This window comes from Bombus terrestris, chromosome 6 (genome assembly GCF_910591885.1).
Source record: "Bombus terrestris chromosome 6, iyBomTerr1.2, whole genome shotgun sequence".
Lineage (NCBI taxonomy): Eukaryota > Metazoa > Arthropoda > Insecta > Hymenoptera > Apidae > Bombus > Bombus terrestris.
The window spans coordinates 14,115,212-15,080,800 of record NC_063274.1 but is presented as its reverse complement, the minus strand read 5'-3'; the positions used below and the strand labels follow the sequence as shown (position 1 = coordinate 15,080,800).

Sequence of the window (965,589 nt, the reverse complement as noted above, 5' to 3'; positions counted from 1 at the left end):
TTATACGGTATAGCGTTATATGGTATAATGGAATAACCTATTTTGTCATATGGTATACCTTTAAAGCGTATGACGTGATATGGTGAAACATCAAAACGTATGTCTTTATATCGTGTAACGTTAAAACGTATTACTTTATAATGCATAATGTTATATCCTATTATGTTATATAGTATGATATAACGTATATTATATAGTATAGCGTTATGACGTGAGAAGTGAGTGTTTTCAGTGTTGTCAAATAGTCTTATCAGCTTTTTCAAGGAGTGTTGTCAGCGTTGTCAAGGAGTGTTGTCAGCGTTGTCAAGGAAGATTGTCAGCGTTGTCAAGTGGTGTTGTCAGGTTTGTCAAGGAATGTGGTTAGCCGGAAAAATAGCGTTGGAAACGTTATAGCGAAAGTAGTGTGTAACGTATGGTGAATGCGTTCTTATAGACTGACCGGGAATCATATTATATTTTGTGTTGACATGAACAATATAGAAACAAACCATACCTTTACCAAACCTACTAGCAGGATACCTACTACAAGTAATACGTTGTATAGTATTACGTTATCATGTATTACGTTATATTAAATAACGTAATAGTATATCAGAACATGTTGTATTGCATGACGTTATAATGTATTACGTTATATTATGTTAGGTCATAATCTATTACGTTATATGGTATTACAATATATATATATATATATATATATATATATACGCTATATAACGTAACACGTTATAACGTATTACGTTATATAGTATTACATTACAACCTATTACGTTATATAACCTTACGCTATATAGTATTGCGTCATATAGTATTACGCTATGTAGTATAACGTTATAACGTATTACACTTATGATGCAATACTATATATAGTACCACGTTTTATGATATGTCGTCTTACGTCATAACATATATAGTATTACCGTATAACGTATTTTAGTATTATATTATATTATATTTAGTATTAGATAATAGTATTATATATACATTGGTTGTGTTACCGTATAACGTATTACGGCATGTAGTATTAGGTTATATAGTATTACATTGTAACGTATTACGGTATATATTATTATGTTATATGGTAATACGTTATATAGCATAACGATGTAATGCATTACGGTATATAGTATAATGTTATAACATATTACGTTATACAGTATAAGACTATAAAGAATTACGTTATATAGTATAACGCTGTAACGAATTACGTTACATAGTATTACGTTATATAGTATTACGATATAACATAACACGTTATCTTGTGTATCGTTATATAGTATTGCCTCATAACGAATTTCCGTATATAGTTTACCGTTAAATAGTATTACATTATGCAGTACTACGTTATATACTACAACGATGTAACGTATTACCATATGTAGTATAACATTATAACGAATTATGTTAAATAGCATTACGATATATAGTATTACGTTATAACCTCTTACGTTATATAGCATTACGCTATATAGTATTACGTTATATAGTATTACGCTATATAGTATAACGTTATAATGTATTACACTTATAACGCAATACGGTATATAGTACCATGTTATTCAGTTTTATGTTATGCCGTATTACGTTATAACATATTACGTTATATAGTATTACCGTATAACTTATTACGGTATGTGGTATTAGGTTATATATTATTACAGTATTTCCTATTGCGTTATGTAGTATTACTTTATATATTATTACATTATATAGTATTACGTTAAATGGTAATACGTTATATTTTATTATATATACTATATTACGTTGTATTACATTTCGTAATAAAGTATGACGTTATATTATATTTTGTTATTCTGTATGATATTATTATATGACATTATATCATATCGCGTTATACTAGGTGACGTTATACTGTATAGCGTTACATTATATAACGTTATACTATGTAACGTTATACTATATGACGTTGTACTGTACGATGTTATATTATGTTACTTTATCTTACATTACGTTATACTGTATGACGTTTTATTTTATTATGTTGTATTATGTTACGTTGTGCCATATTACATTATACTATACAACCTTATCCTATGTGACGTTATACTATGTGACGTTATACTATGTGACGTTGTACTATGTGAAATTGTACTATATGACCTTATGCTATATGACGTTGTATTATATCACGTTATACTATATTACGTTATATTACATTACGTAATAAAGTATAACGTTATATTGTATCACGATATAACGTTATACTATAATATTTGACGTTATGTTTCAGTGCGTTATGCCATATCACTTTGGATTATATTATGCTATTCCGTATGACGTTATTATATGACGTTATATTATATCGCGTTATACTAGGTAACGATATACTGTATAACGTTACACTATATACCGTTGTACTATGTGATGTACTATGTGACGTTGTCATGTATGACGTTATATTATGTTACGTGATGGTATATCACGTCATACTGTATTAACGTTCTATTTTATTACGTCGTATTATGTTACGTTGTACCATATCACGTTATACTATACAACGTTATCCTATGTGACATTATACTATATGACGTTATACTATATGACGTTATACTGTATAACGTTACGCTATATATCGTTATATTATGTGACGTTATACGGTATTACTTTATATTATATCACGTTATACTCTATAACATTATATCATTTGACGTTATACTTTATAACGTTATACTATGGAACGTTATACTATACGAGGTTATATTATATGACGTTCTACTATATGATATGCTAAGTGACATCATACTGTATAGCGTTATATTGTATCTGCTTATACTATATAACGTTGTACTATATGACGTTATGTTTTATCGCGTTATGCTATATAACATTATATTATATCACTTTATAATATATGACGTTGTATTGTATCACGTTATATTTTATAATGTTATACTATAGTACGTTATATCATAACATGGTTTATAATATTACGTTATACTATGTTACGTTTAATTATATCACGGTATATTCTATTACGTTAAACTATTTAACGTTTTACTATAGTACCTCATATTATATCACGTGTTTCGTATCACGTTGTACTGTATTACGTTATGCTATATTATGTTTCATTATGTTACATCATACTATATAACGTTATAATATATCATGTTATATTATATTACGTTATATTATTTTTGTTTGATTATATCATAATTTATAATGAACTCCGAATTATTATTCCGATTATAAATCATTCGATTGAATTATCATTATTTAGGCCGCTATCTTTTGTAAATATTTATTCCATGCCATTTGAGATATCTTTCAGCTTCTAAACCGGGTTGATCGGTATTCCTTCTGCAATATTATCGATAGGCGGATTAGTAACTTTATTAGTCCAGCGCAATAATTCTTGAGAGGGAGAAGTAGTAATATTGTTAGTGCAAGATATAATATTTCTTACTCAATGGATGTTGTAGAAAAAGCATATAGTATATAAGATAATCCAGGTAGATAAAAGACTATCTTAATGTCTAAATTCATATTAATATTAATATCACAATTCCTAGCAGTAAATATGGCCGTAATTTACATCATTATTATTTTCGTGTTCATAATCTCGTAACTGTAAGTAATATCTGCGTATATAGGTATCTTCTTTATAAAGTATTATTTTTTTATATTATATATGAGAAATAATTATTCATATAAACCGAATCAAAGGAATAAGCAAGCTGCAGATGTTGAGACATTGTTGAGGAATTCAGAGATACGAAAATACACAGGCTATATACAATACCCAGATTTGCATGAAATACGCAAAGTATAGACTTCATTCTAATGTTCAGTGAATAAAAAATATACTTCGCCTCGATCATATTTCTTGAAATCTGTTAATATCATGAGAGACATACAAATAAAAATCTTTATACAAAAAAATAAATATGATTAAACGAAATACCTACTCCGAAATATTGTTAATAATCAAAGAAGAGCAAGTGAAATCAATATACTGTTTTACGCAAACAATGCTAAAAATAAGAGCACTTTGCTAAAATGAATAGGCTTGCGGATGACTAGAATATAGGAGTAGAAAATAAGAAAAATCTTTGTATCCAACGGGGTTGCAATAGACGAAAATCGATAGGCGATTATTATTACTATTGTTATTGTTATTATTATTATCCCTATATTAACTAATTACGGATGTTATATACATGGGCAAACAGGCATGATGCCAAGACTGCTCATAATTTATCTATTAAGTGTTATAAACGAGCGTGTTATATTTATAGCTTTTAGAAATGACTCTTGCATGCATGTATGGATGTTTATGTGCAGATCTAATTCCTGTATATTTTTGTGAAAAGATTTGAGTGCTATTCCGAATACTGATACGATTATTGGTAAAATTTTTGCAGTTGTTTGATGTCATATCTTTATTATTTCTCGCGCTAATGGTACACGTTTTTCTATCTTTTCTTGCTACTTCTTTATTACGTTGTCGTCGTTCAGGGTGCTGATTTGTATTAAGTGTGTTGTTTCGTTCATTTTATCTATTAGTGTTATGTCTGGTCTATTGTCCGTTATTGTATGATCCGTTTGTGTCGTTTTATCCCAGTATAGTTTTACGTCATCATTGTACCTATGTATGTATCATTTTCCATTGTGAACTTGTAATTCTGTACTATGACTGTGAATTCCTTCCTGCCACTCGGTTATGCCTGTTTATTATTATTATTACTATTGTTGTTATATCGATATAAATATAATTTTAGAAATTCGCGATAGAGCAATATAAATAAGTAGAACTTGATGCTCATTAAATAACGAAGTACATGGTCGAATTAAACGATTAAATATTCAGATAAGAGGCACCAGGGGCGAGCATACAGAGAGCGAAGGAGGCATCTACGATATCAGCAACAAACGTCGGCTGGGCTTGACCGAGCGGGAAGTGGTTTTTGAAATGAGAAACGGGGTACTTGAATTGATCAAACAGGAGAAACAACTACAAGAAGACCAGACGTGATATCGTCTGTCCGATGGAAATCAACGAGCGGCAAACTGTTTTGTCGATTCCAGGTCGATTCAGCCGTTTTTATGACTCTTATAAATCGAAATATCTAAACTGTATCGATTAATGTTCCTTCCTTCGGTGATTCTTCATTAATTTCTGATAACATTGTTGTACGGTTGGTAATACCGATTATTTTTATACAAAAATATATACACAATGGCTATATACATATAAATTATATGTGCACTATTTCGTGTTTCAATTTACTTGCAAATTAATTTAATTCAATTGTATTATTCGATGATCAAGATTATATATTTATTAATTTTAAATTAGTAGATGTTACTTTGACGAGAAAGTAATGTCACTTTTGATCGCGGAGGAAATCAAGGCAATGGTTCTATGTTTCTGAAATATTTTCTCCTTGTTCGAACCTAGAAGTCAACTTAAAAATAGAGTAGTTTTAACGTTTAAACTCGGAGCGTGGCAAAGTTTGTTTTTGGTCAATTATTTTACCTTCGAGATTTCTTTTTACATTCCACATTTCCTAGAAACCCCATATTCTTCTTCTACAGTAAAATTATTTGAAATTGAAAGAAATACATACACATTCGTTGAAATCGAACGAAAGAATGAGAATTGACTTCTTTTGTATGAAGGTAGTGTGGAAAGGCCATAGAAAACAATGATCAATAAAATATAATTAATTAAACAAAACAAGACCATTCACTTTTATACCTATAAAACCGGCACTACTTTCCCATTGGCTTGATATCTATTCGAATGGTTGCACGAATTCTTTAATACTCACTGTGCCGCAATAAGCTACGCGAAAGCCATTTCAAGCAGCTGGAACCAAAAGAACTAGCACAGTGTTTTCCGTAGCTGTTAGAAAATATGTACGATCACTTGCGGTAACCCCGTGGGATCTTATATCGACAACATCGGCTTTACGATACTCAATATTCACTTCTTCAACTTACCACACATTCAATATTACATCTTCGGACACGGAGGACGCAACACATGACAAATCTGGCCATACAGAATTTCATATTGATAAGATCGAAGTTGCAGAACTTACGAGATTCGGTGTAGAGTACAGACGAACGATGGAGAACGATCTTAAAACAAGTAGATCTTAGATATGCGCCAGAGGCGACTTTCACGTTGCCAGATAATCGTGAATTTGGAAATTTATGTAAGATTCTAAAACTTTAAGAACGTAGTAAATAAATTTGACAAATCTTTGTAGGATACGAACATCAAGTTCGTAAGATAGAATTTCCGCGAATTTTACATCTTACATTAATTCTCCAATTGATATCTTTGATTAAAGTATCAATATCATTTAAATTTGCATTTATTCTTCCATTTTAGTTATTCCCAAAATTTCAAAGGAAAGATTATCTATGTTCTTGACTTATTTTCCATTTAAAAAATGCTTCTTAAACTAGGGTCTTTATACCATCTTTGAATAACTATTATTCCCATTAACTTTTCAAACTTTCAGAACTCAAATTCTTAAAGATAAATTCGCAAACGAAGCTTTATTAATTTTAAGTACATAGAATCGAGAAATTGAAATGACTTTCACCCCTACAATTCGATAGATAGCTCATTAGAGAAAACAATCGAATTAATAAAAATCGATAGAGACAATGTCGGAATCATTAGACTCGATTAGTTAGCTCTTGAAGCGGTAAGACATAAGAGACTAAACGATGATATACGCGAAATGTAGATATCTAGGTTATGGGAATAGTGGAAAGACTTTCGAGGCTTAAGAACACAAATATTTCGCTGGTCTGAAGAGAAATAAGAATTCTAAGAATGTCAAAGATACATGGGAACTTTAGCGGTACCATAGGTATGCAAACTATCCGAAATTGTAATATGTTATACAAGCGCTGCTGATATGTATGAGCGCTAAAAAATTCCAAAGATACCGCAGATATCTGAAGATCGCAGAGATTCCATTGATGTTTGAAGCATCCATGATCCTCCAGAGTTTCAAACTTATCGACAGAATTCGAGGTCATCGGAGGTTTTAAGAGTACCTATTCCGGGACCACGGAAGTCGAACAGGTATTGAGGGTATCCTGGGACCCAGAAAGTTACGTGAATATTGATAATACACGTCTGCCTGGAAAATCACGCTTTAGTCTGGTAACGTAATTAAATGTAAAAAATCGTTCTTCAAGGTATATACTTTATTCAAGGTATATCATCTGTCTAACTTTATTTGTTTTTCTCAAAAATCAATGTTATCTACACTCTCAATTTATTCTTTCATGAAAAATCTTCCTCAGTTAGAATATTTAGACTATTTTAAAGGTATAGAAACAAAACCGAGAATTGTTTCCTGATCTTCCATTCGATAACACATTTTATTCATGAAAATTGGAACTACAAAGCTATTAAGTCGCAACGATTATAATGTTTCGAATGTCTTCACCAAGTAGCATTAGAAATATGGTATACCGGTTAAAATCAGGAAATGTCCGCTCTGTACAGGGAGAAGACGCGGATAAGGATGGCGAATATTCTACTAATCATTATTTTTCACGATGGTTAAGTAAAGTATAAACTTCATTTTATGTACAATTCAGTCGAATTTATCAAATGTTGTTTCTTTTCTAGTGGACTAAATTATCGATATAATTAAGTCATTTGGTCATATCCCTTCTTTTTCCGCCTTACCTTCTCTTTATGAGTAGCAAAATTCTTTTTACTAGGATACTTTTTACTACGATATAGAAAAATTACTAAACACAATAGTAAAAGTGGAGCCACCTAGACATAAAAAAGATATCCCACAATGCATAAGGTGTCAGCAATACGGCCACACAAAAAACTATTGCAATAGAAACCCGGCATGCGTTAAATGCCCAAAAAATCATCTTACGATACAATGCCCATCCACGGGAACAATAGAGGAGGTTAGATGCTATAACTGCAACGGAAAACACCCAGCCAGTTATAAAGGTTGCGAAGCTAGGAAACAATTACAACGCAAACTGTTCCCGCCCCTACGAAGCAAGACAATCACTAACATACAAGCCCAACAGGACAGCACAAAACTCGAGATAATACCAAATACAGAGCATGCAACAAACACCAAACCCATCAGCACCAACAGCATTGGTAGTCTAAGCTACGCTCAAGTAACCAGCCAATCGACACACATAGACAACCAATACCACAACAATAGTAACAACGACACTACAGAAATCAAAGAACTGCTCAAACAATACATAAAGAACACCGAAATGCTAACCAGAATGATAAGCGAACAAAACTCAGTACTCAGACAGCAAACCCAACAAATCACGGTCATGCTATAACTACTTACAAACGTGCTAAACAAAAAAAAAACGGACACGCTAAAAATAGCAGCCTGGAACTCAAACGGCCTACAACAACGGGTCCTTGAAATTAAAACATTCAGATACAATAACAATATAGACATACTACTTGTCTCAGAAACACACTTCACTACAAAAAGCTACATGAAAATACCATACTACACCATATATGATACCAAACACCCCTCAGGAAAAGCTCACGGAGGGACAACAGTGATAGTCAGAAACGATATCAAACATTATCTACACAGCCAAGTTAATAAGGAATATGTACAAGCAACCACCGTTACAGTTCAAACTAGCAGCAACTACTTCCAGTTGTCAGCATTATATGTGCCTCCGCGACACAAAATAACATCACAAATGTGGGAAGAATACTTCCAGCACTTAGGGCACAAGTACATCGCAGCGGGAGACTACAACTCAAAGCACACGCTATGGGGATCAAGAAACACTACACCTCGAGGCAGAACACTGGAAAAATACATTAGAAATAATAACCTCAATATATTATCCACAGGAACACCGACATATTGGCCGACTGACCTGAACAAAAAACCAGATCTCCTGGACTTTGCAGTTACAAGGGGACTAAACACAAACAAACTAAAAATAACACCCAACCTCGAGCTCAGCTCCGATCATACACCCATAATAATTGAATACAGAAACAAACCAATACTTTATAGCAAACCAGTAACACTATGCAATAAATCCACCAAATGGCAAACTTTCAAAGAAATAATAGAAAGCAAAATAAACTGCAACATCTCGTTGAAAACTCCTGAACACATAGAACAGGCAGTAGCAACATTGACAGTAACTATTCAAGAAGCAGCAAGGACAACCACTACACCCGAATCAACCAGCAGACAAACTATAACAATTTCGCAAGAAATACTCAACAAAATTAGAGAAAAAAGAAAAGCGAAAGCAAAATGGCAAAAACACAGAACTCGAGAAAACAAAAAACACCTAAACAAACTTGCAAAGGAAATAAAAAACAAAATAAAGGAGCACAACAATAACGAATTCGCAAAGTTCATAGGGACACTCTCTACACACGAGAACACCAACTACTCACTATGGAAAGCCACGAAAAAAATAAAGAAGCCAATAATACCCGTCCCAGCAATCAGAAAAGCAGATAACACATGGGCAAGAAGCAACGAAGAACAAGCTAAAGAATTCTCCAACCACCTCTGCAACACATTCACACCACACACTATCAACAACAGCAACCTCAAAAGTCATACGGAGGAGGATGCACAAACCACTATTACCACAACCGACAAGGAATACACCGTACCTAAAACAACAGCACAAGAAATTAGAAACATAATTGATAAAACAAAAAACAACAAAGCACCAGGAATCGACCTAATCAATGGCAAAATCTTGAAAAACCTTCCGCCAAAAGCAATAAGACTAATGACAATAATATTTAATGCAATTCTAAAAATTCAATACTTCCCCAAACCATGGAAATTAGCACAGATCAAAATGTTACATAAACCAGGCAAAGACCCACATCAAACTGCATCTTACAGACCAATATCACTGCTTCCAGTATTTTCCAAAATACTGGAAGAAATAATATATTGCCGGATAAAAACAATAATAGAGACAAAAAAACTAATACCGGATCACCAATTTGGTTTCAGAAACAAACACTCCACGATAGAGCAATTGCACAGGCTTATAAACGAAATAATAATAACACTAGAAAACAAGGAATACTGCACAGCCCTCTTTATGGACATAGAGAAAGCATTCGATAAAATTAACCATGAAAGTCTACTACAAACAATTAGGAAACAATTCCCGGAACCAAATACACCAATTAATAAAATCCTACCTAAGCAGCAGAACCTTCGTAATAAAAATCAAGGACACACATTCTGAAGTTAAAAACATCAAGGCAGGGGTACCACAAGGAAGCGTCCTAGGCCCGATACTATACACATTATACACGGCGAACATACCAACAACTACCAACAGCACAGTATTGACATTCGCGGACGACACAATTATACTAGTCAGGCATACGAACCCAGAAACGGCAGTCAAATTACTACAAGAACATATCACAAAAATAGAAAAGTGGCTACAAGAAAAACAAATAAAAGCAAACCCCAATAAATGCAACCATATTACATTCACGCTACGAAAAAAGATACCACCAAACATCCTTCTGAACGGCACGCATATAACACAAACAAAGCATGTCAAATACCTAGGACTCCACTTAGATACACAACTCACATGGAAACTACATACCAAATCAATAATAGAAAAAATACAGAAAACAAGGAGACAAATACATTGGCTAACAAGCCGAAAATCCAAATTAACCATAGAAAATAAATTAAAAATATATAAAACGATCATAAAACCAATCTGGACGTACGGAATACCACTATGGGGGACAGCAGCAATGAGCCATATAAACAAAATAGAGATAATACAAGCTAAAATCCTTAGAACAATAGTAAACGCACCATGGTACGTTAGAAATGATGACATTCGGAGGGATCTGGGAATCCCAACGGTCAAGGAAGAAATTAGCAGATACTCAGAAAAATACAAATCAAGAATAGCAACACACCCAAACCGGCTAGCTGCAGAAACGTTCAAAACCATAAACATGGACAGAAGGCTAAAAAGGAAGCACCCAGCAGACCTCACAAAGGATATAACTTCGCAAACGCGAGGATGGTACCCCGCTGGGGGTAGCCACCAACATGTTAATATTACTGTTAAAAAATTCTACCAAATGTCCAAATTGGACAAATTGTGAATTTCAATAAATAAAATAAAAAAAAAATGTGTTACTGTTGTGATCTCGTGTAACTATTTCTACGGTTGCAATGTTTTCTTTGCGAGTGTGTTATTGGAATTTTGAGTTTCCGGAGTAGAAAGTGGTTACAGAGTGCCAAATCAGATAAATACAGTGGATAAGGAAGCATTGCTACTTTTTTTGGCAAAGATTCACGTACAATGTGCTGATATAAGCAGGTAATGTTGAATGTCAAGTAGAATATATCAATGTTATGTCTGACGAATGAATGTCATAGCAAGTAGTGGCGTATCGAAGCATAGTAATGCGATATCCACTGGTTCCTACATCTGCGAATCTTAAAGTTGTCATTAACAGATTCCACGATATCTTGAATCCTGAGTAAATGTCCTCCTATCGTAAATGTCTCCCGCAATTCTGTATTTCAGAATAGTTCCGAAGGTATATAAATGCAATATTTCTATTATTTCCAGCAAAATTTACAAAAATGACTTAAATAATCCACATTCTATCATAGATATTATCGAATAATTAAAAAAGTACCGAGTGGAGTAATAATAGCAATGTCGAATTTGAAAAGCAATTGTTGACCTCATTTCCCTTTTGCTTTCTTTAGTCTAAAAACTGCGTTCTCTTAAGTTGAACGCTCTGACAGCTTTAATATTATTTAACGCCGAGAACCTACTATTTCTCACACCATAAAAATATACTATATGTGAATGTGTCTAGAAATAACAATAACGCGCAGCACAGCAGTACCGGTATCCTGAGCCTGACAACGGAATGGTTATGAGAGTTTGCAGGATGTCATTTTTCGCGTATATAAACTATCATATATTACATCGCACGACGTTTGATATTGCAAACTTCGAACTTCTTTCATGCTGTAAAAGACTTGTGTAATATGAGTCTGAGTAAGTGCCTGGTAGTAAATAAATATATAAATTTCCTAAATTCTATTAAATTATAATTTAATGTGCCACCAACTTATGGTAATTAAACTTTAATCACGTGCATAGTTAGATGCTCGATAAATTCATTATTCCACACTGTTACTTAAACACTCGAAGTATTCAAATAATGCTATACATTTTCTCGTATAAATTCAAATTGTTTTTAACTTTTCTTCGCTGAATTTCTTCCCCCTCAACCGTTTGCGCACAATAAAATCTGTTCATAGATACATGATTCTCCCGACAAAATTTTTTTGAAAAAGTTTGCGTTCCTATAAGCGTATATATATATATGTCGGCTTGACGTTAAGATTAGAGTTAGGGTTAAGGGCGTGAAACGAATCCCCATTGACATTAGACGTGATCATTATGCAATAGAGGAGATATTTACTATATATATATAAACAAAATTGATAACAAATTTTTAAACAATAGATCTAACAGAAAATTTCTATAATAGATCTACAATGGCTTTGGAGTATCATTTTTCGAATGATTTTTTAATTTATTAATTGTATATTCTCACATCTGTGTCAAACTAAATAAATTCATATCTTACACGAGTTCACATCGTTAGCCAAGCGAGATTCTCTTCACATCGTTTGTTTCATCCCATCCTTGAAATTCTCTAATCAGGGTTCACGAGGTGACCATGTGAAATCTAGTGCGATTTGACGTGAAATGGCTAGTCGTTACGTGATCTGAAGAGCTCGGCTCTCCCCTGCTCACTCGATGTGTTTCCGCTCTTTGACTGTGAGAAAAAACACAGAGGAAGAGAACTAATTCACTTGGTAAACAATAATCCCGTAGAGATGCGCAAATACTTGACACTTCCAATTAATGCAACGTGATTGTACGTAGTTATGGCTATTTTATATCCAGTTGACGTATAACATACAGTCTATTTATCATTTGGGAAAGATAAGAAATTTTATTGTACATCGTTATTCTATACGACATTTAATCATTTCTTCTATTCAGGCGAATTTTTAAAATAAAATAAAATATTTTCAAAGAAAAGAAAATATTATTTATTGTTTATCGTCACATTTCTTGTTAAAATACTAGTGACTACAATTTCCTATTTTTTATAAACATATAAATATTTAAATACTATTTACATGCTTAATTTGGTACAGTTATCTTAATGCTGTTAAGTAGTAAATAATTAGTTAGTTATTAGTAGTTAATTACCAAACTAGTACAGTTTTACATACATGTTTCTACAGGCGGCGCAAAAGATTTAGTATTTCTTATAGAAAACTACAGTTTTTTTTTTTTTTTAACATTGTGTTCTAGCAGTTAGAAGAGTTTGGATATTGTTGGGTATTTTTAAGTTTCGCCTTTTACGTACATATTAATATTTTTCAGCATGCTGCATAATCACATTGTTCTGCACTGTATTATATTTGTTCACTGTTTTTCTCAAGTACAATTCTATTTTGTAAAATCATACTTATTTTTTGTGCCGCTTGTATCTAAACTTTCTTTCGTTCGCTACCTTATCTTAGAGTAAAATAAGAATAAAAAGGGGTGTCTAAGGAAGTTGTGGAACGTTCATAGGTTTCGAAGGTCGCGAAACATCGAACCGAGAAGATTGTTTAATGTCACGAGAAAGGAACATCGAGCTAATATTACTTGTATTATTACTACTCGCTAGAAACGTTGCGGAATAATTTAATGAGAACTGCCCGGTCCTTCTTTCACGAAATGATTCTCCGCCCCCTAGTTCGCGATGTTCATTTTAAATTGGAAGTCGAGAGCGAGGGTGAAGCCGATTGTCCGACATATTAAATCATCTTGATGTCGACTCGTGATACCAACTTCCTTCGGCCCTTCGGTTAGATTACCGTTTCCACCAGAACTTCACCGTTAAAAACTCTCCGGTTAAATTAAAAAACAAGACAATGATGGAACGAAAGATAGAGGCAATTTCGCTGTCGCGTGGAATGTTCATTGCGAAAACACCTTGACGCTCTTTCATTGGCGATGCTATTTCTATTGGAACACAATATAATAGTGTCTCCCACTAAGCTCGAAGCATATTACGATTTCCTTCGAACGTCATACTTAGCAAGAAGACATCTTGTAATATTTTTTCGTTTACGATTACGACAATAGGAGTTTGCTGGTGAGTGCCGAAGCGTGCAGACGTGTGTCCAGTGCCCTGTGAAATTCACAAAACAACACGTGACGCCCATGTATCGAAAGCGAATCCAACAAACCTAACCAAGTGTTCACACAGCCCCTCGACTAGCTTCTTCATATTCAATTAACTAGATCGACGATGGCCCAATCATTCCAAACGGGCTCTACGGAGCTTAGTTACAACAACGCCACTCTTCCTCCCCCATGGCAAAGGGGCAATACACCCCTCTTTGCAAACGACCCTCATACGAAAAAACGCAAACTCGAAGCTAGCAGGACTAATGTGAGCAAAAGGCAAACCAACCTGCCAGCCAGCCAAGTGACCACCCAAAACAGGTTCGCGATACTGGAGGCTGATGTCGCTATGGATACTACCACAGAGGTAAATACACAACATACACAAAAAAACCCCTCCCCCGCCAATCTTCATCGATGATGTTATTGACATTCAATCAATGACAAAGACAATTCAAAAAGAAATCGGTAAGGAGGAATATAAATTGAAAATCAGCAACAACAGTGTAAAAGTCCTGCCAACCACCCCAGACGCATACAGAAAATTAACGAAGTTGTTAAAAACCCTGAATGCCAACTTCCACACATACCAGCTCAAGCAAGAAAGAACATTTCGTGTGGTGCTACGCAATATCCACCACTCAGTCGATCTAGACGAAGTAAAGTTCGAACTTCTAAAGCTTGGTCACGACGTAACTAACATCAGCAACATAAGACATAGAATCACAAAAAATCCACTATCGCTATTTTTCATAGATATAAAACAAAAAGAAAATAATAAAGAAATCTACAACGTCAACCGGCTGATGAACTCCATAGTTAAGTTCGAACCACCTCTTGTAAAGAAAGAGATAGTACAATGCAAAAGGTGCCAAAGGTACGGCCACACGCAGAAATACTGCAATCATAATTTCTGGTGCGTAAAATGTGCTGGTAGTCATCCCACTGACCAATGCACTAAATCCTCAGAAACCCCCGCGAAGTGCATCCACTGTCAAGGAGAGCATCTTGCGAACTACAAAGGATGCTTAGCCTATGAAACGCTACATAATAATAAGTACCCTAAACTCAGACCCAAGGAGATAACCAAACAAGAACCTAGACCCAAAAAATTCTCTACACCATCAATCTCCTATGCCCAAGCAGCACAAGGAAACATAGACAATTCGAAAACCCACAGTGGACACTCAGAAAATAGTGTTCCCACCTCACAAAACACAGACAACTTCACCAGACTCGAAAAACTAATCGAGAAGCAAACTGAGCAAATTAACAACTTGCTGTCACTACTTACACTCTTCATGGATAAATTAATACGCACAGAAGCAAAATAAAACCAATGCGTCTAGCTCTGTGGAACGCCAACGGTCTAGCTCAGCACAAATTTGAAATAGAACTCTTCTTAAAACAGCAGCAAATCGACGTAATGCTCATATCTGAAACCCACTTCACCGACAAAAACTACCTCAAAATACACGGCTACAACATCTACCACACACAACACCCCAGTGCGAAGGCACACGGTGGCACCGGAATCATCGTCAAATCCAGCATTAAGCACTACGAGCTTCCATCATTCCAGAAAGGCTACCTTCAAGCCACAAGCGTAGCAATAGAAGACCGCCATGGTACAATGAGCACCTCAGCAGTATACTACCCTCCCAGACACTCGATTGCTAAAGAGAACTTCGATAGCCTCTTTGACGTCCTAGGCAATAGATTCATAGCTGGAGGAGACTATAACGCCAAACATACCCAATGGGGCAGCAGACTTGTCACAGCAAGAGGCAAAAACCTCCTGAAAAGCATAATCACCAACAATCTCAACTAACTTACCACATATGAACCCACATACTGGCCCACTGACACTAACAAAATCCCCGATTATAATCATAATCCCCGACTTCTTCATAACCAAAAATATCTCGCCCAGATATGTCCAAATCAACTCCTCGGCTGAACTCTCTTCTGACCGCTCCCCCGTAATAGCAACAGTTCAGCAATAATCGAGAACCCACCTAATGGCCTTATTCACAACCAACTCACCAATTGGCAGCTCTTTAGAGAAGTCTTTAACCGCTCAACCTCTGCCTCAATCTCACTAAAAACAAAGGAAGATATCGAAACTGCCACAGAATACTTAAACACGAGCATAATAAACGCTATCCGCTCCTCAACACCTACTAAGACTTCTATCAGTAAACACGAATATCCCCATTACATATTAAACAAAATCACAGAAAAACAAAGACTAAGAAGAGTATGGCAAACCCATAGAACACCGGACGACAAACGCAAACTAAACAACGCAACCAGGAAGTTAACCAAAATCATTAAAAATTACAAAAATGACTGTTTCCAAAAGTACCTCGTCAATTTGTCCCCCTCTGCAGACTCTAACTACTCACTATGGAAGGCTTCCAGGAAACTCACGCGTCCCTTGCAAATAATCCCACCAATTCGCTGTCCGCAAGGCGGATGGGCACGAAGCCCTATAGAAAAAGCCAACCTGTTCGCCAAATACATATCCAACGTTTTTAAACCTCATTCCTCCAATACCGGTCCGGAAATAACAGAATACCTGCATTCTCCCTTCCAAATGTCTCTCCCCATTAAACTTTTCACTTCTCTAGAGGTTACTGAATTAATCCATCGTCTGAACCCCAGGAAAGCACCGGGACATGATCAAATAAATAACAAAGCAATTAAGGAACTACCTGTAAAAGGGATTGCACTCATTTCTTCAATTTTCAATGCAATTCTTCGCCTTGAATACTATCCCAAAACCTGGAAAACGTCACAAATTACGCTCATCCCTAAACCCGGAAAACCAATACACGAAACTAGCTCCTATCGCCCAAATAATCTTCTACCCACTTTGTCAAAATTATTCGAAAAGTTGCTAACGAATCGACTCCTTTCACTCCTAGAGGATCTGAAAACCCTGCCAGATCATCAATTCGGTTTTTGGAAGCAGCATTCCACAATAGAGCAAATCCACCGAATAACACACAATATCAGCCAAACACTCGAAAAAAAAAAATATTGCTCAGCGGTATTCCTTGATATTCAACAGACATTCGACAAAGTATGGCATGAAGGGCTTCTTTACAAACATAAAAAAGTCCTACCACACACTTCCTACTCCATCCTAAAGTCCTACCTAACCAATAGGCAATTCGTGGTTAAATGCGCAGACGCCATTACCACAACTTTCCCAGAAAAGAAGCGGGCATACCCCAAGGCAGTGTCCTCGGACCCCTTCTGTTCTTCATCTATACTGCCGATTTACCAATATCGATAGAATTAACCATAGCAACATTTGCTGACGACACAGCGCTATTAGCGTCCCACGCCAACCCGATAATAGCCTCATCCACTCTCCAGCGAGGTCTCGACTCAATGGAGAAGTGGTTCCATAAATGGGGCTTCGAAATTAATGAAAAAAATCCACACATGTAACCTTCACGCTGCGAAAACAAACCTGCCCGCAGGTCTCCATTAACAATATAACAGTTCCTAACAAGGACACAGTCAGATACCTGGGCATGACTCTGGACAGGAGATTAACCTGGAAACAACATATCGTAGACAAATCTAAACAACTCAGGGACAAACTCAAAAAATTTTATTGGCTCATTAGCCATCGCTCCAACCTAAGCACGCAGAATAAGATTACGCTCTATAAGATCGTAGTAAAACCTGTCTGGACCTACGGAATCCAACTATGGGGAACAGCAAGTAATTCCAACATTGAAATACTCCAACGCTTCCAATCGAAAACACTAAGATCCCTAATAAATGCACCCTGGTATGTTACCAACGAAACAATCCACCGTGACCTCAAGATACCTACAGTCAAATATGAAATACACAAGTCCAGAAGCAGATATAACACAAGAGTCAACAACCACCACAACCCATTAGTCACCGAACTACTAGACACGGCGGACCAGATCCGCAGACTAAAAAGAAAATACCCTTTAGATTAAATCCTTAGATCCTACTAGAACCAACAATATAAAACTATTATAAGCCATGTCATTGTATCACGCCAAATTAAGTTACTGAAAAGTCTCAACGAGAATTGATTGTAAATATTCTAATAAATAAAAAGAAAAGATTATGACAATGCCACAATAATTACGTTGATCGAATCGGCCAATGTAATGTTTCGTAATGTATAAATGTAATGTTTGAAAAATAAAATTTTCAATGGATCTTCGATCGGTTCTTATCTTACCTTCTTTTTTTGGAATTCAATTAATATCATTATTGAAATTTTACAAGTCAGAAATTACAAGTATCAATTACTTCGTTCTCTGCATGAGTACTGAGCTCGTAATGGACGAAAACCTAACACGGTAGAACTATGAAATTGTAAGAGAAAAATCTATATCCTACAGCCTTTAACTTCTCGATTTATAACTTTCGTTAGAATATTAATTTATTTATTTGTCGTATTTTTATTTAGAGAAACATTTCAGACAAATGAAGTTCTATCATATTCGATATATTGTACCTACATACATGTTATATATAGAACGAGAAATTTATATTACATTGTAGAATTCTTCAGGTGATGCCATTTTGTTATTTAGATGAATTGGGCAATTTCATTAAATTTTATTCATAGAAGTTACATCTCCTATTATTACAATTATTAATTGGATTACGGATTCCCATTAATTTATAATATGATACTGGACCTAAAAAAATCGGAAATTAAATATACACAAATTGTTGAAATGAGTGTAATAGTATTTCTTATACAACATGTTTGACATATCGATTGTTGCTTCCGAAAATTTTATAATAAAATGCTCGAAACAAAATAATTCCGACCGACGAATAAATTGGTGTAACAACTGGGAAAATATTCTTTGTCATAAGATTATAGGTCCTCTTGTATTTGTACATTTATTAGAAATGTAAGTGTAAAAAAATGTATAAAATATTTAAATAAAGTATTCATCATATTTGGTAAATGGAACAAATTTTTATTTAGGTTCTATTTCTTTATTCATAATCATTCATATTCATTCATATTCATAATCATAATACATACAAAGATGAATTTATCGATTTATAGTAATGAACATCATTCGTATATGATATTACTTTAAGATCAAATGATCTTAAAATAATCAATAAGATCGAAAAAAAGTGATGCGTATAGTATTTTTGCATTTACAGTATTCTGTACTTATGATCAAGTTACGGAGTCCATATGCATATCAAATACTATTTGTATCTATAACGATTGCTCTATAAACATCATCATGCAAACAGAATTTTCACCAATGGAATTGTTTGAAACGCTCGAAAAAAATATCCCGTTTTAAACTCACGTTCTCTTAGCGCGCAAAAATGATTTTTGCAAAATAAGAATGGAATCGAAATTTCATTCGCGCGAGCGCTCCCATTCCCAAAGAAAAAAAAAAGGAAAGGGCAACCGAACCGATGGAACAAACCACTCAACGACGCGTCAAGCAACAGACATGCCACGAAACATTCCGACGTTGCGGCCAAACAAGAAAATAACGCAAAACGGGCAAGGACATCGTTCCACTTACAGAACATCGATTTTTTCGTTTCTTCTTTCGCGAAACCTTCGATGACGGCCAGCTGTTACCACCGTGAAGCTTCCTTTTTTCGCCTCGTAATTCTCGACCTGATCCCCGCTGAAATATTCATCAATCGTCTCGCTCGATTCTCCTTTCGGCCTGTCTCTTTCAATTATCGCCTGGACAAGTTAGATCCGTTTCTTTTTGCACCCAACGGCCATGTTGCTTCGTCACGGTCGTTTAATCGTCCGATCAAATTCTTCGAGCTGGCAAAAAGTAACGGACCTCGGCAAATTGATCGAGTAAAAGTCCACGTTAAACACACGTCTAATCGCTCTACGATCCACGTTCCTCGTTATCGCGGCTAATGAGCCGACCCAGTGACTATGGCATAAACAGTGGTTAAACTGTAATGAAAAGGCGAATGGAGATTAATGTCGTTGTCGTGACACCGGTGATCGTTGGGCAGTGATGTTTTAGGGGTAATCAAATGAATCTGCCTCGTAAATGGGTTTCTGAAATTTCAATTAGATCCAATCGAATTTACTTACTGCATAATGTCGTTCTCGTTTCGATCGAGAAAATGATTTCTTATGTTTTAAAGAAAGCTTCCAGCGTAAAATTGGAAGAAGAAGTTATGCATATAACAGTGATTATTTTATAGTTTTCTCGATCCTTTTGACAGATTTTCTGATGATAGAGAAATACGGTTTAATCGGAAATAAACCGATGAAGGCGAGAGGGTTCAGACTTCTTGGGGTTAGCGTAAGATTTTTATAAAATCAATATGAGAGATTAATCACGAGAAATATTAACTATCCGTGTTGAGAATGAAAATAGATAAAAAGTATATGAGAAGAAACTTCTGACGTGGAAATCATGGGATTTTAAATGAAATGAAGTGTACTTACATGTACTGTGAGTAGGTTTTACAGATCTGGGTTAGGTGCAGCGGCGTGATTGGCATGCAATTTGTAGAAACATTTTAGTGCGTTATATTGTAATTAAGTAACATTTGCAAGACACGTTCAGAAATTTAGAGAAGAATATAATCACGTTTTTAGCAGTTCTTGAGACGATTAAGTTCTGAAATTTTTGCTTTCAACTACAACGCATGTTTGGCTTGTCCCATTTTCTAGTATTTGCAGACGTATGCAAAGACAAAACTCCCATGAATTTGAAATTCCTCAAAAGCGCTATACAGTTGTAACTAGCTTTCCTTTCCGTTACTATAATTTACTTTCGAGTATTATGAAACATTCAGAGATTGGACATCAAACATTATTACGTTATAAGATAAAAATTGTTTTATTACCTTGTAAAGATCTCTTGTAACAATACATATTTGTTGTACAACAATTGGAACATATCAGTTGTGAGAAAAAACTGAGAGAAAATTGAAACATTATTCGAGTGAACATTTGTGTAAGAATTGCTAAAAATAAATTGCTAATAAGTAAATAGAATAAATAAAGGGTAATAAATCAATAACAAATGAATAAATGAATAATTGCCGATGATAATGGAAAATAAAGTTCAAGAAAAATAAGAAATTCGAACAAGGAAAAGAAACTATTTAAGAATATCAACGTTAAGCGATTAATATAATAACAGTAAGAAGATTAATTAACGAAAAGTTACTCAAATATACAATGCGATAATATAATATTAATTTTCTACAAACTACAATAACGGAGGAAAAACCTTCGACCGGATAGATTTTCCCCTGTAACTCTTTGAATACGTTAAATCGCTCGTTCTTTGCGGAAATACACAAACATCAATAATCAGGAGTCGTTCATTGGTGCAATATCAGTTAAGATTCTTTCAATTTTTTTGTAAAGAACAAGCCTAAAAAATTCCATCTGTTCGAAGACTTTCTGTACGCTATTGTGCACCGAATCAACGGGAAGGAAGAGAAAGAAAAAACGATTTACCTGGTGAATATGGTTTATTGGTAGTGCTAGAGCAGGGAACGACGATAAGTGGTCGACAACAATAATAATACCAGTTGAATAAGATAAATTGTCGATTTGATTAAGAATGCCCCGTTGTTCATCGGTCGATCGTTCCTTTTATCTTGCTTCTGTTGAATCTTGTGCTGCACCTTTTGCGACTGCCGCTTCTGAAACTTTTCTAATAGAGGCAATCATTTTTCTTTTCTTTTTTTCTTATCTTTGTCTCTCTCTCTCTCTCTCTCTCTCTCCCTTTCTTTCTCCATTCAATGGCAGTGCTCATGGAAAACTTTAACGAGCATCCACCTTATCCTTATTGAGATCTCGCAAGCGAGTTCGTCGGTATAAATTGGAAAGATAACTGAAATCCATGCACAATATCGCGACCAACGCGGCAACGTTGTTCTATGTATGTAACGTGTATGTACGCGTTCTTTGAAGGAATTTTCGATCGGTATAGTAGATCGTTGTTTTCGTATACGGAACGAGTCACGCGATATATCGGTTTCCTTGTTTGCCTTTCGATGACATGAAAGAGGGAAAATGTCGACTCGCGAGGAAACAGCCAAGCTGGGTGAGATTTATTTGCTTACGACGTAATGTTGCCACGAAGATTGATGTTTGATACTTACGGCGGCTGCACAAAATATTTGCATGTGCTTCTTTTTACTTTGCGTTTCGACGTGTTTGTTCCGACTGGTCTTTTAGGTAACATTACAATTACTGAACTCGTCGAAATACGAAATCTTTCGTTCCATATGCAATTGGAAGGGTTGCAGTTATGAGACAATTACACAATATTTGGTAATTTAAGTAAATAGCACAACTTTTCAAGCACGTTATAAATTTATGGTTAACTAATATCGATAGCAATAAAATTCTCTTCTCAAGCGTCAAAAATATATTTCTTTATTCAATGTTACATCTATATTTTGTTTCATTAGGAATAAATATCTTTTATTGTGTTTCTTGGCTTCGAGTCTCGAGTGTTCGAATAGAAAACGAATAATCATAGGGAACTTGTCATTCGCAGCACGAGATGACAGAAATGACAGTTACAGTTTAATTAATATCGGGATACATTGATACCTTAACGCGGAAACGCGGATGGATGTCATCAAATGGCTATTTGCGCAGTTAACATAATTCTTTCGCTGTCGTAAGACGCGTACTGTTTGAGACCTGGTAAGAAACCAAACTAGATGACGAATGGATTAATTTTGTCCGCCAAAGTTCTTGGCGACGTTTCCATCAGGAGCGGATTAAGAAGGAGGACTAAAAAGAGTTACAGCCCCGAAGCCTTCTACATTTTTGTTGACACCGCTGTTCAAGAAAAATTTCATTTTACGCCAATAACAAGAAATTCAAATTTAAACATTTTTAAAAATTAAAAGAAAGCAGCTGTTTTTTGATAATGCATAATAAAAAGATTTGAATATGACTTATTATACAATAAATCTCATTCCATATTTACGTAAATTTATTTAATTTTGTTATAGATTAGCAAAGAATACTTGTTATAATATCTAATCGATATATATGTATATACATTTTAATTCCCGCCCCCGAATTTTCTATAAAGGGAACCTCGGTTAGATCAATAATCCCAGGCCTCAAAAACTTTCATCCGGTCTTGGTTTCCATCGACGGATTTTAGATTTTCTTTCCCTTGGAATACGTAATCGACTGAGAAACGATCGAGTAATTTTCGTAACGAGAATCATACGACTAACCCGAAATCACGAACGCTATGTCACGATCGTTCCATTGTAACGTATTAATTTTTATCTTCGTTATGTGTATTATTTGGTTGACGGTGGTCGAATCGCGATAAAAGGTGAGGAAAAGATTTCGCGAGGAATAAAAAAGGTTGTGCACAGAACGAGTCACGCAATTTCAGCGAGGAAAAAGTCGAACAGTGTAACGAGGTTTGTCTTGCTATGATTATTGCTTTTTCCAATTGTAACAACACTCCAGGGAAGGATGCTATTATAGTTTTTTTATCGCGTAACTTTACATTTTGTGCTCCTCTTCGGTCTCGCTCTTTTTCAGAATGTTCCACGCACGAAGGAAAAAGTTGGAAACGAAAGATAAGGTAATTATAAATAATACGTTATGTAGTTAACGTAAATACTTGTGTATAATTTTGTTCGACTCAAAAGGAAACGTATCTCTTGTTAAATTATTGAAAAATAATTTTAGGCGATAAGAAGAAAGATCTTCGCGTGCAATATTTCACGCTAGTATAAGCTTATAGCAAATGAAATTTTGTTTTCGGAGATACGTTTTGTGATTCATTACTCTTCTGCTGATATTCTTCCTGTCATAGTGTGTTTTCATATTATTGTTAGTGATATATCATGTAAAATTTCAACACTTTATGATTCATATTTTTAGTAAGGAATTATTTGAATGATATTTAAACGAATAATGGCGAAAATAAGAAGATATCGATTTAAGTAACTCGATTGGCAATGGTAACAGCGTCACGGTTTTATTGCTGTTCATTCGTTCTAAGTTCAGTTTCAAACAGAAGCGAAAATTTTCGAGGGAACTAGGTACATTTTCGGGAAACTGGAGGATTCAGCAATACCGGAGCAGAGTGCTGAATAAGATTGTAGAGACGCTCCCTTAATGTTCAGCCTGCCCCTTCTATATCTACTTATAGAAATGTTCTGCAACTTGAAGTACCTATATCTCGCAATCAGAGGTAATAGTTTCGCGGCTCTTACAGTCGCTCGAACGACGGATTTTACGAATCGTTCAGACATCGCCGAAATTGCAAAGAAATAACATACTTTTGCGAAGAATAAAATAGGCAACGGAGGAAAATAGAGGAAGTAAGGATATTCTTTAAAAGCTGAAAAATGTATTTTATCAGTCGCGACGCCAAATATTTGCTTTTTTATAGATAAATTTCCTAAAAGTAGCTTTTACTACAAATAAACAAACTAAATCATTTTTTAAATAAAATCCGACAAACTTTTTTCAAACAAAGCAATACTATGCAAAACATTCTTTTGTCCATCATATTTCAGCGTGTGAAAAATCGATGTTTTGTACGCAATAAAAGAAGAAACAAATAACATACAAACTGGTGGCTGCATTTCATTTTTTGACAGAGTAGTATTTCAATATTTACAATGTATATTTCACTATGACCGTTTTCTACTGAATTGAACGTAGAAAATCAGTCTTTCTTTTGCAGATTGACGGTTTATACTTTTATTTTGTTATTTCAACGAAACTTTCATCGCAGTTACCTGCTACCTTGTGAAGTATTTTAAGAGCAGACCGTAATTGCAATTTCCCGCGTTATATTAAGATTTCGACAAAAACAACATCGTTCTCGTTTTCTCGCAGTCATTGAAAAATAACGTAGCAAATAAAGATACACCTAATCAATGAAGCAAAGTAAAACATTATTTCAATACAACTTCAATCTTGTCCTGTCAACATGCGAATGCTTCGATCTTATTTTTAAATTAACCTTACTATTTTTGCGTGTGATCTGCTAAAAATCAATTCGTGTTATTCTATGAAACTTGATGAGCGTAAATTTGATAGGCATGGTTGCTACATTTTTAAACAATTGAAGTGTCAATAGTATTACATTCCGTTCTGTATATCTTACATAGTATCGATATGTAAACACTGTAAAACTGTCCATAAATAGCGTTAAAATATATATAGTATAAATGAATATTGGAAACTAATGGCAAGTTAATCAAAATAATTAAGAGTCACACTTGTGATCTCGTGCAATCGGCAGACTAATTTGATTCACTAAAATGTTTATGAAATCCATACATAATAAATCGAAATTATTTATTAAATCGTAGTTGCATACTGAGTTCGGATACAGTGTCGGAAGAAAGTATCTTTTATATATCTACTAATTAATTATGTTCAAGTATATTAAATTTCGCATGATTTAGAAGTGCCTTCATTTGGTTATCTAATTCCACGAAAGTGAAATATAAAATCTCATAAAAAACTTCTTCATTGGGAAATAACTGTCGGTATTACAAAAATGCTTTGCATAGCCTTTGTAGCTTGACGCAACAATTTTCTGCAATTTGCCTGGAAAGATCTACTTGCCCCGTTTTACCATTAAATCCCTTATTTAATCTTACTCTACGACATCCTTTCTCATCCTCGACCATTTCGATATCGCAGAGACTATGCGCACACTAATGACAATTTGTCGCGCGATATTTTCGTTATTTATGAAAAGGACATTCGTTAAAGGACATTGCAAGACTAGCATTTAACTGCTTATAGGAGAAAGAAACAATTGAACTTGCGGTTGATGCGAACGGGAGCGTGACAAATTGTCACCAACGCGCACGCAGCCTAAATATTCCGTTATTTATGATAACGAAAACATTTCACATTGTTCTTGTTGTAACAAATTGTTGCATAGACTTTTAACGATGATTGTACGTATCGTGTCTTATGTTTCCCATTAGCTTCTGGCAACAGAACTAACCCACTCCGTATATATCGAATAACCTGAAGCTAATCTCCCGTGAGAACAGCGATCCGAATACTCCATGAAAACGATTCTAATGTCGCGTCGTCGCGTCATCGCAAGAATCGTCATCCAAGGAAATAGTTAACAAGCGCTGTATGCAGACTCAGCGAGGGAGAGAACAGAGAGAAGAGAAAGGAGGCGACAACGATCGCGCGAGTTCCCCGGCGGGAACATCTCTACGAGGAAACACTTACGACAGAGGGCTTGGTATCGTGAGCTGCGGATCGTCCCCGGTGGACAAAGAGCCGGCACACCATCTTCGTACAGTTCTCTTGCTGTGTTCCGATCGAGTGGGCCGTAATTGCACACGAGGGCCTCTACGCGATCCCCGAATCCAACTGCCATTGTACGGCCGGCTATTGGCGTGTCTGTGCTACTGCTTGTCGATTGCCCGGACCTGCCCGTGTAAATTGCACGACCGCAACCGATCTGCCTAATTGTCGACGACGCGAACGGAATGTAAGACAGGTTGCTCCGCGCTGCGAAATTCACCAATCTGAAATCGAGGGATTGTGAATGAGAAGGTTTCGCAGCGAAGCATAGAAACTGCAATGTAAGATGAGGTGATTGCGGTGCCCTGAAACAATCGATACTATTGTCAATATTTCATGGTTCTCAACGAAAATGCGATTTATCAGTAAATATTGACAATATCGTATTGACAATACTTATTGAGCCCTTCGGTTGAGAATCTTGAAATGGTGACAATATATATATGTCGAGTTGGCGTTAAGATTAGAGTTAGGGTTAAGGACGTGAAACGAATCCCTATTGGCATTAGACGTGATCATTATGCAATAGAGGAGATATTTACAAGTATAAATATGACTATGATGGAATTTGAAAAGTAATCGCGATAATTAGATACACGAGAAGCTAATGACAATGATCCTAGGCTCAATAACGAATTCGCGGTCAACGGGATGACGAATTCTACTCATCTTTAGCGTCTAAGTTGTACTCAATGTTTTTTCTTTTTTTTTTTTTTTTTTTACTTATTAGAATATTTACAATCAATTCTCGTTGAGACTTTTCAGTAACTTAATTTGGCGTGATACAATGACATGGCTTATAATAGTTTTATATTGTTGGTTCTAGTAGGATCTAAGGATTTAATCTAAAGGGTATTTTCTTTTTAGTCTGCGGATCTGGTCCGCCGTGTCTAGTAGTTCGGTGACTAATGGGTTGTGGTGGTTGTTGACTCTTGTGTTATATCTGCTTCTGGACTTGTGTATTTCATATTTGACTGTAGGTATCTTGAGGTCACGGTGGATTGTTTCGTTGGTAACATACCAGGGTGCATTTATTAGGGATCTTAGTGTTTTCGATTGGAAGCGTTGAAGTATTTCAATGTTGGAATTACTTGCTGTTCCCCATAGTTGGATTCCGTAGGTCCAGACAGGTTTTACTACGATCTTATAGAGCGTAATCTTATTCTGCGTGCTTAGGTTGGAGCGATGGCTAATGAGCCAATAAAATTTTTTGAGTTTGTCCCTGAGTTGTTTAGATTTGTCTACGATATGTTGTTTCCAGGTTAATCTCCTGTCCAGAGTCATGCCCAGGTATCTGACGGTGTCCTTGTTAGGAACTGTTATATTGTTAATGGAGACCTGCGGGCAGGTTTGTTTTCGCAGCGTGAAGGTTACATGTGTGGATTTTTTTTCATTAATTTCGAAGCCCCATTTATGGAACCACTTCTCCATTGAGTCGAGACCTCGCTGGAGAGTGGATGAGGCTATTATCGGGTTGGCGTGGGACGCTAATAGCGCTGTGTCGTCAGCAAATGTTGCTATGGTTAATTCTATCGATATTGGTAAATCGGCAGTATAGATGAAGAACAGAAGGGGTCCGAGGACACTGCCTTGGGGTATGCCCGCTTCTTTTCTGGGAAAGTTGTGGTAATGGCGTCTGCGCATTTAACCACGAATTGCCTATTGGTTAGGTAGGACTTTAGGATGGAGTAGGAAGTGTGTGGTAGGACTTTTTTATGTTTGTAAAGAAGCCCTTCATGCCATACTTTGTCGAATGTCTGTTGAATATCAAGGAATACCGCTGAGCAATATTTTTTTTTTCGAGTGTTTGGCTGATATTGTGTGTTATTCGGTGGATTTGCTCTATTGTGGAATGCTGCTTCCAAAAACCGAATTGATGATCTGGCAGGGTTTTCAGATCCTCTAGGAGTGAAAGGAGTCGATTCGTTAGCAACTTTTCGAATAATTTTGACAAAGTGGGTAGAAGATTATTTGGGCGATAGGAGCTAGTTTCGTGTATTGGTTTTCCGGGTTTAGGGATGAGCGTAATTTGTGACGTTTTCCAGGTTTTGGGATAGTATTCAAGGCGAAGAATTGCATTGAAAATTGAAGAAATGAGTGCAATCCCTTTTACAGGTAGTTCCTTAATTGCTTTGTTATTTATTTGATCATGTCCCGGTGCTTTCCTGGGGTTCAGACGATGGATTAATTCAGTAACCTCTAGAGAAGTGAAAAGTTTAATGGGGAGAGACATTTGGAAGGGAGAATGCAGGTATTCTGTTATTTCCGGACCGGTATTGGAGGAATGAGGTTTAAAAACGTTGGATATGTATTTGGCGAACAGGTTGGCTTTTTCTATAGGGCTTCGTGCCCATCCGCCTTGCGGACAGCGAATTGGTGGGATTATTTGCAAGGGACGCGTGAGTTTCCTGGAAGCCTTCCATAGTGAGTAGTTAGAGTCTGCAGAGGGGGACAAATTGACGAGGTACTTTTGGAAACAGTCATTTTTGTAATTTTTAATGATTTTGGTTAACTTCCTGGTTGCGTTGTTTAGTTTGCGTTTGTCGTCCGGTGTTCTATGGGTTTGCCATACTCTTCTTAGTCTTTGTTTTTCTGTGATTTTGTTTAATATGTAATGGGGATATTCGTGTTTACTGATAGAAGTCTTAGTAGGTGTTGAGGAGCGGATAGCGTTTATTATGCTCGTGTTTAAGTATTCTGTGGCAGTTTCGATATCTTCCTTTGTTTTTAGTGAGATTGAGGCAGAGGTTGAGCGGTTAAAGACTTCTCTAAAGAGCTGCCAATTGGTGAGTTGGTTGTGAATAAGGCCATTAGGTGGGTTCTCGATTATTGCTGAACTGTTGCTATTACGGGGGAGCGGTCAGAAGAGAGTTCAGCCGAGGAGTTGATTTGGACATATCTGGGCGAGATATTTTTGGTTATGAAGAAGTCGGGGATTATGATTATAATCGGGGATTTTGTTAGTGTCAGTGGGCCAGTATGTGGGTTCATATGTGGTAAGTTAGTTGAGATTGTTGGTGATTATGCTTTTCAGGAGGTTTTTGCCTCTTGCTGTGACAAGTCTGCTGCCCCATTGGGTATGTTTGGCGTTATAGTCTCCTCCAGCTATGAATCTATTGCCTAGGACGTCAAAGAGGCTATCGAAGTTCTCTTTAGCAATCGAGTGTCTGGGAGGGTAGTATACTGCTGAGGTGCTCATTGTACCATGGCGGTCTTCTATTGCTACGCTTGTGGCTTGAAGGTAGCCTTTCTGGAATGATGGAAGCTCGTAGTGCTTAATGCTGGATTTGACGATGATTCCGGTGCCACCGTGTGCCTTCGCACTGGGGTGTTGTGTGTGGTAGATGTTGTAGCCGTGTATTTTGAGGTAGTTTTTGTCGGTGAAGTGGGTTTCAGATATGAGCATTACGTCGATTTGCTGCTGTTTTAAGAAGAGTTCTATTTCAAATTTGTGCTGAGCTAGACCGTTGGCGTTCCACAGAGCTAGACGCATTGGTTTTATTTTGCTTCTGTGCGTATTAATTTATCCATGAAGAGTGTAAGTAGTGACAGCAAGTTGTTAATTTGCTCAGTTTGCTTCTCGATTAGTTTTTCGAGTCTGGTGAAGTTGTCTGTGTTTTGTGAGGTGGGAACACTATTTTCTGAGTGTCCACTGTGGGTTTTCGAATTGTCTATGTTTCCTTGTGCTGCTTGGGCATAGGAGATTGATGGTGTAGAGAATTTTTTGGGTCTAGGTTCTTGTTTGGTTATCTCCTTGGGTCTGAGTTTAGGGTACTTATTATTATGTAGCGTTTCATAGGCTAAGCATCCTTTGTAGTTCGCAAGATGCTCTCCTTGACAGTGGATGCACTTCGCGGGGGTTTCTGAGGATTTAGTGCATTGGTCAGTGGGATGACTACCAGCACATTTTACGCACCAGAAATTATGATTGCAGTATTTCTGCGTGTGGCCGTACCTTTGGCACCTTTTGCATTGTACTATCTCTTTCTTTACAAGAGGTGGTTCGAACTTAACTATGGAGTTCATCAGCCGGTTGACGTTGTAGATTTCTTTATTATTTTCTTTTTGTTTTATATCTATGAAAAATAGCGATAGTGGATTTTTTGTGATTCTATGTCTTATGTTGCTGATGTTAGTTACGTCGTGACCAAGCTTTAGAAGTTCGAACTTTACTTCGTCTAGATCGACTGAGTGGTGGATATTGCGTAGCACCACACGAAATGTTCTTTCTTGCTTGAGCTGGTATGTGTGGAAGTTGGCATTCAGGGTTTTTAACAACTTCGTTAATTTTCTGTATGCGTCTGGGGTGGTTGGCAGGACTTTTACACTGTTGTTGCTGATTTTCAATTTATATTCCTCCTTACCGATTTCTTTTTGAATTGTCTTTGTCATTGATTGAATGTCAATAACATCATCGATGAAGATTGGCGGGGGAGGGGTTTTTTTGTGTAAGTTGTGTATTTACCAGTATCTGGTAAATCTGGTATCTGGACACTGGGCTTGGTATTTAATGAGCCATCCCAATAAATAAAATTTGACCAGTTATGGAAAAAATGTAATACTTTGTCCAACATCATGCGATACGTACAATAAAACTGATGGTGATAGCTACGTATTGTCCTAGATTTTTAATAGCCTATATGTAATAAATATACGACACATGGAACTGCCACTAAAATTCGCTTGTGGAGACACCTAATTTTGAAAATTGTTTATCATTATTCCTAACATTGCACAAATTTGCCACCGACAAATTTATTTCATACCATTTATCGTTTAGTTTGATCAATCGAATTTGACTAAAGTTGATTCATTACTGTACCAACATATATGATTAAATGAAGCAATTAAGACCGATACACGCATATGCATTAGTTTTGACACTTGGAATTAAACAGAATCTATCAATAATCTAATAATAATTATCGAGAGTCTACGATAATTATGTCCTTCACTGAAGCATATTAGAATTAAGAAAATAATTTAATCAATCAGAAATTAAGCAAATTCAGCAAAACGATATTAACGATACGATTTGAAAATTTCAATCTACTACCACTGTAATACAGATTATTATACAAACTATAATATAGAGGATTTTCATTAAGATCGACGGTGAAAGCTCGATGTTTCGGTGTTTCCTAGGCAACGTCGATTCGATGTAAGCGAAATGCGTCTGTCGTACATATACAGTTGGGATAAAACACGCAGAGACAGAGTGGAAAGTTAAGGTAAGGGGTAGAGAAAGAGGCAATGTAAACCTTCTGCTATATTCAAAGGCGAGTTAACAGTGTCTACACACGCTGCACCGACCAGTTCCATTTACAAAGTGAAAGCCTTGGCAGATAAAAGTCGTTTCGATCAATTCAACTTAGGCTATTGAATGCTGTGCAGAATGACAATACGTGTGGATTTTCACGCGACTTGGGTACACATTCACACATACACAGGCTCGCGTATACACGAAGTATTATCACACGACAAACGTACGGTGAAAGGCCTTGTGTCTTTTGACTCCCTTTGTATCTGCGCTATTTATTGTTGATCCCTGAAGATGGAAGAGAAGTGATTGAATTACATTGAATTTTACGAGTCATACTCGTTGATCGTTTTCCCTTAAAGTCGTTTAAAAGCTTATGTCATGCATTTCGTAAGATGATTCCTGTCTTTTTCTACGCCATTTACTACTTTCTGTAATTCGAAGATATGAAGAAATATACTGACATATTTGTATTTTGTAATTTTTATTTTGATTTTCAAGCTTGATTACGAAATGGAAGAGCACTGAATAATGAAAAAGTTATAAAAAAATAAAATAATGAAAGAAGTATTTATTTATTGTATCGTTATGTGTACGTTCCAAAAAATATATTTTGCCATTCTATTCTAATATACTTATAATTATAAAATTAAATAAAATGACGCTACATATGTAATTTCTGTCTTCGATCCTTTTAAAGATTTTGAAAATTTACGTTGGCTAGAAAAAAACGTTTTATAAATGCTTAGGTACTCCGAATAGCCACAAAACTGCGCGACGCTTCCTAAAAATATCGAAGTATAAAATATCATACTCCGTAATGAAGTAATAATACCATCGAAATATCGTAGTAGATACCAATAAATACAAAATTAACAAAATATTCTTCTCTCCGTGCAATTTCGTTAACGGAAAATATCCTTCGTTTCCCAGTATTCAGCAAATTAGTTTCATTAACAATATAAAAATAAACATTATGTCACAAACGACAACGAAATCATAAAGCTACGTTCATTTCGTCCTTTTTATTTTTTGCGTGTCGAACCGCCGTTAATGCAAATAACGAGTTTACGTCGTGATAAAGTCGCGCCGATATGATTAATGCATATCCATTTTTTCGTTTGCTTTTCTGGCCGTATTTCTCGCTTTTTTACGTTTTTAATCAAATCCTATCTATCTTGTTAAATTACATATGATTCGTACTTATCCGTCAATCGTCCGCCTGTGGTAATTCACCGTGAATATGTTTGTGAAAGCCGCTTAATGTTACAAAACCGAACAAAGATATCTATTCGCACACCACTTTTGATATAATTTCACAATTAAATAACATCTCTGCATATATATCGGATTGATATCGGAAAGCTTTTGTTACAATTTAAAATACGAGATGTTTTTGTACAAAATTGTGTACCTAAAATCTTGAGTGTACGCGTATTTGTAAGTATTTTGTACAAGTACCTTTACCTCGTTCTATCCTAGTCTATCCAATTGGATATATGGATTTTCAATTTGTTAATCTTCTATTTAGGTTCATGGCTATTTGATCTGAAGGCTTTGTTTCAAGCATTTCCTGTAATCCTAAACCATGGCATGACTTATTATCGTCGAGATCATATTACTCCTATATCAATTTTTCATATCAGAATATTTCCAGACTTTCAGGATTTTAGTCATTCCTCAGGGGCTAATAAAATCCGCATCAATATTTCTGAACGACAAATTATTTCGATACTTCAACGCCGTGCAGAGGGAATGAAAAGGGAAACAAGATCTTTGGCAATCTTTGGCGCCGTTCCAATTATTCCGTCAAATTCTCTTCCATCGTTCAAATCATTCCTTTCTATAAAAGAAATAGTGACTGAAGGAAGTAACTCATCAAAATTTTATATCTCATGAATGAAATTTTATAACTGATTTAAATTGTGTGTAAAAATGAGGTATTTATTCATTCAGAATAAAAGAACCCTTAAAACATTTAAAAGAAGAAAACGTCTATTAGGATCCAATTTATTTGATTCATAAAAGTATGAATTTGTATAAAAACCCATAGCCTGCAAATTATAATAAATAGTAACAGAAACGAATAGGAAAATATTGGCGATTATTTTTAAATATTCTCACAGAATCAAAGATTCATTGATGTACCATTAAGAAAGAAGGCGAGGTGGAATTCAAATCTTATTCGTTATATTGTTATGTAAAAAAACATTTTAAGTATTGTATTAAGTAAACATTTAAGTATTGTAGTATTCCTAGTATTAAGGTACCGTTGGGGAAGGCATATTTTTGTTTCCATACAATAGACAGATTAAACTGTATGTATATGGAAAAGAATTAGTTTCAGAGCCTTCCTAAAGAATAAATCGATTTCGAATTAACTACATTGCCACGTTCCAAATCTTCGCTTTCCCCCTTATGTTCCCCGCAATTGAATTAAAAACAATATAAGTCACTTTGTAGAAACAAATATAACTTATAACGTTTCTTACAAATCACTTTTCCTATTTTATCATATACGCATCTACTAATTTTTGGCTTGTCTGCGCTCATTTAACGTATTAATGACGTATAATTCTGTACTAATTTACAAGCGAAAGATATGATTCACCGAATAATTCGATCCTCTCTCCCCCCCCCCCTCCAAAAAACTTGTTTGTTTCCGATCTCACCGATTCAATTACAGTGTCTTGTTAAACCAGCCACAATAGAACAATTAAACTCAGCAACCTGAACTATACAACAATCCTCCCAATCTCAAAAAACTGAAAGACTACCATACAAATGAAATTCAATTTAACACGATACACAGAATCGGTGCGGAGTACGGCCATGCGCTCACTTTTATTCTTTTCGAATAACGCCTTTCACACCGGATCTCTCTGCTGAAGTTCATCCTCGCACGCTCGTGTAAAAGGGTAGATTGAAAAAGAGAACTTGAAAAACAAAAAAAAAAAAAAAGAAAAGAAAAGAAAGAAGAGGAAAAAATAATCACGGCGAAAAATGACGCTGCCTCAAAATCCGTACAAAAGCGCACGCAAAGAGCTCACCCGAATTCCGCAGAATCGAAGTCTTCTACTTCGTCGTACCATGATTGAATATGAAAGCGAATCCTCGCGGTGGACGTTGTGTTTCCTACGCTGTACATATCGAGTACGTGCACGTTCTGCCATACTCCGAATCGTTCTACAAAAGATAGACACCCGGATTGTTAGCACCTGTAATTTTAGGTTCCAAATGATTGAATGATACGAAGTGGCTCACGAAAGTATTCTGACATTCCTAGAAATATTTTATGTATATGCAGTTATACGAAACATTTCGAAATATCACTAACACTGTACCGAGACACGGATCGTTAACATCAAATTGTTCAAATCGATGAAATGACATAATGAAATTCTTTTTCTTCGGATGTTCCTTTATTCAAATTTTATATACACGTGTAAGTATTAAACGTATGCATACTTTGATCGGTGTAAATTTTATTTTCCTGAATTCAAGTTAATTTAAAATTGAACGCGACGATCGTGGAATCCGCAATGGAATATTTAATAATACCAGTATACCATCGCTAACTTCGATGTTATTCGATGTTTACCATCTGCTGGAAGTATTGTTACGCTAAAACAATTCATTTGTTACCAGAAAATGTAAATACTTCATATTTATGCATCAAAATGCCAAAATAATAATCGAATAACGTTTGTTAAAAGAAGCTGTGTTGAAATTTGTTGTTAGCAACAGACCTGCAATCATAGGAATTTGTGGAACTACATAAATAGCTTCATAAATTGATGCGACGAACATACTTAAATATCGGATTATGTATTAGCGTGTTAAATATTATATAAACTAAATTACGGGTACTATGACTCGAATAATCAATTAATAATAATATTCATGCTGGTAAATATTAATTTTGTTATTAATAAATAGTATTAACATAATATCAATAATCGATATTATAAACAGTGATTAAAAATATATGCGTCGTAAATGTATTATAGAATACATAATTGCTATATATTTTTTGCGGGGAGAATCGCTGTCACAAATAAACTATCTTACTTTAGAAATTCGTTAGATCTGGTTCACGTATGACTGACCTCCGGTTTTCAGTCTCATACCCGAGACTGTTTTAATAAAAGGTATTCTGGTCATTGAATTGATAAAAGAGAGCCAACTGCATGACCCACATGCTCCGGATGCCACATGCTAACGAATTTCAATCTTTCGGATTTTTTCATCCGGAGACAACTCTACCGGCTTATTCGTTGGAATCCTGTTGATGGTTCGCAAGATCTCAATTATAAACTCGCGTTACGCAATCCAGAACGCACCAGGGGGTTTGAATGTCACGTGCCGTGATATATCGAGGGTCACACTTGAATATTTTTCTATTATACGAAAAAATCAGAGAAAAATGATAAAATCTTTAATTTGGAAAAATTGTGCGCGATGTTTAAATTTTCGCTATCGAACGTTATTCTTTCACTCTCAAACGTTATTACAGATACAGTAGAAGCTCGATTATCCGAACTAACTTCGTTCAGGATGATCGGATAATCGAATTTTTCGTATAATCGAATTTTTCGTATAATCGAACGACTCGTATTTAACTACATTCTACGTGAAAAATTGTAATTTGTTACATATTACAAGTATTATATACGTAAGTTTTATTCATCATTGTTTTCCCAATCCTTGTGAGCTGCAAAATCTCATATCTTTTTTAAAGTTAATAGTTTCGCAGAAGTATCATTTGTGGAAATGTTGTCTTCTTCAAGATTGTTAATTTCAAAATTTTTAATTTACTAATTCCGCAAATCACTGCTATTTCAGTTACTGTTTCACCACTGCCTAATCGAGTCACTGTTTCACGTCTCCCCTGAATTGAAAACGGTACGCTTATATTTTGATATATTAGCGTGCAATATAAAAATCAACTGACAATATATCGACAATACAGACAACATACTAGCTTGTCTCTCATCGACAAAAATATATATACAATGTACCGATGCAATGGTCGGATAATCGGACGTTCGAATAATCGATGTTCAAATAATGGAGGTTCTACTGTACTTACAAAGGCTCAAACATACAAAACAACTGCATATTCAGTATAAAAAGAAATGGAACATTACCATTTAACTGGGCTCTTCATATGTATATTTTTCTTGTTGCATTATTATTTTACTGTTGTATTACGTAGTACAATATTTTCTTAATTATTTTATTACTCTAATACATATTTACTTAATATCTTGTTGTTTTATTAATGTTTTATTAATATCTTGTATATATTGATATCTTTTCCTTTTTTTTTTTTTTTTTTTGTTTAATGAAACGATCCGCTTAATTTCTTATGTTTAGTATTCTTTTCGTACCATAATTGTTTATTTATACATGCAATATTCGCTTTCATATTTCACTTTACTTTGTTTTATTTCAAGTTGATGTTACTCTGATATTATTGTGTTTATTTTACGTTTTGCATACTTTGCTTTAAATTGATTGAATCAACGAGTCTGGTTTGATAATGAAAAGCCGATGTTTTAAATTAGCTATACTTTTATTGTTTTAACTGCTGAAATATTTACGCGGAACAGAACGAAATAAACTTTTCAAGTGGGCTTCCCCTTTCCTCTTTTTAATTTCATTAATGTATTAGAAACATTTTCGGACAAAAGGAATTCTACGAACTCATGCTTTTTCTAACAGGATATATCTACGCACAATTAGTTTTTTACATATTTCAATTGGTTTTCTTTTCTAGGTAACTTTATATTTTCCGCGATGAGCGTAAATAAGAGAATCTATTTCAATTATGTACCGAACGATATAAAACCATACATAAAACAAAGAAATTGTTTCCATGCATTACCAGTTAAACGCTTGAAAATTCTGTATACTGAAAAAAGTATAAGAATTATAACTAAAGTTAATAATTTTAAGCCACTATAAAATACATTTTTTGTCCTTAAAAATATACCAAAGGAAAATAAGATGCTTTGTCGAATTAAGTTAGCCTATGTAATATTATTCTTTTAAATTATATAACTGTTTCTGAAATGAATAAAAAAATTTTCAAATTTATGTTACAGCAATCGAACAAATGATTCCAAGCTTTTAATCGATGATGTATATGTAGAGGAATTGTAGAGGATTGATAAGTAGGTAACGAGAACTTGATGTTGCAACTCGTCAAATATATTTGAAATAAATGAAATAAATTATAAATAAATATAGACAATGTCCAAAGTCGCTCGTGCAAACGTATTAGCAAAGACAGTGTATAATCGCTCGCAGATAACTCGTAGATATTAATCGATAACTCGTATAACTCGTATAACTGCCTCGCTCGCGATCGCGTCCGTTTATTTATACTGATCGGGGGAGAGTCGAAAAATTCGAATTCGTCTTTGTTCAACATTTGCACGTAGCGGCGACATTGTTTTGCCCGGAGTTTATTTATTCTTACATTACGTGTATCCTAACGATCTTGATATTCCGAGGCAAAACAACAACATAAGTTGCATTATCCTCTGACTCATGTGCCGCTACATATATTATCAAAGCTCAGACAAATATTTCGAAGGCATCTAAAGCACGTCAATTGTTTCTTGACAAAATCAAACGAACAATCAAGTGCACCCATCGAAGACAGGCAATAAACGAAATGGAATTTTTCTTTTATAAGAACCACTATCGCTTTTTACGTCTTGCTGTTGCAAATTGAAGTGAAGTCGAAACAAACTACACGGGATGAAAAAAAACAGTATGGTAGGGGAAATTCGCAAGTAAGAAAAAGAAAAATTGAGGTAAAAAGAAGAAACGCACTGACATCGATCCGGTTGCAGGCGGAACAATTTCGCGTTCGAACGTATACCGGTGGATATTGAAAAATGATAGGGACGACTAAAGCGAATGAAAAATGGAATATATCTGTAGGAGTTACTTGCCAACGTCTCTACACTGATCTTTCTCGAGAAGGTTGCACTGTACTACCCATCGTCTCGCGATATGAGCAAGTTCGTCATCCCAGATCTGTCAAAATAAATATCGACATCAGATTCTTTATTCGAAATGATCGAAAAAATCCACGATAGCTATGTAATTAGAGAGATATTACTGATATTATACGCTGCATTATACTGCGATTTTGTTTGTTATTAATATATACAGAATAAATGTAGCTTCAACCGTTAATTGTTATGATCAGACGACGGACTTTTGTACATTTATAGGGAATGTAATATTGTAAAAATGCTTATAATATACGAAAATATTCGAAATATTCCATACACATATAACACAGATAAAATATCCATAACTGAACTCATAATTATGAAGCTCAAATTAATTTAAAGAGAAGACAGAAATATGAGATACCATTTTTGACTTTTGTATAGCACTTGTATATTTAAAAACCGATCGAAAATCAAGCATTAGAGGGACTAAAATTCTCCCACGACAGCTATTCACTTTCCTTCAATTGACAGTTTTTATTTGGGTCGTAATATAAAGTTTTTATAACTCGAGTTTACAAGTTACATTGGGTTTACGCGTATCGAAGTGGCATATACTTTGATTTATGAACAGATTTATGAAATAAAACAGTCGAAAGGGACTGGTTGGGAATTTTTCTACTATAGAGAGGGTTGAAATTTCTTCACAGTTGCCATTCAACACCTGAATGTTGTTCATGCCAGTCGTCAGCATGTTCCAACCTTATCCCTTCTTTTTTATAGCCACATATATTATGCCTTGGTGGACCAAACTAAATCGTACCAGCTCCATCATGAACTTTGCTGGACGTTGAGGTCCCGGATTTCCTCGCTCCTCGTCCCCGTTCGCCACAGTGTTGCGATAAACGTTGTGCCAATCGAGTATGGTCTCGATATCCTTCTCGTTCAGATCAGTATGCTGAAGGTTCACGCACCTGGTGCCATCCGTGTCGTGCTGTGAAAATGATATATCGAAATTTCGATTTACGATAGGACATTAGATGCTTTACTATTAACTTAATATTAAGAAAGTAGAATGTTATGTTTAATAAAGGAAAAGGAATAGTTATCCTCTTTGATCATTTCTTTCCTTATTTCTTATAATAATATTTCTTTCAATATCTTTGTTTCTTGCTGCTTTGTCTTTAACGATTTTACGTCATTCGAACGTCTTTTAAGTTTGACAAACAAACGAGATATTGTTAATTGAATCGCTGCTTTAATCTTCCTGTTCGTTTCAAATTTCTTTTATACATTCTAATTGAAATTGTCATTTAAAAGCTCGATTAGTTATACATTTTGGAAGTTTGTATTAATAAATGCAAATTATGAACTGAAATTTCTATAACTGATATAGCAATAGTACAGGAATGGTGCAGATATCATACATATTGTATGAAGACTCTATCATATTACTATATTTTAAGTACATCGATGATTTATTATACCTATGGTTACTCTCACGAAGATTACGGTTTTAAAATACGATTTCCATTATTTGATATAATGTTAGAAGATCTATTTCCATTTTCCATATTAAAATTTCTGAAACGTACATAAAAATGTATCAATTGGTACGATCAATTATTATCAAGAATACACAAATGTATTTGGTTTGGGTCGAATAGTTTGAATAAAATTAAAATGTCAATAACCTTCTTTTTATATGGATTCATAGTTCCTTCGAACTAGCGCTATCGACTTGCGAATTTCGTACTCAATAAAAATAGCCTCTTTAAGCTTTTCATACGAAGTGCTATCGAATTTAGTGGAAGGGTACTCGAAGCAGATACTTTCTTTAGGTAGAGCTTTGACGTGATGCTTCATCGAATTCGCTTTGATGTATAACAGAGGAAGAAGCATTTTTTTATGTCTATCACAAGCCCACTGGCGTATTCTATTTTTTTAGAAGTAGGCTATGAAATTCACTTTGTCAGTCTTGATTTTCGTTCTACGTGTTTTTTGTTCGGTTGTTCTATGCGCGTAAAATACATACATGTGTGGTATCCTAAAGCTAAATTAATTCATCAAGTATATACGTATATATTCTTTCATATTTTTGTACGGACAATGTATAAAATTCTATAGTCTATACATTCTATATTCTACAATACATTTCTACTTTAAGTAATAAAGACACTTATTTAAGAAAAAAAAAAGAAAACAGAATATAATATGAAAAAAAATATTAACCGTCGATTCAGAAAAAGTGAGTAATTCAAAAAATTTCAAGATCGACGTAAAAAATCGTTCTAAGAATTTTCTACATAATTATTTTCAGGAAATATAAACATTTTAAATATAGCGGCGATTTTTTGCCATGTCGAAAAGTTTGATCTAATACTGCTTCTAAAATATTTTTCCAATAAAGCATTCTATTTTATGCAATTATGTGATATCGTAAAAGTATCGTTATCAAAGGAAACGGTATGACGACGTTGCTTTAATTCTCTATCTTACGTAATTCCATCGATTGCAAATGAGTTCTGAAACAGTTGCTCGAACGAACATTTGCATGTTGCAACGAACGAAAAACATAAGTTTTCATTGGAAACTGAAGAGCAATAAAATCTTAATTCGACTGCAATTTGAAGTTACTCAAATAGTACCTTCAGCTAGACAGCTAACGATGACATGCTATAGATCATAGATAAATAATTTTCAGAAATTATTCAATTATACCTGCTTGCGTTTATACGTGCATTCGTACCTGTAACAGTTCTCATATGTTTAAATGCAGGTAGATTTAATAAATAGGAGGCAATTCTGTACGCTGTAATAAGTACTAAATTTATTTTCAATAAATAATAAATTTAATTCGATTCTGAACGATTACTATTCCGCATCTCGATGTGTGAAATGATAAATAGAACGGCTATTTAATACTCTAATGCTCTAAAGAATCTAAAGTAATGGCCGTATTGCAACTAATCGAAATAAGATGGATTAATGATAACGCGTTGGTTGTTGCGGCATCGGGGAATTTAGAAAATAATTGGACGGAAAATATCACAGAGAATTTTAAAACTGTCACGAAAGCTTGGATTAAAGGAAAATTAGCGGTAACGACAGAAAGCGATCGACCTAATGGCATTTAATCGAAAGGTTTCTTCTCACCTGCCTCCTGTATTAACGTTGATCGAGCGAATAGAGAAAAAGCCTCTATCACGCTATCAATTTTCACCATTTTAAATGTCCAACTTGTAATCTTTCATTCTGACGAATGTGTAAATAAATTTCGTACTTCAATTTTCTGTTAATAATACGATCTACTATATTTTTGGACTGTCTGTGCCGGCCGAAAGTTGACGTAAAAACGTTATTATACATAACATATTGTTCATTCATATAGATGATGTTTTACGCAACTAACTCAGGCTATGGATTTAAAACGATGAAACGTAGAAAGAAAGCTCATTAAGTAAAATTAAGAAGGTTCCGAACGGCTCATGTGACGCAAGTGTTTTCTTTTAAAGCGCAGGTGTTTTAAAGAGTTCGAGTTAATCTATATTTTTTTTAACTGTATATCTTTTAAATAAAAATAGAAATTGACGAGCTTTTCTTCTCCCACCAAAAATGTTAAAGTCTTTGGAAAGGATTAATTCGAATGATATATACACTTTAATTTCAATTTTTGCAAAACGAGGAGAACGCAAAGTCGTACTTTATACTTATATTACTTTTTCTACACTACAAATTTCCGGATATGAGTGCATTTCTGATATATTTTCTTGCTTAAAAGTTGCTATTCAATGAAATTTGTCACCCACTTCAATTACAACAATGTCTCTAATTACATAATATATTGCATGCCATCTAGCAAACGCATTCATAACCGGAAACAGTCAGAAAGTATTGATGAGCACGTAAACTGAAATCTGTATCCGATATATCAATATTTCGAAAGCTCGATTTCAACGATACGAGCATAAGCGTAATTTATGTACGAGATGTACCTAAATCACTCTAACTAAAATATTAAACATGACAGCGAAATATAGCATTCGAATGCACATTGGTATTAAGAGCCTTTATAGATATGTATCATAATAGTACTTCGAACGATAAATATTAAATATTAATCGCTTTTATATTTTTACAAATACAAATACGTGATACGTAATTGTAATTGCATATGGCCAATAGTAGGTTGAATTTTGGGGAGAAAAGTCCAACAAACGCTAAAATAGAGAGTTAACGTGATTGGTACAAATAACGTTAAGGAACAGCGGCATCGTTATTCGAAATTCCATGGCCCGCAATTTCACACGCACACACTGATAGCCATCGTTAATGCAGTATCCACCCTTTGCCACCAGCTTATTTTCGATATATCGCGTTCTCGACATCGTTATTTCCTCGTTTCATAAATTTAAACCGGTAGAAATTTCGCACTGGCCGAGCAACGTCGACACTCCTTGTCGGGCTTTACTCTGAACGTGCATATGAAATAATTGAATATGCGTATGAAATGGTAATTCGTTTTTCGAGAAGCGAATTTCACGATCGATGTAACGATCGTTTAATCTCGTTCTCTGCTGAAATAAATTAGCTACCAGATTTTAAGAAAAGTGAGAAATCGATTTGGAAACAAATAAGTACGTCAAAGAACTGAAAATTATCAAGTACGAAAGTAAATTATTTTTTTATTACGTGTAAATTATTATTTATTCCGTGACATTTTCCGTATACAATAATGGGCGAAACTGAAGGTGCACTTTTTAAAATAAAGTAACTTTTTTAAAATAGGATCAAACGACTTGAGTTTGCTTCTTGACAATTAGGAGGATTAGTTTAATATTTGACGTGCAAAAAGTTCTTGTAAAAATTGCAATTGAGCGGAATCGCAAAGAAAATAGTAAAGTTCGCATTTCATAACGTCTTTATCTGAGCCTGTCGTGAAATTTTAAACAATACGTTTAATTATGAGTATATTACGAATATTTCGTTTAAACACAATTCGATCCAAAACAAAATTTTCATCACTTTCATCCTAAAATCTATAGATTCTTTCATCTTTATATCTTTACTGCAGACTCAGATAAAAAAGTTGTAAAAGCGATTTTTACTTTCTTCTATCGGTTCCGGCCAGTTTGCGATTTATATAAAACTTTTTTACACGTCATCTAGTAAACTGATTCTTCTTACTTCTCAAAAAAGAAAAAGAAATCAATTCGTTTGGTCGAATTTTAAAAAAGTTACACTGTTTTAGAGGCCGTGTATTTAATTTTGCTCATTACTGTAATTGTCTATCATATTTTCATGTAAGAAATCCTTTGTTATTAATTAAAATTACAATTCTAAGACGAGTAAACGAGAGGTCAGGAAACTAGGGCAAATGAAGACCTATTGATCTACAAGGATCGACTTTAAGGGAACACGAAATAGAAATTTTATAATACAGTTGCGTTAAAATTGAATTGTCTTTATATAAAATTACTAGATGGAAATTGAATCTTTTGTGTAACATAAGTTCGTTTTTTGAAGAAGCTGAAGCATAAAAAAAATATTGTACTTTATCTAACTTGTGCTTTTTAACTCGTTGCCTACGAGAAAGACCCACTTGATGTCTCCTTTAATATCATTTAAAGTAATTCGTAATTTAAAGTTAAATTCGGATTTAAAGTAAACTAATGTGAAATAAGCATTTTGCTTTGGTATACTTTGCTTTAAGTGTAACACGTCGATTATTTATAATAATAATGTAATTGATTTTGAAATTAACGTACCTATCTACTGTTCTAAATACTATTTGTAAATTGCAAAATAATATACAAGTTACTTTATTTACAATTTTCAATAACATCGTATTTATGAAACGTTTAAACATTGTTTCACTACTTAATCGTTAATCGTTAACAATTCCCTTGTTGCGGGTTAATACCTAAACACTTCTGTATTACATGTTTATAATCTTCCCTTAAATAAAATAAAATTTTCTTGCAAAACTTTGATTGTTTTATTATCAAAGCTCATGCGAATCATCATGCAAAAATATTCGTTAACACTGATAATTTGTTGCTTGCATCTTGTACAGTTTCTCTAATAATATTGTTCCAGTTCTACAAAACAGCCCCGGTAGTATTTTAATTTAACCATAAGACAATATAATATTAATTTGCTAATTAGTACACTTCGAAATTTTTTCACAAAGGGGCGTTAAAAAATACTACAAAAATGTAAAGTTATACAAAGCTACATTGTCATAGAAAATCAACGATCTATAGTATTTTTCAGTATTTTCCAAGCTCATCAACGAGAAGCAGGCGGCATCGGCGTGCATCCGGCGCGGAATGATGATACCACGTATATGACATCGCGAATTAACGCCCGTCTCAAGAATTTACGTTTTCTATAAAACCTTAGTCTGAATGCGTTCGCGCTATTCTTCGTTGGTGACGGCGTGATCCTCCAGCCTGGAAATGTGCGCCGAGAATAGACTCATTGTATGCGTGACATCGGGTCGACAATAACGAGCGGTGTCGTCGTCCCGAATTTCCTGTTGCGCAAATTCGCACTTGCGATGGATTTTTATGTTCTCGATTCGCTAACCTCGACCGCGTTCGTATTTATTATCGACGTCGCGGTGACATTTTCCGCGCGTATCGTTCGCTCATCGCGAATGCGGCATCTCAATGAAGCAAGAATTTCGTTGGATATTTACAGGAAACAAGCGGAAATCGATATTGGAAAAGGGTGTGATTACGTTTCGTGAAATAATGACAAAGCGTAAATGAAGAAGATTTAAACGATAAATTGACATGTTGCCCTATTTGAAGCGAAGTATCCTAAAACATAGAGTTTACTTTACAATATTTTAGTTTAAAAGATTGTCGTAAAGAAGATTGCATTAGGACGATACGTACGATACGTTCGTTTCTTCGAATCAAATTTTAACCGCACACAGTTTCTTCAAAATGTCATGTAACCTTTAAATGGTTTTCCAAATTTTTAATACGGTAGTCGTATTTCTGGGCTGCCGCGGATCTGCACGCAACGTATTTCATATGATTTCGGCGATAATAACGTCTGTGATAGATTATGTACTCTGTTTTATAGTTTAATATTGATCATTCTTTATGCACTTGCATGCGTTTAAACAATTTTTATAGTTTACCGATACATCGCACTTGATAAATTGCGGATTTAATGAAGATTCAATAGGGAGTAAACAATGGATGATTAATGACCAATAATCTTACTCAGCGTTTTCTGACTCGCTGTATCGGTTAATTAAATGAATAAAATCATGTTGTATCACGTTTGCTCGGACTGATTAATATTTGCTGCATTAATTAAAAATTTCATCGATAGAACAAACAGCATAGACATTGGCGTAAATGTGAAAGTATCGCAATAAAGATGATTTAACGGCTCCAATAATTACATTCCACTTTATTCTTATCTCAAATTTATGATGGATCGATTAAAATTCATGTCTTTATATCATTAACCTGATATAATTTACACCATTTGTATCGTTGTACCGTTATTTGCATCATTCCTGCCATCGGAACTAGAACTGCCGACGATTAAAACATGAAATTTGCAAGTACCAGAGAAATACAAATGTAAGATAAAATATAAATAATGCCATGTTGTTTGGTCCTCTTAATATAGTGATACAAGGCAAAAGGGTATCTTTCATCCACATATTTTACGCAGAATCATCTAACATTGCAAAAATGAACTGTTTTAATTCTATATAATTCTTATAAAAATTCGCCAATTGGTTATGTAGTATCGTGGACAAAAGGCCTAAGATATCGGCCGAACCGTGAACAAAGTCGCGAGAGCCGCGGCATCGTCGGGTACATCAATGCGTCGTCGGTCCTTTTAAGTGGGTAGTTTCGTGGAAAGGGCCTGCGTGACCCTGGCCACGGGCGTTTCGGGACACGTGTTCGATAGGACGGGAAAAAACGAAGAGACGCTAAAGGCAGTGTTAGTTGAGAAGTCGGAGAGAACGGATGCAAACGGTGTACAGTGTGAGTTGAGAAGCGAGAGCGAGCGAGTGTAGAAACCGGAGAGTGTGAATCGGGAAGTCGAAAGCCGCGTATGAAAATAAGACGTATGACAGCATTGTAATCACTTCGTTGCTTCGAATATTATTTATTAAATCAAAACATCATTGCTTGTCCTTTCCTCTAAAGACCCATTTAGATACTACAGTTATTTGCGCCATTCTTGTAGTATCAACGTTGAGATTCGACATAAAATTGGTACAATAAATCTTCTAACGTAATAACATAAAATAACATTGAAATTGAAGAAACCTCAGCTTAACAGTTGGAGATGTTCATTATTTTTATGATCGATTATGATTAAAGGCCATGTTATTATATTACTAACTTACCATCGTTCATACCATTAAGATGCAATGTAACATCGAGATAATAAACCTCGTAATAAAACATGATATCGAAATTTACTAATCTTCGCCTCGATAATTAGGTTAACATCTCACAACAACCGTACAAATCAACAATCATAATAAGATGATAGAAATTACGATTCTCCCGAAACGAGTCGGATATGGCATAGAGGATTAATATCTCCAAATGCAACAAATACCTAAGCAGCAAATCACTTTAATAAATAAGTTCATCGATTCATGGAAATACGTACCGGAAATTGGCACATGGTGTGATTGGCGCAAATGCTGCAGTAAGGATTGTCTTCGTGGCCCACTGAGAACGATGATACTTTTCTCGGTAGTATGCAATCATAGCAGCCCGTTAAGAACAATAAGAAGCAGAACGAGATATGACCTGTCATTCCGCCGGTTCTCGTTGTGGCTTTCAACGGCCAAAAATTCGCCGCGACGTTTTATCTTTTGCGTTTCACTGCTGTCTGGGTAATCTCGCCGCTACCTTCACCCCATGGCGATGTTTTCCGAATCGATTTTCCAATGAAACAGTGACAAGCCGGCTCACGGCGGAGGATAATATTTTTCCTGCCGGAAATGATGTTCGTTAAAAAGCAAGCGGGTAGAACGAACTAAAAGAGGATAACAAACCTACGTATCAGTTCCTTGATGGCAACCAACGCTCGCTCGCGACTGAGATTTCACGATGGTGACGGTTAATCGTTTAACGTTTAGTTACGAGCCTGCTATTCTATAAATTAAAACGATCATTTCATTGATCAATACAGATAAGTATGTGATAATACGTTAATGGTATTTTTACATTAGCTTCGGATATAAATATTTTCAGATTAAAACTGTTGAATACGATCCATTGAATTATCAACGATATAGGTACTAGTATTTATTTTAAGCGATGTAGAAACAGCATCTAGCACATGTATATTCACTCTGCTGGAATAGGAACGTTTCGTGTAAAATATGCAACGATCTACGTATATATCTAAGCAGTCGTCCAGTCCAAAATCAACCGTCATAGTAAAAACATGGGAAAGCTGGTCGTCTGCAAATTAATGAAAAGTAATAATTAGCAACTTATAATTACAATTATTTTTTTCCTCCTCGTAACAAATCTTCTAATCAAATATGTAATTATCGCTTAACACACAGTGTCTGCACACGTTACCGGAATTGAATTTTTTTATAGAAGATTGAAATCTTATAACATTAAATTTTTCCACTCGGTTCACGTGTTTACCTATATATCTCCTACCTATAAAAGACGGTTTGTGAATTTCCTTCAAAATGTTCATGTACTTTTATTGTATATATGCATATCACACGCGAAATTTATGTTTATCAGTGGAGCCGCAATAGATTGAAATATACTACGTCGTAACATTTATTTTTCGCAAATATTATATCATATAATAATACAATATTATATTGCGCAGTTTTTCTCAATTTTCACATTGCCGACAATTTTTCGATCCACGGAAATTTATCTTAATTCAATCATTCTAAATTTAATAAAACGTTTGTCATTCATGTATACCGTGGCAGTCAATGTGTCAACCATGTACAAAAAGTCCAGTAACGAAATTGCGTATTTGCGACTATTTACACAGCTAATTATCCCTTGGTTGATTTTTATTTCGACCATATGGTAAAAGTTCCGGCACACAGCGTCTATATCGTTCCCCAGGCAGAAGCGCTATAACGCGTAAACGGCACCAACGCAACTTACCGACAAGTTGGACGATTTTCGGATGTTCAGCACGTGTTTTCATTTCGTTATCCCACCGACTTCTTCCCATATCATTACTGTTTCAATACGCGCGGGAGACGGAAAGTTCTCCGAGTCAGCGAGCCTTCGTATATCGCTGGCCTTTTTCTTTCCTCTCGTTCATGGTCTTGTTGGAATGGCAATGGCCCAAGCCACAAAAGAACGCTTGGAGGAGAAACGACCAACCAAAATTTTATATCGGTAGTTCTTAGATCTGCGAGAAAATCGGGGAGAAAAGGAATAAAGAAGAAGCAGTATGTTAAGTTTGTCGAATGTTATACCGTGGTACCTATTTTTATCTTCAAGCTGTTGAAGTTTGATTCGTTATAGCTATCAAATGTACATACATCTTTATGGACATAGCTAAAGCCACATTTAAAATTCAAATAGAGATTCCAATTTAATCTAATAGAAATCGTAACTGAAAGTACTCTATTTTGGACAATTTGTATATTTTTGTGTGTTGTACGGATTTATACATTTTGAAATTTCTCGCATAAAATAAAAATTTACCGTCTAGTTATCGGTGTACCTTTCAAGCGGCATTGAAATTAATTCCATCTTTATTTTTAAGAAATAAAAATTCGAATTTCGTGCTTCTTAGTAAGAATCGAAATAATATTAAAAAGACTATTATACTTATATATTAAGTTGACGAAGACCATATATTGTTAAATATTTTAAAAGAGAGTACAAATCACGAATACGCATTTCTGAAAATAATGTGACTGATAAGAAAGCTGATAATATAGATAATAACGATCCCAACATTACACGAACAGTGCACAAAATTTTTTCCCTCGTCGCATATTAAAATTATAACAAACATACATTTATTATTTATTATCTGGGCTACTTTGATTAAATAAAAAGAACTATACACACATTAAATAATGAATAATTCAAGAAAGAATAATTAATAATAAAATAAGAACAGATTGGAAATAATTTACTTTTTCACCTCTACTAGTACATTTCTCGCGTATACGTCGTTTTTACACGAAAAATATGTATAAGATCCTCGAGATTCTGTCCTCTCTTTTCTTTTTACGTATGTATCAAACCTACGATAATTCCACGCGTCGCTTCGGGATACACAACTGCGTTGATCTCTAGACACGTTAAAAATAGGGCAGTGACGTAATTTATTAATGAAATTGCACCGATAAGAGAATTAATTGCTCTTGCATGCTATTGCGATCAGGCACCTAAGAGGCCTCCATTTCTCTTACCTAAGCCTTCTTAACTAAGCTCTTAATTCACGGACTTTCTTTAAAGTGTTGAATGTTTCAACTTGAAACATCGACCGCGTGTATACGCAGTTGCGTTAAGCCCAGCGCATGCGGTTACATGTGCGTTCTAATAACATCCGTATGCACACTTTCAAATGCAAACAAGATTACTTTCCGTCGGAAATGACGTGTGAACTTCTTTGTATACGCTAACATATATATAATTATTCGAACGACTTCAAAAGTAAAACGATTGTTATTTCGATAAAAAAAGAACTTCAGCTCTAGATTTAAGAATAGCTTTGGAATAATATTGAACGAGATCGTAGAAAACGATAGAATAACTACGGACCTAACATACGAGCGATTAAATTACAACAATATAGTTAATCATTATAGTTGAAATAGTTGATTAGTTTAATGAACATTTATGCTAGCGATAATAAAACTACGCATATTTATTTAATGCTTATTCATGATAAATTTAAGTGTGCAAACGTATTTAGAATGTAAGTGATACCCAAAATCAACGAAAGACATTTGATTTTGGTTAATGGAAAAAATACACTGTATTATTTTTTCCATTAATTAGTTAAATTGGTTCTCGAAGTTATCCTACGAATGTCACTCGTGCGCATCAGATTTTTAACTAAAGCGTACTGGATACCTTGAGGTCGATGATAAACCGAATTAACCTCTTGATGCCAGGCTCCATATCCTGCACGCATCAACGCGTTTATGCGTAATAATATGCATTGCCTATTAAAGTTTATTTAAGTTTATTTTAGTTTATTTAGGAATTTACCCATTCTCCCCACTACAATCAGCGAAAATTCAGTTAATCTGGGCACAAACTAAAATATCGTGTCGATAAATGGAGTACTGTAGAAGTAGGTAAATCCTGTCACCTAAAAATATTGGAAATATTTCCAAAATTATCAAGCATACGCGAAACATATTTAAACGAGCTTCTCAATATACCACAAACTGAGGCTTTATACAATGTAAGTACGATACATTTCCCAATTCTACATATTACTCAATTATAAAAAGTAAATAAAATATGGAGGAAAAATAATACATCGGATACGTAATGTAATATTTTATTTTAAATATGTACGTAAAAAAGATAATTGTTCCACGCTCCGCGTTATTGCTACAGCAATAGTTCTAGTATTGTTAAAGACACATTTATAACAGTTTGCTGTTGCTGTTAATATTGGAAACCGTGTGCTTCGATTTCGCTTTCCTCCGTCGTATCTCTAGACGTCAGATTTCTGAAAAATATGTTCCCATTTCCCTATTTTTACGTATCAAACGTATATGCAGTATATCTTGTATACTATAGTAGCTTATACGTATAACTTCTACTCTCTTGCATTGTCAACTTTGTCATGATAATTTCTGTTACAATAATTTAAATTCTTTCCTGCATTTTCCGATAATTGTAACTTTCTTTCCTACGCTTCTTTCTTCCGTACAAATATACCGTTTTGTGTGCTACTTCAAAATTCCAAAGAAAAACATTTGCGATTGTACGATTTCGTATTTCTTTTTTCATTGTTATAAGAGCTCGACTACATTTGGATCGTTAAACGAAGAAGTCGATGTAACTTTGTACGTGGTTTTCGAAGACCGTAACTCTGAAGAGGAAAAGTTTGCACAATACATCTTTCATTCCTATAAATAGTAGGAAACTTTTTTTAAGTATTTTTCTTAAGTATGAGTGCAGCGTTATGTGCATGATAAACTTTCAAAATCGAACGTGAGAAAAATGGGAGCAAAATTAATAATCTAGATCCATATCAGTAACAATAGGAAATTATAAATTAAAATAGAATTTTTGAACGTGAAATTAGAATTTCTATCGAATTCTGACTTGAGAGTAAACACAAAAGAAATTTCTTAATGGATCAAAATTCACATTACTTTTCGTATGTATAAACCTTAATCTTCTCTTCCTAATTCCCAAGCTAGGAAATGACCATACGAATAATCTTAGAATGAGTTTTTATTTAAAATTGATCTACTGTAAAATTCATCTAATGCAAAAATCGTTTATACATAATGCTATTTGAATCTTATTCTACAAAATGTCCTAAAATATTTACAACTGTATAGCCCCGTGTAAGTATTTTAGTCATTTTTTAAAATAGGGCGTACTATTATAAGATTTATATTTCTTTTTCTTTTTTGGCACGTGTAATATTTTTTGTTAAATTCCTTCATATTTTTTATAATTTAAAAATTACTTAGATATTACTTAAATACCAAATTACTTAATATCATGATACATTTGTTTCTTAAACTTCAATAATCGATATACTAGAGCAATATCTTTAAGCCTTAAAGCTGATCTATCAAAAACTCAACGTTTATTCATAGATACCCAAACTATGCTTCAAATTACTATATATATTTTATTATTCAATATTTCTGTAAAAGCTTTTAATTAAGTAACTTTCAAAACTTTGTTTCAAAATATCTAGAGTTTTATTTTTCGTTGCTGTTGTTTCTTTATCGAGATGTATATGCTTTCATATCAAAGAACAGTTTAATGAGCAACATCTGATCAAACGAGTGGCGTTCGTCAGCAAGACTTTGATTTCTTTGATTTTTTTCTGTGATCATAAATGCGAAGAATTAATCCTTTTGCAGAAAGAAATTGCTATTTGTTGATTTTATCATTACGTCATTGTCCTTTATGATATTAGTCAATGTTGGTAGGCTAAAAAGGAATAAACGCTTTTCGTCTAGCATCTTCGTATTTTCGTACTCCTTGTAATCGGATTAAAGTGTTCTTGGATGAACATTTGATACGTTTGTTATTCATTTATAGAGATTTAACTAACGAACTAAATGGATAGCAAAAACGCTCTTTGTATCATCCACGTACAAGGACGACAATCTTATTAAATTTTTAATCCTATTGTTCCTTAAATACATAAATGAACTAGATCTGATAACGTTACAATTTTAACGTTTGAATTAATTTGTTCGAATAAAAAACTATATTTTTTCATCCCCATTAATTGCCACAATTTTATTCCAGTATCACTCTAAAATTTCGTACTAAACTCAGTCACAATTTTTTTGTACGAGATGAAGTAAAAGAAACTTTCAAAAGTTCTTAGAGTTTACTTCAGACAATATTGGAATCAAAACAGAATAAAAACTTGCAGTTTCTTCGGATTCGTTAATTACTGCAATTTTGTTTCTGAATCTCTCTAACATCTCTAACGAAACTCAATCACAATTTACTTTTGCGATATGAAGTTAAAACAACTTTCAAAAGTTCTATAAAATTCATTACGAACAATTGAAATTAAAAAGATTCTTGCCAACTTTCACTTTGTCCTTTTCAAAGAAAATATGTTACACACAATACACGATGTAAGACAAATTGCGTTTCGCTGAAACAAGATGTAAAATGCCTAATAACGACAGACATAATACGAACTAGCATCACTTCGCGTTGTATCCAGACAGTTTAAGGGAGAAACTTATACATATTTATATACATTATATGTATATATACTTCGAACTGGCAATATACAGTGGCTACAAAAAAGCATTTGTACATCGTTGTATTTATTTGGACATTTACATGCCTATTAATTAGGTCTAAGTGTTTCAAATTTCATCTGATTTGGTAATACTTTCATATAACCAGCCATAAATATTGGGACACCTACTGGTTACATTTATTCAAAAAATCTAACAAATTTCATTTCCTACTTAATATTTTACATTACAAAAAATACAGCATATACGTTGCGGACGAAATGACTGCTTAGCAATAAAATGGCTAAAAGATAAAAGCAGTAAATAGCATTCTACACCAAATATCAATACGTATTCCAATACCTATAGTCGGCAACTACAAACAACACAATACTGCAAATAACATTGATACTGTGAAAGTGAAATGTGATAAGCTATTTAAAAAATAGAAACTATATTTTGCGATAAGAGTTTGTTTGATGTACATACAAATACCGTTTGTAGCGACTGTGTTTTCCCTTTTTCTCTCGATATTTCCTCAACGTTACCATCGAATCCTTCAAGAATTCTCTATATCGGTTGAATCTCGATTTGGCTTTCGAGCGACCTCGAGCTTCCAAGTACTTGACGCGTCGCAGCTTGCTACCAGGTTAAAAACTATTGATGCCATTTTGTCGATCGAACGGTCAGCCGGAGGTACACGGCGCATAATATAGTAAAGTTTCGTTAAGGACTGTCCGGCGTATTCTCCTCCCAAGCCAATATCGTGTTCATGTCCTTAATGCCGCGTGTGCTCCATGGTTCGAGCGGATCAGTAGGCGACGTCGCCGGTGAAACCGCCTTATTCCGCTCGATCGATTCTCTTCTCCTCGGACCAGCCTCCTCTATTTCCTTCGGTGATACCCTGTGCATGCATCGTGCCGAACAGAAACCATTAAACGAACGGTCAATCGTTTCCTGTGCTCACGGACACTAACGCCGCGAACATTGCTTCCAATCGGGATTGGAGGAATGGGTTCTTTCGAACTTGCGATTCGAAAGGTCTTGGTAAGATAGGATTTTCTTATTCTTTTCGTCTTCGTCTCTTTTTTCTTTCCGTTTTCTCTTATTTCTTTCTTTACTTATTTTCTTTCTACGGGTTAGGAAGTTGAATTTTATATAAAGGACGTTGGAACTGAATGATGGAAGTAGAAGCAAGACCGTATGTATACTTCTAGAGGCCCTAGGAACAACGCCGTTACAAGGTCTAATTAGGTTGCCGAGTTAAGTTTTAAGATGTGGCCACGTAGAGAGCGAGGCCCCACCTTGCTCCTAATGCGCCTTATGGCAAATGCAGCTCTGAGTAGAAGCGTAATAATTTGGAGTTAAGTACGTGGCAGCTAACGGTGTTGGAAATTTATTTTCGTCGATAGAACCATGGATAAGCGCGTATATTTAAATATTTCGAAAAATGATTTACATCGAAGCGCGACAAAATTGGAATTCGAGAATGACTACGCATTCCAACAGCATAACAGCCCTGAATGTCGTTCATATCTGGTGAAAGAATGGCTGTTATAAAAATGAATGATTCTTTGGACATTGCGTTGTGTACGTGTAATGCTTTTGTTCGAATTTATTCAATTCTACTTCCAAATCGATATTGCAGCTTTAGCTGATTCGAGAAATAATAGAAACAACGACGTTGCCTGTGATCAATATTTCGCTCCTTGCGCATTTGTTCCGATGTTTCTCTGATTTTGAAGTGATCGCAATAAGAGCTCATCGTATAAAATGAAATCAAACATTCATACTTTTTGTCGAAAATAATATTCTCCCACTTTTTATTACTACGTCCCTGCATACACCAATATGGAAGAAATCAATTAAACAATATAATTCGATCGGATAAATAAGCAATTCATTATGACAATATTTACAAATTCGCTTCCGTTGTCACCTTTTTATCGCATAATCTCAATTTGCTGTGGAAACGACTCGCACTCCGCGTTTATCCCGCCTAATAAAGCTATACTTTCAATTTGCCTTTGGTAATCGCCGATATCACCGATCGTTCCGCGTTTAAATCCCTTCTTTCACGAGCAATATCGCGCTCGCGTGATTCCCAATACTGTTTATCGAACGGCTGCATACGTCGTGATCCGATTTTGTTGTCCCGTGGCGTTCGTTTGAAGAAGAATTATTAACGAGTGATTAATAATTTATCGCAGCATCGAGTTCCGTGGAATAATTACAAAGGACGTTGACGTTTCACCGAAACTAACTGTATCGGTAACAGACGGCTCCTGTATTACATATCGGTGCGGAAAATTTTGAAATTCGCGCATGGTAATTTACATTACTTGTTTCAGATAGCTATTCATCATTTCGTTATCCACGTCCCATTGGTTGCTTTAGGATCTCGGATAAAAATCGTGTGACAAGTCGATGATGGAACGAGTGATGCGACTCATGCGAATCAACGTCGATCAGAATGAAAAGTTGTAAGAAATTTTTGAACTAAGAAACGAAATATGTAAACTATATAACGTGACGAAACAGTGGTAAAATTAGTAGTCGTAGAGAGCGACAAATGCATCGTGTAACGTGCTAGATAAATTTAATATTTCTGGAATCCAGAACCAGGGCGTATTAAGTCACGTTTTTCAAACTTTAAAGCAAAGCAAATCAAAGTTGCAAAAACTTTGTATTGAGATACGGACTGAATGTTATTTTTACGCTATTATACAAAAAGCTTACAATGAGAAAATTTTTAATATCGGAAAGAGCGAAGAATTTGACGCGGAAAACATATAAAATGTTATTTAAAAAAAAAATAGACTTAATACATTCTAGCTTTGGAGTCTAGTTTTTGGACTGTAATGCTCTTTTCGACTTTTTGTTTAGAAAAATATTTTCACGCGTATGGTATAACGCGGAAAAAGTATCTGTCGCGTTTCGTGGGATTATTTCTACGAAAGGACTATAATTTATAAACAAATTCATATAAAGTTATAATTAGTAATAATAGATTATTTCAAAACGTTAGAGTATTAAATTCGTTATTTTTTTTTTTTTTTTTTTTTTTAAGGAAAATATCAACTACGATTTAATCATCTTCGGAGAAAGATGTTACAAAGCAATTTTGTTATTTCAAGATTTCATTATCCTCAATAATGTTCACTCGTCAAGGGATAGATATAAGACAAAGAAAATTCTTCCAAATTGATATTAATTATAGCAACAATTATATTTAATTATATCCAAACTGCAATGATATATTTAAAGCGCTCACAAGCTGAATCGATGGATTCTCTACTTCCCATAAATTTTCTTCAGTTCAACGACACTTTCGTATTACACTAGTATGGTTAACTTTTAAATTTCCAAAAACAAAATGATTACTGTCTTTCGTGTCTAATTCATTCAGTCCATAAAGAAAAATACGATAGGTTAAAAATAATAATCGTTGAAATTTATTTTCTATCCTGCCACGCCCATAAAATTCCAGCGGTTACCTCGCAGATAATCCGCAAAGAAGAATGTTTCGATGAATAGGTACCTCGCGTGGCAAACTTCTGCTGCAGATGCGTAAGATTTATTCTAACGTTGGAACAAAACGTCTTGTATTATTCTATTCACGAGGTAACAACGAGCACTGTGCAATCTGAGTAACACACAATGATTTCATTGTGACGATTAATCACAGCTTTGAGTCTATAGTTTCGAGTGACTCGTTCGCTGTGCTCTCTTTGTTCTGAAACACGATTACTTGGAAATTGAACAATGAAAAATTGTACACCTTAAAGGAATGTTCGTTTAAACTCTCAATAAAATTAACAGAAGACCGATTCTTTATGATAAAAGAATAATTTCGTGTTTCGACGAGGAGTAACAACGAAATACATGTTTTCTCGAAAGGAAAGGACAAATTTGCAGATGTCGATCTTTCGCAGATTATGTAGAAACAAATTTTATCGTGTCGTAACATGCTACGAGATACAGCTATAATAATAAGTAAAGGGAATAATAGTACAATATCGCTTAAAAGTATGTAAACGCTTCTTTACTTTTGATAGAATCAAATAATTTCATTACAAAATTACGCGGAAAAGGATCCAAACCGATTTTATTCTTTATCACTAGAATGCGGATTTCTATGTATTTATGGGAAATTTGATGGTGTATATAACACGCAAAAATATATAAAATACACAAAATAAAGTATTTGTTATAATACTCGAGAGATGAAACAAATTCCTATTTAAATATCATTTCTTTAGTTCTATTCGTAAAAGTATAAAAGTGCATAAAAATCTGCAATCTAATAATAAAGAATAAAATTAATCTGGATCTTTTTTTGTGTAATTCTATAACGAAATTATTCAATTGCGTTAAAAGTAAGTAAGCATCTACATACCTTTGAGCGATACTGCGGTATTATTCCTTTCTCAGTTATATCATCTACGATCTACGCAATTACAACGAACCATGTATAATTTCACCGATGCAAAACAATCGAAAACCCATCCTTAATTTTATCCACGAGTATGTGTTTTATACGCAAAAGCGAACCTGTCTGTTTTCCAACTTCGTACGGAAAATGGTGGAAGGAAACATTCCACAAATCTAAATAGAAAATCTATGTTCCAATATTGCGTGTTCCTCGTGTCCCAGTATGTCGACACACGATCGATTGTTGATAGTGTTGCCCAGTGCTTCTAGTATTTTCAGCCTGATTCTATATACCTTTGTCCGGCATACGTATGCGTGGCTGTACATACATCCGAGCCGTGACTTAACACGAATGCCACGAAACGTTGTAACTCGGCCATTATGTTGTAATTACTTTTCGAGGCCGGGCCAGGAAATTGTGTATTTTCTATACTTTCGTTTCTCTGGCGGGCGTTCACGCGGCGGCTCGATCAAATTTCATTAAAGTCCAAAGAAGTCAGTTCGGCCGTACCACGGATTTCCATTTAACTGTTCTTTAAGTGATAATTGTTTTGTTACGTGTGTATGGCTTTGTTAGATGCCCGATGACGCTCGCGTTACGGGAGATTCAAATTGGATACAGGTAATGGGATTGACGATCGAGGAAAATGATGACGGCGTTGAAATATCAAACGTTAATATTGCTTTTTGATAAGTATAGATTTTCCGTAATGAACCACCTTAATTGAGGAAGTAGGGCAAGCTCTGCGAAATTGAAGCTCTTAATAGTTTTTTGATACGACTCTCAGGTTTTTATCAATTACGTCAATAATTAGATTAACCTTTAGCTGCGATAATATAATATTACTCTAGTATCGATATTTTGATCTATAACTATATATATATATTCATTGATATAGATTTTTTACGGTTAAAAGTACTCAAATGTTGAATTTTTTAAGCTCCCTCGCTAGATTGTGGTAATGAAACGAAAATACAGACTCTTCTAACAGTTAAGTGGTCCGTAGTTAAAGGCTAAAGTAGACTTTTTCTAACAAATAGAAGATAGGACAGGTAAATATAGGGAAATAATAATTATAATCGGATAATCTTAACAATACTAATTAAAACCAAATAACAGTACTTTAATTTTACTGATATGTCGTCCCTAGAAAAATATCCCCTTTCGTCCCTCTTCTTATCTATTTAACTTTTTTATACTCTACAGAAATACAGTCTTTGATTTGGGGATGTAAATTATTCAAAAATATTTTCACCTTTCTACGTTGCATAGCTTAAAGTACGTTAATCCTGAATTCCGCAATTAAAGTTTAATTCTATCAATTATTTAAAAGAGAAAGAGAGATTTAAAAGAGTTTCATTATGAATTAGCTACCTATTTTTCGCCGTTTTCGGTCGACGCTTCTGAACCTTGATCTTCACTGAATCGCATGATCCGTTCTGCTTTACTTGCGGCTTAATTGCTTCGATAGAGCTCTCCCGACTTTCGATTTGACGGCTCACCAAGTTCTCAGGGCCGTTGAGCAATGGCTGATATTGAGGATTTCTATCGGCGGATGTGGACGACGTGGATGACAGGTCGTCGTCGGTGTGCCGCGACCGTCTCCGTGTCGTGATAAATCTGTTGTTCGCTGATCTTATTCTACGTAGACGGGCCTCGGTTCCGAGTAGGTTGTCGCCTGCGATAAGACAATCAATTTTCATGAAATTCGCGTGACGCTTAACGCTCTCCGGCAAAACTTACGGCTACACAGCCATTGCTGGTTTTATTCTTTGATATTTTCATTGTAAAATTATCGTTGAGAGATCGTTTTGCTTTTTAATACTTTAATTATACGCGTATAAATCCATGTTAAATATTAAACATAAATTTAAAATTTTGATGGTTTGTAATAATTCTCTGGTATTATTCGTTTTGTTGTTCAGAATAAAGCAAAAATAAAATTCGATTTGATGAGGTGCTTGCAGATTAAATTAGGTAAGACGCAAATGTACAGAGATGATTCATTCAAATTCACCTAGTAACAATTACGCTTAATGCAATCGGTGGCGCGTTTAGTAATAGGCAATTAGTGTGCGACCATGCCATTGATTAATTCTTAGAATATTAAAGAAATATTTTGCGGAAAGTAGTTCGTTATTACCACCAAAATCGTTGTCACTCGATTCAACAAAGTACTGCTTCTTTGTAGCGGCAACTTTCTCCTCCATAGGTAGCTTAGTCATCGTGAATTGCTCCAAAATTTGCAGATTTATTTTCGAACTGCTCTCCACTTCGAAATTCGCCGCGGCCCGCTCCGCTATTTTCAACAGCGTTTCAGGATCGTCCGTATTTTCGGAAGCAATCACAAGCTCCAAAAGCGGATCCTGAAAATCCTCGGCCATGCTCGAATCTAGGATAAATATATATATTTGGTGTTTTTTTTTTTAATATTCATCGTTTTGCGAAGTCTATTATATCTATAAATAATATTAATAACATTGATATATTCTTCGTTAGACACTGCTCGTTTGCGATTATTATAAAAAGAACTCATTTTTGTTCAACTCCATTTTCAACAACTCCATTTTTGCTGAACTCGATTTTATACTGTAGCAATTTTTATTTCTTTTGGACATAGCTCCATTTTTGCTGAAGTAAAGTTAAATGCATTGAAAATATGCATAAAATTGTTACTTTCTTATACGTATTATACGTTATATCGCATGATTATCGATATTTGTTTATTGTTACTAGGCTATTATCTTCCTTGAAACTTTATCGAGTTAATGTATTAAACGAACAAACGTAAAATAAGAACCTGATTCCAGACAGTTTAAAAAACGATTAAAAGAAGTATCGATACTAATTAGCTACTTTATCAAGTAACTACAAAATTAATTTTAAACAAATGCAAACGGGTTTCCATAATGTAGAAACATTTCTGAAGACCGTAATTTGTTAATTGTTTTGAACAAAATGTTTCGATCCAGCACTGTTTAGTTCAAAGAAATTGCAGTTTCTCAGAAATATAGAAAATTATTTCATTCAAATCCAAACAATTCTAAACGATGTATAAACATCGTTCACCAAAATGCGTATGAGCAGAAATAACAACGAAGATACAAATTTCAAATCCACGAAAAGAAACTTTTTAATAAACTTAATTTTTTACATTTTGCGACCTATATCCGACAAAAAGAAACCGTATACATATACGAATGAAGGCAACATATCAATTGTTGCTGATCTTCCTGTTGAAAAAGAGAAAAGAGGAAAAGGAATCTTTCTCTTGAAAAAAGAAATTTGTTGCCTGTATCGTTATCTTTATTTTTAAATTTACTTGTTTAAAAATTGAAGTTGTTAAAAATTGCCATTTCTCCGTCCGTGCAGACTTTTGTTTGCCGCAAATAGACCAGTTTTCATTATTTTAATGCGCAAGCTCATTTTCAAGTTTTATTAACGTTCTGCGCACAGCAAGCTGCATAATGAAAGTTGGCCAAGCTGCGTTAAATCCTAACGAATGTGAATTATTTTCAGGCCAAAAATGGGAAATGCTTGTTGTGCAGCGATGCCTGAAACAGCGGCATTTTGTTTTGTTGCTCATGAGCGGAAACGAGATCAAGGACGCCGGAAACAAGAAAGGCGGAAACATAGGAGGCCGCTGAAAAATATTTGAAATATTTCTGTTCGAAACGTTGATCAAGTCTACATTTATGGTTTCGTTGATATTTATCTAATTAGCAAACTCGTAAGAAAATAATACGAGTAACGAGATCTGCAATTTGAGAGAATTGTGGATTAAAGTAAACTTGAACAGAAAAGTCTGTATTGTTATAAATATCAAAGTAGCTACGTTGTTATATGTAAAAATAATTCTTTAAATAAATAGAAATATTATTTTTTCGTATTGCTTCTATCTTTTTGGGGGAAATGGCATAAAATACACACGTATATTAAATTTGTTACACTACACATTACACATATTACATAACATATAATGGTTACAATCTAGTTTAATCTTGTAAAGTTGGCACAGTTTGATTATATCGAGTAAAAAGCAATAAAAATGTACGTAGAGTTGTATAAAAACTTGGAGGAACCGAAGGTGATAATTAATGAATTGATAATATTCTTTGTTAATGGAAACCTCGAAACAGAAGTAATAATTAAAGGAAGAAGGTATAATATTGTAGTAATTGCTGAAGAATACTGAAGGATTACAATATTTGATTAACGAAGGAAATTAGGTTACAACTTTGCTAATTTATGATAATCATATGCTTAACGGATGAAAGGCCATAAATTATCCAATGCTTGTTGCACTACTTTTAGGTTAATCAATAAAGTCTCTCGTTTCATTTACGCTTTAATAACCAAATTATCGTGATTAAGATCTGCAAGCTTTTGAATTTAAGTTGAATGACAAGTGTTCGGTTTTAAAATACATGGATAATTATGCAGACAAAATGAGAGCATCTAGCGAAGAATCCGCAAGATTTAATCGACTTCTGCTTAACAAACTCGTGAGATTTCCTAATAACGCGAAAAGCTGTAACATTTATATTTCTACTTTGATCTGTTCAGTTATATATGTACGTTCTGAAATTCGAAATTTAATTCAATATCAAATAATTTGTACTTAATAATTACCAATTATTTCACGCCTCGATATTACTTTCTAACGGATAACATCGAAGTTGGAACTTGGTTTTGTTATCGAATTTTATCCGACAAATAAAGACCTATATGCAGCAGTAAAAATTCATACACATTCATAAGCTTGATTCGATTACCATTACTATAGCGCTTCGAAATAACTCACAAAATTTGGATTATATGTAGAGGATATATCAGATTTTAATAAACAAATTGGAGAACACGTAAAGACAGTCAAAGAAAGAAGAATAATTCGTCTTGCATTCCTTTTTAAACTATAAAGAAACGAAATTGTTTATAATTGACGGAATGCATCGTTTGAAAGAAAAATCAAAATAAACAATTTTATTATCGCACATTTTCAAAAGAAAAGAAAATATTTTAATTTTCATTGAATTACAGATTAGGATTGGTTCAACAAATTGCCGAGATAGGAATCGCTCTATTGTGTCCATTGTGAATAATGTCCTTTTTTTTATCGAAACATTTGCAACTTTTAATATCTCTATACCTTTTTTAAAAAAAAAACCTTTTTCATTTATAAACGAAATATCTTGCGCGATGTCTGTAAAAATCGGTTCACAAAACATCTCGCCCGTGGATGCTATAGGATTAACGATATTGAATTTTTTTTTTATTTGTTAGAATATTTACAGTCAATTCTCGTTGAGAATTTTCAGTAACTTCATTTGGCGTGATACAATGACATGGTTTATAATAGTTTTATATTGTTGGTTCTAGTAGGATCTAAGGATTTAATCTAAAGGGTACTTTCTTTTTAGTCTGCGGATCTGGTCCGTCGTGTTCAGTAGTTGGGTGACTAATGGGTTATGGTGGTTGTTGACTCTTGTGTTATATCTGCTTCTAGACTTGTGTATTTCATCTTTGACTGTAGGTATCTTGAGGTCACGGTGGATTGTTTCGTTGGTAACATACTAGGGTGCATTTAATAGGGATCTTAGCGTTTTCGATTGGAAGCATTGGAGTATTTCAATGTTGGAATTACTTGCTGTTCCCCATAGTTGGATTCCGTAGGTCCAGACAGGTTTTACTACGATCTTATAGAGCGTAATCTTATTCTGCGTGCTTAGGTTGGAGCGATGGCTAATGAGCCAATAAAATTTTTTGAGTTTGTCCCTGAGTTGTTTAGATTTGTCTACGATATGTTGTTTCCAGGTTAATCTCCTGTCCAGAGTCATACCAAGGTATCTGACTGTGTCCTTGTTGGGAACTGTTATATTGTTAATGGAGACCTGTGGGCAGGTTTGTTTTCGCAACGTGAAGGTTACATGTGTGGATTTTTTTTCATTAATTTTGAAGCCCCATTTATGGAATCACTTTTCCATTGAGTCGAGACCTCGCTGGAGAGTGGATGAGGCTATTATCGGGTTGGTGTGGGACGCTAATAGTGCTGTGTCGTCGGCAAATGTTGCTATGGTTATATCTGTTGATATTGGTAAATCGACAGTGTAGATGGAGAATAGAAGTGGTCCGACGACACTGCCTTGGGGTATGCCCGCTTCTATTGGGAAAGTTGTGGTAATGGCGTCTGCGTATTTAATCATGAATTGCCTATTGGTTAGGTAGGACTTTAGGATGGAGTAGTAAGTGTGTGGTAGGACTTTTTTAAGTTCGTAAAGAAGCCCTTCGTGCCATACTTTGTCGAATGTCTGTTGGATATCAAGGAATACCGCTGAGCAGTATTTTTTCTTTTCGAGGGTTTGGCTGATATTGTGTGTTATTCGGTGGATTTGCTCTATTGTGGAATGCTGCTTCCGAAAGCCGAATTGATGATCTGGCAGGGTTTTCAGATCCTCTAGAAGTGGAAGGAGTCGATTCGTTAGCAACTTTTCGAATAGTTTTCACAAAGTAGGTATTAGATCATCCTATAAGTTCGTTCCGTTTTTCGAGCGGTTAGATATGTTAAGATTGTTTACATACCTTTCAGTTTCATGAAAAAAATGTAATCCTCCTCTCGTTGTACAACTTCTTCCCATTTTTCAAGTGCATTGGTCCCTTATCGCCGTATGTTTATAAATGGACACATGAAATGTATACACAAAAGTCGGCACGAACTTATGGGATGACCTAATAGAAGACTAATTGGGCGATAGGAGCTAGTTTCGTGTATTGGTTTTCCGGGTTTAGGGATGAGCGTAATCAGTAATCCGGTGTGATTACCAATTGTGTAAAAATTCATATATTATTCTTCTTATTACTATTCTATCTTAAAATATTAAAAATATAAAAATTAAAATAGAAATATCAAAATATTCGCACATCATTATTATTATTCTATGTTATCACTTTATATTAAAATATTAAGAACATGAAATACCTAGCGTACAGTATTAAACATTATTTAAAATATATTCGTTGTTGCAATCCACTGTTTTTCATAGTTTTTCATAAAATTCCTTTTTAATTAATGCAATAACTTTACTTACGACTCGCGTTCTTCGAATTCATCTCGCGAACGGCCACAAATTCGCTGGATATTTTGTCAATATCATTACGACTGCTCGCCAGATTATCCAAATTTTCAGTGGTTAGTTTCCGTTGTTGCTGAACGTTCGTCGACACTTTCTCCTTATTATTCGTCGCCGATTTTACTTGATCCTTGCAGGCGGTCTTCGATTTCGATTGCTTCGCGTCGTTGTTGGTCGGAATTCCTTCCGTAGCAGTAGACAAGTCGAGATCGTGGGCGAACGCCACCACATCCAGCGCTGCGGTCAATGCGTCTCCAAAACCGGCCGTAACCGCTGAAACTTGAGGCTCGGCAGTGTTTGGACTGCGCAGAAATTGATTATCTCTCCTTCGGTATTATCCAAATAACATCTTTTACTGGGGACTTTATAATTTATTAGGTTGTCCGAAAAGTTTCTTTCGTTTTATGAGGAAATAATAGACGCACAACGTTTTTTGTTTTATATTTGTGACGGCACTCGACAGCAAAATACCACTGCTCGACACTAACCAGAACCGGACAACGGCAGCGCAGTGGTTAGCGCCTTAGATTACGAACGTTCGGGACCCGGCTTCAAATTCCGGAATTCGAATTTTCTTCCACGATTTTTAAATTAGAAGAAAAACAGCAGTACCCCAGCAGCTATATCTACAACCAGCAGCTACAATTACCACGGACAACACTTACACCTCATATTATTTTTGTACGATCATTTATTATTGTACGATCCATTTTGTTCTGTTGAGATAAACACCGCGACATTTCACAGACTTGGTTTCACGTTTGTATGAAGATGCACTGTCGTAAAAAACACGTTTACGAAAGAGGGACACTATTCGGACAACCTAATGATTTAAATATAATTTACAGTCTACTTTAATAATTTGCCTATTTCGAGACTCGTTTTTCCTTGCTTTTCTTTTTTCTTCGCATCTCATTTGCATCAGCGATAAAAGCACATAAAAAACAAGATGTTATATGTGTCTGAACATTCTTCATACCTAAAAAATTTGATTACATTATTTAGTTTGTCGTCTGCTACGCAGAAAGTTCATATGGATTTAGTAAATAAACTAATGAATGTTTTTTAACGCGGTATAAGACAATCGGTTCGTTAACTCTATCGTAAACAAACATGTTCAACAATCTCTCGAACACTATGATAGCCGAGTATCAATGCGATTCACTGTATAAAAGTGAAATTCGAACGAGACCGAATACGATATTTTGGAAATTCATGAACTGCGTTTCAAATTTCGCCAAATATTTAAGTTAGAAATAGCGATGAAAAATTGGAATTGAATAAAATATGCATGAATTCTGTATATGTAAATATTTTACGAAATACGTTAATATTTATTGTAAAAAAAGAATTTTAATATCCACCTTATTTTAATGTTACAACTCGTAATATTTACTGTGTAAAATATATGCGTGAAGTTTCGAGCGTTCAAGCCTTAACGTTTAAAGCCTTTCGAACATTAAAATCATCTGAAGTCGTTCCGTCTGATCATTTACGAGTCTCGTCGTTTTAAAAGTTCGAGCATCGAGTACAAATGCCGACCTAAATAAAATATCTTGATAAGTAAAATTTGGTGGAAAGCTCTGCTACTCTCAAGCTAATTTCTACTCTTTGACATTTATGAAAATCAATCGCAATGAGGTGCCATTAAAATTGGAGTCCGATGCAGACGTTCTTAATATCAGTTGTCTGATATCGAATGCTATTAAACTCGCGTAAATTTTTATCGGTAATACCCGAACTATAGAACCATTGAAAAAATATCCCATACTTATGCAATATGAGCATATTAATATTTATTAGCCAATCAACATATACAATACCGTACCATTATGATTAGATCACGAAATTCTGTGCGAATTTAAACATTTCTAAAATTTTCCAGAATGAATTTATGTTAAATTTAAGGGGAGGCTAAGGTTAATTCGTACAAAAATAAGGCATGTTTTTGTGAATCATTTGTGACGGCACAGTTAAAGTTTTGCGAAAATTTGCGGCTAATTTTCCCTTCAAAGTATTCCATAAAAGTGAAAAATTGAAATTTCGAAAACCCCTCCCAGCGTTACCTGGGGAAAATTGTTACCTAACGAATGAACTTTGATTTTTTGATTTCAGATGATCCAGCACCAAGTTATGAGCAATTCTACTTTTTTCCGAGACACGTCCGAATAATTGCTGCCATTGCCGTATTTTTTAATATTTCTCCGTGAAAATTTTATACAATATTCTTCGAATGTCATACTTTAATGTATTATTGGTTTTAATAAAGAGATTTTAACTGTGTCGTCACAAATAATTCACAAAAACATGCCTTATTTTTGTACGAATTAACCTTAGCCTTCCCTTAAAGGTGCAAAAATGCAGAGTACGAGTAATAAGGAAATATGTATGAAATATCCAAAGTAATAGAACAAACAATTTTCTATCTAGGTTCCATTCCTTTTTAATTATCTTTGTAGAATTATGAAGCTGCATAATAAATATCCGTAGTCTACTCAATGCTTTCAAAACAAGTCACGTGTATAAGGTTGTTCAATTAACTCTATTACTTGAAATGTTGTTTTTAATAATATTAAAATATGTTCCAGGTACAACTCGAATGGTTTAGAGAGCAACGTAATTTCACATAATTAGCATTTTTCATATGTGAACACGTACAGGAATATCATCGATGTTTCCTAAATCGGAATCATATATATTTTAATACATTAGCATGTATTACTTCCTTATGTCATCCTTATGTCTCTACAAAAGAGTATTAATCTGTTTACTATCTATTCGTATATACTTTTAGTTTAGTAGATATTTTAACTATAATTTGTCAAATTTGACGTATGAGAGGCAAAGGGAAAAACGCGAAATGGTATTCCAGTGTTTTCGTTATCTTTGCCTTTCATACCTTAAGTTTGACAAATTAAAGCTAAAATATCTACTAAACTAATAGTTTTCCGACTACAGGTTATAGAAATACGTTAACACTTTTTGTTACATATAGACATACTACTTGTCTCAGAAACACACTTCACTACAAAAAGCTACATGAAAATACCATACTACACCATAAATGATACCAAACACCCCTCAGGAAAAGCGCACGGAGGAACACCAGTGATAGTCAGAAACGATATCAAACATTATCTACACAGCCAAGTTTTTTTTATATTTATTTATTGAAATTCACAATTTGTCCAATTTGGACATTTGGTAGAATTTTTTAACAGTAATATTAACATGTTGGTGGCTATCCCCAGCGGGGTACCATCCTCGCGTTTGCGAGGTTATATCCTTTGTGAGGTCTGCTGGGTGCTTCCTTTTTAGCCTTCTGTCCATGTTTATGGTTTTGAACGTTTCCGCAGCTAGCCGGTTTGAGTGTGTTGCTATTCTTGATTTGTATTTTTCTGAGTATCTGCTAATTTCTTCCTTGACCGTTGGGATTCCCAGGTCCCGCCGTATGTCATCATTTCTAACGTATCATGGTGCATTTACTATTGTTCTAAGGATTTTAGCTTGTATTATCTCTATTTTGTTTATATGACTCATTGCTGCTGTCCCCCATAGTGGTATTCCGTACGTCCAGATTGGTTTTATGATCGTTTTATATATTTTTAATTTATTTTCTATGGTTAATTTGGATTTTCGGCTTGTTAGCCAATGTATTTGTCTCCTTGTTTTCTGTATTTTTTCTATTATTGATTTGGTATGTAGTTTCCATGTGAGTTGTGTATCTAAGTGGAGTCCTAGGTATTTGACATGCTTTGTTTGTGTTATATGCGTGCCGTTCAGAAGGATGTTTGGTGGTATCTTTCTTCGTAGCGTGAATGTAATATGGTTGCATTTATTGGGGTTTGCTTTTATTTGTTTTTCTTGTAGCCACTTTTCTATTTTTGTGATATGTTCTTGTAGTAATTTGACTGCCGTTTCTGGGTTCGTATGCCTGACTAGTATAATTGTGTCGTCCGCGAATGTCAGTACTGTACTATTGGTAGTTGTTGGTATGTTCGCCGTGTATAATGTGTATAGTATTGGGCCTAGGACGCTTCCTTGTGGTACCCCTGCCTTGATGTCTTTAACTTCAGAATGTGTGTCCTTGATTTTTGTTACGAAGGTTCTGGTGCTTAGGTAGGATTTTATTAATTGGTGTATTTGGCTCCGGGAATTGTTTCCTAATTGTTTGTAGTAGGCTTTCATAGTTAATTTTGTCAAATGCTTTCTCTATGTCCATAAAGAGGGCTGTGCAGTATTCCTTGTTTTCTAGTGTTATTATTATTTCGTTTATAAGCCTGTGCAATTGCTCTATCGTGGAGTGTTTGTTTCTGAAACCAAATTGGTGTTCCGGTATTAGTTTTTTTTATCTCTATTATTGTTTTATTTATGTCTATTTGTAATATATTATTTTTTCCACTATTTTGGAAAATACTGGAAGCAGTGATATTGGTCTGTAAGATGCAGTTTGGTGTGGATCTTTGCCTGGTTTAGGTAACATTTTGATCTGTGCTAATTTCCATGGTTTGGGGAAGTATTGAATTCTTAGAATTGCATTGAACATTATTGTTATTAGTCTTATCGCTTTTGGCGAAAGGTTTTTCAAGATTTTGCCATTGATTAGGTCGATTTCTGGTGCTTTGTTGTTTTTTGTTTTATCGATTATGTTTCTAATTTCTTGTGCTGTTGTTGATAATGTGTGGTGTGAATGTGTTGCAGAGGTGGTTGAAGAATTCTTCAGCTTGTTCTTCGTTGCTTCTTGCCCATGTGTTATCTGCTTTTCTGATTGCTTGGACGGGTATTATTGGCTTCTTTATTTTTTTCGTGGCTTTCCATAGGGAGTAGTTGAAGTTCTTGTGTGTAGAGAGTGTCCCTATGAACTTTGCGAATTCGTTATTGTTGTGCTCTTTTCTTTTGTTTTTTATTTCCTTTGCAAGTTTGTTTAGGTGTTTTTTGTTTTCTCGAGTTTTGTGTTTTTGCCATTTTGCTTTCGCTTTTCTTTTTTCTCTAATTTTGTCGAGTATTTCTTGCGGAATTGTTATTGTTTGTCTGCTGGTTGATTCGGGTGTAGTGGTTGTCCTTGCTGCTTCTTGCTGTAATGTTACTACTGCCTGTTCTATGTGTTCAGGAGTTTTCAACGGGATGTTGCAGTTTATTTTGCTATCTATTATTTCTTTGAAAGTTTGCCATTTGGTGATTTTATTGCATAGTGTTTCTGGTTTGCTATAAAGTATTGGTTTGTTTCTGTATTCAATTATTATGGGTGTATGATCCGAGCTAAGCACGAGGTTGGGTGTTATTTTCAGTTCGTTTGTGTTTAGTCCCCTTGTAACTGCAAAGTCCAGAAGATCTGGTTTTTTGTTCAGGTCAGTCGGCCAGTATTTCGGTGTTCCGGTGGATAATATGTTGAGGTTATTATTTCTAATGTATTTTTCCAGTATTCTGCCTCGAGGTGTAGTGTTTCTCGATCCCCATAGCGTGTGCTTTGAGTTGTAGTCTCCCGCTACGATGTACTTGTGCCCTAAGTGCTAGAAGTATTCTTCCCACATTTCTGATGTTATTTTGTATCGCGGTGGCACAAATACTGCTGACAACTGGAAGTAGTTGCTGCTAGTTTGAACTGTAACGGTGGTTGCTTGTAAATATTCCTTATTAACGTGGCTGTATCAAAAAAGCAGATAACACATGGGCAAGAAGCGACGAAGAACAAGCTGAAGAATTCTCCAATCATCTTTCACACCACACATTATCAACAACAGCGACCTCAAAAGTCATACGGAGGAGGATGCACAAACCACTATTATCACAACTGACAAGGAATACATCATATCTAAAACAACAGCACAAGAAATTAGAAACATAATCGATAAAACAAAAAACAACAAAGCACCAGGAATCGACCTAATCAACGGTAAAATCTTGAAAAACCTTCCGCCAGAAGCGATAAGACTAATGACAATAATATTCAATGCAATTCTAAGAATTCAATACTTCCCCAAACCATGGAAATTAGCACAGATCAAAATGTTACCTAAACCAGGCAAAGAACCACACCAAACTGCATCTTACAGGCCAATATCACTGCTTCCAGTTCCGCCTGTGCAGGCGACCTAAACGGACGTGCGAAACAGTGCTCCAATGAAAGTGCGGCAAGAGGGAAGAGAAAGCGGCAAAGTAAACGCCCATCAACAAAACATGGAATCATGCAGATTCCACCAATAAAAATAACTAACACAGGAGAAACATACTTTATAAATAGAGCTACAGACTCTACATATGCAGAAAAAAAAGACGACAACATGGAAATATCACAAGCCTATGACGGCAATGCCCGAGAAGACTTTCTAATTCTAGAAGTGTTTTCGGTTGGTTTTTAGAAAGGTCCTTGGGTTTATTACGCGCTCTTAAGAATTACGGAGAAAGCGGGTAGTGGCCTAACGCAAGAGGCGGAGATCTACCTAACGGAAAGTCCGGATTTTTTCCCATGAACAATGTTGCCCATGAACCACGTTGGTAGGGGGCTTCTTCCTCCAATCTTCCTTCCCAACATTGGTCATAATCAATCGGCATCGCGGATCATTGCCCTCACTTTCCTAACTAAAAATGTAAGCAACGAATCCACGTTCTTCGTTCAAAGAGCACACCCATACCGAGCTTTCCCTCCGTAATCACATGAGAACGAACTTCAGAGTCCCTATACCTCTCACAGTGCCTACAGGTCCGAGAGCTCCTACAGCTCTCACAGTACCTACAGGTCCGAGAGTTCCTACAGCTCTCACAATACCTACAGATCCGAGAGCTCTCAAAGTGTCTCGCTAGTCAATCAAAGTCAACATATACACGAATTCTCTCATCTACGAATAATCCTTTTCTTCGTTACCTGTATCTTAATCAACGGCGTTACTAACTTGTGTGATTGTACAAAATGTTGGAAATATATATTTTTATAACCCTGTGAATCACAGTGTTATACTACAACAACCACCTTTATTATCCTAAACGAAATGAGGGGATCGAGCTATTCGTGGTGTCGATTATTACAATCGTAACGGGAATTTACGATTCCCGTTGACGCGTATTCTCGTGACCGCGTCTCCCCGCGATAGCTCGAAAATACACTTTTTTATCAAGAATATCGCAATGGATCGATTAATTTATTAAATTATATGATTTCACTTAAAGAAACAACGCTAACCTTCATATATCATTTACGCGTTCATCCACTGAAAAAACTAATCATGCCAAATGGTGCTCTCCTCGAAACTATTCGACTTGTATCTGAAATATTCCTTGATATTATCAAAAACAAGCAAAATATTCTAGGTGATAAAGTTAAGTGGATCGCCTTGTATAGCTGATCACCTAGAATCCTCAAAATTTAGTCTTTTAGTCCTTGAACGCCAAATATTATCTCGTATGATATTATACCAGATTCGATAACACAAATTGGTAGAAATTCCAGTGCCTTCAGCATGTGATAGCATGACAGGAGTATTCAGAATGATGACACTGTCAAGCATTATGGTCGACCAATATCGTGTCCTTGGAGATAATAGTTTGTCGAATCACGTGTCATGCCCCTCATGTTATCAATATCGAATGCACCGCATTTACCGACGTTAATATCGGATTTCGTAACCTTGATGCCTTGCATATTAACTGTCACAGGTGCAAGGTCAATTGTATCGCGTTCCATTAAGCCGAGACAATTTACATGGTTTCAGACACCACGTGGGCCCCCGTTAACGAATCAATTAACGATTTCGATGTTACATTTATCACTTCCTTTGTCCTATAATGAACGCAACTTGATATTACCTTGTTCTGACAGGAGTGGAGAAAGATGCTCGACCCCACATGACTCGTCGCAACGCCTCTCCTGTTATGCCACGTTTCTTCAATTCGTTTATCGTCACTTTGCCTACGCGCTGTAAGCAGAAGCATTAAACATAAAGAGTTAAATTAAGAGTAACGAGATTAAAAAATTTCAGTGTAGAAATTCTACGAGAAAAGTGGAAGATAAGGCAAACTGCATTTTGCAACTGCATTCTATTTTAATTTCATTAAAAAATCCTGTAATATTGAAGTTAAATTAAAAATAATAAGGTGTAAAAGGAATTAGTTTTTAAGAGAAGAGAGAAAAAGAATGCAAATTAAATTAATACGTTTATTATAATTTCTTGGAAATACTGTAATATCGAGATAAAAAAAAGATAATTACAAGAAATACAGCTGATGAAAATTCATAACGCTACTTCGGTTATTTTTGTTATTCTAGTCGCTTAAAACAAAGATTTCGAAAAGTTTGAAATGTATCCGGACCCTTTAAATCGATTCGTTACTGTACAAAAATCCATTAAAAATACTTGTTAAAGCACAAAGCTGATAACTATAAAACGAGGAGAAACATAGGTTTGAACATAGGTTTGAACATGGATATCAACTCAGCGAGTTTCTTTCTATTTAAAAAGCACTATGTTATATGTGTAACAAAATCTAATATCCATAATATTTTCAGTACTCGTTATCGTCGTTGATAATCACATATGTGTAGTTGATGCGACGCTAAAACCTATTTAAAAAAAAAAAAAGAAAAAAAGAAGAGAGAAAATGAAACAACAGAGGAAAACACGTCACCTTCCAATTAGCCACCGCGCCTTTGCGTTGCTTCGCCTTGGTTTTCGATTTACTTTTAATAACCAGGACTCCGCGCTGTTCCGAGGCGGGGTTGTTCGGGTCATCTCCAGGCCCCAGTTTAATACTGTATTCTTGCAAATAATTCTGCGCATCTTTTTGCGCGACTGCACGCTCCAGAGAAACCACGATTTTCGCCCACTGCAACCAGTTAAACGCTCTATAATTGACTGCTTCTAAAATTTTCTGACATTTTAGCTCAATTTCTTAATTAATTCTTAAATAAAAAATAAGCAGAATATATATTAAAAGTGATAGTCATTCAAAATAAGACCTTTACCAAATTTTTTGTTACACATGTATCATACTACGATTATAATATGACTACTTCATCGATATATCAATTTTATCACATATATATACACATTTTTTTAATATTTACATAACTCAACAATTTAATCATACTTCATCGGCATTCAAATACACGTGTATGACACTTAATTCTATCTGTAGACTTGCAGATCGACGCAATCGTATGATATACAAAACCCAAGGGATAGCAAACAATAGGATACGTTAATCCATGAAATCATCAATTAATTATGTCATTGTACAAATATTTACTTGCTTCACCCATTCCTTCTCGCTCTGCTCGATCACATGCGCGTAAGTGTTGCCCATCATCGCAATCAGCATATTCAAAAGCAGTATGGGCACCAGGACCATAAATATGGCGAACACCATCTTCGATAAATTAGGGTAGGTCGTGTAACCAAGGTCCGTATACTGAAACGGATAATCGTTTCGCCTCGTTATCAGTATCGTCTCCAACACGCTCGAACGATCCGGAATCACGGGCAGCGGATCGATAAAAATAATCGTGTCGCAAGCAAACGTGCACTGCCATGGATTTACCAGCGGGAATCCAGCCGATTCTTCTGCTGCTTCGCATGTTTAATTCGACGTGTTTCGACGAATCGCTAGACGAACCGTAAAACCGAGCAACAATTTTTAGCGAACATTCTACGCTTTATAAAGCTATTTATGCGGTGTTGGCGCTGGCGTGGTGCAAATTTTTATTCGTTTGTCTTTTTAAGGCAAAAAATAAAAAGAAAGAATATACAACATAGGGAAACTGATGAAATAGACCGAAAAATGTAACGTTATTCGCGCAGACAATTCCTAATTGAAATTCAAAATTAATGCGTACCGTAGCGTTCTATGAGGTGAAAAAAAGGCCGGTTTTGCAGTAAATTTACACTTACCATTAGAGAAATTTCATTCGCGGATTATAAAGTAAACGCTGTAACGAAGATCGAAGTTTAACTATATTTCGTTTGCATCGCAAGTGTTGTGTTTAAGTGGCGCAAATTCGATAACCTTTCTCTGTATGAGTCGGTCGGAAGCTATGCTGACTAAGTCGGTAAATTAAAATGCATAGAAAAATGACTATTACAAACTTTATCTCTGGAAATTTTCCTTCGAATTGACAATTATTTCTGCAATCTTCTTGCGACAAATACGTTTACGAAAATGAGATTCTTGTTTGAAACATCGAATACTAGTTTTGTATGTGGATAATGTGAAATTGGTATATTTCTAAAAAGTGGAATTGATCAGTTTGAGGCTCGTATGACAATATCTCTCTAGTCGTTAAAGCTATGAAAATGTTGATGCGGATATAATAACACGCTTTACGATAAACAACATAAAACGAGTAGACGGTGAATACGGGCTTTAAATGTTTTCAAATTTCTTGCATAAAAGCTGAAGTAAGAAATTAAATTCCGATTTAAATTCGTATTAAATTGCCCTAAAATACGTAAATACAATATAGGGAATCTTCCCTCTACAAAACGTACATTGAATTCGAATCTTCACGGGAAAGTTTTTTTTCACTCGGAAAGTTTACCAATTTTTATCCAGGCATCAGTTTTTCAAATTCGATAATCTGCCGATAGATCGTTTCTCGTAGACCAACGATTCTAAGCAAATGTTTCACAGGGAATAAATTCCCTCCCCTTCGTCGCTCGACAGCATAATCGATTCGTTAATTACGCGGAAGATATACGAGATCTCGGGGAAACACGGTGTGGCGCGTTATTTTCTAGCAGGTCCGGGGGCCGGGTCGTTGAATGTAATTCAATTAGCCACGGATACAGTGAGTGCGCGTTGCGAATTGTCTTGATATTTCATCGGTGAAATTCGATTAATTGAAACGCAGGAAACCACGCCACGAGGCGAGCCAATTTTTCCCTACGCGCGTGCCGGCTTGCAACTCGCGATCTATCGATTGCCGAACGAGCGAGTGTTTCTCTTCGCCCCTTCTTTTTTCCCTTTTACGCGTGCCCGGGAATTGCACGTAGCGCGAATGTTACATTAAAAATGAGTTTTCTGCGTTGAATATTCTCAACTGCGAAATGACGACTTTTTTTCCTATTCTTGTTTATGGTACAGTGACTTACGAAAGTATTTGAGCGCTCCTGAAAACTTTTTATGACCGTGACATAGGTCGTGTCGCTTTTTGACGTTAACTTTAAGCCTGTAATAATAATACTTACATTTATCGTTAATCATTGTGTACTTTATCATCATTTTTAGCGAACCTCTACGATCTCTCGATTAACTTTTTTATTGCATTTTCCAAACATTTGCGAGGCTTTGAATTAAAAAATACCTAATCTATTATCAACTTGATATGTCCGCTATCGTTGGCCTTTCTTTAATAAATATATCATGCACGTTATATAAAACATTTTGAAATCTCATTGGCACTGTAACAAGACACAACTATCGCGATTATATTTGTAAAATATGAAACAGATTTGGAAATGTATGTGGCAGTTACAAGATACTCATTGGAAGCGTAACTTCGCAAACATCACATATCAAAGTAATTGAACAATCAATTACTCACTATATTGTATCTTTAAAGTTACTATTCATGCTGTATAATAATCACTCACTAAAAGTAAAATACATTTTCAAACCGGTTCCAGTGGTTTCAGTACTTTCACTGGTTTCAAGATAGTTGCGTTTCGTTGCAGTGCTATCAAAATCTCAACAAGTTTCGTATAATGCAAATAATTTACTCGTAGAAAAATTCGGTGATAAGCGTTCAAATACTTTCGTAAACCATTGTACATCGATTCAAGTCGATACCGTTCATACTGAGAACCCCTGTTACTTGGAAATTGAATTTTCCTGAAACCGGAAGAATAGTTCTTTCATAGTATTGTTGTACCGCTGGTATCAAAGAATTATTCTTTCATTTTATTTATCTTTTTTCCAAATCTCCCCATTCTCTTTTTGTCTTCAACGAATAACATGGAAACAAGAATTCTTTGATAATTCATTTTGTTGCAGCAATCCAGTTTAATGGATTGGAATACATTTACAGGATGATCGCGAAAAAAGAAATTAAGTTATTTGTTATCTTAAATAAAAAGTAGTGAAACTTTGCAATCCGAATTGAAGATACTTCCTTTTTTATATTCATTAGCGACGAAATTTCAATGGTTCTATATAATTTTCTTTCATATCGTAGAAAATTAGATTTTAGTGATTGGTAAATTTTAAGTAAATCTTAACTGTAGCTTTGTAAAACTTTGTAAGATATTTTTTACTAGATTCTCGTGAATTATTAGTATTTTATTATTATTTTATATAGAAGCATCATTGCTAATAATACGAAACAATGATATACTAAAATAAATATAATTACAAATTAATAACACGATATAACAATAAGGTAATCATTAACTAACCATTATGTCCTAATCGCCTTTCACCTATTATACTTCTTAATAATGAAGCATTAAATCATTAACAAGAACCAATCATTTATTTTATTAGTATTTTATATAAAAACAGCAACATTAATAATACGAGGTAATAATACACTAAGATAAATATAACTATAAAGAATAATAACGCGAAACAATGATAACGTAATAGTTAAGTGATTATTATGTTCTGTTAACCTTTCGCTTATTATAAGCCTTTAATAACCAAGCGTCGAATCATTGTCAAAAATCAATCAATAAATTGAACGTTTATAACAACCAATAATATTTTTACACCGACTTAATGTATTCCTATAAATTATACTAGACGTTATTAAACTCGTACGAACGATTCAGGCAACAAATCAAACGAATTACTTTGAAAAAATAAGAAGAACAGAAGATTCTGTCGCTCTAACAACGTCACAGTTTCTTGTAATCCGAAACGGACCAACGTTTAACCAGAAAAACAGGAATGGCAAGTATCTCTGATTGAAACTGATTTACGAGCAACATTTAAATTCTTAAACCTTCCACGGTAACCGGTACAAAAAAAGCTGTGCTGGAAACGCCGCTGGGAGTTATGCTCTCCATTGACATGCAGGCACGATTTACCAAATTGCCCGATCCTTCTCAACATTTAACTTTTTCCTCCTATCGAAAATGCCGCGACTGAAGTTATGTACATATGTACATAGAGCACGTAACAATCCGCACAACCTTAAAAAAGAAAGGTTGCGAACGTTTCAAAATTTCCTTTCACTCTTTTCAAACGTCAGTTTCCTTTACGCGTATTGGAGGAAATATTATAAAGAAATAAACATGATCTCGATCGAACTATAATTCGTATGATGACGGAAAAGAATGTAAGACTTTTTCGATTCTGGAATCATTGGTTATTTTAACTTCCACTTATTTTTTCCGAAATACCATTTCGGTAAAGGAAATATTTAAAAGTTATCTACTAAAGGTCAGAGAATGTTCGATGAAATAAGAAGAAAGGTATTGAATCATTATTGAAGATACAATAAAATCGAACATGTAAACGGGACAAAACAATAACGTGTATTTCGTTTTCGTCGCTAAAGTGATTATTAAATAGCAATTCAATTTAAGAACCGTGACGATCATATTACATCAATATAACGTACAATGTATATTTTAATTCCTTTCAACTCTGCATAAATACTTGTGCTATTACTCGTACTAATTGCGAATCTATTTAGTTAGTAGAAAGTAGTAGTCGATGTAAGTTCAGTAAATATGTCCTTACAACGTAACTGGTAACGTAATAGTGTGTGGTTACTAGTAGCTAATAAGCCGCTGCGACACTAAACAAATAAATTAATAGTAATAACGTATAATAACGTATTAATAATAATAATATAACGTATATGTATTACGTATGAAAAAATAGCGAAACTTCGTCTACTTCTATTTTCCTCATAAATTTATCATTTATAAGAATATCGCAATGCCGCGATAATAAAATAAAATGATTAAAATAAAATTTAATATTTAACAAGCACAATCTCGTTATCGCATATAACACTCTCAATCCTGATTTGTAGAATAAGCAACGTACATAAACGATGTTTTATCAGGTCCTCTCAAAATCTAAAAACTGTCAGTTAAATTATAAAAGAACGAAGTTTGTTCACCGCCAAATGATTAAGTAATTAATAATTCCCCTCTTCAAACTTTCTACTTCCTGATTTGATTTCATAAAACCTTCTTTGCTTCGTTCTGGCATAAATGAACGATACACGAGAATCATGTAAATACAGTGCTCTGTTACGTGCTGTGTTGTTAAGCGGGTGATGGCCTTAGTCCGCAACGAGCATTTCACTCAAAACCTTGTTCGAAATGCGGTATGTTCATAGTTATGAAAGGGCGGGGCGTTTCAAAGTTATGAAAGTAGAAAACGGGGATAAAGAACAGGCGTGCATCCATGCAAACATGTGTGCACGTGAATACATACGATGATAGTCAAAATAACCGCGACAATAAAACGCTGATTTATAGGGAACGGGGGAGGCTTACGTTATAATCGCCGAGGGTTATCTGAAACAGTGCCATCCAGGTCGAATGATAGGAACTGTAGAGGGATGATTTCACTCCCGGGAAGCCTTTGTACAAAAAGTAGAACGACTGGCAAAATCCGAACAGCACCACCATGTAGATTATCCCAAAGGTCAACATGTCACCGGTTATCATACTGTAGACCATGGTAACGAATGGACCGGTCAACCGGATAGCGCTGTTAAAACAATCGAAAGATATATAAAAAGTATATATGTGTATATCAATGGCCGTACGATAATGACGCGTTAAAACGCATCGACGATCAGATATCGCGGTTGTATCGTTTGTCTGCGCACAGATTTCGTCATGCGTCCTTCTGTACGAATGCAAACAGCCAGAAAGGGTGGAAAGAACGATAGAGAGCTGGTATGTATTACTGCACTGCGGTTTTCGGTTCACTTTTGGCTTAATAGTATCCTGCTGTTGCTAAAAAATTCTCCTTCCTTAATTTTTGCTTTATTAACTCCACTTTTGTATTTACAATCTGTCAAGAAGAGACGATAAATAGATATATGTAGTTATTTTGTTACAGTAACATGCGGTTTTTCACGAAAGAATCTTTCCTAATACGCGTGAATTTAGATTTCGCTTGTCACAAAGTTGATTTTTTCTTTTATTTTTTAATACTACAATAGTCTTTTTGATTAGTAAAACAAGAGTGAGACTAAACTATAAAAATTGCAGATCCGTAGCAGTAAACCGTTAATTGTATTCGAATAAGGAACGCTGCACACAGGGTACAATTTATGCAACAATGAATTTAGCGCTAGTTAGTGTGTAAGTATAACGATAAGTATTGCTATCCAATCTAAGTAGTTAAGCATGTATCTGTGAGAGCTCACCCCAGAGCAATTAGATTAGCCCCAGCGTCATTACGGTTCAGCTGTTACGTTTACAGTATTATCAACGTTATGGCGTAATTTTTGTAAAAAGAAGTTTTAGGCAATGAGCGTTTTTTTTGAGAAAGAAGACCTTGTACGTGTGTGCTATTGTAGTCTTATCGCGGGAGATAACAGCCGACATGATCGATGGAACTGGATGCCGTCGTGAAAAAGCAGCGTTAAATGTTAAAGTGTCCAGGTTTAACGCACCATAAAAGAGAGTAGTAGAAAGAACAGAAAGAGAGAATACTGGATTATACAACCACAATTTGGGTCTTATGGTTTTGATTCCAGGGAAAGGTTGATTATACTGGTCTGATAAAATATTCGTCTATGCATACATTTTTCTATCAACTTTTTATTATTGACAATGCTTTGTAATAGTGTGACACGTTCACGACTTATTATTTCATGCATGAGTCCATACAGCGATCTATTCCTGCATCAGTCATGCTCGGGGTCAGAAATCATATTCTTCTTTTTACACATTACAAATGTTTCTCTTTTATTCGCTCATTTATTTTTTTCCAATAAGTTGTAGAGAGAACATATACAATAATCGCGTTGTTTGTGAACAATAAGTATCAGTGAATATTTCCGTATTGTTTCTATACAAGTTGTGCGGAGCGTTTTGTTTTGAATAATGGCGGAACAGATTGTCTAACCATGGAGTGCTTCGGTTCAGTTAGCGTAGTTTGCTTCCCAAAAGAGAAGATACGTAAACCTTCTAAGTAAACATGTTCTTTTATGAAGCTTATCTCGATAGCTTGATACCATACATCAGATGTAGTATTGATTTTGGATAAATTTTACCTTTGCACTACTTGCTCTTGCATATCTTATACTTCTTTATACAAAATTACAGCTCGAGCAGATTATTTCATCTGAGATGAGTTTCTTATTCTATTGTACGTACCAACACTAATTAAACTAATTAAACTACATGGCCCCACGCTTACATACGAAGAAGATAGTTTCTGCTTACAACAAGCACTTTCTATTCTAAAAAGTTATTAGTTATCTTGCATCTTTCACCATAGCTACACAGTTAAAATAAAATAATAACATTCTCAATGATAATACATGTTGCGTTCTTTACGAATTAACTTCTGGCACGAGACGTAAAATTAGCATTTTCGTAGCTGATCATTTTTTCATGTGTTCTAAAATTAAATGTTGCTTGTGAAAGGGTAAATCTAAAATTGGCTATCCTAGAATTATCAGAAATATATAAATTACCAGATCTCTTTTAAAATAAGGATTTTTGTCCTTTTCACATTTAATTACGCTATGGAAAAGTTTATGGTTTATACCATAGTCCACACCAATCATTACACGTGTTTCGTGCATTTAGTTGATAAATGTACGATCCTAAAATGTTCAAGGCTGTATTAATATTATGTTGTCCGAAAAGTGTTTTTCTTTTACAGACACATCTTTGACAACAACGCATCTTTATACAAACATGAAACCTAATCTGTCGAACATTATGATCTTTACTTTGATAGAACAAAATGGATCATACATAATTCAATACAATAATATAAAACGGAAAATGTTGTGTATCCATTATTTCCTTATAAAATGAAAGAAACTTTTCGGACGACCTAATAATTTTGAAATAGAAATTAAACTAAACTATCTGTAAGAAGAAAAAAGGCAGAGATTCTGCATTAAATATTCGTGGAAAAATATGTATAGGTGAAAAATATAAATTTGCGATCTTCAAGAAGCGCCACATCGTTCTAGTAATTTCCTCTCTATTTTCCTTTCACTTTATCTCGTATCTCAAAGAGATTCTCGCTTTTCAGCGAGACGCAGCTTTAACAACGATGAAGCGTCACTGTCATTGCGATATCGATGAAGTCTCGTGTTCCTTTCAAAGGTGCCCGTGCATCGTGCAACAGATATCGATCCTTTCTGTGTTTACTGTCAACGGATGCAGTCGTATATAACGTGAACGTGTTTAACGTCAGTTTGTAGACAGGAAGGCAATGACTGGCGTTTGATTCCTGAATACAATGCGATTACGAAGACACTGATCTTCTAACTATCGTTACCAGTGGTTCATTAAAGTTACCCGAAAAAAGAGACATTTAAAAACATTAAAGATTAATATCGAATGACACTAATGATAATTTATCAATTTATTATTGGCGAGAGAAAATTTGAAGTACAGAAATAAAACGATGGAACAAGCTAAATACGTAACCATTTTATTCTATATGTATATCATGATATTAAAATCGTAGAGATATGACAAGGAGTGAAATTTAAGCCATTCGTTTGAATTCCTAATAACTTTTATATCTGTATTAAACACAAGCATTATTTTCAGTGTAATTCATCGCAATTGCTTATTATTAATTGCTCATTATAAACTTTTCCAGGTATTCGATTATTTCTTTAGAAATAAATATTCTGGGAATTTTACACAGAACTTATCATAATGAAAATGTAATAAATATAGCAAAATCAATTCAACATATTTATCCGGTAGCTGAATTTTATTAATTATTGCCTGTAATACCGTGTGTTTTACTTAAAATAATTAAGATCGTGTCCACTATACCGTTAAAACATAATTCATATGAAAGATCCTTGTCAACCCGTCGATGTTTTACATTCAAAACAACGAGATAATTAGCTTATGTTTCCTTTTCTATCGTTTATTATATTAAATTTTCATAAAAATCAATGCAGTAGAGTCATTATCCAGACGCTTATTATCCGAATACCTTAACATCCGGAACATTGGAACAAAGATAACTATTAAAAGCACGATCGAAATCCATAGAACCACAAATGCATATTTCATCTAATAAACATGGTAAAAGTTACAAATTTTAATAACTATTAAATTAATAAAAATCAAATAATTACCAGCTCATAGCTTGTCCATCCCTTCAACAACCGCCCCACTACAATACCCATACCTCTACCAGGCTGCGTAATTTATTCGCGAGCCACGCAATAGCTCCAGACAGTGAACATAATTGCGAATGACGTGGATTTGAACCTTGTAGCGAAAACCTAGTGGCATAGTGCGTAATATAAGAGATCACATTGTACCTTTCGAGTTTGTCATCGGTTTACAGGTCATTCCGAATGGACCGTGGACAAGTTCGAAACAAAATGCCGTGAAGAGAGATAAAGTTACTCCTATTACCAGTGCTATCGTGTTGTCGATCGCTCGTTACGTTACCTGTTTCGTCGGCCGTTGATTATCCGATTTACCAACGCGATCGGCGTTCAATGAAATTGAAGCAGCGCGTAATTCAAGCCGAAATCGCGCACGGGACAGGACAATGGTCGCGTTTCCTGGATCGAGCGCCAGCCGAAATCGATTTTCGCGACACCGCCAGACAAACGACAGAATGGAACATTTTTAATCTTTCGTTAACACGGATAGACTCTTTCGTTACGTTTTCTCTTTCTTTCTCTTTTCCCTTCTTGTTGATAAGGATTTAGAATCGTGTCGACTTCCGATCTAAAAATCTACAGACGTGCAACATGACATATAATGCAATTAAATTTTATGGGAAGCTTATTAAAAGGAGAGTCGATGCATATGGAAGTCATGTATAGCTTATCCGCGGAACAAAATTCATCAGAAGTAAGCTAATTTACTGGATTAAAACGATCTAAAGGATCAATTCTTATTATTCGGACATTCAGTGGATTTAGGGAAATAAAAAATTAGATTTAGAGCAATGTTCTAATGTTATTAATTTAATTGACTTTTCATAATATAATAATTCAATTTTGAACTTAGTTCTGTTCAAAAAATAATTATAAAAAGTTCTTTTAAGAATAATAAGTGTGTGATATGAATCGTAGATCTATCTCAAACTTTAATAGATAATTATAAAATCAGTCGTAAATATTTGTCAAAGAAGCGAATCTTCCTCGTTGCTTAATCCAGATTTTATCAGTTTTACACGTCGTTAGTATTTAATTTGTTCCTTTTTTTCACTTATTTTGATTTGATATAGCGTACGGGTAAATTGGCGGAATTAGATTATATAAAGAATAGGGAATTATATAAAGTCAATAGAGAAATGACAAAGTGGAGGAGGCATCGATCCAGGTACCATTAGCCAGACCGACAGCTCGCTTCCGTTAATCGATCGGTGACCTTATCTTGTCAAGAGTTACCGGTAGTCATAAATCTTCGGTTTTTCCTAACGCGCGAAGTTCAAGGGAGGGTACAGTCGCTGTGGAAATTAATAAAATAGAGATGCACGGGAGAGTTACGAAGATGGTGATAGTCGGAGATGTTGGATAGTTGTAATCTATGGAAACTGGTAATCTTTTATATGTTTAGAACATGTATAATGACAGTTTGTGAAACTTTTTTATATATATTGTATAAATTTGTTGCTTCTCCTTTCTGTTTATAGGTATCATGTTCTAACCTGATTGTATATTGTTTAAGAAGAAGCTATTTTTTGTGATAGGAATGAAGATATATAATAGTAACATAAAATCATAATCTTATATGTTTTAAAATTAGAAGCTGATTTGTATCGCATAAAGAAGTATCGTTACTTTGAGCGTGGAATATTTTTCACCATTTTCTTGTATCTTGTACTTTATCGCTGAGTAAAGGTATATCTAAATCTGACTATGATTCAAAGTAGTGAAAAGAAATGAAAGTACAGTAAGTCCGACATCAATGAATTAATGAAGTGGCAAGATAATAAGTACATATAAAATATTTCTGATTTAAAAAGAAACGAGGAAGATATATATATGCATAATTATTGTTTCATAGATAACAACATTTTCATTTTATATATATAAATCAAAAGAACGATTTATCAAAATATTTTCTGATACCAATAAATAATAATAAAACCATCTCATCTAAATAAGCAATAACTAATGGAACCACAGATGCACTTTTGTTCAAAACGCAACAAAAATGAAGTCGGACGTACAAATCCCTCTGGATGAAAAGCTTATAACAGCAAGAGATATTAAAAAGCCAATAAGAAGAAAAGTATTTTAACTTACAGCCTGTTTTGAAACGAATAACACAAGAACATTAAACAACTACGAATTTAAGCTACAAAGAAATAAATAAATTCATCTAAACCAAAAGATCGCTTGCGATTCAAATTTCTTAAAAAGATCATTAAAAGATATTGAGTTTCTATAAAATCCTCTATAATTTCATGCTACTCGCGTTTATATATTACAGATTCGTTTATATTTGAATAGATCTATTTCAAACTAATATTTTATTTGCGTATGAGTGTCATATTACGCTACTTTATCACTTAATTAGTACATCCTTCTATTAGTACTCTACTCATAGAACTAACTAATTTACGATATTCAGACAAAAGTGGGAAATTGCAACCAATCATTTTCCTCGCAAGGGAACGAGATTCGAGTTAGAGATAGATTTAAACGATTTTCGACATTTCCTATCGTTAGTATATGTACGTATGAAGAAAAAAAGAAAGATAAGAAAAAAGTAGGCTGATTATAAGCGAGAATAGAAGAACGAGGAAGAAACGAGCACAGATTCGTTTCTAGAGGGAAGCGAAACGCTGGCCTCGCAAACCCGAAGCTGGTAGCATGGCTCGACGTAAAAACAGGTTTTATTTCATCGTGTTTCCTTCTCTTTTTTTTCTTGCATTTTCCACCATTTTTTCCTTCCTTCTTTTTTCCAACTATATAACCTGAATCTCAAGCAACATTTCTCGTCCCTTGCTCTCTTCTGCGGGTAATCGAGCTTCAACAAACGGAGAATGATTCCGTAAAATTCACGGGTGTACGAACGATGACAATTATTCGACGGTTTACCGTAGCCGCGACATTTTGAAGGACGATGTTTCGCGGAAATTTACATCGACAGGCTGACTCGTCGTCTCTGTTTTATGTTGTACGCTCGCTACCACCGATTTATACCCGTTCCTACGCCACTGTCTCGTTATTTCACGCGCCATTTGTATTATTTAGAAGTTATTCGACGCGTCCGATTTATGTTCGACTCCTCCCCTGATTTGATTGGTCGCGCCGTTTTTATCATACTGCGCTGTACGAAAGTCGATGGGAACGGTGTGTAATGTCGTTTTAAAATATTATCATTTTATAAACTGATTACAACGAGTATATAACGAATCGTATGGGACGTCTATAAACTCCACGTCTATAAGTATCTAGTCATATCGTATAGATAATAGATATATGATAAGAATTAACAACCATCAAAACCCACTAGTTACTCCATTTCTTGACACGTCGGATCAGATCCGCAGGCTAAAAAGACATTACCCTTTAGATTTAAGCATTAGATTCAACTAGAATCAAATACATGATAAACACTTATTAAACACGACCACGCCAGAAAAATTTACTTATAATTCTCAATGAGAATTGGTTGTAAAATTCATCCAAATAAAAAAAAAATCGTATAGATCGTAAAATATAAATTGTATACATGAACGAAAAATTAATGACTAAAAACAATATTTATTATTAGACTACGGATTTTTTATGCATTTGTAGGGAATTTGAAGATGTAAAATTTCAGAAAAAGATCATCCAACGTATAGTGCTTTCTACGTATAATACTTGAAAGGTAATGCAAATTTTTTACCAAGATTATTATTATTTTTAATCATATTCTCAGAAATATGAATGTGCACGAAAATCCGCAGTCTATTTATTACCTTCTTGTAAAATCACATTATAAATAATCAAATTATTTGCTCTTTAAAAAAAGGTTAAATACGCAAAGTGTTTCAGTTGTTCGCGGTCAAACTTTGTCAGACACTATGGGTATAAAATTTTAAAGATGTTATACATTACAAATGTAGGTCATTTGAAGATTTATTGAAATGACAAACAGTCGAAAAGATTAGTCTCCAATATCACCAGATTTCATACCACTTTTATGTGTACCTTTATGCATGGGTTACGTTGGAAACAAGGGATATCAAACAAATACGCAATACGTGTAGCGAACTGATAGCAAGATTTCATCGACCGATTCAGTGATATGAAACGAAATCAAAATGAACTTCTGGTATACACATCTGTACTGATCCTATAGAATTAAAATCATTGCAGACCCTTTCATGAAGTATTTTTTTATATCGCATCCTGTTCACATTTTGTAACAATAATATATATCTACATCATTCAATATTAATTTTGAATATTAATCAATATAATTCTGAAAATTAAACATACGTCTGTGGTACGATTTTGCCAAGTCTCATTTATTGCCAAAACACGGTTTTGTGTTATATCTGTATATTTTATATTGTATGTAAAACAATGACGTGACTTATTTGTATTAAAGCGAATACCAAACAATGACGAGATTCTTATATAAAACTCTTGTTCATTCCTCTAGCTTCTTCTCTCCTTATTCCTATATCTGGTATAGTTGGATAATTCCTGAGGCTTTCTAAGCGCTTGATACGTTTAGTGTTCCTGGTACGTGATGCAGATTCTGACGGAACCATTTTGTTCTCCTTTGGAATTGCAAATAGAATTTCAGAGATGCTTAGCGTTTACGTTGTTTCATTGGCATATGTATTAGATAATATTTTTTCAACGAAAGTTGTTACGTAACTATACAGTATAATTTTTTCGACGTGTTATTTTGTTTCCTTTTCAGAACTTATCAACATTTTATCGCTCATCTTTTTAATTTTCCAATTAATGTGAATATACGTATGTAGGGAATATTACCAGCGACATATATTTTATTCCTCGTAATCAAATAAAGTAACTTGAAAATGCTATTATTTTTGTCATATCCATTAAAAAATATACATTATGAAAATTACTTTCCCCAATTTAAAGAATCGTGCACACGATTTATTACGCCAGACTTCTGCGAGTATACCGATCGGCTACTAACGAATTAATTGCCGATTTGATGATCTGTTGGGTCTCTAAAGACTTAACTTCTCGTTAACACTGATACAAACATTTAAACGCCGTCCCCATTTGTCAAATATTTCATAGAAATAACCAACGTTTAATTCCTACTAATTACGTAAATTCAATGAAACCCACTCTGAAATTAAAATCTAATCAACCGAATTTTCATAGGCTCCGGTCTCTCATTAGTATAGACACGTTAGTCACTAATTACGTTAAAAATACATTGTAATTCTTAAAGAAAGAGAAAGAAGGAAAACCGATGACAGGAAACGAAATATCCCTTAACATCAACGTCGTCAGTCGGAAATACGAAGCTCCATTACGATTATCGATTTTGCGTAGTATAGGACCAAGCAAGAGAAACTCTACCGAGAGAATCGGTTTAGCCCCGCCAATAGCTGGACAGAGCTTATGTCAGGTTAACTATAGCCTACAAATCTGAATTAGGTTCTTGGATGGTAGACATTCGATTCATACTTGGCTCAACTCTCTCCTCCTCTCTCTCTCTCTCTCTCTCTCTCTCTGTCTGTCTCTCTCTTTCGATCGCAGAAGATTATACCTCGTTAGGCTTGTGAATCTAAACTATGCGGGTTAGCATCTCGAAGCTAGATGAGGCCGCAATTATGTTCGCTTCGTGTACCTATAATTAGAAGTCTCGGCACGGTGCTTTCGTGCCGACGAATCTGAAATATTCGGTCGTTAGGTAACAGAAAATTTTAGCTAATCGTTGTCCATTTCGAATAATCGTCTCGCGATGATGTATGCACAGTACGATATGAGCCGTGTGAAATCATATGATTGGGCGGTTGAAATAGGCTGGAATTGCAAATCAAAACGTTGAAATTTTCTATCGAATACTAATGCTTACGCAGACAGACAGTGTTCCGTGAAAGTAGGACAAAATTATTTCTGTAGGATGGTTAAATATTAGCAAATTCTATACAGGACAAGTGATTAATTTTTGAACGGCTGATTTCCATAAGTGTGCTATGATATTAGCACATGCTGGAATGTATCATGCATTTTGAAACTTTATTTTAGTATGAAGAAAAGGAGTAATTAAGAACACGAAATGCGATTTAATGTAGAAAGATCATTCAAAAAGTATTTCGATCGTGGAGTTCGGAAAATTAATGATGAGTGTTGAGTAAATGAAATACGGAAATCATTGTACATAAGTACCAACCTACTATGATAGGATAAGTATAACACGAAGTAACATTTTTTTAAACCGACGTTACTCTTTTATTAAACATGCTTGTTATTGCTAATCTTCGGTATTTTATATCTACTCGAGATTCTTTTGTTCAGACTGAGATAAAACTTCCACTTTGAAAAGAGGAGTGAATAACAACATCGTTAAAAAGTTTCAGTTCTCCATACTTCTTTCCATCATTACCGTACAAACCGTTATTTACTCTAGAAAAAATATTTTCGTAGTTTAATGGTACTTCTGTAATTAATAACCCTAAATTCATCCATGATTTGAGAAATATTCAATGATTTCGAAGTTCGATGAGAAAACTACATTTGTATCTTTCCGTTATATTTCAGAATACAGAACAACCTATAATTATTTTGTGCATAGATAAAATAAATATGAATACAGGAATACAAATTTGATTTTATATAAAAGAGATTGTTTTTAAATTAAATTAATTCGTTTCCTATAAGAATTCATTAACTCTTTAAAAAGGATGAAAGAAAGGATTTTCAAGTTTCTGACCACAAGCTCAAGAAATAGCGTACTGAATATATCGCAAGCGAGGACATTGAAAAAGTGATTGCTGTGGCGAAGAAAGTAAGCCAAGCAAGCCCTGTTGCTAAGCAGCGAGTACAGATTTGTATACCGAAAGATGTAGCGGGATATTTGGGAAAACAAATCGTGAGAAGACTTTCACCAAAAAGGGCGTACCGCACTCTGCAGGTTAAAAGATAGTGCTTCCAAACTTCTCGTCGGTGTCGGATGTGCAATCATGCAGTTGCAAAGTGCAATTACGCTTTTTTCCCAAGTGGAGTTCCATACTTTTTGCTGAAACGATCTACTTATACGGTTTCTCATTCTTTTCGAAAAACCATTATTAGGTTTCTGTGGCGATAGATATGTCTACATAAAAAAAACTGATTACCAAAAAAGAAATGAAAATCTTCTCTTGTCTTAGTTTAATAAGAATATTCCCTTGTTAGTCCTTATGCATTAACCTCTCATTAATTCTGTTTACATTCCTACAGAATTTATCATAGATATAACTGGGAGAAACGGGAAAATATTCTGCATCGTATTATTTCAAATCATTATGTCATATAATCATTAACAAAAGATGTCATCATTCATATACTCGTAGCTTTTTAAGACCTAATCAGTATTCATTTGCAATTTAGTTTAATCATGCTAATATTTACTAGCCCAGTATAGATTTGAAATTTCAGATCCGAAATTTACAAAATATTTATTTCTAACTTTTGAACGTTCCAATGTTACAAGCATTCTTTCGCAGTTATAGTTTTTAATGCACTGTTAAGAGACAATATTTAATCAACAACATAAATAAAGACAAAATACTAAAGAAAAAATCTTTCTTTGCTTTCTATAAGTTCGGAAATTTTTAAAAGGCCTAGCAGACTTTTGCAGGAAAAGAAACAAATTTTTTCTTTCTTTAATAAATAACGACACGCGTCGTGTAATCACCAGGACTATAAAATTAATCTAAAAAAGAAGAAGGGTAACGATGAATGAGAGCGCGAAGGAAAACAATGATAAGTAATGGAAACAGAGAGAATCGTAAGCGGAAGTGGAATAGAATAAAGCGTTTAGGGGCGAGAGAAACTGCATCGATCTGCAGTTAAATTTCGTGCGAAATTAATCTCAGGCGCAACGGTGGCTTATTGCCAAGTCAACGGCAGCAGTTATAGAGGACAAGAAATCTGGTAGCGGGCGTTCGAAAGCCTTTGAGGAATTAGGCTCCCTATACATGTACTTAAACGGAAAGCTAGGGACAAAAGGGCGTCCTGATGGACAGTAATTACACGCCGGAACGCAGACGCTTTTACGTAATATTGCTCCAATAAAGAAAATACGTTTTCGACGCGGCATGCGGACGTTAATGCTGTGACGCTCGTTTTATCTCTCATTATGTCAAATTAAATTAACTCTGCCGATACGTTTTTCCATCGTACACGATAAAATGGTTATTCCATCGACTTATATTTACTTGTTTTTCAATAAACAATGACGTGTCATTTGAAAAAATTATCATGAGTTTCACGATTCTCGAATTTTCTGAAATTGTTGACAGTATAGTATGACTAAGTTAGTACAGTTAAAACTAATTCGATGTTATTTTAAATAACATCGATAAAAGATTAAGATGATCTGAAGATTTCATATGGAAAGGGTTATACAAATTTAACAATCTTTCCCTTATCAAATACCCGAAATGGAAAATGTCACAACGTAAGAATTAATGGTTTAAATGATTTTGCTTACACTTTGAAAGATCCAATTACGGAAATGAAACCTAAATATCGTAATAATTTGTTTCAGCTAAATAGTAATTATTACGAATACTCCATATATTTTCGTATAGTATATTATTTACATTCTGCACATTTTCAAACGTTTAAGTCTCTTATAGGTGCAGAAACATCCGGGATTTAATAATTCTTGACAGAAATCTACAATTTTCTACAATTTATTTTGCGCTAATATAATCACCGAACGTATTAACATCAGACACGTAAACAAACTACTTCATACAACAATTTTCTCTGAACTTATCCTCTGTAAAATCAGGAATTTGAATAAAACGAAATGAAAATAAATTCAACGCAACAGTTCGTGTAACTAACAATCCTAACATTTTCCACATTCGGAAGCCTCGTTTCAGCCCACCGAGCAAATTCCACTCCTGCCGAATCCGAAAAACTCACGCTTCGCGTAGAATTGATATTTATTTACAATTACCGACGTCACGGCTCAAAGTATGAGGACAGAAAACAAGATGCACTATCGCGGTCCAATAGGGGTCTTACATCCTTTTTCGTCGTTTCGACGCAATGGTTGCAAAGGCTCGTCAAAGTGACAGTGGAAACTGCGCGAGTCAAAGAGCGTTCTTCGACGAATTGCCTCGGAGCTTTGTAGCAGAAGATAGAAAAGAAGTCGTCGTCGACGTCATTGGGCCACACCAAAGAAAAGGCAGCAGATGGGGGAGGAAGAGAGAGAGATGGAGGGGCAGAAAGTTCTGCAGTAATATCTGCAGGAAAGTGGCCACGAAAAGGACGCGGCGGTGGAGAAAAACGATTGCCAAGAGAGGCGTGTGTATGGTAATGCGAAATAGCCGGCATTATCTCGTCGTAAATCACGTGAAAAGAGGTTTGAAATCTGGAGGCGCTATCATCCAACCGATTATAAATGCCTTTCTTCTGGTTGCCCCATTCATTCCTGGGGAGAAAAATCGCGCGTACACGACTGCTGGTGGATTTTATTTCAGCCTAATATAGGGTCCTTCCTTTATACATATTGGATGCGTTAATTCTCCTTCGCCTTCTTATACGTATAATATTAGATCAGAACGTACGAAAATTCTGGTTTCATCAATTAAGAAGAACACGTTTTACGTTTCATCGGGCTAAATTTATTAATCTGTGTTACTATGTCGTTGAAATTAACGTGCTTATTATTATTAATTAACGTGCTTATATTATTAACGAAAAACATGTACCGAGTTGTCTTTGCAAGCCTCTGTTAATCACTTTCATTTAATTTAATTTATTAACCATTTAATGATATTGCTAAAAGAAAACTTAGAGAACCACTGACGGATCGTACATTCATTACTGACTCTTTAAAATACATATCAACCTTATGTATGTAAATCGGCAAAACAACTTTTAAGGGAAAATGTCTCAAAGTTCACGTATATTTGTTCTACTCTTGTAAACAGAATATCGAAGAACTTGTAGCGATAGTTCTAAGAAAGAAAGAAACATAAATTAGCATTTAAATTTATATATGTTATCAAAGGAATGCAGGAAAATAATATGTTACTTAATACAACTTAGATAAAGAATTTGAAACGTTCGACTTTACATGTTACAATCTATTACGTACAATATATTCGGTTACTTGGGAGTTTATATATCTAGCAATAGAAAGTATGATGTACTTTTTGTACCTAAGATATACAGACACACTACTTCTACAAATTTTATGATTTAATATTTATAGTATTCTGCATACGATGTGCATTATAATATATTCTATTGCTATAATAGTAGAGAAGCGATATTACGCTAGGACGCGATAAAAAGCAATATCAATCGGATATGAACTGAATAGAAATATAGTAAGGACACAGAAAATAAGAGAATGAAAATGAGAGATTTTAGCGAAAGATTAAGACAGAATTACAAGCCAAGGATTTTGTAAAGCAAGCTCATTTCTTAGCCGTGAGGCTAAAAATAAAGAATATTATCAATGATACTAATATTTTCTGCTGCCTGTAATTTTTTAGCTAATAATAAAAACTAAAGTATAGTTTTTGTACGTAAGATGGTGTTATGTATGCGTGTGAGTGACTGACAGCCCGCTAAATAATAAAAGTCATCTAAATAATCATTTAATCACGCGAGATAATAATCATCTATCTTGTAAGACAGCAAATAACGAATATTTATGTAGCCATTAATATCACTGTTTCCACTTAAGAGATTTAAGACACATTACGTTTTAACATTTTGTATTATTTTTAAATCGTATCACATAATTTTGTATGTTTCTATTAAATAATCAAGTTAGTATACCTTTTATCATTGATATATAATTTCATTTAATTTATAATATAAATGTAGTAAATTTGTGCTATTGATCTAACGTATGCGCGCCATTACCAGCGATATTAATAATCCTGAGTATATTAATCAAATTTATGCTGTGATCACTACATATCACTCCAGGAACGGATATAACTCATAGTTATTTCACGTCAAAATCTAACCAGTTGGATTATATGTCAATTACTTAGTTCCGAATTAAATGTTTGTTTTCGAATGATAGTCAAATCCTGGATATTCGAAACCTTAAATTTGTTAAATCCTCCGCATAACAAAAAGATAGTAAACTAGCAAAAATAACTACAACTAAGTGTTGCATGTATTACAAACAAAATTAACATGTTTATTTACTATTACGTTGCAACAATTTATATATTTGCTTGACATCCATTATATTTTCAGAAATATTTCAGAAGTGAAAGTAATTCATTCGTTTAAAAAAAACGAAGCAACTTTCGACGTAATTATAGCTATAGTAAATAAGGAGATACGTCGAAGTTATAAAATATCGTCGCAGCTATTTTAAATAGCACGTGTAGCAAACGTTGCATGACCAGGCGACATAATACTTAATCGAGCATTCTTTTATCATTCTTCATGAATATTTCTTTCGTAAGTTAACTAGTCACCAACGGAATTTCAACGGGGAAACATCCATTCGACATCGTAGTTACCTGCTATATTATTAACAAACACCGATGCCGTTAATAATTCACATTCTATTAACGAAGGGTAAAGTCGCGCTACAATATATATTAATATATTCGAGTTTATAAAACATTTTTCCGTACTTCTTTTCAGAATTTAATTTCAATGTCAAATGGTAAATTATTCGTGTTCTTTATTGGAGAAGTATAATTATTGATAAACATCGAGGGTCACCGCTGACTCATGCATAGTTCTTTCAATGCATTAGACATTAATTCAGCAATTTCTAAGTCCACTGTCTTACGATGCAATCATGCTTAACTAACATGCAAATAAAAAGTTGATAAACATACAGCGTAAAGTACACAGACTGTGAGCTTATAGTATGGTGAGTTATCTTTTAGATTATTAATGACGCAAAAATACAGATTTTAAGGTAGCTATTTCAATAAAAAAAGGAATAAAACATGAAATTAATCGATTTTATTCAACATAATATAAATGAAACTAGAGAATTTGTTAAATATATTACGAGTAATATTTACCGAATATGGAATCAAATTTTGTATAAATTAATACCTTTTAACTTCTATTTTTCAAGTAATTTTAACTGATTGCGAAGCAAAGACATAGAAGATAAAATAAAAATTTCCTTTCGAAGCTCCATTTTCATTTCAGTCATGAAAATCTATAGACATTCGTTCCATTTCAATGGCAGAAATTAGTTCATGGTCTGGAGGCTGTTGCGATCATTCTATTACTTGTTGCTGGCTTAATTAGCATTTAAATGTGTGCAAGAAGTTTTGGAACAAGTAATACATCAGTAATACATCAAACAGCTCATCAGTTAAGTAAAGTAAGCTTCTTATATAATTTCCTATCATATCTTCTACTCTTAAGAATATACATATATTTAATACATAGTTCCCGTGAGAAGATAACGCTTTAACTATGCGAAGTTTGTAATGTATTCAAGAAGTCGCTACTTTAGATCTAACGTAACTACACGTAAAATAAAAACAGTTTTTCAAAGCCGTCGATATTGTGACATTAACATTATAATAATAAAATAACTTTTTATCTTCGTTAATTAATACCCTTCGGAAATTGCTAATCGCTAATTATCTCTAATTACTAAAATGATAAACTTACATGTAATACAATTAAAACTTATGTCGTTATTAATAAAATAAAATTAGTTTTATTAAACAAAAAGAAATAATACTTAAAAGAAAACAATTACAATTGATTAAAAATCGGCAAGAGAAACGGATTTTTTTTTCATTCTTTCCGGTTGCAGGTCCTTTTAAGCATACGTACAAAATTGCGGATATATAAAAATAGTTATATAGAAAATAGTTAGGCATATATAAAAATTACAGCAATTGAGCACGCTTAATATGGAATTGGCAATTATTAATGGAAAGAGATTTCCTTTTGAATTCTTATTCAGTTGTTCCTTCTTTTAAGCATGTAGCGTAAACACTAGAAATTCAGTAGCAATTAAGAACACAAAACGTCACTCACCCAGCAAAGAACATGAGGAGGAACCAAGAGCCGGGAACAGCAACCACGAGTATCGCGTCTTCAGCATGCCTATTACCAGCAAGACGACATGGTATGCACGCGAGTATGAGCAGATTGCTGATCAAGAATATGAGCTTGGCAGGCTCGTGACTCTGTAAGGTAAATGCACAGGTGAAACGTCAAAGGTAGCACGTATTCTTGCACGCTTCACGGCCTTCCGCAGAGGAATCAATATACGCCATGGAATTTCGGTACGTGGCAACGCGTTGCGTCGCCAAGCAAACGATCTGCATAATTGTGCCGTGAAATCGGAGTTGCTTCCTAGAGAATCATTTTCAGTGATTCGAAAAGGATTCCACGGCAACGTTGATACGTGATCACGATTAATAACTCGCGATATATCACATAATACTGCCGCATACATCAAGTTGTTCTAATTATATTGTACACTTGATGTCTACGTTATCGAGCGAGCCAGGCTAATTACGAATTACGTATTCCCCCGTACGAGAATGCTCAATGAGCGCGATTTACGAGTAATTCGGCCGTTAGTGAGAAATTAATTCGCGAACAATGTCCCTTTTTAGATAAACGATGCAAATTTCTTGTGTTTGGTTTGGCACGTGAACAACGATTTGTTTCCATTCTCGTTTCCAAGCTTTAATCGTGAGTTTTCGAGGCAGAACAGTGTTTTAGCAATTTGTAAGTTTTGAATAATCATTAATACAATATTTTTTAGAATGTATTTTATAACATACGAAAATCGGGAGATACACATGGCACTGAATCGAATCGTTCGTCGAATCCATGTTCATCTAATTTAAATACGTTTTGCCTAAAAAACAACCGCAATCATGAGATCTCTAAAATAATTCAATTCAATACGATCCTCTGACAGACTTGCAAACAAAACCCATCAAAATTATAGAACATACCGATTTCGTGAAAAAAATTGAAATGTATGCAATGAACATTGAATATAAAACCTTTCTTTCTCCCTCCATAAAAAGATAAATGTTGACAGGTGCCTTTTTCTGTGAAAGTTTTAGTAACAGCAACTGATGAATTATTCGATATAATACCCCAGAAATTGTTACACAATGATTTTTACATTCTCCTCCAGCTTCTACCAGTGAAAAATAAAAAAAAAACTTCATGCGGTATACGTTTACTTTCAAATTGCGATCAGAACCCCATGCACGCTCTATCCAGCCAAACCAACAAAAAAAAAAGGAATCTCTCGTATCTAGAAGCGCACTGCATTCACGACGAAATACTTTCTTTCCTCCATTATACTCCTGACCCGCTACAGTTCACTGGCGGTTTGCTCAACCTTCGATACCCGCGGCGCGATTCGAGAGATTCGAAATTGCCTCCATCCATCCATTCAAGTGAGATATCTCGATGTATGGAACAACGGAGTGTTTCGTGAGAGTATAACTTTCACGGCTGAACCGTCGATGTATAATAGAGAACTGAAAAGACTATTAGGCAAAAGAATGTAGGTTCGATTGGCTATTTCTGATTTAGCAAGTAGAATCATAAAAATAAGCACGCCTATTGGTCGAACGTGTCAGATGTACAAATAAGATCATACGAGTGAGATGAGCAACAGAAATACGGTAGAATTTCGTTTGCTCGAACTCCATTTATCCGAACTAATTTCATCGCTAGACTACGAAGAAATATGCACGTTCGTATGTTTACAAATCCAATTTAAAAAAGTGTAATCCAGATAGACATCTGTTTTACTCGCTAAATATCGTACCGAGCCCTATACTTCGAATGCTTTATATTTATATATATTTTAGTAAATCGTGTACACACACATTCTACGTCTGTTTATACTTCCCAATTCCCCATAAATGCTTAATAATTCCGTAATCTAGTCGCCACAGTACTCGGTATATCGAATTTGTTCCTAAATTCCCATTATTCGACTTCAGACTTATCGGCTTAGACTTAACCCTGCTTCACCTTGTAGTCTAACGAATGAACAAAATCTAGTCATATGAAAATCAGCTCCGATTGTACGAACGGGTAAGTATCGGATAAGTGGAGCTTTTGCTGTACTTCGCTTGTCCCTGTGCCATTCGCAGCGCAGGATGAATTCATCCAAGAAGCAAGATTTAAGATTAAACGTACCAATTGTTTCATGAACGATAGAAGACCAATGTTGACGACCTCGCCGCCTAGTTGCACCAAAATGTAGCTCAGCACACCTATCACCGTGGTGCACTCCGCAATCATGCGTCCAACCTCCGTGATTTCTTCTGGCCATTCCAGGAGAGTGGCATCGATGTTCGACGGTCTCATATACACGGCTAGCGAGAGTGATGTCAGATGGAACACCAGGATGATCAACCGTTTCAAGAACTGCAACTTTCATAAGGGAATACTAATTATTAGAGTGGTATGCTAATTATTGAATAATTCTTTGTCTTCTTTGATCTTTCCATAGCTTGTCCCATAAGTGAAGATATTCAAAATGTTTTCGATAGTTAATACGTTGGATCGTATATACGTTGTTTCTAAATGTTTAATATATTTCGCTATAAACTTTCCAAATAACTTAATAATTTTGAATCTCTGTACCGGTGATTCTTAACATTTTCAAAATATATTTTGAGCTACCTGTTAAATTTTAAGGACTGTTTTCAACCTGTTTTGAGACGTAGAGGACGGCTAATAAACGACAGCGATCAAATATATTTGTTCAAAAACTTTCTCGAAAAATTTCAAAATTGATGATCAACAGTCGAAATACTTCCATTTGAAAAACATACAAATGCGTTTATAAAAAATATAACACTGAAAAAATGACTGAATATCTGCAACGCATATATACATAACATGTATCTATCGCTATGAAAAACATGTAAAGCCAACATAGATAGCAAAAGATGAAACGTCCAAGCGATAATTCTAAGTGCCGCAAACAGAATTGCGATTCATGGCTTACGATAATAAACGTAATTCTCCATTAAGTTATTGTGTTGTTTAAATTGACAGATAACACGAATAGATATTTGCGAATGTTCAAGTAACGTATATTCTCGTCTATCCGTGGAGTTGTTCTAATGACGTGTTACCATCAAATGTGCTTCGTGATTAATTACACTACAACCATGGTAATCTCTATATACAGTATCATGGCATAATTGGTCATTTGACGCTTGTATGCGGTTTAAACGTGGTTGTGATTAGTGCTATAAGTGGAATATATCATGGATGCTGTGCCATTATGATGTTCCTCCGTAGTTGTACACGATGTTCCATTAACTCCATTACAAGTTTCTTAAATGTCCGTAACGAACAATCAATTCACTCTCGATATTATGTATGTATACATATCGATAGGAAAAAGAAAAAGAAAATTTATGTAAATACTTCTTTTTTTTTAACCTCGTGTTAACTCGGCCGACTTTTTTACATTTTTATCGGAAACAATTTTCGAAATAATACACGGATCGATGGTTACCGCATAACCTCTTTTAATTTTCGATATGGAAAATACAGTCAGCGATTTAAATATGAAATTTTTCATAAATTCTACGTGTTCATGCTTTTTTAACGTTTCGTGCTCGCATTTTACGAAACTATTTCAAATAACAGCGAAATTAATCAGAATAATTCGTAAAAGCGACGAAAATACGTGTAATTACGCTGCACGATTAATAAATGATAGCTTTATATGGAACGTTACGTCTTTGATTTCGCGAGAGTAATTCCAAAGTTTTTTTCTCCTTGCAACATAAAATATTTTTTTTGTGTCGAGAAACAGAGAACATGATATCGATTCCACGAATATAAACATTAAAAAGCTTTGTGCTGTAAAGTTAGAAAATCCTGTTATGTGTAAGTGCCTGCCTATACATAAGTACATAATTTAACATTATAAGTTGAATATTTTTTGTATGATTGATGATATTCATATATTCGCACTACTTCGTTCTTGTTATTTGTGCAACACATGTATATAACATATAAATATTGCGATACTTTATACAGACAATTTATATGCAAAATATAGTAAATTGATAAAATGAATATGTATGAAATTTTAAATGAAAGGATGCAAAAGTGATATTTCGCAAAATTAAAAATATGCATCAAATTAATCACATTTTTTTAGTTAGATTTTTCGATCTCTTCTTCAAAAAACATTCGAACGTCGTATGAAGTTCAATTAATATCTTGATCCTCCGGAACTCCGATCATGTTACTATCAACTTCATACACCGGGGCAAGAAACGATTCTAACATGTTCTTTCGTTTCTATTTTTCTTTTTAAGTAATCTTAATATTACTTATCAGAAGTTCAGAAAACTGTATACTGTATGCTTTTCCATGACTGGAATAATTTTTATATGATCGTAATACAGACTCAATCCTAAACTAAAATACACTTAACGAAACGTTTCTACGTACTCAATGCCCATCATCAATGAAACTCCCACATCGTTGAAAATACCAAACCAGGTAGACATCAAACGTATGCCAAAACCATCCATTCTCACCCCTTTAACATTTTTATCGTGTATCCCGTACGTCAACCCTAATAATAATCCTATAATTGGATGTACATGTCAGCTGTCCTAATTGACGAAGCTCGTACGAGGAGCACCAGGTACATACACCAGAAATTTTCGTTGCTCAGACAAGTACTTACACGTGCACGAGCGTATTTCAAATTATTCCGGTGATTACCAAGCGACGTCGAGTAGACGTTGGACGAACGTTGACTCGGAAACGATTGTCACTCGCGTGCTCGACGGCCGGACGATGGAGTGGCATCGACAGGATTTTCCAGAGGTTTTCTAGGTTGGAATGGTGAACGCGCCGCACGATTTATTTCGATTGACCGGATCAGCCTGGCATTCACGATGCTATCGGCAATCTCCGAATAATCACGTGGAACAACGATAGTCGTCGACGTCCGACTGATTGCGGTCATAATCGCGCCCGCCCAATGGCACTTGATGCCTCGAAAGGGTTAATGAGCGGACGTTTTTTAAATTGCACGTACATTTATTTCATATTCGAAACGACGATGGTTCTCGCGTTCGAGATTTGTTTTGATAACGAGCTCTCAGCGACCACTGTAACCATAACCGTGCGCTTGATGATGAATGTAAGTGGTAACGGAAGTACTTACCGCCTGTAACTGTCCGACCGCGTTTTTTCGTCGATTTGCGGCAACAATACTTACGTACAGAGTCTTCCAGGTTTTTGCTATAAAATGGTGCCAGCTGTGAGTAAAGATAAGAGAATAATGCTACATAAATGTAGGCTCATAAATGTTATATTAAAAAATTATAACGGAGATAGGCAAGATAGAATCAAAGTAGATTTTCATTTGATAATTGAATTTTAATTTATGATGAACGAGACATTAATACCAACGATGGATAAGTCGAGGAGAAGAAATTGTTTGGTTTCTATGAGCATCGGATATGATTTTCTTGTAGGGGATAAAGAATATGCAATGCATTCGATGGAATTAAAGGAAGAAATCAACAAAGAATTCGTAGTGTAGCAAATCGATCAATATTTTAAAGTGAAGCTATCGCAAATACTGTTCATTTATCTGTACTTTTTATTCAACAAAAATCCAGCCTGTTATCATTTGATATTTTTGTTATAACTTTTTAATGAAATACTTGTGAGCTTCTAATTATACAATATTTTTCTCTTATTTTTACCTACAGAATATGCCAATATCGTTTTGTGAAAAAAAACTTGAGGAACACGATATACAATGGTAAATAAAATGCACGAAAATTTTATACATTTCCAAAATCGAATCTCTCTTAAACAAAGGCTCATTTACAAAGATGAAGGCTTTCACTTTATCCCTTCGTATAGAATTATACTTTGTAAAGCTTTTTAATTATACAAGCGAAAAATAATTCCTCGTTTACGAAATTTTTATTCTACAATTTCATTGTATTTGCTTGTAAAAAATTGCACATGTTGCTCAATAATACTATATTTAGCAAAGCGTCGTATATATGAGGCATGCGAGCAGCAAAATATCAATTAAATTCTTTGAACGTACAAGCAAAGGGTGGAAATTCCTAACGGAGCGGTCTAATGGATACCATTGCTTTCCCCGAGCAGGAGGAAGCTGGTCTAGCTAGAATCCGTGAAAAATGTCCGGAAAGGAGGTGGTAGCGAGAATATTGTCACGTGGACGCACTTACCCGCGCAAAGGTCTTCCATTTTTCCTCGAGTAATCGCTGAATAATACCACCGTCCAGCATGTCCAAGTGCTCCTCCTTCGTACCGTTCAGAATGATAAATAGCGCGGAGTTCCAGTCTGAAATAGAAATTCGGAGAGGACCATTTGCGGTTAATGGAACATCACTTTAGGGTTCTCTCTACGCCGCGATAATTATGGGTTTTGCATTAGCGGCTATATATATTAGATGCGCGAGGTTCCTCGGGGCGACGGTGGGCGGCGGCGAAGGAAGGATGGTGGCTTTTTCTGTAACCGCGCCACGTGCGCTGGCTAAACTTTCTTGCATGTAAAGATAAAAGTTTACGCCGGCCCACCTCGATTCTGCAGACCACGAAAGAATTCCATCGAATCGTTAATCTGCTGGTCGAACTTGCTAAAAGTCAGGTAATGTTAGTTCGATGTACTGCACTAGTCGGATTGTTGCACCGAACACATATAAATGACAACTGTCGCACACTGTTAGAAGTAGCCAGTTGCCTCATTTGTGCAAACACGAGATCGTATCTCGCTCTAGATCTTTGTTCGTTGCCATCTCACTGTATTATTTATAGATTACACTGTATTTGGTACATATATAATTTCCTTTCTCTTTTCTTTTTATAAACGAGTGTCTGCCGTCAATAAATAGGGAAATGGGTAAACTATAACAGCGAATATACTTCGAAATTGGAAGTAATCGTTTGAAATTAATAAATTCAGACTTACTATTATAATCACTTTAAACTCACATTGCACAATCTCCGTCTTTCTTGATCTATACCAATTGTGGCAAAGTAAGGTTAAAATAAAATAATAAAGAAGACTTTTGATTGAAATTTCGATTTGTAACAGCACGTTAGAGTATTATGATATCTTGACGCACATAAAGTACCACTCTCCTTGTATTTTTAGTATTCAAAGTCTTAAAACATTCACCAAAGGCAAACAGTTGGAGTGCTTACGGGATACGTACTTACACTTTCACTAGTGAACGTGGACAGATAAATCTATACTACACATTTGCTAGTAACAAAACGTTATGCCGATTTATTTGTCTCCGCTTTAGTATATACACCGTGAGTTTAAAATCTTGGTACAAACGAATTTGAAGATATTTGATGGCTAAAAGATAAAACCAGAGTCGAGAATAATGAAACTGCGTCGAAGGTTTCATCCCCTTGAAAAAGGACCACCGACGGTGTCGCCTGTATTTTATAGTATTTTTGTCAAATACTATATAAATATTTTAAAAATTTAATCCATATCATATGTACATGAAATTAACGATATATAGCACCTCATAAATCTGTTACGTTTTAGCTAAATCAAAGTTGGCTTGTACACGATCGATTAATCCTTTCATTCAAATCACAAAATCCACGAACATTGTTCGGTCAACACTGTTACAAGCAATCCACCATTGTTACACTAATTTGATCGCGAAACAAAAGCAGTCTACAGAGTACGGTGAAGCGTGAAAGATTTGAAAGAACCGACAAATATCGAACAACGGCCAACGAACTTTTAACCGTGTCATCCGTATTGATTATCGAGTTTTGTTCAGCCGACTTCGCCGTGAAATATTAAGCGTTTATCGTCGGTAAGTTTGGTAAAGTTTAGCGCGTTCATCGATCGGATTCGTTTTCGTTTTCGCGTGTCGTCTCGACTAGTCGCGCCGTGTCACGTCAAATTCTTCGTACGATGGTGATAGCAACGTCTCACCTCGATCGTCTTGCCTTCAGACTCTTTAATCAGTCGTCGACCCAAACAAAGCTGCTTTCACGGTAGCTTAAAGCGTCAGAAAAGTTCGCAGTTCCATTGGATATTTTCAAGGAAACGTTTTAACGTTCGCTCGCGTCTGTTGTCAATCTCCATTCTTCTCTCTTTCACACTCCACCGCGACGGCGCCAGCAGAGCCGCCATTGATGGGAACTTCCCCGACAGCTTTTGGCTGGGAAATTGAATTTCAGATGTGCAAGCAAAATGGCAACGAATATCCGCGTCCCCGTTCTATCCGGTCCGAAACTTTCCATTCCAGCTCTGTCTTCTACGTCGATTGAATCGATGCTCGAGCTTTCGGACGACCGAATCTATCTCGTTCCTTTTCTCTCGCATCTCCGAATTATATGGAGCCCCCATTGTGAGATTCAATTAACTAAACATTTAACGGTTCGTAGGTAGTGCGCGAATATTAATTTGACTGGTCACTTTGATGTTTCGCCGAAGCTTAAACGCTGTTACGAGACCGATCAATTCGATCTGCAACCAAATATCTATGCAACGCTGTACTTCTCCGGTACATCCCCTTGATAATCACGCGGATTAAAATGTTTTAAGTCGAATAATGGAGTTTAAGAGGTACCAAATATGTAGTTAGATTTGAAACTGTTAATACTATTGAACAAAACTTTGTAAAAGAAGGAAATATTCGTGAAATTTACAGAAGCTTATTAAACGAGTACTGTTTGGTATTGGTAATAGTAATGATGTGAAATGAAATATTTAATGTTAATGTTTAAAGCAAAGAGTTGTGTTTTTATAATTTTTAGATACAGAGCTGTCCAATTTTACGAAAGAAAATAGGACATAAACTAGTTTCTCACTATCGATGACAGCAAGCTTCAGTAACGGGAAACCTATTTCAATAATTTAAGACAAGCAAACCCGAATTAAATCAATAAGTAAACTTCCTAGTAAATCCGTGTCTTATGGTGACATTCTATTGCAGGATTCGTTTTTTAAAACTTTCTTGGCACATTTTTTACCAAGAATTTATACAGCATTTTCCATCGCTATCTTGCACGCACATTTATCCTGTTTCAGCAACATCCATAAAACTTTTGTAGTGCAAACTCTCCAGCACGCTTAATTAAGACAAAAGAAGTCTTCTCGAGGTATTCCTGATTTTACAGATACATTCATCAAGTTCTATCAATTCCCTTTTGCAAATTTTCATCAACCACAATTTATTCACACGATATGTTACGCGTATCGGAAAATACATCGTACACGATACCATCCAAGTGTCTTACGTCTGACAGTTGCTGTCGTCCAATCTTGAATTTTCGGCAATACATCGCCACTGTGTCGAACGGGGTGTTCAAAGTTCGCGCACACGACGAACTTCTCTATAGTAGGCGGTCGTTACCGCAACTCGTAATTATATCCAACTCCGGCACAAACCTCACGAGAAGTTTTCCCTGACGGTTCTCTGTTCTCTCTTCACCTATGGTCATCCCGTAGATCAACGGGTAGATCGAGGTGGTCGACCAGTCCCGCAAAAACGGACGTTGAGCTAAAGTTGAATAACGATTCGCTATCGCTGATAATCATCCCTAAGTGCTGCGCCCGAATAATTATTAACGTTTCAGCAGAGGCGGCCATTCGTGTTCCCAGTAATCGATTTAAGCTATCTTTCCGAGGTTAATTTCATCAGGGAACATCAAAAGTCGATCGCTGGTGATGTAATAGCGCGACAGATTATATCAGGAAACCTCTGTCCCTGTGAACGCATACGCCCGATGAACTTTCGTGTCAAGCCGCTCGATAGAGAACAAAGAGGCGTTAGGAATATCATCGATCAACTTTATCGCTTTTAGTTGTTCCTCCCCATTTCGTTCTCCTTCTTTTTCCCCCCTCTCTCTCTCACTCACTCACTCTCTCTCTCTCTCTCTGTCTTTCCCTCTACATGATCGATAATGACGACACGTGGACGAAACATTGTCTCCCCGATGGTCTGTATGCTTTTTCTGTCTCCCCTTTCGACCCCTGTAGTTTCTCTTGTATTCCCTTGGAGATCTTAGTCCCCTTCGTTCGTCAAGAGAAGAGGAAGATTCTTCGAAAGAGGAAAGGAAATACAACGGCGAGTGAAAGAAGATCTCGACGATTTCGTGTCATTGAGGATCCACGAGGAATTCTCACGATGCTAACAAAGGACGGTCGAAAGGCTTTAACAAAGGAATTAACGCGACTCCTCAAAACTGCGACCTCTCTATAAAGTCTCTTTTCGAAGGCTTCCCCTCTTTCACGAGGACACGGCGCGCGTGACAAATACAAACGCGAAAAGCTCGAACAGGGAAGAAAGAGCGAAGAAACGGCAAAGAAAATAAGGAGGAAATTCTGGACCTTGGTTAGCAGACTGGTTTACCTAGCGGAACTGGTCCGACTAACCAACTGACGGACCCTGGCTGGCTGCCTGGCTGGCTAGCTGGCTGGCTAGCTGGCTAGCTGGCCTTGGCTCGGAATAATTAAGCGTTCCCACTGGAAGGAGAGCAAACCCAAAGTTCACCCTCTCTTATACATATATACCAACGGCATGGTTACCCTCTCTCCGCCCCGTGTCATCCCCATCCTTTAGTCGGTAGGTTCGTCTCGACTCAGCTATCGGCGAATCCATCGGATGACATTCACGCCGCGGTGACAAAGACGGACACGGCTAGGAAACGAAGGAGCGTGGAGAGACGATGGTAGGTACGAAGTGGCAGTGAGGTTAGGTTGGAGGAAGAGCTGGGTGAAAGGATAATGGATTCCGAAACTAAATGAAACGCGAGCACCCAACTCCGCGTCCGCGGCTAATCTCGAAACTTCGTTAAATGGCCGTAATTGCATCCTGCAACGACCCGCTTTCCCTTGTCTTCCTTCTTACACAGTTCCCGCGCCCCTCTTCGAGGGTGGCATTCCCAACGTTGCACAATCTTCACGCTGGCATCTTTGCTTTTTCTCTATCTCTCTATCTTGCTGTTTCTGTCTTTCCCTTCCGTTTCTTTCTTTGCTTCCCATGAATCACCGAAACGTCTAGAAAACTCGCCAATCGTGGATGGATACATCCACTTTGCACAAGTTCGAAGGTGAATGAGAGAGAGGGAAGGAAAGCAGGCAGGCTTAAGAGACTGCTGGAAACTTCGATACAATTTGGCAGAAGTCCGATTGCCGGGCTCTTTAAATGCAGATCGTGGCATGGTAACGGGGCTTAGCTTCGTGCATGATGCGTCTCTCTATCGAAGAGGAATTTCATGAAAATTAAACGACGATCGCGAGTAATGTGATTGCTCATGGATATCGAGGTGTCACAATCGAATTTTATGATTACTCGTTTCTTGATTCAGTATTTGGTAATAATCAAACGATAATAATTAACGAGTGTTATAACGAGTCTTTCTCAAATGCGTACAAAGTCTGAGTAAATTCTTGACAAAGTCGGTAAAGTTCGTCAATGTGAACGCTTAAAATCCGCAAAATTCTTAAAAATGTTCTTAAAAATCTACAAAGTCCATACGAAAGATCTTAAAAGATTCGCATGTTCCTAAGAAAGTTCCTAACGTATCTAATCATATGTCTTTCGTCAACCACTTTTATAAACGTTCGTGAACTGTTTAATTAGAAATCCTGTTTTGCAAAAAAGAAAAATTCTATTCAAATAAGGAGAATGTTTCGTTCGATCCACAATTCGCGTAGCATCCAGTTTTTAATTCTAAAAATAAGATTGCGATACATCTATCGCTAGTAGAAAATATCAAAAGCTTGAGCATCGATTAAATTTCCAATGTTTTCGTTGACAAGAAAGTCTAATAATAAATATAAATTAAACATTTGAATCCTCAAGGATACTAAATATTTTCGTCTGTCGAAACTTCAAACTGCCCTATTCTAAATATTCTATTGCATTGCTGTTCCTAGGTATACTTAATAGAAGCACGGTGTCAATTCTAACTTAAATGATGAAGTAGCGGAAAGTTGTTACAGTAGTGGAACTCAAAATTACAAACGTGCGCTGCGCTCAAGTTAACTGAAAATATATCAGAATTAAACTATTTTATACTATTACGAATAGAGTTGTCAACAGTTGCTTCTATTTCTATCAATCCGTACCGATGTTTGAAATATGTTTACGTCAAATTTTACTATTGTATTATTTACATATAAATAAGTTCAAAAAATAAAATACGATGGTGCTTCGAAAGATGTTTACAATTCAAAATCCATGACGAATGTTGTTCGTCATTTATTAAAATTATTCGATCTGCACTCGATATGTAGTAAAGTACGTATCTGTTATTAGAAATGAACAAACGTAACTATTTAAAAATAAGATAATTATTTTTTAATCTTAAATACTTTTTCGTACAAAAATTCTCTTCAAGGTTTTAGTGATTTCCTCCTCATATCAAACAATAATATCATACGCGCAACCACATACGCATAAAATCACATATCGAATCGAGCTCGAATTATGCATAGTGTTCTTAAACCCATATTTTATCTCCACGAATGCTGGTATCATCGAAAAATCGTTAGTACCTTAAATATCAAACCAAAACCTGGAATATATTTTATCTTCTATTACCAACGATATTCGCATGATCTGGCAATTCCATAAATTAAAGGTCCCAAAGCAGCTACAAATTTCCGATTCTCCCAGAACACTGATTTCAAAGCACCGGTATTTCCCTCAGAAAATCAATCAAGAGGTGTCGATCGGGATTCGAAAAAGGCGAGCCAATTACATGGTATTACCGGAGAATCGGCGTCCTCTTTTTTCCACCGAAATAGAGGAAACGATCTAAAGACGATTCGGCCTTGAGTGTTGACAGTTATACGAAGGCACGTCACAAAGTGAGTGGCCACTTGAACGTTGCTCGTGGACGACGAAACCCGGACGACGATTCTCGAAAGCGTGTAATTCGATTAGCATTACGACGTACTTGTTCTGCCGTCAGGTAACAGCGTGTCGAGTGCATTCAGCGGATATGCCGAGCAGGTGATATTACTGTAACGCCAGAATTCTCGTGCAGACAGTTCCAACATCTCCCGAAAGACCTCTGCGCGACCCAGCTGGCAGGCGAGCGTCAATGGGGTCAGTCCGGCGGCATTCACGATCCCATTGCGAGCAGGAAGCTTCGGATGACGGAGGGCATACCCGAACATGTCCTGCGTTATACAGCCGTGCTATTGTACTCGATTTAGCGGAAATCTTTCTCGATGGTCCAAGAAAAACAGACCAGTACGCTGTGTGGTCTCTTGTTTAAGATGGTATTCGTCTGCGTTGGGTCAGTGATATCGATTTTTCTCTCTTTTTTTATATATTCGTTGCAAGTAAATAGCGGATAGAATGTTCGTGCACGATATTGTAATATTAGATACGTAACATAACAATGAAATAAGCGATGAAGATAAAAAAATGAAAATGAATATTATGAAAAAACTTGCGATATTGATTGTGTTACGGGGGTTGAAAAAAATTTGTCTAAAATGTACACATATAAAAGCGTAATTCCTCTACTGTCTTGTTTTTCACTACCTTTTTGGTATTACATGTGTACGTATGTATAAGTAAACAAATCAAATGGTAGTTAATCGAGTTTTCGAATACTCGATGTTCCATTTTTATACACCGTCGCTTTGTTATATTTAATTGTTTATCAATGCAGCACTCTCCCGAAATACCTTTCGACTTGGTTGGATCATGATTTCCACGAAAACCGATATAACCTTGTGAAAAAATGCAGATAGTTACGAATAAAAAATAAAAAGGTCTGGCAAAAATATTGGTAAATTGCAGCTTGAAATTTTTTCCGATTTCTTTGAAAAAAATCAACATAGCGATCAATTTTTGACCAGTTTGCCAACAACTAACCTTTATTAAAGCGTTGTTACACCGGATAACCGAGTAAACTATTTTTAATTGCGTTATATGGAAATTACCAATACGCAAAATAATATTTATGGTGAGTCGATTAATTTGCCTGTTCGTTCGATATATTCTGTCTGATGTCGTGAATGCTAATTCGATTTTATCGTTTAAACCCGTATGAGGCTTATTAATCCTTTATCTCATAAAGCTTTTATGGCTAGACTAGTTAATTAAGTTTTTAAACACTGCGATTACGTCTACATTTGATAGATCGCGAAACCTTCTTTTAAATTGTCGTCGATATGCTTCCTGTTTATCATGTATGAATTATAGTTAGATATACTCATGCTATAGGACAAGGAATTCAAGTGCTCAGTGTTGTTTTAAAAATTTCTGTAGAAAACAATCGTAAGTTATTGTTCGAGGTTCTCTAGACATACAATTTTAAATAATAATAGATATTTCTTCTTCGAGAATTATGATGTGATGTTTATGCAGAATAGATGCATATACATATACGTAAGAAGTAGTTCTGTCAATAATTTGTTAAGGAAAATATCGTAAAAATGTTTTCATAGAGATCTTATACGACTGAATGTGGTATAAAAGATGTGGTGAAAATGAATCAGAAAAAATAAAAAAAGCATCACATATTAACTATTACCACGAATTGAACCTTGAATAACGATATATGCTTGTACAAGATATCGTTCGATTAACCAACTTACATAATATAGAAAAATAATATAGAAATAATATAGAAAATAATATAAAAAAATACTCCCGAAACAGTGAAATAGAAATATTCAAAGAATATTTTAGAAACAAAACTAATTCAAATTAACATTTGCTTAGAATAACGTACGATATAAACAAATTTAACAAGTACATACCAATTTATCACAAACGACTACCATATGTAGTATCATGTTCCCAAAAGAGTCCTGCTCGTCGGGATCAGCGCCAGAGTCGAGTAATAAGTTGTAAACACTCTCGTTTGCACAGCAAGCAGCCCAGGCGAGGGGATACTCTCCCAGGTATGCTAATCCCTCGTAATCCGTATTCTTAGCTGGATTCGTTCGTTGTTGGTCCCTAGGCAGGAAAAAGCTGCCTATCGCCCTCTGAGAAATAATCGCGCCCGCCTCCACGAGATCTTGAACCAGTTCATTATTGTTGTACGCGATAGCGAGATGCAGAGCGCTAGCGCCGAGGTACTCCTCGCCCTCGACTACGTCAATAGCCAATCGTGGAAAGCACTTAAGCAGAATACGCGCTAGTCGTGTGTGTATCCTGGTATCGCATATAATCAGGACATGCAGGAGAGTCTCTCCGAGTGATCCTCTATATTGCATCTGCCAACATGCTTCATGATCGTTCCATTGAGCTAGAGGATCGAACTGTGACAAAGAAGCCTCTATTGGCAGCACAACCTGCTCGAGGTCACGGAATTTCCAACGTAGATATTCCGCCCGATTGATCGCCTGACCCTTCCCATCTGCGTACATCAGTACACCGAACTGTTCCCTGATCAATTTTTCCACTTCCGCTTGGCCACCTTGATTGTACGACTCGATCAGCTCGCCACCCTTCTTGTAATTGGCCAGACGATACAATAGACATTGATCCTCGTCGCTTGCATGACTGATCACTCGATCAAGGATCGAGCCAGCATTCACCTGGCTACCGCGACCTCGACACGAGCAGACACCACCCATTCAGACATCCCTCTTTACGCTCTTTCACGTCCTCCAAACGTCTTTTTCTTGACGTTTGTCCACTCTAGATCACGCTTTTTCTTCCTTCCTTTTTACTTCTTACCTGCCACTCTCGATAGGCCTACGATCTTTCCACGATGCTTTCCTTCGGTTTATCAACTGCCAGCCGAATGGGATTCTCGTCGAGTGTTTTCAGGTATCCTCCAAGATAAGGGTTCTTCCATTTTTCAACAGTTCTATCCTGATGGACGGGGTTACTTCGCTGTGTGGCTAACCGTGATCGACTCCCCCACGCTGGATACAACCCTTGAGAGATTCCTTCGTGCCGACGAAAGGTGGCACACAGGTGGAAAACCGTTTTCAAGCTATAGCAACCAACAGTGTACGCCCGGTGGTAATCTATAAACAGTGCCTGGCTCCGCTTGACACGGGAGAGTCACTGGGTAATGTCTAAACTTTCGGTTCTGTGTCAAAGCCTATTTTTCTCGTCAATACAGCCTTGAATAATATTTCCCTAAGATATTGTTGTTCTACTTTTATTGTTTAATCTATTTTTTCAAAAGGCTATCGTAAGTTTATGCTTTTTCGCTTTTTCATTCCTTTTTCCTTGGAACATCGGCTTGTCGATAAAGTTTTCGCGTGAAATGCAGTTCGAGAGTGACGAGCGAATATTCGCTCCACTTTTCCTTCGCTCGACCTTAACACAGATTGTGACGTCTGAATATTATGTTCCCGCAGATAATTTTAGAAACCGATTAAGAGAGTGCGCAAAGCATGGAAGACAGTGGACGTGACTTGCAAAATATGAAAGCAAAGCTGCACGAAATTGACAGAAATATTCGCTTTTTGTGATTCCAGATTCATTTCATTATGTGAGATCAGAGAAAGCCGTGAGATTTTTCTTTTTATCGAATACAAGGAATTGTTACTGTCCGAAAACAATTTTTCATAATAAAAATTCAATTTTTCAAAATCATTGTCAATATGTATTTATATATATTTATAGATATCCATACATATAATATCAATTTTCTTCTTATTTCTTTTTTTATAATTTCAGCTTTTATATCAATTTTTGATCAGTTTTTTTTTCAATAACTGTTCATAATGAAAGAATATGTATCAAAGTACATAAATTTATTTTTTAACAAAATATAAAGGATCCGTTGTTAGTATGCATGTCTTCTCGCTCCTATGTCAGTTACATTTTCTCTTTACAACATTGAAAGTCTTTCTGTTTATTATCACGAAAGCAAGATTGGAATCTAAAAATTCCAAGAACATAGTGAGAGTAATAGAAATATTATGTTTCCCTCTGTGAAGACTTTCAACTTCGATAGAACTTTTAACCGCGATAGCAGTCTACGATGAATCTTTTACGGAAAGAAACGAACAATGTTATTCGACAGTGTGCTATGATTGCGTGATTGTGTCGCGACATATTGTCGTCGATTGAATGAATGGAACCACGGAAACGCTTTTCTGAATGGATATCTACGAGAAGAATAAGAGCAGATCACGTGCAAATCGTAAAAAAAGATCAATGAAAGAAAAATGTACATTTAGCGTAGTTTAACAACTTTTGTTTCGCTTATCTTTTTTTCGAAGAAAATAATGTTTCGTCTGTAGGAATACGTAACGAATTGACGTGTTCAGGTTATATCGTGAACGTGAAGAATGAATCACACGTTAACATGTACTTTTTTTTTTTTTTTTTTTTTTTTTTTTTTTTTTTTTTTTTTTTTTTTTTTTTTGTAAGGAAGTCAATGATTATAATTTTATATAATAGAGAAGAAATTAATAAAGTTGTATTTAAAATTTTCGAACAATTTCATATTAAATTTTATTTAGTTCATAACCAAGTGGCAAATTATTCAATCAATATCACTTGAACCAGTCGGAAGTTAGTCAACTGATTATGAAATATTTCTTGGGAATAAAAATAGAAACTATGGTAAGATGTCTTGGAGGAATATGCATTTGGAAACGTCCAGCCATTTTGAAGATCGGAAAGGAATCTTACAGTCTTAATGTAACTTAGCAATTACTTAAAGCAAACTTTACTATTCGCTGTCCATGAACTGTAATTCTTTTGTATAATTGTTTAATCGATAATGAAACATTGTTGAGTAAATTTACGTCTCACAACTTAATATATTTGTAATTGCGGAATTTGATAATAAAGTTTGGTTAAGAAGTAAAAAGCCTTTGAGCAATAGGAAAATTAGTTTTACCAAAATTTGTCCCAATCTTGTCAAAACTTAGAAACAGAACATACTAAATCAGTTATTATCAATGCGAAGATCATACAATACGAGGTAGTTCACGGTATTTCATTAACGAGTGAGGTCTCGTGGAACAATGAGTGACACTTTGTCACAATAAGATTTATTTTACATGATTACTAAGTAAATTACATCCAGAACGTAATCTGTCCTCGAGATGTTCAAAGTGACTTCCTGACAGTCATCGTATACAATAAAGCTTCTGAGTGTTTAAACGAATAATCAAAAACGAATAATCAAAATATTGAAATAATTGGAAGCCTCTTCGGAGAAATCATACCTTTCCTTCGTTTGAATAATTAATCAAAATTTTTTTATTTTAACGAAAGTTAATTCGCAATATTACGTTACCGAATCAAAGCATATTATTACTATGCAATGATTCAGCATCTAAGTACTTATAATTCCGTTATCCGTAAAATTAGAAAATTAAAGGAAGAAGGATTATTCGTATTACTTCGTAAAACTTTAATTAAACGCCGAAGAAATGGAAATACCTCATTCTGTCCGAATAACGTTCTTTTATTAAAATTTCGAACTACGACTTTCAAATATAACTCCGATAAAAATGGAAATAATCACAATTTAAAGGAAGCGAGTTGAAATGGTCGCGAATGCATTACTTTATTCTTTCCGCGAGCAAATCATGCAGTTCAAGCTCGAATGTTCTGGACACGTCACGATTTGCAGGTACACTGCATACAGTCAAGGAGAAAATATACATGTGTAAACGGTCGGTGTAATTACGATATTTTCAGTCGTGATGACTCAACATTTGCGTCGCACAATGGTGCTGGTACCAGTCTCAGAGAAGCACACTTACTATCATTGCACTATTAACCGATAATGAGGAGCAGCCTGACGACACATTATCTAAGAAATATTCAGTCGAACACTCTTCACATAAAGCTTTTGTCGTTGTCCATAGATACCAACCAATATCCTAATTTCTAATAAGGGAACAAATATTACCTTAAGATTACATTCCAGATAGTTGCGTAATCGTACAATCACTTTTTCTTGATACACAATTTCATGTTAAAGTAATTGTATATTATATACTACAATATAGCAGACTTAAAACTAGGAGAACTACTAAAGCGTCTAATGATATTATCAAATTGTTGGATTCTAGCCAAAATCTGCTGAACCTTCTTCAATTCCTGATATCTACAAAATTGTATTTAAAATTATAGACTGTTAACTGTGCTGCTTTGCTAATGACCTCCGCTGTTAAATATATATAATAAAATCAAATTATCAACACCGTTCGAAATAGCTGACTTGCAGTTTGATAAAAATATTCGACATATACGTATTGTTCACTAACAAAGTTACGTAGGTATACAGGGCATTTCGTTTAGTTGGAAACGATGGAATATTTCACAACAAGTTAAAGTTACCAAAAAATTGTTCTTACAGAATAGTTTTACAAATTCTCCAACCAAGTTTCCAGCAAAGATGTTTTTCTAAACACGTACAGGCTATTTCAGTACCTTCCCGCAAAACTTTACCGGTGTAGTCTATAACCAAAAATAAGAAAAAAATATTTTATAAACTCCTGCTCCTAAATGCTTCGTTAGAAGGTTACAATAAAAATATGAAACAACAATGGAATACTTTCTTCTTCAATATCACATGGGAGTTGATTATCGGTTCGCATTATAATACCATTTCAAATCGTAGCCTGTTATTAAGAATGCAAAATTGGCATCTATGGGAAATATAGTCTATTGTATTACCAATTTCTTGTTGGGAAATGGAAAGAAAACTGTCCTTAATTGCGTAAATATACGAATATAATAAATATATATAATAAATATAATAAATAGTAATTCTTTGCATTAACTCTTGATACGTATTAATTTGTGTTTCACAAACTTTTTCTATCACAGTTTCTCACAAATGAAAATCCATTGGTGAGATATCTGATGATTTTAGTGGCCAAGAAACAAAATGAGAATCAGATCACAGTATAATTGTCAGAAGGTTACTAAGAATTTAGAATTGATTAAATTAATTGTTTAAATGATTAGTTAAGGTTTATATAGCGATAAGTAAAGAGTAAGATTAGAATAAGTATAATGTAAGGAAGGCAATTATATAGAATTTGTAAGGAGTCATGCATAAAATCGGGAGCTTGTCGAAGCCGAAAGCCAAGAGGTAATAAATATAAATACAAATACAATGTAGCATTCTTCTCTTCACCTTGCTTATAAAATATACTGGAAAAGTTTTGCGGAAAAAACTGGGACTTGTATACAATTCTTTTTTTCTGAGTCAAGCTTCATTTCCAAGAAATATTCCTATATCATTAATTTTTTATCCATAAAATGAATCGCGGTTGTACCTACAGCAAGTTAAAATCCGATTGCGTCATATTAACATTATTCACCTCGGGCACAATACAGTTACTGCGATCACGTAGACTAATATAGACTATTTTGTGAAACTGGGTAAACAAAGAGACCTCAGTGGAAATCTTGAGTCAAGCAAATAAATTCAACGTTGTGACGAGAATCCTGCGAAAACGTATGTATACCATATTTAACAGCGAAATTCGTTCCTCCTTCGTTTCATCAAGCACTACGATTGTAATAACGTTAAACATTTATCTCTTATTTGTGCATATATACATTTCCACTCGCAAATTATTACTCGCTAACGACAGAGAAATCCAAGTTTACTGCAACTACATGTACAGATGTTCTCTGAGTTAACAGCTCTGCTCGTGAATGAGAAGTAGATCTTATACGTCTATAAAATGGAGGAAGTTTATTCGAACTTTGCTCGTAGATCATGATATCTAATCTCTAATTTCGTTTACACGCAAGAAATTAAAATTATAGATTACATATATCGTTGTTCACTATTGGAAATTGCGATTATCGAAATGAAAATTATTAACAAAAAACTATCCTTACTTGGAACTAATATTTATAAGACTAGTACTTTTTGAATTTCACTTCCTGTAAGTGATGTAGCGATAATAACGAGTACAAAAGTATAGCTAGAAAAAGAAAGAAACTAAAAGCAGAAGACGGAAATAACAGTGACACAGGTGAGGTAAACAAAGATAACAGTTATCGTTTGAAATAGCAGTTAAAATAGAGTGCTTTAAAAAATAAATGGTATTAAGAGAATATTTATATTAATAACATCATTAATAGATTAATATTATGGCAATGAGCACAAAGATGATTTTCTACAAAATAATTTAATTTGAACCTACTACATAATATCATACATTATACACGAAACATGTAATTACAGAAACGCAATCTGTTCCGTTTTGTTATTCTTTAAACTAATCGAACGAAGTACAAAAATCGTATCTCGCAACCAACGGTGTATCACTTCGTTTCTGCGAGTGGTGCAACTGATAAAACGGGAAGATAAAAAAAGAACAAAAAAGAATAGAGAAAAAATAAAGAGGAACTGTCGTCGTTGCAAAAGAGATCATACTAGAAAGGCATTCGCGACGAAGATCAGGATATCGACGGGCACAATCGTAACACACGGCTTTATGGTCTCCGATAAAACACCGGAAATCCTCGTCCATTTAGAACGCAAGCCACGTTGTTTACGACTTTACGAGACACCAAATTAACGCCGACGCCTGATCTTCTCTTCGAAATAAATTTACGTCAACTGATGATCGTTCGATTCATTGTACGCTTGAATTTCACGATTTCAACGAGTCATTACGGAGAAACGCCGCGAAATGGAGGAAGTAAATCGTTCAAACATTATTACAGGATATCGGAAAATTGGTAACACTGCTTTGTTGCCTGGCCTATCGCAAATCGATTTTATTTTATTTTTCAAATCATTGTCCGATGTGCCTTTGTTGCTATTAATATAACACATCAATTATCGATGATCGCCACGTTTCGAACATTATATCGAATTCTGGCGAAAATATTACGTAACCGTCGAACACGTCACGTGCGTAAATTTTATTCAATCGCATTATGCAAAATCGCAACGAAAATGTAATACATATTTCTCGAACGATTTCGCTTTGTTAACTCGATGCACGATCAAACCGATCGCTCATGGTTGCTCGAACACCATTCCAGATTTTCTACGTTATAAATCGTAATCGTACACTCGACCGGAAAGATCGGAGAAAATGGACACGAAAAGAAAAACAACAATAAAATACGAGATCACGGTCGATCCACGGGGCGCATTTTCGCGAAATCGGTGCTGGTTTCCAAGCAAGTGTAGCATCTCGAAAATTCGACGGAACATACGTGCAATGTCGTTAATGAAACTTCCCATTTATATTCCACGACCGTATGATCGTTTAACGTGCGTAGTAACAGCTCGCATAAGTACTCACGATTCACACTGTAGGCCATTTACTTGCACGATCGTTTGAGACATTCGCGTATTCAATGACCTGTTGAAATTGCATCATTAGCTAAGAGGAACTACGTGGTTTCGTCGACAAATTCTCCATTCGTCGACGATTACACGGTCTTGTTTGTATCTGGTTGCAAAAAAAATTGCCACGTTGTTGAATGGCTGAACTCGTTAATAATGACTTTTGAAATTCATGAAGTGTCACACTTGCACATGTTCGATGAAAACAAGGTTAAAAGTGTACACTCTTCTTATTCTACGATTACAACCAGTTATTGCTATCGCATGTACAGTTAACCTTTCCTTGTGGTGATATGAAATGATCAATTATATTTGCATATCTGCAAAGGTATCCTTGACGTGAATTTTTTACGTAATGTTTGTAAAGATGAATTGAGGTAAACTGTAAATCGTAGAACGTGCAAATCAATCTGGCATGAATGATTGACATTTAAATGAACAAGAATTTTTTAATGAAATTGTATTCATTCGCAATGTTATTGAAATTTTGCGAACGTTTACTAAATGAAAACTTCCATTTTGAATATCACGACGACATTAATTATTAAATCGTGTTTCTAATGTCTTATTCTACTTTATATAGCGATATATTTTGCATATTAATGTGGTTACGAACGCTAAATATGTAGTGCGACCACCAACCACATTTAGGTTATGTTACTTTATCCTTATATTATTATATTAAATAATATAAAAAAAGGAACAGCGTATTCAAATTTATGGAAAACTTACAAAAATGATAGACACCAATCTTAATAAATTTATTTTATTATAGTGGAAAAGTGGTTATAGTGGAAAAGAATGTTTGTTTCACTACTAACCTTCATTACTATTCCCTGCATCATTGACTTCTAAAACATCTTGTACATCATCTTGTGTTAGGGGAACACGGAGAAATCTAATTCACCTTTGAACCAAAATGGACTGATTACCGCACATAACAATTCAAGGTAGACCAACGCATATACAGACATCATTAGTATGTATGTAGTTAATGTAGCTATACATACCTACAAGTACCGGAGTACCGAGTGAGATTAATTATCTTCGAAACATTACCAAGGTTATTTGTAATATCGGAAATACCAAATCATTCGATAATAAATAATATGATTGATGTCATTGTTTCCTATATCTGAATTTATTTCCATGATATATAACATTACCTCGATATTTCAAGAAAACGAACAATACGTATTTTCGAACGATTGTAAGCAGGGCCGTTTACACAGAAGATGTAACAAGGTTATACAGGAGCCCCGGAAAAAGGACAAAATAATTAAAAAGTAGAAAATTAGAACGAAAAGTTTTTAATTGGTTAAAATTAATTTCATTTTGTGAACTCGACCAGAATGTGTGCAGAATGATTAAACGCACATGTAATATTAACTATTGATAAAAATATAAAAAATTGAAATTTTTTCAATATTATTGATGATATAACAATAAAGGGTTACATATTTAAATATGTTAATGTTTATTTTCTTATTTTTTGATGTTATTTTCTTTATTATATCTATTTTTCTTCATTTTTTCAAGAAAATATGCTTTTTTTGCAGATAAGGAATTATTTGGGACTAATATTTCTTGCAAATAATATTTCTTGCAAATATTTCTTACAAATATTTCTTCCAAAATATTTCTTGCATCTGGCCCTCTTATTAAATGAGCCAATCCTGATTAAAAGTAAGTGAAACGATGAAACTGATTTATGTATGTACATAATTTCATACCACTATAATTAACGGCACACTGTGATTATATACTGATTGGTTAGAAAAATTAAACTCATGAATAAACCGATGCTACCCATCGATGAATTCGCAACATCAAGGATCTGTAGGAAATTTACCTTCCGTTCAATTATAAATATTTCCTTTGGCAAGAATGCAATATGATATTATAAGATCAATTATTTCAATAAATTGTTTTATATAATAGAAGAAAATGATTGAATATTATTATGTACTTATAATATTTACAATATTTTATTCTACCACGATAATATCTTGGATGAATTACATTTGATTTTTACAAATAGCTCCTCCATTGCAATGAAATCTAAAAATAGAGATTTAAAGAATTATTAACAGATTTCGTACATATACGTGTAGTATAATCTCTTACCTGACGATACAAACACGGTCAAGCGGAATCAGTAATCCTGTATTTGAAACAGTAGTTATTGAATTTCATTGCTATAAAATTTTCCTCGATATTCCAGTTCAGATGCGCATGCATAATAAAGGTTGCAAATATAATGCGTTAAGTCCATTTCATAGAACAAATAACATAGCTGTGGCTGACTTTTACGTCTTATAGTATCATTAATTCTCCAACGTATTTATTGCAAATAATCGTAGCTAGTAGTTAACGTAAAATCATACGTTAAAAATTCGCAGAATGGAAAAAGAACTTGTAACTGTAAAAAAACACAGTATCATCCATAGTGTTCTCTATCATTATCACATCAACAACATCAGTTTGCAATTCTCTATAAAATTAATCATAAAGAATAGTCGCGATCATTCTGTTTACACAGTTGTTGAAGACGATAGCGACATAGCAGAATGTATTATAGTAGAATGTAAATTAGTAATACCGGGAAAAAACGTTGTGCTATGAGTCAAGCAGCGCGCCGTACAGTCACGTGACCAATGGTTCACGTGATTACGGCGAGGTACACGATGATTGGTCGAGCAGCAGGCAAACGATCACATATAGAGTGGCGCGAGACAAAAGTCGTAGTGCAAAGCGTCAGCGAGTTTCAGTGAGCTGGTTCTGTGAGTGACCTTGATCCCCTCGCGAGTTGTGTGACAATCTCGTTCGCAAGAAGCCGAACCCGTCAGTACTAATCGAATCATCGTTGCAGAAACTTACCGCTAGCGGCTTTTCTAAATCAGCGCGACAGGAAAACAAAAATGAAAACCTTTGCTGAAGTTCTACTCGTCGCGGCGTGTTTCGTCGCATATACGCACAGCTTCCCCGGTGAGTACACAGTTTTGTGGTTACTGCAAATAAACGAAAAAGCCCCGACTTTTTCGTCTGCAGCATAAAAATTCGACACGAGTGACGTACGAAGGGACAATTTGCCCGAGACTAATTATGCCGACAGATGGATCCGGTCACGTTCGACGCTCTGTCGTTATCGTTGTTTGTCTTTCGGGATTACCTTCGAAATTAGTTTCTGTCGACCCTACAACGAATCGAGTTTTTCAATTCGTTGTTCTCGAACAACTGAATAATTTTCCGAGGGGAACGGACAAGTGAATAAAGAGTCGCGCTCGATAGAATTCCTTGGCAATTGCTAAGGTCATATTCGTGATCTTGTAGCGTAACAGCTGAATAAATGCTGTTACGAGCGAAAGGAGCATGCGTGCACCGAGTATTACGTGCGGGGGCGCAACGTATAGACAAAGGTATAGAGTGTTCGAAAAGTTAGTGCTCATTCGTTAATCGCAGCTTGTTTGTTGTACATGATGAAACGTTCAATTTTTAGATTATATTTCCTTTTTTCAATCGTTAATACTACAATTATCGGATTTGGGGATTGGGAAAGTTTGTTTTTCTTTTTGTATTATATGTATATTTTTTATAATACTTCCATTTAGATTTGCTTAGTATAGGCTCTATATTTTTTTAGTTATTAATAGCTTTAATGTTAAAATATTAGAAGCTTTAAATTAAACGTTATTAAAATAATGGATGCCGACTTTATATTCTATAATGTAAATACATATGTATCTACATACATACCTACATATATTCGTGACGAATAGACGACTTGAAATATTTACTAAAAATAGTTCAGGGAATAAACCGATTCGGTATCGTGTGTGACTCATCATAACAATCGCGCCGACTCGAGACATCCAAAACAAATGCTTGATCAACATAGATCGGTTTCGTCAAACAATATCAAACAAGCTGATCGAATCAAAACATTGTTCTTCTTATTATCAATGACACACACGATATTCGATATTTATCTGATACAAGACTTTCGAAACTTCTCGGAACGTTTGACTAATACATAGTACGATGTAGAGTTATATAATAGTAATAGAGATTGATCTTTCCGGGGGGTTAAAGAGTACTATGCATAGATAATAATAATATAAATCGAGTGCAACATTAAGGAAAGATAGATTCATTCGTAAAATCTCGTGAATATTTTTCGTTTTAGTTTATATCTATAAATCTTTAGTTCTCAGAAAACTTGTCATACTTACTCATTATATTTCGCTTTATTTAGTATTGTATTATCAGATGCATATAATGCAAATGGAATAACAGATTTATAATAAATTATACAGAAATTAGAGACAGTGAAAAGCATTCAATTCCTGCTAGATATTAATAGATATCCTAGTACTTACGATCGGCAGTACATATGTATATGTATAAATAGTAGTAATATACATTGAATATATCAATAGACTATATGTATACATTAACGAAAGATAGACTTATTAGTAAAGAAAATCTCGTGAATTTTCTCGCTTTAAGTCTACAAATCTCTCGTTGCCGGAATACGTAGGCGCGTACATATTTGTAAATGGACTTAACTTTTCTCATAGTGGGCATTTTCCTGCCGGAATAGTGCCATCTTGCTATAAAACTTCGCAAATCAAGAACTGCGTCGGCCTGCCGTTGTTTTACACAGTTTTATGCGAAAAGTTGTATGCAGTATGGCCGTACACCCAAATAATCATTTTCTCCTTCTTCTTGTTGGTAGAAAGTGAGCCAGGAATATTGCCAATTGGCATATATGTTTATTTTATTTCTTTTGTAGTATAATTCGTGCCTTAATGTGGCGTATAAATTTAAACTTGTACGTTTTAAATCTTGCCTAGTGTTGCGTTATTCTCTTAAATACGTTGCAATTCAAATTGCTTCAACGAAGTTTCCCACGATATTAGTCACATAATTTTATTGCTTTTTTTAGCGTGAAATCATTTTTTGAATATTAGAAAATAAAGAGAATATGGTAGTTAAAATATTATGGACGATTACCTACTTAAATATCGATATCTTGTTATCAACTTATATTTGTTTACGTATAATATTTTGGATTATTTTGTAATACAGGTTATTGTCTTATGTTACAATATAAGTAATGTAGTTTTTGTGAGAGATGAAATTAAAATAATGGATTTTAGCACAATAAATACTTTATGAAAAATGGATATGAAATAAAACAGGAAGTTGGTAAACAATTGTAGGAGATGAGGTAAATTATACTAATAATTAATAAACAGATAATTGTTTATTTAAATGCATTGCTTACAACATTAGCTTGAAAAATATTTCGTGAAACCATTTAAAAGAACAATGTAATGAGAATTTGTTTATGGTAGATACTAATGAAAGTTTAAGCTCTAGAATAAAAATGTATAAGTTTTAATGATTAGGCTCCGAGTAAACTTTTCAAATTCAAAGCTTGAAGAATTCGAAGTGTGTAATATTGATTTTAAAGTTCATCTAACATTCCTGACTGTTCCCATCTTTTCAATGTTCTGAGAGATTCGATGGTTTCAAATACATATTATGATTTTTCCAACTAATTCAAAAGACCTTGCAGCCTCGAAAACGTTCTTCCAAGAATATCTTCCAAAATTGTCATTAAAAGTGACATGATTGAAAAGAGCTGTTTTCACTTTCATATCCACGTTTGCATTTCAGCCAAATTAAAGTGTTTCAAAAAATGTACAATCCTTAAAATCCTTTAAGTAATTTCTCAAATATAGCATTGTTCTTTCACAATATCATTACTGATCTTTAACATATAGTACACATAATCTAGTATAATAATTTACTTTTCTCTTTAAAATACGAGTAATGTTCTCACCTTGTCAATTTAGAAATAATAAACAAATCAAACTCAAAAATCAAATTATTTGACTGATTACTTAATATGCATACCTACAACAATCATCGGGTCAATTTAATAATTAATTTAATTTAATATGACATTATAATTAATGTCACAATTTACAAAACAAGCAGAGGCAATGTGTTTTACAGAAGATCGCAAGAAACCTAAAGTTCAACACTTTTAATGTAAATTTTGAGTTTATTCACATAGGTGGTGAATAAATAGGAGCTCCAAACAGATAAACAAAGAACAAAAATAACTACTTTGTAGTTAAAATTAAAATAGTCTGAAAGCTTGATTAAAACGAATGATTAACATAAACAATCTCCGTTTTCGCACGTGAACCGTCAGTCCTCGTTTCTTTTTAAGCCGATTACATCGTAATACGTATTCAAAGCGTTGATTAAGTTCTCGCGTTCGTCTCGACAGTTTATTCATTACTTCGTTCTTCTTTCCCACATGCATAAGGCTAAGTATAATTATATAGGTGTTATAACAGTAACTATCGTTATTAATTTAATAATGCAAATAATTCATTAAAACTGACTGTTAATCGATAGTTTATTTTATAAATGTCATTAAGTTTTACCATATATCTAATTAGACTGAAAGGGAATTATTTACTATATGCCAACAGGCAATCGATAATTCTGAAAAATTGAAAAATGTTAATTGCAGCATTGAGAAAGAAACAAGAACGATAAGTAAAAAATAGCGTGAGATAAAATAATTGATAAGATAGTAGTTAAAATTGAATTGATAATTGAACTTTATAGTTTGTAATAGTGTAAAGTAAAAAGTAAAAAGTAAAATTTTCCTTGCTTTATTTCCAAAATAGTGGTACGCGATAAAATTAGCTTTGACCAAAAATCTGGATGCGTGTCCAGTGTCCAAGAGGGAAAAAAAGTATTCTGTCGCAGGAAGAAATTGCCGAGTGGTATTGTTGAAAGTACTTTGGATCGTTTATGAGGTAGAAGACAGCCCAGAATAGTTGGCGGAGTATCCGAGACTTGTAGATCCTGGTATGAAATTCACTTGGAGCGTGGACTTTGCTAATTAGTACCGACGTCGTTTTTGCAAGCTCGGAAGAACGGGGGAAACTGGTTTAATTGGTGCCATTTCATTCCGAAGATAATTGTTCGGATGAATTTCCGTCGAACCGGAGTTTACTCCAGTTGTGTTTTGATCCAAGTTTCCTGTCAGTCAAGATTTTGTCGCGCCGTGTGCCGGGTTGCTTCATTATTCCGCAAATATGCCTCGCATTGTTGTCTGTCCTGATGAAAAACTAGGGGAAAAAATGAGAATTGCCGGGCTATATAGGTTGCAGGTCGAAAAGAAACAAGCATCGTTATTGTATGCTTTCGTTGACCTGTTTCTATTTCTTTCTCTACCATTAAAATTTATGAATTAATTGCACGTTTCTGTAGTGCATACTTATCATAGTAAACATAATTTCAAGAATGACAAGGGACGATAACAGGTATAATACTATGTGATAATAAGCTATTGAAATTATGATTAATGCTTAAAAATTTATGCTTTAAACAATTATATGCAAACTGAGAGTTTACGATGAACATTTTTGTCAGAAAATATTATTTTGCACCATTTTTAAGGTCAATTTACATTTAAGAAACGAGTAAATGGTAATTTTAGTTGATTAGAGATTTTGTACGATATTATTTATATGTAAAATGGGAGTCGTTACATTCTAGCAAAAGATATTACTTTTTAACTGTCGTATTTTTATTTTATAAATTAAATCTATTTTTGTGATAAAATCATGTGATTGTCTTTTTAATTAATTTTTTCTAAACGCATAAGACGCAAATCCGCAAGCCATAAGTAAGAAACTATTATCTCCATAAGAATTTTAATAGTTTTAATTTTATCCGAACATTCCAATGCTTTCAATATGGCTTTGATAAACTCCAATTTGCTCAACACATACAGATAAAAATCTCTGTGAAGCATATATTCACCAACTAAAGTGTATTCAAAGTAATTTATAGACCGTGTCGTATTGTAGTTAACTGGATCTTTGGGAATGCATATGTATTACACCTGATTGTTAGCATACTTATCATCGGTATAATTTTTTGATGATTCATCGGAAGTGACTGAAGAAATTCATACACTATGTATTAATAAAGCACAGTTTACATTTAAACATTTATAATTTCTTTTTATATCATCATAAACATTCGTAAATTTACATATATTTCATGGTTATAACATAGTATATTGATATACTTTACCAATTTCAAAAATATTATATTCTGCTTTAATTTCATTATACCGTGAGATAATTGAAGCCTGCGTTGTTTGTCAAAGGCTATCCATTTCGAAAACTCTTGTACTATATTCTATTTATACTGTATTTAATTTTGTTCAGTACCACTTACAATATTTTAAACAGAAGTTTTATTTTCATAATTTTTCTAAACCTCCAAATAAAGAGTCTTCAACGCGATGGTTTAAAAACAGATCTGCGAAATACAAAATCATACAGCACTTGCAAAAGTACGTAAGAAACGTCCAGTTAGCACAAGTCCCAGAATCAACACAGACGAAGACTAAATTAGATAAAGGTGTGTACTCAACCAATCACATTTTTATTCTTACTTCCATAAAGGCTATTCTTTGTGTCAACGATACGTTTGAAAATAACATGACAAATATTTTACCATAAAATTACTTGTGCCGTGAAACAAAATTAATGATAAGGAAGTTAGATTTAGTATATCGAAGATTTTTTTCGATTTACTTTTTACGATTTATTTTTTTTTCGACTTTTCGCATTGTAAGTCAAATTATATTCTATTATGTGAAATCATAGTTTAGTCAAGATTTGCGAATCTGCGTTAATTGAAAAGTCATGTGTCTATATTTGCATGTAATGTGCTTCTAAATTTTTCAGACATCTTTCATAATTAGTAATGATCGTTCTGTTTATAAAACGGAGTAATACTTATGTAAAGCCAGTTGCAAAATTATTTTAGATGTAAAAATGCTTGGTCATTGCCTTTCAATAAAGGTTATATTGTACGAATCTTATTACAATATAAAACGTTGATGCTTTGAAGTGCACAAAATTTAATGACACAATCATTTTTCTCTGTTCAAAGAAATTTTCGGTGATTGACCTTGCAGTTCCCTCAAAATTCGAGGCAACGCCCAAAATTGCACATCTGTCACGTTCAGGTGTAACACGAGGTCTCTCACATTTTCAGTTTTTCCATAAGCTTTAGGACTTCTCAACATGACATTCTATATAGCATGACAATTTCTACTTAATAATTTCACAATTTTTGCCAACTTTTCTGGATTTTTAAACCACTTTGATTTAGATTAAATTTAACTTCATATTTTTTGTCTTTTTTTTTTACCACCGAATATTGATATTCATACTTTCGTTCATCTGGGATTAATTCCGCTCGGACGAAGTTTATTTGTCGTGAATCGCGCAGATATACAAATTAATTCGTAACAAATGGGGTGAAGGCCTCGCTAACCAGCATTTAATTATATCGCGAATAGGATACGCGACTAATTACTTCCGACATCGTTCAATCGTTAATTAATTTATCCAGCATGAGCCGACTGGTTAGGTATTGTCTTTCTTTTTATATGCCAACGAACGTAGCCAGGAACGTTCAACGTCCACTTATTCCTCTATCTCTGCACACGTATTTACGCATCCGTTACGAACGTAAATGGATGTTTGCGCTTCCTCGCGCCGTTTCGTGTCACGCTCACTTGCTCAGTTTATTGTATACGTACCTATGCTCGCTATCTACCTGCTTAATAACCTTCCACGTTGAAACGCGGTACAACAGCAAGAATATGGGATCGAGCAAGCTTCGCGTTGCGTTGAATTTTAATTTGACCATTGTAATCAGCGTGCGCTGAACTATTTCATTCAATCTACTTCATACTCAACTAAATAGTTTCTGAAAATTGGCTGTGAAAAATCTCAAGGTTTTATTACGATTTTGACATTTGTTTAACGCGACTGCCACGATAGTCATTGGTAATTTATTACGCTGTTGAGGGCTAACAGAAAATAAATATCAAAGTATAAGAACTGTGTTGCTTGTATTGGTACACAATGACTGTATATATACTTATTAATGAATAAACAGTTTATAACTGTTCGTCATCTGCAGACCAGAATGTTAAAACGCCGTATCTCTAGAACCAGCACGAATCAGATTTCCGTTACGATTTATTCCGCTTTGTCTAATTAGTTTCGAGAGCTATTAACGGATTATATAATTACAACAGATATTCCTTCGCAAAGATTTCTTCAGGGTATTCTACTACTCATAAATTTCAAAATCCATTCAATAACTTAAAGCAACATAATAGTTATATATCATTTCAACGTTTTCTATTAAACGTACGCCATTCTTCATTCATTCGAACAAGTTTTATCTTTCTACTATCACATCAGAACAAAACTTCAGCTTAATACAAGCCTAACAGCACGAATATATCCTTCAAATAACTCGAATAAAACTTCACCTTGAAAGCTTACTTTGACAACTAGTAAAAGCCACTAGAATGATCCATTGTCTATCCAAATCAGCCATTCAATCAACTTAAACTCTTCACCTATTCTACTCAACTCTCAGTCAAGTCCAGCTCTTGCGATGTCCTCGACCAACTGCACTCGACGACGTAGACTAGAATATACGCTGCCATTTGGATAAACGATTACGTGATCTTCTCGTGATAATGTAACGTGTACCTCGTACACAGCCAGAGCATGCATACACCTGTACCTATATATCCGTAGACGAAAAGCAGCCACGAATTATGAGGAACTCGGTATTATTTTTCTGTCGCGAACAGCCGTTGACGCAGTAGTGTGTTCTCGGTTTGCCTTGAGTGGCAGTGGCAGCGCACAATATGCGGCCATTAGGTATGCCGGCCGCGTCGCACCACTACCGCCTTCGAGTAATTTAAATGAAAAAAGGGGGTACACCCCCAGTCACTTTGCCTGGCCGGCGTGCTTTTTCTCCGCTGATGATCGCCGCATCCGTTCACCGGGTCCGCTGTCCCTTGGCTTGGCTCTAACACGTTCGCCCTGCCACCGAGACTCTCCAGGAGGGTCAATTTAGCACACGATCATCAGCGACGTTATCAGCGATTGAGTTTATGATCATGGGAACTCCCGGGACGCACGATAGTTGTAGCAGCTCGATGAGAGCGATAAGATACAGTCGTATCTTTCAGATATCTTAGCCTGTCACCTATGTAGGTGTATCCCTTTGAATTTCCATAACCCGTATAATGGATCAAGTATAATCTATATATCCGTAAGATATTATACGGAGCGAATGTGACATTACGGTCAAGAATAAAACGAACTGAACGAGAATGGACAAAATTGGATTGCGTAGAGTGTTTCATTGAAGAATAAAGTCATTAGGTGTCTCAATCGTTCTGCAGACCTATCTTTGTAGCTTAGATTACTGTTCAATTATGGAAAGGGCAATAATTGCAAGAAGTGTAAAACCAGTCTCTTTGAATCCTCGATTCAATGCTACAAGGAAACAGTACGTTTGTTACATTTATACAAAATATAGCGAATGTAAGAAACGACAAAAGTTTCTGTCGGTTTCCCACAAATTGGTTGTTTAACGGATACTGCCTTTCATAATTGGATTTATCTTTTTATTTTCTAAGTTCCAGCTGCCTTCCCTGCAATTGCTTTAGTTCAATCTTTTATTATTTCATAGTTTAACCTTTCTATCTTGATTTTTATTTTCAAGATCTTTCTATTTTAATCGAAAAAAGTAGATTGTAGGAATGTTTTAGGGAAATCCACAGATTGTTTAAAGTCTAATTGAAGAACCCAAAAGGAGCTACTTTGTTGCAACGTTTTACTACGTGTTGTTATATCTTACCAAGACAGAAATCGGTGAATGACCTCGAGGATCGTTGCAATATGCATCCGAGGTCAAAAGTCGAAGTTGACTCGATACGCGGTATCGTTGCAGCAAATTAGTCGAAGTCGATAGGCTGAAGTGTTTCTGACACTTCGAAAGGTTCAGAGGAAACGAGGTTCCTGTTTGCTATCGTGCAATCCGAGAAGTTGTCGTTGCAATCCTCGACCGAAATCGTTCGAAACTATATCCTAAGTAGTTGGCCTATGTATTCCATCGTATGAACATTTTCTTTGATCAAATACGTTAATACTAGAAAGAGTAGTAGGTTATTAGAACGTTTCAATAGTACAATATTCCAATTAATTGAATATTAAATATTTCAATAACTATTCTACCGTTCTTCGAATTTTTTACAAACGTTTGATTTTATCTGCGAAGGATAGATTAACTATTATTATATCTCTATGCACGTATCATATTACGAAGTTCATTTTATTTTATGGAAAAATAAGGATGCAAGTAGGAAGCAAAGGAAATAAAGGAACGATAGGTTGAACACATCGCCGAGGATTTATAATTCCGGAAACTGCGCGAGGACAATACTCTGTACTTAACAGGACATGAGATACTTACATCTGCGAGCTGCTCCGTGTTCAGTGTCCCAGATAACTTGCGATGTATTGCTAGAAAAGACGTGTTAGGATTGAACTTTTGTTCCATCTCCGAGCTACGTACTTACGTGCAACTTACATTTAAGCCGAGGCAATCGCATCGGCGTTGCCGCTTTTCAAAAATCGATAAATACGTACATCAGCGGTAAAATGATACGGTTGTAGGAAACTTTTAGCGTGTATGATTCGTTCAGAACTCATGGTTATCAAATTCATAAATCGAATAGTTGAAAAGAGCGATGATATAAATATTATTTTTTTAAATTCTTCAAATTCATTGAAATAAATCGATATAACAGAAATGGATACTTATTGTAAAAACAAATCCTTTTTTTTGGTTTTTTAGAGAAATTTATAAAAGACGTCCATGGTATAGTTTCTCATTGGTTAACTGATAAAAGAATGTAGTTCTATTATTACTCGAAGATTGGAGGACTAGAATATTCTAGTTTAATTTTTAGTTTAAAGTAAAAATAAATATATGAGTGCATATTTATAAGAATTAAAAAAATTTATACGGTTTTTTTAAATGCATTATATCGAAATTTTCTATATTTGTAATTCAATGAATTATTTTTCAAAGTATTTAAAATATCGATACGTATACAATTGAATAATAAAATACATCAGCTGAAATTACAGGATTTCACGCGTTGCAATGTAATGTATTAATATATCGCTAATGGATTTTAATATCCCAACTGTGCCAGTTCGGGCTGTATGCCGGTTTGACGCCACGAAAACGCGTTTGATAAATTCAACGTAGCATTACATTACATAAAAACGCGATGCCGCTATCGGTCACAACATTTTTTAAAATATGTATAATGTATATTATTACTCGAAGTACACGGGGCGCATTTTTGTGATTACGTGGTTTCATAACGTGCCTTTCAAAGCATTGCGGCTGATTTATGGAAATAAGAAGTAAATTAACGTTCTCCGTGGTGGATGAGTTGAAGAACACAAAACGCCATACGACGTAATAATTCAATACCCTGATGGCGCGCATAGGAAACGTATAAATTTTTAAATAGCTAAAAATTAAATTTTAATCTATGAAGTTCGCGATCAACGGAACCCGAGCACTTCCTTTTACGTATAATTAAACGGAAATCATATTACCAATTTTCGTCGGCTGACGCGAACCAACATTTTTACTGTAATTAAAATTTTGCCGTTTATGTGAAAATTTTTTTAAAGCGAAACAGAACTTTTTAATTGCTGTAACAACAATTGCAGTAACGTGAACTGTCCATTTTCATTCTGCACAATGATTTTAAACAGTATTAAAGGGAGTTATTACTACAACGTATTAAACGAAACTCGTACGTTCATATTGCTCTCTAAAATCGATTCTCCAATTTGTAATATACTCAATTGCCAGGTAACCGTGAAACACATTCTTGTTCAACCTTTATACGTTTATTATTTTTTGATACAAGCGAAGAGCAATTTCAACACGTTTTTACAAGAGAAGCTTTACGTGGAATATTTATGAATTTATTTATACAAGATTATTTGTACGCCCTTTTTCATTTTCCGTCGGTGGAAACAAAACGAAATAATAATTTGCACATTATATTAAAGCGGCGCTAGTGAATTACATAAAGTTAAATTATTCGAAGTACATCGAATCTCGTTTTCAAATCGAAGTTAGACAAATGTTGAATGAAAATATCAATGATCATAAGCAAACGTAAAAAGAATTTTTCTTTTCAACAGAATCATTGCTAGGTATAATAAAATTTAATTTCTCGTAGTTAAACCATCCTATATTATCGATGTAACGTTAATATTATTTAGACTTCATTGAACAAAAATAACATTTCATTATATGATTATCATGTTAGTTTCGATAAATGACACGGGCCTTTTAATCAAAAGGGGAGTAATGTTTTCGCTCTGTTAGTTGACGAATGAGAAAAAAGATGGAAAAAGGATTTAACATAAACTCGAAGGGTACAAGTGGACAATTACGCGTTTCATATTAAAATCATTAACTACCTGTTAATTATAACAAATCGGCGAAAATAATCTTATAGTTGCAGTTATGATTTCATTACGAATGAAGTTCCACTGTATGAAACAACGTAACATAATTGCATCTCGGATATTCGTTGATGAAAAACTTGATTGTGCCCACGTATGATGTAACTCTTTTTTTTCAGCTTCGAAGTGCATAACTGACCCATATATATACAGGTATTATTTAGGAAAAAATAAAAAAGTTGGAACGCACAACGCTTGCAATTAGAAGAAAATTAAATTTTGTTGAGAGAAGTAAGTTTCGCGAGATGTTACACGATAACAAACAAAGTAAATGTATATTATTTTTATTGAAAACAGAAAACGTAGTAAATATCACCAAACATTATTGAACATAAATATTACAAAATTAATAACAATACGAGGACTTTCTGCGTACATTGCTCAGTTTTTCGTCAAAATCGAATAAATAGAAGACAAAACTAATTGTCTTGAACTTCTAAATTCATATGGAATAAAATTTATAGAGGCAAATAATATAATAGAGACACTTGATAATAAGCTTCGCATTACTTTGAGTCAATATTATTCAATGATAATGAATAACCATAAATTTTGTTTCTTAACATATTGCACTCGAGACTTCTAATGTATTTTGACAATGTCTTCGAAGCGCATCGAAATTAACGTTATAAAACCGTACTAAACATTCGCAAAAACGAGAATATCGCTTGTTTTATAGTGAGTTTGGAGGTGGCGAGAAAAAAAGCTACGAGAGAAAGGACGAGAGTATCTTTAAAATGTTCTGCTTCCTCTAACAAGATCTTAATAAGGCGTGAAAACTTTTCAGCGTAATATAATTTCGTGAAACTTTTTACACGAAACTTCTCATATTAACGCTTCGATTCGCGCCAGGCGAGATAGGATAACACGTTCGCGAAAACGATTGGTTAAACAGACTTCTAAGAAAGACCTTGCTGACGGAAATAGCTCAGCTAATTTCTATCTGCCATTACTTGGTATTTATGATACATAATGAGTGTTCTAATTAACTTCAGAACTTGCAAAGTATATTGCGACACTGTCGAAATTGTCACAAAATTGTCTTCCATAATACTCAAAATCCAATATAATAATATTTATCAAACATTATTATGAAAACAATTCGCACATGTCACATTCGAATATAATCATGAACGAACAGATTAATGCATATTGAAGTATTCGAATATTCTGTTGCCTTCTGACACGTAACATTAAAGGAATAATTAACAAAAACTGTAACATAAACTACAAAATATGTAAAAAGCTTGCAACGAATAATGGAATATTCAATTGCGTCATTAGTTTGGTAAAAGCAGCTCTATTAAGGAAAGTAAATTTATCAAAATATCAGCTCGAAATAGAAATCTTCATTAAAAGCATTATTTATATCAACAATCTGTGTTATATAAATCAAACATCAACTCGTCGTCGTCATTATCTTCTCTTAGCTCTTTCATAACTTACAATTTGAAAAGCATGTAATTTACCAGACATGCTCAAAAGTTTAAAATAGAAATTAAAAATATACCCACGTTTTGTAAATTTCAAATTTCGAGATTACAATATAATATCAACATTATCGTTCTGAACTGCAAACAAGTACTGATTAAAACACGAAAACTGAAACACATAGCGGAGCCTGTCAACTTTCAAGGATTAGTTATTAAAAATAACAAAGAAAGAATATTATTATTATTCGAATCGGATAATAAAATACGCTAACAGCCTTTGATTTTCGAAAAGTATACATATGAATATTCCTAATGCTAATACTAATATCAAAAAACCAAAACCAAGGCCTTCAAAACATATAAGGGATACTTTCTAGTGTCTTGGAAAAAGAAATTTACAAAGAGAAGTCACAGTCCCCATAAATCACAGACATAGAGTCGATCATTATAACTTTGCAGCCTCATTGGCAGGCTTAAGCATTATTAATAGTACGAAACGCTACTACTTTAATTTTCAATTACAGAACTTGAACCGTATCCTTTGAAATTGTCCATTACACGATGAGCAGAGACTTGTATTAATCGATAGGTTGCGAAAATGCAAAATTTTTCTTCCATTCGATAAAACCTACTTTCGCTGAATATAAGAATCTTATAGAGACGTACGTACATTTTTAAACAAACGTAATATCCAAGTTTAAACGAACGTACTTGCACGAACCTTGTAACGTATTCATTTAATTTTGCGTAGCCACATAAACCTCCTAGACAGGTTCGAGCAAGGTTAATGAAAGAAAAAAGAAGCGCCTCGTTACCAAGAGGAAACGCAAAAAATTTTACAGAAGATATTATTTACGGAGAATTTTAGTTACAGAAAAAACGTGGCTCAACACGCAGAGCGCGCAATCACCATTTCGATTTTACGCTACGTACAAAGAATTATGGAAGCGTTCGTTCGACCAGTCGACAGACAATCCGATTAGCGGCGAGTTGCGAAGCCATAAACTTCGGCCCCTGTGGCCGCTAACTATCCAGTAATTATGAATAGTCGAGTGCATATCGCACGTGGAAATCGGAATTGAATTGGTTAGTTGGAAATTCATTTGGAAGCAATCATAAGTCCGGATCCCTTTATTATCTATCTCTTTTCTGCTCCATCGTTTCTTCTTTTGGATGCACCGATTCGATTCGTCCCGATTTCCGATCCTATGTATCCCGTATCGCGGCGTCGCTTCGATAACCATCAATACGATTCTGCGTACGCGGAAGTGCTCTCCACGTGAAATGGAAGAAGAGGGGCCTCAATTTGAATCAATTTAAAATGATACGTCATTATTCGAGTTCGAAGGAATATTCCTCGACGAGAGAGCGTACTCCGTTTCGAGAGGCAACTAGACGATCACGTTTCACGTGAACGTTGTTTGGAGTAGTAACGTGGAGCAGTATACAATTAGCAGTTGTCTGTGTGTATCGTGCAGTTAATAATCCACGAAGACGCGAATGAAGTCAGAGGAAGCGTTCTGATTGACGTTGACTCATCGTCGTCGAGCCACTTTGTCGAATGATGCATACCTATGTAATTTCTTCTATCCTCTCTACTTTGCTTTTCTTTCTCGTTTTGTAAACGTTAAACCGTTAGGTAGAAAATTGAGCTATGATTACGGGATGTTTGTAATTTCTATGTGCTATCAATTTCGATTCAATAGAGATTGCGATTTGAGTCTCGGACGATGTGTGGTATCGGAAAAAAGAATACACACCCGGCTACAGCATGACGAGCCTCCACTACATTTTTCAATTAATGTGACACAACATCTAAATCGAATCTCTAATGGGAAATAGATAGGGCGAGAAAGTCCAAGAGAATGGCCTCTTCAATCACCTGGCTTGGATGCGACTGCTTTTTGTAGGGACAGTTAAAGACTCTACTCTGCTGATCACTAACGAATATATATATATATATATATATATATATATATATATATATATTTCTATTTCCTATGTTTTAAATCTACTACATTACTTCGTTAGTATATATATAACATATATTACATATATTACAATACATATATTACAATATGTATATATATAACATCGAGAGGAAATATTTGAAAAAATACATAGATTTTTTGTCAAATATCAGTCTTGCAAGAATGCACAAAACGCGCATAAAATACAAAAATATACAAAATATCTAAAATAAAATACTCGTTGTAACATTTAATACATTAAATAACCTTCTAATAACGTCTATAAATAACCGCAGTCTACTTATATCTATCAAAGTGAAAAAAGACACGTTCCACATCTTTTACAAATATGAAAACAAGTTGTATTTTTTATTGGAAACTTACATGGCTTTGCCTTAGATCAACTTCTGTAATATTCTGTATAAAAATCGAACTAGAAACTATATATGTAATAGGAAGTCAACTATTAGTCACGTTTTCTTAATCATGTATTTCTAATACGTTCTCGTGGGCGGAAAATCACGATTGAACGCGTCGATTAAACGTGGATCGCGCATCGGATTAAATCGACGTGCCGATCGTTTAACAGGTTATGCGGATCGGTTTAGCTTACAGAAGCGCGTAATCGCGTATCAGATTCACGGTGAATTTTTAAAATTCAATTCACGCGCGGTTCGATCAGGATGGAATACGATACGCAACGGGGTCTCTATCGCGCAGCTAGCTAATATTAATACTTACCGATTATCGAATCGATACGCTCGAATTGAATTGATTCTATTTCATTCTACCGTTCTTTCTTTTTTTCGTTTCCTTATTTTTCTTTTTCCTTTTCCTTCCTGTTCTTCGTTTGTTCTATTGGTTTCCTTTTACAGTATTTTCCTACGGTTGTAATTTAACGATTTTATAGATACGACGATTCGTAAAATTCTCAAAATGGAATTTTTCAAGCCAGGTATAGTTAGCTTTTTTTTTAGTATCGTTCCCCGTTTCCTTACTTTCTTTCTCTTTTCTCCTTTCGGTATTATATTTATATATTCTTTTATTTTTGGATTTGGACCCTCGAATCGAATCGATATCGGCTTGCCTGATATTTTTACTGTATCTTTCCGATATTTGTTATTTTCTTTTCATTTCTACGTAACTGCTTTATAATTACGACAGCAAATCGAATATCCTGAATCAGCTTACGTCTTTCCTTTTAATAACATTTCGAAAATTTTATAAATACACCGATATCGATAAATCCCAGGTGTGACCCAACTTCTCGAATTAAACATTCCACCGTAAACTCGAACTAATCATGGCAGAGTGTACCTTATTTCCACAAAACGGCTTTATAAATTATGGTAACGAAATGAATCTCGCTCTCAACTCGCCTATCCTTTTAATAACATTTCGAAAATTTTATAAATACACCGATACTGATAAATCCTTGGGGATTGAACTTCTCAAATCAAACCTTGGAAACCGCAACTAATCATAGCAAAGTGTACCAACACCCATAAATCCTCCACCTTTTCCCTCATCCGCTCTGATCCCTTAGCCTGCAGTAACGCCACTCGTAAATTCTCCCATCGATTTATTCGTATTTTTGTCGTTGTTACCCCGTCTTATCCTTTCCAACGTCGTTCCTTTAATTACGAGTCAGCGATCTCCGAAGAACCGTAGCGTAGGCACACTTCTTAGCAACGTATCTCTATTCGAGCATGAAGAAGTTCATTGTACCGTTTCTTCGTGTGTTACGACACGGTTGGCCGTGCAGGCCTCGCGGAACGTGTCGACGTATACCAGAGCCGGTCGCATTCCAAGATGAGAGTTGGCAGAGGCAAAGAAGTGGAACGACTTCCAATTATCGACAGGCGTCTGGCGGAAGTGTACACGTTGAAGGACTTCGTCGCGGATCGGAGCGAATCATCGGCGATGAACTCGTTTCTTTTCCGATGCATGCCACGCGTTTTCCGCCGCTCTGATGGATATCTCTGTATAGGGTGGGGCACCTGGAACAGGCTATTCGAACAACTCGTTTGCTTTTCATGGTAGAAAAAGACGCATCGAATTAAACTTGCTTGCTTTGAAGGAAGATATAATCTGACGCTAACAGTTTTTTCCTAGGTGGAGGGTTAGAGGAGATATCAAGCTGAACTTCCTCTTTTTTTTTTTTTTAACAGAACAATATATTTGTTTATCTACCTTCTAAGAGAGAGAGAGAGAGAGAGCTTTAAGATGAATGCAATGATCTATACTTATAGCTCGTTCAAGGTCAATACGTTAATTATTATTAGTTTGAGATAAAACATGGATCTCGTACAATATCTCAAACTAATAATGATGTAGTTAGTATTCATGGATATAGATAAACACAGATACGACATGACTCAGTGTTTCGAATGTTAAACGGAATTTCAATATTATTGCTGGAACTAATTAAATTTCTCTATCGTCTTTGAAGCATCTATTTATAGTTTAAAAACAAGGCAAACTGTAGGTAATGAACTCCTTACATATCAAAACTACTTCATAATGTTTTGTACGTAGATGTTAATTCTGATATCGCGTATAAATATTTACAAATAGATTATAGTAAATTTTAATTGTTAAATCTATGCTTATATAGACTTCGTCGAATTGTACCAATATTCTGCAACAGTTCTGACAAAGGATATACTGGTCTTGAGACTTCCTATTTATAAATTCGTAACTAAATTACATTCTGCTAAAAATAATCTTATAACTGCGTACATATATCTTCGCGCTCCTTTTACGTATGCATGCTTATGTGTGGCTTAATATGTATCTTACTGCCTTTATATGCCTCTGCCTCCTATATGCGTTTGTATCTTTAATCTTTATGCGTCTCTCCAGTGCGCACGCATGCGTCTCAGTACGTATATACATAATATATATGCGAAGCTTCTTGCGTTTCCTTGCGACTTGGCATTGGTAACGAGCGTAACGAGCCCGAGAGATGTCCTCTCACGGTCAATCGTATATCCTTTCGAGCGAGATAGAAGCATCTATACGACTTCCTACCGTGCGTCACGTTAATAACACGCATAACTGAAAATGAATTTCATTATGATAATCTTTCTTTATTATACGCGTCACCGTGATAAAATGCAGTATGTATGAAGGCCTTGCATGCGCGATACATAACAGTGCACGCGTTTAACGACCATCGTGACGATCGCACGAAAGTAACGCATACTCTCTGCAGTTTCCATTATTTAGGGATAATTGTTTTCTACGGTCCGTGTAGGATTTTTCTTCAATTGCCTGGTTTCGTAATAAGATTTTATTTAGAAATTGCAAAAGAAATGGATGTTTGTCGATAAATATTGTAGGTGACAATAATCGAGTGGCTAATATCGAATGGTATACTATATGTATGCGAAATTGTAATTATTGCAAGTTCAGTCTAAACGTTGAAGGTTGTTATACACGAATCTCAAAGTATTAAAAATACAAGAAAGATGAAGCAAACTCGATAGAAAATGATTTTGTTTAGGTTGTTATTTATAGAAACTTCAGTTTCAGTGTATCTGCGTTTTACATACTTATTACTTATTATTATATTATTGTAATCATTCGAAAACTCATTATAGACTTCCAAGATAAAAGCTGTTGAATTAATTGGTAGATTGAATATTGGTAATCCACAATATGCAGATAATCTGTCTAGATCGGATTAGCTGTATCCTTGAAAAATGAATGTAACGCGTTGATTCAAAATAGGTGAAAATAAATCAGTAAAAAATATTCTTATTCTGTACTAATTTCTCAAGTCAGATATATGTACTTACAGGTTATATACTCAGAATAACTCGGTATGTAATTACATATATGTAATCGTATTTCCACTTCTATAGAAGTCAGTATTAATTTTGCTAAATGCACTTGCATGCTTTTAGTAATTGTAAAAATAGGAACCGGTTTTTATCACAGATATATAGTATATCTGAAATTATATATATTTGATCATTTTATTTATCAAATGGTTGTATCGTAAGAACCATAAAAAGTTTAACAACCAATTTAATAACGTAGACACGCGGAAATCCCTTACAATTAAGACACTCAAACGCTCGCCTCTAAAATTCTCTACTGAATTCTACTAACGAAATAAAAATTCACGCTTCTCTCCGAGACGAGTTGCGTATGGTTAAAGTCCAACGTGGTCCACTTCATGTTTAGCATACCGAACTAAAGTGCAAATATCGTTTATACCTGGTCGCAATAGTTTCTAGCCATGGCATAACTTTCAATTTCCCCAATTTCCCTAAGAACCTTACACCATCATCGTCGTGCCACCTGTTCCGCTTCCTGAAACGCATAAACGCGAGGTAATTTCGCGTACGGTCGCGTCTTTTCGTCTAATTAACGAGCCTTCGAGCATAAAGAGTCGCAACCCCACCGCGCCTAAACGTTACGTTACACGCGACTACTTGCGAGTTATTACGTCTTTGGCATTAAGCCCGTACTCGTTGTACGTGTATTCCCTCGCGTTATTTCGATTTCAAGTTTCATAATGCCGGAACGTATTGTGGGCACCGTTTTTACTTCGCCTTTACCTCTTCACCTTTCTCTCTTTCTCCTCCTCTTTTTTCTCCTTCTCCCGCCAGCTTGTCAACCCGTATCGTTCGCCTATCGTGGTAGAAAATAGAACTTTGCTGTAGAACGGGCGCAACGTCGGAATGAAAATGATTCAACCACTTAACTCGTCAAGATTTCACATTTCTTTCTCGTTAAACCCACCCTAGGTTCGTTTCTGGCAACGATATAATCTCTTTCCGGTTATCTGTTCACGACGGATGGTGGTTTTCTGTGTGTTGATTGTTAATTTAAGGAGTTAATTTATGAGAATGATTGAGACTGATCGAATTAGACAAGTTGAATGGTGCATCATTGCAGACTTATTGGCGTCTATGGTGATTGCGAATATTCCAAGTAATCTGATTAAGAATCAGAAATTTTATTACTGACCAATTTATTTCTTGCATTTAATTTTCAATTAATGTTTCTTTTCAAATATGTTCAAGTTATTTAGGATTTGACAGAAGTTTATTGTGAAAAATTAATGTCACGCTAAATATTTCATTTCAAGTTTTATTTTTGTATTATACGTAATATCAGGGAACTGCTTCGGCGGTAGGTTCTGCACATAAAAACAATAAAAAAGGTTTATATAACACTATAAAGATATGACCTATTTAACTTTGTTTTCAAGTTACAGCGAGTTTCATCTAAACAAGCGGTATCTGTGTAGCTCCACAAGAGGCGTTCAAAATAATCTTGCATCACGCTTGAACACAAGATTGGAGACGTCTTAATGACTATTCTCCACTTCTCCGAGAATTGTTCGTTAGATATTCTATTAGAAATTCTGTTTGTAAATAGGTTGATGAGATTAGTTCAACTACTTCCATTTTTCAATAGAATTATTCCAATATAAAGCTCGCTATAACTCGTAAACAAAGTCAAAGAGGGCATATCTTTATATAAACTTTTTCTTATCGTTTTCATGCGCAGAATCCATCGTCATTTTTCATTTAATTTTTTACATTTCCTCCACGTTGTATTCGACTTGCATCGACCTATGGAAAATAACACGATAAAAGAAGAAGTTTATTAAAATTATTACTTACGTTGGTTTCGAATGATACTTGTTACCGTCTAATTTGAAAGAAAAAGATTTATTACGCCTAAAAACTGGTTAAGTTAATTCTAAATGTAATCTTGAAATTCGTGTTATTTAAACAAGCTTGTGTCCATAATCGAATTACTCCATTGAGAGTTATTTTCAAAGACGAGATAAGAAAATGAAATCTCGTAGCCAGTGAAATCGTGAACGCAAATAACGTTTCCACTTTTGAGAGCAAAGTTTATTTGTATGTCTAAGGTATCACGCAGAGTTTATGAATTCTTAGAGAAGCTCATGAATATTTAAAAATCGGGTCACTTAAGCACCTACATCATTACAGCCATAATACAGAATTGCAAATTCATTCATTTGTAACTGTTTTGTACCTTTCAATTTAAGATCAACAGACAGTTTCATTTTTCTTCTTATAAAATGTAAACTAACACGCGAACATGATATTTGTTACTTCGTAAAAAGAAAGAGGCTAATTTAAGCCTTCTTCCTCTAGTAAAAAACATACCTTTTCAACGTAATTATACGGAAGTCAAGCCAACCCTATCGAGACTAGTCATTTCTAAAGAATTCAATGTTGCTCATGTAACTTCTGCTTCTGATGTTAAAATGCAGAAATTTTCCAGAACTGCTGTTGATCAACCAGCTTTCGAATGATTCAATTATAACGAAATTAATACTCAACAATTTTTAAATTTCTCAAACAGAAATTCTACGTAATGCTTTCAAATATAAATTAATGTAATCCTTGTTTCGGGGGCAAAAATATAATTGTATTGTCACGTTGCAAAAATACGGTTAATATCTCATTATGATTCTAGTAACGTTCTAGTTGCAATTTTACATTTTGCATGTAACAAACTTTTTATCAAATAGTTAGAAAGATAAGAAGATACGCTCTAATTTGAGAAATGTGTAAATAATCGAAGTAAGAAATCTAGAACGAATATATTGTTTTATTTTTATTTATTTCATTTGCTTCTAATTTTCTTACTTCCAATTACATTCATGTTTTATTTTTCTAACCACCAAGCTTAACGTCTCTCGTGCTTAACATTTAGACTTAAAACCTACAATTTATATTCCTTATTCTCTGTGTCTTTACCACTTACATGTATAACTCTTCTTAAACTTTAATAGCTTAACTTAAATTTCAGTAGCATACAAAACAGAAACATAAAATATGAAACTCAAATAATATAAAATATAAAAATACCATATATACATAGAATAGTTATAGATGATCATGGCACGTATTTGAAAAAGTGTTCGTGGAACGAGCAGAATGCAATATGGTCAGGAAGCCAACCAAGGTTCTAGGTGGTTGGTAAATGTCACTGAACGAGATTTACACACGTAGGTCATGTGTGCTATGAATCACACACGATTACGGAAAACTTGTTTCTTCCAGCATGCCAAGAAAGCTATTCTGTTGTCTTTGATCTCAAATACTCGTTCATTGCGTATTCATTCGTCGGTCAGTCGCATATCTTCGCATAATCTTTCTTAAAGGCTTTGGTGTTATGTATATCAATTAAAGTCCAATGTCTATTGCCTTCTTTTGTACTTCTGTTTTGCCATTTTGTAATCTTTTAAACCCGTTAAAAGCAAAAGTTCTCATCGACTCCATCGTAAAAATAATTTATAACACGTAATTTGTTTGTCGAGTTAAATTAGAATAAAGTACGAACTATTATCTGCGACCCATAGATCCTTAAGAACTGTAAATATTTTAATTAGTAAATTTCATTAAATTCTTTGTCAGTACTTTTTGCTACCTTCTAAGTGTTTAATAAATATTAAATTCTCAATTAAAAGTTAGAATAAGAAAGAAGTTAGCCAATCCAATTTTTTATAGAAAAATGCCGGTTTTTATTAAAGAAATGCTTCTGACTTTCAATGAACGAACCTATGTTTTTTCCCATTTAAGTAATTTCGTAAAAATTGAAAAATATGTTATAATCTGAAATTATTATGAATACGTGTAAATTATTTATTTTATAAATTTATTAAATTAAAATTATTAACATGTAAACTAACGTAATAACGTGCAAATTATTTGAAATTGTTTATCCTAACATGATAAAATTAACATTACTTTACCACGAATTCCATATTTCGGCAAGAAATTAATTCTATCCTTTACAATTTGCTTGTAGTTTGGCGATAGAGGATTCTAACGAAGCAAAATTATTTTATTATTTATTGTCGTAGTTTGTCGTTTCATTGCGTGAGAAACAATTACGCTTATAGACTTTTAGTAGGGAACGATGCGCTCGAATCCTGCGACATTACACACAGCTTCGAAACACGAGGTGTCTAAATACTCCTTTTGGGGACACCGCAACAGCACATCGCACTTTAAATGTTGAGTTTCATTCAGATTAACTCGCTTCCGAGTTAAGTTTCCCTTTCCGAGTACGAAAGTCAATGAGATAATTGAAATCTTGTGTTTCGCTGGTAGCCGCGTTGCCTCGAACTCTCAACGAATTTTTTAAAAGAATTAAACACGTATTTAAATCGTACACCATCTGTTGGTTTTAACTTATTTGAATAATAGCCTGGAACTTTGTTCACGAAAATTGTAAATTATACAACGGTCTGAAAATTTAAACATTTCACAGATATGAAAGTTCGAAGGTTTGGAACATTTGAATCGTTGGAAAATATTTTGTTTCGGAATCAGATTTACATTTCTTTGCGCGTCAAATTTGAATAAATACGAAGTATGTATTTCATGTAATTATTAAAATCATATTGTTAACGATGAATGTTGCAATTAATTACAAAGAACAAATTTCTGCTAGTTATCGAAATATTCTTAATAAAAAATTATAGATACAGGGCGACGTTGCATTCTTGAATTTTTACTTACGCCTCGTTGAAAGCAATTTACGAGTTTACGCTGATTCAATTCAAAAGTATATTTGAGACAAGTTATTTACGCTATGCATATACTAAATCAGCATATGTAAAACAAATTTTAAAAAATCGTTTCTTCTAAATAAAAGCCTCATAGCTGAAACTGCAACAAATAAAATTCACTTAAGAAGAATATTTCCTTTCGATTCTTCAATAAGTGTACAATTTTACTAGAGAAACATCTCAACATCGACGCTATCCCATCACAACATAATTACGAATAAGCCTTGCTACATTTTCATTCTCCTAAATATTCGGTCTATCTGATTACCGCCTCTCGCCGCTAAACGCGTGCAAACTTTATTCAAGCCAACTGCAGGCTATTTTCAAGCCACAATATATAAGTATTCTAAGAAATGTTAAAACATTTATCCACACCCATTGCGTTCAAAACATATTAATTTAATTAAATTACTGTAACGTAGAAAGTATGTATGTAGAAAGCAGATGTGCCGAAAAAATGTTATAAATGGTGATTCGTAGAAGTGGCCGATAAATCTTGAACTTTTCAATCGCCAAGCGAACGTCACGGCTTGAATACGTCTTGGCCCGATAAAACTCGCGATAAAGTGATAGAAGAGAGAGCACAAGGTACTTAAAATAACGCAAGGTCCACTCGTAATCATTATATATTCGCATCGATTTCCATAAAACCTTCTCTGCACCGTTCGTTGCACTCTATGATTTCCTGCAGTTGGCAATTGCGACGACTTGATACACTGCAGTATAAATTTAATGGGAATATCGGTGCGCGCACGTGTACGTTTCCTGCATGTACACCCATATCGATAATAATAAATCAGGTAAGACGGTGGTAATTTGACGATTTTTCTACTAATTCCTAAACATTCACGTTTACTTATGTTTTAAAAGCGAGCAGGGATATAATATCATTGGAATGGTGAACAATAGATTGTGACATAATTTAGCTTGATATATCTGGCAAGAAAGATATTTCATATGTTATGAATTTAATTATATTATAAGAATAAAAATACTTTCTGAAAATATGATTCCATAATTAATAATATATGATATAACAGAGGCAAAGGATGAAAGCGAATGATATGTGGGTCGTTGGAAAGATGAAATACATATTAGGGAGGGAATGAGAAGAAACTATGCGATTTTTGTAATAACGAAATTGGAGATTTGAAGTACATGTTAATAGCGTACGGAAAACTGACGGAGATAAATGAATATACAAGAGATAGTTAACGAGAAAGGAAAAGAAGAGACTTTGGACTGATTAAGAAAACTGGGAAGGAAAAGGCAGGAAAGATTAAGAAGGTATTTTAGAAGTTAGATAAAGAATCATAATTGGTTAAATAGTTAGCTCTAATAGCTATTACTAAATAATCAGATAAGAGCTAAGCAATAAGAGTTTAAATAGTACAGTTAGGTTGATAGACACTAGATGGATTAATAGCTATGTTAATAGTTATACAGTTTAATAAGAGGAGTGTTTAAAATATATGTATCAGAAGGATGCTTGGTGAAGACTGTAAGGCAAATAAGAATAAGAAGAAAGAATGAAAACATAAGCTATTATTATTAATAGTATATAACAAATATAAAACAAATAAATAAAGTTATAATCGAATATCTAATATACGCATAAGGAAACATCTTCGATATTAATTTTTAACTTTTTCCAAACAATTCAACAAGAAATGCAGGCTTAAACTCAAAACAAAAATAGTTTAACGACAATATTCTCTCGCTTCATGCTAATAAATTAAGAAATTTAAACTAATTTACTTTCTACAATCTAAGCTAGAAATCAATCATTGTCTACTAGCTTTCTTCGACTAAATTAGATCTGACTATTTCGTGTTTGAAATTAATGAAAAAGTATCACGGAATGTCATCAAGTATTATGAAGTATCAGCCAGTATCACTAAATCGAATTTGTCCTAATGACCAGCTCTCTTATATATCACATAAATTTTTTTTCTTTACGTGCTGGATCAATGTTTTTCTTTCATCAAAAATCCACGAAACGGGCTTTTCTAAGTTAAGACAATCCATAAATCCACTCGACGAGGAATCGGCGAAGGAAATAAGTATCAGACTTATCTTTCTATCGACACTATCGAGAGTCGTGCATAGGTGGTAGGTTCGTATATACGGGAAGGCAAGCATTATCATCCGCTTAATTGCCGGCTATTAATTCAAGTGGTTGTGTCAATGGTTATAGCTATTCAGCTAGTATATACACTAAGAGATTCATCCTAATGTTAGCCTAGGACGCTGTCATTGAGAAGCTGTGTCGTTGCCGTATACACATATGTGTATCGGTTATATATTGCAAGCTACACGTCGATCCTTTGCCTATAATTACTATAATTACTCAGGATGCAAGGATAGTCAGTCCACGTTCATATTGATAAGCCAATTCCTAATTAAGCTTATGTTCAATCTTTGGTTGAAGTAAATTATTCTAATTGTGAAACTCATAATAAAATCGAACTTTGTTAATTTTTTAACTGTTTTAGATAATAGTACGTTATAGTGGTTAGGATATACATAGTGAACCATAAATAATATGACGAAACATAGTGAAATATAGCGAATAATAACGAATCTCGATAAATACCATAAAAATTATCTATATTCTGCCGTGTAGTCGAATCGAAATTGACTACTTGTACTGAAACAACCTTTATCGAAGATGTTTCTCAACGGAATAGCTCTTATTTCTGTTTCTTTTTTCTTTTAGCCAAGCACTATTGTTCAGTACTTTATGTAATTAGAAAACTTTTACAATATTACAAACCAAAAGCAATTGGCAATTAAATATCGTATGCATCATTTCTCCGCATCGTATCGTAAGAACTTATTTAGTAAACAGAAGTATATGCGTGTGTATATATCTGCGGTTATATTCCGTCCATTGCGAGATAGAGGAGCAGTTCTAGCCAAGGTAAGACTGTAAGGCACGCTTTGTACCACAATCCTGAATACACGAACCACTGTGAACCACCTCAAAGACTCGGGACCGCGAACTCCAAGATACCAGATTCGTGGAACACATCCAAGTCCAGTTCTAAAGTGTTAGAAGCGGTATAGACCAATCTAAGATCGTAGAACTCAAAACTGCTTGCTCAGGGGATCTAAAACTGACCGTGATATCATAAATTCAATGATTCAAATGTATAGGATCCATAGGCACAGTCTAGTAGACCATAAACTACCAGTATTCGATACAAAGCGCCCGAAATGAGTCAGAATACTACGATTGTGAAATCATCGAACTCGCTTTGGATACACACGAAAGACTGACACGGTATATCTCGAAGCCTTGAAACTTCAAACTTTGTACAAGTGAAGTCATAGAACGTGATATAAATACACACAACGTCAAAACGTCGTAGAATATGGGATTCTAAGATCGTGGATATGTGTCACCATTTGCTGACACTTCTTTTCTAGCCAACGAACGTGAAGTAAGATATGAAAAATTTTGTTATTTACGAATAACGCTACACATATGTACAGTTGTCAGAGTTTCAAACATCTATTTATCCTCTAAACATATATTCTCAGTCTACGTGCGCGATTTTCAACCGGTTTGCCACAAGAATTTTTGAAACGTGCGATGTTTGACTATTTATTCGAATAAAAACAATAATAGTCGTCTCGAAACATAAACGTAATATACTTTTTGACGCGCCACATGATTGCTGAAAACAAAGATTCCATCCGAATGTAAATACACGTCACGTAAAAAAGCTTACGAAGATTATGCGATCCATTAAATACAACATACCAAACGAAAATTATACATCTTTTTATCTCTTCCTTCATCTCGATTCGAAGGACAGTTCGGAACGATATATCGGTGCTCGGAGATATATCGATGCCCTTCTTGGCAAGGAGGGAAAGGGAATGAAAAGGCAGAAAAATAACTGAAGAAATTGAACAAAAAGAAAAATGAAAACGGAAAAGAACAAAGAGAGGGGAAATATCAGTTCTTGCTCAGGGCGCGTACCTCGTGGAAAAGAAATGGAATTTTGCCAAGGCTGAGCCACGCTGGAAATACCACCATCTATTTTATTCTGCAGTCAATGGCACTCGGCACCTACTCGCTGTACCTCTACACCCTGTTTCCCTTTTTGCAGGCATCGCATTAAACCTGCCTAATGTCACTTGAGAAAGAGCGTAGGAAAGGAAGGCGAAGGAGGGCAGAGGAGAAGAAGAAAAAAGAGAGAAAACGGAGGAAAAAAGGGTGGCAGGAGCCGCGTCCGATAAATCGATCAGGTTCAAATTTCTCAAGGGAGGCCAGAGACCCGTGTACAGAGAAAGGCGCGAGGAAAAATGTGACACGACGCGACGCGGGAAAGCGTCGAAGTATCACGAGGGTCCATGAACCACGGTACATATATAGTTTACCATATTTGCGGATAGACGAGCAGATTTACCGGCTAAGCGTTCCGCTGTACGAACGGTCGACGATAAACTGCTCAGGAGTGGAAGTTCGCTGGAAGTTACCGAACTTTGCTCGCTTTAACGCGTCTCCGTGAACGCTATACTCGTAGAAATTAATTTTAATGCCCGGAGATAATTTCGTGACTCTCGTTGTAGTCGCTTGGCGAGAGAGAGTTCTGAATTAACGATGGCCAAACAGCATGTCTGTTAACGATGAATTTCTTTCGGGCAGTTTTCTGCTTTATGAGAATCACGGACATGGGAATCGACGATACGAGAGTTCGATAAAAATTAATGAAAAGTTTTGTTCGTTGTTGAGATTGATAGCGTTATTATAATGAATCGCATAAGGCTGAAGTAGATAAGCTTGTAGAGGCTGTAGCATTTATTTCATGAAAGTATATTGAGAAATATCGGTTGTATGTATAGAGTAGATGGAATTTTTGGTTTATTATGTCACTGTCTGTTTTACTTTTTGTAACATTTTTTTAATTGTGTAACGCCTTATTTTCTTTACCATCGTGCATATTTCATTCGACTCTCTTCAAGATCTAATCGAGAGTTTGCAGGAATTAAAATAAAGAAACATAAGTTGAAAGAAATGTCTGACATTTTTGACGATGAAAGACTTTCTTAAGTTTAGATCGTAATTAGACACGGTATGGCCTACGTAATGGCTAAAGCCACTAACTCAGTAACTTCGTCAAGCCCCTCACAGTAGAGTGCGAGAGAGGCTCGAGCAAGTTATCAAGAATAATGCTATGAACTTTACGTCTTAAATATTATTACACGCGACATGATTATTAGGAATTGTCGAGTACGATAAGCTGAAAGTACATGTTTTCTACATCTAACGTCAAAAGTGCAACGTAACTTCGCTATAAAGAAATGAAGTATATTTAAGTATATTAAGTATATTTATGATACATTTAATCTCAACTTCCCATCATTTTTTCACATTGGAGGGATTCAAAAACGATTAAAAAGGACGAAGTATGTACTACTATGCGTTGCCGAAAAGAAGACTAGCGCGATGGAACGAGGACAAGGTAGCGATCAATACGCGTGCTTATCGTTATGATTGTGTTGAGTCTATACGAAACAGCTAATCGGATTCGCGTTCCTCACGCCAGTCTTCTTTTCAGCAACGTTCTATAAAATGACAATAAGTTGACGATTCCTACGCATTTGTATAACACAGGCTTGTCTACTCCTCTCGATTTCCTCTTTCCTAGGTTTTGACATTTCATCATGCACCTAACACAATACCGATACAAAACACTGTTTTTATTTCGGTATGCAGGATTGCGTGTACTTTATTGCAATAACTTTATTACAATTTAATAAAGACAGTGGCATGCTCGGTGTCTAGCTGCTTGGAAAATGTTGTATGGAATAATTCTGAATTCGTTTCTCGTATACTATAGAAGCCTTGGAGGAGGGAATTCAATAAGGGAGTAGTATCTTGTCGTTGTCGTCTGTCAAAACATTTCATTCCGTGGCAGCAATCTCGACGATTTTTCATCATTGAAAGCTGTGGTCGCGAATTTCCTCGAGCTATGATAGACCGTGCGTCGTTTTTCGCACGGGGAGGGGCTTCCAAACAGGAATTAGATTGACTCAAACTGACTCCTACGTTTCTACGTGCGTTAATATGAATTGGCTACCAGTAAATTGAATAATCGCCAGAAGCATTCGAGAAAAGTCTACTTCGCAGAGTCCGATGAATATGCTCCTATCTCTATCTTTCTCTCTTTCTATTTTTCGACGCCCCTTACATATTAGATGCTCGTGTCAACGATAGTGATTTCTTTGGGGGAGATTGCTTTTACTGTTTTTAAGATTTCATAAGATTATTTGTTTTCAGAGTTATTGGTATATCGTAAGTTTCTCCTGTAAAGCTAACTTGAAAAGTTAACGAAGTACAATTAAAAATTTACCAGTTGGATAATTCAAAGATTATATAACGCGAAATTTTTCAAGTTCAATGATTCTGAACACCTCTTTCGCTTGCGAAGACAGTCTTTTGTTTTCCTGAAAGGGTTAAGTAAGTGAATGAGGAAACTTAACGAGATATTACAAAAACTTACAAGTTTAAAAGTAAGAAAATTGAAGGGTTTAGTAACTCGAAAGATAGAATACTTAAAAGTTTGCGGACTTGAAAATTTGTAAATTTACAGATACGATGATTAAGAAACTCGTATATAACGATTGTATGCATATATTACGATTATAAATTATATACGTTATACAAGGTACAACGACTATGTATAAAGCATTAAAAATGGTTTAAGTCTTTTTAGCATAAGAATACTTGTCTGTTTAACAGATTATTCTACGAAATAACTTTGTAATAGTTCGAAAATTGTATTATCATATATCTTAAATCTTGAATAATTTCATTTAACAGCTTATTTTGAAAGCACCGCAGGGGGTTGTATAGAATATAATATCCCGTGTACAGAAACAAAGACGATCTTAGAAACGTCCGTAACGCCTCTCGCGGTTTCCCTCTGAGAAATTTTCACGAACATCCCGTCGACGTCTTTCAAACGTTGCGCGCCCAATTTCTTCACCTCGCCGTACTTATATACCCAGCTACCGTGCCTCTACAAATTGAAATTAAATTATGCTCGAACATTCTGTACACGAAACGAGGATTACACTTTGCAAGGGTAGCACAGAATATAGAGGTATTACGTTATCTTTCGCCGATAGTCATGATCGATCGTAACTTTACATTCGCGTTTTTCTTTATCAAAAAACATCCCTGTTTTACATTTTATCCCGTATAAACGGTGTAGCGTCTATGAAAAAAATTCGAGGTTCTTTGAGAGGAAGGAATACTGTGTGACGGACCGTTTGATATACAAACGAGAGGAGGGGCTGTTTAAAAGAAGACACGATCGATCATTCCGGAACGATAGCCGTGCACCACGCCGTCGAGACTTTAGTTACACGCAGCGCTTTGACACTTTGCAAATGAGACGTCACGTGGTCGCTGTTTTTATTGTTTTCTCCTCTTTTCCTTTCTTTTTCTTTTTCTTCTTCGTTTCTTCTCTTTTCTCTTGCTTTTTAATCCTTACCAGACATACTCTGCTTATCGATTACCGATTAAGTTTGTTCATGCGTGTCAAACTCCTAGCACAGAAGTACAGAATCCTGCATTTCCTGGCTGACAGTGAGGTCGGTAGCGGATCCAGTGGCGTGGCACTAAAAGGGCTCGACGATAAATCACTACGGCAAATTCGCTGTAAAGCACTAAGTGCCACGAGCCGTTTGAAAGGATCGCGCGGGCAAAACGCCACGCCGAGAGCAAGAATAATTATTATAAGGTCGCATTCTGGTCCTCCTCGTTTTTAAACGACCTTCTTCGATCGACGCGTGTATTTGAAGTTTCGCGATTGAAAGCTTCGCAGCTGCACTGGCTTCTCTTCTTTATCCGTGCTAATTCATATTTGAAAGAAGCACGTGTAATTGAACTCGTGTTTAAGAAATTCTACAATTTCTGAAAATTATATTTCATCGAATACGCGATTGATATTCTATTTTTATTCGTACAACAAATTTTACGAGCAACAAGAGACGAATTAAAGTTAATAAGCTGAAAAACGGACTGGCGTTACGAAATTCAATTTTCCTTGTGACATCTGACACGCAATATATACGGAAAAGTCATGAAGTATATCAGTATTGATTCAATTTAGTTGCTTTTTTTAAGCTTGTCTAGTAGATGACACGATCGAAATTAACCGTTTGAGTTCCAAATAGCGCGATCGCTTTGTTTAGATTTTGTATCGAAAAGTCCCAGTACATTTGAACGCTACGGACGACTGAGGGTATTTTGTATTTTGTTATCTTCTCAATAATTTTTATTCAACAAAACTTGAAATACGTATAAACTAATAGTACATATAATAAGATAGATGTGTTTCATAAAATAACAAATTATTTCTCTTCGTAATCAATTAAGACAAGCGCTATCGCGCTGTTCGGGATTTTTCGATCCTGTTTTTTCAAAGACCCCTGGGACTCAAACGGTTAAAAGGTGGAATTTTCAAAATCGAAACGAGAGAATTCGTTTAAAAGGGGCAATAGGTTAAACGTGAATCACATGATTCGAAAATTGTCCATTTTCGAGCAAGTGTCGACCATTGAAATAGCAGATATAGATCACGGCTGGGAAATAAAGAGCATGTTAAAACGAGATAGACATATTTTGATATCACTTTCCCTTCGTAGCTGATATTTGCTCCGCCTATAGAAAGGGAAAGAAAAACTTGTTATTTATTTCTATTTCTCTTTATGAAGTCGATTTTATCAACACAACATCTGTGATCTATACTTCTTATATCTACGGTCTTGACGTATTCTTACAAATCTTGAAACTAGGCGGTGCTTATATTTAGCTCACCTGAATTTTTATATATATATATTCTATCTATATGGCTCTTTAAAATACCAGAATGATTTACCTAGATATTATCTTTAGAAAAATGGGTTAAACAGAGGTTATACGGTTTCAAGAGGGAGTCATAAGCTGGATAAAACAAATTCTTTCATGGAAAATGTATTTTTCACAATCACAGAGAATGGAAGGTTAAACTTAAAATTGTTTGACGAATAATAAAAATACATATTTTTTAATACTAACAAAATTCACTTCTTTTTATAAAGAAAAAAATATAGCTCATGTTTTTAGATTTGCTTATTGTTAGTATGGCAATTTGGTTTACAATCCATACTCCTTCTTACTTCGTCACGTATAATGTACTCGGTAATTTTGAAACTTTTCCTCTCATATCAATTTAACTTTACAAATACAGTGCATACGATGACGTAATATATACTCTCGCCATATGTTTTTCATTAAAACTTTCTATAACGACCGTTCTTTTCGGTACTAGCATATAAATCGGCAACGAAAGATACACGCATATTTACGTAACGTTACGAGATATGCAATCATCGAAATACTTGAATATTCCGGAATTTAATAACAAACAACCTATCCCGAGTCATCGTTCAATGTTACATATGTATAATATGTACCGAACGTGGTAGTCAACTTGAGTATTAATGTTAAAAATTATTCGAATAAACTGAATATCATCATATCACGTAACTGTATAATTTAAAAAATAGGATATTGTTAGTCGACGTAGGCCCTCATATATATGTCATCAGAAATTTCATTTTAGAGCGAGGAAAAATTTATGTTACTTATTACAATATTTATTAAAATATATACACAATTTATATACAATTACAACGTTCAAAGCTAATACTTAATCCTCGGTTAGATCTTAAATGTGATTTAGTTATTTAAAATTGAAAAATCTTATCAAAGATCCATCTCAACAGCTATAATTAGTAAGCATTAGTATTTAATTAGTATTTAATATCTAACGTGTTTTTCAAATAATTTTGTTATTTTTTACAGGTGCACGTAACGCAGATACTAGCGACAAAAATAATGTAGACACCGTCGTTGTTTTGCCATCCGATGTTGGAAGTCAAATGATGTCAGCAGCCTTCGATTTCCCTGATGTGAGCTTTGACAGCGACAGTGACAGTCTTGAAAGTTCAACCTGGAATTGGAACAGGTTGTTCAGGTCAAACTTCTTGGACGGGTGGTATTCCAGCCTGCAAGGTACGTGAATAGAAATATTTACTATATGCGCGCTATATGCAATTTCAATATGTTTATTAAGCATTTTGTCGGCGAGGTGCTTTCAAACGATAGCTTGTTATCTGGTCTATTTTTAAAAAATGCAGGAAGAAATTGAACGTTCTCAGAAAATATAATTTACCTATTCAGACACCGTAAATTTGTTCAATTTACTATTAAAATATTCTTCCGATATCTCCACAATTTAATTTCTATAGATAATATCGAATATCTTTTCTGTCAACAAAGATCAGCTATTCGTTGCCGTTAGTTTTTGAACGAAATTTGTTAAATCGGCACAGTACCTTACGTGTAATAGTAAATTCTCAATAGTAAATAATTTTTCCAGTAATGTTACACAAGCCATCGAAAATAGCCGTAAGAAAATTTCTTTTCCTCTATTCGAAGCTATTTAGATTATATCTAAAATATTTCCTTCGTCGTTAAGTACAAAGGAGACATTTTAGTTTATGAAATTAGTTTTTATTAGTTATTAATTAGTTTTTGAATAACAGGATACGATGCATAACGTTCGAAAGAAATACACTCAGCTATATCAAAGAGCTCCTTTCGAACAACCGCTTTTCAATCTGGAACGACGTTTTTGACAGCCGTCGTTGTCACTGCCTCTCGAAAAAGAATCTCTCGTTAACACCGCGAAACAACTCTAAATCGAATTCTACTTTAACTCGAGGGATTATCAGAACACCTGTTTCCACTGTCGACTCTTTCGAATCACCCTCTTTTCAATCTCGAACGACACAATTTCCACAACCGTAATTGCCGCCCAGCTCTCCGACGAAACGTCTCGTTAATATCCTAAAACAACTGGCTATCGAATTATGCTTTAGATCGGTAGATAATCAGGGAATGGGGGATTATGATCGCGGATCAGTTGGACGTAACACAGAATCGGCCAAATAGAGTGATAGTTCGCTGGAATCGGGAATGACCGCACGCGTGCCGCTTAGGCTGCCGCAGAAACGCGATCACGGTTCAGCAAACACAAACATAAAATTACACGGAATCGCGAACGGCCATGTCCGTGTTCCGCTTACATGCGGTTTGTCAAACGTAACTTCCGGCGACCCGTTGCGCTCGTAATACCCGCGCGCAATCGGCCTCTGTATAGCCAACCGATTGTCGTTTCCCGCGGTGATATACGGGTTACGTTTGTGTACGTTCGTGAAAGTATTCGGTCGCCGTCGAAATTTCTCGCATTTCCGACTCGCTTTATTGCGACTCGCGTGCACACATAGAACAGTGTCATCGGTGCTTTACGATAACGTACAGCGTAGAAATGCGGCAAAGGAAAAATCATTCGGTCGCAGGATAAGAAACGGATAACGGCGGTCAATGATGATTAACGACGAGTTGGAAGGCGAAAAAAAATTGTAGATGCGACTCGTGATTACGGGGGGATATAATACGTTATAATAATCGATCATAGAACATTTTCAAGATCTTTCATTTCATTTTAGTAACATGAGAGGCACGAACCAATTGTACGATAGTAAGTTTATCGACGATAGATGTCAATAAATTGATGTTTCGTACAGAATATGATAATCGAGCTAAATTATCAGGCTATTAATCGTTATTGATTTTGACAATATATGGCAAACGCGTTTAAGAACAATTTGCAAGAATTATCCAATATATATATACACAGTATATTACACACGGTATATTACACACAGTATATTCAAAAAGCTGGACTAGAAAATATCTGAATTTGAATCGAGGCATCGTTTAAAGTGCAGAATCAAATAATGATAAATTATTAAATAAAAGTAAATTAGTAAATAAAATAATGATAAACGCAAACTGATTGAACGATCATATTCAGCAATTGAGAGAGGCGATTTAATTTTATTATACAAAGAACGTAATTTAATTCCGTGATTTAGGTATACGTATGATCATTGAGAAATTTTATAATATTAAACATAGACATGCATATGGACCTTTTAAATTATGAAACGTCAAGGAGGCAAAGATACTTGAAAGTTTCTGAAAACTTTCAAGATTTACCTCGTATTTCGCAAGTATCTTATTAAATCTTATTACATGCATGTACATATGAACGGTAATATAAACTATCGTAACTTGAATTTTCAGGCGTAGCTATATCTGTAGACTCTGACACGCTTGATAACTTATCGGGGTCTAAATAAATTAGCCGACGTAAACTGAGAACCTTTATCGTAGAATAACGCAGGAGTTTCGAAGTCATTTCCGCGCTAAGTGTTGAAGCTATTCTTGAACGTGAAATAATATAGGAGTTCCGAAGTTACTTTCCTCGTGAAATATTGCAAAAGTTTCGAAGTTACTTTTCGACATAATGTAATCGTTTTGCAGTTACTCTTACATTAGGTATCAAAGTTACTCTGGAACATATATACGAATGTGCTAATCAAAATTTCACGTAATATCGTGGCTAACTGTTTCGGCTTCTGTAATTCATTTTCTTTCTTTTTTATTTTCAAAATTACGCAAGTAATAATGTAAGCCACTGTACATTTCCTGCATAGAGCGTTAATATCACTTTTTAAAAGAACTAAACAAGAGAATAAGCTTATTTTTGACGTAATTAAAAGTAAATGTTAGCAAATTAATTATATAAAGCAATTAAATTGCAAACAAACGTTAATTATAACGCTTTTAAAATTTCGTTAAACGTTCTTAACGTATAACACGCATCTATATAGCACTTATTATTAAGTCGCTTTTCCATAATTATAATTACGGAAAACTATTTCGGATTATTAATTCTTCGAATCTAAATACCGAGAAACAATTCTTACGAAGTTACTAAGAAGAACAGAGTAAAAGTGAAGCTGCTGTTTAATAAATAAAACAGATTCACGTGACACCACAATAAAATGCTATGGACATTGTGCTTCGTAGACTCCAACCACGACTCAAAGTTGGCCAATTGACACAGGAAGTACAGTTATAAAACATGGTACCGTGAAATCGACGTAATTATAGAATTATATCGGCGATAAAGAAGACGGTAGTTCGGTCTGTACTAATGAAAGCAATTAGCAGAAATTACCGCCCTAATTAGCTGGTCGTGATTACTGCCGCATCGCGGAAACTGCGGATCCTTTCGTTCCTTTCCTTCCGCCGTCCCTTTTTTTCTTTTTTTTTCTTTTTTTTCTTTTTTGTTTTCTTTTCCAACTTTCTTTGTCTCCTCTCGCCTGTCTCCTTTTCTTTCTTTCTACCTTTCCCTTCTGTTCCTGCGTTCTCTTCTACGTAACGGAGTATTGATTCTATAGCCTTCAAGACGAGCATCTACAATTTGTTGCCAGTTCCATGCGCTTCTGCTCACGTTCACCGAGCAATTTCATGAATATATCTGCATACCGTTAGGAACGAGTTTCGAAAAGAAAAAGGGAAATCAGAAAACGAAGCGGAGACAGTAGAGAATAAGTGGATGAAGGGGGATGAAGATAAAACGAGGACCAAGATGACGAAGAACGGAAGAAAAGAAACAACGTGAAAGGATCGGAGAGAGGCCGGCCGCGATGCGAGGAGATTGATGACATTATCGCGTGGAATTCGCAATGAAGCGGTCTTTAAAGTCACCCGACATTCCCAAAACCACACGTGCCTTCACATGCATAATCGAACGAGAAGAAAACGAAAATCCGCGGCTCTAAGTGCAGTTTCACGATTCCTTCTTTTAATACAATGGGTAAAGGTCTGGAATATCGGCTACTTAAAAACATTGCTTCGTATTATACATTTTCAATAAATGATGCGACGAGTGTCGAGCAAGGAATGTTGTGAATGTTGAAATAAAGGTTCAGCGTATCAATGCAACGACGTTCCTTGTAAACGAATTAACACTAGAATTACCGATAGCTAACATGAAGCTATTTCTACCAAAACCAGTCAAAATGATTGGTCTTTAAAAAATACGTAATAATGAAATATTTTTATATTTATTGATTTATTACTTTCTTACAGAAGGAATTCAATGTTATGTAGTACATTTTTCGTATTATTAATCCATCTGGGACTATGATCCCTAAACGAGAATTGATACATTTATAAAATTGTAGAACCAGTCATTTTGACTGTTGTGGAATTTCTAGTGTTAATATTTAGTGTTCTGGCGATCGATCTGGAATTTTCTTGATAACTGATATCATCATATTGAATGATACGCAATAAAAATTTAAAAAACGTATAAGAAGTTGTACAAAACGAGGAAACTGGTTAATTAAGCTTCAATAAACAGATTGCAGGACCCTTTTATACTTTGACAAGTACCAGTCATTTTGACTGGTATTGGTATAAGTAACTTCATATAAAATTATTTTGTGTTTGAATACATAAAAAACAAAATAAAATTCATTATATTATTCTTTTAGTTATCGTTGCGAAAGTCATTACATCATTGCGGAAAGAAAATATAACGTGAAGTAAAATAAAATTGTAAAACCAGTCAATTTGACTGGTGTGGTAATTTTAATGTTAAATATCGACTTAGCTCAAAATGCTACGATAGGAGACAGCAAGGTCCTGCGATCACAACAAGCACAACGATCGAGCAATTGGAATAATAAGCGATATAAATGCTGAGAATGTAAAAGAAAGTGCGAGAGAGCGTAAATTATACGTGAAGTAAGGTGAAGAAAGTTGTAAGTGTTGGAATAATTTATTTTATTCTAGAACTTAAAATGATACAGCTACGATTCTGTGAGCTAATTACATTGTGATAAAACATGAATAATAATTAATAGTAATAAATGTTAAAAGCCCCGAATGATGTAAATTACAAAATTAACAGACACGCTTTCTTTTTTTCTGTGTCTACTAAAATTTTCAACTCTGACATTTAATCATTTTAAATATCGTTCTTTATATCGCTTGTTATTACTTGAGATTGAAACAAACAACTAAAAATTCTCCGTTTTTTCAGTGCCACTGACGATTAATGTAACGTGTGGTAGTTTAGAAACGATAAAAACTTGTTGCCACGTCAGCAACTATTAACTTGTTAACGTTATCAATAGACGCGAACGAAGTAAACAGCACGGAAGACAAGCGTGGGACTGAAGTATTTAGACGAATTGCAGTAGGTCGGAGAAATGAAATTCCTCCCGTCTCTCTAAATATTTCGCTTAGCATTAGCGGCGACAGAATCAAAAACGCGATTCTAATTGCGTTTGCTTACTTTGAAAGAGGAATTCTCAGTTATGCCGAGGAGGATGAACGGAGGCACCAATTTCTGCGATTATATTCGCGGCAGATGTTTGCAGCGGAACGCCGAAGAAAGTAGCAGTCGCGAAATTAAAATGGCCCCAACGTTGCCTGGGCGCAATCTGTTTAATTGTAAAGCGTTCCCTACCGAATGAAGCGGCAAGAGAGAAAAGCCTGTTTCACGGAAGTTCTCCACGCTCTTGACCAACGTTTTGCGCTTGTGAAAATGAAGGGAAATTAAGGTTACGAAATTAAAGAATCTTTGATAGCTTGGTCACTGACGATAGCCAGGAAGGATATTGGTTAATGCTGTGAAACTTGTAAGAGGAGTATCGCAAGCATCTGGATCTTGTCAAACGATTAATCATTCTCGTTGAATGTTCGCTCGTGGTGAAACACGATAGTTGCTCAATAACTTTGCTCCAGTTGTTTTGGAATCCTACTGGACTTCATTTATCAATCGTTTAATAATTATACAATCGAAACAATTGGTCTCTTTTAAATAAATATCCATCCTCCGTTAAACTTGATTCGAGTATGAACATCTAAGTACTTTGAAATAATTCTCAACTTGTTTTTAATATTTCTATACGCTTATATTAGATCGTTAGTGGTAAATATTTCTTTTCGAGGTCCTCTTTCGTCCATCTCAAGATCACAAAACATTCAAACAGACATTGTTTCCATTTGTGTATCATTTTCCACATAAGGCTCGATCTATTATTTTTTTCGTACATGGTACGTTATATACTATTACAGAGTATTTAATATATAGTATATTATATGCTTAAAACAAGTATACGGTCTGCTTCTTTCAAAGTGAATTGCAGTTTCCGGGTCATTCTTCTTTTCCTTCATGAGTACAAGTCTAGCCAAACTGCTTCGAAACAGCGAGAATACCAAGTTCTTACAAATCCGAAATTAACAAACTTATATTTAATCACAAAAGAGGAAACATATACAAACCAGTCGGCACCGATCATAAACTTAATAATGCTGATACGATTGACTTAATCTTTAAATTAAGTAATACATCCGATTTTAAACAACTTCATAATCATTACTTCGGATATACACTAAACGTGTCGATAAAAACAATTTCATTCTACACCTGTACTCGCTTGAAAAATTATACTCGTCCAACTACGATAACGATACCACTCCTTTGAAAAAAATCTCTGCTTCGTCGTTACTTCCTGGTAATCTCCGTTATAAGAAATATTCCACAAATTACTTCCGAAGAAAACAGAAGGGTCCAATTTAGAAGACCACGGGGAAATAAATCGATAACAACGAGAGCAACGAGCAAAAAGCCGACGATTATCCGTATGCTGCTAGTTGCATAACCCTTGCAATTGCAAAACGCGGACGAGCGAGTTTTACTTTCAAAGGTCGGGTTCTGTGGTGCCAAGGTCGGCCATCGTAATATGCGGTTTATTTCTATTGACGATCGCTTTCACCAGCGAAAGTTCTTTTCCACGCGCTTATTTGATCTCGAGACAAAGAAACACAGAAGGACGCGCCGGGAACGACGGGAAAAGGGAGCAAGAAGAAAAAGAGGAATAGAAGGGAAGAATAATTGCACGGGTCGATCGTGTAATTCATTAGGCGAAAGACGAGCCGGTGAATGGACAGCAATTTTCGGTAATCGCCGATTGCACGACTCGATGAGTCGTTATTCAGATCCACGTTACGTGTATCGTTGCTGCTAGCTAGAGTGGAAGAAAGGGTCTTCAGGATTAAAAGTTGCAGAGCTGTCGAGTGGCGGAGCCAGAGACAGGAGCCAGGAAAGCGGAGCCGTTGTTAAAAAGGGGAGAAAATTTACGCCTGAAAAGAGATGCTTCGCGGAGAAAGAAGGGAACGAGAGGGATCCAGATGTACAGGGTGTTTCTGCAGAGAAAGAATGTTACGTTGATATAGTGAAGTAGGACCGGAGAAAATGTTTCTGGTAAATATTGTCTTATTTCGAAGGTTGAGAGGTAAAGAATGAAGCAGGAAATTAAAGTATATATTGACAGTGTGCCTGATAATATAATTAAAAACATAGCAAAAGGCAACGGCTATTTTTACAGTTCTGCGAATTATGAAGAAAGTAGAAAAATTTCTTTTTTTTTTAATACACAGGCAAATGGAAATAACATCGTCATAGAAAATAATTTAGTCGGATCTAAAGTCTAAGGTTCACTCCAAAGTATTTAAGTAAAAGTAATAGTATCGTTGAGGCAGTTCGCTCGTTATGAAATTATCTGCAAGATAATTTCCTTACTTAATACAAATGTATCTCTTCGTATTATCGATTAAAAAACCGAAACTAAAATAGCCTTTTATCGTTCTAACAGATGAGAACTAACAAACTATACAGTTGTATATACATTTTGAAATACAGAAAGATTTGAAAATAAAAATTGTAAAATTACCTGAAACAGCTAATTTATAATAGAAAGAGAATAAACGAAAATAATAGCAAAACTAGCAAACAGGAAAGATGGAAATGAAAGGTATAAAAAATTAATAAGTGAATAATAGATGGAAATAACAAATGAAGAACTAGTGTTTATATCAATTTCTTGCACGTTCGTGAAACAATATTCCAACTATGGGAAAAGTCTGGAATTCAACACAGAGTTGATCTCGCTTATGATCTCGCTGTACACGTAATATTTGACGAACGAATTCAAGCGTATAATGTCGAACTGGCTGGGCATGGTTACATGGAAATGTCAGGGGTTTTATTCGCGGCAATGAAGCGTTTTCATCGGCGATGAACAGGGGCCACGAAATTCAACCGATCGAACAAGAAAAGCCAACCAAATCGGAGCTGTCGTCGCCAGCCGAATAATTCGTTGCCTTCGAAACGCCATTTTCAACGCGTTCACAGGTACAGCCCATTCGTTTCGATTAATGAAACTGCTTTGAACTGATCCAAATTGATCCTACTGTAGAAACCATTTCACCTGAAACCGTGCAAGATTTGTTACCGTGACGGTGCTTAAATTTGTAACTCTCATTGATAACTAATTCATCGAAATTAAAACTTCATTGAATTTTCAACACCTAATTTATGAAGATTAGTGGGTGCGAGTTATCGAAACCTCGGAGATTTGTTTGATAATCGCGGCATGCTTCCGTGAGAAAGCTTTTCAGAAATTAGAATTAGATTTCACAGAGAAACAAATTATAGATATCCGTAAAATACCGTTACTAAATAGTAACCTTTCATTCTCTCCAATTTTTTAGCAAATAAAAATTTGCCTATTGCGAAATTAAGGGTTAAACATGGAAGATCGAAATAATTAAAAAATATTGTAAAAATACGATTAACCCCTCAAGCCAAGTAAATTAAGGTATTATAACGCAAATTCATATTTTTCTGAATATAATTTAGAAGATAGAACCTGGGCAATAATCTTTGTTATCTGCTAAATATTACAACGAATACTACATTTTGGATATTTTATACAACTTTGCAGTTATACATTTTTAGGTCTTCGAATCCTCCATGAATACATAAAAATCAGCAGTCCATTAAATATAGTCGTTTCTAGAAAATAAAAAAAATATACTCGTTCGAATATTGGACGAAAGAAGATCTCTACAAAAAATCTATTATGTATCTATTGTTGCGTGGCATAACGTTGCAAATTAAACATTCATTATCTCACGTCTTAATAGATTTGAAAAATATACAAAAAGCAGGCAGAAAAATATTCAGATAGAAGCCCATGATTCATACTATCCTGAACTAGAGCGTAAATGCGAAGACAAAACAATATACTATTTCGAACGAAAACGTAATTAACGAAACGCTATTATTATTCTCTGTATTTTTTAGTCTTCGCCTTTAACGCCCCCAAAAAATTGTTCGATTGAATAACTAAAATCTTGTGCGTAAAATGATCACTTTCCTTATAAAATATTTCATTCCACGATGTGTCATCTTGCACGTGCTGCAATTTTATAGCGTTGTATTAAGCGGGGATACCGAAAGCGGTGTCAGGGTCTCGTTTTACCGGTTTTTGAATACGGTTCGCTTGTTCTTACATAATTTAATGTAATTCTCGTGGCAATCAAGGTGAAGTTATTAAACTGTTAACGGGATCGTTACTGGAAAGCAGAACGTAGAAATAATTAGCTGATCGAATAATGGATCTGTTACCATTTTTGTTACGTGGACTCGATTTGTTGCGTTAGTTAGCCTAAGGCGTGTAACTTATCAAACTAACTAGATTTGATATGGTGAACGTAACTGTTAATATTATTTATATTGCCATTTTCTTGAGGCAAGCAGATACTATTTTTTAATGAATAGCGGTGTTTTACTTGATTGAAAATGTAGTTATACGCTGATAAGAAAGGAAAGACAGGAATGACGGTCTATTTGAATTGGCCCTAATACAGCTACCAGCGCTTTAATTCTGCCACGTTCATTTTCCACCTAAGTATATTTGTATAATATTAAAAAATATCTTCGGCGTTTTGAAAAAATATGAAAAAGTCTTGTTAGTATACATAATTTTTTCATTCGATTTTATATTAAACATCTTCTCGCTGCTTTACAAATCCTTCTTTCTTATTGAGATGAGAGCAAGATTGAAATATAAAAAATTCGACGAGGATCATGGGTTAAATACAAACAGGATTAAATACATGCTGGAATTATATGAATCTTTAGAGAAAAAGATATATCTTGCTTAATTAAAGAAAATGCTGATCGTACCAGAGAGGAAAATAATCTAACGTCTCCTTCTTATTTCGTTCTTTATTTTTTAATTGAATTTAGAATTATTTAATAGAATTTACCACTAACGATGAGTCGCATTAGGCTTCCATTCGTTAGTATATACAATCAAATAATATTTCAGCTCATAAAATCTGAATGTAGGACGAGTAAATGATGCAACGTTTCTTCCTTACTCTTTCCTTTTGTTCTTTTTTTTTTTAATTAGGTTAAACACTGACCGGTTGCTTTTACGCGTAATCAGTCGGTGTTGGTGCAGCGATACGGTCTTATCGGTAAGTTTCAACGTTTTTTCTACGATATGTTAGCACTTGAATCGCTCACTGACTTCCCGCACAATTATGACAGCGCGCGCGAGTCCGCGTAACCGCGATAAAACGTTATTGCCCTCGCGGCTATCCAGAGGAACGGAAAAGTGAAATCGCGGTCACAGGTAGGGTCGTGGAGCAACGCGAAATCGATTATCGAGGAAATTACCATAATATCGTTGGCATTTGAATCGCCGATCATTAGAACAAAGGTAAATTCGCATTTAAGGAAAGTCATCATAATGCCCGAAACTCTCGGTGGTCGCAGTTTCTAAAATTTGCCACGACCACCTCGATGTTCTAACGTTTAAAATGGATATAAATGACGAACGTTAGTCTCGTAATATTGGCACATGAACATATCTTTAAGGAATGCTTTCGCATAATGTATGCGTAATGCATAATGTATGGTCGCGCCAAGCATTTTTTTTTTTTTTTTGGTCATTAGCGATTAACCAAAAACGTAACAATAATATAGAGGAAACGAAGTGTACAATAAGGCAAATTACAAACTTGTATAATTGTATCTATATGTTTTGAACATATGCCATATATAGTATACTATATCAGTACAGTAGAATTAACCTAAGCTTAAATGACTATGATACAGCGTATATTAGAGCTAAGTCGGTAAGTTACAATATCGTAATTGGTGGTACAAATTAATATCTTTGAGGAAATAATGATTTTCGCAATGTTTTTTATGATTCGTGTGAACTTTATTTGGAAGACCAAATTTAATTTTGTATTTTGGGACACGTTACTACAATTAAAAAGGGTTACTTGTAATATTGGAGTTACAATAGAATTCTGTTTACAGTTACGTTAATATTTGGGTACAGTACTGTCTTCGTATTCGTTACTTTGTAAAAATGAGTTTTTAAAAATATTGTGTTACTTATACTAAGAAAATACAAGCCATTTATTATAGCTTGAAGATTAACAAGCTAAGCTCTGAAGTGAACGATTCCTTCTTAGCAATAACATTTTATCGTACGATAAATTTTTAACATTAATATGAGAAAATGCATCTACCTAAATCCATTGGCAGCCAAGTCGTTCATATTATAATTCATTCACGTACAAATAAATAGATTTAGTCGACAGGAGGATTATTTAATTGGGCATTAATATTTCGTTTCAATAAATGGAGTTCTGTTGTACATGAAAATCAACCTTTAGATATTCTCATAATGGTGTTGCTCATTTATAATTTCCTTTATTCTGGCAATGAAAGCTTTTGAAAATACTAAAATAATGCTAGAATGATTAGAGTTCTGATTTGAATGGAAACATGCATGGAATTATTTTGAATGAACCAAGAGGGCGAAAATTGAAAACGGAGTTCCTGAAATACTGAAAATAAAGGGATAGGAAACAGAGAATAGGAAAAACGATAAGTATAGATGGTATTCCTACATTCCTTTAAAACGGAATAACCTTTTGAAAGTGAAATAAATAAATAGGACCAAACGAATTGAGTTTTTTTTTTTTTAGAGGATAGGAGAATTAGCTTGTTAGATGAGGTAATAAAAAAATATTGACAAGATTACAATCGGAAGTAGCAAAAATTGCTTTTTACATTTTGTAGATTTATATCATTATACTATATACGTGCTAAAGATTCCATCGAATTGCAGTTTTTTCAAAATGCTTTTTACACATTATCTAGTAAATTGGTCCTTCCAACTTTCCAAGAAAGACTCAAGTCCAGTTCGATCGATTTTTAAAATGTTATTCTGTCTTAAAGAATATCTTCTACAATCATTGTAAATATATTAGAAAAATACTCGGCGCCATAAAAAGCATTTCATTTCATAAGAAGAAATTCGATTTTACCGTGTTATATTAGATTTCACAATATATGAAAAGAAATACATATTGTGTATCTCTGCCTTTGATATTCTTAATGAAATTAACTCGTGCACGGGCCATTAGTAAATGGGGCAACAGATAATTGTATCCAATCTCTGGCTGGAAAATAATTACGAACAATTGTGAAGCGTCTTTGTATCTTTTGGCAATGAACGATCACGATATATGTATATATATTTACAACGCATTGTTAGCTGATACTATTTCTGTTTCGATAACTAATGGAGCAAAGACAAAGATTTCATAATTTTATCGCGTATTTGTAGATGTTTTGTTTCCTTTTTCTTTAATTTTTCATGGATACGAGATTAAATAATGGTGTAGCGTGGCATATATCCTGATTAAGATTCCGCGTAACAATAATAAACCGATACAGTAGTCTATTCTGTTCCGCATTGTAAACGTAATAAAATATACGGAATTTATCGACGCGATTATCACCTATCTCCGTGCATTCATGGTCTCAATTCGTGCATAAATTATTATTACATTGTCAGGACAAAAACGGTTATCTCGAATGTCGTTCTGCTTACGATGCACAGGACTTATCTATCACTGAAAATGAAACGAACAAAATACGTATATTTCTCGAGTAATCAATCGTCTATTAAATATTCAAATATCAAAATAGAATAAATTTTATATACAAAATGCGTAATATATAACTGACTGATTTTCATCGTCAATAACTCTTAAACAGGATAGAAGACCACAGTTTTTTTAATACCAGTCACTTATTATGGAAGCTAATTGGAAGTTATATATGGAATATAATATCAGAAAGATTTCCGCCTTCGAACGTTATACAAGGTCGAGCCCTCTCGATCGCATTTTTCGTTATATTTTCACGCGCTTCGCATGATATGTTCGCTATCGCTTCTCGAATAGCATCTTTTAGCTGCTCAATTGCGTTTGGTTCGCCGATGTACACTATACGTTTTTAAAAAACGCTGTGAGAAGTCCGGTGCGGTTAACCCTTCATCCGCATACTGGACCGTTATCGACCGCTAATTTTAGGTATTTTTCACATTCTTTATATTTTTGTACAAATTTCGCTTTGCTTGAAAAGAACGAAAACCACATGTGATAAAAATGAAACTATCAACCAAATAAGAACTATCGGATGATATTCTGGGAACTTACAACGTAAAACGTAAAACAAAACGTAAAATAAAACAAAAACGTAAAAAGACTTGAACGACCCAGTATGCAGACGACGTCAGATAAAATAAGATTACAGATCGAGGATTAAGTCAAACGATCTAGATTACCAGATGATAACTTGCGTAAAGTCACCGTCATTGACGAATTACTTTGGCAAAGTGTTTCTACTCCGTCATTGTTTTGCCGTGCATCCGTAAAACAATTGCTAAAGCGGAACAAAATATGATGCATCGTTGCAGAATGGCGGAACTTTGAAATTAATCAGTTATATATCGTCCACCCTATATATGAGCATTGCACGTAGATTATTCGAATAAATTCAGTCGAATTAGTAAATCATTACGATTACGTAGGAAAGAGTTGTTTCCAAGTTCATTTAATTTTACGCGTATTTATATATTCACTTGCTCAAATTCTACATGTATTTATCAAGTTATCTCGTGTATCCTAAACCAATGTTTCGAACCTGAGCACGCTTCGGTTCAATCTGTTTAACCTTTATGAGCCCCGAGCTATTCAACCTGTTCGATATCTACGAGTCCCAAACCAATCTATTCGATTTCTATGTGTCCCAGGGTAACCTATTCTGCTTTTACAAGTCTCGAACCAATCCATTTGGCTTCTGTGCATTACAAGACAATCTATTCGATCTTTACAGTCCCGATCGATTTTTAGTAAAATTTAACGTCCTTTTATCGAACTCTACCGTCTTTTCTATGCTTCTCGGATTCTGTAAAAGGCTCGCGTATCTTACATTAAAACTGGAAATTTGAATTAATACACATAATATTCGAAGGTATACACAGTTATTTATTATATGTATAAAAAATTTATATTACGTGTTAAATAGGTGAAGCAGATAAAAAGAGTTCATATAAACTTACGTTCGAAAATACTTTCTTAATGAGTTAGAAACGTTTAAAGAATTCCGGCAAAGAGTTCTTAAGGCTCGTTGTACAAACTCAGACAGACAGGCACAAGTGCGTTTACTACTATTTTTACAACAGCAGGTGTGTTCGAAAGAGTTCGACGAATGAAAGGAAGCCTGCGTTCTTGTAGCACACACTTATTGTAACTGCCAAAACGATCAATAGAAATTTTCGAACGCTTGTAACTCTTCGATAAAGCGTTTTCGAACGTAAATTTATATGAATTTTTCTTATCTACTTGACCTCATTACTACCTTCTTTTCGGACACTCTATATATCAAACATTTTCGCTCTTATACTTCGCCATACAACATACGACATATAAATAACTTCGATATTCAACAACAATAACTTCGATATTCTGCAGCTCGTACTTATTTTTTTATAGCGTAGAATTTTAGTTTCATTATACTCGCTGTACGTTAAATGCGGTTAATCCATAGTAAATATAGATCGTTCCTTGCGCATTTCTAATAATTCATATCGATTTTCACCTGTACGAAGGGTCTTGTTTCTCATTATACCGCTGCAATATGACGTATAACATCATGCTTTACGATTTAGTAGTAGTCTTTGCCGAATTTCAACGACCCAGGGTTAATCTTTATTGCATTCTGTGAGTGCTTAATAATCTCTATCGGTTACACCAGTACCTGATGATTTATAACAGCTGGTTGCTCCACCTGTCACGTGCTCTACATCATAGTTTACGAACTCGACGTCGTCTTTATTGTACCCTGCACATTCTGCCTGCATTGCGTATCTCAAGTTTACGATTGTCGAGCTATGCAAGTCTTCTATCATTTGCGAGCCCATAGTCATGTTTTACAAATTACAGTAGGCAAGCATACATGATATTAATAGCTTCCACAGAAACTGCGATAGTTCATGTACTCGATACATTTTTTATTATGTTAAATTATGTTAATTACGTTGGCGTGTTAATTATTTGAGAAATATTTCTCTTTAAAAATAAATCTTCCAGTGCGCATGCACAAGCACCACTTTATAGTCTGGTCGTATCTTCAATTAGGCTACACTCTCGCTCGATTCTCCTCATTGACCTAATTTATCTGCGATACCAAAAGTATCAGTCTATAATTAATCGGTTTATTTATTACTATGTTTAATTGAAAATATCTCTCTGCAATTTACTGCTTTACCTTGACTTTTCCGAGGAAATTTATACGGTAGACTTGTAGAATATTTCCAGCAAATAAGAACTGAAACTGTAGCTGCGAGAAAGCATAAAAGAAGAAATTTCTTGGTATTTGTAATAATCAACGTTTCGTGTCTCGATTCGACTCAACGAGGGAAAACAATAAAATATAACGCTGTAGCAATGCGTCGAGAATTAATCTTTAAGCCAAACTCCAGTTTATAACCGTCAAGCATATACTATATAATACTTTCTTTCAAAAGTCATTAATATATTTTCTATTTATCAAACTGTGAAAGTTTACGTCAATTTGCTAGAAATTGTGCGTTTAACAGAATACTATCTGTCTCTATGATTGCAGTCTCGTTCTACTACAATAGCTAATCTATAATCTTCGACACTACTATAATGATCGATCCATCATCTTCAATATTAGATACTGTAATAATCCATACAATGCTCCAATTCTCTGTCCTATACATATATCCATATGCATGAATAAATCATAAACTACACATATAAATTATAACTTCACCAAACAAACTGACATCCACATAACCATTTAGAGTGACAATATCGCTCGAGCTGAACATCCTTAGGTCTGACATGGAAAAATCGTGTAATTCGCGACGTTTTACCATGTCATTCTCCTCGACTGATAAAGCAGTTAGGCGAGCAATTTTGAACGATGGTTTATGAGAGTCTATAGAAATAATTATAGTTTCCTGAATAATTCTCGACGTTCTTAATCCAACGTCATGCACGACTAGCCGTGAGGTTTTTTCAACTCGTTTAGTTAGACGCTCTAACAGGATTTGTATGAATAATGCAAGTTCGATTACGATACTTTCTAAATCACTCTGGTGATTCGAACAATTGAAACGAGATGTTTGTATGCATTGTTAATGTTGGCGGACATTACATTTCTGCATAACCAGTCGCGTGTTTCTTTTGTTAATTTCACGGAAAGTAACCCCAACATGTAATCGAGAATAAAGGAAGTTGTTTCTATATATTTTTATTATTTTGTTCATACATTTGTTTTTTTCGAATTCATTAAAACTGCAAATATTATTGTTCGAGTACTGTAAGAACCAACTTTTATTTGTGACTATCTGTAAAGATAAATATCAGAATTGGAATGTGTAAGTGCAATGATATTACCAGATGACGAAACAAATCATTTTATTACCAATTCCAGATTTCTCTAAAAACAATGATACGAACTAAATATTCAGTTTCTTCTAGATCTTCTATTTGTTATCGACTGTTTCATATAACGTGTTTTATATTCGTTTTCTATGCTTATCTCCCTTTTTCTGTTTATTCATTAAACATTGTTTATTCGTACCGACATAGAGGTTGAAATATTCCGGCAGCAGGAAACGGATTGATAAATTTATTCTTGGTTTTATATTCCTACCGGGTCAATATATATAACCGGGTCAAGCTCAACGTGTGCTTATTGATCTGAAAGAGAAACACGTTGATGCAAGGTTGCGAAATGCTTATGTCCCAATTTTGGTATCGATATCTTTTAAATAGCTGCGTAGAAACCTACGTGTCAAAAATTTCTAATTTAATAAACGCCAAATATCGTGAATACTATACTCGAATATTATTTATAATTCTAATTTATATCGTTTACACTGTTTATCGAACCTTAGCAGAAATTTGTTTTATCTATTAAACGTTATAACGAGTACTCTGTTTTAAATATTTTCGATATTTTTCCATCCTGTTCATTTGTGCACCTTTAAATTTCCTCGTAAATGCATAAAAATTCACAGTCTAATAATCACAAGTAATAAGCAACTATCTCTTCAAATTTCAAGTACAATTAGAAACTTTTATTCTAGAAACATCTAGAGCAAAAAATACTGCTATAAGATATCAAATCGAACTTCTTAGCCTCCGAACTATTGAAAACTCACGTACCTATCATAAACTCGATTCAGCTAGCAAATCATAAAACTTTTCAAACTATTTCTCAAGGAAGTATACTCTATGGAACAAAAATTTATACCCACTATACTGTACTAACGTAGAATCTCTTATTAAATCTTGTTCCTTTTCACCTGAACGTTACAAGGATTATCCTCTGCGCGTGTATAGGAAATATTTTACAACTATATAAATATAACATTAATGTCTAAACCCTGATACGCTAATAATACAAGAATAAAATTGACAATCGTAATTGCTAAATCTCGTAGAGTAGTTTTGTCATTTGAGATGCTCTTTATCAAGTCGTTTAACCCTCTATCTGCAACATTACCTTTACTGCTATGCTGCTTTACGTACATACTGGGTCGTTTAAGTGCATGCAGTCTTCTTCAGACTTCTGTGTATTAAAAAATCCCCAAAAAGTCCCGAATATAGTCTCCCAAGTTTCTAAAACATCAATAGTTTTTATCCAATAGTTTTTATTACTACCTACATGTTGCCTTATCTTTTTTTAAGCAAAGCAAAACCTAAACAAAGATACTAATAGAATGAGAAATAACTTTAAATTACTGGTTACAAACGACGCGATATACAGCTGGAAGGTTAATCTCTGAATTACGACTTGGTTAGATAAACTTTCTTCGAAATTTCATCAATCGAAGCAGTGATATTTAAAATTAATAATCGCGTCGACAAATTGCATATTGTACCATGATATACTACTAACAGATTCTCTTATGTAGTAGATAATCTAAAAATCCATAACCTACTGACTTCATAAGCAAGTGCACCTTCTCATCATTAATTTACAATTAATTCCAGCATAGTAGAATTCGGATACTATTGCTGGCATATATATTTATATGTATATATATATATATTTTTTTATGGATGATTTATTTACTCCCTGTCAATTTAATAATCAATTTCAAATATGTTTTCAGCCCACATGAAGAGGATAAGAGATCAGATGGCTGGCATTTTGTCACGCATTCCCGGAGATGGGGTTGTGAATTGGAGCAAGATTCCTGAAGGAGCGAACACCACCTCCACCACCAAGGTCAGTCACGCGTAAATATTACGCTCATTTCCGATTTGCCTTTTTCAGCTAATTGATTCACGCGGCTGACAAAATTCCTTCGGTTAGAACCCTTTGTTACTTTTGTATATCATGGTCTTTGTACAGTGAAAAGATACATTCCCGTTGAATGTATTCCAGAGAAATACGTATGTAATTCGGTTCATTAAAAACGGAAACCTTATTAACATCAAATTGTACCGTCTTTGTGTCTATCGACGAGAACAATAACGACAAGTATATTATAGTGATTTTTGTTGCATGTTGATGAGATAACGTATGTTATATAAATTGTCCGTAAAATCCAAGGTGAAATAGCAAATATCATCGAATGAGAAACTACGATTAATAGTAATTTCATTTTCTCTTATTTTACCTAGCTTTATCATCGCTCTCCGCTTTTCAACGATTCGTTTCTGATTTATTTAGAAAATTAATTATTCATTTATATATATATATTATATATATATATATATATATATATATTACAATATATACAATACAATTATACAATATATATATATATATTATTTATATATATATATATATTGGATATTCTACCAAAATAAAAGACAAGTTTAATTACGTTTGTTATAAGATTTAAGTTTTAAAAATTGTTAACTACTCTCATAAGATACTTTGCTACTAGCCGTGTTTAATGATCCAACAGCAGAGACGAAAGAGTTAATGGAACATTAATCGAAATATCAAGAGTAATATCATTGCAGAAACTTAAGACGATCCCGTAATTGCCTTTAAATATTTCCACGAAACGATCCTCTTCTATAACATTCAATTTAAAGTAAATACGTTAGAACAGCACGGTAATCCCGCCTCCTGTCTCTTGTGAAAGATGAAATAATGAAACAAGAGTGTTCAACTTTAGCATTACTCAAATATAATTAATAGCGCTGCGTAAGAGTACGGCTTATGTACTTGCATATAACGTGTACGATTTGTCTGAATACGCGCAATACATTGTTCCAAGTTACGTAATAAATTGCGCAACGTAATCTGCACATCAATGCTGATCAGGTTGCTACATTTCCTGGGATGAAATAACCGCTGTGCCACTTAGATCGATGCGCAGCCTTTAATTTTTATTGCGACGCATTCGCGGAAAGTGTAAACGTTTAAAATTAAAGTGGCTGCGTGCTGTGAAAATTGTTGATACAGATTGTAAAAAGATTGAAAGTTTGATATATAGACGAGTGTTCATAGAATATTGAATGTTAATATTTTAGACGTAGCTTTCTTAAAGATTTTCCTAATTTGCTTAAAAAGGATAATCATACGATAGAAGAAAAAAATGTGAGTAACAATTCGAGGAACGTTCATTTGTATTTTAAATCTATTTTTCAGCAAAAGCACCTTCGTCAAATAATGATTGGTAACTTATAAAATGATCTTTTTTAATTTTGCGGAAATTCATTTAATACACAATGGACTAATAATCATCCTCTAAAAAAAAGTAAAACGTATTCATTGCATTGTTAACGTAGATATACGTATTACATTTCATCGCAAATCTTTAATTTTGTATATCCATATAAGTGTTTGAAATTAAATTGAAATTAAGTTTATTGTAAAATACAGAACACTATCATTTGCTTGTAGATCATCAATGGACACGTGTTGACCATCAACGAAACAACCTACACCGATGGTGACGACGAATACAGCACGCTGATCCGCGTCCGTGTTATTGACGTGAGGCCTCAGAACGAAACTCTCTTGCAGACCGAAAACGAGGCTGATGCCGAAGTAACCACCCTTCCTACAGTTACGGGTACCGGAGGGACCACTAGTACCGACACCAGCAAAGTAGACCGCACCACACCCTCACGAAGCGTGGAAACCGTGGAAGAATTCGACAACGAAATACCGAAGAATCAAGTGGACACTCTAACTGCTTGAGACAATCGAGAAACAATCTAAAAGAATAGCGTCGGATTTATTGAATCCGAAAGATCGTTCCATTATTTTTTATCAATTTTTACAAAAATTTAATAATTGGTTTATATATCGTATTATATATCTTATATATACATATACCATCATTGAATGATTTGAGATTATTTTTCGCAATGTTTAAAACATATATTTATATAACGTCTTCCTGAATGCAGTGTATAATCAAAAATTTATGCAAGAAAATAATTTTATTAAATTAAATTTAAAGTATAATTTTATAGTAAGTAACCGGAATGATGCGTGATCTCAAACTTTTAGATGGTGTCTGTATATTGCCGTAATTATATTTTTACACAGTATAGCTATGTACTTAGGTACACTATACGTATATAACTTAATCAGTAAAATAGCAATAATAACATAAATACATAGTAAAAGAACATAAGATTTCCGTCCGCGACACTCTTTCGGATTCAACGACGACATTCGTGTATAAGAAATTGTAAACCATCGCGATGCAATAAAATGTTGACTATCGTAGAGTTCTATAGATGATATACATATATGTTATATGTTCTATAGCTATGTACATTATATATTTAAGAGAGTCACCTGTAACGAAGCCGATTGTTATAACGTTTAGAGATATGCTTTCTCGGAGATGAACGCATAAACTAAACTATACTATAGTTACGTATAGCAGTCCTATGAAATAGCAGCATTAGTGAGACTATATTACAGGTTGTACACCATCCATAATATTCGACAGTAAGACATTTTGAAAGAGAACGAAAACATCTTTTCTTCGAATTTTTGCTTAAATGAAAACATACGAGTCAACAATACCCTTCTGGAATTTTTCTTCTGGATTCTCTTCCTTATCCTTGAAGTCAGGAAAATCTCTTAGTAAGAATACATGCATGTAACAGAAATTTTATACGTGTATTCGTTTGTAATGATCAACCGTATTTTACTTATGCTAATAAATCCTTGAAAGAATGTTTAAATATATTTACGTGTAAGTATACCGAGCGATTTAAAAAGTACAGAATAGCTGTTTTCTTATCCAGTCTTTGACTGGAGAGGGATCAAGATAAATGGGAACTATTTTTTTATGAGATCAGAAATGGTACAGTTTAAAATGTAACGAGTTGTTTCGCGCGAAGATAATTTTTTAATGAAAGTAAATGTTAGCATAAAAAATAAATATTGTTGGCATAAGACTAGTATCTTTATTTCAATTGCCCTATGAAATTTTAGCAGACTTATATACTGCGATAAATAATTCTTTTTGATATCATGCGTGAAATAAAAATTGATATAAAAAGATATATAAAAAATGTAAAAAAGCCTCGCATCAAAATTATTATCCCATTATCATTTTGAAGATTATCTATACGTAACTGCAATACTAAATTAGTAGGAAGGGTTTCTTCTTATTTATCACACAATAATGAATAAAATATCATCATTAGAATAAATAAATGCAAATAAATAGTAATATATAACAAATAAATACATAGTAAAAATATGCAGTTCGAAATAAATAACGAATACTTACTTTCCTTTTTTGAAAATTTTCAAATCGTATTAACTCAAATAAAGATAGATTTTCTGTAATGAACCATATAATTTAAATTATTTTGGAGATAGGAATAAAAATTGCAGTTTTCTTTTCTTTAAAAAAGAAATTCTCGTAATTTTGTAAAAATTGAACTAATTGAATTATTTAAAAAATCATACGTGTTAAATAGTTCGATAATGAATATGGTGTAAAAATTTGAAATTGGTGGGCTAACTAAATCAAACAACATGGTTTAAACAAACGAGGTTAAAATTTTAAAATAACCATCTATCTTGTTAATGTACCTATATTTATTAATTCATAGTTGCTTCATATTTTTATTGCATTCAACAAATTTCATTGCATAAACAATAATAAACTAACTAAAACGTATTACCAAGCATTTAGTTAATAATAATATAAAATAATACAGCATCACACTTAAAAAATATTCAACAATTTTTAGATTTGACAAATATTAAGAGCAATTCAAAGAATATTTCTATGATGCTTAAAGTTAATAGAATTTAGGTTTAAATCTCATCTCTAAAGTCAAAATTAGTGACATTTATCCTAGTATCCTAGTATTTCATTCTTGACATCTGACGTTGTCAAGAATAAAAGAGGAAAAATCCCCATAGGAAACATAACTCTGTAGTGTTACGATTAGGGGGGTTCACGTTAGGCCGTATAGCGTATAAAACTATTTTATTTAATACATGAACGTACAAAAATGGTTACGATACACATTGCTAGTTCAGCCATTCTCTTTTAACTACCTTCTCTATCCCTCTACAGATGGTGCTACAATCGTGCTGCCAACTCTTTAGACCAAATGCTACACTCCTAAAGCGTCGCTGCACTGTCATGTGGACGTGTCGAAAACGGAGGAAAGTAAACGGATATTGCAGTCGCGACAATGTCGTCGCGCGACAGGACTAATGAATTTGTTAAAGCTGTTCGAACGATGGAAGTCAGAACCGTGGCAAAATCCTCGGTTCTGCAAAATCCTCGTCGGGCACGCCAATTACACAGTTACTCGAATTTCATGATGAACGCTAAGAGCATTGGAAAAAATATAGCGAGCACATATGCTAAGTTAGAAAAACTTGCTCTAGGTAAGATTACAAAGCCTATCTAATGCTAAATTCTTGTTAAATTTAATATAAGATATCTATAACATACTGTGACATAAAAATATAAGGTAAGGAACTGTACCATATAATTAACATACTACATACATTTTTATAATGTAGATGAAGTTTGATCTTTATTAATTAATTATTTCAATTGATTATTTGATTGAAATAATGTTTTTACATTTGATTCACAAACATCTTTTACATTGAATTCCTCTACATTCTTATTCCTTGAGCTAAATCTTAGTCTTTGATAAAAAGATAATGATGTGTGTTATATACATGTAAATAACATTCTATATATATATCAAATTTAAGTATATCGAGCATATTGTTGAGTATAGACATGTTGATAGAAGTGACACTTATTAAATCAATTGTTTCAGTGGCAAAAAGGAAGTCTATATTCAATGACAGACAAATGGAAATTGAAGAATTAACAAACATGATAAAAACAGATTTAAAAAGTTTGAATCATCAAATAGGAAAACTACAAGAACTTAGTAAAAAGCAACGGGAAAAATATGGTGCATCTCAAAGTCATCACATGGCTTCACATTCATCTTCAATTGTTATGGCCTTACAATCAAAACTAGCAAACATGTCAAATCATTTTAAAAGTGTACTTGAAGTGAGATCAGAGGTATGTAAGAGAAGGAAAACAAAGAAATGTAGAATTAAATAATAATTCTGTTAATATATACAGAATATGAGAGAAGAACAAAGTAGAAGGCAACAATTTACTCAAGGAACTGTATCCACCATGTTACCTCCAAGTGTAACTGGAAAACAAGGTTCATTGTTGTTACAAGAAGAAAATTCTCCTTCTTCTGTGGCTATCGATCTAGAGCCAGCAATGGGACAACTAGTAATGCAACGTGCGATACAAGATGACACTGTAAGCTACATATGACAAAATGATAAAAAACTAATATATCTGAAAAAAATTAATCAATGTTTGATTATAAGGACGCTTACCTTCAATCAAGAGCAGAAACAATGCAAAACATAGAATCAACTATAGTTGAACTTGGAGGAATTTTCCAACAATTAGCACACATGGTTAAAGAACAAGAAGAAATGGTAGAAAGGTAACAATATTTTAGATATATGTGTTAATATGTTTCATATCCTATTCTATTAATAATTAACAAATTAAGTGCTAAGAGTCCAGCACAAATGTTGCATTCCTTTTCTATTTGAAAAGGCATTTGAATTTTTAATCTGATTGTAACTATTAGTTCTTTTTGGATATGGAATATGTTAATAAATTTTTTGAATATGTTAATAAATTATTTATTAGAGTTACCGTAAATTTTTAATAAACTTTCAGGATAGATAGCAATATAGAAGATACAGAATTAAATGTAGAAGCTGCACATGCAGAAATTTTAAGATATTTCCAATCCGTAACTAATAACAGATGGTTAATGATAAAGATCTTCGCGGTTCTTATATTTTTCTTTATATTTTTTGTAGTATTTTTGGCATAAAATAATTGTTACATTATTATTGTGCATATTTATTTATGCAACTGTGTATTTGACCATCCATATCCATTACATGTGATATAAGGTGATCGAAGAACAAGCCGAATTTTTATAAAATTACGACTCATTAGCTATAGAGTTATAGTATAATCATTGCATTCCTCGACCTCTTTGTTGAATTGTGAATACTGTAAGTATTAATTATTAAATGATCCAGCAATGTAGACAAACGGCTACATTGTTGTTCATAAAATGTAAAAAGAAAACTGTGGATAATAAATGTATAATTTTCAATGCTTGGCAATTTCATGAGAAATATACATATGTATATACAAGAATAGTAAATGGAAATCATAAAAATTATAAGATGTAACGTAATAATAAATTACAATTTATTTCAATTTTTTAAAACCTTATATAACAATTCTATTTAATCTAAATTCATATTACAATTTATTTCCTGGTTGAGAAATTTATGAAGATAGTAAATTTTTTAGACTTGAACAAAGATTTATACATAACTATATAAAGAAATATTTTTACAATTCGTTCTATACTTCAATACATCCCTAAAGAATAATTAAATATATATATACAATTTACTTCTTTCCCCTTTTTGATATAACAGTGATGGCTAATAAATGTATTTCTCATAGCAAACTAATGTGTTTATTACATTTGACAAATATCATATCAAAATGCATAATTTACTATTTCACAAAGTAGTAAATGCTGGTTGGTTTATTAGCGTTAATATATCCTGCATCACTGTTATTTGTTTATTGAAATATTTTTATATTTAAATGTCTCACAATATAATGACAAGTTTAACGCATATACGAAGATATTTTATAACAAAATAAAAGACTCAAACTTTGCTGTTATGATGTGATTTATCTAGTGATTCTCCCGAAGAATGTAAGGAACCTGAAAACAATAATAAACTGTAAATAACATGTTATATCTGCTACTAGTTCGTTCTAATTGTTGATATAGAAAGAAGAATATGAGAAGTACAAGTCATGAATAAAAATATAGAAACAAAAAGATATTGCTACTTGAAAGTAAGTGTAATTATTAAGATATCAAAATCAAATCACAAATCCATGTCCAACAAAGTAAATTATATTTTAACAATATCATAATACAATGTCATCAAAAAAAATAATGAAACTACTACGTAAAGAATCCATTTAACACATAATAATGAAAGGAAAGAAATTTGTGATTTAATTTTTACATTTATTTCGATATTTGACGCGTATTTTGCATTGGCGGAGCAAAATAAAATCAATCTCGTTCAACTTGACATACTGCATTTATTTGCAATTATTTCCCTCCATAGTACTCCAAAATTGTCTCACTTTAGAGAATCGCTTGCGTCCTTGCATGCACAACAAAAAAGAAGAGAAAGAAATAATAATGAGAAAAAATGAAAAAACTCATTTCAATGAAAGTGAAATCGACCATTAATGAGGGTGCCGGGTTCTTGCGGTTGCTTGTCATCTTATACACAAACCTTTGTGATTTCGAACTCGTTCTCGTTGTGCTGGATGAAAACCAGAACTGCGTGGAGGCGGCAGTGATTCTTCCCCCCACGAATGCGGCGTTCCAAGGGGTGGTGGTAATATCGAACCAGGAGGAGGTGGAGGAGGTGGATGAATATCACTAGCAAACGGAGGAGGTGGGGGTGATCTATGATTAAAAGGTGGAAGTAAGTGTGGAGACATTGGTGGTGGAGAACCTGCGTTGTCGTACCTATTAGGAGCAGGTGGATGCAGAGGCATAGGCGGAGGTGAAGATAACCGACCACCAAGTGGTGGTGGTCGTTGACTAACTTCGTATGGTGGTACTCCGGATGTATTTGGTAATGGAGGTGGTAAGTACGGAGGAAACAATGAATGTAAATAGGAAGGTGGTGGTGGTGGTGGAACACCCGAAGAACCAGAAAACATTATGGGGGAGCTGGATGATTCTGCTCCTATGAATAATGGAGGCGACGTTGTCGTCTCGCCGTTTGCTTCTAGTCCTGTTTGAAAATTTCGTTAAAAAAATACAATTTTCTACATTAGAGCACTGTGTAGTACAATATCACCAATGGTAAATGGGCCAAAGTACTTATGGTAAGTCTCATTATAACTTCATATATTTTGATGATTAAATATATTCAATAATTAAGGCAACAAATGTCTATGTCTATAACTTCTACTAATGCTAAATAGAAAATTTATGCCAATTTATCGTATTAGATTAGCAACAATAATCTATCAAGTATACATTTTAAAATACTGTTGCTTCTCAAAATTAAAATAATATTTACTACTTAAAGCAATTACAATATTAAAACGAAATTGGTAAACATAAAATAGAAAAGGAACTTCTTTTGATTATACTTACGATGTAATTTCGCTTCGGAATCTACATCGTTAATATTTTTTTCTATTAGTGTAAGGCGATTACGCAATTGACCTGCTTCAACCTTGGATTCCTCTAAACGACGTTCAACTTGACGAGCTATGACCTTAATATAAAATTTAATCAAAATATTAGAACAAATTTCACAACATAGTAAGTTAAGATAATCAAGTCAAAATAAAACATTCATACCCATTGCTCATGTGCTTTTGTTTCAAGAACAGAAATTTGATTCTTGTATTCTCTTTCTTGGTCTAATATTTCACGTTTTAACACTTCTATTTGTTGTCTAAATGCAGTTTAAAAATTCAATATTATAATAACCATAGAACGAGTTTTCAAACTTAATTTAAACAATAAACACTCACTTATAGTTTTGTATTTCATTTTGCATCGTTTGTATTCGTTCTACAGTGGATACAACCTCACCTTGCTGTTGTAACCAAATAGCTTCTTCCCTAATGATAGTAATTGATATTATTAAGAATAATAGAATAATTGATATTATTTTTAATATAAATATTAATTAAAGAGAAAAATAATTTTATATTAATTTAGATAAATATGTAATACTTTTGACGATGTGCCTCTTTCTCCTCGAAAAAGTTTGTCAACACCTCAAGTCGTGTTTCTGCATCTTTCTTTTCTTTTTCCGCTACTTTGCATTGTTCGCCTAAAGTAGCTACCTCCTCTTTAACGAACTTCACATGTTCTATAATTCAAAAATTTATATATAGTATATTCCACCAAGTATGTGATTTTAAATAATATTTCAAGATATACCTTCTAATAAATTGTGAGCTCCTTCAATTTCAGCCAATCGTATTTTTAATTCGTTTCTTTCTTCAAGCAATGCTGTTGCTTCAACTTTAATATGAGATACATCATACAACTTGTCCAAATCCAAGTTGTTAGAACTTAATCGATTAATAACATCTACAAGGTCGTTTGCTTCTACTTCTTTAGCTTTCAACTCCTTCTGTAAGGTTGCCTTTTCAGTAGAAATCTACAAAAATAAATATACATAAAACACCTTATATGTACCTTTGATCTCATATTTGTTTAACACTTACTTCCTTGATTTCCATTTCTAATTGTTGCACCTTATCACTCAATGTTTGTTCGATATTATTCTTGCTGTTTATTTCTTGTTTTAAATTTTCCGTAAGCCTGGCTAGTTCAACCTCAAGCTCTTCATATTTCTTCTTAACAAATACAAGTTCTGCTAATATAGATTCGTTCTGTAAAATATTTAGTATTGAAGATTACATATATGCATAGAATAAAATATATTATACGAGGTATATATTCCAATAAATTATAATGGTATCCTTGATAATATACGAACATTACGGAATGCCTATGATTACGAACCTCAAGTTTATGAAATTCAAACTGCAATAGATATGTAGAACATGCAATTAAATACATACTTCTGTTTATAAAAATATCTATCACCTAATTTAAATATACACACCTCTTGAGTTTTAAGATTCACAGCATTTGTTAAAGATTCGTTTGCGGCTTGTTGAGCATTCAACCTAGTTTGCAGATCCTCTACTGACTGCGCTAACGGATTAACTTCATTATTTGCCGAGAGAACTTCTCGCAACATTTTTTCTAATTCTAACCCTGCTTCAGTAGCACTTTCTAGGTCTTTTTCCAACATGGCTACTTGATCTTCTAGCTCTGTTTTCGCATTCTATTAGAAATATTACATTATTATTATCATTATATCTATATCGTATTTAAATGCAAATATTACAAAATATTACCTGTGAGACTTCTAAATCAGCCCTTAAAGAAAGCACCATTTCGTCAGAACCGAATGATTCATCTTCCATGCGACTCAGCTGCAATATATTTTGATAGTATAAATTCACTAAAAAAAGAATATGAATATACAATTGTGGTACCTTTTCCTTCGTTGCTTTTAAATTTTCGTTTGCCATTGTACATTCTGCTTCTGAAATAAGTAAATCTTTTTCAAGTTTGTTGATTCTAACTATCAGTTGTCTATCACTCCTCATATTCTATAAACATAAAATTATTAAAATTACATATGCATGTTTCTCTTATTCATATACATTTTTGCTCATACAATTTTAAATAATTTTTTAATATTAATACTAGGATAGTGAAATATTTCTACATATAGCATATGCTTCAAAAGTATTTACTTAATACCTCAATGCAGTAGTACCCTAAAGAAAATATAAGCGTTGCAGCGGCAGTGACACTTAGATACATTAATGCCAACCAATAATTGCTTTCGATTTGTATCCCACTCATTAGAGCATTTTCACTGCCCTGAGAAGGTTGTTCCTATAACAATTAACTAAATAATAAATAACACACAGAAGACTTACAATTTATAATTGTAATATTTCTAAGATAATTATAACTTACGTGATGTGGAAAATTTTTTTGATTGTCTGTTAAAGGACATCCAATATTATCGGCTGTACAAACATCTGGAACTGAAGCTAAACAGTATTAACACATTAATTAGAATTATATATGAATGCTAATAATATTACATAATAATATACACAAGAATAAAATAATTTTTATACTGTACCTTGTACTTCATGGAAAATATTCTCAGATGTTTCTTCTATTATAGGCAAAGCATCCTCATTAACTGTATTATATTGGATATCTGTTATTTCTTTTACAAAAACAGTATCTTCAATATTTGAATTAGATTTAGTATCTAATGTAGCTCCTTCCTCTGTTTCAACATCTAAATCAAACTGAATATCTTTAGTTTCAATATTATGAGTAGGTAACGTTACTAGTACTTCATTGTTTACATTTGATTCAATAAATGAAAATGGTTTATATTCACTAGTATCATGTTCATTTAAATCTTCAATACTTTTGCTTTCTTCTTTTTTTGCATCATCTGGCTCTGTTTGTATTTGCATAACACTTCCTAAATATTGGGTATCTTTTATACGAGGTATGATGTTTTCTAATAAAGGAGTACTTTTTATATCAACTTTATCAGAATTTTCTGCATTTTGTGCATCTGATCTAACGTCACTAGTTGTAACTATTGTAACATTTTGTGAAGGCTGGGTATCTTTAGCTTCAATTTGATCAGAATTTTCTGCATTTTGTACATCTGATTTAGCGTCACCAGTTGTAACTATTGTAACATTTTGTGAAGCCTGGATATCTTTAGTTTCAATTTGATCAGAATTTTCTGCATTTTGTATATCTGATTTAATGTTAATAAGTGAAAATAATTCAATGTTTGCTGAGGAGTTGACATCTTCTTTTTCAACTTTACCAGAATTTTCTGTATCTTGTATACCCGTTTCAGTCTCATTAACTACAATCATCTCAACACTTGAAGTGTGGATATTTTCTGTTTCAACTTTATCAAAATTTTCTGCATTTTGTGCATCTGATCTAACGTCACTAGTTGTAACTATTGTAATATTCTGTGAAGATTGAATATCTTTTGTTTGTATTTGATCAACACTTTCTGCATTTTGTATATGTAATTGAGTTTTATTGGTTGTATCTATCATAACATTTTGTAAAGGTTGAATATCTACTTTTTCAATTTGATCAATAGTTCTTACATTTTGTACATCTGGTGTAGTGTTATTATTTACATCTGCTTCACTGGGACTGACATTACCTTCTTTATTTAATTCAACTGCTTCTTCTCCTTCAATATTTAATATCTCTTTAAGATCATCAGATGTAGATGTTTGTGGACTATTGATATCAATAACTTTATCTAAAAATTGATCATCCTCCACATTCGTGACTGACTCATTTCCTACATTCTCTATTGTATATTCTACTTTATCAGAGGTTATACTTATATTCAATGGTGAACTCTGTACACCAGATATTTCTGGTAAATCTAATATTTTTTCTGAACTTGCCACAAAATCTTTAAAATCAACTTCGGCAGAAATAGTGTGCTCCTTGCTCTCTAGATTACTATTTAGGATTTCATCAACTGTATCTTGTTCATTTGGCACTACTGTTGTTTGAATAACTTCTTTTATAAAAGTTGGTTCAGAAGGCTTATTGATATCTAAGTGAACTGTAGTTCCATCTATAATCTCATAAGATGGATTTATACCATTTGCACTCTGTGGCAGTTCTTCCAAGGATTTTAAATCCAAATTATCAATTTGTTCATTTGAAGTTTTAATATCCTTCTTGTCAAACATTGATTTATTTTTATTTTTTTTTGATTGAAGTTTCTCATCGGATGAAACATTACTAAATAATGGATCAATCGATACTTCATGTTCTAAATTTTTATGTAGAATTTTATATTCCTTTAAAAATGTTTTTGGTATATATCCATGTCTACCATTTATCTAAAATTAATAAAATTTTTCAAATTATTTGTATAAATATAATAATTACTACAGGAAAAGTAAAATAAAAGATTATACAATCAGAAAAAGCATAATATAATCTTTAGATTTTTATATTGTTCTTAGTATTTAATTTGGCCAGATTTCAGATTATACTATTTTAATTTTTTTAATTCCAACATTTGTTTTTATACCAGATAATTTTACATACAAGTACGAACAATGAAAACCGGAAAACCTAAAATTAGATGGAAAAATAGAAATTAATAAAATTTACCTCTACACCCCACAAGTCATTTCTTTTCCCTGCTTCTTTACTATAAACTGTGACTTTTTCATTAATGTTACACGACAATAATCCCGCCTCATTTGGGGTATATCTGATAGTCGTTCTAGCTAATGAAACAGGCTCTATAGAAAATACATTATTAAATAATTTACACGAAATAAAAAAAAAAGAATTTAAATTAGACACGTATTGAGGATAAAGTATGGCTTCAATTACCGGAACAGTCGGGATCATAACACAGTCGTTTGTCTGATAAAACTGAGGAACACTGTGGTATTGCACTAAATATTATTGCAATAACTAAAAATAATACGTTAATAAACAAATTCCTTTCCGTCATATTTGTACTACTGCAGTTCCACATCACTACTAACATATAATGATACAGCCTTGGACGCACATTTTATCCGTGAAGTAGTCTGTAATAAGATGGTTCGTTGAAAGGAATATTTAATATTGGTTCGAGACGAACATTGACTATACTTCACAGGATTGGTAATTGAATCTACACAAAATACAGAAAGTACGGGTCCATTTTCATATATATTTATGAATTTTCAAATCTTAAATATATTATTCAAATCTTATATATATATACACATATATATGTGGATTAAGAAAATATTATATTTAATAAGCATGTAAATAATAAATGGATACTATTAGATACGTATGTATTAAGAACAAATAGTGCCAACTGAAACAAAATCATAAAGGTTTCTAACGCACGTATTACTATACCCGCATTGAATTCAGAAATTCAAAATGCACATGCGCAATATAAAAAGTCGAAGATAATATTCAACGTGCATTTATTACATTTGACATTTCAATTTTGGATATGATATATTTATCAGTATATCTAATTTCTCTTTTTGAGATTCAAATTTTATTAATCGTATAAAAACAACATAAATATTGTTAACTCCAAACCACTAGTTTCAAACAATACTACTCTTTAATATTAGATATATTAGAAGAAACAAAATTGATTTAAAATGTAAATATTATACCAGATTATACTAGAAGATTATACTATACAATGAAATAGTAACTCATAGGTATAGGTTGTAGCTATTTAAAACTGTTTCTTTCTGTAAACATTCATGTCAAAGAATTTTTATTGTGAAATCATAGTATATAATAATAATTTAACTATTACGATACATAATTATTAAGATAATTGACTTTGTTTAAACAGCAGAGACGAAATTAGAGGCGCTCATGCTCACGCCCGGATCGAGAGTTATCCCCCAGATCTTTATAAGTGCTACATCAGGCGACCAAATGCTACAAAAGAAAGGGATTTACTCTGGTTCCACTATCGACGAAATACCTCATCTGCGGTTCCACTCTAGCATAAGAAGCGTGTACGCGCCAAGTACTAAATCAAATGGTAACCATTTAATTACCAAAGTTAGATCATGTAGTAATCTTACTTTATACCTAGCCGGTAATATCGCATGTGGTATGAAAATGATAAGAAATTCAAAACAAAAAAACCAAGTCGAGTAAGGAAAAGCATCACATCTCGGATCTATTCTATGTTTCGTCTATGGTTATAGTATCTATTTGTATGAAAATTTGTTGGGTCAAGGTCAGATTATACTAGGTTAGTATCTTTCACCGTGTGCATATTCGTTATCAATGCTAATTATGCTAATACATCAAACTTAATGTGCAAGCTAATATAAAATTTATTACTTGTATTCGTTAAAGCGAAACAATAAATCAAGTTCGCTTTTGATCTAATCGTCGTAAAGCACAATTTACAATGTGTATCGAGGCCAAGGTGATCAAGTCTTGACAAACAAAATATCGACATAAGATCAGTAAGTACATAACACGCCCACGTGTGAAAAGGATAATATCGAAATAAGCTGGAATGTTTCATTTGGACATGTTATTTCATAGTTTTTGTTTGAAGTTAGTATTAGCAAATTAGTTTGAAAAATTTCGGCGGCAAAAGTGTGGTGACGAACATGTTCATTGTAGTTACACGAACTCACTTTCGTCAAATACAATCGACATTTGAATTTAAAAAATCGTTGGTATGTATCGCGTTAAATATACAAAACAATTGTTCGATTTTATACTTTCCATATGTTTGTCATATAAAAGATATTTAAAATATATATCACGAAATATTTTGAATATTAATTATCATTCATAATGATAATCTCAAATGTCTTGTATATTACAAATATGTTTTTAACCACTTTCTAAGTTATTACAATGGAATTTTATTTAATAAATCAATATATTCTTATTTAAAAAGAATATTATCGGATATCACTCATAATTGCTACATACAATGTACATATTTAACTATCTATGGTTCATAATTATGGGATTTCTATGGTTAAAACTAAAACTAAAAGTGAAAGTGAGGTTATGATCTTATCGAACGTGTTTATTTACCATGATCGAGAACATCATACAGTTCGACGGACGTGTAAATTGCATGTTTGACTAAATGAATAAATTTGTCTGAAAAAATATTTAAATATTTAGTGGAATCGATATTGCATATGTCTTTTTTTATTCAATCGTATGATACATATATTTTTAATTTAAAGAAAACGGGTGAGAATCAGTGAAGCATCTACCATTATGGTGGAATTATCGAAACTTGCTTTGGACATTGCAGTTCCTCCGAAAGTTCTCGCACGTCGTGGCGGAGTTACTATTTCAGAAGATATCGTGACGTTCCTTCGTGTAAGTCAATTTTTTTTCCGACTTTTTATCCTGTTTTTATATCTTTAATGGAAGAATAAACATGTCATTCATAACATAACTGTTAGACGTACCACCAGACGTACAAAAATCTACTTTCAAATCAGTGATTTATTGAGATAAAATCATGAGTAGGTTTATATTTACATTTTATGATGTAAATATAAATTATATTATATTATAAATCTTTATTATAGAAAACGAAATATGACAAATACTACTATTAATTATAGAATTTATGTTCCAAAAATTAATTTCAACACGTTGTTTGATTTCGTAGCGAAATTCCACTGATATGATAGCTTTATTAAAAGATGTAAAAATTAAAGTACGTAAAGATAATGAATAAAATTGTCGGTACTATAAAAGACAAAATACATGGTAAGAACACGTAAGGTTTCTTATGTGATCGATTCATAAAGTTCGTATGCAACTAAATGTTTATATAGAATGTAATGTCAAATATAATTTATGATAAAAGAAGTCTCGTTTCATAGTCTTTGTATTATGCACACTGAATAATGTTCGCGATATGTCTGGCTCCAAAGGAACGTTTCTATTGAACGTATACGATCTATCATGTGCATAAACATTAGGTAATCCTCGTGTTAAAATTAACTCGGCTCATTTGTCGATGGATAACTAGAATAGCAACAACAATTTAAAACAATCTCAAGATTTAAAAGTTATATCTTTCGTTAAATATGAAGACAGAAATTAAATCTAATTTCAAGTTTCCTTTTTCCTCTTATAATAATTGGATCGCAGATATTTAATGCAAATTCATATTTTTATGACCATGTAATTAGAAGACTACAGAATTTGTTCAAACATTACAAAACAGAGATTTATTTAAATATTACGCTGAATATTAGGTCAATATTATAAACGCGATCTTAGAATCATAATCGTTGAAAAGATTTTGATGTAATATATAATATAACGGGCATTAAATGAATATTATTTCCTTCGAATTTTGTAAATTAAATTCTCGGCAATTCTGTCATTAATATTCTCCATATTCTTGCAGATAGTAAGATTCCGATTATTTCGATTCCCAAGTAATAATAATATTACTACTAATATTATCTAATATTATTAATGTTATATTTTATAATATATTATAATATTATTACTAATATTAAAATCAACCGCGGTTCAACACAAATAGACTTAATGCTGATTGAATCTAGTAAAATTAAAAGTGCTTTTTTCTTCCAAATTTATTCTCTATGCCCGATGAATATTTCGAACCCAAACTCCGAAAAATTCATAAGAACTATTGCGAGAACGCCATGTAATCTTCTGGGACATTATTTCTGGCGTGCGAAATTTTTCAATAAGAATGCCGCGAACTTAAATTCAGAATGCCTCTTAAATTTATTGGAAGAGTACTTAGCAAATGGGAGAAACTAAAACCAACGATACTTGAGACGATGCAGTCTAATATATATAGAATACCAGATGTTCAAATCTGAGAATAATTTCATACAATAATCGCTTGTTTACTATTTATTGTCAAATGTCTGTTGCATAAGATGTAGACAACGTACGATATTTATTAGGATAAAAGGTGTTAAAGGATAAAAAAAAGAATGTGATGATCAGAATGATCGAAGGGATAAGCTGTAATAACGGGAACGGCAACAAGCTTCCTTTCATATGGGAGAGGAGGTGCGCTTCAGGTGCGTGAAGTTAGGATCGATATTGCAAGCGACTCCCTGGGCCATGACATGCCCCTGCGGCAGCCATCGGCTGCACGCGATCGTGCTAAAATTAAATGATGAAATTCATTCCTCCCCCCCCCCCCGATTCCTTCCTATTCACTCATTTTATTTTTCGTCTCATTAACCCTCATCTTTTTCTTGTTTTTCTCTCTTGTTCTCTTTATATTTATTTCCCCCATTCACTCCTGTCTGCTATTCTTTTTACTTACCATCTCTTTTCACACACTATATTTATGGCTTTGTTTCTCTTTCGCTTTGCCATCTCCTTTATTTCCGTTCACTTTGGTCTTTCAGCATCCCTACGTTTCTTTCTTCTTCCTTTCACTCTATTGTCTCACTTCATATACTTGCTGTTTACTGATTTTTCCATTATCTTTATCTTTCATTTTGTCATTGCTTTTATGCTTCTTTTATTTTAGTTTCTACCTTCGTTGATCTCTTTCGCATTCATTTTTTTAACGTTTCATATTTTTTTCGTCATATCCTCCACCGCTATCCCGTCTATTCTTTTATTTTCCATTGTTTTTTGTCTTTCTAAATTTTTCTGTTTATTATATTTTATATATTTATTAGATTTTTATTTATTTTGTGTATTATATAGATCTTATTTATTTCCTCTTTGCTTTTTTTTATCGGAAAGACATTTTTTTCATCCTCCTTCTTTGAGTTTTACGTCATCTAGCTTTCCTTCTCGCCATCATTTGAATTACTCCCTTTTACAGTGTTTCGTCATCTGTGTCACGAAGCACACGTGACGTCTTATCAATGACGTAACACGGACCGTATTATTCAGGAAGTAGTGTGCGTCATCGTCCTTGAGGTGATCTGTAATGCAAACAGCCAGGGAATTACGTTTACAAGTGGTGCACGCATCCCTTAACCTCGCTTGTTCATACATAATCAGCTTTTATCGTATAGATTTTAGTTAAAAATAACGCATAGCTATTCAATTAAATGACAAATCTTTGGTAGTGACTGACTTTTTTGAGTATTTAAACAAAATGGAAATATATGAAAGGAATCAGTTACATTTAGTAGATAAGAATAAAAATAATTAATCTACTAAATAGATTAAAAAATGGAATTTAACTTTTTCAGAAGTATTATAATATTCATAGTACAAAACATTATGTGTAATATTCATAAACGCGCGTGCGTTTGATATTTTACTGACAACACTGACGATTCCTTCAGGTCAAATCAATTAACCCTGCGAAAATGCATCAGTTGCACGCGATATTGCTAAATTTAAACCAGGCAGCTTCTTGCCACCTGCACGTACATTTCTGCGTGACGTACGCTAAAGTCAACTTCATAAATGCAATCATTACGGAAAACGCAATTCAGTTCTACGAAGGATGTAACGATATATAACGTATCCTAAAGTGTATAGGCACAAACATAAACGTATTTTATTGTTGTTTACTTCCCGGAATAAGGACTATATCTATTATTATTCCTTCCATCGAATTGCGACTACTTTTGCAACTATAAAAATGGATTTTTGCTCGCTAAACATCGGTTGATTAATCCTATCATAATCCTCGAATTTTTATACTTTAATCTAGCACTCATTTTAGAAGACAAAAAGAATTTACAATGTTTTAAGAAGATGTTTAACATACAATGAAAACGAAAAATCAATAAGACGTTTTTCATATTTCTTCCAAACTGTGAAGAAATATTTTAACATTAGAAAAATATAATTTGGTTGAAAATAACTGAATGAGCGTAGCAGGGTTGAACGTTCATCGACCACCGAATTAAATGTTACAATCGTTAAACAGAAAATGACATAATCGACGAGTAATCACAGTCATACCAATCTCAGCACCATTAGTAGCAATGAACACTGAAAAATATGTGCAGCACATATGCCCATTATATTATATATACGGTGTGCGTTAGAGAGTAGAAAATGTCAGGCGATTTATCTCTCGAAGAGAAGCTATCGAGGAAGAAAATTGTCAATTGTCAAACGTAAAACGTCGCTCCGTATCGACTATATGCGGCACCGCGACCCGATTCTTAGGCAGCCCTGTCTTCGGTGAACCTCGCACGCGCTCGTGAGTGTTCGGGTACTTCTAGGTGAGTGTCTTCTTCGGCTCGAGTCTCATTGATCTCTCGGATGCGGTTGCGCGCAATGGTCGGCAGACGGCGGTGGTACTCCCGTCGACCAATCAGCTGTCGTGATTCCCTAGCTACGCTCGAGTCTCGTGGTCCTTCGGGCTAGCCGGTCGCCTCTTGTTTTCCATCGTGGGCTTCTCTAACCCGTTCGGTTGTTCGGTGGTGCGGCGCGAGGCGCGTTCTACCAACGCCGCTAAACGTCAAACGTGCTCGGCCGAAAAGACGTGATAATAAAAAAAAAAAAAAAATACAACGTGTCGACAACGGCGGTCACGACGCGGACGACAATTAGTAGCGACGTCCTCGGTGACAAGCTTCGAGCGGATCGTACGCCCCCTTCTTGTCGCCGCCGTCACCATGATACCGTACTCCACGTGCTTGTCTTTTGGGGGCCGACACGACGCTCGTCGCTGGGTGGTCCTACACGACGAGTTCTCTCCCTACCCGGTGAGTCGCAGTACGAATACGCACGAGCACGCACGACGTATCACGTTCCTCAACCGAAAAGACGCGCGACCACCGCCACTCCAAATCTCCTTTTCTCTATCCTCTAGCTAGTGTGATTACAGACAAAGCAGAGGCAAGTTGTGTTTCAGCACATCGTGTTGATGCATACTCACATAACATGTAGTATCAGTACTATATACACGTACACATACTTGTGCACACGTATACACCTTAGTTACCGTCTATATACATAATACTGGTTCGATTCGCGTGCGCGACAATGCCTCCGGGTTCGATGAACGTCTTCGATTGCCTCGATTGCCTAGCTTCATTGTGTATAGACTGCATTTGCGGGATAGATCCGAGCGACTTCTCTCTCTCATCGTCTGCCATATTTGTTGACATTCGATTCGTTCGCGATACATCGTCGTGCGATATACATATCTATATATATGTTTTTTGGAAAGTTATAACTTTTTCGTGAGCGGAAATTAAAAATCAGAAAGCTTGAGACAAAGCAAGTGCTTAATAGATGCACATATGCTTATTTTATTAAAATTAGTTTACTTTTTTTGTGTACAACCGTTTACCTCTTTAAAGGGGTTAATGTTATGGTTCTTATCGTCGAATATATTCAATATATTTTATTAAATTGACATTGAATGGAATGGAATTGTTGGTTTTCTAAGGTTGTTTATGCACATATGTATATAGCAGTACATATATATAACTCTGCAGAAATGGAAACATATTTTTATATTCTCTATACCCATGACTTCAATTGATGTGGAAAATAATTCACTTCATCTATGACAGAGTTAAAAGGTTGATAGATAGTATTCGAATGTTTGACGTTCGTTAATTTTTTTACGCGTTGACTACTGGATTTGTTGTATTTTACGACATATGCGGAATATCGATTCAGTTTGTGCGTATTACGTATTATGTATTATGTATTATAGAATTATGTTTTTACGCTCGACGTACAGTTCACGATAGACAATCTATGAGCAAAGCATACGAAGAATTACTTCATAATCTGTACCGATCGCGTGTTTTATGTTTCTTATAATGTTCTTAACTCGCTTAATATTAAACATGATTTTGTTTTTTGTTACAAGTTATAGGCGAGGTATAGGTGGTTTATCGGAATATGCGTATGATTATTCATCTGTTCCTTAGAAATCAGATTTTTGAATTGAAGCAATAGGAAAATAATTATCAATAAATAAGGAATATAAGAAAGTCACTTCGTTCAAATGGTAAAGTGAATTAACATATTATTTGCCTTCTAATCTTAATTATACAAGGTATAATGTGTTACATTGTTTACCAGTACACGTGTATTTAACGTTAATTTAAAGTTACATATATTTAAAGAACAATTTATCATTACTTATTTTTTAATTATAATTACGTTAAACGAGGAATAATATTTTAAAGAAGTAACTTTTATTACCATTAGTGTACCTAATCTTCTAAATAACGTTAATAAAGGAGAATTTGTTAGTTGTTGAAAAATTCTACAAATATTTTGTACCAATATATACCAAGGATTTGTTGAACAAATATTAAAAGATCTCTTTACAATTTTTTTATGAATTGAAGATAAAGTGTATACATTTTATTGGATGGTATCATTATGCTTGTAATTTAAAGTATGATTTGTCTTCTCTTATCGGTTCAACTGGACGAAACCATGACAATGGACGGATGATAGAAATAGAGAGGGTCGGAAGTTTCATCAAATGACACGGTAATCAGATAACTTCAGCCGTGAATATAACAATGAAATGAGCATGGTCATTGCACGTTATTATAAAATGAAATCGATGCCACTTGCAGATGAGCCGCATCTCTCTTATAGCTTCTCTCGTTTTCATCAATATCGTATTTAGACGTTCCGAGCATTTCAATTTTCAATTATTAAAATGACAAGATCGTTCGAGGCAATTAAATTACAACTCGTCAATGAGCAAGGTAGTTACAACGAAAATATCCAATTTTTATTTCAGCATTTTAAATTTATCGTATTTCCCTGAGTTCAATACTTGAACGTGCTATAATTATTATTAATTAAAAATTTACTCTATTCTGTGATTTCTTTCATTTATAATTAATAAAAACACTAGAATTTTGTTTTACAATTTAGTTTACTTTAACGCGTAATATACTATTTATTTCTACAAAATAATGAGAAGTATAAAATTAGCCAGAAGTTTCTACTTCCCTTCCATTTTTCTATCAATGGTAACAATTCTTTTAACCTTGGAATTCTATACTGGATATCACATTCCCCACCTGTTCCCCTCTATTTTAACTTCATCTAACAGTTGATAACTCTTTGTTATTAATTTTTCCTTGATAATTTTCCAATGCGGAAGAACGAAGATTATTCAGTAGCATGCCCGAATTCATTTGAAGTATTATATTAATATTATAAATATAATATTATATTAATAACATTGTTTTTCAATCATGTAAATCCTATACTTACTTATATTCATAGTTAGATTATTCAGTTCGTTAGTTACAGTGTTACCATTTTTTTGTACGTATAACATTGCAAAACTGACAAGTCAAAGAATGATGTATTAATTCTATTTTAAACTAAAACATTACGTCACTCAATAGTTCGTATTCAATATACAATACAAATAAATATACAATACGATATAGCCGTTTTATGTTGAAATATCGTAGTACGAATAGCGAGTATACTTCGAGTTAGTTTATAATGAAAGAAGATTTGAATCTCTTTGTAAAAATGAAAACTACTGTCGTTTTGTCGTAAGAGCCGAAAAATAATTTGGAACGAGCAACAATTTATGCACAGAAGTGCATGCAAAATGCATCGTAAGCGTAAATGCGTTTTTAGGAGTTTGCAAAAAAGTTGATTACGCACTGTTGAGCAGAATACGTGTCCGTCCTTTGAACACTCGGTCAGATAGCTCGAAGGGTTGCTATAAACGAATTATTTTAAGGTGATTGTTGTTCACGGTTGACATTTTGTTGCGCTATTACTATAGTCGATTGAACTTTCATTAAATTATATACATACTTGGATTCTTCGTATTCTGCGGATTAAATCAGTTTTTCAAGAGGAATAATTACATCGTAGTTAATAATTAAACTTGTATCACGAATTTACGAGTTTAATATATTCCTTAATATGGAAATTACTTTGTGTACGCTTTTGTTCGTTTTAATGGAATAAAATAGGAAACCACCTCTATTGTAACTCTTAATTTAATTTCAAAAGCTAAATTTTTAATTAATTTTGTCTCAATGGAAATAAATCGAAAAAATGGGACTTTTTGTTCTTTTACATTAATCTTTTAAATTAAAATCAGGTAAGCTGGAAGATCCTTTGTTTAAATAAACTAAACTACATAATAAGGGCGCCTTTATGGTTCGTTCACACACATTCTTCTGCCCCCTTTATTTTTCATTATATCGATCAATAAATACTTCCTTGTATCTTTCTATTTATATAATAACCTATGCACGTTGTCCCATTAACGGAACGTTTGTCAGAAGAATCTAATTATGTAACAGTTTGTTCAAATTATCTTCTTTTTTCTTTTTTAATAAAACTTCATTTTCTCTCTTCATAGCCCCAAAAAGAATAAGAGAAAGGATCAATCAAATATTATTGATACGAGTATACTTATCGTTGGAGGTATACGTACTATTAAATAATAGAAAGATTTTGCAATAATATTCAATATTGTTACAAATTAGAGATAGATTATCTATTTTTCACGCATTTTCAAAGTATTTTTTAAATGTCAATAAAAATTGATTTCAGACTTTATTACATCTATTCCACAAAAACTTCATGGCCTCGGTTAAAACGAAGATAAAACTGTTTCGATATTTTACGATAGAAAAACTAACTTGCAAGCATTTAACAGTTTATTATCCGATTAAAAATCAGCAAACACTGGCTTATTCTCGTATAGCTTTTGTGAGAAAAGAATCATCCTACGTGAAAAATCATTCTGTTCGATACGATGTGCATATTTCTCGTATAGGCAATTTCTTTGTTAATCTTCTGACAATCTTTTATTCGCTTTTGTTAATCTATTGATATTTTTAATAGACTTTTGAAAACTTTATTTTTTAATTCAAATTCAAATTTTTTAATTAACTTTTAATATCCATTTTCAATGTCTAAATAATAAGTTTTATTATCTTTGTCGTAATGAAAATTAAACTCAAGAAAAATTACATACTAAATTGTAAAATAAAATCATGATTATTAAACGATTACGTTAAATGTAGTATTTAAAACTTTCCTGAAACACGTTGGAAACATAGGTATTTAGAACACGAAGTAAATTCACGAATAAACTAAATTAACATAAATTTACTGGGTTGTTTTGCCAGACAATGATTCAGCGAATTGACCTGAAAATCCTGAAATCACGGAACATCTCTTCCTTTTCATTTGTATCAACGTGACGCACGAATATAATTTCTACAAAAAACGATCCGTTTCTCATCTAATTTTGTAAGCAGTTTGTTTTCGTAGATTCGTTATCTGCCACCTGATCGTAAATTAAAATATGCTCGAAAATATTTTGTAACCTTGTTCCCTTTACACTATCTGGGACACTAATACATGCTATTTCACAGTTATGTATAAAAATGTGCACAATTGTAACATTTAAAGGAAAAAGAAAAAGCAACAATTTTAGGTACTTACAACTTAATCGAGTTTTCTGATTAGTCAGATTTCTTTTATTTTAAATTTTATTGAAATACCTAAAATGCATCTTCTTTTTTATTGTAACTATTACTAGTTACTAGAATAAAGTTACTGTATTACTATAATTCACATGGAAATATACAAATGGATTTTTATGTTCTTTTATTTCACTTATATATTACTTAGTACAGAAACTTTCGCTGTTAATTTAACGAGTTCCAAAGGATTTCTCCTTCTGATCGGACTTCCTTACTCAAATTGACTATTTTTATTCTTTCTAATAACGTTTCTTTAGAATTTGTAACAATTAGTTTGCAATTTCTCTCAAAAGAAATTATATATACTAACAATCAGCATTTTGTGACATTTCTTCAACACATTCAATGCGACAGGATTTCTAACGATTCCTGTTCTATCTTCTGTGACGAAAAGAATCAAAGAAAATTGTCGTTTACTTGGTTTTAGTTAGAAGTGTAACTCGGACGCGCGACGTTAGATTGTTGAAAAATATTAAAACTAAAACGATGTTATAGATTTTATCGATATCGTCATTGAACGTATTAAGTATCCATTACTTGAAATCAGATTAGATAAATTTCCAGCTAAATTGCTTGAATTCAAGTTTTATTTGAACAAAGTTTAAGATTCAATCTTGGAAAGTTACCCCCCGGATAAGAAGCAGAAACGAAATCGAAAGATCTGTAACACCTGTTTCAATGTTGCTACAACGCTGCTTTTGTTTCGCTCTATTCTAGCTGCGTTGTTAAAGAAATCTCTATTCCGGAGCTGTTCCATTTTCCTTGTCGTGGATTTAAAAATCCTGTGCCTATGTCCGTGCCCGACGAAACAGTGTCGCGTTGTTCTATTCCCCTTTTTATCGATTTGCAGCTCACAGGAAGTTCCATCCGAAAGGGTGAGCGAATAAAGCCTCGCGGTACTTGTCGTTGGCTTTATCTAAATAGAATTTTCGGTACATGTCTCAATAAAGCGCGATGCTACCGAAGAATATGATTCTCTAACGAGCACGTGCATTACATAGCGAATTTTCATAGCCAATCTCCTTTTCTTATTGATTGCCTTTTTATTTTTAACTTGAAATTGCATCCCTTTGTACTGCCTAAAGGAAATCTGGCCGAGGTTGATTGAAACTTTCAAATCGGTACTAAATGCTTCTTCTTCTACAATTTTTCAAATATGTAATTAATGATAATACTAATATGTCTTGCTTTTATATAAACTAATAAACCGGGAGAATAATATCTGATCCTATTTTGTTTAATTGTGCCAGAAGTAGAAGTTGTCTGAAACGAGGAGAATTTTGAAAGCGTATGCTATTACGTTGTAGAATCTGGATCTATTGTTCATAACTGAAACACAGTGTTTAACGCTATAGATTATTTGTTATTTCGATAAAAATCGTTAACTACAACGAAAAATTATTGCAAAATAATTTATTTGACCTTAACATAAAATTGGGTTGCTTTCAAAACAAAAATAGCAAATTGGCCGAAATGACTTATTTATTTATTTTTCATTTTATTTATATTTATTTATATTTATTTTCATCTCAATTACAATTTGCCTATGTCTCGTAGAAAATATATTTCGTATTCAATATTTTTCAATCGCAAAAATAATTAGTAGCAAGATCCTCTGTACATAAACAGAGTTAAATTTGTATTCTGCTCTTTTTTCATTTTTTTGTTAAAATTTCAATAAAAATTTATCCAAACTGTAAGTTTCAAGAACTTCCTCAAGCTTTATAACTTGATGAGATTTTTTTACAGTAACATTTTTTACAGTAACAAGCAGTAGTAATTAACGCTTTTTAACAACTCTTGTGTGTATCATTTCATTGCAGGCTTCTTTCTTCTTTTATAATCTTAAATCTTTCGCCAGAACTGTCACCATCGTGAAAGATAAAAATTGCATTAGTTAGCCGGTGTCGAGGAAGGACTAACGCAGTCTCATCACGGATGGGGTAATGAGTAAAGTTCATTTCTGAAATTGAGACTGAGAAAGGTATCAGTACGCAGGAAAATAGTTTCATCCTGTTGTAAATGTAACTCTCGAATTGCTTTTGCTACCTTTTCGTTTCACCGTTTGACAATTCACCGATTCGCCGTTTCCAACAAATCTTTTTCCTTTAAAGAGATATATACATATATGTGTATATATATATACACACATACACATATTGGATTGACTAGAGGGTAATGTCAGACTTTTTGGTATGAAACTATACCAAGAGTTAATGCAAATGATCTTCAACGTTGAATTTCTATATTCCTAATATTTCAGCCAACTCTTGTGCGTTAATGTTGATTATTTCCTACTACTATTAGACTGTAAATTTGATAGTTATCGATCTCGACAGTCGTTTATCATCGACAAGATCAAAATCTCCATTAGGAAACTTTGTGAACTATCTTTGCAGCATTTTTTCATTCCTACACCACGTACATCTTTTGTGCTGTTTATACAGTATTTTTACCTTTGAAATTATGTGACCTATGAAATTATAAGTCATAATTGCGAAATACGAAAACACGTCTTCTTGCTGTTCATCTTCGAGTCAAAGTAAACATTAAAAAAATGTAAACAAATGTAATGAATTATTTTTTAAATTGCATAAGATTCGAGATGTCAGCTTATAGATCGTACGAACATTATATAGCTTATCGATAGACTGTTGATTTCGCAAGTAGAACGGCAGAAACGAATGTTTCGGAAAGAATTCGACATTACTTATACGTATTGGCCAATTTAATATGTACATGTTCATGTTAAAAAAAGAAAAAAAGATGAACGACCGAATAATAATGAACATGTGAACAGACATAATTAAGTAATTAATAATACGTAATTGATTTGACGTATCTCAGTGGCGAGGAAATATTAATTAAGAAACTAATTTTCACTTCGATTTCTATTTTGATATACAACAATGACAAATGAAAATCGTAAATGAAATTATTTGACAATCAGGTAGAAAAAATTTCTTTAGGAACGGAAAGACAAGCCGATTGACCACAGTCGTGTCCCGTTTGCACTAAATTAATTTTCCAGACTTAACTAGTTATCTCTGAGCTTGGTATAGCTGAATTATAGCTCGTTTATTGTTCATGGTGCTCGATGCTCGCACGATGAAATCTGGGGAATGTTTGTTGGCAAGGCAAGTTCGTTTATCAATGCCAAGATCAAAGGGATTCAGTGCGTTTCTGTGATCGTTGACTAAACTTATTGGTGAAACGCAATTGCTTTAGCTTACCTTGTCACGAAACAACCTCATATAGACCTCTTCCCGAGAGATGGAGAGCGAGAGAGAGAGAGAGAGATTGAATCGAGCGTGTAGATAACTTGATTACTCTATATATCGCGAAAGAAAATGCGTTTCAATAACTCCTATAATCACTTTTGTTTCACAGGGAATTTGAAATTTCAAATTCCTCGTGCGGTTTTAATAAAATTGTAATTTCATACGAGAGGATCTTTGCATTGGAGAAAAAAGATTATCTCGTCGTTGACTAATACTTCGTCGAAATTTTTCAAGCGAACATAGCTTTCGATAATCGCGTTTTATAACCCATTGCTTTGTTGTACTATACCGTTATAGGATTTCTGTACATTTATCGGAAGTAGAACATTTTTAAAGAAAATTGTGTGATTTAAAAGATGTTTGAATTTCCCTCTATATCGAAATATCGTGCAAGTTAATGATGGTTTCCGTACATCTCTAAACAGATGATTCAAGAAGAAAGTTTCCCATTATATGGCAGTATACTACCTCTTTGAAGCGAACTGTTTTATAAAAAAAAGTCGTTCATAATAATAAGAAGTCATTGTTATTCAATGTTAGAACCACGTGCGAAAACAAAAACTTTTAAGATATTGAAACGATCGCATAATGAAGATCTTCATCTACTTCAGAGACCTGGATTCTTGAGACTATTCTCAACTATTGCTTTCAAAAGTATCTCTATTATTTGAATTCTTCTCGAACATCATATTATTAAATTCTACTATTTAAACACCCTTATAATTTCATATTGATCCATTGTAAATGAGATCGTGAAATATAAGAAATGATTTTTTCTCCCTGCCAAGTTAACGTTTTAATCAACTTTCATACCTGAGCAGCAAACATTTATTTTAAACACGTGGATGAAATATTTAACTACGAATTCATTTCATTCGAATGAATATAGTAGAAAAATTAATAATAATTTTGTTGTGTAATACGTAATACATCAAAGTATAACTAAAGTAAATAATACAAAGTATATATATATAAAGAACTAATGAAGGAATCTTCATAATGACTAGACACGGTTTTTCATGTACCCATAGGAAATCTGAAAGCACAACATCGCCAAGATTGCATATAGTATGAAAAAGTGCAGGAAATATCCAAAATACAGTGGTGTCTACAGTATTTGGCAGATAAAACAATTTCCTACCGAGATTCTACTTTCTTAATTATATTCTGGAAAATATGGGTCTGCATAAAAATTCGCACTATTCTGATAACGATCCAGAACACGGATCAATGTTTTCCTTCGCTTAAAAATTCGTTCATTGCCGAAGAAACACAGGACACCGTGCGTGCTATAGGAATAACGGAAATAGTTGGAATATAATCTTGGTGGGTAATTTCGAAACGACAAGCCCCTCGGTATGCCGTAGGATTGTTTAATCAAGATGCAAGAGAAAAGAGGCGAAGGACACCATCTTTGAAGGAGAAATATTTTCACGATCGAAGGGCTTGTCTTGCAATTTCTTTCGGTCCCTCTCTTCGCGATGTCGTTCCTTCTCTGTCCTGGACTGTCCGAACGCTCCGGTCGGGTGATTAAAAACGAAGCTAATAAATTGATTTAAAGCGCTTTCAAGATGGCGTCTTTGATAGCAAATCATGAGACGAGGAGGAAATGGGAAAGTAGCATCCTTCCATCCTGAATCGTCTCGAAGACGTTTTAACGAGACTTCCAGCATGACTACCACTTTCCTCTCTTGTCTTCTTCTCTTTCTCCTCTTTGACAACTGGTCTCCCGTCGTTTTCGTTAAAACGTACCACGATCGAAGAAATCTATCATTTATTGGTTTCTCGTCGGAGTTGTTTATCACGGATTTCTTGCTAATGGTCCTCGTTATACTCGTTACTGTTACGGAATCTTTATGTGCGAGTAATAATACAAGGGTCTTATAACAAGAAACGACCCTTGTCAAATTCTTCCGTCTCCGCTAGCTTCTCCTATGAAGCTTTAACCGCGTGTATTTTTATTTGTCGGAACATTGTACATTTAATCATAATAATTCGCGAAATGATGTAACGTACTTTTTCAACGACTAGTTTTACTATTGCGGATTTATTGGTTTGTTTTGAAATAATACGGAAAACTATTGGTTCGTTGGAAATAATATCTGCGTGGTAAAATTATGCGATTGAAACAAATACGACAACCACACAACGTATTTTAGACTTTTACGAATTAATAAATAATTAAGAATTCGGGACGTACAAAAAATGTTAAATTTAATCTAAACCAGCGCTTTTTGAACTTTTTCTATTCGCGATCGCATTTTGTTTGGGAAAATTGTACACAATTATATACATGAGAAGGTACATAAAATAAATATACAAACAAAACGTTAATCGATAATAAATCAAAGAAGTTTAGTTCTTAACAATTCTTCGCTATATTTATAATTTTATTACTTATTACTATTTATTAAGGTAAAAGCAAAGGATATCGGCGAGACAAACGAGCTAATTTATTTTTTCATAAAGAATTAAATATTGGCTGAATATTTGATATGACAGAGTATCTTCAACGTTTTTCGAAATTGATGGATATTTTGATTTTACAATCGTCAATGACGAAAACCTCGTTTTGCTATAGATACGTAGTATAAAAGGTTATAAGGCTATTGTAGAAATTGCTGGAAATTCTGTCCTAATTCCAGTAAAGTAAAAACCCATTTACATGATTTTTTAAAAAGCAGGTGTTTTATATCTATGTCGATTAATGGCTCAGTGAATTTTTCATGATCCTTTGATGACAGATGAGCGACATTTTTCATTTCACTGGTGTATGGTAGTCGCAAAAATTGTCCAGATCTTGTAATTTTTGTACGCGATCCATAGCTTAAAAAGCTTCTGATTTAAACTATAACAAAATAAATATGCTCGTGAGTTTTATATGGATTTAGGTTCGGTGTCGCAATGTATTCTCGGTGTCTAGAGTTGCAGAATTTTATCAGATACCCATGTACGCCTCACGGTTATCACCTATTTAAGGTATACTTACCTGCTCATATCACGGATCACTGACGTCCACCACAGGTTTTTAATTGACCAGCTGATCAACCGTGCCAAATGACCCATGATATGAGCACGAGTATCTACCTTAAATAGGTGGCAAGCGTAAGGCGCAAATTACCATCAGTGGGTCCTTAGAACGGTGACAAAGCTAGATGTGATACTGATATAAAAAAAGAAATATTTTTTTCAACGATACATATTGAATATTTAACAATCTAAACTGAATCTAGTAGGAAATTGGAAAGTTAGGAATAAAGTAATCCCGGAATCGGAGAAACTCACTTGAGATGATTTATGAATTAAAATAAAGTTTGACACTTCAAGAAAAAAAAAAGATCGTTTCTATTAAACTTAGTTTTTTTTTTGTTTAATTCGTCGTAACCTACTTGTGCTATACTTACGTTACTTTCACTGTGCATATCGTCTAGGTGTTAATATAACATTGGAAGTATCTTGTCATTATGTATAATGTGTAAAAAAAACAACTTTCAAAAATGTACAATTTTTGTTTAGAAAAGTTGTTTCTTGGCTATTAATTCTATTTCTATATCTTACGTCTTTAATACTGAAGATGCAAAATACAAGATAGGAAATAAAACAAAGCAAGTGTTTTTATAACTATGGAAATGTATGTAAATTATATATATATATATATATATATATATATTAGTATATTATATATTCATTAATACAAAAAATGTATTAAAACGATTGATTAGCTGCATTCGTGTCTTCTTAAAGGCTTCAAGAAATTGACAGAACGTTTTCACTGGCTGAAGCCACTTACGAACGTATTGTGAACGCAAGTTTGTTCGTATTCAGCGTAGACCGTAGGTGTTCCGAAACGAGTTTACGTGACGATACCATTTGCTGCTAATGCATGTTTAGGCTTTGTGGTACGTTACCCTGTAAGGAAGCTGCAGGGATGCCGTACAACGAGGATATCGGAATTCATACAGTTACGGACCGGACAAGGTTGAAAATGCGGACAAAGAGAAGACAATAGGAGCGAGGGAGATAATCAATGGCATAGTCCATAGGGTGGAGCGGAGTGATGGGTGAGAATCATGAGGGTGCCACTTATGTCGTCGATCGACATCGCCGTCATGTTACTATATCAAATGCCTACATTGGTTCCGCTTCAAGCGTATACAACGAGATCCAAAAATGAGAATACATCTTGATGGCACGTAATTTGTTGTGAAATCTCTTACGCGTATATCGTGTAAATTAAAAATTAATTGTAAGCGTTAAAACGTTAGCATTTTTTTTTATTAAAGTTCAATTTTTTACATATATTGTATTTACCTTTAAATCTATAGTCCAACGTATTTGCTATTATTTTATGGCATATATGTTTCATCTTTTCAATTATAAAACGGCTAATAGAAACATATCGCTGGAAGCTTCACGGGCAACGGAATATCCGTTCCTCGAACTAGACGAAGCGTAACGAGATCCGTAGAAAAGAATAGAGCACAGATAAATATACGTCGTTCCTTCGCACCATAAACTTTATGGTCGACCTTCTACTTCATACGTCGATATGCTCTCGTGAAATCGATGCGTAACGCGATTTAATACGGAAAAGAGAGGAATTACGATGTCCTGACAAGGTAGTCGACGATGCAATAGAATCTCATTTTCGATGAGATCTACGCGAATCCATATCTAACGTTGCATTATACGAGCAATATTCGTTCAACATTCGTTCGCTATCAACAAAATGAAATCTTCACAGCACCGTTTTGCTTAGTTGTCTAATCATTTCAGATTTTTCGAACCATATAAATATTTTCAGATTAGATTAGATTATTATTTTTTTTTTTTTTTAGAAACACGTTGCAATAGGAAGTGGTATTAACGTAGGTTAAGGATGACAACGTGAGTCATCGGTGTTTGTAGATATTTACGAAAATTTTTGTAGACTGCTTGTAATCTTTGCACTTTACATCTAAGAAATATACTTTAATCTCTCAAGCAATTGTGTCGTATAATGTACATCAAGACGAAAATAAATTCACAATGGAAATGACGGATATAATCAAATTATGAAAATTGTTGTGCATATCAATCTGTATATCGGATATGTTAACTTATGACACTTAGATCTTGAACTGTCGCACGAAACTAACCGATTTGTTCAAACTTATCTTCTTCTATTCAATAATAAATTCAGTCATCAAGATACTACATCGGTTATCACGTATGTATATATACGGTACACTTTCCGTAATGAGGCATATATATAAACAAAACAGCGCTTTACTGTCGACATTTGAGCATATTCAACAAGTCACCGATTACAATTCATTTTACGATACATATTTTCTAATGAGGATTACTCGCGCTTCTGTTCAACGGTTTACTTTGGACTTTTTAAAAATTGAAGAAGACTAAGATATGAATCAGAAACCACAGTGATAATCCGGATTTTGGAATACAGTTTCACAAAAACATCACGAGAACGCCATGAGGAAGATGCTTCTCGACTGAGACTCTGACGAGAACACGAATTAATAAACACGTATTCACGTATACACGAAAGAAAGTGCCAGCTTGAGAAGCACAGATTCTCACGAATACGACACATTGCAGGACAAGCTGAACACAAAATCGAGCAGCAGATCGATATAAATTCGCTGGAATGCGGCAGTTGAAGGGACGGTTCAGGAACGCTATTGTGCGGATGCCAAAATTCTCAACCGGCAGTGTTCTGCGTGGGAAACGAGAGAGAAAGAAAGAAAGTGAGGTCGTGTTCTCGCGAGTAATTTAGTTGATGGTGGCTGCGCCCTCGACGAGAGTGAGTGAGCGAGAGAGAATGGGCGAGAGCACCCTTAGGAACGATTCGTGGCCTCTTCAGAGACCCCGAGGTCGGTCCTGCCTGTTAGTAAATATTACTTAACATTATTGCCTGTCAGGCTGATGTCATTGTGGACGTGGACTAACGAACGAGGACACTCGCGTTCACTTCATTGCGTGTCGCAGTTTTTCTCTATGGAATTTGGTTTTTTGGAATGCCAAGCAGAAGCTTGCGTCAGATTATTCCGCAGCAGGGCTGGGCAACTAGCAGCTCGCGAGCCGCATGTGACTTCTTTTCTGCTTGTATTCCTCTTCAGCGATCCTTATCATATGCATTTGACTTCTACGTACGTACCTTAAGTATCTTAATTCAGAAAGTTTTATTCTTTCAATGCAAATAAAGAATATTTTATGAACACAAATAAGCGGAGCGTTAATTAAACTGTAATAGGCCCATAATCATAATCATTGTATATATACATACATATACTCGCAGTCGCACGAGATAAAACAAGATAGGAACATATGACGTGGTGGGGACATCGGCAGATTAAGGGTGAAAAACTCGATGATGGTACGGAAAAATTTATTAAATGAAATTAAGAACTTAATTGACAAATAAGGAGTTAGAATGACTGTTACATTAGTGCTTACTCATCACTTACTGACATCATTGATGTGATATCGCCATATAGTTCTTGTAACGTATTGCTACTGAACTTAAAATTTCTTCGCACGACGATACGTGTATCACAATACGCGAAAATACAGCTAATTTTTTCTGAATAACCATACGAATTCCTCCTCCCGAGTCTTTCAGTTCAAGAGAAACATCGTCGCAGCTAACTCATCAATCGTTAATCTGTTAATCTTGTCCGTGTCCTTTGTGTGTATTCATCTCTGGAATGTTAATTTGGAATAAAGGGATAAAGCAAGATCATTTTCAAGCGAACAGTAATTGATTTTTCGGTATGTATTACGTGAGTACCAAAAGTGAAAACATCTCCGATAGAAACCTTGGTGAGAAGCACATTCTGACTTCTGATGAGTATCTAGTTGTGATCTGATCATGTAACTAGTTTTAGAAGGCAGGTGTCCGTCGATTCCAAGGATTTACGTAAGATTCCACACAGTATACGCATTAATTATGAGGATACTATGTATGAGATTTGTCTTTTTACTGAATTACTCGACTGTCCGCATTGCAAAGGTAATCATATAAACAAAGATTGTCAATCCATAAGAAATTTATCAAAACCATGTCATTTAAAAGTAGATTGACATAGGAGATCTTTGGATTATGAAAATGGGTTGCTACATTTTATGGAAAGTCAAATACTTGAACTTCTCTTTTCCTCTTGCATGTTATCAGTAATTCTGATAATAGTTGTTATCAAATCGTTTTACAACATCTTGCTTCTGTAAGTCGATTGAATTAATTATTAAAAACAAATTGCAATGTTGAATCGAGATTCGAAACATTTAATCTAAAAATCACAGTGATTATACGTTGTCTTTAACGTTATACCTATTATACAAAAGGCTCTTCACGAGATAAAAAAAACAGTTTTATCCTATATTTGCGTCTATATAAATATCCGTAAGCTGTTTCTATTTATTTACATTATTTGATAATCCTTTACATTGCTTTGATTAATCTTTTATGTTGCGCTAATTAATATTTTATTACGTTCTATGCTTAAAAAATAAGGAAAAAAAATACCTGCATGCATTTATAAATATTCTACTGGTTGTTTGCTATTAGCTAATTCATTATCAACGTATTATAAAAAAGATATTATAATTATGATTATATAAGTACCTCTTAACTATCTAACCCTAACGCTATCTCTTATTCTTAGAAATACCTTAGTTGAAAAAAATTTTACTTTTTAACATATCGTGGTAGGTTTAATGCTTTAATGCTAGGTAGGTAACCTAGCATTAATTTACGATGAGATAAAAATTCCATACTTAAAATATGTAACTATGTTTCAGCAAAGCTACATATTCGTAAAAATCCGGATTCGAAAGGGCGAAGAAATCTGGTTAATCAGTGTAAACATTGGTTTTTAATTGACCGGTTAATCGGATTCGTAAACCTGGTTAAGCAAAACCCCGTAAATCTGATTTTTCGAGGCTTTTTTCTGGCGCGTCACGCACACTCGTGCTCACGCGGACCCTCTTAACTCGTTTGTTCAGAAAACAATCTAAGTTTAGCGCGACCGTCTAAATGCGTCCGCGGTGGCGGATCGCGAACAACTATTTTCGACTTGTATGTCTCACCTACACCGCGGTAATACTACTGTTTTGACGTTTACTCTTCGATCATGGCTAGTGATATTATTTTTATTAATAGTGGCGCCATACGCTCGCACTGATAAATAACTTTGGCTCGCTCTTCGAAATGGAATTTAACGCTTCTAATTGAAATGCGTTATTTTTGTCGCCGGTAGCGGTTTAACTAGTCCCTTTTTTCTTTTGACATAAATTTTTCTTTTGTGTACATGTTGGTTTCGCCAAATTATAAGAGCGCATTTACGAATGTCACCAGAGCAATTTAAGTTTCGATTTAACTTTTTAATAAATTGTCAAACTGTTGCATAATGAATGTCGCTTCGCTTATACTTTTACAAATGCGGTTTTGTAAATCGTTGACAGATTAAACTCTGTTCGCCAAGATACAGAATTCCTCAGATTCCTCATTGACTGAAACTACTGATTAATTCTCCGTGAATAAACGCATGATAAATAGAATTGCACATTTTCTGCGTATTACGCATAATAAAACGTTTATCATTTCACTTTCCAAAGATATTTTATTCCAGATTGTTAAATGTGAGAGACAAAGGGAAAAGATCTACTCTTTCTACTTCCACTACTTTTGATTAGTATATGTTTGTATTACATTAGGAGTAATACAATCTCATGCATAACAAACGAGCAAAGGAGCAAGGTATCTGAACTGTAATACAGTATGAGGATATTTCTTGTTTTGATAATAATAGCAGAGCACAGTTTCTATTTTGTTCTAATATATTTTGCAATGTTTGATTGTAACACAAAATTAGAGAACATGATGCATAATACATTCTACTAACCAGAAATTCTACTAGTCATTCCTTCATGAAATCTAACACTAACGAATCACACCACGTCGCGATTGGTATTGTGAAAAATAATCTGTATTCTAAGTTATAATCGGTTAACAAATTTATTTTTAAGGTGAATCGAAGTATCTAATTGATGTATGTATTGTAGTATTGCTATTATACTTACTTGTATATTGGTATAATTCTTTATTCTACTTATTTATTATTTATTAATACAGGTATTATTTTGTAGAAATTCTGATCCTAATTTATTTTTTGTTCTTTTTTTTTTGTTTTCGGTATTTAGATAAAACAAATATCGTTTCGTGGAAACAATTTATTTTAATTATTAATTAAGTTTAAGAAGTTGAAAATTAAGTTTTTCTATAGCGATATATGTAATATTAATGTAATATTTAACAATGTAGAATCAATACAATATTTTACTAAATTGAAATGAAAAAGGAATAGAACATTCGAGACTTTTATTCGATGTTTTACATAATACACAGTCAAAGTTTTCAAAATAACGACACAACTCGACACTTACAATATCCTAAATCCGATACTTTGTCTACTTGCATGCCAAAATAATCTACGTGGAATTAATTTATCCTCCGTGCAAGTTTCTAGCTCGAGTTGAAGAACGTCCAATTATCCCAAACAAAATGTCACAACTCGACGTTCGTCTAAACTAAAATATGCTACACAGCAACCATTACAATAATATGATATTTTGTTTTGTTCGCGAAGCACGTCGCTTATATCTATTTTACTAGCAGTCATTCGTCTAGATTGTACCATTTTTAATTTATTATATAATAACAACACGCTGTCTTCTGACATAGATAGCCGTCTATTTGGATCGACATCAAAAACTCGTGCGACTCGGTCAAGAAATAAATTGAACACCGGTATCACGATGCAACGAAGACGATGCAAAGTCACCCTCGTATTCACTGCTTTTCTCGCTAATTGAATCAAAACCTAGAATAACAATTTCACAAACATTTAGCATATTTATTGAAAAATGCGGTTTTTAACTTACACTGTTCCGTAAGATTCAATCTAACGCGCTTGCTGTGTTCAACATTATACTGAGAATCTTGAGGTTTTCATGGGTCGAGTTCTAATCGCAATCAACCCTGCTGCTTCGTCTTGAGTTTATATAATGTGGATATTATATTGCAGTAAATATTATTAAAATATAGTAGATTTTTAATTTTTGAATGTTGATTTTAGTATATAATAATAATAATAATAATAATAATTTAATTTCAGTCTCCTCGGCCATAAGATGGACTTATTTTACATAAAATCTTAATCTGGACATTCATCCGGACAAACCACCTATATCATTCTGTACCATCTTTTTTTTCCAGTATCTTTTCCCGCTTCTTTTTCTTTTCCGCATACGCCAGCCATCTTACTACTTCCACATTGAGAAACTTTTCCACTATATCTTCTAACCTGCATTCGCACCTTTTCAGTTCCCTACGTGTCTCAATTAGGTGCTTCAGCGTTTCTCAACCTTCCTCGTGTAACATACAATGCTACAGCACACATATGCTACTTTCCTCATCTATCCAATATTTATCCCATTACTCAAGGTTTCCGCTCCTGATCTTTTCTATTAGCTTTTGACCGTCCCCTATACCTACCCTGTATTTGATTTTAATATTTGATATAATAAATATATTACTTTTCGCGTGTTCTACGCATTTTATGGATAAAATATTCAAAGAGAAAGAGATATCTAAAGAGATACAAATCCGAAGAGGAAGTGGGAACAACAGCAGGATTAATTTATTATGGATAACATTGCTAATATGCTGTTCGTTTATGCCTGACGCTTCTAGATACAATATAAACCGCGTTTAAAAAGAAAAGATCCCAACATTTCGTTAATATCAGTACAACCAGTTTCATCAGGTTTCCAAGAACTGCGTGTTATCAGTGCAATTTTCGACCCCTAACGAAGATAATTACCAGACCGCGAATTTTTATGCAAATTCATATTTTTGGGAATATCCCCTGCATTTTTTCACTTTCAAATTTCTTATAAATGCATAAAAATCCTCAGATCACTGATTGCAACGTTAACGACAGTTTGGCAATCTTTTCCTCTTATCGTTTATTACGACTCACATCCGAAAGCCTCAAACGGTATTGAATATACCCCTATCTACAACATTGCGTAAAAGTATCCATTTTTGCGAATACATCGCTTCCCTACAAAATATCTGCAATTTGTGGGTAGTAAAACGATCGATAGCAACGTGTAGAGACACATTTTACTGCTAATTGAACACTGACCAAAATACGCTATAGATCCTTATTCGAGGTTTCCGTACAATTATATTGTCACCTTACGAGTCCTTTCGAGGACAGCGAACGTTTACTCTTGGTCGATGGTATGTCGAGAATGCTGATCTAGAGACGAAACAGAGTCTGGGATCGAATTTCTACTTTCTAAAGATAACGCGCACAAATTAAGAGGACCGTGGAAACTGCTTCCTCAAAGCGACGTATCGTCGCTGAAAGGAAATGCTAAAGCCAACAAGGAGATTGCCTCGCTCGCCATAGGGGGAGAGAGAAGCTGCACACGGGACACATTTTGCACAAAAAGAAAAGATAAACATCAATAAAGACAGCGAGGAAGGGTAGAGACACCACGCTCTTGATCCTTCTTTTCGTCTTGGCTTCCTCACCTCATACCCTCGTTGGTTTGTTCCACTTTCTCGACTCAGCGTTTCGACAGACGAATTTCACAGTTGCGTGTATCAGTGTCATGCTATTCCGTGAAAAAAGGTGTCTCGTCGATAGAAACGAACTGAAAGGCTAAAGACACTGTTAGGATGAAATGAAACAGTAATATACAGGGTGTCGCGTAGCAGCCGGGAACCGCTTCGGCGGTAGATTCTGTCTATGACCTTTCTTTCGAATTATAGCGAGTTTCTTCTCCAATAAGCCGTATTTGCATATCTATACAGGAGATACTCAAAATGACTCTCTTTGTATCCGAATACGAGCCTGGAGACGTTTACTACCATTAGCCAATAATTGTTCTACCCTTTCCATTTCTCCAGGTATTGTTCTGATTTTCTGGACGCCTTGTACAATTCTTTCGCGATTTCGACCCTGTTGACGAACAACTTATTCCAACGTGAAACCTATATTATTGGATTATCGTTCTGTTTGATACATTATGACAGATTTCTGTCATTTCTTTCTTAATTCAGGCCTTTGACGCGTGAATATGAACGTTATATCATTGCTCGAAGAATAATATTTTGTTGATAGACGGGGGAGAAAAGATCACAGTCTCGAGAGACGAAGCAGTTGAATCGATGAAATCGTGGAAGGAAGTGCAAGTTGCGCAACTTATTATAAGAACTTTTTACTTAATAATTGCAAAGTTTAAATAATAAAAAACGCAAGTAGTACGAACGTAAAAATTTTCTTTTTTTTTTCTTTTAGTGAAGAGAAATGTAAATTGGACGCTAAATACAATACAATAAAACAATTTTTTAATAAGGTAGGTACGTTGAATTATTTATTGGGGTAAAACTTGTTTCGTAGGAAGTCTCTATTTGCAGACACTTCAATACGGCGGATAGTAATTGCCAATTAACCTATTATGAAAATAAATATATCCTACGAATGTACATTTTTTATGATTTTTGAAATTCGAAAGAATACATATATGGTTTAAATATATGAAAATAAATAATATGAATTTTCATAACTATGCGATATAAATTTACAAACATAAATGGTATAAATTTGACATAAATTCGGAGTTTTACGTTTATGCGCAATACAGCATTGAAATGGAAAAAAGGCAATTTATACTTTACAAAGCGCTATTGTTTTCCTGATTGGCTATAAATCAAGTCCCAATTTAATATCGTGCCTGTTAGCACGGTTCGCTGATATTCCACGGAAATCGTAGACATCTTTAAACTGTATAATCGATTTCCATCTAATATATCGTCTACCATTTCTATCTTCTTTTCCTCTCACCCTCTTCCGGGTATTCGAGTAAGCCCTTGTAAAATCGGCAAGATATTACCAGAGAAAAAGGTGGACGGAGTTAAAGGTGACAGACATTGCTATTGGAGGTTCCAACGAAAAATATTCGCCACGAGCGCACTGTATCTACTGGGAAAATGGAATTTCATTGTAACCAGCAGCTCTGATTTAGCATCGGGGATAAAGGCACAGAACGATTCAACGATAAAGAGATTTAGGGAACTTGACAGTGTTCAATTACTGTGTCAAAGAGAGGCTAAGGTTTGCTCTTTGAATAGGTAACGTAATTATAGCGCGATCACGGATACCAGAATTTAGAATAGGTGTACCGTTGCTTCAACGTGTTAGCAATACTTTTAATGCGGCTAATTTTGTAGATGCGAAACGTCATTGAATACCAACTAATTCTTGGATTATTTTAGTTACAGAGAACCATTTATAAATTTAAATGTCGCGTAAATGTTTTTAATGAATTTTTTATTCATAGATATAGTCAAAAGAATCGTCCTGTTCGATAGGTTGTTCTAAACTCGTCGTAGTTCTCTTGTTTTAAAAGCGTTTCACAAGGTTCCGTTATTTTCAACTTCGTTCATTTTCTTGGAACTTAAACAAACGGTTATAAGGTTGATAATATAAAAGTTTATGAAAGGCTATAAAGGTTGGCGGCGATTCTTTCTACAGCTATACAACGAATTTTATCATTTCATATACGAGGTGTGCTAAAAGGTAACAAGATAGATTTCGGTTCTTGGGAGTCTGCGACATTGTATCACGATGCTGCGGCGTTATTTGAGACGTATATCTCTGCACTACCTTCCGTATTAATTTCAACTCGATTCAGCTAACACGATCAATTTCGCAGCGAGTTTTATAAAAGCATGTTTTAGCGACGCGTTACGGAAATGGAACAGCAACGTATCGAGTAGCGTCTTATACTGCATCAAGAACGAGTTTCGATCAATTTTGAACGAGTTCGTAAATGAGTTTTGTGTCCAACAAACGTATTAATGTGCTTCCACAGCCTCCGCACTACCCAGATATGAATTCACGTGACTCTCTCATTTTCTCAAAATTCAAAAGTCATATTAAGGGATATCATTTTGGAATTGTGAACAGCATCCAACAGGTTGTAACCGATCAATAGAAAGTAGTTTCGGTAGAAGAATTTCAGCACTGTTTCCGGGAATGGAAACGGTGTATAACTTCTCAAAGGAATCATTCTGAAATGGACAATATAGATTTTTCATTAAATGACACATAAACGTTTTTACAGAATCAATTTCATTACTTCTTAGACACATGTCGTAGTACTAACATTTGTAAGGGTGCATATTAACAAGTTTGCTACCTCCGTTTAAAAACAAAGAGACTTCCCACTGTCCAAGTAACGAATTTTCATGTTATTACGTAGTGTTACTTATGTTTTTACATATATACTATAGAAACGTACTAAATCAACGATTGGAGCGGTTTTCATAGTACGTCAAACATGTGCAACGCTGGGCTGTAAATAAATCGTATCTTACTATGTACATATATGTGACGCGTTGGAATAATGATGAAGAAAAAGACATATTTGAAGCTAGATTATTTTTATTTATTAACGTGATACTTTTTGAAAGATCCACATATGACTTTAATAAACCTAGTGGTTCATTATCATCATCATAAACTAAAAGGTATTGAAAATATTTCTACGAATACCCGAGAAGCTAAAGTTGAGCGGCGATATGCACAAATGAAATTATTCAGAATGCTGACACTGGCAGCGCATTTGAGGGACGTTGAAGTCGCTGAGTTGTGCTCTTTCAATATATAATTATCAAACACTTCCAACAATAGAGATGCACTGTTCGAGCGGAGGGCAAGTCGCGTATCCATGAAATATTGTGTAGTTAAAATAATAAAAGATAAACGTATTGTATCACCAGATCAAGCGTAGTCATTGTGGATACTGTACAGAAGCATCTCCGATGAAAATAAACGAGGCTTCATCTATTTTTCTTGTCGAAAATTGGAACGCAATTCCCTGTACAGCTCTTAGTGCGTCACGCACGTGTGGCGTCCAGCAGCGAGCGTGTTAGGAAACGTGACCTGTAGCGTACAGTAATTGTTTTCGTAAAAATTCTTAATGGCATTTCACATTTCACATTATAGCCATAAGACTATACTATTAGATCAGTGTACAATGTGTTGCCGCAAATGCTGTACGCGTGTAGAAGCACTCTAGAAATTGGAAAATCCTGTACTCTATCGCTAGAGCAGACGTGTATCACAGAAGAAGAGAGTACGTAGAAAATCAGTCAGGTGTACGCGTGTCGAGTATATGAGGGCGTATAATGGGCTCGTAAGGCTCGATGGATCCGGGCGGATGGAGCTGGAGCTGGCTAGCAGAGAGGGTGCGCACGCATTCTCACCCAGGAACACCTTTTGCGCGTCCATCCGCGTGGCCCAGCCATGACTAACCACCCCCGTAGCGTGACCAGTTCTATCGTTACCAAAGTCAGCCTGGATAGCCCACGCTTCCAGAGTCTATAATACTTTTTCGACCCCCGAGGCGAAGTTCCATCCCAACGGAAACTGTTAATAGCGTAAACAGTGTCTGGTATTTGCCACCAAAGGACAGCTTAATTAACCGTTATACAGATTCGTTGTAACAGGTTGTAGCCTTTGTTATTTTTGGAAAATGTCGAGTGATTTCAATCTTGATCAAAGGGACACTTTGACTTCTCTCTTGTTACAGGAAGATTTGGCGAGGTTCAAAGATTTGGGTTTATGTTGCTTCGTTACACCCGGTTCTCACTGATTTCGATGAAAGTTGACAGAGTAGTAACTAGATACATAGTAATTGTAGTTTCGGCACGTATAGAACCGACATAAATCTACGGAAACGTATCGTTTAAATTTTCATTAAAAGACCAATCGCAGTTTTTTCCAGAATTTTCTCTTATATGTCGTCTAGTAAACGAATCTTTTTAACTTTTCAGGGAAACTCAAGTCGTTTGATCCAGTTTGAAAAGAGTTATTCTGTTTTAAATAGTGTGCCAATATTAATGTAACTGGCCGTATGAGAGAAACACGGTTTAAAGTTTGGAGAAATCGCATTCCGTGGTATATTCAACTCGTGGAGTATTTTATTGAACGATATAATCATAGAATATGGAAACCAGATCGATCAACTTCATTTCTTATTACCAATTTCACATTATTAATATTCAAGAAAGTACATAATCAGTATTCAACATCTCAAAGAAGAAATCTTAAATTTATGAAAATAAGATTCATCACAAGGAGATAGCATAAATAATTGTAAATTACAAACAAAATTGTGGTAACAAAAATTTGTAAAATATTCGCAATTGTCGATCTTACCACATCTGAATCAACGCTTGCTAGAACGATAAGATAGTAGGTTATATCGCGTAGGGTAGACCTGGTCGAAAATAACAATTTCGCTTTCGAATATTATCTCGAAAAGATAGAGCTACAAAAAGTTCCTTTATACCCGAAGTATATGTACCCATCTAATATTACTGAAAGTATAACAGTTGGACTTTGTGATAAGTAATATCAAAATTGCCAATCAAAAATAATAATAAGAGAAAATATTACAACTACCCTCTGCTCCAGGGAGGTTTCGCGAAGATAATTATAACTTGAAGAGACCAAAATATTTATTCGGCCAAATAAATAAAAGGAAACTAAAATATCTGTCTACGCAAAGAGAAACTGCAAACCAGTTAAATTATTTGACAATTCGAGTAAGATTTTTAACCATTTACAAATTACTATAAATTGTTTGCGATGTTATAAACGTGTGAACGATATGTCGACTCTTAACGAAAGATATTTATATTTTTATCTAAATGGCGCGTGAAATTATAACGAAAAATACATGGATAAACGATATAAATGTTTGACATGAGAATATAAGATTTTGTTTATTGTTTTAATATAATAAAAAATTAAGAAAATTTACTCTATTAAAATTCCAATATCAATTGATTGACATTAATATCGTATACGTATTTGTACATACGTATAAATATTTTCTTTCCTCTTGACACAGGTAAATGTTAAAATATTCATATATGAAAATGTATTCTAAAACCAATTGAATTTTTATTATATTTACGTACTGTGATTATTTTACTTTTGGTATAAATATTCCATATTTTATTGGTGAAATTTAAAATACTGCCATCACTCGTTTAGAGTGGATTATTGATTATTGATTATTATTGATTAATCGTTGCAATCATCAGCCTCTGATATTCGTCCGATAGCTGTTATTGGAGGGAACGCTATGAAATTTGAAAAATGTAGTTTTTTGAATCTATAAATCGAAATAGCTAATGAAGATATTTCTTCAATGTGAAATATGCATATCACGTTGTTTGACAACCTTATATTTGTCTGTTTATACAAATACACGTGAAATATGGTCGTCAGTATATCTTCGATAATTTCATTTCCTTGATTTGAAACAAACGTCGATAAATGACGATGGTTATATATCTTCTCTTTCGAACGACAATTTTCAGGCAAGTTGAACATTTTTCGGTCAGGTTATTTTTTGTTTTAATTTCGCGCTTGGAGATTGCTTGGCAACGGAGTTGGAAACGACGTACTCAATGCTCCAAATTACACAGATCGGTTGTCCATTTTGCTATTTGCGCGATGGTTCCTCTGGGAGGAATAATCGCGGGTGGTTCCGCCACGTTGAATTCGACTGTCACACAATCCTTCTCGAAACAAATTGCACGTCATCCTATCTGAATTATGGTTACAGACATAAGGAAAAGGGAAAACGGGAGTTGGATAAGATGATCTGTTCGATAATAATGCATGTCCCGAGACTTCCCTGGTATTATGGTCATAATTATACCATGGATGTTTGTGTATTCATGGAAATTTAACTGTACACGCACATTTAATGTACAAAAATATTATATGTATATAGTACATGTAATAAAAAATATCATATATATATATAATCATATTTAATTGTTATGAAATAAAAAGCGTGTATTGGAATTATAAATACCTCCGAGGTGGAATTATTTTTACTTCACCATAGTTCAGGATAACTGATAAAAGAAGAATGATTAATGGATTGGAACCACGCGGGAAGAATTAATTTAATCACCAAGTAATATACAATTTTATTCGTATTATTAACTACAAGGTAAAACTGAGAAACATTTTTGGCATTGAATGTGAAATAAAGCTATATGATACAAGGTATCATTGATATACGTTTAGAAAAAATTCACGAATTAGAAAATTATTTGCGAATTTATTCTATCGTATCTTATTTCAAAAAATTATATTCATATTCAACATAAATAGTTGTATTTAATGATAAATTTGGAAATGAAAAGCTATGATTGCAGATACGGGGACAATTTGCATGTTATGGTTTGAAACGCAGTGATCTAAGAGAGTACCATCTATATCGATAAAGAAAATTACCGATACTATCTCTCGTTTCCTGTGACAACCACTCCGTCTTGCATTCTTTTCGCGTGGAAAAGAAATTAATCCGATGGGTAGCGGGAGAAAAAAGACGCGCAAAAGCTCGAAGAAGCGGAAAGAGTCGTAATGAGTAACCAGACAGGAAGAGCGATAGATACGGAGGAGAGGCAGATAGAATAGTTTCATGGCACCTAGAAGAGAGAGACTGAGATGGGGTGGTGGTTGCAGTTGCGAGGTCAATGGCCGACAAGCAGTCGCCCCCCGTTCCAGCCATCCTACCAAACGAACAGAGGTTCTCAGTTATCTGTTTTTCTCGTCTCTTTTCATCTCGTTTGGTTTTGCTCCTTTCTTTCTCCAAGTACCTATCGAACAAAAGTGACATACAAAATGAATATAAAAACAGGCTAATTGTAAGTCTGGAGGATTGACTGGAGACAGTGAACTTACTGTTTGTTTTATTAATCGTTAACAAATTTATGTTGTAGCAAGCTGGAAGAGTGACTATTTATTTTTAGAAAGTTGGTTGCTAAATTATTTAGCGGCACAGACAAACAAACATTGGAATTTAAGTCTCTAAAGAAAGAAAATATTCAAAGAAAAATTGGATATTTAAAAAAAGTAATTGTGGAGAAAGGTGTACAAGCTTTACTAGATGTATAGATAAGTTTATAACATGTTAGCCTAAAACCTAAAATTTTGAGTCAAAATCCACGTCTTTAAGCTCTCACAATAAGCCTGTATTTAACGAACCTGGTGTAGATTTACTGTGATGTACATGTTTGTCAGTAAAAGTATAGATAAAATTAAATCGTATAAACACTCGGTATAAAAATCGAATATCGTTACGTTTTATTTCGATAATTTAGTGATAAACAACTCGATATCGCAAGCAATCTTATTAGAATGCAAGAACAAGTAGTAAACCGTAGCATAATCGCGGTCAAACAGTGGACGTCAGTATCCAAAAGAACGTTTGTACTTTTATGCATCAAAAATTAAGAGAGTTGCCACTTCTTCGCGTAGTAATATGCTGCATACGTTGTAAGCATACTTAAACTTCGATATAGAACACGAAATAGGATTAGATATCGATATACGTAGAATACATCCGATATAGAGTATAAAAGATAAATTGAATATCAAATAACTGGAACGAATTTGATTAAGCATATCGTATTCCTTTAAAAGTGAGTATGTATTACAAGCTCGAAGATTCATTACTATTTATAATCTTATCAATCGAAGCAGTTCGAATTTCATGAAAACTTTCGTTTCATAAAAAAGAAATTCTGCCAAAGCTGTGATAGCAGATACTGGAAATTATTATCGAAGTCACTTGTCCATCAATCTATTCGATCGAAGTATTATCAGAATTAAAATTTTTAAGGAAAACGAAACTTTGAAAGCTTTTCGCCAGTTTCACTGACAGCCGTGAGTTTCAGTTTGAAAGAAGTTGAAGAAGTATGTAACTCGATTACCTATACTACTTGCATTGCGAGCTATATGCATGCAGTATGTACATATATCGCGAGCACCTTGACAGAGGCAAGGGAAAATAGTACGTGTATTTCTATCGCGGTAATAGATACGTACTTGTGCCCGTTTACGCTGATTCTATATTTGGAATCGCTTAGATGAATTCCTAAATACGCGAACATTCCGTTTGAAAGTTTCGTGAAGTCGTTGCGTGAAACCGTCGCACACGTCTATGATATTACGTTGTTGCTTTAAAAGTCGAACTAAGTAAATTGATCGCGATTTGTACCAAGCAACATTTTTATTGCGCTTAACTTCGGTTAGATTACGTTGTTCAAACTACATAACAAGACAACAGCATAATTTTTCTAAACAAAAACGTATTTTAAATTTTCTTCTGTTACAGGTGAAATTCTTTACCGCTTTTGAACCGAAGTAATTGAATTTTTAGTAAGTCGTATATAGTCGTAGATTAATGTAATACAGTACTGGATAAAACTATAGTAATTTTGGAATAATTAATGTTCGCTGATCCCTTTTACATCTTTAACGCGATATTGACAAGCTTTTTTAAAAAGTAATTTAAGTTGGCTCTAGTATCTAGCCCATGAAATACTCGGTTAAAATGACATTTTTTAGGAGTTTTTGAGGTCGCCGAAGCCAAAAATATTGGTCGCTTTTCACGGAAATAAGACGTCAAAAATTTCGATCAACTTGTTGATGTATGACATCCTCGTGAATTTTAACGGGACCTTTTCTAAAATTTGATGCTCTTAATCTACTGTATGGCTTACTCTGTGTGCATTTGAATCGTGAGTATTGAACTAGGTTTGTTTGGGTTATTTTTTATTTTTACAGAAAGCGGTAAGCTGTAAAGAGGAAAATTGGCATTTGGAGCATTGGCATTAGCTGTGCCATCACTTTACTCGGTAAGTTATCCCTTGCCGCTCTGTATGGTCTTAAGCGGATTTCTACAGTTAGAACCTTTGTCGGCTAAATGTTCACAAAGACGAATCTTTAAAGGCGTTCGTTTCCGTGAAATATGATGTCCGATTTCGGCTTTGCCGGCCCAAAGCACCCTCGGAAAGACACATTTAGATTAAAAATTTTACAGTCCATACCATAACTTCTATACTTAATCCTTCAAATTTATAATCTATCGATTTCATAAAAAGAGAATAAATATGACTTTTAATTCTCAATTGTAAATTTCAATTGATATAAACTTATTTGTCTTAGTAAGATTTACGTAACGACAAATCGATCAAGCGTCTATAACTGTAGTTTCTAACTAGCAAGCACTAATAACACGATTGAAACTTTAAAAAAGAGTCACGAATACGTCATCCAATCGTCGTGAAAGTATAAAACAGTGTACGCGAATATTCTGAAATATTCTCTTGGTCTCTTGGCAGAGTCTCCGTGTTGAGACACCATCGATTCGCCGTTAAAATCCATTGTGGCAACCATTAGACGCTAGGATCTCGTTTAAACGCAGATGTCCCACGACGAGAACTCTGGTTATTACCTAAATTCGGTCCGTGGGTCGATCGACCGGTACTTTCTGGCGTTCGTTAACAAACGTATTCAAGGGATCGTCGACGACGAACCCCCGTCGCGAGTTAGAGTGTCCTTTCCGCGAAACGAGCCGCGAAAGAAAAGTCTGAAGGGAGGGGGGGAATAAAAGAAAAGAAGAAAAGAAAAGAGAAGAAAAATGAGGTTTCTATGGCGGTGGCCAAGTTGGACGTAAAAGAGAATACGGGTCAAGCTTTTTTTTTATAGCGGCAATGGCAATCCGGCGATAATGCAGCCCGATTCTCCCTCTCTTCGGGATTGTCGTCGTGCACAAGAGAAGAGAGGATTCACTGAAAACACATCGTTATTTTCTCTATCCGCAATTGCCCCAGCGGGGATCTCACCTTGGTTCGGGCACGCTCTCCTCTGCGTGCGTTTTCAGGGTCACGCTCTCGTAGAAAATCACGAGTTGCTATAAACTGGGGGAACACGGATAGATTTTTCTAATATTGCAATATTGTGTAATATATAAATTAAAATAATATATCGAAATGCATTTGAGGCGGTCATTGGAAGAGTGGTGTAAATGCAAAGTACCAGTTGTTATTGGTGCATAATTGCTAATTATAACTTATAGTAACTAGGAAATAAGAGTAGTATAAAAGAAAATATGATAGCTAGAATCCTTCTTTTTCTACGTGTGTTTCCATGATCACGCTTTTACGAAATCGTGAATTGCTGTAAACAGGAACTTAGGTAGATTTTTCAAATATTTTGACGTGTAACATATAAATTAAAATAATAAATTAAAATGTATTTAAAGCGCTCATTGAAGGAACGGTGTAGGTGTAGTGTGCCAGTTATTATTGGTCGTATAATACGAGTTATAGTTACAGTAATCAGAAGATAAAAGTAATTACGATAAAAACATCCGAGGAAGTTAACGTTATTATAAAAGAAAATATAATAACTAGAATTCTTCTTCTTCTACGTGTGTTTCCATGATCACGTTCTTACGAGTTATTGTAAACCGGAATTTAGGTAGATCTTTCAAATATTTTAACATGTAACGTATAAACTAAAATAATAAATTAAAATGTATTTAAGGCGCTTGTTGGAAGATTGGTATACGTGTAGTTATTATTGGTCGAATAATACAAGTTATAATTATGATGATCAGAACATAGAAGTAGTTACAATAGAAACATTCGCGAATGTTGATGTTATTATAGAATAAAATTCTTCTTCTACGTATGTTTTTTATTGTTACGCTCGTAAGAACTGATGAATTGCTATAAACGATCGTATTTGGTGGAACACTTTTGTCTTTTTTGAAAAGTGTAATAGAAAGTGCAAAAATTTCATAAAGTAAAATGGATTGTATCTCTCGATGTTCTCTCAGTTTACAAAACCTCTTCGTCTTGATAAAATAAAAGCTTCTCGACGCTTAGAATTGTATTATTTTCTTTCTTCTGATCTTTGTAAGATATGGTGATCATTTTGATTTCTCATGCGTCGAAACAAAGATCTCTTTGTTGGAGTTGGATGGGAATATGGGGATGCGGAAATATGAAAAATTTAAAGTCATGAATGATAGTCATGTTATTGTAGAGGCACGAGCTTTAGAAAATTTAGTATTTCAAGAATGGCAACGTTTATTTGATCGTATTTTTCGTCCTTTCGTTTTACGATATTCCAACATTTTATCTCTCATTTTTGCAGCTTATCCAGAAATTGTCAATGATTTTTAACTTTAACTTGTATACAGGATGTATCGTTGCTTTTATTAAAAATTCGTAATAATATAGAAATATGAGAAATTAGTAAATAATTGATTATTGACAAAGAAATTATTTTTCAGTCTATAATTAAATTGCAAATATTTATGCAAGTATATAATTTCTATGATCATAACTAAAATAATGAAATCTAAATAGAGATCCCATGTCGCTTGCTAAATATTATAACGAATAATTTTCTTTGGCTATTTTATGTATTTTTGCATATTACCGTTCTATATATTTTTATATCCTTCGATTCCTCATAAGTGTCTAAACATCCGCCGTCTAATTATAATCAACTATGTTTATTTTTTCTTCATAAGCAAACGAAATTCTGGTTATAGAGAGGTTAACGTGTTTTCACCGCTATTTCCTCGAATAAAGCACTCGGCCGTGCTGTTTCGTCGAACAGAGACGAGTGCATTCGCGTTTTCGATAGTGTGAATACGTTATCTGACGAATCGCATATGTAGAACCGGAAACGTTTATCGATTTTTCATCTAGCCATTTCTGATATCGGTGTAAAATGCAGAGATAGGCCGGCACATCGCTCTAAATTCATCGGACATAGTTGTCACGATACTTTGTAATATTTCCTGTTTTTTTCGTTTCATTTCGAGAAAAATCGAATTTATTCACGCGACAAATAAAAATAATCTTTTCCGCGTATTCGTTCCTCGAGCAAAAATTTTATCACGTTGCTCATGGTATTTAAGGCATTAAACATCGCGTTTCCATCATTTTCATGTTTCAAGAGGGAAACAAATCGTCGAAAGGAATTTCTAACGCGTTCCCTCAGGTTTTCGCTCGTTTTACGCTCTAACGCGATATAATTTGCTTAATGCTTGTCGCAATGACGCAGAAACAACGTAATATACAATTCCATTTAGATATTAATTCTCCTAGAAGTCACGGTGAGCGAGTAATGAAAGAATATCGCAATATACTGCAGTGTTAAAGAGTCAAAAATTTATTACATGTAAATGGTACTTGTATAAATGTATCTGCTATATATCTTTCAATTTACTCCGCAACGGCCTTTATACCGTATTTCATCTTCAAATTCTGTTTTCGAAAATTTCAAAAAGTGGAAAGTATTTAGGAAATTTTATTTGAAATTTTCATTAATCCATCGAAGCCTGTTTGAAATTTGAAATTATTGTGACGGTACATATCAGGTGTACTTCTTTGAATACAGCGAGCGTCAATGAGTTAAGAAATTTGTTTTAAGAAATTAGCGATTAATTCGAAAAACGATGAAGGTCGTCGTACCCTGTAAAGAGAGATTGCGCTAGACTTTAACTACATGTAATATTCATTAACCCTTGACTGCAGTTTAAAGCTTGACTTTACTTTTAAACACTCTATGCATTCGTAATTAACTATAAACCCAATTCGTTGTACGGCAAAACTTGCGAAAGCAAGTAAAAAATTTTGCAAATTGTACAATTGGTGAAATTTCTGGCAGTTTGTGAAAGTAGCTTGGTGAACCCTAGATACGCTATCCCACAATTTTTCTCTTACGACCAACAACGCAAATCGACATCGGGCTTTGCTTATCGGCACTCTAAGCTATAAAGTTTCAAGGCACCGGACATTGGCTATTGCAAACTCGTGAATCGAAAAAATCGTTCCAACATTCGACATAAACGAACATTTACTCGATCGAACTTTCACGAATCTGCGAATATACGACTCGAAAACGCCCTGTCTATATCTCTATGAATCAACCGTTCAATTTGTGCCCGCAGCTTCCGATCCATACTTCCGAACGGTAAACACGATCAGCTTCCGTTGTTAGCGTTGTTCAGCAACGACGAATCAGCAGAGCACACCTCCACGTTGCATGCAATACTCGTAGCGAAATCTGTAGGGGATCGATAAAACGGGGTATATCCTTTGCACGCGTCTTGCGACCGCGAAATTCTTGACCGCGGACGTTCGCGATGTTCCGCGGGGGGTGGTATAAGACTGGCATGACGTGCGTGTGTAAATACGTGGCGGCTACGTCGCCGCGGCTGGCGCGTACACGAGACGGAAAGAGGGAGGGATCCGTTATTGATCTTCTCTCGTCGCGTACAAGCGATTCCTCTCTTTCTCTCTCTCTCTCTCTTTCTATTTCCCAGAGAGAGAAACGCATCGAAGCAAGCGCCGACCGAACGGTCGCGATGGCCTACCTAGAACGAGTCACTCGCGACGAGAGCTCGACGCATAATGAGAAAGGCACTCTCGCGTCGCCTGTTCGGAGCAAGCGTTGCGCGGTTCGGGCAGCCTGACCGGGAAGCGTGGCCAGGCAACGGAAGCGGCCGAGTGGCGGCGAAGACGAACGAGCGCCGCCGAGCTCGTACATCGTCCGAGCGTTCGTCGCTCGAAGCCAGTGGCTCAGTGCATGCACAGCGGCCGGCCGGCGTGCATAGTCGGTGATAGCAGCAGTACGCTCCCGGCCTCGAATTCTTCTATCCTCGGGGGGGATATTCCTCTTTCTCTCACTCTTTTTATTTATTGCCACAGTTGCCTCGTACGGAAACGTGTACGACGGAGGAACCATCAAGGGAAGCGCCCTCGTGCTCGAGCCGACGTCGGCACCGGGCCTCGGGGCCCGGGGGCCAACCCGTAACACGCGGTTATGGAGCTCCTAGGCTCGTCCCGGTGCGGAAGCAGCTACGATATCTGTGCGCGGGCGTTACCCCGTCGTTCTTCTCTCGCGTACTAGTTAGGACGGCACAACGACAGTCAAGCCCCGTATGCTCCGCTAAAGGTATCGCATCCAGGGTATCGTTCTTACTCTCGGATATTCTATTCGATTCTACTGCGATCTCGATGGACGCTTCTCTCGTGTCTCTATATGATAAGGATATTCCGAGGCTGTATACAGAAGTCGAGTTGCAGTTGTTGAAAGAGGATATCATCGTCTATTGACCATAGTTCGATTGTCCCTTCGCTGTCGGGTGATACGGCTTTTAAGTGATACGAGCGTATGTTTACGCGGTGCGTCCGTACGACGAGGAAACGATAGTGCTTGTTGAATTTCCGTACATGTCGATGTTGATCGAGATGTATGAATCTAATCGACTGAGATGTAAATAAAGCTAAATCGCTTAATTTCTCACGTCGATGAAAATGAATTGGTGAATGGTGTCCCAGAAGCTTCTCAACGAATCTTCTTTCTTTCCGTCTCTCTTTAAATGGCAAGAATTAATCGTACGAGTAAAAGACATTGGAGCGATAGGAAGCGCGGATACGAGTACACGCAACCGTTGTTCCCACCTTTTCCCAAACCTCTTTTCCTCTCGTTTTTCACCATTTTTTTTTTTTTTTTTTTTTTCTCGTGGCCGTACACTCTTTGAGAGCGCACTCTCTCCACACGGTTATAATTGCTGCTCCGTAAGCTGAAAAAAAGTCTCGCGGAAAAATCGAGGTCGAAGGGAACAAAGAGGAGGACCTTTGTTCTTGCCCATTTTTATTTCTTTTCTCTTCCCTGGCCTGCACACAGCGAAGAGACAGATTCTTACTACAGATTCCTGGTATCTTATCGAGAAAGAGGGTAGCGGGAGGATCTCGTTGTTTACCTGATGTATTAGACGTGCCATTAACAACAACGGCGACGACGACGACGATGACGACGACGACGTGACGCGATGGAAATCGACAATGTGGTTCACGGATAGGGAGTCGCGATCATCGAGATTTCCAGGTTCAGCGAGTGAACCACGTGCTCATCATCGTCTCGATGCTTTTTTCGAAATTCGTCGACGTCCGATCGAAGGAAATACGAAGGAAACGACGATTTACACGTTTCTCTGTACTTGTCCGTGTTCTTCTTACACGACGTATGTCATTTTTCCGGTATATTAACTTTTCGTACTCCGCATGAATCGATTGACAATGTGACAATTGTTATTTTGCTTTCATCGATAATGCGATGGAAAAGAAAAGAAGTTCACAATGCACAGGTAAATTCGTATCATAGATACTTATTAGGTACTTTCTTTCTTCCAAATATATGAGGTTTGGCTTTAAAATACTCCACCGTAGAAAAGTACTGGGATCGTTAACTGATCATATTGAAAGATTTTGCAAAGGGTGGAAAGCTGGCAGATGTATTTAGGGAGCAGCGTCGTTAGCACGTTCCGTGCCCACTAAAAAGCAAAAGTTCTGCTATATCAGAATTACGTAATGTTCAATATATTAACATTTTAAGTAAGATTTTGCTAGCTTCACATAATCGTGAACAAAAGTCTTCACAAGTTCCTCGACTTTGAAAGAACGCGAATGATGTTTCTTTATCGTTCAAAAATTATAACAGAAATGTCGTTTACTCGTAGAGAAGAGAAACTGCAATCAGGCACAGTTTTTAGTTCGATCTAAAAACTAAGGACCAGTAACGAATAGACTGCAGGTATATTTCTTGGTATATCAGTAGAATGATATAGTAATTAAATATAATATTGTAGTAATTAATAAAACACGAGTAGAAGGATATACCTACATAGATATACAAATTGCGTAATCTCTAATCATAAATAAACAGATGTCTGTTGGTTAAAACAAGGTCGAAATCGTTACACAAAATATTGCAACAAAAATAAACAAAATCAAAGGGAAACTCTCGAATATACCTACTTTCGGTCCAAAATTCAAACAGGAAGCGCATATCGGAACATTTGTTTCAAGAGTGACGCTTCGATCTTGCTAGAGCCAACTTTTTAACCTTCCCCATACTACGAGTCCTTCTCTTCAGCCGACGAAGTGTTTGCTTTCGTGTGTATACGATCTTGGACCACGGGGAACCCGAGGGGCACGGGGCGCGTTAAAATTCCAAAAGCTACGTTCCCACGTGACCCGGACACAACGGCGCCACGAGACATCCGTTCAGAATCGAGATTAACGTCTGTCCACGAGGAAAATCGTTCGATCGACAATTTTACATCGTACGGACCATGTGTATACCCAAATAATCGATTTCAAATGCAGCTTCTGTGTGTGATACGCCCAACGTTTTCCTATTCTTTCTCTCTCGTTATCCTAGTCATGGTGCTCCATTGTAGGACCACTATGTGTCGTTAGATGCTATCGTGCTCGTAACTTGACGGCAATCGATAGTTTCCTCCGAGGAAAGGAAGGAGAGAGCTGCAGCTCCTCCCTCTCGACCTTCTCGAGTTCCGTGGAGACTCGTTTCCGACGTACTTTCCTGGTGGTGCAGGTGATATGCGGTACCGGTGGATCGTCGTTGGAAGGGACGGTCGTCTGAACGGCGTGCGACACGGGATCGATCGAATGTACGCGACCACGCGACCACTAGCCGATCTCCGGATCTGGACAAAGCTGAACCGTGTCCGGGATGAGGCGTTCGAACGTGAAAGATAATCGGTCAATCGTGTCGAGAGATATACCTGAACCAGCTAGCTAGATGTACATCGTAGTAACGCGAATGTATAGTAGTACGATCGAGTAGTTAAAACGGTGAAGTTCGAAGTCGCGGTTGGGTAACGATAGGAGATACCTGCATGCGAAGACAACGATCTGGGAGATCGGAGGAAATAGTGTGAAACAGTAGTGAGGAGCTGAAGTGCGACAGATACGTGAAATTTAGAGGAAGAATAATCAGAGAAATTTTAGCACAAGTGATGAAAGTGCTCGAATAATTAAAAAAAGAAGGCGCGATAAAATCAAACACGAGAAATTACGCGAGAGATTAAAAGCGCAAGCTTTGAAAACGCTCGCTAGGAGAATGTTCAGCAATTGAAAGAAAAAAAAAAAGAACGAAAGAAATTAATTACATTTCGAAGAGGCGAATAAATTATCGACGATCCATCGAGGATAAAAATCCGAGATAAAATTGGAAGAGTGTAGTGGAATTGTATAGTAGAGAAAAGAAATAGAGAAACAAGATTGAACGAAACGTTTGAAGGGATAATAAGATTACAGCGTGAAAAAGATAAAAAGGGGCGGAAAACGAAAAAGGCAGAAAAGCTGGCGTCCAAAGCACGTGAGGGTGGCTCTCGCGGGACTCGGACCCGTCGACGAACAAATGGCGGCTCGTTGTCCAGCCGAGGAAGCGCGACGGGCATGCAGTGTGGCCTGTGCGCTGTCGTTGCGGGACTTTTCCGCCGAGCCATGTGTATCGCCGGCAGCAGACGAGGTTCCGGCGAATCCTGCTATCAGGAGCTTACCGATGCCGAAGGGCGACGACATTCGCAGATCGCACCCATCGAGACCGGTCTGACTGCGGCGGAGATCGCGGAACACGTTATAGAGGCCGTTGAGGCTGTAGAGGAGGTGAGACTACCTTTACCACCCACATATCTAACTACTCTTACTTCTCACTTCCCATTGTTTTTCCTTTTGCCGGTCGTTTCGTGATTCTTATGTAATGTTTCGACCGAACGAATGTGGATACACATCTAAAGCGTTATCCGGACTCTGAAAGAGCAAACATTTGTTTTTGATAGTCCTAGTGTACCAGTGAAGTACGTGTTTTAAAAAAAGATTAGAGTTTTATTGATTTAGTACAGGGAAGGGATATTGAATAGTATTGGATAATTTTTACTTTTTAGTTTTCAGGATGTAAGTGTTTCTTATTTTTCCAACGGATTCGGAAAAATAGGATACTGAATTAGAAGTAATCGATATTAACGCTGCGACTACCATTCCTTAATACGTACCTAAACATATCGTACGCAGTTAATTGGGATTACGGTAATGTGGTAATAATAAATAGCTATATGTAGCTAAATTTTTGATACGATAAAAGCAAACATTTTAAATATCGAAGATAGTTATACGTGTTTTTAGTAATTGTAAAAATAAAAAACTGATAGCAGTCATTTTGACAGGCTCGGTAGTTGCGGTGTTATTGGATTGTTGAAATGAATTGAACGAATAGCGTGTGTGGCACGTACGATACTTCTTGCTAAACAGTTACTTTGTCGCTTTTTCTCATGGAAGATAATTAAAAGTGTATCAAGCAGAAGTCTTGATATTATAGGGCAATTTTGTACGTTACGGTTGTTTTAAACATAAATAATTAATTGCTAGCTCTATCTTTTTTTTGTTTGCAACTGTCTCTAAATTTAAATGTTGATTCAATGATTGGTTGAATCAGACTTGTATCTCGTAAAGTTTTCTTACCATTTATTCTTGTGAATCTAAATATTGATTGAAGAAAAGATTGATTAATTATTCCAAATACAATATATATGTATGCAATTAAACGTAATTTTCAAAATAACGTGACATAACGGTATAACAATTTAGCAATTTTTATAAAAGTTACCGTATCGGATAACTGTACAGCTAACGTGGGACAGCTGATTTTAAAGACGAAATAAACAAAAAGAGGAATAAAGAGGCTTTATTTTCAATGAAACTAACGTTAAAACGCGACAATATTGATAAATGTTCGCGTGCTAATAGTTAATTATGTAAAAGTTTAAGTGGCGTAAAGTCATGATGAAAGGTATTAAAAAAGTCAAATCCGGCGAGTTAAGAAAATAATACTTAAGAAATTTGTAAAGAAATCTCAAAAAACTTTATTTTTACCATGAAAACTGAATATCTATTTAAGTAAAAAAGACAAATAAAGAAATATTTTCCGTTTATTTCAACTTATATTATATTACATTATATTATATTATATCATATTATATTATATTATATTATATTATATTATATTATATTATATTATATTATATTATATTATATTATATTATATTATATTATATTATATTATATTATATTATATTATATTATTATATTATATTATATTATATTATTATATTATATTATATTATATTATATTATATTATATTATATTATATTATTATATATTAACGTTCTTTATCTTCTACACGTTGAACACGCGAATGACGCACCTGAAACACATTAATCGTGATCCCAGTGAAAACAGCGAATACATTGGACACATTTTTCACTATTATTGTCTCTTTTGTAGTTGCCAACACAAGACAGATACAATTCTGTATCATAGTCATCGGTAACAATATCATTCACATGTTCCGTATTACGTGAATACTAAATATATGCCAATACATACTAAGAAGAAAATTAATTTCACGGTAAATTTCTTTTGGATACTCAAAAACAAACGTGTTTCATGATAAATCATGCAAAAATAATATTTTCTAAATTGTCTCCATTAAGAAATTTTGCTGTTTAACTTGCTTCTCAAGAATTTTGTTACGCTTTCAAACACAACGACCAACTGCATTCAACGACAGATTTCCAAAGGAAGCTGAGATGCCAATATGTTTGCCTCTTGCTTTTAACGAAATATTTTACACTGTTGTCGATTGATTTTGTTAGTTACTCGCCAAGATATTGCGCTGTTCCATATTGAGTATAGTTGCCCTATCGTCTCGTCAGTTTTGAAAAGGTTAAAGCAGATATAAGAGAAAGCTTACTGTAACGAGAATTCATATTCGGTTAAATCTAGCATAGATTCGTCAGGACTTGCGGCTCTTCTGAAAAACGATCTAAATATCTAAGAACCGACGAGTATTTATACTGTCGCGTACAATTTTAACGATAACCACTTGAATAAACGCCGATGACTGAGAAAATGTCAAGGATCTGGAAATACTTCAAAATCATCAATATTCAATGTGCCGAATAATGTTTCGAGTCCGTTCGCTATTTCGAATCTCGAACATCCCTTCCCCATACCATACTGAACGCGCCTCTAAATCCAAATTGCGACGACATAACAGCCACTTTATTTTGTAAATGCAGCCCCTTGCCAATTCGATCCTGGCTCGCGTTTCGATGTCAGGACTTCGTGTTTCGTTTAGGAAATGCCCTAGATGCAACCATTGCCATGATTAATCTAGTCTCCTCCCTATTTTTATCGTTCATTATTTTGATATCCTCGATTTTACGATCGTCACATGAAATTACCAGTCTATCTCCAAATTTCGCACTGTTCCCGCGTTTAAATCGCGTAAAGGGATTGCAGGTTAAATCAAACTCGCAAGCGTGTTTTCAAAGTGAAGTAGCCGAGAACGAATAATATTATTCGAGTTGATCACCTAGTCGAATTCCAATTACGAAACGTTCGATGGAAGGGAGCCAGTGTTCGTAAAAATACTCGCCAGACCGATACAACGAAGTAAACATAGAGAGCAAAGTGTACTGGTTGGAACAAAGGGGTGCAATTTTCGTGGCTACAATTTTATGTCCAGTATAGTTAGAGGGGAGAAAAATCTCAGCACCTTGTTCTTAGAAAGCAATCGCGATGAATTAATTTCGAATAAAAATGCAACTGCAGCTCATTCGTTACATCTTGATACAATTGTACATTTCTTGACTTGTTCTTTGATTCGTACGTAAAAACGTACTTTAGGCTCCTTTCCGTCCAAGTATATTCTAACTTTGATTCAGTCCCTATCGTAAAGTATAGAGAAGCATACGCAACATTATTATTATTATTATTATTATTATTATTATTATTATTATTATTATTATTATTATTATTATTATTATTATTATTATTATTATTATTATTATTATTATTATTATTATTATTATTATTATTATTATTATTATTATTATTATTATTATTATTATTATTATTATTATTATTATTATTATTATTATTATTATTATTATTATTATTATTATTATTATTATTATTATTATTATTATTATTATTATTATTATTATTATTATTATTATTATTATTATTATTATTATTATTATTATTATTATTATTATTATTATTATTATTATTATTATTATTATTATTATTATTATTATTATTATTATTATTATTATTATTATTATTATTATTATTATTATTATTATTATTATTATTATTATTATTATTATTATTATTATTATTATTATTATTATTATTATTATTATTATTATTATTATTATTATTATTATTATTATTATTATTATTATTATTATTATTATTATTATTATTATTATTATTATTATTATTATTATTATTATTATTATTATTATTATTATTATTATTATTATTATTATTATTATTATTATTATTATTATTATTATTATTATTATTATTATTATTATTATTATTATTATTATTATTATTATTATTATTATTATTATTATTATTATTATTATTATTATTATTATTATTATTATTATTATTATTATTATTATTATTATTATTATTATTATTATTATTATTATTATTATTATTATTATTATTATTATTATTATTATTATTATTATTATTATTATTATTATTATTATTATTATTATTATTATTATTATTATTATTATTATTATTATTATTATTATTATTATTATTATTATTATTATTATTATTATTATTATTATTATTATTATTATTATTATTATTATTATTATTATTATTATTATTATTATTATTATTATTATTATTATTATTATTATTATTATTATTATTATTATTATTATTATTATTATTATTATTATTATTATTATTATTATTATTATTATTATTATTATTATTATTATTATTATTATTATTATTATTATTATTATTATTATTATTATTATTATTATTATTATTATTATTATTATTATTATTATTATTATTATTATTATTATTATTATTATTATTATTATTATTATTATTATTATTATTATTATTATTATTATTATTATTATTATTATTATTATTATTATTATTATTATTATTATTATTATTATTATTATTATTATTATTATTATTATTATTATTATTATTATTATTATTATTATTATTATTATTATTATTATTATTATTATTATTATTATTATTATTATTATTATTATTATTATTATTATTATTATTATTATTATTATTATTATTATTATTATTATTATTATTATTATTATTATTATTATTATTATTATTATTATTATTATTATTATTATTATTATTATTATTATTATTATTATTATTATTATTATTATTATTATTATTATTATTATTATTATTATTATTATTATTATTATTATTATTATTATTATTATTATTATTATTATTATTATTATTATTATTATTATTATTATTATTATTATTATTATTATTATTATTATTATTATTATTATTATTATTATTATTATTATTATTATTATTATTATTATTATTATTATTATTATTATTATTATTAGTATTAGTATTATTATTATTATTATTATTAGTATTAGTATTAGTATTGATGCATCAATGGTGGTTTCTATCCGATATTTCACTTCTTTGCATGGTCAGATTATCCGGAAAATTACTTTTCTTCTTGCTCATATATTTCATCCTGAAGAAAATGAAATGATATAATGCTAGACAAGGAACAACTTTTTACTGTAATAGAAAAAATGAAAAGAAAACAAGCTTATGAATTATCTTAACAACATTCGATCGCAACATGTTTAAAAATTGAATTATCTACGATACACACGTATTCATAATTAAAGAACATATAATCCACCATCGCAATTTCGCCGCGATTGGATCTCGCTCTCCCACGTAAGCAATTGTCACAGGCTGGTCAATGTGCGTGCGTCATGTCAACTCATGAGAGTCACGAGCTGCCCGTATCGGGGATTAATTTAAGATCTCCCCATATTACGAAGGCTACTGCACTTTATACAACGCGAACCTAACCGTAGCCGAGTTTTCGAGCCTTTATCATCCAACGTTTCTGTCAACTCGCTCATCGAAACGTTCCAACACGTGAAACTACGAGCACGTGAACCCTGGATGACGTCGATCCGACCAATTCTACGATCTCGTTGATATTTCTTCCCCGCGCTATGTAGTAAATACATAACGACTACATATCTATCGTGTCCGCGTTCGAAATCACGATAATCGACTTTTAATATAACCGTTCACGTGCCACGGTGGTTCTGCCTCTCTTACGTCATGACCGGTCGAGTACGCCTCTCTAACACGGACGAGTTTACGTCGAGCGTGTAAATCGAGCCTTTCCTTTCTTTTCCCATTCGCACCTTATCCGTACCTCTGCGTGGCGAAGTTTACACCCCAGCGAGTCTAGGTCAGGACGATGACGACAGCACCAACGTTTGACCTTAAAGTCTAATTTTAAAAATTCCCACCAGCAGGAGAGAGCGAGGAAGGAATAGAGAGAAGTACACGAGAGATGCAACGAACGAGATATATACGATCTCCACTCGATGAAACAACAAGCATTATCACATTTATCAACGCGACCGATATCAGTAGCCGGCGTTGTTCGGCAACCAAGATTTTTTCACTCGATAAAGAGAATCGAGGCGGTGGAGCGTATCCACCGACCTGTTTTCGCGGATCCCTGAAAAAATTTCGTTCTTAACACAGTCGAGGCTGACAACAATTCGTATTCGTACAATAGCCAGCGTAAATAAGCATTCTAACGCTTACCATAGAATCGTTCTACGAATATATCGTGTGTGTATTATACGAAATTTTGTGGAATTTCGTCAGCACTGCAGTAAAGAACAACTATGGTGATTATACTACGCTAATAAAATTTGGAACGAATTTGAAGATATATAAAAATTACAAGATCTTTTTTCCAAACTTGATAAAAAGTTAATATATAACGCGAATAGTAATCTTAAATGTACAATTAATGCTAAATATGGTACATATTTTTGTTCCATAATCGTACCTGTTTGTATAAATAAAAAGAAATCTATCGTCACTTACTAATATAGCGAATAATTGACTGTTCAAATACCTTGGTGATTTTTGCGAAGAGTATATTTCCAATAAGTATCTTGTAACTTTTATATACATTTCCAAGTTGCTTCCAAATCTTACCAATGTAACAACGATAGTTACAATGTTAAGGAAATTCCTAAGTGTTCTCCATATAATATGTACGTGTATGTACAAAAAATTTTCCATCTGTGTTGGAATACTTTTTTGAGTCATTATATTTGACCAAAGGGATTAACAAGAGCTCCAAAAAAGCATTAAGGAGCGAAAAAGTTGATTTTGTTTTTTTCGTGTTTCCTTTTATCGGTAAAAGCATTTTCTTTGCAAATGGAGCCGAATCCATTTTCCTCGAATAAAATTATTGACTTGGCAATTCACCATTGGAATCGTGTATTAATAGCGAAAGTAAACAATCTATCTTTAAACGCATTTATCTCAAAAAGTCGTTTTCGCACGTTGGTCTTTTTTTATCAGAGCCCGTCGCATAATATTGAGCGAAAAATATTCGCGAAGTTCCACGCTTGGAACCGAATTAATATCGACGCTGTGTGCACGATATAGCGAAATAGCCCGTAGCAACCACAACCTCGCTATCCGCTGCCTCGTCAAAGTAACGCGCGTGTCACATGGTAAATCAACCCCCTAACCACTCGACTAGCCTGTTAGCGCATTATCACAATCGAAGGGATTTTGCAACTATAAGGAGTCTGCTCGGAGCAGCTAACTTTTCGGCGATTTGGACGAGTCGAAAAAGAACTTACTTAGTAGTTTCATTCGGAAGTGTTGTTATTTAGATAGAAGTCCTTCAATTCCAACTACGACAGCTGATGGTGGCAGTGTATTTTTTCACTGTATTACTGACAATTTATATCACTCTTCTGTTTTCGATAAATATGATTTAAATATCGGAGCTGCGCCATTCCTACGCCACATGAAAAACAAATTCAAAGTAGTAGAATTGAAAGTATTCAATGAAGCAATGAATAGAAAATGAATGGAGATAAATTTGGAGATTGCGTATGGGATTTTATTCATGAAACAGTAAACGTTGATATTTGTGATCCACGCGAAATCATGTTTGCAATCGAGGAACTATTAGAAATACATTCTCGTGAAATCATACGTGAATGCTCTGAATCTTAAACGTTATTTTATCGTGGCTTTGTTATTACTAGACCGTGGATTTTTATGCATTTATAAGAAATTTGTAAGTGCAAAAATCGAACGAAATGCGTATAATACGAAAAAGTATATCAAAGATATGGCGCTTATATATATATAATATAGCTTGAATATAGTATATTCAAGGTATAGCGCTTTCTGTAATACTTTGTAGGCCAAACACTTCTCTACCGACGTTTTACTTTTTTAATTATATTCTCAAGAATATGAATTCGCATGAAAACGCGCAGTTTTATCATCACGATATCCATGGTTTCATGAAGCATTCTACTTTTTTTTCGAAAGAACTGAATCGTAGCAGTCTCTACGATACAGCAAGCTCTTAAAATCGGTCAGGCGTCAAACTTTAACTATATCTAGTAGACGTATGAAATTGTCAGAAGTGCGAGAAGATAAGGTCCCGAAAGTTCAGTGAACGTTGCATGAAGCGCACATGTAATAACCTGCACATGTAACAAGCAAATCAAATTGATTAAAGTGTCGAAGTTTGACTACCAGAACGTTTCTTCTATGTACAAACGAATTGACAGAAATTTTACGAACTTTTCTTTCTGTTGATCTTTTTTATCGTAAGAACGATTGCATTCATGATACACGTAAAATGGGGCTTTCACGCAACAGTCGATTATTGTAGATCAGTTTTTTAGGGATCCAAAATTACACACCGATTTTTTACTATACACAATGTGTCGTCGTTAACTCTTGCGTTGCTCGAGGATCGATCGTATTTGTATTTGATAATATCTGGCTCATTTTTCTCTTCGAATATCGGTAACTATCGACTTTTGAATCAATTCTAAAAAAATCTATATGCAGCACGATATACATGTAATCGAATTAAATTTTATGACAAACATTTGCATCGATTACGAGCTTAATGGTATTCTTGTAAGGGTCTTGTAGAGCAAGAGCGGTATTTGAATAGATGCTTCCGCATTTACGAGTCGAGCGTTTTGCGTTTGAATACAGATAATGGATTGTTACAGGATCGTAACAGAAATTACAACGGCGATTCGTTTTCTCGCTTCAAAAGTAATCTTAGAGTGGATCGTTATTGTTTCTTTCTTCCACGTGGCTGTGCAGAGTTGCTTGATCAAAATTCTTGGCCGTATTCCGAATATCAATCATTCTTTTCACGTTTTTAAACTCGAATGAAACGCAACAAAGTTACATGGAACAAAGGAGCGATACGAGAAACAAGTTTTGCTAAAATCTGAGTGATTTTGCTAACGTAACGATCAACACTGCGAGGATGTCGACACGTCAAACGCCTGTCCCGCTTCGAAATAAAAACCAAAGTACAAAACTCGCGAAAGATGTATACAACATTCAAAGGTTTTTCGTTTTCCAACTTTTATTCGTCGTCGTAATGATTATCGGGGCCATCAATCTCAATTTAAATGTTAAAATAGATGCGTACAATGTATAGCAAGTAGATCGAGATCCTTCGTTTCTGTAGTCGTGCTTTTTTGTTGTTTCGTTCCAAGAGCTTGTAACCGAAGTGAGTTGCAAGTTTTTGCTCGGCAATTTTTTTGTCGTTTAATGACACCGCTACTATGAAAACAGTAATTTATGACTAAATTAATGGATATTTATAGATTGACGGAGAACCTAAGCGCGCGGAATTTTTGCAATATTTGAAGTATCTTATAACATTTAAAAAGTGTAATAAATGTCTAATCAGATCTTACTTTTATAGTTACGTATAATTAGTTTATGTTCATAGATATATTTTATATAATTTTGCATAAATCTCTCCGGTACTTATCGATATTTATCATCTCTATTGTATCTGTTAGTCATGGTTGAGCATTTTACGTTAGTACATTATATCTGTACGTTTGTAGCAACAGGAAATAAAGCTAATCGAATAGATCGATTCGAAATAAGCAATTGCGCGACTGGGCCAAAACATTTTCAATTCAAAAATCCATGTACATATATGTTTAAAAAAAAATTTTAACAAATACACGTACGTTATTGAGCAACATATCTATATTAGGTAATTTGTATATACAGCGATTGTGTATGCACGTGTGTATCAAAGATACGTTCGATGCTCGGTCGAAAGAGTTAGACAGTTTTCACGAGAAAAATTCGATTCGATTCCGAAACGGATGATATACCCGACCCATATTGACGAGTATCATGCGCCGACAATGTGATTTCTCTCGTAAATCACAATAATTAGCGATATAGTAGTTCGGCGAAATAGTCTGATCATTATTTCGCGGAGCACTTGGTACACGGCAGTTAAGACTCGCGTGCTCGTAAACTACGCGAAACAAGTTTATGAGACGGGACGATAATACGGTTATCGCAACCGCTGTGCCTGACCTACCCTCGAAAATAATGTAATCTTCCCTCCACCTCGAACTTTCAACAATCGGACAAGAATTAACAGTAGAACAGAGATAGACGGACATGACGAAAAAGAGGAACTTTAACGAGCATTCACGGAACTACGTACATGTACAGGTGCTGCTGCTCAAAGGTATCTCCAGTTATTTTAGCAGCTCACGATCAGTGTAGATACGTTAACATGCTATGAATATTGTATATAAATTACGTGACCGTCACAGGTTACTTTTTATAAGGCTAAGGTTTAAAGTAGCAAAGTTAAAACGAACAGTTCGATGAATTTCATTAAATTTTATGGATTTTATTTATATTATATTTGATAGATTTCATGAAATATTTCATCCGCAGCATGAAATAACAATTATAGTTTTTCGTGTATATCTTCGGTCTGTATTTTTATTTCTACGTTTATAGTATTAAGTGTTCTGTATATTTGTTTACCGTATTGAGTATAAGAATTGTCCACCCTTTTTATAAAATTTGTTATAATCCTTTCCTGTGTGAGATACGTTCATTGAATTTGCAGATCCATGCGAGGACCATGCAATTTCAAATCTTTTCTCAGTGCAATTAAAAAAAATGTCGAACGGAGAAAGTGAACGGTACAAATAGTACTATATTTGTAGTACTATATTTTCATCTTTGTAAGAGATCTAATAATTAGACTTCGGATGCTTACGCAAAAGCATAGTTTCATATGTAACTACTATTTTCCATATTGCATATGCTTCGCATATTGTCCTAATTAAAGAGAATATGCGTACATATGTTAAATATTTCTTCCACGTCTATCTCGTGGTTGTATTTAATTCCGATCATGGTTGGCTATGTATATAATTACAAGTCGGAATATGTACGACGCAAATATTCATAGATTGTATTACACATTTGATATATGTACTCGGTAATTGCAACGAATAAGTTCACATGAAGGTAGATGCAATGTTAAAAAGAATACTGGTTTGCGCGACATGTATAAAATTGCGAGTATATTCGCGTATCGTAAATTATGGAACAGCCAAATTATGCATCGCAATGATATTATAAATTGTAAATTGCAGCGAACGTAGATATGCATTCGTTTCATTTTGCGTATTCGATTTATTAAAGTTCGCTAATTCCATTGTTTTTTTTTAAACGAGAATGCGTTTTCTACTTTACATAGATCAAAGTCTCTCATCATTCCACGTAGAGTCGAGTTTAAAATAAATTGCAGAAAAAGTGAAACGAACGTCGAGGATCTTGTTTATTAACGCAAATCGAGATAACGAAACGCGAAGCTTTTTCATCGTAAGATCTGTATCGTTATTGAGCGATAAAATTTTTTCCATCTATGTAGTTTCTTTCTTCCTTTTATGTAGTTTTGAGTTTCAATTTGGTATACTGGAGGTTTTCATTTGGCAATATCTTTCGCTTCTTTTTTGCTAGCAAAACTGCAGCGCAAAAATCCTGTGGTCAAGTGTAACGGCAAATACTGGAAATGTTTTTCGATTGAAGCAAACTTGTCGAAACCTTTGAGGAGCATGAAACTCGAAGCATACCGATAAAAAGCTTTTTGCCTCTGTGATTGGACAAACGGAGATTTATCGTTGTTGGTAAAGAATAAATAAAATATACATAAGTGTACATAAGTATATACTTAGGAATGTTTTTTCGACGATGAGAGTCGTTAGAATTTTATTCCGGATTTATGCTCTTACTTCTACCGTGAATTTCAGTTTATTTTGTATATTTCATGCTTCTGTATTTCTTTTCAAAACCGAAATTGCATCAAATATGTGCACATATAATTATATTGCATTTACCGTTTATGAAGTAAAATGAGAAAATAATAAATGGAAGAAACTTTTCAATAAAAATTATACTAATATAATTTTTCGAAGTTTTTGGTGTTTTATAAATCACTTTTGTAATCATTTGGAATTATACAAGAACCTTGAAACTCAATTAGAGGATAGAATAATATTTTTAGATGCTAATTTTCTTACTATCAATATTCTCGATCTTGGTATTTTTTGATATAACAGCAGCATGAATTCTGCTAAATAATGCATTTCTTATGTATTGACATATCAATATAGTATAATTTTAATAATACAATTAAACCACGGAGAGAGATGTTTCTCGAAAAATTCCCATTTCTTTTCTAACATTTTTTTAACAGATTATAAGTACGACATATTGACAAATTATCATAACATTATTGGGTCCTCTAGTATAGTACCTATGCTGATTGTAAAATATTCGGTTAGAACGACATTTTTTAGGAGTTTTTGAGGTCACTGGAGCCGAAAATGAGGGTCGTTTTTCACGAAAATAAGACGTCAAAAATTTCGATCAACCTGTTGATGTGTGACGTCCTCGTGAATTTTAACGAGACCTTTTCTAAAACTTGGTGCTCTTAACCTATTGCGTGGCACGCTCTGTATGCATTTGAATCGTGAGCATTGCACTAAGTTTGAGTTATTTTTTAGTTACTTAGCGTTCATACAATGAGCGCCAAGCTATAAGCGGCAAAATTAGCTTACCGCTTACTAATTTTGAAAATGTAACATTGTACAGAATGCACAGAATGCACACAATATGAGAAGACGCATCTAAAGCATCTAAACTATAATCCTTTCTATGATACTCGATAGGTAAAACAATTTTCTACCAAAGTTCTACATTCTCGAATATATTCTGAAAAATATGAATTTGCATAAAAATCCGCAGCCTGACGATCACGATCTTACGCGGATTTCTAAAGTTAAAACTTATGTCGGCCAAATGTTCGCAAGGACGAATTGTTAAAACCGTTCATTTCCATGAAAAATGATCCTTATTTTCGGCTTTGGCGGCCCGAAATATCTTCTAAACAAATATAATTAAATGTGCAAACTCTGAAAATCTGGAAACTGGAAAATAAACATGGCACATGTTTCAAGAAACATCCGTATTCTCAATTGTCCCGCTTCATTTAATTTCTTTCTTCTGAAAAGAAAAAAGAGGAAGAGAAAACGAGAAGACTTTTCGATAAAGCTGTTACCCATTCCAGCATCAAAGTCTGTCGATGGGAGTGCGGTGCATTTATATCTCTAAGAAACAGGTTAAATCTTTTGTCTGGCGAATCGAGATGATTTACCATTGGCGGCGGAAAGTTGCGCGCTACCACGGTTCGAAAGCGACTGTGACCGAACAGTAAAAATCGGGTCAATCTCTTATTGGATCTATGAAACGTGCCTTGACTATAAAATAAACGAGCGTTGTGCGTGTACCGTACTCGAATTCCATCTCAATCAACGGCGTCGCGTAGGCAAATACGTTCCTCTCCGATCGAGGTCAAAATAACGAAACTCAATTCGCGCATCAGTCGTTGTTAAGCAACGCCATCAATTTGCATCGAATTAGCCACGCTCCTTGTTCATTGTGATTTCGATCATTTCTTCCTTTCTTCTTTTTTCTCTTATTTATCGTTTCTCGTTACTTAAGCTGGTAAGATACTAGTGGCCACAACTACATGTATTCTATAAATACAACCTTATTGTTAGATCTTTCATGATGTCAAAACAAAAATTAACAAAATCGTTTATGTAATTTCATATTATAATATAAAAGAACACTGAAGATAATTTTCTTCTCTCGAAGCTTGGAAGAAATGAAAATTTCTTTTTAAAATTATGTTTTTGACTGTGGAGGAATATAAACTCGATGTTAACTTTGTTACCTTTTCGCTCAATATTTAGTGGATTTCCCTTTATTTATGGCTATTCCTGTTAATCTGTTAGATACGCTATCCACTAACTTATTTAAAGTTTCGTTCCCTTTTTTAAATTCAACGATATTTTCTATAGATGACTTCTGTTGGTCGCAAACTTTTCTTGCCAAAATTCCCCACAGATTCTTGATCGGGTTCAGATCAGGACTCGATGCTGACCATGGCAACAGTTCTATTCCAAAATCATGAAACAACCTTTTCGTAGCGGACTGTATGAATAGTTGAATAATTTTCTATCTTCTATTCTGACCATGAAAGGCAATAGTTCGTCATGTAATATCATGATATCCTGATATCCTATCAGTTTACCCTTTGCAAAAATAATTTCGCTTAACATATCAAGCCACGATCAGTGGTTTCTTGGAAATATTAAAGATATAATGCAGAAATTGTATTTGAGTCTATAATTATTCACAGCACTATACAGGTATATAAATACTATATACAGGTATCTAAATACTATTTCCATGCTTAATAGTTAATGCTATTAATGATTAGTCAGTACAGTAAATAATTAGTTAGTTATTAGTTAGCGAATTAGTACAGTTTTGTATACTTTTATAGACGTCGTGAAAGATCTATTTCTTCTAGCAAACTTGCAATTTTTTACACTGTGTTCTATTAATTAGAAGCGATCATGCAGGCTGAATGACTAATTTCAAAATTGCCATTCTGACACGATGTATCACTTTTCCACTTTAGCAATTGTTTTATGATTACGTGGCAAAATAATCATGAAGCTTTGCGCAGTTTAAGAAAAAAAAAAATTATCGAAACATTTTGTCAAAGTAATTCGAGTATTCTTATCAAAATAATTTCGATGACGGTGATGTCGCGCAAGTTACATTCGCTTTCTTATCATCTGGTATCGTCCTATCATCTAATCTAATTGATTTAACTGCACTACACTTCTTCCTCTTATGGGGTTTTCTTAAAAGTAAAGTGTATGTCAATAAACCAAACGTAATCGAGCAACTAAAGGATGCTATCGGGGAATCGATAACGAACATAACTTGCGAGACGTGCGAGAATGTAACGAAGAGCATTCTTCGATTAAGGGCTCGACTTTCTAAGCTTTTTGCCAATGTCATTCTGATATTATATTTCATACATAATGTTTCAGTATTAATGAATCTCTTGTATCGAAAACTGATGATTGCCGGCTGTTGTGTTCTATCTTATCTAAAAGTTATTGACAATGAAAATCAGCCATCTGTATATCGTATCTTTGTGTCGCGTCTTGTTTCGCCGAATTTGATTCTGTAGCAAAGTAAATATTCCATGGTGTTGTTGACGTTGCAATACTTACAGGCTTTAGGATTCTGTTCTTCGATAAAGTGCGAAGGTGTAATGTTAAGACTGACCTTATCCCCAGTCTAGTTATTTGTGTCTGTTCTTTTCTCGTGAAAGTCATAGCCGGGCTTACTTCGTGTACGTTTCTACTGGATTTATGTACGAAGATGTTGCGCTTCTGTCAGAAGTTATACCATTCTTTTCTTATCATTGTTCTTACGAGGCGTTTATCTTTCAAGTCTTTATTAGTAGTTGGCTGTTGGAGCGTAGTGTTGCTTTTATTTAGGTATTTCTCAACTCTTACGCGATATGATTTAGCTGTTGGTGGCTTTTTGCTCTAATGGAAACCGCTAGAAGGTTTCATTAAATATTTTATGCACCTGTTTATTGGATGCTGCCTTATTCTACCGATAACAAAGTTTTTTTAGAATGTTCGATAATATCAGTATCTATATTCTTATTTATTAATATCTTCTAATAACCTTCTAATAATCCTTAGGGGTCGCAGAATAGAGCTTGGTTTACGGAATATACTAAATCGCACAACCTTCCATTCCATATTGTACCTTCTTGATCTTACACTCCTACTTCGACGTTACTTTGATATCACTCGATGTTGCTTGGTACTTTTATTGCCAACATTCTTTTATGCTTATTTGTAGACTTATCAGTCCAAACCTACTTCTTACATCCCGATAGTCTAAGCTGCTATCTATAAACTGCACATTGGATACTTTTCTTGTCCTATTCTTGCTCTTTATCGTTCTATCCACTTTGCTCGACCAGTTCACAACTTAACACTTTGACCGCCACGCCGAAATCACATGTTTCGCTCAGGATGCCACGGGAGTATTTTTATTATTCAAAGCATATAATGGCCAAGTAATAATAAATTGATGATGTAAGACAATATTCTTCCCCAATGGACTGTGTATCTTATTGGTGGTCACGGATGACCACCGTGGCGCCTTGGTAACATTTCATAGCGACATATTATAACAAGGCTTCGTTATTTCGTCGTAAGCAAAACGTGCAGAATATATTGTTGACACGTGTAGGAGATATTAGTAAACAGTATTTGCTCATTCTATATATAATAGAAAGGTATGCGCACACTTCTAATTTCAATTATATATATGATTATAAAGCAGCATTTACGATTATTTTCTAAGCTATATTTATAATAATATTCGTAGATTACCCCTCAAAGATATGGATGTAAACACAGTGCATCGTTAGATGCAAGATTTTTTCTCTTTTATTTTTTTGTTCTATTTTTTTTATGTTCTAATAAAAATGTTTAATTGTTCAATAGGGGATTTTTTGTTTCAAAGTATCTTCTATTTATCGGTTATATTCAAAATGCTCTAACTGTCAGTTTTCATACAATTTTTACAATTGTAAAAAGTTCAAGTGCTCCGGTCAGCAATGACCACCGTGGCGTCATAGGAGAAACCGTGACCGATCATATATGACCAACGTGGCAGTCAGTCAGAGTGTTAAGCAAAGCTTTCGCTTAATATTTCTTCTATATCGCACACGCCTAATCATCGTGTCTCTACACGGACTTGTAACCAGATATTCATTGCATAATTAAATATTTTCCTGATGTTCTATGCAGAGGATCGAAGTCACAAGGAGAACACGTGGTATGATATTTACAGCCGGTTATGAAAATCTATATAGCACTTGCTGAATTTCGTGTGTACGATTTAACAAAGAAATTAAAAACGCACTTTGTCACAAAATTATTTATATTCATATATACTATAGCTATTGCTTACGCATCGATACAATTATTATTAATGTATTTACGAACGGAATGTGAAAGGTTGAAACATTTGATGGATTAAGATTTCGGGATAAAATTATTACAATCACGTCACGGTGGCAAATGTGTTAATAAATTATCCATTAATCATTATTTCTGCCAAATAAATATTCAGAAATATAAGATTCTCGGTTACACATGTGGAATATTAGTCAATGTTATTGACAGTTTGGAAAATCGATAGACGTAATTTTAATAGAAGACAGATTGCCAGAAATCCCTGTCGCGATACATAGAAGCACGAGGTTAATGAGGATATTGACACAAGAAACAGATGTTCCTGTTTTCGCAGCTCATAAAGCCATACACAAAGGCTATAAATCTCTCAGTCATAAAATGATAACCATTCATGAATTACCAGAAATCGATTATCAGCGGGAAACAATTTACTACGATTGATTTCATGATCAATCATCGGCGATGTAATCGTAGTTGTAAAGCAACGCCGTAAATAAAGATTAATCTAAATTAATCATCAAATTTCTCTGGTCAACGATTCTGGTGCTTTCTAGTGCTATACACTTCTAGTGTTGGTATTTGAAAGCGCACTTGTTAAAAGTGTCAATTAATTCTTGGACATCGGTTAACGGCACAAAATATCTATAATCTTTCGTTACAAATAATTTTGTAACGTTATATAATTCTCTCAGGAAATATAATAATTCATCGATGTCATTCATTGTTCTTCATTACGAACTATTAATTTTACTTTTCGTAATAAATTAAGTTTGCGTCAAATATGTTTTTGTACTCTCGTGTTTGATACTTAATATCGCAATTCGTATCGTACGCGTAATATGTTGATTAGAAATTAAAGTGGGTTGGAAAGCAAAGATTCGACGTTATTTTCCGATCGTTTCAATAATTGTTGGCTGTCAAACATTAATTAACAAGGCCGAGTAATTAGACTGTTTGACCGTGGAATGACCGATGAACGCAGGTAGCTTTGAATGCAGTGGCACAAAGGCGCGCCACGGTATCAATTGATCCATGTATATCATATCGTATCGTAGCAGCAAACGAGTTTTCGAATATTTATCTCGGGGTAACGTGACTCACTTGTCAATACGGTTTTGCTAGCACCTTCGTTAAATTCATGCTACGACCAACCAGGGACAACGGGTATATATTAATCGCGCGTCCGCTTTCGAAATGCTCGAGAAACTTGGAACGCGCCGCCGTGGAATTTCAATCGGCCCACGTTCGTCCTATTCGAATCGACACGATGCGACGCGACGCGATTGACAAAACACCAATCGATTTTCGCTTCAAACGGGCCGCATTGCCAGAAGCAAAACTAGATTTTTCCGTTCGTTCTCGGTTCTCAGTAATTCCATTAAAAAATTCAATTTTCATGAAATCGTTCAAAAGGTCTCCGAGATTAAAAACGTACTGGTATTTAAGGATTTATCGTTTCTATTTGTTTAAAATTGGAATATCGTAGTACGGTATACTGTATTTTTTATTTGTTTCAAAATATTTTTAAGAAACAGTAACTTTCTATTTGAAGATCAAGATTGTTCTATAATAGATTTGAAGTTACTTGAAATGATATGGTAATGAAATGATGTTTTTCAATCGATTAAGGAACGTTCAGGCTTGTAGTTTTAATTGCAATGGACCAAGTAGATACGTTTCTATTTTTAACAATAAATATCCTTCGAGGAAATATCGGCCAACGATCTAAACAATTCGATCAACGTTTTAGCCAATGATCAATCGATTGAATATCAAATAAGTGATCGAAAATTCAAGGTCTCATGCAATAAATTCTTCTGTCGATGGAATGTTCCGAAGATTGATTCCCCGTTGAAAACAACATTCCATCTCTGGTTGACTAAACATTGTAATTATCTGATATAATCAGTTGAAAGTCAGCGATCCGAAGCAACATTCAATGTAGTACGTACCTCCGCCTTGGATTGGCTTTAGATCGTTTCACGCGTTAAACTCGATTACGAGCGAACTGTCCTTTTCTTAAAAAATCCGCAACAGAAATTTAAATTACCCATGTATTTTTTTCCTCGATATTCCAAATACTTTGCGCATTCTCATATTTCATTTTCGAATCATTTTAAATCGCGAATCACACGCAAGAGCCAACAGCAGTCGCATTTATAAAACTGTCGGAAGTCCAATAAAGGTAGCCATTTTTCAGCTATCGAATTTGAAAAGAAACTTTCAGTTTGCCGTCCAAATGGTTCAATAGATCGGAAGGTTGAAGTCACACGATCGATAAAAATTATTCTAATAGCCGACGGTTCTTTCTGCTCCGGGGCAAACCTCTACGAACAGAATCGGCGAGTATAAAGGACATAGAGAGCGCGTAAAAGTCGTTGGTTTTATATAGAGCGCGAATGCCGGCAAACCGGTGGAAAGCAGAAGAAGCGACTGCGAGTTACTCGGCTCGATGCGCTCGTCGTTCCACTTATTCTTTAAATAGTGCGAGTCAACAAATCTCGGTTCCATAAAGTTCAGAATTTGTCGCGGGAGAAACCACTTCGAAGTTTCTTCGTTTCTGACCCGATTCACGGAAACACCTATATCCCCTCCAGTCATCCTTTTTTGTCAGAATTCAAACAACCGACGAAAATATCCGGGCTACGAATTTCGCAATCGTCGTTGCACGACGCGCACCGTGATTCTTCGATTTATCGCAGAAAAGTTTCGTCACCGTTCAGATTTCCTCCTTACTTTGTTACGTTTCCTTCGTTCGTTCGTTCCACTCTCATAGGTGAATGGAATTATGATGACGTTAAACGTCTGTCGAATGTCGAATTTGACGTGCATACGGTAACTTAGGAATGTGTACGGACACTTATCATGGAATTTCTTTTATAAATTTATCGTGTGCGTGATACTAAACTTTGCGAAACTTCGTTAGCACCGTAACGAGATACTATTAGCATGATTATAATAGCTAAATTTGAAAGCAATCCAACGAAGGATGTATATAGGAGTTACGAGATATTTATTGATATTAAGGTACACTCACTGAGAAATTAGTATACAGCGTGAATTATTCGTTCGATTCGTTGTTATAGTAGTCTTAAATATACTATTATACCTATAAACATACTCTTCAATTCTTGAAATTCTTCACCTTTGCTTGAAGAAAATATTGCGATAAATGAAATAAAATCGTTCCACGAATGGATGATTTCGGCGACATTTTGTCAAATGCAATTTTGAATGCAAGAGAATAAACAATTAAATACAAATAAACCGTGGGTAAAATTTGTTAAAACTCTGCAATGCATGTGCTTAATTAATTACCGAAAACCGAATTGATACACCGAGTTAATGAAAATGACGCAATATTTCTTCAGCATACCTGCTCACACTGCCAATGTCGGAAGAATCTTCTCTTTAATTAAAAGACAATGAACGATAGAACGAAATTCCTTAGGACTATGTACAATTTCATCGCTAATAAAGATAAATTACAATTTCAAAGTCTTTGAAATTGTACTTGCACTGACTTTCACAAATTTCTCATTACCAAGGAAGATGTTTTAATGGCCATTAGCAAGTACAAGAAGACTGAAACTACATAAACGATATTCATAGTTTGATCTCGCGTTGACAAAGATTCGCATCTTAATTAAATTATCCCGTTGTCAAATAGATTTCAATTATGTTTACGTTTATATATTTTAGTTGCGTTACTGTATGCCCCAAATTCGTTTGTAAGGAGACTTGCGTCTTGATTTTACAAAATAATCAAAATGACTGATTTAAATATTCTTTATCGAGTTTATTTCAATTTTAAGTTAAATTAAAGTTTAATTTGGGAAACATTTTAACGATTGACAACATAGTAAACGATCAGTTTCATTGTTTTCTTTGTCGAATAGTTAATACTTTACTATTCTATTTTTTTATTTACGGTGGATAAAAGATCGTAAATAAACTTCTTATTTTGTACAACTATATATATATATTTTGTTTTGTTTATTTCTTGATTGCGATTACAGTCTCTGTAGTTGTTGTCAGAATCTAAAAAATAGTTAAAGGTGCCCGACTTTTAGGTGGAAAAACTCGCGATTCTAGATCAGTGATTTTCTAAATGAAAATTCCGCAGTCTCACTACCTATTGTGGCTTATTAATATTATAGCGAATAATCGGACGTACAATAAATACTTCGATGATTTTTGCGAAGTCAATACTTTACAAAAAATATATTGTAACTTCCATATACGTATTTTTGATTACAAATTACTTTACTACACCATTATTTTGTCACACATTTCAAAATGTTTCGTATAATATATAGATAAAAGTTTCCAAGATTGTTCGAATACTTTCGCGAACCATTGTAGATTCGTTCGAAGAAGAAGATTATTTAACCATCTCTAAACAACGATACGTCAGGCGACTGAACCTTAAAAGAAACAGTCACGGTCTTACTCCTATTGACCCGTATTTCTTATTACGTTTTCTCCTTTTATTGTCTCGTACGACTCAGAGCCAACGAAGCGCCCCTTCTTGGTCAATGTTTTCATTTAACCGACTTCTTCGCTAGAGAATCTCCTTATCTATCCTTCCTTTCTCCCATGCCGACATTCCTCGTCGTTCCACCATCGTAAATGTTCTTTCACCGTGATCCTGTCCCTGTTACGTTCACGTTCGTATCGCATCTACATTCTGGATGCTACAGTCTACTTAGCAATCGATTCATGGGCGCCAGCTTCGAACAATTGGAAGCTAGGTGAAAGGGCGCATATACATACACCGCGGGCCTACATTTCTAGCGCTAAAGTATTCTATCAGTAGTGGTAAGAGTACTATTTCTAGTGTAGTAGAGTAAGAAAATCACGTTGAAGGATTCGTTTTTTAGAAAATCTAGTTTGAAAACTCTTCGAGTTTACGTGTACTCGACTAATTCTCGATCAGATAAGAGCGAACAATCTGTATCACGTTGCTCTTCGGCAATACAAAACAAAATTTTCTTTAAAATCATGTTTAGACAAGTTAGGAACCAGCCCGATACAACGTGTTGCACAGATTTTCCAACTCAATTTCCCCGAAAACGGCGCTTCAAGCGAAAACATCGTGTTCCTCGCGTTCGACTTATTCTCACGCGTACGATAACCGCCAGCTGATAGTCCAATGTTATTTAACGGAGAATTGGCTGAAATACGCGTGTACTCGTCAAGTTTTCAACGCAATTTTTCTCGAAAACGAAACTTCTAACGATGTACCCATTAATTTAGGTTCACGGTGTACACGACCGGGCTTGCGGCTTCCCTATTTACATGAAATTCGTTTAAGCGCCGAATGATCGACGGTAATATAACTGACCGTCAACGTGCAACATCATCCGGAATGCTCGACCAATTAAATCACTCACGAGCAGCATGACGACAATGACAGCTCTGTCGCGATGGAATTTACGTTTCGTCGACCTGTCATTATGCCGTGGCCGTTATGCAATTAGGCGTTCGAATAACCGTGAAACGTCTACACCGTCGTAAGCCGCACAGCTGCGTCTACGAGCCCTGTCCACCGAATATTTCTACGGCGAATAAATGTCGCGATGAACGTTTCGCGTCACTTGTCCGTCAACGCGTCGAGACGTTGTGTTAATTTTTCGATGGATCGACGCCAATGCATCGAGATCCGTGACTACTGTGTACTTCTCTGTTTTAAACCAGCACAAACGACAGCTGGCAAGGCACCCGAGAGAACACAGTGCAACTGTAAATCGAGGTGACAGACCCGTTCTGTGTTCTAGCCGACCATAGTAACGACGCGAGAACGCACAGCTTTACTCACAGCTGTCTTTTATTTTTCCATATTTATATCTTGCAGAGTGTTTAATCCAATCCCGTGTAGCGAGCCGCGTCTCTGTTCCTACTATCGAGCCAAAATTTGTCTTCTTCGTTCGAAGAATCGAACTAAGCGGCATCTGTACCGAAAAGCGAGAAAAATATTGTTTGTGTATACGCGTCACATAGAATCGAGATAGTTTGTTACTTTGAATGCGGAATAAGTAAACGGTGCAAGTACTTAATAGGGAAATATACAGGATGTGACAGTAAAAATAGTCAGCTGAAATAATTCGTTATCTATTGACGACATAAAGAAAGGAAATGTTTGAAGTTGAATTTATTGCATTTAAGGTGATTGGGCGGATAAGTACGTTTTGATTTCTTAAAATAGCTTATATTCTTTCAGATAACAAAGTGGCTTTAAGTTCTTTAACGGTCATCGTATATCTTTTATAACATTAGTCGAACAACTTGGACATTCTCTGCGAGAAAATATTATGCTATTTATATTGAAAAATCATTTTTTCGACAGGTACTTTCTTTATCTATCATTCAGTTACTTTGACAAATTAAAGTTAAAATACCTGCTAAACTAAGTTGATACTTGTTTGTAGAGAATTCCCAGTTGAATTGACTGATGTTATAGAAAACATATGGCGATTATAAAAAAAATCAAAGTCACCTTAATATCTAAAAAGATGTGAGGTATTATGAAACTGAAATATACTCATCCAACCAGGCTGCTTAAGTACAATAAATTCCATCTGGAACATTTGTTTGATAACGTCAATTGATAACGAGTTATTTCAGGTGATAGTTTCTACCGGTTCACCCTGTATATTTTAAGAAAATTTCTCAAGTAACGATTTGTTAATTAATTTTCATCGCAAGATCATTTTCGCCATTCTATGAAACCAAGTTTCATTTTGAAAATGTTCTCTTTGTAGTTCAACCATCCCTGTTCCAAGTATGATTTTATGTAAAATACTGTGCGCTTGAAAGTTTGACATAATAATAATTCTCTTAGTCCAGTTACGTTCTTGTATTGTGCTGCATAATTGTTTCTGTGTCATCAGTTTACTCCCAGTTTTAACGAGAAACGATCAAAAGAAGAAGTAGGAATTTGATACGAGCTTCACAAGCTGAGGTATCTACAAAGCTCAACTGAGAAGATTTCAGAGTCAATTTTTTTTCTTTTTTACGCAAACACAACTGTAATGTCAACTAGTTTATTTATAGAATTTCTTCGAAACATGGAAAGATCGTTAATAAGCGAACGATGTTCCGGACAGTAGTTGAAATAAGAAATTACTGCGTTGTTGCTCGTATGTTTAACCAACCCGAAAGATACTTCGACGGCAAAGATTCGACAGCTTAAAAAAATATTGTACACCAACAAATTTTGAGATCGATTTTTTCCTAACTTTTTGGCGAAAACATCCGAGCATGCATCGTGGCGCGTGCACGACGAAAACAATCTCGTGGAATGTGTTTCTCACGAGGCTCGCCCGAACTCCGTCACCAACTATGCTTGGCAAAAACAAGAAAATAAACAAGTCTCGTGCACTTTCAAACATTTGTCGCATGCTCCGAGTCTAAGTAACTAGCAGACATTCCACAAACTAAATACAGACTTTCTTTGACGAGTGTTGGAAAGTTCTTCGCGGTTTTCCGAGAGAAACGTATGAGCAACATTTACGTAATTTGCCGCGTAAACGGATTACATAGTTTGATATCGAATATGCTTTCGACAAATCGTTCGTTGTTAAAGCAAAATATTTTATCTGCGTGCATCGATCGCTAAATGTACCTCGAAACTTCCTCGATGCTCCTACCGATTACTTATTTGATTAGTACTCCAATCTGTCTTACTAACCGTCCTATTGACTCGAAAGGGGGACTGTAGAAAGTAAATTAAATGTCAAGGGTACTGGAAATATTTTGTATTTAATTCGATAAAATTATTTCTATCGAACATCTGACGTATATAATAATCTATATAGATTACGAAAAAGATAATATTTTCCGAATAATAAAGATACGATATTATTAGTAAGCGATTCAGGTAGCCCATTGTACGAAGATAGCACGTTAATTATCGTCAAATATTTATGTATTAATATTACGTATTAATAGAATACAAATATCAAATTACTTAATATGTAAATTGGTAAAATATCGAGTGTTTCGAATTTATTAAATTTTGGAAATATTCTACGTTAGAGGTATCTGTATAATACGATACACCGTACTTCATTATCAGGCCTAGAATCATTTTTCAATGGAAAACATGTTTCAAACTTCGACGGTTATCGTCACGATTGTTACCAAATATATTCATAGTCCATCGAGGTATTTGCATAACTACTTCGTTCACCTTCGCGTCTTTATTCGCGAAACTTTTTTACGCTATAGATATTTCTTCAGCTGTGGATGTTCTAAGAAGCAACTGATAAACAACGGTGTTGGCTTTGAAGCAATACCGAAAACTTAAAACAACCATTTAAGATAATTGTCAAAAATGGCGCGTGATCGTTCTTTAATAATTTAGTTTTTTAAATTAACTTCTTAGAAATAAACGATCTAACCTTTTCTCTTATCGTTTGGTTAATTTTTGCATTTTTCACCTCATTATTTGTATATTGCTTCTAATAAATGAAATAAAAATTCAATTATATAGAGGAAAGTAGCCAAACATGGAAATCCAGTTTGTTGTTCGAATGTCATTCTTAGAAAATCGATTACATCAAAAAAAGACTTTTATGGATATTCAATGATACATTTACACTGAGTTTAAGACCACTTTTATGCTTCTCACGTAATAAAAAATTTTCGATATTTAACTAACACTGAGAAGACAGAAGTTGTAGCTAACATGAAATACCGACGTTAGATATTTTCATACGTAATAAGCAAAAAGAATCGTATTCTTTTTATTTTATTCTTCTTTGAGAATACAATCACATCTCGGAAGAACTACGTTAAAAAATAGGTCTCTTTTTTCACAAAGCCGAAATAAGGTAGTTCTCGGGTCCTGAAAACGATTTGTTATCTTCAGGTAGCCCTTTTTTCTTTTCTCGTACCATTTCCTTTTCGTTCCACGGTTTTCTTTCTTGTCAATCTTTCCTCACGTTGAAATAGGATATCCCGCTATCTTATAAATAAAACAACCTATAAAAAAAAAGTAATCCAAATATGGAATATTCTATAATTGGACCACTACTGGGTGTCCGCATTTGGAATTTTACAAAGTTAAAAACATGATAATCAGCACGTAAACACTTGTAAATATCACGGGTAAGTATGTCGGCAACAACGAAAAGCGCAAATAAGTATGGTGAAATGATAACAAAAACACGTCAAATTTGCACACCGTGGAAAATTTTCGAACAGCGGTAAAGTAAAACGATCCTGCCACGACATTAACGTTCGTTCGACTGATGAACCACAATGTGTGCGGTACCAAAGTGACTGAGTGAGATTATAACAGTTCGAGAGATATTAATTTGTCAGATTTTTAAAAATAGCACTGTTCCATATTACGTACTAGGTAATTAGTTTGGCTATTCCATGTTTTCCATGTTTGGTTACTTTCCTCGTAATATTACGAAGAAGAACAACGATACTAGAAACGCATCGACTGATCGACAAGTGTTACCTTCATTAACAAGCATAACTGTTAGCAAGTTTCTAATTTTTCTTTTTAACGAGGACAAATTACGTACGTTCTCTCAAGAAAGCATGGCAAAGAGAAAAAACTTTGGTGTTTTTCCTATCAATGGATTAAAATAGCCTGGCGTTTTATCACAGCGCGGATCGACGAAATCAGGAATTCGAGAAATTCGAATTCTTCAGGCCTCGAAGTTGCAATTACTATTGCACTAATCAACGCCTTATTTGACACATTGTTTGAAGGTAAACGGAAGAACGTCGGTAGGGAGAAATCGCGGCTTATCGTCGCGTTTCTCACATATTTCACCCGAAGTCCCGCATGCGTGCGTATTCTATCTGGCGAAAGAATTTTCAACGAGACGTGTCAGCGCGCGCGAATTCCCCTGTTGACGAAAATACACCGCTGAAAAGTTTATGTCCCATCGACTACGTGTCTGGTCTGGCGCTGTGTCGCCTGCGTGTTTCTCTTGTAAACACGCTATAGTTAGGAACGATGAGTAACATTCTCAATAGATTCGTGTTCAGCAAAAATTCTCTGTCGAAACAAAGTGGTAATCGCTATTCGAAAGACGACAAAAATTCCCAAGTTGCGAAGTAAAGTTTGAAGATATATTTAGCGAACGTTTGGACAAGTTTGAGTATTTTACGATGGTATCAAATATATTGACTGGTAATATGGTGGTTACTTCATCACGCGGACATTGTAGCGAATTTCACAGTACTCTAAAAAATATTTGGAAGTTTATGGATAATTAGGAAAACAAGCGTGAGAAGGGTTTTAGTGTTGCAGTTCACCTTCAATGAACGTCGAACATTATGGGCATAAAAAGAATCGAAACATTTTAATTTATTAAATTCCGTATTAATACATAATATATTTATTCAGATAATTCTTTATTAAAATTTCTAAAAAGACACTTTGATTTATTTTATCGATTAATACGATGCTCAAAGTGCTGCTTCGTGATAGCTAAAGAATATATCTGATGAAATTATTGTGTAAAAGGAATCTTTCGTTAAGATTGTACGATTTCTCTCATTGACAAAAAGATAGTGAAACGCTTTATTTTAACAATTTCACTTTTTAATAAACGGGTTACGAACCATGCATTAAATCGAGAAACGAGTTTTCTAAATTTTCCAGTTTCGCTATTATATCTCTTCAAAATTAAATCCGTTAGATTTAACGACGATGTCAAAGAGCTATCCGTTGTTGCAATGAAAGCTTATTTCTCAAAGCAAAAGCTACTTGCTCTGTCTGGAAATTGAGAAAGGTGCGGAAGAAAGTCCATAAAGCATAATCGAAAAATATATACGCACGTAATTCCTCGTAGGAAGTTGTCGAGAATGTTACGTACTTACGTTTTCATCGTTAAAAATTCGCATTTGAACACACGTTGTGTTCCATAAATAAATCTGTCACGCCAAGTATGCGGAGAAAATTCACAGACACGCGATCAATTGTGAAAATATAATCTGAAACGCGACGCTTTGACAGCGTATACTTGATGCACATGCCGGTCGTGATATGATAATTGCGCATAGTGGATTCGTTTACACGACACACAGGGTATATCAAATTCAAAAGACGAGCGCAAGCGTAATGTTTCCTTCTCGTAATACAATGAATTAATGCGGTATTATAATTATCGCGATAAAGATAAGAGTCCAATTTCTTTCAAGCAGCTTTTTTAACGCTTTTAACAGTGCTTTTTAGACTGGCCGAGTATACTCGTCTTACAATTGGTATTACCTGCGATTAGCTAAAGAGAACAGGTCAATAGTTAAATTTCTTTCAAGCAATTTCCTTTCACGCATATCTTTTTATCTTCTTATCTCCTCTGCGAAATATTCCTAATTGTCAAGTACAATTAATTACAAGTTTATTCTAAGGGTTAAAAAGAATTGCGTGGATTCCGATGCGATTATATCGGTAATCACCGGAATGTTTTATGGCTGTTGTATGGGTGTACGTGTAATGTAATACGTGTTAGTGCGCGAGTACGAGTAAACCGGAGAGTTGTTTTCTCGTGAATCTTCTTGGTAAGTTTGTGTAGCAATTTTTAGCGTTTAGTATGTTCGTGTGGTTGTTCGTCCTATTTAGATGAGCTTCGGTGTGTCTTGTAATTTCTTCTTCGACTATGCCAATTGTTAACGTTTTCTTTATATCTTCGTTTCCGACGAATTACAACGCTTTAACACACGTAGTAAGTTTTTTTGCAGACTGATGAATATTCGTCTTAGGAATGGTATTAGTTACGATTAGTTGTTGCCATAAACAGAAGAGTCCAATTTCTTTCAAGCAATTTTTTTCGACACATTTTTAGTAGGTCTTTTATAGTCTGATGAATATGACAATCTCATAATTAGCGCAGAAGATACAACAAAGTACCAAAATTAATTAGGAGCTAAAGTTGATATGTTTCGAGGTTCAAAATAAATCTTTGATATTTTTTTTAGAATGTAGAGAGACGTAAAGTTTCGTTCAGGGCTGTAGAATGTAAACTCGAAACCGCCTTTTTCTTTTTTTACTTTTTCCAGAACTACGAAGCTAAACCTTGAACAGCTGGAAATTAGTAATTTTTGCTGGTAGCTGAATTATTATCAACCATAACCGGCAAGAGCAAACATAACCGGCAAGACTAATAGAAATGCCCGGGAATATAAGAAACTTGAGAAATATAACTGTAGAACGGAATGCCTTGAATTAATTAGCATCGTTAGTTTGAATTAGATTTCAGTTAGGTTACTTAATGGTGATTAATTTTAAATGAATTCATCACGTAAAGTGAGGTGCTCCAAAACCAAGTAATTTAATCCAAACTCTTCATGTACAATTCAACGATATGAATCGAGGATTACATCGCTGAATTAGGAATTAATTACAAGGATATCTGAATTTATATGTTTCCAAATTTCTGCTAATTTTCTGTAAGGAAATTTCATGTGAAAGCTTTTTCGTTCTTCAAATCGTAATTTAAGAAACGATATTATATTATCGTATATTTTATACAACATATATTTTTCTATCTTCAAGTTTAATAGAAAATACTCGCTATGGAACGATTAATTTCATTCTTTTTCCTCTCATACGATTATATTTTATTCAACGTGGATCTATAGCAATCTTACATAAGATAAAGGCACGAGAAAGATAAAAAATATGTTAGAACAATCCATGTGAGTCGAGTCAAATAATATCAATCATCTATTAAAGATATTATATTTATACATAACGTGTATATTTCACGGCGCGTTAATCTCGTAGAGAGTAAAAATGAAACATATTCACGCAGGAAAATTGTGAGAAATGAACGTATGAAAAATATCATAAACTATCGATACACAGAATTAATCCTCTTTTTCTCTCTCCCCTTTTATCTTTTTTTTTTTTTTTTTTTTACCGAAGAGGTCTAACAGCTCCGATATAAAAACTCATACAGCAATTTTACAGGCTAATGTAATACTAGCGATTAAAACAGCGCTTAAAAACAACTTAGCCATTCATCGTTCGCTATTATATCACGTATTGTATGACATTATTGAACTCGAATACCATAGACAGGAAAACCATGGTAAAAAAAAAAAAAAAAAAAAAAAAAAAAATAGAATTTGCGAATTCAACGTATAAAAAATTGTTTCGCAACGTTCGATGCGTTTCATATTCAATATACGAATTGCACGGATGTGGGGGATGATCTTAATTTTAATGGAAAAAAAAACACAGATTGTATTTTCATGCGATTTGACGGGATATAAACGTGTCCTGGTGAAATATACTGTCCAATATGACGCACATAGCGCTTTTGATCTTTTCGCATTTAAACGATCGCAAAATAGATGCCCGCATTTGATAATATCGACATTTCAAAGCTATTGCGTACAACGTTAAATCTGATAACATGCTCAAAAAATTGTCGATGCTATTTTACGCCTCTCATTACGTTCCATTATCGACGGAAGCGGATTGTATTTTGATATATTTGATATATTTCAGGTATTTGGAAACGTCTAGCTAAAATTTTGATTGATTACGCTTAGAATATCGTTAACGAACCTTTGAACTTGTTCGAAACGGTATGTTGATTTTATCTCTTGTGGGATATCTCTTACAGTGCTTGTTTTCCATTTATTCCTATTTTATATTCTATCGTAATTTCGACTCTGTAATTGCCGCTGTCGTAACAACGGTAATTTACTATAATTCCCAGTGGTATTTAAACGTGTATTATCTAAAATTACACCTTCTTTTAGAAAAATGTTACCGCGACTACTGTCATATTATCATTTTTTGTCTTTTTTTTTCTGAAATTGAACCAAACGACTCGATATTTTTTGAGAAGCTAGAAGAATTGGTTTTACCGGATGCTGTGCAAAAAGAATTTCGAAAGAAGTGCAATCTGGGTGTGTAATGAAAATTTAAGCAACACATTTTATACATTTATCGGTAAGGCACAAATAGTTAAAGTTGAAAAATCGTAGTTTCCCGAATTTCGGCCTACAGATCCTTATAACTTTCGATGCCTATCGCTTGTATTCGTTTCAGCCGATTTCATTATTGTATACAGATTTATCATTTTCCTACGAGAGAGAACATATTTTCTAATCTTCTCTTTGCTCTTAATTTTCTTCTTGTTCCCTTCCGACAAACATTTATCGTTACCTTCCTTGGATTTCTCAACTACTAAATCTTTTCGTTAATTCCATATCGTAATTCGTATAATTTTAATCACTTGACAGATTCACGAAGAAACTAATAACATTTTATAAACAGGTTTTACACACTCTTTTTTTATTCAATTTCATTCTATCGCTTCTATCAGTCAATTTTTAATATTTTTTCGTTTAACACCTCGTATTGTTATATTGAATCGAATCCATATCGAATCGAGTCGAATGGCGCACAGATTGCAAAATAGGTTGAATTCGTAAAATAGTTTGTCCTCGAATCTTCGAGAGTTCTTCGATCGTTTAACTCTGCGGAGTAGAGCATTCTACGTGTTGACTCTTCTGTTCGCTTAAACGACCAAACACATTCTACATGCTTGTTTTGCATGTCCATTTGCTTGCCTTTGTTCACTTTATACGACTCGTGTCCACTTGGAAGATTTTCATCAGCATCGGCCACCACTTGAGCCATGCGAGACGCGACGTTTATCCTTTAGCATGTTGATCACGCATTAGCGCAAAAAGTTAAAGGGATAATGGCCCTTTAATGGAAGTGTCTTTGAATTCGGACGACATCGCACTAATAGTTGAAATTACGTTCGAACAATGCGCTGCGTTCGACCTGCGTCCACAGGAACGTTTCTATAGACTGAAATTGCGCGCAATAACTATAATGAAAACCAGTCAGGCTACGGCTTATCGTCATTGTCCTCTCGCACGATAATTTCTTAATTAGTCGCGTAAGAAGAAGTTAAGTTAGTTTGAAAAAGACCAGCTCGTTTTACGATCATCGGACAAACTGTATTTGTAATGAAGATCAAAACATATCTTAGTTGATGTGTGCCATAAATTAATTCGGAGATCGTGACGCTATATTATATGACGGTTATTACCTAAGCTGTTATTGTAGAAGTCATCAGTATGCGTTTTAACTGTTAACGATTTTATAATATGTGACGCGCTTTGGTGGAACAACGTTAGTGCGCGAAAATTACTTTTCGAGATAAACGTATAATGTTACGCATTCCATAAAGGGGGTAGCTTTTGTTTCCAGCTGTTTTAGGTTGTGAAAAAAATAATCGATTTTCTCACACCTTAATGATACGTTCTGTAATTTTTATTAATGCAGTAAATAATTGTCTACTTTCGTTATTGATACGTAATTTCGATCGTGAACTGTGAAGTCAATAATTTTTCTAGGAAATTAGAGATGATCTCATTACAAAGAATGTTCTTTCCCCTATAAAAAAAAAAAGAAGAAAATGTGAAATAATAGGAATCAGCTTTTTGGCATATTACTCCCTTTATATCAGAACACGTCACATACGAGGTTAGATGAAAAAGTTCGCAGAATTTTTATTTATTTCAAGAAATATTTATTTATTCATCCGCATTGATGTTGTCCACTTCAAAGCAATCCCCATCGGATATAATACATTTGTGCCAGCGTTGTTCCCGATCATAAAAATATTTTTAAAACACACGTTTTGAAATAGCTTTCAGTTCCTCCATCGATTTTGTCTTTATTTGCAGCATCGCAAAGCGCTGTCCTTTCGTATTTCGTTCCGATTTTCCAGTTTATTCTTTTCCCCTGGAGACTGTTCACATGTAAATACAAATAACCAGCCATACGGTATTCCTTCGGCTCCAAGAATTTTTTAGATTTTTAAATTCGACATCTTTTAAGAATTGATGACTCTTATTCTGCCTTGTTAAGTGAAAAGGGTACATCCGCATCTTTTGCTTAAATCAAATCGTATTAAATAAGAACACTTATCTTATATGTAACACTTTCGTATTTTGAACGTACGTGAAATCGATGCCTGCTCGTAAAATGCATCTAAAAGTCGTTCTTCCTCTGACCTTTTGGCCAGACACAATTATCCTGTTTGAATTAACGCGGCAGAATTTTCGTTGCTCAACGAAATCTTTCCCATGCTTATGCCATTTCTAGCTTACATATCTTTCGCTATTCTCATCCTTTCTCATCTCTGTCCAATTGATTAAAATATTTACTTAGTTTCGCGCTCTTGCATCTCTACGTTGAACATCTTTTTCTTTCCTAAAAATATATAAATATTTGGACCGTTCATTTTGGAAGCGGTGTAAGCGCATTTTCCTTTGTTTCGCGACATCGAAGTGATCGCATTTCCATCGATCGAAAAATCCTAACGAGGTCTACTTCGTTTGTACACGCCTCTATGCGTTTACGTAGCTGTAAATTCATTATACAAATAGTTTTGTTGAGAATTAACTAGACCAATATGTTTTTGAAGGATTTACACAGCACTTTGGAAATCAGCGAATCGTGCGATTCATTAAATTTTGATCATTTCTCTATATTTCATGCTTTGATCCACTTTTATTCGTAAATAAAAGCAGAAAAAGCAAAATATTGTTGTTTAATTTCAATATTATTTGTTTGTGATTATTGGTGTCCCGACTGTTTGAACAGGCTCCAGATTACAGGAAATGAACTTACGCACCAGTTTCAAAATAAACGATTATGCAATTCCATTTATTATCGAAATTTCGACGCGACTAAAACAAACCAATATTCTACGATTTAAATTGTGATTTGTCTATAAATAAAAAGTTTCTTGTTTTTTTAATTTTTCCAAAAAATATACTTTCAAAATAAACGGTTCATTTACAGGGGCGAACAAACATAACGGTACAAGATGAAGCTTTAACACGTTGACTTATTTATATTACAATCTTATCTTAAGGTCTATTTATGGATATCTTAGATATTAACTGCCTCTTATCCTCCATTTCGTTGACCTCTTCATCTTTGGAAACAGGAAGAAGTCGCTGGGGACTGTGTCCGACGAATACGGCGGCTGAGACATCTCACTGTCGTCTAGTTTTCTGACAAAAATACACGAACAAGTAGCAAAGCGCGAGTCGTGTTTCGTCATCTCCAGAATTAAAAGATCGGCGAACTCATCGAAACGTGTCTATTTATTTATTTGCCTGTAGCAAAAGCAAAGGACGAATGCGAGGCAGCTGAAAATCAGTACATACGGGGTATCCCCGAGCTTTCTCTCGGCCAAACATTATCAGTATGTCCAACAGGTGTCAAGATAACGAACAGACGTCATATAAATGTATGTCATTAGAAACATCATTAAGAAGTTATAACAAAAAAAAACAAAAGGACGATTCATTAAACGAGCATTAAGGAACGTGCGTTACCGCGGTACACGATATGAATAGATCAGGAATGTTTACATCCAGTAGTAGGCAGAAGATATCGCAATACTTCTACGACTTCAACTACAACTCCGTTTCGAAATGTTCATCATTCTTGTCGATACAAGATTACCAGCGATAAAAAATTGAATTTATTACTCTTTGAAGTTCTTGTTTACTGTTCGTCGAAGTTGGAGTCGTTGAAGTGTATTACAATATCTTCTACCTATCGCTATGTGTAAATACTCCTGATCTATTCATACTTTGCGCCGTAATAAAGCGCACGTTTGTTGCCGCTTATTTCATGTATCGTCTTTTTTTCTTTTTTTTCTTTCTTTTTTTCATTAATAACTCTTTAACAATGATTCCAATGACATATGTGTATATGGCTTCTTTTGCTATCTTGACATATGGAGTATACTTGCAACGTTTGATCGAAAAAAGCTGGGACATCCCGTGTATCACGGACATGCGCACCATAACACGAGACGAAAAGGTAAATTCAATCGGATACGTAGGGAAGCGAATCTCTGTAAATTCTATTTCTTTAGCTGCGTCCGTGAGAAATTGATTGCTGAAACGTTTCAATCGTTTTTGGGCGATTTAGTCGATATTAAAAATAACTCTGGCCATTTCACCCGTCTCGTAAGTGGTGGTTTTTAAAAATTTATGTCGATCCCTGTCAATTGCACGACGTTGTTGAACTCTGCCGCACGATGCAACTCCGCCGCTTGGGTCGCGTCGACTTTATGGTAGAGCATGCAAAATTAAAAAGTTGCGGCAACTTTTTCATCCAACCATTTATATTATCAATTACTTAATAACGATATATCTAATCAGAAAGTTTTGATCGTCGTTACTCGTATTCGTGTTATTCTGCCGTGTCACTCGTCTTAACTCTTAATTAATGGTCACATTGTTGTTCTAAGCTCCTTTAAGACGTACGAATTGGTTTCGCGTTACTTTCTATCGCGTGCCGCAAAAGACACGCGTGCGGGGTCAAAACGATCCGAGAAAAAGCACGGAGAACACGAAAATTGTAATTTATTAGAAAAGTTACGATGTGAACTTAGTTTTGTATAGAATTGTTAAAGAATAGTCGAGTGAACTTAGTCAAGGCAAGTATCGGATCGTGTTTCGGCTCGTTTCGAACAACTGGTTAAACGAAGAATATTGTTTTTTTTTTTGTAAAATCGATAAACATTTACCGAGGACAGTACCGCTTTTTATCAGCCGTTAGCTAATTTTCTTTACGATCTTATATAGTACAACGTGAAGAAAGGATGAAGTTGAATCTTGAATAATTGAATAATTCTCTTAATTGCCAAGTAATTGAGATATTATCGACGAATCGTATAATTAGATAATCAGATAAAAGAAGAAAAAAAGATATACAGGGTGGTTGGTAACTGGTGGTACAAACGGAAATGGGGTGATTCTACGCGAAAAATGAAGTCGAAAGTATAGAATAAAAATTTTTCGTTTGAGGCTTTGTTTTCGAGAAAATCGACTTTGAATTTTCGCTCGGTACGCGTGCACTTTATCACGTCTCGTTATAACGGATCTCACTGTAGATCGTTGTCTCGATGGATATTATCGCAATTTAAGTTTGTTTTTGCTGTAACGGAAAATTAGGAATACATAATGAAATAATATGAAGTAATCATAAAGTTTATTATTACAAAAATTGCTGAAAATTTTGCCCATTCTGCCGAACACATACTTCTGCTCTTCTAATTAAATTTCTATGAACACTTTCTAACATATTCGATTGTTTTAAAGTATGAAAGGCTACAATAATCTTTTCTTTCAATTGTTCGCAACTTATGATTTCTTCAGAATAGACAATCGATTTAATATGGCTCCATAAATAAAATTCAAAGTCGATTTTCTCGAAAACAAAGCCTCAAACGAAAAAAATTTTATTCTATATTTTCGGCTTCTTTCTTCGCGTAGAATCACCCCCTTTCCGCTTGTACCACCAGTTACTAACCACCCTGTGTATATATATATATATATCTTGAACTAACAAATAATTTTTGTGAAATTGTGATATTATCTTACGTTGAAATGTTTATGTTTCAAAGTTAGCCGTGACGTTCTTTTTTTATATATATATATAAGTTTTAGAAAAGTGTATCTTAGATAGATCTGCATCGAGACTTCAATTTGCTGGACGCAGCGGTTACATAATTTAATTGCATCGTTCTTTCCATCTTCTACGCTGTCGGACAAAAGTCATACGCAATTGTTATCTTTTTACCCTGAAATGTACGCTAAAGATATAGACTTATGATCATTTTCAAATTTTTATAACTGCATGTGCCAGACAAGTTATTAGTATGTTGGAAGTTAGAACTCGTTGTAAAAATTAATGTTGGTCATAAAGTTATCGAGTGGATTGCTTAATCGTAACAAAAATCCCTGGTAATTGTAGTTTACATTGTGCATACGTATGTACGACACAGAATTAATAGTTTTATCATTTGTAACAGTCGGGTTAAATATTAATAAATGCAACTCTATCGTCCGCAGTTTACGTAGTAATAAGGAAATTGCGGTATTCATTGGCTGCATCCATCCGCATGCGTAATACCATAATGTTAGCGATAAAAAAAAGAGATAGAAATAAAGAATGTTTCCTTATGTATATGGATAACTTTGTATCAATCTTTGGTGCACGACACACGTGCAGAAGGAAATTGTTGTTACGAAAGCTCGTTTCCATTTCAATGTAGCAACATACATACATTATCCGCGTTTGGAAAAAGATTACTCGAAGCAAAAACAGTCCGCCAAAATTATTCTTCTACGTTGATGATTTGCATTTGGACAGTTCAACATTTGGTAACATTCGTGACTGATGATTTCTCGTTTAAAAAATGAACCAAGGAAAAGGCTGAAAGGTGACTATAATGTTATTGAAAATAATTAATGAAAAATAACGGGAGAAATAACGTTTCAAATGTAGACGATCCATTCGACAATTATTTATCACTTGGTTGGAATGAGAAAAGTAAGGAAAATGCAGGGTTTCCATTGGGATGAACGATGTATAAAAGCTTAGACGAACAAAGATGACTGTCTGATTGCTTCAAAGAAATAATTTAAAAGCGGATCTTATATGATAATGGAAAATGTTCGAAATAATGGCCAGATAACGATGAACATGCAAAATGCTTGTCGAAATAATGCCAATTGTTTGGTAATACTGCGCGTGTTCTTAACGGAATTTCCCGGTCATTTTTCTGAAAAACGAGCCTCGTTAGCATTCTACGTTTTTAATCCATTCTTGCACAAGAAACTACGCAGTTTCGGGTTATACTACGATTTTTTGTACATGCCGTATATCACAGGAACAAAGATATACAGGATGTCATCGATCAATCTACATGAAAAAATAAGTCAAAAATACAAAAAAGTAGAAAAATAGTAAATAAAATTGTAGTAAATAAGAAAAGGGCAAAGAGTAAAAATTTTTGTTCGCAGCACGCTTCGCTACCGACAAAAATAAATAAAAAATTTGATCATAGACGTGTACCAGGTCAATTCTTAACCAAACATGTTCATACCTTATTTTCTTGAAAATGAAAGCTTAAACGAAACTATTTTATACCAGATTTTCCATTTATTTTCGCATTTACGATAACATCCTGACTGCTTACTCCTACCTAGTCGATAACTACTAGCCAAATTCGAATATATTTGACAAATTTTCAAACTTGATTTTCTCAACGACAAAACCTCGAACAAAAAAATGGTGACACTTTTTGTTTTCTTCGCTCTATATTTTCCACTTCTTGTTCATGTAGATTCACTCCTTTCCACTTGTACCATCGATTTGGTGACACTCTGTATATATATATACATATATGATTATAAATATTCAATGCGAACAAATATTTTGCTGACCAAGCGCGAGCCTTTTTTGAGAACGTTGAGCGTTGAATAGGACGTTGTCGAACTAAATGCAGGCAGAAAATTGCTATCTCGATGACAAAAAATTTAAATAATCTAATTGGAAAGATGGATATTTGGGGGACATGTGACGTTAATTATTAATGAAGTCATGGTAACCGAGCTTCCGATGGACGCCCGACGAAAAACCACTCTACCGATGGACGATTCCTGGGGTAATTGATAAATTGCAGCAGAAATAAAATTTCATTTATTATCCATATGTATTCGGGGTCCGCAACGACAGAAAATTAGGTCAACGTGACGAATGTGACGAATGTTTTATACTATGTCGAATTTAACGTAATATCAGACGTACGAATATGTATCTCGTATAGGATAAGATATCGAGAAAGCAATAGCAAAATTTCTCGGTCTCTAAGCTTCGAACAATGAGGAAATATTGTTGACGAACTTAACATTAACAACAGATATATCACATATACGCAATTATCTCACAATCTGTTCCTTCGCCAAACAAGTGTTTGAAGCGGAACATATGTTGTTTCAACGGAGACACCTTGCAATGATCACGAATCTACGTATCCGACATTTCAAATTGACATTTTTGAAATTGAGCATTTTTTAAAAGTGAAAAACGCGCAGATAATTAATACATTACTAGTTAGTAAAAATAATAAAAACAATAATTTTCGCCAATCTTAATGAATCAAATAGAAATAAATTTTTTGTTTCTATCGGAAATCTTCGCTTCTATCGCTTACCATCGTTTATCGTTTCAATTCCTCGATTAAGCATGTGTATATAATATGATATACCAAAATGGAACAGAAGAAAAATGGTAAATTCGTGCTAATAATTTCTGTTCATTTTTAGCAACACGATTATAAATCTCTCCATGGGATCATCAGTTCGAGAGTACTGTATACAGGATGCCTCATTTTCATCGACCCACGCAAATATCTGCTAAACTATACGTTGTTCAAAAAAATGTTTCATAGAAAACTTGTTCTATTTCAAGGTGGACGTCTTACGACGACCACCAGGTTTGTTTGGGTGAAGGCGAATTCTTGAGATCTCAATGCGAGCTTTATTTTTTTTACATGGATTTATACAATTTTTTATACACCATTCGATGCACTTTTTCATTCTCTACAAACAAGTAGATAAGATGCTTGTATCTGAAAATGCTTAGTTTAAAAGATATTTCAACGTTGATTTCGTGAAATTGAGTGTATGAGAGACAAGAGAAACATAAACGTAAAGACGCTACGTTATCTTTCAAACGATAAGTTGCACAAGATTAAAGATAAAATATCTTTCAAAGTAATCATTTCTTGATCCCACTACATTAATACTTTTTTCATAGAGAATTAAAATATGCATCGAGTGATGCATAAAGAATCTATGGTTGCATGAAAAAAAAACAAAGACCATGTTGAAATCTCAAAGCCACGTTCATCTAGATAAGATTTCTGGTCATCATGGCATGCCCCCTTCGAAACAAAGTGAGTTTTATTTGAAACACTTTTTCGATTAATATAGAAGATGTTTAGAAGATGTTTGCGTGGATCGATTAAAATGAGATACCGTGTATAACGATACTGACTATGTACACGGCTCTACCCGCGTCAATTTGCATTAAACACGATTTGCATTATATGTTTTTGTAGCTGAGGATCGCGTTTCATATAGTCGATAATGATTGTTTTTAACATTTAATGTGTCTAGATTGATGTACGCGCTCGACAGAAATTGCCTGTAATTAGCGTACGCACAAATAAATTCGCGTTTCAGTTGATTCTAAACTATGAATGGTAAATAGACAATGTAAAAAGCATTTTTTAAGTAAAATATATAGACGCGCCAAGTGTGCAATTTATTTACATATAGATTTAGAGGTTTTCACGTCAAACACCGGCGAATTTGACGATAAAAGAGCAACATTTTTTTCATCATAAAAGTGTTATTGTAAATTACCTAGGGACGATATGTATATAGTGTTACGGATTATTTTCATAGAATTATTAAAGAGCTAGATATCTTTCATACAGTTTCGATATCTTTTGTAGTTTCCGCAGCGCATTAAGTTTACTGTGTGTTTTCAATTTTTTCCACCACACTTGCAGCACGTTTGTGTTCACCGTTCAGCTTCGGAAAAACCAATTTTTACCAACCACAGCGTGGAATGTACCTACATGGGAAAGAAAAACGTATGAAAATATAAAATTTAACGATTCTCGAGTTACATATAAGGTAACAAACAAACAAACTGACAGACAGACAGACGTCTGTATTTTAGACGAATTTTATTAACGTAGAGATAAAGACTCGCGTATAAAAAATTTTGTTCTATATTTTCTTTTTCTTATATATATAAGATCGCTTCTTCTTTATATTTAACTACCACCTACGACCTTCGTAGCGAAATGGTTAATGCAAACGAATTTCGGATCTTCGAAAGAAATCGCCTCGAAAAACTAGAATTTCTTCTACTTACTTCTCTCTTGTTGATCATAAAACTTTATTCTTAACTACATCTCCGCATCTTCGAAAGTGAGAAAAGACGCGTTTAGACCTACTTATTCCTACAGCTTAGCTGGCACACATAGAAGCACAGGTGTACTCGGAAGCTAGCAATCACCACAAGACGCAGATGTTGCGTTTCAACGCGTCTCTCTCTCTCTCTCTCTCTCTCTATCTATCTCTATCTCTATCTCTATCTCTATCTCTATCTCTATCTCTATCTCTATCTCTATTTATTATTCATGGTACTACAATGTTACATGGATTTATAAAGATGCTACCGCCTCTCACTAATCACGTCACAGACTTTACCTACGCCTCTGTGTATCTTCCCAGTGTATTAATATCGCGAAATTACATCAGTCGTGAGATTAATTTCAACGACATGACCTAAGGCAACTTACACGAAATTCTAGCCGTGTCGTGACGCGCCACGTCATCGCAGAACGTTTTAAACATTGTAAACAAGTCATTGCTCGAAATCGCGCGTTCAATGTCGGCACGACAAGCTTATCAGCGCGAGACGCTTAATGATTAATGACAAGAGCGTCGAGTGTAGGAAGAACGCCTTCGAACCGTTTTGTAGCCAATATAATAAGCGCAGGCTAATTGTCTTGACATAGTAACGAAGTTCTGCTATTTCGAAAACAGCCTGGCTGTTTGAAACGAAAATATCGTCCACGAACACGAAACGTCCGTGTACTCATTGTAACTCGATAACAACACCACGATGCACGCGCGATGCGTCTATTTCCATCGTAATTAAGTTTCTCAATCTGAACGATTGCGAAACTGTTTCTCTGCCGTTCGTGATCGATTTAATGCATGTAAAAGTGGTTCGTGTCTAATAAAAATAGCGTTGAGTGATCGTCAAACCGTTAAACGAGTGACAATCGCTGTGTTGTAAATTTTCATTCCTTTTTCGAAAACAAATTTGATATCTTCGATAGGAATAATTGCGTGAAGATATCGTTTTATCGCGCGTTGCATTAAAATAAGTTGTTTAAAATAATTAGGAGATACGACTCGCGTGTAATAAAATTAGTGTTAAACGTTTGTTTATCAATGTGCCAAACATGCGAGGATCACTGTACAGTAACGTAATCGATTTCCGTGAGAATTCCATTTTTGAAAATAAGTTTGTCGTCGTAGGGTTTTTTGGTGAAAAGAAATATCGCGTTCAAATAAATTGCTCGAAACGATCGAAAAATGGAATGGATGGTAGATTTGCGTATAATAGAAATAGCGTTAGATGATTATCAATCCATCGAGCGTGTAAAGATCACCGTGTAAGTATGATAAATGAGGATAATAAATTTCCGTAGGAATTTTTCAAAAATAAGTTTGTCGTCATACGAATATTTGGGAAAGGAAACGTTTTATTACGTATAGCAATAAAATAAATCGTTTAAAACAACTAGAGAATTGGATATTACAACTGTTGAATGTACGTTTTTGTTTAATGATTATCATAAATTTCATCTTTCTCGCAAGTAACAAGTTAGTCCGTCAAGTTTGTAGGACTTGTTCGCGTCTGTTCAATGGTTGCTGCAACAGGACCATTCATAACGAAGTTTCTCCGATTGTTTCGTATTATAATTTAGTAGAATGCCGAAATTGTTTAATTATAGTTTTTTCGTACGTTTTGAATACTACAAAGATATTTAATATCTTAGATTGTATCAGAAATAATGAACGTACTTTCCTGGCAGAGTTTGCCAAGTTCAGCATTAAGCATCAACTATATAATAATTTTGATTTCATATTTTCTAAACGTTTCTATTTGAAAACTTCATTGGGAATAGTGGACAGCGAATTTAACGATGTTTATTATTAATGAATGTATTCTTTTAGAAAAACTTGTCGCGCCTATGTGTAAATTATATTGTAGCAGCAAGTAAGAAAACATTTACGCTGTAATCACTGTGATTTATTATTGACAGGAGTGTCGAGTGATTTACTAATGTAAAAAGTCGGCAAGATTTCTTCGTTCTTCATGTTAATGAGTTTTTTGGCTGCTGAACAATATAGGTTCTAGGTCTAGGAACAACATAAGTCAGGAATCAAGATGTAGATAGATAGGAGTGGAATATAATGCAGGTACGAAACGTAGTAAACTTTTCACGTCATGCAGTTTATTTTTGTTCGACCTCGATATGACAGCAAGCATGTTAACGTATTTCGGTTGCAACCGTGTTTTTCGGGTGGAAAGAATTTGCATCGTTTTTGAAAATAGACGGTGGCTGGAAGAACGACGAAACAGATGTACCCAAGAGTACCATAATATAGCATTTGCAAACGTAGATATGCATTAGATATGTTTTCCTTTTCGTAAATAAGAAAACTTGTATAACGCGAAACGGGAGAACTTGCATAATTTTTCAAAATTTTTTATTATTATCCGGTGTTTAATATATATTGCAAAGTGAAAAATAGTATATAAAAATATGAAATATTTCATTTGAGAATTATTTTAACGTAAACAAAATTCTTATTATAGAATCTGAATACGATAAGGATCGACGATAAAATTTGTAGACTATTCTTCGATTCGAATGATATAGGAAATAAGTTGCGTTTTCAGCTAATTGAAAATTGAATGTAGATAAAAGAATACGAACTGTGTTGAAATTTATTTCCTCTTACTTTGAATTAGTAATTGTAATGGAAAACTTCCAAGCTTTTTTATACTACATTTTAACAATATAGTAGATGCACTTGAAATTTTATTTCATGTTCTTCGCCCTACAACTAACCCATCCGCTAGCAATTACGATAGTAATATTTCACGCTGTACAATTTCAAACAAAAACGTGACATTAAGGAAAGAGCGAGTGTCATTAAAGAGAGCACTTTGGGAACAAAGCGCTTCTATCCTTTTCGACGCCTCTTGATAGGCATTTTCTATTATATCCCATCTATCTCGTTCGAGCTTCTATCAAACCAAAAAGCCTCCAAAGATACACTACAATTTGATACGTTTCAAAACTGACAAACCCGTCATTCAAGACAACCTCCCCTTTATTATCGTTACGCATTAACCCATCTCATCCCTCGATCGACGTTTTTAATCGTCTCTCTTCTTCAAACTTCCACCAAACTGAAGCCATTCTACTGCCGGTTACTACGTTCAAAGAAGGAACTCTCTGAAAAAGAAAGCCCCGTCTCGAAAGTATTATTACCTTCCCACGCTGCAATTCGCTAATTAATTCCGCTATTATTAATCCATTAGAAAGATGAAGAGGGAAAAAAGGAGGAAGAAAACTACCCGTATCGATGATGACGTTACATAACGTATCATACAAGATAAACGAGCCACAGAAAGCACGAGAAAGGCAGCAAATAGGTTCCTCCTTTTTCTTTTCTCTTTTTCTTTTTTCTTTTTTTTTTTTTTTTTTTTTTGCTTCTTTCGTTGACGTTTACGAGAAATGTTCCAGTATACATGTAAAGTGGGGGTGAGAGATACGGAAAAAGATGGAGTAAAGCAGCAGGGATGGACAGAGCGAATACAAGGAACAGAAAGAGAGAAACTGAGAGAGGGGAGGAAGGGAGAGAAGGACAGAGCGTGGTGGTGGGTGGTTGATAAAGGGGTGAGTCGACCTGAATTTCAACGCGTGACCCCAGGCTCGATGACGTCACGGGACTGTATTTCCCTCGCCCTCCTCCGTGTCCTGAAGTATTCAGGGCCGCAAAGGAGTGCAGTGGACGAAGTTAGCCGAAGAAAGAGAAAATTACGAGGCTAACTGCAAAGGGAGGGGGCAGATAAAGGGGGTTGGACGAAGAAGTGAGCAAGGTAGACAGAAGAAATGTGTGCGTATAGGTGTATGTGTGTATGCGGCAAAGGAGAGGTTGAAGGGAGAATTTCAAAAGATTCGCGGCAATTGCGTTAAGCAGCAGTGACTGTCGTGACACGACACCGAAATAAGGTTACTTGTAAACGAGACCGGTGACTAAGAGAAGCCGTCTTAAAGTAAACTCGGCCCGGCGAGGTGGGTTCTTCAACCCTCCGCGTGAAATACGCTGTTAAAATCGAGTTTCCTTGTCTGGCTGCATTTTGAGCGCAGGGAAGCGAGACGCAAGCTTCGATTAGGGTTGTTTGGTGGCGATCGTTTGTTCGCGTATACGGATATAGTTTTCAGATTACGAATTTTCGTCTCTAAGAAACTTTCGGCTAAGAATTTTTATCTTAAATCGCGCGTGGCAAAAGCAATTAGAGGCGTCTTCGTTTTTCAAGAAAATGCATCAAAGTTACTTGATGTGTCACCTAGCGTCTCGACGGCTATTGATTCTCCTGATAGTTCATTAATATATATATATAACGTAATTCGATTTTATAGAATTTTGTTTCGAACATACCTTTTTAATTTAAATTCTATGCCATCACGCGTGTCTTTGTACACGAGATTATAATAGTCATAATTGTTATATGGATGCGAACATCAAGCGTTCAATGTTAGATTTATTTGACGATATTCGTTATAATAAAATCGATGAAAAATCATAATGTTACAAGAGATCGGCACTGCGGCGATATGCCTCTGCAAAGCAATGACGGATGAGTTAAACGTTGTTCGCGTATAAACGCGGTAGAACGCTGCGATCCCGTGCAAGCTCGCTTCTGTAAGTTTATTTAATAGAAATTTATCCAATCATTGTCGTCTTTGTCACTAACTCAAACCTGGCTTAAGTCTAATTTATGGGATGGCATAATTTCCTCACGTAGGGCATCATCGCAGCAGGATAGAAGATGCAGCTTGGAATCGCAAGGATACACTAATGCAGTTAATTAAAAAGAGTGTTACCAATGTGTTAACGAGTGCCGTGTAATTCTCGATATTCGTTTGTTATTAGTCTGTAAACTGTAGCAAGATTATACGTATGCGTTATCAGAAAAGACAAACGTTGAACTAAATTCTTAATGATAAAAGCAAGTCTTTCGAATTTATTTCAAGATTTTTTCATATATTGATTAATATTATACGATTAAGTTGTTCCGTGGTCACTCGTGAAAAAAGAACATTTTTACTTGGATATTTTATCTTTTAATGTACAAATAGAAAGCGAATGGAGAATATAATGTTTGCATAATTCTCTTCCGTGTGAATGGTTCCTATATTTTAGTTATTAGCTCGGTGAAATGGAAACTCGTTTACAAACTTATATTATCTCTGTCGTTACTATTCCGCTTTTAATGTTCACTGTTCTTTCACTTTTTTATATCAACTTTTTAATCACACGCTAGAATAATTCTCCTTTTAGTACGTCGTCGTTGCTCGTTACTTTTTCCCATATACTCTCGTGTTAAAAATTAGTAAAGTCGATACGTTCATCGAACTATACAAACACTCCATATTCATGATTTGTATAATTTAATATCAGTTCACAAGTTGAAGCAAAACTAAGATATTTTCCGGAACAATTGTCACTCGTATTCTACGATATAACGTATTCGTCCAACGCGTAGGAATAATTCAAAGGATCAAAATACATAAACTGCTCTGGCACTCGTTCCATCATTTTATTAAACGCTTCGTCAACACTCGTTCAACAACGAAAACAGTCGCCAAAAATTTACTTACGAATGATTCACGCTTGCTGGTAATACGCCCGTTCAAACCACGCTTTTCCGACGTGTTTATCGACGGGGAAAACGATCGTTGATTTTCGCTAGAGAGATCGTAAAATGAAGGCGCGATGATGTCGGTCACGTTTCGGCCTGGAAGAGACAACAATCGATAATCCTCGAAAGCTGTGCGAGTGTAATGGTTTTTCGGCTCGGGCGACGATAAATCACGTCCGATTAACTGTTTTCAGCGACGGTGGTCGTTTCTGTGGATCGTTCGCCGATCTTAATGGCCGTTTTCCGGTTTCGTAACCGCGAGCCGGAGTTAATCTTAGCCGTTTCGCAGTTCCACGCAATTTACAACCCGCAAATCGAGACTCGTGCAGATGCCGTCCATCGATCCTTGATATCGCGACATCACGACGTCTGCGGTTCTTCTTGAAAAGATCAAATAATATTAATATTATTTTGGACGCGACGCGCGTACAGGGAAGAAACTTTTTATATCGTATAGAAATTTGATAAAGTACAATTATAATAAATACAGTAAATAAATAACAATTTGATAAAGTATTTCATACAAACCTGAGTATAATAAAATTTGGAAATTATTGAATTTAATTATCGGTGAAATTAGCATAGGGTAAAAGTAGAAATAAGGTTTCGTTTACAAAATTTGTTAAGTATATAAATTATAGTTATATATGTATATATGTATGAATTTTAATATATTTTTACATTACATTATACGTGGTTATTTATGTATACGATATATAGATATAAATCAACAAATGTTGTTTTTGTTATTATTAATATTATTAACTGAGTATATATATCCATATAATTCATCTCGAATTTTATAGAGTCTTGGACTGCGGCTAATGTATCAGGGAACTTTTACAATATACATACATAGACATACGTTACCGCATTTACCCTTTCTGCAGCTGTTGCTATTGGCTCTCTTCCTATCTTCTGTATTTATTTCATATAATTCGAATGCTACTTTCGAGAATGCTACTGTCCAGAGAATTCTCATTACAGATCTTTCGGTTTCACCCTCATCGTTAAAACTCTTTCCACGGATTTCTCTCCATCTATCTGGAAAATTGCCTTCGAACGAGAAACTATGCGTCTGCTGGCTTTATCTTGCACAGAACTCACAAATGCAACATTTTTGAACAAAAAGAACACTTGTAACGAACAAGTAACTCGAACTGCTAATTTGACCTAGTTCCCTAGGTTGCCGTTTTCGATCAAATTTCCGAATATTTGCCTCCTCGTCGATTTCGATGTTCTTGAAATATGTCAAGGTCGTCGTTCTGGACAACCTTTTTCCTATACATATACAGAGTGGTCGGTTTCAATTTTCAAGTTATACACAAAGGTATGTTTGGTATCATATACATATGTCCGTGTCAAGCTATCGACGTGCTATCTCCTCGTGAATTTTAATGGGATTTTTTTTAATATCTTCATAGCGACGTATAAACAATGAAAAAGAAAAAAAAATTCCAGCCACTTCCAAACCCAAAGGATTACTAAGGGTTAGGCAATTTAAATATTTTGGACACACACGGATACACCGGCAATAATTATAACAGATAGAAAGATAGATATTTATTGTAATATCAGTCCCCAGAGGGTCATAGAATGAACACGGTTTACAATATTCCTTATAGACACTCGTTCCTCCATACCATACCCCTATCGCCCTCTGATCTATATTGCACACAGTACTCTCTTTGGTCCTATTACCTTCCACTTGCCTTCCATTCTCCCTCTCCTGGTATTAACATCCACATAAAGTTACAAAGTATATAACTGGAAATGAAAGAACGCAAACAGACCAGCCAGGAAACGTAAAGTAGCCACACGCATCCATACAGAGATAATGCGGCATATTTGGAATACCAGTTTGTTTAAGATGAATGAAAAATTACAGCAGAGGATGGGAACGAATAAAACTGTATAACATCATAGGAAAGCTAATGTACTTTTATAATTTCAAACGCTCGGTAATAGCGAAAAACAAAGAGTATCTGAAACGTTGGTCTAATTGAAACCTGACATAAAAGTAAACGATTTTGTTACGGTGTGGGTAATTTGAAATATCGCTGCTCCAATTTAGCTTCGCCATATAGAACTAAAGAACGGTTAGCTAATAAAAGTATTTTCTCTTTTCTCAGGTCCAATCGCGTACAAAAATTACAGCATAGGGAACGATCGCGTTTGATGAACGTCGACTCTGTGTTAAAATTTACTTGCAGTAGTCACGTGTATAACTTGCACGGTCATAACCAACGCATTCAAAATGTAGCCACATTTCACACGTGAAACGCTGCACCCACTCTTCCGCTCTTTCGCCTTCGCTGTAGCTCACGTTGCAGAGAAAAGGTGCACAGCATCCATTTCGATAGGTTTTTCCTCGGTATGCCGAATTAGCAACGTGACATTGTAACCTAAAATACAGTGTCACGTTATGTATTTACAAAATGTTCGCAAAATTGACACGAAAACATAGAATTAAGATAGGAACGAGTAAATTAAGCAATTTTCTCTAATGTTTTGTCATGGTTGTAACAATGAAATACTTTTGAAAATTGACGTCCTTTTACAGACTTTACCGTGGATCAAGGCGGTAATGTAAAAATTACGATTCCTGAACAAATGTCACTGGTTAACAGATCATTCGTCTCTATTATTCACGGTGTCATGAATCAGACGACGTTAATAATTTTTTTTTAGATACTTCGGTACTCCAAACTACTAACAGTATTTCAAATATGCTGCATTTCTTCTACACATATCAGAGTTCGGAATACATATACCAATAAATACTGTTAATTAGAACTAAACCAGAACTACAGCTGAAAAAGCTAGAACTAAAGCTACACCAACATAAGTATAAATATAAATAGATAAATATGAATATAATACTGATGGGATAAAGGAATACATACATATAACCATTAGGCATTATGATTATCATATCTAACCTCTACAATTTTCTATAAAATACGATAATATAATAAGATGATATATAAATAAATAAAATAAAAGTAAATTATGCATAAATAAAAAGTAATATAAGATTTATTAATATACTGGTATAGAGATGATATCTGAAACCGACCATCTTGTGTATAGGGTGTTTCGTAATGCGTGGAACCCATTTCAGGAATGGATAAGGGATAGAAAAACGACAAAGTTCATAAAAACGCGTATCCTGTTTAACCTCGTTTCAAAGTTAGAGCCACTCTCGCGTCGCAATAATCCACGACAACTTATCTTCATAGAGGATGCTCGAAATGACCGCCCTCGGTTTGTTCGTAAGCTCGCGGTCGTCATGTCAAAGAATTTTGCGATCTTTCAAAAATTCCAGGTCTATGTCGAATAATACAGACCGAGGGTGATCATTTGGAGCAGCTCCTACAAAGGTAAGCAGTTGCAGGTTATCGAAACGCAAAAGTATCCGTAACTTTGAAACAAGGTCAAATAGGACGCGTGTTTATATCAACTTTTTTCATTGTTCTTGCGCCCCCTGTTCATTCCTAAAGTGGGTCGTGCTGTGAAACGTCCTGTATGTATAGAGAGAAAGTTGTTTAGGGTGGTGATCTTGACAACGCATTACAAGGTCATGAAAATCGATCAAACAGTGATTATTCGATAACTTTACCCCGTTTTTGATAGAATCTACATAAGTGATGTTACCTAAGACGAGCCTGAGAGCAGAGTTTGAAGAAATTCAGAAAAATAGAAATGCGTGAAAAATACCCGACAGGATTTAACGGCCTCGAGCAAACATACATCAAAATGACTAAATCTTTGTAACAACCTGTAATCCGTTGTTTTATCACATTTTTTTCGTTGCTGATAACGCTTGAAACGTTTTTCATTCGTGTCCCAGTGTTCTTGTTTTGAAAAATTTTTCAGTTTTATGCGCACTCGTGAGAAATTTCAAAATACAGAAATGCATCTAATATGCAAAAATATATAAAATATCCTAAATAGAGTTCTCCTTATTATATTTAATGGGTGAAATAAATTTCTGTTTTATCTATATGTAAATAAATAAATAAATATATATATATTATAATAGATTGTCCGGAAGGTATCTTTCTTTTCCAGACACGTCTTTTACAACAACGCATCTTTATACAAACATAAAACCTAATCTGTCGAAAGTTGTGATATTTAGTTTGATAAAACAAAATGGATCATACGTAATTCGATAAAATAGTATAAAACGGAAAATGTTGTGCATCCATTATTTCCTTATAAAACGAAAGGAACTTTTCGGACGACCTAATATATGTATATATTTTGCAATTTGTCAGTAGACAAACATTAAGCATTGACAAACATTAAATTGTTTTAAGTTTAGCAACATAGCACGACGACGTCTCGTTGTCGTCGACAATGTCTTTATTGAGATGTCATTGCGTCATTTATTGAATGTTTTTTGCTTAAGTTTTCCTGATCCATAAAAATACGAGTTTGTATGAAATCCTATTTTAGCAGTCTATTGATTAGTCTACGAGTCTCCGATTATTAAGGGAATTATTAAGGGAGACAATGAACGCGTTAGTTAAATATATAGGACTTATTATTAAAGAGATTATTAATAGATGTATAGAATTTTCCTTTTTCTTTGATGCACCAGACATGTTATGCTTGGAAAGTTCGAATCTTTTATCTCATTTCTGTATGACACGGACATTTTATTTTGTGCAGAATGCACATTTAAAGATTAAAAGCAATTATTCCAAGTTTCTTGTGCTTTGTACATGTTTTATGAATATATAATTTGTCGAGGAGCTCCTGATTGGAATCTTTCGTTTCATTTTTCAATTGTCAGATTAATTTGTATGGCAGATTTGTAACGTTCAAAAAGAAGCGTTAGAATTCTACTTTCTCCTTGCAAATCTAAACAATTTGAAATTATAGTTTAGAAATTATAGGAAATATATTTACCTAGAATTTTTACCGAGCATTGTATACAATATTCCATACGATATAATTAAAACAAAAATCTCGTACAATTCGATTTCCAATGAAAATTGTATTTCATAATTCGAGCAACAATTTTAAATTATCTAACGTATAGAATGGAGAGGCTCAGTAAAGAACAGATACATGTCAAATATACACAGATTTTCGTTTTTTTTTTTTTTTTTTTTTAATCATCATTAATCCGTTCCTACAATATAGTATTCATTCCACAACTTCCTAATATAATAGCATGTACGTTTCACTGAAGAGAATAATATTATATTTTCTTCGCGCTTTATATAGTTATATTTATATAGCTTTCATGTAACATCCGGAACGCATGGGTCCCATTTTGTTGGAGCTGATTGTACACGTAAAATCAATTAAAAAAAATTTCTTATAAACGTATTTCATGTTCCATCTATCTTCGTTTATGTGACGTAACGAATTTTCTATTTCGATTTTGTTTTATCGAGTTGCTAGACCACGTGTTTTTATGTATTTATAGAAAATTTCGGACTGCAAAATTGCACAGAATTCGCATTATATGAAAAAATATAATAAAACACCCAAAACATAGTGCTTTCTGTAATTTGATAAGTAAAGCAATTTTCTACCGAGTATCTGCTTTTTTGAATTATATTCTTAACAATATGAATCTGCATAAAATTAATTTTGGTCTATTAATTACTCTTAATTATCTTTACGGGAGATACTCAAAATAATCAGCTTGCATTTAAAGGCAACTCTCTAGACGTCTTGTCGTGAATTCGGTTACATTCTGAATTGTTCCCAGCGTTTGCCGAATTTGTTGAAAGCTTGTCCTATTCTGAACCTTAGTATTTCAACATTTTCAATAGCTGTTACATATACACAAAATTCATCATATCTCATGAACGAAAAAAGATAAAGCGCATGTCTATACGAGTTTCTTTCGTTGCTTTTAGATGTACAATCAGCTCCCGAAGTTGAGTCCCACATAATTTGTTATTCCCTATATTTATATTTATATATTATATGTCTGATAGTAGTTGTCATTTACCATTTAATTGAAGTGTCACTTAAAACGATTACGATCTCATAACGCTTACAAAAATAATTTTTCCTCTAAAATTAATAAAACGATGACAAACATGTCTGCATTTCGCTGGACTCCTCAATTTTGGGCAGAACGAATAGAATTCTGATCGAATAATTTGTGCATACGCGCATGCATATTACAATTAAACATCCTGTCTTTTATTGTAATTAACTACTACTTTATGCATCGAACTAATTTTCCGCTACGAAAGTCGGTCGATGGTAAACTAATTGATTACAGACAGTTATTATTCTTAATTAAAATATGAATATTAATGTCTTACTCATCGCTGGTATAATCATGCACAATGTTCCAGTGTCACTATTATTTCACAGTAGTTTGTAACCTGCCACGAAATGCACCCGTTATTTTAATGATAATTACATGTTAAACGAGAATCGACTACAGTTACCCGCGGCACCGGCCGATGAAATAATTTTATCGAAATAGTATTAATAATTACGCGAATATACCAATTCGTCTATAGCAGATACCTGTTATCTGCGTTCACCAATTTCGTATAATTGCCCGATAAAATAACATAATTTCCAGTTCGCCTTCTGTTAATAATCTTGGCACAATTATATCTTATACCTTTCTAATTTAGAAAAAATTGATTTATTTGAGATAGAATCGATATTGTTCGTGTTTTGGCGAGTTAATGTTTACGATTGAAAAGCTCGGAAGAAAAGTAGTATATCGGTGTTCTGTATATTTACCGAATATTGTGTTCTAATAAGTTATTAATTAGCTGAGAAAGATATTGTTATTTATTTATTTTTAGCTGCTGCCTTGCGGCTTAGGATGACTTTCCATTTACAATCTATTTGTTTACGATATGTGCTTAAACCGTATTCACACTATAATTACAACTGATAACCTTACTTATCATTATCTTCCTTATTAAACTATCAATCTATTGCTAAACTATTGTTCTATCGATTGTGATATCGATGTATACGTCTGTTCAAAGTTTTATATTTTTTCGATTGTTGTACGTGAAGTGAAATGTAGATTTGTGACGAAGAATTAAAGAATCAAAAAATGTAAGAATGTAAAATCGAAAGTTCGTGTAAATCCTAAAGTTGAGGACTAAATAAAATAAACAAATATAAATAAATATTAACCAGCTGAAAAAGAGCGATAATAGTACTAATGTAATTTTAATGTAATTTAATCATAATCATGTTTAAATATTAGTAATTATTCAAACGTCGATACTTTTCCATAACTCGAAAAGCATTAATTTCAAGGAATGACTAATTTGAGAAAGCTATGAATAGAGTCAATAGTTTTCAGAGATGGAATGAAACTTGAAATTTCGAATTAATTGTGAAATAACAATAATTTTTACTTATTGCTTATTTATTATTTTCTCTGTTTCAAAATGAAGTGAAACTTATTCACTGCAACTTTGATTCCATACATTTTTTACATAAATAAGAAACTTTTATTTTCTTGGAGATAGGAAGGAGATCCAATTATACAGAAACATTTATTTTGCTTTAAAAAAGTTAAAGCTGTCCAAGCATTAATGAAAGTTACTTGGAAAATGCATTACTCTTAAAAAAATTAAACGCTAAATTGTAGAGCGTATATGTAATTAATTGCTTTTTCCTTCGTACAATTCCGCCCTTGTTGTTGGCGAAATAAAACAATTATACAAAAACCGTAACTTGCTTTCTCTTCTACATTGATCCTACTTCGATTCCTTAAATAATCATACGTGAAAAAATAATTTTAACCTCCATATTTTCTCCTAAAATATCTGCTAAAAAGTATATGGATCCATCAGAAGTTTTATTAATGGAATACAAAATAACTGGTTATAACTCAACTTTTATAACAGAGTTAAAGTGTTAACATACAAAGTTAACTTGGAACAGGAAAGGAATGATTGAAAAGTTAAAAGTTCGGCAAATCACGTTTATTTATAAAAGTTAAAAGTTTCATTCGATCCCTGCTGGTTCTCCACAAACTTGATCTGCAATTTTATTGCGTTAAAATATAAACTCTTTACAAAAAATACGTTTCAATTTTTAATCATGTTTAAAACATAATATTAATAGTTGCTGAAATACGCAGATATTTTTCCATTACCCAAAAGAATTCGATACTGATAGGTTTAATTTGAGACCGTAACGTTGAAGTTTTTCGCGTAACAATTTCTCAGAATGTATTTGAACTATCAATTTATTACTAAACTATTGTTCTATCGATGTTATAAGATGTATATGTCTGTTCAAAGTTTTATATTTTGTCGATTGTTATACGAGAAGATAATGTAAAATCGAAAGTTTGTGCAAATCCTAAAGTTGGGGACTAGATAAAATAAACAAATATAAATAAATAAACTGAGAAAGAGTGTATATTTAGATCGATGACAAATTTCTTATATATTTATAAATATAAGAACCATGAGAAAGAGAGATAATTTTCGATAGAACGTTAGGATTAATATAGTATGATTTCTTGCGTAATATGTACCTTACAGTAAATATTTGTGCGGCTGGCGTTCGATATATTCAACAAATATGTCTTCTTCCTGAAATGTAGTTTAAATATTATCCAACGATATTTAGTAGTTCCTCTATTTATATCGCTTAATATTGACTTATAGATTGAAAACGCATAACATGGTTGCAACACAGAGTTTCGTAGTAATATGCTGTTAAATGTACAGGCTATTAATTTGCTATCATTGCTTGTCAAAACACGGTTTATTTCTGTTTAACAATTGCCCGTCGCTCGCGTGGCCAACCGATTTTGATTTATCTGGTCGCGTGCGTGTCACTTTTGCATTATTGCGTCGTTAATTTATCAAAATCAGCCTCTAACACACGTGGTGTGGCAGCATAATCAAAAGCATTCGCCTATATTATAAATTGCCAAAAATTTAACGATGTTCTAGACAGGTGAATTTGTCGGCGAGCGTAGAGTTAATTACTGAAAAAAATTCTGAAAACTGAATTTTATAACGTGTAATATTTTTCGTGAGATCGTAAATTTACAGTATTTCGAAGTTAATGTAATAAATAACTCTTTACGTTATCCAGTGTATTATATCCATCATACTTAGATCGACAATGTAACATAATCGATATAATTGAACTCTGATACGATTAAGACTAAGGTAGGAAGGAAATAATGGAAAATTAGCAGAATAATTGAAATACAATGTAATGAATGAAGAAGAACTATGCCAAATATGTAACATGAAAAAATTAGAATCAACCAAATACATCGTAAAAGACCAATGTATATAGTGAACCAAGAACAAAAATATGCAGGAATAAAAACAGCAGGCAAATTATGAAAGCAAACATTGAAGAAGATGTAAAAATACTCCACAACCTCGTACAAAGTGCAGTGAGAATTAGAACAATTTGCTGAAAGTACTAAGACAGTAAAGGTTCATTTAGAACAATTGATATTAATTGTGATATTAATTATCGATGTTAACTTCTAGTAATAAGGATAGGAATAAGACTAAAAGGGATAGTACAAATTAGGATTGTACCAAAGAAAAAAGATCGTTACTTACATATCTACTCATGTACTTTTGTAATATTATTGCAGAAAAGTATCCAAATATGAAATACTATTTTATTTTTCGTATGTCGTTCGTACAAAATTAATCACATCAGAAGAAGACTTTTATGGATATTCAATGATACATTTACACCAAATTTAAGACCACTTTTATGCTTCTCACGCTATGAACAATATTCAATATTGAACTAACATTAAGAAGACAGAAGTCGTACCTAACATGGAATACCGACGTTAGGTATTTCCATAAAAAAAAGCAAAAGAAGTCGTATTCTTTTTATTTTACTCTTCTTTGAGAATAAAATCGTATCTCGAAAGAAGTACATTAAAAAATAGGTCTCTTTTTTCACAAAGCCGACATAAGGTGATTCTCGGGACTTGAAAACGATTTGTTGCTTTGAGGTACCCCATTTTCTTTTCTCGAACCATTTTTACGGCTCGAACCGTCTCTTTTTCGTTCTACATTTTTCTTTCTTATCAATTTTTCCTTATGCTGGAACAGGATAACAAACTATAAAAAGAAGTAATCCAAATATTGAATATTCTATATTGGACTACTACTGAGCGTCCGTATTTGGAATTTTACAAAGTTAAAAACACGATAATCAATTCGTAAATACTTGCGAGTATCACAGAATTTACACATCGTTGAAAGTTTCCAAATGACAGTAAAGTAGAACGATATTCTGCCACGACATTAACGTTCATTACATACACGACATTACATACCAAAGTGAATGAGGTAGTCTACAGCCGTGTGAGATATTCGATTGCCAGATTTTTAAAAATAGCATTATTCCATATTAGGCATACTATTCCATACTTGGTACTTTCCTCTACTTTTTTACATATTTTTAATCAGCATATTACTTAAGCTTATAATGGACAGAAGTCTAACACAAGAATTTAAAAGAAGATATAAAGAAAAAATAGATAGAAGAAAAGATATTTAATAATGAATGATAATTGAGCAACTGTTTGGTATTTCTTAAAAACTTGATGGACAGAAATACAAAGATATTAATTATTTATTAGTATATAACACCCTGGCGATTATTTACTCCTGTTCATTCTCGAATTATCCAAATTCAAATATATCTGACAAATTTTCAAACTGAATTTTCTCGGAAACGATACGCCATGGAATAATGTTATATCATATTTTCGACTTGCTCTTTCACGTAGAACCATCCTATCGCTGATTATATCACAATTGCTGGAATACTTTTTACTCCGGAGACTTGAACATAATTAATTGGTAAACACAATAATAAATAGAGTCATGTGTCAACACGTTTTCTAGCCACTGTTAATTAACACGTTGCTTGGCATGCGAATTTTATGCATTCTGACCTAGTATTTTCCTCATTTTATATATCAAACGTAGGAATTACTTTGGCGTCATTCGTAATCAATTTATCATTTATTTATCCATGTAGCTTTTGAATCAATACATACTACATGTACTGTTTCTTAAATACTTTTTGATGTTACATTATATTAGGTTGTCCGAAAAGTGTCTTTCTTCTATAAACACGTCTTTTACAATAACGCATCTTTATACAAACATGAAACCTAATCTGTCGAACGTTGTAATCTTTATTTTGATACAACAAAATGGATCATATGTAATTCGATAAAATAATATAAAACGGAAAATGTTGTGCATCCATTATTTCCTTATAAAACGAAAGGAACTTTTCAGACGATCTATATATGTTACGTCTTAGAAATATTTAAATTGGTTAAAATTCCATAATATTTGTAAGATATTCGAACTCAATATGGATTCTATAACATGAATAATGGAATTAATTTCACCGCTATAAATACATAGGCTAAAATGTATAATAATTACACCATAACGTATAATTTTTGTAAAATATTATATTGCAATTACCTACGTTTTTCTCACAATATTATCTAAATTTAAATCATTCGCATTATTGAAAATTTGTTAGTCCATCAAATTTATAATCTATGAAATATTTAAAATCTATGACATTTAGCAAACCGTCCCACCGATGAGCAACGTAGCTAGTCAACGTGTCGAGCATAACGTAAAGTCATTTCTATCAAGATTTCAGGTCGAAGAAAATCGAAGAAACAGAAGGAAAGGAAAAAGGACAGAGAAAAACGAAAGAAAGATTGCACGCGATAGAAGCTTAGTTTACATAATCACGTTGGCACGCGTGGTGCGTTCCATTAATTATGCGCGGCCACAGTCCTCCGGATTACAGAGACTCTTTCTTGGTTAAACTAACGCCTTGTTGTGCGACGATAGGCATTTTGTAATAGCTGGAACGATCCTTCGGGGGGTTGGCCACGGACCAAATTCTCATGGACGGTCACGAACAGATATGACCGACCGCGAATTTATTATTCTATACGCGACAGTTTGATGTACGACATCGAGATCGAATTAAACCGATGCGATGTATCTCGATCTCGCAACCATTCCGTGAAGATATTCGTGCTATAGATCGTATAGCTTAGAATTTAGAATGAAGAAACAAAAGGAGGTCATGATGGGTTGTCTTGTTGCACATACAAAATGTTCCACGCAACTAATAGTTGTAATAGTAAAGATGTAATAGTACTTGTTATAGTAATTGTAGGTCTAATTCTTTATAAATCAATCTCTTCTTTGCTCGTGAAAGAGAAAGTAGCATTCCTGATCTTTATAACAGTAATTGTAGAGATTACAGTAATTATACATACGTAGTAATGAAATTAAATATTATGGTGCAATAAGTAGACTACGGATTTTTATAAAATGGTATGTTCTGAATGGAAGAAAGTTGAAAACATTTATTTTATTTGGCTATAGAAAGTACATAGCTTCAGTTTAAGTGTTAAAATTGCGGCTGCATATAGGGGACAGGACAAACTAAGAAAAATAGTCCTTTAGAGATTCGTTCGTTTTTGCTCAATTTTAGAGAAAACACGTAGAAGAAAATAAAAATGTTCTCGTTTTTTTTTAATTATTTAGTTACAGTTATTTATTCTGAGAGACCGAATCGCAGTCGTATTCAACCGACAGACCGAATCGTAGCTGCAGTGCAGCAAATATCACCAAGGCAATATCATCTAGCTGCGATTATAGCGGTCAATGTTAGACGTAACGCTTATATTGCTGCAAGAGGCCAGCATAGTGGACAGTGTCTACGTAAAATATATACAGATGATAACAGGAATAAATGAATTTCAATAAAGAAGTGAAAAAACGGAAACTTTTGTGTTTCCTCCTTCGCGAATTTCTTCAATTTGGGGCAAAATTGAGCAAATCTCTAAAGAACTATCTTTCTTAATTTATCCCATGCACGCTCCCGAAGTTTTGACATTTAAATTGGGGGTACTATATGTATGTATACATATTTATCGTAATTCCAAACCCCGGAGAGCCGTGGAAGGGACTTGATTTACAAAAAACCCCACATCATTCACAATCCCTCCCCACATCACAATCATACCTCGCTCCGTATGTAGGACTAACTTTAAAATTAAATTATCTGCAATGCGCATAGTTCTTTCTTCGATCATCTTTATTTCTCTCTAACTACCTTACATTTATTCTTGCCACCTAACGTCTGTACTACGTCCAACCTGCCTATACTCTCGTTATACTAATATTAACATCTAAATATAATTACAAGACGGGCTATAAAAAATATTTGCACGCTATTGTATTTATTATAGCATTTAAATACCGATTACTTAAGTCCAAGTATACGAAACTTCGCGTCATCCGATAACACGCTTACATGATCACGAAAATTTGATGCCACGAAAGTGAAATATAGAAGCTCATATGAAAGAAACATTTTATTAGAAAATGAGAGTATGCGCCGATACGCAGATGGGACAAAAAAATGTAACTTTGCCAAGTAGAGAAATGCTAATAGTCCGGTTGGAATTTAATTTTCGATGTTCTTCTGGTCTTTCGTCACCATTTTTATTTTTACTGACACAATTTCCGTTAGCCAGAAGTACCGATGTTGAACAATAGTTATGAAGTCTCGTTTTAATATGCAATCTTCGTAATAACTACATCCGGCATTGCAACACAGAGCTTTCATGTAAGTATCTGCTTTAGAAGATAAAGTATCGCGTAGCTATGAATTTTAACGAGTAATATATATGCTACGATGAAAATTTCCATGATAATAAGAATTAATAGAATACCGTAATTAACGTTCTCCGAGTACTGATTTGATCAAGACGAATTACGTATTTAAAATCACTGGCTAATTACATTTTCTGTTTCCGACGATGAAAAATATATAAAGAATAAAGGGGACAGGGACGAGAAACACGCAGTTTTGCATGATTTTCCATTTTATAACACATTTTTTTGATGAGAACCGGGACTGCAAAAGTATCAAAGCACAAGGATTGTAATGTCCAAAATGCTGTCCGTAAGATAGTAGTAAATATTTGGTGTACTAATTAAAAACAGAGAATGTTTACCTTATACTGGAACAAAATACAGATAGAAATGATGAATACTTTATTAATCCTACACATGTCGACTTTAATTCAATACATAAATATGATAATTAGACAACAAATTAACATATGTGAATGATTCGTTTAAATTCCGAAAATCCCTTGCATCTTTTGTTTTAGTGCATCATCTTTTATTCTTATTACAAATAAATTCAGTCGTCCTTATTAATTTTTAATCTCATGCTTGCTAAAGTTTCTAGATAACTCAATTAACATTGAAATTGCAAATCTGCGATATACCAAATTAAATATACTAAATACAAATGACTGCAACTAGTGCGACGCGATGACAATTAATGGACACATTTAAAAATAATAGATAATTATAATAATCAAAAATCTAAAATATATTGTATCGACGAGATTTATAGTTTCGGTATTAACAATTCCTGGACCGTCCTTTCGACGTTTCGTATCGTTTGAAGGTTCATGGCTGCAAGCGTACGGCGCATTGCACAACTATGCGAATAAGCTGCTTTCCATTTATAAGTTCGCAACATTAGCAACATATTGCGATTGTACCAGAGATTGCATAACATATACCAGCCAGCTAGGAAATTCTGTTTGTCGAGTGCAGACGTGGGAACTTAAAGAATATGATATTCAGCAACCAGTGGATAGAATTAGGAATAAAGGAAGAACGACCAGCTGCGTGAGCGTGACCTGTTTAAATAATAGCAATTTACTATATGAACTGTTACTATTGATAAAATATCTATAGAGTATCTCATTTTCATTGACCCACGCAAACATCTCTTAAACGAATATTCGAAACAGCGTTTCAAAGAAAACTCACTTTGTTTCGAAAGGGACATGTCATGATGGCCAGAAATCTTATCTAGATGAACGTGCCTTCGAGATTTCAACGTGGTCTTTGTTCTTTTTTTATGGAACCATAGATTCTTTATGCACCACTCTATGCATATTTCAATTCTCTATAAAAAAAATTATTATGGTGGTTGGATCAAGAAATGATTACTTTGAAAGATATTTTAACTTTAATCTTGTGCAACTTATCGTTTGAAAGATAACGTAGCGTCTTTACGTTTATGTTTCTCTTGTCTTTCATACACTCAATTTCACGAAATCAGCATTGAAATATCTTTTAAACTAAGCATTTTCAGATACAAGTATCTTATCTACTTGTTTGTAGAGAATGAAAAAGTGCATCGAATGGTGTATAAAAAATTGTATAAATCCATGTAAAAAAAATAAAGCTCGCATTGAGATCTCGAGAATTCGCCTTCACCCAAACAAACCTGGCGGTCGTCGTAAGAATATTCTTAAAATAGAACAAGTTTTGTATGAAATACTTTTTCGAGCAACGTGTACTTTAGCAGATATTTACATGAATCGATGAAAATGAGACGCTCTGTATACAGTACACTCGGATTGATTATCCCATGGAGAGATTTATAATCGTGTTGCTAAAAATGAATATAAATTATCAGCACGAATTTACCATTTTTCTTCTACTCCATTTTGTCATATCGTATTATATACACGCGCTTAATCGAGGAATGGAAACGATAAACGGTGGTAAACGTCAGAAGCGAAGATTTCCAATAGAAACAAAGAACACATTTCTATTTGATTCATTTAGATCAGCGAATGTTATTGTTTTTATTATTTTTACCAACTAGTTGTTTTGTTAATTATCTGCGCGTTTTTCACTTTTGATAATAACACATTGTTTCTCAATGATTAGTTGTAAATTATAAGTGGGCTATACTTGATTATTATTTATTATTTATATTATTTTATTATATTATATAATAAATTATTTTATTATTTGATAGATTTGGTTATTATTAGGTTATTTGATAGATAATAGACATATATAATAAGTAAAGAGTTAGAAGATAGACAGTAGATATGGGTAGTAAAATAAGGTTAAGATAAGATTGTGTGTGCGAGTAGGTGGATATGTGTATAGATGATTAAGTGAGAGTACAAGGCAATGGGAAATGATTGTGAACCGAGTTCTTTTTATGACTGGCAGACTGAAAATAAACTATACTACCACTTAAGATATTTGTAGGGTAAATTGCTTCTTTTTACAATTTCTTTGAAATTTTGACGATACGTCATCTATACGTGATTTAATTGTTAGAGAGCCTAATCTCATCGAAATGGAGATATTCACCTTCAGAGTAGGAAAATTTAACACGTAATCCTTATAATAAGCCGCTGCAAGCATAACTTTTTGATCAATTACAAACAAAATATCGTTCTTACAAAGTTGTTAAAAAACTAATATGTAGGTAAGAATGATGGCCAGAAGAATCTTTTTTTAAAAAAAAAGTTTAGCTCTCACCTCATCGTTTTCGAATAAATTTATTGTTAAGTACGTGTAATATCGATAAATTCGGTGTCCAAAATACTACATGTCCTAATATGAGACTATCGTCGTATTCGTTTCTCAATTGTTTGTTGGTGTATGCGCGTGGAAAGTACAGACAATGAAGAAATTTTCTCCTAGAGGTAGAATCTCAGACGTTCGTGAAGAATAAAGTATTTCGAGTGTCAGCGTCATTTACTTTTGCGGGATATTGTCGCGCTATAAATACCTTTAGTGAGATATCAAGAAACTCTGCAATTTAGTGTTAATTCTATCACTTTTATCATTTATCACTTGTTAGCTGTTCATTTTCGCCATTTAACCTTTTTATAGATTTGGAAGAAGAATAAGTGATGAAAAATTATTCTGAATTACTTGAATTTATACATTTATAACATATTTCATTTTCTCAAGCACAGCTAAAATAAATCACCGCAGCATGTAAAATTTTGTTCACCGTAAGAGCAATTTTTAGTTACCCTTTGGATTAGTAAAATTCCACACTAAAGAGATTGCTTTTTATTTTTTGAACCACTCATATCATTTATCATTTCAACCTCTCAATTTTGACGATTCGTTCACTTGCTATACTTCATTTTGGAATTAAATTGATGTTTCTCCGATAACTCTGGCAGCATGGGTTTATTTCTACGGCAAAGTACAAGCGAAAGAATGTTGCGAGAGATTTCCTCCAAGTTTCCACGGCTTTCCATCCGATTGTTGTTGCATTCGACGAATGAATGGTTCCTTTTTCGTGTTCCCTGACAGCCTTCCCTTGAGAACCAGACCAGATCCTTGCAAAAGATTCTGCGGTTACTTTTAACCTTTACCTTCGATCAAAGGCGATGCAACGATCCTTTGATCATAAAGCAGAATTAGTTTTTCGTAATCAACGTCGAAGCCAAAGAATATTTCGAAACGGTATCACTATATCGCGCGTATACCATTTATTTCTCTTAGACCTTTGAATACGGAAATCATTACTCCGTATATTTAGTTGGTTAAGTAGTTATTTGAAAGTAAACCTAATTTAATCTTATTTAACATAGAAATAATGGTTACTGAAAAAGGTCTATACAGGGAGTCTCGGGTAAAGCGAAATATCTGAAGAAGGAAGAAAACGCAGATAGCCAGAGGCTAATAGCAAGGGCAAGATGCGGAAATGTTGAGGAAATGGTTACTGGTTGAAAGAGGAAAAAAGAAAATGTGCTTTATGTAGTTTAGAGATAGGCAGCTTAAAACATTAATCAAAAGATTGCTTTAGAGGACTAAGAGAGAAAGATATAGTAGAAGATAAAATATGCGAAGCGATGATAAACTGGTTAAGAGTTTCGGGAAAAAGCGTAAAGATATAGATAATGAACTAATTGTGAGTCAAACGTAGCTATGTTATAGTATTAGGTTGTCCGAAAAGTTTCTTTCGTCTTATAAGGAAATAATAGACGTACAATGTTTTTTGTTTCATATTAGTTTATTGAATTATGCACGAACATAATAATAAAAATAGAACGAAATGAATCATACCTAATTCAATAAAATAATATAAAACGGAAATCGTTGTTCGTCTATTATCACCTTATGAAACGAAAGAAACTTTTCGGACAACCTAATACATAGATTAAGTATTGGATGGTGTATATAGGTTGAGAGAGACAAAGATATATATGTTTGATTAATTTATTAATTTTGATTATAATTTTTAGATATAAGAGGGAATATGTGTTTCGAATGGAAGTGTGGATGGGTGTGGGTCTTTGGATGCACTGATGGATGCTTTAAGAAATATAAGAGAATGAGTGGAAGTTAGAATGTGTAAGCCAAGTACTTTTTCCGGACTATGAAGCCGAAAAATACACGAATATCTCGTCCATCTTGAGCATCTTAGACGTTTCTTCTTTATTTTAATAATATGTAATTCTAATCCCTGGAGGTCACAGAATACAATTTGCTTTGCATAATATATTAAATCACCCAACAACCTTCCATCCCATATCATATCTCAGTGGCCTCACGCTTCTGCTTCGTATGCTGCTCATATCCCTATTCTTTGGGCGTTCCTTTGATCGTCAATGTCTATTCTCATTGCTAACATCATTCTATTTATATATAAACTTATGTATAAACTTACTTATTACATCCTGATAATGCAAATTGCATCTACAAACTATTTCCCTTCTTCCTTCATGAGCATCTTAAATATCGCATTTGTATTTTATAATAGAAAAGATCGTGAAAGAAAAATATTGCTTGTTTAAGGAAGCAAATATTATAAATAGTCTGCAGATGTTTATACGATGTTTTTAGTTTTACGAATATAAACTGCTACTCGCATTAGAAAAACTCTGATGAACTAAAAACTGAAGATTCGTTAAGCACGGAATACAAAAGTAGTTTTTTTACTACGCAAAAAGGTAAAGACATTAGATTTATACGTATATGGGTTCATAATTTATGGCGTTCATTAAATGGTTGAACGTCGACAAATAAGTAGGTCCATAATACACGGTGAATAACTCGTTTATACCTCCGAAAAGGTTAACCTGCGAATTTTTTCAAATTATCCTCTTACTATATTGTAAGATTGAATTAACATACTAGGAAGTATGTCAACTTGGTATTACGACTTAAAAAACCGTGCAGAATCTCAACTAGTCTCAACGAGTCCTTGTTTGTCTGATAAGAATTCTAAAAATTCGATGTCGTTCATTACGACGATTCAAAATATCGAAAGTTGTTGTCCGAATTTGCTTAAATTTTAACTAATTCCTATGGACAATCACGAATTAATGAGGCCAATAAAAGACTACGTGTCTAGAATCACTCGTATCGAGCATCTCGTTCAGTTCACAACGTATTTTAATAGTTCCATGTGTCGTGCTAATAATTCGAGTAATTAGAGTATTCCCAATTTAATAACTAACAACACCAAAACTAAATCAATCTTCAACGCTTTACACTTTTTTATTTTAACACTTTCACAAGCCTCTGATAAATCTTATCGAGTCTTAGGGTCTTTAGAGGAAATCTTTAATGCATATCGGTACTTGCCATTGATAACGACACAACTCGAAAAATGCAAATTTCAGAGGAGAAGCTTTTTAAAATTTGCAAAGAAATCTTCTTGTGTCACTTCAAACGCATTCTAAGGCTGACTTAATACAAGATAATACAAGGTAACGCTATTCTCGAAAGTGGTAGAACCTTCTATTCGTAAGGTCAGAGAGCAACAGCGTTGTTGAAAAACCAAAGCCAGATTGATAACAACGTAGATAATGATTTTGCCCTCTGACGCAAAATTGATTATATTTAACAAGGAATTATAAATATAGCGTTTTACACGATGAAAATAGAGACATAGCATAGACCATTGTAATTGGGTAAAAGGAAAATTGAAATTCTTTCAGTCGTGTCACTTTAGTCTATGCCAAGCGGCGATATGCATTAAAGATTTCTGCTCGCAATTTTCGCTGGCTAAGTTCGAGAATGGAAAAATATAAAAATCATAATATTTCCATAGTGTTCGGGGATTCGAGGGATTCTTTCCGTAACACTGGTGATTTCAAGCATTCCATTAACCTTTTTCCCCTCCGATTCTAAAGATTCGGATTTTCTTTTCCTTCCGATTACGAAGTCCTCTATCATAAGCGTATAAATAAGAAAGCAACGATCTTAACCACGCTTCCAATTTTTCCAAGAGTTTCCCATGTTTCCCTTCTGAAAACGTATTCAACGTGTATCGACTACGTAACGAGTGTTTCATCGAGCGTGCGCGAAAGATTTCGAGATCCGACTATGTAGTCCACAGGTCCACAGAATTCACGAATTCTGCCAAGTTCTTCTACGTGGCCGGTGTAATGAGCACTTCCTGTCGTTCCTTCGAGGATTCTTCTGTTTCGCAGGCCTATCACGGAGTTGGTAATCGTCCCTGCATCAGAACGGTAGCTTAGGTGCCTCGAAATCCAGGTCGCCCCATTTTGCAATTGGCAATCGGCCTGATCCGCTGGCGAGAAGACTGCCAACGAGTTCCAGTCGTCGAGTACTGCCAGGTCGCTGTATCTATCGGTCGCCGGGTCACATCTTCTACCGTTCTTTTTTTTTTTTTTTTTTTTTTTTTTTAACAAATTACAAACTTATCGTATTCTCATTTTCGTGCCATTTTTATATCGCTTTTCGGTAAATTTTCTATCAATTCTAGAAACTTGTGATGTCTTTCGTTGGATGTATGCGTTCTTTAGTTATCCGTGTATTTTACGTTTCTGTTTAGTTTTGTTATTGAAGCTTAGGCGCCGAGAGGATATAAGTAGTAAGAGCATAAAGAATAAGGAACACAAAAGACACCATATAAGGTCAAGTTGAAGTTGTTGGTTTTAAGTCAGGATGTTAAGTACAGAAGATGTTTGATGGTTGGAAAAGAAGACGATAAGTGTAAACCCAAGAATAAAATGTAGCTGCAAATCCGTTTTAAACCAGAAAAGAAGGATAGCTGTCAATAAATTGCGGACATTTATGTAAACTATTATTTGCACAAACACTATTAGAGGAATGGAACCTGCATGGAAATTTATTTTATTTACTAAATATTATAATAATCCGTTTCAGATATTTTAGATATTTCTGCATTATATGTGGACCCTGTAGCGTATCTGCACCTTTAAATTTTCAATAAATACACAAAAATTCACAGTCTAGTTACCATGATTCGCTTCGCGTATTATTTTAAATCAATAGAATAAATCGAAGCGTGTTTTTCTTTCTTTTTTTTTTTTGTGTGTGCTTCCAATTTAATTTTAATTTGTGTAATTGAACTTTAATAAAAAATCTATATTGAAACATTTTTTCCCTATATTAAATTTTTTTCAGAACTTTTTCATAATTCGCGATAGATAAGCTTCAACGTTCTGAAGCTCTTATCGGACTCGTTCGTCTTCTTTTCTCGTTTCTTGTCGACATTCGCGTCGTATCTTCTCTTCCTGTTTTCGTTCGTTATTATTCTCCCGCAGCCGAACCCACCTCGTATTTTCGACATCCAGGACAGTCTTCAATTCCTCTGTTTTCCAAAGAAAATTCATCGAAGTCTATTTTTCACGAGAACGGAAGGAAGTCGGGCGAGGAAAGAAGAGAGAATTGATTCAAACGCGCGGGAAGTTCGCGGAGTTCAGTTTCGGAGATGGGGTTGCAGGTTGTCGAAGTAGCGGAAGTCCACGGCGTAGGAACACTGTCCGAAGGTGTTCGCGTTAAAAGTTCTTTTCGTTCTTTTCGAATGAGATAGGTGGAACACTAGCAACTGAACTTAGATTTATTGAATTCTGTGAAATTGGAATTGCAATAAAGAAAAAGATTCTTAGTTCTACGACATACAGGAAATGTAAAATTTGTAGTTCTTATTGATCTTGAAATTGAGTTGAAAAACTATTGTACTATATTTCTTCAAGTATAATATTTTATCGTTTCAAGAAAACGAATGTTTAGCAAAGAAAAATTCGATAGTTTTACGAATTTTATTAGAATCGCCACGGTACAGATGCTAGGTGAGGCAAATCTCTATTTAGATTCCATTTCCTTAATCGTACTCATAAAAGCGCAAATTTGTATAAATGGTACACGTTCTACGTGTAAGAGAAAAGGAACATGTTTTTAATTATCCTGATCTGATCGCTAAGTATTCTACTATGGCGAAATGGAATTAACTCCCTGGCGAGGTTCTCAACTAACTCCACGAAAGATTTAAATCTAGACTTGTAATCTTAAGACTCGACCTAATTCGAAATTATTGATGTAAGACGGATTAGTGTCATGCGTTACTTGAGCGAAATTATAGCGGTGTCTATATCACGCGAAATATTTCAGGATCTTGCAGTAACAGTGTTAAATAATCGAACACGTTACGATTGTAATTTCTAATTTCTGTTACGTTGAAATTAATTTCAAAGTGGATTTTACGTATTTAATCTACGTCCGTTTTATTCGCAATGAGAAATGCATTTTATTATTCTCGTGTTTACAAATGCAGAAGGTAAACACACCACCCTTTTTTACCTTGGATATAATAAAAATTATTTTTAATTTCGTATTAATGTCGCCACTTAATTTATTCACTTTCCACACTTATATTTGTCAAAAGAATAAAACGTTACGTAAATTCTTTTATCGTTACAGAGGAGAAGTGCGGAGATAACGGTGGACAGTGGGGAGCAGAATGCCGTGTTCATCCGCATTTCCGGTGAGTGTAACTCGTGCTGCATTAAAAATTTAAATGAGCGTTGACTTATTTATCTTTTTTAAACCGTTGTCTTTTCATTTACATAATGAATTTGGAAATGATGTTATACAAATGCAACATCCAGTCGAGTCACAGTATTTTAAATATTCTTTCCCTTACTCATAAATATATATACGATGTTTAAAAATACATTGCTACAAATAGAAGTAATACAAATGTTATAAATATTGCAAGTGTCGCGTGTATATTTTTCTTTTCTCGTTTTTAAAATTACGAATACTTGTATGAAAATAATATCGAGAAGTTTCTTCTCAATTATGTACAACGAACGTAAATACTTTGTCCGATTAAAGCGCTTATCTCGTTTACCTTATCATCGCTTTTTTCCTCTTACTCCTACGTCTCTGTACATAGAATCGAATATCAATTTATCATCACATTACGCAAAAGGTACGCCGATTATCGAAATCTTGGATGCATATTACAATAATTCATCACGGAATACATAATTATAAGAGCATATTCAGAAATTGATTTTATAACTTTCGATTAATTCAGATAATTAACGAGCTATTCGTATTACGATCGCTTCTCGAGATGTTCCCTCTTTCAGATTATCGCATTCTTATGATCTATAGACTTTACCATACGTGCCTCCAAATTATGGATATTATATCGCAGTAATTCACTTAGACACGGAAAATTTATTTCACGAAAAACGCCCTTTTCCGATTTAATATTTTCCGATCTACAAAAAGGACATTTCAACAGGGAATTTTTGTCGACTTTCATATTGACGCTTTCGGACAAACATGTACTTTTTTAAATCTATCTTTTGTAGTACATAATATAATACATTATATATATCCGCGTTCAAAATTAATAACGCGTTAGTTTTGATTACATAAGTTATAGATGACTATGTGAATAGAATTCATGCTGTAAAATTACATAATATTATCGAAAATTAAATTTTAATGCAGAAAGTACCAGTTTATAAGTATTTCTTCCATTATCGATATAATCTGGTATTAAATTAAGTTACGAAAGTAATCTTTTTCACATATTTGTTTTCTATCCGATAAATATTTGTAAAGACTCTTATATCTGTTTTTATTGCTTTGTATTTACTTACGTGTGCGTTCAATCGCGTTTAACGGGGTACTGCACATATGTAATTACTTTCAACGTTGTGATCCATCATAATGAAACGCGAAGAAACCCGATATTCGAAAAAGGGGCATCCAGAGTCATCTTTTTGCAGCATTGTCATTTTTTACTGGAAATAAAGTAATCATATTTCTCGACATAATTTTATTCTACATTAAAAGGTGAAATCTGTACAGTGCCGATTTTACAGGCTTTTCATAAATACCGCGATTCTATAAACGAAAGAAAGCTTTAACTTTACGAAATATAATTTTGACAGATACGTGAATAGTATTCCAAATAACTTCTCGTTTGCTTCTGTTAAACGATCGCAAAATTTAATATTTCTTTGCTTCCGAAAAAATATCATACCATGAGAATCCTTCTAATCAAATGCCAATGTTTCTTTTAACGCTTTTACTCCCAAATTGTCCTCATGAATGTTGGAAAAACGTTCGCGCCTTAGTTTGCGTACGAGTCAAATTACTATGCAACAAAAAGAAAGAGAAAAGAAATTTAACACAATTGCGATTCATTGTTCCGCTAGACAATACTAGCGTACTCTCATGAAATAAATGAGAAACCAGCGTTTTACGAAGAATAAAATTCAAATGGTTCAGGAGGAAATAGCAAGCATTGCGCTACTGAAGCATCGCGAAACAACAACAAAAATAAATCAAGCCCTTTGCCGCAGTGGGATTTGGTCGAACCATTGCCCATTGTCCACTTTTTCCCGTCGCTATGGTAGTGAATCTGTTTGCAGCCATAAATTCAATTCGAATTGTTCGCAAGAACGCTGAAACAGAATCGCATCGTGTAAATGAAGTTGGAAACAAACTATTGAAACGCGAAATTATTATCATACTAAGAAACCACGCAGCGTAATAAATCATTGTCGCTGTAAGTGCTAGCTTTTCGTATAGCTTACTCGGACGATTTAGCTTATTCGAAGGAAATTTGGAATTTTAGTTTTCCAACACCGTAGAACTCCATTTATCTGAAACGAAATTTTGGTTATCGCCTGATTAATTGAACTTTTGCCGATTAAATTCTCTTGTCCGTGAGTTCCTATCGTGTGAACGGAAAATAACAGATAGCCAGAGATATCGACGAGTTTCTATTATATGAACTTCAATTATATAAACTATCTGTTCGTCGATATCTGTTCTGATAAATGCAGTTCTACCGTAATTACAATAGTAAATACGTACGGATTATTCTACGATTACGCTTCATAGCTATCTCCAACTTCGAGTAGATAGCGAGTTTCGTTGAAATTTTTATCGATTTTACAAAAGTGAGTCACAGAGAATCTCCTAAAATTATAAATCTGTAAAATCCCTATGAAAAATTACGAATCGATTATTTCGACAGTTCTATAGATCCTTGCCGATAAATAAAGAAACTTGCTCAAAACAAGGATACGAAAGGATAAGAAAAAGTATAAGGAGTAATCAACGCTAGTTAAGATTTGTGCTGAAGTGCCATTCGATCGATTTGCTCGGTAATAAACCGGTTGATCGATAAGGAAAACATCGATCGAAATAGACAAACGTGCAGAGAACGCTGGTTAATGAACGATACAAGGAATCATGGCACCGCACTATTAATCTTTTAATTGGTCGTTGGAACCGAAGGGAATAATTGAAACAATTAAACGGGGAATTCTAACTTACGATTGAGTTTTCTCAAGACGTCCGATTCGACTAGAAAAAGGTTTACGAGATAGAAAACGGGAATGACGATCGGGAAGTATTGTGTGTTTCCCACGACAGTGTCGATAAACGATAATGGACCCTTGTGTTTGCCATATTTGTCTTGTCTAACGAAACGTTCCTGTCCGATTGACTGTGTGTTTACCGATCCTGGACTTAACAGATAGCCGCTCATTGAATGCGTCAGTAAATCGTTAACCTTCGATTTCACGATGGGACTTCTCTGTCCGCGCCTTTCTTTACTCCTTGTCTCCTTTGTTTTCTCTCTTTTTCTACCTTTTCGATTCGGACGCATTTTACGCCAATAAAATTGCGTACAGTGGCTACAAAAATCATCGTACGAGGGTCGTCCAGATATTAATAGTCGTCGATTTTGAAATAACAACGATACAAATGCATTTTAAAAACTTCTTCTTTATTTGCAACTTTAGTATATGTACTAAGTTAATTTTCAATATAATCAGTAGCCTTATTTCAATGCTTATCGTAACGATAAATACGAGTTTTTGTATACGTCATACACTTTCTTCGTCATTCACTTCCGCCGTTTACACGTAAGCATCGTCTTGCACAGTCCCGTAAATCATCATTTCTTGCGAGAAACGTTATCGTTGATTCTGTAAGTACATTCAATCTCGGTCTAATCTACACTGTAGAAGATCTACTTTCTGGACAACCGTTTATTATATCAACTACATGTATATCAGTTATTACAAAATTACAATTGCCATTAGATTTATATCAGTTAGGTTCAAATATTCGTACATTAAATTTCGCATCATTTACAGGTATCTCCATGTGGTAACTAAAATTTCATATTAAAGTTCATAAATAATTATCAAATAAGATTTCATATTATAAAAGTGGAAATGAAATGACGTCCTCGTTGCGAAATTACTTAGAAATACTTCTTGCGGTCACTGTACTTGCATGAGAGAATGGAAATTTGGTGCGAATGTTTCTATTAGTAAGTAATTGAGTTTCGAATATCGATTCTGATATACGTATTTATCATCGACGCAGATGGTTGTGAAAATCACATCCGACCATCAGTGAGTTTTGCATGGTAATAGTATGTCGATTATAGGAAGTCTTTCTGGAAGAAGCAGTCTCAGTGAGGTATTACGAAAAAGGATTTTCTTCTGGTGCACATAATGCTTGCAAACTATGAAAATCTTGTATGAAAAAATTGTGCAAACTGTCATTAGAAAAGATCTTGTGAAATTTCTATTTGAGAAATCTGAATGTTTAAAAGTTTGAACGCGCTCGTCCTTTTGTACAAAGTAAGTAAATATAGGCGAATTAAGATTTGGTGGAAGTAAACGACTTAAAATTACGTGATCTCTAGGACGATATTATACGTACACAGCTCTAAGATAATATAACATAAAAATGATAAATTCGCGATTGAACGAAGATCAGACGAAAATTAGACGTAAAAGCGGGAAGTCATGTCGATGATTAATCGCTATACGTTTATACGAACGCGTTAATGCTCGTGCTGAGAAGCGAAACTGATGGATCTTCCGCCTCGACCCGATAATATTTCAGGAAGTAGCCGAGCTACGAAAGAAAATGCGATGACTGACGTACAGTGCGCTTCCTGAACGCTGCTGAACACTCGAAGCTTTACTATGTATGGAGATGTTTCTTACTTCTGGATGAATGTCTGTTATACGAATGAACTTTCAGAACGAATAATATATCGTTTTCTCTATATTCAATAAGAAAATTTTGTTTTCAAACGTTGATAGTTGCATAAACGTGCAACAAGAAGTCGCAAGGAATTGCGAGCTCGAGTTATAAATAACGTTTCGAAGCTTTTTGATCGACACTTGTCATGCTTCATGATTCGAAATAAGAGGAAAACGTTGTACGATCGTCCATCTAAATTATTAATAAAAGCCTGTAAAAGCGATAATTTATATCGACATTTTCAATCGAAATGGAATTCTTTCCAATCTTTTTCAATAAGTATGATATAACGTATATAATAATAGTAATAATATAATGTATGATATATAACATATAGTATAATATATCGTATATATCATAGTGTAATATAACGTATAATTGATATACAATATTTTTCAAACTATCGGAAGTATCCCCGTGCGAAAAAGAAGAATGGTGAAAATATACTTTTAAACCAACTGATATACTCGGCAAAGAACAAATGGGGAAAAGTAACGAAGCGATAACCTCGATGGAATTTACGCGTTATAAAGTCTGTCGGTTTCTTTGACTGATAACACGTATAGCTGCAATTAGGTTAATTAGACAGCGACAGTGCGTGAGCACGCCACAGGCAGTGGCGGATCCAGAAAGGGGCGATTCAAGAGTAATAAAATATAAAAATGCTATGGCAGATTTTGAAAAACTTATTAGGTATATAATTAATGTGAGTTTAATTGTTTACGCTGTAGTATCGGACAGAGGTATTAAAATATAAATTACAAGGAAATTTTAAATCTCGTAAAAGAAGGTTCATAAATGTACCTGGTCGTGTACTCTTACACATTTTGCCCCACCCAAGAAACTCACCTGGATCATCTACTTTTACTGGTCGCGAGAGCCATAGAACGTTTACGTTCTCTTTCTACTCGCACTATGAATCAATCTTACCTTTTATATCATTTACTATTACTTATTTGTTATAAAACTTCCGGGTTAGAACTGACTCGCAGTTATATTCGTCTTTGGTTTACATCTATGGTCTACTTCTTCAAGCTTAACATCTTTCATATATAAAAATTAGTTCTAAAATTTATAATTTAAACTTGGATCAAAATAGAATTATGTCCAAAGTGTAATAGACAAATTATGTCTATTATCTCTTATGTTCCTTATTCTCTATACTTTTATTATTTATATTCTGTCAGTGCCTAATTTTCAGTAAGATACAGATCCAAACAGGAACGTAAAATATAAATTTTAAGAACTAAGAAATTCTAACAATATAAAATTAAAAAATACAAAAATATAATACAAAACTATAAGTTATGAATATTCCCTGTTCCTCTTTGATCCTCCTTCTACTTTCTCTCTACTGCTCTCCTCTCTCCCTACTAGCGACTTATCTTTTATATAAATTATTAAAAAATTAAACAAATAGATACAAAAATTCGTAATTCGTTGTCTAATTTTACAAATTCATTCTTCCAGAGTAGACAGCATTTTATTTTAGTGAAGTATATGATATTTTGTTATATACTTTATAATATTTCGTTATAATATTTCATGTCGATATTTGGAGATATTAGCAGCTTTTGAAATATACTATCGCATGTTATGAAATGAAATGTTTTATCGAATGAAACATTAAACACACATAATCCTATCAAAATATATATTCAATCAATGTAATTTAATATTACCGTGACGATGCATCCAATGCGGATTATGGTAATGAATGGTGCAAAAAATGGCTCTGTACTACACGTGGAATTTTATATTTGCTATCTTTTATTATCGAATATCCATTTTATTTTACACGTATCATAAAATACCCATTCTATTTTATCATTTCCAATAATAAAAATCGGCATGCTATATAACACAATATTTTTTCGCTCAATTTCTAATAATCCTTGTATCAATGTTTTCTTACACGAATAATAAATATAACGACGAATAACAACAAACAAGAAGATTTATGTTATCGAAATAAAAAAGTATAAATCAACACGAAGAGATAGGTCCCCTAATCTTTGTTGACCAAGCACTTTTACTTGACTCAAGGATTTCCAATAATAGTATCAATAATAAAGCGTACAAAAGCAAATGACTTGCATTATCAACGCAGGGAAATACAGCAATTTTCGTGTTTATATTGATCAAGCTTTCTCCGCGTACATCAATTTCCAATGACAATTCGTTCTCATAATAACATTACATATAAGACATAAAATAACACTATAATAACACTAGTGCGTACTAACATAACACGTTCTTTCTTCGTTTTCTCGCTCAATAAATACAGGGCGTTCACGCTATTAGTTCCCAGCGTTTTTCTCGTAAACGATAACTATGAAGAAAAAATGAAAGAGGGAGAAGACGAATGATTCAAAGTGATCTATATATTTACGATAATATTTTCCTCGCAAATGCGTAAATGCACGTGCGTTTTGCAGCTGCGCTATTCTTTTAAACGGAAACCTTCCGTTTCGTTTTGCGTACATCGAACCCTCTCGTCTTCTACGAAAAAAATGTATTAGGGTAACACGATCGAAAACTGATTACTAATTTAAAACTAAATATTTTAACTTCAATTTTATAGAGTTTATCATATAAAAGACAAAGAAAACATAAATACAATAATACTGCGTTACGTCTTTTCTCGTTTTTGATACTCTACAAAATTAAAGTTAAAATATCTTTTAAACTAAAAAATGCACGAACATTTTCACACTTGCGGGATGAATATTGTCCCGAATATATAGATCACATTGGACCATTCGTCCTTTCTCCTCTTTCGTTTTTTCCCTCATGCTTGTCGTTTACGAGAAAATCGCTGAAAACTAATAGCATGAACACCTTATATATCCAGAGGACATGAAGTTGTTGTTTCGGTATTCCTTAAAATAAAATTGCAATAAAAAATGTTAACTTCTGCGAAGGACCATGAATAGATTGAACCTAACGAACTGGGATTGTATAGGCAGTTGGGAAATTGGAAATTTGTTAATTAAGGTCAACTCTCGTGCACATGGAAGCTAGGTGTCAATGTAGGTTCTAAGATAGTATCGATTAATTGGTTTAAAATTAAATTTTTTTATCTTACATAAGCACGGAGTTCATTTATTTTATTTACTTGGACGCGTTTCAACCGAATCGTTCTCTAGATGAGACATCGTTACGTAAACGTGTAATTTCTAAGGAAAATTCTTTTTCTGCTTTTTCCAATGAAGGACAAGTTTCGTTATCGAATGGATGTATTCCGGGGAAAAAAGCATGCAAAAGGTTGGAAATAGGTGAAAAGTGGATGAATCGATTTTGAAAACTGTAGTTGTGTAGGTAAGCGAAAAGTTGGGAATTTGTTAATTAAGGTCAAGTCCCGTATTCTGCGCGCACGTGAAAGTTCCCATTACGTTTCTATCTTTCCATTGTAAACTCTACAATGCAACAGACTGAGAAACTAAGTAAAATTAAGTCTAGTAATTTTGTGTAGCCACCAATTTTATTCAAGTAAAGCGTGGTAAGGTCTGCTTAAAAGAAGAGTGATTAGCCAAAATTATATATATTTTCTACAATATAATATTTCCTAAAATTATAGTAAAAAGTAAATTAATATATGTCAATAGTATTAGAAACACGTGCAGAGTTTCATAAATATGAAACAAATTATATGTAATTGAAAAGAAAAAGTGACAATTTTTGAGTTACGTAAATATACGCGTATTTTTGACAAACTGCGCTTTGATTATAATAATTGTGGATAAATGTGTGACAAATTATAGTCAATTAATGACAGTAATCTGTATAAAAATACCACTAACGATAAAACTTTCTTCTAAAAGTTAATATTCAGTAACAAAGTTAACGTCTTCTATCGTCTTGTCATCTGGAAAACTCTTTATCCTCGGCTTCTTCGAATCTTTCAAGACCCAATTTTCTTAGTCTGCGAGAGAAATTATTTTTTATAATTTATTAACAATAGAAGCATAATATTATCGAATCATCCAGGCACGTGACCGTTTACTTATTGTTTCCAGCAGAATATTTACACGAGCAGCGAGCGTCATACTCTCGCAACAATACTCTTAATAATTCCGAACACGAGTCCCGATATAGATTATTATATTCCTGCGTATTCATCGTCATTGACCATTTTTGTTTGCGTTCAATCTCGACAAACGGAGAATCGCAGTATCGCGCTGACGTAGAATTAATCTTCCAGCGATCATCAGTTTACTGTATTTATAATTTATCAAAGATTCATTTCGTAACTGCAACTATAGAAAAAGATTGCCAGAGCGATTTAATTTCAAAAATAATTTTACTTTAATGCTACTATTGACATCGAATAGTAATATTTCTCGAGATAAATGTGCAACGATGTGCAACGTGATATACAAATTGTGACAAAAACAAATTCGATGCTCACAGTGTAGAACATCTCAAACACATAAATCCTACAATTCCATAAGACCATTGTTTGTCTTTATTTCAACCATTGACCTTCTAGTACAAAGATAAATTGCGGGTAACATCGAAAACTAAATGTCATCCACCATTCATGATACGTGAACTTTCTTTGTTATCTCGATATTTACGTAGAATCAATTATTCGAAAAACGCCCACATATTCATAAAGAAGAGAGCCTGTATTTTATGTCATATTCTTCTTCGTACTTGGTTGTATTTTATTGTTAAAAAAATTCCATGTTTTCATTGATAAACGTCATCGTGTTATTTAGAGTTATTTGTTATTTTAAGATAAAAGTCCACTCGAGAGTAAAACTATCGCGAATTGCTCTCAAGAGTATCTTGACGTAGTGTCCACTTGTGAGAAATACTCTCGAGAGCAACTCGCGATAGCTTTACGTTCAAATAGAAACCTACCTTAATGTCAAATCTCTGATAGCACGGACAACAGAGTATAAGTGAGAATTATTAGTTTTCCAAAGAAAAATTTACTTGCAACCTTCTTGAATATACGATACTATTAGAACCTAAAATAAGATAAAAGAGCAACAAAGAAATTTACCTGTTAGAATCGTAAGCAAAGGACACGGTCACCTGTCTTTAATCTGTACTACCTTTAAAGTGTTAAAAGCGACTATTTCATCTTATAGCGACTCGTGCGGTCGCTCTTAACGTATTGTCCACTCTTACGAGAAATACTCGCGAGAACAACTGACAAACGAATACACAGTGAAACTGTTATAGCTGTAGAGCTTCTCTCGTGAATATTTCTCGCAAGCTGACAGGACACTGGGTTGGGAGTGACTATCCGATCTGACAGTGACTTGGATAGTCGCTGTCGGCAGTCTCGACGCAACTGTCCATTTACATACACTTTCGAAAGCAACTGGAGATAATTTTACTCTCGAAGAAACATGCGCACCTATGTACCTTTAACGCGTTAAAATCGCGCCACATATTTCATCTTACGATTCACGCGATTCACATCTAACGATTTCTTTGAATCGCTTCGCAGAAAATGCCGCATTGCCAACATCCGGCGTATCGGTGACTTTGACGGAAGTGCGCAATGAAGCCAAGACAGATACGACGTTCAGACGCTTGTCAGAGGTAGACCGCAACCTGCTAGAGAGTTTGGATATCGGTCGTTCCAGGCCCAGACCCACCGGTCGATTCCTGACGATGCACAAGAGACGCCGTAAGAGGCTTACCACGAGATCCTTAACCGAAGAGCCTGGTATCCTGGACGATATCTTCCACGGCCTGGTTCAGGTAAGCCATTGATCAACGAGGATTTAAACCTTATATGTATATACGTAAAAAGATGCCGTTTTCTTGGAATCGTATCCACTGTTATCTATAAGATTCGACGTATCTTACGATACGTATCGTTTCGATATTTCATTCGTGTTATTAAGGGAAGTTGGTTAAAGGGATAGAACGTATACGGATTTTATAGGATATTACATTTTATATTTGAATAAAGTAGAAAGCTTGTAAGAGAGGAATATATAAGGAAAGGATATCATTGAATGTTTTATAAACCATACTTCTTAATATTGGATTAAAAACTTGGAAATCTTGAAGGTAAACTATACAAGGTTTTTCGTTTCTTCTTCTTTTTTTTTCTCTCTTTTAATATCAGATTAAAAAGTTGGAAATGTCGAAGGTGAAACATAACGAATGGGAGGAAAGCTTGTAGATTATTTTTGTTTAAATTGTTCCTCGAGTTTAGATTGTGACATAGTGAATTGCAGTTTAAGACAAAGTAGACTATACTATCTCGTGTTATAGAACGTCGGGAGACTTTTGAGCTAATATTTTGAAGTTAAGTTTAGTTGTTTATATTAGTATCTTTGATCAAAGTTGTTGAAAGCTGGTTCATAAATCACGGAATAATCGTATCTGTGTCAGAGCTGCGTTCATTACCTTGGTAATAAAATATATGTGACGTATATGAAATCGAAAACTAGATGGTTCATATATTCCGTTCGAAAACAAATGCCAAGTTTGTTAATTTTTTTATTTTTTAATATTGAAACTTTCGTATCTCCGTGTTTCCAAATCTTCAAGTTTGCCAATCGTCTAGAAGAACGTTCCAATCTTTCAAGTTTCGAAACTTGAAGACCCCGAAACTTCCCGAAAATTGATATCGATACAAGCAACGCGAAGAAGAAACTTCGCGAAACTTCAAATAGTCTCCCAACCGAAAGGTAGTCGTTTCCTCCTCAGATACTGTTTTAAACTTTCTAACAGACAAGATACATTGTTTACGGCATCGATATAAGTACCGAGGATTTGGAGATTCGTGAAACTTTTTATCTTATGTACATATACTTTGAAAAATCTCGATACGAAATGAAAATTTTCGAGCTGCGTGTTAATTTTCTTGCTGTTCTCCGCTTCAATCCCTGGAAGTAATGTAAAAAAATATAATATACTGAGCGGAAGCTATAACTCTCCGATTTTATTTTATTTTATATTATTTTATTGACCGATTGGAAAAAGAACAGCGATGCAAAAGCAGGAAAGTTAATTGAAAAATTTTGATTTTTTATTAGAAACTATTCTACGTACCAATGAGAATCCTGTAGTATAGAATTTATGTGCAATTTCCATTTCTAAATATTTATTAATAATGCTAAAGAATGGTTTCACGATGTCGTTTCTACAGAAAAAGGTATAAATCCCAGTGACCATTAGTTAATTGATTTTTGGCTTTTGTTTATACCATTTATCTAAATGATTGGAACATTGAGTCGTTTTTACAACTAACAGGTAGCACGAACGTATTTTCTTCTACAGATATACTTTCCTTTTTCATGAATTTGTAAAATTATCATGCATAAGTTTTCTTTTCCTCCTGAAAAACTCGTTTCTTAGCACTTACAGTGTTTTTTTACAAGCACTCTTCAATTAGTAATTGTAATTAATGAAACTAGTTATGGTTAATACTTAATTACTAAGTAATGCCTAAGTACTTAAATAGAATTTAATTAGCGAATATGAATTAAAAACTAATGAAATAAAAACAAATCCAATGGAACAAACAAGATCTAAAACGACATAGAAGGTCGTTGATATTAAAATAGATAAGCGAGATAATTGCGGAAAAAGATCAGTAGATGCATGTAATTTACTATTACATCCACGACGCTTCATTTTTTCCGACTGATTTTGTACAACTTATTAGATCGAAATAAAAAAACTAATTAATTAACGAAACCGGTCCGGGTAATCGGATCGATAAAATCCGAAGTAGTTAAGACACTTAAACTGTTATGTAATTGAAGCGGAAAACCGATGACACCGGTCGAGTGATCAGAACCTTTGTGCAATTTAACCGGTTAAATGCTAATACATTGCTGGTCAGTAATGATCGTGATACTGGGTGAAAGTCATTGATTCTGCTTAGAATTTACGCGTTCGTTGATTCTCATGTTCCATAAAAATAGGGAAATATCGCTGTATTGTAAGAACAATAGCACCGATGCAAAAAACGTAATTTTTTAAAGAATAAAAAAGAATCGAGTTTACTTAATCATGCTTGTAATTAAATAAAAAAAAGAAGATGTTTGATTGCAAGATAATTTTAGTTCACAGAGAAAAAATAATAATGTCTACTTTTTTCTTTTTTTTTTTAGAAATGCTGAAAATATGTTTTTTAATGAAAGGAAATATGAATTTTTCATTGTACCGAAAGAAGGGATTACACTTTAATAGAAATTATTTCTGTACAGTTGTTAAAAAAATTTACAAAACACATATACATAATTTCTTAATATTCAATATGCTGAAATTCCAAGCGTGATTTCCTTCATTTTAATTTTAATTTTATCTGTTAATCAGGATAGTTGTAAAAACAGAGAATAATAAACCACGTGTAGTTAAATTTGAACGAACTTTTTGTTATATTTATAAATTTAATAAATGCATGACCCATTCTATGTATATATATATATAATATATATACACACACACTCGGAGGATCAATATTTCATCTTGTGCTTAATGGCATAAGGGTACATTTAGCAGCATATCCATCCAAGTTTCAATTTGTTCCACCCTTTTAAAGTGAAAGAAGATGAAGACCTTCTATCTAAAATCCATTTGAACCTCCTTACACTTTCGTTATTAATTTAAATTGACGTCGATATTAAAAAGTTGAACGTCAATATCATTACAGGAAGTGTATGCAAAATATTCACGCGCATTCACTTTAAGATAATATATTTTCTAATGTCAATTAAATGTATTTACACGTTCTTAAATTCTATTATTTAATGATATAGATGGTGATATCGTTCTAAAAGTAAAACTTACTTGTCGTTCGTTACTGCTTGCATTTTTTTTTGTAAAATTCAGTGATAGAGATTAATTTCGTTTATATAGGAATGATTTCTGTTACAAAGATCAGCCTTGTCCTTATCGTTAAGTATTACAAACTTGTGTAGCTTGCTTAACCTTAATACGAAATTTCGCACGATATAATTTTTTTTCCTACGTTCATCTTCGATAATAAACTTAATATTATACTATCTAAATCGGGACTTAGCAGTGTAATATTAATAGTTATTTGTAAATATGCAGTGTCTCAATTAGATCACTTAAATATTATTTATGATTGAATGAGAAGCTTATCAGGACAAAGTTAAATTATTTCAGGGCGCAATTTTTTTCCCAAGGTCGAAAAATATAGGGTATCATTTAAAAATACACCGATAACCTTGAAATTTTCTAGAAAAGATGAACTTGAGAAAAAATTCTTCCCACCGTTACACGTGCTTCTTGAAATAGTTTAGCTTCGCCCTGAGAAGTTTTTTCATACAATCGTAAATAAGACAGATATCTAGGTAATCTCGCGTAACTGAGATACCGTGTATACGGCCAAAAAAATATTATCCACAAAACAATTAAGTATTACCTATATATATATATAAAAGTACTATATAATAATTACATCAATTTAATTATTAGTCATATCCTTAATTTGCTATTAATTCTGTTCGCTAATAAACGAAATAAACGCAAAGGAACATGTGGCAAGCATTCTGCGAAACTTTTGTATTCAATACGTTCGAAAGTTTCTATAACAGAAGGTTTGAAATTTATTGAAAGCTCTCTTTGAATCACTGACCCACGTATGTATTATTACGCGTTTATTGAAGCTTGCTATTGCTCCGAGATATTTCACGAAACGACACGAGAGAGTTCGATTAACAGAGCCACGTTCCAGATCCTTAATGATTTATTTTATTATATTCTCGAGAAATGGACACGGTTGTTCCATTACAGTGACATTGTGCTCGGGAACACGTTTCAACCCTTTCTAGCGGCAATCGTTTATTTCACTGTCGACCTAATGCGATATTTGATGGTTTGTTGCAGTGCGTGTTACAGAAGGCTAGCAACTGGCGATTTAATGCGTTCACGCTGGAAACGGTGACGGGAGGTAAGCAATTAAGAAAGAAGAAGAAAAAGAAAAGAAGTTCGCTTGTTTCGTGGCTCCTTGAACCTCGGCATCGCGAACACGTTGAATTTGAAAGTGACAGACGAAAGCTCGAGGTTGGACAGCTATTTTTCAAAAGATTAAATTAATAATCGAATGGAATAAATTGGTTGAGGATATTTACGTTAGAACGGAAAGTTTTATTGCATCAATTGAATCATTAATACGTTCCGTGCTTTGTAGGAATTGCATGCTTTTAATTGAATTTTTTAAACCAAGTCAATCTGATTGCTTGAAATATCTAATTACAAATAAATAACAATCCTCTCCGTTGAATTTTTTATGTTTTGATAACGTTTAATCGTTTTTCTGCCATTTTCAACAAATAACGGATCGAGAAGCATATTTTTCCCCGTTATGAAAATTGCACGGCTAGTGTTTAACAAAGTTTGCCAAGTTCTCGATCGCAAAGTTAAGGCAGCTTGATGTTCGTCTGCAATGCGAATAAAAGCTGATATAAGTCAATTTCAGCTGATCAAGGTTTAATATGCATTATTTGATAAAAGGATGGAGAATATTCCTATTGCCAAAAAAATCAGATACAAGAATATTACACTAACGTTTATTACACTAACAGTTGTTTACTTAAATAACATAGATTACGATGATACTGTGAATATTTATATCTATCTTTTTTATATTTATATTTGCTATGTTGAGTATTTTTCTATGTTCTACTTCGTTAAATGTTTAATACTATATGTCATTTTGATAATACCAAAGTAAAATGCACATTACAGTTTCTAGTAAAAGCAAGATTTAATAGTTAGTTGTTCAAAGAAAGATATTCTCAATCTTTTTATTTATCCTGTAATTTAAATACCTACCGAAGCTGTTTGTTCCATCGGGTTGTTGCGGGATTCTCGCGGATTTTTGTGTATAATGTTTTATTAATACCCACGCCCCGCCACGAGAGAATGTTTACGTTATCCACGTACTGAAAGCTTCAGCGTTGTATTATGTATTTTATAAAGCAAACTGGCTGGCACGGCGTTTTACTTCTGCCCTGTTAATATTGCAAAATGTCTTTCACAAACAAAGTACTTCTTCCGAGAAGTCGTTTCTGTCTGTTGCATGAATTCAAACGAGAAGATGCCTTACAGCAACAATACGATACCAAATCTAAACGAAAGATATCCGTGAGAAAATAATTTCACTACACGTTGGCACCATACATTAGAATACAAACTTCATCATTCAGGAAATGTAAATAATTCAATTATTTTTAAAAGCCATTACAAAAATTATACAAATGTAAATAAAATCTTAACGTTGTATCGTATTGTATTCTATTCGTTCATTATACCGAAGCTTGTGCCTATTACAATGTTTTCGTGTATGTGCCCGCTTGATACATTTTGTTTCTATCTCGGTTTATTCCTTCAAGCTAAATCTTGGTAAATAAAATTTTAACAAGATACTCAAGTACAATCGTCCTGTATGAAGATTTCACAATTTTTGGAAAAATATTATATACATCTAGCACGAACCTAGCACGAAATAAAAACGATAATTTTATTATTCGAAAAAAATTAACAATTTACGGATCGTTTGATATACGAAGAAAATTGGATAAAACTGTACTTGCTAACGAAATATCGACGGTATAATGTAAAAAGAAAACAACAGATGCATTGATCTATTTTTCGTTTGTACAATAACATAGAGAAAAAGGCAATTTTATAAATTTATAGGCCACGATAGAGCGATAAATTTAGGAGTTTTCTGTAATACAAAGAAAGCACCATAAAACCTTCAAGCAGCGAAAAAGCTGCAATAAACAGCAACAGATACATAATTCACCATTGATGCACGCTTTCTAAAAATTGGATTTTACTGCGGCACATGCATCAGCATCTCGATATTCACCATCATGTGTGAAAAAGAATCTTTGAAAATATCAAAAAAAAACCAGAAAAGAAATTCCTAGAAAGAAGCGTCGCTTTTAACGTAACTCCGACCCGATTTATCATTCAACGTCAAAACCACGTGTGAGCATGCAAAGAGCAGCGGAACGCGTGGTATCGAAAAAAAAGCATGGTTCCCGCTTGAAATAAGAGTATTTCGCTTTTCCAACCTGCAGGATCCGCGAAAATCCTCGCGATCCATTGCGATCCAATATTCACGCGCAGCTTGATTTATTTGGCACGAGCCGGAGCGAACTGAGAAACCGTGATATTTATGAGAAAGCGAGAACATTTTCGATTTGCCCTGTTTAAGTCCGATGCAGTTATTAATTAACACGCTCGGTGGTCATCGGTAGCCGACGTTATGAAATTTTTTAGAACGACTAACTGATTAAGGACCAACCCGATAATTTATCACAACGTGATAAAGACAGGAGAGCTTCCCTTATCCGAAGTAACAGGGAGACAAAATTGTTGGAACAATGGAATTTTCGAAGAACAGAACAACCACGTTTCTGACGTAAAATTTCATTTGTTCAAATATAGATTAACGTCGATTGGCAATTTCTTTAAATATGCATCTGGTATCTTTTTGCCTGCTAAATCATGCAATTCTTTCAACGTAAGTAACCGCATAGAGTTAGATTCTTTTTCTACTTTCAATCATCGAAGCCTTTTTCCGAATACCACGAATGACTCGACGTGAGAAAGCACCATTCCAATTAACACTCTTTCGTTCGTTCTTTCCATTTGTTTAAAATCGTCGTTATTAATTGTCTTTATCGCTTTATCTTTATCTAAAATCATTTCATTACGTCGGTATATTTCGAAGGTTTTTCCGCTGTTGCATTTACCGAGGAATCCACGTGCTTTGGAGAATGCTCGATATCATCTTTTTGCTTTTTAATGTGAATTTTAATGCGATCTGCGATCGTGGCTTTCCCGTGTATTTCTGCTAATTCTGTTACAGTTACATCGCTTTTAAGCTTTTCAATTATGTGGTATTTTGTTTTCATAGTTAAAACGCTATTAGTTCCGTATTGAATTCTTCAAATCAAAGTTCATCCGAATTTTTCACTATCAAATTCATTCTCGAATAGAGAAAAGAATACATTGTGTATTATCACTATGTTTCGTATGTGAACACTATTGTATACGAATGAAATACGTATGTACATATTTGAAACGGAAAGAGGCATCCGTTATTGGGAAATATCGTGTTCGGATGATAGAGCGTTCGGATATTCGGATAATAGGTGTTCGGATAAAGGGGGTTCTACTGCACTTCGATCTCCGTCAATTTTCAATTTCATAAAATTGTAAAATCTAGATGGAAGAAATAGTGATGTAAAAGAAATATTAAACGAATCATTGGAATTTCCTTTCCATAGCCACACTGGAAACAGAACTGGATGATGTAAATTGATTGGAAAAATTGAAAACGAAGTGTTGTATTAAACCATCGATTGTTGATTCTCAGTAGATTAAAACAAGACAAATTTCATAGACTAACAAATTTTCAACAATGTCAACGATTTTGATAATATCGTTAGAAGAAAATGCACGAAATACAATATAATATTTTGCAAAATGTAAATGTCATGATGTCGCGTATAATCTATCGTGGCTCCCAGGGTAAAATATATAAAATTCGCGTGACAGTCGACATGTTAACCGGCTTTGCTGTTAATTATTACCAGCTTGAATGCATATGAAATATGTTTTTCTCTTTTTTTTTCGAATGAAACTTTAATCTGAAATTTAAGTATATAGTGTCTTCACGATATTAATTAAATTTATGAAAATTTAATACAAATAATAAATTATTAAATAATAAATTAAAGAGTAAAAGCTATTAGAAATGCGAATCGCATCCGTGCAAACGTTGTTAATTCTCTTCTTTATTCCTTCCTCTCTCCTCGTTTTATCTATCTTCCTTTCATCATTTGGAATTTTTCTGCTTTAAAGTAGTTTCAGTTTACTGTTATTTAATGTCCATGAGGTTTTAACCCGACGACACGGTAGCTCGACTTACAGCTTAGATACCATTCCCGTCGTATCACGTTGCGTTTGATTTTCAGGACGTTCGCTTCCGGTACTATGCGTCCACCTTTTCCACTGGTACGGACTTCTGGAGTACTTCAACCTGGACGTAGTAACCGTGTGGAAATTGTTCGGTAAGTAAATAGCGAAAGCGATCGCTTCGTCAAAACTCGCGTTATGATGATATGAAAGAAATAATTTTTATTTGGAAAATACTTTGTGATATTTCACGATTTTGGAAAACGCGTTTGCAAGCGTTTAATGAAAACCCCGTAAACGCACATAAATATACACCGCGCCAAAAACGTAGTCAGACACTTTTTGAATTTTCGTAAGACGCGATTTAATTTAGAAATTATAAACTCGTTCGTAATATCACCAAGTTTCGTACTCGTATAATTAAATCCGATATACGCACAACACATTCGTAAACAAAACTCGATGGTAACTGTTCGAATACCTTCGCAAGCCACCGTATCGCGCCCGTTTCTCCGATACTGCGTTTCCGTGAAGGGCACAAGCCGCGAATACCTCCGTATTAATGATCGTTGGTCTCTTTCTGCACGAAATTTTTACGTCATCGTCGGGCCTGGAATACAGGTCGGAAGCTATTCGTCACCATTAAATATTCAAAAGGGGAGAGTCCCGTGAAGAGAAACAGCCCTCTTTACGCGCCGTACGTATTCGTATTTATAGACTGTACACGACGCTTATTATTTATTTATTCTGTATAAAATTTCCATACAAACAGGATTTATGTAGCGACATGTATAAAAGAGAGGTTGGATGGGGTTACGTGAATATTTAATCCCGCAATCGGTCGACTAAAACAAACTTAGCTACGCGAGGATAATTGTTGCAGGTTCTCTCGATAGAGAGGATGATGGATAATAATTGTTGAAAAAAGTATCGAGATGATCGACTGTATTATTTGTTCGAAGGTATTTTAGGGGATTTACAAGACAAAGCCCGAGGAAATTTACCTAAAATACTTGATAAAATAATTTGTGGTTTTCTGTTTCACAATCGTTCATTGTTGGGGAGCTACATTGTTAAAATTAATTAAGCGTAAAAACTCGCGTGGAAATTGTTGTGGGATATTAAGAATGATATTTTTGTCACATCCTGATAATCTTCGATGTTTGCAGAGTCTGCGATCTAACTTCGCCATAGCCCGGAGACATTTTTAATTACGTTACTTTTTCGACCCCTTGTTTTATTTATTAATTTATTTGTTATCAAAAATTTATTTACCAAGTAATCGTCGATTCGGTACTTTGCATTTCTTGACGTAAATTAACTACGAACTAATATCTCGTTATCATCTTCGATTCAGTCGCCTTTTCATCTCTCTTCTCATCTCTTTTTTCTCTTTCATCTTCGATTCGTTTGCACGTTCAGTACTCTTTATCTCTTTTATCGTTCTATTAAAAACTCATTTTGTATGAAAATTAAAACATTTATATACATATAATGAACAGTAGAAGGATTGTGTCTACACATTAAAAATAAAAGAAAATGAAACCCCAATCACCCAGGAACAGATCATAAACTACGGAATGGAGAAAAGGTAATTTTTGGAATTTTTGTCTGCCTGATTGCTTGTCTCGTATCACGTAAAAACTACTGAACGGATTTTCATGGGGTTTTCTCTGTTCTATAACTTAATATCCGAGAAAGACAATAGATTACGTTTAACCTCAAACCATTTCTTAGAAGATAAGAGATAGCCTGGCATCCGAATTGTATGCGCTCCCATGTTTGGTAAAAGTCAAGCAACGATGATTACTGTTCACGTGGTGTTTGTTCTGAGATCGAATCCTTTTTATAATTTAATATTCTTTACTAAGAAGAATCACCTAACTGTTAGTATAAAAAACACGTAGATATTTCATTCATAAAAATTCAGCTGCTTAAAAGTCGTTCCGTATATCCACGCGAACAAACACGCGAGCAAAAGCTAGTTGTTAAATAAGAGATCGCGATAGAAGTTTAAATTACAAAAAAAATAGAAATTTTATCCAACCCCTTCGCTCGTATCTTTTATTACATCTTTACATCATTTAAACAACGAAATTGATAAAGTTGTACGTTTCCAATACACATAACACGTTAGATGCGAAGAAACTCGCGTGAGCAACTCTTATTCTTTGTAATTCGTTTAAACGGTGATTCCTATCGTTTAAGCTAATTTTTATTTAAAACAGCCACGCAAGATCTAAAAAACATATGACAAACAATTTAATCATACTCCGTCTTCTCCCATTCAGCCTTCATCGAGGAGGGTTATCATAGCACAAATCCTTACCACAACAGTATACACGCGACCGATGTGACGCAGGCGATGCACTGCTTCCTCCAAGAGGAAAAAGTAAGTATATACGACAAGATTTTATGGCTTGTAAAAGATGAAGCATAATGAGATATGCAACGTTATAAATTTACAGATCAGGGCGCACTTAACCAACTTGGAGATTATGGCGTCGCTGATTGCCGCGGTGACGCACGATCTGGATCATCCAGGCGTCAATCAACCGTTCCTAGTTGCCACGAGCAATCACTTGGCTGCTCTCTACCAAGTAAGTCGACGCAATTTTCGGCATGTTTAATACACAGCTGCGTAGAACTGGTGAGAAACGTTCGTTGACGGTTTTCCAGAACACGTCGGTTCTTGAGAATCATCATTGGAGATCAGCGATAGGATGTCTTCTGGAGAGCGGAGTTTCCGATCAACTGCCTGCCAACGTGAGGCCAGAACTTCAGCGGCACATCAGTTCGTTGATTTTAGCAACAGACATCACCAGACAACAAGAGTTTCTCATTCGATTCAAAGTGAGCTGTGAAAAATCTTGTTAACATTCGTCAACTTATAGGCAATATTAACACGCTAGCTATTTATCGATGCAAAAAATTCTTTGAAAAAAAGAGATTTTACAAAGAAGATGTATTTGGCTTATTTTTAATGGATACCTCTTTGCGTCTGAGAAAATATAAGAAATTGATGGAAGTAGTCTTTCCGATCCAACAAACTTTCTTCAGACAATACAGCAGTTTTCATTAAAGAACGGTTCGCGCGTCGTAACATATGAACAATATACTAAAAATCGAGTAACCAAACGATGATATCAAATTCATTAAAGATATTGAATTTTTATGCGATCTCTATTTTATCTATAAATATAAATACGCCCTAGGAAAAAAAATTACGTGAAAACAAAGGAAGAGAGAGAAAGAGAGGACTCTATTTCTTCTATCATTTTCATATTATGATATTTCATCGTTCTTCTGTCGTATGTTTGCAGCATTACTTGGACGGTAACCTGCTGGAAATGAGACGCGCGGATGATCGGCATTTCATTCTGCAAATAGCCCTGAAATGCGCCGACATATCGAACCCGTGCAGGCCTTGGGACATCTCGCAGAAGTGGTCGCACAAAGTATGCGAAGAATTCTTTCGTCAAGGTGATTACGAACGTCGTCTAAATCTTCCGGTGACGCCATTATGTGATCGGCATACCACTAGCATACCAAAGATACAGGCTGGATTCTTTAAATTCGTGGTGACGCCTCTATACGAGGAATGGCATCGTTTCCTGGGCGATGGTCTCAGTGTATCGTTAATGGAACACCTGCGTACAAATCAGAAGAAATGGGAAGCTTTAATTCTGCAAGAAACAGCGAAGGATATGGAAACGGAAATCTCGGAACTCGAGGAGGTGGAAGACGCCGTCAGCTCTGTGGGAGATCCAGCTGCGGAAGAGGATACAGCAAGTATCGATTTGCTGATACCAGCTGCGTACGTTCAATCCTCCAAGATGCAGAGTCTGCCAGCGCGAATTGGTCTAGAACGCGTTGGAAGACGCCATTCCGTACCATTAAGTATCACGCAACCTATGACTCTTCTTCCACGAAGTAACGTTAGGCGTGAGAGTCTACCAACCGAACAGAGCAAATCGAGGAATCTTTTATGGAAATTAGATGACCAGAGTCTTTTAGATCCAAGCTCGATGTCTTTATTATCGTCCAAGACCAGTATACCCGAACTTTCCCCGAGCGCCAGTAATACAGGGGAAAGACCGGTCAGTGCTGAAAGTCTTCTGCCAGAACCCAGCATAGCCAGTATCACGAATAGCACTGAAGCCTCGAGATTAAGCACGGTATTACAATCGGATGTGGAAAAGCCAAGTACGCAGACGAAACAACTGACAAGACAACAGACCTTCCCTCCATTACAACCGTATGTCAGAACAAGGTACTTGTCCGCAACCGCGGAGATGTCGCAATGTTACTCACAGATCTTATTAGAGGCAGATAATTCGGCTTCTTCCTCGTGCTCGGTGAAAGAGAAATCGTGCTCGGATGGCCGCTGCGGTACTCCCCCGTCAAAGGAAATGGATACTAGTAACGTTGCAATGTCGAAAGAAGTAAATATGTTAAATAAGAGACGGGGTTCCGCGATTCCGGAAACATTTAGACAGAAAACAGAACTCGTACCAACTATCGAATATCCACGTCGTCATTCGGTTCAAACGATCCGTATAGAAGATATCAGCTTAAAAAATCGATACAAACGACCAACTTCTGCTCAAGGAACAGATTCCACGCATGTCTTCTACGCGTCTTTAGCCAGTTCACGTACTGACAAGGATGGTCACAGCATCGAAGAAGAATCTAAGCCAGGTACTATCTTCGTCTCGAAGACGATATTAGAAAGTGAAAAGTCGATAAGCAAGGAGCAACGGACTACAATATTAAATAAATCTGAACAGTATGGTTCGATAACCATTACTGCGAAACCAAAGTGCACCAACTCCGAATTACGAAGATACTCAACTCCTGTGCCAGAAACTAAGACAATAACGACTGATACCAGTGGTAGACGATTTACCGCGATACCAGTATCCTCTGAACTTAGCACACATAAAGTGTTCTTTATTGGTAGCCCGCCAGATTCGCCGCCCCTTGTTCAGAGCGTGTCTTCGTCGAGCGACAGTGGTAGCGACTCGCGAAAGGCAGATACGAATAACGAGATTGTTTCTATCGGCAACAAACGGGATCCAGATCCTATGAAAGAACGAAATTCAAAGGTAGCCAAACTAAGTATGGATATGCAGATGAAGGAGAACGTTGATCCGCGAGCGATAGAAGACACAAAAGGAATTAGTTTGTCTAGAAAGGGAAGTCAGGTAAAGTTCCGTAATATATTCAATTCCTAATATGCAGCTTCTAGATTTTTTGACCAATTAATTTGTTTAAAAATAATAATTGATAAATTTGAGTAGTTAATATAATAATAAATTATAAAGAAATAATTGTGTAACTTAGAAATGGCAGAAATTATAGTTATATTTACTGCAATATTTTAATTTCTATTTCATCTTGAATAAGTACCAGTTCAAATTAAAGTATATTGTCAATCATTATTTAGTCATGGACCAGACGACGTGGCTCTGCTCCAGTTGGCCTCATGTCTAGATTAGATGACATTACAGCACCAGCTATACCAACCAGGGTTGATCATAGTTCCAGGCGTGGTTCTGTACCAAATGACATTACTAGACAACAGGGTAAGAGAACAACAAATAATAGTGATAATCTTCATAAAATCAATAAAGCGTGGCTAATATTATAATAATATTTGCTGTATTTTCAGGTGGTGGCTTTAATAGGTTAGCCTTAGGACCTCGAGAGGGTAATGTTGCAGGACCTCGAAGAGCAAGTCTCCCGCAAGAAACTGCTCTTGGAAATCTTCTTGGCAATATCTTGTCTTTAACAAGTATGTATATACGCTATATAATTAAAATTGTAATTAACAAGTTTTTGCTTGAAGTTTGTTACTACTAGCTGCATGTTTCTAGATGAACGAGAAAACCTCCCAATAAATAATAACAATAATAATAACAATACCGGAAATAGCAACAATAACGGAATAACAAGAATAATCGATAGTACCGGCCCTGGCATGCCGTCACCGCGACGAGGTTCAGTGCCAGCAGACATATCCGAATTACGCCGTGATATGTTCAATAGGAGTAGCATAAATGGTAAGCCTCGTAATCGGAAAAAGATATTGAGGAGAAGGAGTTCCGGAGGACCAGAAATGTTCTCTGGAGGATCCACAGATGGAAACGATAATGGCACATGGCTTAAATGGAAGAGGGAACTAGGAAAAAAGGACTCGATTCCTGAACCGATCGTCAAACGAAGAGGTTCCTTGCCCATAGAGATGGTGGCCATTACTCATGCTGGTCGGTACAATCATAGATAAAGGAGGATGTCGTTAAACACAAGCCGGTACCATTGCGTTCTCCACTAATATTTTTACGATGGAATTGAAAATTCGCTAGTTCTCACTCACTCACTCACTTAAATATTTTCAATTCGTTAGCAGCATTTTAGTAAAAAATCTAGCATTGATCACATAACACTACGTACGTTCGATATAATCATTTTACATAGAAATAGGTCATTCGAATTATTATTGACCCTAATGAAATCACTGTGTATATGCATGCCAGGATCAGGATCAGGAGCACGAAGATCTAGCTTATGGAGGCTTTAGCATGCAGTAGAAACAAGTGGACCGTCCGTGTTATCAGCGGTTAACATCAGATCATCGAATACTACCGTACTGACAGTCTTTCCTTACAACGTTAGCAGCAACAGCGATGATTGACTTCCACGTTTCTGGATTGCCAAAACTGGAACTCTTCTAACCAACTGTAATTGTGGGCAAGTGAATTTTGTAAAATTAATCAAGATTTCTATAATAATATTTGCAATAAGAAAACGAAGGAAAATGTTTGCGGCGATTTATTAAACGATCGTTAATAATAATTTTATTGACGTTATCCCAAATACTACGCGTATTATATGCCTATAGTAAAGAAAGTGAAACAAGCTACTTTAAAGGAAAATGGTATATGTATATCTTTGAACATCAGTATAGTATACAAATCCAAGATTGGCAGATTGTAACATGAAATTTTGCGACAGGGTTAAATAATAGCGAACGAAGAATGAAGAAATATGAATTCTAAATTCTTCCCCGCAATTAGTGCACCCGCGTGGAAGAAGTAAAAGTAATATACGCATATTAGTTATGTGAGCTCTATATTCATTTGTGCCATACACAAATGTTGTTGAAAACGAGACACAGTCAAACACAGGGTTCAAAATATGACGATTTTAATAATTAAAATGCCTAGGTTCGGAGAAGGAGAAAAGACTGGTAGAGAAACTCACCGTTATAAAATTAGACACTTCTAAAGTGGCACATAAACTGATTGAAACCTAATGACATTTGCTCATAGTTAAGGAAATTAAAATTTTTCGAAACAATTGGGATAGAATGACGTTTTATCTTCATTCGGTTAATCATACTTAGCGTGCGTCATTCCCACCAAATATTAAATACATTTCTGTACCCACCTCGAACATATGATTTTTTATTTTTTATCGACCATGTTAACGCAAAACAAGTTGAATTTATTATTAAGTCAAAAATAAGAGAAAGTAACGGCTATGAAAAAAATAGCTCTGATAGGAAAAAATATACTCAATATCAGATATAGTTTTATTTGAACTGTAATAAAAATCAAGATAGACATTCCATTAAAACTAATAACGTACAATGCATAGTAACATGAATGAGAATTAATCATGATAAAGTTGTAATTATCGCTATTTATCATTATTCATTATACTATCATAATCATAATCATAACTATTGTCATCATCGTTGTTGTTATAGTTATAAATGAAATCTTAAATGACCGTTCAAGTAGATAGACATTGTAAACTTAGGAAGTAACAATATGTGCGTTTAATCTCAAAGTTAATTAGTTAGAGAATTGCGTGAAATTATAACCATGATCGTTTATTATCAATGAAAACTAAAGATGGTTACACGATGAGTGGGTTTACGGTACGTGAACCGAGATCAATCAAAAGCCACAAAAATTCGTTTATATTATCTATTAAAATATTAATTTAGTAAACAGCGTTCAATTAGTAAACTTTAGTTACGTAAAGTACAATTATGAAACTGCCTGTGCACAAATATGTACAACACGGATTCAAGCGTTAATTTGTTTTATTATAAAATTTCTGTTATTATAAGGTTATTACAATTGTATGAAAGAGAAATCTTTAATAGCGTCTTGAATTACGTTTTTTAGGAAGTAAGGAAAGTTATAATTTATATCACGTACTGTTATAAACCTATCGTCCCTCTGACTGTCAGAAAGTAAAGAAATATTATTAAGCCATTACAGTTCAGTAATAATATATACTGAGTCTAAGTTTATAACTAATTAAAGTAATAATTGATATCTGTATTGATGTAATATAGATAGGTGATCCACTTTCCAAGCAAAATATTGCAAAGCTTAACAAACTCTCCCTGGTAAAGATTCCAGATCTTCTCGATGCAAGAACTATCAGAGCTTTATGTGTACTTCACTCAAAATGACCAGAAAACAAAGATGAAGAGAATCGCCTTGAATAGATTTCAAATCTTTGAACACAAAATATGAAAATGATTCTTAAGTTTTACTATTTATAATGCAGGGTCACTGCATAAATGACTCGTTGTATAAGTGTATTGACAACTAAGTTAGTATAAAACTACTAGTCTTTCTAACTCTTAATATAATTTGTATATAAATATAAAACTATATATATACATCTCATTTGACAAAGAAATGCACAGATAACGCCAAGGAACACATTGATAAACGCTATTGAAAAGTTTCAGTGAAAAATTTATTTATTTATACTTCTCTAAATACTTATCTTTACAGACAGACCAATAAAAATGGGACTAAATGGAATCTCTTTGTGAAAACGATAATTGACTTAGCTTCTGAACTAAATTTGAACTCAATAATATACATGACCATTCTGTCCAACTACTTTTTGAAGAATTTACGGCACCTAGATATACATACATGTTCCCTGTTACAATACAAAACATGCCTCATTCCAATAGAGAATTATTGATGCTCTTCAAAAATTCTCTTCTGCCATCCTATAGATATGTACCATGTATTTATATTACACTGTTTTCTAAGATTATATTATCGCGGATGTGCAAAATTAACGAAACAGTTTATTAATTATTATTTTATAGGAATGGATGTAATAGAACATTTGACATACAATGCATCAAGCAGTATCTAAGCTCATACAAATATCAATTTTTTATGCCAAAATCTTACGCTATTATATTATTATGAGTCTTTAATCTTTTATTATAATCTTTTTTCAAGCTTTTATTCGATCATTTTATTTACAACGAAGGATCAGTAAAAAATGGAATAAAATTCTAAAAATTCAGGGATATAGCTTTTTGTTTAAATTACTGTATTGATAAAAATTTGGAATTATATTCACATTAAAATTATATCCAATGTTATATTTGTATGAAATATACTTTTTTGCAATTTCCTTACAATTTTTTAAACTATCGATTGTTCAAGATCCTAGATTACTATAATTATTACTGTTAAAGTTCACATAATATGTATGCACATTTTGATACCTAACAATGGCCAAATTATTTATAATTTTTTTTTATTATTTTTCTTAATACATATATAATGATAGTATAAATAATTTTGTTTATACTCCATTCATAATGAAAACATAAGAAAAATGACAACCAATTGTCTCTCTCTTTCTCTTGAGGTATATTAATATATTAAAACATCTGCGATACGGTGAATAATTAATTAATGTATAAGTGAAATTGAAAAGCTTGTTCCCAAATTTAATAAAATGATTAAGTAAATTAAGTCAGAATATTTCCTTTCAAAATAAATCAAGCAAGTGAATACCATAGAATGTCTCCTTTTTTTACTAATATTCTTCTTTTTACGTTGAAAATATTGAACATTGTAATTATACACTAGCAAAAAAAATCGCGTGCAATTCGCAGTATTGGAAATGTCAATTAACAAGTAACAATTCGTATGTAATCGGTCTGACGATAAGAAAGTCGTTATGTATTTTCTATAATGTTACTGGTAGATAGCTACTGCGTTAGATACAATTAAACGATGTGTTCTTATCATTATTCATAATTAAATTATAATGTCGTTACAATAAACGCAAGATGCGAAATAGTATGAAATGGACATGTGCATGTGTGGCAGTGATAAGAATGTGAGTGTAGTTCAATTTATTGTCCTATTTATGGTGGACAGTGTGGAAAAAAAAGTTAATATATATGTATATGTATGTGGTGGCTCTACATGGCCTATTATATTATTAGATCGAAATTACTATAGTAGATAATTATAGTACCCAAATTTTCTATAATTTTCATTCGGTTGAATTGACTATTTATTTCATCAATGTACATGCAATCTTACCCATTGTACGGTACAAGTCCCATTATAAGTTTCAAATTGAATGATACGTGATACAGTATGTAAACCCATCTTCTTTATTAAAAAAAACTCACAAAAGTTATATGAGTATATTTTATTAGCTGAGATATATCATTCTTATCTCGACTAAAACAAAATCGCCTCTATCATTCTTTTTGTTACAATTTTTTACTGTTAATCAAATATTAAACTTTCTTAATACTAGACTGCGGATTTTTATACATTTAAAGAAAATTTGAAGCTGTGAAAATACATAGAATACATACACACAAAAAATATATAAATATCATAAAAATTAAATATTATATTATTTAATAGGTAAAAAATTTGTCTACATAGATCCAATTTATTAGATCATATTACGAAGGATATGATTTCGCGTAAAAATTCATAATTTACTAATTACTAGATTGCGGGTTTTTATGCATTTATACGAAATTTGGAATTTCAAAATTGCGCGGAATGCACATAATATGAGAAAATATATGAATTCTCCAACGTATAACGCTCTCTGTAATACTTGGTAGATAAAGCAATTTTCTACCGAGATTTTACTTCTCTCATAAAATTCTCAAAAATATAAATTTAGCTAAAAATCCGCAGTTTACTAAATATGTTGATTTGAATATTGGCGCGATTCACGCTACCGACAGAGATACCAACTGTAAATACACACAAACGTTGCGTCATATTGCGCACTGTGTTCCGAGTAGTGTGTCGCGAATCTCGTTTTCGAAAGAAGCACGCACACACATGCCGCGTCGTAAAATCAAACCATCGGCCCGGGAAACAACAGTGCATAAATCACGAGCGACAATTCACAGTGTTCGTCGAATGAAAACAGTTTTGGCGCGTGTGGTTACGTACGTGTCGCGTGACTGTCGATTCACGTATCTGTGCGCGCTCGGTAGGTCAAAATGGCGTGAACCGACTGTGCGATTTTAGGTTATCTTTGCTCGTGACAAACCACCGCAAGTCTAGAAAACAAAGATACTTGTCCGTTCCTCAGTGGTATCCTTTCTTTCGAGAGCTCACCGAAATCCTCCACGTGCGTTTTCGGGTTTAAGTTACATGAGTTATGAGGACGGAATGCCCGCAAGCGGTAACAGTCGTTTCCGCGGTTACCCAGCGCGGATGTCCGAGCGACAACAGCTCGCGCTTCTTCTTCAAATGACCTCCCAGGAAATAGCATCAGGTGAGAAGAAGGAACACTTTATCGAACACAAACACATGCACAATTTAATACTCTAATAAAATACATAACACATTGTCAATGGTCAAACAATAACGTTCCATGTGATCCACCATGCATGTACACCTTTTACGCTGAACATCTTTCATGCGTTCGGACGAGTTATTTTTTATTTCTTTTTATGTTTACACAGGCATACGTAGTTGACAATAAAATTCACTACAACGTAACTTTACATTACTTTGTACATAGGTTAGTCGAAGAATGTACTTGACAGCTGGATTACTTGTTTGATCGCGAGTCTACGTGTTTATTTCTTTATTAATACACTGATAAGTAACACTCGCGCAAACTACGCAGTATTTGTACCTCCCGATAGGCACATAGTTTTCTGCTGTGTATTGCTCATTTTATCGAAACAAACTGCAATGCGAAATCAAGGCTAGTTACTTCGCGCGAACGAGTTTTGCCCGCCTGTACTTTCCATTCAGGCCTGCCAACCACGTAATTTTATGTTAGTCGAGTTCCCGCGGTTTTGCTGCGGCGAATGGCGCCTTTCAATTTTAACAAAGAAAAGAGAGAAGGTTATGTTAATGTAAATAATTGACGTGCGCTCGAGTTCCCGCCATAAGAGAAATGACCTGACAGCGACACCGATTGCCGGTAACTTGTTGCAGCTACAATGTGCACTAGGAGGCGTTAATATGTATATTCATATAGGTAATATAGCTACGCGACTGTAATATGTAAAACCGAAATTAAGAGTGAATTCAAATGACCGAAGATTGAACGCTAGATTTAAGATTAATGCACATTAGATTTAAGATTAAATATTAGAAACAATGTAATTCATTTAAGCTTCTAATTCTAAGCACACTATTTTTGTATATTTGTTAAATGATTATACATTTAACAGTAATTGTTGCGGCCTATAGACTTACAAGAGGCTAAAACTCGTATTCAATAAAAAACAAAAAGAAAGTATACACTACGTAGCCGATCAATTCCATTACTTTGTACGTATTTGGCATTTTCCAGTTTACATATCCGAATTTTATATTTATTTAATATTTATTTTTCTTTATATATTGAAGGGACACTTAATGAAATATTCAATATTTTTTTCATGTAAATAGAGGAATACCCAAGGTAATGTTATAATAATTAAATTGCAATGGAAGGTTTTTTTTATTGGTTATTATGTAGTTTACAAACAAGAGTTTCGTGTGTTTGTTTCGCGTTACATGATTTAGCAAACGATGATTCATAAAAGATCTAACTCATCTATTTGTTTTCAGGCGGAAATCGAACAGAGAACACAACTGCATCAAATACTACTTCAAGGTCATCAACATTGCAACAGCGAGGGTCAAAAGGCCGCTGGACGAGCAAAAATGGGGAATCGGCAGTTCAGGCGTCTATCAATCGTAAAGAAGATTTTCGAGTGCGGCAGATGCTCGTGAATGGTTATGATATCAATACTAAGGAAGGAAATGGTAAGTAAACTACAGTTCTTTTGTTTTTCACCCCACTTTTATTTTCTTTTATTCTATTTTATTTATAGACATATAATCCCATATCGTCCCATTTTCGTTCATAGCAATTTCAAACATAAATCGTATCGTAATCGTTATAACTTATAACTGTATTTCTTGATGCTTGTATTATTATTTCTAACGTCAATGAATAGCAATTAGCTTTTTCTTTGATATATTCCGTAACGCGATATACTTATGTTTACTATTTAAAAGAGACGCAGTAAGTAAAAATCAATCGTTATTTGTATATCTATATTTTTTAATATATATATATATATATATTATACGAAAAATAGTAAATTGTATATTTTTAGAATCCGTATCTAGAATCCCTAAATAGCTTTTTTATGTATATTAGAAAGGAAAGAACGGTACTGAATTGACGCCATATGGTCCTAAATGAGAATCCAAGCTTCTTATTTCCCCTTATATGTCTAAAATAGTTGTTTTAGCTCTTAAGCATGTAAACTTTAACATCAACACTTTACCGATTTTATAACTATATCTCTCACTATATCTCTTCCATACACAGTACATAATTATAGCGTGATAGAAGCCAGAAAGTTTTCTTTTAAACGAAAGACAACATTGTCGGGGTCGGTCACCTCCGTTCGTTCTTGTGTATAGTAGAGAGTAGAGTAGAGATTCTCGTCAATAAATGAAAGCGACGGTGCACGACCTTCCTAAACGCAGGAAGTCAGCGGGTCCGGGTTCATTCATATACAATCCACCTTCGTTGCTCGGCTACCCTTTCTCTGTCCCGTTTCGTCCCATTACCCTTTAAGGTCGAAGAAACACATGGAACAAGCTACTTACAAGGCATAACTAACAAGTTTTTTCAGCTTCTTCTTTCCATTTTTCATTTTTTTAATTAATTGTTTTGAATCATAATGCATATATTAAATATTTTTCCATCGTTGTACTTATTTTAGTATTCACGATTGATCATATATTAATATGAAATTTTGTTTTACCACATAAACATAGTTTCATGCGATTATAAAAATTTAATACGAGGGTGAAGCGCAAACTTTAATTAAGAAATCATGAAGACTTTAAAACATATTAATTTTTACTATTTATAGCAGTTAAATATAATGCATTTTAATACCGAAATAAGGCAAGTAGATAAAAATATCATATTTTGGTGATTAAATGTTTTATATAATAGATGTTCACGTCACAAAGCAGTAATCACCAATCAGCATCATATTTTAGTTGACTAGGTATACAAATTAAAAAAAAAAAAAAAAAAATGGGGAATGAAATATTTAAAAAATCTGCATTGATATGAACAAGCATTGATACGATGCCGCTTCAAATAATACGCAAGACGAACAGCACGCAGCTGGTGCTAGATTCACACAACGGTTCGCAGGCACTGTGGAAACTTTTGCGAGCAACGAACTCATCAACGAGCAGCGAATACCGTTTAGAAAGCAATACATATATTAAAGGGCTTATTTGCGAAAGATCTGCTTATATCCTGCTCACGAGCTTCAATATCATTACAACGTTGCCAACATTAACGAACAGTCGCGAACAACGCGAGCAGCTCGCGAATTGAGTCGTTCACAGACCAAAGTGGTTAACCTCGCTATAAACAATTTTTGAAATTTTAGTGCCAAAATACTTGTGATTATGTTATGCTTATCTTTTATAATTTTATCGATTTTCTTTACTTCTTGTTTTGTGGAATTAAGCGATTTGATAAATAAACTTGTTTGTATATAGTCCTAGCAAGTGTGGATTCGGCATTAGGAATAACTCCGTTGGTCACTTTCCCTTTTAGCGTATCTTGCGTGGTTGCATAAGTGGGTTCCAATCTCCGACAAAATTGAAACTATTCCATAACGCGAAGGTCGAATTTGAATGATGCCGTAGGCCGTAGAATATCGTAATGTTATAGTGGAAGTGGAGAGCGAATGGTGAGTCAAATCGTAAGCTCACATGTACTTACGTATACCTAATGCCTACCGTGCGAAGACAATGTCTCCTCGGCGTAAGATACCTATATATATATGTAATAGGGTATTCACCAACACCGTAGTCACAGGTGCACGACATCCTTGTTGTTCAGGGGTTGCGGAGGGATGAAACATCCAGCGTTGGGCTTGGGAGGGGCGGCAGACAACTCTCGTACAGATCAATACTCGAGACAGGGCCGCACTGTTCCACATAATTTTTCATCTCCGATTGCTATGGATCTGGGATTTTCGGCGTTTATATTTTGGACGATGTTTAAGGGTGGAATTGCACTAGACGCTAACTCATATTTTCGGAATGTATAACATTGGAAGAAATTATTCGATAACTGACTTTATTAGTATTTTTTGTATTGATGACGAATATTGTAGTTTTGTGTTAGAAAATGATACAAGCTACCCGATAGTTGATTTGACTATAGTTTCTGAAAATTGATTAGTTTTAGTACCAGAATCTATATATTAAAAATATCTGAATGTTTAAAGTAGGACAAATATTGCGCATATAATTCTCAATTTTATAATAATAATGTTACATATAGCTTTTTGTTTTAATATCAAGTGTACCACGTTCTCTCTCATTCTCTCTCTTTTTGCCCTCTGTCTTTGTCCTTTCTTTTTCTTTTGGTAATATTAGGAAAATTATTTGACATCAGACCCGCGATATATGGCATGACTTTGAAGTTGATGACAAGATTTGAAGAATATTTCCTTTAAATGTTAAAATTATTTAAAACAATTTTTAGTAGCACAACTACTGAAGAATGTCTCCCTGGAGGATGTTCTCCCTCAGATTGTTCTTAATTAATTAAAATATGCAATATCTCTTTACAATATTTAATATAAATTTTTTAAGTGAATATTGGTAAATATTAACTGAACATTTAAAATAATGTTTATAATGGGACGATTTTTAATTACAAGATAATGTACAAAAAATTCATTTATTTCAGATGAGAAAAGTTATATATATAGGGAATCATCTAGTTGTTAATGCTTGAAACGAAAATAATAAATGACTTCGTTTACCCAGTAGCAGAATAATCATTTAATAGATATAATAAACGAAATCATAAAATAGAATTCATTTTCTTTTGAAATATCATAAAACGACAAATAAAGTCTTCCTAGATTGATCTCGTATTACATTTACGTGTTTTTTTGGCTCTTATTGTAAATTTTCTCCTTGAATCTCAACAATATATGTAATTATGAAAATCATAAGAAGATTCAATATCTTCATGAATATTATAATCTATTTTCTGAAGTTGTGCCATTTTGTGAAACAATTCACTTTCCCTAAGTGTTTTCACAATGGTGGTCATTTTTAACGAAAGTTCGGCCCTGGCTTACCTGCGAGACGATGCCGACGACAAATCCAATGTTTCCACAGAGAATTTCGAACTCGGCTTTAAAGCTGAAGATTCGGTGTACCGCTGTACCGTGCCAGGCATTCTTGAGGAAGTAATCTTTAATACCAATGGGCGTTGGACTCACGTATACAAAGATTATATATAGTCACTACCAATATCTACTCAATATAGTCATTCATTTATTTCGAACCAAACTCGTATATAATTTTCTGTAACTCTATACACGTGTATACATGACAAACATCCTATGTTGGTATGTTCTACCTTTATTCCTCGCAAACTCGTATATAATTTCCTGTAACTTCATACATATATACAAACATCCTATCTAACGCTAAAAAATTCAAATGACATTTTCGCTTACGCAATAACCTATTGAAAAGGTCAACGTACTAAACTCAAAAAAATTCATACAAACATCAATGATACGTCAAAATAATACACTAGTTAAAGATATCGTAACATGTGTATATCCAGAAAGATGTATGTATGTACAAATGTACATGTACGTATATATAGAGAGCTACGAGAACTGATTTTTATCCGGATCTTTCGATTTTGTATAGCAGCATTCGGTCTTCCGTATATCTCTATTATATGTATGCTTTTATCTATATATCAGGTACGAAATGTCGTGGAATTTGTGTTACTCTTTCTTCTTCTTCTTATTCTCTTCCACTGTTTTTTTTTCTTTTTCTTTTTTTTCGAGATATTTATGTCGCCGTGTGAAATTGACTAAAGTTTTGAAGTAGAATCTCCAGTCAGTAATGTAATTAAAGAGAATGCAGTTTTCATCAGACTGGTCAGAGAAGGAGAAGGCGGTATCGGGCGCCGCCCGTGTCTTAAAGCCGATATACCACTCAAGAAATGACGGGCTTGTTTATCGCGACGTCGCGTCGCGTCGCGTCTGTTCCGAACTTATTTTCACTGGTGCTAACCATATGTGTTCTCTCACGAAAACAAAATGACGCCATCTGTGCCTACGTGACACCTTTTCTACGACATCCGCGAATTATGTATGTCGAGATAGTATGTACATGAAATCTTTTCGTCACGCTACATTTCGAATAGCGAAATATCAGATGTCTGATTATTCTCATCTGTTGCAAACAATTTTGGAATGGGAACATTCGTTTGATATGAATAAGTATCGTCCCGTTATAAGGAATGTATTTAACAAGTTGTTGAAAATGAACATTGCAAAATGAAACCCGAACTATTTCCTTGTTTTTCACGCATTAGCCTCGTTCTGTAGTCCATTTCTCTTCTTTTTTTCGGAATTAACGTACTATTAAAGTGACCGCAAAAGATTACATTTCTTGGAAATTAATCGAAATAACAGAAATATTTTATTCCAAATACATACTTCGAAAATCATTTCGAATATATTGAGTTTCTTTTTATGACGATTATTTATTATATTATATTTGTATGATGTAATATTACATATATTATACATGCATATATATACTATATACAACATTAAATTCAAGGAATATATTTTATTTACAAGATTTATTACTTAACTCTGACTCATCCTCTCGTTCTTCAAAGTAATATTATATACAATATCACATATATTATTATATTATATTTTAATTATTATTACAAATTACCTAATATATGATAGAAAAATACATGTTTCATTGCATTCTAAATTCGACATAATAGTGCTCCCCTCCCCTTTCTTAATACCTACAATTCTTAATCCTAAAGTCACACAATGTCCCACCATATATGTGTGTATGTATGTACCCCAAAAAGTATCTGAATACTTGAAAGAGAGAAAGAATTTTGTACCCTGATCCATAATAGTTATTAGGAAAATAATTTGAGTATCTGGTATGCCTTGACCGATTCAGTTTAACCTGCAGTAATTCCTAATACTGCGATTTCGAAGCAGATGTTTCTGATGAATCAATCTATAGAATTTAATACCTTATTGCCAGATATCTCAAGCGCATTTAATATCAGGTAAACGAGTAGTACTATACTCTTGTTGCTTTAATGCCATTCTATATAAAAATTTCTAATCAACGAACATAGGCAACTCGGTATAACGATTGCACGATCCTTGCATAATCGAGATTATCGCGTTCGTGTTTATCGCAAGATCACATCGGCTGAAAATTTCAAGTGCGAAACCTTGAACAACGTTTTCCTCGCGATATTAATCGTCCAAGGATTTCTTCTATTACCTCGCACGCCATCGACTGTTCAGTTATTCGCGTTTTCTGTTTCTCACGAGCGGTGGGGATAAAGCATTTTATCGTTCGTTGAATGTCGGACCGTTGATAAACAGGAAATGTGTTTTACCAATGAAACACGCGGTGTGAAAGGAACGAGAATAAAAGTCTAGAATCTTGGAACACGACGAGTTCCATCTTTGCTCGTAAATGGCCAGCTTTATTCTAACGGCGGAGATATCGATCGGGAAGAAAACCAACGAATGTCGCAACTCCTCGACAAGGATCGTACACTAGTCAAGTTAACATGAAAGTTCACAGGACGTTCAGATTCGAATCTTTTTGTGAATACGCTGAGAGAACATCAATTACTTGAAAGCGTCGCATTTTTTCCCTTTGTCTAAATGGAACACACAGATTCTTGGAGACGCTTCTATTCGTTATTACTCTTCTAGAATTTAATAATAAGATTACATTCTTTCCTTTAATTCCTTTTTAGCTCTTTACTTATTTATTTTTCCTTTATCTATTCCTTTCATCAATTTTTTTTTTATGTAACAATATGTACTACATATACTACAATATATAAAAACTGTAAAAAATATAATTTATTGGAAAAATTTGTATTTGTAACACTTAGTTGAACGTTTAGTTAAAATGTTAGTAATCTTCCATTTTATATTATTACATAATTGCTACTATATTAGAACCGTACCTACGGTTTTGTGTTAATATTTTTAAATAATTGAGGACAGGGAGGAAGAGAGAGAATTAGAGTAGCAGTCAAGAATATAAATATAGTAAACGAAAATTGGTAAAGAATATAATATGCAATAATTTAACTTGCAATTAATTGCAATATATCTCTCTACATGGGCAACCTATTTAGAAAAACATTTACATAGTCCTAAAAAATAGTATATCCTCTAAAATATTGATAAATTTGACTTTTCACAAAAACATACAATTTACGTTTACCGAGCTATTTACAAGACTACGTACATATATACTTGATACTAACCACAACGTGAAAGGAAGACATAAAAGAGGTGGAACTCGATATTATAAAAATGTTATTGTCTTAGACTTTGCTACCATTTTTTTCATATCTGGTAAACAGACAAGTGATTCGTGATACTCGAGATAATTAATCAGAAAAAAATGCTAGAAAAAAATAAAGCGGTCACGACAATCATACTAGTCTATCGCCTTTAAAGTAAACGTTGCTTTTCATGTGTGCAAATACCCTAAGAGCATGTCTCGTCCCTCTCGTATTCACCAGTAAGCCACACGTCGACCAAACATGCCAATCTTCCCCTCATCAGCCCTCACGGTAGTTTGGCATTCTACCGAATCACGTTTTCACTTTTTCAACCAGTCTGTACTTACTTTGTTTCCTATTTCCTGCTTCCTTTCCCATATCTCATTTATTCATCTCTTCGACGCTTTACAGACGTAACGATCGTAAATATCGCTGATTTCATCCAACGATTTTGAAAGGTTTGTTTTTGTCGATGGCGACCCTTCTCCTGTTTTTAGAAGACGCACACGGCCATCTTGATTTATTACACTGGTCACTAAGGCCGGTTTCACACAGAAGTATGCGTATCGCGAGCTGCGTACCGTGTGTATGTCGCCATGTGTTTCAATGTTTTATCTGTCACCTTCATACGAAAAGTACCTATCATTGCCAAAATAAACAAAACGAATATGTGTATTCAGTATCTATCATATGTGTACCTCTGTGTGAACCCAGTCTAAAGGCTTCGTAACACTTATGTTACGTCTTATTAAAATACATAATTCGCAAAGTATTCAAACAGTTAATGGATGATGAAGAAAAGTCCTTCCTACACATCAGAATGTCTATGCACGATTTAAATGTTCTTTTAGGGAAAATAGAAAATTCCACGAAAAAAACAATACAACTTTCAAGGAAGGTATAAGTCCAAGAGAAAAGCAAGCAGTATGTTTGAGGTAAATCTTTTTATTAATGAAAAACATATAAAAATTAAGTTATCTATGTATGTGCATTGAACTTATTTAAGTGTTGGTTGGTTGCTGTGGATTAATCGTTTGTAGTGACTCTAGTGTACATGGTGACGGTGTGGGTGTTGAAACGGCTGATGAATTTAGTGATTCTGATGAAAAATGTTGGCGATTTGTATTGGAAAGTTCTTGTATTTGTAATTCGGATATCACAGAGGAAACGCGAGCTTTAGCTATTATTTGATTGTATGGTGATAGTTTTTTAACAGTTAACGCTATACTTTTGAAAAATAAATCTATGTCGTCCATAGTTTGTTGTTCTTCATTTACAGTCCTATTAGTATTACTTGAAGCATAATCCATTAATACTGCTGTTGCTGGTTCTCTTTTCATCTTTCTCCTGAATGTTTCTATTGGTATGTCGCTAACTTTAGAAGATGATGATCTTTCTATTAAATTGCTATTGTCTTCTGTCGTATTGACGTCATCCAGTTCATCATTAGATTCGTCACTGACGTGTACTTGTACCGAGGTAATAGTTTCTCTTTCCTTCATATATGGAATTAAAAATGACATTTCATCTTCGTATCTCCATTTTCTAATTTTATTTGCGGCTTGTCCGCTTTTTGTATCTTTTCTTTTCCTTAATGATCTACGAAAACTATCTCGCAAACTGTTCCATTGTTTTTTGCAATGTTTAGCTAGAATAGTTGAAGAAAATTAAGAACTATCGTAGGTGTCATAGTAATTAGAACTAAAATATATGCTGTTTTCCAGATTTCTAGCAACCAGTGATTCGTAACTTTCGATTACTGACTAGGCCATACTGCTGTTTCATTTATCATATATAATTAAGGTTTACAAGGCAATAATTAAATACCTTTTGTCCAGAGTATATCGCTATACTCAGTCAGGTTAAATGGCTTACAATAGCTGATGAATTTCGAAAAACGGAATTTTCTTAATTGTATTCATGCTTTAAGCAAAAAGCGTGTGATTATTGTTGCATCACCTAATAGCCGGTTCATTTTAATTGCAAAGAAACATTTTCTTTTATCTTATTAGCTTTAGTAGATGCCAATTATAAATGTATAACAGTTGATATCGGATCGTACGGAAAGAATAGCGATGGCGGAATATTTTGTAATTCAAAATTAGAAAAATATATAAGAAACTTAATGTACCGAAGCGCCTCGTAATATTCGAAACCGTAACTCGATAATCCCGCTAAGTATCATTATAATTATCGGCATTCACAAGCGAGAAGAGTGTCAGAAAAATATTTTCTAAATTTTAATGCAAAAATTCAAACTATACCAGGAAAAAATTCAATTAAGTCCAGAACATGCGGATAAAATCATTACTCAACGACCTATATTCTACACAACTATATTACATCTCACAATTTTCAACTATCAGCTATGGCACCTTTAGAAAGAATTTCGTCTTAGCAAAATCTTCCATTGCAAGGTGTTAGTAATGCTTCTGTAGCGTCTTATATTAGAGATAGATTTAAGGACTTCTTTAACAATGAATTTGGAAATATTAAGTAGTTGCATACAAAAAACAAATTATAAAGTTAGACAGTATGTACAGACAGTATGAGATTGACCTGTGAGGCTGCCTCAACCGATAGCTGCCTCATGTAATAACATAGAATACGCGAGGCAAGCAAGCGAGGCAGGGTAAGCTGCAGTTACACTTTCGATAAAGTCGTCTCAATCTTCCATACGCATCTAAACGAATCATTGACTCTTCCCGAGGCAGTCTCGCGAGTCAGCCTCGTACTCTCTATACATAGCTTAAGATGTAAGAACACGTGGATAATATTCATTCCACTAGGGAAAATAAAATCTGATTATACGTTACCTACCTGGTTCATTTAGCATTTTTCCAATTTCTTTCCAGGCAGCATCCTTTTTATCATTATCACTATAACTTTTGTCTTCCTGGTTGTATAAAAAACTATAGTACCTAACTAATTCTATTAATTTTTCGTTGTGCATTATAAAATATAGATAGATTACACGTTCGTCCACTAGCAAGATTCTGCCTGAAATAAATGCATGTCAAGGTGAATTTATGTTATCCGTTCAGACACGGAACGGTTACGGCACGGTTCCGTTCATGACTGGTGTGCTGAGCGCTGAAGCGCAGAAGCGGCACGTGAGGAAATGCTGCCACCGACACTTGTGCAGATACAGGATATAGCTATAGGATGTGTCCGCCTTCGTATACAGATATCATAGCGAATACAGCCACATGCTTTTATGCAGTGGTGACTGTGACCACCGTCTTGTAGAGCGCACGACTGACTGTGTCGTTGGCGGGATCAGCCTGCGTCCGATTGGCGAAAAAGAACGTTCTTGGCTCACCGTTGGTGGGGGTCGCGGGGAAAGGCGGAGCCAATCGTCGACATAGCGACGCAACATGGCCTCTAGTTCGCGAGGGGCCGTGTTCGCGTGCACGTCGAGCACGTACACGTACGGACTTTCCCCCGGCGGACCGACAGATGTCGCCCTGACCGCCTTTGAATCGTCAAGATCGGCGTGACAATTGGTCTCGCAAGAAAAAAGGAGATCGAGAAAGAACCTGTTTATTGTAAAAAAAAAAAAAAAAAAGAAAAAATTAGAAAAGAACGTGATCAAATATCAGTACGGTCAAAAGCATTTGTGGGAATGAGTTGAAACAGAAGATTTAGCATTGCCTATAATATCAAGCTTTAGAAGACACTGAGAATGATGATAGCTCATCCGTTACATTTCGAAGCATCAAAACTTTTGTTGGATCTTTCGAAACCTTTCCTCTCAAAAAAGGAGTCGTTTCTTGCCAATTAATTGTCGTTTAATCAGGTGTGTTGTGCGTTGTTATAAGAACTGTACTGTGGTAGAGCAATCGGAATTTTGTTTAGACATGTACACACGAGATTGTGAAGATACTAATTAAATATCTTAGGGAAGTGTTGAGAGTGTGTGTATATATCGAGACTGAAAATTTGTGCTAATTTGTCAAGTGTCCTAATTGTTCATATCGTGTTGACAAACTACGTAGACCTTAAATGTAATGAAAATATTATTCTAATAGAACGAAGGGAGAAGGAGAAAGAAATGTTACTTCCTTTAGAATGTTGATCAAATAATCCAAATATTAGAAATTATTGTGTACATTCTACCAAACGTTTACCTTGAACCACAGTTACATTATTCCTATATTCTGTATTATATTTTATCGACGTCTAGACATTTGAAATGTTTGAAGCAATTTTTGGAAGAGCACGCCCATAACTTTTTATTTCTGTTTTATTTGTGACTATAGATATTACAGGTGTGAGTTCACCTGATGAAAATACAGCAATTGCCCCTGATAGCCCATGCTCTCCGGCTGAAACAAGCGCATCAGCGCCGTCAAAGGAACAAGAACAAGAGCAACAGCAACAGCAGATTTACGATCACCATTCTCAATTTCAACAACAGCAGCAACGTACGACCGGAAGTGCGCCAGCCGCTGCACCGCACGTTGCTGAGGACAGTGGAGCCCCCTGTGAGATGCGGAGGACACCACCGCAAAATAAAGGTGAGTTTATATGCAATCTTCTTATGCACTGATATTATTTGCACAATAATTTACTAAGATTATAGTGTACTAAAGTACTTAGATAGACAGATATTTACGCATTTATGAAAAATCTAGATACAAAATGCACAGAATGCATATAATATATAAAATTATGTAAACTTATTAAAGTTTAATATTATTCTCTGTTTAAACAACATTCCTCTAGTTGTATTCATAAAAATAATATTGTATAAATATCTATAAATTGCTAATAATATTAGTGAATTGATAAATGATAAGTTATCGGACAACAATTAGCTGACTTGTAATTAGTACAATTCACTTGTAGAATTTTACTTTATATTACCAAGTTTTTTTGCACAAGACATTATTAGTATCAATAATTACAAATTATAATTTATGACACTGTTAATAATATCAGTTTAATTATGCAAAAAGACCCTGATATTATTTTTTTACTTCTTTTTAAAATTGAAGTTTAATTCTTACTTGGAATTCGATCTTTTCGTGCATGCTAAGTTCCCTCGTAGGTGCTTTTATATTGAATATATAAAAAAAAAATAAATATTTTTTAAATATGCAAAGTAGGTGTGCAAATAATATTAAATTCAATTAGTTACAGAAACAGTAAACATAAATATACATATGTAATCACATCCACAGTAAAGTATGTTTGACGACGTAATGCTTTAGTTGATAATATTATTATTTGGAATGTTTTAAAATTCTAATTTTATATAAATTCACAAAAGTCATTTTCATTATCTAACAATGTAATTAATACAATTAATAAAATGTTTTTATATTCTTTATCTTTATTCTTTATACTAGAAAATAAAACGATTAATTAAAAAGATATGTTAAAGTTAAGAAAATATTTCATGTCTTCATACTTACTAATATTTATTTATTGATAACTGCTAATGCATTTTGCTGTATCGTTTTACCGATATAATAAAAACCGACTTTACCGACATAGCTCTTAACAAGTTCCTTTTTGATAAATATAATAAAATCTTAAAAAAAAAGAAAACATAGTTAAAAACCACGCGTTACAACAATCTTATATGTATATTGAAGTTGATAATTACTTATAGAATAGATACATTTAAAAAGATGATGTAAAAATAATCTTTATTTTGTTTATATATGTTTTCTTTTTTCATAAAACAACCTTCAGAAAATTTTCATATAAGAATATTATTTAAATTCCTAATAAATATTTTCAACTGCAAAACTGAATTCATAGCCGGAAAAATAAAGAAAGTAGACAAATCATTTTGCATTCTGTATTATTATACAAATTATTCAAAAGCTGAAGATAAAACTACAAAACAGAAAAATTTTCCATTTACCTCTGTTACCATAACATCAGAGTATCATGAAAAATTGTCCCATCGAATGCAATATGTACTCGGTGCATTGTGAAACACATACAAGATCGTGATAATTAGCAAGATTATTCTTTTCGCCACACATATGCGCATGATAAATATTTAATACGATCGTAACCTATCTATACGCGCGTGCGCGTACAATGTGAATCGCTCGTATAGCTTATGGACACGCGTGAGCGTGCAATCACTACCGATCGGTAATAATAGCGGGCGATGCAGAAACAGCACTTAATTAGACGTGACATTCCCCAGTAGTGACGCGTCGGTATCGTGCGCGCGATGCAGTGCCGCGCCTGGTAGAAGTTGGTCGAGACGGAGACGCGGCGACACAGTCGCGAGCCGGTTCCTCTCTCTCTTAGCTCTCTCATCGTCAGTGTCTTCGCTCTAGCGCGTTGTGTGGGAGCCGTACGAGTGGCAGTAGTGTACACACGCTGCTTCGACGGTTACTGAACCTCTCGTCGGCCTGTATACTTTTTGTATTCTACGCTCGATCGTCACATTATCCTTTTTTGCCCATTATATTATTCCGCGATAATCAATCGAGAATTATTGTATCGTCAGGAGCCGTGTTAGTTGGTGGTCCGTCGCGGGAGCAGGTATGCGCTCGTGGTTACGTTTGTACACGTTCGAAACCCTCTGGCTGCCATCGTTTGATCCAAAAGTACCGTTACCAGCAAGTACCGTCGACCACGTGGCTTAGCGCGTGTTTCTACTCTCTTAACGTGCGTCGTTCCATCGAGTCGACGTCCCGTTTACCGACGACATTCGATATCAACCTAGAAAGAAGCGTCAGTCGCGAACCAGGAGTGCTGAACCTTGGAATACATCTCTTCGCTGCTGTTCTCTTTGCTGTCGAACGAGAGAGGGACAAAGGCAGACTTGTACGAGGTGAGAGAAGGGGGAGAAAAAGAGGGAGGAGGTGAGAGAGCGAGAGAGAGAGAGAGAGAAAGCGAGCGAGCGAGCATGCTGACTGGCAAGTACATTGGACACGTTTGCGCTCGCGAGCTGCGTCCATCGACACCACTAGGGTGATCGTACCTCCGAAAGGGGTCTGTGTTGCAGTTATTGCAACAGCGCACCATTTTCTAACAAGCTACCTTGGGTTATTTACGTCTCGTTTGTCTTTTAATTCTGTAATCGGAAACCCAATTTTTGTGTTAAATAATTTTGGTACAAGTATACGTTTTAAGGTACAGAAGCCTAATGATTTATATTCACAATTAATAATTCAGTATTATGGTCATCTATTTGTGGCTAACGTAAAAATCGTGTTAATATCGCATTCCTTTTTGTCTCTTTATCTTTTTCTTCTAAAGTCAGGAGTTGAATTATTATTTTGAACAATCCTGGATAAGAGACAGGTGTCTAAATCAGTAATTTTCAATCTTTTTCAATATTATGTTTGGTACAAGGGCATTTACACCGAACAGATTTTGTTGTATTGGTTGTTATCATTTCTTTATTTGACGGTGTAAGTGACTAAATGCATAATAATAAATGTAATTGACTTAGCACATAGTTTTAAACATTTCCGCGGCATACTGGTTGAAAATTTCTGATCTAAATGATTTATACTTGCGATTAATATTGCAGGCTTCTACGTCGAAACCGTTGCTAATGCAAAAATCGTGTCAATGTCGCAGTCTTCGCAGTTTATTGGTCGTTAACAAAGTCAAATCGAAGACTAGGAAATATTTAACCACGACAATTAAACGTACGTGCATAGCGAGGAACAAAACCGGTTGCGTAGTTTGTCTCGTTCATTTCGCGGAACATGTTGGAAACACGATATAGCATGTTCGCTACGCTCGCTTTCAATGTAGCTGAAATCTTTTAAACTTCAGCTTAACGATATGCTAATCTTTCGCAATATAAACTGACGGATAGTCCGTAGGAGGAAACAGCGACACTTTACAGAGCAGTATCTCGGTTGACCTTGATTCTCGTTGTAACATTTTGTCATTGAGCTGATCGATAATTGGATTTAGATCAGTACTTCACTAGTCGATCGGCCATTACGAATTGCTCATCTGTAAATTTTGTTTTAATCGGTATAATAATGTTTTCAAGAACGATAATATTTACATACATTTTTACGTATATATATTCGTTTTTTTAAAGCAGAAAGATAGAAACAATATTATATACTTATGCAAGACGTTTACGTTTAAGTTAATTAATTAAAGTATTATATATGTATATTGACTGCCACTTAATTTTAATGCAATGATTTGTGTGGCATGTCAAAAGATAATTGTCATGCGTTAATTTATGTCATCGATTGTACAATTATCTTTGTTGCTACAAGTTAATGAACTTCTCCTGCAAACAATATCCGATAAAACGCGTTTCGTTATCGGTCAAAAAGGGTATGATATCTTCATTCGTCGGATAAAAACTAACTCTCGATTCGTGTTTTGCAAGGTCAGGAACGAAAGCGAACAGAATAAACGACTTCTAGTATATTCCTTCAATGATATATAAAACAATTCCGCGTGTATTTTATGAAGTTATCTTTTCAGCTATCTTATCGATTTTCAATATTTGATCTGTCGAACATTAATATTATAGCTAACTTCTCGCGCGTGATTACGTTTTATGGAAATTTACATGTTATTCTGAGCGCGTGATATTTACATAATACATATATTTGGCGAATCGTGAAATATAATCATCTCGATTAGTACGACGTGATTGATAAATCGTCTCGCTCGATAGCTTTTTTAACGTATTAATGGTTCACTCCCTTGAAGACAGATTTCTTCTATCGCGCAGGAAGTGGGAGGGCAGAGTGTATATGTGTACATATGTACATACACTATGAAATAATATACGTTGCATTCCGAGAAGCACGTACGTCGGATACACTGTGATATTTGCTTATCGTCGATTCTCAGTAAGAATGTTCCATAAATATGTAATGCCTTTGAGAGAGATATAGGGAGGTCATAAAATCGGTCAGGTGTTAAAGTTTACATGTTTCGAGAGTGAAAACAGTAATTCGCAACATACGGTGAAGATAAAAAGCTCGAGATTTCATTTAGAATCGTACTACATTAATTCAGAATTACTTCTCCTTTTGTAGTGTATCTAGAAAAATTGTATACATATAGCACGCAACCTGGCAAATGGATTCTGAAATTGCACAATTTGCTATTTTTTATACGATGTATAGATTTTATTAGGTCGAATAATAAGTTAGTTAATGTGCGCATTAAATGTTATTAGTTCATATAAAAGTTATTCATTTAGTTTAATTGTTATAATTAGTTTACTGATTCTATTTATTTATAAATATGTGTATCTATCGTCAAAAATTCAGATTCATGAGTCTTTATAATCTTTAAACAATTTTTTATAATGTTCTGTTCGAGATTTGGAGTGGCTGTCCGTTTATGACTCAGACAACACATCTACCTGTTTTGGGAAAGTCCGAATTGCCTACTTCTCCAAGTTGTAAACCTTACGACGCGGACCTTATTAATCCGGGCTCGAAGAACCAATATGTTGCGAATTCTCAACTAACTAGCGATCAGTCAGATTGTAACCGATCGGTTGATATCACGAACCTTGAACGATATTAACGCTCAAGGTGTAGATAAATTAAATATATCGAGTAGTAGTATGGTTTGGTTATTTATTTGCACTTTTTAGTGTACACAAAGAGTTTAACGTTCTCATGAAGACTGTTGTAAGATGTGGATACTGCCACCAGAAGCTTCGTCTCTTATATACTGATATACTGATTTTTCGTCCTCGAGTTTTCCATAGCTTAATTGTGTACTTTCGTGGGCGCATATCCTCTGCTATTATCAGCTGTTTACCTTTGGCCTGACCCATCGGGCACTTAGGGTGTTATTTAGTGTCTCAATGAGGTCCGCATTGTAAGGTTTACAGCTTCGGGAGGACTTTCCCAAAACAGATAGATGTATTGTCCGAGTCATAAACGAACGGCCACTTCAAATCCCGAACATATTCTTCAAAACGCCTATCCTAACGATAGGAGAACGAACTCATTACTCAGTATAAGGAAATTTTATATATCAATACGCAAATGATTTTTGCAGTCTAAAATTGAAGGTCTTCTATAAGATGGGTAGGGTTCTGGGTGCGGTTATCATGAATCGATGTCGCCGACTAATGGTTTATTTTGCAATCCCGCTATATTTATGCAACAACCTGAAATTGTGCTAGGTGCATAGTCGCCACACCAGCAATAAGCATATTTGTTTCAATCTCGATCGATTAAAAGGAGCATCGACTAATTTGAAGCGTCACTATGTGCCTATTGTGATTCAAGGATATTGTTTGTAGATTCCAGTGGCAGAACATCACGCGATAATTCATGTGAAACATAATGCTTTAAGGCTTTTTTTAAATTACTCGGGCTAAAGATTGTTACAACTTTCAATTTTCAAAACATCTTTACTGGGCATGAGTTATGAAAGTGAAGTATAGAATTCTCTCTATACGTAACAATAAACAAAATAATCTTTATTTGTATACTTATGTATAGAATTCTTCCAACTCGTAATAATAAACAAAATAATTTCCATTTTAAATTCAGATTTTTTATCTCACCGTAAGTGGTCGCGAGACCTTCGTCTATCGATCTACCAAACGGTTTAAAAACGAATCAGAATACTCTTTTCAACCGATGCGATCAAGTCGAACGAAATTTCCCAAAGTAATTAAAAAGCATCGAGGCATCTGTATACGGTGAAATCATTTCCGTGAATCGTCAGCGTTGTAAGAGGCGGCGAACAACTACGAATTCATTGACTAGCGAAGTTGGTATATTTTGGGATACACTATTCGCAAGCGCCAAGTTTCATTGGCACAATTCCCTCTTCCGAAAGAATGAGAGAGAGAGAGAGAGAAAGAGAGAGGAAGAAACATGGTGCAGATGGGAGGGGGAACTACGATCAATGACCAAAGGAAAGAGATCTTAATAAAAGTACGATGTTATTTAGAGATTATCTTAGAGTGGAATCGATATTAAACGTGCAACGTTTTCATACAATTCGGCATAGGTATTGATCTTGAATTCTGCAATTATAGAGTGACGTTCGCGTTAACTCGTAGATTTAATTATATATTGATCGAGAGCAGTGCTTGCGTCAGCATCGCTTTCAACATTGCACGGTATCCTAGAATCTCTCGAAACAAGCGTTCCATGAAATCACCGGGACAAGCCTCGTATTATTGCTACGCCACGGAATCCGTTTTCCCGCTCGACTCGCGAATCTCTCTCGGGCCAATTCCGCCCGTTAAAATACACTCGAAACGATTATGTTGGCGAACGTAATTGTATCTTGCGATGGATCCTTTCGTGTACCTAATGAACATACGCTTGTCACGTACACTATAATTTTAGTATTCCATTTGCGTTTGCCACTTAATCGAGGTATTCTGGCCTTTGACTCTCTAACTGAGATAGTCCGATCACTAAACTTTACCGACTTCTAACGATCTAACCTTCACCATCAAATCGTATAAAAGTCCGAAAATTGTCCTACTCAATGATAAATTGTTCTTGCTCTGTAAAATGCTTTTGTAAATATTGATATGCGTAATACGCGTTCATCTACATACAAGAGTGAGATTTCTGAACAACTAATTTATAGGAACAAAATAATTAACACGTTGACTGTCACGATGGCAGCCATTGATCAATTTTATCAGCCACGTTACTATTTTTTTAGGATGATAAATAAGATAAAGATAAGGTAAATTTCGTGAACTACAAAATGTTCAACAGCACGAGCGACTTGAGTAACATTATTAAAAAAAATATGCGCAAATACGATGTAATATTTCGTAAAAATTAAATGTTACAGTATTTTGAATTATTTTGACTTCCAGGGCAAAATATATAAAATATACAAGGCGATGAGAGTCGATACTGTTATGTACAATTAATCAATTAACTAAAATAAATAATGAATATATAAATAATTGATTACTATAACACGACAGAAGTTTCGAAAATAAAATACTCGAAAAATTAATCTCGATTTCGTCGGTCTCGGTACATTTCGCTTATTGTACTGATCGCGTACCGCAGCCAAGCGAATAAAAGGTTTAATATGGCATGCCTTCCTGTAACGCGATCGTCCGGTAAAAGGCCACTAATGAATCGATCGCGGATCGGGATGCCCCTCACTCTCCTCGAGGAACTCGTTCTCCCAGGGGTCCCTGTGATTAACGGCCGTACCCTCAATGATAGCAAGCAGCGGCTCATTCCTCTCTGGATCTCTTGTCCTTCTTTCTTTCGAATGGTTTCCTCCTCTCCTTTTCACTTACCTTCTATTTCATCCTCTTCTTTCTATCAATTTCTTTTTCTCTCTTTTCTCGGTTCCTTCAACTTAAACCATCCTCCATCTCTCCCTCTCCCTCGATGCCAGAGGAATACTGGTTTCGTGGAAACTCATTCCCCTGCTATTTCGTCGTTGTTCTTGCAATTAATCGGCATTTTCTGTTATCCACAGTCGATAGATCGGGAACCGGGCAGTCTGGAAGCTCGCCGAGGGTGACGCTTCGGCTCAACCAGGTGCGAGGAGCGAGGGATGAAAAGAAAGGAGGGGGTGCTACTAACTCCCGTCAAGGCGGCATAAACGCACAGGTATACATATGTATATACGTGAATATAATATTGTATATGTACAGGGTGTCTCCGTATTGATGGTAATCGGCAAGAAGATGATTGATTCTATATACGCGGGAATACAAATAGAAAATATGGAATAATATATGACGCTTCGTTTAAAACGAGTTTGAAGATTTGTCGAGTATAGTTGAACTTGGCTGATTGAATCGAATTAGACAGAAGTAAATAATCGGTAGGAGTTATTGTATGTGTGAAAACGAGTCGAAAATGTAGAATAAAATTTGTTCATAAGACTCTTTGTTTCAGAGACACATAAATTTGAAAATTTATCAGGCGTACGTACTAGGCCAATTCTTAATTGAATACGTTTGAACTTTGAAAATGAGACCTTAAATCGAGAAATTGTATCCCAAATTTTTTACACATTTTCACATGTAGAACAATCTTCTGCCGATTGTTTACTTCTAGCTAATCGGTAACTAGCCAGATTCACATATGCTAAACGAATTTTCAATGTCGATTTTTCGCGAAAATAAAACGTCAAATGAAAAAAATTTATTTTATATTTCCGATATATTTTTTCATATAGAATCACTTTCTCGTTGGTTGTACCATTAATACTGGGACACCCTGTATGTGTCCGATGTGTGTGTGCGCGCGCGCGTGTGTGCATCAGTACTTGATAGGTCTCTTCGATGAAAATCTGTGGTTTGGAACGATCGTTACGAATAACGTTAAATTTTAATGTTTACGAGAACCTGGGACATTAAGAAACAATCGTTAATTTAATTTAACTGACCAAAGCAATCACAGGAGCTTCAGCGATGTATAAAATACATAGTACATAGTTAAGACTTGTTAATAGGAATTGTATATAAAAAGAAAAAAACTAACCGATGTACTCAATAAATATATTAGTGATGTTTTTTACTTAATGTTCCAAGTTTTCGCTGACACTTAACGCAAATTAACTTTGCCACTCGTTTAAATATGAGTTTGTAAGAATGACGTTTAAAAGATACGCATCGATTAGCGAGCAGTACCGAGGTCATTGTTAAGAAGTATGACGATAAATATTATACTTACATTGGAAATATTGGAATATACGATAACGTGTAAAAATGCTAACAAGCAAAAAAATATTTGTATTTTACAAATTGTACGTTATTTGTAGTAACGATAAAGAATGTGTATGATTTGCGCATCATTTTTTAAACATGCATTTGCAGAATCAAGGTCAAATGGAAACTTCGTCGAAGACGTCGTCAAACGTCTCGTCAGGGACCGTGAATGCCGTCTCGGGCTCCAGTACCTCTGGAAACACATCATCTACCGGTGACAGTGGCGACGTGTATGAATTCAAAAGTTCGAAAGAGCCAACACCAGTTAGGGGTGCAAGCTCGTCGCCGAATCCTAATCCCGAGAAAGATAAAGATGGTAACAAGTCTGCTAACAATCAAGGGAGTCAGAGTAGTGGTAACAACGTGTCTACTGCTGGTAGTGCGACAACATCTTCTGGTGAAACAACGACCGCATCGATTACTACCGATGATGCTCCTGCGGTTTCAGCGTCGCCTTCGTCTAAGCGCGCGTTTGAAAGCGATAATGCGGAGGAACAGGACGAAGAGATTCGTCGGAAGAAACGAAAAGATTCAGAACCTGCGAAAGAAAATTTAAAAGGCACCACTACTGGAAGACAAAGCACTGGTAGAAATTCTGCTAATACTGGAGAAAAGGTTTGTTTATTGTTATTACCTATAAAATATATAATTAAACCATTTATATAATCGGTGGAAGAAATAAATGAGAACAAACTGAAATCATTCGTAAATTGATCACTGTACGACAAAATGTGTAAAATAAAATTTATGATGCTAAGAGGAATATATGTATGCTGCACATTCGTTTCTTTTTTTTAAGATAATTGTTTAATGATGCTGTAATTAATAATAAATTAATATTAAACTAATATTTTTCCTTTCTTTGTAGTGTACAAAGTCGGGAAAACAAGGATCTGGAGCAACATCGAGCAAGAACAATCAAAACACAACTTCGATTAGTACGGACAGGAAAAGTCCAAGTACTTCTTCAATGGCAAGTAGTCCAAAGCCTTCGAATCCGTCTGGTTCGACGATTAGCTCTAAAACAACAACACCAGCACCTCCAGAATCCGATGGTGAGGAAGATCGGTCGAAAGGATCAGATTCTAATTCAGCTCCTAAAGTACCACCTTTGAAGATAGTTATTCCACAAAGTACTACGTCCGAGCAAGAGCAAGGCAATAGAAACGGAAAGAGCACGTCTAATAGGAGTCATCAGTTGCCCTATGTAGTTGCCAGTTCTAACAGTAATGATTCAACGGATAAAGAACAGAGTCAATCCACTAGTGGAACAACGAGTCCTACAGAAAGCGGAAATAATACAAAAAATGAGGATAAGAAAGATTTCAGTGGTGCCTTACATGGAGAAGAAAGATCAACGCATCACCAAAGAGTGTTGAGAAGTTCACATAGATCCGGTAATGGGAGTAATGGATCAGCAACCTTGAAAGAAACCTCCTCTTCTTCAGGAAATGGAAATTATTCGAACTCATCTCCATTACCAGTAACTACTTCGACGGATCGTTCCAATAATTCATCACCACAACAGAGGCATCATTCACCAACACCTGAAACTCCTGGTTCTGAATCGAATAAAAATACCTCAACGGAAGTCTCAAATTGCGGCACGACTTCAAAAACAAACATTATGACAGAAAAATCCGAGAAAAACAACGAAATTAGTGGAAAATGTCAAAAAGATAGCGGTACCGAAAATTCTGAAAATACTTCTACTACTACCTCATCGACGACGTCAAACGTAGGCACCCCGGCACCACCGGTTGAACTTCATCCCAGAAAAAGAAAAATGAAACCTAATAAAGAAGCACAACAAGCTGCTACCGCTGCCTCTAATGAAGCATCTGAAGCAACAAATACGGGTCCAGAAGTTCATCCACATGATCAACCAATTACTAATTGTTATCAGTTGTTTTTAAACATTAGAAAACAGGTTCGTATATTTGCCGTTTTTAATACATTTCAACAATTCTTTTTATAAAAAATATATCGTAAGTACATTTTCTCTCTTTTAGATCGAACGAAGGAGAAAAGGCCTTTTTCCAGTTCAACCAAAACCACCTCAGGGTTTTAAAGATTATTTAATGAATCGTTGTACATACGTGTTAGCTGGAAATGCAAATAAAGAGCCCAACGTTAATCCCCCTGTTGGATTGCAAGGCGCTATGAAGGACTTGTATATTGAACAAGAAAAGGAGAGATATCGTCTTAGAATGCAGCATGTTGTTGAAAAAGAAAAGCTAGTTTTGTCGGTAGAACAAGAAATCCTTAGAGTACATGGCAGAGCTGCTAGAGCTCTAGCCAATCAATCCCTTCCCTTCTCTGTTTGTACGATATTAAAGGATGAGGAAGTTTATAATGTTATTACTCCAGAACAAGAAGAGAAAGATAGAAACGCAAGGAGTAGATACAATGGTAGATTATTTTTGAGTTGGTTACAAGATGTAGATGATAAATGGGAAAAGATTAAGGTAAAAATTATAGCGGTTATTATAATATTTATACCTGAATTATATAAATTAGACAACTATAAATATATATATTGTCTTTAATTATTCAGGTTAAATTAATTCATGTTACGTAAAAACCGACTGATAACTTTTTTTCCATGAGTATCAGTTTAATAAGATGTAATACATTAATAAATGTTCCATTAAAGTTTGATTTATCTAAGTTAGAATAAAATTAAAGAAAAAATTACTATTTTAGGAAGCAATGTTACTGAGGCATCATAATGAAGCTGAATCATTACATGCTGTACAAAGAATGGATTGGGAATGGAAATTAAAAGAAGTTGGATTGTGTGAATTCAAAGCAACACCACAAATAGAAGATATTCATGTTCCGATGGTACATGTTTCAGATGACTTCGATTTACTCCCAGCTTAGTGTATAGTGATAACAATTGACTCGAGACATTTCGCTCATTCCTTTGAAATAATCTCGAAGGATATACATAATTATAATCTGTGATCTCTTTAATAATGTATTTGCCGTTTTTGCACGGTTACCAAATTACATTGTACTGCTCTTAAAACTATTGTTACACAAGGAGGCTATATTTAAAAAACATTTGACTCTAATTAGATTATGTATTACATTATATTTATATTTTTAACCAATTTTTCAAAATTTATGTATCACATTATATAAATTATTTTTGTTTGCGTTTAATACTTAATATGTTTTATTGACGCATTATATAATTAAAAGGATGAACAAATGAATTTTACAAATTCAATAACTGTACAATCTCATACGTTAGTAATTTGGTACTGTATCTTTTAATATACAGTCTCTCGTAATAACGTATATATTTTGTACCTAGCAACTTATATAGTGCTTTTAAATAATGTATAAAAATTTAGACTAAAAAGCCGTGTAATAAATGAAACTATACTTGTCAAATTATTTCTGATTTTCGTTTTTGTTCCCCATTGTTATTCTTTTATTTTGTGGTTGATTGATCGCAGTAATATGTAATTGCTCTACTTCAAAATCCATTGGTTTGTTATAATTCATAATAATTTTATAATGTTTGGGATTTATAAAATTGTTTTCATCAAAAAGCAAAGGTTTACCACCTACAACACAGGTTGTAAATGCTCCAGTAAGTTGTGTTTTAGATTCATTAACATCATTTGGAGTAAATGTTATCTGTAATATACAAATCATCATTTTATAGAAAATAGCTTAATCAAGTAATAAATAAGTTTAAAGAAATATAAATACCTCTCTTTCTTTGCAAAGAAATGAATATAATTTGGCTGTATACCTCTCTTCGTTAGGATAATGATACATTTCAATTACATATCTTCTTGTTAAGAAATGTATTAAAAGAGGACTACTTATAGTAACTACATTTAATAGTGCAAATAATGTTCCTGCACTTGCTAAATTATCTTCTTCTAAAATCTTCATGTAAATAATTGGTTGAGAAATTACTGATACAACTGATGATAACAAGGATATCAGTTTAATATTACGGACTTTGTTTGTTAATGTTCCATTGTATATCATTTCTCTTTCATTAGTGTTTCTTTCACTGTGTTTATCAGAAACATGCCTTACTTGCAAACATGGTCTAAATTTCTGTAACATAAAAATTATATATTTCTGTGTTACTTTACAAAATAAAATTTGTATTTTGAAATGTATTATATAAATCATGAAATAATATATAAAAAGGTTATAAATATTCATAGAGTGAAAGAATAATTAGAATAAAGCTTATAATATATATATATATATATATTCATTGATAACTTCGTAAAAATAAAATACTTCTTAAAAAGAATTTCTAACCTTGACGTTTCCGCATGTATAATACATAGACGTCCCTTTAAATGTAATAATTTCTTTCAAAAACAGTTTCCTTTGGTTTAAAATGCAACTCCGCAAAAGTAAAGCCATGGTTAATAATTAACTGCAGTTTATTTTGGATTATTTAAATTATTTAAATATGTCTTAAAATCGCCATGGACAAGGGAACTTCAAATTGTCAAAATATATAGAGTGTTTAGTTTTTTTCGAGCAACTTGCAGGAAGCAAATGAAAATAAAAAGAAATATTATATAATACATAAAACTATGAAACATCAACAAAATTAGAAGCAAATGTCAACTATACGATACAGAAGTAACTATAAGATAAATTAATGCAATGAATTAATAACTTGATTACACATCTAAAGCAACATTTTTAAAAAATCAGAACGTAATAAATTCCATATTACATTGATGTAAAGTTTATCTGTGGTAAATTAGCAAAAGAGTAGTATTGTAAGCCGAAATTATTTTTATTATTGGTTTCGTACAGATGCCCTTATAATAATAAGTGCAATTTAAAATCAGGCATTAGATCTTCTTATAACTATGTTCTATAGTTTAATTTTAACATATATTTCTAGATATTTTCAAGCAAAAGCTTTGTAAAATAAAAAAGATAATATAAAAATTATTTTCCTATAAAAATACATAAAATTCATTTACGAATTGTTATGTCACCACATCATCATGAGCAGAGCGCTTAGCGTTCCATGTGTGACAAGAATGGACACGCAACTCTCTATAATTTAGTTCAGCAGTTCTTATATTCATTCTACCTTTTGTTTATCACGGATCCTCTTTGAATAATTTTTTATCGTTACGGATCCCTAAGACTTAACTCAATATTTAAATTCTTAATGTGATAAATATGTATTTAAAACACTCATCAACTACTCATTAATAACCTTTTTCGCGATAAGAGATTCGTTATAAATAAATAAATACAATAAATAATTTTTATTCGTATAGTACAATAATTTGCGAATGTAAGGATTTCGTAGCTCCCCAAAAGTCTGCCACGGTTTAAAAACCGCTATTCTAATTAATTAATTATTTACTTCACATACTTCATTTACTTTACTTTATTTATTTTACATTTTTTACTTATTTCAATAAAAGAATGAGTTATAATGTGATTGGTTAATAACATGCGTTTCAATTTGCAATATCAGAAGAACGAAATAAGCAGAAATTCTTTGTTAGCGTTTCCTTGCATTTGCAATATTATTTAAAGTAATGGAACTAATAACATTGTGTTTAACAATAAACTGTTTCGAATATTTTAATATAATTTCTATACATTAGAAATTATATATATATTGTTCAATTAAAGTGTAAATACATATTACGCACATATACATAACCAACATATATGTACATGTATATGTACATAACCAAGAAAATATTCATTAATTGATTAATACTTATAATAATTATTTTAATCGATGTCTCAACGTACTAAAGTTATCCAATTATACAAGACGGTATGAAAAATAATATTACAATTTCGTTACAATTTATTAAAAAATTAAATATGTTATTTTAAAATAAAGTAGCTGTGCGATATATATATAATAACATATAACGAAAATTACATATAAAAGAAGATATTGTTTATCCATTTTATTACTATAAATACAAATAACAATATTTTTTATGCTTTTAGCTCTTGTATATGGGTCGTGACTATCCAAAAGGTTATGATGTTTTCAAAAGAAATCTAAGAAAAGTTTTTGAAAAAAATAAACAAGAACGTGATCCTGAGAAAATTGATAAAATGTTGGCTCATGGTAATTTTGTTATCAAAGAATTAGAAACTTTGTATATGCTACGCAAGTATAGAACTTTAAAGAAAAGATATTATAAAGAATGATATTTTATTACATTATATTGTACTCATATGTTTAAATATAGACACAAAATACAAATTAAAAATTAATTTTCCTTATAATTTTATTTTTCAATCAATTTTATGGTTTCTATTTTTAAAAATGAAATGATTCGTATATCATGTTTATAAATACAATTAATGTTTTTACCAAACCTATCCATTTGTTGTTGTTATTTTATTGCAAAACAATGCAATGTTTTATAACACAATTGTGTGATTATTAATTTTACTAAGAACTGTTTAATCATTCATTATCAGCAGTTATTGTCAGCAGTTATTATCAGCAGTTGTCAAAAATAGTGGCATAACCTATATGTTGTGAAATCTAAACAATATTTACATGTGTGGTCTCTACAAAAAAGCCTTTACGTGTGTAATGATCTTTACAAAAATTGAAGTTTTCAATCTTAATTACTAAAAATGTTTTGTTATGAATTTTAATGTTGTAAGTTTATAATATTCATAAATATGGCCATTTGTGTAGCTGTAATCGGAAAAGATGTAAGTACACATCTTTTAAGGTTGGAATGTTAATAACTGTGCAAAATCTTTAGTTAGTAAATGATACAAATCAAAAAATATTGTGATTCTGAACTTTGATAGCAATAATAATATGTGTTCCAAACTACTTATTTGCAGAATTCTCCAAAATATATTAGATGTGTTGATGAATCATCAGCATTGCAATTTCATTGCAAAGTTCATACGTCAATTGATATTATAGAAGAAAAATTAAATGTTGGAAATAAAACTGCTATTGATATACGAGATTTGTATTTAAATTTATTATATGCTACTGAAGAATATAAAATGTACATATGTAACATATATTGCACCTTTAAATATATTATATTTTTTACATAGTATTTCTTTGTACAATTTCAGATATGGTTATGCTACTAATACAAAAATCAAATTTATTATTGTGTCTCATTCATCAAACACGTCTCTGAGAGATAATGATGTAAAAATGGTAAATCTTTTATAAATCATATGATAAAAGAACTATATTTAATATATGTAAATCTATACGTTACAGATTTTTAAAAAATTGCATGCGGCTTATTCAAATGCTGTATGCAATCCATTTTACATTCCAGGTGATCAACTGAATTCCAAGTAAGTTCATTTAATTTAGTTAATAGTATTACTTTAATGTATATAGCAAATTTTAATATATTACAATCAATGCATATATATCATTTCAGGTCTTTTGATTTAGCAGTAATGGATATAATGGGTATTATATCACCTTTTTAATAGATTATATTTGAACTTAATATATTGTGAATATATTTCAAATAGGTACCATTAAATTATGTAAAAATTATTACAAATCTTTTTGCTTTGATAAAATGCATAGTAACTTATTACAAAATTTATTATGTTAAACCATAATTTACTTTTATAGTCTTTAACTTTATAATACTATAGTAAGCTTTTGTATTTTTTATCCATTTCTGTTTTAGCTATTTTTAAGAAATGGTAACTCTTTATTATTTGTTTTTTGATAATTTTCAGATATACAAAGATTATTTAGTAGCGAATTTTGTTTGAAATGATTATTATATTGGTAAAATTTTATTTTCATGATTGAAATTTTCAACAGGATTGAGTCTAGTATTGAAGGATTAAAAAGAATATTAAATAATAAACACTAAAAGTATTTTTAAAATTTGAAATTAAATGGTTTATTTATCTAGAAATCTTTTAAGGAGTTGAAGGAGTTATAGTTATGAAAGGAATTAGAAATAATTTATGTACCCTGCATAATTTGCACACTGGCGACTGTTTTACATCGAATCCTGAAAAAATTAAACGTTGCTATGTAACAAATTGTTACTAGTTCTTACAGTGAGATATAATTTTTGCATAAAGAAATAATTTTCGTATTTATGTGTTTATATTTAAATATTATTTATTTATTTTTTAAATTTAAATATTAAGATTACTTACTCTCATTCCTGTTTTCAAGTAAATTATCTGCTTTTTTTAAAATTTCTTTGCTTAATATTTCGATATCAGTTGATATGTTCGAAGACATGGTAGTGGTATCACTTATCTCACTTATATCACTGGTGGTAAATATCTTTCTACTCATCCATTTATTTACTATTTTACGAGGAAAAAAATGTTTTAATTTTCCTATACATTTCCCAGAGTACTCATAAGAATCGTTTAGTTCTGAATTGCTACTACTTTCATTGGAATCCTCCAATATTGTAATTAATTGCTCAGAATTGAATCTGTCTAAAGAAGATGTATTAAATGAAGATGAAACTTTACTTTTACTGTAGTTATTTATATTATTAATTGAAATTGTCGCCATATTATTAAATTTTTGTGTTTGACATACTGGGTCATTATTACTTATTTCAAAAGAATTGTGTGATTTGTCTGTTAAGTTGCTATTATTTGATAAAAACTCATTGCTTAAATGTCTGTTAATATAAGTTTTGCCTAATTGTTTTGTAGAGTCATGTCTTCCTAAAATTTCATCAAACATCTGCCTTAATAGTGTCCTTAATGAAACATCTTTATTTGTCTTGCAATTATCTTTTTCAGTGCCCATGTCTTGTAGATGTTGCAAATTACTTGAATTTTGTAAAAAATCATTCATAAGGTTATTGCTTACATCATCTGAATTAGATTTTGTACGAGGTAAAGAAAACAGACTTGTGCTATCATTGTGTTCAAATATACTTGAATTATGTTTGCTTCCTTCTGTATTAGTTGCAACTGATATGTCGATTTCTGTGTCTTCATTCCTTAATGAGAGACTAGAATCTAATACATCATGAAAACACTCGTTATCCGAGTATGAAAAAACCTCATCATTAATTGACATAAACATAGCATCATTTAAATTTATTCTTGAACTTGATTTTTTGCCTAGGTAAAATAATATACTTTGATTATTTGCAGGAAGGTATTCTTGCTTTTGGTTTGTTAAAGTTTTCCTTATTAAAAAATACATTAATTTTTAGCTACTAAATTGAAATTAAAACAAATTTTGTCGTAATTATATTAAGCAATATTTATGTTATAAACAAAATATGAATTTTTATGCAAAGAATATGTTTAAAATAAATTACTGCCATTCATTTTTTTTTTTATTAAAAAATGTTGCCACTCACAACTATATGTTTTATCTGTAGAACTTATGGAATTCGCTTGTTCCATATCTTCTATTTCAACTTACTGTTTTCATATACTCGTAGTCGTTGATCTCTTGACGTGTATCGGATGAGAAGAAATGCAAATACTACTTTGAAATACGTTATATTTAACTTCCAAAGTGTTTTGTTTACCAACAAATTTTGAAACACATAATGAATGATATAATTCCAATAATTTGTAATTGACAATATTATTCACTAAAGAAGATCTTATTATAACGAAAAACAAGATTTAATAAAAAAATTCGATCTTTAATATAAACAATACATCGTAAAAGATACAAGATTTCTCTACCGATTAATATCGAATAATCCAATGATAGTTTTGTAGAATTAAATTTGATTGAAAATGAGAAAAGGTCATGAGAAAAGGATATCATTTAATGCCAAATAATCAAATAAGATCAATATTATATGATTGAAGATATGGCAAAAATTATTTTAACAATTATATTAATTCATGCTCCCAAAATTCGTGCTCACAAAAAACGCTGTCAGAAGCTTCTAGATTTTGTAAACTTCATCTTTTATCTTCTATGCCTTTTTCCCTGTTTGAGGGAAAAAGCAAGGTTTCGAATTACAATCAAGTTTTATGTTTTGAAAATTATTAACTTGATCAGTTTCGCAGATAGTTCAAAAATGGCGCCGACTTATGGACTACAAAACCGCCTTAGAACTTAACGGTTGAGAAAGTAAACGCGAACGGCGCGATCTTTGTTTGTTTTGTTTGTATCGTTCAGGTTTATATAATATGTAATTTTTTCAAATATAAAAATTTATTTATTAATAAACAGAAATGTATAGAAATAAATTGCCTTTTTTTAAATGCTGACTTTTCGTATCGCCGAAATCGTGCCGCTTCCTATGGTATCATATTCTCGTGATATAAAATCACAAAATCGGTCGAAAGTATTTTCCAGGAGCTGAAAATTTCTACAAATTCTTAGAGTATGACGTCGTTTTCAAGAATCATTAAAATTGTGTTATCTTTTATGTTATCATGTTCTCCTGATACAAAATCGCTATTTTGACCGACATATTTCTCGTTCGAATAGCAAATTGTTCCTTTGCGTCTTTTTTTTCTTTCAGAAAATGACGTCATTTCTAGGAATTTTAGAAGGTGTCGAATACCTCTTACTTTATTCTTTTCAAATACTTTATTCTCTTAATATGTACATACCAATACTTACTAATTTTGTCGAACTTCTTTGTATTCTATAACGTATTCCTTCAATTAATGAAAACTGGAAAAGAATTGGTGATTGTGAATGTTGGAAGGGTTTTAAATGATTAAATGTTTTGTTCATTTGCAAAATAAGATTGTTTTATTCAGTCCAATTTCAGTCCAAGTTTACAGTAATTGTACAATTCTACAATGAGTTCATAATTTTCTATATAATAATTTGCATAATTGTGTGCTACATAAAACCAAAGTTAGCGCTCTACAAGTAATAATCCAAACTCAAATTCCCCAAACGAACAAACACACAAACACAACAAAATACATTTTATATTTACAACTCACTTCATGTTAGAAGCATTGATGTTGCCAGGACTGATAAAATCGCAAAAATTTAAGACGTTCGAGCAAATTATCTAATATTTTTTGTTTAATATTATACACGGTTATCGCTTTTTTCTTTTCACGTCGTTCTTGTAAAACTTCACGTATAACAAGTATAAAGGTTTCACGTAATATTATATTCATTATTAAAAATAGTTATGTGTTTCTTACGTTACTAGCATATGTGTTGCGTTTGTAAATAACTGTGTTATCGATTATTCAGATTTTGTCGTTGCCATATTTTCAATTTTATATAAGTAGGAATTCACGAAGTACCACGTGATTGTCGTTTACAAATGATCGTCGTAATGAAAGTTATTGTGTTTAGTATTATGAAAAAATGAATGATATATAATATATGAAAACCCGGGTTTTCTCTGAGTATCTCAAAAAGTATTTGTCAGTTTTCGTTAAATGTTTGAAAATTGATTTTATGAAACATATTTATGTAACACGGCACTCTGAATTAGGTTATAAATACGTTGAATCTTAACGTACTTTTGTGAACTAGTCTCGCCTTACCTGTGTTTAACGGTAATCGTATTAAATATCTAAATGTAAGTTTTCATGTATTAATAGATTAATAGATAATGTATTAATAAATTAGTAATTAATATATTAATAGATTAATAGATAATGCATTAATACATTATTAAGTTTATAATAAAATTATATATCAATATTATTATTTTATAATTTTTTGCATTAACAATGTAAATTATTTAATTCAGTTCATGAAATACCTTGACAATTAAATTTATTTTGGTTTATTAGGTTTATTTATTTAGGTTTATTACGAATAAGTGGAATATAATAGTTAGACTACACATTTTTATGCAGTTTCATATTTTTAAAAATCCAATTAAAAAAGTAGAGCCTTTGCAGAAAATTGGTTTTTCTACTAAGTATTATAGAATGTATTATTGTTTGAATATTTTACACACTTTAATATTATGTGCATTTGTGTAAGTTTGCTTACTTTTAAATTTCCTATAAATGCATAAAAATCTGCAGTGTAATGATTATTTATGAATTTTTATTCTTATATAATCACAATTATACAGATAAACATCAAAAAAATGTTTTGTTTTAAAAAAATATATATTTTTAATATTTATAAATTATATTTGTAGTTTATTAATTTATTGAACATATTACAAGTATGGAAAAGCAAGTGACAATTAAACAAAGATTGACTGCTGTGCAACAGATATAAAAATATGCGAAGTAGTTCCAAAAAGGAAGATACTAATGCAAAAAAGAAATATGTTTTTTTCACTGATCCTGACATTATTGCTCAACGTGCTGAAACATCTGCAGCAGTAAGTCAATTTTATTTTTTTGTTTTTATGTCATATGTATTGCAATGATTTTATAAATGAAAATAATTATCTATATATATGTATATATATATATTGTTAAAAGTATAATCTAATAAAATATAATTTTAACAGCAGCAAGATTATATTACCAAGCAGCTATCTAAAGACAAACCACCTCATGTTCCACTTCAATTTGACTTGAAAAGTCTAGAGAACTTATCATATCATTCTGTCCAACCATATCCTTTCACGTTTATAAGTGCTCTGAAACGAAAACTTGCTTTGAGCGATGGTTCTGAAGTCTATAGAAAAACATATGAATTAAATAATAAAAATGCAATTAAGTCTCCAACAATACTAGAGTCTAATAGTGTGCAGAATTTGCATGAAGTTGTACAAAAAATGGATTTTATAAGGCCATTGAAAGCACCAGATCTGAAAATTTCTGCAAAGAAATTAGATTTCTCGAACAGAGAAAATTGTGCATCGAAAGAGTTGATATCACCAAAATTTGAGACACCTACAAAGGAATTTCACGAAAGAGGAGAGAAACCAACAAAGAGCTTTGAACGAGTTCAAAGAAGATTAGATTTCTCAACATCAGATGTCTCATCTACTATTAACAGTGAAGTAGAACCATTAAAGGTGCCAAATATTTCTATATCTTCAAATTTATCAAAGAAGAAAGAATGCGTTAGAGAAAATTCTAGAGAAAAGGAAAACAGGTCTAAAAGAATTAGAAAAGATGAATCCTCATTCTCTAAACAAGATGATACAGTACAAGACTTTCTTAGAAGATCCAGAAGTCCAAGACATGCTTCTAGGAAGGATTTTTCTAATAATGTAAGTGAAAATACATTAGGTATAAAATTAAAAAATGACAGATTGTCATTTCATATTCCACGGGAAAGTGATTTTGTTCCAACAAAACCAAGACCAAAAAACTTTGCAACATCAACTGCTAAAAAGGTTAACGATAAGAAACATAGATCTATTAATACTAGATCTTTAAAGACAAGAGATATCTCTTTAGAATCTAAGAACAGATCTTATAGTAATGAATCACTTTCCGAACGATCTTCAAAATTATCAGACAAGCTCACAGTTAGAGAGTCTAGAAATATGTTTGAAAATTTCGATTACAAACATAAGGATGATTTACATACATTAAAACAAATAGATGATCAGAAATATATGTTTTCATCAGAAAGTAGACAAGTTCAACAACACAAAATAACATGTCAATCACAAGGAAAGACAGGAAATGTATTTTTTAAAGAGCAGAGTAAAAGATTCGAAAAAGTAAAACCATCAACTAGTAAAATGGATAGTAAAATGTATATAATAAACTCTAAGGAGTCTGAAAGTATAGAGAGTGTAACTGATTCAAATATTAGTGTAAGAACTCAAAGTCCAATCACTGTCTCTGCACAGCAGATGAGAAATAAAGATTCTGAAAAGATTGCACAAAGTATTAACATTAGTAAATCAAATAAAGCTACTGAAGATTCAAAATATACAGATGATTCTTTGACACAATATACTAGTGTAAATACAAAGAAAGAAGAAGAATCGTTTACACAAAGCGTTGCTACTACAGTTAAACAAACTAGTAATAGTAATGAATCTAATTTAAACAACAGTATTTTATCAAGTGCATTATTAGATCCAAGAAGAATTTCATTTAGAGATGAAAATCGTTCACAGCAAGAGGACTTTTGTGATTTAATTACGCCAGATATGAATCTTATGCCTCGATCTAAGCGAAAACGGCAATTTATGCAGAATAATAATATAGAAGCTGATTTTAAGTGTTCAAAACATAATATAGCTAAAACTGAAACAGAGCCAGAAAATATTTCATTGGTAAGTAAATATGTACAGTATATATTGCCATTGCCATTTTATTTAATCTATGCATTATGTTAGAAAAGCAATTTTACAATTGTAGTTACATCCAACTGCCTTACACATGCAATTTCAAGCTGAGCTGCATCTTCTTGATTCATTTAATGAATCACTGAGGCAAGTCATGGATGTTGAAAAATGTTTATATAATGTTAAACATGATCAAGAGAAAGAGTTACCATTACAACATAATCAGTCAAATGATCAAATAAAATCACATTTCTCTAAAGCAATGGATGAAAGAAATATTGATGATATGGAACATTGTAATGAAATTAGTAGATCACAGAAACATGTTGTCATTGATAAAGGTAGAAGATTTAATAAATTATTTATTATAATATATGAAAATTATTAATTACTAATGAAAGTATTAATGTTGACATAGCGTTTCCGACTCACAAAGTACATCATATTACAAGTCAAACTATGGGAAATGAGTTTGACAATGTAAATAAAATAACTAAACCAGTAGTTAAAGCTGTAGAAGTACAAACTCAAACAGTGAATGACATGGCAACTCAAACAGATATACGTCCAACTCGACGAAATGTACAAAATAGATGCTCGGAGATGTGTGGAATACCGTACGAACAAGAATTCATTGGAGACAGTGAAGTTCCACATCTTTCTTTAGATTCGGTAGAACAATTTGAAGATTTAGATCAAATAGAAGAAATATCTTTACCTAGTAAATTAAGAACGATGTCTGAAATAAGCTTGCATGAAACCACATCGTCTATACGGACAGAGACTGGAACGGAAATTAGCATCTCTACTCGAGACGTAACTTGTTCTTTTAATAAATATCTAGATCTAGAGGTAAGTATAATGGATTAAAATTTCCATATTAAAAATAAATTGAGATTAAATATATTACGCATTTTTGTAGATTGCACAGCTAATAAAAGACGAAAAACAAAGATATGATAAAATTGAGATGCTATTCAAATCTCGTGAAAAAACATTAAATGATCGAACTAAAAAATTAGTGAAACTAGAAGAACAAAAACGGGCATTAAAAGATACTGGGCAAGATAGTCGTGTTAGCTCTGTGAAAAAGAAGCAAAGAGCTTTACTTTTAAAATTACAACAAGAAAAAGACGAAATGAACAGGTATTGCAATTCTTTGTACTTAAAAATACTTTATTTAGTTTTTATATATTTATAAAGATTATGTTTTTAGATTAAAAGAGCTTCATAAAATTGCGAGCCAAGAACGTAAGCTTATGTTACAAAAACAGAGAAACATGTTTAATCCCCAAATATCCACTAAAAATATTTTAACAAAACTAAAACGAAGTGCAGATAGTCAGTCTCCAAGGAGATTATCTGGACCTATGAAGGGTTATGATATAAGGAGTAATAGTTCTATGAGTTCTCTAGTTGATTCTGATAAATCTCAGCACGATCGATCTCAAACAGACGCGCGCTTGCAAATATCAGAAAACGAATCACACTTTTCTAAAATCGACTTACCAAAAAGTAATAAATTCACGAATTTCATTGAGGGATCTAATACATCGTTTTTAAGATCGGATAAATCCGATGAAGCTATACAAAGCAATGTGTCTCAAGAAAAATGTCTTTACAAAACACAAAGGGATGGAAACATATCTAAATACGAAATAAAGTCAAGAAAATTTGAGGAAAAGATGCCCAAGGTGGATGTTACAAGACTGAAATCGCATCAACATTCTGTTGACCCAAAATTGATCTCGAATCATTCCATAAGCATTCCTGGGAAATATCTTTTTGAGAAAGAAAAATCTCCCGATATGTTAGAAGTACAACAGAATGTAAACAAATCTATCTCTGAACATATTAAATCAGAATCTGACACTTTAGTAGAAGAATTATCTAAAAAATCAAAGCCTTCTCAAGTAATTGATAATCATTTTCAGAGTATAGTGTCCCCAAGGGAATCTTTGAAAGCTATTACTACGAATAGCGAAATTTTGTCAGAAGAAGTAAGTTCTGTTAGTCAAGATACCATATTGAAAACATCAAAATCATCTCAAGTGTCTGAAGACATTTTACAAACGTACTCGAAAAGTTCTAAACGAAGCAGTAAATCAATTCCGACCGATATGTCTAGAAAGACCCAATATAGTTCCGAATCTAAATCAAATTTTAAACGCAGAAGTTCAAAATGTCAAAAAAGCAAATCGTCATCTAGCATACTCACCGAGAATATATTACGATCCAAGTCCAATTCTCAAATGTCAGAGGAGCTTGTCAAGCATCATAATAAACGAACAAAAATGGAAAAGGAATTTATTCAATTTGATAAGAACGATGAAACTGCACTTATGGATAAACATACAAAGGATAAGAATTTCAAATTACTAACAGATAGGATAGACGACTATGATAGCAAAGAGAATGTATTCTGTCAAAAAATGTTTGATAAAAGTGTAAACTCCTATGAAAATTCCTTTTGTAGCCAAGACAAGAATGGCCATAATTTCGATGAGACATCCACAAAATCTCAGATTAGTAATTTCGCTATTTCTCATCATAGTTCCGGAGAGAGTGACAGAAATTATTCTAAATCCGTGGTTGTTAGATCACAAGATCATAATTTGAAAACATCTAAAAAGCTTGAGCAGTAAGTATATGTTTCTTTAGATTAATTTATATATTTATATATTTTATCGTCATGATTTCGGAAAGTGTTTCTAATATGATGTTTAAATTAAATTAATAAATTTGTGAATCACTAGAGACACATGTAAGAAGTCTAATAATAAACTGTGTATTCACACTATGAAATGAAGCATTGTAAAAATAGATTCAGTGCACCGACGATTTGCATTCCGCCGTTATTGCAGTATTCCACTGTAGCAAAAATATTTGGCTTACTTCTTACGCCTAAATAATTGTTTTTAATAATTTGGAATTCTTGCAATTCTCACACAAATTTGTTTTTGTAGTTATTTTAATCGATAAGGAAAATGTATTCGTGTTATCGGATGTGGTTACATTTTTTAGAATTTTGAACGCACGTGAAGCTGCACTTACATCGCGGAAAAACTGTGTGGAAGAGTGGATGGCTTGGCATGCGAAATTAAGAAATGAAGAAGATCGTGTTGCACGAATGGAACAAGCTGCACTTAAACTTGTGACTGCAACATCTAATGTTTTTTCTCAACAAGGTAGTTTTATTGTAGAGTTTTTTCAAATACAACTTCATACGTGTGTATAATTCATACTTCGTACGTATTTTAAGATATATTATCGTTTATCAAATCTGTGAGAAATTTTTCAGAAAAATTCTTTATTTATTTTTAATAAGAACCATTAAACAAGTCAAACCTATGATTTGTTCCTTGCAAATTTTCAAAGTAATATTATTAAAGTATATCACATGTGTTTTCTACATAACTAAATGAAAGATTTAATAAAAAATTATTTATGTCAGTAATAGTAAAATTTCTTCATGAACGAACAAATACTTCTAAACGATAATGTGTATAAAATATACTACTTAATAATTTGCATTGAATCATCTATTTTATATAAATATACATCTTTTAACTCTGATAACTATCAGAGAGAAGTATGTGTCATTTTATAGATACTACTATTTCATCGGACACGAGCGATATCGAAGGAAGAATAGAGTTACTCACTGAAAAATTAGCTGAAAGACGAATAGAAATGTCACGTTTGAAAAGGGAAGCCAGGAAACAGACTAAACAAAAACTTCGGGCTTTAGAAGCTAATTTACTGCATCAAATCAAGGTAGATAATTTAATATTGTTAATAGATTTGAATATGATTTTATAATAAATTTGATGAGATAAATCTTATGTTACATTTATTGAATGATTTGTTATGTTCAAACAGAAATATGATACAACGATTTACGAAATGCGTAAGAAACTGGAGTCGAAAAAAGGATCTTCTAAAGACAGTGAGAAATTAGCGATAGAGTCCAAATCTTTGGCAGACTTCAAAATACCTGAGATTCCTCTGAAAAAGCTACAGGATATGTTCAAAAGCAGCGATTTGTTGAGGTCTAGGTCGGAATCTGATTTATTTTCCACGAAAAAATTACCAGTAAAAGATTCCATAAAAAATATTAATTTATTACGAGATGAAATCATTGAAGCTAAGCATGATAGAAATCACTCGGAAAAGACGCTTAAATCTTCAAGAAGTATGAGAACATTAGAACAACCAAGTTCCGCAAAAATGAGTACGGCAAATCACCGCACTCAATCAGTTTTTGATGAAATCATATCAGAAAAAATTGAAATTGATAAACTTGGTTCTGCTGCGATGTCATCACTCTCAGATGGACGATCTGACAAAAATATTCCTTGTGAAACTGGACAATATAAAGATGAATTTCGAAATAATCAAAGTATTTCTGAAGGTATTAGAACTGAAATTAATACATCAAAGTCTGAAACAGATATACTTACACAATCGGAAGCTAAGCTTTCTCAGCATGATACTACGATTCAGTCTGATTTAAAGGAGTATAAATCTGATTTTGATACGTTTTCTGAACAGTCTCAGGCTAGAACTATTTCATCACAACATTCAGAACATTCACATATTTCTTCGAGAAAATCCAGTAATATTCAAAATTCTAATGCAGAAATCAACACTGAATCTGTTAATGAAAGTCTTGATTTTTCCAAAAAAGTAGACTTTTTGCGTTTAAATAATCAAAATTTGAATGAGGATATAAGCTCATTGGAAAATGAACTAAAGATACTTTCAGAGATGATGTCGCGTTTTAATAAAAAATCAAACGAAGAAAGAAAATATGAGTCACAAAATGAAGAGAGAAGTACATCGAAAGGAATATCAGAAATACTTTCAGTATCTGATAAAAATAACGAAATTTATGATGAGAAAATCGTAAAAGAAGACAAAAGCACAGATGTAGAATTATATGAAGAGAAGGGTAATTCTGACATTCCACAGTATTTAACGAATAATACAAAATTGAAATCAGTTACTAACATCAGTGATAATAAAAGTATAACGAAAGAAGACGATAATGTAATATCTGTTATGATGCCTCAAAATAAAATATCGCCTTCTAGGTCAAATATTCAAGAAATTGATTATAAAGCGAGAAGCAAAAAAATTTTAAATGAAATCGAGAAATCTATAATATTAGAACATATTAAGGCAACTAAGGATGATCTCAGTCGCTCAGAGATGTTAACCGAAAATAATAATTTAAGCTTGCATAAAAAAGATGAAGAAGTGTCTTGTGATACTTCTGTTGGAATCAGATCCATATCCGAAATTTGCTCAAAAACAATGCAGAATGAAGAATGTATAAATATTATGGAATTTGAAACAGTATATTCTGAAGAAAATGTTGATGCAAATATTGAAGAAGATTCGGTTAACTCATATAATTTAGAGAGTCATCAATCATTGGAGTCGAGTAAAAGTTCTTCATTATGTTTAGAAAAATCCAACTTAGCTGAGAAGAGTAAGTCTTCAAATCAATGCACAAATATCAATCATAGTTCAATAATAAATGTACTTAATATAGAAACTCAATCTGAAAATAAAAATGATCCATCTCTTAAACAAGTTCTGCAGGATATTTCAAAACAGACAATAGTTACAGAATATGTAAATGAATTATTAAAAAGACAAATTTCTCCGCAGTTATCAAATTCGTCCAAACAAAATGATAGTTTTAAGGAACCAATAGATTATATGGAAGATACAGTGAATGATAGTAAATACCAAAATATAAATGATATATGCACATCTTCAAAAATAGAAGATTCAGAATTATTCTTAAATGAATCCAAAGAATTTAACGATAATAATAAGAATGAAATTTCATTTCTACAAACTGATATGGGAAAACTTAAAGAAATTTCTCAAAAATCTGTTCAGGAATCTAAACATGATGCCTTTGATCGTGCTTTAAGTATTAGTAATCAAGAAGTCGATAAGAATGGAAGTCAGGCACATGAAGGATTTATTAATAAAAGTTTTGATAAAGATGATTGGACCGCATCTGATTCATTTGATATTCATTCTGCATGGAAAAATTCTCAAAGTCAAATTTCAAAATTATTCAATGATGACTCGAGTATATTGTCAAGTTCAAAAGATACATTCCAGTCAACTAATGATTCTAAAAATCAAATTAACACAATCACCGATATAGAAGATATAGAAAATATTTCACTATTTATTCCAAAAAGTGAATCTACGAATATTGACATATATGGAATCAAACTTGATGAAACGATATTAGATTCTCATTTTGAAAGTTCTGATAATAAAGCTAAAAATATTTTGAATATAATTACGAAAGGTAATGATAAAGAGCAATATGAAGAAGACACTGTGCACAGTATAGAAACTGATGATTTCCAAAAGGCTATTTATGATTCTGTGATTAAGATACTGGATAAGGTTGAAAAGAGCATTGAGGATAATTCAACAAGAGAAAATGTTGAGAACCATGTACATAGTATAGGAAGTAAAACTAAAATAAAAGCCACAGTACAGGAAAAAGAGAAACCAGTTTTAAGTAGTTTTATCTTACAAGATAAATGTTTGAAAGAAAATAAAGGTAACACCATTGATACTAATGAAGAAGCTGCTAACAGAAATGTCAATGAAGAGATTATAGCTAATGAAGTTAGTACAGAGACTGCTGTAAGACTAGATGTGCACCTAAAAATCAAAGATGATGATAATACATGTCTTAGTGAATCTAAATCTCGCGAAATTATCATAACAGAATTAGAACCAGGGAGTGCTGAAAGTGAATGTTTATCAGAACTCGAAATTGATGCTAAAGTAGAATTAGCAGAAGAAGAACTTATAGAAATAAATAAAAGTGATGACAAAGAAGAAATACAAGACAAAATAACACAAGAACAAAAATCCTTGGAACCCATAATAGAACAAGATAGTTCTGATGGTGAACAACTTGATAATTTAGTTGAAGTAACTGAAAGTGTATTGGATGTTATAGAAAAAGAGACTAAATATTTTATAGATTCTATTACCGAATCAGAATCGACTTCACATAATAAAACAGATATTCAAAGTGTTGAAATACAAGAAAATAAAATACAAAGTAATGTAACTCCTTCCACAATAATAAATAATGTTAAAACAGTAGAAAATGTTGAGGTAATTGTATCGGATGTCTCACCAAATATAGGGGATAAAACCTTTGATATTTTGAAAGATCCAGAGTATGAAGATATTTCAGAAGAAAGTCTTGAAGTTTCTGAAATATTCGATAAAAGTGAACTTCAGAAATCTGCTGTTTTACGAAAATCATCTTCTATACCGGAAAAATATGAAGCAATACAAAAATCAGGAGAAGTATTGAAAATACTTGATGAAATTGCACAGAAATTTTCATCAAGTTCAGAAAATGATATAAACAAACTTCAAGACAATAAATATATTTCTGGAGATAATAAAAAATCACAAACTGAAATTTCTGATACAGATAGCATTGCATATTCAAAAGTAGATAATAAAGCTATTGATAAACATGAACAACCTCTAATAAATAATTTGGAAAGCCAACAGTCTAAAACAGAAGTACTAGAAAAAGAAAATCAATTGATGAAAGCAGTGATTAATTTAAATAAAACAGAAGAAAAAGAAAAGCAGGAACAAGATGTATTATCTGAGTCAAGTGAGGGCAGAGATACACCGAAAGGTGTATCAGAAATTGAGATGGATTCTCCTAGAGATCATAATGATTCAAGATTGGATATCGACGTGTTAAATGATGATTTATTAAGTAATTCAAACATAGAAAATCAAAATGCAGATTCGAAGAATACATTCCATGCTACACCCATTGTTGCAACATCTGAAAAGGATATAGAAATCATGATAGATAAATTAAAAGGTATGATTTTTATTTATTGTAACTATTTCATTACTATTAAATTAAGGCTATGCAATTTAAATTTTGGTAAAAATATATTTTTAAATATCTATTTCATAATTCAATATATGGAGGAGTATTTCTTTCATATTTTGTAAATGTTTTTTAATTTTTTAATCATAATTCTTTATATTAAATGTATATATAAATAATTCAAATTATTGAGTTGTAAATTATATCGTTATTGAATGGATATTTAAATATGTAATACATACATATTTTTATAGTATTAAATACATATTGGATACAACCAACTTAGTTTTAATATTATTTATATAATTTAATGCATAAATGATAATACATTCTTGCATATCACATATATTACAGAGACACATTCTGATTTTTATGTTGGCTGTGTATTCCTGTGCAAAGCATTGCCTCGTATAGCCATGTATTATTTATTTTCAGAATAGCAAAGTCGAGATAATAATTACTTAAAGGTAATACAACACGAAACTTTGAATGAAACAAACATTGACTTGTTCCTTTTATACAAATCAGTGTTGCATGAGTGCTTGATATTTACTTATTAATTTCTGTATGCACAAAAAAAGCCTGTAAATATTGTGCAACACAACACAATATAAAACATTGTATCTTCTGTTCTCTTTAGATACTTTTAAAAGAAAATGACTATTGTATACATATATATGATCTTGGAATGTATAATTTTATCACAGCTTCATACTGTTTTATTAATGCATCAGAATATTTTTTTTATCCATATTTGGATGTTTTTCTTTTCTTTTTAAAATCATCAAAGCACCTAATCAAAGTAAAATGTGAACTCATAATGTAATGTAAAGATTCGTGTTGCTTTTCCTAGACAATTTATTTATAAAGCTTTTCATGAATTTGTATTATTTTACATTTTTATTTACACAGCCTCATTGAAGCAACCTGGTATGGAGGCAGATTGGGAAGCAAAATTGCTTCGCATTGAACAACTTCAAATTGAGTTAGAGGTAACAATTCATTCCTGCTATCTTATTCTATTGTTTATGTAAAAGTTATTTCCCTATACATATATCATCCCTTTATAATAGATTAAGAAATTAGAAGCAGAGGAAGTATCATTCTATGTTCGAGAAATACCAAACAAACCACCACCTCCGTACACACCACCTGGTGGTGGTGCAAGAATTTCAACATCCCTTGGATCATCTTCTCCTCCTCCAGCTGTAATTCCCTCCAATATAGAAGAATTAACGGCATTTACTGAAAAAGCCACGGCTATAATATTTAATGCCAAAGAGGCTGGAGAAGATATCATGAGCTTAGAAGCTCCTCCTGAAATCTGCGAGTTAACCAAAGAAAACGACGAGACTGTAAAAAAGGATAGAAGAATTTACAACACATTCCTCTTTGATCTGTGCAAAGAAACAATCGCCGAAGTTTATCAGGCCGAATACGAAAAACCAGGTCCAAGTTGGACAAAACCAAATGTGAAAACAAAACCTACAATGAAAATCCCTAAGACTATACAAGAGCTTAATGCTTATGTGAATAAGGAAGTGGCCACGTTATTCGGTTTCAAAACGAAACTGCAACGGGAAAACATGGTGATGCGTTGGAGCAGAAAACGAAGGGACAGGGTTGATGAATTATTGGCTAGAGAAGCTCAGGCTGAGGAAGATGAATGGACGAAATTCCATCATGATGAACTCGCGGTAAAAAATGGTCTTACTGTAACTATATTAGATACTCTGTTAATGGAGACTGTGAATGTAGTTAAAGTGGCATACGCAAAAAAAAGAAAAGTAATGGTTTAGTTTCTTTCTTTATTCTTTCTTTTTTGCAATGTTATGACTAACGACTGAGATTACCAATATATATGAACTACGGAACAACCATTTAATTATGAAAAATAGTATATATTATTTTAAAATTCAGTAAACTGGCCTGAACTGCCATATTTTAATGAATTTTTATAATAATTAATTTTTATGTGTGCCCTATACATGATTTGTAGGCTGGTTCCTATTTATTTCTTTGATAAATCAATCGTAAATACGAAAATAAAATGTGTAAGGGATTCATTTCATGAATTTTAGAATTGTAGAAGGTATTTGTGTATCAGTGTGTAGAACTCGATAATCAAACGCTATAAGTTCGTTTTGTTAAAATTAAGAAATAATTATTACAGCTTATAGTACATAGGTTTATCACACTCTATATTCACATATATTGGGATATAATAACATACTTAATATAGCGGAATCCCGTTGATATTTAATTTTAAGAAGAACATATAGTGTTGTTGCTTTAATAACTGTGAGCGTTTTGTTCGAATAATTTTTCAAGTAATATTATTTTATATAGTTATTAATGACATGTACCTTATTTGAGTTGTTTCACTTTTATATATATTTTTGACTTTTATGTAATAAGTAACAATAAGTAACAATAAGTAATAAATAATAATTGCAACTAACTTGTTACAGAAATATTATAAACATTTTGATTAAGTGTTATACAACGTTACTCAAACAAGTATTTATTAATTATTCAAACATATTAAATATTCGAACAAAATGCTCTTTCAGTTATTACATGTAACCATTATAATTGTGTTATAAAAGATGTCGGCTATGGAACATAGATAGTATGTTCTTATGAGGCCACATCAGATTTCGTAGAATTATGCTCAACTATGTATAATAAAATTAACAAAATTTCAACTAAAAGACTGATATTTCGGGGCCATTTCGATCCAAATTAAAAACATTTTAGAAAGATGCATAATTACAAGTAGTCGGTAGTTGAACGTTGGTTATTAATTGGCATTGAAAAAAACTCTCCAAGTTGACTATCTGCAACAAGGAGATTGCTTCGCTTTTCTACTGTAGCCCCTTTATTACATAAGAATGAATATATGAATGTAAAAATAAGATACTACTTTTGTGCTATCAACTGCAACATGTTAACGAACTGATAAATCAGTTACACATTTTAGTCTAATTTCAGTTGGCAATATGCTAACTCTTATTCTGTCGGACCTAAGTTTATATTTGTGGTTGTGATGTCGATTTAATATCCATGAAACGATAGAAGTGATGAGTTAATTACATGAAAGTACAGAAGCGATAGGACAAATGAAACATTAGCTTTAATTACCATGAAATGTCAGTTATTGATACTGTGTGATGAGTTCAAGTGTTTAATTGATTTATTGTACGTCTTTAGAAAACATCGTGAACTCTGGTCTTTTAATTTTAATGGTCTTTAAAATTCTATATTTTAGAAATGTACATACAACGATAAGGTTCAAATTGTAGAATACTACGTTTTCCTTCGTAGAGATTTCTACCAATCTGTTCTTAACAATTTCTTAAGTTTTTCGTCTATTATGTGAGTTTCTTTTAACTTCTGTGTTGTCTAGCTTCACTTCTTTTTTTATTTTGCAGTCAGTTTGACAATCTGAGATTGATTGCATACATAGTTGTTATATATACATAGATATTGTTCGCATACGTAGTGTTGAATATGTACTTAACTAAGGTATAATATATTTTATAATAAATTTTTTGAAAAATTTATGGTGACTTTGTTAATAAACGAAAAATAGAATATATTTTAGATATTATTTTAGATAATGAAATTTATCAAATTGAGTATAATGTAAAGAACATTTATTTTGTGTGAAACAAATAATATGTAATTTAATATTACATATGTTTTTTTGTGTTTATTAAGATCATATTTATTTTGATTATATCTTTAATGAATAAAATATTTTTTTAAGAAAATAAAGGTGATGGAAGGAATAAGCATATAAAAAAGAAATGGGCAAAAACATAATAAGGGTTACAATGCAAAAACAATGTAATGATAGAATAAATATGTATATTATGATATTGATGTTCATAATATTTGACTTTTATTTATAAACATGTAATAATACATATTATTTATAGACCTAGAAACATTATAGATTACAATACAATTTATAAACTATATTTCATTTTCCAATTGCTCGATCAATTATAATAAGTCAAAAAATTAGATTTTTTTATATTAAAATCATTTGTTTTTTATTCTTCAAGATACAGTATAACATTTTTATATAAAAATCGAGTATATCATTACAGATTCTTTTATATGATCTATTTAAATTTTGCAAAATAATTAGTTATATTCGGACTGTTTAATTGTCTTTACATAAATATTATGTTATGTGTAATCCAAATCTAGTTCAATATATACGATTCAAAATCCCGCCGCAAACTGGCCGACATCCACGTGCGTTTGTTACAGCTAGAGATTCCATTCATTGGATGAATCCTATAAATAAGAGCCTATATGGCATCAAAATAAGCCATCAAATATACTAAAAACATTCAATAAGACGTATTTTTGGATTATATGCATTGAAAATTACTAAATTGCAATAAAAAAGGCAATAACTTTATGTTCATTAAATCGAAGTGCAGCCCATATTATTTCTCTATCGATATTGATATATATAATTGCCAATCATATACATTTGTAGTTTGGAATGATACAGGAACAATTTATATTCCTATATTACGTAACCAGCACGCAAGGTCACGTTACAAATGCGTGAATGTCAATGATGGTACTGATAGTTTGATAGACATGCTCTGTTTAGGATCATCTCTTTAGTTACCGCGGTTAATTGCTAAAGAGTGTACTTTGTGTGAATAGTAGACTTAACTTCACTTCAGTTTGAAAAGTCGTATCTGCAGGTTATTGCAAAATGGCGACAAAACGTTATATATTGTCATTATCAAGTGCAGAATTTAAAAATTTCATAGACTCCATTGATGTAGTTTTATCAGACTGTGATGGTGAGTGATTATTTAATGCAAAATAATTTCTATAAAAAATTGTTGGAAATAAATATGCGTACATTGTTATTTTTATATCATATTTTTGATATTGGAGTATTTAATAATTGTAAGATAATAATAGACAAATACTTCAATGTACAATGTCATAAATGGTATTTTAATCTCAGTAAACCTTAGGCGTACTATGGAAGGAAACCCAAGTAATAAAGAATTCACCTGAAACTGTAAATAAGTTTAAAGAATTAGGTAAAAAGTTTTTTTACATAACAAATAGTAATACCAAAACCAGGTCTGAATTTGTGGACAAGTGTAAAAATCTTAAGTATGATGCAACAATAGTAAGTAAAATATATGATGTAATGTTTTGGATTAAATAATATGCATTTATTGTTTAAAATGTTATTTTAAATTTTTCTTCAGGATGAAATAGTATGTTCTTCATTTTTGGCTGCTATGTATCTTAAGGAAAAAAGATTTAATAAAAAAGCATACGTAGTTGGGAGTGATGGTATTACCAAGGAATTGGAAGCTGAAGGTATCAAACATTTTGGTGTCGGAGTAAGTCTTTTTAAACAAAAGATATATAATTTTCTCCAAAATTTCAGCTCAAATTAACAATATGAAATTTGTTTTGTTATTGTAGCCAGATGTAACGGAAGGTGATGAAGTAGAAATGATAGAAAACTTTAAACCAGACCCAGAAGTTGGAGCAGTTATTGTAGGCTTTGATAAACACTTTAGTTTTCCTAAGCTTGTGAAAGCTGCCACTTATTTACAAGATCCAAATGTTCATTTTATAGGGACAAATTGTGATGTAGAAAGACCATCGCCAAATACTAATAAATTCCCAGGTTGCAAAATTATTTATTATGCTACACTATTAATATATTTATTTCAAATATTTTTTAAAATTTTGAAGTATAAATTTTAATTATATAGGAACTGGATGCTTCATAAAGATTATAGAAATGGCATCCAATAGATCGGCAGTGATGCTTGGAAAACCAGAATCATTTTTGAGTGAATATATTATAAAGAAATATGGTTTAAATCCTCAAAGAACACTTATGATTGGTGACAAGTAAATATTATTCATAGTCATAACACTATGCAGCAGTAGTTTATTATTGGTATGTTTAAAACATAATTATTCTATTTCAGTTGTAATACTGACATTCTTCTTGGGAAACGTTGTGGATTTAAAACTCTTCTTGTATTAACGGGTATTACAACACAAAATGACGTAGATGCCATGAGCGCTTCTACTACTAGCTCTAAAGATTTGATAATTCCAGACTATTATGCAAATGAGTTAGGTGATGTACTAAAAATGATTGCATCATCTTGATAATTTGGTAATATATAATTATTTCATTCTCATTTATATTTTTTGGTCTTCCTAATTGTTTGGATTACTAATATAATTATTTATTTATTATATCATATGCAAGAAATATTTTTCAATGTTCCTTCATATATATATATATATATATTTTTGTCTAATTAAAGATGTTTTATTATATAAAAATTGTTTAGTTACAAGTACAATACATAATTGTTAATATAGAATATAGCTAATATAGAAATGTGCATATAAAAATATAGTGTTATAACATTATATGTAACATGTTCAATTTTAGCTAAAATAGTATCTTAAATAATATTAAAAATGATTAGTGTTTTAATTCAAATACAAAATGACAGTACAAATATGTAAAAACATTACTGTATTAATTTTGGGTATTTTTTATTAATATAACCTTTTGATAAATGTTCTTGAAAGAAACTGAAAGAAAAGATTTGCCAAAAAAATTATATCTATATGATAGTCTGTGGTTACTGATAGAATTAGCATTTTGTATTTACTTGTATGCCTAAATATTTTTATAACATTTAAAACGTTGCATGCCTGGTGCATACAGCGAGAATTACGTAAAATATGGATCTATGTTTAACTCAGCAATGAAGTTATAGTTTACATATATTACATATATATGTTATATTATATGTTGTGTGTATGTAGTAACAATAAATGTTAAAAGCATATATAATGTTTATGTTATATATTTTTTATGTATTATATATTTACATTAAAGCATTTCTTAATATTATGGTTACTTTAAATAAGACATACAAGAATTTATTGGTTTTATTAATTTTCGAACTCAGAAGCATCAATGGATCTTAAGCTTTTAATTTATATTTGAATATTTTTTGTATCAAAAAATATTGCAATATTTGTTCATATTTTTTAAAAATCAATCTTATCAGAAAAATAGATCTATATATAACAAATATTAACATCTAATATTTAAGAATTGTCGTTCAATATATGGAGTAAATCTCTTGTAATATGAGTAATAATAGACAATATCTCAGGGATTGATTCAGCATCTGAAAAAAGTTCATGTAAATATATGCCTGTTTGACCTTGTTTACAAGCTATAGCAAATTTTATGTTGTAATAATCAATAAAAGAAGTTATCAGAATAATTTAAATAAAAAAATGCAAATTCCTGAACTGTAACATCCTGAAACAGTGTCATTCTCAATTTAAAATATTCTTGTTCATTATGAAGATTATAAAATATCTCAAATAGAAGGAGCACATTTTTAAAAATATACGGTTTAATGTGTTTTCGAAACTTGGAAAACATGAATTCGTGGACGATTGCTATCTTGTAGAGGCATTATGATAAAGATAAATTAATATATACATATGTAGTATATACGTATAGTGCGTATTGTGATACTACATACTAGTCTCTCAATAAATATATTACAGAGGCTTATTATAAAGTAAGCACGATATTAGCGAAAGTTGAAGTGATTGAATGTGCCAGAAATCTTTGTGATAAATTGGTAATAAAGTGATAAATAACGAAGATGGATAGGACACCTGTTGCTTTGTAGAAGGAAACATGTATGAGATTTCGTCAAATGATAATGTTTGCATATTTTGAATGTGCCGAAATGCATCATTCACCTTATGCTTAAAAATGAAAGTTATATGATTATACATCTATATATATGCACATATTTTATTATTGTATGCAGGATATTTGAAATTGAGATATATTATGGTTACACATTTCAAGGTGCATGTAATAACGAAAATGGAAATTGGGAAGTACGAATATTTCTGCTACAGAGAAATTTTTTATTTATTTGTTATTTCCTTTTTTTCCTGTTTTTATTCGTAAGTTTTCTTTTATTTACTAGAAACAATATAGATTTTTAATGTTAGCATTAATGATACAACATGCGTGCTAATTGAATGGCGTGAATATTGTTCATTTTGAAAATTTTCGACAACAGAATATGTTTATAAAAGCTAATACAACATCAGTATAATAACAAACTTATCATCATTATGGCGTTTTGCATTTCATTGTATCAGTCAAACGAAAGTTATTGTAAATATGAATTGTTTGAGATAAGTATTGCATAAAATATGATGAAAGATAAGAAAGTATTATGTATAATTTGTTATCAGTAAAGAAATATTTGTTTTGTGTTAAAAAGGAAAAAAAATTAACTGAAGTACATACTATCAATAAAAAATACAAATTTCTTAAATATTAAGAAACAGAACAATTTAAAGAAATATTTAAAAATATTTACAAAACATGACACAGTAATACTATGATTTCGGAGCTAAATAAACCATATTTTGTTGTTTCTTTTTACAAATTTGTTATAAGAAATGAAAGAATTCTATTGTATTTGTATTATATTTCTCATTATTTAATAATATTTTCATAGAGGGCATGTACTATGTATACCTCACTACACTCCATATGTTGAAAAATACTACATATCTTTATTTTATTGTAGCAGGCTATATTGTATGTACATATTTTGTGTATATATGTTACAATAAATAACAACGGACTGTTTTTAAAATTGATTTTTATTGTCGCACCTAATACGCAATTACCATTGAATATTTCTATCATTTCACTCACTAAACGTTCTTCTAATGATTAAAATTTATTCCGTACGTTTCACCGATATTTTATTATTAGATCAGACTGGCACAATTTTTTTTCTGTAATTGATGCAACTTACATTCAGGTAGGAATTTCAAACAATTTTTATATATTTGTCCTAAACTTTATCGCATCATTTACATTTGAAATCTTTTTTTCCACACATGCACGGAAGGTGAGAATTAATTTATTCTCTGAAACAAATTGAATGTTACAGATATCACGACATTATAAAATTTCGTTTTATTGACAATTAAGAAGGAAGAAAAGTCGATAATTGAGAAAAAATATGGAAAGGTTCTAATTTTTCATTGTTCACGTATTTTGTATAGTCTAACGAGGGAGGTATTAAAGCTAAATTTTCTTCTCAGAAAATAGTAGACTAACTTGAACACTGTGTTTTCGAGGAAAGAAAACCATAAATACTAACTATTGTATGGCACGTTAACGGTCAAAAATATGAAACGACGATTTTAATTTATTACCATTTATGACTGTTAGACAAAGGTCGAACCTATAATAATCAGTCGTTATCTGTAATGGAAATGATGAGTACAATTTAGTACTGTACTACTATCTCGTTCTAGCATGGTTATACAATCATTTGTTGACCCAATTGCTTGTTTCAAGAGTGGAGGAAGTAATTTCTGTGATTGTGATTGACAGAAATAGATTGGTGTTTTCCAATACATTTATCACTATTTAGAATGATTAATTGGTACGGATAAGGGATTTTTTATATCCGTGTTATATTCGTGTGCTATAATTTAACACTTAGGAGATTGAACATAATATTTCATATATATGTGTATATATCTCATTTTAACGCAGACAATTTTTCCATTTTTGTCGAGAATAATGAATAATGTTATTTGCTAACGAAAAATATGCTTATTAACCCTTGAACGGCTTGTAAGTCGTGAATTATAAAAAGATATTTTTACATCTGATTGTTATTGTAAAGAGATATTTCTACATATATCATTCTATTTTGAATCGTGAACATAACGTTTATTGTCATAAAATAGTAATAATAATTACTGTTTACTGTCTAATAATGATACTGTTTAAATTATAAATTCGTCTACTATATTTAAAGTGTTAAACACAAAAAACCTATTATAGTTCGTTTTTTAAGTGTTACGATATGAATCACTATTTAACAAGATATAAAATTTAAACAATAATTATTTCTTAAAATGATTTAAACAATATTTATCTCTTCAGTTTCTCCGCATACATTACAAACTCACATTTTAAGCTTTACTAAATATTTATATAGCGTTTCATAAGGTTTCCTAGTCTGGTCTCATATCTTCGTCCGTATTGTTGATATCGATTATTTATTAGTATCATCGTTCACAAGGTTAATCGTAAGAATGCAGAATTTCAAGTGAAATATGTATCATTGTACTAATTGTAAAGGAAATTGGAAAATGTCACAATTTAGTAATGTTCCATATACAATGTATTATAAAATATATATTTTCAATATAGAAATTGGATCGTTTATATCCAAATATACATCTTCTTGCTGTTTCAGACTTTTAAAAAATTCTGCCATACTTATTAACATCTTTGTTATATTATCTAATAACTTGTTAAGTTAAATATTAGAATCTCCCCTTGAAATATTCGCAATTTTTTTCGAAAAGATTTTACTTTGATCGCAAGCTAAGCAATAATTAAAACTTTTTAAAACAATAGTTAGAAACTTCCCCTACGGAGAGTTAAAAATACAAATGCAAATGTCTCTAATACTTATAATATTCATGCATCCTTGTCCCTTTCTATTTAATACGATTAAATTTACGAACGATAACGTAATATTCGTTCATACGCTCGTCCAAAGCTCTCATTCTCCTCGTAAATCGCCCGCCGGCCAACAATTTTTATTAAGTGATCGCTTAAAGTAATATCGTAGATTGGTCGATCGACATCTCCTTCTCCGTTGAGTAATCCCGTGGAGAACGTTCGTACACTTGTTTTCCCTTGGTTGTCCCGTTTAGCGACCGATTTCACGTGCCGTTCGAGTCCACGTTGTAGTAATTGATACGCTCGCTTCTCGACAGATACGCGCACCAGTAGAACACGTTGATAGCCAGGAAGAACACGGGGAACACGATGCGGCTGGCACGATCGATTTTCGATACGGAATTGTATCTAGGCGTTCTTCTGCGTCGCCTTCGACCGGATCCCTCTTTTCTGCTCGGAGGAGCTTGACGAGGGGGCGGGCTGCAGGTCACGCAGGACATCTGCCAGTGGCCCACTGTAGGATTTCTGCTGGGTTCTGGGATCGCTGATAACGGTATCACTTCAATCATACCGTCCTCATTCATCGTAAAATTTCGACTTGAGTGCCCTCTTGCCGTTAGGTTTCCAGCGGTTCTTTTGTGCGATTGGGGTACCTGAAATAAGTAGCAGCAGATATTTATTGTGCGTTTCAATGCTTTCGCATATAATATATAGTCTAATAATATTCCGATGGGATAGGTGAAATGATAAACGTCCCTTAAATTAAACGAAAATTAAAACGAAAAAAAACGAGAGACACGGAGGAAAATATCGTCTCTCGAAATTCATCTGGAACTTGTAAATATTTTCGTTGGATTGTTTTTGTTGTTTTCTGCTAGTTTTATTGATCTAGAATATTCGAGGTAATATTTTATTTTATATTTATTATATTTTATTGGTATTTATTGTTTTATTTCACTATCCATTCGTTACATGTGTCTGTGGATATTTTTTTTTTTAGTTTACGCTGTTTTGCTGGTCACATAATTGACGGATAAATGAAAGCTGTTTTCGGTTTGCAAGCTCACATAGGAACCATATATTTGAGGTAGCATAAAAATAATATTAATACATTAACGACTACTGACGTAATATCGCGTCTCTCCAAGGCGAAAACATGTCCAAGTATAAGCTAGTCGTGCCAAGCTGATTATGAATATCTACAAGGAAAGAAGGATCTCTTGTGTTTAGTTTAATTAATAATAATAACCGATGTAAAGTACTTCAGACTTTGAAAATAATAATATAATCATAATTGTCGAAACTTGTCATTTTGAAATTTCAGGATTTTCGTACAATTACTGGCTGTGAGTATGTTAAGATACAATGTACGATATCTTAGTGAAACGGCTTCTTAGTGACGACTTCTTAGTGAAACGTTAAAAATGATCGAACTATCTTCGTTTCAAACGAATGACCGCACTTTTGGAAGTATATTTTCTCAAACCTTTTTTTATCCACCATATGGAAGTTATTCGACGAATTAACGCGTTGGTCATGCATGTAAATGTATTTCAAATCGAAGGTAATTTTATTTCGATGCGAATAACTTTCCTTTTCCTTCTATTAAGGCTTTTCATTGCAGTAACCTACATACAACTTTAGGAATCCAATTATTTCTTGGATTGGATTAAAGTAACTTTAAATCAACATTTATATTCCCTTTATACTTCATGTTCTTTATTGTTATATGGAGATCGAATGATATATACGTATACTCTTCCTCTTATGTAAATCAAAGTATCATGGTCCAGGTACTTTATTTTGTTTCTTTATATGCAATTCGTTTCCACAATGAAGAATATGATGACCTATTAAAGTCTTCTATTTTGCTGGTGCATTTATAATAAATTCAATCTTTCCAAAAATATACGCAGCGTTAAGAAAAATAAGTTAAGTCTCTAAAGGTTTACATTCGCTAACAAGGGAAGCTTCTGATTTGACCCTCACCGATTTCAATAAAAGCTCTCATCTGTTTCCTTTCACGAGTATTGTACTATTCTACTGTAGAAAAAAAAGAAGAGCGATAAACGCAAAACATGTAAAACAAGTTTCTTTGTATCTTTCAATAGTTGTGGATATTTCGTAACATAGATTTTGTTTATTAATGTTCGCTATCAAGTTTTCGTAGAAGCATATGTCTAATATTGGAAGGGACGTAAGAAAGCGTCTATGATGGATTATCACGCTGGCAGAGCGACGATTTCGATCTTTATAACCGGAATCCAGAAATCGGGTTTGCCGATTTCAATATGGAACAATGCCAAAATAGCGGAGATTTGCATGATCTCTTACAAAGTATGAATATTGAACGATCTTGCACGTATTCGTGAAATATAATATAAGCGAGAGATTTATCATTGTTATTGGAATTTGGGAGTATTTTTGTTCCATTTCCATTTTAAATACCAGTGATTTATCGTAGTCGTTACTTATTAATCAAAACTTTAAGACTTGAATAATTGAATATAGGTTGTGCCAATCTCAATATCGATATCTGTTTTTTCTGATTTAGATATTGAAAGAACGCTAAGCACAGAATAACATTATTTTTATTCTCTGCGTAGAAGATAATATAATTTCTATACTTCTACGTCATAAATGTTTGTTATTATGAAATAATTACATAACCGTAGAGACAAATGATTTAACACAAATTCGATGCAACTAGATTAATTTACAATAGATAAATTTATGAAAACAGATTTAAATATGTTTGATGGGTGATAATGGTTATTATAAAAGTTGATAAACTGTTCGTTCGTTCGACCGTTTTCACTGAAGTAATAAAATATCAAATGCATGCAAATTACCGGTTCTTTCTGCAATTGTCGTCTATTCGCCTCCTCCTCGTCGCTGGAACTCTCGCTTTCGCTTAAATCGGAGCTGAAATAACACTCGCCGGAACCGTACTTGGTGAAATAATGCACCACCGCGAATTGTATAATAGTGGCAAAAATGAAAGCGAAAGAAAGAAAAACGAAGAAGTCCAGGGCAGTGGGGTAAGGAACTTTAGGCAAATCTGTCCGCGCCTCCAATCCCAGAAACGTCATCGTTAATACGGTTGTTATGCCTTTAAACAAATATGAAAGGACTTTTATTTATATTTCATTCAATTGTCAAGTTATCAAAGAATATACGTATTCGGCTCCAAAATATAATTTTTAAAATGACTCGAAACCAACGCAGTCGTTATTGTTTATATAATTGAGATAAAACAACGAATGTGTTACATTTGTCGCAGTGCTCTGTCGATTATCTTACAGTTTGTTTTATCATTCATTTGAACAACAGATATGTTGCAAATAATCGAAGTATGATTTTATCCAATTCCCAACGATAAAATGTTTTGGCAAATATGTTTTTTGTGAATTTAATAAAGAAAAATCTAATTATTAGAAGAAGACAGAAGAAAGACTATTTTACATCGTTTTACAAATAAGATGAAGTCATTATATGATTTAATAAATAGACGGATAGAAATTCCTTTTGCCGAATAAAATCAATATAAAACTGTCTGAAATTTCCAATCGACGTAACAAGTTAAATATCCGGTAAAAGCATCACTATAATTATATACTTCTGGTACTATTTCTACCACGCGATTAACCTTCGTTGTCATTTAAAAAATCCGATTAATTTTTATTTATTTGCTTCTAGCGTACGTATATCTGTGAAACATGGCCTAGCTATGAGCTTACCCAGTGATACACGATCTGCAGTGGCTTCTCGATTTAACCAGAAGGAGACCCAAGATAGGACCACGAGTAAAACACAGGGCCCGTATACTTGTATAAGGAAATTACCCATGTGCCTCTGCAGATGAAAATATACCAGCAGCATCGAATATTCCGCTGAAGTCAGATAATACATTCAATACGTAACACAGAAAAATTTATTATTTATTTACTATTAGATTGTCCGAAAAGTTTCTTTCGTTTCATAAGGCGATAATAGATGAACAACAATTTCTGTTTCATATTACTTTATTGAATTAGGTATGCTCCATTTCGTTCTATTTCTATTATTATGTTCGTGCATAATTTAATAAACTAATATAAAACAAAAAACATTGTGCGTCTATTATTTCTTTATAAAACGAAAGAAACTTTTCGGACAACTTAATATATTTCTTTATTCATGAGTTTATTTCAAGGTATACATAGCGCGTAATTAGCGATTACATGTTTACAAGATTAATGGTACACAGTTACATGGAATTGAGTATGTTTAACTGTTTAAAAAAGTTTCGAACGCGTTATGAATGCTTTGAGAAACATTCATATTTAGACGTTCGTATCGGCTTTAATGTTGCAACTGTTTCTTTCAGGTGAAAATCTAGGGCAGTCCGATAAACTGTGCTGTATGGTTATAGGTGAGCCACAAGATTGGCATTCAGGAGATGATTGTTTTGTTAACAACTACTCGTGCGTAAGTCTGGAATGGTCGGTGCGAATGCGGGTGAGGGCGGCTTAGTTCTGATTAGTGCTGAGACGTTGGGTATTTCTTGCACGCTAGATCGTACTGTGCGAAGTTTTGTATGGGGGTTGTTGAGCCATAAACAGTTCTAAAATTTGCTAGCGGCTTCTTCGATAACGGTTTTAGCATCGTGGAAGTTAGGTCTGATTTTTCTTCACGGTGAATAAGTTTTGACGGCCTTTTGATTTCTATATGACTGGGAATCCATATCAATTTTATGCTATACTGTTTATTTCAATGATCGAATGGATTTCTATTTATGACGCTACGTGTTAGGACGTTTTCGATGGCTTGAGGTTTACAGGATAAAAAAGAGAAGGTATAATCTGCGTGTAGAAGTAAAATTGTTTCTAACAAATATTTATTATATTACCCTTAATATTTCGTTACAATATAATGGTAAATATATAGAACCTAATCTGTCCTCTTTTCCTTGTTATACTATAATTCACATTTGTAATCTATCTTTTATACTTCGAATGAAAAAAAGAGAAAGAGGATTACATACTAATATAATGCAATTTCACTCATAAAACTAATAAATCGAGTTAATTCAATATTCCACGATCCTCTTCGTTCGGTCCACCTTCAGCTATTGTTCGATATGTATATAATATTTATCTTCTACTCGTTTCAATTTTCATCTGTAGTTGAGTTCAACATCGAATATCAACAAGGTTCGATCGGAATCGAAATCAAACAGGGTCGCGATCATTAGTTTCCTCGGTTACGCACAAACCATATCCTAGCGTCCAACGTAGCAGCTAGTCACTCTGTTTGTCCCGCACTTTTTCCTCGATAACGAGTACAATATACAAGGAACAACCGTATCAAACACCAACCTGTACTGTCTCTTTCTATTTTCTACGTATTATCCCTGGCAATCGTGTTTCAATTTGCCCAACGCAAACAGAAACGATGTCATGCATACACGTGAATGTTTGCGCCACGTTCACGGATCCTTAAAAAATTCTTACCACCCTATTGATGCAATCACAGTGACGACGCGACGATTGTTTGCGGAGTATTAATCGATGCTAATCCAATTAAAAGTGGAAGTCGTTGCCAGTCGGCGTTTCCCCTCTCGTTTCTCGTTATCAGCCGATGGAAATACAAGAGGGACGAGAGTTTTCTGCAGGAGGATGCTGCAATTAGTCGTCGTTTCTTCCGTTGCCAACTTTCAACGTGGAACCTCTTTTCTTCATCCTCCTTCTCCTGTTTCATCCCCTATCTTCTTCCATTGCTTTTCCTCCATCTTTTCCTTTTTCTTTACGTCGTCGTTTTCTCGCACCACTTGTCGGTCCGCTCGAATCCCACCCACTTTCGGGCTGATTCATTCGTACCTTCGATATTCCTGTAGAATCCGTAAGCGTGGCCCGATAAAAGTTTCCAATCGAGTTCCTTTGCAGTCGTTAAGAGACAATTCCTTCCTCTCGTTCCTCTAATTCGAACAAGCCTTAGCCACCGACATTCTTCGACGACTCTTATCATGGCTATACGTTTCTCTTTCGATTATACTTCCGTCGTCTATCTTTTCCTTCCTCGGTTTGATCCTTGATACATCGCGTCGTCGATAAGGATTTTTCGCTGAAATCTATTCTTAAATGGAGTTTCCTTTCATGGGTTATCGCCTGGCGTACAAGTACGGTTCTTTAGGTAGACAATTCTGAAAATATTTTGAAAGATGAGAAAGAACAGGTCGAAGATGAATGTTGAAGTATTACGGATAGATTATTGTCTGGTATACGAGTATTATTATGTCGTATGAAGCGTGATTTTTGAGGGAGGCAACTTGGGAAATATTTTTAAAGATGAGAAAGGATAGATCGAAGGTGGAAGCTGAAAGTATTATGGATAGGTTATCGTGTGGAATACAAATGGTTGTCGTGTTATACCAAATACGATTTTCGAGGGGGTCAATTTTGAAAGTATTTTTCAAATGAGAATGGATAGGTTGAAAGTTGAGGTATTAAAGATATTAAAACTATGAAACGAAGATTGTTGGGACCGAACCAATTGGGACCGAACATTTCCTTTGTCTTATTCAAAGTGATTTTGCCAGTTTTTCGGTTATGAAGTTTATGCTAGCACTGCGCGACAACGGATTGGTTGTTGTTTATCGTTCAAAATGCTGATTTAAGCCGTGATTACCAGATCGTTGTGTAATGAATCGGGTGCTATTGGGTTAATAGGTTCGGTCATCATTGGAATCGTCGATTGTCGGCGTCACTGTTTATGTGTTCGTCGATGGCTGGAGGATGGAGTTGGGGACGAGTTCGTTCGTGGTGTCTTCGATTTGTGGTTTGTTGTAGATTTCCGATGACGAGATGATGAGGTGGGTGTCAAGAATCGACTGTTTGACGGAAAGGAGGCTCGGCTGAATGTTGCGGGATGAGCTCTTGCGTGGTGTTGAGGCCTATGTAGCATCGTGTGATGCCGTTGTCCACACCTATGACATAATCCGGCGTAACAATCTTGCACTGAATGTCCTTTCCTCAGGTAATTGATGCATAAGGATGTCCTTGTAACGTTCTTAAGGCGCTCGCCAACTGGTTTAGCCTTGAAGTTGTCACATTTCCAAATGGAGTGTGGTCCTCGGCAGATTGGACATGTCAACGGAGCCTGTGTCGCGGCAAATGCGTGCTTCCGTCGCGCACATTGACAGACCGAATTGGGTTGATTCGGTGCGATGATCCTCTTGTCGTCGAGACCTCGGAGGATGGTGTGAAGATAAGTGCCAAATTCTTGAGGAAGTCCAATAAATGAGTATAATGAGGCACTTCCTTGTTAGGTAACGTAAGTTCCCATTGTTTAATGATATTTGCTGGTAATTTCGAACTGATGAGGCTGATTAGTATGGCGTTTATATTGGTTTGTTCTCCTAAATTCTTTAATGAGCAGAGATTTTGGCTGATCGAGCAGATTAAATGCCACAAGGGCGTTGGACATTGTTTACTTACTTTTGGATACTGAACGATTGCGTGGCTGTGTTTTAAAGCGACGTATCGTGGATGCTCGAACCTGTTCTTGAGAATGGCTATAGCGGTAATGTAATTTGCGTCGCTGATGGGTAATACATTCACGCAGTCCGCTGCTTTTCCCGTTAGGAGGGATCGAAGGTATAGGAATTTTTGTACAGGTGTGAGGTAGTGGTTGTCGCCTATTGTCGAGGAAAAAAGATTATAGAACCCACCCCATTCCTCAAATTTCCCGTCGAAGGTGGGGAATTTCAGTTTCGGCAATGGAATTCGCGTTGCGGGAAAATCGCTGCCTTTGGGTGTCAACAGGGTTGATGGTCGCTCGCCCTTTATAAGATTCCTTAATCGAGCGACCAGGGAAATATAAGTTTCAAGCGCTTCTTGTTCCTGCGTGTTGCCCTCTTCGTCGAGGTTGTTTAATTTTTCCTGGACTAGTTGGAACTGTTTCTACTCGTCCTTGAATAGGCCTTTATATGTTTTCAAAGGACCAACGCTATGATTGTCGGATTGTTGGTAATCGTCGATGCCGTTCTTTATGAACTGGATGTTGTCGAGATAGTTATCGCGTTTTCGTCGCAGGGAGTTGATTTTTGACGGGGTCGACATGCTTCGTGATGAAGGTACTTCGTTAACACTTGTGATGTTGTGAGACTGAAGTTGTTGGAACTCGTTGCACTGATAATGATGGATTTGCGTGACACTCTGTGGTAGTGGGTATCATTGGTGTGTACACTTTTCACTTGATACGTAATCGGGCTCGAAAGACCAAAATGTTACGAATCAGAGAACAAACAGAAAACTAACTAGAAACTCTTGTTCTGTGACGGAGGTATTTATACTGAACCGGGGATGGTCGCTGGTCGCCTCACCATAGGTTATTTACGAGTAGAAATCCCATAGCGAACTGTCCTGTTTTTGCGTCCAGGCTTTCAGGACATAAATTAAAATATCGTACATAAGCACAGCGCAACAGCGGCTTAAATTTAAGGCACAATAATAATCTTAAAAAAAAAAAGTAATAATGCATGACTACGTCGTACCGTCGCTTATCGGTACTTTTGCCTGTACCACCCTACAATTAGAATTCAGCGTTTATTCTGGGAAAAAATTATCTAAAAAAAATATGTAAAAAACCTGGAATTAATAAACAAAGATTAAAAAAAAAAAAACGAGTAGAAATCCCGGGAAAAGTGGGAAAATCCACGTTTCCCCATTTTTCATTGGCTGGCCCTAAGGAATGTCTCGATTTGACCTCTATGTAGCAGCAATTGAGGGCCTTGAAGTTAAAGTAAAAAGGACGATATTTAAATTATGACGGTGCCTTAGGATTATTGAAGTCCGACCTATGATGTTTGTACCGTTAGTGGCCGTCCCGACCGAGGGATGGAATTCAGCCCGTATCAGATAACGGGACGTAACAGAAATTGTTAAGAAAATTCGAATTTTACATAAGAAAGACTCAGCAGAACTCTCAATTGCTATCGATTTCATAATTTTATCGTATGGGCATGTAATACTTTCATTCGGATATCGAAAATTCTGTCACGTAGTAAACAGGTGACATCTTCAATTTGTTTGCTCGAGTGCATCGAAATTTTATTTGTCGTTTTCTACTCCATTTTATAAGGTATATATATCATACTTCGTTCGAGGATAAAGTATTTGATGATATCGCTCGATTTATTGTTTCTGTTTCATACCAGCGCTCAACTACGGAAGAAGACAACACCTGTAAACCAACTACACGCAACATATAAACAACTAAAGCTGTCGAGAGTTGTGAATATCATGTTGTCGATTTCATCTAACTATAATGGAAAAGTACATATTTAATACGTCGTATTACTGGAGATCAAGATTTACTTTGCGATTTTTGCGTTCTTCTGCTTCCGTGCATTTTGAGGGCGGATATTAGATTCGTAGCATAGTATACATAGCGGAGTGACCAACGAAGAGTCTATTTACAGAATGGCAAAGGTAATCAGATTATTTCTGATCTGAAAAATACGACAGACTGGATTCATGATTGAAATTTTCTATTTCGAATCGTTCGATTATTCGTTTTGTATTATCGATTAGTTTTTTTTATTAACTGATGCGTATTGACACCTGTATAGTCCATTTTTATTGCTTTTCTCTGGCTATTTTATAATTTAAAAACTGCAGTCAACTGTTATGAACGCTGGTCATTTATGTCGGTATGAATTGATTAACCGTGATACATTAAAATTTTTATGAAAAAGATTAAATTTTTGGATTGAAGCAATCGAGAATCGTATAGTATTATCATACATTATTTTTCTCATAATAACAATACCTTTTATAATAATGATGTTCTTTTTTGTAATTATATTACTAATATCTTTATTTGGTTTTCCCTTCGAGGTAACATTAAAGTGAAATTACAGTGCCACGATTTCTTTAGGACAATCGAAATTCATATTATAAAATAGCGTAAGAAAGTTGATTAAATGTACCGATTTAATTTAATAAATTAGTTACGACACGCGATACATGTATATAAATAAACAAAAAGTTCACTCGTCTGTATGTATTTATAACGAAGAGAAGAAAATGTTAAAAAAAATTGTAAATTTGTATCGTTATAAACAGGTAAGATGGTAATATAAAAAGGGACTGAAAGAGTCCAAAATAAAGAGCAAAGATGAAACAAAAGAAAAAAATAATAAAATAAAATGGCAAGTACGTGAAATAAATTCTCCTTTCTCTGGCGATTTCAGCAACTATTTTTTCTTTTTTTTCTTAAATAAAGTTTCGAATAAAGTGCCGAAGAAGGAGCACTGACTCACCGTGTGAAAGCGTCGCCGATGCAGAATAATTCGCAGTGGGATTGGCAACTAAATCGAATTGGGATAATTTCATGTCCTCGGCGATTGCTACTTGTCGGGCGCTGTTCCATTTGTAGATCACGTCCCGTTTCGTGTAACCGACTGCAATCAAGAGAATATTTCTTACTAGCTCGTCGCGCTGGAGCTATAAAAAAGCATCGAATTCGTTCGTCGTTGAAGTGTCACCTTTCGACGAAAAGCCTCCCGAGTGGCTACTATAATATACGTATCCTTTGCTGATCTTAAATCTCTCTTATATCTCGTGCGACACGTTCACGCAAAAATCGACAATTACGCGAACGTTCTTCAGATACGGGAGTATTCTATCCTTTTAGTGCTTTTTACGTTTGACAAATGTCCTCGGAAATTTCAAATTTCTTCCATAACTTGTTCCTTTTTCTTGAACGCTACTGGCAAGAATAATTTTGATAAAAGTCATTGCAACTTACAAAATAATTATATAAACGCAAAAGTTTTGTATTGGCGTAGATCATAACCGTAATTAAATTTTTAGGCAATGTCACATTTTTATGAATGTGATTAAAATACGAAACGTAGATAGAAAATTGTTTCACGTACTACGTATCACTGAGATTATTACAAGTTTAGATATTTTATACATCTTTGTAAATTATATTTGCATTCTGCGAGTTTTTCTACTTTCTTCGTAAATGCACAAAGATGCACAGTCTACTAACGATTAAGATAAAAGAAACCAAGAGAGAGGTGAAAATTTATAACAAACGATGGATAGTAAAATTTCTTTTTAAGTTAAAAACGTACAGCTGCCAAATTGTAGTGGACATCTCTGCGTATCCATCGGAAAATTTTCAAGATTCATCGGACAACCAGCCTTAATCGTAAGTCTGAAATCAAACAGTTTATAGCATTAGAAAAAGAAAGAAAAAAGAAAATATATTTGATTATCACGAAGATCATTAATATTAGAATTTCATTAATGTTACCGCGTAATTGAAGGTCCGTTGAGAAAATTAATCTTTTGAACAAATAAATTTATACTATAAAACATAATAAATTTAATAAACTCAGATCTAATTAATTAGCATGTGTAATTAGCTAATTAATTAGTAAATGCTATAACAAATACAATTACTTACAATTACTTAATACAATTACAATATTTTTTGTAGCCTCTGTATAGCGCTATAACACTCGGTATCGGTCGATTTTGTTCGCCGTACGTGGTGAACGTGATAATTGATAGACGAACCTTCGAAATATGTGTTCAACTTACACGCGTTATTCGCCACGTGTTGCTTCGTGGTACTGCGGTCCGTCGAGCATTGGGCTATCTAATTCGCGTGTACAATGGGCATACAGACAAAATCTGGGACCGTGCTATTGGAAAATATTATTTAGCGTCGCTAGAACGAACGTTTTGGAGCGCAACGGACGATAAGGAACGAGCCACGGCTTAGCTATTGTTCTTTTAGCGCAACGGACAGTTGGCGGCTACGAATTTTCATGAAATACGAAGCAATACGCGGAATAATCTACCACTGGTGGATTTCTCTGGCTATTCATCTATTCCGTCTGTTTTAAGTTCTGTAGAATGACGTACGTGAAATATCGTTTCTTTAGAGTTTGCAATTTGACGGATTAGTAAGATTCGTTTTTACCTCCTCGTTAACTCGGAGGAGTATGAAATGCTTCTTTAGAGTTTGCAATTTGACGGATTAGTGAGAATCGTTAAATATCGTATCGTCGGCTTGGAAGCAGATGAAACGATCTTCTTACAGTTTGTAATTTGACGGTTTAATAGGAATCGTGAAATATCTTATTGTCGACTTAGAAGCACACACGAAATGTTTCTTTCAGTGTTTGCAATTTGATCATTGGATTAGGTAGTAAGATTCGTTAAAAGATCATTATGAGTTACATTAGTAATTGCGACGTTAAACAATGTTTTTGATACGTCAGCCATCTTCCATGTCCAGGTGTACAATGACGTCTAAAGACTTTATTTAACGATAAGTAATTTTTTATTATTAGTGAACATATTTTAATAACTACACATCAGCGAACGTATATCTTCATATTTCAAAATTATTTCTAATTAATTAATTTCAATTAAGTTTATAATTCGCATTATACAGAATTTAAGGAATTTAAAGAAAAATAAATTTAACGCAACTATTTCCTACAAGATTCTATTGGGATTATAATTACTACAGCGAAGAAGATAGACGGGAGATCGTAATTGTTACAGCAAATCGAATAGGGAAATCAAGGTAAATGGCTGGAAAATAGATAAAACAGAAAGCTATTTACTACCTTTACTTTCTATCTTTAACAACGACCACGGTCTGCTCATTCTTTAACGAGTTTGATGTCGTGAAATCACGAAAATTCGCACACGTTCATGCTTAGAGGTAAATATCGGAGATAGGTGGAAAATCAGCCAGACCAGTTTGACCGAGTTATCGCGCCAGATATCGAGGAAGTTAACCTACGAAATACGAGACGATCCGTGACTAATCGGATCCATCATCCTAACATTCTCGATCGGCCAATTTGTAATTCGGATGTGTTACATTCACCAGCGGCCAGATCACGGTCGGTATTAACTTCCAAATACGCTGAATGGGCTGTTTTCACTGTAGAATTTCGATTACTACGAAGTTTCTTTCTATCTGCGGAAATTTTTCATATTTCGTGCAAAAGTATTTTCAAGCGTGCATGAACATTTTCTCTTCTCCAAGTCTATATTATCTTTCTATTGATAATAATAATGGGTCTCTTCTAACCGTTCGTGCTCTTTTGATTTCTGACCTACTTAAAATCGCATTGTACACCCAGTTCTATCTCACAGAAATTTCTAATTGCTTTCTTTGTAACTTCTTCTATTATGAACATCGATTTGTAATATAAAATAATTATAAATATAAATTTATATTGTATAAATATAAGTTATGTTACAAAATATTATATTATAATATATTTATATTATAAAAATGATATTACATAATAATTTATATTTACTTGTAAGGTAAGTTATACTTTATAAAGAGAAATTTGACAAGCATAACGTCAGATTTATGAAAGCTCGCGTCTTGTGTTTGCAATTTGTGATTTGAAATTCAACGAACGAGTTTCAGCCTGAAACTTTTAATTGATGGATGTTTTGTTGCAGAATTCTACTACCCATGGGTCGTTTATCGCAATGTCGTTCTACAACCGAGATTTATGGAATTCCAAATGAACTACGATATGTCTCACAAGGGTATGATGATACAGATTCTGATCACATAATTTCAAGTTTGTTGGCTGGTCGTGCTATAAACGTTAAGGATATCTCTGGTGTCGACCACCAAGATGGATAGACCGGAAGTGATAAAGCACACGTCCTGAGTTCTAATTAGAATTCAAGTAATATATATATATATATATATATATATATACACGAATATATTGAACGTAACTACTGTTGGATTGTACGTACATGTACAAGTGTTTCTGGAGAAAATTGCTTTTAAAGAATGAGAATCGATTGGAATCACTCAACCTATTATTTTAATTCTAACTTATATTAATTGCTCCAATCCTTTTTCGGTATCTCGACAAATCAATATTAAATTTAAATTGTAAATTTTAAGTTACGCTATTTCCATCTTTTACGTGTTTTTTTTTTACTGTTTGATTTTCAATGAGCTAAATCGTAAACAGGTATCATACAGCACAGTATAGTGTATTTGTAATTAACATTGCGAGGATTTTGTTTCTTAATGGCACTTTTGTTACGTTAAGTAGTCAAAATTCAGGCCGAGATGCGCTTTCTTTGCGCAATATCGGCGTTTTCACTGACCAACGATTGTCAATCTTACGTGCATCTATCGGCCTGTTTACTAGGGAGATATTTCTCACGTATCGAGTGTCAGTCACGTATCTGGTCTAGCCACGATTTTGATCGAGGATGGAGCACGTTCAAGCACGAGGATAGGTCTGGAGCAATTTGCTTTCGACAATTTTCGGCTACAATTCCGTCGTTTTCTAAGCACGTCTTATATACAAATCTCCGTTGTAGGTTTGTTCGATTTTCTTCCAAACAATTGATCGATTTTCAACGAGAGAATTAATCCACCGTTGTCGTGGACGATTCGAAGACGTAACAATTCTCTCGTTTTTGTGAATATTTTAAGAGGAAGAAGAAATTCGATCGGAGAAAAATAAAAAACAGAGAAAATATTTATAAGTTGATTTAGAGTATGTAGATTTTTATCACGCTGAAAATAACACGTTGATAGGAACGAAATGTCTTTCCAAGCAATCGATTAGTTATCTATGTTTATTTCTTAATTCTGTTTCTTAAGAAGACCCAATTAAGATAGTTTGAAACAAGACAGAATTTAAACGCAACAAGAGGAGATAGAAAATTCATTTCCTCTTCTTCATTTTACGGCAAGTCTGTCGAAACAGTATTTACGATATCGTTTCTGGAAACAACATAAGTTAATTAAGCTGTTAATTAAATTGGCATTGACGTATAGATTTCCTCGTTTAATCTTCAGGGTCCTCTGGCGTGTTAATTTACTAATAATACCAGCGAATTGACAAGTTACAACTTGTACGTTATAAATTTATTTTCGATAATTTTACAAGTTGACGTTAAATATATAATTAGCGATAATCAGCTGATTATATAATAATCCATAAAAATTTGACATTAAATATATAATTAGCGATAATCAGCTGATTGTATAATAGTCCGTAAAAAATTGATGTTAAATATATAATTAGCGATAATCAGCTGATTGTATAATAATCGGTAAAATTTACTTGTAGAATTTTATTTGTTTCGTTATTAAATTTGTTTGTGCTATACCAGAAAATTGTTTAATTCTGATAGCTTGTAATAGGTGACTTGTTAAATTTTGTTAACAATATTAATATAGCTATACGGATATAAAGTAGAGCTCGTACGAGCATTATGTTCCCTGGCTTCGTACTCACATTTCAGATGTTCGTACGACTTTAAGTTTTCTTCTCGTGCGCTAGTCGTATTTTTGCCGGATTTCCACGGAAACATTCCACGTGGATACGAAGAAAATCCTACTAAATCGTAAAATTTATTCGCTCCCGAATACGATATCGACTTCGTATTAGAAATAAATCAAGATAGTACTCGAATCTAATAACAGATATGATATCCTATCGATTCATATATTTGTGTTATCTCCGGAAATACAGGTAACTGAATATCAGCAAATAATCATGAATATCGGTGAAATATTTCATCTAAAATACCCATTTTTAATTTATATGTTAATCATAAATACGTAAATCGATGAATATTTTACAGGTTAATTACTATACGATTTTAATGCCTCCTAGGGAATAACAATAAAATTAAAGCAATGCAAAATATTTATTAAATAAAATAAATATTAAATATAATGCTTCTATTCATTTCTAAAGTTGAAAGGTCTAAGATCTTTTATTCCGAAGCAGTACTCCAATTTAGTCATGGAGAAATGTAGAATATGTTGATTTTATGTTTCACATCGTCGATTGAGATGTAACATCATACCTAGACCGCGAATTTCTATACATCTATTGAAAATTCGGAGAATGTACATAACGTGCAAAAATATATAAAATATCCAAGGTATAAATACATATTTAATAGATAAAACAACTTTTTATCTAAGCTTTATTTTTCAATCGTATTTGTAAAAATATGAATTTACACGGATACATGTAATTTAATTATAATGGATGCCTAAATTTCGAAATTCATCGTTTCGTTTACTATCTCTCTATTTCGAATACGATTTCCAATAACACGTTCCTTTCTTCTTTTTCCTCAACATACTGTCATCTCTGTGATGATGCTCGTTTCGAAAGTTCGCAGGATGATTCGCGATGTCTGTTACAATCGTACCTGTTGGTGTCTGAAGGCGCATCAAACGACTTTTACAACGGAGAACTTTCACCTTAATTGCCAGGCCGGAAACAGGAAACGTTTTCGAAGTTGAAAAGGGCTCGTTGGTACGTCAAAAGCAATGGGAAGGACTTGTTCAGCAAAGCGTGGGAAGAGAAGAGCGTCATCTCCTTTCTCGCACCTTCTTCAAAATGCTTTACCTACCTTCCGTACGTTTTTCGTAATTTACTTTCTTTTTTTTTACTTTTCGTAGTTTTTCGTAGTTAAGCGACCGAGATAGAAAAACACGAATTATTTGCGTTTCTTTAATCCTTGATCGTGTTAGTTGTGGAAATAGCGCTGAATCGCGTGTAGGAGAAATAAAATGGTACATGGTCTTTAGAAATAGGAAAACGATAAACATTAAACAGGAACGAACGTAATTTTCTTTCAAAATGATACAAATATATTTTTCATAGAGACATATGGACATACTTTATTAGCATCCGTATACAGTGTATTTTTTGCTTTATTCGCTTGAGTGAACTCTGATTATAAGTATTTAGTATGAAATTAATAGCGTTCTAACTATCGAGATAAAATACGATATAATTAAGAAACTCGAAGGTGATGTAGGTGCAACGAAATTGGCAAAAATATGACAAAATGGTGTTGGAAAAATCACGGACATTAAAAAAGGAAAATATGATATTAAGAATTATCTGAAGCACGTAGATTCCTCTGATGCTGGTGTCACGTAAAGTTGAAGGTTGGATGATAAAATAAAATAACTAAAATAGTTTGATGCCTTTCGTCGTAATCATATAAAATTTCTTGTTGCAATTTAGCCATTATTTCTATGTCCTTTCGGTGTTGCCTCTCGAGCTCTTGTGTCGTCCTATCTTTGTTGAAACATTCTACTTGAAGATCAGCGAGTTGAGGTTCGGGATCGTACTTCAATTTTGGGTCGTTAGCAGTAATAACCCCATGTGACTTCACTTTTGAACTTGATCTTGTTTGGTCTCGATTGTGTTTTCGTGGTGCTTGCGGCGTTCTAAAAGTAATCGCCACATTGCTTGCATTTTTAGTGCACATTGATACATTGCACTCTGCAATGGCAATGCTTTTGTTGTCATGAAATCTCTCTAACTTTTCAAAACCTTTTATTTTACTATTTAATTTTGGATCATGCGCCCCTGGTGGAGGTACGTCATGTGTTCTCTTTTCTTTTACTATGCACACGTTTTCCTTCTGCTCTCAATCTTTTAGAAGTTGTTATATTTGGAAAGTTTTTTCACTTCATCTTCAGCTGTTTTTCGATGGGATTTTTCTTCTTCAAGTTTTTCTGTAATCGTTTTTTTTCTAAACTTCTCCATTTATTCTGTTCTTCTTCGAGTAATTCATTATATTTCGGTATCTGGCTATCCTTTTCTTTAAAATATTTAATTTTATCAGAAAGTTCTCCTATTTTCAAACTTGCTTCATTTAAGATAACTTTATGAATTGATGCTCTAACAATTGATTTAAGTCTTCTATTGCTGTTTCGCGTTTTTTCAACTGTTCATTAAATTTGTTGTTTAGCATATCTACTCGAGAAATTTCGAATTCTCGAGCATCGTTTCTTTTTCAGAAATTTGGCTTATTTTCTCTTGTCTGCTGCTACATGTTGTTGTTATTTCATCAACTTCTTTCAACATAGGTGCATGTTCTCTTTTTTTCAGCAACATATCATTGACCGTATCTTTAGATTTTACTCTTTTAATTGCATGTTCTTCATCTAAATTTATTACATAGTCTTCAGCTTCCATTCTTGCTTGTTTTGTTACTAACTGTAACATACGAGCTGCACGTCCTTGTGCTGAGTAGGTTTTTTTTCGCATGATTTTTATACCTATTTAATTAATTTAACATGTGCAAATGTGTCGTACACCAGATATACTGTTCTTAATAAATTGTCATATTTACTACACCTCGAGTTAGCTCTAATATACTGAATGAATCGCATGATTGATCAATAAGCTATGAATAATTATACAGATTCAGTTTTTCCTCATTCTATCTGAATATTATAACAAATACTTTACATTGAATATTTTATTAAATACTGCAAGTTTCTCATAAACGCTTCAAAATTCACAGTCTATTGATCAATTCCTCTATTCTTTCTTTCTCTCCTCATTAAAATAGATAAATTCTTAATGCAGTTTATGGAGTTTTTTTTTTTCATAAAGTAAATTACATTGAGGTGGTGTATGTTGTCCGTGATAAAATGTTGTTGTCCTCGTCGTGCGTAGAAGAAAAATCGGACTCCGATCGCCGGGATTCGAATCCGGGTTCCGAACCTAAGACGCTAACCACTGCGCTGCCGTCGTCCGACACTAGTTAGTGTCAAGTGGTGATATTTGGCTTGTCGAGTGCCGCCACAACATTTATCATCTGATATATTTTTTGAAGTAATTTCTGTCTACATTTTCTTCTTTTCCCCCACTTCTTTTTCTCCTTTTAATGAATTCTTTTTATTTTTTATTAGATAATTCTTGTGAATCTTCTACTACATCTTCCATATTATTTTGAGTGTGGCTTCTACCTTCAGTAAATTTAATATTTTGAGCAGTATCATTAATCTCAATAGTTCTTTCGGTATCAAGTAAATCGCATTTGTTATTTAATATACTTTTTGAATTGATTTCTGTCTTTGCAGTTTCTTCTTTTGTATTTTCTTCGACTTTTCGTTGTTTTTCTAATCCACTCTTTTCATTTTGTAAAATCTTTTTTGTACCTTCATCTTTTTTAACTTTAACTTATCCGATCTCCTAAGTTTGCCTCTATGTTTTGCTTCTCTCTTTGCAATATTACCACCTTTATTTTCTTCTGGTTGCTTTTTATCATCATAATTCTTCGATTGCGCCGTTTACTACTATCTAACATAGATAGAGATAGACTTTTGTCATTTTTATTTTCGAAAGACTTCTCTTGTGTATTAGCATCTAAATCTCTCGACATACGATCTGCTGAAGTTTTTGGTTCTGTACTGTCACAAGCATTTTTCGCTGTCATCATTTGGTCAATTTCTACAAGCAAATTTTCATTACTGTAAGTATTATCTTTTGCTTTTTGTACAGAGTTTAATGATATATTTTGTTCAACGTTGTCTGTTGATTTTGTATCATTTTCAGCAGTTGATTTACTAACTGCTTCTAATTCCTTCATTTCAATTTTGTTTTCTTTATTTGCATCATCGTCCAAAATATTTCTTATTGAAATATTATCCTTCTTGTTATGATCTTTCTCTGCTTCTCCTAAACTTTTACTTTTTTTATCAAACCATTCTTGTAAATTTTGAGTATCCTGTGACGAAGATTGTGACAAATCATACAATGCCGCAATATCTTATTGGACAAATTGTGAATATAAATAAATAAATGAAAATAATAATAATAATAAAAATATTTCCTTTGTAAAGTGTTTTGTCAAGCTATTGGTACCAAACATTAAGCCTGTTTTAATGAAAATATAATCCTGTGAATCGTTGTCAATTGATATTTTTTTTTCATACGAATTTTCTACGTTAGACTGCAATTCTTTTGAAAATTCTTTCAAAACCATCTCCTCATTTTCTACAGTAACGTCTTTTTTCTCCAAGCTTTTGTTCAAACTATTAGGAACTAAACTATCCTGACAATTCCCACTAGTCGCTTCTCTAATAGTTTCCTGTCTTCTAATTTCTAAATTCATTTCGGCAATTGCTTTTCTTAGCAGTTCTATCTCTTTTGTACGTGTCCGTCGTATATCTGTTATACATCGCTTAAGAAGTACGATTTGCTGCGTTAAATTCTCATCTTCCTTTTGCATCGTATCGAGTATGGCACAAGTCAAATTATCCATAGCTCCGGTTGTAGAAGCGGTATTGATAGTTTCCATTTTGTCTTTTCTAATCGAGCTTATCGAGCCTGAACTATCGTTTTTATTTGAGCTCGAAATTTGGTTTTCTCGTACGGTAATGTATAAATGGATCCAGATTTCCAGCTTACCGTAGCAGCTATGGCCGTTGAGGAGCCTCTGAGGTGTTTCCTCTCTGGTTGGTTCTAGATTCCGAATCTTACTCGTAGGCTTGCTCTGCGCTGACCGTAGTCCTCTCGTCTAGTTTCACCGTAGTGGAACCTAGTTACACTGATACGCTAAGTACGCGATCGGTCTAAGGGTAGAAACTGGGTAAAAGATGTTGATTATTCCAGAGATAAAGACTGACTGCGTTTTACTGACGATGTTGTGGCGGAGAAAAGCTAGGGGTGGGTGTGTTTGAGGCCACGAGATGAGCTGATTCGTTAAGGACAATTTTGTTTAGGAAAGCGAGAGCGATAGACATTGCTTTTGATTGGTGCACAAGAACCCTGGTGGACTAGGAAGGGTCTTAGCCGCCTGTTACGTCGCGTGAAAAGGTCCGCGCGACGTCCTTTAATGTCTAATCATCAAGGCCCAAGCGTCGTTAGAGAAACCCTCAATAAACCTAAGGCCCACCATAAACCGAGTCTCATTAGCTTGCAGGAACCTTGAATCCTGCAAGTATTTTGGGTTTATAGCTGATACTTAAAAAGGTCCTTAAGTCTATTGAACGTTCTTAAAGATTACGGAGAAAGCTGGTAGTTATAACGGGAAAAACTGGTAATTATATGATAGGGAAAACCAGGCATTTATAGAATAGAAATGTCTGGATTTTCCCACGAGTCATGCCGGTGGGATGCTTACACCTCCCATCTTCAAGCGTTAACGTCTTAGCCAATAGGTAGCGCGGATCCTTGTCCTCACCTTTTCTAACGAAAAGTATGAACAACGAATCAGCTTCCTTCGTTCAAATGGGACGCCCATACCGAGCTTTCCTCCGTAATCACATCAGAACGAACATCAGAGTTTCCTATAGCTCCGACTAGTGAGTTTCCTATAGCTCCGACTAGAGAGTTTTCTATGCTTCCGACGAAGAGTTCATCCAGTTCATACGGCTCTCACGGTGCCTAGAGTCCCCATAACTCTCACAGTGCCTACAGTTCCTACTGCTACTACTGTTTCTACGCCAACAAGAGGGTCAACTCTACAGGTTCGCATTTCCAAAGGGCAGACACACAAGGGAGTTCCAGTCAGTCAGTCAGTCAGTTCCAGTCAGTCGTTTCCAGTCAGTCAATCAGTCAGTTCAAGTCACTCAGTCAAGTCAGACGGTCGAGGTCAAGCAGTCGACGTCTATTCATTCGGTCATTCGGTTGATTCTGTTGATTCGATTCAGTCAAAGTCGGATCTGATCAATCGCTACGTCTACTACGACCCGAGAGCCTTCATCTATCAGATTGGCAGTCAGAATCTGAACAAGATCAAGGCAATCCTGATACTCAGCGACGTTACTAGTGTATGTGATTATACGAAGTTGTTGGAGAATATATAAGTTATAACACTGTTAATCGCGGAGTCATATCATTTCAACCACCCCTATTGTCTTAACGGAAATCAGGGGATCGATCTACTCGCGGCGTCGATTATTATAATCGTAACGGGAGTTTACGACTCCCATTGACGTGCCTCCCCGCGATTGGTCGAATTTACACCGCCCTTGAAAGAAAGTTGCTAACAGAAAATACCGAACGTGAGAAAACTAACTTTTCGTATCTTTTGTAGCAAACAAAATGTAAAGAACACTGGAAATAGAAGATGCTTATTTTTGGTCTGAAAGATCTCAACTATGAAAATGACAAGATTTATTGGTGAGTCCTTAAGACTATTGAGGGTACGCAGTAAGGATGTGTAAGTATCTGGATGCTATCTTGCCCTCGGTGTGTGGCCTGGTCTCTGTTGTGGATTGAGGTTTGGTTTGATGTTACACTGGCAACGATAGAAAAAACTTATATATACTAATGTAATGATGAAATGGTTTTATCGCGATAGAAACGATAATAATAGTGATTTTATACAAATGGAAAGAGCAAACGAAAGTGGTAACGAAGATGTTCGAAGTATAAAAAGAACGTAACTGTATTTAGTTACTCATGTTAAAAGAATTATGTAACTCAGTAGTCAAAAGGATACGAGATACAGAAATATTTAAAGGAACTGTCAATTAATTGTAATTCATATTTGAATAAGTGAAATTTCATATTAGAAAATTGATCGTTCTATCATCCGGAAATTCTATTATCAGAAGAGTTTTACTCCTGTCAGTTCGAATAAGGCAGGTTCTGCTGTATTTACCGCATATGGGAATTTTTTTATGGTATAACAAGCCAACGTTACATCGTCCGAGTATTCCAGAGTTAATAGCTAATACGTCCGTGTGCACTTCTTTTTATGTTTCACCCTTAAGAATAAACATTTTAAACAGGATTTTAATAATTCATATCGATTGAACGGTAGAGATTCGTTACTTTTGCATAGCAGCCCTTGGTGCCAGAGGCTTTATTCGAATGTTTGTGAAATAAATATGTAATATGTAAATACGAAAGCAGTATTTTCTCCCTCTAAACTCTCGTAGCTATATCACTCACAGATTTTCTACTGTGTCAGTTTATACGATCGTTAATAATATGTACAGTAATTAGATACAGCTAGAAGAAAATCTACGTATAAAAGTAAAATAAAATAAAACGTACAATGCCATCAACTTACTTTTCAGGCTACGAAATATTAAACTTTTCTAAATAAAACGAAAGAGCGCAGAGTTTAGTGCTGGAAAAGGTCAACAGTGCTTCACGAACGCCATGGTTTGATCACGAGGAACGAACGTTTGCCACGAATCGATTCAATATTTAACTGCGAATCCTTTTTCCCAGTAATAATGGAGCCTTTGTATCAGACGAGATGCACGATATGCGAGGGAAAATAATTTTCATTGTTCATCAGGTTGAATGGATTTCATTGTGGGCCGCGTGCAACCCTCGAGAGTCGGTTGATGTTTGAATCACGTCCCGCAACACGTCCGGGAATATTCGTTTACGCGTCGGAAAACCGAAGACGAAAAATTCAAGAGATCGTAGATCGTTAGATTGGAAATTGCATATCGGAGAACAAATCGCCGCGTCTTTTTGTCACAGCTGTCTATTTTTACCGTGTCTTCCCGACTAGCCGTCAAACGACCTCTTAAATAATTTTACTCTGTTCGGACCACGTTTGTGAATTCTGTTAGCTCCATTCTGTTGAAAAGGTTTATTAAACATATTTAAGATATGTGACGCGTAACATTTTCTTGTTTGACTTATCTCGAGATTCAATTCTCGGTTGCCGCGGAGCACCTTTCTATGAATCAGCAAATTTGCTTTTCGACGGGAACAGATATTGGAAAAATTGGTATATAGGGCATTCGCGTTATTACCAATCGATGTTTCTTTCGTAAAACGGTAAATGCATTGGGAAAAATGCAGGAAGAGAAGCTTCTCCCGTTCTATGACGAGTAGGATAAAACACGTGCTAATCTTTTACATATTTCTAATATTTCTCAGAGGAAATGAAAACGTTCTTTGATTCTTTTAATTGAACGTCGTATGTCGTTTATGTAGCATACATATAACTAAATAATATAAAATAACATATATAACTAAATAATATAAAAAATAATAACATATTACTAAATACAATATTACGGAGTGTTTGAACTATATTTCTTTCCTGTACCGATCTATTTAAAAAAATAAATGTCGTCTTATGCTTCGAAGAACATTTTTTTTCTATTTATTTCTTAGAATATTTACAATCAATTCTCGTTGAGAATTACCTTGGGGTATGCCCGCTTTTATTGGGAATGTTGTGGTAATGGCGTCTAAGTATTTAACCATGAATTGTCTTTTGGTTAGGTAGGACTTTAGGATGGAGTAGTAAGTGTGTGGTAGGATTTTTTAAAATTTGTAAAGAAGCCCTTCATGCCATACTTTGTCGAATGTCTGTTGAATATCAAGGAATACCGCTGAGCAATATTTTTTTTTTCGAGGGTTTGGCTGATATTGTGTGTTATTCGATGGATTTGTTCTATTGTAGAATGTTGCTTCCGAAAACCGACTTGATGATCTGGCAGTGTTTTCAGATCCTCTAGGAGTGGAAGGAGTCGATTCGTTAGCAACTTCTCGAATGGTTTTGACAAAGTACGTAGAAGACTAATTGGGCAATAGGAGCTAGTTTCGTGTATTGGTTTTCCGGGTTTAGGGATGAGCGTAATCCGTGACGTTTTCCAGGTTTTGGGATAGTATTCAAAGCGAAGAATTGCGCCAAAGATTGAAGAGATGAGTGCAATCCCTTTTACGGGTAGTTCCTTAATTGCTTTATTACTTATTTGGTCATGCCCCGATGCTTTCCTGGGATTCAGACGATGGATTAATTCTGTAACCTCTAGAGAAGTGAAAGGTTTAATAGGGGGAGACATTTGGAAGGGAGAGTGCAGGAATTTTGTTATTTCCGGGGGGGGGGGCGATATTGGAGGAATAAGGTTTAAATACGTTGGATAGGTATTTAGCGAACAGGTTGGCTTTTTCTTTAGGGCTTCGTGCCCATCCGTCTTGCGGACAGCGAATTGGAGGGATTATTTGCGGGGGACGCGTGAGTTTCCTGGAAGCCTTCTATAATGAGTAGTTGGAGTCGGCAATGAGGAACAAATTGGCGAGATATTTTTGAAAACAGTCATTTTTGTATTTTTTGATGATTTTGGTTAACTTCCTGGTTGCGTTGTTTAGTTTGCGTTTGTCGTCCGGTGTTCTATGGGTCTGCCATACTCTTCTTAGTGCAAGAACATTGAAAACATAAAAATCTGACGTATTCCGTTTCGCATATTTTATCTATAAGAAAATCAAAGATCTGAAGCAAACAAATACAAGGACTACATCTAGTGCCAGTACATATGATAAGGAATATAGCGCAGCTTAGAGCTGCTGGAAGGGGAGAAACTAACTTAAATAGTAGAAACAATATATGTAGTATCGTGGACAAAAGGCCTAAGATATCGGCCGAACCATAAACAATGCCGCGAGAGCCGCGGCATCGTCGGGTACATTAATGTGTCGTTGGTCTTCTTTTTAAGTGGATAGTTTCGTGGAAAGGGCCTGCGTGACCCTGGCCACGGGCGTTTCGGGACACGTGTCTTGAACGACGGGAAAAGACAAAAAGACGCTAAAGGGAGTGTTAGTTGAGAAGCCGGAGAGGACGGATGCAAAAGGTGTGCAGAGTGTGAGTTGAGAAGCGAGAGCGAGCGAGTGTAGAAGCCGAAGAGTGTGAATCGGGAAGTCGGAAGCCGCGTGTGAGAATAGGACGTACAACAGCATTGTAATCATTTCGTTGCTTCGAATATCATTTATTAAATCAAAACATCATTACTTGTCCTTTCCTCTAAGACCCATTAAGATACTACATATATTTTATAGGATTAGGGAAACAGTGTAACGTACAATATGCAATAACTACAAACTGAGAAACCAAAGAACCTATGCTGTATAAATATCCGCAGTATTCAGCGTGCAGATTCATATCATAGCGGAATATTCTAAAATATTGGTAATAATAAAAGGAAAGCAGGTAAAAGCAATATATTATTCAATATAAATAGTGTTAAAAATAAGAACCTTTTGTTTAAACGAATAGATTTAAGGGCGTTTAGGACATATAAGTGTTTCATCGGGTGAATCCGTGCGTAGCACGGAATCTATCCCTCGATCGAAACGGCCACTCGCCATGTCAACACAATTAGTTGGATCACAATAATCCTAAGGAACGGTTATAAAACGGGACTTCTGGATTTACTATTAAGGCCGGTAAGCGGCTTAAAACATCTTTGATTCAGGAGGTTCCTTATGGTTATTGCTCCATTAGGTAAAAATAAGGGAAACGTGAGTTTTCCTATGTTTCCCAGGATTTCACCCGCAAGCGACCAGTGGTGGGGTAATCTCCACCGAGCAAGAGTTTTCTTTTGCAACAACATCGTCACCGGACTTCGCTGGATCTACGACTACAGATCAGTTGATCTCTTGACTGGTTCATCGACATTCGAACAGTCCACATCTCTTTACCGTGTAGTAACACTCGACAGTAAACTTTCCAACGGTTTCTGTCCCGTGGCTCACTCTACAAAGACCCCATTCTTCGGATAAGATGATTGCCAGAGATCGATACATATCGATACAGTATATTTTCAGTTAGCCTAAGGACCCGCTATAAATCTTAGGACTTATTTAGCTAAAGTTCTTCAAACGAACAAATAGTCTTTCTCTTAACAGTCCCTAAATCTATCACCTACTACGGATACGAGAAATCTGCTTTTCTCAAGTACGATGCTTCCCGCTAGCAACTTTCTCTCAAGGGCGGCTAGCATCCTTCTTCAACCACCAACATAGAAATTAACCAATTAACAGCAACGTCCAATTTCCTCACTTTCCTAACAAAGGCTCTCCTCGACGAATCTGATGATCCTTAGACACACCCCATCATAGTTTTCCTCTGCAGCATCATCGTGACGGAGAGTTCGGTGAATAAGTGACTAGAGCTCTGCGATGCATCGTGAGCAATCATCGTCCGAGCTCGCTCCGCGCACTCTGTTCAATCGACACTGTATCGCAACGTCTAGAAACCGAACTTGTAATCGCGAACCATTAGGGCAATCGTGAGTTCCACACAAAATGTATATTGGGAGTGTTGTTAATAAATATACTGTTAATTATACTCTAGTACTTCTTCAGTACCTATCACTACCGATCCACCTCAACCGGGTTTTCACCCTTAGATCAGTCACCTATATCATTTATATCTATGAATCAGCGTAACTATCTTTTCTACAAAGTTGTTGGAAATATATAATATCCTTGAACTGTTAATCAAGCATTATACTCATTAAACTACCTCTATTATCCCAATCGAAATAGAGGATCGAACAGTTCGTGGCATCGATTGTCAAATCGTAACGGGAATTTACGACTCCTGTTGACGCGCTTTCTCGCGAACGCGTCTCTCCGCGACTGGTCGAATAAACATGATCCTTCGAGCCGGATACGTGTCAACTGAAAAATGCACTCACCAGTGACCACACAGTGCTACGTGAATACATCAAAACCAACAGCGGACGCGTTATCATTTCAGCGAAGCCAGTGACGTCAGGAGCGTCACTATCGAAGAGGTATAACCCGTTGGTCGAGGAAGGCAACCACGCAACCACCCGCCGCAGCTGGATAATTATCAGCATAGCAATTTTCAACAACTCCAATCTCACAACAATACAAGTGTCACCTTCGGGAAGGAACATCTTCGGCGCCAAATACACACTCAACTTCCTGCCGCACATTAACGAGTAGCCACCGATAACTGGACTGACGTCCGTATCGCAACTACAAGGTGACCTCGTTCAATTTATCGAACTCACTATGGTCTCTATTCAAGAAAAGCGCATAAAATAACTGATCCTGATTCCTGAAACGAAAAGCGTTCAGGAAAGAATTAGAATTATTGCGCGCTATTCTCGACGATAATGAGGAAGGGATACAATCAATTGCTATCCAACGCAATTTAGAATACTTAGAAGAAGAATACGCGACGTTTAGGGAAACTCAATGCGAATTTGATGATCTGGACGAGAGTCGATCAATGCAGGATCGCATCGACCTTAAATGTAAGTACTTCCAGATAAAAGCACGCGTGTCTGAAATGATTGAGGAGGCAAAAAAACGATCAGATAAAAAATCTCGAAATATTACAACAAACCTATCGGACACATCATTATCGTATTCCGTTGAGTTACCGAAAATTCGATTACCTACATTTTCGGGAGCTTATGAAGATTGGCCAGGTTTCACGGTTCAGTTTCGCTCCATAGTTCACGAAAACCCTCGTCTCGACGACTGTAAACGAATTATTTATCTCCGCTCTTGTTTAACATATGAAACATTTCACACTATAGCATCATTAAGCAACGCAACAGTCAATTACTCAGCCGCTTGGGACATATTAGAACGAAGATATGATAGACCGGCAAAAATCGTGGCTAAGCATTTGACAGAATTATTTGACATTGCCCCTTTACGCCGAACATCATATCGAGATTTACAAGCATATGCGATCAAGGTAGAGTCCCACTACAAGGCCTTGGAAGCGCTCGGACAATCAACTGCAGATACCGTGCTGTTACATTTCCTCACATAGAAGTTGGATCGTGAGACCGAATTAATGTGGAAGGATCTGACAAAATCTATACTATTCCCTAAGGTCAACGAACTTCTGACGTTTGTAAACGATCGCTGCCTGGTCTTAGAACCTACAGGATCGATACTTCAAGCACGAGGGCATTCATCACGTCGTAATCTCTGTCATCCTGTCCGATTTGCCGTGGATCACATAAAATTTGGATCTGCAACACCTTCAGGATGAAAACCATCGGAGAATGCCTTGTAGCCACCGAAGAGGTATCAGCGTGTACCAACTGCTTAAGGACAGGACACATACTTTCGCATTGTACCGCCGGATCCTGTCGTTATGCGGGCAACGTCATCACACGCTGTTACATGGATTCGACTCTTGAATCAAGAATTGGAACATCACTGGCTACCAGACACCTCCGACGACACCTCCATGCATCCGAAAGGTTCCACTAACACGTTGACTGCAACGGCACCCGTATTCGGGTATCAGCAACGTTTCTGATAGGGTCGCGTCACCCGTATTCAGGTGGCACTTATTTGACTACTTGCGAAGGATCATCGCAGGTATTTGAAAAGATATTCCAGAGGAAATAATAAAACTATTGAATTGTTATAAAAGTAATACGAAAATGGTTTATTAAAAAAATTATTTAGAACGTAAAACTTTAAAGCATTCTATACATAGCTGAGGTTGGTCGGGACAATTTGGACAATAAGTTGTTGTTTTCTTTAAATTTTTTTGTGTCTTTGTTCGGTCTATTCGACGTCTTTTATTTGCATAACATGGTTTGCATGCGCGTCTAATGCTCCTTCCGGAATCATTCCGAACGGCAATATTATGCTGATTCCGTTGAAGACAAGGATTTTCTGTATTTTCAGACAGCCTTAATAATTTTAGAGCTAATAATTCTCTAAATATTCTAATATTTATATCCTTTCTTGTTGCAATTTTATAAACCGTCAAAGTCTCGATAGACGAAAGTCAATAAGCTACTATTATTATTACTATACTTTATTTATAAAATATTATAAAACCCTTTCTTTTTTCTTTCTTTTTATATCTTTATCGTCTAAAAAAGACAATGATTTATTCTAATAAATAATAATACCTATATAATATAATAATAATACTATAATAAACGGGTTTCCCAAATTTGACGAGTCAAAACTAATCATAAAGAAACGATTAATCGTGACAGAGTTATCTGTATTAAAATTGAAACGTCATGCTATAGAGATAATTGGCAACGCACGATCGTTTGTCAGAGCGTGCGGGTATGTTACAGAAGACAGAGCAAAAAGATTTGAACTTTAAAATGTTGGCTACATTCCAAATGAGCATGCTATAAATTGAAACAAACCGCAGGTTCGAACGTGTATTGGGAATTCTTGTAATTTACAGTCGGATTTAATACTTTCTAATGGCCCCTTGGCGTTTTTAATATTCGACAATAATTAATGCATTTTCATTCAACGAAAGCGCTATTCCGTTATTAACTATGACTATCAATAATTTACATTGTGATTTTGTAATGTAAATCGCGTTGAAAACCTTGATTTTTATAGTGTTCCTCGTTTTTTCGCATCAACAATTAAAGCATTTAATTAAACTGACATAATTTGCACTGTTAGAAAAGATTGATTAAAAGATTAGTATAGTTTTTCCTAAAATAAATAAAACGGGCAAGCAATATATTAAACGTATTAAAGTACGTTCGACAAAACTTCTCAATTTCAAACGTATCCTTCGAACCTGTCCGAATCTTACGACTTTCGATTAAATTCGAAATTAATAGAAAATAGATTTATATTCATTCGAATTCTACCTAACATTCCTCAAGTATGATCGTGTATTATTTCCACGGATATCACGTTAGACTTAATTCGAAGTCTAATAGGATCAACGTCCATCTCTCTAGGCACAAATCAACTCATATTAGCAAGCGAGACAAGCACGTGCAAGGATGAAGTGGAGAGTCCGGCATCTGTTCAACGCTGCGGGTATATCAGATGTATCATTTCAGATTGAATCCAACCACGGATGGTCGTCCATGCATGAAAGCTTGTAATTAATTGCGAAATCCTAACACAGATATTGCGAATAAATTTTCATCGCTATCCAAGCAAAACACCAGTGAAAAAGGCGGTCTAACGTATCGTGACGAACAAAAGTGCAAAAACAAAGCAGAAAAAGGAATCCGCGGGTATTGATGTACAAAAAAATCTAAAATACGTTCCGGTCAGTCACCATGAACCGTTGCTATTTCTTCGATACGTTTGCATCGTACTGGTAAGAATATTATTTGATTTTGAAATAGCTCCTGGTAAAGACGATTAAATTACATATAGGCATTTCATTATCGGACACTGTGAATAATCAGAATATTCATGTAATTTTCTTACACGGGAAAAAATCGTACGAGAGCAAATTTGCTATTTGACGAAGATATCGTTTATTGCTTTTAACCAATTTTTTAATACGTAAATTATATGAGAAAGAGTTACACATGTGCATCTTTGTTTAAAAAAATGTACGAATTTTAGGATCGACGATTCTTATAAATCCGAAATAACGAAATTAGTTCATCGTTGGAAAAACATACTGACGCAATTGCTTCGATGAAATATTTTGAAGAAGCTGGCGATTAAGCTGTGACTAAAATTTCGTTCGAGAAAATCCAACGTTTCTTATGCAGCAACTCAACAGTTGCGCTAATTGTACAATTTTTTCAACACTCAAAGGATAATACTTTACTAAGCGTTTCGGACGTTTCTGTTAGCTAAATTTTGACTAGACTCTATCGGTCAAACTCGATATCATTCCGGCGATGAAAACGTGGCTAACAAACTATAAGAATCAACAGCTGGAAAATTTGCGCCCCAGTGGCATTCGAATCGATTATTTCGACGAGTAATTGCCGCCAACTAAATTCAGATAACGTGAATAATCACCAGAGCAAACACATGCAGAAACGTGGTCCGCGTCGTACACAAGAACAGGAATGTACACGAACGCAGCAAGGAGAGGATCATATTGGAAACTGTCTGTTGGCACGAGAATTCCAGCCAGTTCCACGCATGGACGAACGGAATCGTAACAGCAACCAGGCATTTTGAGATCCTTGATTCCGTCCAAGAGGATATAAATCATCTCGAGCGTGAAGTGTACACACGGCGCCGAGTTACAGGGGCCCTTCACATTTGCCAGCCTCCTTCCGGTTACCTCGCCGCTTCGTCTTAACCTCTGACGCGGTATTTGCCGGCTTGATTCTCGGTTCAAAGGGAAATGCGACCCTCTTTCGTTTCTCTTTTCATTCGTTTTTCCGGTAAAAATATGCCGGGAATTATCTCGTTTACCTAGCTGTGTATTTTTAACTCGTTTTTAACGTGACTTTTACTGGTTTCCTGTTTAATTTTGGTAATGCTCGTAGACGTTGCATGACTTTAATTAAATATGGACTAGCTGTAGGGTTCTTTTTCATCGTTACGCATGGATGCACGAAATGATTAGAGGGAAAGACGAATAGGATTTTTCTGAAAACAGAATACTTCTCTATAAATCGTTTCATATATGTTGATTACACTTGATGTCTTCTCTTCCATTAACGTATACGAATTTCAGGTGTAAAAAATAGTTTGATGATTGTAGTTGCTTGATATATAAGCAAGATTCAGGCCACTCGCGATGGGAAATTTTGTGGCGGAGATAACAGCGATAGAAAGATTATTTCATTTTCAAATGTGTGAGTGATAGAAGTATGTGCGTTTAAGTAAAGAGGTTAAATTAATGAGAAAGAACGATGTAGAAATTAACATTGATATTAAAATGGGGAGTCTTTTTCAAGAAAATAAAAGTAACATCAAATTCTTCTAATCACATGAAACTGTACTATGTAAATGATATAGAACTTCGGATACTTGGGTTTAATTGATTATCACATAAACGACATAAGAAATTTATTATATTCCTTCTACATTCGAAGAAAGCAACGTCCCAAATGCGCCAATCTGCTATCAATTACCACTGACTCGATTTCCCATTTTCGCGCAAACAACCTGCTCGTTTTCCGTACAAGAACGCGCTCTGCTTCGTAAATTGCAATCGCGAAGGCTCTCTAAGCTCCGAATAAACCAACTCGTCCCTCCGTTCAAGTTGTTCAACCTCAAACAGACGAGTGTCTTAACCGAGTGGAACAACACCAGTGGTGAACACCAGTCGTTTTATCCGGCTCCAGAAAAATTCATGGAATAGAAGAAATTTTCAGGACGAGTGTTTCCCGAGTCTGGTAAAGAGGACACAGAGAAAGGGCGAAAATAGTAGGAAAATGGGAAAGCAGTGAAAGCGAAGGAGCGTTGTTAGTCTGCGCTTACTATGGCGTATTATTTAACAGGTTTCGTGGGCCGTCTCGTTTGCATGAAAATAACCGTCTCGATTAGCATACAGACGCGACGAAATCCTAAAACTACTTTGGTCTGAGGATCACGTGCGCGGTCTTCTTCTCCGTACCACGTAGGCAGAATCTAAAATCATGGATTTCCAACAGCAAAATCCTCGTGGCCGTGGAAGATCGCGCAGGCGAATACGCTAAAGATTATCTGTGACGAATAGTGGCCTGTTCTAGGTGGTCTATTCTGTCTGGAAATGAGCAGATGCTGCCCATCGAGGGAACTAACATCCAACTGCTTGTCCGGCATCCGTGAAATCGCGCCGCGATTTTATTCTCCAGAGAGCGTGCATGTGGTTTAGGACGTAGTTGTATACAGTTGATATATTTACATATGTAGTTGCGAATAGCGATGGACTCGAGTCTCAGTTTTCGAAATTATTCGATATTTTTTGAGGCTGTGAAAATTCGATTCACTTCGAATAGAATTTGATAGGTATCCTGAAACTCCTGAAAATATTGGAAATCTTAAAAATCCTGAAGGTCTTGTAAACCTTGTAAATCCTGCAAGTCGTTCGCATAAATGCATTTCCGATATCTTGAAATTTTCTAGATATTCTCCGATAGATATCTTTATGTTATTATTAGGTGTATCGTGTATTTTACGTATATCATTGATACCGTTTAAGTTAAAGCATTCAGAATGCTTGTAAAATATTGACTACGCGCTAAACCTTTTAAGATCTATCGAAATAATCGCGATTTTCAAGACTTTCCACACTTTTGAGACTTTCAGGAGTTTTCAGGGTATCGAATCCTATTCGATGCGATTCGAAGTGCTTGACAATCCATCGCTGGTTGCAAAGGAACAAAGGAAACTTTAAAGGGTGAAGAGGAAGAGCGCTATAATTTTACGAAATAAGGGTTACGTTTTACAAGGATAACAAATAATTTCTGTATAGTTTGTATAGTACTATATACTCAATTATTAATCTAATTGTATATAAATTTATTACTGTTACATATAAAAATCTATTGAAGTTATTTAAAAATATGACTTGTAAAATCTCAATAATGATATTAGTGATTTAATTGCACAAGAGGTCGGTGAATACTTTTATATTTCTTGCGAAAAAAGACCTATACACAGTATACTCCTGAATAAATTGATTTAAGCTCCACGAGTCATTTTTATCGTAAGAAATGTAGAATTTCGAAAGCAGTTTCCGTTCGTTAATATCTGATGTTAAAACATTGAAAATTTGTATCGAAAAATTGTATCAATATGGATGGAATTAACAACGTACTTCTTTGAAAAATATTGTCAATGAGCTTTTATTGAGTCGTCTCTGACGAGGTTTACTACGGAAGGATAGTCGACCCATTTTCACATCGACGTACGAGACTTACATGTTTGCTCCTCGTTCGACGAAGAAAGTGTAAAATGTATATAAAAAGGATAATGAACTTTTATAACCTGGAAACTTTATTGTAGCCAGAAAGCAAAGTAGAACGGTCTGCCTGACTTATGCCAAGTTTTTCTACTGAAAGCTTTTAATCTCGCGGTACAACATCACTTTTATTGCTTCACAACGAACCAAAACCAGTTGTTTCATACATAATCATGTAAAACAATGTGAAATTCTAGTAACAGCGTGCTTTTCGAGATAAGAAATGTACATTGTTTTCATTTCTGTAGGCGCAGGTAATATAATAATGTTTATTAATTTCGGTCTCTGCGTCTTTGAAATGGACTTGGTGTTATAGTTGCCAAATATTAATCCATCCAAACCTTCACATACATACTTACGAAAAGATTGCGCATTTGTATGCAAATTCATATTTTTCAGAGTATAATTTAAAAAATAAAACCTCGGTAGAAAATTGTTTCACTTACCAGATGTTATGAAAAGCGCTACATTTTGGTCGTTTTATATATTTTTTCATATAATGTACAGTCTGTGCAATTTCGCACTTCCAACTTTTTTTATAAATGCATAAGAATCTATCGTCCATTTATGAATTGTAGATCAATCATTCTAGCTCTACTTCGTGTCAGTTACAAATAATATATGTATAAAAATGTATGTATATATATATATATGCTACTTATTCCCAGTTTTGACATAGTTTCGTACTTTCATTTTACTTTTTCTCTAAGGAGCAAATCCACTTAACTGTCTCTTCGCAATATTTTTCTTCTGAAATTTCTTTCATATTAGCTTCCAACCACTTCATTCTTTCGCACTTCGTTACATAGTGCTTCATTAAAAGTACAGGAGTTGTACGATCAATAATCCTTCGTACGCTAGTTCATGCTCCGTGGTACATTAGAAACGAGGATCTCAGAAAAGACCTCCAGGTGCAATCAGTTGAAAATACAATACAATTAACGTGTCTTTCTGCGAGACATAAGAAGAGATTAGGAGACCACCCAAATCTACTGGCAAACAATTTACAATGAACGTTTATTCCAAGATGACTGAGCAAAAAACATTCAAATAAGCTGTTTAACTAAGACACTTAATAATCTGCGAATAAATGTAATAAAAATTTCTTTCATCTTACAAGGAAATAATAGATGCACAACATTTTCTGTTTCATATTATTTTACTGAATCACGTATAATCTATTTTATAATAATAAAACAAGTATTTCCTTATAAAAGGAAAGAAAGGTTTTGGGACAACCTAATATTTAATTCTAAGGCATGGACTACTGGGACTATGCTTAAAAACTAGTATTGTAACTCGTTACGTCAATTTACGAATGTTTTCATATATAATATGTAAATTATCTCGAGGAAAATAAAAAGAAGAAAACATAGTACTTTAAATTTCCTTCCTTATCGCTACATAATTTACATTTCTTTTTATCTTCCTCTAACTAAAATTTGCTCTATTTCTTTAAATTGTCACATCTTACTACTTTGCGATTCTTTTTTGGTTACCACCTTTATCACGTTTATTTCTGGATATTCTGGCATCGCTGCACATTTAATACATTTATAACTCACAGGTGGTATAATAAATAATTTTTCGCGAAAAGTGTACGCGAAAGAAACGGTCCTAATCGTAAATCTTATAATTTGTGTGCCTAACGAAACTTACTTCCCCTTGATAGCGATAAAGTTAGCCGTGGAAAATTAAATTAATTTCTAATTGTACTTCTGAATTAAACGATTACGGAGGAGTTAGAGCTGACGTTAATACTAATAGAGCGTTGAAAATTAACAAGTTTTCTAAAAGATTTGATCAAGGTTGAACAAAATTGGTAGGTACTTAATGCCTTTACGTTCAGACGTGTTCGATCTCGGTAAAGTAACTAGAAGCCGTACGAATAAATATTTACGGAAAGCTGTAGTAGCAGCTAATAAAGTGCTGTGCAAATAGTGCAGACGTGATCGACATTTAATGGCTACCGATCGGTCACGAAAGTGTACAGAGTTTCCGAAGGAATTCGATTTTCCGCTCTGGTCACATCCCAGGGATAGCCGGCTAAGCTTTCAACAAATACTTTTAGGGGCACTACAAACATCACCAAGATTTATTGAATTATCGATTAAATTTATCAACTCTTTGTTAAGAAGTAACAAAATATTATTGCATCGTAATTTTTCAATTCTACTGATTCGTATAAAATGTTTCATTGAATCATAGTAAACATATTATTGGAACATTAAAAGAAATGGTATTCTTCGAGTTTGCGTGCGTGATATTTCCATCATATCTAGTAAAAATCGAAATCGTAAAAACACTCAAACTCGTTTATAACGTGTAAACGATCTCGAATTCTTAAAATTACATGAAAATATATTTTTATCCGGGAGAGTCCTTTTGTATCAGGTGGATGGAAAGATGCAGTTTGATATCCGTGTAAATCAATCAGATGTATAATAAAATAGTTACACGTGTACGCCTGTACAACATCAATTATAAAATTCAAACTGCCATTCAATTTCCTGCCTGGAATTTATCCACTTCTCTTTATTGAATTTATTCATATAGGAAACGCGTGTTTCATAAATATGTTTCACACAATGTTTTATGAGATTGTGCACAGCTTTAAATTAATAATTATTCCTATTTCTGCAATAATCGTAACGAATAATCAAATAAAGGTACTCTATTCTGGTTAGGAAAGATGAACATCATTCAAAGAGGGAAAGTTCATATTTCAATTTTCAAGGGAGTTGCATCTAAAAGCTTCTGCCTAGAATCTAGAAGAACGTTTCGCGTGACGCTTTATTCGAATCATTTCGCTCTAGAACTAACAACATTGACGCAAATCAAGGTAGTAATCTCGAGTCCTTTGTCTCTCGGTCACCGTACACAAAAGATGATAGTTCCGAGAAGGACGATGCACTTTTTGAAAGAACAAGCCGTGCCCGACGCGTGATTCTTAGGGAAGCCAGAGAGATGTGCATGTACGTACGTGTGCAGAGGCACCTTGAGCTCAAGGGTTAATTCTGGTCTGCACAATAGAGCCGATCCAGAAGACTAGGTCAAGAGAAAGGGAATGGGTTAACAAAGGAGAAATGTACATCGCTTGATTCACCCCCTTTCCCTCTTTTTCTCTTTCTTTCTCTTCCCGCTCCTCACTCTGTTTCTTTGTTTGTTTTCTCTGCTTTTCTCTTGTAGCAGATGTGTATTTCTATCGGCCCCTTGTATGGACAATTTGAAATAGCTGGATCGTTGAACACTCTTGTGAATGAAACAGAGAAAGTATTAACACTAATCTTACCCAGGTTCGGTCAAACGACCGGTTTTAAAATTTAATTTAAAATTGTTCGTTCATTGTTATCTCTTTTGTTCATCTAAGTTCATATAAGTTCTTATATTAACAAAAATTGAGAAATTGATTAATCGGATAACATAAGAATTTACATAAAGTTAGACAAACGAAAGAAATAACGATGAATGTAGAATTTTAATTTAAATTTTGTAACCGGTCATATGATCGGCTTTGGTAAGCTTAGTGTTAAGCGTTGTATTACATTTTGTCCGTGACAGAACGAACTTTCGAAGCAGAACGAAACGTTCTCAGATAATAACTGACCGTGTAAACTCGACCGCTATGGATAGTTTGTACGATCGATTGCAATATAGTTCCAAGTATAATCACGAGAATGTAACGCACAATTCAAATTATTAGATAATAAAAATTCGTTACTTTGTAACATTATGAATTCTGGAACAGATAATATAATCAATCGAATAACTCAATAAATCGTTAACCATTAATTTCTACAGTTGCTAACATGATTTCACCTAAAACTACAGAGATGTAATCTAAACAATTACTTCGATAGATCAATAAAATATTATTTGTACTAATAACGGATAAATCTTTGTACCATTGATTTAAGATCGATGATCTAGAATAAATTATTATTAAATTCTACAGCCATAAATCTAAAAATCTCATTGCATTTTCTTCAAAATTCAGAATTAAAAACTTTAAACGATGCGCAGACTTTTTATATCGAGAAATAAACTTTAAAATCACCGTCACGCTAAGAAGGAATTTTGTCATATCGTCTACTAACATCGTTTTACGTACTTGAACGTGTACTCCTCTTTCTCTATTTAATTCATATCCTTCAATGCGTCAGATGAATAAACACTCGTTTTTCGCGAAGAGACCCGGGAGGATTTTATGTGGGTGATTGAATTCGAGACAGTTTTTGAACTCGATCCAGAAACGTTTGACTAGGAGAGAATTTATCATTCGCTCTCGAACGATGGTCAAACATTTTTCCAGTGTAGACACGATAGAGTCGTTTAACATAAACGCAAGTTAAGGCGGCCAGCTGGAACCGCTGCATCATGCTCGATCAAGCGAAGGACGATCACGAAACGGACGTAACGCAATAAAACAGAAAACTTGCACAATCCCCATAAACTTCACGGACTGACTGCAGTTGATTGAAAGATATTGCAAGATAGCTCAGCGTACCACGTTATTTCGTACGTTCATATTAGATATATATTTTTCTTGCCCTATTTGACTTTCTTCTCTATTTATCCTTTAATCGTTACGTTCGGGAATATACTTTTTTATTTTATCATTTAATCGTAAAATTTACGTTTAACAAACCTCCTATTTTATCCTTTAATCATTACGTTTCATGTACAGGGTTTTCTGTTAGTTACGTCTCATTTAATACGTCTGATTTTCGTCAATCGATTTGCATATAATCACTATCCTTTTTTCTTTTCTTTTTTTTTTTTAATGAAGGGATTTGTCATTATACAAAGGTAAAGCTTTGGCGAATTTATAATTGAAACTTTTTCTACGCAGAATATCTGCTTCGTTCGTTATGATAAAAGAAACTCGCGTGTTAAAACCTTCTAAAAGCAAAGCATTTTTATACGGATCTGCCAAATTAAAAATTTCAGTTTCTATCTGTCGATGGTAAAGAAAGTCTTGACATTGGGCTCTTAGCCTCGAGAAACTGAAATTCTGCGTTTCTCTGAGCAAAACATTTCTACTCTGCGTTCTGGAAGAAAAATCTTAGCATTTCAGGATTAAAACGTATGTAGGTACTATATTAAAATTGGTATCCGTGATAAGACATTTTTAGGAGATTGAAATCATCTTTGAAGATCCAAAATTCGAGGACAATGAGAAGCAACCGTCGGTAATAAATATTAAAAATTATGCAAAATATTATAAATTATAGAAAAATATTATAAATCGTGTAAAATATTCACTTACCTTGAACTATACAGCACTCTGCCGTCTTGATAAAGCCTGACGAACTTATTAGGGCTGGTTATCGTGTGTAAATAACTGTGCTTTCCATTGTAAAAGTACGTATCCGGCTTCCAGATTCTTGCCAGCATCGATATACTGAGCGCCAGAGTTTCTTTGCCACCTTGAAAAGCCAAACGTCGATCCACCCACGACTGCCGGAAGTAGCAATCCATTGAATATGTCTGCGCAGAGATTTTGTTCTTCTTACTTTTGTAAATTCGTATTCGATAAAACTTTCTAATCAACGAGGTCCTCTTCTTTACCATTATAGTACTCCACGATAATAATACATTATCCAATATAAGTATTGGCGTAAAAGTTTCGTGTATAATTCGAGCAAATAAGCTTTGCACTTGGTTTCGATAGATCGGAAATAATCTCATTCCTTTATATATATACAAATGTTTTGGCAGATAAATCTTAGAGTAACGAAATAAAGCAAACCATAAGATACAGTTATATTTAGATAGATAGTAAAATAAGGTTTAATTTCAAGAAATACATTAAGCTTTATTTACCAAATGTCCAGCTGGACAAATTGTAAAGTACAAATTAAATAATAATGAATGAAAGAAAAAACATTAAGCTATAGAAACAGGATATATCAAACGTGTATATATTCAAGAAAGATCGTGAAAGACATAAGCTTCGACAACATAAAGAAATACAATAAAATACAACAATCTCATTCTTCCTTATTAATATTTAACAAAATACCAATTCTATAAAATACACTAACCTTTGTTTCTTTTTATTTTTTCATTTCTTCAATTAATTCACGAACTGTCTGTGCATACGTGTAATGCTTACATTCGTACGTGTAATGCGCACATTCTGCAAATAGAAACTCGCAAAACTGCTCCTACTCCTATCGAATCATGTAACGAATGAAATCGAATTTGTACCACGATGAATGAGATCTCAGGCAATTGTGTATGGCTATCTATCAAGTAGCCAGGCTGCTGCTGCTGAGAGAAACAAAGGGAAACGAAGAGATACGAACCATATCGACTTCGGAAATCGGACCCATACTGCGCACCATGATGTCGACCTCAACCGTGGCTGGTGGACCACCGAAGTCTGGTCTGACGCTGTTGTCGTAACCGCGAAGAAGATTGTCTAGTAGCTCGCTGATGTTGCTGTGATTGTTGCTCTGCGTCCTCTGCCTCGTAGACGCTTTCGCTCCAGTGGCCGCTCTGAAACATTTTTCAAAACGACCGATCTATACATCAGTGAAAAATGTGTGATTTTAAGAGAATCAAATGGGACAAGTAGAGGTAATTCAGAGAAAGAAATTTTGTAAAGCGGATTGATTTTTTTCTCTTTAAGAGCGATTTAAAAAATTAAAAATCTTATACGAAAAGAGCTGTCTTAACTAACTCGTTTCTAACGAATTAACCAACTATGTGGTTAACCAAATATGATTAACAGTGCAAACATGCACATAATATGTACAGGTTGTCCAGACGTTTTAAAAACGCCACAGACACGTATCTTTTGCAGTATGCGTTATTGAGATACAAACTTAAAAATTCTATGCGCCGTTGGCATTGCCGAAACACGTTTTCCAATGTGTCGAAAACAGTCAGTTAGTTCGGAGCAGTCGCTTTAATTTCTTATACCGTCCTATCGAATTTGAAAGTTTTTATTTCGGTGGCGGATGGTATAAAAGACGCAAGATTGCAGTGTTTTGAAAACGTTTGAATGTCAAGTACTAAGAATCAAGTATTAAGTTGTCTCAAAACTTTCTTTCGTTTTACAGGAAAATAATAGATGCACAACATTTTTTGTTTTATATTATTTTATATATGATCCATTTTGTTCTATTGGAATAATTCAATAAAATGGATAATTAGGTAATTCAATAACATAATATAGAACAAAAAATGTTGTGCATTTGATATTCTTTATAAAACAAAAGAAACTTTTAGGACAATATAATATAACGAAAAATAGAGGAATCCATTTAACAATTTCAATGTTACCTCTGCCGCCAAGCATTTATTTATATTACAATATTTGGTGGATAAAACTGTATTTAAATTGCATTTCTTTAGTCATACTCATAAAAATATCAAAATGCATTGAAATCCACAGTCCAGTTATCGCGCACACGTAACAAATCCGCGAATCGTTAACTGATATTCCTCGAGGTCGCTAATAGCCCAAGGAGTTTTGATTACTCCATCAATTTTAGCATATACAGAGGCCGGCTATTCATCGAGTTCGCATCGTTGCAAACTAGTAGGCAACTACTTGGAATATCGTGGTTCTAAAGCTCGAACGTGTTATAACGCCTATAAGAGAAAAACAAGGAATGTCCATTTTTAGTTGTAGATTTTATTCTATAGAACGTACTTTATCGATGACTACTAAGATTACAGAATCATCGAATCCGAAATTATTATAAAATAAAAATGTTCACGTTGGATGATATCAAATATTCAGTATGTTAATTAATTCGCTAGAACAAAGAATATTCTTTCTCTCCCTAATTTCACTATATTTTTTATTTATTCACTATAATTGTAAATATTTGTGGAAATTCATATTTTTTATAAATTCATTGAACACCCTTGCTTTGCTGATGTGTTAAAATATTAAAACTTGATTTACTCGATGAAACTATTTTGTGCCATTTTTCGTTCATTCTTTTAATCTTTCGAACGTTATATATTTTCGATTCACTCGCAAATTCGTGCGTGTTACCACATAAGCCTTTGTAAACGCATTACAAAACAAGTCTTTGCAAAGCACGTGCTAGGTCGTTTTGGTTTCTGTATCCTCTACATTTGAAAGTATCGAGGACATTTGGTTGTACCATAGTGTTTGTCGTTATCGCAAACTAAAGTTGCTTTGTACCACACAGCTATTGCGAAAGGGATCGTCGGAGAGGAGCGAGAGATGCAAAGGGACGGATAGAGGGAAACGTATAGCAATGTAGAGAGTATTTGTAAATTTTTGAAGCAGTTTGTAGCTGAACTTTGATACGATTAGGATTAAATCAGATGGATTTAATTTATATTAATAACTTTTAATGGTTGATAAATACATAGAAAAGTAATAAGAGTAACGGGAAAGATATTTCAGCTACTTGAAGTTTAACAATATTTATCCTTGATATTTATCTTCTTAGTGTTATTTGAGTATTTAAATATTTGAGAAATCGCCCAACGATATATATGATTTTATAAACTCCCTAATTTGTAGTATTTTAGAGAATATTTTGTGCCAATGACTGAATGTGTTCCCACGCTACAAATCTCTGATTCATTGAAACGCTTTTTTACCGAGTCTACTTTGATCAGTGAACTGAAAATTCTCCAGCGTGACTTTTCCCCTGTGAAACATCATATTTGTTCTCCCTTCGACTTTAGCTGTGAAATAGCAAAATTACTTCCACGTATATCCGTACAAAACATCGTATTATCATTCTCCTTTTTGAGAAAAGACACTGAAAAAGACTGAAAACGAAAAGAATCCACAGAAACGCAAACACATTCTCGGCCCACCGCAAACATTTTCACTTTCTAGTAAAATTGATACACCTCAAGCGTTTCTCTCTCTCTCTTCCTTCCACCTATTTTCTTTTATCTTCACTCGGAAAAAGAATTTAAAAAAGTAAGGACACTAAACAGAGATACAGTAAATTTGTTAAACCTAAACATTTTCTCTCTATGTAAATTAATAAATCTCGAGGGTTTCTCTCCCTCTCTTTTCTCCATTTCTTTTTACTTTCACTCGGGAAAAAAGCATAGAAAAAGAATCTTAAAGAAGTAAAAAGGACACTAAACAGAGAAACAGCAAATTTATCGAGTCTAAACATTTCCTCTCTCTATGTAAATTAATAAATTCTCTCTCTTCTTTCTATTTTTTTTTTTTTTACCTTCACTTGGGAAAAAGCATAGAAAAAGACCTGTAAAAAAGTAAAAGAGACACTAGACAGAGAAACAGTAAATTTTTCGAGCCTAAACATTTTCTCTCCCTATGTAAATTAATAAATTTCTCTCTTTCTCTCTCTCTCTCTCTCTCTCTTCCCTCTTCTCTATTTTCTTTTATCGTCACTCGAAAAAAAGAAAAAAAAAATAGAAAAAGAATTAAAAAAAAGAAAAATACAGAAGGGACACTAAACAGAAAAACAGTAAGCTTTTTGGTCCTGGTGCCTCATTTTTTTCTCTCGTGTTCAATGCCGTTTCGTTTATGTTTCACGGTACAAGCAGCACATGTGTACACGTGGCACAGTGTACACACTCGGGGGGTGGAAATTGGGACGAGGGAATTTCGCCAGGATAGAACGAAAATTGCGGCTGGATCGTTTTTAAACCGAAATAAAGCGGCATTTTAATGCCTGTCCGTTCTTTTAGGTCACGATGAAAACCAGCTGCTCGATCGGACACGTTGCTACTGTTACCCGTTACCATTCCCGTCTACTATTCTATTTTCTAGGTTCTCCTATACTAGCGGTTCTCTTTGTTTGCTGACATCGTGCCTTTCGATCTCTCGATTCTTCTCGCCGCGTCTCTTCCGTACAGATCGATGCACCATGAACGACTTTTGCCTCGTGACGATATAAACAGCGCATCGTCGAGATACACATGTAAGAGGCTTTGGATATGCTTATGTAAGGATTTACATATTGAAATTATTAAAAGACAGTTGACCTGTTTGCGAGGGAAATAAGAATCCGAGTGATGCTTTCCAAGGAACGTTCTTTCTTTCATATAGCTGATTAACGTTCTCCTCGACCTCTTGCTAGTCTTTTATGTAAATACCAAGGCGAATTTTCTTTGTGGATCGACGAGAATTTTTCGCTTCTTCCAGAGATAGCAAAATTTCTTTCCAATTACAGATCTATGATGAAAATCGATGCTTCGTCGCTCGATTCGTGCAAGTCAACAGCACTTCGCTGTTGAGAAAATTAAATGTCTACTCGTTCGTTTCGACAAATGTTGGAATTTCTAGTTGATTAAAAAATTGAACGAAAGTTTCTCGAAGTATTTGGAAGGAGTGAAGGTGTTTGTTCTTGAATGACCGTGTCGTACGCTTCAAGAGACTACGATAAATGATATATATAAAATACAAAGGAGTAGAAAAATGAAACGAATTCTTATACGAAGGGAAGGAACTTTTTGGCGCGATTACAAAAACTTTGTGCATCGGATTTAGACCGCGTGCAGATCACGTCAGATTTGTGTAAATTCTTTCACAAATATTTTTGGACAGGCATATTTTGAAGTTCTATAATTATATGATGTACAATTATGATTTGTATATGAGTTATATAAATGTCATAGGTCCTTTACACATTCGTGAACAGAGAATTCCAATTAGTTTACTCGATCGATCGTTATTTACTTAATTATTCGTTCTTTATACGTTGTCCAAGATGATTGTATTTATATGAGAAAATCGATATTGTTGCAAAAAAATTATTTTACATATGTCTTTGCGCAACTTTAGAACGAGCAGAGCATACATCGAACGAGATATGATGTTTTCGAAATTCTAAATTAAATTGTTCGCATGATGAAACGAGGAAATGGACAATTATGAGAATAACGCCAAGAAATGGAGTGTTATTCAGCGACCGCCTCGAATTGGGTTAATTGTCTGACAAGAGGGTTCAAATCAAACAGGATTCCAACGATCTGCATTACGACGCTCATCCAACTTCGAATATTCCGTCGTTGCATTCACGGTTTCTCGTCGAACGGACACTGGAAAATACATCCTGAGCTGAGAGCTTGACCCATAGCATAAGATCAATCGTACGACTTAATCATATTGTACTTAAGTGTCTCTGTTATCAGATGATTTGACGTATCATTTTTATTAGCCTAGATATTTCTATGTTTGATATCTGTAATTTCTTTTTAATGATTTACGACGAGACGCGACGCTTTGATACAAAAAATTGATTTTGCTTTAATTATTACCGATAGTGGAATACGTTAATGCAATTTTTGTTAACACATGTCTTTCTGTTATTAATTTGATTTTGCTTAAATCGTTTCTTTATTATTCGCATTTATTTTCCAACTTTCTATTATTGCGTAAACAATTTTTTTTTAGATAAGGCAGAGTTGTGTAATGTTATTTTGCTTTTCTTTAGTGTAGCGAGAAAAATGAGCGTATGATATTTGATCTTCGATCTTTATGATAGTAAACCGCATATATATATAGTTAATAGTGTAAAACTGTCTTTTTATACTTTCGTTAAGATGCTTTTATTTATATTTATAAGATTATAATTATAAGATTTGGTCGTAAAGAAAGGTCCAGGGTTTAAGCGCATGTGTTGGCTACGTGATCTGCGGAACGACGTCCCAGCCTAAGGCCTCGTAAAAGAAAAAATCCTGGCCAAGGCGTCGTAAAGGAATAAACTCTGAGACTTACAAAAATGCGCAAGAGCCTTCGATACGATTCTAATCGAAAACTCTAAGATCCTTAATAGATGCACCTATGTTACCAACGAAACAATACATCGCGACCTTAAGATATCCACAGTTAATGAAGAAATATCCAAATTCAGTAATAGATATGACATAAGAGTATAACCACTAAAACCTATTAGTTACTCAATTACTTGACACGATGGATCAGATCCGCAGACTAAAAAGACATTACCCTCTAGATTTAAACATTAGATTCAGCTATAATAGAATCAAACAGACGATAATCACCTATTATGCATGATATAGTACCACACCAGAATAATTTACTTATAATTCACAATAAGAACTGATTATAAAATTCTTCCAAATAAAAAAAAGGGCCTTCGATAATAAAAAAAATTGTTTCCTTATCCAGAAAGAAAACTTTCGAAAGTTTCGAAAAATCGACGGCGAGCAAACGAAGAACGGTACCAGTAGGGACTAGGTAACGCGCACGAATAAAATTGTCAAGACAGATGTTCGAAATGGTAAGGGCCAACGAGGAAGTGCGTGCGACAAACGCCGCGGACAGCGTAGATTTCCGCGCACCGTAATTCGCGACGTATGTTTCTGACTGACTTCTGTGACTAACCGTTTCGATATTTTCCTCGTTTCCCTTTATATAGGTTGCCCTCGAAAGGGAAAGTTTTTTTTCAGGGTTAGGGAAACGGTTCTTTTTATTATCGAAAGCCCTTGTACATTTTTGTAAGTTCCAGGGTTTTTTCTTTTACGACATTCTAGCTTCTGACGTCGTTTCGCAGGTCATGTGACACTTGCGCTTGAACCTTGAACTTTCCTTTACGACCATGGACCGCTACAGATTTTTATAATAATATTTATATGTTTAATTATAAGATTTCTTAAAAATAATTTGAAAAGTACTTACAGGAAAGATGCGTAGGAGGTGATCAAGTTGGCGAGGGCCAGTAGGACTCGCTGCTTCATGATGTCTTGGGACCGATCCTCCCTCGCAATGCGTCCTAATTCATTCATCAATTCGATTGAAACGCCTAGCGTTCGGATACCTTTTATTTCTGAAATGAGATATTCAGAAGAACGACGATTAATGTTTCAACAAAGATGTATCGTTCAAAGTGACACAATAATATCAAAAGTATGGTGGATAATATAACAAATAATCGGTGATTATTTCGGTTTTGTCTTTTCTTTTTATAGAGACTATAAATAGTCTAAACTTTTTTCATTCTAAGATATAATTACGATATTCAAACATTACAAGTTTATAGTTTGTTTAAAACAACTGCGTTTTCCTTTAAATATTTTTAAAAGCAAGATATTCTGCTTGATATTTTTACTTCTTCCATTTCATATGTAAATAAAGAACAAAAAATATTTTTTTACTCTGTAGTACTATCAATCTATCTATTTAATCATTTGTTTCTTTCCAAACAGACTGTCCATAATAATGAATATCTTTTTAATATAGCGACACAATTTATACAATAACCCAATGGTTTATGATATACGAATATTTATATAGGATGGCGTTATCCTGTCAAGTAGTTTTACAGAGAACTGCTCGAATTAGAGAGGAACAATTTTTGCTAGCAGACAGTAGAATCGAATCCGTTTCGAGTGTCCATTCGATCGGTTATTCCGGGTAGAACGTCGATGGTGAAACTTCGTCGAGTGTGCCGTTGATGGTGATTCATTCATCGACGAGTGAAAATAAAATTCAAAATTATTCCGGCTTTATTACGCGGTAAATGGCGCAGATGAAGAAAAGAAGAGAGAAGAAAAAAAGAGGCAAATTCATGGCGGAAGTTCGTTAAACGTTCGATGAATGATATTTTAACGACGGAAGATCTCTCTGGGGAGGACTGGAAAAAAATCATCTTTTTAATGATTTGAAAAATTCAGGTTGGGGAATACGGTAAAAAATAGACCAAAGGATTATCAACGATAACAAATCAAAGTTCTAGTTTGTAATAACTTTGTCATAGAACGATCGAAATACATACGTTGAATAATAATTTAATATTAATTTCAAAAAGACCATAAACATTGAAAGTTTTATTTACGAAGTCGGTCATATAGGAAGCAGATCATTGGAATTTTGTTTTACAATTTGTAATGTTAGAAGATAAAATTCCGTAATATAAATTGATTGGAAAAATTGCAAATGTTATGTTACTAATTATTTTCACTAATAATTTATAATTTACAATTTTCAATCCTACCTATCACTACGCGATAATTAATTGTAATCGATAATTGTACCTCATTTGTAAAGACTGTTTATCCTTCTGAAATAAATATCTTAAACGAAAAACCTTGGACGAACGTACAACATTACGCTAGGTATTTTACAATCAACCAATCATCTCTTGTTCCTTTCTAAATCCTTCGACGACACGCAATTTGCTTAAAGAACCTCGAATCGTCGTATTTTCTTCGATCAATGAAATTCGCCGTTCAAGCTGTGCATCGAACAATGATTCCACATCACGCTTGAGTACGTGCATTCACGTCCGGTGGAGAACGTTTCAATTACGAGGTTGATCGGCGATAATTAATACTATTCTGTAACCGCGGCCCAAAGGACGGACGTGCGGGTGCAGCCAATTGACGGATGCAGAAAGGAATCGAATTAGCGAATTAATTCATCCGTTCTTCCTTTGTGGTCATCGTGGACATCGTTTCCACCGTTGAAACTCGGTCGGAGCTCTAGTCAACGGAGAATACAGAACGGTTGAAAACGGTCTTTGCGATGGCGTTCACGTTGGAAAATGAACAGGCCGCAAATTCCAGTAAACATGCCTTGACTGGTAAACACGTCGTCCTACGAGAGTACACACGCGAGTGCGAAAGCAACACTGGGGGAAAGGTACTTCCGAGGGTGCGTTTGACTTGCAATTTAGCTCACCGCGACATTCGTCGATAATCAGGTCGCTTCTCGTTCGACCTTTCGTCCTAGCTATTTTCCAAAATTCTAGAATGTAGTAGAACTATCGTTATATGAACACCCGTTGTGTGAATGTTTTATTATATAAACGTTCTGTTAGTTCAACGTTCTATTATTTAGACGTTACGTTATATGAACGTTCTGTTACATGAAAGTTCTGTTACATGAAAGTTCTATTAGTTGAACTTTTTTATTACTAGAACGTTTTATTACGTGAACATTCTGATAGTTGAACGTTTTACTATATGAACTTTTTGCTTCATAAACGTTCTGTTAGTTGAATGTTCTATTATACGAACGTTTTCTTAGTTAAACGTTCTATTATATAGAGATTATGTTGTATGAACGTTCTATTAGCTGAACCTTCTGTTTTATGTACGTTCTGTTAGTTGGATGTTCTGTTATATGAACGTTCTATTAGTTAAATGTTCTATTATACGGACGTTTTATTAGTGAAATGTTCTATTACAATACCGTATATAAACATACGAAGTGTTTACATACTTGTTTTACGAACGGAAATGTAATTGCAATTCATAAAAAATTAAGTTTAAAAGATAGCAGCAATATGGTAGCATGTGACTAATTGATCATGAAAAAACTGAAGAAACCAAGGAAACACCGAAGAGAGTACGTGGCAAACTTTTGCTGCATGAAGTGACAGAAGAAAATGAGGAAGTAGACTCGTGCGAAAATGATATAGATGAAATCATTGTAGTGTCACATAGAATAGTAGAATACAACGATTGTGATAAATCTACCATGATAACGCTTCTCGTAGATCACCTAAATTCCGCACCATTGAACTTCTTTCTTTGCGGAGTAAAAGATATCGTTCTGACTTTGGTTTAATAATTTTTCACCGTATCCTATATATATGTATTATTAGTTTGTCCATTCTATTTGGCGTTATTTGATTTCATATATGTCGTAAACGATTTTACATACAAGATTCTAAATTTCCATTCGATTTTGAGCAAATTTCTCTTATTGCAATTTCTTTCAATGGAGATTTAGATCAAAATAAAAAATTCATTATTCAATTATATCGATTCGTTGTTCTTTTATAGATGTTGCACGTAGATCTCTACATTTTTGTCGTGTATTTTGAATCATACTTCTCCTTCTCTGATCGATTAACCGATTCCCTGATAGCAAACCATCGAGTGTACTGATACTTATGAGGGGGGTTGTGTGTGATCGAACAGTACGTGACAATGTTCTCGATACGACGTTGTACATGAAAGAAGATAGCTGAGATAACTGTGTAAAGATAAGCACAAGTTCGACGTTAGATCATTATTGTATTAAAAGATTTGTGTTTGAGAGGGATAGCTTGTATGTGAAAGTAGTTAAGTAGCAAATAATATTATAGATCGATACTACATCGAATTGTACATAATAATTTGATAATCAATAAATTATTATTATTACAATAATAAACTGGTAAATTACAAGTTATAAATTAACGGTTATTTGTTAAATAGAATAATTATAATAATGTAATTACAATATCATTCATAATGTAAACATCTTGCACAGTGTGTTCATATATGTAGTATTTAAATAATAAATTTCTGTTTCTGTATAAAATAGATTATGCTCATTATATTGCTATAAAATATGTATAACTTTCATTTCATTACGCAATCGTCGTGTAATTGTAATACAGTTTTTAGAATTAATTAGAAGATATTCAGAAAATACAATTTAATTATCTCTATATTTTATCACGAGGAAACTCAAGTATTTCAGAAAAAAAAAGAGAACAAATGTATGTCAAGTTGTAGTATCGTTTTATGATTTCGGTATTTTCGATGAAATGATACAATTTCTATCAGACTGACACATTCAAACGTAGCTATTGAAATTAGCAACGTTTGATTGCAGAATCGAGATTAAAAAATGACAATAAAACTGCCCAGCAACGCGTTGCATTACGCGTCAGTTTGCTGTTGATCCGAGTAAAATTCGATATGTTCTAATTAAATTTGTGGTTTGGAGAAATTCCAATTTGCATAATTATACCATCGATTTATTTCGGCAATGTTATGATTCGAATACCTACGTTCTCTTAGGATTTAAATCTTCAGGAGGTAAAAGTCGCATCTTACTATCTACTTTCTTTTAAATTATATTCTCATTTATCATAAAGACAGTCATCTCTTTCTATACTCGTTATCGTGCACGTAATAACAATACATAATCCTAAAATATTTAGCATAAATGCTTATTATGTAAATTAATAAATACGAAATTCTGTTTTCAATCATTTTTATAATTAGACTTTTGAATGATATTAGTAAATTATCTGAATCATCAATTCATCAATTTGATATAAAAGAACTGCCCCATTAAAAATAAGCTGTAACAACGATAAAGTTAGTAATTATTTTCAAAGTGCATTATTTATTTCGTTATTATCTCTTTTTATCGTATTTTATACTACTGTTATTATTATACAGGGTGTATACTGTACAGCTACTTTATACAGTGTGCTCAGTTATAAAAAAATCTGTTATAAAAAAATATGTTATCTTATGTAATATATATATTATGTTATATATGTTATCTTATAAAAAAATATGTTAACTTTAATTTGTTTAACGTAATGTATGAGAAACAAGAAATAACGCGACGCAGTATTCTTATGTTTGCGTTACCTTTGCATTCATATGATCTCTACCTGCGTATTCATCCAAAAAAATATAGTTACACCAAAATATACCTCTTTAGAAGCCATTCACTTTTTGTCTGAACTATTTTTTCATACAATGGATAGCCTGCGTATTACTATATTATACATATTTATATTTACGTATTGTATTACAGTATATAATTAATCATTCTTATTTATTAATATTATTAGTTATTACTTATTACATCACATGTTGCACATACTACATATATACTATACTTTACTATATGTCTGTTATATATATTAGGTTGTTCCAAAAGTTTCTTTCGTTTTATTTTTTTGTTTTATATTATTTTATTGAATTATGTATGATCCATTTTGTAGTACTAAAATTTGTATTTGTATAATTTTTTTTTAGTGCTAAATAGGTCATATATAATTTAGGAAAATAATATAAAAGAAAAATGTTCTGCATCCATTATTTCTTCATAAAATGAAAGAAACGTTTGGTACAATCTAATATGATTATATATATATTATTAATAAATTTATATATATATTATATTATATATGTACTATATATATATATTATATATATATTATATATGTACTAATATGTATTATATTATATATTATATTATATATGTATGTATTATATATGTATTATATATGTATATTATATATGTCTTATATATATGTGATATATATTATATAATTATATTATATTTAATACTTTATATCTATTAATATATTATATTTATTACATATTTATATAATTGTGTTATATATATATTTTATATATATATAATATTCATATTATTTTATGCATGCAGCATAGTTGCAGGAAGTTGGAAGCGAATCAACCATGGTGTATGCGTCGAATCCACGACTAATGAATCGCGTACTCGATGCCGTGGTGCATCTATGTGAGGGGAAAGGATCCACCGCTCGAGATGTCCTCGACTTCCTTCGACAAACTTCCAAGAGCGCCCCGAGGAACTTGACGATGCAGGTGACAGAGGGGTGAACGTAAATTAATTTCCTACGATTCCTAGTGATTCGACATTGTCAATTGAAAATCATACCATTTCCTTACGTTTTTCTCGTTTCTTTCTGCTTATTCCAATATTAATTTTTGCAATCGTAAAGAGTTGTTTGATTTTTCAAAGGTGGGACGAGTTTCATCGTATATTCATTATGCAAATGAAACGATTTAGTAAAGAACGGTACCGTAACGAAAGACGAATTTTTTCCATTACTCTTAGGATTTCAAACGATTTGAAAAATTTCTAAGATACTTATCGGTGTATCTCTTTTTTTACATAATAGCTAAATTTACAAATTTAAAGATACGTGGATTTCGATTATGAAATTATTTTTTTCACTTACGCGCAAGTAAATTCTGAAGGATGCTTTGCTCCAAATAATTAATAACTTAAAAATCGAGAAGAGGAGGAGCGATTTGTTCGAGTTTTAATGATCGAAATTTTCTAATCGCTATACAAATATTTTTAGTATTTTAATCCTTGAGGCTCATCTTTAGCTTTATCTACAGCTCGATTTCTATTTTTAGTCTTTAGTGTTCGCGAAAATTTTTTCTTTGAGAAAATTGAAAATTAGAAATTCCTCGAAATTACGTGTGATAGAAATGCGAACAATCTGTGAAGCGCTGGTTCCACGAATTTACAAGATTTTCACAATGATACTGTAGTTGGTTGTCAAACAATTCGAAGCGCTCTAAGAATCTCCGAACGTCTTTGATGATCCATCAGACGCTTCGAAGCTTCCATCCTTCGTGGAAGAAGGAGCATTTTCCAGCATTTTCCTTAATGCCGCAACTTCCAACGATTATACATTCGAACAGACAGTGTTTGCTCCTACTTATCTTAATGTTATATTACTGGTATTTAATATTCAATAAAATTCTGCTGGTAAATTATATAATTTCAGAACAATTTCAAGTAGAACGTACAAATAATGAAATTACTAACACTACGATTAGTCATACTTTTGACTGTTTGTTTCCTCACTAAATTTATATACACGATCGTTCATAAGTATACGGGCACTCTGATTAATTTGTAATAACAATATGCGAATTTGCGTACCAATTAATGACGAATTAACAATTAAAAGCAACACTCGCTACCTTTTTAGGAAGTCATTACAATATAAATCTAAATTACATATTAATAAACATTACAATAATATTACAATTACAATAATATTTTTATTGTATTTATAATACATATAAATACATATATTTGCTATTTAAATATCACTGGTAGTATTAACATTGAATGTCTTGCTATCAGTTTAGAAGAAGCTTCTTAATCTGTCTTATAATTCAAAAATTAAAGAATCTAGAGGTAAAGAATCTGCCAATATTCGTAATTCTACAAATAGCATGAAATTTATTGTTTTTACGAGTAACATGAAAATTACAAATGCTAGTTTTCTCGTTACATACATATTGACTCTGGAAAGTCAATTTAATCGGGTTCTAACATCCTATTATATGTATCTATGTTGATTATGGAGAACAAAATTACTGCAGCTTGATTCGACTGTAGTTTTATACAGTGCCGCGAATAATTGTAAACTCGAGCCTATTTTTAGATTTGTCATAATACTGAAACGGAAATTGGCAAAATTGTTGATATAGTTTCATATTATAATATAAAAGAACACTGAAGATACGTCAAACGAAAATTTTCTTCTCTCGAAGTTTGCAAGAAATGAAATTTTCTCTTAAAATTGTGTTTTTGACTGTACAAGAATATAAACTCGATGTTAACTTTGTTACGTTTTCGCTCAATATTTAGTAGATTTTCCTTTATTTCTGATTACTCCTATTAATCTGTTAGGTACACTACCCACCAACTTATTTAAAGTTTCCTTTCGAATATTCGCCCATGCGGATTTCATTTCTTTCTTAAGTTCCACGATATTTTCTATAGGCGGCTTATCCTGATTGTAAATCTTTTTTGCTATTGTACAATTCTCCGCAAGTTCTCGATCGGTTTCAGATCGAGACTCAAAGCTGGTCATGGTAATAATTCTATTCCGAAATCTTTTTTTCTTTAGTTGGAAGAATTTTACAATCAGTTCTCATTGAGAATTATAAGTAAATTATTCTGGCGTGGTATTATATCATGTACAATAGGTGATTATCATCTGTTTGATTCTAGCTGAATCTAATGTTTAAATCTAGAGGGTAATGTCTTTTTAGCTTGCGAATCTGATCTGTCGTGTCAAGTAATTGGGTAACTAGTGGGTTTTGGTGGTTGTTAATTCTTGTGTTATATCTATTACTGAATTTGGATATTTCTTCTTTAATTATAGGTATCTTAATGTCGCGATGTATTGTTTCGTTGGTAACATACCAAGGTGCATCTATTAAGGATCTTAAAGTTTTTGATTGGAATCGTTGAAGAAATTCTATGTTGGAATTACTCGCTGTTCCCCATAATTGGTTTCCGAAATCTTGAAACCATTATTTTGTAGTCGCAACTGTATGAATAGGAGCACTGTCTCGTTGAAAAATCGTTTCTCTGTCTATTATTTCGGTTATGAAAGGCAATATTTCGCCATGTAACATATCCTGACATCCTACGACATTCGATTAAAAAAAAATAATTTCTCTCCACATATCCAGAAACGATTAGTGGTTTCTCAGAAATCTCGAAAAAATAGTACAAGCAACGTGTTTGCGTCTATAATTATTTACAGCACTGTCAAAAATAAGAGGTAATACGGTAAACAATGAAAGTTTACAATATTTAGGCGATAAACGGTGTACCGTAACAAGAGCATATTTTTTATGTACGTTGAGAATTTTCACTTCTGGTATTTACGTAGACGCCTTGAAATAGGACTTGGATTACAAATTTTTGGTATTTTCATTATTTTTGTCCTCTCAACTTCTCAATTATAAAAGACGAAAGTGCGCTCGGCGTTTCCCGCAAGCTTCCCATTTGTCGTTTCTTATGAGAAAAGCTTTCAGGTTCATCGGGCTCTGAAGCACGCGGTGAATGCCGGATTGTTGCGGCATAGAAGTGGTCGTTACAAGGCAGTGTTCACGTTAAATCCAGCTCCGATTAAGCAGTCCGTGAAGGAGAATAACGAACAGAGATCTGCCGATGGGACGAACATATCCGACATACAACAAACGTCTTCGAGAAGTCAATCCAACGACGAAGAGGAAAATAGGTTAATTATTTAACGATCGATTAATTATGATTGAACCCAGAGTCCTTACGTTTTTGAGTTTTTATCACGCTAAACACCGCTACATTATATATTTCGAGAATCGATATATTACAATCAAAATGCGAGCATTCGTGCGTTTATTGGAAATTGAAACGTGCAAAAATAGGATAAAATACAGAACTATGTATAACGTATCCAAAATAGAGCACTCGCTATAATACTTAGAGAGTGGAACAAATCAGTATTTAGGTGCAACTTTTTCAGTTGTGTTAAGAAAAATGCATGTTTGCAAAGATACTCGCAATCTAACTCAAATCGACGAATGTAATTTGCGGTAACTTCTATCACTATTTTTCAATTGTTATTTACCACGCTATCTAATCGATACGCGATGAACGTGTTTATTTCTTAGATCACGCGAGAGAAAGTATCTTGGATAACAAGAACTTTCGTCCTCTGTACTTTAATAGCATGCCCAATCGCGTTTCATTATAACTTTCTATGATTCTCTGTGACTAGTGAGACTATGATCCAATTAATATCAGTCGGATAATATAGTTACGCAAGTTCTCGTCTTCGTAAAACGATGTTAAACGCAGATGTCACGCGGAGCAGAATGTCAACTTGTTCCTTTACGTAGGTAATCATTAAATTGACACGCTCCTTGAGCAGTTATACCTTTGCTCTAAGCACTTTGAGCAATTAATCTTTACAACCTTAAAAATATGTATATTCTATAGGAAATTAAGAAATACGTATATTCTATATATTTGCGTATTTTCGTCGAAAATTAAAAAATGTCAGGATGAGATGATCAATATCTCGAGTAAATAAATTAAACCTTAGACTAACATTAACGCTTAGATTAATTCCCAGTAATTTTGAATCAGTTCACATTTTTTCCCATATCTTTCTTGAAATTTTGCTTCCCTTAAGAACGATTAAGGTAACGCGTAGCAATAAAAAGCTATTTGACGATATTCTGGAAACTTGGAAGAGAAGAATTTTGAGCGGTTTTTTTAAACTCTACATAAAACAGAAACTCAAAAAATTGGGGCGATTAATAATGCAACAAGGTTGATATAGTTCAACAAATTTTTAATACTATACGGATTAGAATAACATTGGTAATAACATTATATGCATTTAATTGTCAGAGTAAAGTGTTAAATCATAAGTTTCCAACGTCTGAATTTATAGATGTTAGATACTAAAATGTATAATTGCTTTCGAACTACTCATAGAGTCTTTGGAAATTCTAGATTAAATGTTTGCCAACTACTTGCGGAACTGTGTTTTCCGCACAGTGCGATGGTTAAAACTGTAATTCGTTATAACGATATGAGGAGAAAAGGCGTTTTTAACGCGAGCTTGAATAATTTTTCGTGATTTCATTAAAATATAATACTATAATAATAAAAGAATTAGATAATGAAAACATTTTCATGATACGAGATAGAAAGAACAACTACTTTGCTGAAAGAAAATAGAAAAATAAAAAAAAAGACACTATTCGATAACTATTCTGTCAATATCCCGATACTTCCATTTCGGAAAACTTTAAATCAGTTGAAAATCGGTTAATCATTCTATGCATTGCTCCATACAATTTTCGCTTCATCCGAAAAGTCATATTTCTGTAATGCGACTGCAGCTTTAAAAGCACTGCATTCCAACGAACACGTATAAATACATATCCCCCGTTCTTACAGGAAAAGGCATTTTCCATTTCTATAGAAAGTTTTATAGATTTAAAAAAAATTGTATTTCAAAGACCACGTAGAAGTTTATATATCCTTCAGCCCTATAGAAGAGGACATTCGCTATTTTTATAAGAAATTTTATAGATTTAAAAAAGGTGTTTTCTATAGAACTCATCGAATATGTATCCCTTTTTCTGATTGAAAGAAGATCCTCTATTTCTTTTATAAAACTTACGCAGATTCTTGCAGATAAGAATATCGTCTATTTCTAGACAAGGTTTTATATATCTTAAAGCCCAGTGCGCGCGTTTTAAAAAATACGCACAAACGCGTGCTTCTCATTCTCATAGAAAAGTATATTCTCCATTTTTATAAGAAATGATTTTTTCCATTTTCAAACGTCAGAGAAATAAAGGTATTCCGCTATATCAGAAAATAGTTACTTCTACTGATTCATATCGTGTTTCATCTCAAACGTTCATAGGTAAACGTATTTTTTCACGTTCTGTTGCTATATCGGATCGTTTAAGCGTTCGAGCTTAATTTTCACACTGTTGCAGGATTTGGAAAAAGCTTGAAATACTTGTCAAAATCTTTGTAACATTATACGATTGTTCCTTATCTTACATAGATACAATTATTACATACATGTTGAGAATTATGAATCTTGATGGCCGAAATATTGTTATGGGAACATTGAATTTACACTTGGGATTAATATCAACATAGTCGTATATTTATTTTATGGACGATTTCTAGAATATTCATCGATACATACTTGCACGCGTCTTAGCATTTTCTTCCCCGACTGTTAACTGACTAAACAGTTTACATTCATGTTTTCCAGACGCCGCGCATACACATACCTCCACACACTGATACCCACATACAAGTATCTCTACTACGCATTTAACCCAGTCCAGCACACAAAATTATACATATCTCATACAATTATTCCTTCGCTAGATTCCTGAAGTATTTCACTTTTTTCCAACGTTCGTTTCGAAAACGTTTGTTCGAAGGAATTTTCAAGGCAGAGGTTTTACTTGAACCATCAACGACTCGACTTGTCTACGCAGAATTAAGTTTAAGAATCTAATATATAACGAATATGATATGAAATGAATAATATAACGGTGGAAATTAATCGTTTAAGGGAGAAACGTAGGAGGTCACGCGGCGAGAAAAGACGAAGACGCAGCGATAGTCAGAAAAGACGAAAACGTCGCAGCAGATCCAGGAAACGCGACGAGCCAAGGCACATCGGAGAGATACGAAAGCTGAAGTACAAAGAAAAGGGGGAAAGTGTTCGGTCACCACGACACAAGATCTCGAACAGCAGGCTTGAAGCAGATATTGGAAACACGTCGGGTTCGCCTAATCGTAAAAGAAGCAAGACGAAGCGGAGGGATCCAAGTAACTACAGCGATTTGTCGGACTGTAGCGACTACGAGGATAGAAAGGCCAAAGGTAAAAACTACATACAATGCTACTTACAAATACCCAGACACTTTGGCCGACTCGGAGCAGCAATATACGAAAACTAAATAAAATTAGAGTAAACTGACTATAAGTAAAAAATTAATCTTATAGAATGTTATACAGTTTGCGAGTTATTAGATCGTGAAACACGATGCATGAAATTACCGGTGTACGAATAATTGGCAATTAACCGTGATTAGCAAAATTTATGTAATTTATATTTTTATTATCTGCTATTTGCTTTTTTCCTGCTATTTCATGTTTTTGCTATTTATATTTTGACAAGAGTTATCTTATATTCTGATAAGAATCCATCTCGATATCGTGCTCGTCTGAAGACAAAGGACTTTTCGAATAAAAGAAACCGGGTAAAAGGGAGAAAAATCGAAACCGCAACATTTTTACTTACAGGCTACTTAAGTGCACTCAAAGCAAAATCTCCGAGATGCTTTTACTAATTCTTCGTTGTATTGCTCCTCTTTATGGATATACAGCGTAAACCTCTAAAGATGGGTATAAAAGTTTCGATCTTACGTAAAAAGTGATAAAAAAATAATATAGATAAAACGAAACCTTCCATCTTCTTCCAGCCGACACAGTATAGCTTTGCTTAAAATTGAATTTTTATGTACGCGTATCACGTTCGCTGGAGATTCGTACCTTTTATATCTTCGGTATCAAGTTGATGGTTAATTGAAATGAAATGAACAATAAACAATCTTCTGTTATTGAACGATACGTTTAATAACAAAGTCCTTGAATAAAAAACACTTTACTTCGAGTTACAATAACAACGCTCGCGTTTACTACGCGCAGTCCTCTTTGTAGTTTCTCTATGTATTAATTGATTTCATTTCAATTGACTTTTACCAAAATATCGATATCTGGCTGAATGTTCCTTCCCTTTGGTCCCTTTTCAGCCGTTGCTATCTTCGTTTTTTAAAGCCTCTGAGCTTACGGCTAAGTTTAGGGCCTCTTCTCTAAGGGAAAAGAGCGATTTGTCTCGCGTCTCTATATTTAGACGCCGAGGACATTTTTCAGAGCTCGGTGAAATTAAACCTCTGCTCGCCTATTGTGTCTTATTGAGCTCATTGTCAGAAGACTGGCGACTATAATACTTGATTCAATTTGTGGCATAAGGGCAGACGTAAATGACAAATGATAAAGAACCCGCTTCTTTTGTTGTAACAAAAAGTCGTAGCGACAGAGATTTTGTTCTCTCTTCTGTCCTGACTTATTTTGTCAACAGGTGTTACACGAACTCTGATACGATTAAGCGAAAAGAGTTGTATAAATTATTTTGCAGCGAGGAGGAGAAACTCGATGTGTCCAGAATCTAGACACGACGGATTTGGCAAACAATATAGGAGATCTATATCGCGGCATCGCAGCCCTCAAAAACAACAATCGCAGCAATTAAATATGAAATATTCCAACGACGACAACGAAGCAAGTAAATTGAATGCCAACGAGGAAGGAAACGACGAAGCAGATCAGGAAGGAGGGAAAGAAGAAGAACCTAATAACAGCGGAAGTGGTAGCACGTTGTGAAATCGTGTGAAAATATGTCAGACAACGAGGACTATCTGTCATGTCTTTCGTGTCTTATATTAGCATTATGCAAAATTTTTTATAATAATCCGTTCTTTTTGTAAAACTGTGTAGGATCGTGTTCGGGAAATTAAATGTGTCATTTTAGTAAACAACTAACAAGAGTAACGTTATTAATAACGCTGCAAATGTTTCAGCATTATTCATATTCTTACAAACAATATCGAAGGATACGCTTCAGCTTCCAAGTGTGGTATCATGGAATTTAGTGAAATTATAATTTCTTCAAGTTGTAACATGCTATTACTCTCTATTTCACAACTCTCGTAAGCTTAACTTAATATGATCTATTTAACATAATACGATCCTTTTGATACGCGCGTTCTCTTGATTCAATCGTATCGAATTTTTATAAATAAGTTACGCATTTTCATGCGTGTATAAAAAATTTGAAAGTGCGAAATTACACAGAAATGAATTAAAAAAAAAAAAATACATCAGATGTAGGTAAAATAATTTTTTTTTACCGAGACCACTTTTTTAACTATATTCTCGAAAATACGAATTTGCATAAGGATCTGCACTCTGCCTCTAAATCTCACACAGACAATACACGTTCTTGCCACGTGTGATCAAATTTTTACGCGGTGCAAATACATGATAATTCCACGTATAAGCACATTGCTCGAACCACCCTTCACTCGCAAACGATATTTCAGCGTAAACATCTATTCACAGGTTTTAATCATTCGTCATCCATGCAATTTTTCACTCCCTTGGTACTTTATTTCACGGTTGCCACGATGTATCATTGAGATTTTGCATCAAAAAAGGGAACCCTTATCCACGACATGGATTGTATCATCAAAAGGATATTCCTAACTCAGGACCAGTAAAGAAGCCTCGAAGCAAAACATTTTTCAACGTAGTCGCATGGCTAAAGCTTTCTGGTGTTTATCGGTTTAGCCAATGGCGCTTTTCTTACTGCAGAAGTTCCTTTCGATACGAGGTCGTACGGTTTCCAGCACATTCTTTTTCTCCTGTATAGATCGTATCCCGTTAGTTTTTCAAAGCATCGTTAGACGAAACACGTGTAATCTGCGCTCGAGTATGTTTCAAAGTAGTACGACTTGATTTATTTATTAAGAGCTATTAATAATTAATAACGTCGTGTAGAACTTACTTCTGTGAATTAAATTTGAATATTATTGCGACATTTTGTTGATTGAGAGATTAATTATTATGTTATTCGTATCAATTATATTACAGAGTTTTGCATATATGTTAAATTAATATTTTCGTGAAAAATTACTCAAATCACTGTCAAGCAGATTTTCGATAACTATATAATGAGATCGATAAATAATAATAAATTGGGAAGGTTTCAATTTTGATCCGGTATATTAATCAATGTTTGGATCAACCGAAATATAATGAATAATGTATTTCCTTGTCATCGTTACTAATGACTAATGCTTTGATTTGCATTTATTTGCAACTGTGTTACAAATCTAAAACTAATCGATATAGCTCGAATAAAACGATCGTACGAGGATTATTAATCGGTTAAAATTACGTACTATTAAATTATTATAGGAGAACTTATTTCACTGTAACGTATATACTAAAAGCATCGTAAACAGATGTTATGCTTAAGTAAACTAAAAAAAAGTAAAATTGTAAAGTATATCAAAAGTAAGTTGGATGATGCAAATTGCATAATATTATTCCCACCATTCATCTGTAATTTATTCGAGTCACTCCATTTCTTCCTGCAATTTTTCAGTCGATTAAATTGTAAGTTAAAGCAGAAAATATGCTCCACAATTCTCTTTTCTTATAGCAGATTTATAAAATTATAAAATTTACAAATAATCTAATCCATACACCTTTTACGAACAAATTCATAGACAAAACTAATCCACACATATTTCATTTTTATATTACAAACGGAACGAATCTGTACATACAAATCTTTGAAACTTCAATTATTATACTTTTAATTGTACGACTGCATATTATACGAACTCTCCATTATAACGCTTTAATCTCCAACGCGAGAATATAGGTCAAAGAAGAAAAATTTTTTAACCAACTCGTATAATACCACTCGCTCTTAAAAACGAACCAAACAATGCAATTTCGAAATCTCGCGTCTTTAGTTTGACTAAACCAATTCAACCAGCTATCCATGCAAAAATTCCCGTATATGTACACAGAGTCTATCTTCTCTCTTGTTATTACGTGAAACTGTTGTTCGAGGACATATAGATCGTTTCATAATATACAAGCATAAAATACAAAATCTGCGATTGAGGTGTACACATATAACATTTATTGTGTTAGTTGATATTATTCCTGGTTTATAATCACATGCAGGTATATGTCCATCACGTTCGGAAAGCTAAAATATTGGACCAGCACAGTCTACGAATTTAAAAATCATATATCCTTATGGAAGCTTTTAAATATATTATTTATTAAAGATTTACTATTTTTAGATTTACTACCTTTTACTATATTTACTATTTTTTTTTTTTTTTTTTTTTTTTTTACTATATTTGATAGATTACTCATATTTATTTAAAGATACTTTTTAATCTATTTAATACTACAGATCTATCGTATTTACTACTTGTTAGGGATTTTTCGTTTTTATAATAATATTTTAATATTGAATAATAATATTATACTTTTCTACGGGTTCATTTCGACAGCTTATTGGTTCGTATAAAGATTTTTATTAATCCATAGAAATTTCGTTCATAAGATGATTACGTAAATAGTTGCTACATTATTTGTTTGCTATATTCATTTTGAACATAATTATTTGGAACTAGACGCATTTAAGATTTTTAGTATAGCTTTGGTATCATAACACGAGTTGTAAGAAATTCATTTTACAATAAATTTCACCGCATCTAAATGTGCTCTTTACATGTTGGAAAACTTTGTCAGAATTTCCGACGGTTTCATTCGCTTTTATAGACTGTCTTCGTAACTTTATTGGCCACTCAGAGTCATAATTCAGTTAATAAAAGGCCTTTATAAGAAACAAAGTGATTATAAAGTTGTGATGTTCTGACAGGTTTTTAAGCCTTTTAACATAAAAAATAGTACGTTACTTGTTAATAATAATATCTTTTCTACAATAAAGAATCAGTCACACTGAAGCGAAACAGAAAAATTGTCAATAATTTAATTTATCTATATAATCTTGTACTATTATTATTTTTGATAAACGATCGAAGACTTCTCGTAGATAACACTGTAAGTGCTAAACATCAAATTTTTTACGAGCGAGAAAATACTTCACTGATTTAACATTATCTTCGCAAGTTGAATTGTTTTGATTATTATAAAATCTTAAGTGTACAATAACCCAAACGAAAAACTTTCCATTTTTTTGCACTAATATAGTCGAAATTCATCAGGAAAAGAATCACAATTGTAGAAAAGCTTATATGTGCTACATCTTAGTTGCAGAGAATCAATCCTCTTTGCCTCTAAATAACTTGTATAAAACACAAAAAAATACATTTATTTAATAAAATAAATATAATTAATCATACATTTCAAATACTTTTTATTTTTCTTACGAAAGTGCATTTTATAATGTTCCCAGTAAGAACTATAGGATTGGTCATATTTAGTGACCATGTGTTTGAACATATTTATCGCATAATTGCACTTACGTTGTTTTACACGGAGATAATGTTAGACGTACCGGTGGCATCTTTCAACTATTAGTAATTATTATATCAAGTAGTATTATATTGGTAATTATTATATTGTTATATTAAGCTATTAGTAATTATTTACAAATAAAAGTTGCTATTAAATTCTGTGCTACGATATTTCTATTGGCATGTAAGACATTACACAATAAGATTTTTAAATTTTTGCATTTACGTTATCGTCTACAAGAAATCTTCGATTAGTGTCTATAACTACTAACGAACAATCGTATATAGCGTTGGCTGTTGTTATAGTTGTTATGGCTATTAACTAGAAGCAACTAAATAGTTCTGTATAAACTCACATTACTAATTACTGGTACACTGCATAGAAATTATCTCGACGCGTTTTTTCAGAAAATATTCTTTTACGAATAACGATACCAGCCGAGAATCAATGTTTTATTATTTTAACATTTTATGTATTACACGTATTAACACATTTTGTTATATCACATTTATTAATACTAGATAATCAAAGAGTTTCATGACGTATAAAAACTGGGTATAATAAAAAGTTTTCATAGTTGTTCAAAAGATACTAGTGATTATTATAAAAATATTAAAAGATAGAATGCTATCCTTCTAAAGACAAAGACGAATGGACCTACTTTGAAAAAATTCTTTGTCATAAAATGGTCGCCTTTCTACACGTAGTTTTTCCAGTGCAAATTTATCTCGCTCAGGCAATATCAAGATACATACTAAGTATTTACCGAAGCACCCTATATATTTACGGTATCGAGGCTTTCACGCGATTAGATTTATCGTCGTTGTTAAAGTGATATCACGACCCATATTGGCACCGAACTGTCAGTATTTATTTGTCACGTTTTCACGCACGTTGTTACCACCATCGTCGCTCTGAATTCGTTTTTTCCAGTCTTTCTCACGATATTATCCTTCGATAGCGTTCTATGATGCTCATTCTACCGAGAAATGTACAATACGTATTTTTACTATTAATATGCATTTATACAAATTGGAGAAATATTTATAAATTAAATAAGAAATCCATTCTAAGTATCACTATTTATTTATTAACTTAAAGTCAATTCCACCTTTAAAATACAAGAGCAAAAAAGAAATTAACGAATAATAGACAGTAATAATATAAATAAAGACAGTAAAATGTAAAAGTAGTAAAGATAGAGAAACGCGAAGCGAACAATGACGAGATATATAACGTGGACAGAAAGGGAGAATTTTATGACTCGTTGAAAATGAATACAATTCAATTTTAATGTTACAAATTACGTCATTACAATTAGTAGTTATCGACGTTTGTTAATATTACCATTCGACTCATGCTTATAAACTTTCACCTGAATCTACATAATCCGCGGTACGATTTGTTACGAATAATTACGACAAGATAGATAAAGTACACATCTGCAAACACAATGGCTGTGAAAAGTTTCAAATCGTCCATAAAGAAACACGAAGAAACAAATGAAAGTTCATGAAAAAGTCGTTTATGGATCGTAATCGTATGTAAAATGTTTATCTTCGAGATAATATATATATTTTATATATATATGTTTATATTCTCCCCAAAGATTAATGCGTACATTAAAGGGCAAGAAAGTAACAGGTGCATTAAGCTTTCACTTTGTACTTTATATCAACAACTGTATCAGCTAAAAACACCAGAAGTAGTTTCTTTTGAATTAAACACGAAGTTCTACCGAGTGGCTAATAAAAATGTCCTTTACTTCGATTTGTGTACAGCACGAAAATGACACTACGGCAGATCTAATTTCATGTCAAACTTTTTGGAATTCGGAACCCTCACACCACTTCTAAACTAAATTAGTCCTACAAATGGTTCTGTGACCGCACAAAGATCTAATTTACCTGAAAGACATCAAATTTTTTCAATAAAATTTTGATTTTTCGATATAAAAGAAAATCGTATTATCGTGTCACTTTTGCCAATGAATGGTTTACAATTGGCGGTAGATGCGACGTGAAAATATGTAAAGCTTATAATTGAAACAAAAAAACGAAAAGAAACCGAACAGAATTATTGTATACGTAAACTACGGTCTCATCACAATTTCTAATTATGTTACAACGGAGTCAAGAGTCTCGATTACGATGCAAACGAAACATCGACTTCGTTAAACCTCGCAATCTCGAGTGATATTATTACAAACCGTTTGTTACAAAATAACACCACGGTTGCAGGAAACTGCACGGCTGCCGTTTCCATTCGAAATGGCCGGCTTTAACGTCGAGAGCTTGCTAATATCGAGCAAAACATCACAGATGGGTCAACGAGAAATTACATCGCACCCCCGTGAACACAGGGGCCGCGATATTCTGTCGGCACACGATTCTCGAGGAAACGAAATCTGCCATCGTCGACAAGGTCTCTCGCCATGAAAACGTCCCGGGTAAATAATGATACTGACACTCTTCTCACTTTTCAAGGGTGCCAGGACTTTATCGCGACCTCTCCAGTGGCTTTTGTGTTTTCGCGATAGTCGCTACATGATTCCGTAACCGTGAGACGGTTTTTCCGGGCGAGAATAAAGCGTTTGAAAGCGAAGGTTCTTCGAAAAAGAGCCTCACGGTATCCGAGACTTCTCTTCTTATTTTATATTATTTTCTATGTTTTCTCCTCTGTATTTTTTTTTATTTCACATTTTTCTAACATATTTTCAGTCATTCTCAGCGATGAGTTGGTCATTGGGTTTCGTTTTACTCATAGGGACAACGAATAGGAGAGCGTGTGATACCTTGATCGGAAAATCGTCTCTAAAAAATTACAACTATGGTGGTCCGAAACTCACAGTTCACGAGATTGTATCGAGGAAAATATATTAGTATTACTAATACATTGCATCTTGCCTAGATATAAATACGTGACTGCATGCGCAACACGGTCGAGGCGATAGTCGCTTCGCTCGTAACAGGCCATCTAAACGACACGGTCGGAAAGTAAAGGATAACCCAAACCTATATAATCATATACCTACGTGCAAACTATAAATTATAAATAGTTCGTCGACTGGCGAGCGAAGCGACTATCGCGTCGGCTGCATCTCTGTACGCAGTTGCATACATGTATGCACAGGCAGAACGTAATGTACATAGTACTAATAGAATTTTGTTTATATCTTGAAAACCAGGAGTATGCTGCACTTCGGACCACCATATACAACGAAATCTGAATCTTAAGGCATAAGCTTCCAATGAAGGTATCGCGTGCCCTTTTACTCGTTTTGTCCCAATAACCAAAGCCGTGTTCGGTCATTGCAATAATTGATAGCAGAATATATTCTGCAACGATTTTTTATATTCCATATCTTTTCACGTTACTATTTAGTAATTTTGCAAGCTGTTTTGGGATTTTTTTGGAAAATAAGTTGGTTATTACAACGATTGATAACAGAATATCTTTATTTTAAGCACGTTTTCCTTCGAAGAGCAATCTCGGCGTCCGAGATTTCCTTTCGCATTTCTAATTTTTCATATTTCTTGCACAGTTTTTTAAGCATGTTTTACTTCTAACAACAGGGTGAGCGTCGAGGAGTTGGAGATTTTCTTCGATAGCCATGTTTTATTTATTTTTGTTTAATTGTTTAAAATATAGAAAAGATTTTTCAGCGAGAGAGGCAAACTTTTATGACGAAAGTTTCTAATCAGCCTCGGAATAACTTGCATCTTCGTTTCGTTCCCGCGAAATCAGATTGCCGATACATTGTGTATGTTTCACGTATTGACAATCATCGAGTTTACTGAAAAGATCGGCTGAATAAACGATTGAAAAGCCTGTGGATGGTGATGAACAACATAATTATCGATTCGACGATGAAAACTGGTTGATTGAACCGAACGATTGAAAATGTGATTCGACGTTATACGGTATAATAGGAATTAATATGAATCGATATTAGTATTAACAATTTTATAATTAATACTAATAATGATGTAATACTATGATAATTCTTAAAGTACTTAATTTATTTCCCACATATGATTTTTTAATTGAATATTATCGATATCCAATTAAATTTCTAATTAAATATTATCGATATCTGATTGAATTTTTAATTGAATATCTTTTTTTTTTTTTTTTTTTTTAGTATAACTTTAGTAATTTTTCGTAGAAATTATGATCAGTGGTATGTTTGAATTTCAATTTAATAAACTAAAATTTTAAAGTACGTAATATTTCCTTTTCTTATTATCGTATATCGATGCAATATTTTTAATTTTATTCGAATAAACATTCTTCGAGAAATATAATTTCTAAGAATTCGTGATCTTATTTTAGTGATTTTTTTCTTGCAAGAAAGTTTCTTTAAGAAATTTCTCCAAGGAAAGATTTCACGAGTGACGTTTTTATACGAGAAATGCGTCGCAATATATTTTATTCGGTTGATCTTTTCATCTATTTGATTTAGATAAGAAGATAATTTCTTTCAAAATTTGTTTTTTAAATTATCTGTAAACTATTCCAAGTAATTTAAAGCATTTTCTTTATTAATAAAGGTAACCATCCATGTATGGCAGAAATGTATAAAATCTTCCTTCGTGCAAGTTAAATTGTTAAATATATACGGCACTGAATTACGAAAAATATAATAAAATATAATTATAAGCGCGAATATTATGTTAATTTAATTTCTCGATATAAAAAGATAGATTGTTTCTCCTAAAAAGAAGCACGTTAACTTCTTCTAATTTCGCAGCGAAAGCTACAAATTTCGCATGTAAAAACGACTGCAATAAATGTTCATTAACGCAATTATCGCGTTATTTCGCTTCGCGAGAATCATATACCAACTCTCTCATTCATCTAGCAAAGATGATCTCTATTAAGTCTCATTTAGATATCGTTCTACCTACAAGCTTCTTTTCACCGTAACGAAACAGCTTACCTTCTCGTGCTTCTTGTCACATTTTCTCTTCAAGCGTTACCGGAGCGCGTGTACATAATAAAAGTACGATTCGTTGAATAACTAACGTTCCATAGCATGTGAAACCAATTTACGAGCATCAAGTGTAAGTTTATACGATGTCGTACGAAAAGATCTTTAAACGAATTTCTTGAAAAAAAGTCCATCCCAAGAAATAATTTCTCCTCTGGCGCAATATCTTTCCAATCTTTTACTAAACTCGGATGTGAAAAGTTAAGGAACGTATTTCTTCAAAAAATGAATTATAGATTTGTATTTTCCAAATATCACACGTATTTATTACGTTATATTTACTATTATTGAAATCGAATTATAACGTTACTAAAATCACGTATCAAGCATTGTTTTTATAAAGTTTACGTTCACGTGAAATTTTCTATTTATTTTTACGAATATCATATGCTTGTATGTATAGTCAGCTCTTCGTTTGTTTCTCTAATTTATCTTTCGATTGGAATTCAATGAAAAAACCAATGAATGAGTAAATCTTTCTCAACGAGTTTTGTTGTTGCAATATAGTTTTGATAAAATTCAATTATTTTATTTCGCATCAGTAAATAATTAGCAATATTACAAATTTTTTCTAATTCAACTTGAGCAAAGTTGGCAAACCAGTAACTTTGTCGAACGTGTTGACCATAACGATAAAGTAAAAGATGAAGTAGAAGTATAGCTTATCTCAACTTTCGAAATGTCCCTAAGCTTAGCGAATTAAGACACGCTTCAAACTTTTTTTGCACTTGCTGTTATGAAAATACACTTTTCGACCTTTTAAAGTATTCTTAATGAAAGTGGCGAACAACTTTGCCGAAGAAGAGGATAAAGCATAATCTTTGTTACCGCGGATAAAGATGCCTAATTTTTAGATAAACTGACGATTTTAAAGAACTTTTTACTACACTTTCGTTATTTTATTCTTAAGAAAGTGAAGTTCTTTATCATAATTTTTAGACTTGAATTCCTAAATTCTTAAAGTGGCAAAAATAATTTTCCATTGCGTCTTCTGCAATTCGAGAATAATGTTAAACGATTAATTGTTATTCTGACGTATCAAAAATTAGCACAATACTAAAATAAATATTTGTTCTATACTTATTTTTATCTGTACATATTTCTTCAAAAAGATGCATTTCGAATTTCATAATCATTTTTATAAATATTTATAATCATTATTAATATTTCACCTTCAGTTTATAAAATCATATTTCAAAACAAATAACTGTCTAACTTACTTTCAATGAAAACAAGCTTATTTTTATTTCTTATCATTTAAATTCTTAATAAAGTACAATATAACATTTACTTTTATCATCCAATTATTTTATCTCGCGTCAGTAAATAATTATCATTATTACACGTCTCAGTTTCATTTGTCTCCGACTCGCACCCTCATCTTTTCTCTCAGTAAAGAATCGCAAATATTAAACACACGAAGAAAGGACAAATTCATTGCAGGAAAGAAAAAAACAAAAATTAATTTTCAAACTAAATTTCAATAGAAACTAGTGTTACGTTGCCGAGCCAAAAATTACACCCACGAGCAAGGTACAAAGAGAGTGTTAAAAATTCTTACCTAAGATCAAACGATTCTGATTGCACGTCGTTCGATTTGTAAAATTTGTTGTCAAAATAAAGTAAGAAACGAGTCGTCAAGATACTCGAATAACTACGATAAAAAATACAAAATACGCAAGCAACAACGAATATCACAAAAAAATTGAGCGAGTAAGACTTTCGATTATTAAAAACCTCATTTCTCTTCCCTTTTTTTCAAAATAAAATTACTGATTCTTTTCGACTGAAATTTAATATATAAACGTCGATCTTGACTTTGGTTCGTGTCACTGGTTTCTTTGAAACGAAACAAAAGCTAAGTTTATTAGTAAACTGCATATTAAAAGAACGATATTTTTCACAAACTCACCTATTATTACGCTCGATGAAAAAACGCTGGAATCTCCATAATGAACTCGTATCGAAGATAAGCGTCTCGTTCGTCACATGGTCGTCGAAACAGTATGTACGACCGATGGTCACGAACGGATCCAGATGTCCCAAATTAATCGCATCGCGGAGAATCCGTGGTTCGATTTGATCGGCGAATCAACACAAGATCACGGTCAAATATGAAAACATCGTCGACGATGGTGAACACAAATTTTGCAAAGAGACGAGAAGCACGTGGCGAAGCCACGACGCGTACTGGCTGCCTCGTACAGGACAGCTGACGAGGGGTGGCAACTCGGCGTTTGCCACCCTGCGCTTTCCCTCTTACTCTCTCGCTGATGCTCCGCATCGCTATGTATGTGTAGCTCTCGTTCCCCGATCCCCACCAGTTTCCTAAAATTGATCAGATTGATGATTTATCGATAGTCTCTGTTTTTCTCTTCTTTCTCTTCTTTCGAGATTTTCCATCTTGATAAAGCGCGAGACCTGAAATTTTTTAAATGGAAGCGTTATCGTTAGCAGATGTAGGACGTAACAGAGTTCCGTTGTCAAAATGTTGTTTTCAATGTTGTTTTCTGTACGTGATCGAACTAAAAACTAAAAGGTAATTTGATGTTAGACGATAGATCAAAAAGGAAAAATACGTGTTCATGCGTTTATATTCGTTTAAGATTTTTTCTTTAAAAACGATTGTTTAGACGATACATAATTTATTTGGCCAGACGTTATGTTATTTCGAACGAACGAAAATACGAAAAATTTTATGCGACCTGTTTCCCGGTTATATTACAATTTTCGATACACCTCGTGCATATGCGATATACTTAGATACTACCACTCTAAAGGAATCTCCTCGTCTCTCTCATGGAAGAAATACTTTTCAAAGTTTAAAAGTTGAATATCGAGCGAAATTTGAGGAATGGTACGCACGTGCTAAGTTTGAAGCTAGCGTGCAGATATCATTCCTTGCATTTTCTCCTATATTCGATTGCTTGAAATCATATTGGAGAAGAAGAAGTTTTCTAGTATAATTCACGTTCATCGTATATTTTAATCGATCGATAATACGAACAGAAAATATCCGTAAAATAAATCCTGCGTCCTAACAGGATAGAATTACATTATTCAATACAACGTATACGTATAATATATATTTTATCCAAAGAAAAGAAATAAAAAAGAAATATAGCGTTGATTAATAAAATATAGTAGAAGCTTGTTTATCCGAACAATTCTGGGGACAAGGCAGTTCGGATGACCTAATAGTTCGGATAATAGGGGCTCCCTTAGGAGTTTGTATTTCTGAGGTAGGGTCTGAATTTGTTTGTACACACGAGGTGCGGATAAAGCGAGGTTCTACTGTAATACAATAATATAGTACAATAGAAATATAGGATAATAATAATAGGTTTATAATAATTAATTACGGTTTGTGCAGGCATCGTGGCATTTGCACATGAAGTAGTTGAAGTCAATAGAGCTCGAATTCATTGCAACAGAGAAAGAGAGAGAGAGAGAGAGAGAGAAAGATTTCCTGGTGAGAGATCCATTGTTGACAGTGCATTAGCAGTCTCCTGCGGCTCTACGGTACTCCATTCAGCGGTGGAGTTTTCTCGATATTCACTCGACAATGGGATTATCGATACCAAACCCGTGAACGGAAGTTATTAAAATCCGACAAACCTCGCCGGAAGGAAGATCGTGGCACGAAATATAAAAAAACATTTCCAAGATTGAGTGCTACCGCTATGCGCATTAAGCAAAATTTCCAATCGATTCTTCGATAATGTCTCAAGTGGACGACGTTTTTCGAGAATGAGGCACGTTTCGCTATTGATTGAAACGCGTCGATATTATGTATAGCGTATTACGAAAACTTTATAGACCTTACTTTTAATTTATAATTTTGCGTATTTTGGTACTAGTATTTAGCAGAGAGCTAGAACTTAAAAAGATAGTTGAAAAGCTTTGTTAAATCGGATCGAATCATTTTATTATCAAATAAGACGGAAAAGACAAAATTTCGAACGTCGTAATGGTTATAATATTTTTTCCGTTTGAAAATGTCAAACATGACTAAATATTGTAACGATAATAATACTAATTTATTTGTGCTTTAAGCCCATAGCCTATTACAAGGAAGATGTTGCGTTCTTATTCCTAGTTTCTTACGCTGTATTATATTTTTACATTGAATTCTTAATTCCTGTATTATATCGTAATTTTATTTATTGTTATACTAACTTAATCCGTTCTTAATAATTGCAACTAAGAATAAAATTCTGCAAAAATGTCAGCCAGGAAATCAATTAATTCACTTTATAAATTACTAAGTATTTCTTAGGATTTAGTATATGCTTCGTAAGCATCCTACAAAAATACATACCACGCGATAATTTTATAATTATCGTTCGTATAAAAGACCTTGATACGATTACGACAAAATAATTTTTATAAGCATATCATGTCTTCGCCGATAATATTATTTCCACTAGTAACACAACGAAGTATAAAGGAACGCGGACACTCGCATCGATTTAAAGCCTCGTTATCGTCTTATTAATGGAGGAGCTAGGGAACCATATTTCTCGAATCGAGGTTGCTAGTGATTACTACTATTTACGTAGCCTTTTTCTCCATCGAAGTACCAGTGAGATCTCAAGGAATTGGTAATTTAATCCGGAAATCGATTTCGCGTCTTTCCTCCACCCTGCCTGATTGCAGCCGCGATCGTTTCTGAAGAAATACAGGCAACGATCTCAATTTTTTTTCCTCGGTATTTTCATCGTTACGACGGCAACTTAATGGCAGATTTCACCACAAAATCGGGAGGCGTAATTTTCAGACTTTGCCGAGTTCTCAGACGTTTCTCCAAAAGAATCACTTCCAGTGTTACGATTTTACTTTCCCGACGAAATATTTTTCCGTTCGTCATATCGGCAGCGTTTAATAACTTTTTATTTATTCATTTACGATAGTTGTTATCTTATCTTTTATTTTATTTAATTTTATATTCACAGTTTGAAAATAGACTTTTACAATATTTTCTGAAACTCACGCATACTTGTACGTTTCTTACCTTGGCTTCAGCTCATTTGGCATACAAAATTCATGAAATTAATCCTACTCTTCTATGTATATATATGTATATTATAACTTAAACTCTCTTAACATATATATCTCTGTAGAAATTATAATTAATATGATAATATATATTAATAACAAATATATAATAATTATTATAATATGATTATATATATATATGATATAATACGAACACGTTTGCATTTGATTTATATAGATAGTTAGTTTTTATAACATAGAAAGAGAAATGAATATTATACGTGTCTTCTCTTCTGTGCAAATTATTGGAAATTAAATTTATGGCTGTTTTCGATTTTTGTGATAATATCGACATTTGGTTTACAGGAACAAATATTTGATATTGCATAATTTTCTAATGAAAACACGTTCTGCTCTTTAAACACGATCGTTTTCAATAGACAACTGATGCACTTAACTATGTTGAAAAACTTGTACAAATGTTTTATTCATATATTTACATGCCTCTATATATATATATATATATTTATTTATTTATTTATTATATATAAAGAATTGATAACAGATGTTCCAGAAAAGATATCTTATTTAAATTTTCTTGCAATCCTTATTTGGGTATTTTGATATAAATAGTATTTTTTTACTATATTAAAGAGCATACGATGGAATTTAAATTTAAAATTTTACAATGTAAAAACTACATGTACAGAAAAAAGTAAATTGTGTCACATATTCTATCCGTATCGTTTAGGATTCAGATTGATCTTGACTGGGTACTAAATGGCAGAACTATCTTCCCCTTATCTGCCAGAGGAATGCCTGTAGGATTCATTTACGATTTCGAAGGGATCGCTGAGGAACATCTGCGGGTTCTCGCGAAAAACCATTTCCTTGATAACACGTTTTATACATTTTTTTTACTGTTCTTGTTGGTGCTGCTTGATGGATTATAGAGCCCCCCCCCTTGTATCATCAGCAATATATTGACGATATAGAACCACATAGATACACATGTAAATATATAAGTATGTACAGTACTCTAAGAACGTTCCACTCCTTCACGGCAAACGCGAGAAAACGTTCATAATATCATAATATCATAAGATCATAATATCTAAAAGAATCGAACAAACGTCCTTGCAGCATCCTTAGAGCATTCGAGTGTTCGATTTTCGATTCGGCAAGCAATCGTCAAACTTCGAACGAATGCTGGTTTACACTTTCATTAGCTTTTATCAAATGCTGGTAAAGGGAATGAAAAGCGAGCAACGTTCGCATATTGTTAGTCTAAGCGCATCGTATTAGTACAAAATTTAAAGAGACTAAAGTAAATCTTTCTAATAGATATACATTAACGTGTCACGCATAATTATATTACTTCAAGAATATGTCGAGATTAGCGATTTAAAAACCTTTTCTCAATTCTTATAGGCGGAATATTTTTATTTAAGCATTCTATTACGTTTACTTTATATGTATGCATACTACGCATGCGTATTACGTATGCACGAATCTGGAAAAACATTTGTAATTATGAAGAAGCTTCATGAAATACCTATTCTCAAAAATGTATGGACTCTTCGAGTATCCGATAGCGTTAGGCCTTTTTCACACGCCGATACATATATCGCGATACGTGTATGATACTATGGAAGCTATTATGAAGGCGATGTATAATCGGTATCCATCATACACATGTCGCACATGTGTATCGTCGTATGAAAGAAGGCTTATCGTATACCTGCTACTTCTTCGCGTAATATAAAAATAAAAATTCTTACATAGAATCTATAAGATTGAAGTCAAGCAAAAGATTACGAAAAATGATACACAGAAAGGATATCGCGAAGGACAATTCAACGAAAAGAGACTAAGATAAACGATAGACCGCAAGGAACAATCAAACATTAAGGACGAGTACACAAAAACAGATTACGACAGAAGATACACCACAAGGAACGATTTAGCGAAGAGGTGCTCCGATAAACGATACATCGCAAGAAAGAATGAAACATTAAGGACGATTAAACAGAAAAAGATTACAATAAATGATACACGCAAAAGATATCGCGAAGGACAATTGAATGAAAAGGGACTAGTTTAGTTTAACAACACACCACAAGGAACGTCAAGAATCAAACGTTAAGAACGATTAAACAAAAAAAAAGATCACGATAAATGATACACAGCGGAGAACAATTAAAACACATTAGGAATTGATGCAGGTTTCACCTGCACCACCTTCACTATCAAGAGAAAGATTAGAAGGGAAGAGGAAATAGCCGAAAGGACTTCCAACTTCAATGAATCCTTTGAGCTGGATGCTCGTCGAGCGTGTATTAAATCGGATAAAATCGCGAGATGTGATCATAAAGATAAAAGGTATTTCGTAGGCAGCGCTCCTACGTATGGGACCTGTACAGGTTCTCGTTTTCACCACGTTTCCAGATCAGCCACGTGTTCTTCCCAGGTATCGGAAGATCGAGCCGGCCCGTGAAAGCACGATAAAAGATGGATGATGGGAAAGAAGGATGCCAGGGAAACAGCGAGTTAAACGGAGAAACTCCGCATGAAGGGTGCTCCAAGATGGCATCGTCAGCGATATTCAGGAATCTTCTTTGTCCCACCTTCGCCCCTTTGTGTCTGTCTCGCTTCCTCTTCCAGCCTGCCTACACTTTGACTTCGACCTCCGTCGCAGATACCCTCTTTTCGCCTTATACCCTCGATAACCTATATTCGGCGTTGCAACCGCGGAACCTCAAGGAAAGAATTTCCCTCTTAACCTGTATACACGCTAACGCCAAGCCCGTTGATTTTCATCGACGGTGGAATGAACCCGGAAATTCCCGAGGAATCATAAAAGGATACCCCGTCCTTTTTATACCGCGCCACCGACGAGAACGACTCTCTTTAAGACAATCGAACCATTTCGATGATGAAATTTACCAAGTCTTTGTTGGGTGAAAGAGGCGGGGAGCAGGGTTTGGGGGAGGATGGAAGCTATTTGAAGGACGTGGATAGGGAAGAGAGCGGAGGAGATAGATTGGTTTTGATAGGTTCGATTGGTATTATGTGGCGAACGTGTGCTTATATAGATCAGTCAGATAGTTATAGAAATTAATAATTGCGTAATTATTCATTTTAATTGAATATCCACGGTATGATGAGTTGATGCATTGTTGTTTTGAGTTACGGTAAAGTAATAGTAGTATTTGGACGAACCGGGCGACGGTTTTATGTCAGTTCGACGAGTCGGTAATTGGTACGTCAACTGTCGAGTATGCGGATTAAATTTTCAACTAAATTTGAATGATACAGCGGAGTGTGAAAGATAAATTCAAGAGATAAGTAGTATAAAGAACGCCACGATTTTAGAAGAATAATTTTGATACGAACAATTAACTTGTTAATGGATGTAATTAATGCGCGTATGTGTATGTCTAGAATAAGCGAACGTTATCAACGCGGTAATGAAAATTTAGTACAAAATTATTATACACAAATAAGTAGTTCAAGCTTTCTTTTATCCGCCGCTGTATATATTCATTCACATCTCAAACACGGAACGTTATTTTATCAGGAACAAACAAATATTCACGCATGTGAAAGAAGAGAAGGAAAAGTCTACTTTGACATTCCGAAATGATGTCTATGAACAGCTTCTTCATTTGTATTCCACGAAACGAGATAAAACGTCGGTGTCTCGAATGAAATTAATCAGTACTCGATCCAGAAGCGGCGGAATGTTGAACAGAAGGTGGGATATACTCGAGATCGTGGAAAAGCATCGAAAGTACTCTGCGAAAGTTCTTAGGTAAAGAGGCTTCAGTCGAGCAAGCTCGCGTCCAGCTCACACTATCTCTCTTCATCGTCCTACTTTTTTCCTATTTCCTTCTCTTTTCATCTCTACAAGTCGGACCTACATCTACTTGTTACGGGCATTGCTGATTTTTTGCAAAAAGAATGCAAAGAAAAAGAAACAGAAGTTTTAGGCGCTTTTAAGATCTCATAACAGGAAGCCGGCTTGCTTCTTTCTTTTTTTTCTGAGAAAGTTAAATTATACACTGGCAATCTGAAACGGAAGTCAAGAACAATCTTCAGGGAGATTTCCTCTGGAAAAGGAAATCAAGCCTTTATAGGAGAAGAGCTAATGATCATACCATTTTTGTTTTTATATTTACAGTCTTTATGAATCGTTCCAATTAACTCTTTTATTCTACCTTCACTAAAATGTTTATTAATTTTTTTATCGATTTTCCTAATTATCGTTGTCAGTTTCTAATATCACATATTTCTTTATTTTTTAACGCCTGATACTTCGTTGAAAAAGGTGAAGCATTTAGATAGATTAGATTAGATTTAGATAGATTGTGTATCATAATAGTAGGCATAGATCGTTATTGTCATAATCGTAAATAATGTTATTAATTGTTCATTTATCTGTTATTTGATGATTGTTTATTACAAGTAGCTGGATTCGTTACGAAGCAGTGCTGGGATATTTAATTCATAGATTTAACGTCTATGCGTTTCATCGCCATACTAACATATCTTAACTTACATATATGTAACATCAAATATTTGAATTCGATACTTCCACTTGAGCATCGTACAAAAAAGATGAGCAAAGACACCGATCCGCGTTCTAAAATTCTTCTTCGAAAACGTTCAATTTTGCCTCAGAGTATTCTCCCGAGATCCACTAAATCTCCGCTGCAGAAAGCTCCGTGTCCGAGATACGCGGAAAAAAGCGACGTTTCTTGCGCTTTTTCGTCGTTCTTTTGTAATCCCATCGATCCGAGATTTCCAGCGAAATTACAGAAAATAATACACTGTCAAGATATTCAACTGCAGGTACATTCTTGAAGATTAAGAGAAGTAGAATTGGCCAACCGAACATCAAATTCTTCCCCCTTCTATTCTTTTTCCGTTGTATTGTTCGACAGAGAAAGTAGTTGGTCCGATCGATACGAAGCTTTAACGAGCTTCTCACAATCAAGGATAAACTTATACCTCGATTTACCGTAATCTGTCAAGAGGGACTCCACAATTTTCTCAACTCTTCTAGTCATAATTGGAATGACTGCTATCGCGATACAGTGGTCGCACAAAGTATTTGCACATCGATATATCGTAACATTTACATAGATACTGATCGATCAGGACCAAGTATATCAAATCGTAAATTTTAAATCACTTAATCCTAATTTTATGCAACTATGAAAATTCGAGTGAAAATTCTGTGAAAATGAAATATAGAATACGATGAAAAAATATTTCACTAGAGAGTAAAGGTATATGCGAATATAAAAGTTATTTAGATTTATCAGCTTCTAGTTCAAAGTTGAAACTCGATAGAACGTATTTATCACGAGCTATTTATGTACGTTAATTTCCAAATAAAAAAGATACATTGGAAATTTGATATTTTGATATTCAATTGCAACGCGTATACGTATTGCGTTGTACATTGTTAATTCATTCTAGCGTGTTGAACTGTTTATGTTAGAAGCACCCGATAGGAGGAGAGAAGAACAATCGTAACGTAGTCTGTCATCGTTTAACGATTGTTGGAGCAATTAACATGTACAAACACAATCAACGAGCACGAAAACATGTGTACTCAAAGTATTTGGAAGCCTGGTATTTGAACAGTATCGTTGTATACTCGACAAACAAATTAATTTTATAGACACACGAAACTGTTGTTCACTTTTTATTTGAACGCTGCATACCTGATTTTAATTTTATGTCTTTTCGCGAAAATTGTATTAATGGAAATTATATTTTTCGGGTTGTATGAAAGATTGAAAGGCGATAAGTGAGCAAAGAATCATTAAATAAAGAAGAAAAGAATTTGAAATGGGAAGTCAAAATTTGCCTCACTCACAAGACAAGAAAAAGGTAGATACGAATAGGCACGGAGCCGAGTTTCATTTGCAATATTCCATGTTTGCTTGGCCCACGGTGCTCACGAAAATCTTCTACTTTCCTGAGAACCCTGAATTCGGGGTCGCCTCATCGTCTGGCGAAATGAATTTGCGAACATTCGTCGCGCAAACACAGCGCAGCAAAAAATCATCTCGGTGAGATTTACTTTTCAAGCTTTCCAATAAAATACCGCAAAATGCCTTCACCTTGGCAAATAAGTAATTAACGTAACGAAGATAAAAACAAACCAACGAAAGAATCATTCCCAACAGGGATAACGAAGATTCAGGAAGAAATGCAGTAAGTTGGAGAATGTACGAATATTTTTCACCTGTCGTTTAATTACTTGAACTTTCTGTTCTTCTCCTTGGTATATTTTTGAAACTGAAATTCGTATTATAAAGCATCGTTTTTAATCAATATTCTGCTTTAAAGTTTCCCGTGAATAATATGATACACCGGCGCTTTGCGCGAAAAGTTTCCTATTGAATTGACTTCTCGACTTTCGAATATACCGAAATTACTTTCGCGAGTAAGTTCTGCCACGAGAAACACCTTGAGACTAAAATCGTATGTTTCGACTAACAGTATAATGGAATTTTGAACAGCACGGTCTGTCAATATTGAATACAGAAGCAACCTTGAGGAAATAAACGTTAAGGGAGACAAAGAATTATTACAAGTTTATAAATAAAAAAAGGATGTAACTGATCAACCCCGTTCTTTGTCAATTTTTCAAGTTTATTACATAAATACACGATCGGTATCCGATTCTTAGAAAACATTGATTATCCACCGCCATGAGTTGGTTTGTTAAAAGGAGATAATAACGAATTGCAAGGTAGGTTTGAAAATAATGTTTACGATATATCATCACTTATTTTACTTTTCAATTTAAAAAATTGAGCAACGTGGCTTCTGAACGACGCAACTTATATACTCAAATTCTTGTCCACGTTTTTTAAAATATCCTATACACTGTTTGACTCTCTCTACTTTGGTCAAGGTAAAAGAAATATTAAAATAAATCACCCTATACATCTGATTTAATAATCGATCCTGACATTATAGAGAAATTTATACTTAATGTTTCATCCAAAAATGTACGTCGTTGTGAACTACTGCAAGTTGAACAGGGTCGTACATTCTACGGTTATTTTGAAGCTAGCTGCTTCAATCGCATGATACTACATGCCTTTAGCATGCATAGCTTTTTCCTGTAACATCTCGCTTAAACACACACCAACGATTCCTTATATCGTTTTAGATCTTGTCTACCTCATGGTTTTTGTTCTTATTTTATTATAGCTAGTAATTCTTGGTATTTCAGTTATATTTAAGTACTTAGTTATTTTTTGTCAACTTACTAGCCAGAATTATCGTTACAATTAGCTGTTAAATTTCCAATAATTATAATTATTAATCCATTACTCACTTACTTGCGCACCTCTCCTCCTTCGTATTACTAATGGATTACTCACAATATAATATAATATTACGATACAATGAATAAAACAGAATAATGTAAGAAAAGGATATAAAACGAAGAATAATATAATAACGAAATAAAATAAAATGTACCTAAATCTACATCCTCTACTCGATAATTTAATTTAATTTAAAAATAGCGTATATAATATCATTGCTTTTACTTTTTCATTTATAGAATTGATCGATATAACTTTTGAAGTATACGTATCTCCCGAAGATAATTATTTCGTTCGTAGAAATGTTCTGTCACCGAATAATATATTATCTTCAAAATTCTACTTTATTCCCATTGGCTTCTAATTTTTTGAAATAAATTTAATCGCGCTTTCATACGAACAGGTATGTAAAAGATCTCAGATCGAAAAATATGTCTGTTGATTCTCAAACTCCTCTCGATTTTTCGTTCATATTTCTCCCGTTTTCCGCTGTTTATCTCGCAGATGTTCATCGATCTGCTGGCACAGCCTCGATCGTAAGTCAAGAATGCAGTCTAGCGAAATGGAGATAAACCAGTGACGATTGATCGCGAACGCTTTCAAGGGTTCTCGATATCGTCCTTGACACCTGGTCCTTTGTCTTCTATTCTGCCTATGCTTTCGCTTATAACCGAGCAACAGAACTTTCTTAAGATTCTTTTTTAAAGCGATCTTCGTTGTGCGCCAAATTTATCACGCCACTTGTAAATTCAGATTTCGATCTTGAATTATCGACTTATATTTCATTTATTCTATATATACGTCAAAATAGTTCAACAAATATGAAAAAAGAACGGGACACACGACAAAATTATTTATTTCGTTAGCGAATATTGTTGAGAATAAATACGCGACATAAGCGTTTTTATCTTAAAAAGATTTAATAAACTGGCAGTCTTTATGACAATTCGATTAAATTATCGATCAAATGTAATTCTTAAGTTTCTTAAAAAGATAACTGTACATTCTACGTGAGAGAAACTGTTCCTCCGTTTTAGTCTTCGTTCGAGCATCGAGACTTAATAAACGCGTAAAGTAATTTTCTCATTATTTCCTGCTCAATTGACGAGGTTCTGATGGTCTCAATTCGAAGATGTTCTTCCCGGAAGATCCGGAAATTGCATACTACCTTAACGGAGACATGATGGAAAACGTCACTGCGGATGAGACAGAATCCTTTCAAGTTCTTGAAGTCGATTATCGTTCGAGAGTCTTGGTCTTGGCAGAATTCCAGAAAACAATCTTATCACGCATAGAAAGATGTCGTAAAATAATTTCTCACATATAATATATTCAATATTATCCCTTCTAAAAAATCCTCTCTTCATATCGAATACATTATCATCTGAATAAAGATCTATTCCTAACAGTAGAATTATCCGAATTCTACAACACGAACGAGAGTATTTGTTACTATTGAGGGTTTGAATAATTAATTTATTCCAAACACATTGTGAACTCCAGTACCGAGGAAATATCGAAACTATGGTTGTAAAAGAAATGTCGAGTACAGAAGTTTCGTCTTTTCCCTCATAAGAATCTGATTAACCGAATTCTTAATAGGAATCTACAGAAAACAATATATTTTTCTAATTAAAAAAAAAGTTGAGCTTCAAATAATCTTGAAAACGTTCCACATCTAAATTAAATAAATATCTTCTGTTTTATATATATATTATTCCACGAGTTGCTCGAACATAACGTTTGTAATTTCAAGCAGAACTTGCAGCCTCTAACACAGTTTTAAAGCACATGCAAATATTTACCAGAAGTACAAACAAATTAAACGTTATTCCTTATCGCTATACTTTTACTTGTAAATGTTTTCCGAAGAGTTTGCGAAGCTGAATCTTGGTACGAAAAAGCAGGGACTGAAACGAGAAAAGTTTCTTGAAGAGATTTCAACGTAGTGTCCTCGCGCTGTCTACGTTGAGCGAAACCGCTAACGATTCCTTTAAGATTTCGGCTGTATCTATTTTTCAATACCACCTGCTCCCATCTTGGGAATGAATTGATACGAAGGGTAAATGGAAAAGGGACGACCAGGGGTTACGTTTAACAAAGGCTGAACGAAATTCAATTTCAGCTGGAAGTTGGAGCATTCGAGGCTACTTTTTCAAACTCTTTCATACTGATCTCTTTTACCCTTTTGTAATTATTCATTACATATTACATATTTTTAATCTTTTCTTATTAAGGATGGTCGCGCTCCTTCGACTTGAGCGATCATAGCTAAAAAAAAAAAAAAGAAGAAAATACTAATACTATGTAATATTTTTGACTATCAAGACTGTTCACGACATTTTCTTACAAGTAACCTTCGATGCGAGTCTTACAACTACAACTCATGAGTTTACATATTTATTTTGTACCAAAACGTCTGAACCAAATAATTAAGACAAAAAATATTTTCTTTTTCTTCTTTTATTTCGTCTCGTTGCCCTTTATTTCTTTCAGCTAATTTAGTGCGTCTATGATGTGATTCTTTGATATCAAAGCGATCTTTCAATTCAATTTGTACTGAAGTCTAAACATATAGCAGCTACCCTTATCTTATATGGATGTTACCTGGTTGCACAAGGTGCAAATTATTGGTGTTGTTTGGCATAGCAGGTATTCGTGAGTGATTTTCGTGTGTCTAATTCTAAGCCTTGTCATAGTCGACTTTCCTTTTCTATTTAAGTTGAGAATGGGCGTTTGTTGATAGAATTCTTTTACCAAGTCGTGTTTTCGTTCCTTTCGTCGTGTTCCATTTCTCTTTCTCGATATTGTAGATCGATCCGAGGAGGTCTTCATAAGGGATTGGTTTTTCTATTGCTTTTTTTTCTATTGTTTAATGGACCCATTGTTGCTTCCTTGCTTATAGTGTCCGCTTTTTTGTTTCTAGGTATGTCTTGGTGGACCGAGACCCAGGTAAAGTACTATATGTCTATTATTGTTTATGAGATTCGAGCAGGTTTCTCGAATGGACTGTATGATTCTTTTTCTCGTTTATGGCTGTTATTGCATCGACTAACGAAAAATATATTTATTTCCATTAAAAAATTAGAACTGCATTTTATGAAATCAATGTTCCTACTACCGTAGTAACAAATGTACAACGCAGTCCCTCTTATTTTTACAATTGACTCGATGCGTGTTTAATAAAATTAGAAAAGCGTAAAACAACAGGGACAGAAACTATTAGCGTCGCGAATGATCACCAAACTAAGGAGTTTCGTAATGCAGATGGAGTACATGTCTCCATAACCTACTCTTAATCCTATTTAACTTTGCATGAACCAGAGTGTCGATGTTCGCAAACACCGACAAAGCCGTATCAGAGCTTCCATTTCTTATGAAATTAATTTAGACGCCGCTCGAAACCATCTAAAGGTGCATTTAGACCAAACGAGCAAGAACATAGTACGCTTAGCGTAAACAGTCGTCGATTCTCGAATTCGATTTTGACGAGTAAACAACGAATAAATGCTCGTTTATACTTTAATTTTAATAAAGTAGAAGAACAACAGACATTGGTTCGCTTTGAGGTGGATTATTATACGTGTTAGTTTGTTTAATAAAGAAACGAATGATAAAATTGTAATAGTCAATGTATATTAAAATCACTGTAAGTACAAGTACAGAGATAGTGTATGATAGTGTATAGTTGTCGCTCGCTCAATGCTACTATTCAATTCTCTAATTGTTGAACTATTCAACTCGCTATAATGACTTGCTATAATGACTGTCCTAGAGAGCACGTTCGTCTATTTGTATCGACCGATATTATTATAAAAAGCTCAAATGTAACTCCGGTTGACAATTACAAATAACAGCGATAATATTTTGTCCGGAGTTCATTCACCTTTGAACCTAGCAAAATAAAACAACGTCGGTATTCCAAGGCAGAATATAAGTCTCTCTCGATTCAAATCTTCCGTTGAATCATGTGCTGCTACAGTTTGATCTAAACATACCTTAGTGGTGCAACCACGAGCGAGCATTCGCTCAGGAAAGTAAACCTACAGTGACGGATAGAAGAACACGCTATGCATTTTTTACAAGGACTAGAAATTTTTCACAAGTATTCGTTACAATCATCAATTTTACGTTAGATTGCTTTTATTGAATTTATGTCTAGTTAACAAAATTACATTGTTTTCTATACATCTTATCTTATAAGATTTCTTTTGTTCACCACTGTAATTGTGTAAAAGGGGCAACATTTTTTGCAATTTTGTTGTCAAATTATTCTGACAAAGAAGTCCGAACTCTCAATTAATTGCATCGGCAGTTTATCGTAGCAATGATAGTCCACCGTAATGTAGATAAAACGGATCATTTAAATTAATTTCGATCTTCGTGTGAAAGTCGATTTCAAATTATTCTAATTCTTTAACAAGATGCTACGTTACATATATGCATGTATTTTGTGAATTTATTTAGCCAAATGAGAAACAAACTAGAAACAAGATCTTTAGAACACGCGATCACGAAACGGAATCGTCGATAAAGCGATGAAAATCTAGCGCGCATTAAAATTCACTTCACACGACTCTTATTTTTACTCAGGCAGATACTCGAGAAGTTTTCCATGCGTCGTTATCTTCGATCCTTGATCGCTAAATAAATAATGCATTCTGCCTTTTGTATAGCTCATTTACTACTTCTCTCGCGTATTACAGCTTCGCATTATATACCGGGTGTGTTCAGATTTCCTTTCTACTAAAATAATAACTTTTCATTTGCAAAAATCCGCCCAGTAATAATATGATTTAATCCAATGAAATACAATATTTAATAGATATTTTTAAATAATGAATTCTTTACATCAATATAACACACATATCAGTTCTAACAGTAAAACACCATTATTAAAAATCCAAGCTAATGAACGAAAAATGTAAGTATATAAAATTCGTAACCCGGATGTTACTACAAAAACAATAATCTCTAGTTACAAGGATTATTTTAAATTCATAAGGTCCTTAGATTACAAATTATTCTCGCGTAAATAAAAATTCATGTATGTAATTATTTCCCATGTAAATAAAATAATGATGACATGTAATGTGAATGAACAATATGTAATATATGTAAATAAGATAGAATAAATACGCGTACCAAAAATTCGTATAATCGAAATAAACGTGCGTGTCATTCATTCGTTAAGAATTACAAAATCTCCGCTTAATTTATTGCACCCTCTATACCACTCGTCTTCCAACTATAATCCCCCACATTCGACCAAGATAACACGTCCGATTCTCATGACAAAACGATTCTCAGGATGGCATATTTCATAGCTGTAGCACGTGTCGCTCAAAATCGACGCAGCTGTTGCATTTTGAAAATGTATCCCGGCCACCTCGTTCAAGGCAGTCACGTACGAATCTTCTGCCAAGATTAAAGCTTTCGATTCCTAATACGAGGACACTCGTAAAGATACGACACCCGAAATATTATATCAATATTCCCATGAAATTTTATATGGGAACATTTCGAGTTTCAACATTCACGCAATTATCAAGATCTCTTATATTATCTGCGATCTTTTATCGCTTTTAACGTCTGTTAGTTCTTCGACGTTCAACACTAAACCTATCAGCGGCGGTCAAATTGACCGCTCTCGAACTTCTACACAAATTTAACTATATTTAAGCTTTATCGTATCGCTTCATAATTTCTGACTTTTCCTAAAACATACATACAATATATTTTTCGGTATTTACTTTTAGTTTGCTCTTTTATTTTCTGAGAAAAATTTGTACTTTGCCTTGCCTACCGTGAGCGGTCATTTTGACCGTCCGACAAAATATTTTCGTTATTCTTAAAATAAATACAATCAGTACAAATAAAAGGCTATTTCAAGATCAAATGACAAACAAAATTAGTAATAACAAATAATAATACCTGTTAAACCCATAATCTTGTTATAAAAACATAATCTATCCCTCGATCAAGATAGCCACCAGCTGTCAAGACATATCAACTCGTAAAATTTATCATGTTTTACAGTCCATTGTTACAAACATTTTAAAAGTCGAGAAGTTTCTTAGGGTTATTGCTCATTGCTACAAAACACGGGAAAAGCTTTCCCAACTCCACCCTCGAGTAACCGTTGATGGAGAACGGTCAATACTCATGAATATTTTTGTATAAATATCGCCGTCATAGGCCATATTCTTATTTAATATTGTCCTTTCGACTAGAATACATCTCAGTTTTTTAATGAATTAGTCGACATCTAAACTTGTTATCTCTAAAACTCAGACAGAAAGCATCTCAGAGCATTTTGTGTAAAGTTGTTATAAAAGGAAAAGTAAAGCATATCAAATTTGACAATAATTTTGTATTTCGTACATGGTATTATTCTGTGATAACTATTTACCCTAGAAATGTCAAGACTTTAAAAAAAAAAGTTATAAAAAAGAAATTACGGACATAGAAGAAGACTGTTCAGTGTGCGATGAACAAGAAACCTCAGCAACTGAAAACCGCATGGAAACACATGAAAAACTATTTACAATCGAATCAGAGTTGAATATTATAAATAAGTCCAGGGCAAAAAGGAAAGAAATTATCGTTGACAACAAAGGGTGAGACTGATGTAAAGAACCCACGTATCGAAACTGGACCCGATGGGACAGTTTGGAGAGAAATAGATGCAAGTCCCAAACCTGGCAGGACATCAATCCATAATATTTTTAGGGATATGCTAAACGGTATATTATGGAAGCACAAGTAAAGACGGCATTTTATCTCATCATTGATCACCGTATAAGGGATCATATAATAAAATGTACGGAAGAAGAAGCATTTAGAGTATTGGGGACTAAGAGGGAGCTAGATGCAGCAAAACTAGATGCATTTATTGCTCTGCTATATGCTATATGCTATATGCTATATAAAAAATTTAGATGTCTCATATTTGTGGAATAAAATTTGGAAACCTGAATTTTTTTTAAAAACAATGAGCAGAAATGACTTTGCTGAAATTACGAGGTTTATACGATTTGATAAGAAAAGCGAAAGAAGCCAACGTTTACGAACCAATAAATTTGCAATAGTATCTACAGTATGGGGCCAATTTACAAAGGATTTACAAAATTGTTATAAATCTGGTGCATACGGTAGGAATAGGTATACACGAAGTGTTGGTAGGTTTAGTATTAATCAAATTTATTTATTGGCGACTAATGACGTTAATAACTGCTACGAAGATTACATTTTATTAATGCTCTAACCCTTATTAACCAGTTATTCTATTTCGTTAACAAATTTATATACTTTCCATAATTAATTATTAAGTTAATTATGTCCACGACTGAATACCTTTTTCCGTTTCAAATATGTACATATTTTATTAGTGTTTGTGCACAATGTATTCTTTGCTTTATTCGATTCAGTGAATTCTGGTTGGAAGAATTTAATATGAAACTAACAGCATTCTAACATAATTAAAAAACTAGAGAGTGAAGTGAGTGCAACGGGATCAGGAAAAATACATGACGTTGAAAAAGCCACGATGACGACATTAAAAAGCACAAACTTGATATCGAATATTGTCTAAAGCAGGTAGATTTCTCTGGCAACAGTAGAAAATCTTAAATATACTAACGCAACGAAATGTTTTCATCTCGATAGAGACGATTTCATAGAAATGGAAACAGTGAACGCTGCTGGCAATGGAGAGGTGCCTTCTGACGCCCAAGCACCTGAGGTATTGGAAAAAGCGTTTCGATAGTTCGAAATACAAAAAGAATATAAATATATGCAATTATTTACGGTGAAAGAATTATAATAAGACTCAGCAACCAAAAAGATATGGGATTCAGAAATATTTAAAGAAACTGCCAGTTAATTTTAATCTATATTTGAAGAAGTGAAATTTTATATGAAAAAAGTGATATTTAATTCAATTCTCCGAACAATTTTGTTTCTTCGTATTATTTCGGATAAGCGAGATTTTACTGTTTATGCTATTTTTATATCGTCCCTTCATATAATGCCTCGTCGTTAATCTTGAGCTCCCTAACCTTAACCTTAGAACTATTACAAGAGCTATAGAATTATTTTCTTGTACAACAAGAAACAAGTGTTACTACGGTATGCAATAATCTAAAAAAATCTATAAAAATATATATATGCAATAATCCAAATTGCTTGAGAAAAGAAATTCCGACAAAAGATTTTACTGCATAAATTACATTAAATCGCTATTCTCAAACTCATCGTATTGTTAATATCACGTTGCACTACTATTTTCTTGAGTAACTAACAAAAGTTATTTTATTTCGAATTATTTCGACGTCGTAAACTGTTCTAATTTTCTACGACACACTATATGTAGTAATTAAAAACAGAAACAACACGTAAAACGCCTTTACTGCTGATGACTGACCGCTTTGTTGAACAATAATAACGTAAATAACTATGTAGTCAAGGTACAATAGAGATATTAACCTAACATTGAAATGCTCTGTTCCGTGCAGATTTATGTTCTTTGCCTGAAATTGGTTTGCACTTGCGTAACGAATTATATGGAGTTTTCACTAACAATTGAGCTGTCAGTGATTTGCATGTTTTTCGTCAATGGAATTTGGAAAGTGAAAGGCAATTAAAGGCAACTAACACGATGCAAAATATAAATAACAATTGTTATTTGTTTGTTATAGATCATAAGTAAATTCTACGTTATGAAATTTATAGAATCTATTTAAAATCGTACATTTATGGAAATATGCAGATATTTCCAAGTTAAAAATCACAATTTTTGATAATACCATAGAAAAAAATTTTTAAATCTTTTTAGGTGATAGCAAAGAAACGAATACAATAGATAACGCTGCAAGATATCTATATTCTCTATATTTATTTTCTTATATTTTTATATTTTTGTTAGAGATATGTAACGAGTTAGGCTATAATAAGTATCAAATTTATTATTTCATTTTGAATTTAAAAATTCGTAACATCGATCGTTGTGATACAAGTATTCAGATATGTTCTTTGTTTGAAATTCTATTGACCGTGATTCAGAATTTCATATTCGTTCCAGTTGTAAGAAGAAAGTAGGAGTTGGTAATTTTGTTTTATTTTTTCTATGCACTTAGTAGAAGCGCTGTAAAATATGTGGAGTTTGAGACTTTTTGGCCACGAGACAATGTAATTATAAACATTTCCTTCGTATGTAAATGCTTCCTTGACGTGCAAGTAATATCGATTAATTTCTTGTTCAACTTATATAGATTTCTTAGTTGTAGAAAAATTGTACTAATCGTCACGATAGTTTAAAAGTATATATTCATGGAATGAAATCCTTGGTGAACAAGAAATTAGATGAAATATTTATCGAATCAATTTAACTATAGAAATAGAGTCAAACTAAATTTATATTTCTGGAAGCAAGCGTCGATTTGGAAATCCATGATTTCGCAGAATGGTATGGAGTAGAAGACAGTATTAACCACACAGTAGCTAAGAACTCCATAACTTTCTCAATCTAGATGAAACGAAAGAGTTTTGCATTATAATCGCCAAATACAGTGGCTAACTTAAATGGAAAAGAACAGGAATCAAGTTACTCAGATAGTTGCAGTTATCCGTTCATAACTTCATATTCTGTCGAATTAATAGTTTGAAATGAATTTAAATGGTTTGAATTAATTGAAAGTTATTCCACGGAGCGTAGAATTTGAAAACGCAAGCCCATTCAGCGAATATGCTTAGTAAGTTTACGCGAAAATAGGAGAAAAAGCGTCTATTATTTTACTCATTTTTTAATCACACGTCGGCAATCGAATAAACACGAAATATGTGCAAAAACTCTGCTTAATTTTATTCTTTCTATTCATTGCACTCTAGCAAACTTTTTTATTTCATTTAGTAATACCGCAAAATCTCTCGCAAACTTATCTGTTATGAAATTGATTTAAATAAACTGCAAATGTTCAAGATGATTTTTTTTTTTTTTTAAAGAATAACGCAATTATGAGCTCTGAGGAAGAATAAATAATTAATTATACGATGAATCTTTCTATCTTGTCACAAAGATGAAAACAAAAATAAAAACAAAATCTCGATAACAAAGTTATATAACAGAGTTTAAAAAAAGAAGAAAGTGGTCCACGAGAAGCAACATTAATATTTATTTTAAGAAATTCGTTAAACCAGAATAATTTTTTTCATATAGTGTATAGTACCACAATGGATTCGATTATTTCCTTTCGAGTCACAATCGTTCATGGACGAAATACAAAAACTGTTCTCGAGGTTGTAGGAACGCGCAACTTAAGCGTGAATTAGATAAATCGCAGTCTCCTTCAGTCTGCCAAACAAGAAAGTGTACCATTGTATTTTAAGGTAAGTTCTTGCCTTCTTATATACCTTATTAAATATATATAATATAAATATAAATAAATAATTCCACTTATTGTTTCATGTGAATTTTACACGAAATCTCGCCTAGATAATTGATTGTTTTTAAACTGATTCCTGAGCACAAGGTGGTAGGTTAAACATAACTGAGAAACATTCAGTTTATATACTGAATATATCACATCGATATTTGTATAAAAATAATTCCATTATATCAATAATCATAAAAATATAATTATTAAAATTAATTCTTAAAATTTGCATTTTTGCAACACTAAAACATTGTAATTTTAATCATGTGAAAATTATAATCTTAGAAATTCATTAATATTTTATATATTATAACTTTAAGATTATTATGTGAATTTATATCTTATATATATAATAATTTCAAAATTAATACGATTGCGTATGATGTAAATGAGTAAAACATATTATGTCTAAAGCGTTTTACGTATCACTCTTATTTCTTAATACTTTCTATTATGTCTCTAAAGTTTACTAAAAAAAATACTACTACTTTCCCTCTGCTTTTTTAACGAGTATGTAATTATACCTTATATTTACCTACTTCCTTAATCACTGTTCCATATCTGATTCTTTTCAAAGTAATATATATGACTTATTGCTATAGATATATACTCCAAATTACATTCCAACAACAATTTAATATTTATGTATAACAATTTCTTTTCCTTTATGGAGAATTACAATTATTTTTAAACTGGAAGAACAATTAAGTAAATGGAATAATCATTATTATTCGCTAAGTTTATACTAACTAGTAAATATTAATTACTATCTAGTAACTATTGTCATAATACTTAACTATATACCTAGCACAATATATTATTGAAGCATAAAAACATCTACAAAATTAATATTTATACTTTATACTACTTTTGTTGATTATTTTTTATTAGGTACTTTTATCAACAACAATTAAGACACATGCCGCGTTCGAAATATATAATCGGATCATCGAGCAGCCATTACAATGAATCTATTGAATCCAATGGAACTAAATTATAAAATAAAAGTTCCGGTAAAATGAAATAAAATTTCAAACAAATTTTAATTACCTTGAGATATTTGCAAAATGTAAAATAATTCGTAGAAAGTAACAGCTTCGTCATCAGTAACTCTGGTTTTCGTTGATGCACTCACTTCGAATAAATTATCGTCTAAGAAAACTATGTAGTCCATTTTCATTTTACGTTCGTAAGAAGCTATTTTCTACCTTTCGCGGAAGTAAAAGTACAAGACTATGTCTATGACATAACTTCGTTTTTAGATATACACAATAAGCAAAAATACGTGTGCTAAAGAAAAAGTGTCAGAAACGAATAAGATATCCATCGAGTTTCGAAAAATTAAAATGCGTGAATTAGGCATGAAACGAGTTTACTGGAGTGAATGTAAACTAATGAAAATCAAGTAGTGTCGCGTGTACTATATACACATTTTACTACGCGAATCAGTGCATAAACTCCGTTCACGTCGTTTACAAATAAATCCTGTTACGTTTCACCCATCTTAACCTCTCCGGTACACGCGTCGACTACAAAAACTATGAGCATACTAACGACAATTTTTCGCGCCACAATCTTTTCACTTACGAAAACACGATAAGCGCATCCTTTAAATATGGACAACGCGATTCCAGAACGACTCTTTTGTTAATACCTCGAAGGAGAAGGAACTGGACTTTTGATTGATGCGAGTGAAAGCGATAAAACTGTTGCGCGACAATTTTTCGTTTGTGCGCGTAACCTAATGATCGAGAACCATCCAATGCGACCCCATAGTCAAACGTCGACTGAAGTCTACAATACGATATACAAATGCTCTTGCTCGCGACGTAGCTGTTAGATGATACCACACAGCGAACGAGGGTCATACTAAATCAAATTGTAAATCAAATATTCAGTAGAATAAAGAAAAATTTTAGCAAACTCTTAATTGTATTGATATTTGTTAACTTCTTCATTGACTGAAATATCATATTAGTATTCGTAAGATGATATGATTTATTAAAGTCTGTCTATTTAAACTATAGATATATGTAAATAAATACTAGGTAGATAATATGTACTTAAAAATTTATTTCGTATGTTAAGAAATTGAAATATACGACAATATATGTATAATTAAAATATAAATTAAATTTGGTTGCTCGTCTAAATTTTTAAATTCGACATTAGAATCTGAAAGTTTCGAATAGTTTGGATTAAAAGATTTAAATTACAAATCTTTCAATTAATATTTAAATAAGTAATAAATGATGAGAAAAAGTAAATATTGGTTTCATTCTCACGAAATTTCAAATCTAAGAAATATATAAGGAATACAAAAGTACATATTACAAATCAAAGTTTTAGAAATTTATGTTTTAAAACTTCAAACTTCTAGAATATGGGATTTGATAGTATTTGCTACGGCTGCACAGAGGGACCAACGATATTTTGTATTCAAAGAAAGTCCAGAAATGACAGAAACAAAGAAAACACGTTTTATCTTATAAAATAGGTCGCATCTACGACATTCTTGTCAATACCATAAAAATCAAACATTCTTCGAGGATTTAAGATCGAAAAGAATTATATATTTTACCAAATCTGGGAGAAAATTGCATAAAAACATTTTCCTCGCTATCCAATATTTATACCGATATCGAATAACAAAACTACGATATGATGGACTTTGTAATAAATAAATTGAATTTCTACAAAATAAATAGTTTTCAGAATGCAAACGGATGAAGTATTTAAATATATGTTTGTATTTCATCAAATTAATTCATCTGCTAATTACTTTTTCCACGTACTGTACATTAGTAACGCGCATCCAGTTACATCTTTGATTTCGGTTAATTTACTCGCAATATAAATCGTGTTTCACTACGTCGTTTCTTTTTACACCAGAGTCAATTTGCTACTTAATTTGAAAGAAGCCGACTACATTCATAGAAGTAGAGCTACATAGCAATTATATTAATTAAGTGCATTCCTGTATATATAGTATAATATACAGTAGATAATTAAAATATTTGTATATCCCTTCTATCATAATTTATCTATCATATTGTATATAAATAGCGATTCGTTAAATCCAACGTCCATTTATTAATTTATCCATTGTATAGGTGCATACTTATAAAGTTTCTATTATTTAACAATATCTTCATTCAATTACAAAAAGTCAGAATCCAATTAATAACCATAGCAGTGCGCACATGCTTTTTATATCAGCTGCAGTCACGGGTAGCCGTATATAGAAAATCTTTGAAAAAGATAGCCTTCACACATGAGATCGCGAAGGAGATTATAAATTATAATAAAACGAAATGCGAGATATCAAAGACTAAAAACATATCTAATTGAACGAATTATGTATGGAAGCTTTCATTGTAAACATCATTTTCGTTTTTTACTTATTTTAAATCATAATAAATATTGTTAAGTAAGTAACGTAATAATATAAATATATTATATTCCAATTGACACGATCTCATATGTGCAAGTATTTTGCTTTGACTCTATAAAAATAGATAAATATGAAATAATGGAATGCTCCGTGTAAAACTAACAGCGAAACGTAACAATCGGAACAAATTGAGGAAATTAGCGACAATTAACGAACGTTTTCGCAGCGTTCTGCTTATGACAATCTGAATGTCATGCCGATTGAAAATTTAATTACATCGCGACGCAGGCTACTGCAAGCTTTACTTGTGTTTCCATCTAATTATTCAAATCGTATTTGTCCAAACTGTGGCACCGTTCCAACCAATAATATGTACTATCTCGTTAATATAATATAATAATTCCACCGGAATTATTGGTCGAATCGAAATGCTACATCAAAAGCTATATCACCTTAGTTTCTTGAAATAAAAAGTTGTTCGTTCTCAACTAGTGTCATTGCATTATATAAATAATAATAACAGAATAGATTTGAGAATATTATTAAATAAGAACTATCTTATTGCTATGTCTATCTCGATACTTATAAAACATCTATTTTATTAAAAAAGGATTTTTGTGTGTGTGTGTGTGTGTGTCTCTCTCTCTCTCTCTCTTTCTCTCTCTCTCTCTCTGCCTAAATACCATAAGATTATTAAATAAGATTTTTCCATGGCATAGTAATTTTACATGCACAAAAACCACAGTGATTTGAAAGGAACGTTGAATTTTCACGTATACATACACGACGCATCGCTGCGACTTCTCGCACTCGCCTTCTTCATTTTCCTCCCCCAGAACAGCACTTTCGTTATGCTCCAGATCCTCCCTTTGCTCCTCGCCGCTAGCCATACGGAAAATCTAAAGTGGTAATAAGCCAACGCGTTTTGAGTTTCCCAGTTAGTCGGTTCTCGCGTTGGCAAAGACCAGCCGAACGAAGTTGATCTCTTTTATTCCACGGAAAGATGCCACCCGGACATAAACGGAAAAAATGTACAGCTTACAACGAATAGTTGGATATAGGACAGTCATTCTTCTCCTTTACCATGAACGTAAGAAGAACTTTCTTCCTTCGCTCTCACGTATTTGAAAGATATTTACGCATTTCTATTTAACGCGGCTGAAATTGTGTCATCGATGAAACGTTATTAATTAACATAATTTTCCAATATATAATATTCTAATGCTAATAGATTAATCACCGAGTGACAAAGTGATTTTTATCGTCGTTAGTCGCCTCAAAATATGCGAAAAATTGCAACACCTCAGTAATAAATTTTATTGATTGATGAAGGATAGCTTCGTACAGTGAAAGTGTTCAGAATAGTTGACCATCCTGATGTTTATGCAGAAACCAGCATATTCATTACCTTTAAGGACTAACTTTAGCATGGGGAGAAATGCCCAAAACTTAATTCCTCCGTAAAAGTACGATCCTACGCTCGGTACGGTACGCTCGAATGAATAAAAGGATTATAGTACTATTCTTAGGGTTGTAAATTAAGCGTACCATAGAAAAAGTAAACATTTGAAGTAACGAACTTTTAATTATCGCTCGGGAATATTTATGGACTTGCTTCTCTTTAACAGAACAATCTGATCATAAAGTCGCAGGCAAGAAATATTTGAAATTACGTTGCTCTCTACCATCTTTACAGCAGAATGACGTTGACTTCTTAGGACTAAGTTGCAACAATAAATTTGTTAAAGCTTGCGAATATTTTATTGTTTGGGAATTATCTTATTATTTGGAAAGCTCAAACTGTTTAATTATCCGACCTCCTACCGATCGTTTTTTCTCGTTCATTCTGGAATTAGCCAGATTTAAATATACCTACTGTCATATATTTCAAACTGATTTTCTCGGAAACGAAACGTCATATGATAAAATCTTATTGCATATTTTTGCCTTATTTTTTCTCGTAGAATTACTCTACACCCAATTATATCAATGGTTACAGACTACTCTGTATAAATGAGATGACGAAACGATCTTCTAAATTCATACAACTACTGATATTGTTTTATACGTCAAATAAAAGTCCTGTGGATTAATTGATGAGTAATTAATTAGTAATATTTAATATTTAATTTGTTATTTATTTATATATTTATTTAATATTTAATTATTTGATTAAAAAGAAAGATATATATACTACAGCTAATTCTTTAAATAGATAATTTCAATGTATAATTTGCTAACTTCATAAGTACTGTTTTTAGCTATTAATTTGCCATTAATTTATACTTTTTAATACAAATTCACATACTGTTGCAACAAATACTGTTACTGTTGAATATTTACGGGCGGCAATATATGGATTTATCTAAAGATGAATTCAAATACAATAAGGTAAATAACGGTAGTAGAAAAGCTCATTACTTTCCTTTAGTTCCTTGGATTAAACAATTGCCTGCTCATATATTACAGAAATATTTTGACAAGGATATTTGTTCTTTTGTTTAACATTTCGTATATAAGCCCAGATCTTCGAGATTTTTGAATCAGTAATGCTAATGGCACTACATCTATCACTGTACTATCGTTACTAGTGCTGGACTAAACGTAGAAACATCCGATATTGGAGTATTACTATCACCAACCATATATTATATAGTATTATTAATTTACTTAATTACTTTAATTAATTAATTATCATTATTGTTTATTATATTATTGTTAAATTATTAATTTATTTCCTTCTGTAATTAACTTTTATGTTGGAATTTCAACCTCGGGATAGTATTTTATTGATATTTGTACTTTGAAACTTTACACTTCGTTTTCAATCAAATCTGTAATTTACTTAATCAATATTTATGATAGTAGCTAATCAAATTATAACTATTTGCTATACAATCAGTTCTACGAACTGTATGGGTATCTTAATAGATTGTATCAGTTTTTAAATTTGATCTGTAATCAACTTCTATGAATGGTAAATTTTATTTTATTTGTTGCAGCTGATTTCGAAATGAACCTCACACTGATACTACAGCTTTTTACCGTGCTATTTCTCTCGGAATTAATAGTAACAACCGTGAGCACAATTTTCTTGACAACTTTACTTCCGCGGCCGCAAGTGAAAATTAACTTTCAACCACCGAAAACCAAACAGAAGCCACATATCATCATTATTCTTGCCGATGACTTGGTATGTACAAATAACAGCAGAGAATCGATATATCGTGTCCGTAAAAAAGGACGTTACAATTAAACAAAGTAACATTATATCTGATACGAAGAAAGATATTCTGAAAATAAAACTATAAATATACTAAAGAATTACGAATTTTATATCTTTTTAGTTATTAAGAATATTTCTCGCAAAATCCATATCAATTTTTATCGTGCCGCTTTAATGATATTCGTGATATTCATCTATTGGTATTAATATTTAATATAAATTAAATAATATATCATTCAGATGTACTGAAAATAAAAGACGATAATAATCATATCCTCGATTACTTAAAAAATGTTTATTTAAAATCATTGCATAGGGTTGGAACGACGTAAGCTTTCACGGATCGGATCAAATTCCTACACCGAACATCGACGCCCTTGCATGCAATGGTATCATCTTAAACAATCATTACGTTCCGGCATTGTGCACGCCAAGCAGATCCGCTTTGATGACTGGAAAAAACCCGATTCATCTGGGTATGCAACATTCTGTTCTCTATCCAACCGAACCACGAGGGCTTCCTCTAAGTGAGAAACTATTACCGCAGGTAGGTTTCTGAACGAATCACGCAACCTGAGTTTCTTTCGATTTTATCTTCTTAATAAAATATCATTTATTAGGAAGCTTACTAAATATTATGTTCTACTAAATATATAATATAATATATTACATTATATTAAATATTATATAGCTACTTTGCATTAGTACTATTAGCATAACTTATATATTAATATATAATTATATATATAATATATATATTAATAGTAATATTTGCATACCTTATTTACGTGGCATTGATAGTGGCACAAGTAAAAAGATTTCAAACTTACTTTTATTAAATACGAAATCTACATTATGTTTCTATTTCTATCACGTAAAATGGCATATTTATAGTGGCATCAATTTTGCGTTAAACGGCAGTTACATCAATAAAGCCTGTATTTAGTATTTTCAAAAATATAAATTTTAAAAGGTCTCTCCTAGAAAATTTACATTTCTTGTTGTACCACTTATTAATAGTTGTACCACTATTAATGCCAAGTAGCGATATTAACTATATAATATAGTATTATCTATATTAAATAGTATTTTTTGGGAAGTTTATTTAAAGTATTTTACAATTCTTCTCACGAATAACTTTTATGTATAATCATAGTAAATTCTTTGTTAATCCATGATCATTTGCATGATCAACCAAATTTACCATAAAGCAAATATTAAGATATCAGAAACTGCTTGATCAGAATACAATAGAATTATTCAAATAATGAAAGCCAGAATATATTCTTTATTTTTAAATAAAGAAAATTCTCTACTTTGAAATAAAAAAAATTTGAGTGTACCAAAGTCTCAAGTGTACCAAATTATCAGAATTCGTAAATTCATTAGTTGTTCATATGTTTAATTATATCGTAATTTCGATTAAGGATTCATATGTTTTCTGTAATAAAAAAATCTTACTCTAATCAAATCACTGGATTAAATTACCGAAATTAATTATAAGAGACTATTTGCTATGATTTTCTCCGCGTTATCGATATCACAGGAAATACGTAAATATCTCGGAAACTATAAATGGTACGAAAAAGGATTTGAAACAAATGTTGTACGATTTCGAAGGGTATATATCGTGCTGATATTTACTTTACCTTGCAATGATCTTGAAATGCCCTGTGAAAATCACAGATACATTTTTAAGTGAGAATTATGTATATGTTGTTATATGATGTACATTCATATATATTTTTATTCCATATTCTTGTAGACGACATGAAAACGTTTTAAAAACACTAAGCGAATCATTAATTTAAGTTTAATGCACTAAAATACGATTTGGATAAAAACTTAATATATTTTTCGTACGAATGTTCGTTTCAGTATTTACAGGAGATAGGCTATAAAACGCACGCTGTGGGAAAATGGCATTTAGGATATTTCAAAAAACAATATACTCCGACGTATCGTGGATTTGACTCACACTTTGGATATTGGAACGGTCTTGAGGATTATTACACTCATATCGCGCAAGAACCGGTAAATGTTTTGAAAGTTAACTTCGTGATAACTTGTCATCTCTAAAATTTTATTTTCCTAAATATGAAACGTTAAAACATAAAACCTATATAAATCACTTTTGTATAAGAAAAATTTCCTCAGGATCCGCTATATAACGAGTACAAAGGCTTCGATATGAGGCGAAATCTGACAGTGGCATGGGACACTGCAGGAAAATACGCTACCGATCTGTTCACGAACGAAGCTGTGCGACTGATTAACGAACACGATACTGAACGTCCAATGTTTCTATACCTGGCTCACTTGGCTGCCCATAAAGGTAATGAAGATCAACTGCTACGAGCACCGGACGAAGAGATCGCCAAATTTTCATACATTCTCGACCCGGAAAGAAGAATCCAAGCAGGTAAACGTTAGCCTGTTTCTTGACAAATTATCTACTTCAATTATACCTTAACACTTTGAGGACGGTATGTTCTGACAAGCATCTAGCCAGAATTCCGCGTATTTTTGGAAAAGGTTCAAAAAGTCGCTGAAAAGTTCGTTCCGATTTAGGTTTCGATTCGATATACATTTATTGAGTTATATAGGTTTTTTTTATATAGGTATTTTATTCCACGGTCTTTCTCTATCTTTCACGCAACTTGAATATTCCATCCTTGCAGAACCTCTCAGATTTTTCGGCGAAAAACTTTTCAATATAATCTTTCATCTCGACCAAATTCCTTAAAAATCGGAACGAACTTTCCAAATAGCATTTAACAAGTGTAATATCTTGTTAAGAATCAACGACCATATTTAAAGATACTTCTAGTAACATTTCTTAGTGTGATATGCTTGAAAACAATTTCACCGATGAAGAGATACTAAGCAAAATCTATTATTTTATTAAACTCCTTAAAAATCGGAACGAACTCTCCAAGCAGCCAATATTATATCTAATATACTGATAACGGTTTCGTATTATTCAAGCATGTAGTTAACATTTTTAGAGGATGCTCTCATCGCCAACAATTGAAAAATGAAGGATGCAAATTCGCGTCGCACGTGCGCAAAGTGTTAACTTTATCGGTTTTCAACATTTTCAAATAACAGCGTTCACAACGTACCTCCAGACCGCGGATTTGCTCTTTTAAGCAATTCAAAATAGCGATCGTAATGTAAACAAATATTTAGCACTCTACAATTAAAATATCAATTATCGTACTCCCTTATCAAATTCTACGTTTTTCTAAGTAAAGAAACACTTTCCGTCAATAAAAATAAAACGTACTTTCGAAGTTTCTGTGTGCGTGTTAAAAGAATAAAACATGGAAATAATATTCTAATATCGTGCCGAGTTCAAATATTATAATTTATACCTGTACTTACAGCCGTTGTATCGAAATTGGACCAAAGCGTTGGCGATGTGATGGACGCACTGCGAAGTCGCGGTATGTTGAAAAATAGCATAGTAGTCTTCATGAGCGACAACGGTGCACCAACCAACGGTATACTGAGCAATCAAGGCAGCAATTACCCTCTTCGTGGCGTAAATATATTCTACATAGAACGATTGTACGTTCGCCTGGAACAGCTGAAACTTTGAGAATTTTTCAGATAAAGAACAGTCCATGGGAAGGTGGAACGAGAGGAGTCGCAGCTATCTGGAGTCCTCTGATTAGAAAATCTAAAAGAGTGTCGAATCAAATGATGTTCATGTCCGATTGGCTACCTACGCTTTTGTCTGCAGCAGGTTAATAGAATAATATTAAAAGTATTAAAATCATTCTACGGTATTAGAAATTCGCGTTCCATTAAATTCTCATTTCTCGCAAAATTTTCAAAACAAGTGTAAGACAAATTATTAAAAGGATCAAGATTTTGCTATAAGTCACTTTACGTCCACGTCTCTATAGAAATACTTTACCATATTGATATTGCAAGATATTACGATAAGATTGCTAAAAACGTTAACAAATGCTAAATTAATTGAAACGTTTGCGAAATCAGATTGACAGACAGTAAAGTTTATTTTATTCAAAACTCGTATAACCTTTAGGAGTGGACAGGATGCAACTCGGAAACATCGATGGATTCGATCTCTGGCCATCCTTGGTGTCGGGCAAAATCAGTCCCAGATCCGAAATAGTGATCAACATCGATGACCTCGCTGATTATGCTGCTATTAGACGGGGCGATTTTAAATATATCATCGGTCAGACTGAAACTGGCAGCGCCTGGCTTGGGGCAAGTGGAGACCCATCCGAGGGCGTTTCCCCTCGATACGATCCTTACAAAGTGTTGTACAGCAAAACTGGTGTCGCTATTTCTGGTGTTATTACCGCTAAACAAGCGATGGAACTAAACGAAAAGAAAAAAGAAAACATAAAAATTGTGTACGATACTTCTTCAAAAACCAATTTTCAAGAAAAGATACTTACTAGCGAGGACATTATCGAAATGCGAAAAAAAGCACAGATAAAGTGTAACGTTACAGAGAAAGATAAGGTCAGTGTCGTACGAACAAAGATCCTATTTGAAATTACATATGTTACGTATAAGTTTTCTACGCTAATTTATTTTTATTTTCACTGGTAAAAATACCATAACTTATAATAAGTTTTATAACCACCTTGTGTTGCAAGCCGCTAAAAAATTTGTCTACAATTTTATTACAGATCCCTTGTGAGCCAATGATAGCACCATGTCTCTTTAATATAGAACAAGATCCTTGCGAAATGGTGAATCTTGCTGGGAAAAGTCCTCTGAATTTAATTATATTTGAAACGATTCTTATTAAGCACGGATTAACCGTAATACCTCCTAGTAATTTGGATGGAGATCCCAGATCGGATCCATCGCTTTGGAATAACACCTGGACCAGTTGGACCGAAACTAACCCATTAATGCTCGCTTATACGAATATTAAGCAGCCTGAAGACGTCAATCAGGCGATGACAGTAATATCTATCATTTTTTGTGTTTTCCTCATTGGAGCAATAATTGTTTTTAAGTATCAGAAAATTAATTTGAACAACTTGGGGAATCCTGAACATTAAAATTATCGTGAAAGAGTCACTTGTACTATAGATGACAGCGAAAAAACATTTTCTATATCTAGTGTTGTACCAGATACAAGACGAAATGATGCGCCTAGACACAAAGATATAAATTGACATCTTCAAACGAGATACACGAACGCTAAACCTCTTTTAATTACCATAAAAATTTATTACACTCGTTGTACTCTTTTGCAAAGATGTTAATAATACTCTATTTGTATTCTATTTGAACTCTAATAGTTAAACTACACACGATACTTGTTCGTTTATAAATTCACGAAATGTATTAAATGAAAGCGTGTACAGAAGTTTCACGGCTTTTATCTCGTGTCATCTCGTTCTTTAATTTCCTATAGAAAATGTGATCCATACGATATACAGAAGTATTATATCGTTAATAGGATGACAACGATAAAATACAAATTCCAAGTTTAAAGGTACCGCTTGTTCAGTAAGTTTGTTGTACTTTGAGGAAAATTCATCGAATAATTCGCAACATTTGTAAATAGTCGACAATCTTAATTAATACTTACGAAATATTCATACTGATTAAAAACAAAAATTACACCTATGACTAGATTATATTACTTCTAACAGAATTAAACACACGCGCACGTGCGTTCATTTAACTAAGATCTGTCACATGAATGATAAACAATAAAAACACTTTTATGAATAAATACTTCAATTTCATAATTTATTTATTCACCGACGCATTCTTCTCTCTGTACAAAATTTCGTGGAAATAGAAAGTTCGAATCATCGCATTTAAAAAGCAACAAATACGGCACTTCTATTTGCGATCGATATCTAGATTTCGATGATCTTGTGTTTTACCAGCATTTTATTTCAATTTACTATCAATTTCATTGATACCATTCTCTAGAAACGTTTACGTCAATAAATGGCTGGCAAATCACAAAGAATTTGCATAAAACACATTTTGAACAAAACAGTTTGCAAAAACTATAAAGAGTAACCATCGGAACAAATATTCTTCCATCAGATATCGGAACTCGATACCCGAGAAACATCTTATACTATTAACAATTTTATAGCTAATAAAATAACTGAAATATACAGTTTTTCTCCAAGGCAATGTTTCGTTATAATATATCTAAACACAAAAGCTATACAACGATTATAATACAGTTTAGTCATGCTCTTACACTCTCTTTTCCTCTGAAGAGATGGAGCGACTTTTTCGTTTTTCGTTTTAAAAGCTTCAGGAAAAATTCCTTTAGAAGCACGACACGATTAATGTTCCAACGCCCAGAATTGTCACATTAAAAATACAGACATCTTTGCATCCTTGAATCACAGGAATACATGCGTCACATCTTTAATCACGTTTATCTCATTCGATCTAGTCTAATTACAGGAATAGCCCCGGCAGTTGGCACTTGGCAGGAATGTATCCAGAAGGCAAGGATGGTATTCACTTCACCGTCATTAATATTCCATCACATGTGCACCACCTTTGGCGTGCTACAATTATGTTGACATCGTATTAATGTTAATTATCTTATGATAAACATTTCTTGGATATACAAATTTCGAAAAAAGAAATAATAATGCATTATCTCACGATTCTAAATATTTTCTTGAATTTATAAATCAAAATATAAAATGAAAGGAACGGATGAGGGAAAAAAATTTCATTCGACATTGAGATTAAGCATCCAAATATTTTATAGAATTAGAAACGATTAGTTAAAAGGTCAGTGACTGTTATTATCTCTTTTTATTAACCAAAACTAATCTATACTGATATAATTAGAAAATTACCTTTTTCCCCACAGCCAATTCAGTAAAACGCTCGACTGACTCTGAACATCCCTAGCTGTAAGCAAAAAATTAGAAGATTTATAGCCAAGGCTTTAAAAATACCTTGAAACTTCTATAAAAATCTTACAAAACATTTATCTAAAATTTTATATCTTGTTAATTTTCTCTTCAAACTAATCAAATGTTCTACTACATCACTTTTATGATAATGATTAAGATTTCAAAAAAGAGCTTAAAATATAATGAAAAACAAAACACGTACAAAGCCAAACAAGAGTCCTACGTACTATTGCTTAATACTCTGGAAGATGAAAACTGGAAATGTTAAATATGCCTGAGGATACATACAGAGTGTATAATTTGCATTGACGAGCCGGGCAGCTGCTTCTGGGGGCAAGGTACTTAGAACGTCTTTGTGCGCTAGCAAAGACATTTGCTGTGTGTGCCTCAATTCTCGCTCATCCCTCAATCGCACGTCTTTTGCGTGGCTCACCGTTTGCAGCTGCGACAGCCTAAAGGGAAAACTAGCTTGTACAATGAAATAAGGAGCTTACTATACTACTCACAAACACATCTTAGCATATTTCCGCCGAAAAAAATGTAAAGTTAATTCTCTCCTTACGAATGAAGTGCTCAGAAAGGAATTTACCACCGCATCATTCACACATTTAAAGCTCTTATAAGTAGCTTATGTCTTTACAACCAGCTGATCCGTGAATTTATTAAACTGAACCCATTAAAGTCCAATATCTATGTTTTCTTTTCTTTTGTTCAATCTAAAGATGCTATACAGGATGTCTCCGAAATCATACTACAAGCGATCGGGTGGTGATTTTACATGCAAAAATAGATTAGAAAAAGAAAAGAATATCACTTTTTTATTTAAAGCTCCGTTTTCGAAAAGATTAAGTTTAAAAGCCCATCAGGTATCCTGCATTAGCTGGAAATTTCAAATTATGAAACTTTTGTTTCTGCTCGTGTCTGTATTATTAAACATGGACAATGTCACTATTTGCTAAGCTTTCAAACACACTTCTCTTGAAAATGAAGCGTTAAACGAAAAAATGTCATTCCTTCTTTTCGACTTATTTTTGCATATAAAATCATCACCCGACTGCTTGTACCATAATTTCAACGGTATCTTGTATACAATTCAAGAAAAAAGATTTGAAAGAAAATTTTGCTTATCAAACCTTTGAATCTTTAATGTGCTGAACGTAACAGGAGCTCCAAAAAATTGACACTCATTCGTTTCTTGAAACGCATTCATATTTAATTGAAAACATTTGTCTTGTTCAGATTAATTGGTGCAGAGCTTCAAACAACATGAACAGATCATACAGGGCTACAGAGGAAAGGATGAATCAACTTGGAAAGCTTGTTTCCAGATCTGCTACGCACTAAGCAAACTTAGGGGCTAAACAGATGTGTAATCTTTTAATTAACACAATGATAAAAACTCTTTTTATTGAATTATGATATTTAATAGAAACTATCAGCTAAACGAATAAAAAATATTACAGAGGATAATACGTTAGAATCAAATGTGTAATTATTTTCCTTGACACTAAAAAGTATTATTTTAAAATAATAATTCTTCGACAAAATGTTTGAATTGAAATTTATAAAAGTCCTTCAATAATAATACATTTTTTCTTTGTGAATAAAAAAGAATCAAAATAAACCATGCCTGAAGACCACTTCTATTTAAAAACATAGAGATATATTATATGTATTAAGTTGTCCCAAAAGTTTCTTTCGTTTTATAAGGAAATAATAGATGCACAATATTCTTTTGTTTTATATTATTTTATTGAATTACGTATGATCCATTCTGTTCCATTGGAACTATAAAACGAAAGAAAGGAACATTTGGGACAACCTAATACATTACCTCATATAAAGTTAAATATTAATGCCTCAACTATTCCAAAAAGGAATGTGTATAACATTATATAGCGACTATAGTAAATAATGATAGATATCAATGAATTATGTACTATATATACAATTTAATTAAGATAAAAGAATATAATACATACTTCAGGGCAAGAGTTTCCTTGTCTTCCCCAATTGGAGTATCAATAGCCTCTTTCGCTATCTCGACTGGTCCCTCAGACTTTGACGGTGAAGGATGTTCCACGATTGGTTCCACAGTGCTAGAAGATGACGCCTCCCTTTTAGGGCTGAGGTCGGAGCTCGCTGAACTGCCCATCTTTCTCAGCTCTTCGTTCACTCTGATTGCATTAGAGAGGCGTAATTGCAATGTGTCACGTTCTTCGAGTAACTGCATCAATTCATGCGTCAATTCTTCGCATCTGACATCCCTTTGATGAAGCATATACAACGCAAGATCTAGTTCTTGCGAAGTCGACGCTTTGTTTTCTTCATCAGAAGCTTCTACGCTTCGAACTGCAGAAGTATCAGTCGCAGGAACGTCTTTCGTTAAAACATTTCGAATTAATTCATATTCCTTCACTTTCTCTTCTAAAAGTGTCTTCAATGAATTTATTTCCATTTCTCTTGCCGCTAAAGTATTTTTGAGTTCGGTAAGTTGTTTTCCTGCTTCATCGTATGATGCTAAAACTTCCTCTATACGTTCCTCCTTTTCATGAATTTGAATTTTCAAATTGTGAAGCTCCGCATCTTTGGTGATACTCAATTCGGCCAACCTACGTTCCTTCTCTGCCAGGTCAGAGCTTACTCGAATCAATTCTTCGTCCTTCTGATGCAATTCGTTTTTCATTGTCTGCTCTATCGTAGAAAATTCTTTCAGTTGCTTCTTCAGATTTTCAATGTCCGTATCCCTCAATCGTAGTTCGTTTAAAATATTTTGATTTTCCTTGGCTAATCTTTGCTTTATTTCGTCGATCTCCATTTCTTTCTCTCTCAGTTTCTTCTCCAAGAATTCATGAGCCTTCAAACGAACCTGTTCTTTCTCGATACTAAGTTTTTGTATAACTTCTTTGGTTGTTTCCGAGAGCCTCTCAAATTCTTGCAAACGAGAAACTTCTTTCTGCAATCCAACAATTGTTGATTTCAAATGTTGAATTTCCTGTTCCTTACCATATAATTCAGTAGTCAATCTCTGCACCATTTCACGCAATTCAAATTCATCTGATTGAGGCTCCATGCTGGCTTGAAGAGACAACTGAGAGTCTTTCTCAGCTATGACATACTTTAGTTCGTTAATTTCCTGTTCCTTGGCATACAACTCATTTTGAAGCCTAACAATTTGTTCTTGATCTTGAACCGATCTTCGATCTTTGGGATGAAGACTTGCCTCTTCTTTGGAAACAAATTCTTGATTTTGTATCTCTATTCGTTGTTTCAAAGCATCAATTTGTTTTTCCTTATCTTCAGCTCTTATAGTAGCTACTTCCAAAGCAGATTCCAACTCAGCCTTTTCATTATACAGGCAATTGATTCTTTGTTGCATTTCTTGAATTATACTGGGATATGTATTTTCATTTAGAATGTATTTCAAATGCTCAATCTCTTCTTCCTTCCTTTCCAATTCAACCTGCATGTTATCTATTGTACGCTGTAAATTTTGTTCATTATTACCCATTCGAAATACTGGTAAACCATCTATAGTATTAGAAGAGCTCTGTTGGTGTTGACTCTGCTGTACAGTAGTTGATAATCTATCAATTTCCATTTGTTTCTCATTTAACATTTGACTGTTCTTCTCTAATAGAGATACCTTCTCATTCAAACTATGATGAGTTTCTTCTAATGTCTTACGAGTGGCTTCTAATTCCAAATTTAAACTGTCTATTCGTTCTGTCTTCCTTAAGAGCTCATTTTTCAAATCCTCTACGTTTTGTACCTCTGTACGAAGTTTATCAATTTCAATTTTATTGTTGTCTAAAACTGTCTTCTGCTCTGCGGTTTCTTGAATATGATGCTGCAAAATTGACTCTTTCTCCCTCAAAGTTAATGTCGTACTTTGAACTTCTTGCTCTAAAGTCTGAATACGTAATATGTATTCATTTACGCTGACTGATGCTGCTTCAGATTCATTCAAACGCTTATTCAGTTCTTCAATCGTTTCCATATATCTTTGATTATCCAACGACAAATTCTGAACTCTTGCCTTGCTTTCAGATAACTCTAGTTGTTTCTTAGTCAACTGGTCAGTTATTGATATTAAATTAACCTGAATAGATTCTAGACTTGACTCCTTTTCCATCAAATTCTGTTTTAAAAGTTCCAGTTCTTGTTGCAAAGCACGAAACTGGGAAATATTATTCTGTTTTTCAAGTGAATGCTCACTTATAATTTTCTCTGACGTCGATAGTCTTTCATTAAGATTTTGTATCTGTTTTTCTTTTTCCTCAATTTCTATTGCATGTTTTTGTACTAACTCTTGAGTAGCTTGACTGACAGTAGCACTGACAGTTTCCATACTCTGTTGCTGAATACATTCATTTTCTTTGTCACTAAGAGATTTCTTCAGAATTTCCAGCTGTTGTTTCTTTTCACTGAGCTCCTGATTTAGACCCTGTATAGTATCCTGCAATTTTAACTTTGCACCTTCATTGTCCGTATACTGTTTTTGAAGTTCCTGCTTCAAGTCCGCCACTTCTTGTATTCTGATATTCAAAAGTTCGATCACTTCCACCATCGACGCATTCATAGAAGATAATTGTTTCTCTGAAGATGTCGTTAAAGCAGTTAGCTTTTCTTCTGCAGATACTTTTTCTTGTAGAACGTCCTGTAATCTTTTCTGTAGTTCGATGGCATTTGATTCGGAGGTTTCGATTTGTTGACGCAAATCGGCTATTTCCATTTCCAATTTACTAGTTTTTTCAAATGCTTCCTCCTTCAAAAAATCAGTATTTTGTCTCATGGCCGTAACTTGATCATTGGCATCCATCAAACTCTGTTCGTACTGCTTCCTCAATAAATCATATTCTTCTCTAGATTTGCTTAACATTCCCTGCAATTCCGAAATTCTTTTATTTAAATCGTCTACGATCTGGATAGATTCATTTTCTTCTGCAGTTCGTTTTGATTCTAAAGCAGATAATTTCATCTTTAAATCTTCTAAGAAATGTTGAAGTTGCTCATTTTCAGTTGCAAGTGCCTCCATCTCATCCTTAAGATCGTCGATCTCATCCTTATATGTTTTACACAAATTTTCATAATCTGCTTCTTGAACAGATCGCTTTTCTCGAGAACGTTCCTGTGTGGCTGGTTTAGACTCTTCGTTCGAAGAAATGTTTTCATTTTGAGAAATGTCATTTTCGTCTAACTTAACTGCACTTCCCCGTAGTCGTTTGTCAAGAGCCTCGACTTTATCAGATAATTCCTTATTTTGAATACGTAATACTTCCATATCCATGTCCTGTCTTTCTTTCATTTCCATATACCTTTCATTCGCAGAAACTACCACATCTAAACGTTTTATTAAAGCCTCTTTCTCAGCAACAGTATTTTTCTGTTCTTCTTTAAGCTCTATCAAGGTCTTTTCCAATTTACTAATCTGAGATTTCAATTCTTCCTCTATTGCAGAATCCAATTCATAAAAATCACTTGCTGACTTTTGTATTTTTATCTGTTGCTGGAGACTCTCCAGCTGTACCTTATACTCCTTCAATTTTTTTATCATTTTTGCATTCCTCAATTGAGTAGTCTTACTTTCTTCCATCATCTTCTCCTTCTCCTTCTCTAAATCTTTGATCTGATCCTGAAGATCATCTATTTTGGCTTGTAACTGCATTTCCTTGCTTGGAATCAATGTAGTAGTGAGATGCTGTTCATCAGCTAACTGAGCATCATCCGCATTCCATCCCCAGGTTTCCTCATCGAGTTTTTCCATCGATTCAGCATCCCATGCTGCTTCCACATCCAAGGAAACCTCCTGCTGAATTTCCTCTGTTGTAACTTTTGTGGTCTCCGGTTCTGTCTGTTGTCCAACAGTAATTTCCTCTAATGGAGTAGATTCTTTTGACGTATCCGTGATGGTAAGCGTTTTATCAGACTGTTTATTCGCCTCTTCCAGAGCTCGAGTAAGGTTTACAACTAGTTCTCTAGCTTCATCTCTCTCGTGCATAGTTTTCTCAATCTCTATCTGCAAGTGTCGTTCAACGTTCATAGAGTCCTTCAATTCTTCCATGGACCTAGACAAGTCATTCACTTGCAGTTGCAACAAATCTCTCTCCTTGGTAAGAATTGATACACGATTTTCCAGCTCTGGTATCAATTCAAGATCAGTAGAATTTTTCAGTTCTGCCTCTAAGTTATTTATTTGTAATTTGCATGAGTCTAAAAGGACTTCTTGTTGGTTTTTATTTTCAACAGTTTTGTTTAATTCTTCCTTCATGGAGATTAAAGTCATATTTAATTTCTCTATCTGATTATCTTTAGCTAACAATGAATCCTTGAACTTATTTTCCATATCATTTTGCTGTTCCATCATTTGCGTACTAAGATTATGTAACTCTACATTCAGTGAATCAACCTGTTTTTCTTTTTCAGCCAGTACTTCTTTTAACTTTTCCACATTTGCCTCTGCAGCATGTAATTGTTTCTGTGAAACTTCTAATTCTTCAACACGTTGACTATAATTCTGAGATATCTGTGTTCTCTCTTCAATCATCAATTTCTGCAAATGATTGATCTCTTGAGTTAGATTAGAGCACTGTGCTTCCTTTTCATTTAGTAAAGTCTGCAACCTTCTCACTTCTTTGTTAGTCAAAAGATCAGAATTGGAAGCAGATGACATACCAAAGATTTTAGAAGCATCAAATAATTGGGGAGCATTATTCTGAGGAGCACTGTCAAGAACGGGTGACTCTTTCTTTGATTTTTCTATAGATTCTGTATTCCAATTTCTATATGCATCTAACTCCATCTTTAATTCCTCTATTCTCTTTTCACTGGATTCTTTATCGACTTTAAGAGATTCAATTTCTTGTTCCAAACTGTGTCTAGTATCTTGCAACAATTTTTCTGCCATTTCTCTCTGTGCTTCCATTGATTTAAGAGAATCTATTTGAAAGTTCAATTGTTGTTCTAGTTCATCAGCGCGTTTCTGAACAATTTGCATCTTTTGTTGCATGTTTAATAATTCTGTTTCTCGTACTTTGCATTCTTTGGTTAAATCAGAATTTAATAGATCAGCGCCCTCCAATCTTTCTGTGTTCTGTTTATTGCCTTCCAATATCTGCTCTGTTCTAACTATCTTCTCTTCCAAAGTGACATTTCTAGATTGCTGTTCTTCAACTTTTCCTATCAATTCTTTATTTTCTCTCAATGTTTCCTCCAATTTTGCTTTCACCTCCTCGTGATTTGCTATCAATGAATTATACTGGAACAAAAGATCATTGTATGGATCTTCCAATGATCTGTTTCTCATACTAGTTTGATTCATCAAATCGTTGAATCTAAGAGATTCTCTCATCTGAACAAAGTTACCAATGGAATTAGCTAATTCATTATCCAAATTCTCAATTTCAGCTTCTCGTTCTTGTAATTTCGCTTCCAATGCTTGCACCAAAGTCTGGCATTGTTCACAATGACTACAATGTTGGACTCCAGTCATTTTTGTATCATCCTCAGTAACTTCTTCTTCCAAAGTTTGAGTGGTTTCCGATGATGTGTTAATAACTGCTTTCTCCATCTGCTCGATTAACAATCTGCGTTCTTCCGACTCTTTTTCAACAGTTTCCAATTTTTCATTAATATGCGCCTGCTTCGACAGTAACAGCCCATTTTGAGCCTTAAGATCATTAATTAATGCAAGCTGGTCAACATACTCTGCTTCCATAACTTGCATTCGTACACTAAGCTCTCTAGCTTTCTCCTTTATGTCCTCTAGCTCCAATTGTTTACGTTCATTTTCTTGAATAACCTGCTGTTTATAAGATTCATATTCCGAGATTATATTCTGTTTGCCTTCTCTTTCTGTTGCAAGTTCTGCTGTAGAAGATTCAATATCTTTACGTAACTTCACAATTTCCTCTTCCATTTCTGTAAGTTGTTGCATAAGGAGAGGCATCTTCTCCTTTGAATTAGTCAAATCATTTGTTAATCTTTCGATATTTTTGGAAGCTTCCGTGGACTCGTTTCTAGCTTGTATTAATTTCTCTTCTAAATCGGCTATTCTATTATCCTTTTCGCGTATTGCAATCTCCACATCCTGAATTTGCTTGTTTTTAGCTTCTTTTTCATCTTTTTCGGTCGTCCACTTCTCTTCGAGCTCGGTAACTCTACTCTCAAGCTCTTGACATACCGCTGTCTTCTTCTTTAGATTAGCGGCAATTTTTTTCATCTTTTCTAGCTGCATTTGTATCTTGTCGTCCGAATCCTTTAACTTTTGCTCCAAATCGGCAACTTTAGCTTCTAAAGCAAGTTTAGCTTCTTCAGTTATATTATGACCAACTAGTCTTTCCTTTTCTTCTAATTCACCTTTCAAGATTTCACATTCTTGCATCTTGGCATTCAATTCTTCAATTACATTTTCAAGTCTCTGATTTTGCAGTTGGGTATCTTCAGTATGCTTCACTTTTAATTGTTCTATTTGTTTATATGTGCTTCTTAATTCTGCTTGCACATCATTCACAAATCCTGTATTATTATCTATAATGCTCTGTAATTCCCAAACTTGCCTTTCAGCTTCACTTTTTTCATTCTTAGCTTCCACAATTTGTACTTCTAGATGATCTTTCATTGTAATTAAATCAACAAATTCTCGTTGCTTCTCGACTAATTGATTTTGAATATCGTAATTTTGCTGAGACAGATTTTTTACTTTTTCCAATAAATTACTATTTTCTTTCGTGGTTGCATTGATCTTACATTCCAGTTCATCAAGGATCATATTCTTATCTTTCAATTGCTCTAGCAAAGCATCATAATCTTTCATAGGTTTTGATTCCTTTACTTTGTTATTCAATTCAACAATGTCTTTTTTCAAAGAATGTATTTCTTCTTCTTTACTTTTCACTAGATTACTAAGATTTGCTACTTCGTTAGATATCGACGTTAGCAATGAATCTTTGTCTTGGATTAACATTTTATAGTTATTAAATTCATCCTGTAAACTATCTATCATAATCATTTTATTTTGTAATTCTGCATTTTTAGCTTGTAACTCTTGATTTTTGTCTTCAATAATTGCTTTAAAATTAGCAATTTCATTATCCTTTTCAGAGACAGCTGCAATTTGCTCCTGATGCTTTAATTCAAATGTCGTCGTTGTACTATGTAATTGTTGTTGCAGTGAAATAATTTCTGCATCTTTCTTTTCCTTTTCATCTAGCAATATTTTGTATTCATTTTGCAAAATTTTGAATCCCTCTTCAATGGAAGCTTTTCCTGCTTCCAGTTTCTCCATCTTTTCCTGCATTTCATTGCATTTATATTTCCATTCTTCTAAGGTATTAAACATTTCTTTTAATTCATTTTCCAAGCTTTCTGTTTTCTTTCCAGACTTTTCACATTCCATAATCTGTTTACCTTTTTCCTCTAATTCTTCTTCCTTGTTTGCAAGTTTTATTTTCATTTCTTCAATTAGGCCTGTTTGTTCTGTGATTAAGCTTTTGCATTTTTCTATCTCATGTTCTAAGGAAGCAACAATCATGGATTCTGTTTGTTGAGACAGGGCATCATCGGATTGTGGAATTTCAAATATTTCCTGACCCGATTTTTGTAAACCAGTGCTATCTTGAACAGCATCTTGTTTTTCTTGATTTAGTTTTTCTAATTTTTCAATAAGTTCTAACTTCTCATTATCAGGATCATTTTGCAACATTTGATTCATTTTTAGATGTAATTTTTCTTTTTCTAGCATCACCTCAGTTAAATTATCTTTCAACTTTTGATTAAAACTTTTAAGTTCTGACACCTTCGTAACTACTTCTTCATTTTCTTTCAATAATTCTTCTATTTTGGTTCTCAAATCATTGATTTGAAGATCCTGAGTCGTTTCATGCCACTGATCTAATGAATTACGTAATTCTTTTACCTCTTTTTGTAAAAGACTTTTTTCTTCCATTAATATATCAACTTGTGCTTTAAAATCAATTTCTCTAATTGATATCTTAGAAGCTTCAGATAATTTCGTTTCAATTTGAGAATCATCATCCAATTTGACAATATTAGACAATGTTTCAATTTGTTTCTGCAATTTACTATTCTCTTCAATAAGATTTGTTATTTGAATTCTGAGGCTAGATAATTCTACAGACTGATTATCATTTTCATGTAATAAAGTATCAACTTTTAATTTCAAATCAACGTTTGATTTAGATTCTACATGTTCTAGTTGTTCCTCAAGTTTTGTAAGTTTAATTACAAGTTCGCTATTTTCTTGTGTGAGAAGCTCGATTTTTGTTATACTTTCGTTGTGCTCTGGAATCCGTTCAAAAGATTCTGTCGATCCCGTATCAGAAGATCCTTTCTCTTCCACTCTGCTTAACTTCATCGTTAAATCTGTGTTTTCTTGGGTTAATTGACCAATCTTCTTTAATAATTCATTTTTATCCGGGTCATTTATAGATTCTGTAGATTCAGCATGGAAATTTTCTTTTTCTTGAAGTTTATTTAATTTAAGGGTTAAATTACTATTTTTCTGTATCAAATCTTCGACCTTTTTCAATAAATCAGTCTTGTCTAATTCTTGTACAGTTTCGAACGACTCTGTTGACCCACTGTCAGATGTTCCTTTCTCCTCGAGTTTTGATATTCTATTATATAACTCGGTATTTTCTCGTGTTAGGGATGCCACTTGTTTAATCAATTCTGTATGATTAGCTTCCGTTGAAGATTCTAATTTACTTTCATTTAGCAATCTATGCATAGCTTCTAATTGCTCTTCAAGATCTACCACTTTCATTTCTGCAGTTACTCTAAGATTCTCGGATTCTGCATTTTCTGCCTCTAGAGACGAAATTTCCCGCTTCGCCATATGGAGCTCTAAGGTGAAAATCAAATACTCATTATGGAATAATTAAATCTATATTTTATGCCTTTTAAAATGTTTTTTAAATCTGGTATTCAATATTAATTTTATATTCAAATTAATACAAAAAAAAATAATACATAGATTACCTTGCATAAGATCCAATTTTTGATTCTCTAGAGTAGCAATGGCTTCAATTTGCATTTCAATTTCTTTCGTTTGAGCAGAAACTTTACTTTCAAGATCAACAACACGTTCTTGCCAATCTCCTGCTGAGGCTATGCAAATCGTACAACATGCCAATGATGTATGTATATAATTGATATTAAATGATAGTAAATGCAAAAGCAAGCAACTTAAATATTGCATTATTACAAGTAAACCCATATTCAACAAGCTTAGATTCAACAATTTTTAATTAAACATATCAACTGTTCTCCAATTATTAATTAATCTTACATTAATTAATTAATTTTAAGATTAATTGATCTTATACTAAGCATGATTAATATTCTTCAAATCATTAATTCAACAAACAAATTCCCAAATTTAAAGCAAATATAAATTGGTCTGTTTGTTAATTTAATTATCGCCTATTTATTTATTAATATATATGCAAGTGTTAACTTGTATATTTTGAACCATATTAGACAGTTATTTTATATAATATCAATAATATTATACAATATACTGCAAAGGTTTTAAAAAAGATGGCAAAATTGCTTTTTTTTCTAATTGTTCATGCAAGTATGTTAATTATGCAAAAAATCATGTAAAAGATAATACAAAATTAAATATTTGCTAACAAATAAATCTAGTTCTATGAATCAGAGTGTAGCAAACTTTGACAAGTAAAGTAGGTACCATGTTATGTTAAAATAATAAACCTGATATGATATAATTGATTAGTAATCTCAATAAATATTTATATAATTTAGTATAAGTATCTAACTAATCAGGTAAAAAGATTCCATCACCGGAAATTAGCACAATTACAATTGTCTCAATAGCAATATTTCTCTTATGGGGTAAGCAACAAGAATACAAAAAATATTAACAATTTGTGCTATATATATATATGTGTATATATATATAACTATTTCATATATACAAGATCAGTTATAAAAAATTCAATATAAATTTCTTATATGTATCATTAAATACATATGTATAAATATGTACATAGGCATTGAAATTTCTCTGCAGTAAGGAAGACAACAACAGGACTTATGGATAATTATTTTAAGAATAATATAAATAGACAATGCATTGCACGTAAAATTGATAACAAAACTAGAACAATGAAAACAACGATGACAGAATTTCTGCCCTGGTTCCTACCTTTAAGCTCATCAAAGTCTACCAGACTCAGCTGAAGGTTACCTTTCTCTTCCTCTAATAATGCCACTTGGTTCCCCAATCTGACAAGTTCTGCATTTGTATCAGACACCTAAATTACAAAATTACATATAAATGAATTTCATTATTATTTTAAGTAAATAATTACTTATACTTTCAAATAATTGATCAATTTAAAAATTATAAAGCTTTGAAATGATTAATAAATTTTTGGCCTTATAAACCTATAAATCAATAGTAATATATTTTACCTTTTTAAAATTCTCCAACTGCTTTTGTAGGCTTTTTACTTTACTTTTATGTTGTGCTTTAATTTTAATCATACTCTTATTTAATTCTTCCAATTCTTTGGTAAGTTTCATCACTTTTTCACCTTCTTTAATAGTACTTTCTTCTGGTAATTTTGCCACGATTTCATTTTTTTGTTCTTCAAGTTTATGTACCAAATTTTCAAGATCGGTTATTTTATTTGAATATTCTTCATTTTTTAATGTTAAATCTGCTACTTGATTTTGCAATTCTGCTTTAGATTCTTCTTCAAGAAGCTTATTAGATTGTTTTAACTCCTCTACTAAATTTTCAAGTTCAACTATTCTATTATCCTTTTCCATTATTGCACCATTACCATGCATAGATATATTTACAATTTTATCTTGTAATTCTGCAACACCTTTCTGTAACTCATATTTTTCATCTTGCAACTGCTTATTATTATGTTCCAATTTTTCCAATTTAAACTGCAAATCATCAACAGTTGGATCTCTGACTATTCCAATACCAGATTCCAATTTAAAAACTCGTTCATTAGCTTCTGCTAACTTCAACTCATAATCTTTTAATTGTTGTAATAAATTCTCATTTTTCGCTTTAAGGGAAGATTCCATTAGTACAAAATTTTCTTGCATTGATTTCATTGCTTCTTTAGTTTCTACCAAAGCATCCATTGTGGAACGAGAAAAGTCAGCACTTGCTGACTCAGACAACTTTTGCTTGTTAATTTCTTTCTTAAACCTAAATAAAGTAATAGATAAAAGAAACAATAAATAAATATATTTTAATCAGTTATAAAATATATTTAACAAGTTTATAAAATTACCCATCAACCGAATTTTCTAGTTCTGTTATTTTATTATCCCTTTCTTGCAATTGTATTAAGAGATTTTCGTTCTTATTTTTCAGGGATGTCTCTAAAAGTACAAAGTGTTCCTGCATCGTTCGCATTTCGTCTTTCGTATCTTCGAGAGTGTCTAACGTCGTTTTACCCTTTTTTGAAAGATCTGCAGACATAAGGGTAACTGCCTTTGTCTTAGATTCAATAACAGAGTCTTTTTCTTTTAAATTTTCTTGGAGATCCATAATTGTAGCTTCAAGCTCCAAAATTTTATTAGTAAGTTCTGCAATTTTATTTTCTTTTTCCTGAATACTCTCAATTTGTATTGGTGACATGACCTATAATTAAAATATTAAGTATAATTACCAATAGCATAGTAAAAATATTTATTATTAAAAGGATGTAAAAATTATTTGCTAACATCAGAAGTAATCATGACTGGTTTAACAGGAGCAATGGATGATAATTGATCCCTTTGAAAACCCACTACTGCCACATCTTTTTCTTCTAACTGTTGCCTAATAGCTTCTACTTTCTCTTCAACTGCACGTTTAGTTTCTATTATTTCTTTGTTACGTTGTTCAAAAGCTTTTCTATTTTCTGCTAGCTTCTTTTGGAGTAAAGTAGACTTTGCTTTTGCAGTTTTTGCCTGACTAATATCATCAATGCTTTCTTCAGATGTATATGCTAAAGATGTCTCAGATGTATGAGTTACATCTGTAGAAGTCAAATTTCTTTCTCTACTCCTACGTGACAATTTAGCTCTGGATTTAATTTTGGAAAGTCTCCTTGCATATTCCTAAATTTAAATTTAAATTTTCAATGAAATATTCAAATCTTTTCATTAAAATTTTATAAATTAATATTTATTACCTGAACTTCCTCTTCTTTCTTTTTTAAACTCTGTTTATTTTTCAACATAATTTCTTTAAGAGATTCCAACTGGCTTTTATTTTGTTCACATTTTTCTTTCGCATGTGCCATTGATTCAGATGCTTCTCCCTCTGTGGTTCCTGGTGGTTCTTCCGATGCACCCCACATTGTAAACTGTAGAATTAAGAACAATAAAAACCACTTCATTATAATTTGTATAAAACAAACTTTGTTTAAACTCTTTTATTGTATTTGTATAAACTCCTTTAAATAAGAAATTATGATGTCAATGGCAGTGAAAGTTTCTATAAAGTGGTCAGACAGTGTGTCACCCACTGCTCTCATTTTCATAGACTAATTGGATGAAAGCTAAATGGGGGTAAACTAATTGTATTATCTATGTATATAGATATTGAATGTCAGAATACACGAGTTACCTTGTGGCATATTTAATGCTTACAACATAGCGTTTAAGTAGAAACTTTTTCAATGACATCTTATATAAACTATCAGATAAGAAATATACTAATATTATAATCAGACTTATGTATTGTACATAGACATTTTCATTAATGCATACTTAAGTATCACATATATTAATTTTAATGTATACATATTATATACAACAATAAGAAATATACACTTAATATAAATCTAGATATAAAACTTTTAGTACTTATGTATATTTAATATCAATTTATTTTTATATATCAAAACATTTATACAGCTACAATATAAAAAATATATAAAACATTTATATATTTGCTTAATATAATATCAAAAAATAATTAAGCAAATTCTACATATAATATATTAAACTTAAATTATAATATGACACATATGGCTTTCTAATGAATAGATAACTGAAGAAGTTAACCTCAAAATATGTTTAATTAGAAAAAGAACATGATATACACGAATTACGAAGTAAATAGATAATATGATAAACAATAAATAAAATTACATAGATAAGTTTAAATAGTAATGAGATGACGTAATATATGTTACTAGAGAAAAACACATATTCTAACATTCTTTGACATTAAAAACTAGAAATCATATCAAAATAATTGGTTTTCATATATGTTCTAAACAAACTTGTATTTTTATAAGAACACAAAGTAATTATTTTTCAAACTGTATTTACCTTTATTTATATTTCTGAAATTGTCAAGATGGAAACCCGTTATCATTCGTGCACATATTTTATTAAAGTATTTTTATCACTCACATCTGTATGTAATCAATACCGAATCCATTTATGTCCATATTTCATCAATTTTACAATATTTACAATAATTTTACTAATAAGTACATAAAAATACCAGGCAAATTGTAATCCTATGCCTCAAAATGTAAAGTCTACATTACTCCCTTTACATACGGAAGCAGTTGGAGTTTGAAGTGTTGGTTGGATCTCATAAGCGCATATGTGCTGCCACATTACGGAAGTCTTTATGACTGTTAGAAGATTTAGAATAACAATTTAAAACTTATACAATTGTATTCCGAATATATTCCCTAATTTTTCTTCATATATAAGAATTTTTATTTTAATATTAGTAAAATACAAATTGGAAACTTCTATTATGTACTTACTATGAAAACCATAAATTTAATGATTTAATTTTGCAATATTTTACTAAAAACTTTAATAAAATTGTTTGTATTTGTCAGACAAGATTATGTAGGGTATAAACATATCACAATTGTAAAAATATAAGATTGCATAAGTATTGTTACTGAAAATAATTTTTTAGCAAGGTTCACTATACCATTTTTTATTCATGTTTCAATAATATAGGAGTATATTTAATAAATCGTTCATTAAAACTAAACAATTTTTTATACAATTTTTGATTCTTTTATTATTTTGGTCTAAATAATTAAAAATTTATCTGTATATTAATTAGTTTTTATTTCTTTACTTTTATAAAATCAATAGTCAGCTTATAATAACTGGATTATTATATTTTACAAATAATGAATTGTTTAACTCCAGACGATCATTTAACAGTAAAGAAAATAATCCTATTGTAACCTACCACGTACGTTTCAATATAGGTACATACATCGTAACACAACAGGTGATAACAGCTGATTCTTATGTGTGTTGTGCAACAGAAAACATTTCAACACCTATAGAATAGCATGCAAAATCCAGTTACTCTTTATAGCGCCCTTTTTAAATGTTAAACATCTAACAGTAAATACATAGTATTTATTAACAATTATTACTAATTATATAAAGAATAAAAAAGGAAATGAATGTGAATAAATAAATAGATTTCAAATATTATCCTAATCAAGTTTCTTTCTGTTTTAGCACGTTGATGGTAGTCAGCTCTAACAAGAAAAGAAAAAAATATAAGTACAATTCTAACCTAATACGTACGCGTAAACGGAGGTTTCATATACACATGTATATATAGGATTGCATTGTACACTATAGAATACGGTTTATTATATATACCCATCTATACAGAGCTATACACACATATATATATATATATATATATATGTATACACACATGCATATATATAGTTGTACACATGAAAGTGTATGTATATGTATACGTATATTCGAGCTGGAGGTACGCGCTTGGTGCTACGGCGCATTTGCCAGTATCAACGGTCTGCGTTTATCGACTATCATGTATACTGTGGCAAATGCGATCCATTGACTTCAGACGCAAGAATTTCCGTGGCTTTTTCATTAAACGCTTCATCTTCAACCATGATGGACGTGCAGAACCAGTTCAAAGGTAGGAAGAGACCATTTCGATTTCTTCCTGTTGACACTTGAATAAAACACATCGAAACAAGTCGAGTGAATCTACGGCGGCATTGTGACAGTTACCACAAGCAAAACCATAATTCGTTGAACTGTATGTTTTCGTTTATTAAGTATAGTTCATTGGCAGTTGATTGTACTTCTTTCACCTTCTCTACATTTTTTTACTTATTCTACGATTTCAAATGTGATGTCGATGTATATGTGTATGTGTATGTGTCGATATGCATTCGATTATTGACATACACTTTTGGAGGGAAGAAAACTGTAGGCGGAGATGTAAATAAACGCGCATTAATTGATCAATTTGGTCTTTTGTCTTTTGCTCGCTAATAAGTTTGATTTGTATAGTGGTTATCGTAATTCTGAAAGGAAATTATCGTTTCTATTTTACTAACTTGTCCATAGCCACGATCACAGACACAAGGTGAGCGATATGAATTTAATCAATAATGAAATTAGTGTTTTCATCAAGGCATTAACATGACCCCGCTTATCGTATCATGCAAAAAAATAAGGATATATACACCGTTCCCACTGTGGAAGCTTTTATTTACAATGTATACAGGCAACGTTGATATGAACGTAGATTAAGCTATTTATTTATTTGTGTTAAATAAATCTTTTATTCTAGTTAAGTAAGTAATCCTTTTTGTTATAGAGAGATGAATGTATCATACAATAGTATCGAAGTTATAAATTGATTTCGAATTGAAAAATTAAAGTTATTTAATATTGAAAACATTTTAGTATCACATATAACCATCAATACTTTTCAATTTACGATGTACTCACTTCTAAAAATAACAGAGAGAACTGTTTTTTACAATAAAATAAATACATTCTCGAGCACGCAAAAAGTAAGTATGTGTTGAATGTATTAAATAGTCTGCATTAAATTTAAATTTCTTCATGTAATGTATTAATTAATTCCACACATATTATCTAATTATTGCACGCAAGATATAGACATGTAATGCTTTGTGAGTCGAACTATATTCCAGAAAAAGTAGTATATATCCATAATTCTCATTATGCAACAGATTATTGCACAGATATAAATTAAATAAAATTATAATTGAACTGTTTGAAGATACACGGTGCAATAGGACAAATTATGTGAAAGCAATCTTTGACCTTAATCGGGTTAAATTGTCACGTGCGATTCAATTTTCGAATCAAGTCATATAATAAGCAAAATTTCTTTATTGTAAATATTTTTAAAAATATCTAGCAAAAATGTTCAACGATGTTATGAAATTCATCTTCTTCATCTCCTTTTTTAACAAATGTTCATAACTGAAACTATACTTAATTGTAGTTATAATTAATATATATGTACATATTTCCTTATGCAATTATTTTATATGTACGTTACGCTATGTACTTGATGCAAATAAAATAATGCAATATTCTAATATTTCATACTATTTCTATAAAAAATGTATATTATTGAATTTTTTGTATTTCTATTACTATATATACTGTGTTGATGCATGCAGATTATGAATGGTGGTTCAATTTGTATAATACTTACACGTTATATGTATTTCACCTTTAATCTAGCTCGACATTTAAGGTAGCTGTTATATGCTTAGCATTTGAATTATATATGTTCTCTCTAATATAACTTACCTAAGCCTTTAACCCGTTTATGGAGTTTTAAGCTTAACCAACTAATTAAAACTTTGGATTATTTTATTTTTTATAAAAGCAATTTTTTTATATAAAAAATTATTATCTATTTCATCATTTTTATCACATATATGTAATTAGTATAAAAAGATGTTTATATGTCCGTTATGTTTAAAATAGAATTCGTGTTTATTTAGAATAGAAAATTAAAAAATAATGATGCTTTGTTCTCTACTATTGTTTTCACAAATTTATTGCACAAACATAAGTAAGACATTGGAACTATAGCGTAAAAAATATTACAATGGGATCCATTTATATTCAACTAGTATGATTCTAAATGAAATGCATCAGATAATAAAAAGTATAATATATATAGAGGTTGTGAATATATTATCGTCATCATCGATGTTACATTTTAATATGTTGTAAGTGCTATAATGTTCATGTAGATAGCAGAAGTAAATTAAAACTTAAAGAGCATCTCTTTATCTTTTAGATGTAAAGTAACGCGTTCGGTGACTCGAATATTCACGAATCAAACAACGCTGGTCGCTTACCATTATACGTTGCTATATTGTTTTATCTACCTATGTGACACTTTTGACCAATACGCGTGCTTATCTTTATGATCGTGTTGAGTCTAACAGAAATAACCAATCGGACCCGCATTCTTCCCATCTGCCAACTTACCACCAACGCATTATACATACACTGTACTGATGAGTTATGAAATGTTGCAATCTAAATTTTTAGTATCACAATTTTAATACTTTTCATGTAAGCTACATATATTCTTTTCTTTAATTGGAAATTAGTTATCTTTATTTGAATATTTATCAAATAATTTAACGCAGAATGACTTGTGAACAACATTTTAGTTTTACACATTCTTTTAACAGTGATTCATTTAAATGTGTACATATTTGGAATACTTAAGCGTCAACGAAAATACATTGTATATGCTCTTTGTCATATTGACATACAGATATATACATACGTATATTATACAAAACATTGTAGTTTTATATGAAAAATATTTACAAAAACAAGAACTAAGATTCGTGTAAAACAAGAATTTCATGACTAATAGGAAAATATTTCAAAAACAATTAAAGCTATGGACTTTGTAAAGGTAAATTTGATGATGAAATTATTTTTCATAATAAAACTGGGAAATATAAAGATAAATCAATTATAAGAAAACTGTTGAATTCTTATCTCCGAGAAATTTTTAATTCAAAAGTTAGAACATTTGACAAATCTACCGATTTATCTTTCATTCAAAATATTCGAAAAGTCATCATCAGAAATCAAACATAAACATGTTTAGCAGCGGTTAATGGTCTTTTGACGATCTAATATTTACTTCCACGGACTAGTAAAAGATTAAGTGGTACAAGTAAAAAGGAGCGAGTGGTGGAGGGGCGATTATTGTCTGAGGTATAGTTAAGGATGAAAGAACACGAGTTCGGCCAGTATGTGTCACTCGACAACGCAATGCCGTACATCAGAGTCTGAACATAAAAGCGTGAATATAAAAAGTGCGTGTTTTAATCAGATCCTGAGGACAAGTTTCACGATGGCATTACTCGAAACTTTTTTTCGACGAAAAGGTATAATATTAGTGAAGACAGAGATGAGAATATATCTCGAAACGTGAATGAAGCGTGTCAATGTGCAAATATACATTATAAATACATACTTCGAATTCTCCTTTCTTCGAATCCGCGCTTTGTGACACACCATGTGCGAGATGTTCAGTGGAGTTTGTGAACCAAAGAGGGAGCTATGTATTTACTTGACACGTTAAGGAGACTTTCTTCGAATCTTGTTACGAATAAATTGCGGATATTTATAAAATGTTCCGACAATAGCAGTACGACCGGGTAGGAGATGATTCTTCGTGAAAAAATTGATCAAAAATGTAGAGTAAAGTTTTTGCGTGCGTTACTTTATTTTTGAGAAAATCAAGTTTGAAAATTTGACAAGCATGCTTGAACTTGTATAACTCCGTATAACTGAACAAGACTAAATTATCGACATAAAGTTGTTCTGCATGTGACAATAAGTAAGAAATGTAAAATAAAATTTTTTCATAAGACGTTTTGTTTTGAAGAAAACTAAATTTGAAAATTTATTATGCGCCTGTACTAAGCCAGTTCTTAGGCAAATATGTCCAAACTATCGAAAACTTCTTGAAAACAAGGTTTGAAATGGAAAAATTTTATTTCACATTATTATCTTATTTTCGCATATAGAGTAATCTACCGATTGTCTCCTATTCATACCTAGTCTCTGATTAACCGTTTAAATATACTTAACAAGTTTTGAAACTCGATATTCTCGAAAGCGAAGTACTGTACGTTTTCGACTCATTTTTTCACGAGAATTCGCACTACAAAAATTTTTTTCATCCACTAGATATTATATGTAATGATATATTTTACATATATTTTCTTATATGTTTTTGTATATAATGTATATAAGTACACTCTATGCATTTTTGCATCTTTATATTTACCATAAATGCATAAAAAGATACATATCTTCAATAATAGAAAATGATAAATTTTCGAAATAAAGCAATCTCGAAATAAAGATAATGAATACGAAATCTATCCATACTCAAAAACTCTATCTTAGAAAGATTACTATGGTATTATAAATCCTATCATTGAATTATAAGTAAAACAATGATCCGAAATTATTGATGCTACACAAGGAACTGTTACCAAAGAAATTGTTGTAGAAGAATCTAATCTTCGAAAGACGTTTGTAACTATAATATGAACATTAAACAGAAGTTGCGAAATATGTGGCAATCGTGAAACAAAAATAATTTTCCATGTGTTATTGTATATGCAGCAATGATAAATTTTTCCGTATGAAATGTTAGATTTAAAATTTTCACGATGGAAATTTTCCATGTGTTATTGTATGTGCGGCAATGATAAATTTTTCCATATGAAATGTTAGATTTGAAATTTTCTCGATGATGAGATATCATGATATTGGTTTTTCGGGAAGGAGCTGTTACACTTGCAACACGATTATATAACAATGATAATATCATAACTTTTGAAGACTTAAACAAATATAACAAGTATGAGTATCCACGGCAAATTACAAATCAATGTTACGAATACGGATTAACACAAGTATGTCTGTCAATATTATCGAGAGCGTAAAAATAAACTCTTCGAGAATTGATGTATTTATTTTACAAGTGAAATCTCATTATGTTTTCAAAGCTCGTGAAACTTTCACCCTTACGTATTACGATATTATAGCAGAAGTCGCTTTTTAACGTGACTTGAAAATCCTACATCTGGCGATTTATAGAAATTATTTAAAAAAGTTATATATATATAAAATTATATATTATCAAAACATCAGCAAAAGACATGACAAAAGCATGACATATTGATGTGCCTTGCATAAAAATTATTCGATTAGACGAACAAAATTTTCCAACACAGTATATCCATTTATAATTAGTTTTATCCGTTCATCTCATCAAACAATGCACTACTTCATAATCAGTCCAAATTTTATGAGAAATCATTAAGAGGATGTGATTTAAACTGATGTTACTGTGAAAGATAAACTAAATTTTGTAATATATATATGTATGTATATTTTAGAAAATAAATTAAATGGCATAATAGATAGGTATATCTTAAAAATTAATGTACATTGAAAAGATTGAATAAGGGAAGATAAAGGGGACTTTAAATAAATATTAGCTAACAGGAAGAAAAACCGAAGCACAAAAAAGCCAAGGACATGTTAATATGGTTGATGCGCGATAAAATGGTCAATAGATAGCAGCAGAATAATATGTCTAACAAATGATTCATTAAAAAAAGAAAATGAGTCACATAGATTTTTAAGCTCCACTTCCAGAGCAGTCATATATAATACATTATATGATGCACTACTCGAAATCATATTGTTTCATCTAATGAGATTTTTATTTTCCTTCTATCGCTTCAAAGCTGTAAGCTATACGACACCTCATATATATATATTAGGCAATACTTAAATCAATTTTATAAATACATTACAATATGGTTCTACGTGTATTTAATTAGATCTTGACGTACAGGATGGCATGTTCGTAGTTGATTTAAACATTGATGCCGTTAAGACAACAAGCAAGGCATCATCTATCACAAAATTTACTTAAATTAATTTTTATTGTTAGCCATGCATGCGAACTTTTCTGACTGCCATGTATTTACTCATTTTTTGCTTGTTAAAACATCTATAAGATAATTTAATAAAAAAAAAATTAATTTTATTTCTTTTGTTTTTACGATATAAAATAGAAAATCTTTAAATATCAGCATTTTATCGACATATTTTTTTTAATAAATGTATTCGTTTATAATAGTTTTTTTATGTTTTACGTATATTATTTCCGTGTAAAAATTGTTATATTTTGTAAAAATGTTGAATTCGTAAATATGGTATGGCATGGTATGTAATAATCTGTATGTCGATAATCGGCTTCGTACAACTTGTCCGCGAACACGTTAAAAACGGTAATTGCACGTAATCGCACGTTTGAAAGGGCTAAAGTCGAGTGGCTGTTCAGTGCATTGTCGATCGAATCCGGGTTATCTTGTATAACGTCCTGTTGTGCAAACGTCGCGCCGTCTTTCCTCACACATTTTTATTTGAAACCGAACTTTCTGCCATTATTATTATTATTTTCTGAAACATAATAGGAAACAAAAAAATTATATGGGATAAGTAATTAAAATAAGTAATCGCTCGACGTAATTATTAAATGTGAATTTAAATTTTTGAAAAAAACGGCAAGCTTAAGTAACAATAACAACAAGATCAAAGAATATCTCTTCCAAATTACATAAATTAAATGCCATTTGCGATGATATAAAATTGATGTAATCAAAAGAACTATAAAAACTATACATAAAGTTAATAACAATCTGTTCTTTACAGTGACGCCTGCGACCGGCGATGATTGTAAGAATCAAACACCATCAACTTTGCTTTCGAGTTTAAGAAGCGTCCTTTTCGTAATCGGAACCGTAGTGATCGGATTCGCTGCGTTCTGCAACTCGTTAACATGGTAAATTCTAACGAATGACGTATACAAATATGGCTTCCGCATTTTTGCAATTCGATCAAATACTAAGAGATATTGTTACCTTTAAGATTGAACGACTCATGTTTACCATTACCATTATCATTTCACTGCTTCGATCCTTTCATTTATTAGGCATTTACAAAGATTTTGGGGAGCCTCTGGAGATTTCTGGCAAGCACAATGGGACAAAATCTTAGACAAATTAGGAGACGATCCTGTCACGCTTTGGGTTCATGGTATATCAAGATAAAACAACGAGAATATATAAAATATACAGCAGTTCCTAGATAAGTACCATTTAAAGTGAAAAATCCAGTTCGAGATCGATTGATGATGATGATGTCATCGGAATTGAATTTTATTACAAAACTATTTCAAATACGTTAGAGATATTAATAATAAGAAAGATGCTACACTTCTATGAAACATGATATACGATAATATACAATAGAGTTATCTTTTATTTCCTCTTTTTTTATTTAAGAAAAAAGATGTTTATACAAATATGATATTTTATTATACGAGAACAAAAACAAGATCTACTGAAGAAAGAAATTATTTGAAACTTATCTTGGAACATTCTTGTCGTCTTACGTATGTTTACCGATTTCTTGAAAAAATGTAAAAAATTACAAATTTGGAACTAATACGTTCCAGGCTCATTGGGACTAATGTTCTTCGTATATTGGTTCTTCGGTGGGATTTACACGATTCTAGACATAACTAATCGACCGGCTGCTTTGCGGAGATACAAAATACAACCGGGTACGAACGAACCAGTCGACACGAGGGAATTGTGCAAAGTAATCGCTCAAGTACTATTCAATCAGATCATTGTTGGAGTTCCTCTAGCGTGCGTCAGTTATCACTTTATGGAATGGCGCGGTTATCCGCCTGTACGCGAATTGCCGACCTTCCACTGGGTGCTCGTTGAAATCGCCATCCACATATTATGCGAGGAAATTGGATTTTATTACTCACATAGGTATGCAATTTCTTTTTAATCCCCTATTAAGGTATCTTGTTAACTTTGCTCTTAAGTCGCTCATAAAGCTTCATTAGAAAACATTTTACCGTTAATAAATATGGATTATACGAGATGGCCTGTATTAATCCCTAAATTAATTCATCTTGAAAGGTACGTATACTGAGTTAAAAGAAAATTAAATGTGCCAAATATCAGTTTCTGAATCTTTCTTGTATTATTTTTTGTACTAAATCTATCTATGTGTGTAGTAGATTAAAATGATTCATTATGTGCATTGCTTAAAGTAATTAAGGAGTAATACTTTTGTATAGATAAACAGAAAAATAATTTTTAATTATCTTACTAAGCAATTAAAATCACGTTTGAATAAATGTTCCTTTGCATTATTATGTATGTGTATTACGTAGTGTTTTATATGTCTATATTTTTGTAAACAAACTTATGTAAAAGTAAAATTACATTACAGATTTCTGCATAGCCGTTATCTCTATAAGTATATACATAAGCAGCACCACGAATGGACGGCCCCTATAGCTGTAACATCGCTATATTGTCATCCTTTAGAACACATTGGCTCAAATCTATTACCACCGTTTTTGGGAGTATTCATCGTAGGTTCTCATGTGGCTACTGCTTGGCTTTGGTTCTCGCTTGCTATTCTCTCTACATTAAATGCTCATTCTGGTTACCACCTACCGTTCTTTCCATCTCCAGAAGCTCACGATTTTCACCACTTAAAGTAAGTAATTTTCATACATTTTTTTGAGATTATTTATCCCTAACATTAAATAGATTGAACTGAATTGTACACGCGCTAATAAAGTAATTTGTTTGCTTTCTTACTAGTATTTCATAAGTCTCTAACGATATAAATATATTTTATATGGAAGTTTAATATTGAATATTGGACTTATTATATTTTAGATTTAATCAGTGCTTTGGAGTTTTGGGAGTATTGGATCGAATTCACGGAACAGATACGCAATTTCGTAATTCCAGAGCTTATCAACGTCATGTAATGATGCTTAGCTTGGTTCCTCCAAGAGAAGCTTTTCCGGATGAAGTGAAGTATAAATCTAAGTAGAATGTTTTATCGAACATCGTGATTAAATATGAAAGTTCAGTACGAGAATATGTTTAATATGGAAATGCAGTATAAATACTTCTACATTTGTAGTATTTTTCTGTTTCTTTCTTCTTATTTTATTAATTTTCGTGGAGAACAATCGATAAATTAAATTTAATCAAAAAGATATAGTAGAAGTTAAAATTTTTTAATGTTTATCGTTCGTCAACCAAGTACTTTTTTTATATAGAAACTGCATATTTTTCATTACTATCAGTTTGTAAACAATTTCAATTACTACAAACTTCACAATGGTGCGATTGTAATGTTATTATTATTAAACAATTTATCCGCGTAAACAATTTTTTTGTATGAAAACACGACAAATGTAACTTTCTGAGAGTATTTATAACGAATACTTTCAGATGTAAAAATGATCGTTCTAAAATTATAACGAAAAGAATTTTACCATAACATTAATGGGCGAATTTTAGATTATTAGAATATCTTTTTTACGACAAATACATTGTTGGGAAATTTAGAAAGATATTGAGTATTTCATCTGGATATTACCCTGTTAATAATTACATGACATAGCAATATTCTGAGAACATCTACTTAACAAAATTATATTTATATTGAAATTACAACATTAAGATAAAGCTATTTGTGACAATTACTATTTTTATATTTAATTCAATAATAAAAGCAATAAATATTTAATCTAAGATGAAATTACGATTGTAGTATTATAGTAAAAATTATAATTGCTGTAGATTGTTACTAACCATCAAAGATTATGCACTTTAAAGCTTTAAATTTGCAAAATAAGTCAAACTATTTAAAAGTATTGAAGACATTAATATCGATAACTTCTTTCTCTAATCAAACTTATTTATATATTAAAAACACAGATCAAATTACGGAATTGAAGCTTCATCTATTTTTTCGTATAATAAATTTTTACATGTATAAATTAAATTAATACATGTATACAAAATTATATATCATATTTATAACTGTCCTATAATTTGTTAACGATTATTATCAGAAGTGGCTACATTATTCTTTGTCATTATAAACTTTGTAATTTATATGCAATGCTAATACGCATAATTTTATGTATCTACATAACAAGCTTACTAATAAAAAGAAAAAATCAAAACTACGAATTTTCCTTTACATTAAAATGTAATTATAATATATAACATAAAAGGTAATATAACGTAATATATAATGTAAAAAGTAATCAAACATTTTTAGTTACAAGGTATTTATATTTTATAAGAATATGAATGATCTTGTTACATATATATATATAATATATATAATATATTATATATATATATATATTAATATATATATGTATATATATATAAATAGTTATTGCTTTATTACATCCAGATAACATACAAATTTTACGAACATTAAATAAACAAGAAGTTTATAAAATTCCATCATTACTAATAACAATTGCAGAAACCTTACTGGATAAAGTAATTACATAAATCATTGCTTATATTTTTTATAGTATAATAAATTTACAAATGGACATTCAATTCCTATTCCATTCGCATGTTTATAACAATAATTATTATTTTACATAAACATATCTTTCCAAAAATGTAAATAACAATTAACAATTATAGGAATTAAATTGAGATATCAAATTATTCAAATCAGATACTTCTTTGGTGAGCTAGATTATTTTACAATTCGTAAATTATTCTCAAGAGCATTATTAAATTTAAAAATACAACCAACGTATAGTGAAAAGGAAATTATATGGAAATAGAAAAAACCAATTTCCTTTAATGTGAAAACATTTTCATACTGTTACCAGAAAAATTTTACTTTGAGTTATTGAAAGAAATTATAACAACACTGTTCTCACAATCAAATTTGTAATACATTTATTTCTCTATTGAGAACTTTTAGTGATAAATTAGCATAAGTTAATAATAAATCATTTACAGATAAAATTATTTGAGTAAAACCATTAATCTCAAAAATTATTTTAATGTACATATCTTCACCTATAAAAGTTATAAACAGGTTAATAATTATCTTACAAAATAAGATTAAAATTTAAATTTGAAACTACTTTATTTGTACAAATCATAAAATATTGGTATTGTTATAATTGTAAATTTGTTATTATTTCCATATTGTCTTTCCTAAGCACCATTTATCCAAATTTACAAACATGAATGTTCAAATTTCATACATGACATAGTATATATAAAATAACAAATCTCATATCAAGGCAGTAAAATAATAAAAATATATGCAGCAAGTTATAGTAAACCAAAAAATTTATAAGTATTTGTATATGGAATATATATATGTTCATTGCAGCAATAATGGCAGAATAGTATATTCATCAATTGTTATATATTGCATATATGAAACTAGCATTAGGATCCCACTTTTTAAATGATATTTGTTGACATTAATCGTTATACATCCCATCAATAAGGAAATCCATTCTCCGATAGTGTCTTTTATCCCAACAATCTCTACCTTGTTTGTATATCATGAAAATAATACCACCCAAAACTGGCAGAGCTATAAGAGTAACAATAACTGGTAAAACATAATCAATTTTCTTTGGCATTCCTAAGCGTGAACCTGAGTAGTATGAGTTAGCATGATCTATAAATGCTTGCTTATCACTATGAGAATCTGCCTGTGTTCTAGTTGGTTTATGTTTATGTTCTCGGACTGACGATGCATTGTTTATTACAGCTGCACTTGGTAGTTTCTGCTGTATCACATTTGTAACCTGCGAAGTACTATTTACAATAGTATTTGAAACAGTATCTGTATGCTTCTCAGTAATATTTGATTTTAATTCATTCATGTTTGTATCAATCTTTCCAATATTATGAACATTTGTTGTTGTTAAAGATTTAATTATTGTCTTCGTATCATTGGATGATATAGTTTCAATGGAAGAATTTGCTCCTTTCCTTGATACAATTTTAGAAGTGGTTTTTTTACTTTTTACATAAGGAACATTATCATCTTCTGTTGATACATTAACTCGTACATCTAGACTGTCAGTAGCATTTGTTATATATTTATGTGAATCAGTAGAAAATGTTAGTTCGGTAGTAGAAATAACTGAAATTGGGCCACCTTCCCCTGCAACTAAAGGGATGCCAACATTTTTCTGTAATAACATTTACATATTTCAGTTATATATTTACTTGTCATCATTATATGTAGCTTATTTAAATAGAAAGGATTGTAAACATATTAAACAAACCGTTCGTTTTTTAAACGATATGATTTAAGTTTAAAGATAATTATTTCTATGCTTACTAATTGTCAAATATCATTACTACATACGTTTTGGGTTTTAGCAGAATTAACAGATTCAGATGTAAATTGAATTGGCGAAGATAAAGTTCGATGTTCAGTTTTGGAATCTCCATCAGTAAAGCTTGCATTTAACGTTAACGTTAAAGTCGTATCACCATCTGTTTTAATTTCATCACTGATAGATAAGGTTAGAACAGATACGAGCCATATAAACAGAATTAATTTATGGGATTTCTGCATCATAAAGAAACTCATTATTTTAATTATAGAATTGTATTTCGTAATATGGCCAATTGCAGATAAATCTGGCTAAAACTTTTATAAAAATATAGAAAAACTAAAAAAAAAAGTGGCCTCAACCACTAAGAAACTTCTCGTTCCATCGTAAGCAGGCATTAACTATTGCGTAAATATACATGTAGAAACATATAGTATAAATATATTCCACTAATTGAATGCATAGGGTTTCACTTTTTTTCTTGTTATGATTTTAAATAATTCAATTTTAGTAATTTATGTTTAAGAAAATATAAATTTAATTTCTTTCATTCTTTTTATTTTCTTTTTCTTTTATATCTATACATCTCACATAATTGATCAAACACTTTTGCGTTATCTAGTAAAGTAATTTTTCTAACTTTCCAAAATAATTCAAATTGTTTGGTTCTATTTTAAAAAAGTAATTCTATTTAAAAGAGTGTTTGATCAATTATGTGAGTAACTGTATATACATATATATCTTGTTGAAATTTTTCACATCAAGTTTTTATTCTATTATGGATAAATGAATATCTAATGACAACAAAAAATATGAAGTTAATGGAGTTTCTAAATATAAAATATGTATATTTCTGATTTCAAACAAGCTTTATTTAAAATAAGAATTAATTTATTATTGATGAGGATAATCTTTATGTAAAAGTATGAAGATTTATTTGATATCGGGAATTAAATATGTAATTACACTTTAGACACCAAATAAGATTAGGAGATAAATCTTTTATAGATTTTTATTAATAGGAGCATAGAAATTTGATTGGATATGTTAAATTATTAGCTCATTTTGAATTTTAATAATTATGTTTTTTCTGTAAAATTTTTCCACTAACAGGATAGAAGGAGTGCTGTTAAAAATACCAAATATATTAAAAAAATTGTTAACTCGTATAATCGTTTGCCACCCATTTAGTATAAAAAATTTGTAGTATATGATTAATACAAAAAATATTACAGTGATTGTTTATTATTTACTTAATGTAAAAAATGAGAATTATTAGTCAATCACATACTGAAGTGCAAAATATAAATTTTCGCATTAATCGTATCGACAATTATTTCAAAATATGGGCTATACAAAATTATATTAGATCTTCGATACGATTAACTTATCATTAAATGTGATACCTACATACCGTCACGAAGAACATTATATAACATTACACATATATACGTTGTACTTCGAAGCAGACAATACTTATATTTATATTATTATAGCATATATCTAAATGTTTATTATTATATAACATCATATTTTTATCTTCAACGTTATTACATTTTGTTAGTATAATTATATAAACAAAAATATTTTTTTTATTATAGAATAATTTTATAATCAAATATTTTTGAAAGTTTTTATAATTAAAAAGATGCTTTCTAATATTTTATTAAGTAATTATTATGTAAATTATATTCCACACATTAAGCTATTCTTCTGCATCACAATTCCGATCGGTATACGTATGTGTCAATAAATTTTCTCGTAGTTCTGATATATTAAGTCGTCCGAAAAGTTTCTTTCGTTTTATAAAAAAATAATGAATGCACAACATTTTTCGTTTTATATTATTTTATCGAATTACGTATGATCTATTTTGTTCTATCAAAATAAAGATCACAATGTTTGACAGATTATGTTTCATGTTCGTATAAAGCAGCGTCGTTGTAAAAGACGTGTTTGTATAAGAAAGACACTTTTCGAACAACCTAATACAATTACAATTGCATATTCCACTACTGCTTGTTACGATTATCGTGTTTCGTAAAGGGTTAAATATTGTTTGCCCGTTTTGTATATACTTATGTATCACGTTTGAGAAATTACTCCATCGAAGAACACTCTGGAGTAATAATAGTGTTACAAGAATAGAGCTTAATAAAACACAGATATGAAAAGTACATTAACAATTTTTTAATACATACGGCACCATATATAACGTAAAGGTTTCCACTAAAAAATATTGAATAGTGATTTTATCGCTATTTTCTAAGCTGTATGATTGATTAATAATTTTATATCGTCACCGTTTCATGACAATACCTATAGAATTATTGTTCTATAGAAGCGATAAAGATACGCTTGTAACGATTCTTGATATTTCATTATCAGATAACTTACAAGGTCATATTCGTCATTCTTTTTTCAGTATCATCATTGCCATTATTTTTTTTATACTAACTTTCTATAAATAACACGTATATATACGCATGTTTTCATTTCCATGTCATTTTCTTATATTATTTACTTTCATAGATTAAAATAAATGTAGAATTTATCTGAGAATAAAACTTTCGTAAAAGAGACATTCTAAACAATTCATCATTCGTGATATTTTCAATGCATTGACGTTTGGATATTACTTGTATATACTAACTTTCATAACTCTGTTATCCAGGAAGGATTATGTTGAAATTCCATTTCAGCTCTTGTCTTAATATTTATTTGATAACAATATCTAATTCATTTTGTCAAAGTCCCCTCGAACGAATACATTAATAGACATGTGAAGCAATTGTGAACTAATACTTTATACTTTAGATATAGTTGAAAACAATTATGTAATACAAACGAAATTTAAATAATCTTAACGAAAATTATTGGTTTATCTTAAAAACGATGATAGATCAGGATTAATCACAAATCCTGTTTGCCTCATCATAAGAAATCACGTTCTTTTATGTATAAGAGATAAAGCTAATCTCCGTGTAAATTGAATAAAATACGCGCATTATGTTTAAAAATAGTTTTATTAATTTACTCCATTTTTTTCGTGATAATGAAAGATATGTGTCCATTAATGTACAATTTTTAAATATTCGTATCCTCCGATAAATAATTCATTGATATGAATTCATTAAGTCGCATTAAAAATAAAGCAACTAATCTTTATTATGCAGTTGTGAACAATAAATCTGGCACATAAAAAAATTATTTATTTATATCTCTGTGTAATTTATACAAAAAAAGGATTTTCTTATTATATATATATATATATATATATATATATATATATATATATATATATATATATATATATATGTATATAATTATATAGTTGGAATAACGAAATTTTTATATACGATAATACCATAATAAATATAAAATACTATTGTATTTTTATTATACTATTAATTACATTTATATCTTTTGAAAATAATTTATTTATGACGATTAAAATTTTATTAATGCCTCCTTCCAAAAATCAAATGTTTATTTATGAGTTTGTCCTTTATCATTGATTTAGTTTATCTTTAAATGTTATCTGTTTTTCGACCAAATTCTTTTCTATTGTCGCCTGTTATTCAGACTCGATATTATCTCGTTGATTTATTTTACTGAATTTTATTTAATTGAACTGATTATATTTCGTTGCAGATTACAGATATGGATAGGATTAGTCATTGAGAATATAATTCTTATTGATGTGATATATCTGTGATATATGGAAAAATCGGATACGATCATTTAAAAAATAATATGCCATGATTACGTAGGTACATATATACGATGTCACTTTATAGATACGGAAAGATCCATCTTCGTAATAATCTTTTTATATCCAATTACGTTTAACAAAGACGAGCACGAGTCTCCGTAGTCGGTCTTTAAATAATTGATTTCCGCTATGTCCCATAAGTACAGATTGCATTTTATCTACGTCAAAATTCTCTATTTCTTTCGTATCCAATGTGAGCACCTTTATCATCCAGCTTACATGGATGAATTCACGTTCGGCATCCTCGGTCAATTTCTCTTGAAATCCTTCCTTGGTATACAGACTCGTATTGCATCCCATTTTACTTAGCGTGTTTATGAAAGTTTCGTAATACAGATCCAACAGATCATCGATTTGCTCCTCCGTTGTGTCGTTATGTACGCTAGAGTAAAGGAAAAACAGCAGATCACGCAGGGGACTTCCATAAAGGTATATTTGGAAATCGACGAATTTTACGCCATCGATTTTCCCTTTTTCGCTACGATGGAACATCACATTGTTCACCCAGAAATCAGAATGAATGATGGTCGTCCATGGTTCTCGAAGAGCGTCCGTCCAAAGATCTTCCATTTTCAATTGTGTTAAAATTTTCTCACATTTCTCGTAATGAGGACTTGTTTCTGGGTCATTTTTTATTTGATCGAGTACCAACGCAAACATATTATCCGTGTTGTCCTTTGAATGTTGTAAAGGTTTTGCGTACATCTTGAACACCTCGAAAATGCCAGGTCTTTTCTCTTTCGTAGCTATTCCTAAAGCATGAAATCTAGCCAAAGCCTTGATTGCTTCCTCTGCGTGCTCTAAGTCATAACCTGTATAAAATCATCAAACAGAATAATTAGAAAATAAAATTTCATTTTATAACTACAAATATCTTTCGAAATATTAGGTATAGTAAATCTATAAGGAACTTGCTTAAAGTAAAATTTAATCGCTGTTTGTAAACAAATTTGTACGTGTTATTTATTATAAATATAGTTTGTATAAGATGATCGAAATGAAGAAAATTTAACGATAAAATATAATTGAAAGGTCGTTAAAATTTAAATAAATTTTGCATTCTATATTATATATAAACTTGTAATTTTCATCGTACGAAAAATCGTTGAGTATGAGTTCTTAACATAGAAATCAAGATATTTACGTATTAAGGATTTCTTTAAATTGTCAAGGATATATGAGCATGATTCAGCGAAAATACCAGAGTAAAAAATCTCGACGATAGAATCTCGATAGATATCAAACGATTATATACATAAATACTTGTGTAAGACACTGCATATAACTTAGTAGAAAAATTAAACATTGTTACTCGTAATTAATAACATATAAGTTTATAAATTAATAGGGTATGAACATAGTTCGTAAAGAAAATTTTTATATTTAATTTTTATAAATTAATTTTTTAAATTTTATATAAATTTTTATGTTAATTAAATTTTTCAGTGAATGTATTAAGTTTTACTGCATGTTAATATTATTTTTATTTATATTATTTCATTTTTAATTTTTTCTATAAAAATACAGTACAGTTTTCTTCTATTAGTTCATAAGATAGGAACTGTTTCAAAGCAATCTATAACTAATAACCTTAAACGATTTTAAGAGAGAGTTGATTTATATATAACGTTAAAAATATACATAACATCAATCTGCTAATATTTCGTGTTAACATTTTTCGTTTTAAGCAAACTTTAAATGAAATTTCATTATCATTTCGTTGTAAAAATGAGTGTCCCGCTTTTTTTATCGAACAGATGATTCGAATAATTAAACCTTTGAACTTAAACGTAAAAAGTACAAAGAGATATGATTAATAAAATAGCTACATTTTAAAACGATGTACAATTTTATAAAAAGATAGTATACAGACGTCCATATTTTTGTCATTACCACAAATATAAACATATTTTTTCAGATTATTCGATATTTTATTTATTAAATTACTGTATTACAAAAATTTATTTAATATAATTATCTTATCTGTCTTTAATACTTCCAAAATTATGTACTAGACTGTAATAATGAAATTAAAATTTAGTCTATTCTCAAAGACGAATGGTAGTTAAGAATTTACTTAACAGATTATACTAGAGTATGTATACATACCTACAGATCGATCGCCTGTGTAGTAACCCTCAGTTTTCAAATTCTCCATAAGGATAACAGCATCGTCATCAAACTCTCCATCCGGTTGTAGAGACAGTCTAGATCCATAAAATTTTGGCAAAATCTCGAACACCTCGTTCTTTCTTAATCCACACTCCACTTCCAACTTATTATAAGCTGGTAAAATAGTCTCGTACATAAAGATTTCTTTCATAAATGTACGAGAACTATTGAAAACTTCTCTCTGATATTCCGTTGGTGGACACATCTTTGCAATAAGATGAAGATCTTCCTTCTTTCCAGTATTTTTATCCTTCAATTCAACATCGACGCTAAAAATCGAACTTCCGTAATTCTCTCCAGGGGGTAATAATGATTTGCTGGTATAATTTTCGATGATCATATGATCCCCGATTCTTTGACGCAGAACCGATTCGATATCACGGAGTACAACATTCTTAATTGTAAACGCATCGCTGTTGTCATTCATTATTGTAGCAGAGAGAAGTACACGAACGAGAGAAAAACGATTTAAGTTTCCGATCGATCAGTCACAGCTGGCAAAAGAAGCACCGAAGAACAATTTGTAGGTTTTAGATATTGACTGAATTTATAAGATCGACTACTGACAAGATCACAAGATTAATGTTCTTATCAATTACTTCGGTGTGTGACTATTATCAGCAATTCTATCCGATACAAATGTTAACGGTTCTTTCTGGCAAGTCAGTACGATCCCAATAACCAACTTACGTATTGTCCTCAGTTCCACTTATCATGTACTCTTCATGATAATGATCGCTTCTACGCACGATCTCTCCCACTTGTTGCTTACAGTTCGACCTCGATTTTAAGAAGGAAATCCAATCTTTCAAAATATATGCCCGTGTTTTCTTTGTAAATTTTTTTTTATTCGTGTAACGTCTTAAAAATTATTTTATTTAAAGTTTAAATTTTCCTTTTACACGTTTAGACACACTTGTTAATTAGAAGTATTCTTTTAATTATATTACAGTTCATTTCACAGAATGAAAAGGTAAGTATATGATAAAAATTTTGTGACAAAAAGCATAAGTTTATTTATGAAAAAATATACTGATACAAAAATATGAAACAATAACAATACTATAACTCGTGCTTTATTGAAACAAATGTGTATATATCATATAAAGTTTTCATATCAATTGTTTCGTATAATGTACACGTACACCATATAAAGTTCGTCACATCCATCAAAATTCTTTTTATGCGAGACTTTATACATTTTCATATATGTATAACAATATCTTATATTATTTTCAATCGATATTTTTTCATTTTCATCAATTAGTTTGCTGTGAATATTCCATAAATTCTGTAAAAATAACACATTTTACAATTTATCATAACAACAAAAACGATTTATAATAACTTTTTCAGATAACTCACTATATAATGAAATTATAACATTACAAGTAATATTCCATAATACAATACCATTAATAAATTATTATTAAACTGTTAAATACTATTAAACAATTAATGACATTATTAATGTAGATTAATTATATAAACAACATAAAGAAAAGATGTAATGTTTTTGTAATAAACAACAAAATAATGAGTACAGAATTCTCAATTTGCTCTAATTTAAAAAGAAACAGAAAACAAAAATACAGATGTGTAATCCATATTTATGCAATATTAAAAAATATAAGTACCATTTTAACTGTTTTGTATTGAACGACGAAGGATTGCATCTCCATCTTCTTCAATCAATTTTTGATGTGTAGCACTGAGAGCCTGCATATATCATACAAATTCAAAAGTTATGAATTAAGTTCCAATTAAAATACAAATATCTCTAAAATGTTCGCTTTTCAAATATTTTAAACAAAAGTTTTTAAAATTATAGGAAATTTATATTTTATACCTTGAAATATTTGACTGTCTTCACACGTAATTCTAGAGTTGCATCCTCATCACAAATAATTATTGTACGGGGATGTTGTTGAAAAGCTGATACAGTCCACATATGATTAATTCCTTCTTCTATCGCTTTGTAAAGAGCAAATGCTTTATGAGATCCTGTGATAAGAATCATTACTTCTTTGGCATCCATCACTGTGCCAACACCAACAGTCAATGCTTGATTAGGAACTTTAGAAATATCATTTCCAAAGAATCTCGCGTTAGCTTCTAACGTATCTTGTGCCAAAGTTTTTACTCTTGTACGTGATGCTAAAGATGAACCTGGTTCGTTGAAAGCTATATGACCATCTGGGCCAATACCTGAAACACAACATTTTGTTTTGTATCCAACTAATTTTTTATATGAATTTATTTGTTATATTACAAATTACATACCACCAATAAACAATTCAATACCACCAGCTTCTTTAATCTTAATTTCAAAATCATCACATTCCTTTATAAGATCAGGTGCATTACCATCAAGAATGTGTACATTTTGTGGATCTATATCTATATGTTTAAAGAAATTATTATACATATAGTAATGATAAGATTCTGGATGGTCCCTGGGCAAATCAACATATTCATCCATATTAAAGGTTTTTACATACTTGAAGGAAATTTTTCCTGCTTTATAGTATTCTATAAGTTTTCTGTACATCCCTAAAGGAGTACCACCTAAAGATGATAATCAACCATTGTAAATTTATTTCCCACAATTGTTGCTAATGGACATACATTAAATATTTCTCTCCCTTTTTCTTTTTCTTTTCTATTTGTAATACATGAGAAATAATAATATATATATTAATACATACCCGTTGGAAGACCAAGAACAAAATATTTGTTTTCATTTGGTTGAAAATCATTAATTCTTTTTAAAACATACTTAGCAGACCATTCTGCCACATAATCCACTGTATCACAAATTACTAAACGCATTTTACAATTATGTTGTAATTGAACACTGAAAAAATTATAAAATTGTAGACACAATATATATCGGAAAATATATATCGAAAAAATTTAAATAATTTATAAAAATGAAATATAATTCTTCAATAATATGACTAACATTTCAATTAATTATATAAATATGCACAGTATAGTTTTATCAGTTCTCGATAATATATTTATGCGAGTATATATGCAGAGATATCGTTATGGCAAAGAACTTATCTGAACATACAGAATATTGAGATCACAGAATTTCAGATTTAAGTTTTATATTATCTTTATTTTTACATGAAATATTTCATTTGATAAAAGTAAATTTTATATAAAAATTGTATTCCGATCTTTTCTCCCTATTAATCTTTATTTTTAAAATCTTTAAGAAGACGCAAATGTATTCAATAGATACATATTTTATCACTGTCAAAAACTTATTTCGAATACATATTTATTATGTCGTATGTGGTGCGCATGTTTTAAATGCAGGAATGTTGAATGGACTTCGGTAATTTATTTTAAAGGTCAATAACCAATGGTCATTACTCTTTAAAAGATAAATATTAAATCTTTCTAACTAATAAATTTTAATATGTTATTCATTTTTATAAATTCGAATGCTACAACAACCCTGACATATAATAATTTATACCTGCTGCAAGAAACCAAAAAATGAAAGATGATAGAAGTATACTAACCTGAAGAAAAATTAAGAATTACCTACTCTTACAGTAGTTGGTCAAACATGAAATCAGCTGACATTCGACTGATGCCATTGATGCGAATGACCTAATCTTGAGCCTTTACTACTTAGCAAAAGATTTAATATATATTCCACTTATAGGTGTTCTTAATACTTGAAAATAAATTTTTATACAAAATAAACTAGCTGATAAATCGAAAATAAAATACTTATTATATACCCTTATCACATATATATTTTCTTTTTTTGAAATCTAATAAACGAAATATATATTTCCTATTATTTTCTTTCTATTATAATTTTAGAAAGAAAAGTTAATTATATGTAATAGATATGTATCAGAACAAATATAAATTGTATACTTAGTTCCAGTTAGTGCTTGTATATACATATCTATATAAGTAAATACTTTAATGGTGTATATAAATTAAAATTAAAGTAGCTCAGAATTTGGCGGGAATGTGATCTTCATGTTTCTATAAATACTAATTGAGAGATTCACATTTCTTATGTTATGAAAATCTTAATTTTTGTGTATATTGCATAAAATTTATAACGTTGCAATGCCAGACGTGACAATTAATAACGTTATTGTAAATTTTCCTTTTAAACCATATTCGATACAAGAAGAATATATGGTAAAAGTGATAGAATGTCTTCAAAACGGTAAAAATGGTGTTTTGGAATCTCCAACTGGTATTATTCACTTTTTTTATTATTATATATTAGTTAAGGAATATTAAAACTAATTCATAGAAATGTTATAGGTACGGGGAAAACACTCAGTCTTCTGTGTTCTTCTTTAAGTTGGTTATTAACAAAGAAAGCTCAGTTACAAGCACAATCATTAATAGGTGCAATAGAGAAGCCTGATTTTGGTGGACATTTTTTTAAACAATTGAGTAATGGACTTAAAGAAGGAACAGGAGATTCTGAGCCTACTAGTAATTTAGGTTGGGCACCACCAAAAATTATCTATGCATCTAGAACTCATTCCCAACTTTCGCAAGCGATGCAAGAATTAAAAAGAACTTCCTATAAACATGTAAGCACAGCTGTTTTGGGATCTCGAGATCAGCTTTGTATTCATCCAGAAGTTTCTAAAGAAACTAGTAGTTCAAACAAAATATATATGTGTCATTCTAAAATCAAATCTAGGACATGTTTCTATTACAATAATGTTGAAAGCAGGTAAAAAGACTGTAACATTAATATTTGATAAATTTGATAAATTTTTTTTGTTAGCGAAAAGTATTGATGAAGAAATATATGTTTTAGGAAAGATGATCCTCTTTTTAAACAAGAAGTACTTGATATAGAAGACTTAGTAAAAGTTGGACAAAAATTTAAATGTTGTCCATACTTTTTGTCCAGGGAACTTAAACAGAATGCAGATATTACCTTTATGCCATATAATTACTTACTGGATTCAAAATCACGGAAGACACAAGGCATAGATATCCAAAATAATATTATTCTCTTAGATGAAGCACACAATATTGAGAAAACATGTGAAGAAGCGGCATCATTACAGGTATTAAATTAATTTATATTTAATATCAATTATTATCAATGTAAGAAAAATTGAGTAAAATTAAGTTGGTAAAATATATATAGAAATTATTCTACATAAAATTTCTGTAGATATGTAGTACAGATATTGCAATGTGCATTGATGAAATAACAGCTGTAATGGAAGATATGGCTAGTAATATTGAACAAGAAAATGATTTTTCAATGGAAAATTCAGGAAATATTGTAAAAGATTTTACTGCGGATGACTTATGTATTTTAAAAGCTATGTTTCTAGAATTAGAAAAAGCTATTGATGCTATAGAAATCCTAAAACGCAATGAGGGAGATACATTTCCTGGTGGATACATTTTTGAATTACTAGGAAAGGCACAAGTACATAATTAATATTTTCTAATTTGTATAATTGTGTAAAGTAGATAAAAATAATAAATATATTCAACAGTTAACTCATGGCAGAGAACAACTTGTAATAGAAAAGTTGGAGAAAATTGCTTTTTATTTAACAACTACAAGCACTTCTCCATTTACAAGAAAAGGTCATGCACTTCAGAAATTCAGTGACCTATTAAAAACTGTATTTAGCAGTGGTGATAGTCCACGCTATAGAGAAAAAATCAAACAATGTTATAAAGTGTATATTCAATTAGAAGAACAGAAAAAAACAAAACAAAATGAAGTTTGGGAAACAAAAAAAATACTTAAAAAGAATGAAGGCAAAGTTATCAGTTATTGGTGTTTTAGTCCTGGATTTAGGTAAATTTTTCTTTTATTATTGCATTTAATTTTAAATAGACTATTGATGTATTCGTATATTAATTACAATAATCAAGTATGCAACAACTAATGGACCAAGGTGTGCGTTCAATAATATTAACAAGTGGTACATTATCTCCTTTGAAACCTTTCATATCTGAACTTGGAATACCAATTGAACTTCAATTAGAAAATCCGCATATTGTGAAAGGAGATCAAATTTGTGTCGGTGTCCTTAGTCAAGGACCGGATGGTTATTCATTAAATTCTTCTTTTAATACAAGGTATTTTTATTAAATATATTGTATGTAATATATAATCCCTTTCATAATACATCATGTAAAAAACATAATTTGTGTTTTAGAAATGATCCAAAATATATAGCATCTCTTGGGCGAACAGTGCTTAACTTTAGTTGTATTATTCCTTATGGTCTATTAGTTTTCTTTCCTTCATACCCAATAATGAAAAAGTGTAAAGAAGAATGGCAAACTACAGGTTTGTGGACTAAAATTGCAGATCGTAAAGTAATTATCTTTAATTAATTTTAATTTCAATAATATTCAAATGATTACAGCTATATATTATAACTAAGATAGTAAAACTTATTTATTTATATTTATCAGCCTATATATGTGGAACCTCAGTACAGAGATGGTTTTATAAATGTTATGAATGAGTATTACGAAAAAATTAAAGATCCCTCTTGCAAAGGTGCTATTTTTATGGCAGTTTGTAGGGGTAAAGTGAGTGAAGGGCTTGATTTTGCTAATGCAAATGGAAGAGCTGTATTAATTACAGGTCTTCCATTTCCACCTTTAAAAGATCCGAGAGTTATATTAAAACAACGGTATTTAGAAGAAATGAAAAAACAAAATAAAGAGGTAATTAGAATTGAGATATTAAACATTCATCAAGTATGTTAATTTTATGCATCTTATTTCTCTTCAGGCTTTGTCTGGTCAACAATGGTACCAGCTTGAAGCATCACGAGCTGTTAACCAAGCCATTGGCCGCATAATACGTCATAAAAATGATTATGGAGCTATAATTCTTTGTGACTGTCGATTTGATAATCCAAATTTTAAGAAACATTTATCTGCTTGGCTCAGACCTCATATAAAAAATTTTACCTCTTTTGGTATTATTATGAAAGAGCTAAAAGATTTTTTCAGATATGCAGGACACACTGTAAGTTTAATTTTATAAAAGAGGAAACGTACTTAAGTATTGTTATCTTATAATTATTTTCAGTTTCCACAACCGAATATGCCTGGTATACAATGTACAAGTAGTTATGTTTCATTACCAGCAATATCAGCATCATTTGATACAACCGTGTCTCGCACCGGAAAAGCTACTTTGAAGCAAAAAATTGAAACCCCTTCAACTAAAGATATCTTCAATATTGATTCTTATACTAAGAAAGATGAGAAAAGTAAACAATCGGTTGAAACACAAAAAAGAAACTTGTTTGAACTTTTGGAAACAGAATCAAAGCCTGTAATTAATTTTAGTAATTGTAAATTAAGAAGTGATTATACCACTTGTGAACTAACAAAAAATAGCAGTGAACCTGCCACAAAAAAAAGGAAAATAAAGATGTTACCAATAGAATTTAATGAACATTTGTCTGGTGCTTCAACTTCTTCATGCATAAATAGAGATCATTCAGACAATACAACATATTCTCAACAAATATTTGAAGAAACTAATAATGAAGAAACTGATAAAAAAGCTTTGGGCAAAGCATATTTAAAAGAAGTAAGTAATCATCTGCAATTATAACTAATTATGATTAATTATAAATATACATAATGAATAAAAATTTAATTAACAAGAAATTTATATTGCAATAACTTCGCATATAATACATTCCTTAGGTAAAACGATCTTTATCAGAAGCTGATTATAAAATATTTGCGAAAATGATACAGGACTATACAAGAACAGGCAATCTGGAGGAATTGTTAAAAATACTTCAAAATCTATTTTCCCCTAATAAGGAATTGCTTCATTTATTTATAGGTATTTTATATATATTAATAAATATATATGTAGATCAGTTGTGTGATATTATAATCCCTTATTGATCTAACACAATTTCTAGGTTTTAAATATTTTGTAAAGAAGCAACACATTTCTGTATTTGAGAATCATATTACTTTGATCACAAATACACAAATGTAACAGTAAACATAGAAAAGAATTCAAAGATTCATAACATTTTAATATAAAGAGTTATTATTAAAAACACGTTACAAGTAAGTATTAACGAATTATACATATTTTATAACTTTACCCATATCTAGATTAATATAGATTCATATTTATTTCCTGAGTCTACATCTTCAAGATCTCGCAATCCCTGAGATACTTGTAACAGTCCTATAAATTCAAGATCATGTTGAAGCAAGATCATTTTAGCTTAAGACCATCCTGCTTTTATATATATGTGTAGCCTAATGTTGTGGTCACAAATCTTGTGTTGTCTGACAATTTTTCATCGTTGTTTTGGAAGTAACATCGTTTTGAACTAACATGATGATTTTTGCAAAACATATCTCAAAATTCTATAGAATGGTTCAACCATATATTTCGAATTTGTTCAACATTTTTTTGGAAAAGTTTTAGAAAATATCTTTGTGTAATAGGATCGTGTAAATAAATATATATTATTATGGTTATAAAGAACTTATATTTCAGCAGTGAACGTTTGTTGCTTGATATTCAAAAACAATTTGTATAATATACAATAAATATAAGTTATAATATAAGTTTTCTAATAAAAATACGGAAATATGTGTTTTTATAAAAAAAAATAGAATGTTGTATATATATCAGAATCCATATAGCAATTTATGAATTACATTTGATGTAATAAACTTGATATTTAAACTTAAAATGATTTGTTATTTCAAAAAATGCAATAAAATTTAATTATGAATTAATTTAATTTTTGCGTGTATATACAAATATATGTTACATATTTTTTCATTATAAATTTTGAATACAATATTTAAAATAACATTTGGAAATCATGTTAAAGCATCAAATATAAAAAATAAGTTGCAGCTCATCATAATATGCAACTACAAAGTAAAGTTACAGTTAACTTGTATGTAAAATAGTGATTACATATAGTTAAAAACAAATAATTACTATTTGCAATATATGTGAAAATTGTTTTTGCCTTTTTATAAGTATTTTTCACTCATACAATTAATTGTGTCATTTATAACTTACATCAATATCAGAACTTTTTCTGTATAACGTTTTTGTTTTTATGTTTTTAATATATATTCTTTATTTTCTTTTTTTGTTAGAAAACTTAACGTATGAAAACAAATAAATTGTTACTTTAAGATATATATGTCACTTATTTTTTTAATTAATGTGCTATTTTATGAACACATAAATATGTTTCCCTTACAAAACTCGATTTAAAATCTCAATTGCTTTACAAGTCCATGGTATGAATTGCACTCATATCTTTATTACTTTCAGTTTCTTTTTTAATAAGTGCATTAGTAATGATTTCTTGATAATATTCTCCAAATACACTTCGATTATGAGAAATAAGTATCAAAAATTGAGCTACTATAGCTGTTAATTCTTCTTGTAGTGATGAAAGTCCAGGTGGAACTTGTTGTGGTGCCGTAGATTGAGATAATATTATTTTTTGTAAAAATTGCCGAATTCTTAAATCTAAAAAAGGTATACAAAATAAATAAGATGTAAAATAAATTTTATAGATCCCATACAATATTTACTTATAAGATGCCTTATTTTATGTTCTGGATTGATGAGATCCAATATCTGTCCTTCTAATAATGTTTCTATCTCTGGAGATAAGGAAGCAGCATTAATTTCTTGCAATGTCGTTTTTAGGTCTGTTTTTACTTGTAATACAATATTTGGCATTACAGTTTCCAAATCCCTATTAATAGTTAATATGAAAAATTTAATTTATGACTACTTATATATATATGTCAAATGTTATTATGTACATACTTATTTGAATGTACAGAATCTAACAACACATTAAGATGTTGTTTAATATTCTTCTTAAAATTCGATACACCATGAATTGGTGCACCTACTGTATTATTTACTAGCAATATTACAGATCCTATAATGCTTAATCTGCTGGTCTTATCACGCAATTCCAGTAATCTACTTTGATCAAGCATCAAAGTCTGTAAAACAGATGGCAATAAAATTCGTATTATTATTAACTCAAATAACCGAGGATTGACTATATTATTAACACAAATATTTGCATATGTACTTCTGCATCTGGACTAAAATCCCATTCTAGAAGATCAAGATACGCTTCAGTTAAAAGACAATGGGTAAGTTGACGAGCTGCATTAATGTCAGATGAACTGCTCATAATATTTGTTGGATCAAAATGCCTCAACAACCATTTTTCTGTAAATTGTAGACCATTTGCATTAACTTTTAAGAATTCAGCGAATTTGGCTTTCTCGTATTCAATACTTGAAGCAACTATATTTGGTCTCATCATAGTAATGGTAAAATTTGCCAAATCAAGTCGCATTAATTGCAGTACTTCCATTATTCCTTTGAATATTTCAATAACATGTGTTTCTTGACTAAGTTCTCGAATCTTCTCGTCTCTTACTGGTGCACAAACTTTACTCATAATGGATATCACATATTGTGCATAATGATGGAAGTCTAAAACACCGTTTTCTGCTTGCTGTTTAATTAAATCCACATCAAGTACTTCTTTTAAATTTTCTCGAATTTTTGCATGATGTGGTAATACTAGTTCATCTAATGTCTATAAGAAAGAAAGATTATTGAACATATGTAAATACAGAAATCATACATTATTTCATAAAATCCATATAAATATACTACTTCTTTAATTTCCTTTAGTAAAACCAACGCTTGTGTATAATTTGGAGGATCTTCATCTAATTGCTCTGCTAATAAATTCCAAAAAGCTTTATGCATAATTTCTTTTACTTTTCTGTGAATTGTGCCATCATCAGGTTCAAGTTTTTGTAACTGAAAATTTTTATCCACCGCAATTTCATGTGCTAATGCCATATTTTTCATGCCATTTGCAGCATTTATGATTTCTTCGAGGGAAACAAATTTTGGTGGTGATGCTCCTATTAATCCACCTACCACAAAATTTGGTGTTTTTTGCCTGTGTGATACACATTTAATTACGAAAAGTATTAATATAAAATCTGAACATATTTATTGATGAATAAATTAGGAAAATAATCATATTATATTTCAACTAAAAAACTAATAAATTACCCCTTTGCATTTTCTTCTTCTGTCTCAAGATGAGAATCAGATTTACAATCTACAGGTACAGATGTGCTAGCTTCATTGATATTGGATTTTTGTTCTTCATTGTTTTCCATTTTTTTATTCCTATATAATATGTATTATTAAAAATTAATTGTGATAACACACATACAAACTCATAAATGTTTTGAAAATACCATTAGTCTATAGCAATAAATAACATAACAAATAATAAAAAACAATGCACATTGTAAAATATAAGCAATAAAACAATATTAATTATTTACTGTTAAATATTATACTTAATATTCACCATTTGATTAATAAATAGATAGGATATATAACACACAGTAATCATTACATATAAAATTATAATTAATGTATTAAAATTAATAAACAGTTATATAAATAACACTACAGATCTCAGATTATGCAAAGGTACACTGACTAAAACAAAATACTAGAAATAAAATCTAACAATGCCATTGAATATGGAAGTTTACAACTAATAAAGAGGCAGCAAAGAGTTATAGCCCACATTGCTCCAGCACTAACTAAAATTTTATTACTAACAAAATATGTACATTTAACATATATTTAACAATATTTAAAAACATGTAAATTTGTTTTGAGCAATATAAATAATAGAAGATTTGTTTCATATAATTCAATATATAATTATCATAATAATCTTGTCTTTAGAAATAAAATTGAAAAATAAATGTGTTGAATAATATTTCCTTAAATCAGATATATTGTAGAAAAGAAATATTTTATTATTCCACCTCGTAAAATTTAAATTTGCCTCCAAAAGTAGTTTTCTTAATGAACAGATATTTTATAATTAGATAATAAATATAGGAATTCATATAATTATCATAGATTCTTTACTATGTGATTAAAATGTTTTATAAATATATGAAAAATATACCTATCTGGCATGATTAATTTTTGATTTAACTATTTTGTTGTAGCATGATCAGCACTGAGAAACAGCTGGCACTTAAATGCAATAGATATTGAAGACAAGGAGGTCAAACTTTGTCTATAAAAAGAACATTCACAAGGTGCACATAAGAACAACCATTCTTATTTGATTTTAAAAGACTGATATAACATTTCTATTTTTTAATAACCTATCTCAGATTTACACTTATATCTGCTACATATTTATCATATGATATTAAAATAATTATTGATTATAATATATTTCACGTTATTTTCTAAAATATTTTATACTATGTATATTAAATACAAAATCATTATAAATATTTGTCTGTAAAACAAAAAATAAATAAAATTACTATATGTATACTTACAAAAGTTTTTCATAGATTAACATTATATTTCTATTCTTTATTTAGAATTTAAAACTTACCATAGTTTCTATATTTTATAAAAAAAAAATGCAACTTTCGCAAAAGTTTAGTTTCTAAATATTTTATATCAAAAATAATAATTTATGCATATCGCTCGAAATATTTTTCTGAATGCAATTTTTTTTACTTTCTAATCAAACGAATGTATATGCTGATCTGTTTACAAACAAAACTAAATTTGCAGTATTGTATACATAAACTTATTTTTTATTTATTTATTTAGAAACGAAAGAATACGAAAGTGCCTTTTTCTAGATTTAATTATATTTGATAATTTGCAATTTAATTAAGGAAACATATTTACACTTTCACTAGAAAGTCGAAATGCGTAAAATAATATCTAGACTTGATGTTTTACCAAAACATTCCAATGTTTTTACATAATACAATTCACATTTCTATTATAAATTTACCAGCAATTTTATATATAAATTGTCATATTGAAAAATCAATTTTGTTCCAAACAACTACGAATTGTGTATTTACAACTTTTTAGGTTGATGCTCAACAGTGAACTTAGAATATATAAAACAGTAGCGTCCTCTGCAAATTGTCATTTCTTAGTTTTCGCAAAATTATTTTTATTATTACCATAATTATCTTTTATATTCTTTTATAGATATTTATACTTCTACGTACTATTTCAAACAATAAAATGATACATTCAGGAAATAAAGATATGTAAATTATTCATACATTTAATACTAAGGACATTAAACATAATAGTATTAAAAGATATATACAATGATAAGACATATTACATATTATAAAACATATGCACATACATATGTAATAAACTATATGCATGTAATATAAGCCAAGAATCAAAAACCATACTGAGCTATTCCATAAATTGAAATTTACAAAAAAATAACGATTACAAATACTATTTTTAAAACTTTACTTTGAAATTTATGATTACTTATGCTGCTTCTTTGTGATACATAAATTCACGAAATTAAATTAAATTACTTGTTTTTTAAGATATTGAATGCCTAAATACGGATTGCTTAAATACAAAATATGGAGTTGAATAATTTGGTTTCAGAGAAGTTCATATCTATAGTAAAGTCGCTACAATATTAATGATGATACATCAGATCTTAAGAATTTCAAGGTGCAGACGAACCATTTTCGGAAATAATATGAGTCACTGTTGTCCACCTTGAATCTTACAAAGGTTGTATAGGTACTAATAAATGAATTAGTCAGAATATGTTCTTGCATAAAAGTAAATAAAAACACAATGTATATTTAACGATTATCCTCCGACTTTTTATATAATTCATATTAACTTGCAATTCATAATACTATATATAGTATGACTAATGTAATTGTTATTATACATAATTACAATTTCTTATCAAAAATATAATATTATTTCATGTTAAAGAAAACGTTTTTAATTATTTTCTCTATTCATTAACCAGTTTCATTTGTCCAAATTAAACGACATGTGCAAACTTATGTATAGGTGTTTTAAAATCATCATATATATATGGTGAAAATATTTGACTTCCCAAGAAATCGTACTTGTACATATGTATTTACTACCTAAGTATTTAATTACATACCTCCTTATGCCCAATTGATAAGGATGTCCCATAACTTGTTAATCGAGAAAGTTTCTATGATTTTCAAAATGTCAGTTCATCGCGCGGTTTTTACTGGAAGGAGAATCAAGCTTCCCTATTAAATTAGAAGAGATTCATTTGATATGTTGACGCTAAGAACACATTTCATATATAAAATTACTCAAAAAAACAAACTTCTTTTAAATTTTTTACATAAATAAAAACATATGTATTATCAATTTTTAACGTTAGCTTTTCTGTTGATCCTCAAGGAAGGAAAAGGAAAAGATTTAAGGTAATATAATGATAATGATAGTTTAATATAATGATTTATAAGAAAAATCACATATTTATGTTATATGTACATATATATATATATTCATATATAGTCATTTTGAAGACAGATTCAATGAGCTATAACAGTGTATATAAATACTTTAAGATCAGCGAAAGTCACAAAAAAGAATTTAAATTCTATTTAAATGTCGCTGGAATGTTGAAAAACAAATGAAGAATTGTAAAGAATTGAAGATTAACATCACATTATACTTATTACTTACGCAGAAAACTTTGCTTATATGATTTTCGCTGACATATCAGTATTATACTTAGTGGCATTCTTAGTGTTATAGATCGTTGAATTTGGCTTCAAAATGGCTATAACTTACAAACGAACAAAATGTAACATTCGATAAAAAGACAAAGTTGGTCTTTTTATCTCGTTAACTTTTTGTAACACACAATAACACTATTTTTGCTATTCATTGCTCCCTATAAAACTATGTAATTTTTGTAAGAAACATTTTTTTAAATTCTGTGTTACAATGGAAATATATATTTCAGATGATAAAATTAAGTGGTACGTACACATGTACGTTCTGTATGCTTCATTTGTATTAGCATGAAGTTGCGCGATTATCTATGTGGAGTATGCGCGGCTGTCATTCGTTAATAAATTAAAATTGTAATAAATATTTTAACATATTTACAAATCTTATTCCCGCTGTATAAAAAATTTCTCTGGAATTGTTTCAAAATCGATGTATCGTAAATACGGCAAGTTGTTTCCTAAAGAAATTTGGTAATGGAGTGTCCTGTGCCATTCAAGTATAAAGGGAAAACTATAGAGCGACTTCCAGTCGTGCGTGTGGATAATAGAACCGGCCACACGCGCTTCCTCCATATTGCGTAAGGCCAAAATTGGCCCGTCAAAAATGTTAAGCTACGGTAGAGTTATAGGACGATTGCCAAAACTTACGAGACAATCATATGCCAATCACTACTGTCGACCTTCAAAATATGTTGGTAAGTACTGATATACTTAATTTTCAAAAACGTGGTTTTTTCTTAATTTATATCAATTTTTCTTCTGCTACTGAGCTTGTTAGTATTTTCCAATTAAATATTAAGTTAAATCTTTTATTTAACATTCTAATTACAAACATTGACAGTAAGATCTTATAATTGTATATACACATTCAAATGATACTATCTTTCAATTAATGTTCTGTTAAATTTATATCCGGTTTATTTATCTGAAAGTACACCATGCGATATAACCTCAAAGTCAGACAATGTATACATTTTTTCAATGTATTTGTTTCATATGATGTTATTGATGAAAAAAATCCTTTTATTAAATGAAACCTAAAAGTTGAGTAGAGTATATTATTCAATTACAATTATTTCATAATGCTTATTTTTCTTGCAGTAAAACAATTACTAATTTTATTTATATTTAAACAATTTCTAAATTAATGTTTAATGAGAATTATTCTTAAATTAACCATTATTATATTTTTCTGATTTTAGGAATATTTAGTGTTCATAATTTATGGTATAGTAGCAATACAAATGATAAAGCATTTAAACCTCCAGGGACCACCATAAAACCAGAAGAATGCGTACCTGAAAGTAGTTATTCCAAACAAAAAAGAATTGTCCCTATATGTGAGTCTCATCCCAATGCATCTTGTCCACCATCTTGTTATGAAATTTGCGGAAAACCAGATGATTCGAAGAAACCAAATGACAAGAAGCCTTCATCACCATATTGGAAAATATTGGCAACCTTATTCATAGCAGGAGTTACAATATATGCGGTATAGTACTAGAGATTTCTTTGTATATTATGTCTTATTTGTACTCTTGATTATAACAGATTATAATATTATAAATTTTTTGTTTTTTTCTTTCTTTTTAATATTTTCATTGAAATATATTCTGTAGATATCTTCTTCAAATTGGTTTACTATGAAAAAAACAGATTCTCAAAAGGATGTAAGTAAGAGTAAGTTGAATAAGAGCTTGTACTTATAAAATGTTTTTTTTTAATGTAGATGTTCATGATTAATTTATATTTATGTCACATAATTAGGAAAAAAGAATGGAAGGAGAATTAGAAGATCACTTGAAAAAACTAAATCTCCACCTACTTCTAGTTCATTCCCTTCAGAAATACCTTATCTTTTAATAGGAGGTGGAACAGCTGCATTTTCTGCATTTAGGTCTATTAAATCTAGAGATCCTAGAGCTAAGGTGCTTTGTAATAATTTTGTTTCTTCATTTACTGAAATAGGATCTAATAACATAACCAGTATTTTCCTTAGGTTTTAGTAATAACAGAAGAAGGAGATTTGCCATATATGAGACCTCCATTATCCAAAGAACTTTGGTATAATAGAGATAGAAAAATAAGTGCGCAATTACTTTTTAAGCAATGGAATGGTGCTCAAAGAAGGTAATAATTGAATGATCATTTATTCAAATAGAAATTTATTATGTTTTTATATAGTTAGTAATTTATTATATATTATATTTACAGTATATTTTATGAACCACCAGAATTTTATTCAGATATTACTAATTTGAGTCAATCTGATAAAGGTGGTGTGGCTGTAGCTACAGGTTGGAAAGTTACAAAAATTGATGTTCCAAACAAAACTGTGATGCTTGATGATGGTTATGAGATAAAGTATGACAAGTGTCTTATTGCAACTGGTAAGTATAATCAATTTATATTTAAAATTTACATACAATTTTCATTATAATATATTTATAGGTGCATCACCTAAAAATCTCCCAGTTTTTGAATCAATGCAAGATGAACTTAAGGATAAAATCGTAACCTTCAGAACAAAAGAAGATTTTCTTGACTTAGAAGATGCTGTGCATAGTCCTAAGTATAAAAATACAGTTATAATTGGTGGAGGATTTCTTGGTTCGGAACTTGCCTGCTCATTAGCTCGTAATTGTAGGTTTTTATTACATCTTTTATTATTATTAATGCCATTGTTTAATTAATTATTAACATAGAATAATAACTAATTTTATTATTATTTAGTACCTGAGAATAGGAAAGTATATCAAATATATAAAGAGAAATTTATAATGGATCAAGTATTACCACAATACCTAAGCGAATGGGCAACAAAGAAAGCAATGTTAGAAGGTGTTAATTGTATTGCTAATTCTGAAGTAGAAGATTATTCTTATAAAGGTGGACAATTGTCGCTCGTCCTTTCGGATAATCGTGTTGTACGTTTTATTTAAATATCTACACAAAAATAAAAATAATAATGAAAGTGGTAGTTTGTTGATAAGTGAGTGATTATTCTTTTTTTTTCTTTTTTTTGTTTACATGGAAAGATTGATGCCGATCAAGTGATTGTAGCAGTAGGTGTTGAACCAAATACTGATTTGGCAAAAGCTTCACATTTAGAAACAGATCCTGAAATAGGCGGTTTTCTTGTTAATGCGGAATTAGAAGCAAGGAGTAATCTTTGGGTTGCTGGAGATGCAGCTTGCTTTTATGACATTAGACTTGGTAGAAGAAGAGTAGAACATCATGATCACGCTGTAATCTCAGGAAGATTGGCAGGAGAAAATATGACTGGTGCAAGTAAGTTAAAATTTTCTCAATATATGCTATATTAATTATTAATATAAAAATTAAGATAAAATGAAAAATGATAAAATCTGTATTTCTGTGTTAACTAGGAAAACCATATCTACATCAATCAATGTTTTGGTCCGACTTAGGACCAGAGGTTGGATATGAAGCAATTGGTATTGTGGATTCATCACTGCCAACTGTAGGAGTTTTTGTAGAAACAACGAAGTCAGATGCTTCGATAACATCTGTTAATAGTTCAAATGAAATCACACAATCTTCAGATACAAAGGTAATGAATAGTATACTAATAATACAATTATAATTAATTTTATTTATATATTATGTACTTTTAAACCACAGAAATTGAATTCAACACAAATACAATCAAGCTTAGAAGAAACAGATAAATCAAAATGTTCCGATAATTCAAAAATCTCACTGGAGGAACCTAAAAAATATGACGATTTTGGAAAAGGAGTCGTTTTTTATTTACGTGATGATATTGTGGTTGGCATAGTTCTTTGGAACATCTTTAATCGGATGTCTATTGCTAGACAGGTGCGTTCATGAAATGTGTAGAAGAAAGTTCAGTTTTTATAAAATATATATTGAAAGATATATTTCTTTTATATATGTATCTGTTACAGGTGCTTGCAAGAGGCACAAAATATGATGATTTAAATGAAGTAGCAAAACTGTTTACTATTCATGATGACTGATTCCGCTAATATGAAAACTATATGGCTATATCGTGTCATTATTGTACATAAGGTTATTTATCTATCAGTTCTAAAACATTTTACAAATAAAAAAAAGTCTACAACTGGTATCTTATTCCTGAGTTTATAAAATGCGATTTGTATAAATATTGCACATACTACATACAAAGTATTTTCCATAAAAATAAATGGAAACATTCTTATAGACAATGAGATATGTTTATTAAACTAGTTACAAAATGTGAATTTTACTAGAAAATAAATGAAAATGTTTTGTTAGTTGATCAGAGTTTAATATTATATCATACCAATAATAGTTATATATGTGTAAACATTCATACATACATATAAATTTACTTTAAAATAAGTTTTAAAAGTCGTTTTGTGTTGACATATTTAAAGGTATTTCTATTATTTAAGATATATATATATATATATATATATATATATATAATTATCTTGTTTTATTGATATAATGAATATTCATTAAAAAATGAAATTTTTTGCTATTTTTATATTTTATTCTTTTTAATTAAATCCTTTAACCGAAAATTTTGGTAGAATTTTGTTCCCATATCTTTTGTCTAATGAATCCATAAATTTGATATAATTGTGACATTGATAATCATCCAAAACCTATATAAATAACGTAGATAAATTATACAATATGTAGGCATTATATTTAATATATGTTATGATACATACCATATGTTCTGGCCACAGTTTTCCATTCGTTGTGCTTTCCATTATTGAAAATTGACAATGATATAAAAGTGATACACAATAATATATTATATAATCAGGCGAAAACAAAACACAAATTGCGAAAAAATGCATAATTTGGGGCAATGGAAGTATACCCCAAAAACATTGAGATATCATTAAATTACATATTAAAGACCAATCCACTCCAGAAGCATTCTGCATTGGAATATAAGTTAATATATAATAATCTGTGATGGAAGACAAATAAGAATGAAATTTATTTTTCAATATATACCTTAAGTGCAAATTTGATATGTGGAAGTTCATTACTAACAATACTTTCTAAAATTTGCATAAATGTATATTGTGTGGCACATTCTTCTTTAATATTTTTATCCACAACTTTCCCCAAATTACACCATAAAAACGGAGTTACTGGGAATTGAATTAATTGAGTAATAAATGTTTTGCATCTGTAATTATCATATGCTATTATATCATAATATAATGTAGGTCAATGATGTGAAATAGTTGTCTTATGTGCATTATCATTGCAATGATGACCAAGTTTTCAACCTGAGACCTACCAATGATGATACATTGACTAGCTAGAGTTACTCCATAATCTTTTCTCAAAAAAGTAGTAGCAATTTCAATATTACTTTGTTCACAAAGTTTTTGATCTACTTATTAAGATACTGCAGCATTTAGAAATTGCTACCAGGGGTATATTCGCGGTCAACTGAGGTATATGTACATGTGTATAAAGTACAATAGTAGAAAATAAAACAATTATTTAATAATTATAAAATATTTTTTATATAAAATTATATTAGGCAAAAATTTAATTTCCACTGGTAATTTTGTGTGTACCTGTCAACATCTCCTTTACAAATGATGAATACTGTTGATAAAAACCAATCAAATCCATCAAATTTTGCTGGTCTTTCATATTGTATAAATGCATAACACGCATTTATAAATTCTTGTAATTTTTCTTTCATTTCAACTGTATTTTTCAAAACATCATTTTGTTCTGCATAATACAGAACTAAATCAATTCCGTGTATTTCTTCTGAAAACCAACAATCTATATTTGATGATATATTTTCCTTCCATTGAAAGATTTCTCCCCATTCTGAAGTAGGAATTGCTTTCTGCATCTGATCCACTAGTTGAATTAATACTGTATTCTAGTAAATAAAAAATTTATCTTATAAAAATATAACAAGATAAACTTAACAAACTGAACCCAATAAAAGCAGAAAACCTGTATTTACTTCTATTGGATTTTGTGATGCTATATACGCTTCTCTAATTTGCTGGACCCAATTATTATCTAATAATCCAGATCTATTTTCTTGAAGTAAACTTTCTAATTCTGTGCCATATTCGGTTTCTGAGAATGAATTTTCTTTGATTAATTCCAATGGAAGTAACTTTGGTAGATTATATTCTTTTGGTTCTAAAGCTTCTTCTTCATCTTTACTTTTAACAAAATATGTTTTAGATATAATTTTATGTTGTATTAAAGTATAATCATCAATGTATTTTGTATTCAGTTCTTCACTTATTACTTCTGTATTAAAATTTTGAAATCCTAACAAGATATTCTGGAAAGATTTTTATTATAAAAATATAAAAAAGAAGAGATCAAAATATCTTAGTCTTATAGCATGTAGATGTATTACCTTAAAATTCAGTAATTCTAATAGATATAAACAAATATTCAAATTCCAAATTACAATATTTAATGATAGAAGCCCTAAATAGTGATAATTTGATTCAGGATTTATTGAATCATTAAATAATTCTGATAAATTAAGTGGATAATTGTGCTCTTCATTATTGTATGATTCTTTTATATTTGACATAAATGCACAAAAACCTATAAAATAAAAGATAAATAATTTATATAAATAAATTAAAATTAAATTAGTATGACATAATGAAAAATTTTTATCATTATTCTTACACTTAAAATTAAGAGAAAAAATTTTTAGTATATGTAAAAATTTCTGAATATTTTCATGATCCCATGGGTCATGAAAATAATGTGGATCTTCTAGTATTTTACATGTTTCTGAGAGTAAGGTAGATAGAACATGGGGTGCAAGATTAGCAATTACATTATACCCCAAATGAAAAAAAGCAGCAGATGATACAAAGTTAACTACTTCAATTGATGTCCATGACATTCTTAAAGGTGCAGTAGATCCTTCAATTAGTTCTTGAAATACTGATGATTCTTGAACAAGACTTTTCAATCCATATGGTATAGATACCATCTTAAGTAATAATGTATTAATTGCACTATAAATAAAATTTTACTTTCTTAATACTATATTTAACTAATAAAAACAGATTACATATATATTTAAATTACCTATTTATCTGTTGAGCTTTATTTTCATTCTCAAAATAAGATTTATCTAATTTCTTATAAAAATATGATACAGCAGGATAAAATTCTTTTTCTACTTTATACTGTATTATTTCATATGCATCAAATACATTAAATAACTTCTGTATTACTTCAAATAATTTAACAAGATATTCTACATTCATTATGGATAAAGGTTGCCGTAACATATTTGATGCTATTATTATAATAAACATAGCTGGACATTTAGATATGTTACTTTCAAAATTTACTGTATGTTCTTTGCATTCTGAAATAAGAAATGTAGAACCATCTGCTGTGTCTAACATACACAGAATAATATTTAATGTATGTGGCCATATATTAATGTTATTTTCAGAAAAAGATGATAAATGACATAGTGCAATATGATAAAATTCATAATCATATAATATAGTTGGTTGGTCTAAAACAAATTGTAGAGCATAACAAGAAACATCATATATACTACTTAATGTTTCTATGGATAATTTATTTAAAGCTCTCAGAGAAGCAGTTAAAAATCCAGAAACTGAAAATGGAATGTCAAATGCATTTTCCTTTAGAAGTTCACGGCCTGCTTTATAAACACAGAGTTGGGATACAAAACATAAACAATGAAGATAAGTTACTGTTTCCACTGTACTTCCATTAATAATAACTTCCATTGGATCATCGTAAATAGAAACTGCTATAGAATGAGGAGGCTCTTCCAGTCCTCTTTGTACATAATGCATTATTTGTTGTAATAAATTTGGTGATTTTCCTATAGCAGTTAGAAATATTTTTCTAGTAGCAAGACTAACAATCCATTTTCTACTCCAGTCAGCACGTGGTTCTAATACAGATATAATATTCAGTATACTTAATGTTTTTGTCTGTGTTGCAGTTCCAAATTCATGTGTACTCAGAAATATTATAAATTCTTCTATCAATTGTTCTATAGTTTTATCAGGATTTCTTGCACTTTTCAACTTTTCTTCGTGATAACGAAGTATTAGATGTATGATACGAAATATTCTTTCATGGAAAAAGAATTTAAAATTAATTCCAGAAATTAATGTTGGTAGAATTTCAAATGTCTTTTGCGAGTGGTATTGAGCATTAAAACCATTCAATAAATTGGTATATACATCATACGATTGTAAACAAGAGAGCAATTTAGCGTGTACCTGTAAACTAGCTTCAAAAATAGATCTACTTTCATCTATAAGACCATCTAATAAAGCTTTTTGAAGCGAATCCCATATGGGATTATTATTTAAATTCGATAGCTCACTTTTTAATAAAATTTCGTAACCAGCTAATCTTACATGAGCAGGTTTATTTTGATTAATTTTATCAAGAATAACGTTATAGTATTCATCGTTATTTAATGGAGAATTCCAATCTTCACTTGTTTGATCACTGATGCAAGAGGAGGATGACTGTGGTCGCGAATCGAAGAGTAGAGTTGATGTAGATCTCGAAGCAGATTGTTCAACGATTGTAGCTCTTATAGAATTCACTAAAATGGACATTTCTTTTGAACGAATAATCTTTTGAGCAATATTAATATTGTCCACGTCTTCTCTTAATGATTTTTGTATATTTGCTTCAAATTCTTTTTTCAAGCACCTTTTTATCCACTTTTGAAGATTTGGAGAAATATCACCTTCCATATTTGCAAAATAAATGAATTCTATTTATACAATCATGTTTAGACAATTAGAGTAACTCGAAAATGTAAATGAAACCTTTACACTAAAATGTTTTGATTGTGTTTCTATAGTAACCATCTAAAGCAAATGAAGATACAGTATACTCTATATAGTATAACAAAAATTTAATTCTTTAATTAATATAATACATATTTTATATGTACTATTATCGTTTATAATCTCAATGTTAGAAAGATATAGTATTTTACAATTACCTCATAATATTCTACATATAATATAGTTAAATAAAATATTACAATATGAGTAATTTAAAATTATATATATACATATATATACAAATTGTATAATCCTTAAATATGAAAATGTGATGTTGTAATTTATTACATTAAAAAGTGCAGCATTTGCACATTACTTTTATCGTAATGCTACTATAACATTTGGAGATTTTGTCCGTAAGATAGAAATTCCTCCTTGTAAAGAACATACACCCACAACTCCACATTTTACCAAAAAATCTGCAAACTATAAAACATTTTTATTTCAATGCTGAAAAACTAAATTTTGTATTATAATACTGACCAAGGCATTATTTTGATCATGAGGTCCAATAATTACAACAACGCTATTTTTATTTTCTACAAGTGGTTTTGCATGTGGTCCAAGAGTTTCAATATGAGTTAAGGAAAGTTGTACGCTTGTAAATGGAATATTAATACTGCCTACTACAGCACCTCTTTCAAATCTATATAAAGAAAATGATTACCATATATATAGAAATGATTTAGAATAATTTAATATTTCCTTTACAGGAAAAATACTCACTGTATGTTATTGCGCACATCCACAGTTATTAATCTTTCAGGACTATTGTTTAATAAATCTAAAAAGTCATCAACAGAAATTCTTGGCATTTTTTCAGTACCTGGTTCTGGTTCTAACCAATTTGTATCCTAAAATGTAACATATTTTTAAAAATTTGTATTTAATAAATTATCTTGGAGAATATATAGAGTTTATATTTATACTTTTGGTTGATTAAACTGATGTTTTCTATAAGTAATACTAGGTGGTGTATTTTGGTACATCATCATAGAATCTTTAACACATAATTCAATGTCGATTTCAGGAAGATCAGAAAATAAGAGGATACATTCATTGAAACCTGAAGTTAAAAGAGAATCTCGTAATTGTTTTAATATTGCTAGTCCAACTAAAAGTGGAAATGATGAATCTCCTAATAGAAGTTTATCCCATAAATGAAGTATTTTGTGAAGTGGAAACACATCTAAAATAAGAAAGTTCAAGAATATGTAATAATCAATAATTTCAAAAGAGGAAAATTTATGATGTGAACAATTTTACATAACCCAAACATTAATAATAAATGGCTTACGTGAAAACATTGTTAAAAACCATGGAATTGCAAACAATTCTAATACAAAGTTGATTGATCTAAGATGATTAGCTAATTGTGGATCGTGGAAAGCTATAATTTGTGAAAATTTTCCTAGATATTCTTGTATAATAGCAGAATTATCTTTCAGAAAAAATTTATGAAGATATTTTGGTATAAATGCAGACAAACATTCGAATGCTCTAGCTAAAATAAAAATATTAATAAAGTTTACATATATATATTATATAATTTACTTAATTTATTACCTTCGTTATTAAAATTAAGATATAAAAATGGAGCTGTTAACGAATCTAATCCTTGCCAATAAACATAATGAGGATTATTTCGAACCCATGCTTTGAGCAATCTTTGTAATCTTTCGTGACCAGCACCAGATGACAATAATTCACTATACTGATGACATCTTGGTATGTCTACCTCTATCTAAGATATTGTTAATAAATTAAAACATAAAGGTAAATAATGTAATGTGACTTAATGATGAATTACTTGTCGATCTGTGTGCGTAGGTGTTTCTTTATCAATCATATCATAACGTTTCTGAATATCACCAGTAATACCAAGCAATGCTGCCCATACAGCTCCCCTAACAGGTGGAGGTATATCTTTATGTGCTTCTTCAATTATTGCTTCCCGTGTAATTGGATAAACCTAAATTATCAATATACGTAAGTAAATATTTTAAGTGTTCTATGAAAAGATTCTATTTTTGTAATAATTTATTGGTGACATTTTTTATTAATGAATTCATAGTAAATAATTTCAAACTTCAAAGATATTAAAAATAAAGTAATTACCTGTAACAGTTTATTATATATCAAATATTTAAAATAATATAATCACCTGCAGTAATCTATCATATAAAACAATCCTATAAAATTGATATTCTGTATCTCTTTCTCTTATAATTAAAGGTAACTGGGAAGCAGCATCTATCAAATCCTCTTGCGATTGAACGCGCATTCTATAAAGCATGTATGAGATGATTTATATAATATTGAAGAAAAATGTGAAATTTACACTTATCTTTATTATACCTACTGATTTGTTAACCATGGATAATTAGCTATATATGGAATATGAGACAAACGTTGATGTAGTGTATCAAGAGGAACTTTAACCACACGTAAATCAAGTAATCCTGCTGTGTCTCTTCTGCCAAACATTTGACCTAAAAGTATCACTAAACTAAAAAGAAAATTAAAATAAATTGTGCTCTTTTCCCACAGAACATGATACTTATGAAACTTTTATTACTTTGGAATTGATAAAATAGGTGGTCTTGACCGGATAAATCCCTGTTTCTTTAACTCCACAGTAATATCGCCTCCTGCTAATTGCCATAAATAATATAATTCGTCCATTTTTCTAACAATAACATTCTTATATAAATTTTTTTCTTTTTCTTTTTCATTTTGTAACAAAAATTCTTCAAATATAGGTAACTTCAATAACTCTTCTGGTACCTTGCGCATTAAGGGATGAATTTGTAAGCAACAATCTACAAAATCCTTTACTTTATCAGGTAAATCCTAGAACAATAATAAATACAAAGGAATAACTATACAGTGTAACCCAGGATTTAAGAGTCAAATAAATTATACCTTATAAATATTGTAACAATTAGCTTCTCTTGCAAGACGTTCAAAAACAGAAGTTTCACAGTGTATTAGACTAAGAACTTTCCGCAAACATTGAGATAATTTTACACCTGGCCACATTGACTTTCCCAATAACAATTCTGCAATAATCATACCTAAAGACCAAGAATCTACTTTTGAGCTACTGACACCAGAACTCAGAAATACTTCAGGAGCTGTATACTTTGGATAACTAATAAAAAATTGTATTATGCATTTAAATAAGTATTTCTTATTTCTACTAAATATTTAATTACAATTAAATTTTATTAAACTAAATATTTTATTATAAGACATACCCAATAGGAAAAGATACATTCTTTCCACTATCTGTCATATAATATAAACCAAAATTATATAACTGTACATTTCCACTTTTATTGACTAATATATTTTCAGGATTTAAATGTCTGTGTACTAAGCCTAAATTATTCATATGCTGTAGACCCAATAGGCATTGAAATGCTATTTTCATAATATCATCAATGTTTAAATTTTCTTTTTTATTTAATGTATCTCCATTATATTCTGCAACCACTACTACCCGTTCTACAAAAAATAATTTTAATTAAATAATCATATGAAATGTTTTTAAATTTCTAATTTTTAAGTATAATAAGATTTACCATGTTTACTTCTAATTATATCAAGATATGTAGATAAATTTGGATGGTGAATAGTCTTTAAAAATTGAGATTTTCCATATATGGTTATTGAATTTGGTGTAAGAGGTAAACCATTACTACCACAAACTTCAACTGGATGACTTTGGGCAAAAAATGTCATCCCTCCGAAACATCGTTCTTCGTTTTCTAAAAGTGCTGGACACATCTTCAACTATAAAATAGAAGATATTATTATATCGTACCTTAACAATGTTTAAATAACTAATTTAATTTTAATAATGACAAAAGTTTACATATATACTAAAAAATACATCATTTAATACAAGAAATAATTATAAAATATACGTACTTGATTTATTAATATATATTTTTACTAAATTTTAAACTATAAATCGATATTTACATTATTAACCTCAACGAATACTTATAACCACTATCAATTATAAAAATACGTTTAATTGTCTCTTAGAATTATGTCTTTTCATAGTTTAATTGTTTATCATTTGTAAAGTAAATCAAATTATTGATTTATTTATCAATTTTGTTTACAAGAATAAACAAAACCACCCACTTCATATACATACATATGTATATGTATATATTACTGATATGTATATGTAGCATGAACTACGATTATGTAAATAGATCTGGACACTCCCTAGGGAAAATCGTTCGAAAATTGAATCATGTCTAGTAGTGAAAAATTAACATGGAAGATCAACAAAGTCTGCGTTCTTACAAGATAGAGAGAGATGAGTGGAGTGTCTCTTTCTCTGAGGTATTCATAGCATGTCACGGATTGCAGAACGGAACCTTCTTGCCTTCGATATTAATTTTTCACAACTAGCCACGATTTAATTTTCAGATAGTTTTTGACAGACTTCCACATGTATGAATGTAGAACCTGATAATAGAAATTCTGGTACATAATGTATATAGTCTAACATACATAGACTATTTATATATATCAATGCATACCGAAATAGTTAAATTTAAAGCCGAGTTCACATAAATTGCAAGCACGACATCTGTGACAGTTTCATAAACTATAAGCTAGGATGCTCATAAACGTGGTCCCATCTAGCAAATATATATTGCTTTTACTAGTTCTGCTGTTAATACAGCAGTTTCCTTTCTGATTTTAATCGTGTAGTAGGTAGGACGTTTTCTTTTCAGTGATCTTTTAAGGAGGTACAATGACGTGAGTATCTAATCTTTTTATATTTTATAAATCACAAATTTTTTTTCTTTGATATTGTAAATAATATTTATTGCGATATATCTTTTTAATATAATTACCAATATTTTTTAAAAATAACCTTTATTGAAGCTATATATCGTACCAATTTCTGGACATGATATCTCCACATTGTACTATAATTTTTCAAATGCATCTTTAAAAGTCTTATAAAATGAATTTTAAGCATTTAATAAATATAAATAAATACTTTTTCTATTCTATCTTTTTATTTTATAACAGTTTTATATATCTTATTTAAATTTTAATAATAAATTTCACTTGAGTTCACTATATGTTGGATATAAATAAAAGAAATGGGCACTGCTTATAAAATTGATTGTGAATACCACGTAATAAAAAAATTTTATGTACAAAAATGTTGGTAGCAGTTCATATCTCATTTATAAACAATTTCATTAGAAAGAGAAACATGCTAGTATCAATTAATCAACTGACAAATCTGTCTGTATCTTACTCCTAAGACCCACTTTTTTTATTTGTATTCTGTATATTATAATAGTAGTAATAATTCTTTTAAATTTCAACTTTGATTGTAATAATAATTTTAATCAATAGGTCCAAAGTGTCACGTGATACTCTTTATGAATGTGTGAATGGTGTTATCCAAAATTCACAAGACAAAAAAAGGAAATTCTTAGAAACAGTGGAACTCCAAATTGGCTTGAAGAATTATGATCCTCAAAAGGACAAACGTTTCTCAGGCACCGTCAAGTATGTTTCTACCTGACATTGAGGATTCTTTTCGGTTTTTAATGATTACCATAAAATCTTTATTTTCCTTTTTTCTTCCTTTTCTTTTCATCTTTTTTTTTTTCTTTTTTTTTTTTTTTTTTTATTTTTTAACTAACATCCGAAAAGGTTGCCTCATGCATAGTCAGGAAGCTAGGTTTTACCTAGCGGACCTCTACCCAGGGTCTTAAATAAATTGGGGAGGTTTTTTACCGTTATATTTGTTACAGGATCATGAATTATGATCCTGCTGGTAAGTCAATATTTGACTATGGCAGCTATTCAATCAATTCAATTATTAAAACCAATGTTCAGTGATGTTGAACTACTTTGCATGTATTATCTGAATACTTCGTGTGGTTATCCAATATGTTACTGAGAATATTGACTTTGATAATTGTATTTTCATTTTTGAGTAATTGGAATAATGTTGAATTCCACTTTGAGTGTTATTTTGAGTATTCATTCATAATAACATATATAGAATCAACAGTTTAAAGAATATTAATTACTTACTTATACACATAATTTATCTCTATTAAAGGTTGAAGAACATTCCAAGACCAAAGATGCAAGTTTGTGTTTTGGGAGATCAGCAACATTGTGATGAAGCTAAAGCTAATAATATTCCATATATGGATGCAGAAGCATTGAAAAAATTAAATAAGAACAAAAAGCTTGTGAAGAAACTAGGTAATTTGAAATTTTTTATTTTGTCTATTTAATTCTTTTCTTTGTGCCTTCCAAAAAGCACCATTGCTAGTTTGTAATTTGTAGTAGTGGTCGTCTACTGGAAGAAAATGAAATTCTTCACTTGGTGAGGACGTTGTGTTTTATTCCTTCGCACCTCAATCCGTGTCGAGACATCTTTTCAATCAACTTTTGTATAATTTAATTTAAAAATTAACTTGCACTCGCTTTTTACAGCTAAAAAGTATGATGCCTTCTTAGCTAGTGAATCTTTAATTAAACAAATTCCACGTATTCTTGGTCCTGGTCTGAACAAAGCTGGCAAATTCCCTGGTCTTTTATCTCATCAGGAGTCAATGGTAGGGAAAATTGATGAGGTGAAAGCTACAATTAAATTCCAAATGAAGAAGGTAAATTTTGTTGCATATTCGTTGTTTTAAAAAATATTTTACTTACAAATTCTTGTTAAAATTGTAATTTATAATATTCAAACGTAATTTGAAAAACTTTTTCAGGTATTATGTTTATCAGTGGCTGTAGGTCACGTAGGAATGACTCCAGATGAATTGGTACAAAATGTACATCTTTCAATTAACTTTTTAGTTTCATTGTTGAAAAAACACTGGCAAAATGTACGTTCTCTTCACATTAAATCTTCTATGGGACCACCTCAGAGATTATACTAATTTAATTAGTATAAATACTATCAATGTACAATGAAAAAATAAAGCAGACATAACTCAATGTATGATGTGTTACAATTTGTTATAAAAAATTTTCCTGTTTGATATTTTCCAAACTTATAATTTAAAAATGTATTGATATCATAATTCATGTACTATAATTATCTTATTGAAAACCGTGTAATTGTTGCATTTACTAGAGTGAAGTTCTATATGTTTTAACATAATCTATCGTCGTAATCGTATTATATAATATTTCATAAAAAGAAAAAATTACTTTGTGATGCATTTATAATATTTTGTCGTTATTAAAGCGGTACCGAAAATTTTATAACAGAAGAAATACAAACTCATTTATTATATGTATCGGTGATTATGAAAATGTTGTATTGAGAAAAAAGTCGAGATTTTCATTTGTTTTATGTTGTATCGATTTATATTTTTATATAACTAAGAAATTTTTGCTAAATAGCTGAGAAATGACTAACGATATGAGGAAGTCACTTCCATATTTATTCATGGAAGTTCTGATTTATCTACGTTCATTTTGACAGTGGTGTAGGTCACATGTACCTTGTGTGTGAGTTGTGAGCTTGTGAAAAAAATAACAAGTACATATTTTTGTATTATGTCAGAGAGGCAATGAGAGAGCTCACACCTATTGTTCTAGTTATTCCACAGTACAAATGCTGCGCCATACTGCCAAGTCCTAAAGCCAAGTCCTAGTGTTCCACGTTAGCATATACAAAAACCTATTTAATTTCACCGTAAACGAGATATAGCCCAACAAATGAAGACGACGTATTTGTTAAGACGATGGTAGAGACGAAAGACAACTTTGACGGCGGTGACCTAAGGCCTAAGGCTTACTCTTTTAACGAATAATATAACTAGACACGGACCAATACACCATAGCACACTAGCACATTGATCTTTCTCATTTTCTTTCTTTTTCTTGTGCTATTATATGTCATTACCTTTAATGTTAAGCGTGTAAAATAAAAATTTTTCAAATAAATTTTCAAAGTAAAAGATACAAATTTTGGTTAATAAATTAGTCATGACGTCAAATCTTGTCTGCCATAATTTTCTCTTCTGTTTTTATCGTTTCTGTAAATAAATACACATGCAAAAAAATACATTACGTCAGAAATACTATCAAAGAGGAACTTCCTCTCTGATATTATTCACAACCTATCAACCACTGAAATGACTATTAAAGTGAAATTTAAGATTTATTATAACGTTTATTATTTAATATAAAGCAAATTTAATATTAAATCTAAAAGCCTATTGTGTATAAAATATATTAAAATTGTTACTATTTATCATTTCACTAATCCATTATCGTTTAAACGGTAAGGTTTCCATTTCTTCTCTAAAAAGAATATAATAAATAATTAATTTCTCTTTCTGAGGCAACTTTCTTTCAGTATTGCGTGATTACCGGATAAAACCGTACAATGAAATAGTCTTTTGTAGCATGGAACACTTTTAGTACTTGGCCGTTGGGGGCAGTACTAATCCGGAAACAACCGTAAGCATACGCGTGAGTACTCCCATTTCCTCTCTAACTATGTCGTTAAATAAAGGCTCGGGTATGGGGTATGGTAATGCTTCATATGAAACATCAATGGATTTTGAAGCGGGATTTCATGTTTTAGACTTTTTACCGAAAAAAGAAAGGCCAAAATTATGTTATAATTTACATTTACCTCCATTATATGCAAATGTGGGGCCAAGAGAAAAGTATAAAGACAGTTATTTACTACTTTACATTCCACTAATTTATCAAGAATATTTTAAAGCCCTTAAAATATCTGAAACAAAATTTTGTTATTGAAGCAGGAGATGATTAATAATTAATTCTACAAAATTACAATATACAGAACATAAATAAATCTGTTTGTTTTAGCTTGTTTTCTTAATAAAATTCATTATTTTTTTTATCGTAAAAGATTACATATTTTATAAAACGTTTTATTTCATAATGGAAAAATATTTTGTAATACACTCAAACACAAAAATTTAAATATCTAGAAATAAAATATATATATATGACTTACACCACGTTCATAATCACAGGCACATATGTTAAGGAAACACTCTGTCGCAAGTATACACATCAAATTACATTAACATATGTGTGAAATGGTCAAATGATAAATCGCTTGAGAAATAAATAGTAATTCTATTTGTTTTTCTAACAATACAAATATAAAATTATACAATAATTGTAGCAATGTTAAAAAATATTTATTTTTATTACTTAAGCAGATTTTTATCAAATTATTAATTACATATATATAGTTAACATACCTTTTTATATTTATTTTATTAACTTGTCTCAAACATATTTTTCATGAATATTCTAATATGATATTTTTTATATTAAAAAATTAAAAGTTATAAATCAAAGATATACCAAAAAGTAAACAGAATAAAAGTGTCTTAAATTTTCCCTCGTTTGCGCTTATATATACATACATATTGCGCTTATATAGTAAAATGAAGATTTCTTATTCGTCGAATTTTCGTTTATCTTATATCAGCTTATATATTTTGTTTTCATTTGAAAGTCTTACTCAAATAATCAGTAATAAATAATTTATTAATTATTGCTTAATTAATAAATTTAAGTTGTTCGTCTCGTTTAAGTTGTACAAATATATTTTATAAATATACTATTCAAATACAAGCGTAAATATAACTTTTTATGAGTTAAAAGGTTCAAATAATCAGAACACGTTATTTTTAACAACCTTTGAGGAGGTTATAATATATTTTTTAAAAATGTATATACATATGCTTCTCTATTTCGCTTCATAAGTAAATTGCAGCTTCAATGAAGTTGTAGATTTATCCGAGAGCTTAATGCTGCTTTATTTTTTTTACGATTAAATGTAAATTTAATATAGCAAATTTCGATCATAGTGCTTAACATTCGATTCACATGTATTTTACTAGAATGCGCAAAAACATTAATGAAAACGGGGGTCTTATCTAGAAAACTGACATTTAATGAATAACATTGAGAGATTCAAATCACGGCAAAGTCTAATCTTTTGGGCAAGTACATTTTATGTTTAATTTAATGCTTAACATACACAATTGCATTAAGAATTACGTACACATATATAATGGCATATAATGTAGTTTAAATATTATAAATTATTTATTAATTATGATTTCCAATTATTAACAATGCGTATTAATATATGCGTTATTACACACACACACACACACGCACGCACGCACGCACGCACGCACGCACACACACACGCACACACACACGCACACAAAATTATAGATATATAATTAAAATTATATAATTTTAATAATTATAAAGCTTTTCGATAACAGCCATTTGTGTAATAATTGTGTTCAGTGATTTTATAAACTTATTATAATAAATATAATTCATGTAAGACTCCAAAGAAATGAATTTTTATAAAAGCTATATGTAAAATATAATAAAAAATTGTTAAAATTCGTAAAAAGATCAAGATAAATATTACCCTCATGTTTGATTAATAAAGTAGTACAGAGTACGCTTTTAAGAGTTTAAAATAGACTTGAGATTCTTATCAGCAATATCAATGACTATAGGAGGGATAAACGAAAACCTGTTGGTAAGTGATCAGAAGTCAGAATGATTATCAAGAAAATAACTAACACATCGAGTTTTCAAAATAGTTCTTCGTACCTTTGTTAATAGATCTCATTGATTCGAGTGTATAAATTTTTAATAATTTTATTGAAGACAACGAATTAATTCTTATGTGCAGAGTTTAATCCTGGATAAAGCGACTTTTTCTTGAATAAGTGGATAAAACATAACAATTGTTTTGTATACGAAAAAGGTTTCAATTCGTAATGAAAAATATAGAATATATGTTTGTAATTTATCAATGAAGAACAATTTTTTGTGAGATTAGGTAAAGAATCGTGAGCATTTGACTTTTCATATTACGATGATCTGTGAAAAAACATTGCTGATGGAATCGTGATTGATATGAGCTATAACATATCAATCAATTATTGTGAAATTCTACTTGCCACTTTAAACGCCTATTGTACATATACCATTTTATTTTTAATATCTGACTTTTTACAATGCATTTATAAAAAGAATAATAATAGTAATCAAAATAAATTCACATAACGTGTTAAATGAAGTGAAATGCACAATTATAAATGCACAAAACGTATAAAAATTACAATTTCAATTGTTAAGTCTTTGGTATAAAATTATTTTCTGGTTTTAAATTATGAGACTAAGTATATAATACTTTGAAATATATATATAATTAACATTTCAATTAATTTAGATAGCCTAAAAAATATCACTTTAAATAGAAAAAGAATTATATTGGCAGAAGCCAATGTAACCTATCTAAATAATGTGTTAAAAAGATGCATTGGTCAAAATTAAATCGATTATTTATCAAATTTCTTTATTTCTAATATTAACATTTTTCATCGTTCCTTCGAAATCATGGTTAATGAAACGTTTCCATTTCTAATTAATATACGATTTATTTGTGATAACAATGATATTTTTCGTTTGTGAATTGATTCAAGGTATATTTTAAGTTTATCAAAAAGAATCACAAATATTGATTCCGTTTTTAGTTGTGATATGAAATAAACCTTTCGAAAGTCTAGATTACATCGTTTCAAGTACGTAATGTTAACTATACGACGTATAAAGTATACAATAAAATTATCACCAGAACCTGATACTTTACCTAGCGCAGTTAATTAAGTAATTAAGATAAAAAAATATCAAACTGTTATCTCAGATTTTTACGATTTTAATAATGAAACTGTGTTTCAATTTGCAATCTTATAGGTAACATGGTACGAAAAAAACGATTGAAAGTGTTGATTTACGCACTACAGATCATCTATGTGCTCAGTGAAAATAATTTAATCGATCATCGACATATCGGACAAAATAAAACAGTGAACGCTTCGATGAAAATTTTATCGTTTGATCTCAATGCTGAATATGTAGTATCTTCAGAACTAAATAATTCTATGAGCATAAAAAAGTTTCTAGACGAAGTTACGGAATTCAAACAAAATGAGCTCCTGCCGAATGATTACCTGAAAAGCAACGATACTAATATATCGATTCTCGATACAACGAACAATGACTTCGTTCAAAAATTTGAGCATATTTCTATTTCATCTAACGAATTGAAAGATAACCAAATTTTATCGGAAGATATATTAGTGACATGTAACGAAGAAGGTATAATTATTTAGATAAAGGTCAGTATAAATGAATGATTTCACTATTTACGTTTGCTTTGTTTATAGATCGAAAAAATGTACAGAACCTAACGATTGATCTAGTTGCTACAGAATGGATATTTCTCTCTTGGGAACCTCCTTGTGATAATATAACAAGTGAATTGTTTTATACTATCGATATATGCTTGGACTTAAATCAACTATGTTTTTCAAGAAATAGAACCATAGTAAAAGATGTACAATATAATGCCACTGATCTAGAACCATGCAACAATTATACATTTATTGTAAAAGCCATTGACAAAGATTTAAACTCCACTGGAGTTATTGTAACAGGAGCGACGAGTTCTAATAGTAAAATTATAATATTAATACAAATTTAATATCCAATATAATTATTTAAATTTACTCTGGTTTAATTATTTTGCAGAAATTGCTTTTAAAAGTATAATATACAATTTATATACTATTCATTCTTTTTAGTTACTGAAATTGGAGATATTCAAAAATTAGTTGCACATACTGCTATTAGTACAATCAAATTAAGCTGGAAATCGCCAGGAGATTACCCAACATGTGTAAATCATTATTTAATTGAGCAATGCCTTAAAAATATTTGTAATAATGCCTCAATTACAACTGAGGAATATATTTCATCAAAGTTAGAACCATGTGAGGAATATTTCTTTATAATTAGAGCAGTTTCAATAAACAACAAACAATCTAATGGTGTTGATATTACATTAAAAACAAATTCTCCAAGTATGTTAGTCAGTGATCATATTAGTTTTTACACATAGTTACTAATTAATAATTTTTTGAATAATGATAATTATTTTTATAAGAATCAAGTAGACCTCAAAACCCAACTGTGGAAGCTAATGCATTTTCTTTAGTTATTCATTGGGAACCACCAGAAATTGGAGCTAAATGTATTAAATATTACCGTGTTACTATTGATCCACAGCCAAAAACAGAACAAGTAATTGGAATAAATGTAACAATAAGTGATTTGTATGCATGTACTCCATATTGCATTTATATTAATGCAGTAGATGAAGACAATAACGATGGGGAAATGATCACTATTGATACAAGAACAGCATCAACAGGTAAAAAGAAATTATGAATATTATATATGTATATTTTATAAAATATTTATGTTTAAGAATAAATGAAAATTTTATTTAGTATCGAAATCACCAATATTAAATATGAAAGAACCAATTGTTACAACGCATGACATAATGCTTTCATGGAAGATTGAGAAAGGCAACAGTAATTGTACTTTAACATCTTTAAAAGCTATGTGTAATGCTACAATGACAAACGGTCATGGTTATGAAGTTAAGAATGGGGAAGCTGAAGTACATATAGATTCTCATATTCAAGATGAATATTTTACAAATTCAATAATAAAGAATGTCAGTCCATTTACTACATATATATGTTGGGCATATGTTCTTAATGAAGCAGGAAATAGTGAATTAAGTAAATTAATAAGTGTAACAACATCAGAAGATAGTAAGTAAGCAGAAGTGCATAAAAATTATGTTAAACATATAGTTTTTAACCTACATTAAAAATACAAGAAATAACAAAAGTCATAAGTAATATTAATGGTAATGTATGATATTCTTTAATATTTCAGTACCATCTGCACCTTTTCTCAATGTTACAAATATAACATATTCACAATTTATATTTGTTTGGGAACCACCATCATATTTAGCAGGGAATTTACATGAATTTGAACTTGTATTTGAAGGAGAAATATGTTTCTATATGCCTGATTGGTGCAAACCAGTAACCTTAAAAACCATTAAACATTTTAATGGATCTACGTTCATTTTTGAATATTTAAATGCAACAGCATTTACGTATTATACAGCAAAAATCAAAGCAAGAACCTCTGCAGGCTGGGGAAGTTATAACAATGATTTAGTGTTATTTAAAACACCAGCTGGAGGTAATTTCTTATTACATGAAATTATAGATATTTATAATTTCAATATCACTAAACTATTATATTATCATAGTTATTATATATTAGTTCCAGGGATGGTATCCAACTTTTCATATTCAATTGTAAACAATGAAAATAACAAAAATGTTTTGAATACCATTTTGACATGGGGCATTCCATGTTCTTTAAATGGAATATTGGAATATTTTAATGTATTTGTAGATGGGATTAGAACTAATTATGAACCACATTCTTTTACATTACAACTTTTATCAAGTGATGTTAAAAATGATACAGTCATAACAAATTTAAACGAGTTAAAAGCAGAATATAATTATATTATTAAAGTGGTAACAAAGGTTCAGGGAGTCCAAGATTTTGGAATACCAGCATTTAAAAATATTTCATACCCTGCTGGCAGTATGTATCTAACTCTAAATAATATAAACTAGCAACTTTCATAAAATATTTATCTTCAAGTATTAAAATGTCGTTAATAAGTTACTACACATTATTTATATTTTAGTTCCACCTCAACCTGATGAAGATTATATAAAATCTATCACTATAGATCCAGCTAGTGCACGAAGAACTACAACAACAGTTACACTTTTACTTCCCTTATTCCCTAATACAAATGGTGATATTATTTATTATTCTATTATAGTATCAAGAATGAACTATAATATTCCATCAAGTATTAGATTTAATATAACGAATAATACGAATCATATATTATGGCCAAATATATCTTCTTGGAAAGAAGCTATGCAACAAGACTTTACAATACCTTATCAAGCTACTAGACTATGTTGGAATCCTTATCGTAGGTGATATATTTTTCAGTTTGTATTCAAATTTAATTAAAAATATTTGAATTATTATCGTATTTTTGCAGCTAATTCTGTTGCTGATTATGGCGACATGGAAGCAGTCAAGTATACACTTGGCGAAAATACAAATTGTAAAGAAATTTCATCTAATACCAATAAAAGAATTTATTGTAATGGTCCTCTTAAACCAAATACATGGTATCATGTTAGAATGCGGGCATTTACTCATGGTGGATATTCTGATTCTACAACATTTTTAATAAAAACCAGTAAAGTGTTTATTGATTCTTAAAGTTATTTGTATTTTTCTTCGTTTAGTCGCTTCGATATTGGTATTGCAAAAATCATACATAATTAAATTTTATTGTATTCATCACATATTTTAAATTATATTAGATGCTGAAATAGATATCGTACTTGTTAGTGGAGTTGTTTTTGGTATTTTATTCTTGGGAATTTTATCAACAATAATGTTATTATTTCGAAAATGTTCAATTCGTGCGTAAGTAAATTTTATTTTTTATTTAGTTGAACATTGTAACAGTAAAAATAATATTCATCAAAATATAAAAATTTAAACATTTAAATATTGTAACAAAGTATATATTGTGACCAAAAATTTACATAATTAATAATTTAATGATAATTTATACATGTTTTTTAGAATATTACGACGATTTCTACATTCTGACATGTCTGGATCACCAGTTCCTACACCTTTTTCAAAAAAGAAATTTATAGCTCATTGTCAACAATTTATTGATAATCCTGGAAAATTAAGCAATGAATTTCAGTTACTTCAAACTCTTAGTATTGATTTACAGATGCCAACCAATACTGCTTGTTTACAAGCCAATAAGAAGAAAAACAGATATTCTGATATTTTACCATGTAAAAATATTGATTTACATGTTATAAAGATGTGAATTATATATAAAATGAAAAAAAATGCTTTATTAAATTTATATTTTCAGATGATTTTTCAAGAGTTAAGCTGGAAGTAATTGAAAATGATCCTAATACTGACTACATCAATGCATCTTTTATTAAGGTGAGTAATCATACAATTATTTGTTTACACTAAATATGAATTATATTATGTATTAAATATGAATTAAATAGGTATACACTATTTTCAGGGCTATAGTGGCGAAAATGAATATATAGCTTGTCAAGGACCAAAAGAAGAAACAACATTTGATTTTTGGAGAATGATAGAGCAATATGACATCAATGTGATAGTTATGTTGACTGAGTTGGTTGAGAAAGACAAAGTAAGATTTTCGCACTAAATATATTTAAATCTCGTTTAACGCATGAATATTAAAAATTGATACTTTTGTAGGAAAAATGTCATCAATATTTTCCAACAATTAGAGAAACTTTTAAGTATGAAAATTTGACCATAAAATGTATAAGTGAATTAGATTATAGATCTTATACACAAAGAACACTAGTATTACAAAGGGTATAAGATTTAAACTTAAGTTACAAGATTTAATAAAATACGTTTGTACTTATATATATTAATTTAATTCTCCTATTTATAAATAATAAATATAGGAAAACAAAAAAAGAAATATAACACATTTGCATTTCAAAGAATGGCCAGATCATGATGTCCCAGAGGATTTTGAACCAATAATCCATTTTTGCCAGATTGTACATCGTAATGTTACTGCTAATAAAGAATATATTGTGATTCATTGCAGGTAAAAATATATCAGTTTAGCATAATAGTTAATAATATTATATATTTTGATGTTTTAATATTATTCAGTACTGTTACTACTTTACATTTTGAATTTATTTAATATTATTACTATTTCATTATTTTATATAAATTTGTTATATATATATATATATATATATAATACATACTTTTACAGTGCAGGAATTGGTAGAACTGGCACTTTAATAGCAATAGATATAATTTTACAACATCTTCGAGATAATAAAAAATTGGATGTGTTTGGAACAGTATATAGATTACGACGTGATAGAATAAATATGGTGCAAAAAGAAGTAGGAAAATCTAAGATCTTTTATGTTAATATTAATATAAATTATGTACTCATAAATTGTATATCTACAGAATAATTGTATATCTACCGAACAACACTCAAAAATAGGCGTGATTCCTTGTGGAAAAATAAGGAAAAATATAGAATAAAATTTTTTAATTCTCAATTTAATTTTCGAGAAAATTGAGTTTGAAAATTCGTCAAGTATATTTGAATATGACTAATTCTGGGCTGAACAGGATTAAATAATCGATAGGAAATCATTCCACGTGCGAAAATAAATAAAAAATGCAGAACATTTTTTTACGGGTCATTTGTTTCCGAAAAAAATAAATTTGAAAATTTATCATACGCGTGTAGTAGGTCAATTTTTAACTAAATGTGTTCAAACTTTACATTATTTTGTCCTGTCCAATTCGAAATTTATCATATTGAAGCATATAAATTTCATAAATTTTCAACCTCAATTTTCTCGAAAATTAAATCGAGAATTAAAAAATTTTATTCTATATTTTTCCTTATTTTTCCACAAGGAATCACGCCTATTTTTGCGTGTTATTCGGTTGGATGCTGTATATCTAATACTATTAATATTTATTATATTTGTAGAGTCAGTATGCTTACATATACAATTGTACAAAGCAAGTATTAAAAAATCCCTATTGTTTAAAGAATTGTAAGTTTGTTATGCTTACTACAAACAAGATTATTTACTATTATTTTTCATTTTAAATATTGAAATTTTTATGTCTTTAGATAAACCACCACCTATGAATCCAATGTACGAAAATACTTCCAGGAAAATAAGAATAGTACCAAGTTCAAATATAAATCTACACTAGTCGCAATTTTGAGGTAAGCATGTAACAAATAATTTTAAATATTTATTTATGTTTTGCACAATATTGAAATTTATATATATAAAAAAGTGATAGAAATATATATTTTTTCTAACATAAAATGAAGATGTATTGTATTATTGTATTATTGTATTATTTAATATAGAAGATCAATGTAATAAATAATGTATGTATGTATAAGTACAACTGTAATGAAACATGATATTTTGTATTTTGTTTATAATAATATGTAAATCAAATCATATTCTTGTAATACATAAATTTAATTCTTTTTTATTTCTATAGAATGCATATGATAATATATTTTTAAAGCAGACAGAACATTTTAAGGAAACTATAATAATAATATTTCAATATAAGGTTGTAATTGTTTACTTTTAACTGGGTATATGATTTAAAGATTACAATAGATTTAATTAATATAAATGTCTAATCTTTTAATAGTTATTGAAGGTATAAGCTACCTACCTACCATTGCTTGACAAGAGTCCTACATGAGAAGTCCTACATCTTCCTTTGAGTGTAAACATTTCTATTTTATTTAAATGTATATGCATATCAAAAATGAATAATATACACAAAACCAATAAAAATATGTTTTCAGGTTTTAATTATCTAGTCTTTCTTCACTAAGCTATGATTTATTGACTTCTCCTTGTATAGAAAATAAATTAACCAATTTATACAAACCTATAATTGCTATTTATAGATAAATGTAAAATAATAAATATACAAATATACTTAATATTTTTACAATAATTTGCATAAGTACATATATGCTATATATAACTTTATATTTATTTGTAATTACGCCATATTCTTATTTATTGATGTAAGTTCATCATACTTATATTTTCTCTCTGATTCATACATTAATATAAAATATTTTCGTCAATAAAGATAATTAATAACGATATTTTGTAGAATAATCTTTTGGTGAAACAACTAAACCTCTACCTTTTCTGGCACCTCTGTAGACTGTCTCAATGATATCAATCATTTCTTGTTTGTCCTCTAATGTCCAGTTTATTTTATTATTATTTCCAGTTCCCAAATCAATCATTATATGTTTATTTCGAAAGAAAAACATAACTGTACAAGGATCATACAATTCATACCTGTAAAAAATCATATTTATATTTCTCTGAAAATGTATATTTTTAATAGTATAAGATAATAAAAGAACATTATCCAGTTTACTGACTAAAATAATACTATCAATAATGATTTAAACAATATTTTATCAAAATATAAAATAATATCTTAAGATTTTTAATTGCATATTAAACCTTACATTTTATTAAAATCAGGTACTTGAGTAATATCAACTAGATAAATGACAGCAAAATTTTTTACTTTTTCAGCAATATTATAAAGAACTTCATCCATTTTCATACACATTGGATCCCAGTCATGGCCAAATCTAATAACCTAAAAAATTTTGTTTTTATAATTTCATATATAGATAGTCACTATAGATAGTAAAATTATAAGGTGAAATTTCACCCATGATAGCTATTAAAAGTTAATGAAAATCAATTAGAAACTTACAACTACTCTGTCTTCTTCAGATAATATTGCCTGATCCACTTGCCATCCATTGTGGAGATGTGACAACATATAAGACATTGTTTTCTGTTTATCAAATACAGATCCAAGAAAAGTGAACAAATTTAATGTAACCTATATTTTTATATTCAAGTTTAGAACACTTTTTATTGGTATATATCAGAAACTAAAAAGTGTAGAATAACAATATATTCTACAAAATCATGCAATAATTATACACTATTTACATGGGTTTTATTATATGATTGAGATTATAGAATAAAAGTTTCTTTTAACTTTTCACAATACGATCAACACCACCGCTATAATACGTTTATTTGCGAAAGTCAAAATTTACCACCCATTACCCCATTGCCACCAACATATTAGCAATAATTTAAAAAATTCCTAGTTTCATTTTAATCTCTTCAATTATATCTAGTTATATAGTATATTAATATTACAATATAAGATTTAGATTCTTTTTACAATTTTATTCTATCGTATATCTATTTTTTCATATATGTTAGATAATTACAATATCTATAAATTAACAATACAATTTCAAAGTTTTATTAAGATTTAAATGTTTTAAATCTGACCTATTTCTTCCAATAATGACAAGAAAAATTATTTTAATAGTCGGTGAAATATCATTTTCTATCATCGTTATTAAAAATTTGTAATTTTTATTGATTTAGTAAAATATCTAAATATGTATTAAGATAACTAAACTTGATATATTTTAGATTTAAAAATATCTCGACTTTCTATAAGCACATCATACACATGTTGGCGATAGGCAATAAAGGGGTATAAATGTCAACGTGTACATATCTTATGTGCATACTTACCATTCCTTGTTTTCTCTTTTTTTATTTCAGTAAAAATAAAGAAAAAGGTAAAATGAAAGTATTTATATATTTGAAAAAGAATATTACAGTTAGTATTATGTATTACTGTAGATATAAATCCTATGCACATTTTATTTTTATTGCTAAATATAAAATTTTTACTTACATACTTTACTTAAATATTAATCGTATATCACACAATTATAAGGAATACACTCGTTTAACATAAATCTTTTATACTCTGAATAATTGGTATGTTTTATACTATTTCATATACTATATATTTTTTCTTAAATTACAATATGTATTGGGTATTGTTACATTGATTTATAATTATTGCATTATTTCTTTAAACGTTATACTGAACATGAATTAAAAAATCAGATTTACATTTGACAAATAGTATTAAGCTTTAGATATGTTAATGTTCTGTAAATATATCTATAATTTATTATATATAATCAAAGATTTATGATTAAATTATATATTTAATACACATAAATATACATATGTTCAACAATTTTCTAACAAATTTTCTAAAATGTAAAACATTAATAACATTACATTTATAACTTTAATAAAATATCTTATTTTGTAGATGAAATGATCCATTAGCTTTTATATTATAAAAATTGTTATAAAAAACATTATATGATGGAATCACAACAACGTAAGTCTGTAATTTTAATATAAGAAATTGTAATAAATAAATTTAACATAAAATTAAATTTAGTATGTCTAATGAATTAATTAATGTATTGATTCCTTAATCATTCTATGATATCTTTTTATTAATTTATTTTACAGGAGGTGCTCAGACACTAAAATACATTAGTTTAATTACACTTACATTACAAAATGCCCTGGTTGGGCTTAGTATGCGTTATGCACGTACAAGATCAGGAGATATGTTTCTTTCATCAACTGGTACATTACATTTTTTTATACAGATTAATTATTGTATTTATTATTTTTATTACATTCACATAAGTTATTAATGTATAATAATTAAATATTATTTCAGCCGTAGTTATGGCGGAGGTTGTTAAACTTTTAACATGTCTAATATTAGTTCTTGTTGAAGAAGGAAACTTTCCAAAATTTGTTGATGCCCTAAAGTCAACAATCATAAAACAGCCTGTTGATACTCTAAAAGTATCTGTGCCATCACTTCTATATATTGTACAGAATAATCTTTTATATATATCAGCATCTAATTTAGATGCAGCAACTTATCAGGTATATCCAATACTTAAGTATATATTTGATATTTTTCACCTATTAATACTATTTATTACATGCTTTTTATACATACTATTCCTCAGGTAACATACCAATTAAAAATTTTAACAACAGCATTTTTTGCTGTGGTAATACTACGAAAGTCTTTAAAGAATACTCAATGGGGAGCTCTAATATTATTAGTCATAGGTGTAGTATTAGTACAACTAGCACAAAGTTCAGATACTGCTTTACCATCTGGTATAGAACAGAATCATTTACTTGGATTCTCAGCTGCCTTAAGTGCATGTTTTCTATCAGGGTTTGCAGGGATATACTTCGAAAAAATACTAAAAGATTCAGATATATCAGTATGGATGAGAAATGTTCAATTAAGTTTACTATCATTACCTTTTGGATTAATTACATGTTTTGTAAATGATGGTGAAATGTTAAGAAAACAAGGTTTCTTTTTTGGCTATGATCTATTTATTTGTTATTTAATTGTACTTCAAGCAGGTGGTGGTCTTATTGTTGCAATGGTAGTTAAGTATGCAGATAATATACTTAAAGGTTTTGCCACTTCTTTAGCCATTATAATTTCTTGTATAGCTTCTATATATCTTTTCGATTTTAACTTGAGTTTCCAGTTTTCTTTAGGTGCAATTTTAGTAATATGTTCGATTTTTATGTACAGTCGCCAACCAAAATCGACATTTGTCGATAAACATTCTCGAAGTGATAAAGTTTAATGTAAATTAAACTAAACTTATTTGTAAGATGAAAGTGATATTTCCCAATTCAGCAAATATTTTAACATGTTCATTCAACAACATAATTTAATACATTTCTTCCATATAAAATGGGAATCTCTCTCTCATGTGGTTTACATATTAGTATCTATGTTATATCACATACTTTATCAGTATTCTATTATATCTTTTAACAAGAGGTATAATGGAATTGATCAAATATATAAAATAGATCGAAAAATAGAATCAATCAAATTGATTTTCTGATATTAATCATGATCAATAATATAATTTATTGATAGTTCAGAATATTTTCATAAGAAAATATAATTTACTAATGGACCATATGCTAGAGAGAAATAAGAATATATAAATACATTATTGAATAAATTCTATGTTAAAATTAACTAAGATCAAGTAAGCATATATTTATATCAAATTAAGAAATTACATACATCAATATATAAAAATATACCATCTAAAATATATCTTAGACATTGAGATATATTTTTAGAGTATTATATATAAATAATTTTAATTAGAATGCATATAAAAAAACAATAAGATTGTTTCCTTTTAATTTATATATTTTTATACAATGTTACAATGTTTGATTATAGATATAAGTATACATATGTATCAACAAAACTGAATTCACTATTATTGTACTTAAGTTTTAATAAATATGTCTTATAATGCATACGCAACTTATATATTAAAATATATCTATTTACAATTTTAAAATATAATGTAAATTGTAGATTAAAAATGTAAAGAAGAAGATGAAATAATTTATAATTTTGTAATGCATTTAAACTATAAGGGAAAATACGTGTGGTTACAAAAGAATCAACATATGTACTTCCGTATAGATCTTATCTCTTATCGTTACTAGGGTTATTACATATAACAGTTACAAATAATAGATACTGATTTCAAATAATCAAATTGTAAAATATGAAAACCTAGAATTAAATATATATATAAATATTACTATATTATTAAAATTATAACTCAATGGAATTTTGTTTAAATATTTGAATAATATCGATTTCAGATACAAAGGATCAATAATAAAAGTTACTTACGTAATGCAAGTAGTGTTGGAGAAAATTAAGCGGTAGTGTCATGCAAGTTGGCAAGCGTGTACAGTATTGTTGAATGCTGAATCGCTCCAGTATAAGAAGCAGAATTTTCGATTTCCAGTCGGTATATAAAAGTAACGATAAGAATGAGTGAGCCTCAATCGAAGAAAGTCAAGATGACGAGCTCATTGACACAACTAAAAGAAATCACAACGATTGTCGCCGATACCGGTGATTTTCAAGGTAAGTAATAAAATAAGTTTTAAATAAATGGTTTTGCACCTAATACACATACGGTCAAAGGTGAAGGTGACTAAAAAAAAGTATGGTAGGGGTACACCAATAGTACACTTTTAATTTATCATTTAAACATCTTGTTACTCGGAGAATAAATATTTTTTATATATTTTGATATATATATATATTGTACATTCATTTTATAAATGCATATATGCATAAGCACTATAATAGAATACGCAATACTTCATTAGAAAACTGATATTAGTTTAAAGTTTAGATTACGTTATGAACACAAGAGTAGGGGAAATTACAAAATCTTCCGATCTTACGATTGCTTTTTTTTAATAGTTTCATAATAATGCTATTTATACTTAGCAATATTTTATAAAAATGTAACAAAACTAAAATGTAACTAAATTATTATTCTTTACCATCGTACATTTTAAAATATATAAATATATAAAATATATTTTATATTACAAAGTACATTATGTGACTTTATTCTAATTGTTATATCATTAAGATCAGTGTATTATATCATAATGAATAATTTATAACATATGTTAAAAAACCAAATTAATTGCATACAATTTTAATTATGTATTTAAAATGTAAAATAAATAGTTTTAGTTTGATTCATTCTATTATAAACCTTCACTTTATAAACCATTCTTTTTAATACTATGTAGATAATATTTTGTTGAATTAAATAGAAAAATTTCTATTTATCATGTAACGTAATCTATAAGATATGTATGTATGTATCTATTATCTTTGACCTATAGATATCAGTGATAACTCTTGGAATATATGTAAATAAATAAATATATATAAATGTCTTACACTAAAATATATGTTATTACAAACTAACATAAATTGTTTTTAGCTATGGAGCAATTTAAGCCAATAGATGCAACTACAAATCCTTCTTTGATTCTTGCTGCAGCTAATCAAAAAAAATATGCTCATTTAATAGATAAAGCTATACAATATGGAAAAAAGGCTGGATCGTAAGTATATTATAATATTAAATTAACAAATTGAAAGTATAGTTATTCTAATGAATATTTTAAATAAATATGCTACTTTTACTATTATTTAAATGCCCATTATTTCACAAATTTTTAATATATATTAAATTTGTTGTCTTATTAAAATATTAGTACTAAATTAAGAGATATTTATTTTAACACATTAAAGAAAAGTATATTTTTTAATACTAATTCGTAAAAATTAGTACACTGAATTTTTTATAGTTTTGAATTAATAACTATTATAATTAAAAAATATATAAATGCTCGTTTTAGTAGATAGATTTGTAGATATAGAATCTATAGTACAGTAAAAGTTAATTTAAGACATTATAGGAATTATAAGGGATAAAATGATATACGTGAACAGAATAGTATACATATCAAGAAATATAAAGGAATTAAAGTAAATCTGTATGAAAATGTAGGAAATTCTATGAAGATTAGTATTAGGAATGGGAGAATATTAAAATTTATAAAAAAGAAAAATAAAAGGAAGTGTATGCAGCAAAAGGTATGAAAGAAAAGAAGTATTCACTTGAAATTATAACTGTGGTAATAATTAATATGATAATTTTATGACTTACGTGGCTTCTTAATTAGAGAAATGGGAAACTTAGAAACTAATGTATTTGTTTCAGTACTTTGACAGAACAAGTTGAAGCAGCTTTAGACATTACATGTGTTCTTTTTGGTAAAGAAATCTTAAATACTATACCTGGTAGAGTTTCCACGGAGGTAGATGCTAGGTTGTCTTTTAACAAAGAAGCTAGCATTGAGAAAGCCAAACGGTTAATTGCTTTATATGAAGAACTTGGAGTAAATAAAAATCGTGTGTTAATTAAGCTTGCTTCTACATGGGAAGGTATTCAAGCAGCAAAGTAAGCTGATCTCATTTTTATTATCAATCAGCTGTTTAATAAAAAGATTAAACTCAAAATAGTGAAATTCATTTGTGTATAGAGAACTGGAAGAGAAGTATGGAATCCATTGTAATTTAACGCTTCTATTTTCGTTTGCTCAAGCAGTTGCTTGTGCAGAAGCAGGTGTAACTCTCATATCACCGTTTGTTGGTAGAATTTTAGATTGGTAAGTTCAACATTATTTTTTATAAGTGTTAAAAAGCTGTACAAATGAAGTAATTTGTTAGGTACGTGGCAAATACAGATAAAAAATTTTATGAATCTAAGGAAGATCCAGGTGTTATATCTGTAACTAAAATTTTTAACTACTATAAAAAATTTGGATATAAAACAGTTGTCATGGGTGCCTCATTTAGAAACATTGGTAAATATAAAGATTAATATTTATTAGGGGGTTAAGATTATTTTAAAATTAATTATAGTTACTAAAACTAGAGGTTGTAATGAAAGTTATATTATATGATTTTTTCATTAAGGTGAGATAAAAGAATTAGCTGGTTGCGATTTTCTAACTATAAGTCCCAAGCTATTAGAAGAATTGGAAAAGAAACATGAACCAATTCGCAGAGTACTTACAATAGAAGCAGCAAAGAAATCTGATCTTCAAAAGACCAGTTTGAGTGAAGCTGAATTTAGGTGGCTTCTTAATGAAGATCAAATGGCAACAGATAAATTAAGCGAAGGTATTCGAAAATTCACAGTGGATGTTCGCAAATTGGAGAAGCTATTGCATGAAAAGATACAATTTTAAATATAACCAAAATACTTTTCTGAAACATACTTATGTAACAAATGTTTTATCGTAAATATCGTACACAACGATACTAAAATATAATAATTATTTCGAATGATAAGTTTTCAATATGTAATACATTCCAATCTTTGTATCTCTACAATATGTGAACAATGTACATATGAACATAGAAATTATACTTTTAACATCAAATAAAAGTGGGATATTAAGAAAGTGCATACTTATAAATATTTATTTCAAGAATTTAGTTTATTTATTCCTGATAAAGTATATCAGGACACCAAAATAGTGCACTTGATTAATAGCATGTAATTATTTAATTAGCTAGGAGATTGAAATAATACTATATAGAGAAGATTTCTGAGAATTAAAGCATTAATTTAATCCTAGAATAGTTAAACAATTCGCTTTGTAGATCGAAAAATTTAATTTTTTAATTTTGTCATAAAGAGGTTAATTCTCAGGTTAATATTTCAGAGCCTATGAGTATTGTTAACGTTAATTATTCCTTACATGATGCTTTTAGAAACTGCGGAAGGAAATGATTATTGAGAACTCGATTTTTAACGGTAATAAATAACAAATGTTTTATTAAGTAAGGAAACGAACTAAAAAACTACAAGAATTATAAGAAAGAAAACACAAATGCTATGAATTCAAATTCAACATCAGAAATGGCCTTTTACGTTTGAAGTATTGCTTCCTAATATTCGTTTCTATGAATGTGTTTATAATTGTTTGTATACTTCACGGTCGTACCATGATAGATTCCAACGATCATGTAAACAGATCTCGGCACTCGCTAGGGAAAACTATTCAAAAATTGTATCGCGTCTAATCATAAAACATCAATATGGACGGTCAACAAAGTTCGCATTCTTAGGAGATAGACAGAAAGAGAACATTTCTGTTTCTATCTGAGACACTCATAGCATATTACGATGCGTAGAACAAGAATCTTCTTGCAACGATGATTCGATGTTAATTTTTCATAACTAGCCATGACTCAATTTTTAGATACTCAACTTTCCCTAGGCTTTGGTATATGAGTGTCGAGACCTATTTATATGATCATGACATAATCTATAGTTTTGCATCGTGCAGTAAATATGTAAATATAACACTAATCAATGAACAGCGTCGATGTGCATGCCTGATTAGATAGGAACAGAAGAGATGTCTTAGTAGCGATCTCTTTCTATTCTCATATCGTATCGACTTACATCGTAACATATGACTCGCGTAGTTGTATATCTCTATGATCACTTGTAGCTCTTTTGTATAATCACGGTCTCAAAATTTCAAATTATTCAATTTCAAATCTATAAACACGAGCAGAATGCTCCAGCACTCCATGGGCACGACAACCAAGCTTAAATTCCATAAATTTCTAAATTGCCCAAATGTGCGAGCGCCTGTATCACAGACCCGCCAATTAGACGATTTTTTAAATTTGCTTATAACTAAGAAACCAGGGAGACTATTTAAATAAAACCAGATAAAGTTTGATAAAACCAATCTCAATTAATTCTTTAGGTTCTAAACTTTCATTTGAGCCCTCATAAGTTAAGAAATTTTGAATGTAATTAAATATTATGTATGTATACTTCAGATTCAAATATTTCAGGATTAAATAATGGGCACGATATGTTTAAAGTTGTTGATTTCTTTTTTTTTATAATCTACAAGGATATTAAGGAATAAATATATAGTATAAATATATATATAGACCTTATAATTTCTTTAAAAAATGACCATGAAAGAAATAGTTATAGTTTATTTTTTCCTCCGGCATTCATTGAGTGGGTATTTATATTTTTTATCTTAACAGTACCAAAGAGGAAATTTCCTCTCTGATAATACCTTGTTCGTGAAAAAAGACTATTTTTAGCGTTGCATGTGATCCTTGAAATACTGTAATTTGTCCTGAGAAGTTTTTTTACACAACAATAAATAAGGCAAATATTTAGATCCCATTTAGCTAGCCCACTCTATATATTTTAAAAATACGAAAATAAATATACGAAATGAAGTGATTATGATGCATGTTATCCTGAAAGTAAACCATTAAATTAAACTAAACTGTATGGAATGATTTTGAATTCTACCCTAACCTTAATCAATTAATCGAAATTGTGCTCCAACGTTTCTAACCTCGTTTTATTATTAATCAAATAATTATATTTGTCAGCTTGATATTAAATTTTCCAAAATGCCAAAGAAAAAGACAGGACAAAGACGGAAAGCTGAAAAACAAAAATTAAGACAGAAAGAAATTAGAACCGCTAAAGATCAATTAGATTTAGCTAAATTTCCATGCAATGCAGTAATGGTAAGTATGATATAATATACATCAGTATTATCATAATTTAACCCTTTTAAAAATAAATATCGAAAATAAATCCCAATTTCACAAATATATTTTTTATATCATAAAATTTCAAATATATTAATTATTAATATTATTAAATTATAAAATTTCAAATATATTAATTATTAATATTAGTAGAAAATATTTAAAAATAGCCTATGTCTCATAAGCACAGTATCAGTATTTCTATATATCACACTTATATCTAATTTTTAATAAAGGAATGTGACAAATGTAGCAAGAAACAAAAAAGTAGAGCCTTCTGTTACTTCTGTCAAAGTGTACAACGATTACCAATGTGTGCTCATTGTGGAAAAATAAAGTGTATGCTAAAAACAGGAGATTGTGTTGTTCGTCATCCTGGTGTGTTTAATACTGGATTGGGTATGGTGGTAAGTACATGTAACTTACATATAATTAAATATAATAATTAAATATATTATACAGTATAATGAACTATGAGAATACAAGTAACAAACACAAATTTTTAAAGGGAGCCATATGCGATCATTGTGAAGCATGGGTTTGTCACGGAAGACGTTGCCTTACAACTCATGCATGTATATGTCCATTGATAGATGCAATTTGTCAAGAATGTGAAAGAGGTGTATGGGATCATGGTGGTAGGATATTCCGATGTTCATTTTGTAATTGCTTTCTTTGTGAAGATGATCAATTTGAACATCAAGCATCCTGTCAGGTTTTGGAAGCAGAAAGTTTCAAGTGTAAGAATATAAAAGAGATAAAAATATAAATATAAATATATTTTACGTATAATTATATTAGTGTCATAATTTTTGGTTTATTGTAAACAATCAATATTTTTAGGTCAATCATGCAATCGATTAGGACAATACTCTTGCTTAAGATGTAAAACATGTTACTGCGAGGATCATATTAGAAGAAAAGGGTTTAAGTATGAAAAGAACAAACCTATACCTTGCCCCAAATGTGGTTTTGAAACATCTCAAACAAAAGATCTTAGTATGTCAAGTAAGTAATATAATTAGTTCTAATACTACTTTTTTTTATCTACATTTAATTAAAAAGTTATAATTTTTAGTAATTATTTTCAAAATTATATTTTCTATTCTATTGTAGCAAGAACTCATAAATTTGGTAGACAAGGTGGAACATACGAATCTGATGATGAAGGTGGATATAATTATTATGGTAAAGATCTTAAGTATTTTAACATTTGCTTATTGTCTTTATAGCCTGCTATATATAATTCTTTTTATAGGTAATCAATCACAAGACTATATTCCTGAAAATCATACATCTTATCAAGAAGGTGAAGATGAAGATGATGATAATGATGAGGATGTTGATGATGATGATAATGATGATGACGATGATGACGATGATGAGGACGATGATGATGATGGTGATGATGAAGGAGAAAGAGAGCGGGAAAATGAGTTAATAAGTGAAAATCAAGAAAATTGCAATAATAAATTGCATCAAAGTATTAATAAAAATGTTTAGCAAAAATTAAAATTTTGCAACTAAATGTAAAAATAGAAAAATAAATATATCACGTTGTTGTCTTTATAACAAATTATAATTCGATTATGTATATCGAATATCGATACGCATAGGATAAAGCTAATTGGGAAACCTAATAGTTCCTGACTATTAAATAATAATACATGAAAATATTAAATTTATTATACATCGGCTTTATGTAAAATGATTAGAAATTTTACAAAGCAATGAATATGGACGTATTGCATATACAGAAATGTATGTTACACACGCAATGAGGTATATTCAGATGGAAATGCAAAAGTATGAGAGCCAAAGGCATTAACACTTGGCAAAAGTCCAGCATTTGGAATAATATTCCATGATAATGTCAATGTTACATTCTTATTTCCCCTAGAAAAAGAAGCAAACATTAGGTTAATTTATAAAAATTTATAATTTCTTCGATTAAAAAATTCTACTTATAATTATTAAAAACAATTACCTTAAACCATTACCATCATCCCAGAAGTAATATTTTGTATTCATATTTTTAAAATCAAGTACTGCATTATCCCCGCGCAGTACTATTTTATCCCATAACACTACCTAGGATACAAAAACATTTTAATATAACATACAAAATGAATATGATTATAAACTAAAAATATTCCTATATTACAATATTTATGTTATACCTGATTAAAACCATTATTTTCTGTTTGATATTCTGCTGTGAGATATAAAAATAATTGTTTAACATTCCAATTAAATAATGGAGTCAAATGTATATATACTAATATGTGTAAAGAAATGATATGTTTTATGATCTTATATTATTATAAAAAGATAAAAATTAATATAAATATAAACAAAAATAAATAGAAAAGCTTGATAAATATTCCTATTGATATAAGTAAGCTTAAAATATAAGAAATCAAAATATTCAAAAGTGTAATAAGTAAATATTTATATAATAAAAAAGGATATCAGTTTGTAAATCAAATGTTAAGTATCCCAAGTCATTTTTTTCTCTTGAAGCGCTGTAATCTGCTACATTTTTCCTACAAAATAAAATGTGAATAATTATTAATACATTTATTTTCATAAATAAGTAAATAGTATTAATTTTAACCATTTATAAATAAATATTAATAATTTTAACCAACAAGTTTATCTTATATAGTTCTTCATAAGGTCTTCCATAAATTCAAATGATATTCAAATAATATTTTCATAATATATCATGTAACATTTTGCAAAAAATTTATATTACGTCGAAATAAGTTTTATATTATATTATAGTAGATACATAATCTAGTAATGAAAAAGTCAGATATAATAATACATAGTTTGAAATGAAATATCGTGAATAAATAAGTTTATCTTTTTCCTGAATTTACTCTTATAATACCTGTAAAATAAATGCACTATACTTACACAACTACTTTTACAGTATTTAAAGTTGCATTTGCTCTGTAATCAATAAATACAGTAGAAAGAAAACAACAAAATGTTAGACACGCCGAAACAGTCAAAGTATATGCCACAATAGCATTACCGCGCGTAAAAACGGTATGCATTATTACGTTTTAATATTGATGATTAGGGTATATAAAATTCGTATTTAATAAATCAGTTAATCGAATCATGCATCAAAATATTTTAACCAAAATCATCGACACTTCGATTTCGATTTTCAACGTCAGCACTTCGACACAATGGAACACCGGGTTGGTGTTCGAAAATATATCGAATAATGTACCGTGTTCACAAATAAAGTAAATTTTACTTTAACAGTCAATGTAAGTTTACTCAAATTACGTAAATTTACTTATTTACTGTTTCCATTTTACAGAAATGCTTACAATACATTCTATTATTACATTATTACATTCTATTATTACATTCTATTGTTTAAATTATATCTTTATTAAAATCCATATTAGCTTCATACTAACATAAATGAGAGCATTAACAAGTAGAAAATAAATTTCATATGGTATGTTTATAAGAGCAAATTGTAAAGAATATCAATTCTTTTAAAAATGATTGATATAATTATCACATTTCTAGTAATGTGAATATATGTATTCATGTATAATGATTAGTATTCATGCATATACATTGAATTGGATTACTGGAATATAAAGAATCTAATTGATGATCTAAGTTGTTTCTTGTCTGGTGTGAATATATGCACAAATACACATAATAGTTTACTTTTTTATCTGCAGCAACTTCAAGGAAGTACAGATTACTATGCAACATGTTTATGTGGAATGTGTAATGTATTGTATGAAAGAAAATAAATAATTTGTCTTAAGAAAGGAGTTGAATGTGTTGGATATGTCGCATTCGGTAAGTAATTAAATATTACTAAAATATTTTTATGATTATTTTTGACTTCAAAACATTTTCTTCTCATGTAATTAACGAGATAGATGTTAAGATTCGCATCATAACATTTTTTAAATTGTTTATTTTTTAACATGACTTATTTTTCGCTATAATGTTATACTAATAAACATGTATGTTTTTAAATTAAATTATCTGCAAGAAAATTTTTAAAAATTGGTGACGATAATTAATTGTTTACTTATTGGATTTTATATTAACAATATAATCTTTAACATTGAATAACAGTTCTTCTTTTTATACCCTGTCTAATGTTTACATTAAATCTTGAAACATGTTATATTTTGAGACATTAATTTTTAAATTTAATATCAACCTTATAAACACTAAAATATGTACATATTACATTACAATGACATTTGTATTAAAATTAATTTGACTTATTTTATTTCAGAATAAAAAAGAATGGGTTGTGTCAATAGTCGAACAGATATTAATGATTTACATCCAAATGTTTTTCAAGTGATGAATGTAGATGATTTAGGTAATTTAATTACACCTGGACGTTTAGAAGTTACAGAAACTGATATAATACTTTACCAACGTGGTAAACAACCTATTAAATGGCCATTACGATGTTTAAGGCGATATGGCCATGATGCTGAAATTTTTAGCTTTGAATCAGGAAGGAGGTGCTCTACAGGACCAGGCATTTATGCTTTTAAATGTCGTAGAGCTGCACATTTGTTTAATCTTGTGCAAACAAATATTCAGGTTTGTTTAGTTTTCATAATATTAAATGTAAAAATATGCATATAAGTATTTTTCAAATAAAATTTATTATAGGTTTGTAATAATAGTGGAGATGATACAATATCCAGAGAACTTCCAGTTGCTTCTCATTCTGGTCCTACAGTAACAAGAGTGACAATACCAGTTGAGCCTAACTATTTGGATCTCATATTAAATAGAACTAATAATCACGTGGGTCCTAGATTTGCACATAATCAACAGAACGGAGTTGGAAGATTAGATAGTGTGGGAAGTAGTACTGGTCTTATGTCATCCCAAGGAAACATAAGTTCTCCTACATCACCTCCTGTGTTACCACCACTACCACCACCACCACCACCACTACCACCACCACCACCACCACCATTTCCTCAACCACATCCGTCCTCACTTTATGTGAATGAAGAAATATTGTCTTCTCTATCATTAGAAATGGAACATAATAACAACAAAAGCCTTAGAAGTGCAATACAGAGGTAACTAAAAATATAATTATATTGTTCATATTGTTTAATAATATCTATAATCTTGTATGTTTTTATAGATCTCGTACAGTCAGTAATTCTATATCTGATAATGGTTCAGCATCATTAGAACTGACATCTATATACAAAAGTTCGGAAGTTACTTCTCAAATTAAATCACCACTCTCAGTAGCAACTTATATGAATGTAGACATTAATACTGATATTGGTCCACTTTCTCCAAGTCATAGTATTTCTGATGCAATGCAGTTTAAAGAAGATAAAAACGAAAACAGTGAATCTGGACATGCCTACATAAATATAAGTCCTGGTCAAGAATATGCAGAATTTCTTGGTGTTAAATCACGACCATCACCATTGTTGTCTATTCAATCTGATGTAGAAGAAACAACAAGACATTGCTATGCTAATTTAGAACCAAATGAAATTGAAAATTTAAGAAAAAGATTTTCTGGAGTATCTGCTCCAGAGAAATCACCTCTGCCTCCATCAACACCACCAGGTGGTTCAGGTAAAGAAGTAAATTATGCTGTATTAGATCTGGATACAAAGGATGTACCAATGAATTCACCATTAGATGGTCCTTCAAATTCTACCACATCTCCTCCAGAATCTCCAAATAAGATACAAAAAGGGTATACAACAATAGATTTTAATAAAACAGCTGCTCTTTCTCATTCAGTCAACCCAAATCTTGTAAATGATAATGAAGGTTCGAGGAAAACACGTCACAATTCTACAATTAGTGATTTAGCCTCTGGTAGACGTAGTTCATCTATAAGTGAATAATACATTTTTTGTTTCCTGACTGTGCCTACATAATAAATATTTGTAGCATTTTATAAAAAATATGAAATAATACGCTTTCCTTTTTTATTGAATTCTAATATTGAATACTATAAAACCAAAGAAGAAATATTAAATTAGTTTGTATAGTTTTTGTACACTAGTTTTGTACAATATTAAATATTAAACAAATGAAATTTTTTAGTATGTACAACACATTTAATTAAAAAATCGTATTTCACGATTTGTTCTACAATTTATTATTCATTTGGTAGCATTTACTTTTATATAATGTACACAAAGGACATCACAGTATTTTTAAAGAATAAGTCATTTTCCAAGTGCTATTAGTATGCACAAAGGAAAAATCTCTTTTATATGTATAATATACAAATGTGTTTATAAAACATTGTACGTAAAATGATTTTTCAAATTGACTATTGTAGGGGAATTGGAAGCAGAAGTGCTCTAATTTTCATGTATCATAGGAATTGATGAGGCTCAAATAGACTAACTGAAATGAGAGTTTATGACGTGATAATATAACAGGATGATGATAAAAGAATATATCATTTTAAATGACTACTTTTAAAGTAGTCAATTAAAATTTAACTATGGCCATAATTTGGAGTGATTTTGATATAAATGATAGATATTTATAGTAAAACATTGCATATGTGTGTGTATATATATACATATTATACAACACAGGTATTATATATACAGGTATACACACGCGCGCGCACACACACACACACACAGATCCATATGGAGTCTAGTATATAATATTATAGCTCTTTAGAAAAATGTTTTTAAAATACACAATTTTAATAATACATTATCATGTTCTATCTAGAATTTGATATATTTTATAATCATTTGCTTTATAAATTGTATATATATATATATATATATATATATATACACACACACACACGTGCGTGCGTGCGTGCGTGTGCGCGCGCGTGTGTGTGTGTGTGTGTGTGTTACAATTTATATATGTATATATATATATATATATGAAAGTTGATTAAGATATGTTTCTTTTACACAATTAATCCGTAATAAGAACTTTAATTGTAATATATTTAAGATATATGTTGTTATAAATTGTATATATATGAAAGTTGATTAAAATATGTTTCTTTTACAAAATTAAGAGAAATAGTTCAATCTATAATAAAATATAAATATAATATATCACTCATTTTTATTCAGTAGGTAATAATATGATTTTTGTGTATTGATTAATTTTAAAACTGATGGCTTTTTAAATATACACAAACAGTGTTTTCTATCTATATAAATTTCTTTATGAATAATGTTAATATTCTTATAATAATTTTGTTAAAATTAAAAGAATTTCAATATTATTTGCTTAAAATGTAATTTAGTGTTAGTAATTTGATTTTTCTGGATTATATTATTTTTTATAATTTTATTTTCTAAAAACGTCAAATATGTGTTTAAAATCTTTAAAGTGTATAAAAATACTTTCTTACTAAAGATATATTTATCACACATTTATTATATACTTCTATACAATATTTTTCATATTTATAGTTCAATAAAAAAATATTAATCATTGTTAGGCTCTTTCTATCATGCTCATACCATAATATTTAGTTAATCATGACTGTTATTATCATATTTGTTATTTGCTAATTAGATTTAAATATGAAATTACTAAAAAGATGTTAAGATTGTTTTAATACCTAGTACTCAATACAAAAAATAATATCCATATTTTAAATCTTAATTTTGCAATGCACCACATTTACTGCACAGTTTTGTCAGCCTTCTTCTATCATAAGTATTAATATAAATGTTTAGAAGAGGTGAATGAAACTAGAGTAACAAGTATGATGCATTGCTAAGTTTAATATTAAGAACATAATTTTTTTATATTGAATATTGTCAAAAAATATAACATCACATATTTATAACATATACATAACACATACATCTGAAAATATAATTAATTAAAATCATTTATTTTTTACAAGCATATAAATACGTTTAATGAATAGAAATGTTACAATGTTCTTAAATGCTATTGTGAAAAACTGATTATTCATTGAATACGTTAGACACTTTTACTTCTAGAAACAATGTTGCATGCTGTAAGTAATTTTAAATACATATTGTAGTAACATAATATTAGAAAAAGATGTAATAAAAGATTGCGTGATTACACGTAACTACATGTTATCTCATAATATTGACATATTCACTGCCATAGTTTAACATCTATTAAGGAAACAAGTATAACTTTTCATATACTTAAAATAATTAATACTAATACTTCATATTATGTTTCATCGCATTATGATAGAAGTAAAACTTTGTTACAGTTATTACTGATAATCATACATATTTTGCATGAATAGATAATGGTAGTGAATAAATTGATATAAAATAGTAAAATATTCTTCTTTGTTATATAATAATTTTATATGAGAATATATTTGACTACATACATAAATCTTATATTATCATTTAATATATGATTTGAATGCAGAGTGCAGTTATATCCTTGAACAAATTAAGAGCTTTATGTTCAAAATGTAATATTAAATAAGAAAAGGCAGACTGGCCCATATAGAAGAATATATGTTTTCGTAGTCATATAGGATTACACATATAGAAACTACTTCAATAAATAATTACACATGTATTCACTTTAAATTTTAAATAACCAGATCTAAAGAGTCAAAGAGCTTCGATTTTTATTTTTATTTATTAGATTCAAAAGCATGCTTGTATCATTCTCTTAATTCATAAGTTTTCTTTTCACAAATATTGTTCTTAAAGATATTTGAAAATATTGTATTGTTAAAAGTTTGTTACATTTAAAAGAAGCAAGTGATTTAATATATATTATTAACTTTATACATAGAATATATGAATATATAAGTGGTAAAAGACAACATTATATTATAAGTTGTATTTTCTTTCAATCTTTCAAGTTGTAACTAATTAAATTTGTTATGTGTTAAGTTGGATTTTTCTTGAATTTAATGCTTTCGATGTAATTAGAGGAATATTATGCAAACTAAAATATAATACATTTAAAACTTTTCCTCTTTTTTTATCTAAATATGATGAAAAAAAAAAGAATCTGTAAATAAAGAATGAATGCAACCTTTTGAAATTACTTTGTAGATATACATGTGTATAAACTTAAAATATGATGAACTTTCCACCATTATATTAAATAATAGTGTTGATATGGAATAATGACTATGGATATATATGAAGTTAAATTTATCGTTTAGGATACTTATATATTGGCAATAGTTCAATTTAATGACTCATAGAATGGCAATACAACATAAAATTACATTAAATTTTATATTTTAATGCATATTTTACAATTAAATTCCAGCCTTAAATTTAAAATGTCTCTTATAAAAAAATTAGATATTTTACATCATTAATAAGGAAAAGAAAGAGAAGAGGGATATAGCCAAGACTGGATGAACAAATTGTTTTCATAATTCTAATATATTTGAAACAATAGTTTTTGAGAATACTAAAGGGTGCCAAAGAAAAATTTGTTCCATTATGTGTGAAATAAATTTTGAAGTACAATAAATTCTAGTATAATGTACAAAAAAAATTGTATGTTCATAAAAATAATTAAATCATTGTTTCATTCTTTGTAAGTGATATAAATGCTATAAATCTATAAATAAAGCTATCTATATATATATATATAAATAAAGCTATACATCGAATACGTTATATGAATGTTTCATTGCATTTGATACAATTAATACTTTTATATTATTGCAAAGATAAAAATTCGTTCTTATTTTTAAATATGACAGTATTATATGATCAATGGTCAATGATCACACTTTATTAGTTTTCAAGAATTGATTAGTATTATTAATCAATCTAGAAATACTATATAATAAAAATATTTTTGGATGCTAATGCAACATTTCTTAATTTACATTTCAAAGGTAAATAAATTAAACATGTATGAATTTATTACATATGTTTTGTTTGAAAAAGAAAAGTTAAATATTCTGTAACTGTTTATTGCATGCAACAAATATTACTCATTAACCATCAAACAAAGACCAACAAAATTTGTTGAAATAATAAACATGATCCAATCCTTAAAACAAAGAAAACGTTGCATTAGACGTTCCAAACAGTAAATGAATGAAAGAAAGGAATCAACTTTTTTTACAGCAATTTATAAAATTGTGCAATGTCGGATATTATCACAATGCATTGACAAAAGATTATAAGTAAGTGTGGCGCAACGATAAATTGGGTAAGCACGCTGAATGTGCAATTACTGAATGTAACGGCTGTGAAATATTTTAATTCTTCGACTGTCATTTTATAGTCATATGAAAAAATGATTCGTAATTGTTTTATCCATTATTTCATAATAATTTACTTTCCAAATTTTAACTTTGTTTCAACTAATTGCTATTTATTTGAATAAAATATAGCTGCCTCTAGTTTTAAGTAATAATATGAGAGTCGGAAAATTAACAGCATACATTATTAAGATGAAACATTGCTTTCCATGCTCTTTTACATTTTAAACTTCAATTAGAGGATATAAAATTAGTACTTTTCTTAAGTAAAAAAATTATGTTTGTATGCATTTTACATTAAATATAAAGTAATTTTGTACTACGTATTTTAAAGTCGTTACGCAACTTTTGTTTACATGTATTGCGTTATATTTACTATAAAACTTTGTTTAAACGAATATTAACTAGAAATTGTTTTATACGTAATTGTATATAAGTAACTATGAAAACAAGATTATTTTATTATTTCTTCTTTTTAGTGGTTTATGTATGATTTATAATGTATACAACATATATAGTAATGTTATTTTAATTAATCTATTATTATTTTTTAAAGTAATATTGTATGATAATAAATTAACCATAATGTTAAAGGCATATTTAATAAGGCAGTATTTAAATTGGTATTATTCCTTTATTTAGAATATGTTTTGATATCACACAAATCTTTAGAAGGCACTTTTATCCACAGCCAAAAATTATGGCATTTACATACATATGTATATATCATTTTTAATTATGTCTGTCCCAGTTTTACATATTTGAATACTAGACAGTCTTGAGCAACAAGCAAATACTAGTACCTATAATTGAAGAACAAAGAAAAATATGTACATGTGAATTACAATATCATGTAAGAATCTACTTTAAATTTTTCTTTTCCTGCGCTGTGGACCCCGTATAACACGGAATTCATATAACATGGAACGTATCTCTCGCGTTATAAGGGGTCCCACTGTATGTACCAAAATTATTAAAAAAATTACATAATTTTATTAGATAATATATTTTAGTACTTAAATTTTATAGAAAAATATTTTATTAAGCCGCGTGAAAAAATAACAGTCATATAGTTGATATTCTCAAAATTATCATACAGAGACTATACAGACATAAAATATTATCTATAATATTATGAATATAATGTTCTAATACAGTCATTTATTTCAAAATTTGAATATTTTCAATAATAATAATTTTGAAATATATTTTTATATAAATATATATTTATTAAATATCTATATCAATATAAAAATGAATAACAATATAATCATTAGATTAATTAAGTTTCGATTTTCTGACGAAATTCAAGATTTTATTACAAATTATGTTTCAATAAAAATAAAGGAAGCTTAATTGGATTAGCCATGAACTCAACAGTCTATTAGTAAAAATAGATATAAAGAAATAATTAAGCAGCGAGCTGACGACGTCTACTCAATTCGTGATCTATTAAAACGGAAATATCAGGATGGCGATGAAAAATCGTCGTGCAGTAGTTGACTGTTTGACTTGGGTCTGCACCTGCTTTTAACAACAGACGTACTGCATTAACAAAGCCACTTTCGGCGGCTACTTGGAGGGCAGTCAATCCTTCTACGTTCAATTTCTCTAGCTGTGCAAGGGGTGATGTAACCAACAAAGAAACGGTTTGATGAAAACCTCTTGCAGAGGCTAAATGCAACGGTGTATTACCACCAGCATCTTGTATACTAGGATCTTCTCCATGTTCCAACAGTTTCGCCACCATGTCAGCATAATTTTTTCTAGAGGCAATGTGCAATGGAGTTTCACCATAACGCGACATTATACCGGTTGGCGTGTGAGATATAAGTAAAAACGCGGTGTTTAAAGCACCACACTCGAGGCACTCGTGTAAAGGAGTTTCTCCTCTATCATTCTTCAGTGATGGATCCGCGCCAGCAGCCAACAACGTTTCGATCAATGAATCGATTTCAGTTCTATGATTGTTGTCTGTAATAAGAGAAATTATTTTTATTTATTTATTACAAGAAAATAAGAATAATTGGAAATAAATAGATGTGAAGATTACTTTTGATATTTAAATATACATATAATTTTAATATGATAATAATTGTTTAAATTTATTTCTTATTTATTAATTAAGGTAATTTTTAAGTATAACTTTTTTTAACTATTAAGAAATATGTTATTTAACAAAATACTTTTTAACAATAAAAAAAAGTAATACTTTAGTTTATCTGAATGCACATGAAATTCATACCAAAAATAGTGGAGGAAGCTAAAATATGAAGTGCGCTGCGACCTTGATGGTCCTTTGCATTAACAGGACCAGCGCGTGCTAATAAATCAAGCGTTTCTAAAGCTGCTTCAAAATTATGATGTAAATTTTTTGATCCTTGTGCGTGAGCTAGTTGGCGTGTTAATATGTGTAGCGCGGTTAAACCACCGCCAGCTTCTTTCACGCCTGACGGGCAACCATATTTCAGGAGTTCTCCAACAAATTGTAATACATTTCCTGGTCCTCCATTTAAAATCACTCTGTGAAGCGCCGTCTCACCACGAGGGGAACGCACAGCTGGATCGCATCCGTTCGCAAGTAATAAACTACGAAAGTTGGAAATAATCGTTTTTTATTTTCGATTGTTCTGTATTTATCAAATTGCAATGTTATTACTGATAAAAATAGGTTGTAAATAAATTTAATTTAAATCAAAATTACGATGTTAATTAAAGATAACAATACAAATAATTTGTCAATACTGAAATTCTACGTTATAGAACAATAGACTTTTAACTCTGCTGTGTTCTTTAAATTAATTTTGATCCAATCGTATTTCTTTATCGTTAAACAATTTCTTAATTTTGAAGAAGACATAATGGAAGGGTTATTAATGTGAAAAGAATTCCAAAATAAATGATGTGCTGATAAATGTATTGCTAAATTCATTTCAAATGTAATGCTAAAGAATATTTTAAGACATTAGAAATTTTATGATACGATTTAGAAGTCGTTTTAATATTATTTGAAAAAAAAAAAGAAATGGATAGTAAGTAGAATATTTTTACATTTCACGTGCAAATTATATTTCTGCGCGTATTTGTTCGTGTTTAGTACTACAGAATTACGTGAAATTCTTTCGGGAATATTACATCTTTGAACATCTGGTAACAATATGGCAAGAAAGATATTGAGGAAAACCATATAAACAAGAACATTTTCATGGTTATTAACAAATTTGATGGTAAAATTCATTAAGAATGATTCACGTATTCATTTACCTCGATCGTAATAATTCCGATGTTTGGATACTTTTTACGACGTCAACATATTTCCCCACTAAAATTCAGTGGGCAAAATTAGAATTCAGTAAAGTCGACAAAATTAGATCGCTGTATTTACTATAGGAAATATTTGAATCTTTTTTCTTCTGTTTAAAAGAATTATATTTTATGTAAGTTTAATATTTGATAATAATATGGAATGTTAAAGTAATAATTCGTATAAATAGGAAAGTAATTAAAAAAATGTGAAAATAATTAATAACAAGGAACTTTTTAAATTAATTTCTTCAAGAACAAATTTATTATGATTAGAAAGAAGTAAGCACTATTTATATTTTTAGTTATATTTATTTAAAACATGCTTATATATAGACATTAAACAAAATAAGTAATACTAAAAAATATTTCAAAGAGCGAGAAAAATAATATATATATAGCCATTGCATCTTTATATTTTTAAATATAACCCTCAAGCTCAAATGAAAAGAGTAAATGTATATACACACTTGTGTCAATATCAAAAAATTGAAATATATTTTTAAAATTTCAGCGAATTTAAAAAAAATGAATACTTACTGACAATTATTAGGTATAATTTCAAAACTTTCAAATTAAATTTTTCAGAACTGTAGCTCACAATTATATCATTAGTATATACTTGTATATGTTTAATAAAAATCTTATTTAGAAATATAGAACAACTCTAACTTTTAACTTGTACAATTTATTGAAGAAATTTCTTACCTGAGAATAGGAAAACAATGGTTCGTAGCGGCTACTAACAGGGGTGGATCACCTGAAACATTCCAATCCGGTTCGTCCAGGTTTTGTACAGAGTCACTGGCAAGAAGTGCCGCAACGCACTTGGCGTCCCCAGCACGTACAGCTTCGTGAAAATTCAATTCACTTTCGGGATCATATATTTCCTCAACGTCTTTTTGATGAACCACATCTTCTAACGATCCATTAGAAATTTCATAATTGTTTGAAAAATCGCTGGTTTCCATAGTAATATTATCGATAGAGTTCTGCAGTTCTTCTAACTTAAAATTATCCTCCGAAGAAAAATCGGTTCCACGTGTTTCCGACGTTGCATCTTGAGAATCACACTCAGTAAAAAACGCATCAACTTTCATTGATACGAGCGAATTTGAATCTGGTAGTACACTTGAATCACAATCTTTCAACACTTCGTTTCTAATTTCATCAATATTTTTTGCATTTTCATTATCTTCATTGCTAATCGAAGTATTTTCATTTTTCTCTGGAAATTTAGCATCTTCGATATTTTTACATTCTACGGTATCTTTAACTTTCTGTTCGAGCAATTCTGACGTAGAAAGCGTCAGTTTTTCTTGATTAACAAGGATTTTTTCTTGTTCCTGACCACTTGTTGCATGCTTCATCATTGCAGAATCAAATTCGGTGCTTTCCTCGCGCGTTGCTTGTTCTTTCTTGTTGTGCACTACTTTACTGACTACTGTGCCTGTTTTCTTCTCTATGTTCTGTTCCTGTGATATGAGTTCGTTTGTATAAGCAGCAGTCATTCTGATGATAGTTGCTCGCCTTTTAATTGAACCTGATTCTCTGGTAATTGGCTTGACGCCTTTTAAGAGGAAGATAGCCCCACACCGTGATCTACTTTACTGCAGTCATTGCTGTGTTGTTTTTTCTCTTTTTTAATACACCTGTTTGTTCATTGGTCTTTCGATACGGTGTAATTGTCTACCATACGATCGAAATATCGGTCGGTGAATAAAAATTATAAATCTCTGTACGTGAATCGAGTGTGGAAACAACTCATAAAACAGACCAACGAATCACAAATACGTGACTGAAAATCAAATGAGTCTGCTTACGAAGCGTCGCTATGGATCTCTCTGCTTCCCCTCTCCTTCCGCTAAACATCCCCACCTTTACTCTACCCCACTTCTCAAAACCCCCTGCGGTGCATTCAAGGAATTTATTGTAGATTGACATACTGAAAAATTGGATCACAATCATGATATATATTCCTTTTTATTTCTTCAGCTTTATGCGTTTTAGATAATCACGAATATTGTTTTATCTGCTTCTCCTTCTCATTAATAAAGCATTAATAGTGCAAGGACTTTTACTTATCAAAATAATTAACATTTTTAGTTTTCAAAGTAACATTTTACCATTCATCACTTTCCTTATATTACGTTAATATGCAGAGAATTTTATTTTTATTTATGCTGCTATATGAAAATAAATAATTTTAATTTAATTATGCAAAAATCGAATACATGAAGAAACTACAACAATATATAATTTTAGCTTTAATGGCGTAAACTAATTAGAATATGTAATATCATCATTAACTCATTTTTTATGATTTCATATATACATCGCGGAACATAATTTTACTTTTCATTCACATTTCTAGAAAGATAATTATTTTTTTTTAATCTTCAAATGTTATATCAAAAAGTATTAAAATATATCAATGATATGTTAAATATTACTTATATACCAACAATTCGTTATCTAAATATATTCACGGTTATATATGTACGTGTGTTATTATATATTATATAAAAAGTCCATGAGAGTCACATTTATTTTAATTTCATGCAAAAACCTCATTTTTAGGTTCTTGTTTAAAATTGTGCAAATAGGATTTGCATATGTATACATATATATATATATACATTCTTTTTTTTGTTACTAATCTCCTAATTATAATTTTGCTTTATTTCCTAAAACCACCTCTCACTCTTTGCCAAATATTATAAGTATATATATCTATGTGTCTAGACTTCTTAAGACTGCAAATGTTTCTTAGTATGGCCAACAGTTTCTTGCATACATAAATTATATAAAAATTCTACTAGCCCTGTGTGCAATATCTTACATTTAAGAGTATGTAATCAACTTATTGTGATGATTCTATTTTTGTTATTATAATGTGAAGGAGATTTTGAGAAGCAATATATGATTTAAATTACAACAAATGTATTGTTCATGAAAGAGATATAGTGTGGCCATAAACTAAAATGTTAAATAGTGATGTAGACTGATCCAGATGCACTTAGGACCATGAATATGTATATATATACATATACACTTTGAACATTTAAAAAATATAGAAACTATAAATTTATAGTAATATTAACAATAATGTTTTCTCCATCTCTAATCTATCATTGTATAAATATTTACTGATTAAAATTTTGTACAAAAAAATTAAACAGGTTGTTCTAGGAATGTTTGAAATGTACATTAATATCTTAATTATTTAAAGTAGCACTTTTGTGCCAAGAAGTATCACAGGTATCTTCAAATATGTACATATTTCGAAAGACTAGAAGAAGTTTGCCACAAAAGAGCTTAATTGATAAAATAACATAAAAAATGATGGTCATACACGTATCAAATAAAGAATATACATCGTTTTATTTGCTGTGATATCTAGAAACAGATTTGAATTTGGCGGACTATGATCTCTAGAATCAGATCGCCGTTTATTACAAAGTTTCTCTTTAGTATAATCGCTTCTACTATGAGAACGGCTACGAGATGATGATCGTGAATGCTTGCTTCTTGATCTTGACCTCGAACGTGAGCGAGACCGTGACCTTGATTGCGATTTTGACCGTGAATAAGACCTGGAGTGGGATCTAAAATATATATTATATTAAAATCACGATTATATTGAAACTGCCTACAATTTCGAATTTTATTGCTCTTCTCTATCAAGTACATATATTTATTTATATGAATTGTATCAAATTTTCTATTTTTTTTATGAATGTAGCGTAGTATATCTTATACAAAATTTCAAGAGATTTATGGAATAATTGGGCTTGCAAAAATTGCGACAAGTACCCAGGAAAACTATCATAGTTTGCTTCATATTCTGATAAAAGTAAAAATTACAGAAATATTAATATACTACTACAGTTTGTAAAATGGATCTTCATATTTTATAATATTTTCTATTTTTTGCTTAAATGTCAATATATAAGTGTATATATATTATATATATAATAATATATATATAACATATTAATAAAATTAATTTAAATTGCTAATATTACAAATAAAATGCTATATTAATTTTAAAACTAATTATATCTATTTTGTTCCATTATTATTTTAGTTATGTACCATCTTTAACAGTTGTTTGTAGTAGAAGGTTGTAGAGTATGTAATAGTAATACCAGAATGAAGAGAACAGATGAGTACTTATAGAGATGAAATTATATAAATATGTCAAGTATATGGGCGAAGAGTGGCTAGATGAGATGACTCACAGTTTATCTTTTACTGACCATTAGATCTATTATAATAATTTGGCAAAGATAATAAGACGAAGGAAGAATATCAGAGATACCAGTAGTGCTGATGCGCAAAAACTTTCAGTCTAAGGTGATCTCAGTGGTCGTTAGAAGTATCGCAGTATGCAGAACTAGCCACTCCATCGGCCGTGTTTTCCTCTTTTGCTTGTAGTATGCAGAAAGAAACCAGAGAAATGTGGATATTCTATGCTGTAACTACGTAGTATCACAAAGTGAACCCAAGGCGAATCTGATGAGAATCTCAGTAGCAACACGTTTCTCTTACGTATGCCTGTTCAGCGGGGTCTGCTATAAAAATGTCAATATTATATCGATATTGTTCTTGATAATGAAAGCACTTTGGTATAGTATGTAAAATTTTAATATACAAAATTATTTCGTATTTCATTTGTTTTATACTCCAAATATAAAAAAAATAATTTCTTTTAATTAATATATATTAAAGTTTATCTTCTAATATAAACATTCTATTATAAAATGTAACTTACTAAACATTAAAATATATTCAAAGACCCAAACCTTACATAAAATTCATTATTACAAATTACTTTCATTGTACATTTAAGCATATATTTGTTAAATCAAATTCTGCATATATTTCTTGCTTACTTGTCTAATGGTTTTTTGCATGCCATAAAGTTTATGTAAAGTGAATATATTCTATACTTACCTTTTCTTACGAGTATTTCTATGTCGTTGGCAATTTCTAGCATAGTGACCTCTTTCACCACATTCGTAACACCTATCTTCAGGATGAAATAGTTTGCCTACACCTCTTCTGAAATAACTTCTATCTCTTAATCTTCTCCCATTAGATGCTTCCACACGAGCTCGTCTTCCACATATAGTTCTCCCATCAAGTCCTCTTATTGCATCTTCTGCGTCTCTAGCATCTTCAAATTCCACAAAAGCAAATCCAGGTGGGTTTCTAGCTACCCATACATTCCTTAAAGATCCATAATAAGAGAAAGCATCTTCCAATTCTCGTCTTGTTGCACCATTTCCTAAGTTTCCTACATAGACTTTACAATCTGAAGGGTATCTTGGCATCTGAAAAATATATTTTAATAATTTAATACTGAATATATATAAACAATTTCCTTTATTGTTTACTTAATAATGTATTTTAGACAATTAATGAATTTAACTTGTATGCTTTAATGATTTAACTACGACTGTAATATCTATTAATAATATTAAAAAGTATTAAAAGTCATAGCAGTCCTAAAGATTCAGACATTTGTAAACAATATATTATTTCTTTCTACGGAATATTTAATTTCTTTAAAAAATAAAGTATAACATATTCGACAAAATTATACCTTATTCATAGTTGATTAATTTATTGAGCACGAACGTACAACGATATAATATACAAAATTTTCAATTTTTCATACTGAAGAAAAAATTGCATGTCAAGCGCGTCAATTTTTTACATTTAGTATTTCGCCGAAATATAGGGGTTGATTAAAGTCCGGTTTCTATTTAAAAATATAGATGTAAACGATGAAAAATATGGAACTAACTGATATAATTATAATTTAAATATAATATAAATATAACTTCCTTTTTTTCTGTTGTTTTTCAAACAAATAAAACAGATATTGAAAAGACTTAACATTTCCCAATTAAATTATTTCACGTATGTACAATATTAATAGCACAATATTTTAATGATTTCGATTTTACTATTGGTAGAACTGAAATCGATACAGACCATGTTTTAGACGAACTTCACGATACTGTACTACTGTAGCATACTGTACGAATTATACATAATTGAAATTATATATAATTCACGTGTTGACAAAACGTTAGCAAGCGTGATTACGAACTTTATGTGTTGTAATCTATATACATTTATAAAATAATAATTTTAAATTGAAATTTGGGTACTAGTTAAAAATTGTTTAGAATAGTTAAAAATGGCAGTTAGAAAAGCACGTTGTATACGTGAACCAATGCAAAAGTCTATACATGTAAAACATATATCTTCAAAGCAAGTGAATGAAAAAGATAAAAAAGCAATTGTTATCGCACAAGAAATTAAATTTGCTCGATTACTCTCATGTAACGATAAAGTAACTCGAGATAGAGTACTAAAAAATTTAAAAAGATGGTTGATAGTTCGTTCACAAAGTACTCTTGGTAAGATTTGTATTCTTGTATTTGTATTCTTGTTTCCAATTCCAATTAATTCTGAGTTTTGTTTATCTAAATTTATTTATCTAAATTTTATTTATCTATTTATTCGTTATATTATTAGGAAAAGATATACTTAGTATGTTTTTTCTTAGCACTTACAAAGGCGGATTTTATGCGATTATGGAAAGGTTTATTTTATTATATGTGGATGTCAGATAAACCTTTGATTCAAGAAGAACTAGCAGAATCTCTTAGTAAAATTGTACATTGTTTAAAAACTAAAGAGGTAGTATTACTCTATACAGAATGTGTTTTAAGAACATTAGGTATTGAATGGTTTGGTATAGATCAATATAGATTAGATAAATTTTGCATGGTAAGTATTAATATGATACCTTTTTATATAATACACTTATATATACACTCCTTGTTATGAAGATAACCCAGGTGTGCTATCTTTAATTTCTCGATGACGCATGTAAAGTTTTTTGTCTGTAACATATAATATCAAAACATTGTGAGCTCAGAATATGCAGTTCGTTGAAAATAATTAAAAATATTATAAGGTTTAGTGTATAACAAAAAAAATTGTTTTATTTTAAGAACGAAATGCTAACAAGCTCTGTTAATATGTTTAGAAATTGCTCAGTAGCTCACAATCTATCAACGAGTATAGATTAGAGTACAATATTATATAAATTTGTAAGTATGGGACACGGAAAAAAATTAAACGAGTCTTCAAAAAAGCAAATTCTTGAACTAAAACAGCAACAGTTATCAGCAGCAAAAATATCGAAAGTAATAAGAAGAAGTCGTAAAGTAATACACAATTTCTTAAGAAATGTTGAAGATTATAGCAAAAAGAGAAGTACTGATTGACCATCATCGTTATCAGATCGTGATACGCGAGCAATTTTGTGTGTAGCTTCCAACTCGCAGTTAACAACGAAGCAAATAATGGAAAATTCTAGTCTTAGTGCCAGTGTTTCAAGTGTTCAACTATCTTGCAAAATATCAAGAGGCTAAAATTGAAAAAGAAACAACGAAACACAAAGTAGAACATTTATGCTTTGCAAAAGAAAGAATGCATTGGAAAAAGAAATGAAGAAAGGTACTATTTTCATGACATAAGAAAAGAGACAATGTCAGCAATTCGACGACAAATGGGAGGAGGCAGCATTGGGCCGACATCGGTTATTTTGGCAAAACAAGTATTAAGTTCATCAATAGGAGAATGAATAGTGTCTGATACATAAATTTAATCAAAGAATAAATAAATAATCATGCAGAACGCATTTTTGGACCTGATTACATCTTTCAACAAGATAATGCATCTGTACACACATCAAGATTGGTTCAATCATATTTTAATGAAAATAATATATCTATTTTGCCGTAGCCTGCATGCTCCTCGGACCTTAATATTATTGAAAATTGCTGGGCAGAACTTGTTCACGGCGTATACGCGGATGGAAAGTAGTATCAACACGTACAAGAATTAAAAAATGCAATTGTACGCAAATAGGATACGTTAAGTCAAAATTATATCCAGAAACTATATAAATCTATAGCAAATCGTATAATAGAAGTAATAGAAAATAAAGGAGAATGTACCCTTTATTAAATAAGTATATATGTTTGATAAGTAATTATTGTTAGTTACAATTTATGTTGATTATTATTTTCTTATTGTACATGTGTTATCATTTCGTTCTTAAAATAAAATAATTTTTTTTGTTATACACTAAACCTCATAATATTTTTAATTATCTTCAATAAACCGCATATTCTCGACTCATAATGTTTTGATATTATACGTTACAGACGAAAAACTTTACACGCGTGATTGAGAAATTAATGAATTATCTTTTTGACGAGGAGTGTATTAAATTTTTTTATTAATAAATATGTATTTACAGCTAGTTCGAAGAATAATTCGACAGACTTTCCAGAAATGTAAAGAGAATTTATGGGATATTGAATGGATAAAAGATATTTCTGAAATACTTGAAAAGTTATTAGTTGATCCAAAAATATGTCTTGGTTTTACTATGCATATAACAGAAATATATCTAGAAGAACTTGCAAAAGTATGTCATTTTATATTAAATATTGATTTATTGTTAATTTATTAACAAGTTTAATTTTTATAGATTAGTGATGGAAATATACCAGAAAATGTTGTTACAGAATTTATTAAACCATTTATTTCATATCTTATACCTATGGATGATGAAAGACAAATTAAACATGTAATGAGACATATTTTTAGATATCTGATTTTTCAATCAGATATTGGTATGGATTATATGGAAAAATTTAAAGCTTGGAGAAGTGTGAATATTAATGTTTTTTATTATCTTAAAATTTATATGAAATAATTTGTTTATAACTTATACTGACAATAATATGTATTATTGTTTCTATATAGGCTGGTTTTCCTGCTGGTTCTATTGATGCTATGGAAAAAATAGAACTGTCAGATGAAGAAGATAATAATATTACCAGAGACATAGACATTTATCTTGAAAAACAAGTGAAATATAATACAGAGAAACCACTAGATCCTAGAGCTGGTAGAATAGATGTTGAATTGCCACAAATACCTTTTAATCCAAGACAGATAGCTGATTTGTTAAATAAGTATAAATTTCATTCCTTATCAACAACAAAATCACGTAGACAATTACGTCGTCTTATTAAAGAGTATGTATTGTGTGATTATCAATTAAAGAATATATTAAAGACATTAGTAACAAACTAATAAATTGATTAAAATATCTTTGTAGGTTTATAGAATTATCAGATGGTAAAATGCCATTAGGCATTAAGGAAATAAGAATTCCAAAAATGCAAAAGAAAAATACAGATATAAAGTCAGCTGCAGTACGTCTTCTAAAATTTGAGCAGGAATTATATTCGGATACGCTACAAAAAGGGCGCAAAAGGAAAAAGAATAAGCAATTAATACAAGATGAAAGTGATAAATTTAGTGAAGATGAATCAGAAAATATTAACAACGAAACTAACCATGAAGATAATACTGTAGAAATGAATAATGATGAAACTATTAAAAAAAAAAGAAAAATTAAGCATAAATTAGATTTTACTGATAATTTAATAAATACAAATTCGCAAATATTAGATGAAAATAATCTGAGTTTGAAGAAAAGAAAATTTAAGATAAAAGAAAATCAGAATATTTGTAAAACAGATGCAAAAGATAGTAATTGTAAATTAAGAAATAATTCTTCATTATTAATTGAAGATATTGATGAAAATAAGAAAATAAAATTAAAAAAGAACAAGAATATAACTGCCAAAAAACTAAACATTGTTAAACAAGCAAAGAGAAAAAAGTCAACAAAATCAAAAGTTACTGGTAAATGGAATGTTTCTGATAATATAGAACCATCCACTCTTTTGATGGATAATAACAGCACAAAGTCATGTATGGAAATTGATGAAAATTTAGTTACAAGTAACCACGAGCAAAAAAATAATGTATATAGTAAACAACCAACTTGGTTGGTACCTATATTAACAAAATTAGAGAATAAAAAAAATGTAAGTCTTATAGCATTTACTTAAGTTGTATATTTTTGTATTTTTTTTTTTATTTTTTTATAAAATACATACGTATTTACTTTAAAATGGCAATTAAATTTTCAAACTTACTGTCTTTTTTTTATACTGTTTGAAACTATTATAATATGATTATTGACATATATATATATATATATTAATATCTTTATTATCTAGGAAACACCAATAAGCTTAAAAAGAAAACATGAAATAAGTACTACTACAAGTTCTAAAAAACGAGTGAAAATTGCTCTTCACTGTAATACAGCTCAACATACATCTGAATATATTTCACAAATTCGGAAAAGTCCAGCTATACCTTTTGATGCAAACAAGAAACCATTAGCAGGTGTACTAAAAGCAAGTCCTATACCAAGTCCAATTAATCCATTTTATAGAAAAAATATATAAAATGTTTGTTAAATTAATAAATGAAGTAATAATTATTTGTTAATAAAACAAATAAAACTACGATTTTTTCAAATAAATTATTTTTATTAATTATTATTTTTCATATATTATGATGGTTTTTACATATTTTTTGGAAAATTTATAACGCGGGAATAACAATTAACATGCGGGAAATACAGAATATGGGAATACAGAGTTATCTACTTAACTCGTAACCCGTGTTTGCGACATATAAGATGGCAAGTGTCATGTACGTTTACTATCAGTAAATTGCTATTTACTCGCATTTAACTTCTGATTATGGGCATAAAACTATAAATAAGATAGACTTAACATCATTGATAATTATGTATACGTATACTTGACGCTCATCTTAATTGTCTCTGCCAAAACCATTGGAATGATTAAACACATTGACGTCCAACCATCAGGATCATGAACACTCGAATGTTCGGGGCAGCCCGGAAAAAATCGGATGATCTCATGCGGTAACACACGATATACAAATACTATATTTTTTATGCATAGTAGTCTACGGTGCGTGTGACCTTACACTTGTAATTGAAAAAAAATGATTGCAATCATAACTGCGTATTTTAATTATAAACTTATAAACAATTAAGAGAAAACTTTTCATATAATAATATAAACTTAAATGTATTTATTGCATTTACATTTATTTTCATAATACTATACTAAAGTTTCATACATACTTACATTTACATAATAATAAAGTTTCATATATATATTTCTCGCATCATGAAATACATACATATTGGAACAAATATATTATTTTGATTTTTTTATAATTATATTATATATTTATAATTATATAATGATATAAACTGTAATTATATAAAATAAATTATATGATTATATAATTACAATTTATATTATTTTCCTTTCTGTCTATTTTTTTGTGATGACACACACACATTACATGTAACAAATATATATCCTAATGTTTAAGTAACAAAAATATTTAAATGTATTTATGGTTTAAAGATACGTACGTACGAAGTACGTTGAAAATGAAAAGATTAAAGTGTATATTATTATTCAAGCCAAATAAAAAATGATATTTTATTAATAAATTATTTAAAATTCGTAAGCAATTAATATTAATCTATTTGCCTCTTGTCTTAACTGAGGTAAGTAAGATTTTAATACCAATGACAATGAAAGTTTTAGAAAAAGCGAATAATTTAAACATAAAAGTCTTTAAAATTCTTATACAACCTTCTTGTTTGAATACTGTTCATAGAAGTACACTAATACACATATGTTTTTGGCACATGAATTCACTTTTACTTATAACATTTCTATAGCTATAGAAAAATAGAGGATCAGCTACTATTACAAAACCAAATACTTAAAAATTATATTCTATGCATTTCATTCATATATTACATAATATTTTTAGTTTTAATACTAAGTTCCATTACAAATAATTGAAACTTGTAAGATTATATAATTCAGTCAATACGAAAAGTAAAAGATTATATTCCGTACCATTTAAATACATTGAAAAGACACTGAGAAATTTTAAGTGCATAAGTATCTCATACTTTACTTTGATTGAATTTTAAATTTCACAGGATTTTGAAATGTTTCATGAAAGTAATTTTATTTTATATCATATACGTATGTACATTTGTACTTTGAAATATGAGATAATGAGGCACTGTGTCCATCGTTAGCTAGATTGACTTTAATTATGATTCCTAAAAAATATTCAAACTAAATATTATAGTATCATGTAAATTAAAAAATATATATAGATATCTGTCATTATTTAAATACATACATATAATACTGCTTGTATTATTATATCATCATATTATAGATAGATTAAACATCTTCGAAAAATTATAATGCTTAATGCTGCTAAAATTTATGATCATAAAATTCATTAATTATTGCTAAACTACATATCTATCATTCGAAATTAATTATTATTTCATTTTATATTGTTTTTCAATAGTTATAATATAAATTATTGATAAAAAGCAAAATTAAGATTCTTTTTTTAAAATTTGTTACACTATTCAAATTATACCTAATAAAAGTATCGTTATAACACGCATTTGCAACACATTTTAAGAAATTTGTACAATATCTATGGTTTTTAAAGTATAAAAATCATAGCATGCGTGCGCTCAGTGAATTATATTTAATTTAGAACTCTTTTCGTAATATCAAACTATATGTGTTAAATTAATATTATAATCTCTAGTAATAAACTGACTATTTTTATACACATTTCATGCATAAATTTTGTATAAAGTACGTTCCTAAGTAACACAGAAAGTTTTTTGAAAATTGATCTGGTAATTTATATAAATGTAATATTTTAATAGTTTGTAATGTACAATTTTTAAAATGTCTAAAATATTTATATATGACATAAATAATTAGAGTTTTGTACCATTATTATATATTTTGATATTAAATATTGTTAACCTAATTGTATTCTTTATATGTGTTGAGTGCTGGATAAAAAAGGTATTTGAAAATTTGTTAATTTTTTTATGATTGTACTTTAATATTAAATACTTCTTTTCTCAGGCTTTAGAAACAAAAATAAAATATTTTCATATATATAAATCGAAACTATTTTTTATAAATATTAACACTGAATATGAGAAAAGGATACTACATCCTAAACATTTAAGTTAGCAAAATATATTTTTTTAAAAACTTGTCGATATTAGTATCAACTCTCCATAGTTTACAAACTATATCAAGATATAAACAAAATTATGAAAAACAGTAATTTTTAAACCATAGTACATGGTAGAAAAGAATAAATTAAATATTATGATGTATATATGATACATACAATTTTTATTTTCTATAATGAGAACTAAAAAATGTAAAATATAAATTCCTTTTTATAACTCAGTAATCTATGGAGGGCTAATTTTACACAACATTAAAGTATTATAATTTCATAATTCCATCATTTTTTTTATCTAGTACACTATAGTAATACCTTTAATTTATGATATTAGACTAGTATTATTATTATATATTTCAGTCAAATATATTAAATTGTGTTTGTTCTAAATCAACTTTTTTAAATTAGTTCATATTAAATTTATATATTATCTATAAGATAAGTGTTCCCACATATTCTATGCTCTGCTTCGAATTGTCATTATACCACTTAAAATTTCTAATATATAAACTTGTTAAAATTAATATCTTTCATCGATTTTTGAAAATTAAATAAGTTTTAGAAATAATTTAATTTAATATTGGAATTTAATACTGAAATCAATTTGCATTAAATAGTTTAAAATTTTATTAATCATATGTTTTTTGTAAGGAAGTGTGTTCTCCAACGCCAATACCATCCCATTTCAAGTTGATTAAAACCAGTAGTAAAAAATGATAGAGCAATAAAAAAAACTGAATGTACCAGTGTCCATAATTGGAATACTGGTGAAATAATAAGTAAAACTATCATACATCCTGAAATTTAAGAAGAAGATACGATATTTTTAATAGAAATATTATCAAGAATTAGTGAAAATAAGTAGAATAAAATATTACCTGTTAGAATGCTCCAGAAACTAAAGGCGATATGCAAAGGACGTAATTTTGTTAACGGCCAAATTTCAGCAGGAAAAGTTTTCTTTTCATAAAATTGTTTTAAGATTTCTTCTTTATTAAACCACTTTTCTTCTAACCATCGCCTTAATGTTAAATCATCTGTTGGCACATCCGATGATGGTATTCGTTTAATATGAAAATGTACTTCATTTGGTAATTTTCCTTTGATCAAATCTAATTCAGATTGTGGAATATAATCAGGATATGCAATCGTTAAATCATAAACAGCATTGAGATAACTTGCTTGTTGAAGATGTCGAACTAAATAACTGAATCCTGTTGTTTTTGGATGAAGAGTAAAAGAATATTGTGGCAGAACATGTTGCATGGCATATTTGTCAGATTTCTCTTTGCTGTTTTTTGTTAGATCAGTACCCTCAGGAAATATAAGTAATTGAGAGCGCCTATCAAGAGCCACTAAATAATCCAAGGTACGTGACAAACGGTTTTGATCTTCTTCCCAGCGACGAGTTATATAAAGGAAACCATACATTTGCATTATCCATCCTGTTAGATAATGACATTATTTTGTTATGTTATTTAAGAAAAACAAATGGAATAATAATTAAGTTTTTAATGATCATTGTATAAAAATGATGTGGTAGTTATGGTATTATGAAAGGTACGTTATGAATATTTTTGGAATGTGTGGGATTATGATCACTTATCGTATTACCTGGTCCTGGAATATGTCGTATAGGATCCTTTAAAACAAATTTTAATCTATGAGTTGCTACATTAGGTAAACATGCTTGATACATTGCAGCCCACAAAAAATTCCAATCCACCCGTGTTCTATGATTCATTACAAGAACAGCAGATTCATTTGGAGATATATGGTCTCCTGATACCAAAATTTTTACACCAAATACTTTTAAAAGAGCCTAGAATATATTGAAATTATTAATTTATTCATGGTACAATTACATAACTCACATGTAAGGAAATTTTGACTCTGAAACAAAAAAAAAGAAAGAAAAAGAAAAAGAAGACATTTATTTTGCTTACTGTGGAATAAAGTTCCCAACAAGAAAGTAATAGATCACCACATTTTCGAAACTTTGGAGGACTAAAAAATAACAGTGGTAACATAGGGCAAGCAATAAATAGAAAACCAGCCACTATGCTGCTGTACCATAGTGCACAATATAAAGTACCACGTAAAAGTCCACGCATCTCAAATTGTGTCTTAAATATTTAAAGAAATGTGTAATAACATATTTATTTATAACAATTATATGTATAAAGCTTAAAAACTTATCTATTATTATAAAATATATGTACTAGAAATACATACCTTAGAACATTTACTTATAATTAAATCATATATGATATAAAAGAATTAGATAGAAACTTTTGTTCATAACGAAACATTTTTAGTTTATAAAAAAATAGAAAATTTTTATTTTTAAATAATATTTGATATTAAAGAAGTAAGAACAGCAGAAGTATAAGTTTAATGTAAATTAAATTAAATGTTTACAAATTTGCACATATAATATTTTGAATAGTAGAACTTACCTTGTCATGTGTATGTTTTAAATGAACTACTTTTTTCAAGCATTTAATGTTAACTGAAATGTTCTGAAATGTTTTCTTTGGCTTCTCTTCTATCTTACTAGAGGGGCTTCCTCTACTTCACCCCTTTCACCCCATTCTCCACCCAATATCTACTAAGTTCTGGGATGCTGTGTTGGACCATTATTGATCTGTTAAAACAAGGGGAAAGTTCATAATTGTTTTTAAAATTTTGATTTATTTCTACAGTTTCTTCATAAATGTTATAAGAATAAATATTATAACAAAAAGATATATCTGTGTATATGCAGTAGAATAGATCTTTGTCATTTGTTTTTACTTTTTTGTTTTATGATTATGTTGATGATCTGAACTTTCTACTTAAGTTTGTTTTACTAATACAAAAATATATATTTACATAAATTAAAATGAACAAAAAAATATAACTAAGATAGTTTAATATATTTTTATTAAGGTAGAAAATTTATCAATTATTAGCATAAAAATTGTTACAAATTATACAAATAAAATATTATAGATAATAATGAAAGTTTATTTTAATTGTAATGCCAAAAGTAACCGCATTTATAAATATTTAGGGGACAAATCACTTGAAATTTACACTTTTTATAAGGTTTATAAAATTTAATTATACAAAAATGTTTGTATGACTTTTTATATTATAAATTTTACTTAGAAGATGTATACAATGAATATCATTAATAATAAATTCTATAAATTCTTTTAAGAAAATAACTAAATCCAGGCGCTTCAATGTATATACCGTTTTCTATATATGTAAAATATTATTTGCTAAATTGTACAACTAAAGTATATATTTCTAACTTACAAAACCTTGCACTAGTGATGTACATTTTTTATGCAGATCTTTACAAATTACACTCTTTCATAAAATTTAAATTAAAAGATTTACAATACATACTGCAATAGATAAAATATTTTGAAAATTGTTTAGTACCTATGTTTCATATAATAATTGATTATAAATTGTTTGATGTTAACGTTTAGATTAAACTGTGATATAGTTGTTTTTATCTGTATATGTATACGGAAATAGTATAACTATTGATATAGGTGTGATGTACAAATACATTATTTTTCACTATGAACTATATCCTGAGTACTTGTCAAGAAGTTTACTCGCTTCCGTATGTACTTTTTCATCATCAGCTGATACAATTGGTTTTTCTAAAATTTCTTTTAATGAATCAATTGCACATGTATATTTCTTTAAAGCAATATAACATTTACTAATGTACAACTGAGTGTATGGGTTTGTACTTCCAAGCCTTGCTGCAGTTTCAAAACAAATGAGTGTTTCTTCAAAAGAAACATTTGGAATTTCAAATAATGTTGCTACCTGTAAAGAGTACAAGAAAATTTAAGCTATTTAGTATTAAATTGTAATACTATATAAAAATAATATTTTGTATATATCAAAATTTTTTAGTAAATTAAATTAGAAGTTAAACCTTTTTCTCGATCCAACTTAAATTAGCAATTTCATATTTAAATCTTCCTAGAAGATAATGTAATCCAAAGTCATCTGGTTGCATTTCTACAGCCAGTTCTATATATTTCTTAAAAACAATGCCATTCTTTATTTTGTCTGGCACTGATAAATAGTCTCCATGTATTCCTACAAGAATAGCATACCACTTATACAGATCTGCATTTCGATTTTCAATAATTCTCTCACACTGTTGAATACCTATTAAAAATATTATTTGTTTTCATTACATTATGCAAAAATAAACAAATATATTGTACTTACCTTCAAGAATGATTAACTTTCTAATGTTCTTATCAATTTGTGTTTCTGCATAACTGTAGCTAGCTCTTGCAAATCTCCATACTACTTCTACATTGTCTGGCTGGGATTTCGCTAATGTTTGCAATATATAGTAAGTCTTGACATCAAATTGATCATATGGTTGTTCATCAATCTCCTTAAGTATTGTATCCAGCTGGTTCAGTTCGTCTGAGATCCTATATTACTCAACATATAATCTCTTCCTTTTACACTTTTAAAATAATGTTACTCGCCAAAATGATCAAATTCTAATTTTCCAAATTAGTACAAGTAATCACATGCTTAAATCACGAATTAAATAGTATAATTTGAATATTCTTAAGATGTTTCTTCAGGAAGTGGATTCACATTTTTACTAGAATAAATTATAAATCCTCGTACGTGTTATTTATATAAGTTTAACATATATTTATATTACTTTACCAACCTCAAGTCACTATCGCTAACAATACTTTCACCATCGGAACAATCATAGAATTCATCATCTCCAATATCAGTTGTTGTTGAAAAAACATCAATATCTGTATCATTATCTAAAGTATAGGTACTATCATTAGAGTTAAATTTTCGTGAAATTTTTCTTTTCTTTTTCTGTTGCTTTAGTTGTAACCTTAAATGAATCAAAATAATAATATATGTCAAAATAGTTATTAACTTTATAGGATAATACATAAATTTAAGAAATATTTATGTAAATATTTCATATCAAAACAATATTATTACCTTAAAGCTTCTAATTCTGTTTCTAATTCATCAATTCTTTTATTGGCAGCATCTAAGTCAGAAATTGTTGTGTTATATCGTTGATTTGCCAAAATTTTACGGTAAATAAAAATACTAGCTGCACTTATAACACCAACGGTTACACCGATGGCAGTAGCAATTAAATTATTATGCATTATGCTGTAAATATAGTATATATTAATATGTTAAAGAATCTAATTCCATATTACTATTTTTTATTAAATAAATAATATATATAAATGCATAAAAAAAAGTTAGAAATTCTGTAAGTAGCATAAACATAGTAAAATACCGTTATTTCTCTGGGTTTCTTACTATAAATTATATTCAAAATTATATAAATTATCCACGACTATCATTCATTAATACACAATAACCATGTCCATAAAACAAACATTTTACTATCTCAATAAAAGAGAAACATATGTTCTTTCAAGTTACGCATATAAATCGTTTTTTCCTTTTTTCTATAAAATGTTGATCACGCGTCACAGAAACCACATTGTATACCGGCAATTAAGAGTTTCTTCGGCAAATGAATACTTAATTCAATTTCCGTTAAAAATCCGACTTTATTACTCAACCGTTTGCTAACGATATATAAATATAATGTTCTTTTTAAGTTCAAAGTACAAAATGATTTAAAACTCAAATTATAGAGCATGAACAACTACAATACGATTTGCTATACACGCATGCATATATATACATGTATATACATACAATACTTCTGTTATTTACATACATTCACGTGATTCTAAATCAATTCATCATATTTCACGAACATGAATTTCATGAAATATAACTATAACTTCAACTTTTTAATCGAGTAATTTTAAGATTAAGGGGAAAGAAAGAAATTCCATTACATCGTAAATTACAATATTTATACAATATGTATCTATACATACAGTAGACACTTCCTTTTTATTATTAAATACATGTTCCTCCTTATGTAATAAATAGATGTATGTATTTCAATAAATTTAACATAAGTAGATAATATTGTATATACAGGTAATATTATTCAACCAAACAGTATGGTAATTACTATATTGCAAATATTTATGCATTTATGGAAAAATAAAATGTATAAAAGTATACAAAACGCGGAATTGTACAAATGTCCATAATTTAATAGCTATACATACATATGTATATTTATATGTACGTACATATTTGAATATTTAATATAATGTAATTTTGTATTTCATAAAAGAAATGTAATTTAATAACGATTACAAATTATAATCATTACATTATCATATTAAAAGGCAAACATACTTTTAATACTAATTTGCATGTTTTTTATATACTTATAGTTAGGATATGAAATTACAGAAAAAAGATAAGGAATAACTATAATTATGTATGTAATTTGAATTTATGTAAATAAATGACGTCAAAACTTTCATATTATTCCTCCTAATATTTTTTCAAAATTATTTCATAAAAATATAGGGCTTTCTTTACAATAGGATAATAATAAGTAATGAAATAATTAAATGTAATTTTGCAACATTAATGGGATATTTTGTTATCTATGTTTCGCCAAATTATTAATTTTTTTATCAATTAAAATATAAACTGAATAAATTTAAGAAAAATCGTACAAAAGTAATTATAAAATTGTAAAATATTATATCAGTTATGTATTATAATATCCACATTGATAATATAAAAATTGATATAGAACAAGGGAATCATATATATTCTTATTTTTATAACATAACTATACCATATATTTAGATATGTAGGAATAAATGAAATCCTCTTCTTCATTCTAAGAAAAAATATGTTTATTAACATATAAATGTATTTATATATTTATATATATTTTTAATGGATAAATATTTAAAATTGAATAAAATTTAATTATACCTAGCAACTTTGGCATCGCATATATATGTATATATATATATCGTATATACACATGTACATATGTATGTGTCGGTGTGTGTATGTATCATCTATTAAATACTTTATTAAAATGTTAAATTTTAAATTTTTCCAATAAAAGACTGTATACGTTTTATTACTGATATTATAATTTTAATTTATTTATTTCATTTAACATTTGCACTATGATTTGGAGGCTTTTTCCTACATGCCTATTATGTACTCTAATTTTTAAAATTTGATATGATATTTATCTTTGGAATAGTTAATATTATTGTCATGCTACCAAATTATGTATTATAGACAAAGCTCCTTAAAAATTTATTGTTACATAATAGTCATTAAAAAGTGCACTATTATTAAATTTTCTAGAAACTGATAAGTATATAATATTATGATATGAACACATTTACATAATACGTAAATAATACTTATGATTATATAATATTATATGATTATAATATCAGAAAAATATGTCAACAAAATTTAAATACATTGATAAAATAAACTTTGTTTTTTGTTTACATATGGTTTAAATTTTTAATATATGATAAAAGAAATATATATAACAATACCTGTCACTAATGTTTCATATTTCAAATATATGTAATTTTTTACATAAAGAATTTGTAATAAAGATATTTTTTCACACACACAAAAAGACTATACAATGAAAATAGCATTAACAAAGTATAGCCTTTCTAGTCTTTCTATTATGAAAAATTTTGTTATTTCAACGGAAAATTCGATCATTTAATAAGTATTAGAAGATAATAATAAATTATTATCCTTTTCTATTCGAAGCAACAAAGATAACATATTGATATCATTTATTTGTTTTATGAATCAACCTTGGTTGATACAATTAATCAAATATTTTTTGTCTTATTTTAAGTAAACTTTCAATATATAGGACGAGCTTCATTTTTTATAGCAAAATAAAAGATTACTATAACAAAGAAATAAAATATTTAACGCATATCGGTCTCAATCAATAATTTTAAATAAGTCAAAATAATTAATTAAAATTTGATTAAATACATTTCTGTCTTTCTTTACCTAACATGTAAATAATATATAATACGTAACATATTAATAAACAATATAAAATATACAAAACTATGTATACATGTAACAGAAAATAGAATTACAATTTCGTATTGATATTAGTTTGTGAAGATATATAAAAAAAATGTTATATTATTGAACGCAAAAGCATTTTTCAAACTCTTATAATATAGATTATGATCTTAGATTATTATGATAGTTAATTATGACGTTTTAGCGTTGCTTAAAGCACAATTTTAATGCTATTTTAAGATCTAAAATATAACTTCTCTACCTAAGAAATAAATATAACTAATAATTTTTCAGTTAACCCGTATAATACAAATTTTTGAAAGATATACTATTCAATAATATGTTATAATAATTTAAATAAATATTTTACATAAACTATATTTGCATATTCAACATAGATCATAAAATATATCTTTTTAATGATGAAGAATTTACTAATTAGATGAAATTATTTAAACAATCATTTAATTAACTATGTTAATATACTGCATGTAAATGAGGTACCTTATAGAATACGTAAAATCTCGTTTCAACTTTTTAATTGTGAAACTCGACCACATTAACCTTAAATTATGCGAACGATATAAAACGATTACATAGAATCTATAATATTATTGTATCGTTTTTTTCATTATCACAGATTGTTTTGGTGGTAGGCCTACTCCCAATATTAAGTTTTAAAGGCCTACAATGGACTAGTAAATTTTAACAGAATCTGACTGATTTCATTCTACACATACAAACCAACATCATGTTTCTAATGTTGGGAAAAGTCTTGTTAGCACAAAATAAGCTACATCGTAGTTACTCCAATATGTTGTATGTGCTGCTAATGTGTAAAAATAATTTCTTCCTAAACTTGCTCGAAGTACATAATCCAATCGTTCTGTTAATTCTAACAAAAAGAGTAAAAAAATATTGAATTATATACCTTTTATTGAATAACTTTTATCATTATTAGATTAATTAAAAAATTAATGTAATATTTTTACCTTGACCTGGTTGGATAGGTGCAGAAACATCTTTTTTAACATTCCAACCAGCACGGACTAAGCCCCAAAGACTCCAACCTTTGTCTGGTGCACGATTAGACATATCTACTGAATTTTCTTCTTTTTCATCATTATCTGCTATTAAATATTTTAAATTAAAAATGAATAGAATAATCTGAAAATAAATAGAAACTATCTGATATACCTATAAGAGAACAATTTTGGTCAGCATTATTCATTGTTGGTGGTGACTGCTCTGTTTGTTGACCATCAACTCCTCCATATGGTGGAATTAGAACAGGTTCAATTTTGCTATATCCCCTTTCTAAAAGTGGCTCCATTCTATAAGCTACAGGATCAGACCAGTGAAATATATTGTAAAATCTTTTGCATAAACCTTGAGGCATCACATCTGTTTTGTTGGATGGAGAAGGTGTACGTAATACAAGAAATACTGATAATGGGGAACCCAAACAAAATAAATTTTCAATCTGCAATTATGAAAATATTTAAACTAAAATTCTTTAATATTACATTATATTGAATTATTCTTATTGTATATAAATATCTTATATTGTATAAATAATATACAATTAGTAATAACACTTACAGGGAATTGTAATCGTTGTTTTAAAACTTCTTGCGTTTCTGGAGATGGAGGTCTTGTATCTGGAGCCATCCAGCCTGTGACAATGTCATAAACAATTACACATCCCAAAGAATGTGCTAAAATTGAAACTTTCCCTTTCCAACCAGGATGACGACTAGTAAACATAAAGTATAATCTATTTAACTCTTTTTGTAATCCAGCTCTTACTTCCCCTCCATAAAGAGGACTTGTGTAGTAGAGAATATCCATTGCTGATGTATTTAACAAGTGTCGTATGCTTACCACACTAAAGGGCGTGATAGCCTCTACTATACCTAAAATAATTTTCATTAAATACAAGATGCTATTAAAAAAATGTAAAAATTTAAATATTAGTTAGAGAAATTGTACATCAGTTTTTTACCTCCATCAAGCTTTAACGATGAACGCCATTCCACAGGGAAAAATTCTATTCTATAGTTAGAGTTAGGAAAATATTTTTGTTTCAACCAATCTACACAGTCTCTAAACCTATTTAAATATTAAATACAATAGATTAATTTCTTAAAACTTTTATATGATATCAATTGCATATAGTATATTATAATCGTTAATTATATTTTCTACATACAATGTTGTATTACGAATAATTTTTCCAGTATCTCCTTTTTGACCAATTCCATGAACTACAAAAATTATATGATCAATATCATGAGGTTTATCTTCCTTTACAGCAGCGATTTTATATCCTCTTCTTAGTTGATAACCTGTTGCTATAAAAACCATTATAATTAATGCATCCTTTTTTAATAATAATTATATATTTTTAAAATACTTACTTTTTGCAAAACCTAATTTTGATGTAACACTACGCATTAATTTTTTATGTCTATATTCGCTATATAATACTACATCATTTATACTATGCCAGTCAACATGAAATTCAGAAAAATGTTCCGTGTGTAATACTAGAAATATAAAAATTTAATTCCTTATTATATTACATTGTATATATACTATTACAGAAAATAATATATAATCAAAAGCAAAATTCATACCTTCGTAAGAGTGAGAAGGTGTATCATATGTTGAAGTGGATTGACCAGAATTTTGCTTTTGAAAAAGATTAAGATGAACTTCTTCTATAATTTTAGCTTGTTCTGCCTCTAAAGGTAACCAACTACCATCATAATACCATGTCCCTCTCATAATTTCCCATTCTTCACCTTCAAATCAAATTAAAACTGATGATTACATTTATTTAAACAAAACCATATACATACAATATATGTGTAGCTATTTAATTGATTAAAAATTTAATGAAGTATTTTTTTAATTATTTAATGAAATATCTTTAATTTAAAAATGAAAAAATCATAAAAATATTTTTGTGCATAAAACTTTCTTTATCTCAAATACACATAGAAATTGAAAAAAAATTACAATACAATATACATATAACATTCACCCTATACTCTGATTACATTAATCATGGTTAAATGAAATTAATTATAATAGATTTAAGATAACAAATTGATTGATTTTTATGGTAGACATAATAATTAGTACCCATAAAAAAAAGTGAACGTTATTACTCAAATTAAATTAACATATTATATACAATAAAGAAATTTGTAATTTATTTAGAATGTGAAATGTAATATGAAATAATTAAATATAAGTTTGAATTATTTTAGTTATTTTATATTTTGTTAAATTATATTTAAAAAATAATGATATATGAGATTGAAGCTAAATAAAACATATACCTGTACAATATATTGAAACACATTTCATTTTATCTAGTTCCACATCGTACATTCCTCCTCTAACTACAATTTTTTCAACAGAAGGTGGATTGTTGGTTATATTATTACTTTTACTAAGGAAATTTTGATAATTTTGCCAAGCATATTCAATTCTTAAGCTATCATATCCACAGAATTCTACCCATCTTTTATCTACACCATCTCTATAAAACCATCGTATTTGTTCTGCAGTTAAAGGTTCTGCATATGTTAATTCATTTATTATATTTTGTGAGTTATCCTTTGAATTTAATTCTCTGGTAGTTTCTGGAATTCCTTTAAACATTAAAATTTGGAATTAAAATAAAATAAATTTAGCATGGTACATATAATTTTTGTTATTTAATAAAATGTAAAACTTACTAAAAACTTTGGTTAAAAAGATATAATGTTATAGTTTTTAATCTTTCAGTTTATTATTTACAAACAATATCAAATTATATAACATGCAATAACAAAAAATGTGAAATAAGAGATTCACACACAGTCATTATTAGTATATTTTAATTTAATAAATTGTAATACATGAGAATTGCTAAATTTCTATAGGTTTCATTAAATTATGTTAAAATGAGTTTCAGGTTTATTAGATATGATAAACATATAGAAAGTTTTTTTTTATCAGATATTATAGATATTACAATTTGCAGTAACTTTGCATAATTTTCAAATTCTTCTTTATATCGACTGCGCGTATCGAATACATATGTAGATACTTATACGTATTATAGATATTCTGAGCATACGAATTGCTCCTTATTGACGACAGATGCACTAAATAATAAATTCTTTTAATAGTTCGCTAAATTTGTATAATGAATAATGTTTAAATTATTTGCAAAGACAATCTTAAATAATTGATAACTTTACCTTCGCAATTTTGAGATTCCAGAGGTGTTTCACTAAAAGGATCAATTTCAATCTTGTCAGACATCCTGTCACTTACGTAATAATTACAGGATATTTTCTAAATCATCTGATTAAAAAATTTTGCAATATTTTATGTCATATTAATTTTTTTGTAACATCTGACACGTATAAAGAGCAACAATCTTTATCAAAATTAACGTTAGACACTATTGAACACTTGTCATTGATAAAAATTTAATTATAACACAAAATCCACAGTCTGTCAGTAGAAAATATTATAAATTGTTTTATTAGTATTTATAAAGGATAATTCCTATGACGGTATCGTTGATTAAAATATAAAGGTGTCTCGTTCACGAGCAAATGCAACGTTGAGAGCTGATTGACGAATTGGCAATCGTTCTCTACAGTAGTTGGACGTTATCTCAAATCTGATTTTTAGGACTTGGGTCTCACAAACAAATTTATTCACGTTTTGTTATCTTATATAATTTCAATTTCGTACTTCGTCAAAACCACTGCATTTAATGGTAGACAGCTGATGTATAAACGCAATGCGTAAAACAGTATGCGATATGTACAATTCATACGTACTTTTATATTACTATGTACCAGTCTATATGTATATAGAGATATATAGTTTTATATATATATATATATAGATGTATGCATAAGCGCATATATTTACGAATGATTGGATACAACGTGCTTATTGCTAATGCATATGAATCATGTAAAAAATAAAAAATAAATTGAAACGTATTACTATATATATACAACTTGTTTGTAAAATTTACATTTATATATAAGTCTAATATTTATTAAATACAATATAATATATTTTATAAAAATTGCATATTTTTCATTTTTTATATTTAATTATTACATTTAATGTAATGTTATATTGAACTTAATTTGAATACACACTATCATTTGCCTTAATTTTTATAATAGAATGATAATTTCATCTTGTACAAACCAGATTCTTTTACAGATTTATTTATGCGCAAATTGAAAACGTACATTATGAAAAATATGCATATAAAATGTTAGTTTTTCCAATTGTCTCTTATGTATTATGCAAAAGAATTATTGGTTATTTTATATACAATGTGTTACCTCATCATTCACTCTCATTGGTACTAGGTAAATAATTATTGATTTCTTAGATAAATTTTTAAATAGAATTAGATAATATTAAATACATCTTTTGTGTAACATACATATAAATATAATTTAAAAAAATTTGATTTATTCTATTAATAATACTTTCGCATTACCTACATACATATATTCTATTATTCTATTTTGTAAAAGTCAAATGAATGATAAATGTTGAATATTTATAATTTCATGTATTTATGTAAGAATTAATGTACATTTTGTCGAACGATTTATTATTATTTAAAAAATAATATAAATTCATTTTATAAATAAAATAATAGAATTTCTGTAATGTTAAGTGAAACATATATTTCATTGAACTAATACATATGTTCACATTCATTTAAAAATAATACAAGTTTAAAAAAAACCACATAACTATTTTATTATAAACACATATATATGTGAAATAAGAAATCATATTATCCCTAACAATAATATTAAGGAGATTGTTCTATAGTATGTGATTATACAATAGTACAGTTTTTCTGTACGTTATATATTTATTATTACAAACTTTAATATAGATCTTTAGCTAAAGGTAATATTTATTATACACAAAATTATAGATGTACATTTATTCATTAATTATTTCCCATGTCCTGCAGCTCGACGTAGTAAAACATATATCTTTTCTTTAATCCAATCCTTATTGTATGGGGCATATGTGTTTGTGGATTTTTGATAAACAAGACATGATAAATCTGTAAGTTGATCAACAAAATCAAACAACTGACTGATATCGTATGTTATAGTTGGCGTATTTGGATTTCGCCTTTTTAAATGTTCTTCATAAATCTTGCATACACCTGTATTAAAAAATCAAGTTTATTTTCCTGTATTTATATCATGTATATATGTATTTGATATATGATTAAATATTCTGTGATTCAATTAAAAAATTACTAAGTTCCAACTACAATATAGAATATCCTTACCTTCCATACATTCATTAACACTTTCATAATCAGAGTATGTTCTTGTTTCAGGTCTATTACCTGGTTGTACAAGCAATATTGTGTGAGACTATAACAGATAAAAACAAATATTGCAATTTAGTTATTTTAATGTATACACTGTACTAAATAATTTTTCATTTTTAAATACTTATTGGTTATAATATTTCAAAAGAGTAAATATTTACATTCTTCGTGCTCCAGTGTAAAAAGACATAGGTACACATATGTATTTTAATATAAAGATATTATGATATCTAAAATTGGCTATAAACTGTGTAATAATTTTAACTTGGTTAAAACATATGTATATTTATAACTATGAACGTGAAAAGAAATTTAAGTTTCAAATAAACAAATATCAAAGGTTTGACATAACTTAAAGTAGTCAAAACAAAAATCGATTACCATTTTTGCTCTTGAATTAAGAATAACTCAGTTATATGATTTTAGCGGCGTTTAACTTTTTCCCAATTTTTATCACTTTTGCCACAATAATTCCACGCAATAAAAAAAATAAAACGTCGAAATCCCTTCAGAAAGCAACCTCAAAATTTCGACTCTAGAGTTTTCGATGATAACACTTGATTCACTTGGAACTTGGAATTTGGAACATACATCAGTTCAATGGGAACATATCGTATTGTTCCTTCGTTCCTTGTATATCTCGTGGTTCAATTTACGTTCCACATGTTTAACATTCGTGTTATGTTTAAATATAAATTTTGAAATTAACGTCGAGTTTTTAAAGAAATGTGAAATTCCTAAAAACGAATGAAAAATTACAAGACTATATGATATAAATATATTAAATATATTTGATTACGATAAATAAATTATGTTAGGAGTATTGAATGCAAAACTACCTGTTATATTAAAGAAATGTATATTATTCAATTTATTCAGCAAAGTTTTATTGTTCCTTATTCCATTTTTATATATAATACTAATTAAAAATATTAAGAAAATTTTATCAAAATCTATACGATACAAATCCTTTATTTTTTTAACATTATCAAACTTATTTTAAATCATATTAAATTTATTATATATTAAATAGTATTTAATGAATATTTGTTGAAAATTTGCGTGTATTTGTAAAATTAAAATATTAAGATTTATATTTATATATAATGCAATTATAGTATGACAGTTTTTTGGAAGATATTCTTCAAACACCGTTCTTATGAGAGATTACGTTGAGAAGCAGCTTGAACATGCAAGAAATGTTGGCACGTCTTGAATTAACTTTATACATGAGTAGTCGACGTCGACATAGTCACAGAGCACGAGTTTGTATTTCACACTGTCAGCGCGGTTTTCTTAAATTAAAAAAATGAAACCGAAACCAGAATTAACTACCGAAGCAGCATGGACCAAGTTGCAACAGTATTTTGATATTAATGGTCTAAAAATTAAAATATATGATCTTTTTCAACAAAATCCTAAACGCTTCGAAAACTTTAGGTGAGTTTTATTAATCCTTGACATATGACCTTGAAATGACCCGAAGGTTGTTTGCTCTAATAAAATGAGATTATTGTAAAAATCTTTGTCTGAATTGTTTATGAGATTAAAATGAAAAAAAGCATTTCTATTTTACGTATTATTTCATATAGTTATGATTTTTTTCTTGAAATATCTCTTTCGCTCAATTTTATATAGAATAACGGAATACTTTTCACATTAAAATATTATGGAAAATAATTGTAATATGATTTTATATAAAGATCATTTTAACGATATTTAATTTATTAATTAGTTTAGAAATTCCTACTCCTGAAGATGGGCCAATTTTACTTGATTATTCTAAGAATCGGCTTACTGAAGAAGCATTGCAACTGTTATTGGAATTAGTATGTATTATAATATTGTACAAGTATTAAACTTATATTGCATTAATTATAATAAGAAGAAATTTATATTTAAATATATTTAATATTTATATTTACATTTAAATATATTTAATATTTATATTTATATTTAAATATATTTAAATGCTATGTAATAATTTATTATATTTGCAATTATATATTTTGTAAATTTTAAGGCACGAGCACGTGAAATAGAAGCCGCAAGAGATGCCATGTTTAATGGAGAGAAAATTAATTTCACAGAGAATAGAGCAGTTTTACATATCGCTTTGCGCAATAGACTTAACAAACCAATATTAGTTGATAATAAAGATGTAATGCCAGAAGTGAATGCTGTATTAAATCACATGAAACAATTTACTAATGAGGTAAATATATATATAATAAAAAATATATATATATATAAAAGACAATTTTATATTTACTTTTAATTTTCGGAAGTAATAACTTTCTATATAATATTTATTTTTTTATATTATATAGATTCTTTCAAAACAATGGAAGGGTTTTACTAGTAAACCAATTGAAGATGTTGTTAATATTGGAATTGGTGGTTCAGATTTGGTATGTTATATAAATTGTGATCATAAGATATATAAATTAATTCCTCTTTTATTCATGTAGCTATATATTTATATATATATAGGGTCCTTTAATGGTAACTGAAGCATTAAAGGCATTTCATGTTGGACCACGAGTTCATTTTGTTAGTAACATAGATGGAACCCACATTGCTGAAACTTTGAAAAAGTTGAATCCAGAAACAACTCTTTTTATAATAGCATCGAAAACATTTACTACTCAAGAGACGATTACAAATGCCACTTCTGCTAAAATATGGCTTTTGGATGCTTTAAAAGATGTGAGTAATGAAATAACGATCTTAAATTTAGTGGTATATAAAATATACCTATTTTCATATAGCCTGCAGCAGTTGCACGTCATTTTGTTGCATTGTCTACTAATAATCAAAAAGTGAAAGAATTTGGTATTGATGAAAAAAATATGTTTGGATTTTGGGACTGGGTTGGAGGACGTTATTCGTTATGGTCAGCTATTGGTTTATCAATCTGTTTGTCTATTGGATTTGAAAATTTTGAAAAATTATTGAGCGGTGCATACTTTATGGATCAACATTTCTGTAGTGCTCCATTGGATAAAAATGCAAGTATATTCTTAATCTTTGTTTGTAATATTATAATTATATCTTTTTAATATTTTGAGAAAAATATTGAATCATCGAATTTTTTCGTGTATTTAATAAAACATTACTTTATAGGCACCAGTTATATTAGCTCTTCTTGGAATATGGTACCATAATTTTTACAAAGCTGAAACACATGCATTATTACCATATGATCAGTACTTACATAGGTTTGCTGCTTATTTTCAACAAGGAGATATGGAAAGTAATGGAAAATATGTTACTCGTGCAGGGAAAATTGTAAATTACAGTACTGGTAAATATTTTATATATTTTATATGTCTAGAAAAAATACAATTTTTTATTTTCTCTAATTAAGTATTATAAGTGTTTTATTCAGTTAACGTGAAAAAAAATTAAATATTTAAGGTCCAATTGTATGGGGAGAACCAGGTACTAATGGACAACATGCATTTTACCAGTTACTACATCAGGGTACTAGACTTGTCCCTGCTGATTTTTTAATTCCAATACAGTCACATAATAAGGTATTATTATAATTAATAGTTGGAGACTATCATTCGAAAAGAAAGTTTTAATATAATAGCAGGTAATAAGACATTCTTATTTTAGGTTCAAGGAAATCTCCATCATAAAATATTGCTTGCAAATTGTTTTGCACAAACTGAAGCTTTGATGAAAGGAAAAAATGAGAATGAAGCACGAACTGAATTGCAAAAAGCAGGAATGAATCCTGAGCAAATAAATCTATTATTACCACATAAGATGTTTGAGGGAAATAGACCAACCAATACTATTCTTCTTAAGAAAATAACACCTTTTATTCTTGGAGCTTTGATTGGTAAATTTAATGCATATATTAATATATCATTTAAATGTATCATTCAGTTTAATCGTAATTTATGTTTAAAGCAATGTACGAGCATAAAATCTTTGTGCAAGGGATTATTTGGGATATCAATTCCTTTGATCAGTGGGGGTAAGTAATAACTTCATCATTGAATACTTGAAAACTTTGAAATATGTAAAAATATATAATTTTATTTTAATAGTGTTGAATTAGGAAAGCAGTTGGCAAAGGTAATTGAACCTGAATTAGAAAGTACTCAAGCAGTTACAAACCATGATTCATCAACAAACGGGTTGATCGCATTTGCTAAAAATCATAGCTCGTAAAAAGTTCCTCAAACGATATAAAATAAATAATTGAGGTACGATAAAGTAGTAATCGTCAATTGTTACAATCAAACTCTTGTTAAAGTACATACAAGTTGTTATAGAGATATAATTTTTTAATGTTCTTTTATTGTTTCTTATCACAAATTGTAGTATCAAGAAATTTTTAATCATACTTATTAAATCACTGTAAGTGAAAGGTATAAGATGACATTGCAAATTGTTAAATGATGAAAAAATTATTTATCGAAATAATAATCTGTTATTTTATTTTTGCGATATTACTCTACAATTTTTATAAATATGTATTTAATAAATAATATAATCATTTTTCTGTTTCTTTTTTTATTATTACCTTGGTTTCTATGTTATTAACAAATATGTTGATATTAAATTCAATATCCAATATTAAATATCTAATTATAACTTTGTTTTAAACATATATTGTATGTCGTTCTAATAACAATATGTGAGACAAAATTTAATACAAAAATATTACAAATAAAGGCAAAAAATATAAAAAATTATGAAATAAAGCTTTCAAATTTATAACAAAGCGAATCTATATTTTAAGATATTTCGTCATTTGGTTATTACTATATTTTATTGTGTACATATGTATATATGTCGTACTGCGTATTTTAATATACATGTATACAATACGTAATATACGGCGAAAAAAGTGTTTCATCTTTCCAGACGATATCACACCATTTACACATTCACACTTCATACTCACGTTTTCCGTGTTAGAAGATCGGGGGTGTGGTTATTGATGGTGTAGAACGCGTTTTTTTTTTAAGTACCTTATTAATAATGGAATTTCTTTTAAGCAAATACAGACACTTCGAAGAAAGGATATTGCAAAGTTTGAAAGATAATGGCATTAAACATCGGTATGTTTATTATTCAGTGTATAAATGTAAAGATCAACGTGACTTAACCTAGAAATCTGTTTAAGAATATTAACTATTTAATATGTTTAAATTTTGTATTTACATCATTAAAAATTATGTAATATTAAATTTTATTTAATATATTGTAATATATAAATATTTTGTATGTATAAATAATGTATGTATAAATACTCTAAAATATTCAATTATGTATTATAAATTACTAGTATGTTTGATATATTTTATACTATTTATTTATAACTATAATGATACCATTATTATAAGAAAAGTGTTTTTATGATGATTTATCTTCAGCTAAGTTCCATATAAAAATATTAACATTAAGAAATATTTTCAGCATAAAAGCTGACAGTGGACTATGGCTTGGAACATTAGTAGGTTTAAGTGCAGTTTTAACTCTATTAAAGGAAGGTGCTAGTTACTCTGAAATCTGCCTCATTGTGGGTCTCACGGGAATTGGTCTTGTTATTAGTTCCATATGTTTATATTTGAAATTGTCAACTGAGAAAGTGACAGTTAAAGATTTTCAAGCTATATATTTTTTACCAGCTATAATAACATCCTTATTATACCTTCTTGTGGTAAATAAAGGTATATCAATTTATAAATATTGTTTTATATTGTTAATAATACCTTTAATATTTTATGAATTAATTAAAGTTAAATTATATTAAGTTTTATCTTATAATATGATTTGTTTAAATCAACTTTTTTATGTAAATATTCATTATCTATTTTATAAAACCATATTATTTTAGTTAAAGCAAATTATTTTATTTATTGATAAATAAGAACAGGATTACTAGTGAGTGTCACATGGGGCTTAAGTGTCGGAAGTTTAGGAACATGGGGTATTCTTCAATTGATGTCTACATTTCCTTGTTGTTTCACAATTGGAGAAGCAACAGCAGTTATGCATGGATGTATTTTGTTTCTAATGTCTGTAGTAACAAACTTGCCACTAAGATATCATCTACCACCAATCCATGATGATGATATTGCAACAGTTATTTTACAGGTATTCTAAAGGAAATCTTCTACAGATAATAAATTTGATATGATCAATAATTGAAAATTATAATTTCAGGTTGCAATGTTGTATGTGATATCAGTATGTTTAATGTCTAGTTATTTTCCAATGTGTCGCTTAGCCAGAAATTTTTATTTAATGACAATCATACTTTTATTGATTGTAGTCTTACCATTAATGTATGTTTTATTGGATCAAAATCCTTTAATCTGGACGTTTTACTTTGTTTACAATAAAACAAATAAGGTGCGCATAATAATAATTTTGCAGTATTTCTTATATAAGTATCAAATTATTTGTAATGGTTGCAAATATTACAGATCATGTTAATTGGATACTGGGCTTTATGTTTAGTACTAGGTGTAATAGTTATCACATACCAGGTATTATTAAATCTCCAAGCAACATCTTCAACTCGAAAAATGTTTCACTTATTGGCTGTACTTGTATATATACCTGGTTTAATATATGAACGCATATTGTTGTATCTAGCTAGTGGTGTAATAATGGGACTGTTTGTATTTCTTGAGGTATATCAAGTTTAAGAAACTAAGTTTTCTTGAATTTTATATTTACAATATTTTTAAATTTTCTATTGATAATTTCTTACTTTTTTAGTTGATGAGGTACTTACAAATATCGCCTCTTGGAGAATTATTACAACAGGGATTTTCTGTGTTTGCTGATGAGAAAGATAATTTGATTTCTTTAACACCTCTCTATTTGCTCTGTGGTTTATCTTTCCCACTTTGGATGCCTACCAACAATCTTTCATTATTAACTTTGCTTAGTGGTATCTTAACAGTTGGTGTGGGTGATACTGCTGCTAGTTTTGTTGGTAGTAGATGGGGTTTTCATAAATGGACCAATTCAGATAAGTCTGTTGAAGGAACAATTGCTTGTATTTTTAGCCAAATTGGATTAATATGTCTTTTAGCATTTATGGGTATGTATTATTTAAAATTTTTCTCTGAAATTTTTATGAATTAAATTTATGTATATTGTAAATATATATAAATTTAAATTATATAAATATATATAAATTTAAATATATTTAATATATTTAATAATATTCTTGTGGAAGTCGGATAAAATACTGATTAAAATAACTAATTATTAAAATTGTTATTTTTAAAAAATATATACTGGTACACCACAAAATTAATGTATGTTTTTTAATAGGCTACGTAGATAATGGTTGGTTATTTTTACAAAGCTTATTATCGAGTATCGTGTTGTCATTTATTGAAGCACAAACAAATCAAGTTGACAATCTGGCATTACCATTGTTCATGTACATATGTCTAATGGTCTAAGCAAACAATAGGTAACAATAACTGTTTTAAAACAAATTTGAACATACTTGATCGTTCAATGTAGTGTGGACCAAAGGTGTAGTGTTTCCATAATTCATTTCTTTATTTGTGTCGTTATATTTGAAGATACGTATATATTTCCTTGTATATAACATCCTTTTTCACACTAACTTGTTTTGTTACGAGTAATACTTAAAATTAGTTACTAGTCAAAAGTTTTTTTTTGCACTATATGCTGTTTCATTATTATATAGCTCTATAGTTTTATATCATTTAAAAATGTATGCATTATTGGAAATATTTATTTTGTAATTTATATTTCAAGTGAATAACAGAAAAATCTTACTTGTGTATATTACTGTTGAAAGTTATGTTAAATAATATTTATATAAAATTGTTCATATTTGTATATAAATATTATATTAAATATGTATATGAATTTATTTGACACAAAATAGCACATGAAATATTAGCTACTTTATGCTTGATATTGCATTTAATCATCTGATTTGTTTAAAAAAGATGAGTGGAATGCCTGTACTGTTACGATGGCTCACATAATTTGGTATTCCGTAACGCGTAACTTATTCATTCCTACCGATGCATTTTTGTATTTCATTCGAAAGAGTTTGTAAACAAAATCTAATAATAAAATATTTTTATAGTTGTATGTATGTATATTATTGATATTTTATTGTCTAGTAATTACAGAAAAGAATAAACAAAAAAAAAAATGTTTATTGTAAGGTGGAATAACTTTTTTTGCGTTAATCTTGCAGTATACTGAAAGTGTAATTAATTCGTATTATATTAGTATATCGTATTCTTTCCTAATGTCAAATTTTTCTGGTATATATAGCTAATAATATAGCTACCATAAGGTATGCTATATATTTAGAAGAGGACGAGTCTGAAAAAGATCATTAAAATTATCTCGTTTCATTATTTTATTGACCACACAGCCTTAAAATCTGACCGTACACATGTCATTATACGCCATGTCTATACGCGTACATGATATGCGGAATGTTCGAAAAGCACCGATTTCTTGTCAAGGCTTATCATTAATTGCGAACTCTGTATTAAATATAACTCTATCATACCGCAGGTTTTATTCGCGAAGAAAAATATTAATAACATTATATGTTAAAAGTGTCTAGATTTCTTTCTTATTTTTTTTCTAAATCGTTTGACGTGTCTTGCCACGTTATCGCATATTAATTTCTGTGTAGAAATCGTTTGTTTACAAGACGAGTCGAATAATAAACTAAAATTATAAATACATCTAAATTAATATTTGATTAAAAATATTGATATAGTAAGAATACATGTATGCGAAAATATTACAATCGTATAAATTGTAGATCTATAATTTTAAGTTTATGTAAACTGATATGTGCAGTGGTATAGTTTCTCTGTTAACATTTTTCTTCACGAATTATTTTTTATACCATTTTTTTAAACAACTTTTTTTAAATATTAGTGGTTATGTCGTATTAATTTATTAAAGTTTATTGGTATTTATATGTGTGTATATTTATGAATCGTTTATAAGTGCCATTAGTTTTTGTAAATATTAAAGGTGCGGTTAGATATTTTTATTTCAAGAAGTACAGTTTATTTATAACTGCCGATTGATTGCATCATTTAAAACACAACATTAAAATGATCAGAAGAGAAAGATGAAAACAAAAAAGAAAGAGGATGAAATAGAAACAAAGTAGAAAATTTATATTATCTTTTCCAATTTAAAAATTATCATAAAAATAAAATACATCTTATCGTGGTTATTCGTATTGTTAAAGAGTTTATACATAAAAGTAGCTTATTACATAACTTATGAGTTATGTGTAGTTCGTTTAATCTGGCGTTGCAATATGAAACATGATACGGAAGTCATGAATTATTTCAAATTATTTTGCGAAATAGCATTGCGAAATAATATTGAAAACTTATTTTGCAAAAGATTCTTACTAATTTATTAAGTTGAAAATATACGATATTTAAGGTATAATATAGAATTAATCCATAAATAAATATATTAATTATAAATAAATTAATCTAGGAATAAATAAAATGTTTAAATTATTTACGCATCCCACCGCATGTAGGTATTTGCTTTTGTAAAAAATGTCAGGCTGTTTTAATGTCAAACGAAACGTTTTTCAATATATTGATACAGTAAATTATTTTTAGTATATAATCTCTTTTTACATATGTATACACCTCAAATTTAAATTGTACGCTGGGAAGTGTAATTATTATATTATAAAGTTTTATTGGACAATAAAAAGTTTATCGCTGTCAAAATTATTATATCGACAGTTATGTCTCATAAAAATTATGGACCAAGCGACAAATACGTTCTGAAACATACATATAAAACAGAAAATATTGAAAAATAATAAATTATATCGATATATGGTGAATTAGAAAATAATTTTTAAGCGACACATTACATTTAAATATGTATGATAAATTGACGTATTATATTTTATTGGAAAACAGGGGAGGGTTGGATTCTAAACAATTGAAGTGAATCTCTTTTCTATATTCCATAAACGAGTATCAACTACATCGTAAATCTCAATACAAAAAATCGTTGTTGTAAAGTCCCTAACCGCGAAATTATCGACAAAGGAAAGAAGAAAAATGATGAAAGGAACTGTGACAAGAACGGTGATTTTCCAGCATTCCATACCGACGTTCATTATGTTACACCACATCTGTCGATCTCACGAAGCTGGGTTTCCGCATTGGTAAATCGCTGTCTTATTCGAAAATCGTCGAACGATTAATAGCAAGCTCAAGGAGAACGACAGATGATATTTATGAGATGTTTTACTACGTGCTACTTATTATAGTCGTTTCTTATATAGTTGTATCTGTAATTGTATAGCAATTAAATAAATATCCTGAAACTCTCGATCGTGTAATTCCGTTTTATTTTTATCTTTCGTTCCACCATGGTGCGCAATAGTACCGATCTTCTGGTTTCTCTCTTTTCTTTCTACTATATTTAATTACGAAAATTTATGTATTCGGTGTATTTTTTTAATTTTTTTGTGATATATTACGATGTACCTGTTGTTACTTTCGTTTTTTATTGGTGCTGATCTATGCCCACATTTTGTCGTTGCATCTTCCTCTTTTGCAAAGAATCGGTTTCTCCCTTTGCCTTAGCAGCTCTCTTTCTGGTCTTGCCATTGCATCTTTCGCAAAGGAAGGACGATGGAGCGAAAAGTTACGATAAAAAAATAAGCAATTGCTTTGTATCTTACCAGTTACCGACTGACACGCATATGTATTTAAACATTTTACACGTCAGGCGCTTTCCTTTTACGGACAGGAAATACAGATTACATTTTTGCTTGGTTTAATTCGACCCTCTGTGGCGGTGCTTTTTATTCCGTTCTGGTATATCACGTTTTTAACGAATTCAAACTTTCATAAAAGCCAATAAATTTCATTCATGCCTTGCTTGATTCGATCTACGTGTTTTAAATTCCCTTTTTCGGTTAAATAATTATGTGACTTATTTTCGCTTTCACTTATACTTCGTATTTAAGGTATAATTGATGCATGTTATTTAACACTTTCATTGATATTTATAACTTTACGAGTGCATCTGTATTACAATTTCATTACTTCGACATTCATCATGAAATGCAACATCACGTGGTTGGTTGTCTTGCTTTTACATAAACAAGAAATATATTAACGTCGATTTACTTGGAACTGGAATTTTCTAAACTCTGGATCTGAATTAAATCGAAGTGACGGAATAAGGAAACGAGATTTATTGAATGAAATTGCAATCTAGGTCGGACTTACTGTAAGTTTGTCAATAACCTACAAATTATATTTTGAAATGTATAATGTCTAAAATGTGAAACTTTTGTAACTTTGCATTGAAAAACGTTGCTCTGCCTTTCATCAAACGTTCGGTACATTAAAAATATTCGCTTAATCGAATTATGCGTGATTACTTTCTAGGAACATTTCTGTTGCATTCACCGTGAGACTCTCGCTATGTTTCGTTAAACACATCGTCAGAAAAAATGTTCCAAACATAGCAAATATTTCGTAATTAGCAGTGGTCGATTATGCTGCAGTAATCTAGTGTACTTTACAGTTTAGTCACGAAGCTGATATTCTCATAATTGATCCACGTGTATAAGTTCCGTATGTTAAAGGTTATGTCAAGTTTAAAGTAACTTTAAAGTTTCGGTGAATTCGAGCCTACCATAATACTTAATCGATATTCGTTATTCATTGCAGTGTTGTATTTGCGGCACATGCGAACGGGGCCTTTAAACAGAAACTCCTCATTCTTATACGATTCAAATTCATTGTATCGATTGCCGATATCTCGCGTGCATATTTATCTACATTAATTTACTTTTCGGTAAAACAGATTAAGAAGCTATTAACTTCCCTTCTAAACAATTATAGGATCGTTTTTAATCGTACCCTTACTTATATATCTAAGTTTGTCAAATAATTCAGACGTACAACGATAATAGAATAAAAATAATCCTCTATTGATAACAATAGGTACATCAATACACTGCTAAGTAACAAATCTTCATTTTCAAAGTAATATATTTAATTAAATAGTGTAAAGCAGAGTCGACAATACTTTCATTCGTTGAAAGCGGTGTTTTGCTATCTTTACTACCATTTCAACAATAATCGACTATTACTGGAAACATTTCAACAAGATCCACTACTTAATGGTTGATCTCTTGTTGCACTCTGTGTAAATGGAATCTTTTCATAAACTATAGTCATAAATTCTAATTTTTTCATTAATCGCAATTGAAACCACAATGGGTTCGTCGTAACTAAATAAAGAGCATCGTATCATTCTTTTTCCCCCCTCCATTTAAACGTAAATTACATATTTACAATCGCGAAGCGGTCTCCGTTGGCACTTCAAAACAACGTCACAATTCCTCGACCCCGTTCCACAATTATTAATGACACGAAGAAGAAAATGCTTCGCTTTCGTTAAAGCGTTAAGTAAGGGCAATCATATATATATTTGAAGGAAATGAAAATTTGCAACAAATATAACGTAAATAATTCAACAATAATGATAATTCAATAATTCAATGCACCATGAAGCTTTTATAGCAATACTGTGTCTTCCCTCCTATGCATTTGTTACAGTGCTTTTTCCCGGAGCACGTCAAGAATCTTATTCAATGTTCTCCAAGAATTTTATCTCGAGGAGAAGCATTTTTATTTGAAGTTTTTCGATATTCCGAAAAATCGACGCTGAAATCTGTATTCACCAGCGATCGTAACTTTCCTTATTATTAATTATCGAGTTATAATTGTCGTTCGGCCAGTTGACGTGGAGTTAGAGAATTTTGGAATAGGAACGAATAATCGTATTATTGTTTTTAACTATATCAATGCTTTTGATATTAGCGGTATCATCTCCACGTCTTCCAGTGTTTGCGTACGTTCTATACAAGAATCGCTCCAAAACCGTATTCTATTCTTTTATCTATTAATATATATATATATATATATATATATATATATATATATATATATATATATATCTCTTTGGAGAGTTCTATTAATTCTCCGAATCCTGTGTATTATAAATATTAAGAAATAGCAATCGAAGCAAAACTAAATATTCTATTTTCTCTTTTCCACTATATCTTCTTTTCTCTTGTTTTCCTTTTCTTTCCTTTTTTCCTAAGAGTAGACACTGACTGAAAATTATATTAAAAGATTGTTCCCGATTATCGTAATTTGTTGTTCGATGAATATTTTGGAGAGATTCTTGCATTTACACAACGAACGAGATAAACACAGTTGCGAGTGCGTCGCGTGATTTTCGATATTCTTTTTATGATTAATTCACATTAACTTCACCAAAACCGATGGTTTTTGTGATCTGACAGGGTCGTGCGAAATTTTCGCAGCGCATTTGTCTGCATTAAAAAAGAACCAAACGAGTTAAATGGAATACAAATTTCATACATTATTTTTGAACTGTAACAAACTTTCATTGAAACACTCTTGTTTCGTAAAATACAAATGTATTGTTCGAAACAAGGTTCTCCGTAAACATTCACGTAGATCAGCTTTAAGCTTTTATCATTGAAGTCAATGACCGAAATTGAAAAGTAGATAAATCAAAAATTAAGATAAATTTTCATGTACTATACTTTAGTGAGAGTTTTATTAATTGCTGATAAAATATTCAAATTTGCTCGTTTCGGGGTAAGTTTTCGCAACTTTTTCAAATCAAACTATATGCATTATAAAATATTATAAATCAAAGGTTTTGCATGGAATTCGAGATACACTTAAGTATCAAGAATTTTTCTTTCAACTTTCCGAGTAAAAGCATTGATTTTCTATAGTACGACCCTGTGCAGCAATGTTCAATAATCGGCAAATTAGTTTTGTATTTAACTGTTTCATTTCCCTCCTCCCTTTGCCACCTGGTCGGAAATCTTAACAACTATATTTATATCGTAAAGCATTTTGTATGCGTTTCTCCCGCGATCGTTTGCCACTGCGATCAACGAAGATGCGATCTACGCTCGAAGAGTGAACGATCTAACTCGATTTGCTCAAACGAAATCAATGATCCTGAATTTATCCTCACTGTCCATTATCTTTTTCAGCGAATAATTGTTTCTCTGAATAGTATACATCCATAGCTCTATCAATATCATCTCCAGAGAAGTGGATATTATTTTGCGTGTTTCTGTTGCGTGAAAATCTTAAAACTTAAAATACGAAAGCTTAAAACTTACGCAACGAACTCGAGCTGACGAGGAAGATCGATAATCTCAATTCGTTCGGTGTCCAAACGAAAAACAGGTGTGGTTTCGCTATCGAGTCGAATTGCGTTCAGAATTGATCGGATAATAAGAAGTAGCTCTTCGTAGTGCACGCCTCGTACCGACAATGCCGACACGTAACACGGTTAGACGACTACTAGACAGTAGTAGACAGTAACATTTCACACGGTGTATACGCAGTGGCATCGATCGCGGATGGACGTGCCGCCACTCGTTTCAAGCCTAATATACATCGAGTATTAGGTTTACAAAACAGATACCCTACTTCATCGTAGGGTTTCAAGGGGTGAATCAGTGGTTTCGCAATGGAGAAGGACGTGGGGCATTTGGATAGTTGGAGACGGGATTCTAGGAAAGTTGACAGGGCTGGGAGAGACTAGTTTTACTCCCTTAATTTGTGCCAATCGGCGATCTGCCTCTGCGGTGAGCTACAAACTTCCCTCCAATGATTCAGAGCGGATCCTTTACAATTCGGTCCACCGAATTCGAGTCGCCCAATCACCTAAAAAATGTACAATTATGTGCATAATGGGTATGAGAAATATATTTTTTGTTTACAGAACAGTTTACCGAACTACGACTTCTCTAAAATTAATTGACAATTGTTATAGTTTCTGGAGTGTAAAAGATTAATCACGAGATAAGACGAGATTTTAATTGTTCTTCAATTATGTTATTTATAAAAATGTTGTATGTATGTATCATATATTTACATATAAATACTTTGACTTTGAAATAGAAGGTAAAGTAAATGGGTATTATATAGTATAAGCGTATAGTAATCAGTTTTAAGTTAATTTCGTCATCTCACAAGAAAGATCTTCCACTTGAAAGCTGAAAATTCTGAATAATTTACGAAATAATCGGTAATTTATCATTACGTATATTTCCTATTAAAAGCGTTTCTCAGTATTTCGATGTGTAAACGTATTAAAATCTTTCAAATGTTCAAATTTATATTGTTATTATATTTTTTAAATTTTACATTATTATTATATTGCTTGGTGTTTTTTGTAGAGAACCCGAAACTAAATGATCTGCTATCAGCTTTGTTTCGTTTGATTTTATTTGATTAATCAAATTACTATTTGAATTTATTCGGTATGTTATGGATATAATTTGACCTAATTTCATAGAGTATTTCGTACAGCTAAATAAAAACGTGACATGCGGTAATCATTTTGAAAATTCGGATTGTTCACGGATTGATTTATCGATCGAATAAGAGTTCGCCATGCTTAGTTAGTGTTATGTTACGTAAGAAAATTATGAAAAATCACGCTACACCGTGCGAGTCTACGACTTTCAGTCGCGTCACGCTATACCTGTCTATAGTGTTACAGTTTGAGGGTCGTACAGTATGATACGTACACACGTATCACTGTATGCATGTGCATGACTTAATTGTTCGATCAATCACATACATTTTTGTTGACTAACACTGGTACGAACGAAATTACCTGGTAGGTATATTCCTAGAAATTCTTAGCTTCGCGTTTTGCATATTGCGAGAAGGATTTGTAACATAATACTACGTTACATCGTAATATCTTTAACTGTAGAAGGAATTCTTAGGTTTTTTACAGACCTCGCGAAACTGATTTTTCTCTCTTCGATTTGCTTTTACACGTTACTTAATAAAAATGTAACATTATAATTTAAAATTATAATCTAAAATTTAACTTTCAAATTTATTTTAATTTTATTAAATTTTAATATTATAACTTTTAATTTAATTCAAATTAGAATTTCAAAAGATTGACGAATGCAAACGTTACCAATAATCACAAACTGTATAACGATTATTAAAATGTTTTATTTTCATTTAAAAAGAAATCATTTAAAAAATTTCAAACTATAACTAAAAGTCATGAACCAGAGAAATTATCCTAAAGTTAATTCCAAAATTTTATCTTCATTCATAAAAAATCACTTAAAAAATACACTTCTAACTAGGATAGTAACGAAACGCTAAATAATGCAGTGATTATCCACATATATATGCATTACCTATAGGTCGTGCGCGTGAAAAACAAGTTAGAAATTGATCTTTTGGTGAAGCGCAAGTAATGAATGATTTCATGGATGATGTACAAAAATTGATTGGATAATTCGATGGGTGGTTTTGAACACAAAATATAAATACACGAAACTTTATCGGTAAAGTTACTATATCGAAAACTATTAATCACATACGACTGAGATTGAAATATTGCTGTGATATCGAAAAGTTGACGAAACATTTGTTTTACAAATGCAACATTTCGTTCGTAAAGGAATGGAAAATAAATAAAATATCTACTCTAACTGCTATATATGTATATAAGAATATATTAGTAATTAAATTATAATTTCTAAGGAGATAAATTTGCAAATGAAAGTTGCACGTTGGAGAAATAATTGAATTTACTGATCAAAATGGGGGAACGAATGTGACACGTAGTAAGCTAGAAACACGGTTGAAGGTACGTACCTCGTTTCTTGTAACGCGATCCCAATCGATCAGCATAAACTCGAGGCTGACGTTGTTAAGACCATCAGCACCGTTCGGGATGTCAAAACCAAATGATTCGTTAAAGACCGGACTAAGGGTGCGTTTCTTCACACGCGTCTTCCTCTTTGCTATGCGCTGAGAGTTATACAAAAGATAGATCTTGACGTATGGATCTGCCAGCCCAGTCACGTCCATCTTCGGTAAATTCTGCGCCTTCAGCACAACCACTGTCAATCGGCTGTTGATCGGTTGCCAACAAAGGGAGACTAGCAGCTCACCCCTGCCTTGTGATTGAATCTATAATCACAGACATGATTTCAATTTTTCTTTCACTATAAAATATAACGTTCTTTTTTGACAAGTAAATTGGCATGTCATAACAAAATAGAGATTTTATACTATTTGTATAGTTATCAAGATACCATTTTTTTAATTCCTTCAACGCGACGTTTAGAGTAGCTTGTAGGAAAGAAAATGCAAAAAGTATTTCTATTGCATCGCGCGTTCGACTTTTATTGTATTGAAGCTCGAATAATGTTTTGTTAATAATAATTAGAACGGAAGAATAAAATTGACCGGATTTTTAGCCTCTTTCTTTTCCTCTTTTTCATCAAGTTTTGCCACATTAACAAACGTGTACCTTTTCCTATTGATATGACGAAAAGCTCTCATGGTTTCTTAAATGAAGATATGGCTTTGGATGATCAATCTGTTTGCTAGATAATTAATTAAATAAAATTCGTTCTCGTATCTTTCTTTCTTTCACGAGGAACTGTAAAAACGTTAATATACAAATTACTTTAATTTTTTGTAATTTTTATTTTCCGCATTATCTTTGTTCACTGTGTTGTGTTGCGTGTTAGAACGGAGAAATAAAATTTTTCGGAAGTTTATTAACGTTAATTGTGAAATTCGATAAAAATTGCAAGCTATTAGTAGAGTAACTTGAAAAAGTTAATTTTTCATTAGTGTTTTGTTTCTTACCTTTAGACTCCTAGGGCATATTTTTCGACACAATGATATCTCCTGGTTATCAGCGTTCTCCAAATCGGGTACTGATGAAAGTGCACATGTCAGTTCACCGATAATATCGTCCCGAGAATATCTATCGAAGCTGAGCACTATAAAGTGCAGACTGATTTTCTGTGAACGATAACGAAAAAATACGTTTCGATGAGATATCTCGATTCGTTTTCTGATTGATCTAATCTTTATATTTATTTATATCTTGAACTCGACTAATTCTAAATTTAGAATATTTATGTCCTGAACTTAATTCAGTTTGAATTTAAAATATTATATATATTACAAAATATACATTCTCTTTTTTATCTTTATAAATTCATCACATATACATCTTTTCCTATGGACATAGAATAATCAAACATTTCATGCAACGAAGTCTAATTAATAACAATAACATAAAATAATAACATATACCAAAACACGAAAAATAAAAAATAAAAATATTTACAAAAGTATTAACGCAGCTTAAGCAAGAAATATTGTATCGTATAGTCACTTTAACATTATAGTCATTAGTTTTAACGTCAATTATTTGTTATCACTTCGTTTGGAGATGACAATAAAGAAAGTAAATAATAAAGAAGTAATCTCAAGCAAATTATTGGATACCATTGTCCATTGGATCTATTGTCCTTAACAAACTCTCAAGATTCACGCTCTTAACATTCGAATACCATTTAATTATTAACGACAAATTAAAGTAAAAAGAAATAAACAAATAAAAATATGTAATTTAATTGTTGCTTTTTAAAAGACAAAAAGTAGAAAGAATTTGTTACCTGAAGCTGGTCTTTAGATATTCCAAAGAACGTGAAATCTTCATCATAGACGGGGTCTCTGGTGTTTCTGAGTACCCTGGTCTTCGCCTGGTGTTGTTTATCCGGCAGCAACTTCAATTTCACGTAAGGATCGCTGGTAGCTCTCGCAGGTAGACCCTTGCAGTTCACCACTGTCACTCCGAGTGCATTTTGTTCGTTTACGTACCGCAATTTGAATACCAATTCACCCATATCGCCTTTGTTATTCTTTGTTTCGTGGTTCTTTTTACGTTCTGTTTTTTCGTTGTTCTCAATTTCCGCCTTGTCCCGTTCATTCTCGATGCTTAGAGTAACCTCGCCAGAAGGTGTCTGAGCCGGGGTGCCTGTAGTTGATTGAACGAGCAACCGATATTTTAATCATCGATAACCCAGTCTCTTCTAACATGTTAATACGCTGGCTTAGGAATAATCTCTGCCGAGTACATTCAGTCATTTAGCAATTTAAAGTAATTTCTATCAACCATTATTTTACGTGGTTAGTACTTTAGAATTTATTTGTCCTAATTTCTCGTTATACAGCAAGAATTTTTCCTCCCGCGACTACTGTCTTTTACGTAGAATTGGAATGAATTTTAAATGAACTTCCAAGAGAGGACGGAAGTGTTGCTTCTAAGTTAAACCGTAGCAAACGTCTTTCAGCTACCAAGGTTGTAGAAAGAAGCTTGTATATATATCTTCACTCGTTTCTTACGACGCGATATCGACGGCTAAATAGCCAAAGGTTTGATAGTAAAAGTAAAGATGTTAAAATTTATCCGATTCTTGTATCCAATTACGGAAATAATAACCGGAGGTATTAAATTTTGTACAAGTTAAATGGTTATCAACGCGTTACCCCTTAACGCTCGTGTTATTCAGCTAATCGTTCAAAGCGCACAAGCCCGTGTCAACCGCCAGCTAACCATTTTTAATTCATTCTTCGTACAAATAAACAATCACGTTTTCGTATTTATAAAAAAGCGCTTACTTTTTTCATTTCCTACCTTGTGTTTTGCATTTTGTCGTATTATAAACGTAAGATATAGAATTAAAATTACGGAAGAATGTATTAATACATAGCTAGGAAATAATTCCGCTGAAAACAAAATTGTGCATTTTTGACCGACTCGATTGTTAGATTAGAAAAGGGTGTTAATAAACGTACTTAAACGAAGATTTATACCTGTACCCTGAGGTGTTCTTGGCTGTGATCCAGGATTCGACGACTGGGATCCGGTCGGGCTGGGCGTCTGTCCACCTGAACCAGGAGGACTCTTGGCTAGTCCAGTCGGGCTGGGACTCTTCTTCAGGTAGTGGCTGGTACTACCCGGACTTTTAACTGCTGTCGGTTTTCTGTGGGGCGGCCTGAACGCCAGGGACTTGTCGGAGTTCAGCTTGGTGTGTTCACGACGTCGTCGACAAAGCCACCAGGTCATGGCGACGGCGCAAAGTAGGAAAACGGCTCCTATACATAGTGCGACTACGGTCGTCGTCGACACTGAAATTCACGCATATTTTTCCTTGAAATTCTGTTACTTTTTACTTATCGGTAGTTCACTGAATTTTTGTTTTTAATACTCGTTTCGCTTGTGAACGATCATTATGGAGGAATTAGCAATCAAGTATGTGTATTTTATGTTTAAAACTACTGTACTTACATGCGTATATATAAGTATATGACGTTGGAAGGTATCGTATTTCTTATAACATTTTGTAAATATGTGTCGTATTTTTGAATTTTCTTGCTCTTAAGACCTCAACTTACGACAAAGATTAAACACATCTTTCTTCCCTTAATTTAACATTCTCAGTTTTATATTTTAACCTACTCTTCTCACTGAATATAAAAGAATATTTTTTAATTTAATTTCTTATCGCGTGTTTTAATTCCATTACGCGCTTGAATGCAAGTGGCAACCGGTTGTAGTTAATGAGAACTGCAGGTCAGGAAAATATCTATCTAAAATCTGTAGTTATATTTTTTGCGCAATTAGCATCGAAGAAATTAATTCGTACGAAGACGAAAATATATATCGATCAGAGAAGATTTGAATTTCATAGGAAGGTTAGTCTCTCATTGCTGACTAATAGAAAATCCTGGCAACGTTGAATCATCGTGACAACGTGCGCGTCTTATTTGCTAGTTTAATCAAACTCCGTAAACGTCACGAATCGATTAAAAAGAAGACGAGTTCCAATAAAAGTCACGCGATGTTGCTAAAATAAAATTTATGCTATTTTTATATCTATCTTAATAACGTTTTCGTTGAAATGTTATAAGAAACACTCGAATTTCATCCCTTATTCAGGGTGCTGTGTTTAAGTTTATACTCTATCACGAATAACATGGTCATCAAGTTTCCCTATAACGAATTATGGAACCGTATGGGTTCACAACGTCGACCCCAAAACATCCCAAAACAGCATCAACCGTTGAATCTACGTATATACGTGAACTAATTGATACTGATAATACAAGCATCGACTGACAAATATCACATGTTGTTGTGTGTCGTTAGTCGTAAAATCAATCATCCTCCACTATATGCATACATTGTCGAATTGAAGCAATTTATTAAATCATTCATCAACCATTGCGATTACATGTATAATTTTAAAGTAGTTAGTCCACGTTGACTCATCTACAAGCAGCTAACGGTACGAAGCAACGAGAACAAATTCGAAAGTAATTTATTTTGATTCAACTACAAGCAGCTAGAAACAACGAGAAGAAATAAAATAAAAGCGATTGCAATCGATGGAAACACCCAGTCACGAAATGCACAAGATTACGCGGTGTAACAGCTGTCTGCGGTTATCGGCGCCACGATTTCCTCGATCCTGAACCAGTGTCCCATTCGAATCAGTCGAATGGCATCTTCGAAATCGAAGTATCCCCGAAAGAAGGAGAAGCGATGCACGATGGTGTAATCGCGTAAATCGAGCAAAGAGCTCGGAATCGTGGTTGCGAAGGAGGATCGATGTCGGTTGAATCACGAGGATTGCCCGGTTCGAAGAAGATACGCAAAAAAGGCTAAGGCAAGTCGAATTTCACGTAAACGTGGTCCACTCACCGAAATCGACGGGTCGAATCACAGGTCCGTCTTCCGTCACTCCTCCGACCATGTTCGGCCACGTTTTCCTCCGTCTATTTGGACGCTTTTATCCGCGTAAGTTACTCGGCCACGACGCACTGAACGAATATTTACGGCGTGCGGACCGTTCGTGGTATTCTGAGGCGACCATCGGACGAAATGCTCCGATCAATAGTAACGTCCGGGGCTTGCGCGGAATAGACGTCGCTGGAAAAGGAACCAACGACGACCACGACGCCGACGATCAAGACGGTGACGACGACCATGACGCCAGGGACAATGCTGTTTCGATGGTCGTACGACGAAAGAAGGGCCCCCGTCCCTGCAGGTAACGAAGGATTTCACAGGATGATGCACTTGAGGGGAAGTGGCGCAACCAGGGGTCGAATCGACGGGATATCGATTGTTGGAGTAGCTTGGTTTTAGAACTGATATTCTGAGAAACGATAGGACGACTAGTTTTTATTACCCACGAAGAATGACTCATGATGGAAGAGGGATTTCAGGGAAAAGGGAAGAGGAATTAAAAGATTTGTGCGCGTTTCTTATAATCCTGGGATTTTGAAGCCCGAGAGAGTTAAGGTGATGTTTTGTTTTTGACGTGTCACGGTGAGCGTGATACAATTGAGAAAGAGTTTAGAGATAGCGAGGACTGAATGATAACATGTTTTATCGTTGATAATTTTGGTTGAGCGTAAAGATATTTCCCTTTTCTTATTTTTAGGATCGATTCCCCTCTATATTTTTAATATAAAGTATCGATACAAATATGTATGTTTCTTTTATCGTTTAGTCATTATGTTGAAAGCATATTCATACGGTTTTGTAACCGTCAGAATATTTCATAGTGGAATTCATTTTTGTTTTTGCAATGTTACGGCCAATAGCGACCTAGGGAACGTACTGATTTTTAAGGAAACAATAGATAATATCTATCTATATTTATATTTGGGCGTGGACTACAGATACAATGGACCCTTCTGCATGAAACTGACGTGCTTACATATTTATAATTTAAATGTTTTGTTTTAACAATCTTCATTAATACGTTTTGAAATATCGATAAAAATATTGCGATATAGTAATACCGAAGAAATTATTATATAAATACTAATAATATAGAAATTTTGCATGTTCCGGAAGAATTATGCCGCGATATTTTTAATTATTTACTTCGGACGATATTATTATCATATTTATATTAGTTATGTTTATTAAAGTTAATTTATTTTCACCCCTTCGGTAAAATGGAGAAAGCATCAAAGTCGAAGGGAAAGGTGAGACTAAAAGTAAAACTGCAACTTTAATCCACTTCGCGCGAGTTCTGTTTTGAATTATCGATCTACATTACAGCTAACATACGGAAGATAAGTCTCTATGAGTCATCTATCGCCTCAACCTTCTAATTAAGCGAATAAATTAACATTCGTATGATGGCACGAATCACGCATAAATTGCGAATTTTATGTTACTAATTAAATTAGAACGTCATATTTCTTACATTTATAATCTCAGAAATATATGTCAAATATACGTATACAAACAATTTCTTTGTCTAAATTGAAGAAATTTGTTAAAACCGCCCAATATTTTAGAAATATATCTCTTGCCTTTTGTAATGTTAAATTTTTCTTCGTATCAAATTTGTCGAAAATTTATTCATACAAATATTACTTCCACTGGATCGAAATATCGATGAAGGCCGTGTTGCGCATACATACGAGTGTATTCGTAACTGTGAAATATTTTTGAGGATCGAATACTAACCTTCTCATTCACGTGGACAGGTTCGTATTTTCTGTGTCCGAAAACACAAGCGATGATGTTCGACGTGAAAATAAATTTCCGTAAAATATCGTGTACGTAGAGCGCGACACGACGCGTGCACATCTACTACATTTTTTAAACGAATTGGGATTACGTGAGTGACAGATAACTGCTCTCATTTTCAAGCTTTTATAGAAATTATTACTAAATCTTTAACGATCGCGTAAATCCTTTTTTTTTAGAAAAGAATAGAATAGATTTTCAATCGAAATACAGAAATTCATTCGAATCTTATTAATAATTGGTTTTTATATATACTTTTTACGTAAATGCATCTCTTGAAAAAGTTTATCTATAATAATTTTGTACTTTTCTACTTATAATTTTCATTTGCAATCATTATTTTATATCGATATTTATTTTTATTGTTTGACGTTTTAATTTTTACTTTTGTTTTTAGATTACTCTTTTGGTATTTTCCCCATGATCTATAAAATATCTTGGTGTTAAAAATAAAACAGTTGTATTTGAAAGTAATTTCTAAAAATAGCTATTAATTTTAAATCATTGGTATTTTTAGCGACATATCATTGATAGAAAATTTAGGATCTCTTTAAATGCAAATTATATTAAGGACTATCGTATAAACGAAATTTGATCATTCCGTTAATTATAATTTAAGTAGATAACCGATAAAAGTGATGACTCGTTTAATTATCTTAACAAATTGGAAGAGTCCGACTATTTGAGGATAAGTGTTAGCTTTATTATCAGCCGTCTTCGTCAATTACATCATCGCTATCTTATCTGTTATCCGCCTATGACGTCATTAGACTTGAATAAAAGCATGCGCGTTTCCATCACGAGGCTACAGCGCCATGATACGTGGAAATACTTTACTTGAGCGCATGTTTATCCACGCTTAACCAATGGGGCCAACGTAATGTTATTACGTCATCATTGATAGAACGCGTATATATGGGAAACTTCAAAAGTGGTGAGCATAATTTTAAAAGTACTAATATCCAGGAGCTTCTAAATGGTCATATAAATATTGATGGTATAATATTCTTCCATAATCGTCGAATTTTCACGTTATCGTTGACGCAGTGTGGATATACAGGATGCTTAAAAACTGGAAAAAGATGTGTACCAAAATGATGAGAGAAATTATTTCAATTATTATCTCATTTGTTTTGCTTCCTGTATTACATATCTTTTACGAAACTTCATCATTTCAACTGCATTGATAGAAGCAGATAACAGACATGCACGTTAACCACGGAGCAGTCGTATCATCGATATAATAGCAAATATTATAATACGTAAAATAGTGATAAATTGAAAAGTGACGTTAAGTTCATCATTTACTACTCTACTGCACCTTGATCTTTTTTTATCGTTTCTCAGTCTGATACCAATGATCGAAGTGCAGTTTATAGCACATAACGAATCTAACGCTACCTTACTTTTTATCACTGCTGGGCCTGATAGCTAAGATCAAAGTGTAGCAAAACAGTAAATATTGAATTTAACGTCACTTTCCAATTCTCTTTGAATTATAACCTCTCTTTTAGATTTTTCAGCGCGTGAGTAACAAGCGCCGTTGTCAATAATCCGTTTGAAATGACCTGTAGCATCGTTCTACCAGCACTGCGTCAGTTGGTATGTGCGCAGAAGACAAATATCGAATGGTACGTAGTAACGTGGACTCGTAACTACGATCAGACCGGCTTTTACGAGCGGCTCGATATAGCCGCGCTGCGTGTGCTCAGTGTGTGGAACAAGAACGACGGATGAACGACCGTATGTTGGACGATCGCATATCTATCCCAGAACGTCACTGGAATAATTAATAAATAAAGAAACAAGACGAATTTATAAATCGAGTGATCGTGAAAGGTGTGACCGTGTCGCAACAGACATGGGATTAAAGGATTTCCGAATAATCTACGACAATCCTTGGGCGACTTATTATCCAGGACAGACTGTCAGTGGAAATATCATCGTGGTATTAAACAGTACGAAGAAGATTCGTGGTATGTTATGCATATTCGAAAGTATTGTCGAGTGACTCAGTCAGACGATCTTATTTCCGGATGAGTAATATGTGATAGTATATACTCGATTAGTAATATCTAGAGATCGACAGGTGTTTCTAAGTGTTCGAGATACGCGACATTCATATGGCTTTCTTATTGGAAATACGGCTATGTGTCGCCGGGCAGATCATGATGTGTAGTGCATTTTGCAGATTCGAGGATATATGCCGTATTAGAAAATAAGGAGAGGTAGTGACAGTAAGTACGAAGAAGTAACGAGAATTGTTTATAGTATTCTTTGTTTAGTTAGATAATTTAAACGAAGAAAGATTTGTAATTTAAATGAAAAAGGCCTTTGAAGAATTAAAGAATGACTATAAACATTTAGAAAACATTTTACATTTAGAAAAATAAGTTTTGCTCAAATTTAAGTAGCAAAGGAAAAAGTGAAATTATTTAGTATTTTCTATTAAGGAAATATTGTTAAATGATTTCCTATCTGTAAGAACTCTAAAAAGTTAAAGCGAATGTGGAACAAAGAACTATTACTTGAGTGTGGGAGAAACTATGTATAATATTAGATGCATTCTCCGTATACTGCTTATGTAGGAGCATGTTCTATTCTAAGTTTCCTTCTAATTTCGAAATGATATTCGATGTATATTGTCGAGCTCCTGTCGCCGCATTCCTGTGGAGAATATTTTTTTCTTCTTTGTGGTAAGGTGTAGTTTAATTATAGCACGACCATACACACCCGCACAGTGGAAATGAACAGTGGCGATCGGCCGTGGAACACTTGTTTTCGTCACGCTGTATTGTATTACTATATTATATATAACAATATTCTTCTAATTACTTTACTATAGCTAATATTCTATTTTAGTATTGGTACTATTTCTTTGCTGTAATATTATTTAATATCATTATTTGCTATTGTATTACAGTGTCACATATGATACGAGTATTGTTATTAATTTAATTTTTCTGAAATTTGTATATATTATTATTGCTTATTTTTGCTAATTATTTTTATGATTTTATGCCTTATCACCTTTCATTCTTGTAACATTTTTAAAACATCATGAACGTTTCTTCTATAAGCGATGCTATTTATATTTTAAATTTATGTCAGCCACATAGAAATATTATATAGGATTCTTTCGTGGTGCGATATTCTTGACATTTATTTGACGTTGATGTAATGTTTTATTAGCATCGACTTGCGGTTGGCTCGCGGTTAATTTTACACCATTATCTCATTGTTAATGGTAATTTCAAAAATGTGTCACTTTCTGTTTAAACCGAGCAATGTGAAACGCCTTAAATAATTGAAAGCATGGAGCTCTGATAATTTTGCTATTCAGAGTTATCTGAAATCGAGTTAAACGTTAGAACCATACAAGGCAATGTATACTATCACATATTATATATACATTTATATCATACACAATGAAATGGAGTAACAAAACTATTTAATTTCAATATTAAATTACATCTATATTACCTAGAGCGAAGATGTGAAGAAAGTAATAATCAGTTTTCAATGTTCACAAAAACAATACCTCAATCTTACTGATATTGTATCGGAGTACAATTATATTCAATTGTATTTAAATCAATATGTGATTTCAATTAGATAAATTTAAAAGCCATTACCGTATGCAGTATGAAACTAAGATTGATGAATTTGAACTATATGTAATTTTTCTTTATAATATAGAATGTCATATGTATACGATATTCTATAATTTATGTAAGAGAAACATCAATTGATTAATAATAATATATAACAATTTCATTATTTTTCCAGGCATATGTGTAAAAATAAAAGGTGTGGCGAACACATGTTGGACAACAGACAAACAGGATATGGATGAGAGAGGACAGTACAGAGATGGAACTCAGACGGTCACCGCACATGAAGAATACTTCGATACAAAGTATTATCTTGTTGGATCAGCTTCTGGTAAAATTTTACCTTAAATTATTTCATTGGTTAGAACTTTCATTGGAAAAAGTAATAAATTTTCTTTAGGAGGTGAAATCGAGATACAAAGCGGCGAGCATAAATTCCCGTTTCAATGTATTCTACCCATGAATTTACCCAGCAGTTTCGAATCCGATTTTGGCCACGTTCGGTATACGGTCAAAGCGACTCTGGATCGCCCTTGGAAATTCGATCAAGAAGTAAAGAGCCCCTTTACAGTAGTGTCGCCTTTTGACCTTAATCAAGAAGTAAGATCCTCGGTACGTATTCATCAGAAAATTCTCCATTCAGTGAACATTTAGTGAACGTTTCACGATTGAAATTGAAGCTACGAGTAATTGACATTCGTTAAACAGTTATGGGAACACTCAGTTCCTTAAAATCTAGCATACATTTCGAAGTAGAAAATTAAATCGAGAGTGAAAATTTTCATATTTAAAATTTATAAAAATTGCAGCAAAATTATGTTTCATAGTTTAATTTTTGCACGTACAGTTGATTTAGTAAAATTTTATTATGGTATAAAGAAACGAATACATTTTCAGGAAAAAGTGCAAGTAGAAATGAGTAAGACGTTTTGCTGCTTATGTTGCGAAACACCATCATTAACTGTTAACTATTCGTTACCAGTGAGGGGATACGTACCAGGTCAAACAATGCCAATAAAGGTGAACGTTGAAAATTTGTCAGGAGTCACTGTGGAGACTGTAAAACTCATTTTGTGTAAGGTATATACAGTTTGATGATGCTGATAAATATGCGATATCGGTGAAAATATTTCGAGATAATAATGGAATCACATGAAGTCTAGATCGTGACTTTTCGGGCTACCACACCGACCACGGATACTAAAACGGAGGAAATCGTGATAGCGGAAGTTGCTAAAGGACCCGTCGAAGGACGCGGAAATGCAGATTATGAACAGAAGCTCGATATACCTCCACTTCCTCCATCGAACTTGACGAATTGTGGAATTATTGATCTGGAATATAATCTTAAAGTCGTGGCTTGTGTTTCAGGATGGTTAGTATATGTTACCTTATATATAGGTAGAAGAATATTAGAAGAATAGGTAGAAGAATAGGTAGCAAAATATTTTATTTGCGAATTAATTAATTTTTATATACGCAAAAGTTATTAATTTGTATACTATTAATTTTACTATAAGAGAATTTTTTTTAACGTTACATGTTTCAAGTGAAATTAAATACATGCGCTATTACATTTGTGAAACATTATAAATAAATCAGTGCTATTCACTATTTGTATGATACGATGATACTATGACTCATCGAGTGATGTGCAAAGAATGGCAATTGAACGACACAATGGAAAATTGGCCCTATAAAACCGATTCTAGTTGCTCGTTAAAATGTTTTTGAATGAGTTAAAGCGGTTGATTCTATGTTAGGTACCATCGAAATTTGACGCAGAACACCCTTATATTCGTGGGCACGGTGCCATTAGTAAATTATCAAACTCCAAGTGCTCCATCGGCCGAAGGATATCCACAACCTTCAGAAATTGGATGGACAACGACAGGAATTCCACTTTCAAGCGTTGACGGAAGTCCACCATCGAATTTGTATCCTAATCTGCGTAAGAATATTTTCATGTATTTCTTATAATTATATAGTTTTAATGAATTAAACTATTATATTCTAAGAAAGGATATAGTTTAACAGTAGTTAATGTATAAAATTATATAGCTCCACCATCGTACGAAGAATCAACCAATGGTGCTAGAAGTCTGTGGGAACGTGGTGAATCCGAGTATATTTATGGTGTGTCGAATCGTTTCGCGCCAAAATATCCCGTGTTCAATTTTGCGGCGAATCAGTAAACAAGGAAATGAAATAATTTGGTGCTATGTTTTGAAAAAGAAAAGCGAAAGTTATACGCGCGTTACATATTACAGTCTGTAAAACAGATCCTAGGAGCTTTGAAAAAAATTAGGAGCTCGCGATTGTGTATGTCGTTTAAGCTGATAGCCTGAATTAAGAGTTGTTCAAGCACGTCTTGTTTAACTTTTTTTAAAACAGAAGGGTGCGGGCAAAATAATTAACCAAAGCAAATCCCAAGAAAATAATTATTTAAAGCATAAGAATGACAGTATAATTTAATTTATGTAATTTCTCATTAGGGATATTACTTTTTAATTGAGATGCGGGTTAGTTATATACCACTAATGTCAAACATTGTAATTAGTTTTGAAGGTTGCATTTCTGCAACGAAGAAATCGTTCTGATTAATTAAGGCGCACAATTAGAAAATACTCAAAATGCAAAAAAAATACTATGCATATTTTTCTATGATATTTTTCGTAGGAGTGACTACAATCTAAAGCAATATTTAATATTTTTAAACTGCCGATACAAGAACATTTAGCTTTTATGATAATTTGTTCGAGTCACATTTTTATATGTATTTAATTATATGCTATCATTAGTTATATCAATATATTGTGTATAATGAAGATACAAATCCCTAAATTTGTATTTGTATCTATCTTGTTGTTAATAAAACGTTCTTTTTCATATATTTACGATATTTAATTATATACTGTTGAATTATATTAACTGTTATTAAGGGATAATTGCTCTCATCTGGTATTGCCTATATATAAGTACAGGGTTGACTTTATATGCCAAATTGATTAAACGTTATAATGTTACTGAATTATTACAAAAAATTCTACATAAGTAAATAGAATGCAATTAGGATACAATCGTTTACTGTGCAGGCATTAGTTTCCATTCTACGATAAATATCTTCATTAATTTGATATTTATAAGTATACTACAACACTTGATTAAGTCTTATTTCATATTATCTTTTCATATAATAAAGTAATCAATTTTAGAGATAAATAAATATCTCCTCTCTATAATTCTTGTCCTTCGTGTGTTATTATTTTTATTATTCTATCAATAAAATTATATTTAATATTTAATAAAATGTACGAGTAAAACATTTCGGAAATGTTATATACTATTGCATGCTCAATAGATTACAGTTACTTTCATCTCATTTCTGACCTTACTTTTCAGTCTTGTACTTTAATAAAGTCCCAGTTACTCAACCTTGTCTGTGCAGGAATGTTCTTACCTACTGCAGTTACGGTAGACGCGTAAATGTCTGTCCGAGAATTAAACGAATAACTCTCTCCAATAAATTAAAATCAATTTCTTAAATTAAAAATGAATTAAACAAATGAAATGAATTTCTTCAAATAATTGTAAATTAATCAAAATTTTTAACGAACTAAAATTTCCCGTTCTATTGACGCTTTTCATGCGATTATAATTACTTAAAATCTTAAGTTTCAGTATATGTAAACTATAATAGTATATAGCAATTTATCAATTAAATTAGCCGATTACTTTTTTTGTTCATGAATCTAATTCCATCGAAAAATGAATAATATAACTGTGTTAAAAAATAAAAACGCTTTATATCTTATTCTCTGGTCACGACATGGGCGTTCAGGGTGTCTATTGATTTCATGTTAATCGTGTTTTGCGGAAAGATCTCTATCGGTAACTTCGTCATATCGAGGAATGATTCGTCACACACGGTATTTCTTATCTATTTGCTGCATCTAGACAATGCATGACTCGATATCGTGCTGCTACATTTTTATTGCGGAACGGATCCTATCAGTGGCACAACGTTAAATTCGATTCACGGGGTCGCCTTATTTTTTAAGTTTCAACTTTAAATCGATAGAACCGCTGCGTTTCCCCTTTGATTTTATAGCGGAATTACGTATTATTTAAATTGAAATGAAACACCGGAGAGCTTGCAGAAAATAATCTTTGTCGCTAACAATACAATTATTATTTGCAATTTTTCATTTGAAATGAACTCAAAAAGATTTTCTCGTATTCACAGTAATGAGATTGGCTCTTAATACTTGTTCTTAATGAATCTGTATAAATATTCTCGATTTCTCTCGTCAACTGACCGCTACTATCCCGTCCACTCCTCTCGGCTCACTAAGCCTTGATTTGCTAACTGGCCGCGAACTCTCAGAAGTATGATGCATAGCTTTCAACTCATAATATAATATATAAAAATAAGGAAATAAAAATGTTTCCTTATTTAAAACTAGTAATCAAACAAAATAATTTCATTCGCGTTTTTTCTTCGCATATCAATTATTTTAATTCTTCACTGAATTTTCGTTCATTATTTTTAGAAACAACTTTAATTGCTTTATAAGTATATACAAATATTTTTGCAGAAATTCATATAGTACTGTTCATGAATGGACGGACCTTCGATTGGACCAGAGAAATTTGAATAGAAATGATATCGAGTACGGTTACACCAAACTTAAATTCCTTATTAACTCTTATATGCTAGTATAGCTAACATATCCCCAGATCTTTCCTACTTTTGTTCCTTCTAAATTAGAACGAAAAATATTTTGTCGTATAGCACGAAAGAACTTTCTTTTATTTATAGCGCACTTGCATGGCGTGAAGATTTGCGAAAGTTCTAATATAACAGAAATTTTGTATATCTTATATACAAAAGCTAGGAAAATTGAGACAGAATCAGAATTGCACGTCTAGTTCGATGAACAGTAGTGACAAAAAGTATTTGTGCATACCCTTATTTCCTAATGACACATTTTTTTTGCAGTCACATGAAAATACTATTGTACGAAATGACATGTGCTCGAACTTAACTAATTGCTATATAAATGTTCTACTAAATACAATGGTGTAGAGATACTTTTCGTAGCCACTGTAGGAACACAAAGGGTTAAGTTAATGGAACTATATTCCTATTGTACGTGGATCGAACAGAAGCTCCGTTGATTCGAGTGTTAACGAGGTCTCCTCGTCTGATATCGTGCAAGAGTCAAACATCGACGTATCGCGGTCACAGACGTATCACGTTTCAATTCTACTCGTGTATAATACATAACTACGTATTGCGATGTTCAATATACCGCATAAGTGTTAACCTCTAGTTGGACAAATGAGGCGTTAAATTTTAACTAATTTTAGCCTACCGCTGAACCATAATCTATTGTTACGTAAGTTACATTCGAAACGTTGTCGCTAATTAAAGCATCGTGGTTTATAATTGAACGTGTCGGAACGGTGTCCAGCTCGACTCGTCGATGCTCTAATTTAGCCGGTTAAATTTCCATATTTGGAATTTATAGAGGCTCAGTGGAATGACGTATTATCGCTATTCCACGTTCGATATCGTTGGACATGCAATAGCAAATTTCTAAGGCGTGGCAACGATTACTCTCGATCGAGGTAATTACATATTGCTACACAAATATGCCCAGGTATTTTGATATTTTGTCGTGTTTACACGATTATGGTACCGGAGATTGCTAAGTAAGAGACCCGCTGTGTTGTGATTTACATGTTTCAAATTGATTTAAACGTGAATGAAGTATAGTATTTTAACTCCTTTTTGGCAACGACACTGATAATATGAAAATTTTAGATTATAAGCTTTCACACGATCATTATTAAGATGACATATCTGCGGTTTGTTTACTAATTGAGAACACATTTGTGATTGTTTGTGGGCGAAGTTCGATTTTAAAACAAGTATGGAAAAATGTAAGCCCTGAAACATACCGGAAAATTAAGTGGCCGTCTAAGGCTGATCGATTACGTGGAAGTATCACTGGGACGGTTTTGCGTCCTTGAGAGTAGCAAATGAAATATTCGTAGACTATGGTCTAACTTTTGTGCGGATGTTCAACTAGCAATGATAGTATGGATTACGATAGAGGTAGGCTAATTTTCGTCCAGTTGTTTGAAAATTTTCATTATGAAGAATCATTGCGTGGGGCACACGTGTCTTTAACCGACAACCGTAAAAATATGACCATTCGGATGATAATTTAATTGCAATAGTAATTCTTTTATGTTTGAAAATAATATTTCAATTTGCATGATAATTCTTTTTACGATCGTGCGATTGAATATTGCAAGATTGAAGTTTAGAATTAACATATTAATTTATGTATTCTCTCCTTTTTAATATATATATACTTTTATTTATTATGTATTAAATATTATATTATAAAGTATAATGTAATGCGTATAAAATAATATATCAATCGTGTTGAAATTCTTCACCAATTAATCATTCTGATGGTTTCATATTAATTTCCTTACTCGAAGTAATGAATAGATAATAAAATGCATCTTATTTGAGCATATATGTAAATATGTATGTACTCGCTATCGTGTCATTTTGCAGTTATTTGTAATTCGTATGGAACGAAACAAGTGCAGTAGATGAGTAGGTAAGCAATTTGAATTGGAAAGTATAAAGTGGTAGGTACGTAATGTGTGTAAAATTTCTATGAAATGGATATACAGCAATCAAAATTTAAAGTTTTTTGCGATTATAATTATTGTATAGTACAGATTTAATCATTTTTATAAATTTAGAGAGGAACTTTTATCTGTTTCTACCAATTATGATATTCGAAACTAAAAAAATTTATAAAATGTAAAAAAATTGTAAAAAGGAAGATGTAAAAAATTATTAATAAAATTAATTGAAAATAATAAAATTTTGTCACTGTATGTTAAAAAATGCTACTATACTCATATAAGAAAAACTACAATTTTCCAACGTTTAATATTTTAAAGATTTCAACACAATAAATTATCCTTACTGATATTAAATTTAGTAGCTTGAAAGCCTTAGCATACAAAATTAGTCCATTAAAAAGTCATTATCACTCAGAGTATGCCATGTTTCTTTCATCCCTTCATCGTTTCACTTTCCTAAATTGTTCAGGAACTTGATCCTCTAATTTATTTTGAATGGTGTATTTTCCTTTCTCTACCGTGTTATTTGACATAAAATGAACGGATAGTCTAGCTTATTCGTAATTAGCCATCTGACCAGCCACACATGTTTGTATAAAATACAGTTCCCTTTCTAAATTCTTCTAAGTTAATTATATATTTTTTTTGTTTTGTTGTGTTTTATATTTAGCTATAATATATTTCAATTTATTGAATTTTATAAACAAAATAGTAAATAGTAAACTAGTACAAATTGTCATTGTTTGGCTTTTTTAGATAACCAAAGATCTTAAAAATGGTCGATCTAGATTTTGTCTATAATAACGTAAATAGATATAGAATATTTTATCTATTACATTCAATTACACGTTGACCGGATAACTTCAATTACTCTAATAAAAATTATTACAAAATACACGACTATCACATTATGTATATATATTTTTTATACTAACAGTTACGTTACACCCCATTGTAAAAAAAATATTAAATTATAAAAAGTTTCGATTTTAGACATATTGTTTGACCTTTACCAAATATGGGAGCGCATACAAGTCAGATGCCAGGCTAGTTTTTAGCTTCTACAAATCGGATCGAGATAAAATATACCCTATTTTCTTTCCTAAAAATTAAGCTCTACATCAGAGAAAACTCCATCAAAATCCGTTCAAAGTAATTCTTACCTTTAGTAGTTTTAACAAGCAGTGATACGAATATAAACGAACAGACAAAAATTGCAATGATTAGCTTTTTGGACTCCATAACTTATGGCTGTACCTGAATGACTGATATTTTATGTTGTTTATTCAATGTATAAACATAACCCTTCTACTGTTTTATTACGTGTGTAGATTGTATAGATTAATTTTGAAGTTCAAAGTCACAGAATAAGCCAACTTTTGTTTACGATAGCCTGGTAAGATTCCAAGCGTTACAGTTGGCGCGCCTGCTTAATGAGTCGAGGGCACGATGCGCGTGAACGTATGCGCGATGGATGGAGGCGCGCGTGTACGCCTCCTGTCAGAGCTGTCCGTCCGTAACGCCGCAGGACGAGTTGTCTCCGTAGAAAAGCCGCCTATGGTGGTAGTGGTAGCTCGCGAGTTTCTCGAGGGACCATTTTTTTTCTACATTGCCCTACAGCTTTTCGCGCACAATCGATAGTCAAAGCGTGTGTGTCTCACGCGCCACGGTGTATACACGTGTACGCGAATGGATCGTTGGTACACGTGCCTATCATCGTAGACAGGTGCAGATCCACGGTGGTTTCCTCTCCATTCTCGGTTTGCTGTCATAATTTTGTGCAAGCAAGTGAACAATGAACAATTCTTGGTTAGCAAGCGCAGGAATCGATGCGACCAGGACGTCTCGAGGAATCCTCGTCCACATATCTTCGAATGCATTGGTGATCTGATGATTGGTAATATGTGATCTGGATGACAGTTTGTTTCTCCGTATTATCTCTCTCTTGATACATATCTCATTCTTCTGGGCTGTTGTCATAACAGGTAAGCATTTATTTTTGTATTATTAGGCGTGTGATCGTTGATGTGCTTTTGTTTTGGGTTCCTCTTTGATAGTAAATTCGACTTACGATGTAAAGTTATGTTATATTTTTTTGTTAGAAAATTTTAATGAGCTCACTAGTTGAGAAGCAATACAACCTAAAAACGAGGGATATTTATACATGATAATGATGTTAAAGAGTTGTTATACAGATGTTAAAGAGATTCTTTTGTATTGATTGCTACACAGTGAAAGGAATAAATAATTCGAATAATTAAAAATTTATAAATTCTTGCATTTTGGTGATGCAATTGAGAAACAATATTGGAAACGATACGACGTTAAAAACAATTTCACTGAACAATGTCAGCTAATTAATCAAATGTTAAGAAAGAAAAAGAAGTGTAGCTCATGTTTTTTTACGATGACACTTTTATCGAATACCTTGAACATTTTTACGATATTGGATACTTGAGCGACCGATAAAATTACTCGAGTACGTGATCTTTTAATTATTTTTTTCATCTTCGCTGAAAATATCGTATGTTTATTATAAAACGATGAAATCGTGTTCGTTACAAACATGTAAAACATGTTTACTTACTACATGTAGGTAAAATAGTATGCTAAAAATATTGAAATGCATGATTTAAATTCTTTGCCCAATCATCTATGACAACTAATTGAAAAATACAAATTATTATGTTGATCATAAAACAGAAATTAATTCACATCATTAAATCGCTAGAATACAAAGGTTATTGATAAAACCATATGTACTCTGAAATATTTATCTCATTATCGTAACAATTTATTAATGCCCTAATGTTTTTAAAAAAGTATGTCGCGAATTCTTAATTTCGTCCTCGAGTGAAATCTATGTCTGCCTTGCGTTTGATCCTGATCACTTGTACTTACTTAATTACCCATTCCGTTTAATACAATTTCTTTTATTTCGCGTATTATCTATAATATTAAGTATTCGGTGAATTACCTTTAGTTTCTCATTAGATCAAGTGTCAAGGTAAGAAATACATTTTCTAGCGTGTTTTCGGTGATTTATTCGCGTAGTCGATAATTGACGCGGGTGAGTAACCCAAAGGTTAGCGTTTCGTGAGTAATCGGGGTCGAAGTTCAGAGCACATGCTAGCTTATGCGAGCTCGATATATTTATGAAATTTCATTATGCTAATTATTAGTACGAAAACAGGCAATGTAACGAATTAATATACGCGTGAAGTAATAAGATCAATGGTATCTTCTGCACGCAGTGTTCTATTTAAACAACATTTTCGTAGATTAGCGAGGAACATCAATGATTCGTCGAAAATAAACATGTAACTTCGACGCCATAAGCGGCAGAAGATCTTCTATTTCGTTGAAAATTATTTTCGTTGATTTCTATATATGATGTAACATTATAGAAACGACGAATAATTATATGCATGGCAGGAATTTTTCCGAAGATAGAACAAGAATATTATAATTAACAAGAATTAAAAAATTTGAAATTATTACGAAAGTTATATTACATGTAAATTATAGCGTTTTGTTGATTAATTGATTACCTGTATGTTAATTCTCTTAATATCTTATTATTATATATGGATATATTGGCGATATTTAATGAGCCATTCATTTAAATCATTTCTGATTCTATGGAAAAGGACCCAATGTTATTTCTACCGAGAATTACTTGTACATAATTGAAATTTAAATTTTGTTGCTCGCTGTTCACTTTCATCCAGTTAAAGCACGACGACATCACATTTACATCATTGATAGACCGAGTATTTCGCGCATGTACATACGTAGCTTGTTTTTCGTGTCACGTTCTCATTGTTCCGCGAAATACGCCATCGCGAATTGAGCCTATTTTTCGGAGAGTGGGCTAACATTGAAACGAGTACATATTTTTGTTTGTGTGAAGCGACACGGAAGTAGTTGATTACCGCGTGTTGCAACTATCTATTTGCAGTTGGTCGAATTTTGTTGATAGCGGAAAATCTAGTGGGAAAGCGAGATCTTTGCTGAGGATACAATTTTTATTTTTTTAGAATATTTTCGAATAAACGTTTTTGTTTATTTTCAATTTGAAACGATTTGCCACTTTACAGCGAGATTGTAAAATCCATCAGTAAACCAAGTAATCGTGTTTTTGCTGTCAGGATGAAGGAATTGATAGACATATGGGCACATACGGACTTAGAACTGAACGGGCAATCCTGGAATGAAATTTTTAATAAATAGTCTACTATGTTTGTACCTTATATATGTATACTAATAAATATTTGCATTTTTCTTATTTGCAAATCAAATGCCGTTAATTATGTGTTGTTATTTTCTCTCATGATGTGAGATTTTAAAACAGAAATGGGTCTGCACCCCTAAGACATTATTCGATGGTCGTTGAATGATTTAATTTTCATGTAAATTTCAGCCATCAAAATTCATTTAATATTTATATGCTTCATCTCGTACTCACAAACAATATTGCAATATGTTTTTACATTTTGATGAACACTAATAATGCTGTAGATGTATTGTAATGCTGTAGAAACGGTATTAAATCGTCATACATCTGTTTCTATACTTCTCATCATTATTCGTATAAAACAATAACAATTTTACACAATATGTGCACATTCGTATATATACGTTATGTGAATGATTTTTCAGAGAATCGTAGGATGAATATTGCCCTGACATAATACGCACTATACTCGATCCTAATACGGCGTAAAGCTTTTATTCGATTGACTTCTTAGCCAAAGTTGCCGATTTTATAAAGTTTCCAAGATGGTGCGACAATGAAACGTAAATAAAAGCATACCTGACTGAGTACAACTACTTGTTATCGTTGAATGACTTTAGCACGATTTAGTACCGACATTTATGCCATTTTCTTCTACGTTGGAAAAATATCGATCCTCCTTAAATTATTTAATGACACCCTATGTGACTCACAGTGATTACCTCTGGGTAATTTGCTTAATTATGTATCGATTTATGCTCGCTATTCTACATCTGTGTAGTATGCAACTGTTACTACTGTTCTGACCTATATACATATATATTCTGATTATTATCCTGACAGTATCTGAATACGTATCGACGTTCAAAAGAGTTTCTTTTATTATATAATATTATATAATAACATTTATTAATGTTATATAATGACATAGAATTATTCGAAGATTATTAGGATCAATTTCTAGGTTTACGATTTTGGATATTTATTTGATTCTCCGATTAATATTTTACCGTCAAGGTTCTATTGAAAACAACGAGGTTCTGGTGCCTTCAAGATACAACACGCGGAAATGTGATTTTGGACCATCTTTCTTTAGGAATATATATATAATGTCATATTTTGTTTATACTAGATTTATTTTCACGGAAACGAGCTTATACGCTACGACGAAGATATATTAATTCAGATGATTTTAAGTTTCACCAAAAATTTCATTGTTTCGAAATTGACACTTATTTTGTAACGATATAGCTGTAATCGAAGACCAAATATATTTTCTCTCTTACGTTTTCTAGTTATCCTTCTGTCTTCGTACTTCTTTTATCTATAGATGGACGTCTCTAACGGATAAGGAACATGAAGTAGGTGTGTAGAATAGTAGATACAATCTGTACATGTTGAAGTCATCAACACAGCGCTTGGAAGCGAAAATTAGGTCAAATAGAATATCAGCAAGTTGTTCGAACACTATTTGTACCATCGGTTTAAGCGTACAATGATTATAATTGTTTATACATTCAATTTTATTGTATCGAATAGAAAATACGCTCTTTACTATTGCTTTGGTAACAGCGTGACGTACTCTATCTATAGTGTACACTTTTTAGCAGCATGGAGTATTATAATTCTACTTTATATACATGGGACTTAGGGCCAAAGAGATGCAAGTGCAATAACGTTATTTTCATATATTCGATAATTCGTAACACATTTGAATTTCAAACTCGATTTCCTCGATATCAGAAAAATATCATTTGCATCCCTTTGGCTTTGGGTAGCACATATTTCTTGCAAGATTACGGTTTTTAATCATTCCGATGATATTTTAACCTTTAAATCGTAACATTAACTTTACGGGTTTAGATTCGTTGTTTCTTCAATTACAATAATAATTAAAGCTTTTTGACCGCGTGACCTAATACTGTCTACTTGTTAATTTATTTATCCCGAATATTTTGCAGTTGTGGACAGCTGTACTTTATCAATATCGGATGGGAATAAATCAAAAAAAGGAATGGAAGTTCGATGTGGAAACATTTATAACGAAACTGTTAATCTTCATGATGATTTTATCTTATTTTATGGAGACGACGGATTAAGATCAGAACGCTATACTAAATTTAAATGTCACAACGGATTAACTATTTATATTTTTATTTCTGTCTAAAATATTTGTCCCGTTATTCGTATTTCTCCTGCAGAATTTTTCACTTCAACTTCAATATTGAAGTTCATTCTTCTTGATGCAGGAGAAGACCCACGCTTGCGATTAACCGTGACTTATAAAAGCTGCCTTTTAAAGGAGGGAGACTCGCGATGAATTAAAATTATAACGTGAAAAGAGCACGTGCAGAGTAAACGACGATACCGGACAAGAAGTGTTATAACTACGCCGTCAGCCAAAAGATTCATGTCATTTGCATAATTGCGCCAATATTTAATCTTCCGTTACGTTTCCTGTTCACTGAAACTTGTCGACTGTATGGATCTTAAGGGCAATTACGAATTGTTTCTGCTCGCTTCCTTCCTAGATAATAAATAGCGAGCAACTTTTTCAATTAATTAAAAAATTCTTCATTCTTCTGAACATCTATGTTCCATGAATTGCATAGTGATCTTCTCATGTCCTTTAAGAAATTACTCTGGTAATTACTCTGGTTGACTTTTAAGTGGGAATGTTTTTCAGTTAACTTGTAAAATTCTTATTTTTCTTTCCTTAACATTTTCGTGCTTCGTCCATTCAGTTATCCCAGTGCTGAACTAGAAACTTTCAAAATTTCAATTTCATTTTCGCGTTCCTCTGAGTCCTTCGAACTGCGCACTGACCTTAAATTTTCTATTTCAATATCACAAAATCGTTTGAACCCATTTTTACCTATGAATAAAGATTTTTAACTTTTGATCGGACGGTATATGATCTCGCTTTAACAAAGAGGATCTCGTCCGTTTAACGAAGAGCAATGATTTTGAGCTTCGCCGATTTTACGAACTTAAATAGTCCAGTAAAGCTTGATTCACACTAGCGATCACGGTATGGTCAGATCGCATCAAATCAAGTGCCGATTAAAATCGTTCAGACGTGATCCGATGAGAGCATTCGCGATGGACGATTCGGTCAAGTCAAATGAAAATCTGTTGACCGTGGCTTGTCGATTTGCTGACGATTAAGACCACGGTCGACAGTCGAAAACGAACACGAAGAACGTGATTAAATTTATACGAAATTGCAACGTGATTTCCAGTCCATGACCTCAGTCGCGAAAAATATCGTGACACACTCGACAAAATGAAACTTTGGATCGAAATACGGAAGAAATTTCAAAAAGAATCAAAATCTCAAGAATTAAAAATTTCCAAAAGAAAAAAAAAAATGAAATAGACTTGGATTGAATGTGATTGTGTCTGATCTTTTAATGCGAATGCTTAAGAAAAATCTTAGATTTTTGATTGATCGTGATCTAACCGTACGTTTAACCGCTAGTGTGAATCAGGCTTTATTCTTTCGTTCGCTGTGAAAATCAGGTGAACGGAGAGCAACGTAATTTTTCTTCTTTTCACTCGCGTTTGCTGGTATTCTTCGATCTATACCTCTTCCTTGAAAGTCCCGCTGGGCTATGATAAAAGCCCTGACGTCTGTCTTCGTTTGAAAAACGAATCGTTTAGCACAGTTACATAGCATATTGCTCCCAGAAGAGCGATGCTGCCTGAGAAATGTCTGCTTTTTGACAAGGTCAAATATCCTATTTTGTGTCCGACGTTAAATCGTGTCTGCTTCTATTCGCTTTTGAAAATCATTGGTGAAAATTTTCTAGATATTTTCAAACTGTTTATTGATAATTCCAATTAACGAGTGTTATTGTCAATAGCAATAATAATCTTTTTTCTATTGCACGAAATTATACAATTTAAATTGTACAGTTGGTACTCGAACTGCGGACGCTTTCATTGTAAATAAAAAGATATAAAAAGTGGTATTATGTAGTGTATCCTGCTATGTGGAGTTATTATATACACAGTGTCTTATAATACCCAGTGTAAATATTTCGTGATCACGTTTGATTGCAAGCAAATACAAATAACGTATATGTATATGAATTTCAAGAGTAAACTGTCAAACTGTTTTCAATGCAAATGTTTTGCGGCTGGTTATCAACGATAACTGTTTAAGCAGTTTCAGATCGTTTAGGAACTGCGCGGTTCGAATTTTCGAATCACGCGTTAAATGGAAAGTCACGTATTTTGTTTTGTCAAGCCTTAAACTGAACTTGACACGTGTCTAACAACAATTTGGTCGCTGACTGCGTGATTCTGTCGATAAAGTCCAGGAGAGAATTTCAGTCACTGTATAAAATATATAAATTTTGTTCAGTAACTTTGTTAGCAGTTATTTAATGCTCAACTTGTTTTTCATTGTCTCCTTTAAAATATGTAAATATATGCGAGATTATCTAGCAGTTTCAAATTTATTTTCCAGTTGTCATCCGAAATAATGAATTTTTACTATGCCAGTTTATTGTGGTAAACGGAGCAACATCATAGAAAGTAGTTTGTTACGGTAAAAGTAGATATTTAAACTTGATCTTTTGTTTCGAGACCTTATCAAAACTTTGATAAATAGAAGATTGCAGTTAGATTTGTTTTCTGCAGCTAAAATTGTTAAAAGATTGGGGAAGATTTGAGAAGAAAGTGAAAATTATTTAAAGTATGTTACTATACGTTATTATGTAATTAATTAATCAATTGTAAAATTATCCATTATTCGATCAAACGTTTTCAAAGCCTGAGAAAAAGAAAGCATGATTTTGACCAAACAATATTTGACAACATCCATAAAGTGGCAAATTGAATTCTATTTTACATGTTAGATTATTTCGCGGAACGAGTAGCGAGTGAAAGAGCGTGCAAGTATGAAATTCAGGATGGGACGACTTTATCGGTGTCGTCTTCTTGGATAGGAGTTTCTCCAGTTCCTGAAAATATAATCTACAGGATTCAGTGAAACGTCAGTCGAAGTTGTAGAAGCTTTTATAAATTCACTAGCCGGCAGTCAGTAACTTTTGTACCGCTTTGCCTACCAAAGTTCCCATTATACCTCCTCTTCCATTGTGGATCCTCTTCTCAATTTCGTGTTCAAAATTCAAGATGCTGAATCGATTCTAATATCCTTTCGTTCGCGAAACCACGATGACGTGAGATAAGTAATTTCATTAAAAGTATATCATTTACGGCGCCGCGGTAGTAGATTTATGTAAAAGTATACTTTTATAAATCTTTCCGAGGCACGATACGCTAAATTCTATTGCCAATAGATTTCTCAGCGAATTACACAAAGGAATTTATCAAAACAGATTGTTAGTCTATCTGGTACGACGTGCAGGAATTTTCCCTGTAAGAAGTATGAATTAACGTTATTTCTACGAAAGGAACGCGGTTTATAATATTCGATATTGGAAAAATAATATTCCCTTTAAACAATATCTGTATCATTTTATTAATAATACTTAAAGAGATACATATTCAATTTTTCTTTAATTTATTTTATATTGCACTTTTACCCTATATCTTATACTTTCAATTTTTCCACTGTAACGTTAAATTACAAATTATTATAGAAGGTCAATTTCCTCGAGATTTTGATTACTTTTCATTTCACGGGAAGGCTATGAAAATATCGTGAACGAATATTAGACATTCTATACGAAATAACGTTAATTATTTTTCTGAAATATAAAAGTTTCGTTATAGAATCAGGCTGAGTATATATCGGTTTCAAGAACTGGCTAATGTTAGCAGTTCTGATACGTTGAACAGATAAACATGACCGATCGAAAAGTCGGTTGGTCATCAAGGTTATAGTCATCTTTCATCTATTTAACTCGATTTATACGTGCCAGTTATTACACACAGCTAAAATATCGTGTCTGCTGAACAATGAGATTAGACTTGATTGAGAATTACAATATAATAGCCACACATATAATACATACATATATATATATATCACTCGTTATCATTAACGACGCTTATCTTACGTGTGTATCGTTTTTATTAGGAAAATTGCATAAAATTGCTTTGTTGTTGATTTCTAAGATGCAAAGTATTTACTCTTTGATGTCGGTTCAGAAATAACGTACAATTTTCCTGCTGTAATTGAAATTATGTAATGCAACGAATAATGACATTAACGAGAATAATTTTGAAGCAAGTTGATTCGTTAATTTTAATTTCGTTGATGTTGCCTTTAGAAATGTTTTGTCGTCGCGTTTTTTAAACTTCGTGTTTCTTGCTTCGTGTTTAACGCCGTCTTAGCATTTGCAAGGACAATGAATAAGAACCATGAATAATTCAAACATGTTCAGAACACTTCGATAGCAATTGTGTCCATACAAAATTCAAGGATTTCCTTTGCCAAGCTTCTGAATTAAGAGATATATTTGCAGCGATGGTTACTCGAGATAAAGCAAGCGTTCACTGACTGACTTATAACACTATCTTACATAGTGAGTTAGAGGTGTTTTACATAATTGCATGTTTTCATTCATTCGCAGTTTAAATATATTTATTCCTATATGAACGCGTGTTTGGTTTCATTCATACTTTTATATCGTACTTTTCTAGTATACATAAAATGTTATTTACAATTGTCCATAATTTAAATTCCAGAACGAATACAAAATTGATGCTTATATTTAGTGATTAGGATCTACATTTTAATTCCATCCAAATCGAAAAATATTTCTTTACTATTAGTAATAGAAGAAAATCCTTGTTACGTCAGATTAAATATTTTTCTATTAAAAATAGAAAGTATTTAGCGTTCCGTGTGTTATATATATTAATTAATATATATTAATCAATATAATTAATATAGTTAATATATAAATTATCATATATAACACATGAAGCGCTAAATACTTTCTACTTTTGATATAAAATATTTAATCTGACATAATAACGATTCACTTATACACATATATATATTAAAGTTTGAAAAATTGTTTCATTCCTTTAACCCATGAAAGGCTAAGCATTAATCATAATTTACAAATACTTCAGTTTCTCTCGATTTTATCAAATTGTATAGTCCAAATGGAAGACACAGTGACGTAAGAAACATTAGTCGAATCCTTGGAATTTCCTTTTAGTGCCGAAATATTAAAAAGCAGAATTCAATAACGTAAATTGATTGGCAAATAAATCGTCAATAAAATATCGCGTGAACGCAACGTTGGGTTATTATCACTGATGGCTTAAGGATAATGACCAATACAGGTAGTAATGGTGATACGTAGTATTTCATCTCATACTTCGGCCAAGAAGTAGCAACTTAGTCACGATAATTATAAACAAAATTTGTATTTCAACCGTAAACAGTATTTATCGGTTTGAGTCTATAAAAGTAAATCTTTCGAGATAAATTAGTTTAATATAAAAATTAATTAATATTACTTTATTAAAAAATGTATTAATAGAGGACTATCTTCCTTTCCGCAAATAGTTAGATTTCATGTGCAATCATTAATTTGTCACTCGATAATTGCCGGATAGTTGGCCATTTAATTAACGGAAATCGGGTATGTTTTGTAAAGCTGCATCCATGTCGGAATAAACACCAGCTAATAATCGATACTTTTAAAACCGCGACAATACATTCTCCCTCGTTTTCCCCTTTCTCCACATGCACCCGATAAAAAGTACATCTGGTTAATACATTTCTTTCTATCCCTTGACGGAGATAAAAGAAGTTAAATCCGTAAGCAAATCTGAAGCGACCTGAATAGAAAATACGATTAGAGAAGGAAGGGGATCATTTAGCATGACGACTCCACATCGATCATTGATAGACGTCGATATAAATCTTGGGTAGTATAGTTATTTACTGGATAGCAAGGGAAGGGCAGCTTGTCACGAAACGTTTTCAGTCAACGATGTTTCGTATTCTGTTTCCTAAGCATCAATTTTCAATGAGCGATTTCAAGATATATTGGTCAAGTCTTTTCCTTAGCGAACTGAATACACACACAGCAAACGGAATATGTAATTTTCGTAAATGTATAATTCGTGTAAGTTAGCCAAGTTACTTGAATTTTTAATTCAAAATTCAAAAGAAAATCTATGATAAAGCTTTGTCATCCGGAGATTTAATTTCTGAGAAAGTCGAGCTCCGAAATTCATTGCTTGTCTATGTAAAAAATGTTATTCTGTATTTTCTTCTTATTTTAGTCGCTGCTAAGATAGTCGCATTATACGTAGCATGGTAAATCGATTTGTAGATGAAAGGAGAAGCGATGACTAGATGTTTAATGTTCCTAATGTACTTCGCTAACGATCCCGTGCTGCGCGTAGCAAATGGTTTCCTCTTCGAGCACATCACGGTTGAAGGGTTAAGATTATGGGGATTATGGTCTGATTGAGTGGCGTTTGAAATTGTTCTGTCATGGATGCTAGACACATAGTAATAACGTCTCGTATCGATGATACGTACTGATATAAATTATCTGATTATTGCGTTACGGTATTAATAAACAATAGGTGGCAATGTAGGTCGAAAGGTATTCAGACAGTTATGATCGTCTTGGTGGTGTCTTCTTGTTCTTTTTTTCTAGTAATTTTGCATTTCGAGTTTATGATAAAATCATTAATTTCGTAAACTATGCTTACGTCAAATAGATTATGCTACATGTGAAATATTTTACGTTAGAGCGAAATACTTGTACAAGGTATAAGATTTGTGTAAACTGTACATTATCAAATTTGTAGGTCATCAGAATCTGTAGAATGTAAAAGCTGCGGAAAATAGGATTTATTAAATCCGAAGCTAAAACAGAATCAGGATTTTATGGACTACAGATTTCATAGGTCGTAGGATTTATAGGTTACAGGATCTGTATATCAGATTAGAAAACTTTTAGAATGTCGAATTTATTATAGCTGTTATAATTTTCTGTTGTTAAACGTGTTATAGGGTGGAAATCGATTACGTAAATGGAGATGATGATACCTGCTAAATTTACGCTATAACGACTCTATTTTTGTCAACTCCACACGGTATTGATCATTTCCATGAAATGTCACAATATCTGGTTTGTTAATGTGCCATCGATTATGAAATATCTTTCGCGCGTTCGTTATTGCAACGTTTTGCGCTCTGTTAATCACCGCATTGCACGCTTTCTCGTTATAATATCATGTAATTATCCAAAGATTATATAATTTTCATTTTCTATCGTATCGATTAAAGAATTTGTGAACAATCTTTGGGATTTGATAATTCGAAGTAGTAAGTAACTTAAAGTAAAAGGTAGAGATTTAAAAGCAATTAATTTACTGTATCGTATAGTTAAGCTGTTCATTGACGTCCGAGCAGATAAAATTGAAGAAACTGTCGTATCGTTATATGCAAATGTATAGAATTCATTATTACCTGAAGAGATAAAACTGTAGAGGTTGTAGTAGCTAAACATACCTGTTAATCTTTATGTCTAACGTGCACTTAGAAAGTTTATGATCCTTCGTAGAAGACGAATACAAGAAACATATTGGATTGCTAAAGTAAAAAATATTTTTCATCTGAGTTTCGTTCATTTAAAATTGTACCACTCTATCGACGAGTCTAAAGACGGCGGTTGTGTATGAAGAAATGTCGGAAACGTGGAATAAAATATTTTCGTGCAATGCTGAATCATATATGACGAAATAGGGCAGTAAATATAATATCATAAAAAATTAATAGCTATAATAGGTGATATTATGTAATAGAATAAACATATAATGGAATAGAAGACATTTGCGACAATTCATAAAGTAGTAAAATTATCATGCACATAAATATTTAGTATCGTGTATATGTTCTTGCAGGAATCTCGAGGTATGTTCGTTTAATAATTTGCAACACAATTTTTTATTGCCTTTGCTCCTATAATAGATAAGTCCCCGATAAGAAAAACTATTCTCTTGATGTATCGCAAAGTTAGATATTCTTTTATATCACTTATTGTCAGTGGGCGATTAAATAACTGACACGAAATGGCTATTTCCATCATTGGTTACACGTTATTTCTGCATTTTATATTCTATATTTTTTAAATATGTTTTAGCCACGTAGGTTATTTATTTTAGAATGAAATTTTAAACCATTAAACTGGAATAAAAATGGAACCATTAAATGATCTACAAGGTGTTCCATATAACCAGGGCAAACTATAACGCTGAAACAGTGAAAGATAGGACAAAATTTCATTAGACATAGCAGTTTTATGCGTCACCTGTACCTTTGGTGCAATATTCTTTTATGGCGTACAGATTGTTGGAAAGAAGCTTTATATCCCTTTTTTTTCGCTTAAAAGCGCGTATTTTCTGAATAAAAATAGTTTTTAAAATTAATTATATCCTTTACATTATCGCTGGTCACATAATAAGACTGTTGCACCTAATAAAATAATTTATCAGATTGGAAAGATTTATCGACCTTTTCCTCTTTTAAAAGCGAATTTTAATCGAGTAGTTTTAGTCTATATGGAAGAATGGGTTGGTCAGTGAATTGTCCTAGAATTTCGAAGTTCACGAGTTCGTTAAATGTCAAGTCGCTTGCTATTTGAGGTCTCCATTATTTTTCTGACGATGTATTGATCGATGCTATGTGGTCGTAACAGATTTGATTATTAATTATTGATTATTGTATCGATTCAAAGTGTAGGCATAATATGTTTTTAATAAATATCATGCACATGCTATTTGTTTTATATTCTGTCTATTTAATTCTGGTAATACGAAAAAACAAATATTTCCCGATCCACTTAAGTAGATATATAATATGCTTAAATAAGATTACAAAATATAATATAGTATTATATAACATAATATAATATAATATAATATAATATAACATAATATAATATAATATAATATAATATAATATAATATAATATAATATAATATAATATAATATAATATAATATAATATAATATAAAGTATAATATAAAATGCATAAAAACATTGGCCTCTCGTTGGAAGGAACAAATTTCCGTATAATTATACCTGTTAGTGAAAATAATAATTTTTGTTCGTTAGTTAATGGGTCAGAATACCTCTACTGCTATTTTTCCAGTTAATATCTCTTCCCTTACATTTCACTTCAAATAATGAGCATAGTTAACATTTAAATAAATGTCGTAAAAAATTAGACGAACCTCTGAGAATATATTTAGTTTACTTTCAAGATTAAAAACTTCGTAGCCCGTTAATATCGTGGTCCTATGAGGTTCCCGAAATTAAGGATAATATGATTACATAATTTCGTTAAGCGCGTAATAGGAAGACGGAAGCGCGAGATACGTCACGGTTCAGCGTGATTTTAATCTAAAAGTCCATCAAACGTTGATTGCAAAAAATGTGACTTTGACGCTGTATTGTTGAACTCTGCGCGAGAAGATCTCAACAAAGAACTTTGTGAAAACGGAAGGTATGAATCCCGTACGCAAGTCAAGTGAATGCTTGTCTCGGAGTCAGTGTAACAAGAGGGACATAAGTAGATCGTTATCCTCCCATTCTCATTATTTTAGATACAGTTAATGACATACAGCAACCTCCATAATTATTCAAGTGATAGCTGATTCGAATCTAACTGCAGTCAGGCACGTTACTTTTTGTAACGTACTGTTTAACGTAGTTCTTATTTGATAAATTCCGGCATCTTTATGTTCTACTTAGAAGGGAAATTTTACTTTAACATTTTCCATTCTGTAGTTTTAGTTTTAATCTTGTTTTTTTTAATTTCATACCAGGCTAGTGTTTACAAAATGCTTAATTACTGTATAAATCATTGTTAGTGGCTTCTTCATTGAGGAGTTATTTTATATTTCAAATTCAATTTCAACGTAGTTCTTTCACAGTATCGCGTATTTGATGAAAGTCATTGTCGCACGATTGGAAGCAGTTTCCTGCTGGTTATTTAGAGTTTCTTAAGAGATCGCATGCTCTCCGTGCATTTCCATTCGCCTTCGTAATGTACTTTATCAAAATACATAATTCACTTTACACGCGAATCACGTGAACTATTTATGTATCATGTTGTACGTAGAATTGTTCGTTAAGTAGGATCTCAGATGACTTAAGAAGTGGTTTCGTCAAAAAATACATGGCTTGCAGTCGTTTACAACAGTTTACAACGCATTAAATTACTGTTACTCGGTGGCTTCGTATTAAATCATTTTTAGTAGCTTCAAAATGATGTTTTCGAACGGAGAAGTATACTCAGCATCTGAAATAATTTTCTAATGAAATTAATGACGTCGGATGAGAAAAACGAATAGTATATTTTATATATAATATTATGTATTATATATATGTTGTATTGGCTTCGCGATGTTAGTTTTATAAATTTAGGATGAATCAAATAGTCCAGAATCCAAACTTGACTTGTGTTTGCTTTATTATTATCATTTCAAAAATTGTTTTAGCATACGATGAAACAACGACATATAAATTTAATACAGAAATCGAAAATCTCATAATACGAAGAAGATATGAATAATCTACATAATAGATTTATTATACGTGTGTCCGAAATAGTTGCAGCGAAACTTTTGCTTCTTCCTATGAGTACTACACTCGTAGTTTAGCCTCATTCTTCCCTACTCCCTATAGATAATTATCGATATTTTTATTACCTATATTCATTGGTAGTATGTATATTCGTATAAGTTCTTTGCAATCTAAGGTTCAAAATGAATTAATAATTCGTAAATATACTCTAAATGAAATCTACATGTTGGATCTACCTGCAAAAATAAACGACAGAAAAACTGAAGTTTTAATTTAATAGTTTCCAGACACCAGGCACTGCCAATTTCAAAATCTTGATACGTATTCGCAATTCCCATTGCTGCGTAAATATTCGCATAGTAGCATAGTCGCGCGATATGGACATCACAGTAAATCGCGTTTTAATGGTTGGATTGTCGTCATCGTGATAAAAAAAAATGAGTTGGAAAAAAACTTGAAGAGCTCGCGTCAAGTTGTGTTCCCTTGTCGTTGGAAAAACTGTTTACAGTTTTCTTCTTACTTCTTCTTCTACTTCCTCTTCTTTTTTTAAAGAAGGGGCGCCAACTAAATTGATAGACGAAGGACAGACAGGAAAAAAGTATCACGTGCAACGATAAGGTCACTGTCGGTCTAAAAGACACGAACGATCTCGAATGTCTATACTGTACGATCCACTACATAATTCCAGTTGAACTAGACCTACTAACCGAGACAGCATTTCTATCGATCTATTTCACACGCACGTAATGTGTACTCTTAACAAACAGCTGTCGGTGGTCTACGCGTCTCCGCTTCGATGACCGAGGGTATGAGAACGTGAAGCGTGTCTATAGGCAAAAATACATATGGGAACGGTCACGTCAGTTGCAATTCAACGTTATATACGTATATAGAGCGAGTCACAGAAATGTTCGTGCTCTCGCTATTATTGAATCTGATTATTGATTAATGTTCTTTAATAATAAAAATTATATTTCCGAAGATTATATCGAAGTCAAAGATTTCATGTTTTCTCCTCACTTTTCGGTATAGTTTTTTGATGCTGTTGATTTTTTGATACAACTTTTATATATATGTCGGGTTAACGTTAGGATTAGGGGTAGAGGTGTTCGATGAATCTTCGTTGGAATTAGCCATCGGTACTGTGTAACAATGATTGAGTTTATTGACACAAGTTAGAGATATTACAGCGTCGTTAGTTAATCACAATGTTTAGATATTCGCGGCACTATGACAATGGTCTCGGGTCCGATAACGAAACGCGGTCAACGGGATGCTGAACTTTACCCTTCTTTAGCGTCTAAGTTATACTAAATATTAATGCAAGGAGCAATCACTACGTATAAGAATGACAGGTCAACCGCTGATGAGATCGTACGAGAGAGAGACTCTCCGTCACGGTGACACGGTATTTATACGATCGTTTGCTGTCTAATGTTTTTAAAGTATATCTATCTCCTTCCAAAATCTCTGCTATTACGAATAGGCCCTTAAATTTTGGATCTAACTTGGTTTGGTTTCTTTCCTCATTTTTGCGCAATACAAAATCACCGATATTAAACCTAACCACTTTAGCTTTGGTTTTATCGAATCTTTCTTTGTCGTATTTGGCGCTACTTGCTATATTTTTATCGCCTGTTGTCTTACATCGGAGATGTCTATTTCTCTTTCTTCAACGTTATCGGGTAGCAACAAGTCGTACAGTCTTGCTGTCCTACCGATTAGTAGTTCCAATGGGCTCGCTTTAGTCACGCGGTTGGTGGTGCAATTCAAGACCAATTGTATTTCCCCAATCGCGTCTTGCCATGACCGCCCGGTCGTCTCTACTACCGTGAACATATTTTTCAATGTACCCATAACACGCTCTACCTGCCCATTGGCTCTACTAGTACCGGTTGCTATCAGGTGAACTTTAATTTGTTTGCTTTCACAGAACTCCCGGAATTCCTTACCCGTAAAACATCTTCCCTGATCTGCTATTATCCGGCAGGGACTGCCGAATAAAAATATAGCGGACTTGAGTGCTTTGATGGTATTAAGGGAGTCTACCTTACGGGTATGATGCAGGTATACAAACTTCGTGAAAGCATCTACTAAAACAATGACATATTCCTTGGAATCATTTTTACCGCTTAGCTTGCCCGTTATGTCCACGTGCACCGTATGCCACGGTATGCTGGTCTTGGGTATTGGATGTAGTTCGACTTTGCGAACTGCAAAACTTCTACGAATTTGCGAACGTACTTCGCCATTCCTTCGAACCAGTAATACTCGTACAGCTTCTCGAGCGTTTTATCCCAACCTAAGTGCATAATTGACTGGTGCACATGGTTAATAACGGACCATCTAAAACCTCTTGGAACAATAGGTAAACTGAGAGTCCTGCCTCTTCTTTGTATGTTACGGTAGAGAGTACCGGACCGTAATTCGTAAGTATTCGCGATGTCTTCCGCGAGTTCATCATTTTGCAACTTTTCGACAATTCCCGAAATTTGGGGGTCACGACGTTGTTCGGCTAGTAGCCAGTCTTCCGATATTTCGGCCAGATCGATCTCTTTCTCCGCGATTTTATCAATCTTATGGCGATCTAAGTCTACGGGGTTTCGCGAAAAGAAGTCAACGTGGGCCATCCCGATACATAATGTCAAAGGGTAAAAGTTTGTAGGTATAGATTATTCCGACCAAATGATTTCTTATGCCATCACAATTACAAAAGGAATCAAATGGTACAGAAGACTTGGCATGCAACTCCTTCTGGGGATTTCTGTTGTAAATGCTTCGATGGCTTACAGAATTGCAACAAGGACAATTACCAGACAATTACTAGCTGCAGAATCACCAAGGCTGCCTGAAAATGCAACAATCTTTGCCTTCGATGGAGTCAGCATAATAACGTTGTTCGGAAAAATAATTCCGGAAGAAGCATTCCGGAAGAAGCAAAGACATCGAATGGACCGAACAAAAGCACAAAAGAATTTGAAGAAAACACCAACTTATTGTTCAAATTGTTCGTCGGGGGTAAGAAATGCTGTATACTTCGTAGAATTAGGATAAATAGGGATTTGGTGAAATCCGCCGGCCATGCCCCGACTAATAAAGTATCTTGCATTTGCGATCTCGCGATTTGATCTGCAATAAGAGGTAAAGGATCCCGATCCGCGACCGTATTTTTATTTAGTTCTCGAAAATCCACACACAATCTACCCGAACCATCCTTCTTCTTCACGAGTAACATAGGGCTCGCGAATGGTGAGTTACTAGGCCTTATGATTTTGCACTAACTAATCCGTCTATTCTCTCATGTATCACTCTGCGCTCCTCTTCGCCGAGTTTATAAGGACTTCTTTGTACGGTGATGTTAGGATCAATTAATTGTATTTCTAACTGGCCTGTATTTACGCGAGTACGTAGGAAATCCGTAGCGAATGCATCTTTGAATTAATCGACTTTCAGGACGCTTCCTTGTGGTACCCCTGCCTTGATGTCTTTAACTTTAGAATGTGTGTCCTTGATTTTTATTACGAAGGTTCTGCTGCTTAGGTAGGATTTTATTAATTGGTGTATTTGCTCCGGGAATTATTTCCTAATTGTTTGTAGTAGATTTTCATGGTTAATTTTGTCAAATGCTTTCTCTATGTCCATAAAGAGGGCTGTGCAGTATTCCTTGTTTTCTAGTGCTATTATTATTTCGTTGATAAGCCTGTGCATTTGCTCTATCGTGGAGTGTTTGTTTCTGAATCCAAATTCGTGTTCCGGTATTAGTTTTTTTATCTCTATTATTGTTTTTATCCGGTAATATATTATTTTTTCCAGTATTTTGGAAAATACTAGAAGCAGTGATATTGGTCTGTAAGATGCAGTTTGGTGTGGATCTTTGCCTGGTTTAGGTAACATTTTGATCTGTGCTAATTTCCATGGTTTGGGGAAGTATTGAATTCTTAAAATTGCATTGAATATTATTGTCATTAGTCTTATTGCTTTTGGCGGAAGGTTTTTCAAGATTTTGCCATTGATTAGGTCGATTCCTGGTGCTTTGTTGTTTTTTGTTTTATCGATTATGTTTCTAATTTCTTGTGCTGTTGTTTTAGGTATGGTGTATTCCTTGTCGGTTGTGATAATAGTGGTTTGCGCATCCTCCTCCGTATGACTTTTGAGGTTGCTGTTGTTGATAATGTGTGGTGTGAATGTGTTGCAGAGGTGGTTGGAGAATTCTTCAGCTTGTTCTTCGTTGCTTCTTGCCCATGTGTTATCTGTTTTTCTGATTGCTGGGACGGGTATTATTGGCTTCTTTATCTTTTTCATGGCTTTCCATAGGGAGTAGTTGGTGTTCTCGTGTGTAGAAAGTGTCCCTATGAACTTAGCGAATTCGTTATTGTTGTGCTCTTTTATTTCGTTTTTTATTTCCTTTGCAAGTTTGTTTAGGTGTTTTTTGTTTTCTCGAGTTCTGTGTTCTTTCCATTTTGCTTTCGCTTTTCTTTTTTCTCTAATTTTGTTGAATATTTCTTACGGAATTCCGCACGGCACTTGAAACAAAACACCTTGGACGATGTGGCTGGTCGGTTCCCTTCCAGGCGTTGTGTCCCCTTCTGCTTTTCGGTCCGCATCTTCTTGCGGCACTTCGTCATATATATATATATATATAACATCCGACACATATATATATATACACATTTACTGTAACGTACATATGTGTAATAGATTACAGAAATATATCGTAAATTGAAAACGTGTGCGTGTAGCGACTAAATCGATATCTATGACTACTACATACTCATACACTCCTCGTCAAAAAGATAACCCAGGTGTGCTATCTTTAATTTCTCAATGACGCGTGTAAAGTTCTTCGTCTGTAACGTATAATATTAAAACATTATGAGCTCAGAATATGCGGTTTGTTGAAAATAATTAAAAATATTATGAGGTTAATGTGTAACAAAAAAAAATTGTTTTATTTTAAGAACGAAATGATAACATACTCTGTTAATATGTTTACAAAATTGCTCAGTAGTTCATGATCTATCAACGAGTAAAGATTATAGTACAATATTATATAAATTTGTAAGTATGAGACGCGAAAAAAAATTAAACGAGTCTGAAAAAAAGCAAATTCTTGAACTAAAACAGCAACGGTTATCAGTAGCAAAAATATAGAAAGTAATAAGAAGTCGTAGAATAATACAGAATTTCTTAAAAAATGTTGAAGATTATGGCAAAAAGAAAAGTACTGGACGGCCGTCCTCGTTATCCGATCGTGATAAGCGAGCAATTTTGCGTGTAGCTTCCTGCTCGCAGTTAACAACAAAGCAAATAATGGAGAAATGTAGTATTAGTGCTAGTGTTTCAAGTGTTCGCCGAATTCTACTATCCTGCAAAAATATCAAGAGGTTAAAGTTGAAAAAGAAACCTTCGTTAACAACGAAACACAAAGTAGAACGTTTACGCTTTGCAAAAGAATGAATGCATTGGAAAAAGAAATGGAGAAGGATACTATTTTCAGATGAAAAAGATTCAACTTGGATAGTCCTGATGGATTCCAATATTATTTTCATGACATAAGAAAAGGGACAATGTCAGCAATTCGACGACAAATGGGAGGAGGCAGCGTGATGGTTTGGGTCGGCATCGGTTATTTTGGCAAAACAAGTATCAAGTTCATCAATGGGAAAATGAATAGTGTCCGATACATAAATTTAATCAAAGAACAAATAGATAATCATGCAAAACGCATTTCTGGATTATTACATCTTTCAACAAGATAATGCATCTGTACACACATCAAGATTGATCCAATCATATTTTAATGAAAATAATATATCTATTTTGCCGTGGCCTGCACGCTCCCCGGACCTTAATATTATTGAAAATTGCTGGGCAGAACTTGTTCACGGCGTATACGCGGATAGAAAGCAGTATCAACACGTACAAGAATTAAAAAATGCAATTGTACGCGAATGGGATACGTTAAGTCAAAATTATATCCAGAAACTATATAAATCAATAGCAAATCGTATAATAGAAGTAATAGTAAATAAAGGAGGATGTATCCATTATTAAATAAGTACATGTGTTTCATAAGTAATTATCGTTAGTTACGATTTATATTGATTATTTTCTTATTGTACATGTGCTATCATTTCGTTCTTAAAATAAGACAATTTTTTTTTATTATACACTAAACCTCACAATATTTTTAATTATTTTTAACGAACCGCATATTCTGAGCTCATAATGTTTTGATATTATACGTTATAGACGAAAAACTTTACACGCGTCATTAAGAAATTAAGGATAGTACACCTGGGTTATCCTTTTGACGAGGAGTGAAAGTACCAAATTTGGATTTATGTTTTTATGTGAATATTTAGTTTGCACATTAGTTGGGTTTTAACATTCTGTATATTATTTATACGTAAACGTGGAAGGTTTAATTATTTTGTATTCACGCGGCGTACGTTCCTATGATAAAACAACAATGAGAATGACGATTTATGATAAGCTGTTTAGAAGTATCGTTTTGATACCAAATTGCTAGCAATACGAAAGAACTCTGTCATCGTTGAATGATTTATGGTGTTGGTTATTGGTACGATCTACATATGCATATGCAAGAGATTTTGTATATTGGCAGATCGTTTTATTGCTAGCTTTCAGTCTACTTTGCGTAGTTCATGTTCAAAGGTGTGATAATCAAAAGTTGTTCCTCTTTCTCACAAGAAATATGTTTTATATCAATTTTCAGTATTTCCAATAATTTTCAAGTTGTAAAGATATTTCAACATTAAGCTTATCTTTTCCTTTCGGTATTTATAGCCGCATCAACTGATCGCACGGGCTATTTGTAATATAAAACAATGGAAAGATAGACGTGGCACTGTAGATTACTATGTCATCTGGAATATTTCAAGTAATTTAATTCAGCTGTTAATATCCTCTCGTATTATTTTTTCAAACAGAAAGAAATGTGTAACGATAAAAAATGCACGATTGAAAGGTCATAAAAATATATGTATAGAATCATAGATTTAATAAAAGTATAAATATAAAATGTAGAATTGCGAGAAACATTATTCATTGCCAGTTAATTAGTGATACGTAAATGGGTTAAAAAATTGTTTTAAAGTGGTCTGTAAGGTTGATGACAAGTTTTGAGGACAGTGCAATCAGCAGCTCAACGATTATACCTATGTCTATCTACAAGATACAACTTTTTCACAACAGCAATCAATATGTGACCTAAATTGGTTTCGTAGAAAAAATGGTCATAGTGCTCTCATAGTAATCTTGGCAATTACAGTCGAAATCACGTGTAAGATACGTAAAATTTTAGAGTAAGATCTATTACTCAGCTTGCATTTAACGAGTATCATTGATAATTTTTTACTTTTAATAATATCATATAAAGTGATGGAATATATTATATCAAGACTAAATTCATTTTATGATATAAAATAATTCCAAATTGTATGAAATATCATCTGCATTTTATCGCACGTCTGCCAAATTTTACAAAATTCTGTACCTTCGATTAATCGAATAATAATTATTAATTGTATTTAACGGTATTACGGAATTTATCAGAGAACGCAATATTATTAAATCTGCAATATCAACTTACCGATTGATTGCATGACGTAACTGATTGTTAATTAACGTTGTGATTACTTCAGAATTAGATTATTAACAACTCGATGAGACGCAACGAATAAATAATCTCCTCGATAGTTCTTTTATGTTTAATTACGAAACTTAATAAATAAAAAATCGACGTATTTAAATTACCTGAAATATACTTGTTAAATATGTATACGCAATTTGCTATTAATCGATGGTAGAAAATGTGCAGCCCTGGTTAATGAATTATTATAATTATTACATCATTGTAATAAGTGGCCAATTAAATCGATAGCATGTTATACACGAAGAACACGAAACGTTGCGGCGACTAAAATTAATTTCTATAACTGTCGAAACAAATATAAAATATAATATAAATACTATAAATATTAAATAATACAAATATAAAATAAAATATAAAAAATTGTAATGCTCGTTTCCGTGATTCTATATTTTCATTAATACATCAAATATTATTTACGAATGAAAGGAATCTCCAACTTCAGATATTTCGATGGAAAAATTTAATAAACACATGCATATCTATATCCGTGTAGAATTTCACCGGGAAGAATTAGACTTTCCTTTTTAAGTTTTCCTCGATTTCTTTTTCTTACTCGCTGTTTATTCCTGACAATTGAAATTCCAATAATTAACGAAAACTTTCTCTGTTTATTGTTACAGAGCGAAAGAAGATCAAACTTGTTGAAGTAGCACACTGCAAACTGTTCGACTCGAGATTCTTTGTAAGCTGGGCATGGTCTTAGGGACGACGGCGGGGCGATGACGCTCTACCACCGTCCTTCGTCATCGCCAGGAGTCCTTCAGGACTCGCACAGTCTCCCGAACCCGATCCTGAGTTTCGCTTCGATCCTTATCTCTGATAACAAAAGTTACTATCGTCGTTCAACGTGGAAACTGGCAAAGACGAACGCCACCATTGCGTTCGTTAGGAGGCATGAAGGATCGACCTCATCGACCTTACCGAGACCACCACGGACAGGCGATGCCTCTAGAAGAGGTTCAGGGATTGCTGCTTCCACCCTCCAGAACAGGTAACACGTTCCTCCCTTTATCTTATCAATTACCATCGTATAAAGTTTCCCCGTTTTTTTTCACACCTTTTTAACGAATTATGAGCTTTTTGTCTTCTACGTATTGTACCACCTTTGTATCGCTTCTGGAAAAATTTTCTATTATCTTTTATGACTCGGGATGGTTTTCATCAGATACATTCTTTGTTTATAACTACGCAGTCTGATACTAACTTTACCAGGTTCCGTTGAATGACCTGTTCCAAAATTTAATTTAAAACTGTACTTGTTTCTTTCGTTCATCTAACTTTATGTAAATTCCTATATTAAGAAATATCGAAAAATTGATTAATCGGATAATATAAGAATTTGCATAAAGTTAGATTTTACAAAGTTAGAATTTATAGAAGAAATAACAATACATGCACAATTTTCAATGAAATTTTGAAACCAGTCAATTAACTGAGCCAGGTAAGGTTAGCGCTTAGTATCATTTTGATTCAATGGAATAAATCAAACTGCTCCGTATTGGCGATTTTAGCGGAAAATTAAATAAACTAAAATGTCTCTTCGTAATTCACGACAGTCAGCTTTCAACATCGTTAAGCACTATGCGTACTTGTTTAATCTCTTAAGTACAGTTGAAATTTGTGAGGGGCTGTTTCTCTGTACGGCAGAGTTTGACGCGAATTACGCGTAAACGATACAATACTGCAATGTGTGATGGATAATACTGTTCTCCACGCAAGCACATTGGAACGAAGTTTTTGATAATTAAATTATAATTTTTCTTAAAGATATGATGCATATACTTTAACTTTAATAATTTCATTTAATAATGGATAATCCAATTGAGTGTGATATATTTTAAAGCACGGTACGACACATAGACGTCGCAAATTTCAAACTCATAGCGCGATAGTGTTTTTTAAATTGCTCTTTGTTTTTTATTTTGAAACTACATTTTGAGGTTGAAGATTCTGAAGAAATTCAAGGATACGTATCGACAAGTTAAAAAGAGCATCTAATAATCTATTTTATATATATTTCGTCTATTTTATATCTCCATATATTTATATATAATATATATTATAGTCTATTATAAAATCTTTCAAAAAGATTCTAACTCTATTATTGTTCATTAATCTATCAATCTGTAAGAATTCTAATTTCGGTTTACTCGTATAATGTACGTTTACACATACTGAAACCAATAATAATTTAATTCTATACTGATTCTACTTTCAATAAATTTTAAAAATAGTAAAATATCAAATCTATTAACCCCCAACTAGATTTAATGCTTCCTACTTTTAAACTATTTAAATTAAATTATACTAAATTCATAAATACTATTTAGAATAAATTTTTATACAAATTTTAAATTTTTCGATTAAATTAATTTTTTAAACTTTTTGTAAAAGAACTAATATATTTGCGACATTACTATAAATATTTAATTGATAGATCAACTATTAAATTCTATTATAAAATATTTAATATTATTGTTTTCCAAATTAATTTTAAAAATTTAATTCAACACTAATTATAAAAATTTAATTTAATATTAATTATTATTATTATTTTTATTAATTATTTCTTCAAAAAGAAAAAATGGAAATTACAATAGTAAATATTTATTTAAATGTAATTTTATTAAATTTAATAATAAAAATTTAGTTTATTTAAATTTAATATATATATATGTGTGTATATATATATAGATCTAGGAATATCTATTTTAATTCTATATATTCTGCATGAATATTGTTAACACTGTTATAAAACATTTCGAGAATAAATTAAGTCTGATGCGAGACAAATGAAGCGTATCATTTAATTCAAACGGTGAGAGAATGAGAGTAGAATGAATCACTATAGATACGCGTAGTAGACATCCGCGAAAGTATAGTACCTAAAGAAAGATAGTGGCGCATCGTACCTAACGAGTTAAAGAGCTTCAGAACGGTACACCAGGAACATTTTCATTACATGTAGAGATGATAAAATAAAAAAATTCTTTTATTTATTTAGCATGTGTTTTACAAGATGTTCATAGATAACAATTACATGTGTTTCAACTACTCTTCTAGTGCCGCTTCTCCTTCTTCCTCTTCTTGCCAAGTTACATTTTCTCTTCTTTTGTTGAGGGATCCTTGTCACGCACATAATCACAAACTCACACACTCACACACACAGTAATCACGCGTATCACTGTGCGCGGCCAACGATACTACACACAGCTTTGATATATGTACTACTGAAGGAACCGGGTAAGGTATGATTTATTTCTCGTATATAAAGTAACATACTACCTTTGCGACAATTAGTGAGAAAGCAAATATCTTATAGGCCACCCAGCGGCGAGTTGATGTACTACAAATGCAAGAGTACTTATTATTTACTACATCAACCTCTTAAGTACGATTGAATTTTGTGCGGGGATGTTTCTTTGTACGGCAGAGTTTGACACGAATTACGCGTAAACGATACAGCACTGTAATTTGTGATGGATAATAATACGGCAGAGTTTGACACGAATTACGCGTAAACGATACAGCACTGCAATTTGTCCACGCAAGCACATTGGAACGAAGTTTTTGATAATTAAATTATAATTTTTCTTAAAGATATGATGCATATACTTTAACTTTAATAATTTCATTTAATAATGGATAATCCAATTGAGTGTGATATATTTTAAAGCACGGTACGACACATAGACGTCGCAAATTTCAAACTCATAGCGCGATAGTGTTTTTCAAATTGCTCTTCGTTTTCTATTTTGAAACTACATTTTGAGGTTGAAGGTTCTAAAGAAATTTAAGGGTACGGATCGGCATGTTAAAGAGAGCAAATAATAATGGCATATTTATTTTAACGGATAGCAACAATTAATATCTGACACTGGCGTTTCGAAAACAAAGACTATATATTCTGTCTTTATATTGTTAACACTATTATAAAACGCTGCGAGGTGAAGAAAAGTGTGAAGCAAGACAAAGGAAAACGTACGATCGTTTAGTTCAAACGGTGAGCGAATGAGTCAGTAGACTTACTATAGTGGCGCGTCGTAATATAAGATGACATCCGTGAAAGCCATTATAGTGGCGGATCGTACCTAAGAGGTTATATATACGTAGGTACGCTCAATCGAAAAAACTTCTTGTACCGTTTGAAAAATAATTTTCATTCTTAATCCTAAAACTTCTTTAACCCATCTGTAAATTTGTCTTTGCAAGTTTTCTTCGTTTTTCACATGTTTTATAAATGTTTACTCGATACTGAACAATTTCTTATACCGTTTGAAGAACAGTTTCTGTCATTGATCCTAGAACTATTTCTATTTTACCGGGTTTGCTTTCACACAAGGTTTTCATAATTTCTCACACAATTTTTAAACGTATACTTAGCTGAAGAAGCTTTTGTACCGCTTGATGGATTTTAAATTTTAATTCTTGAAGGATCCTATTAATTGCAAAAGCCGTAAGAGGAGGCTATGCCAATCGCAAGATTTCATGTTACAATCGTTTTTTTTTTTATAGAACAAACTTCTCGTAAAATTATTTCTAACTCGATAGCTGGATTTACCTATAATACCAATGTTTTATAAATACCGCAGAGTTCGTTTATATGGACCTGTCGGAGGACTAGTCGTTTCACATAACTAAGTCGTTCGTATAATAGAAGTCCACCTATTTCTCCCCACCATCTATCATTTTTCGTTCAGTTTAATAGAAAGTTCACGTTCGTACGAGAGGAGTCAACGAAACATTGCTTTTACTTTTAAATACATAATCAATAATGAATGAGGAGAGTGTGTCGCATAATGTGTGCCTTTATTGTTTACATCTTATTGTTCGACATTCGTATAAATGGATTCATGCTCGGCAGTAGTACTGATAATACTACATTTATGTGGATATTACATAATCCACATAAATGTATTAAATACAATACTTTCTAATATTTTGTGTATATATATATATATATATATGTAGTATAAAAAAAAAAGAGGGGGGTGTACGCTTTGTTACGCTGCGAGGTTTTAGTATGGGTCGCGTTTCTGGCCGTCGCGCGCGGTTCTACAATGTCGCAGGCGGATCGCCTTACCTGTCCGACGAGGTATGTACAATGTATCGACGAGCGCATAGTTGTCGACAAGCAGCAACTTCCGGAAACGTTGATTTCGGTCTGTTGTTTCATCTCTAAAGAAGGCGGTATACGTGATCATAGGCGCGAGCGGTGGCGTGATCCGAGCGTAGTAGAAGTCGTCTCCTCGAAAAGACCAAGAAATGATCTAGGATCAAGTTAGTCCTTTTTGAAGATTTTAAGAGCACACGTCGAGAGGTCGGGTGTATAAAGCCACTAAGCCGAACGAACACGTTGACATTGTTTATCACTGAATAATCTGTCACGCTTTATCATTATATTCATTGTTATTAAATACACAAACTATATCAACTTGTTAATAAATAAAACATCCTTACTTGTCCTTGCTCTAGACCTATTTAAGATACTACATATATATATTTTACACTGGACGATATTTAGGAGAGCGTAGAATTTTTACCGATATTGTGAACAAGATATGGAAAATTCGTCGGGCAATCGTTACGTTAACGACGAATTTCGTTTAACCGAGATTATGCAGCGTCCGTTAAATTTTCATAAAAATCTGAATGGTCCTGCACCGAGTGCACCAGTCGATATAATTTTGAATTTGGTCATCGGTTATGAAAACCCGAGCTTTACGACGGCTGCTTAAGCAGTAAAATTTTATTGTCTTCCTTTATTACGTATACGATATACTACTGACTCCCGAAGTGAAGTCAGTAGTATTCTACCGGATTATATAGATAGGACGCGATAAGGATTTGATGTTTCTTCGTATTTATCGTGAAATCTTCGGTACTATGGTCAAATATTTCGAAGGAGAAATAAAACGTGACGAGTAACGATGGCTCGAATGAATAACCGTGTATTGGTTGTATTGATAGTTGGGTTTTGTAAAAAGAATTCTTACTTTTTAAGTCATATACTTGCTATTTTTGATCTTTATCATAAACGTCTTACAAGTAATCGGATTTTTCGTATTGGATAGCTACGCGATTTCGATTTCCTTAGCTTCACGAATACGTCTGACCATACGCAGGTTAAATCCTTGTTATAAATCGTAAAAGAAAGTAAAAATAGCATTGATCTACTTGTCTTACATGACCCTTAGAAATACGTCGCAGTTCACAACTACTACATCTTCTTTATCTAAACATAATGTCTCTATTCCCTTATATCTCTTTTTCCTATCTACCAACATTTAGTAAGGATAGTCCCCGAGGAGACCTGGTAAAACTGTGAAACAACGAAAGGTCGTAGTATTATGTCACTGGTTAGTAAGTTTAACCTGTAGGAAGATATATATATATATATATATATATATATATACATACACACGTACACACAAATATTATATGTCTAATTGTGTCAGAGAAAAGGTCATAGCATTAAGTCATCGGATAGCAGGTTTAACAAAGTATATTTCAGAGTATATTACACATCGACGCTCTTTTCGAGGAATTCATTGTTTTCTTTCGGAAACTTTATCACATCGGATATTTTCGATAATTTATTGAATCGGAAATCAGGGGAGGCATAGATTAAGAGTTAAGTGGCTTTAACGTTGACACAGCTTACTCGAGGCTCGGTAAAACGAAGGTTAATTGCCACTTAGTAACGTTCCCGAGAAACTCATCACCTATTTCCTCGTTCATAATCGTATTCCTTCGAATAATTATAATCTGCCATTGTCAACGACGTCGGTCGGTTGACCGACGTTGATGAATAAATATAACGCGGAAAAAATTCCAAGTCATCGATTACATGTACTTTAATCGATCTTCGTTGGCCATTTTTATATTATCGAAAATGATAAAACGTGGGAAATATCGTGAGTGTTTAACTATTTGCACGTACCTTCGTTTACTTTTATCGGTAATCTTCAAGTTGGTTATGATAAATGAAATTAATTCAATTACTAATAGACTCAGCATTCACGAAAGATGAAGCGAACTGATGTAAACATGCTCGATATAATTTTGTGTTTCAATTACAGAGCCTGGCGATCTAATATCAGATTTACTTTCAAGTTAAAGTAGGATATCTTTGAATATTCATTGACGCGTCGCGAATTTACTCTTCCCGAGGTTAAAGTGTCTTTAGTCACATTGATACGCGATTTTTGCACGGTTGGCTGCTCGTCGAATTAGTATTGATCGACTGATTCACGGTGGAAAGTGAGTGGAAAATAGATATTCCTAAACGATGGATTAACTCGAACGATACGAACGTTAAAACGTTAGCGAAATGTTAAATGATTCTGCAGGACTATTCGACGTTTCTATTCGGCTGATGAAATGGTTCGAATAATCGCCTATCCAACTCGTTTGAGAGTTCGAGTCGTTCGAGTGTTAGATGTTCGTCCATCTGATAATTCAAGTGTTTCTGACTTGCAAATCTTCAATGCTGACTTTGAAAGAGCTATGCAAGGGTGATTTTCGACATTATACATGCTGGTTGGTTTTCATCGAACGCAAGAATGTTTCAATGAACGTGTTTCTAAGGTGTCGCGCACGCCATTGTGTGCGCGCTTCACGTACCGCAGAGAAAGGATGAAACATTTTCTATAGAAAATTGCATGCATATAGATGTAACATACCGCATTAACGTAATTGTATTTTTAGTCGAGCTCGTGGTAATTAATTATCGCGTCTACAGCGCCAGTATCGATCGAAAAAATGGCCTCTGGCTATAATAATTTCCCGAGAAACTATATGTAACTTCAGCATACATGAAGTTGCATTCTTTTTCCGTTTATCGAACGAGTAGTTTACTCTTGGTTAATTATCACTGGGTTATTTGAGATAGAAATTCTAGATGGAATAAAAAGATATATATGCTTCATTCTACTATCACGCCTGTATATATGAAAGAAAGAAACTTGTTATTGATTGACTTGTTAATGATAAAATTCGTTTATACCGATTATGTTTCTAATAATTTTGTAATATCCGTAGTTTTTCTTACACTTGCAGTACATACAGCTTTCATCATTTCCCCATCGTTTTATGCTTCCGTTGATTACACGATAATCATTTATAAAGTCACACGCAAAGTCGAGAATATAATAAAAATTTATAAAGTAATACAAAGAGCTTCATTAAATACTTTTAATTAAGAATGTGAGATAAGAAACTGCGAGGAAGATAAAAAGATGTAAACAAAAGGATTATATAAATTGATCGAAGAAAAGAAAAATACAAATGAAACAGTCTTGACGGATTAATGCAAGTTCCAATTTGCAAATTAGTTGGTAAACATACAATACATTGGTCGACAAATTGACCGAAAGTAGTTACCAGCGAGCACCGTCGTTGCAAACATCTAGACGATGTATTTTTGGTGTCCGGACCTCATAGCAGTTTCTCTGTTTTACGACAGGTAACCGGGGACCTCTGAACGTGACGATTGTACAGGTCGGAAAAGGAAACGGGGGCGGTGGAGATGGCGGAAGTGATTTACTGAGATTGGAACCACCGTCGGATTTAAGGCCAACACCGTCGCCCTTATCCGACACGAGTGCTACGCTGCAGTCCGACAACAATGATACTTTTAGCGGAGGTGAGGTTGTTCACGATTATTGTTCCCCTTTTTTTTTCCATTGATGCACTTGAATATTGCGATATCTATTTACCTTTAATATCATAATGTGTTGAGAGTTTCACGGCTCGGTTTGTTAGATGGCAATCGACTGTAACCTTGTTCATTGGAAGCTTCTTCATCTTCTTAACACTTTACTGACCGCTAGCTGTTCAACAGTATACGCATGTCCGACCGGCAGCTCAGGCACAGCATATTCTCCCTGCCGTCGGCTCTGTTTCGGTTTAAACTCTCCAATACCATTCTTTTCGTTCATCGCGAATGGTAAGTTTTTCCAATTGGTATTAAACTGTGGGAGCTTACAAGGCAATGCAACTAACGCAATTGAGCAAGGTACCTTAGTACTAAATAACAAATTATTGCTCAAATAATGAGAAAGATTGTCGACGACAAAAAACCGATTAATAGGCTATCGGTCGGTGAGCGTCGGAGACAAAAACCGATTAATAGGCTATCGGTCTTTAAAGTGTTAATTTTTGTGTGTTTCGTGGATCTTTCAAATTGATTTATCGAATCGTAATGGTCTTGTATTTTGCATTATTGTTGACGTTTTATATCTCGGAATAAAGAAAGCAAACACGTGGATGAATGTATTATAGAATTTTTTTATCAGAAATGTTAGAAATTAGGATTTCCAGTGGTTTCTATTCTATATGATAATGTATTGATAAATTGATTTATTACAATGGATTAAATAGAAAACGATAATTATTTAACGTGAACTTAATTCAGTAGTGTGATATCACAATTCTCGATTAACGACTTTTGACTTTTGACTCTCCGGTGGCTAACTGAATATCAACTGCTGCGGTGCCGAAATATATTGATGGCCGTTAGACCTATTGAAGTTTTCCCACTCTTTCTGCTTATCGGCATTTGCGCTTTATCGTCGACATCGTCTGTATGTCGGCGATCTTTCCGTGGTACTGGGTTGTCAACTAAGTGATTGCGAATTTTGTCATTAGGTGGTAATGACAAAAGGTGGTAATGGAATAGTTGCCAACCCAATATTACTAGAGACGAAAGAAGCTGCTGTAAAGAGAATCGTTGTGCTAAGAACTAAACACTAGAGAAGATGTAGAGTTTTCCTAGAAGTGAGACCTACTTCAACGATTATCGACCGTTTTTCGTCCATACATGTTACTTTGTATAATGGTCAATTATAATAGTTTCTTCTTATTAATTAAACGCTTCTTAATATATCGCGAGAACGGGAAGGAAGATATTTTGTATAACGAGATAATTGAACAAAAGATTGCACAGAGTAAGAGACAGATTATCAGATCGAGAAAATTCATAATCAGAAATAAACGAAACAAACATGCACCGTGCTATGGTATTTCTGGATAAGAAATCATTCTTTCTTCAAATTTTAGTAAAGTAAGTTGGTGAAATGTGAAGAATTGTTGGGATTTCTCGGACACCGGTGGCGTATGTAGGTACAGCTTAAATATTGACTGCGAAGGATCGGCTTACTTTCAGTTCGTAATGGAAGGGTAGATGACGTCATATCCTGTAAGCGGAAGCGTTTCAGGGGTGAGGTCCTGGTTACAGTCAGGTTGCTAAGCAATAGTGTGAGAAAAAAGTTAGTAAAGCGTTAGATCAAAGGTAGATAAATTCATGATTGTATCGAATGTATTTTTGGATACACCGATATCTGCTCTGCGATACAAACAATATAAGCTTGATAAATAATTTATTATATACGCGATGAGGTATTAAACACGAATATGCTCCGGATTAATATGAAAACAATGGTAGACGGTAAAGAATTTATCGAAAAAGAACAATATACTTGGAAAATGGTGCAAAATATTGGAGAAAAATGTTGTTAAATTAAAAAATTACTTACCACTGTAAATAACGATATATCGGATTTTTAGTATTTTAAATACTTCACTTGAAAATCTAACTTTTCGTCATGTATTTAGTTCAGTTTGATCATTGAATGCGTAGTGCATGTAAAACACAGTGTCTTTTTCAAATTGTGTTTGAAGGAAAGATTGATCTTATCGTCCCGGACAAGATGTAATTAGTTGAAGATTTTATTTACATCTCAATCTTCCACGCCTTCGGTGTACTTAAATTTCTTAAATGACACAATGCTAGAGTTTCATGGTCTATTGAATTTTTTAAGTCAACGATTGTTTGAAAGATCAGATACAGTTATATATCGTTCTCTATATAGATTAATTTCCGTTTTAAACTAATTATTCAATGTCTCAAGTATTCAATTTATTATGGAGAAGAACTAATAAAATATACCGTACTATAATCAGGCAAGAGGACATGAAAAATTAATACCTTTTATAGCTATTGTAACATTAAATTCAATCGAGTCGATAGTATTCTGAGAAAGAAATCGCTCGAAATTGTTCGACTCGTGGCTCGAATAGCATTAATTACGAATATTCCCTGAGAATATCGTATTTCCTTATGGGTGACACGCTTTAATTCCGCATCAAATTGTTTCTGTCCGCTTCAAGTTCATGCGTGGCCGATATTTACTCGCCAAATAATTGGATTACTCGGAACCTGTGGTTCGTGTTCAGCTTGCTGTGGTTTTTTCGTGGGCGCGCTCGACAGTTTTTAATGAAAGAGTGACGGATAAAAAGGCGCGGATCGAACCGCTCGTGCAATCGTGCGTCTCTCCCTCGTCAATTCTGTTCCGTAGCAGCCACAAATTTTTATCTCGTCAGATGACAATCCATTCGATCGAACAGGCGTCTCTTTGTCGCACTCGACAAAAAGTAATATATTTTTTGATAAGAAACGTAAGTTGAATTAGCATACTGAATTTTAATTGAAAAAGTTTCGAGCAATTTGCTGTTTGATTGGCGATAGAATTTCACTATTGCAGTTGCCAAATTTGTAAATTTCTTATGTAATAAAGCATTTCATTCTTGGGTTACTCAATAAGAATTTTGCATAAATTTTATTTTACATTTTGATGGAATATCGATTGTATTTGAGTGATTAATGCGTCTCTCTTTGTTTTTTAAAGATATGTATATCGTCAAAAAGAATTGGAAAATTTCATTTGTACGACTTTGTTTAATAAATTAACGAATAAATCCTATCGAACGCAGCGCCAGTGGATAATAAATAATTACGTATTAATCGACTTGAACGTAACTCGTAGTTCATCGGTAACATGATGTTCGATGTTTTGTAACTGCTGCCGCGAGTGTGCAGTGCTGTACGTTGCACAGGGAAATTTTTTCGATCGATTACGAAAACGATGGAAATAATAACAATACCTTCGGAATAGGAGCGTTTATAAAATGATATCATTCTTACTTAAATGATATAGCTCTTGTAAATACGAGATTTACTATTAAGAATCGATGAGGATGATAGCAAATAATAAAATTCGATTTAAGTATTTTAATTAAATATGGGTTTTATTTTATACTATTTTTATCGAACGAAATCATAACTGTGAATTATCAAAGAGATTCGATTGCATTGAACGCGTTTCTATTTCATATATGGACTTTGCGATGTTCTTTTGCAGCGGCTTCGCGAAACATCTGAAGCATTGACAAATGGTAAATAGTTTATGCGATTATATAACGTAATACGATCTCTATACAGATTATATGTATACGGGATGGATGTATAATACGGAGATGAGTTCGAAGCTACACCGTGTACGTAATTCCTGGTATGAATGAATAATTTAGCGTATTGAAGGCTCATGCTTTAACCAAGTAACAGGATCTTCGGACGAATAAACTAATTAACAATAATGTACTTGTGTTTCCCCTAAGCCTTGAACCAAGTATTTGATTGTTGCATAATAAACAGATTACGGACATTTATGCAAATTCATAATTTTATCAATACACTAAAGAAATAAAAGAAATTAAACAAGTGAAACCTAAGAAACAAAACCTCTGAACGCTTCGATTTAAAATACATCATTTTATATTTTCCATAAATGCATAAACAAAATACGTTTTGAGACGAATGGTATGCGGAAATACACAACTAGTTTTAAAATGAACATTTTTAATCAAACAAAGGAGCATCTGGGACAGTATACTTCTTAAAATAATTGTGTATGTTCTTTTGATTTCTGTAACTGTATGGTTCGGAGCAATTTGATCAAATTGATATTTATACAGAAAAATGGTCGAAAATCGGTGATTCAACTTGTCAAATCGCTGCTTGCAAAATGTAGAACGTACAATTGCTTTGAGAATATTATTGAATTTGTAAAGAAAATAGTTGACCGAAGCTTTCCGAACAAGATAATACACGAATGAAAATAATTATTGAAAGTTTTATGACTTTAAAATAACTGAAAGCCTGATATTTATTATGTAACGATCTGATACTCGTAACAACGTTAATTGTGGTTTAAGCTTGAAATCATAAAACAGTATCTGATAAAGTTCTCTTTTAATGTGCTTCGCGTGTAAATAAAATTATAAAGCTCAGTGTCTATAAATTATTTCACAATGCATAACCAGTGCCGATTAGTCTATGTGAGAGTACTATATACATATATGTATAAACTTCTATCTTGCTATTTGCAAACTTATTGATATTAAACTTTCTCGAACAATTCCTCGATAAATTGTTGTGAATGTCTGTGCACCTGGTGGATTGAAGTTAACTTTTAAAGTTATTTATTTTTATCAGACTGAATCGAAAATATCTATATGTGTGTATATACCTGTATGTATGTATTACGTAACCAAAATGTGCATTTATTGTCATGTGTCATAAATATATGCTTCTACGTTGTTAATATTTATTTGATAGTATTTAATAGGAAGAGTTTATCTTTGCATGCATGTAGATTTTTAAAAATTTTTCAATACGTGTATACATATTTAAGTTAAAAACTCTGAATTAAAAATTCTAATGTCATTTTTATATTTAGTTTCTATTGCATTCGTTTGCTGATAATTGAAATCTTAAATCATATAATATTACCATACTTTGTATTTACTAAATTTCAATGAATAAAGAAAATATATGTGAAAATACGAAAAGTAAAATATCTCCGGAACGAATTTGATTAAAAAATATTAGATCTTTTTAAAAGAAACTCTTTAAAAGAAACGACGCTAACATTACACTAAAATGAAATATTCTAATAGAATGTATAAAAATAAAATATTTGATATGCAGATGATCTAATAATAAACTTTTACGTTATACCGTACGTAGACTTAGCCTAACGTTTTCACAGTTGTCGTATCTATCCTTTAGCTTCGCGGAAACTCAATGCTTCGTGGAATGTTACTTGAAATTCCTGACGAAAAATCTTCAAACTGCCGTATTTTTATCGGTGTTCGGAGTATTCAACGAAATTTTACGACTGTTCAGGTGTTGATCCACGATTACTGTTGGGTGCAAACACCGGCGGCGAACGTAACACGTGGGAGGGTCGTTATCACGTGAAGGAACATCGGCGTGCTGGAAAGGCGACCTTTCAGGGCCAAGTTTACAACTTCCTGGAGCGTCCCACTGGCTGGAAGTGCTTCCTGTACCACTTCTCTGTGTAAGTACCTATCAATTTTATATATATACATTGTTCGATGTTTTTTGATGCTTTCGATGTTTCGTATCGTTATTCGTTTTATCGATGATTATTGTTACCGTATGGAATATACGTTATTGCTTTTGTCTTTAGCTTATATCGTACGTTCTGGTAACAGTCATATATGTATTGTTACTATAATATTATAATACTATACTAATGTTTCTGAATATCTATGAGTAGTACAAATGAATATGGATTTTGGAATTTCTCTATGTGATGTAGGAGAAAGCATATTTCAATAGGAGCTTTTAAGTTTCGACGTTTCGTAGTAGAAAAATGTGAACTAACTAAATATTGTATATATTGAAATGACACACGATATACCTGGTTAAAAGTTTGCTGTAAACCAAGTGGCACAGAAGCTTGCATTTAAAATCTAATACATTTTAGTCAAAATGAATCAGCAGTTTTCGCCTGCGTCATGATTCTAATACATAAACATTGATCGTGGATATTCCACGATGAATAATTTTTTCTACGTGTACGATCTTTTTCCTTTAAAAGTCGTTTCTCCATCGATTAACCGAATTTTTCACGTTGGAAGACATTACGCAATAAATAATGAATAATAAATGAACACCGTGAATAATAAATAGACGGCGGATGTCTATGCATTTCTGAAAAATTTAAGCGTGCAAGGACGTACAATAATAGTTGCAGAGAAATATATGAAACGATCAAAGCAAGGTATTCATTGAAATATTTAGAATCTAGAGGGTGGTTTGGTCAGATACTATTTTTTCAATCGCCCTCGTAAAAGTGTGAACTTATATAAACATTAATAATCTAATAGGACACGTTATTTCAAGCAGCTTCGTTTGGATACTATCTTGCGTGGTGATATGTCAAAGGCGGATTAACGGTAGTATATTGGTCCCGCTTCCTATATTATCTTCCGTGAACGTTACCACATCGATCTTTGTTGTCAGTTAATAAATATCATGCAATACGGTGTATTTCGTAAGATTGATCGCGCGAATGGAATATTTCTCGAAGCACGGGAAATACACATCGTATTTTATCTATCAGTTTGTTTATACAAATGTATGAAACATATATTTCGCGCAACTGAAACACCTTGTTCCTCTTTCCTAACTGCAATTACAAAAAGAAATGAAAAACAAAAAAAGTTAGACAAGCTATTATTTGAAAAGATTAGGAAAAGATGTTAGAATAACTTAATACTGGAAATATCAAAGATATTTCTTGTATCCTTTGTAGAAATGTGTACCCTCCTTTATTATATTTTAAAAATGTCGCTAAAAGAACAATTTTCTTTAATTATTAAAATTAAAATTAAGCATAACTTTAGTTTACACAAAAAATATGGTAGAAAGTATGATGCATATCTAAAATTTCTTAAATGATAAAAATAATTATCAAAACGTAGATTAAATGTATTTAAATTATTAGTTAGGATCGATAGTTCCATCGTTGTTTACAGAAGATTTATTGCGCTTGCTAGGAAGTTGAATTCTTTTCGCACAGATGGCGTGTTCTATACCGACCTGTATCCCTTGGTCTGATCAATATTCTGGCTACATCACTTACTGAGCGTCTATGCAGAAATCTGCAATTCGATTTGTCGTACTTTGGCTCTTCTTACAAAAGCTTTTACACGTTTATAGCAAAAATTAACGTTACAAATTAACAACATCCGTGCCGTGTACTACACAGAATTATAATTCTTGCAACGTAAATATTTGTTGTAAAAACAAAATCCTTAAATAATTCTTTCTGCTTTAAGTTTCTATTGCTACATCCTATCTTAGCATTTCCATTGTTTTATACTTTTCCAAAGTCATATACATGTCTTTGATGACTCGCTGATTTTTATATTAAGAAAACAGCTTTTTTTATTTGAACCTACCCCTCAAACAGAATTTTTCTACAAAGATTAACGACCGTCTATTTGTCAATTTTCCGACAGATAAAAAACACCGTTTATTTTTCCTTACTTCTTTTATCTGGAAAAAATGCTGCTACCTCTTTTTTCCTTCGGTGGAATATGGTTCTTAATTAAATCGCGTCAATAGAGTGACGTTTTCCAGGGAGATATTCGATGGAGAAGTTGCATTAGGATATACAAGTAGAGCAAAGTAACATTCCTGATATTTTCTTTACGTAACGAAAATTTTGTATTTTGTTTCAAAAAACCTGTACAGTAATCTTCATCCTTTTCTCAATTTTTTTTATCGTTAGAAACAGTACAAGATACAATCTTCAATTTATTAATATCGTTGCAGCAACATTAGTGGAATATGAAAGGTTAAAACAAAAGGTGCTTTTCATCTAAATTCGTAAACAGGCTACTGATAACGAGTACCAGTTACGTTGGTGATTAAAACGATTGGAACCGTAATTCGAAAATAGAATGTTGCAGTGGTTACTACGGAGAGTGGTAACTCATTGATGTAACAAAGCGGTTAATGTAACTAATGTAAGCCAGGCTTACAATGGTTGTTGCAAATTGAGCGTGTATGAACAAGGTTCTCGCGATAATAATTCTCGCTCTCATTCTGCTTTGTAGCACTGTTGGAACATGCAAATGTTACTTGTAATAATATATAATATGCTTTAATTACGTAAATTTGTAACGAAGTGATTATGCGTATGTCGAGATTGGGGAAGCTATACTTGTTACACCGATTATCATTAAAATATAATACTTCGAATTAGTAAGATTGATAAAGTAATATTTGCCAATTACATTTGTCGAACATTAGCTGATTCGTTACAGTAAGTATTGAAATTAACATGTAAATGATGTTATTTCGAAAAGTTAAAGATGGTCTTCTTTTAAAGAGATAAGTGTGTATTATGGATAACGCTTGGCAATATTCAGATTGAAATATCATTTACAAAAAATTAACGAACTACATCTGACTAGTGAATTCAGAAATTCACTCGAAATCTAAAATACCGTTTTATTTACAAAAATCAAGGTAATATAGTTGAACGTAATTGAATTTTTTAAGCCATATATAAGGAAGGATATTTTAAACAAATGAGACGAAGAAGTTACTTCTTGATTAAATAGATTTTTTATAAAAGTGATAGGACTTGGCGAATGAATTTATTACTAAAGTTTAACATTTTTGTTAATAAAAACAGAATATTTTAAAAACTTATTGATAGCTAAAAATTGCTTGATATTACATATGAAATATTATATATTTTTATATAGGAAAGATATTTTTCAGATACTTTTTTCTGGAATTGTTTGCTACGAGCTATACTCACTACGTCTTAGTTATGTTTGCATTTTATGCGAATTCTATATATTTTTGTATCTTCGAATCCACAAATTCATACGAATCTGTAATCTAATCGTCAGACCATGCACGAGATTCGAAGCCATTCCCAGTCATCTAAAGTTGTGCGACTGAATCCGATTTTAATTAAAAATTTTCGGCCAACGAGATCACACGTTTTCTAACGATGTCGGTCCGCTTTACGATCGCCCACCACCGTCTCAGAAAAAGAATCGTGAGACATGCAATTAAGTAATTTGCCTTGTCCATCGCGGAGGAATTATTCGTGGTATGCTATTGCTGTCGTGTCAAGTTATTCAAATTATTCAAATTGGATCATGTGACGGCTGTGCATGTGGTGTTCTGCCCCCTGCGCATATATCATCGAAGGGGCCAGAAGTTGTTCGCGTGAGAAATGTTTCAATGATGATAACCGGGGCTTTCATACTAATACACCTGGGGGAGCCTGCCGCGGAAAAGTATATCGTTTCCTCGTGGAACGTCGTTCGGAAGGGAGCACGTCTGAAATAGGGTCAACGCGGTATCGAGGAGTACGTAGGGTATTTTGAAAGAAAGACTCGGCTACTTTTATGACGTACATTCGTTTCATCGAAGCAGGCGCAGCATAGGTTCTGAGACGATATTGCTTTTATACAGAGTAGGGTCAAAATATCAGACAATCGGACAGGAGGTGATTCTTTATACAAGAATGTTGAGCTTGAGTAATAAGTTCATTCGTCAAGTCCTATCATTTTTATAAAAAATCTATCTAATCAACAAGTAACTTTTTCGTCCCATTTTTAAAAAATATTCTTCCTTATATATGGCTTAAAAAATTCAATTACGTTCAACGTATTTAATTTATATCTATCAAACACTTTCCATAATAGTTTTTTAAGTGAATCGATTAACGAAAGATGAAGGAATTTATTATTCAATCCGATAGATTAATTCCGTGACGTATTTTTTAAGTCACTTTCGATCGTGATTTACTATCGCTAAAACGTTTCGTAAGCTTGAGGAACGTATTGTTACAAACATAATAACACATTGCGGTACAACGAGGAACAGCATACGATCTCTTGAAAATAATGATTTTTTTATTTACGCATCTTTATTATGTAAAATATTACTCTAGATTATGTAAAATAATACTCTATGGAACTTTTGCATCGTATAATTTATATTCGTAGCTGTTCGCTCGATACATCAACCGAGCATTAAGGCCATTAATCTACGAACGGCGGAGAAAGATCACATACAACTTTTAGTTGCTGAATTTTAATCTCTTTCCTAACAGTATACCAAGTTGCTTATAAATACGTAATATGCATTGTATCGTTTTAAGAACAGACAAGCAGAGTGCAGCGCATTTCGCGAGATCTTCCAAAGGTCGGGTAAAGCAAAATTATACGTCGTTTAATGGCAACGTGGTAGCGATATGCGTTGCTCGTATAACTTGAAACGGCATTAAACGGAGAATTGCGTCTCAAAATGAAATATTCCTTGTAAAACGTGCATACAGAGGATGTATGTTCGGAATTTTGTAACTTTAACCGACCAGGGGTTAAGAAGATCGTTATTTTCCTGAATATAACTGGATACAATATTTTAGCATTTTTGTGTTGTTTAGAATTGTTAATAGCCACCGAAATAAGTATTTCGCTTTATTTCTTTCTTCACGAAAAACATGAATTTCTCAAACGTTTCTGCACGGGTATTTTCCTTTTGACGTTTCAATCTGTAGAAACATCTTTCAAAGCTACACATCATACATATGGTTAAGTATCGAATAACCCTGGAAACAAATATTTTCCACAATTATTAGCACGCCACTGTTGCATTAGGCGTTATCAATATAACGAGTTAAGAGTCACATTCGATACACAGTCTCGCCTTTGTTACATGTTATTCTTGACACGAATTTCTTTAACGAGATCCAATCAGAATTCGCTGTCATAATTCAGCCTGTTTCGCTCCATCATTACTATCGATCTTGGACAGCAATTTCCTTCTTTTTGCTGGCCAACATCGTCTACCTGTTTTCCCATTAACGAAATGTTTCCATAACGTTCCCACGACTTTGCTTCCCTCTCCGTTTTACCGAACGAAATTTTTCTCTCGTATTGAATTTTTGTACATCTCTTACCCAAGTAAAATATAATTCCAGAATCATTTCTTCCAACTGGAACAGTGCATTAAAATCATAAACTTTCTAGTTTATGATTTTTTCTAGTTTATGATTTCTAGTTAGTAAACTAGAAATCTACTGTTAATTATTAACGCTTGTGTTATTATAGCGTTACACATATTTGCCGTATCAGCTATGTGGAAGATTTTCGACCGTATTGGAGGATAATTGCTTATTGATATGCCTGGTGATATCACGTGTTTCTATTTATTTTTCGAAAAAAGACAATTTTTTGTAGATAAATATAACATTTCGATTTTTTAATAAGAATTTTCTAATATTACAACGTTTCATAGGATACACGAACCTGGTGGTTCCTTAGATTACGTTCTCTTCTCAATTTATGAAGAATTTTTTACATTATAGAAGAGTTCTCCATATTTGTAGGACACGAGATGGAAATTGTGAAGATAGAAGTTTAAAAAATCACATATAGATCGATGAATGCGAATAATTAAATTCTTTATTACAGGAGGATTTCATTAATGAAATAAATCTTCCGCGTGTAAAAGTAAGAAAATTTCATTTTCGCTATCTTCGAACTGCTACTGACTGAGTATGCGTAGATACGAGTATGATACAGGAGACCGCCTAACATGAGATTCTGAATCATACGGTGACGTACGAGCATCATAGTGGGTAGGATACCTAAATAACGTTAACATGATTGCATTCCTTCCTACATCTCGAAATAGGAAGAGCGGAGAATATTTTCGCTACTGTAGAGAATAGTTTCAAAGGGACTGAGGAAAAGAAAAAAAAGCGGATATTGACGAATATCGCGGACAATGTATCGAGAAATTTGGAGGACGCTTCGGAGTTGGCATCGAAAAAAGGAATAGGACGAAATCAAGGCCCGGTGTATCAGAGGGAAACGGATGATGAATCGGAGGAGGCAGGGTAGGATAGCTAGCAGCTTAACGACTAATATCGATTTTCTCACTTTTGTAACTATACGTATGAATATCAGAGCTGTACGTCTACGTTATCCTTCCACGTTCATCTTGATGTTTCGTTCTTTTCCTGATCTCATCGTACTGGACGGTGGAAAATGGATGCCAATGAAGTTTTGTTAAATAGAGCTTGTTTACATAAAAATGTAAATATTCATTTCGATTATTTACTATTTAATCGAAGCTATTTAATTAAAATTAAATTGTAAATACCATATAATAAATATGTATATGTGTAATAACATGGAAGATAAAATGTATAATAAACAAACTTTAGGTATATAATTCACATAGTTTTGTCCACATATTTTTGTCCCCGACTATGTGTGGACCCTGTAACCTACTTCTTTTCAAGGTACCGTGTTGGAGAACAGAGAAGGACGTCTGTAAAGCGGCCCTAGTCGACCGCTTTAAGACGAGATTTGCGTGGATTCGAGCTTCTGTGCTAGATTGTGCTTCTATTTTGCGAGCTTGGCCCAGCTACTCGTGTTTCCTCGCACAGTTATCGCGGTTTCCCCTTTTAATTCAAATTGTTCATGTTGCGTAGGATTGCAACGTGTTATCATTGCGTTGCAAAGCTTTCAACACGATTACCTTAATGCTTCATGGCTTTTCATACGTCGAATTAACTTTGCGTTGATCCTCTGTGTATCGTATTTTGTTATATACTGATGCAATAATGAAGAATAAAATCATAACAGATCCTATGTGCATCCCATACAGGCGAGAAAATTGTCAATTTAAAAAGAATTAAATAAATTAGAATTAAGACGAACGATGAACTAGGTTTTTAAACTCCTTCCTTTCCTTTAACTTTTAAAGGAAAATGAAGGATCGAATGGATGTTTAATTTAGATATTGGGCGATAGCTTGGTCGAGTAGAGTATGTATGCGTCATGTATGTGTATGAATATTAAAACTTTGTGACCAAAGTCCTGCATATTTTTTAAATAGGTTACGAATCAATTTTGAGTATTTCGGAAATGTAGGACACTGGCCGTCTTTTTGTACACACGTATATACAATTAATATATTTTGTATTTTCGAGCTATCGCGGGGAGACGCGGTCGCGAGAATACGCGTCAACGGGAGTCGTAAATTCCCGTTACGATTATAATAATCGACACCACGAATAGTTCGATCCCCTGATTTCGGTTAGGATAATAGGGGTGGTTGTTGTGGTATAACACTGGGATTCACAGAGTTATAAAAATATATATTTCCAACATTTTATACAATCACACAAAGTAGTAACGCCGTTGATTAAGATACAGATAACGAAGAGAAGGATTATTCTTAGATGAGAGAATCCGTATATATGTTGACCTTGATTGTTCGTTGGTTATGAGAACCGATCTAGTGACTCTCCTGATGGCGTAGAAGCGGTAGCAGTAGGAGCAGTCGGAGCAGTAGGAATAGTCTGACGGATGAAGGAACTGTGAGAGCTATAGGAGCTCTAGGCCCGTGAGAGCTGTAGCAGCTGTCGGACTTCTGGACACTGTGAGAGTCAGAGGAAAACTCGGCCTTGTAGGCACGTTGAGAGATATAGGGACTGTGAAGTTTGTTCTTATGTGATTACGGAGGAAAGCTCGGTATGGGTGTGCCCTTTGAACCAAGAACGCGGATTCGTTGCCCACATTTTTAGTTAGGAAAGTGAGGGCAATGATTCGCGATGCCGATTGGTTATGATGTTGGGAAGGAAGATGGGAGGAAGAAGTCTCTTACCCACGTGATTCATGGGCGATTTTGGCGTAATTTGGAAGAATGTATAACAGACCTAAGGACTTTTTAAGTACCAGTAATAAACCGAAAATACTTATAGGATTAAAGATTCCTGCCAACTAATAAGACTTGGTTTATGGTGGGGCCTTAGGTTTATTGAAGGTTTCTCTCGCACGGACCTTTTCGCGCGACGTAACATATTTGCTAACATATTATTTTTGTCATAAGTTATTAATATTTATGGGATTATACACGGACTTTTTTCATTTTTACAATTTTTCTTCTTCCTTCTAATAAATTCTACCTATCCAAATATGCATTAATAGTGCGCGTCGTATCGAAATATCTTCTACAATAAAAACGTGACGGCTATTAAAGGGCATGTTATACGAATCGATTAAGCAAATAGTTATGAAATGCGGGGAAAATTTTCTGGCCATTAAAAAAATCGAATACTTTAATACGAAACTGGAAAGTCGAAGAATTTTATACGCAGGAAGTTAAATAACTCGCAGAGGGACACGTCTAAAATTGCACTGTAACGAAATTCTTATTGTTTACTGCAAATTTTGAAACTCTAGACCAATTTCCTCGATCTGTGAATGGATTCTGAATAATTCGAGAAATTTGAAGTGGATTTTATAAATCAAATTTCTGTTTACGTCGTTCTTGTTCGTGCATAAGGATATGAAACTACAGTGTCAAAATGAACAAAAGTAATATATTTGATATGATATAATGACAATTATTAAACATCGCTTCGTCCTCACTCTGTTTCTCTTAAATATTAAAATAATTATGCTACACGACAGTCCAACTACTATTCAGCCGTTCCACGACGACATTTTCTTGTCACACTGAGAGTTTTATCCGTGAAAATATTTTAACGTCGCTAGTGGATTAATTCGATATTAAAATTATCCGCTGGAAGGTGACACGAATTAATTAGAAAGTTATTAATCAATATACGAAAAGGAAGGAAATGATGGGAGTTAACATTTTCAAAAATTAATTAGCAATTGCAATAATAGTAGACGCGATAGTCGCAGGTTGAATGGTGTAGTGACAAGATTTTAACTTTTCTACTTTTCAGCGAATTGAATTTTGTGCTTTTCAAGGAATAGTTATAACCGTGATTAAAAATATTGCCTGAGCGTTTCTCCTGCGTTAGCCTGGTAGCATTTTAAATGAATGAATTTTTAAACGAACGAATGAATTTTAAAGAAATGCAGTCCAATATAAACATTGACAAAGCGACAAAACATTAAAATGAATTTTTTTCCACTGCAGCCTTTTTTCCACATCGTAAACTGAATGAAGAACGGTTTTCACGATGCTTCAAGTTATTTTTGTTACAATTGCCTGAATATTACTCGCTCTTTCGTTCTTTCGTCTCTTCATAAAATTTGCATGTTTAAAACTTCGCAATTTTTCGCATGAAATTCGATGTACTATATTATAAATATAATCATATTAGGTTGTCCGAAAAGTTTCTTTCGTTTCATAAGGTGATAATAGATGAGCAACAATTTCTGTTTTATATTATTTTATTGAATTAGGTGTGATCCATTTCGTTTTATTTTTATTATTATGTTCGTGCGTAATTCAATAAACTAATATAAAACAAAAAACATTGTGAGTCTTATCTCTTTACAAAATGAAAGAAACTTTTCGGACAACCTAATATAATCGGCGATGAGGATAATGCTATGCGAAAATATAGAAATAATTTTATGAAGAATAATTTTGCAGATTATAAATCAGTACAAGAATTATTAATAGTATTCGGTTGCTTATACAAACGCGTATTTTACAGAAAATTGATTCGTCTTTTCTTTTAAAAAATTGATCCGCGTATTATTTCGCATAATTTCATACGTTACACAATTTTCGCAGATTTTGTAAAGATTATATTTCGTACACGTCTATCGTCTCTTTTTTCTGTAATATCTGGTTTTTGATAACCAGCGCTTATACCGAAGACTTCGTTATTCCAGAATATTTTCACAATTTTCAATATACTTATCATGCGTAAGTTGGCATATTACATTTTCATATTTCCCATATTTCATTCACATATTTCAACATTCATAATCTAGATATTATTAATTTTTAATCCCATCGTGTAATTATCTCATTCTCTCGCGTCACTGATAATTAGATTTTACGCATTTATAGGAGATTAAAAAGCGTAAAATTACACGGCAAGCACACGGTATGAACAAAATATTTGTACAAAATATCCAATGCCTTTTATGATATTCGAAACAATTCATCTGTTTGTAACTCCTGCAAGCTTGCGTAGTCGATACTGCTATGAACAACAGAAGAAGAAAAACAGAAAGGTCAAGGCATCCGCGATAAACAAATTACAAACAATTTGTCGCGAAAAAGATCAGTATCCGCTTGTGTTGAGGTTGACTGATAGAGGAACAAGTGGATGAATTTGTAATAGAAAAATACATTGAAATAAGTGTAGTATCGTGGACAAACAAGCCTAAGATATCGGTCGAACCATAAACAATATCGCGAGAGCCGAGGCGTCGTCGGGTCCATCAATGTGTCGTCGGTCCTTCAATGGAATAGTTTCGTAGAAAAAGCCTACGTGACCCTGGCCACGGGTGTTTGCGGAACACATGCGTGGAGAGGCGAAAAAGAAGACAAAGGGATGCGAGAACAGTCACAGTTAGTTGAGAAGTCTTACAGTGTCAGTTGAGAAGTTAGAGAGTGAGTGCAGAAGCCGCAGAGAGTGTTAGTGGAGGAGCCGGAGAGTATGAATCGGGAAGATTAGAGCCGAGTATGATAATAAGATGCATGACAATATCGTAATCATTTTGTTGTATTGAGTATTGCTTGTTAAACTAAAACTTAACTTCAAATAAAACATTACTTGTCCTTACTCTAAGACCCAATTTAAGATACTACATAAGTATAGGTATAAGTACAAGTATTGGTATATGCTGATCCAGATCCTCACTCTTTCAATGTTACAATACAATAGAATTGAATATGCAGCACGTTCATACATTTATAGCAAAGGACATCATCAAAAAGTTAATTTTGGTAACTCCAGCTGAAGACTACAAGAAACAGCAATAGAAATCTAGTTATAACTCATTTGTTTCTAATGAGACCTTGTAACCCAAATCAAAATTTATATTCAAAGGCACAATAATATGGACCTTGTTGAAAATGATAACGTGATTTCGTGCTCGTCCTCCATATGCGGATGCGCTAGTTAAAAAAAAAAAAGGTAAGTAGAAGATTGTTCTAGATACAATCGATAGACTCAATCGATTGTTTTTAAGATGCTCTTTTTCTTTTTTTCCCTAGTCCATGTAAGTGTGCGAAATAAAGGTTTTTCGGCTCAGAACGGTGTGATAGATTTATTCGTACAATATAGTAATAACTATTGTGACCCTACCTCTGAATATAAAAATAACAACAGACCTTCTCTTATTTTGAATTCTTTTCACTAAATTCTATTCTCTTCGTAGCAGCTGTTTCCAGGTCACGGATATACAAAAGTAAAGATGTAGAGTTTCTCTTAAAGTAATTATTTGATTGGCAACTAAGTGATTGCAGATTTTGTCAATACTATCTAATGACAAAATCCGCAATCACTTAGTTGCCAACCCAATACTTCAACAGCTTGTACGGATCCACGTACTGAAACAGTAGCTGTAATTGCAAGTAAAAAGAGCAACGAGTATTGGATAGTAGGAGCGATCGGAATTGCTTGATTCGAATCGGTGTTGCTTTGCAAAGGTTGACGCGTATAATGCGTTTGTTGCTCGCGCGTCGATGAAAAACCGCGCTACCGGAAACCATTATCGATCAACGTGTCTCGTTGCCGTGATTTAGCTGTTGGGAAGCTCGATAGGCCTGGGAGATTCCAATATCGTCTTGAAAAGAATTCGCTTTGTGCCCGCTAGCACAATATCGACGAGCCGATCGGTTTGTGCTCGCGTGTCCGTGCCACTATCGCGTTCGTCCATCCTTTTAGTTTTTAAATTTAGTAAAGTTTCTTTTTGCGAAAAGCGCACAATTGTACAGTTACCGCGTGCACTGCACCATACTTTGATATATCCGTACGTGGTGGATTTAGGGGATTCAGAGGATTTATTGGGTTGGCAACTAAGTGATTGCGGATTTTGTCATTAGGTAGTATTGACAAAATCCGTAATCGCTTAGTTGCTAATCCAATAGAGCAATTTAGTTTTCAAAGTGGCGGGAAGGGGACGAGTCGATCTATATTATCACGTTTAATGAAGATTTTGACGAAGAAATATAATGACAAAGTTTCAACTTTTTCTTCGCCGATTAAATCTATTTAAACTTGAAACTATCTTTTTTAAATGGTTAATTTTATGATTAGTGGGTGGCTGATAATGAACGTCGCTGGACCAAAAAGCCGGTTTTAAGACCCATCTTCAAGTTTGAAATTCTATAGACAGGACATACAATGGTTGTAGGAAGAATGTCGACATCATTATATTTATTATAGCATTTATATAGAGATTAGGTTGACGTAGATTGAAAGTTTTTCTAAAAATTCCATGTCTTTGACGATAAACATTAACGATAGACAGTTCCGCGATTATGAAAGTATGATGGAATCGATGTGTCTTACGTATGAGTATAAACATGCATCATCCTCGACGTCCTATCATCCAATAAATCATGTTTAGTTACTATAGTCTCGGTACAATTTATTCATCTTTAACCATGCTATACGTTACGTCCGTAATATGAGATATTAATTTTCTGACTTTTCTACAATATCGATTACGTAAAGGACACCATGTAAGCAAAGAATACGTTGATATTAAGAAGTAAATGAATAACAACGATAGAGAGTGAGTGACCGTTATCAACAACATATCTATTTTCTTAATTACCGTTTCATCTTTAATAGTTGCAAAGTCTAAGAAATTATTGGAACTTAAATAGCAAATAATAAGTATTTCAAATTCTGTCAGACGTGTCACAAATTTATAAATTACACGATACAAAAAAAAAAAAAAAAAGAGAAAAAAGAAAAGAAAGAAGTATCAAAAGTTAACAGTTAAGGAGACAGACAAGTTAGTTTCTAAACGACAGTAAACGAGAGAGCGTACGTCTATGATCAGAGGCGTAATTTCTGTAACTTTACGTGAAACTTCTGATAAAATAAAAACTCGTGGTATGACCTAATGCGTCGGTGAATGCATTAAAAAAGGGTAGTTAGTTATCTGTTAATGTCTCGATTAGTCGCATTCCAAGCATTCACCATGCAAACGTTCATCGTTGAATAGGATAACCGGTGCGCAGCGAGAAAATTATTGTGACACAGAGTAGTCGGCACGCGAGGCTTGGTGACCCGCAAACAGCGAGACACCCCGTTCCACAAAAGCCGTCCATCAAGCATCAATAATGCAGAAGGGTCGTGGTGTGGCCTTGCCGCGTGATATCGACCCGCATGTGAATATCGATTCTTCCCATTCGGTGACCAAAAGACCCCTGCCACAAAGTATAATTCTTGCTGTTGCGTTCACTTCGCTGCTTTTCACGTTTCCCTCCTACCTCGCAATCGTTTTTCTTCCGCGTTTATTTCCTTCTTACTCCCAGCAATTGGATGTTCTTCCTATCTCTTCGAAATGTTGATTCCGCGCCACTTAAATTGGCGAGTCGTTGCCGGACAGGCAGCGTTCTTGTATTCTTGGCACCGACTTGTTTGGATCAACTTGTTCGATGGAAAGTTCGGAGTTTGTATGTTTCTCGATGGCTGTTTGCGGTGAATTTGTAGAATTCATGGTCCCTGCACCGTGCAATGAATGAAACGTGGGACGTTTAGGAAACATGCGTGTAATGTCTCCTTAGGAAAGATTATTTTTTCAATGATCTAGAATGAATAATTCGTTGGATGGTAAGCTTTTTTTTACTGGTGGTGAAATTCTAGAATTCCTGGTTCTCGCACTGTGTGCCGGATAAAATGAATATCTCGTTAAGTGATATTGTTTGTACTTGATTACTTTGAACGAATAACTTGTGATTCATTCGCTGTCAGATGTATCAAGTTATTTGTCTTCTGTTTCCGAACAGTTGCTTCCGGATAAACATATAGAAATATAGAGGAAATGCATATAACGTGTAAATATACAATGTAAAATATTTAGCATGTTTTGGCAATCGTTAAGATATTTTAGTAGATGGAACAAATCTACGTTTGTGTTCCATTCGTTCAATCATATTTGCAGAGACATGAAATCGCATAAATATTCAAGAGAAGGAGACACGAATTGTATTTAGATTTTTATTCTGAATCCAAGAAGCGAAAACATATATTGCATCTACATTTTGAATCCGAATTTAAATACTGTTTAGGCACAATCGTACGAAAAGCAAAGTTTGACGAGGTAAAAGAGCTTGCGGTTGAAAGATAAACGATTCGGGCGTGAACGGTGGAAGTCTGTGAAAGTTTTCATTGGGAGAAAAGAGCTATTGAAGTTCACGTTTGATCGAGGTTTAGGGAAAAAAGGCGCAATTCACCGAGAGCTGTACACTCGTCCAAGTCTGAATATCGATACTTTGCCTGATCGATCGACAGATCTGTGGTTGCAAAGTGATTCTCTTCTTGTAGCGTTCGAAATATTGCTTTGAATCGCCACCTTCTTTTCTCCTTTTCATGTCTTTCCCCTCTATTTTTCTCCGTTTTGTATTTTATTTGTGCATCCTGACAACAATTTCAGCGACGAAAAGAAGAGGTACTTAGGTTATACGACACGAGAAATATACGGAAAACACGGTGAAGTTGCGAACAATGTTAGCAAACATATCGTTATACTACATGGTATACTTAGGTATATTTGCTGTATTATCTGTACGTCGTCATGTTTATTACATATTTGTCGAGAAATTACATATCGATCGATTAAATGTTGCGAATATTTTTTTTATAATTAGAATGGAGTGTTATAATAGCGATTACTTTATGATGCATCTTCTTTAATTTCAAGTGTTTAATTTCCGAGATCAATCGCGAGATAAATAACAAAAAATTTGATAAAAATTCATGTATTTTATGATGTTTTTTTAGGAAGTTGATTGGTTGTGCAAATAACATCGTTCACTTTTTTTCCGTAATCGTCAGGTTAACAAATAAATATGAGCTATATTTGTTGTTTAAATAATTCCGCAAACGAGAACGTTTAATTTTACCGTAAAATATCAGACATTGCCGAAATATATTTTCTCGATGGCATTTTATGATGATATCAATTTTGTACACAGTATATTGTTATTTTATATATACAGTATATTGTAATTTTGTACACAGTATGGAAAATGTACACAGATATAATTTCTACACGATTTGCGAATCTAATCATTAATCTTCAAGAAGATTAAATTCAACGTATACTCTGACTATGAATTTCAGCCTGTAATTCATGCAGTTTAACATTTTCATTTACGAACTTTAATCTAGCCTTTCAGTTTAATTAATTTCCATGCATATTTAATACGGAATAATAGGTAATTCTCGAAATTCAGATAGAGAGAGAGAGAGAGAGCAAAAGTGACAACATAATTCCATTATCCTTGCAACAAGTAGCTAGGTGGTATAGTTACTCGACTATAGTTAGAAATTATTGTATAAATCATGCGATAGATTGCCAACGATTGATCTCAAAATCGAAATATTCATATTTCCGAGAATAACGAGTAATTTTGTTAGACGAGAAGAGGAAAGAGAAAGTGAAAATAATGCTATTGAAAAATACGACGGTTCTATTAGGGGAATAATTTGCACGGTCAAATACAGACACCGCAACTCAAGTAACGATTTTCTATCGAAGAATTCCAGGTCTTTTCTTCGAGCATGAATTTTCCTTTTTTCCTTTTTCGCGATCTTGTATCAAAGGATACGTGGGATCATTTATAAAGATATATGGCTTTTCACGTAGAAACTACGAAATAATTCATTGAGAGTTTCGAGATTTTCTTTTGCCCGAGCTCGTATCTCCTCTGTTCCACTACAAAATTGATATGTTCGGGTAAAAAGCTGTGATCCCGTTGTTTTTCGTAATTTCCCGTTGTTTGCGAAGGCGCAATCGACGAGAAATAAAACTAACGCAATTATGGATGACAGGCGCGAGGATACATTTAATTCGTGGGAGTTCTTGATAGTTTACAAAGTAAACTCTACAGCGTGGAGCAATAATCGTTAAATGTCGGAAGTTAAATGACAAAATGGGAGAGAAGAGTTCTCGTGAAAGCTAACATGGCACACACGCGGTAACAGTAACATCTACTACTTCGTTAAAATAAATTACTAAGATGTGTCTGAAAGCGTTGTACAAGCAGAGGGAAGGTGATCTTCCGTAGAAAAAATTAAAAGCGCGAGATAAAATTTGATCAGGCAAGGATTAATTTTCCTGAAAATTGATGTTGAAAATCTATTTGAATATACATATAACATTTTTCAAGAAAGTATAAATGAAAATATTACCAACTTTGTTTCATCAATTATTTCCGTCAAAACTATGCTATAACGCTATGACTATAGCTAAATACTATATAATATAACATAATGTAATAATAATATCAAATATCATAACTAAATACTTTTTTAATCCTCTTAAGCTCTTTCTTTTTATATCTTTCTAACTACTTAAAAAATATCTTCGCGCGTACTTTAAAACAAAATATGAGAAAGAAAACTTTTTCATATGCATGATATCTCGTTCCAATTGCGTACGTTGAACATCTTTTCAAAGCGTAACAGGTTCTTTCCAGTTGCCAAAACGAGAGTAAGATTCTATTTGATAAAAATATCCATTCAAATTGGATGCGCGGCGAGTAAGCTGCGAGAGTAAATGTTTGACGATGATTTCGTTAACTTTTACGACAGATTAATTATTTGCCCCATGGTAGATGTATCGTAAGCCACCATTCATGTGAAAGAATACAGAAATTGGATTACGCATGTGAAAGGATCCTCTCGCATCAGAGAATATCGATATGTATTTTATAGTAACCATCTATATAAATGTATACAAAAATTGAAATAATTTAACGATTTGCATTACATCTTGCTGACGAGATTATAAATTTACAATTTTGTTTTTCATGTTATTCCTTGTTTTATTCATTCTATCATTTCAAAGGAAAAAAAAGAAGAATTTAAAGAAGTTTGGTAGAGAATGTACAAATATTTTGAAGCTTGATAATATCTAGAAATTTGTATATTAACTTCCGAAAGCGCCATTTGACGACTATCTGGTAATTGTTATTCTTGTGAAATTATCTCCATCAAAGCTGGTACATACGTAAAACCTGCATCACACAACATTAGCCGCTATATGTGTAAGTCAGGATTTGCTGAGTAAGTTTATTGACGAGACCATTAGCGAAGCTAGAAAGAAACTCGCTTCTCTCGTTCTTCATCTTCCTTTGCTTTCCCTTTTTTTATCGTTTCTACCTTCCTTTTTCTGCTATCAGAAAACCATTCGTATAAAACGACCGATTTATATATAGTAAGCAGCAGAGTAAAATTATCGTATACAATGTTCTAGTTCGTTTTAAGGTCAGCTGATCGGTCGAGTCGTAAAATGTCGCTTAACGATTGAAAATTTCGAATTCCTGATATATAATATATAATAATATTTCTAATATAAAAAATAGCGAAAAGTCAGAAATAAAGAATATATTGACGTTTTGTAAATTTCGAATTGCGAAACCGTTTGCGAAAAGATGTAAAAGTGCTTTCACTTGGAAAATATAACATTATGAAAAAATATTTATATTTTTACCCGGAGTACCTATAGACACGAAGTATCTGTGTTCAAAATATTTATCAAACTTTTTGTTTGAAATTGTTAAAAATTGACTTCTCCCTTGAAACATGCAATATTATATCTATCTATATAATACACAAATAGAACATTTATATTTAAAATATTTACGATACTTCGAAACTACGTATATACCTGTCTTCTCGATCAAACAAAGCCAGCTCTTTCAAAATGAATATATCGTCAAATTGTATAGAAACCTTTCGAGCTCAACCGCCGTGAATGAAACAGCGGAAGATACTCGAGATGTTGTGTGAAAATTTTCTAATTAGCACAAGTCCAGTTCGTTTCACTGGGAGGCAAAACGAAGGTAAGGCAAAGAGATCCGTCATCTTAGGCCTCCGTCATTGAAACGAATGACAATGGGAAATAGACACGAGCTCGTATAGAATTATCCTCTTGTTTTTTTGTGGCGAAGACGTCGCTTCACTTCGGAGACAATAGGATCCGGGCGTTCGGCGAGGTCAGCCTCTTAGCAGAAGATGAAGTAGCACGGAAAGTGCTCACTTCAGAGCGTTGGAGTGTACAAACAGGTCGCTAATGGGCCCCTTTGCACATTCTATTTCAGAGTTTCAGCCGAGTCGGTTCGCGTTCCTTTTCATGCGAGAACACGATCGACTCGCGTCTATCTTGTTATACAAGAGTTGAGTTAGTGGTATTCTCTAGTAGGAAGTAGAAATAGAACGATTCTCCATCGATAATTTTCATTTTGCAAAATTTATTTGTACGAGTTCTTGTGACATAAAAGGAACAGACTTTAGAAAAGATTTCGTCTTGAGAAAACATCAAATTTCGAAGGTTGGACTTCTAAAACGGTTTCCATTCGACTCATTCTTTATTCGGGGCCATTCGTTAATGTACTTTTTGAATCGTAATTTGATACGCTGCGGAGTTTTCTGTGTTTGTTTTAGAAATTTGAAGACGAAGATAAGGACAGAACGCGTATAATGTGTAATTTGTATGTTATAGTAAAAATATTAGGTAAAATATGTTTAATATGTAACGAAAATGTATAAAATATCTAAAATAGAGCACTCGTTATAATTTTTAATAACCAAAACAAATCTGAAAATTGTGTTTCTTTAGTCGCGTCCATGAAAAGACAAATTTGTATAAAAATCCGCAGTCTAACCATTAATTTCGCAGGGATATTGGGAAAAGTCAGGCGACTGAAATATGAAGGCAAGTATAACGACGAGATTTGTCGTCCTTTATTTAGAGGCGGCATCGTGTATCGTTGACGTGACAAAATTGAGAAATCGACGTGTTCACGAGCGAACCAATTTAAATCGCAATCGAAGTATTAACGGTATTGATTTCGCGTATTACATTTTTCGACTTTTTATTTTATTCGGTTATCGCGGTTTTATTTTGACAAATGTTTGATAGTGGTTATTGAGCGCAACGCGAGCGTAGCGGCGCGGCGGCACGGGAGCATCGACTGGGAAATTTGTACCATGACGTTTCGATTCTTCTAAATGGAACGTTGAAAAACGTGATAAATACAAAACTTAATACAACGTCGGAAAAATTTGTTTCAGGATTAACTAATCATTGATTAGATATATTTTTACACGATTGTAAAGTCCTATAAATATCTTATACCTTTGCATACCATCTTTTTCCATATCTTTTCATTCCTTTCATACGTTTGTAAATTTGTAAATCTGTAAATCTCGTTAAATTTAATGATTTGTAAATTTGACAACTTGATTTCTAAAACTTTTCGTACGGAGATTCGAATGATTTCGAATGAAAAAATCTAGGTTATATTTCCTTAATGTATACAATATTTTCAATATTTTCAAAAAAGAAGAATATTTTCAAAGAAATCTCCTATCCAGATCTATTTACTGGAGTGGAGCCCGGAATACATTTACTTCGTTAACTACTGCAAGTCATTTGCAAATTTTCTTCTTGCTTTTAAATTCACAGTTGTTATAGATTCAACTGGATGAGGACACTCTAACGATGTTTCGCAGGAAAGGGAAACGAAACGAAGAAAAGGATTCGTCGAGTAGAAAGATGAACAAATGGTGGAGGAGAAGCGTGTGAAAGGAACAAACAAGGAGAGCAGGTGGAAGATTGGAGTAGATCGTGGTTTGCTTTGAGATCAAACGCTAGGCTCGGATGAGCGGCGTTGCAACTAAATTTAACGTGAACTTTCACATTTCGCATTTGCGCTTCTGATTTTGGAACAAAACGGGGATTCCTCGGGCGATTCGCTCCTTTCAACGTTCCCTTATTCGTGCACTTTGTGCCAAAAGAAAAAACAAGAAAACAAGTATGAGAAGAGCTTTAAAACGTAGAAGATCAATTATCACAAATTATGAGCGCGAAAGAAATTTTAATATACAGAGGAGGATAAAAAGACGCATGCACGTTTCAACAAAAGAAATTTCCTAACTGACGATAATTCGATTCAATTTTGAGAAAGCACACAGCCAACATCTTTTGGTCCCTTCTGTGTAACAAATAAAAAATATTTTGATTTATTTAATGCCTTTTTAAAACGACGTAACCAGCAAGTGCACTGCATAAGTCCGCGAATGTCGTATAAAATAAAAGACTGTTATAAACGAAAGTCATGCCAAGCCATCAGAAGTAATGGGAAAACTTTTCCAAAGAGTAATATAAAAGTGGTGTGAAACGGGTGAGATAATAAGCTCGTAATTCGTTAATAACCTTTATCACCGTTACTCATCTGAATAATAAATTCCGGCCGTTAAAAGAGAAGATTGCAACGGAAAACTGCTTCCTTTTTTTTAAGCAAACTATGCAAAATAAATCAATTTATTGCCTTGGCTGTCGACTTCTTCCGGTAGATAGCCTTCTTCGTTGATATCATTGTGATATTGCTACTCACAACAGCGGAAGGAGACTAACAAATTTTCAACAACGCGAACGGTTTAGATTGTCAGAGAAAAGTGGCCGGATACGACGTAATACTTTGTAAAAATGAAATATTATGGCGTAATATATTTCAATCTATTGAAATTGCCAGGGAAAAATATATAAAATTCGCGTGACAATATCTTAATTATGCTCTTCGCTGTATTTATCTTTTTCGCTTGATATCTCTCTTATCTCTCTTCGCTTTCTGTATTTACTCTTTGTAAGCTTCTCTTGCCGATTTCATCGTATTTTCTCACTTCCCTTTCCTCTTTTTTCCTTCTCGCGTGCTCTAGCCCCGGTTTACTCTTGCTATACCGGCCGAATATCGATCCAGCCGCCTCTATAAATAGACACGCGGGTCGTCGACGGTATTTAGCATTTCACTACGAACTACTTACTCCGTCCGCGTGCACCGAACATCGGATCGTGACAAGTAGGCGTTACGATATTGGTGTCGGCACAGTTGCCGAAGTTAAAGAGCTCGAATACCTTCGTGGTGTAGCTGTTCGCTTTTACAGAACTCGATTCGATCGTTTTCTTTCTTTTTAGCCGGTTGAGATTGCATTCGATCGATCGCTTTTGATCGTGAAATTGCTTCTTGTCTGGTTTATGAGCCAGTCGAAGTGGCTGAAAAAGTTAGATACATGTTTGCTGGAAAAGTCACGTACAATTGGAGGTGTCGTTAAGGATTATCGATGGGCTAGAGATGAATCGACGATGAATATGAATTGGTCGGCGATGATGAAACACGTGTTCGTACGATTGCTGGTATGCTTAATGGTACGCGTGTAGTTTTTATTTTGTTAGCGAGATTTGCGTTTGTTTTATATGTAAATTAAAGCACAATTCCAAAACAAATTCATCGGTAGCTATGATCCGACTTTCATCGCTTTTTAATTGATATTTCCACGTTTTATTTATGAAATCTCTTCCTTTCTCGTGTGTATTAATTTTATATTTAATGTAAATATATCTGGGATTCAGATATTTTAAACAAAGATACGGTTTATAGACTATAATAAAATATAATATGTAATTTGCAAGCCTAATAAAGGTAACTTCGTCTTTGTTCAAATGTGCAAAAATTTCTTTCTCTTTCTTTCTCGTGCGTATTAATTTTATATTTAATGTAAATACATCTGCGGTTCAGATATTTTAAACAAAGATACGGTTTATAGACTATAATAAAATATAATATGTAATTTGCAAGCCTAATAAAGGTAATTTCGTCTTTGTTCAAATGTGCAAAAATTTTTCAAAAAGATCTTCGAAACCATTTTGAAAAACAGTTCGTAGTCGCCACAAACTTCTTAATACCACGAACGATTCTATTCTACCCTCTTCCGTGTTACCCAATTTCATTCAACTGTTCCTCTTCGACTTTTTGAATAACTCAGCTATTGGTTCTTCTACTTTCACTTCAGTCTTCGAAAGTTAATACAACAGAAGAATTATTCGAAAGACACATAAGGAAAGTTGAACGGCTGTCCTAACTTTCTGTTAATTCCTCCTACAGTTATCCTCGAAATTCCTGTCTTTCTAACGAGTCTTGTCACGTTACTTCCATTAATCGTATAGACAGCAACAAATCGTTACGACAATAAGCTCAGAAATCACTTCCCTGTGTGACATTTCATCAGCGAGAATTATACTTAACGTTGGCCATACACGTATTTTCCATTGGGGATGTCTGGTCGCGTGGCGTTTACACAGAAACAGTTAACAAAGCTGGTTATTACCCTGGTCAGGGATTACTCCCACGAGTCTTAACCAGTTTACTCGGCAGCGAAAGCAGGTGTATAGGTCAGCCATGGCATAATTGCATGCGGCGAGAGTGAATTTACAGCGCGTTCAACTCCCTTGTCCGCTTACACCGTTACACACACACACACACACACATATTGTTTCAAGACGTCCCAATGATTCTGCATTTCTAAAAGACAACCATGCGAGATTATATTTTGGACTATGTAGCGGTAATTAATATAATTGGATGAAAATTAATCGATTAACGTATTTGAATAGTTTACTTATCGCGTGTCGTATGTAATTAGGATGCAAGGGAAAACGGTCATAGTCTATTCGAGATTGAAATTGCTATTTTAGCATCGTGTTACAGTTTAGAGAAAGCTATAATAACGTATAACGGGGCAAATGTGAGAGAAGTTAAACGCCGAAAAATCTTGGAGATGGAAGTTTGGTAATTTCGTACGTTAATATAAATTAATATAATATTTTGGAACTTTGAACATCGTATCTCGTACTCTGCTAAATGGTTTAATTTGGTTTATCAACGAATGTGCAGAATACGCTTAGTTTCATTCGATTTGTCAAAGTTTGATACTTAAATTGATTTTGCTATTGTTATTTTTTTTAACGATATATTTCAGGTTTAATAATGACGCTAAAGAACTCGTCTAATTTTAGAATATTTTCTATGGTAATTATCGAATTACATTTTTAAGAACTGTCTGTGATAATCGGGAAATCAATTTCTTATTTGTTTAATATCATAATTTCCTTGTGCTTTCGGGCATTTTATTCCTTACGTTATATAAAATTATATCTCATCAAACGGTATCAGTTTTTTGTTCGCAACTCGTTTCGAACATCTAATAAAATCAATTAACCCGCCCATCGGTTAATCGAACTTTTCCCATCCGCGTTCGGGGCCATAAAGACGGCAGTAAACCGTGAATAAACTCCGTTTAAACCGTTTTGTATACGGTACTCCCTGTTGTCGATCTTTCGACTGCTTTTGACGCGATACCTTCGCTACCATTGACTCGACTTATCGACTTATCTTTTGCGAAGCAACCGGCAGGATGCTCGAACGCTTTCAGGTGAGGTCACCGTGGAAATCGTAGAGGTGGAAAAGTCGTCACGATAGCAAGGACGAAATTTCACTTTATCGATGGAAATTTTTTATCGATGGTATATCGACACTGGAGGGAAAAGGTTGAATGGATAAAATCCTTAGCAGTTTGTTTCTGCTTATTTCGTTTGTTATCGAATAATAATACGTTAACATGTTAACGAGTCAATTACACCAATTATAATGTAATATATAAAATGTTCCAAAAAATTGGGCTCAAGTCTCCGAAGCATTTTCCTAGGAGCATGATATTATAAAAATCATATTTCGTTAATACTTGTAACATTTACGTTCAAAGCTACTCAGTCGTCGTATCTCGCAACTTGTAGCTTCGTTAGAATCGACAAAACCGCGTGGTATTAGGTTGTCCGAAAAGTGTTTTTCTTTTACAGACACGTCTTTTACAACGATGCATCTTTATACAAACATGAAACCTAATCTGTCGAACGTTGTGATCTTTATTTTGATAGAACAAAATGGATCATACGTAATTCGATAAAATAATATGAAACGGAAAATGTTGTGCATCCATTATTTCCTTATAAAACGAAAGAAACCTTTGGACAACCTAATATAATAGATAGCCCTCTGCCAGTTAGTCTCTGTTGTAATATTTACCTGTTACATAAATATCTATTGTGAGTCAATGATAGCGAAAAGTAGATCGTTCAACCAATCCTTAATCATCGGTATCTTACAAAATTAACAAAATCCTTCAAACTAAAATATACTACGATACGTTCAAATAAAAAAAAAAAGAAAGAAAAAGAGAATACTCAGTTCAATGAAGTCGCGAAATGATTGAAATATATCTTATAAATCGAATAAACATTTTATTCGATCCATGACCTACAATCCAAATGATAATGTACGATAACAGAATACGTAAAATATTTTATACATTTGCGAAAGAAGAATTACGATACCCTGGAATACCGTTCTCTTTTCCAAAGTGATATTTTCCAAGAACATAACGATCTAATTATTTTTGAGCCATTTTCCCATTGAAATACTGGTATTTCCGGGAATCGGATATCGCGGAAGACGTTTGGGAACAACGAGACTTTAAAGAGGACAACGTGAAATGTGAATCAATAAGAAGTCCTCTTGTTTCTCGATTACCACCGAGATCGTTGCATATCGATGCCGTTTCGATGGAACCGCGTGGTCAAAACGTTGGAAATATTTCTGACAAACAGCTGCCTTCGTCCTCCATTACTCATCCCAACCGCAGCAACGCTTTAGCCTCTGCAACGTGCGAGCTTCAGCCTCGAACATCGAAATTTCTTTTGGCTGGAAAACGGGAACGTTGTTCGATTAATCGAGCCTGACGGGCAACTTTGGCCGTGTTTGTTTCTCGTGGTTGTTTCGTGCCTCGAACGAGCTCGCTCTGCGAAATGTCGATTTGAAGTGCACACGTGCCGTGAAACGTTTCTGCGCTTTTGTTAGTTTCGAACTGACTGGTCAGACGTTAGAAGGCGTTCTCATTAAAATCGTAGAATCTCTATTTAAGGAAAGATTACTGTTCGGACGAGTGTTCTTTATCGTTATACAGATGTTACACGGATATATCGATAAATTTAAAGAACTTAAAGGATATTAATTTCAGAATTAAATTTAAGAATGAAGAATATTTAACGCTAAAACTACCGATAGTTAATACGAAGCTATTTCTACCAAAACCAGTCGAAATGACTGGTCTCTAAAAAATACGTAACAATAAAATATTTTTATATTTATTGATTTATTACTTTCTTACAGAACGAATTCCATGTTATGTAGTATATTTTTGGTATTATTAATCTATTAGGGATCAGGATCCCTAAACGAGGGTCAGTACATTTATAAAATTGTAGAACCAATCCTTTTTACTGGTGTGATATTTTTAGTGTTAGCATTTAGCGATCTAGCGATCGATCCGGAATTTTCCTAATAACTGATATCATCATATTGAATGATACGCAGTAAAAATTTTAAAAACATGTGTGAAGTTGTACAAAACGAGGAAACTGGTTAATTGGGGTTCGATAAACGGATTGCAAGACCCTTTTACACTTTGACAAGTGCCAGTCATTTTGACCGATATTGGTATAAATACCTTGATACAAAATTATTTTGAGTTTGAATACGTAAAATACAAAATAAAATTCATCATATTATTCTTTTAATTATCGTTGCGAAACTCGTTACATCATTGCGGAAAAAATATAACACGAAGTAGGAATTTGAAAATAAATTTGTATAACCAGCCAATTCGACTGGTTCCAGTGTTAAAGGATATGTAGATTTCATGTTATGCATCTTTCGATAACAGGCATTTTTTGTTTTTAATGATATTTTTTAATCTATAGTGTTATATATACTAACTTATATATTATATATATTTATATAATAAGAATGGTAGAATGATATATTGTATATAAAATATAATGGTATATTAAACATATATAATGGTATATATAATATGTTTAAAATATTTACATTTTAATTTCGTGTCAAAGAATATTAAATCGATATAAGCATAAATATGAAAAGTAGTAGCAACTAAAATTACATTTCGCTCTTGAATTGCTCGATCGAAACGAGACCACAACCGATACTGCGCTCGTGGATGTCCGAAGATACGAGCTACTGGTAATCCTACTTTTATATCGATTGCTATTCAACCACGCATTACTGCCGCCAAAAGGTGGCTTGAATCCTTTCGCCAGAAGCCATTTATCAGTTGAAGACGTTTTATCACTATAAGCCGGTAAGCTATATGAGATACAGATATCATGAAATTGGACCGGGCAAATGAAGTTAGATTGTGCTTTTACTCAAGAAATGTTTCTTTTTCTCATTTTCCATATATTTCTTTGCAATTTGACGTTTGGAAAATTGCTATAACAATTAGAGTTGGAAGCATGTAAATGGTCATTTCCGATTTCCATTTAGATGTCATTGTAGGATGTCTGTATACGTACATAGCTTGGGTTTATACACACATAGTATGTATTTATTTGCATATATTTCTAACCTAATTTCAGTATACTTATAGGTATGTATAGGTACCGTATATTTAGTAGACCTTTAAGTGCTTCTTTCACTGTCAGTGGTGTTGATTTGACAAAATTGCCCCTAAAACACTTCCTTAGAAAACTTCCGCGTTTGTATGCCTCACTTGTGAATCTTTAATTCTTATCGTGACAGTTCTATTATATATATGTACGATTCGTGTTGACAAAATCGAGTTAATTCGTCGACTATACGGAGAAAATCATAAAATCCATCGATGTAGAGAGATAGCACTCTGTACATCTAATAAAATACGATTAATAATTTACGTTCTTTTTATTTAAACTGATATTTTTCTCTCTGGAAGAATGTTTTCTTATATGTTTTGTCTATAAATAAAAGTCCTAAAACTATAACAAACAAAGATGAAGGAAAAATAAACAGAAACAAAAATTGATCAAAATAATAACAGCAATAATTTATTTGATCTCGACATCACGGTGAAGAAACGCGACTTGCTTACAATTTTTCTAACACCTCCTCCTCGTCCGATCTTTTCACTCATCCAGTTGCATACTTTATTCTTATGTTAGCCTTAACCTAGTTACAACATACTATGTATTTAAGAATCTACGCTGTAAGTTCTTCCTATTCTAAAACTATTATTTCCGTCAGCCACTCCTACTGCTAGCTGTCTGCTTATTGCAACTTTTAATCTTTGATATTTCTCCTATCATTTCCTACTTTATCTCTCCTCTTCCTTTCCTTCTTCTTTCTATCTTCCTTAACCATTTCTACACTTCCATTCTATCTTTTATCTACCTAGAATTTTCTCCACGTTTGTGTTTGTTCCTTTCACTACTACACTGTCTTCTATCAGATGTTTCAACGTCCCCTCAATATTTCACTTTTACATATTCTTTCCTGTTCCGATCTCCAATACTTGCTCGCATCTTCTACGTTTCCATATCCCTCTAGTTATAACACTTTGCCCTCTCCCCTCTTCCTTTATGTGGCGTGACATCCTGATATTTTGTATGTAGTTACATAATCCGTCGTATTTTGATTCTCTAATCTTATCGTTCTCCCACAATTTTTTGAATATCGCCATCTCTTCCTTTCGGTATCTGTTATTACTTTCCCCTTCCTTTCGTCCAGATTTCGTTCCATTACTCGTTGGCTGTACCTGTTTCAAATTTGCCAATGTATCTTAATAATAACAAATCAAGTAACGTCGAAGCCATTCCTATATCGAATGTATCACGTATACTTTTCAATTTCTCATCTCGTATATATCGAATTGTTAATTATGGGTTGGCGTCCCTATAGAGTTGCAAAAAGGTACGTGGCACGCATTCGAGAGGGGACTTCTTTCCCTTTTGACGGCGGTAAGAAAAATTTATGGTGGTCGAAGAAGGGTTGCGAGACACTTTAAGAAATCCTTTGGGACCCATTGCTCGTTTATCTAACGACAGAAAGGAATTTCTGATCCCGCAGATCAGAAACGTGACCATAAAGCTGACTGTCGAGAACGTTGATATTTACACCGATATACGTAACAGTTTTTCATTTTCAAAGGGAATAAGAATCGGCCAGTAAAATATTTATTTATATCGTTGCATCATGCAAGACAAATGCTAGGAATAGAAACGAATCAATAACACCTTCCTTTTTTTCTCATTTATAGAAATTTTAGTTTCGTAATTTTGTTAAATTACACCAAATTTCAACTTTTTAAAACATTTTTCAGAATTTTCTATAAATTTCACCGTTTTTTTTTTGTGTTCGCCAGACAAACCGACCTCGCGATATACATTCACCGCGTTGTTCTCAGTACAAACAAACTTGTTTAATGATCCTGCCCACAGAACGAAGATCTCTCGTTAACGTGCATCTGCATGCAATCGTGAAATTTTCCCATTAATTTCTGCTTTTTCTCTGCGTTCTCCTATGCGCGTAAAGATAACATACATACGTGTATAAAGATACATACGTGTATTTAAAAAGAGTATCACTAACGAGTTATATCTTTATCTTTCTTTCAGCTTGTTATTTTTTTTAACAAGTATAATATGTTAAGAATAAATAGGCGCGATGAAGGTTGTTATTATTTTCGTAATTAGGTTACTTCAATACCATATATATTATTAATTACTATTATTATTATTATTATTTAACATCGCGGTAGTGATAGAAAACCTTTAAGCGTTGCTTATTTCTGTCGATCGTTTCTTTTTCCATCTATTGGGTTGGCAACTAAGTGATTGCGGATTTTGTCGATACCACCTAATGACAAAATCCGCAATCACTTAGTTGCCAACGCAATAGATCCTGCAATCTGATGAAGTTTGAAGAAATTGAAGTATCTATAGCACTGTAAATTATTTGTTTTAAAACCGTGGACATTTTCTTATCGTACGTTTGATTTCTATAAAATAGGTATTTGTATTCGCTCTAATATATCTTTAACATGCCAGTTACTTTATCTGGTCTGGGGTTGTTAGGGTAAATATCATCAAGTGCATGGTTGAAATGTTCGGAAAGTTGTCGTACGAAGCGATAAAACAGAAAAAAAGGAAATGTAGAGAAATTCAGCAACGGTTCTACGATTTATTGCAGCCTTGTTTGAATAATTTCATTCTGTTCCGGTTCAAAAAGTTCCGCTTAAATTATTCGAACTGTCGGTAAGTTCTGTATAACTTTCGCATCTGATTTCGAAACTATCGTTGGATTTGCTAACTTAATCAGTCACGACGGAAATATGTATACATTCGCCCTCATCTAATATCGTTTTCTTCCTCTTGTTCCATTCCATTGTACACATCTCTTCCTTCATTTTATCTTCCAACTTTTTATAATCAACTCGGTCGATACAAATTTTCGATGTTTCAGCGTCAATTTCCTTCAATTTTCCAATCTATCTCCGTCGTCACTTTCTTTCATCTCCACAATTTATAAAAGTCAATTTTTAAGGATTTAACATTTTTCGCATACTTTCTAAGCGATTTATCGCGAAAACAATTTGTGGAAATTCCTTATACAAAAATTAAAATGCATATAAAAATCGCTTTGCTAAAGATTGTTGAAATGTCGTGGAAGTAAAAGATATTTTGTACAAAACGGAAAGACAATGTTTGGGCAGCTAATATTTTAAAAATGTTAGTTGGCTAGCTTTGAACGTTGCTATGTGTATATATGTATATATAACGTGTAATGTATGTTTGTGTAACCGTGGGAGTGAATCTTTTTAAGGGCGAAGACTACGGATAAGAGTTAAGAAAAGATATTCAGAAAGAACTCTTAACGAAAGTTTCGAGAAAGAGTTTTCAAAGAGTTTTGCGAACGTATTTGCATTTGGTTTCGTGTCGTCTTTGTGTAGGAGAATTCTTCACATAACAATTTTCTCAGTTATGTAACTTTCCAAGTTTTATCTTTATATTATGAACTGATAATCGATCCAGGAAATGCTGGTTGTACCAAGATCCGATGATCGTAATTGTTTACTTTATATATCAATAAATTCCAAATATTACACGTGTAATAATTCGTAAAAGTATGGGAAAAATATTTGTATTATGTTTCATGAAAAAAATTGCCGCAATTATAATTAGCTCTGTATAGTATTAAGATTATAAATTGCAATTAAGATTTAATAAAAATGAGGAAGGTAGCGGAAGGATGGAATTACGATTCTTAAAATAGTTGCAGAAACGCAATATAAACGATGCAGAATTTGTACGCTTAATGGATTCCAAACCGTTTAATCCAACCAAGCCATGGCTTTGCAGACATTTCGTTTCGCAGATCTTCTATAAATTCTTGTAATTTCCAATAAATACTTTGAGAGAAATGAAATTAGTTGCAAAACTATCTTCAGGATTCGTAATATTTTCCCATTTGTTTGTATGGAAAAAATTAATTTTTTGAAACTTCCCGTAATTAAATATTACGAATTGGTTTAATTTCTTAGCAAATTAAGAAGAAATGTGAAGCTTTAAGTAACATTTGTTTTCAATATTATACAAGCTAGCGTTATACCTATAATCGTTCAACCTGTAATTACCATAATTATTCATTATATTAATTAATTTTTTATAGAACTAGAGGTCCGTAATCCGCACAATTAATTCACGTAGATCTTAATAGATTTCATGATTGGTGTGCGCTAAACAAATTGTCCCTCAGCTTAATTAAACGTTATACCCTTAGATTTAGCAGCAAGAAAGATAATCTAGTCTTTAATTATACTATACCATTATCCACGCTAAGCATTGTCAAGAATCTAGACGTCACCTTCAAGTCCAACTTATCACTTGCGGCTCATCGTAGTAACGTCATCTCTCGTAGTATTAACGCTGTGGGGCTTATTCGCGGGATCTCTAAATTCTCTGCTAATTACTAACGCTCTTAGAGTACTGTATCGTCAGCCGATTAGACCCATTTTGGAACACAGAAGCATTAGCAATTTCTCCTTTTCTTTTCTTTGTTTTCCATATGCGTATCTGCGCGTGTAATTTATTTCCCCGCGCATTACATCTGTGTATCCAAGAATTCTCCACGCTAATAACAACGATAACAACGATAATAATATTGTTACAGACAAAATGCTAATATCCGAAGGAAATTTTTCTCTTCTGTTGCATTTAACCACTCAGGATTTGCGAGCTCTTTGAAAATCGTGTGCCTAAGTTGTGTCGCAAAAAGTAAGCGATGACGACTATACTCGTGAAACACAGAGCACACGTGGCTGTTACAATATAGAATTAAGTTGTAACGAAATGAAACGAGAGATTTTTGGAATAAAAATAAAATTAAAATAAAAATAAATAAAAATGGAATAAAACAATTGCCATTTCTTTATGACATTACTTTGACTATACTCGTGAAAAACAGCTAACTGCTTAAGAAAATCGCTATTAAGCTATTATTAACACTAGAACTACCACACCAATCAAATTGACTGGTTTTACAATTTTATTTTAAAATTCCTATTTCATGTTATATTTTTTTCTGCAATGATGTAATGACTTTCGCAACGATAACTAACAGTATAATATAATGAATTTTATTTTGTTTTTTACGTATTCAAATTCAAAATAATTTTGTATTAAGGTTACTTATACCAACACCAGTCAAAACGACTGGTACTTGTCAAAATGTAAAAGGATTCTGCAATTTGTTTATCGAACTCCAATTAACCAGTTTCCTCGTTTTATACAACTTCGCACACGTTTTTAAAATTTTTACCGCGTATCATTCAATATGATGTTATCAGCTATCAAGAAAAATCCGGATTAATCGCTAGATCGCTAACGCTAGAAATACTGCACCAGTCAAAATGACTGGCTTTACTATTTTATAAATGTATCGACCCTCGTTTGGAGATCCAATATGGAGTAATAATAATAAAAAATAAATCAATACATATAGAAATATTCTATTGTTACGTATTTTTTAAAGACCAGTCATTTTAACTGGTTTTGGTAGAAATAGCTTCGTGTTAACTATCGGTAGTTCTAGCGTTAAAGTCTTAGCCCTTACGTTTTAAAACATTACACGATAAATGCACTTATGAATCGTTCTAAGCCTGTACGTTCATTCCACTAACCAGAGTTAAACTCGAGTACCGTGGCAGAAGCGTAAGGTTTTTGCGTGTGCGATCTGTCGCTCGACGAGGGGTAGGCCAGATGAAAACATTTCTCATGATTCGTAAACGGTGCGCGGCGTGCAAGCGCCGAGAGCCACCACCTCTTCGGGGTTGCGATGGGTGGCGGAACTACAGGGTGGCCAAGAGCCACAGTTGGTTGCGGGCTGTCGTCCTGAGCACATTACGCGTCTTCGACCAGCGCCACGCGACCTCGTGTATCATCCACCCTCCTCTTCCCTCTGCCAGGTGCGATTGCGTGATCAACGAGTCGCTCGCCCTCGAACAACCATTTGTCGACCCCCTTGTGCTTCCGTCTCGAGTGAGTGCGGGAACACGTGCGTGAAAATCATCTGGAAGCACGAGCGAAATTCGCACCGATCTTACTGCACTTTAACTCGTTCCTTCCTCTTTTCTTTTTTCTTTCGTCTCCTCCTCCTTGTTCCTTTCTGCCGTCTTTTCTCTAGGAGAAAATCCGTGACAGTCGAATGTAGGCTTTACGACGATCGTGATTTTTTCGTTGGTTCGTCGCGACGTACGTGGATAATTGTCATTGCGTGGGAAAAGAAAGATCAGTCTGTTTGTGGACGATCGAGGGAAATGGATTTCGAGCGTGCGAGGATTCGAAGAAGTTAGGAATCGAAGCTCGGGGGATGAAAACATGTACGAACTGTGCTTATGACTGAGAGATCTTTTCTCAGAGGTTGCAAGAAACCGACTCGATCAAGCTTTTTCGTTCAAACTCCCTCGATCGGAGTCGTAAATGATCGTACAATTATGGGGAACGGATCGAAGAGGCAAATTATCGTACACCGGTGTCAAACCTATTCTTTCGAAACGATGCTACAACGATTTCGAAATCCTGAACGTTAACCTGCACATGCCCAAATCGATCGAGATCCAACATCGTACGAACGCCAGACGGTTTTTACTTTCCGTAGACACATAGGAATCGAGGACGCGTGTATAAAAGGCGAACGAAGGAGAAAAGAAAAAGAAAGAAAGAAACAAACGACGAAATTGAATCACGGTTTCATACCCGCATTTAGACGGGTATGAAAGCGCACTGCAACGAAATAGGCGGATCTTAAATGTCAAAGGAGACGCGTCCTCGTGGGAACTTTCAATTAAAATTTTATCGGACCGGGGATAACGGTCGGACGCGGATTCGAGGCTTCGTAAAATGTAATCCCGTCGTTAAACACGCGGCCCGTGACGAGGATGATTGAGATAAGACCGTGGAGATCGCATTCGTTGCCTTATTAAATCACCGTATACCCCGAAAAGATGCGGATAAAAGGCCGAAATTACATCGTTTTATTCATTCTGTCCAGGGCACGGTGAATCGGAAATCTTACGAAGTCCAACAAAATTCTTTTCACGTGGATCTACTGGCAGACGTCTTGAATAAGAGCAATATAGAGGGATCTCGCTATAGCGAAGCAATTTCGTGCTACAAATCAAACGAATTGAATGGAAAAAGGAAGAAAATACAGGGAACGATCAATTTCTCGCGTTCCTTCCACTCCGATTGTAGGATTTTAGAGGTTGATAGAGAGGTGGAAGAAAGAATATACGAAACGTCAAAACGGAGCTAGGATCGCGTTTAAAGAATTTACGAAACGGCTGAATCCGACGAGGGCGAGATCGCGAAAGGTTCGAGCAGAGATGATCCGATGGTGTTGAATATACGTTCTTCACCGACATGTACACACCATCCATGCACGCGTATTCTTTTCTTTTTCCCGAAGACTCGTTCTATTTATTCGACAAGGGATTTTCAATCTCGAAATAGACATTACGTTCGATGATAGGAAATAGTTTGTACAGAAGCTCAAAGCTGGTCGGAAAAGAAGAGATTTCTTGAGCCTTTTCCGTGGCAAACTGACGTCGAGTTTCGAATTTGCACGTCCTCACGGTGAAGCGATTGCTTCCTTAAAAGCTTCCCTGTTAGAACTTATAAGTTTTGAAATGGTTGCTGAGACCGCGTTTCAATCAAACGATAAAAATACCGAACGATAAACACGCTAATTCCAGCGTAGAAGTAAAGCAGAATGTTTCGCTAGCGTAACGCGATATCGAGTAAAATCCCGAAGCAATTTCAGGTTACACGAAACAGTACTTCTCGTTCCTTTTATCTCGACACGGTAAACACGTCGAGAATAATAGAGTCGTCGCACGAGACTTCGTGTGTGACTGTTTGGAAGATAAGCGAGCGGAAATCGTCGGGAAACCCTCGGGATCAGTTTCTGCAACGGCTCGAGCATCGAATGTTGACTGTCCAATGTCGCGTCGTGTCGCAACGATCGACAAGAGGATCCGCAACTCGCCGAGAATGCCAATCTCGTCGACCAGACTGTTGTGGAAAAGCAAGAGGTGTAATCCCTTTAAAAGAGTCTCGAGGTGAGTCTCGACGTTGAGGACATCAACTAGGTGGAGAAGAAAAGCCGAGGAAAAGGAACGAGCACGTGATTCCTCTTCACGTTTCCCGGAGAGAAATCTATTTCGCAAGGCAAATTCAGGGGGCGTAGAAAGTTATCGTTGCTACTGTTGCGCCTTTATTACGCGCCCCAGCCGTATAATTAACGATTACTCGAAACGATCGCTCGAGTCAGATTTAAGTATCACGTGTAGGCAGAAAGAGTGAAATATATCAGAAGATTGCTATCGAATCCAAGTCCTTGAAGATCGTCGAGCTGTTTATACAATGGCCTCTGCTCTGACAGAATTTCTCCCTCGGAAATTTGTTTTGATAGATTCTTGAATTTGTACCATCGTATTCGACAAAAACTTGGAAGTTGAGGAGCCATTCGTATTCGATCGTCCAACTTTCAAGGGACGAGTCGATCGACAAGACAAAGTATATTACGAGAGCTAATCGCTTTTGCGGGATTGTGGATCGAACGAGGAACGAGAGATATCGCGAGGGAAACAGCATCGCAGGGCAGAAGAAGTTGGACAACGAGTGAAATTGCTCGATACTTCTCAAGGGAAAAAGAACGAAGAACAAACAGGGAAAGGCAATGGAGGGTCGTTTTGTTGCGACAGCAGGAAAAACTACATGGACACAACAAGAGAAAACTACGAGAACTGGATAAAAAAGAAAGTACTTTAGAAGAAGGGGGAGGAAAGTGTCGTTAATTTCCGTGTGAGATTGAAACGCACGATCTCTGTGAATTACGATAGTTCGCGATTGATTTGAATTACGATAGGAAACGATCTTGGGCAGAGATTGATCCTCTTTGCCACCTTTCTGCCAATAGGCTAATGATCGCGTAAACTTGATTCAAATTGCGAGGAGAGAAAACGTTACAATTTCAGATCGACTGTTTCGCGTTCGTGAATCAAAGTGGTTGAGAAATTTTTGATCAAACTCGTGATTATCTGCGGTTAATTTAAGCTGCGAGTAGAAAGCAGTTTAATTTGATATTAGTTCTTATTCTTTTGTTTTCCATCGCAAAAAGTGTTTACACGTATACAAGACTTTAGTGAAAGATTGGCCCAGTGTTTAATAGCGAATTTGTAATTTCGAAAATGTGATAGTAGCTTAGAGATTCGAGTTGGAAGACCCACACTCACGAAAAATCCTTTTTCCTACAAGATATACGCATGAAAGATTAAAACATTCAAAGACTACGATCCTCATTACGCGTTAGATACTCAAAGTATACGAATTTCACCAGTTTGATATTAATCGGACGAAACTTGTTAAAATTTGTAATACAATTTTAAGGTCAGGCTACTACATCGTAAATATGAAAAATCAGTTCATCAAAGCTTAGCGAAAAATTTAATGGCTCCAATGTGTAACTAGTGCGTTCAAATTCCACGAATTAAGTGCTTTAGGAAATTGTGGTGAAGGAATGTGCGAGAACTTGAAATTTCACCATCCGTTTCTCCCCTAAAATCTCGTCATCAAAATATTCAGATAGCGTTTAAATGCCACAAATTGAATGTTTTGTTAAACGGTGTGGAAGAATAGTACACTGGGAATCTTCAGCCTAAAATCCTAATCCCCTTAAATCGTTATCAAACTGCGTCAGAAGTGAGTTAAACATTTCCAATGTCCAAATAGTGTTCAAACAACATAAATCGGGTGTTCTATTAAAAAGAAAGATACTCGTCGCGTCCATTTCCCCTTAAATTGGCATAACGAACGAACTCATTAAAACGTACTAAGGGACGTTCATCAGTGCTTAATTAGCACCCGAAATCATAAATAGCTTCATCAAACGATGATCAATTGCACACGTAATCTTTAACCGGAAACGTTGTTACTTTCATTGTTCCCTGAATTGAAAATTGAATCAGAATCGGTGTAACAAAATACTCGAATAGTGTTTAAATCGTATGAAACGTGTATCTTATCAAGTTGTGAAAAAAGAAAAGAAAAAAGAAAGAAAGAAGAAGACCGCGTATCGTGAAGTGATCATAGATCTGAGACGACCATGAAAAAAAGGGAGAATCGTCTGGGGGTGGGTCAGATGAACGAAAGTTCCTGCTGCAAGAGAGCGTCGGGATGTTGCACGCTGTTATGCTAGGTAGCGGTCCGGGTCGAGGGAGGCACGAATGGTATCCGGGATTTTATTTGCAACGTCGACGACTTGGATGCAGGATGAACCGCGCGGAGCAGGAGAACATATACAGGCAGAGCAGGCAGCTCACGACGATCGTGCCATCTAATGATGATCTGGTGCTGAGCGTGCTTAAATCGCCGATCAGCCAGCATCAGCACCAGCACCAGCACCAGCAACGCCAGCATCATCCTCCGCACCATTCTCATGGGCACCATGTTAACTGCCAAGGTCATCAGAATCATAAGAAGTGCACGCATTCAGGTATACTCGGACTAGCCGAGGAAACTCAGTTCGTTCTATATGGTGTAACGATCGGAAGATTTTTGGCTGCTCACTGGAATTATAGGAATACTGCTGGTTTTTCGGTGATTTCTGTTGTTCTGTTTCGTTGTTAGAATTTCTTGTACAAAGATGCTTCTATTAGATTGATTCGACACGTGATTCTCCACGAACATCGTAGATTTCAATCGTGTCTTTATTTTTTGTGGTTAGTTTAGGGGGTTTAGTGGTATCTCAAGTTATATCAGTCTTCGTATTGTTATAAATTTGCTCTTGGAATACTGGTTTTTAAGAAGTTGAATTTATTTGATCGTTCTTGATTCTCTAATGATCTATTGTCATAAATGAAACGTCAGAAAAGAACAGCCTCGTCTTTTCGCTCTCGTATCTTCTATTTCCTTCGGTTTGTCTCGTGTTTATAGCCTTTACGAACAGTCCGATTCTACAATCAAACAGAAGACAGATTTCTTGTACAGATGCGATAGAATTAGAATTCGATTAATTGAATTGATATTTTGTGAATGAGTATTTTTATTGGAATACTTTCAGTAGGTACCAAAAGTTGATATTTATGAAGAGACAGAAACAGAGAGAAAGAGAGAGAGAGAGAGAGAGAGAGTAAGAGATACAGAGACTCTTGCGTTACATCAGATTTTCTGTCAATAACATTACATGTTAATGTTTCAAGATATTTTCGATATTGAAACTTCAATGTTCTATGGAATTTTCAACAGCACGATAAATTTTCAAAATTAAAACTTTGTCGTTTACAATTAATTTGCTTTTAAATTGAACCTGAATAATGTTTCGTTCACAAAGGATTAAATTGCATCGACAAGTTTCACACGAGGACGGGAAATTTGTAATAAAATGACACAGAAAGAGTTTCGTGTGAAATATTACCTGCGTTTCGGCAGTACCTAATTAAAAGATATTTATTCTGATATTATTAACGTCAGAATTATTTTTTATTGCATCAGATATTCTTTTACGTTAACTAAAAGCAGAAGAACGGCATTACATGAACGGCAGAGAGCCATGTAATCTGTGTTTTATTTAACTTTTCACGTTCATTAAAAACAATTTTCTTCGTGAGTTTTGATTGTAGCATGATCATAATTACGTTATCCATAGCATGGACCTAACAATATTATGAATTACTATGAATTAACTATTAATCGTGCGTCGATAAATTGAAAATATAAAAAGTGCCATAAAATGAATGAAAAAAATTTGTGGGGTTGTTTTGAAGATAATTGCAAGCAAAAGCTGTCACAGGTCATCATCTTTAGTATTTGTAGCCTCAATTTAAAATATCAATATATCGTCATATACAATTACAAGTTCGATACGAAGATATCTCTACAAAAAACAATTTACGAAAAAACAGTTTAATTTTGAGTATTTATCATAGAATCAAACTAGACGTAAATGACATTAAAATTTCGTTTAGGTTATAATAAGATGCGTAGATGTTCTAAGAATCTACGTTTCATTTTTTTAATTGTCAGTAACACGTAGCACACCGGACTTTTTCTATTATCGACCATATCGCTAGAACAGGCCGAGTTCTAAAAATTCGGAAATAAAACCTCTGCCTAGTTAGTTTGAAGCAGAGAGCGTGGCCACAATCAAACTTGTATACGTGAATTCTGGCTATCTTTCGCAAATAGAATACGTCAGCATAGTTTGACCGACTTTGAGAACATTGTCTGTAGAAAACTTGCGCGAACTATTTTTCCTAAATATTCGTAATATACTTCCCTGATTTTATACCAGATATTACGGAAAGTATATACTATCGATCGTTATTTAATCGAATTAACTAACCTGTCAACTGCTACGTATTTTGATAAAAATTATTTACTTGGTGATTATTGATAAATTGATAATTACTTTCGCTATTAATTTAAAAATCGATCTATTTATTTAGAAAAGAACGAAGATTTTCAACTGGCGAACTAATTCGCCTCTGCTGATTCTTTTGCTGTTATAAAATTTCCTGCCACAAAAAACCAATTAAAAGGAGCAGCACAAAGGACAAAAGTCGAATTTATATCGCAGCCGTAAATAAACTAAAACAGATTAAGCTTGATACCAAAAAGTTTAGCAGTATCAAACAACTACTACGATAGTTTCTTATCGTAAAATGTTCCTCTTTCTTATCGCAAACGATCGATCCGCTTAACTTTTTCGTTCACGAAATAACGATCGAAATCTTCTTATGCGGTTTTTATAGAACCGGCTCCGTTAGACCTCGTCTCCGAATTAACAAATTATTCGCTCCGTTTTGAACGTTGTTCTAGCAGTTTGTTCTAGCAGGATTTCTTTTCGTTCTTAACTCTCCGGAAGATAGTAAAAAAAAAAAGAAAGAAAAAGAATTGAAATATCAAAAGAGCACGACGCCGGTTGAAAGTGTCCCTTAAGCCGTCGTGATGGCTTTTAGGTGACTCTCGTTTCACAGCTCGGTGGGAACTAGGCAACGAGCTGGTGATTTTTAGCTTCTTGCCTTGTATTATACGGAAGCTCGGAAGGAAAGCCGGCTGAAGTGTAATCTCCTTTGAAAAAAGAGCGACTGATTTCGTGAACACGTGAAATAAAGTAATAGCTGTGTTTTCGTTGCGGTGAGCGAAAGATTTCACTCGTTTCTTCCCTTTCACAATCTTTTTCCTTTCTCCTTTGTTCGAAGAGAAAAGCAGAATTCTGCTTTCTTCTATGGTTCCTTGTTGAATGTTACTTAGTTCGGTCTTCCTTTAATAAATAGGCTGCGGACGTTTTTGCAGATTCATATTTCTATGAACATCGCTAAAGAAATAGAACGTAAGTAGAGATATTTTTCATCCGAATAAGAGACGTGCAATTTTCACTTTAGGGATTTGCGTCTTGAGTAAAATTTATATTTATTTAGACAAGTCTGCAGAAGTTTCACCCTTCATTACCATAATCTCATGGAAAACTTCAGTATTCGAATATCCGCGATTGTAAAGGACCCTTGGTAAACAAATATACGTATCATTCAATAAAATAGTTATATTGGATCAATGTTTACAACGCAATGTTTTAACGAATAAAATTACGCCTCTAGTAATCGCAAAAATAATATCATCGAACGAACTTCATTTCTGCTTTCTCGAACTTGCCGTAATCTTTTCCCCATCCATTGTTTCATCTGTTTCACCCGTTATTTATTCGACCAAGAATTAACTGTTTTTACCCTGTGGTATCTTTCTGTTTGCAATTTCCAAAAATTTGAATCAGTTGCAAAGAGAGCATTCCCTTACTTAGTATGTTAGTTATTTTTCTCGAGTATACTAAGAATATCCCGTCTTTGAGATAAAAATAAGCAACAACAAGGGGACGTTTGTTTCCCTCGCTAGGAAAACTGAAAAATCTCTTGTCCTTTGGTGGTTGCTCGGTGAGTGAAACACGCTTGATTCTCGATCTTCCATGCGACTCATTATGAAATATCAGGGAGCTTCCGTCGATATGCAGATGCCCCTATTAATACTACAGGGGAGTTATATTTATTTATAATCAATAAAGAGAGACTTTCGTATATCGTCACTTTCGTGTCATGAAATTTTCTATATGTATTTCGGAGCTTGGCCGACAAATTTTCTTAGCATCGTTTCGTAAATATTTATCAATCATTACTACATTATTATTAATTTCACGTTATATTTTGTATAATATAACTACATGTCATACAAATTATTAAGTCGTCCGAAAAGTGTCTTTCATTTTATAAGGAAATAATAGATACACAACATTTTTCATTTTATATTATTTTGTTTTATCAAGATAAAGATCACAACGTTCGACAGATTAGGTTTCATGTTTGTATAAAGATGCGTCGTTGTAAATGACGTGTCTGTAAAAGAAAGACACTTTTCGGACAACCTAATATAAAATATCGTCATATTTTATAATTGAAAGTCGGCATTAGCTTTGAAGATTATTAACGATTATTAATAATTATTAATCTTTATAATTGTTCAACTCTAAAAAAGTATGTGTTTTAAACGTCATTGCTGCAATACACGTAGTACGAGAGAAAGTGAGTTTCGGCTGGCGTTAAAGTTAGACGATCTTAGTGATAATACAGCCTAATTAAGTTTTACGAAAATCCGCCTCCACGCAGTACAATTACATTCTTTGCTGGATTTCATGACGATTCAAGTAATCTTCTGTCCCTGTCTCTAAGTGTGTTTCACCTGTACGAAGGAACTTGCCTGCAGCTGATTCTGGGAAGTTAAATTATTCGTATTCACCGTTTCTCTCAACGCGAACGTTGGGTTAACGCATTCTTAACAAGGCTTCCGTTTTCGAGTAAGTTTCTCTGCGCAGACTGAATGTTCAGCTGGAGGATCCGTGGAATTCATTGTCTCAAGATAGAATAAAACGATCCCATTCGCCTGACGGTGCAGTATTGGGATAATTCTTAACTCTTTTCAATCATAAACGATGGCTTTGTATTATTTCGCTTTAGATTTCACAATTTCATATATTTCAATTGTATTATATTTTTCGATAAGAGAGACGTTCATGGAAAGAAAGAAGTATCGATTCAATATACGTATATTTCGTACATAGATTTCCGAATTTCGAATTATTATAACGGAGCAATCATGCTAAATTAATACAAACATACGTATATCGTATATAGTTACGTTTCACAACATGTATTTATTCGCTGATATTTATTCGCTGAGTTTTCATACTCGTGGAAATTACATATGCATATGCTTCTTCCGTTTCAATATAAGAATTAATTATTTTCATCCATACACGCTTATCATTTTCACTTAATTTTATTTTGTGATTCGGCAATGTTTGGGATAGCTAGTTCAAGCGCGGCATTGTTTACGTTACCTTGTATCGCTTTAGGAGAATAGCCATTAATCAGAAACTTAGTTAACCGTGATGAAAAATTTAATCGATACGTTTAAGTAGAAATTTAAATAGAAAATGACACATTTTCATTAGAACAGTGTAACAACAAATGTTGGATATGGTGTTAGTTAATAATATCGATTAAATAGGACTTGTGGCCCTGATATTAACATTGCTCGGTTGTAATAATGCGGTTACAATGATGTTAGTTGAATGAACACGTAGGATAACGCGAGTTTCGATGCTCAGAACGTGGTCAAGTATAACGCACGACATTGTTCGAGGATATAATCTACATCAGAACGGAATTATTATATTATCGATTACGGGTATGAACGCCATTGACCTTTCTATTACGTCCCTGTAATCCGTTCCGCCGTAGTGTACAAACTCGTTGATGTGGACATGAGAATACGCGGATGGTTGCGTTAATATTTACAGGCATCTTGTCAACATTTCTTTCGTGATTCCATATATTTCTCGGCGTTACACGATTTTCCAACTAAAACGTCGGATTATAAAAAAATTAAGTCCAATGATACGCGTTTCGGATTTTAACTAGAGATTTAGCTTGATTAATTTTGGCAAAATTTTAAGTTCACTCGTAACAAAGGTTTCCATATGTCCGTTATTAGTTAAGTTACATTTTTATTATCATTATTGATAGAAGATTATCTGGAGTTGAAAAACGTTTTTGACAAAAGACACATATAATTATAATCATTTATTGCAGCCTTATGGCTTGGAAATTAAACTTGGCTGTACGTAGTTTACAAACATGAAACAAAACTAAAGCTAAACTTACTTGATGACTACAGTAGCCTAAGAATATATCGATACTTCGATTGTCCTTTCTCTCTATCTCTAAATACTTTATTTCTATATAAACATTTTCCCCATTACGCATCATTCGTCCCTTCTTTATCCACTTTTTACTTGTACTTTATTTTCCAATAATTTTACTTTTCTCCGCCCTTCCTCCACTTCTACTTCTCCCCATCTCTGGTTTTCCTAAAACAGACATATAGAAAATCCTCTTGCAGTACAATCGAGAAGGGAAAAATGAAACTGAGCGAGAAAGAAGGGACAATGTTAAAAAAATAAATCGTCACTGTTGCATAATGCGACAATAGTTCGTGTTGCGCAGAATCGTAGATCGTGGAAATAGAAAATTTAGATTAGCTACGTGAAATTACGACCAGTGTTCTGAAGTATCGGTGAATCATCGAACGAAACTCTCGTTCTTATTCTTCTTTGTTTTCTCTTCTTTCTTTGGAAACAACGAATCGGTTTTGGTCGAAGTTGAAGTGGTTCTCGATGAATATCTCGCGGCTCGCTATAGCTGCTCTAACTTCCGATTCTTCGTTCGCTAATGTCCCGGGGAAATTGCATGTAGTCGTTAGAATTTATCTGTACGGCCTATAGAAGTGATCGCTGCTCGAAGAGAGAAGGAAGTGCTGGCGATGAGCGTGCAGATAATTCGAAGCAATTTATCGGGCTAGCGTGTATCGGTATCTGGTCTCTACGTGCACTGTTCGCGCATTTTTAGCTCGATCCGTGCACCAATTTTCTTTGTCCGCCGGCGAACTGCAGGCTCGATCGTACGCGTTTTAATTGGACGTCCAATTTCGTTAGCTTTCGCAGATTTTAAGATTCGTTCGTGGTGAAGATTGCTAGTTGCAGTATAGTTAGTATATCGAACTCTTATAGTATATGCTATTGTCATGTTATCTTTTTTATTATCATTGTGACTTCGTTTAGGTAACTTCACGACTAGTTCTCTTCCAGAAAGGAAATATAGAAGCAGAGATTTGACAAAATGTAAATGATCGGCGCTCGATAACTATTGAACAGCTAACGAATATTAATCGACTCTTAAAAATTTAAATAAGCAATGTCGATATTTCTTATCAGTTTATTTTTATTTCTTACACTACCACGTAATTTTTAGCGATACATGTATATAGGAAGTTAACGAGACGAGTAACTTTAGTTTTCGGTTGTTGAGCGAACAGCTCGCACTTTGCATTTTACACCTCGAAGGCACCTCGAATGTCAGCACAACGATAAATAATAATCTGATAGTAGTTGTCTAGCGGGAAGTTTTGAAAGGCCAAATATCACATCGATTTGTGGCTAATAGGCGATTAATCATTCAACAGCTGTACCCATTCTTGGGTCCTCGTTGAATATGTTATAGGTTCGCTTTAATTAATAAGAATGGAAGTTTCATATCTTTAAGTAGACTTCCAAAACTTTGATTTGGGTGGGAAACTTTACTCCTGTAATGTATTGGATGAAAAGTCGACACATTGGGAATCTCATCGGTAGTTTTAGACAATCCTTCACAAACATTCCTTATTTATCACGTAATTAATTAATTAATCAATTTATTTATTTATTGTAATCACGTTCTCGTTTCGACAAAAACAAAAAGGCTTTCGATGCGTGAAGAAAATGTGGCATTAAGGCGAATCATTTAAACAATGAGCAAATCTAAATTTCAATTTGTAATGTGCAAAGAAAAATTATATTGACTCTACTTATATTTTAGTTCTACGAATCTACCAATTACTACGGAAATCGCAGAAATGCCAATTGTTGTATAAAATAGAATCTTTTAAGTTTTTCGAATGAATTTTAATCAACTACCTTCGTAAAAAATGTTTAAATAGTTAGAAATTCAATATCGTAGTCGTTTCGTGGGAGCTCGGTTATCATTTTACAAGGGAATAAAGTTAACGATAACAGTGTATCGGGGTGTTACCTATAAGAAAAAAGACTAACTCCAATAAATGAAAGGCTTGTACTTTTACATCGGTTTTTAAATGGATGTAGCCTTTGCCATCTAAATTAAAGCGTTTCTTTTGTTCAATTCAAAACCCCGAGCTTCGTGTAACTTTACACAAATAGAAAACTGCAGACGATCTTTTAGAACGTGTTACAATCCATAATAGCATTCATTGGTTCATAAAGCCCATAAGGACGATAGAAATCAATATTTTTTGTGATAATATATCTAATCATTTTTTGAGAGTGCAGTGATTCGTGTTGCAAAAATTTTTTTAAAATTCAGGACTATTTTTTAGTAACATCGTTTGGATTTAATTAAAATTTTCATTTTTACCGAGTTTAGTTTGTTTTTAACATAAGATACTCGCGGCAAAAGAGAAATAACAGAATAATGCAGAAATAGATGAAATTTTGTCGATTTTATTCGTTTTTGCTGTTTCGCAGTAAAGCTTCAAGTCCACGAAGACTCAGTAATCGAAGTCCACTAATTAATTCTGTTTAAAGTAGAATTCACTGGAGTGTATAGAATCTGCCCTGCAGCATAAATTATCGGGTCATCTCGTTAGTGGTGTATCTTTACTCATCCCGATCGTGATAAAACACTGTCTTACACCCTCCAAAATATATAGGTGGCCGACTGTTGCCAGTATTTTTCTATAATTATTTGTATTTCTGAATACACATCTGGTTTGGTGATATCATATTTCATTTTTATATTCAATGTTAAACTCGTATCATAATTTCAGTCTTTTGTTAAATTTTAAGGCAAGAAATTTCTAACTTTAGTTCATAGACTTTCGCGTAACGAGCCATCAACAAAGACTTTTGATACCCGTTAGAATCTCGTTACAAAACTTTCGCTCCTCTAATACTTTACCGATCGATCTTCGATGTCAGATTTCGTTATTAAAATACAAGCATCAGAAGAAGCTTTGTTAGTAGAATTACTTTCTATTATAAGGTATCAAATAATATTCCATCTTTCATGTGATTTTATTGTGACGTAGGTACTACCTGTATCGCGAATATTGAATTTACATAATATAATTAACATTTGAACAAAACATAAATGAGTTTCAATAACTTTCAATACTTCTTCGACGTACTGTAATATGCGTTAAATTCAAACCAGTAACAGCTTGTCACCATCTACTTTTCCATCATGGAACTTCAATGCAAGAGTTTTTAATCTAATTTCACCATCTCCTTGCGCAACAATTTGATCGCGAAAACTCGTGTCTTTTAATATAGCCTCAGTCTGAATCCGATAAGAAACTTTACTTTTATTTACTTATATTAAAATAAGTTGAAGCCATTTAAAATAAGCTTGATAATAGAACTGCTTCATAATGTAAAATAATAAGTAATACCTGATTTCATTTTGAAACTCGTAGCAAACATTTTCTCACCTTAGCCTTTCCCTCTGTCCTTTTATACACATCGTAGTAATATTATAAATCAGAAATTTTACAAGTCACGTATTACAAGTTATCGTATCGCAAGTATCCACGAAGTATCGAGTTATGGCAAACTGATCTGAATCCTCTGCTTATAAGAAAAATTTCCTATCTCACTTGCACGATTCTCCATGGAACTAGCTATCGATAGAATTTTCGTTTATTAATAACAGCGCGTCGTAAAATTTCGTATCTTCCGATATTCATTCGACCGATTTTCCACAACAGATAAGCGGTCTAGATCTGTTGTACTATAGAAGGCAGCCGATATACAGCGACATGTCGAGCAATCTCGTTACTTCAATTGATGCTGAGAAATATAACCGTCACGTACGTGGTCGATAATCGAATCTCTCAGCCGTTTTTGTTACTCTTGTTACACCGGCGGCGAAATAGAAAAATCTTGATCGACTACGACACTGCAAAATCGTGATTCGATCGTGTAAAAGTCTAAACTCATTAGCGGGACAAACGAAGAAAGAGTACGGAGGGAAAAGAAATATAAGAAACAGGTAAATATTTCTCAAAGAAAATATCAGAATCAATTGATAGAACTAGCTTCGCGCTAGCTGGAATTGCAAATCCTTAACGATTTTCATTGGATCAAATATTTGAATAATTCCTACTCGGCGAACGATTCATCTGTTTATCAATGGAATGAGCGCGAGATAGATTCCTCGTACAATTTCCTTGCTTTGTTAATACTACAGCCGGCGTGTCTCATAGAAGGAATTTTCGTGATAATTTTACGATACGATCATGAAGACTCTTCGAACGGAATGGAGAACTTGATGTATCCAAGGTTCATTAAAATCGTTGTCCTTATACATGGTAGCAAATAGAAGGTGGTCGAGCTTGTTGAAAACTTTTGCACGCTATTGAATCGTATTCGTATCCTTTGTGTTCCCATTTATTCTTAGAATCTCTACTTACTACACGTCATAGTTATGCTTCGTTCGAAAAGTCTCGCATTCGCACGGTATTGGAATGGTCAGTGTCGGGACTTCGTACGTTGCCTGTCGATCAAAATAGTATAGAAAGAAAGTTCTACCGCGAAGAGAGAAAGGAAAGAGATTATTATAAAAGTTTGTAGTTTAAGATTGTCACTTATACCTCGTATATATTTGTTATGAATTATAGTTGGTTATAAAACGCAAAATATTATTACTATGTTAATCGTTAATTATCATGTATTCTAGTAAAATTATATTAAATTAAAATTATTGCAACGTTATTACGTTATTTAATTATCACAGTTGATTTAAATAAGTTAGAATGTATTATATTTTTTATTGAAACACATTTTAAAACATATTTTATCAATCGCCCTTATGCATTTATATAAAATATCCAGGTGCGCGTCATTTTCAGCTATTTGGTGATACGATTGTTACCGTGAATTGTGCCCGTATAATTTGATTATAGTCGGGTCAATTAATCGAATAATTAATTCAGCGGTGAAATTCATCATTTGTTTGTAGAACACATGTCGTAATCAAGTCTATGAACCCAATCCAAATGTCAGTTATTTGTCACATTGAATCAAGTTAACTACTGGTTGATAAACAGTATGCCTATTAAATAATATAATAGTAATATCAAAGTTCAAAGGTTAAACGATATACTATAACAAAACCATGTTGAATATACTCGTATTCTTTATACCGTAATTTAAAATCTCGTAATGGTTCCGAGAGAACTTTATCATAATGTTATTTATCACTTTTATAACTACGATACACGTGGATCAAGACGATATTCAAATTAAACGAATATACGACGAAGAGAACAAAATTACAGTTTTAATATTATTACTATTTATTAGAAACTTATTCATCCGTTTCACTTAAAGTTAACTTAAAAAATTAGAGCTTGTGGAATTCATAACAAATCTATACCATTTATTTATACCAAATTCAAATAATAGGAATAGAAAGCAACGGAATTTACAATTATAATTAATCTTCAAAAAATATCGCCATTTCATATTAAATAGTAAGTATGTACTCGGCATGATAAAAGTCGCAAACTCCATAGACACACCATGATTGTCACTTCTTTTGTGATAACATTCCAACGGCGAGACGTAACACTGTCGCAAATACGGTTGCTCGAAGGCTGAACACGAAACGGCGTTTTATTTCCATCTTACGACTATTAGTTGAAAACTAAAGTCACACGTGTTATATTTTCGATAACGAAAATCTTTGTTCCTTAAAAGAATAAAGATTTAAACGTAGCAGCGTGGCGAATAAGGACTATAAATATTATCGCTTCGTGAAATGTTGGCCTCCAGTATCGTCGATATGATATTATCATCTGATTTAGGTAGTTTCTTCTAATGAGAAGTGGTTTTCTCCTATATTCTAGCTGTTACAGGTTCTTTTTATTACAGAACGTCGTAGATGGTAAACGACGGGTAGCAGTGTATGAAATGAGAGAATAGTTAAGTATTTTATAGCTTTTTACAATGGGAAACTATTGTTAAGCACAACCGTTGCGTGTTAAAGAAAAAAGTAATTTTTCTCGAAGGTTATGAAAATCTTTTCTTAAATACATAGAACCTTATATTTTCATCTTATGTTCTTCTGAATAATTGACATATTCTTGAAGGTTATACATACTACATCGATCGCCTCTCAGTATTACGCTTGGCGTAATAGAATAAACATCATTTTCTGACTGGAAATTCACAATTGAAATATATTCTTTAGTTAATAACTTCTGATAATTTATTAATTTTGAATCTCACGGAGGAATATGTTTCTTCTGAATCTATCCAGCAACGAGAAACACTTAAATCGAATGTTAAATTTTATCTATAGGATCTAGAAATAAATTTCTTGTACTTTTTGAGTCACTGAGAATATACCTAGCATGACTGAAATTTATATTTCGAACATCTAAATCCGCTACATGCAAATAATTTTAATTTCACCGATCTCTATTCTTCTATCGATCTTTATTTCTACCAATCGTTTATCTTTTGGTTCCACTTATAAATTGCTTATTAATATTCTCAACAATGAAGCATCAGACGAGAGTCACAATCAAAGCCACAACGAAACACTTATTAGAACCAAACTGATCAGTCTCGATCCTATTGAGAGGCAAACGTTCTTTTGTACTTCGAAGCATCCATTCATCGTGTCGATCGATCAGCCCGAAATCCCTAGGCTCGGTTGCCTAGAAATTCGCTCTTCCCTCGCGTTACAAAATTCAGGCCGCATAAGCCGTACCGAGTTGCCAATGTGGCGAGATAAAGATGTCGCATGATCGACGATAGAATTTGTCATCAATGGAATGTCATTCTGGCTATTAACGTATCACGCGAAACAATCAGAATTGACAAATTTTTTCAGAAATCAATCGAAACGTTTTACCAGCGATCGTTTGCTTGAATCGATTACACGATGAATGTTCTAGAAATACGTAATGGTATAGAAAAGGATCGAGGATGGAAAAGCGTGACGCGTTTGTAGTTGTTTGAGGAATTGTTGTCCGTTGTCCCGTAAAATTGACTAGGAGTTTTGCTAAAAGCCAATTGCAACGAACGAGCGGTCAGTGGTCGAGTAATCAGTGAGCTATGAGAAGAATCAAACATAAAACTGGTTACCGGGATTTGATGGAAACGAAAATTACTGCTTCAATCCTGACGTTTATTTATTGACATTTTTAGTACATTGATAGGATGTGTTAGGATCGCAAATCAAAGTAGTCAGATCGTCAAATCGAAATAGATTTGGGAATTTTAAAGTGCGGTTAGATCAAACGAGCGAATGGTCGTTCTTCTTCTAGTTGAAGGCAATATTAAAATGTAAATTAAAATAAGATGTTCTTTCGTCGTTTAGCGATTGCTCGCTCAATCGAAAATCGAACATCCGAATGCTTCAAGAATGCTGGAAAAATAGTTGATACGAAAAGTTTAAAAATTATTTATCAGATGTACGTAGATATAAATTGGAATATAATATCGCATAGAAAGTTTCTGTTTTAAAAACGAGGTTCCCCATAGTATACTGTTCGCTATGAAGTCAGACTTTAGGATAATAAGGAGACAGCAAGTGTCGAAGATTTCTGAATTTTCGATCGTTGACATATTTTTTCAGATTTTTTACGAAGTGTAGCGCTAATTGTAATCGGTTGAAGCACTTTTAACGTTACGATATCTTTCACTTGAGTTGAATGACTCATTAAAAATTCAGGGATTCATTAAAATTATCTACGTATTATTGATTAACGTACTGTGATATTTCGTTGAAAGAAGAAAGAGAAGAAGGTCTTGACGTCTTCGTTGCGTATTCACAAAAGAAACCAGCGTTACCATATTCTATATTTTCGAATTCAAATATAATTAATCCCTGCTGCGAGTGTATCTTACAAACTCGATCTTAATTTATTAATTCCTGTCCCTATCGTACCAAAATGTGTCATAATCATTTCCCAATATCACATCGTTACGTAAATTACCTTACATAAATCACCTTAGAACTAGAAATGTTTCCAAAAGTAAGCAGCCTATAATCAATTTCGATCGTATTTACCGCCTCGAGCATCAAACGCGATACTTAAACTGGATCTGCGCTTGACGAATGAGCAGAGGCGAACATTAACGAGCAACAACAAACTGCGCCAGCAGCAGCGCAAGCGAACATTAATAAACACGATCCCGTCGCTTGACGGTACAGTAGTACACATCGTCAACAATAATCTACAATGTGAATAATCTAGATGTTATTGTTAGATAATTATGAACGAAAATAATATAACATTTTACAAAAATTCGATTTATCAAATTTTATTTATGTTGTCAAAATGGTCAAAATGACAAACACATGTATAAAATTCGCGTGGCAGTGGAACACGCGTTAATGGTCCTTACTTTCTATTTAAGTATCTTAGGTGAACGATACTAATTGAAGACTAATACCGTCTTGTTTGTTCGTGTTCCTTCACGTTTGTTTGCGTTTGTTCGCGTTTATTCGTCAGCTGCAAAACCTTAGCGTTAAATCGAATCCTGAAAGCGACGCTCGGCGTGTATCTATCGAGTTCAGCACAAGTCGGCAATATCCTGGAAATGTCCAGGTGAGACCAACGAGAGTCTTCCACGAAGCAAGGACCAATGCTCTAGGCTCACAGAAAAGCGGTCGAGCGAGGCGGCCGCGTACACCGTCCTGCAGGGAAGCGAGGACGAGCTCACCAGCGAGCACTGCCTCGAATCGGAGGACATGGCATTGAAAACGCCGGGCAGCGAGACTGAGGACACCGAGGACAACGGCACGCAGATGGACGAGGCCAGCTCTTCGCCTAGTCGTCGTTTCACATTCCTCAGACGTTTCCGGTCGCCGAGATTCGGCGAGGCACACCACAAGAGGGTGCCCACGCCGATGAAAAGGAAATATCGCCGGAAAAAAAGCAAAGATGACATTATCAATAGTGATATGAACGCCACGGAGGTTGAGCCACCTAGCTTGAACCAAGCTGGGGTGCCCGATCCGTATTACCCGATCTATCTGCCCATCGACCAGGCCTTCAAAGCCAAGTACGTGTTCCATCATAAAAAGGGCAAGACTTTCCAGGAAAGACTGTACGTGTTCCTGGAACATCCTGGCGGGTGGATCTGCTTCATCTACCATTTCACTGTGTGAGTACTTTTGATGCAGTTTTTACGAGAGAGGTTCTATATCGGTTAGATGTTGCGATGGTTAACATCGATGATCGTAACAACAAGCGGAACATCGTATTAGGTTGTTATATTATGGATGTCGTTTCTCAACGAGATCTTGTTTCTGTCCTTTCCGTTTAAATTATATTTTTCTGTTGCATCAGCTCGTTGAGGTCATTAACAACCACGTTAATTTACATAAAGATAAAGGTAAACATACATGTTAGATCAGATTAAATGATAAATATTAATATGTTGTTGGAATTATAATACTTGAGCGTGAATTTGCAATTCAAGTAGAATGCTCTCTAATTTCATTAAATAGTCTTATTTTAGAACTTGCTCTAAAGTAAGTTACATCTATTTATATCGTTTTTCTCGATGTTTCATGGCGCAACAATCTAATATGCGGGTAAATATGAGATTGAAATGTTCGTTATTCGATCTTTGATTGAAAAGGAGATTCTTCGACTGAGATTGAATTTTATTGAGATTGAAATTTACGTACGTTTAGGGTGGCTCGTAAAATTTGTTACACCTTCGCACATCTTATCTTTAAGTTGTTTAAATAAGAATATTTATCGTTGAAAATCCAATCAACATCTTTTATTTAATCGAATTTCTATTAAAATTATCACGGAATATCGTACGTGATTTCTCTCCGGGCAGAATGAATAGCGATAAATCGATATATGTTAATATCTATCTGATTAGAGTAGTTACATTTCGTCAGGATTAATATTCAAAACTGACATTTTGCCCGATGTACCATACGTGAAATTGATTCGTCGTATGCTAATGTTCCAGGATCAGTATTAGAGAGATTTCCCTTTCTGAACGTACTGCTCGAGGAATTAGTGACGTATCGACAGGTTCGTTACTTTGGTATTCAGTACTGAGATCTCTCTTCATGTTGCGCCAACCATTGGCAATCGTGATTGTTTATTTCTTTGACAATATTTAAAGAGTCACTTTGATAACTTAACGAAATTAATACGTGATACGAGTTGGCCAATAAATAAAGAGAGAGTTAGAGAAATTGTTAAAGAAATTTCACTATACTGTTAATGATTCGAAGCTTATACTTTTATTAGATATCAGAAAACAGACGAGGAAAAATAATTATCTAACGTTAGCTTCTTCTCGAAGAATACTATAAACGAAGGAACATGTACTAAATGATTGTACAATTTATAAAAGAACGTTCATTATTATTTTATTAAGTGATAATTTACTTCTGTAAATAAATATGTCGTCTCTTCTGACTTGGAGGAATACGATGATCGTAACAATATGTTGGAATTTAATTGATCGATATTTAAATATTAAGTCATAGGAATGACATATATATATTTTCGTATTTTCTGCATGCTTTAATCAATAGCCCCATTCATTTCCTCTCAAGGATCATCCACCATTTTCTATACCTTTGCAATCCTGCATTCTGTTCCCGAAGACAAATATTTCTCCGTTCTATATGGGAAGCAACGTCAGCTATTCGAAATAGAAACGGTTCGATTCAACAAGTGAATCGAAATTCTTTTGTATCGTCTTTGCGTTGCCTCTGTTATATTATATAGACATCGAAGCTTGTTTGACGGTGATCCTTCGGTCTCCGTGCGCGTTTCTCATTGTACGTCGATTCTGTCGGCTCGTTTCACTTGACAAAACACGCTCGAAGTGTTTCTCGATCACTCGTGGGAATTCCCGATGGGAAAAGATGCTGCGTAAAACATGCACGCTCGTTTTTCCATTTTATGCGACGCGTGAATATGACTTCTTTTTTATTGTGAACAATATCTCGTGTTTAAAGCCAAATACTACCATACGCTAGTTTCACAACGATAATATTACGACATCGTGGAATTTCAGGACGTAGAAAATGTACGTGATATGAAAAAGTATGTAAAATATGAAAAATAAAATAGTCGTCGTAATGTTATGAAAATATGAATTTGCATAAACATCCGCAGTTTATTAATCACGTTCTTGATTGTTCGTAAGGAAAAGATATAATAATGAATTATTATGACGTAAGAAAGACAGAAATTACTTTAACAAAATTGATTCATATAGACAATACGTTGTATAGCTATGTAACTTGATAAACGTGACAATATAACTTTTAAGTCACGTGGGCTTACAAAGTGCTACAAAGGCTTAACATAATGAGAGTTTTAAATTATTAGCTACTTTTATTTATCGTCTATCATTACTTGTTAGCCGAGCAGCAGCAGTAGCAGTAAACTAGGTTTTAAAGTTTAGAGCTACTACTCGAACAAAGTTCCATCTTTCTTTACGATCTGCAATCGAGAAATAGAGGATTGGTATAATATTACGAGAGAAAAAGGAGAACGTAAAAAGACAAACATTCGTAATTGTCAAAACATTGATATTCCAAGTAAATACGTATTGGTTTTGTAGGAGAGTAATATCGATTGTTCGTATTATTTATGCCAAGATAAGTTTCCAACAGTTTATACATCTGCGTTTACGATAAATTTTTTCCATCTTCATAAAATTAATCGTAAGAAGTATATTAAACGTAAGAAGCGTAAACGGGTTTCTCGACTGTCAAAAGCACTTGTAATATTTTTTCTACCAATCCCTTGACGCACACAGGGTTTTTATGATCTGCTATGATTTATTAATGGAAACTCATTTACAATAAAAAGAAGCAATAACGAAAATATATCAAGTATTATCAATTACTTTTACGACGTAGAAAATGATTATTATCGTATTATAATATCAATTAATCATCTAAAATATAATCCTATTTAAGATTAGTAAGTATCGTGGAAAAGGTTTCCTCTGGTAGAAACTTCGTTCCCATCGCGTAACGATAAGAGCGGACGTAAAAGGAAAGGAAAACAAAAATACACACGCATTAACGCAAACAGTCCCATTTCTCAACGCGCAAATCGTGAAATCGTAAAAACGTTATCACCGTCGCTCGATACCCTATGAAGTATTCTTACCCTGGACGATGCCGCGTTTCGCGAGGTGAGCGTTGCAAATAAACGCCATCGTAAAAGCTGACTAAAAGGAATGGCAAAACTGCCGATGGTTGAAAGTACTCCGCTACCTTGGAGTTTCTCTATCGTTCCTGACCGCCGTTTTATTCCCGTTTGCTTCACTGGCCTCGTATACAGTAAAAATCCATCTTTGATCCGCCCACGTTCTCAATCACCTGCATAAGTATCAAAATACTTTTGGTCCTCATGCATTATTCAGCGTTTTGCCGTTTTTCATTCTTCCTCTTTGTTTTCCCCTGCGGACCTCCTTTTTTCCAAAGTTGCCGCCAAGTACCGCAGTCCTTTAAATAATTCATTACGAAAACAAAGTATACGTCATGATGGTACGTGTGGCATCGAAGTCTATTGATCGCACGAACGCAACCACGTTCGCGCTTCCTTCTCTTTTTTTTTTATTTTCTCTCTTCCTCGTTTTTTATCGCGTACCACGAGACCGGCATCGAACGGTTGTTCTTATCGTTTCTCGTTAATTTCCTGTTGCAGCGAAACGATTCTCCTCGATGCTTTTTAATGAGCTTGCGTTCGTATCACTTTCCCTCGTTGTTCCATTCTTTTGTTTCTATCCACCTGCGCTTCCTTTTTCTTTTGATCGATCCTCGCTTCGTTTCCTTTCTCCCTCACTCTCTTTATTTTTCTCGGTTTGCGTGTGCGAAAGATTTGACCGGATCTGTGTTGATTTCGCGATAATACACTGCACTATCGCACTTTTCACGATGCGAAACGGCACGATCGGAAATTATCACGGAAGCGTGTTTCATTTTGCTCTCTACGCATCCACTGTCACTGTTCGAACGCGCCATTCATTTCCGCAAGCGTGAATCCATTTTTCGTTCGGCGCGAACATCGCTCTAACCGCATAATTTATCTGGTTTCCCCGTGTATTCTTGTTTAGATACCCTTTATCATAATTGCAAGCTTCGTGAAACATCAACACCGATTTCGGTTAAAAGATCGCTCGGCGAATGTTCCAAGTGGTTCAATCGAACCGATTTTCTCCTAAGGTTCAACGGAACATCACATACCGAACTCTTGGACGACGCGTTAGAAATTAACAATTGGTAAATTTTTTTCTATTATTTAATTTGTATTTTACAATTTGTCCAGCTGGACATTTGGTAAATTATTCTAACTTAATTGCTAAATAACATGTGGATGACTAGCGGGACCCTAGCGGGATACCATGAGTACCATAATTGGTAAATTTCACGTATTCATGATTTACCTAAGCGAGCGCGTGATTCATTTTATTTTATCATTAGCTCATGTGCATTCGTCTTCTTGGAATTGTGGATGTTTTCAGAAGTCAATAGAAAGATTCGTTTCAAATAGTTTCATTTGGCTACACGTGTAAACTGATTTCACTCGTGAAACTATTCTGTAAAAGTTGGAGATTAGTATTAAGGAAAGGAAGTAACAGAAAGTTGCAGAAACCAAAATTGCAGGTAGAAAAGAAATAAATTCCTAGTTCTTCCATCTTCTGAAATACTACTATTGTACATTACCATTCCAATAATTAAATTGTCATGAAAATTAAGCGCCACGAGAATAAATACTTATTATTTGATTTCGATAATATTTGAAAAAAAAAAAAAACGTGGAAATTTGGGATTTCAGGTCGTACAATACGAAATTTCATGAGACCATAGGCCTAGTCTGTTTCTTATCCGTGATTATGGTCTCCTTGTCCAGAAGAAAAATTATGCTTCAATGATATTAATCGAAGTGCAACTAGCTGTGCGGATATTTATCATTTTGTCGTGAAAAATATCGCAGGACTATTTGTCTTATATCCGTTGAACTGTTTGCGGAACGTTTCAGCACGAGTTATAAATCGTTTCACACTTCGCAATGATCGTCGATCGAGCTCAGGCGGTCCTTCTTTCTGTTCAAGACGTCAATTAATCGAGCTAATGGATGTGATGATCATTTGTCGCAATCGATAAAGAAGATTTAATTTCTATTTGCTTCGTACAATTTTACATAATAGAAATCTGAAGTAACAGCTTAATCATACACTGCTATAGTTAATTGTATCCTGTAGAATATGCAAAATGGAAATAAATATTGTACTCGCGGTGATAGTCATCATGTTGCGTGTTGCCTATAAGAAATTTTCCAGTTCAGAGTATTTAACATTCAAGAGATTTGAATTCCATATAGACCGCTAGCTAAACATGATAGTAGATATAATAGTTGATACAGTGATATTAAAAAATGGCTTATTGCTTTAGATTGAAAATTATTTGCTTTAATTTATTTGATAATAGTCAGTACGAAGAAGAATTAACGGCGTGATTTTAATTATTTTAGCTAAATGGATAGCAAAATTATATCAGTGATAAATTATTTTCTACTGTGCAATATTTCATTGAGTTGAACAATTTGTTGGTCATCAGACGCATAAGTAATACGTTGCATAATTTCTCTACATTTTCAGTATTAAGCATTGAGAGTCCTAGGTTCATAAATTATATAACGAATTTTCAGGATGTTAAGTTATTTGAATTGTTTCATGGTTTCACGTTGAAACAACTAAGAGAGAAATTTATTTTAAGGAGTAAAGAGGCAGTGGAAGTTTAAAAATTAATACGTGAAAATATGTAATAGCATTCGATTAGCACAGGAACTCCTCTTTCCTGATTAACAGAGTAGAGTCAATCTAAGAGAAATCTGTTAAGTTAATACGTTTGAATCATCTAACAATGAAATTAATAATTATTTATAGCTTCCACATGTATTCTATGAATAAATTTTACGATTTATATCTCTTGTTTTAAAATGAATTATCTTTTATTCTTATTATTATGAGTTATTCTATCTCTAGAATTGTCACGACGTTCAACGTGATCATTGTTCCAAGTTTCTTATTTGCGAATTATATAATTCATTCATTTTGAAATAATTAGAACGCTCGTAGTACGACACTTGATGGTACCACTGTCCACGAATCTCAGTAAACATCGTAAATTATATTTTCATAACAATATACTCTAGCTATCATAAATTCCATTACCAGCAGTGCAAATATTTTTAATCATAATCTGTTTTCCAACGTTAACAGAAACTTTATTTGCAATATCTATTTGTCTTATCCGAACGAATACTTGTCACTGGTTGCACCATTGTTACACACGCACGTTTTCCTACAATCGATGCGAAATTGGAGACGAATATTCATCGTTCCTTCGTCGAACAAAGGAAATTGACTCGCATTGTGTGGCTCGCGTATAATCGAGTGTCTTCAGGGGATGGATGAAACGATGGTTTTAATAGTTTCTTAGTAAAACGATTTTAATTCTGCCGTAGACATCGCGTCGTTTTCCTTAACAAATTTTTTGATATTAAAAGAAAAGAAATTTCCAACGTAATTACAAGAAATGTACATTAACAGTATATTATAGTTCTTTATATTTTTATCAAAATTCGGATTGCAGCAGCAAAAGAAAATTATAATTCTAGTCTCTGTTTGGTACATTTGCTGCATATTTTTATACATTTACTTCTGCAATATTTCAAGGCAGCAAACTTTTTTGTCCGTTTCATGAAACTGGCTCGTTGCAGTAGCGAAATTTTTAAAAAGGCCGATGTAACATGAATAATATTCGTAATACTCGTAAAGTTGTACCTTAAATTTCAGCATCATACGCGTATGTTGTAAGCTTTACTGTGTCTCCGACAAGTTTTCGAATTTCAAATTGAATATGAGTTGAATTCGAGTTGAAACGAATTCTTAATATTCCAAGACTTTCGAAAAGTGTAAGAATAAAATTGATATGTGTGAAATTATCGGATATGTATCTATTTAAACAAATCAGATAATACAGTGTGTGTAGGTTATTTCCTACGAAGATATGCAAAAGAATTAAGAATCGATAGATTTCTATTCAAACAATTTTACAGCATTAATATTTGCATTAATATTTTCGCTATGAATTGTTAATAATTCGATATTCAGAAAACATAAAGCCAACATTTCTGACCTGTTTGGACCTATGAGATCCAACTATGGGGAATTGCGAGTAATTCCAACATAGAGATTCTCCAACGATTCCAATCAAAATCTCTAAGATCCTTAATAGATGCACCTTGGTATGTTACCAATGAAACAATACATCGCGACCTTAAGATACTCACAGTTAAAGAAGAAATATCTAAATTCACTAACAGATATAATATAAGAGTTAACAATCACCAAAACCCATTAGTTACCCAATTACTTGACACGACGGATCAGATCCGCAGACTAAAAAGACATTACCCTTTAAATTTAAGCATTAGATTCAACTAGAATCAAACATACTATAAACTTTTATAATCCAAGTTACACTACCACGCCAAAATAATTTACTTATAATTCTCAATGAGAATTGACTGTAAAAAGTCTACCAAATAAAAAAAAAAAAAACATTTTTGAAATCTCATATTACGATAAAAGGTGTAATCAAATTATTTATCTATGCGGTATACGCAGTATCTTTTTACGAGATGCCAACAATTCATTGTATGATCACTTTTAAAAAAATTACTCGCGTTTCTTCATTAAGTTCAAAGATACGGAATAAAAAATTCATTCGAACGTTTATAAAGTTTCAAAACTTCAGCAAGATCACGCATATACTTCGCGTATATTAGCATTTTTCAAGGTACAAAATATCAAGAAATTTTCTGTTTGACCAATTTTAAGAAGATACTTAATATATTCATTAGACCAAAAATCGTGATTTCTTGCGACCTTTTTCGTTACAGTACCACTAACGATAATCTCTCATGGTCGGAGAAGAAACATCACCGTTTAATAGGAATGACCCTAACGTTTCGGCCTACTTTGTCGCCGCATAAATAGCAGCATTACTTATTAGGTGCAATGCATAGGCTAGCTATTTGCGTGCCGCTTGTTATTTTTAGCCCGGAAATCATGCTTGACGATACATGCGCGCGATCTTTCTGTGTTGAGCGTGGCACGAATTTTCTCGTATTTCAATCTTTTGCACGAGCATCGTTAAATTTTTTAACGGTCGGTCGCCTGCGCTCGTAAAATAGAAAAATATATTCGCTCGGCAAACGAATCGATCCGCGTCCAAGATCTCGAGTTCCGCTCGAAAATTTTTCGGGAAGTCGAAACAAATTAAGTGTCATATTCGCCTAAACTTTGATCTTGTCAGAGACTTACGATTGCAATGGAAAGAATAGACGAAGAAGATAATTTGGTAGGTGATATGCGAAAGAAAGGTAGTGTGATATTGTTAATTAGTATTTTTTTTTTTTTAATATAATACATGCGTGGAATACACAGAATAGTTATGGAATCGAGAAAATGTTTCTTCGAACGTTGAGAATTATTAGCTCGAAGAAATGACGTGACAAATCTTTTAGATTTTAATTTAGAACAAATAAACGATGTACTGTGTATATCGAGAAGATTATAATTTTTTCGATTAATCGCGATTGTGATTGGTATTGGAAGCTTTTCGAGAGTTTTCGTATATTTCTGTTTAAGAGAATGTAATATGTTTATGATCCACCAAGGAGATTATCATCGATATCGAAATACGGAGATAATATGATTGAAATTACAATTTGATACATGTATTTATAAATTTCATGGATATATTCTGTTTGCGTGCGGATATACAATTCAGATGTTGGTCGCTCGTATTTATTGTACTTGATATGAATTCAATGATTGTTTGATATCGTACATTGTTGATGTTTGTTTGAAGTCTTCTACGCGCCGTTCGTTTACAGTATAATATTTTTACACTTCTTGTTATTAATTGTATTAAATTGTATTGGGAGCATGTTAAGCGTATAATTACTTTTTATTTGTACGAATAAATTTTAAATCTCTATTTATAATTCTGTTATAAATGTTTGTCGAAATATAAATTTCTTTTTATTTAATTAGGAAGATTAGGAAGTGTACCATATGAAACATTTTCTTATAAAACGCTTGATTTACTGGAAAATTGACTCGTAACCTATGCGAAATAAGTATGCATTTGTGTCAACTTCTAGCATAATAAATCTTGTACGTCTGGATAGGTATTATTATTGATCTTTCTACACCACTCTGTCGCATTCATGAGCAAACTATACTTTACGATGTACTGCATTAATGAAATCGAGGACTTGAATATTAATAACTAACCAGAAGTCTTTCCACGAAATAGATTCAAATTATGTTAAGAACAACAATTATTTAAATATCAACATCATACGTCGATGTATGTAGAAATATTTGAATAGAGTCAATGTCTATTTTACTTGCTATATTATTTTACACTTGTCTTTTTACCTAATTTCTAATACTTAAACTATGGTTGTTTTTGTTTTGCGAAGTTAATCATGACGATACCCAGCTAAGTGATAATAGCGGTTATACAAGTGATTTTAATCGCAAAATTTCGTCCTACCAGTCAATCCCCAGGATAAACGTCGATAACACTAGAATACCATTGTGATTCGGATTGCGGTTAACTACGAGAGAAACAATCAATGAATGGATCGCGCTTGTATATGAGTAACACTCGAACGCAGTTTAACCGATATTCCGAAATTAATTCGACGAATATGATTCGACCAGTCCGTTGTAACTGGTTACGATTTACACGATGCTTTCTCACTATGCTTAACCACGCGTCCAATTTTTCCCATTGATTCTTCTAACTATACACGGAATGTTGCAATTAGTAGGAAATATTGATTCGTCTAGAATCAATAATTCAGTTTACAAAGGGAAATTACAGATTTTAATCAAATCCTTTTAGAGGGATTGCTTTGCAACGACAATTTCTATAAAAAGTTACGTCTATTCAAACGAATTATAACATTTGTAAAAAGATATTGTTTGAAAGGATGGTGTTAAATATTATACCTTTTGGATTATTTTTGTTACAATTGAAAAAAAAAACGATCGTAAATACCAATGGTAGCCCATAATATTTGCCACTGTATTCTATTTACAGCCAATCTCGGTACGAATGTCGTTAAAGTTGCTGAGATTCGTTTATGTTCTTAGCGTGACACGTGCATAGTTCCGAATTTTCGAAACTTGAGATAAAAACTGGAGAAGTGAACGTCAAAAGAGGGTAAACAATCGTAAATCCTCTTTGGTGATACAGAAACAAGAGGAACGTCGTTCGTGACACGTTGCTCGCAGACCACTTGATAGAGCTGGTCGACCAACAAGGGATAAATTCTCGAGCACTCCTCGACTATCCTCCACGATGAAGAGCCTATCGACGTCGACCACGTCGTGAACACACTAACTGTATGGGCTGTTCCGCGATATACGATGAAAGAAAACATTTCAACCATGTAAAATAAAATATTATTTTACCGATTTTTACATTTTAAAGCTAAAACTCGACTTTATGATAATTAAATGTAAAGAAACGAAATAGAGCATAAAACTAAAAGTACACAGACCCTTTATACCTTCCTTATACTTTATATACATTACAACGATACTTAATATTTTGAATATATTTTATATTTTCAAACGTATATTTTAACATATCTATTTTTATCGAGCTGGTCGCTCGACCGGTTTTTGAATAAAAGTTATCTTTTTCCCGATTGAATGCAAACAATAGTGAATTTACCACGGACAATAATAAACAGAATAACTTTTGGATATCAATTTAGAAAAGATTTATATATTTTTTTTATTTTAAATATAAACAAGAACACGAACTTAATTAAAGCTTCATCATCAAAGACCGTGAGAGATTAGAAGTTTCACTTCGTTCGTAATACAAAATCAATTTTCACGTTATTATCCGAAAGCACGAAATTCTTTATTTCCAACTACCACTTCCTGAGATTCAAACTAGCGAGATCTGTTTCATTTAAACGTTGTTATTAATTCATCGTGCGTACAAGCGAAACGAGAAAACAGTGACGATAATCAACGGCTGGGGATACATACGGCCAGAGATGCGAATTGAAATGCGGCCGACATCTCCACGGCCAGATAGCGTTTTCCATTCGACGTTCGCGATGGAATGAACGCCGAGATGATTTCGCGAGTATTACAGTAGGAAATCCGAAGGCTTTGGTAAACGTTGCGGTGGATTCATCCGCTTGTGCAAGTAATTTATTAGCAAGCGATAGCTCGTTAAGTAACGGCGAACGGCGCGTTAACGAAGTCGGCTCGCTTTGGAACACGCTTTAAGATGGCGTGTCGGCCGACTATAATTTCGATCTTACACACCCCTTAGGCTACCTTCGCTTTGCGGGTCACCTTCATCGACCTACTATGATAATTGTCCACGTTCGGCTCCCTTTTTTTTCATTTCTACGGTGTTGTACGGCGCCGTGTTCTTTTTTTTTCTATTGTATCTCAATAGCGTATCGTTGAAAGTTGCAGGGTTTATTATTTGGTAGAAAATTGTGGAGAATTTAGAGGATTTTTTACGAAGTTGTTGCACTGAAATAGTAGACTACGTTACTTTTTCGTGAATTAATAATTTACAATTTCTCATTGTACATTCATCACTTTTATTAATCCTTTCAATACTTTTTACATCGATCAAAACAAACCGGCTTTAACGAGTTTTTCTGTAGTTGGCATACCTTGTGTGTATGGCATAGAAACTATTCGTTAATAGAACATAACAAAAACTTTGTAAGAATACGTTGATGACTGAACTGACAAAGTAGCAATGTTCTTCTGTAATTTCACATTAAACTTTAGATAAAAAAGAGACAAAATTTATGGAGTAACTGAATAAGACGTTGTTGCGTAGAATCGACGGTTAAACTTATTATGTTGTTCTGAAATATCAAATTTTCGTAAAAAAGAAAGATGTATTACGAACAGTTTGATAGAACGTTGTCGCATAGGGTTGTTATGGAAAATTCTTCCAAATTCCATAAGCTTGGAAAATTTATCAACGTCGTAAAGTTTGCAAACTTCGAATTCGTTCTCCGCTCACGACATTCCCATCTAACCGTCGTCGCATTCTCCTCACCGGAGAATCTTAAACCAACGTCGACAGTAAGTCGCTACGATAAGGTCGACGGTGATACGCGAGATTAGCCTTAAATCGAATCAAAGTAGTCCAGCCAAGTTGTGAAATTTCGAGGTATCTGCATTTCCAACTGTTAAATATCGTCCTACATATCGTGCTCGTGCATATTCTATCGCGTTTGCTTCGTTTGTTATTCCGCATCGTTTCGTAGATTGTCTTCGCGTGCTGATACGAACCACCGACATAAATTAAATTGCTTTGGAGTTCACTCGAGCCTGTGTATAATCACGGAAAAATTCGTTGAGTCGCTTTGGAAATTTTCATCGTTTGCGTGACACAGCGAATACAAAGTGAATTTCTTGGAAATATCGCGAGATCGATCTGCTACCTGTGTTACATCAAATGCTTACTTGTACATAGAAGTTCAATTTTAAGAAACTTCTGTAACTGACTTTTGTAACCAACTGAAATTCGATGAAATCTGAGAAATCTGAGAAAAGAAAATCACGATGAATGATAGGTCGTCGTGTAACTGATAACGCGTGAGCAAGTTTGTAAATGTTTAGCGCTGGTTCCAGTTAAATGGGAAGCTGTTTAGTGATTTAATTAACAACGGTACAAGATTTTAGTAAGTCAAGTAAATTTGCTTCAGAGATAGAGAGATATAATGGAACATCTAATCGAATTGCGAAGCTGCAACTTAGCGTGATCTGTCCGTGAACTTCTAAAAAAAAGATTGTTTTCTATAATAAGTTCGTGAGAAGATGAAGATGGAATTCACGAAAAAGGAATTGCGCGCAATCCAATCCAAAAAAGACGATAGATTTTGAGGTCTCGAAATCGCGAAATCTATGTATGTATCAATGTGTAGAAAAGCGATTTGTGCAACCTAAAAATTGTATTCTCATCGACACGTTTAATAAATATTTTTCTGGCCATCTGAAAATGCCCGAACACGCGAAACGACGATTCTGGTTGCGCGAATCGATTTAATAATGTGTGCATTCGTGACCTAAACGAGTATAATTCAGCCAGTAATTTATCACTGCATTGTAATTACGGTCCTCATTGTTCCTTTCAAATCTCTACGGATTCAATTATTCGTACGGAGCGTGTATTTCAACCGTAAGTATACTGTGTCTCGTTTCAATTTGACCACCTTAACTATCTCACTCATCTTCGATGATGGGAAAAAACGCGAAGGAAAAACATTATACTAGATTTTTCTGTATATTTTTCTAAGAGAAACAAAGGAAAAGAAGATTTTCTTTTTATTTGCTAGACTTTTTACAATCAATTCTCATTGAGAATTATAAGTAAATTATTTTGGCGTGGTACTGTAACTTGGATTATAAGAGTTTATAGTATGTTTGATTCTAGTTGAATCTAATGCTAAATCTAAAGGGTAATATCTTTTTAGTCTGCGGATCTGATCCGTCGTGGCAAGTAATTGGGTAACTAATGGGTTTTAGTGGTTGTTAACTCTTATATTATATCTATTACTGAATTTGGATATTTCTTCTTTAACTGTGGGTACTTTAAGATCGCGATGTATTGTTTCGTTAGTAACATACCAAAGTGCATCTATTAAGGATCTTAGAGTCTTTGATTGGAATCGTTGGAGAATTACTCGCTGTTCCCCATAGTTGGATCCCATAGGTCCAAACAGGTTTTAATATGGCTTTATATAGCATTATTTTACTCTGCATGTTTAAGTTGGAGCGCCTGCCAATGAGCCAGTAGAATTTTTTAGTTTTGATTTCAGTTGTTAGGAAAAGAAGATGATAAAAGAATCGTCTGAAAGTTTCAAATAAATTTTTCGAAGGTATTGCGGTATAAAGTAATCGTATGCACACGAGACGGGCATATCGTGAGTCGAAAGGATCATGTGTCGTCGAGTTAATTACTATAATTTAGAGAAGAGAAGCTAGTTCGGATAGTGCGGCGATCTTGAGGTCGTATAACCTATACTACAAGCCTTATACATATATTTAACTAACTTTGGGAGTCGATTAATTACGCGATTACTAAGTTGAGTATTTTGCTGCAAATGACTATTCTACAGATTGGATTACTACAAGATACGAAAAGATTGTCAATTTTTGAAAGAGCAGGGTTAGGAAATCTTAGTGATAGTTTTATATAGATACTATATCGTTAATTAATTTTTAACGACGTGCAATTTTTTCTTTAATCTCATAATAGCGTAGCGGCACATGAGTCAACGGAACATTTGAATCAGGAGAGACTCATAATTTTGTGCCTTGGAATAGAAACGTAATTTTGGTTTGCTAGGTCTTAAAGTAAACGAACTCCGGACAAAATATTATTGCGTTATTTGTAATCGTCAACTGGAGTTACAATTAAATTTTTTATAATAACATCTGTCGATAAAAATAAACGAACGTGCTCTCTAGGATAGTCTTATAGTCGAATAGTTAGTCGAATAGCAAATAGAGAGTTGAATAATAGTATAGAGCGAGCGACGATTACGATCAGCAAACACTAATAAAGTCATATTAAAACCTGTTTGGACCTATGGGATCCAATTATGGGGAACAGCGAGTAATTCGAACATAGAGATTTTCTAACGATTCCAATCAAAATCTCTAAGATCCTTAATGGATGCACCTTGGTATGTTACCGATGAAACAATACATCGCGACCTTAAGATACTCACAGTTAAAGAAGAAATATCCAAATTCAATAACAGATATAATATAAGAGTTAACAATCACCAAAACCCATTAGTTACCCAATTATTTGACACGACGGATCAGATCCGCAGACTAAAAAGACATTACCCTTTAGATTTAAGCATTAGAGACAACCAGAATCAAACATACTGATACATAAACTCTTATTATCCAAGTTACAGTACCATGGTAAAATAATTTATAATTCTCAATGGGAATTGATTGCAAAAAGTCTACCAGATAAAAAGAAAATACACTAATTCTGTACTCGTACCTGCAGTGATTTTAATATAATTGACTATTACAATTTTATCACTCGTCTCTTTATTAAACAAACCAACAAGTTTAATATTCATCTCAATAGTACCTCCTATTATTTTTCCATTTATTTAATAACGTTAGATCCATAGATTGGATATCGCTCTGTGAATATGTTTCATTTATTAGAAATAAATTTATGTTTCGAATTTATGTTTCATTTATTGAATAATTGCCACTATAGGTTTAATAAGTTAAGCGATCTTAGTTTATTGCACCCACTTGACCTATTAGACTAACAAATTTCGAATTTATCGAACTTATTTAATATATGTAGCAAGTTTGAGAAGTTCTGCTTACTTAATCCCAACTTAATCCCGACTGCCTTATTATTTGAAATTCTTAACGAACAAAGATTATTTATTTCATTGTAATTGCCTGATAATCGGCTTAAATAAATATGTTTATTCCAAGAAATATTTATTCACCACATGTTAAGAAATAAATATGATATTGTATAAAGTGTGGTTTATTCTAATCAAACGAACCTTTTAAGAATGTGCAGAGACTCTCGTGACTGATTGGTACGCGCAGCTTGCTACTTTAGAGAACTGTTTTCAACGATGGATTATAATATAATAGTAACTAGGTTTTTGCTAAAAATAGCATATCGTTATAAGTGTCTTTTCGCCGGAAGACCGTATGAATTGCAAAACTTGGATAAAGGTATAGCGGACGTCCCAGTTCGGCGGCTGTCTAAATGTCTCGATGATAAAACGGTTAGAATCGATACGTAATGCATGCATATGAATTGGTTCGCTTATAAATAAGTCCTTTCTTCCATGACCCGGCTGTTATTGACTGATAATGTATGCGGCGACGTAAGTAACGCGTTTGGCGTCTCATGAATTTTCAATGACAATGATTCGTGATAAAATGCAGGACGCAATTATAAATCGGGCGTATCATCTACTGTTTCATCTTCCCCAATATATCCATGTAATAAGATGGATCGACTTTTTCCGATGCAGAAAATGAGCCGTTATAAACCATGAGGACCTTTATACAAAATTCTAAACTAACAGTGCTTAAGTAACTTAAACTTTAAATGCTTTCGTAGTATGTGACGCCGAAGTAAAAATTTCATTCTTTGCTTTCCTGCCACAATGTTATATAATATAATAATATATTTTTATTATAATGTAGTAATGTTATATACGTATAACAGGAAATAAATTAAAATTTTTAAGTAAGAGCTCTAGAACGAAATGTATCTGAAAGTGATAAGTATAGCAAAGTTTTTTTTTATTATTTAATTTATATTTTACAATTTGTCCAGCTGGACATTCGGTCAATTTTTCTAGCTTAATTGCTAAATAACATGTGGATGGCTACCCCCAAGGGGATACCATCTTCGAGTCTGTATAGCAAAGTGAAAGCCAACGATGAACGGTTTTGTTTCAATCGTTTAATTGTACAAGATAAACCCATTTAACCCTTTCGAGATTAACAAGATATTTGCGTACAAAGCTAACCGTTAGAAAAATCATTGGAGTTTTATTATATAATTTCACTGAGATTAAAAGCGTATAAATATCTGGAACGTAGAATTCTATTCAAAATAGGACTACATATTTCATCTAAAAACTTTTGTAAATTTGTGCAAATTGTAGCTGGTACTATTACACTGTTACGTTCATCGTTGAACGAAAAATCTGTTTCGACAATGCTAAATTCGCGAATACACGAAGTCTGAAAATATCGTATAGTTTGTATCTTGCTCTTGCGATTGTAGTTGTAAAGTTAGCAGCGTAGCTCTGTTAGTTTCCGTTTAAAGTTGAAATTAGCAGTAGAAATCAGATGGTCGTAATAAGTCAAACAGTAACCAGAATGTCAGAGGACGTCGAATAGCAAGTAGAACATCTCTCGGAAATTTCAACAGGAACCGTATCTCTCTAACTACTAGACTTCACTCCGCCAAACCTCATGACTTGTTAGACCTTATAAACTTTGCGTATAAACCTTGTACCGAGCAATTCTTTCAAACAAACTAAAGGATATTCGTAAAGATACTTCAATAATATTATCGCAGTCCTCAACGTACAAATTTTATTACATTTATTATTGGAATGGTAATCTAAGAGAGTTACCGCGTTACATCAATAAATAATTTTAAAATTCATAGCATTAAACGGTTCGACAACTCGGAAGGAATCCTTTAATCAATTCATTGGTAAATAACGAGCGCAAAATAATGAAATTGTTAATCGAAATTACTTTTTTCCAGGTTCATGGTGGTATTGGTGTGCCTCATATTTAGCGTTTTGTCGACGATAGACCAGTACAGTAATTTCGCGAACGAAACCCTCTTTTGGATGGTAAGTAGCTTTCTTCTATATTCATCGTCAATTTTTTACTCCCATTACATAAAAATTTCTTCATAGTGCACTTGAATAGATGTTTCGAGAATTTTTACATCTGTCGCTCGTAATCATGACTATAAGTTTTAAATTAAGTCAAATTAGGTTTAAGGTCAAGTTATGTCTACTCTTTCGTTTAATATAATGGCTAACTAGAAGTCTTCCAAAGCCGGAAGACATGGATAATAATAAATAAATAAAAAAAAAGCTATACAATCGTGATTATCATTTGATAATTATCTTAAATTGATAATGGTAGTGTTTAAGAAGTAAAAGTAATCTCCTAAGATTGAAACTACAAAATTAATATATTTATTATATTAATATAAAAATAACACTACCTACGTAACATAAAGATCGGTAAGTAAATTTCTATTAGAAAATAGACTTGTAAGTTGAGAAATAATCAAAAGTTGAAATTGTTCATCCTGGAGAATTAAAACGCTATTACTAAATGACGTTTATGTTATAAATATATTAAGTAAAATATAAAAAAATAAAAGAAGAAATTACCGGGAATTCGTGGGAACAAAAATTGACTTATTCTCGGTGTTACTTGCACATTAAAATTCTTCGAATGCTACGCAAAATCGTAGAAGCTTAAGCTCAATACGAGTTTCGTCTCAAACAAAGCAGTAATTCGTTTGGAAAGTAATTCGAGCGTAGCTTGATTAAGATAAATTGGCCTAATTAATTATACCGGGTCTGAAAGCAGAAAGTCAGCTAGAAGTTCGTCAACATTCGAAATTTTCAATGCCAAAGGGCTGAGCTGTTTCTCGTAAACAAACACTTCTGAAATCACAGAGAACGATCTCTTTATTCCATATATCTTTCAGGGAAGCGTTTAACGTTCCATCGGTCTTTTAGTGCTTTTACACTGTTCTCGAGGAAACAACGTACTTTTCTTTTCCTTGAAAGCGCTTGTTGTCTACGATCCTGGTGGAAGATAGTGGCAGCTCAAAGCCATCGAGCTGCTTCTCCCTCATGTCTTGTTTATTTTCTGTTCACTGCTGAATCGACTACCCGAAACTACATATTGAAAGGTGAATTCTAACGTAGTTATCGTGTACTGTCGTATTCACATTGCGAATATTTTTGCAAATTTATACTTTTACGAATATGATAATTAAAGAGCATATTCGCGACTCTTCGGGTTTCAATCGTGGCTTTATTAGTACTTTGCGCTTCATTTTCAGGTCTGTCCTGAAGAAGTGAATTTAGAATATTCGCAAAATGTCGGAACAAAGCGTAATATACTGATAAAAACGCGATGAGAACCCGAAGTACCATAACTATATTATCTAATCACCATAAAAACTTAAAATCTAAAATAATCAAAAAAATTTAATATAGATAAAAATTTATATTGCGATTGCAATGTCTTTCTAATTGCAGGTTTCAAGGTTACGCGGTACTAAAATAAAACTACCCGTTCTAATGTGTATGCTTTAATATTAAATTTCCGTAAATCGATGTTTCGTTATAGAAGTCTGTATAGTTTGGCATGTGTTTCACGGTTAATCGTGCTCAATGTGGATTTCAACCATTAATGGTCTTCAAACTGTTTGATAAATATCGGAATGTCGCGATAATGAAGATCGAAGTTCTAGACCTTCGAATTGTTCTCATTAGTAGATTCGAACTATCAGAATACCGAAGTTAATGAATCAATGGTTCAAAGATGTCGAGTAACATGAATTTTTAAGCCAAAGTTCGATAGTAATCGCCATTTGTTATGTGCTCCAATTATCAGTTAAAATAATTACAATTTGGTATTATATTTAAAAAAAAATTATTTCTTCACAAATTCGTTTTCTTAGAAATTTATATTGCAATATGTGTAATGAATTTGTATTGACATGTATCTATTTTCTATTAAACTTCTCGCATCTTCTTTCCATTTCTTATCGCACTAAAGGACGTGGATAATTGGATCAACAGAAGTGGACGTTTAAAAAAATATTCCTCTATCTTACGTGTTTATTTGAAACGATTTGTGGAACGAGCGTAAATATCATTCAAGCTAAAAGGGTTTCTTCGTTCAGTTGAGAATAAACACAGCCAAATTGACAGAAACTTGAAAATGTTCAGATAGAAGTGCAGTGAGAACGGTATTTAACGGAATTGAGGTCGGAGGCGGAAAGGTCGATGGTGCGTTCAAATGTTAGATTAAAGAATAACGTTGACGGAATATGACTGGTGTACAATCAGAGAAAATAATAAGTAAATAATGCCGTAAATTTTTCAAAATTAACTCTGTAAAAAATACATGTCGGTTTTGCTTGTAAATATTTAATTTAATTTGGATTCTCGCATCGAACAACGCTGGAGAACGCACGTTACGCTTTCGAACGATTCACTACGAGCTATAATATTTTTTCTGGATTTGAAATCTAATGTTTCACTATTTTATTCTTGTTTTGATAACCCTTTAATTATAACGCGATGCGCTACCGTGGCAATATTATCGGTAAGTATTTAGTAGCACCGACGCATTAAATATAAATTGATTTTCGCATTTCCTACTACTGAAATACCTTTCATTCCATTTATTCGCCCTAAATTAAACACGATCGAATTATGCGAATACTATTTCGACACAAAGCCTTCTACTGTAATTGAAATTCCAGCAAGTTTTCGAAATGCACCCACTCTCTTCCGATACTAATGCGTCATGCTGTCTCAAAAGGCATCAAAAAGTAAAGACAATGATAGATTTTGAGGCATTCGGGGGGTATCGTAATTGCTTTTTCGAAAAGGAATTTTCCGTGTCCGTCTGTCCATGACCATTGTCAGACGAGCCATAAATCTTACTTATGTACCATGAGTATACACCATAAAAAGCTTTTTACGTGCGTATTACGAGCCTTGACACGTTACCATTTTCACCTTAATGATACATCCTGACTTCCGGTTTTCTTAGACAGATCTTGGTCTAAAAGTAAAGGCAGGTGGACAGTTCGGGCTCGTACATTTCTCAATAACCAGTTCCTTTTTATAACTAACATAGGTAATTAATCAAAGTATAGTATCTTCTGTTCCTTTTGTCAAGAAGTATCAATGACAATTTTATTTTATATGTATCCGAAAATATTATATACGCTCGGCTACTTATTTCTCCATATTAGGTATATATAAATTACTATATAGGTATAATTAAATTATATATAGATATACATAATTACAATAATAATATAATTATGATAATAAATATGTAACGATACAAGAATAATATTTAATTATATATATACCAATCGACAAAAAGTTCATTCACCCTTTTAATTACCTTCTGTCATTCAACGCTAATTCTATCTGTGAAATATTAACACTATGAATCATCCAAATTCAAACCAATCCAAATTTAATCCAAATCTCGAATCTAATTTTTAATATGTAGGTAAGTTAAATATTCTTACCATTATTATCTGTTATTGAATTTTAACACCATCCAGAATATCAACGAAGTATTCGTGCGAAATAGGGCTTAAAAAAAAAAAAGAAAAATGTGAAAGTTTCACGGGACAGCAGACCATCGCGATTCTGTCATCGATGTCCCCATTTTTACAGGGCGACGTGTCATTGCAATAAAGGTCGTACAATCGATACAGCATCTCTATATGTATAGCATCGCGCTCGTTGTACATTTATTTTAAGAACAGGAGACTAATGATTCCGCTGCCTAGAAAGTCATCAAGGAAATGCCTTGCTCCCTGTTATTACAATTATCGATTATTCAAGGCAATTTACATCGCATTTTTCTCGCTCATTTAACCTATTGACTTGTTTATTCGCATTTCCAATGCGTTTGTCATTGATCGTTTAATGAAATTTGTTCGATGTTTGTGTTTATTCAAATATTTGTGTAGTATTATTCTGTAAATTTTTCTTCTTAATTCAAAGATGCTTTTTTTGTTCCCTTTCCTCCTTGTTTTTCTAATAATAATAATTCTTCTAATTTTATTTCTTCCGCGATGAAGAAACTAATTAAATTAAATTAAGTTCCTCGACGAGCTTTATCCAAACACTGTTTCAACGGAAACGCGAATGTTGCACTGCCAATATTTGTTGTAATACGAGTAAATGTAGCATGTTCTGTTGTAGAATACAAGAGAGATTTTAATTTCATTTTTTTTAATTGATCCTCTTGATATGCAATTTCAATTTTGGAAGCTGCATGCAATATACGAACGATAAAATAAATATGAAACTTGCTAAACTGAAATTTATGATAAATAAAATTTATCATTAATAGATCATTATGTGTGTGGAATTTACTTATCTCTTTCATGAAACGTCCCCTTGAAACTTTTAAACGTTATTATTGAAGGAACGCGTAAATCAGTAAATTTTGCAACACTTGTACTCTCATATTACAAAGCATGTTTTATTATACGTGACATATTTCATCACACAGAATGCAATACAAAGTGTTTGAAATGTCAGAAATAGAACGTGTGTGATGAAACGTGTTCGTGTGTATGTAAATCAGATACAAGATAAAATTGTTAAATAAAGATACAATTTCAGTTAAGTTTCAAAAATTAAAATCGTATAACGATTGAGTTTCATCATTTTAAAGATTCTGTACTAAAAATTCCTATAAAAAATTGTATATAATAATACAGTTAGACATGGTGTTAAAATGAACTATTATATGCGATATAACGAAGAAGAACATCGAACCGAAAAACACGCGGCAACAACAAGTAAACAATTCCAATCAATCTGATTGAAACATATGGAATGTACAGTTAGAATATTCTTTGACAAAGTTATACATTCGAATCTAGTGGGCTATTCAAATCTCTGTTAAAAAAGAAGTTTTCATGGTAACGTAGAGAATAAAGCGGTGTTTGAATTGCGTGGAATGGAAAAAATGGTGAATGGAGGTTGAACGGTCAGAATGTACGGCATGTGGATATAAGCTGAACATGTGATTATCTAATATTTTTCATGCTCTACTGTTCGAGAAAACTATTTGAACGATGTTTAAATTGTTTCTTCTTTTTTTTTAGTTTTAATTGCATTTAACCACATTTACATTACTACATTTTATATGTAATATCCAGAAACTGACATGCCTTATACGTCCTATATTTTAACATTAAAAGCTCATACTTCCTTTTCGATATTCATCGATTTATTTCATTTTAAAACTTGCATATCCAATCTCAAACATTTTCTATTAGATGCACATGGTTATATAAAAGCAAACATCAACTTTAACCTTAAGCATCGTACGTAAACCAGAATTAAATACTTGTTGTTGTATTATACAAAAATTTTTGTATCCGAGCTATTTTCCCTAACTTTCGTCTTCCTATTAATTCGGATACGAAATATCCTAGTGCTTGCGATAAGATCCAAAAGCATTTAATTTTTTAAATCTTCCACATGCGTCTGGTACGTTTTATATTTCAACATTAAAAACATCGTATTTTTTCTCGGTATCCATCGATCTATTTTATTCTAAAACTTGCACATTCGATCTCAAACATTTTCTGCCATTTTCGATTGAGAAGTTTGGCAAGTTAATTAAAAGCCTTGCATTATGCACTCTCTTTCGTGTTTACAGGAAATATGTTTGGTGGTGTTCTTTGGCGTGGAATACCTAGTGAGGTTGTGGAGTGCGGGATGCAGATCGAAGTACATGGGTTGCTGCGGCAGGCTCCGTTTCATACGGAAACCGATTTGTATCATAGGTGAGTGCGTTTCGCTAATGCACGTCAAGTCCCAGACTAATTAGTCCGCAGCCCAAGGGCTGATCCAATATTCGCGTTGATCGATTGTCGTGGCCGAAATTGAAACTTCCCCCGGTGACAAAACTGTTTGTCGGACTCGTGTCCCTGCTGATTTCATTACCGCACTTGTCATTCATTCGTTATCTATACGAGATATCCTCTCATCAAGTTCGATCGAACATCATATCATCAGGATACCCTACATTCAGTTCTATAAGTTGACTCTCTAAGTTGATTATCCGAGTTGACCAACAAACAGAGAAGTCTATGGGTTCATGAGACACAGTGATTTGTATTAAGCGTCAAAAGCTGAGATTATGATTTACCGATTACGATATTATACCCTGATTGAGACGTATCGAATGGCTCATCATTCGTTGAGATTTTTTTCAAAATTACTTTTCTGCAGTAGGATAACGAATACCATTTATGTTGATTATTTAATATTCGTACATGACAAATTTGTTACTTGGAAAATGATTTTTAAAATTTATCGAATGGTTTCTTTTTTGTTCAGATTTTCGTTAATATTCGAGTACAACAAATTTACTACTAAGAAATTGTCAGAAACGTTCCTATTAAAATCGGGATGCAAACTTTCCAAAGTTTAGCGAATTATAATCTTCGTATTAAAAGGATCAGTTAACGCTTTCGAGTCTATGTTACAAACATAAAAGTAAGATAAATTCGTTGCCTTCATCAAGTGCCAATTATCGAGTTAAGCCTCGTACATTACATTCCTTCTCCAATTCAAAATATCGTTATCCTTTCTGAATCTTCTATAATTATAACTGTACGACCTTAATATTAAATAATCTTATTAAGGATATTTATCGCTAAAATATCTTATATTGATAAAATTCCGATCGATAATACCGAAATGTTTCACATCTATTCTAATATCATGTACGCGATTCCATTGTGATTCATGAGCTATCCGACGTAAACTCGCTACGGGCGATGCTTCTCGTGCTGTTCACGTAATTGAATCGCGCGAAAGTATAATCGAGATCGTTCGAGAATGAACAGCGACGGCTTCGTGACGCGCGACTTGATTCGCGATCAAACGAACTTTACGAGCATGGTAAATTGTAACACGGTGCCGGATATTAATCGGATCAGGCATCGCGTGTTTATCGGTAAGGCCGATTACACACGCTCGATTTCCATGGAGTGAATAACCAGCGTAGCGTCGCGGAATGGCGAGGAAATGTCATCGGCCATAGATGTGCACGTGTCATGGGTTATACCTGGCACTGTTTCAGTCACAACACGATAGAATCGGTATTTTGTGAAACTAAATCATTTTGAGATATCATTTATCCGCTTCAGGGTAAGCGCGGATGAGATGCTGCATATTTTGAAAAGTTCATACCATGGCAAAGTTCTGCAAGGAAAAATTGTTTCAAGTATTCATATGGAGCGATGTTTCAAGAATGGATGTCGTTGTACCCTTGCTTTCGTTAAAATAAATTAAAGTTGTAGTATATATATTTAAAAATTGAAATTTTTTATACAAATCGCCTGATTATCTTGATTTTCTTTTTGTTATTTCTATTCTTCCGAATTTTGTTATCTTAAAATGTCTTTTTCTATTTTATACATTAAAGAAATGAGTCTATCTCGACTGTGCTTGTAATAATGCGGCGAGTATCCCAACTATCGATATAAAAATTGATACACTATCGTTACGCTAGTATGAACATTTACTGTCACTCCATATGAATTTTCTATCCTATGATATCGATCGTTAATTGCCTTTTTTTGTTTTTTTTCTGCTTTCTCTCTTCAGATTTAATCGTGGTGGTCGCGTCTATGGTGGTGTTGTCGGTGGGAAGCAATGGTCAGGTGTTCGCCACTTCCGCTATAAGAGGAATCCGATTTTTACAAATATTGCGGATGCTTCATGTCGATCGACAAGGTGGCACGTGGCGACTTCTCGGCTCCGTCGTTTTTATTCATCGTCAGGTACGTTAATCAATGTCTAAATTTAGATTCAATAAGTATCAATTATTGATTATATAGAATATTTTACGTTTTCTCGCGTTCTATTTGATACTTGCATCTATATCGAATGTTCTCATCGGACTTATTACGCAATCAATACATACATATGTTTACAGTTATTTAGGTCAATAATTTCGATAAATAATTTCATCGAGAAACGATTCCACTAGCCAGTGTAAAATGACGCGATGCTTCATCGTATTTTTTACAATTTCATACTTTTCAGGAGCTGATCACGACATTGTACATCGGGTTCCTAGGTCTTATTTTCAGCAGCTACTTCGTGTATCTTGCCGAAAAGGATGTTGTTGGACCCGATGGCAAAACAGATTTTTCCAGCTACGCCGATGCGTTATGGTGGGGCGTGGTATGTGATTTTTATTTTTAAATGCTTGTTTATTGTACAATTTCATAGCTTTATTAGCACTGGTACAAACTATCTTGTCATTCTAAGCGATATCATACACATGTATTTCGACGTTTCGTATGCACAGTCTGTCTGAAAAATATTTCCTTAAGTTTTATATTTCTTATGCTATTGTATAAAATGTATGAATGTTGTCTACCAATTTTTATCGTCTTTTTGAGGTCACATTTACATATATATATATACACGTAAGTATACACGAGGAAATGACACAACGTACAAATATGTATAAGGATGAACGATATGTGTATGTGTGGTGTAGGATACGTGCAATTTTATGCGGACGAGAAAACAATAGAAGACGAATGGGAGATGAAAAAGAACTTTACTAGAAAAAAGAATCGAAGATCGCATCACGCGAGAAATATTCTTGTACTTTTTCATTTTTTATCATCTTCCTTACTCTTCTACTTTCTTTTATATAATAATAGTTCAATAGCGAATCGAAATTACTTCAAATTCGCAGGAATAATCATTTCCGACGCAGTTACGTATTTAAATTAACATTTTATTGGGGAATGTCTATAAAGCATTAACAGAAAGAGTTTGAATATAAAATTCGCCGTTATATTAGTTGATAAAATAATTGGACGACAATTATTTGAAGTATCTGGCAAGTTAATGTAATCGAGGGTAATCGATAGGTAACATCGAGTTCCATTGGCCGGATAATACGGTTAAATGAGGAGACACATACATATATGTACATACGTATAAATGTCAGAAACGTTGTATTAAATAAAACGAATTTTATCTCGAACCAATTGCCAATTACCATGAATTTGAAAACGTTACACGTTTTAATTTGATAACGAGTATGTTGAAAGCCTAAATCTTGCATGATAGAGATAAGATGTATATAATTAGAGATAAAGATATATGTATATATAGTTCCGTTTAGTTTAAGTAAGTCACAAATGTTGTAAGACAATGATATTTAGAAATAAAAGCTGGATTTTGGGAAATTTTATTTCACAAACGGTCTTCGAATATTTGAATTAAAATCTACAAATACTTGTGTCTTTTAGTCAGATCTTTGATTCCAAAATTTCGAATCGGTTTCGGCGGAAATATTTTTGCAAATGGCTATACAAATATTCGGAAGCTTTCGTTTTAATCCACGAGTACGCATTTCTATCGATTTCTTCTTTTTACAACATCGGAGTGATTTTAACAAAGAAAATATGGGAAAAAACTTATTACTTTTATTGAGAACAATTAATAAATACAAATTCGTTGTTGGTTTATAGCTTTTCCGACAAGTACTTGTAACAAACGAATGCCGAAAATGTAATACAACTCTAGCTACGATGAAACTTCGTGTATTGTCTTTTTTTCAGGTATACACATGTACAACAACAAAGCGACTACATGTAGATGATTGAAAAATTTCATAAACAGCGAAACAGATGCAGTAGGATCTGTGTAAACCTTGTTATCATATTTCCTTATTAATTATTAAACAGTTAAAAGCAGTTGTACTTTTGGGAATTTATGAAACGAATGCTTTTACTTTAAAATTATATGTTTACTTTTAATCAATTATCAAACTTGTTCTGATAATATCAAGGAACAGGAGACGCAGATGTCAACGACAACCTTTTTATATTTTTCTCAAAATTAGAAATTTTCGAATTAAGATTAAATTAAATTGGAAAAGACTTGAAATAAATTTTAAAGAAAAATTTAAACCATTGCAAATCATCATTTGCGATCACTCTTATTATATAATCTCGACGTTATTCGATAAACTCTGTAATTAAAAAATTTTTATAACGATCATTGCGAATAAATATGTAGGTTGTATAATATCAAGCAGATTCGAAGTAACGAAACCAGATATCTAGAAAAAGTATGAAAATACTTTAATACACTACATCTGTGAAAAGTCAGTGCAAAATTGACAACGAATCGTCTGAATTTCGTAACGTCTATCAGAGGATCAAGCTACATATGTGTATGTATGTATCCCTGCTCATTCACACAGCTCCACTTAATAATCCCCCAGCTCTTGCTCCACTCGTTCGATTTCTATTAACGCCAATAATTAATTGGAATCACGGATTTCTCCAGATTTTCGTCGAAACCAATTGAACTGACTCGATCGTACGGACGACTGTTTGTGTTACGCCGCGCAACACATCTGCATTCCATCCCGCGCGGCGTGACAGCCAACGGTCTACGTGCCGTCCTTCGAACCCTCCACAGGCCTAAGGACCCACCATAAAGTCGAAATTCTAACTGCATTGTTCGCACACATGTTTTACGTCAATCTGTTTGCCAGAAAGGACTTTCTAATTCCAGAAGTGTTTTCAGCTGGTTTTTTAGAAGGGTCCTTGGGTTTATTATGTGCTCTTAAGAATTACGAAGAAAGCGGAGATATACCTAACGAAATATCTGAGTTTCCCTGTAAACAATGTCTCCTAGGACCCAAGTTGGTAGGAGGTTTCTTCCTCCTCTCTTCCTTCCTAACATTGGTCCCAACCAATCGACATCGCGGATTATTTCCCTCACTTTACTAACTAAAAATGTAAAGAACGAATCCGCGTTCTTCGTTCAAAGGGCACACCCATACCAAGCTTTCCTCCGTATTCACATTAGAATAAGCTTCAGAGTTTGATCGTCTCTCACGGTGCCTAGAGTTCCTGCACTTCCTACAACTCTCACCGTTCCTGTATCTTTCTGAGTTCCTTCATCATTCATCAAGGTGCCTACACGGCCTAGAGTCTTCTAAGGTTCTCACTTATCCAGAACTCCGACAGTTCCTATAACTCTCAAGGGCCTAGAGCGCCTAAAGCTCTCCTTCTCTCATCCAAGACTAACCCTTCTCTCGTTATCTGTATCTTAATCAACGGCGTTACTACTTTGTGTGATTGTATAAAGTGTTGGAAATATACATTATTATAACTCTGACTCCCAGTGTTATACCGCATTAACCACCCCGATTATCCTAACCGAAATACGGGGATCGAACTATTCGTGGTGTCGATTATTCTAATCGTAACGGGAATTTACGACTCCCGTTGACGCGTATTCTAACGACCGCGTCTCCCCGCGATAGTACGAATTAAAACATGGTCCTTCGAGCCGGATTCTGTGTCAAGTGAAAAGTGCACGCCAGTGACACCCACTCTCATACAGTGCCACGTGAATCCAACACAACCAGCAGCGGAAGCGTTACCACCCCAGCGAGGTCAGTAACGTAAAGGGTCGTCACCTTTGAAGAGGTATAATTCGGTGGTTGAAACGCAACCACACAGCCTCCTGCCACAAAGTGGACAATCGCCAACAGAAGTAAGTTCAAACGATTTCCTTATCAATTACATAAAGCATAATGGCAACCGAAAACGAACTTGCCGCCTTGCGTCAACGCCAGAGCTACTATATCGCCCAGTTTACACGCCTCGAAAAAAAAACTCGACGACATTGAACAATCAGGCTGTCCGAAAGAGATCGACTTGCTTCATATTAAAGATCGTCTAGAAGCCTACGAGAAGGAATTCCGTGCATTACAATACCAGATCGTAACTTTGGACGAGGGAGAGATCGCGCGCGGCAGTGAGCTAGAGGAAGAATACGAAAGACTGCATCTCCGAGTAGTCAAACAATTAATCAAGACACGACGAAGTACGCCGTCACAATCGGCAAGCGGCGAATCAACCGTCGGCCGCGAGTCCGCGTCGCTTAAACTCCCGGAAGAACAAACGCGCGGTCTCGAGATCAGAGAACAGTATAACGATAGATGCGATCGGCTAAGACGTAACCAACGTACAGCACGACAACCCCGGTCATCGAGACCGGCACACAATGGATCAGCCACTGGTGTCAAATTGCCGCGAAATGCCTTGAATCAGCCAACCTCTCACGATCCACTGGACCGGAAGGAAGTGAATCCCATCCAGGACAACAAGGATCAACCTCCGCCGACGGAAACCATCGCAGTAACTCGAATGGCGATCCCGTCGCACACCACGCGGAGCTCAGCGCGTGACACTCATAACGTGTCACCCACACGCGATCTGACGACAACCACATTCCCATCGTCAGCATCGCAACCATCTGATTCAACGTCACAAAACGTCTTGAATCAGTCCATCACTCGAGATTCTCTGGATCGGACAAAGCTGAATCTCGTCCAAGACGACAACGGTCGTATTTCGCCGACGGAAATCATTGCACCAGCTCAAATGGCGATCCCGTCGCATACCACGCGGAGCTCACCGCGTGATATTCACAACATGTCAACTGTCTGCGATCTGACGACCACGTTCGCAGCGTCAGCATCGCAATCATCTGATTCGACGTCACACAACGTCTTGAATCAATCAATCACTCAAGATCCTCTGGACCAAAAGGAGCTGATTCTCTTCCAAGACGACAACGGTCGTACTCCTCCGACGGAAGGCACTGCCTCAACTCCAGCGCCGATCCCGTCGCATACCACGCGGAGCTCACCGCGTGACATTCGCACCATATCAACTACCCGCGATCTGACAACCACGTTCGCAGCGTCAGCATCGCAATCATCTGACTCGACGTTACACAACGTCTTGAATCAATCAATCGCTCGAGACCCTCTGGACCGGAAGGGACCGACTCTCATCCAAGACGACAACGGTCGCATTCCACCAACGGAAACCATCGCATCCACTCAAACGGCGATTCCGTCGCATATCACACGGAGCTCACCGCATGACACTCGCAACGTGTCAACTACCCGAGATCGGACAACCACGCTCACAGCGTCAGCATCGCAACCATCTGCTTCAACTACACAAAATGTCTCGAATCAGCCGAATGTTCCAGATCTGCAAGACCAGAAGGAACTGAATCACGCCCCGGACAAAAACAGTGATACTCCGCCGGGGAACACCACCTTACATGTTACACCTGACATGGACATCATATCGGAGAGTCCGTCTCCGCGACCTAACGTGAAGAATTCTCTATCGCCACGACGGCGAGGAGCCACGCCTGCGAGTAACCCAAATCGGGATAATCTCCACGTTATTACCACTATGACTAATCATTTAATTGTCAGCAGTTTTCAGAACGCGCCAGCTGATTTCAACACTTGTCCACTAAGCCCACAGAGCACTACGTGGGACAAATCTCTGATTCTGTCTCTTGCGGATTGTTGGACCACGCCGGTACAACTACCAGCCATCAGCGAGAAGGCGCGATCTGGATGGGTCAACGGGGGGAGCCTCGTCCCTCAATCAACCATGACCTCCTCCACGCTTCCTCAGCCGAAACAGCAACGAGGATGTCCAAATGACATGCAATACTTTCACGAGTCTGATGTTGCAGAGATACCATACAAGAAAGGCGAACCCTGCTCCCGGTCTTACCATGATACAATCCACGACATGTGGGACAAGATAGCACAATTGGGGCAGATCATCGGGGGGAGCTCAGTCCTCCAATCAAACACACAACTCTGCGACGTGTTTGAACCTATACCATGCATCACCGGAGTTTCATTCAACGACACCTCCTGGGGCAAACTATTCAAGGACACCTCATGGGCCGAGGTGTTCCACGATACTGCATGGGCCGAACTGTTTCACGATACATCCTGGATCGTGAACTTCAACGGCCCCTTAACGCAATGGCGAACCAGACACCAGGACAGACGGGTGTCCTCTACGCAACGGCCTTTCGGTCGTATCATTGAGTTCACCCTGGCGACGACGGCCTCGTCAGGACAACTACGAACATCGAAGAAGGCGGACGAAAAACGCATCTCCATACAGATATTATCTACCTTTGGGAAATCGGCGAGATGTATAACGACACCTCCAGGGCTGAGGTGTTCCACGATACTTCACGAGCCGAGCTCTTCACGACATTTCTTGGTCCGTAGACTTCAGCGGCAACTTTCTTGGCAATGCCAAGAACCACGGCGGTCCAGACTACAAGGCAGTCAACGGTCCTTCGACGCAGCGGCGAAGCAGACTCCAGGACAGACAAATATCCTCAGCGCACCGGCCTTTCGGCCGCATCATCAAATTCCTCCTGACGACCACTACATCCTCTGGACGGCCACAGTTCACAGGGCAACAACAATCAACAAGGAGGCGGATGGAAGATTTAATCCATTTTATCTCGACAGATTTTTGATCGGTGCCCTCTCAACGGGGGGAGGATGTTACGCCGCGCAACACATCTGCATTCCATCCCGCGCGGCGTGACAGCCAACGGTCTACGTGCCGTCCTTCGAACCCTCCACAGGCCTAAGGACCCACCATAAAGTCGAAATTCTAACTGCATTGTTCGCACACATGTTTTACGTCAATCTGTTTGCCAGAAAGGACTTTCTAATTCCAGAAGTGTTTTCAGCTGGTTTTTTAGAAGGGTCCTTGGGTTTATTATGTGCTCTTAAGAATTACGAAGAAAGCGGAGATATACCTAACGAAATATCTGAGTTTCCCTGTAAACAATGTCTCCTAGGACCCAAGTTGGTAGGAGGTTTCTTCCTCCTCTCTTCCTTCCTAACATTGGTCCCAACCAATCGACATCGCGGATTATTTCCCTCACTTTACTAACTAAAAATGTAAAGAACGAATCCGCGTTCTTCGTTCAAAGGGCACACCCATACCAAGCTTTCCTCCGTATTCACATTAGAATAAGCTTCAGAGTTTGATCGTCTCTCACGGTGCCTAGAGTTCCTGCACTTCCTACAACTCTCACCGTTCCTGTATCTTTCTGAGTTCCTTCATCATTCATCAAGGTGCCTACACGGCCTAGAGTCTTCTAAGGTTCTCACTTATCCAGAACTCCGACAGTTCCTATAACTCTCAAGGGCCTAGAGCGCCTAAAGCTCTCCTTCTCTCATCCAAGACTAACCCTTCTCTCGTTATCTGTATCTTAATCAACGGCGTTACTACTTTGTGTGATTGTATAAAGTGTTGGAAATATACATTATTATAACTCTGACTCCCAGTGTTATACCGCATTAACCACCCCGATTATCCTAACCGAAATACGGGGATCGAACTATTCGTGGTGTCGATTATTCTAATCGTAACGGGAATTTACGACTCCCGTTGACGCGTATTCTAACGACCGCGTCTCCCCGCGATAGTACGAATTAAAACAGTTTGTTAAGCGACTGCCGCTAATCATTCGGAAAATATGTCTGTATTTATAGCTGTTGTCGAACGGGCAGCAACGAGCCGAGGATCGATGAAACCGAGGCCGAGAATTTAAATGTGGGCTTGATTAACGTCGCCTCGCGGATTGCCGCTGTTCAACCGCTGTCCGATTTTCCAGGAGACGGGAAATTCTCCTGGAATCGTTTCGCCGCGACTGAAAGGGACGCGGCGCGGAATTGAAATTTTAATTAGGTTGTTTTTCAATTTGGTGTTAATTACCACGCTGCGCTCAACCGGAACAGGCTTTAATAAATTACCTGTTGGCTAATGGCAGTGGCGCAATAACGCATAATATCAAATTTACGGTGAAATCGGAAATTACAATTTCTATGTTCCTTCCAGTTTGATCGGGAGTTGCTTTGAGGTCATCGTGCTGCGAATTTCAAATTCGTAATGAGTATATTGGTTTTACAGGTGTACATGTACTTTCTGCGGTTTGATCTCTTGTGCGCTTCCTCTTTTTCTTTTTTCTTTATTATACATTTATTTTCGAATTTTATTTTTGACATTATTTTCTTCGAATGCCGGTTGTTGGTTCTTTTCTTAAATTTAGCAAAATTGTTGCTTCAGTCGTGCAAGCTGTACAGTGTTTTGTTAATTTTCTTGACATTATTTCTTCTTCCTTAGTCAACTGTTTTATACAATTTTATACAATATATAGTGTTAAGAGAAAATATATTTCTTTTATTTGTTTGCGAGGAAGTGTGATGTTGATAAAATGGTTATCATAAAGACAGAAGTAATCATTACCACGTTTTTATGATGTTAGAAGTTACGATGAAAATTATTTAAGTAACTTTTTTAAATAAAAGTACAGATTCTCTTTCTTCGTATTTTCAGAATGCTTGAACTCTTCTAACGTGAAATGATTTTATTTCTTTTTCAGATTACCGTGACCACGATTGGTTACGGTGATACTGTCCCACAAACGTGGATGGGAAAAATAGTCGCCTCGTGTTTCAGCGTATTCGCCATATCCTTTTTCGCACTTCCAGCCGTAAGTATAATACGTATAGCGTTATACATTCTTCCATATATTTTCCATTTTGACTTCTTGCGTAAATTTTATATTTTAATCGTCGATATTTCTAACGTTAAAAAGAATATTCTGAAAGGAACAATTTCTTATTTTCGAAAACAAGCATTATACGTATTTTCCAATGATAGTAAAACAAACTACCCTTTATAACTGTTATAACAATTGTACCGATAGTTGGATTGTTGACATTCGCATTAACACGTGGACTGCAGATGACGCAACTGTAGCGTCATGACCTAGTTGCTTCCGAAAGCGGATGACGCTACGTTGGCGTCAGTAGCTAATCATCTTCAAATATTGTCGAAAACGAATTGACAAGTTTAAGATTATTAAGTTACTTATATAAATAGTTTTAAGACTAATTTCACTCACAATGGAGGGCCACGCAGTCAACGTGTTAAAAGATAAAACACAAACGAGCTGTTCACAGGCAAAAGTGGCTAACTCAACTTTTTGAAAGTTTTTAAATTTTACTGTCAAAGCACTCGATCGATGCTTAACTTATATAATTTCATCAACTGCTTCTGTTTCTTGTTTCGTGGAATTAAGCGATTTGGTAAATACGCGTTTCAGGGAATATTAGGCTCTGGTTTTGCACTAAAAGTCCAGCAAAAACAACGACAAAAACACTTCAACAGACAGATACCAGCCGCTGCGATGTTAATACAGTGTCTGTGGAGGTGCTACGCTGCCGACAAAGCCATCAACAGCGTGGCCACGTGGAACATCTACATCAAAGATCCAACACCAGCCGGACAACCGTCCACACCTTTGGGAAAGGTAAGATTTCGCGATTTTTTGGCCCGAGTTCAGTGGCAGTAGCTACTGTAGCCGTTGATTGTTGCTGTTTCTAGTTGCTTACGAATCGTCTAATTGGACGCTGACGATTGCGATATTCGTTCTTTGCCGTTCTTTAGGCCGGGATCATTTCAGTCATTCTTGTTTTCAATGACGGACCGGATTCAGAATATCACGATTGGAGACTTGGTTGATGTTTATTTTCGTTGAACAGATTACGGTGGATGTTACTGTAAAATGGTAGATGTAATGGTAGTTATAATGTGTCGATGTTTGAAAGTTTGAAAGTTTGAATGTTATCAGCGTTAGAAATTGTTGTAAGTGAGAGTCAGTAGTGAAAGTTTGACAGTTTGGTAGAAGTTTCGTAATAAATTTGTTTATTGATGAATTTTATGTAAAAGTCTGTGTATAGAAATGTTTGTGTGTAGAAGGAAATATTTGTCGAGAAATTAAGAATTAAATTCCATATTTTCGATATGAATCTGAACTTTGTGTGGCATTTAAATGCTGTATATATTTTGGGAAGTTTGTAGATTATTGTACAGAATAACATATTCTTTTAAGTATAGTTGTATGTTTGGTACATATTTATTTCTGATATATGTTTATAGATGAAAGATCGTTCTAGTTATTTCAATGTGCATTCTTTTGAAAATTTTGTTCGTAATTATCATCTAATCGCTGCACTGTACTTCTCACACATGTAAATCAAATGAAGATATTTTTCAAACGAATAATTATCAAATAGAAAAATTTGAAAGTAATTTAATTTGACTTTTTACATCACTGATTCGAGCAAAGATTACAATAATTGAAAATTAAATATGAAACAACGATGTCTGACTATTTTGAGAATGAGAAAAATTACAGAAATTCATAATTTTACAGTAACATACACGCTTATCTGTTGCAACAATAGGAAAAACATCGAGCTAGTTTCCTTTATTTATGTTCTGAACGTCCCTTTCTCACAATTGAAATTTCGTTTGATCTTCCTGCCGTATGTGAGACGGCGTTGCCTCGTTTGATCTCGGTAAATTATAATACACCAAATTTCAGAGAATTCAGTTACGAAAGAGATTATTCGCTTTTATTTTCGTTACAAGGTAACGTCATCAGTCTATGATATTTTCCTTAAAGAAACAATATTAGTTGGTAATTTGTTTACGCAAGTACGTTCAACTATTTCAAACTGTTTTCTTATTCTATTTTATATGGGATTGTATTAATTAAATATTACCGAGATTTTTCGAGTCGGTATACAACATAAAACGTTTTTAAAATGACATTAGAAAATTTACAGACGTATTATCGTCAAAGCAATCCAAATATAGTTTGTAATTTATGTATAAAGTATTTGTATAATTTTTTGTATAAAACAAATTTCCTATAATTTCTAATACGTTTTTATAATAATCTATACAACACTTCATGCTGTTATTTTATGAAATACAAGACGAGATTTAATTTTTTGGCATAAAAATCTTTCCAAATGTTATCCTTTCAAAATTCCTCAAAATTTAATAAACGATGCAGCTATTTCGAAAAATTCTATCGTGCATAATTTCATTATGCGTAACACAACAGTGAAGATGAATATTACTAACACGTACCAAAATTCCAATCTCAAAAGTAATAACTAAAAGTAAATAACGAAGCGCGTAAAGTAAGGTAATGATTTTCCGCAGTCTTAATTTTTCAAATGTAAATCTGTGATTTTCCGACGTCATTTCAAAAACAACCTGCTTATATCAGAGTTCTCGTTCGAGTTTGATATCGATAATGAATTGTTTGGATTGAAGGTACTTATTGGCATGTTGATTCGTTAATTACGGTTAAAATTGAGAAAATTTGCGACTTCCATTTCACTTGAAGAGATAAAAAATGGAAGGAAAAAAAAGAGAAAGAGAACGAAAAAAAACGTTAATTAATACGGAGATACACGAAGTTCCGTGAAATTAGTATCGATCGCAGGACTTCGATTATCCCACAGGGTCATGCAAATAATTTGGCAGTGGATGTATGCAAGCAGAGAATGCGAATTCTGCTCTGTGTTTTTAATGTGCCGTTCAATATATTCGAAATATAATAATAACTGAGTGTTGCTCGTGATTATTCGTGTGTTGATGCAGTTTTAAATTACGCTTGGAAGCTTCTGTATTATTATATTTTCTCAGTTTTCTGTCGTGGCACGAGAAAAATCTCGCTTCTCTATTGTTTATCCGAACCCTCCTCTGTTGCGTTCATTATTTCATCGTTGAGGAAACGAATTACATCGATTTCTTTCGTAGGGATCGTTTGCCTCTTAACGAAGCGTTAACTTCCGTTTCGTTTGTTCACGAATTTCCGAAACGCGCTGTAATTTGCCGTGTGATCGAATTAGGGATGGTCTTTTGCCTATAACAAAAGAGAAATTGCGAAAAAGATCCCTTTTACCTGGAAAGAACTTTTTGAATGGTTCATTGATTAATGTACATATTTAGTTTCATGGATTAATAACAGAAATTTATTTTATTCACTGATAAACGTTATATGAATGTGTTAAAGAATTTCAATTAAATTGGAAGAATTTTATTTGCAGTTATTTAAATATAATCGAAAATAGTTTGATGTTCATTTGTCTGAGAAGGATTAGTGTTTCCTTTTTCTCAAAATTTAAAAGTTGTTTCTTAAGAGTCAAAAAAATTATTTTTATATATTTCAGATATTTAAGTAGATACAAGCGTACAAATTTGCATTACAAGGAAAGTTAATAAAAATTTTATTGTATTTTTGAATAGAATAAGAGTAATTTACATTTTTATCTATTATATCATAAACAAACATCTCTCATTCGATTACATTAGAAGGGCGATTATTATTTTTGGCATCGATCATGTGTAATTTAATTTTAAGTGAATGCTTAATTGTATTTGTTTATGTATTTTTTCTTTGTAATGAATCATGCAACATTTTATCAAAAGGAAGCTCAAAAAAACTTGAGTCATCAACTGAATAAAGGCTTTTCATTTCTCGATAATATTTAACATTTTTTCATAAACCTTGCTTTCAAAACTCTGATTAATCAAGTGTTATGCAAATCGCTTCTCGCATCTAGGTACTGCTTAAAAATGAAAAAAAATTTTTAATTTAATTCTTTTTGGTATCAAATAACCGATACGACTTAATTTAAGTTTGTATCATATTCGGGTACGTATCAGTTCGAGAAATATATTATATTTAAAAAATTTGTTCCTAACCATGCTGTTTTTAATGCAACTTTTTTAAACGTAATATTCTTGGCAGTAATTTAATTATTTCGCTTGGAAAATTGTATTTGTTAATATTTTGTGGCTGATGCAAATTATTATTTTTCCTCTTTGTTTCTTCTTGCTCAGCTGCCATCGAACACAATGTCTATAGACAATAGAAATATAAAAAATGATAAATTAATTCTACAGAGAATAACGAGTATACTAGGGGAGAACATTATTTTCAAATGTAATATATTAATAAACATAAAGAAAATCTGTATGAATAAATAAATGAATCGTGCCAAACAAAGGTTTATGAATTATAAATTAATATGAGCAATTTTGTGAATATTTCAAGCAAAGCTCTACAGTTTGAAATATACGAAATTTTCAAATAAATTCGGCACACAAGAATTTCATGGAAAAAAAAGAAATTCTACGCCGGAAACATCAATATCTATCGCATCTGCTGCCAAAAATTCGCGCGTATTACAATATATCCCATTATGTTCGCTCTTTCTGTTCCGTCCTTTCTTCTCTCATACGCTCACCTGTCGCGTTTCTATTAATTCCATTAAAGTTTATATCATCTACATACAAAAAACATCTCTCCTTTCTCTGATACGATATATATAAAATGTACCTAATATATTTCAGTTGATTTGTGTAAAGAAGATGGTATGTAAAGGCTATTTAGATTTATTTCAATTTTTACTCTTTTGCATGTTTATTTATTTACCAATTTATTATTCACTTTTCCTTGTCACGTAACGGGAACCTATCGCGTTTTTGGGATCACTGGCCACACGCGAGTCTGTTGAATGTTTCAAATATTAAAATTTAAGTGATATATTTTAGTCGATGATCACTTTCAGCTTCCAATGACCACACACACACACACACACACACACAAACTAACACGGAATTTGAGATCGATATCGACTACTTTTTTTCTCAATTTTCGCGACATATTTGTCCAGATATGATTTAGTTATGTGAAATAACTCGATCGTCGAGGATATAATAAATCAACAAAATTTACTCTATACGCTTTTTAGCAATTTAAGCTTCGAAGCAATTTGCATTATTAATGAAGTATGTTGCTGTAAAATGATTGCAAGTGATTAAAACACGTGACTGTTGTAAAATACATGTTCGTAGAATAGACACGCTGGTGATTTTGTTTAAAAACAGTATTTACAAAAGCAAGACGCGATCATTGGCAATTCTATACGTAGTATAATACACCCTGTATAACGCGGAGAGGGGCGGAATATTCGCGATAATTCGCGGAAAGGCTCGTTTAATCGACGTATAATACTTACTTGCTCTTTTTTCTATGTATGTATCTATATTGTTGTGTTTTTATCGTATATTGCACTTATATTAAGCTTCGTTTTACCACTTGGATTGTGAAAAATAATAATGATCTACGCTATGCAATGTATTTCTACCGCGTCACACATTATTGTGCATGAATTCTAATTGAGTGTATGCGGTGTCTTTGTGCAAAATATATGTGCGACGCTTTCACGTACAGGGTGTTGAGAAAGTCGAGGATATTTCATAAAAGTTGTCTGAACGTTTGTATATCGTGTCTTGACATTTTTTGATTGTGATTTGTTAGAAATAAAAGTGGGTAGAGAAATTTCTTTAAACGCGTACAATTATATTATTTTTGTCTTTCACATTTACGCGCTTCATGTGAGTAATCTATTGGTAATTTGTATCGCTTCGATGCTTAAGTGGAGAGTACTTAATCATGTTCGATGGAGTTAAAGTTGCAGTATCGCTTGATAGCTACTTATAAGCTTGTATATGAATTATTTATTTCGTTTCAATGGTTTCGATCAATTTTCGGTTCCTTGTCTCAGTTTCCTGAGTATTTTATAATTCTGTTAGATGTATGTTACGTTGGGCTTTGATAAACGTAAACAATTCTAGAACATTGTAATCTATGTCCTTAAGAGAAACCTGCGTACGTAACAATATTATTGTTTTAATGAATTTCAAATGTTGAAAAGGAAAATATATTTCGATGTTAGAAATCGATATATCACCACCTTTAGATATTGCATAGTCATTACACGGATTGAAATATAAAAAAAAGTTTGAGTTTAACAGTTACAGATGAAAAATTCGTAAGTTTCAGGTAATGTTACACTACATGTTAATCTTAACAAGTATTCTTGATATTATTGACATCCTGTACGCACAATATGAACCGACACAACAGCGGTGGTAACAACTCTGCTTTAAACATAAATATCTTAAAAAAGAACATTTTTCATATTCCAATAACTCAGTTCTATAATTCTACATGATATTAAAATACCTATTACAAAATAAAAATATTCTGATTTTATTCATGTTACAATATAATTTAATAGCGATGGATAGTAAATAGTTAATTACATTATTAGTACCTATGTATAAAATATTACAAGCGCACTGCAATTGAATTGCTTGTGTTACTAAATATGTATACTTGCTATTATCTTTATTAAAACCTATAATTACAGAATATAAGAGCCATGCGAGCAGTGGATACCTAAACACATTTCTAGGAGACTTTTGGACCCTTATTATATTATTATTATTCACTATCATTGTTACTAATATCTAATTACATTACATAACATTATTACTAATATTATAAACTAATATCTATTAACAACTATTTTTATTGCTATTATTATTTCCTATGCAGAACAGATAAAAAATACGCGAAAAAGATTTCATTTACGTATCCTTCCCTTTAAAAGAAGTTTGTATTCTATAGAAAATATACGTAAGTAGAAACTTCCCTATTTTTTTTTCTCATTAATTTTTAATTTATTGATCAAAATTTATATGTAGTTGGAAATATAAAAAAAAACTTGAGCGTGTAGTGGTATTTGTAAAACGATGTACAATCATAATATCGTTTCGAAGCATTTGAAGCAGAGTCGTTTCACCGATTCGGTGCACAGTGTACGTCTCGCCATTTTATTTTCGCGTCAGCTTGCAAAGCAAAGAAACGAACGCGTTCGCGGGGAACGAGAATTTACGCTCGTCGGCTGTCACGGTCGTCGCTCGAATATTTCCGTTGTCGTTTTCCTTTCTGTCTCGTGCGATTATTTCCTGAATCTTGATAGAACGTTTCATTGTCCATGCTAAACATTTACAGCTTTCACGCTGGCAAATAGGATTGAATACTAAAACGCACTGAGACATGACGGTACTTTCTCACCTTTTTCATCTGACGTCTTTTCCCAATGAATTTCCTTTTCCTGGTTTCTTCGGACTTCTTTCACTTGCTCACTTTTCTTTCGTCTTTCTATCACTTTATTTTCACGTATGTTTGATTCGTTGATTTGATTGAGAAGTTACAACACATCGGTTTATGCGAACTAAACTGTCGAGTGCAGCGTTTCGATTACTTTTAAATTAGATTAGAATAAGTTCGTGAGAAATTTTTCTTAGGTTCTTCCATAATAAATATCATTTATCGGGATTAACAATATCGATAAGTATAAAGTGTTTGAAATTGTTCAATCAAACTAAGGACCATCCGAATCGATACATTCAAAAGATACTAAATTTTTGGCTAGTAGGAGGTATTGAACCTCTTTGTTAATAGTTTTCAAATTGTCGAAACTATTCGAAAATCAAATTATCGTCAAGAGCTTCGTAAACTCATGATCGATTCATCCTGAATGCTAAAACTTTCTTCATAAAGATTTCGCGAGTTGACAAGTTATGTCGATTACGGAAGTTTTATGAATTTTTATCCCGTGATATTCTTCCAAAACCCTCCATAAGTGCTTAACGCGTAGAGTCTAAGGAAAAATGACGTTAATGCGTAGTTATATTGCCGGCTCCGAGAGCAGATTTGAAAACCGATGCTGACCTACTTTCGTTCCTATACGGAAAAAATTCGATAAGTCTGAAAAGGAGAGGAACAGTTTCATCGTCCGTGGGTCTTGTTTTTTCTTCCCGCTACGGTAAACAATTCGTTTTCCAACTTTTTCTCCCCTTGTGGAAACGTACAACGCTTACAGTTCCATATGATGCGACGAATGTTGCGAAAAAGAATTTTAAACGAGTCTCTCAGCCTCTTGTTAATTAATTTCTAAAAGTTTAAAAGTTACCCTATTTCCCTTATTCCTTTCTTGTTTTTATTTTAATGTAGATGCAATTAGATTGCTGTTAGATTAGTTTTTTTTCTGTTTGGATAGATCGTTTCCAGATTTATTTTTAGTTTTATTATTTTTAATTGGCCTTTCTTCATCCGAGGAAATAGTTTAATGAGATCGATATTTGTGCTTCCGCAGTATTTTTTCGTAATTTATTCTGTAAAATTGATAAATGTCAGGTATCTAACGCGTAAATGGCATACATATATTCATACACACATATATTCATATTATCATTATTATTATATATACATATAATATCTTTTCATTTTTATTCAAATTCACGAATGTAGTGTCAATAATTTTCCATTATTTCCTCCCAATACCATTTTATCCACATAAACAATTTCATGACTGATTTACGAAATATTTTATGCGACTAATAAAGAAGATTGGCAATAAGCTGATACTGCGTGGATTTCAAATGGAGATCAGGTCCTTTTAGAATAATATTTCCACATTTTTTCAATCTCATCTCATTTAGCAATCTCATCGGGAGTTCTGTGCGCTATCAATATGGCGCCATTAAACTTGCGCTAATAATCAGGAACGAATCTCGAAGCAGGATAGTACCGTGTGATTAATCTGATGAAAACTGAAATTGCGAGAGAACTGCCACATTCGAATCAATGTACGTATGCTCGGATTCCTTTGTCACTACTACTTGATGAGTTATAAAGCGGATCATGCATTTGGTCGAACTATAAAAAAGATTCACACGTTCTCTGTGATCTCTATACACGTAGTAATTAATTTATTATTTCAATCTATGTTAACACATTACAGAGTCATTCGTCACGATCTGGTTTTACTGAAAAACATCCTCCATAGTAAATGTGTCTCGTTCAAAGCTATTGACAAAGTCTGCATCTTATTCCAATCATTTGTGTATCTGACCATTATATTATCATACCTATAGAGTGTTTGCTCTTAAGAGAGATTAAGGGTAAATACAAGAAATTCCCCTTTTCTCGGAGTCATCAAACTTACGTAGCTGAAAGAAGTAATGCATCTGGAATATCTCCAATATAGTAACACATTCCGTACATGGCTCACAGATGACCTATATTAAACTTTCCGTTCATCAATCTTTAGGCCATTTAGCAAAATCATAAAGTCACTTCAGTCGTAATATCTGTTTGATGACAGACTACGTGAAATTGGTGTAACACGGAATATGTTAATAATCTGTTCCGAATGTATGATGATAACCCAGGTGCAGATTTCTGCCAATACCTATGGATGCTATCTATATGTATACTATCCGTCCATTATTAACGAAAATCCTGAATAATATCGCGGCAGCCGAACGAGCTTAAATTTTCAGTGCACAGATATATCGCCGTTGGCGAACTAGGGAGCTTTTCAGATGGATCCGTGTTCGGGGCCGAGCTGTGGCGCTCGCTAGTAGGGATAGTGCATGTTGTGTTCGACGTGTGTTGTAATGGGAGGGCACCGGGGGTTCAGTCTCTGATGATCCAGGTGGCAAAAAAGGCGAGCGTACTGAAGAGGCGAAAATCGAGGAACCGGATGGACGTTCAACAACAGCAACAGTTACCACCGGTTACGATATCCGGTGGTGTGTCCAGTGGCGGTGCTACTGGCGACACCGGGGGTCAGAATGACAACCAACGGATGGAGAACGAGGGCGACGTAATCTTCTACATGGAGGAACCGAAGGCCGGTACACCTAATCGTGCTAGACGCGACAATCGGTGAGTCGAGGCATCGATTGTTCTTTTTTGTTAATTTAGTAAAGCTGACGAACATTGCCGGTAGGAGCGGAAAATTAACATGTTAAGCGCCGTGTTGGTCATCGGTAACCGATAGTATACTTTAGTAGTTGGTTGGTAACCATTTTGCTTGGAATTCTTTTTTAGTAATATTTGCATAACATACGACAAGTTTATTTTAAAGTAAAAAAATCTGTTCATAAATGTTAATCCAAATCAGTAAATCTTGATAACAAGACAGCAAATCTACGATCATGACATTGATAACCCAATATGTTATAATTTTAGACCTTTCATCTTATTAAATCAATGCCAGTCTTTGATTGATTCCTTTTATAGTGACAGTTGATTGTACACGTGAAAAATACACAATTTTTGCAACTGATTTTAAAATCAACGAGAAACCTCATCTTAAATCAATAAATACGATTCGACTCGTTAAAGTTAAAACTGAAATTTCATTTCCTTCAAATTCATTACACTGTAACTGTGTATATTTGAATAATTCGAATAAAATAATCGAATAAAATGATCCCTGAAAATAGGAATTCACTAACTCACTGTTTCATTAACAATTTCACTTTCCAATAATATGAGTTAACGTTCGAATAAACAGATGTGACTTCTATCCGATTCATTTCTGTAGAAACTTTAATTTTCAATTTGCATCTTTCTATTAGAATAGAATTTATATCGATCTAATGATATTATTAAATTAATAAGCAATTTTAGGTTTCACTAAAATGCTTTATTCGACGAAGATTTAAAGAAATTTACAAACTACGAATTTAGATTGCTTATTGTTGCTTAATGGTCTGACAATATTAATTAATTATTTTTTCTTTATTCTTTATACTTCTTTATTTTTATACATTATTCGACTTTGAATACATTTTTATTACCTAACTAACAATATTTTACTTAGACTAATTTTTTGCATCATGGTTCTAAGTGGATATATATATAAATACATACTAAGTAGAATAAAATAGGACAAAATGGCATAATATAAAAGGAATTTGTAGGCTTGCACCAATCAATATTTGATAAATAATCTTCGGGTTATCGCGGTTATTCAAATTTCAGTTTGAGTAATAAATCTTTTAATGAAGTCATTTTCTTTTTTTCATAGTGAAATACTTTTACTGGCCACTTTTAATTTCGGATTAAATAATTTGGAATATCGTACACAGACTCCAATCGATCTACAGATTAGACATAAATAGCTTTCGTAGTATACGAGAAAATTAAACAAAAATCACATTTTATTCAACGTTTTATGACACAGACCGTCGATGCGGGCGTTTGATTCAAAACTTCGAGCCACGGTTCCATAACTTTCAATATTATTCAGTTCTCAAATAAACTTGCAAATTGAGTTCTATAGTCTGCGCTTGGAAATGAGGTCCCGCGAACTTATTGAATTTTTAAATAAGCCTCTGGAATATCCAATTTTAAAATGACCAGTGAATCGACAAGATACAAACTATAGATAATGAATTTTTCTTTTATAGCTTTATCATTTTAACGAGTCGGGCAAAAATTGCCTAATATAAATGCGACTTTAATAGAAATATTTATTCCTACCATCAAGAACGTTTGATTATACAATCCTCCTTATTTTAATATTCCAGTTATCTTTGTAAAATTAATCGAGCGACTTTACTTCGAGATATCATCCTTATTTAATTGAGCTTCAGATTATGGTGGGTTTTCTTTGCTAACTATGATATTGTTGCATTGTAACGAGGAATAATGATATTATCCCCTTACTATGTTCATACGAAATCTCATAATATTTTCTTTTTGCGGAACGAAACATAAAACGTTGATGTGAAAATGAAAAGAGTAATCTAAGCAGTAGTCTAGTTACTTAATTTTGAAATTCGCTCCAGAGAGAAGCTTAGAAGCCGACTGATATAACAATTCCTACGATTTAATATTTAAAAATTTATACATGCATTTAAAATATATTTGAACCAAAATCTTCTAAATAAATTCTCCTTATGAACCCTCCGCTACTTTCTAGTCTTCTAGTTGTACGTACATTTTTTTTTCTTTTTCTTGTATTGATCCGCCGACTTTAGACAATAGATAACTGGTGCGAAAAAATTTCATTTGCTCGAGCATCAAACGCGGATAAAATGGAGCATGTGAAGTGTGCGTAAGAGTCGGGAACGGAGAAAATCTTTGGAAATTTCGCGGGGAAATAATGGCTGGTTCGGGAAAGTTGGCGTGACAGGAAACGTCAACCGGCTGAAGGGCACTTTCTCTGGAGCGGTTTTGAACGTCGAACGAACTAGTTCTTGAGTTTGGTAGTGTGAGTAGCGTATTTCCGGTTGGCAGGGGAAGCCTCTTCACCTCGCAGACGAGCTCCGTCACGGAGGCTACCAGCGATGAAATCGACATTGATATCGAGGAACCGCAGAGAGTCACCACGTAAGTACGATTTTCTTTCTGTCATCTTGCTGGATTTTCGTATAAAGATACGAGGAAAAGTATTTTAACCGAGAGATGGAGGCAAACTACAACAACGTTGTGATTTTGTGTTATGGAAATGTCTTTTGTAAGTTACCTTCCTTTGATTGAGTCGGTTGGTTAAATCGGATTTGCAGAGTTGATTGGATAAATCGAGATATAGGTAACTCTTTTGATTTGTGATTATATGTAGCGTTGCTTTAACGTTTACGAAGTACTTTTTGAAGAATGAAAAAAATTTGTAAGTACATATATGCTAATGCGCGAAACAGTAATTTGATATTGAACAAATTTGTGCCTGTATTTCGTAGAGACTTAAACGAGACAATGAATAATTGTTGACATAATTTAGAGTTTATCAAATGGTACCTAGTATTATAGAAATCTATGAATAATTTCTAGGATGAATAAAAAGGTCTTTTCATTAACTGTCGCTCGATTCGATATAATTTAGAGTCGACAAAGTACATAGCACATATGTAAAAAAAGGAAACAAAATTTGAATTTTAATAATACATGTTTAGAAATATAAAACAATAAAACAAACATTTCTTAACAAATTTTCATCCAAATGTCATTAAAATTAATTATTAGACGATCCAGATACTTAAATACAAAAAGCACGTGTCATCATGTCGAAATGAAATCGTCAAGAAACTTTTCTCACTCTAAAATTATCTAGTAGAAATTTCATTAATCTCCAAAATATTCACAATTATTAAAAAAAAAAAAAAAAAAAACAGTGATATTTTTGTCGATGTCTAAATGGAACTGCCTTGGAAAAACTGGCAACGATAGTATCGTTCGATTATTTTTCGTTTGCACGTCGGGTCTGATAACAGCAAGCAAAATCAAGGCATAGGCGAGAATAGAGGAAGCCTACATCTTCATGCAAATTACTTTCATTTTGCATGCGGAATCGATATTAACCGGAGAATTTTCGTCCAGCACGTTTGGTTTCTGTAATACATGCTGGAAACAGCTCGAAACGGCACCGTACAGTATGCATCCGATTCAACGATTCGGATCTCGTTAATGTTAAACGTGCCGCGATTCATGGTCTTTCTGCTATTCGATCGATCTCGAGAATCGCTGCAAAGCAAGTAGGTAAAACGTGCGACGAACAGAAATTTAAATGTGCTCGAGAATCACTGTCGAATGCAAGCAGCAATTATTGAGTGTAACAACGACTCGTTTTGTGGGGGTAAAGAGCGCTTGTACCATACACGTATTTCTTTCTAGTATCTCAATCTAGAACTTTGTATTAGGTTGTCGCAAAATTTTCTTTCGTTTTGTAAGGAAATATCGGATGCACAACGCTTTTTGTTTTATTATTTTATCGAATTAGATATAATCCATTTAATTCTATTGGAACGAAATAAAACAAAAAGTGTGAGCATCTATTATTCTTTTACAAAACGAAAGAAACTTTTTCGACAACCTAATATTAATATGCTACTTATTTAAAACAAATTTTTAAAAATTATCCCTTTAAAGATTCTTGCGCCGATTCATTAAGGATAATTGTGCTAACGAAATATTTCATCCGCAGTATCTCTCAATCAATTTATGTCATTGAATCTTATTTTTTAACGTTGTGGTCACGAAAAGAATATCAAAGACTTGCTTAATATCTTGTTTGTCACTATTTCTATAGTCTGTCGTTCATACAAATAGATCATACAAATTCTTTTCGTGCCTCTGATTTAGATATTGAGCTTTCATGAACTGTCTCTTGTTCTAATTTCTAATATTTTTCATGCATCTTGCCGACATTTTCCTCGAAAAGCTACTACCAACAATTATCCTCTTCTGGTCTCGTCGAGGAAGAATTTTTTCAAAATTTTCCTCAAAGTGTTATTATCAGAAATTATCGCCGCGAGTAAACCAACAGCAAAGTTGGTAATATGTTAGGAAAGCAAATTCCGAGCACGTGGCATTGACATTTCGAGGAAGTCTCCGTTCTCGAAAGCGGAATGGAGCGTTACCTTGCGGCGGCTCTCGTGAAAAGCTCCTCTTCTCTACTCGTCTGTTTCTTTCTCTCTTTCCCTCGCCCACTTCAAAAAGCACGGAACGTAAGTGCTTTTTTCACTGGTGCATTACTTCGCTTCATGGACGGCCTACATTCTTTGCAAGCCTGGCACTCGAACCTCCGACACAAAGACAAGTCGCGTTCAGAATTTTTCTTTTTCTCCCGATCTTCTCGCTGCCCCGCGACGCACATCCCTAACGTTTGATTCGCGAGTCGCATCTCTCTCTCTCTCTCTCTCTCTCTCTCTCGCTCTGTTTCCTTTTTTCTCTATTTTATTTTTTGCTTTTCTAGCTTTTCGGAGCTCGAGTTTCCCGCGTTTCATCGCTGAAACGTGAAATCGTTTGTGAAAATAAGCGGTCGGCGGCTGGCCAACCGTTTTGTCGGGCCACTCCAATTTTTCCTGTGAATTAGGAATTTTCGACTCGCGAATTGAGAATAGATAAGTCGAATGACGAAATTTTGCCGATGAGCAAACAAACATCTTCCGGTAGATTTATAGATAGATAGATAGATAAAGTGCTGAAAAATACTCTCCATTTATGCAGATTGTTTAGAGAAAGGGTGTTTAGTATTTGAATTGAATAACCGAATCTTGTATATTATTTTCATCTGGTAATGTTACTGTAATTTTTCTGTAATTTATCTATAAAATCAAATCTATAAAATCTATATAATCTTTCCAATGCAAACTTTGGCAAATGAAAAATCGCGAGTAATGAGAGTCTTTACTGTATAATATCACGATAAGAAAGCTGGTCAATCTTTGGTACAATTTCAAGCTCATTTGAATAATTTCTCATTACTACGTTTAATACTGAAAACGTAAAGTCACAAAACAAAGAATTTATTGTATTAATGTTTCATTTTCGTTTCAGTTTCAGTTTCTAGGAAAACATGTACACGTTCAAAAATGATAAAAATTGTAATTATTCAATTTTGCAGTTTCCCGAACGGTTCAGCATTTCTTTAAATATTACCTTGTTCTGCTATAAATTTAAAATAATTCAAGATTTAAAAATAATACATCATAATACGTATTTCAGTCAATAGCTAACTAAACTAAATTTCTGTGTCCACATAATTTGTAGAAATAAATTAATTGACTCGAGTAATTTAGCGTTATAAGAATAAGAAGCAATAAGAGCGCAAATTACTCGTAAAATTCCATGACACAGAACAGGGAACAATCAGCGAACATCGCATCGTTTCGCATAAACTCGCATCATCAATTGCGACACTAATAAACGTCAAAAGTGTGCCACTGACGAGATTGTTGAAATAACACGAGTCTTTTCTTAGAGGAATACATATGCATGTAAAATCCTCCCTGTTCCATTTATGTACGTCTCTCAATGAGAATACGTCTTTACTCGCGGTAAGACAGCATTGAATAGTAAACAACCGAAGGACAGCCACTTTTCTCGAGAATGTCCTTGTGAGATAGATAGCACGCGTATCATTTAAAACAGTCAGTAGAATTGTGAGCTGACAACGGAAAATATTTTCGATAAGCAAAGTTATACGAGTGTTGACGATCTATAGTCGGTGTTGGATAATAAAATAAATTCTCTACTTGTGTCAAGTTTCTCTTCCTTTTATCACTTTCAATCAAATTCTTTTGGACCGTTCTTATATTTTCCCTCCTATTTTTTCCGTTTTTGAATCGAATCTAGCTCGATTTTCTTAGACTTTCAGTTTTTGTAAATAATAATTCGAACAGAGGAACAAATTTTATTTCGATACGAAATAGTAAACGATTCATAAAGTAAACATAATCTTATGTATAAGACAGATTCGTGTAAATGGAAGCGAAGAAATATTAATTGTGATGCGAACGGTGAATCATTATGTAATGACGTATATGTATATTGGAAAATTTGTTTGTTACCAGTGTGATTAATTGACCGAAAATAGAATCATTATAATTTTCAGGCTCACGGAAGCACATCGAAACGCCATAAGGGCGATCAGGAAGATTAAGTACTTCGTGGCCAGGAGGAAGTTTCAGCAAGCACGGAAACCGTACGATGTACGCGATGTGATCGAACAGTATAGTCAAGGTCACTTGAACATGATGGTTCGGATTAAGGTAAGTTTTTGTTCCTACTTTTTTCGTATTATTATGAAACTACTATATACGAGTTAGTTATTGATAGACAGAAATAGTTTGAAATATAGAAATTAATAATTACTACGATACAATATGATAGTACAGGGATAATCAAAGAAAATAAACTTTAGATATATGTAAATATATAGATTGTGCAACTTTCAAATTACATATACCTTTAGTTGCAACTATGTTCTATAATTAAATTAAAAAGTTACCACTGCAGCAACATTGTTAACAAATTAAGGTTTTTAGGTGAAACAATTGCCTTTGGACAAATTGTCCACATTGTAGTTTCAAATCATATTGTTCTACTTGAACTATAGTTCTGGAACATTATCAGAGAACTCAATTCGCAAGTTGCACATTTGTCATGCTAACTTCCTTCCTTGAATTTATGAAATGTCAAGTTACCATTGCGAGGTCCAAAAACCGTACACTAGAAAACAGGAAAGTAAAAAATCATGTAACTTCCTAGCTGAAATTTTCGCGAAACATTCTTCCTTTTGGCATTCTGAACAAGAAATAGTGCCTTAGACTTTCATCTTTTCGTTTTACGAACCCTATTGCAAAGAAAAGAAAGATTTCAAGAAGGAATTTTGATTAAGGCGAAAGCTGAATCCTTTAAGAGACTCGCGAAGCTCGCAAGTTCTATCGCTAATGCGAATATTAATGTTTACCTGTGTACACACGCAGGTCAAATATTTGAGTAAAGCAGGAAAGATATAAAAGATGGACGAAAATATCTTTCGTGTTCAAATATAAATCTTCGTAGGTAATTTTCGAAAAAATTGCTAAGAGGCCGAAGGAAACTTTTATATTTGCGAACAGCAGGAAAGTTCCGTCATTATACGAACAAATAAAAGCACAAGAGTTATGAATAGAAAAAGAGAAACGAAAAGATCACATAATGTCACGCATCAATATTTTTTATTCGAAAAACATTTTTTCCTAACATATTAGTTTCCAATTAAATTATTTCTATTTTAGATATCAATTTCTCCCACTATTTTGTGGCCTTAAAGCGTCATTCTTAATATTTAAAAAATCACATATGTATAACTTGTCAAATCAAACAACAAAATCTTATTAAAAAAACAAAATAGTAGAAATAATGACATTCGAAAATCAACACATCAGAAGTTGCATCATTTTCGATTTTTAACTGAAGAAAAACACTGATGAAGATACGAATATAATTTTTTTCTTCGTTGATCGTACATCAATTTCACACATAATCAAATTTATATTCGTTAATTATCAAAAACACAAATATTTCGAAAAATGAAATATATTACATTTCTCTAGTAAACTAATTAATGAGCAAAAAAAGAAAGAGATTGAAAAAGTAACAAAAATGGACTCGTTAATAATATCGGATCGTATCGACGCTTATTGAAAATTCTCTTTATCGCCATCTGCGCGAATACTCGCCGATTCTCCGTTAAATGCAAAAATAAAAAAAGAAAAAAAAATAACGGAAAAGGAAAAATAGCAAAGAGAATAGAAAAAAAGAAATCGGTCATCGAGGCGAGTAACGTTTAGCATTTCGCGATAGAACGTGCTGTGAGCTGTGGCTGAGAGACAATGGCAGCTGTTACGTCGCGTATCATTTCTCATCGGAGAAATGCAGATTTCGCGTTGTCGACAATTATTACGTCTCTGCCAATCGCTGCGGGCGAATAAAGCCAATGTCAGATCACGGGACAACAGAGTTGTCAATAGAAGGAACGACAGGTCTAGGTTAGGTGATCGGCTGTCGACATAATAGCGTAACCAATTGGAATTGTATCAAGCATACTCGTGTGCTTGAACTTTGCCATGTTTTAAGGGATAACCCTTCATTAATAGAAAGTAAAAACCGTTTCTCTTTAATATGACTTTATTTCGTTATGCTTGCGAATATTTTTTTCGATTATTGGGCCAGTATAACGTTGATATATTATATCGATATATCATGATGGTTGCATCATGGAGAAGATGGTTGCTATTAGGATGCTATAAAATTAATTGAACTATTGTACGAATCATGGTTAAGACTTGGATGCGTTCTAAGTTTCTTGAAATGTTGCATGGCAAGTATCTTCTAAAATTCCGCTTTGAAGGATTCGGCAAATGTTCTTATTAATAAAAAAAAAAAAAAAAAAAAATGACATTGCATCAAGTTCTATTTGATTAAGTTATTTATATAATACTTTATCAATTAATTATATGATACTAATGTATTAAATTTATTTGAGATATCGATTAATATTTAATCCATTCCAAATATAATACACTTCCACTATCATTTATTCTGCTCTTTACAAGTTTTGCGACAGCAAGGACTTTAATATTTTAGACTATTCTAGAGGCTTGCATGAAATATTCAGAGGATTTCATTGCCAGGAAATTTCGAGAAGCTTTTCGGAAAGGATTTGTGAAACTACTCTACGGAAGTTTACTACAAATAAAAGATTTTTTGTTAACAATATATTAGCGACTTCGAAATGCGTAAAAAATTTGTATTCTATTTAGACACATATGGAGCAGAGATTAAAATTATTCATTTATTTACTAAACATAACTTGTGTATTAAATATATCGCAATCTTCTTGAAAGTGACGCAAAATTAAAAATACATCTAATATATGGCCTATTTTCATTTCTATTCATTCAATTCAGAAAAATCCTTTATTCTATATTTTTTTATGGAAACGATCGATATTACAGGGCCAACGTAAAATGGTTTTCACTATCATTAATTAGGCGGTCATTTATTTCTATTTATTTATTATTTATTTCAATTTTTAATTCCTATTAATGAATAAAAAATTGTATTGGCTGTATGCGAATAAAGAATAAATCAGCTGTACTGCGCCACTGATATTATTAATATGAACAGCGATAGAGAAGGATATTTCTATAACTCAATAGTGTGTCCCAAATCATTGTGCAATGAAGATAGACTTATAACCGAAAACGAATCCGTAGAACAACGTTTCCTGCGACGGAAACGCGAGTTAAAGCCTATCTTGAGAATTTCAAAGCGCTCGTCTAGGTCGCTACAGTATAATCATTTCGACATCTGTCAAACAATGGCAAAGCAATCGCTGAACGCAAGAAAATGAAATTAATAAACGAATTTTTTACAATAACGATAGTTAATAATGAACAAATTGGAGAAACGGAGCCGATCGGTGGACTATTCAAGAAAATACAAAAGGTTTCATCCCGATAGCTCAATCTAATACTGCATAATCGATGAACATACGTAAAAATTGGATTTTTGCAAAAGAAAAACTAGTTGACAAAAAATAACCTGGAGATATGCCCTATAAAATGCAAAAAGAATGATTGCAGTTGGTCAAGCTGTTTTGCAGAAATAGACGAACATACATAAAAGAACAAATATATGTGGAATTGAGATACCTTCCTTCTGTTCCGAAATCGGTATAAATTGGTATAAATCGGTGTAAAAAATGATGCATACGTTATTCGATAAATGTGGATTGTCTCTAAGTATTCTATAAAAATACATTACGTTAAATTTCTTCTCAAACATCGTTACAAACTTTTCGAATAAATCAATATGTTCTCATATATTTGAAAATTTCATTATTAAGCCATTCGTCACGCAAAAACTATTTATTTCCTCGTGATTAATTAATACAGAAAATTTAACGAAGCCAACGAAATTCATTACCGTAGATCCCACGCTTGTTATCTACGAAAAAGGATATCTACAATTTGTCCTGATTTTCCTAGTGTTGAAACGAGTCGAAAATGCTGAATAACAAACTCACCCGGAAATGATGTGGAACACTGTGATTATTCAAAGCGAATCATCGATCATATTGATCCAGCTTACGCGAACGAGGCATCCTTTGTTCGAGCGAGAACCAGGCTTTGTTATATATTCGGAAAATCGATAGTATTCTTAAGCCTTCACGGTATCACGCTAAGATGGCGTTTCCTTATTCTCATACATAATTCTCAACATTATGGTAGTTGTATGAACATCGATTTGTTATATCGTTATAATAAACAGATAATATTTCATTGTTTTTGCAATTTTTGAGATCTTCGATAGCGTGCCGAGATACGGTGAACCTTAATATATTACATTATTAAGTTGGATTGATATTAGTTCGGCTTAAATTCTCGTAATTATTCTTTATGAATTTCTGACTTTGTGCAATTTGCATATAATATACCTGCAGTATTCCTGATAATGAAAATAGAAGATAACCAACATTCCTTGATTCATTAATTATTGATACTTAAATTATAAATGATTGACGTTATTGGTAATAAATATCTACTGATATCGATGAAAATAATTTAATACAAATCTAGCACAGTCCAATACAAAACTGGCCAACAATCAAAGAAACGTAATAACTTTACGAAAGTGTAAAACGAGAGTTTTGTACCTTTGAATAATTATAAACATTTTAAATCTTGATATTATGTGAAAAGGCAGTAACATATAATATTCTCCTTAAAGAAGCTAATGATATATTTTTTGCCTTTAAACAAAACGCATTAAACTGTGCAAGTGAGTGCGAATTTGCAACAAATTGCTTGTTTAATAGATACCGGTTTTTTTTTGTATTAGTAACTGCAAACAGTATACGCTTCATTTGTATTATTTTTTCACTCGACGGCCCCGTAATCTTCAGTAATATGTATATATTATATAATATATTTATTGGCCTGAAGAAAGTATTACTTCGTAATTTCTCCCAATCTCTGTGCCAACATTAATTTATCACCAGCACCAAGCAAGTCGGCGGTATTTGCCGTTGTTCGCTACTCGTGAAATACGATTAATTAATAAGGCTAATTAAACATTTCTACAACACAATCAATTTCGTTCGCTCGATAATGCGTATGAACATCGAATGTTGTTTTTCGATCCAGGATAATGAACGGATAATGCAATATTCACATTCGAAAATCCAATTATACGTTTGATGTGTATATATGTATGTATGTATGTATGTATGTATGTATGTATGTATGTATGTATGTATGTATGTATGTATGTATGTATGTATGTATGTATGTATGTATGTATGTATGTATGTATGTATGTATGTATGTATGTATGTATGTATGTATGTATGTATGTATGTATGTATGTATGTATGTATGTATGTATGTATGTATGTATGTATGTATGTATGTATGTATGTATGTATGTATGTATGTATGTATGTATGTATGTATGTATGTATGTATGTATGTATGTATGTATGTATGTATGTATGTATGTATGTATGTATGTATGTATGTATGTATGTATGTATGTATGTATGTATGTATGTATGTATGTATGTATGTATGTATGTATGTATGTATGTATGTATGTATGTATGTATGTATGTATGTATGTATGTATGTATGTATGTATGTATGTATGTATGTATGTATGTATGTATGTATGTATGTATGTATGTATGTATGTATGTATGTATGTATGTATGAATGTATGTATGTATGTATGTATGTATGTATGTATGTATGTATGTATGTATGTATGTATGTATGTATGTATGTATGTATGTATGTATGTATGTATGTATGTATGTATGTATGTATGTATGTATGTATGTATGTATGTATGTATGTATGTATGTATGTATGTATGTATGTATGTATGTATGTATGTATGTATGTATGTATGTATGTATGTATGTATGTATGTATGTATGTATGTATGTATGTATGTATGTATGTATGTATGTATGTATGTATGTATGTATGTATGTATGTATGTATGTATGTATGTATGTATGTATGTATGTATGTATGTATGTATGTATGTATGTATGTATGTATGTATGTATGTATGTATGTATGTATGTATGTATGTATGTATGTATGTATGTATGTATGTATGTATGTATGTATGTATGTATGTATGTATGTATGTATGTATGTATGTATGTATGTATGTATGTATGTATGTATGTATGTATGTATGTATGTATGTATGTATGTATGTATGTATGTATGTATGTATGTATGTATGTATGTATGTATGTATGTATGTATGTATGTATGTATGTATGTATGTATGTATGTATGTATGTATGTATGTATGTATGTATGTATGTATGTATGTATGTATGTATGTATGTATGTATGTATGTATGTATGTATGTATGTATGTATGTATGTATGTATGTATGTATGTATGTATGTATGTATGTATGTATGTATGTATGTATGTATGTATGTATGTATGTATGTATGTATGTATGTATGTATGTATGTATGTATGTATGTATGTATGTATGTATGTATGTATGTATGTATGTATGTATGTATGTATGTATGTATGTATGTATGTATGTATGTATGTATGTATGTATGTATGTATGTATGTATGTATGTATGTATGTATGTATGTATGTATGTATGTATGTATGTATGTATGTATGTATGTATGTATGTATGTATGTATGTATGTATGTATGTATGTATGTATGTATGTATGTATGTATGTATGTATGTATGTATGTATGTATGTATGTATGTATGTATGTATGTATGTATGTATGTATGTATGTATGTATGTATGTATGTATGTATGTATGTATGTATGTATGTATGTATGTATGTATGTATGTATGTATGTATGTATGTATGTATGTATGTATGTATGTATGTATGTATGTATGTATGTATGTATGTATGTATGTATGTATGTATGTATGTATGTATGTATGTATGTATGTATGTATGTATGTATGTATGTATGTATGTATGTATGTATGTATGTATGTATGTATGTATGTATGTATGTATGTATGTATGTATGTATGTATGTATGTATGTATGTATGTATATATGCTGTGCGTGCGTGTATATGTATACATAATACCATGTACTTGAGCACGATGCCTGGCAAAATGTCGGTCTCTGAGCGAGCACGGTCTCTGCGTGCGTATAATTGTATATTAAGTTTGAGGGAAAATTCGACCCACGAATAAGAAAACGTGAATTAATTACATACTCTGATAATAGAAAGAGAATTATGAGACTTATGAATACAAGAATTATAAATACGAAATAATATCGTTTTCAACAAGTAAACTTTTATTGATCAGAAAGAAAAACGACTATAACCGTCATAGTTATATTATAAGTAAGTTATATTACAGATTAGATATAAGTAAAATGAGGCCGCATTATTTCTTTTAAATTCCTCTTACTTGAGATTGCGCAGAGTATCGCATTTAGAATGAATAACTAAATTATTTTAAGTGATATTTAGTAATTAAAACAAAGTATCACGTATAACTCTGAAAACATGTCAATAACTAGACTGTGGATATTTATACAAATGAATATTTTTATAAACGTTATTAAAGAGATAGAACTTAAGCAGAAAGTATTATCTATTAAATATTATAACGAGTGTTTTAGTTTCAGAGTATTATATCTTATATGCATTCTGTACATTTCTGTATTTTCAAAATCCCCATAAGTATATGGAAATTCGCAAGTTTATTAACGACTCTTACGTCCCTTTAATTAATTTAATTACATACGTCTCTTGTATTAAGTCTGATATCTTCACGTTAAACAATATTTATGTTATAAAATTCGAAAGAAACAACTCGCTTGTTCCTAATTTTATACCACATTACACCGTTAAGCGTTTAACCTGCGCGTTTTCACAGGAATTGCAGAGGAGGTTGGACCAGACCCTGGGCAAACCAGGCAGCTACCTAGCAGGAATCGACCGAGCAGGCAACGTGAAACCGATGACTATAGGTGCACGTTTATACAGGGTCGAACAGCAGGTGAGTTCAGTCGTGACCCTTTTTCCGACTCCATTACGTCCTTAATACTGATTTCCCCTTATCTTTTTTGAGAAGGAAGTAAGTTTGTTAGTCTTTCACAGTATATCTCCTTTTACTGTAGGATTGCAGGTGAACAGATGTAACGAGAGATATAATTTTCAATTTGTTGGGTGCCTGCGCAGCATCCTGCTGAGGCACTCGAGTTCAGTTCGACCGAATTAACACGGATAGTTACATCGTAATAACATAATGCGATAACAGGGGTTTCAAAGTTGACGAATTCGAGAAAGATATAATTCGAGTATCATTAAATTGAAGTTGAAATTTTCATTGTTCTTTTCCCTTCCTCTTTTAAAGATTGTTCAAGGGAAGCTTTAAAATTAATAACGATTTTCGTTACAACTTTTGGATTGAACCATCTTCTCCTTGTATTTTTCTACGAAATCTAAGAATCATGTTATTAATCGTCTCCTTTGATTAAATCCGTCATAACATTTCCGTAATAAATGGTATTTAACCGAATCTAAAATCATCGACCGATTCCTTCTCAAAATTTCTACCTCGTTCTATGATTTAAAAATAAGGGGAAACAAAATATAAAGCAAAGAATATAAAAATATAAAACATCCCTTTATAAGTGAAAACGAATGTAAGCACACAAACTGTTTTCTTACCTATTCTTCGTCTCGATAAACTCGATATATTAATCTTCTCTCCTTGATCTCTGAAATGAAATTAAACAAAAAGAAAAAAAAGGAAAAGAAGGAAGAAAATAGAAAGTCCAAAGAAAACTATCTCAGGTCGAAAGGCAGAGATTTTTCTATCCAAAGCGCCGCAGTGAGAAGATTGATTCTTATATGGAAACCATTTCTGTCCGCAGTTGTCCGTGATAGACAAGAAATTGGACCAGCTGGTCTACGTGCTGAACGCAGTGGCACAAAAGCAACAAATACCTCTAAGGAGTATAGAGGACGACGTGTAACAGAAAGCCCCCGGCGAGCTCGTGCCATCTGTTTCGCGATCACCAGCAATCCCGTGGACTTTGCCCCGTGTTACCATAACCAGTGTCGCCTCGAACATGCTCAGCAAAAGCGGCTGAATCGATGTCTCCGATATCCCTCGAGCATGGCACATATTTACTGATTCGTGAGACTTCTCGCGTCACGAACCGAGGTGGAGATAACGTTCAAAGGAAACTGCAGGCGCGCACAGTTTTATCGGATTATTCTCCCATTTGTTTTCTTTTTCTTCTTTCTTTTCCCGTCTTTTCTTACTGTTGTCGACATTGATGAAAGGATATAAGAAGAAGTGACGAATCGCGAAGAATCGAAAAGATATCGATATATGTGATGAATCGCGGAGGAATGGAGAAGTATCGAAATAAGTGATAAATCGCATCAAGGATTTCGAAGACCACCGGAAGGAGTGACGAATTTGGGTGGATATTGGAAGAAGCGATGAATCGCGAAGGATTTGGAAGAGCATTGAAAGAAATGATGAATCGTAAAGAATTTGAAAAAAAGTATGGGAAAAAGCGATGAATGGCGTGGGTGAAAGGAAATGGTGGATGCATTCAAGGTAGCGAAGGTTTAAAGTAATTTCAGCAAAGAACCGCTGATAGAAATGAAAGCTGTGAAATAAATGAAAAACGAAAGATAGATTAATTGATCGATTGGCTAATTAAGACGCGATTCAGGAAGATACAGTGAATTAAAGAAGGAATGAATTTGTCATTAAACATTCAATTGGTAGTTGTAAAAAGAGATTTGGATTTATTTTAGAAGTGGTGTATGTTGACTGAGTAAGAGTAAATGAATAATCTGTTGCTTGTTATTGGAATATAATTGATATGAATTGTGAAAACATCAAGATAAATAAATATAACGTGAACGTCAGAATTGTGATCAGTTAAAATTATTTTGAAGATAAAATTGATAAGAATATCTATCCAAAAAGAAAGAAGAGAAATAAGATGCAATGATTAATAGAATGAAACTACAATTTGTTTTATTTTTCGAATAAATCCGAAAACAAAGTACGTTTATGAAATAAAGATCGAAAAGAATATAGATGATACACAAAAAAGAAGTTACAATCGAATCAGTGAAGTTTTGATAACTCCATTACTTCAAACTCTAAAAATTGCTTTAATTTTCAATGACTCGTGACATGGACTGTAACTAAACGAATAGAGGTGAATCAAAGCAAAGCATTCACAAAATCAGAAGATCATACAAACTCGTTTAGAATAAGAAGAAAGAGGGAAGAAGAAAGAACGTTAAAAACTCGGAAAAGAAGGGAATAAAGAATGGAAGATACGGATTCCTTTAAACTTGTTCGCACCTCATCGATAAACAAAAGAGAAAAAGAACACCAAAGATTCAAGGAACTTGCTTTCCCCAGCCCAGAGGACGCGCTTCTCCCGGAAGAAATCGGTTCACATTTAAAGGGATTTAAAATTGGTATGAGTCGACGGGAACGAAAGCTCACTGAAGATGGAAACGTTGTCACTTGGATACTTCCGCTATGCAGGATCAATGATCCTCGGAGAATAGCCTTCGCGAAACGATCACGCTAAACGCACAGAAACGATAATTCTCTTCACACGAACGAGGAATAGTTGTCAAGCTGATAGAAGCATTAGAAACGTTGGACATGAGAAAATAAACGAAAAATTAAGTAAAATAAAGATAAAAAAAGATAAAAATAGAAAAAAGGTACAGAAGATTCTTCGTTGGTGTTAATGGAGATTTAATCGATTCACTACGTCGATCTTCGACTGATCGCCGTTTCTTCGCGTCGCACGATGTAACCAAGAGATCGAAATTCCGAACGAGTCGGATTAATCGGATCTGCAGGTGAACATTGAAGAATTTATCGAAATATGTGTTTTATAAAGAATCGTGATAAGAAAGTTGGTAATTGGAGTAGAGGAAGTGTTAAAATAAGAAAACCGAAGATAGAAGAAGCTTCTTCAAAAGAGCTACGTGGGACGATACGCCGGAGAAACGTACACAAACGTATTGGGAACATCACTTGGGCCAACTAGGAATAATAGAGAGGAACAATAAGCAAATAAAGAGAAACTTCCTAGACAAGATATATCTCTATAAATAGGCTTATATACATATATTATATATATATAGAATAATATACTTATTATATACATTGTATGTTTGCGCGCGTGCATGTGTGCTTGTGTGTATATATATACACATACAGATACAACTTCTAGTCTCTGCTGGTAATAATGATCAATTATTAAGCCTTAAAATTAATCACGGACTTTACAAAACTTGTTGCTAGACTAGTTAGAACGAAATCGAGGTATAGCCGCGTGTACGCGTGGACGATAAGCGGGAATACGCATTGTACAAAAACGCGATGTCGAGTTCTATACATAGTTTTGCTCGAAACGAACATTTTTCTCCCTCCCTCTCGCTATCTCTTTCTTTCTCTTTATTTTTTCTCAATTTCTAACGCAAACTTTGCCGGACTACGTGAAAATGTTATACATGTATATATATCTTCTCCTAAATGATCTTTGATGCAAATGTAGAATTGGTAGCTATATAGGGTGTTCGTGGCTTTTAATTCACTCCGCAAGTTTTGTGCGAATATGTCTTAAGGTAAAAACGATGCAAGAAATTACGAAAAACATTATCTGTCCTCATGAATTGTCGTAAAATCTGTCGTAAAATTTAATGGTTTAATCATTTAAAATATTTATTTCGAATTGCTTTCCAACATTCATAGTCGTGATTTACTGATAAATATTTAGTTTTCACAGACTCAAACTGTAATAGAATGAAGTAAGTTTTCTCGGTACCATCTTATATACGAAAACTGTTCTGAAACATGACAGAAAATATATAAGAGAGCAATATAAACTGATGGATATTTAATTTTCTTAAACTTTCATTAAATCTTTTTGTCTCTGTTAGAGACACTAGAGAATTATTGCCTTATAAATCTCTGATTAAGAACGTCCAAATATCTAAAAAATTTTATTCAATACATTTTCTAACATATTTGTATAATCTCAGATATTTATATCACGCCACGAATATCTTATATCGATGTTGCTCGTGAATGCATGAAGAATTGTGCATTCGAACGCAGGAGACGAAAGAATAGTGATAATGGAAATATTGCAGAAATAAAAATAAAAAGAGAAAGAGAAAAAGAAATTCGAATTATATTCTGCATGTATAAATACATTTATATTTTCTACGTAGGCTATCAAATATGGCATATAACGAATTATAATGTTACTGACACCGTAAAATATTATATATAAATTCACGTCTAATTTCTAAGCAATTCTAGACGTGTGCGTACGTACGTATGTCGTACAACAAGAAGCATTTTTCTGTCTATTATTCATTTTTCAATGACCATTCGAGTGTAAAGGAACTTAGAGGTTAAATTTTATTTATGGTTATAAAAATCCTGGACTCAACATTTAAACAATAATTAGAACTCAAATAAGTTTCAAAAAGATGAAATAATTATAGAACATCTCTTTTTTTTTGTATAGTACTTATCTTCGTTGCTCCTTTTCTTCTATTTCTATTGCAATTTACCAATTAATTGTAATAATAATAATTATTTTTTTTATTTGATATTTGATAAGTTTTTAAATATTTGATAAGTGTAATTTAAATCAAAAGTTCGGCTAACAAAATAAAGTGACCTCGTTTCGCTTAAAGGTGATTAAAATATTAATTCGAACAAAATAATAATTTATATCCTATAATTAAAAAAGAAGAAATCTTCATCAAAATCTTTGAGTTCGAGATTTCAAGCAATGTATCCATGATCAAAGATACAGTAAATGAATCTGTGATAAATCAATTCCTTCATACTCGATCATTTTGGTTTGAATTTAATTAAACCAATAAGAAAGAGAGGATATCGTTATACATTCGAATGGTAAAACAAATCGGCATCTTCTGCGGATCGTTTCTTTGAGACGCACGTGTGCTTTGGAAATGCACGAAAATTTTTCAGTTTAATCGATCTCTGTGCGGGAAGGACCAGTTTCTTGATAACTAGGATTACGTACATAATCGGGCGAAATATTGCACTGAATATATCTATCGTCTTCACTATGTTATTATTAGAGTCTAACGTAACGCAATTCTGTATATATATATAAATACATATATATGAATATCATATGAATATATAGCAAGAATAGAGAAACTTAAACGAAGCAGCTTTTTAGGAGTATTTTTGAATCGAGTATCTTTTTAGTATCATTAAAAAATTTTCAAAGAAGGTAATTTCTCGAATGCAATTGGATATATAAAAAATTGTAGATATAAAAATATTATTTCAGATGATAAAATTAATAGGATAACGAAGAAAATTGTAAAATATATGGTGTTAAAGAGTTTTCGTTCTTTTATAGTTGACCATCTAATTATAATATATAAGTTGTCCAATTAAGGCGAACATATTCTAGTCAATCGATCGTAAATGTACTATTAATAATTATCAAGTTATGTAACGCTTATTTTTATGATCATAATTCGATTTCTTGTCATTGTGGTAGATTTTTCGGTTTGTAAGTAGCTTCGAAATCGTCGCTACATTTCGATGAAAACGAAAAAATACTCTGTAAAACGCGCTCCAACGTATTAAGATCGTACGATATAAAGATTCTATGGTGCCTCTCACTTGACTAACTCCACTATAACGCAACTAATTAATAATATCAACGATAGAATTAGGTGTAAGATAGCGTTATAAATAACGTAGGCGATATCATAGAACTATTAAACTATATTATAATGGCAATATATATATACATGTAGGTACGCTCCGAAGGTACAGCACGAATTTTTCAATTTCGTAATGCAAAGTCGCTCGACGTTAGTCTCTTTCGTCCCTGACAATGAAACGTTTCTCGTTGGATAAGTATACAAATAAGAATAAAGCAAGTTAATAATTCATAAATAAACATGTGTAAATAATAATTCACAGAGACAAGATTAAGGGGAAGAATTGAGAAAATTTTACGAAAGGAGTGCGAAGTTAAATCTTGAAAGCAATTCTTAAATAGCAATATCTCTGTATGCAACAATCTTCATGCTTTCATATGACAATGAAAAATATTTGAAAAAGACGCGTTATGCTGCAAAAGAATTGTTAAATATTGCAATTAAAAAAGTAATCAGAAATAGGGAGGTATGCGTGCAATTCTTGTATTTTATGGGTGGAATATTTTATGAAGAATACTTTACGAAGAAATTATTGTTTAAGAGGATACAAATATTGTTCGAAAGTGACGTTACTGCGAAAGTTTTGAAGATGCAACCTAATTTTTTATTTATGCAATATAAATAAGAAAATATTATGATAATAATACTCTCATACTACCCAGATTATTTTTTTTGCATTGATGAAAATTCAACGAGAAACGTTTTTTAGGATCTTGAAACTTTTATGTCATTAATCCTAAAATCGAGTCGGTTCAATCGATCGTTTCAAGAGAACGTTTTAAGAGTTTATGAATTTTAAAAATCACTCGATTATTATATTGCCGACCACAAGTAGAGACAATCAATAATGTGAATACGCGCGTAAAGAGTATATAAACATTAACGATTTCGTTTTCCAATAGAATCTCTTTGTGAACGATGATTAATAATCAATGTTGGAACACACGATTTTTTGATTCTATGAGAATACTCTGGGAACATTTATTATAAATTAACTAACTGATAATCTCGGGAGAACGGCGTGAAAGAATCGTGTTAAGTTTAAACCGAAAAAGTCATACTTGAAAATCGTTCCATAAGTGATGAATTTTAAGGGATGAAACTCGAGGTACGTTTTTGGATCATAATGAGAACCCGTACTAGATAAGTACTGAGTAGGTTCTAATTTAACATTGCAATAATTTCCAAATTGACCCATCGAGTCAAATTTAAATAACTTGAGAAATCTGACAAACATACAAATATAATTTTATATGTATATTTTTTATTAAGCTTTTCCTTCTCTTTTTACTATAACGTAAACTATACAAGAAGGAAATTAAAACATATGAAATTTGTATGAAATTTTTTTACGATAATATGAAAAGCAAAGTGTTATAAATTATCAATGGTTTTCATATTGTTTAATTTTCAGTTGAAACATGAATCGGTATAATATATTTTATAAGCATATATTTATTATACAATTCTATTTATTTCAGTTATTTGATAAAAACAATAAAATGTCAACATTGTTCAGGATTGGTAACGATGGCTCTGTGTAAATTTTTAGCTTTTCACGCGAATTAGCCATCAATCTCATATGGCCTCTTTTCCTGGACATATATCTCTTGAATAACTTACGAGTATGTACTAGTAAATAACGATATAATTTCATTTTCACTTTGTTGTCGCGTTATTTATTTAATATTCCAGTTATAAGGGTTAATACAAAGAATATTATCTGAATTTATACAAAAAGAAGGATCGAAACACGGGCAATCGAAGCGTCCAAAAATTATACTCACAACGGTATATTTTATTTTCGTTGTACAACATTTTAACTGGACCATCGTAATGTCTGCTAATTACAATAGAAAACATTTAAGAGACTTCGAATAAAATCAAATTGCGCATAAATATTATCATGTTTATTCATATAGGAAAGTAGAATTAATCGACGCTCATCAAAACCATAGTGATTAAAGAAAAGAAAGAACATAAAAAAAGCATAAGAAAAAGAAATAAAAATTATCTTAAACTTCAATCTTAAAAATCATGTGAAATCAGGAAAACTTTCCCAATTATTTTTTAATCGAATCGTCTACAAATCTTTACCATAAATGTGCTTGAGAAGTAGATTGTATCTTCGTTTGCAAAATTCAACATGTTTCTCGTTATATACTCCGAGCATAGAGAGACGATTTTTGCGAATTGTAAAGAAATGTTATAAAGGATATGTATAAAAATATATATTATCACAGTCGTGATAATGTTTTACAACTTTTACATGGTTGATATGTTGTATTTATAGCTTTGTTAAAAATTGTAGAACATTTATGGCGAGGATCTTGGAAGGCAAGTAGTGTTCGCGAATCGGCCGAAAATACATGTAATACGATTGTTAATAGTGTACGTGTAACGTATATATCGTAAAACGTATAAATAGATATACATGTACATAGACGCTTTTGCTTCGTGTAATCATACAAAATTATTCGCGGATATTCGGTTGAAACGAGATGGAATGTAACTTTTATTTAACACGTTGCCTCTCGGTTTTACAAAGAATGAATTTTAAATTAAACGTAGAAAAAATGTGATACCTACAGGAAATGTAATCTCCATTGCGGGTTAAAAGAAAAATTCATTTCACTGAGGAATTAACAATTGAATAAACAACAATGTTCGCGCTTTGTTCATACCCTCGGGTTCTTCCGAGTTTATTTTCAACGAAGGAAAAAACATTTAATGAATGCATATTTCTAGATGAAAAAGAAAATTATAAAAAAGATTATATAGTAGAATTAGAAAATTGAACGCAAAGCGTTAAAATCGTGGTTTTGAGATATCTCGGATGTACTCGTATTACGCGAGTTATAATTCAACATGATACGATAATTACGATACTAATACATTGCGTACTGATCTTGTAACATTTGAATTTTACACCGCATATTTAAGGCTAGATCGATTTCACATAATGAAAATATTGTCGTTATTCAATAATCACATGCAAATCAAGCGAAACAATGGCATAGTAGCAAGTTGAAATACCGTTGACCTTCATTGGACAGCTGGCACTAAAAAAGAATTTAATTCTAATAAAAAAAAAAGGAGAGTGAACTAATATTCAACTGTTTAGTTATAGCTTAGACGAAATTTATTTAATTTTATTCAAGCTAAATTAAGCAAAATTTTTTATTTTTCAAAAAAATTCTCATTTTTGAAAGCTGAGAAAGATTGATTAAAGTTGCAATGGATTTAAAAACCATTTGTACATACATTTGTATAGTATACTACTCTTCATAGTTTCCAATGAACTATCAATGAGATATTTTAATCGTATTTTCTTCAAATTGAGTGTATCATTTGATAATTTTATTTTATGATACGCCCACAATAACATTAATACATATATTGTAATACGACAAAAAATAATTTTTATATAATGTTCTTTTCTCAATATTTTTTAATACTTTTATATAATATTCTTATATTGCAAACCTTTACACATATACTTTATATGAATTATGATCAAAGCTTTTTTCAAAATTTTTGGAAAAGAAATTTGAGAAACATAGCTCCGTACGCAATGTGTTAAAATGGCATCGTAACGTGTATAAACGGGGAAAAGATTAAATCTACGAATTAAAATTTCAACAAATTTTGCAAAAGTTCTTGCAGTTCGCAATTAGAACGTGTGATAACCTTTAGTCGAAATTCTTTCCTTTCTCTTAGCAAAAACGAGCCAGTTTCATTCTTTCGATTAATCTCTATTCGCTCGAAATTTCTAAAATAAAACATCCTATTAGATCTTTAAGACTTCTATGACAGTTAGAAATAATGGTAGTTTCTTTTTTCTAGTTTTCAATTTAAACGTAATCACAATAACAAGTATTTTGAAATTACATATATACTTGTTGCTATCGGACGAAAAGTAACAAATCTTGTAGAGGAAATGAAGCGAGTAATACCAAAACGTCGTTTCTTGTAAATCCTCATAACTCAGTATCAAAACAACAAACAATAATTAGCGTTAACTGTTGTTATTGCTTTTAACATAATTATAGCGTATGCCACTGAGAATTTGATCCAATAAAATTAATTCTACTTATTTGGTCTAGAAACATCTCAGAAGTTTTGTTTATGAAACTGTTTAATTTGAAAATCTTATATCGTTTATTTTTAATTAGTTCACGAAAGTTCGAAATTACTTCGCGTTTTTACATCGCGTCACAATCAATCTCGCTAGAGAATAAAGTAATAAATAAGCAGATTATAATTCTTGCTACGTGTTACGCTAGATAATTGCAATATCGCGTCCTACACAGGATGGACCTAAAAATGTTTTGTCACAGAACGAATTTAATCGAATTTGAGCTTTCTACTAAATTATATCTTTTGAATTAAGTTCGCCTCACGGCTGGCGTGGTCTAGCTTCAAAAGCTTGGATCGTGTTGGAAATTGTTCGAAAATATAATTCGAAAATGGAGCGACTATAGTGATCGAAACACAAGAATATTTGCAGAATTCTAATATTGTCAATTATTTATTGTACCTAAAATTGATCTTTTGTTTCAGTGGCATTTTCGAAATAAAATTAAACTTTAACTGTAAATTGTATGGAAAGAACATCGTTTTGCAAAATGATGTTTATGTCGTAGGTTAATTCTTCTTAATATAGATTCTCTGTAGTACGTACATGAAATATAAAATTTATGGAGTTTCGATTACTCGCTAGATTTAGGAATTTGAAAATTATGACATGTAAAGATTTGTATATTAAATCAGCAAGTGAAGACTTAAATCAGCAGACAGCAAGTTAAGTCACACCGAATTTTACATTTCGTAAATTCATATTTTTGTAAAAGTAAATTTATTTTTGTTGTCTCAGTTCGTATGATGTTATAACAAAAATCGCGAAACATTTGCTAATATGCTAACGTAATTCCTTAATTATTTTTATTTTACAAGTCTCCCGGAAAACATTCCATAAGTTTCTAACAAATCAACTTTCCTTTGAAGACTAATATTAAGAAATTAATTAGGAAATTCGACAAATATGGTAATGATTTTATTATATAAATGACTGGTGTTTTGTTTTATATATCTATTCGATAAAGTATATGTAAGAAAACACAAAAATTTGTCAGAATTGTAATACTTTGCTCGTACAATGTAACGTAGCTATTTATTGTGTACTTGTCCACATAGTGTCGTATCTTTAAAAATAATTACTTTTAATTCTTATTCATTCTGTCTTTATTGAAATGAACGTGATTTCGTATGTCCTTGGTCCGTTAGTGTCACGAACAATTAATTAAAAAGCCTTATGAATATAAAATTTCTTAAATGAAGAAATTACTATGTATTCGAAAAGGTGCCTACAATTATTTATAACGCACTGAGATAGATAATAAATTATTAAAAACTTCATTAGAATGCAATGTTTATAAGATTCATTAACATCTGCCTCGATAGTTTTGATATATCAGCAACGAAATCGAAAGCAATAATCGTTTAATTACAGAATTATGCTACCGATGCTTCTACATTTAATAGATAGGTAATTTCCATTTTTTTAGTCTCACGCCTCGATCATGTAAAATCAAACAGCTAAACCTGCGTTGTTACGATAATAAATCTTGTTCTCTCTTTAATTAAATATACATTGGTACGAACGCACAAAGTGATAGTAATTAACAACATAGTCCAAAAGTTCAAGTAAAAATACCATTTGTTGTGATGGTTAACCAATGTTAAAATAATCTCCTTTTATCCTCAGTCGTGATACTTTTGGATCAAGGATCAGTACGTTTCCTGTATTCCTGGTTTCACGTTTCTTGTATTTTTATGTGTAGATGAAATCTAGTGCATCAAAATGTGTTTTAAATTATAGAAAAGGAAAGGAACCTGATACACGAAGGATGATTTTTTCCAATCGTCAAAGTGAATTCGACGTGTACCATAATTACAGAGATGCATGTGATTTTATACACTGGATAAAATAAAACGAGAGAAAGATAAAATCAAACAAAAGAACGAAGAAAAGACACAATTTACTCTATATTTTCGAACAATCATGAGACAAACATACTTGACCGAAATGGGTACTAAATCCTATTTCCACATATGAAATCAAATTTTATGTAAATCAATCACAATTAATTTTTCATAATAGAAGAATCAATTTTAATCGAACCAACGAAAATCGAATGTCTACTTTCAATTTTTAAACAAACTTCAATGTAAAATCCACGCTCGATCGGATTTTCTTGGAGAAACGTGTAAATGTATTCGCGATTCCAAAATCGATTAGAAATAAGGTCGGAAATGAAAGTAGCTGAACAATTTTGCGATGCAGGAAACGTATTAGTTGCGAACGAAAGAAAAGAAAGAAAGTAAAATAATCGCGAGAAGGGTTCACGATCGAATCTTTTGAAGCTACGGAAACGAGATAAACGAAACTCAATCATATCACCGTAGTTGCCTCTACTATCCGCTAATAGTAGCTCGTCGACAATACTGTTGACTTTTTAACGTTAAATGGTTGGAACAATCACGGAAATCTTTAAAAACAATCCGATTTCCGCGATCGATCTGACACGCGCTGTGTTTTTACTACTACTCTCTATTATAGTTACTGAATAAACGAGCTATCTAACGTGACTATCAATTACGATTATACTTAACGATCACTCAAAACTATCTTTAAGATCGTATTTGAAGAGTTGGAAAGCTAAATGATAAATTCTTCGAAAAAATGGATATGTATATTAACTCTGCTTGCGACCTTTTCGCCATTTTTTGTCCCATCGTGTTTTTCAATGTTAAAAAGGATTCTTAAGTTTAAGGGAATTGTGAAACAAATCGTCTATAAGAGCAATTTCAGATTTGTATTTTATATTGAAATTTGTCTGGTTTGTTAAAACAGATCCAAAATTGGTATATAAATACTCAGAAATCGTGGCAGGATTAAAAGGATTTATTTATAAAAAAATCGAATCATTATTTATTTGTTTAGCGATATTGAGATATTGCAATAAGCTACACCTGCTTTCCCGCTATTGCATGATATCTATATTTTGTTAAAGGATCGTAAAAATCGCAGCAATGTAACAGACAGAATTTGGAAATCGTGTAATAGCGTGAGATATCATTGGAAATATCATTGGAAAAATAAAAATGAATTCTCGTCATTTGGTTTTTTAACTCCTTCTACTGTAAATACATGGCATGTACTTACTTACACTATGGTTACTATACACGAATACAGACGTTTCGAGCGAATTGTGTTGCCCAAGAGTGGCGTTATGAGAACTCGTAAAACAATCGATGGATCCTCTGGGAAGTTCGCACTAATATTTAATACGATATACGGTAATTTGTATAAATAATGTCGAAGTTATCCGAAATTAGATATTTAATATCGAAGAGATTATAGGGTTATTTCTAAATCGAATCATATTTAAAATGAAGATAGATTAAGCAAGCTATGATACAAGACGGAATATTTACGATCAAATGTATAACTAAGTATTAACACGAACGTTCCAAGGGATTTAATAATATTGCAGAGCGATATGTTGTGATACAGATACATTGTCAAATTACTAAACTCGTTCCAATGGCACATCACCAAATATTTGTATAATATGATGTACATAAACTTTAAGAATCAAATCTCGAAAGGTTCTTGAGCAACATTATTCGTTTTGACAGTCTGTGCAATATAAAATAGACTATACTATCGCTGTACCGATAAATCGTAATCGATAAATACAGAGATCGACGTATTGAAAAATATAATCGGCAATTCAACCTGTACGCTGTAGTTTGTCCAACTTTTGCACTGGCTGTGTGTCTTTTTCTACGTTCGAAAAATTGTTGGCCGACCATTATTGCGAGGACGTAATTAAAATATTACTTCGAAGATATTAGAGTCTATTCCGATGATCGTATCCCTGTTTTGTATGTTTCTTAAAAACACGTGCTTTATACAGTAAAAGTGGGGCCAAGATCTTTAATGGTGGCTGATTTCGAATATTCGAAAGTGAAAAAATGGTATTACGACGAGGGAAAGTTTAAGTTTATAAAATTAATTCATGTAATTACACGTGTGCTTTTGTTTAAAATATTCCCGTATACACGTTCGTTCGTACACTTGAGTCAATGATTTAGTACAATATTTCTTTATAACTTGACAAGTCTTAGGATTTCTTTCCATGAAAATTTTCAATCTAAAAATGTTTCGTTTTGTTATTTTGGAAACGATAGTAATTAGAAATATAAATAAATAAAATATTCTTATATCATTGATCCATTGCGTTTGTAAACTCGTATCTTTTGTTTTCTTCGAAGTTCACAGTCTAGTTTCAATGTAAAATTTTTAAATTGCATATAAAAAGACATCCTTTTTTAACGCAATAATTATTCGATAAATGTAATTCCAGACTTTGAAGCAATTTTCAAGAAATACGAATCATCCCCGTTTACTTAAAGAAAATGGCAATGTGAGAATAATTCAAAGTAAGAGATTAGAGAAACTGAACGTAACGATCCGTGGTACAAAGGCGCCCGCTTTGTGAATCAATTTAAATAACAAATCCAGCAATACTCTTCGATTTTAGTGCTCTTGATACTAGAATCGTTAAGAATACTATATAGTTCGTTGATAGTTTAACGTGTTCAACCTGGAGCGAGGTTTTGATAAAAATCTTGATACGACGGTGAATACCATATCGTATACATTCCCTTGCATTTGTTTTACTAACCAGAAAACATTTGATAAGAGAATTCTTAATTTACTATTATCAAATAATAGTTCGTAGATAAATAACTAGTATCAAATTTTATGATTTAATGTATACAAATAGATGACATTGTAAATCGTAATTACAAATATAATTGAGAAATATAATTGAAAAACTTGTTAACTAGATAGACTTAGGGGAAGAAAAACGAGATTAGTAGACAAGTGAAACTGTTATAAATTATAACATAAAGTTACTGCTGGTTCTGTGACTTCTTTTATCTTCTTTATTAACTATACAGGTGATCTGTGCCGAATTCAATGTTAAAAATGTAAATAGCGTTTGAACCGCCTTTAAGATTAGGATATAAATTTACGCGCGAAATTAGAAAATAGCTTCAGCTGAAACAACTTTATGCTTAACGTATATAATATCCCTTTCTTTCGTACGTTAGAAATCAAAGAAAATCAGAGCAATCCTTGTATTACATAGTGCACTATATGGTTTTGAAAAATATAATTATACAGGTATATATGTATAAGGCGTACTACCTATCAATACTCATAATTGTATTATAATGCGTGCATAAGTGTAAATAGGCGAAAATGACTTGTTATAAATACATATGTATTTATTTCAAGAGCAATTAAACTATAGTCCGCCGCCGAAATCGACTGGGCATATTTGTAAATTCGTAGATACCAAACTTGCCGATTTATATAAAAGTATTCAACTCCTCATGCTTTACGATGAAATCGTTTATTTTGGAAGAATTGTTTCAATTATGTATTTGATTATATATTATTAATGTGAAATATTTATAAAATCTAGAAATTTGTGTTTGAACAAATATTATTAAAAGATCGGGAAAATATTCATTGTATTGTCTAATTGTAATATTAATATAAGAGTCCCTTATTCTTGTAAATTTATTAAATATCTCACAAGTTTTATTTTCTCTTTGTAATAATAAATTTAATATTAGCCAATATGAATAATGGTTTTAATTTATGTTATCGATATGTGTCGCAGTACATTGCGAAAATTTCTTTAAACTCTCAATTTATACGCCAGGGGAAATAAAAATAATGTACGGATAGTGTCTAAACTAAACGATTTAATCGGAAACAAAAGTTCCAAACAGAGACGAATAGTCCAATCACTGTAATTTCAACCAAGGTATATTTTTTAAGGAATTGTTCATAGAGTAGCTGTGTAAGCTTTCTTTCAAAAACGCAATGATTGCAGTATCCTTATTATACAGGTCTTTAGCAGTTTGTGCAATAAACTTTTAATAAATAACTTTTAAACTGTCTGCAAGAAGTATATTAAGTCTGTAGCAATATTTGGTGAAAGAAAGGAGACATTTATACAACATTTATTCGTCCATAAATGCAGCTGACGGCATGCTTCGTAAACAATTATAAACAAATTTCTATAAAACGTATTCACGAGATATTTCTTCATGAACATTTCTAGAAACGATACAACTGAAGGTTTAAATAGCCATAAAATTTAAATAATATTACACAATTATATATTTTAAAACCTAAAGTGTCATAAAATAACTTATTTAAAATCCGACACACTTTGATATAACTTTGTTGCACGATAAATTAAATATTTACAACAACATTTGCGTAAAATTACTCTTACGATACAGCCAGTCTAAAAGTGGGATACCAACAAAGGCAAAAGTAACAAGTAGTCGATATTACAATAATATTAAGGCGATCGATTTTCGTCGATCAATCTGTTTTATCGACTGATTCAGCAGAAAGGTGTGTAACGATTCTCGACACTCATGATCAAACGCGATTGATCTTCTCCGCGGCAAAAATGTTTTGCAAGTGTCCTTCCAATTAACAAACAAACAAGTAAAAAAAAAAGAAAAAACGAAAATGAACTTGATTAGCGCGCTGTCAAGGATTCAAGTGACACTCTTAGATCTTAAAGAAACTTAATTAGTCGAGCTTGTACAACTACATATATATTTTTTTTGCGGTCCATCCTCCGACATTTTTTTGTGAAGCACAAAAACGATAAAAATAAAAAAAAATGAAAACGAGATGTATTCGAGTGAATTGATTGTTTCTTAGAAACGAGCGACGAAAACTCGAAATGAGGAAAAAAGAAAAAAGAAGTGATGGAAAAATGATAAATGACGGATGAACCAATGTATGATGTATGTGTTACGTATTGCGGTTATTACATTATATATGTACATGTAAGCGCTAATACTATTTTAACATGAATTGTGCGTAATCATTCTATCTCTCAAATATTGTACATTTGCGCCGGTATTGTCTATACGACTATACATATGTATATCATTATTATTATTATTATTATTATTATTATTATTATTATTATTATTTTTATTATTGTTATCATCATCATCATCATCATCATCATCATCATCATCACAATCATCATCATCATCATCATTATCATTATCATCATCATCATCGTCATTATTATTACTACTACTACTCCTACTACTACTACTCCTACTCCTACTACTACTACTACTGCTACTACTACTACTACTACTACTACTATTACTACCACCACGATTGTTATTATTATTATTAATATCATTATCATTATCATTACTCTTATTCTTATTCTTATTATTATTATCATTATTATTATTATTATTATTATTATTATTATTATTATTATTATTATTATTATTATTATTATTATTATTATTATTATTATTATTATTATTATTATTATTATTATTATTATGAGATATTACTTAAAGTTGAATATACTATATCTACTATTCTTTAGTGTACTTCATTTGTTCCCTGTCCTAACAGAATTGTGTCTACGTAATATACAGACGATTTTGAGTTATAATATACAGAAATATATATCAAAAAATGTATGTTTGATTGAATTTTGTTTCGACTATTTAGAAATACATTTGAATTTGGGAAAAGCCATATTAGAAAATGATGAAATTTAGATCTCACTACCAATATACAGATAGCAGATATATAATATATATAAGATAAGAGAAGACGTGAAGGAATATACTTGTGTTCTCTTTGTCTTGCATACATTAAGTTTGACAAATTAAAGTTAAAATATTTGAGGTAGATAGGTCGTGATAGGTGCGGAAGAAACACTTAAATATATTTAAAAATATATACTTATTAACATATACTCTATATGTACACTTTGCATAGAATCTAGGCCCTTTAAGTACCGGATGTTGATGGTGAATTGTCCAATGTAATCAAGGTGTCGGAATTGTCGCGGCGAACACTTGTCGGAGATTTAATTGTACGCATATGTAAGGTGTTTGTGGTCCGTGAAGATTATGAAATCTCTCCCTTCTATAGCGTATCGAAATCGCTTGACTGCGGTGTACATTGCGAGTAGTTCGCGATCGTATGCGCTATACTTTCGCTGCGCTGAGTTCAAAGGTTTCGTAAGAAAGCTCAACGGCTGCCAAGTGTCATTGACACGTTGCTGCAGGACTGCTCTTAATGCATAGTCGGATGCGTCTACCGGGAGGCTGATGGGTGCGCCAGGAATCGGATGCGCTAACATCGTGGCGTTATTGAGGGCGCGTTTCGACTTGCAGAAACTAGTTTCGGATTGCTCCGACCACTCGATGGGCGCGTTGCCCTTTTTCGCCCCTTTTAACGGGTCATTGAGAGTTTGGAAAATTTTCGCGGTCCCCGGTATGAAACATCGGTTTTAGTTAATCATACCGAGGTACCTACGTAGTGTTTTAACGGTCACGAGAAGCGGTACTTCAATTATGGCGTCGACGCGTTCGGCTAGCGGCTTTATTCCGTTCGCGTTTACGGTGTGTCCCAAAAATGTGATTTCGTTAACACGAAATTCACACTTTGCGGGGTTGATGACTACACCGTAATCGTTTAAGCGTTCAAACAAAATCGGCAAGTGCTCGCGGTGTTGTTCTTCGGTTTCAGAGGTTATTAAAAAGTCGTCTATATATGCTTAAACGAAATCTAAACCAGGCGTAATTTCGTATACGACACATTTGGGCGGCGTTTCAAAGCCCAAACAGCATGTTGGCTGCTTTGAAAAGTCCAAAAGGTGTCATGACCGCGGTTTTGTTGACGTCTTCGGGCGTGATCGGAATTTGGTGGTAAGCGCGGACGAGATTGATTTTTGAAAAGATTAGCTCACCGTACAGATGTTGCGCAAAGTCTTCGATATGTGGTAGTACCTGTTGGCGTCTAACGACTGACTTTCCGTCATGATGATGCTGCATAGGAAAACTATAATTGAGTGTGTCTAAGGATACGAGATCATCGGATTCGTTGAGGAAAGCGTTGGTTTGAAAAGTGAGGGAAAGTCAGCCGTTAGATGCCTGTCCGAATTGTTAGTTTGTAGTTGGCAGTAATAACTGACCCGAGTTTTCCAACATCTTAGGCAATCATCATCCAACTTGAATCGCACATCGAAACGTATCGCGTCGAGTTCGAACTTGTAATCGCGAACCGATAATAGTAATCGCGAGTTCTACGCATAAGTGTACACATAGAATATATATTAATAAATACTTATTGTTAAATATATTCGAGTGTTTCTTCAGTACCTATCACGCCCATCACCTCATCTATTAAATGAAGAATTCTAATGATGATATTAAGACTTCTCAATCGGATTCCATGTTTTAATTAATACTAATTAACATAAAATATAAGAAATGTAGTTAAATCAAATACAAAATACATAGTTACATTCTTAGCTTTTGAGGCACCGCCAATTCTCTTCTTCTAAACATCCGCTCTTAGGAAACAGGAAAAAGGAGAAGGAGTGGCAAACCTTTAACAAAATATATAATTTGTTCTGAGAAGAAATGATGATTGTTCAAAAAATCTAAAATACTCACATATGAGAATCTATTAACCTTAAAACTTAAAACTTTAATAATAAAAGAAACAAAACTCTAGTTACCTATTGATAAGAATAGGGATTCTAATGCAAGAATTTAAAACCAGACTTTACTATTTAATTAATAATAATTGCAGTAAAATACAAGAAATAGAATTCATTGAAGTACGATAATATGCAAAGTTTCATACGTGTTTAAATTTCAAGCATTACTACATCCTTCCCAGATAACAGGAAAAAGCAGAAGCTGTGAAAAACCTGTAACAAAACACATGAAATATTATAATTTCTTCCTAAAAACATAATTTTGATTATTAGAAAGCTTAAGATAATGAAAAATTAAAGTCTAATAAAAAATGAAATTTTCATAACAAAAAGAATTACAATTTTACTAAAATCTAATTACTATAAAACTTGAACCTTTAACATAAAAATTTAAGTTGGCAATCTAGTAATTTTTAAAATTTTTCACATTTATGACGAGTTCTCGGCAGTTGCTTTCTCTTTTCAATATGATGCCGCGCGAAATGGTGTAATTTCAAATATTAATTTCAAAATTTACCACCAGGTTGCGCTTGGTTCAGGAACGTTTTACCTTCAATCAATACCCAGATACTATTTGAATTTTCTTGAAATTTATTTCGATATCCGCCTATTTATATGAAAATATCATAAATTACTATAAATTGTGTTAATATATTGTGGACTACGTTTTATTGCTAACTATATTTAGGGTATAGTTAAACTGTTTCTCTTTAAATAACAATGCGATAAAAACATGAGAATTTTTGTGATCAGCCTCAAGCACTAGAATAATATGATCCTAAAATCACAAAATAAATGACCACAAAGTGTGATTAAGATTCTTACCAATTTGAAGCAATGATATGCCGATGTGTATTAAATTTTCTATATTTATAACGGACTTTCTATGATTACTTCAATATGACCTTTCAATATAACACCGCGCGAAATAATGCTATTTCAAATCTTAATTCTTATTTCTACCACTAGGATGCAGATGGCTTGGGTATGTATTATGTCCTATTAGTATTCTGATATTGCATTTTCTTGATACTTATTTTCATGTAAACTTCTATAATTTGTAAAAAATTTGAAATTTTTACGTAAGTTATTCAATTCTTTTTAATAGATTATGTATTATATAATAAATAATAAAATTTTGTAGTAAATGTAATTGGAATCGCGTTTTTCAAATATTAATATTCTGAAATATTACTATATATTAAGAAAGCGATACGAGTATTAATTTTTCCGAATACTACTATTTGAAAAATGATATCAATCTAAGAACTGCGCAAGTTCTGCTGTAGTCCAGAGTCTATCGCATATACAAATATATATAATTGTATATTTTACATATAAAACATATATATACATTTTTATACGTATAATCTTTTATAATGTGTATATCTTTCCAAAATTCTTTCTTCATTAGGCAAGAAATAATATTTATCATGGGACTCTGTGGGATATTGCAAGATAGCAGAAGACATTGTGTAGGATGTAAAATATCGCTCAAGATATCACGTAAGACTTAAACCTTAATCTTAGCATATTTATGAAGGTTTATGTACTTGATCGATATACTTATTCACAGAAGCAAGTTTTTGTTGATATTTCTGTTTATTTCGTTGGTCTTTTGCTCTTTTTATTGGGCGTAATTTGTCTATTTGAGTTATCCATAAATTGTATTGAGATTGTCTGGGGCAGAGGTATTTATAAGTATAAAATTCTATACTTCCTTTGCGATTGTAGAATATCCTTTTCATATTTTATTTATAATTTTCTAGAAGATTATCTATTAGTTTTATAATTCAAACAGCTATATTGAATCGATAATGTCGCATGTGACATAAAAATGGCAATGAGTCAGATGTACGCCAAAACGTAGGATACGAAAAAGGATTGCATATCAAGCCTGTTTATGTACATAGTTCCTATGTTCGCTATAGCGAATCATAGAGGGCGTAAAAAACAGCCTCATTTTTTCCAGGTCGGTATATCAGAATCTGAAACATAAAATCCCATTTAATGTCACGTTTATCCTGTTCTTAGTCAATGTTAGAATAGTACAGAATAATCTGTATGAAGTGCTCTACGAAATAATCAACAAATAGCTCTAAATACAACTTTCTTCTCAATGGAAGTTTGTGCCATATCATGGGTCATATAAACAGGTCTGGACCACTCGTGCCTATGTAATATCCGGTAATATTATGTATACGACCATGGTCCGGACCTGTTTATATGACCGTAATTTAAACATAATTAAAGTAACAACAGAAATGAAAAGTATCTTACCAATTCCTTTCAAATTTCATACTTTACCGATATTAATCTACCAGAAATAAAAAGATATTTCCGTTTCCGATTTTCCTGCAACTTTATCATAAAAATTTCTTCATTAATAACATTAATGAACTAATTGTAAGAAGAAAAGACCAAAGAAATATTTAATACCAATATAAAAATTTTTTCTTGAACGTGAAACATGATGCTTATAGCTTATAGCTCTCAAAAATCGCTCACCTGCTGATTCGTGCGACAAATCATAAATGTTTATCCCTATATTTTACAAATTTTATTTCTCAATACTAGAGTCGCCCTGGCTAGATTGACTAAGGCTTGTACTCGTGACCGATTAAGCCAGGTTTCGAATTTTCAGTTGCTCACGGCACGATTGCCTCTGAAACTTGATTTATTAGTAGTTGTATTGTGCTTATTTTTAGCATTTCTGATGGTCTTATTTATTTCTGGTGGTTCGGAACCCATCTAAAACTGTAAGTCCACCAAATACAGAGAAAAAGATAAAAAGGGCGAAATATTAAAATGATATACTTTACACTGCCAAATAATAGTATATTAGGCGACTATGGCAGAGCTTTAAAATTTCTTCTCATTTATTTTATACATTAATCTCTTCTCTGCCATTATTGTTGCTTGGTTTGGAAAAGATTTAACTGTTGAAGTAACTTTATTGGTTGGTGTATCTGTTGTAGTTGGTAAATATATTTTATAACAAAGAATTCTAGCTGTAAAGGATCGTTTCTTTTTACGTTGTTCAATCTTCTTACGTTTATCACATTTGATTTTCCACTTTTAAAATCGAAGGTGTTCCACAGCAGGATTGAACTATGCTTCTAAAATTAAATTTTAATCAATTTATAATGGCAATTATTTACAATTATTTATAAAATTCCAAGACAAACTTTGTGTTTGCTACATTTCGATCTCCACTAAAAAACCTTGCTCTATAGTTTTTACGTCAATTTGCGGCATTAAATGTTTTGTACTTTATTGGAAAATTGCTATTTTACTTTAAATCTATTTTAAATTACAAACTGAGATTAAATGTATTTTTTCCTTTAACCGTTTCTAATACAAAGGAAAACGATTTATTCCGTGTTTAAACCACAGTCGTACAAACAGATCTGAACACTCCTATATCGAAAACGTAGGAGCAAGAGTATTTTAATGTAACGTAAGAATTTCGTCTTTGCATACAAAAGTTATATATCCTCCTCAGTAAATATTTCGTTTATAACAACACTCGTTACTAAGGTATTTGCGGCATAGATTGGATTTATTATAATTGTTTTAATAATATAAAATAACTAGCTAGTGAATTTTAATTATATTTCAAAAGAACCGCAATATCTTGCGCATGTGTAGAACAATATCTGATATCGACGCCATATTGATTTCTTTGTCTTCATTTGGCGGACACTTGTCTCTATGCTTTCAATATAGGAGTGTCCAAACCACGCCAAACTACGGTTGTCCAGACCTGTACACCTATGTATATGATCTTATGTATATATAACACGATCATATAAACAGATCTGGAGTTTCCATAGTGGAAGCATTGATGAAACCATCCGTCGTTTGAGTTAAATAAAATCAACATGGAGGGTAAGGAAAAGTTTTGTTCTGCGCATGCGTGACACATATATACATATATATAGGTACTATGAATGTTCCAGCAAAGACAGATACGTTGTATTCATCTCTGTCTATTTCGCAGAACAAGACCTTTTCTTACTCTCTGTCTCGATTCTTTTCAATTCAAAAGACAGACGGTTTTCTCTAACGAATGTTGAGACCTGTTTATATACCCGTGAACCGTGGTTTGTGCTTCAGCGAACAGTCACGTGGTTCTGCGAAATAAGCCAATCAAAGCGAACGTTGCGTACCACGTGATCGGAAAAATCGAAATGGTGGACGTATCGGGACGCAGGATCCCGAGAGGAGACGAAGGACGATAAACTGGGCAAGGGCCCATCATCCGTGTCATCGGTATTATCAATTCAAGAACACGATTATTCACGAATATTAGTGTAATTTTCAGCAAAACTGGCGACAACTGAACTAACGCAGGAGTATCGGTGACAGTAGACCTTGTTTACTGAAGTGTCAATCCGCCCGTATTGTACGTGTGTTCTCTAGGTGCGAGAAAACAGAAGAACAGTGTATGTCGAGTGCGCGAGAGCCACAGCTGTATCATATCGTTCTCTCGATAGTACGTTTCTGTAACGATTTATAAGAAAAGGGGATATATTTTAGATAAACGAACAAAAAAAGAAGGAAATTCGAAATCGTGAAAACAGACGGCAATGCGTTTACAGTGAAATTTTCAGTCCGTGATAGCATGCCCAAGAATGCGAAGGTTTTGATGATTTATAAGAATGTAAGAATGTGTCACGCCGAGCGTCTTGTTATCAGCAAAGGAGGTAACAAAAGCAGCATATTCCTTGAATAGACTTGCATGTTTTCATTACATTCTTTAACGATGATATGTAACAATCAGTAAGTGTCATGCGTGGACGAGAAATTCTTGATGAATTTAAGCCCGGTTTACTCTGTTGACGTTCACACTCGCAGATCGTTGCTGATTGGTGGTGTGGTCCATGACCCGCCAATCGGCGTCGGAAGACGGTTTTCCTGCGAATGTCAGCCGTCAGGTCCGAGGCAATCGGTATCTCGGGAACGTATGTCGTTTTTCGCAATCCTTTGTGTATCCAACGAATGATCGATGTGTTACGATTACCGTTCACTCGAGATTATTTAGAATATTATTCTACACTGTTCCTTCTTTTTGTGTCGAGATAAATCCGCTACTGTTTAATTGAAAATTTACCAGCAATGACGAAAGGATTTAGGGGGATATTTTTAAATTCGGTGAACACAAATTCATAGAGAAAAAACAAAAAAAGGGATTGGGATTTTAAAGTAACAAAGAGACGTATAGATATAATCTTTTTGTTTTAAGGTTAGAACAATATTACCTGGAATTCACATTTTATTCTGGATTTGATAGATAATTTGTATTTATATGTAAAATCAAATATAAAAAAAAATAAAATATTCTTGCATTATGAAATTGTTTGAATCAAGTAAATTCGTGTAATAGAGAAATACAACAATGACATTATTTATACAATGCAACAAATACTTGATGTAAAATATTTATGTGTCATACATTTTTTTTCAGATAAGATACTTCTTTAAAGCACAAAAGTTCTATAATACGTACAAATGCAAATACATCTGTAATCTTTTGCAATAAGTGTATTAAAATACTCAAATGGCATGAGGATGTTTACAAAACATTGAAAACCTTGGATTATTGTCTCAGTGGAGATACTGAGTTACTGCCTGCCAACAATAGCACACCTACACTCTTTGCAACTATACAGTAAATGTCATGATAAAATATAATGGCTATCAGAAAGGTTTTGCTGGACATTCAGTGTTAAATACATGATATCTGAATTAAACACATCATCCTATAAATTCAAAATACTCTAATTATTGAAGAACAAGATCAACAGAATTCTATAAAATTGACTGAATATATAAATTTAAAACAAAACAAAGAAACAATAGAATAATTTTAATGATTCTGTTTTATTATACAAAAAGAAAGGGTATATTAATTTATGATTACAATACTTTGTGGTATTCTGTCCTATTGATGAAATAATATGGTAAAATTAAATGCGACCTTCAAGAGAAGTTTAGGAGCACTTTAATTATTTGTACTGCAACGAAAGAAAAAATACAAACTTTTATTTTGTTGAACCAATTCATGATTAAGATTTGACATGATATATATGTATATAAATAAAGTCTTTTAGTTTATGAATATTGGGTAATTTTGAGTGCATTTGACAAATTTAAATTAATGTAAAAATTACCTGTAAATAAATTAGCGAAACTGTAACTGATTATTTTTAAACAAAATGTATAAAAATTATTTTAAACGTTTACATCAGTGGTTGTACATAATTGAGAAACAAAAAGAAGAAGAAACAATACATTTGAAATTTTGCCTGGATGATAGAGGACAAATTTGTTAACCCTATATAAAACAAGGTAAGATAGTATATGAGCACAAAGTAATAAAATCAATAACAATATGCATAGATGTAGGTTTAAAATTGAATATTATTAATTTTATAGGGTTAAAAAATGGACAGTTGTATCTCGGGGGTAGTGCAAGTATTTGTGGGTGAATGGAGCCCAGAATATGAAGCACTTTCAATTAAAGCTACAAAACAAACTTCCTCAGCTGAAATAGTGGAGTGTATTATAGAGAGACTTGGATTAGTTGATGCATCTGTTTCAAATGGTTATGAGTTAGCAGAAGTAGTAGGAAACTCTGTTGGGCAAGAATGTAAAGAAAGAAGACTTGGGCCATGTGAGTGCCCTGTGGCGCTTATGTTATTATGGCCAAAAAATGCAGCGCAACAAGAATACTACAGGTAAATATATTTGTTTAAAATGTCATAACTATATGAATATTATCTTTATATAAGGAAATATATATGTGTTAGACTAACTTCTTTATTATTTTTAGGTTTTACTTGCGCAAAAAACAACCAGATTATTTATGGTCAGATAGTAGGTTTCCCATGGATCCACAACTTCTCAAGGACTATTTTAATAGATTCCTATATCAACCACGAGATAAAGAGTATCCAGATCTATGTCAACTTCCAGATCTTAATGAACAAACTCTATTGGACAACCTTCGGGCTAGGTTTTTAGCTGGAAACATATATACATATGTTGGCAGCATATTAATTGCATTGAATCCGTTTAAATTTTACCCTATTTACAATCCAAAATATGTAAAACTCTATCAAAATAGAAGGTTGGGGCCAGATATACCTCCACATATATTTGCCATAGCTGATGCAGCTTATCATTGCATGCTTAAAGAAAAAAGAAATCAGTGCATTGTTATTAGTGGTGAGAGTGGCTCGGGTAAAACAGAGTCAACAAATTTTCTACTGCATCATTTGACAGCGCTTAGTCAGAAAGGTTCTCATGGTAGTGGTGTTGAACAGACAATACTTAGCGCTGGTCCAGTACTAGAAGCATTTGGAAATGCAAAAACTGCACATAACAACAATAGTAGCCGTTTTGGTAAATTTATCCAAGTGAATTATAAAGAAAATGGAATGGTTCATGGGTAAGATTCTTATACATAAGATGTAGAAGATTATATAGTTTGATAATTATTAAAGACTATGATAAAATTATCTTTAGGGCGGTCGTACAAAAATATCTTTTGGAAAAATCAAGAATAGTTTCTCAAGGAAGAAATGAAAGAAATTATCATGTATTTTATTATCTTTTGGCTGGAGCTAGTGAACAAGAAAAGCAACTTTTGCATTTAGAAAGTTGCGACCGTTACAATTATTTAAATAAAAGTGGCTGTTATGGACTAGAAAATGTTGATGAACGACATGAATTTTCAAGGTTGAAACAGTCTATGGAAATGGTTGGATTTACACCAGAAAAGCAGAGACGATTGTTTGCAGTTCTGTCAGCTGTTCTTTTACTTGGTGATTAATAAATTATTTTAATGACTTTTTATGACAGAATCTAATGACATGGATGACATTATTTTAGGTAATGTGGAGTTTCAGCCTAGAAAATCTTATCACCATCACGATGAAGCTGTGGGAGTTAAAAATCCTGAAGTGGTTGCATTGATATCTGAACTTCTGCGAGTAAAACAAGAAACTCTTTTGGCTGCACTTACTGCTAAACGTGCAAGAGCGTCTGGAGAAACATTAGTTATTAACTATAGGCTTCCAGAAGCAATTGCAGCAAGAGATGCTATGGCTAAGTGTTTATATGGAGCTCTATTTGATTGGATTGTACTTCAGGTAAGATATTATGGTTTTAGGCTTGAAATTTGTTTTTTGAAAAATTATAAGATAATATTTTGTTGTTAATAGGTGAATCATGCTTTACTTTCAAAGAAAGATACCCTCAGAGATCATCAAGGCAATAGCATAGGTGTATTAGATATCTTTGGTTTTGAAGACTTCAAAATGTGCAATAGCTTCGAACAGTTATGTATAAATTATGCTAATGAACAACTACAACATTATTTCAATCAACATGTTTTCCAATATGAACAACGAGAGTACAGAAAACAGGGGATTAGGTGGACAGATATAGGCTACAGTGATAATTCAGGTTGTTTAAATTTAATAGAAGGGAAACCGAATGGCCTTCTTTGTCTTTTAGATGATCAATGCAAGTTAGTATTTAGCATTGGCTTTATTTTTTAAAAACACAATACCTCGCATTTCTTTCAATTAAATTTTTTTTATTGCAGCTTTCCGGGTGCAACGAATGAGACACTGCTACAAAAATTTAATACAGTACATAAAGACAATCCATTTTATGAAGCACCACAACGACGCGAAGCAGCCTTTGTTGTACGTCATTATGCAGGATCTGTTAAGTACCAAGCTGCTAATATGAGAGAAAAAAATCTGGATTTAATGCGACCTGATGGTGTTGTTGGTGTATTGAAGAATTCTTCCCTTGCTTTTGTTCGAGAATTAGTGGGTGCAGATCCGGTTGCGGTATTTAGATGGGCAATACTTCGAGCATTTTTTCGCGCTCATTTTGCTTTCCAAGAAGCTGGTCGAGCTCATAGACATGGTCGAGGTACAGTATTTTTTTTAATGATATGGAATATTCTTTTATTTATATTTAAATTCTTCATGCTAATAATATGGAGATTTTTTCTTTTTATTCTAGCTGATGGTACAAAAACATCTATACAAAACAGGTATAGGACACCGAACGAGAATTTAATAAGGTATCATAATTTTCATGTCTAATTTTATATAATCTTTACTCTCGTAAAGGGTGACGAAATATTTGAGTGCTTGTATACTCATAATATAGAGCAATATTTATTAGTTATATAATAATGATCGTGATAAACAAATGGCAATGTTATTGCGCTTGTTTTTGAATATGTTTTATCTGCATATTATCTCACCCTACAAAATATAAATCTACGTTGTGCGTTGATAATATTTGCATCAAGCTGAAGAGGTTCCTATGTGTTTATAATTGAAGCAAACGTTAATTATATTTACATTGGCCACATGTCTTTTGTCCCTGTAGCCATCTTGTGACGTTGTCGACCGTCAATCTAACTATTAACCGAATCGCGTAAGTGGTCTTTTGATCCACTGTATGTGTCATTTTGGCAAATATTACCTTTTTTTATGCTAAGATGTCTTATGGATTTACAATGTTTATCTTTAGCTTTACAGTAAGAGTGTACTAGCAAAGCTTAAAATACAAATTTACTCGATTTATAATAATACAAAGTAGAGATTGCAAGTTATAAACAGCTTGTAAATCCATATAATTTTTCCAATCTTATGTGTGAGAAATTGTTTAGAGTTTTCTGTGTGCACTTTTTGTATTAAATGTGATTAGAGTGCAATCTTCATAACTTTCGTAATACAGTTACATTCTGTCATTTAAAATATATTAATTTACTTGCTATTATTCGTAAGCATGATTAACAATTCAACAATAATTTTTTATTTATACAATTCATGCCAATCATTAAAATTCGCATTATGTCATCACTCGTGAAACAGATTGTCTTCAATGAAATCATTTTCTTCCTAAAGTCACCAGCAAGCAAAGTTTAAAAGTTTAAATTAAATACTGATATTGAACAATATATGGTTACTATTTAAATACATAAAACTACTAAAAAAAAAAACTAAGCATGAGAGACTTTTTCAGTTTGCACAAACATAATCGTCCACCAAGCTATCAGAAGCAGCGCAGTGTCTGCATACCATCAACTATACCCATTACCACATTATCTTCTATACAACTCGAAAACAACGACAATGTAAACAACAACCGATTGTCGTGGCCACAATCTCGAAACATTAATCAAACGCAACACCCGACAAATGTAACCACGATGAAGGGTTACTTAATAAGGGGCAGGGAAGACCAGCCTCATAGTAATAATAAACTCAGACGGGATACTCATAACCCGCTAGAGAGGGTGCTTCCAAAAGACGAAGCAAACGTCATGGAACGCGCTAATCAAATAGTCATGTATGTAAACAGCACCTATTTAATATTCCATAACATTGTAATATTTAAGCTACAAAAATTCACTGCTCTACAATAAAGGTAGTGTGTGCTCTATAGTAATTCTGGGTGAAGGATTTCTTTGTGCATAGGTAATAGCATTTCAATAGGACATTAATGGTCTTCCCATGCAGTCATACACAGCTTTCTACAAGTATTCGTTATTTTATGAAGCTTTCACATATTTTTTAGAGGTCATCAAAATCATTCTATTTGATGTACCATAATATTCACGATCATTATCGCCGGTCGTCTTTTAGTCATCACATTTTAATGATTTATTTGTTCATAATCTTAGCTACAATTAATGCATGTTAATTTCACAATAGTAGTTTTTTTACTTTTTGAATTAATAATATTTAAATTGACCCATTTATTCCCTACAATAAACTTAATTAAGAAATATTTAAAAATCGATAATGCATTTATTTCGATTCAATTTCTATACAAATTAAGAATGGGTTAATTTACATTACATGCTGGTTGATACAGCATATATATTCAATTCAAAAAGATCCTATAGCATTAAGCTCCCAATATTATAAACATATCCTTTCTTGCTAGCAATTAATTACAATTAATTGCACGATAAGATTTTTTTATGAATTTAACGAATTGCAAATTTTTTATAAGAATACATTTATGTACTAATGAAAACCATAACTCATAAAGTTAGTAGTTCGTAAAGAATGCAAATTGCTTATCATTAACACTAATAGTTCATATTAATCCATGTATTTATTTAGTGCACAATTATCAAACTATATTTCCTTATATTACTAAGAATTTCTAAAAACTTCTAAATCTGCAGATAACTACTTTTGTACACAATTAATCTTAATATTGTATGCTTCTCTATACTTGCTGTCATAATCTAGTCATATAAATTCTAATGACATTCTGCTAAATGTTTGCTATCTCTCTTTCATAGTACGTTTGTAATAATTAATTGTTACTATTTGCAATGCCATACATGTCATTATAGGAATCATAAATTCTCCTTTTCCTGTTTTTCTATGTCAGGATATTTAATAATAATTTAGAGAAAAGAAATATCAAAATATATAAATAATTCTAAAATAATACTAATATCCTTTAAAATTTAAACATATAATTTATGTGTATTTTTTATTTTGATAAGAAATTAAAAAATAGGAAAAGGAATTCATGAAATAATTTTCAATAATAACACATTAAAATTTAATACTTTTACAGGAAAAATAAATCATTTCGACCAAGAGAACGGGGTAAGAAGGGTCTAAAAAATCTACAAACTGTAAAAACACTTGCTGGAAGAACGCAAAGTTACGGCTCAGGACCTGGAAAAGCAAGAAAGCAGCCTATGACAGTATCTGCACAATTTCAACAAAGTCTGCATAGTCTTATGGATACATTAAACCAAGCAAACCCTTTCTTCATTAGATGCATTAAAAGCAATGCCAACAAGGTACCAAACGAGTTCGATGAAGAAACAGTGCAACGACAGTTAAGATATACAGGAATGTTAGAAACAGTCAGAATAAGACAAGCTGGATTTAACGTTAGATTAACATATGAAGAATTTATTCAATTGTATAGAATGTTATTACCTAAGGGTTTATTAAGTTCTCAGTCTGACGTTAGAGATTTTCTATTGACACTAAATTTAAATAGAGATAATTATCAACTTGGAACAACTAAAGTGTTTCTTAGAGAATCAGAAAAAATTAAACTAGACATTGAATTACACCAACAAATTATTACAAGCATTACAACTATACAAAAATGGTTCCGTGCGTGTTTAGAAAGAAGGAAATTCCTTAGATTGAAAAATGCAGTTGTGCAAATACAGTCATTTTGGAGGATGGTCATTGCCCAAAGATTCGCGCATTCTTTACGTACTAGAATCGAGGCTGTCATTCACATCCAGTCTGCTTGGAGGGCATATAAACAGCATAGTTGGTTTAAGAAACTTAAGTCCTGTGTAATTATGTTTCAAGCTCATATTCGCGGTAATAGAGCGAGGAAGACTTTCGCAGAATTAAAAAAACAGAAAAAATTGCTTGTTGATAAAATCGGAGAATATAAAGAAACTCAAAATCAAGGAGAGCTTGTATATGATAACAGTAAGGTATATCCTAGGCTCAGGAATAGCGAAGAGTAAGTACTTGCAAAAGAGATTAAAACTATAATATGTATATTTACAAGTACTTGTATTATTATTAATGCTTGTGTTTAATTTACAGGTCACTCACAGATCAGGGCTTGTTGGAATTTAATACGATTCGTAAAACGGAATCTCAGAATCGTCTTACGTCAGCAAGGTAAATAAATATCTATTTTTTACGTTAAAACTTTTGATACTTAACCGCAATAATATGTGTTAATTGTAGAGTGGATAATGTACTTCGAGATAGTACAGCTGATACGAGTATGTCATATTCAAAGCGTAAAATTATACCAAATACAAGAATATTACAAGAATCTAGCTCGATCTTAAGAAACACGGATTCTTTTCCTTCGGATGAATTTAATGAGCGTAAAAGTAGCTTGGAAAGTTTGACTAGTTTAAGAAGCTATGAATCTCAAGTGAGCAACAGTTCTGAATCTCAAGACAATTCTTATGGCAAACCGGTACCGAGCACTAGAACGAAACGCTGTGATCAATCTCCAGTAGTTGCCGCAAATACAAACTTAGTAAATGCTTCGAGCCGATTGTCGTCTGTTAATAAACGAGCAGACAGTTCATCGACGGGATATAGCGATGGAGAAACTGATACAGAAATTCCGAGTACAGTACAAAGTGCTCCGCCTGTTTTTAACACAACTCCATCATTTCCAAGTCCACGAGAAATTACATACCATCAATCTAACATGAGTTTAACGCATAGTCCAAATTCAGACGTCTGGCGTCGCCGAGCAGACTTTTCTTCGTCCATTAATTATAGTGATTATTTACTGCCTGGTCCTCAAAAATCAACCTTGACGCGTTCTCCAAATGTTTCTCAATATAGAAGTATAGCGGATAACATGTTCGAGCAAGTGCAACAAGACAAACCAAACGAAGCATCGAATTATAATGTGAAATTGGATAGTGACCGTTTTATTCATATGGATAGTTCATCAGCTAGAGAACAACGTCGATTAAGTGATAATAGTGTACCGAGCGAGCGGATTGAAAGCGTCCCAGTTTCACCTATCAGACGTGATCATGGTTATGGCCACAGTAAAGAAATGAAAGATTTTAGTTACTTGAGAAGACAAAACTCGGAAGGAGATACATCTATGAAATTAGATGCTGTGAACGATGAAAATGCTTTAAAAAGTCCCTTGTTGAAAGGAACTTCGCCCAAGGAGAAAAATTCGAAACCAAAGGAAAAATGCGAGCCCGACGTGCCTGTCAGAAGTGCCAGAAGAAATCGTCCCACTCGGGAAGTCCAGTGTCGATCTATGGGCGAGAGTGTATCAGAAACCAACAGTGGAGAAACCAAAAGTCTATTTCTGGGTACGATCAAAGAGAGTGACCTACATAAAGCAACAACTATAAGGCCTCGGAAAGATAGTCCACATGATACACCATCCAGATCGATAACAGATTGGCCTGTAAACAAAAATGAAGCTACATCTAAGATGCAACAACCTGGAAAGCGCATGAGATCCAACGCTATAACAACACTAGAGCTGAGGAGAAGAAATTCGGACCCAGCGACTAAAATATCAGGACTTAGCGAAGACAAACCTGGAACTGATACAAGTCCCAATGACCTAAAACTCGCACCTGGAATGAATCTATTAGAATGGAAAGGCAATCTTTTCACGTTAGCCGGTCATTGTTTTAGAAAAGTAGCAAGGTTTGCCAAAGACGATGTGTGCGTATGTTGCCACGAAAAGATGGATGCGTTCGTAACACAGGGGTACAAATGTATTGATTGTAAACAATTATACCATGTCAAATGTATTCAGAATGGCGGAGTACTTAAAATGCCATGTATATTAGCGAACACTCCAGGTAGGCGAAAACACAGGAAACCACCACGAACGCCATACGATGCCTCGAAACAAGTAGTGGTATCGAAATTCAGCTTAACCGGTACATCCGCGTTCTCTGACAGTACTGATAAGATTATATCCGACGCGAAAGAGTTAGCTCTCATGCAAGATTTTATTACGAAGAAGATATACATAATGGAAGGACAAGAGGAAGGCAGGAAGCCAAGCGAAGTCGATCGTGTATTTAGGCAGGCTTTGCGTAAATTTAAAGACGACCTAGTGATCACTTACAGCGTTGCTATTCAGCAAGGTGTGGAAGGCAACATCAAATACACTGACTTAATTGCGAACTTTTTGCACGTAATAGAAACAGTCTGCAAACAAGAAAATACCAGTGAAGATTTTCCCGTGACGATGGGAGTAAATGCATTTAGAGGATTCATGAATGAATTTATGACGCTAGTCAAAACAGAAGCACCAGAGAAACAGAGCAAAAGCAAACGTAAGAAGGAAAAGAAACGAAAACATGAAGAACCAATACGTCATGGTAATCATATGTTCCAGCTAACTATTATAAACATTCCTACAGCTTGTGAAGTGTGTACATCTTTCTTTATGTGGCCTATCGAGCGAGGACTTGTCTGTCAGAGTAAGTATACATATTTCTCCTCTTTTTTATAGCATTTATTTATTCGTATTTACATTTTTATGTTTAGATTGTAAGTTAACGTGTCACAAAAAGTGTTATATAAAAGCATCAGCAGAATGTGGGAAGGAGGCGTTGCACGAAATGAACTCACGGAAAATATTCGGTGTACCGTTGTATAAATTGGACTGTGGTGACGGTAAAGTACCGATAGTGGTAGATCGGTTAATTACAACCATAGAGATGCATGGTCTGTATACGGAAGGTATATATCGAAAGAGCGGTGTCAGTTCCAAAGTGAAGGAATTAAAAGTGAAAATGGACGAAGGTGATCTAGAGAAAGTGGACTTTGAGAATTATCAAGTACACGTGCTCGCAGCAGTATTGAAAAGTTTCTTTCGAGATATGCCAGAGCCTCTCCTCACTTTCGAGTATTACGATGATTTTCTGCACGCTGCGAACTTAACGGATCCTCGGGATCGAATCAGTACGCTATTTGCAATTTTGAAGAAGCTGCCGAAGCCAAACTTCGACTTGATGGAACGACTGATCGTTCATCTAGCTAGAGTAGCGCTTCATGAAGTCGACAATCGAATGTCTCCGTCAGCCCTAGCAATAGTCTTCGCGCCGTGCATTCTAAGGACGAATAGGACGTTGCCCGCGCAAGATTCTTTACAAGATGTTGGCAGGCAGACTTGTTGCGTCGAAACGATCGTACAAGAGAAATTGAGGGTCGTGCGAGCAACTTTAGCCGACATAAATACACTCGAATCCGCTTGTCACACGGCGACTTATCGTTTATCCAGTTTACGATCTTCGAAAATCTTCAGCCCAGAGGAGTTAAGTGCGGCGACCCCAAGTGTGACTGCCAGAGGTGTTACTACAGATCGAGAGAGAGATCGAGGCGATGAAGAGGAGGCGCTTCTCGTCGATCATATACAAGAAATCCAGAAGGAAAAGGCCCTACTAACTTCAACTCTTCCCAGCCTAACGAGAGCTTCTTCAGACGACGACCTACTTCTATCTGCCACAGACTTGGACGATGGATCTCTTGACGATCTTCTTCCATCTTCTGCCGGTAAATTATTATAATTTCGTTAATTTTGATCTTTCGAATACTATTTATGCACGTATGCGTCCAGAAAAAGCAGTTCATTTTTGCCTGCGTGCACGTGTATACAGTGTAAAAAAGAAAAGATTTAGTCGCATGTTCTAATATATACTTTTAAAATAATATGATGTAGATCATTATCTTTTATATTATGATAATAAGGACAAATTAAAGATTTATGATATTTTGAAACATAGATGCAAGCAGTACTGATTAAAGTTAGATTCTTTTCTCTTAAGTTAAATCATTATAATTTATGGTTTTTGCTTTATGTCTGTCAATAGACGGACTCGTAAGAAAGAGACCTATCCAGAGGCAAAGTTCTGCAGACAATGCATTTCCGACGATCATCAGTGTCGATGAAGACATGGTAATGGTATGACCATCCACGATAAACGTTACCACGAAGAATGATGATCGTCAAGTGTAGCAACATGACACACGCTGTGAAGCGTTGACTGACGGCAGCGAATCGACGAGTCTTACTTCTGGTCTCATCGGCAAGCCGCTAGTAATTTAAATAAGTAGTAAACACGATATTAGGTAGGTCTAGTAATTTGTTCCACACGAAGTTCAGCTGATAATTCGATCAAACATTATATATATATATATATATACATATATATATATATATATATATATATATATATATATATATTATACTTTATATATACATATATATATACTTTATATATATATATATTTATATATATATATATATATTTATATATATTTTTTTTTTCCACTCTGTCGCAAAGCTTTCAGGGGTTTCTAAAGAATGTTTAACAAATTACGCGAATATATAGCTTCACGTGAAATGTATTAAATATTCATTTTATAAACTTTTTCTCCTGGAATGCATTCCTTTTATTGAAGACTGTGTCAATCAGGCTAGATGTCTTGAAAGCTCCATCGAAGCAGAACATTTACATTTTGTAGGTATTCTATAGTAGAATATCTCTTCATTTTGATACATCATGTTTCATTTCTCTGTACCATCGACGTGAAGAGTTAAGATAGTTATCTTGTCAAGAAAAAGGGAAAACTAGACAAGGATCATCGGTTGTTGTTACAAATGTTTAGTCGCATTTAAATTCTTCTTCTACTTCAAGTTTTTTATCGGTTCGTTTGAAAACAATCTATCCTTGTTCTTCGCTCTTCTTACAGATTTTATAGACTGTTGCGTGAATCAACACGATAATAACTACTTTTTTTTTTTACTAGAAAAGGCGCAAGTTTATGCTGAGTTTTTTGACAACCGCAGGTTTAGAAAGGAAGGTATTCGTATTGTTTCGTTAGCAGAATAATGGAAAAAGGACGATAGAAAAGACGGTGTATAGAACAATATCATTGATCGATGGCTTGAAAAGAAGTGATAACGAGTCACCTCGTCAGATTTTGTTTTTGCCAGACATATTCCGTTAACTTTGTTTTTTACATAGAATACTCGCGCACGCGATGCAATAGATAGTTATCGAATCGCTGTTTCAAGCAAGTGATTCGAATCACGCGGAAAGAGGGAAAGAGGAAACCAAATTGTAGCTTGTACATATATTATTAGGTTATCCGAGAAGTTCGTGCCAATTTTTATACCGTTGTTCCGATCAATATTTTAATCGTATCTTTGGATGCATGAAAAGCGTAATCAACCAATTTCTTCCACAGCTTCTTTTGTTTTTCCTTTATTTCCTCCTCCTTTTTTTCTTTCTGGCAGAAACATATTAATCATTAATGATCTTTCCTAATCTTCCATTAAAATCTCCTTTGATATTACTTTGCGATATATTGATATTATTAAATAAATTTGTTTACTCGTTAAAAAGTATTTTTCATAGAGTGCAATTCTAATTTTTCTCGCCAGAATAGCGATTTGTTTTGGATAATGCCTAAACATACCCGTACAAGTAGAACCATTTTAGGTAAATATAATGCGGCATAAACTTCTCGAGTCACCCGATATATACGATAATGAGTATCTCGTAATAATCTGTTATTATTGTTATCTTTACGAGAGTCGTTACCAAGATTATTTCTATTGTCGATATATGCCGTGTAGGGTTTATACACGCCTATATTCCGTTGATAAAATACATAAAACGCAAACACACACACGGCCTGCCAATTATGTACTTTCGTATCAGTTTTTACTTAGGCTACTTTTTTTCATACAGGGAGACTCCTTTATATACATAAACGCGTTCGAGCGAATACGTACTAATGTATAGATATTACATAGACACACGGATTACACATACATACGTGGAAAACATTTGTATACAGGAATACTTATGTATATACAAAGACTTTTTTTGTATGCACCGGACTGAGCAGACGGTTTTTTTTACTTGAGATTTATTACGATTTCGTTTTAGTTCCCCTGTCGTCCAGTGCCTTTTTTCTTCTTTTATTTTTTTCTGTCTTTTTTTTTTCTTTTTTTAAGTTTCCGCTTTCTTTATGCTCATCTCCACCTTTTTTTTTTAATACACCGCTATAGCGTACAGTTGGTCTGTTTTTCTGTCGTGCGTCCTCGTGTCAGACTCGAATATCCAACAATTGAAAGAGTCGTGAAGTTATTCGAGCGAGACGTTGGAATAAAATATTTCGAGGTCGTGTTTCGCAAAAAGTAAAAACACAAATAGAAAGAAAGAAACATTATTTTTATTCCAACATCTCTAATTTATCTAGCTTTTTTTATTTTGCATTTAATTGAAAATTCCATCGTGCTATTTTAATTTTAATTCGACGACAAAGCGTATCAGTTTCCCATCAATTTCATATTTCAGTTATGCTTGTATTCACCGAATTACCAAAATCATATCCTCCTTTCCCCTCCCTTCCTCCCTCCCCCTTTCTGTTTCGAGATATTAAGAATATTTTAGAATAAGATGCACTCGATTACTTTACTTTTTATTACTTTTTTTTAAAAAATCGAAATTCCTTTCTTTTTTCACCTATGCCCCACGATTTTACCGATATTTCGTTAGCTCGCTGTAAATCTCGTCGAACGATCGGCCACGACAGAGAAAGGATCTTGCTCGCGGAAAAGAGGTGGGGAAATATTTATGCGGTATACATACATGTTCCAAGCTGTAGAAATATGTTTTAGAAACGCGTTATGGAGCGATTTGAACGGTCAAATCGAATCATTTCGCGTTACATCGGATCGCGCGTGACTTTTATCCAAGTAACTGTTAGCATTAGAACCGGGAAATTCGGAAAAGGGCACGCGACTTCTTTTCTTTCCAAAACGTTGCAATTTCTTCTTGTCTTTTTTCCTCTTTTTCTTCTTCTTCTTCTTTTTTTTCATCGACTCGCGAAATCTACGTAATTCGTGTCACGTTCGTTTTAGAATGATCGATTAGCGACTTCAACTCTTTTAAATGTCCATGTTCATGTTTCGCGCGTCGTTCTTTTTTAACGCTCAAGCCGAACGAGCGTGAGATCTTTCGTTTTACGGTTGATCGATTTTTACACTGATTAGGATAGGATCGTTGTGACGTACGTTTTGTTCTACTACGCAGATTGCAGTAGTAGCCTGTCTTTTAACGTTGAAATGTTATTGCATTTTCTCGAGTTCGTGACATCTGTGACGTTGGCCACGGCCATTCGAACGAATTCTATTCGATCGGTCCCTTCTTCGATGTCGAAACAATTCTTCGTTCGACGCGCCTTGTGTTCTTTAATCATCGTGAAAGTATCGTGCAAGAGTATACGGATTTGTATGCACGGGCGCGTACATTATCGATCGATAAACATACGCGTTATTATGCAAAAGGTTCCTTTATCTTAATCAGTATTATTCACCCTTTTACCTACGATACGCCTCACGTACACAGCGAAACTCGTTCTTTTCCGTCCCATGGGGTTTCTCTCAAATATCGATTCAGGGTTTCCTAGCAATCTTGTACTTGATACCAGCACAATTTTCTTCAATTATTTCTTAAATGATACTTATTAAAGCTTTAGAATGTTAGCTGCTTAATAGCTCGAAATCAATTTCACAGTTAATATCAATCAAATGGGACGGAGAATTCACGAAGTAATTACCGAATCGTATAATTTTGTCAATTTGTTCACCACCTTAACTGCCGTATTTTATTTCTTTGCGATTTTGAAACGTTTCGAATACCATCAAACGTTTTCTCCGGTATTTCCTTTTTATCGATAATGGACGTGCTCACGATGAGAACACACGTTGGTTAACGTTAAACGTTCTTTATGCTGAAAACGTTACTGTTAATTTCAGTGTGTAAAGTGTGTTGTAAAGGTTTTGGACAAGTCCGTTTGTTGTTTGATCGTGCGTTCTCGAAGCAAAAAGTTGACTAAAAGAAAAAGAAAATAGGTTGATTTTCGTTTCGGTTAGTCTGTTGTCTCTTTTATCGAGATCGGTTGTTGAATCGTCGGCTCTTTCGCCCGTAAGGAACACTTTCTGTTTTTCATCTTCGCGAGAAATTTATCATTAGGAAGGCCAGCCACGGTTTGATCTAGAGCTTGTAAATCGTGTTAGTGATTTCACCGTGGCGCAGCTGGGTAGTCTTTTTAACCGCGTAACGAGTAAGAACTAATCGTTATAAAAAAAAGTATCTGTAAATGATCGTTTTACGCAAACGCATTACGCTTCTACTGTGCAAAAAAAAAAAAAAGGTGTTTCGTGCTAGTATCGAGCGCACAAAACGTATCATCTATCTCGATCGTGAAGGGAGGAAAGCGAACGAGAACGAAAAAGAACCGACATATGGGTCGCGACACCGGCAATTTTCTCGACGACCCTCCGTCTCGAGATGGAGCGAAAATTTCACGTATTCGAAATCCGTCTAGCGTCGAATAATCGATGAAAATTGCTTTCTCCAAGTTATCAGCGTTATCGATGCAATAACGTTTAATAAATCGTGTCTGATTCACAATCGAGTCGTCGATTAAATATAGAAGGAAACGCGATCGATCAGATTTTTTTCGCGATCGATCGCGTCGAAGAGCGAATAAGATCGATTCGTATGAGATTTTCACTCTGCCGTGCGTTGGGCCGACCTGCGTTGTAAATAGGCGATAAGATAGCGCGAGAAAACGGTACTCTTCATGACAATATCGCCCCTAAAAGTCCTAATTAGCTTCATCGCGTGCGGCTACGCCGACGACGATTCTCATCATACTCCATTCTATATTTTTGTCTTCGAGATCTTGATTCACCACGTTTCATGGATCATACTCGCTCGAGTTGGTCCAACGATTAGAGCACGATCACCAGAATCTAAACCCGCATCGACTTTACTCCCCGATCTCTTCTAAAGAAATAAAAGCTAGATCGAACACGATGCTAAGTAAAACGATGAATTGAGATCGCTTAAATAACTACGGAGACAACAGGAGAAAGTATCGTTCTAGTTTTTTGGCCCAATTCTACGAAATACGCTTATTACAATTATAGATGCGACAGTGATTCGACTCTGTCTTCGAGGAAACCTGTGTTTTATCGTTCACCCGTACCGATCTGGTCGGCGATCGTTCGTAAACCATTCGTCGAACGATCGTCGCCAACGTGAGGGCGTACTTTCGCGCCAAGTACCTGCAGTATACACGCGGTCGATTTTTTCGTTTTACGAGCATCGTGCGTGAGAATGGAAAATGCACGAAATACACTGCGAACGACGCCGTGGAAGATGGTCGAGGAAAGTCGACGAGGGTTGTCGAAACTGCGAAATTCGAGGTGTCTGGTATCGATCGAGGGCTGAGGGGGAAACGAAGGAACGGAGTCATCCAATGTTCAACGATTATACACCGAAACGTCTGGATATTGAAAGGTTCTTCCCATTTGTGTCTTGGCGTAAAATCTAAGATCACGATCGCGCGATCGGAGTATCCAATTTCGTCGTGCTTTTTCTCTCTCTCTCTCTCTCTTTCTCTCTTCCTCCCTGTTATCTCTCTTTCTGTTAAGAGGAAGTTAGTCGATCGTTCGATGTATCGAATTCTGATCTTTCGTTTTAGCAGATCGTTGCCTAGATAGAAGAAAAATGTGTTGGCGTTGGATGCGCCGGTTCGTAGTTCCCTTCTACGAAGGAAGATGTTTGTGCGACGTACTTGGATACTCCGTTCATTGTATTTATACATATATATACATATATTATAGATGTGTGTGTACATATATATGTATAATATACATACCTGTTATTTTTCTTCGAACAAAATAGCGAGCGTGTATGTGTGATAAACGTAGAATGAGTTAGAGAGAACAGGCATGATGGTGTGTCGCAGACGAAGGACGATATACATATACATATATAAATATATGATTTTATATATATATACGTAGAAGTACGTGTGCAAAAATTGTGTAGGTGTGCGTAAAAAAAATTTCAATAAGCGGCTCGTTCCTGCGTCGCTCGGTTCGAATATTGCAAGTCGATACATCGTCGCGTGCATGTATCGGTGCGAGATCGCGCGTTTTCCAAAAACGCTTCGGAAACTGAATAAAATGCGCCTATATACACACACGCATATATATATACACACACACACACACACACACATATATATATATATATGTATGTATATCTGTATAAAAAGGATCGAAGAGAACGGAGAAATTTACGGCGATCGGCATAGCTTCAATCTTTTTTCTTTTCGTTCACGTAGGTCACGAGGTCCGTTGAAAATCTCCGTTCTTTTCCGTCGGTGAATTTTCACGAGACGGAACGATTTTTTCAGCGATTTCACGATCCTGCCACGCTCACCTTTCTCTTTCCATTCGCTCTCATTCAGCGCGTACTTCTCTCAGTCCTTTCGATTCCCTTTATCCTCCTGTACGTCCATCCAGCGTGGCCAAAAAACGCGGCCACCGTCGCGATTTTCCATAGGTAGCGTATCGTAGCGCTGCGTTCAGACCTTCTTTCGCGCGTTCATCCTTCCGCTATCTGTTTGTGTCGTTGCCTGGCTGCGTGTGTTGCAAGGGTGCGATGCGTCGCGCGTACTAAACGCGCGTGTGTGCGTGAGTGGGTATCGAAGATAAGGTTGGATAGAGTTTACAGAATCACGCAAGACTTCCAGGGAAACGATCAGTCGGTACTGTCAGAGAGACGAATACGCGAAGAGCGGAAATCCGCCACGAGGAAAGCCACTCGACCTTAAGGACGGATAACGCGTATCGCAGAACTCTCCGTTACGACTGTGGCACCACGAATCGGAATACGCGTCTTGTAGACGTAACCACGTTTCTTCTCGCAACTCGAACTTCCCTCGATGTAACTCGTAACGGGTCTCTCTATGGCGCAAGTTTCCGGTCCTGAAGCGAAAAACTTGCACCCATAACGGTCGTTCCGGACACATGGAACCAGGACGATCGTACGACAGTTTCGATAGATTCAATGGGAACCTTCGAGCGTGTACCAAGAAGGAACGTTTCTCTGGCCGCGCGTGCGGATAATTGCGCGACGATCCACGAAACAGCGCTCTCCTCTTTGATCCCGCGAGTTTCCGGCTTTCCTTTCATTGCGTCAATCCGGTTCTTTTTACAGACCATCGAAGAAATCTCTATCGAAGAGATAGACCTTTTTTTCCTCTCGTTTACGTCGATCGCGTGTTTTCGCGCCCTAATCAGAGCAGGGATTAGCGAACGAAGCACCGTGAAACGAGCCAAATAGCCGTCGCCGTCGCGGGGACGAAGAACGCAACGAACAATCGAAACAGGGTGATGCACGTAACGCGCGACACCTTGTTCCGCCTTCTATCGTCCCTCTCGTTCTTTCCTTCCATCGAGCACAGCCCATAGAAGCTGGCAATAAACGCGAAAGAGAGTCCTGAACGCGTCTCGTACACGCTTGAAATACCAGTCTTTTTTCGCCGTTAACTCACGACGACGATAGTACCACTCGTTGAGAGGGACAACGAACGTGTTTCTTTCGCTTTTTTCCTACCTTTTACCCGTGCCTTGGTTCTTTCTGTCTCTTTGTTCCGGTTGTCCCACGTAGTATTCGCCGGAAACGCGATAGAATGGTTATGTTACGTGTCTGCCGAGTGGATAGCACTTGTTCTTCTCTCTATACGGTTCGGATTTACTAGAAAACGTAATTTTCCACGAGTTTTCTTTTTTCTTTTTTTTTTTTTTCTTTTTTTCTCTTCCGTTAGGCTGCCTTTCGTGAAACTAGAGGTATCGATGTGTGACCTAAACTCTTCCTGGTTGTTTTTGGCCTGAAAAACCGAGATAAGGAACAAATTAAGAATCAACGATCGAAATTCAAATTTAACGTGGCGCGCATTACATGTAACTTGATTCTCTATTTTCAGACTCTTTTGCTTGTAAATGATTTTAATACGATTATTCTCATTGTGTTTCGATAAGGAGAAACCGCGATGCAAATTGTGCAAAATTATCTGTTTCCAAATTTTGTCATTTACCAAACAACGATAACACGAGGCAAAATTTGATCGAAGGGGAGTGAAAACGCGTGAACCAACGAGGGGAAGAGATCGCGGGAGGACGCGAGGGATGCACGTGTTCTGATATTACAAGGCAAGTTAGCTATAACGTGCACGTATCTGTACGTAAATTTAGGAGGAAGGTTCGGCGAGTTGATCCGCGAATCTGTAATAACGTCTACTTGGTATGTGAGTTAGAGTATTTCGCGTGTAGTGTGCATGTGTGCGCGTGTACGTGTCGCCTGCCGTGCGTGTGGGTATATCAGTGCGTCCGTGAGACTGTGTGCGAGGTTACTCTCCGTGATCGACTGTAATTTTATATAATATTTGTAAGGCAAAAGAAATATTATGTACAGTATACCTGACAGTAAATAATAAGTATCTACCTTATACCTAATGTCACGTATTCATCTAATCCTCGCAAATGTTTCACTCGATATTTTTCTCCCGAAAAAAAAGACAGCAAACTTTACGGTAAAAAGATGCAGTTTCAACGGAGATTGAATTTCATATTATTTTCTTTCTTTTAATAAATCGAAGAAAAGCATTTATTAAGGCAGATCATCTTATTGTTATAAAATTGAAAAATTAAAATTTTAAACAAATTTCTGTCAAGATTCTTGGAACTATATATTAGACTGTTACACCAGAACACTGAAGTTATAAGAATATAAGCAATCTTTTAAATCCGTACACGTGCACCGAATAGTTATTGGATTCTATGTATAAAACTTTCATATCAATGGAACCTTGAGTCTGTTAAAAGCCGTACGCTAACATCTCAAAGTTAAGGTCAACGACTTCCTAAACTTTCATCCTGATGAAATTCAGATAAATCTTGTAGCTATTGTCCGCGTTAATGTCAAGCTTCCGTTCATAAAAGTAATTAGATCACATTTTTATATATTTTTATATTTCACATAGATATATTTATACGTGTATAAACATGTTAAGTTCGACTTGAAAATCTGCGAATGAAAGCGCATGTAATGGTTCTTATTATTTTATATATTTTTTTCTCTATTTTATATATTTTTATATTTCACATAGATATATTTATACGTGTATAAACATGTTAAGTTCGACTTGAAAATCTGCGAATGAAAGCGCATGTAATGGTTCTTATTATTTTATATATTTTTTTCTCTATTTTATATATTTTTATATTTCACATAGATATATTTATACGTGTATAAACATGTTAAGTTCGACTTGAAAATCTGCGAATGAAAGCGCATGTAATGGTTCTTAATCTTGAAAGTAGCAAAGGATTTGCACGATACAGGAGGTCCGTGTTAATTTTCGTAAGCGTTAGAAGAAAATAGATAAAAGGTGGACAAGAGATTGAAACCGATTGCTACAGCTTCTGTTATCCTTTACGATCCTAATTACGATAGTTTCTTTTTTTCTTTGCTGTATGAGACATTTTTACAAGAACGTCTAGTTTTACTTCTGCAGTATCAGACTTCGTGTGCACTATATCGGGTTCGTAATGAGCATCGTCATAGACTGTAATGTTATTACTGGTACGTGGCTTCGGCGTTGACCTCTCTCATGAAAATAGGAGATCTCGTTCGTGCCCGTACATGCGCGAGTTTCCATGCACGTGATAATTGTCAATGGAATAATACTTGCCGAAAATGTTCAGCAAATCAACGTTTTACGCAATGCACTTGCTTGCAGTCCATCCATTAGCCGTAGATCGTTAATTAACGTGGTCGCATTGGCAATTGCAATTGGCCAATGATTTGCCGGATTAATTATCCGCTATGATAGGCAAACTAGCCAGACCTCCGCGGCTTGATGCTGTATTGAACTCGTGGTATGGGGAAGTTGGGCATCTGCGAGTCGGAAAAGTGAATTAGGTAACCAGAATTTTGTTAGGAACATCGTATTCGAATAATTCCAGAAGTCGAACTTGTACAATTTTTTAAAAAAATTTAAGAAAAATGTCAACGGAATTAAGTGCGTAATAATTGTCTATCGTTATTTATGTAACGCAAATATCTTTTTGCCAACGCTTATACTTTTGAATTAAGACGGTAGAGAATGAAAAATTTCGATATGATTTTTAACGCAACCGTGTCAGGGTAATCTCTCCGTTACACTCGGTGTACTCTACAAAGAGCCCGTCCGCTCTCAAGTTTTAACAAAGCTGCTCGCAGCATTAATAAAACTAAGGAACTGCCGTTGATTCCGTGATTATACCAACAAGGAATAAAACTTCGTCGCTTAAAGTCCAAGTTGAACGGTTCAAAAAAACCATTCGTCCCTCGATACTATCGTCTATAAAAACTCGCCTAGTTAGCACAGAACAGTGTTTAGTTTGCTTAAAACTCGGAACATCCTGTTAGTTCCTCAGCGATGAAAAATTTTAATCAAACCGTGATGATTGATTTCGTTCATATCGAGGATGATTTGCATTTTTCCGCAAATATATACGGTTGTTCTTTCGCCGGCTATTATGTACGTCGTTTTGAGGTATCCCGGTGGTCCTTGAAGGATGGCAGAGACGGCGGAGAGGGGAAATTATGAGGGTGGCGGACAGGAAAATCTCTCACAACTCGTGGGACAGAGCAAACGGACGGTAATGTCCCGCGGTCGGACAGAAATGAAATTCCAGTGATATAACCGTTCGAATTCACGGACAATCGGTAGAGAGGAGGGACGTAGAACAGTAAATCCTGCCGATAAATGGCCGACACTGCTTCTTCTATTCCGAGTACGTGCACCGTTTCTTCTCTTGTGCCCACGTATGCTTCTTTTCTTTGAAGCCACGTACGAAGACGATGATCCTTTTTGCTCGCCGACCGATGACAACGGTTTTCAGTTCCTTCGCTGATGACATTGCCCTTTTTTCTCGTCTCTGTGGCTTGACATAAGGTTGATTATGGAATATAGATTTCTGACGAGAAGCACATACGTGTTGGAAAGGATCGAGATAACACCGGTGCGAAAATGTGCAAGGGAAACAATAATACGATGGTTGAGACAGAACGATATTGTTGAGAAGAGAAAATTGGAGGTTACGAAATATATAGCAGGCAAAGGAAGCTTTGAAATTAGGGACTATCAAGAGAGGAAAATTGGAAATTACGAAATACCGGGGCAGATTAGAAATTAGAGAAAATTATGCTGCTGTAAATAAACTATTTAGAATTTGAAAAACATCTATGTACATAGAGGATTTGTAAGTAGAGAAAATTGGAAATTTTAATGTTAAGAAAATGCTACAAGCTTTGCAGTAGTTTGCCGCTATAGATAATTTATTTAAGACTCGAGGAGCATCAGCGTACATGCAATGTTACTACAAATGAGTCGAAATTTTGATTGTCAATTATTTATATACGTCTTGAAAAAGAAAAAGAAGAATCTATATAATCTCATGTTCGGAAAGATGGTTTTAAATTGTTCAGGGTGATCATTTATTTTACGACAGCTTCTTTCATGATACAATGTAGAGTTTGTATTATAAAGATTACATATACATACATAAACATTTAAACGCTTTTATAAAATAAAGAAGAAAATACGGCCAAATCCATTTTTACCCATTTATCGATATTGACAGACGTTATTAACCTGCAACATCATTCCGTACAATCCATTTTTTGCCGTCAATAACGCGTTGTCATATAATAGCGATAAATCATTTAATTAAACGTCGGAATAATTAATCAGTTAATTTATTTGGATATTAAACAATTTCGAAATATAAACAGACTTTTAACGTCGGTGATGATTAAAATACGCTGAATTATGTTATGCATGAAAATAACGGTGCTACCGTATTTCGTTATTACATACTTATATCGTATAAATTTATATGCTATATTTAATTTGTATGAATTTGATACGATTTTATTCTCTGTTTTTCGTACACGAAGCTCATATCCGCGATTCCTATCAACTGTTTTGCGTTTAATATTTACCTTGGATATTTCAGTCGTAAATTACTCTCTGGTTCCCAAGCAGGTTTCATGGCTCCCTTTAATAGCAATTCCTATATATTAAAATTCACATAATAATTACTCTTCTTAATTGCTGAAAAAACACCACACGCTCGATTAAAAAATTTAATATGAAACTCAGATCAAAGGAAAATATTGTATTTACGTATAATTACGATATTTAGATAACCGGCGCAATACCTTTTCAATCGCGAAGCATCCACGCTTATCTTATATAATTTCATCAATTTTCTCCACTTTTTACGAGGTTACTCGATTTGCCAAATGAGCTTCTTACATAAAAATCCGACCTATCACCGCACCATTTGTAACATATACTCAAAGTAATTTGCCCGCAATTTTTCTCCACTTTCCGTTCGGTTGGACACGCGGCGTTCTCGTTTCATCCTTTGTGTCCCCTTCTTCCGGCAGAAGAGGCGCGTGTGTGCGTGGATAATCGATGGCAAGAGGCCGCGGGGAAACGAGACCACCAAGATTCAGATTTAACCTAATTTGCTGAACAAATTGCTCTGTCCCTCGTGATTGGCCGTGGCTCTCGGTGCGTCTGGCGAGAGTGGAACGTGGCGTGGAAAAGGGTGAAAGCACACAGCGGTTTCCGGATGTGCTCGACGTGTCGTGAATCGTTCGCGAATCAAAGCGAATTTATGCTTTGCAAATGGTGACGTGCGAACAGCCAGTCGAGCGTAATTCAGAAGTATCGACGGCGCGCCGGACAATGGAGATTTAATACCTCGACATCGTGTATATGTATTCTGTCGTGGTACGGCGATCGATGTGGCGAAGACATCGAATCTGTTCCGTTCAGATCCGAGTCCTTCGCCAGACATGTTTGTGCACTGAACGAATTACAATTCGGTCGTATCGGAATAGTTTTTATAATATTAGAGCAGTGGAAAATAAATGACCGATCGACGTTCACAATTTAAACCTTTGCAGTACGGACCTGTCTCCTGACCATGATTGATGACTCGTCGGCGTTGCTTGATATCGTATTAATCTTTAGCTTAATTTAATCGGTATTAATGTCGTGGATATTACATTAGTATTCAGAATAAATGAAAAGAGTAAATGTATTAAAGCTGTTTTATAATTTTCATATTTAATACTTTGTATTTAATGTGCGCAGATACTTTCATAAGTCGTAGTCAGACATATCAGAGCTGAATCACTGTAATTCATTCGTACTTCATTTTTCGTTTACTATGAAACTTAGAAACTCGTTTATTTTATTCGCAACAGATTCGAAGCTTAAAACAACGTATTTTTCGAAGATGTCGATTTTCATAATTTTCCTAGGAAAGTTTGTCGACTGTAATTAATCGTCTGAGTATTTGAAAGCGTAATGCCAATCTAGGAAGAAGCTTGAAAAATAGGCAGGAGGTAACAGAAACGTATTATTGAATTTAATTAATTACCTCGTAATAATTCGTTAAAACAAAAGCGAACGTTATGGCGCGTACCGGTAAAACTCTTTATTAAGGAAGAAATTCATTTAAAGATATTAAAATTCATAATTTCATCCCGAATACATTTCAAGCGTTATTCCAGATAATTTCATCTTACTCGCAATATCGAAATTATTAAAAAGTAATCGCTAATCGCTACGATAATTACATAGTAAACACGGTCTTATTCCAATCAATTATTTATTTCCCATCAATATTTCATTCCTATATTTCTTATACGTACGATTCATGTATTTCTGTTGAAGATATTAGGCTATGACATATACATAGATGAAACAATATGGATAGATTATGTCATGCGTTGACTTTCTCATGAGCGATCCTATCATATCTGTAACAATACTTTCGCTCGCCGCAATTAGTATCTATATTCTTGAAGCACGTAAAAATGTCAAGGACCTTTCGAGGTTACATACGGCCGCATTGAGCGTTCTCGATTGCTCGAGAAAATCAATATTTATGTATAACTAGGAAGACGGTTGGGAAACAGGCCGATATGTATCCAAATGAGATCATATCGACACTCGTATTTTTATTTCGTGTAATATTTATCTTTATGCAACAGAATCTCCCTAAACTCGTTCCCCATAGATCAATTATCTTCTTTTTTTTTTTTTTTCAAAACATCAATATATCGAAACGATACATCAAAACTCTTTTATTCCATTTTATTTTGCATTTAGTTTCACCGATATCTTTATATTATATTTTACAGTTGCTATATTTCACGCTTATTCATCTTCGTATTCTCCTATCGATTACGTTATACATACACATATCGGCAATGGATTTTCACCAATAGACGATAAACAAGATGAATGACAGCAAATCCTTCACCAGTGAGTTGATTAACGTCTTACGTCAGAACTCGTTCCTTTTATGGCTTCTGTACGGGTGGACCGATACAAGCTTGTTTTCAAAGTTCGTTTCGAAAGACAATACTCTCGGTCATGTTTTTCAGAGGCGTTAACTAATTTTGCGAGGAAGAAGAGAGGCTTAAATGATGGAAATCAGCCAACGTTTGAGCCTTGGTTACGACCTCTAGCTCTATAAAAACCGAAACGATCGGAAACGTCAGTAGCCGACAAACAAACTTCTTGCCTAGTTAACTGTCTTTGAAAACACTGGATGAACGTGGCTGATGACAAGTTGTAAGTTCGACCGACTGACCCGTTGTCATTGTTACACTCGGATGTAACAGAGTTTCGTCGAAACTGATTGATATTGTGCGCGGTTTGTGCTAATATGTATTCCTTAAGACCAGCTTTGTTCGCTGTTTCAACGTTGACACACAAAATAGGATTGCAGTTTAATCGAGATAAAGTCGAAGTTGAATTTAGTACAAAATCTAACTCTTATTGACTTAGCGAAGTATTTATATATACGTGCGTCATAGTGTAGCGTGATTGATCAATTTAGAATCAACGAAGGAAATAATTGAAAAGCTTCCTGAAAAAGAGATCTATAGGTCAATGGTAAATATACACAGGAGTGGAGCGTATTTTTTAATCAAATGGTCGAATTATTATAGAATTTTTATTTCCTTAGTACATATAGAATTATCAATACAAATATAAAATATATAAATATACAATATAGAAATTATCGATTTAAACGTGTCCTGGCTAAACTAATCAAAACAATTGTTTCTGCAATTAGTGAAAATATGCAACTGTCTTTGATAACACGAATGCTTACTTTTACCGAGAACTTGTACTTATTTTTCTCATATTGCTTTAATTCTACTTAATTAGGTGTAACGTATACGCATGTTAAAAGTCGCAATCTGAATGCAATTCGTTATTTTGTCTTGCATATGCTTTTCCCAGAAAGCTGTTCGATCATTGAATTAAAGGATTTGAGCGGCGGATGAAATATTGATTCGCAAGAAATGAGTTTTATTGTAGGGGGTGATGGTTTGGCATACTCGAAGGGGTTGATTTATGGAGTGACCCATAGGGTTTACGAATTCTGGGGCCTAGGGCTATCATGCGTCAGAACGTAATACACTTTTCTGATTTATTCCGTTTGAAGGGAATAAAAGGATCGATATCCTGTCGATACGATTCGAAGTCGGAAGAAGACGAGAAGTTACTGGCTTCGCGGCGAAGTCAATTAACTCCTTTGATTATGGTGCTCAAATAGAATCCCGGACGGCCGCGCGAACGGAAACGCTTTTCATTTACGTTTAAATGAGTTTAATTAAATGAAATTGATACTCCTTTTTCGCCGTACAGGTTTCATGTAGCATGATACTCTATCCGTGGGTACGTATGACAGGGGTGGAAAGCGAACGCTGTTATAGAGCTGTCTAGATATTTGAAATTCAAACTGAACGACACTCGATTATCGCGCTAATACTTTGAATATTCGAATAAGCACGGGATAATTTCATATTTGAATGATTGGTCCGTGTGATTGGAAATTTGCTTATATTCAGATTATTCGAGATCAAACGAATAACATGAATTCTCCGATATGCTCGATCGATTTTGAAACAATTGAAAGATTTCAAGTGATAACGAGAATGCTTATTGGTGTTATAGATAATAAGTTTTCATTCTTCAGGCACAGCAGCATGTTGATTCGTTTCGTTACTCTAAGAAATCTTTTTCTCTCGCAGGTACGTATAATAAAATAAAATTGGAGAATTGACAGTGAACGCCTTAGAAAATAATTATTTCTGCATAGCCAAGGTTTCTCTTGCAGTTTTGATATCAATATACCAAATACATACCTTCGAAATTTCCTTCATAAGAAACAAATTGTAATACATTCGGTATCTATAATAACTTAAAAAAGAAAATGTGAAATTTAATCTCACTCATTCTCGTGCTATACTGCAAAAGAGTTAAATTAATCGAATATATATTGCGTAGACATATTTCGTATATTACAACTTCATACTGTGCAAATGTACTACAAAGGGACTCGACTGATTGTTTTAATTCGAGTAGCTTCAACAGAAGCGAGCCGGTCGAGCTTTGAAATCGCTTAAATTATTCATATGGATCCAATCTTGTCAAGCTTTTTCAAATAATCAGAATACGCGGCCCTGCATTCGAATTATTCAGATTCGTTCAAATATCCGAGTTGAGTTTAGTGGAAACCCATATGCTGTAAATATCGATAACCTTCCGAGAACATTATGCAAGTGTTTCTAAAGTAAAGAACACGTAGTACAAGAGGATCGAAATCCTGAACCGAAAAGTAAACCGTTCCGAGATTGAAGGAGATGAGCCGTAGTGGTTGTATTTACTTGGTTCCGCGCGAATAAGATAATATCTTTACGTAATTAGCGAACCCTTTGAAGTAGGTCAGTCCAATTATTCAGCCAGAAAGCATTCGTTTCGGCGAATAAGCTTATTATTCGGTGAATAAGCGTTACGCGAAATATTCAGCGACGCTGTTCTCCATCGCGGCGTATCAGATATTTATCGTTAACTGCGAAATCGTGCCAGTATCAACAGCGAAACTATACACGGTGGATTATTAAAAGGATACACTGCGGCCACGGTAATGGCCAAAGGGTGGACGAACTCTCTGGAGGTTTAAATAGAAGTCAAACAGAAACTCGTGGCCGGAGGTCGCGTCTTCGTGCTCAAAGTGGTCTCTAATTTGATAAAATTGGACGTTGCTAAAGGATCGCTGCGGGGAAAGCTTTAAAACAAGACCGAACGTCAACCGTGACATGTTTTTTTCTTCTTTCTTTTTTCTTTTTTCTTACTATAATGAGAAAAAAATGATTTTAATTACCCCTTTTTAAAATCGTTGCTATAATCGGAAAGAGAAATTCATTTATCTATCCGTCGATATTATTAATTAACGTCATTTTCACTCGACTAAGCTCGGTCTCTCGTGCGTCAAAATATAATAAGAGTCTCTCGACGTTGTCGATAAACATTGCATTCCTCTCTCAGAACCGTCTGTCCCCGGACGCGGAAAATTCTCGATGAGAATCGGCCTCTAGCCGCGCTCGTATCTATCATTACAGGAAAACTGGAAGCATCGAAAACCGTCTAAATGGCTGGTATCGAATGACTATCGAAATCTCGGGTCGTGATCATCCAGAGTAGATAGGGTCACTCGAGAATTCGAACCACGGCCACAATTGTTTCTCTCCCTCTCTCTCTCTCCCTACCCTTCCACTTTGGTTCCGCTAATCGAATCAAATTGAATTTCCATCTGTTCGTCTCTTCGTTCTCCGTGGCTTCTGATGCTCATTCGTCGTATCTGCCACCGAGCAGTCAATAAAAATGAACGATCGATTTGGTTAAGTATCTCTCCTCCGAGTAAGATTATATAGAGAAAGGGACGAAACGAAGAACGACCGTTGATTTCGATAAAGATTCAAGCCAAGCTACTTGTAATCCATAAACAAGGAAAGGGCACAAGATATTCGTGTAACAAGCTTCCCACGGTGCGTTCGTTCCGCATCGGCAATAGGGCAAAACAGACGAGTGCTTTCCGGTGGAAAACAATGATGGAAGTACAAAGGAGGTCAGAGACGCATTTGGCGGACGTCAGCTTTATTGTTCCTCCCAGTAGCAGAAGATCTGAAGCAGCGGAAGCTGATTGATCGCAATCAGAATTTCCATTGCGCGGCTCGGCCGGGTTAAGCGTGTTCTCGCAATGGCACGGAGGGGTGCATCCAGAGAGAGAGAGAGAGAGAGAGAGAGTAGAGTAGATCCTCAGAGGGGTGACGACTACGAAATTTTAACCCTGAATACACCGGCAACTCGGATGCAAATAAAAATGCATAAACATGCACGGAATGAGATACGATATCGGAGACGAACGGATGGCGCGTCTGAAATTTCGGGGCAATATTGAAAATTAAAATTCTAGTATGATATTTGTTACCGGCGGATTCGAAAGGCTTTTTAATATTTACGCGAGTCTCGCGAGCTATCGGGCGCGTTGTAGCGCGTGAACGTTACGAAGGAGAAATTGACGAAACGCGCCAAGTAACTTGCTACAGAAACCCGCACGTTTCACAGAGAAGCAGAGAAAGAGAGCGAGAAGAAAAAAGCAAAGAAGAAGTTGCGTTCAGAAATGTGAAAAATCGTCGACATGGATGGGTCATTGCGTTTCTGATTGACGAGTTAGGAGGAGCCATCTAGTATCGACTTGTCTTGTATTACAAATTCAGCCGGGTTCCGTAGTTTGCGAAATAAAAAAAGTCCCGTGACACTTTTCAAATGCATCCACCTTCTCTATCGTCGATAGCAGTTAGGATGAAACGTGTCAAGATCATGATAGAGGTAAAAGAGAAACGATAGCGATCGTTTTACCGTTGAAAGACTAGAGAATATATGCGGCACACGTCTGACCATAATCGGAACGTTTCTACTATCTTCTTGAAACACGAAGCGAGGGACACGGCGAGCGACTCGAAGGGACGATCGAAAAGATTTTTCTGATACTCGAAACCCACTGACCCTCTGCCTTTTTATTTCGACTCGTTCGTTCCAGTCCGCCTTTGCACCGTCGACATAATTTCTACGATTGGCCGGATGCCTTTGTCTTGCTCTTTACGAGGGAACCTATTGCCAACCGGAAAATATCGAACGCCATCTAAATTTATTTAAACGCGTGAAGAGACTGTTGATCGAATTAAAAAGCTAATTACTAAGAGCCAGACGATGGTAATTGTTAACGGAATAACTAGTTCGAAGCGTAATCTGGCGCTCTCGATTACCAGAATTAGAGAACAATTCGCTCTTAGTCACCTTTCGTAGCAACGCCTCGAGGAAGAAAAAAAGCCGGACAAAGTTTCGTGGAAATCAATCGAAGAAAGAGCATCCCGATGAATCGGACTCTCGTCAAAGAATCGAACTCGGATTATGCGCGAACAATCCGCGAGCGTGACAACGAGAAAGAAGAAAGCAGGTGAAAGAAAGGAAAAGAACTAGAGGGGATAAGAGAAGAGAAGAAAAAAGGAGAGCGAGAAAACGAAACTTTCAATAGACGTTGGACGTTGGATCCACAATTATCCGTATCGAAAATCGATCGGCAGGGGCCACTTTCGTGGCCCCGTAGAAAAGCCAGAGCGGTAGCATAAAAGGAGGGGGAGAGGTGAGAAGGAGGGGGACGAAAGTGCAAGAAACAGGCGAGAGAAATAGAGTGAAAGGGGTTGACAGCCCTGGCGGAGAAGACGAGACAGAGAAGGAAGGTGCGCGTAGAGGAATTTTTGGGCAGCAGTCGGCCTCGTTATGCTGGAAAATCTGAAATCGATTGGAGGGAACCCGGCCCGTGTCGGGGCGTCTGCGCGACGCAGACATCGACGCAGACGCCGAGGTTGCTCGCCAGGTCGATAGCGGAGCCCTGGTTAAACTCTGCGAACGAACTTCGCCGATGGTCCGTGAGGAAAAGAGGCGTAGGTTGGTGAGAAGAAGACGAGAGGATCGGTGTCGGGCGACAAGGATAAAAGCAAACAGCCGAGAATCGACTGTTGGATCCTTCAGACTTTCTACCGAGGACCAGCATTGCGTCGATGAATTAATTACCGACAGTCCTCGGGCCCCGCTTAATACCGCCTTCTGCCAGCCAAATTAGATCGTCGCGTCGTCGAGCGTCCATCAGTAGATCGCCTATTTCCGGGATCCTTTTATCGGCTATTTGTCTTCGGTCACAAAGATTCCAGATCTCGCTTGTTTTCCCTCTTTCTATTTTTTTGTACGAAATTTCTTCTAATAAGAAATTTAAATTATTTATAATAGGTTTTCCTTTGTTAACGGAAGATGGTTAGTTCGGTTAGTACGGTATTTGGTTAATATTATCGTGGCTGAAATTAGGCCGGCAGGGCTTACTGTTTGATACTTGGAGCTTTCAATGTTTAAAAGGCATCCTACGTATATTATCATTACGAAAATAATACAACGATATATGACTATGATAGCACATTTATATTATTATACGAGATGGGATCGTACATACATATGAGCATTTGAATATATGTGTCTAATTTTTTCTGCGAAGCATCGTCAACGGAAAATTATATAAAATACTCGTGATGAAGGTATTTCATAAATCTAACAATAGTCCACATTATTCAAACTATCTATTATCCGTGGCGTACTATTATCTCGCTGCAAAAATCAATAAGCCTGACCTTTTGGTGAAAAGCAATTTCACGGGAATAATTTCAAGTTATTAGATAACTCTCCACTTTTGACTTACTCTCGCACAAGGGATCACATTCTTCCCCGTTGCCAGGCCATCCTATATTATCGTAATGCTATATTACTACGCTGCTGCATTACCACGATATATCACATATACCATTCTACTAATAGCAGTTTCTTCATCCCCGACATTCGGCTTGTTCCTCTAAATTGTCCAGAAACGTGGTCCCGTAATTGTTTCGAACATCGCACTTGCTAAAGTACCAAACAAATATCGCGCGAATTGTTCCAAGATGTTTTACGGGAACGCCTTATGGTATAATAAACTCGAGGAACAACAGCAGTAAGATAACGGAGACCGGTACTTGAGGGTATTCCCCCGGCAACCATTGTAATTGATAACGCAAGGGAAGTGATCAGTATTTGAAATGTTATCCGCCGCCGAAGCCCCCGAAAGGTAATTGAAAAAAGGGAAAAGTCCCAGCTTGACAGCGGAGACGAAGGGAAATGTTATCCGCGTCGGTATTCGACCGAGATAGTATTTGTTCAATTAAACGGAAGCTCGTAAGGAAATATATGTAAGTTGAGCATGGAAGGAGGTCAATCCGGGAATCAAACTCGAATAACCGAGAAACGATTGATCGTAGAACGAATGCGTGTACACATTTCCGTTTAGAAACAATTTTTCTTCTTCACCGAATTGGATCGATAGTGGGCGAATTGGAAAAAATGCACGAATAATTTGAGAACGTACGGTAATCATTAATACTGGGATTATGATGAAAATGTAAAATCTGTGTCGAAGAGACGGGATTGGAAAAATATTTAAATATATGAAACGTATGAAAAGTTACAAACCAATATCCATATATCGTTCTAAAAATTATATAAATCTTCGAAAAATATATTCTTGTAAATAATGAATATCTAGAAAGTTTTTGTGTAGAATTTTTAATTGGTCATTTCTACTATTTTGAACAGTTTTCTGATTAATTCGTTATTTAGATCGCCAATTTGCTGGATATAATTTTTATATTTAGAGACGTCAGATCTCCATGACATTTCCCTTATAAATAAACATCATATATTTACGTATAGAGGAGACAAAAACCGGCCTAATCGAAATTGACGTTACTTTTGCTATTTATTTGTTAATTTCTAGATTTCTAGAGAAAAGTTTCTATTTAAGAAGCGACCCGGTTAACGTAAGAAATAAAAATATTTCAGAATAATATCACTCTGTAAATTAACGAAGACACTATTTTTGCTGCACGCCGGTACAGATACAATACACAAAATACATATTTTAGAATATAAAAAATTAAAAGCGAAAATTTATTTTGGAATAAACCCGCTTTATTCTTCATTTTACATTTTTTACTGATAGCTTTTATGTACAATTTGATATAATATTTCTATTAATTTCAATTCCTATTACTACTACTAATTCGACTTTATATTTGACGTATAAAGCAATTTTTAATGAAACATGAAACTCGATTTCTAAATTTCTGGACTAATTTAGTCAATAATATTGGAGAAATGTCATCCTGTTGTTATCGTCAGATCAGAAATATACGTAGATACTTAGAAATAAAATAGGAACAGAACATAAAGATTCGTATTTGTAGAATAGACAAATTGTAAGAATTTTTAATATCGTAGAATACTGTTCTTAACCGATTGTCCTTCTTCTATGTTACGACACGATATAAGATATTTGCCATGAGCTATAAGAAGGATCGAGAAACGAACGAGTAGAGACCTTGTTATATCGATACAAATTCAAAATCTAGCAACCCCAAGTTTCTTACAACAAAGTCTCGGGCGTGATTTATCTCGAGTCCGCAAAATAGTTTGTTCTGCACGTCTTGGGAATCATGAACTCGACGTTACTGCATTGGGTTTCCAGAGTCGCTTGCTGACGTGCTTAGTCCGATTCTCAATCAGGGATTTATACTTGCTGTTCGTATGAGCATCAAAAGCAGTTACTTGCAAGAACTAGCAACACAACATCGATTCAACATTTATTCTTCTGCTTATTATTGTCTGCAGCGGATAAATATACGACAGCAGGCAACAGGAAGTTTCAAGAATATACAATACAGCATATAAATAGATATAGAGACAGATGTAAACGCCACAATTTTATAAAAACAAATTTTATTTGACAGAAGCGATGAATAACTGCGGTATCTGTATTATACAGAAACAAAATTCATGTTTCGTCAATTCCATGCAAGATTAAATCTTTCCAGTTAATGTTTCCATTTCTGGAGAATTAAATTAATATTCAATTAATATTGATTAAGAAATTTTTCGAAGGAAATGACGTTGATTAGTTTAGTTTCTAAATATGTTGGATAGTAAAAAATCTCTGATACAAAAATTACTAATATACATATACACTAGTAACATTCTTTAACTTTCTTTCTGATAGAATATTGAATAGATATATTTAAAATGTTATTTCGTTGAGAAATATTAAAAAAAAATATTGCAAAGTTCGGACCAAATCTTTATAACGAAATGAAAATTAACTTCTTATTATCCATTTGACGTATTGTAAAAAAGTAGAAAATTGTTTAAATTTGTTGGCAACCTTATTGTCCTCGCTTAGATGAAATTCCGATGTGATTTACCGAGTAACTTCAAACAGTTCAAACTGTATTACTTCAATGGCTGAGAAGAAGACAGGAAAGATTGTACTTTTGAAACAACGTTAATGAACTGGACTCGATAAACTTTCCTTATCGGTTTTCAAGTCGTAAATCCTTATGGTAATTATTAGTTGATTCGAAAAGTCGAATATATTACATCGAACAAATTTCGCAACTTTTATCCGATATATAAACGTGTAATCGTACAGAGTTCCACGGAACTGGAATCTTAAGCAAACTCTTGAATTACAAAGCCACAAATTATTTGTTTCAAACGTTTACCGTTGATTTTATTTCATTTTATCCTATTGATTATATATTTCTGTTGATTCACGTTATATGCTTACGAATAAGTTTCATATGGAATTTTATTTGCACATCGCAAAATTTTGCACACGTTGAAAGTTGCTTACAAAATCTGATTTTTATTTATATTTCGCATTCGAGTCAGCATCGTTACGCGTATCATAAAAATACATGTCGACACCGATACGAGACGTATCCAGCGAGCGTGTTCAAATAAAAAATATTCGGATTTATCAATAGACTGCGTATATTTATGCAAATTCATATTTTATATGAAAATAAAAATGCAAATATATCATATTGTAATGAGTGAAAATAAATGTCCGCAGCTTTATCGAATACAAGTATCGTTTAGCGATATCTAATTTATGATACAAAGATCGACGATTTGCTTAGAATCGAATCTTCGAGATAAAAAATTCGTCAGTGACCCGACGCGCTTTTAATTCACGTAGGTATTCAAAATTTCACAAAAATCCGGATTCCAAGACCTTTCTAGTATGAAACATTCGACGCATCAAGCTGTCAATAATCCATCATTGTATTTCAATCCATATTAGGATCTAGAATTTCATAGGAATTGAAAAAATTGCACATTGATGTTCGTCGCAATTTTTGCAGAAAATGAAACGTTTGAAAGTAGCGTTAAAAAGAAATCGTGGCGATGAAGGGAAAGCCGAAGATCGAACAAAACTCCGCATACGGTGAAACTAAACGGCGGCCGCCACGTTCGAGATCTACAACGACCTACTGAGCGTCCCGTTCCAAGGACAAGTGGAAGAAGATCGGTCAGGTAGGAAGTACTTTTTAAGAGATTCAAGGGCTTGGGGATACTCCGGGGAGCTCGAGTATCAGTTTCACCGTACTCTTATGAGAAAATCGATGTCGACATCGAGCCGGCCCGATGCGTCCACAATGACGAGAGTAGCGCGGTGCAGTCAGGTAAAGTGGGATATAAGAAGAATCGGGATAAGGTCCCGGTCGAGAGTAGTGGTGGCCGGATCGACGTCTTTCGAGACTTCGTATCCCGTGGAAAACCTCTGCTCGATAACGCTATAAATCTGCTCGAGCACAAGCGATGCTCTGCCTTGCCGCGCTCTAAGGTTTTACCTTAAGCCACGATCGATCGAACCAAGTGACAAACGTCGTTGAATAAATTCGTTCCTGGCCGTGGATCTTCTTTTCTACCTTTGCTATACCTTCCGAACCTCCTGTGTGGACGTTTCGAGCGAAGCTACGCCGTTCGGTATCTCGTCGATTTAACCACATCGATGTGTTTACCGTAACCGGCACGGCGACGAGAACACCGGCAAATGCATCGGGAAGTATGTCCTACTTTACGGATGCATACCATATTGATTCGCGTTCGAAAATTCGCTCTGCGTACGTGCTCACCGATTTGTAGTACCGTGGAAAAGTGTCACTTATTGAGAACGGGAGAGCGTCTTTCCGGTTGATGCAGTCGTGAACACTGTTTCACTGGATATCTAAATTATGTTAATATAGATGTTGTAGTAGTTGGAACAGTCGCGTTCGAATTAAATTATGGTACCTGGAACTCGCAGGAGTAATTCTTCGGCATCATAGGTAGTTTTTTTTTTCTATAGATAAGGAATAAGGGTGCACTTTGAATTCGTATGTAGGCGATAGAAAGTTATAAAAAAGAATTGTAATTTTTGAAAATGTAGTTATATTTGGCGAGAGTAACAAATAGATATGATGTACGATTTAGAAATGGACCGTTATCAACATGGAAGAAAATATGTCTGATACACGTAGTGTACCAATTTTAAAACTTTTCTTTCATCGCAACTCTGCATCATTTTTGTTCACATCGTGGGTCGTTGGTTACCAATCAAGTGCTTTTTACTTAGCCAAGAAGTAAATGGTAGTGTTCCCCATTTCTATCGATATTGTTTCTATGCTTCTTTATTTCCTTACAGAGGAAGAGCCAAAAAACAGGGATTTCTTGTATCTTCAAGTGGGACACTTAGGCTGCAACAGACTTAGCGATTCTTAGACTGCTACGATGTCAGTTTTGTCAAAGGAGATTCTATTATTTGTAGATATTAAGTCTGGAATAGTCGTAGCAGCGTAGGAGCAGGCCGTGAAAGTAACAAGTTCTTAATGGTTCATTCGTACCAGCAAAGACGTTGAGAAAATATTACCCACGTTGTAAGAAGCTAACAAGCGCATTATGTGATTCTTTCTTCTCTTGACAATAGGACGGAGAAAGAATATCGAATCAATGTAAGAAAATGTTGATTTTCATGGAACGCTAGTGGAATTTGAAGAAAATGCTGAAAGAGCAACGCAGAAATTGTAGTATAAGGTAGTTGCCGGTAAAAAGCTGCTAGCTAAATACTATGTGTGTGTGCTTTTGAGAAAAGAAAATGAGTTCTTTGCGCGATCGATTCTCTCTAATCGCTTCGTGTTTAATATATCCCCGGATATGAAACGGACCTATTCACTTCTTTCGACCATAGCGAGATTTTCTCTTTAATGGAAAGGCCACCGACCGGAAAGGCAGAGAGATTTTAATGCGAACGTACATAAGCGGCATACTAACTGCAGCACGAATGATTTCTCTGTTTATGTACTCTTAAGAGCTTTGCCATAAAAGTAGAGAGTGCTCTTAAAGGTTCGCTTGCCTGCGTACATACATGGTACAGCCGATTTGTCAAGATTCTGTCTTTCACGGCTACGAACTTATCGAATCGACCTTCGTACATTGAGATCAAAGAGGGAACTTCAATTCGCGATTTACGTACAGAAATACATGAAAAATTATGTTCGACTTCGAACGTCTTGTTTACAACGACGTTTCCGACCTCGGTTATATTTGGAACCTTTATCGCTTTTAAGTTTCTATAATTAACAAAAGATAAATTCGATCGCAGCAATTGCAAGAATAAAATACCGCGGAGATAAAAATTTCGTGTTAATGCTTATTGCGAGCGGGTGAATTTCAGATGTGGAAGATCCATAATCTACTACTCGAAATTATAATGAAAGAAGAATACATTGTTGTCCAAGATCTGAAACGGACGTAACTGAATAAGACACGAGAATGCCTGAATTGTATAAAAGAGATTCTAAAATAGACGAACGGAGAATTCGTGGTCGTTAGGATGAATTACTATCGAGTGATACTGATTACGAGAACTAGCGTTAAATCGATAAATCGTTTTCGTTGTTAAAGTGCAGTTTTGTACTGGATAGTATAAATGAGAATTACTTATTGTATTTATTTATATTAATCTTATATTTATACGTACATTTTGAAGCTATTCTTAACATGCTAAACTGCCTTACAGCGCTATAATTTATTCTATCCTTCGAAAACTCCTACAGCATAGAATTTGCCTAGGTATACAAGAGATTTCCTAGCAATCCATATCAATTACTTTTGCTTCAACAAGCTGGCAACTCACGAGCAAACATCGCAAGCAAAGATTTTATTTGCAAACACGTATATCCAAGAATTATTAGTCTTTAGCTGTTTCGTTTGTTGCTAGACGTTGCAACGTTTACCAGTAGGTAAATGCAAAAAAAAAAGAAAGAAAAATACAAACCAAAGAATTCGTTGAGAAATAAAATTTATTTGACTTTTAGGTGGGTACGTACATTCTATACGTGGCTCTAGAAGAATGTAAGTCGGCTCGTAACGTTAATGTAACGTTAGATGATGCTAGCGAGGCTGAACCACTTCTTTAAAAATTCCGTAAAACTCTTGAAATATTAAGACCTCGCTAATAGACGGTCTATTTCGAAATGGGGTCGCCGCCATTAAAGTCGAACTTCAAGAATTTTGCCCCCGCGTATCTAAGTCTTCCCGTCGACTAAGGCCGCTACTATTTCAAAGTAGACGTTTACGCGACAGCTGTCGGAGACAGGGCTTGCTCATGCCCTGCAGAAGGGACGAGTTCGCCACGCTTTTTCTAGGTCTGGCTAAATTTTTGAACAGTCGTGTGTTTCAATAGACAGCGAAAGTTTCTCACTCGGAGAAAGCTTTTCTTCCATCTTTCGTTCTTTCTTCTGTTATTTCTCTCTGGCTCCTTCTGTTGTATTTTTCGCTTCCTACCTTCTCTTCCAATGATCTGCTCTAGTTTGTCCTCTCTAGCGATGGGATCAAGTTCAGCGTGTTCACTTACAAATTCGAATCAAATCCATACGTCCGCGTCATAAGATTTAAATAATACTCATAACATACAATGGTTCGTTCACTGAACTTGTGAAATTTTCGACTTTCGTAAGCTGGTTTCGAATCTGAGAACGAGTACCTGCAAGTTTCGAAAATCCACTTACTTCGATATTAGAAAGGATCGATAGTTTTACAAGTATTAATCGAGTCACGAGAATCAGAAAATCGCAGTACGTTCTATACGTTCTATTTTATTGTTTGTTTTTACAACTATTTAGAAATAATATTTGATTTACAATGCTTTGTAGAAAATTGCAATAACGAATGATAACCAACAAAAATGATTTTAAAAGAAAATGGAGAATTTCTAATAAGATGCTGATCGAGTTTCGAATCTGTTCATCCAATGTTCGATTCTGCTTGCGAGTACTTTTATCATTTTTCAGAGTACTCACGCAGAGATCCAATCTACCTGAAAGTATTTTTTCTTCGTTTCGAAAACCTGAGTAATTCCAATCTACGGTGGTTACAAAAAGTATTTCTACACCATTGTATTTATTACTGTATTTATATACTAATTAATTAAGTACAAGTATATTAAGTTTTAATATACTTATATACTAATTACTTATATACTAATATTTTATAGTACTACTAAGTATTATGTACTACTCTGGTATAATATGATTGATTATAGAAATTTAATGCTACAAAGATGAAATGTGCTACCTGATAAAAAAAATTTCCTTGAAAAATAACGTTACGTACAAATACTTTTTGTAACTACTGTTATATAGTTTGCTAATAATCGAATCCACCTGCCATGTATTTAGGTCCAACATTAGCTTTCTGCTTTTTTTCCTCGTATTTTGATAATTGTTTCTTCTTGATGATACGTACAAGTGAATTCGTATTCATCGCATCCGGTTTTCGTCCCGGGACCATGCAATTCCGTGATAATGTAATTTCGCCGTTGGCAGCCGACAACGGCGGTGGTGTAATTCGAAAGAATGTCCTTCCCGTTCGCTGCCAAACGTCTTCGTACCTCCGTTCGGATAATGTTCGCAAATTGCTCGTGCCGCAATTTCTTCCACCTGGCGGCGGTCTTTCTTCAGCCCCTCGAACTGTCGGCACTTTCCAGAAACGTACAAATACTTGTTACAATGGAACTTGGGAGAATTGAACTTCTCGCCGGATGCTATCACTTTTCGTTAAATACAATGAAATACGCGTGGAATGAAATTTCTCCTCGCTTAATTTATTCGATCCTTTCGTCTTTTTGACAACAAAAAAAAACCTCGTCATGTCTCATTCACCTTCTGATTAATTTATGTTACGTTTTGTATTATGTATTATTATTATGTATGTATTATGTATTATTTGTAATACGTATTATGTTTTGTTCGCGATTCTGATTGAATTTGTCTCGGTTTCTAAATCAGGACACGAACACACGGTTAATCTATTACAGGTGTTCTTTTATAAGTTAGAAATTGAAAGCTTTTCGTCTGTTTTTGGATAAGACAATGAACAAACTTATGTTAGTATTCGTATTTTTGGCTAAAATAGGCCAAATAAAATATGGAATGTTGAAAATACAAATAGTCTCTGTGCATCAAATTTTACGTAATTTTACGTAAGTTGTAATATCTATTACTCGAAATAGAAATTTCGAACTTGTTCTGTCTTTATAGCGCTTCAAAGCAGAAGAGATGTATTTTTTAATCATTGATCTATAGATAACAGAGAAATGTATTTATTTTCATTAAAATGTATACACGTATTGAAACATGGAGACAAACATGCAGACACATTGATATGGTTTACACGTGTAATTTGAAATTACACACGTTAATACGTGTTCTGATTGAAAACATTATATCAACAAAGCATGGCTACAGAATAATACGCAGCTACATTAATATGTACCGGGTTAATACACGGTAAGTCAACTGAAATTAGCAAACGTTGTTATACATTAATATATGTTTTGACTATATGTAACGTAAATGCGTGTGAATAGTTAGCACGAACATTTGGCATGGACACATATAGAAATATAAATTAGTAATCTTTAATTCAGACATAGTGAAATATTTCGTGTATGAAACCAAACATTGAAAAATACCTAAATATTGTTGTATTATATCAACATTATCATTATCAATGCATATTATCTTCGTTTAAGATCACGCTGCACCGCCGAAACAATAAGTGAATCCTAAAAATGAAATTCAGCAGTTTTTATGATTGGATAGACTAACACTTCAGTTAACCCCTAGGATCAACGTGTAACGTGAAAATTCTTTTCCTCTATCTGTAAAAGAATAGCTGAGATCGTTTCGCGATGTTCGATTTATAGAATAACTCGAAAGGAGGAAAATGAGAAAGAAGAGAAGGAAAAGAAAAAGATAAAAGAAGGGAAAGCAGTTAAGGGAAAAAGGTAAAGAAAAAGGAAAAGGCGAAGAAGATGCAGAGGAAACAAGGAAAGAACAAATATGGCCAACGAGAAACAAAGGGAATGAAACTCTCCGATTCCGGTGTTTCAGCAGAAATGAACTGGTATCCAGTTTTAAATCTGTTTTGCATGCAACCATCGTACGGTTGAAAACGACGTGCAGAATTGCCTTTCCTCCTAGAATTGTCCTTGGTGTATTATTGCGATTCTTCTTAGAATAACGTTCAGACGTTTTGAAAAATCGCCATCGTTGTCATGATCGGAAAAATCAGATATGTTCGTTTGGCTCGCTTACCTCGGTAATTCCATCTCGTTGATACGTTTCAGTAAATTGTATATAAAACCAATACGACCGTTCGAACGTGAGAAATTATTCGTTCCAGCGATTCTAATATATTTTTCCGTTTACGTATTTCCCTCGATGCGGCTATCCCGTCCGACAAGGTTCCCCGGTATCGGATTCGACAGGCAGAACCCCGTAGAAATTGGACACGCGTAAAAACGGCCGACGTGTAAGCCTGCAAGCAAACATGTTGTTCCAAGGCGAGCACGGAACAGCGTATAAAACAAGAGAAACGAAGAAAAAAGACACACATCCGCTTCCATGGAAGCCGACACGGCGTATGTGATTAAAATCCGTTGAAAGCTCTGTTTGTACGTCAAAGGTAAACTCAATCCTATTTCCCTTCCGTGAAAACAGCCAGCACCGTTAACAATTACGTGCACGGCCGTCAAGTAATTCCGTGAAAAGTCGCCGGGGTTAGAATTCTCCGCAAAATGTCTCGTTTCCTATACGCTCTGCCCAGAATCGCCTTTCCTCTTCGTGTCGGTAGTCTTGTTAAAGATCGTGTGTGCACTGACCGGGACTAAAATTGTAGATACGAGATTTTGAACCTCTATTCTACAAATATTTTTCTAAATAGGAAGGGGACGACGTCAATTTTGTATTTACTTGTCCACTTACTTATTTATGGCCAGATAACCATTTAGCATATAGAAGGATGCATATAAATAGTTAAAATTAGATTCTATTTGAGGGTGATATATGGATCGAAGAAATGCAAATTAGAAAATTTATCTACCTTGACGTTGATACGAGATAATTATTGATAGAAAAGAGGATAACGCGACGAAGCAATCCTAGCTATATATTTGAAGAAATGGAAAATTTCGAGACAGACTATATTATCGTTCGACAATTTATCTAAGCAAATAATAAATTAAGTAATCCGAAGTTTAACACTTTGATTGCCACGCCGAAATCGCATGTTTCGCTCAGGACGCCACGGAAGTATTTTTATTATTCAAAGCATATAATGGTAAAATAATAATAAATTGATGATGTAAGACAACATTCTTCCCTAATGGACCGTTTATCTCATTGGTCGTCACGGGTGACCACCGTGGCGCCTTGGTAACAATTGATAGTGACATATTATAACAAGGCTTCGTTTATTTCAACAAACCATTCGCATTCGTTATTTCGTCGTAAGCAAAACGTGCAGAATATATTGTTGAAACGTGTAGAAGATATTAGTAAACAGTATTTGCTCATTCTATATATAATAGTAAGGTATGTGCACACTTCTAAATTCAATTATATATATGATTATAAAGCAGAATTTACGATTATTTTCTAAGCTCTGTTTATGATAATATTCGTAGATTACCCCCCAAAGATATGGATGCAAACACAGTGCACCGTTAGATGCAAGATTTGTTCTCATTTTTTTTTTATTGATGTTCTAAGAAAAAGGTTTAATTGTTTAATGGAGCACCTTTGGTTTTAAAGTATGTTCTATTTATCGGTTATATTCAAAATGCCCTAACTGTCAATTTTCATATAATTTTTACAATTATAAGAAGTTCGAGCCCTCTGGTCACCAATGACCACCGTGGCGTCACAGGAGAAACCGTGGCCGGTCATATATGACAGACGTGGCAGTCAAAGTATTAAACAAATATTTTTTTACTTACAGACCGTTTTACTTTTAGACATGTAGGAACATTTTTACTTTACGCGATTCGTGTTTATGTTTATAAGATATGCTTCTCGGATATATGCGTGCAGTTAGTAAGTGAGACGAGTTACGACTTGGAATACAGTTCTCTGTATAGGCAAAATATCAGCCAATCGGCATAGATTAGTTTCGAAATATTAACAGTGATCGTAATAAACTGTTTAGCGAAGCAACACGCAGAATTAAAATTAACGTAAATTAGCTTAGTAGAGATTTAGCCTGTTTCTGTGATTTTGATTTTTATTTACCAAACCCTGTTAAAGTAATCGCCTGTTTGGAAGGTATTAGGAATTTTCGTAAACGTTCTCACGTATTTTATCCGCGCCATTTTACGAGGCACTGGATTAAACAGGGACAGATGGTCACGGTTTATTCGTTTCATTAACTTAGAAATAGCTGTACGCGTTGCTCTTATTTCCACAACCTCCGTCTGTCGAATTACGGATGCACGAGCTTTGGTTAATGACTTTTGCTACTTTGAACGGCTCGATTATTCTTTGATTTACGATCCGAAAAGGTCCAATCTTTTCCGTGTACATGGTCACATCGATGCGATCTAGAGAATGGAAGTCCGAGGAAATAAAATCGGCTGATCTTGAAACCTAATTTACTATTCTGCCACGGCTATCTTAACGCCGATAACTTCCACTGAGTTTGCGATATTTCTTACCTCTACTACTTCCTTACCTTACCAGCTGCCGCTAAGTTGTTTATCAAATGCGAGGAAAAATGGTACGGGTGACAAAATATTTAATTTAAGAAATTGGGATAAAATTGAAGTCTAATAAAAAAAGAAAAAAAATCTATACATTTCTAAATATTATGGTAAGTTATCATACTTAGTTCAAATGTTCTACTTACCATTCCAAAACAGAAGAAAGCTGATGTTGGGTCAAATTCTTTACGCCATTTTCGCATTTCTTCGTTCAGTATGAAATACGTAGCTATTACTTTGTAACAACATAACAACGTAATTTTACCTTCAAGGAAGGGTCACATCCGGGTCCGATTTGGATGAAACTTTATAGGCCTGAAGAAGAGGCAAAAGTAGCAGATACGTATATTTTTATCTGCGGTAACTCATGTTTAAGGGATGAAATCACCTTCCCAAGTTCGACCCCATAAAAGCTAGCTTAGAAACGGCTACAGATACAAAGAAATGTTTTGTTACCAAAGACGAAGCGTTTTCTAACATATTAGAAGAAAATGCTAGAGTCAACAAACAATTTTCAAAGACGTATAAAATATTACGTCGAGCATATTCACATGAAGAAGAAACAGTGACTGTGCGTATAAAATAATCCCCTACACGAATACGACCATTATGTATTATTTCCTATATTTATCTGCTGTGTGGAAAAAATCCACTTGTGCCGCCGAATATCATAAATAAGATTTACCAAAATACCAGAATACGACCTTTGAAATCAAACAACCCTTCATTCCACGAAAAAAAAACCTCCTAAATCTGGTACCATAAAGTAACTTAACTCCCATACAAAAGATCTTCCTACATCACCATTTTCTTCCCGTTTCTCGCAGGCGTTATCCCCGTACGTTTTATCCTCCACCGAAGCGGAACATCTTCCACCTTCTCCGAACGTATTCGAATTCAGCGCGTCGCAATAATTCGGTAAATAAATTTCCATGATTTATTTATCGCGATATACGAGCGGTCGCCGAGGGCTGGAGAAAAGCAGAGGAGAAACGTCGAGTCTGGGTAAACCGGCTATGTCAGGGCAAAACGCAACGCAATACAAAGAAAGGGAAAAGGAGGAGAAAGTAGCTCGGTTGCAAAACGTTTCTGCTACTTACTTTCCTCCGTGTCCTTTTCTTTTTTACCCGCTTTCTTATTTCTTCTCGTCTTCTCTTCTCCGCTCGGAGCGTCGTCTTCCAGCGTCACGTTGCTCCTCGTGTGTTCGTGCGGTCTGTCCGGCTTGTTTACGACGCGGGCATCGAAGCGGAGTTCGCCCGGAGGTGGTGGAAACCCGATATAACTCCGACCCTTGCCATCCCTCTCGACACGTTTCCCGAACAGGGTGGGTCATACCAACACACGCCACTCGCTCGCCACCGAGCAGCGCACTCCAGCTTCTGTGGTTCATGAAAGCCAACCTTCTTTTTGTTTCTCCCTGTTTTTTCCCTTCTTTCGCCGTCTTCCCTAACTTCTTATTATTCTTGTCATCGGTCAGTTGGAGAGTCCGTACGCCTGTGTTCTAGTCAAATCTTGCGTTCGAAATTTTTTGCAAGATCTTTTTAGGTGGTTCGTAATGATTCAGAATTAAAAAAAAAAAATCGAGGAGTTTTGTGGAAAGAAATCTGGTCGAGATTCGTTATATCTATATTTTCAGGAATACAAATATATTTTTGTTGAACGAGACAGCTACGCTGGACTTGCTTTATGGCGACTTCACGAAGTGATTATTTACAGACACTACGAAAAGAATTTTGCATGACGCTATTTGTTGCGGTATTAATTGTATATGCCATGGTATATTAACCGTTTGAGTCGCAAGCAGCGCGACCGCGCTGTTTAGATTTTATGTCGAAAACATTTGAATGCTACGGACGACTGGCGGTATTTTGTATTTCATTGTTATCTTCTCAATAATTTTTATTGAACAAAACTTGAAATATTTATAAACTAGTAGTACGCATATATAATAATGTAGACGTATTTCATAAAAATAACAAATACGACGAGCGCTATTGCGTCGCTTGTTTCTCTTCGCAATGGATTTTCGACTCTGTTTTTTCAAAGATCCCTGGCACTCAAACGCTTAAATACTTTATCAGCATTTGTTGGTAACATTTTCATATGACTGCAAAAATTAATACCACGAACACAAAATATAGAATCTGATAAAACATCCCTTCATCGGATAGTAAAGATGTGTGCAAATATCTTTTGTAGCCAATTTTGTAGTTAATTGGTATTAATTACGATCTGAGCTAGAACAAAGTACAACTTTTGCATTCAACATTTTTATGTCTTACATTTACTAAAACACTACATATGGATATTTAGAGATAATTTTTATAGAAATAGCGAATGTCTGAAAAAAATGTTTATACAACGATGTGGAGGAAAGAGAAAAGATGGATTATTTAGTAATCCACGATGGTTTTCTATAGCTGTCAGCTATTAAATTGATTAACCAACGTCCACAATAGTATTTTTATGCCGTATGATTGTGTTGTTATTTCGTAGCTGATGTTAACTTTTCCAGTACGATACGAGTAGAGTATGGGGGTGTAGTATCAGGAAGTTGCTGTTTTACGGCAGTTTGGTTCGTTATATGTTTCGAAAGTTTGTTATAGTGATTTATCGGTGTGATTAAGAGCATTTGTGAGCGTGGTACATACATATTTTAAGAATTATCTGGGAATATATGAATTAGTTCATTATCTAACATTTTGCAGGAACTACGCAGTAAACGATTTTTATTTATATATTTCGATTTGTAGTTTATACTATACAATAGTAAGTATAAAAAGTATAGTATAAAATAGTAAGTATAAAAATAGTGCTATATTGTATACTGAAGGATATTTAATATTGAATTCAACGTTGCTCGTATTTCGACTTACTTTCAGGTTAGTTTAGGAAACAAAGATCGGTTTGGTTCATCATCAGAAACCTTTAAGACCAACATAGTCTTGTTTCAGAATTGATAAGTCCTAGTCTTGAACCAACAAACCTCGTTATTGATAAAATCTACCTCGCTCCTACGAAGTTTAACCTATTTTATGTTTCGAAACTTGTGCTGCCGGGAGTTTATTCGAGGATATTATAGAGTACATCAAATAATTCGAGAGACAATACCAAGTAATTGGGGAAATAATTTTCCTCGATGTTTCTCGACAATTTTCGTCGAGTAGCGAGCGCCGTGCAGTTTTCAGTTTTTCAGTATCATTAAATTTCCAGTTACGTCTCCACCACAGGAAACCCCTAAATCTCTGTATTTACGTAATCTGCCTAAAAAATATGTTCTAACGAGCTGTGTTTTTCGGCCCGTGTTACGATATCCGTAAAACTTCCCGATTTTCCACGTATTTGAGCGTACAAATGTATGTACCAGCAGCGGAACTTTGCAGCGCGAGAACATCTGTTGCACCGACCGTTTTTAGTAAATCTTTACGCGAATACAATAAGAATTCGCGTCCGCATTCAATTTTCGAAAGTTACATTTTGGTTTCCGAGGCAATAAAGGCGAGCAACAGTACGCCGTTATGGAAAAACTTCCTTTCTGGTAATCTAGAATAGCCAATTTCGCGGCGAAACAGAGTTAACCGCCATTCTTTTATTCCCCTATAAACCCGAATACCACTACGTCATGCAATTTAATAAAATTTAATCATTTTTTTCGCTTGTGGTGAAGTAACCAACATAGAAAACAAAAAAAAAAAAAAGAAAGAAAGAAAATGCAACAACAACGGCAAACAAAAGAATAAAGAAAAAAATAACGCTCCATCCGATTATCAGTTGTATTTTTTATTATATATATTATATATATATATATATTCCAATATCGCCGATTCTGACGCGATATCGATAATATCACGTTGAATATTATACATTCAGCGTTCGCTTCCAATTACTCCAGTTTCGCTAATTATCAGACTGCAGCGCACTTCCTATATAAAAACATTAATTGAATATCAGAGAGTAAGAAGGGTTCATTTGCCTCTTCCTTTTTCCATTACCTTTCACCTGGTTCTTTTATCTTTTACCATTCTCTGCTTTGTCCTTGGTTCTCTGTTGCTCTTCCGTTCGTTTTATCTTCGACGATCCCAAACAATCTTCGGGTCGTCAGATTTTCCACGTTCCGCGAAGACTATGGCGAACGAAGAGTTAATCAAGCTGCAAGACCAACAACACCATGATCGTTATGTTTAGAAATACTAATACGGTCGAGCTGATACGGTCCACGGGAGCTAAACTTTCGGCACGAACTTGCTCGTTATCCTTCCATAGCCATGACCGAACGCAGCGCCAAATTTAGTTTGGCAATAACTTTTCCGAATGCAAACTAGCAGTGTTTCGATAACACGTGTTGGACATTCTGATTAATGAATATCGTTCCGCCATTGTAAGTGCCATAAAGTTGCGGCACGTGGTAGAGCTTCTCCTCGTTATACCAACCAATGTGTAGCACGCGTTAAACGGCGCTCCTGCTCCCCCACAAAGAATACTTTGACGTTGCTTCTGTTAATATTATTTTATCATTACGACAAAAGCGAAATTGTCGTGAAGTTAGTAATTGGAGGAGACGGTGGTAAGCGTCCGCGAAGTTGATATTCATATTTCGAACTATAATTGAAAAATTATAAGTAATATTGCAGTCTGTTTTACGTTGAAGCAATTTGGTTCTCTACGAAGAGGTCATTTTGTAGTATATTCTTTGTTTTAGAACAAAGTACGAGTTAAAGATGCATTATTTTCTGAAATTTTTCAATTAAGATTTTCCAAGAATGAATAAAATTTTAAGAGTAAAAGATATCAAAAATATTCCGAGTAACGTACATTCGTAACACTTAAAGGATAAAATAAATCTCTTATTAGGTTTTATTTTTGTATCTGTTTTCATAAAAGCATAGATTGCCATATATTTCATATTATATCATATAAGTGTCATCTATTCGTCGTATAAATTTATATTAGACGCTAATTGATTCTCGATGTCCATGAGGTTAAAAGACTTACCTCGAACACACTTAGAGTCATAGAACTCCAGCAGACTAGACAACGAAGTCGTGGAACCTCGGCCAAACTTTGGGTCATAGGACCTCACCTACTTAGACACTACCACCGTGAGACACGATCGCGGACCATCCCGAGCTTGCAAGATCTCGCCCACTAAATCTCCGGAATCGTGGAATCTCGCCCGACCAGATCCTAAAATCGTAGTATCTTATCCGCAACCATCCAAATCTGTGGGACTTTGCCTTGGGCAGTTCTGAGATTGTGGGACTTTGATAAACATTGGCATTTGTAGATTTTTCCTATAAAATGCTGGAGTAGTGAGTTTCTACTTGATGAGAAATCAGAACCACGCAATACTCGACTAGATTTTACAATCAGTGTTATATTATTTTAGTTAGTGACGCGTTAAAACGGTGGCACTTAACTGTTGGACCTTCGAGACTTTAAACAATGTCGTAGACTCTAGACTCGAGGATCTCATTTAACACTTTGACTGCCACGCCGAAATCACATGTTTCGCTCAGGATTCCACGGGAATACTTTTATTATTCAAAGCACATAATGGCAAAATAATAATAAATTGATGATGTAAGGCAATATTCTTCCCAATGGACCGTTTATTTTATTGGTCGTTACAGGTGATCACCGTGGTGCCTTGATAACAATTGATAGCGACATATTATAACAAGGCTTCATTTATTTCAACAAACCATTCGCATTCGTTATTTCGTCGTAAACAAAACGTGCAGAATATATTGTTGAAACATGTAGAAGATATTAATAAACAGTATTTGCTCATTCTATATATAATAGTAAGGTATGTGCACACTTCTAAATTCAATTATATATATGATTATAAAGCAGAATTTACGATTATTTTCTAAGCTGTGTTTATGATAATATTCGTAGATTACCCCCCAAAGATATGGATGCAAACACAGTGCACCGTTAGATGCAAGATTTGTTCTCATTTTTTTTTTTTTTTTTTTATTGATGTTCTAATAAAAATGTTTAATTGTTTAATGGAGCACCTTTGGTTTTAAAGTATCTTCTATTTATCGGTTATATTCAAAATGCCCTAACCGTCAATCTTCATATAATTTTTACAATTATAAGAAGTTCGAGCGCTCCAAGTGTTAATCAAACATCAAACGCATTTCCAAGTTAGATCGAGGAATCGTGAGATATCTTTCATTAAGGCTAAAACTATCAGAGTAGTCAGAATGATGATTTTTCACGGGAGCTTTATAAATCTACAACGATGTATTCTTCCCAACTTTATGGACATCTGTTGATCAATACTTTTTGTCCTTTGCATTACGTATTTTTTCACGTACCTTTCATTCTAATTTGTTCAATACAACTTTTATGTAGATTCGTATGTAATTAGTTATGTACCTCTTCTATAACGTACCAGACTCGTACTGCTTTGTTCAATGTGACCCCAAGGTCGCAGATCATCGGCTCAGACCATTCTGAAACTGTTGAACCTTGCACGGTAAGATTGTGAAATCGATGGACCTTGGCCAGTGAGATCTGGAAGTCGTGGAATCTTGCCCAATAAGAATCTACGAGTTGTTTGTGGGAAGTTGCCCAGTAAGACACCACTCGAACAGATCTCGGTCATGAAACCTCACGCGTAGCTATAGTCGTAAGACCTCATCTTCTTTTCTACAACTTGGGCGTTCAATCTAGCTCTATGCGCCTGTAATTTTGGCGATCTTGAAATTCTCATTGACGAGATCTTTTATCCTCTTTATTCTTTTCTTTATCCCCGTTGTTATTTGAGATAATATCTAACGTTTCATTAATTTGAAGAGTCAAATATCCTTCGTGTTTGAGCGATGAAGATTCTAAAACTCAGTGATTATGAGTTCTGACTATGAAACATATTACGGTATTACGACGTCGTTTCGCGGTTTCTACATATTTTATATTTTTATATCTCCGTTAAAAAGATATGCGTATATCAGTCACGTTTGTGGAGTATTTTAAATCCGTTGGCCCGTAGTTTGTTAAAATTTGTAACAGCACGTTGAAAATGATAAATTATTTTCTAGCATTTTCGTTCGATAAATTCACTGGGAGTCCAATTACTCTTGTTCAACGCGTATGCATTGTGCAATGAATTCAACTACTCTCTAACTACCCAACGTGTTGGCTACTATAGTCAATTTTGCTGTTGTACAACGAGTGACATTGTATTATTTATGAGTATATGAATTATACAAAATAATATTATGGTACATATCGTTCCGTAATAATGAGCCGTCATAAATTTCATATGTTTCCTTATTGTCGTACAATTTGTTCTTATCATAAGGTTACAAAAATTTAATCTCGATACAGCATACCAGATACATTGTACTTATCTACGATAGGAGCAATACGAGAAAACAGCTAGTAGTATTTGTGTAGCTTTGTCGCGACTTTACTTCGGATATAAAAGCTTCTTCTTACTTGCTCTTAACCTAATTGGCTGTCTCCTGATATTTTTGAAATTCTTTGCTACATCAGCATATAAATTATGGAAGAAAATTCGCCAAGTACGCTCTCGAGCAATTTATGCTACCGATGCTGCAACATTTGTGTCTGCTTCAAATTTCAAATCATACAGAAATAACACGATCGAAATGGTTATCGTTGAACAGGTTTTCCGTATTGCAACATCGGCTTATACCGCGGTACGTGGCCTGCAAGTTTCTTACGCAAGAGTATTACACTGAGTGAACTTTAGGGAAAGTGGACTGAAGGGTTGTAAATTCGTCAGAACTACCGACTGTATTAGCATGTCGTGGCTTTACGATACATTGATCTTTATTGGGTGCAGAACAAGACACCGGAATACCTGATCTATACAGAAATGTAAGGATCTTCGACTAACTTAATACCAGGGTCGAAATTGAAAAATATTATCTGCAAATTATCTCATGCTCGTTCTTCGAGGTAAACGAGATTGAGAAACTTTATGCTTTATTTTATAGCACTGGAAATTTTAATTCTGGTTTTTTAATTATAATTATATAGCAGCTTTTACAGCACTTTGTCCTTTTCAATCGTACAAAAAAGATAGAAAGTTGATAATAATGCGATCGTCAGAAAGCTCCTCGATCGATCCTAGTAATATTGTAATGACGCCTTTGTCTTTCTAGCAACTAAATTGTCTTTTTGGACAAGTCAAAGACGAGCAGTCTTTGTAATGATAATAAACTTCAATAGAAAATTTGAAATAATTTCTCGGATAAATACTAAAAAACGTCGTCGTTCTACAAGTGGATTTTGAATGGTTCCCCTGCAAAACATTATGCTTTTCTTGCGGTACGTCGCATGCTATATTTTTCTTGCTAGATACATCTTCTAAATTGTATTTTCTATATTCTCTTCTTAATTGCTAATTAATTGTGTTACTTTAGTTTTATAAAAATATTCGTGATACTATTTTTACAGCGCCCTCATTTTGAAACGATTTTTATGCTAACAAATTTTCTACTGCAAATTTGGAAATTTTTCCACGAAAATAATATAGACGAGATATGACTATATTTCATATTCTGATTCCTGGAATTTTCGTACGATGATTCCCGATATGCACGAGGAATACAGCAGGTTTAATTTCCATTTGTTAGCCAACGCATGGTTATTTCTTTATTAACTCCATCTGTTTGTTTACGATATATTTCTGTGATAATTTCGCTCTCTGATTGTAGAAAACGAATAGGATACGGACGATGAATATTACAAGAGAATAGCTTGTCATGATTTTTTAACTAAATATTTAAATGTTATACGCAAAAAATAATTTTGTCCAGCTTTTTAATTTCAAGAATAATTTCAATAATAATTAATAAGTAGTGATTTCGATAAAATTTATTCCACTTTATACAATCTATTTAATTTGAATTCGTATTCGAGATGTTTCATTATTCATTATAATTCGTTATAATGAATTAATAAAACTGCTCTTTAATATACCGATTTACTAGTAATTATTTTAATTTACGAATTTAATATTAACCGAATTAAAAGATTGATTTTAATATTAACAAGATTTTATTTCTATATTGTGTCGCGATTATTTTCCTTTCCGAGCGAAACAACGTTTTGGCATGAAATTTGCATGTTCATCTTTATCAAAATGTTATCTCAAACGTTTTCAGTAATTGAATAAAGTCCACTTTTCATCACAAGCGATAATACGCTTCAAAAACGGATCCTGTTTATTCCTTTGGAATCGAACAAGGTTATCTCCATTCGTCTAAGCTTCTGCAGCCCATTTTCGTTACTTTGACGTATTTCTTTAATCTGCCTAATGGTAAAATGGTTTCCCTTCGCTTGAAACGCTATTTCTCTTGCTTTTCATCGTAAATTATTTCCAGTAATATATCTTGACTATCTCAAACGTCGATGACATTCTCCAGGCTTCTTCTCGGATCATGTTCTAACGAAACATAGCTTTACTTTAAATTGTCCTAACATTTGCATGTCTGTCTCTTATATTTACTAGATATTTTATATTTACTAGACAAACCAAATTAATGTCTTCAGCTACTTTTACAGTGCTTTTGCCAAGTTTAAATCCGTGCAAAAATATCACACGTATATTCTCATTGTTTACGACGACTGACAACAAGATATTTTTAAATCAATGTTTAAACACATCGTCATTCTGTTACCGACTCGACCATATCTAGCAAATTTATTCTCCTACTTACAGTAAATATGTTTTCCTTTAATACGATCAATTAACGGAATCAATGGAATAGATTTTAATAGCCAATATCGTCCTATAATATCCAAATCTTCAAACAACAATATTTCACATTCAGCGCTAAAAGAAAAGCAGTCACAAATCGTCAATCCTTACTCTCACGTATACCAACGATTTATTAATTACCATTCAGAGAATCTAACTTGAAAACTTGCTGGAGAAAGTTTCCTGAGAAATTCCAGCCACGCACAAGTTCTCGAGAAAAATATGATCCGGAGCTTAACAAATTACTGTCTGAGAAGTCACAGTTATCCTATCTCAGCCCTCAGCCACCAGCGTACACACATCCACCACCATATTTATCACATACAATGCGTAGCCATCTCGAAGCTCGATCGTCCAGTTTCGAAACGAATTCAGCCCGACCGATGTGTTATGTGTAAGATGTAGGAAACGAGGGTTCCATGAACGATATAAGAAATTTCTGCAAAAAGGAAAAGTCGAGGCGTTCACCGGCGGCTCGTGAGATCGAGGTAAGGTAAACTGAAGATTAAACAGGGTTCAGGTGGATCAGGACGAAAGTTAAATTCCAGGACGCGGCGCGGCAGTGGCGGTGGATGGCTCGGTACTTTTCCTAACGTTGAAAGTTATCGCCGCCCGTGAGAGAGAAGTTTTCGCGCGTTTGCTACGAAAAATTTCTTTTCCCACCTTGTGGCGTTCGTGGCCTCTTCTTGCTCTCACCCTCTCTTTCCACGTCTGTAATTTATCGCGCCGCAATAACACAATTTAAACGACTTCGCCGGGCACGGAAGACTTGTTCTCGGAACCCAACGAGCGATTCATCGCCCCGCATGTACTTATGATATCACGAACGCGATGCAGGCTACGCCGTTTGAACACTTAGTTTTAATATATGCAAAGCAATGCGTGTTTCCTGAATTTTCTCCGCGCGCCAGAACTAGACGTTGAATAGATGGGAACTGAGTTTTCTATATGGGGTGGGAGTCATTATCCCGTCGACTATTCCCCAAGTTGGCCGAAACTTGGGCTACGCGTAAAACGATGCATTTCCATATTCGCGCCATTTATGCCAATTATTGCATGAAATTGAAATCGTTCCGTGGAAAACCGTGTGTACCGCCACCGTCGGAAACGATAACGCGAAAAGATACATTGCATTCGTTGGTTATTCACCGGCGGCGCGATAATTTTTGTAAATCGATTTCGTTTTGCGCATGGAATATTAAGTGGTCGGCCAAACGATATAAAGCATGTTCGACTGCGAATACGTACGCGAATCAATTTGTTTTTATTATCGAACGCCGAATGTATACGATACTTTTATTTGTCCCCGCCCCCGATAAATTATTCGCCTTTCTTTTTTAACGCTCGCTTGCGCAAACAAGTATTACCGATATAATACCGTGGCATTCCGAATAATTGAAGGCTGTTGATTTCAGAAGAAAATAGCTAAATTAATCGCTCTATTCGTCTTTTTTTTTTGTCTTTCAATTCGCTAAAATTGCTCCACCGAGATCGTAAAATAAATCGATATGAATTCGGCCAGCGTAATACTGTCGTATGTTATAGTTACGTATCACGATAAATTCCTTCGTGTAATAAGTAAATTTAACGCAACTAACATGTCCGTTTGCCTCGTATAACATTTACGGAGTAAAGATCAGTAGGATACGTGCGTCGTTAGAGCAAAATACCTCGTACGTAACCCGACAGGGTTGATTTATACAGCTTCACCTCTGTCAACCGAACATACCTCACACGTGTTACGTGCTTCTAGAACTCTGCACTCTCCTTTTCCAATGGCATCGTGCGCCATAAACAAATTCCGTAATATCGGTACAGAAATTTTCACAACGATACGATCGCCGTTTCGTTTCGTAAACTTGCATCTATCAATTTCTTCATTTCATCGTCCATGTACAGGATCGGCATTCAATTCTGAAAAAACAAATGACTACCATAAATTCGTTTATTGTAAAAAGATAATGTAAATAATAGTAAGTTTGCAGATAAATTTGAAAGATAACGCTTGTAATACAACCATTTTTCTTTACATTCCAATTGTCGAGTTAGTCGACGTGGATTCTAACCACGTGCATGCTCATTTTTCTCCATTTGTTCGCTGTTTATAAATTCCAATTCGATCGTACGCGTTTTCAGATTTATTCTACGAATGAGTTTGAACTGAGAAAACATTAACTTCATATTTGCCGTCGTCAGCGAGGCTTTGCATAGATTATTACCCGCGTTAGATGGTAGAAATAACGCGACGAGGACGAAAAGCACGATTTAAAGGAAATCGAACAAGCAACGAGCTGTGCATTGGTTTAGTTCTTTTTTCTCCATCGACGTAGCTTATTAAACATGCGATTATGCATGCGTGATTCGAAACAGAAGTTACATGGGAAGGTGTAAAGTGGGTTAGATGCGGATTACGAGCGAGTGCGTCAAACCGCACCTGTGTATTCAGCTTTGCATTCGAAACTTCTTGAAAGCAGTGCTGTCGAATGTAGCAATTCCAGCATCTATCCTTCTGCCGTTGGTTTGCCGAATTTCTGTTTGATGGGCTATCGATTTGTTTGACTCGTTTATGCGCAATTCGTGCTTTACGAACTGTGTATTAACCCTATTGCGTTTTCTCCACCATTTCTCACCGAATTGTATTTCTCGAAGAATCATCGATACGCGTGATTTCTCTTCGTTTCAATTTCGTATCAATAATCGTCTAAGACGTTATCAGCCTTTGTATGATATTCGATTAAAACGAAGGCAAGATTAATTAAAGTATAAAGAATTCGAGGATTCTAGTAGAGCCACAGTGTTTCAGACAAAAAGTAATTTGAGATGAGGAACTTGTGTGGTCACCAGGGATATCGACATTGAAGACTTAATTATCTACGTTATTTTCTAGTATATAAATTGAACACAAAAGAACAAATTTATTTTGAAAGATAAAGAGAACGTATATTCCGAGAGGGTGAATATTACGTAGAACAGGAAATCAAATCGAATAAACTCTGATATAGTATCGTTGAGATGGATTTTTCCCGTAATACTTTATTCAATCATCAGGCCACGTTAAACAAGTTTATAGAAAATAACAGAAAAAATCATTCGTAATTTTCGACTCGGAATTATTGAAAATTTAAAGTAGAACGCTATAAAATTGCAGTTTCGAGGTATAATTTAAATCATATTGAATGTAGGTCAATATAAATCATACAACTGGGATATTAAAAAAATATAATTTTCAAGCTACAAATTTACGATAAAATGAAATCTGTTTTGCAAAATCAAGCTATTTTTTCTTTCATGAACAGCAAATGTTTAGACAGAAAAACCTTTTTCACTATCTGCTATCCTTTTTTTGCAAATACAATAATTGTTATAATTCTGCACACAACGGAAAGATCATAGTAAAATGAAAAGATATTCAAAGTATTTTGTACGGAAACAATTTTCCTCGTACATCATCACGCGAGTCACTTTAAAATAGTCATTTCGCACAAGTTAAGAAGCGGCGCGTTTGCACTTTTTCCAGAACCGCAATAAGAAGTTCGCGACACCGTCGTAAATCGAAACGCGTCGTAAACTACTGACCGTGCAGAGTTGTCCTAACGTTTACCTCATTTCCCGGGAAAAGAGCGCGAGAATCGTAACAAATTCGCTGTAACTGTAGTGAAAACTTTCCGGTGAGTTGGTTACAGGTATCAAACTTCAAGAAGTGTCGTGCGAGATATTCCGTGTAATTCGTTTGTTTAACCGTCTAGCAAAAACGCAACAAGGAGAGAAATCGGTCGAAATGCCGGAAAATTCGCAATCGATTTTCTTTATAACCGGTCTGATAATACTCATCGATGTTAACGTTAAAATAACAAAAATAATAAAAAGAAGAGAAAGAGAACTGTTACGTTTAGAAAATTCGATAAATGCAACAGCGTGCAACGCCTCGAGCTAGAATTCCATGTTGTACATACGTTAAAATTCTACACGATCTTACAATGTTTCACAAACAGCATGTAGAGATCTATACGCAATTTAAAATCGTGTTCTCGATTATTTCGAGAGGGTAGAAAAAAATAATAGCGTTTGTTTGTGCGTCGAAATATATTGTAAAATATGGATCGAACGATCTGTATCGAACTAGTCAGACGAAAACGAAAAAATAAAAAAAAAACAGTGATGGAAAGAGAGAGGTAGAAAAACAGAACTAGAGGAAACCAGAATCGCGATAGCACTCGCGGGCAACAATAAATGCGCATCCCGATAGATTCGACTGCATAACTGCGGAACCGTTCATAGAATTATTATTGCGTTCGCGGCAATTTCTGTCCCTGATGGAGCGGGTATGAAAACCAGATTGAATCTACCGACAGAAATAAATCTGCCACGGAATAATGCCGATCGAGCACCCGCAGCCAATTACGTTCAGATGTGACATATAATGTAAACGATAACGCAAACAATACGATAAACGAGTTCTTTCGCGATGAATATTAGCTACGATAAACTTGAAATATAAGAATAATGGTAAAAGAATAATTCGCTTCGATGTTTCGTAATTTCTTCTTAAACGCTTCAAGATATAAATATTGGAATTATATTATTAATCTAGTCAAAACATTAATTATTTTTGTAAGAACGTTAGGTTGGGTAAATACCAAATGCCATTTTTTAAAATGAAACTGCAACCACACGTAGGCTCCTCAAAATATTATGTTACTTAAATTTAAAATTCAAAAATTCTTGCAATGGTGCTGTTACTGTATCTTACAAAATAATTTATACTTTATACTGAAGAATGGATCTTCCACAAACGTTAACATTATATTTTCAGCAACTTTCACGACACTTTGTCAAAATTGGAATTCACGTAAGAGAATAACACGAATATTCTAATTATTCCTGTTGTTCAATAAAATAATTTTAATATTTTTAGTCTAAATTTTCTTAATATCAAATATACCTGATTTGTAACAAATATCTTCTTCGATACATTTAATTAATCGTAAAAGAAAATTTAACAGGGTAGTATCGATTATCCATCGATAAATATAAATGAATTTATATAATGATAATTCTTTGAGGCACCAATTACGTAATGATAATACGAAAGAGATGAAAGTTGGAAATAGATAAAACAGAAAGGAGAAAAAGGAGCGCGAACTACAATATTATAGAGTAACGTAAATAACAATGGACAATTTTAAGTAAAACCGACAAATAGCAAAAGGCAACGTTATTACAAATTCCATAAAATTAGTATCCCAGTTGCAATATTGTATACATCGTAAAGATAAGAGATTTCCAATAATATTTTATAGTTACACTGACTATTCTGCCGCATCATTTTACGGAAACGGCATCGTTGTAACAGAAACTCTATATTCAAGCATTGTACATATTCCCAGCGGATTCTATACAAGGCAGGTAACAATTGTCAAGAACCATGCATCGTAAATCCACTAAGATCACAGGGAAGATAAACCACCCTAGAAGACACTACGTTCAAAATTTCTCTCCATTTTTCAAGCACATCGCTTTCGAAAAAGCAGCTTTTAAGAATTGATCGATAGCTTCTAGGAACCACTACGAGAGGAAAGAATAACTTTCATTATCTGTACACAGTCAGCAGAAAGTTTTTTCTTGCCAATGAAATAACGACACGAGCGTGAGATATCAGAGAGTACAGCTGGACAGCTCGTGCGATTTTTCGGAACATTAACATCCAATACCATTAAAACCACTTCAAGAGAAAACACTTTGAGAAGATACAGAATATTCCCCACAACGAGACCGAGGAACATCGTCGATAAGTTTAGGAAGTTGTCTTAAGTAAAAACAGATATAGACTGTGATACGATTTTGTCTTGTCGAGAAGTGGACTTATAAAGAGATTGTAGTTTTCACTGTAAGGATCAAAATGCTCGATCTGATTAAAGTCTGAAAAGCACAGTTCGTTCTCTGCACAGCGGTTATGTTTTTTTTAACTAAAATATTAATTAAAAATATTTCTTTCTGTGACAATTGATTTCAATATATCGATGTTTGGTGATCATATCAGAAAAGAATAAATAGATTAACAATGGTGGATGTTCGTTAAATACAGACAACCAAGATATGCCTAGATCTGCTACGCAATAAAGATACAAAACCGTTTTAAACAACGCGCGTAAAGTAATATACAATTAACAATTTCTAAGTGTAAACTTTTCGTATTTTGAAAATGGAAAGGAAGATTTTATTCAAGTTTTCCACTCGTATCCCTGAATACCTTAGCCATTTTCCTCAAAGCTGTGAATATCGTGAGCCAGAGAATAAACGACGCTATTATTGTATTGATGTCTGTCGTCGATTTCAATTAAAATGGAGGACCATTCGATAAAACGGTATAATAATTCGGCCGTACAAGGGTCCGTGAACGATCGTCATCGGTCAATCGTTCCGAGCGTGAAATCCGTGCAAATCGTGCAAGGAGATCGAACGGGTATCGAAGAATTCAGGCAGCGAGGAGCAAAGGTAGGAACGTGCCAGCACGTTCGTTCGGCAAGGAGCTAGTAACGTGTCCGAGGCACAATAAATATCCTGCTGGAAGCAGCGGGACGTTCAACGTCCAAGCGGCGTTACTGCACATCTGGTGCTGTCGCCATGAATATAACCCCGTACCAACCAACTCCGGCTCTGCCGCTGCTACCTACTAAACTCAGCCTTCCGCTCGTTTCCTCTCTCCTGTCCTAGCTCCTTGCCACGCGACAAACTTTCATCCTGTTTTGCACGGGGAACGATCCGGTGTGCTTCGGTGTCGCACGACTATCACGCATTCGCCAACATCTCCGCCGACTATGTCTACCCTCTGTATGCTTAGTGTACGTTCAGAACCCGTTGTTGCTCGATGAGAATAGAAGAAAAGATCGTCGAATCTAACGTAGGAATGGGAACTTTGGGTATAAAATATTTTTTTTTTATTATTATTATTTAATTTGTATTTTACAATTTGTTTAGTCGGACATTTGGTAAATTTTTCTAATTTAATTGCTAAATAACATGTGGATGGCTACCCCCAGTGGGATACCATCTTCGAGTTTGACTATCTTATTTCTTTAGTGAGATCAGTGAGGTGTTTTCTTTTTAGTCTTCTTTCTATGAGAGTTTTGCTCGCTTCAGCAGCCAACTGGTTTGGATATGTTGCTGTTCTTTCCTTGTATTTTTCTGCGTGCCTGTCGATCTCTTCTTTGACCGTTAGTATTTTTAAGTCTTTGAGTATATCCTCGTTTCTGACATACCATGGGGCGTTGACTATTGTTCCCAGTATCTTCGATTGTAGCGACTCTAGTTTATTTATGTGGCTTATTGCTGTTGTCCCCCATAGTGCTATTCCATACGTCCAAATTGGTTTTATCGTTTTGTGGATTTTTAGTTTATTTTCTATGCTGAGTTTAGAGTTTCGAGTAGTTAGCCAGTACATCTGTCTTCTTTTTATCCGTATTTTGTCTATAATTGATTTAGTATGTTGTTTCCATGTAAGTTGTGTGTCTAAATAGTCTTAGGTATTTAACTTGCCTTGTTCGAGGTATAAAATGTAGGAATTATTTTAACATCGTTGCTATGAAACAAAAACAGTTGAAAAAGAGATAGGCGAATCTAATGCAAAAATAGTAGTATCTCACATAACATCGATGTCTTCCGTTGTTCCATTAATATTCGATCCGCTGCATTACCATGGCAAGTTCGAAAATACCTTTCCTATTGCTAAATTTATCTACCCATCGTTCGACGTGAAAACATCATAGAAATATGCAGAAGCTTCAATTTGAAAAATTATGTGATACCTAATCGAGAAAGTCTAGAAATATACCCTAAAAGTCATCTTCTTAATGTTACAGAAGCGGAAAGTTACAATAGATTTATCAACGTCTTACCGAACTCTTCTTTCCTTATATTTTGAGGGGAGAAACTGTCGTTTGAAGGTACAACCTTATGTAACTTGGTGTTCCATGTATCATCATTACACAAAGGGTTGAAAGAAAGATTCACGGATATCTCCTATCTTGTTGTTAAGATACAATAGCTATACACGACGAGCGACATGTTTATATCTAAGATAGAGCGGCATCGGACGAAGGGCAAGAGAGGCTGGCCAAGTATCTAGCCAAGGGTTTAGCTAAGCCAGGCGACGCTATCCTATCTCTCTTAAACTGTAGGAGCCGAATGACAATCGTTAAACTCACACAGAATCAACGGGATGAGGATGTACGAGAAACGGAAGGAAAGTCCTCTCTCGAAAAGAAAGACCGAAAGGTGGAAGGAGGATGGAATAAAACGTTGAAGTAACAGACGCTGCATTTCGGGAACAATTTAGCCCGGGTCTCCTTGGGGAGGTATTGGTAACCGTCGATACCTTTGTTCGATCTCACGCTTCCTCGAGAATTCCCCCCGGGTTCCTGGGAATATTTTTCTTCCTTCTTGATTACAAGAACAGGCGTCGCGCCACTGGTTATTGTTACGTCTTACGAGGCACACGGAGACGCGACGTTGCATTGATTGGCGGCTGATATCACGTTCCGTTGTGTATAATCGCGCATGCACACACGCCGATGGCGGAAATTGCGTGACGCACACGGAGACGTGGCTGAAAGGGTTGCTTCGTTACCCCCGTTGCCGCGAAAAATCGATGACAGATCGCGTGAGATACTTAATTAGAGCGATTTTAATGGGGGCCTGGTTTTCTAATTTGATTCATTTGTATTTAAAATAGCGAGATACACGGCTCTTTGACAAATCACGAGAACGCACGGGATCGAAAGAGTTAAAAGCCGGTGTTAACCTTTTGTTCGACTGGCGAATCTGGTTTGCTGGGAGGAGGAAATCGAGCGTGCCGCATCGTTTAGATATTCCGCTGGTTACTCGGTCTTTTGTGTTTTAATTAGTTGCTTTTATCGTTGGTTTAAAGTACGCTTTTGAGAAACTATTGGTTAACTCTGATAACACGATCCAGATGGAAACGGGCGAATGTATCGATAAACTTAAATATAATTACACGCACGGGTCAATTCGACTGCTTTCGCGAAACTTGCGGGAAGCTCTCGCAAACGCGAAAATATCCGCGAGAACATCGAATGAATAAATAATTAAATGCACTTTTCATTTGTTCCGATAATTGCCCATTTTATAAAGATTTTGCTATACATTTGAGATATAACGAGAAAATATAAATCCAGGATATTTTCATATATTCATATATTTATAACGCGTTAAATTATTATGCTTTTAGGTACATATATACATACATATATCTAAAGTACGTATCTAACTTTGATGCTAAGATCTTCGCAATTAAACTGCGAAATACTCGTTATAGTACTTAAAGAGTAAAAAAAATCTCTATGTAAGCTTCAACTCTTCGGTCATTTCTGTCACACACAGAGTCACATCACAGTCTGTATATCTTATTCCTTTACTACTTCTGATTTCAACTACGCATCTAGCACAACAAACGAATCATTGTCCTAGTGCACTTCCTTTTGTTCCTCTTAATGAAAAGGAACCACATTTCTACAAAACGTCCTTTCATTGGATGCGGGATGCAATAAACCGAACATACATTTCTTTCCGAACGTTTAAACATCAAAGGGTTAATTGCATACAATAAATCCCGCCAAAATCTCCGCTGAATTCCGTAGCTCTCAGAACTACCTAATATTTACAACCCTACCGTTTCACGAGAGCTACTCGAGCCTCCTTCCCTTCTCCCTCTTTCTCCCTCCATTTATTAATTTTCCAACGACAGTACCCTCTCGCAGGTTCGTCTCGAGGCTCTTCTCGTTCTTAGCGCTCACCGTTTCTTCGCGACGTCGAACGTGCATAACCTCGTCGTCATCTTCGTTGTCGCGGTCGTTCCGCTCGTCCGTTTCTTTCCCAGCTGCCGTCGTAGATTGGCCAGGCGGGCAACCAGCCAGCCAGCGAACAAGCCAGCCAACGTCGTCCCTCTTCCACCCGAGCTAAAGTAGGGGGATGACGGACTCCGGTGAAGCCACAAACTAATTACGACCCGGGGCGCCGTCGAGAGTAGAGGCGCCGGTGGGATTGTTCGTGGTTGTGAAGAGGGAAAGGGAGAGGCGACTGCAGGCTGGCGTAGAAAGGATAGAGAACGTTAAGAGCAAGAGAGCCGCGCGCAACATTGGAGAAAAGCAGACGGCAGACAAGGGTGCGGATGATGGCAGAGCAACTGAAAAGGGATGCTGGAGCGAGAGGGATAAGGATTCCCCGGGTGTCGTCTGAGCTGCCGCGAGTCTACGTAACTGTATCTAGTCTCGTATAGATATACGTAACTCACCTACTCGTGTTAACTATACTTAAGTGGCTGAATTCCGACGCCTTTCGCACGGAGGCTTCTTCCACGGGACACGGATATCGCGACACAGATACCGAGACACGGCTAGCTGTTGGATAAGCGGTCTGAGCCGGCAAAAGAATTTAAAGCGGTGGATATTTACAAGGGATCTAGGAGAAAACAATTTTCGAAGAAACACGTTTAGAAGGACCAACTGTGGTTGTTACGTTATATATATAACACCTCATTGACTTCAATAAAGAAATAAAATAGTCAAACTCGAAAATGGTATCCCGCTGGGGGTAGCCATCCACATGTTATTTAGCAATTAAGTTAAAAATTTACCAAATGTCCGACTGAACAAATTGTAAAGTACAAATTAAATAGTAAAAAAAAAAAACGTTATATATATACATATAGTGGTATATACTATGTATACCATCAGACAATAGCATCGTGCTATTAGATAACGAATGCAATCGTGGGACGTATGTCTCGACAGAACATAGGGAAATGTCAATGAAAACTGGATTACGTACTAAATTGGCGAAACGGAAATTGAACGAGAATAACTTATACTTGTCGACCTTAATGACGATTAGTGGAATTCGCTGAGAAACGGGGACAAATGAAGCGATTACAAATAGTTGGCGTATTATTGAACATTTAAATAATTAAGAACTTACTAAAAGAGAAAAACAAAGAAGTAGGAAGATTGAAAATCTGTATTTTAGGGAAACGATTATTCAGAAATATGTACACAAGCGAAGTAACTAATAATAGTTGCTGTATCATTCAAAGCTCTAAGAGGAGAGGATTTTAACAAAAAGGAATGAACGATAAAATAGTAGAGGATAAATATGAACTCGTATAAAATAGAACTGCGCCCTAGGGGAGCATTTATCCACTCGGAAATACAGATGAACAATTACCAATAGTTTTCTATGCCATTCAAAACTTTGGAAAATTGAAATTTTCACCAAAAAAGTAGCAGAAAAATAAGGAAGGTAAACGAGCATTTAGCGTAGCATCGTTGTAGTATAACGTCGCGACGTTAGATAACGTGCTATCCTGGAACGCGTGTCTTCGAAGGAGAAGCAAGATCCAAGGACGGAAGTTCAATGAAAGTTGGGTTACGTATTAATTAAGCGAAACGGGAATTGAATAGGAATAATTCATAGTTGGTTCGCTTTATTAGTTCGTTCCGGGAATATAACGAACGCGCTTCATTTCGACCACGCTGGCTGCGGAGTCTGGTGTTTAGCAATATTGCGTAACCGGAGAATGATTGTAGCAATAAGTCCGACTGCCATCCTGTTGGAAACCATGCTGTACTAATTGTATTTTAACCGGCTCTCTGTTTCGAGTTCTTTTCCCCCCTCTCCTCATCTTTCTCTCTCATTCTCTCTTAGCATTCCCTCCCTTGCCTCTCACCCCGTCTCAGATTTGTGCTCGGCTTTACGTCCTAATGAATGCGAGATTGTGCGTTCGCGAAAGCATTAATGTTGATTTCATTTTATTTTGTACACGCAGCGACGCGCTTTGTATACACGGCGCTTTAATTAAAGCAGAATATTTATACGCAACCTTATTTAGTATGTTGTACTGAAAACAGGGGAAAAAGCCGAAAAAATAGAAAGATGGTACGTAGCTGAGGGGGGACGGAAAGTACGCGCGACAAATAGAACGCGACGCGGTGAAACTCAACGTTATCTGTTTGCTTTAAATCATCGTCATATATTGTACAATTCATAAAAGGAGCTACGAAAAATAAGAGAAGCTGAAACGATCGAATATAGTAGCGATTGCCATTTATCTCGAACAAAATAATTGTTGTCGCGACCATGGTGACGGTAGTGGCATTAAACGCGAAAAGCCACGACAAGCTACGTTAAATTTGAGTTTGTCGTAAAACGACGCGAGTGAATTGCCCGTCTAGCCTTTTCCTTTCCTGTCTCTCTCTTTCTCCTTTTTTTTTTTTGTTTTTATGTGTGTACTAGTAGACATTTTATTTCGCTACATATGTACGCGTAATTGGCGTACTGAAATGTTTTACCAGCCTTTCGTGTCACGGGCGACGGCAATAATTCCAAGTTTCTCTGCAATTTGTATCAACACCGAGACCGTAGGCATCGCTATGCCTGTCGCATACACACATCAATTATACGTGGCAGTGAATTCTGCCGTGGGAGAATCACCGGTCTGACCATCGGTATGGCGGCGTTCGACGGTAACTTCCGGTATAAGCCGCGGCCGTGGCACGGTATACCACGCGGCACGAAAATACCTTCATCGCGAGAGGCGGCCTCGGAGGCGGTGGTGATACCTGCCCGCGTGGAGGCAGTGTGCCGGCCAGGCCGACGCAATTAAATCCTCCACCCTGCGTAATTGGCTGCCTCGTCTGGCCTAGGCTTAATTGAACAGTATAGACATAACGATGTAATTGCCAGGACAATTTAGAAATACGCAAACTAGAACGTACAAGTGGGACAGGTCTGAATTGAAGTTGGCATGACAAACGAAACAGGAAGGCAGAACGTATAGTTTGGTGGGGGAAAATTAGAGACGTGAAAATGTTTAAGGCCGTGGTTGAAGCAATGCAACATACGATGCGCATTGCATTTTTCCTTTAAGAGGGTTGCGACTGTAGGAACGTGAGGGTCGGGTTTGTTATCTGCTACTGAAAATGAGTGAGGGTGTTCAGGTCGGTAGATGGCAGATACAAATAAGATGGATGATACGGAAATTACGTTCTGAGGATACGAAAAAAGAAGAATAGCGACATATTAGACGTCTGTTCTATTTAATGCGCTGTATAATCAACTTGGAACTAATACATTTAACTGTTTTCAAATATATACGGATTAGTTGATAAAATAAAATGGAAAATGACACGGTTCAGGGATTTGTGAAAAACGGGCATCAATTTGACGATTATGAATTTTGAACATTCGAGATGCGAGTGATAGTAAGTAGTTGAGGTTGAGGTCTTATAACTCAGTAAATATCATAAGGCTAAAAGATAAGGAAGTATAATAAATATCATCCAAGACTTTACAAACGTGATCGGATGTATCGTGGAAATATTGGTAATCTACCTGGACCGAAATAAAAATTTGTGAACTGTAAGAGAAGACAAATAAAGAGAGAAATGTATATCCCGTAGAAAATACATATGTACGACAATTGACATTGAGCGCGATTCTGTTTATTTAATCTTAAAAGGCTAGCCAAGGAATAAAACTCCTAAAAAGAGGAAGGAACGATGGTCTATGCAATTCGGGCGATTAAAAAAGCAGAGTGAGCCAATATTCGAGATAGGGCAAATGAAAATACGAAAGACGGTAAATAAACGGGAAAGTGAATAAGTGATTCGCTCTGTTAGTGAGGTGGAGGAAGGAAAGAGATAAAGGATTAGAAGAGGAACGGTGGAGGGGAGGGAGGACGCGAAGGTTGAACGAGACAAATGTGTACCAGGAACGAAATGAGCACGTAGTCCGAAGTAAAAAGAGTGAAGGAGTGCGAAAACTAGGTGAGAAAATAGAGAGCAACGACCGAGACGGGGATTGAAGGCGAATGACGAAGGATAAGAGGATGCGGCGAATGGCATACAAAGGAAGCCTCGCTTTTTTCGCGATCATGCAAAGCGGTTGGATACTTCGAGGCAAAGTGAAACGACCGACGTTGCTCCGCTGGAACGTACTTGATCGATTATGTAAATTTCCTCGCGGAGGAAGAGCTCCTCAGACTTGGAGGGCTCGCCCAGTCACGCACCTGACTGTGTCGACTTTGAATTGGAATTATCAGACCGGATGTCAAGCTAAAGCATACCCCGTGTGTCATTGTATTACGCGAACTACAGCTTCTATAATATATGTACATATTTAGAAATTTGCTGCAGAGAGAATCATCGTTTCTCTTCCGTTACAGACGTCGCCGCTTTATAAACACGTGTACGAGAGAAACGATGGTCTGCGGCCCGTTCCCTGATTGCATCCAATCGCAAATTACCGATATCGGCCATTATTACAATAAATGACGTGCTCGCTGATGCCCTGGTTAATACGATTACGCGATATCGCGGGTAATCGCATGTACGATGAATCGATCTTTATCGAAAAAAAAGCAGCCTGCAAATTGCGTTACAACAAACGATGTACGCCGTCGGCGTGTATCGAATCGACGAGGGAGAAACCCTTTCTCTTCTTTTTTCTTCGTGCATACCGTGTACAAATTGAACCGCAGTAATTGGAACCCGACGATCGCGATACAATAGGAAATTAAATCGCATACGAAATCGCGCCTCGCGATGGTTATTAATTATGTAAAGCCGAAACAATACACAGGAAAATCGGAATTAAACAGATATCCGTTGCCATTGTTCGACGCTGGTTATAAGTAAATGCGACAGAGAAAAATAGTTTTAGGAGTAATTGAAGTTGCGATTCTTTCGTTGTTTTTGAGATTAAGACTTCAATACGCGTTTAATGTTCAATTTAACGAGATTTAACAATTGACAAATTACGGGTTACCGGTATTAATAAATTCTCCTGTATAACAATTATAACCGTAGTAACGAAAGTTTTACAAAACTGGACAAATCATAAATCATCTGATTATATTATTTGAAGTAAATCTATAAAATTATTCGCTGGATATCTACAATCTATCGCTTGTAATTTGTCAATTCGCTAATATTGATCATTAATAAATGATATCTAGTAAATAATTGCGCAATAGGATATAATTAGTAATAGCGATCAATGTGTGAAAAACTCATGCAATTTTAAGTTCTACTATCAAAAGCGATCGATACCATTATCCTGAATTTTGCCTAAATCAGATGAGGCATGCATCGCGTTGGTATTCTCATGATAACCAATTATTTATAATCATTGCTAATGCTCGAGAATTCTGCTAATTCCCGATTGATTAAAATCCAAGTGCCTATCAGGAACAAGAATTTTGTATATCCTCCATCCTTATGAAAGATAAATGGGAGGTGGGACCATTGTCTCTTTGAATATTCAGTTGACATGAGGAAAACATATCACAGGAACTAGATAATCATCATTTACATTAATATAAATTCGTTAGATTCTAATTATAATTAATTTGTATGTCACGTAAAAATGATTAAAGAAGATGAACAAAATAACGAGTAGTGTGTTAAACAGATATTATTATTTCTGATAAAGATTTTTCTGGTGAAAATAATATGGGAGGAAGATATATTTTAATAGCAGTGAATACATTAACACTAGAACTACCGATAGTTAACACGAAGCTATTTCTACCAAAACCAGCCAAAATGATTGGTCTTTAAAAGATACGTAATAATAGAATATTTTTATATTTATTGATTTATTACTTTCTTACAGAAAAAATTCCATGTTATGTAGTACATTTTTGGTATTATTAATCCATTAGGGATCATGATCCCTAAACGAGGATCAGCACATTTATAAAATTGTAGAACCAATCCTTTTTACTGGTATGGTATTTTTAGTGTTAGCATATAGCGATCTAGCGATCGATCTGGAATTTTCCTGATAACCGATATCATCATATTGAATGGTACGCAGTAAAAATTTAAAAAACGTGGTAAGTTGTACAAAACGAGGAAATTGGTTAATTGGGGTTCGATAAACATATTGCAGGACCCTTTTACACTTTGACAAATACCAGTAATTTTGACTGGTATTGGTGCAAATAGCCTTGATACAAAATTATTTTGAGTTTGAATACATAAAAAACAAAATAAAATTCATTATATTATTCTTTTAGTTATCGTTGCGAAAGTCATTATATCATTGAGGAAAAAAGATATAACATGAAGTAAGAATTTTATAATAAAATTGTAAAACCAATTAATTTGACTGGTGTGATAATTCTAGTGTTAATGAAAATTAATAGCATTCAGTCAGGAGAAAGATAAGTGAACCAGCGATAGTCGTCATATAATACGAATCTTTAAAGAATTAAAATTGTAATAAAATACAGGAGCAAAGAAATAGGAAGAACGAACTCAAACTTACATAAAAGCAACCGTTCACTTAAGAATACGAAACAGCCAAATAACTACCATCACTTGGCATATCATACAAAATTGCAGAAAATTAATATTTCGATAAGGAAACGGAAAAGTAGAAAGGGCGAATTTTAATTTGTCTAAAGGTAAAAACCTGCTTCCTAAGGATACATTTATTCTCTAAGAAATAGAACTGAATCAGGTAATTACCAACAGTTTCCACATCATTAAAAACTCCAAAGAATTAAGATTTTAACAGAGCGAGAAACAGAGAAATAGAAAAGCGAACGAAGAGCGAATAGAAACGGTCTCTGCTCGTTCCCGGAAATTTACGGAAGGATTGACTGCCGTAACTAAAAAGACTGGTAGTTACGTGAACGAGCAGAAAGAACTGGAAGACAGGAACAGCTGTTGAGAGAAAAAGATGAAGCGATACGGTGGTGAACGCGGAACGACGGAAGAAAAATGGGATTCGGGGGATCAAGAGGTCACGTGCTACGCTGTCAGGGGTAAATGCAGCTTCGGCCGAACCTTGTCAAGGGATTATCGATACACCTTTACAATAAATGTGTTAGACGTTCAAGCCGATGGACAGCTTGTAATCGCTCGGCGATGAACTGTTCCCCTGAACTCGCGCTCTTCGTTTATCCATCAGAGACATTGTGTATATTTGTTCTTCTGTCGTCGATGTTAACAGTTACCGTAAAAGATACGACATTAATGTACATTGTAATATTCTCGTGTGTGATCACCGTTTAATTTTCGACACAGCGAGACAGTGAATACGCCAAGCGGATAAACAGATCTAACGTTTGTTGAAACAAGAACAAAAGCACAGCGATAACGATAACAAATGTCGAGGTTTAAATAAAATTTTAACGATTCGATTTTAACGAGGTAATTTAGCAACAATGATGGTTCGATGCTATCTATCATTGTGTTTAATGACGACGTGTATACCTAGTAATTGGTCGAATATACCACATTGATTTTACGTAATAATGATGTGGAACATCGCGTGTTGCGTTTGCCCGAATAAATACGATGCCTCAAAGGAAAATTAATAATTTTCCATTGGCCATTAATTATGAAATTGACGAGCTTTCTGAAAAAGAAAATAGGTCTGTGGTAAATGTATAAGCGCCACGTGTAATTTATAGTCGGATAGCTGAAACGTTTTATGAATATTTTGTTTATTCGAGAGAAATAAAAAGATTAAAATTGTTTAAAAACCATTATAATTATCAATTCGAACGAATAAACAATTCATTTTGTCTTATAGGACCCTCTTCCAGAAAATGTCTCTATTGTGAAATTATAAAAGTGTTTTAATTAGAAAGTTGTTAATTACAAGAATTATAAAATAATAGAGGTAAAATCCTTATACGATCTCATTAAAGATTTCGCCAAACATTATCTTCATTTAGTTTCAACATTGTGCAGTAAAACTCCATTTATGCGAGCTTCATTTATTTAAACGAAATTCTAGTTAATGTCCAATGAGATGAATTTCTAGCAGTTTAATCCACTTATCTGAACGTGAATTATTATGCGGGGACTCCACGAGCGAAATTTTAACGTGCGATATCGCGCAGATCATATGTCTGTCCTTATTGTTCTTAACAGGGAAACAAAGAGAGATATATGAGAGATATAAGAGATCGCACGGCAAAATGTATGCATTTAGCGAAAAATCATAGTTGGCAACGAGGATCAATTTTCTAATGAAGGGTTCTTACTATACGTTGTCTGTATCGTACCGGTTTCGATAAATCTTACACAGTAGCATTGCATGAATTTGTCAGATGACCAGGTGTTGATGCGTGAGATTGTACAACTTATCCCTGTGGTCAACCCTCTGGAACACGCACCATAGGGGATATAGATGTTATGCGAGCCAACTCCTGTCGAAACATCAGCACAGGGATCAAATTTGCAGCTAGCAAATCTACCCGGTTCGAGATACATCTGTTTACACGAATCCCTCAGGAGAGAAATATAATTTTTGTTGCCAAGTAGAGTAATGAGAAAGAAGGAATAAATTATAGGAATGGAAGATCGTGATTTGTAAATGTGAGAAATTACAATGTAAGGTCGAAGTTTTACATCGAAATGTCGTAAACCATAGCAACAGGAAAACGGATCGAAGAGCCCGATGACATTTTTAACGTTTCTAGGCGACTTGCTTTCCATGTTTGTTTCCATCAAAAGGAATATACGACGACTTTCTTTCGAGATCTAATATTACAGAGGATTGATATCAGAACAACCATATTGCTTTTTGTGCATACACTCGGTATACTTCTTATACGCTTATCAAATATGCTTTGAGGAATAGCAACCTTTAGCATTTACAATGATTTATCGATTTCAAAAAACACTCCCGGTGATTTAGCTCCCTCGCTAGAGACCATAAGTCTGGTGTAATGAGAAATTAAGTAACAAAGAAATTATATCCAAGTTATATTATTAAACTAACTGCGAATATTTGTGCAAATTTATATTTTTACGAACACATTGAAAAGGATGGAATTTACGCATAGGTTTGTTTCGCTTCAACTTAAAACAATTTTTTATGGTATTTAATGAGTATTACACTTTTACACATTTTTGTCTATTACGTTTGGGCATTTGGACATTTTAAAACTTCCCATCGTTCTAAAACCGAAACAATTATTAAAATTCACTAGAGACAGACAACTAATGTGGACGATAAACAAGCAAAGCACATTTTCCACAGCATTCCTCCCATGTCTTTCGTCACAGTAACACGCTGAAAGGGTTAACACAAGCGAACATCTACGCAACCATAAAAATCGACCTGATTTCCTCCCAGCCTTAACTAATGTCCCTTCTTTTGTCTCTGTCCAAAGTCCTTATCAATTTCGGACCCTGAAACGACTACACGGTTCTCCCTATCCTTGCCAGTTCCATTGGTGAAACCAGCACGCGTTGCTCCATCAGGAAACGAGTCGAATCATCCATCCGGTGATTAACGTAATCGAGTGAATCGTACGACGATATATCAGGTCGACAGAGAGAAGGGGCTCGATTATTTATTAATGGATCGATCAAACACAACGGAAGCAAATTGTATTAAGTCTTGGTATCGCTTCGGCCGAATACGAGTTTAGGTGAGAACAGCAGGAAGCTTCGGCGTATAGCATGTACCGCATGTAGCTACACTGGGAATCACGTGTGATATCACGTCGATGTCGTTTCCCGCAAAGACATCGTTACCTTTCGTTTCCGTGTCGAGAATACTCGCGACCTCGCTTCCGTGACGGGAATACAAGTCCTACGAGAGGGCCATAGCAAAGGAGGACTCTGGGAGTGGTGAAAGAGCAAGTAACGAGGAAGGGAGTCGGTTTAGAGGATAGCAAGACTAGCGGCCTAACTGCAATTCCATCTTTACCGCAACGAGGACATCGACAAATGGCTGAGTCCCGGATCGTTCGCTTCGTCTCCGCGCGTAACGATTTACGCACGTGTCATGGAAGCGAAGAGTAACGAGCACGCGTCACGTTTTCGTACCATGAGTCCCTCGGACCATAAATTTACATTGGTTACCAGCGACCAGTTACGAGGTGAATACGATTATGAAAGTCGTAAGATAGGTTTTCTATCTCTAAGAGAAGGAGAGAGACGAGCGAAGGATGGAAAGGTTGGAACTCGAACAGGATAGTAGTTGGCCGATACACGAATAATTACTCGGCATACGAGGAATGATCGAGAGGGATACGAGGCTATGTCATCGTCGGTTGGCCTAATTCCTTTCGCTTACACGGGATCGATGGCCAGCCGGTCAGTATGAAAAGGGCGATTTTAGAGCGTGACTATTTAACCGTAGGTCGGTCACGTACTACTACAAAATCAACGTGTTCCTTCTTTTGCTCGTCTTTTTCTGTCTTTTCTCTTTTACTTGTTCGAGCGAAGAAAGAGATATACAACGGTAGCCGGAGGAAGTTCGATGGAGCGAGTCAACGAAGAATCGCCATGGTATACCACTTGATTGATATTTTCATCGACGAAACCGAGTATCGATGACGAAACAACGGATCCGCTTCACCCCTAGAGTTATTTTATTTTATCTTTTAGTGCGAGGCCCGTGTTAACCGTACAGTTGTTTGGAAAGAACCCTCTGGCTATTCCGAGCTCAGCTCGTATTTTATTGGTGATTCAGCCGGTTGACGTTGACAGGTCGCTGGTTGCGCGTCCGATTCGATTTTTCGCCCTGGGGTTCGCAGACGAAAGACAACCTGGCACTTCCGTCGATAATTAATGAACCGTTTTGCTAGTGTCAAGAAGGCGAATACTTTTTGGCCCCTGCGTTAAAACGTCTTCCAACCTCGCGTTAAACTTTCCGTCAAACGGAACGAGGATAAGATTTCTCACTTACAATATTGTTCCTTTTCTTTTTCTATTGGGGGAATTTTCAATGCAATCATATCGGAATAACGCTTTTTTTAAACGCTTTTTTAATACACGTTAGCATATTTCGCAACCGTGCAATTATCACTCGCGAAGTATTACGAGATATGCCTTAAAGTCTTTAAGGTTCATAAAGAGTTTAAAAGCCGGCACCTGGTTTGCTTGTGTACGTGTATTTGTGTACGTCGAATGGAAAAGAAACTGCCGTCGCCTTCGTTTGGAAAATTAAACGAACGATAAATCAACTTAACGATAAAACGTTACAAAAGAAGAGTGAAAGGAGAGGAGGGAAAAAAGTTTGTGAAATAGGAAGGAATAAAGGAAAAGGGAGAGAACATCTCTCGATAAAAACAGAGTGGTGGAAAACGGAGGATTATTTATGCAAACGTGCATATACAATACAATCGCAACGTTCCGTACTTGGCTAAGTCTCCACTCTGCTTTTTATTCTCTCTCTATGCACTCGTCCACGCAGTGTTGCAATATTACGCTCGAACTTCCGTTTTCCGTTCGCAAGCTCCTCTTCTTCTTATCAGCGTGGAGGTGTGCGTTTAATGATGCATTAAAAAAGACAACAAAAATCGTCCGTGCAGTCAGCGCGGCGCGGTGATTCGACGCGCCTTAAAATGTTAAATTAAACAGACCGTGTAGCTTGTGCAAGGGGTCCTTGGGCCAAGAAACACTCTTCCGGAGAAATCCATAAATAAAAAAGTTTTAATACCGCTTTAGTGGCCTCTTGAAACGAGCACCGAGCCTCGGGTGTTCGGTAATTTGTGGATAATGACTTCTACTTTCTGTTTAACGGTAGTTCACCCGCATGAGTTTTCCGAACCCTCCTCGATCGTAACTCGCCGGCAAGTGATCGGGGAAACGTCATTAATTGGTGCGCGTTCGTTCCTCCGCACGACTCGAAAATCTCCACGAACTTCCCATCGTGTATTCTCAGTTTCGTCGAACAAAGTCAAGGAAGGGATGTTTTTTTGGATACGACGTTTCTGCAGATAGGTTCTTAGCGGAGGAAATGCGGGGAGATAATGTCTGTTTTTCTGCGAGTAGAATAAATAGGAAAGAAGGAGGTAAGGGTTTTGATATCTAACTGCAAGTCAACAGACTGAATTAGTGGCTGAAGAAGAGAGAGAGAGAGAGAGAGAGAAAGTTAATTTGAGTCCGGAATAGGGTAGGTACCGATACCGAGCGCAAAATAAGGTAACATAGGTGTTGGTAATTTAATAAGGAAAAGAGAGGAAAGGAAGGAAATTAAGAGGAAGAGGAGTTTATTATGGCGTGAATTAGATTTAACATTGTACAGAGTAACGTTGCTATTCGTATCAAGTGGAAAAGCAGGCGCTTTTAACAATGGTAGAATTAATTCTTGAAATTTAGAGACGAGAATAGGAGGAATAAATAATTATTACGGCGTGTATTAAATTTAATATTTTTTAAAACGCTGTATTATTCGTGTTAAATAAAGGGAAAATAGTTGTTCTTAATAGCTTAGTTAATATTAATAAAAATTAGTTTTTAAAATTTAGCTTCTACTGAGATTCAAATTAACAAGCTCTGCGGTTTAATTGCGGACACGACAGATTACGATTAGAATTTTTAATTAATACGCGCAATGTTTTATTATTAAATCTACTGCCTTTGTCGTCGTTTACATGTTATTACCTACTTTGAATTTTTATTATAGATGGTCTTTTAGTTGGCGAAGTATTAATCGCTTCTAAAGTAAGTTCGATAATTTACACGATAAGGTTATTTAAATTAACAAGCTCGTAATAGAGTATCGTTGAAGATAGATCCTCTTCATAAACTGAAAATTAAGCTTGAGGATGTGTTGCATAAAATGATGGCGCGAGATATGCTTTCAGCTCACCTTATGTTCACCATCTTCTCTATAAAATGATTTTTCCCTGAAAACTTCAAATACTTCTGTATCGTGAATATTATTTAAAAAGAAATCTCTAGGAATAATACAATGTTCTACATCGGATCGATAAATCTTACTTTGTCATTTTTCCGATAATTCGTTTATATAAACTGGATCTGTGAACGAATTATTTCTACATGCAATATTCCAATATATATTAAAACGATCGGATAAATGCTATAGCGAAGAAAATTGCAGAACCAATTATGTTCGTTCTAGCGATATTTATTTATTATAGACAACTGAAAGCACATATATCTTCCATATTTGTTGTCAGAAATGAAAAAATCTTGACGAAACAGAAATACTTTGTATTTTCCAAACCTTTCATTCTATAAATTCTTCATTTTATCATACTGTTAACATAAGCTGCTCTGCTCTCGGTTAAAAAGGCCACCTTAAGCGACGATTGAAAACGTAAAATACGCAGCGATATACCAAAAACTTTCCATAAAATTTTACGCCAGTAATACGCCAATAATCTACGCGTTATTTTTCGTAGCTCTCACGGTATTACGATATCTTACGAAATAACGACAGTAAAGATGGATTTATGTTCGACACTTTGGTGCAAATTATTTTTCCCAAGTGCGTGCCTATACTAAGCAAGGTCGAAGGTACCTTGGATGTACGACGCGTATCGCCCCTTTTTACCTCTTTGAACCGAAAACGGGGAGTAAATCTCCATGCAGTGCTATCTAACGATTTTATCGGGACGATATTAACGGTCAGCTTCATTTGCATACCGTGAACAAGGGAGAATAGAAGGGTTCGATAAAAACCATGGTTAACCGTGGAGATGAAATAAAGCATGCCGTAATGCTTTAATAAACGTCACGTGATAGCGTACCAACGTTACAGCTCGTGCACATTGAAATGATGGTAATAATCTTCCCTCGTATAGATAAGAATCCTTCTCAAGAAGACAAAGTTTTACCGATCCTGGTATTAAAAACCACCTTTATATACAAATAGCCGTACCATAAAATACAACGAAGAACGATATATAAAATCTCGAATAATTCACTGCTTCTACGTACTTGCATTTTTCTTCATTGAAGAATAACGAACGATATATTTTTTTATGTGCGATAATACTTGTATATACGTAATGCAGTGTTGTTTCGAATTAGTTAATTAACTTCGTAAGTACCTTTGTACAGAGGGCAGCTTAATATTTTAGTGGGTAAAGGTAAATTTGGTCTGAGATTGTCCACAGTCTTGCACGTATAGCTTTAAACGATGGAGGATTCGTTTAGGGTGCGTCCATGCGGTAAAAGCGAGAGTGGACATTTCGCGAAGGCCAAAGTAATGTATAAGAGAAAATTGACCTGTGAAATGTGGTTGTGGTACTTTTAAGAATTTTGGTTGCTTCAACAGATATTCCGTAATACGTGCTTTGTCTCGCCATTGGATCATCATATTTAAGGAGGGACAGTAGCTACAAATTAACAACCATTAGAAAATTCCAATTAAATAATAAAGAAAACGAGAACTCGTTATCAACTTTCTTCTCGATAAATTACCTTTATGTAGTTTCTTCTGCCTTTGAAACACGATACTTGACTTGGCGAGGTTGCGTATTCCGCGCGACATCCATCAACTGCGGAGGCTTCCGGTACAGATGTTATCACGCTTCGCTATTTGCCTTCTCGTTCACCAACCAGACCGATCAATATGGTTAAACTTATCCGAACCAGATAGACTGGAGTAGAAATCAAATTCTAGATACGAGCATCATCCAACAGATCGTTTATCTTCCAACAAATGATTTCATATATTCCGCTCTTTATTCCATTCTCCTCTTATTTCTTTCCTCTTATACCTCATCTATCGTCAACTTTTTCTTCCCTTATTCTCTTTATACTCTGCTCCTCTCTTTCTCTCGTTATCATTACCTTTCTTCTTCACCTGCTCTTTTTGCCCAACACTTCTCAGTCGCGTCTTTACTCTCAGCGCCGTTTTTCTCCTTTTTCCCTGCACGAGTCCTCTCTATACATATCGATTTGAGACGAGGGTGCTTAAACAGCAACGTCAGAGTATGGCACTCGCAACATTATCTCAGAGCATCGGTTCCTGGTTTTCCATGGAAGCGTCGCAGCGTATCTCGCGATTCTTCGCACGATCCCGTTTATCATAACTTCTCTGTCCATTTGCCTTTGTGAATTTCAAGCGGCGATCATGCCAGCACCGGCGAGGTAACTGCCGAACCCCGACGCCGTAAATAACTAAAATTCGTATCGACATGACGGTCGATGCCACTGCAAAAAAAAAAAAAAGAGAAAAATGTGGCACGAGTTGAGGGAACGTACGCGAACTCGACGTTGTCGTCGCGGTACCGAAACTCATTAACCGGCAGCTTCGCCCCGGATATGGGTCAAACGACCTCTCTTCACATCATTCGTGTCTCATTTACCATGGACGAGGGAGCGGTGGGGGAAGAAAAATTGAATGGATGAAAAGAATTGGCGATGGTCGTTAGCGAGCTCCGCGGGATCGGTAAGATCGTTTTTATTGCCTCGGAAGTAGCTGCTCGGGCGATTTGCATTGTACCAAGATCGAACTGAACGATCTATACGGCAATAAGTATCTGCTTAACCAAGCTGTTGGCTGCCGTGAAGAACTATACCGAGATCGTTCGTTTATCAGAAATTGAGATTCGCGGGGAGTAACCAGATTCTTTTACGATTTGAAGATTTCCCGTTTACCTCTCGGTTCGAGATGTTCTATCATTAGGTGGTATACTAGTAGTATGGAGTATCAGATGTATTTCATTGAAAAATGTTTACGCTGTTTTAAACGCAGGCATATTTAGATAGAAATTTTAGGGTAGTTAACTTAGTATGCCAAGTGATTTAAAACGAATGCACCGTGTACGATATATTGAGAAGCTCGTGTTATGGCTATTAATCAATATCGAAAAATAATTGGAGAAATAAAATTGTTAAGAGAGAGAGAGAGTCTTGCAATGAACATTGTGGGAAAACTGAGATAAAAAGTGAGTAGTTTGCAATCAATTCGTTATGAATCAATTAAACGCGGTTCGAAACGACCGTATATCGATGTTAAACAAATGGGTTCCAACTAAAAATTTATATTCCGTAGCCCACATAATCAGCTCACGTGATTATACATCATAAATTAACGAATATTCAGTTTCCACGTATAATCGAGTAAAACGGTGATTGATCGTTGGAATGTAGAAAAATAGAAGTTGAGAGACGAAAAAGCGATAATTAGGGTTTAACGAAGTTGACGTACAAATGACGTATCGATAGTATCGATACATGTATAAAATACAGCGCATAAAGTTAGAACGTTTAACGACCGGTGATCAATACAGCGATTAGCAGGTCAATTAAGTAAACGAGAACGCGTTACACTCGATAATAAACAAGTATCGGGAACACGGGAGAATTAATATTGCGCCAGATACAAGTAACTTACGATTAGTTGTACGATCGTCGACTACGAAGCTGCAATTAACGCCAGTAAACGGAGGAATCATAACGAGGATTACGTTTTCAAAGTACGGTAGCTTCAGCTTCTCTGTTTTTATTCACGTGGTAATCTTTTCTATTTATTACAACAATACATAATGTAACGCCACGTTATCGTTGAAATATGAATTTCTATTTTCGGCGAATTGTAAGAGCAAGTAGAAAAATTCCTATTTGATGGCAACGAAAGAGGAAAGAAAGTTTCCTTTTCGTCCGGGATTTCCCAGTTGAACTCATCAGTAAAGCTTATCTGGCAAATCCTGCCTTAGATAGGAAGACGTTTGGATGTTGAAAGAATTTCCAATTTGTACAAGTTCGATATTTATCATAATCGGTCACCGATCTTTGGAAATCAACGTGACAAATGCTTTTATAGAAATTCAACTTCCAGACGAGACTAATAATCTGTTTAACGATTTAATAAATATTCTGTACGATGTCGACAGCTATTTCCAGAACCGGTAGAATTTATAATAATCTTAAGTTATATCGTATTTCACTGTTCTATTACTTACCAGGATTAGAAATCCTTCCATTAACTGCTATCTTAGTTACAAGTTCTCATCTACCCATTAATTCCTTCGACTAAATCTACAGAAACCATTTATATAGCCTTGTCGTACAGAATATTAACGTTTAACGAATTGTAGAACATGTATTAGATGTTATAAAAGGAAATCTTAATAGTATTAAAGATGTAAGAATAGCAATGTAATCGAATTTCATAAATTAATCATTATCGTCTAGAAAGTAATAAAAAAAATCATGTAATATTAATGGCCAAAAATGTGGAATGATTTATCAGTTGCATATAAATTGAATCTTTCGATAGTCTTTATCGATTCCGAGAAAGTTTCTCTATATCGATAGATGTTTAACCAAAACATTATGCAAAATAGCAGAATTTTTAATTGACTTTTTTGGTCAGTCGCGTATACTGTTATTAAATTACGGATGTTTGCTGCGTTTACACGAAATTAAATATGACAGAACATTGATACATAATATACGAAAATTTATAAATTTCTAAGTACAAAGTAAATTAATTATCACCGTGTTACACGAGCTACATGAATTATAATATAAATCAGTTCAGATATAAAAGGTAAACCATTATATCCTTTACAATTATTAATTTCCCTAGAGAATCAAATCTGTTAGAATTATCTACTTATACCATATTATACGACGCTATTTATCATATTTTACGAGTACCGTCGCAATTTCTTCGTAGTATCATTCGCAACTGTATTATCGAGCAGCCACTGTACACGATATAAAATTTAGTGAGTAAAACAAATCACTATTCCGAACGCATTCCTTCGTTGGTATCCATAAAAATCTGGATTTTACATAAACGTTCGTAGTCGTAGTTATTATCGGTATAAAATAGTTTAAATCGTAAAAATCGATCAATCACTCTTTCTGCTTTGCTAAAAACGACAAAATTGTCGAATGGAAAATCTGCTCCGACAGCGGCACGACGACATCCATAAATCGCCAGCAGCGTACTCGCGCAGACACTCCAATGACGAATACGACGATTTTTCTTTCCGTGCGGAATGCTTATCGATCAAATTGTTACTCGTTTTGTAACTCGTATCCCTCGTTGGTCGGATCCGCTTTCGTGAGCCGCGTCCATCAGCCGCATTATTTTCAATTGCTCTCTTCATACGGTGAATTACTCGGCCCGCCTCGAAACCGAATAGAGGAGCCGAGCTACTTTCAACAATTTCGTTTGCTATTCATTATTCAATGGTTCGAACACGTTATGCCCCATCGTGCAGCAAACTTTCGCGAACGCGATCATGGTAGCCATTTTCTGTTGTGTCCGATGAGTAAGTACGTCTTTCTTGTTAATTCCTTGCACCATTCTTTTGGAAGATTCCGTGGCTTGGTTTTAATTGTAAATTAGAAACTTCATCGATAGATAATCGCGCGGAAGCTTTCATTCGAGCTTTAAAACAGTGAAATATATCTATGGTGAAATTTTATAGATCACAAGATACACACAAATAATATTAATAAATTCTCTTGTATAACAATGATAAATTTTACAGTAGAAGAAATTAAATTTTAAAAGAAGATATTGCGAACTTTTTTAATAAACCTATCATTCTGTTGCTGATTGAAAGTTAAGATGTTCTTGGCAATAATATGCGTATAATATAATTTTATATATGGATATAAAAATGTATAATAATTATTATTATTTTGACGTTAACGCTAACGTTGATAGTACCATCTACTAACGCTAACTCGCTACGTCGTGAAATTATTAATCAATGCAATGTACCTCTGGTAAACAGTGTCTACTAGTAGAATGTTAGCGATCAATACCATCACCCTGAGATCCATTCAGAAATCATTCAGTCAAGAAAGCATCGGTCATCGGTAACATCAATAGCACTTCATATGCCAGAAACCATTGTTTCATACTATTGGAACATCATATACTTGATACCAGAGGGTTTCCATCATCATCGCGGAATCTCTATTTCCCGCAAGTTCCGTTACCTAACCATCGAGATCTATTCAAATAGATCCCTGTTTCCCAATGAACATCTCTCCATCCAACACGCAAGTTTGCTAGGCAGTCTTATTGACGAATCTATCCGCCTCTATTCTCACATTTATTTAACTAGTCTCCAACGCAATCGTATGAAAAATCATAAACTCGTATGACTGAACTCGCTAGTTATTGTCAAATAATTAAAATTACAATATGTAAATTTTTATATTAATATGTAAAATTTCTCTTTTAAATTTAAATAACGAACTCATATTGTTGAAGTAATTACTTTAAGAAAAACTCTACATCTTTACTTTTGTATATCTGTAACCTGGAACAGCTGTTACGAAGAGAATAGAATTTATTGAAAAAAATTCAAGATAAGGAGAGGTCCATATTACTGTGCCTTTGAATATAAATGTTGTTTTGGGTTACAAGGTCTAGAAACAAAAAAGCTATAAGTAGATTTCTATTGCTGTCTCTTGTAGTCTTCAGCTAGAGCTACACACCAAGATTAACTTTTTGCTAATGTCCTTTGCTATCAATATATGAACGTGCTCCCTATCAGAATTTCTTCCTATTATATTGTAACACTGCAAGAGTGAGAATCATCGAGATCAGCATACACTATACCTGTACTTATACCTATACCTATACTCATACTTATACCTATACTTATTTCAATATATTTTTCTATTATAAATTCATCCACTTGTTTTTCTATCAGTCAACCTGAACACATATTCGAATATTCCTATGAACTTTGGATTATGCTACGATCGGGCATTATTTCCCATTTGTCCTCTTTTTACTGTTTCTACAGCATAAATAACGGCGCATCGTTATTTATATTTACTGATAACTTTCTAATTACATATTATCGAAGGATCAAAGCTATTTAGCTAACCTGAACTTGTTCAAAACAAATATTATTTTTGTCAATTGCTTTATTGATCATCTTTGATAAGATTATATTGCGTTCAACTAAAGTCTTGTATAGATATAGTATTTCAAATCGGTACAATTTAGAAAACTAGAGAATAAAGTACACAAGTAGCAGCGACGTTTATACACCACATGATACCAACACAAAATCCCCAATTCTATTTTCACATCTTTTAAGCTTAACACGGAATTGCACACAAGGAAGAACAGTACACACATTATGAGGTAGCACACCAGCGGACAAATCATTTTCTAGTTCTTCGAACCGGATCTACGTGCAATACGAAACGCTATTTTACGAACGGTCTTCTTTCACGTTACGTACACGTTCTTTGTTCTTTCCTCGCGTGTACACGCTTCTGTGCGTTCTATATTTCTTTCGCGTCGGCACACTAACGGAATAGCAAAAGGCGACACAAGTCTCGTTATATCCGGCTCACATACTACCTTCCAGGCAATTTTCCTGCGACTAATCGTCTGGATTTACAGTTATTGTCCATTCGGCAAATGCTCGATTAAAGAATAGCGCGCGACATTGTGGAAAACGAAAGCATGGGGGCGTAAGAAAAATGCAGTCGTGGACAAGAATAAATGAACAGAGAATGAAAATATGTATCAACGAAGATTCATTAAATATGGCATATTTACACATAGATAATATAAACATTAATTTCAATTATTCGCTAAATGGTTTACGTATTGGGTTGTCCGCAAGTCTCGAGCTTATCTCAGAAACAATATAAATTTTATGTGGATGGAATAATGGCGCTGGACGATAAATACCAAAAGATTATTATAGAGAATGGTGCATATCTAATTTGATTGTGTTACCACAAGAAAGTTGGAAGAAAGTTTATAGTTTATACCTAGGACAAATTTGAGACTCATCTGACAACTCAATATTATCAGGATATATTAGGTTGTCCGAAAAGTGTCTTTCTTTTACAGACACGTCTTTTACAACAACGCATCTTTATACGAACATGAAACCTAATTTGTCGAAAGTTGTGATCTTTAGTTTGATAAAATAAAATGGATCATACGTAATTCGATAAAATAATATAAAACGAAAAATGTTGTGCATCCATTATTTCCTTATAAAACGAAAGACACTTTTCGGACGGCCATAACGAATAAAATTGAATTATATATAACACTAGCATCAGTTCGATTAAATTTCGTTAATATCTACTTCCATTACCTGTCCACTTATTTTTTTCCTCGACTGCAGATAACGAAGGATACCTCGATAACGTATAGAAAAGAAGAACGGTGGTAAAGGATCGTATAAAAAGAGAAGGTGAGCGGTTTTTGCAGCGATTGATTCATTGCCAGTTTAGAAGACCCTTGTCAAAGATGGACACCTCCATAATTGGAGGAAATTCGCGATAAAAACTACTATTCTAGGATGATGATGCAAATTCCTGAGGGATCGAGCCGTGAAACGGTACGACAAAGTGTGTTTGAATTATGGCCACGATTATTAGCCGTGATGACATGTGAAATTATCTACGATGAAGTTCACGGCAAGTTAACTTGTTATACTATTAACGTCGACTAAACAAATGTGAGGCGACATTATTTTTACTCGGTTAAAGTTCAGAGCTATTGATAGCTCCGGTAATATTAATCTTTACACTTACTTTTCATAAGTTGTAACTAGGGACGTTTAGAAGTTTTTAGAGAACTTCGCAAGCCTTGCGTCATCTTAACTTTCTACCTCTAAATCATACACTCAAGCAGAACCTTCCGAATCTTGTCCTCCCTCGGAGGTGTCGCCTTTTCTGTTTCAAAAAGTTGCAAAAAACTTTCCGTTCCCGATCAATATCTTTTGCTGTCCTAAAACTTTACACCCGTAATATTCCCGAGACGTATATTGAAAAGGAACGTGATAAAGTATCGTGATATGAAACAGAGTATCCGTACTCTTCGAGAATAAACCTTCCTCGCCACATTCATCCTAACACGATCATACTATGATAGTTGGTAGAAATAAAGATACTATTACGGAAAAATATTGTTTGTTACGCTGTTCGAATATAAAAGAAAATCAGAATGTTAGATATTCGTCGTTTAAATTCATTCTAAAATTGAAACTATCATTTTTTCTTACTTTTTCTAATTAAATATTCTATCTATAGTGGAATATAAAGCACGTTCGCTGGAATATATAAACTGCCATTAAAGCGCTGGCTTTTCCCCCGAGCACCGAATGCGTTGAATAAACTCTGCAACTGCACAACTTCGTATCGCAACACTAAAACGTATAATAGGTTCGGCAATGCCATTAACTCACCTGATCCGAGAAACGACGCGTGTAAAGAAATGGTAAAAGAGAAACAGCTGATCCGTCTATGCCGCAATAACTTGCTAACACTTCGCTAACACCTGAAATCTGCTTTCTTATATGTATATACATATACTCCGCTATATATCCTGATGGCTATATATTCTGAAACGTTGCACAGATTACAGCATAACTGTCTTTGATTACGGTATACGATTACAGCGTGACCGGTAAATAACGTCGTTCCTCCTTCTCTTACGTTACACGACCAGCGAGGTGTTAATATCGGGCTGCTATTCTTCGCGAACGGTACCTAAGATAAGAGGATTGCGCCCCGATATTCTTAGTGTACGACAGCCTGCAGGCGGCCTTGCTTCACCAACACCGGTTATTACCGCAATAAATAGTACTATTAAGAGTGACACGCAGAAAGTTCCGTCTGTTTAGGAGGCGGTGGGCCGCATATAATCGCTCGGTCGCGAGTAAGCCGAACAGACGTTAAAGTGGCACCGATTTTCCTAGGAAATATCGTGAGACACGGCATGATGTACCACACAGGGTCTCGGTGCCAGATTGGCCGATTTATCGGCATTTCCACGACTTTAGTGTGACCAGCTTCAACGGGAGGATCTCGAGCTTTCTCGATATCGCTCGCTATCGCCCATTCACTACAGTCAAATCGTATTTCACGAGTTTTTGAACGGGTCGAGCGGCCAGCCCTCGGTTTTATGGAACAGCATTAGTTCTCGTGTCTCGATTCACGTCTCTTTTATTTAATTTGATTCATAAGCGTGACCGCTTCGAATGACCGTGTAACGGCGGTTTCGAGGCCGACTAGCCCTTTGTTTAATTTGATTTGTACGTATAGCGGAAACAGAAGACGAACGTTCCTCCAACGTGTTCGTCGCATCGCGTCGTTATTCGGCCTTTTAATACGGTTGATTTGTGCGACGAGGAGAATGCTACAAACGTGCTCGTATTCGCGGATATACCGTGTTGAATAGAGATCCTGGAATTGGTTAAACAGAATTATGACATAGAGGAACTGTGGATTCGAAGTTAACGAATTAAAGATTTAAATCATTGTGAGTGATATATGATATATGGTGAAATGTAACTGGATTGTTGATCTTTATAGAAATTCATATCTTTATGGATAAAATTAACAATTTGTTTTATCTCTTAAATATTTTAACGAATACTTCACTTTCAATATTCCGTATATTTTTGCACATTTATATTATTCATGAATGTGTAAATTTTCGAGTAATACATATGAAAGAAAAATTACGCATTTGTTTATTTGAAACAGAGCTTTTCGAGAAAGCTTTTCAATGATATTCGCTATTAATTTTAGAAAACTGTAAAAACATTCGAAGCTAAAAATTGCTTCTCGATGACGTTTAAAATCTCTCTACATTGAAGCATCATGTAACACACACATTTTTTTTTCAGAGATCTTTATTTTTTATGATAAAAATCGAACGTTCGAGTAGTAGGATATTGCAGTACTCGACACCTATCCTTTTCATCGTTAAAAACGTCTCTTAATATCGAGGAAACGTATGAAAAAATTATCACTGACGTGTATCATTTCTCGTTAAAATTTGTACATTAGACACTTTCTCAAAACATTAAGCATTTCTCTGTTTGTTAAATCAAGAGTAAGTTTCAGACATCAAAATTCAAGAACTACAACTAAGTTAATCTACCTTATGCAAATTCCTCGTTATCGTCTTCGGTAAATATTTTACATTAATTAATTCAAAAGGAAGACCAGAATACTTAATAGAGAATAAACATTTTTCTCTGTTAAAACTAACACAAATCTCAGTATGGAAACTAATCTGTAAGGGGAAAAGATTCAAGAAAATTACGAATCACGAGACGAAATACAGCTTTAAACTATCATAAACTAGCGAATTTACATAACCATCGCTCGTCGTTTTATCGTTGCTGCTGAATACCATTCCTTTAAAACGGAGATAGCAGAGAAACGAATCGTATTCGGCCATTTTCACTGGCAGAAGATCGTTCGCGGCGCGCGTTTAAGTTATTTAGTATATCGTGCTTCTATCGTGGATTTTAAGTAGACGGCAGAAGCGGCCGGTATGCACTGCATTTTAATTTACACGATCGCCGGGTCAATCCTTCGACCATCAACTGGCTGAACCCAATGTGGGTTGCTGTATATGCACGTCATAAATACGCAAATCGTCCCAAGTTCGTTCGTCGATTCGGCCAATTGCACCGGTCAATTTTGAACGATCTTAATCTGGAGCCACGATTGAAATTCATGAAGCATAATCACCGACGAAATTTCCGCGAACGGATTTGCTATCAGTTCGCGATCGTGCGCATACATTCCCTTGGTTTATTGTTTAAAACATTAATCAGTAGCCCCGCGGCAATTACAAACGTGTCGGGACACTGGTATTATTCTTCGCGTAAAATTAGTTTCGAATATACTGCCAGAGAGATTTTATTGTACGGTCGAAATCGATAAAAGTTTTATAAATTAGTAACGTAAACATTGTGAACGCGGTACATTGCACAAATATCCTATGAAAATCTGTATATTCGAATATAAATATCCTTTGTTTTTAATCCGGATATACTTGAATCTTTTTCACATGTTTTTCCAAGTAATTATCTGGAATTATCTGATATTTAAGCTATATCTTTGAAAAGTTATCAGTGTCGTAAAAAATGGCTATGTGTTTCAAAGGACATTGGACAGTATGATCAAACAGTAGGTATTACAAAAATTGAAAAAAAAGATAGCAAAATTATTTTCTAATCATCCTTTTGAAAAGGTAACTAGTATATCTGGGTTAATAATAATACTATGAAATGTTTAATTCTCTCCTGTTTTGTTAGAAAATTATTACAAGAGGAGCAGGAGCTTCGTTAGAAAGATTTATTGAAAAAAATTATTTGAATAAAAAGAAGATTAAAGATTTATTGACAAATTTCCTATATACCTAGATAAAATTGAAGAGAGTCAATGAAAATGTTGCATTTACTGATAACTAGAATTATATCTGAAATTAGTTGATAATTGAAATTTCAGTTTATGACTCGACAAAATTTATGGACCTGAAGTATACGTTTACGCGATGTATTTTTGAAATGTTATGAGAGTAGAGAAGTTTAGTATCTCTCAAAAAAAGGGAGTTCATATCCTGACCTTAAAAATTCTTTCGGCTTAACGGCCAAACAACCTCGCGTCCAGGAGCAAGAAGCAGCAGAGATGAGCATTTTAGGAATGTATAGTATAGTTACAAGTGCGCGCCGTTGTGTCAGCTAGCAAAAATTTATTGTACTTGTGGAAGGCAGTACCGTACAAATTGCTACACGTTGTAATGTCCTGATTTCCGACAAGAACCATGGTGTAGCGTTAATTTAATTTTATGTATACCGAACCCATGTATTACGGCGGTCAAGAACAGAATTTATTCTCAAATAAAGAATTAACAAGTGAAACAATATGAAACTTCATAAAAAGCTTTAAATTTTATACATTTCCCATTTCAGCTGATGATCATTTTTATAAAGCGTAGAAATATAATACATAACGAATTTTTCTTTAATTGAAAACGCAAGAATATCTCATAAATCATAGAAAATATTAAAAAAAAATCGTTATTATAGGAATTGTTTGGCTTGAAAAGAGACATTACGCGTTGTATGGTCTAACTCGTCACCGACTCTTTTGATACGATACCTTTTAACTTGATAGATGCTCAATTAGTAACGTCCCAAGGAAAATCTATGTAAATATACACTCCCATTTCAATTTCAATTGTCAACTTCTACATCTACATCTAAAATAAGATCGATACCATCCTACAGACTGTATCTTGCATGCTGCAAAATATCGGAACGAAGAGATCCAAAACGACGATTAAGAACTCGATACACGTCCGCGGCGTGAGTCACGTAAATTTCACGCTGCACCATCTATCTAGACTGTATACCGGGGAAGCTGCGATTACAGTGAACATTCTAAAATACATCACGCTATGAGATAGAATTTATCCAACTGCACGGGTTGTGCAAACAACAGTGGACACGAATACCTGCTGGCGAGCTGCAGCTGCGTGTGTCCACGTGAAAAAGTGTAAACTGTCCACAGCATGGCTCTACTTATACCTTAAAGGTATATACACGATAACACGACGGCGAGGTTTGATAAGCTCCGGCACGGTGCATTAGACACGCGTCTCGGACGTTTATCTCTGGCACAGGAATTTCCCTTCGACGGTGTAATGTAATCCCCTTTCCCTGTTTGTAGCCTATTTATTTCTTGGAACAAGCCTTTGCCCCTTCTACGTTCTATCCGCCTGTCCACCCACTGCATTTTTTCACGAGCACGCGAACCAGCGTCCGCCAAGTACGTGCCACCTTATTGTAAATCGCGTAAAGCCGCGTCCTAACTGAAGTGACAACGGAACAACTTTCTGTTGGGGTTCTATGTTTCTTGAAATTGTTACCAGTTGTTGTCCGATACTTCGCCGTGTTCCTTCACGATTCTGGTGGAACTATTCGAAACGTACAAGCAACAGCAGGCAACAAAAAGTCGCTCGTTGTTACCTTAGCGAGGACGCAGCTTTACGCCAGCCAAATCGATCAACTTCACTTTTTGTCAATTTCTCAATTCCATTAGATAAAGACGACTTTAATGTTCGGTTTGCAAAGAAATAAATTACTTGCTTACCTGAACTCGCTTGTTAAAACAGGACGATAGAAACAATAGGAAATTTCAGAAATAATAGTGAATTTCGAAAATAGCACTTACGATATCACCAATCTTTTCTGCTTTTCAATTTATGGAATTGTTTATTGTGACTTTTGAACGGCTGAAACGTCAACTTGTAGAAACATTTTGTCCACATTGAAGCAACATAATCAAAGGAACGTTCAGTCTGAAAGCGACGTTTGTCCCTAGCAATAAGTTGTCCATACGCAAATGTGTCGAGACAGTCGTCAAACTGTACAAGCATTTGTTTCAGTCGCAACGTGTTGCCACCTGTTTCTTGCTTCTCTTTGATTTTCACCATTTTGACAGACAACAAGCAGAAACTATTGTTACTGGTAACAGAAACCTGAAGACACACGGAAAAGGATTGACCAACAATTAGCAACTTTTCAAGAAACATGGAGCATGAACGAAAGACTCCTCGTTGTTGCTTTAGTGAGAGCGCAGCTTAGCGTAGCTCGACTTGGTGTTTACCGAAAAGCATTCATATCCAACGAAGCATTCGTGTGCAAGGTAGAACGCGCGCGCCACTAGATCCTGCTGTTTTATGTAATTGATAGATTCAAGCTGATAAACCCGACCTAGATAGAGGCTTTTCGAGCCTCGGGCAAGGAAGCAGCCTCTGCTCGATCTCTTGCCCGACACTGTCAAAGAAAGGAGGCCAGATGAGGCTGTTCCGAAATACCGCCTCTTCTTCCTCGGATTCCATTGATCTGTCGATGGAAGCGTTATTCGGGCCAGAGCGCCCCGAGAAACATACAACAGCAATCCACCTGCATGTTTTTTCACGGGAAACACGTTGCACGGTTCGATCGTTAGAGATATACGCTATCAGCGAAAAGTCTGGAATCACGTTTCCAGTTGTTTCTACGCTGAATCTCTTGCTTCTAATTTCCTTATTAATTCGAAGTTAATGCCAGATATCAACGATGATGAGCGAAAGGTTGTTAAAAGCGAGTGTACAATATTTTAAATTGGCAGGTGATGTATGTATAGGAGTGTTATTGTATATTTGAGGACAACGCGTGACGAGTATGTGACATGTAAATTTTGTTCTAACGCTAGAACTACCGAAATGATTAAAACGATTAGTTCGTAGTTTTTTATAATAATTTCATTGATTTACAAGAACACATTTTTGGGAAGTTGACTGATTTTTAGCGGAATATATGAATTAAATATTCGAATGGTTTTTTGTAAAGTATTCTAAAGTATTCGTATTTGTTACGATATTACGCGATAATAATATACAAAAGGAATCAATAGCTGACTGAGCGTATTGACGATTCGGATGGAATCAAAAGAAATTTAGTTTGAATGAAAGAAAAAAGAAACATAAACGGATAAGACAAGATGTGCGATACAAGAAGAAAATACAACTTTAGTAAAGTTTCAAGATTAGGGGGCCAAGGTTAGAAGTCCTGCTATGGGATTTTGAGACCTCAGGTAATCTTCGGTAAAAGAACTCCTAACGCTAGGTAATAATCCTGGCATTCTTACAACCTGAAGTTCAGACTTTGTGGAATTTACTCTTTGATGTTCGGTGCTTCACATTTTCTATGGCCTGTTAAATCAGCTTTTTAATTTTCAATAATCCCTTGATTATTTTATTGCTGTATATTAGAAGTAGTAATTCACATCATTTCATTAGATATTTGCGAATCAATGATGAATTTATTGAATTTTCACAAGTGGAGCTATTGTTCTTTACACTTTCTTTGTTCTTTTCATACTAATATGTATTATTTATATACATGTAAATGAAATTCTTTACATTTGATGGCTTACACGAATAAAGTTGCTGATGTACATAGCGTGGTAAAGCACAGGTTGCTAATATTTTCGTTTATATATGTAAATGTTGATAGTGTATTCTAATTATGCAAATATAACCGGTAGTTGTTTTACGCTAGATATGAAAATAGTTTCAGTGAAATAAGCAAACAAATGTATTGTTGCTTATTTCTCGTATCAAGGTATGCTACATAATGTATTTCGATTTGAATAATACACATATAACTATGAATTATTATAATAATCGTGAGTAATTTTTTATTTAATAGCAAAATATATTTATTTAAAATGAGATATATCCAGGCCATAAAGCTTCATAAAATAGCTTCATAAAATAGAGGGAATTCCGTAAAGACATTCATCGTGAAGAATTTCAATAAAATTTATACGAATACCAATTTTTACGAATGTCAGTTTCTTACTATCGAAGGAAGTAGAAGTAAAGATAGAAGCGAAATTTAATGGCAAATATGTGAAATGGGTGAGACGTAATAAACGTAAATAAAAAATTAAGAAATCACGTCTTCTTCTGTACACGATGTAAATATTAGAAACTATCATACACGGTTGATCTAAGAAACTACTTCTATAACTAACGTTGTAACGTTGTAAACATAGGTTTGTCCTATAATATTTTACGTTTATCTTACGTACATACGATAATTAATACTATAAAGTAAAGATTAAATCGATCGTTTCATAAACCTTATCGTGCTTTTTAAATCGCACCATGACAAAGCTTGTTGTGTTATAATACGTAAGAATAATTAACCAAAGTATGCTTTAGATTATTAGATACCAAAAGAACTATGAGATCAAATTATTACGATCTAACACACAACAGTTTGTTTCTTTATTATACTATTTGTACTTTTAAATATATTATATCTATATCTCTAAAGAGCGTGTTCAAGTTGTACATTTTATATCATGTTCTAAAAAGCCTTATAACAAATTAGTTTATTCGTGGTAAAAGATTTAATTACACAAATAAATATTTTCAGTATCAAGCTTCAATTTTTAATATTAGTAGAATTTACGTAAAAATTAATACCAAATGGAAAATATAACATTCGCGTAATAGAACTTTGGCAACTGTTCCTTGTATAGTATGATACGATTCTTTCCACAATACCAATAGGTGATTGGCACACATCGGTAAACCAATGAAAGTAAATATGTCCGTAAAACTATGTTCGTACTAGCTTTTCCTATTTCCTGATGAACATAAAATAAGGTTGTAGACCCGTGATCCTACCGTTCAAAGTCATACGTTACTTCGCCATGGAACGAAACAACCTCGGTATCGACCGGCTTTCTTTATTCATGACCCGTATATCCAGCTCCCAAAATATTTTCTTGTAAAATAATGATAATATCAACCCCGTTACTGTTCAAAATGTCACGTTGCTCCATCGATCCCAACGCTAGATAAACAACTTGATTACAACGAAACCTGAAAATAGCCTGTTCTCCTATCATAGCGAAAATGTAGTCTCAACAAACATAACTCAACAGTAAAAGTAGTATCGACTAAATTTTCTATCAGCTGTTTACATTGAATTACTCCATTAAATCGTTCCATTAAAAATTCGAAATTATATATAAATACGATTATAAAATTGTAACTTTTAAGAAGCATCTATCCAGAAACAGACTAACGAGAGTATTAATCTATTAACCCTTTGTACTCCGAATTTTATTTCAATTTCGTTACCAGCAGTCCCCAACGCTTCTAAGTGTTTTATTAGAAATTTACTTTAACTAAAAACTAAGACAATTTAAATAAATGAACGAAGAAACAAATTCACTTAACTACCACTTTTATTCACACTGTTGTTGTTAAGTGCACGATATATCTTGAAACAATTTCTTTCACACGTTTCACAAAAAAAAAGTGGGAGTCGACAAAAGAGCCCCTGAGATAAAAACTAATATCAAGTCACACTGCAAAGGGTTAAACTTCTTTCGAAGACACGAATATATCTATATACAATGTAGATTCACAGATAACCGAGGCTATAACTGGGATCGCTTAAAGCTAATAAATAAGAAAAAATCCACAAGTTTGTAAGATTGCTGCGTCGTTTTCATCGAACGAGACTGACGAGATAAGCCGCTCGAGCTACCCCGAGGCGCAAAATTTGGAAGCGTCCCATCTTCATTTCCCCTAAGAGTTTCCACGCGCGTGGATGAAACCTCGGTAAAATAAATTCCATCCGGGAAAATGAAGAAATTGTAACCTGTCGTAATTATTCTACCGTTGATCGTAGTCGAATTTACACCGATGATCTTTGAAAATTGTCGATAACTGAGAAGATAAAGAGATCAACCCCTAACTGCTGTTAAATAACCATCTGTCACTGGAGCGTTTTTCGATTAGTCTTTACTCCGATCGAGCGAAATATTTACGAAGAACGGCTTCTTCTCGAGATATAAGAGTCCTCTCTTACCGTTCTAACGAATTTTCAACATGGTCGCTTCGGGATTAAGAAGGAAAGGGCCAGAAGACCGTTTAAAAGGAGAAGTTTCCGTGAAAGACTTTCACGTGCACACGGTGTTGCTGTCAGTGACGTTGGTGTCCTCGTTCTGAATATATCGTGGCTGTCCTTTTCTTATTGCTTTCTGTCGTCCTTTCTCCTTTGTTCTTTTCACGGAAGTCTCGCACGGCGGAACTGACTGGAAGATGGCCACGTCAAAAGAAATAAACGTTGATTTTACGCACGACCGCCCACCGTACTTCGTTCGCGCGCGTTCAACAGGACAAAATCTTCGCTTTATGGTAAATAATTTTCAATGTTTACCCGACCGTGTACCGAGTTGCCGAAACACGATGTTTTCGCGCCATGTGTATACTCGATACGCTCGTGGCTATCGGTAACTGGTATCGCGGTAATAGCCACCGTGCTGGTAAACATTGCTTTACAATGCACGGATTGCACCTCGCTCGCGCTAACGATTCCCGCTAACAAATCATCCTGGGAATACGCCGTTTTTCATCGATAACTTGCAACGATTCGTCCCCGTACGTGTGTACATTTTCGACGACGAAATTACATTTTGTTTATCGCGACCGGACGTAAACGCGGCTCCGTGTTGAAACGTTGTCCCGTGTGTATACGCTTCAAGTGATGTTTGATGGCGTTTCGTTGTTTCCTCCTGTCTTTTGTAATTTCTAATTTTTGATCTTATTATTACTATCGCGTGATATCATTTAGTTCGAGGAATAATCTTGAATAATATTAGAAGAAATTAAATAGAGCGATTACCGAATGCTTGGAGAGAACGTTGTAAGTAGAATAGATTTACGAGGATCAAACATTATTATACGACAGTTTCATCTTTTATAACAAGTAAATTAGAATGCATGTTCAAAAATACTGTTTCTTTGTACAAGGTGTTTTTTCGATGAGTTAGCTTGGCATTCCGCTTGGCCGAAATAAATTTTAATTATTATCTGAATATCTTTGGTTTATAGCGAAAGAAATATAGTAATATACGAGAGAAATCTGACGTTAATTTTAATCTTGTTTAATTTACTTCCGTTATATTATATCCTGTTCTCTCTCTCTCTCTCTCTCTCTCATAATTTCAAAGAATTTTCCTACCAGCAGCATATTCGGTTCTTTTTTTCTTTCTACGTATCCTTCGCTGCGTATTTAAAAGAGCGAGAGAAGTAAAGCTCGAAATAGATGAAAAATACAAATTCCCGTATCGCCTATCCAACTCCTATCGGAACTATTTCCAAGCGTCAAAGATATCGCGGAAAATCCGAAATACATTTAAAAGTAAATTCAGGATTTCAGGCAACTTCTTCTCCATACAATTCTTTCTGCCATTGCTTCAGCATACAGGTGCCCCCTACCCCCACCTCTCGCTGGAATTTCACTAGAGTGAAGAATTCCTACTTTTTTCTTCCCCTCTGAAGGATACTTCACCTTGATCCAGACAGTTCCAACGAAAAGTGGTTGATCGATGGATTCGAGTTCTCGCCTACCAGAGAACCTCGTCTTACCCTAACTCTGGGGAAAACTTAAGGCAGGACGACATCGGGCAAAATTTACGATCCTTTGAATCACGCAACCGAGAAGACTTATCCGGTCTCTCGTCTGCGTCAACCCTCTCGGAGTGCTATGGTCGAGCTACAGTGAAACTTTTATGATATTCTATGGATTCTGATTAAATTTCATCGAGGATGCGGGCTTAATTTTATGCGCAAGAGGAAATAACCCAGTGCAGCTTTTTACCGCCATATCTGATACAATATTTATAAATGCGTGTGGCTCAGCTTCATTTTCTTTGAAAACATTTATCTTTAATAGAGAAACTTATGGAGATGCGTTTTGCAAATGTTTATTTTATTTAAGCGATAGACATTAACAATATGTTGTATTTTAATATTGTAATAAATCCTTCAGAAAGTATGAAAAGAAAGATTGAAAAACTGTAAGGACGAAGAACTGTATAAGTTTCATTAACAAATTGCGATCCTTTAACATTCTTACTGTTAATTACTGATAATAATTATTTAATTCATTTAACCATCTACTCGCCCCCTTGTTATTATTTTACATTATACAACGTTATATTGAAACAATATATACCTGCAAGCATTAAATAATAATTTGACGCGTGTGTTTAAAAGTTAACAGCGAGGCAACGTTGTAATGACTTAAATCTAATTATTGCAAAGTGCTTCGCAAGGTCTCGGAGGTATTTAAAGGATTATTTTTTTATTCCTCGATCGTTGGAACTTGTATAAAATTTATTATCTTGCAGGTTACAGAGGAAAGAACTTTCGCCAGTTTTTCATTTATGCAAATACGTAGCAGGTGTTCAAAGATTCTTTTACTGCCCGCATACCAGGGATTTCCCAGTTTCATGAATTTTCGTGTAAATTTGTGCTGGCGTCGTTGTACCAGCGTTTTTACAAGTTTCGTTAAACGAAGCCACAACTCCGATTCTTCTACTCGGCTCGGTTGCCGTTCTTTTCAAGATAAACGATTTCTTTTCCTCTCAATGACGCGCATTCACTGTTACTGTTATAACGTATATGAAAATGTCTGTCGCTTTTACGAAATACACTATGTTCTTTCTTTTCTTCATTTTGTAAAATGCTTTGGCAAAATTATCGTACAAACGGCCACCGTGTTGAGTTTCTTTCTTATTACTGAAGTAATATTTCTGCATTACGTTGATGAACTTTATACGAAATTCTTGATATTATGGCATTGTACTTTGTTAAAGGTTCACGAATTGCTTGCGAATGTTTCATTTTCTTTCTAAAATAAATTATGTACACGTATATACATATTTCTACGTTCTACAACTTTCTTTCTACAATTGATATTATGGCATTAAAGTTTCAATTTTTAACAGCATCGCTACGGGATTGGTCCTTTTCCTCTGACATGGCTCTTTATTTTAACTTTATTCGCTATATATATATCTATGTATTCGCTGTACGATATGCTGCACGATGCTATAGAATATAAGATATGTTTCGGATATTGGTTTCAAACCAACCGCTCTGTGCAAAATTCCGGAAATTACTGTCTATTCCTTCTATTTAATCAATATCCCAGATATAATATGGTTAAAAATCAAACGTTCTGTAAAACTTTCATCGCGATGAACGTTGCCTTTTAAACCGTAGCTGTCAAAAACTCTGTAATTCCCGATAATTCAGACATTGATCTTTTTAAATACGTTGTCAATTCTGGTATTCTCGCAGGTAATTATAAGGGACGATTGTCAAAGATATGAGAAATATTTATGATATGCCAAATGTATAACATTTATAAATTTATAACAGAAGTAAACGTAGATGAACGAAAAGTAAGTGAACGCAGTTCGTCAAAGAATGTTATAAAATCATTTATGATATGCCAAATGTATAACATTTATAAATTTATAACAGAAGTAAAGGTAGATGAATGAAAAGTAAGTGAACTCAGTTCGTTAAAGATAGATTGAATGAACAATTCGCAACTGATAAATCATTGGAACTGAATCAAAGAATAGAATAACCGAGAGAAAGAGAAGATCTTTTAATTAGTAGTTTCAATACATCGACGAGAGAGAAAAATAGGTCTGTTAGATATAACTACGAGTTTGAATAAAATCAATGTTCCCTATCAAACTCTTCGCGTTATACAACGCATATTCTTGTTTAAGTACCTGAATCTTAATTAATTCGAAGTTAAGTGTATACTTTACTCCCACTACCCATTATAATTAGATCCCTAAACCTTAAGTTAGCTAGACACTCCAATTTAGGCTTAAATTAATTTCATATGCCTAAGTTAATTCCGAGCCAATTTTGAATTAGATATTCGGCTAAAGTCGATGCTTATCTAGAATTAGTACCTGAACTAGTTTTGAACTGTATATCTGAAACCTAATTCCGATAATTACATAACCCAAATATATCGCCTAACCACTCTAACACCATATCAGTTTTTCTAATTCGCAGCTATTTCGCTTTATTTCCTCTGTTCTTTATCAATCACAAAATTATATCTACACAACAAAATTATATTCTACTTGAAGGAGATGACTTATTTGATTGTTCTTTTTTTATTTAATTCATACGTTTCGAGTGGTTTCAAGAATTATATTTCTCAATTCAAGATTAGTTTATCCATCGTAAGGGCCATAATTCCTCATTAAATAATTAATTTCTCATAGTATTTGTAATTATTGGTGATCGCGTAGAATTACGTATATTTATAATTTAAATGTAACAACTTGAAATTGACAGTTTTGTGTCACGAGAAGAATCATCGAGGATAAGAAATAAAAAACATTGGAAAAATTAGATCCCTCGTGGTCACTTTAGGGCGTGTAGACTTATCCCGCGAGATTACCGCGTTAAAGAATACAAATTTTCATAATATGGAATATGCTGTGTAAAGTAACCAAAGCAGAAGATTTCAGAATAAAAGTGAAATTCAAGCAAGTTTTAATATTACTCGAGAAACCGGATTATTCTTGGATACGGTAAAGCGTAGATAAGCAGCTGTTGGATTACATGGCCGACTTGCAACACAGAAACCATTCTCAAAGGCAAGGAACAGAAAATTGAGCTAAGATGCATAAGAATTGGATTTTAGAAAAATATGATTTATAAATCGACCAATTCCCAATTGTTTTGGAAACGAATTTTTATATGTAGATGCAATTAGGAAAGAATGTTTCAATAATATATCGTATTTGTTGTAAAATCATTGGAGAAATACTTAGGAAAGGGAATGGAAAATCCTTACAAAACAGACAAATATAGACAAATATTATATTTATTACCATTTAATTCGTTCGTTTCTTTCCTGCAACATACATATAAATTTCAAACGTCCGTTTCTGCTTGCTAATTAAAAAACCCCGATTTCCTTCCTTGCCAAATAAACAATTCCATATTTTTAAACAATAAATAAGCTTCCGCCATCCGTAAGCCATCTCTACGTTACGTAACAACGTAACGAATTAAACGTTCGTATCATCATGCTGAAATCCGCCATTTTCATATCACAACGCGGCGTTATGTAATTCGCATTCGCTAACAACGTATTCACGAATATTCATAAAAGACGAAAAATGATCAATAGCAGACGAGTTAATCCCCACGGTAAGCTCGGAATAATTAAAAACGATAACGCGATTATCGACGAATTTGCGATCGTTTCGTAGCAATCGACACGCCGATTAAAGACTCGTCCCGACGCAATTATTTCCCCGCTTATCAGAAATTATCAGAAGCGGTTTAAGTGCTGTTGACCGGGTAGGTGAAAAATCTTTGCCGAAAACTGAAACGAAATCCCGAGCGATGGTGTCACGTGAAACGTGAAGTCCCATGAGAAAATGTTTTGCAGAGGAATCGGTGTTCGGGGACGACGCGATAAAAGAGTCGCTGACTCGCGCCATGCCAAACATGGTAATCGTCTCGGGATAGTCTGCCTAAAAGAGAACGCGGACAACGAAGCTTTTTACCGTGCACTTCCGCCGCATTTGCATCGTGGACGGAGATGTTACCGAATCATAGCCGAATATCATTAGAAACGACACGATTCCCGCCACGATAAACTAGCGACCGTGTTCTATGTAGTACAGTCCTGTTCAATAGAATCAGAACACCTGCTGGTTTCGTACGAAACGTGTCAATTGATGCCCACTATCAAGGAAACGATTAATCGATGAAAATTTGGTATTCATGCAGTATCGTGATATAATACATGTACGTTAAAATTGGCTAAAACTATTTGCAAGAATTACAATAACATAGTGAATCGTAATTCTGCTCTCCTTCATTAAAATGTCTTATCCATCGCGTTAGAACCGAAGAGAATTTATTATCTTCGCGCTATTTTTGTTCTCCATCGATTGATTAAAAATATAATAGTCGTTATTTCGTAGCAGCGCGTGAAAGACACGCTGTGAAACCGTTCGTGACACGCATGGAACACAAAACAAATAAAAATACAAATAACGATATAAATGTAGAAATTGATAAAAATACCGATCGAAAGACAAATATAGACAAAAAAGTAATTTTATTATACAAAGTTCGTGTAATTGTTATCACAATATTGAATGTATTGGTCTTTTATAATTTAATGCTCGAAACGGAGCGATAATTCTTAATGGCTCTGGTAATATCTTACTGAATTGTCAAACTGGTTTAAGTTTCTCTAAGTGTCTGAATACTTCTGAAGGTGCGTGTATAGCTATCGATCTAGCGTACGATCGTTGGTGCCGAACGAACATTCTAGCCAAAAATACCGCTGTCTAGAACGATAACGACTCGTCGATGGTTCTCTCCATTGTTTCGTTGCTGAGTACGATGTGTACTCTCGTTTATATTCACGCGGTCGGTGGTAAGTCCGTTGTTAGCGACTGCTATAAAAGTTACGGACGTATTAGAGGATGGAAAAGCACGAGCACGCTTCAGCGTGTACCGCTGGTGAGTTACGTAGTTTGCGTAACCCGTGTTCCTGTTATGGGCGACGATAGAGGAAACGTGGCGAAGGTATTACTTTTTGGTGGCGTTAGTTTTTGTAGCTACGATACGCTACTTTTTTTCAGATGCGATTGCTTTTTTTAATGGAACCACATGTTCCTTTTTTGATTCCCGTTTCCTCTATGCTCCTTTGGTTTATTTTCTAGGTAATAGGAGTGCTTTTCGTATTTCGTGATTCTCCTCCTTTTCCTCCTTTTCCTATTAATTTCCTGATTATTAAGTATAGCAGTGTATTATCTGTTTTTTATTACATAATAGCCATGTGAACCAGAATCACGTGTTTTTATTTCATCTGGTTTCCTTTCTGAAACTTTGGTTTAGTCTGTGGCTAGTAGATGAAGTACTTTTGTATTTTGCGTTTGTTTTCTTATTTTGGTATTAATTTTCCGATTATTCAGCCTGCGAATACATTATCACGTGTTTCCTTTTCCATCTGACTTTTATGGTTTTGCATTTTATATTTTAATTGTTTACCTTGGTATTAATGCGTTATATTTTTTGTTATAAGAATGGTATAAATTCGATTGTTTAGCAGATAGAAGCGGTGCAAAGGATATTGATACGGAGGTAATAAAATACAAAAACTAAGCGATGGAATATGTAATATAATGATACAAAGTGTAAATGTATAAAAACAAATTCATTGATCTGGCAGAAATATTTAAAATATTAATGATTCATGTTTTCCAACTACCGGTAGCTTTTATAAAATAGACATTCGGATGTGTCGCTGTCCGGCGATAAACATTTTGTTCGTTTTATTATCTCTTTTATAACACTCGTAATTTTATGACATTTAAAATAAAACTGCACAAATAAATACAGAATTTTCCTGTCGTAACGTTAAATTATCGACTCGTCGTGTAAGTAACGAAGTATCCATGTTGTTGACGGCTGAAACATCGAATTCTGCGAAAGCACTTTCTCGTCAGGCTAAATTATTCCGTGTTTTCTGCTATTCACCGCAACTAAAACACTAAAAGCGTCGAGTGAATAATCTTCTCGCGAAATTGCTTCGACGTCGGAAAGGGCGAGAAGAAAAAAGAAATCGGAGAAAGTGCCCAACGACGACACAGCGTGTAAAAAGGTGCGTTCGTTGACGAGAGGGTAGCGAGAAACGATGTTTTCTCGCGTCGATCGTTTCCCTATCCGTACGTTTGTCTCTCAATCCAGAGAACCAATTTGCTCACTTTAGCTATTGGCTGGTCTTCTTAAATCACTCGAAACTCGTCTTGGAATTTTCATTCGTTTAACGCGGAATCCTCGTGAAAGCGTAGCGACGTAAACTGGATGGACAATGGGAACATCTCTGACCTATATACTCTTTGGTTGAGTAATGAGAAAAGATACGGTCGAGCATTTTCATCGAAGAGAAAACGCTTGTCGTTAGTGCCCAGCCGATAGAAGGAAATCGATCGATATCGTTCTTAATTTTACTGCGATTGCCTAAGTGATATACCAAATGAATTTCTATTCGACGCATCATTTGGCATATTTTTCGTGCAAAAGCGTGCTTTTACGATTGGCCGAACGATTTCCGCGTTACAAAAATACGACCCGATCCTCCATTGGTCTCATTTCACACACGAACCTCTAACGAAACTGTCGCTTCGTTTTACCTAGTTTCCCTTCGGTTCTAACCATCCGCCGGGCAAATATTTTTTCAAAACATTTACCACGCCAGAGCGTAGAGGAATATTCTTCAATATTTACGAACCTCCGACATACAAACGCTTCAACTCTCGAAAACGCGATTCATTGCTGCACTATGACGTACAAAGAATTATGATACCATATGAGCTCGAAGGAAAGTCCTGTCACGATTAAGGATTCCGGTTTCGGAAAGCAGCCTCGGATCTTATTAATCGGTGCATCCATTGATCAATTAATTAATTGCAAAACATAAACGGGTTATCAGTTTACTGGATCTGCAGTGTTTGATTTAGTTTAAGTGCAAATTTCTTTCTACGTATTACAATAATTTCAGTTGTTGTTTTCAGTTTTAAAAGTTGCACGAGTCATTGAATTCTTTATGGTACAAAGTAGCCGTAGCTTATAAAGAAATCATTCTTAATCCTTGCTCCGCTTTAACGCATTGGAATAAATGATGATTCTATGATTCAAGAACTTTAGTTTTCTAAAGAGAATTCTTTCAAAAATAAAACATTAATTCTTCCAACTCTTATTAAAGCTGTTCATCTGTCTGTGAAGAAATATCCTCTTAGAAAGTCACGCGATTAAAACGCACGCGTGAATTCTTTTAGAGATCTGCGACGAATACGTATCAGTTTCGATGAAGAAAAAAGCAATTGTATAATTTACACACCAAAATTTGCATTCCTGTGGCACATCCTCAACGACCCAAACGATATTTCGAAATGATCCAGTTTCAAACAACGAAGTATCGTGCCTACTCTGGCAGGAGACACGCTCTCGAAAGTTGGAGATTTCGAACTGAACTTGGAAAGGGAAAAATATTCGAGAATGAAATTCCACGCGAGATCCAATCGTGACGAGGGGAAGGCGAAAATTCGCGGAACTCTTAAGCGAATTCGCAGCCAGATTTAATTCGAGAGCACACAAGCACACGAGATACGAAGGATTCTGTCCGCGCAACGTTCTAATTCCCTGATGCATTACGCGGTACATTGTTGACGCAACGACTACCAACCGGTGTCATAACAACAGCGAGTAACATTTGCACACGCCGAGATACACAGTGGCGTGCAAAAGTTTCCGGTCAAATAGATTTCTCGTTTTATATTCCAAAAGTGATGATATTTTAAAGAATTTTAAGAAGCATTATACGACTATACAGCGGCGTTTGTTTATTATACTATATTTTCTTTTACTTGTCACATCATTTCGCGCAACGTTATTTCAAATTCTTTCGAATATCGCTATCCGAATATAAACTTAAAGATTTATTCTGACCGGAGATTTTTCCACGCCACTGTATCATGTACAGCTTGCGTTGCATGCTTCTCTGCGTGATTTTTCCACTTACTTTTCTTTTTTTTTTTTTTTTTGACGCCTCTCCTCCCTTCCAGGGTTTCTTCAATTCCCGCCACTTGGTCGCGGTTCGTGGTGGTTCTCGATGAAAGCGTTTGTTAAGCGAAAGAGGGTTGCTTTGAACACCGATGGAACGCCGCGCGTGTTCGTGCAAACGACGCAGTGTGAACTTCGCGTGATTGCCGGCAATAATGATTTCCCCGTGTCCTACTACCCACCACGCCCCTCTCTCGCCACACGTTTTTCCCTCTTCCAGATCGGGTTGCACAGATGATACCGATAGGCTGATTACTTCCGGATAATAAGGAGTCAACGATGTAATTGGTGGCACGGTTATTTCGACTAGTGCTTCCTTTCCTTCTTTTTTTCCCCGTTATCCGATTTTAATCGGTTAAGTGCTTACGTTTGGGTAATTGTGCTAGTTATTTCTGTTCAAGGGCTGCGAGATAGGGTGCACGATTTAACTTCCCAGTTCGTTGGTCGTTGAATTCTTGGGGAGAGAAGTATGCGAGGACTGAACATGTTTTCGTCAATTTTCCATTAGTCGAGATTTATTTAGTTCGATGGAAATTCTCGGGATCAATGGAAACTGTACGAATAACGCTAATTATTTTAATAAATATTATTAGTACTGTTCTTCGTGGAAAATTTAAGCATTGCAAGGTTATTGCAAAGGAGTATTAACATTCCATAGACAGACGTATATTTTTCCGTAAACCCTAGACAAACTTAGTCGTTTATGTCGAAATCAAAGCCTTTTCTGATTCGTGGTTTTCAAAATATTTGCAAGAATTCTTAGATATAAATCAATGCCTCTACTATATTATACAATGACGTTTGTTAAATACTTACAATTCTTTCGTTAAAAATCAAAGTTGCGTGAAAAGAAATATAAAGGTGAATTTTCGTTTACTTTATCCACGACCCAGTTTGCCTACGAATACTTAAGGTAACAAATACCTGCAGGAAAATTAACGAAGAGGAGATTAATTTCAAAGGTAAAATACTTATCTGTTATAGTATCTTCCTTTACTGTTAAATTGCTTCGATAAAATTGCGATACTTGTTCAATAAACGAGTTACAAAATGAGCTGCACAAAAGCCACATCGATTAAATAGATAAATGGGAAAGTAAAGAGAAGCGTGTAGTGTTACAATTTTGGGATTTGCGCATATTTATGTTCTCACAATAACTAAACTTATAAAAGTAAGTAGTTCGTTTCTTTGAAAATCCAATACTAACTATTCAATATTAATTACGTACCCAAATAGTAAAATTGGAGATCTACATAAAGTGGAGCTGATCAGTTTGTCTGAAATAAGAGTTCGAACGAGGACTGACAATAAACATGATATATCAAACACACGCTATCAACAATAATATCGCATAAACATATAGTACTTATGGCAAATTACGTACTGTGCGGGTATTTGCTCGCTAGAAATTGTACAGTTTCCGGAAAGTTAATTCTATCACTACTATTCTCAATGTAAATGTTTCGAAATGCGATTTGACGTTTTACTTCAGCCAACGACATCGACCTTTCTCGTAGTCAGGCTGGCGGACGCACATACACAGAACGGGAATATAGGCGCGTACGAAAATGAGGCGAAGGGAAATTTCATTTTCCCAGGCCGAGCGAAGGCACGGTGAAATCATATCAGGTACCAGGCACCGTCGATGTTGCCGCACGTCGTGTGGATTTGGCACACCACTCTGCGTTTTACATGAAAACCTGTGGAACGCCAGCAAATTGATTTTAAACCAAAAATATCCTCATCGTGAATTTCGACTTCCTAATAGCGGCATTAAATCGCGTGCACAGTAATGACGAGATCTTACAATTGATTCTAAAAAAGTTTCGATCATTTTTCTTCGTATTTCGTTATAACAAAATCTCACGCTGTTTATAATATTATACTGTATTTTTTTCTTTTGTTTTTTTTTTTTAATAACAGAAAAGAATCGTTTCGTATGTCGTGAATAAGAATAACGAAACAGTACCGATAAATACGGAAATAAACGGAGAAAATGAGGAAGTAAATCATAGAGGAGTTTGCAAATACAAGATTATGTCCATCATTTCATTAGAATTCATATTTCTATCGGGCTATGAGATTAATTGCAGGTTATCAGTGGTGACATTAATTGATGGCTTCGAGAAAGGGAAACTTTATTATAATTCATACTATAAAATTAATTGTATGTCATTAACGATGATTTTAATTGATGATTCTAAACAAGTTTTAAAACTCCGATTTGTATTTAAACTCTAAAGTAGACGAATATCTTTTACAAAGTTTCAACAAAAGTATACGATAAAACACATTTTGAAATATCTCGTTTAAATTTTCCATCACATACCGCGTATGCGAAAAAGTTAGACAATTAGACCTCTGCAACAGAACCACACCTAGCACATTCACGTTTAAATCACTCGACATGCTTTTTTGAACCGGTAAGAGATATAACTCCGGTCAGTATTATGGACATTCTCGTGCAACATGGTTAATTATACCTAGTGTTCTATACAATACATTCCAACACCCACGTTTCGATCTAATCTATACCCTAGTTTTAAATTCAAAGAAACGTTCCTAACATTTTCCAAGACGTATCACGCGATAACGTCAAAAAATAATATGTATACTGTACATGCCAACATCCACTGGCATTATCTATTAATCTATATCATAATTTCTATGCTCGAAGAAACATTCTTAACATAATGGCTTAATGATACGTGATTCTCCCACGGAATACAAAAGTACAAAATACAAAACTATACCTTATATATATATTTCTGGAATGGCGTTCCAGGTTGTCGAATAAATCTGAAATATTTTCTACTAAAAAATTATAAACTTTATTCCAACATCTTGCGATAATCTTCTGCAATCTTATTTGCTAGAATTTCTCCATTCGTGTTGAATTTCTATTGTTTCTGAGCAAAAGCGTAACCTCACGTTTCAAGGTTCAAGACTTATCCGAAGATCCAATACATCTCCTACGCTGTACGTGTAATGAATATCACTGACCACGATTATAAGCCAATCTTAGATAGCCTAAACTTGAGATCTCTTGAATCACGTAAGACAGTGGCTACCTTGATCCTTCCCTTTAAGCTGATAAATGGTCTCGTTTCCTGTCCATCGCTGCTGAAATTATTAAATTCCTACGCCTCTGCGAGGACATTCAGAAAAGTGAATAAATTTCTGGCGCGTAGGTTCACATTTAAATTTAGAAACTTCCACCCCATCTATAGAATGTGTTCGATAATAATTTTTGTTTCGTACCGGAGTTTTCCTCCGCTTCTTTTCGCGCGTTTAAACATTCTTCGCTTGAACTTCTGTAATGTATACAGTGTACGCACACTGTAATGCATTTGTAATTCGATGGGTTTCTCGATCGGTATATTGAAATTAAATTAAATGAAATATACTGCCCAACAAAAATAGCGTTCAATTCTTGACATACTTTCAAAGGCGCTTCGATAGCATCGGCAAACGATATGATAGTTTCACCTGGAATTCAACGGTGATTATTAATCGCTGCAGGTGGCCAAGACAGCAGAACGTACACAACGTTAAGTTGGAAATAGAATATTTAGTGTGTCAAAGGAAGTAGGCGGAACCGAGGATATATTCCAATTTCGTCGGGACTGTTCCCTGTAATACAAGTAGTTAGCGCGAGAGCTAATCCGCGGTGCACTCTCGAGAATTTACTTCGGGTTCTGGTTTCTCCATGCTAACCATTTATCCTGCTTTAAGGGTGGCTGCGGTTTAAGGGAAAGTGGATTACCGGAAGTCCCGTACGACCGTGCACGGCCGGCTTCAATCTCGGCTAAATTCGATCACGTGGCTTTTCGCGAAACGATAAGGGTCGATTCACCAGGATAGCTGCGCCATCGAGATGCTACCCTTACTTTTCTCTTCTTCTTTCTTTTTCCCCCCTTCCCTTTCTCTTTCTTGTCTTTCCTTTTGTTGAAAGAAGCCGCACGAACGAATCGTCTATCTTGACAAAGTTATCGACGCCATTCTATGTATTATAGGAGAGAAAAACCGCACTCGAGCGTCGCCAATTTCGCGACCAAAAAACGAAAACGATAGGACAACGAAAACAACGCGAACGAGAATTTCAACAAGCTTGCTTGGTATACGAGGTTTACGTGTTACATGTCGCGAATACATAAATTTGCATATCTTTAACCCGCTCGTACAAGTGGCCAGGCGGTATGCGTTGGGTATATTTAGTAACAGCGTTGTGTTTACGGCGCTGATTTTTTGTCGGCTTCGGAATTTCCGGCTTGTCGAATGTAACTTTGTTGGAATATATAGAGGGTGTCTTATATAGATGTCTCGGAAAATTTTGTTCTTATCGTCTGATTGATCGTCCTTAAAAGTTTTATTATTAATGAGTGTTTATAGTTGCGTTAATTACCGGCATAGTTTGTCGAATTAATTTAATAATAATTCACGTTAAGCTTTCATTGACGAAGCAGATAACGGTTTGACATGTGAAAATAAATGTAACTCGATATGGGTGAATTTCTCAATTAATTTATTATTCCCTAAATATTTCTTAATATACTTGATTCTAAAAGTCAATTAAATGAAATTAAATCAACGATCGTTCTTTATGTTTCATACTTTTATTGCAACTTTTTAACGAAGCATTTATAAACGTATCTTCGCGTGACGTTTCTGTATTATTTTTACCTGCGGAATACATCGACAAATATAACAGTAATTTCCAGAATACTTTGCATGAAGATTCAATAGAGTGACAAGCTTAAAAACGAAAACGTCAACAGTGGAAAGTGCCAGGGAAATCTCAATTACCGTGTAACTTCGTTATCGCCCTGTGGAAAAAAAACCGCGCTTTCATCATTGTTACCCTGAAAAGTTCTCCATTATGTACGAAACTAACAAAAATTTATAGAAACATGAAGAAACGTTTTCGCAGTATCCTGCCTATTAATGCGTTACCGTTTCACATTAAGGGGGTGTCCTGAATTAGAATGTTCTAAAACAGCGTTTTTCTTTGTGATTTTTTTTTTAGAAGGGAAAGAAAGAAATGAAGTTATTGAATTTTGAGATATGGTTTTACATATATTTAACGAATACAAAAAAACTTTTTTTAAAGTAAAAAAAATAATTATGATAGATTTCTAAGTCTATTTCATGGACTGCAGTTTTCAATCGGCATGAAAGATTCACCTCGTAATTCTTGACGGAAACAAAAAACCAAAGAAGGATTAAATTATTATATATTTTTCTTCTCGATGAACTAAAAAAAAAAAGGCAGAAAATAGTGTGAAATTAAAAATTTTGCTGAGTTTAAAGAAAAAATGTGTTTTTTAAAAGGAAAAAATAAACTTTAAGGTGCTATAACAATTATTTAAATAAACTTTTTGACGAACTTGTTTAGTTCATCGAGAAGAAAAATATATAATAGTTTAATCCTTTTTTGGCTTTTGGTTTCGGTCAAGAATTATGAGGTGGATCTTTCACGCCGATTGCAAACTGCAGCCCATGAAATAGGCTTAGAAAACTGTTATAATTTTTTTTCTAATTTAAAAAAAATATTTTTGTATTCGTTAAATATATATAAAACCATACCTCAAAATTCAATAACTTCATTTCTTTCTTTCCCTTCTAAAAAAAAATCACATAAAAACGCTGTTTTGGAACATTTTAATTCAGGACACCCCCTTAAAGCAGGAAATTCAATGTATTTTTAATAACTTGCCACAATTCTGATCACACGCTGATTTAAATTCCAGTAACGTGTCATATCAAATTATATTTCGCAAGTACGATTTACTTGAAACCTTTAATACGCTATAAAACAGTAACTATTGTCTACCTGCAATATCCCCGTTATTTATTTTTAAAGATATAAGGTAAACTGTACTTATGGGAAAATTGTATAGCACCAAAGGGGCCATAACATGTCAATAATAATCGTTTTATATTTGAGGAGATTTTGAAGATCACTTCCATTTATTTTAAACATAATACACTTTCAAAATTCTAATAAAATGTCGAATGGTTTTATCGCATCAATGCCGATCATTCAAAGTTACTTATGATTAAATAATAGAATAACGAGACAAACTCATTGTTCTATGAGAGACAAACTTAACTCATCATTTGCGAAAGAGAAACCAAAAGACACTTTCCATCGTTTTGGAAAAATCTTACCGAGTGTTACTGTTACGCTATACGCAAGATATACAGTGCACCCATCACGTAGCAACCACAACTTCAGCCATTCGAGGAATACAGTGTCTGGTCTATTCAATTGGACATCGACTTGATCATCTTCTATGACGCAAAATTCGTTCTTTTACTTTATCATTTAATGCTGAACAGCCTTTATAATCCCAACGACCCAATCCACGGTTCGATCGAATCACTATTAAAGAATGAAGACTCGCAGCGTGTCGTTTAAAACAATAGAAATGACTAACACGTTTGCGAATAAAGGTTTTTATATTTGCAGAAATGACGAAGAATAGTCCGTATGAGGAAAGTTAGTTCTCCTCCGCGCATAATGTAGTTCAACTTTAATGAAAGAATTATTCGAGTCTTGATAACTGGAGAAACGTAATAACCTCCTTAGCCTCGATGCAGGCTCGAGTCATTTATCTATGATATCCGACACGCTATTCATTCGGGGAGACAAACTTCTTAAACTTCAGGCGAAACCTCTTGGCGTCTGATTTGTATTCCAGCCCAGTTTGCATACATTCCGATGCGCGTATATTATACACCCAACGGTATTGTTATTAAAGTTGTTACTACTTTAACAAGGTATTTGCGAAAGGGACGTACAGTTCGGAAACATCGTCGTTTAAGCTCTTGAGAGTTCATTTAGATCGTGTATAAATTATCTGAAACAACTCACAGAAAAAGGAAGCGAATGAACCTGATTTTTATTTTAATGTTTTCAAGATTAACGTTGACGCAGAGTTTTATTTCTAATACTTCCTTTTTTATCAATTTATAACATTATAGAATTCTTTAAAAGATGCAGCTGCGAAAGAAATCCCAGGGGATCGCTCAGTATTTGTTTTCGTTGCCATTTCTATCGCTTAGATTCTAGAATTTTATGAAATTGAAAGAATTTGAAATATTTATGATAAACTATTACTTGCTCTTTCATCGGTTGGTTAGTAAAATAAATTCGACGTTGTTAGTGAATGTGGTAAGGTGTCTAAGACCTTTAATCATCGAATTAGAACCGTTCAGAATTTTTAGTAATTTTCACTTTGTTAGTAAAATTGCAAGACGTGAGCGAATTCTAATAGTAAATTCTATGTGCTACTAAGGTGTCATTCACATCCATGCCAATTATATGTATTTCCTCCCTTTGTCTGCCACTACAGCTCGTATTATTTCCAGCATGCTGCGTATGCACTGTCGCATGCATTATCATATATTTTACTATGTCGTCATCGTTTTGTTAAGTATGTTGAATTTTTGTCTTCGACTTGGATAATACAGTGATCAACATATTGGCTTCAACCAAAAATTCAACATCAAAATTTAAAATATCAACGACTAGGCTTTATTTTCAGTGGCATTCGAATCAAGTAAATTGCCTGATTGAGTAAAAACGCGGGAATACTCTTTAATATGATGTAGCAAGGAACGAAATAAATTAAATAATTGTTATATATATTATCGTCTACGTACTTGATAATAATTTGGACAATCCAGTATACAGTTTGCAATATAAGTATTTATCTGATACATTATGTGTCCATGTGACATATCGTAATTACAAAAGTAAAATTTCAGTACGTTGTCGTAATCCAATGAACAGGAACTATAGAAATCGAGTATACAGTTTGCCATCTATCTGATACACTATGTGTCCATATGACATGTCGTAATTACAAAAATAAAATGTCAGTATGTTGTCGTAATTGAATGAACAAGAGCTATAGGAATAGAAGAACAAAAATAATTGGTATTTATAATAACTTCTACTCAGTGCAAACGTAGGTAGGTTTTCAATCTTTTCTTCGCAGAAGAAACGTCATTTGTCAAGCGTGATGTACTATTTGTAAAAGTAAATAAAGAAAAATGCGAGGAAAATGTAGGTAAAAAGCACAACAGCTGAATGTGATTTTCGTTGAAAGTACCCGACAACACGGATACGTAAAATGGACGCTAAAAGGTTCTTTTTAGATTCATTTTAACAGCAAGGGTTAAAAGTAGTGGAGATAGAGAGAGAGAGAGACAGAGAGACAGAGAGGGGATGAGACGGGGTTGAAGTGCTTTCCGCTATTAGTACGAGAGCGATTAGCGATCGGGACGTGAGAACGGAACATCTGATTGCTGGACGTCGGGCTTAACGTCGAAATGGTTTAATCCTACGTATATCTTACCAACTACTGCACCCTGCTGCACGTACCAACGTTATCCTAGCAGCAGATACGAAGCAAGCGGCAAAAAGGCGCGTTTTAAACGCTCCAAGTTTCTCTAAATATTGGGCGAGGCGGAAATTAACGAAATTTTGAAACGTGTGGCCTTTATGTTGGGAAAAAGAATCAAGTGAAACGCGATAAGTATACTCGCTCTTTATCGTATGTTGCCAGTATGTGTTCATAATTACGTTTGCTAGCATAGAAATAGAAAGAGGGTAAGGGAAATAACAATTTTTTACTTCCAAACATCGAATAAAAGTTACATTTACTAAAGTTAGATTTAAGGTTCAAGTGGAAGTAATTTTCGGATTGCATTTTTCGTTAAAACGACCAAGACCATTTCGAGATGTAAAGCTTTTCAATGGTCTGCTTCTTTGATCGATTAACTGTACAGCGTAGGGTCCTACCAAAGCATCCTGATTAAGGAGAAACCAGCTCGCTAATCCAAGTATCTGTTATGGTTGTTCTCGTACACACTCGTCTATTAATCTTGAAAAAGGGGTTACGGTTCGCGAATCACGTCTCATTGAAAAATAAATTCAATTCTAAAATCTTTGAATCTAGAAATTTCTCCAATTCGCAAACTAATAACTAACTCTACACACACACACACACACACACACACACACACACACACGAACATACACGTGAATTAAATAAAATTTTCCAAGTAATTTATCACTCCCAAACTATTTCAAAAAATGGGTAAAACGAAGCTCTGTAGTATCCAATAATTCGCAGCTAACAATAAGAAAATAATAAGAGAAATTCCTGTGTCGGACCTCATTGCAGCCCAAGCCAGTAAAATGAATTACAGTGGAAATTAGAGGATTCCTCGGCAAACAGGTAGAGAATCCCGCTAAATTACGAAACACTACACGCTCAAGGACAACGTAGTCGCATTCAGCTTCACGTAAGTTGTATACAAAACTATCGTCATCAAGTTGCATACGATAGAAGCACCCTTGTTTCTCATATCACATGGAACAGTTTAACATTAACTATCGTATAATATAACAAATAACTTTCGCGTTGAAAGACACAAGTGTGATAATCCCTGTTGTCGAAAGTTAGGCGACACAACGCAGGATGAGCTTATGGGCAACGTGCGTTACCATCAAAACGAGAATTATACGACATCGAACCAACGGGCCATGGCGTAATGATAGATCGATATGCGTTTCAACTAAATCCAATCTGTTTCGGCATCAGTCTCCTCCGGCGCTTCAATTTCGATTCGGTCTAAACGCTAGCCGTGCTTGCACTAGCACGTGTAAAGCGGTCTGGTGCTTGCAGGGACGCAGAACCTCTGCACACACGCTTCTCTTTGTGTACCGACTTGTTTGCCTTCGAGCATAAACAGCCAGGGAACACAGGCATGTACTATTATTTGCATACGTGAACTTGGACGTCGGATTAAGGAGTCACGCTGCGAATTTTCTATCTGGTAATTCTCGTTGCGTTTCGTTTGTATTGTCTCTCCACGAGGAGAATATTCCGTAGTTTCTCTGCCTCTCGGTGTCTTCTGATCTCGTTGCTCGTTTCAAAATTCTACGTGCACCTATCGTAGGGTAGTTCGTGAAAATATTTGGATACTTGTTATGGAAAACTTTTATCTATATGTTGTGTGTGTTTTGTAAAACATTACGAAATTTCGTTAACTCCGTTACGGGACACGGATCAAAATCAATTCAAAAATGTATATAGAAGTTGTAAGACGTTTACTGCAAACATACATTTAGTAAAAGATTACGATATGAATATAATTAAAAGTGGAAGTTATCAGCCTGGTTTCTGAAAGATTCTGAGAGACTCGATTGATTGTTTACATACTTTTATGAGCTTTGATATACTTTGCATTAAATATATTGTAGTTTCATATATATATTTGTCCGATATAATTACGGCAGTTAAATCTCATTACTCTGCTAATAAAATTTCAAAATATTTTGTATAGCGAGAAGTTTCTAGGTATGTGGCATGTATACTGGTTTGCGAGACTACGTCAATTGTACCATTTCTGTTTGCAAATTCAATATTTTGATTCGAGCAAAATTTAAATTTCCGAGACACAGCTTTCGCTTGCTGCATACGGGTTAGGATTTTATATTTTTGACCATTTCGGTGATACCGAATTTCTATCGAACTTGCCCACTGTATTTTTATTACATTTCTGTCCCTATCGATTTCGAATGTACCAATCTAAAATCTTTTATTACTTTTGTACTTCTCAAATGTTTTCGCTTCAATCTGATATAGGAGAATTGACAATCTTCGGAATGTTGCTCTATCTTAGTTTGAAACTCGCTCTAAGGCTTTGTATCGAGGAATTTATACCAATTTAGTAGTCTAAATTCTCCGAGTTGCCCTAGTTTCAATTATGAGATACATAACTTTATAAATTTAATCATTCTGCGTCGATATAAAATTCATTGTTTCTAAACTCTTTCGATTTATACTATTTCTTCTACTTTTATTATTTCTACAATTCGAGGATCTCTCTCAATCCAAATTAATTTTAATATTTACTCGATCTTTATCGATTTCAAATTCCTCGTTTTCAACTATATTATAAATTTTATTTCATTCGACCTATCTTATCAACTTCCAATTTTATGTTTGCAAATCTTTTCAATTTGCATCAATTTCCAATCTTATATAACTTCGTCTGTCTAATGTGCCGATTTTTGTATATAGCGTATTTCGCACTTCTAGGGTCTTGATTCGTACTGTTTAAATAGCAAATCCTGCATTTGCTCCTTTGATGTCCGACTTACGTACTGTCTCGATATCTCGGCAACCGATACCTAACCAGGATGGTTTGTCACATAGATATTGGCGATTAATTACAATTAATTACTGGAATAGGTTATGTTTCGCGCGTCGAGAGACACTGGAAGCCCGAATTACTCGGGATAATTGGTTGAACACGCAAAAGCACGTAACCCTTGTTAACGCGTGTAATCAAACGTATATCCGTACAATTCACAACTCTTCGCGCGTTATATTTATTTCGTAGCAATAAACCAATAACAATTTCATAGTAAATCATAAATAACTACTTTTTCATTTCATTTTAATAAAATGAAGCCGAATCGAGCGTTACAACAATTTACAATATAACAGGGAAAAAATAAATGGTATATTTTTTGTTTTAAATCGCAATTCGTCTAACTGTAAGCTTTATTTACGATATTGGAATTCTGGTATTTTAGGTGTACACGCATTTATCGTATAAAACGCGAATATGTGTACACCGCTAACATATATTATAGTAATTTAGTTTCATTTTAATTCATATTACAGCGAAAACTTACTGAAACTCTATAACAACTTAAAATATATAATAACGAGAATTAAATGGTATATTTTTTAAAATCATGATGCCTTTTCTCATAGCAAATTTTATCTACAATATTTAAATTTTATATTAATATGCAAATATCGTGTGTAACAAAGTTATACCCATACAGAGCAAAACAAAACGTTACAACGTAAATGCGTGTGTAGTTCATAACCAATAAATCATAGTAATTTAGTTTCATTCGAATGTCAATGTTCACCATGGCGAGAACTCAATGGTGTTCAATAACAATTTTAATATATTACAACGAAAGATAAATCGTATCTTTTTTCTTTAAATCGCGATGCCTCTCTGGCTGTAAACTTTATTTACGATATTCACATTCTCGTGTTTTATATTAATGTTTGTGTGCACGTGTGTATTGTGAACAACAAAATTATATAAGAAGGAACAAAAAATATTGTAACGCGAATGCGTGTATGGTTCATTGCCAATAAAATTGCACCTTACAATGCTCCTCAGTGAGTATCTATACCGGACACCTATATCATTTTTCGCATGTTAACAGGGTTTTTGGTGTTCGTTCTTTGTAATGGAAATTCCCAGGGTAATATCATTTCACGTTTGTGTGCAAAATCAGTTGGCCGATAAAATTATTCGCCGTGACATAGTTCCATAAGCAACTTTATCAAACTCGTATATTGTACTGACTGCATTATCGTTTACAGTGTTCATTGTTCATAATAGAAAATTCCGGAAGAACATTTTTCTTTCTCTTTCTTAGCGTTCCTCTACTTAGAAAATATTTCTTTTCGGATGGAAAAATTTTTTTTCTTTTTCTAGAAATATATAAAAACGAAACGCGACAGGGAAAAAAAGTAGAAATAGACGAAATTTTTATGTACAATACATAGTAGATTGGATTTCGAAACGTTGCGATGGCGGAGAGGCAATCACGGGAACCAGCGTGCCAGTCAACGTGCTAATCAGATTTCGTAAAATTGTTATTCAGTTTTATTCAGAATTTTGTTGGAAATCCCAAAGAAAAAACATCGAATCCCCAATGAGATCGGCCGAGATTTCGATTTAAACTTTAATAAAGCTATGTTTTGTTTGACGTGAAAAGGAAAACATCGATCTCGCTGGCATGTTTAATTATCCGATCCTCGATCCAATGAAATATGACACGTGATCTCTTATCGATATCAAAGGCAAAGGGAGAAGAACTGTCTGTATGAAAGTGGACAAAAAATTGAAGAGTATCCTATTTCGCGTAACAATATTTCACTGGGAAACGGAATATTAACTATAAATTTTCTGTATTCGTAATAATATCCTTACTCGCATTATTATATACATGATGATATCATATTTCAACAGAATACGATTTCTTTGTAACGGCTGATTGAACACGGCTCTATAGTAAGGATGACGTACGAAGAAAATTACGTGGAAAAAGTAATGCATGAATATCGTATCGGAAGAATCATGCGTACGCTTTTCTGGTTCGGCGCACAATTGAAACGAATAAAACTCAAGGAAAATCTGGAAAAAACTAGAGAATGCAGCTTCATAACAAAGGTCTTTTGTGCAACGAACGTTATTCCTCCATTGAATGCTATTACAGACTGCATACGGCTTTACAATTCCTCCTTCTTGCGCATTCGCAAAATTCCACCACTTCTCCATGCAATTACTTCCTCTCTTCTCTACTTTTCCTTTTTTTTTTTCACTCTTTTAATACGTATCACGATCATTAAGAAAATAATTGCATCAAAAGACCGATCCGCAGTTCTTGCCTGCCACGGAATTTCGTATTTACGCATACAGTGGCGAATGAAAGGAAGTTTAAAACTCGGGTACTACGAGTCTTAGTAACTTTTTTTATTAAATATTTTTCCCATGTTAATAACCATCATCTATTCTGCTATATATATTTATTCATTATTTCTATCAAATATAAATTTATTTTGTAAAATTATCATGCCTTCCTATACTTCTTATTTTATAAACATTCTTCTATCCACCATTCTACATATACGCATACATATATACATACATACACACATTCTATGCGAACATATCGGTTCTAAAAAAAAATGTCCCATAGGAAAAAAGAAAGATAAAGAGAGAGAGAGAGAGAGAGAGAGAGAGATTCGGTTGAAATTTTTTCACGGTACACGGTTTGTTATCCACCGATTGTTTTTTATTTTCCAGCATCGTAAAACTTTCGACTTTCGGAATCGTAAAACCACAACTCCGTTTCCTATGGTACGTACAGAAAACGGAAGCGGGAACAACGGAACGCCAGAAGATCACGCGATATGAAAATAATACCAGTTGGATCGTTCTGTAATACGGGTAATTAATAAAGATTTTAATTAAATCACCGTATCATCGGATAGATCCGACAGTTACAACGGCGTATAATCGCTCGCCGGTCGTCGAATAAATGATACCGTGTTACATACGATGTTAGTTACTAAATTCAGGTCGTCCAGACTGATGGAAAGAGAAAGGAACAGCGGCTGGCTAACATCTCCGAATGCCTTCGTGTAATCCGATTTACTTTTACTTGTCATGCCGTCCAAACACTTAGAAATATTTGCATCGCGGCTATGCCACGTCTAGGAGGCCCTTGGAAACACCTGGGAGCCCTGGGAATTCGGCATTTCGCGTAACAGAAACTGTTTTCAAGTAATTTACCGTTTCGCCGATTCACGATGCCAAGAACAACGCGAATTATTCCGCGCGTAACACAGTACATAGTGGATTTTCAGCTGAATAACTGCAACAAACGGCCATGGTCGAGAGAGAGAAAGAGAGAGAGAGCTGTTGAACGCGTTTAGACTGGCACAATTGATGCGGGGGAATTTCAAATGCTGAAGTACACAAGATTTTGAGCGAACGGAGGAAGGGCGTTGGAACATTTAAATCCGCGGTCGGTTTGTTCTACACCCCGGCTTAATGATCCCCGACAAACGTTGAACTATTTTCGAACCGGTGGAATTAAAATGAAACGTTAATAGCTGCAATTATGAACGAGTTGAGAATTCACGAGGCATAATACGCTTTTCAGCTTATTTCGCAATAAGTAGTTCGCTACAAGGATAAATATCGTGTTATTGTTCCGAAGTTTATATAACGAGCTAATAATATTGCATTTTCTATAGACATTTTTTGTATAATATACAGATGATTTTACGTTTGAAGAGATTTGAAATTGTCTATTTTATAATTACGGAAGAGATAAAACCGTTGGAGTTGTGAAATCAGATTGAAATCCATTGAGAACACAGGAATCGTCTAAGCTACTAAATTAGTAAGATCCAGAGACTGTCAACATCCTTGGGCTGCCTAAATCTAAAAATTATTCAGGCAAGACAACCACCAAGATCCTCGAAATGTGTCTACGTGATCATCAAAAAACCACGACCTATGAAACATTGACATAGATAGGGTTGCAAAATCGTCCACGTCTGCTATGTATGAAAAATATCTAAGGTACAAAATCACGGTTTAAACCCTACGGTTTAGAGATCCGTGTTAATTGTAGAATTAGGATTAGAAATAACGTCAGGTTCGGATTATGTAATCCTTGGTCCTACGTAATCTTGACTCTTGAAAGTATCTCGCCGTTTAAATAATCCTTGAATAATTCTCAGTTTTAGGTGGTTTTCTTAGACTTAGAAATAAAAAAAATAAGGAAAAAGAAAGACATTGAAAGTGCTACATATCTTTTACTATAGTCAACACTTATAATTATCTAATTCATGTCAGCTGTTTACAAATCTACTTTGCTTCCATTAGTTTACTTAACTTTTCATTTTTTATATTCTTCTGCATGTTTCATTCTGTCAGGTGAAATTATTTATATCCTGCTTAACAATTATAGATCCTATTTGTTTCATTATTTATTAATTAATTACGCTGTTCTACAAAAAATAGCACTGCAGCACGAATTAAAGTCGTTACAACCTTCAGATACACCTGCAATACAATTTTTAACTCGATGACTTTTTTAAAGCCAAATAATTTCTATTCGTTATCTGTCGTTTCGTACGATAATCCTACGTACAGTAAATCTAATTATCCCGCTATGTTTTATTTAACATGACTTTACATCTATGTTCATTATTCTCTGATCTCTATTGACGTTCGTGCACCCGGATTGTTTTAATTTTATCACGACTTTGTTTAATTCTAAAGTTTTTCTGTGTTCGGCTCGCTCGACGACAAAGCTCCGCCTACGCATCCGAGTCCCCTTTGTCGACGCAAATAGGAAAATAAAAGTACCATCTGAAAGCGGCACGAGAAAATATTTTTAGCTCGTTATCCGAGTTTAAGTACTGTTTATTTTAAGTTTCTTATGCCCGGAATTATTTTCCGTCGTATTTCACAGCCTCCACCACGGCTTCCTTTCGCATATTTCATACCTGCTGAATCATGTTAATCGGCTTGTCGTAGTCCAGAATATCCTATAAGTTGCTAGAATCCAGGAGTAAACTATATCGCATCGTATATACGCGATATAACCTATAGTAATCATCAGCAATCCATTGCTATATGTATCAGGAATCCAGAAGTCATCTGTGTGTATCGTGTTCTATGAGTAAGAGACTATATACATATATATCTAAAGCCATGAATTCGGATCGTGTTTGCATCGAAGCTTGCTGTACCAAGATGTTCCTTATCGTGTCTGAGAAATTCTGAATGGTCAAGACCAGGCTTAACGGGATTGATGAAATTCGTGTTTGATTATACAATTCCTAGCCATCGAATTAAAACCATTCGATGTTTTTCATTTTTCTAACAAAATTTCAAGATACGAGTGAATATATACATATATTAATAGTATATACCTTACTTTGCTTTGTTTATTGCTCGTATTTTTGTATGTAATATATTTTTAATGAGATTTAAAATAAATTGTATGACCATGAAACTGTCTTTGAGATTTAATAATATAAGATACTATTATTATATATTATTTATGACATAGTATTATTTCTATGTTATTATTACTATATATTAGATTAACTGCTATGTAAGTATACATGGTTATCTATTTACATATCTGATAACGTGAGTAGCTATGAATAACTTGTCATTTGTGGTATATAGTGGGCACAAAGTGTATTTGCACATCATCGTAGTTATTACAGTATACTACAGTATCATGCAGTATAGTATAGTACATTTCGTATCCTGTAGCGGTACTTTCATATGACTGCAAAAATTTAATATTATAGAAATGAAATATAGGATCCGATCAAAAAGCGCTTCATTGGAAAATAAGGATGTGTGCCGGGTGCCAGCACTTTTTGTAGCCAGTGTAGCGTTATAGATAGAAAAGCGAAATATTTATATGAGAATACAGAAATTTTCTTCGATGAGAAGAACAAAGAATAAATATAACAAATTAATTCGGTTAATTCAATAACAAAATTCGATATAATTCTAGATCAACGAATCTTACAGATCCGCAGTATTTGATCCGTAAATAACCATCTTGAAATTATATCTGGATCTTTATGAAATTATAGCTATTAGGGCTACGTAGAAATCTAAGATAAGCTGCTAACATATTTAGAATATTATACCAAGAAACAGTGAACTCTCTCTAATAATGTTAAAGTCTTCCGTATAACAATGTATTTTCACTTGCACGGAATATAATCTTGTTCGGATAATCTGATTTGGCTCTACATTTTCATACATAAATGTGCATATATCTGCTCATGCAAACACGTGTTTATATATATACCTATGCATACATACTTACGCACGTGATCTTGGGATATATGGTCACACAATCGGATCGTGAACAGCAGGAATAGTCCCGAAATGATTTTAACCCCTTAACGTCGGTTTCGCCATATAGCGCAAATCGCATGCTACTCCATATATTGCTATTATCGAACCTATGTATTTAGTATAGATCCCTAGAGATGCAACCGTGCCACTCTCCATTATGTACCGGAGCTTATCGCAGTTTCCACCAAATTCTTATTAATACTGGTAAAATATACGTAACCTTAAGATATTGTCAGAGAATACGAAAAATACTTCACGTAATACTTCTGCGTTTTCAATGTCCTAGAAAGGATACAGTAGCTCACGAAAAGGTGAATATAATAGGTTCATTCGTATTTTGTTAAACGAATATGATCAAATTTATCTAACCAAAAAGTAACTTATTTCCTTTTTTCATAAATACATCTATGAAAAGATTCAGAGAGACGTATTTTTATATTTTTCAAATAATTTTTATAATATTTTTTAAAATCCGTGGCTTAGTAAAAGACGAGCAAATTATTATTCGACCTAATATTATGTGTTATGCAGAATTCTTTGTATAACATAGGATATGATACAACTACTATAACCACAATGGTAAAATTTGAAATGAATCAATGAAAACGTGCCTATATATAATACAAGTCAAAATCTATTTATTACAAACATTTAATAATTCAGAAAAATCACAAGATTATTTAAGCATTCCGATTATCGATTATATCAATAGGCTTCAATATATAATGGGACTATCTTTAATATTAATTATTTGTTTATATAAAGCAATTTGTGTTTTATACTATTTTTCGTTAAGAGTATGTTTGCAATAAACATTCACTCACTGGTATATATGATACATTTTCAGATTGGTTTCAGATTTCACGACTGTAATCCTGATGATCGTGTCTCATTAGACTTCTAATGAAATTTCAAAAAGCATAAAGCACGTAATGTGTTCATAAAAGTTTCTATAACACATGTAATATATTCATACAAATTTCCTATGGCAGATGCTCAAATATTTTCGTGAGTCATAGCATATCGGGAACAACAATGTCCAATTTGCGTTCGATACAGATTAAATGAGAGTTTATGTAATTTGGGCGTTGCATATCGACGTACACGAGAACGATGGAATCCTATCATTAAATGAAAATTCACGCACGTACGGCAACAAAATGAAAGCAGTGATACCAATTATTCATTGATATTGTGTTTTCGAAGGATTATGACTAAAAATTTGTAGATTGACGACGATCTCGGTAGCAGCCAGCTAATTTTCAGTTTGGTATCCCAGCATTTTCAAATATCGTGTTCTTTCTTACTCTGATGAATATATCGTACAATACTAATTGTTTGAATGGATTTTTCTCGGCGAACTTTGTATCATAAGTTGATTGTGATTTATGTGACACACAGAGTTGCATAACAGTTAACAGTTGTCAGGGTTGATTTTTGGAATTAGAATTTATCGCCGATGAAAATATCAGGAATTTTCACCTTATTTTTTGGGAAAAAACGGATGTGGTTAGGGTAGATTATAGTTCGAGCAAGTTTGTGTGAAACAGAGTCCATGGAATATAAATAAAAATAATTCTAAAACAAGTGATATAGTATTTTTTATCGGCAGCTTGAAGATACTTAAACCTACGCTACTACATTAAGACAACTGCAACTATGAATATAGATAATTAGTTGGTCAAACCTTTTACACTTTTATTAAAAATAAAATCGCAGGAAATAATGGCTGTAGAGCTGTCAATATATCATCGCTAACAATCAGTCAAATAATTTATTTTGAAATGTTGGTTGTTTAAAAATTGGTTGTAAATAAATTTGGCTAGTTACAAGTCAAATTGCTTTATACGTAGTTTGACCCAATTAAACCTATCTTACCCTAGCCTGTTACAGTTAATTTAGAATTTGTTCGTATACTAAGTTACATGCTATATTTTTCAACACTCATCTATAGATCATATTATACTGAATTTTATATGTTAATATATATGTTATACAGAACGTTAATTACAAATTCGACTTCGACATTGACTTATATAATATTTCATTTTCTTAAACCCTCAAGAAGATGATACTGACATATTGTGAATGATGAACTTGAAGTAAAGAGGGTTCTCGTTAGGAATGACTGTGATGTTTAGAAAGTCAGGGTCCAAGGAACATGTGCACGTGTCAGAATGATTGACAACGAGCGTGTATACTTAGGTATCTAGAGAATATGAGAGAATAGTCTTAAGGCTCCGATGCGTGGATTTAGTGGAGGTTTAAAGAGAATAACAGATATAAAATACTCTAGAGCTTTAAATAAAATGACAAATAGATCGAGCTACTAAAGAGCTTAAGAACAGAATTTAAATTTGACGAGTCAATATCGCTTAAATCAAATTTCGATACACGTGTATCGACTGCAAACAAGTCTTTATTAAAGGAATAGAATACTCGTGTGATTTTTTCATATGAATTTTAACTTGAAAAAAGTATTGCAAGAATCGTTGGAAAAATAAATCTGCCACTTGAAGAAGATTGTATAAATATTCTCGTTCAAAGTTAGTTCATGGAACTCGAGGCTGATTAATTTTCATTAAAAATGAACAAAAAGAAAAGCTACTAAATGTCACGATAACAAGATTCTGAAAGATGCCATTGGAAATAATTTGATAATCCGGGATAATTTACAATAACCGTTTCGAAACGAAGATTCCGTAAGAGTGTAGCGTTCGAGGAATTTTCTTCATTTCAGAGATAACTATTTCTTTGAATCCGGAACCATGATATTGATCGATCGTTGAATCGTTGATCTGAAGAAATGCATGGTATCGTACGGAAATTATTTTGATTAGATATTCGATATTTTTAAATAACGTGCATGAATATTATTTTAAAGATCAACGTTACATGTAAATCAGCCCAATATAAGAAATACTATCAACAGAAGAAAGTAATGTTCGGATTATTTTGTTATTCTCACAAACGCATTCCGTAATACTGGAACGATTATAAATAATTTTATCAGAGAGTGAAACATATTGTTCGTGTAATAGAATACTTCACCCAAGTGACGGGGAGTATTGTGCGAACTGATTTCGACACGTTATTGTTTCCACCACAATACGGATTCATGAATTAAATCAAAATAACGTGTGTCCACTTAATTGTCAGTAATTGCTACTTGTTCCAAACATTTCACACAGTATGTTTAACTAATGACGTGCCGACTTGAACCTGTAATACCCGCAATCGTCCATTTTCAATTTTATCTTAATAATTTCGATGCGGATTGTAAAATGTCAGGTTGGCATATTACGCCGTACAATGCATTTCGGAATACCAAACCTCGATGATGAAACAATAAAAATAAAGGGGTGTGAAGGGTACGTTTACCAGGTTCGCCGAGTTTATTTAATGTAAACGCGTGATTGTTACAATGCAGACAGGTCTGTTGGTTATTTTCAATCCACCGTCGTGCGACTGACTGTTCTGCGCATCGATCAATAATTTAGCAAAATCGACGTAATTGCGACGTGTGGACGTGCTAAAATTAGAACAAAAATGATAGGGTCGATGTGACGCTCTCTGGCAACGAATGACCAAAGCGTCTTCCTACCCTTCTTATAGACGGCAAGCTAAAACTTGAAGCGTAACTCGATTTACAAAACGCCTGAAACTATCATCTTTCACTCTGGCGAGCGTCCATCGATTGAACTTTCGAAACTCACCTCCCCCTGCGCTTCTATCCCACGTTTTACGTAAAACGTATATATATATATATCTATATACATATATCATTTTCCGTTCTTCATACGAAGCACGCCCCATCTTTACCATTCTTGACCCTCTAGGAATGTAATAACAATAAACGTCGTAGAAGAACGCATTCCTTGCGGCAAGAATACGGCATCCTTATCTTAGGGCGAGTCGAATTCGCGTCGACTTTCGCGTTTCAATGAGCCGCGAACATCGATACGCCGGTATGCCACAAAAGGGATTGAAAACTCGTAGCACGCACCGGTGCCAACAAAACGGGGCTGTCCCGATAACAGCTAGTCGGTCATTGCAAACGTGGTCGTCCACCACACACTGGGCAAACGGGCTTAATCTTTCACGATGTTTAAGTGCGGTCTATTCGGCCATCGGTTTCGTCGAGTTTTAACGACAAGCTAGCCAAGCCACGGCCTGTCTCCGGGACACGCCACGTTGTTCCGTCTGCATGCTCGAGAGCACGTGGCTATAACGAGAGGTTCGCGTGCCATGGTATAATTAAGCACCCACGTTGAATCCGCGCGTTCAACCCTGCCACGGGAACAACCGGAACGACAAACGAATCCGAAAAGTCGAAAAGCTCGGCGATCATCCCTGCCGACCGGCGCCCGTTACGCCGCGGAATGCCGCGATTAATCAACCGTGCCCGGCCTGACAGCACTGCGAAATTTATCACGACCCCGCGAGAAAGTTCGCCTCTTCAAATTTATCCCCTGCTCGCCTTTCACCCTTGTCTGACTCTCGTCAAACAGCCTGCATACACTGTCGGTGGAACGCGGGATCGTGTAAGTACCTTTGTAACGCGCCAGGGGGGTTGAAGCAGAGACAGGAACGGAAAACGCGACAGAGATGATGGAAGATGAACGCGAATTCAGATAAATAGGAAAATAGTGTTTTATCCAAATGGGCCTCCTCTATGACGCGATCTGACAGTGAAAAAGCGACGATCTGATTGCCAGGCAGGGAATTTAAACGAACATGTACGACTTCATTGGAGTATCGTGCCGAGGAGGGATTTGCACGAGAGGAAGTTTTTGATGCTTGTGCTGGATAAAAGAATCCGTCTTGTACTGCCGTTATACGATGTACAACGCTGCGAGCTATTGTTCTCCTAACATTTTCTCTCTTTCCTCTTTTTCTTACTTCCATTTTGTTTCTTGTGTTTTATTCTCTGAGGCAGTATCGCGAGCAGTAAAGTTAGTCGCCACAGTTGAAATATTTTTAGGCAAGATTGCTTTCCAGCATCTTCGGTAACGCGATAATTTCAGTTGCATTGTTCGAGTCGTTAAGCTATATGTAATTAATATCTCTACCTACTTCTCTAAGCGAGAGGTTATTACGTTTTATTCGAGAAACTGTTTTACTTTCCATTGTAGATAGGACCGGATTAAAGTTTTCAAGACCTAGCTATTAACCCAGGAAAGCCTCGGTTCATAGAAAAATGGGGGAGAGGGTTAAAGTGAAACAAATTTATATAAATATGAAATAAGACTTATTTTATAATAATTATTATTTTCTATTTCATTTTTCTTCGGATAATTCACTCATACTCTTAAGATAATATGTATTTCTCTTTAATAGTTGTAATCCTAATTAGCGTCTAGCCCATATATTTTATAAAATTTCTCTCTTTTCCTCCAGTCATGAATTACCAAATAAAGGTCGTACGACAACTATGTCAGAGCTGTCTACAAAGTAGCAAAGTCTCGAAAAAGTCGACGCGTTTGCGTCGCCAAGGTTGCCGTGGTTCTTGATAAAAAAAAAACCTGGATAAGTTCATCGTGTAAACGATTGTCTTTGAAGTCCTCGATGCATGTCGTCCATCGCTTAGAGGGTTACGCGATAAAGAAAGTATGACAACATAGCAATCGTTCGATGTGGCTCGTGCATCGGACTAGGAAGACACTCATTAACGCGAACACGTGGAACACAAGGGGGAACTGGTTCAAGGATAAATTGTGTAAAGTCGCTCGGGGCGGTAATCGATATCGAGGAAAGTACACTGCAATCGCTTTCAATTACCGGCACTTGGCACTCGTGAAAAATAAAATCGCGACCGTTACCCCAAGGGATCAAGACAGGAGAGAGAATGGTTGCGGAGAAGCGATGGGGTGGGGTGAAACACGCAGAGGTCGCTAGAAAGAGGGGCGGATAGGAGAAAACGTTGGGAAACGAGGAAAACGGGCGAAAAGACGGAAAACGGGAAAGAGGACAAACGGAATCGTAGGGCAAGCGTCGAGCTCTCGTTAATTACACTGCGTATAATGTCGCGACTGTCTCTAAACGTGGTGTACACGCATACGCGGTTCCGCGTGTACACGCGCGAGCAAGCGTTAATGATGATGGCGTTGAGCCCTGTGAAAAAGAAACGCAAGCTCACTGGGCGTCTCGTTAAATCGCCAGGTATCACGACAGCGGCGCGCGTACACTGAAATTGTATTTTCTACGTAGGTCGAGAAGTTTCATCCATCAAAGGAGGCGCAGCGAAGGTGGATGAAGGAGGTAGAGAAAAAGAGAAAAGTGGGAGAGGAAGTGGTTGGTAGAGGTTGAGGGGGTGTGGAGATGGTGCCTTTCATTAATCATCCCCCTCGACGCAACGTCGCGAGGCTTGCGACGTTGTTAGCGATATTTCTAATCGAATCGTATTATCCCGATGACAGATGGGCGCAACGACGACACAGCGTCGACAACGACGTTAGCTCCGCTCGTCCGAGTTGCTTTCAGAGATCGGATGACACTTGTTGAAGTGCACCGTTTGTACGTCATCCAATTACCGGTGACTTTATCGGTCTATCACACGCACGGCTACCACGGATATTAACCAAGCCGGGAGGAAGTTGTAAATTAATTTACGGTAATGCGGGACGGCCGCGAGGACAAATGCCGCTGCACGGTTTACGGCCTTGGATTCCGGTAATGCAGGTGTACGGAGGCCCCGAAGGGAATGCACGGTAATTTCGTTTCCGCTTACAGAAGATGATACACGATAGCCCTTGATACCGGTGCGGTTTGATGAATAGGTCTCGGGCACAAAAGATCGTCGATGGTGCGCATCCTCCTTCGACACCCCTCCTTGTCTGTCCCTAGACGAAAGAGAACGATCAGCACGAAAGTTCAATCGAATTTAAATTGCCCGAACCTCTCTTAATTTCGCCGGGGAATTAAAAAAAATTAGGATGGCGCGTGCCCCGGTGAATTCATTTCCTTCTCGAACGATCTATTCGTTTACCCCCGCAAATTCATTCGCGGATCAGGAAGGACGACGCGGAGAGGAAAATAAAAGAAGACGAAGAAGGAAGAGGAACTCGCATCGAAGAGAACAATAAAGACGATAACGCGGACGATGAAGAAGACAATGGTTAAGGGAGGACAGACGGCAGTGGCAGATAATGGGAAGATCATTATTTTCACGAACAAAGTCCCGTCCACATCGTCGCCGTCTCGTCGCCTTCGCCTAAGCGCACCTTAATTAACATCTGCCCCAATTAGAATGGTTCTACCGTAGTAAGGCCGTGCTGCTTTGAATCTTTGCTCCTCTCGCTCTCTCGGTCTTCCTTTCCACCACCATGATTTCTCTTCTGTGTTCTCTTCTCTTTCGTTATTTCCCTTCCCACGACCTTCTCTTTGCTTGCTTCCTGTGCATCGTTCCCTCTTTTTTTCTTCCTTCCTCTCTTTTCTTTTCTTCTCGTCCCTTTCTTTTTCTTCTGTCTTTCCTCCTTTTTTCGTTCCTACCACTTGTTCCTCGTCAACAAACGCGTCATAACAGTGACCCGATTGTTTGCCTTACCGGCTATACTAGTGACATTTTCAGCGTTGAAAAAATAAGTACAATAGGGATAGGAATGTCTGCCGCTGGAACGTCGAGGAAAGAGTGAGCATAGAAAGTCGGATATCGAGGCCACGAACTGCTTTCTAACGACTGTGTTAATTGTCGTGCGGCGGCTACGAGGAGCCAGAGGCAAAGGGAATTCTGATGGAGTGCTTTTTGATTGAGCACCGAATGGGAAAATAGAGGAGAACCTGCTGTCCAATCCAGTCGAATTTGGATATTTACGCGTGACCTCTTGAATCCGTCCTGTCGAAAGTACGAAAGAGCGCAACTACCGAGAGAAATTCACTTGTTCAGGCTTAACGCCTTCTGACGCCATTCCCGAGACCTGCTAAAAGGCTCGCCTAAAAAATTGTTCGAACGTGAACTGCGATACACTTTAAACACGATGTATTCGAATTTCAAAATTTACACAGCCTTTCAGAATGTTCAGCTGAAATAATCTTGATATAAATTTGTTAATCTTCTTAAAGTGAAACCGATATATCCAACGTTTAATTCCAAACTGCACCAAAATATAATTTTGTTAAATTTAGTTTATTAATCAAACAAAATTTATACAGACAGTTATAAACGTTATCTTTTAAAAAAAACTTACTGAAAATCTCCAATTGCGAATTGCGATCGTTTCTACCATCATTATTCTGGTAATTAATTAAACTCGCAAATATAGCTTTTAACAGAGGACTACATTAATCAATGATACAGACTATCGATACTGAACAATTATCTATCATATTATCGATGATCAAATTGAAGCAGAAACCAACATAAAAACCTAGCTCGTTAGAAAAACAAGCGGGGCAAAAAACAAACATTCGATAGATCCATAGATTACCATTATCCGACTCGTGTAACAAGGAAACCTTGATGCCGATAATTACAAAATCAATAAACGAAGTACCATTCGAAACCCCGTGGATAATTCTTGGGCGAAAGGAAATTTAATTCGCGTCATCAGCGAATATTTCGTTCGGGGATAATCGAACACGTCGAAAACGGAACAACAATCCGCACACTCGAATCCTCCTTCTCCCGATGGCTGTGTTCTTTTTTGCCTGCCGCCTCAATTTGTCGAGGGATATTAATCGCGAGCGCGATAACGTCGTTGCTGTTGCTTCGTGCATGACAAACGAGACTGATATAGCATGCCTGCACGAGCGGCACGTTAAACAGAGAGGCGTATTTATTCTATGTGTTTCACTGGCGTGTTTCTACAAATTAACTTTCCGCGGAAATGGATAGGTAACCGGGGCGGGACGTTGCCAGTGATGGCGTGAAGACAAAGACAAAGACAGAGACAAAGATAAAGAGAAAGAGACAAAGAAAAAGAGAGAAAAGAAACGAAGTGGAGAAAAGGATAGAGAGCAACGAGGTTGTAACAGAAGGGTGTAAGGGGTTGAAAATGGGTAGCAAACGACTGCATCAAAACACTGTACCTGTCACACAGCATCCAATTATCTTCGAATCACGTACGTTACCGTAACGTTCTTAATTATCCATCCCAGGGACGGGAAAAGTTTCTCTCAGCGACGATCCATGGAAAAGTTAAAGCCGACCGTCGCGTCGACGTCTCGTGCAAACGAAAATTGCTCGTCGCGTCAAATTATCGAGTTTAACTCCCGGTAACCGGCGGCGGTTCCCAACGGTTCACTTTTACCGTAATGGTTTCACGTTTTTGCCAGATCACGGTCGCACGCCGCCAACGCTCTGCCATATCGCCATCGTTTCTGTCCGTTCTTCCAACGATTCGGCCGTTGTAGTTTCCGCCCCAGTCCGATCCCCGATGGTGCGAGACCGGAAAACGTGGCTTCGGTGTTTCGACGTTGTTGCGATGCGGTGAAAATGGAACATTCTTTTTTTTCTAAAAGTTTCGATGTCATATACGGCTGATAGTTTCTTTCTCAACGTTGGCGTGAAAATGTTTTAAAGGCTGGCTATTTTTTTTACTCGTTCCCACTTCTTTTTTATACAAAGCAGAGCGATAGTGTGGTTTTAGCTCGTTAGGCATTCAGAGTATTCGGTTTGATCATTTGTAAATAAAATAACGTTGCGAAATCTTCGGTAGTGAGCAAAGCGATGTTACGAGAAAACGAAGCTATAAAATAATCGTGTTTCGATAATTTGTACGAGGAATTTGAATTTAGTGATGCAATTACCAGAACGATATATTTATCATTTTTCATAGTGGCTTTAAGGTATTAATATGATATACGTACATGAGCTCGCGCGTGTATTCAAACACTTGCAGACACCTTGTACGAATACATTCTTATTAGAAATATTATAAAGAAGATTGTAATGGGACGCTGTACTTGCACTAGACTTCAAGATGACATAAAAGTACTATTTCAAGTGCATTCGTAAGTTAGTTTATATTTCTATATTAACTGTTTAAATTTTACAGACCTGTGTCAGTGGATTTTGAAGAATTTGAGTAAAGTATATGAAGAGAGGTCTGTTTCTTCTCTTGCATTATGCAATTTTACATACGACCTTCCTTGTAATTTCTTGTTACTCCTGTTATTTCTTGTACCTCAGAGGTACAAGTTTTATACTTTGGAAGTTCTAGCATGGAATCCAGATGTATGAAGTTACATAAACTCGAGCGTTATTAAGTTAAACGTATTGCAGGGCTTATTTATATAAGTCTGATGAATCTATAGCGATGTTTTCTGCCGGGCTGCGATACCAGATAAAATGATTACCTAGGAATAATCTTTGAATTTCTCGTTCTCGGCAGCAACTCTACGCGAGGTAAAATATCTCTGTGGAAAAGCTTTTCACGATCACCTTATCGACTTCTCGTGGAACCAGCAGATTTTCTATGAAAATTTTGATAAACGCTTAGTCATGCTGCTGATGGCGGCAATCTATCATCTCGTCTTTCATTTGATATCTTCTTCAATATTTGAATAATCACTCTGTTTATGAAATTGAATTTGTTTCTCGCCACTTTAAAAATACAGCTGAGCCAGGTTGAACGAAATCTTGAATAGATACGTAAAAAAATAAAACGCATATTATACAGCGTGTTCTAGATTTTTGTGATAATTAAAAGTAACGCGAAAATAGTATATGAACACCACTAGACCTATGAATATTCCATTAAAAATTGTAATAAGACAATGATACATGAAATTGGAATTTGAAAGAAACAAAAATCTCTAAATATTATAAGAACGATAGCGAAATACGAGATATGCACTTTGTACGCACATGTAGAGACAAAGTAATTTTGTTATACTTTATATGTAAACAATTCGATGTACGTTTCGATCAAACACACAAATATTAAGGTGTCTCCATTCCACAGTAGCGTTTGCTGACACCCAAATTTGCGACAGTACGCTCTTAACGTGACATTAACTCGAGCGCAGAGAATCCATTCGGCCCGACTAACACATTCGGGCCGTACAACTAAATGGCGTTATGTTATCTTGAAACGTCAGTCTTGTCGGATCGTAACGAGAAACATCGCGTGACAATGGTAAACTATATTTCTGTCCGTGATCTCGTGCCATGATGAATCGCGAATCCATCGTTCCTATAATATGCATCGAAACAATTTATCTGTTTCCATCTACAGATGTAGTCTTTCGATATAGTCCGTTCTGGAAACCGTCCAACCGGTAATCACGTGGCAATAAAAGAACTCGTGCTCGCTATTTAGCGAATGTATCAAACCGCGTGATGGAAGCACTATTTTACGCGAAAATAAACAACGTCGGTGATAACTGCGTTGTCCACAACGATGAAACGATGAGTCATATCGATGTTCATCCTAGAATTAACATGGTCGGTAAAAGGAAAAAAGGACAGAAAGCAAAGAGAGAGAGAGAAAAAAAAGGGGTACGATATACAGTTCGCTTATTCAGCAGCGAATTATCATAGAAGAGATACGGGTCGCAGAAGGTTAGCTAGGACGAGAAAGGAAAAAAAGAAAGAAAAGGGGAACGAGAAAGTACAAGATCAGCTTTTCCATCGTCCGAGCGATTTTACGATCTCGTAGGAAAATAGAAAAATTCTTACCATTCAAAATGCCTTATTTATGATGCAAATTTGGTACGCAGGCTGCAACTCTTCCGACAAGAGTATAACAGTAAAAACAAACGGACGGTTTTTACGGCGCGTATATTCCGTCTGGCATAGAATTAAGGAACGAACGCAGAGGAAAGGGCGAAGATAGTGCGGCGAGAAGGAGCAACGGTGGAATAAAACAGGGGGTGTGAGAAGGTGCAGCGACATTGAAATTTTACATATGCATGAGCCATAAACGTACAAGAATATTTCCGTCGAGGGCGACGGTGTTATCAATCGACGAAACGTAGCAAGGAACGAAAGAAATTCAGCGAGACGAAGTGAAGGAGGCAGACGCGCGGAAAGCAACGGCGGAGGGACTCTCTCTTTCTCTCTTTCGGTCTCTTTCTTCGCTTCGAAGAGTGCGCGATGAGAAAGATGCAGAGAAGTCTGATGCAGCTGTAGCTGCGTGCGACGTTTATACTCGTATCGCGTGTATCCATTTTTCCCCTTTTCCTCTTTCACTCTTTCTTCTTCTTCCTCTGCTTTCTTCGTCTGGCTCGTTCTAGCTTCGCGTCCCCCTTTCCCGTCTCTCGCCTCGTTCAGGGGTAGTTTTCATCCGCACTTAAGAACTCTTAGGCTGAACGACGCGTTACGAGTATTCAAACAGTAGTTTCACTCTGTCGAAATAGTATATCTAAGTCATTGAGTGGCGACGATGTTTTTTTCTCCTTCCCATCTGCATTGCGAGGGACGTGGAGTATAAACGCGTGGCCAAGAATTATTTAAACGCAGCTAGCTACTACCCCGGTGTGTAACGGTGTAAAACACGCGCGAAACGGTGTCGCCGGATATTGGCTTCCATCCACGGGGTCTGCTGTTTTCGAATCGAGTGGTGCGCTCGTTGTTTCAACGGATGGAGTTTCAAGGTGGCTGTTTCGGTGCCGCTGATAGAAACGCACAAAGTGGCAGGAATTTGTACACGAACACCGGTAGTTGAAAGGAAACGCGGAACATGTCATACTGTGATCTTCCTTTTGATCCACAATCGCTTTGTTGCACTTTACAGGTCTACCGAATATCTGTTTCTCTGTCTTTCTATCTCTGCTCTTCCTTTTTCTTCTTCCTTCCAATTCTTCTTTTCTTTTCCCTTTTTTGTTTGTTTCCGCTTCCTTTTAGTCGGTAAAGCACCAAAGCGTAAACGTATCAAAGTAGCAGTTTGTTGCGTCACCTGATGATAAATCTCAACGGAGAAGGGTAACAAACCACGAGTTCGTTACGGTTGCACCTGTTATATCATATTTCGCCGTGCGCTTATTATAAGTGCCCTGGAGAACCAAGTTGCTATTCAATTTGCGAATTTTCTTTAAGTAGATGAGTTTTTGGTCGTTTATAGTTGTTCGCGTAATTGGCTAACCTGTTTGTAGAATTTTAGTTAGCTGTTATATTAAACCCTCTTTGAATGCTCTTGACAATTAATTAGCTGCTTTGTAATCTTTCAATGTTTACGTAATATTCCCATTAACCGTTGATTGGCACAATATCATATAAAATTTAACATAGTAGAATATCATACTTTAGATATTTTAGTAATATGCTATCTGATTATTCAATTTTGAAACTAAAGTTAGAATTCAAACTAACGTTCGAATTCGTGGTGAATCTATAGTAGTCTATGTTAGAAGATAAGGGTACAAATCGAGATTTTGGTTAACAAACTTCTGTATGAATATGCAAGTTACATCATATCATAATGATAACACACAATGTAATTCAAATTTCGATTATTTTCACGTGGTATTTCATCGTGATGGTATCGCATGAATTTGGAATATAGACGTGTAGCCGAGATTAACAATTAGTTCCGTAAAATAACCAATTCTACCAATTCCATTTGCCCAATATTACTAGATTAATGCACGCGAAATATTATTCCTACAAATAAACGCCTAATCACGAGTGAGTAGCTTCTCGACAACGTCAAACATGAAAGTGATTACAAACTAGCTACATAGTTTCATTATCTTAGATTCACTAGATCAGTAAGTTGTAAAATTCAAAAATTCTTAAAACTTAGATGCAACAAAATTTCGTCTCTTGCAGCTTTTTTGGCCTCGTATAAATCACACGAATATTCTGATTATTCATGACGATCAATAACGACATTTTAATATCTTTGTTATAAATCTTCTTATCTTTGAATATATGTATGTGATTTACAGAAAATTTCTTCTTCCATGATAAACGCTTGATAATTCAAACTTCACGCATATGTAATAAATTTTTGAATTTATTGGAAGATACCATATTTCACATGCGCCGACTCGATATCTGTTGTAATTTCACTCCATTTATAATCTTATTAGACTTTTAACAATATGAACGAAGGAAGACTTGGACAAGTCATTAAATATCAACCAAGCTATAAATTTCATTAAATTTAAATGTCATTCTGCATAACGTGATTATTAATATTTATTTCGTAGAAAAGAAAATCTTGAAGATAAAGAGATAATCGGGAAGTTTTTTTAAAAAGCGGCCTGTAAGACAAAATGATGGATCGAGTTATTAATAACATGAGAAATTTCAGCTTTAGTTTTCTAATATTAGCTTTAATTGGTACTTATAACTTTACTTTGAAAAAAGCTTCGTTCTTTTCATATTTGCGAAACAATTAAAAATTTCATAACGATTTAACCATAATGTACGCTATGAAATATACTATACTAACTGATCATGATAAATAGTACACTCGAGCTTACATGTTTATCACGAACTTACAAATCCGTTTACTTTTTAAATCGTTCATTCTCGCTTCTTTATCATTTTTTTATCATATTATTAAACTCTCCAAAAATTAGATTTTTCCCAAGAAAACTGATACATTACTTTTCCCTCCAAAATTATCAACAATTTGAATTATCCTCGGCGCTGACAATAACCAAAGCAGCATTTCCCTAAACCATACACGTCGAAATATACTCGACAGACACTCCACTAATTTCCACGGCGAGCTCGCAACCCCTTTTCTCATTCAAACGCCAGAGAACAGAAGAATCAACCGCGTCGATAACCCCGGTGTATTCCACGGCGCGGAGTGCGACGATATTAATATTTTTCAACGGCGCACCAGCGGCGAACGGGGGAGTGCAGCTCGCAACCCCAGCGCGTTAAAAAGCGCGCGACAACCCTCCAGGAAAATGAATAGCCAGCCACGGGGCGAGAGGGGTGTTTTTGCCGCGGATGGAACTTTATCGTCTGGCAAACTTTATCTTTATCGATGCGTCGCACGAATCTCGTTGCGAGACGGAATCCGAAGAGTCGTGTTCCCTCGACCGAGGATGTCGCTGAAAAGCGGCAGATTTTCCAGCGGACTGGCCATGCAACCGTGGGGCGTCTGGAGGTGAAGAGGCGAGTCGATTTGAGCTCTGGTGAGCCAGTTTTTTTCTACACATCGCATCGTCTTGAAGAGAGAGCCTCTCGAAAGAGGAATCCGTAAACGACGTGCGCGATGTTTTCATAAAGTTAGCGATGTCGCGCTTCGGGGAATAAATCCCTGGCTGAGCGTAAGGTAAATTGTTCGAGCCACAAAGATTGGTAGAATGAGCGAGCGCGTGCGATGGCTGAAAAAAGCATGGAATAAAAATGAGAAATGGAAGTGGCGGATTGATAGACGCGGAGGGATAGAAAGTGGTGCTAAGAGGAGAAGACAACGAGGATGAAAGAACGAAGAGGAAGGAGATAAGAAACGCGCGGCACGTTGAGAGGTCTAACTTCGAAGATACGTACTGCTTCGCGGGTTTAAAAATTGAATTGAAACTCCTCCAGCGCAGGATGTTACGTAGTTGCTGTTTGAGTTTTATTTTCGACACGAATGATTCTGTTGGATTCGCGGTACAAGGCAGATCGAATGAATTTATAAAAGAAGTTGGTGAATGGAGAAACACGAGCGTAACAACGTCGATGTAAAAGAAGTTGCGCGGGGTTGAGAAAGTGTCGGCAGCTTTTTTGTGTAGCGTACATGTGTATATTTACGAAGATCCTTGAAAGTATGGCAAGTGGGAGAAAAACGGCATACATCACCACGACTAGAAGAACATCGTTTTAGACACACGTTGATCAAACGTTTTTTCCTTCTCCTAGCCCGCATTACGGTTCTACCCGTGAATGTCTCAACGTTTCCTTTTTAACGCATTCTACTAAGGGAATGGACGAGGGTAGAATGAAAAACACAAGAGAAATGGATAAAAAAGAGTGCGCGGCTAGAAGAAAGTGAAAGAAACGGCTGGAAAATTAAAAGAACGACGTCGGATAAGTCTCTGTGGATGGGAGGATGGCGACGGGGGGCAAGACAGAAAGGGAAATAGATCGATAAAGAGGAAAGAACAAGGGAAAAGGTGTTGCGAGACAAAGATAACGATAGATCGTCTACGGAGAAAAGTTCCGTAATTTACTAAATGCCAGTCTACCGCACCATGCAAATTCCTTGACGTCGGAAACTTAACCGAGATTCGAAAACTTACTTCCGACGATGAAGGTTAATCTCGACGGGCCGCGTCGAAGGAAACGGGACGAAAGAGCTTACATATTCGGGACACCCGCTCTAAATTTCCCCGGCGAGCAGAACAGGCCGCCCCTTCTGTCGTCGATTATTCGAAATTACGAATTCTGATCGAACGGTCTCTGCCGTATCTGGAAAGTTAATGTCTTCACGGTTACATTTCGTCGCGTGGCAGCCAAAAAGGTCGAAGAAGTCAAGTTGACCTGTCACCGAAAAACGGTACGAGAGTAAACGTTGGGTTCCAATTCATTTTTGCCGAAAACAGTCGTGGTCCTCATGTCAGACAAGGTCCCCTTATGTTCGGTCGCTCGTTCGATTCTCGCGTGTTTCACCGTGATCCAAGCGAATTCGCATATTATCGTGTAATCATCCGACGTGGTGAAAAATTACGCGGAGCGCGCTCCGAGACGCACGCTCAAACGAACAGTTACGCAAATAACCGATAATTTAAAGCAAACGATCACTGACTCTATCGCGTTGTTCGCGCGTAATATTTCTTCTCATTTAGTCAACAACCAGCGTCCTTTTTCTCGCCTTTTTTCTTTTGCGTAGTTCATACATGCTGGAAAGAACACGTCGTATCGCTGCACGAAATATTATATCAAACGGGAAAGTTTTACATAGTCGGCAGCGTACACCGGGATCCTGTATTCGTTTGAACGTGAATCATTGCATAGGCACAAAAAACGTGGAGTTAATCAAGTATGCGGACGATAAGAATAAACCGTATAAAAGGCCGAGTGTCTTTTCTCGCCGAATAATTATAGCACACGGGCGTGGTGGATGAAAGAAGCGTAAAAATTTCAGCGGGCTACAAAAGATTGTGGAAAAGCGCAAGACGAACAGGATGAGAGTAGGGAAAAACGAAGGAAAAAAAGAACCAAGGAAAAAGATAAAAGAACGAAAGGGTGTTCGGGCAACGACAATGAAAGTGAGAAAGGAACGGGGTTGGTCGGCGCTTTTTTCGCAGGCCCTAATGGGACCCACGTTCCTGTCAGCCGGATTAACATCAACCGTGAGCACCTGTAACGTTTGTCACGCTAGCCCGCGGTAGATGTTTATCTCCGAGTAAACGAAGTTTGTCGAAGAGCCGGAGATTCGGAGGAGTTAAACAAACCTGGGTATATAGAATTAACTCGGTGGCAAAGAATAATTTCCAAGGGGGAGAAAATTTCCGGAAGAAACAAGCAGGAGCGAGTGTACGAAGTAAAAGTTGGGTGATTAAATTTTCATTGTATTCGTTTAAGCTGTCGCGATGAAGGCATCTAAAATGAAGTTGATGACGAACAATTAAAGCACTTCTGCGTTTCACGATGCAACGCGGTGGAATGTAATACACCGTTGCATATTTCATTCTCGCGGGAATACGCGACAGC

The 965,589-nt window shown here is 33.4% G+C and overlaps 48 protein-coding genes and 9 long non-coding RNA genes across 142 annotated transcripts; 28 read left to right on the top strand and 29 right to left on the bottom strand.

Annotated features, from left to right (window-relative positions):
* Positions 1-21,790: 21,790 nt before the first annotated feature.
* On the bottom strand, positions 21,791-39,833 carry LOC100650154 (venom allergen 3-like; the record flags this gene model as incomplete). The annotated part of the gene is made up of 5 exons (XM_048406562.1): positions 21,791-21,971; positions 26,522-26,823; positions 34,910-35,045; positions 38,828-38,912; positions 39,600-39,833. Coding segments are annotated over 5 exons (930 nt in total), but the record flags the coding sequence as incomplete, so codon positions are not given.
* Positions 39,834-51,980: 12,147 nt separating this feature from the next.
* LOC100648205 lies at positions 51,981-113,893 on the bottom strand. 2 transcript variants are annotated; one of them, XM_048406297.1, is made up of 13 exons: positions 111,356-113,893; positions 109,534-109,759; positions 102,816-102,931; positions 98,755-98,991; positions 96,610-96,761; positions 79,766-79,982; positions 74,562-74,723; positions 73,941-74,138; positions 73,122-73,231; positions 65,280-65,623; positions 60,338-60,586; positions 59,569-59,872; positions 51,981-54,663 (listed from the first exon to the last, which is right to left on the bottom strand). In XM_048406297.1, exons 1-13 carry the CDS (start codon positions 112,175-112,177, stop codon positions 54,486-54,488), a joined length of 3,315 nt encoding a protein of 1,104 aa, XP_048262254.1. In that variant the 5' UTR covers positions 112,178-113,893; the 3' UTR covers positions 51,981-54,485. The 2 variants fall into 2 exon arrangements, with proteins under 2 accessions (XP_048262254.1, XP_048262255.1); XM_048406298.1 differs by lacking the exon at positions 74,562-74,723.
* Positions 113,894-121,587: 7,694 nt separating this feature from the next.
* Positions 121,588-176,982, top strand: LOC100642807 (icarapin-like). The gene is made up of 4 exons (XM_003396180.4): positions 121,588-121,842; positions 155,205-155,414; positions 173,714-173,829; positions 175,465-176,982. The coding sequence occupies exons 1-4, from the start codon at positions 121,776-121,778 to the stop codon at positions 175,762-175,764; spliced, it is 693 nt and encodes a 230-aa protein (XP_003396228.1). The 5' UTR covers positions 121,588-121,775; the 3' UTR covers positions 175,765-176,982.
* On the bottom strand, positions 125,540-129,456 carry LOC125385200. Its single transcript, XR_007224228.1, has 2 exons — positions 129,273-129,456; positions 125,540-126,017 (listed from the first exon to the last, which is right to left on the bottom strand). It is a non-coding gene; the product is annotated as an uncharacterized LOC125385200 (long non-coding RNA).
* Positions 176,983-178,151: 1,169 nt separating the features above from the next.
* Positions 178,152-180,248, top strand: LOC100651759 (syntaxin-5). Its single transcript, XM_012309589.3, has 5 exons — positions 178,152-178,443; positions 178,851-179,107; positions 179,171-179,362; positions 179,434-179,555; positions 179,798-180,248. The coding sequence occupies exons 1-5, from the start codon at positions 178,245-178,247 to the stop codon at positions 179,955-179,957; spliced, it is 930 nt and encodes a 309-aa protein (XP_012164979.1). The 5' UTR covers positions 178,152-178,244; the 3' UTR covers positions 179,958-180,248.
* Positions 180,249-180,567: 319 nt separating this feature from the next.
* LOC100650845 (transport and Golgi organization protein 1) lies at positions 180,568-187,528 on the bottom strand. 7 transcript variants are annotated; one of them, XM_048406282.1, is made up of 18 exons: positions 187,230-187,528; positions 187,002-187,120; positions 184,951-186,724; positions 184,779-184,855; positions 184,557-184,694; positions 184,286-184,402; positions 184,145-184,222; positions 183,847-184,071; positions 183,744-183,764; positions 183,443-183,610; positions 183,153-183,375; positions 182,943-183,081; positions 182,738-182,827; positions 182,562-182,658; positions 182,352-182,475; positions 181,474-181,983; positions 181,269-181,338; positions 180,568-180,881 (listed from the first exon to the last, which is right to left on the bottom strand). In XM_048406282.1, exons 1-17 carry the CDS (start codon positions 187,387-187,389, stop codon positions 181,274-181,276), a joined length of 4,125 nt encoding a protein of 1,374 aa, XP_048262239.1. In that variant the 5' UTR covers positions 187,390-187,528; the 3' UTR covers positions 180,568-180,881; positions 181,269-181,273. The 7 variants fall into 7 exon arrangements, with proteins under 7 accessions (XP_048262239.1, XP_048262236.1, XP_048262238.1 ...); XM_048406279.1 differs by having other exon boundaries at positions 187,002-187,135; positions 187,230-187,527; XM_048406281.1 differs by having other exon boundaries at positions 184,557-184,679; positions 187,002-187,135; positions 187,230-187,527.
* Positions 187,529-193,671: 6,143 nt separating this feature from the next.
* LOC100648320 lies at positions 193,672-329,332 on the top strand. 17 transcript variants are annotated; one of them, XM_012309596.3, is made up of 15 exons: positions 227,642-228,023; positions 229,591-229,664; positions 230,469-231,544; positions 300,323-300,386; positions 310,413-310,669; positions 314,786-314,849; positions 318,895-318,990; positions 321,127-321,227; positions 321,304-321,435; positions 321,515-321,688; positions 322,159-324,042; positions 324,285-324,423; positions 324,510-324,632; positions 324,715-325,104; positions 325,375-329,332. In XM_012309596.3, the coding sequence occupies exons 3-15, from the start codon at positions 231,335-231,337 to the stop codon at positions 325,416-325,418; spliced, it is 3,678 nt and encodes a 1,225-aa protein (XP_012164986.1). In that variant the 5' UTR covers positions 227,642-228,023; positions 229,591-229,664; positions 230,469-231,334; the 3' UTR covers positions 325,419-329,332. The 17 variants fall into 17 exon arrangements, with proteins under 17 accessions (XP_012164991.1, XP_048262250.1, XP_048262253.1 ...); XM_048406290.1 differs by having other exon boundaries at positions 230,007-231,544; XM_048406286.1 differs by having other exon boundaries at positions 228,759-229,664; positions 230,007-231,544.
* A 596-nt stretch (positions 329,333-329,928) lies between these two features.
* Positions 329,929-355,625, top strand: LOC100647097 (ankyrin repeat domain-containing protein 12). Of its 3 annotated transcripts, none has more exons than XM_012309603.3 (8): positions 329,929-330,445; positions 331,741-331,938; positions 342,829-343,086; positions 350,978-351,111; positions 352,326-352,832; positions 353,086-354,147; positions 354,230-354,685; positions 354,924-355,625. In XM_012309603.3, exons 1-8 carry the CDS (start codon positions 330,322-330,324, stop codon positions 355,101-355,103), a joined length of 2,919 nt encoding a protein of 972 aa, XP_012164993.2. In that variant the 5' UTR covers positions 329,929-330,321; the 3' UTR covers positions 355,104-355,625. The 3 variants fall into 3 exon arrangements, with proteins under 3 accessions (XP_012164993.2, XP_048262256.1, XP_012164994.1); XM_048406299.1 differs by lacking the exon at positions 329,929-330,445 and adding an exon at positions 339,418-339,501 and having other exon boundaries at positions 331,806-331,938; XM_012309604.3 differs by lacking the exons at positions 329,929-330,445; positions 331,741-331,938 and adding an exon at positions 341,806-342,365.
* Positions 333,773-339,435, top strand: LOC125385202. Its single transcript, XR_007224230.1, has 2 exons — positions 333,773-333,908; positions 334,011-339,435. It is a non-coding gene; the product is annotated as an uncharacterized LOC125385202 (long non-coding RNA).
* LOC100649135 lies at positions 339,492-341,790 on the bottom strand. Its single transcript, XM_003396151.4, has 2 exons — positions 341,387-341,790; positions 339,492-340,214 (listed from the first exon to the last, which is right to left on the bottom strand). The coding sequence occupies exons 1-2, from the start codon at positions 341,517-341,519 to the stop codon at positions 339,568-339,570; spliced, it is 780 nt and encodes a 259-aa protein (XP_003396199.1). The 5' UTR covers positions 341,520-341,790; the 3' UTR covers positions 339,492-339,567.
* On the bottom strand, positions 355,188-356,868 carry LOC100649018 (transmembrane protein 70 homolog, mitochondrial). Its single transcript, XM_003396150.4, has 3 exons — positions 356,520-356,868; positions 355,947-356,306; positions 355,188-355,871 (listed from the first exon to the last, which is right to left on the bottom strand). The coding sequence occupies exons 1-3, from the start codon at positions 356,625-356,627 to the stop codon at positions 355,623-355,625; spliced, it is 717 nt and encodes a 238-aa protein (XP_003396198.1). The 5' UTR covers positions 356,628-356,868; the 3' UTR covers positions 355,188-355,622.
* A 369-nt stretch (positions 356,869-357,237) lies between these two features.
* Positions 357,238-358,481, top strand: LOC110119165 (electron transfer flavoprotein regulatory factor 1-like). Its single transcript, XM_020863399.2, has 2 exons — positions 357,238-358,026; positions 358,209-358,481. Exons 1-2 carry the CDS (start codon positions 357,988-357,990, stop codon positions 358,413-358,415), a joined length of 246 nt encoding a protein of 81 aa, XP_020719058.1. The 5' UTR covers positions 357,238-357,987; the 3' UTR covers positions 358,416-358,481.
* On the top strand, positions 358,209-359,763 carry LOC100648897 (trafficking protein particle complex subunit 2-like protein). Of its 3 annotated transcripts, none has more exons than XM_020863397.2 (6): positions 358,209-358,332; positions 358,718-358,934; positions 359,073-359,245; positions 359,319-359,406; positions 359,473-359,552; positions 359,642-359,763. In XM_020863397.2, the coding sequence occupies exons 2-6, from the start codon at positions 358,902-358,904 to the stop codon at positions 359,691-359,693; spliced, it is 426 nt and encodes a 141-aa protein (XP_020719056.1). In that variant the 5' UTR covers positions 358,209-358,332; positions 358,718-358,901; the 3' UTR covers positions 359,694-359,763. The 3 variants fall into 3 exon arrangements, with proteins under 3 accessions (XP_020719056.1, XP_048262262.1, XP_020719057.1); XM_048406305.1 differs by having other exon boundaries at positions 358,692-358,934; XM_020863398.2 differs by having other exon boundaries at positions 358,210-358,332; positions 358,721-358,934.
* A 334-nt stretch (positions 359,764-360,097) lies between these two features.
* Positions 360,098-361,756, bottom strand: LOC100648437 (GATA zinc finger domain-containing protein 12). Of its 2 annotated transcripts, XM_048406303.1 has the most exons (3): positions 361,571-361,756; positions 360,390-361,325; positions 360,098-360,238 (listed from the first exon to the last, which is right to left on the bottom strand). In XM_048406303.1, the coding sequence occupies exons 1-3, from the start codon at positions 361,614-361,616 to the stop codon at positions 360,144-360,146; spliced, it is 1,077 nt and encodes a 358-aa protein (XP_048262260.1). In that variant the 5' UTR covers positions 361,617-361,756; the 3' UTR covers positions 360,098-360,143. The 2 variants fall into 2 exon arrangements, with proteins under 2 accessions (XP_048262260.1, XP_020719055.2); XM_020863396.2 differs by having other exon boundaries at positions 360,390-361,714.
* Positions 361,757-362,431: 675 nt separating this feature from the next.
* Positions 362,432-363,226, bottom strand: LOC125385203. The gene is made up of 3 exons (XR_007224231.1): positions 363,138-363,226; positions 362,803-362,856; positions 362,432-362,716 (listed from the first exon to the last, which is right to left on the bottom strand). It is a non-coding gene; the product is annotated as an uncharacterized LOC125385203 (long non-coding RNA).
* Positions 363,172-377,864, top strand: LOC100649499 (centrosome-associated protein 350). Of its 3 annotated transcripts, none has more exons than XM_048406278.1 (12): positions 363,172-363,733; positions 364,310-364,498; positions 364,631-366,364; positions 366,450-366,717; positions 366,795-367,228; positions 367,299-367,522; positions 367,593-369,017; positions 369,401-369,564; positions 369,963-370,153; positions 370,259-374,288; positions 374,736-374,767; positions 375,213-375,292. In XM_048406278.1, the coding sequence occupies exons 2-11, from the start codon at positions 364,397-364,399 to the stop codon at positions 374,738-374,740; spliced, it is 8,577 nt and encodes a 2,858-aa protein (XP_048262235.1). In that variant the 5' UTR covers positions 363,172-363,733; positions 364,310-364,396; the 3' UTR covers positions 374,741-374,767; positions 375,213-375,292. The 3 variants fall into 3 exon arrangements, with proteins under 3 accessions (XP_048262235.1, XP_003396201.2, XP_012164995.2); XM_003396153.4 differs by lacking the exon at positions 374,736-374,767 and adding an exon at positions 375,374-377,864 and having other exon boundaries at positions 363,175-363,733; positions 369,987-370,153; XM_012309605.3 differs by lacking the exon at positions 374,736-374,767 and adding an exon at positions 375,374-377,864 and having other exon boundaries at positions 363,175-363,733.
* Positions 377,865-379,047: 1,183 nt separating this feature from the next.
* On the top strand, positions 379,048-380,489 carry LOC100649691 (glycerol-3-phosphate phosphatase). The gene is made up of 6 exons (XM_003396155.4): positions 379,048-379,138; positions 379,319-379,479; positions 379,562-379,699; positions 379,785-379,992; positions 380,081-380,222; positions 380,303-380,489. Exons 1-6 carry the CDS (start codon positions 379,048-379,050, stop codon positions 380,487-380,489), a joined length of 927 nt encoding a protein of 308 aa, XP_003396203.1.
* Positions 380,490-383,036: 2,547 nt separating this feature from the next.
* LOC100649807 (gamma-aminobutyric acid receptor alpha-like) lies at positions 383,037-486,921 on the bottom strand. Of its 4 annotated transcripts, XM_048406301.1 has the most exons (10): positions 477,861-478,582; positions 455,934-456,349; positions 431,716-431,863; positions 425,399-425,591; positions 424,357-424,577; positions 396,017-396,099; positions 395,195-395,335; positions 388,629-388,781; positions 387,741-388,000; positions 383,037-385,541 (listed from the first exon to the last, which is right to left on the bottom strand). In XM_048406301.1, exons 3-10 carry the CDS (start codon positions 431,820-431,822, stop codon positions 385,152-385,154), a joined length of 1,548 nt encoding a protein of 515 aa, XP_048262258.1. In that variant the 5' UTR covers positions 431,823-431,863; positions 455,934-456,349; positions 477,861-478,582; the 3' UTR covers positions 383,037-385,151. The 4 variants fall into 4 exon arrangements, with proteins under 4 accessions (XP_048262258.1, XP_048262259.1, XP_048262257.1 ...); XM_048406302.1 differs by lacking the exons at positions 455,934-456,349; positions 477,861-478,582 and adding an exon at positions 486,818-486,921; XM_048406300.1 differs by lacking the exon at positions 455,934-456,349 and having other exon boundaries at positions 477,861-478,585.
* LOC110119333 lies at positions 385,303-393,140 on the top strand. 4 transcript variants are annotated; one of them, XR_002307744.2, is made up of 5 exons: positions 385,303-385,441; positions 385,509-385,790; positions 385,889-386,141; positions 386,213-388,786; positions 389,258-393,140. It is a non-coding gene; the product is annotated as an uncharacterized LOC110119333 (long non-coding RNA). The 4 variants fall into 4 exon arrangements; XR_007224226.1 differs by having other exon boundaries at positions 385,889-386,452; positions 388,588-388,786; XR_007224227.1 differs by having other exon boundaries at positions 385,889-388,786; positions 389,258-391,905; positions 392,009-393,140.
* LOC125385201 lies at positions 393,458-395,128 on the top strand. Its single transcript, XR_007224229.1, has 2 exons — positions 393,458-394,011; positions 394,088-395,128. It is a non-coding gene; the product is annotated as an uncharacterized LOC125385201 (long non-coding RNA).
* On the top strand, positions 437,236-445,583 carry LOC105665856 (luc7-like protein 3). Its single transcript, XM_012309609.3, has 4 exons — positions 437,236-437,405; positions 440,400-440,605; positions 443,465-443,778; positions 445,097-445,583. Exons 1-4 carry the CDS (start codon positions 437,259-437,261, stop codon positions 445,339-445,341), a joined length of 912 nt encoding a protein of 303 aa, XP_012164999.2. The 5' UTR covers positions 437,236-437,258; the 3' UTR covers positions 445,342-445,583.
* On the top strand, positions 476,646-489,443 carry LOC100650037 (arylsulfatase B). Of its 2 annotated transcripts, none has more exons than XM_012309612.3 (9): positions 476,646-476,763; positions 483,207-483,397; positions 483,747-483,977; positions 485,309-485,464; positions 485,588-485,852; positions 486,820-486,977; positions 487,046-487,181; positions 487,488-487,936; positions 488,107-489,443. In XM_012309612.3, exons 2-9 carry the CDS (start codon positions 483,218-483,220, stop codon positions 488,485-488,487), a joined length of 1,956 nt encoding a protein of 651 aa, XP_012165002.1. In that variant the 5' UTR covers positions 476,646-476,763; positions 483,207-483,217; the 3' UTR covers positions 488,488-489,443. The 2 variants fall into 2 exon arrangements, with proteins under 2 accessions (XP_012165002.1, XP_012165001.1); XM_012309611.3 differs by lacking the exon at positions 476,646-476,763 and adding an exon at positions 481,073-481,294.
* LOC100649926 (golgin subfamily B member 1) lies at positions 489,167-505,943 on the bottom strand. Of its 4 annotated transcripts, none has more exons than XM_012309613.3 (11): positions 505,681-505,943; positions 504,534-504,707; positions 504,082-504,459; positions 503,646-503,998; positions 502,801-503,560; positions 502,532-502,640; positions 501,340-501,468; positions 492,321-501,204; positions 490,627-490,790; positions 490,279-490,333; positions 489,167-489,978 (listed from the first exon to the last, which is right to left on the bottom strand). In XM_012309613.3, the coding sequence occupies exons 2-11, from the start codon at positions 504,699-504,701 to the stop codon at positions 489,954-489,956; spliced, it is 11,025 nt and encodes a 3,674-aa protein (XP_012165003.1). In that variant the 5' UTR covers positions 504,702-504,707; positions 505,681-505,943; the 3' UTR covers positions 489,167-489,953. The 4 variants fall into 4 exon arrangements, with proteins under 4 accessions (XP_012165003.1, XP_012165004.1, XP_020719155.1 ...); XM_012309614.3 differs by having other exon boundaries at positions 502,574-502,640; XM_020863496.2 differs by lacking the exon at positions 505,681-505,943 and having other exon boundaries at positions 504,534-504,755.
* Positions 505,944-507,133: 1,190 nt separating this feature from the next.
* On the top strand, positions 507,134-516,685 carry LOC100650281 (fatty acid hydroxylase domain-containing protein 2). Of its 3 annotated transcripts, none has more exons than XM_003396159.4 (6): positions 507,134-507,298; positions 513,937-514,066; positions 514,217-514,320; positions 514,742-515,069; positions 515,539-515,811; positions 515,997-516,685. In XM_003396159.4, the coding sequence occupies exons 1-6, from the start codon at positions 507,271-507,273 to the stop codon at positions 516,154-516,156; spliced, it is 1,023 nt and encodes a 340-aa protein (XP_003396207.2). In that variant the 5' UTR covers positions 507,134-507,270; the 3' UTR covers positions 516,157-516,685. The 3 variants fall into 3 exon arrangements, with proteins under 3 accessions (XP_003396207.2, XP_003396208.2, XP_048262939.1); XM_003396160.4 differs by lacking the exon at positions 507,134-507,298 and adding an exon at positions 510,424-510,578; XM_048406982.1 differs by lacking the exon at positions 507,134-507,298 and adding an exon at positions 513,705-513,723.
* Positions 516,686-518,580: 1,895 nt separating this feature from the next.
* Positions 518,581-519,873, bottom strand: LOC100650483. Its single transcript, XM_003396161.4, has 2 exons — positions 519,493-519,873; positions 518,581-519,313 (listed from the first exon to the last, which is right to left on the bottom strand). Exons 1-2 carry the CDS (start codon positions 519,718-519,720, stop codon positions 518,591-518,593), a joined length of 951 nt encoding a protein of 316 aa, XP_003396209.1. The 5' UTR covers positions 519,721-519,873; the 3' UTR covers positions 518,581-518,590.
* Positions 519,874-522,839: 2,966 nt separating this feature from the next.
* On the bottom strand, positions 522,840-526,146 carry LOC100650600. The gene is made up of 2 exons (XM_003396162.4): positions 525,348-526,146; positions 522,840-524,050 (listed from the first exon to the last, which is right to left on the bottom strand). The coding sequence occupies exons 1-2, from the start codon at positions 525,835-525,837 to the stop codon at positions 523,296-523,298; spliced, it is 1,245 nt and encodes a 414-aa protein (XP_003396210.1). The 5' UTR covers positions 525,838-526,146; the 3' UTR covers positions 522,840-523,295.
* A 255-nt stretch (positions 526,147-526,401) lies between these two features.
* On the bottom strand, positions 526,402-529,096 carry LOC100651079 (glucosamine-6-phosphate isomerase). Of its 4 annotated transcripts, none has more exons than XM_003396166.4 (6): positions 528,950-529,096; positions 528,119-528,267; positions 527,694-527,978; positions 527,260-527,618; positions 527,048-527,129; positions 526,402-526,701 (listed from the first exon to the last, which is right to left on the bottom strand). In XM_003396166.4, the coding sequence occupies exons 2-5, from the start codon at positions 528,240-528,242 to the stop codon at positions 527,052-527,054; spliced, it is 846 nt and encodes a 281-aa protein (XP_003396214.1). In that variant the 5' UTR covers positions 528,243-528,267; positions 528,950-529,096; the 3' UTR covers positions 526,402-526,701; positions 527,048-527,051. The 4 variants fall into 4 exon arrangements, with proteins under 4 accessions (XP_003396214.1, XP_012165006.1, XP_012165005.1 ...); XM_012309616.3 differs by lacking the exon at positions 528,950-529,096 and adding an exon at positions 528,904-528,921; XM_012309615.3 differs by lacking the exon at positions 528,950-529,096 and adding an exon at positions 528,376-528,877.
* A 276-nt stretch (positions 529,097-529,372) lies between these two features.
* LOC100650725 (regulator of telomere elongation helicase 1 homolog) lies at positions 529,373-534,148 on the top strand. Of its 3 annotated transcripts, none has more exons than XR_007224456.1 (13): positions 529,373-529,650; positions 529,722-530,145; positions 530,233-530,488; positions 530,599-530,862; positions 530,933-531,243; positions 531,321-531,527; positions 531,608-531,770; positions 531,870-532,127; positions 532,195-532,434; positions 532,498-533,007; positions 533,127-533,271; positions 533,354-533,507; positions 533,586-533,934. XR_007224456.1 is itself a non-coding variant. In XM_003396163.4 (12 exons), exons 1-12 carry the CDS (start codon positions 529,518-529,520, stop codon positions 533,431-533,433), a joined length of 2,991 nt encoding a protein of 996 aa, XP_003396211.4. In that variant the 5' UTR covers positions 529,373-529,517; the 3' UTR covers positions 533,434-534,148. The 3 variants fall into 3 exon arrangements, 1 of the variants encoding a protein (XP_003396211.4); XR_007224457.1 differs by having other exon boundaries at positions 533,566-533,934; XM_003396163.4 differs by having other exon boundaries at positions 533,354-534,148.
* Positions 534,149-534,437: 289 nt separating this feature from the next.
* On the bottom strand, positions 534,438-539,538 carry LOC100650961 (T-complex protein 11-like protein 1). Of its 10 annotated transcripts, none has more exons than XM_020863501.2 (8): positions 538,331-538,462; positions 537,470-537,583; positions 536,545-536,664; positions 536,134-536,428; positions 535,535-536,053; positions 535,258-535,442; positions 535,017-535,183; positions 534,438-534,951 (listed from the first exon to the last, which is right to left on the bottom strand). In XM_020863501.2, the coding sequence occupies exons 2-8, from the start codon at positions 537,478-537,480 to the stop codon at positions 534,704-534,706; spliced, it is 1,545 nt and encodes a 514-aa protein (XP_020719160.1). In that variant the 5' UTR covers positions 537,481-537,583; positions 538,331-538,462; the 3' UTR covers positions 534,438-534,703. The 10 variants fall into 10 exon arrangements, with proteins under 10 accessions (XP_020719160.1, XP_020719158.1, XP_020719159.1 ...); XM_020863499.2 differs by having other exon boundaries at positions 538,222-538,445; XM_020863500.2 differs by having other exon boundaries at positions 538,276-538,445.
* Positions 539,539-540,376: 838 nt separating this feature from the next.
* LOC100651200 (apoptosis-inducing factor 1, mitochondrial) lies at positions 540,377-544,384 on the top strand. The gene is made up of 12 exons (XM_003396167.4): positions 540,377-540,796; positions 541,304-541,593; positions 541,721-541,781; positions 541,869-542,029; positions 542,101-542,231; positions 542,316-542,491; positions 542,553-542,744; positions 542,835-543,028; positions 543,140-543,392; positions 543,491-543,675; positions 543,747-543,944; positions 544,034-544,384. The coding sequence occupies exons 1-12, from the start codon at positions 540,706-540,708 to the stop codon at positions 544,103-544,105; spliced, it is 2,004 nt and encodes a 667-aa protein (XP_003396215.1). The 5' UTR covers positions 540,377-540,705; the 3' UTR covers positions 544,106-544,384.
* A 222-nt stretch (positions 544,385-544,606) lies between these two features.
* LOC100651325 lies at positions 544,607-548,971 on the bottom strand. The gene is made up of 8 exons (XM_048406516.1): positions 547,197-548,971; positions 546,786-547,123; positions 546,502-546,698; positions 546,091-546,423; positions 545,684-546,003; positions 545,106-545,283; positions 544,811-545,026; positions 544,607-544,741 (listed from the first exon to the last, which is right to left on the bottom strand). Exons 1-8 carry the CDS (start codon positions 548,870-548,872, stop codon positions 544,634-544,636), a joined length of 3,366 nt encoding a protein of 1,121 aa, XP_048262473.1. The 5' UTR covers positions 548,873-548,971; the 3' UTR covers positions 544,607-544,633.
* Positions 548,972-549,019: 48 nt separating this feature from the next.
* LOC100651443 (TBC domain-containing protein kinase-like protein) lies at positions 549,020-553,436 on the bottom strand. Of its 3 annotated transcripts, none has more exons than XM_020863394.2 (15): positions 553,295-553,436; positions 552,905-553,213; positions 552,556-552,766; positions 552,229-552,478; positions 551,894-552,122; positions 551,547-551,821; positions 551,331-551,477; positions 551,133-551,253; positions 550,779-550,940; positions 550,535-550,712; positions 550,266-550,472; positions 549,898-550,157; positions 549,695-549,822; positions 549,452-549,614; positions 549,020-549,394 (listed from the first exon to the last, which is right to left on the bottom strand). In XM_020863394.2, the coding sequence occupies exons 3-15, from the start codon at positions 552,758-552,760 to the stop codon at positions 549,287-549,289; spliced, it is 2,433 nt and encodes an 810-aa protein (XP_020719053.2). In that variant the 5' UTR covers positions 552,761-552,766; positions 552,905-553,213; positions 553,295-553,436; the 3' UTR covers positions 549,020-549,286. The 3 variants fall into 3 exon arrangements, with proteins under 3 accessions (XP_020719053.2, XP_048262469.1, XP_048262470.1); XM_048406512.1 differs by having other exon boundaries at positions 549,020-549,387; XM_048406513.1 differs by lacking the exon at positions 550,266-550,472 and having other exon boundaries at positions 549,898-550,034.
* On the top strand, positions 553,347-555,979 carry LOC100651565 (60S ribosomal protein L10a). Its single transcript, XM_012309622.3, has 5 exons — positions 553,347-553,756; positions 554,372-554,527; positions 555,090-555,238; positions 555,473-555,645; positions 555,751-555,979. Exons 1-5 carry the CDS (start codon positions 553,752-553,754, stop codon positions 555,919-555,921), a joined length of 654 nt encoding a protein of 217 aa, XP_012165012.1. The 5' UTR covers positions 553,347-553,751; the 3' UTR covers positions 555,922-555,979.
* On the bottom strand, positions 555,224-557,426 carry LOC125385246. Its single transcript, XR_007224311.1, has 2 exons — positions 557,366-557,426; positions 555,224-557,296 (listed from the first exon to the last, which is right to left on the bottom strand). It is a non-coding gene; the product is annotated as an uncharacterized LOC125385246 (long non-coding RNA).
* On the top strand, positions 557,142-567,474 carry LOC105665858 (receptor-type tyrosine-protein phosphatase S). Of its 7 annotated transcripts, XM_048406506.1 has the most exons (20): positions 557,142-557,276; positions 557,352-557,467; positions 560,774-561,178; positions 561,247-561,534; positions 561,664-561,942; positions 562,026-562,292; positions 562,372-562,704; positions 562,832-563,149; positions 563,234-563,566; positions 563,673-563,972; positions 564,045-564,248; positions 564,376-564,481; positions 564,644-564,870; positions 564,954-565,030; positions 565,119-565,253; positions 565,325-565,447; positions 565,543-565,691; positions 565,869-566,004; positions 566,613-566,679; positions 566,760-567,474. In XM_048406506.1, exons 3-20 carry the CDS (start codon positions 560,779-560,781, stop codon positions 566,843-566,845), a joined length of 3,828 nt encoding a protein of 1,275 aa, XP_048262463.1. In that variant the 5' UTR covers positions 557,142-557,276; positions 557,352-557,467; positions 560,774-560,778; the 3' UTR covers positions 566,846-567,474. The 7 variants fall into 7 exon arrangements, 6 of the variants coding, with proteins under 6 accessions (XP_048262463.1, XP_048262468.1, XP_048262467.1 ...); XM_048406510.1 differs by having other exon boundaries at positions 557,243-557,467; positions 562,077-562,292; XM_048406508.1 differs by lacking the exons at positions 557,142-557,276; positions 557,352-557,467 and adding an exon at positions 559,422-559,550.
* Positions 567,220-568,792, bottom strand: LOC100651879 (thioredoxin-like protein 4A). 2 transcript variants are annotated; one of them, XM_048406515.1, is made up of 4 exons: positions 568,660-568,792; positions 568,415-568,546; positions 568,158-568,294; positions 567,220-567,981 (listed from the first exon to the last, which is right to left on the bottom strand). In XM_048406515.1, the coding sequence occupies exons 2-4, from the start codon at positions 568,490-568,492 to the stop codon at positions 567,768-567,770; spliced, it is 429 nt and encodes a 142-aa protein (XP_048262472.1). In that variant the 5' UTR covers positions 568,493-568,546; positions 568,660-568,792; the 3' UTR covers positions 567,220-567,767. The 2 variants fall into 2 exon arrangements, with proteins under 2 accessions (XP_048262472.1, XP_003396220.1); XM_003396172.4 differs by having other exon boundaries at positions 568,415-568,739.
* A 108-nt stretch (positions 568,793-568,900) lies between these two features.
* LOC100652117 (UDP-galactose translocator) lies at positions 568,901-571,938 on the top strand. Of its 2 annotated transcripts, XM_020863384.2 has the most exons (6): positions 568,901-569,093; positions 569,161-569,312; positions 569,864-569,935; positions 570,073-570,192; positions 570,290-570,504; positions 570,591-571,938. In XM_020863384.2, exons 3-6 carry the CDS (start codon positions 569,917-569,919, stop codon positions 571,236-571,238), a joined length of 1,002 nt encoding a protein of 333 aa, XP_020719043.1. In that variant the 5' UTR covers positions 568,901-569,093; positions 569,161-569,312; positions 569,864-569,916; the 3' UTR covers positions 571,239-571,938. The 2 variants fall into 2 exon arrangements, with proteins under 2 accessions (XP_020719043.1, XP_020719045.1); XM_020863386.2 differs by lacking the exons at positions 568,901-569,093; positions 569,161-569,312 and adding an exon at positions 569,345-569,517.
* A 402-nt stretch (positions 571,939-572,340) lies between these two features.
* Positions 572,341-575,489, top strand: LOC100651996 (transaldolase). The gene is made up of 6 exons (XM_012309631.3): positions 572,341-572,566; positions 573,450-573,573; positions 574,236-574,475; positions 574,558-574,683; positions 574,745-574,881; positions 574,994-575,489. The coding sequence occupies exons 1-6, from the start codon at positions 572,470-572,472 to the stop codon at positions 575,266-575,268; spliced, it is 999 nt and encodes a 332-aa protein (XP_012165021.1). The 5' UTR covers positions 572,341-572,469; the 3' UTR covers positions 575,269-575,489.
* Positions 575,490-577,042: 1,553 nt separating this feature from the next.
* Positions 577,043-579,458, top strand: LOC100652234 (zinc finger protein 330 homolog). 2 transcript variants are annotated; one of them, XM_012309636.3, is made up of 6 exons: positions 577,043-577,603; positions 577,864-578,034; positions 578,136-578,367; positions 578,471-578,635; positions 578,744-578,797; positions 578,886-579,458. In XM_012309636.3, the coding sequence occupies exons 1-6, from the start codon at positions 577,484-577,486 to the stop codon at positions 579,128-579,130; spliced, it is 987 nt and encodes a 328-aa protein (XP_012165026.1). In that variant the 5' UTR covers positions 577,043-577,483; the 3' UTR covers positions 579,131-579,458. The 2 variants fall into 2 exon arrangements, with proteins under 2 accessions (XP_012165026.1, XP_003396223.1); XM_003396175.4 differs by having other exon boundaries at positions 577,045-577,603; positions 578,744-578,815.
* LOC100642206 (signal peptidase complex subunit 3) lies at positions 579,304-580,861 on the bottom strand. Its single transcript, XM_003396176.4, has 5 exons — positions 580,550-580,861; positions 580,100-580,173; positions 579,808-579,896; positions 579,615-579,718; positions 579,304-579,523 (listed from the first exon to the last, which is right to left on the bottom strand). The coding sequence occupies exons 1-5, from the start codon at positions 580,690-580,692 to the stop codon at positions 579,394-579,396; spliced, it is 540 nt and encodes a 179-aa protein (XP_003396224.1). The 5' UTR covers positions 580,693-580,861; the 3' UTR covers positions 579,304-579,393.
* Positions 580,862-580,895: 34 nt separating this feature from the next.
* On the top strand, positions 580,896-584,323 carry LOC100642329 (dual specificity protein kinase splA). The gene is made up of 5 exons (XM_020863382.2): positions 580,896-580,914; positions 581,347-581,470; positions 581,922-582,241; positions 582,314-582,735; positions 582,804-584,323. Exons 3-5 carry the CDS (start codon positions 581,933-581,935, stop codon positions 583,531-583,533), a joined length of 1,461 nt encoding a protein of 486 aa, XP_020719041.1. The 5' UTR covers positions 580,896-580,914; positions 581,347-581,470; positions 581,922-581,932; the 3' UTR covers positions 583,534-584,323.
* A 4,164-nt stretch (positions 584,324-588,487) lies between these two features.
* LOC100642452 (ankyrin-1) lies at positions 588,488-593,521 on the bottom strand. Its single transcript, XM_003396178.4, has 3 exons — positions 591,885-593,521; positions 590,119-590,462; positions 588,488-589,847 (listed from the first exon to the last, which is right to left on the bottom strand). Exons 1-3 carry the CDS (start codon positions 592,685-592,687, stop codon positions 589,285-589,287), a joined length of 1,710 nt encoding a protein of 569 aa, XP_003396226.1. The 5' UTR covers positions 592,688-593,521; the 3' UTR covers positions 588,488-589,284.
* A 1,020-nt stretch (positions 593,522-594,541) lies between these two features.
* Positions 594,542-597,101, bottom strand: LOC100642569 (serine/arginine-rich splicing factor 7). Its single transcript, XM_012309638.2, is given in 4 exon segments — positions 594,542-594,597; positions 594,600-594,784; positions 596,136-596,515; positions 596,788-597,101. Coding segments are annotated over 4 exon segments (612 nt in total). The 5' UTR covers positions 596,797-597,101; the 3' UTR covers positions 594,542-594,559.
* An 80-nt stretch (positions 597,102-597,181) lies between these two features.
* Positions 597,182-601,683, top strand: LOC100642691 (ribosomal RNA processing protein 1 homolog). Its single transcript, XM_003396179.4, has 7 exons — positions 597,182-597,613; positions 597,763-597,986; positions 599,530-599,700; positions 599,764-599,946; positions 600,042-600,316; positions 600,400-601,177; positions 601,373-601,683. Exons 1-7 carry the CDS (start codon positions 597,391-597,393, stop codon positions 601,604-601,606), a joined length of 2,088 nt encoding a protein of 695 aa, XP_003396227.2. The 5' UTR covers positions 597,182-597,390; the 3' UTR covers positions 601,607-601,683.
* Positions 601,684-604,889: 3,206 nt separating this feature from the next.
* Positions 604,890-606,961, bottom strand: LOC100642961 (lysocardiolipin acyltransferase 1). The gene is made up of 5 exons (XM_003396181.4): positions 606,746-606,961; positions 606,233-606,412; positions 605,901-606,108; positions 605,165-605,731; positions 604,890-605,083 (listed from the first exon to the last, which is right to left on the bottom strand). The coding sequence occupies exons 2-5, from the start codon at positions 606,398-606,400 to the stop codon at positions 604,920-604,922; spliced, it is 1,107 nt and encodes a 368-aa protein (XP_003396229.1). The 5' UTR covers positions 606,401-606,412; positions 606,746-606,961; the 3' UTR covers positions 604,890-604,919.
* A 482-nt stretch (positions 606,962-607,443) lies between these two features.
* Positions 607,444-610,026, bottom strand: LOC100643079 (regulator of microtubule dynamics protein 1). 2 transcript variants are annotated; one of them, XM_003396182.4, is made up of 6 exons: positions 609,613-610,026; positions 609,300-609,479; positions 609,004-609,186; positions 608,538-608,752; positions 608,236-608,474; positions 607,444-608,123 (listed from the first exon to the last, which is right to left on the bottom strand). In XM_003396182.4, the coding sequence occupies exons 2-6, from the start codon at positions 609,473-609,475 to the stop codon at positions 607,866-607,868; spliced, it is 1,071 nt and encodes a 356-aa protein (XP_003396230.1). In that variant the 5' UTR covers positions 609,476-609,479; positions 609,613-610,026; the 3' UTR covers positions 607,444-607,865. The 2 variants fall into 2 exon arrangements, with proteins under 2 accessions (XP_003396230.1, XP_012165031.1); XM_012309641.3 differs by having other exon boundaries at positions 608,236-608,402.
* A 2,797-nt stretch (positions 610,027-612,823) lies between these two features.
* LOC100643199 (phospholipase DDHD1) lies at positions 612,824-617,285 on the bottom strand. 2 transcript variants are annotated; one of them, XM_003396183.4, is made up of 10 exons: positions 616,559-617,285; positions 615,650-615,964; positions 614,939-615,106; positions 614,720-614,848; positions 614,512-614,653; positions 614,305-614,411; positions 613,902-614,215; positions 613,497-613,782; positions 613,292-613,429; positions 612,824-613,194 (listed from the first exon to the last, which is right to left on the bottom strand). In XM_003396183.4, exons 1-10 carry the CDS (start codon positions 616,620-616,622, stop codon positions 613,049-613,051), a joined length of 1,809 nt encoding a protein of 602 aa, XP_003396231.1. In that variant the 5' UTR covers positions 616,623-617,285; the 3' UTR covers positions 612,824-613,048. The 2 variants fall into 2 exon arrangements, with proteins under 2 accessions (XP_003396231.1, XP_012165032.1); XM_012309642.3 differs by having other exon boundaries at positions 613,292-613,426; positions 616,559-617,284.
* A 726-nt stretch (positions 617,286-618,011) lies between these two features.
* LOC100643325 (enhancer of rudimentary homolog) lies at positions 618,012-619,320 on the bottom strand. Of its 2 annotated transcripts, none has more exons than XM_003396184.4 (3): positions 619,087-619,320; positions 618,661-618,748; positions 618,012-618,531 (listed from the first exon to the last, which is right to left on the bottom strand). In XM_003396184.4, exons 1-3 carry the CDS (start codon positions 619,087-619,089, stop codon positions 618,311-618,313), a joined length of 312 nt encoding a protein of 103 aa, XP_003396232.1. In that variant the 5' UTR covers positions 619,090-619,320; the 3' UTR covers positions 618,012-618,310. The 2 variants fall into 2 exon arrangements, with proteins under 2 accessions (XP_003396232.1, XP_048262462.1); XM_048406505.1 differs by lacking the exon at positions 619,087-619,320 and adding an exon at positions 618,867-619,039.
* A 608-nt stretch (positions 619,321-619,928) lies between these two features.
* Positions 619,929-623,223, top strand: LOC100643448 (glucose-6-phosphate isomerase). Its single transcript, XM_003396185.4, has 11 exons — positions 619,929-620,145; positions 620,441-620,534; positions 620,729-620,920; positions 621,036-621,116; positions 621,199-621,414; positions 621,477-621,716; positions 621,832-622,012; positions 622,126-622,244; positions 622,330-622,558; positions 622,630-622,696; positions 622,770-623,223. The coding sequence occupies exons 1-11, from the start codon at positions 620,015-620,017 to the stop codon at positions 622,891-622,893; spliced, it is 1,674 nt and encodes a 557-aa protein (XP_003396233.1). The 5' UTR covers positions 619,929-620,014; the 3' UTR covers positions 622,894-623,223.
* Positions 623,224-623,372: 149 nt separating this feature from the next.
* LOC100643573 (dolichol kinase) lies at positions 623,373-626,826 on the top strand. The gene is made up of 7 exons (XM_003396186.4): positions 623,373-623,789; positions 624,148-624,401; positions 624,608-624,828; positions 624,898-625,086; positions 625,161-625,370; positions 625,459-625,786; positions 626,023-626,826. Exons 1-7 carry the CDS (start codon positions 623,710-623,712, stop codon positions 626,154-626,156), a joined length of 1,416 nt encoding a protein of 471 aa, XP_003396234.1. The 5' UTR covers positions 623,373-623,709; the 3' UTR covers positions 626,157-626,826.
* A 4,845-nt stretch (positions 626,827-631,671) lies between these two features.
* Positions 631,672-640,589, bottom strand: LOC100643693 (synaptotagmin-4). Its single transcript, XM_003396187.4, has 6 exons — positions 640,387-640,589; positions 638,496-638,810; positions 637,295-637,656; positions 636,474-636,632; positions 635,469-635,786; positions 631,672-633,497 (listed from the first exon to the last, which is right to left on the bottom strand). The coding sequence occupies exons 1-6, from the start codon at positions 640,436-640,438 to the stop codon at positions 633,378-633,380; spliced, it is 1,326 nt and encodes a 441-aa protein (XP_003396235.1). The 5' UTR covers positions 640,439-640,589; the 3' UTR covers positions 631,672-633,377.
* A 3,003-nt stretch (positions 640,590-643,592) lies between these two features.
* On the top strand, positions 643,593-648,744 carry LOC100643805 (arrestin domain-containing protein 17). 2 transcript variants are annotated; one of them, XM_003396189.4, is made up of 7 exons: positions 643,593-644,213; positions 646,027-646,182; positions 646,252-646,463; positions 646,749-646,931; positions 647,015-647,226; positions 647,615-647,802; positions 647,913-648,744. In XM_003396189.4, the coding sequence occupies exons 1-7, from the start codon at positions 644,099-644,101 to the stop codon at positions 648,044-648,046; spliced, it is 1,200 nt and encodes a 399-aa protein (XP_003396237.1). In that variant the 5' UTR covers positions 643,593-644,098; the 3' UTR covers positions 648,047-648,744. The 2 variants fall into 2 exon arrangements, with proteins under 2 accessions (XP_003396237.1, XP_012165035.1); XM_012309645.3 differs by lacking the exon at positions 643,593-644,213 and adding an exon at positions 644,253-644,474.
* Positions 648,745-654,033: 5,289 nt separating this feature from the next.
* Positions 654,034-818,103, top strand: LOC100646827 (potassium voltage-gated channel subfamily KQT member 1). 9 transcript variants are annotated; one of them, XM_048406929.1, is made up of 16 exons: positions 654,034-654,514; positions 677,609-677,979; positions 685,456-685,635; positions 691,018-691,192; positions 760,520-760,610; positions 766,228-766,354; positions 768,186-768,361; positions 768,627-768,767; positions 776,871-776,981; positions 777,597-777,803; positions 781,712-781,732; positions 786,700-786,947; positions 789,312-789,404; positions 793,408-793,564; positions 801,262-801,384; positions 802,265-818,103. In XM_048406929.1, exons 2-16 carry the CDS (start codon positions 677,883-677,885, stop codon positions 802,364-802,366), a joined length of 2,049 nt encoding a protein of 682 aa, XP_048262886.1. In that variant the 5' UTR covers positions 654,034-654,514; positions 677,609-677,882; the 3' UTR covers positions 802,367-818,103. The 9 variants fall into 9 exon arrangements, with proteins under 9 accessions (XP_048262886.1, XP_048262887.1, XP_048262884.1 ...); XM_048406930.1 differs by lacking the exon at positions 781,712-781,732 and having other exon boundaries at positions 654,035-654,514; XM_048406927.1 differs by lacking the exons at positions 654,034-654,514; positions 677,609-677,979; positions 685,456-685,635; positions 691,018-691,192 and adding exons at positions 723,749-728,406; positions 742,686-743,244.
* Positions 818,104-822,061: 3,958 nt separating this feature from the next.
* On the bottom strand, positions 822,062-824,786 carry LOC125385339. Its single transcript, XR_007224455.1, has 3 exons — positions 823,289-824,786; positions 823,061-823,141; positions 822,062-822,768 (listed from the first exon to the last, which is right to left on the bottom strand). It is a non-coding gene; the product is annotated as an uncharacterized LOC125385339 (long non-coding RNA).
* A 200-nt stretch (positions 824,787-824,986) lies between these two features.
* LOC100648674 (unconventional myosin-IXa) lies at positions 824,987-837,596 on the top strand. Of its 5 annotated transcripts, none has more exons than XM_048406921.1 (15): positions 824,987-825,278; positions 826,251-827,134; positions 827,222-827,523; positions 827,619-828,236; positions 828,314-828,612; positions 828,680-828,939; positions 829,012-829,319; positions 829,398-829,735; positions 829,829-829,889; positions 830,843-831,169; positions 832,421-833,344; positions 833,431-833,508; positions 833,578-835,823; positions 835,891-836,898; positions 837,216-837,596. In XM_048406921.1, the coding sequence occupies exons 3-15, from the start codon at positions 827,231-827,233 to the stop codon at positions 837,311-837,313; spliced, it is 6,858 nt and encodes a 2,285-aa protein (XP_048262878.1). In that variant the 5' UTR covers positions 824,987-825,278; positions 826,251-827,134; positions 827,222-827,230; the 3' UTR covers positions 837,314-837,596. The 5 variants fall into 5 exon arrangements, with proteins under 5 accessions (XP_048262878.1, XP_048262877.1, XP_048262880.1 ...); XM_048406920.1 differs by having other exon boundaries at positions 824,987-825,489; XM_048406923.1 differs by lacking the exon at positions 830,843-831,169 and adding an exon at positions 830,204-830,251 and having other exon boundaries at positions 824,988-825,489.
* A 10,982-nt stretch (positions 837,597-848,578) lies between these two features.
* Positions 848,579-849,813, bottom strand: LOC125385338. Its single transcript, XR_007224454.1, has 3 exons — positions 849,492-849,813; positions 849,273-849,384; positions 848,579-848,922 (listed from the first exon to the last, which is right to left on the bottom strand). It is a non-coding gene; the product is annotated as an uncharacterized LOC125385338 (long non-coding RNA).
* A 14,772-nt stretch (positions 849,814-864,585) lies between these two features.
* On the bottom strand, positions 864,586-872,123 carry LOC125385218. Of its 3 annotated transcripts, none has more exons than XR_007224256.1 (4): positions 868,067-868,819; positions 867,768-867,990; positions 865,915-866,147; positions 864,586-865,153 (listed from the first exon to the last, which is right to left on the bottom strand). It is a non-coding gene; the product is annotated as an uncharacterized LOC125385218 (long non-coding RNA). The 3 variants fall into 3 exon arrangements; XR_007224255.1 differs by adding an exon at positions 871,309-872,123 and having other exon boundaries at positions 864,589-865,153; positions 865,915-867,990; positions 868,067-868,338; XR_007224254.1 differs by having other exon boundaries at positions 865,915-867,990.
* Between the last annotated feature and the right edge of the window lie 93,466 nt (positions 872,124-965,589).

Excerpts from the sequence above, each read along its gene's own strand:
- LOC100648205 (XM_048406297.1), bottom strand. The coding sequence starts at position 112,177 with ATGGGTGGTGTCTGCTCGTGTCGAGGTCGCGGTAGCCAGGTGAATGCT. Across the intron at positions 96,762-98,754 it reads TATCGTTCATGAAACAATTG|AGTCACGAGCCTGCCAAGCT; the intron begins GTACGTTTAATC and ends TTTACCTTACAG. Across the intron at positions 54,664-59,568 it reads CCGAAAACGGCGAAAAATAG|GGTATCACCGAAGGAAATAG; the intron begins GTAGCTAATTCA and ends ATGCATGCACAG.
- LOC100642807 (XM_003396180.4), top strand. The coding sequence starts at position 121,776 with ATGAAAACCTTTGCTGAAGTTCTACTCGTCGCGGCGTGTTTCGTCGCA. Across the intron at positions 121,843-155,204 it reads ATATACGCACAGCTTCCCCG|GTGCACGTAACGCAGATACT; the intron begins GTGAGTACACAG and ends TATTTTTTACAG. Across the intron at positions 155,415-173,713 it reads GTGGTATTCCAGCCTGCAAG|CCCACATGAAGAGGATAAGA; the intron begins GTACGTGAATAG and ends ATATGTTTTCAG.
- LOC100651759 (XM_012309589.3), top strand. The coding sequence starts at position 178,245 with ATGTCGTCGCGCGACAGGACTAATGAATTTGTTAAAGCTGTTCGAACG. Across the intron at positions 179,108-179,170 it reads TACTTGAAGTGAGATCAGAG|AATATGAGAGAAGAACAAAG; the intron begins GTATGTAAGAGA and ends TAATATATACAG. Across the intron at positions 179,556-179,797 it reads CAAGAAGAAATGGTAGAAAG|GATAGATAGCAATATAGAAG; the intron begins GTAACAATATTT and ends ATAAACTTTCAG.
- LOC100650845 (XM_048406279.1), bottom strand. The coding sequence starts at position 187,389 with ATGTTAGTAGTGATGTGGAACTGCAGTAGTACAAATATGACGGAAAGG. Across the intron at positions 183,611-183,743 it reads TTGAATTTCATAAACTTGAG|AACGAATCTATATTAGCAGA; the intron begins GTTCGTAATCAT and ends AATATTTTACAG. Across the intron at positions 182,828-182,942 it reads AAAGAGGCACATCGTCAAAA|GGAAGAAGCTATTTGGTTAC; the intron begins GTATTACATATT and ends TACTATCATTAG.
- LOC100648320 (XM_012309597.3), top strand. The coding sequence starts at position 231,335 with ATGCAGTGTGGCCTGTGCGCTGTCGTTGCGGGACTTTTCCGCCGAGCC. Across the intron at positions 300,387-310,412 it reads CGTGTTCATCCGCATTTCCG|AAAATGCCGCATTGCCAACA; the intron begins GTGAGTGTAACT and ends ATCGCTTCGCAG. Across the intron at positions 324,633-324,714 it reads CAATATCTTGTCTTTAACAA|ATGAACGAGAAAACCTCCCA; the intron begins GTATGTATATAC and ends GCATGTTTCTAG.
- LOC100647097 (XM_012309603.3), top strand. The coding sequence starts at position 330,322 with ATGAGTTATGAGGACGGAATGCCCGCAAGCGGTAACAGTCGTTTCCGC. Across the intron at positions 331,939-342,828 it reads CAATACTAAGGAAGGAAATG|ATATTACAGGTGTGAGTTCA; the intron begins GTAAGTAAACTA and ends TTGTGACTATAG. Across the intron at positions 354,686-354,923 it reads ATAAATGGGAAAAGATTAAG|GAAGCAATGTTACTGAGGCA; the intron begins GTAAAAATTATA and ends TTACTATTTTAG.
- LOC100649135 (XM_003396151.4), bottom strand. The coding sequence starts at position 341,519 with ATGCACAACGAAAAATTAATAGAATTAGTTAGGTACTATAGTTTTTTA. Across the intron at positions 340,215-341,386 it reads AAAAATGCTAAATGAACCAG|CTAAACATTGCAAAAAACAA; the intron begins GTAGGTAACGTA and ends CAACTATTCTAG.
- LOC100649018 (XM_003396150.4), bottom strand. The coding sequence starts at position 356,627 with ATGGCTTTACTTTTGCGGAGTTGCATTTTAAACCAAAGGAAACTGTTT. Across the intron at positions 356,307-356,519 it reads ATACATGCGGAAACGTCAAG|AAATTTAGACCATGTTTGCA; the intron begins GTTAGAAATTCT and ends TTTATGTTACAG. Across the intron at positions 355,872-355,946 it reads TTCTTTGCAAAGAAAGAGAG|ATAACATTTACTCCAAATGA; the intron begins GTATTTATATTT and ends TGTATATTACAG.
- LOC110119165 (XM_020863399.2), top strand. The coding sequence starts at position 357,988 with ATGTCTCAACGTACTAAAGTTATCCAATTATACAAGACG. Across the intron at positions 358,027-358,208 it reads TTATCCAATTATACAAGACG|CTCTTGTATATGGGTCGTGA; the intron begins GTATGAAAAATA and ends TTATGCTTTTAG.
- LOC100648897 (XM_020863397.2), top strand. The coding sequence starts at position 358,902 with ATGGCCATTTGTGTAGCTGTAATCGGAAAAGAT. Across the intron at positions 358,935-359,072 it reads TAGCTGTAATCGGAAAAGAT|AATTCTCCAAAATATATTAG; the intron begins GTAAGTACACAT and ends ACTTATTTGCAG. Across the intron at positions 359,407-359,472 it reads GAGATAATGATGTAAAAATG|ATTTTTAAAAAATTGCATGC; the intron begins GTAAATCTTTTA and ends TATACGTTACAG.
- LOC100648437 (XM_020863396.2), bottom strand. The coding sequence starts at position 361,410 with ATGTATTTTTTAATAAGGAAAACTTTAACAAACCAAAAGCAAGAATAC. Across the intron at positions 360,239-360,389 it reads ACTTGAAAACAGGAATGAGA|GATTCGATGTAAAACAGTCG; the intron begins GTAAGTAATCTT and ends TAATTTTTTCAG.
- LOC100649499 (XM_012309605.3), top strand. The coding sequence starts at position 364,397 with ATGCGAAGTAGTTCCAAAAAGGAAGATACTAATGCAAAAAAGAAATAT. Across the intron at positions 367,229-367,298 it reads ATAAATATCTAGATCTAGAG|ATTGCACAGCTAATAAAAGA; the intron begins GTAAGTATAATG and ends GCATTTTTGTAG. Across the intron at positions 374,289-375,212 it reads CATGATAGATAAATTAAAAG|CCTCATTGAAGCAACCTGGT; the intron begins GTATGATTTTTA and ends TTATTTACACAG.
- LOC100649691 (XM_003396155.4), top strand. The coding sequence starts at position 379,048 with ATGGCGACAAAACGTTATATATTGTCATTATCAAGTGCAGAATTTAAA. Across the intron at positions 379,480-379,561 it reads TTAAGTATGATGCAACAATA|GATGAAATAGTATGTTCTTC; the intron begins GTAAGTAAAATA and ends ATTTTTCTTCAG. Across the intron at positions 380,223-380,302 it reads ACACTTATGATTGGTGACAA|TTGTAATACTGACATTCTTC; the intron begins GTAAATATTATT and ends ATTCTATTTCAG.
- LOC105665856 (XM_012309609.3), top strand. The coding sequence starts at position 437,259 with ATGGTGTATGCGTCGAATCCACGACTAATGAATCGCGTACTCGATGCC. Across the intron at positions 437,406-440,399 it reads CGAGGAACTTGACGATGCAG|GTTCATCGGGCTCTGAAGCA; the intron begins GTGACAGAGGGG and ends AAAAGCTTTCAG. Across the intron at positions 440,606-443,464 it reads AACGACGAAGAGGAAAATAG|GGAGAAACGTAGGAGGTCAC; the intron begins GTTAATTATTTA and ends TAATCGTTTAAG.
- LOC100649807 (XM_048406300.1), bottom strand. The coding sequence starts at position 477,990 with ATGAAAATGGACTACATAGTTTTCTTAGACGATAATTTATTCGAAGTG. Across the intron at positions 424,578-425,398 it reads CGATTTCCGAAGTCGATATG|ACATATTCAATGGATTGCTA; the intron begins GTTCGTATCTCT and ends ATCTCTGCGCAG. Across the intron at positions 388,001-388,628 it reads TGCAGATCGTGTATCACTGG|GCATAACAACCGTATTAACG; the intron begins GTAAGCTCATAG and ends ATTTGTTTAAAG.
- LOC100650037 (XM_012309611.3), top strand. The coding sequence starts at position 481,234 with ATGTACAGCTTACAACGAATAGTTGGATATAGGACAGTCATTCTTCTC. Across the intron at positions 487,182-487,487 it reads TACGCTTTTGTCTGCAGCAG|GAGTGGACAGGATGCAACTC; the intron begins GTTAATAGAATA and ends TATAACCTTTAG. Across the intron at positions 487,937-488,106 it reads ACGTTACAGAGAAAGATAAG|ATCCCTTGTGAGCCAATGAT; the intron begins GTCAGTGTCGTA and ends ATTTTATTACAG.
- LOC100649926 (XM_020863496.2), bottom strand. The coding sequence starts at position 504,740 with ATGAAGTGGTTTTTATTGTTCTTAATTCTACAGTTTACAATGTGGGGT. Across the intron at positions 503,999-504,081 it reads CAGTCATGATTACTTCTGAT|GTCATGTCACCAATACAAAT; the intron begins GTTAGCAAATAA and ends TTTTAATTATAG. Across the intron at positions 501,469-502,531 it reads AGACTTTGATGAGCTTAAAG|CCTCAGCAGGAGATTGGCAA; the intron begins GTAGGAACCAGG and ends CGATTTGCATAG.
- LOC100650281 (XM_003396160.4), top strand. The coding sequence starts at position 510,443 with ATGTGTCACTCGACAACGCAATGCCGTACATCAGAGTCTGAACATAAA. Across the intron at positions 510,579-513,936 it reads AACTTTTTTTCGACGAAAAG|TGACGCCTGCGACCGGCGAT; the intron begins GTATAATATTAG and ends TGTTCTTTACAG. Across the intron at positions 515,812-515,996 it reads CACGATTTTCACCACTTAAA|ATTTAATCAGTGCTTTGGAG; the intron begins GTAAGTAATTTT and ends ATTATATTTTAG.
- LOC100650483 (XM_003396161.4), bottom strand. The coding sequence starts at position 519,720 with ATGAGTTTCTTTATGATGCAGAAATCCCATAAATTAATTCTGTTTATA. Across the intron at positions 519,314-519,492 it reads ATTCTGCTAAAACCCAAAAC|AAAAATGTTGGCATCCCTTT; the intron begins GTATGTAGTAAT and ends ATGTTATTACAG.
- LOC100650600 (XM_003396162.4), bottom strand. The coding sequence starts at position 525,837 with ATGAATGACAACAGCGATGCGTTTACAATTAAGAATGTTGTACTCCGT. Across the intron at positions 524,051-525,347 it reads CACAGGCGATCGATCTGTAG|GTTATGACTTAGAGCACGCA; the intron begins GTATGTATACAT and ends GATTTTATACAG.
- LOC100651079 (XM_003396166.4), bottom strand. The coding sequence starts at position 528,242 with ATGCGTTTAGTAATTTGTGATACAGTGGATTATGTGGCAGAATGGTCT. Across the intron at positions 527,979-528,118 it reads TGTTCTTGGTCTTCCAACGG|GTGGTACTCCTTTAGGGATG; the intron begins GTATGTATTAAT and ends TATCATCTTTAG. Across the intron at positions 527,130-527,259 it reads AGACAGTCAAATATTTCAAG|GCTCTCAGTGCTACACATCA; the intron begins GTATAAAATATA and ends TGATATATGCAG.
- LOC100650725 (XM_003396163.4), top strand. The coding sequence starts at position 529,518 with ATGCCAGACGTGACAATTAATAACGTTATTGTAAATTTTCCTTTTAAA. Across the intron at positions 530,146-530,232 it reads TACAATAATGTTGAAAGCAG|GAAAGATGATCCTCTTTTTA; the intron begins GTAAAAAGACTG and ends TATATGTTTTAG. Across the intron at positions 533,008-533,126 it reads GCAAAGCATATTTAAAAGAA|GTAAAACGATCTTTATCAGA; the intron begins GTAAGTAATCAT and ends TACATTCCTTAG.
- LOC100650961 (XM_012309619.3), bottom strand. The coding sequence starts at position 539,523 with ATGGGACATCCTTATCAATTGGGCATAAGGAG. Across the intron at positions 536,665-539,491 it reads TATCAATTGGGCATAAGGAG|GAATAAAAAAATGGAAAACA; the intron begins GTATGTAATTAA and ends CATATTATATAG. Across the intron at positions 535,184-535,257 it reads GATTCTGTACATTCAAATAA|GGATTTGGAAACTGTAATGC; the intron begins GTATGTACATAA and ends AACTATTAATAG.
- LOC100651200 (XM_003396167.4), top strand. The coding sequence starts at position 540,706 with ATGTTAAGCTACGGTAGAGTTATAGGACGATTGCCAAAACTTACGAGA. Across the intron at positions 543,029-543,139 it reads TCCTTTCGGATAATCGTGTT|ATTGATGCCGATCAAGTGAT; the intron begins GTACGTTTTATT and ends TTACATGGAAAG. Across the intron at positions 543,393-543,490 it reads AGAAAATATGACTGGTGCAA|GAAAACCATATCTACATCAA; the intron begins GTAAGTTAAAAT and ends TGTGTTAACTAG.
- LOC100651325 (XM_048406516.1), bottom strand. The coding sequence starts at position 548,872 with ATGGAAGGTGATATTTCTCCAAATCTTCAAAAGTGGATAAAAAGGTGC. Across the intron at positions 545,284-545,683 it reads TGTAAAGGAGATGTTGACAG|ATGCAAAACATTTATTACTC; the intron begins GTACACACAAAA and ends TGATAATTACAG. Across the intron at positions 544,742-544,810 it reads AACTGTGGCCAGAACATATG|GTTTTGGATGATTATCAATG; the intron begins GTATGTATCATA and ends TTATTTATATAG.
- LOC100651443 (XM_020863394.2), bottom strand. The coding sequence starts at position 552,760 with ATGTGTCCAGCACTTTTAGAAAACGAAGAACGATGTTTCGGAGGGATG. Across the intron at positions 550,713-550,778 it reads CTACGCACACAGATCGACAA|ATAGAGGTAGACATACCAAG; the intron begins GTAATTCATCAT and ends ACAATATCTTAG. Across the intron at positions 550,158-550,265 it reads GTTTTTAACAATGTTTTCAC|ATGTGTTTCCACTTCACAAA; the intron begins GTAAGCCATTTA and ends TTCTTATTTTAG.
- LOC100651565 (XM_012309622.3), top strand. Across the intron at positions 554,528-555,089 it reads CGTTTCTCAGGCACCGTCAA|GTTGAAGAACATTCCAAGAC; the intron begins GTATGTTTCTAC and ends TCTCTATTAAAG. Across the intron at positions 555,646-555,750 it reads TTAAATTCCAAATGAAGAAG|GTATTATGTTTATCAGTGGC; the intron begins GTAAATTTTGTT and ends AAACTTTTTCAG.
- LOC105665858 (XM_048406506.1), top strand. The coding sequence starts at position 560,779 with ATGGTACGAAAAAAACGATTGAAAGTGTTGATTTACGCACTACAGATC. Across the intron at positions 561,535-561,663 it reads AGGAGCGACGAGTTCTAATA|TTACTGAAATTGGAGATATT; the intron begins GTAAAATTATAA and ends CATTCTTTTTAG. Across the intron at positions 563,567-563,672 it reads TATTTCATACCCTGCTGGCA|TTCCACCTCAACCTGATGAA; the intron begins GTATGTATCTAA and ends TTTATATTTTAG.
- LOC100651879 (XM_048406515.1), bottom strand. The coding sequence starts at position 568,492 with ATGTCTTATATGTTGTCACATCTCCACAATGGATGGCAAGTGGATCAG. Across the intron at positions 568,295-568,414 it reads CTGAAGAAGACAGAGTAGTT|GTTATTAGATTTGGCCATGA; the intron begins GTAAGTTTCTAA and ends AAAATTTTTTAG. Across the intron at positions 567,982-568,157 it reads GTACCTGATTTTAATAAAAT|GTATGAATTGTATGATCCTT; the intron begins GTAAGGTTTAAT and ends GATTTTTTACAG.
- LOC100652117 (XM_020863384.2), top strand. Across the intron at positions 570,193-570,289 it reads TATGTTTCTTTCATCAACTG|CCGTAGTTATGGCGGAGGTT; the intron begins GTACATTACATT and ends ATATTATTTCAG. Across the intron at positions 570,505-570,590 it reads TAGATGCAGCAACTTATCAG|GTAACATACCAATTAAAAAT; the intron begins GTATATCCAATA and ends ACTATTCCTCAG.
- LOC100651996 (XM_012309631.3), top strand. The coding sequence starts at position 572,470 with ATGAGTGAGCCTCAATCGAAGAAAGTCAAGATGACGAGCTCATTGACA. Across the intron at positions 573,574-574,235 it reads TATGGAAAAAAGGCTGGATC|TACTTTGACAGAACAAGTTG; the intron begins GTAAGTATATTA and ends TATTTGTTTCAG. Across the intron at positions 574,882-574,993 it reads TGCCTCATTTAGAAACATTG|GTGAGATAAAAGAATTAGCT; the intron begins GTAAATATAAAG and ends TTTTTCATTAAG.
- LOC100652234 (XM_003396175.4), top strand. The coding sequence starts at position 577,484 with ATGCCAAAGAAAAAGACAGGACAAAGACGGAAAGCTGAAAAACAAAAA. Across the intron at positions 577,604-577,863 it reads TTCCATGCAATGCAGTAATG|GAATGTGACAAATGTAGCAA; the intron begins GTAAGTATGATA and ends TTTTTAATAAAG. Across the intron at positions 578,636-578,743 it reads AAAAGATCTTAGTATGTCAA|CAAGAACTCATAAATTTGGT; the intron begins GTAAGTAATATA and ends ATTCTATTGTAG.
- LOC100642206 (XM_003396176.4), bottom strand. The coding sequence starts at position 580,692 with ATGCATACCGTTTTTACGCGCGGTAATGCTATTGTGGCATATACTTTG. Across the intron at positions 579,719-579,807 it reads AAAATAATGGTTTTAATCAG|GTAGTGTTATGGGATAAAAT; the intron begins GTATAACATAAA and ends TTTGTATCCTAG. Across the intron at positions 579,524-579,614 it reads GATGATGGTAATGGTTTAAG|GGGAAATAAGAATGTAACAT; the intron begins GTAATTGTTTTT and ends TTCTTTTTCTAG.
- LOC100642329 (XM_020863382.2), top strand. The coding sequence starts at position 581,933 with ATGGGTTGTGTCAATAGTCGAACAGATATTAATGATTTACATCCAAAT. Across the intron at positions 582,242-582,313 it reads TTGTGCAAACAAATATTCAG|GTTTGTAATAATAGTGGAGA; the intron begins GTTTGTTTAGTT and ends AATTTATTATAG. Across the intron at positions 582,736-582,803 it reads CTTAGAAGTGCAATACAGAG|ATCTCGTACAGTCAGTAATT; the intron begins GTAACTAAAAAT and ends ATGTTTTTATAG.
- LOC100642452 (XM_003396178.4), bottom strand. The coding sequence starts at position 592,687 with ATGACTGCTGCTTATACAAACGAACTCATATCACAGGAACAGAACATA. Across the intron at positions 590,463-591,884 it reads CATTGTTTTCCTATTCTCAG|TTTATTACTTGCGAACGGAT; the intron begins GTAAGAAATTTC and ends CAACTTTCGTAG. Across the intron at positions 589,848-590,118 it reads AGCTTCCTCCACTATTTTTG|ACAACAATCATAGAACTGAA; the intron begins GTATGAATTTCA and ends CTCTTATTACAG.
- LOC100642691 (XM_003396179.4), top strand. The coding sequence starts at position 597,391 with ATGGCAGTTAGAAAAGCACGTTGTATACGTGAACCAATGCAAAAGTCT. Across the intron at positions 597,614-597,762 it reads TCGTTCACAAAGTACTCTTG|CACTTACAAAGGCGGATTTT; the intron begins GTAAGATTTGTA and ends GTTTTTTCTTAG. Across the intron at positions 599,701-599,763 it reads ATCTAGAAGAACTTGCAAAA|ATTAGTGATGGAAATATACC; the intron begins GTATGTCATTTT and ends TAATTTTTATAG.
- LOC100642961 (XM_003396181.4), bottom strand. The coding sequence starts at position 606,400 with ATGCGTGGACTTTTACGTGGTACTTTATATTGTGCACTATGGTACAGC. Across the intron at positions 605,732-605,900 it reads ACGACATATTCCAGGACCAG|GATGGATAATGCAAATGTAT; the intron begins GTAATACGATAA and ends ATTATCTAACAG. Across the intron at positions 605,084-605,164 it reads TTTCTGGAGCATTCTAACAG|GATGTATGATAGTTTTACTT; the intron begins GTAATATTTTAT and ends CTTAAATTTCAG.
- LOC100643079 (XM_003396182.4), bottom strand. The coding sequence starts at position 609,475 with ATGCATAATAATTTAATTGCTACTGCCATCGGTGTAACCGTTGGTGTT. Across the intron at positions 609,187-609,299 it reads ACAGAATTAGAAGCTTTAAG|GTTACAACTAAAGCAACAGA; the intron begins GTAATAATATTG and ends GATTCATTTAAG. Across the intron at positions 608,753-609,003 it reads GTTAGCGATAGTGACTTGAG|GATCTCAGACGAACTGAACC; the intron begins GTTGGTAAAGTA and ends TGAGTAATATAG.
- LOC100643199 (XM_003396183.4), bottom strand. The coding sequence starts at position 616,622 with ATGTCTGACAAGATTGAAATTGATCCTTTTAGTGAAACACCTCTGGAA. Across the intron at positions 614,849-614,938 it reads ACCTTCTCACTCTTACGAAG|TATTACACACGGAACATTTT; the intron begins GTATGAATTTTG and ends TTATATTTCTAG. Across the intron at positions 614,216-614,304 it reads ATCGTTAAAGCTTGATGGAG|GTATAGTAGAGGCTATCACG; the intron begins GTAAAAAACTGA and ends AAATTATTTTAG.
- LOC100643325 (XM_048406505.1), bottom strand. The coding sequence starts at position 618,905 with ATGTGTACCTATGTCTTTTTACACTGGAGCACGAAGAAT. Across the intron at positions 618,749-618,866 it reads TACACTGGAGCACGAAGAAT|TCTCACACAATATTGCTTGT; the intron begins GTAAATATTTAC and ends TATCTGTTATAG. Across the intron at positions 618,532-618,660 it reads TGTTAATGAATGTATGGAAG|GTGTATGCAAGATTTATGAA; the intron begins GTAAGGATATTC and ends TTTTTAATACAG.
- LOC100643448 (XM_003396185.4), top strand. The coding sequence starts at position 620,015 with ATGAAACCGAAACCAGAATTAACTACCGAAGCAGCATGGACCAAGTTG. Across the intron at positions 621,717-621,831 it reads GTGCTCCATTGGATAAAAAT|GCACCAGTTATATTAGCTCT; the intron begins GCAAGTATATTC and ends ATTACTTTATAG. Across the intron at positions 622,697-622,769 it reads AATTCCTTTGATCAGTGGGG|TGTTGAATTAGGAAAGCAGT; the intron begins GTAAGTAATAAC and ends TTATTTTAATAG.
- LOC100643573 (XM_003396186.4), top strand. The coding sequence starts at position 623,710 with ATGGAATTTCTTTTAAGCAAATACAGACACTTCGAAGAAAGGATATTG. Across the intron at positions 623,790-624,147 it reads GATAATGGCATTAAACATCG|CATAAAAGCTGACAGTGGAC; the intron begins GTATGTTTATTA and ends AAATATTTTCAG. Across the intron at positions 624,829-624,897 it reads TTGCAACAGTTATTTTACAG|GTTGCAATGTTGTATGTGAT; the intron begins GTATTCTAAAGG and ends TTATAATTTCAG.
- LOC100643693 (XM_003396187.4), bottom strand. The coding sequence starts at position 640,438 with ATGGTCGGAGGAGTGACGGAAGACGGACCTGTGATTCGACCCGTCGAT. Across the intron at positions 636,633-637,294 it reads TATCTAAAGACCAGCTTCAG|AAAATCAGTCTGCACTTTAT; the intron begins GTAACAAATTCT and ends TATCGTTCACAG. Across the intron at positions 633,498-635,468 it reads ATCGCGTTACAAGAAACGAG|GTGATTGGGCGACTCGAATT; the intron begins GTACGTACCTTC and ends TACATTTTTTAG.
- LOC100643805 (XM_003396189.4), top strand. The coding sequence starts at position 644,099 with ATGGGATTAAAGGATTTCCGAATAATCTACGACAATCCTTGGGCGACT. Across the intron at positions 647,227-647,614 it reads GTGGCTTGTGTTTCAGGATG|GTACCATCGAAATTTGACGC; the intron begins GTTAGTATATGT and ends ATTCTATGTTAG. Across the intron at positions 647,803-647,912 it reads GAATTTGTATCCTAATCTGC|CTCCACCATCGTACGAAGAA; the intron begins GTAAGAATATTT and ends AAAATTATATAG.
- LOC100646827 (XM_048406925.1), top strand. The coding sequence starts at position 728,121 with ATGTTGCACGCTGTTATGCTAGGTAGCGGTCCGGGTCGAGGGAGGCAC. Across the intron at positions 777,804-781,711 it reads CGTCCACACCTTTGGGAAAG|TTGATTTGTGTAAAGAAGAT; the intron begins GTAAGATTTCGC and ends AATATATTTCAG. Across the intron at positions 786,948-789,311 it reads CGTGCTAGACGCGACAATCG|GGGAAGCCTCTTCACCTCGC; the intron begins GTGAGTCGAGGC and ends TCCGGTTGGCAG.
- LOC100648674 (XM_048406921.1), top strand. The coding sequence starts at position 827,231 with ATGGACAGTTGTATCTCGGGGGTAGTGCAAGTATTTGTGGGTGAATGG. Across the intron at positions 828,940-829,011 it reads TTGATTGGATTGTACTTCAG|GTGAATCATGCTTTACTTTC; the intron begins GTAAGATATTAT and ends TGTTGTTAATAG. Across the intron at positions 833,509-833,577 it reads AATCGTCTTACGTCAGCAAG|AGTGGATAATGTACTTCGAG; the intron begins GTAAATAAATAT and ends TGTTAATTGTAG.